This window comes from Schistocerca cancellata, chromosome 8 (assembly GCF_023864275.1).
Source record: "Schistocerca cancellata isolate TAMUIC-IGC-003103 chromosome 8, iqSchCanc2.1, whole genome shotgun sequence".
Lineage (NCBI taxonomy): Eukaryota > Metazoa > Arthropoda > Insecta > Orthoptera > Acrididae > Schistocerca > Schistocerca cancellata.
Window position 1 is genome coordinate 276,981,864 of NC_064633.1, and position 1,153,433 is coordinate 278,135,296.

The window sequence follows — 1,153,433 nt, forward strand, 5'->3', positions numbered from 1 at the left end:
ACCAATCCATCGGTCACCGAATGTGTTGTTGAGAAGCGTACGAACACTTCGACTGAAATGTGCAGGAGCTCCATCGTGCATGAACCACATGTTGTGTCGTACTTGTAAAGGCACATGTTCTAGCAGCACAGGTAGAGTATCCCGTATGAAATCATGATAACATGCTCCACTGAGCGTAGGTGGAAGAACATGGGGCCCAGCCAAGACATCACCAACAATGCCTGCCCAAACGTTCACAGAAAATCTATAACGAGATTGCACAATTGCGTGCGGATTCTCGTCAGCCCACACATGTTGATTGTGAAAATTTACAATTTGATCACGTTGGGATGAAGCCTCATCCGTAAAGAGAACATTTGCACTGATGAGGATTGACACATTGTTGGATGAACCATTCGCAGAAGTGTACCCGTGGGGGCCAATCAGCTGCTGATAGTGCCTGCACATGCTGTACATGGTACGGAAACAACTGGTTCTCCCGTAGCACTCTCCATACAGTGACGTGGTCAACGATACCTTGTACAGCAGCAACTACTGACGATGACATTAGGGTTATCGTCAACAGCACGAAGAATTGCCTAGTCCATTGCAGGTGTCCTCGTCGTTCTAGGTCTTCCCCAGTCGCGAGTCATAGACTGGAATGTTCCGTGCTCCCATATCGCCCATCAATTGCTTCGAACGTCTTTCTGTCGGGACACCTTCGTTCTGGAAATCTGTCTCGATACAAACGTACCGCGCTACGGCTACTGCCCGCGCTAATCCATACATCAAATGGGCATCTGCCAACTCCGCATTTGTAAACATTGCACTGACTGCAAAACCACGTTCGTGATGAACACTAACCTGTTGATGCTACGTACTGATGTGCTTGATGCTAGTACCGTAGAGCAATGAGTCGCATGTCAACACAAGCACTGAAGTCAACATTACCTTCTTTCAATTGGGCCAACTGGCGGTGAAACGAGGAAGTACAGTACATACTGACGAAACTAAAATGAGCTCTAACATAGAAATTAAGCGTTCCCGGACACATGTCCACTTAACATCTTTTCTTAATTTGTGTGTGAGGAATGTTTCCTGAAAGTTTGGCCGTACCTTTTTGTAACGCCCGGTATAAACAAGGCTTTTGAAAAATACTGGTTGGCAAACACATGTGTTTAAATTGGTGTTAACCTAGTTTAGGGGACCACCCACGAACTTGTCTTAATTAGGCTGTTCCAAGTTCATCTTATGGCGCATGGATATAGGGAAGCACGCTCTGTGAGACCTTTTATGCTAATAACCATATCTCTACATTCTCGAGTAGCTATGTGTGTTGCTAGCTTTAAACCAGGCAATGCGACAACTTGATCGTGAAGTGCCAAAGTGTTACTACTATATGTTCAAAGTATTAATGCAAGACGCTGAAGAACAATGTGCTATAATGGCATATAATATACGGTCAGTAGCTTAGTAGAAGCCAACTACTCGATATTCTCAAGAGGAAACCGTACCATTTAATGAAATAAAATGGAAACTCGGGCATCTACGTTGGTAAACAGGTTGTAAACCCCGCTATTCTCTCAGGTATCAGGAATAAACCATACAAATCCTAGGTGTAAGTTATCCGTTGCGGAAAAGAAACACATGTTTGGGTGATAAGGAGAGGCGGCAGTTCACGTATTAAAGAATTTCGCAAAGTACACACAGAAACATCTGAGGTAATGTAAATATGTGGTCAGATATTTTGCCGCAAACAATGGAATGGGTCTGTGGAAGATAGTGCTAACCCTAAAATTAGTAAGGATTAGATAGATGAAGTACACTACTGTGGTTCCTCAGTGCAACAAATGCTGGCAATAAGTTTTTTCACAAGTTCAAAAAAATGGCTCTGAGCACTATGGGACTTAACTTCTGAGTTCATCAGTCCCCTAGAACTTAGAACTACTTAAACCTAACTAACCTAACGACATCACACACAGCCATGCCAGAGGCAGGATTCGAACCTGCGACCGTAGCGGTCGCGCGGTTCCAGACTGTAGTGCCTAGAACCGCTCGGCCACTCCGACCGGCTTTTCACAAGTACTGCTAGAAAGAGCTTGCTGATATATGTTATGTCATATTGTACTCATATTCTTGTCTTTAAATTTAACCAATAATGTAACTCTTCTTATTAAGAAATAAAATTCATAGTGTTGCCTGACTCTCGAACTATAATTTTGTTACGTTCCTTCCTATTGTTCAGCTCAGAGTTTGATAGAGAATATATCACCACATGCAAATAAATAAAAGTGTCAAATTTTATAACTACCTCTAATTTTCTTAGTTTTGTTTTCATTTGAATCGTTGTAATGAATACTCTTTTTTTTGCACTGATCTCTTCAGCAGCATTCGGGAGGACGACGGTTCAATCCCGCGTCCGGCCATCCTGATTTAGGTTTTCCGTGATTTCCCTAAATCACTCCAGGCAAATGCTGGGATGGTTCCTCTGAAAGGGCACGGCCGACTTCCTTCCCCATCCTTCCCTAATCCGATGAGACCGATGACCACGCTGTCTGGTCTCCTCCCCCAAAACAACCAACCAACCATCTTCAGCAGCGATAATTCTTGGGTGCCACTAGAGTTCAGCCCTATGCAAGTGAACACAGATTTTAGAAAAGTAGATATGTCATCGCACGCCTTTCCTGTGGAGAGAAAGCCACAACTGTTCGAGACCAAGTGTTTTGACAGCTATGGAAGGGTGGCGGTCACACTACGATGAGCTGAGAGTCGGCAGCGCAAGTGTCGCAGTTAGATGCCAGCAGCTATCAGTTGCAGTTAGAGAGCCTGTTTACAGAGAGAGTGGCCATAGGTGAAGTTGCCCGTGATCGGTTCATTAGCTTTGGCAGAAAAATGGCACCAAACGTCTCTCGCGCTTCCTATGTTCGCCGTGCTTTTGAGTTGAATTGAAGTTCAGAGGACCTTTGGAAACGATTAAAAGGTATTTGAATTATTGAGAGACTTGTTATGCGTTGTGCATGCTTGTTCGATTTGGTTGTATATCGTTTTTAGTACGTAATTAGCGTTTGCGATCTTAAATACGAGTTGAAATAATGAAGCGTTTTGTTATGAAGTCAGTAGGCCTACATGTTTGAAGTAAACACGTTAGTAATTGTACAGTATTGTTTTTGACATCTGTAATTCGTTTTGCAGACGTTCGTAAACGGAGCCAGGTTGGGCTGCATTTGGTTGTTCCAATAGAGGCGAAGGTGGATTTCCCATGTTAGCATTTCCACACAATGAAGAAAGACGAAAGCAGTGGGCAGTCGCAGTCAACAGGGGTGAGATAAATCAAACAGGAGCCTTGTGGAAACCAACCAAGTACTCTTATCTATGCGAAGTAAGTCGTTTTTGCTTTTTACTACATATAAAACAACTTGCAATATACATAGTTAAATTTGAAAGCAGACCTGTAAATTGGCTGTGTGAAAATTATTATAACACATTATTCTTACAAACAAAGGCATTTAACGAATGATTTCGCCATATTGTCTTGTGCTTTTGATTCCACTACTTGGTTCAAAGGCTCTGAGCGCTATGGGACTTAACATCTGAGGTCATCAGTCCCCTAGAACTTAGAACTACTTAAAGCTAACTAACCTAAGGACATCACACACATCCATGCCCGAAGCAGGATTCGAACCTGCGACCGTAGCGGTCCCGCGGTTCCAGACTGTAGCGCCTAGAACCGCTCGGCCACACCGGCCGGCTACTCAATTACTGGCCATTCAAAAGTCCCGCCCGCAGTTTGGCAGAAAATGGCCACCGTATCGTCCGGTTGGCCAGTCTCTCCCTATACAGGCTCTCTAGTGGCAGTGATTGCCGGACACATATATAATGAAAAACACCATATCTGCAGGAGGCTGTGGGGTAAACTCATGTTCACGTGCGTTATCTGGGAGAACGCAGGGAGCTCAACCGTTGGCGAAAAGCATGGAAAGGCTATCCGTCGTGGCTCAACTGAATGACCAGTATACACTGATAAGCCAAAACATTATGACCACTACGCACCGCGACGCTGGATGCCACCTGATGGCGTTGCTGGTACATGACGCTCTAACAAAAGTATGTAAGCGGAGCAGACGCAGATGGGGGATCACTCTAGCGAAGATACGCGCTGCAGGTGGGGAAATCCCTTGAGATAAGTGACTTTGAGAAGGGCAGATTATTATTAAGCAGAGCCAATGAATGAGTATGTCGAAACCGGCGAAGGTACTCGAACACTTCCTACTGTCACTAGCATCTGCGGAGAGAGGTATTGGGACAGTGGAACTGCCACGAGGCGCTAAATGGTTGGACGTCCACAACTCTTCACAGAACGTGAAGTTAGGAGATATGTCTGCTCTGTAAAGTAGGATAGACGGTGATCTGTGGCATCTCTGCCCAAAGAACACAATTCTGGTGCGCACATATGTGTTTCAGAACTCACCGTTCATCGCACCTTGAACATGGAGCTCCGCAGCAGACCACCCCTACATGTTCACGTATTGACCACAAGACATCGTGAACTACGATCAAAGTGGCCCCGAAACAATCGGGATTTGATCGTCGATCTTTGAAAACGTGTCGTCTCTTTGAGTAAATCAAATTTCTGCAACACTAGGACGATGGTAGCCTCAACAGACGCCGTCATCAGGGTGAACGGTGGCTCGAAACGTGCAGCGCACCACAGACGCAGGGTGGTGGGAGCAGTGTTATGCTATGAGAGGCAATTTTTCGGGGGGGGGGGGAGGGGGGCACGTTCGATTCCCGGCTGGGGCAGGAGATTTTCCCAGATCGGGGACTGGGTGTTGTGTTATCCTCATCGTTATTTCACCCCCATTTCCGACGCGCAAAGCGCCCAATGTGGCGTCGAATGCATAAAGTACTTGCTCTCGGCGGCCGAACTTCCCCGAATGGCGGACTCCCGGCCCACAACGCCGCACGCTCATTTTTTTCATTCCTGCGATTGCATGACACCTTTGGTAGTAATCGAAGACACGCTGGTAGCAGTGAACCACCTACGTCACTTCTTGCTTGATGTCTTCCTCGACGGAGATATTTCAGCAGTATAATTGTCCGTGTCCCGGAGCCAAAGCCGTGCTACAGTGGTAACAGGACCTTTGGAGTGAACTCACGTTGATATGTCGGCGACCAAACGCGCCTGATGTTAGTCCTATGGACCTCACTTGGATCGCTGACAAGCGCCTTCACCGCGTACTCAAATCAGCGGTTCGTTATTTACGCGTATTACATGATCTGTGTTTAGACACCCAATGACACACACCTCCACAAACCCACCAACAAACCGTTGGACCCCTGATATGCAGAATCAATTATGTATTTATTTCCAAACACGGACAAACACGATATTAAGCAATGGGTCATAATGTTTTAGATCATTCAATAAAACTGAGCAAGAATAGTTACAGAAAAGATAGTAACGTCGTTGCAATGAGAAAACACGCCTCAATGAAGTAAGCAGTTGTTTTGTTACTCTATGTGTTGTGAATTGGCAGGAGCCAATTCACGGAGTTTGGAGGAAGCCGAAAGGCACGCGTTTAAGCTCACGCAGGCTGGCGTGAGGTCTGGAAAATGACAAGGAATTATAGTAGCCAAAAATAATACATAGCTTCTGGAATACTTATCTTTAATCCATAATTGGTGTACATAGGTCTGATGGTACAGGCATCACAATATAAATACCAAAGGATAAAAGGCGCCTTGCTAGGTCGTAGCAAATGACTTAGCTGAAGGCTCTGCTAACTATCGTCTCGGCAAATCAGAGCGTATTTGTCAGTGCAGCTTCGCTAGCAAAGTCGGCTGTACAACTGGGCGAGTGCTAGGACGTCTCTCTAGACCTGCCGTGTGGTGGAGCTCGGTCTGCAATCACTGACAGTGGCGACACGCAGGTCCGACGTATACTAATGGACCGCGGCCGATTTAAAGGCTACCACCTAGCAAGTGTGGTGTCTGGCGGTAGCACCACACTATGTCAAACGTTTCACAATTACAATGACTTGAATATTAATATGTCACCAACGCCGTGTGCGGTTTTTGTAAACTAAGTATCCACGGATAGTGTTCATGGAGCTCTATCACAGCATAATAGTAGAATATTTTACAAAAAAGTGCTTATTATAAAATACAGGCCACAATATGCATTCCGTACATAAAAAAGTAAATATCACCAAAATGATAAATAATTCAATGAAAATAGAGGTAGCATAGCAAAGTAGCCGTCAATACGGAAGTAATAAGTTTCATTTATTAACAGCAATACAACTTAAAGTAGCGTTTACGGTAATAAAGTAATACTAATTGGAGAATCTAATGACAGTAGCATAAAGCTAAGGACAGCAGTGGAAAAGTTGTTTAAATTTACGTTCTATCTGACGTATCATGCGTATGTGTAACGTAGAATTAATAGTTTATCAATATGTAATGAAAGACTGAAGACTGTGAACTTAATAACGGACTGTCCTTCTCCGCGTAGTTCATTCGTTTGCCAGAGACAGGGCTGTGAAGAAGTAGTATGAGCCACGAATGAATTGCGTTTCGGTAGTGTACGAAATCTTTGTATGTGCTACCTTGGAGACTGGTATTTTTCGCGTGTGTTGGTTGCGTTCACAAACACTGAGGTGAGGAAAGCCATGGGACGCCTCAAACTGTTGTGTTCGGTCCTTCTTTTGCTAGGCGCAGTGCAACAAATCGACGTGGCATGGACACAGCGAGTCGCTGGAAGTCCCCTGCCTCTATAGCCCACCAAAATTGCGGAAGTGGTGCAAGTGCAGGATTTTGAGCAAGAAGTGACCTGTGGATTATGTCCCATAAAATTTTGACGGGCCGCCAAACCATTCGCGCGGACTGTCCAAAATGTGGTAAATTTGGAAAATTGTGGTAAGGTCTTATGGGACCAAACTGCTCAGGACATGGGTCCCTAGGCTTACAAACTTCTTAATCAAAATTAAATTAATTTACGCTAACGACAACACACACACACACACACAAACACACACACACACACACACACACACACACACACACATATATGTCCGAGGTAGGACTCGAACCTCCTACGGGGCAAGCCGCCCGGACCGTGGCAAGGCGCCCAACACCGCTAGGCTACCCCGCGCAGCGTGTCCGAAATGCTCTTCAAACCAGTTGCAAACAACTGCGAATTGGCGCATCGTGATCCATCAAAATTTCATCGTTGTTTCAGAGCATGCAGTCCATGAATAGCTGAAAATGGTCTCTAAGCAGCCGAATGTAACCATCAATGATCCGTTCCATTGGACAAGAGACCCAGTCGATTCCATGTAAACACTGCTCACTCCATTATGGAGCGACCACCAGCTGGCACAGTGAGTTTGTTGACACCTTGGATCCTTGGTTTCGTGGGACCAGCCCAGGATAGGCCCTGCAGGCAACGTCGTGGTGTTAGTAAAGGCACTCGCGTCGGTCATCTGCTGACACAGCCCATTAATCGCAAATTTCCCAGCACTGACCTGACGGATACATTCGTCGTATATACCACACTGATTTCTTCGGTTGATTCACGCTGTGCCGCATATCTGTTAGCCCTGACAACTCTACGCAAACGACGCTGCTCTCGATCGTTAAGTGAAGGCGTTCGGCCACTGCGTTGTCCGTCGTGAGAAGTAACACTGATTAAACTTTGAACTGTATCAGAGATTTTGCCAGAATTTACACATTTGTTAAAGTCAGATGCAGCTCTAGTCTTATTTTATTTTAAACTACGACGCAGTCATTGCGTTGACTTAGCGCTGAAAAGAGGTTAATGAACTCTGAGTCATTCAAATGAAAACTGATGTGAACAGTAACTATTGGTTTTCACCGCACTATAGTGTCAATATATTTATATTATTGAGCTTCTCTAATTGTCAAGGGTAATTATGGGAAACCCATTTGCTTGGCCCCTACTCAGCCAAATCACAAAAACCAACTATGCATTCTGAAACCCACGAACAGTGTTATGACTATTTCAATTTATTTGGGGGCCAAAGAGCAAACAAAACATTGTTGGCAGCACAGTTACTAGTTTTATACCAGACACAGGGCGAACCTGAAAAACGCACGTACGTGGGAGCTGTCTAGTTTTGTACAGAATCACCGCATAACCCGGCATATTGTTCTAAAGTGCAGTTACCTTGAGTCTTGACAGATGGGTCAGTGCTGATGCCGGTCGATGTCTAACCGGTTAGACAGCGGAATATATTTATTGTACAGATTAAAAACTTAGTTAAAATTCCTTAGGTCAAGGAGGAACAGACTAGGTTAGCAACGGTCCGGTGTGTCGATCGTTTTCTCGACAAGGTGTAGTGCCGATGCAGCAGATCTCAGAACACTGCAGAGAGAAACGCAATCACTCCTCTAGTATTCAACAGGACGCTGTAAGGTAACATTACGTGACCTCGCGCCTGAATACCATGACAATAGACAAAAACGACCGAGTTCAGCGGTCAAGAGCCATTACTGAAATTACCACGGCGCTGATAAAGGAGATAAATGCGCTCGTACAACCAGAACCACTATGTCATAAACGCAGGCTTGACCCGTTAAATGGAGAGACTTTCAGAGCCCAATGACACATTATTTCGTACTACTATTCTGTCCGTGTTGTAGAACCAGAGGAAATGTCAGTCTAATTAGTTTCAGTGCAAGCACGACACACTGATGAATGATGGCAAGTGTGCTTTTGCTTTCTGACTTCACCATCGAGAGACAGCCAGCCGATGCATGTCGCAGCCTTCGTCTGCATCTGCCGATTACTAAGACATCGTGTATGGGAAAATTGGTGAATAGCCAGCTCTCCTTCACTAAGACGTCATCGTAGATGATCTGCAATCTGCCATCTTCGTACCTAATACGCGAGGTAAGACGGTGCATCCCTTGGCCGAGTTGTGGGCATCTGCTTCAGTGTTGGTAGATCCCTGTTGGGTGTTGAGGGCCGCGTCTGCATGACAACTGACATCTTGCACCACAGGGGAAGTCTCTACTTAAGCTCACGATGGACTTTCTTCGAGAGCACTGATATGAGAGGGACACTGGGTTACCGCATAGCGTCAACACCGACTCAAAGGAAGGCCTCGGCGCCTGTTCGTGACGTCACGTCAGCTAGGCACGGCGAACGCCAGGTCTGTTGCAGGCATACTCATAATGGTGGTGTCTCCCTCTGTGACGCAGGAAAATGTGAAACTATTGGCGGTAGTTAACCAACACCCATTGTTCTGAGAGATTTCTGCAACCAATTAATTATGCAATTCATTACACTTCTTAACATCTAGTGTACTCCTGAACTTAAATTTCCACCTGTTTTAAGGATTGACATACAAAAACAACTTCGTGGTCCAGCAGCAACAGAATTCGTGCTTCTTTACCTTATTTGTAAATCTGAGGAAGTTACGTCTGTACTGGGTTGCTTTTACAAGAAACTGTGAACATATTGTGCTCTTCTTTAGGTATCTTAGTTGACTGTGAGGTGAGGAGCACTGAATGTTAATGAAATATCTTGCGATTGTACACGTTGGGGGAGGGGCTGGGGGTTAGAAGAAGGGGCAAAAGAGAGATTCTTGTTTCATCAAATAAATTTTTTTTTATCTTATTAAGTTTCTCCTTTCAGTTGCAAGAGGGGATAATCTATCTTTTCTAATGTGCATGTTTAAAAAAGTTTAAGCTCAGCAGTATTTTCGATGTATGAAGCTATTTTGTTTCCTGTTTAGAATTCCTTTCGTTGAAACGACTGTAATCTAATGACTGGCAACAGTTGGACATTTACACATGTAAATTAGTTCACATTTCCAGTGACGATGTCAATCGAAAATAAAAAAATAAATAAAAGAAACGAGTTAATTGTAAGGGGTTGGGGTAAGTTTCGATAACAAAATGGGTCAAGTAAATATAGGTACTTGAACGTAAAATTTCCGAAGCTTGCAATGGGGCAAAGCATCTTCTCATATTGATCTACGCTTGTTTCGGCAGGATTCAGTAATACAGAACTATGATCTTCATTTGTAGCTTTACGATAGTAAGAAAACCTATGCTGTAAATAAAACTGCAGAATCCAAAACAATACCAAACTTTTGTCCAAAAATAGGAGATTTATAGTGATAAGCACGCCCAGGCGTGGATCATTCACCCTCACTCTTTGCTCGACCTCCTGAGCACAACACGATCCCCGCTGTGGTTCGCTACAAACCAACGATACTAACATGGAGCGATTTACTGATATTGAATAACCAGCCTTGTACACAAGTTAGGCACAAGTAAAGTATGCTAGAATTACGTTAATACATGAAGTATCTTTATCTTAACACCTGCGACGTAGCCTATTGTTGGACACCCCTTTAAGATTCAAATAAATGATCCTTAGTGAAAACTCGGCTGAGTGCTATTGAGTCATACATCTATAGCCATTTGGTGGAAGGTGACGCACACACATCAGAAAATTACAAATAGTGAACAGAACGCCGTATGAACAGCTTTCAAGTGCTTTAGGAATTCGTAATGAACATAATTTTTACCCACTGTTCGTGTCTCTGACAATGCTCAAGAGTGAACAAGCACATTGTTTTCAGTTTCGGATATTTTTCGTCTGCTGGGACCTTTTTTAGAGCTTCCAGGTTTCTTTTTTCATCCTGACTCGTATATTTGTTGTAATGACTGACTGTAAGTGAGTAAGAGTGACAGGACGTACCCTAGCTAACGTCAAGACTAAGACCGAGAGTCATTTACCGAAAACTGATTAGGAAGAACGTAGTTTTGACTATACACTTCTCTTAACCTTATCAAATAATCATTACATAGCAAATCCGTAAGAAATACTTCAAATAAGAATTATCACTTTTGATACTCTGAAAGACCTCATCCTTTTTGACTATGAGCTCAAAAATAAATCTAGGTGTACTTTCTTAAGGAAAATCTACTCACTGACCGCAGACCGAGTGGTTGCTAATAATAAGGCACTGATTGGTCTGTGATTTGCTGGTTCAAAACCTAGGTAATATACAGCACGCAATTTTTAGCGATGGAAGAGCATAACCTTCGTTACTAATTCTTTGTGTCACCTCTTATAGGTTAATGTTATGACCTCACTAAAATACAGTCGTCCGGTGTAAATGTCGGGAAATGCAGGTTCTTTTATTGTTCTGGGAAATGGTGTAGTGGAAGCACAACATACGAAATATTAGTTCACTTTATTACAAGATTGATAAAAAGATGTTCGATGCATTTCCACAGGAATGTGCCGAATATTTTGAAACTCTGTTTGAAACTTTTATATCTCTTCTCTTGAAGTAGAAAGTTAACGAAGTTCAAAACGACAATTCAATCCTAGACATGAGCAACACATGTGTCCTAACTGTCCGGTGTAATGTGTTTGATCGGAGATCACGAACTGGACAGGGATTCCATGCTCAGTTCTAATCGGCCGCCGGCCTCTGTGGCGGAGGGGTTCTAGGCGATTCAGTTCGGAACCGTGTTGCTGCTACGGTCGCAGGTTAGAATCCTGCCTCGGACATGGGTGTGTGTGATGTCCTTAGGTTAGTTAGGTTGAAGTAGTTCTAAGTCTAAGGGAATGATGACCTCAGATGTTAAGTCCCATAGTGCTCAGAGCCATTTTGAGTAACCTGCGGCTCTACCTCCTGTGATCACAGGCGCCTTTCTCGGTCGTGATACACACATAAGCCATCACAGTTAGTAAACACTGAGGAAATAAGAGACATTGCCACAAGTTACTCGTAAGTCATAACATAACAGGTAGATGCACTATTAATCCACATAAATCCACCTGATGATGGAGGTTCACACTGCCAAAGAGCACTGTGGAAGTATATAAACAGTGAATGGTAAAGATGTATTTTATCTGTGTAACATCTAGCAAAATTGAGAAGATTTGAAGCTGAAACGAGAGCTGGTAGGGATGTCGTGTGGGAAGGAGGACGCTTGCCAGTGCTGGGGAGGTGTTATATGGACATTGAAATTTGGTTGTGGAATATTTTGGTTACTAGTTTGATTTTGGACTGTGGATAGTTCAGGAAGTGCTTTTCAAGAGACTCTTTTGTTACTACTTGGCTAAGTGAAGACGACGTGAAGTCTATAGAATAACAATTTTGCATTCCGCATTTTATGAAAATGGAGGTTACTGCTGTTTTAAAAACAAAAATTATTAAAGGACTGCACTCGTGGATTTTAACTGTAAGAAATGTGGAAGTTTAATAACTGAAGATTCATGATAAGGATGGTGGACTGTGTTAGTTAAATGCTGAAGACTGTCGAACTGCTATCTGTTCTTCGGGGATTTATTAAAGAGAGACTAATATTTTAAGCAATCGACTGAAGCTTAGACAGGCAGAAGAAGACCTGTGAAGGACAGACTCACACATTATACGTTTTGTATGTCGAATAAAATAAAAATGCAAGCGCTGAAAATAGAAACTTAGAACGGTTTTGTACTGTTATCTGTATTAATCATGTTTTGGCGTAATTCGATATCAAACTCTTAACATCCGTCTGTGATTGTTGATACTTCCAGCATTTAGTAAACTGTCGAGCTTCCAGCTTAAAACTCCATCACGCTGAATTTTGATCTGGTATTTACGAATATGAAACAGAGGACATACGCCTTTATCAATCATCTCTCTCGTCTTTGACGGATGCAGTGGCGACAAGGAAAGCTATTCATGTATTAATTCATACAGATGCCTAAAACAGAACAGAAAATTTTTAATGTTAATCAAGTTAATTTGAAGTGACAGATAGTAGCATTTTGAATGTTGTAGATAATAACTTTTCGAAGTCGTCTGATTCACAAGTCACCATAAAAGTAAGTGCCGTTATAGTTTCATAATAGCTTACTTCACTAATTTTGTTTATCTATTTATTTCTGTGGATGTGTTATTAATATCTTGTTGTGTAGTACGATTGAGTTAGAGGTCATATGTTTCACGTGCGTGCGAGTTACGTGTTCCTCTGACAGACAGGAATCAGAATCCAGCATTTTGCCATAAAAGTGTTTAGTTGGTGACGATGATGTTTGAAACAGTCGCAAATATATTTTTCTTCACGATACGTTTTATTCAAAAGCAGGCTAATTGGAGCAGTCTTTTCTTCTATTGACATAACTAGATAGTACAACAAGTATATTTGTAGGCAAAATTAAGACATAAACGTTTCATCTGGCGACAGCAGAGTAGCACGCTGAATTGTTATAAAAGTAACAGCAGCTGTGTTAGACTTGACAGCAATCTTATGATTAGAAGTAGAAATCAAACGAAAGTTTATACTTACCTAAACTCAAGCTAAATTCAAAGGAATCAAAATGTCAACAGTGGAAGAAACAGAAGGACGGATAGTCGGCAAGAAACGAGGGCAAGAGGCACATCCGAAACTGAATTTCAACTGTGTGTAGCAAATACATCACTGGTTGCAGTTTCAGCTTGAGAAATTCACATGAGTTTTATGTTTCGTTGCCATTTAAAATGATGGAAGAAATGAAAGCAAATCAGTGTAAGCTGGAAGCTGAAATGAAAGTAGGGATAAAATAGAAACAGATCAGAGCAAGGCAGAACCTCAAACTCGAACAGGTGAAAGCCAACTCTAAACTTAAATAGAAACCTGTCGGAAGAAGTTGGATGGAGCTATGGTAGAAGTTGAAGTTTGGTTGAAAGCCGAATAGAGTAAACTCCTTTAAGAATTTGGAGGAAAGTGAAGGCTGTAAAGAAAAGAAAGAACAGATAATTGAGTGAAAGATTTCAAGAGTCCCAGAGTAAATGGATTCAACAGTGTCCGAGAAATTCGACCTGGTAGAAAGTAGTGTGAAAGAAACAAGCAAAAAACATGAAGACACAAGAGCTGATGCAGAAGCACTGAGAAAATGCATCACAGTTGTAGAACAGGAAATTAATGAGCTGGGACAGTAACTGCAAGAATCTTCAGGGAATATTGTTACATCTGGAAGAACACATGAAATTTGCGAGTAGTATCATGAAAGGACAAAGTACAGTAATGCAAAACTTAAGGAGGAAGTACCAAAGTGTCCTATGGTATTAGTTCCACGTGTGAGGTGGAATACGCAGGCTCATCGGACAGCGGTAATAGGGTGGAGCTGGAGTGCAGTTTGGTGCAGGGAAAAGGCGTCAGTGAGCATATCAAACTAAGACCCAATCCAGGAACTGCGAAAATATTATCAGATATTTACGCTCTAAGGAGATACAGGCCAATGCTGTAAGGCTGTTGATGTGGAGACCATGCTACAGTGGAGGCAGTGAGTCTGTTTACTTTCGAAAGTTGCTAGGCAATCCAAGGTACACAGAAACACAAACCAACTACGTGCTGAGAAACAGTGAGCTGCAATGGAATTTGCCACAAGTTGTCAAACGATTGTTGAAAGGAGCATTTTGGTGTGGTCTGGGCAGTTTTATGAGTAGATGCGAATGAGCTGAAACTACTTCTGTAATCGTTTAGTAACACAACCGCGTATGAATTACATAACGGTTTCACCAAGAATGAGCAGCAACAATGGACGTGGAATAAGTGACATAGGACGACTTTCTTGACAGTACAATAAAAGGAGTAACATAAAGAATGGAGGGAGAAGGAAATAGGACGAGGGACATAAGTTGGAATAATCTGAATCCAGATAAGAATGTCTTAGATTTACTCGTCGATCCGTATTAATAAAAAATTTCTGTTTGATCAGCCGTGTTAAAATTTATTGTATTGAAAGTTTTTCAGTACTAAGACAGTGAGAACTTCACTAAGTATCTGTGAACATGACATAATAGGGTGTGTGTTTCAAAATTAGTATTACAGGATTCTAGGGGCTATTGAGAGGACTTACTACATAAAGTTTCGATGAGGAATCCATATACGAAATGTATCGTTTGAATCTAAAGTAATTTAGAACATTGTTCACTTTTAATCTCCCGCTTTAGGGTACACACTCGGGGGAGAAAATGAGCTCGGATATGTGTACTTTACAGAGGCCCACGGCACTAACAACGTTTTCAGAAGGGTGCTCTTCGTCGGGTTCTTTTCTTTGAGATGAAGGACTTCAAAGTTGCGTCTATGGAGCACTTCAGCCACCGCTTTTATTTACGAGCGTGCCAGTTACTCCCAGCCGTTGTAGCTGCCGGACGAAAATGATACGTCGTATAATTACGACAGGCCTTTTGTAATTTTTGTGTATTCTGCAAATCTGAAAGTGATCTCATCTGAAAAGTTATTTTATATCCGAACGGTGCCTTTTCGAACATATGTTCTATAAGGTCAACTACGTCCCCTCTACAAACCGTAGAAGCTTGTAATAGATCTTTGGAACACGGAGTATATACGCCAAAGCTCTAAACGAGTTTATCTGATTTTTGAATTGAGAATTACCGTCATTTATTAAGTGACTATATTTTTTTAGTTATCGGCTAATAAGACTTCGGCATAAAGGCGTATAAGGCAAAATCGTGCGTCGGCGATTAACAAGCAATAGTTGGAAAACTGATTTGACTAAAATATTTATCAACGCCATTCTCCGTACCAATGTTCTATTTCGAATCTGAACAATTAACTAAGTAAAATCAGAAGTTTAATCTATTAATATGACAGAGCTACTAAAGAACAGTCGATGAACTTTGCATTAATAGAATCAACATTGCTTTGTGGCTTATAAAGAGCCTTCAGACGTGGTAAAGCCACATTATAACTTCTGAGGAGAAGGAACTACTAGTCTAAATACAAACTTAACTACCCGCTTTGACGACACAACGAATTGAACAATAAATTGCTTTTAATGAATCGAGGGAGAATATATTGTTGATCAAGCATCAACGCAGCTCCTTGAGATTATACAATTATATAATCACTGAGATGGATAAAATAAAGTTATGAGACGTTGCTTCCTCTAGAACTGCAAACATAACGAAGCTGAGCCAAGTATCATTGCTGAAATAAATCCATCATATAAGGACAGCATTCCGAAAAAGACGACGTACCACCACATCACGCCCATTCCACACACGTTTCACTTACTCTGACGAGACATCATTCCTGCTGTCTTGATGTCTCTTCTTTGCGGCGGACACTCTTCAACTTTCTACTTCCAACTCTGTTTGTATTGACACATTACTGTTCGATTTTTATGATTCATGACATGTACTTTACCAATGCATAATCTAAGTTGTATAGTTAATATATAGGTTAACTAAACTAAATTTACGCACATATTTAATTATTTGTACACTGTTAGCCTATTTTTCAGCGTGGCTACAGCATGTTTCAAATTTTACGTCATCTCTGAGTATTGCACAGAAGTGAGAATTTTAATTACATTTTGGCTCAAATATCGACGTTTTTCAGTACACTTCTAGCAGGAGAAACTGGAACAAGAAGAAAATAGAAATATTTCTACATGGATAGTTTAGTTATTGAAATGTCCTGCAAGCCAATTTCGAATCCCGAAATAACTAAATGTTTCTTTTCTTGATGTTCCTGCAATAGAAACGGATCATTTCGGCCGATGGACTACACTCTGTGCTATGTGTGTCCCGATATGGACACAATGAGAAATCCCTTTGAGCTTGTGCTCCAGCGTAGAATTATGATTTCACTTCATCACAATGAAGCGATGGATATATTTCATTGATTTTTCAGTTCTTGTATCAAAATAATTTCACAGGTAACGTTGGCGTAATTCTTCATTCGTCTGCTAACAATTTTTTTCCACGCTTTAACGTACCATTTAGTACACAAATCAATATTTTCACTCACAGAACTCTGCTCAAACAAAACCAATATCATGTTCATATAGCGAGAGTTAACCATTGCACGAAGGCAGAGAAATAATATCGCATGAAGGGTCTATAACAGTGCAGTTGCATCTTTCACTGCGTCTCTGCTCGGAGTACTTAATTGCTATGAACGTTCGTTTCATATCAATATGTTAGATAGTGGTGCTTTGTCCCGAAAGGTGGTAACATACAGTACTGATCGGGATAACGGCTGGGCATCTGTCTGCGTTATATTGACAGGTGTGACTTACAAGCGCCGCTAGCAGTTCATCGGAACTATTTTTTCCAGACTTTTCGAATGAAAGAATATTAACCAGATTCGTAGCATTGAAAAGCTAGGATTATTCAACGTCCTTTCTGGGAAAATCGGGTACTTAGAGCTTAGAGAACAGCGAAACTGTTATTTACAGGAACCAAAAATTGTATGGTAATGATGAGCATTGAACTTATATTTTAGTTTTTGTAGATCCCAGTAGAACGAGGAAAGAATCAAAGCAAAGAAGTATTTTTCGCTCTCAGCAATTTTTCCTTTTTTTTATATTTTTATCTCTGTTGCCGTTACAGCAAACTGGTTGGCTGGAGAATCATTGCAACAGTGAAACGAGAGCCCCTCCGCCGTACACGGGCGCTCGCTTCCGGGAAATAATTATCGCGATACTCGAAGACTGAATGGGCGTGCAGCATCACGAAACTAATTACCGCGCGCTGCATCCGCGCCTCGCGGGAGCGTATTCAGACTTGGAATTAAAAAGAAGCGGAACTCCATTCTGAGCGATGTGTCCGCTGGGAAATGTCGAATGGCAAGGCCGGGTGCTTATTCTTCGGGCCTTTCGCCGACGGGCGAATTACCGAAATGTCCGCGGACACTATTACCGACATTCCACTGTCTGTAAAGAAGCGGTGGAAAAATAACATCTCAAATCTTAGAGAGAAATGTTTGTATCTTTTACAATACTTTTTGCTTGGTTAATAAACCAGAAGTCCCGTAAGCACAAAAGAGCCGAAAGCGCCAAAAGTTTCTTGGAAACGAGTATTGTTAAAAATTCAAAACGGCTATCCCGCAGAGATTAGTTCTCTTTCGTCGTTGTAGAAGTATGTGCCAGGCCAGAGCGTCTGAGTAATAACGTACCCGGGGTGACCAGCAACAGTCTGAAAGCCTGAGAAATAACGGTTAAGAAAAACATTGGATACGTTGCGCCGTATCAGAATTAAGTACCACTGAAATTAGCCAATTAGGCCGTTTCTTGCGCAGATGAAAGCCACTTGCCAGATAAAATTAGTGTCAGTTGCTCTCATAGCTTAGATTATGGTGCAAGTGACAGCTCTGCCTTTTTATAGGGTTCGATATTTACTACCTCTCCACATCCATTTTTGTATCGCTTCCTTGTCTAGTTTTAGAAAGCCAAACGAAATCTGGAAATAGCAATGCGCTATTGTTGAATTTATGAAGGGAAAATAAGTGCGGGAACCAAAATTAGAACATCCGGAATTGATTGCTGACCGCGCCGTTTTAAGTGGACTTCACTGCCCGCTGCCCACAGTAAGGCCCTGCAGCGATAGAAACCACTGATTTATGATTTTATGCGGACGCATTTAGAAAGTAGATCACACTGTAGAAGGGGCATTCTGCCACACAATCGAGTTCACTGAGCTCGCTGACGTTAAATAAAGCGTGAGGTCTGAAGAATCCATTGTGGTCCTGAAAGAATTACAAAGGTAGTTTCCTAAGCGTTTTGAGGACACTGGCAATCTTACATCTGTTTTAGAGCTGTTTACGAGACCGTTTGTCGTTGCAGTTGAAATCGCCCCCGGGCTTGTGCAGACGTAACTGATTAATCTACAAGGTAACCCGTTCTAAAGACAAATCCCTTTAACGTTAATACTGTCCAGTATGTCTACATCTACATCTACACAGATACTCCACAATTCACCGTACGGTGCCTGGCGGAGGGTACCCTCTACCACTACCAGTCATTTCCTTGTGGTCCTACATTGTTTTCCTCTGGTAGAGATTCCATGTCTCCACAATGAACTTGCGGAGGTAGTGTTATATATTTCGACCAACATATGTGGATGAAAGACGTATTTCGAATATGAAACTAAATAACTCACGGTAGCGTAGTAATTTGAGTGCCAAAACCTGTGAAATTCACTGCATCTGTGAGCATGCCGACAGTTTGTTCCAGTTAAAAATTATGTCTTCAGTGCACAATATATAATAAAATGTTGCTGAGAAATGCAATGTGTAAAACCAAGTCGTACAAAGTGCTTTGCAATGCCATTTAAATGCGGCTCGTTCGCTGTTCCCACCTCTTCACTCTCAGTCAACTTGGCATGGCGATGTGGGTGGGGTAAACCTTCCTAGCCAGGCTTAGCTCTATGGCAGTCGTGTCACGGTACGGCGCGCGATCTGAATTCTTGGCCACCCCTGATTTAGAAGTAGTCAAGGTGCACTAGGACTCTTGGGTGTTTGTCAAACCAGGAACGTACGCTTTCAGCCCAATGATCAAGGCTGTTGTCATCTTTGACGACGGGAGTGTGCACAACATACTCCCCATGAAGATGTAGACGAAAAGGCAACACTCAACTTAGGGACTGTTGACACAAACATCGTGGTTCTTAGTAACTTAAGGACTACACTCAACATATTGTACGAATAATACCCCCAGTACCACTTCAGGTCAGAACTACATACTCTACACACTATATTTTAAATCCTTCATTGGGCCATTGGGGCTCTCAGAGCCCTCAATCGCTCGAAAAGAAGCGAAACTGTGTCTCGTCGAACAACAACACATGTCTCCACTCAGATAATCTCAAGTTTCTGGGTTCTTTTGACCACTAAAGACGTCAACTACATGCGGCGCAGTGAGCAATAGCCTTTTGCTAGGTAACCGACTCCACATGTGCACATACAGATCTCCTAACGGTGTTCGCTTGGTAACAGGTTGACATGAGCGTGCATTCACTGTCAGCTGCAGTTCCTGTCGCATTGGAAACTCATTGTCAGTGACAAGGCGTAATGTTCGCACCCGTCAATTGCGATTTTCTTACAACCACTGTTCTTTCGTGGTGTTACATGTTTACGAGTTGTACACCCAATGCCCGTTCTAGAACGGTTTGCTGCATTAAAGTATTTTTTTTTTTTTTGGCACCACACCTCTTCGCTCATGCTTCCTCGTACGATTTCACCCGAGTCTGTTCTCTCTACTAATTCTGATATGCACTCTCAAATTGGCGCCCCAAGCGTCGGCTTATGTTGCTTGGGCATTAAACCGCCTTGGGTACACCACTCGTTAAAGACAATCAGTGCTGACGCGCCAAGAAATCGTATAACTTGAATCGTGTTGCAGTCATAATCACGTCCAAACGTGACAGCTCCTTTCTGCGGTTCGAACACGTCTCCAATTCGCACCATCTTACTATGCTTATTCTCTACAACCTACTGGTATGAACTGAGGTGATAATAGTCATGAGATACTTCCCGCTATCTGAATAACCAAATCATGCGCTCGAATTTTCCAGAATGTTCATCGAGCCAGCCGCGAAAAATTGTGACCCGGTGAATTGGCGCATTACCAATCATAAAAACTCCATGCTCGTTTGCTGTAAATGGCCTCAAAGTCGCCGAACGCAGCCGTCTCCACTCAATGATCGGTTCGGTTGGTCCAGAGGACCATTCCATGTAAACGCAGCCCACCATTAAGGAGATACCACCAACTTGTACAGTGAGTTGTTGACAACTTGGGCCCATGGGGTCTTCGTGGGACCTGCGCTACTCTCGAACCCTACCATCAGCTCCTACTAACTGAAATCGGGAGTTTTCTGACTTGGCCACGGTTTTCCAGCCGTATAGGGTCCAAACCATACGGTCACGAGCCCAGGAGGAACGCTGTAGCCGATGTCGCGGTGTTAGCAAAGGCACTCGCGTCGTTCGTCCGCCGCCATAGCCCACTGACGTCAAATTTCGTCCCACTGTTGAAACAGATACGTTCGTCGTACGTCCAATACTGAATTCTGCGGTGTTGCTTGCCTGTTACCTCTGACAACTCTAAGCAAAAATCCGCTGCTCTCGGTTGTTAAGTGAAGGTCTTCGGGCAGTGCGTTGTACGTTGTGAGAGGGAATGCCTGAAATATGATATTCTCGGCACCCTCCTGACACTTTGGATCTGGAATATTGAATTCCCTAACGGTTTCCGAGGTGGAATGTCCCATATGTCTAGCTCCAAGTATCATTTCGCGTTCAAAGTCTGTTAATTCCCGTCGTGCGGCCATGATCACGCCGGAAACGTTTTTCTACGAATCATCTGAGTACAAATGACACCTCCGCCAACGCACCAACTTTTTTTACCTTGTTTGCGTGACCCTAGCGTCATCTTTATATGTGTATACCGCTACTTCTTGACTTTTGTGACCTCAGTTGTAATGTACTGCCATAACTTCCATAATCGGTATTAGCGCTCCCAGAAATACCAGCAGGCTCCAGTTTTACACCAGCTATAGCACACCGAAGCCATCAGCTTGATCTTTTCAGGGAGTGACTAATGATTTGCACGGTGAGCGCATATTCCACATGGCCCCTAGAGGAAAATTAGAGAAATTGGTTCCTCTAGTTAGTTAAAATTTATTTGCATTTGATTTCTATCCCTTGTAACCAGCAATATGTTATACAAGAGTTACGTCTGAGGAAGAAATTCTTGTTTTTTTTTTTTTTTTTTTTTGTTTATAAGGAGCTGGTGGTAGCTCACAACGAATCGTCTAAAACCTCCACTGTGGCTAAGGAATTATTAATAATCAATTGTGACAAATAATTATGATCGTTGCATATTACGAGTAAACCACATTTATTGCAACGACGTGAAAGCCATTACTGTAACACTGGTAGAAAACAGAAAGCCTGCCGCGGTGGTCTCGCGGTTCTAGGCGCTCAGTCCGGAACCGCGCGACTGCTACGGTCGCAGGTTCGAATCCTCCCTCGGGCATGGATGTGTGTGATGTCCTTAGGTTAGTTAGGTTTAAGTAGTTCTACATTCTAGGGGACTGATGACCTAAGATGTTAAGTCCCATAGTGCTCAGAGCCATTTGAACCATTTTTTTGAAAACAGAAAAATATCATTTCAAGTTATCTTACTGCAGAATCAGTGTCCAGGGGCAGTTAAATTTCATTAAAGTTCTCCATACATGAGATTTGGTTATTTTATGAAATGACTGAATCACTAGTTTTGTTCCACTACAACTGACTTATTTCTACGGCTTTCTTCAATCCAAACATAGCATTTCTCTTTCATCATATAGTTTATGTAAGCCAGATTCATGTATTTTTCATTCAGCATTACTTCATAAGGCATAGGTGATAAGTAAACAGGGTAGCTCAGTAGCCATAGCTTTACACAAACTGATTCGCCACGTGGTAACAACTTACAACCAAAGACTACCCTCTATCATAGACGACATTTCTCAAAGACGTTACCGCGATCAATTTTGTCACCTTAATTTTGTACACCAAAAACTAGATTTTCTCTTGTTCTTGTAAAATAAAACTTGTATTGATATTAATAATAATTTTTATTCGGTTTTTATAACTTGAACGTAGTAATATCTGAAAGACTAGTTTTGCCGAATGCACATGTTTTCGTATGAAAAGCATACCCAATAATATCCAATAAGATGAACGAATAGAAATAAGGATTAATTACCATAAAACAGCACTCCAGCAAAATGCCGAGAATTATTGACAAAAAGTATTATCGAGGGATCGTTTAATAGTGAGACCGATATCAAATGGCTCTGAGCACTGTGGGACTTAACTTCTGAGATCATCAGTCCCGTAGAGCTTAGAACTACTTAAACCTAAGGACATCACACCCACCCATGCCCGAGCAGGATTCGAACCTGCGACCGTAGCGGCCGCGCGGTTCCAGACTGTAGTGCCTAGAACCGCTCGGTCACCCAGGCCGGTGCAGAGCGATATCGACAGAGTCAATCTGGAAGAGGGAAAATTATCCTTGGGCTGTTGCAATCAGAAGACATCGCGGTAACAGGTAAAATAATCATCCTCATAATTAAGGAAAACTATATACTAGCTTGTTCTGTACTCATAGTGCGACATTATCTTCTGGTTTTATCACACCGTCCTAGAGTAAGGTCAAGGAATACTACACAGACAAGAGGCGCTTTTTGGATAGTTCATGGTGTGAAACGGAAACTCTCCGTAGGAATGCAAAATGATATGGCTAGGTTACAACCCCTTTTAATTGTTTCTGTAAATTGGTGTATTTGCTAGGCTGCAACCTCTTTGAAATGTTTCTGCAAATTGGTGTATATGCTGACGCGAGAATAATTGAGTTGTTGATAGGAAATTGGTGTTCACTTCAATTATTGTCTTGCACAAATTTATTTGATGAACATAATACCATCCACACGATACATCAATAATAGTTGGTTTTAATCACCAAAATGTTAAATAGTGTAGTGATTCAGGGTACGCTGTTTGATACCCAGTGGTTTTCAAAATCTCCGATCGTCATTTTCGATTATTTTCAACACGAAATAATTCTTTCCGTAAATATTTCAACGATACGAAAAATTGAACGAGTCGACTGATAACAGAGAGAGGAGATTAAAATGTAAGAAATACTTGGTATTTATTATGATTTATCTCTGTATTGATCTACTTGTAATGCAATCCAATGGATGTCATTGTCATGTTCGGGGCACATTCTGCATCACGTACAACTGTGGGTGGTACAGAGAAATTTATGTGTGAGTCGCGGTTCGGAAAGTTGTTTTAAATTGGAATCGCTTAACAGTTTAGAAAATGCTCTGGATCTTTATTTAGAACCGTAGTATTGCCTTTAGAACTTTACTGTCTCTCAAATTTCTTTAGAATTGAGAGTTACGAAGGAAGTAGTTGAGTGAGACTTTGCCTACGCAAGAGGCACGGCACGCTTTCAGCCAATCCCACGAGATTTGTAGCGGTAGGAAGCGTGCATGCTTTTCAAACTTCAGCACCACACCAACAACACTTTCCACTTGCACTATGCTTCTGTCTCAGGTAACCTTCTGGCCTAGGGGATAGTTCGTTGCTACCTGTGATTTTGTTGGTTTTAATTTCTTTTGGTTTTCGAACTTAAAATGTGTTATGTTGATCTGTTATTTGTTGTGTGTTGTTTACACAGAACAATGGTAGTAGAGCATTGTTCAAATGTAATGAGTGGAAATGTTTGAATCTTTTCTCTGGACGAGGGTTCAAAATGGCTCTGAGCACTATGGGACTCAACTGCTGAGGTCATTAGTCCCCTAGAACTTAGAACTAGTTAAACCTAACTAACCTAAGGACATCACAAACATCCATGCCCGAGGCAGGATTCGAACCTGCGACCGTAGCGGTCTTGCGGTTCCAGACTGCAGCGCCTTTAACCGCACGGCCACTTCGGCCGGCTCTGGACGAGGGGTGGAGGGTGCTATACGGGGCACGATACTTGCTTTCTTTGAGGAAAAAAAGATGCAGTTTAACAGTGTTCTGCTTAAGGAAGATGGCCTGCTTTAGGGAGGTAATCAAAAGAAATACCGCAGTTATGAATATAAACAACCGCATTTTATGTAGATTAGGAAATAAACGTTTGTGAATTAACAGGAAGCTGGAACCTGCATGGAAAAGTCATTGTATGGCTATGCGAATTACCAAAATTCACACGAATTCCTCCTCAGCGCCAACTTCTTTATTTCAGCATAGCAGCTGTAAGCAACGTCATCCATATCTTTTCCTACAGTTTTTACTCTCTACAGCTCTCTAGTGCCGTGGCGGTTATTCCCTGGTGTCTTAACACATGTTCTGTCAGTTGTATAGCTCTCCTTTTTTCCAAACCGATAGGCTTAGTTAGGACACGTTTTACCACCACGATTCTTATTCTAATGTTAGAAACAGACACGCACGTCAGAAAACATAGCAATAGGTTAAATTTAAACCCACTACATGTATCGTGTAATGAAACCAAACGGGCAAATAACTCACATTATCTCGAACTGGCGATCCTTGTCAAAGTTACTATTCGAAGCACTTGAAAAAATAGTGTAATGTTGATCATTTGCTTGTATTATGCGTTGAACTAAATTCAATAAGAAAATGTCTCTGACACATGGGAAATTTGGTAACGTCATAAGGAAACGTATTTTCGTAAACTTTTCCGTTTATCTGATTAACAGTTTCTTTCTGTAAATGAAATTCAAGTGAAAGCGTACTACAGCTCTTCCAGCATACTTTTGTGTCGGCTCCATCTTTGTAGTTAGTGAGTTTGAGTGAGTCATGTGAAAGATGACATTACGCATGTTTTCCGTACAAGATGTGGCAATTACGATACAAACCTCCACATATTCTTGCTAAAATGTCAATCCTTACGTAATATTGAACAGAGTTTAGACAAAAAAATCTGTCCTGAATTATCTGTCATAATCATTTTGGTCAATTACTTTCTGTGTTTTGTGCAATATAATGAAATGAGTTGTCCATGGACGTTGAACTGCAATGTATGTTTGGCATGACCTGCGGATCACGAAGGTGTTATTGGAGTGTCGAATATGTGAAAAATTAATAACAGAGGAGTATGATATTTTGTTAATAAGTACATATTTGGCCCTTATATTAGATCAATTGCAGTAAGAATAACGATTCATGTTGTTCTGTTTTTGGTTCAAATAAGCTTTGCTGTAAATGCGCCTCTTTAAAGTAGAAGAAGACGCCGTTAAAATTTTTAGAATGTTATGCTTTCACTATTTTGAAGAAACTAGTATCTTCCGGGATACTGTTCTCCACTACGTAGGGTATCTGACTACCCTTGTCTCCTTCCCTTCGAGTTTTCATTGCCGGAGTTGAGTAAATTGTGCACACCTCGAAATAACATAAAAATCAAACATTGAAGTACACGACCGGAGAAATACGCTCATGACTATTAACTAATTGAAATGACTGTCTTTGTTAACTGATGTCGCGCAGAAGTACATGTAGGTGTCTCGAGACTTGGTGAATGTGGCTCCAGTTACACCGTCACAATCCTAATACCTAGAGAGGAAATCCGACGTCAAATAATGTCTATGTGTAGTACTTTCTTAAAAATGAGAATAAGTTAATTCATTATACGTAGAACGTGTTTCTGAAAATCTGCCGCTCGATCAGAAAATGTTTCGGTCCGTAGTTTTGAGTGGTTGAAGATTCCAAGTAAATGAAATTTTAGTGTCCAAAGACGTTTCTGTTGGATGCTGCGTGCACCAAACATTTTATTGCGACTAAGATGTTACTCTCTCGAGAATTTGGTAATTTATACTCTGTAAATTAAGCGATCAAAAGCAAAACAAAAAAAAAAAAAATATTTTATCGGTAGTTAATGGGTAGTCGCCTGATTTTATTCATCAGTAAATTGACGTTCAGTCAATGTTATCGACTATTGAGGATTAATCCTCGCATTGCAGTGGGGGTAAGGGGTACTTTGTATCCACTTTTGGAATATATTGTAATCACGTCAGCTTCTTTACATTTTAAAATTTTGAAATAGATATTTATTTTTTAATGATACCTTCTGCCCAATTCTACAATTCTTTTTTTAAATTTTGCAGTTAAATTTAACCAATAAATTCAAGTCTCACAACGAGTAGTAGAAGTGACTTTTCACAGTCAATATCGCCTTCAATATTTTCAGGTTCAGGATTCCACTTACGCATAAAACTTTTTGAACATCTCGAACGGACCAGCATGAACGTGCTTTCGTAAGAATAACTACAGGAAATGAGTAGTAGTGCATTAACATATCTAAATGAAAGAAAGAAATATCACATGTTGAGATTACTCTCCGATCTTTTGTTTTGACGTATTTACAATACGAACAAAGTGTCATTTTGCCTCAGTGTAAACAGTTTCTCGTGGTGAGTTTGCAAATTAATATCGTTTAACCACAAGACCATAGAAATCAGGTTTGAAGATTCGCTCAAGACGTCGAGAAAGTCTTATACTTTCGTCCTATACGCCAGGGCTTAACAGCTCTCAGATTTCGAGCAGAACGGTGGTGGCGTGGTGGGGAGTGAGGGAAATGCCCGCGTACTGTTCCGTCGCGACAACACGGAAGAAGAGCCGGCTTTGAAATATGGGAGGGTCACATACGACAGCGGCGTCATCTAATAGCAGCAACGGCGAGGCAGTTGTGTGGAACACCGACAGTGTCTTCCCATCTCGGTCCCCTGTGTGAGGAATATTACCTTTTTACCTATAACGATAAATACACAAAATGGCAGCTAGTAAAAAAAGGAAATTAAGTCATTTTCGGTGCAAGATGCTATTGTTAACAAGTCTTTCAACGTTATTCACATATTTAAGTATCTCATAAGAAAGAATTTGAGCAACTTTTCAGTATCTGTCGGAATTAGAAAGTGATTTTGATCTGATCTCCTCCCCATATGCAGAGAATATTGAAGCGATTCGCCGGCCGCTGTGGCTGAGCGGTTCTGGGCTCTTTAGTGTGGAGTCGAGCTGCTGCTACGGTCGCAGGTTCGAATCCTGCCTCGGGCATGAATGTGTGTGAGGTCCTTAGGTTAGTTAGGTTTAAGTAGTTCTAAGTCTAGGGGACTGATGATCTCTGATGTTAAGTCCCATAGTGCTTAGAGCCATTTGAACCATTTTTTGAAGCGATTCGCTCTGAAATACAACTAGGAATTATTGACCTGTAGTGTGATAGAGAATACAAATACAAGTGTCAGTACAAGAAAAACATATTGGAACTGTGTGGACACGTTCCTCAGGATAGATTTCCTCGTTTCCACAAACCGGCAGCTATAATAATATCAATGTTCGGTTTCACATATTTTTGTGAATAACTGTTCTTTGCAACGAAATGTAATAACGCGCACCCGACAAACTCGCTGTCTGACCGTAATCTGGAATGCACGCTGCCTCTACAACGCACAAGAACAATTACTGTGAACAGAGAACCGATTGTTAAGGTGGAAAAGCGAATGAGAACTGAGAATCCCACCCTTTAATGACTTCGTTTTTGTATAACAGCTCACAAAGGAAATTAAGAAAAAGTAGATGTATACGTTAAAAAAATTATGTGACACGTCAACATTTTTGTTCATCCGTAGGTGTTAGTGGGGGTACGATGTTACCATGCTCCGTGCTCGCGCCCTGCTTCTCGCAGCTTGCACCGCGCGCACGTCCTTTGCGAAGCCCTACATTACATGTACATCTACACAACTATACTCTATAAGCGACCTTACAAAACGAGATGAAGGACCTATGCCTACCACTGTCAATTCATGCCTTTACTGTCTTACCCATGAAAAAATACAGGGTGTAACAAAAGTGTACGGCACAAATGGCCCGGCGCATTCGTCACACGTAAACGAAAAAATTATGTTATGTGAATATGGATCGGAAAACGCTTTGTTTCCATTTTACAACTCATTTTCTCCAGCACATGGCTCACGGGAAACACACAAGAAGAGAACGATAGAATAGTAGGAAACATGCGGTCTTGGTGATGTCTGGTTAAGTTGAGCGCCGCTGGTATTTTGTTCTACATGTCCCTGACGCCATGCGACCAACGTCTTTACAGGTAACATCAACCGTTCCAGCGATCAGTACGACCGTTGCAAGTACACGAGTTCCTATGCAGAGTTAATCACTAACTTTGCTCGTGCAATGGCAGCTTGCACAAATGCAGAGATGCGCGTTTGATGTCTGAGTTATCTGAAGGTAACGGCACTCGAGCTCAAGCTTTGAACCGTTAGAGAGTTCCAGGACAGTGATACCCAATAGAGCAGTTGCCTGGCCTTCACGCTCTCCGGGTCTAAACCCTCTGGACTTCTATTTGGGAGGGAGGGAAGAAGTTTGGAACCCTCTTGTGTATGGAACTCCCGTACAAGATTTTCAGAGTCTCGGTGCCCGTATTATGGAAACTGCAAGGCCATAAGCAGCACTCCGGAGATGCATCAGCGAATCCGAGATTTCGTACGACGGTGGGTTGATGCACGTATCAATGCCCGTGGAAGGCATATTGAACATCTTCTGTGAGAAATAGTTGCATGGGTATGCTGGTGCATACTGTTCGTGTGCATTTCCCATGATTCATGAGTCGGAGAAAATGAGTTGTAACATGGAAACACAGTGTTTCCAGACCAATATTCAGGTAACATAAATTCTTCGCGCACTTGAGAGGAATGTTTCCTGCGATTTGTGCCTTATATGTCTGTTACACCCTGCACACTCATAAATGAACAGGTCCTCCATAGCGGTGCCTACCGTCAATGTGTCTCGAAGTTTCCTTTGGTTGTAAGGCTAATGAGAGAACTAATAAACCCTACCAGATAGTCGATATTGGGACATCCTCCGCCCTTTAACGGATTTGGCTGAAAGGGAATGCTTTCTTAATAGGTCGAAATGAAATCTATCAGCCAGATACCTGTTTATTTTTTATCAATGCGTTTTCCATTATGGTTGAGGAATGATTTCGATGACAATTCTGACTGCATTTAACATATCCCGTGTTATTTTACTAAGAAGACAAAGAAAATTCAGAGAGTAATTGAAAACATTAACTGAATTTATCGCGAAGTTTATCAGTGATGACATTTAGATGTTACTGTAACTTTTATGTGTTTGAAAGTTCGTAATTTTAGTTTCTGAACCATATTTGGATGATTGGAGGGTTGACCGGGGGCGTCAATAATAAATGTGGAGGACAACAATTTTTCATTCTCTTAAAATCTGTTAGTCTTACACTCAGTGTACAGTACTGATGTTGAAGATGACTGTCTAATAGAGACACTAAAAATTCTGCTGTTGACCTCATATCTATTTTAATATGTATAACTCATATAGTGAGCGCTAAAGTTTGTTTGTTTTTTAGAACTATGATGCTCCAATTGGAGCATAGTATTATTATGGGAAGAAGTTACTGAACAGACGTTATGAATTGTTGTACTGCTCAGCATATCTGCTGATGCCAGTGGATATTATTTTATTAAATATAAACAGTGCACTCCTTCCTTATCAACTGCACGTCCTCAGCAACACTAGTCCCCAATTACGATTAAGTACGAAGAACCCCTGCAACTTATGCTTGCTTTAATCATAAATATAAGTCAAAGTGATGCAAAATGTTATTACTATTTTACATTAAGGAAAGTATTATCTTCTCAGTAATCTTCAAATCGTGAGCTTAATTTTGATATATGAATTCGTGAATTTACTCATGGCACTGTTATCGCCCTATGCCTGTGGTCACTTTCAGAACTCAAATTAATTACTTTAATAATATTGAACCTTAAATTGCTGACGTACCCATGCACCAACATAATAATTTTTTAAAAAAAAATGAGTAGTTGATGGAGTATGAATGATAAAAGTGGCGTAATTAACTTTACAAAATAAAGAAAAGTTTTATTAACCCTTTTGTAACTACATCTATCTGATAAATATTACACAAGAATGACAAACACAAGTCAGAACAGGAATGGTGCTTGGTTGGCAAAGCATGCATTTGCGATGCAAGCTATACAAATTCTCCCCCGAATTAATCCATTTTACAATGCTATCTGACTTTGTTCACATGAAACTACTTGAGGTCCAACTCTATTCAAATGGGGTCAACTACGGTCGAGTATGCTACAAACTATGGTTCACCTGAGAACAGAGAACTGTGTATATCATTTATCAACGCTACGTTAGTGCAGCAGTATTTTACCCTTTCACCTTGATTCAGGCGGCAGCAGAAAATGGCGAGCTGTGGGCGCGGAGCGGCGCAACGCGGCAGCTGTAATGTCCTGATGCGTCCAAGAAAATTTGCAAACTACGCGCTCTTGCTTTCTGATTATAAGAACGCGGGAAATTTCCCCATCACAGCCCTCAAATCCAGGCAGATTTCAGTGTGAGGCGCATCTGTTCGCTGGTCTAGGAAAATCAATTTGATTCACAGCCACGATTATGACTGCTGGAATTGCCAAACGTCAGACGGCTGTCTCAGGGCGAATAAGTTCACCCACTTGACACACGACATGTCGGAGGCGATATGCAGTTCCACTGTCGGTACAGTTGGGAACTGCCATTGGCTCATAGTCCACCACAAGCAACAGACCCCAAGTCTCACCCACTACGAAAGGACCTGGAGTTCTCCAAAAGAGGAGGACCAGAAGATGAAGAGACCAAAAAATGCCCCCACTTTCAATGAAGCCTCGGCACAGGAGACAGATTATCAGTAAAGAAACAGTAGAATTATCTTCTATTCATTCAATCTTCCGTCTTGAGTGCTCCGTTAGACATGTAGCCAGTTTGGACATGGCAGCGGGATTCCCACACTGGGGAGCAAATGGTTCAAATGGCTCTGAGCACTATGGAACTTAACTGCTATGGTCATCAGTCCCCTAGAACTTAGAACTACTTAAACCTAACTAACCTAAGAACATAACACACATCCATGCCCGAGGCAGGATTCGAACCTGCGACCGTAGCGGTCGCGCGGTTCCAGACTGTAGCGCCTAGAACCGCTCGGCCACTCTGGCCGGTACTGGGGAGCAAGCGCCTCCAAATCTCTCTTGTCTGAAAAAAGAAGATTGTATGCTAGAGAGGCACCGTTCTTAAGATAATCATGGCCATGTTTGGGCAAAAAACATCTACCTAGACGGGATCACAGTCCATCGTTTACGGAGAGAGCTAATTACTCCTGGCCAAGCATTTCCAGTTTCTGGAAGAAGGCAGTTAAGCTACCCAGACAGTCGTGCCGGTGAAATATATGTTTTTGCCGCTCACTAACAGAGCGTGGCGAATTCCTGGCGTCAGGTGAGTTACAGTGTTTACCTCCACTAACACATGAACAAGCCGTTCTGTTCGTATCGTCTCATCTTCTAAGACGAGAACGCATGGAGTTTTATAACCTCCCCATCGTTCGCACAAAAGATTAGCACTAACTCAAGCGCCTCTTAACAATGTCTACAGAAATCTGTGGCTTATGAGAAAATGTTCGACCATTGTACCACATTCTTTTTAAATCCATAGGTGGCTGGAGTGCTGGTAGCTCTTGGGAACTGGTAAGTGATTCCTTCCGATCATTTCATGTTATTCTCTATGATCATCCTCCGCAATACTTGACGGTCCCTGTCCGTTAGTAGATGAGGTTCGCCTGGTCTTAATTTAGCTATGAATTTTTTCCTTCGTTTTACCAGTTCACAACTGCATCACCAACCATCATCTTGTGTAGCCTTCGAATAGAAATGTCCTTGACGTAATTGTTACTCTGCTGACAGTAAGTATCCCTCGTTTGAAGTCACTGAGCTCTCCTCACAGATCGATCCATCTGTTACTCCTTTTTTGTAGGCGGCTCTGCTTCTCGTGACCTCTAAATGGCAATTCCGCATTATATAGGGGGCGTCCAGGGACTTTTGAACAGGTCGTGTATCTGCAGCTCACAGAATAGTAGAATCTTTGGTCTAAAAATTCTTGTGAATTCATCATTTAGACCTTCATAATATCCCGCGATAGCAATTCATGTCTCACGGCTATGTTCGGTCTCGTTGGTTTCGGCTACCTTTCAGCACCAGAAGTAGATTATAGTCTTTCCACCTGCACTGTGTTATTGTCGGATTAGGTAGTGACATATACAAGAGTATGTAAGTGAATTCTGTGTCGCTGCAGCGGTGTCGTAATACTGAACTATCTAACAATATATGAGAGTTTCTATAAAGGATTCTGACTATAACTTCAGTACATGATTCCCCTGTCTGCAATCGCACGTTACATTTTGCAAACTACTAACAATTGGCTTTTACTGGTGCGACTCACTTATGGGGCTAAAACTTCGATTGAAGGTTAAAAGAATTTATTTTAAGTTTACATTCCCAGCATACGATAAGTGACAGAGCCCACTCGTCGCGAAATGTTTTCTAGCACTAGTGTGTACCTTTCCCTTAAAGCATCCAAGATAACATTTTTGTGCTACTATACAACTGTAAACACTCCCCCCCCCCCCCCCTCCCTCACTCATCCCTCCTGTTGTGTCCAAACGCTGTGCGACTACAGGTTGTAAATAACTCGGCTCAGAATTCTCAGGCAGCAGCAACTGGATCTTCCTTTTGAAGAGGAAATTTACAAGCATCAAGGGATTCATTTGAGTTCTTAGTATCGACGGGGTCACAATCAATTTCTTCCCTACTTACAGGGCGTCGCGATTGATTTGTAGAGTGAGGAAAGTGCACACTGTTAATGATTAAGATGTGTTCCATTAGAAATCAAAGGAACAGAGTCGACAGTTGCCTTCACTGGCTTCCTAACTCAACTTGTATAAAATTGTGACATTGACAGACAAACTACATGACATAACAAAATGACTTGAACGCCATGTGCTCCATTTATGTACCGGAGACTGCTAAATCAATGGCGGTAGCCTAACATGATAGAGAGCTGAACCCACTGATATGTCAAAGCCATGAGTTAATGGTGACTTCGATGTCACTCATGACCTCGTCTCAAGGCGTCGTGGTATTACACGCTGAGAGAAACTAGCGACCCACAACAGTGGGTAGCATTACTGCCTCCTGTTGAAGGTAATGAACGGATAAAATTTAATGTAACTCTTGGCGGTCGGCTCAGTGTCTTCTGGTTGTAAGCGTTGCTGCAAAGAGAAGATGGTAAAAGCGTAGCTCGAGTTGCTATGCTCTGCATTAATAATAATAATAAAAATAATAATTTCTTGTAACTCAATGGCCAGGTCAAAGTCTTTTGATTTGACCAAAACCTATACACGGAACCCACTACTGGGAGGTGCAGAGGCCAATGAGTACCTGCTATGACTTGGAGAACGTTTTCCGTCTACAGCGGTTTCATGTCCTACAGTGGTTCCAACAATCAAAACACAGTTTTCTTTGCTTCGCTGCACTTCGTCGAAGAAAAAAGACGGAGGAGTTTGAATTTTTATCTGAATTTAACGGTTCCCACAATCTCGAGCAAATAAATCCTTTGAAAATGACCGCATGATCAAGGATCTGTTAGAGTGATCTTATACTCTGAATGGTTAATATCGGGTTAATTAGAATTTAGTCTTTAGTTAAGCATTAAATAAAGTAGATAATATGATAATAAGTTTATCAGCGAATTAATAGTAAGAGCAGATCCGGAATAGGCTCTCTCTGGCTCTGAGTACTATGGGACTCAACTTCTGAGATCATTAGTCCCCTAGAACTTAGAACTACTTAAACCTAACTAACCTAAGGACATCACACACATCCATGCCCGAGGCAGGATTCGAACCTGCGACCGTAGCGGCCTCGCGGTTCCAGACTGCAGCGCCTATAACCGCACGGCCACTTCGGCCGGCCCGGAATAGGCACTGATATGTCTAGAGCATTTGTAACTTAACAGTCATTTTTTAGTTAAAGGCCTTCTGCGAACACAGGTGTACACATCCAAACATGTGGAATATCCATACGGTTGTTGTTTTATATGACAGTCATCGGTTAACACAGTGTGAAAATTATATTTTGTTTACGGGTTAGCCTGCTGTAAGAAGACTTCTTATCTTCTGCATGTAACTTCGCTGGAATTCGTTATGATATTATTAAATCTGCAGTTTTAGCTATTGTTGTAAAGCTTTTCCTGTTACGGTGATGTAAACTGGGTGCACACATGACACGAACTAGAATTGTTCATGACGCCTTGCTGCTGCTGCATCGATGCAACAACAAACCAACAAAAACTATCAGTTACAGATGATAAAATAAATATTACCATCACTAACAGATGATGCGGCATTATAAAAGAAAGAAAAAGCACATGGCAATATAGCCAGTAACCAATGTGCATTAGTGTTAACAAAAATCTTATACATAAGAAAGGATTCATATCACTACACGTGAGTTTCCTGTTAAACACTTGGTGCTGTCATGTAACTACACTTTTGAAGCAATTTATTTATGTTTCCAGACTCATATACTTACCATCAAAGTTACTATGTATATTCTAAAACGGTATTTGCTACTACAAGTTAGTTACATACACATCATTGCCTTGAATTATCCGTATTATATTATCTATCCTTCTTTATCCTATGAGACTACTAATTACTTATAGTCTATGCGTACATTCATCAAGAATTTATAATTTACCCCATCACGTAAAATGCCATTCCACCATGATGCATCCGCAAATGACAAAGTTTAATTCACAGGCCTCCAATAAGTAGATAACCTGAAAGCAATGTTGTAAAAAAGTAGTTTTCCTTCATTTGCTCTGATGGACTTCGGACCCCTATGCTACATCAGGGCAACAAAACCTGAACGTAACGAAGCACTGTCTCGACTGGCGACCCCTTCGTCCTTGGAGCCCACTGGAAAACTTCTTAAACACTTGAGTGTTTATTAAGAGAACTCAGTCCCGAGCACTGGCGCCAGCTTCACTTTTCTCCAGCGCCTTATTATTTCCTCTCTTACAAAACTTTTCCTGTTTCGTGAAATTTGCCAATTTCCTTGTTACAAAATTATATGCAGTGAACTCTGGTTAAGCAACAACGTTTCTTTGTCTACATAAAAGTTCGAGGGAACTTGAAGAGGTCTGCAAATCATCGTAAGACTAGAGACATTGTCATTGCAGTTAGTGTCATTTATCCTAGTGGACCTTACAAAAATCTCTGTTCATTCTACAACTGTCGAGAACAACTGATCTGTCAGTTCAGTACAGTGACAGTAGCAATAATTTCTGATAACTGCTCCTTCGGACAATAAAACGTTTACAAGATATTTGTTTTTGAAGCTAGGCAACACTGTGTAATCTACCTATCCCTTTTATAGAATCTAAAATGGATACAGATGAAAGAGAGATTTTAGTACATACAGACGGATTAGTTGTTAGATTTCGCGCACAGTATTCTTATATTTCATTAATTTAGCAAATTAATTTGAAATTAAATGCTTAATAAGCGAAATAAATCGCACAAATCTGACTGTAACTGCGATGGCGAAAATAAATTGCAGCGACAAGTCCCGTCGTGGACACAGTGCCAACAGATGTTACTAGATCGTGGGACGAACGAAAGCCAGAGATTTTGACTGAATCGTGTTTGTGAACTTTTATTTGTCTATTAGTGGCTGTTTTAACCTATGACATGCACATTAGAAAATATTTCATTCTGGTTTTCACAGCAATTTTTGATATTAAAATGCAGAGATACCTCGAGCTGTGACGTAAACTGCTTGAGCAATTCGAGTAATGGTCGAGCGACTGCTGTAGATCTCAAGCTCAACAGTAGTTTAAATATAGTTGTTGACTATATCATGGTTTTCAAGATGCTACTCAGGGGAGGGGGGGGGGGGTGTAAAATGAATGTGCACAACGGAAATACTGAACTCGAAAATGAGGATTGGCCCTGTCTGACTACCTCCAGAAGCAGATCTTACGATCTCTTAATGGTGATTATCTCCTTCTCCTTGCACTTTAACATATAAATTACAACGTAAACATGAATGAATGATTAAAGGAACTATTAACTACCAAATGATAAATACTGTTTCTGCTTATAGATATATTGTAGATCAAAACCCCTTTATATTGAAAATGTTTATAAATCAATGTCCAGTGGACATCAAGGGATAGAAATGAATTTTCTAATTAATACGACTGATCAATTGCCCAAATCTTCCCCTTTCATGGCCAAGCGATCTAATATAAATAACGCGATACGACTGACATCATCTATGTACCAAACACCAGAAGACACTACTATCAAAGATGATCTACAATGGTGTGTAACCTCTGTGGGAATAAAATTTACGTGATCACAGCTGTTTAGCTTTATATGCCTAATAAGGCGAAGCAGTTACCAATATCACTGTATGTACTGCATCCGGTGCGTCGGAGTGATGGTCCTCGTACACGTCTGCGACGACAGAAGAACTCCAGCCACAAAAAAGAATATATAAAGAACTCATTAAAACACAGCACAAGACGGTCCTCTGACAAATATAATCTAATACTGTCTTCTCCTCTCTGTGTTCTACAGACGCGAACTCCCAGCCACAAGGACGGAGCTCAGATAACGTCCAAGCCTGAGTATAAGCAGAAGGATTGCTCTCAGTCACTGAAAGCTGCGTACTCAACGACGACTCCCAGCCCGGAGGTGGAGTGCAGAATCGTTTACGTTTGCAACAGTGTAGTGCCTAACCGTTCTCCCATTTTAAAATCTCCTGAGAGCAAAGACGACAAGTCCTGATGCTGAGCGACTGTCCAACATGGGTGCTCAAAACGGAAGATCTCTTCTCTCCACTGCTGGCTTCCCAGCAAAGCTCGGTTCCCCTCCCTCTTAACTCGGAAGGCGAATCATATTCTCGAAACCACGCAATATTCTCCCTCTCTAAATATTCTTCCGAACGCTGACCAACCATGTTTTAGTCTTTTGTCGTCCAGCGCGAAAAGTTTGCGAGGAAAGACCTATACTCCTACAATGGTACACTTCTCAGAGTAAAAATTCCTCGGAAATAACCTAGCATGCGATTTCCGAGGTAACGCTTCCTCGTTCCTCTCTTCTGCGTCCAAGATTTTCGTAATTTCCGAAGTATTATCCGATTATCCTTCCGGCCCCACTACAACACCGGCCAGCCACTGTTGTATTGTGCTTCCGCGCTCAGGTGCCCATACCGCCCGTCTTGGAACTTCCTGTGTGAAGCAGGATCAACACACCTGTGCGGGCTTTTCCACCCAGGGATTGAGTTATGCCTGCCTTTTCATTTCCACTGGAGTTTCAACCTCTACTAGTATAGGTACTCATTCATTCCGCTGTTTCACACTCCATCAACTTTCATGCAATAAGCGTTAACAACTGTTTACAAGGTAATGCTACTTATAATCTGGCTTGATTGCAAAATATTTATTCATATGACCGGTTTCGGTTTTTCTAGAGCCATCCTCAGATCTGCAAATTTCGCTTAAAGAAGTAACCTGTCCACAATCAGCAACCTTCAGATGCTGTGTCACACGCTGCGTTATATGAATAAATATTTTGCTATCAAGACGGATTATAAGTAACATTGCATAAATAAGTGATTGCGTTATCCCTGCAGCCGTATGTCTGTTTTTGCAAAATATTTACAAGGTGTACCTGACAATTTCAGTCTTCTTTGAATATTCATGTATACCATATACAACCTATCAAATGACACCTAAATCACGGCAAAGTATGTAGATGAGTGCTTGTAAGGTGCGAAATTATAGCCACCATAGACTTTGTTTGATGGTGTTAAAACAGTACAATAAACACTATCAGGTCAGTATGTTTGAAACAGGGTTAAATGTCGAAGTACAATCTTTGGTGTTGAACAGCTTTGGTACAGTAAGGTATGGATAAATAACAGTCACATTACGGGCACTATTGCCGCTCACGTTGTTAGATAAGTGATAATTTAAATGAAGGTTCATTTATGTACTCAGGAAGTAGTTATTATGTTAGAGGTAACACTTTTAGAATTCTCACATTCTACTTGCATCCTGGACACATATTTTTAGCGTAAGAGAATTCTCGCTGTCCGTGAGCTGGTAATGCAGTTGGCTTTGCTGTCCTATCGTTCCTGGAAAGGGAACTGCGGGCTTGGAAAGCATTCATAATTTTTCGACATTGTTACAAAGCGCATTGTGCCATTTGACAGGAAAGCTACGTCCCGCTGCCGGCATCTGTTTCGATGGGACGCGGGAGAAGTCTGCGCGCAAAACCGCTGGAGGACCCATTGAGGCCAACTTCCTGAATGCGATGCGCGAGCCACGGCCGAAATGCAAAGCCCTCCCTCCCTCCACAATGGCTCTGTCTCCCCCGCGCTCATCCTTTCAGTCGCTCAAACAGAGTCCCGCGGCCGGATCTACAGGACTCACAAAAGATTAATTCAATGTTATAATGGCCAACGTGCATTGCTGTTCTCTGTTGCTTTGACTAAGAACTAATATTACGATACAAATATGGCCCATTCCAAAGGTAGCAGTTGCGAAAAGGACCGATGTCCATTCCATTACTAAGATACTACAAGCTGCCTCACTCTCAGCCCTCCTCCCTCCCCCCGCCACAAACTTCCTCACCCTTTGTATACCACTTGGTCTCTCTTCCAGTTTAGTTAGTTCTCTCACGTACACACGCTCACAGACAACCAACAATGATGGGGTCTAGGGGAGCAACGGCGCTCTGTTTCACAAGGCATTCATAATTAAATACGATACAGCTACAGTTCATAGTATTACTATTTTCTACATACAATAATGTTATTTCCTTCCACTTAACAAATATTATCTCGGAAAGAAAATTAATGAATGAACTTAAACAACCATACGAAATGAAGGTTGTTCTCCACCAATTTAAGAAGTGTTCTTCGACAAATTCATTCTAAAAGCGGAAATATACTGAGTCAAACACGAAAGATAATGTACCGACTGGTCGACTTTTGCCGCTGCCTTTGCTAGCTTAAGTAATAACATCGAATCAGCCATTTAAGAGGTCAGTCACTTTGAAGAAATAAGTGATGAAGTATGTCTGTAGGTTTCCCTCGTCAAAACGATATGAATTAACTTACCTTAACTAAAAGATCGGAGTGGTCCGCACAACTTAAATACTTAGATAAAATGGCCTTTGGGAAGTGGACGGAAAAAGAACCAGCCGGTTTTTGACACATTGGCCAGTAACGGGTCCATAATGCAGTTAATACCCGGAACCCGAGAAAATTTGCTTAAATTTACCATTTTTAATAAATTTAGTAATCGACTTACCTCTTTACGCAGTGTATCAGCTTAACCTTCCATCCGTCTTCTTCTAACGTCTTTAATAAAATGAAATAATAAACTTCACCATTACGCTGAATCAATGTAAGAACCGTGGAATGGAAACAGAACTCGAATTGTCGTGTGGCGTTTTAACTGCAAATGGTGTGCTTAATCTGTATTATTCGTAGCAAAACTTCACACTAATCGATTGGGCAATGCAACTGCCAATACCGATAAAGAAATACGGTCACTTCAAAATATATTCATCCCCTTGGGCACAGAATAATCTGGCCCTGTTCAAAACTGGTAACTTTGGTCCCAGTGCACATAGCAAATAAATTAAATTTTCTTACTTCTAAAGCAGCAACGGAGTAACGCGATACATTCTCTTCTCTCATAAAAATATATAAATATGCTAACTATATGCTCAGCAGTGTGCAATACTGGCCATATTACTTGAAATGCTCATGAAATTTATTTGGATGACAAACGAGAACATTAAGAGAATCCTACTTCTTTAAAAAATATGACCTGGACAGAGAGGCGGTACTGATCATGGTGAATTACTAACATTCAGGTTTTTTTACAAAATGATATTGCAAGTTAAGTTTGTAAGTATTATTTAACTTCATTAATCTAACACAAATGAAAATCATCCAATTACACATAGCTCTGTTAACAAATCTTAAATCAGTACAAAAATCAAATATCTCATTAGTTTTTTGATCAAAACTGTTTACATTCATTCTGGGGTTGCTCAACAATTACAAATCATCAGCCAACTTATCTATACTAACGGAAAACGAAATCATAATTATTGAATATCTTTACCTTAGTTTCATGAAGACTTCTGCTTCCATGTACAGCAATACTGACATACCTAAAATAATTTAACTCTAGGTGGCTTCACACAGCACATCACAACATCTGCCTACTCCATCGTCTTTCCCTCACAGACAGCTACCTACAACAGTAAGCCCAGCGCTCTCTTACTCCAACAAATCAGTACAGTATCTTTGGCTCTGTGGTCGCGCACAGTCAGCGATCCACATTATCGAGTCTATCAGAGATATTCATTGTTTATAGTATACTAGTTGAATTTATTAGTATTCTTATCTTATTCTTGTGCCACATACAAGTCTGCCCCACTATACTCCTTTCACAACCCTCCAGTGAGGTTTAACAAATTTGACACATATTTGGAAGTCCCTTGTACAACAAACATATGGTAAATTTATCTAACTCTACATTATTAAACAAGAAAGAACTGATATTGCTCACGTACACTAATATAAATCATTATCTGAGTAAATTGTCTCGTAAGCAAGGCTGCTCACAAATAAATCATGTAAAGCAGAATCAGTATACAATCCTAATCGACAAGATGATGTTATATAATAGTATAGGATTGAGCAAGGGAAAGGAAGTGTCATGGCTGAAGCCTAGGAGAATGTTGAAGTTACTGCGCCATAATGTCCATATCTTTCTTTTTTGTGCAGGTTTCGCAACTAATAGTGACCCATGTGGATTGCATTCAGTGTACCAAGACATCTGAACTCCATACTATTTTCCTCAGTCAGGTACAAACACACCAGAGGTATTCAGCAACAGATTGCCAACAACCGTAGTTGGCGACTGCCGTAATATCAGTAACTTGATGACCTTCATCATCACTTTTTTTCATAGTAGATGTTCTTCTGACATCCAAACAACAAACATTCACTTACATTGAAGTATGAATACCAGTAGTAAAGTGCTCCAATGCCATGAACAGAGGTAGGAGACTGGATAATGGAACGTACAATAAAGTAACAAAGGTACAGTAGTGGATTATGACCATTTCTACCTATGTCAACTTCGAGTAATTTATCTGATCGGAAAAAGTTCAGTATCCTAATAAAATTACAGACTGGATGAAGCAACAATGCTTTGCATCAGAGTTAATAGTCAAAACTGGAGGTGAACGCTGAATAAGATAAAATCAGGCAGCCAATTGTACTTAGAATACATGCAGATCTTAATAACTAATACACTTGAATAGAAAAAGGTCAGTCAGAGGTGCCAAGAGGTCCTTCTACGTACATGAATGCTGATCTTAGTAGCTATAAAATGTTACAGAAATTATATTTGTGGCTCAGAGTGGCCAAGTTTTACAAAGAAGTAATTCGTGACCTTAATAACTAAAAGGTGAGAAAAATTTTCTTTGAATCTCACAGTGGCCTTTCTACTTATATAAATGCTGATCTTAGTAACTAAAAGGTGACAGCAAACATGTTTGTGGCTCAAGGTAGCCTAGTTTTATATAGCATAAACGTCAAGGTTGAGAAAGTATCATAACATCATTTACCTATAACTTTATATGGCACTCACAAGCCTTTGAATAGTTCATCTCTGCTCACATGAACCGCTGGCTGTGAAGACAACATTTTGACACAGATAAGGAGCTGTAGGCCAGTGTAGAGAATGACGGAAAGCACTGGCGGCTGCCTTGTATGAGGAGGGTATAGGAAAGTTGGTACAGCACTACAACAAATAATAAGTAGGAACGTCGACTATATAGAAAAGTATCTGGAAAATGTAGCTAACTCTTGCAAATAAAACGTTTCTGATTTTCACTGTGGCTTCCATTTAGCGGCCAATCGGAACTTACTTTCTGGACAACCCTCGTATTAAATGACCTATATGTCTATCAATGCGTATATTTAAAGGAAAGGATATTAGAATGCCTGATAAAGGCAGTGCACTTTACTGTAAAGAAAATAATTAACAGTCAATCATCATTTGCCTTGAGTTAAGAACTGCTACGGTCAAAGGAAAGAAAATATATTATTATAGTATATGCAAGCATAAAGACAGCAGTACTAAGTGCAGTATAGCTTAGTGAGTAGGTAAATTTAACATATTATAGTAAATCAAGAGATAAATATACAAAGATGAAGGTGAACTGCCGAAACAGTGGAAACTGTAAATGTGATTATAACCTGAAAAAAAGTAGCCATGCATGCTAACATAGAGAGGCAGTATGATAGCAAATCTCATAAGGAATGGTGAAAAGAAATGTTTTTAGGTGTAAAGATTCTGCGACAGTCTCCCTCAAACACCTCCAATTATCTGGCACAAGGCGAGACAGATTTTCCTAAAAAGGACATAACTTACACAAAATACAAATTTAAATCATGGAACACCACTAAGAAAAATCAAAAATATATATAAGCCTCCTACTTAATAGCAGCTCATGGTGTGAACACTCATTAGACATCAGTATTCCATCATTATCCCAAAAAATTGGTGCATCTAAGGGCATGAACACTCATCAAACAATATTCTTATACGTAACGCAAAATGGAAAAAATATACTTAATCCTAAATCTTTATAGGCAATCTGCCTAATTTACCTAGTACACTAAGAGGAAAATGTTTATAAAAGGCCTGCCAGGAAACAGTGTGAGTAGGGTCGATGGTGTTTCGTACTCCATCTAAATTTTTTATGTTGTGCTTTCTATGTACTGCATTTCCTGCACTTTCATGTGCTTCTATTTATGAGCATAATGTCTCGTTTGGATACAATGAGACTTTATTACATTGGTTCCGCAAAATATACAAAATGGATGAGTACATGTTATGGACATGAGTTACAGGTTACATTGTTCTCTTAAAACCACATAGATGAAAGCAAGTAAACAAGTGACATCATCAATTACAAGAGATACAGCAAATTAAAGCACAAGACTGGGCATAAATGATAAATGGGAACATTATAAAGTGCAAAGAGTGGCTAACCTAATAAAAATGTAGTAATGGTTCAACAGACAATAGCATAAACGTCAAAAGTAATACTGTCTTGGGTAGGGTATGCAATACTGGCAAACTGAAGCAGAATGACATCACAAATTGACACATTTCATAGTATCAGTAAAAACAACATAGCATCAGAAATAAATAAATATAAGATTTATAGAGGCAATATAGAAAAGTACACATATACTTATAATGAAAAAAATGTTTTAGTTACAGTTTACAGCGGTCATGGATGAGATCCAGTGGGTCGTTGTTTTCATGTGCACTCATATGGGAAACAGAAAAATGTGCAAGGCCTAAACTAATGATAAGAGAGTTGACCTGCAAGATACTCCCTACCAGGAACTTCGCTACGCAATAAAATGTTGAATAATCAAAGAAACGTGAAAACAAGGTACCAACAGAATTTGTATAAGCATGGGAAATGCGTGAGGTAAAAAGATCTGCCTTGTGTCATATTATGTACACTCATATGTAAATCAGAATAAGGATATATGGAAACTGTCAATATAAATATGTACACTCATATGTAAATCAGAATAAGGATATATGGAAACTGTCAATATAAATACGCACATATGTAAAAGCATTTGACAATTTGCAGAGTTCCTGAAGAATAACAATACAATTTTATACTGTGTTGAAAGGCGTTAACAAAAATATAAATAGCAGTAGTGCAGAATGCAAGACGTTGAACTGAAGAAATAATTTATGTCGTCAAGTTTGATGTATATCTCTAGTGTAAATAACGTAGCTGGTTACAAAGAAATTTAACAGAACAAATTCCATAAAATTTTCTTCTGAAGAAAATTGTTGAAATGGCTCTGAGCTCTATGGAACTTAACTTCTGAGGTCAGCAGTCCCCTAGAACTTAGAACTACTTAAACCTAACTAACCAAAAGACATCACACACATCCATGCTCGTGGCAGGATTCGAACCTGCGACCGTAGCGTTCGCGCCGTTCCTGACTGTAGCGTCTACAACCGCTTGGCCACCTCGGCCGACTTTCTTCTGAAATTCTTGCAGCTGAAATAAGCGTACGTATAACTTCTTGGCGCTAAAACTTACGTTATTGATATTTCAGTAATTAACATTATTGCTATATGATGGAAATTGAAATTCAGAATTTATTCAGTACTTATTCAGGTGTTACATAGCTACAAAAGACATGAAAAATAGACTAATTCAGTGTATCAGTGTCAAAATCATGTGTAACGTCACATTGTGAGAAAGCAAAATCATAGAGAAAATTATTTTTGTGATGGCAGAATCTGCTAGGTTGTATTTACATAGCGCATTATTTGTGAACCAGCTCTGTGTTTGACTTGGCACAAAATTTTTGAGATGAATATAAATTGCTTAGTTTTGTAAGTCGATGTTTTCAAATAAATATGCTCGACAGTTAAGTATTGGTGGTATTCAGCTCTGGTAGTTTTATTGTCTACTGATTTTCTGTTGATGACTAGCGATTAATCTCAAAGGATCCCTGCACTGCTGTTAAATCAGATGTGCATTGTGAGTAAAAAGAAGTAACTTTGACTCAGTGGACTCGATGTATGCGGAGCTGAGTTTTGTTTAGGTCGGCGTAGCGCTACGCCACTTTGAAGTAAGCTGTGGCGTGCCGCTAAGCGGCCCGACAGTATTGTTGAAAGCGCCGCTGCTGGTTTCAAGGAAGGCATGACACTTCCCTATTGAAGATATAACAGTTCCTCTGTCCGTGGCCTCATGGTTCTACTACCGGTTGAACTTGACCTCAAATACACTCCTGGAAATTGAAATAAGAACACCGTGAATTCATTGTCCCAGGAAGGGGAAACTTTATTGACACATTCCTGGGGTCAGATACATCACATGATCACACTGACAGAACCACAGGCACATAGACACAGGCAACACAGCATGCACAATGTCGGCACTAGTACAGTGTATATCCACCTTTCGCAGCAATGCAGGCTGCTATTCTCCCATGGAGACGATCGTAGAGATGCTGGATGTAGTCCTGTGGAACGGCTTGCCATGCCATTTCCACCTGGCGCCTCAGTTGGACCAGCGTTCGAGCTGGACGTGCAGACCGCGTGAGACGACGCTTCATCCAGTCCCAGACATGCTCAATGGGGGACAGATCCGGAGATCTTGCTGGCCAGGGTAGTTGACTTACACCTTCTAGAGCACGTTGGGTGGCACGGGATACATGCGGACGTGCATTGTCCTGTTGGAACAGCAAGTTCCCTTGCCGGTCTAGGAATGGTAGAACGATGGGTTCGATGACGGTTTGGATGTACCGTGCACTATTCAGTGCCCCTCGTCCATCACCAGTGGTGTACGGCCAGTGTAGGAGATCGCTCCCCACACCATGATGCCGGGTGTTGGCCCTGTGTGCCTCGGTCGTATGCAGTCCTGATTGTGGCGCTCACCTGCACGGCGCCAAACACGCATACGACCATCATTGGCACCAAGGCAGAAGCGACTCTCATCGCTAAAGACGACACGTCTCCATTCGTCCCTCCATTCACGCCTGTCGCGACACCACTGGAGGCGGGCTGCACGATGTTGGGGCGTGAGCGGAAGACGGTCTAACGGTGTGCGGGACCGTAGCCCAGCTTCATGGAGACGGTTGCGAATGGTCCTCGCCGATACCCCAGGAGCAACAGTGTCCCTAATTTGCTGGGAAGTGGCGGTGCGGTCCCCTACGGCACTGCGTAGGATCCTACGGTCTTGGCGTGCATCCGTGCGTCGCTGCGGTCCGGTCCCAGGTCGACGGGCACGTGCACCTTCCGCCGACCACTGGCGACAACATCGATGTACTGTGGAGACCTCACGCCCTACGTGTTGAGCAATTCGGCGGTACGTCCACCCGGCCTCCCGCATGCCCACTATACGCCCTCGCTCAAAGTCCGTCAACTACACATACGGTTCACGTCCACGCTGTCGCGGCATGCTACCAGTGTTAAAGACTGCGATGGAGCTCCGTATGCCACGGCAAACTGGCTGACACTGACGGCGGCGGTGCACAAATGCTGCGCAGCTAGCGCCATTCGACGGCAAACACCGCGGTTCCTGGTGTGTCCGCTGTGCCGTGCGTGTGATCATTGCTTGTACAGCCCTCTCGCAGTGTCCGGAGCAAGTATGGTGGGTCTGACACACCGGTGTCAATGTGTTCTTTTTTCCATTTCCAGGAGTGTAATTTGTAAAATTGGAGGAATCTCAGTGTTAGAGCTGCTTTCAGTTTGTGTAGGATAACTGTGCGGGATCGGTATATCGGAGTCCGTAAGATTTTGCCCTGTATTGAATAAACGGCGAACTGAATATAAAATATTCCCCTTGCGTAGTCTGTTGCGAAAATAGTTTGGAACCGTTTTTGGCATTACCAAAAATAGTTCAAATGGCTCTGAGCACTATGGGACTTAACATCTGGGGTCATCAGTCCCCTAGAACTTAGAATTACTTAAACCTAACTAACCTAAGGACATCAGACACATCCATGCCCGAGGCAGGATTCGAACCTGCGACCGTAGCGGTCGCGCGGTTCCAGACTTAAGTGCCTAGAAACGCTCGGTCATTGCGGCCGGCTTTCGCATTATCCTGACGGGCTTCTCGTTAGATAGGATTAATTGGTCGTAGATAATAAAATCCTACTCACATAAAATGACATCTGCATATATACCTGTCTTCTGAATATGCTACCTACGACGTTCCTTTCGTGACTTAGGCTTCTCTGTACAGGTGCTAAAAGTATTACTCTGAGCGGTTTCACAAATTTTATCTGAAATGTGAGAAATATTGCTTGACAGTATAAGGTCAACTGTGCCAGAAGATATTTTTTTGCTATGAGAGCTGCCGTTAATTCTAGTTCTCTTACGTAATCAGAGTGAATATTCTGCTTGTTAGAATTAGATGTGGTCAGTTGAAATTAATTCGAGCTGTTGTGAGTATCATTCTTACAATCTGTGACATCAGATTGGGCTGACTTATTGTCCGTAATAAAACTCTGTTTTCTCAAAATAACATTTCCATCCGTTCTTAAATTCTGAATGTGACTTGCACGAAGTTGTTGCTTTTTATTTTCTTTAGTAATGGACATCATCTTCTTGTAGCTGTTAATTTTGGGTTCTGACTGTAGGTTGTCGTAGCTGCTTTGAAAGAGATCAACGGAATGGCGATATATTGTGTGGTTTCACAGGGATTCGTAACAATAGGTGGTCGAACAGAAGTCTTGCTCGAAAAATTTTACTTTTCAGAATGGGCTTCTGAGTATGTCAGTGGGCTGTAAGGGGTACGCGCAGTTTGCTGTTGAGCAGTATTAATTACACAATTTAAAGATTCAGTTCAAGGGAAATCGTACTGTGTGTTTGACGAAAGTATGTTTTAAAACTCCAGAGCGAGTTGTTACTTGCCACTCTTAAGCATCAGTTTTGAATTCTCATAATCAATCATCATATTATGTGTAACTAGAAAAACCATGCCTATTATTACATCAGTGGTGAGGAGGGGAACAATCCAGACGTTCGAATAGAATGTGATACCTTCAATTGAAATGATAAATGTGTTTGTTTCTTGACATCGACTCCTTTGCCGGAGACAGATCCTCTTACCTTAGTTTTGCTTAGCGGAAATTCTGAGCAAGAATTATCATGGTTACATTTACTAAAGGCTGTTTCATTTATCACCGTTACTAGTGAACCAGTGTCGATCGCTGCAGAAAATAAACACAAACCAATTTTAATTTCAACAACGGGATGAGAAATACTCTGTTGAATTTGGTGTCTCTCTTGTAATAATGTGTCTCTAATGTCACCGAAGGTTATGACGTTTTGCTGAACGATATTAAGAGCAGAAGAATGGCACTGCAAGTTTCTCGATTGAAGAGATTCGGTAGTTTCTAGTCATGCATTACTAGTGGGCTGATTGGTGGCAGAAGACTGCTGTGATGGTTCAGTTATAAGTACTGTACGGTTGTTTTGGTGTGCAGAATGCCGTGTTGGATGGAAACGAACAATAGGTTCATTAAGAATGAACTGAGTCTGCTGGGACTGATTGTGATAAAAGCAGCTGTTGCCAAAATTACGCTTAAATTGTTGATTATTCCCTTCATGCCTGGGGTCCAAATTTCTTTGCTGTTGATCGTTTAGATGTGACTGCGACGATTGGTTTTTGTGGGAGAGGTTATTCCCTTGCTGTTGCGTAAAATTACTGGACTTGGCTGTACTGGCAAAGCTGGGCGATTGCACATTGACCTTCGTTTTTTCTTGTCGCCCGTATTGTTGTTGGATATTCCCGGACTGCTGCGGCTGCGGCAAGAATTGCGGCTGGAAACTGTGATTGTTGTCGTCGAAACTGCGATATAGTTGTAGCTGCTGAATACACTGGCTATCAAAATGTTGTCTCTTGTTAGCATGTCCATGAAAATCGCTATCGGAACCAAATCTTTTATTATTCTTGCTATGGAATGGGCAGGATTGCTCGTTGTAACCGAATGAGTTGTTACCGTGACTGCTGTTATTAAGTTCTTATTGACAAAAGAGTAGTCCGATTGCTGAACTTCTAAACTGTAATCAAGCCCTGAAAGATGAAATGCTTTCCTTTTGCTGTCCGGCGAGAAGGGAAACTCGTAATGGGTGCGGAAGTTTTGAGATGCATAACTGTATGAGTGCAGATTGGCTACTTGTCAAGTACTGGTTATGTTGAACCATATATTAAAAAACCTGGAGGAGTGTTCAAAATTGAGTAAACTAATTAGTTGGTCTTTAATGCCTCACGGAGTCCTTTCCGACCAATACGCAAACAGAAAATCATTTTGAAACTTTTCGACGAGGTGACATTACCTTGCTGTGGGTCTCATACACATCGAAGCTTGTGTATCACTGGCCAGTTTGGTGGCAGCGAAAATGAAATTTTTTTCACCCAATCATGGGGATCTAGATCTGTGCGTCTATTTCTAAATACCTTGAATTTCCTTACAGATATAAAATGTTTATAACTGAATCCTTCGCGTTGTAGATTTTGAGAGGGTTCAGCGGCGTAAAAGAACTGACTGTGAGATGACTAGGTTGTATCAAAGTCACACACTCTTTGTAGTCTGCTCATATTATTGTAAGGCTGGAAAGTAGGTGACTGTTGATGTGGTACGTAAGTTTGAAACTGATTGCGTGGAAAAAGTTTTCTGATGTTGTCTACTTACTGCTGTTAACTGTTAACTTCCCTATGTAGCGAACTGTTATGTGCACCAAGCTGGTTTAATGTGCTTTAATTGTGTCAGGGTCCTGCACCAGCTCTATTTGTTCAAGACGGGAGCTTAACGACGCAATGTTATTCTTACACTCTTTTTCAACTTTTTGGATTCGTGTGTCAACAGTGATTCGGAAATCAGTTGTATCTGTCTGTATTTGTTTCTGTGATTGTTTTACTCCATTAACAACTCTGTAACGGAAGTTACACTAGCGTCAACATGGGTTGTAAGACTAGTGAGCAACAGCTGTTCTACTTCCTGTCTTTGTACTGCTAATGACTGTAACAAACGATAGTTGTTCTCTGTGTGTTTACGGATAAAGTCTTTGTATTGCTTTACTGAAGTCTCAGTGTCAACTTCAAGACAAAAATCTAGTCGAGCGTCTTGTCGATCTATTCTTTCATTAACTGATTGGTTTTCATCTGTAAGCTTGTTATATATTTCTCTATATTGATGCCTTAAAGCATTAATGTCCTCTCTTAAAGGTTTGGTATTCTGTGCGCCATGGCTGCTATGAATCCTATTTTATCGCAAAGATGTTTTTCACTGGCCTTAATATCTGTATCTACCGGTTTGAAACGGTTATCAGCCGTTTCTGTGTACGATTGAAGCTCATCACACATGGTGAAAATTTTTTTATTGAACTGAGAGGTGGTGTCAACTTGCATTTCTCGTCGTAACTGATTCGTGGTGCCAACTTTTATTTCTCGTATTTCTTGTCGCATGATAGAAAAGTGTTCATCATTTTTACAAAATCGTTCATTGAACTGATCAGTTTTGTTACTCTGTTTAACCATCACTTGCATGAGAATTTGAAGCATCGATTCCGTATTCTTTTCAGCTGATGTGTCGGGTGTCACCTGTGTTGTGTTTCCCGGTGCTGAGACATGATCTACAACCATGGACGTCTCGTTTGTTGCATTATCCGCACAACTGCCGTTAATTAAATGTGTCTGATTCTTAAGAACAGATTTAGTGCTTTCCACTGTTGTTTCCTCTGACATACTATTGGCAATATGATTAATTTTGTGCAACGTTGGTAAATCACTGACCTTGTAATGCTGATACACTAATTTGTTCTGAAAGCGCTGCTGATATTCAAGACAATAATAGCGGGTTAAAAGCTGTGAGCTATCTGGGGAGGTTAACCATGCATTACTGAGCAACTGTTTCAATAGGTATCCACTGTAATTTAAATAAAAAGAAATAAGTCAGTTTATATTTGGACATTTGTTTTAACATTGAACATTATTCCGTTAAAATTTCAGCATATTAAACTTGATTCATAAGTAAACTGGTGCCTTATTTAGGATTGTGAAAATGTGAGTTGATAATCTTACGGAACACATCAAATATGGAGCCAAGATTGGGAGACTGCATACAGCACTGCATTCATAAAATAACACACGAAGAACGTTGAAACATATGCAAGAGGAAATTAACCACTACCAACCGATTCAATTTTCACCCAAAGAAGTTACGTTCGTAGCGCAATCTTATCCGTTATGAAATTACCACACACTGGTATACTAAATTCATACTGACTCTCTGTGAAATCTTACCGAAAAGAATAGCTGAGGGCTACTTTGATGATTACACTACATGCTTCACGTGGTCAACTTGGTTTACACAAAAAATGTAACTCCACAATAATTTTGATAATTAAAATAAATTACATCGAAATGCAATTTACAAAAGAAGAACCTTGAACTGGTTACTATTGTCACACTATTAACCTGATGGGTGAAACAAGTGTATAAGCACGTGGTACTGATCTCACAAAGTACACCCCACATGGGTTGAACATAAAGAAAAGTTGCTATATTGAAAAATATTGTCAAGACGAGACGTTATAATCTCACGCACATTCACATTTATGATTGATGATCTTAGTTAGAGTTACGAATCATCAACACATGGCTCCACTTTACTCACTAAGTAGTGACAAAGCAACTTCTGGAAGATATTCTTAAGTTCACACTCGAATTACACTGTGTTGGTTGTGGTCGTGGTGGTTGTTGGGATGTTTAAGGGGGACTAAACAACTAAGGTCATCAGTCCCCCCACTGTGTTGCAATTTAAGATAATATAAGATATTTTAGATCTAAACCTGAAATAAAAGTGATTAAATTTTCAGTTAGGCCGAACTTAAGAAATCCATTGTCCTACGGACTTATCACAGACACGCTTAGCTGGAGATCTTACCACCTCAGATGCTCGCCGTGGACAGACTGGCCTGGGCCCCTACCGAGGGTGCTTAACAGATACAAACGGAAGTGACCAGAGAGGCAGCTTCCTATACCAACATGACAAGGGACGGTCAGAATAGTAACCTCTCTGCTTTTAGAAAGCATAGCTACCTGTTCCAACGTTGGTCCTACTGTTCTCTAGCAGACAGGCTCGTCTGCTACCATCAAGCATGCAACTAGAAATACATATGCTCATTCATCCTTTCACACAGAAGGGAAGGGAGATGACAGTATCATATCATATACAGTATATAAAAGAAAGCGGATGTAGTTTCCGTATGAGACTGTGTGACATGAATTACATATAAACTGTGTTTTAAAGTGTAGTAGTGTGACAGATCGTTGTTGTTTATCTGTAAAAGTAACATGTTCCACTGCTCAGTCTCCTCCCAGATGGAGTGAGAAACACCACAGTAAATTAAGAAGTTGAATGTATGCTGTAAATGACAACAGATTTAAGAAATGAACATGAAAGGAACCCAACAGAGACCTTTCATAACCCCAACGCTCTGGGAAAAGACTTCGCAGGGAATTTTCTGGCCATACTAGGACATTCCCAAGCAGGCTTCTAACACCTAACTTAAACCAAAAATGTAAAGAGATGGCAAAAGGTCACCAGCTATTTGCTAAAACACAATACTTTTAACACATTTTTAGAATCTACCAATTTCAAAGAGAAAAAAAAAATCTGTGACACCTATTTAAAAGGTAGTGTAGACCTAATTTGGTGAGCAAGTAAAAACAATGGTCCCTGTGTCATTAATATGAAAACATTTTCTGTTTGTTACCCTTATAGAGTTCACCAGTATTTACTCATTGCAAGAGCCAACTGATCACAGGAAAATTTATGACTGTTTATTAACAAGTAAAATTTATGAAAATAGCGAAGGTGCTACAGCAATTTTTTTTAAAAAAAGCATGAAAATAATATCACTGTCATGAAGCAGAAAATTACAATGCACAAGCTGCGAAAGCAAAAAAGAACGATAAGAGAAAAAACATGTTTTACAAAGTGGTTATCGCAAAAATATTGTATATCTTATAAAACTAATAATTTGTAGAATTAAAATAACTTTGTGGCACTAATTTAATTACTCTAATATATTTCAGTTAGTTAGCAAACAATGATCACTGTGTCATTATACTGAAACTACAATCAATTATGTGATTGTTACTCTTATGGGGTTTCTCACTATAAATACGGCCCATGCAAAGGCTAATCGATCACAGTCCAATGAGTATGAATAGTTATCAGACAGATAAACGAAGCAATGCCACAGGAATGAATTTACGAAACTAAATATCTTAAATCTAATACATCACACAAAAACAAACATTGAGAAATAAAACAGCTCTGAAAGTACAGTAGTCAACATCTAAAAACAAAAAAACAAAAAAACTCCAATAAATAAAACACCTGCAAAATACAGGAGTCAATGTCTAAAAAAACAATAAATTGAACACCTGCAAAATACACAAGTCAGTCTAATAAAAAAACACCAATAAATCGAACCCCTGCAAAATACATGAGTCAAAGTTTCTCTGAAAGAAACACACGTATATGCGTTGCACTAAGAACTGTAAATCACTGTTCACTGGCACACTCAGTACTTCCACTGTTCCGAGGCACAATATAAAGGAGGGGGGGGGGGTCTCGTCGCCGCAACTGTCAGTAGGGATTTTTGTCCATCTGTTGCGTGCAATCCCGCCGTCTCTGCCCTCTCACGAAGTTTCTCTTAGTGGCCCGTGTCACACACATCTCGATTTGGTTCCTTGTTTATGTTTTCAAATTCGTGCGGTATCCTCGTTTGACTCCCCAGGTTGATATTCCTGGGCAAGGATGACACTTAATGGCTCTTCTTTGTGCCACCCTTAGCGGCCAGAGAACATCGAACTATGATTTACTGTCTCTTGACAGTGCGCATCCGACAGGAAATGTTGATAGGTGTCGTTGAAGTCTGCCAGTTCCTCTGGACAGTATGTGTCAAAAGGCTCCACGCCCCTTGTGTTGTTAAATTCTTGAGTTATCCTCAATTGGCTCGCTGGTTTGATATTCCTGGGCAAGGATGACACTAGTGGCTCTTCTTTGTGCCACCCTTACCAACCAAAGAACACTGAACCATGATTTACAGTCGCTTGGCTATGGGCTTCCGCCAGGAAATGTTGATAGGCATCGTTGACGGTGCCTGTCAAAAGTCTCCACGCCTCTTTATCCCCTGTCGTCTGTGGTTTCACTGCGGCTGTCTCGTCACGGTCGTGTGCGTGTGGTACGTTGCCAGCAGATGGATTTCCGTGCAGTGGACCGCTTGGCCATCTCAGGTCATCGCCTCCAAGGAGGGTCGCACTGGAGTGGCCGCCCATTAGCTCTGGGTGCAAGGGAAAGTGTTTGACCCACACACTTCTTTTGTTGTCGAGCGTGCTCCAGAAGTGGCTGGACTGGCAGTGTGTCCTGCTGGGAAACCCGCCTGTTTACAACTAGTCCTCCTCCTCGCTGCTCCCGCTGTCTCGTAAGAGTTTAGCTGGTTCGTTTTCACGTTCTCAACTGCATTCACAGAAATTGTTCATCATAGTTATGTGATTACAAAATGTCATACATAATACCGCAATTTTTAAGAACAAAAGTGAAACTTAATTTTTTTTAAATAAAAAGTTACATGAATCGACAATATAAAAATAAAAGTGAAATGACTCGACAATATAAAAAAATAAAAGTCAAATGACTTGACAGTATAAAATAAAAATTAAATGAACTGACAATATAATATCTAAATCCACATCACTAATGTGGTTCACTTGCGTTTTAATAAATCAAATGCTACTTATTAATTGACTAAGATGAATAGCATTATGCCTTGTGCAAGTATTGGTCATGACAGCATAGGGTTCACATATTATTTACACACACGCATGCACACCTGTGGTCTATTCTACAAACTAACTACCCATAAACATGAATTACTCAAAATTTTACTTCAGTCCACTACTAGTTAATCCAACAAGCTACTTTAATGCTACTCCAACACAGTGTTTATACCACAACAACATTGTTCTAATTCGTCCTCTTCTTGACGCTCGCAGCATATGTCTTGTCACATGATAAACGTGGAGAAACTTTCCTTAAACATATATAGTAAAAGGAACAATGGTTATTTACACGCAAAATCATTTATACCAGATGACACACCTGATAAGAGACTCGCAATTATACATTTATCATACTCATATGTCTACACATAAAACAGTAAGAAAATTTCATCTAAAATTACGTTATCACAAGAATTAACCACAGATGACTCTGAGAAGTGTAAAAATATTTTCATCATACAGGTTATACTACATTTACAACCCATTTTGCTCCAATTTCGTTCCTTCATTAAGTTACCTTTCGCTTCCAAATCAATTATTTCGCCTGTGGTGGTTATTCTGGATTCAATTCTCATGAATGGCAAAATCGTGGTCTCCTCTATTCTGTTAAACAGTTTTATCTTAACGTCCTATTGAACTTACAACTGACACAAAAGATCCGAATCCTCCTGTAGTTTAAATGACAAATGTGTTGCTTCATCCTTATTACATTAAACCAAGCTTTCCTTCGGTCCCATAATCAAAATTATTGAAACTTCCTCTACCTTCAAGAGGGAAATTTCTTCCGTCCAACTCATATAGGCTGCAGTGCATCCCGCACCTGCGAAAACAGTAAGCTGTAATGCTCACAGCATCAGAAAAACACATAAACGTCGCTTTTATAGGACAAGTATTAACGCAGAATAATTTTTCAGGCTCTGGCTCAACATTAATCAAGACTACAGAAAGGATTCATATTTCTGTTCCATTCTCCATTTGCTGAAAAACTGCTTGTATTTGACTACCACAATAATATTTCAGGGTCACGTAAATTACACAAAATTGAGTCAGGTCGGGATGCACGAGGATGGGTGCCTCTACCAATGCCTTTTTCAATTCATAAAATTCATCCTGTGCCTCTTGATCCCAGACCCTAAAGCGTTCTTCCCTGTTAGTCCACATAGACGGGGTGTATCAAGTACACTAAAATTTATAAATCGCTTATAAATGTTACACGGGCCTAAGAATACTCGCTACTGTTTTTTATTTGTCGGCATTGCACACTCCGCTATCGCCGCAATTTTCTCCGGGTCAGGTTGTATTCCATTTGCTGAGACAATATAGACTAAGAATTTTATGTTCTGTCGTCCGAACTGTGACTTATCTAAGTTGACTGTTACACCTGCATTCTCAAAAACATCCAGTAGTCTGTTCAGAACGTCATTATGATCCTCCCACGACTTTTCCGCAATTAATATGTCGTCCACGTAAATTGTCACTCACTGTTTCAGATCATCAGGCAAAATGCTATTTAATCCACTTATAAAAGGAGCTGATGACACGTTTAGTCCGTACGGGAGACGCCGGAACTGGAAACAATTTCCATAACACAGGAACGCTGTATATAATCTGCAAGATGGGTGTAGCACGATTTGCTAAAAACTCGAACGGAGGTCGACAGATGATAGTACCTTTACCCCGTGGAAACGTTGTAAGAGTTCCTCAAGGCTCTCAGGCCTGTCCGTTTCCGACATAATATTGTGTTTATCTGTCTCGAGTCTAAAACCAAACGAACCGAGTTGTCGCGTTTTGGTACATGCCAGGGTGAGTTGTACGAGCTTACTGCCCACTCAATTATTCCTTGTTCTAACATGTTGTTTATTTCCATCTCCATCTGGGATTTATACACCACGGGAATAGGGTATGGTCTAACAGAAAACTTCCGATGGTCACGTAGTCTGAATTGGTAAGTAAAACCCTTAACCGCCCCCGGAGTGTCACAAAATACCCGTTCGTGATTCCTAAGTAGGCAATACAATTTCTCCTTTTCCCTGTCTGTGGTTCTGACACCCGCGATGCTCTTTCTCAGTGCATCAGCAAAAGCAACATCTTTCCCTTGCTCACCAAACGTAGAGCATGACTCACATACATAGTTCACGAGTAGCTCCAGTCTGGGTTGCCACTCGGTTTGAGCTTCAAATTTTAGGCAACTAATTTCTGACTCGGCACGTAAAATGCATTCATCAAATACTAAATTAATTGGTTGATCCCCAACTTGAACTGTCGTTACTCCTCCACCCATGTCAATTACTGCATGGTGGGCATTATGAAGTCATTTCCTAAAATCATTGCCACATTCAGCATTGGAAGCACAAAGAAGTTGTACTCAAACTCTCTTCCCTGGCAGGTAAAACTAAGGCGAGTCTGCCTTCGGATTTCCATGCTCTTACCGTAGATTGCGCCCTTCACCTTTATTCCTCGCACTTGAAAAACGGGTCAAGTCCCAGTCCCTTCCCATTTTTGAAATGCTGCCTCGCTCACTATTGAGAAAGGGCTTCCACTGTCAATGAAACACTTAAAACATATTTAGTTTACTGCAACTGTCCCGACTGGATTTATTCCCGAAATTTTAGCACTCGTAGTTTCTTGCAACAAATCCTCTCTAATATCTTCCCTCTCTATATACCCTATGTACTCATTTGCCATGTCGCTCATTTGTTCCGATTGGGAGCCTTCTGCGCTGATCGTTTGTTCTTGCCTGTTTTGTTCATTTCCATTTGCTGGATTATGTCTAGGGTTAGCCGGCCGAATTTCATCATGTGGTGCTCCGCCTACAGTCCTATTCCCACCGTATTCACCGCAGTATCGATTCTGGTTGCCGTAACTGTTACGTTCACGATCCTGTCCACGTCCTCGATCATTTCCGTTGTTCCACCTGTGTTCGCGACTGTTACCCCAGTTTCTATACGGCCGGTCCCGATTACTTTTGCATTCGCGTCGCGACGACCCAGTCACGCCGATGATTAGTACTACGGCCACGACTGCGGTCGCACTGCTGTGCCCCGTAATAACTTTATGCCTGATTAGCCGGGTATTCTCCTGTGTTATATTCCAACTCTTGAAGAAGTGTCTTAAACGTTTCCACGCCTTCTTTGCATCGTCCCTCAAGAATGACGTTGCGCAAGTGCATCGGAAATTTGGTGATGCATATCCTAATTAGTTCCGCAGGTCCGTATGGATCGTATAGAAATTGATTCGCCTGCAGCATGTGGTCGAATAGGCGTGCTGGGCTGCCGAAACCAGACTGGTTCAAATTTGGCAGCATAATTATGCCATTCTTGACCCTATATTGTGCCGCTTCCGACCAATAGGCGGACAGAAAGGCTTGTCGAAACTCCCGAGTGGAGTTGCAGTGACGCGCTGCCGACCTCATGCGAATCGCCGGTTCGCCTTCCAAATAGCCACACATATATTCTATCTTACGTGAACTTGCCAAGTCGGGGGGAAGACAGAACTCAAATTGCTCGAGCCATGCTCGTGGATGTATTCCTTTTTGCGAATTTCGAAATATCTCAAACTTTCTCACCGTAATTAAATGTTTGAAATCAAATCCCCGCATTTCCTACCGGCGAGGCCCTTGAATGTTTCTATTTTTCCCATGTCTGCCCCTCAAAATACACTCCTGGAAATTGAAATAAGAACACCGTGAATTCATTGTCCCAGGAAGGGGAAACTTTATTGACACATTCCTGGGGTCAGATACATCACATGATCACACTGACAGAACCACAGGCACATAGACACAGGCAACAGAGCATGCACAATGTCGGCACTAGTACAGTGTATATCCACCTTTCGCAGCAATGCAGGCTGCTATTCTCCCATGGAGACGATCGTAGAGATGCTGGATGTAGTCCTGTGGAACGGCTTGCCATGCCATTTCCACCTGGCGCCTCAGTTGGACCAGCGTTCGAGCTGGACGTGCAGACCGCGTGAGACGACGCTTCATCCAGTCCGAAACATTCTCAATGGGGGACAGATCCGGAGATCTTGCTGGCCAGGGTAGTTGACTTACACCTTCTAGAGCTCATTGGGTGGCACGGGATACATGCGGACGTGCATTGTCCTGTTGGAACAGCAAGTTCCCTTGCCGGTCTAGGAATGGTAGAACGATGGGTTCGATGACGGTTTGGATGTACCGTGCACTATTCAGTGTCCCCTCGACGATCACCAGTGGTGTACGGCCAGTGTAGGAGATCGCTCCCCACACCATGATGCTGGGTGTTGGCCCTGTGTGCCTCGGTCATACGCAGTCCTGATTGTGGCGCTCACCTGCACGGCGCCAAACACGCATACGACCATCATTGGCACCGAGGCAGAAGCGACTCTCATCGCTGAAGACGACACGTCTCCATTCGTCCCTCCATTCACGCCTGTCGCGACACCACTGGAGGTGGGCTGCACGATGTTGGGGCGTGAGCGGAAGACGGCCTAACGGTGTGCGGGACCGTAGCCCAGCTTCATGGAGACGGTTGCGAATGGTCCTCGCCGATACGCCAGGAGCAACAGTGTCCCTAATTTGCTGAGAAGTGGCGGTGCGGTTCCCTACGGCACTGCGTAGGATCCTACGGTCTTGGCGTGCATCCGTGCGTCGCTGCGGTCCGGTCCCAGGTCGACGGGCACGTGCACCTTCCGCCGACCACTGGCGACAACATCGATGTACTGTGGAGACCTCACGCCCCACGTGTTGAGCAATTCGGCGGTACGTCCACCCGGCCTCCCGCATGCCCACTATACGCCCTCGCTCAAAGTCCGTTAACTGCACATACGGTTCACGTCCACGCTGTCGCGGCATGCTACCAGTGTTAAAGACTGCGATGGAGCTCCGTATGCCACGGCAAACTGGCTGACACTGACGGCGGCGGTGCACAAATGCTGCGCAGCTAGCGCCATTCGACGGCCAACACCGCGGTTCCTGGTGTGTCCGCTGTGGCGTGCGTGTGATCATTGCTTATACAGCCCTCTCGCAGTGTCCGGAGCAAGTATGGTGGGTCTGACACACCGGTGTCAATGTGTTCTTTTTTCCATTTCCAGGAGTGTACATTCTTCCCTGTCGTCAAAATCTCCCTCGTGGCCAGAGTCCCTCTCTGCACTGTTCGTATGGCTATTTTTAGTGCCATTGGCGAGTTCGGAATCACACCCCATGCGGCCTTCCAGATGTGCCACACGTTCTTGTAATTCGCCTGTTACAGCTTTGGGCCTCCTGTTCACTTCGAACTGCCCCTTCTGAAATCTAAGAAGCGAAAGCACTTCTTCGGTCTCTGCGACCGCTACCGGTGTAGTATTGTTATCGCTCTCCATCACCTTCATCGTGCCTACGATGTCCGCTAATGCCGCAATCTTATCGTGTATTTGGCTGTTGTCCGCTACTGTGTTGCTAACGGACGCGGGACAATGCGTTTCCGCGTCCTGGACCCTGGAGAGTACCTGCTCGTGTTCCCTTTGCCATTCTTCTCTCAGCGCTTGGAAATTCCTAAGTAGCTGTTCCTCGCTCTCTTTCGATTCCGCATCGCGACTGTGCTTGCCCTGTTATAAGGCTTGCAGACGATCATCGATTTGTTGAAATGTACGGCCTAATTCTTTCATAATATCACTTTTTATTTCACTTGCCAGATTGTTTATTGCTTTATTGCTTATTGCTTTAAACAGATTGTTTATTCTTTGTGAGATATCATCGGACACTCTCTGCATCGACTTGTCGACTTTATTTGCCTGCTGGATTAGTTTTTCGTCTATTTGTTCGCCTAGCTTGCGGATCGATTTTTCAGATTTCTCTGCGTTTTCTTTATTTCCATGCAATAAGGCTTTTACGAGTTTTCCCAAATCAGTTTGATTAGACGGAGATAAATTAATTCCTGGCTCTTCTGTGAGCCCATTCGTCCCGTTTGCAATTTCTCTGAAGTATTCCCCTTTGCATTATTGGAACCATACGACGCGTTAATATTCGAAAACAAGTGATCCCCTTGGTCCATATTGCCTAAGTTGTTGGACCGCCTACTTTTAGCTGGGTTACAAGTCTGCATTAGTTCAATTTATATCCGGTATGCAACACACTAATCACAATTAATGTATCCCCCAAAAACTACGACAGTTACACGAAAGGTACCCATCCTAGTACGCACTTTTTCACATGCAAAACAAATTTATATGTTTGTTCGAAGTCAGTGCAATTTACAAGCGAAAAAAAACACACACATACACATTTAAAACACACAAATATAGAAATGAAAACAACAAGACAAACAACACAACACCACTCAACAGCGCCGTTAATCTTTTGAAAGTCTCGCTGCAGGGGAAAAAATTGAGATTATACAACGCTCTCAATCTAACATTTCAGAGATTCCAGAGTCTAGCGGAATCACAGAACAGGGTAGCCATGTGTAATGTTGGTGCATCAATTTGTTCTGAAAGCAGTGCTGGTATTCAAGACGATAAAAGCGGTTTAAAAGCTGTGAGCAATCTGGGGAAGTTAACCTTGCATTACGGAGCAACTGTTTCACCATGTATCCAGTCTAGCTTACCAAATTCCCAACCAGACTAACATTAATTATAATCTCTTAGTAGTCATCTTATGATAACCGGCTATATATATAAAGAAATAAATCAGTTTATATTTGGACATTTATTTTAACATTGATCATTCTTCCATTAAAATTTCAGCATATTAAACTTGATTCATAACTAAACTGGTGCCTTATTTAGGATTGTGAAAATGTGAGTTTGTAATCTTACGGAACACATCAAATATAGAGCCAAGATTGGGAGACTGCAGACAGCACTGCATTCATAAAATAACACACAAAGAACATTGAAACATATGCAAGAGGAAATTAACCACAACCAACCGATTCAATTTTCCCCCAAAGCAGTTACGTTCGTAGCGCAATCCTATCCATCATGAAATTACCACACACTGATATACTAAATTCATACTAACTCTCTGTGAAATCTTACTGAAAAGAACAGCTGAGGGCTACTTTGATGATTACACTACATCCTTCATGTGGTCAACTTGGTTTAAACAAAAAGTGTAACTTCACAATAATTCTGATAGTCAAAATAAATTACATCGAAAAGCAAATTACAAAAGAAGAACCTCGAACTGGTTACTATTGTCTTACTATTCATCTGATGGATGAAACAAATGTATAAGCACGTGGTACTGATCTCACAAAGTACACCCCACGTGGGTTGAACATAAAGAAAAGTTGCTATATTGAAAAATATTGTCAAGACGAGACGTTATAATCTCACCCACATTCGCATTTAAGATTGATGATCTTAGTTAGAGTTACGAATCATCAACACATGGTTCCACTTTACCCACAAAGTAGTGACAGAGCAACTACGGGAAGATATTGTTAACTTCATACTTGAATTGCACTATGTTCCAATTTAAGATAACATAAGATATTTTAGATCTAAACCTGTAATAAAGGTGATTAAATTTTCAGTTAGGCCGAACTTAAGAAATCCACTGTCCTACGGACTTATCAGAGACGCGCTTAGCTGGAGATCTTACCACCTCAGATGCTCGCCGTGGACAGACTGGCCTGAGCCCATACCGAGGGTGCTTAACAGATACAAACGGAAGTGACCAGAGAGGCAGCTTCCTATACCAACATGACAAGGGACAGACAGGACCATACTAAGAATGGAAACCTCTTTTAGAAAGCGTAGCTACCTGTTCCGATGTTGGTCCTTCTGTTCTCTAGCAGACAGGCTTGTCTGCTACCATCAAGCATGCAACTAGAAGTACATTTGCTCATTCATCCTTTCACACAGAAGGGAAGGGAGATGACAGTATCTTATCATATACATTATATAAAAGAAAGCGGATGTAGGTTCCATATGAGACTGTGTGACATGAATTACATATAAATTGTGTTTTAAAGTGTAGTAGTGTGACAGATTGTTCTTGTTTATGTGTTAAAGTAACACGTTCCACTGCTCAGTCTCCTCCCAGATGGATTCAGAAACACCACAGTAAATTCAGAAGTGGAATGTATGCCGTAAATGACAACAGATTTAAGAAATTAACATGAAAGGAATCACTACCATTCTCTACATTGTTGTCAATAATAGGAAAATCGTCCATTTCGGTTTTTTTAATTTGTGAGATTCCGCGCCAGAAGATTAACAGTTTTGCACGGCATCGTAAATCACATAAGGGTGTAAATTCAAAGACAAAAATTCAATACTCAGAAAAATGAAAAAAAAACAAGATGCAGCATAAGAACGTCGATGAACTGTGGAAAAATTTTGGACAAATTAGTAAACTGCGTTGTGCCAGAAAATCTAACTACTATTATCGCTGCAGAATGGTTGAGAGAACATAATATATATATCTGACTATTTTATAATCAAAGAATTCACAAAACGAAGGACTGGCAGAGCTGTCGCCAAGGGTAAGGTTCTTTTATAAAATGAAATAATAAACTTTACGATTACATTGAACCAATGTGTGAACCATGGATGGATAGAGAACTCGAATTGCCAGGTGGAGTGTTGTAACTGCAAATGGTGTGTTTATTGTGCGTTATTGTTAGCAAACCTTTACTCGAACCGGTTGGGCAATGCTACTCCCAATACCTATAAAGAAATACAGTCACTGAAAAATATATTCAGCCCCTTAGGCACTGAACCATCTGGCCCTGTCCAAAACTGAATGTAGCAAATTAATTAAATTGTCTTCCCTCTAAAGCACCAAGAGTAACGCAATATATTATGGTCTCTCATAAAAAAAAATATAAATATACTACCAACAGGCCCAGCAGTGTGCAAATGCTGGCCATGATACTTGAAATGCACATAAAATTTATTTGGATGATAAACGAGAACTTTAAGAAAATCCAACTTCTTTAAAAAATATGACCTGGACTGGGAGGCGGTACTGATCACGGTGAATCACAAACACTCAGTTTTTTTAGCAAATTTGTATTGCAAGCTAAGTTTGTCTGACAATTGAAGTTACATTTCTCACAATAGATTCATAAACAATGAGATTTAAACAGCGAGTATATATAACTTCATTAATCCAACATAAATACATATAATCAATATACACATAGCTTTGTTAACTAATCCTAAAAGCATGACAAAAATGAAATATCTATCTAGCCTTTTAATCAAAACTATTTACAGACTTTCTGGGGTTACTCAATAATTACAAATTATCAGCCAGTTCATCTATACCAATGCGTTGGCAAAACAGAAATCATAATTATTGAATATCTTTACCTTATTTGCATAAAGACTTCTGCTTTCATTTTCAGCAATATTGACATACCTAAATTAATCTAACTGTTGCTGGCTTCACACAGCACACCACAAAAACTGCCTAGTCCATCGTCTTTACCTCAACTGGACGCCCAGCGCTCTGTCACTTCAACAAAGCTGTACAATATGTTTGGCTCTGTGGTCACGCACAGTCAGCGATCCACATTATGGAGCCTATCACAGACATTCATCGCTTATAGTGTACTAGTTTCATTTTAATTTATTAACATTCCTATCTTATTCTGGTGCCACATACAACTGTGCCCCAGTATACTCCTTTCGCCCTTTATGAATATATATACGTTTACCACAAATAAACTATACAGAGATTTGTAGATATTACTGTAAAGGTGGCTCTGAGGGCAGTCACACTTGCTCATGTTTCTCTGGTGCCTATGGGGACTATCAACAGATGGTGTTTCACTAGGAATGGCCTACACCTACACAGGACTGGGAAGGGAAGATTCGTACAGCTGATTGATGAAAGTATGGGGGGTGGGTCTTGGGCCACACATGGTGAAATACCTGTTGTCATGGGTAGGAAAAGTAAGTCTTTTCAGGATAAATTCAGATAACAGTTTCCCCTGCTGCCTAAAGAGTATCTTCAGCAGTTAAAAAATACTCAAACAATCACTCACAAGACAGTTTTTAACACTCCTAATATCACACATACCAGATGTCACAGAGAAAAACAACCTATTGTAAAGAGTAACATGGGGCGTTTCACAGACTTAACAATCATCCATCAAAACAATAAAAAATAAAATACAACTATTAAAAGTTGAGCTCCAGTCTTTGAACTGCACAGTAATTTATGTTACTGAGTACTGGTGTAGAGACACAAAAATCCAACAAGTAGTATTATCATTGTATGAAAGGGCGAGCCCTTAGTGCAAAACTGCTTCAGGTGGTGGAGGTTCATGCGTATATGTCAGAAAAGGAACACAGTTGAAATCAAGACAAGAGCTCAGTACAGTAAGTGAAGACAAAAACTTTGAAATAACAGCTACTGAATGAACAGAGTTTGATATAGCCATGAAATAAATCATTTTGTGTGTCTACAGGTCTCCCAGTGGTAGTGTGGACACTTTTTTTTCAACAAATTAACAGTCGTTTTAGATATAGTGTCATGTATAAAGGTCAACATAATTGTGTGGAGGGACATTAACATCAACACTAAAATCATAAATGAATCCAGCAGCACCTTCATAAATATCCTTCAATGTTTTGGCATGTCCCTATTGGTCAATAGTGCAACGAGAGCTACTGCAATGACTGCATCAGTAACTGACCACGTGGCCACAATTATGCGATGTAGCTGTAAAAGATCTCGGACTATCTGACCATCACTGTCAAATAACAACAGTGAAATCGGGCCTCGAATCATTCCCTTAACTACAAGCCTACATATGACATCCATCAGAAATTGAAATAAAAGATTTTTCAAGAGACTAGGATAAAAAAACTGGGATGAAGTGTATAAGGAAACCAATGTGAATATGAAATTCTCTAAACTCTCCAAATTATTGAAACTGATCTTTGAAAAGTCATTTCCATAAGTATGCATGTCTGTGTCAACATCTCAGAAGACACATGGAAAACAGCAGGTATTGAGAAGTCCTCTGAAACACTTAAATACCTCAGCTCCATGAAAAAAGAGTTGCAATGATCTAGAATTCTTAAATTTCTATCATAGATACAAAAATATCTATAGGTAGGTGGTGACTGCTACAAAAATGTCATTTAATGACAAAATAATGTAAAATGCAGAGAATAAAAGCAAAGCAGTCTTGGATGTTATAAAAAAGCAAACGGGGAGAGGCAAACAAAAACAGAATGACACATTGCAAAGGGAGGAGGATAAGGTAATAAATGATCCACAACACTTAGCAAACTATGAAAACGAGCATTTTTCAAATATTGCAGAGAAATTACAGCAAAAATTCCCCAAAACAAATATAACACCTGTAAATAATGTTGCACTAAATACAATGATGTCACTTCAAACCACAATGAAGGAAGTCAATAAAACTCTTCAAAAACTGAAAAACAACAAATCGGCAGGCTTAGGAATAAGAGGATTACCTAATGACTGGTTTGGATCATACCTGGCTGATAGGGTACAAAGAGTAGAGATAACTCATAATTCAAATAGAGCTAAACATTTAGTAAAACACTTATCAGAACCATAATGCATTAATATAGAATTTCTGCAATGTAGCGTATTAGGACCAATACCATTCCCAATATACATCGATGACTTTCACAGTAGTGTAACTCATGGTGAAAAATTCTGTTAGCTGATGATAGCAATATTGTAGTCACTGAGGAAACAAGAGAAATCCTTGCAGAGAAAGAAACGAAACTCTCAAGGAAGTTTACGATTGGTAAATAAGCAATAAAGTGACATTGAACATAAAGAAAACTAATGCCATGAATTTCAGTTTGAAGAGGGAAAATGACAATATAAAATTAAATTTAGATGACATCTCTATAGACTGTGTAACAAATGCAGAATTTCTGGAATGAATATTGACTCTCAGTTGAAGTGGTGTGAACATGTAAAGTTACTTTAGTCAAATATTATTCAATTGTGCCCTTAATTCTTGATTACCTTTTTGTGGAAAAAATGCATAAAATATGAACACAATTTCCAAACTTCAGAAAGGAGGAATATGAATAATAACCAAAAATAGTAGTTGAGCTCATTGTAAAGATCTGTTCAAAACACTGGGGATTGCCACTGCTCCATGTGAATACATTTACCAGTTTAGATTAGAGATTACATTAGATTAGTACTTGTTCCATAGATCATGAATACGACACTTTGTAACGATGTGGGACATGTCAGGTTAATAAAAGGTGTCTATACAAGATATTACATTACACTAAATATTACATGACACTTAATATTTTTTGTCAGTTGTACATTAAAAAATAACATTGGTAATTACTCAAAAAAGAGCTCAGTCCATGACCATGGAACAAGAACTAGATTCAACTTACATTTACCAACAAAAAATAAACACAAAACTCAAAACAGCATTTTCTACCAAGTAATAGAACTGTACAATAAATTAGCAAATGAGATTTAAGAAATTGCAAAAATACACTTATTTAAAATGACAGCGAAATAGTACCTGTTATGCAATACATTTTATGCATTGAAGGATTACTTAGACAGAACAGACTAGGGGTTTGGTAAAAAAAATTATACAAATAAATAATAATAGTGATTATAAAATATCCAACATTCCACATAACGCCTTCCCACAATGTTTTTCCCCTTATTGTTTCTTTTTCTAGAAAAACTTACCCCAATCTACGCATAGCACAATCCTAACACTTCTTCCTCTTTCTGAGCTCAACATGTCACTCATTATGGAAGAATTCTGACTCAGTTTTTCAGGGTAGCAAATGGGAAATTGCAGTAAGGAAAATGACCCAGAGATCACCAGTGTGTGTGCCGGCCGCGGTGGCCGAGCGGTTCTAGGCGCTTCAGTGCTAATTCGAGTGCCAGACCGCTCGGTGCTCTTGAGTACCGAAACAATCGGCACAATAGCGGAAAGGTACAGAATAGGCACCCTGCATTCACTTCCCGGCGGCACTCGGTAGAGCCTTCAGTCTCTCTCTAGAGGTCACTCTCCCAAGACGGCATTTTGTCCACCTCTACACATCATTACCACAGCATGGAGGAATCCGATCAGGAGTTAGTACTGCCATTGTAATCAATATCATATCCCTCATTTAGATTTAAAGAGCGACTGTCGAATTTAATTGTTATGAACTTGCTATTTCATCCCGTCACTTCGGAAGTGGAAAAAATGAGGCAAGCCCGAAAGTTTACCCATCTCTCAATTCATCAAATCACAATTTGAAAATTCATTTTTGTAAATGCAAGCACAGTTTCACTACTGAAATTTCAAAATAAAACTATTTCTTGATATAAATAAACCCTTAGCAACTGGGATATCAACACATGAAATGAAAACTCATATCTATAATGAACTGTATTATAGTAACCAGTAATATACGGACTAATGTCATACAAAACCTTTTGCTCGGTTTATTTTGTATTCCACTTACTAAAATAATCATCATTCCGCTTGAAACACCTTCTACTTTGTTTTAAGTTAAGTACCTGTAACAAAAGTATTTATGTCATGGTAAATTCAGATTACGAGAACACTTGTCAGTTTTCATTAAGGTCTCAGCGATTGTCGACTGGGTCGGCTAGGCCGTAACAATGGACGCTGCACTCTGGTAGCAGCATCCCGTACCAAGAGGACGCTGTAGCCATCCATTAGTCTGGCAAACATCTGCAGCGCGCCCATTGTTTTTGCGCAGATGTTCGCTGAGCGTGTTTGCTCGCGAGAAGCCACCCGCCCGCCGTCGGCCGGCTGCGTCGAAAAGCTGTTGGACGTGTTTGACTTTCCGCCGAGTTCTGAATACACAGCTCTTCGCAGACGAGACGAGCCGGAGCGAGTGCCAAGGAGCGCCTCCGGCAAGTTACGCGCCGCAGCCGTCACGTTGGCGAGCCTTCCAGCTCGCAGAGTGCGGTCGGATCCGTCGTCAGTAATTTACTAATACCGTTCCGAGAAAGCCGGGAGCAGCAGCTGCGGCTCCACTATCCTTATATCCACCGCGCCCGCTGCACGTGGAGGAGAGCTGTTTGTGCCGAGTCAGCGCCGAGCTGGAGCTGAGGTGCTGAAAACAGCCTCCGCAAACGCCGTTGTATTTATCGCTACCCTCTGTAACGAGTCGGTGGTTTTTCTCTTGTATACCTTGTAACGGACCTACCATGCCAGTTCAGCTTCTAACTTCCACTTTAAGGTACACTTACGCTCTTTTCTCGAAACGCTGTTCATAAAATTTAGGCAACTGGGATTTAAATATGACTGCAGAACGATTCTACTGACGACAACGTACATTTCACGTAATGACCCCCAAGATAAGAGAAATAAAGGCTCTTACGGAGGCATACTTCCGATTTGTGTAAACTTAAAGTAAAACCTTCAATGATAAATTAATATTTACAAAATACGTGATGATTTCAGTTGTTTATTACAAACATGCTATGAAAGATACACTTTTCACTTGTCTCTGGGCATACGAAGGTGCAAAGACTTATTTTCACACAGACAATCTATAACATACACTCAACTTTAGCATCACGCATTTCTCGTGGAACACTGAAACGGTAGTCCATTCCATTCCACCCAGGAATCAACAGGTCCCGGCTTATTGAATCGACGGATTCAATAATTCGATTTCTGAGATGTTGAATAGTAGCTACTTCAGGTGGGACAAAGACTCTGTATTTTATATACCACTACAAAAAAAGATCGCAAGGTATGAGGTCTGGTGGCGTGGGAAGCCAAAAACAGTGAAGAAGATTTTGTTGTCAACATCTTCCCGTCCAGTGTTCTGAGATGGTGTTCTTAAGATAAGCCGCACCTCAATATGATTGTGAGGCGTGGCGCCGTCATGCATAAAAATGTAATCATTGGAATCTTCGTGAAGTTGAGGAGGCAACCAGTTTTGCAGCATGTCCAGGTACGACATTCTTGTCATAGCTTCCTCCGAAAAAAGAAAGGTCTATAAACTTTGTGAACAGGAAAGGCACAAAACATACTTATTTTCGGTGAGTCTCTTTCATAATCGATGCGACGCCAGGACTTGTGACCACCGAATTCTTACATTATGGTGATTTACTTTACCAGATGGAACGTCTAATCTTCAGAAAAGTTGAGACGTTTCGAAACTGTGTCCTCTGCTGTATCCTAGAGAACTGAAAAGCAAAATTCGGTCATTCCGTTATAGTCTAAAAGACTACACTATAAATCTATAAAAAACTGTATCACAATTAGGCATTTCACAGAACAACAGTTTTTACTGAGGAATTGTAGAAGCTTTGGTGTGTTTACATTGAGTGGCATTTAGGGGTTAGAGTGAGAGGGACGATTAATCATACCACTAGTCTTTTGACTGTCTGATGAGGCCCACCACGAATTCCTCTGCTGTGCCAACCTCTTCATCTCAGAGTATCAGCTGCAAGCTATGCCTTCAATTATTTGCTGGACGTATTCCAGCCTCTGTCTTCCTCTATGCTTTTTACCCTCTCTAACTTCTTCTGTTATCATGGCAGTTATCCTCTAATGTCTTAACAGATTTCCTATTATCCCGTCCCTTCTTCTTGTCAGTGTTTTCCATGTACTCCTTCCCTCACCGATTCTACGCAGAACATCCACTTTTCTTACCTTATCAGTCAACCTAAGTTTCAACAATCATCTGCAGCACAACATCTCAGATGCTTCGATTCTCTTCTGTTCCACCTTCTCCCAGAGTCCATGTTTCACCATGATACAATACTGCGCTCCAAATGTAGATTCTAATAAATTTTTCCTGAATTATGAACTGTATTTGATATTAGTGGACTTCTCTTGTGCAGGAAAGCACTTAGCTTGCCACTGCTAACCCGCTATCTATGTCGTCCCTGCTGCGTCCATCAAGAGTTATTTTGCTGCCTAAGTAGCAGAATTCCCTAATATCGTCTACTTCGTGATCCAGATTCTGATGTTAACTTTTTCGCTGGTCTCATCTCTACTACTCCTTATTACGTTCAATTTCTTCGTTTACTCTCAATCCAAATTCTGTACTCAGTAGACAGTTCTCTCCATTCAACCAATCGCGTAATTCATCTTCACTTTCACTAAGGATAGCAATGGCATCGGCGAATCCTATCATTGATATTCCCTCACCGTGAATTTTAATTGCACTCCTGAAACTTTCTTTTATATCCATCATTCCTTCTTCTATGTATAGATTGAACAGTAGAGGCGAAAGACTACGTCTGTGTCTCGCATCGTTTGTAATTTGCGCACCTAGTTTTTGGGCTTCCAGTCTCATCGTTCCCTCTTAGTTCTTATACATACTGTGTTTATCTATATTTCTCTACAGCTTACCCCTATTTCTCTCAGAATTTTGATTACTTTTCTGAAATTTACATTGACGAAAGCTTTTTCCAGATCAACAATTCCTATAAACGTGTCTTGATTTATCTTCAGTGTTGCTTCCATATCAACCACAACGTCAGAACTGCCTCTCTGGTGCCTTTACCGATCCAAAAGCCAAACTGATCGTCACCTAACAGATCTTCAGTTTTATTTTCCATTCTTATCTGTATTATTCTTGTCAGAAACTTGGATGTATAATCTGTTAAGCTGATTTTGCGGTAATTTCGCATTTGCCGTCTCTTGCTCTCTTCGGAATTGTCGGGATGACCTTTTTCCGAAAGATTCGCAGTATACCACCAGTCTAATAGATTCACAGCAACATTAATAGTCCAATGATTTTATAAATTTTATCCCTTCTGTCTTATTTGATCTTTAGTCGCTCGCTGCTCTCTTAAATTCTGATTGTAATATTGGATCCCCTATCACTTCCCTGTTGACTCATGTTTCTTCTTCATTACGTCATCAAGCGAGTTCTCCAATGATAGTGGCCGTCAGTATACTCTATCCACTTATCTTCTCTCTCTTATGCATTTAACAGAGGACTCCCCGCTGCACTTTCTTTAATTTTACAGCACATCTTTTAATTTCGCAGATTATTGTTTTCACTTTTCTGTATGCTGAGTCTGTCTTTTTCGATTTCTTCACATATTCATGCTGCCTCTTCTCCTTAGCTTCCTTATGCATCCTATTCAATTCGTTCCTAAGTAATTTGTATTTATGTATTCCTGATTAGCCTGAATATCCAGAATGAAATTATCACTTTTCAGCGGAGTGAGCGCTGCCGATTTCGAAACTTCCTGGAAGATTAAAACTGTGTGCTGGACTGAGACTCGAACTCGGGACCTTTGCCTTTCGCGGGCAAGTGCTCTTGCAACTGAACTACCCAAGCACGACTCACGACCTGTCCTCACGATTTTACTTCCACCAGTACCTCGTCTCCTACCTTCCATACTTCACAGAAGTTCTCCAGCGAACCTTGCAGGACTAGCACTGCTGGAAGAAAGGATATTGCGGAGACATGGCTGAGCCACATCCTGGTGGATGTTTCCAGAATGAAATTTTCACTCTGCAGCGGAGTGTGCGCTGATTTTGAAACTTCCTGGCAGATTAAAACTGTGTGCCGGACCAAGACTCGAACTCGGGACCTTTGCTTTTCGCGGGCAAATGCTCTAGCTAGAGCACTTTCCCGCGAAAGGCAACGGTCCCGAGTTCGAATCTCTGTCCGGCACACAGTTTTAATCTGCCAGGAAGTTTCAAATACCCTGAATATTCTTATACATCTTCTTTCGTCGATCAACTGAAGTATTTCTTCTATACCTATGTTTTTCTTTCCAACTTGCCATTTTAGAGGTTTCCATTGCTATTCAACTGAACTTCCTACTGAGGTATTCGTTATGACATTATCTACGGCCACAGTGAACTCCCAGAGTATCTGTTCTTCCCTTATTATACAGGGTGAGTCACCTAACGTTACCGCTGGACATACTGCGTAAACCACATCAAATACTGACGAACCGATTCCACAGACCGAACGTGAGGAGAGGGGCTAGCCTAATTGTTTAATACAAACCATGCAAAAATGCACGGAAGTATGTTTTTAACACAAACTTACGTGTTTTTAAACGGAACCACGTTAGTTTTGTTAGCACATCTGAACATATAAACAAATACGTAATCAGTGCCGTTTGTTGCATTGTAAAATGTTAATTACATCCGGAGATATTGTAACCTAAAGTTGACGCTTGAGTCCCACTCCTCCGCTGCTCGATCGTGTGTATCGGAGAGCACCGAATTACGTAGGGATCCCAAGGGAACGGTGATGGACCTTAGGTACAGAAGTATGTGGTATCAGCATGATGGTGCACCTGCACATTCCGCAATTAACACGAGGCTGACCCTTGACAGGATGTTCGACGGGCGTTTCATAGGACGTTGAGGACGCATAAATTGGCCAGCCCGTTCTCCTGATCTTACACCTGTGGACTTCTTTCTGTGGGATACGTTAAAGGAGAATGTGTACCGTGATGTGCCTACAACCCCAGAGGATATGAAACAACGTATTGTGGCAGCCTGCGGCGACATTACACCAGATGTACTACGGCGTGTACGACATTCATTATGCCAGAGATTGCAATTGTGTGCAGCAAATGGTGGCCACCACATTGAACATCTATTGGCCTGACATGTCGGGACACACTCTATTCCACTCCGTAATAGAAAACGGAAACCACGTGTCTACGTGTACCTCACCCCTCATGGTAATGTACATGTGCGTCAGTGAAAAAGACCGATAAAAAGGCGTTAGCATGTGGACGTAATGTGCTGTTCCAGTCTCTTCTGTACCTAAGGTCCATCACCGTTCCCTTTGGATCCCTACGTAATTCGGTGCTCTCCGATACACACGATCGAACAGCGGAGTAGTGAGACTCAAGCGTCAACTTTAGGTTACAATATCTCCGGATGTACTTAACATTTTACAATGCAACAAACGGCACTGATTACGTATTTGTTTATATGTTCAGATGTGCTAACAAAACTAACGGGGTTCCATTTAAAAAAACGCAGGTTTGTGTTAAAAAACATACTTCCGTGCATTTTTGTATGGTTTGTATTAACCAATTACACTAGCCCCTCTCCTCATGTTCTGTCTGCGGAATCGATTCGTCAGTATTTGAAGTGGTTTACGAAATATATCCAGTGGTAATGTTAGATGACTCACCCTGTATATATATATATATATATATATATATATATATATATATATATATATATATATATATATATATATATATATATATATTAGTAGACCCGCAACCGAGCGCCTCCCCAGGTGGCGGATAGAGGAATGCCTCCTAGATATAGGTGGTACCGAGGAAATGAAATACTCGGGGCGGACCAAAACTACTAGTAGCGTCTGTTCCCACAGTGGGCGGCTACAAAAGGCGTCTGCTCCACATGTCAGTGGCGGCCTCAACCAACCTCCTGATCTGGAAAGTCAGGTTGTAGTCGGCAGCATGCCATACATCCAACTACTAAACATCATGATGGTACAACGAGAAAAATCTCATTACCCCGGGCCTCAGTCAATAGACTGGGATCGTCGTGAGCATCGGATTCCGGGGGCTCACGGACATCATGAGAAGAATCGGAGCTTCTCAAACTCCCTCAAGACAAAACGTAAACACTACATCGGCACACTCTACGTGAACACACTGATGAAAACAGGAAAGATGAAACAACTGACAGACACTCTCGAAAAATTTCAAATAAAAAAATGTGCACTGCAAGAAACACGATTCACAGACGAAGACCATTTCAACACGGAGAATTTCAGAAAATACAAAGGAAAACCATCGAGACAAATGAAAAACCTAAGGCTTTTTGGCACAGGATTTGCAGTACACAGGTCCATCACGGACAGCATAATCGACTTTTCGTCACCAAACGAAAGTATCAGCACCATCACAGTGATATCAGCCAATAAATCCTACACAATAATCAACGCACATGCACCGACTAATGACTACAACAGGAAAAACCCGGACGAAATTGGTGACTTCTGGACGACAATGGAAGAAACTATCAGAAAAATTCCTGCACATAGAGTCAAAATATTACTGGGAGACTTCAACGCTAAACTCAGAAAAGAAAAGATATACAGACATATCACAGGAAAACATATTCCACACAAGGACACCAACAAAAACGGAAAACAACTGATAGACTTTTGCAAAAGCCACGACCTCGCCATTATGTCAACAAAATTCAAGAAACCAACACGGAAACTTACCAAATGGAAATTCCCCAGCGGAAAGCAAGAACTACAAATCGACCACGTAATAGTCCAGAAAGACTCACAAAAAGAAATTTTGAACATAGACACCCGTAAAGGCTTCTTTGACTCAGACCACCACCTACAACAGATCAGGATTCGTCTTTTGCCCAAGAAAAAGCTCCAGAAGAACAAAATTGTTAGAGCAGAATACGTTACTTTAAACCAGACACAAATATTACACAAAATTAAAATGGAGAAAACGACAGACTGGACACAACTTTCACGAAGAATCCGAGAGGCCATGAAACTAGCACAAGCACCACGCACACGGAACCACACATGTGACCAAGCTATTGACCGACGAATCAGTGCATGGAAAAAATTTAGTAGCCATAAATCCCAAGAGAATTGGATGACCTTCTTGAAAATACAGAAGCAATCAAGCAAAATCATTCGCAGTGAAAAACGACAGTATGACAAACGGCGACTGACAGAGATCGAATCGGACTTCATGAAGAACAATACAAGAAACTTCTACAGAACGATCAGAGAAAATATGACTGGATATCAACCACCCAACTTGTGCTTCAGAAGACCGGACGGAACCTTAGAAACCATTACCGAAAACAATTGTGACATTCTGGCAAAGTACTTTGAAAAACTGCTCAACACGGACCCCCCTATGGAAGAAATGACAGAAACGAGCACATACAATCCAGATAGTGAACCTCCAACTCTAGAAGAAATTAAAGAAATAATCAAGTCACTCAAGAATCGTAGAGCACCAGGAGAAGATGGCATCATCGCGGAAATCTGGAAGTTACAAGACCCAGAACTCACCAAAGACATCCACAGGATCTTGGAAGACATCTGGAAGACCATGAAAATTCCTGACGGCTAGAAAACTGCCCCGATACACCCACTACACAAAAAAGGTGACAAGACTGACCCGAACAACTACAGAGGAACATCCCTACTACCGGTCACATACAAGATCCTCTCTAAAGCTTTACTGAACAGACTAGAATGCCAGACCGACCACTTGATTGGGGAATACTAAGCAGGCTTCCGTAAAGGGCGGTCTTGTGCGGAACAAATTTGGAACCTGAAAATGATTTTACAACACAAACAGAACCTGATCATTGCCTTTGTTGACTTCAAAAAGGCGTACGACTCTATCGACCGGAAAACTCTCTTCAAAATTCTAGCAGAATACAAAGTAGACAACAAAACACAGGCTATCATAGAGCAAACTTTAACCAACACGACCTCCAAAGTAAAGTTCTGTGGGGAATTATTAGAGCCCTTTGAAATTCGCACAGGTGTCCGACAAGGCGATGGCCTCTCACCTCTCCTTTTCAATCTGATGTTAGATAAGGTCATAAAAGAATGGGAAACATCACAACAGGGGATAACCTTAGGAAACCTACAGATTAAATGCCTGGCTTTTGCAGACGATTTGGCAATTGTCACGAAAGGTATAAAGGAAACAAAAGAAGCTATTGAAAAACTGCACGAAATCGCTTCCAAAACTGGACTACAGATGTCTTACGAAAAGACACAGTTTATGAGCACAAAGAAACTCATCTCTGAACACAAAGTACGGCACGATTTACAAAACGGCAAACTTCAAATACCTCGGTGAAACACTACAAATGAGTGGACATAACAGAGACTCAAACGAAGAAAGAAAGACTAAACTGGACAAGGCATACAAAGTAGTGTGGAATCATTACAACAGGAAGTCTATCTCACAAAAAGCCAAATTATGCCATTACGACACGGTGGTGCTCCCCGAGGCACTATATGCAGCAAAGACCACACTAATCCTAGGGCATACACGTATCAGACAATTAGAAAAAGTAGAACGGAAAATACTTAGGAAAATATTTGGCGCCACTAACAACAATGGAATATGGATCAAGAAACCTACAGCGGAACTGTACAAACATACGGAGACCACCACAGAAAAGATTAGAAAACGCAGACTACAATTCTATGGACACCTATACGGAATGCCATCACACAGGCTGACCAAACAGATCTTTGACTGGGTAACCACTAGAAACAACAATGGGTGGTAGAGGTAGAAAACGACCTGAACCAACTCAACATAACAGCAGACACAATAAACGACAGAATAAAATTCAGAAACATCATTAAGAAAAGTAAACTACATGGGATACAATGTGACAAACGAACAGGCATAAAATGGACCGAAGAACGCAAGCAAGATAACAGCCAGTAGATGAAAGAAATATGGGCAACCAAAAAGGCAATCAAGATGAAGCCGAAGGCACAAAGCCGACAAGAAGCATGGTCAGAGGACCGGAAACAGAAACACAGCGAGCGAATGAGGGAAGTTTGGGCAGCAAGGAAGGCAGCAAAAGGAACTGGCCATGTAGTTTAGTCCAAATGCGCTCTTTAAGGGCAAAACACCAATAATATATATATATATATATATATATATATATATATATATATATATATATATATATATATATATATATATACTGATCAGCCAAAACATTATGACCAGCGTTTACAGTAACGTTGGATGCCGCCTGCTGTCGTTAAAGACACGTGACGCGGTAAAAAAAGTATGTAAGCGGAGAAGACACGGACGGGAGACCACCTTAGCGAAGATATGGGCTGCAAATGGGAAAATGCACTGATACAGGCGACTGTGACAAAGGGCTGATTATTATTACGCAGAGCCTGTGAACAAGTATCTCGAAAACGGCGAATTCAGTCGAATGTTCACGTGCTACTGTCATGAGCATCTATGGAAAGTGGTTGAAGGATAGTGATACTACCACCAGGTGCTAAATTGTTGGAAGTCCACGCCTCTTCACAGAACGTGGGTTTCGGAGGCTTGCCTGCTCTGTGAAGTAGAATACATGGTTACATCTGGCATCCCTGCCGAAAGAACGTAACGCTGGTGCACACACAGGTCTTTCGGAGCACACTGTCCGCCGGACATTGCTGAACATGGAGCTCTGCAGCAGACCACCCCTACATCTCCACATGTTGACCCAACGACAACCTCAATTACAATTGCAGTGAGCATGAGAAAATCGATATTGGGCTGCCGATCAGTGGAAACTTTTCGGCTCCTTGGGTGAATACATTTTTGCTACACTACGTCGTAGATCGTCTTCACAAACGCCGTCCTCGAGGTGAACGGCGGCATGAAACGTGCAGAGCTCCGCGGACGTAGCCTGGTGGGAGACATTCTCTTACGTTTGCGTGGGACCTGCTGTAGTAACCTAACAGACGCTAACGGCTGCGAACCACCTGCATTCCTTCCTGCTTGATGTCTTCCCCCAAGGCGACGTCATATTTCAGCAGCATAAATGTCCCTGTCTCGGAGCCAGAACCGTGATAAATTTGTTTGAGCAGCATTATAGGGAACTCACGATGATGTCTCGGCGACCAGATTCAACTGACATAAATCCTATTGAACCTATCTGGGATTCTATCTTGCGCCATCACCGCGTACGTAAATCAGCGGCCCGTTATTTACTCGAATTAGAAACCCTGTGCACATATCTAATGCCACATACCTCCACAAACGTACCATAAACTGTTGGATCCCTGACACGCAGAATCAGTGACGTACTTCGTTCCAAAGACGGAGAAGCAAGCCATTAAGCTGTCGTTTTGACCCATCAGTGTGTGTGTGTGTGTGTGTGCTGTGTGCGGTGAAAACGCCCGTCGCTGATAGATCACGTCATGGGGAATAACTTTTTTAGAGACAAAGTTTTGTTGGCACTTCCTGGCGACACCGGGCATAAGAAATGGTTCAAATGGCTCTGAGCACTATAGGACTTAATTTCTGAGGTCATCAGTCCCCTATAACTTAGAACTACTTAAACCTAACTAACCTAAGGACATCACACACATTCATGCCCGAGGCAGGATTCGAACCTACGACTGTAGAGGTCGCACGGTTCCAGACTGTAGCGCCCAGGCATAAGGTGGCTGGTTATGTCCCTGAGACGTGACAAGGTATAGGGAATGAGGCATCCGCGAACTCTGTTTCTTGCGTGTCTTCGAGTCATCTGCTCGGCGTGAAGGGCAGTAGGACCTGCAAATTCGTAGAGGTTGATCCCTTCTAAAATATTTTTCTCCGCTTAGAGACACTCATTCTTATGTTTATCTTGTTGAAAAATCACTCTCTCAATTTACAGGCCTAGGGAGCTTGACGCCCACCTTGTTATTAGATCCTGCTGGATCAGTGAAATCTTGTCGTCTCAGGACCAGCGAATACTAAAAAACACCAGACGTTGCTTGGAATCATCAGCGAACTTATTGTCTCTGATAAAAGCTGCATAAATTTTTCTCAGTTTTGTCACATCAAATTAGGGTAAAATTCCAGGATTTCGATCATATCAACTGCCATCTTCATCAGGGACTGACTGTCATGAGCTGGCAACGTTACCTCTTTTACACCCCGAAAACGGCATCCGATTGGCTGGATTGCGTCATGATGGCGAGTACAGAGGTGATACGCTCTACGTCCTCAGATTTTGCTCGCGCTCTCCAATCTAGCATTGCTTGCAGCGACATCCATCGCATCAGGCGTTGAACTACGGGAGGTATTCCAATGAGTTTCTTCCTTGTCAGGCACCCTCTTCCATGCACTGCTAAGAGCGTAGCCGGTGTCTCTATTGAAGTTGGTTTCATAGAATTTAATTTCAACAGCTTCTATGTACTTTTTAAGAGGCTATGCTCTGACACCACCGACTAATATCAGTAACAATTTCTGTACCTTCCATACCACTGCCGGAGTGCCTTAAGGTTCTGTCCTCTCTCCTCTCCTTTACATACCCACCCCCTCTGGCGCTGCAGTCCGGAACCGCGGGACTGCTACGGTCGCAGGTTCGAATCCTGCCTCGGGCATGGGTGTGTGTGATGTCCTTAGGTTAGTTAGGTTTAAGTAGTTCTAAGTTCTAGGGGACTTATGACCTAAGATGTTGAGTCCCATAGAGCTCAGAGCCATTTGAACCATTTTTTGAAACCCACCCCCACCAGTCCCTCTTCTACCGTATGCTGATAACACCGCTTACCTCGCCCTCTACCCTACACTTCAGAAATCCCAATGATTCCTCCAAATTCACCTCAATCAGTTTCCCTCCTCGTCTAACAAGTGGCTCCTGATGATTAACTCTTCCAAAACCCAGGCAATAAATTTAGGGCGAACCACCTCCACCTTCTGCATCCATGGATTCTACCTTACCATTTACAACCGTCCTATTCAGTTAATTAACACACTAAAATATCTTGCACCAACCCTCGACCGACAATAAACATGGAATCCTCACCTAATAATCATCCAGCAGAAAGCCCGCAATAGTCCAAAACTACTAACAGGTCGAACTTAGAGATAACATCCCTGCACTGTTCTCCACACCAACAAAACCCTGATCAGACCAATCCATTTTCATGCAAATGTTGCATGGATTTCCGCCGCACCATAGCTCTAGAAATCTTTCCAAATTCTCGGATACCATGCACTCGACCTCGCTTCCGCATTCGTTCCCCTTTCCCCTTCTGGATCCTCTACCATCTAATCAAATTCCCATCCCTCCTCACCAGCGTCGAACACCTACGCATCTCTCATACCGTCCGAAAACTAGTTTCCAATAACCTCATTGTCTCTCCTCTAATCACCAACCCTGGTATACTGCCACGCCTTCACCACACATCCCTCCGCCTCTATACCTCTACACACTCCACGTCCTATCCAAACGCAACTTCAGCCGACTCCCTCTACCAGAAAATGAGATACGCCCTGATATTTATTTCTCCTACCTACTGTAAGCCTTACCCTCCTATCCCACTCCACGTCACAGCTACTCTCTCCTTTACCCTCGCACTCACCCTTACCCCTTTCTTCTTGTTCCATTACTCTCCTCTCACTCCATTACTCTTCCGCACCCTCTGTCCTTCCCAATGTCTATATTCCTATTATCTGCTTCGCCTCCTACCTATCATCTTCATAGTTTCTTCGCCTAACATACACCTATCTCCTTATCTACCCCACCTCTGCTCCCCCCCCCCTCCCCGAACATCTATGGAACATATCCTCTGCTCTCAGAACACTTTTCCAGCTGTGCAGGCCCTTCAGATGTTAAATAAAAGTGCACCGCTCCAGCATTTTTTAAAGAAGAATTTCACCTCATCGCAACTGTGGTTTTAAATTGTATATATTCTCTGCTCCTCTAGCTGTCAATCTTAATAACTTACAACGTAAAGATTCCCCGTATTCTTATTTGTTGTCTCTTTAAGGGCGCTCTTGTCTGAAGAGCGGTTATCTTTAACTAGTAGTCACATTTCTTTAATTTTTCTGGGTTGCCAGTAGACAAAGATGATCTCTTGCGTGTTTAGGACCCTACCTTTCCTGCTAATTGTTGCACCGCAGCATGAGCCGCGCTATGTGGACGCCCTCTTAGCTTGTTTTAACGGAGTCTGGTCTTGGTTTTCTCAACAGCATTGATTCCATTCCAAGGACAGAATACCCGTTATTTCTGAACACCGTCTTGAGATTCTTAACCTCGAAACCGTGGTGGTCCGTATCCGAAACAGTTCTGGCTCTGCGTACTAAGGTGTTCGGCATGGCTTTCGTCTGAGCTGGATGGTGGAAGCTAGGTCCTTGGAGATACAGGTCTGTATGCGTTGGTTTTCTATACACAAGATGGCCCTGTCATACATCTGATTTCTGTTCGACCAAGGTATATAGAAAGGTAACTTCCTGTCCTTCTCCACCTCCACTGTAAATCTCATGTTGGGATGTATACAATTCAAATGATCAACGAACTGCTGCAGCACCCCACTGCAATGTGGCCAGATCAAATATGTATCGTTAACAAATCTGAAGAAATATGATCGCTGGAACATTCATTCTTAGCTACAGCTTGTCATAGTTACGAATTCATGGCTGTTCCTCAGTCATTTCATAATAATTTCCACCATAAAGGAAGTATATGGTCGTCAAAGTGTGGCTGAATAGTTCCAAAATTTTGGTGAGAAATTAGTGGCCAAAAGTTTTAATACGTATTCCACTCGTACCTTCGTAAACAGGGAGACCATTTTATTTGTTTTGCTTGCCGGTGGATGTCGGCTGTTAACTGCCTGTCAATTATTTATGTAGTTTCCAAAGCTTAAATCTGGAATATACTGTCAAATAACACATTGTTTATCTTAAGGAACATCTCTGTTTAGGCGTGGATTTGATGTCAAGATTTTAGGGAATTTTTCTTAAGTTTGGTTTCTTAAATTTTTCTTATATGTTGTTTTGGCGGTTTTGTAAATTCTACCTCCAGTTGCCTTGCTTCCTAAAGAAAAAGTCAATAGTAAATTTAATACCGGTGGTGGTGGTTGAGATTTTTTGGATCTCTTTGATGTGTCAGTGAAGTGTTTAATTTTTTATTAAACTTGTTAACAAAATTATGCCGCAGTATCCTACCACTCAACACTAGTTCCCTACCACATACTATTTGGTTGTAAATAAAATTAACACTCAGTTTCTAAACAACGTTATTGTTTTTGCCATTCTCATTATACTAAGAACTGAAGAAGACCGGTTGCAAATATTCACAATATGAATGTTTCGCAGTAACCTGAACTCATCTGAACTGGTTTTTTTACGTACTCTGTTGTCTTAAGTGCAGTAAACAACATATGGACAGCTTGCAGTTACAACCACGGCTCTTGAAAATGACTACCTTCTCCTCACTCCTAATGGCAAAGTGAGGTAAACCGGACATACTTCTGGTGGGCACCAGAGCTGGCCGGCACCATTGGACGCAGCTGAGGAGAGGAATCTTGTGTACGGTGGAGGAGGTGCCTGAAGCTTCTCTACTGCCCCAGCCGCCTGCAGCCGTTAAACTTGCGCCCCAAGTTCGCCGAGCTGCTCCAGTCAGTTTCATTAAGGCGAGCTGTAAGGCCATTTTTCACTGGAGTCCATAAACAGAGGAGTGACCGTCGGTGTGGCTCAACGGAGCCTCCAACCCGGTCAAGGAGAAGGCCTGCTCTGACCCAGGAGGACAGACGGAGTTGTAGCAGCATGCATACTAGCACTAAGATATTTCTATCACGATTCTGCAGCAGGGTGACAATGATCTGAAACTTTCTCAAATCAAAACTTTACCGTTAATGGAATGTTTCGTATAACTGAGATATCCAAGAAATTGATAAAGCTATGAGGGCAATTTTTGATTTCCGTCACAAAATTGAAGCGGCAGTGAAAATCGCTAAAGCTTTCCACAGATGTCTTGTACAGTGTCTCTACTATGTCCGTCTATCGCGTCACGTCACAGTTTTCAGTTACGAGTACACAGTATGCTTATCAAGATGCCTAGTGTCTCCCACCAAGTGTGAAGTCCTGGTGAGGGATGTCACCTGATTTCATACAGTTGATGTAACTCCAAAATCGTGCGTTTCCTTCGTCACTACAATCCTCAGCCACTGTGGCATTGAAGGCGCTCATTCGTCGTTTTCGACGGGAAGTAATTGATCATCCACCATACAGCCCGGACTATACTGCCTCTGGTTTACATCACTTCGTTCATTTGAACTGCTGTCGATAAGAACAGCCTTTTTGTACAGACAATCTGCTGCGCACCAGTGTAGGGAATCGTTGGAAGGCACATGTGGCTACCTTCTATGTCGAGAGTATTAAAAAGCTGGTACCACATTACCACAAGTGTGTAAGTCGGAGCGGTTGCCAGGCAGAGAAGTAGCTGTAAGGTGTAGCTACATGTTGCAACGATAACATTTTGATTTGCACTGTGGCTCCCATTTCGCGGTCGAACGTAGCCAACCATTTGTCTGCCAGTAGTAACGTCATTACCTCATTTTGAGACAACATCGTATTTTACTCGTTAAACTTCGGTTACACGATAAATCAGTCTAATCTGAAAGCTGTAAATTCAACTAAATACCTAGGTATTGTAAAGAACACATAGAAAATTTTGTGGGGAAGGCGTTTTATTGGCAGGACACTTAGAAAATGTAACAGGTCCACTAAGGAGACTGCCTACACTACGCTTGTCCGTCCTCTTTTAGAATAATGCTGCGCGGTGTGGGATCCTTACCAGATAGGACTGACGCAGTACATCGAAAAAGTTCAAAGAAAGGCAGCACGTTTTGTATTATCGCGAAATATGGGAGAGAGTGTCACAGAAATGATGCAGGATTTGGGCTGCAAATCATTAAAAGAAAGGCGTTTTCGTTGCGACTGAATCTTCTCACGAAAGTCCAGTCACCAATTTTCTCCTCCGAATGCGAAACTATTTTGTTGACACCAACCTACATAGGGAGAAACGATCAACACGATAAAATAAGGAAATCAGAGCTGGTACGGAGAGATATAGGTGTTCATTCTTTCCGCGCCCTATACGAGATTGGAATAATAGAGAATTGTGAAGGTGTTTCGATGAACCCTCTGCCAGGCACTTAAATGTGATTTGCAGAGTATCCATGTAGATGTAGATGTAGCTAGCGGTAATACACTGCGTGCTATTAAAACTGCAATATCGGGAAGTATAGAAAAAGACCATGTTTTATTTACAGTATATATTTTGTTGGTGGATAATCTCTTAGCGTTTTCTGTAACTTTAGTCCACACAACAGAGGCACATAACAGAGACTTTAGTCACCAATAATACGAGGCGTATTCGAAAGCAAGGTTCGATTAGGTGCGAAATGGAAACCACTGTGGAAATCCGACGGAACTTGGCACACATGTGTTGGGCAGTGTCCTTATTGTGACTGTAGATCGCTTCACGGCGCTCTTTTCAGTTCAGAGCGCAATGTGATCACGTAGAAATTCCTAAAAAAAAAAAAAAAAAAAAAAAAAAAAAACACTGTCTCCCGCCATGTTGTATGAGGATCTGGTGAGAGATTTGGCCTGAAGCTACGCAACCCACATAACATAAATGTGGTGCGTTTCTTTCTTCAAGACAATTTTCACCCGCATTCTGCAGGGTCAGTGTAAGTCGCTCCTGCAGCTTTTTCGATGGGAAGTGTTTCGTCGTCCATAATACAGCCCTTAATTGGCTACCGCCGTTGTTCATCTCTGCTGACATGAACCGATGGCTACGAAGACAACATTTTGCCACAATTAACGAAAGGCAGACCTGGGTACGGAATTGGCGGAAAACACAGGCGGCTACTTTTTGTGACGAGGGTACAGCAATGTTTGTACAACGCCACGAAAAATGTCTAAGTCGGAGCGGCAACTATTTAGAGAGGTAGCCGGAAGGTATGGCTAACTGTTGGCAATAAAAAATTTTTGGTTTTCACTGTGGTTTTCATTTCGCGATCGATCCGACTTTACTTTCCGAACAGCCCTCGTCTATTCTCCTACACTATTGAAAACAAGCCGCCAACGCTAGAGTAACTTTTCGATTCCGCGACTGCAGAAATCACATGGTTTTGAGGCGAAGGACACGTCCAGCATGTTCGGAACGCATTTTCATCCGGAAAGGAAGTTCCTTGAAGGCTATTCAATAGAGAGCGAAAAAGGTAAAAATCTGAGGGCGCAAGATCAGGTGAATTTGGTGCGGAATGACTTCCAAACCCAAGTCCTACATAATATTATTTGTCTGTCTATCAGAATGCGGCTGATTTTATCCTGGAGTAGCATAACTTCAAGCAGTCTACCTGGTCGCTGCTCTTGGATTGTGTCTGCAAGACGTCTCAGTTTTGATAACAAGTGGTTCAAATGGCTGTGAGCACTATGCGACTTAACTTCTGAGGTCATCAGTCGCCTAGAACTTAGAACTTATTAAACCTAACTAACCTAAGGACATCACACACATCCATGCCCGAGGCAGGATTCGAACCTGGGACCATAGCAGTCGCTCGGCTCCAGACTGTAGCGCCTAGAACCGCACGGCCACTCCGGCTGGCTGATAATAAATGTCAGCAGTGATCGTTATACCTCGTGGCTGCAATTCGGTCTATACCAAACCCCCGCTGTTCCACGAGATAAGTAACGTCATCTTTTGTGTGTGGGTGCATGTGTTTGTAAGAGGAATTGCTCAACCATTCCATTTATTTACCCTATCTTAGAACAAGTATACCACTTGTGGTCATCATTAACGATATAGGATAGGAATGGTAGGTGTATTTCACGAGCCAACTGACAATGAGCAAGCAGAGTTGCACATATGGTTACCTGCAGATTTTTATGATTTTGGTTTAGAACATAGGGTACCCATATGTCCGTTTTTTTAACGTTCCCCATTGCATGCGAATATGCGAATATTGCATGGTAGAGTTCTCGAGTACACTGACGGGAATCATCGTGGATTAATGCGTTTAAACGATCTTCATCTAACCCCGAAGGTCTTCCTGAACGTGGACTGTAACTAATATGAAAACGATCCTCCTTAAAAACAAGAAAACTATTTTCTTTCCGTTCTCTGGCCTGTGGCATTGTTCTCAAACACGGTACAAATGTTTATGGCTGTCTCCGACGCTGTCACTCGTCTACTGAACACAAACAAAGGAATATATCGAAAATGTTCCGACTTCTCCACTTGGCACTCCATTTTCTAACGACCACTACTCCATTCATTATTTCAAAATGACAAAATGTAAATCTCTGATAGCAACAGAGAACTGCAAATGAAAAATCGCAATCGATAAATAAATGCATATCAATCAGAATACCAACATGGAAAACAGAAAAGCTACGAACTTACGCACCTACGTAATATAGACTGGAGCGCCAAAGAAACTGGCGCAGGCATGCGTATTCAAATACAGAGATATGTTAACAGGCAGAATACGGCGCTGCGGTCGGTAACACCTATATAAGAAAACAAGTGTCTGATGCAGACGTTAGATCGGTTACTGCTGCTACAATGGCAGGTTATCAAGTGCGTTATATTAGCCGCACGAGCGATGGAACACAGCATCTCCAAGATAGAGATGAAGTGGGGATTTTCCCGTACGACCATTTCACGAGTATACCATTAATATCAGAAATCCAGTGAAACATCAAATCTCTGACATCGCTGTGATCGGAAAAAGATCCTGTAACAACGGGACCAACGACCACTGAAGAGAATCGCTCAACGTGACAGAAGTGCAACCATTCCGCAAACTGCTGCAGATTTCAATGCTGGGCCAGCGTGCGAACCACTCAACGAAACATTCGAAGCCGAAGGCCTACTCTTGTACCCTTTATAACTACACAACACAAGGCTTTGCCCCTTGGGTGGAGGTTCGAGTACTCCCTCTGGCAGGGGTGTGTGTGTTTATCCTTAGGATAATTTAGGTTAAGTAGTGTGTAAGTTTGAGGACTGATGACCTTAGCAGTTAAGTCCCATAATATTTCACACCCATTTGAACACATTTACCCCCCGCGTGGGCCCGTCAACACCGACATTGGACTGCTGATGACTGGAAACGTGTTGCCTGGTCGGACGAGTCTCGTTTCATATTGTATCGAGCGGATGGACGCGTACAGGTCCAAGGACCCTGCATGTCAGAAGAGAACGGTTCAAGCTGGTGGAGGCTCTATAATGGTGTAGGCGTGGGCAGTTAGAGTGATATGGAACCCGTGATACGTCTAGATTCAACTCTGACAGGTGACACGCACGTAAGTATCCTGTCTGATGATCTGCATCCATTCATGTCCATAGTGCATTCCGACGGACTTGGGAAATTCCAGCAGGACAATGCGACACACCACACGTTCAGAATTGCTACAGGTACAGCCTTCTGAGTTTTAACATTTCCGTTTGTCACCAAACTCTCCAGACATGAACATTATTGAGCATATTTGCGACTCCATGTAACGTGCTGTTGAGAAGAGATCTCCACACCCTTGTACTCTTATAGATTTATGGACAGCGGTGCAGGATTCATCGTGTCAGTTCCCTCCAGCACTACTTCAGAAATTAGTCAAGTCCATGCCATGTCTTGTAGCGGCATTTGCCGTGCTCGTGGGGGGCCCTATACGATATTAGGTACGTCTACCAGTTTCTTTGGCTCTTCAATGTACACTCCTGGAAATGGAAAAAAGAACACATTGACACCGGTGTGTCAGACCCACCATACTTGCTCCGGACACTGCGAGAGGGCTGTACAAGCAATGATCACACGCACGGCACAGCGGACACACCAGGAACCGCGGTGTTGGCCGTCGAATGGCGCTAGCTGTGCAGCATTTGTGCACCGCCGCCGTCAGTGTCAGCCAGTTTGCCGTGGCATACGGAGCTCCATCGCAGTCTTTAACACTGGTAGCATGCCGCGACAGCGTGGACGTGAACCGTATGTGCAGTTGACGGACTTTGAGCGAGGGCGTATAGTGGGCATGCGGGAGGCCGGGTGGACGTACCGCCGAATTGCTCAACACGTGGGGCGTGAGGTCTCCACAGTACATTGATGTTGTCGCCAGTGGTCGGCGGAAGGTGCACGTGCCCGTCGACCTGGGACCGGACCGCAGCGACGCACGGATGCACGCCAAGACCGTAGGATCCTACGCAGTGCCGTAGGGGACCGCACCGCCACTTCCCAGCAAATTAGGGACACTGTTGCTCCTGGGGTATCGGCGAGGACCATTCGCAACCGTCTCCATGAAGCTGGGCTACGGTCCCGCACACCGTTAGGCCGTCTTCCGCTCACGCCCCAACATCGTGCAGCCCGCCTCCAGTGGTGTCGCGACAGGCGTGAATGGAGGGACGAATGGAGACGTGTCGTCTTCAGCGATGAGAGTCGCTTCTGCCTTGGTGCCAATGATGGTCGTATGTGTGTTTGACGCCGAGAAGGTGAGCGCCACAATCAGGACTGCATACGACCGAGGCACACAGGGCCAACACCCGGCATCATGGTGTGGGGAGCGATCTCCTACACTGGCCGTACACCACTGGTGATCGCCGAGGGGACACTGAATAGTGAACGGTATATCCAAACCGTCATCGAACCCATCGTTCTACCATTCCTAGACCGGCAAGGGAACTTCCTGTTCCAACAGGACAATGCACGTCCGCATGTATCCCGTGCCACCCAACGTGCTCTAGAAGGTGTAAGTCAACTACCCTGGCCAGCAAGATCTCCGGATCTGTCCCCCATTGAGCATGTTTGGGACTGGATGAAGCGTCGTCTCACGCGGTCTGCACGTCCAGCACGAACGCTGGTCCAACTGAGGCGCCAGGTGGAAATGGCATGGCAAGCCGTTCCACAGGACTACATTCAGCATCTCTACGATCGTCTCCATGGGAGAATAGCAGCCTGCATTGCTGCGAAAGGTGGATATACACTGTACTAGTGCCGACATTGTGCATGCTCTGTTGCCTGTGTCTATGTGCCTGTGGTTCTGTCAGTGTGATCATGTGATGTATCTGACCCCAGGAATGTGTCAATAAAGTTTCCCCTTCCTGGGACAATGAATTCACGGTGTTCTTATTTCAATTTCCAGGAGTGTATTTTGCCCTCTCTGACATATACGTGACTGCTGGCGCTCATAGTTTAAATGTATTATCATCTAATCTGTATGTATTGTTGTACTTCTCATGAACAGATATAATGTATGAGATTTTTTCTGCTGCAAAGCAATTTCTGTATGTTGTATTTTATATTATTTTATATTATTTTGTATATTTAGCACATGTTGCTGCACTCACGTACACCGTATGGTCCGCAAAGATCTTTTTCTTTTCGTTTAATCAAATTTGTATGATGTTACGCCCATTGCTAATTAGCTAAAAAGAAGAACTGTCGTTTACAAATATACTTTTGCCCAAAAAGCGATTCTGATAGCTAGAATTACGAAAATTGATATTTGGTTTCTCTAACACAAATAACCTTCCCCATGAACCATGGACCTTGCCGTTGGTGTGGAGGCTTGCGTGCCTCAGCGATACAGATGGCCGTACCGTAGGTGCAACCACAACGGAGGGGTATGTGTTAAGAGGCGAGACAAACGTGTGGTTCCTGAAGAGGGGCAGCAGCCTTTTCAGTAGTTGCAGGGGCAACAGTCTGCATGATTGACTGACCTGGCCTTGCAACATTAACCAAAACGGCCTTGCTGTGATGGTACTGCGAACGGCTGAAAGCAAGGGGAAACTACGGCCGTAATTTTTCCCGAGTGCATGCAACTTTGCCGTATGGATAAATGATGATGGCGTCCTCTTGGGTAAAATATTCCGGAGGTAAAATAGTCCCCCATTCGGATCTCCAGGCGGGGACTACTCAGGAGGACGTCGTTATCAGGAAAAAGAAAACTGGCATTCTACGGACTCTTAACCGGGAAGGTTGATTAGAAAATTTAAAAAGGGAAATGGATCGGTTAAAGTTATATATAGTGGGAATTAGTGAAGTTCGGTGGCAGGAGGAACAAGGCCTTTGGTCAGGTGAATACAGGGTTACAAACACACAATCAAAAAGGGTAATGCTGGAGTAGGTTTAATAATGAATGAAAAAAATAGGAGTGCGGGTAAGCTACTACAAACAGCACAGTCAACGCATTATTGTGGCCAAGATAGACACGAAGCCCACGCCTACTACAGTAGTACAAGTTTATATGTCAACTAGCTCTGCAGATGATGAAGATATTGAAAAATGTATGATGAGATAAAAGAAATTATTCAGGTAGTGAAAGGAGACGAAAATTTAATATTCGTGGGTGACTGGAATTCAAGCGTAGGAAAAGGGAGAGAATGAAACATAGTAGGTGGATATGTATTTGGGCTAAGAAATGAAAGAGGAAGCCGCCTGGTAGAGTTTTGCACAGAGCATAACTTAATCATAGCTAACACTTGCTTCAAGAATCATGAAAGAAGGTTGTATTCATGGAACCATCCTGGAGATACTAAAAGGTATCAGATAGATTATATAATGGTAAGGCAGAGATTTAGGAACCAGGTTTTAAATTGTAAGAGATTTCCAGGGGCAGATGTGGACTCTGACCACAATCTATTGGTTATGAACTGTTGATTAAAACTGAAGAAACTGCAAAAAGGTGGGAATTTAAGGAGATGGGACCTGGATAAACTGAAAGAACCAGAGGTTGTACAGAGTTTCAGGGAGAGCATAAGGGAACAATTGACAGGAATGGTGGAAAGAAGTAAAGTAGAAGAAGAATGGGTAGCTCTGAGGGATAAAGTAGTGAAGGCAGCAGAGGATCAAGTAGGTAAAAATACGACGGCTAGTAGAAATCCTTGGGTAACAGAAGAAATATTGAACTTAATTGACGAAAGGAGAAAATTCAAAAATGCAGTAAATGAAGCACGCAAAAAGGAATACAGACGTCTCAAAAATGAGATCGACAGGAAGTGCAAAATGGCTAAGCAGGGATGTCTAGAGGACAGATGTAAGGATGTAGAGGCTTATCTCACTAGGGGTAAGATAGATACTGCCTACAGGAAAATTAAAGAGACCTTTGGAGAAAAGAGAACAACTTATATGAATATCAAGAGCTCAGATGGAAACCCAGTTCTAAGCAAAGAAGTGAAAGCAGAAAGATGGAAGGAGTATGTAGAGGGTCTATACAAGGGCGATGTACTTGAGGAAAATATTATGGAAATGGAAGAGGATGTAGATGAAGATGAAATGGGAGATACGATACTGCGTGAAGAGTTTGACAGAACACTGACAGTCGAAACAAGGCCCCGGGAGTAGAAAACATTCTATTAGAACTACTGATGGCCTTGGGGAGCCAGTCCTGACAAAACTCTACAATCTGGGGAGCAAGATGTATGAGACAGGCGAAATACCCTCAGACTTCAAGAAGAATATAATAATTCCAAACCCAAAGAAAGCAGGTGTTGACAGATGTGAAAAATTACCGAACTATCAGTTTAATAAGTCACAGCTGCAAAATACTAACGCGAATTCTTTACAGACGAATGGAAAAACTGGTAGAAGCCGACCTCGGGGAAGATCAGTTTGGATTCCGTAGAAATATTGGAACACGTGAGGAAATACTGAACTTACGACTTATCTTAGAAGAAAGATTAAGGAAATGCAAACCTACGTATTTAGCATTTGTAGGCTTAGAGAAAGCTTTTGACAATGTTGAATGGAATACTCTCTTTCAAATTCTAAAGGTGGCAGGGGTAAAATACAGGGAGCGAAAGGCTATTTACAATTTGTACAGAGACCAGATGGCAGTTATAAGAGTTGAGGGACATGAAAGGGAAGCAGTGGTCGGGAAGGGAGTGAGACAGGGTTGTAGCCTTTCCCCGATGTTATTCAATCTGTATATTGAGCAAGCAGTGAAGACAACAAAAGAAAAATTCGGAGTAGGTATTAAAATCCATGGAGAAGAAATAAAAACTTTGAGGTTCGCCGGTGACATTGTAATTCTGTCAGAGACAGCAAAAGACTTGGAAGAGCTGTTGAACGGAATGGGCAGTGTCTTGAAAAGAGGATATAAGATGAACATCAACAAAAGCAAAACGAGGATAATGGAATGTAGTCGAAATAAGTCGGGTGATGCTGAGGGAATTAGATTAGAAAATGATATACTTAAATTAGTAAAGGAGTTTTGCTGTTTGGGGAGCTAAATTGCTGATGATGGTCGAAGTAGAGAGGATATAAAATGTAGACTGGCAATGGCAAAGAAAGCGTTTCTGAAGAAGAGAAATTTGTTAACATCGAGTATAGATTTAAGTGTCAGGAAGTCGTTTCTGAAAGTATTTGTATGGAGTGTAGCCATGTATGGAAGTGAAACATGGACAATAAACAGTTTGGACAAGAAGAGAATCGATGCTTTCGAAATGTGGTGCTACAAAAGAATGCAGAAGATTAGATGGGTAGATCACATAACTAATGAGGAGGTGTCTTAAACGAGGCCAACTGTATGACATCAACATCCTCTCAAAATGTCAAGCCTCGTACCCTGTTTCACCACCTTAGGGGTTGAATTTCCAGAAATATAGAAACACAATTTTGTACTTCTAACGGAGATGCCGATTACAAAATCTAGTTTCAAAAATGATTTTATAATAAAAGATTTTCATAAAATTTGTCATTCGCTACTGGGCCCTCGTAATGACTGAATTTCTGAAACCGCTGAAAGCTATATTATTTTAGTTCTGATCGCAAAGCCAAGTAACAATACTCGTAGTTCTAGCTTCAAAGCAGCCTTAACAGGAAAATTTCTGAAAAATACTTGCATTTTCTATTACACCCCTTAGTAGTGTCAGTGTCGTCGTAACTGCCGTCTGCTTCACGTCTGCTGTGCAGCGAGCTACCTTAATTTAAGTATAACTGTATTTTTCTTACTTGTCACTTCTTCTTCCGTGTGTATTTGCTTTTAGGAAGCTTTAATTTTCGAGTGCTCTTAATAGTGTTCCATAGATTTCGTGTTTGTTTTGAATACAGTCAGAGAGAGTCCCTGTAGTCAACCATAGTGCCAGTAGTGCTAGTGTTTGTTTTCAATACAGTCCAGAGACAGGTAGTGCTATTTTCATCGCTTTCTACAAGAAGTGGCTAGCAACCACAGTTTAGTGAATAAGCAGCCGCCTTTAGTGAATTAGCAGTCTAGTTAAAGGTTGATTAACTCTCTTCAGTAAATTGTTTCCTTAGGATGGATAGGATGTGTGACTGCTGTGTACGGACGCAGGAGGAGCTGGCCATTGTTCGCGAACAGCTGAGCGTGTTGATGGCCGCGGTCAGACGTCTTCAGGCTGCTGCCTCGGAGTGTAGCGGCAGTGGGGAGTCTGGTGCGTCGCAAGGTACACCCCAGGTGTTACATGCTTCACCCACTGTCCCTGCTGTCGAGACATCTTCGCGGGTACCGGGCGCGGTTGGGCCACCCTCTCCCCGAGGGGAGTGGCGGGTTCAGCGGCGTTCGCGGCGCACGAGGCGGAAGGTCAATGTGGAGGCTGGCCGTGTGGCATCGCCCGCTCTGCCTGTGAGGGGACATGTGGCTGCTCCTTCAGCAAGGTCCGAGCAGGCACACGGGGGGAGGGGTTTATTAGTTATTGGGAGCTCCAACGTTAGGCGGGTGATGGAGCCCCTTAGGGAAATAGCGAGAAGGTCGGGGAAGAAGGCCAGTGTTCACTCTGTCTGCTTGCCGGGGGGTCTCATCCGAGATGTGGAGGAGGCACTACCGGCGGCGATAGAGAGCACTGGGTGCACCCGACTGCAAATTGTTGCTCATGTCGGCACCAATGACTCCTGCCGTCTGGGTTCAGAGGTCATCCTCAGTTCGTACAGGCGGTTGGCGGAATTGGTGAAGGCGGAAAGCCTCGCTCGCGGGGTGGAATCAGAGCTAACTATTTGTAGCATCGTTCCCAGAACCGATCGCGGTCCTCTGGTTTGGAGCCGAGTGGAAGGCTTAAACCAGAGGCTCAGACGATTCTGCGGAGATCTGGGGTGCAAATTTCTCGACCTCCGCTATCGGGTGGAGAAATGTAGGGTCCCCCTGAATAGGTCAGGCGTGCACTACACGCCGGAAGCGGCTACAAGGGTAGCGGAGTACGTGTGGAGTGCACATGGGGGTTTTTTACGTTAGAGAATCCCCTCCCTAGGCCCGACAAGACGCCTCCTGAGACGCGGCAAGATAGGAGTAGGCAAAATGCAACAGGGAATAATAATATTAATGTGCTAATAGTAAACTGCAGGAGCGTCTATAGAAAGGTCCCAGAACTGCTCTCATTAATAAACGATCACAACGCCCATATAGTACTAGGGACAGAAAGTTGGCTGAAACCAGACGTAAACAGTAACGAAATCCTAAACTCAGATTGGAATGTATACCGCAGAGACAGGCTGAACAGTGAAGGGGGAGGCGTGTTTATAGCGGTAAGAAGTGCAATAGTATCGAAGGAAATTGACGGAGATCCGAAATGTGAAATGATTTGGGTGAAGGTCGCGGTTAAAACAGGCTCAGACATGGTAATTGGATGTCTCTATAGGCCCCCTGGCTCAGCAGCTGAGGATAATTTGGAAAATATTTCGAGTAGATTTCCCCACCATGTTATAGTTCTGGGTGGAGATTTTAATTTGCCGGATATAGACTGGGAGACTCAGACGTTCATAACGGGTGGCAGGGACAAAGAATCCAGTGAAATTTTTTTAAGTGCTTTATCTGAAAACTACCTTGAGCAGTTAAACAGAGAACCGACTCGTGGCGATAACATATTAGACCTTCTGGTGACAAACAGACCCGAACTATTTGAAAAAGTTAACGCAGAACAGGGAATCAGCGATCATAAAGCGGTTACGGCATCGATGATTTCAGCCGTAAATAGGAATATTAAAAAGGGTAGGAAGATTTTTCTGTTTAGAAAAAGTGACAAAAAGCAGATTTCAGAGTACCTGTTGGCTCAACACAAAAGTTTTGTCTCAAGTACTGATAGTGTTGAGGATCAGTGGACAAAGTTCAAAACCATCGTACAATATGCGTTAGATGAGTATGTGCCAAGCAAGATCGTAAGAGATGGGAAAGAGCCACCGTGGTTCAACAACCGAGTTAGAAAACTGCTGCGGAAGCAAAGGGAACTTCACAGCAAACATAAACATAGCCAAAGCCTTGCAGACAAACAAAAATTACGCGAAGCGAAATGTAGTGTGAAGAGAGCTATGCGAGAGGCGTTCAATGAATTCGAAAGTAAAGTTCTATGTACTGACTTGGCAGAAAATCCTAAGAAATTTTGGTCTTATGTCAAAGCGGTAGGTGGATCAAAACAAAATGTCCAGACACTCTGTGACCAAAATCGTACTGAAACAGAGGATGACAGACTAAAGGCCGAAATACTAAATGTCTTTTTCCAAAGTTGTTTCACAGAGGAAGATTGCACCGTAGTTCCTTCTCTAGATTGTCGCACAGATGACAAAATGGTAGATATCGAAATAGACGACAGAGGGATAGAGAAACAATTAAAATCGCTCAAAAGAGGAAAGGCCTCTGGACCTGATGGGATACCAGTTCAATTTTACACAGAGTACGCGAAGGAACTTGCCCCCCTTCTTGCAGCGGTGTACCGTAGGTCTCTAGAAGAGCGTAGCGTTCCAAAGGATTGGAAAAGGGCACAGGTCATCCCCGTTTTCAAGAAGGGACGTCGAACAGATGTGCAGAACTATAGACCTATATCTCTAACGTCGATCAGTTGTAGAATTTTGGAACACGTATTGTGTTCCAGCATAATGACTTTTCTGGAGACTAGAAATCTACTCTGTAGGAATCTTCCGAAGTAAGAGTAATTTCAGGTGTGCCGCAGGGGAGTATCATAGGACCGTTGCTATTCACAATATACATAAATGACCTGGTGGATGACATCGGAAGTTCACTGAGGCTTTTTGCAGATGATGCTGTGGTGTATCGAGAGGTTGTAACAATGGAAAATTGTACTGAAATGCAGGAGGATCTGCAGCGAATTGACGCATGGTGCAGGGAATGGCAACTGAATCTCAATGTAGACAAGTGTAATGTGCTGCGAATACACAGAAAGATAGATCCTTTATCATTTAGCTACAAAATAGCAGGTCAGCAACTGGAAGCAGTTACTACCATAAATTATCTGGGAGTACGCATTAGGAGTGATTTAAAATGGAATGATCATATTATGTTGATTGTCGGTAAAGCAGATGCCAGACTGAGATTCATTGGAAGAATCCTAAGGAAATGCAATCCGAAAACAAAGGAAGTAGGTTACAGTACGCTTGTTCGCCCACTGCTTGAATACTGCTCAGCAGCGTGGGATCCGTACCAGATAGGGTTGACAGAAGAGATAGAGAAGATCCAACGGAGAGCAGCGCGCTTCGTTACAGGATCATTTAGTAATCGCGAAAGCGTTACGGAGATGATAGATAAACTCCAGTGGAAGACTCTGCAGGAGAGACGCTCAGTAGCTCGGTACGGGTTTTTGTCAAAGTTTCGAGAACATACCTTCACCGAAGAGTCAAGCAGTATATTGCTCCCTCCTACGTATATCTCGCGAAGAGACCATGAGGATAAAATCAGAGAGATTAGAGCCCACACAGAGGCATACCGACAATCCTTCTTTCCACGAACAATACGAGACTGGAATAGAAGGGAGAACCGATAGAGGTACTGAAGGTACCCTCCGCCACACACCGTCAGGTGGCTTGCGGAGTATGGATGTAGATGTAGATGTAGATGCTGAATTTTCAAAAACGCCGAAATACGTAGCTTCTTTTAAAATTCTGATCAAGAAACCAAATACCAATTTTCTTAGTTCTAGCGTCCAAATTTCCTTAATAGTGACATTTTTCACAAGGCCTTTGGTCCTCTATCTAGCCCCGTTTTTCACGAAGCCTTTGGTCCTCTATTTCGCCCCGTTACGGGTGGAATATAGGAAAAAAGAGAAGAAAAATACCTTCTTAAACGACGGTTATCGTATAGGATCAACATCCTCAGCAAATTTTAAGTTCCTGTCGTTAGTAGTTTCGGCTCGGTGACGATGAGTCCGAGAGTGAGTCTGTAATTGAGGACATTGCCTTTTATACATGGAGATGTAACATCCTTATCCTAATACAAGTAAGTTAAATTACGTAGAACGCTTAGTAAGATGGAAGCTCAGGTTTGATGGGCCTAATATTGTCAATTTAAATATAAAAATTTTTAAATAAACTTAACGGTTTTAATGGCGAAACGAATAATTACTACGTAACTCTTAAGTCTGTTTTAAATACCATACACATTTGATAATGCGGGGCGTTGGGAAAGCGGGAGCGGGGGTAGGGAGAAAGGGGCAAGGTTGTTCAGAGCTACCCAATGGCGTATTCAGATTCCTTAGAGAATTTGGCATTGTGGCACATTTGTATAATCAGACATATTTAAAATATTATTTAACACTGCTGTTACTTGAGATGGTGGTACAAAATGATCAGAGTTGGCAACTGACGCCTTAAGCCATTGTCTGACACATGACTTGGAATCGTGGCTATATCAATCTATATGCCATTAATGTTGTGTAATTCGTGCAGAATATCGGAATCTTTACGGAGTGGGAAATATTCATAACTTGACATGAAGTTCGTCCTTACAGCCTCTCACGCTCGATGGATGGATTACAGGTCACGTTACTCCCCATGTAGTGCTATGAAATTTCGAGATTCTCTTGCTATACTGTCTACTGTCCCTTGTTCTACAAAAAAAACCTTTTTTTTTATTTCTGATAAAAAATATTGTGATCCTAGTTGTATTTTGAGTGCTGAATTGAAAACTGTTTTTTTTTTTTTTTTTTGTCAGGGATAGTTTATGAGTAATCGCAATTTTATTTCTCTTTTCAGTTTCTGATATAGTGCAGCAAACGTGAGGTGAAATTCGACAAACAAAAGCACATCTTTATGATGTTATAAGTTCATCACATTAATGGAGGGTGGGATCTAACATATAACACAGTAACCTTTGTGTATACACTTTGAAGCATTTATCTGACATGAGAAATTACAGAAAATTGACAAACAATGAGCCACTGCCTTGTAATGCACATCACTTTTTTCTCTTGTATTGTGAATCTTTCTTCTCTCGAATGATATTCCAGCAATAATCTGCTAACATAGAAGGTACCCACTTCCCTTCATAGCGCCTTTCTGTGGTAGAAATGTCTTTATGGAATCTTTTCCCATGTTCATCCGATACGTCACTACAACTCTATGTGGTGTAGTCCAGATGAGAGTCCATCATATGTACTTTCAAAGATATATTGCACCCCATATCCTGATATGATTTGATCACATCCTTCACCATTGCTTTGTAGTTAGTAGCTCTTCTTCTTCCGGGGAAGTTTTCCGACACCATCTTGAAACAGTCCCATGCGGTTTTTTCTCTATCAGTTAAACATGCTTCAAAATTTGCATCTTTCTGCAGCTCCCTGATTTGTGGGCCCACAAATACACCTTCCTTTATTTTTGCAGCTGAAAGACGGGGGAATTTGGTAGCTAGATATGCAAACCCACAGCCTGTTGGATCCATGGCCTTCACGAATTGTTTCTCCAGGCCAAGTTTGATGTGAAGCGATGGAAGTAGTATATATTCAGGAGCTACCAGACTTTCACGTTGTACATTCTTTTCGCCAACTTTCCATCTTCGCCTAGGCCATTTCTTTTTTACGTAGTGAGAATTTCGGTCTCGACTATCCCACTCGCAAAGAAAACAGGCATACTTTGTGCAACCTTGTTGCATTCCCAGTACCATAGCAATTACCTTGAAATCTGCACATATTTTCCATTTGTGTTCATTGTATTTTAATGAATTTAGCATCCTTTGTACGAATTCGTAATTCTCTTTTGTCAAACTAGCGTAAGCTACTGGAACAGAGGGTATTTTATTTCAGTTATGGAGCAAAACACCCTTCAGACTTGTTTTCGATGCATCTATGAAAAGTTTCCACTCCTGTGAAATATAAGTGAAGTTCAACACTTTCATCAGGCCAGCAACGTCATTGCAAAATGTCAGTGCTTCGTCAGTTGAAAAATAAGAAAGAAAGGCATGTTCTCTGTGCCTGAACACACTGATTTTAGTACTGTGGTGCAGTAGATTATACTCTTGTAATCTTGAACCAAGTTGCTGTGCCTTTGTTTACTTAGTCCTAGATCACGTACTAAATCATTTAAATCTGCCTGTGTTAACAAATGTGGCGATGAATCACTTGTGCAGTGATATAAAGAACCATCATCTGTGATCTCTTCAGTACAACTTATTTCACTGTCACTCGGAATTTGACCTAGAGCTCTTGAAGGTACTGGAAGGTTGTCGCAATGCTGCACTGGCATTCTCGCTGAAGGCAGATCTGGGTAAACAATGTGCCTCTTCGACTTTTTGTTTGTAAAACCCTGAATTTTTGTTAGACAGAAATAACAATCAGTAACATGGTCCTTAGGCTCCCTCCACACCATGGGAACAGCAAACAACGCCACATTCTCTTTACTTTTCCACCACTGAATTAGTTTGCAGTAACATCTAGCACAACAGAAATGTGGTGCCCATTCTTTATCTTGGTCTTCTACCTCTACTCCAAAGTAATGTTTGTATGCTTTCTTTACGACTGAAGAAATTTTCTTCCTATTTCTGGCAAAAGTGAACTTCCCACAGATGTAGGAGAAGTTGTCCGTCTTATATCGACATCCACGACGACGTGGCATTTCTGCAAATTTAAAAATACCACTTTGGTAATACACCTGTATCAAATTAATAGTAGGCAACTAGAGGAATGCTGATGTATAAAGACAAGCAGTCGTTTTACCTTCAGCACCAGGCTCAATCAATTTACACACAGGGACTAAAAAATTCAATCGTGATCGGAAATATGACAAACAGTTACTTGTCAGCCAAAACACCCACTCGTTAAGACTGACACAAATTGCGGCTAACACCACTGTTGTAAACTCGATGCACCGGCCCCTAAGAGGCGTGAAGCTTTACTGCCGAGGCAGCGGCCGGCTGTCGCCGTTCGAGTTAATGAGATGTTTCAGGTGGTCTTAATGACATAGGTGTGGCGAGGGACAACCTAATGATGTCTGATTCTTCCCACCTGCTGTTGCACAAGAAATTATCACGTTCTATCACTACATGGTGCGGCAACATACCCGTATTTCTCTATAACGTCTCTGTGTTTGCCATGAATTGTGAGTATACATATATATACATATTACCAGTATGACGAACACAAGTTAAAATCTTAACAGTGATCGGTCATCAGATGGGGTACCTGACAACGATATTTTGTTTACATATTTGAATTTCCCATGGTAAAATGGTCTAGAAGCACATACTTTAATATCAGAAATAGAACCCATGTCGAACAGTGTAATCGATTATGAAATTTTAATTTTTGGGTGTGCTCACAATGTCCCAGAAACCAATTGAAACTGTCTCGAGCATGGTATTCGGACATTTCCCTTGGCTGCAATGCAAACCCTGAAACTTATAATTCCCTCTAACACTTTGCAATCATGAAACCCGATTCCCCTTGAAAAAAAAATGTATTTTGTTCTATATCACATTTAGATTAACAATAAAATTTACAAATGTTTACTCATGTTAAAAATACAATGATATCGTTATAGAATCAACACAGGTACCCCATCTGATGACCGATCACTGTTAAGATTTTAACTTGTGTTCGTCATACTGGTAAGTTTGAACACAAAAGCTTCCACGTATAATATTCTCATGTACCAAAATGGCACCGGTAAGCACTCACTACGGATATATTTGTCTTTGCATGTGTTTGTTCTAAATGTATTTAGAGCACATAAAGAAACGTTGCGTTTAAACATTAATCTAGGTGAAAGTGGAAGTGATATTTGAGGACTGCGCAGTCGAGAGGATAACAACTTGGTGTTTCACTTGTTTGTTATTTTGTTCATGTGACATGGAACTTTATGACTGAGTTTGTTGATAGGACTGTTGTGTTGGAATCCATACTGAATACTGAAGTCTTTCTCCAACTTATCCATTCTTCATGTGAGATTAGGAGATATTGTTGTAAATTAAATGCGTATTATTATCTAGGATTTATATTTTAGAATTTCATTCTTAGTTAACTGAAACTGTGTCTGTGCTATCGACTATTGTTGTGAGTCTGAGTTGCTTCCGTCAGCTACTAGTACTCTGAGTTTTCTCCATGAAATACACTATAAGGCTTCATGTGTCTTTTTGCAATAGATGGTACAGTCACAATGGAACAGTAGACAAACTTCCACACATATGATTAGTAACTGAGAAACATCGTAAGTCTTGGCAGTGCACAGGAAACGAACAAAGCCACCCCTCTTCTCCATATAGGTCATGAGCTAAAATCTTTTACAATAGAGTGTACATTCATTTTCACACTACTTGTAGATGCTAAGTACATTGCAATTATTGGAATTAGCGTTGTAGTGACTTTGCTTAATTTATTTAACCCGGAAAAGCACATGGAAATACGAAAAATTTTTGTTGGCTGGTAAGATATGAAATACTCTTATGTCTTGGCTGTTGAGCTTTTGGGTGTCTTTCTCTGTTAATATTAACTGTTTACTGACTGTCATTTGGAGATTTATTAATCTTATCCTTCGCATAATTGCAGGAAATTTTGATTTGGGAGACTGCTCTGAGTTCATTATTGGTCCTTAAGCATACGTTTAGGACTTTGAAGAACAATATTTAATAGATTTATTTTAATTTCCTACTTCTGCAGTGCTTTACAGAGATTCTGGGGGCACAGGCAAAAACCGTTTCTTGGTTGTCAATTGCTTGACTTATAATTATTACATTTTTATGTCGTACTGTGGCGTATCCTTATAATTATTACATTTTTATGTCGTACTGTGGCGTTTTCTTAAAGAAGAGTGTTTGATACTCAGTTTCTTCAGTCATTTATTACAAAATAGAGAGAATCGGCGCAATCCGAAGAGTAACCGGGTCGAATGCGTTGGGTGGAAGTGCTGACAGAAGTGAAAAACTTAGGCATGTAACACAACCAAGCAAAAGTGATAGCACTGTTTGCTTCTGGAACTCTAGTGAAAGTATTATATTTAGTGATTTATAGCGTGTCTTATAGTCAAGTGTAAAGTGTTGATGTTAGTAGTGCAGATATTGTAATTAACGAAAGTAGTTGCGTTAATGTGAGTGGAGACATAGGTGGCTCTAAAGTGATGACTCCACATGAATCCACTGCTTAGGATCCAGTCAGCGCCACTGTGTGAGTTGTACCTCAATCAGAGTGCTTAGGCACGGTGGCACAGGAGTTGCAGTCTCCACCAGGACTGTAAATAGGTATCTCTAACAAAAAAAAAATATATTAAGTGGCTTTTTCGAGGCAATAAAACTTTCTGACGACTCTCCGTAGTTATATTCGATATAAAAGAGCACCTTATATACTATCAATTAAAGACTGTATTCAAATCTCTTTACCAGTTAATAGCAGCACTAACTCTTATTCAGTTACCATCTCCACAATAAAAACTCCGAACAGGCCTCGGAAGGTCCAACAGTACCGACCGGCCGCCGTGTCATCCTCATCCCACAGGCGTCAATGAATGGGGATATGGAGGGGCATGTGGTCGGCACAACGCTCTCCCTGCCGTATGTCAATTTACGAGATCGGAGCCGCTACTTCTCAATCAAGTAGCTCCTCAGTTTGCCTCACAAGGGCTGAGAGCACGCGCTTGCCAAACAACGCTCTGCAGACCGGATGGTCACCTATCCAAGTGCTAGCACAGCACGACAGCGCTTACGTTCGGTGATCTGACAGGAACCGGTGCTACCACTGCGGCAAGGCCGTTGGCATATCTACCATTATTTGTACCTTTATTTAAAATATGCACAAATTCTGTATGGAACCCAAATACTTCACATAAAAACCGGAAGAGTTGTTTTAAGTATTGCTGAAATGGGAACATTGAAGAAAGTGTAAACCTATTTAATGAAGCAGTGTTTATAATGAATGTAATACTGACGACCTTCCAACATGCTGGAGTAGCTAAGGGTCAGCAAATTCCGTTTATAACAAGAAACCTGCCAAGTGGCAAATTTCAATTTTTATTTACTCAATGACTAGTTTCGTGCGGGGCCACATTTTCAAATCATCGTGACATGCTCAATAACGGTATTTCCGAAAATTCAAAAACTATGTAAAAATAAGGATTAGAACAGTTACAGTATATTTGTATGCGCTGTAAATGTGAAATTTGCAGCTTTGTTTGGTTTTTCTTTGTACTCGTTATCACACTGAGGTGACTAAAGTCATAGGATACCTCTGAATATCGTGTCGGACCTCCTTTTGTCCGGCGTAGTGCGTGGCATGGACTCAACAACTCGTTGCAAGACCTTGCAAAAATTTTGAGCCATGCTGCCTTTATACCTGTTCATAATTGCCAAAGTGTTGGCGGTGCAGGATTTTGTGCACCAACTGACCTCTCGATTATGTCCCAAAAATGTTCGATGGCATTCATGTCAGGGAATCTGGATGTACAAATCATTCGCTCGAATCGTCCAAAATGTTCTCCAAACCAATCGCGAACGATCGTGGTCCACTGACATGGCATATTTTCATTCGTGAAAATTCCATCTTTGACGCAAATGGTCTCCAAGTAACCGAATATAATTATTTCCTGTCAACATTGGGGCATATCGGCCGTGTACAGGAGGTAGAGGAGAGGGGAGAGGACAGAGCCCTGGGGCACACCTGCAGAGGGGTAGAAAGTGTGGGAATTGGCATTATGGATGGTAAGAGGAGGGGCGGTGGGAGAGGAAGGAGGCCATCAGACGGATGTAGTTGACAGGAAGGGCGTAGGTTTGGAGTTTAAACAGGAGACCGGGATGCCAGACACGGGAGGGAGAGGAGATGAGTGAGGCGGAGGAGTTGGTCATCGGCAGAGAATGAAGGTCGAAAGCCACATTGGGTGTCGGGAAGGAGGTGGTTTTGGCGGAGGAGGTGATGGATGCGCCGGGAAAGGATGGATTCCAAGAGCTTGCTGAACAGCGATGTGAGACAGATAGGACGATAGGAGGAGGCATCAGATGGAGGCTTGATGGGTTTGGACATCAGGATACGGGAGGTTTTCCACAGTTCGGGGACATTTCCGCCAATGCACTGCCTCTTTATACCGTGTGTATGAAATACTTCCGTCACCTGCATTTGAGCATATCGCTGTCTCATGACTTTGGTAACTTTAATGTCTGTGTATAAAGGATACTGAAGCTTTTAACACTTAATAATAATGTACGAAGCAGGAAGACGAATTTATTGTGCGCGGTATATGATAACTCACCACCTGTAAACCGAAGTCATTTCACGAAGATCGATCGCCAGATGAGAAGGACGAGCTACCTTTCTGCAGGGAAGGGGTGGGCGCACTCTGACGGCGATCGTTGGTAATATATCCATACGTGCGAATTTAGGCGCCCCTAGCGGCCGGGCCTCATACATTCAAATTATCGCTGACGTAGCGCTCGCCTCGTTATACAGCGCGGGGTTTTATACGACATTAGCACTCCGACCCGCAGGGGGGGGGGGGAGGTGGAGACACGTCACTCTCCCTGCTGCCGGCAGTAGAGTACTACTAGATTTGTTTATTAATCCGACTCCTTTTCTGGTACAGCGGCAGCACAAGTGAACTCACCAGTAAAACCAGTGGACACCTCGTGAAAGGATAACGTATGTGTCTTAGGAACGCTTTAGACCAAGGGTGTCCAATCCGCGGCTCTTGGCCAGCATGCGGCACAAAGCAAAGGCACAAAGACTAAACGTTTATTACACTATAGGTAAAAAAAAAAGTGTAAAATTCGGCATATGTGTGATAAAATGAATATTTACAATTTGAAACTCCCACCACACCTCTGCCATAACTTAGACCGCTTTTCTATCCTCCTTTTCTCAGCGTGTTTGTGCTACGTAGTCTGTATTATCTGCAGCCAGAAAATACTTGTCTTATTCGAATGGGGCTCCAATGAAGTCCAGGCCAACTGAGAGATTTGACACCCCTGCTTTGGGTGGTGTAAAGCTGATATTAGGTGACCGTCCTCCATGAACTTAAGTCAAGGCAGTGAAGTAGTGTTTGTGTGTCAGTCCGGTATATAGATTCACACAATAAAATGAGTCAACGTGAAGAGGTCACAGGATGACAGGAAGGAGCTCTCACGTTTTGACGTACTCGTGGCTGCACCGCGAATGATGATGTGCAATTCATCGGACTGAATGACCAACGCATCGACAACGAACGGAGTATCACCCGCAGCCATGTAATAAGGAGTGACAATAATGGTCGAATAAATGGTAGCCGGCCAGGACTGTTGATGAGTGTCACACCTGTTAAATAACAATCGATTCGAAGTCTCCCAAAAATGGCCGCTGTCAGTCAATGCAGTTCCGCCCCAATCAGTTTCGGAGAGAAAACTGTTTATAGATGCATATGATGTGGGCGTTTGAAGGCGGGTATCCAACTAAAGGCCGTTGTTCAGAGCGACAAATACAGAGAAGCGTTGTCAATGGGCAACAGAGATACTGTACCGTAATCGAGAGACACCGTGTGGTTTTGTTCGACGAGTCGCAATTTTTTTTTTTTCTTTTCAAATGGCGCAAGGTTTGTAGTGGAGACACCAGTGAGGCGTTAATATGCAGTCTGAGGAGAGTGTGTATCAGGTCCGAGATGCTTGCGTGATGAATTTGGGCGAGTTTCTCGTTTCATGATTTACACCCGCTCATTCATTCTACCATGAACATGAACCATGATGGTTCTTGCAGCCTTTCAATAACCAAGAATTTTCGTTTCTTCTACCTATTCCGTGTCCCCTCCCCCTTCCGATATGACAATAGCGGTGCTCAAAGGCCTGCACGAATACGCTTCTGGTTTCACTAACACCCAGGCACAATCATGCAGCAAATAGCACCATGACTGGATTGCTTTATAAATCAATCATATTTAAAACTATGGAACTAAACTTTTGACCAGTTGTATTCGCCAGTGTGAAAGGAGAAAGGGAATACTATGTTGTCGGTAGAGAAGTAGTAACATCATGGTAAGTCTGCCAGGAGGGATGAATGATTTTGAACATGGGCTGGTCGTTGGATGTCATCTGAGTAACAAACCAATCAGGTACACTATGTGATCAAACGTATCCGGACACCCCCAGAAACATACTTTTTCATATCAGGTCTATTGTGCTGCTACCTATTGCCAGGTACTCCATATCAGCGACCTCAGTAGTTATTAGACATCGTGAGAAAGCAGAATGGGGCGCTTCGCGAAACTCACGGACTTCGAAAGTGGTCAAGTTATTGGGTGTCACTTGGGTCATACGTCTCTGTGCGAGATTTCCACACTCCTCAACATCCATAGGTCTACTGTTCCCGATGTGATAGTGAAGTGGAAACGTGAAGGGACACGTACAGTACAAAAGCGTAGCGGCCGACCTCGTCTGTTGACTGACGGAGACCACTGACAGTTGAAGAGGGTCATAATGTCTTCAAATGGTTCATATGGCTCTAAGCACTATGGGACTTAACATCTGAGGTCATCAGTCCCCTAGATTTAGAACTACTTAAACCTAACTTAACCTAAGCACATCACACACATCCATGACCGAGGCAGGATTTGAACCTGTGACCGTAGCAGCAGCGTGGTTCCGGATTGAAGCGACTAGAACCGCTCGACCACAGCGGCCGGCAGGTAATGAGTAATAGGCAGACATCTACCCAGACCATCACACAGGAATTCCAAACTGCATCAATTTGGCGATCCGATGGCATGGTGAGGATATGACGAATGCCCGGTGAACGTCTTTTGTTAGCGTGTGTAGTGCCAACAGTAAAATTCCAAGGCGGTAGTGTTTTAGTGTGGTCGTGTTTTTTTATGGAGAGGGCTTGCATCCCTTGTTGTTTTGTGTGGAACTAGCACAGCACAGGCCTACATTGATGTTTTAAGCACCTTCTTGCTTCCCAGTGTTGAAGAACAATTTGGGGGTGGCGATTGCATCTTTCAACACGATCGAGCACCTGTTCATAATGCACGGCCTGTGGTGGAGTAGTAATGGACTGGCCTGCACAGAGTCCTGACCTGAATCTTATAGAACACCATTGGGATATTTTGGAACGCCGACTTCGTGCCAGGCCTCTCTGACTGACATGGGACCTCAGTACAGCTCGCCGTGAAGAATGGGCTGTCATTCCACAAGAAACCTTCCAGCACCTGATTGAACGCATGCCTGCGAGAGTGGAAGCTGTCATCCAGACTAAGGGTGGGCCAACACAATATTGATTTCCAGCATTACAGATGGAGGGCGCCACGAACTTGAAAGTCCTTCTCAGCCGAATTTTCGGATACTTTCCATCACACAGTGTACGTTTCATCCCGCCTAAAGCTGTCAGGTGGACTGTCGGAGATTGGAATGTGAAATAGAAACATGGAGGGAAAACCACAGCGAAACAGAGATCAGGCAGACATCATTTGCTGACGGACAGGGATCGTCAGGAATGAGGAAAGCAATTGTCGCGTAAAGTCAACAACATGAAGCATTTTTGAGTTACAAAGTGTTACCTGCAGTCCAGCTAACACTATGACAACACGACGATTACTTTTTTTTTTTTAAAGGGTATAATGATCGAGCAGCTCATCATGATCCACATATTTCCGTGTTCAGTGCTAAGCGATGCTTGCGGTGGTACAAAGAGAGACGCTAAAGGATATGAGATGACTGACAACGACTGGATTTGAGTGATGAACAACGGCATTCCCAGTTGAGATCAGATGGAAGAGGTTGTGTGTGTGGCTAATGCCTTGAGAACTCTACCTGCCACCGTGTATAGCGCCAGGAGTGAAGTACGAAGTAGGTGAGGTGCTCTTCGTGTTCATGGTGTGTTTCTTTTCCTGCGCTTAAGGAAACGCTCAATGCTAAATGATTGACCACATTTTACAGCACTGAGTACTGTGTACAGTGGAGGAACAGTCCGGATACGATGACTCTACCAGTATGACAGTGGTATTTTATAGGCTATAAGACGCACTTTTTTTCGTAAAATTGCCTCCATAATTCAGGTGCGTCTTATACTCGAATTTAACGTAAAAATGTCCAGTGTTTGATTTAAAATTCCTGCCAGTCTTAAAAATGGCCATATATTCGATGCCACAGGAAACCTATCTCTATCTGGCGACATTGAATTCATTTAGCAGCAGCAGCGCACCGATGGGCGAACGTGATTAGCGGGGATTCACAAGATTGCTAGCACCGTCTCCCTTCCGCAACGCCATCGCAAACCCAGAACACTGTATAGCCTATGAAGTGTCATCGCTGTCTACGGTGCCAGTGTAATTGAACTGAAAGAGATTTGTGTTATCAGTAACAGTACAATACTGTTGTTCGTAGCTAGTTCCGTAATGGAAAAAAAAATTAATGGTATTTATATGAAGCGGGCTATAAATTGAAAGATAGCATATGTAGAGAACGTGAAAATAGAGCAGCAGAGCGGCATTACGGCCCTCCACCAGCAGAATATAACCATTTGCTATTGGCGGCTAGTAAGGAAGAGTTGAAAAGAATGAGGAAGACTAAATGGTCAAATAGAGGAGTAATTGTAAAATGACCAAAACTATAAGATGACGTACCCAAACGGATTCAAGGACATCGTCAAAATGCCACTGGAATTAATACAAAAATGATTCAAATACACGCTCGTGAGCTAGCGCTACAATCTAACATAACAAACTTTAAAGGTCGAGTTGGTTGGTGCTACAGGTTCGGAAGCGTCATGGACTTAGCAAGCGAGCCAAAACCAAAATACCGTCATGGACTTAGCACACGAACCAAAATCAAAATATCTCAGAAAATGACACAAGATTATGAAGAGGAACAAACGCAAAATTATTTTATTTAAAAAAGCGGATAAAGTGTCAATAGAAGCCTTCCTAAGAGACGATCTCCATTCCTTCCGAACTGACTGTGCAAATGTAGACGAGATGTGGTTCAAATTCAAAGATATAGTAGCAACAGCAATTGAGAGATTCATACCTCATAAATTGGTAAGAGATGGAACTGATCCCCCATGGTACACAAAACAGGTCAGAACGCTGTTGCAGAGGCAACGGAAAAAGCATGCGAAGTTCAAAAGAACGCGAAATCCCGAAGATACCCTAAACTTTACAGACCCGCGAAATTTGGCACGGACTTCAATGCGAGATGCCTTTAATAGGTTCCACAACGAAACATTGTCTCGAAATTAGGTAGAAAATCCGAAGAAATACTGGTCGGCAAGATGTAGTCAATACCATCGCTGCGCAGTGCCGATGGTACTGTTACCGACGACTGTGCCACTAAAGCGGAGTTATTGAACGCAGTTTTCCGAAATTCCTTCACCAGGGAAGACGAATGGAATATTCCAGAATTCGAAACACGAACAGCTGCTAGCATGAGTTTCTTAGAAGTAGATACCTTAGGGGTTGCGAAGCAACTCAAATCGCTTGATACGGGCAAGTTTCCAGGTCCAGATTGTATACCGATTAGGTTCCTTTCAGTTTACGCTGATACAATACCTCCCTACTTAGCAATCATATACAACCGCTCGCTCACCGATAGATCTGTGCCTACATATTGGAAAACTGCGCAGGTCGCACCAGTGTTTGAGAAGGGTAGTAGGAGTAATCCATCGAACTACAGACCTATATCATAGACGTCGGTTTGCAGTAGGGTTTTGGAGCGTATACTGTATTCAAACATTATGAATCACCTCGAAGGGAACGATCTATTGATACGTAATCAGCATGGTTTCAGAAAACGTTCTTGTGCAACGCAGCTAGTCTTTATTCGCACGAAGTAATGGCTTTTATCGACAGGGGATCTCAAGTAGATTCCGTATTTCTAGATTTCCGGAAAGCTTTTGACACCATTCCTCACAAGCGACTTCTAATCAAGGGGGTATCGTCTCAGTTGTGCGACTGGATTGGTGATTTCCTGTCAGGAAGGTCGCAGTTCGTAGTAATAGACGGCAAATCATCGAGTAAAACAGAAGTGATATCAGGTGTTCCCCAGGGAAGCGTCCTGGGACCTCTGCTGTTCCTGATCTATATAAATGACCTGGGTGACAATCTGAGCAGTTCTCTTAGGTTGTTCACAGATCATGCTGTTATTTACCGTCTAGTGAGGTCATCCGAAGACCAGTATCAGTTGAAAAGCGATTTAGAAAAGATTGCTGTATGGTGTGGCAGGTGGCAGTTGACGCTAAATAACGAAAAGTATGTGGTGATCCACGTGAGTTCCAGAAGAGATCCGCTGGAATTCGATTACTCGATAAATAGTACAATTCTCAAGGCTGTCAATTCAACTAAGTACCTGGGTGTTAAAATTACGAACAACTTCAGTTGGAAAGACCACGTAGATAATATTGTGGGGAAGGCGAGCCAAAGATTGCGTTTCATTGGCAGGACACTTAGAAGATGCAACAAGTCCACTAAAGAGACAGCTTACACTACACTCGTTCGTCCTCTGTTAGAATACTGTTGCGCGGTGTGGGATCCTTACCAGGTGGGATTGACTGAGGACACCGAAAGGGTGCAAAAAAGGGCAGCTCGTTTTGTATTATCACGTAATAGAAGAGAGAGTGTGGCAGATATGATACGCGAGTTGGGATGGAAGTCATTAAAGCAAAGACGTTTTTCGTCGCGGCGAGATCTATTTACGAACTTTCAGTCACCAACTTTCTCTTCCGAATGCGAAAATATTTTGTTGAGCCCAACCTACATAGGTAGGAATGATCATCAAAATAAAATAAGAGAAATCTGAACTCGAACAGAAAGGTTTAGGTGTTCGTTTTTCCCGCTCGCAGTTCGGGAGTGGAATGGTAGAGAGATAGTATGATTGTGGTTCGATGAACCCTCTGCCAAGCACTTAAATGTGAATTGCAGAGTAGTCATGTAGATGTAGATGTAGAAGAGAAAACTGATCTCTCCATCGCATTACTATTTAACATTGAAAGAAAATCACTGTCGCACTAAGCTAAAGATCGAATATGGATGAAACTCCTCTGACATTCGATGAGCCGGTAACAGTACTGTAGCCATGAAAGGTTCTGAAACTGTAACTATAAAAACAAGTGGACATGAAAATTCACTGCACAGCTGTTGTTTCGTATGTCACTAAGCTTAATGCAAGGATAATTTTCAAGTGAAAACATCGCGTAACCTTCTGAAATACCGCCGAGTGTTGCTGTTCACGCACATGACAATGGCTGGATTGCCAGGCTGGTATGAAATTATGAATTAACAGAGTGTGGGAGAGAAGGAAAGGTGCTTTACTGAAGATAAGTTCTGTTCTTGTGCTAGATCTAAACTGATCATTTAAAAAAACTTTGTGAAAGAGAAATAGAGACGGGAAAGTGCACAGTTTGCTGTTTCTTTACGGGAGGACTTAACAACTGTGACATCTTGATGTCTCGATGAATAAATCTTTCAAAGTGTATATGAGAGAGGAATGGAACAAATGGATGGTGGATAAAACCCAACATGAACTTACGCCGAAGGGAACTTTAAAACAAGTGTCAATGTATAAAACAGTCGTAGTCTAAAGTGAGAGAAGAAATTATTGTTAAACCTTTCAAGAATTGCGGCATAAGTGACGTTCATGATGGCAGTGAAGACTATCTTGTATATGAAGAGGACAACGATGACGACGAAAAGGAAGAACAAGAGGAAGAAGGAGAAGAAGGAAAAGGTTCAGATGACGATTTGCTGGGATATTAAAGGTCGGTTCGATTTCATAAACTAAAAATTTTTTAGTCGGGCTTTGCAATCTAATAACAAAAAATCGTATAAACGTTGTTTCTTTAGAAATTGATTAAAAATTAAGGTGCGTCTTATAGTCTGTACCAACTTATCGTCCGTAAAATACGGTTCCCTGTCATAAAGTAGCGTCTGTGAGGCAATGGTTTGTGGCCTGTAACATTCGTGAAACGCATTTGCCTCCCAGGAGTCCTAAAGCTAAACCTAATGGGAAACCATAAGGATGAACTAGACGTCGACTTCCCTCCACATTCCGGCGTTGAACATCAATACCTTTTTTGGTTTGGGCTTTTGAGGAAGAATAGGTTGACACTCCTCTACCGACATTCAGACACGTCATTGAAAGTGTCCACAGCAACGTTCAAACCGTCTTGAAGCCCAGTGGTGTCCACCATCACATAAAATTCTCTTAATTTGGTAACACTACGGATTATAGTCATCATCAAGTGGTTTCGGCTAGATACGACACATCTGAAGAAACTTGTGTAGTCTCTAGCTTGCCGAAAAGAGACCACTTTAAATGTTTGAGACGATATTCGTATATTATTGTGATAAACACTTAGGATGACTAATTATCTGAGGAAGGCTAACTCGTCTTAAATACCAATTACCACAAAGCTGCACCTTGTCATTATTATAGTTAAAATTATATATAGATGAAAGGAAGGAGTCCTGAAAAAAATCAGAAGAAGAATAAAGGTGTTTTATCTGGAACTGTAATAAGCAGTTGATGTCGAGAAACTCTTTTAGCAGTGACTGCAACATGTAAAATACTTTACTGAGAATAGTGAGTTTAGAAGATGCGGATAGAGTAATTATAACAGTAAGTAACACAGCAGGTTGGAACACTTTAACCACTCAACGAGAAGGAAATAGACTAACCACTCCGTATAAGGTGTGAAGTGTGTGCGCTGTACGACTAACTTTTTCCGCGATAGCGGTTATCGGCAATTCCTTAGAAATCGATAAGTTAATACGGTTTAAGGTGGTCACATAAAGATATGCTTAATACGATTCTCTTCTGAGTGCTGTTATCATTCACCGCAATCCTCGATCCTGCTTTCAGGCGAACGTGTCTCCTTATCCTCTGCAGCAGCTCTGTCTCTTTGTACTCGTTTCCGCATTTGGAGCAGCAGCCGCCGCCGTCACGCTGGGAGGAACAATGGGTGCCATTTTCTGTTTCGTTTGTTCGGCGCGGGTGGTTAGATCAGCGCCGTCCCGTGGCGATGCCGACTGCACAATAGGCGCCTATTTATTGCGGACTGCGGGGGCGTGTACCTGTTGTGACAATGGCCGCGCCATTAGCGGCGAGCTCCTCACGTCATCTGAATAAGCGTCACACAAAGAGCGCTTAATGAAGATGGGAGCCAAGTGACCCGTACTTTCCTCCCACCCTCCCAGCCTCGCCAGTGCATCCAGCATCCACAGAGACACGGCATGGGCGTCAGCACAGACCACAGTGACGTTACAAGGGGAATACCGAATGTCTGACCCCTCCACCGCAAGGTTACTTCCTCATACGTCTGCTATATAACGTTTTGCTGAACTTCACGTAGACGAGATCCTAATTATGTGGATAGCTCACTCAGATACATTTTAGGGTTCCGTGCGACAATCGGTAAAAATGGAACCATTATAGGATCACTTTCTTGCCCATCCGTCCAACTGTGAAAAACCAGTTTTCTCAGGAGTGGGTGGACGTATCAAGTTGAAATTTATGTCACATGCTATAGTCTACGGAATCTTTGCGGTGTAAAAAATTAAAGCTTCTAAGTATAGTCAAATGATACGGCCCTTGATGTGATATATTTTGATGCTTGCAAAATCACGTATCAAACTATGTATGGTACTTCCCGTAGGCCTAGACTCAAGAAATTTAGCAAGAAGCAAGGTTTCAGAGAAATAGCAAAGGAAACGAACATATACTGTTAATTTCTATTATAGCACTGAAAACGTATTTATTATGTATTCTACAGAATCTTGGAATTCTCAGGGCCGATATTTGGCCTTTGTAGTTATCGATAACAGACAAAAATTGTCAAGATTCTCTATTTCCGCGATAGATGACCTATCCATATGCGTAATTAAGTTTGTATTGAATCTAGTACTACTCACACTTATTCGGATTTTGTTATTCTATCATTTTTAAGCTTCAGAGAATGCAGCACATTGTTAATGTTGTCTTCATCAGTAGTATTAAGGTATAACTGTTTTCATGAAATAAATCTCGGGTGAACAGACTGGTATGAGTGTGCATAGGACACAATATTTCGGCAATCGACCACGTTGCCACCATCAGGTGCGCTGATGTACAGTACATCACATTTAGGTGTAATCAACTTGCAGGGTTGCTTGAGGATTTTCACTTAGAGCCAGTGGATGTGGTTCAGGCATAGTGGAGAAACAGCACATTTTGCTGCTATGATGAGATGACATCTGACGCAGAAATATGGCCAAAGGTGGACGAAGCGAGGAGGATCTGTACCGTGGAGTCCAAGATCACCTGATCTGAACCCGGTGGTCTTCTGTTTTTGCCACGCAGAGTGGGCCCACTGTTTGAGGGGCCATGTCACGGAATGCGCGGCCTCTCCCGCAGGACGTTCAAGTCCTCCCTCGGGCATGGGTGTGTGTGTTGTTCTTAGGATGAGTTAGTTTAAGTAGTGTGTAAGTCTAGGGACCGATGACCTCAGCAATTTAGTCCCTTAGGAATTCACACACATTCGAACATTTTCTTCTGTGTTTGGGGCCACCTTAAAGGTGTAGTGCACGACACTCCGCTTAATGCGGTTGGAGAACTGGAGCAGAGATTTATCTGTGCTTATCAAGGCATTCGAAATGGTCCAGGCTTGTTTGATAGGATTCGAAACTCATTGTGGTGGCGGGTGAAGGCATGCATCCGGGTAAAAGGACGACCCTTTGTTGGCCATTGTAGTGTTGGGCAGCTGGATGTGGACAGCGCATAGCGTTGCGCAGTTGGAGGCGGGCCGCCAGCAGTGGTGGATGTGGGGAAGTGAGATGGCGGATTTTTGAGAATGGATAATCTGGAAGTGTGTCCATCAGAAACAGTACATTTGTACGAATGGATGTCATGAACTGCCATATATATTATGACTATTAGGGTAAATACATTGTTTGTTCTCTATCAAAATCTTTCATTTGCTATGCCTATCAGTAGTTAGTGCCTTCAGTAGTTTGAATCTTTTATTTAGCTTGCAGTAGTGGCGCTCGCTGTATTGCAGTAGTTCGAGTAACGAAGATTTTTGGTAAGGTAAGTGATTTGTGAAAGGTATAGGTTAATGTTAGTCAGGGCCATTATTTTGTTGGGATATTTGAAAGTCAGATTGCGTTGCGCTAAGAATACTGTGTGTCAGTTTAAGCACAGTCATGTATAATTTTTCTAAGGGGACGTTTCAAGGGTACAGTTACGCAACTATTGTCGTGTTCATTCAAAACATCTTCACTTTTACCAAAGTGTCCCTAATAACGCTCCTTAAAGTTGTACAATACTGTTCCTTTCCTAACTTGGTTGACATTTATGCAGACTTATGTCAGAGGTGTAAGGTAACACATTATCCGCAATTACCTCGTAAACGGTTCGTTAGCTGATCTGTGTTTACTGCATCTCTCTTGTTTCAACTGTATGAGTTTACGCCAATAATTGTGATACACCCTGCATTTTCATTTTCATGTCCATGTTTGTAGATCGGGATATCTTTAATGAGATGATTATAAACAATGAAGTTTAATATTATCATTAGAATCGGAGTTAAAACTGCGACAGCCACCATCGTAGCATGTTTTTGTGGCCATGTTATGACCATATTAGGAATTGAAAATGCATGGTAATATGAAAAAGATATAAATCTCACAGATTTAGACTGGCCTTCAATAGCCCTGAGACAGAAAATGCGACAGAATTTCTGAAAGTGCTTGTTACGAGATAAAAGAGAGGAGTTAGTGTGAAAGGCAGTTCAGTGTTGCATAGGTACTTTTCATGAGTTTCCTCTAAATATTATGTAATGAATTATTGTACATGCAACGCTTACAAGATTTGTTTGTACACTTATTCAGAATGTAATTCCCAAATATTTACGGACACGTAATTATGTTTTTACTCAGAAGAACTGAAATGTGGTTCTCACTAAATATCGCTTAATCTTCGTATTTTCAGATGTTACTTATTTCTGATCGAGTCTTGTAATCACTGCGTAACCTCGCTCGATCTCTCAAACGAGGAAGGTGGTGAAGTACTTTGAAAATTATATTACAGAAAGATAGTTTTATTTAGAGTTATAGTAGACCACAGCTTTGATAATGCTATATACAAAATATCCAAATTAAACAGTAAATAAATGAAAAGTGAACCTATATATAAATCTCGCCAGAAATTATCCCCCATTATCACTTTCATAAAACATTAAGACGAAAAATTTAAAAAAGATACAATCGTGTTAATGTTGTAATACGTAGTCAAAAGTACTTTTGACGTTTGCGCAATGATTGGAGTACAGAGTAGAAATAATGTTTGACAATTGTAACGTTATTTGACGTACATATGTTTCATTACATATAAATAAATATCAAAAATTACACTAACTTCAGGGATGATGCATATACGACAAAAAGCAGAATCTATAGCGATTAGGAGTGCATTGAAAATAATTATTAAATAAATAAAAGGTAAATGGGAAGAAATAAATATATAAATAAGAACGCTTAATGTAATTTAGGAGAGTGGAAGGAAGTTCAGATTGATCATTTAATATTAAATGAGGACTGTTGCTATATGTTTGATTTCCAGCGTTTCCAATAAAACCGTTTGTTCACATTGTCTGCAAAGTAGCAGAGATGGAGCTTTAGCTATCTGCTGTTACCTTTCCTCAGTACAGATTAACTACACAATGAAAAATCATAAAAAATGTTTTGAGTATCGTAGGCCCTTTCTTAGAGCACGCATATTTGTCGGTCGGCGTTGTTGTGAAAATATGTCTAGAATGTTAAGCATCTGGATAACATCACACACAGAATACTGCGTATAGCTTGGCATTATGAACTGATTTTAATCACAGTGTCAATAGTGTCGTAAAACTGCTGCAGTAAGAGGAGAGTGCTAAGCGGTACACAGAAGCACGAACCAGCCCCTCAATTCAAGTCATTTTCTGATCGCTTTTCCACGATTCCTGTTTCTGAGAACCTTTGTCAGCCCTCCCCCTCCACCGGCCACCCAGGAATGCCGCATAATTATCCTATACGCGTGGTCGTTGAGCGATATTGCCATTGGACTGATTTCCCCCAGGAGATGTTCTTAGGCAGACTCTCTTCACCACAGCGGCAGCGACGGTGTAGCATTTTGCTCGTGGCACTTGCAGGACTTCTCAGCCAGTGAAAAGCTTCAGTGACCTCTAATGCCAGCCATTGCTTCAGTTTGTTCTGACTTCGATTCATTATAACGTCCTGTCCTACAACTATGGATCTAGGGAGAAAGTTTTGGGTTTAGCTATGTTACCTGTAAGAGGAAGATTTCTAGCGCTATTGTTAATTGGTGCCACTAGGAGGATTGTTGTGTAACGTTCATCCACACCGAACACGAGTGACCTAGCAAATTTCTATGATACTGTTGATAGGTGGTACAGTGGTTGCACACAACGTTTGATCTAATATCTCAAGCAGCTAACTGAGGTAGTCTGCTGCTGAAGACGAAAACTACTCGAGATAAATATTTGTTTGTATTGTGGACACATTATTTCGGCTTAGGATGCACTACAAAGTACTCAGCTGCGTATGGAATGTACAACTGACTGGATACAGCATATACGAAGATCACTCGTGACGGTGAATCTGATGGTGGCAGTTGCCGAAACTAGATACTAAGTATTATTGAAAATTAGGTTCGCGTGTAGTGCCAAAAGCTGCCGTTTATAGATAACCTGTGCCATTCCCAGTTATTCAATCCTGTAATGTGCAAAAATATTTAAAGTAATAATTATTCGAATTGAGTTAGGGAGAGAAACAGTTTTCGTCTGCTGGTCTCATTGCCTATTTTTTTTCTACTTTATTGGGTACGTCGGACGCTCTGTTCATTGGTGGATGTTGATAGTTCGTCACTAGCAATTAAATGACGTTACTGTGAGTTTCGCTGGTGGCTTAACAAGTCCGGATTTTTTATGGTTACACAAATAACACATTCACTTTTGAAACACGCTGTCGGTGCGTGTCAACATGGGCTGGATACACTTCGTGACATTAACAGGGCATTTTGGAGAGTGAATATTTTATTTACGAGTGAAATTCCACAAAATATATTTGATGTTTGTGTGTGCTTTACTGCAACAAGCGACAATGCAAAGGAAAAAGGATGTTTTTGTAAGTCTTCGTTAGAAATTACAGCGACGATGATTTTCTAACAACAAAATAATATTCAGAAAGAAAGTAATTTTTTAACTACACACTCTAACGCACAGTTCAAATTTATTCAAATGGCCCTGAGCACTATGGGACTTAACTTCTGAGGTCATCAGTCCCCTAGAACTTAAAACTACTTAAACCTAACAAATCTAAGGACATCACACACAACCATGCCCGAGGCAGGATTCGAACCTGCGACAGTAGCGGTCGCGCGGTTCCATACTGTAGAGCCTAGAACCGCTCGGCCACTCCGGCCGGCCTAACGCACAGTAACATCTTTTAATTTTTGATGACAGTCAATAACATCCAGCAATGTATAGAGGTTCCTGCATAACCCAATGATATAGAAAAATAATAAGATAGTGATAGCAAAAGACAGAAACTGTTTTAGGGCTAATTTTGTTAAAATCATTATTGGTTAAAACAGGTTTACATTTCACAAAATTTAAGAAAGGATGCGTACTGACGATGACGCAGAACTGTGAAACGTGCTACTGTTTACGTAAAAGTCAGTTGTTTGTATAACGGGCGGACTTGAAATCCAATAATTTTGTGTCCACACGTGACCAGTGCAAGACCTGCGAAACCAAATTATAAATAGTTGGTAAAGAAAGTGAATGTGTAATATTGAAGTAACATTGTATCAATAAAAGAGAGAGAACAGTACGATATGAGAAGGGAGTGCCAGACTTCCTTCATCGTAGTCGTTGGGGAGTGTTGGTGCACGAGTCGCTTGCCAACAGCGAATCACATGTTTTCATTGGGCGAGAGATCAAAAGAACGTGTTGGGCGAGCACACAGTCAATACATTTGTATCATGAAACGTATTCTAAAGCTGCCAATACGGTACCACAACAGCTGTAAAATTTACTGGAAGTATATGAAATTTTGTGCTGGACTGCGACTCGAATTCGGACCGGAGTGGTCGCCTTAACAACTTCGACTATCCGAGCACTCTTGCAGAACCGACCCAGAATTCCGTGTGTCCCAGTGTGTGCTTCCCATAGTTCTTCCACAATTATGTGTTCCCCACACAAAGACCTATTTATTTCTCTCATCAGGTTGTTTTGTCCGTGGCACGAAATACACTAGTGCAGCGTCTAATTACCATTGTCTATATAGTTTGATCCATCCAATGTTTCTTCGGACATGCACTCTTTCGCAAGCGTTCCAAAGGAACACTGCATCGAACTACACATGCGCTGTCAAAAAACAAAAAACAAAACAAAAACCGCTGTAATGTTTTCTTTGTATCGATGTAGATAAGGATAACCCGGGCAACGTGCAGCCTTGAGTTTCCTAGTTGAAAGGTACGGCCAAGACAACACGTCAGAAATGTAAAGGCATCAGTCAAAATTAGTGGCTATGTCAACCAGAGGTGATTGCGTTGTGTAGTGAGTAGCTGCAATGGTACCCACGGTGGCAGTGCGCGTTGCTGCAGAGGTCATGGCAATGTGGGTTATTCTTTCGCTGTGAACAAGCCTTTTTTCTGATTCAACGTACTGCAAGGCCACAGACCCAGAAGCAGTAAAGGGAGCACACGACCGTCTAGGACAGTGCCGAGTTTGCTGGAACACAGATACGATTTGGCGTCAGAGAGTCCCGCTGTCATTCTTTCCGGCTTGTCCGAATTTTGAGCAACGGCCGATAACATCTTCCTAGTAGCCATTCCTCCAGGGAATACATTTTAACGGACGTTCTTATGCGTGGAAAGGTAACCTGGTGGAAAAGTAGAAAGCTCGTAAATAAATAGTGAAGTCATATGCACAGTGAGCAGTCTAACGTCATAATTAACACGAAAAGCAAAATATAGATTAATAAGGGAGGAGATGTACGGATCACGGTACAAAGTTGAAATTAATATTAGTATGGTATACGGAAAACATGTGGAGGGAGATTGGGTGGTCTCCTGATTTCAAATGTAAGAAGGGAGTAAAAAACACCAGCCAACACTAAGATCGAGAGAGATTAGTTCTCTCTTTGAGAGGAGCCTTGAGACTCATGTGACCCAGGAGAGAAGTGTAAGGTTCTGTGAAAGTACATTGACACCTATGGACGAAAAGTTAAGCACAACCTATGCAGACTTGTTGGTACAGACTTACATTATTTACAGGATGGTTTAGCTGCTGCGTCATTTAGTTATTATCACTGAATATGCCGTACTATTGCTTTAATAACGGTAGTTCTTTCATTATTGTGTGCGTGATAGGGATTATTGGAGATCCTGTTCCCAAGTTATGTGTTTTTACTAATCCAACATCGCCTGTAATCTTGTAATAGGGTACAATAAACCCACACACTGGGAGGAACGAACCTATAAGTGCACAGTACTTGCCGTGATTATGAAATGTTTCATGGCCGACTGAATAGTACCTCTGTCATTTCGGTCAGATATTGCATGAGGCTGTTACGATCAGGCATGGCATTGAGAATGGTTCTTTTAAAGCCATCAATTCCATATTCGGATTACAGCGATCTAGACAGAGGCGAACAGCAACTTCAGGGATCGAGGAAACTCCAGTTTCGATGGGCCACGGTCTTGCTGCTGACGAAATCCACCGCACGTGGGCTAACTTTCTGTTTCTACCACAAGGAATGTGCGAGCTTCTCACAAACAATCAACAGTCAAATATGGTATCTGTGTGAGAAAACAAATGCCGATGAACATTCAACCATGAAGTACAAGTTTCGTTCAGTAAGTAAAGCAAAACATTTTTGTTTCCTGAAAGCAGGTTGGTTTTATTCAGCATTCCAATTCACCATGTTATTGCCTATTCTTTTGGATAGAAAACAGTCTTACCCCACATTACTGCGAGGGCCTTAGGCCAGCATGGTACCAGTCTGCTGGCCGACATCGGAGTCAATGTCTTGTTGCATCTATAACCTCGCCATCACCGAGGAACTGCTTCCTGCGGAGTGCATTCCTTTATTGGGACAATCGGGCGAAACAGATGGAACTTGGGAGGCGCGAGATCTGGGCTGTAGGCGGATGAAGAACGACGTCCGAAAAGTTTTGCGAGCTCCTCTCGGGTGAGCAGACCTATCTGAGTCCTTTCATTCTGTCTTACATTTTTGTGGCGACGAACATGAAGTCATTTCTTCAGTGTCATGAAAATAGCACAGTACCCTTGAGAGTTGATCGTTCCACCATAGCGTACGACATCAAACCGCATAACACCTTTAGAGATCCAGAAGGCCGTCGCCATCGTTTTATCGGTTCAGGGTCGGACTTGAACTTTCTATTCGGAGTAGAGGTGGTGTGGCGTCACTCCACGGATTGCCGTTTTGTTTCCGGTTCGAAGTGATGAACCCAGTTTTCAAAGCCTGTGACGATGTTCGACAAAAAATTGTCACGATCAGTGTCGCAAAGCGCAAGCAATGCCGTGCAGATGGTCCTAATTTGTTCTTTACGGTCTTCTGTTAGGCGGTGGGGACCTCTGCTGCAACCATCTTTCAGTGCCCCAACTGGTGAACGAGTGTGTCAGAGATACCAACAGAGACGACCAACTGAGCAGCGAGGTGTTTGTGATCCGTCGATCACCTCGAATGAGAGTGTCCACACGTTCCAACATGGCACGAGTTACACGCGTGTGCGGGCGGCTGGCACGCTGGAGACCGGACAGGTTCGCGGGACCTTGTTGCGATAATGACAGACGCCTCGGCGAACTACCAACAGTGCTTTTTTCACTGCCAGATTTCCGTAGACAATCTGCAAGCGCCTATGAATATCAGTGATGCTCTTGTTTTCCACCAAAAGAAACTCATTGATAGCTCTCGCTCGGAACTCATTTCCGTATCAGATGCCATTTTGAAGGCTAAACTTAGCGCCGCCTGCTATCAGAACTCGATGAAACTATAGGGACTGAAGTGGAAATCTTACACGATGTCCAACAAAAAGTTTTCCTTTAATAAAAATTTTTGGATCAGCGATCGAAAAACTTTAAAAAAAATTTTCTTTTCACAATTCAGTCTTGATCACACCACGTATGCTACAAGAATACCGGTCACCTATGTTCTTGTAGCACACGTGGTGCGATCAAGACTGAATTTTGAAAAGAAAATTTTTTAAAAAGGTTTCTATTTTTTCAATCGGAATTGGTCAAAATGATATTGTCCCATTATTTATTGCTCGTCCCTCGTATATCTTTTGGTATTTAACATTTCTGCATGCCGCCTTCATGGCGTAGTTTTAAAGGGTTTTAGTGTAGAAAACTTCCTGGCGGATTAAAACTGTGTGCCTGACAGAGACTCGCACTCGGGACCTTTGTCTTTCGCGGGCAAGTGCACTACCATCTGAGCTACCCAAGCACGCTTCACGCCCCCTCCTCACAGTTTTACTTCTGCCAGTATCTCGTCTCCTACCTTCCAAAATTTACAGAAGCTCTCCTGCTTTAGTGTAGTTTGTGAAAACATTGACATTCAATCTGCTGACATTTCTACCCACGATGTTCACGGCTTTTGCGTAGATTTGAGGACAGGGATTGGCTATGTTGACGGTGAAAATAATTCTGGTTCTGTAATCAGTAGAAAGAGCGACTCCTCTTCACTGGTCACCCGATGGCAAGATTTCAAGAGCGTCCCGATATCGAGTGGAATCGAGGTCTGGCCTGAGGATATCGATTTTCTGGCCAGTAGACCACTCTGTTAGTAGAAGTGAGGACGGCGGCCGGTGTGTGCCGTGTGCCCGCAGCCCACGGCCAAAACTTGCAGAACAGGCGGAGCGCGCGGCAGGGCGGCAAGTGGCGCCCGGACGCCGCTACACGGGAATGCCATCGGCGCCGGCCGCCGGACGCTCGTCGCCGCGCCGCCCAGTGCAAAGTGGCTGAGTAAAAGCCCAAATATTTGGACGCGGCGCTCGCGAGGCGAGTCAAACACCGGCCGGCCGCGACTTGCCGCTGCCGCTGTAGGCGCCTCATTTGCATGGCCGGCTGATTAATCCGGGAGGCGGCCGGCAGAGGAAACGCGATCCGCCTCCGCAGCGGCACTTCGCTCCAAATTTAGCTCGCATCTGCGGAAGTGGACAGCAGCGCGAGAGGAGGCGAGGTCCCTTTCTGCGACCGTTTCACTCACTTGCGCCCGAGGATTCTGTTGCAGAGGAGCGTCGGACGTTGCAGTGGACACTAGTGTTACAATAATTATCTCCCACTGTTACACTGAACTAGATTCTAGCCCGCGGCTTTGCGCGCGCACACACACACACACACACACACACACACACACACATACACACCGCACAACAGAGTTGAAGGGACTACATCGTATATACACTGCTGGCCATTAAAATTGCTACACCGAGAAGAAATCCAGATGATAAACGGGTATTCATTGGACAAATATATTATACTACAACTGACATGTGATTACATTTTCATGCAGTTTGGTTGCATAGATCCTGAGAAATCAGTACCCAGAACAATCACCTCTGGCCTTAATAACGGCCTTGATACGGCTGAGCATTGAGTCAAACAGAGCTTGGATGGCGTCTACAGGTACAGCTGCCCATGCAGCTTCAACACGATACCGCAATTCATCAAGAGTAGTGACTGGTGTATTGTGAGGAGCCAGTTGCTCGGCCGCCATTGACCAGACGGTTTCAATTGGTAGGAGATCTGAAGAATGTGCTGGCCAGGGCAGCAGTCGAACACTTTCTGTATGCATAAAAGCCCGTACAGGACCTGCAACATGCGGTCGTGGATTATCCTGCTGAAATGTAGGGTTTCTCAGGGATCGAATGAAGAGTAGAACCACAGGTCGTAACACATCTGAAATTGTAACGTCCACTGTTCAAAGTGCGGTCAGTGCGAACAAGAGGTGACCGAGACGTGTAACCAGTGGCTCCCCATACCATCACGCCGGGTGATACGCCGGTATGGCGATAACGAATACACGCTTCCAATGTGCGTTCACCACGATGTCGCCAAACACGGATGCGACCATCATGATGCTCTTAACAGAACCTGGATTCATCTGAAAAAATTACGTTTTGACATTCGTGCACCCAGGTTCGCCGCTGAGTACACCTTCGCAGGCGCTCCTCTCTGTGATGCAGCGTCAGGGATAACCGCACCCATGGTCTCCGAGCTGATAGTCCATGCTGCTGCAAACGTCGTCGAACTCTTCGTGCAGATGGTTGTTGTCTTACAAACGTGCAAATGTGTTGACTCAGGGATCGGGACGTGGCTGCGCGATCCGTTACGGCCATGCAGATAAGATGCCTGTCATCTCGACTGCTAGTGATACGAGGCCGTTGGGATCCAGCACGGCGTTCCGTATTACCCTCCTCAACCCACCGATTCCATATTCTGCTGACAGTCATTGGATCTCGACCAACGCGAGTAGCAATGTTGCGATACGATAAACCGCAACCGCGATAGGCTACAATCCGACCTTTATCAAAGTGATGGTACGCGTTTCTCCTCCTTACACAAGGCATCACAACAACGTTTCACCAGGCAACGCCGGTCAACTGCTGTTTGTGTATAAGTAATCGGTTGGAAACTTTCCTCATGTCAGCACGTTGTAGGTGTCGCCACCGTAGCCAACCTTGTGTGACTGCTCTGAAAAGCTAATCGTTTGCATATCACAGCATCTTCTTCCTGTCGGTTAAATTTTGCGTCTTTAGACCGTCATCTTTGTGATGTAGCAATTTTAATGGCCGGTAGTGTATTTTCTTTTAAAGCGTACAAGTTTTGAAATTGGCTCAGGCGCCTACAACCTTCCTCTATAACAGTGAAGAAGCGTGGCGCCCTGCGACGTTACCGTCTGCCTCGGCGACGTTCCGAACAGCATCGTGGAAAGGCCAGACGTCAGCGGTTTGTGTGAGGTTTATGGTGGATAAATTATGTCACATTGACCTAAAATTTGACCACAATACCGTCCAACGCCACCGCAGCCGTGACACGCTATGCGAAGATCGTCACATACGCTTTTGCTCACATTTCAGTCCTTCTGTCGACGCTTCGGCGGCGTAAGTCAGGACCGTGGTACCCAGCGCAAAAATCGGATGGTTTTCTTGTGGGCGGCCGAGGAAAACATTTCACATACACCTACTGCTCAGAACCGACAAGAGGAAGCCTTCGGCGGTGTCCTGATTCCCAGTCATTTCGTGGTCGAAATGACAGTTTGCGGTGCGATGAGGAATATGACGACTTTTTGAAAAACCCAGGACGATTCACCCATTCTCTAAAGATATAGTGTGCCAACAATGCCTCTGAACCCGATGGCGAACATATTGAGCTGAGTACAACTAGAGTGTTTGGTTGAACGACTATGGACCGCTAAAAACATTCGACGATCCCAAGAAGTGAAGGGTGCTTATGCTTTCTCAGCCCTCCTGTATCGCATCCTCCTATGGCAATATCACATTCATATTCGACATTGACACGCGCTTGAATAAAACGCACAAAGGGTCCCTCAAAGACCACCCAATTCGACAACTAAGTTGGTGTCACCGGCACACGTTTGTTGAGCACTTTAAAAAATGTACAGACACACCTATCACAGATTTCTCGGCGCCTACAGGCAGGCTACACCCTCTAGCCCAAGCTAGCATGTGCAGTCCGAGGGGTGGCACGATGCTGGCTGGCTGGAAGGATCTGTACGGAAAAATAAGGTTCGAGCGGTCACGAAATGAAAACCACAGTGAAACTCAAAAATTTTTTATTCACAAACAGCGAAGACAGTGCGAACACCCGAGAACGTGTAAGATTTGCTATGGGAAGAAGCCTCCGGAGATCAGGAACAGAGTGTTGCACTTGGAATTTCTGACAGGAACGTCCGAAATATTTTGAGGTTCAACTTACATCACCACCCCTACAAAATCCAAGTGGTTGGCGCTTTGAATGACAACGACTTCGCGGCCCGACAGCATTTCTGTGAAAGTCTTTTGCAAACGATTGACGAATACGAGAAGCATGTTCACAACCTCTGGATGAATGACGAGGCACATTTTCACCTCAATGGACAAACAGAGCTTAAGATACTGGAGTGATTAGATCCCTCACCAACTCCATGAAAAACCCCTATACTCAACCAAGGTAACAGTTTGGAGTGAAATCTCCTCATCGGGAATAATTGGCCCTTAGTTTTTTGAGAAGGAAAGAGGGAAATCTGTTACCGTGAATGCCGAGCGCTATTCAACAGTGTTAAGGACATTATTCACACCTCAGCTTCTCCAATATGCAGTGGATGATGAAACATTATTTCTGCAAGATGGAGCAACAAGTCCCACAGCTCGCGTGAACGTTAATATTCTCAATGAAGTTTCTCCTAACAGGGTGATTTCCAAAAATGGAGCGATTTCTTGCCCTCCCCCCCCCCCCCACCTTCCTCATCCCATTCACCTGACCATACAGCTTGTGTTTTTTTGTTATGGGATTACCTTAAGAGCAAAGTGTACGAAGAAAGACTTCATCTCAAAGCAAGAATCCGGCTGGAAATCGGGAGAAACCCTCAGGGTATGCTCCATCATCTTTCTCAAATGCTTTTTAACGCACAATAAGATTGTATGAATAAAATTTTGATATCAGCATCCGTGTTTAATTTGCACTCATTTAAAAAGTGCAGGTTTTACAGGCACACCCTGCTTTATTGTCACTGACATTGATACACCAATCCTAGGATATACTAAAGTAGGGAGTGGATTCATTGTAGAAACTCCTTGGTTGCTGTCGAATACAGATTTCTACTGCGTCTGCACTTTCTTGTCACAGATGAAACTCCGTCCTTTCATTGACTGTTTTAAGGGCACCAAGATATGTGGTCACATGGAGTGATTCGGGGCTGTAAGGAAATTTTCCAGACACCCCCATTGCTACTTTTGAAGCAGCTGCAGGGCCTTCCTAGCCACATACGGTCTAGCATTGTCCCGGAGAAGCATTGTCTCACTTTACCATTTGAGAGCTTGCCTCTGCGTTTGTTCTTAATGGCCTATTTGCAACTTGTTGCAGTATAACTCAGCATTAATTGTTGCACTTGGTGGTATCCAGTCGGTGAGCAGTGCTCACTCTTCCTTGAAAAGAAACTAAGCATTGATTTGCCGGCCATCGGAGTAGAGTGGGCTTTTCTTAGGTTACGGTAACTGGAATGCAACCACTCGATACTCATCCGAGTGGATGCCGGGTTGAAGTGGTGCCACCACGTTTCGTCATTGGCTACAATCTCAGCATTGAAAGCCCCGGTGTATCTCGATACATGGGTCAGACAAACGCCCATATGGACTTTTCATGGTTGTGTGAAAGATGCTTCGGCACCTACAGCGCACAAATTTTCCCATAACAAAGTTTCTTGTGAATTATTTGATGTACAGTTCTTTTGATTCTCGACAGCTGAATAGACATGTAATGTATGGTGATCCGACTATTCGTCCTCCACAGCCGAAATCGTGGCAGTGTTGGTGACAACGTGCGCCTACCCAAAGCCTGGCATGTCTTTGATGTTCACATGTCTCGTTTCATAACTCTGACGCTACCGGAAGATTGTGCACAGTACGAGACATCTCTTTGATCCTGCGATAAATTTGTGGAGCCCGTTACCATTCTGTACGAAGAAATTGGATAACCACTATTCGTCCTCATCGGATGGTATCCGTCACGCAAACAAATGTGGATACAGTTCTCCAGAAATGAGGAACTTGCTGCAAGGTCGTGTATTCCGCTTGTGCAACTGTGGATACCACAACACTACCTTTCAGTGAACACGCTCATCCACTGGGATTACATGCAACGCCGCTGCAACGAAGGGTGTACAGTGTGTACCTCCTAAGAGTCGTCAGGTGAGATGGAATCAGTCCATATAAACACCGTTCATCACTTATTTCATGCAGTGCCCAATATCGGAGAAATAAAAATTATTCTTATAGCGGAATATCACGTTCCTGTTTGATTGAGCAGTCACATATTAGTCTCGTGCGATATTTTTTTTAAATCGATGTCTACGAACGGTGACCGTAAACACGAGGAATAGCCTGTACTCCAGTAGTGACTGAGCAGTGCTGCTGCACGTCGGTAGCAGTCAGCACGAGCCAGCGCGCTGCTCCGTCGCCATTGGGTGTTGGTTATACTTCTTGATTTACTGTAGCTTCTAACACATATCGATAAAACGAATATCGCTCTACCGAATGGGCACGTAAAATTGAGCTACAAGAACAAATATTTTTAAAACAGGAAACCAACCGACGCTTTCTGTTCACACTGGGAATTACGTGGGAGACGTGATAGGCAGCTTTTTTTTTGTGCTGACACCAGCTACATATAGCAAAACGAAATTGAAAATACCTGCCGAAGTACCACGCCTGACAACTCTTAGGAGGCACACCTTGTACATAAATTATATACATGCAACATATTTCACATCTATTCGTAAACATAGTTCGTCAACATCTAAATAGAATGTCACACTGCAGTTTCAACTGAATTCTGGGGTAACTTTTAGTGCTACCAGTAATTGATTATTCTTTCGAGATAAAGGGCTGTAACTGGAGCTGGCCACTTTTAGCTGTTTAACACCATGTGGTATTAGAGAGAAAGTTAAAAAAAATCTATAATATTGTGCCAATCGGCATAATCTTTAGCCCCGAAACATGCTGGCAAAAAATATTGTCTCGTTGCAACGCTCATTCTGATGTATGTGGTGTATTGAACAACGTAAATAAGAGACAGACTGCACTTCATGCTGTTGAAGTAGGCATTCCAAGTAGGCTAGTTACAGGAAGAAGGTACCAACAGGTTTATAGACGATTCTATAAATTACTGCTTTTCATCGTCACACTCACCCCTATCGGCAGTAGAGGGTACTTCCTCCCATATTATCTTTATACATAAAGTAACTCACGTGTAACAAATACTGCTGAAGTTTTTCCAGGCGTTCTCGGTTATGCTTTCACTCCCTTTAACCCCAAAACCTCAGCGACAGAGATGCCAGCGGTGTCTTACTGTCACAGCACAGTTTCCCACATAACAAGAGATATGTGTTGTGCCGACCGCGGTGGCCGTGCGGTTCTAGGCGCTGCAGTCCGGAACCGCGGGACTGCTACAGTCGCAGGTTCGAATCCTGCTTCGGGCATGGATGTTTGTGAAGTCCTTAGGTTAGTTAGGTTTAAGTAGTTCTAAGTTCTAGGGGACTGATGACCTAAGATGTCAAGTCCCATAGTGCTGAGAGCCATTGAGATACATGTTGTAGTTTTGGCAGAAATTCCTTCAGGCGTTAAGGATAAAAGCTGATATGCCAGTGTCATTGCAACCCCCGCTCCCCGTCATGCCTTTTCCAAATTAGTACAGGTAAAATATTCTCTTGACTGTCACCAATAAATCCAGGGATCTGGAAAACTATGGATTTTACTAATATCGGTCGTTAACCCGCCCTCCCCCCTCACTTAGTCCCCGATAGAGGTGTTCGAGGTATATTTCCATCACAATATTTCAATTCGTATCATTACGTAAATAATAAGTTAAGTGAAGAAAAAGTTTGACTGAAATCGCCCAAGGCGTTCCTGAGTTAAGCTTCTATATCATCCCACGTTCCCCGACGGAGGTTCGAGTCCTCCCTTGGGCGTGGGTGTGTGTGTTGTCCGTAGCGTAAGTTAGTTTAAGTTAGATTAAGTAGTGCGTAAGCCTAGGGACCGATGACTTCAATGGTTTGGTCCCATAGGAACTTGCCAAAATTTCCAAATGTTCACCCCAATATCAACCCCACCCTTAATACCGCAGAAACCTTCACGGGATGCGCACAACAACCCATCCAAGTTTCATCGTCATCGCAACAATTGTATACTAACGGTTAGAAGACGAACAAACAACTATCCATTTTTATATACAGGGTGGTCCATTGATCGTGACAGGGCCGAATATCTCACGAAATAAGCGTCAAACGAAAAAACTACAAACAACGGAACTTGTCTAGCTTGAAGGGGGAAACCTGATAGCGCTATGGTTGGCCCGCCAGATGACGCTGCTATAGGTCAAACGGACATAAACTGCATTTCTTTAAATAGGAACCACCATTTCTATTACATATTCGCGTAGTACGTAAAGAAATATGAATGTATTAGTTGGACCACTTTTTTCGCTTTGTGATAGATGGCGCTGTAATAGTCACAAACATATGGCTCACAATTTTAGACGAACAGTTGGTAATGGGTAGGTTTTTTAAATTAAAATGCAGAACTTAGGTTCGTTTGAACATTTTATTTTGGTTGTTCAAAGTGATACATGTACCTATGTGAACTTATCATTTCTGAGAACGCAAGCTGTTACAGCGTGATTACCTGTAAATACCACATTAATTCAATAATTCCTCAAAATAATGTCCATCTACCTCAATGCATTTGGCAGTACTTGTAACGACATTCCTCCCATCAGCGAGTAGTTCGCCTTCCGTAGTGTTCGCACATACATTGACAATGCGCTGACGCATGTTGTCAGGCGTTGTCGGTGGATCACGACGGTAAATATTCTTCAACTTTCCCCACAGAAAGAAATCCGGGGACGTAGATCCAGTGAACGTGCGGGCCACGGTATGGTGCTTCGACGACCAATCCACCAGTCATAAAATATGCTATTCAATACCGCTTCAACCGCACGCGAGCTATGTGGCGGACATCCATCATGTTGGAAGTACATCGCCATCCTGTCATGCAGTGAAACATCTTGTAGTAACATCAGTAGGACATTACGTAGGAAATCAGCATACAATACACCATTTAGATTCCCATCGATAAAATGGGGGCCAGTTATCCTTCCTCCCATAATGCCACACCATACATTAACCGGCCAAGGTCACTGATGTTCCACTTGTCAAAGCCATCGTGGATTTTCCGTTGCCCAATAGTGCATATAATTCCGATTTACTTTACCGCTATTCGTGAATGGCGCTTCGTCGCTAAATAGAACGCGTGCAAAAAATCTGTCATCACCCCGTAATTTCTCTTGTGCCCAGTGGCAGAACTGTGCATGACGTTCAAAGTCGACGCCATGCAATTCCTGGTGCTTAGAAATATTGTACGGGTGCAATCGATGTTGATGTAGCATTCTGAACACCGACGTTTTTGAGATTCCCGATTCTCGCGCCATTTGTCTGCTACTGATGTGCGGATTAGCCGCGATAGCAGCTAAAACGACTACTTGGGCATCATCATTTTTTTCAGGTCGTGGGTGAAGTTTCACAAGTGGCTGATCACTTCCTGTTTCCTTAAATAACGTAACTATCCGGCAAACCGTCTGGGCACTTGAATGATGTCGTCCAGAATACCGAGCAGCATACATAACACACGCCCGTTGGGCATTTTGATCAAAATAGCCATACATCAACACGATATCGAACTTTTCCGCAGCTGGTAAACGGTCCATTTTAACACGGATAATGTTTCACGAAGCAAATACCGTCCGCACTGGCGGAATGTTACGTGATACCACGTAGTTATACGTTTGTGACTATTACAGCGCCATCGGTCACAAAGCGAAAAAAGTGGTCCACCTAAAAAATTCATATTTCTTTACGTACTACACGAACATGTAATAAAAATGGGGATTTCTATTTTAAAAAAACGCAGTTGATATCAATTTGACCTATTGCAGCGCCATGTAGCGGGCCAACCATAGCGCCATCTGGTTTCCCCCTTCAAGCCAGACGAGTTTCGTTCTTTGTAGTTTTTTCTTTTGATGCTTATTTCGTGAGATATATTTGGCCCGGTCACCTTCAGTGGACCACCCTGTATTAGATAGCGATGCAATTCTATAAGAATAACGTCATGAATACAGAGGCAGTGACACTCGCCTTTAGCCTTTCTACGAAAGCTAGTAAGCAATAACCCTAAGAGCAGAAGTTTTTCATTTAATTCGAACCCAAGTTTCGTATTAATTTATTGTATTGCGCTCTCTCTACGTAAAATGTGGCAGTACCTGGCAGATCTGATCCTTATTTCGTGTTGTAAGGACATTACTATTTACTGTGAGTAACGCTTACTTTTGTGCAAAAGCATCGACTTTGGCGGAAAATTCATGATTAACATTGCCATCTTCTAGAAATATGCAGAATATCATGTCTGATATATGATTATATTGTTTGGTCCCCTCGTCTACGCACGTGCAAGATACAAGGTAGAAAACAGACGCACCATAAAAAAGAAACTTTTTTGTTTCGTTGTCTGCTCGACTTTAACTCAGTTTACTTTTTATTTTAAGTAATATGCTTTTCGTCTTTGTGTTGTCCTACACCTTTATCAGTATCGTTAATCTTATCGTCTCTTCGTAACTGCTAAACCCATTATTCCCTATAAATCGTTCTGCATAATCCAGTCTTTCTCTACTTCTACATTTACAGTATAAATCTACTCCTACTTTTACATCTACCTTGCAAACCACTCGGAAAGTGTAATTAATTATCTTTGTGCTACATGTTACGGTTTATTACAGTAGAAGTTGTGAATATAGCTCGTAAAGATTGGCTGTCAAAATGCTCCTGTCCACTTTAATTCATCGGAAATTTGATTCCGCCCCTTTCTAAATCAGTGGGATACAAAACATGCGTAATCCTTCAGTACAAGACCATTTCATGTTATCCCTGTATGGAAGAGCTCAACAAATAAGTAACACTTCCAATACATTACTGTATATGTACGTCGAGAAGCTTTTTCTCACTGCTGCCGCATGTCACAGTCCTGTAAACTTCACATTCCAAGTTTAGAAAGCGACATCTCGGAGTGTCAGTCCACTGAGCCACTTGAGAAGCTCTTGCTGTGTGGAACGGCACGGTTATTTTCCCTGCCTCCAGCTATGGAGCTGAGTTCCTAGCTGGGTACCTATCTACTTGTGAATAGTGGTCTGCCCTGTTTATAGCACTTTGGATGCACTGAGCATCTACATCTAATGGTTAAACGTCCATGTTCGGCCTACCGTCGTCCGTCAGATTTCATGGCACTCTTGACGAACCATTGACTCAAACCTTCCGCTTTCCTGAGGATTCGTGATTTGCGTCTTTTATTCAGAGACAAAGAATATCGGGTCCAGACGATGTGGCAACTTTGTCATGATTCGCCATATCTAACCTGATGATATAGTTTTTAGACTGCTAAACCGTTTGCTAAATAAATTATTGACAATAACAGTCAAGCTATTATTATTCAAGATGTCGTCGTTTTAGTCTCCAATACTGATACTTCATGCCAGATTAAAACTGTGTGCCGGACCGAGACTCGAACTCGGTACCTTTGCCTTTCGCTGGCAAGTGCTCCACCAACTGAGCTACCCAAGCACTGCTCATGACCCGACCTCACAGTTTCAATTCTGTCAGTACCTCGTCTTGGGTAGATCCCAGTTGGTAGTCTCGGTCCGGCACACGGTTTTAATCTGCCAAAAAGTTTACTATCAGCTCACACTCCGCTGCAAAGTGAAACTTTCATTCTAGTCTCCAATACATTTGATCAGCTAATGTGTTTGCTCATGTGACTGGTGAGACATATAGAGAGAGTGTCTGAGTGGCCGGACGCGGTGACTGTTCGGTTCTAGGCGCTTCAGTCCAGAACCGCGCGACTGCTACGGTCGCAGGTTCGAATCCTGCCTTGGACATGGATGTGTTTAATGTCCGTAGGTTAGTTAGGTTTAAGTAGTTCTAAGTTCTAGGGGACTTATGACCTCCGATGTTGAGTCCCATAGTGCTCGGAGCCATTTGAATTTGTCAGAGTGACTGCTCTAGTAATGCTGATGATGATTATGTGTGAACAAATGAGCATACTATATCAGGCAGATACGAAAATGGTAGGATTTAGCCATTACTCCTGGATTTCTTCTGTAGTTTTATTTACAATTCTTTCCGCATTAGTAGTATTCAAAAGACAGCGATCTGTTAACTCTTTCCATAACTTTCAGAGCCAAGGTGTTAGCAAAGTGTCGGGCATAGTCCAGTTATGACTGAGAAGTGTGGCACAAACATTACCCCGAACTACAAGGTAGGTGCATTAATTGTCCACGAGCAGTGCAGTGCTTAAGTGTGCATCGATTGAGAAAGGAAATACAGGTCAAAATGATTTAGTTCTTAAGTCATTTCATACATGAGAAAAGTAAACCTACATTCTGATTTAACGTATTAGAAGTGGTTTCTGAAAGCCGGTGAATGTGAAAACAATAGGTTTGGGACGAAGTCTTTCATGACGGCACTATTGTATAAATTATTCTCGGGCTTCTTGCCCAGTCAGTTCAGATAAAACCTCCAGTATGAGATTTTCACTCTGCAGCGGAGTGTGCGCTGATACTAAACTTCCCGGCAGATTAAAACTGTGTGCCGGACTGAGACTCGCACTCCGGACCTTTGCCTTTCGCGGGCAAGTGCTGAGCTACCCAAGCATGACTCACGCCCCGTCCTCACAGCTTTACTTCAGCCAGTACCTCGTCTCTTACCTTCCAAACTTTACAGAAACTCTCCTGCGAACCTTGCAGAACTAGCACTCCTGAAAGAAACGATAGTGCGGAGACATGGCTTAGCCACATCTGGGGGATGTTTCCGGACTGAGATTCGCACTCTGCAGCGGAGTGTGCGCTGATATGAAACCTCCTGGCAGATTAAAACTGTATGCCGGACCGAGACTTGAACTCGGGACCTTTGCCTTTCGCAGGCAAGCTGTGAGGACGGGGCGTTAGTCGTGCTTGGGCAGCTCAGTTGACAGAACACTTGCCCCCGAAAGGCAAAGGTCCCGAGTTCGAGTCTCGGTTCGGCACACAGTTTTAACCTGCCAGGAAGTTTCATATCAGAGCACACTCCGCTGCAGAGTGAAAATCTCATTCTGGAAACATCCCCCAGGCTGTAGCTAAGCCATGTCTCCGCAATATCCTTTCTTTCAGGAGTGCTAGTTCTTCAAGGTTCGCAGGAGAGCTTCTGTAAAGTTTGGAAGGTAGGAGACGAGGTACTGGCTGAAGTAATGTTGTGAGGACGGGGCGTGAGTCGTGCTTGGGTAGCTCAGTTGGTGGAGCACTTGCCCGCGAAAGGCAAATGTCCCGAGTTCGAGTCTCGGTCCGGCACACAGTTTTAATCTGCCAGGAAGTTTCAAAACCACCAGTTTTCGTTCATTACCTCCACTGACCTCGTGAGGAGCAACTGACCATCTAAACTACTGCTGTGGTGGCCTTATATCCCCATTGACGACTCATTCATTGGTCGGTAGTTACGTAAAACCGTCGCAAATGGTGTCAAAGTCCGCGCTGGTAGTTCCATCGCTCCCCTAGTAGCGTACAACAGTACGACGAATGTCTCTGTCTATTCTTTGAACCGAGAGGTCGCTTTCTTGCATGGCTAAGGTTACATTCGCTGTCACGGTTTAAGTGCTCTTGCACATTCTTATTTATATTGCCTCTTTAATTAAATAATCTTAGTAAGTAGGAGCCTCCGACAAAAGCTTTGTTTCGTGAAAGAATGATTTGTGTTTGTTTGTAGGGATGCGCTCAGCAACTGCAGATTTCTCCAGTTCTCGACTTTTATTTGACCTCGATAGTTTACACAGCGGTGGGAGATGGTACGGATGGACTGACCGATGTAATTACTTCCACGCTCACAAGGGATGTTATAGAACCCATTGATCCCGAAGCCGAGACCGCTCTTAAGAGGGCGTAGCATCTCCTTTACTTTCTTTGGTGGTCGGGTAACAGGTTTTATACTCGTCCTCTTAGGACTTTTCCCACTTTGCTGGAAGTAGCGCCTTATAAAGGAAGATGTACAATCGGTGGCTCACCTCACGAATATTCAAGATTTTCACGTCTTCATTTCTTCTGGAGCACTGGTTTCATATCACAGGAACCGTAGCCGTTCTTTCGGAACAGTTACTTCAAACTTCAGATTCCAAGACTGGACTGAATGATTAAAACTCTGGGCGCTAAGATGTAAATCAGTGTGCGCCGACTTGCGGTACGCTGAATGGCCGAGACGTCTATTCGACTTCCGTTGTACCACAACATCTAAAAATGGTAGTCTTCCTTCCTTCTCTGTATCGACAACGAACTGGATGTTTGGGTGCATGCTATTCACACGTTTAAGTAAGCGTTCAAAAGTTTCTGCGCTGTGTCGCCAGACCATAAACATGTCGTCAACGTGTCGATATCATGAATCGCAAGAAGGGAGCGAGGAGGACATAAAAAGCAAGCTAGCACTGGGAAAAAGGGCATTCCTGGCCGAGAGAAGCACACTAGTGTCAAACATACGTCTTCATTTGAGGAACTGATTTCAGAGAATGTACGTTTGGCGCACAGCCTTGTTTAGTAGTTAAACATAGACTGTGGGAAACCCGGAAAAGGAGAGAATCTAATCGCCTGGTATGTGGTACTAAAGAAGATGTTGTCGTGGTGTAGTGGTTATGATACTGAACTGTTACATGGATGTTCGTGAGTTCAAAACTCACCCGCACTGTACAGTTTTAATTTGTATATTCGGTTCGAGTACATTCTAGAACTATCAAAATAAGGGAAGAATCTGTATTCTGTAGATGTATATATACCGTACATGTTCTGGCCAGAAGCAGTTCTCTCCGGGCTCTTGTATGTGCAAGTGGTGAATAAAACTTCGTAAAGTGAAGTTAGTGTTCTTCTTTCATGTAATTAGACATTCATCTATGTGATATTATTCGGGTAGAGACGCTGGGTATCGGAACTTGCGATAGCTCACATTATAGACGACACAGTGGCTCCCATCAGGCCACGGCAGAGCCGCCGTTTACGTGGCGAGAAACCCGAGTTCGGGCCATGTTCAGCAGATTGCAATCTATCAGAGACAGAAGAAGAAGAAGAGGACGTTACAGTGACAGCAACTCTGGTGACAATGGCCAAGATTCAAACAAGTGGCTGAACGTATATGAGGGTATTGCCAAATTTAACAAATGGGATGACACCGTGTGTTTGGCTAACGTATTTTTCTACTTGGAGGGCACTAACAAGCAATGGTATGAGAAGAACGAGGAGTATTTCACAAGCTGGGAAGTATTCCAGGTGGAAATGTGCAAGTATTTCGGCGACACACAACGACAGAAGTGCAAGGCTGAAGATAAACTAAAGCGCAGGACACAGCGTCCAGGAGAAACTACAGCATCCTACATTCAAGACGTCTTGGAGCTGTGTAAAATAGTGGATCCTAGAATGAAGGAGGAAGATAAGGTTGCACATCTCATGAAGAGTATTGCTGAGGACATTTATCAAGCCCTACTCCTGAAGGAGGTTTCGAGAGCAGACGACTTCATAAAATCGTGTCAGTCTATCGAAACAACGCATCAAAAATAAATTTCCCACAAGAAGTGTGAACGGCTAACAATCGCCGTATCGATGTCTTGATGGAGGGAGAAACTGATTTCACAAGTGTTCTTCGCCAGATAGTGAGAGAGGAAATTCAGATGGCACTTGGATTGCACGGCGAGCAAGAAACCAAGACGCTTCAAGAGGTCATAAGGGGGGAAGTGGAACAGACATTGAACCTAATCTCTCGTCCTTCATATCCCTTTCAAACGGTGAGAAAGTAAAGACCCAGGCGGAGCTACGTTCCAACAATGCCGCATGAGGAACCTGTTTGGGCACCAAGGAAGACTGACATCTGGAGGACTCAAGATAAACAACCAGTATATTTCCACTGCGGACGACCGGGACATGTGGTGCGCTATTGTCGAAAAACGCGGCGGGTCAGAAGACAGCAGTCCGATCTTAGCCGAGGCAAGCTCCGGGACGACGAAGATGAAGAAGAAGATGTGGGTCCAGGACGACGTAGATCACCATCGCCGCAAGCTACCCACTCGAGAGGACGCTCTTCAAGACGCCGTTCAAGGCCTCTATCGCCGTTTAAAAGCTCCAACCGATCACCTAGCCGCCGCAACCTGGAAAACTAAAGGGTGCGACCTTCCTTGGAGGGGAGGCCGCCGAAGAGCAGAATCCTCCGCCGTCGATCACTACAACAATGACAGGAAACTATGTCTATATCCTCATGGATAGCCGACTAGCACAAGGTCTGGGGGACTCTGGAGCATCATATTCAGGTATACATGCCGACGTCGCAAGCTGAAGATGAACAGATAGAGAAAGTATATGAGGATATTGAAAGGGTAATGCAGTATGTAAAGGGGGGCGAAAATCTAATAGTCATGGGCGACTGGAATGCAGCTGTAGGGGAAGAAGTAGAAGAAAAGGTTACAGGAGAATATAGGCTTGGGACAAGGAATGAAAGAGGAGAAAGACAAATTGAGTTTTGTAACAAGTTTCAGCTAGTAATAGCGAATACCCTGTTCAAGAATCACAAGAGGAGTAGGTATACTTGGAAAAGGCCGGGAGATACGGGAAGATTTCAATTAGATTACATCATGGTCAGACAGAGATTCCGAAATCAGATACTGGATTGTAAGGCGTACCCAGGAGCAGATGTAGACTCGTATCACAGTATAGTAGTGACGAAGAGTAGGCTGAAGTTCAAGACATTAGTCAGGAAGAATCAATACGCAAAGAAGTGGGATATGGAAGTACTAAGGAATGACGAGTTACGTTTGAAGTTCTCTAACGCTATAGATACAGCAATAAGGAATAGCGCAGTAGGCAGTACAGTTGAAGAGGAATGGACATCTCTAAAAAGGGCCATCACAGAAGTTGGGAAGGAAAACATAGGTACAAAGAAGGTAGCTGCGAAGAAACCATGGGTAACAGAAGAAATACTTCAGTTGATTGATGAAAGGAGGAAGTACAAACATGTTCCGGGAAAATCAGGAATACAGAAATACAAGTCGCTGAGGAATGAAATAAATAGGAAGTGCAGGGAAGCTAAGACGAAATGGCTGCAGGAAAAATGTGAAGACATCGAAAAAGATATGATTGTCGGAAGGACAGACTCAGCATACAGGAAAGTCAAAACAACCTTTGGTGACATTAAAAGCAACGGTTGTAACATTAAGAGTGCAATGGGAATTCCACTGTTAAATGCAGAGGAGCGAGCAGATAGGTGGAAAGAATACATTGAAAGCCTCTATGAGGGTGAAGATTTGTCTGATGTGATAGAAGAAGAAACAGGAGTCGATTTAGAAGAGATAGGGGATCCAGTATTAGAATCGGAATTATAAGAGCTTCGGAGAACTTATGGACAAATAGGGCAGAAGGGATAGAGAACCTTTCATCAGAATTTCTAAAATCATTTGGGGAAGTGGCAACAAAACGACTATTCACGTTGGTGTGTAGAATATATGAGTCTGGCGATATACCATCTGACTTTCGGAAAAGCATCATCCACACAATTCCGAAGACGGAAAGAGCTGACAAGTGCGAGAATTATCGCACAATCAGCTTAACAGCTCATGCATCGAAGCTGCTTACAAGAATAATATACAGAAGAATGGAAAAGAAAACTGAGAATGCGCTAGGTGACGATCAGTTTGGCTTTAGAAAAAGTAAAGGGACGAGAGAGGCAATCTGACGTTAAGGCTAATAATGGAAGCAAGGCTAAAGAAAAATCAAGACACTTTCATAGGATTTGTCGACCTGGGAAAAGCGTTCGACAATATAAAATGGTGCAAGCTGTTCGAGATTCTGAAGAAAGTAGGGATAAGCTATAGGGAGAGACGGGTCATAAACAATTTATACAACAACCAAGAGGGAATAATAAGAGCGGACGATCAAGAACGAAGTGCTCGAATTAAGAAGGGTGTAAGACAAGGCTGTAGCCTTTCGCCCCTACTCTTCAGTCTGTACATCGAGGAAGCAGTGATGGAAATAAAAGAAAGATTCAGGAGTGGAATTAAAATACAAGGTGAAAGGATATCAATGATACGATTCGCTGATGACATTGCTATCCTGAGTGAAAGTGAAGAAGAATTAAATGATCTGCTGAGCGGAATGAACAGTCTAATGAGTACACAGTATGGTTTGAGAGTAAATCGGAGAAAGACGAAGGTAATGAGAAGTAGTAGGAATGAGAACAGCGAGAAACTTAACATCAGGATTGATGGTCACGAAGTCAATGAAGTTAAGGAATTCTGTTACCTAGGCAGTAAAATAACCAATGACGGACGGAGCAAGGAGGACATCAAAAGCAGACTCGCTATGGCGAAATAGGCATTTCTGGCCAAGAGAAGTCTATTAATATGAAATACCGGCCTTAATTTGTGGAAGAAATTTCTGAGGATGTACGTCTGGAGTACAGCATTGTATGGTAGTGAAACATGGACTGTGGAAAAACCGGAACAGAAGATAATCGAAGCATTTGAGATGTGGTGCTATAGACGAATGTTGAAAATTAGGTGGACTGATAAGGTAAGGAATGAGGAGGTTCTACGCAGAATCGGAGAGGAAAGGAATATGTGGAAAACACTGATAAGGAGAAGGGACAGGATGATAGGACATCTGCTAAGACATGAGGGAATGACTTCCATGGTACTAGAGGGAGCTGTAGAGGGCAAAAACTGTAGAGGAAGGCAGAGATTGGAATGCGTCAAGCAAATAATTGAGGATGTAGGTTGCAAGTGCTACTCTGAGATGAAGAGGTTAGCACAGGAAAGGAATTCGTGGCGGGCCGCATCAAACCAGTCAGTAGACTGACGACACAAAAAAAAAAAAAAAAAAAAAAAAAAATCTGTCATTTGGGAGAAGTACCGTCACCAGTTACAGAAAACCGTATTCGTCGACAGCAAAAGATTTCTGCTGAATTTGGCTAATGGGAAATATGCAAAACCTACAGGAAGTGGTACCATTTGTGTGGGTAAAAGTGGACATACACAGCCCTTAGATTCATCGTCTTAGAAGAGTGTAGTCATGACGTCATTCTTGGGTGGGACTTTTTGAAAGTTTCTCATGCAGTTATAGATTGTGGTCACTCGAAGATTATGCTAGACGAGATGATATACTGTGGTCAGGAAGATGCACATCCCCCCCCCCCCCCCCCCCCGAGTGTGTGGAGACTATGTGTGCTGGATGAAGTGATCATTCCTGCAGTAAGCGCTAGAAAGGTAACTGTCACGTGTCCAGCCGTGCATCAAACCATGGATCTTGTAGCGGAATGTAAGGGAAACATACCACTGAAGAATAACTTGGTCATCCTAGCCTCTGTCGTTTCGTTTAAGAACGGATTCGGTGAATTGTGGATAGTTAACTGTCGCCAAGAGCCGCAGATCTTTCCAAGACGCATGTGCGAAGCAAACGCTGAGTCGTAAACTGAAGGACAGCTGAGCATCATAGAAACCTCCCATGCCGAGTTTATGGGCGAAATCAGCTCTACCACTACGAGACGAGATCTTCTAGCTCGATTATCACCAGATCTCACTAAGGAACAACGGAAGATACTACATGCCATTCTTCAAGAGTTCTCTGAATGCTTCAATCAACAGGTGAAGAGAAAATTAGACAAATCGAAGGTGAAGCACCGGATTAGCAGTGGAGACCTTTAACCAATAAGCCAGAGAGCATACCGTGTGTCAGCAACGGAACGTCGAATAATTCGCGACGAGGTAGAGAAAATGATGAAGAATGACATCATTCAGCCTCCGCAGAGCCCATGGGCGTCACCTGTGGTCCTCGTCAGGAAATAGGATGGCAGTTGGCGTTTTATAAAGGACGCTTACCCTCTTGCACGAATTGACGATACACTACATTTTCTGAGGCGGTCTAAGTTTTTCTGAACCATGGACATGTACTCGGGATACTGGCAAATCGAAGTAGCGAGGCTGATCGTGAGAAAACTGCATTCATCACCCCTGAGGGCCTGTATGAGTTTAAGGTACTACTTTTTGGTTTGTGTAATGCACCAGCAACTTTTGAACGGATGATGTATAATCTTCTAAAGCACCTGAAGTGGACAATGTATCTTTGTTATTTAGGTGACATTATAGTGTTCTCAGAGACACTTGATTAACATATAAAAGGCTGAGGGCCGTTCTTAAGTGTCTCCAACAAGGCAGACTGAAACTGAATCCTAGAAAGTGTTTCTTTGGAGCAAAAGAAATCAAAATACTTGGACACCTTGTGTCAAACGAAGGAGTGCCGCAAGACCCAGAAAAGGTGAGAGCTATAACGGAATTTCCTATTCTTAAAAGTATTAGAGATATGAGAAGATTCCTCGGATCATGTTCTTATTACCCTTGTTTTATCAAAGACTTTTCTATCAAAGCCAGGCCACTCCAAGAGTTGTTAAAAGCTGATGCTAAATTTCATCTGGGGTGGTGTTCAACAAGATTCTTTCGATGTGCTGCGAAAAGCTCTGACGACTGACCATTACTTGGTCTGTATGATGAGAGAGCACCTACAGAAGTACACACAGATGCCATCGGATATGGGATAGGTGCTGTTCTGGTGCAAATTTCGGATGGAAAAGGGAAAGTTATAGCCTATGCTTCTAGGACACTTACAAAAGCTGAATGAAACCACTCAACTACAGAAAGAGAATGGCTGTCTGTGATCTGGGCCATGTGCAAATTTCGATAGTATCTCTGTGGAACGCCATTCACAGTTGTTACAGACCATCAGTCACTTCGTTGGTTGACTGGTCTTAAGGATCCAGCAAGAAGACTCGCCAGGTGGGCATTACGTCTTCAAGTGTATGACATTACCATAGTGTACAAAAGTGGAAGAAAACACCAAGATGCCGACTGTCTCTCAAGAAACCCTGTGGAAGACCATCAATACGTTGATGAAGATAGTGACTGTCTCGCCGCACTCCAGGATCTCTCTACTAAGCAGTATAAGGATGCCAAGATATCTCAAATTATGCTTGCCTTAAATCGGCTAGAGGATGTTAAAGGACAATTTAAGGTACTTAATGGAATACTTTGCAAGAAAAAACTTTGATCTTTTTGGAAAAAATGGCTACCAGTTATTCCTAAATACGTGCGCTTAGATGTTCTACAGAAATTCCAGGACACGCCTGAGGCTCGACATTTATTAAGACATACGATAAAATCTGCAAGAAATTTTTGTAGCCGGGTTTATTTACGAGTGTCCGCCACTATGTTTCACACTGTCAAGAGTGCCAGAGGAGAAAGGTAGTTCCTCAGAAACCACCTGGCGCACTCATACCAATTCCACCGGCCGAAACGCCTGTCCAGCGTGTTGGGATTGACCTCCTCGGACGATTTCCAACGTCTGCTAGTAGCAATAGATGGATTATTGTTTGCAATGATTCTCTGACTCTCTATGCCATTACCAAAGCCGTGAAAACAGCCGAAGCATCCGAGATAGCCAAATTCATCGTGGAATACATCGTATTAAAACACGGTGCCCCGAGGTCGTCAGTTACGGACCGAGTTAAAGTTTTTCAATGAAATCTTGTGACAGAGATACGCCGTCGGTGCAACATTACTCATCACATGATGACTGCCTACCATCCGCAAACTAACGGGCTTACTGAACGCCTTAACAGGACCTTGGCCGGCATGCTATCAATGTTCGTCAGTGTTGAGCAGAGCAACTGGGATGAGGTGTTACCCTTCGTGGCGTTTGCCAAAAGCACCGCAAAACAAGACACCACAGGCTTTTCGCCATTTTTCCTGGTGTATGGGCGTGAGGCGACTACGACGATAGACACTATGTTTCCGTTACATCCAGATGACATGGACGGCGACTGCATCGACCAGGTGTTAACCAGAGCTGAGGAAGCTCGGCAGTTAGCTCGACTTCGCTCGCTGCAGGCTCAATAAAACGATCTCCGAAGGTATGACGCGAACCACCGCCCCATTGTCTACCAGCATGATGACCTCGTCTGGATCTTCACTCTTATTCGGAGGGTTGGTCTCTCTGAGAAACTCCTCAGGTGCTACTTTGGACCTTATAAGGCTGTAAGGCAGTTGTCTGATGTTACTTATAAAGTTGAAGATTTCGACCCCGACACAAGACGACAAAAGATCAGAGATACGGTCCACGTCCTTCGAATGAAGCCCGATTCTGCAAGCCAGGGTAAATTCGAAGCTCCAGCGACAGGCAACAAGCGGAAAGGAGACGAAGAGCGAGGCGGCAGAAGAAGTTCTAAGAAGATCACCGCCGGGGCGAGAATCAGTCATCAGGAGTCGGAGTATGCAGAGCCGATGACTCGTTCCCGAACGAGGACGACGTAACACCGAGACGATGTTCTCTTAAAGGTGGAGCAATGTCTTAGATTTTAGAAGAATGTCGCTGTGGTGTAGAGGTTATGATACTAAACTGATGCTTGGATGGTCGGGTCTTCAAAACTCGCATGAGCTGTCAAATTTTAATTTCTATATTCGGTTCGAGGACATTCTAGAAGTATCCACAAATATCAAAAATCATTGTACTGGAATGTTCTGCAACTGTATATGAACCATATGTGTTCTGGCCGGAAGCAGTTCGCTCTACGCTCTTGTATGTGCAAGTGCTGAATAAACCTTCGTTAAATGAAGTTAGTCATCTAATTACACCTTCCCCTATGTGACAGTATTGAAAATTAGGTGGCTGCTAAGGAATGAGGCAAGGTAAGGCATTGGCAAAAAGAAGAACTAGAGCGATATAATATCTTCTGAGATATCAGGGAATAACATCCGTGTTACTAGAGGAAGCTGTGGAGAGTAAAACTGTAGAGGAACACAGAGACTGGAATATATCCAGCAAGTAATTACGGAAATACGTTGCGTGACATACTCTGAGTGGAAGAGGTTGGCAGGGAAGAGGAATTCGAAGCGGGCTGCACCAAATCAATCAGAAGACTGCAGACTAAAACAAAAAATGCTGAGGGTGACCAAATTTAATGCACACTCCGTGCTGGAGACAACGGAGAAGCAATAGTCATTTCGTTCGGCGTTTCACAAGACTGACCGCCAAAAAGATGTAGCTGGTGGTCATAACTAGAGCTAGGATTTTTGCATATTTGCATGATAGTGCATATAAATGCATATGTAAGGGGTTATTGCATGTACAGGGTGTTACAAAAAGGTACGGCCAAACTTTCAGGAAACATTCCTCACACACATAGAAAGAAAATATGTTATGTGGACATGTATCCGGAAACGCTTACTTTCCATGTTAGAGCTCATTTTATTACTTCTCTTCAAATCACATTAATCATGGAATGGAAACACACAGCAACAGAACGTACCTGCGTGACTTCAAACACGTTGTTACAGGAAATGTTCAAAATGTCCTCCGTTAGCGAGGATACATGCATCCACCTTCCGTCACATGGAATCCCTGATGCGCTGATGCAGCCCTGGAGAATGGCGTATTGTATCACAGCCGTGAACAATACGAGCACGAAGAGTCTCTACATTTGGTACAGGGGTTGCGTAGACAAGAGCTTTCAAATGCCCCCATAAATGAAAGTCAAGAGGGTTGAGGTCAGGAGAGCGTGGAGGCCATGGAATTGGTCCGCCTCTACCAATCCATCGGTCACCGAATCTGTTGTTGAGAAGCGTACGAACACTTCGACTGAAATGTGCAGGAGCTCCATCGTGCATGAACCACATGTTATGTCGTACTTGTAAAGGCACATGTTCTAGCAACACAGGTAGAGTTTCCCGTATGAAATCATGATAAAGTGCTCCATTGAGCGTAGGTGGAAGAATATGGGGCCCAATCAAGACATCACCAATAATGCCTGCCCAAACGTTCACAGAAAATCTGTGTTGATAACGTGATTGCACAATAGCGTGCGGATACTCGTCATCACACACATGATGATTGTGGAAATTTACAATTTGATCACGTTGGAATGAAGCCTCATCCGTAAAGATGACTGAAATAAGGATTGACACATTGTTGGATGAACCATTCGCAGAAGTGTACCTGTGGAGGCCAATCAGCTGCTGATAGTGCCTGCACACGCTGTACATGGTACGGAAACAACTGGTTCTCCCGTAGCACTCTCCATACAGTGACGTGGCCAACGTTACCTTGTACAGCAGCAACTTCTCTGACGCTGACATTACGGTTATCGTCAACTGCACGAAGAATTGCCTCGTCCATTGCAGGTGTCCTCGTCGTTCTAGGTCTTCCCCAGTCGCGAGTCATAGGCTGGAATGTTCCGTGCTCCCTAAGACGCCGATCAATTGCTTCGAACGTCTTCCTGTCGGGACACCTTCGTTCTGGAAATCTGTCTCGATACAAACGTACCGCGCCACGGCTATTGCCCCATGCTAATCAATCCATCAAATGGGCATCTGCCAACTCCGCTTTTGTAAACATTGCACTGACTGCAAAACCACGTTCGTGATGAACACTAACCTGTTGATGCTGCGTAATGATGTGCTTGATGCTAGTACTGTAGAGCAATGAGTCGCATGTCAACACAAACACCGAAGTCAACATTACCTTCCTTCAATTGGGCCAACTGGCGGTGAATCGAGGAAGTACAGTACATACTGACGAAACTAAAATGAGCTCTAACATGGAAATCAAGCGTTTTGCAGACAGATGTGTGTGAGGAATGTTTCCTGAAAGTTTGGCCGTACCTTTTTGTACCACCCTGTATAAATAACTTTTGCATATTTATGCATATATTTTACTTTTGCAGCAAGGATTCTTGAAATACAAGTATTTCACCACATTAGTTTATGAAAAAGAGTAAGACCTGAGCAAATTTCTCTTTTATTGCACTGTTTTTTTAGAATTACTTCTCTGTCATATTTACAAATCCATGAAAGGGCGCCTAAAAGTGGGCGGTTCCTGTACCATAAAAATATGTCTCTCGACAGCTTAACAAAAACTAAATAGTGATCAACAATCATGTGGCAAACCTTTCACGTTATTTAGGCAATCGCGTCATAAAAGACAGTACGGTTTGTATTGTGTAACAAAGGAAGCCGCCGGCGGCAACAATGACATTTCCAAGAATGGAAAATTCCATTGTCAGCCACCTATAAATCAGTAACTAGTGTGCTGTACTTCGTGATTTCTGAAGTGTGTGCAGGAGGAGACCATATTATCACAATGCCGAAGGAGAACAACAGTAAAGCTTATTTACTCCAACAATGGATTGATGGAAATCCTACTCTAACAACAGATGGAGTGTAGTATTGTGCCAAGTGTGTGAGAAGCACATAAGTTCTATTTTTGCTCTCAAAGTTAAAAATCAATGTTATTTTCGAGTTTGTTTTTTACTTAATGAAAATAAACTCGCTTTATTGTTATACCATTGTTATAGGCGCCCTGTAACAAAATTCCAGATTACACAACATTTACAAACAGCTGCTCGTAGAAATGCTGCTAATAAAAATATCTCCAACATCCAGACAACCTTACCACCAGTATTTTATGGAAGCAGAAGTGGAAATAATGGCAATGATAATTTTTCGAAAGATCTCCGCAAAGCTTTAGTTTCAGCTAACACCCATTTCAATAAATTAAATAATGTAGAATTTCAAGGGTTCCTCGAAAAATATACCAAACGAAAAGTTCATGATGAATCAACAATAAGGAAAAACTATCTTGGCAAAGTTATCTCTGAAATTAGTTTGCATGTCAGCTACCCCCATATCCCCCACCCTCCATTTAAGTTTCATTAAAACTTTTCAATTTTTTAAATAATTTTAAACCTATTACACAAAAATAGAAACATAAAATTTAGTATGGCCTGTAGTGTCAACGAGTTTACGGTCAACAAACATGTTTAATATTTTTTGTTTACTTATCCTCCCCCGTCCCATTTTACACTTGTGCCCCCCCCCCCCCCCCCACACACACACACAAACAAAGTGAGACCCATATTACCATGGCTGTTCTTTACAAATTTTCAAGAAAATAATTCTTTTCGGGTAATACAAGAAATCAGAGATGATATTCGGGATTCTAACGTGTGGGTATCTGTAGGTGAAACGACTGACTCAAGTGGGAGATATATTGCCAACGTTGTCGTGTGAAAAATGGCGGAATCTGAACCAGGAACACCTCATCTCATTGTCTTCAGAGTACATGGGGAAAAACAAACCATTCTACTATTGCTAGGGTTGTTCGTGATGCATTATGCGTTTTGTGGCCCGCTAAAGAAAACGAGGAAACACTCCTGGTGATAGTTACAGATGCAGCAGCGTATACGATTAAGGCTGCTAAAGCTTTGCAGGTTTTTTATCCCAAGGTAGTTCACATAACTTGTTTAGCACAAGCTCTTCACCGACTGGATGAAGAAATTTGAACGTATTTTCCAGAGGTAAATGCCTTAATGTCCTCTGTGAAACACGTGTTTGTGAAGGCGCCATCAAGAGTAAAATTATTTACTGGAAGGATTTCAGGTATTCGTTTACCGCCACAGCCGATCATCACGAGGTGGGAAATATGGATAGAAGCAGCTCTGTATTACAGTGAGCATTGAGAAGACGTGAAAAGGGTGCTGGACGTGATGGACATAAACGAAGCAGCAAGTATCCCAGCTGCAATAACTGCTTGCAGTGAGGAGAGTCTCCAGAGTAAATTAGTGTTTATTAGGACCTATTTCAGTAAACTCCCAGCCACAATCACACGTTTGGAAGAAAAAGTAATGCCTCTATTTTCTGCCCTTGAGGTCTACGAAACAGTTGTCGTCGGGGACATACCAGGAGAAATAGGAAAGTGTCTTCACAACAGAATTTAAAAACTGAAGCAACATATCCAGGTTTAATGTTTCTTCGGGATGTGAATAAGGTGTTACAGGAGAATCTGAAAAACAGCTTAATGGTTATGCTGTAAGTGACATAGCCTCTTTTCGATACTGTCCTGTGACTTCGTGTGATGTAGAGAGATCTTTCTCTCCGTATAAAAACATTTTAAGTGACAGAAGGAAATCATATCTCCCAGAAAACTGTGAAAAATTTTTGTTTCTACCAATAAAAGCAACTGATGCTAAAATAAACTAAGAGAAAGAGACAAGCAGAGGTTAATAAATATTACCTTTGTTAATTAATGTTTTAAGAATAATTGTATAATCAGATTAGTTTCGGATGATTAAAAGATGTGAGAAAATTAAAATAATGAACTTTATTTATTATGCATATTTTAAAGTTTTTAGAGCATATTTATCACATTTTAATGCATAGATGCATGCACATATTCATACTTTTCAGTGCATATAAATCCGAGCACTGGTCATAACATGTCGTAACCACTTCATCATGATGAAAAGGCACTGCCTACAGTTACAATGTATCCTCCACAGGAACACATTGTTTAATTTTCTCCATGAACATCTGAGAGATTTTGATGTGAGTTTCACAGCAACCAATTATCGAAACCATTATCCTAGTTACAAATTTTGCTAGCCTGTAGATAGGATAGCCAACAGCACAGACAACTGTTCTCAATCGGTTACCTTGCTTAGACTATAGTTATTTCCTACGCCTGGGATGTCTAAGAGCTTGGGCTCTAAGATTTTTCATTGTATCCTTTGGCAAACCAGAATTCTTCAGGAGTTCAAACGTTTTTCTACTGTGTGACAAAACTGGGTCACGTTTTAGTTACTTGTACGTACTATTCTCCAACAATGACGAAAATTCACTGCGATGTTCGGAAAGAAACATTGTTTTTGCGGACTTCAACTAAAGATATCTTTGTACTTGTTTGTTTGTATATGCTAAGCACATAAAATTGTGTGTGAAGTTTAACTGTGTGAGCTGACACAAATGGACCATAAAAAAACTAAAGTCTTCCAAATTTCGCCAGTAACTATATATATAGATTAATAATCAACACAAAATTGCGTATATTTTACATATTGCAGTATAGTCAATAGCACATAGCAGAACCTCGAACTTCAAAAACATTACGAAAAATCTCAGAGAAAAACGCACTTCAATATGTGATTCGTTTCCCGAAATGCATAATGCAAAATATAAATAAAAGAAAATCGTGACTGGTTACAGAAAAGTCGTTTGAAAACAAACATAACTTCACACTGAATTAGAATAAAACATTTCATTTATGTGAATACTAAAATTCCTACGGTAAGAAATATATGATGCTACAAATTATACGCTGTAAATATGACTTATATGTGATGTTGTTCAAAATATAATTGTTGTGACTCTTAGGTAATACAACTAATACACCTATATTTTGATTTGGTTTCAGATATTGATAGTTCTGCCCATATAGTTTTTAAAAGTGTTCGTATATTACACCATAAATGAATTAATTGCCAAATTAGAGTGATAGTTAATGAAAGACGCACTCAGTACTGGGGGGAAAACAAGACTAAACGCTCCCATTCACGTCGCGTTCTTCGCTTTACGTGCTGCAAGTCACGAGCATGATATAGAGGAGTATCCCATTTGATCCGATCGGGATTATACCAGCTCAGCATAGCAACAGGCCGCGTAACCCGCGGTAATTGATTTACAGCAATCAGATCATTATGGAGCTCATCACGATACGGGTCAAATTCCGTTATAATTCGCACCGACAGTTAACATGAACTCGAAACATAGAGCTAATACACAGGGATGGTGAAGTATCAGTGAAGTGTCCTTATCTGTAATGGACACAGTTACCGTAGCTTCCATAAATTCTCGTTACTCAAAAGCCGAGGAAAGGCTGCTGCGGATGTGTCGCTGGTACTGAACGCATCGGTTCGTACACGTTTCGGGCCGATTCTAGCACCGCAGAGGATATAGTATCCTTTGGGACGACAATCAGTTTTCGCAGCCACACAGAGGTACCGTAACTTCAGATTTCAGACAAATGTAGACACATGACTCCATAGCAGTCCTAAGAGCAAGTGAGATGAAAACTGATTTTGCTTTTCAGAGTTCTAAAAATAAAAAAAAAACTGCTTTCTTTTTCAATACAGTACATTCAGATTACTGAATATTCTCATACTTTTTACAAAACTGTTCCATCTTGCACCTGTCTTATCTGCAATAGCATTTCGAAAACTGGTAAAGAGTGCAGTTCCACTTTCCACTGACAAGTTTGTGTGAAATAGATCGTAATGTAAGTCTCGAAGACGACTTATATCCATAACGTCCGTAAGTAGGCTGTTTAGGTTTTTATGTTGGTAGCACCACGTAGCGCTCTCTATGAAAATCACTGACTGTGATGTGTGCAGTCTGTGGCTGATTTGCGTTGTTGTAATGTTTGCTACTGTAGTGTTAGGCAGTTAGATGTGAACAGCGCGTAGCTTTGAGCAGTTGGAGGTGAGCCGCCAGCAGTGGTGGATGTGAGGAGAGAGATGGCAGAATTATGAGAGCGGACGATCTGGACGTGTGTCCGCCAGAAAAAGGAAATTTGTAAAACTGGATGTCATGAACTGATACATATATTATGACTTTTGAACACTATTAAGGTAAACAATGTATATTGTTTGTTCTCTATCAAAAACTTTCATTTGCTAACTATGCCTATCGGTAGTTAGTGCCTTCAGTAGTTAGAACCCTTTATTTAGCTGGGAGTATTGGCGCTCGCTGTATTGCAGTAGTTCGAGTAACGAAGATTTTGGTGAGATAAGTGATTCATGAAAGGTATAGGTTATTGGTGGTCAGGGCATTCTTTTGTAGGAATTATTGAAAGTCAGATTGCGTTGCGCTAAAAATATTGTGTGTCAGTTTAGTAATGATCAGAATAAGTAAAGAGAAAAATGTCTGGGTGCGTTCACTTTTGCTCAGCTGTGTGATAATCAAATAACGTAAGAGGTTTATCAGCACAGTAATTTATAATTTTCATAATGGGACGTTACACGTCTATGGTAGGATTATGTGCAGAAGATCAAAACTGTGGTAACGCAACGTCTGTCACAACATACTTACTCTGAACCTCAGAATCAGATTGTAGACTACGAGAGGTATGAGGTTAACCGTCTCGGCACATGTGGGATTAAGTGCAGGGGACGATTTTCCAGGTCTCTGTAGTTAAAGGCAGTACAAAACGATTCTGAAATCAGGCTAATGAGGTAGATGTTGAAGTAATAAGAAAATTAGAGTCTGGATTGGTTCTTGATCTGATTTTAATGTCTATTCGCATGTTTACATAAACATACCGAAGCCGAAGAACACAGACGCTGAGTTATCATTTGGGTCCTAAGACACACTCAATGCACATGTAAATCCGCGGACGAGGCTTGTAGCCTGTCTCACGCTATCATTATGACAGGTGTCATGTATAACTTTGGTATGTGAATTTTTGGTATGTGAATCGAATGTAAGCGAGCAGTAATGTGGTAAGCTGTATCGCAGAAGTTATGCTAACATCTTTCAGCTGCACGGGGGCGCAAGGGAGCAGTCGAATTTTAGCTGTGTTTGAGTAAGGCAGACAGTGTGTACCTCTGGTAACGAGTGGAGCCGAAGTACAAGTGTGTTGGAGTTGAGCTGATAATTTTAAGCAGTGTTAGTGAAGAAGCTTTGGTGGTATTATGATTGAAATTAAAATTTATCTTTTGTTTGGTCAACATGACTATGAAACAAACTTGTGAATGAAGAAATCTAATGGAATGTGAAGTAAATACAATAATGATGTTATTCTTTTTTACTATTGCTTCGCCATCGAACGAACTTGTTTATTGTATTGGAAGTTGTCAGATTTGAGAGATTGGAAAGTGTATTGTTTGGATGTTGAGAAGCTGATTAAATTTAAAATCTGCTTTGAGCTATTTTTCTCACTGCACAAAAGAAAACAGACTGTTGTCATGTATGCTCATATTTCATTTTCTTACCAACCTTTCCCTTACAGTTCTTTTTAATGGATGATGCAACCAAGTATGTCCGATTTGCAATTAGCAGAGGACTCATTGCACCCCTCGAGTGTCTCTTTGCAGATACAGTAATTTGCAGCTTTAGCATAGCGCCGCGCAAGATAGAGCAGTACCGCAACGCGTAATCGAGATTTGAGCAGATTAAAGGTAAGGAGAAAATATTTTGTGTCATTTATTCAAGCAGGGCAAACTTACGTCATACCGAGAGAGTTTTTGTGATGAAATTTTGCAAAAACAGCTACTCCAGGTTTCATGTCTGAGTTATTCAGGCAGTTTGTACTGTTCCAAATTCTTGTAGTCAGATTGCTAACTTTACTGTATGAAACATTACGCGTTTCATTATGACAATTATTATTTTTATAGTGCAGCTTGGTCTACACATTATGATAGTACAAGTTTAATCAGTTCGTTCATTACTACGTCTCAGGTTTACAATCGAGAACAGATTACTTCAGTCCATATTTTTATTTATTCAGATTACTTCAAACAAATTTGTTACTTTAATAGATAAATTTGAATTAGATAACTAGAGGGAACAGTCACACTGGCTTAACACTCTTTGAGGAAACGGATACAAGTAGTTGCCGGCTGCTGTGACCGAGTGGTTCTAGGCGCTTCAGTCCGGAACCGCACTCCTGCTACGGTCGCAGGTTCGAATCCTACCTTCTGAATGAATGTGTGTGATGTCCTTAGGTTAGTTAGGTTTAGGTAGTTCTAAGTCTAGGGGACTGATGACCTCAGATGTTAAGTCCCATATTGCTTAGAGCCATCTGAAGACGTGACGTCTAACGATGGTATTTCAGACCGCGGCTCACAAAAAGGAGCGAATTTCTACCTCTCTAACTGAATCCGTAGGTTCAGCTACACGTCATTATGGAGGTGACAAACATATAGGCAAATGTACAATGGGTAACCGCCAATCACTGTCCAGAGATACACTCCTGGAAATTGAAATAAGAACACCGTGAATTCATTGTCCCAGGAAGGGGAAACTTTATTGACACATTCCTGAGGTCCGACACATCACATGATCACACTGACAGAACCACAAGCACATAGACACAGGCAACAGAGCATGCACAATGTCGGCACTAGTACAGTGTATATCCACCTTTCGCAGCAATGCAGGCTGCTATTCTCCCTTGGAGACGATCGTTGAGATGCTGGATGTACTCCTGTGGAACGGCTTGCCATGCCATTTCCACCTGGCGCCTCAGTTGGACCAGCGTTCGTCCTGGACGTGCAGACCGCGTGAGACGACGCTTCATCCAGTCCCAAACATGCTCAATGGGGGACAGTTCCGGAGATCTTGCTGGCCAGGGTAGTTGACTTACACCTTCTAGAGCACGTTGGGTGGCACGGGATACATGCGGACGTGCATTGTCCTGTTGGAACAGCAAGTTCCCTTGCCGGTCTAGGAATGGTAGAACGATGGGTTCGATGACGGTTTGGATGTACCGTGCACTATTCAGTGTCCCCTCGACGATCACCAGTGGTGTACGGCCAGTGTAGGAGATCGCTCCCCACACCATGATGCCGGGTGTTGGCCCTGTGTGCCTTGGTCGTATGCAGTCCTGATTGTGGCGCTCACCTGCACGGCGCCAAACACGCATACGACCATCATTGGCACCAAGGCAGAAGCGACTCTCATCGCTGAAGACGACACGTCTCCATTCGTCCCTCCATTCACGCCTGTCGCGACACCACTGGAGGCGGGCTGCACGATGTTGGGGCGTGAGCGGAAGACGGCCTAACGGTGTGCGGGACCGTAGCCCAGCTTCATGGAGACGGTTGCGAATGGTCCTCGCCGATACCCCAGGAGCAACAGTGTCCCTAATTTGATGGGAAGTGGCGGTGCGGTCCCCTACGGCACTGCGTAGGATCCTACGGTCTTGGCGTGCATCCGTGCGTCGCTGCGATCCGGTCCCAGGTCGACGGGCACGTGCACCTTCCGCCGACCACTGGCGACAACATCGATGTACTGTGGAGACCTCACGCCCCACGTGTTGAGCAATTCGGCGGTACGTCCACCCGGCCTCCCGCATGCCCACTATACGCCCTCGCTCAAGTCCGTCAACTGCACATACGGTTCACGTCCACGCTGTCGCGGCATGCTACCAGTGTTAAAGACTGTGATGGAGCTCCGTATGCCACGGCAAACTGGCTGACACTGACGGCGGCGGTGCACAACTGCTGCGCAGCTAGCGCCATTCGACGGCCAACACCGCGGTTCCTGGTGTGTCCGCTGTGCCGTGCGTGTGATCATTGCTTGTACAGCCCTCTCGCAGTGTGCGGAGCAAGTATGGTGGGTCTGAAACACCGGTGTCAATGTGTTCTTTTTTCTATTTCCAGGAGTGTATATACAGGCTAAGTTTTTGCAAGTTTAAGAGGTGCATGATTAAGGAATTTGTTGCTAGCGCACTCGAGCAGATGTAATTTCGATGGATTGCTCACGCACTGCCTGCGATATGTAAGCTGTCAGAGAATCTCAGACCAAAGAGCAGTGTTGTATGCAGTAGGAACTGTGTAGTAATAGGAGTAAGTTGTTGCTAGCGAGCAGTCGTGTGTATCGAGTTGGCTGGGCCGGTCGTCGAGAGCGATGGCGGACCCTGAGCGTTGTAGTATAAGGAAAAAGCAGCCTCGCCCATATGTAGTATTGTTATGTCAAGTCCCATGTAAATGTTTTAAAAAATCTCTTAGTAATAATCTTTCTCATAAAAAGTAACTTTTGACAATCATTCATTTCAATTTATAGAATTTACTAATTTCCCCAGTCCATGGTCATCCCGATTATAGTAAAGAAAAATTCAGTTGTTCTTTTTATACATGAGAAATCTATCGGCCAGCATTGCACTGGGCTGTGCTAGAAAAATTTTTTATAGGAGCAGATATATACGCGTTATCCGGCGACCTAATTCAGGTAAGATTTTTCAATTTATTCAGAATGAATTTTCAGGGCCATGACGCAGCACTGCTGACGTCCTAAATTTACCAGTTTAAATTCACAGTCAATTATTGTAAGGTTATGAGTGAGCCATAATTTTGAGAGATTACTCACATTGTATTGTTGATAGGTTTCGGAACTTATCTGTTGGAAAGTTACACTTAATGTGAATTATAGAATTATATTTTTTACTGTTGGGAGATTATTAAATAAAGATCTTTGGGAGATTACAAAGTGCTTTTTCGTGCACAAGACTGAGTATACTTGTCACCTACTTCCGGCTGTCGGTTGGTGTTCATCCGAGGCGCTGGTTTCGATGAACGTCAGGGTCGAAATTGCTGCTGGAAGGAACTGCTTCAGTTGACAAATGGTGGCCTCGATAAACTCAGTTTGGGACTGTTTTCTCGCAAATGGTACGTGACTGCGTCGCCTTTCACGTCGAATTTGCAGTCAATAATCCTGTAATCGCCCGTTTCGTAATGCGTATGAGACCATACCTAACTAGCAAAAGGGACTGGCACAGCATGTCTCCATCTAAGTCACCTAGCTTTCCTCTTCATATTCATACCTAGATGTTTTTTATTGTACTGGAGTACCTTCATTATTCGGTCACTACGAAGCGTTTTTTAAATGTATATGGATCAACAAGAGTACTAGTGGAATAAGTTTCTTTATGGGAACTAAAAGATTTAAGTATGGAATCTGTGTACTGGGTTACAATATATGGATTGCACGCACTTGTTCATTACGTACCTTGGGCCTCTACCTGTGCCGTGAAATATCTGACGCAAATATTTTAGATCATGGCATCGCCGAAACAGTCGATTGAAACTACATCTGTACTTTAAAGGTTCACCATGCCTTGTCATTTACCTCGGTGCAGTTCATATGTAGGGTTCGTGCAAGCTGAATTTCGATATGTGGGGTATCGGTTAGTTCGCTTCTAATATTTTAGGTGCGGGTGTTACGCTGGTAGTCGAAGGCAGTTCGGTAAGTAAACAAATCAATGAATTAACGTGTTTGTATTTTTTACTGAAAAAGTCGTAAAGTAAAGAAACTAATTGTTTCTGTGCATCAAATATTTAACAGGAACGTTTCCAGTAATTTTACTGAAGCTGCCAATGTGTTTTGTAGACTTATTTTGAGTTATATCCGTTCAACAGCCTCGGTGTACGCATATTGTGTGAAGCAGCAGTTACGTGTTAGATCTCACGTCTAGAGGACGTTTCGGAAACGAACTTGTACAGAGCAGCTGCACTCTGCAGGTGTTTTATCTTCATCAATTGGAAGGAGTCAATTATTATAAATATATCTGAAGAATGTTTCTTGGTTTCGAAATACCAATGATAGTGGCTTAACATTAAAGCCACCTTCACCAGTACACTGGCCTTTGGGGTAGTCATTTTGAGAATCTGCTGTGCCTTTGACCTGCAAGTGGCACTGATAGATACCATTGCAGCACCGGCTCTACTCAGAATGGAAAACCCAAGTCCAAAATGCTAGCTTCTTTAATGTATCTTGATAGCTGAGCAGGAGGTATGTCTCGTTACAGTTAAAATTAGACAGATAAGTAGCTGCTTTAAGTTATTCTTTTTTAACCGAAGTAAAACAAGTAAGCAAATGATACATAAGATGATAAAGTGTTTAAATCATTCTACACTCAGTCTTTTCATCTCGTAGATGACGCTTTTCAGGTAAAAGTGAGTTTGATGTTCTATAAAATCTAGACAGTGTCCCTAGATATTACTTATGTATCATCTACGGAATAAGAAACATCGGCTTTTCCAGATGTACAACGCACTTCGCACACTATACTCTTTTCAGTGTTTCCTCTTTCGAATGTACAATGGCTGACATCTGTACGTCTGATGATCATGTCACTGACAGGCCCGCCGCACCAGCAGCTAGAAGTAGTAACACATACACAGTTCCACACTTCTACGCTAGCCACTTACGCACGCTAACATAGTGTAAGTGCTGGGACTTAATTGCACCTCCTTGTTTCTGACGCCGTATCTCTCAATGTATACACCTTGTGACAACATTACTTAGAATTCAATTGGGCTTCAGCAAGAATAGAAGTCACAGATGAAAGTGCTTTTCAAGTTTGAGGATCATCCTATGCTGTCTCATCGAAATATAGTATCAGCATTATACTGAGAAAGAGCATTAATGTAAAAACCTGCACTTTATGCAGTATGAGTCTCCAGAACTAAAATTAAAGTACAGTGTTGCCTCACTGCGATAACTGCTTAGTTTCAGTGTTATTTCCTCTACTCATCAATTTATATAGTATCAATAATCTTTACAACAAATAAACACTGAAAATATGTATTTACTTGTACTGAAAAAAATCTGTTACATGCTAACTGACATCCTTTTTATATTACATCCTGTTTATGACGTATGTTCTACAAGTGGTCATACATTTCGTGCTTCGTCAAAAAATTAGAGGTAGTTATCATAGACGGACGACGATCAGAAACAGTGCCGGCCGAAGTGGCCGTGCGGTTAAAGGCGCAGCAGTCTGGAACCGCAAGACCGCTACGGTCGCAGGTTCGAATCCTGCCTCGGGCATGGATGTTTGTGATGTCCTTAGGTTAGTTAGGTCTAACTAGTTCTAAGTTCTAGGGGACTAATGACCTCAGCAATTGAGTCCCATAGTGCTCAGAGCTATTTGATATTTGATCAGTAACAGTTACGGCAGTAAAAAATTATTAGCACTCTTTTATCATACAGTAACGTGGAGACAGCTTACGAGTAAGAAGATATAAATTGTGGGCTATAATAATGAATACTTTAAGGAATGAACAGAAACAGGGAAGATAAGCGCTATAATGCTGGTGCAGCAGAGATGAAGCTGAACTGTTTAGAAAGAGGAAAAAGTGTGAAAGTTAGAATTGAGCGTTAAACAAACGGAAATGACCTACGTGTTAACTTTTGTCTGATTTATTATGATGATGCGAAAGAAAGTGCTTTGGAATTTTCTCAAACAAAACGGAGTTTTCAGTTGGGCCTAGAACGGAGACAAGCGTGTATATCAGAGGCGGGAAACACAAATTTTTAATAATTTGTTTCACCGATAGGGTTACTCAGACAATAGTAATCTTGTCTTGTGATAATGAAATGTAAAGGTCGTATAGAATTGGAAATTAGTGAAGTAGAGAGAGCACACCGTAGCCGTGTTAGTTTTTTCGTCACAACCATCACAACTGGACTCTTCAGAGATTGGCATAAACCGACAGGCGTATGTTGCATACGTAGTGCATGGTTTGATCAAATCGCCAATATTAATCTACTGGATTTCATCGTAATAGTTTACGTTATGTAATGGTAACTGCACAAGTTTCTATTTCATGACCAATAGAAATACGAGTATGTTTCGAAGTCTTAGAATGGAATGGCAAGAAATTGATGAAAATTAATGTTACAGTGTGAAGTTGTCTATAGGATATAAATGAAATTCGTACACAAATTTTAGAGTATTTAAAGGAAGAAACTTTTATATGTGACAAATACGGCACAGGTGCACCGGTTCCCCGCTATGTGTCCGAGTAGCTTTTTACGCTAGAGTATTTAAAAGAAGAAACTTTTATATGTGACAAATACGGCACAGGTGCACCGGTTCCCCGCTATGTGTCCGAGTAGCTTTTTACGCTAGAGTATTTAAAGGAAGAAACTTTTATATGTGACAAATACGGTACAGGTGCATCGGTTCCCCGCTATGTGTTGTCTTGTGACAGCCAGAGCGAGAGCACCAGCAGCAGCGAGTACTGTTTGTATAAAGCGTTTATTTTGCATTTTGTTTACGACCTTCCACTAAGGAAGGGATTCTATTTGTGTTTATCTGCTCTGCATAGTAACTAGCAGTTCTTGATAAAACTTTACGTAGTTTTCGTGTTAGATTTCTTAGTGTTTTCTTGATCGTTTAGAACAGAAACCGTCCTAAAACCGTCTTTGTTTGTTTCGCGGCCGTTAGCCACTAGTCACTTGAATCAGCAGTTGTCTTGTGACAGCCAGAGCGAGAGCACCAGCAGCAGCGAGTACTGTTTGTATAAAGCGTTTTTGTACTTATTTGCTGCGCTTAGCTTTTAAATAGTTTTTCTGGGAAAACCTAGCGTAGTTTTCGCGTCTCGTATTTCAGTGAGTGTTTCTTGATTATCAGAGTAGCTCATCAGAAGATTATCTTGGGAATTTGTCACCGTATAGGGTAGGGTAAACATAGTCATGTGTAGGGACTGTGGTTGTTGTGAGCGGACGCAAGGAGAATTGGCCACTCTTCGGGGGCAGGTGGAGGCTTTGTCTGTTAGGCTCATCGAGCTCGAGGCGCAGGCGTCGGCTCGTAGTGGCGTTGGGGCAACTGTGGTGAGACCTATGCCTACTTCGGTGGCCTTGGAATCACATGGAACCCCTGATGTCGCTGCGTCTTCCGGCAGTGAGCATCTTACCGGTCAGCCATCACTCCAGGGTGAATGGCGGACAGTGGTGGGCTCGCGCGTGCCTGGCCGAAAGGCGAAGGTGGGATCTGGCCGCGTGGCAGCTGCCTTACCCCTTTCCAACAGGTACGGGGTGCTTTCTAGTGGTGATGACATCGTTTCCGAGCCACCACAGAATGCCTCGCCTGTTGGGCCAGTGGCCGATTCTCCGGCAAGGTCCCGACAGTCACAGAGGGCGGGCCTATTAGTTATAGGGAGCTCCAACGTTAGGCGGGTTATGGAGCCCCTCAGGAAAATAGCGGGTAGGTCGGGGAAGAATGCCAGTGTGCACTCGGTGTGCCTGCCGGGGGGTCTCGTCCGTAATGTGGAGGAGGCCCTTCCGGCAGCTATTGAACGCACTGGGTGTGACCGGCTGCAGATAGTAGCACATGTCGGAACGAATGACGCCTGCCGCTTGGGTTCTGAGGCCATCCTTGGTTCCTTCCGGCGGCTGGCTGATTTGGTGAAGACAACCAGCATCGCACGCGGAGTGCAAGCTGAGCTTAATGTCTGCAGCATAGTGCCCAGAGTCGATCGCGGTCCTCTGGTTTGGAGCCGTGTGGAGGGTCTAAACCAGAGGCTCAGACGACTCTGCGACTATAATGGTTGCAAATTCATCGACCTCCGTTATTGGGTGGAGAACTGTAGGGCCCCCCTAGACAGGTCAGGCGTGCACTACACACCGGCAGCAGCTACTAGGGTAGCAGAGTACGTGTGGTGTGCACACGGGGGTTTTTTAGGTTAGAGGGACCCCCCCTTGGGCGAAACGATAAAATACCTGACGGCTTACCAGAGAGGACATTATCATCGTTGATAAAGAACGTCCGTCCTCAGAGACCAAAAACAGGAAAAGTTAACGTAATATTGGTAAACTGCAGGAGTATCCAGGGCAAGGTTCCTGAATTAGTATCTCTTATTGAAGGAAATAGTGCGCATATAATATTAGGAACGGAAAGTTGGTTAAAACCGGAAGTGAACAGTAACGAAATCCTAGACACAGAATGGAATATATACCGCAAGGATAGGATAAACGCCAATGGTGGAGGAGTATTTATAGCAGTAAAGAATTCAATAATATCCAGTGAAGTTATTAGCGAATGCGAATGTGAAATAATCTGGGTTAAGCTAAGTATCAAAGGTGGGTCAGATATGATAGTCGGATGCTTCTATAGACCACCTGCATCAGCAACCGTAGTAGTTGAGCGCCTCAGAGAGAACCTGCAGAACGTCGTGAAGAAGTTTCGTGATCATACTATTGTAATAGGGGGAGACTTCAATCTACCAGGTATAGAATGGGACAGTCACACAATCAGAACTGGAGCCAGGGACAGAGACTCTTGTGACATTATCCTGACTGCCTTGTCCGAGAATTACTTCGAGCAGATAGTTAGAGAACCAACTCGTGAAGCTAACGTTTTAGACCTCATAGCAACAAATAGACCGGAACTTTTCGACTCCGTGAATGTAGAAGAGGGTATCAGTGATCATAAGTCAGTGGTTGCATCAATGACTACAAGTGTAATAAGAAATGCCAAGAAAGGAAGGAAAATATATTTGCTTAACAAGAGTGATAGGGCACAAATCGCAGAATATCTGAGTGACCACCATCAAACGTTCATTTCTGAGGAAGAGGATGTGGAACAAAAATGGAAAAAATTCAGAAACATCGTCCAGTACGCCTTAGATAAGTTCGTACCGACTAAGGTCCAAAGCGAGGGGAAAGATCCACCGTGGTATAACAATCATGTACGAAAGGTACTACGGAAACAAAGAAAGCTTCATCATAGGTTTAAGAGTAGTCGAATCATAGCTGATAAGGAAAAGCTGAACGAAGCGAAAAAGAGCGTAAAGAGAGCAATGAGAGAAGCATTCAACGAATTCGAACATAAAACATTGGCAAACAATCTAAACAAGAACCCTAAAAAGTTTTGGTCATCGAAGAAAGGCAGAAATACTGAATTCAGTGTTCCGAAACTGTTTCACTGCGGAAAATCGTAACACGGTCCCTGACTTCAGCCGTCGCACGGACGCCAAAATGGAAAATATTGAAATAAACGATATCGGAATTGAAAAACAACTGCTATCACTTAGTAGCGGAAAAGCATCCGGACCAGACGAGATACCCTTAAGATTCTACAGTGATTATGCTAAAGAACTTGCCCCCTTTCTATCAGCAATTTATCGTAGATCGCTGGAAGAACGTTAAGTACCTAGCGACTGGAAGAAAGCGCAGGTCGTTCCCATTTTCAAGAAGGGTCATAAATCAGATGCGAATAATTATAGGCCTATTTCGCTTACGTCAAGCTGTTGTAGAATAATGGAACATGTTTTGTGTTCTCGTATTATGACGTTCTTAGATAATACAAATCTCCTTCATCATAACCAACATGGATTCCGCAAACAGAGATCATGTGAAACTCAGCTCGCCCTATTTGCCCAAGAAATTCACAGTGCCGTAGACACTGGCGAGCAGATTGATGCCGTATTCCTGGACTTCAGGAAGGCATTTGATACGGTTCCGCACTTACGTTTAGTGAAAAAAATACGAGCTTACGGAATATCGGACCAGGTTTGTGATTGGATTCAGGATTTCTTAGAAGAAAGAACACAACATGTCATTCTTAACGGTTCAAAATCTGCAGATGTAGAGGTAATTTCGGGAGTACCGCAAGGAAGCGTGATAGGACCTTTATTGTTTACAATATACATAAATGACTTAGTTGACAACATCGGTAGCTCCGTGAGGCTATTTGCAGATGACACGGTTGTCTACAAGAAAGTAGCAACATCAGAAGACTCGTACGTACTCCAGGAAGACCTGCAGAGGATTAATGCATGGTGCGACAGCTGGCAGCTTTCCCTAAACGTAGATAAATGTAGTATAATGCGCATACATAGGGGCAGAAATCCATTCCAGTACGATTATGCCATAGGTGGTAAATCATTGGAAGCGGTAACGACCGTAAAATACTTAGGAGTTACTATCCGGAGCGATCTGAAGTGGAATGATCACATAAAACAAATAGTGGGAAAAGCAGGCGCCAGGTTGAGATTCATAGGAAGAATTCTAAGAAAATGTGACTCATCAACGAAAGAAGTAGCTTACAAAACGCTTGTTCGTCCGATTCTTGAGTATTGCTCATCAGTATGGGACCCTTACCAGGTTGGATTAATAGAAGAGATAGACATGATCCAGCGACAAGCAGCGCGATTCGTCATGGGGACATTTAGTCAGCGCGAGAGCGTTACGGAGATGCTGAACAAGCTCCAGTGGCGGACACTTCAAGAAAGGCGTTACGCAATACGGAGAGGTTTACTATCGAAATTACGAGAGAGCGCATTCCGGGAAGAGATGGGCAACATATTACTACCGCCCACATATATCTCGCGTAATGATCACAACGAAAAGATCCGAGAAATTAGAGCAAATACGGAGACTTACAAGCAGTCGTTCTTCCCACGCACAATTCGTGAATGGAACAGGGAAGGGGGGATCAGATAGTGGTACAATAAGTACCCTCCGCCACACACCGTAAGGTGGCTCGCGGAGTATAGATGTAGATGTAGATGTAGATGTATGTGTCCGAGTAGCTTTTTACGCTATTGATGTTCAGATAAGGTGTTCAAACTGCTGTGTGATGCATGTTTTTTCAGAGATATTGCTGAAAGCGTTGTACCTTTACATAAATGCACAACTGGCATCTGTTTGGTAATGACTATGTAACACGTTTAAAACAACCACGTATGTTACGATACGAATAATAATTGCAGCTTTATCCGAACGGGGAACTCATTGCTCTGGAGTGAGTGTGACATATCCCCCTTCCCCCATAAAAAAACTGATTGTGCTGCAGATCAGATTCCACTGTCAACATGTGGCATGTGAAGCAGTCAAAACAAACGTGAGCTTAGGGAAGTACAGCATCAAACTCTTAAAGGACCCCTATCGAGGAAGTGGTGCACTGTACACCGACAGCGAAAGCAACGCCTCACATCGCAAGCACAGTTTCGCATGTTGAAAATTCTCCTTCAGATTGATACGGTGGCATATGCCTATACAGCACAGTGGTGGAAGAGAAATACGATAAGCCTTTGTTATATCAATATTCTGCAGAAAAATGGATGGTTCCAATAAGCGGTAAATTAATATCATCATGCTTTCACAATTATCTGCACTAAGGCCTTGAATGAAAAACTCCATAAAATGAAAGTGGAAATTGACCGCCAGAAAAAATATCATTTATTGTACTGCATACATTTATTGTACAGGGAATTCCAATTAGTGCCGGGGTGCGCCTTTTTCCGGCTAGCCTGCTCCTTTTGAGACACTCCAATTAAAGTAATGAACACGGACAGCGGCGGACGACCTTTCAGGCAGTGGCAGCGACCGCTTGGCCCCCGCCTGAGTCAGGTCTTCATTATCTGGCGACGCGGCGTCGACGTCGGCACCGTCACTGTTGCGGCGGGTAAATGTCGCGTTGCCGACCGCCGCTCCCTTGACACTTCCCTGTTCTTGTTCCGCACCATTACTTCCAGCACTTGCTCTGTTTCTAGCAAGTTCAGCGTTTGGTATTATAATGGGTAGAATCCAGACTCACACGAAAACCAATTTTAAGTTCAGATGCAGTTGGCATGAACCTCACAAGCTTCTCAGGTAGTCGAAGGGAATTACTTCGAATAATCGATGAACAGATAGAAATACCACCAGTGAAGATCATTCTATGAAGGGAACTGCAATTAATCTGCGCTAAAACTGAGACAAATAAATTGCTTTCTAATGAGATCTCCGGCATACATCAGACGGCAACACTTGGATGTTCGTCCTAATTAATATGTGGCTATGTCCGCCTCAGTAGCTGCCCGGTCAGTGCGGCGAATTGCTAGCCGAATGGACCCGGGTTCGCTTCCCGGCTGGGTAGCAGATTTTTCGCTAGGGCAATGGGTGTCGTGTTGGCCTTGCGTTCGCATCGTCGTAACTGACATCCCACTGTTTGAGAGTGCTGTATTTCACGACCAATAGAAACACGAGTATATTTCGAAGTTTTAGAATAAAATGGTAAGAAACGGAAGGTCTCAACACTTGGAGATAATTAATTTCTGCCCCGCTTAAGTACGTCTCTAAAACTGTACCTTGATTATTCTTGTTTTTCTTTTTTTCATAGGCTTGGGGTACCTTTAAGCAGAATGAGGGACTGTTTAACCTCCTATGACCTAGTTTCTGTCACTACTTTGTGAATTGTGTACAGTGTACAAAAGAAAAAAGAATACAAATTTTAGAGTGTTTAACGGAGAAAGAGAAGAAACACGTCCCGAAAGCAATGCAATGCAAATAAATAAATAAAAAACGTGTTAGGAGACATTAAACTCATCTACATAGCACAGGAAACATTTTACGTATACCTTTCAGACTTCCATTAAATCATGTACAGATATTACGTTCAGCGACCCTGTCTTACACCCTTCCACTTTAATTGTTGCTTTTTGGGTCTGGTACATATTGCGTATTATCCTTCTTTCCCCATAGCTTACTCCTATTTTTCTCAGAGTTTCTAACATCTTGCACCATTTGACGTTGTACAACGCTGTTTCTAGGTCAGAGATCCTACGGCTGTGTCTTGGTTTTTCTTTAGTCTTGCTTCCGTTACTAACCGCAACGTCGGAAGTACCTCGCTGGTCCGTTTACCTTTCCTAAAGCAGAATGGTTGTCATTTAATACAGTCTCCGTATTCTTTTACATTCTTCCGTATATTATTCTTGTCAGCAATCTGGACGCATGAGCTGTTAAGCTAATAGTGTGATAATTCTCGCACTTGTCAGCTCTTGCAATTTTCGGAATTGTATGGATGGTGTTTTTCCAAAAGTCAGTTGACATACCATTTCTCTACACACCATGTTCTAATACAGCGTTATATCTGCTAGCCATGAAATACGTATATGCATTGCTCCCACGTAACTTCATAATCGCGTACAATGTGAGATGAAAATATACCATTACAAATATAACATCGTGATATGTCGTGAATTTCTGTTTTTGTTTTTCAGTGTGAAATATTTTATGCAATTGAACTGACTGTGAGATGAAAATATACCATTACAAATATATTAACATCGTGATATGTGGTGAATTTCTGTTTTTGTTTTTCAATGTGAAATATGTTTTGACATCAAACTGACAATTAAAATATATCCTCAAATACATTTGCTAAAGGTGTCAAAATGAAACAAGCTCTTTATATCTTTTGTTGTAAAACAAATGAAACTGGACTTCAATTACTCTGACCATTCCGTGGCGTCTTTTGTCGTCTGGCAGATGTAAAGTAGTTTTTATGAACCATAACTTAAGATAAAATATAAGATACGATTTTGAAATGCTTGATTGCAGTATCGGACCTGATCATACTCTGAAGAGCCAAAGAAACTGGTACACCTGCACAACAGTTTGTAGGGCCTCCGCGAGCAAGCAGAACTGCCGCAGCATGACGTGTCATGGACTCGAATTATGACTAAACTAGTGCTGGAGGGAACTGACACCATGAGTTCTGCAGGGCTGTCCATAAATCCGTAAGACTACGAGGGGTGGAGATCTCTTCCGAACAGCACGTTGCAAGGCGTCCAAGATATGCTCAATAATGTTCATGTCTAGGGAGTTTGCTGGTAAGTGGAAGTGTTTAAACTCAGAAGAGCGTTCCTCGAGCCACCGTGTAGCAGTTCTGGACGTGCAGGGTATCGCATCGTCCTACTGCGATCGCCAAGTCCGTCGAAATGCATAATGGACATGAATGGATGCAGGTGATCACACAGGATGCATAGATACACGTCACCTGTAAGAGTTGTATCTAGACGTATCAGGGGTCCCATATCACACCAACAACGCACGCCCTGCACCATTATAGAGGCTCCACCAGCTTGAACAGTACCCTGCTGTCAAGTAGCGTCCATGGATTATTGAGGTTGTCTCCATACCTGTACACGTTCATACGCTCGATACAATTTGAAACGAGACTCATCCAACCATGCAGCATGTTTCCAGTCATCAACAGTCCAAAGTCGGTGTTGACGGACCCAGGAGAGGCATAAAGCTTTTTATCATACAGTCATCAAGGGTCCAAGTTTGGGTCTTCGGCTCCGAAAGCGCATATCGGTGATGTTTCGTTGACACTTGCTGATAGCCCAGCTCTGAAATCTGTAGCAATTTATGGAAGGGTTCCCCTTCTGTAACGTTGAACGAGTCCCTTCAGTCGTCGGTGGTCCCTTTTTTCCAGGATCTTTTTCCGGCCGCAGCGATGTTGAAGATTGATGTTCTACCCGCTTCCTGATACTCACTGTAAACTCGTGAAATGGTCATACGGGAAATTTCCGCTTCATCACTACCTCGGAGATGCTGTGTCCCATCGATCGTGCGTCGACTACACTACCACGTTCAAACTCATCTTGATAACCTGCCATCACAGCAGCAGTAACCGATCTTACAACTGCTCCAGACACTTGTCTGATGTAGGCGTTGTCGACCGCAGCGTCCTATTCTGTCTGTTTGCATATCTCCCGTATTTGAATACGCATGCCTACACCAGTTTTTTTGGAGCTTCACCGTATAACATGAGGATAGAGCGACCGAACACAGTATGTGTTCTCTCTTTAACTACTCAATATCGCTCAGCGAAACTACCCTGAAATCGAGTATCCAATCATTTTCCTTAATTCCTTACGCATATTTTTTTTCGTAAGAATCGTGTTAGGTAGATGGGTCAGTTGCCTTCGAGAAATGAAACCGAAAGCCGCTTCAATTGCTTGATGTATCGTGCCTCACCATACTAGTAGCCTGTAACCTTATAATTGAGTCAATACGTAATTTACATCATTTCACGATTATCTGCTATCATTTATCTACATTTTTTGTTCATGTTTGACGTCTTTGAACTTTCGTTTACATCATTTCACGATTATCTGCTATCATTCATCTACAATTTTTGTTCATGTTTTCCACCTTTGAACTTCCCAGTCACTTGTCACGGAACTGAAGTACGAGGTGCATTCAAGTTATAAGGCCTCCGATTTTTTTTCTAATTAACTATTCACCCGAAATCGATGAAACTGGCGTTACTTCTCGCCGTAATTGCCCTGCAGACGTACACATTTTTCACAACGCTGACGCCATGGTTCCATGACAGCGGCGAAGGCTTCTTTAGGAGTCTGTTTTGACCACTGGAAAATCGCTGAGGCAATAGCAGCACGGCTGGTGAATGTGCGGCCACGGAGAGTGTCTTTCATTGTTGGAAAAAGCCAAAAGTCACTAGGAGCCAGGTCAGGTGAGTAGGGAGCATGAGGGACCACTTCAAAGTTGTTATCACGAAGAAACTGTTGCGTAACGTTAGCTCGATGTGCGGCTGCGTTGTCTTGGTGAAACAGCACACGCGCAGCCCTTCCCGGACGTTTTTGTTGCAGTGCAGGAAGGAATTTGTTCTTCAAAACATTTTCGTAGGATGCACCTGTTACCGTAGCGCCCTTTGGAACGCAATTGGTAAGGATTACGCCCTCGGTGTCCCAGAACATGGACACCATCACTTTTTCAGCACTGGCGGTTACCCGAAATATTTTGGTGGCGTTGAATCTGTGTGCTTCCATTGAGCTGACTGGCGCTTTGTTTCTGGATTCAAAAATGGCATCCACGTCTCATCCATTGTCACAACCGACGAAAAGAAAGTCTCATTCATGCTGTCATTGCGCTTTAACATTGCTTGGCAACATGCCACACGGGCAGCCATATGGTCGTCCGTCAGGATTCGTGGCACCCAACTGGATGACACTTTTCGCATTTTCAGGTCGTCATGCAGGGTTGTGTGCACAGAACCCACAGAAATGCCAACTCTTAAGGCGATCTGTTCAACAGTCATTCGGCGATCCCCCAAAACAATTCTCTCCACTTTCTCGATCATGTCGTCAGACCGGCTTGTGCGAGCCCAAGGTTGTTTCGGTTTGTTGTCACACGATGTTCTGCCTTCATTAAACTGTCGCAACCACGAACGCACTTTCGACACATCCATAACTCCATCACCACATGTCTCCTTCAACTGTCGATGAATTTCAATTGGTTTTACACCACGCAAATTCCGAAAACGAATGATTGCACGCAGTTCAAGTAAGGAAAATGTCGCCATTTTAAGTATTTAAAACAGTTCTCATTCTCGCCGCTGGCGGTAAAATTCCATCTGCCGTACGGTGCTGCCATCTCTGGGGCGTATTGAAAATGAACGCAGCCTCATTTTAAAACAATGCGCATGTTTCTATCTCTTTCCAGTCCGGAGAAAAGAAATCGGAGGCCTTGGAACTTGAATGCACCTCGTATAATCGGTATTTTTATTCGCCGTGAAGTACAGGGAAGAATGTTCATAATAGTAATATCTTAGGACTTTCTCTAGTACTAGAAATTCTATGGGGAAACACTTCACTGGGCATCTTTACGTGATCACTGAGTGCTCTAAACAGAAAAGAGCGACGTGGTGCTAACGCAGGCATACTAGAGACGCTGCTCAACGTATTTACGGAAAGATGCATCGAATTTCTAATGTGGTTCCCATTACGTGACCGATCGGATCTTAATAAACGAATCATGCCTTGTATTTTTGACGCGTTGCCAGAAGGAAACAGGCAATTGAAACAAGAATTACTGAGAGAAAAGTCGACGAACGATAGCCCATAGGACGCGCACCACTGCAGTGAACACACTATATTAAGAGTCTGACCGGGATAGGCTTTCAGCAAGCAGGTCACCGTGCCCAAGACAGAGCTTCAGGGTAACAGATTCTGTAGAGGATTATCACGTAATGCCAATACACCCTTCAGGAGGTTTAGACTAAAGAGACAGGCTTTTTGGGCGCAGGAAATTTTAAATATGGCTGACCAAGAAGGAAATGAGACAGGCTATCCTGAACCTCAAGTCTAGGAGTGAATGTCTTTAGTACAAAATGAATTTATTGTACTGTCTTTCAAGGTAACAAGTTCAAAAAATTGGCCAGTTGCAAGAAGGACTCGCGCACTTCGGGTTCCTTACAAACTTAATTATGTATGTAGACAGTTCATCCATTTCAGGAATCGAGAATCCTGAGCATTTTTTCCTGTTACCGAAACCTATAGCAGCGATTTATAGGTCCCTGAGATTCTATACTTTCTAAGAAATACAGAGTGTATCAAAAAGAATCATGCGATTTAAAAAAATTCGTAACTACTAAGTTATTTGAAATATGTACTATTGGACAATGCAAACACTCGAGTTTCAGATGAGTTCCGCTATAGAAACAGTGTACGCCCATTCCAATTCTAGTGAAAAAGGTGTCGAGGCAACAGAAAGGATTTTTAGTTCTACGTTTTGCGCAGTGCGGTTCAGTAATAACTGTTCCGCATGATTTTCGTACTAGGTGTGGTGTAGATTCTCATACAGCACAGAACATTAGACGATGACATGAACAATTCCGAGAAACAGTCTGTTTGTGTAAAGGCAAATCAACGGGCCGTCCCCGAGAGTGTAACACAGGCGTCGAAAGCTTCCACCATAGTTTCACAAGGAGCCCGCAGAAATCCGTTGGGCCGGCCGGTGTGGCCGAGCGGTTCTATGCCATTCAGTCTGGAACCGCGCGATCGCCTCGGGCATTAATGTGTGTGATGTCGTTAAGTTAGTTAGGTTTAAGTAGTTCTAAGTTCTAGGGGACTGATGACCTTAGATGTAAAGCCCCATATTGCTCAGAGCCAGAGCCCAGAATTCCGTTCGCCTTGCAACTGGGCAGCTAAACATGCCGCCGGTGTCTGTCCGGCGTGTGTTGCGTCGACTTTTACACATGAAATAATACAAAATTCAGCTACTGCAAGCTCTTCGTGAAGGGGAAAAACGAAAACGCGTGGCCTCCTGTAATTTCGTTCTTGGAAAGATGGAGGATGACAGCTTTCTTCCACGCTTAGTGTGACGAGGCAGTATTCCGTTGAAACAGAAGGGTGAAACTTCATAATGGGAGAAAATTGGGTACAGAACAAGCACATAAAGTTGTACAAGATGAGAGGGACTCTGCAAAATTTAATGTGTTTCATGCAGTTTGACGGGAAAAGGTGTATGGTCCATTTTTCTTTGCCGAGAACACTGTTACAGGAATCACGTATCTCGATATGTTCGAGGACTCTCTTTTCCCATAGTTGGGGACTCATTCGAAAGACTTCATTTGCAACAGAACGGGGCACCGCCACACGGGAATCTGGAAGTGCGTGAATTCTTAAATCAGAGGGTTACTGAACACTGGATCGGTCGCACTGGACCAAATGATTCTGCTTTACATTACTGGCTAACAAGGTCACTGGTCTTGTGTGTTTGTGCTTATTTCTTGTAAGATTTTATAAAAGAATCTGTTTCAGTGCCTACGTTACCAACAACAATGAATGAACCGAAAAATCGCATAACAGCAGCTGTGGAAGCTGTAACTCAAGACCTGCTTGCTGCAGTGTGGGAAAAAATCGAATACCGCATTGACATACGAGTATGCCGTGCATCTCAAGGGGGAAATTTTGAACACCTATGAAAATGTATGTAACAAGTTCATGACTTTCTCGTTCATGAAAAAATAAAATTCGTTGTATATATGTTTATGAGTTTCAGAAATATAGACGTGCCAAATCGGATAAATCTTTTTGATACATCCTGTACTTTAATTTCAATAAGATAAACGTGACTTGAAGTCATGCAGGTGGTAGCCGACCTTTATAATAATAACAAAATATTCTCGATTCTGGTTGACTGGGTCGCAATGATAAAAGTCAAATGTCAGGAAAGGAATGACTTTATTGCTCATATGGAGCATTTCGGAATTTATCCTTCATCAGATATCCAGGAGCGATTACTGGACTTACATATATGGCGTCCAAGCTGTATGTAAAACAAGCATTCACAGACTACTCAGATCTTTTTAATTGCAAGTTTGACGTCTGATAGCAAATGAAAAAATTAGTATCGCTTCATCTGATTTGACTACAATTTAAAAATTTTCAATTTTTTTTCCTTTACTAATACAGTGAAACCTTGCTTCTTGCCAAATATCGTTGTCTTAGGTCAACGGGGAGTGCCCTAATGTGTTTGGTTAGCGAGTTTATGGATATTAAAGTATGTGACACATTGCCGTATCTTTTGACTGCGTTGACTTAGAAGCTTCATTTTTCGATTCTGCCAAGGGACCATAGGGCTTAGTACGTGACATAAGTTTCAATATAATACTTCTACCTCTTCCTGAGAAAAATGTATTTTAACAGTCGGATGGAGAAAATGGTTGAAATGGCTCTGAGTACTATGAGATTTAACATCTGAGGTCATCAGTCCCCTAGAACTTAGTACCGAGCGAGGTGGCGCAGTGGTTAGCACACTGGACTCGCATTCGGGAGGACGAAGGTTCAATCCCGTCTCCGGCCATCCTGATTTAGGTTCTCCGTGATTTCCCTAAATCGCTTCAGGCAAATGCCGGGATGGTTCCTTTGAAAGGGCGCGGCCGATTTCCTTCCCTTACCCGAGCTTGCGCTCCGTCTCTAATCACCTCGTTGTCGACGGGACGTTAAACACTAGTCTCCTCCCCCCCCCCCCCCCTAGAACTTAAAACTACTTAAACCTAACTAACCTGAGGACATCACACACATCCATGCCCGAGGCAGGATTCGAACTTGCTATTGTAACAACCGCGCGGTTCCTGACTGAAGCGCCTAGAACCGTTCGGCCACCGCGGCCGTTTCGGACGGACAGACAGACAAAGGGACCGTAAAATGATCATTCACAGGTTCCGTTTCTACCGACTGAATTGCGGAACCATAAAAGTAAATGCATCGCGTGAATAAGAAATTCCAGGTTGCGAAAATTCCACATTGCCCTCACGTTTATAATTTCGTTTCGGGAATAGCAGTTTTTCTTTCACATAATTGAGGCAGCAGTGTGGAACGGCACGTAGGCTTCCCGTGGCACACAGATACCGGAGCCGTGAGCAGCATGGGGACCTGCTGGCCTGCATCTACGTCAGCAGGTCACGCAGCTGCGGGTGGCGGCGGCGGCGGCGGCGGCTTCGGCGCGTGGGTGACCTTGCCCGCGGCCGCGTCGCTCGCTGATCTGCGGCCGCCGGCCGCGTGTGGACGTCGCGGCGGACCCGCTGTCCTGGCCTGGCACCGCTTCCGTGCTGCCAGGCCACGCGGTCATCGCGTGCAAACTGCAAGCGCGTGCGCGCGCTGCAAACATAGGTCTGGCCGGAGAAACTCACTACTGAAGCGGAATCGACATTCGCACTTTGGACTCCGTTTACAGCTTGCGATATTGGGTAACGGCGCCGGTCGTTCGTGTGAATCTCAGCCTGTCATTTTCTAGCACCATATCCTGCAAACGATGTAACAATATTCCATAAAAACGGATTTTTTGGGGGGCCTTGAGACGGTACTGTTGGTTATAGAAAGTGAGGTCAAGTTTTCTGCCCAGCCTTTGGGCTAGGGACCATTCGCCTTCTCATGGGAGGGATCGTCTCACTTCAGCTACATTACTGTGATGGGTCCAAGCTTGAATAGAGCACACACGTAATCCAGCGTAGGCAAACTGAGCAAATCGGTTGATTCTTATTGCATTATCGTGCACCTTCATGATCTTATGGAGGCACCATTTAGTTCATGGGTAGTTCCTGAGAAAACCAGAAAAATATCGTTTTTCGGTACCAAAGCCGAGCACCGGATTCCAGGAGGGCTACGCACAGCAAATGGCTGATATTTTTTTTTTTTTTGTATATTTCTAAGATTCATATGTCAAGTACAGTTGAAACTATTCTTGATACAATTGACCATATCCGAGATAAAAAGGTACAAAGTTCACCTACTTGTAGATTCACACCCGAACGACAGGTACTGCGTTTCGCCTGATCTGCATGGGCCGGCGGTGGTGGCCAAGCGGTTCTAGGGGCTTCAGTCAGGAACCGCGTGACTGCTGCGGTCGCAGGTTCGAAACCTGCCTCGGGCATGGATGTGTGTGATGTCGTTAGGTTAGTTAGGTTTAAGTAGTTCTAAGTTCTAGGGGACTGATGACCTCAGATGTTAAGTGCCATAGTGCTCAGAGCCATTTGACCCATTTGATATGCATGCAGCCCACGTAATGTACTGCCTTGCCTCTGTATCTCTTTGCAATACAATCGTTTGATTGTACGAAAGGGGTACTACAAGAGTTCACTAGAAAACACTCTTCTTTAAGGTAATCACTCGATACGCAAATCTACAACACAATACTGTAAACGCTAGGAAATACGTCGTTAGAGATGAGACAGTCCTTAACATTTGTATACTCAATTTTATTACAGTAAGTAACATTTCAAAATAACTATGACACTCATCAGAAATGAGTTAACTATCTCCACCACAAGAGCCAATCCAATGGTCTCTAGAAAAAATTAAGTATCTTTAGAAACAAAAGATTTCAATAGAATGAAAAACCAGTCCACGTTGCAAATATTTTATCTGTATGCACTCTGAATATACATTACAAATTTTGTTGGCATCTTGGGAAATACCACTTTCGTCTTTGTTATGTTGATTTGAAAATGGGTTTCGGCCCGAAACTAGTCATCCAATGAAAAATAAAATATTTGTAACATGGACTGGTTTTTCGTTCTATTGATTAACAGAAGTTGCTGATCCCAGTTACTCCAGCGCGCTGGACATTCATATATAAGAGATTTTGAAACAATATCTGGATTTCTGACGTGCTATGACAATTCAAAGTATTTTTACTGTTTAAAAGCTTTTTCCCTACGACCCGCCAGGTTAGCCGAGGGCGCTAACGCGCTGCTTCCTGGACTCGGGTAGGCACGCTGGCACCGGGATCGAATCCGCCCGGCAGATGTCTTCAGACAGTTTTCCACATCCCACTAGGTGAATACTGGGCTGGTCCCCATGTCTCGCCTCAGTTCCTCGACTCATAAGCATTTGAAAAGGTTCGCACTCTTTCACGGTTTACACTAGGCGCAGACAGCTGGAGTACATTAATTCTGTCCTGGGGGTGTACAGGGTGGTGACAGGAAGGGCATCTGGGAACCTTCTGATAGTAACATTGCCAAATCCATAGTAACAAGGCTGTCACCACGTTGGAGTGAGACAAAGGCACACGAAAATTATGAAAAGGTTTTTTCCCAACTTTGAATCGTCGTTCCTGATATAAGTCTTTTGTCGTAAGATGGATGTTGAAGTAACCAGTTAAAAGCATTGCTGTTAATACCGGCAAGGGCTCCAAGGAAATCTCAAAACTAACAAAATGTCACTAGTAATTTCTCTGCACTCATGGCCTGTCAACTATTTGTGAACGTGTTTGAAATTTAAACGACATGACAAACTTTGTTCCTTTTGGATCTGTATTGAAACCAAATACCAATAGCCATTATTCATTCGGAGAGAGTAAGTACCTTTAACGTTTTGGGTTATGATAGACAACCTATTTTTCGTCTCCAGTGGTCAAGTGATCAAAAAACCCTTCTGTATGATGCCGTTGAAGTTGTGTGTGATATATGAGATAGTTTTGTCTTTATCAATCTGCTGCAAATGTTTTTATTATTTATTTTATTGTTCGAGCAAAGTTGGTTGAGAGTGGTTGACACTTCCTCGATGGTGTGACATTTGCGACTGTCGTTTATGTCCATTGTGTCAGCGGTACAGAGATTATGGTAAGTGCTACCCACTTTCCTGTGTTAGTTGTTTTTTCTCTGGGTCTATTAGTCTTCGAGCAAACACATAACATAATATTCTACCTGACGGTCATACGTGCACCTAGAATGGGCGTACGTCTTTCGGCATAGACTGTCCGTTATGCGTCCATACATCCACTCTTTAATACCTGACCTGTTGCCCAGGTACTAACAAACCTAAATACATACTACTCGTAAATTCTGCAACTCGTGGCCTACAAATGAGGGAAATACTGACCAAATGTTTTTCAGTACACTGTTCTCAGTCGTCGAGAGAAATATTTCCACTTATACCTCTAACAACCTGAATATTGGGATAACTTTGAAGCTACGTTTACTGCTTTTACGACTGAAGACCTCTCCCCATGGAGAATGACACTACGGGCACACTGTTTCGATGATCAGACGATCAGACTTACAGCCTTAAACCCCCCCCCCCTCCTGCCGAGGTTTTCTGTGACTGGTCCAAGTCTGAGGGCTCTCGTCAGCGACCGAGCAGGCCATCGTCTCGGCGTCTGTGGCTCTTCGATTAATGTGGCATGGGTGTAGCTTGGAGAAATCGAAGAACATGCTGTGTTCTCTTGGTTATAAATTCTTCATTCTAATCTCACAATTGGTCTAATATTCTATACGCTTCTAGTCGTTCTACATCTACATACATACTTCGCAATCCCAAACAGAACGACGGAAAAGTGACTGCCTATATGCCTCCGTACGAGCCCTAATCTCTCTTATCTTGTCTTTGTGGTCTTTCCGCGAAATGTAAGTTGGCGGCAGTAAAATTGTACTGCAGTCAGCCTCAAATGCTGGTTCTCTAAATTTCCTCAGTAGCGGTTCACGAAATGAACGCCTCCCTTCCTCTAGAGACTCCCACCCGAGTTCCTGAAGGATTTCCGTAACAGTCGCGTGATGATCAAACCTACCAGTAACAAATCTAGCAGTCCGCCTCTGAATTGCTTCTATGTCCTCCCTCAATCCGACCTGATAGGGATTCCAAACGCTCGAGCAGTACTCAAGAATAGGTCATATTACTGTTTTATAAGCGGTCTCCTTTACAGATGAACCACATCTTCCCAAAATTCTACCAATGAACTGAAGACGACTATCCGCCTTCCCCACAACTGCCATTACATTCTTGTCCCACTTCATATCGCTCTGCAGTGTTACGCCCAAATATTTAATCGACGTGACTGTGTCAAGCGCTACACTACTAATGCAGTATTCAAACATTACGGAATTCCTTTTCCTATTCATGTGCATTAATTTACATTTATCTATGTTTAGAGTTAGCTACCATTCTTTACACCAATCACAAATCCTGTCCAAGTCATCTTGTATCCTCCTACAGTTACTCAACGACGACGCCTTCCTGTACACCACAGCATCATCAGTAAACAGTCGCACATTGCTATCCACCCTATCCAAAAGATCATTTATGTAGATAGAAAACAACAGCGGACCTACCACACTTCCCTGGGGCACTCCAGATGATACCCTCACCTCCGATGAACACTCACCATCGAGTACAACGTCTTTTCAGCAGGCTGCAATGCGAAACTACATCGAACGCCTTTCGGATGTCAAGCCACACAGCATCTGTCTGGGCGCCTATAACTACTGCTTTCAGGACCTCGTTGATGAACAGAGCTCACTAGGTTTCAACAGATCGTTGTTTTCGGTCTCCAAAAGTTTCATAATACGAGAGTATGAAAGATGTTTCAGAATTCTACAACACAGCAACATTAGAGCTGCTGGCCTATAGTTTTGTGCGTCTGTTCGACGATCCTTCTTGCTAACGGGAATGATTTGCACTTATTTCCAATTATAAAGTACTCTTCACTCCTCCAGACACCTAGGGTATACTGCTGCTAGAAAAGGAAAATATATTTCGCATACTCAATGTAGAATCGTACTGGTATCCCGTCAGTCCTACGGCGCTCCCTCTGTAGAGCGGCTATCGTTGTTTTCTACCGCATGGTAACTTAAGGGAAGTAGGACGACTTGGAGCAGGAGAGGCATCACAGGACATTTTAATTTCCAGTGTCTATACTTTTACAAATAAATTCATAAAACTTTATCAGCATCACTAGGAAGGATTCAGGATTCACACTCATTGCAGTGGAATTCGAAAACATCAAAAAAAATTTTTTTTTACTTGTGAAATTTCATTATTTTTTCACTTACTAATGGCTGCATTTGTCGCTATAGGTACACTTTTCTTCATAAGTTAGAGAGATTCTTTGATGAATTTTGCACAGCATACATACCATACTTACAGGTGTATGAAACTCTAGAATTTATTTAATTTTTGAAAAAGCGAATGATCTGTTGTATTTTAAACTTCATGTTTAGAAAAAACACAAATTTTGTAGCTAATTACCTCCATTTTTACCAAAGTTTTTAATAGATTTTGAAAATTCTAGAGTTTCATACACCTTTAATTATGGTTTGTATGCTGTGCAAAATTCATTGAACCATCTCTCTTACTTAAGAAGAAAAGTGTGCCTATACCAACAAATGCTGCCATTAGTAAGTGAAAAAAATTATGAAATTTCATATGTAAAAAAATTGCTTCGTTATGTTTTCGAACATCCACTGCTATGAGTGTGAATTCTGAATCCTTCCTGGTAATGCTGACAAAGTTTTATGAATTTATTTGTAAAAGTATAGACAGTAGAAATTAAAATGTCCTGTGGTGCCTCTCCTGCTCCAAGTCGATGTCTGTCATTTCATCGCTCCTGCTATGGTTTAAAGCCAGTACTAAAGTGCGATATTTCTCTGTGAAACAGTTTTGGATAATTGTGTTTAGTTTTCAGGCATTTTGTCCGACATCCTCCGCTTGAGTGTCATTATGGTTACATAGAGTCTTGGTGTATGGTTTCGATCCTTCGACTGAACATAAGACTAAAATATCTTAGAATGTTCTTGTTGTGTCCTGCCCATTCGTCTAATATAGAGTGCCTAGGAAACCTGCTTTCTCGGATCACTAGAAAACAGTTTAAGCAAATCGTGTTAATGACTTTTTATTGCAGCAAGACAAATGACAATACTTAATTTTAGAAAAATCAGAGGTGTCGGAAGCAATGGGCGACAGACAGATAAGAAGTGTCTTCAGGATAGACAATGCCTAATATAAGTGGGAGACCATGGCTGCGGTTACAATTGACGCTGCATCACAGACAGGAGCGGATGCGATGGTGTACTCAATGACGAACCTGGGTGCACGAATGGAAAAATGTCATATTTGCTCATGAATACAGGTTCTGTTTACAGCATCATGATGGTCGCATGGCGGTGAACGCACATTGGAAGCGTGTATTGGTCATCGCTATACTGGCGTATCACCAGGCGTTGACGGCACTTATAACAGTGGACATTACATTTAAGATGAGTTACGACCCGTGGCTCTATACCCTTCATTCGATCCCTGCGAAACCCTACAATTCAGCAGGATAATGCACGACCGCATGTTGCATGCCTTTCTGGATACAGAAAATGTTCGACTGCTGCCCTGACCAGCACATTCACCATATCTCTCACCAATTGAAAACGTCTGGTCAATGATGGCCGAGCAGCTGGCTCGTCACAATACGTCAGTCACTACTCTTGATGAACTGTGGTATCGTGTTGAAGCTGCATGAGCAGCTGTACCTGTACACGCCATCCAAGCTCCGTTTGAATGGTTCAATTGGCTTTGAGCACTATGGGACTTAACTTCTGAGGTCATCATTCCCCTAAAACTTAGAACTACTTAAACCTAACTAACGTAAGGACATCACACTCATCCATGCCCGAGGCAGGATTCGAACCTGCGACCGTAGCGGTCGCGCGGTTCCAGACAGTAGCGCTTAGGACCACTCGGTCACCTCGGACGGCGCTCTGTTTGACTCAATGGCCAGGCGTATCAAGGCCGTTATTACGGCCAGAGGTGGTTGTTCTGGGTACTGGTTTCTAAGGATCTATGCACCGAAATAGCGTGAAAATGCAATCACCTGTCAGTTCTGCTATAATATATTTGTCCGATATGAAAACAGAGGCGAATGCGACCTGAAGGTTTGGGGAACAAAACCATTGGACTTGCCCATTGACTAGCTTGTATGGGCGCAATAGCTCCACTATCTTACAAGTCTTTAAGTTTAGCAGCGACCTTGTCCCATAATGTAATGGTAACAGTTGTGGCCCAGCAAAATTTCGGCTGAGCAGTGTCTTTCAGAGTAATATGCCTAAGTTCTTTCAGCATGCTAGCTGTACTGTCTTTAGCATTGAATGCAGAACTGACAATACATTGTCCTGAAAGGTAAAGCCAAACAAATCAAAAGAATCAAGGCCAACTACGCTGTCATAGTAGCGTGATTATACACTCCTGGAAATGGAAAAAAGAACACATTGACGCCGGTGTGTCAGACCCACCATACTTGCTCCGGACACTGCGAGAGGGCTGTACAAGCAATGATCATACGCACGGCACAGCGGACACACCAGGAACCGCGGTGTTGGCCGTCGAATGGCGCTAGCTGCGCAGCATTTGTGCACCGCCGCCGTCAGTGTCAGCCAGTTTGCCGTGGCATACGGAGCTCCATCGCAGTCTTTAACACTGGTAGCATGCCGCGACAGCGTGGACGTGAACCGTATGTGCAGTTGACGGACTTTGAGCGAGGGAGTATAGTGGGCATGCAGGAGGCCGGGTGGACGTACCGCCGAATTGCTCAACACGTGGGGCGTGAGGTCTCCACAGTACATCGATGTTGTCGCCAGTGGTCGGCGGAAGGTGCACGTGCCCGTCGACCTGTGACCGGACCGCAGCGACGCACGGATGCACGCCAAGACCGTAGGATCCTACGCAGTGCCGTAGGGGACCGCACCGCCACTTCCCAGCAAATTAGGGACACTGTTGCTCCTGGGGTATCGGCGAGGACCATTCGCAACCGTCTCCATGTAGCTGGGCTACGGTCCCGCACACCGTTAGGCCGTCTTCCGCTCACGCCCCAACATCGTGCAGCCCGCCTCCAGTGGTGTCGCGACAGGCGTGAATGGAGGGACGAATGGAGACGTGTCGTCTTCAGCGATGAGAGTCGCTTCTGCCTTGGTGCCAATGATGGTCGTATGCGTGTTTGGCGCCGTGCAGGTGAGCGCCACAATCAGGACTGAATACGACCGAGGCACACAGGGCCAACACCCGGCATCATGGTGTGGGGAGCGATCTCCTACACTGGCCGTACACCACTGGTGATCGTCGAGGGGACACTGAATAGTGCACGGTACATCCAAACCGTCATCGAACCCATCGTTCTACCATTCCTAGACCGGCAAGGGAACTTGCTGTTCCAACAGGACAATGCACGTCCGCATGTATCCCGTGCCACCCAACGTGCTCTAGAAGGTGTAAGTCAACTACCCTGGCCAGCAAGATCTCCGGATCTGTCCCCCATTGAGCATGTTTGGGACTGGATGAAGCGTCGTCTCACGTGGCCTGCACGTCCAGCACGAACGATGGTCCAACTGAGGCGCCAAGTGGAAATGGCATGGCAAGCCGTTCCACAGGACTACATCCAGCATCTCTACGATCGTCTCCTTGGGAGAATAGCAGCCTGCATTGCTGCGAAAGGTGGATATACACTGTACTAGTGCCGACATTGTGCATGCTCTGTTGCCTGTGTCTATGTGCCTGTGGTTCTGTCAGTGTGATCATGTGATGTATCTGACCCCAGGAATGTGTCAATAAAGTTTCCCCTTCCTGGGACAATGAATTCACGGTGTTCTTATTTCAATTTCCAGGAGTGTAGCTCAGTGAACGTTACAGTTCGTGTACATGAGCGATATATGGCAGGCACAGTATGTTTTCTGAGAACGTGAATGTCTTATCCATTATAAGCCATCAGGTGCGTGGTAGTTTTAGGCAGGCATGGGGAGCCTAGCAGTGTATATGTATCAGTGTTCAGCAATGTAACAAAGGCACCCACGTCCAATTGAAATTTCATACGATTTTCACTAATCTGCAAATGTACAAAAAGCTATTTGGACTGGCATTGCACTGAAGAAACTGTTCGCTTGCTAGTTTTGCTTATGACTGCAGTAGAATTTCAATACACAGCATTTATTACATGAGTCTTGTGACTAGATTTTTGTGCGTGGGCAGAATTCCTATGTGTGATCCATTGTAAACATGCAGCCTATATACGTCCTTTCTTCCCACAAGCGTAACACTGTGCTTTTCTGGAGTGGTAGCATTGGCGTTTGTGCCGTGAATAGCACCCAAGGCATCGCTTAATTCATTTAGCCTGTTTAGACAGCTGCTTATGCGGCGAAGAGAATTATTTATGCAGCGTGGCACATGCAAACTGCGACTGACTAATGGGCCAGTCGCGGGCAAGAGACTCAACCCAACAAATTGCTGGCTGCTCAAATTTATCGACCGACAGCTCACGTGAATCGTACTGATCTAGTATTTGCACTAGATGTTGAAATGATGGATTGGACTGTTTCAAAATCCGTTCTCTAAGTTTGATATCCATTACATTGTTCACAATCGTATCACACAACATTACATCTGAATATAAAGCACCACAACCTCATCCCGGGTTCGATTAACGGCGGGGTCAGGGATTTTCTCTGCCTCGTGATGACTGGGTGTTGTGTGATGTCCTTAGGTTAGTTAGGTTTAAGTAGTTCTAAATTCTAGGGGACTGATGACCATAGATATTAACTCCCATAGTGCTCAGAGCCATTTGAACCATTTTTGAACCACAACCACATTTTAACTTGTACTTCACCAAACACTGCAAATCTTTTACCCGCTCGCGATATCTTTGTTATGACCATTTCTTGCGACTGAAGAACTGATGCCGGCCACGGTGGCCAAGCGGTTCTAGGCGCTTCAGTCCGGAACCGCGCGATCGCTACGGTCGCAGGTTCGAATCCTGCCTCGGGCATGGATGTGTGTGATGTCCTTAGGTTAGTTAGGTTTAAGTAATTCTAAGTTCTAGGGGACTGATGACCTCAGATGTTAAATCCCATAGTGCTCAGAGCCATTTGAACCAGCCAAGAACTGATTCTGTGCTGATACCGCGTTCACTTGTTGGTCGTAATAGTCAGTTAGCGATTCGACAAACTGATCGGAGTGACGCTAGGAAATAACTTCTGAATGAGTCTGAACACTGCACTTCCTACCGTGGACAATAGATAGGGAACTCTCACAGTACCTGGTATGTTATGGGAAATTACGTGGGCTTCAAACTGTTGCAACAACTCGAGCCATTCCTCTTGTTGTTCATGAAACTGTCAAAATGGCGGTATAGCACTTGGATATACTGTAGGTGCCTAATGTACAGCATTCGTTTAATTCGCCTTGAACTGTTGTACCGTATTGAATAGAGATGCAGTCTGTTACATCTGAAACTGAAACATCTGCTATAGCTGCGCTGCATCTATCGCTTGTAGTTGAGGCACCTGTGCAGGGGGTGTTAGGTGGGTTGGGAACACTGGGAGATGGAAATGCGATAAACAGACAAGGCAAGCAATAAAAATAAGTACAAATGCTAAGAAAATTTCCGCAGCGCCGACCTGAAAACATTGATTACCAAAAACACTGTAAAAGACACTTTTAAAGCTAATAAACAACCCTGAAAAGAAAAGACAAGAGAGAAGTAAGGCACCGGCAGAACACAAAAGAAACTCCGTGGCCGTGAGGCGCGGTTTTTTTTTGGGATCGTTTTCGTCAATGCTGTGTTCTGCCCACTCTTATAATATAGGGTGCCTAGGAAACCTACTTTCTCGGATCGCTAGACTGCAATTAAAGCAAATCATATTAATGAATTTTTATTGCAGTAAGGTAAATGACAATACTGAACTTCAGAAAAACAGAGATGTTGCAAGCAATGTGCGACAGACAAATAAGAGGTCTCTTCATTATAGGCAATGCCAAATACAAGTGGACAGTTTCTGTCAGTGCTGTAAAGTTCGTAGAACGGATAGACTTCAACTGGGCCGGGGCCAGGAGGCACGGCGCTCACGTCCTCATTGTGTAGATGATGCAACCGTTTCGTTGTCGTCCTAGAGAGGGATCGGTCAACGCATTATTGGCTGATGTCTCACAGCCCTCTCTGCTCTTACGTTCTTTACCGTCGTGCCGGCGCCAGAACTAATCTGTCAAGTCGTCACATAGAATTTTACTTTCGAATTCTCTGGAGGCTTCACTGAAGACCCCCTTTAGGCTAATTTTAACTTGGTTTAGTTTTTGTTTGTCTTTGAGGCTTTGGACACCTTTAAATTTTCAGAAACTCAGTTTCCTTTCGAGCAGCTTCCTAACGTGGGTATCAAACCACGGTGGATTTGTTCCATCGCTTATAACTTTTTTTGTCACACTCTAGTATAATGCGTTTTGTACATTTGTTAGGGTTAGAGATGAAACTTTCATGCTGACTCCTCAGGTGTTCCTTGTCACTCCGGCTAAGCAGAAAGATCATTGTGCTTCCTTCATATTCTGTATACAGCCCTATAATTATTGCTGCAGGGACCTTATAATCGCTCATTCCTTGTTCCACGCTCAGTCTAAATGACCTGATCTGTCTCTCACATATAGATTTACAAGAGGCGTTCAATAATTATTGCCCCATTTTTTTCTGAAATTTAGTTCGTTTTGTAAGTAGGCCGTTTACGTTTTCTTATTGGAAACGTTACGTACAAGGACTGCAGTGGGTCTGCACCTCTGGTGGCCCACGAATACCATACTCTCTACCAGGACTACAGTGGGTCTGCTCTGTGATGACCTACCTACCAATATTCTTCAAAACTTCGACTGACTCTGCTGTGGGTTTGTTCTGTTGTGGACCAATACCTGTCAGCATGTCAAGAGTCAGCACTGTCGTTACGTTGGAAGGACAACACTAATTCTTCAAGACTCCATGGAAATCCACTACTTCCGTGTGCATTGTCTTTTACTGCTCAGACTTTGAGAAAAGAAACGGCAGTTTCACTGTGATGTATGATCAGGACTGTCTTTATGGACTGTGAGAAAAATTTAGCTTTTGACCAACATTGTATAAATAAGTGTGTGCATTTGATATCTTTGTTATTGTAATTATGAAAAAATTTATCAAATCATTATTGGGCACTGCCCAAAACAATTTGTAAATTTTTTTGTGGGGAGCATGGGGGCTATGTATGTAGGCTGTTTATGTTTTCTTATTGGCAACGTTACGTAGCGCTCTGTATGAAAATAACTGGCTGTGCTGTGTGCAGTCTGTGGCTAGTTTGCATTGTTGTCTCCCATTGTAGTGTTGGGCAGCGGCAGCTGCATGTGAACAGCGCGTAGCGTTGCGCAGTTGGAGGTAAGCCGCCAGCAGTGGTGGATGTGGGGAGAGAGATGGCGGAGTTTTGGTAATTTGTAATACTGGATATTATGAACTACTATATATATTATGACTGTTAAGGTAAATACATTTTTTGTTCTCTATTATCATCTTTCAATTGCTAACTATGCCTATCAGTAGTTAGTGCCTTCTGTAGTTTGAATCTTTTATTTAGCTGGCAATAGTGGCGCTCGCTGTATTGCAGTAGGTCGAGTAATAAAGATTTTTGTGAGGTAAGTGATTTGTGAAAGGTATAGTTTAATGTTTGTCTGGGCCATTCCTTTGTAGGGATTTTTGATGGTCAGATTGCGTTGCGCTAAAAAATATTGTGTTTCAGTTTAAGCACAGTCTTGTATAATTTGTTCTAAGGGGACGTTTCAGTTTTATTGACGATTTCAACACACTATATTACTCCCCACTCTTTTGGCTACAAATCCATCATCTTCCACACAACTCCGTACAAAGTGCCAGGCGTACGTCACCTTATTGGGAACGCCTGTAAGCCTGCATGGTACCACTCTATTTTTCAACGTCGAACCCAACATCTTCCTGCATCAATGACCTCCATATCAACCTTCCGAGTGCATCCTTCACTGGGCCAAACAGAAGGAAAATCCCTCCCTACTGTGGCTAAGAACAGCCGAATAAAGTTTTTGACCACCTCTCGGGTGTGCAGACTTGTATGATGTCTTGCTTAGTCATGGAGAAAGAGGAGTTCGTTTACATTTTCGTGGCGACGAACACACTGAAGTTGTTTCATCAATTTCCTGAGGGTGGCACAGCTGCGTGCGGCAGGCTATCAAGCGACAGATCTGTCCAGTTTGTGCATCCTTGTTGCGATGATGACAGTCGCCTCGCCCAGCGACTAACTGCTTTTGTTCACTGCCATGTTTCCGTGACATTATACAAGCGCCTATGAATTTCTGTGATGCTCTGATTTTGCGGTAAAAAAACTCAATGACAGCTCTCTGTTTGGAACACATTTCCTTTACAGACGCCAGTTCGAAGCCACGTAAAGCGCCGCAACCTGTCAGAACTCTATTAAATAGTAGCGGCTGAAGCGGGAATCTTCCACGTTGTCCCACAACAAATTTCGCATTTTTTTAACCGAAACTGGTCGAGAGAAAAACGTGTCGCATTACTTTTTGAATGCAACACGAATTTTGCCGACAGGAGTAATTGCTCAAGACAATTTTTGTATAAGGCATTTAGATCAATTTTGAGCGATTCCATAGCCCTATACATGCAGTAATCCCTTGAGTCTGCAGTAAGTTGAAATATCTGCCTAATAATATAACGTAACGAAGAAGTTCACAAGAAATATTCTCCAACTTTCCTCCAAAATGTTCCGCCACTATTGTACCTGAAGCAAGGGGTCTATAAAAGCAACTGATAACCAGGTTTGATCCACCTTTAATTCTTACTTCACTCAAATTATTTAGCAGTCTGAATCTTCAATAATATCGGTAGGTATTATGGTGTTATTATTGCTGTAACCATCCCACTACCACCAACGCTCATCCTATCTTTGCTATATATTCTGCACAACACAACTAAAGGTCCACTTTTTCGAAATCTCCGTAAGTGTCTCTTGCTGCGAGGTGTAAGGAGTTCAAATTTGACTCAAAGGTCCCTACAACCTACCTTTACAATGCTGCAAAAGCATGGCGCCCTACTACGTTACTCTCGCACTCGGCGACTGTCAATAAGCAAAGTGTCTAAAAAAGGCTAGAGCTAAGAAATTCATGTGTAGCGTAAGGTGGGTTAATGGCGTCTTGTTGGCTGCAAAATTCACCACAATTCTGCTCACAGCCATCGCGGTCGTATTAAATGACACAAAGGTGTCACACGCCCTCTTATCCATACTCCAAAAAAATGGCTCTGAGCACTATGGGACTCAACTGCTGTGGTCGTAAGTCCCCTAGAACTTAGAACTACTTAAACCTAACTAACCGAAAGACATCACACACATCCATTCCCGAGGCAGGATTCGAACCTGCGACCGTAGCGGTCGAGCGGTTCCAGACTGGAGCGCCCAGAACCGCTCGGCCACTCCGGCCGGCTTATCCATACTCCGTCCTTTCTTTTGACGCCTCTTCGATGGAGGTCAGAACCGCGAAATCCCTGATGTTCATAACAAACAGTCCAAACCCTGTGCTCTTTGGGAGTACTGTAATGGGACAACTAGTTATTCTGTGAAATACCGTTCTGTAGAAATGTCTTACCTTGTTGATAGAATGAAGATTTCGGTGGCCTTACATGAGAGACTGGCAGACGTTTACTCGATTTGAGCGAAACCATTACGCTTCCGTCTAATCGTATGGATAGAGAGCCACTAGGTTTCCCCACGAAGACACAAGTGAAATGATATTCATCCTTACTAAGGTTTTTCACAGTGAGTGGAGACTCCTTCCTTCATCTATCTGATTTCATCATTCTCGGACTAGATTTCGTTTCATTGATCTTCAGCATATTTCTCTTCCATCAAACAAGGCAACAGCTAATACTGCGTGTATTTTATTACCGTTAAGTCTTGCTTCACGATGGGATATTCACGACTACCTCAACACTGATGTCACAAGAGGTTACTGTGGAGAACTGTGATGGGGATTTATGCAGCTATTTGCCATAACTAGAACTTCACAGTTGTGCTGTTGTCAGTTGGTAGTACTGTACCCACTGTATCGTCAGAAGTCCTACCTCACAGTAAGGTGTTCACGCGTACCTCCATACTGTAGCAAGGGGAATTATATCATTTAACAGACATTAATCAACAGCGGTAGCGCCATTAAGAGACGATGTCGGTGCTTGGCACTGACTTTGATGTCACCGCCGGCTGAACGTTCTGTAGAAGTGTTGCAGGAACGTTAAATGGTCAACGACGCTAGATCTGCCGCGGTCAAGCATGGCGTACATGACAAGGGAAAATGACTGGAACGAAGTTTTCGCTGTAGTATTGTATTTCTACGTCGAAAATTAAGAAAATTACTGCGATTAAGAAAAATCGTAGTGAGAATGGTATTCGTGCTGATCTTTTTGGGTCAAATCCACACTCAAATGGTGATCTTTTTTCTCGGTCATTAATTAATTTTTGTGATAATGTTGTTGCAAGGGTTATAACAATTATTGTGATAATAAATCTAATAAAAATTCTTGTAGATAGAATTAGGATTGTTTTTCTTGATTTATATCAAGCTTTTTGATTGGAAGTCAAATGTACTATTTATACTAGAAAAACATTTATCTACCTCATCAGTAAATATTGTATGTTAACCGGGGGCATGGAAACGACGGAGTGGCTCCGTCCCTGCCGCAGCCGCAGTGGTCCACAACCGCACGACGATTACCGCAATCCACTTCACCCTTCCGCCACTCCACACCGAACCACTCTTTCAGGGTTATTGTGCGGTTCGGCCCCCGGTGGACCCCTCCCCCCCCCCCCTCAAGGAACGTCTCACACCAGACGAGTGTAGCCCATATGTTTGCCTGATAGAGTAATGGTGGTGTACTGGTACATGGAGAACTTGTTTGCGCAGCAGTCACCGACATAGTGCAGCTGAGGCGGAATAAGGCAGATGGAAAACCACCTACAAACCATCCAGACTGGCCGGCTCACCGGACCTCGACACAAGTCCGACGGGCGGATTCGTGCCGGGGACCAGGCGCTCCTTCCCAATCCGGAAATCCGTGCGTTAGACCGACGGCTAACCGGGCGGGCTTCACTGTAGTAACTAACGCACCGCTTAGTAACAAATTAGACTTTGTCCGAGTATCTGTACATCATATTACGTATTAAGATGTAATATGACTATTGCGGGAATAAAAAATATGTATGCTCCATTATGAAATTGAACACACTTTAGTATTTCCATGCTTTGTCTTGCATTACAAACAAATAAAATAATTTTTTTTTCGAAGAGAGATATTCGCAGTACTGTTGCACCTAGATAATGAAATTTACTCTCGCACATGAAGTAATTAATGCTAACAATGGGATCCCGACATTAAGAATTTCTAACATATCAATGTATATATTCCGCTGGAAAACTGCTGAGATGCAAAAAGTCCTATACAACATCGACGCATCAAACAGGGATTCCAGCTGAACCACAGGATAGAACAAAGTGACGTATCGCGCATGAACAGGTGGAAAGACCTCTCAATGCTTGATTACATGATTGCCGAACAATCAAAGGAAACAATCATATGCAATATATTTTTTGAGTGAATTTGTTGAGACTTTTATTGTAAAAATCCCAAATAAAGCTAATCGCAGGAAACGTAGATGCCAAACTGAGATTAACTGGAAAAGCACTAAGAAGTGCAATCCATCCAAGGAGGATGTGTCTCACGAATTCTCCGTTTCACCAATATATGGTATTACTTGACAGGTTCATACCTTTCGCAAGTAGATTTGGTAGAGAAAATAGAAAAGAACAATGCAATCCAGTGCGTTTTGTGACGGGTTAGTGTATGAGCTGTGGAAAGATACACCGAGTAGCTCGTTCAACTCCAGTGCTAGAGCTTTACGACGCTGTGTAGCTCAGCGTCAAAATCTGGTGCCCTAGAAGCGTCAAGTAATATACAGCTGTCTCCAACAGATATATCGTAAAAAAGACTAAGCAGGTAAAATTGGAGAAATTTTAACTAAAACGAGGAACATTCCAAAATGAAACCGGAAAGCGATGATAGCTTCATAGAAATGAAGCAGTTACAAAGTATACACGTAGATGTGAAGGTAACACTTCATGATGAGCTCGATTGTCATCATGATTTCCCCCACAATATTTTAATACTTAGGAAAGCGTGTAATTTACTGCAATATTAAAAGTTGGTTGGAGGAAACACTGTGAAAAGTAATAGCTTTATTCCAAATGTTGCTGCGAAATGAACGAGAGTTTACGCAGTGCCCTGCACATGGCCTGCTGCTTTACAAAGGAGTGTGCCGAGAGTGTCATTACCTACCAATTCAATCAATTTGCACTGTTTCGGTTCTATCAATTTATATAGAAACTAAATCTGTTGACGTTCAGATAGTGTGCTTGTGTGGGTGACCTATTAAGTTAAACGTGTGATGAATATTCCATTTGAATGTTTTCAACTGCTTTCATTACTGTTACAGTTTTCATTAGTGTTGTTTGTTTCTATTATTCTATGTGTAATTGTCTTTCGTTGGCCAACCTTCGTGCTACCAATGTCAGGGGAACGAATACGTTGTATCTCGAATACATGACACATAATTATGTCGGCATAAAATAATCTTTAACACAGTCAAGAAGATAAAAAACTGAATAATCCGAGACAAGGAACAAACACTCGAAAAGAATGATTTTCCAGTACTGGGTTTCGAATGGTCAATGTGTATGAGACTTTTGTTTGCGAATTCCATCAATTTTGACGATACCACGCTCTTTAAGGAACCATTCGCACTCGAGCAAAGACAACATTTAATTTAGTTAACTTAGATTACATGTATCGATTTTTTAAGGTTCAAAAAATGGCTTCGAGCACTATGCGACTTAACTTCTGAGGTCATCAGTCGCCTAGAACTCATAACCAATTAAACCTAACTAACCTGAGGACATCACACACATCTATGCCCGAGGCAGGATTCTAACCTGCGACCGGAGCGGTCGCTCGGCTCCAGACGGTAGCGCCTAGAACCGCAAGGCCACTCCGGCTGGCGATTTTTTAAGGCAAGAGAATGCAAAATAAAGGAATAAACACCGCTCTCTTGTCACAGTCAGTAGGCATCAGCACGCTCTTATGTCATTCGTTGTCCTAGAAGGACGTAATATTTTGTGTGGCTCCACAGTTAGCCATATTGATATTTATTGGCAGAAAAGAGGCGCAGAATTAATAAGTCGCTCTCATTTGTGAATTATCTGCAATTATTTACTTAGAATATTACGTAAGTGTCATTTGTATCGTAATGTATAAGTTAAAATGAATATATGTTTTATTTAATCGTATGCTTTTCTCTGTTTTAGTAGTTTTAGTCTCCCTATTGGTCAGATATCAGACTTTGTCTACAAAAAAAATATATAATGAGCCCTGGCTACGTTCGGTATATCTTCGGACGTGCGAAGCTCGATAAATTCACGGCGTAAATTTTAATCTCTCAATTACTTATCCAAACAAACAATAATTATTATTTTACAAGTAGGAAGATAGGAAGCGTTATGTGTACCATATTTCGTTGAAATCGATCGAGCGTTTTAGGAGTGGTGTTTTATCCGCTGCTTTGCTCGCATACGCACATATCACATGTATTTCACACACATTTGACCTTTTTCTCTAGAGAATTTCGCCCTGCAATTTCCTTTTCATACAGCTCAACGTTTAACTGTCATATTTCCTGAACTATGTGTCATATAATGATATAATTTTGCGGTACATAAAGCTATATAGAAGCACACTGACTACGAAATGTTGTAAATGGAATTAATAGCAAAGAAGAGAAATTCAAACCTCATGCACTATGTAGCAGGTTTTCACGCATCTCTATGTTTATGACGTCGTATCTCCTACACTATGAGTCGTACAATGGTATAATTTTGCAGGTACATGCAACGTAATATGCTAACGCTGTCTGCAAAATGGGTCACAAATAGAGTTAGTAATAAATTAGGAATAAATTAAAGTGCCATGCCTGATGCAGCAGTTTTACTACATGAAACCGGCCAGCCGTGGCAGAGCGGTTCTACACGCTTCAGTTCGGATCCTCGCTGCTGCTACGGTTGCAGGTTCGAATCCTGCCTGATGCCGGCCACGGTGGCCAAAAGGTTCTAGGCGCTCAGTCCGGAACCGCGGGACTGCTACGGTCGCAGGTTCGAATCCTGCCTCGGGCATGGATGTGTGAGATGTCCTTATGGTAGTTAGGTTTAAGTAGTTCTAAGTGTAGGGGACTGATGACCTCAGATGTTAAGTCCCATAGCGCTTAGAACCAATTGAACCAGCTGAACTACATGAAAGCGAAATTGTGGTAAATCTTAAACTTTTCTCCTTTCATCATTCTTTTGAGGTTGTCAGCAAGCAAAAGTTTCATTTCTTGACGGTTTAAAACATGTCCTATCACACTATCCTCTCTTCATGTCAACACTTCCCTTATGTTCCTCTTCTCGCTGATCCTGCGGAGAAACCCATTATTTCTTATCTCATCATACCACCTAACTTTCAACATCCTTCACTAGCACCACTTCTGAATCGCTTCGTTAATTTTCTTATTTTCCCACAGTCTTTTATTCATTTCCATACAATGCTGTGCTCCACATACATACTGTCAGAAATTTCCTTCTCAAATTATTTGATCTAGTAGATGTAATTTGGCGAAGAATAACACTCTCGCCTCCTAGTCTACTTCTTATATCCTCCTTTCTTCATCTGTCATGCCCAATTTTGCTTTCAAAGGAGCACTAACCTTCTACTTCATCTACTTGGTGGTCATTACTTATGTTAAGTTTATCGCTGATCCAGTTGAGCTACTCCTCGATTCATTCACCTTTCTTCAGTTTACTCTGTGTCCACACTGGGTGCTAATAAGACGGTTCGTTCCGTTCAGCAGGCCCTACAAACCATCCTAGCCTCCACTAAGGATACCAGTGTCATCAGTAATTATATCATAGTATCCTTTCATCCAAAATTTTTACTCTCATTCTTCAACCTTTCTTTAAATCATTGATTCATACACTCCTGGAAATTGAAATAAGAACACCGTGAATTCATTGTCCCAGGAAGGGGAAACTTTATTGACACATTCCTGGGGTCAGATACATCACATGATCACACTGACAGAACCACAGGCACATAGACACAGGCAACAGAGCATGCACAATGTCGGCACTAGTACAGTGTATATCCACCTTTCGCAGCAATGCAGGCTGCTATTCTCCCATGGAGACGATCGTAGAGATGCTGGATGTAGTCCTGTGGAACGGCTTGCCATGCCATTTCCACCTGGCGCCTCAGTTGGACCAGCGTTCGTGCTGGACGTGCAGACCGCGTGAGACGACGCTTCATCCAGTCCCAAACATGCTCAATGCGGGACAGATCCGGAGATCTTGCTGGCCAGGGTAGTTGACTTACACCTTCTAGAGCACGTTGGGTGGCACGGGATACATGCGGACGTGCATTGTCCTGTTGGAACAGCAAGTTCCCTTGCCGGTCTAGGAATGGTAGAACGATGGGTTCGATGACGGTTTGGATGTACCGTGCACTATTCAGTGTCCCCTCGACGATCACTAGTGGTGTACGGCCAGTGTAGGAGATCGCTCCCCACACCATGATGCCGGGTGTTGGCCCTGTGTGCCTCGGTTGTATGCAGTCCTGATTGTGGCGCTCACCTGCACGGCGCCAAACACGCATACGACCATCATTGGCACCAAGGCAGAAGCGACTCTCATCGCTGAAGACGACACGTCTCCATTCGTCCCTCCATTCACGCCTGTCGCGACACCACTGGAGGCGGGCTGCACGATGTTGGGGCGTGAGCGGAAGACGGCCTAACGGTGTGCGGGACCGTAGCCCAGCTACATGGTGACGGTTGTGAATGGTCCTCGCCGATACCCCAGGAGCAACAGTGTCCCTAATTTGCTGGGAAGTGGCGGTGCGGTCCCCTACGGCACTGCGTAGGATCCTACGGTCTTGGCGTGCATCCGTGCGTCGCTGCGGTCCGGTCCCAGGTCGACGGGCACGTGCACCTTCCGCCGACCACTGGCGACAACATCGATGTACTGTGGAGGCCTCACGCCCCACGTGTTGAGCAATTCGGCGGTACGTCCACCCGGCCTCCCGCATGCCCACTATACGCCCTCGCTCAAAGTCCGTCAACTGCACATACGGTTCACGTCCACGCTGTCGCGGCATGCTACCAGTGTTAAAGACTGCGATGGAGCTCCGTATGCCACGGCCAACTGGCTGACACTGACGGCGGCGGTGCACAAATGCTGCGCAGCTAGCGCCACTCGACGGCCAACACGGCGGTTCCTGGTGAGTCCGCTGTGCCGTGCGTGTGATCATTGCTTGTACAGCCCTCTCGCAGTGTCCGGAGCAAGTATGGTGGGTCTGACACACCGGTGTCAATGTGTTCTTTTTTCCATTTCCAGGAGTGTATATGAGTAGATTTATGACTAAAGGCGAAAGACTTCACCTTGTTCTGTGCCATTTCTAACACATCCAGGTCGTTTTCCGTTTTCCACTCCTATACTTCCCTCTTAGTTCTTACATGTATTCCATATTTTCCGTCATACTCTATAGCTTATATCAATTTCTCCCGAGATTTTCGAATATCTCTAGCTATTTTACAATTTCTTCCACGAAGGATCGTTAATCGAACACAAAATGGATATTCCCCACGTTCTACGGTGGAGCATTCTGTTCCCGCACAACTCTACAGTTGCAAAAAATATTTCGTGCAGAGCTGTACTGGTACATTTAAATAAAATATGCAATTGTCGAATGACATGAAAGGGTAACAGTGGTTGGGAAGTGAGTAAGACAGGGTTGTAGCCTATCCCCGATGTTATTCAATCTGTATATAGAGCAAGCAGTAAAGGAAACAAAAGAAAAATTCGGAGTAGGTATTAAAATCCATGGAGAAGAAATAAAAACTTTGATGTTCGCCGATGACATTGTAATTCTGTCAGAGACAGCAAAGGACTTGGAACAGCAGTTGAATGGAATGGACAGTGTCTTGAAAGGAGGATATAAGATGAACATCAACAAAAGCAAAACGAGGATAATGGAATGTAGTCGAATTAAGTAGGGTGATGCTGAGGGAATTAGATTAGGAAATGAGACACTTAAAGTAGTAAATGAGTTTTGCTATTTGGGGAGCAAAATAACTGATTGTCGAAGTAGAGAGGATATAACAAGTAGACTAGCAATTGCAAGGAAAGCGTTTCTGAAGAAGAGAAATTTGTTAACATCGAGTATAGATTTAAGTGTCAGGAAGTCATTTCTGAAAGTATTTGTATGGAGTGTAGCCATGTATGGAAGTGAAACATGGACGATAAATAGTTTGGACAAGAAGAGAATAGAAGCTTTCGAAATGTGGTGTTATAGAAGAATGCCGAAGATTAGATGGGTAGATCACATAACTAATGAGGAAGTATTGAATAGGATTGGGGAGAAGAGAAGTTTGTGGCACAACTTGACCAGAAGAAGGGATCGATTGGTAGGACATGTTCTGAGGCTTCAAGGGATCACCAATTTAGTATTGGAGGGCAGCGTGGAGGGTAAAAATCGTAGAGGGAGACTAAGAAATGAATACACTAAGCAGATTCAGAAGGATATAGGTTGCAGTAGATACTGGGAGATGCAGCAGCTTGCACAGGATAGAGTAGCATGGAGAGCTGCATCAAACCAATCTCAGGACTGAAGACCACAACAACAACAACAACATGCAATTGTTTAAAGTATTTACTGTGAGATGTACGTAAGTGGTTTAGCAGTCGTTCGGCCATCTGCCGCTAAGGCCGGTCTTCTTAATTCTCTCGCTAGGGTCACGTGGAAAGAACACCGTCTTTCCTTCCAGGATTCCCATTACAGTCCCTGATAATTTTCATTATACTCCTGTGTTGGTCAACATACCAGTGACAATGTAGTAACGACTCTGAATACCTTCGATATCTTTCTTTTGTCCGACTTCGAAAGGATCCCAGAGACTCGAGCAGTATTCAAGAATGGATTACTCAAATGTTCTATCACAGTCAAAGAGTTACACTTTCTAGAAACGTCCCTGTAATCCGAAGTCGAATATTCTTCTTTCCTATAATCAACTGTAGCGTTACGCCTAGATATTTAATAGATGAGACTGTGTCAAGTAGCATACCACAATTACTATATTCGAATATTACAGGTTTTTTTTTCCTTACTAAAAGTTGATCGTGCTTGAGCACCACATATTATTCTGGTGGCACGTTTCTGCACAATGAAGACTTTCTTTCTTAAAGATGAGTTTGCACAGAACATTATTCCATATGATATTAATCAATGATAATGTGCAAAATATGTCAATTGACTGATTTGTCTCTCCCAAAGATTTACAATGATTCATGCGCAAATGTGGTTGAGCTAAGTTGTTTTAGGAGTTCCAAAATGTGTTCATTTTTTCAATTTAAATCCTCATAAATATGGACCCTTAAGAATTTTTAAGTTCCGAATTTATTATTTCTGTACCATATATTACTCCTATCATTGTGTAATACCTCTATATGTGCGGAAATGAATATGTTGGCACTTTTTAAAATCGAGGTTGAGACCATTTGCAGGTAACAACTTGATGATACTTTTAAGAACTTTGTTTACCATTTCTTCTGTTTCTGCATGTATGCTTGGTTTGATTACATTACTAGTGTCATCTGCTAAAAGAACTATTTCTGCTTGTTGTACACTAGACGGAAGATCGTTTACTTACATGAGGATCACTAGTGGAACTAAGATTGAACCTTGGGGAAACCTAAATGTGATTTCCCTCCCAGTCACAATTATGTCTGTGGTGTATACTGTTCGGATTATTAAGTACAACTTTCTGCATTCTTTTGGTTAGGTTACACGTTATCCAATTGCAGGCTACACCGCCAGTCCTATAAAATGTTAATTTATCTATGAGAATACTGTGATTCAAGCAGTCAAATGCCTTAGAGAAGTCGCAGAAAAAATCAACCGGTATTATTTTATTACTTAATGCTTGTAAACTCTGGTGACTGAAAATGTAAGTGTAATTCTCAGCACAGCAAGCCGTTTAATATATTAAATATACTATTGTTGCTAAGGGGAGATACTATTCTAGAATACATCACCTTCTGAAAAATTTTGGAGAACGATGTCAGCAGTGAACCAGGTCGGTAATTAATGACATTCTTAAAGAGGGATTTAACAATGGCATATTTCATTCTTTCAAGAAAATGCCTTACGTTAGTGATGCACTGCATATTTCAGATAAGACTGGTGCTGTTACATGGGGACCAGTTTTTAGTGTTCTATTGGCCATGTCATCAAATCCTAATCTGTATAATTTTCTTAGTTTCAGAAGGAGAAGTTGGTGATACATTCTTATGATTGAATTTTATAGAAGTTACATTTTCAACAAACTCTGTGATTTTGCTCTTGAATTGCTTGTCTGTATACTTATTCCCATATTTAAAACATAATCATTAAATAAATTTGCTACCAGTAGACCATCAATTATAATCCTTCCATTCAGTTCAATAGTGGTGTTGTGTTGTTCGCTGACTGGTTATCCTGTCTCTCGCTTCATTAAATGGTATAATGCCTGTAGTATGGTGTTGGAACTACTGATTTCTGACATTATGTGCATGTGCTTTGATTTTCTGATAACCATTCTTAGTAAGATTGACTATTGTTTTGTAGTGTCCTACTTGTTTTTGCCAAAAGATACATTTCCCTTTTCGTCTCACAAGATACTTTATTCCTTCTTGTGATCCGGGATTTTTTACCGAGCTTTTTAGTATCCTTTCTGATTATCTTATGTTGAACGGTATTTTCAAATAACGATATGAATTCATCACAGTACCGATTAAATTTTATGTTAGCAGTTGGTTCATTATAAATTAAACCCCATGTCATCTTCTGTGAACTGTTCTTAGAAACATTTATCCTGAATTCATTAACTATTCCAACTGATTTCAACTGAGAAGTATGCATACTCTAAGGCGCTATCTTATTATGCTAACTGTGCATTATGATCAGGGAGAGCTCTTGTTACTGGGGAAAGTGTTATTTTCTTACTCTGAGCCTCCTAAAAGAAAATATTATCAATTAGCGTCGTACTGCCTTAATCCACCCATGTTGGCCAGTTAATTACTGACACTATATTGTTGGACCCAGATAAAGTTTACAGATCATATTTCTTATCAAAATCCTTTAGAAGATCTACACTGAAGTCATCACAGACTATCAACTGCAATCTACTGTCTGAGAGATAGCACAGTATGGATTTCAGATTCCTCATAAATAGTATACAATTTCTGAGTGGGGGTCTATACACAGTCAGAATTAAAAACCAACTACTTTTCACCATTAATTCACGAACACACACTTCTATGTGCTGATCAATACATAATCTACCTGTCTCAATGTTTTGAGCATTGCACAGCACAGGTGATAGTGTAACAGAGTGCTCGGCCTTATGTTTCGGTTTGATCCTTATTGTTGTTCAATATCTGTTGACTTGTTCGCTTTTAGGTAACCAAGTGAAGAACATGGTCGACGACACCGTCTTCGCCGGGCCACTTGAATACCCTAACTTCAGTACTAATTAAGACGGAAACGGCGCAAAGTATCGAATTTTTTTCTTAACAATAATCCACCCTGCAATACTCATACAACCTTTGAGACTGTTTCTGACTATCCTGTATATGGGAGTCACGTGAGCTTTTATGTTATAGCTTGAGGCTCCGTACTGGCGAGAGATTTCGTATAAGTACTGGCAAAGTAGGGAGCCAGTGACGGTCTATCGATCCACTGAAGTCCGTTTAGTGCAACTATTTCCTTTCAGATTCTGGTTTAGTTGGCAAATCACAGAAAGTAAAAGTTTCCTCATTGAAACTCCTAGTCTGGCTAGTGCGATACCCCATATACTCGACGATGGCGACTCATGTAGCAGTGAAGACCGTGGCCGAGGTAAAGACCGCGCCGGACTAGCTGACTCAGTCTGGCCTTGACGGACGCCGACGAGGTGCGCTGGTTGCAGGCCCTGCCAGCAGGGGCCGTGCCGTGTGTCTGGTGCATAACTCTGCGCCGCACCCACACACGCCCCCGCCGCGTGCGTGAGTGCGTATGTTTGTGTTAACTAGGGCCGGACGTCTGGCACCGCCGCGCCATGGCCCCCATAACTTAGCCACCGTTATGGGGTGGCGCCGCCTGCAGCAGATGCAACCCGCACAGCAGCCACACACTCGCCCGGGAGTTTGTCTATACATCAACACGTTCATGTTTCTCTGGTGCAGCTTCATATTAAATTCTCAATTTACTATTTATTACAATCATGACATTTATGTGTGTTTTTTCAAAAGTTTAGTTACCCAATATTAAAGTAAGGTGCTATTTTCCCACTTCTGTTGTATTTATTTTATCATTTAGGCCGTTCCAAATGATTTCATGTATAAAAGATGGCATAGTACAGTACGTCGAATGGGAGACGACCTATAAGTAAGTGCTTGGTTTAGGAAGGGTGAAAGACAGGGTTGTAGTCTTTCACCCCTGCCGTTCAGTCTATACAGGGTGGTCCATTGATCGTGACTGGGCCAAATATCTCACGAAATAAGTGTCAAACGAAAAAACTACAATGAACGAAACTTGTCTAGCTTTAAGGGCAAAACCAGATGGTGCTATGGTTGGCCTGCTAGATGCAAACGGATATCAACTGCATTTTTTAATAGGAACCCTCATTTTTTATTACATATTGGGTAGTGCGTAAAGAAATATGAATTTTTTAGTTGGATCACTTTTTTTCGCTTTGTGATAGATGGCGTTGTAATAGTCACAAACATATGGTTCACAATTTTAGACGAACAGTTGGTGACAGGTAGGTTTTTTATATTAAAATACAGAACGTAGGTACGTTTCATCATTTTATTTCGGTTGTTCCAATGTGATACATGTACCTTTGCGAACTTATCACTTCTGAGAAGGCATGCTGTTACAGTCCTATAAAATGTTAATTTATCTATGAGAATACTGTGATTCAAGCAGTCAAATGCCTTTGAGAAGTCGCAGAAAAAATCAACCGGTACTATTTTATTACTTACTGCTGCTGGTTGCAGACTGAATTTCAGCATAGACAATAATGACACACTCTCACAAGGAAATGGTTGGCTTACAGTGGCCATTGTACGTGGTGGTACTGGTGTTCCAAATGTTCCTGGCCTCGAAAGCTTCGTTGACAGAGACATCATTGCCTACCGCACTTACCATATTGTAGAATCAGCTAATAAAGATTTTGGAAAATCCTCATATATGTCTACCTCTTCCTTATCCTTGTACACACGTAGTAAGAGAAAACTGTCTGTAAATGAATCAGTGTTCATTTGGATTAAAGTAAAAGGTGTTTGTGAGTACATTAAATTGGTTGGTGATTGTACAGTGTATTTTTATAAATAAAAGTTATTGAATGAGGTGACACATTGAGCTGTAGCGTAGCCCGGGCGAACGCGTTATGCAGGAAGTTTTTTTTGGCAGGGGGGGTCAGGGGGGGCGCAGCCCCCCCCCCCCACCTGCAGCGCATAGAGTCTTAGCGCGCGCCTGTAGCGGCTGCCTCGCTCAGCGGCTAAGTCCTACTCAAGGCCACACGCCTTACACAGCGAAATGCAGTTAATACACACAGCCATGCTATAACACCCACCCACCTCCCCAGGGGTCGGAACCCCTGCAACTCACAGAATGTTCTTATGAATAAATAGATGTAAAAGATAAGATTTTTAAATGGAAGTACTTATAAAGTTAATCTGCACAGATTATAAAAGATAGGATTTAAATGTACGTAAATAAGTTCTTTAAAAAAATCTAACGAATAGATAAGGATGATTTGCAACTTTAAATTAAAAAATGAAATAAAGACTAAATTTGAAATGATAAAGAATTAAATAAGAGATCATTATATAAGATTGACTTATTGTGAAACTAACAGAGAGAGCATCCCAGAGTGCCCAGAGAGAATCCCAGAGTGCCCCAGAGAGCATCCCAGAGTGCCCCAGAGAGCTAAAACACCAAGAAGAATCGCTTCTCGGCTTTTGGCAAGATCAATGTGTAGTAGTAAGTGTAGCATTTGGCAATACGTGTAACGACACTCCTCTCAACAGCGAGTAGTGCAGTACGTAATGTTCGCACATGCATTTACAGTGTGCTGACGCATCTCCTCAGGCGTTGTCGGTGGATCACGATAGCAATTATCCTTCAACTTGCCCCACAGAAAGAAATACGAGGACGTCAGATCCGGTGAAGGTGCGGGCCATGGTATGGTGCTTCGACGACCAATCCACCTGCCAAGTAATATGCTATTCAGTACCGCTTCAACCGCACGAGAGTTATGTGTCGGACATCCATCATGTTGGAAGTACATCGACATTCTGTCATGCAGTGAAACATCTTGTAGTAACATCAGTAGAACATTACGTAGGAAATCAGCGCACATTGCACCATTTAGATTGCCATCGATAAAATTGGGGCCAATTATCCTTCCTCGCCGGCCGCGGTGGTCTCGTGGTTCTAGGCGCTCAGTCCGGCATCGCGCGACTGCTACGGTCGCAGGTTCGAATCCTGCCTCGGGCATGGTTGTGTGTGATGTCCTTAGGTTAGTTAGGTTTAAGTAGTTCTAAGTTCTAGGGGACTGATGACCACAGATGTTAAGTCCTAAGTCCCATAGTGCTCAGAGCCATTTGAACCATTTTTATCGTTCCTCCCATAATGCCGCACCATACATTAACCCGCCAAAATCGCTGATGTTTGGCTTGTCGCAGCCATCGTGTATTTTCCGTTGGCCAATAGTGCATATTATGCCGGTTTACGTTACCGCTGTTGGTGAATGACGCTTCGTCACTAAATAGAATGCGTGCAAAAATCTCTCATCGTCCCGTAATTTCTTTTGTGCCCTGTGGCAGGACTGTGCACGACGTTGAGAGTCGTTGCCACGCAATTCCTGGTGCATATAAATATGGTACGGGTGCAATCGATGTTGATGTAGCATTCTCAACATCGACGTTTTTGAGATTCCCGATTCTCACGCAATTTGTCTGTTACTGATGTGCGGATTAGCCACGACAGCAGCTAAAACACCTACTTGGGCATCATCATTTGTTGCAGGTCGTGGTTGACGTTTCACGTGTGGTTGAATACTTCCTGTTTCCTTAATTAACGTAACTATCCGGCGAACGGTCCGGACACTTGAATGATGTCGTCCAGGATACCGAGCAGCATACACAGCACACGCCCTTTGGGCATTTTGATCTCAATAGCCATACATCAACACGATTTCGACCTTTTCCGCAATTGGTAAACGGTCCATTTTAACACGGGCAATGTAACACGAAGCAAATACCGTCCGCACGGGCGGAATGTTACGTGATACCACGTACTTATACGTTTGGGCTATTACAGTGCCACCTATCACAAAGCGAAAAATGTGGTGCAACTAAAACATTCATATTTCTTTACGTACTACATGAATATGTAATAAAAATGGGGGTTCCTATTTAAAAAAAACGCAGTTGATGTCCGTATGACCGGTGGCAGCGCCATCTAGCGGGCCAATCATAGCGCCATCTGGTTTCCCCCTTAAAGCTAGACAAGTTTCGTTCTTTGTAGTTTTTTCTTTTGATGCTTATTTCGCGAGATATTTGGCCTAGTCACACTCAATGGACTACCCTGTATATTGAGGAAATGATGGAAATAAAGGAAATGATCAGTAATGGGATCAAAATTCTTAGTGAAAGCGTAGAAAAGATTCACTGATGACAGTTTACATCCTCAAAGAAGATGATGAAGACTTGCAGGACCTGATGAACGGGAAGAACAGTCTAGTAAGCACACACTTTGTATTGAGAATAAACCGGAGAAAGACGAAGTGATGAGGAAGAGCAGAAATGATATCATCAGTACCCGTAACACCAAACGATGGGCCACGAAATAGACGAAACAAAGAAACACTGCTACCTTGTCACCAAAATAACACGTCATGGACGGAAGAAAGCGGTCATAGAGGGCATTTCTGGTCAAAAGACATCAACTGGTATCGAAAATGGTCCATAATATGGAGAAGAAACATCTGAGAACGTAGTTTTGGAGTACTGCGTTGTTAGAATTGTATGGAAATTGATTATGATCTGTGAGGTAATCAGGAAAGAAAAGAAGGAAAATGTTCCCGATGCGGTGCTATAGAAGGAGACTCAAAATCAGTATCACTGATAAGATAAGGAATGAGGAGGTTTTCCGCAGTAACGGCGAGAAGAAAGTCGTCTGCAAAATAAAGTCAAGGAGACTGGATAGGTTGACAAGATATGCTTTAAGAGGTGAAGGAATAAATTCATGGTAGCCATGGGAGCTCTAGGGGGTAAAAAGTTCGAGGCAAGATATATTAGATTATATCAAACAAATAATTAAGTACATTAGACACAAGTGGTGCACTGAACCGAAGAGGTAGGAACAGGAAGGAAGTCCATGGCGAAAGGCACCAAACGAGCCATAAGGCAGTTGGAAAAAAGAAATAGATGTCGAGCTTAAGTGTGGACTCTAATTTAATAATAGGAATCCACCTTCTGATGAATTCGCTCAAAATAGTACTCTCACACAACATTTCTTACCCTGTTATTGAGTGAAAACTTAAAATTTACGTGATATCCTGTAAGAGATTAGGCTTGATACTTAACATATGAAGAGGGTCCACGCAGATGGGCGGAATGCGTTATTTGTTTTTACCTGCATCCGCGGATATTAAACAACTGCCAACCACATTAACCAATCATGTTCATTGTTGCTCTGAGGGTAATCATCGCCTGGAATGAAATTTTGTTTGATAATGTTAGACCCCATAGTTTACATTCCATAGGCTAGGAACAAAGCTGGCTTTCATGATACTTCAATACCATATAGCCTGTCTTAGTATTAATACGTTCTGTAAGTCATCATTGTGGACAATGACATTATATGACTTTCTTAGGACTGTTTCCACAGCATCGATGAGTCAAAGTCTTGTTCCAGTTGTCTCATCTAGCATAAAGTTAATTCTTACTCATATAGTTCGTTTAGTAAATTACATTACCAATCCGTAATGATGAAACGTATTAACGTGCTGTGCTTCTCAGTGTATTAACCATTGCATTGTGTATTTGTAAATATAAGTAAGAGAAATGTTGACAGATTAACTGAATTAATACCGAATATTGGTTAAATCGTACTTGATTCATATCATAAGTGACACGCAAACAGGAGTCGGACAGAAAAGCAAGGATTTCAGGGTGAAGTACCCTATAGCAACTGCCACGTCGCTGTTACACCTTCACGTAATAGAATAAACGATTTCTATTGCTGGAAAAGAAACAGGAATAATTCAGTCGTAAGCCCGCTGCTAGTAGGATGGATACAGGGAGCAAGAGTAAAAACTGCAAAAAACCAGGAAGAAGGGCATAGCATTATGATTCATCCTTGCAGATGACAGTCACTGTCACGATTCTGACCTCAAGGATACTTGACAAATCAAGACCGTTTTGTGGCTCTCCATTCCGAGTGAGCAATAATAGTGAATAAGAAAAGATTATTTGTTATCGATCTCATGTTGAGTAAATATGAGAAAATCGTAATACTGACGATGAACTTCATCATTTAAATATGAAGTAATTATTATTACATACGTGAGCAGATATACTGTGGGGTGTCCGCATTCACGTGGGTCTCCAAACATTGTTTACCTATTGCCGTGGTACTCTTGTATAAAGCTTTTAATATAAGTGAATCTTTCTTAGAGATTACCACTATAATTTGGTGTCACACGAAACTGCACCCTTATTTTACCCTATTGATGTACCTACCCACTAAATTATTACGACTGGACTCACAACCCATTTCACAATTGCGGAACTTGCATACATAATGATCGATGGAGTGCTAAGTATATTTAACGCTTTTACTTTTGGAAACTTATAACATTATATGACGCAGGCCAGAAAACTAAACAAGACGTTTGGAACACAGTAAGTATCATCATAATCCACTAATACACATGATAATGAAGTAATGAACAAAAACGGACTGCACTTCAATGCAATAATCTAAAAGAGGAACTCTAGTTACGCAGTAATCGAAAAGAGGAACTCCAGTGTAAGTGACACATTTCGGAATTGACTTACTGGGAACAAATTAACAAAGCCCCACTTCTATTTGATGGCAAGTAATACTAGTAAAACAGTAAATGTGGTTAACAATACACTTTTTCAACAAAATGAAATAAGAAATCCTAGAATTACAGTGTTTTGGTCATTTAATACTGATTCACCTTCAGCATTACCAGTCTTTTTTTTAAATCTAAAGAATGTAGATACTGGAAACTGCAAGTGGAAATTACGAGGAATTTAATGCTTATTTCAGAGTAAGGAAACCTAAAACTAGCAACTAGTACATGAACTTAAACGGTAGAATCAAAGAACTCCTAAAGAACGCCCTAACACATGCAACAAAAAACAACATTACGAAATTTATCATGCAACAAAATAGGTATAAGCTGAAAAAAATCTAAAATGGAATGGGCGTTAATAAAACGATATTGCATGGAAGTTTAAAGAGGATAATATTAGCACTTAATAACAGCTGTATATCTATTTCAATTGTTAAAAACTAAGTGCTCTGCAGAGTAAGACGTGGGGATATAATCAACAGAAATGACATAAAACGTTTTGCTGAGGAATAATTATTGCAAGAAGAAGACAAGAATGAGGAACAGGTGTTGAGATATCTGTGAATAGATAGCTTTGGAACTGTATCATGCCGCACAGCGCAGCACTTATTTTAACTATCGTTTTCGGTCATCCTCGGCCATCAGTATCGCAGCAGAACAACTTCATATGTCATGCGTACAATAACTGTACTTAGTGCCTCATAATACTTTTTTATGGAGTACACATGCGCTATACACAGAATGTTGTTTAATTAAATTATGAATATACCTACAAAGACTTCTTTAATTTTGCATTTCACATTTTGAATAACTAGTCATACTTGAAATACTCCATTTTGACATAACAAGCAATACCAGAATTAGGTATTTCTATCTTCCAGAGTACATATTAAAGCAACTGGAGCAATAGTATTATCTTTTATCCTACTAATACTAAACAAAGACCTTACCTTAGAGGCTTCTGATGTTCCACGTATTTTTACTGTCGATATAGTCTGACATGTCCTGCACGTGAAACTTTTCTAAATTACGATATTCCATCGCAGGGTACGGAATACATAATAATTAATTTATCGTTTAGTAGTAGTAATCATCTAAGTTAAGTGATTATAACACTATTTATAAGACATTTAAAACACGCAAATGTAAATGCATTCAAATAATAAAAAAATACTACAAATATAGTGTAATTATACAAGCAGGACAATACATAACTGAAAAGAGATAATGAGCATGTAGACAGCTGACGCTGTAATTACGTAAATTGAACAGTAATGCTTGGTGGAGAAAGATTTTGTTTAGTTTATTATGCACAATACCAGAGTAGTCTATGTAACCATAGTTCCCCAAATATCTCTCTCTCTCTCTCTCTCTCTCTCACACACACACACACACACACACACACACGCACATACTCCTACACACATGTGTAACTGTTAAAACTTCAAAATTCGATTACAGTCTTATTATAACGTGGAATTTAATATAGATATAACATCCACTTATAAATTAAACTACGCGAATACAGCCAGTTGTTCTTTTGTTCTTGCACGTATCCAACGTGTTCCTGAAGTTACAACGAAAATAAGAGAATTTTTTGTTTTTAAGAATCAAATAGGTCCAAATATAAAGACCAATAAGATCATGAATGTTTTTAACGCAACTAGGAATTTTTTTCCGAAAGCATTATAACCTGTCAATAATATTACTTCCATTCGAGCACCAAGCCACCAAGCAACCTGTATATTAAAGTGGGTACTATTCGTCTTCTGAACATAATTACAAAATTCTTAAGAGCTCTGCGTTAATTTGAATTCACACTGTGCACTCACATTAATGTGACCACCTGTCAAAAGCCTGAATAACCACCTTTTGCAGCGTGGGCTACTGCGAGTGCGCAGGAAGAGATTTGCTGAGTTTCTGGAAGGTACTAGCAGGGATGTGGAGACAGGCTGGCTCCAGTGCCGTGGCCAGCTGCGACAGGTTTATCAGCTGAGGATCCAAGGCACACAGATTCTCAATTGGGTGTAAATCCGGGGAGTTTGGTGGCCAGGAGAGTACGGTAAATTCATCCTCGTCCTCTTCTAACCACGCACGTACACTACGAGCTGTATGATACGTTGCATTGTCCTGCTGGTAGATGCCATTCTGCCGTGGAAGAACGAACTGCATTTAGGGATTGACATGACACTCGAGGACCGATGTATACTTTCATTAATTCACTGTGCTTTCCTGAATGACGGGATCACCCACGGAATGCCACGAAAATGTTCCGCAGACCTTAACGATTCCACCTCCAGCTTGCACCTTTCAGACGATTGTTTAGAGGTGTTGGCTTTCAGAGGTTTCATGCAGCACACGCCAACGGCCGTCTGTTACATGGAGTATGAAAGGTGATTATCTGAAGCGGCAACCTGTCGCCAGTCAATGGACGTCCGGTTGCGGTACTGGGGTCCAAATTCCAGCCCAGCCCCTTGGTTTATCTGCGCGGTCATTTGCTCAACAGTTTCAAGTGAATTCACCTGTCCACAGCTCGTGGTCGTGCGGTAGCGTTCTCGCTTCCCACGCCCAGGTGTCCGGGTTCGATTCCCGGCGGGGTCAGGGATTTTCTCTGCCTCGTGATGACTGGGTGTTGTGTGCTGTCCTTAGGTTAGTTAGGTTTAAGTAGTTCTAAGTTCTAGGGGACTGATGACCTTAGCTGTTAAGTCCCATAGTGCTCAGAGCCATTTTTTTTAATTCACCTGTACACATCCACCGAGCTGTCGTTCACCCCTATCAGTTGTGACCCATGGTGTATCACAGTTGCCTCGGTGACAGCTTTGGATAGTTCCATTTTGTCAGACACATCACACTTTAAGCACGGTGGCAAGCGAACATTCTATAATCCGTGCCGTGCGTCAGATATACAACTCGGTTCTCGCATTACGACAACTACTGCGTTGTTTTTCGCGTCCCCCCGGCACCCTTTGTATACCCTCCACTGCTGGTGTTGCTACCTGTCGTGTGTGAGTGGTTATTATTCGTGTGTGGCCTGAGCTCCCAGTTGGTGCACATCGACAGCGCAGAAAGATACGTATATAGCTTCTTCTCTGTGTTTACTTCGTAGATTCTTACTTAAATTGCGTGTGAGTTTCGTATAGGAGGTGTAATTTCGAGTTTTAGTTACTGTAATCGTAAATTCAGGCAGATTGTAGCGCTATCGTTAGGCATTTGTACAGGTTAGTCCATGCGTTATCTAGGCACGGACTCATGTTTCAGTAACTGTTGTTCAACATCGATTAGAATGGACAGGGACTGTGATAGCTGTGTTTGGATGAGGGCTGAGTTGACATACCTTCGCTCACAGCTGCAGGCGGCGCTGACTTCGGTCGCGCAGCTTGAGGCTGTTGCCAATGGGCACCACTGTGGGGAGCCGGACTTAGGTATCACGGGGATGTCAACCTCCTCCCATCTGTCCCCAGATCGGTCTGCCGCTGTGGTTGCCCCGGTTGCTGCCTGCAGTGGGGTTGAGCCCTCGCCTGTGGTTGATTGGGAGGTCGTTCCAAGGCGTGGCAGGCAGCAAAAGACGTCCCCGGAGGCTGATCAGAAAGCCTCCCCGCTGCGTCTGACTAACAGGTTTCAGGTACTGTCTCTGGCTGAGCCAGATGCAGCTGCCTTCCCTATTTCAGAGGATGATTCTCAGCCTTCAAAGTCCGGGCAATTGCAGAGGGTGTTCTTATTGGTAGTTGGGAGCTCCAATGTTAGGCGCGTAATGCTGCCCCTTAGGGATATGGCGGCTAAGGAGGGGAAGAAACCCAGTGTGCACTCTGTGTGCATTCCGGGTGGAGTCATTCTTGATGTGGAAAGGGTCCTTCCGGAAGCCATGAAGAGCACAGGGTGCAGCCAGCTTCAGGTGGTGGCACATGTCGGCACTAATGACGTGTGTCCATTTGGATCTGAGGAAATTCTCTCTGGATTCCAGCGGCTATCTGATTAGGTAAAGGCTGCCGGTCTTGCTTACGAGATGAAGGCAGAGCTCACCATCTGCAGCATCGTTGACAGAACCGATTGCAGACCTTTGGTGCAGAGCTGGGGGAGGGTCTGAATCAGAGGCTCAGACGGTTTTGCGACCGTGTTGGCAGCAGATTCCTTGACTTCCGCCATAGGGTGGTGGAGTTTCGGGTTCCGGTGAATAGTTCAGGAGTTCACTACACTCAGCTGGCGGCTGCACGGGTAGCGGAGGCTGTGTGGCGGGGACTGGGTGGTTTTTTAGGTTAGAAGGCCTCGGAAAAGTATGGGATGGGCTGCAATCTCAAAGGGTGCATGGTAAACACAGCACGTGCTTGGATCAAGGAACAGTCGGAATTGTAGTTGTAAATTGTTGTAGTTGTGTTGGGAAAGTCTCTGAGCTTCAAGCGCTAATAGAAAGCACAGTAGCTGAAATCGTTATAGGTACAGGAAGCTGGCTAAAGCCTGAGATAAGTTCTTCAGAAATTTTTATGAAGTCTCAGACGGTGTTCAGGAAAGATAGATTAGGCAGAATTGGTGGTGGAGTGTTTGTGTCTGTCAGTAGTGGTTTATCTTGCAGTAAAGTCGAAGTAGATACTCCGTGCGAATTGGTATGGGTGGAGGTTATACTTAACACCCGAACTAAGTTAATTATTGGCTCCTTCTACCGACCCCCCGACTCCGATGATATAGTTGCTCAACAGTTCAGAGAAAATTTGAGTCTCGTAGCAAATAAATACCCCACTCATACGGTTATAGTTGGTGGGGACTTCAACCTTCCCTGGATATGTTGGCGAAAATACTTGTTCAAAACCGGTGGTAGGCAGAAAACATCTTCCGAGATTGTCCTAAATGCTTTCTCCGAAAATTATTTCCAGCAGTTAGTCCACGAACCCACGCGAATTGTAAATGGTTGCGAAAACGTACTTTACCCCTTAGCCACAAACAATCCAGAGCTAACAGAGAGCATCATGACTGATACAGGGATTAGTGATCACAAGGTCGTTGTAGCTAGGCTCAATACCGTTTCTTCCAAAACCACCAAAAACAAATGCAAAGTAATTTTATTTAAAAAAGCGGATAAAATGTCACTAGAAGCCTTCCTAAGAGACAATCTCCATTCCTCCGAACTGACTATGCAAATGTAGACGAGATGTGGCTCAAATTCAAAGATATAGTAGCAAAAACAATTGAGAGATTCATACCTCATAAATTGGTAAGAGATGGAACCTATCCCCCATGGTACACAAAACAGGTCCGAACGCTGTTGCATAGGCAACGGAAAAAGCATACGAAGTTCAGAAGAACGCGAAATCCCGAAGATTGGCTAAAATTTACAGACGCGCGAAATTTGGCACGGAATTCAACGCGAGATGCCTTTAATAGGTTCCACAACGAAACATTGTCTCGAAATTTGGTGGAAAATCCGAAGAAATTCTGGTGGTATGTAAAGTACACAAGCGGCAAGACGCAGTACCTTCGCTGCGCAGTGCCGATGGTACTGTTACCGACGACTGTGCCGCTAAAGCGGAGTTATTGAACGCAGTTTTCCAAAATTCCTTCACCAGGGAAGAGGAATGGAATATTCCAGAATTTGAAACACGAACAGCTGCTAGCAATAGCTTTTTAGAAGCAGATACGTTAGTGGTTGCGAAGCAACTAGAATCGCTTGATACGGGCAAGTCTTCAGGTCCAGATTGTATACCGATTAGGTTCCTTTCAGATTACGCTGATACAATAGCTCCCTACTTAGCAATCATATACAACCGCTCGCTCACCGATAGATCTGCACCTACAGATTGGAAAATTGCGCAGGTCGCACCAGTGTTTAAGAAGGGTAGTAGGAGTAATCCATCGAACAACAGACCTACATCATTGACGTCGGTTTGCAGTAGGGTTCTAGAGCATATACTGTATTCAAACATTATGAATCACCTCTATGGGAACGATATATTTATACGTAATCAGCATGGTTTCAGAAAACATCGTTCTTGTGCAACTTCGCACGAAGTAATGGCCGCTATCGACAGGGGATCTCAAGTTGATTCCGTATTTCTAGATTTCCGGAAAGCTTTTGACACCGTTCCTCACAAGCGACTTCTAATCAAGCTGTCGGCCTATGGGGTATCGTCTCAGTTGTGCGACTGGATTCGTGATTTCCTGTCAGGAAGGTCGCAGTTCATAGTAATAGATGGCAAATCATCGGGTAAATCTGAAGTGATATTAGGTATTCCCCAGGGAAGCGTCCTGGGACCTCTGCTGTTCCTGATCTATATAAATGACCTGTGTGACAATCTGAGCAGTTCTCTTAGGTTGTTCACAGATCATGCTGTTATTTACCGTCTAGTGAGGTCATCCGAAGACCAGTATCAGTTGAAAAGCGATTTAGAAAAGATTGCTGTATGGTGTGGCAGGTGGCAGTTGACGCTAAATAACGAAAAGTGTGAGGTGATCCACATGAGTTCCAAAAGAAATCCGTTGGAATTCGATTACTCGATAAATAGTACAATTATCCAAAATTACGAACAACTTCAGTTGGAAAGACCACATAGATAATATTGTGGATAAGGCGAGCCAAAGGTTGCGTTTCATTGGCAGGACACTTAGAAGATGCAACAAGTCCACTAAAGAGACAGCTTACACTACACTCGTTCGTCCTCTGTTAGAATATTGCTGCGCGGTGTGGGATCCTTACCAGATGGGATTGACGGACGACATCGAAAGGGTGCAAAAAGGGGCAGCTCGTTTTGTATTATCACCTAATGGGGAGAGAGTGTGGCAGATCAGATACGCGAGTTGGGATGGAAGTTATTACAGCAAAGATCTTTTTCGTCTCGGCGAGATCTATTTACGAAATTTCAGTCACCAACTTTCTCTTCCCAATGCGAAAATATTTTGTTGATCCCAACCTACATAGGTAGGAATGATCATCAAAATAAAATAATTGAAATCAGAGCTCGAACAGAAAGGTTTATGTGTTCGTTTTTCCCGCGCGCTGGTCTGGAGTGGAATGGTAGAGAGATAGTATGATTGTGGTTCGATGAACAACCCTCTGCCAAGCACTAAAATGTGAATTGCAGAGTAATTATGTAGATGTAGACTTCGAACTTTGGTGGTGGTCACGTTAATTTCACTGGACTGTTGTATCATTGTTATCCAGTCAGATTATATTATTTGTACCGTGGAAGCTAATAATTATTAACACAACTGTTCTCGCATTGCTGTAAAGAGGTCAGTTAATTTATCTAACTACTTTTAGTGTGGCCCGTGTAATTCCAGACATTGTTACAGTGAGATACTGAAGCAAATATAACCTAACTGTAAAATTATAAACATCCATCAAAGTATTTCATCAAATTTTATGCTCATCTACTCTGTGAGAGACAGTTCCTCATTGCCAAGTCACTTGACCATTTTCCAAATGGCCTACTGAATGAAAAATATCTCTGAGATAAATCTATACTGAAGATGTCCGCTATCTCAAACAACCACGTGGCTTGGCGTTGGTGGACTGCCTAGCAGGAACATTGACAACTTTTACGGACAGCTTTTTCCCAGAACAAAAACATAGTGTAGTAAGATTGCCTGTGACACTATTATGTAGTTTGAGTAGTGAGATGGATGTATAAAAACAGTATAATAAATTTAAATAATTACTTCGTGAACTGAATTTCAAAATTTAAATAGATAAAACCATAATTGCATAGGCCACACTAGTAATGTAAATTACGCGTTAAGAACAATATTCATTCTTCTTCCCCTGAGGCGTTCTGTTCAACTTGTACAAGTAGTATAGAAACAGCCATCGCCAAACAGTGATGTCATTAAATAATTCGTGCTCACGTACCTGACAAAAGATTAAAAAGTGCAACTTTCATGACAACTAATTTTCTGCTTATTTTCTGCGTGTATGACAAATCGATATTCTCTACTTGCTGAAGCGAGCAACAATAAGTCGTAGATTTACAAGGCAAGGTACCTCTGTTTGACAACTCGTGTGAACATGCTAATATTCGAAATTAAAGTAAATAAATTGCAGAGGTTATATTTGAAGATTGAATACCATCTTTGACTGTACGTTTTCAATGACAGAAACTCGATGATTACATGTAGGTGTAGTTTGAGTTGCTGATGAATTATCTCATTTATGCCTTCAAGATAGAAACACGTCGCCCACGTTTTATTTCTGCTGGGTGTTCGGAAATTACTGATTCCATCAATTACATTTGATATTAATAATGATGAAATCGTGTTGTTAAAGTTTTAGTGAATGACAATTGTTCCACAACATGTCGTTTGGTGTTACTTGAAGTGTAACTATCTAATTATTGTGGAATTTATGCATTAAGTAATTTAATGAAGCGCCTGAAGTGTTTTTAAGGTCGTTAAATGAGCAAATGAATCCCTCTGTATGTTCATAATGTATCGGGGTCTACCTAAAGCGGATCGACCAAACGAGATGGTGCGGCGTTTAAGATAATAAATTTGGATTCACGAAAATCATGATTTAAATCTTTGACGAAGTAGTTCGATTACAGATTTTCATCACTTCCTCAAATTAGAGAAGGCAAATTCCAACAGGTTTCCAAACAATACCAATGGCGGTTTGCTTTCCAATCTTTCTCAAATTACATGCGGATGGCTGTACTGTGATTCAGATCATAAGTGTGCGTGACATCACAATATTGTGAACAGAAGAACAATATACTGGACATCGTTCTGACCAAGCTGTTGCAGGTATGTTAAACACCATTTCAGCTATGGATTCAGATAATGTTTAAAAGTTCACGCTTTAGACAGTATCCGCAATATATCAGCCGAAAATTAAATATACTATTCCATAAGACATATTCACGCATCATGTAACAAACGTCTTCCAAGTAACACAAACATAAAAATTACCATGCATTTTAGTAAGCGAGAACTCAGACGAGCAATGATCGGAGGCCTGTGTCTCTGAAGAGTCCTCCTGTGGCTAACAAGAATTGCGGCGCTCTGCTCAAGTGGCCAGCGGCATTTTCGTATTTATAATGGTAGCCACTTCTGTACTTCCTCAATGGGTTCCAGCGTCTGCTACGTGATGAGCCCAGCCGCTCTTTTCAGATGCCAGTTTTACACAAAAATCAAACTACGCGCACACTAAAAAAATTATTAAATAATTATGTGGTACATTTTCACTTATAATTACCACAACCGGTATGAAAAATCTGAAGAAGTGGTCTCATATTTTTATGACAAACAAGAAAGGCTGTCAGAGACACGTTCCAAATTTGCAGTTTTGATGAGTAAGTAGCTGACCTATCAAATCGCTAGAAAAGCTATGAGTTTTATTGAATTGACACGGAAAGTTCTGTGATCACATAGAAAAACTTAGATGAAGTACTTGGTAAACGCAAGTTACTTTTGTCTTCTAATATAAGCTGTGTACTTACTAAATAAGATATTAAGTTTGTCAGATGCATCCAGCGATCTTCAGTTTTACTTACCTCAATTGCTAATTCGATGGTAAAGCATCTTTCGCAAGGAGACATTTTGCGGAGTCTTATTAGTGTCGACAGTATACAATAAGTGTATCCTTACTCTACGATAAGTTTAATCAGGTTCCATCTTTGACGTACCAGTGGACGGTCATGATTAGTACGGACGTGTTTCAGCAGTCCACTGTAAATTGACGTATGCTGGGAGGGATACGTACGGAAGAATGATTCCTGAAATTCGTGTACTTATTCTGTTTCATGAATAAATTGACCCCGCCTTGAAGTAAAACCCATTTGACTTTCTCCAAGAATGAAATCATCCCTTCCGCTTCTCAAGATATTTTTCCGTGTTAATTCCCCTGAGGCTACACTATTTTTAACTTCCTGTGGACAGGAAGCTTCACGACAATTAGTTCCTTACTAATGTAAGTGAGCTTGTATCTTTTGTACAACCATGGGTCACAGACGATCCTTTTACTGAGAGACTGTAACACAACGTTTGCACAACCGAGTACCAGCGTTAAATTCCGTGATCGCGCTGATTGCTCGTCATCGTGACACAGTACCAATCGTCGGCCATAAGGTCATTCCAGAACTTAATATTCACCAGTTGCATATGCTGATCTTCACTGATAAGCTTCCCAAGGACTAAAAGGCTTGATAATACAACGACGATGGGTCCCGTACTCGACATAATCTCCCAGTGACGAAATTAATTACAACGATCTTTGTGAATTACGTTCCCCGTTCTCGGAGAGACGGTTAAAAACACAGGCGTAGGGAAGCGCCCCAATCCTATTAGGGTATTGCAGCCATTTTTAAGTAATTGAACGGGGAAAGCCTTCTTCGTCGGTCTTTCATCTCATTCCGCACCGCTGCTTGCCAATTTCTTCCTCTGCTCCGGTGGAAGGCGGCCCGGAGAATCCCCGAGTGTGACTTAAATTAATCACTGAGTGCCTGCCAGCCTACCTGCGAAAGAGGCCGGCCTTCTTTCTCCTCCCTGGATTCAGCTCCGTCGCTGCCGCCTTTTCATTGCCGGCGGCAGCCATTGTTTCCCCACTGTGCGCCGGCCGGTGTGTGGTGCTCACTTTTCGTCGGGGCACTCCCTGGAACGTGCCTCCTGCCTGCACCGGCCAGGTGTCGTAAAACATGAAGTATGGAGACTCTCGCTATCCTCACTGTTGGTAGATCTACTAGTATATTCTTCTCGTTATAGAATCTGCCTTACAGTAATGGTGCAGTGGTGTCACATGCTCCCTAAAAAAATTCTTATTTTGCGTTAGTTACTGAGGAATACCTTGAAGCAATGCACGAATGAAATCACGTAAAGGTACAGATTAAGTCACGTACTATTGACTTTATGAAACAATACAATTGGTCTTAAGTGGTATTCCTTTCCATTGTGCCACTAGCGGGTGTGGGTGAAGGGGTGGAGTGTGCTGGTGGTTTCACTGGGCGTAATCCGAGTCAACCTGTCTTAATAAATACACAGTCATATGACTGCTCTTGGTGGAAGCATTCTTACAGTCGTCTATCACAAAACAGTTTATCAGCCGTCTGCATTTTATCACACTTTGCCAACAGGGAGACGAATCTTTCTCCTTGCGAACCACTAAAGACATTTGCAAGTTAGTTCTTCACTTCCTTTAAAACCACTGTTCGACTCACAACTCTAAACACAAACATATATTAATTGCCTTCACCGAGTGAGGTGGCGCATTGGTTCGCAAACTGGACTCGCATTCGGGAGGACGACAGCTAAAAATATGTGTCCGGCCATTCTGATTTACCTTTTCTGTGTTTCCCCTAAATAGCAACAGGCTAATACTAGGATGGTTCCTTTAAAAGATCACGGCCGTGACCTTCTGCTCCGTCTCCAATGACCTCGATCTCGACGGGATATTAAACAATTATTTTGCTTCCTTCTTTACGTAACGTTAGTGCAACTTGTGCACTAAACTTTATTAAAGTTAACTATCGGCAAACGTCCATCAATACCTCTCGCATTTATCCCACAACTTGTTATATAATCAATCAGTGCAGTTAATACTTAAAATAAATCAAGCAGTGGCGATCTTCACAAATTAATTTACGATTAACAATCACAATCCTTTATATTACTTGAATGACACACATCTACCATATGTCAAGAGTAGCAAAATCCAAAATTAATACTATTTTGAACAGGAGACGAACAACGGAGCGTATTGGGATCTAAATAAAACCCTCCTCTTATGCTACACACAGCTACCTTATCACACATAGTTTGACAAAATACGAGCTCATGATAGGAGCAACTCTACACTGGTCCAATACGCGGCACAAACATGACGGAAGAGGCACAACTAAAAAGGACAACACCGTGAAAAAACCGCAATGGCAAATACAACAACATCACTTGTACACCGATAAACAACAATATCTGCCAAACAACGTCGTTCAGCGCTGATGAACAACACATTACGTACCCATCACAGTGCTGTACCACGCCACAGCAATAATGAGCACAACCAACTAAACTGCTTCTACCAGACCATAACACATTGTGAAGCACCTCAGACGGACCGTCAGCTCTGCTTCGGTATAACGAAGCTTAGCATAGCGCAACATAGCATAGCACAGCAAAGAATAGTTGAGAACAACGCTAGCATAACGTAGCGTCCCCCATAGAAGAAAAATAAAGATATTAAAATATTCGTTATCGAAATCTGCTAAAAATCTTCACAAAAATACTGAACATTCAGCAGTCGTTTCCAAGCAGAGATCAAATTCTTAATAATGTTATTTAATCTGGGTTGATCGCGTGCATTGTTCACATGATATGCGATGTCCATTACTCATACGAGTAAAGGAGCAGCGCTTGTGGATTAGAGACCGTTCAGGTACAGGCATTCGCCCGTTTTTGGACAGTAGTTTACATGGTTCCTGACAGTATTTGCAATTTTCACACTGACCGAAATAAATGGCAATTGAATCTTGGGCTTACCTGATCGTTTGTTTAACACATGTCTAACAATGACTTTATGAAAGTCTGTGCATCAGTGTTCAATCGTTTGCAGTATTAGATCAGATTTTTGACAACTTCATTCACCAATATCATTCAAATAGATTGTTAGAAAATAAACAAAAAACATTGTTGTGCAAGACTGCTAGACGGTACACACTATTTAACATAATACGTTATTTACCTTAGTTATACATCTCTGTATATATTTAGCATATTTACACAATGCTGAAAATTGTGTTTCGCCTTAGCTGACTGATGAATGCCTAAGTATGTGCCGAACTTGAAATAATGACCACCACAAAATCTTCCCACGACAATATAGTGCGTTCACCAACCATTACCTAGGGTAATAAACAGAGCACAAACATACTAAAGTGTAGAAAACCCGAAGCATTAGAGCAAATCGTCTATTCTAACTTATAAATACGAGCCCCAGTTGCAAATAAATATTAAAATGTAACTGAAGAACCCAGAATTTTGGCACCTTATGAAATAAATATATTTGAAAAGTAAGTGTGCGCTACACACTATAGGATTAGCTGCACCATGACGCAAATACAAAAACTTAATTAACTTATATCTCTCCATTACTTTGTAATATGTGTAAAGGCTGACCCTAAATGGCCACTTTATCTTGGTGATATTGTTTAAGATCCTAATAGAGGTTTAATCCTGCTTTCCCTGAACCCGAATCAAGTAATTAATAACAGTAAGAAAGTGCAATTTATAGCATTAAATAATATATTTTTTGTATCTCTTTGGCTACTCCTGTGTGTTTAGAATAAGAAACATTGTAGGAGGCGTGACAAAAAAGGCTTACGTGGGTTTATTGCTTTGGTCAACAACAATGTACATCACGCTCACTGATATCATCTGGGGAATCTTTCAAGTAACGGTCACGACACCACTGTTCCAAGAACTTCATATTTAAATCAGCAGTCACTGGTTCTTATTGGTCAACATACATTAGTAACCCTTGTCCTGAATATCATGCGGGCTATTCGGAAAGTAAGGAACTATAGCTCGCGAAATGGAAAAACACAGTGAAAATCAAAACTGTTTTATTTGTAACACTTAGCTACATCTTCCAGCTACTTATCTCCATAGTCACCGACCCGACTTAGACGTTTCTCGTAGCGTTGTACCAATTTTCCAATACCCTCGTTACAGAGGGCAGCTGCCAGTGCCTTCCGCCATTTCTCTACGCTGCCCTACAGCTCGTTGTCCGTGGCAAAATGTTGTCCTCATATCTAGTGGTTAATGAGAGCAGAGATGAAACTCAGAGGGAGACAATTACGGGCTGTGTCATGGGTAATCGAACATTCCAATTGAAAACGATGTACGAGCATCTTCACTGCCCCTGCAGAATGCGGCTTAGAATTTTCTCGAAGAAGAAAACGCACGACAGTTATGTAATGCCGGTTGCATAGCTTCGGGCGAAATTTCTTAACAAGCCCTCGTACTTGGCGGGAGACACTGTTGTTCTAGGTATCTTTATGTGCTCCCTATGTTCTCAGAACTAAAACGAAAGACGTAACGTGATCGATGGGCGTACTAGAGACACTGCCCATCACATCTGTGCAAAACGTCATCGGATTTTCAGTGTAGTTTCCATTAGGCGACTGATCGTTCCCTACTTTGCGAATAACCCATTTATGTTCCTCATATTCTGGCACCAAATCTTTCTCTTCAATTTTTCAAAACCCTTCGCAAAGACACATGACTACGATGGAATAACTGAATGTGACCATTCAATACCGACTCCAGTTACCCACAGGCTGAGCCAATTCTGTAGTGTTTTCTGTACTGTTAGAATAAAATTTGGGAAAAAATGTCTGAATGTCATAAAAAAGTATGAATTGCATTTAAGAATGGTTTGCCTTGGCAAAAGCACGTTATAAGTGCCATGGCACAATGCAGTTATTAATGTAACATACATCACATGAAAGTTAAATTACTGCTTTGAACCTCACTGGATTGTTTATCATGCTATTGCTATCGCATGACTTATCAGACGAATTGTACTTCTTCCTCGTTGGAAAGCACTGTTTGACTGGGAGGATAGTGTATTAAATTCCACTTAAAAATGTAGTGACAAATACCAGTTCGCACTTCAACCAAAGATGTGCCGATTCGTCTTTGTATGTGTGCAATATTTAAATGGCTGACAGCACAACACTGATACGTATTTATAGGACGATAGTAACTGTTCGAAAGAACAGATACCACTAATGACCGTGCAGTTTCTGTAGAATAAATGATAATTAATTGAAACAGTCAACTGCCAACAGGTGTTTTTGATATACATCGATGGGGACAGCTGAAAATGTGTGCTAGGACCGGGACTCGAACCCGGGATATCCTGCTTACTTGGCAAACGCTCTGTCCATCTGAATCTGAGCCACCGAGGACACAGATGAACAGCGCGACTGCAGGGACTTATCCCTTGCACGCTTCCCCTGAGACCCACGTTCCCAACTGTCCACAATCTACATACGTAATGTACCTAATAGATATTTGGTATATCAACAACACCTGTCGGCATCTGACGGTATCAATTAATTATCATTTACTCTAGAGAGGCTGGACAGTTATCAATGGTATCTGTTCCTTCGAGAACAGTTACTATCGTCCAATGTACAGTTAAAGGCTACCCAGCCAATTGACCTTCGTCTGTACCAATGCGCGCAGGTTGCCCGAACTCTTACGGGAATCGTCACCTTAGTGTGCGCGAGTAATGAGTGGATGGGCAAATATCTATTAGGTACATTACATATGTAGACTGTGGACAGTTGGGAATGTTGGTCTCACAGGAAGCGTGCAAGGGATAAGTACCTGCCGTCGCACTATTCATCTGTGTCCTCGGTGGCTCAGATGGATCGCCGGCGTGGTAGCTCAGCGTGCAAAAAAAAAAATAAATAAAAAAATTGTATAGAACGGCGCCCGCCATGTAAGCAGGAGTCCCAGGTTCGAGTCCGGGTCGTAGCACACATTTTCAGGGGTTTCAATTATCTATCATTTATGATACGTATCTGTTTGAAACATAAAGCAAGTGACAACAAATTCATGTGACCAACTAAACAATTCCACAAATGATTTGCAAACACCTGCTAAGTATGAAGTTAACTGTTATTATTCAATAATAATTACGGATTACAAAGAGCAATTACATGTACCTCTATTCGATAGAGAACACAAGAAGAAGTGGAGATCAGAAGAGGAGTACCACGTTCCTTTGCTTTTGTTTTAAAATATCAGTAACATTTAAATATAGTCTTTGGTAGTTTCCGCTGTACACAACCTGTGAACTGACTCCCTCTCCCTCAATAATAATAAACTGATTTCTGAAATTTACAAAACAGGGAAAAAACTAAATTCTCCTTATAAGATATACTTCAGTGGTGATGATTTTCCATTAACCGTTTTATTCAAGTTATATCTAAGTCATAACAGGCCGTTGTCCACTCTAAAATGAAATCGACAGAAGCAATTACTCTACTCAGAGCCCCACCGAGTATCCAAATCGCAAATTGCTTTGAAACAGATTGATTGTCTGTGGTTCCGAATCCTTGGCAATTTCCCATAAAAAAGGAAACCTATTAATAAGCAACCTCAGCTATAGAAAGCCGTTGTTTTCTTGACAGTAACAAGCAGCTGATAAGCAAAATACAAATTTTATTAGTAGTAATGGTATTTACTAGACTTACATTATTTTCTAATTCGAGGATACTTGAACAGACGAGAGTAGATGTAAGCAAATGGTCTTACATTTTTTACGCTATATTCAAAAGTATTTACCGAGAATTATGTAAACATTGTAACTGGCACTACATCAAAGTTCCTTACGTGGTGCACAAAAAGTATCAGAACACTCTGTATATTTGCACCGTGTCCAAAAGCATTTATTCAAATATTATGTAAAGCAGCACTTGCTTGCCTGCAGATTTCGATTTCTGCACCATAGCTGGTGTAAGGCACAATCAGCCTTCAAGTTATTTATTATTCACATCTGACTTTCTTTACGGTGATGGTCAACTAACACAAGGCAGGCGGGCAGACATAGGCAAGTTAGAGTTTTCCTTTTTCTGGCATGTCCTCTTCTGCTGATATCCAGTTGGTATAATACGACGCATATGCCATATTGTAAAACGCACATGGGCAGTACTGAAAAGCTAACTTACAGCTTAAAGTCCACCTCTCAGCGACAGCTGTAAAAGTAAATATGTTATTCTCACGTCAAAAGCTCGTCTCTCGTCACTATTTCATTACCCGTAATTTTATGCATATTTCGATCTGTGAACTTACTATGGAGAAGTACAAGTAAACGTTAAAACAGAATTCTCACTGAATGGGGTTTTCACTCCTATGTTAGTCCATTAGTTTTTGGTGCAACAGCATTAAATACAGACACTATGCACGTGTTCTGGGTGAAAATGTTTAGATTACTTATACTTAACTTTTCGATGTTAGTTAGATATATGAAATCTACTCAGAGGCATTTATGAAGAAAAGAAAAGCTGTAGAAAAACCTCCGAGTCGCAGAGTCTTCATACTTCGAATTATTTCCAGATACTTCGAGGGAACAGCAGACCAGAGAGAGTTATAGTGAATTTTCGGAGTTAACATAGATCTCTCTAGTCGAAGCACAATTTCGTCCACCAGGGACTATCCATCATGCAAGAGAGTGCACATGAGGGCTTTAGGGGCTATGAGGTAGTTTGAGGTAATTTAATGAACACTCGCCAGTCGATACGCAGCGAGGGAAGTCAGACCGCGTTCAGAGTAAAGACATCCCGCCGGTTAAAATTTTGTCAGTAAATTGAAGAAGTATTCTCAACAAATTTCCTGAATTTACCGCCGTCCAGGGAAGTTCTTGCGCTCAAACTGTTCTCGGGACCGAGAGCTGGCTGAAACGAGAAGTGGAAAACTCTGAGGTATGTAGCGAGTCTTGGGACGTATACCGGAAAGACGGATTAGAAACCATAGTGCAGTTGACAAAATATTGTCTTTATTGAGGTCGAAGTTGCGTGTGACAATAAAGTTATATGGTCGCCTATAACTGGTCTAGGTCAAAACAAGTTAATTTGTTGTTGGATGTTTTATTGGCCATCCAATTCTGCTGTGATAGTTCAAGATTTATTCAAAGAAAGTTTGCAGACAGTAGTGCTTAAATACTCAGACCATGCCACACTAGTTGGAGTCGGCCTTAAACTACCAAGTATAGACTGGTATGTCTATGGACTCATAGCAGGGGCCGATACAGACAGTCGTGCGAAGTACTTTCGAAGAGGTTTCCCGAAAACTATCATGAAAAATTAGTTCGGTAACCCACAGGCAATGGAAAAATCATAGACCTTGTACCTACAATTAGGCCGAATCTTATCGACGAAGTCAGTATAGAAGCTGGGATTAGCGATCATGATGTCATTGTACCAACTAGGACTACGAAAGTTAATAAATCATTTTAGTAGGCCAGAAGAGTTTTTCCGGTAGAAATAGAAAATAAGCAGCTGTTAGCATCTCACTTAAAGGGAATTGACATCACTTAGTTCCAGGAAGATGGAAATAGAGGAATTAAGGGAAAAGTTTAAGCTGATTGTAAACAGTGTTCTTGTGAATTATGTGCTTAGTAAGTGGATTACGGACAGAAAAGACCTCCCATTATTTAACAGTTGAGATTCGGAATATGCTGATGAACCAGAGTCTGTTACACTCTAGGTCCAAAAGACAACGCTCAAATGACGACAAATAGTGATTAGCAGAGATTCTTGATTCTGTGAAAGATCTATGAGTGAAGCACACAACTATTACAGTCGTCATACCTTAGCATAAGATCTGGGAGAGAATCTGAGAAAATTCTGGTCCTTCCAAAATCGCTAAACAGGTATAAGTTTTCCATCCAGTCCCTTATTGACCTGTCTGGTTTCATCGTTGAAGATAGCAGAACGATAGCCCAAGTTTTATATTTCACGTTTAAGAAGTTGTTTACGCAGGAGAATAGTACAATCATACCGTTGTTTGATCATCGAACAGACTCCCGTATGGACGGCTTAGTAATAGGCATCCCTGGCGTAGGCAAACAGCTGAAGGAGATAGAAACAAATACGTCATCAGGTCCGGATGGAATCCCATTTTGGTTTTCAAAAGAATACTCTACAGTATTGGCCCCTTACCTAGCTTGCATTTGATTCGAGCCATTAAAATGATTTTGGAAAGCCTGTGCCTGTGAAAACGATAGGTTTGTTTATAAATAAATCTTCCGCTACCATTCACTATTTTGTTTACCTTTCGCACGACGCGTTTCGGGAAATGATTCCCATTTTCAAGTGAGTTTTTTGTGTGTATTATGCCACTTCTATTGCTGTTGTAAATGTGTGAGAGACTGTTTCATTTCGTTGACTTTTACTGCAATATGATAATCGATAAACTACTAACAAATAGCGTGTTTCATGTATATTGCAGTAAAAGTCAACGACATGAAGCAGACTCTCACACATTGACAACTTCAATAGAAATGGCGTAATACACTAAGAAAATGCACTTGTAAATGGGGAATCATTACCCGATACTGGTAGTGCGAAGTGTAAATAAAGAATATCGTGACTGGTAGAGGAAGAAAAAAAATGATTCAAATGCCTCTGAGCTCTATGGGACTTAACATCTGAGGTCATCAGTCCTCTAGAACTTAGAACTACTTAAACGTAACTAACCTAAGGACATCACACATATCCACGCCCGAGGCAGGATTTGAACCTGCGACCGTAGCAGTCGCGCGGGTCAGGACTGAAGCGCCTAGAACCGCTCGGCCACTGTGGCCGGCGGTAGAAGAAGATTTGTTTATAAAAAAATCTACTATAACTTGCATTTATCGCTAATCGCTAGCCTAGTGTAAAGTCCCAAGCGACTGGAAAAAAGCACAAGTGACTCCTGTACATAAGAAGGGCAAAAGAATGGACGGAAAAATTGCAGACCAATATCCCTAACATAGATCTTCTGCAGAACCCTTGATCACATTTTTTGTTCGAATATAATAAATTTTCTTGAGACCGAGAATCTTATATCCACGAATCAGCATGGCCTTAGAAAGCATCGCCAGTGCAAAGCACACATTGCCCTTTCCTGACATGATACACTGCGAAGTGTGGGTGAAGGGCAGCAGGCAGATCCCATACTTACAGATTTCCAGAAAGCGTTTGACACGGTGCCCCATTGCAGACTGTTAAGGAAGGTACGAGCATGTGGAATAGGTTGGCAAATATTTGACTGGCTCCACGTCTTCTTAAGTTATAAAATTCTGTATATTGCCCTCAACGGCGAGCATTCATCAGAGACAAGTGTATCGTCAAGAGTGTCCCAGGGAAGTGTGGAAGAACCGCTGTTATTCTCTGTAAACAAAAATGGTTTGGCTGACTGGGTGGGTAGCAATCTGCGGTTGTTTGCTGATGATGCTGTTGCTTCCTGTAAGGCGTAGAAGTTGAGTGAGTGTAAGAGAATCCAGGACGACCTAGACAATATTTGTAGCTGGTCTGATGAATGCCAGCTAGCTCTATATGTAGAAAAATGTAAGTTAACGCCGGTAAGTACCAAAAACAAACCCATAATCTTCGGATACAGCATTAGTAGTGCCCTGTTTGATACAGTCACGCCGTTTCAATATCTGGGCGTAACATTGCAAAGTGACGTAAAAAGGAAGGACCATTCTAGAACTGTGGTAGGAAAGGGGAATTCTCATAAAGTGTAGTTCACCTGTACAGGAGAGCGCATTTAGAACGCTAGTGCAACCTATTCTTGAGTACTGCTCGAGTGTTTGAGATCCGCAATAGGTCGAATTAAAGGAAGACATCGAAGCAACTCAGAGGCGCGCTGCTAGATTCGTTACTGGTACGTTCGAATAAAAAGCATGTTTACGGACATGCTTCAGGAATTCGTATGCGAATCCCTGCAGGGAAGGCGACATTATTTTCGAGGTACACTATTGAGAAAATTTAAAGAACTGTCATTTGATGCTGACTGCAAAACAATCCTGCTGCTTCCAACATACATGACGCCAAGGGTCCAGAAAGAAAAGATACGAGAAATTAGGGCTGATACGGAGGCATATAGACAGTCGTTTTTCCTTCGCTCTGTTTACGAGTGGAAGTGGAAAAGAAATGACTAGTAATGGTAAGGGGTACCCTCCGCCACACGCCGTATGGTGGATTGTGGAGTATCGATGTAGGTGGCGAAAGCTACTTATTGCTAGAGTATGTCAGTGATCTTAATGAATTTTAACTGTCCACATGATTGGCTGAAAAAATATTTCCCACCAGTCCCATCTTTAATTCCATCAAAGTTCCCACCATCCCCCATGCCGATGACGTCACGAATTCAGGTTATTGACATGATCTTAGGACATTCGTGATGTTATAGCAAAAAAATTAAATCCCGTATCATAGAGCAAGGACCTCTACAGCCGATCTCTGAGTGGAGCAGCCCTCCAGTGCCATACGATAAACTCCTACCAGGAGAGGAGCAAGTAATTTCCCATAATCACTTCATCTGATCCAGGTGCCTTTCCACTGTTGAACAGCTTTACTTGATTTTGTATGTTGCAAACTCTTATCGAAGTGTCTGCTATTTCGACATTCATGAGATGATGGAGAGCAGGAACCGTATTTTGATCTTACTCACTGAAAAAATAGATACTGTTTCCTTCAAAACTTGGATCAACTAGAGATTCGATAGAAAAAAGTGTTGGAAAATAAGGGGCCTTGTTATCTACCGACATCTTTCAAGAAAACCAATACATTACGAATTCGGATGAGTAACAGAGGATTAAAAATAAATATTGCAAACAAAAGATGTCTTGAAAAGTTAAAAACAAGAAACTTCTAAAATTTTGCCACTGTGGCGTAAGGTTTCTGAAGTATTTCATTTGCAACGGGTCGGTGTCGAGATCACTGTTCTTCTGTGCATCTAAAATTTCAGCCTGATTAAAGACACAGGTTTGTCTCTTTATGTATTCAGATAGCCCTCGAAATGAAATGGAAAAGATTTTATGTAATAGGAAATGGGTGACAGAAATTAGTATTTGTAAAATGTTCTTAATTACGATGGAGGAACTGCTATAGCAATGTCTACGCACAATAAATTATTACTAATACATCGTAATTGAATATTAATTGGCGTAAATGAAAATATTTATTTTAAGGAAACAGGAAGTATTAGCAAAGAACTGGAATTTATACATTAGGTTTCGCTGGTAAGGTAAATTTAGTTATGATGCAGTTGTTTTGAAGTGAAACACTAAAAAAAATTCAGTCAGTGACATATTGTAAGAATTACTTCTCGCTGTCATAAATATGACGGTGTGCGTATACATGAACGTCATTTATTTGATATTGACAATTAAATTAAGTTAAATTAAATTAACCCGGTAAATTACGGCAAAGTTCACACGTGGTAACTTTTTTGTCCTTAGAGAGTAAAGGATCCCGGCAAGATTTGAAACAGCACAATCTACCAGTTGAATTAGAGACTGAATAACAAAACGCTGTATATGAGAAAGAATCACCATTTCGCACTGCAGCTACTCTAAGAAGAATGTAATAATATCTGTCAGAAGGGACGCTCGGCGTAACGTAATCTGTGAAGATGCGGTAGGGTAAACGTGTGAGAGCGAGGACTGAAGGAGTACCACGGAGATAGAGGCTGAGGACCGTAAGATGGGGAACGACCACCACGAGCTATGGAAGAACAGATGGGAAGAAGAAGAAAACAGGAGAAAGGGCTACTCGGACTGCAGGTAGAATCTATGGCGAACGAAGGAGAGAACAGCCACACATTCTAAGAAACAAATTGGAGTCAGTTCTTAAGGAGATTAGAAACGCCACACGCACTGTTGAGCTGCTAAGTAATTTCAATTGGGAATCCCTTTGCTCAACTGCTAACTAAGATTCAGCCGAAAAAAGTTTCTGGCCTGTTGTAATGAGTATGGAATAAAAGAAGCAAAAAGTAAAGGAGGCTCTCTCTCTTTCACACACACACACACACACACACACACACACACACACACACACACACACACACACACCATTAAATTTATCTGGAGCAACAACGTTATTCTAGAAATAAATTAATTTATCTCTTAAACACCTAGTTGAAACGAAGGTTTCCAAGAGAGTTCCCTTGGTTGTCAGACAAATGCTAGAAACATACATATTCTCAGAAATATACACAACTTATAAATCTTCAGCCCCACAATGTAAGGTTCAAACTACTGAATGTCATCAGTGAACAGCTCAGACTAAAATGATTCCAGCAGGGAAATATTGACATGCTGAGGTGGACTTACCGCACCGATAACTTACAATATATGTGCGGTAGTAGAAAGCCTTTCTCTGAATAGGGAAAACGAGGCATGATGTAAATGGGACAGTTAAATCTCTCGGTGAAGTAAGATGAGGAGGATACCGTCATTCGACAAGCGACAAATGTCCTGCTGGTAGTTCAGAAGAACGCTAGATAATGATTCGTCTTGTAACTTTCCCGGTTGACGAGAATGCTTGGGGAAGATCTGCTTCGACGGGCTTCGACGTCCACCTCAGATGAAATCTCTCTGAAACCTTAGGTGAACAATCCAGCGAAAAATTCTGGTCAGTTATCAGTATTGTCAGTGTCTCAGTATGTTTTCCTGTGTACACGTACAGACTAGAGCGGATTCTCTCGTTGAGTGCCACCATTAACGGATAACTTCATAGTGTACGAATCTGGTAGTCTGTTTCTGTTTTGGTATGGATCTCACATACAAAATCTTCCATGAACTATATCGGTGTAATCTTTTACGAATGTTTCTTCTCCAGATCAAGATCGGGATCGTTGCTGTTCACTTAGGGTTTCTGTTGTAAGAATTTTTTACATATTGCAGCCCTGTCAGCATGTGATAAATTAATACGTTTCTGGTGTAACTGCTGCGTTCTTGATCTCCTCTGTGAGGCGATTTGGCAGCCGTTTCCTAAGTCCAATAAACTTTGTTTTCTGTGTATCATGTGACCGTCTTTTTTCCTTTAATGTTTTTGTATTTGTTCGTAAAACTTACTTTCAGTCTAAGATGTTTTTTGCGGTTCCTCTAACATTCATGTGCTTATTAGTTAGTCCTTACTTCAGAAGCGTAACTGAAAATGCTCCAAATCAATTTATTGGTTAATTCCTTTCTAGTTTCTACGAGGGCGCCCTAAAAAGTAATGACTTCGAATTTTTAAGTGAAAAATTTTAAATCTTTTTGAATATTTTGCATCTTTAACTTTTTCTGGTGATCTTCACTTATAATGTGATTTCCCTATACAGGAAACCGGCCAATAGCTAGGTGGGGAAACTGCCGCCTTTAAGTATCCCAGCAAATCAGTTTACCTTTTAGGGCTGTCTCTCTTAGATGGTTGCTTTCATTACAGTTTTCTCTTCAGGTTTTGTAGGTTTTCCTTCCCTGTTTTTCATCGAGGTTGTCTCCTCTAGGAGAGTTGGCTTCCCTGCGCCTAGGAGACCCCCGCCTCCCTGCCCCCCAACGTGTAGACTGCTCTTCGTCCGACTCCTGCCCAAGAGACCGTCTCACTTTGGTAGCCCTACCCGCTGTTTATGCTCTCGCCGGCATAGCTCTGGAGGCCGTAGCAGAATGCACAAACTCCTCGCCAACGGCGAGGCGGCAGTTCCTGAGGAGGAACCAGCTCATGTGAGTTAAGACTGAATCTGAATGTAGATCATAAACCATGATAATACATTTTAAACAGATACAGGGCGAACAATGCAATACAGAATAAGTTAGATCTATTTAACTGTTTCTCTGGGACTTTACGCAGAACACTGGGAGGGGAAGTCCACACAGGTACTCTACTGCAGTTCTCTAAGGTTGCGGCTGTACCAGCACTGTTCTAAAGATGCGAAAATTGGACTCGTAAAAAGAGAGATGAAAAGAGAATAGTAGCAAGTGAAATGAATTTCATTATATACGTGGCTGGATATTACTTGGTAGATGAAAAGAGAAATGACACAACGGGGCTGAACTGAATATGCAAAATACAGTTAACACACTAAAGCAATATCAGTTAAGATGGAAAGAACATACAGACCGTTGCCAGATGCTACAATAACTAAAGCCATAATACATTATGAACCAAGAGGGAAAAGATTTTTTGGAAGAATAATGAAGAGAGGACCAGTTTTGAATGAGTCGTAACTGACCATAAGGCCCAATCCTTGATTTAGATGACAATGATCTTTATTCTTGATGTCTAAATACATATTTCTGAACATAGTCGCCTGGCGATGAACACATTTCTCCCAACAAGAGACCAGTTTGTTATCACTGTAGAATGTTTGAATTTGTAGAAGGAGCTACAGTTCCACCTCTACTTGCACTACTTGATCGCTATGAAAGTGAAGTCCTCGAAGGTGTTCTTTTAGATTAATATGGGCCAAGTCCGAACTGTATCGAGGATGATGGATGGCAGTGAACCCAAGGCATCGGAATGGTGCACATGTCGCTGGCCTCGTGTGTGGTCTGACATCGTCATGCTGAAAAAGAGCGTGGTCCATGAGTGGACAAACTCTTTGAATTTGAAACTCGAGTACATCACCTTGTTTCTCACGCACCGACACAGTTGACGTTACACACCGCCGTGCTACATGTTGAGTCGGAGCCCCCTAGGGGCAGAGCGCTGCACATACGTAGACATGAAGAATAACGACGTAGAATGTCAATAACGTTGGTTTTACTTTAGGAGCCTTAGAAGTTTTCACATAAAAAATTGTAGAGCATTACTTTTTGTTACCAGACTGAGAAATACTCCTATCATAGCACAAAAAGGGCAAAAATGCCGAGGGTAGAATTTGGGATGTAAAAGAAGGGAACTAGATTTTCGACTTATCTTTCAGCTTCAAGGACGTTTAGATCAAAACCTATTGACATGGTCCCGCTTCTTTACTTATTCCTATTAGTACCAATGTCAGGTAATACAATGCATCGTGTTAGGAGAAGTAGCGTGATATATGAGGTCATGTCGTATTACATGACACATCAGATCATGTTATCCAACATGGAACATGGACTTGCATCCCCACTCTGGAATACTTTCTATTATAGGTGCACCCCCACTCTTGGATACTTCCTACTGTAGATGGATCTCACTCTGAAGAGGCGTATGCTTTTATGTCTATTTTTTCCTGCACTACTCACACGTGTTGGGTCCAAGAGTTCACTGCGCTGGGGATGAGGGGTTAACCTTTTAAAATAGGGTAAATATGTCAAGACGTTTTGATTTCAATTTCTTTGAAGCTGCCCGCCAAGTCGAAAAACCAGTTCCCTTTATTACATCCGAAACTCTGCACAGGACATATTCACCTTTTTTTTTTTCTACGCTAGGACAATTTTTCATTCTGACTCCCAACTTTTACTCTGCCATAATTTTACAGTAGACCGCAATAGCTTACCAATCCATGCAGATTTTTGTTGATTCAAGAGACGTCTGACATGGTGTAGGTCCTTTTTTATTGTTTTTCGAAACATGCTACTTGTATCGTGGCAACGGGCAGACTTTTCACAAAACAATAGGACGATCTTTAATTACATGTGAAATTTGCCTTCTTACAAAATTTGAACTGGTTCGCACGAATCTGAGATATTGAAGTAACGGGCGTACAAGAAAAGTTCAGAAAAACTTGTTATTTGCACTAAAATCCGAATGAAGCTGCATTTATGAAAGAGCGTTTTGAATTTCATTGGAAGAATATGTTTTTTGTTTATTTGATTCAGTTTGAACCGCTCCTCACATGCAGTTCACGTACGAAAGAATTTTATGTACTATATCTACCTGGACTTTGAACCGTCTCAAATCGACGACCGATAAAGATTATTGGACGAAAAAATTTCGTTGCAAAGTTACCCATCTACCTCCTTTCTTGCAAAGTTTGAACCGATTCGTACAAGTTTAAAGTATAGAAGTGGTGCAACTCAAAAGCGTCCGAGGAATAAGTGCTTTCTGCACATAAAATCTACACGAAGCGAGATTTTCTCAAACCGTTAAAACCACAGTGAACCTTTAGTCCAGCTCCAGTCCGGAGTTATTTAAGGTGACTGTTTTTGCTCGTAATATACGAATGGTGCACATACAAATGGTGCCATTAGGCGAGCAGTTGTTTCAGCCCAATAAAATCTTTCGAAACAGGAATTAATCGCTTAGTACAACGTGCCAGGGTACCAGCTCCGGTTCGTCGTTCGAACCTTGCTTAATGTACTGTAACATAGCTACGCTAAGGAAGATGTTTGAATTTCTATGCAAATGAGCACTTTCCAGGCTAAACTAAAAACTTTTTTCCCCATGTTCCAAACTCAGATAGGAAGTGAGCACCAAGACCCCCTCAAATCGCGATTCAGCGAGCGGCCATTTCTGACAGTGTAGCCATTTAACGTGAAATTAATATCTCTGAAATAGTACTACCGGTCTGTTTGAAGAAAGTCGTTTCACAGCTAGTTGGTCCTCATCAGTCACGTGCTGCAGAGCTGGAGACGTAAAAATGAAGTGCGCCAGCACGTCCCGAAATAATGTAAGAGAATTGAGTCAAAACGCCTCCGTGACATCCGGCAGACGACAATAAAAACGAGACTGCCTGGCGGACTGAAGCCAAGATGGATGACAGAGCGGGGGAGGTGTGGGCCAGTTTTATAACGGCCGTAATGTGAGGGTAATGGAGAGAGCGGACCATCTGGCGGCCAGCCCGGCTACGGCCAGGGGTCATCGCGCCGACTGCGACACGCACCAAGGTGCGAAAGGGGCGGCCCTTCAATCCATCACGCCGGCGGATCCGATCAATCACTGGCGCCCATTCCGCATGCATGCGGGGGCCCGGACGCGCCGGCCAGGGCCGCGCCGTTCCCACTTGCCGGTAATTCATCTGTGCATCAATCTTGCAGATAGCAGCCGCAGCCGGCACCTGACACCGGCCCGTTTTGAGCGCTCTGCATGTACTCCTCAACTTCCGCAATAACGCAGTCGAAAAGTTCTCGCAGTTCCCGACTGGCCGATTTGACTAATAGGTGCGGTGCAGAGTCGACATAAAAAATTAGCTCTCCTATAATGAATCTTCGATATTGCTTAATGTCTTGTACGTTGTAAGTGTGCTCCATCAACGTCAGAAAATTGATAAAGCCTGTCCTGTTTCACATTGTTCCGTATAGCATTGCATGAGGCTCACGCTAAATAAAGTGACCGCTGAACATAAACGCATTCTCGTCCTGAAAGCTGGGCAGGCGACTTAGTTGACCATCGGCTGTCGATCTGTGCTCCACCAGAAGTGTCACTGCCATCTCACTACTATAAACGCCGATAAAAACGTTTCAGTATCAAGGCCGTATTGTCCAGAAGCAATATACACTCCTGGAAATTGAAATAAGAACACCGTGAATTCATTGTCCCAGGAAGGGGAAACTTTATTGACACATTCCTGGGGTCAGATACATCACATGATCACACTGACAGAACCACAGGCACATAGACACAGGCAACAGAGCATGCACAATGTCGGCACTAGTACAGTGTATATCCACCTTTCGCAGCAATGCAGGCTGCTATTCTCCCATGGAGACGATCGTAGAGATGCTGGATGTAGTCCTGTGGAACGGCTTGCCATGCCATTTCCACCTGGCGCCTCAGTTGGACCAGCGTTCGTGCTGGACGTGCAGACCGCGTGAGACGACGCTTCATCCAGTCCCAAACATGCTCAATGGGGGACAGATCCGGAGATCTTGCTGGCCAGGGTAGTTGACTTACACCTTCTAGAGCACGTTGGGTGGCACGGGATACATGCGGACGTGCATTGTCCTGTTGGAACAGCAAGTTCCCTTGCCGGTCTAGGAATGGTAGAACGATGGGTTCGATGACGGTTTGGATGTACCGTGCACTATTCAGTGTCCCCTCGACGATCACCAGTGGTGTACGGCCAGTGTAGGAGATCGCTCCCCACACCATTGAGCCGGGTGTTGGCCCTGTGTGCCTCGGTCGTATGCAGTCCTGATTGTGGCGCTCACCTGCACGGCGCCAAACACGCATACGACCATCATTGGCACCAAGGCAGAAGCGACTCTCATCGCTGAAGACAACACGTCCCTCCATTCACGCCTGTCGCGACACCACTGGAGGCGGGCTGCACGATGTTGGGGCGTGAGCGGAAGACGGCCTAACGGTGTGCGGGACCGTAGCCCAGCTTCATGGAGACGGTTGCGAATGGTCCTCGCCGATACCCCAGGAGCAACAGTGTCCCTAATTTGCTGGGAAGTGGCGGTGCGGTCCCCTACGGCACTGCGTAGGATCCTACGGTCTTGGCGTGCATCCGTGCGTCGCTGCGGTCCGGTCCCAGGTCGACGGGCACGTGCACCTTCCGCCGACCACTGGCGACAACATCGATGTACTGTGGAGACCTCACGCCCCACGTGTTGAGCAATTCGGCGGTACGTCCACCCGGCCTCCCGCATGCCCACTATACGCCCTCGCTCAAAGTCCGTCAACTGCACATACGGTTCACGTCCACGCTGTCGCGGCATGCTACCAGTGTTAAAGACTGCGATGGAGCTCCGTATGCCACGGCAAACTGGCTGACACTGACAGCGGCGGTGCACAAATGCTGCGCAGCTAGCGCCATTCGACGGCCAACACCGCGGTTCCTGGTGTGTCCGCTGTGCCGTGCGTGTGATCATTGCTTGTACAGCCCTCTCGCAGTGTCCGGAGCAAGTATGGTGGGTCTGACACACCGGTGTCAATGTGTTCTTTTTTCCATTTCCGGGAGTGTACGTAATCAGGCAAAATCGCCGTGAGCACTGAGGCCCTAATCCCACCGTCGCACTGGGTTGAAGATAACGATTTGGTAAACCACTGTGTCCTCCTGAATGTAAAAGTCTGTAAATGACTGTTGCAGAACCTCGTCCGACAAAAATCGTCGACCCTTAGAGGCCTTTTCTAACAAATAAAAGGCGTGATAATCGCATTGGGAAGAGATAAGGACTATATGTCGGGTGCACGAGTGTCTCCCATTAGAGTTCGTGTACCTTCTGCTTTACGACATTTGCTGTATGGGACCGTGTGACCCAGCACAGAACTTCGTGCATCATTCCACACTGGTGGTTATCGGCAGAGATGCTACCCCATTCACATTCTTCATTCTCAGATGGATGTCTACCGGTGTTTCTTCTTAGGCAACCAAGAAAGGAATGATACCACACTGCTCCGACGTACGTATTTGGTAATAATATCGCCATAGTTTACAGTTCTGCTTTCATCGCACACATGTTGCTGAGGCGCGAATGCTGTACTAATCCCTTTTTTACAGGTCGGTGCTTTCATACGGGGTGGTCAAAAACAGACGTAAAAGCTTGTAACGGTGTTGCAGTGTAGGTTTGGGTGAGTAATAATTGTTCAGAAAAAAAAACTGGATACGTTGCACTGTTTCCGACTTAATTAGCACTGAAGTTAGCCAATCAGGCCTTTGTGCAGGCATGTTTAAGCGGTTCAACAGGTTCAATTAGTGTAAGTTGTTCTCATAGGGTAGTGACAGAGCATGAGGTAGCTCAGCCTTTGGCTCAGGTTTGATCCGAACTACAGTCCCATGTCCAGTTTTTATAGCTCTCTTGTTCAGTGTTAGGAAGCTAGATGAAAAGCACCTTTAGTGACACCGGATATGGTCGGCCGCTTGAATTTGCGTACACAATGGCCTGATTGGCTAACTTCAACGTTAATTTACTCGGAAACGGTGCAACCCTTCGAACTTCCTTCTTAACAGTTATTTCGCAGCATACCTTACTCTAAAATAAGCTTTACAGTCTGTCTGACCACCGTATACACCACATCTTGTCGCACTAGGTAGCATTTACGCCGCAGCAACGCCCTGAAACTGAAACTTTTTGATCGCCCCTTACACAAATCTCGCCGCTGCAGTCTTTGCGTACTATACGTGCGGGCAAAAATTGTAACCAATTTGGATTGTATGATTATAAGAAATGCTATTAAACTCTTGTCAGAGGAGGTAAGTGGCGAATCCGAACTATCATTAAAAACAGTGCTTCAGAAGCCTGTAGCAGTTGCTAGCTTTGAAGTTGTGTAATAAAAAGAAAGGAAAGAGTGAAACACAGCTACAAGTAGTCAAGGATTTTGCTACTTCAATAAAGACGTAGAGAAAATAGACGAGATTTTTCTTTTTTACAGGTAATTTTGACGATGAGATCCTCAAGACTCCGACACAAAATTTCTGTAAAAGAGTTCGTACCGGGAAGGAGGGGATGTAATTGTAACACCCCACTCCTGACACCAGTTGTAAAAGACTACGTGGTTTGGGGATGGGGAGAGAAACTTCTGACACCATTGTTAATGTATAAAATGGTAGGGAAGGGGGAAGAAAGTTGTTAAATATGCCTCGTGGCGGCAGTGTGCAGGAGGTCGAGCGGTCAGGATTTGATAGTGGGCGTCAAGGGCAGAAGTTAAATGACAGAACAGGAAATTAAGTACACTAAAGAGGGTGTATTTCGATATACGGAGTACAAAAGGCACGCCCGGGGTCGGAAGTTAGCAGGTTTAGGCCAGGCTAGGTGGTCGAACAATTAAATGAAATGGTCAACGGAAGGGGGAACGGTTCGCGTTGACTTACGTTGGTGGCCGGTCGCGAAGGGCAGAGCCAGAGGCTCTGCCTTCCAAGAAGACGTCTGTTCTGCTCGAAGTCTGGATTCCAAGAGGGAGATGCACCTGTGTTCGGCACCTCAGAAGACTCCAGCGTCCACATACGTCATCGGTATCCCGTGCACGCTATTGGCTAAAACCAATGGTGTGAATTCACTAGCAGTTTCAGCAGAGGACTCAGAGCGTCTCCCGTCAGCAGCTTTAGCTGGACAGAACTGTCTCAGTTTTGGAAGGCAAGTGACTTGTGTCACGTGTACATGGCGTGAATTACTCTGGGAGAAAACTTGTAAAGATTCCACTGGGCCTTTGAAATATATTTCTGTAACCAATTCCTTAAAATATTCCATGACTAGCTGCCATCCTATACATTTCCGTGCTACATACATTCTTTACTTTAAACTATCAGTACCATAGTTGGGTACCTTGTCTGCTACGACATATTTTTTACATAGTTCATGTTTTATGAGATTTCTTACTACAAGTGCGTGGTCGAACCTGATATGCGTTGATTTATCCTTTGATTTAGCGACTGTTTCTCTTTAGTTACTGAAACCGATTTCTTTCAACAACTGTATTGGTAGAATTATCGGTCGTACTAACATAACGTGTTAATACGAGCGTCTGCGGACTCGCTAGCTGTAGCTTACAGCAGGGCTGGCCAAGAATTGGGCTTGCGGGCCATGGCCTGGCACGGGTGAAGTGTGCTTCCCCCACTGCAATGGCACTCTCTATAGACAAGAGGAAGGGGAAGCGGGAGAAGGTGCGAACGTGCCGCATCTAAGTGACAATGCAGTCGTACTGCAAACGACTGGGGTTTGTATTTCACATCCCTAACAACACACATCACGAACAAAAACAGTTTCAGTAGTGTTTATTGCTGTCCTGCTGAAAGCTTAATGATGTAATTTTTACTTGGTACAAACTGTCAGCATACAGGCAGATGAAGAAAATTTCACAGACTTCCGTACTCAAGGTGCCACGTCAATGTGATTTATTTAGTTTTATAACCGGAAAAATATCTTTTACACACATATATAGGTTTAAATATCGTAGTACTTTTGCAGTCTCGTTATGGAGACGTGGAATCTATAAATAGGAAAACAATTTAGACTTCCTGAACAGATTTAACGTATAAGAATTTGTCTTTAAAGAGGGAATTACATTAGAGAACTTACACCTATACATTTTTTTGTCTATTTTCAACTGAGATGGCAAATGGTCTCGAATACATCTCGAAAACAGATGTAAGAATAGCAGTGTCCTGAAAATGTTTAGAAAACTATCCATATTATTCGTTGAGGGTCACAATGTTTTCTACAATTCGGGCGTTCTCTTCAGCGCCAGTGAGACTGGGAAACTGGACTGTTTTTCTCAGAATTTGTCGCTACTACATTTCAGTTTTGTTTTTAAATGCCTCGCCATCAAATCATAATTACATGGTTTCTGGCCTTTCGGTGTGCAGTCAAGTCTTAAAATTCGGTCTGCAATCCTTTTCGGGTGTTCTAACTTTCGGTCCTATTCTTCTTTCTCTTTACAGATTCAAAAATAGCGCATTTTAAATTGAAAAATTGTTCCAGGCGTGCCCTTTGACTTACCCAATGAACTTCGGCAGTAGTATGTCGTGTCCACACACTTCGTTCAGTTACAGCGAAAAATATGGCAATTAACAGTGGAATAATGCATGAGACTCCAAAAATTCTGTCGTTCGTACCAAGAGTTTCGTCACGTGCTGTGCGACTGCAAATTTAATACACAGAGCTTCTTGATGTGCACAACAATGAATCCTGTCTGTTGATCTTTGTACTTTTTCTGCTCAATTTAGTTTCAACCAAATCTGTTTACTACTCTCATTTCATAGCAAATTTGCAGCACCCGTCGATCGTGCGATGGCATAACGGATAGTGAGAATTCTCATCCTTCTCTTCCGTTATTCCCACTCAGTTTTAAGGGCTTGTGACGGTAGATCGCTAGAATGCTTTTTTGTGCCGACAGTCCCTGGAGGTACTCATATGTTTACAGGTAATGGTATAGGCTCTCATCCTCCCTTGTTACTTCGAAGATGGAAATATGGCAAGATGGAGTAAACAAACAAATGTAAAGAAATGTCAGTGCCAAAACCTGAAATACAAAGCTCATCATCTATAAGAAGAAAGCATAAAGGACTTACATCAAGACAGATTCACACAGGGATAACAAACGATTGAAACTAAGTCTAAAATGATGCAGCAGTTTCCTTAAACTAATGAACTACAGGAAAACACATTGCAATTATCTCGGTAACGCATGGATTTCTCTTCTCGCTGAAGTTTTTTAAATGATCTGTTGCGCACTGGTTGTCATAGGGTGGAAAGGGATACACGTGTATGAGGACAGTGATAAGGCGCTCTATTACGTTACAGTTTTGCCACTAGGGAATTTAACAGCCTATAAACTAGTGTATTAGGTAACAATATGCTTTCCTGTAATTCAAATGTATGTGTGATCCGATATTGGCCATATCAGTGGATACCCCAAGAAAGTAAGTACAGTGCTCTAAATCCACCTTTGGTTTCAACCACAGTATTGCAATAGACTATTAGTTCAACTAACATCTTTTAGCCAGTTTTTGAGGCAATGGAACTACCGAGAAGAACAGAAGAGGCTTATGCAGAAGGAAGCAGGTTTGTTCCAGTTGCACCTAGATCTTTTATACGCGACCAGATAACTTCACCGTCACACTCATTTTCGACATTAATAGAGACAATATTTTTGTCAACTGCAATGAAAACTGCCCCTTCTATGGCGTCTAATCTGGTTTTTCCGATACAATTTTCATGACTCACTAAGTATCTCCCAGCTTACTTCAGCCATCTCTCGATCCCAAGAATAATATGAGTGCGAGTTCTTTCTTGGAGTGCAGTAAATTGGGAACTTTTTTACGAATAGTTCGACAGTTTACTGGTAAAAGTTTGACACTCGAAGTGTCTCTACTCTGAACAAGATCTAATTTCAATGTTTGTGTATTGACTGGGAAGAGTTAATCAGAGTACGTCTAGCTGCAATTCCCCTTGTGCGCTCCACTAGTACTCTGCTACCTAACTGGCTGTTTCCTTTGTGTAGTGAACTCCTGACCTATCAAAGGTAAATCCTACATTTCTCCACCCCGTAAAACAAGCCCAGAGATTAGCAACCAAGGCCCTCACGGAGCTGCTGCAGCCTTTGCCTGAGACCCTCCACTCAGTTCAACAGAGGACCCTGATCAACTCTAAAACAATGTTACAAATTGTGAGCTCTGCTTGCACCTTAAACGTGAGGCCAGCAGCCTTCAGAGCCTCTGGAAACTGCCTGTATTGACTGAGAATAGCCTCAGAACATATGCCACAGGCCTCGTTGGTGCCAACATGAACCCCAACATGGAGACGGCTGCACCCAGCACGCTCCATAGCTAGAGGCAAATCTTCTTTCACATCTCAGATGAGCCCCCGCTCCTGGCAGACATACCGTGCGCGTTGACTTTCTTCCCAGACCCTTCAAAAGGGGCTCCATAATCCGCCTAACATTGGGGCTCGCTGAAAAATAGCTAACCCCTGACCCCGTGTGACTGCTAGCACAATGCGCTGTGAATATGCGAGGCCTGCAGGCCAGTTTCCAGACTGACCCTCCGCCTTGATTGACGTGAACTTGTTACCATCCATGAATCCCTTACCCTGTGAGGTACCCCTGTTACTTTTGTAATTCGGTAACTTCTGTTTCTTACATAAATACCGATATGCATAGCTCACAACAGAGCAAAACCGTGAGCTGAGTAATCTTCGACTATTGCTGCAATATCTTTGTGTTGTTGCACCGCATCTGCCTGTGAGAACTAGCACAGTTACACGCACTCTACGTTGAGCAGTGTTGAGTATCAGATGTATTTTGAAAAATAGTCAGGAAACTTTCTTTATAAGCGTGACTGGTGGAATTTCAGTACGAATACTTTTGATGCAGTTATGGAGAGATAAGCTAAGGAAAGTAGTTGTGAGTTTTTGTGTAATGCTGACAGTTTGAGATAATCACGTAAGTCTGTAGCATTGTTTTATGTTAACGAGACAGCAGTAACGAAGCTCAGATAGTAGGATTGTCTTATGGATTGCTCCGACAGGAAGATGAGATTCCCTTGCTTAAAGTTATTTCTTAAAGTCATATTATGTAAATACTCTTGTGAACATTGAGCTGATTTTTAAAGCATTACCATTGAATATTGAATATCATTTGAATTTTGTTAGAATTCACTTCTTACCGGTTGGAATTTCCATTCTGTTTATTATGAATGCACACACGTTGCGCTTTGTGGTACAGAATTTTCAGTCGTAGTTTTTAATGTAGTTTTGCTGCTGTACGCTGTGCTCTGCTCTCGAGAAATCTAGAAAAATATTTCTGAAGAACACAAGGTAATTGGAAATACAGTTTAGGGCAGGAATTTTTTTGTACGTCCAGCTGCATATTAACTTTAGAAGTTAGGTTACATCCACGGTAGCCATGCATTTCTATAAAAACGACTTCAGTTTGTAAACAGGGTTGAGAAAATGGCATTATGTCCTTGTATAATCAGTATAGTCAGGGTTTCGCACAGTAAACGAGTTTAAGTTACTGATTAGTTTGTTTGGTTATCATATACACGTCACAAAAGTTTTGCGTCAACCCGGTTCCCAGAACTCCTGAAGGTGGAAGTTGACTATGGATATTGTATCGCAGACACAGTCCACTTGACCGTTCAGATATAACTAAACCCGCCAAAGGATGTAAACAATCATGCATGAGTAGTGCAAATTAGACGGAGGGGGCCCGACAGCCGAGCAGTTACAGTCATTCCTCCAGGAAGGAGAAGGAGGTACATGGCTCGTGTTGTCTGTAGTTCAATAATTCCTAGACGATCAGTACCGCGGTTCGATCGCGGCCGCATTGTTACTTTGTGCCAGGAAGGGCTCTTAACAAGGGAAGTGTCCAGGCGTCTCGGGGTGAAACAAAGCGATGTGGTTCGGACATGGAGGAGATACAAGGAGACAAGAACTGTCGATGACATGCCTCACTCAGGCCGCCCAAAAGCTACTATTGCAGTGAATGACCGCTATCTACGGATTATGGCTCGGAGGAACTCTGACAGCAACGCTGCCTTGTTGAATAATAATTATCTTGCAGCCACAGGACGTCGTGTTACGACTCAAACTGTGCGCAATAGGCTGAATGCTGCCCAACCTCAGTCTCTATGTCCATGGCGAGATCCATCATTGCAACCATGACCATGCAAGGCGGTACAGATTGACCCAACAACATGCCGAATGGACCGCTCAGGATTGGTATCGCGTTCTCATCGTATATACCTTCAACCACACAATCGTCGGAGACGTATTTGGAGGCTACCCGGTCAGGCTGAGCGCCTTAGACACACTGTCCAGAGAGTGCCGTGAGGTGGAGGTTTCCTGCTGTTTAGGGGTGGCATTATGTGGGGCTGACGTACGCCGCTGATGACTTCCTTCAGGATAACGACATCGCTTGACTAGAGTGGCCAGCATGTTCTCCAGACATGAACCCTATCGAACATGCCTGGGATGCTTTGAAAAGGACTATTTATGGGCGATGTGGTCCACCAACCACCCTGAAGGATCCACGCCGAATTGCCGTTGAGGAGTGGGACAATTTGGACCAACAGTTGGCTCTGAGCACTATGCGACTTAACTTCTGAGGTCATTAGTCACCTAGAACTTAGAACTAATTAAACCTAACCGACCTAACGACATCACACACATCCATGCCCGAGGCAGGATTCGAACCTGCGACCGTAGTTCCAGACTACAGCGCTAGAACCGCTTGGCCACACCGGCCGGCTGGACCAACAGTGCCTTGATCAACTTGTGGATAATATGCCACGACGAATACAGGCATGCATCAGTGGAAGAGGACGTGCTACTGGATATTATAAGTACCGGTGTGTACAGCATTCTTGACCACCACATCTGAAGGACTCGCTGTATGGTGGTACAACATGCAATGTGTGGTTTTCATGAGCAATAAAAAGAACCTGAAGATTCACAGCGGAAATGATGTTTATGTTGATATCTATGCCAATTTTTGTACAGGTTCCGGATATCTCGGAACCGAGATGATGGAAAACATTTTTGATGTGTGTAGAATAATTATGAAAAACTCGGTTGTTATGAGGGTGAAATGGAACAAGAATACAAGTCTATAAAAATAAAAATTAGTTTTTATCCTCATCAAATAATACCTTGTTCTTCATTCGAAAACGTTTTTTACGTCCGTATGCTATCCAGCAATAGTTATGAGTCACCATTCCTCCTCGTAATAAATATGCAACTCACATAGTTTCAAAAGTGCTTCCATGCATTACACTGTAAACTCAGCGAAACTCTTCCCGTTGCTCACCGCTGCTATCCACTACTGTCTGTCAAAGATTCTACGACTCCACAGTGCTCCCATCGCAGACAAAGACACTGTTGCCTTACAACTGTTTCTCTGACGACAGTTCTTCAAATATATCACTTTCCTTTGCAAATATTAACATATCCAATAACGTCACGAAAAAATTAGCCATATTACAGTACTTGAAATAATTTTCAAAGAATGCGTTTAGCACAATTTAGGTAGAAGTTTGAAACGTAAATCCGGATTTTATTTTCGCCAACATATAGAGAGTAATTTGAAGTCTCCACCAATTATGGCTGTATGAGTCGTGTAGGTGTTGTAAATTAGTCCGAGTTGGGAAATCGAAAAAGGATCCAATTATTGTTTTATTCCGGTTGCCAAGAACGACCTCTACTCACACTAATTCACAGGAACTATCAACTTCAATTTCGCTACAAGGTAAACTACTACTAACAGCAACAAACGTCACCGTCAAATGTATCCAGCCTGTCCTTTCTGAACACCGTTTGGTTCTTCGCAAAACTTTTGGCACAAGTTACCTTCGTCTTTAGCCAGGTTTCAGGGCCTATAAAGATTTCAGCATCAGTGCTTTCTGTTAGCGATTGGGCTTGTGGTACCTTCTACATTTCTGATGGCATTGTCGTGGGGGCGATCTGTAGTGTTCTGAACACATAATAAACCTTCAGCTTCTAAGATCGCTGAGATCATATCATTATATAGGTGACCGGTTTCGGCAATTATCTATTGCCATCTTCGGATCTGCAAAAGGTGGGACCAAAAATTCTAGGATACAGCAAATTACATAATAGCGCACATAATTATGTCCAAAATTTGCAATACCTGGAATAGAAAAATACCTATGTTTACATCATTACACAATCCACTTTTTCAGAGTATAGTACGTGGTACTATATAATGTACGTCCTTGTTCTGACGGTGAGCTATACTACAAGTCGGCATGTATGTTTTAAAATCACACTACCAATTTCAATTGGGTACCTTCAAACACAGCTACAAGAATGTTCACCTGTTATATCAATGGTTTCTGGATCTATATTCTTCCTGGTTTCGACTTGCTCCCTTTGAGACTGGAGCCATTTTTGTGTTTCCCGAGACCCTCTAACCTGAAAAACGGCGCAGTGTGTGCCACACAGCTCCCGCTAACCGCGTAGCTCATCCTGCGTGTAATAGAGTCCTTATCTATTCAGGGGAACCCGGAGCCCAACCACTACATGGCGCAAGCTGAGGGATCTGCAACCGTGCACAACCGTCTGTGCCTGACTCAGACCTTCCATTCAGCTCTGTACCAGAGATCCACAATCGATCCTGTCGTCTATGCAGCAAATGGTGAGCTGGGCCTTAATCTCCCAAGCATGGCTGGCAGCCTTTACCAGTTCAGACAACCGCTCCAAACCAGAGAGGATATCTTCTAATCCAAAGCGACACGCATCATTGGTACCACCGTGAGCCACGACCTGCAGCTGGCAGAATCATGTGCTCTACGTGGCATCCAGAAATACCCATTCAACATTTAGAATTACTCATACCAGTATGCACTTTTGCTGTCTTCCCTTCCTTGGCAGCCACATCCTTAAGGGGCCCCATAACGCGCCAAACATTGGAACTCCCAACCACCAATAGTCCCACCCTCTGTGACTGCCCGGATCTTGCAGGTTAAGAGGTTTCTTCTGAAACAGGACCAGCAATTGCATTTGGCTATAGGACATTGTCAGCCGCAGACAACAGCTGGAACCTATTTGTTAGACTAACTGGCAAGCCCCAATGCTTGGATCCCGGAGGAGTCTTTCACAGCCTGCCACGCCCTGAGGCTTCAAATGGTTCAAATGGCTCTGAGCTCTATGGGACTTAACATTTGAGTTTATCAGTCCCCTACAACTTAGAAGTAATTAAGCCTAACTAACCTAAGGACACTACACACATCCATGCCCGTGACAAGATTCGAACCTGCAACCGTAGCAGTCGCGCGGTTCCGGACTGAAGCGCCTAGAACCGCTCGGCCACCGCAGCTAGCGCACGCCCTCATCTCATCTCTCCCTTGACCAGAGGTGAGAGGTCAATCTCCATGTAAAGCAGTTACTAGGCTGATCATCGGTGTGGACCGATCGGCGGATTCGTGGGTCATGTTGGACTTCCGTTGAATCCCCATTGGGGTCCACAACAGTTATGCCCATCCACTGCACTCTCAGGCTCTGTACCCGAAGCCAACATACCCTGGAGTGTCACTAACCCAGATCATGTTCGCATACAGCAATTATAAGCTCTATCCATACTACACTACTGGCCATTAAAATTCCTACACCAAGAAGAAATGCAGATGATGAAAGAGTATTTATTGGACAAGTATATTATACTAGAACTGACATGTGATTACATTTTCAGGCAATTTGGGTGCACAGATCCTGAGAAATCAGTACCCAGAAATACCACCTGTGGTCGTAATAACGGCCTTGATACGTCTGGGCATTGAGTCAAACAGAGCTTGGATGGCGTGTACAGGTACAGCTGCCCATGCAGCTTCAACACGATACCACAGATGATCAAGAGTAGTGACTGGCGTATTGTGACGAGCCAGTTGCTCGCCACCATTGACCAGACGTTTTCAATTGGGGAAAGATCTAGCGAATGTGCTGGCCAGGGCAGCAGTCTGGAAAGGCCCGTACAGGATCTGCAACATGCGGTCGTGCATTATCCTGCTAAAATGTAGGGTTTCGCAGGGATCGAATGAGGGGTAGAGCCACGGGTCGTAACACATCTAAAATGTAACGTCCACTGTTCAAAGTGCCGTCAATGTGAACAAGAGGTGACCGAGACGTGTAAACAATGACACCCCATACCATCACGCCAGGTGATACGCCAGTATGGCGATGACGAATACACGCTTCCAATGTGCGCTCACCCCGATGTCGCGAAACACGGATGCGACCATCATGATGCTGTAAACAGAACCTGGATTCATCCGAAAAAATAACGTTTTGCCATTCGTGCAGCAAGGTTCGTCGTTGAGTACACCATCGCAGGCGCTCCCGTCTGTGATGTAGCGTCGAGGGTAACCGTAATCATGGTCTCCAAGCTGATAGTTCATGCTGCTGCAAACGTCGTCGAACTGTTCGTACAGATGGTTGTTCTCTTGCAAACTCCCTCATCTGTTGACTCAGGGATCGAGACGTGGCTGCACGTTCCGTTACAGCGATGCGGATAAGATGCCTGTCATCTCGACTGGTGATACGAGGCCGTTGGGAGCCAGCACGGCGTTCCGTATTACCCTCCTGACTCCACCGATTCCATATTCTGCTAACAGTCATTGGATCTCGACCAACGTGAGCAGCAATGTAGCGATACGATAAACCGCAATCGCGATAGGCTACAATCCGACCTTTATCAAAGGCGGAAATGTGATCGTACGCATTTCTCCTCCTTACACGAGGCATCACAACAACGTTTCACGAGGCAACGCCGGTCAACTGCTGTTTGATGATGATGTTTGGTTTGTGGGGCGCTCAACTGCGTGGTTATCAGCGCCCATACAATTACCCAATCTTTGCTCAGTCCAATTTCGCCATTTTCCTGGATGATGATGAAATGATGAGGACAACACAAACACCCAGTCATCTCGAGGCAGGTGAAAATCCCTGACCCCGCTGGGAATCGAACCCGGGACCCCGTGCTCGGGAAGCGAGAACGCTACCGCGAGACCACGAGCGGTGGACCGTACAACTGCTGTTTGTGTATGAGAAATCAGTTGGAACCTTTCCTCATGTCAGCACGTTGTAGGTGTCGGCACCGGCGCCCACTTTGTGTGAAAGCTCTGAAAAGCTAATCATTTGCACATGACAGCATCTTGTTCCTGTCGGTTAAATTTCACGTCTGTAGCACGTCATTTTCGTGGTGTAGCAATTTTAATGGCCAGTAGTGTAAATACGGTAGAAAACTACGTTACACAGGCAAACAAACGACTGTCAACATGTACTACACAACACTACCGTAGACACTGACGAAATCACAAGACCTGTGTCTAGCAAATTTGATTAACACGCAGAGATCAAATAATAAACTGCCAAAGCACATAGGTGAGACTAAATATTTCGCTCATGCTTAAGAACTTACAAAAGTCACAAATTCAGTAAATTTCCAACACAAATGAAAAGGTAAAACTCTATTAAATATTAAATTAACATGCAGAAATTCAAAAACTAAACTACCAAAGCACACAGATGAAGCTATATAATTCGCTCCTGGTTACAAGCTCGTAAAATGTCACGAAATCTGTTAACTCCCTGCTGTTGCTGTTGCTCGGCCAGCGGTTGGTGCCTGACTTCCGTGTGAATGTCACAGATCTGGACTTTTTTCTCTGTGGTTACGTCAAGACATTGGTGTATGAAACCCTGTAAAAACGGATGAAGACCTGCTTGCTAGCGTCCAAGCTGCCTATCTTCTAGTACAACAGACACCAGGGATTCTTGAGGATGTGTGGCAGGACTTCATGGGCGATCGACATGCATGTGTTGTGGCTGGCGGTCGTCACTTTGAATAGTTACTATAAGCTACGCTACTGTTATGCGGTGCACACTGTGTGTGTATCTAGCACAACAAATACGCATGTATTAGGTTCCCTATCTCAATGCAGTCAGTTCTGGACCCAGTCTCACCTGTTTCAGTTTGATCCAAAAGTTTTGCTACAGCGTATATAAACGACTTCAACGTTTCCTCAGTAACGGAAAGGTACTTAGGTGTATATTCGAATATTGTATTTTTCAGTGAGAACTAGGTATAGGAATCAACATGCTTGGCTGCTGATGAACTAGAGCACGAATCATCTGAAATAGCTGGCAAAAATGTTAAGGACTGCTGGAATAAATGGGAGGAAGTAAGTGTTGGCGGGAAAGCGATACAGGGTGGCGGTGCTGGTAGCTCGGTGTGGCATCCCAGCTGGGGTTCAGCCGCGAGGCCTGGCACGTCCGTGGCGAGCAAACAGAGCGCTGGCCGCGGCTCGCATGTCGATGCGGCACTTGGCACAGTGGACGGATGCGCTGCCGGTGTGTGGTGTGAGCGGGGCGCTGATACGTGGCAGCCCGGGGCTTCGCCCACAGTGGCTGCGCAGTCACGCCGGAGGGCGCAACGTGCTCTCTGAAGAGGCTTGGTCAGCTTGGTACTTTGCTATCACGCGAATAGACTGAAGCCGCGTTATACCAGACGAAACGAAAGGGACCTCAAGTTTCGTAGCTTCCAGAAGATAAATTGTCATCGTTCACTACTATCCGATTGTGTGTGCGAAAATGTGTTTACACTACTGGGAACGGAAGAGAATGTGCTATCCCTTAGCCCATGCATGATAGATGATATTTTTGACGTTAATAATAATGCACTCAAGAATCAACATTAATTATATCCACTGCATAAAACTCTGTTACTTAAAGTTGATTATATTCTATGGCAAGGGCAAAGTTCTGTCAGAGTAAGCAAACAAGTGTAGCAAAGGTAAAATTTAATTGACTCAGTTTGTACGTAAACATGAAACATTTTGAGGTAGCGCACTTAAAACTGAACTGCAGCTGCAGATTCCTCTAGTTCTAGTCCAAAACTTTGAACATAACTTGGTAGTTCGTTTTCCGTCGAATCCTCATTAAATATGAAAAGCGAAGTGGAATAATAAATACCAAAGAACAAAACAATCTGTAAAAGGCTATAATTTATACTCTGATCAGAGTGTTATCTTGATATTTACTTTTCCGCTTCACTTTTCATATGTAATGAGGTGTCAACAAAAAGGTACCATCAACATAAGTTCAAAGGCGACCACAGTATTTGAGTTGTGTTCAGTTTTGCAGTTCAGCAAGTGCTGACTACATTTACGACATTATCTGCAAGCTACCTGACAATAAGCACTTACATTCTGCCTATTAGTAATCCGAGACAATTTCATTAGTGATTGTTTCGCTTTTTAGTTGCTAATGTCTAAGTCTACATCATAATCCGCAAGCAATTTACCTGGCACTTACAATTTTGTCGTTAGCATCCACACCCATTTGCGTTAGTAACTGCTTTGCCTTTTAATAGTTTCTTCGTTGCAGTCTACATCTATAACATAAACGCCACACAATCTAACAGCTAACATTTACACTGTATTCATTAACAGCCATTGGCACGTGCATTAGTGATTATTTCTCAGCCGGCCGGAGTGGCCGAGCGGTTAAAGGCGCTACAGTCTGGAACCGCACGACCGCTACGGTCGCAGGTTCGAATCCTGCCTCGGTCATGGATGTGTGTGATGTCCTTAGGTTAGTTAGGTTTAAGTAATTCTAAGTTCTAGGGGACTTATGACCGCAGCAGTTGAGTCCCATAGTGCTCAGAGCCATTTGATTATTTCGCATTTCAATGGCCACTTTGTACAGGTGCGCCACAAACTGCTGTTCACCTAACGGCAAGCACTTTTCCTCTAGTCATTAGGAACCCAGAATATTTGCCTTAGTGACTGTTTCCATTTTCAATAGCTGCTGTCTACATCTACATAGTACTCTGTAAGCCAGCTAACAGCTAGCACTTACAATTTTGTCATTAGCAACCACATACATTTGCGTTATTAGTTATTTCACGTGTCAATAGCTGTTTTATATGTCTACGTCCTACTCCATAAGCCACCTAACAGCTTGCACTTTCATTTTAGCATTAGCAACCAGAAACAACTGCCTTAATGATTTTTTTTTGCGTTTCAATACCTGCTGTTTACATCTACAACATAATCACCAAACAAGTTAATAGCTAAGACAGTTTGTTCACTAGCAATCAGAGACATTTGTGTTAGTGATTTTTTCACATTACAACAGCTGCTATCTAAATCTACTTTATAATCTATAAGCAACCTAAGGGCTAGCCCTTACACTCTGTTCATTAGCATCCAGAGACATTTGTGTATTGGTTCTTATTTCAATAGCTATCGTCTACATCTACATCATAATCTGCAAACCATCTAGGGACCAGCAGCCACACTCTGGTCATTAAGAACCAGGGACATTTTCGTTAGTGATTGTTTCCCATTTCAACAGCTGCACTTAACGGCTATCACTTTCTCTCTAGTCATTAGCAACCAGAGACTTTAGCGTTAGTGATTGTTTGAAGTTTTAACTGCTCCTGTCTACATCTAGGTCGTAAGCCGTAAACCACCTAACTTCGTGTGGCAAAGGGTACATCTGACGCCGCTAACTCATCTCTGCTTAGCTGTTGCATTCGCGAATAGCGCATGGGATGAATGATAGTCGGTAACCCTCGGGATCAGCTCTAATTTCTAGACTTTTCTCGTTGTGGTCTTTTCACGAGATGTTTTTGAGACGAAGTAGTATATCTTCAGAGTCTTCCCGGAAAGCGCTGTCCCGAAATTTTAATATTAACCCTCTCTGTGATTCACAGCTCTTATGTTGTTGCCAATGGAGTTTGTTGACCATCTGTGTAACGCTCTCATGTCGACTAAACGAACCCATGATGAAACGCGCCGCTCTTCTTGGGATTTCTCTGTCTCTTCTAGCAGCTGTATATCAGATGGTTTTGAGGGCTGCAGTAACATATACGAAGTAATTCTTCAAGAATTCTTTATAAATAAGTATAAGGAAGATCATTTCAATAAAATATCATTAAGGAAATGTGGAATATTTATACGTCCTGTAACTTTGGCCACTTGATAAAACCTGTAACAGAGTTTGTTACAGAGGAGATAGCATGACGCCGGTAAAATATAGACCAATGGAGCTTTCCCATCTCTCAAAACCATACTCAACACAAATTGGTCCAAGGAGTATTGAGCAATACTTTGAATTTTATACATTTTTGTTCTACATTTTCGTCCTCAAAACTTAAAGATTGGTGTTGGTCACTCAGATACTTTAAAAATTTCATCCTGCCACTCCTGCTAAGCTATAGTATTTTCCTCTCCTTCTTTCCATTCTTTATAAAACCTGTAGTCACTGTTGCTATCACAGCCTCACAAACACTTATAATCTTCTCTAAGGTAACTGATTGGGGAAGTTCTGATCTGTTTGTCACTGAAAGGTTTAAGAAGTTGCCTTCACGAAACCTTTCTCCTTCTGCTCGAAGTAATTTTCAGGAAAGGTATTCAGAACAGTCTCACACGAATCCACGTCTCTGGCATCAATTTGGGTCGCATGACTCTCCCGTTCTGTAGCTGGATAATATAAGTCTCCCCCTACTAGAGCAGCATTCTCAGGAACCGTACTCGAGACATTCTGCAAGTTTTCACTGAAGCGCCCTGCCATTAAGGATCATGAAACAGGTGGTCATTGTAAACATCCACTTAACAAGTTAGCCCCACCTCTTGAATTAACTTAACCAAATCATTTTATATTAGGAATCCGGAATAATCTCACTAGACATTACAGACATTCTTTACGGCAATAAGCACGTCACCAGTTTTGGAGTGTAACTTACCCATACGATATACTTTACAGTCAAAACTAGAATTTAACTTCAATTCACTTGCAGTTTCACTCAAATTCTTGCATGTTGAAGATATATGTAAATCCAGCTAGGTTTTCGCGTAATAAAGCATTTGTACTTTAAGACGGAGCTTTGCAGAGGGATGATGGAGGGTGTATGATATAATTCCACTGAATTATCAGATCATTAGGCAGTCTAAAATCGCTTGCCAGCTTCGACCTAATTCTCGACTGTGTCAGTGAGAGCTCCTTTATAACGATGAATCTAAAATTATACATAAAGAAAGTTGAGTCTACTGAAATATAAGAGATACTTTCGGTAGCTACATAGAATTGCTTGAAATTAGCCCTCCCTTTCGATGTCAATATTTATCTTGTGTTTACTTAATTCAATTCGAAGCACACGTCGCCGTTCTGGTATGGATTTTGTTTACCGCGATGGGGATGACGTCATAAGCCACCAGAACAAATAAAGCAGCTTTTGTTCAAGGTGGACAGTTGTGGTAACAACCTTCGCACTCTATGGACAGGTGTAGCAAGCAGACTCTTTGAAAGTTAAAGATCTCCATATTTTCAAGACTGTTCTGTACTGTTTTTGCCTATGTGAATGTGGCATCACTGAAGCAGCGTGAAAGTGCATCTCACATGTTGTATTGATTAGCCATGTAACTAAAATAATTAATGGAGACCTACGGCACTACCCCGAATGATCAGTAATTCGAGGAATGTGTCCACCAGACTTGAAAATCAGGAAAAATAGAGCCTTTTACTGGCTAAAGAAAGGAAATCAAATCGAAGTACGAAGGGTGCCTGGAACTGAAGCCGCTTTGAAAAAGACAATAAAAGATAGCAAATTACAACTGTGGCAAAATGAATGAGACTCTTCAGGCACTGGCAGGAGAATACACGAATTTCTCCCTAACGTCAGAGAAAAATTAAAAATGAGATTTATAAAACCATCGTCTGGAATGATACAGTATCTGACGTCCATGGCCCTTACGACACGTGTCTATATATAATCAAAAGATAGATGAATGATAGCTGCTCCTGCGGCAAGGTGGGCACGCCAGAACGTACATTGTGGGACTGCGCGCTCTATGAGTATGCAACTGCTAATGGATGTCGCATATTAAGAATGTAGGATCCAAAAGCAGTAATAAGGAGCATGTAGACTGGCGCACCTAGGACGACACTGCAGCCATAGTTTCCAGGAATGCCAAGGAAGACTTCACGAGGCATTCAACCATAAGGCGTCATGCTTCCATCAGGGCTAGACAACATAAGCTGCAGATGAAGAGACGATGGTTGGCGACCACCGTGTGAAATACTTTCCCAAGATTCTATATCGCTTTGGTGTTAGTGATCATGGAAGTATGGACTTCTAGAAGTAACGGTCATGGGTGGAATTGCTACAGAGGAAACGCTGCTGACGTTCTGCCCGACGCCAAAAGAATCCAACAGGCAATGGCTGTTGACTGGGGTACCATGAGGGCGGATCCAGTAGCGGAAACAACCACGTACAAATTAAATACATCAAAATAGATGAACAAATTCTATTGTCTGTTGTAGATTAGTAGCTGCGAAAGTGGTTAACTGTTTCAATGTAGTTTTATAGTAGTAGAAGTAGTTGTTTTTTTCTTTTTTAATTTCTCTCATTTAAAAAAGAGAAATAAGTGTCAGAAACAAATAATTAATTCATAAATTATAACTTTCCAAGGAAATGTTATTTGCACAGTCTGTTTTAGCTTTTTAGATAACAGACTGTAAATATGAAGAATAAATCTTCTTCTTCTTCTATTGCTTGTGCCTTTGTTCCGCAGTTTTCTCATGGTCAACATGGTTACGATCGGATTTGGCATGGTTAATTGAAGGGGTGATCAGACGACCTTCCTTTCGCCACCTCGTACCCCTGGGATGGAATCAGTGCATCCCAGCTGTCTGCGTGTGGTGTAGACCATGAAATAGTGCGAACCTGTTTCAAATGTCTGCGAGTCGTGTAACTGAGACGCGACGTGGGGACCGGCCCGGCATTCAAATAGTGACATGTGGAAAACCGCCTAAAATCCACATCCAGGCTGCCTGGCACAAATGCCCTCGTCGTTAGTCCGCCAGGCGGAGTCGATCCGGGGCCGGCGGGCCTAACCGAATCCAGGAAGTAGTGCATCAGCGCTCCCGACTAACCTGGCGGGCTATGAAGAATAAATAAAAAGTCCAAAATAAACAAACATTACACATAGCTATAGTTTGTTATTTATCTTGTAAAAAAATATGAAACTGTAGAAATGCAGTCTTGTAGAACTAATGATCACAAGAGTTGTACACTATCTGATGAAAATTGTACCGACACCTATTAATCGACATTAATATGGGGGTTACCGACCATTCGCCTTCATGACAGCATGAACTCGAAGTCTGTTAATGAGACTTTCAGTCAGGTGTCTGAACGTCTGTGGAGGAATGGCAGTACGTTCTTTCTCAAGAGTCGAAACCAGAGATGACAGTGTGCTGGATGTTGCAGTCTGGAACGAAGTAGACACTCTAAACTCAAAGATGTCCCATTATATTTTTATCGGGGCTCAGGGATGGTCAATGTATTTCAGAAACATGTTGTCATTAACACTCATCGACCCAGAAGTATTCCTCTAGTGTGCGCAGTATACAATTCCGTAAAAAGTGCTTATATCCTTCCACATTTAGCGTTCCCTCTAGAGTAATAAGAGGACCATGCCCTAGCTGCCGAAATGATCCCCATACTGTACTTCAGTGTTGGCTCTGCACACGATTGCAGGTAACGTTCTTCCATCGGGCTGCCACAAGTTGTAACGTGATTCACCACTCTAAATGGCTCTGAGCACTATGGGACTTGACATCTGAGGTCATCAGTCCCTTAAACCTAACTAACCTAAGGACATCACACACATCCATCCCGGCGGCAGGATTCGAACCTGCGACCGTAGCGGTCACGCGGTTCCAGACTGAAGCGCCTAGAACCACTCGGCCACAACGGCCGGCACCACTCCAAATCACGTATCCAGTCGTTTACTGTCCAGAGGCTCCACTCTTTACAACGCCTCAAGCGTCGCTTGGCATTGACTACAAAAGTGTGTTGTATATGAGAAGCTGCTCGGCCATTATACCCGTTTGCTCCGTCTCCCAACTTTATGTAATTTCTTACAATCATCCTCCGCAGCGATGAACGGTCCATATCCTGGTCTTCGTTTTGTTGCGGTAGATCCTTCTCGTTTCCACGTCACAGTCATATCACAAACTGTGCACTTGGGCGGCTTTAGCAGGGTTGACATGTCCCCGATCTAACTGTTACTCATGTCTTGCCCACGATCGTAATTCCATATCTCTCCTGATCGACCCATTCTCCTGTTACTGCCTCTCTTCAGACAACACAAGCCGCCTCCTCTTAAAGTGCAGAGAGCTCCACCCGCGACAAGTGTTCATTTCGGCAGTACATCGGAGCATCAAGATACATCTCATCAGACAATGTATATCCATGGTAGTTGTAGTTGTTAGATTCTGTATTATTAGTGGGTGCCATAAACCTAGGTGGGTGTCAGAGGGCCACTACACTCATGTATTCGAGTAGGCTTCGAAAAACGAGTCACACGGTAATGCGGCGTGCTAAGTAACTTTCATTGAATGCTGCACTATTGTTCAAATTGACACAGAAACGTGACACTATTTTCCAACATGGTTACCAGTTCTCTGTAAAGAACGGTCGGAACATTCTACCGTCCGGCCGCAGTGGCCAAGTGGTTCTAGGCGCTTCATTCCGGAACCACGCGGTGCTACGGTCGCAGGTTCGAATCCTGCCTCAGGCATGGATGTGTGTGATGTCCTTAGGTTAGTTAGGTTTAAGTACTTCTAGGGGACTGATGACCTCAGAAGATAAGTCCCATAGTGCTCAGAGCCATTTCAACCATTTTTGAACATTCTACCGATCACTCCATTCCTTGACAGTATACATCCGCTCTTTGGTCAAAAAAAATGTTCACATATGTGTGAAATCTTATGGAACTTAACTGCTAAGATCATCAGTCCCTAAGCTTACACACTACGTAATCTAAATTATCCTAAGGACAAACATACACACACACACACACACACACACACACACACACACATGCCCGAGGGAGTACTCGAACCTCTGCCGGGACCAGCCGAACAGTCCACGACTGCAGCGCCATAGACCGCTCTTTGGTCATGGAGCGAACAGAGAACCGCTGTCCGAATGTCCTTAACGTTGGAAAATCATGGTGTTCCTTCCCGGTCGCCATCATCCACGTCTTTGCAGCCTTAATTTCACTACGGCTGGACACGAGATCGCACTTTGTCAGTATACCGTCAGAATTTCACAGTGAAGTGAGCAATTTATATCTTTACCCATAAGCCTCGAACAGTTTAGCGAACATGCATTTTTTGATTAGGTTTCCAGTTTCCAAATTGTTCTGTTACTGTTACCTGTACTGCAGTATCTCTGTGTCTGTAGCGAGGCCAGAACACGTAGTCTCATACGACCATGCACAACTCTTCCTGAGGAATGGCGTTGGCATGTGACGATGTGTATAGCTGACTTTCTGAAGTAACGTCGTGGCTTATCCTATTAGTCATCCTAGTTGTCTAGAAGGACTCAGTACGTACATTCAGATGCAGGTGATGGTGTCATCCAGACACTCCGGGATGATGAAGGCATTGAAACAGAGGATGACACGCGTAAAGCTGAAATACTAAACACCTTTTTCCAAAGCTGTTTCACAGAGGAAGATCGCACTGCAGTTCCTTCTCTAAATCCTCGCACAAACGAAAAAATGGCTGACATCGAAATAAGTGTCCAAGGAATAGAAAAGCAACTGGAATCACTCAACAGAGGAAAGTCCACTGGACCTGACGGGATTCCAATTCGATTCTACACAGAGTACGCGAAAGAACTTGCCCCCCTTCTAACAGCCGTGTACCGCAAGTCTCTAGAGGAACAGAAGGTTCCAAATAATTGGAAAAGAGCACAGGTAGTCCCAGTCTTCAAGAAGGGTCGTCGAGCAGACGCGCAAAACTATAGACCTATCTCTCTGACGTCGATCTGTTGTAGAATTTTAGAACATGTTTTTTGCTCGAGTATCATGTCGTTTTTGGAAACCCAGAATCTACTATGTAGGAATCAACATGGATTCCGGAAACAGCGATCGTGTGAGACCCAACTCGCCTTAATTGTTCATGAGACCCAGAAAATATTAGATACAGGCTCCCAGGTAGATGCTATTTCTCTTGACTTCCGGAAGGCATTCGATACAGTTCCGCACTGTCGCCTGATGAACAAAGTAAGAGCCTACGGATTATCAGACCAGCTGTGTGGCTGGATTGAAGAGTTTTTGGCAAACAGAACACAGCATGTTGTTATCAGTGGAGAGACGTCTACAGACGTTAAAGTAACCTCTGGCGTGCCACAAGGGGAGTGTTGTGGGACCATTGCTTTTCACAATATATATAAATGACCTAGTAGATAGTGTCGGAAGTTCCATGCGGCTTTTCGCGGATGATGCAGTAGTATACAGAGAAATTGCAGCATTAGAAAATTGTTGCGAAATGCAGGAAGGTCTGCAGCGGATAGGCACTTGGTGCAGGGAGTGGCAACTGACCCTTAACATAGACAAATGTAATGTACTGCGAATACATAGAAAGAAGGATCCTTTATTGTATGATTATATGATAGCGGAACAAACACGGGTAGCAGTTACTTCTGTAAAATATCTGGGAGTATGCGTGCGGAACGATTCGAAGTGGAATGATCATACAAAATTAATTGTTGGTAAGGCGGGTACCAGGTTGAGATTCATTGGGAGAGTCCTTAGAAAATGTAGTCCATCAACAAAGGAGGTGGCTTACAAAACACTCGTTCGACCTATACTTGAGTATTGCTCATCAGTGTGGGATCCGTACCAGATCGGGTTGACGGAGGAGATAGAGAAGATCAAAAGAAGAGCGGCGCGTTTCGTCACAGGGTTATTTGGTAACCGTGATAGCGTTACGGAGATGTTTAACAAAGTCAAGTGGCAGACTCTGCAAGAGAGGCGCTCTGCATCTCGGTGTAGCTTGCTCGCCAGGTTTCGAAAGGGTGCGTTTCTGGATGAGGTATAGAATATATTGCTTCCCCCTTCTTACACCTCCCGAGGAGATCACGAATGTAAAATTAGAGAGATTAGAGCGCGCACGGAGGCTTTCAGACAGTCGTTCTTCCCTCGAACCATACGCGACTGGAACAGGAAAGGGAGGTAATGACAGTGGCACGTAAAGTGCCCTTCGCCACACACCGTTGGGTGGCTTGCGGAGTATAAATGTAGATGTAGATGTAGATGTAGATGGTTTTTGCGGATATCGCAAGCAGCTTCGGCACGAGACAGCCGGCATTGATTGGTCGCTGTTCGCGAGCGCCAAGTTTGGTGCAGAGGCAGCCGCCGCGCCGGCTGAGTGACGGCGTCGCGCGCGCGGCTCACGGCATGCAAATGAAGCATTCAGGACGCGGCGCCACCGCCGCCGCCGCCGACGTCAGGCGCCGCTATAGATATCACCGCGCGAAACCTGAACCACCTCCAGAAGATGCGCCCGCCCAACTTTCTTAATTACAAACCAGGTTAAAAGGCGCTGGCGGGTTATAATGGGATTAGCGCATAATGAGACGGCGCCGAATAATCGGGTTGTCAGCCGGAAGGCGGAGAGCAGCCTAAGAGGTAGTTGGCCTCCCGCCTCCGAGGGCTCTAGCGGAACGCTGGTCTGCGGAGCGCCTTGTCTGCAGATTCCATCGACTGTGGCTGTAGTTAAATGCATGTCACGAGATTTCTTTTACACTAGTCACAACTGACCCTTACGGATTGCTGCAAGCAGTGGGGACTTGGACTTCTTCACTCGTCGGAGGAGGTGAGAGGGATAAACGCGTTTAGATGTTAGAACCACGTCAGCGCAAGCATTTGTAGGCTGATGAAGTAAAACTTTATAATAATTGCACATCGTCAGATGGAAAGTGGCTTTGCGGCCACGTGACGCGGTAGGGAAACCGAACAGTGGGATCATTCTACCAACGATTTTGACACAGGTCAGACACTTATGGCCCACCACCCGAGAACGAGCATCTATGAAACGGCGAAGGCGACCGGCTCTTGGCATGACAGTGTGGTGAGCATGTACTGAAAGTTACTGAAGGACGGTGAAACGATGACTGTTGAACGTTCACATCTCATCATTGAATGTGGAGATCGAAAGTGTTTTAAATTTGTGGTATTGGCTATGGGACCAAACAGCTGAGGTCATCGGTCCCTAGATCAAAGGTGTGCTCGCTCTTTTAAGGAAGATAGACGTTAATATATGGCTGAAATGACGACTAAGTACAATGCTGGTGCTGCCACGAGTACCATGGATCAATGGAAGTGCGTCGACTGATAGGGTGAATCACGTTCCTTCATACACCAGGTCGATGATCGTATCTGGATACGCCATCATGCGGACAGCTGGACGAGACATGCAGTGCGCTATTGTTTCAGACCAGTGGCGGCTGTAATCCGCTATGTGGGACATTCAGCGGGCCTTCTATGAGACCTGCGGTAGTGATCGAAGGCACCACGACAGCTGAGCATTATCACGGAATATCTGCATTCCTTTATATACTATGTGATAAAAAGTATCCGGACACCAGCCTGAAAATACTTACAAGTTCGTGGCGCCTTCCATCGCTAATGCTGGAACTCAGTATGGTGTAGGCCCACCCCTAGCTTTGATGACAGCTTCCACTCTCGCAGGTATACGTTCAGTCAGGTGCTGGGATGTTTCTTGAGGAGTAGTAGCCAATTCTTGTCGAAGTGCTGCACTCTGGAGAGGTATAGATGTCGGTCGGTGAGGCCTGACACTTAGTCGGCGTCCAAAAGCATCCCAGAGGTGTTCTATAGGATTCAGGTCAGGATTCTGTGCAGGTCAGGTCATTACAGGGGTGTTACTGTCGTGTAACCACTCCGCCACAGACCGTGCATTATGAACAATTGCTCGATCGTGTTGTAAGATGCAATCGCCATCCCCGAATGCTCTTCAACAGTGGGAAGCAAAAAGGTGCTTAAAACATCAATGTAGGCCTGTGCTGTGATAGCGCCACTCGAAACAACAAGGGGGTGCAAGCCCCCTCCATGAAAAGCACGAAGGCACCATAACATCACCGCCTCCGAATTTTACTGTTGGCACTACACTCGCTCTCAGATGACATTCACCGGGCGTTCTCCATACCCACATCCTGCCATCGGATCGCCACATTGTGTACCGTGATTCGTCACTCCACACAACGTTTTCCCACAGTTCAATCATCGTCCAATGTTTATACTCCTTACACCACGCCAGACGTCTTTTGGCATTTCCCTGCGTGTTTTGTGGCTTATGAGCCGCCGCTAGACCATGATATCCAAGTTTCCTCTCCTCCCGCCTAACTGTCGTAGTACATGCAGTGGATTCTGATACAGTTTAGAATTCTTGTGTGATCGTCTGGATAAATATGTGCCTATTACACATTACGGCCATCTTCAACAGTCGGTGGTCTCTGTCAGTCAACAGACGAGACTGTTCGCAGGTTTTGCTCTTCTCTTTAAGAAAGTAGTAACGCCAGATGACAGTAGGGATTTGCGGAATGATCTATAGAGGACTGATGAGTGGTCCACGCTGTGGCAGTTAACCCTAACCGTAAATTAATGTAACCCATGGCGCTTGCGTAGGAAAAGAAATCATTGTACGACTACTCTATTGATAACAAAGTTCTGGACACAGTATCCACCGTAAAATATCTAGGAGTAATCATTCAGTGGAATGACCACGTAATGCAAAAGGTAAGAAAACCGGATTCCAGTCTAAGATTCATAGGAAGAATTTTCAGGAAATGTAACTCATCCACTGAAGAGGTGGCTTATCAGGCGCTTGTTCGAGCGTTTCTTGAGTACTGTTCATCAATCGGAGACCCTTAGGAGGTCCGGCTGATAGAACAGATAAGAAAGATACTACGAACAGAGTCGCATACGTCAAGATGACGTGTAGTCGGCGCGAGAGCATTACAGGGATTGGCAGGAAACTGCAGCTGCAGGCGGGATAAGGGGTGGTGTGTATCGCGGACAGATATTCTACTGAAATTTTGAGAGAACAGTATTCGGGGGCAGTAGAACGACGTGTTACTTCCTCCAACGTGCATCTCGCGAAACGACGACTTCGAGAAAATTCGATAAATTAGAGCCTTTACAGAGGCTTCCCACGCGCCTTCCGCGAGTAGAACAGGGAAAGAGAGACCATTTAGTGGTACCAGAAGTACCCTCCGCCACACACAGTGAGGTGGTTTGCGGAGAATTGATGTAGATGTAGACGAAGATGCAGGATAGCTACCCCATCCACAAGGACTGCATCACGCTACAGTGGTATGAGGAGCATGATGGTAAAACCACGTTCATATCTTGGCCAGCATATTCACCCGATCCGAATTAGGTGTAACACATGTGGAACAGCATCACTCGCCAGCTCTATGCCCTCAGCCACGAGCCTATAATTTACGGGGATTTCGGAACCTGGACATAGACATCCAGTGTCACATACCTGTGAGCTGGCGAGTCAGTGTCACGCCGAATCGCTACGGGATAACACTCCAAAGGTCCGATTCTACACGTCTTGAGGAAGAATAGGTTTAAAGTCTCGTCATTAACGAGATCATCAGAGACGGAGTACAAGTACGGATTTTTTCAAGGATGGGGAACGAGATGGGTCATGACCTTCCAAAGGAACCATCCCGCCATTTTCCTCGAGTGAATTAGGAAAATTACTGACAACGTAACTCAGGATTGTCGGGCGCGGATTTCAAATGTTGTCCACCTGAATACGAGCCCAGTGTGCTAATCACTGCGCCAGCTCACTTGATGATTCCACCCGTCTGCTTCGATGCACTGCGTCCTGTGTGACACCATAAGTTAGCGATGTGAAGGATATAAGCTGTCTCTTCTTGCATATTATCTGTATTTCTATTAGTAACTCATGTTTACTCGATATATGACGTCATGGGTCAAAACAGAGGGTGGAATCCGACTTTCCTCTAATCGCCAAAGATTAACCATTACGCTATTAAGCAGGTGACCATTGTATTCGTCAGTGTATGACATAGTTATCCGCTATTGATGGAATTCAATGGTCAGTTGCTCAAGAAGTTCTCTGTCTCCCGTATGGAGGTATACTGCAATCATTGTAGTGCTGTATGTACAGGGTCTTGCGAATGTAACGCGTAAATAATGTTACTAGCTACGTGCGAACCACGCACCACTCCTTACGGAAAGAGATACTCCCACCTAGCTCACTTAGCGCTATGCTGCGACGTTTCGGTTACATTTGACTCAACATTTAGTAGATGAGCTTTTATATCGGAAATTCTCGAAAATGTTGTTCTTCGGGAAATGACAGAGGAAGTGATGCTTCAAAAAGTGACAGTTTCTATCTCTCTGAGTGTGCTTGTATGTATGTGTGTGTGTGTGTGTGTGTGTGTGTGTGTGTGTGTGTGTGTGTGCGTGTGTGTTAATGTCGTAAGTCTTTAGATGATCGCACAGAGCTTCACACATTTCCACTTACAACTACGTTACCGCAGGTGTTCAGACGCTATATTATTGAAGCTAGGAAAATCCTTTCGCTGAAGTGATAGTCGCATGTAGCGGTAAAACTATAACTGGCTCCACAGTTCAGTCTTTTAATGGGTACTTCATAAACAACGCGTGGGAAAGTAGTTTATGTAGTGATACACTTATGAAGCATACTTTGATAAGCAAATTAAAGTGGTGAATGATTCCTTTCGACGTCCAGCTTGAGAATATCAGTTACGTGAGTTTATTAACTACAAGCAATACATTAACACACACGATTAGCATTCAATAAAAATTTAATAGTGTCGAAACCTGCAGGTACATAACTACAGAACATTTTCATAGTCTTTATTTCCACAAAATTTATAGTTTATATTAAATTGATTGTAGTTACCTTTTGGAAAATTATTGATTTATATGTTTTGAAACAATTAACATTTTTGCAGTCTGGTCCCTTTCATCCCACAACCAACCAACAAACCAATTAACATTTTTATCTGAACCACTAAGATTGTAACGAAACTAATATGCCCATCCATTAATGAAAAACTCATGGGGATTTTTTAGGTGTTCGTTTTCTTTGTTTTGTTTTGAGACAGCATTCACCATTTTGTTCGAGTACATAAGGGCCTTTTCTTCGGTAGCGGCTGTATGTAACGTGTTCTGGTACCAAGGACTCCCGGAGACTGGTGCTTTCCTGTTGCCCGGCAGGCCTAATACAGGCATTGGAACCGATGAGCCACTCTTTACCGACACTCCAGCAGAAGTGATGCGAAAGGAAGTGAAGAACTACTACCGAAGAGTACAGTTGGCATATGGCTAATTCTCTGTTGTTGAAAACTACTCGCAGACAACATATCTTTATTATTTACTGGTTGCCTAACGTTCTTCACCTTACCAAGTAAACTGCTAGTAACTTTGTTGCTCATGCGTAACGTCAACTTTTCCACACTAAAAGCAATGAGACAGAAGGGAGCATGGGGAAAGAAAGTGCAGTGTCCTGATTTTTGACATGGGGATACAACAAAGTTAAAAATTTTTAATAGTAGCACTCAGAATACTATATTTCACTACAAGACCCCGTTTACAAACGCAAGAGAATATGACAGTTTAATGGTCAAATGTACTTAAGCCAATTAGGGTGAAAAGAGAAAAAAATCTTTATAATTAAACAGCACTAAAGACATCTACAAATCAGTAGCAAGTATTTCTAAATTTATTTAAAACCTACCTTTATAAATCACATCTCATTACGAACAAGAATTACAAAACACACATGAATTGCCTTTAGATATGTTCAACCATCTTTTATGAATTCTTGGATCAAACAGCGCATTAAATATTTAAATACCATTAGATGGTGAAAACACCAATAGAAATAATCCCTTAATAAAGCATTAAAACTATTGATATTACTTAAAACACAAACAGTTGCAACACACGTAACTAACACGAAGAACATTAAGTTTAATTTGAAAAAAAAAGTGAGAACGAGGAAACATCTTCACATTGTAGTCTTGCAAGAAAACTTCTCAACTTAGAGTAACAAAATTCACTAAACTCTACAGTTTTGAGAAGACACAATTTTATTGTAGGAGGCAACTGCGTACCAGGCTAACCAGCGACTCAACCATCGCCATAAGCCAGAACTAAAGAGAAATAAACGCTGTGACTAATATTAATGGATTAATGGTCCAGTCATATTAATGTGATCACTCACAGACGACAACAAGCAGCACTAGCAATGGAGGATGATGGGAGGTAAGCTGACTGAGCAGGCTGCTTTAGAGAAATGAAAACGACTGTTCTCTCTAGAACAGACTGCTCAGTCAGCTCACTTCCTGTCACCATCATGGAGTACAAGTTCTAAGCACAATAGATCGAAACCGATCCCCCGCTTAAATAAAATATTTATGCCATGAAGACTGATTCAAGAAAATTTTGTAGTGTTATGAGTAAAGTAGGGTTCGGAAGTTGATGAAAAGTTTTTTTTTTTTTTTTTTTTTTTTTTTTTTTTTTTTTTTTTTACTGAACAACCGAAGACACAAGACGACTCTCAGTGATATATATATTCATTTTGGGTTATTGCGTGCTACAAAATGGTGGATTTTATTTGTAATTGTTTTCTTTTTTGATCGTATTTCGGGCTTATTCATTTACTTGTGACTTTGGAACCGAAAAGCTTGTGCCACACGTTGTCGGTGTTCCTCTTCTAATAGCAGGTTTTTCCTTGTACATCCTGTAGTTTCCTGTGTTGAAGTGGTTTTTGTCTGTGAAATGCGTCTCTTGTATTGCGTGGAAAATTTTTCCAGAGCATCCTTAAGCTGTTTGAGTTTTCCTATCTTTACCAGCGTATTTGTGTTGAGTGTGCCAATGCAATATTCGCGAAGAGGTTTCCAGAAGCTCCGATGCTTCTCATGATGTTCCTAATCCCCCAGAATCCTATGACAAGGAGAGTCCAGTATATATACTGGGGCCTGGGGTAGTGTGTATTTTCCTTGTAATTCCATTGTGATTTTTCCAAGTTGAAGGTGGTTGTGGTGATCACAAATGTTAAAGACTTGATTGTTGAGATCAAGACATATCTGTAGCAGCCGCACCAACATGGTGAAAACACGCTGAAGGCTACCCGCTGGATTCCAGAACCGATAGTAAATGGTTAAGTCCTAAGTTATTAGTTGGTCCACCCCGGAAATTTCAAACACCCAGTACCACACATATCCGGGAGGCTTTCCACTATCCGCCGATGTTTCATGATATACCAAACGGGTGTAGATGCAGAAGTATTCATTTAAGGAAAAACTGTTCTTCACATCAACAAACACCGGCCATCTGTAAAATAACGTCTCCACCACCTTATATTGCATACCTTTCAAAGTACAGCTCTGTTTTGCGGCTCTTCAGTTACTTACCTAACACTATTCATTCCAAGTATTATAATGTTGAGAAGTTTTAAAGCAACTGACATAATCTCCTTGAAGAACAAAACCACAATCACTGTTGTTCTAGCAGATTTTTTTATCCGTCTTGATTCCATTAATTTTAAAATGACCAGTTTCGATTCGACATAAACCATCCTCAGATCTATAGACAACAGTAAAATAACTAATCAGCAAATGCTCTACGAAATACAAATTATTACCATACCATGCCAGCATAAAACACAAAATACAACTTAATTTATCGGTTACGACAGTTTACATGATGCGGCACATAATAAAGCAGTGGTCTGGTAGAATCCGTGTTATTAATATAGCCCATAAGTCTACAGCCGACAGTTGGCGTCTGGTATATTAGTCGCATTCGACTAAAACGAATACAACCCAACTGAATTAAATGGGCCGCCGGCGTCCATATCTAAGGCGTTGTTCTAGGTCTGTCTTTATCTTATCCCACTTCCTGATGTGGTCACTGTTTTGGCTTTGTGCAACGAGTGGATGAGGTGTCTGCTGACCTCTATCGGGGGCGGAGGGCCGCGCAACAGGGCCACACCTTTCACCAATGTCACGTGCTTCGCACACGTTACACCTGTCCCATCGCACGTTTTCTGTCTGTCTTTTTGACATTCATGTGCAACAATCATCACCTTATAAGTCGTCATAAATATTAAAATAGGTATTATGACGATTTCGCTCTGCTCATTTAGGACTATATTTGGATCTTGCTTTTTGCGAGTGAAAATTTCGATTTCCTTCAAGACATTTAGGAATCTTCTCTTTTGAGCCCAGTGTAGGATGTCCAAATTATTTTCAGTGTTCGTGAAAGAGTGTTTTCAAGTTGCCATATGGTCCCCAAACGCTGTTTTCCTATGTATTGTTTACAACATCCATTACATTTGGACCTCTAAACATCTGACTTCTGAAACTTATTCCTACAATTACAGATTTTATGGCGAGGCTTGAATTTTAATATTTGATTAGTGCGAAAACCTATTTCAATATTTGCCTTACGAAAATATACATCAATTTTGTCGAAAGTTTTCTCATTGAAGATTACAAATTAAAGACAAATACCCTTCCTTGATGTAATTCTTAGCTGCGAAGTTCCTTCCACTCACCTATTTTAGTTGCTTTTTCTATATCTTGTTATAAATTTTCATGACGTCGTTGCTCCCGTACTCGTTCGCCACAACCAGCTTCCTTAAAATATTCATTTACTTTCTATATTCTTCACGCTTAGTGGTAGTCTTAATAATCTGTACGCCATTGCTGGAGAGTGATATGAGCACTTATTAACCACAACATCTGTAAATGTAAATTTCGGGAATAAGCTAAGGTAATGCCTCCTGTCATTCTTTATTAGCTTTAAATCTAAGAAGTAGTTTAAGCAGTTAACTCCCTCAAAGACCATCGTTACTTGAATTTTCAGGTTTGCTGAGAATTCATTTTATGGGCTTCGTTTCCGATTTTTGCTGCCACTGTACAATAAAATCGAATTCTCTACATATTTTGTGAAATATACGATTTTCTCTCTCTAATATTAAGATTTTCGTTAACGAATTGATTAAGCAATTTATAAAACATTGGCCGAGGTTCTAGCTAAACTGTTACCCACAGTCAACCCTTCGCTCTGTTGATAAATTTTGTTATTGAATGTGAAATAATTGAACAATGGTACCGGTCGCAAGATTCCTAATAATTCAATAACTTCTCCTATTGCTACTTTTTTATACTTGAGGTGCCAGTTTTTGACGATTTCTATCGTTCTTTACAAAGGAATATTTATATACTGTGATACTCAGTTACGTTAGTGACACACCCTCAGGTATGCTTCCTCCGTAAAGAGAAACATGTCACTCTCTAATTTTTTTCCATATATCTGTTTGAAGTCTCCTGGGTGAATTTTCCTTTACCTCTATTATTCCGTTGTCGATAAAAACTTCTCGCTATTCTTGGTTCAGTACGTATCACGTGTTATGACCACATAGGCGCCCTCATATGCCTCAATTATAATAGCCTTCTGCAATTCTAGTTTCTTATGTAAATACTAAAGTATCTCCATTCCCTTTCTGTTCTCATAAGAAGAGTGCGGTTAGGCTATGGTCAACTTCATTTAACTGCCATATTGGTTTGTTCATATGTATTAATTTTTGCGGTATTTCACTGCAGTTTGTTTTATTGTTTTAGTATCGCATGAGGGGCTTAGGTTATAGTGCAGCCCTTTGTTTAAAACATTCCTTTCATACCCTCTGAATACCATTACAGTTACATTCACAAATATACCACAGAATTTATGTACCTTTTTGAGTGTCGCCTCGTTTCAAACATTCAAATTTGTACCTAAGAATAAATTAAAAAGTTAGTTGTATCTGTTTATAAATACTTCTTGCTTTGTGTTTGTTCCGTCCTCGACTGTGGGGGCGATAAAACGTCGTCTAGCACCACATGAAGATTAAAAGCCTCGCTATTCAACTTATCTTTCGTTTTGTATTATTCTCTAATCTGTGTCTCTACCCAAACTATTTCTCATTTCTATTTTACTGCTTACGCTATGTGTGACATATTCCCGGTTGCTTAGACACAGGGATTGCTCTTAACTAAGCAAAGGTAAAAATTAGCACTTTATCAAGGTTCAAGTAATAAAATGAGAAACAACATATTTATGCCTTAAGTGAAATTCAGAAAATAAAATGCTCACAATACCGTGAAAATAATCATATATTTAAAAATGAATTCATTAGTAACACGAGAATATGAGCAAATCACAAAATCTTCAGTTCAACTGTTAATTATTTCGTCTCAAAACTTAATCATTGATGTAAAACGGAATACAATAATAGTACTTACATGAAACGACAAGCGTACAGATGACCACATAAGAAAGAATTGGGCAATAAAAAGTTCTACACGTAACAAATACGCTCTAAACATATAAATAAACGACAGTTTGATGTATTGAACAAGCTTATTATTCTGATGGATTAAAGAAAACCTGATTCTGCACCATGTGCGTCGAAATCAAACCACTTCGCTGAACAACGGCATTAAGTGTGATCACAAGTGAGACACATCAAAGATCTTTAAAAACCGCAAGCAACAGTAACCCAAGGTGTACGATCCGAGCCGCGGTCTCACCATCTGTTTGTGACTAGTTATCTGAGAAAGACCATCAGAAACTATAGTAGAAACTTTAAGGCAACAGACAAGACTGCTTGCAGCAGACAACCTAACAGAAACGCAGACAGGAAACGAATAAAACGCCGAGACGACGTAGAAGCTATGACTTGCCACTAGGTGCCCTTTCATCTCGCCAAAACATCTTTGTTCAGTAACTAATGCAACACATGTTTTCCTGAAAGCCGATTGGTTTTATTCAGGATTCCCCTTTCTTTTGGCTACAAAACCTTGTTTTTCAACATAATTTCCATTCAATGTGACGGCCTTACGCCACCTTACTAGGATGGCCTCTATGTCCGCATAATTGTCGCCGTCGGAGCCAACGCCTTGGTGCATCAATAACCTACACGAGTCATCATCTATGTCTGCGTCTCGTGGATTGCATCCTTCATTGGGCCAGATGGAAGTCGGAAGATGCAACATGTGGGCTGTACAATTGACGAGGAAGAACGCATTGGACAAGTATGTGCCGAAAAAGTTCGGTACGGACGGAAACGACCCACCGTGGTTTAACAGCGCAATTCGGAGAATGTTCAGGAAGCAAAGGCAGTTGCATTCGCGGTACAAGAAAGATCGGGAGAATGAGGACAGGCAAAAGTTAGTAGAGATTCGTGCTGCTGTAAAAAGAGCGATGCGCGAAACATTCAACCACTACCACCGTCATATCGTAGCGAAAGATCTTGCTGAAAACCCAAGGAAATTCTGGACTTCAGTAAAACCAGTAAGCCGGTCGAAGGGTTCCAACCAGTCACTCACTGATCAGTCTGGCCTGGCATCGGAAGACAGCCAAACGAAAGTTGAAATTTTAAATTTAGCATTTGAGAAATCTTTCACGCAGGAGGATCGTGCAAACATACCGCCGTTTGAGTCTCGTGCAGATTCCCGTATGGAGGACATAGTGATAGACATCCCTGGGGTTGTGAAGCAGCTGAATGGATTGAAAATAAATAAATCGCCACGTCCTGATGGGATTCCAATTCGGTTTTACAGAAAGTACTCTACTGCACTGGCTCCTTACTTAGCTTGCATTTATCGCGAATCTCTTGCCCAACGTAAAGTCCCGAGCGACTGGAAAAAGCGCAGGTGACGCCTGTATATAAGAAGCGTAGAAGGGCGGATACTCAAAATTACAGACCAATCGGTTTGTTGAAGTATTCTCGAACATATTTTTAGTTCGAATATAATGAATTTCCTTGAGACTGTCCATGCATCAGCACGGCTTTAGAAAGCATCGCTCCTGCGAAACGCAACTCGCCCTTTTTCACATGATATCTTGCGAATCATGGATGAAGGGTATCAGACGGATGCCATATTCCTTGACTTCCGGAAAGCGTTTGACTCGGTGCCCCACTGCAGACTCCTAACTAAGGAACGAGCATATGGGATTGGTTCCCAAGTATGTGAGTGGCTCGAAGACTGCTTAAGTAATAGAACCCAGTACGTTGTCCTCGATGCCGAGTGTTCATCGCAGGGGAGGGTATCATCTGGAGTGCCCCAGGGAAGTGTGGTAAGCCCGCTGTTGTTTTCTATCTACATAAATGATCTTTTGGATAGGGTGGATAGCAATGTGCGGCTGTTTGCAGATGATGCTGTGGTGTACGGGAAGGTGTCGTCGTTGAGTGACTGTAGGAGGATACAAGATGACTTGGACAGGATTTGTGATTGGTGTAAAGAATGGCAGAGCAACCTCTAAATATAGTTAATGTAAATTAATGCAGATGAATAGGAAAAAGAATCCTGTAATGGTTGAATAGTCCGTTAGTAGTGTAGCGCTTGACACAGTCGCGTCGATTAAATATTTGGGCGTAACATTGCAGAGCGATATGAAGTGGGACAAGCATGTAATGGCAGTTGTGGGGAAGGCAGATAGTCGTCTTCGGTTCATTGGTAGAACTTTGGGAAGATGTGGTTCATCTGTAAAGGAAACAGCTTATAAAACACTAATACGACCTATTCTTGAGTACTGCTCGAGCGTTTGGGATCCTTGTCTGGTCGGATTGAGGGAGGACATAGAAGCAATTCAGAGGCGGGCTGCTAGATTTGTTACTGGTAGGTTTGATCATCACGCGAGTCTTACGGAAATGCTTCAGCAACTAGGGTGGGAGTCTCTAGGGGAAAGGAGGCGTTCTTTTCGTGAATCGCTACTGAGGAAATTTAGAGAACCAGCAATTGAGCCTGACTGCAGTACAATTTTACTGCCGCCAACTTACATTTCGCGGAAAGACCACAAAGATAACATAAGAGAGATTAGGACTCGTACAGAGGCTTATAGGCAGTCATTTTTCCCTCGTTCTGTTTGGGAGTGGAACAGGGAGAGAAGATGCTAGTTGTGGTACGAGTTACCTTCCGCCACGCACCGTATGGTGGATTGCGAAGTATGTGTGTAGATGTAGATGTAGAAGAACAGTCAAATCAAGTCTTGTGATCTCCTATCAGGTGCGCAGACTTTTGTGAAGCATTGCGTCTTCATGGAGAAGGAGAAGTTCGTTTTCATTTTTGTGGCTGCCAACACGCTGAAGTTATTTCTTCGGTTTTCTGGTGGCAGAACAGTACACTTCAGAGTTGAGCCTTGCACCGTGAGGGAGAACATCAAACAGAGTCCCAAAAGACCGTTGACATGTCTTTATTAGCTGACGGCTTTAAGATTTTTCTTTGGAGGAGAGGTGATTTGGCGCCACTCCATGGATTGCTGTTTTGTTTTCGGTTAGAAGTGATGACTGCATGTTTCATCACCTGTGATAACGTTCGGCAAAAAACTGTCACTGTCAGCCTCATAACACGCAATTAATTCCTTGAGAAGCTCCTTCGTTGTCCCTTATGTTATCCTATTAGGCTGCGAGGAACACAGCGGGCACAGATGTTTCAGTACTGCAGCTGGTGGACGAGTGTCAGCAATACCAGCAGAGACGTCCAGTTGAGCAGTGATGTGTTTGATTGTGATCAGTGGATGCCTCGAACGAGAGTGTCAGCGTGGTCCAACATTATGGTAAAAACAGCTGTGTGCGGCAGGCCAGCTGACGGGAAATCGGAGATGTTTCCGCGACCGTGTTACGATACGACAGACGCCTCAACGAAAGACTCTGTGCTTTAGCTAACTGTCAAGTCTCCGTAGACATTCTCCAAGTGCCTAGGAATATCTGCGACGCTCTGGTTTTCCACCAAAAGAAACTCAAGTGCAGCTCTGTACCTGGAACGCACCTCCACTATAGATGCCATTTTGAAGGCTACGTATAGCACCGCCACCAATCGGAATTTCATGAAACTGTCGGGGCTGAAGTGGGAATATTTAACGACGTCCCAAAACAAATCCCGTATTTTCTCAACCTAAACTGGCAGAGGAAAAAAGTGAAGACACAAACGATTTAGAGACATTGTCTGCAAGTGGACGTTTATTCAAATCAATGAGGGAAGATGAAAATTTGTGCCAGACCGGCAGGAGAACCCGGATCTTCTGCTTATAAGCTAGACACTCTGACTCCTGTTCTTCTTTTTTTTGGTTTTTTGCTGTTTTCCTTCTTTCATTATAAAAAACTTCTATTATGTGAAAAAATAAGATGTTCTCTATAAGATAAAATATTTCTGGAAAACGTGATTAAGTGGCCTTTTTCAACATAAGTTTCATCTACACAAATGGTGTAACAGTAATAAACATAAACAGCTTCTTTCAGATCAAAACAATAACGAACTACATCCCTCCTCTTGGCGCGTTCCTTGCCAGTCGCCGGCCGCGGTGGCCGTGCGGTTCTAGGCGCTCCAGTCCGGAGCCGCGCTGTTTCTACGGTCGCAGGTTCGAATCCAGCCTCGGGCATGGGTGTATGTGATGTCCTTAGGTTAGTTAGGTTTAAGTAGTTCTAAGTTATAGGGGACTGATGACCACAGCAGTTGAGTCCCATAGTGCTCAGAGCCATTTGAACCATTTTTGAACCTTGCCAGTCCCTTTGTACCTCGCGTTGGTGCCACGTACGTCTTCACGTATGATGGAGGATCCTCTCCACTGTCCTGGTCCTTTCTTGTTCTGAATACTTACGTGGAATAATTACATTCCCCTACCCGATACACTGCATTTGGGTGGGGGCTCAAGCGAGACACTCCGTAAAAAAATAGCGTAATATGTTCGGTATCTCGGACTTTGCATTATCGGTGAGTGATGTTCTTGTAGTACGACCCAAAAGTCTAGTATGCCAAAGCTAAAATACAGTCAGACTTCGAATCCAAGTCACTGCATTGGTCTTCGTTCGGGGATAGCTTGTCATATCCATGGTTGTAATGCTTGCGGCACCACCCGAAGGTGGAAGGCGATCATTTTCGGACTAAACAGCACACAGCAGCCGAAGGCAAGCATGTCAGGGGATGTTCCTCTGTGTCTGTACCACTGCACTGAAGACACAGTGGTGTATCCGTCATGTGAATTGGATGGAAGCTATCGTAAGCCATCGGGACACAGTACTTATCGTACTTGCACGTATTGCACCACCACACATAAATAGTGGCAAAAAGAGAGAGAGAGAAAGAGAGACGTATTACTTATTGAGCTCCCCTCTTACTGGCGACACAGAATAAGCGGAGAAAGTATGAGTGTGAAAGCTCTCATTGTGAACAGATTTTTCCAAAGCGAACGAGTAACTGGCATCGGACCCTTATGCCAACTCAGCCTGACGAGAGCAGAATATGAAAGCACAGTTCTTACACTAAAGCGTGCACGCGGTTGAGCAGACACGCACTTGCGGACGAGTTGCCCGTAGGGGTCAAAGCGTGCAGCACGCGCGTTAACGAGCGGCCCGAGGCTGTCTCGGCCGGCAGCGGAAACTACACAGCGGCTGGCGGCTAGAGGCTAGCGCGCGCGGAGAGTTCCTTGGCCGCGCCGCTGTAAGGCTCATTACACGTCTTTGTGGCGGCGGAAAGGGCCCGCCGGGCGGAAGTTATGTATTCAAATGGCGGCGCCGCGGCGCGGTAACAAGGTGACCAATCAGCGCGCATTGTCGCGGGCGCCGGCGCGCCTGATGGGCGTTAATGGGGCTGCCGCCGCCGCATTACCATACGGCCGCTTCCTCCTCAGGCGCGGCGCCGGCCCTCACGGCTCGCACGGCAAGCACCCTCGTGTGCCCGAGTCTTACCTGCGCCCTCCCGCCTGCATGCACGGCCTCGCGTTAGCCAACCACGATCTCTTTGTCTCTCATTTCCTCTTACTGAAACAAAAGCAGCTTACATCTGTGAGAAAATACGCCGTCCAATTAATGTGACTACCGCTTATGTTAGACGACAAAGTACAATAACCACTCACAGATGGCAGGTGGCAGGGTAGGGTGTCTGGGGGACGCGACAAACAAAGCAGTCGCTGTCGTACATCTACATCTACATCTACATTTATACTCCGCAAGCCACCCAACGGTGTGACGTGCCACTGTCATTACCTCCCTTTCCTGTTCGAGTCGCGTATGGTTCGCGGGAAGAACGACTGTCTGAAAGCCTCCGTGCGCGCTCGAATCTCTCTAATTTTACATTCGTGATCTGCTCGGGAGGTATAAGTAGGGGGAAGCAATATATTCGATACCTCATCCAGAAACGCACCCTCTCGAAACCTGGCGAGCAAGCTACACCGCGATGCAGAGCGCCTCTCTTGCAGAGTATGCCACTTGAGTTTGTTAAACATCTCCGTAACGCTATCACGGTTACCAAATAACCCTGTGACGAAACGCGCCGCTCTTCTTTGGATCTTTTCTATCTCCTCCGTCAACCCGATCTGGTACGGATCCCACACTGATGAGCAATACTCAAGTATAGGTCGAACGAGTGTTTTGTAAGCCACCTCCTTTGTTGATGGACTACATTTTCTAAGGACTCTCCCAATGAATCTCAACCTGGTACCCGCCTTACCAACAATTAATTTTATATGATCATTCCACTTCAAATCGTTCCGCACGCATACTCCCAGATATTTTACAGAAGTAACTGCTACCAGTGTTTGTTCCGCTATCATATAATCATAGAATAAAGGATCCTTCTTTCTATGTATTCGCAATACATACAATAGGGAACGGAGCGATTTGCCTTACGTACCAAAGGGCATCACCCTTGCGGCCCAAGAATGGAAGCATTTCCGCAGTGGCTAAGATTATAAACTGTTCTCGTGCCGCTGTGGCAAGTATAATGTACATGGCGAAATGGCGCAATCCAAAACCGCCGTCGAATAAACCGTGGACCATATATTACAGAGACGAACGACAGCTGTAGAGATGGGTACGGACGAATAGACATGAAACTGTTGAGCAACAGAACTGCCAGATGAACCAAGGCCCTAACGACTGTGTGTCCTCAAAGACCGTGCCGGAGAATTCACAGTGCATTGTGCTCTGCAGCAGGTGCGCCGGCCGGGGTTACCGAGCGGTTCTAGGCGATACAGTCTGGAACCGCGCGACCGCTATGGTCGCAGGTTCGAATCCTGCCTCGGGCATGGATGGGTGTGATGTCCTTAGTTAGCTTTAATTAGTTCTAAATTCTGGGGGACTGTGACCTCAGAAGTCCCATGGTGTTCAGAGCCATTTTTTGCAGCAGGTGCTTGATTCATTCTTCTTTGCTGTCTGTTGCTCGTCAGCAAATAATGCTGAGATTTGCAAGTCAATAGCGCGACTGGGATTCCATTGAGTGGCGACAATTTGCCTTTTCACATGAATCACCCTTATGCTCCATCAGCGTTTTTCGTTTGGAAGCAAACACCCTTCAACAATCCCCTGAAGGTTACAGGACTGAGAATCGACATTGTGGTAAGAGTAATGTTATCGCTGAATTCCGTGGAAGGTCTCATCATTCTGGAAGGCACAATGGGCCAAGAAAAGTATGCATCTATGCTTGGGCACCGCGTTCAAACCTGCACGACCTTTGCGTTCCCGTAACACTATGGCATCTACCAGCTAGACAAAGCAACGTACCAAACAAATCCCAGCGTACATGCGTGGTACAGAAAGCACCTGGATGAGTTTACCTTACTCCCCTGGTCAACAAACTGTTCAGTCAGATTTACATGACCACCTGGCAAAATCCAGCATAACCGTCTTTAGATGCGCGGACCGTTGGCAGACCTGCAGGAAGAGACTCAATGAGGTACTTGAACGTACCGACAGAAATGTGGAGCAATGGCAACTCCAACGCCGTAGCCATCTGCACTAGGCTTCACTGCTGAGAAACACGGTGCCAACAACCCAATCGAAGTGGCCCCGTGGTCCCATTAACTCTCAATTGGGTTTGAATCCGAACAGTTAGCTGACCTGGGGAGTACGGTAAATTCTTCCCGGTACTCTTTGACACACGTACGTACATTGCGAGCTGTGTGATATATTGCATTGTCCTACTGGTAGATGACATCCTCGCAAAGAAAACACACTGTAAACAGGAATGGACATGGTCCCCAAGGATACATGCATACTAGTGTGGATCCTTTGTGCCTTCTAGAACGACTAAACTACCCATGAAATGCCACGACATTCCCCAGATTATAATGGTCTCTTCTTTGGCCAGGACTCTTCCGACGTATGTTGCAGGTCCGTACACGCCTAGAGCCGTCTCCCCAGTGGAGCATAAAACGCGACTCATCAGAAAAAGTAAGCTGTCAGCATTCAGTGGAGGTCCAGTTACGGCCTCACGTGCAGATTGCTGCCTCTCTCGCCGATGAACTGCAGTCACCATACGTGCATGAACCACACATAGAAACGTTCACTAAATGATCGTTGAGGTAACACTGCTGGTAGCCCCTTGGTCCATCTGTGTGATCAGCTGCTGAACAGTTGCACGTTGCCAGCTATAGGTGGTGGTGCACCAGAGTAGCCTTGGCTCCGGGTTTGGATAGCGCCATTTTTCCATGCAAGGCATACTTTAACCACCACAGCAAGCAAACAGTTAAAAAAATTAGTAATTTCATAAATGATTCAGCCCTCGGCCCGAGGTTCAATAATCACGCCCTTTAGGACGTCAGATAAATAGCTCCATTTCCGTATTATCACGACGGCTGCCGTCGTACCCGCGACCCACCCGACATCCTTTATACACGGTACACTGCAAGTGATGCTGCTTGCCGTCCGTGAGTGGTTACTGCTCTCTGGCGTCGAACAGAGGTGGAGGTCACATTAAAGCGACAGGACCGCGTAATTAAGCTTTTGCTATTTGGAGGGCACCAATGACTAACGAGTGACAGTAGGACAATAAAACATTCTGGAAACATTTGTAAGGACATGCGGAGGAGAAAGAACGAATAAACCATTGAAAGAAACACATTTTAATCTCCACACGAGAGGGCAAGTTCTGTTAATTGCGTACCAAGTTTCCGTTTCAGGTTACAATCTTTGCTCATTTTGACGACAACAGCGTGGAATAGCATTAGAGATCGCTCTACGGCTGTCCTAAACAACGGTGGACCATGAAATGTTCAGCTGTCGTGACACAGCTAGTGCGCCGTTTCAAGATCGGTCATTGCGTCCATCATTCTCTTCCATTTCAATAGTAACTTCTTTTAGAATTTGTGTCGCAATTGGCCGTTGGCCTCTCCCAGACCCGATTCCCTTATGGCCAGTTTAATCGAATTACCAGGTCATGTTCTTCAACCCCACTGCGAGAAGAGAGTGTCTACCTTTAAAACGTCGATACTCGTGAAGAGCTGCCACACTATTGCTATTGCTTTAATAAAACAGTTTTACGAGTAAATCCCTGCTCACTTTTCCCAGACCCAGGTTGACCTGTCTGTAACTGTAAGGGACAATGACGCCTAAGATTCAACCCTAGGTCGCCGTACCAGTTCCGTCATGTAACGGCAGGTCATGACACTAACACCAGTTAGAACACAAGTCCTGCAGAGCACAGTCTGAACATCCTTCCTATGAAGCTGGGTACCCATATGATAAATAAATTTCCCTCTACACTGGCTCAAGTACAGAAGGTTTAATTAGAGCCAACCTGTACATAACATACAGCCTTCGAAGAGATGACTGAATTATTTAGAGGTGATAATCCAATTGTGGACCAAAATATAATAAAAAATAAGCTTCAAAGTCTTAGATCAAATTCACAGAAAAGAGCTCAGAAACGTGGAGATCCCAGCAGAAAGCGGAATAAGGAAAGAATGAATTGCATAAACCAGAAAAAAGTTTCCAGAATGAATTTTCACTCAACGATGAATGTGAAGAAGTGTCAAGGGACGTCTGTCTCGAACAAATGCAACGAACAAAATGAGGTCAACAAAAAAAATGCTCTAAGACTTTCTCCCCACTATCGTCCAAAATAAATTTTTCTCGACTCGAAATATTGGTCTAAAAATACGAAGATCTACTACATTCAGATAATGCTCATTACGCCACGCTTTACAACATACTGTCGGCAAGGCACAGTCGCAGCTCTCGAAAGATTTGTCGCCTGTGGCCCATACACCGCAGTCCTGGGTCCAAGGATAAATCGTGAAAATCCGCTAATATACCACATACACGAAGGGAATCGGCCTCCGGACTGATCTGAGAACTAGATTCGATGGGAGAGACCAACCCGTTAGTGGGGATCTATAGGCCTGATGTGGTCGGGCCGGATATGTGAAAGAATCGTCGTAATTAGGCCGAGGTTCTGACACGTCACGTACGTTCTCTCGTGTCTCATGTTTGGCCAGCCAGGTGCTTACTCATAGCCTTGTAATTTTACAGCCACCCTTGTATACAATTGTAGTCGTTGTCTACTCGAACGGAAAACAACGTTCAATCTCGGCAACTATGGCAATAGGGTTGCGTGTAATTAATACGATTTTCAGAAGACGTAGCCCGTATGGCCGGTTGTAAGGCAGGGCTGGCGAAAGTATGCACAGTAGAGATCAGAAATAAGCTTCATATACTCGCCTTAAGCTCGCCAGCTGGTCCTGTGACGTCATCTCCGAACTCGCCATCTCCGTCTGCCCGTAGTCTCGACTCGTGACTTCCCGCCGCAACCTTCCCGTGACCTTCGGGATCAAGGGGACTCGATTCTCTCTGAAAGGAGAGCAGAAAGAAACGAGGTCGCAGGTATAACCGCGGACTCGCGGCATTCCCGCTACATTCGCAACCATTATAAAAGAAATGTTCACCATTAAATAGTAAATTATAATCATTAATTTCACAAAATCATAAATGAAGATGTATGACCATTCTCCAGTGCACGTAGAGATATCGCAAAATGTCTGACCTACATAAATAACACAAGCAACATTGGGGATAACAGTTATTATATACCGACATAATGACTAATCGGTTAGCAGTTAATATTGTTCTGTTTATGTGTACGTTTACGTAGATAACACTGCTGTAAATTTATTTTAATATTTAGTTTCTAATCAGAAAATATGTAGGAATTAAACTGACTTATACACATTTTCGGGGCGTTAGCGGGTTTGCAACGACAGTACTAGAAAAGATAACAAATGGATGAAATACAATCACGAAATGGAAATTAATTATTAAAATAAATTAATGATAAGCTACACAACTCACCGTTAGTTCATAAACTCAAGTTGCTACGACCAAATGAAAACAAAAGTAGTGCGGTTTTTTATCACAGGGGAATAACAGTGACATCACTCTGGGCCCAGTCTTCATTTTACGCAGCACGTATTTTTGTCATGTGGGAAGTCTAATAAACAAAAAGACAACCATTTTGTTTGCATTTGACGAAATTCTTGCTTTACTTGTCTGAAGCGTAAACTGTAGAGTGGAACTTATTCCAGTTATCACTCTTCCTCTAATGGAACGTATCTGCTATTGTATAATTTGCACCAACTAATTTTCGTCTTACATGCTCCACAGTCTAACGAGACATAGCTTCGTTATGGGCCATCTGATCTCGACATTCGGTCATTTCGTCTTGTTAGTGCTACTTCACAGCAGTAAGATCTTTAGAAACAATAAGTCAAGACTAACTTTACACTCCTGCAAGTTCCACTAACAGAGAACGAGTCGACGAGCATGACGTGACCTCAGTGCCAAAGTTCTCGGACTCCACATATTCGCGAAACTACAGCGGAAACGGAGGAAGCCCGTTAGAACTGATGTGACAGCGGCATCTTGTCATGTGAAGTATGAAACCCTCAGTATTAGACACGAACTCGCTCCATTTCGGATCTCTGATCGACAATATACTGGGTTCTCCCAAAATGTAATGCATCGCATTTTTTTCTCAGCCGAAAATAATGCTACCAATTTGAAACGTTACGTATATATTAATTGAAGTCTCCTGAGGGAGCGCGCCAAGTTTCCGTCACTTCCGACGTATAGCGTAGCTGCAGGACAGTTTCAAAATGTCGTCTGTAGGTGATGTACGTCACAAGCAACGTGCCGTCATTTAATTTCTCACTGGAGAGAAATAAACTGCGGAGAATGTTCACAAACGCTTATGCAAAGCGTATGGAGCATCTGATGTCGACATAAGTACATTAGCCGCCGGGCATGGGGGGGTGAGGTCATCAGAAGTCTTTTCGGCAGAGCTCCACGATTTGCAGCGGTCGAGGACCATCCACGGCTGTCACACCTGACATGTTGCAGCGAGCTGATGTCATTCGCGAGGACAGGCGCATTACAATTCGGCAGTTGGCGCTGCATCTGTCAGTCAGCAAAGAAAGTTCATACAGTGAAGCACTGGCTCCGGAACCAGGACAAGGATTGGTACCGACAGGGCATACACGCCCTTGTTTCGAAGGACGGCCATAGAACGGGATAGATATACGTGGAAATATAGCGTGTGTAGATAATACACAATTCTTTCTTGTGTATAATTCTCATTATGTTCAATTAAGAAATATCGAAAACAAAAATGCAGTGCATTACTTTCTGGGTAACCTTCTTAGGTAGTAAAGAACATGGCTTCAGAATAAAAAAGGTAAAGGTGAAGGTGATGAAGAATAGTAGAAGGAAAAACTAGACAGTAGTGAAAATACGGAGATTTCTCAAGTGCAGGATTGCCGAAGCAAGGGATGTATGATAAGTATATTGGCATGGGCTCAGAGAGGTTACCCACTAACGGAGATATTTATATGAAAAAAAAGTTTGCTAAAGTGCGTGGTTGGACAACAGAGATATATGGACGTATAATGTGGACTGTACGAAATATGATGAAAAAACAAATATCTGGTTGATTATAAAATATGCTGTCGAAGAACGATAAAAACTAAGTAGAGATACTTAACAATGCCTTGTACTCTTCTCCGCGCGTGCTGTTTAATTTATTCTGGTACCTACAGAGCTTTGAAAAGTCCGGCCTTCATTCTGCCATTCCTTTCAAAAGTTATTATTATTTCTACAGCTATTTCAACAACATTTTTCATGTTGTCTTGCGCTACATCTCTAACAGTTGAGCCTATTTGAAGGACATATTTATTAACATTAGAGGACTGACTTGGGAGACTCATTGTGTCTCAAACATAAAAGCTGCAGCTCTGTTTGGACCGTAACCCACACAGAAATCGACTATTTATAGGATACGTTTCATTTGTATCTGCTAGTTCCTTTTACATGTGACGAATTGAGAAAAGAAAAATCAGCATTATGTTTAAGATATTTATACACCTACTCTAAATCACATGTTCGTCCTAAGTGTTTTACTTTCTTTAATGAAGCACCATGTTTTCCACATTGTTTGCTACATCCATTGTGCTCCAAAATATCTCTTAATAGCTATATAATACCATATACTGCCAGTATTCTGTTTATTTTACTGTTCTTTAATTCCACGAAGCTTTCTCTGCATCTAAAAGTGCTATAAACGTAACTTCCTTTCTCTTCACGTATTTTGTAAGATATGTCATGGGCTAAGAATCGTCTCGCATGTTCCTACATTTCTCCGTAACTAAACTAATCTTCACTGAGGTCGACTTGTAGCAGTACTTCCATCTTTTGTAATGAGTTTGTGCCAGTATTTTGCAAGCACGACTTACGCAACTGACTGTTCAGGAATATTCACTCCTGGATGGACCTGCGCCTTTGGGAATTCTTGATGCTTGAGGTTAGTTCACCGGCATCATATATCTCGCACATCAGATGAAATAATTGTGTCCCGGTTGGCTCTCCCAGGGATTCAGCAGTTCTTAAGAGCATGTAGTTTACTATAGAGGAATAGTTTCGACTTAGATTTTACATTTCTCTGTCAAACGTTCTCTTAATATCATATCTTCCTTCTTATCTTCATCTACTTTCTCTTTTCCATCTTCATACAGTCCTGAATTTTCCTTATATAGTCTTCTGCAACTCCTTCCACTGTTGAGCTTTCACTTCTTTGATTAGTACTGGTTGCCATACGAGCTCTTGATATTCATACAGCTCTTTCTTTTCCTCCAAAAGTCTCATTAATTTTCCTGTGGGCAGCAAATATCTCTTCCACTTGTCGTGCATACTTACGCAGAGTTTCAAGCCTAGTATTTACTCATAGCAGCTAAGCCATTCTGCACTTCCTGTCAATGATATTATCATACACCCCTTGCTTCGGCAATCCTGCACTTGAGAAATCTACGTATTTTGCCTGTCTCATCTGCTGAATTTTTAAAATTTTTGGTTTTCTCAGTTAAATTCAGTATGTCGTGAGTTCATCATCATCATCATCATCATCATCATTTAAGACTGATTATGCCTTTCAGCGTTCAGTCTGGAGCATAGCCCCCCTTATACAGTTCCTTCATGATCCCCTATTCAGTGCTAACATTGGTGCCTCTTCTGATGTTAAACTTATTACTTCAAAATCATTCTTAACCGAATCCAGGTACCTTCTCCTCGGTCTGCCCCGACTCCTCCTACCCTCTACTGCTGAATCCATGAGTCTCTTGGGTAACCTTGCTTCTCCCATGCGTGTAACATGACCCCACCATCTAAGCCTGTTCGCCCTGGCTGCTACATCTATATAGTTCATTCCCAGTTTTTCTTTGATTTCCTCATTGTGGACACCCTCCTGCCATTGTTCCCATCTACTAGTACCTGCAATCATCCTAGCTACTCTTATATCCGTAACCTGAATACACCCAGCTTTCGCTCCCATACAACAAAGTTGGTCGAACGATTGAACGGTGCACAGATAACTTAGTCTCGGTACTGACTTCCTTCTTGCAGAAGAGAGTAGATCGTAGCTGAGCGCTCACTGCATTAGCTTTGCTACACCTCGCTTCCAGTTCTTTCACTATGTTGCCATCCTGTGAGAATATGCATCCTAAGTACTTGAAACCGTCCACCTGTTCTAACTTTGTTCCTCCTGTTTGGCACTCAATCCGTTTATATTTCTTTCCCACTGACATTACTTTCGTTTTGGAGATGCTAATCTTCATACCATAGTCCTTACATTTCTCATCTAGCTCTGAAATATTACTTTGGAAACTTTCAATCGCATCTGCCATCACAACTAAGTCATCCGCATATGCAAGACTGCTTATTTTGTGTTCACATATCTTAATTTCACCCAGCCAGTCTATTATTTTCAACATATGAGCCATAAATAATTTGAACAACAGTGGAGACAGGTTGCAGCCTTGTCTTACCCCTGAAACTACTCTGAAACATGAACTAAGTTTACCGTCAACTCTAACTGCCGCCTGACTATCCATGTAAAGACCTTTAATTGCTTGCAAAAGTTTGCCTCCTATGCCTATGAGTTATCGAAGGATTTTTAGTGCAGCTTGTCTTTCTGCCCATTTGATTCTAAGCTGTTTTAAGTATTTGCTCTCTCATTGTTAGTCACTCGTCTTTTATATTTCTTCCTCCTACTCCCATCAATTGTTGGTTGTTCTCCCTTTGAAACTCTGAACAATTCCTGGTTCTCTCAATTTATCCATGTCCCATCTCCTTCAATCACTATGTTCCAGTAATTTTATTCTCTTTAGTAAGTATATCTTATATTGATGGTTCTGCTGGCGTTGAGATTTCCGCTTTGGTTACCTTGTTCAGGCTCGAGCGTCTTCTGTTTTTGAACCATCCGTATTACATTATTTGTGGGGATATTAAAGGAATTAGATTCCATAGTACGTCAGAAATTGACCGCTCAGGGGACTGTCGGGCACTGACCCCTTAGGGTAGCCGCAGGTGTTGAGAGTAATGGCGGATGCTGCGCACCTGTGCCGCTGTTGCTGCTCGACCGCCGCCGCTACATGAACTGTGGCAGTTAATTGCCGTCGACGGTCGATACCGAAGGGATTGTTCGGCCTTAGTGCATGTCGTGCAGTCGCTCTGTGTGGGTGCATTGGCCTTAACATGGCTGACACTTCAAGTGTTGACCTGTGGTAGTGCGATCAGGGACACGGACAAACAGTATTTTCGCACCCAAACACTTGTGAAAGAGTGCCTCAAGGGTAGTTAAAGATACATCTCTGTCTTTTCGTTTTAAGTTGTTGTGTCCGTGTTCACTTGTAAATAAATTTGTCTTTGTCTAGGTTTTTCTTGAACAATTTCTCTCTCTCTCTCTCTCTCTCTCTCTCTCCCTCTCTCCCTCTCTCTCTCTCTCCCCCCCCCCTCTCTCTCTCACTCACACACACACACACACACACACACACACACACACACACACACACGGAGAGAGAGGGAGAGAGAGATGTACCTCTCAGAGGTTGTACAAATGCTTAAGGCCAATAAGAGTCATAACTTACGCCCAGAACATACTCTTAGCCATTTCTTTTCCCATCACCGTGAGATAGTGCAAGTGTAAAGCGTAGTTTTCGCTGTGCAGACAGTGCGAAAACCTGGAAAAATAAGTGCAAACATGTTGCTTACCCGGTCAAAAACACAAATTATTTCTCATAATGTGAACCACAACCGTTTAACATATTCAGTCGGAGTTTTCGATACATTAAGTTCTCCATGATAGCTTATGACAAACTATAAAAGGATAACATGTATAACTGAAAGTGCAGAAAGCTATAGAAACGCAGATTCCGTTAAAATGTTACAATAAAATAATTTCCTATGGTCAAATTTGTGAATACTTTACTTCCATATTGATTTTATGTATGTACAAGCAGCGAAAAGCAATTTTCCTCTTATATGACACAAAGGAAATAAAAAATCCCATTTATGCCGACATTGTCAGTGTTACAGCAGCGGTTCCTTAAATATACTGTTGCAGTATTCTTTTGGAAAAATTTTATTTGCCAAGTACTACACTCATGCTCATGAATTAAGGCGAAACAACGCTCCGGTGGGCGGTTTGCGGGTTTAAATCACCTCGGAATATGACCATGTGGTGCATTTGACCAGCGGTCGTCGCACGGTGACGCTGGCAGCAGCCCACACTCGCAGAGGTGTGTTGGTGCATGGCAGTGAAGGGAGTAAGTCTGCAGACGTTTTCAGACGTGCTAATGGTGACTGTGTGTTGAAAGCGTCTCAAAGAACACATATTAATGACGTTATGAGGGGTATAATACTAGGACCACTGGAGGCTGGTCAAGCACAGCAGGTCGTAGCATGGGCCCTCCCTATGCCACAAAGTGTGATCTCAAAACTATGGCAACGATTCCAGCAGACAGGAAACGTGTCCAGGCGCTACAGTACGGGACGTCAACAGTGTACAACACCACGAGAAGACCGATATCTCACCATCAGTGCCCGCAGACGGCCTTGGAGTGCAGCAGGTAGCTTTGCTCGGGACCTTACCGCAGCCACTGGAACAGTTGTCTCTAGACACACAGTCTACAGACGACTGAACAGAGATGGTTTATTCATCCGGAGACCTGCAAGGTGCATTCCACTGAGCCCTGGTCACAGGAGAGCCCGTACGACCTGGTGTCAAGAACACAGTACATGGTCATTGGAACAGTGACCCCAGGTTATGTTCACAGACGAGTCCAAGTAGAGTCTGAACAGTGATTATCGCCGGGTTTTCATCTGGCGTGAAGCAGGAACCATATACCATTCCCTTAATGTCCTTGAAATTGACCTATATGGAGGTCGTGGTTTGATGGTGTGGGGTGGGATTATGATTGGTGCACGTACAGCCCTACATGTCCTTGACAGAGGAACTGTAACCGGTCAGTTGTATCGGGACGTCATTTTGCGCCAGTGTGTCCGCCTTTTCAGAGGTGCAGGGGTCCCACCTTCCTCCTGATGGATGATAATGCACGTCCCCACCGAGCTGCCATCGTGAAGGAAACAGAAGATATCAGGCAAATGGAGTGGAGTGCCTGTTCTCCAGACCTAAACCCCATCGAGCTAGTCGGGGATGCTTTCGGTCGACGTATCGCTGCACGTCTTCACACCCCCAGGACACTTCAGGCGCTCAGGGCACTGGTGCAAGAATGGGAGGCTATAACCCAGCAGCTGCTCGACGACCTGATCCAGAGTATGCGAACCGGTTGTGCGGCCTGTGTAGGTGTGCATGGTGATCATATCCCATATTGATGTCAGGGTACATGCACATGCGCAAGGAACAGTGGCGTTTTCTAGCACTTGTGTTTCGGGACGGTTTTCTCAAGTTATCACAAATACCGTGGACTTACAGATCTGTGTCGTGTGTGTTCTCTATGTGACTATGCTATTAGTGCCAGTTTTGTTTAGTGCCACGTTGTGTAGCACTACATTCTGCAATTATCCTTAATTTATGAGCATGAGTGAAGTTTCGATCATTTTAGTGGCCCTCTTCAGGCCAATATTCGCAGGAGAAACGATAGACGAAATTAACGGTTCCATAATAGTTGTACGGGTACAAATCACATAACAGAACGCAACATCGATTTTTAAAGTGAGGCGCTTCGTCGCAGTGATGTCTACAGTTTCAAACTGTAAGAGTAAATCGATTACAATATCCACAAATAGTCCACAGTAAAAAACTAGAATACAGGTACCTCACAAAATATGTTGATGCCATTGAATTGTGCAGTACAACGGATACGTCATAATATTATGAGGCAACTTAAAGAGCCATCTTTTCTGTTGACAATATCGGAAGAAGCTATGCAACTGACCGCAACAGGCAGACTGACCGGTGATTTGTGTACGGACTTTTGTTTCACTGAAGCTACCACCAGATGACATTCAGGTAATTTACAACATTCTTACAGAGTGAAACAGCAAAAATAAATAAAATCCGTAGTAGTTTAAAGATAGATGTGGAACAGATTACAATGTTCTGTACGTAAAAATATCACAGCTACACAGATACACAGATAGTCAGTGACAATGTATGGTGACGCCACTGATTTTGCTGTAACTTCAGCGACGTATATAAGGCTAAACAGAAGAAAAATTTGTATTTGTCCAAATCGTAGCCTGACGAAAAACCAATTTGTTCTGTATCTCTATCTCCTATTTTGTTTACTGGTACAAACAGTGATGATGCACATCATAATGACCACTTGCGCAACAGAACGCTAGTTGACGTTTGGAACGCAATACCGATTATACGCCACATGGGTTCGTTAAGTTTCCGGACGTACCAGAGGTCTACGCTCAGGTCACGCAATTCCACTGTATTTCCGGCCGAAAGATAGTGGTCGTGAAGCTGACACCTGGTATCACTCCTAAGTATTCTATTGGTTCAGATCAGGTAAATTTTGTGGTCAGCACCTTGGCATGAATTGACTATCATGCTCATCAAGCCACTGTCAACAATTCTGGCCTTGCAGCACAGGCTGTTACCTTGAAGCGATGCCTTCACTGTCGGGGAAGACATCTAGCATGAAGGAACGTAGATGGTCAACAATAAAACTCACGTATTTCACAGTCGTCATGGTGCTTACGTCGGTACCACAGGTCCCATAGAAGCCCAGCAAAATACTGCCGCTACCGGCCTATGTCCGTTATGCGGTGTACGTTTAGGACAGACGTTTGCCAGGATGGCAAGTAATTAGACACGGCCATCGACTTGGGGGGAATAAAAAATTAATTCGTCCGACCAAGAAAAACGATCCAGTCTGAATGATCCTGTTCCAACTGAAATGGGGATCGTTTCCTTGTTCAAAAACACATGTGCCGGCACTTTGTCGTCAGATTTGTCAGATGACCGCAAATCCTGCAGCAAAGGTTCCGTGTTCCACGTTTTGTGGTGAAGCCTGATCCTACTAAGAGTTCCACAGCCTTTCAACAACATTCCGCAGGAGCTGACAACAGTAACATGCGAACAGTGTCCCCCTTTCCAAGGTGCTCTTTCTCATGTTATCGGGCATTGAAAAATCCCGTATGTCAGTGAATTTCTCCAATTGTCTCGCACTGTCGCTTGAATTATTCGCCATTCGTCTCTGCTCGGTTCATCTACTTCTGTTACTGCACCACATATCCGCAACGGAACCATGTGCCTTTAACTGTCATGGTAGGATGCTCTGCGTCATAATTGCGGAATTACACGTGGCAATGTCAACGTAGATTACAACATAAAAGATCACTTTCAATCACAGACTCAGAAAGCACTGAGTTACGTACAACTGGCACTTGATATTCACAAGTGCTTACATAAACTTTTCGTCCAGACTTTTCGGGTATTTTTGTTCCAGTTTTAATGTTTGTGAAATGACGAAATGATTAATGGCAACAGGATTAAAGTGAATGTTTTTGCAAATATGAGTCCTCGATATTAACAATGGTGTGCCATTAAAACTGAAATTTCGTTGCAGACTTCTCTTTCTGTCCGTCATGCGTGTAGGCACCACGCACTCACTTCCAGCCAGAGGTGTGTGTAGCAGTGTGAGGGTAGCGGCAGGACCACCTTCAGCTTACTTCAAGCAGACTGAGATAACGGAAGGGGTCTACAGTTGGGATCCCGTGTGGTAACACCGACTTAGTGCAGAGCCTGACACCAATGGGGTCAGCAACGGATAAATTATGGGGTAGGCCAGTGCCTGGCATCCTATTCTCTACGCACTTGTTTGCTTTGCCGTGGTTAGTCCAAGCAGTTGCCAGATCAGTCTGGTGTGCAAGATAGCCAGCGGGAACACATGCAGGTGGTCGCTTCATCCAGTGACAACATAAATGTCTGCTGTGGGCGGCGACATAGAAGCAATGTAAGCAGATCCGGGCCTGGATGGAACATCGGCCTTGCTTTTCTTCATCGTCGGTATGGCTGGTCAAGGTGTAGCCACAGTATGTAGGAGTTCGTCCTTTGACGACGACAGACGATGACAGACTGCAGTGGAGAGCGTTCTGGAACCGAGCTGTGTCCTAAGGCAGCACCCTGCAACAGTCACCGAAGGGCTTAGCCTGGTGTATGTTGTCATCATCGAGCTGGGTCGTAGATGCCGTCTTCTTACCGGTATCTAGGAGACGTTGGCAGCTTCACAGCCAGTGAGGAGAAAGGGTACAGAAATTGCCTACCGCAAGAAAGTGCACAGCATTAAATGGCGTGTGCCCTTAGCAGCCATAGCTGCTAGTGGTTAGCATTGATATATTTGGACGATGCGCCTAGATGGGTGAAGTCGGCTTGTGTCTGTTGTGCTTCTATAGAGGCATGAGAATACTGTTGAGTATGTGATGTACGGAAGTACAGCATTTTCACTGTGAAATTATATACCTGGCAAGACAATGGTTCCTTGATTGAATGACAGTGATTTTATTTTGTATTGTACTGTCTTTCCTTATTGTGCGTCTGGTAGTACCATGTAAGCTGTACAATGTTTTTGGGTTGGTGTGGCAGATAGTGGAAGTTGGTAGTAGTAGAATGTAGATATGAGAATGAGTTGGTTGTTAGTCTTATTTAATCAATGTCTCCGCTTGTAAAGTTAATTATGAACATAAATAAATGGTGACTTTTAGATGAAATCCACCTGTATAGTTACCTGGGAAGAACAAGCTTATTTTGTATAAGTAGGACAAGGAAGTATTATAGAGTAGGTTCTGTTACCTGATACTATTCCGTGTGGGTGAACTATTGTTTCTCATGTACATCTACATCCATACTCCGCAAGCCACCTGACGGTGTGTGGCGATAGAGGTACTCAGTTCTCCCTTCTATTCCAGTCTCGTATTGTTCGTGGAAAGAAAGATTGTCGGTATGCCTCTGTGTGGGCTCTAGTCTCTCTGATTTTATCCTCATGGTCTCTTCACTTAGGAGGGAGCAATATATTGCTTGACTCCTAACTAACCTAAGGACGTCACACACATCCATGTCCGAGGTAGGATTCGAACCTGCGACCGTAGCGGTCGGGCGTATCCAGACTGTAGCGCCTAGAAACGCTCGGCCACTCCGGTCGGCAGCAATAATCAAGCAGTGGGCGAACAGGTGTACTGTAGCCTACTTCCTCGGTTTTCGGATTGAATTTCCTTAGGATTTTTCCAACGAATCTCAGTCTGGCATCCGCTTTACCGACGATCAACTTTATACGATCATTTCATTTTAACTCACTCCTAATGCCTACTTCCAGATAATTTATGGAATTAACTGCTTCCAGTTGCTGACCTGCTATATTGTAGCCAAATGATAAAGGATCTTTCTTTCTATGTATTTGCAGCACATTACACTTGTCTACATTGAGAATCAATTGCCATTCCATGCACCATGAGTCAATTCGTTGCAGATCCTCCTGCATTTCAGTACAATTTTCCGTTGTTACAACCTCTCGATATACTATAGCGTCATCCGCAAAAAGCCTCAGTGAACTTCCGGTGTTATCCACTAAGTCATTTATGTATATTGTGAATAGCAACGGTCCTACGACACTTCCCTGCGGCACACTTGAAATCACTCTTACTTCAGAGGACTTCTCTCCATTGAGAATGACATGCTGCGTTCTGTTATCTAGGAACTCTTCAGTCCAATCACACAATTGGTCTGATAGTCTATATGCTCTCAGTTTGTGCATTAGACGACTGTGGGGAACTGTAACGGACGCCTTGCGGAAGTCTACCTGGGAACCCGTGTCTATGGCCCTCTGAGTCTCGTGGACGAATAGCGCGAGCTGGGTTTCACACGATCGTCTTCTTCGAAACCCATGCCGATTCCTACAGAATTCATTATTTGTATTACTTACCGCCAAAGTTTCAAATTTTGTTCTGTGCCCCCACGTTGTAAACTGTTGTCTGATAAGAAGGTATTTACCATTAGCTCACGCTTGCACAACCCTCAGACTAACTCCACACATAACCTCCGCTCCAATGGTTACACATAAGTCAGAAACAAATAAATCATATCGTTGTAAAACTTGTTTTTTGAAATTACTGTAGTTTGTAGTTCTATATTTCAGTAGACACTCAGTGAACGCACATTGTAAAACACAAACACGCAGAAGCGTTATCGCGAAGTACGATTTTCTAAGGATGGAAGTAGAAAATAACTGCTTGGAAACATTTGCAGGAGAAGTAGAGTATAGCTTTGTGCATATTAACGCCAGAGTCGTAGTCGAATTGGGGGCCTTTTGATAGTAAGAAATACAGTTTTCTGTTAATGATCAATAAAAGTTTCCGTCTTGGAATCCTATTTTCACTTTGAAGATGACATGAAGAGAAGTTCAGAGGTACCAATTCGGAAGGAGCCAGAGTAGTAAAATACAGAGTGAAACCTGACGTGTTAGTCTCAGATATTTCCAGAACCGTTTAAGCTAATGTAATTATTTCCCCACTCATATGAATCCTTATGAATGTTGTCGCTATACAGCACACAGTCTAGTAACATAGTAATGTCTGTTACAACGTTACAAGTGACAACTTCTTTTCAAATGCGACTGCCGTAATTACTTCTGCTAGTAAATTAAATCTGAAAGGAATAAAATGTACGATCGCTCAGCAGACAGTAAAAAAAGGCTAAGAACGTGGAATCTTTAGGGAGAGAGGGGGAGGTGGTGATGGGTGCAAAGAGGATGGAGGAGGAGAGTGGCGGAGGCAGGTCTGAAGAGGAGATCTACAGAGATAGGGAGTCTGAGGAAATGGATCAAGAGAGGAGAGAGGAGGTGGGAGAGTGCTAGAATAAACAAATACGAGGCAAAGCAGGGGACTTCACCTAGAGACATTCGATCTCGTTCTACCAAAGGCCTTGTCAAAGATGGAAGAGGAGAGGATAATATATCCAGTGGAAGGTGGGCAGTAACCAAAAATGTCCCATAGTGATCGGTCACTCTACAGCACAGTGTGTGCTGATCTGAAACTTTCTGGCAGATTAAAGCTTTCTGCCTTACTGGAATTTGAAACAGAAACCTGAGTGTTTCTTGAGAAAGGGATCTCTGACAGCTATCCAAGCACAACTCATGATCCGCCGTCGCAGCTTTACTACTGCTGATAGCTCATCTCCTATCCTGAAAGATTTGATTAACAAAGAAGGAGCGACATTCCAAGGCTCGATAATGGAATGTCAGAGGTCTGAACGTATTAAGGAATCTACAAAACTGGAAAATGGAAATACAAAGGGTCAGTCAAGATATGAAAGGGATGTGAAATGGATATGAAGTGAAATGTAAAGAAGAAAAGGAGGCGAATGGAGGGTAATACCAACAGCAGCTGAAAATGATTTAATGTGAATAGGATTCGTCACGAACAGGAAAATAGGACAAGAGTGAGTTATTTCTGTGTTGGGATTACTCTTATCAGAATCTTCAGCAATGTAACGCCAACAATAAAAGTTGGGATATAGGTCCGACGCTATAAGAAAATAATGAAGAGATAGAGAAAGTTAGTCAAGATAATGAAAGTGCAATATGTAGAGGGATATGAAATGTAATAATTATTTTTTATTAGAATACTGATGTGCGAAGAGGAATATATGACAAATTTATCAGAGAATGTGGTCTTGATAACAGGAATGACTTCCTGTAATAAATTTCAACCATTTGTAACGTATATGCTGTACAGAATCACAAGAAGAGGAGGTATACCTGGGAAAGACCGGGATATAAAGAAAGATTCCAGCTGGAATACATCCTGGTTAGAGACATATACCGAAATCACATATTGGCTCGTTCAGTGTACTCAGGAGTTGATTCAGACTCAGGTCTCAATTTAGTGATGAAGAAGAGTAGACTGAAGTTTGAATCGTTCACATGACTCAATGGGGTGTATCTTGAAACTGAATTTCACGCCACGCTTCTCCTACAGCGGTGGTACCTGTATCGTTCAGAAGACATATGCATAACTCAGGGCTCTTAGCAACCCCACTCAGTTGCTGCTAGGTACGACGCCAGTTGGTGGCAGTCAACGCTATGGAGAGGAATTGAAAATTTCATCCGCAAGTCAGAGGAAGTAGAGCAGAACATGAAGACTGTTATGAAGAGTGCCGAGGAAGCAGGCGGCGTGGTGCGCAAGTCACAAAGGTCAATGAGAGGTATGACAAGCAGTACCCAGATCTTATCTACAGGGGAAAGGGGGAAAAAGAGACGTAGCAATTCGTGACATGAAAACAGAGTGAGATGTAGAAGATGGATACAATCGGCTACGTAGGCTATCCCAGCGCAACCAGTGATAATATTCTTCTGCGGTCTGCAGCCGGATCATGAAGTCACCGTTACACAATATTTCCACGGTCCACCTGGTCACCATCTTCAGGTGACTATACTGTAGCTTCTACTCGCCGAAAGTGAATTCAAACTGCAAGTGGCGGCTCCTTTATATCCTGCAGAACGCCCACAGCGCGTGAGCAAGACATCCGAACTCGATAAATCACCAACAAGACTATTCTGACGGCTGCCTTAAAGACTGTTGTTTTTAATGTCTGACATAACAGTTTTCCAAACCTTACTTAAAGCGTAAACCTCGTCCTTATTAAAAATATTTTTCAGATAGTCGAATTTCAATGGAGTCTTTTAAAACACTCTCCCAAAGCAGCAAGACGCATGTACAACTATTTGTATCTTTTCGTACAGCATTCTAGGTCCCACCGTAGTGCTCTCCCACCGCAGGTTTCCCTGTCTGATACAAACGTGAGTGGCGCTGGTGCTCAGCACATGGATTTTGAATGGTGCCAATTGTCTGACCAATACCACTTCAGGCTGCCTCAATCCCAAGTCATCCTTTACTGAGCAAAGGAGCGCTCTAATATTTGCGGGCGGACGAAACACACGGCTGATGTCATATCTTTTTTAAAATTCTTCCTATTTTCGAGGATACGATCCCAGAAAAAGTTGGGAAAGCAACCGATTTACGTGCACCTTCTAATGGTCCAAATTCGAGTGAATGATCTGGCCACCCAGATTGCGTGACATTGATCCCATCGGACATTTAGGGGACTTAATCGGGAGGTCAGTTCGTCTACAAAATCCTGCACCGGAAATACTTTCACAATTTTGTATGACTGTAGAGGCAGTAAGGCTCAATATTTCTTCAGCGGACTTCCAGTGGTTTGTTAAGTCCATGCCACGTCGACTTGCAGCACTAGACTGGGCAAAATCATATCTGATACGATATTAGGAGGTATCCCACGATTAATGTCACCTCAGTGCGGCAGATCGATCTCACTCCTTCGGAACTATTGCTTCCCGGTCATGTGCTGACATTCCTACAGCAGCAAACTGGTTTATGAGCTACACTTCTGGCCATTAAAATTGCTACAGCAAGAAGAAATGCAGATGATAAACGGGTATTCATTGGACAAATATATCCTACTAGAATTGACATGCGATTATATTTTCAAGCAATTTGGGTGCATAGATCCTGAGAAATCAGTAGCCTGAACAACCACCTCTGGCCGTAATAACGGCCTTGGTACGCCTGGACATTGAGTCAAACAGAGTTTGGATGGCGTGTACAGGTACAGCTGCTAGTGCAGCTTCAACACGGTACCACAGTTCATCAACAGTAGTGACTGGCGTATTGTGACGAGCCAGTTCCTCGGCCACCATTGACCACATGTTTTCAATTGGTGAGGGATCTGGAGAATGTTATGGCCAGGGCAGCAGTCGAACATTTACCGTATCCAGAAAGACCCGTACAGGCCCTGCAACATGCGGTCGTGCATTATCCTGCTAAAATGTAGGGTTTCGCAGGGATCGAATGAAGGGTAGAGCCACGGGTCGTAACATATCTGAAATGTAACGTCCACTGTTCAAAGTGCCGTCTGTGCGAACACGAGGTGACCGAGACGTGTAACCAATGGCACCCCATACCATCACGCCAGGTGATACACCAGTATGGTGATGACGAATACACGCTTCCAATGTGCGTTCACCGCGATGTCGCCTAACACGGATGAGACCATCGTGATGCTGTAAACAGAACCTGGATTCATCCGAAAAAATGACGTTTTGCTATTGGTGCACCCAGGTTCGTCGTTGAGTACACCATCGAGGTCGCTCCTGTCTGTGATGCAGCGTCAAGGGTAACCGCAGCCATGGTCTCCGAGCTGATAGTCCATGCTGTTGCAAACGTCGTCGACCTGTTCGTGCAGATGTTCGTTGTCTTACAAACGTCCCCATCTGTTGACTCAGGGATCAAGACGTGGCTGCACGATCCGTTACAGCCATTCGGATAAGATGCCTGTCATCTCGACTGCTAGTGATACGAAGCCGTTGGGTTCCAGAACGGCTTTCCGTATTACCGTCCTGAACCCATCGATTACATATTCTGCTAACAGTCATTGGATCTCGACCAGCGCGAGCAGCAGTGTCGCGATACGATAAACCGCAATCGCGATCGGCTAGAATCCGTCCTTTATCAAAGTCAGAAACGTGATCGTACGCATTTCTCCTCCTTACGCGAAGCATCACAACAACATTTCACCAGGCAACGCCGGTCAACTGCTGTTTGTGTATGAGAAATCGGTTGGAAACTTTCCTCATGTCAGCACGTTGTAGGTGTCGCCACCGGCACCAACCTTGTGTGAATGCTCTGAAAAGCTAATAAAACCATATCACAGCATCTTCTTCCTGTCGGTTAAATTTCGCGTCACCTTCGGGGTGTAGCAATTTTAATAGCCAGTAGCGTAACTGCTAAAATTTATTTACTATCTTAAATTTATCTCTCTTACCTTTCTGATTTGCAAATATAATATTTTTGCGCGGCACACATTTTTACGAAAATACAATGCCTGGCTTGAACTACTGAGGGCTTAGCTCTGACTGCTGCTCTGCGACAGTCATCAGCGCGATAAGCAGCAGCCGACCGTTCGCGACCCCGCAAACGTATGCAGCCGTGCAGCACGTGTGGCGGGCCATCTCTCCCACAGGGGTGGCGGCTCATTTTCGACGCTTGCCGGCCCCAGTCGCACCAGCAGAGTGGGGACTGCCGGCCGTTGATCACTGACCGTTGCAGCGGGGCGACCCGGCTGCGAGAGAGGCCATTTTAAAATGCGGCAACCCTTCTGCTGCTGTGGCCCGCGCGCGCGAACTACTCTGATCAATTAATGTGATACACGGGTCCCCCTTGTTTTATTAATGAAGCATAAGTAAATTACAATGAAAGTCAATTATAGCTGGCCGGCGCTGTCCAGCGGTTAATGAAAGGGGCGACGCACGTAATCAGCACGTGGCGAGCGCGCCGAGCCATTACCTGCCACAGTAGCGGGGGTTCCCCGCACAAGACGTCGTTTCACTTATTAACAGTGACGCGTAGAAAACTCGATACTGAACAACTCACATCGCAAAGAACTTCGTTACCCAATAGAAACTAGTATATTCCTCATGAAAACGAAAAATTGTGGCCAATACCTACGGGAAAAAAATTGTGTGCAATATCTAAGCTGCCCTTCACATACTTGCAATGATTTTACTCGGTTAAAGACAATGAGAGAGTATATCAGTGAATGTTACAATATCTGTATTTATACAGTGTATGTATCATCACATGCATGAGTCTAAAGGAACAGACACTGTCACTGTTACGGCTGTGGTAAACATTACAAAATAGACCATTCTGTCATCATACAGGTACTGTTTAAACACTAACATTGTTAACATTAATGATGTAGCCATGCCATTAGGTTAAAATGATAATGTGATATATGTCCCATGTGTGCGAATCACACGCTGTGCGAGTACGAGGGTTGTGACTACCTGACATATGAAATCTGGATCGGTCTTGGAGGCGTGCTCGGATAGCTGGAGTTGTTACGGTGACCGCTCATAATAAGTGAGATTTGTAGATACGAATGTTGGTCTGGCACAAATTTTCAGGCCTCAAAAACAGCTTACTTCAACACATAAACGCACAAATGCGAACTGCTTCGTAAAGAGAGAGTAATAGCTGAACCAATACATTCAGTTTCCTACTTAATTTTTTCTAAGGGTGGAAATTGGCTTCGCTCGGTGCCAGTGTGAAACGAACAGGTAGATTAGGTTTCTGGGATACAGAATGGATGAAAAGTTGTCCTTCAAACAGTGTATAAAATCTGGTAATATTGGCGTCTTTTATGATATTTTTACCAAGGTCGAAGATCGTACTACTAAGCAAATATTAATGATACAGGTGAACCTAAACACGATTGTAAAATTTTGAAGGTTGGATGAGGAACAAATGCCGCTCTTGGCAGAGTGCATGCGATTCTTCAGCCCAATTCAAGACTAAAGTGTTTTGTAGCAATTCTAGTCCCGCCAATAGCTTTAATATAACTGCGATTTAAAAATCGAAGCTGTAACTGCATAAAGCTTAGCGAAGAACAGGTAACACGGACTCTACAGTGCGCCAGAGCAGTTCCCTTCCCTTAGTGAGACGAGGCAATGTCCTAGGGGACAGATATGCAGACCCGCCGATGCTCGAGTCATATTCATTCCAAACTTTCTTTTTTCAGTTAAATCATCCAACTGTATTCAGTTTACCCTTTCACAATGAGGTATGTTGTACATTTCTTTCTGTCACTGTTATCTGTATTGAAACATGAAGATATAACATGAACTTCTTACAGACAGAAACAACCACTTTCTTTCGTCCATGACACAAATATAGTTAATATAAAGTAATAGTAAATACAGAAACTACGTCTTGATCTAATGAGGTACAATAAACACGTTGGGAAGGCTACACTATACAGCACATTATTTTATGCACTATGATTTCAATCTGTACATTTGATGTCCAGGCTTATCTTCACAGAGCCGATAGATAGACGTACCAGCAACATTGATTTCAGAGTAGATTTTTACCGTGAGCACCTTTTATTTGCGAACACTTCGCCACTGGCTGACTCATGGTTTGCTAAAACCTACACAACCTTCTTTCTAATAGGATTTTTTTTTAAATTCAGAGTTTTTAATAACAATATATTGCAGTGAGATGATTTTGAATTTTTTATTGCATTATTATTTTAAGGTACACTTTCTCATAATTTCGAGGCAAATTTGGAAAATTGTTTTAATGGTAAAGTAATCTACACTAATAGATGTACAATTAAGTGCAGTAAATTTTTGGTAAATTAATGCTATTACTTTCTGTGATATTTTGGATTCGAACATTTTTTACAAGCAGACTTTTCAATATATAAACAACCACTTAAATATTGCTTCAAAGTAAAAGAATAGGTGTGCCAAATTTCATTGCAATCCTTCCAGTAGTTTCTGATATATGTGTTCCTGAAAGCAGAAAACCTAAAGTTGCAGAAAAATCATTTTAAAGTTTGGATGAAATGTAAAAAGAAAAAAAATCTATCATACCTTAGCTAAAACTGCCCATATTCATATTCCATTTCTTCCTCATCATCCTCTACAGCTCTTTTAGCTTCTGTGCTCCTTTGCCTAGCAATTTTTTGTATATTCTGGAATGAAGTCTCCATCTTCGCGATTCTTTGCTTATCGAAGATCTGCAGTATCTGCTCAGGGAAGACTCCGGGTGTAAAGCCCAACTTACTGAGGATGTGAAATCTTGCCACATTCCCATCATTAAACACTGCTGCAGCTTCCAAAGCAGAAATCTTCACCACCAAATTGGAAAGAAACACAGTCTTTGGGCATTTTTACCAAATAAGAGCACTGAAACTTTCATTTGGGTCCTGTATTTTCCCATGCTGACATTTTTGTAGTAGTTCTGGTGAATCCAGTGCTCTAAAAGTTGGTTTAATGGCCATTGAAACCTCATAAGGAAGGTTATTTTTATGGGTATAAGCTTCCCCACTTTCCTCACTTTTCAAAAATTTGCACCATTCATTAGAACAGAGCCATGTTGAGGTGAAGTATCTGTCGACAAGTAATGAAACCAAATGGCCCATACTGCTTTCCTCATACTGTCCAAGCTTGTGAGGCTACTACTAATTGCAGCACCGTCATAGACTTGTAGGCTGTCAATTCTCTTCTTTGTTAGTCTGTTTTTACAACCCAGTGGCTTCCCATCCTCCAGTAGCTTGCCTTTATTGTCTGCAACAAGTCTTCGTAGTAGTCCACCCATCCTCTTCTGAATATGGCCTAAGCACTCCAGTTTCTCAATAGTTCAATCTTTTCCATAGGGCTGACTTTGAACTACATCCTTGAAAGCACTAGTCTCCATCTCCTAAATACTGTACGTATATTACTCAATATTTTTGAAACGATCTATGGAAAATGGATTTCATAGCTGCAGCTTCCATCCCACCACTGGAGCCTGCATAATTTCTGATACAAACATCTTTTGGGCTACTTGCGATTCTATTTCTTTACCTGCATCAATATATTTCCTGTGCAAGGAACATGCAGAACAATATTTAGGCATCACCTCTAAGTCTAATACTTTCCCAGTGTCGACACTAATGATTGTTGAAACTCCATGCAGTGAAGTATGCCCCCTCTTCATCCAGGAACTGTCACAGGAAACTGCTATATCGTAGCTATTAGTTGCTTCACAATTTTCTTCAATTGCCACCAGGACTGCCATTTTCATGCTCTCTTCCCTTACTTCTGCAACTGAGTTGAGGAGAGCAGTATTCATTACAGAAAATTTCAGTGGAGGACCAGGCATGTTCATAATACCACATAAAAGGTTTCCACCATCTCTTCCAATCCCTATACATCTTAGTCCATAAGCAAATCTCATATTGGCTTCATAGATTCTATTAGTGACCTTTGATGTATTGAGTGGTCTGTCAGCATCACACTTTTGATGCAATATGTGCAATTTGCAAACCAAAATCTTCTCTCTTTCCATCATCAACCAAATCCACATTTCCTCCACAAACAGAGCACTTGCAAGCTTTTCTAAGTGCTTCTGCCACCATTTCCAGGTCCAAAATTCTTAAACCTGTGTTTCTGTCATGTTTTGTTTCTTCTGACATAATCCTTGTCCCAAGTTTCAAGCTAATGTTTGCATCTGCAGGGCTGACCCTAACCTCAATGTCAGTTTTTCGCTTTATATAGAATATATGGGACTTACTATATTTTTTAAATACTTTACCAGGCCTAGGCGTTGTAAAAAGGGATCAACAGATTCAAACTGGCACAAAGAAAGGCACGATAAATCAAGCGTCACTCGAATTCCACTGAACAGCAAAAAACTTGTTTACAGCATTCCACAGCCTTCTATACCACACTGATTGAACGAGAAAATGGCTCCACAGCCTTCTTTACAACACTGCTGTTAAGTATGCAAATAATCACAGCCTTCTAAAGCTATATTTTGTAGGTTCACAGGCCAAATTCTGCCATAAAATTTTTCCTCCATTTGGTACATAGAAAAGTGGGCTTGACGCATTACACTGCCTATGGTTTTAATTTTTTATGCCATTTATAGCTCGAATTTCAAGGAAAAAATTTGGGATAATAATCTCAATTATATTTACTATCAAAAAAGCAAATAATAATAATTTGTAAATTTTTCATTATTTCTGCCACTGTCTCCCTTTAAATCTCCATGACCAATTCATTTCCCTGTAAACAATTCAGTCAGATAGTATTGCACAATCATTCCAAAGTGTGACTGTACGCCATCATGATGAAACCACAGCTGTTGCCGAAGATCGACAGGAAAGTTTTGTAATGCGTCAGACAAAGAAACACACAATACAGGGTCGCATTCACCGTGTCCGACAATGGATATGGGCCGAAAAGCACTTCTCCCACTATTCCAACCTACAGTTAATGCCAAATGGTCCCTGAAAGCCACGTTTACGGATGAGATATAGGTTGTGTTCCTAACAATAATTGCTGTTTCGATATTGAAAATACCTCCACGAGCGAAGCTAGATTCGGTAGGCCATATCATGTCATTCAGAAAATGTTCATTGTCTCCCAGCATCGCGTCCTTCGTCATTGGTGTAGATCTAGTCCATTACTTGTGGACTAAGACTACCAGTTTGCCGAAGGCGTTGCTTCAGGGGAGGAAGAACATACTTAACGGGATGGCGTCTTTGACGGTGCTGTGCAGCACATGCACGAGCAGAAGCAATTGCTGATTATCGAATGTACCCAGCACCAACAGAACATTGACGTATTCTGCGTTGGTGTACTCCGTGGGGAAGCCGGCCTATTTGAACTTGACACGGCCATCTATGGTTTTGCGCTGAGCAGTTAGTAGACACACGTATGTAATTTCAAATGCTGAAATGAGTGTGAATTCCTAATGGACCAAACTACTGAGGTCGTCGGGCTCAAGTCTTACACACGACTTAAACGAACTTAAACTAACTTATCTTATGTTACGAACGACACATACGAGGAGTCGAACCTCCGGCTGGAGGGGCCTCGCAGTTCGTGACGTGACGCCTCAAACCGCGCGGCCACTCCGTGCGGCGTATGTAATTTGATGGATCCCACAGTCATGTGATATGCTGTTGTTATGTGACAAACTGACTTTCTGCTTATAAATGACGGAAATTGGGAACTGAAGATTTGGGCCATAGCTCCATGGTGTACGTGGGGTTCTATGTCTCTGCACTCTATTTATTGAGCTACAACTGTAACAGCGTGCGGGGTGATGCATGTTCCTGTGTGCATTACAACACTGCATGACGTGGCAGCGTCGTTGTCGTACATGTGTTTTCAAATTGCAAACGATCTGATTTTACAGCCAAACTTTTGTCTTAATCTGGGTCACAAACAGCATGTGGCATTTTTTCTGCAATCTGTATAAGGGCCGAGTCGCCTCTGGTGCCTCGTTACAGAATCATTACGTAACCTTAATTTATTTAATAAACGTAAACGTGGTCCTTGCACATTGGTGCACTAAAGTTTAATCTTAAAGTGAGGTGTGTTAAGTTTTATTTGTATATGACAATGTATGCAGACAATGTAGTGCTTTTCCATGTTGGGTTTACAGGTTCTAGACAATGACACGAAGTCGGAATTAGCTAATCGCGCGATTAAAAAAAAAATCACATTACAGCTTACTGCGGACCATGTTTATGTTTGTTAAACAACTACAGGCGCCGGCCGGTGTGGCCGAGCAGTTCTAGGCGCTACAGTCTGGAACCGCGCGAAAGCTACGGTAGCAGGTTCGAATCCTGCCCCGGGCATGGATGTGTGTCGTGTCCTTAGGTTAGGTTAGGTTTAAGTAGTTCTAAGTTCTAGGGGACTGATGACCTCAGGAGTTAAGTCCCATAGTGCTCAGAGCCATTTGAACCTACCAACTACATGCTGTTGATCCCCACAAATACAAAATCTTAATTTATTTCGTTTATTACACAGCTACCTTAGATTCTGTGTAAATACTTCCCAGTAGTTAAAACGCCCGCAATGTGAGATCACCAAAAAGATACAACACAAAGCACAGGCTATTGCCACGATCTTCAGAAACAAACGTATCCAATACGATTGCTGTCTCAGTGGTAACAGCTCTACATTGTGTCTCTGCGTCGCTCTTCCACTGCGTTTAGTGAACTCGTAAAAGAGGTGCTTTTTCTCTGAGTCGTCAGTCTTTTGACTGGTTTTACGCAATCCGCGCCAAACTTCGGACCTCAGAGTGCCATTTGCAGCATGTGTCCTATGGTTATTTGCTAGATGGATTCTAATCCCTGTCTTTCCCTACGGATTTCATGCTCTTCACCTCTCTGTATTATCATGGAACTTGCTACTTGATATCGTAACATATGTCTTGTTATCTTGTCCCTTCTTATAGTCAGCGTTTTCCATGTACATCTCTTGTTATCTTGTCCCTTCTTATAGTCAGCGTTTTCCATGTACATCTTTCCTCGGCGATTCTGCGGAGAACCTCCTCATTCCTCTCCTAATTTTTAACATTTTTCTGTATCATCACATTTCAAATGCTTTGATTTTCTTTTGTTCCGGTTTTCCAGCACATCCCGTTTATTACAATGCTGTGCTCCAAACGTACATTCTCAAAAATTTCTCCTCAAATTAAGATCCAAATTTCGCCAAGAATGCCCCTTTTGCCAGTGCTTCCAATCTTAAATTTCCTCTTGGTTCTTGAACATAGTCTACCCTACATGATTTTTGCTATGGTTTACTTCGATTACTTTCAGAATTTCGAACATCTTGCACCGGTTTACAATGTTGGATGATTCTTCGACGTGAAGAAGCTATCTACATGCTTTGATTTTCCTTCAGTCATGTATTCATGTGGGAAATGCCTCATTCGCGCTTTTACCTTTCCTAAAGCCCTACTAATCGTCGTCTAACAGATCCTGAATTTCCTTTTCCATTCTTCTGTATACTTTTTATGTCAGCAAATTTGATGCATGATCTGCTAAGCACTTGTCGGCACTTGCAATCTTCGGAATTCTGTTGAAGACGTTTATTCGGAAGTCTGATTGCGTATAGCCAGTCTCATACATTCTACACACCAACGCGAATAGTCGTTTTGTTGCCACTTCCCAGAGTGATCTTAACAATTCCAGTGGAATTTTATCCACCCCTTTTACCTTATTTGAAGTCTTCGAAAATTCTTTTATATAATTCTTTTAATACTGGTTCCCCTGTCTCCTTCCCATCAACTCCCGTTTCTTCCTCTGTCCCGTCATCAGACGAGTTCTCCATCTAATAAAGGCCTTCTTTCCTCCTATGCGTGCTTTTCTCAGCGTTTAACAGTGGAATTCCCATTGCACTCTTAATGTTTTGCCTTTAATTTCACAGAGGTTGTTTTGTATTTTCTGTATGATGAGTCAGTCATTTCGATAGTCGTTGCTTTTTCGATTTCTTGACAATTTTCATGCAGACGTTTACCCTCAGCTTCCCTGCACTTCTTGTTTATTTTATTCGTAAGTGACTAATATTTCTATATTACTGAATTTCCATGAACATTATGGTACTTCCTTCCTTCGTCGAACAATTGAAGTATTTCCTCTGTTACCCACAGTTTCTTCCCTTGTACCTCCCTTGGGCTTATGTTTTTATTTCCCACTTCTGTCACCCCTTTTTATGGATGACTGTTCCTCTTCAACCGAACTACCTACCGAACTATTCACTATCGCAGCATCTATAGGGTCAGAGAACTTAAACCATGTCTCTTCATTCATTAATACATTCGTATCCCATTTCTTTGCTGATTGATTCTTTCCAGTTGCTCTCAATAACATCAGCCTAAATGACTGACTCAGCCTAAATGACTGACTCAGCATACAGAAAAGGCAAAACAACCTCTGTGATATTAAAAGCAAAACATAAAGAGTGCATTGGGAATTCCACTGTCAAATGCTGAGGAAAGAGCGGATAAGAGAAAAGAAGGCCTTTATTAGATGGAGAAATTGTGGTCTTAGTCTACATCCGCTCCTGGATACGCCTTACAATCCAGTACCTGATATCGGAATGTCTAACTGACAACGACGCACACCTGAGATCTTCCTCTATCTCCCAGTCTTTTGATGGTATAAGTCCTCCTCTTGTGATTCTTGAACAGATTATTCGGTATTCCTAGCTCGAATTTGTAGTACTCTTTCTCCTCTCTCATTACTACTACCAGGCCCATATTGTCCCTTAGACTTGTCTTCTACTTCTTCCCCATTCCGGTCCCCCATGAATTTACTGAATCAACCTTTCAAGCTCCTCATATAATCTCTTTATCCTGTAATCTTCTGCTTGCGATGTCTGAATGTATACCTGAATTATTTTTATCGCTGCTGGTTTGCTGTCGATTCTGATGGGCAAAACTCTATCACTGAACCGTTCACATTAACTCAATTTGGTATTATCTTCATATTCATAATGAGATCTAATGTTGTTACATCGTTTTCTGCTGCTGTTTGGATTTTGATATACCTGTCTGCCCAGAAATAGTTCTTTTCTTTCCATTTTGCTTCACCGACACAAAAGACTGAGCCTTTTATTTCCCTCTTCAGATATTCTAGCTTCCTCACCACGTTTAAACTTTTGATATTCCGCGCCTGACTCAAAGGACGTTACAATTTCATGAGTTATTCAATCCTTTTCTCGTGCTCACCTCGCCCATGGCACTCAACTCCTAGGGATCCAAATGTAGAGTCTCTTGCCAATGGGCCGCACACTATGACACTTTTCGAATTACAGGCCACATGTCCTGTGGATGCACATTATTTGCTTTAATTCAGTAGTTTCCGTTGCCTTCTGAACCCTCACACCGTTGATCATGGTTGATTCTTTTACCTATTAGGGGCAGTTTCCCAGCTCATCGTCAAGAGAGTGTCCTGAACCTCGGTCCACTCCTCCGCCATCTTTGACAAGGCCGTTGACAGAACGATTGTAACTTCTAAACTCCGGAAGTCTTCGGCTACCGTTCATAACGAAACTCATTCAAAATGCCAGCATTGGCTACATTCTGAACTGTGACCAAGGCCTTTACCCTTACTAGACAAAGACACTGCCCTATACCACGGTGCAAAACGAGGCGTAAATCTTCATCAGTCAGTCTATCCACACTGATGTGTGTCTCTATTAACTTACAATTAACGCTGCCCGAAAATCAAGTGCGAGAAAGAACGCTGCACTAACGCGCGCAAGAATAGAGCAGGACAATGGCACGTACAGTGAACGAGTGGAACAAGTTTATACAGTGATAAACCACACATATTGTTAGGATTCAACAGAGACCAAAGGTATCTTTCATAACATCACTCTTGTAATGTCTTTGAATAAAGCCCGAAATTCTGGCGATGCAGTTCGTGTTCACCATTTATTTAAGTGTACTTTTCACTCTATTTGGAGTATTTTCCTTGTAATAACATCCAGAGAAAGATTACCATAGTGCTACAGGCGACCTAGATAATCTAAGCTATACTGATTCTAAAGATATATAGCACGTGATGTAGCTACTATTGTTGTCAATACGTAGTGTAAAATACATAGAAAGAGTTGCAGCAATTATTTACATATCGAAAACTATTTTGATCGCGGTCACTGTAAGTTTTAACGTAAGAAATTTGCATTAATAGCAAGACAACATTTGTGTGTATATGGAACGTACCACTGATATCAACTTAAAATCTGATTATTTTGATTTATTTGATCTGTTTTTTTTGTTAGATTATGTTATTAATGCATGTGTACATGTATTTTGTATGTAACTTGTCTGTTTAAACCAAAACGAGTTATTTCTTTCAAATACTAACATAAACGAATTTTTTAAAGTGAACATAAAGTATACCTACGACCTCTGTGCTAAATTTGGTAAACCTAAAATATCCCAATTATGCAGCACAATAGTAACCACTGTTTCTTCATGTCTTTCACATTTTAAGCATTCGTTTTGGGATATATACGCAATTACTAATATTTTTCTGTTGTAAGATAACTCGTTATTGCATTTGATGTTAGAAATATTCATGAGTAATTACTGTAAATTGTTTAAGTCTTTTAAATAAGTGTTAAACTGGTTACCAAGACCTACAGTCAGATTCGACCACGAATTCCATGATGCATGTGTACATATTTGGCAGAACTCGTATCTACCTTTGCAAATCTTATTTTTATTAAATTGTTTAAAATTTGAATGTAAGCTCTTCCAGTCCAATTGTTTAAACTGATAGCTGTGAATGTGTATTGTATGTAAATCATCATCAAGTTTTTGTATGTATATAAGACGTATATAAGCATAGGACAGCATAGAAGTATTACGTAAGGAGAATTCTCATGTTGAAACCAAAATAAGGTGACATCCAGGAAATGCATTTATTAGATGGTATGGTAGAACGGGTAGAGGTGTCAATTAGAAATTTAGATTAAATAAGGAAGTCTAGGATTTCTCGGCTGTGTTAATTAATTTAAGCTTCTAAGTCAGTACAGTCAAAAGATATGGCCATATACATCACATATTTCAATGCTCGAAAACCTAATCACCCAAACACTATAGGTGAAGTTTCAATATACATGGTGGTCCTTATGGTCTAGCAATAAAGCACGTGCGTGGAAAACTAGAGTCGCAAGATCGAACATCGGTCAGAATACGGATTTTCATTGATGATACTTCCCCATATACTGCAGCGTCATTAGCAAACAGTTGCTGTTAGCTTGTCACCCTATGAGAGCACAGTTATTTTCGAAATGATGCTCTCTTTAAAGAGATCGAAACTGTCTCATTCAAGAGGCAGATTTTCTGAAATTAGAAAACGATCACTATATATAGATTATTAAAGATATATTTCCATAAATAACAAGCCTATTTAGGACGCGGGATTGTATGTTAATGTGCACCAGACTTACACAAATAATAAATTTCAGTACACTATCCTTTATTTAGAATTCTAAAGAGCACGTAATCCAGTAATGTGTCTATGCAGCTACATTGAGACAGTAAAACAGTTCGTATTCTTTTTATGAGCCGGAAAATGAAGGAACTTAATTTTCATATGTCTGACAGGGACTGCCAGACACTGAAGTACCTTACCGGTTTCGCGTGACCACGTTGATGTACAGATATCACATTGTCAGCTTGTGTTAATTTTGAAAATTTACTTTGTAACATACAGAAGTAAGTGTGACTGTGAACTGAAGTCAGTTTGATCTGTGACTCTGTTTCCTAATATTTTGCTATCATCCTGTTATATATTTCTTACTAGCTAATTATCCAGTGTTGTACGATACGTATCTATTCAACATCTATTAGTCTGCCTTCTCCTTCCCCCTCTCTCTGTCCATCTCCTCATCCCCTCCCTGTCCATCTCTCTAACCTCCTTCTCTCTACCTCCTCCACTTCAACTCTCTGTTCACCTCCTGCTCCCTTTCTCTCAGTCCACTTCCTTCTCACACTTTGTCACGCCGTCATCTCTTCCCTCTCTTTGTCCATCTCTCCTTTTCCCCTCCCTCAGCCCACCTCCTCCCACTCCTCTCTCAGTCCATCTCCTCCTCCCCCATATCTATGTCCACCTCCTCCTTGTCAACTCCCTCTGTCCATTTTCACCTCCCCTCCTTCAATTTCCACATTATAACCCCCAATCCAGAACGACGTTTCTAGTTCTTAACCCCACACATTTCTCTCCAAACGGTAATTAACATGTGTACCAAGTTTGGTTGAAAACGACTGGGGATTTAGGAGTTTCTTTAGCCTTCTGTTTGCCTGCATACGCACATGTTACATATATTTGACATATGGTTAAAATATTTCAAACGTCTTTTCACATATATTTGACTTACAGCTCTAGTGAATTTAGCCCTGCAGTTTGGTTCTCACACAACCCCATGTTTATGAAGTCATATCTTCTCAAATATGTGCTGTACAAGGATATAATTTTATAAGTACAATCAGCGGCATATGTGTGTTCTCTTGAGGGTTTGGTTAGCCAAGAAGAACACAATTTGTATTTTCTTATTACTACGCGCTTTTAGGAAATATTTTACGTATCTTCGTTGGCTTCTACGTAATTATAAGATAATGGAGCCAAGGTATGTTATAAATCTTTAACGTCTTCTGATTACGGCCTGGTCGGCCGCTCAGTATTATGGCTATGTAGCGACCGACTATGGTTGTTTCTGCTGAAGATATTATTAGTGCGGTTTTATCCGTAACAATAACGTCCTTACCGTAGCTGTCTTTTTAGTTTAGTTGCAACTTTTACCTACTTCTAGGACCTACATATTAGCTTGTGGCTGATATACCATCCGTGCACAAAGTTTGTCGTGCGATGCTATTAAATATATCTTAATTGCCGCATCATCGCTTTTATCATTTGCTCAATTTGCTATTTGTGCGACAACGTTATGCAATCAGGTAGGTCCCGATCCATGTTAACCTTGTAATCCAGCTCCCATGCATAAGAGGAACGTTTCCTGGCCGCGCGCATGCGCAGTGATTTTGATAGCCGCGCATGTGAGCAGCCTGCGGTGCCTCAGCTCGGTGGAGAGCCTGTGACCATCGCACGTTGGCTGGGGCGAGGAAGCACACAAAGGGTTGAGATAAGTAATATTATTTACTTGGTTAATACGTACCGTGTATTTATAATAAATTTTTATGGGGTTTTCCGCTGTACGTGTTGATTTTAGCCTTTGACTTTGCCTATTTAGGGAAGCTGTTTTATATTTGTTCTGAAGAAGGCGTGGTTACCCACGCTGAAACCTAGGTAAACACCAGATAGTTTGTGCAATCGAGGCAGACTTTTCATAATTATATATAAAGTATGGATCTTCTGCCAAAGAAACTGATACACCTGGTACCTCTCTGTAGCAATTCAGGACGTGTGGGGAATCGCATTGTCCTCCTGAAATTGACCATGTCCGTCGGAGTGCACAGTGGACATGAATGGAGGCACTTGATCATACAGGAAAGCCTACGTACGGGTCACCTATCAGAATCGTATCTAGCCGTACCAGGGATCCCACATCACTCCAATTTCATATGCCCTATACCATTACTTAGCCTCCACCAGCTTCAACAGTCCCCTGATGACACGCAGGGTCCATGGATTCATGACGTTATCTCCATACCCATACATTTCCATCCGTCCGATACAACTAGAAACGAGGCTCGTCCGACTAGGCAGCTTGTCTCCTGTAATCATGAGTCCCGTATCGATGTTGACGGGCCTAGGCGAGGCATAAAGCTTTGCGTCCTGCAGTCATCAAGAGTACACGAGTGGGTCTTAGGCTCCGAAAGCTCATATCGAATTTGTTTCGTTGAATGGTTCGCACTCTGACACTTCTTGATGGCCCATCTTTGGAATCTGCAGCAGTTTTCGGAAAGGTTGCACTTCTGCCACGTTGAACGGTTCTCTTCAGTCGTCATTGGTCCTGTTCTTGCTGGATCTTTTTCCGGCCACCACGATGTCGGATTCCTAATGTTCACGGATTCCTAATGTTCACGGCACACTCGTGAAATGGTCGTACGGGAAAATCCCCACTTCATCGCTACCTCGGAGATGCTGTGTCCCATCGCTCGCGCGCCAACTAGAACATCACGTTCAAACTCACCTAAATCTTGATAACTTGCCATTGTTGCAGCAGTAACCGATCTAACAACTGCCCCAGACTCTCGTTGTCTTATATAGGCGTTGGCGACCGCATCGCCGAATTCTGCCTGTTTACATATCTCTGTATTTGAATACGCATGGCTATATCAGTTTCTTTGGCGCTTCAGTGTATAATGTGTATAGAATTGACGGATGTATTTAAATAGACGCAACATACTCACACTAGCATTTCATGAAACCAGATAAAAATCGGTCATAAAGAATAAACAGAAAGTTACTATACTTGGAATAGTTTTCAGTATGAAAAGGAATCTAACAGAATCCATAACAAGTTTTGCGTCCCCATCGGAGCGAATGTCACATCTCTCGTTTAGATCAACAAAAAAGAGCTATACCGCCATAAATGCACGTGTACCTACCAACAATTACAACAAAAAATCAAGAAAAGAAGTCGAACAGTTTTGAAAAACACTAGAAAATGAGACATCAAGAAGAACAAAGCATCACATAGAAGTACTCTTGGGAGACTTGCATGTACAGTCGTGCTCAAAAGTATGCAAACGACCTGAATTGCATTTCGCCTGATTCGCATGCAACGCACATAACGCATCTGTCTAGCAGGTCCTCTAATCGCTCCTTGGTACAGTCGTTTGACTGTTGAAAATGGTTCCAACAAGTCACCACTAGAAAAAACTGCTCTGTATCGGAATACCTCAAGAGGTAAAGTAATACTACGATACTAGAAATATCAGGGAACACCTTACCACAGGTAAGATTGTTCTTAAGGCTTGTAAGCTCACATTTATTACAATAAATGACATACCTGAAATGTTACCACTCTCATTGTTACGTCAGATAGGTAATGCACGTAGTAAGTCCTCTTCAAAGTAACATACCGTATACTAAAATGTAGACTTTCATGGCCGGAAATATCATGTCCATTATAACTATCCGGGCTGTTATGCCTTGGTCGGTTGATGAATTCTGTGTCGATTCCCAACGTTTCGTCTCCGACTGTGCGAGAAATCTTCAAGCGGGTCCGTAGCTCGATGGAAGGTCCAACACACCCACTGGCTGCCGCTAAATTCCGTGTCCGTGCGCTCCCACGCCGCGGCGTGACGTCACGTGTTTTGAAAACGTCAGTGCAATTGGCCGCTGTCCGTCGCCGTCGATCGCCTTTGCCATCACCCAGTAGTGGACGGGTGGTACACATCTTCTTTAACACCGGCATCCATATACCGTTTAATTTCACGCCCTCCTCCTTTCGGTCGAAATTATTTGGGTATTTAGCGATTTCGATTGCCTCCCTGTAGAGCCTTTCGTAATATCCGCTTGTGGCCGCTAGTACTTGTGTCTCCTCGAAACGAATATTGTGGTTCCCTGACTGGAAAGCATGCTCCGCAACAGCTGATCGTTCCGTTTCTCCTCTTCTACAATTTCCCTTGTGCTCTTGCAAGGGTGCAGCGGTGACTGGGATAAAATTGATAGACTACTGCGTGATACCTTGGGAAGCGTATGTTAACAACGTCTAGTAGACAGAAGAAGAAGTTTGATAATTTGCTACCTAATCAGACTGTTCGGTATTTAGACGTTTCCCGGACCGTTATCAATTTGTCCAAACGTTCGTTATCTGACGATGAGACATCTGTGCTTGCCAAGGGAGGAAATTTTGCTGTTAGTCTGCGTTTTGTGCCCACGGAAGAAATTATAGCCAGTGTAGAAGCAGGAAATCGCAGTGTGGATTCTGTAACAACTGAAGAAATCCGTATAGAAACAGATAGAATATTAGCCAATGCAAAACCGCCGAAAAGTAATATAACTGTGGGTGAGAGAAGAGCTTTAAAACTCCTGAATGCCGACGATAGTATTTTGGTTCTCCCAGCTGACAAAGGAAGCGCAACGGTGGTTATGGATGTGGCCGACTATCAGAGTAAAATTACTGATCTACTGGATCCGCAAGCATATAGGAAGCTGAATAAGGACCCCACTAACAACGTTCCCAGAACTGTGTCGCGGTTAATAAAAAAGTCCTCCATTGAAGAGAGTGTACAGAAAGGTCTCTGCAATTCGGTTGCGCTACCACGAGGCTTTATGGATTGCCCAAAATTCATAAAGAAAATGTGCCGTTAAGACCGATACTAAGTGCCATTGCTTCGCCCACCTACTCGTTAGCCAAGTTTTTGACTACGCTGTTAAAACCACATGTGGGCCGTTCGGACTCTTATATAAAGAATTCGACACATTTCATCAGCAGATTGAATGGCATAGTGGTCCAGCCGGAGGACATATTGGTCAGCTTCGATGTGGTATCGCTGTTTACCATGGTTCCGCTTAATGATGTATTGGAACAGCTGGATGGAATTTTTCCTGCCGACATTTCAGAACTGTTTAAGTGTTGTTTGACGACAACGTATTTCAAGTGGAATGAACTGTTTTGTGAGCAAACAGATGGCGTGGCTATGGGAAGCCCCCTAAGTCCCATAATTGCAAACTTCTTTATGGAGAAATTCGAAGAACAGGCCTTAGGTACTGCCAGCAAAAAACCAAATGTTTGGTTCCGATACGTGGATGACACATTTGTGCTGTGGAGACATGGTGGGGAGGAACTAAGCCGGTTCCACGAACATCTGAACAGTATAAACACGAGAATTCAGTTTTCATTGGAGGAGGAGGTAGACGGCAAATTACATTTCCTCGATGTGCTTCTTTTTAGAAACGAAAATGGTAGTTTGGGCGACTCAGTATACCGCAAACCCACGCACACGGACAGTTATATGCACCGGGATTCGAACCACCACCCACAACAGAAGCGGGGTGTTATCAAGACGTTGGCGGACAGAGCTAGAAACATTTGTGAACCTGAGTTGCTCGACGCCGAGATGGAACATCTCCATAATGCACCAATGAAGAACGGATATTCGTCCGCCGAAATAAAACGTGCGTTGAGGCAGCCACGCAGAAATCATACTGACGTACAGGCTACTGCAAAATCTAAGGTTTTCCTGCCGTTTGTTAAAAATGTAACGGAAAGAATAGGGATGATCTTGACGAAGCGGAATATTACCGTAATTTACAAACCCACCAGGAAGATACAGGAATACCTTAAGCCTGCCAAGAAAGGTCGCAAACCACTGGGAAAAGCTGGAGTGTATAAGCTCCCACGCAGCTGTGGTGATGTTTTTTGTGGGTACCACTAAAAGAACGGTTTCTAAACGTTTGGAAGAGCACAAGGGAAATTGTAGAAGAGGAGAAACGGAACGATCAGCTGTTGCGGAGCATGCTTTCCAGCCAGGGAACCACAATATTCGTTTCGAGGAGACGCAAGTAATAGCGGCCACAAGAGGATATTCAAATGGTTCAAATGGCTTTGAGCACTATGGGACTTAACATCTGTGGTCATCAGTCCCCTAGAACTTAGAACTACTTAAACCTAACTAACCTAAGGACATCACACCCATGCATGCCCGAGGCAGGATTCGAACCGGCGACCGTAGCAGTAGCGCGGTTCCGGACTGCGCGCCTAGAACCGCAAGCGGATATTACGAAAGGATCTACAGGGAGGCAATCGAAATCGCTAAACACCCAAATAATTTCAACCGAAAGAAGGAGGGCGTGAAATTAAACGGTATTTGGATGCCGGTGTTAAAAGAAGATGTGTACCACCCGTCCACTACTGGGTAATGGCAATTGCGATCGACAGCGACGGACAGCGGCCAATTGCTCTGACGTTTTCAAAACACGTCACGTCACGCCGCGGAGTGGGAGCGCGCGGACACGGAATTTAGCGGCAGTCAGTAGCGAGCCAGTGGGTGTGTTGGACATTCCATCGAGCTACGAACCCCCTTGAAGATGTCTCCCGCAGTCGACGAAACGTTGGGAATCGACACAGAATTGATCTACCGACTACGGTATAACGGCCCAGATAATTATAATGGACATACCGTACTTATTATTTAACACAAAATGACATTAAAAATTTAAGTTATTCACGAGCAGCTAGTTGAGAATACGTATGAATTTCAAATGATACGACGAACCGTCTCGTTCTGCATATGGGTTCAGACCCAGGTCATGCAGACTAAGCAAAGATTTCGTGACTGACGGAAACCAACAATCATTCCTGATTAGGCATACAGAGAGTGGTATACCTCGATTTTAGACAGTATCAATTAGCAAATACCATCTTTAAATTACACAACGCAAACATTTTTAACGGAGCCGAATTCCTACCCAGCACCTATTGTCCCTATTAACGAACTACGAGAGATGTTATATACTGCTTCTTAACAATTAACTTATTTGAAATGCCGTGAGGTAAAGCTTTGTGTTGGACAGGGATTCGAACCCAGAACCTAATCGAATAGTAATCGAGGCATAATCAACTGTGACATATCGCATTTTCTCGGCAGTAGCTAGATGTTTTAACTGAAATGACGAGACGAAACATTAATTTTTTTCTTCCCAGTGCTTCACCTCGTCGCCTATCGCTGTTATATTCTAGAGAAAACAAACGTTAAATATGTGTTTGTTGCACCAGCAGCGACATGTTTGCATGTTTGAAGTAGAAATAATATGACGAAGAGTTCAGTGCTGACTGGGAATAGAGCCCCACACATGTCGTTGTTGACTACACGCAAAGAAACGTCAGCTACCGAATTTTTCTCCACCAGCAGCAGGGAAGAACATCTTGAATTTACAGTGATTTCGCAAATAGATCTGTCCCCCACTGGGACTCAAAAATGTCAAATATCGTTAGTGTTGACAACGAATGAAAATACATTAAAAATCGAAATTATTATCCACCAGCAGATAGGTGTTCTCATGCTAGATCTTGATAATACATAATGAAATCTTTAGTGCCGGGCCAGGTTTCGAACCCATTCACGCGCAATATGTGGAGATGTTGAGCAATCTGCAGTTTTGAACAAACAACAAATTGTAGCCGAGCTGTATTGTCACGAAGGGAACAAATTCCACGTTAAGAGCTGTCTGAGTTGCATTCCCAGTTCAGAACCAGTTTTATCGACATAAAGAAGCTCAGATAAAAGATGGAATATGTGTCCTGTGAGCCTACATATGAGCCTACACAGCATTTGTTTCGTCACTAGAAATAAATAACTAGCATAAGAAAGGTTACTGGTGATAGAGTTTCTACATGTCGCCACTCCAGACTTTATTGTGGCTCAACCTAACGTCTACTTGGTAGAGAAGGAATATCATTTTTAATGTGAATTTCAGACCACAATGCCATTAAATCTTCTTCACTTGGTGTAGCCAGGAGAGAATGGAATCTGTCTCTCCATATCTAAAATCACGGACCGAAGTTGGAATCGAACCCAGACCATGGATACATAAACCTCTCATCAGCCCAACAGACCACCAAACCCTCTTCTCAGTGGCTCATTTTTCTACCATAACGCCGTTGTGCCACACTGGCTGAGAATCCTGACACACAGACTCCCTCTATCAATTTGCAGCATGTTCAGTAAATTCATTTACTTGATTGACCGAATCACCATGAACTAGCTGCTTCGGCTACCCAGTGCATACATTCAACTTGTACATTCAACTTGTAATCACCGAAATAAAATCACGTAACTGCCACCAACACGTAACTGCCAACAGTGTAGGATGCAGACATTTAAATAGGAAGTGCTCCTTTCCACTTGAGCTACTCTATTGCGCTATCTGTTTGTTGAAAACGTCGTGCAGTGCAAAAGAAAGGGTATAACAGTTTGTCTCTCATAAGTATTGACCTGGCCATATGCATTATCCCTCAGTGCTGTGGAATGCAGAAGTTCTGGAAGAATTGTTCTTGACTTCTGGAGCTGTTATAGCTATGTGTCGGCTAGTAGCTTAATGGTAAGTATCGCGCACCGTAGGTAACATGTCGCGAGTTCGAATAAATTCACCGCTATATTTTTTAAAACGCAATTCTGATGTCTGCTAAAGTTATCAATCTAATAGAACTTGTAACATAATTCCCTTCACTTCCTAACCCAAAATAGCCGTATGTGAAAAAAGGGCTAACTTCTGCGACATTTAGTTCATTTCAGGTTTAACAGACAGCCAGACAGTGGATGCATCTCGAAACTTTTGTGTTATGTGTGGGTAGAGCGCATCGTGCCAAAATACGTCGGAAAAGTATTTTCTACATGAGCTGTCGTCTGGTAGTGGCATTTTATTCTTCTTCAAACCTTGCTCGAGAGCTTTAACTCAGAACAAATTATCTACATACATGGAACTAATATACTGCATGTGCATTTTTAGACTGTTATAGACAACATCAAAGAATTTTTATTAATTTCTCTCTCATGTTTACTATTGTTTTAACAACACTAAAGGAAACCTTACGAAAATTGTGAGCTCTATTGGTAAAATACTACTCACTTAGATTTTGATTGGGTCCGTGTTTTATTAGTATGCTGTGTCATACTCAAGATGTATGCAAATGTGGCATTTCATAAATAAAGTTATGTATTCCTAGAAACCCAAAATTTGCTTGTCAGCAGCGGAATGAGGCGTTACCTGTTGTGCAGCATTTTAAGTTTTTCACCATTGCACTATGAGCCGAAAGTATTTTCTTACGATTTCCTTATCGATGTTTAATCTGACTGTCTGTAGCTCTTTCATAGAAGGGATAAAAACTCTACACTCAGTGAGACTGGAACTGCGAACCATAACAGACGCTGTTTCACAGATCAGCACGTTACCAAAGAGCTGGCGAAGAAGTATGCGTCTTAATTTCCTCTTACGAGACGAATAAGGCCTAGAACTCATAAACCGCTATTTAAAGGACGAGATTAGTTGCGATTTCTACGTGCAGCGACTTTCCTGGGCTGAAAACCGAATATTTACAATCTTTTTTTAAACCTCAAGTGATAATAACTCAGATTATTCAATGGAAATGACAGGTAAAATCAAGTAAACTTTGAGGCTTAATTCCGTGCACACCAGGAAGTAACTCGTCAATCACAGAGTTGCCAAACATACATTGCCTTGTTGCCAAATCTCAGTTACAATACCAGCAGGAGGAAGACGAACCGATGTTGACTTACAGCAGGCTTGGGAGGGACCATAGCTGTTGCCTCCAAGTCGCAACTGATTCGCATTTCTGTAACTAGGTTTAGGGACTAGAGCGTATTTACTAATAATACTTAGAACTGACTGCAAACTAAGCATCATAAATCAGTAACTCTCATCGTTGTTTTTATATTTCTTTCGTAAGTGTACTCAAAAATTAAGAAACTCATTCGCAGACGTTTTCGTGCCTCACTGATAGTCGAGCAAACCAAACAAAAAAAAAAAAAAAAAAAAAAAAAATTGTGTATGTGTGTGTGTGTGTGTGTGTGTGTGTGTGTGAGTGTGTGTGTGTGCGTGTGACAGAGAGAGATAGAGAGAGAGAGAGAGAGAGAGAGAGAGAGAGAGAGAGAGAGGGACAGATAAAAATAAAAAAGAATGAGAGAGAGAGTAAAAAAATTGTAAAGAAATTGAATCATGGTAAGTAAAGAAATCATTCATTAAAATGACACGTTCCACATCATTACGAAATGTTGTATTCATGATCTATTAAACAAGAATTAATTTAATGTAATCGAATCTAATTATATCATACTGATGACTAGCCATGAAGAGTGATGAATTTCCGAAATTTTTGCTGATACTAGTAACCAATTCTAAAGTTGAAAATAAAAGACGACAATCTTTGTAATACACCGGGACTTTTATGAAGACCATTTCGTCCCTGTTAAATAACCAGGAAAGATGTCTGATATAACTCTATTCTGAAGTAACAAAGTGTGGTTGCATTTAAAGATGAAGTGCATGATGTGAAGTTGTGCGACAGAGATTCGAACGTATCACGGTTCCTTCCCTGTCTACGGAATCCTTTGGAGGTTAATATCAAACATCTGCAATTACTCGTAGATTACGTTAAAACTAAAGTAGTTGATGAAGACGTTACCTGATAACAAAAACGCGCTGCCTATCTTCATTTACTTGCTCCTAGAAATGGCTATCGAGTACTGCCAAAGCCAAAGGCAAGAGATCTTACTGCCTTCCGATATACGTCGCTGTCAGTTCTTCCATATGATTTGGTCGACATGACCTGTTTCAACTTGTGTATGACAGACAATGTTTTAGAAAATCAATTGTTTTCGTTTGCAATAAAGAGAAAGATTTTCATTCTAAGTATCCAAGTACAAAATTTTCGCAATATTAGTTCAAATTTAATATTCCCTTCTGTAATGTAAGAAAGTATTTCAGAGTTGAAAAACTCGCATTCGACTCATTGACCTTACACTTAGTCGCTGACCATAAATTCTAGCTCAGAGTGACACCAGATTAAGTAACCTAATGTAGCGAAGACTGTTTGCCAGTGCTCTTTCTCACCGGAAAATACTCAATTCTCACATTGGGCTCCGTAATTACACTGTAACAGTAATTCCTATGTGTACGCAATGCAAACGGATTAGAATTTAGTGGTGCTTTCTCTTCCACCTCTATATACAATATGCCTGACCTAAACGGGCCCTTTATCATGACAGGCCCTGGGCAGTGCCACATCATACTGACAACAGTAATGTGCTTATACTGATAACCTGACTGCTCGCTTTACCTGATTTTGTAATCATTTAAATAAAACAACATGACCTTCCAGTGGGAGACATTTCGTCCCCCTTTTCCTCCTGTGAAATTTGTCACTAAGCTTTTTGCATTCCAACCAGCGAAATGCGGCAGAGTACGGCCGGTAAACGATTCACAAACCACGATTTAATGCCGTTAAGACGGTTTATTTAAACATTGTCGTAGCTGAAGGAATTTAATTTCGTCTTAAATCGTCTCAATCAGCAATGTTCACAGACATCTCAAATAGGAAAAAGCTCATTATCCAGGTACGAAGGTTGTAAAACAAACTTCCCGCAGTTTGTGTCAGGTTGATCTTTTCGTCTGATGGCACTGCGTAAGTATTTGGTCTATGAGGTATCACAAGTAGTGTTCCTGTAGCTATGGGAGTCATTGGTTGAAGACGAGTTTAACACCAATGGGTATAGTATTGCTAAATATTCTAAACGATTCTCAACCTAAGTCTGAGTTCATCCGCAAACTGAGGCGAATTTATAATATCGAAGCTAGACTGTGTATCCTTGTCTTTCTTGAGTGGGCGTTGGAAGGCGTTTACACACACGTATACAATACTATGAATACTTCGAACGCTATAGTTAACGTTGCTCTCATAAACTACTTTTGATTTTTAATTCTTCTGGGTCTTCAGTGTGCAATATGTGTTGTAGATACAGTCTTAGAGCACAAAATTGACCGCCGAGCCGTTGACGTAAGAAGGGCAATACAGTCGTGCTCCTCACAGAATCCTATGTCCGGCAATATGCTCGATCTGACAACATTGTAGACTGCGGCACTTCCCAGAGGAAGATTTGACTTCAGTCTTAGTAATTTATTCTTGACTACGACCGTAGTCTCGAGGTAAAACGCGAGACTAGCTAATACGACGTCTGGTAACTAAAAGCACACGTTGACAAAGTTTTAATCGCCCCTTTCCTCTCGGTGCTGAAGCTATGAGTGTAATTCAAGCGAATCTACAATAGATTTCGCTTTCTGTCACACTGGTAATAACAGTTTGGTCCAACAATGTTTTAGCGAAAGATTTCTTTGGCGACCACCTGCTCTGAACACCGCATGCGTCTGAGTTCTCTGGGACCCGTTTGCTGCCTACCGGCGGGGGCTGAGGCACTGCATTGTCTCGCCTTCTGCCGACAACGTCTGCTCCACTCCGCACTATCGACCATATATAAAATGCTTTAATGTTGTTGAGTGGTGACACATAAAATCTGTCTACGATTTGTTCAAATGGCTCTGACCACTATGGGACTTAACATCTGTGGTCATCAGTCCCCTAGAACTTAGAACTACTTAAACCTAACTAACCAAAGGACATTACACACATCCATGCCCAAGGCAGGATTCGAACCTGCGACCGTAGCGGTCACGCAGTTGCAGACTGAAGCGCCTACGATTTGTGTTTCACTCTTGATAGCAAAGGAGGCACAAATCCGTTTTTATTGGATGATTATTTTATTACACTAGAATGCAATACATCCATGTGGCACAGAATTAATTTCGTTGTTTCTGATCCAGTGCACTACAATTAAAGCGTCACATTCTGTTCTTTTTCCTTTCAATGGATGTTCCTCAAATAATTTATTATTGTCTTGGATTCATATGTGTTAGTCAAGGTACAGAGTAAATGCAATGTAATGTGTTTGATCTTTCTTTGATTCTCTATGGTAAATGGATGCAAAAGATTGTGTCAATACCTGTCAGAACCTGCTCTATAGCTACTTAGTCAAATTGCTTGTTTTGAGGTCTATACCTTAATTAATGGAGAAGTGAACGCTGTTCACAAGTGATATTTAAAATATTCAATTGGATTTAAGGTGACAAAATTGCCCATATCTGAAGCTACCCAGAGAAAAAGTAAGTTGCTAGAGGCGCCGTTAGCAAATGTCTGCTGGGAGTTCCCAATTTCTTCTGTGGAAATTTAGCATAGAGGCCCTTTAGTAATCAAGAGGTTCATTTCCTTCATACTTATCACCCTGGCATGTGAGTCTTAAGTGAAGAACAATATTGAAATTCGTATCGCTGATGGTCGATTCGAATTTCGTCAGGGACGCTGTTATTGCGAAGCAGCTTGGGAGTCAGAAAGCCAAGATCTTTGACCACTAACGCAACTTACTGAGTCGAGCTACCAAGAGGATTTGATGTCTAAAGGTTTTCTTCCGATTTCGATACAGAATTTTTTCTGGAAATTCGCAGCTCCATAAAATATATCAGAAAAAGAAAGCCCGCATACGCTGGCCCCTACCACGGTTACAACAGACGACTGATTGAGTCGTTCTGACCCAAGACACGGGCGGTACCACCGGGCTACGGACACACTGCTGTCTGTACGCCACTCTCATCATGGTATTTGTCGCTCAGCCTCATAACGCATCGTGAAAGATAATAAAAGTTGTCATTTATGTGAAGAATAGCATTTCTTTAGGCAAAAAATAGAATTTTCTGTCTTAGCGTCTTAGTTTACATGAGGATTATATAGCACGAGTCATTCAAATGGAAAGGGAATATCAAGTGAATTTAGCGAGTCAATTCAGTACCATACACGGAAGGGATTGCACTGTCACAGTGTTGCCTAATGTTTGTGACGATGTTGCCAGTTCTCAGCTGCGCTAGGAACAGCTCTGTAGCGGTATGCGAGGAGAATACTGTGCTCGTGTCATAGGAGGATATGGAGAGGAGGCGCGGGTTTTGGTTAATGTGCAGCGTTTTCTCCTACCAGTTGTATCAAGCATTCAGGTGTATAATCTTCCATCACGATTACAGTTTCCTATACAATAAACACGGATAAAACACTTACTATGTTACTTTGTGACAAAAGATTATTTCAGAACAATAAAAAGTCTTCGGAAATCACTTATGCCCACCTGTCACAAAAGGAAGATAACAAACACTTTGCTCCTCAAAATCAATTGCACCTATGCGCAGTCTTGTGACATTTAAATAAATCGTTTTACCGGCACTAAATCGTGGTTTATGAATCATTTACCTGCCGAACTCTGCCGCATTTCGCTGGTTGGAATGCAAAAAGCTTAGTGACAAATTTCACAGAAGGAAAAGGGGGACGAAATGTCTCCCACTGGAAGGTCATGTTGTTTTATTTAAATGATTACAAAATCAGGTAAAGCGAGCAGTCAGGTTATCAGTATAAGCACATTACTGTTGTCAGTATGATGTTACATTGCCCAGGGCCTGTCATGATAAAGGGCCCGTTTAGGTCAGTCAAATTGTATACAGAAGTGGTAGAGAGAGCACCACTAAATTCTAAATCGTATGCATTGCATATACGCAGAAATTACTGCTACAGTGTACTTATGGAGCCCAATGAGTGAATTGCGTATTTTCCGGTGAGAAATAGCACTGGCAAAAAGTCTTCACTACATTATGTTACTTAATCTGGTGTCACTCTAAGCTAGAATTTATGGCCAGCGACTAAATGTAAGGTCAATGAGTCGAATGCGAGTTTTTCAACTGTGAAATACTTTCCTACATTATAGAAGCGAATATTAAATTTGCATTAATATTGCAAAAATTTTGTACTTGGGTACTTAGAATGAAAATATTTCTGTTTATTGCAAAGGAAAACAATTGATTTAATTTGAAACAGGTCATGTCGACCAAATCATAAGGAGGAACTGACAGCGACGTATATCGGAAGGCAGCACGATCTCTTGCCTTTTGTTTTGGCAGTACTCCATAGCCATTTATAGGCGCAAGTAAATGAAGAAAGGCGGCGCGTTTTTGTTATCAAGTAACGTCTTCATCAATTACTTTAATTTTAATGTAATCTACGAGTAATTACTGATGTTTGATATTAACATGAAAAGGACTCCGTAGACAGGGAAAGAACTGCTCTAGGGAAACTACTTCTATAGTTACCAAAAGGCATCATATGATCTTCAAGTAGAGTGTTCCAGCAGCGGTATGAAGAAAATGATAGTAATAATGACGGTAATAATCGAATTATCCGGTAACTTCACACTTCCCAGTGGATTTTCTAGAACTAAGAAATTTGCTGAATTTGTGAAAATTTCAAAATGGTTTGACATCGAGCCTATGACGCCTAGAAGAGTCTTTATGCTTAAGAATAGCATGATCTCCGCTTCAGAAGCTTGCTTCTACTTAACCATTTAATAGATTCGCGTTTTTTCCACCGTGACTAATACTGTAAGCTAAGCACTTCATCTGTTACAGCACACTCCTGGGGCTGGGAAATGTTGCCACAATGGTCTGGCGGAACGAACTATCACAGGTGTAATGCGTGGGTTCAGGCATTTACTTTTAAGAGGCACAAACAGATTTACCTTACCTGTGGTAACATCAAGAGAAAGACGTTATAATACAGAATCCGCATGAAACATCAAGTTCCTTCATTACCAAATGGGCAGTGCCGGTTTACGTTGGGAAATGACATAGCGGAAGTTGTGGTAAACAAATGGTTCAAATGGCTCTGAGCACTATGGAACTTCTCAGGTCATCAGTCCCCTAGAACATAGAACTACTTAAACCTAACTAACCTAAGGACACCACACACATCCATGCCCGAGGCAGGATTCGAACGTGCGACCGTAGCGGACTCGCGGTTCCAGACTGTAGCGCCTAGAAACGCTCGTCCACCCAGGCCGGCTCATGGTAAACAGAAATATAGTCGCCAGTAAACTTACTTACATTAGAAATTTTTATTTTATTTGATGAACCGATAGCCATTTAAAGGAACAGGGCTCTTACTTTACTTGTACTTGATTCAACTAGAGACGTTGAAAAATTTTGTGCTGGACTGGGATTCGAATTCGTATCTGCCCTTTCGAGGATCTGAATCTCTCGGAACAGTATAGTTCAATCATTTCGTCCCGTTTCTCAAGACTGAAATCTTCTCTAGGTCTCCTCCAAAGGAAAGTATGTGGGTCCGAATGCTGATCCGGTACAAAAATATTCATAATTTCTTTTCAAGCCCTATCACGTGCACACAGGCCTGTTAGTGAAAATTAACGTGCATTTCAATTTCTGTTCATGTGCTGCCAAAGTTCACAATAGGTGCCGTTATTTCTGGTCAAACACGCACACATCTTACTATTGGTGAGTAAACAACTGATACTTAAGCTATATTCGTGGATGCACGGTAGGTGTGCAGTTCGATTGTCGCTTAGGCACAAAAGTTTGTATCCTTACTTTAGATTAAAACACCTAGCAGCTGGTAAGAAAAAACCGATACGAAACATTTGATTTTACTTAGTTAACAATCCGATTACGTGTTCGGTTCGTATCTCCGTCACAGACCTTCACACCATTCACTTCATCATTAAATACATCCACACTTGGTTACTTAAGAATAGAGATATATCAGACATCTTTCATGATTATTTCACAGGGACGAAAGGGTATTGACAAAACTAACGGTTCATTACAAAAACTGTCGTCTTTAATTTCAAGTTTAGATTTGGTTACTGGTATTAGGAAAAATTTCGGTAGTTCATTACTCTCCATGGCTAGCCATCAATATAATATAATTAGATTAGATTACATTAAATTAATTCTTGTTTCATAGATTTTGAATACAATATTTCGTAATGATGTGGAACGTGTCATTTTAATGGATGATTTCTTTACATAGCATAATTCAATTTCTTTACAATTTTTTAATCACTCTCTCTCTCTCTCTCTCTCATTCTTTTTGATTTTTATCTCTCTCTCTATCTCCCTCTCTCTCTCTCTCTCTCTCTCTCTCTGTCTGTCTCACACACACACACACACACACACACACACATACACATTCTTTTTTTATTTTTATTTGTTTGTTGTGCTCGACTATCAGTGAGGAACGAAAACGTGAATGAGTTTCTTAATTTTTGAGTACACTTACGAAAGAAATACAAAAACAACGATGAGAGTTACTGATTTATGATGCTTAGTTTGCAGTCAGTTCTAAGTATTATTAGTAACTACGCTCTAGTCCCTAAACCTAGTTACAGAAATGCGAATCAGTTGCGACTTGGAGACAACAGCTATGGTCACTCCCCAGCCTGCTGTAAGATCACATCGGTTCGTCGTCCTCCTGCTGGTATTGTAACTGAGATTTGGCAACAAGGCAATGTATGTTTGGCAACTCTGTGATTGACGAGTTACTTCCTGGTGTGCACGGAATTAAGCCTCAAAGTTCACTTGATTTTACCTGTCATTTCCATTGAATAATTAGAGTTACTATCACTTGAGGTGTAAAAAAAGATTGTAAATTGACGGTTTTCAGCCCAGAAAAGTCGTTGCACGTAGAAATCGCAACTAATCTCGTCCTTCAAATAGCGGTTTACGGGTTCTAGGCCTTATTTGTCTCGTAAGAGGAAGTTAAGACACATACTTCTTCGCCAGCTCTTCGGTAACGTGCTGACCTGTGAAACAGCGTCTGTTATGGTTCGCAGTTACAGTCTCACTGAGTGTAGCGTTTTTAACAATTCTATGAAAGAGCTACAGACAGTCAAATCAAACATCGATAAGGAAATCGTAAGAAAATACTTTCGGCTCATAGTGCAATGGTGAAAAACTTACAATGCTGCACAACAGGTAACGCCTCATTCCGCTGCTGACAAGCAAATTTTGGGTTTCTAGGAATACATAACTTTATTTATGAAATGCCACATTTGCATACATCTTGAGTATGACACATCATACCAATTAAACACAGATCCAATCAAAATCTAATTGAGTAGTATTGTACCAATTTGTGTCGATAGAGGCACGCTTATGAACTGATACTCAGTTTTATTAAAACAGACTTTCGCCGTAAGGTTATTGTGGGCAGTATTATTACATTTCTTATAATACAGCTCACAATTTTCGTAAGGTTTTCTTTAGTGTTGTTAGAACAATAGTAAACATGAGAGAGAAATTAATCATCAAGGATATTTGCGAATTCTTTGATGTTATCTATAACAGTCTGAAAATGCGCATGCAGTTTATTGATTACATGCATGTAGAATACTTGTTCTGAGTTAAAGCTCTCAAACAAGGTTTGAAGAAGATAAAATGCCACTACCAGACGACAGCTCATGTAGAAAATACTTTTCCGACGTATTTTGGCACGATGCGCTCGACCCACACAGAACACAAAAGTTTCGAGATTCATCTACTGTCTGGCTGTCTGTTGAACCTGAAATGAACAAAATGTCGCAGAAGTTAGCCCTTTTTTCACATACGACTACTTTGGGTTAAGAAGTGGAGGGAATTATGTTACACGTTCCATTAGATTGATAACTTTAGCAGACAGCAGAATTGCGTTTTAAAAAATATAGCGGTGAATTTATTCGAACTCGCGACATGCTACCTACGGTGCGCGATACTTACCATTAAGCTACTAGCCGACACATAGCTATAACAGCTCCAGAAGTCAATAACAATTCCTCCAGAACTTCTGCATTCCACAGCACTGAGGGATGATACATATGGCCAGGTCAATACTTATGAGAGACAAACAGTTATACCCTTTCTTTTGCGCTGCACGACGTTTTCAACAAACAGATAGCGCAATAGAGTAGCTCAAGTGGAAAGGAACACTTCCTATATAAATGTCTGCATCCTACACTGTTGGCATTTACGTGTTGGTGGCAGTTACGTGATTTTATTTTGGTGATTACAAAATAAAGTTGAATGTATGCACTGGGTAGCCAAGGCAGCTAGTTCATGGTGATTCGGTCAACCAAGTTAATGAATTTACTGAACATGCTGCAAATTGATACAGGGAGCCTGTGTGTGGGAAATCTCAGCCAATGTGGGACAACGGCGTTATGGTAGAAATATGACCCACTCAGAAGAGGGTTTGGTGGTCTGTTGGGCTGATGAGAGGTTCATATATTTATGTTTTGGTTTCGATTCCAACTTCGGTCAGTGATTTTAGATATGGAGAGACAGATTCCATTCTCTCCTGGCTACACCAAGTGAATAAGATTTAATGGCATTGTGGTCTGAAATTCACATTGAAAATGATATTCCTTCTCTACCAAGTAGACGTTAGGTTGAGCCACAATAAAGTCTGGAATGGCGACATGTAGAAACTCTATCACCAGTAACCTTTCTTATACTAGTTATTTATTTCTAGTGACGAAACAAATGCTGTGTAGGCTCATATGTAGGCTCACAGGACACATATTCCATCTTTTATCTGAGCTTCTCTATGTCGATAAAATTGGTTATGAACTGGGAATGCAACTCAGACAGCCCTTAACGCGGAATTTGTTCCCTTCGTGACAATACAGCTCGGCTACAATTTGCTGTTTGTTCAAAACTGCAGATTGCTCAACATCTCCACATATTGCGCGTGAATGGGTTCGAATCCTGGCCCGGCACTAAAGATTTCATTATGTATTATCAAGATCTAGCATGAGAACACCTATCTGCTGGTGGATAATAATTTCGATTTTTAATGTATTTTCATTCGTTGTCAACACTAACGATATTTGACGTTTTTGACTCCCAGTGGGGGACAGAACTATTTGCGAAATCACTGTAAATTCAAGATGTTCTTCCCTGCTGCTGGTGGAGAAAAATTCGGTAGCTGACGTTTCTTTGCGTGTAGTCAACAACGATATGTGTGGGGCTCTATTCCCAGTCAGCACTGAACTCTTCGTCATATTATTTCTACTTCAAACATGCAAACATGTCGCTGCTGGTGCAACAAACACATATTTAACGATCGTTTTCTCTAGAATATAACAGCGATAGGCGCCGAGGTGGAGCCCTGGGAAGAAAAAAATTAATGTTTCGTCTCGTCATTTCAGTTAAAACATGTAGCTGCTGCCGAGAAAATGCGATATGTCACAGTTGATTGTGCTTCGATTATTATTAGATTAGGTTCTGGGTTCGAATCCCTGTCCAACACAAAGCTTTACCTCACGGCATTTCAAATAAGTTACTTGTTAAGAAGCATTATATGACATCTCTCGTAGTTCGTTAATAGGGACAATAGGTGCTGGGTAGGAATTCGGCTCCGTTAAAAATGTTTGCGTTGTGTAATTTAAAATTGGTATTTGCTAATTGATACTGTCTAAAATCGAGGTATATCACTCTCTGTAACCCTAATCAGGAATGACAGTTTCCGTCAGTCACGAAATCTTTGCTTAGTCTGCATGACCTGGGTTTGATCCATATGCAGAACGAGACGGTTGGTCGTGTCATTTGAAGTTCATACATATTCTCAACTAGCTGCTCGTGAATTACTTAAATTTTTAATGTCATTTTGTGTTAAATAATAAGTACGGTATGTTAATTTGAAGAGGACTTAGTACGTGCATTACCTATCTGACGTAATAATGAGAGTGCTAACATTTCAGGTACGTCATTTATTGTAATAAATGTAAGCTTACAAGCCTTAAGGACAGTCTTACCTGTGGTAAGGTGTTCCCTGATATTTGTAGTATCGTATTATTACTTTACCCCTTGAGTTATTCCGACACAGAGCAGTTTTTTCTAGTGGTGACTTGTTGGAACCATTTTCAATAGTCAAAAGACTGTACCAAGGAGCGATTAGAGGACCTGCTAGACAGCTGCGTTATGTGGGTTGCATGCGAATCAAGCGAAATGGAATTCAGGTCTTTCGGATACTTTTGAGCACGACTGTACATATCGGCAGAGAAAAATACAAGGCAGTCGAAGAAAACATTTTTGTAGAAAATTTTCCTGCACACCAACGAACCAATAAGGATGAAGCAAGGCTCATCAACATTGGCAGACAATTAGACTTGAAACTAATGTAAACCTTTCTCAGAAAATTTCCTAGGAAAAAGAAGACCTGGTCTTCTCCTAATTCACGCTTAGTCTGCTTCATGTGGATCGTGTGGCAATAATCAAACAAAGCTTAGAGATATCGTGAATGTACTGGTCAGAAGTGGACCACGCTGAGATTCTGACCATTCTTTACAGAATTCAAAGCCAAATTTCAGCCTAAGAAACCAAACCCGAAAATTAAAAAAATCTAGAGAATATCCAAAAATTCTGTCAGACAACAGGAACGAATTCGTTAAAAAGCTTCAAACAAAACATATGGGAAACTGGGATGAGATCGCAGAAGCAATGATAGAGACGGTGGAAGAACTAGAACAGCCATGAAGAAGAAGGAAACACTGATGGTAGAATAAGACATGTGACGAAGCGACAGGGCGTAGACTAACAGCTTGGAAAAAATGGACGTCCTGCAAAAGGGAAAGGGACTGGAACACATTCACTGAGATTATAAAACGGAAATATGACAAAAAATGACAAGCGGAAATACATATATTACAGACAGAACAACACTAGGAGCTTCTGCACAGTTCACAAATGAAGAAATAACAGTGTACAAGACGATGAGCCCACACATGAAATATTTAACCAGCAAACTGTTTACCGGCAAGAAAGACAGCTGTGAACTACCGACTAACTTTTAGGCACCCTCACCGTCTCTGCGTCAGTCTGAACAATACTCTGGTCAGCTGAAAAACAACAGAGCACCAGGTGCAGGCGGGATGTTAACTGAGATGTGGCAACTGGGAGAGAAGCTACCAGCTGAAACCATTTGTGAAGTCATTAAGTATTACTGGGAGAAAGGAAGAAACCAGAGCATATGGAGCTGCATAGGAAGGGAGGCAGTACTAAGATCAAGAGTTACCAGGACATGTCTCTACTTCAGTTCAGCTACAAAATTATATCTAAAGTTCCACTGAATAAGATAGAAGACCACGCAGGACACACAGATGGCGAGTTCTAAGCGGGGTTCAGAAAGAACGATCATGCGCAGAGCACATTTTTAACTTGAAAAGAATATTCAAGGTCAGAACAATGCAGAAACATACAAAAGTCGTTACATTCATTGATTTTTTTTAAAAAAAATGTGATTTTGTAGACAAACAGTAGTCCCAGTATTGGAAGAAGCAAGTATCGACAAAACCACCAGAAAATAACACACACACACACACACACGCAACTTCAAAAGTTACGGTCCTAGGAGAAATTTCTGAACTCTTTGGAATTAACATGTGTGTTTAACAAGACGATGGGCTTTCACCGATTCTCTATCAGTCTGATGTCGACGAGGCCATGACAGAGTAGGGTAGAGAGCTGCAAGAGAAAAACATCGAAGGGATTAATCTAGGGCAACGAAGAGAAAGATCTGAGATGAAATTGTCGCCATCGCTGACGCTACTGTATTAATCATATGCAAGGATAGTGATAGAAACACTTTACGAAACTGCAGCTAAAATTAGATTAAAAATATCGTATGAAAAAACAGAACACATTGAACATAAGCACAACGCACAAAAATACCTAAAAAACACAACACGGAAACATCAAAAGAGTTGATAAGTCTGGTAGAATCGATGTAATCAAATGAATTAGGTAACAGAACAAATAAGAAATAGAAATAGCATAATAAAATATTAGTATTATTCCAGGCAAAAATTAAACATTGCGCAATAGTAATTAAACCAGGAGGACAGAACGGATTTGAATGCCCATCAATGAATAAAAGAGAACAAAAAGAACTGGACAAGAAAGAAATGAAAATAATCAGAAAAATTTTGTGACCACAAAAGAACAAAGAAAAGTGCTATACAGAAACACAAAAAGAATCACAGACACAATAAGAAAGAGGGGATTAAAGGTCATATTTACAGAATGTATGACAAAAATCGAACGAAAAGAATTTTTAATTTCATTACAAAATTTAAAAAAAATCACCACGGGATGGCTCCCAGAGACAAGAAAGGATTTAAGAAAATTTAACGTCACAGAAGACACCATAGAGGACAGGGAAATGTTCAGGCTACTGATGAATATTGCAACATTTACTGTCGAACAATAAAAGCCGCAACCTCGGAGGCTGATGTCAAAAGAACAGAGGCAATGCGTCAGGCACCAGATGAAAAGAATTCCACCTTAGCCACAGATTGTAAGTGGGCTATAATTGGTAAAATTCCGTAGTAAAAAAACATATCTGTGACACTAACTAAGTGAAATGAGGCTGAAATATGTTTAAAAAAGGTTTAGTACATCCCGAAATTAAAAGAACCTAGGAAACTTACAAAATACAGAAGAATGTACACATCCGAGGTTAGTTGTATTGCTAAGAGAATTATTGTTAAAAGACTTAATACACGTGCAAATATGTGTGGTATTCCTCGTAAGGAAGTGCGGGACTATGACGAAACGAGATACGTTCAGATGCGGTACGTGCCAAAACTACAAAGGCATAATTCCCCTCAGCGGAAAATTGCGGCTAGCAATCAAAAGGCGTAGAAAGAAAGCTATCCGCGGCTCACGGTGAAAGGAAAACGCAACGGCAAAAGGGAAACATGCACAGGGAACAAAAGGCAAGCACGGTTGGCCGCAGAGTGGAAAAGGGTGGAAAAGGACTGGCGGCCGACATATGAGAGCGCGCGAGAGGGTGAAGTCGCGGCTATTAGCATGTTAAAACAATACGTCAGGGCGCAATTACGTGGGGTGCGCGCGCAGCAGGGGCCACACTCTGTCTCTCTCTCACTGGCTTTCCCTCTCCTTCTCTCTGTCCCTCCCTCTCCACCGCTCTCCCACCTACTTGGTCCGCAGGGCATAATTAACAGCCGCGCCATGCCACGCGCGCCGGCCGAGGCCTCGTCGGAGGCGGATATTTATGCGCGCGTGGCTGGCCAGCCCGACAGCGGCAACTGCCCTCGTTTACTTGCTCCCTGCCGCGGCTGCGCCTGCAGCGCCGCTTCCACCGTGGCACGGGCCACATGCTGTTGCGACGCACTTCCGCGTCTGCCTCCGTCTGTATACTGTTTGCCTCACAGTGTCCGCCCCCATCTAACATTTATACACAACCGTTTGTGGAAATTGCAACACCAAGAAGGAAACTCCTGAATTCAATTTGTTTCATACCACAGGTTAGGTATTAGACGAGTATCAAATGACTACTTTTTCAAATCTGTACATGTCCTTTGAGCCCTACTATTCAGTACGTCGTGTGACCACCATGCGCTGCAATTAGAGCTGCTATTGCCGTGGCATAATCAATAAGGTTCTGAATACGTTCCTCAGGGATTTACCTCCTCACCTCTTCACAGTTTGTATCCGAGCCCACAAATGGCGACATGTCTGGCGAACGTGCAGGCCAAGGAAGCAATGGTACCCGTCGCTCTTCGAAGACGGCCTGTATATTCCTCGCAATATGTGGCCGGGCATTGTCCTCTTGAAATGTGGCCTCTGGAGATGTCTGAGGCAGAGGGAGTACCTCAGGCTCCACAACCTTTGAGAGGTAATGGTTACTGTTCAAAATGCCCTCAATTCGTACGAGGCGAGGTCGGCTGTTGTAACCAATGGCGCCCCAAATCATCACACCTGGTATTTCTCCGTTTTGCCGTTACACAATGCATCCCTCCAGGTTGTGCTTACCAAGGTACAGCCGGACACGTATTCCACCACCGTAGGACACGTTGAAGTGGGACTCATCCGAAAGGATTACATGTTCTCATTCAGCACCCCAGTGACAGTGTTCACGTGCCCATTGTAGACGGAGGAGCTTGTGGTTTCTGCAAAATGAAAGCCGACGTAATGGCATGCGTGAAACCAGTCCAACCTGCAGCAGACGACGACGAACCGTCGATGCAGACAAGTTCACAGCTGTTGCATTGCTCCAGGGACGAGCCAACACTGTGGATGACGCTGTACGGTCCGTAATGGTCATGAGGACAATATTACGGTTATCCCGTGCTGTGGCCATGTTCCGTGGTCCAGTTCCCGCTGCGTACAACGTTCCTCTATCCACTGCTTCCACATACGTATCACTGTCGTAGCAGCATGCCCTGCACGAACCGAAATGTCGCGGCATGACAACCCCGTTTCCCGGAGACTGATCATTCTGCCACGTTCGAGCTCGCTCACATACCGATATGGCTCCCTTTGACGTCGGCGAGGCATACTGGCTCTCTATTGTTTCCACCTTGTGTGACAGTTCTGCACCGACTACACTAGGCGCAACACCGACCCTGTCGGACCGACAAAAGAGGGCTCTGATCGGCCTACGCGTACCCCATCTCGCTGCAAAACGTATCACGTATAGCTTGCACACCCGTCGCCACTTATTGTGGCACTATTCGGGTAATTCCTTCTCGGCAGTGTATTTTGTCACTTCCTTGGCCACCCCGCTAGTAGCGTACCTCGTTTCTCGGGTTCTGAGATAGGTTTAATTGGATTATTACCTCAGATGAGGTGGCATACAGGACAGCAATGGTATAAGGTGTTCCGGAAGGAGTATCAAATGTTACAGTGGGTCATAGTTCGTACATTCACCAACACAAAGGTACGCACTTTGCTTTGCTCGAGGAGGAGACTGAGCGGAACTGTAACATATAAAATATAAGTTCACTTTATTACGATGTATAGAGTGATTTTTTTTAACCGTGTACAAATTCTAAGGATTGATCGATGAGAGGATACGGAACAGAAAATGTCTAATGAACTTATGGCCGGAATTGCGTGGTATTCGTGCTGGAGCCCATTTATTCAGTCACACTTTGTTACAGAGACGGCGGTCTAATAAGCGCTGTACCTTCCAGCCACAGTCAAAGTATGCATGGTTTCGTCCTAGAGGGTGGTACTGTACCTCATACGTCATACCCTAGCGACCTCTCCTGCCATATTAATTGGTAATGTTATGTCCGATTCACTTCTCTTGCTGACTCAACTTGCAATGGATGTGATACATCGTTGCACACAATGATTCCGTGTATGAATCGAGAGCTTGCCTACATTGTGTTTAGTTACAGGGGGCGAGCAGCGAGGTTGTATCAGGAGACGTATTCCCTCCGACAACAGGCATAGCATTCAATGTTTTCAACAGTGTTGCACCGTTTTTCTGAGACAGGGTCGTTTCAGGAAGCAGAAAATCATGAAGGACGTACCCGAAATGTTCAGACACCGTACTTGGAGCAAAATGCGATTAACACTGCAGAAGGCGACCGCAGTGTCAGTACCTGGCAGTTGGCACGCCAGTACAGGGTAAGCCAGACGACCGTGTGGAACATTGTTGTTACCCTTATCACTTACAGCGTGTACAAGGCTGACTTTTCACATTGAGAGTAGTTTTGTCACTGGTTTCTTCATCAGGCAATCACGATTGCGGGATTTGTATCATGCATCGTACTCACAGATGAGGCCACGTTTAAGCAGAGTGGTTCAAATGACTGAGCACTAAGGGGTTTAATTTCTGAGGTCATCAGTCCCCTAGAACTTAGAACTACTTAAACGTAACTAACCTAAGGACATCACACACATACATGCCCGAGGCAGGATTCGAACCTGCTGCCGTAGCGGTCGCGCGGTTCCAGACTGTAGCGCCTAGAACCGCTCGGCCACTACGGCAGGCTTAGGCGGAGTGGTATCTTCAACTTTCATGACAGTCATCTGTGGGATAGTATGTGGACAGCGAATCATCAGCATCGGTGTAGCCTGAACGTGTCGATCGGGATAATTGGCGACTGTATTTTGGGACGAGTCTTCTTTTCAAGTCGCCTAACATGCCGGAACTGTGGGCGTTTCTTGTGGGCGACTTTTCCTCACCTGCTGGAAGGATTGCCATTGATAATTCGAAGGGTTACGTGACTGCTATATGATGGTGCTGCAGCCCACTTCGCCATTAACGTCCCTTGTCGATGGACCGTACGAAGGGATACAGTTGCATGGCCTGCTCGTTCACCTTATCTCAACCCTTGCGATTTGTGGTTATGAGGGCATCTCAAAAGTATCGTGTATGCACAGATCATTCCAGATGTGGAGACAACGAAACAGCATATTGCTTTGAGATTGCTCAAGTGCTGCCTCGCCGATGTGAACAACTGAGACAGAACATGCTACGGCATGTACACGCATGCACTGAGGCACACGGAAAACATTTTTAGCATATACTGTAACTGTGGCAGCATTGTACAGAGCTTCTTAGGCTACAGTCTCTGTTACAAAGTATGACTGAAAAAAGGGTCTCTAGCATGGAAACTATGCCTTTCCAGGCAATAGTTCATAAATTCTATTTTGTTCCGTATCCTCTTAACGATCAATCCCTAGAGTTGTACACGGCAGAAAAAAACCACCCTGTAGACAGGAATATTTGCATAAAATCATACAATCTGTTTTCACATGAATTCTCGGAGTATTTACAACTGTCTCTGATCACTAAAGTATCATTTGATACAGTCAAATTCACAAGATTCTTCACCTGAAGAATAACTGGCATGATGTTTGCATAATGTTCTGCCTTGGACGTTTCATACATTGGCGGTATATCTATGACGTTTCTGACGTCTTGATCGTTGAGTGAGAACAGGGCCAAGACGTTGCTGTGGCGCAGCGAACCTCTATGAAGCGTGGCTACGCCGGTGTTTCTTACTCATCATTGTGCCGTGCGGCGATTGCAGCTTTCTGTGGATCTATTGCGAGGTGCCAACCTTGCTTTGGCACACTACTCAACAGAAGACTCCACGTACCATCCAACATAGTGGAAGTTCTGGTACTTACGCTGAAAAACGCTATACTTACAGTCTCCAGTTCCCGAGTTCTAACTTTCCGTGTGATGACAGTTCTCTTAATCTGGAGTGGATGAACTATCCTTGAATATAGTAACGCATACATTACATAGAAACCTACTGGTGCCCTAAACTTGCAACCTCACTGCGTACTGTAACCACTTTCTACTATAGTAAAAGTTTCGCGGTTCTGTTCGTACAATAATGTAAGAGGGTTATTATGAAAGAAAGGAACGATCGGTCGCGAAATGGAAAATACAGTGAAAATATGATGAAGCTTTGCACAGATGCGTTGGGCACTGCGTCTAGTAAACCCGTCGATCGCATCATGTCGCTCTTTTCAGTTCTGAGTTAACAGTGAAAACGTAAAGATGGCTAGAAATAAGCGTCTCCCACCAAGTAAGAGGGCCTGGCGAAAGATTTCGCCTGAAGGTATGCAATCCACATAACGTAACTGCCATGCGGTTCGTTCTACATGAGAATTCTCGGATGTACTCTGCAGGGGCAATGAAGATGCTCCTACAGCGTTTTCGATGGGAAGTAATTGGCTGCCCCTGAGGTTTTTCTCTGCTCAGATGAACAGCTGGCTATGAAGACAATATTTTGACAGAGACAACGAGCTGCAGTCCAGAGAAGAAAATTGTCTAAATGCATGGGGGCTGTCTTGTATAGCGACGGAATTGAAAAGTTGGTACAACGCTACGACAGATGTCTGAGTGGCAACTGTGTGGAGAAGTAGCTGGAAGGTGTAGCTAACCGTTGCAAATAAAACAGTTTTGATTTTCATTGTTCCTTAATTTCCGAATAGCCCTCGTAAAGAATGTTCAGCTGTAATTGGAAGAATAAACTGTTCTTCCTAATTATTGAGATATTCGTTAAACAAACAGAAAACGTGCACTACACCCAAGTGGAAGTTACTGTCGTATCATCACACTATCACTTAGATCCTCTCATCACGTAAAAGGAAACCAGTGAACTGCCGAACAATAAGCATAGTCAAAAATATTCTTCCAAGTATACATTAACACTATTGCGTAATATTTGCCTGTCTTTCATTAAGTGCAAATCATTTAATTTCACTGACTATTGCTTTGGCCTGGCAAATAAAATTTTTACGTCCAATACAATATAGTGGCTGCTGTTTTACAGAGTTTCAACAAATCTTCTTCTGACACGCAAATAGCTTCCACAGACTCTGTCCTGTACGGCTCATTGTTTTGCTACCCCACCAGTCACACATACTGTGGCGAGGTACTGAATCCTATGATAGGTGCAGGTCGGTGGTGCCTTGGAACTCAACGTATAACAGATTTCCAAGGCAACTAATAAAGTAGTAACCCCATACATGAACCCTAATTTCATCATTCAGTGAATTTTTAACAGATGTTCATTGTTGCTCTTTCACAACTAATAGGACTTCAGAGTCGATTAATTTTCCTACTACTCAGCAAACATTCCATCATCTTTCCTCTTACATGTAGATCGTTTGTGTTTTTGTAGGCTGTGTAGACCGAAAGTTGAATTTTCTTCACATGGTAGTTTTATAGAGATTGGCTGTTCTCATATTGTAAGTTAATTGCTTTGCATTTGCTGAATAAACTAACGCATTGTGCTTTGAGTCGCTGGCCACTAGCCTATTTCCTCCCATTCTAATTGACATTACTAACTTCTTGGCAATATCGACGATGCAGTACTGCACACTGTATCCCTATGAACTCCTTACATTTCGACTATTCATTCTGCATGTTAACAAAGACCTTTAGGATAAGTCTGGAGGCAGATAAATAATTGGGATGGTGACGATATCCAATAAAACATTGCTTTGCCTAAGAAAAATTAAAACCGCAGCTGTATCTTGAGAATGTCTTTATTCTATCGCAAGACGACTTTTGGTGGCACAGTAGAGCCATCCACAGGGCCCACCACTACCAAAAGAGTATTTGATTCCCTTGGCGCATTTACCGTGGTATCCTTGTTACTAGCACACGTGGGCTACCTTCCATCAGAACTCTATACTCGACACCGTGTTGTCTCCAAATCTCTTCTAGGCATTACGGTCAGATCACGACAGCAGTGGGGGATCTAACCGACGTCTTAGTGGCGTGTACTAAATATTCGGACGCAGGTGGTCGTATAGAAATAAATTTGTTACGAGGTTCTATCCCCTCCCAAAAAATGTACCTGCTTTATTTCACCAGATCGACAAATACAGGTGTTATTTGTCCGCAAACTACTCAAAAAACGTCAGCGTCCAATTTTGAGCTCGAAGTAGTGAGGATCTTGTCCCCCTAGAGAACCAGATCTGTTTGAAAATGGGACGCGAGTAGTTTTATTTTGCATTAAGAACTTAACTTTGTAAAGACGTCATTAACCAGCTTTCAATTACACTGATGAGCCAAAGAAGCAAGTACACCTCCTAAAGATCATGTAGGCCCCCGCGAGCACGCAGAAGTGCCGCAACACGACGTGGCATGGACTCGACTAATATCCGAAGTTGTACTGGAGGGAAATGACACCATGTAAGAGTACGAGGGGGTGGAGATCTCTTCTTAATAGCTCGTTGCAAGGCATCCCAGATATACTCATTAATGTTCGTGTGTGAGGAGTTTGGTAGCCAGCGGAAGTGTTTAAACTCAGAAGAGTGTTCCTGGAGCCACTCTGTAGCGAATCTGGAGGTGTGGGTGTTGCATTGTCCTACTCGAGTTGCCCATGTCCGTCGGGGTGCACAATGGACATGAATGGATGTAAGGGATTATACAAGAGAGCTTACGGACGTGTCAACTGTCAGAGTCTTATCTAGACGTATCAGCTGTTCCATATCACTCAAACTGCACACGTGCCATCATTAGAGAGCCTCCACCAGCTTCAACAATCTCCTACTAACATGCAGGGTCCATGGATTCATGAGACTGTCTCCATACCCGTAAACGTCCACCCACTCGATGCAATTTGAGTCTCGTCCGATTAGGCAATACATTTCCAGTCATCAACAGTCATCAACAGTCCGATGAGTAACGCTTTCTTTCGTGCAGTCATCAAGTTATACGTGTTGGCCTCCGGCTCCGAAGGACTGTAACGATGATGTTTCGTTGAATGTTCGCTGACACTTGATGGCCCAGCATCTGTAGAAATCTGCGGAAGGGTTTCACTTCTGTCACGTTGAACGGTTCTCTTCAGTTGTCGTTGGACCTGTTCTTGCAGGATCTTTTTCCGGCCGCAGCGATGTCGGATATTTGATCTTTTACCGGATTCCTGATGTTCACGGTACACTCGTGAAATGGTAGTACGGGAAAATCCCCACTTCATCGCTTCCTCGGCGATGCTGTGTCCCATCGCTACTGCGCCGACTATAACACCACGTTCAAACTCTATTAAATCTTGACAATCTGCCATTGCAGCAGTATTAACCGATCTATCTACTGCTCCAGCTACTTGTTGTCTTATGAAGGTGTTGTCTCCGGTTCAGTTGTACACCCATTCCATTCCATTCTGAGTATACTGATATAACTGCTCCATACATAGCAATCATATGCTGTAAAACCTCTCACTAATCAAAAAATACGTTCCAAAACACTAAAAAGTCGTACAAGTCACCAATAGTTACAGTCCACTGAAATACAGATCCATATAACTATAGTCCATTTCCGGAAGGATTTTGAGACATGCACCTCAAAGAAAATGATTTATTGATAAATAGTCAGTGTGCACTCATAAAATGTCGTTCCTGTGACACACAACTAGTTATTTCTTCTTATCGACAAGGGACTCAAATTGCGTGCCTGCGGAGTATCGTCTCAGTTATGCTACTGGATTCGTGATTTTGTGGCTGAAAGGTCACAGTTCGTGGTAACAAACGGGAAGTCATCGACTTAAAACTGAAGTTTTCCCAAGGAAGTACTATAGGTCCTGTCATCATCATCATCTTGGACAGTTTCCAGCCACTGGCTGGGTCTGTCGGGAACACAAGCCTCTCCATCGTGTTCTGTCTTTCCACCATTCCCCCTCTTCCAACTTCGTCCAGTTCTCTCCTCTTCTCGTCACACATTCCTTCACTCCCTTCACCCATCTATCTCTTGGTCTTCCTCTGGGCCTCTTCCCCTCCAGTTGCAGATCAAACATCCTCTTTGGAATTCTTCCCTCATCCATTCTCTTCATGTGTCCATACCACTGCAGTCTTGATTTTTCTATCCTGTCCTGTACTGGTTCCTCCTTTAGTCTTTCCCTCACATACACATTTCGCAATCTGTCTCGTTTTGTTACACCCAACCTGCTCCTCTGGAACTTCATTTCGCTAGCCTGTATTCTACTTTTGTCGCTTTTGTGCATTACCCATGTCTCACTTCCGTATGCCAATATGGGGACAAAGTAGGTTCGGTATATAATTCCCTTGGATTTCTGTGGCACCTCCTTGCTCCAAATAAGCCCCCTAATGCATTTGTAGAACTGCCCTGCTTTTCTGCACCTTTCATTTATTTCCATTGCGTTTCCCCCCTTACTTTCAATCACGCTTCCCAGGTACTTGAAGTTCTCTACCACTTGTAGTTTTTCCCCTCCACAAGTTATATCCACATTTGGCCTATTCGTCTTCCTTGTTGTGACAATTATTTCACTTTTCTTTGCAGAGAAATGCATTCCATATTGTGCTGCCGTTGCCTCCCATGCATCTAACTGCTCTTGCACCTCCTTCTCGCAATTTCCCCATAACATCAGGTCATCGGCAAAAAGCACTGCTTTCATTTTATGATCTCCAATTGCATCTGACACTTGCTGTAGGATTTCATCCATAACAATAATAAACAATAAAGGCGAAAGTGCACTTCCCTGTCGCAGCCCATTTTCCAGCTTGAACCATGCAGTACATTCCCTCCCCACTTTCACACAACTCTCACTTCCCTCATACATTTTTCTGACTTTTCGTGTTATCTCTTCATCTATCCCTTTTGCGTTCAGCACATCCCAGAGCTTGTCCCTACAGATACTGTCATACGCCTTCTCAATATCTAAAAAGGCCATGATTAAGTCTTTCCCGTATTCATAGTGCCTTTCCTGCAGTTGCCTTACCGCAAATATGAGGTCCGTTGTTGATCTTCCCGGTCTGAAACCATACTGCTCCTCTTGCAGTCTACTTTCAATACTGCTTCTTATTCTCTTCTCCAGGATCTTTTCATAAATTTTTCCACAGTGGCATAGCAGGGTGATTCCTCTGTAGTTCTCACATCTCCTTTTATCCCCTTTCTTGAAGATCGGGACTATAATTCCTTTCTTCCAATCCTCAGGAATTCTGTTCTCCTTCCACACCACCCTCAGCACTCTGTATAGCCACTGGGTTCCTACTTCTCCTGCTGCTCGTATCATATCCACTGTTACTTCGTCCCAACCTGGTGCCTTGCCCCCTTTCATCCTCTTTATGGCTTCTTCCACTTCATTCCAAGTTAGATCATCAATTTCCCCACTATTATCATCGTCTGCTGCCTTAGGCTCTCCATCGCTGTTAGTTACCCGCTTGGCGGCATTCAACAGATCTTCAAAGTACTCCTTCCAAATCTTTTTGAGCTCATGCATTTCCTCCACAACTCTTCCATTATTATCCATGATCCTCAGGCACTCGCTTCTGTCCTTCCTCTTATTTCTTACCATGGTGTAAAGTACTTTTTTGTTCCCTTCACTGTCCTCTTCTAACATTCTTGTCCATTTTTCCATCCACTTCTTCTTCTCCGCCCTTACTATGGTCTGTGCCGCTTTCTTGCTTTCCTTATATTTTACCCTAGCTTCCTCTGTTCGGGTCTGGAACCATTCTCTGAAGGCTTTGTTCTTTCGAAGTACTGCCTCTTTACATATGTTGTTCCACCATGGGGTTTCCTTACTTCTCCTCTTTGTGCTAGTTCTTCCGCACACAATCTCAGCTGCCTCAACTAGGGCCCTCTTAAAATCTCCCCATTCTTCTTCCACTGTTCTCTGATCTTCCTTTGGCAGCTTCTTCCTGATCAGTGTCTGGTACTGGGTCCTCCGTTCATCCTCTTTCAGCATCCATGTCTTCAACCTTTTCTCCTGTATATCTGTTGCCCTCCTATCTTTTTTCTCTCTCAGGGTGGCTACCAACAGCCGATGGTCACTGTCTAAGGCCTCAGATGGAACGACCTTAACATCTGTGAGGCTGCTCATCATCTGCCTATCCACTAGTACATAGTCTACTACTGAAGTTTGGGACCAGTCCCCACTGTACCAAGTTATTTTGTGACTACTTCTCTTCTTGTACCAGGAATTTGCGATCGCCAGCCCATTCCTCTTGCAGAATTCCAGCAACAATTTTCCTTCTCTATTTCGGTTCCCCCAGCCCTCTGGTCCCATTATCTCCTCGAATCCTTTCCTGTCTGTGCCAACATGTGCATTGAGGTCCCCTATTATAATCTGATTGCCTCCATTTAGCTGCTTTTGCATGTCATCTTCAAATTCCTCCTTCTCCTTTTTTGTACACCCCACCTGTGGGGCATATGCTTGGATGATTTCAATGCTTTTTCCTTTCACTCGTACTCTGGATTTTATCATTCGATCATTGATACCTTCCACCTCCTCCTGCAGACCCTCTCTGACCACTATTGCCACTCCATTTCTTCCCCTCTCATTCCCTATCCAGTACAGTTTACATCCTTTACTTAGTGGTTTTTCACCAACTCCTCTCCACCTAGTCTCAGCAAGTCCCAAGATGTCCAATTTCCTCCTTTCCATCATTTCTACAATTTCTTCTAACTTCCCAGTTAGAGTCCTTACGTTTAAGGTGCCCAGTCGTAAACCATCTCGTAATCCTTTTACATTGCTTGGTCGGTTTCCTTTAAATCCGTTCCGTGATCCGAGGCATGTTCCCTTTTTAAAAGCAGTTGATTTATCCACTACTGGCTTGCTAGGCCTATTGCAGCTTCACCAGAGCCCCGTTAGCCGTCACGTTTCAGGGTTCCCATAGAGCCTTCTCAGCTACCGTAGCGGTCCTGGGGCACACGAAGTCCCCGCTGTACATCGCCCCTATAGGCAGTCCCCTACTTTGTGCCGTTGCCTATCTCCCACGACTTGGACGAGGGGTTGGACTTATGGGAGACACTATAGGTCCTGTACTTTTCCTAATCTATGAAGGATTTAGGAGGCAATTCCAGCAGCCCTCTTAGAATGTTTGCAAGGTGGAACTGTCATTTACTTTCTCACGAAGCCATGAGATGATCAGAACCTCTTCCAGAATTATTTACATAACATATCTGTATGGTGCAAAAAGTGGCAATTTACTCTAAGTATTGAAAATTGTGATGTCATCCAAATAATTACTAAAGGGAATGCACTATATTTGGTTACACGATAAACCACACAACTCTAAATTAAGGCTGTGAACTCAACTAAAGTACAATTAAGTGTATCTTAAATTGGACAGATCATATAGATAATGTTGTGGGAAAAGCGATCCAAAGACTGCTGTTTACTGGCAGAACACTAAAAGGATGTAACACGTCTACTTGAGAGACTGCTTACACTATGCTTGACCAAGAATTGCTGCCGGTGTGGGATCCTCATCAGATAGGGTTCACGGAGAACATCGAGAAAGTACAAAGTAAAAAGATTAACACGGAAAGAGACGGTTAATTTCAAGCAATTTTTTGTAGTGGCCAGAAATGTCTGTTACCTTACATCAGAATCAACACTCATTACGTAATTTTACGTTGCAGCGAGCAAAGGGCGTTGCTTATGAAGCAAAAGGTTACGAAAAGATAGAGTGGTCGCAGTTGTTTCAACATTTATGAGCATGGCGGAAAGTTTAGTAGGAGTATATCACAATCTAGCAGAACCGAAACACAGTTATGTGCGTTTCACAAGATAACGTTGCACTGCAGTTTAACTTTCCAATACCACTGTCGGTACAACAAAGTACGTCTTCTCCAGTTCTGTGTCCTCTCCAGGAAGAATACGTAGCAGTAGTTTCGCCGAACTCCGTACATGCTAGTCAGGTTGATTCTGCTCTCAATGACACAAGCCGCAGTATAATAGTTAGCCTTCGATGGATTCCACTTCACAAAATCTAACATCAATCAGCAAAGTACTCTCCGGGTCATAGAAGAAGATCAGCAGTAGTATTGAGAGGAAGAACCACGTAAAAGACATCCAACAATTCATTTCAAGAACTGACCCCATAGCGAGGACGAGTTTTCTCAGAAAACCTGAATCTATTGACATAATCTTCTTGTGGTCTCCGTAGGACACACCCAAAACCGAAAGAAGATGCCTGGTGCTGGTTTACAACTGTTTTACCAGACGGAGAAGACTTTGCATGGACCGTGAACTCGAGTGGCATGGTGAACACAGAATCATAAACGGTGGGAATATACTACTGAAGAAGAAACATGTGAATTTGGAGGACATCAAAATGTATAATACCTCCACATCTGCCGGAAACTTCAAGTAAATGTGAACCCGTGGTGACTTAGTTTCATAAAATCTCCGAACATTGAACATTGCAGAATATGGGGCCTCAAAAACCATATGATCTGAACAAATCTGTCAGCATATTCTGTAAAGGCTTTTCAGTCATGTTGTGAATTTATATGTAATTATGCTGTACTGGGGGCAAAAATAATAATATATATTTGATCCTTCATAATCATCAGCCACACATTCGTTACAGGTAAATGAGAAATTAGGGAAACTGTCCCTGAGAGACACATTCAGAGACTCGAGCAGTTCCTTCTCGCCTTCTCATTGGCACTGAGAGCAAGAAGGAGATTCTACGGATGCCATCCAATAAGCAGGTGTGTACGCAGGAAAGAGGCAGAGATTTGCTGGCTCCTCCGTATAATGTTAAATTCTGACGAAAGGCGGAAGAGAGCAGCCACGCACACAAAAGCTCAAACGCCAGCACCAGATTGCCTGCAGGAACAAAGGGGAGCCCCCTCCCCCCACCCCACTCAGACCTACTCCATTTGGTCGCTCTTCACACTCCTCTCTCATTTTGTCCACGTGCTCCGTCGACAAAGTAATAAAAATACCTCTTCACTTATAATTCGCCCTTTATTGCAAATTCTCACGGGATGAAAGACTCCGCCTCATCAATTCTTCTTTTATTCCAAATCCATCAATTCGCAAGAGGGTACGACATTACGAACTTAACACAGAATAAATTTGGAAAGATTGGAAATTTGTTTCCCTTCTGTGCCTTAGACGATACGCTGTCACAATTTGGCAACACTGACGTCAGTGGGCTTGCCATGCCTCCCAAAATGATACTTGTATTAACTCATTGTTCAGATAACGAACTTCGTCCCCCGACCTATTATCCTGAAGCAAAAACTCATACACTTTTGGTTACAGTTAACTTGTTATGTTAATGATAGGAAGCATGCCGGACGGTGTGGCCGAGCGGTTCTAGGCGCTTCAGTCTGGAACCGCGCGACCACTCCGGTCGCAGGTTCGAATCCTGCCTCGGGCATGGATGTGTGTGATGTCCTTAGGTTAGTTAGGTTTAAGTAGTTCTAAGTTCTAGGGGACGGATGACCTCAGAAGTTAAGTCCCATAGTGCTCAGCCATTTGAACCATTTGATAGGAAGCACACAGCAGTAGTGTTCTTTCGGCCGATTCGAAATTACTTCGCTTTCAGCTTAATTTCTACATTTTAAAGTGCAGGCAAAGGTCCACCCCAGGTACTGGAAGCAGCAAAAACAAAACAAGTTCACAATCTGTACTCTGTGAACGGACATTGGAAATGGCATGCGCTGAAGTGCATCCTTACTCAAAGCTAAGAAGTTTGTGAGAAAAGTAATGAGACGGACAACACTGCGAGTGATCTGGCAACGCTGTGTTATTCTACTTGTGTTGAGCGGTCTGTTCATCCCTTCCAGACGCTCAGTTCGAGTTTCAGCTCCGTACAGCCGTCATGTGAATTTTGAGAGTAGCATCAGTGAAGTTGTGTTCCTTTTGTGTGTTACGAAAATGAAACACAAGAATTTAGAGCAACGTCATTTCAGTCACGTGTTGTGTGGAGAACTCGCTAGGGTGACCTTTGAAAAGTTGAAACAAGCCCATGGGGAACATTCTCTTTTGTTGGCGTAAATCATTTTCGGGAGGTCGCTGAAGACGAACTTCGCTCGGGGAGACTTCAAAAACCGATGAACGCGCTCTTGTGATATCAGACGTACGTTTAACGGTAACGGATGATGAATGACCTGTTAAAATTTTCATTATTCTTGAAAATTTAACGTAACATTCTCATACTCAAAAGGTTTACTCCAAAATGGTGCCGAAAAATCTCACAACTGAGCAAAAGACAATCGAGGAAATTTGTGCGCTGATCTTCTTAAGAGGAATGCCAGTAACCACGAATGGTTCAGTCCTGTGATCGCGGAACGAAGCTGAACTGGTAAGTCGGTGAGTAGCTCACCACAGCACTTGTGGTTTTGATACATAGCAGCCAATGTCAGCGATAAACAAAGAAAACGATGAAACTTCCTGGCGCCGGACTGAGACTCGAACTCGGGACCTTTGCCTTTCGCGGGCAAGTGCTCTACCAACTGAGCTACCCAAGCACGACTCACGACCCGTTCTCACAGCTTTACTTCTACCAGTATCTCGTCTCCTACCTTCCAAACTTAACAGAAGCTGCATCGTATCTGCAAAACAAGTTACCGAAGTTGACATTTCGTCAGAACAAAACCCAGGGAATTTCGCACAATGAGAAAAAAATGGCAGATGAAACGTTAGTGGGAAATGCACACGAGGAGTACAATGATGACGGTAAGTGGTTTACAAGAGAAAATTATAGTGAAGAAGGTCTCTATCCATGTAGTTCATCATCCTTGTCGGATGAAGGACCATAAATTCCGCCTCCAGTGAAACGTAATAAAGGACAATTGTACATGGAAGATCATCCGCAGCATGTTAAAAAGTAATTATGAACAGATTTCGAGTATGTCCGCTGCAATATGACCTTTGTTGCATAAGTAGAACTGGTGATACTGAAAGGAGGACAAAGCGCTCTTGTTACCAGTACTGGTGTTTGCACGATTCAGGGAGGCTCCATACAATTTACAGTATGTGCATTACAGTGATTTCAAGGGATGAAGTGGATGGTTGCATAACTTCAGACAGCTCTACTGAACTGGAGGACATAAGATAACGAAAGTGTCAACTTGACAATGAACAGCAAACTAGTGTTTTGGCCCGATTATCTGTAGATCACATAAACAAACCTATCCCATCGTTCAGTAAGTGATTTGTTTTCAACTCCGACCAATTGCGATTTGGAGGGGAGATTCATATGAAAGGAAACCAGAAATTGTGAAGTACCAAGAGAGTTGTATCGAGATCAACTAACAACAATGCCTTAACGCATTCGTATACAATTATACCTAGTGCCAGTCTGGACGGTAAATTGCCTGGAAAGGTATTTGTTTTGCTGCGAGAAGTTAGAGGTGCTCTACCCGTAAGATCCCTCCTCGTGTGTGTGATTCTGTAAGGGCAAAAACGAATATTTACGTCACAGCAAGAAAGAGTGGAAAGACGGGCGTACGAGAACAACAGCTATGGTATGAGCACAGCATTGGCCAACATCTGGTCAAAATAGCTTACTTTTGCTTCATTCCTGATCTGCATATGAAAATTAGAGTCCTAGAAGAGACTGGCCTTCCTGAAAATTGTGTGACATTGTAGAACCACTAGACTAATTCAGCCTCCGAATGTTTGCTTTCCGCGCGCCTGTGAAACATATTAACGCACCATCTCCAGCTACGCATTAAAGGATAGAGTTTCACGATAAGCTCCACGAAAGACTATTTGGCATTCGGTTGCATGCAACCAGATTCTTTCACTTCTAATCACCCGGTTACACCAACATCATTCTATATGCAGGCTTTAATAGTGGATACCGATCTGAACGCCCTGCACGTTTTCCAACTCCCAACGAGTTCGCGCCCTATCTTGCTGGTGCGAACCTTTGTGATCGCTATGGCGCACCATTTTTCATCCGGTGTTCATGGTGCCAGTTAACGATTTGTTTTGAACTTGCCTTGAACGTCGACGATGTCCATTTTCTGGAATGTAATACGTACACAGCATGTAATGCTGATCTCTGCACCTCCCAGACACTCATTTTCTGTCGGTCGCTTTCTTGATGCACATGATGTGTCATGATCAGCTAACATTCTTCCTAACGTAACACAACACTTTCAAATGAGCCTTACAAGGACTAATATTGCGAACTCGCTCTCAAGAGATTCTGTGTTAGCTGCTCAACATTTCCAACCTTTTAATGTTACAAAAATTTGAAATTTACTAATCATAGTTTGAGCAAACGTAATTAAATAAAATAGCTTTCATTAAAAACTTACTAGAAAATCGTTACACCTTTTTTTGTACATAAAAAACCAGCACGACTGTTTCTGTGACTACAGTCTATCTTTGGAAGAAGCGTCAGTAACTTCTGGAATTTAGATGTCGAAAGACTTATACATAGCTAACAAATTTACAGTTACATAGGTAATTTTTTAAATTCTCCTCTTGCATGTCCCACAACTTTATTAGTTTCAGCCCTGGAACAAACAAATAATCACTTAACATTTACCCACGACTATGACACCGGTCGATTTCCACGTTTCTCGTGCCACTTCAGTCTGGCCTTAACTTCAACAAGTTAGATTGAAAAATGTGTAAATGAAGCACTAGTTCCCTGAAACATCATTTTCCGGAAGTCTTTCGGTCAACGCCATTCTAAGCATTCCAGGACGTTTGTAACAGAAACACGTTTGTAACACAGTTCACAGTGTGCTCTTCCACAAGACCAATTCCTCTGGTAGGACCTAAACCTGAAACACTCCTTTAGAAGGGTCACAAGCCTCTAAATTTCCCAAATTCAGTATGCAATATATCTCTCCACCGTAGTAGATAACCATTCCCCCCTTCTACATCTACTGTTGTGGCAATGAATTCATGTACCGTCATTGGCATATCACAGCCCAATTTTGACACCCGCACGTAGTCTAAACACTTCTGCCTCCGCCTGCAGGCCCACTCTGCGTCTCTTCTCCAGTTACGTGCACAGCTATAATCGCGTCGCGGGCGAGAGACCAGTCTCCAGGCAATTTCAACTAGTGTCCCTCTCCGTTAGAGTCTTAACAGAGAGATAATATCCCTCATACGACAACAAATAATTTTGGGAACTGGGAAATCCATGTTTGTGGCGTCGATAGTTACGATGCCACAACTTAAGTCCACACTCTAGTAAGTTGGCACTACGAGAGAAGACTAACTACGTCGACCACAGCGCCCCCCGGCCGACGCTGTGTAGCTCAGAGAGTGCCGTCTTGATTTCACCCCATTTCATCAAGAGCAGACGGCTTGGAAACATCGCTTCGACTACCGATTGGGCTAGCTTGCTATTGAGACTTTGATCCGACATGGACTACGGCTTAACACCTACGAGATTTTTTGACTCTAGTAAAAGTATTAACGTTACAAGCAGTACCGAAGTGCTTCACCTCTCCTGCCCCTACTGGCTTCATTCACTGTCGGCCTATATGACAGAAGCAGTTCACATGGGCAGACCCACGCACCTCCTATCCAGGCGCGATACAAAAATGTTAAAGACAGTGCCGTCTTGTAAATTATTTATTCACAACCGGTTTTAGTCATAAACCCACTTCACAGAGGTGCACATACGAAATAAACAACAAAGAAAGGCATGAACATTGAATCAGGTTACATTTTCCGAAGAATAGCTTAACTGAAAACATCAGGTACTTAACAAATGCATTTTTTTATAGTGGCAATATCACATGACATTCATGCCTGTATATAAGAATAAACAACATTGTCGAGTCATAAACATAAGAAACATTTAGCATAGATATTCGATACTACAGCAATGTCTCATTTAAGAACAAGTAAAATACTGGCATTTCAACGTTGAAGTGAGGTCCAATAAATCATACAGCCGAAGATATTCTAGTACAAAGGAAGCTACAACATAATCGCGTAACGTAAGAAATATTTTTTTTCTTTTTGGCACATGCATAACGACCGATATTAGAGACCCAAATGTAGCCAAATCACATAATAACGTCACATATATGAAAGGTTATTCTGTTACGTATCTGCATTTGGATCTTTAATATCGTTGTGCATGCGCTCAAACACACACACACACACACACACACACACACACACACACACACACACACACACAAAATATTTGTATATAAAATCCAGCTGTTAGTCATAGCGTATTTCTCACCGTTTCACTTTTCTTAAGTTACGATAATATGTTGTAGCTTACTTTGCACTATTATTTGATAATATGAGCTTTGGCTTAGCCTTGCGACCTCTTGAATCTCACTTGTATGCTTAACTGTCAGTATTTCACTCGCTGTTGTCTGATCCATTGCCGTAGCAACCGGCTGTGAATGAATAATTTACAAGACAGCACTGTATTCACCATAACAGTTTTTCACGCAGATCGATGCTGTGACACTTGCCTAAAAAAATATTCGTCCATAAGATCTGACTAAAAATAATCGACCGTGTAATGTGGTTCACCTTCTTAAGGACGGTTGGTAGGTGGGGATTGGGGATTCCAAGTTTGGGTAGTGCACAGTAAGATACGGTATTTGAGTCTGATTCTAAAAAAAAATTAAAAAAAATAAATAAATAAATAAAAATAAAAAGATTGTTATGCAATTTTGTTCAAAGACAGTGTGGACTATCTGCCTTTAAATAAGGACGGTTACTTTTTAAAGTGCGGGGCTTGTTCCAGTCATTGCACCTGTCTTCATGACGGCCATCATTCTCCGACGAGCGCGCTACCCTCCCTCACCTTCCCCCGACCGTCCTTATATACGAGGGCGGTCGTCGTGGGTGACGCGGGCAATGATGGCGTTCCGCGAGAGCGCCAGTTGCGCAAGAGGGTGTCGGACCTGCAAGCCGATATGATAGAAGAAGGGCGTCCGTCGATTTCACGCCGCGGGGCGTCATTCTCTTCTCATAACGGCGTTCAATTTCAAGGACCAATAACGAGCGGTCCAATTTAGAGCTGCATCCCGGGGTCTTCTGCAGTGCGGCAGGGCCTGCAGCTCTGTGCAATCTGGCGTCCGCTGGCTGGTGGCTGGCTCATGTCACGCTCTGGCGGCCATCCGCCGCCGCAGCCGCCACCGCCGCCGCCGCAAACTGGATTTACTCAAACCGCTTCCGGCCGCCGATGCCGGAGCGACGCCGTCGGGGAGCGAAACACGCTTCTGGCGGACTGGACGGAGATTGCTCACACGTGGCCGTTTTCCTGTCCCGTCTCTCCTCTCCTGTGACGACGTCGCTACATTCTTGATTGGAACCATCCCTCCCCAGCTGCTGTCCAGTATTTACAGTACGTTCTGTTTTGACGTTGACGATGTGCGCACATAGAACTCGAGAGAGGTGCGTTCGACCGGGATGTTTAAATATTCAATTAAGAAGGGTATTCCATAACTAATGCATCATATTTTTTTCTGAAAGCAGCTATGTTTCATTCACGACTCCAATACAGCATATTAAAGCGCATTCTTTTGGCTACAAAATCCTATTTTCCAAAACAATCTCCGTTCAATGGGAGAGCCTGTATGCCTGCTTGGGTACAACGTGTACTGCATCAATAAACTCCCCATCATCCTTTTACTGCTTCCCGTGGAGGGCATCCGTCACTGGCTCATCCTTCATTGGCCCAAACAGATGTCGGCCGCTGCGAGCTGGAGGATAAATGTCGAAGAACAGTCCAATGAAGTCCTCTTGGTTGCGTGGGACCTTGCGTTGTCGTGGAAAAGGAAAAGTTCGTTTACATTCTTGTGGCAATGAACACGCTTAAGTTATTTCTTCAGTCTCTTGATGGCAGCACAGCTGTATCCGGCCGACTGCGACGCGAGAGTTCGGAGAGGTTTGCGCGACCTTCTTGCGATGATGACAGACGCCTCGCCTAACGACTCACTGTGCTTTTGTTCACCTTCACGTCTCCGTAGACATTTTGCAAGCGCTTATCAATATCTGCGATCCTCTGGCTTTCCACAATACGGGTCTCAATGACAAGCCTCTGCTTGGAACGAACCTACCTTACAGATGCCGTTTTGAAGGCCACGTATTGTGTCACTGCGTATCGGAACTTCATGTAACTGTAAGGGCTGAAGCGGGAATAGTCCTCGATGTCCCATAGCAAATTCCACATGTTAACAACCGATACTGGCCGAGAAAAAAATGTGTTGTGTATATCATGGTTGCGTACTATTGTTTCACTTCACGCACAGTGAACATCTCCGTAACACCTAAACAGTTGACGACTCTGAAAATCGTATTGTCTCACTTCTAATTTCCAATCCTCCAGCGCTGTCATATTCGACTAACCGTACCCCTACTCACACTTTTCTCCCAAGGGAATTCCAACCGTGTCTGTTTCCCAAACAGTGAAAATTATCGCATTTTTTTTCATCCTGCAAGCACCTCACCACCCTTCAACAGTGTATCACCATATCCACGTCCCGCACCATCTCCTCCTGCACCTTTATTCCTTCCCTCCCCATGTTTCTCTACCACTTCTACATTTGACATTATAACCCGACCCGCATCCCAAACTATTGCTCACTTCTTGTCTTCCCAACATAAATTCCAACTACTTTTCCTTAGATTTAATTTCATCATAATCTATATTTTTTGGGAACCATGCTATTGTGTCAGTCATGATTTAAAAAAATCAAAAACTGCACCAGTTACTTATATTTCTTGCTTAGCACGTTGATTCTCGAGAATTTTTCTTAGTTTCAAGTGCATTTGTGTATATAAATATTTTTTTGTGATGTTAGCACGTGTTATTTTCTGCCTTTCTTGGCCTATGGTTGTCTTTGCGGTTATATTGCAGTCGTAAATTGGGACAAATAAATCTTGAAATGTTTTTATATGTTAGAATGAGTGAGGATATATTTTGCTTTCTGCTTACGAGTACTACACTCCTGGAAATTTAAATAAGAACACCGTGAATTCATTGTCCCAGGAGGGGGAAACTTTATTGACACATTCCTGGGGTCAGATACATCACATGATCACACTGACAGAACCACAGGCACATAGGCACAGGCAACAGACCATGCACAATGTCGGCACTAGTACAGTGTATATCCACCTTTCGCAGCAATGCAGGCTGCTATTCTCCCATGGAGACGATCGTAGAGATGCTGGATGTAGTCCTGTGGAACGGCTTGCCATGCCATTTCCACCTGGCGCCTCAGTTGGACCAGCGTTCGTGCTGGACGTGCAGACCGCGTGAGACGACGCTTCATCCAGTCCCAAACATGCTCAATGGGGGACAGATCCGGAGATCTTGCTGGCCAGGGTAGTTGACTTACACCTTCTAGAGCACGTTGGGTGGCACGGGATACATGCGGACGTGCATTGTCCTGTTGGAACAGCAAGTTCCCTTGCCGGTCTAGGAATGGTAGAACGATGGGTTCGATGACGGTTTGGATGTACCGTGCTCTATTCAGTGTCCCCTCGACGATCACCAATGGTGTACGGCCAGTGTAGGAGATCGCTCCCCACACCATGATGCCGGGTGTTGGCCCTGTGTGCCTCGGTCGTATGTAGTCCTGATTGTGGCGCTCACCTGCACGGCGCCAAACACGCATACGACCATCATCGGCACCAAGGCAGAAGCGACTCTCATCGCTGAAGACGACACGTCTCCATTCGTCCCTCCATTCACGCCTGTCGCGACACCACTGGAGGCGGGCTGCACGATGTTGGGGCGTGAGCGGAAGACGGCCTAACGGTGTGCGGGACCGTAGCCCAGCTTCATGGAGACGGTTGCGAATGATCCTCGCCGATACCCCAGGAGCAACAGTGTCCCTAATTTGCTGGGAAGTGGCGGTGCGGTCCCCTACGGCACTGCGTAGGATCCTACGGTCTTGGCGTGCATCCGTGCGTCGCTGCGGTCCGGTCCCAGGTCGACGGGCACGTGCACATTCCGCCGACCACTGGCGACAACATCGATGAACTGTGGAGACCTCACGCCCCACGTGTTGAGCAATTCGGCGGTACGTCCACCCGGCCTCCCGCATGCCCACTATACGCCCTCGCTCAAAGTCCGTCAACTGCACATACGGTTCACGTCCACGCTGTCGCGGCATGCTACCAGTGTTAAAGACTGCGATGGAGCTCCGTATGCCACGGCAAAATGGCTGACACTGACGGCGGCGGTGCACAAATGCTGCGCAGCTAGCGCCATTCGACGGCCAACACCGCGGTTCCTGGTGTGTCCGCTGTGCCGTGCGTGTGATCATTGCTTGTACAGCCCTCTCGCAGTGTCCGGAGCAAGTATGGTGGGTCTGACACACCGGTGTCAATGTGTTCTTTTTTCCATTTCCAGGAGTGTATGTGTCTTCTGTTTCACAGAATATCGCACACGCAAGTCATCACTTACGGTGTTGGTTTTTGTAATAAAAACATGTAGTGGAGATATTACACTATGATTTCACACAGATTTTGTACAGAGTTAGAGATGTTACATTTTTTGTCGATTAAGTTACATACATAAAATTTTACATCACAAATTTATTTTGCCGTTATTGGCTATTCAATTATTGCTTGAGTAGAATCCAAGGAGTAATCTACACATCATGGAAATTACTACAGCTATCGTATGCAGGAGAAACATTTTAAAAATTAGCTGATTCGTCATCTAGTGTGTCACTCTGAATTTCTTCTCCTTGCTTTCTGTGGTGTACAAAAGCTTTCAACTCGTCCACTAAACCCACTAAGTGCGATTTTTGTGTTGATTTTATACGTTTTTGTATTGGTGTCCAGTGCTTAGCGTATAAAACAACATTTCTAGATTTAGAAGTTTTGGAAACATTACTGGAAATTAGCAGCGATTTGATACGTAATTAAAATATTATTTAGTCTTGATCGCAATGATTTATTAAAAAGTAACGTGTTATTTTTAGTTTTTGATAATTACGGGATTACTATGTCAGATTTTCCGATTGCGGTAGAACTCCAAAAAGTCAGTTAAATAAAGAGTGACAAAACAAACACAAATGCAAGGGCAACAAAAATATTTATGTAAAAAATGCCCTAGAAAATGAGAGTAAATTCTTCAAACGTGTTTTGCTAAGCAGTCATCAGTCCTCTGTAAGGTTTGATGCGTCCAGCGAGGAATTCCTGTCTTGGATCAAACAATTTACTTCACAGTAGCACTTGCATTAAAAACTTTCAAACAGCTTTTGGTCATATCCCACTGTCTGTCTTCCTCTACAATTCTTAGCATCTACCGTCCCTCAGGTACAGTGCAAGCTACCCTTGATATTTTCTCGCATTTGCTGTCATCCCTTCTTCCTGTCAATGTTTTCCGCACAGTCATATCCTCACTCATGCTGTGGAGATCTTCTTCATTTGTTATCAGACCATCTAACTTTCAACGTCCTTTCCACACATCAAATGCTTCGTATCTCTACTTTTCCGGTTTTCCCACATTTCATAGTTTACTTCCGTACAGTGTGTTGTTAGAAACATTCTCAGTGACGCTTTAAGGGGCATTTGTGATTCCACGTTTAATCTGATTTCAATTTTGTCTAACACAAACAGGACGCAGTTAAGTCACACACGTGCACCTCGAACCAGCTGATGCCACTTCCTGCGAGTTGTGGGCGATGCTTTGGCATCAGGATTCCTCCCCAGCACTTCCGTTGTTTCGTAGGCTTGATGCCTTGGTGTGTGCCTGCCGAATTCTATGAGGCACAGTCAAATGAAAACGATTAATAATTAAACTGTTCATTGTTTCACAGGTAATCACCCTAACTGATAATACATTTATACCGCTGTACGATTAGAAAATCAGTGCCTTCGTGGAAAACAGTTGGCCGTGGTCTACAGAATTATTATTGTACCCAGGCGCGCACTTTTTGATCCGAAGTAAATCGATGGTCACGAATGATTTTTTCCACGGCTCCAAAAACCCAGAAACCGCGTGAGGTGAGATCGAGATTGTTTAGAGGATGTGCAGATGCTTTCGGCGAAACTTCTTCAGCATAGTCAGAACAACCTTGGCAACATATGGACTATTTCGCATGAAACCGTAAACAATCACAAACAATTTTCCATGAAAACATTCACCATTTTATCTCACAGCGGGATAAATGTATTAAGAGTCACTGCGATTACTTTTGAAATAAGAAATAGTTTGCACACGTTTTCCATCTGACTTGTTTTCATTTGACTGCAGCTCATAATTCAAACATTCAGAATGCATCACCCTTTACGTCATACATTACACACTAATGAACCGCCTGCTTTGCTGCTTTTGATGACAGTACATGGTTTCGGAAATCCTGGTCTACAGTGACAGCAACAGTGGGCAGAACTAAATTAAATAATCGTGCTGCAGGCTTTTTATTCTTCCTAACACATAGATAGAAACTATAAATCAAAAGTTTCTAGCAGTAGAGCACAATTTTTTTGAAAATGAAACTTGTTCTGCTCATACGGAGAAAAGAAAAAGTAAAAGACAGTTTATATCAGTTCCCCAGGACTGGACAGAGGTATTTGGCAACACCAGGTCTGTTTTTCACGCCACTGAGATGTTGCCAAAACATTTTGTTTCAACAAAATCTAACGATGACATTTTTATAAACAGAAACGCAGACACAGCAAAGGAAAAACAAATTTGCTGAAAGTGAGTTGGATGCAGAATACAAAGGTACAGTGAAATTCCTTCTTTTCGAAAGAGACACTAAAGGAAGCCAATGAAGTTTGAAAAGTAAACCACTGAACGGGCACATAGGACACATCGTCATGGCCCTCAACTTCGTGAAGGTGCAGATTTTCAGTAAAAACAAAGGTAGTTCTATTGTCCCTGGAGTGTGAACTAGAAAATTTACCGTCCAGCTTTTGTAGTCGTCCATATGGCCGTCCACGCGGTCGTGGTTGTAGACTAGCAACTATTTCCTTCAGAATTGTAACCAGCGAGGGCAAAGAGAAAGATTACTGCCATCTAATACACGAACGTCACAAAGTAACCATCTACAGCGACGGATGCGATAGATTTTAGACACTGTCTGATGTTCAGTGTCTTGAGGCAAAACGATGCAACTGAAATATCTGAGACCATAACGGAAGTCTTATGGGTACAAGTGACTCAGTTGTTTTTATTGGGCTTAGTTCAGATCAGGTATGTTTATTTCTGTTCTCTGACCTTTTTCTATTGCATGTGTATAATAAATATAGTATTTGATATCTTATATTAACACACTTATATTAAGACTTGCGTTATTATTCAAATCTTCCAATGCAGCATACCTAAACTGATACTTATACCGATATGGTAATCACCACTTCACTTATAATGTATACGAAATTTTGTGGAATTATTTTTTATGCTCGTTTCGAGGAACTGACACTTCGTATGGTTTATGGTTGGTTGTCACTCACCGCAACATGCTGTTCACTTGTCTAAACCCTTTTACAATTCATTTTGACCTTCCGATGACGTTTTCAGGCGGCATGTGACAGCATGACTAGATGATCTAGTGAAGTACTATTCTGTTCTAAACAATTCTACCGTGTGAGGGAAGCTTTAAATTTCGGATACTGTGACGTGATTCCTTCAACGCCATTCTCTCTCTCTCTCTCTCTCTCTCTCTCTCTCTTTCACACACACACACACACACAAACACACACACACACACACACACACACACACACATATATATATATATATACTCCTGGAAATTGAAATAAGAACACCGTGAATTCATTGCCCCAGGAAGGGGAAACTTTATTGACACATTCCTGGGGTCAGATACATCACATGATCACACTGACAGAACCATAGGCACATAGACACAGGCAACAGAGCATGCACAATGTCGGCACTAGTACAGTGTATATCCACCTTTCGCAGCAATGCAGGCTGCTATTCTCCCATGGAGGCGATCGTAGAGATGCTAGATGTAGTCCTGTGGAACGGCTTCCATGCCATTTCCACCTGGCGCCTCAGTTGGACCAGCGTTCGTGCTGGACGTGCAGACCACGTGAGACGACGCTTCATCCAGTCCCAAACATGCTCAGTGGGGGACAGATCCGGAGATCTTGCTGGCCAGGGTAGTTGACTTACACCTTCTAGAGCACGTCGGGTGGCACGGGATACATGCGGACGTGCATTGTCCTGTTGGAACAGCAAGTTCCCTTGCCGGTCTAGGAATGGTAGAACGATGGGTTCGATGACGGTTTGGATGTACCGTGCACTATTCAGTGTCCCCTCGACGATCACCAGTGGTGTACGGCCAGTGTAGGAGATCGCTCCCCACACCATGATGCCGGGTGTTGGCCCTGTGTGCCTCGGTCGTATGCAGTCCTGATTGTGGCGCTCACCTGCACGGCGTCAAACACGCATACGACCATCATTGGCACCAAGGCAGAAGCGACTCTCATCGCTGAAGACGACACGTCCCCATTCGTCCCTCCATTCACGCCTGTCGCGACACCACTGGAGGCGGGCTGCACGATGTTGGGGCGTGAGCGGAAGACGGCCTAACGGTGTGCGGGACCGTAGCCCAGCTTCATGGAGACGGTTGCGAATGGTCATCGCCGGTACCCCAGGAGCAACAGCGTCCCTAATTTGCTGGGAAGTGGCGGTGCGGTCCCCTACGGCACTGCGTAGGATCCTACGGTCTTGGCGTGCATCCGTGCGTCGCTGCGGTCCGGTCCCAGGTCGACGGGCATGTGCACCTTCGGCCGACCACTGGCGACAACAACGATGTACTGTGGAGACCTCACGCCCCACGTGTTGAGCAATTCGGCGGTACGTCCACCCGGCCTCCCGCATGCCCACTATACGCCCTCGCTCAAAGTCCGTCAACTGCACATACGGTTCACGTCCACGCTGTCGCAGCATGCTACCAGTGTTAAAGACTGCGATGGAGCTCCGTATGCCACGGCAAAATGGCTGACACTGACGGCGGCGGTGCACAAATGCTGCGCAGCTAGCGCCATTCGACGGCCAACACCGCGGTTCCTGGTGTGTCCGCTGTGCCGTGCGTGTGATCATTGCTTGTACAGCCCTCTCGCAGTGTCCGGAGCAAGTATGGTGGGCCTGACACACCGGTGTCAATGTGTTCTTTTTTCCATTTCCAGGAGTGTATATACCACAGAAAATTACAGACATACTGGAAAGCGACGATGGGATAAACCGTGACTGTTGTCGGTTAGTGACGTTCTGCAGAATGGAGGCGGCGCTGTCCTGGCTGTCCTATGGGCGGCGGGAGTGACTGCGAGGCCTACATGGTCTTGACGACAAGATTGAGGCTCAAATGCTTTAAATTCAATGTTCGGCAGTGGTTAGATCTCGAGGGAGCAAGTATACAGGGGAGAGCTGCGTCAAAAGTGCAACGAAGTCCCAATAGGATTATGTCAGTGCAATTAAGATCGTGCATGCCGACGAGTTGTTCACGTCTACTCATAACGATCAAGTAACGTCGATAAATCGCCAGGTCGATATATTGGGACAAATTGGACGATCCTTGGATTTGTAGCTTGGCCTCGTGACTGTTTCAGTAGCAGCTGTTTCATCGATGATTCTTAGTGCCATCGGCAGTTTTGGGTCAGTGCATACATCTCTGATAGTCGTTCTTTCTGTCTGGCCCTTTTACAGCGGGATGCCAGAACACCCTCTCCATCCCACCCCTGTAGCCAGGCATGTCTCACTCAGAGCAGGATACCGAGTGCCAGCTCATTACTTTTGTGGAAAGCGTGAACTAGACCAACAAGAGAGCAAATGGTGGCAGTAATAAAACCGCTAAATGAAAGAAGACTAATTCAACAATTACAGGCACTAAACAGGGTGATTTTTTCCCGCCGTGTAAAAACTCTAGGGCTTGATCGATGAGGAGTACGGAACGAAAAATGTGTAATGAACTTATGGCTGGAAATACATGGTTCCCCTGCTGGAGACCATTTATTCAATCATACTTTCTTACAAAGTCTGCGGCCTAATTCGCGCTGTACCATGCAGCCATAATTACAGTATGTGTTGAAAATAGTTTCGATGTGCCTTAACTTCGATGTGCCTTAACGCATGCGTGTACGCGCGGTGGCATGTTGTGTCTCACACGTTCACATCGACGAAGCTGCATCCTAACAGTGTCAAAGGCAGCTTGAATATTCTGCTCCAGTGTATCCACATCTGAAATAGGTTCTGCCTACATGATACTTTCGAGATGGCCCCATAACTAAAAATGGCAGGGGTTGAAATCCGTTGAACGAGCAGGCTATGCTGCTGCACCCCTCGCCTGATCCATCGACCAGGGAAGATATGATTGAGATGCGTCGTACCGTTAACGGCCAAGTGCGCTGGAGCACTACCATGTAGCAGCCACATAACCCTTCCAATCACCAATGGAACTTATTCCAAGAGGTGAGGGAAAGTCGCAAGACACGTCGATCGTTCCGGCCTGTTAGGCAAGGTGGAATGAAGACTCGTCCCAAAATAGGTCGTCAATTATCCCCGCTCACATATTCCGGCTATACTGATGCTGACGATTCGCTGTCACCATACGAAGGGAATTCTGCATGCTATCCCACAGATGACTGTTACGATAGTTGAAGTTACCACTCTGCCTAAAGGTGGCCTCATCTGTAAATAAGATGGATGAGACAAATCACGGAATCATGGTTCGCCCGGTGAAGACACCAGTGAAAAAACGGCTGCCGATGTGGAAAGTCTGTCGGTAATAAGCCCTGAACACGCTTTTAGTGATAAGGGTAGTAACAATGCTCAACACGTTCTTCTGGCTTATCTCTGTACTAGAAGACCAACTACCTGGTAATGACACGGCGTTCGCCTTCCACAGTGTTAATTACGTTTTCCTCCACGTCTGGTGTCCGAAAATTTCCAGTACGTCCTTGATAATCTCCAGCTTCGTGAAATTATCCTGTCTCAGATAAATGGCGAAACAATGTTGCAAACATTGAATTCTGTGGTTTTTGTCAGCTGGGATAGGTCTCCTGATACAACCTAGCTCCCCGCAGCCCGCTGCCATTTGCCTTTCCGTAAGTAAAACCATGTCGGCTAGCTCGCCGGCCTGGGTGGCCGAGCGGTTCTAGGCGCTACAGTCTAAAACCGCGCGACCGCTACGGTCACAGGTTCGAATCCTGCCTCGGTCATGGATGTGTTTGATGTCCTTAGGTTAGTTGGGTTTAAGTACTTCTAAGTTCTAGGGGACTGATGACCTTAGATGTCCCATAGTGCTCAGACCATGTTTTTTTTTTTTTCGCCGAGCTCACGATTCGAATACAGAACCGTTGCCTACGACGCTGTATCACATCCACTACGAGGTGAGTCAGCAAGAGAAGTGAATCGGACATAACATTACCAATTAATATGGAAGGAAAGAGCGCTAAACATGACGTATGACGGACAGTTCCACCCTCTAGGAGGATACCATGCATACTGTAACCGTCGCTGCATGGTACAGTGCGTATTAGAGCGCAGTCACTTTAACAAATTATGACTGAATAAATGATCACTAGCATGGAAACCACGCATTTCCGGGCGTAAGTTTATTAGAACTTCTTTGTTCCGCATCATGTCTTGGATCAACCCTAGAGATTTTACACGGAAAATATTACCCTGTATACACGTCATTCACTTGACAAGTGTTTATTAAAGTACAGGTGTATTGTGTGTGTGTGTGTGTGTGTGTGTGTGTGTGTGTGTGTGTGTGTGTATTTGTACCAGAGACCTAGAAACGACGGAGAGGCTTCGTCCCGCCGTAGCCCTCGGTGGTTCACAACCCCAGAACACGCCTCAACAGTCCACCCACCTCACCGCCGCCCCACACCGAATCCAGCGTTATTGTGCGGTTGACCCCCCATCCACCCCCCCCACCCCCACCCCCCTCACCAGGAACGACTCATACCAGACGAGTGTAACATTGGTTAGCGTGGTAGAGTAATTAAGGTGTGCGCGTATGTGGAGACAGTATTTGTGCAGCAATCGCCAACATAGTGTAATAAAGGGAACCAGCCCACGTTCGCCGAGACAGACGGAAAATCGCCTGAAAAACCATCCACACCGGACCTCGCCGCTAATCCGCCGGGCGGATTCGCACCGGGGACCGGCACGCCTTGCTGCTAATGAAGCAGCGCTTTAGACCGCGCCATTAGCCGTCGGGCTCTAAGGAATAGGTACTCTCAATTGGATTTGTTTTTCGGGATTTAAGGCGCATAGTTCTTCGCCAAGAGCTGATAATAACTAACCTCTTTCTTCTGTAGGACACTACCTTAAAAATATATGTAGTTTTCGCGCAGACCACGCATACTGTTTACGAGGAACACAGAACCGCCGAGTAACAAAATTTTGTTATCGTACTTCCCAGCCTCAGATCTCGCAGATAGTATCCAGAATGGTTTCGGATTTTCACTATCAGCATCTGATGCTTTGTCTACAATGAACAAAAAAGAGTGGGTGGGGCGGGGGGTTTTGTAAAATAGTAGCAAGATCTGGTACAACTGAAACTAAAATGTTCACACAACATCACTCACGAGAATCTGATAATGCACACGTCAAGAAAAGTTTTGCATCATCCTGGTGCTCAGAACTCCTGAAAGTAAACGTTGACTGTGATAATTGTATCACGGACCCATTCCTTCAGAGATGTCACTAAACCTGGCCAAAGTTGTAAACAACAATGCATGAGCAGCGCCTATTAGACAGAGCAGGTCTGACAGCCGATCAGTTCCAGCCGTTCCACCAGGAAGAAGGTACACGGTTCGTGTTGTCTGTAGTTCAACCGTGCCTAGACGGTCAGTACCACTGTTCGATCGCCTCCGCAATGTTACTTTGTGCCAGGAAGGGCTCTCAACAAGAGAAGTGTCCAGGCGTCTGGAAGTGAACCAAATCGATGCTGTTCGGACATTCTTCCCTCAGGCCGCCCAAGGACTGCTACTGCAGTGGATGACCGCTAACCACGGATTATGTCTTGGAGGAACCCTGACAGCAGTCACCATGTTGAATAATGCTTTTCGTGCCGCCACAGGGCGTCGTGTTACGACTCAAACTGTGTGTAAAAGGCTGCATGATGCGCAACTTCACTCCCGACGTCCATGTCGAAGTCACCACCACGACACCATGCATGGTACAGATGGGCCCAACGACTAGCCGAATGGACCGCTCAGGACTGGCATTACGTTCTCTTCTCCCATGAATGTCGCATATGCCTTCAACCAGAAAATCGTCGGATACGTGTTTGGAGGTAACCCGGTCAGGCTGAATGCCTTAGACACATTGTAAAGCGAGTGCAGAAAGATGTAGGTTCCCTGCTGTTTTGGGGTGCCATTATGTGTGGCCGACGTACGCCGCTGGTTGTCGTGGAAGGCGCCGTAACGGCTGTACGATACGTGAATGCCATCCTCCGACCGACAGTGCAACCATATCAACAGCATATTGGCGAGACATTCGTATTCATGGACGACAATTCGCGCCCCCATCGTGCACATCTTGCGAATGGCTTCCTTCAGGATGACGAAATCGCTTGACTAGAGTGGCCAGCATTTTCTGCAGACATGAACCCTATCGAACATTGAAAAGGGCTGTTCATGGACGACGTGACACACCAACCACTCTGCGGGATATACGCCGAATCTCCGTTGAGGAATGGGACATTCTGGACCAACAGTGACTTGATGAACTTGTGAATAGTATGACACGAGGTATAAGGCATGCATCAGTGCAAGAGTTCGTGCTACTGGGTATCAGAGGTACCGTTGTGTTCAGCAATGTGGACCCACCTCGCTGTGTGGTGGCACAACATACAATGTGAGATTATCATGTGCAATAAAAAGAGCAGAAATGATGTTTATGTTGATCTCTATTCCAATTTTCTGTATAGGTTCCGGAACTCCCGGAAGCTAGGTGATGCAAAACTTTTTTTGGTGTATGGAAATATTTCTTTCCTCTGTGGGGTGGCGTCCTAATAATTGTTACATAGGACAGGCATACAGCCTAAGAGGAACATGGAGTCCGTCGTATTGTGCTTCTGAGCAACGCTTCACGCAAATATTTTCACGAACGGTTTTGACTTCTTAGTAAGTCACCTTCAGATGTTTTGTTTACAGTGAAGGAAAGAGGGCAACAGTGAAATAATAGCAAGACTTTTACGTCTATCAGCAGCATTTACCAGAGTCTATTATGTAGACCACGTCCACTGCACAGGCCAAGAGAGGCGCTCATAGTCTGACCGTATTTGCACCCTGATTGTCGGAACTGATGACTGCTTTTAAAAAGTTAATAGTTTACAGTTGGTAACTCTTAAAACGCCAACAAAGAACTGAAAACATTCACTGCTTAAAAATGATTGTGACAAAAATCATTTACGTAAGATAGACGTACAGCAGAGGGAGGAGTCAAGACATGCTCCGTGAGTAGCAAACTGGTAGCCGGCGGTCGACAGTACGCAACATTCAGAACGAAACGACTGTGAAATCAAGCTTCATAGGTAAGTGTGAGCCACGGGGCTACTTAGTTCAAGAATTGAACGAAGTTTGCAAACTAGCTGTTACAAAATCTAATTTTAATATAAACTAAAAGTGAAGGTAACTGCCGGCCAATAGCAGAAAGATAACGAGAAGCTCGATAAATTTTAAAGTCGCAGAGCATAAATTAATCATTAAACCAAAATAACTCACCCATGAAGAAAGTATGAGGGTACGAGACTGCCTGCACAAGAGAGACGTCATAAGAATAATGGCACTGGGAAAGAATACTTTCCTCCAAGAAAAAGCACCACTACTTTTAAACATTCATAAGTATTTAAAGAACTAGTGTCTGAACTGTGCATTTGAGCATAGTACTATGTTAACAGTTATCTTGTGAATCACGTCGCTAACAGGACAGGAAGTATTCGAAATGTAGTACTACGCAACGGCTTAATAATAAAATTTACAGACACAGTAAGAAACTGTAATGAAACAGGTAATTAAGATTTACGTCTATAGGTAACAGTTAATGGCAGAGCGGACAAAATAACTGAATAATTTCTACTCACATGATTATCAAAAGCCAAACAGAAAACAAATAAAAACTGGTGTAACAGGCTGGAGCACCGAAAGGAGTTTTGAAAAAGACTGATTTTGCCCCCCCTTTCCCTTTAATAATACAGTGTAGCATAAAGTGTGATATTTACTGAAAGTCGAAAACGCTGATTAAGAGTTATTACAAAGTCTATAGCTCATAAAAATATCCTGGGCCAAGATTAATAGGAACGATCTCGATAAATATTTTCGAAAATTTTCGTAGTGGACCATTTACCTCTTTTTCTTACGAACTACTCATCATCGTGAGTATTTAACGGAACCTCGGAAATCCAGTTAAATCCTTGTAGCCTTGCCCCTTTTTAAGTAGTTCTCTCTTAAATTTAGATTGCCACAGACTACTTACGTATCTTAGTGCAATTATTGTTGTGGAAGAAGATTTCAAACGTATTGTAGTCTGTTCTGTACTTTCCACGACGGAATATAGGGCAAAAAGTGTGATACAACGAAGTGGTCCCATTACGGATGGCGTCCTTATTCCATTGCAAAGGGAGACTGGTGGTACATACTTTTATACATGGTTTAACTATCGTAGGTAACATGTGTGAAGATGGACAACTGATCCTCCAAAATCGGGAACCTCTGTTTTAGGACGATGTGTTACAAGTGGTACTTTATTCGCTGTAGCTGATAACTGACCCCGAGGAAACTGAAGGAATGAAGACTGGTGTTTGGGACTAGTTGTGTTGCAATACAGAATCATCACAGGTATTGTTTATTTTGTGCTGAACATTTTCATATGCTGTTTTCGTAAAAGCGAGTGTAATTTACGAAATTACAATACCCACTTGCTGAAAGATATTACCGTAAAATATATTATTCTGCTGCTTAGCTCATTGTTGTAGCGATGTTGAGGAGATTTCTTCGATGTCGGAGGGTTTTGTTCCTTTTAATGCTGAACATTTTCATGCGCTGTTTTCGTAAGTACAGGAGTAGTTTACGATATTACAGCATCCACTTGTAGACTGGTATAGAAGGGAGAACCGATAGAGGTACTGAAGGTACCCTCCGCCACACACCGTCAGGTGGCTTGCGGAGTATGGATGTAGATGTAGATGTAGATGTAGAAAAATGTTATAGTTTAGTTTATTATTGTACTGGTTAGCCCGTTATTGAAGCGTTGTTGAGAAGAGTTCTTCGATGTCAGCAGGTAGAGAACTAAGTTCTGGGGTACTGGACAGCTCTCCGAAAGCAAGCGGCGTCTTCGTCGAGACATTTCAATGACGAGGGCAGCTGCTCTTGACATGTCGAGAGGAAGAGGAGCGCGGGCCTTTGTCGCTGGAGGGGGTGGAGGTGGTTAGAGGGAAGTGGTAGGAAGGGGGGGGAGGGATGCTAATGCCAGCAGTGTGTCCGGCCGCTCCTAATCTAAGTCTTCCATAGCGGCAGCAGCGCGCGCCCAAGTTGCGGGCCCACCGTGATTGGAGCGGGTGGTCAGAAGTTCCGGACAGAAGGGCGGCCGCAGGGGCGGGCCCCGCCGGATGAGACAAAAAAGAAGCGCCCCTCCCCCTACCCCACTTTCTGCTCTCCTCTGCACGGCGGAGGACGCCGTCGTCCCTGCAAAGTTTTCTCGTATCGGCCGGGCTTTGTGATCAGTTCGGAATCCGCCCGTCAGGCTCAGAGGAATCAATGAAGTGGAGCGCGCCGGGCCGTCCCGATATGTCGAATGGTCCGCGCTAGGGCCCGCCAGCCCGCCTGCCGAGCCGATTACAGGGGACCGACGCGAATGTATGACGGCCATCCAGCGGGCTGCGCGCGCGCGCGTGCTGGGCTTTTTCCGGTGGTATCTCTGCTGGGAGAAGCCGTATTCTGAGCAACCGCGCACTAGCGTCTCAGGCTGACAGAGTGGCCTGCGCACTCTACAGACTTTGCTCGAGGAGCAAATTCACAATGTTTACTGTGCAGATATAACAACAGAGAATAGGCTAAATACCTCACGTTCGATCAAAGCATCTTTACAAGATTGTAGTGCCAATGTTATTAAGAAGAACGATGCAACGTTCCTTCAGATTTGAATGCGTGCATGTCCGAAGGAAAATTTCAACTTTCTTCTTAACAATACTGCAATATCGCGTTTATCCACCGATACTTGGCAGACTCTTTCAATTGACATGTCCTCACCTGTAAGGGAGTTACATAATTTGTGTACTAGTACAGGCTGTTTGGCAGGAACGACGATATTTGGAACTTTCAGTCTGAGCTTTGCGAGGTGCCGGGGCTAGCAGTGTTTTTTAACACTCAATTCTTAGAGAAATTACATATGTACATGATGCTCTAAGGCCCCCCCCCCTATTCTAACTCCAACTTTTCCTGTTGCACAAGGATAAAAAAAATACGCGAACTGACTCTAATCAACCCTGCCAGTGGAGTAGAAGAGAGTTTGGCACCTGCAATAATTTAATTTGATAAATAAGTTAATTAAACGAAGGTTTAATTAACATAGTGAGGAATGATGGGGTTGCTCTACCTATTAACAGAATGAAAGTTCTGTCCAAAATAACAATATGATTTATTAAGACTAAACACAAAATAATAAACAACAACACATGAAACATTAACAATACATCAAATTGGCTCTAATTGGATACTTAAACAAACGCTGTGAATGTGAAGTTGTCCCTAAACTAGATTGTGAGGATTATGACGAAGTGGTATGTGCAGCCAATTCCTAGCAACTCAATTCTTAGAGAAAACACATAGCCAACCCAACATTAATTGCTGCTGCCCAAGACAGAACAAAGTTAGAAAAAAGACGAACAGGCGCGCTCTGCTGAGCTCTGATTGTCACCTAGGAAAATCCCTATCTGCCGGTGCTGCGGACATACATTACCAAACCGACTTCTTGACTCCCAGGACACGATCTGCCGTACCGGAGCCGTTGGCTGGTTGCTTCGACGTCCTCGACCGAAAGGCGAGAGCCAACTACTCACAAGAGCACCCGTACCAAAAACCGAACACAGAACATTCCTGCCCCCACGACAGTGGCCGTGGTTAAACGTTCCAATCAGCAACTCGAAAACCGGCGGAAAATTCCACTCCATTGCCGGAACGCTACCATTCCACCAATGGAGATCCTTGGCGCCAATTTCTGCGCCGATCTTGCTACGTCACGGAGCTATGCCCTGAGCAAGCCAATCACAGTTACTATTTTGCAGAAAGTGCGGGAATTTTCCCGCCACAGCTGCCTGGGTACACAAGTCATTCCCACGCCTCGCTGGTAGCCCGCCAGAAAGTGTTTTCGCTAAGTTTCTGCGAAGTAACGGAACCTCTAGCCCAGCCGCTACTTCAAGCTCTGCGGGCGTGCCTCTTGACAATGTCGGTGTCTGCAAAGCATTCACTCGACTTCCTCACACCCGTCGGCTTAAAGCTTTCCAGATCAGCAGAGCCCGCCTGTCACCGGACCACCCGGGTGACGAGAGACGCTGCGTGGGAAGTCCGCGTGTGAAGGAATAGCAACTTTCCACCGCATGCAATTAGAGAGGAGAATCGTAAGATAGAAATATGAGAGGGGGCTCATGCCACCTCTCATAGCCCCTACGCCATTTTAGATTGTAATTGGTGAGCGGTTGGCTCACTTAGGAGCAAGGTAGTGAGTCAATCGCCCAAGAACAATCTCGCAAACTGGCTGCACATGCCGCACTCTATAAAGAAAATAACTGCAACTGAAAAATGCAGCTCTTAGAGGGAGGATTATTTATGATGTAGCCAACTTCACCTTCTTAATATGGAACACTAACACTCACATCACACATCCATACCCAGGGAGCCCCTTCCAAACACCGATTCACACAGACATTCGCTCTCTAAATATGGCCCGGGCATGTGAGCCAAATATGGAGCAATTTATTCTTTACAATCAGAGTTGGAGTGCTCCGCAATTAAATGCCCAAGATGTTACAACAATTTTAATCATTAAACTAACCTGAACTCACTCTCACATGTTACTATTTAAGTTAACAATCTCTTTGTGAGCTTTCAGAATCTAATTACAACCTCCGATTCATTCTGTCTCCCTGCAGCAAGAATAACCTTTACAAAATGTTCCCTGAACTGATGGTCCATTCACAATGACAGTGGTGGTAGCTGCTTCAGTTTATGGGGACTTCAGGCACACTGTTTCCATACACTCAACAATAAATACAAGATAAAAAAAAATCATGGTGTAAAACAATACAGTAATTTGTAATAAGAATTACAGTGTAAAACAAACACATACAAGGTATCACATACATTACAAAAACAACACTAGAGAAAGAAATTAAAAAAAACAAGGTTCATGGGACATTAAGTTGTGCGTGCACATTGCACACTGTTCACGACTGTGCTGAGAATGAGGCACTAAATCACATTGTTAGAAATGTTCGAAGCACTTCACAAATTCATTAGTTTCTCTGAGGGGGTTGGCATGTTGAGTCATATGCATTGATGCACGTGGTTCCATGTCTTGAGCATTGGAGGGGGGCTCTTGGGATGGGGCCACAGTACTGACATCACATAGGGCTAAACGTCGGGTGTTGTTGCTACGTTGTTGCAACAGCAATAGGGAGTGCTGGAGCGTCTGCAGTACGCTGTTGAGATTGTAGTCAGACCCACGCATATGATCACGGCAGTACGGTAGGAAGACACAGTGATAGGCTCTCCTCATGTCGATTAATTGTCTCTGAGGTCTACGTGTTGGGATACATCACTAGTCTAGGTCTCTTCTATCGCTGGACAGTACTTTACGTTTCCCAATATTGCAGTTCGACGAGGGATGATGGCACGTGGAGTGACTCCACAAGTGTTTGAGGTCATCCATACAGGATCGAACTAGGAGCGACGATTGCTAAAACTGCTCTCTAATAGAGAGGAGAAGTTAGAAATGAGACCATACATTTGTTAGTGTGGCACGATACTGCTTTGTGTATGCAGATTGGCCAATGCTAGTGAGTTGTAAAAACCCAAACAGGTGAGTATATAGCGTCCCTTTCTGTCCTGAGGCACATGAGGCGCAGGTTCTGACACGATATGTGATCTTCGTGTACTCACGACAACGTGGCCTGCCGCAGGGAATCCCTCCAAACGGCCGCCGCGTCCGGAGAGCTAGCAGGCTGTCGCGCGTGGGTCGCGTGTCAGTGTCAACGGCCAGCCTCACTTTCGCTTGTGGCCCAGCGAGGATCCCGCCTAATCCCTCAGGTACACGGCCCGGTGACTGTCAGCTTGTAGGACCGGACGCCCTCGCGCCCCTCACGTCAGGTAGCGCGCTGACGCTCTCCTCCTGCAGGTAGCCGATGACCTCCGGCTGGCCTCTGCATTCCCACGATCCCCGTCATCTGCACAATTCTTACAAAAATCCTATGCCTAACTTTTCCCCATGACCTTCTATGTTATAATAAATTTACATAACGATACATTGATGGTCTGTCATTTCAGACACTGTAATTTAATTTTATAGTTATTTATCTGTAGCTATCATAACAAAAAATGGAAACAATTTATCTTGATATTTGTGTAGAGACCGATCTCACTATTGTACATGGTGTGTGACGCTATATAGGATGAAGAACTAAATGTGCAGGCCCGCACTAATATTACTATTAATTATATGGATCGACAGTAGACATGCTCAAGAATTAACTACCATTTGCCAACGATCTACATTCAATGTCTTTTAATTAAATTATGTTGTTACGCAGGTCTAAGTTTTACTGTGCTATAAAGAACATGCCACTATGCTGCTTTCGCTCGCCAGTCTTCCCTCCATCTCGGGTCTGTGGTTTGGTGACCTGAAAAATAGCATCTCAACAGGCGCGCTGTGCTGAACACTAGTGGTAGAAAACCGCCACACTATTAAGGATCTAGTTATTGTTAAATCCTACAGTTTAACTTATCCTAGTATAACGTACTTTCCCTTTTATTTATTTATTTATTTATTTATTTTATTTATTTTTTTTTTTTTTACCTTATACAATACTCTTACATAATTCCTGTTACGTTGAGATGTCTCACTGCTCGTCGCTATTGACGACAGTGATGTGCGCGCCGTACGACATTACCTCCAAGTTTTCATTACACCTCACTGAAACTCCGGAGACTGGGTTAGCCATGGCTATACAAGACAATAAATTTATAGTTGAACTTAATTTTGTATGTGATGCAGTCTTAGCAATGAAAGCGCACCTTTCCTGAGGCAATGTAATTTGACCCAGCCAAGTCTGGTTCCTGTTGAGGATTCAGTCGCCCACCACACGCCAGCTACACAGTATGTCACGAATATCCTAGTATGAGTCACTGGTTATTCATCTGTGACAGTCGCAAGCAGCATGCTAAATCCCCAACCAGCACATTGGCATGGTAGGCTTTATGCCCGCATTTCTACCGTCTAGGGCACCATTGGAGTCAAACGCTCACAGGTTCACCCCGACTTGCAAGACAACGATGCTGGCGCAGCTCTGCAAAAACTATACTGCCAATATTCATCCTCGAAATCACGCAATATACCACAATCTTGCAGTGCACAGACGCGTGCCTGCAAGCATTGGTATGAACGTCTCACGAACTGGCTGTGGCCGCTATGGAGCGTATCACGACTTCTCAGAACGCTTCTAAGAGCACGTTCTTGTATGCGCCCGTTTGTGCGACGTCTCGTCACTCATCTTTATCCCTTAACATGGACACCAGATAGGAAAGGACAAAAACATTGCTCATGGAAAGGTAGTGCCTCTTATCGCAACGACAGAGGAGATCCCGAACATAGACAAAAATTAACAGCAGTACATTCCTATGCGAGAAAACGCAGCGTGTTATTACTTTAATTAACAATCTTAATCTATTAATGCGACGAGTATTGTTCCCCGAAGAAAAGTTCATATCTTTGCCTATTCTACTATGTACACCACTTACACTACTACTATAGCAAGGTTCATGTATTTGCCCATTCTACTATGTACACCACTTACACTACTACTATTCCACGAACTCCTTTATGTGAGAGATGTGGTGGAGTCCTATGGACTTCTTTCCTTTCAGCGTCTCCAATTCATAAGCATTGTGATGAGCTGCTCTCCTTATACGGTACGGGCCGTTGTAAACAGAATAGAATTTTTGGCATTTCATTTTTTGTTTATTCGAAAGTCGGAAAGGCTTAACGAGCACCTTTTGTCCAATTTGGAAGTGTCGTAGACGAGCTCCCCTGTCGGCACGTCTCTTCCTGACCTCTGCTGCAGCCCGTATCCTCTTGAGAGCCAAATCCACTATGGCTTGGTGCTGCGTTCGCGATCTTGGTGGGAAGTTTACGACCTTGGTTATCAAGTCCTTAGGAATCCGGTTTTTCAGTACTGTAATGGGTGCCAATTTTGTTATCCCATGGGGTGCCTCATTGATCACCTCCTGGAAGTCTTTAAGGAAAACGTCCCATGTCGTGTGCTGTTTGTTACAGTACAACCGGCACAAGTTTCCGAGTTCTTTAATAACCCGTTCTGCAGCATTCGAGCTCGGATGGTGCGAAGATATAAAAATGGGATCAATTTTACATCGACGCAACGTCTCCTTCCAAGTTTTTGACTTAAACTGTGGCCCGTTATCAGAAATAATTTTACTCACATGACCAACCTGTTGTAGGAAATCCCGGATTAGGGCTCGTGATACAGTTCGTCCTGTCGCCCTCTTCAGTGGCGTAAAGGTAACGTATTTGGACGTTAGTTCAACAAACACTAATACGTAAGTATATCTTCTTGTTCTTGGCAAAGGTCCCATCAAATCTGTTGCTGCTAATTGTCTTAATTTTGTCGGTACGATTGGGTATAATGGTGCCTGCATGCTCACAGTGGTGTGCTTAGCCTTTTGGCAGTCTTTACACACCGACAGTACCCTCCGTATTCGACGATCCATGTTTCGAAAGTAACACATTGTCCTTAGCTTGAGATTGCACTTGCGTGGTCCGAAGTGTCCATAGCTGAGGTGAGTATGCCATATAACCTTGTTTATTAGGTGTTCAGGGATGCATACCCCCCATTCAGTGTCATTGGCATAATTTCGGTGGAAAATATGCCTTTCCGCAAGAGGTAGAACTGCCTGATGGTGGCGTGTCTCCTGTCTATCCATTTCTGTTTCAATAACACTAGGGCAGGGTCCTTGTCTTGCTCCTTCTTGATGTCCTGCATACTACAGGTAATAAAATTTTCAAAGGCTACTTTCTGCATATAAAAAAGGCAGTAGTGATTTTCCTCCAGATCTTCTTCCATGTTGTGCTCAAATCCGATCGGTGACCGTGACAAGGCGTCTGCAATAATGTTCTGACTGCCGGGAATATATTCTATCGAAAAGTTGTACTGCTGCAGATATGATGCCCACCTAATGAGCCGCCTGTGATTAAGCTTTGCAGTCATCAAGAACTCGAGTGCCTTGTGGTCTGTGTAGACCCTCGTCTTGCGACCAAACAGAAGGTATCTGAATTTTTCAAACGCCCATACAATAGCCAGCGCCTCTAACTCGGTTACTGAGTAATTCCTCTCACTCTTGGCTAGTACTCTGCTACCAAACGCAATTGTCTTCCACACCCTGTTTCCTTCATGTACATAGTCTTGGAACACCATGACACCCAGACCTGAGTATGAACTGTCCGTTACTATGCAAAGCTCTTCTGCTAAGTTAGGGTGTGATAGGATGGGTGCTTGTAATAATGCGAATTTTAATGCTTTCCATTCGGATTCGGCCGCCTCATCCCATTCCCAAGGAATCTTCTTTCCTGTAAGTTGATGCAACCTAGGACTGCTCTGAGTTTTGACATGTATAAAGCGGTTGTAAAAATTTATGATCCCCAAGAACCCCCTTAACTGCTTCTTTGTCGTAGGAATGGGAAACTTTTCAATCGCTTCGATCTTTTCGCGATTTGGCGCAATGCCCTCACCCGTGATGATATGTCCTAGAAATTTGACAGAGGACGTCCCAAAATTCGATTTTTCGATATTGATAGTCACTCCGTATTCCTTGAATGTCGCAAGGAGTTCACCGAGGACCGCATTGTGCTCTCCCCAAGATTTCTCCGCGATCAGCAAATCGTCCACATAGCTGGTGACATGACGTTTCAAATTATCGCTTAGTATGCCGTCCAGTCCTCGAATGAATGCGACAGACGAAATGTTCAAACCAAATGGGAGACGACGAAACCGGTAACATCTTCCAAATGCTAAAAAGGCTGTGTACTGTCTGCAATTTGGATGGAGCTCGATCTGCCAGAAACTCGATTTTAGATCAACTGATGAGAAGATTGATATTCCATGGAAATTTTGTAAGAGTTCCTCCAATCGTTCCGGTCTGTCTGTTTCGGGTTCTATTATGGTATTAATTTGTCGCGAGTCCAAGACTAAACGAATACTACCATCTGCCTTCTCGACTACTCTTAACGGATTATTATAGGCTGAAGCCGTAGGTTCTATTATTCCTTCACTCAGCATTCGCGCAATTTCAGCTGCTACTTTCTGTCGATATGCCAAGGGGATTGGATTGGGTGGCACACGAAACTGGTTGTGCGGACGTACACGAAATTCATATTGGAAGTTCTTTATTGATCCTGTCTTGGGAAGGAAGACCTCCGCATGTTCTACTAGTAATTTATGAAGTTCTTTGCGGTGGTCGCACCTTATATTCTTTATTGCTTCCACTTTTTCTCCTATTTTCTCCTTTATTTCTCCCATTATTCCGACTTCATTCTCATCCGTGTCCTCTCCCCTACCCACAACGTCGACCTGTTTTTCCTTTCTGTCTTTCAGACACGCATAGTTTATCCGTACACAGTTAGACGGTAGTTGAGCTGGGATCAGCTGGTCGTCGAACTTAATGTTCACGGGATTCCCTTTCCTCAAAACCACTTCACCTCGTCCTAGATCAACTATCGCTTCATGTTCATTTAGGAAGTCCGTTCCTATTATCATGGCGATCGCCAGATTTGGCACGATCCAGAAGTTAGACTCTATTTTGTGTCCTTGGCAGGAGAATTCCAGTCTTGTTTGTTGGGTGACCTCCGTACATTTACCCGCTAATGCCCCTTTTATTTTGGTTTTCTTAACCGATAGGACAGGCCAGTCCATCTCCTGAGAGCACCTCTTGTATGCTGCCTCAGATATTGCTGTTATGTAGCTTCCACTATCTATTATCGCATTCATACTCTTTTCAGCTATTGCTACTGTGATAAGAGGCTGCCGATCTTGTCGAGGAGTTGCTTTATGTTCCTCGAGCAGGATTTCTGACAAATCTTCGTAATGTATCATCCGTAGTTGGCCAGGTCCGAGATTACGTGCGAAATTCCGGCGGGATTTCTGACAAATCTTCGTAATGTATCATCCGTAGTTGGCCAGGTCCGAGATTACGTGCGAAATTCCGGCGGCCTATGTTCGCACTAGTCTGGCGTCAATCCCTTGTTAAGCTCCCCCTCCTTTGACGTGCATTAGGATTTGCGGGTCTAGTTTCAATCTCCTGGTTCCACTGTTGTCCTTGGTTTCGCTCTCTCCAATTACGGTCGCTTTGCCGTTCGTTATTCCTCCTATCCCAGATTCCTTGTCTAGATTGACCCCGCTCCCTGACGTTCTGGTTTCCGTGTCTTTGGTTTCCATAACCTTGAATAGCGTAACCTTGACTTCCGTAACCCTGGTTTCCTAACTGACCAGTGCGATTATGCGATCTGTTGTCGTCTTCCCTTCCTGGCCCGTGGTATTTGTTACTTTGCCCCTTCTTCCTGTCCTTTGCGTCTTGTTTATCAAAGACTACTTCGAGTTCGCGCAATAGACTCTTGAATGCTTCTATGTCAGATCCACACTTGCCGACAAGTGTCTGTTGGTACCTAACTGGCAATTTGGAAAAGCAAAATTTAATGATTTCTCCGTTGCTATATGCACTGCAGTTCCTTCTCTAAATCCTCGCACCAACGAAAAAATGGCTGACATTGAAATAAGTGTCCAAGGAATAGAAAAGCAACTGGAATCACTCAACAGAGGAAAGTCCACTGGACCTGACGGGATACCAATTCGATTCTACACAGAGTACGCGAAAGAACTTGCCCCCCTTCTAACAGCCGTGTACCGCAAGTCTCTAGAGGAACGGAAGGTTCCAAATGATTGGAAAAGAGCACAGGTAGTCCCAGTCTTCAAGAAGGGTCGTCGAGCAGATGCGCAAAACTATAGACCTATCTCTCTGACGTTGATCTGTTGTAGAATTTTAGAACATGTCTTTTGCTCGAGTATCATGTCGTTTTTGGAAACTCAGAATCTACTATGTAGGAATCAACATGGATTCCGGAAACAGCGATCGTGTGAAACCCAACTCGCTTTATTTGTTCATGAGACCCAGAAAATATTAGATACAGGCTCCCAGGTAGATGCCATTTTCCTCGACTTCCGGAAGGCGTTCGATACAGTTCCGCACTGTCGCCTGATAAACAAAGTAAGAGCCTACGGAATATCAGACCAGCTGTGTGGCTGGATTGAAGAGTTTTTAGCAAACAGAACACAGCATGTTGTTCTCAATGGAGAGACAGCTACAGACGTTAAAGTAACCTCTGGCGTGCCACAGGGGAGTGTTATGGGACCATTGCTTTTCACAATATATATAAATGACCTAGTAGATAGTGTCGGAATTTCCATGCGGCTTTTCGCGGATGATGCTGTAGTATACAGAGAAGTTGCAGCGTTAGAAAATTGTAGCGAAATGCAGGAAGATCTGCAGCGGATAGGCACTTGGTGCAGGGAGTGGCAACTGACCCTTAACATAGACAAATGTAATGTATTGCGAATACATAGAAAGAAGGATCCTTTATTGTATGATTATATGATAGCGGAACAAACACTGGTAGCAGTTACTTCTGTAAAATATCTGGGAGTATGCGTGCGGAACGATTTGAAGTGGAATGATCATATAAAATTAATTGTTGGTAAGGCGGGTACCAGGTTGAGATTCATTGGGAGAGTCCTTAGAAAATGTAGTCCATCAACAAAGGAGGTGGCTTACAAAACACTCGTTCGACCTATACTTGAGTATTGCTCATCAGTGTGGGATCCGTACCAGATCGGGTTGACGGAGGAGATAGAGAAGATCCAAAGAAGAGCGGCGCGTTTCGTCACAGGGTTATTTGGTAACCGTGATAGCGTTACGGACATGTTTAGCAAACTCAAGTGGCAGACTCTGCAAGAGAGGCGCTCTGCATCGCGGTGTAGCTTGCTCGCCAGGTTTCGAGAGGGTGCGTTTCTGGATGAGGTATCGAATATATTGCTTCCCCCTACTTATACCTCCCGAGGAGATCACGAATGTAAAATTAGAGAGATTAGAGCGTGCACAGAGGCTTTCAGACAGTCGTTCTTCCCGCGAACCATACGCGACTGGAACAGGAAAGGGAGATAATGACAGTGGCACGTAAAGTGCCCTCCGCCACACACCGTTGGGTGGCTTGCGGAGTATAAATGTAGAATGTAGATGTAGATGTAGACTATCTAAAAATTGATTCTTCTTGAGTAACTCATCAAGAAATTTGGTTGCGCTCCTATACCCGGACACTTCCAGTTCAGGACAAAATATGATTTCCTCTTTAATCCTGTCCTGCGTTTCCTTTGACCAGTAGGTCCGCAGGAATGCACCAACAAATTCCTGATAAGTCCGACACGTCACTGCTACACCCCGCATCTTTTCCGCGGCTTGGCCTTCGATGTGTCCACACATGAATTCTAATTTTGCCTGGGTTGGCCATGATGCCGGTAATGAATTTGTAAACTGCATCACCCAGCTTCCATTTTCTTTGAACTTCTGGAATTTAAGTATCGACAGGAAATGATTCTGATCAAAATCCTGTCTGATCCTCGCACTGGTGTTGTCACTCGTTTCCGATACTTGCACGTCTGCTGAGTGTCCTGTTCTATCTTGGTGATAACTGTGATGTGCTACCTCTGTATCACAGTGGAAGTGGCACTCAGAATTCACAAGTGGGCTACAATTATTGGAGCTATTACTCGCTGTTTCTGCGTGTGCATTGTTAGTTCCGCACTCGGTCATTGAGCTAGAGCACGGCGGGCTTTTCCTCGGAGACACAATTCTGTGTACTCCATCATTGGTATCCGAACGCGCAGTGCTCGTGTGCCCGTTTTGCTCTAGTTTTGCTATCCGACTCTCTACTTCTTCCATTCGTTTCGTGTTGTTCGCAACCGCGATATTACCCTGAGTTTTTAAGAACGCTAGGGATTTTGAGTGGGATTGTGTTGTACGTCGCAAGCGCCCTGCGAGTTTAGAAGTTGCTTCCGCGACTTTCATTGCCCCTATTGCTGCCGTTTTGGCCAGGCCTGCTACTTTTTGTGCAGCCATTGACATTTGTTTTACTTCTCCACATTCTTTCTTTATTGTTAGTAATTCCCCACGAATTTCCCCTATATGCGAAATTATTGCCTCAGTGTCCTTCTTACGCTGTTCGTCAGCTTCTTCCTTCTCCTTCTTACGTTGTTTCTCCTCTTCATCCTTCTCCCTCTTACGCTGTTCGTCAGCTTCTTCCTTCTCCCTCTTACGTTGTTTCTCATCTTCTTCCTTCTCCTTCTTACGTTGTTCGTCAGCTTCTTCTTTCATTGATCGTAGGAAGCTCAGTATAGGGTTAATGTCATCATTTTGATCCTCGTCACACATGGGTGATGTAACTCTGGACACCTGGGCGCTAGAGCTCTGACGTGGCCGAGCTGGCCCCTGTCTGCTCTCGTTCGTTTGATTATAAACTTCTGCTACCGTCTCGACCTGTGTGACTGTCTCTGTTTCATCCTCTACCTCACTATCATAATCACGGCCGCAACGCTGCTCTAAGATCGCGTCCAAATAACCTTCCTCATCAATGACCCTGGCGTCCTGTCCTGCTAAAAATGGCCCATCTCATCTCCGAACCTATTCCCGTCGGTAAACTGCCCCTTATCCATTATGCTATCCTCTTTTGTTTTAGCGTCGCTCGATAATAGTCGTGCCTTACTTCTCGTTATCATTCATGAAAAACAAATTTATCTAAAATGCACAATAAAATTAATCTACTCCATATATTTTACACATAGACATAAAGTTTCAACAACGTCGCTCCAACGCTGTAATTATACCCACGATTTGTTGTGGTACAGAAACCGCACACAAACCCAACAAAGTGTGATGTGATACGGACACACCATCAAAGGAACACAAAAACAATGACCAAAAAAAATATATACACTGAAAACAAAAACAGTAATCATTCGCCGCTACTTAAAACTAAACGCGGAACTACCACAAAAAACGTGGGTATCAATCAATAAAAAAAATTAAGCAAAAAAAATTCTGAGTGTCCCTACTACTAATAATACTTGCTTATCAGAAGATTCACAGGGAAGATCCGAGGCTAAGGGTCGCCATTTTATGCGAGGTGCCGGGGCTAGCAGTGTTTTTTAACACTCAATTCTTAGAGAAATTACATATGTACATGATGCTCTAAGGCCCCCCCCCCCTATTCTAACTCCAACTTTTCCTGTTGCACAAGGATAAAAAAAATACGCGAACTGACTCTAATCAACCCTGCCAGTGGAGTAGAAGAGAGTTTGGCACCTGCAATAATTTAATTTGATAAATAAGTTAATTAAACGAAGGTTTCATTAACATAGTGAGGAATGATGGGGTTGCTCTACCTATTAACAGAATGAAAGTTCTGTCCAAAATAACAATATGATTTATTAAGACTAAACACAAAATAATAAACAACAACACATGAAACATTAACAATACATCAAATTGGCTCTAATTGGATACTTAAACAAACGCTGTGAATGTGAAGTTGTCCCTAAACTAGATTGTGAGGATTATGACGAAGTGGTATGTGCAGCCAATTCCTAGCAACTCAATTCTTAGAGAAAACACATAGCCAACCCAACATTAATTGCTGCTACCCAAGACAGAACAAAGTTAGAAAAAAGACGAACAGGCGCGCTCGGCTGAGCTCTGATTGTCACCTAGGAAAATCCCTATCTGCCGGTGCTGCGGACATACATTACCAAACCGACTTCTTGACTCCCAGGACACGATCTGCCGTACTGGAGCCGTTGGCTGGTTGCTTCGACGTCCTCGACCGAAAGGCGAGAGCCAACTACTCACAAGAGCACCCGTACCAAAAACTGAACACAGAACATTCCCGCCCCTACGACAGTGGCCGTGGTTAAACGTTCCAATCAGCAACTCGAAAACCGGCGGAAAATTCCACTCCATTGCCGGAACGCTACCATTCCACCAATGGAGATCCTTGGCGCCAATTTCTGCGCCGATCTTGCTACGTCACGGAGCTATGCCCTGAGCAAGCCAATCACAGTTACTATTTTGCAGAAAGTGCGGGAATTTTCCCGCCACAGCTGCCTGGGTACACAAGTCATTCCCACGCCTCGCTGGTAGCCCGCCAGAAAGTGTTTTCGCTAAGTTTCTGCGAAGTAACGGAACCTCTAGCCCAGCCGCTACTTCAAGCTCTGCGGGCGTGCCTCTTGACAATGTCGGTGTCTGCAAAGCATTCACTCGACTTCCTCACACCCGTCGGCTTAAAGCTTTCCAGATCAGCAGAGCCCGCCTGTCACCGGACCACCCGGGTGACGAGAGACGCTGCGTGGGAAGTCCGCGTGTGAAGGAATAGCAACTTTCCACCGCATGCAATTAGAGAGGAGAATCGTAAGATAGAAATATGAGAGGGGGCTCATGCCACCTCTCAGCTTGAGTCATACACAGTTAGCCAAACTAGTTAAGGTGGCTGCTCGCGTAAAGTAGTACATACGGTTCGATTCCCGGATGCGGCACAAATTTTCATTGTCCTCATTTCCTTATACAACTTATGGTTCGCCGTATTTTCAGCTGCAAATACATTTCATATTAAGCAGCTATGCCTGGGTTTCAGCCGGCCGCGGTGGCGTCGCGGTTCTAGGCACTGCAGTCCGGAACCGCGGGATTGCTACGGTCGCAGTTTCGAATCCTGCCTCGGACATGGATGTGTGTGATGTCCTCAGGTTAGTTAGGTTTAAGTAGTTCTAAGTTCTAGGGGACTGATGACCTAAGATGTTAAGTCCCATAGTGCTCAGAGCCATTAGCCTGGGTTTCAGGAAGGATCGCCTTTTTCATTTGGTACTGAGGTGCAGTTCCAATTGATAAATTTTTCATTATCTCCACAAGCCTCAACTCAATTCCAATCACGGTACAAGACGAGCACGAAGAGTCTTTACATTTGGTACCGGGGTTGCGTAGACAAGAGCTTTCAAATGCCCCCATAAATGAAAGTCAAGGGGGTTGAGGTCAGGAGAGCGTGGAGGCCATGGAATTGGTCCGCCTCTACCAGTCCATCGGTCACCGAATCTGTTGTTGAGAAGCGTACGAACACTGCGACTGAAATGTGCAGGAGCTCCATCGTGCATGAACCACATGTTGTGTCGTAAAGGCACATGTTCTAGCAGCACAGGTAGAGTATCCCGTATGAAATCATGATAACGTGCTCCACTGAGCGTAGGTGGAAGAACATGGGGCCCAGCCAAGACAGTCCGCAGCTCGTGGTCGTGCGGTAGCGTTCTCGCTTCCCACGCCCGGGTGTTCTAGCAGCACAGGTAGAGTATCCCGAATGAAATCATGATAACGTGCTCCACTGAGCGTAGGTGGTAGAACATGGGGCCCAGCCAAGACAGTCCGCAGCTCGTGGTCGTGCAGTAGCGTTCTCGCTTCCCACGCCCGGGTTCCCGGGTTCGATTCCCGGCGGGGTCAGGGATTTTCTCTGCCTCGTGATGACTGGGTGTTGTGTGATGTCCTTAGGTTAGTTAGGTTTAAGTAGTTCTAAGTTCTAGGGGACTGATGACCATAGATGTTAAGTCCCATAGAGCTCAGAGCCATTTGAACCATTTTTGAACCAGCCAAGACATCACCAACAATGCCAGCCCAAACGTTCACAGAAAATCTATGACGTGATTGCACAATTGCGTGCGGATTCTCGTCAGCCCACACATGTTAATTGAGTAAATTTACAATTTGATCACGTTGGAATGAAGCCTCATCCGTAAAGAGAACATTTGCACTGAAATGACGATTGACACATTGTTGGATGAACCATTCGCAGAAGTGTACCCGTGAAGGCCAATCAGCTGCTGAAAGTGCCTGCACACGCTGTACATGGTACGGAAACAACTGGTTCTCCCGTAGCACTCTCCATACAGTGAAGTGGTCAACGTTACCTTGCACAGCAGCAACTTCTCTGACGCTGACATTAGGGTTATCGTCAACTACATGAAGAATTGCCTCGTCCATTTCAGGTGTCCTCATCGTTCTAGGTCTTCCCCAGTAGCGAGTCATAGGCTGGAAAGTTCCGTGCTCCCTAAGACGCCGATCAATTGCTTCGAACGTCTTCCTGTCGGGACACCTTCGTTCTGGAAACCTGTCTCGATACAAACGTACCGCGTCACGGCTATTGCCCCATGCTAATCCATACATCAAATGGGCATCTGCCAACTCCGCATTTGTAAACATTGCACTGGCTGCAAAACCACATTCGTTATGAACACTAACCTGTTGATGCTACGTACCGATGTGCTTGATGCTAGTACTGTAGAGCAATGAGTCGCATCTCAACACAAGCACCGAAGTCAACATTACCTTCCTTGAATTGGGCCAACTGGCGGTGAATCGAGGAAGTACAGTACATACTGACGAAACTAAAATGAGCTCTAACATAGAAATTAAGCGTTTCCGGACACATGTCCACATAACATCTTTTCTTTATTTGTGTGTGAGGAATGTTTCCTGAAAGTTTGGCCGTACCTTTTTGTAACACCCTGTATAATTTTTTGCTGCATGTCTGGCACCACTTTACGCCTAATTTTAATACTGCACTCTAATTGGTTGTGAGGAGCAGGGGGATGTAAATTTACCATTAACACAAGTGGTCTAGTTCTGCTGTCTTGGCTTGTTTGATTGAGTTTTTCAATTTTAATACTATGCTACAACTGGTCAGAGATAGGAGGAGGAAGGAGGTGGAGAAAAAGGAGGCTGGCTGTAGGGGAATACAGGAGGAGAGTGACAGGATTATGTTGTCAGGTCGAGGTCCAGATCAAGGTCAAATAAGACTGACCTCTACCATAAACGTAGGCAGCCTACACGAGCACTTACGCTTTTCGAGGTCAATAAAGATTGAAGTGAGCTGGAGGCCCTCTTGCTATACTAGTTACCTGATAAGGTCCTAGACTATCAAGATTCATTTAAACATATATCGATAGTTTTGATTTGTCTGTATACAACAGCGTCATCTACGAACATCCTCGTGGAGGTTTAGCATTTGCCTGCAAAAGGCAAGGCCCCAAGTATGAGTGTCGGTCAGGCACAGGAGCTTGATCCGTCAGGAGGTTTCAGCGTCAGTTAGATTCTGACGTTATCCACTACGCCTGTTATCTACAATGTGAATGCCAATGATCCTATAACATTGTGTTGCTATCTTCCTGAAGTTTCGTAAGTAAATATCTCTCTTTTAAGAATGACTTGTTGTGTTCTATCGCTAGCAGATCTTTAGTGCAGTCAAAATGCTTATCTGGTACTCTGTACAAACAAAATTTGGATCACTAAGCGAACATTCAGAACCGTATCGAACGCCTCCCTGAGATCTAGGAACACAGGGTCATCCTAGACGCAAATATCTGCTGTCTCTTGTGACTCATAGACGAACTTAGGCGTACTCGGTTTTATGGGATCGATATTTGTGGAATCCGTGTTGATTCATAAAGAGGGGATTTCCAGACCCTAGAAAATTCATAATGTCTGAGCATACATTGAGTGAATCGAACATCATATCAAGTGATGCTCCAGATTACCAATAAGGAACGATTCAGGAGAAGTTGAGGTATTCTCAGGAGTCTGTGGAGGATATGGATGGGAGAGGGATTGAATGGGGTGTGTTTCCATGGGTGAAATCATCAAGCCAAGAACTGACAGCGAAGTAATGCCAAGCCATTTCTAAGCCCAAAGCACACAGTCTTCGATATGTAACGAATACGACAGCACCCTGAGAGTGCTCATGAGACCACATCTTCCTATCTCAACTCTCTTTAACACTTGTGGTGCTCTGAGTCAGCTGAGCACGCTTCGGACTCAGATTCGAGCAAGAGTTGTAGAGTTATGTGGAGCAGTCACGGATAGAATGGCTTCTCAACACTTTCAGAGTTGCGTTGTCGTTGACATGATGGATCATGGAATGAACAAAGTATTACAGTCTGCCGGATAAGCGTCTCTAACTGGATTGTGTACATAAAATAAAATAAAAACACAAATCAGCAACACACAGTAGTGACGAAAAACGAGCTATATTGTAAATCATATATTATGAGGTATTATTATGCAGTTATTCTTCACATAATGAAGTTCTAGTAATAAAGCGTGGTATTAGAGCTCATTCAGTGTCGTGGAGGGCAACAAGGAGAAAGAACCAGTGTATGGTAACTGTCATACTATTCTTGTGTATGACTTCCTTTCAGATCTTGCCTCTGTAATCTAGAATGGTTATTTTCAAGCTATTTGGATAGAACTCATAGCGGCTGGTATTCAAAACGCCAAAAATTTCTAAAGCGCATGTTTGCAATATTAAAACCACTTCATCAAAGAAAGGAAAAACAGTATCTGATGAAACTCCGATATGACACAGAGAAAAAAAAATCTGAAATTCCCCCTCAATTCAAAATAAATTGAAACACACACATTTTGAGCCTTTCTTTGAGATAAATTATTGTCTTGTCTAAATTAAAAAACTGAAAATTCCAGTTAGGTTCGTGATAAGTACACGTCAGACGTCATAAACGGACTCCTGTTCTTACAGCTTACATATAAATGCTGTGTTATGATAAATAACGGTGTGATTAAGTCACAGCTAAACAATGAATAAGAGGCACGTAACATTTGTTTAACACAGCTGAGGAAGTGGCAAATTTTCCCGAAATATCTGAACATACGTCGAGTTAAATTAATGTTTACTTATCGCATAGGTTTATAACTTTTCACGGTAATTAATAAAGAGCCTTTTCCCCTTTCTTTTCTTTATTGCTCTATTCCTATAGAAGCTACGGTTGAGCAGCGCTTCTTAACCGTCACGTGAATATACAGACTAAAAGTAGCGTGCGAGATAGTATTTCTCAACCTCAAACTACTGAAGACTGACAACAATTTATTTTTGCAATGCCGCACAACGGTACAGAACCGTTTTGCTGTTATGATTTTCGGTCTGTAATTGTACATCCCACCTTAGTTAGCACCCTATCATCTGTCTGTGGTTTACTTTGAACCAGAACATAACTAGTGCGGACAATTGGTTGGTATGGGGCAGTTGGAGTCAACTACGAGGTACATACAACACAGTTGTGACACGAGAGACGATATAATATCGCGAATGATTTATACAGAATGTGTATATTGATCGCCGCGCGGGATTAGCCTAGCGGTCTGAGGCGCTGCAGTCATGGACCGTGCGGCTGGTCCCGGCGGAGGTTCGAGTCCTCCCTCGGGCATGGGTGTGTATGTTTTTCCTTAGGATCATTTAGGTTAAGCAGTGTGTAAGCTTAGGGACTGATGACCTTAGCAGTTAAGTGCCATAAGATTTCACACACATTTGAACATTTTTGTATATGATGATCGATACAAACATTGTTGTGCTGTTGTGGACTTCAGTTCGAAGACTGGTTTGATGCCCCTCTCGATTCCACTCTATCCTGTGCTAGCCTCTTCGTCTCTAAATGCTACTGCAACCTGCATCTTCGTCGCCGATGAACAGCACGGGTGCGTGAAACGTGCACCAGTTGCATAGGCAAATACGCAGCACATTCACGGAACTGTTTTGGAGGAAACATTTTGGTGGCCCCTTGAATCGACCAGGGGGTTAGTTGGTCAACAGTTGCACGTCTATTCGCCCGCACAGTCCACCGCAGGCGTCGTTCACTCCTTTCGTGAATGTAATGTGGCGCTCCACAGATACCTCTATGGCGGTTCTGGAGAGACGGATTTTGCCATTCACGGTATGCTTCAACCACGGCTGCAAGCGAACAAAAAAAAAAATGGCTCTGAGAACTATGGGACTTAACTTCTCAGGCCATCAGTCCCCTACAACTTAGAACTACTTAACCCTAACTATCCTAAGGACGTCACACACATCCATGCCCGAGGCAGGATTCGAATCTGCGAGCGTAGCGGTCACACGGTTCCAGACTGTAGCGCCTAGAACCGCTCGGCGCACGCGAACAGTTCAGAAACTTAGCCATTTCGAGTATGCTTCTTCCCTTGGCCCAATGATCATGCCGTTTTGCACGTCAAATAAACTGCACTGTTGCGTATCACGGCAATGACTGCACTGCTTTTGACGTGTCCCCGACGCGTTTTATATAACCTCCACTGCTAGTGCTACCATCTACGGTCTGTGGGTGGTTACTTCACGTTGAGGTCGAACGTAGGCTGTCGTCACAGTAACGCGACTGACCCGTGCAGCTGCTTTCTGAGTGCTTACTGCACCTTGAGGCTGGACTTAGGTGCTGGTCACATTACTGTGACTGAACCATGTAGAAACGTGGAGCTATCATCGTACGGATGTAATAGAAGAAAGTCGAGACGGTCGGCACACGCAGGATGCGGCTTCGCAGCAGCAGCAGCAGCAGTCGAGATGACGCGGCGCGGCCGCCGGCAGGCTAGCAGCAGCAGGGGCGGTGTCCGTGGGAGCGGGCCGGTGGCCAGATGCCTGCGGTTTCGGACACCGGGCCCGCGCCCTCGCCTCGCCGCTAATGGTCGGCCGTGTGCAGGCGAGCGTGAAACAGGCAAAGCCAGGCCGAGCAGGGGCCGAGGTCACTGCCTTTTAGGCGGCGTGGCTGCAGGCCGGCCGGCCGGCCAGCCCACACGCGCCGTCCGTCAAGGGTCTCTGTCTCTGCCCGCCCGGTAATTACTACCGCAGCCCGGAAACAAATCCCCCGGTGGCACCTTATCAGAGAAACCAGTCAGGTCTCGGACCGCGCCTTGCATGCCAAAACCTTACGCCTGCAGTTGCCCTGTACACTACTGACCATTAAATTTCAACCGACAGGAGAAATAGGAAATAATGAAATTTTGTTTAATGCGTGTAAACTTCACACTGTGGAAGAAAGGAGACATGATTAAGTTTGTGGGTGATACGGAAGTAAACAGGCCATCTCTGGCAGCAACAATGCCTCTAACCTGGCAGGGAGTCGTGTCAAACTGGCTGACTGATCCAGGTAGGTCATCATGCTTCGACTGTACGCCAGAGTTCAACAGTGGTAGGTGCCCACGAGTGGCCGGATTTCATTTTTCCGGCGTTCTATGACCAGATGATGTCAGTGGCTGAGAGATCTATAGACATCAGTTGCCAGAGTAAAGTCGACCATACTCGAGGTAGTTCATAACAGCATTGGTAATCTGTGGTCCTCCGGCACTTTGTTGTAAGAAACAACATAGAAACTTTTGGAGACAGGGATCCGCCATCGGCCTTAAAACATCAGAAGTGTTACGGCTGCTGTAAAAATTACTACAGGAACCAAAAGCTATCGTGTTGTTTACTAAATGACGGCATGTACCTCGGCCTACATGACGGTGACGAAAGCAAGGGGAGTCACAACAATGGTCCCCACGTTAACAGTCCGTGATGCTCAAGGCGTCATACTGTTCATGTTGACGCTCTTTTTGTGACAAAGCCAGTTCCTGACTGAAGGTACGTGATTTGTTCGCACGATCCAGTACAGCTGAGGCAAGACATACTGGATGGTTATAATTAAACTTTCCCTGTTTAACACGTTATAACACGGAAACTAAGTGCCGTACCAGGACCAAACCTGATAGCATTAATGTCATGGACAAGGGGAAGAAAAATAATGCACAATTCGTTCAACTGAAACACTTTTAATGTGCTGCTGCGGTACATCAAACCATTACATACCGGTACTATTACTACCACAAAAGGGGCTCAATGTGGCGCCCATCAGTGTCCAGAAGAGTCTGAAAGCACAGGATCGCATTCTGCACAGCACAACGAAGCATGTCCGTAGGTATACTGGCTGCCTCTCTTGACCCTGTGCTTCAGATCAGTACACGTGAGAGACTTCCGTGGTGAACCCTATCCTTCACATATACCCACAACTAGAAATCGCAGGGCGTGAGACCAAGTGATCATGCCGGCCAAGCATTTGGAAACGATCGGCTGATAATTCAATCGTCTCCAGATATGTTTCGGGGAAGCAGGTGAACTTCACAAGCGATGTGTGGTGGGGCCGCATTTTGCATGAAAACTGTTGAGTTGAACGCGTTTCTCCCTGTGTGGTAGGTATGACTTGCTGGTGAAGAATATCGCAGTAATGCTGGCGAGTCACGCTGCACGTATTTGGGTCTTGAGTGCCAGCCTGTTCAAAAAATAATGTGCCAATGATGAACGTAGCCGTGGAGCCACACCACTCGGTGAGACGTTCGCCATACAGAGGAACTTCATGTGCAGCGACTGGAGGTGAGGTTCCCCCAACTAGACAGTTCTGTGTATTCATCTAACCCGTCCAAGACAAATGACGGTCCATAGCCAGCCCTCGTTAACTTCAATCCCTGCGAGAAAAGAAGAGCAAAGTCAACACGTCCTTATGCGTCGTGTGGAGAAAGCCGCTGTACGATATGGATCTTGTACGGATACCATTTGAGAATTATTCAAAACACTTTCCGTTGAGTGGACCACGGGATGTTCAAGTGTCGTGGCACAGCACATGCACTGCTGACGATCGGGAATTGCGAACTGCGCGCAGTGTTGTCTGCCATAACAACAGCGATTTCATGAAGGACCTGTGGTGCAATGGATCATCGGCCTCATCCCGGAGGGAGCCCCAGTTTTTCAGTTCATTAGAACTACTTCATCATGCTCCGCACAGCAGATGGAGAAAGAAGATCCTTCGGTAATCCTTTCATCCGGCAATATTCTCGAGGTGCAGCTGCACAATTACTGTTGTTTTCGTACTAGAGCTTCACCAATAATGCCTTGCTCCTTTTGTCCAAGCTCATGTTGACACGTCAACAAATGCTCTGCCACTAATCAAGTGTATGAGACTATGAATCACGATGACTGATCACGGCACCTAGTGGCCACAGTTGGAACTGAACGGTGGCGGTGTGATGCAAGGACATCATGCACCCCACACTCTGGGCATTAATGGTTCCAAGTTTGGTCTCGTACGGTAATTAGTTTCCGTGTTATAACGGGTTGGATAGGGAAAGTTTCAGTATAACCACCCGGTGTTATGTGTCTTATGAAATGCGTCACTCATAATTTTAATAAGTATGCAATTACTGAAGAATTACTATAAAGATTGAATTGGGGCCCACAAATCGAAATAAAGTTTCTAGAGCACTCCGACAGTGATGTTACTGTCACATAGGACCCCAATGAAAGGGGTAATATTATTTTCTTCCCGTCATTCATAACATTCAGTTGTGTTCTACTTCTTCATAAACAGTTGAATAATAAAAGAGAAGCGACAGATTACTTCACTCAATACTCATCTGTAAGATACCTTTCGGTGACGGAGAAAGAATGTGCTGTTAAATTCGGATACATCGATATACTTTACAAATACGATCGATTTCGGAATAGCTAAACTCCACAATCACGAATCACGCCTCTTCGCAGACGCCACGAAACCACAGACATCAAGGGTACTTTATCAGAAGCACGAGCGTATGTACGCATTACGAAAATGTCATGAACGTCAAGATGCAGAAGAATACAACCACCTGAATAATAAAAAAGCAGTAAAGATTACTTTACTCGGTGATCATCTGTAAGTTACCTTTCGCTAAGAGACAACGAATGTGTTGTTAAATTCGGTTACATCGCTTTACTCTGAATATAGGCACTAGTAGTGGAACAGATGTCCAGCACTGATATAAAGCTATTTCTCACTTTCTCAGCAACCCAGTATTGTAAGTTTTGTCTCCCACATCATTGAGGGAACAAAATTGAATACGGACTGCAGACGCATAGGTGTAATTTATAAACAGGTTGATTTCAGTAAAGAAATATAATGTAAACAATCTCAGTTCAGTAACGAAACAAAATGTACACCACTGCATTTCGTCTAACACATTTTCAGATTTTATTGTCGCATGAAGAAATCAAAGGTTTCGGGTTTTTCGGTGACATCGTTATTCTGTTAGAGATCACAAAGGATACTTCGAATCTACTGAATGGAATAAACCGTTATGAAAAGAGATTACAAGGTGAATATCAACACAAGTAAAGTAAAGGTTATGGAATGCAGAAGAGTTTACTCAAGCGATACTGAGGAGATTAAGAAATTAAACACGTAAATTAGCAGAGGAGTTTTGCTATTTGGGGGAGTACTATTACTGACGACAGTAAAAAGGGAGAGGATATAAAACGGAGACTAGTAAAAGCAAGAAAAGCGTTTCAGAAATGCAATTTTTTATTACACAGAATATAAATCTGTCAGTACGTCTTTTTTGAAGGAATTTTTCTAGTAAGTGAGTCTTCAATGGCGAACAGCTTACAAGAGAGTAAAATGATTTGAAATACAGTGCTACAGAAGAATTCTGAAGATTAGGTGATTAGAATAGATAAATGACGAAGAGATACTAAATAGAATCGGAGAGAAAAGAAATTTGTGTCACAAATAGACTAAAAGAACGTGGAACACGGTTTACTTCCTCTCGGTTATGAATTTAATATGGTTAGCGATTTGAGTTGAACATTCTATGCACAAATCGTCACAGATCATTACCCCACCATTCTACACATAATGCTTTACAACAAGAGGAAGAATCAGCCAAAATACTGCTTCTTAAACGTAATATGGGACAACGTGGAAGTGTGCCGTAATTGCTACACAGATCTACCTACTGAGGCTGCGCACGCAGTCGACTTGTTAACCTACCTGACCTTACTTGAGATGCCGTTGTTCTTATGCTGCGCTCGCATTTGGGAAACCTGATGGAATCTTGCATGAATATTGGAATCTTACATGAATACGACAACAATCATGAAGGAGTTATTACAACATGAAACAAAGAACAAAATGTGGTAAAATCAAATGCAGTATGGACACTCTTTGTCCTCCAGTTAATTTGGTGTACATACGTTACAAAACCTGATAATAGAGCTCATCAGAATTCAAACAGCTTGCAAGACTGAAACTAATTCCAATTGAAAATTCTGCGCTACCGAATTAGCTACGTGGACATACTATTGCAGTCGCTTGGCTGCCTTGCAAGGAGGGACTAAGACAAAAGTCGTGTGGATAGTTTCGGAGCTGCCGGTAATAAGTCAAAGGATTTCTGCAATGCACAAAACACTATAGTGAACAGTTGGGACCAGATAGACTTTGGCGACTATCTACCGCAGCGCTGAGCCAGTACACGGGGAACCTAGATCGTCCAGCATGAGACGGTTTACTTCCTCTCGGTTATGAATTTAATATGGTTAGCGATTTGAGTTGAACATTCTATTCACAAAACGTCACAGATCATTACCCCACCATAAACTTTGATAAATTAATTTTTCTCCATCTAAGACTGCAGATGTTGTCACCATCAAAATTATACATTGAAGCTCCAATGAAAAGCACTGCCTTGGCGACGTCCGGTTGCAGACTTAGTATGAAATCAACAAATACATAAATTATTATGTAATTAAGGTGGACTGCAATGTGTCTTAGGTACTACCTCAACCAAACCACGACGCGTTCTCCTTCACTCAACGGTCTGTCCCAAATACACTGACGGGAAAAATATCGCAACACCAAGAAGGCTTTGTGCGACATAAATGAAAGTTCCCTAATGAGATTTTCACTCTGCAGCGGAGTGTGCGCTGATATGAAACTTCCTGGCAGATTAAAACTGTTTGCCTGACCGAGCCTTGAACTCGAGACCTTTGCCTTTCGCGAGCAAGTGCTCTACCTTCTGAGCTACCTAAACACGACTCAGGCCTTGTCCTCACAGCTTTACTTTCGCCAGTACCTCGTCTCCTTCTATGAATGAAAGTTGACTGGCGTGTTTATAGATCTCTGCTGTCTGTTCAAGTTTCGCGCCGATCGCATAAGAGGGGCACTAGTAGCGCGACTATTAGGATAAAGATCAGATTTGCTTTAAATATATGCTGTAGCGGTCGGGAGCGTTAGTTTGGTTTGAGATTAGTGGTGGTGAGCTGAGGTTAGTCAACAATGATTCAAGGCGAAAAAGACAACATTATCAACCGTCATTGAGTTTTAATGGGGGTGTGTAATAGGGCTACAAGGTCGGGAATATTGCAGGGAATCTTCGAAGGAATGTACCCACTTACATTATTCGTAGCAGCGGTAGTCATGGGTCTGTACAGCCGCTAGAAGACCAGGCTCCTGACGGCTACTGGCACTACTGAGAGGAAACACCATTGTTTTCGGCATATGGCACTACCGCATCGTATTGCATCTGAAACAAAAATTTCAGCGGCATTTGGCAGCACAGTGATACAACGAACTGTTTCAAATCGTTTACTTCAACGACAGCTTCGAGCCAAACACCCTGCAGCGCGTATTCCATTGGCACCAAACTTGATATCAAACCACCGTCACCTGCGACTTCAGTAGTAACAAACGAGAGCTCATAGGTGGGCATGGCGGAGGTCTGTTATGTTTTATGAAGAAATCTGGTTCTGCCTCGGTGCCAGTATGGCCGCGTGTTAGTTAGAAGGAAGCAGTTGTCGTCCTGCAACCATGTCCTCCGTATGCTAGACACACTTGGCCTAAACATGTACTCATGGCCTGGGATGCGATTTCGCATGACAGAAGGAGCATAATCGTGGTTATCCCATGCAGCCTAACTGCAACATTGTAAGTCAGTCTGGTGATTCGACCTGTTGTGCTGCCATTTGTGAACAGGGAGATATTTTCCAACAGGATAACGCTCACCCACATAACGCTGTTGTAACCTAACATGCTCTACAGATTGTCGACATGCTGCCTTGGGCTGTTGGATGACAAGATAAGTCCCCAATCGAGCACAGTTGGAGATCCAACACGTTCCACAATCAGCATTAACTGTTGGTGAATTGACCAACCAAGCACAACAGGCATATACCTCCAGCCCACAAACCGACATCCGGTGCTTGTACAAAACAATACACTCACGTTTGCATGCTTGAATTTAACATTCTGGCGGTAATTAATGTACCAGCATCTCACATATTTAATGACTTTTCTCGGGTTTACTTTAACCTGTAATCTTGCAATGTTAGACGCTTAAATATGTTACGTAGACAAATGTATTCCAGATATTTCATTATTCTACATTAATTTTTTTTTTGTGCTGAGATTTCTTTTCATGAGTGTAGTTATAACATTCTGGACTTCCCTGGTATCAATAAAGCCACTTCATTCATAATTTTACCATCGAAATTTTGGTGTCTTTCATCGGTTCCTTGTGTGGAAAATTTTCCTGAACGCTTTGAGAAAAAGTTCTCCCCATCGGTTCGACTTGAGGTGACCGAAGTTAAGCGCTGTCGGACGTGGTCGGCACTTGGATGGGTGACCATCCACGCCGCCATGCGCTGTTGCCATTTTTCGGGGTGCACTCAGTCTCGTGATTCCAGTTGAGGAGCTACTCAACCGACTAGTAGCGGCTTCGGTCAAGAATACCATTACAACGACCAGGAGAGCTGTGTGCTGACCCCACGCCCCTCCTATCCGCATCCTCCACTGAGGATGACACGGCGGTCGGATGGTCCCGGTAGGCCGCTCCTGGCCTGAAGACGGAGTGAGTGCTTAAAGCCTACATTGATAAAATGTATGTTGCAGGTGAGCTCTTTTTCTTTCTTCGTTTGTCCATCCCTTGAATTCGCCGACCTCCTTGGTGACATGAGATATCTGCCACTGAAAATTGAGTATAATTTTTAGTTTCTATACTTCGTATTCTTACACTGGCTTCCGGAAAACGTTCTGACATCGCGCTCTGAACACTGGTATGATGATTTGGAGTCATTTGCCGCTCGGTATCTTATCATCGCAGCAATAGATGCCTCTGCATGCTGCCACTAATTTTGATTGAAATTGAAATATCTCGTGGTCCATGACTCCTTCCACTATGTGCTTTTCATGAAACCCCCTTCAACTAATGAGCGCCCAAAATCAAGTTGAGTTTCAGTCTCTTCCCCCTATTAACTCATTGTTAAGGTTCCAGAAACAACTTCATCGGGAATGAGTAAGATCGATGAGTTTGCCTTTCACTGCCACGTCTCAAAGGGAACGAATTTTAGCATAAATCCTCAGTCATCAAGGAATAGTCAGTTGTTATTCCAGGCTTGAATAAAGCCAGATCAGTTGGATGTACATTAGAGGTATGAAGATGTAAAAAGGCTTACACAGAACAGATTAGCGCAAAGAGTTATATCAAATCAGTCCTACAACTGAAGACCATAAGAGTAACAACAACAATATTAACAACAATTGTGCCAGCCGCTGTGGCCGAGCGGTTCTAGGCGCTTCAGTTCGGAACCGCGCAACTGCTACGGTCGCAGGTTTGAATCCTGCCTCGGACACGGATGTGTGAGATGTCCTTAGGTTGGTTTGGTTCAAGTAATTCTAGGTCTAGGGGACTGATGACCTCAGATGTTATGTCTCATAGAGCTTAGAGCCATTTGAACCACTGGAAAAACAATTGTTTCACATTTTCACATAGATGTTATTGCTTTACGCAGCCGCAATAGGCCGAATCTTACATTCACTGATGACAATTGCTTCTTTAGAAAATTTCACACTTAGTAAAAGTTAGTTGTACTGTCTTAGGAACAAAAAACGGCCAAAGTGTGTCTTAATGTTATTTACTTTATTACGAGTACATCGTACGAAATATTTTTTGCTTAATGGCCTATTGTTCTCTTCTTTTGATCTACCCACGAGGGACTGGCAGTGTTTACGTTGACAGCTCTGAATTTCAGAAAGGTACGGACATTCCAGGCGGCTAGCGGGGTACCACGTTCGCTACCGATTTTCCGTCAATCGTCGCAAGACCGACAGGTGGCATTTCGTATGAAGTTAGAGGCTGCTGCTGATGGCCACGTTCACAACGGTGCACACAGTAACTTTTCGCACCTCGTTGGAAGTCGTCGCACGTAGATATCCGACAGATGACATGCAGTACACAGGACAAACCTTAGGGGACTGTCTTCAAAACGAGATCTAAAATCATCTCCTATTGAAGCAACTGCTCAGAACCAAGGACAGTATTATGTTCTATGAACCATTGCTGTGGGGTTATTTGTTGTTGCTGTGGTCTTCAGTCGAGAGATTGGTTTGATGCAGCTGTCCATGCTACTCTACCCTGTGCAAGCTCATTTCTGAGTAACTACTGAAACCTACATCCTTCTGAACCAGCTTAGTGTATTAATCTCTTGATCTACCTCTACTATATTTACCTTCCACGATAACCTCCAGTACTAAATTGGTGATCCCTTGATGCCTCAGAACGTACCGTACCAACCGGTACCTTCTTTTAGTCAGGTTGTGTCACAATTTCCTCTTCTATCCAATTGTATTCAGTACTTCCTCATTACTTACCTGATCAACCTATCTAATCTTCAGCATTATTATGTAACTACACATTTCGAAAGTTCTCCTCTTGTCTAAACTATTTTTCGTCCATGATTTACTTCCATAAATGGCTACGCTTCATACAAATACTTTCAGAAAAGACTTCCTGACACTTAAATCTATACTCGATGTTAACAATTTTCTGGTCTTCAGAAACGCTTTCCTTGCCATAGACCGTCCACATTTTATATCCTCTCTACTTCGACCATCATCAGTTATTTTGCTCCGCAAATAGCAGAACTCATCTACTACTTTATGTGTCTCATTTCCTAATCTAATCCAGACATTTGACTACATTCCATTATCCACATTTTGCTTTTGTTGATGTTCATCTTATATACTCCTTTCAGGACACTGTCCATTCCGTTCAACTGTTCTTCCAGGTCCTTTGCTGTCTCCGACAGAATTACAATGTCATCGGCAAACCTCAAAGTTTTTATTTCATCTCGATGGATTTTAATTCCCAATCCAAATTTTTATTTTGTTTCCTCCAATGCTTGCTCAATATACTGATTGAATAACATCGGGGATACACTACAACCCTGTCTCACTCTCTTCTCAACCACTGCTTCCCTTCCTTTCATGCTACTCTAGTCTTATAAATGCCATATGGTTTCTGTATAAATTATAAATAGGTATTTTAACCCTGTCACCTTCAGAGTTTTAAAGAGAGTATTCCAGTCAACATTGTTGAAAGATTTCTCCAAGTCTACAAATGCAAGAAACGTAGGTTTGACTTTCCTTAATCTATCTTCTAAGGTAAGTCATAGGGCCAGTATTGCCTCGCGTGTTCCCACATTTCTACGAAATCCAAACTGATCTTCCCCGAGTTAAGCTTCTACCAGTTTTTCCATTCGTCTGTAAAGAATTCGTGTTAGTATTTTGCAGCCACAACTTATTAAACTGATAGTTCAGTAATTTTCACACCTGTCGACACCTGCTTTCTTTGGAATTGGAATTATTATATTCTTCTTGAGGTCTGAGGGTATTTGGCCAGTGTCATACATCTTGCTCTCCAGATGGTAGAGTTTTGTCATGGCTGGCCCTCCCAAGGCTATCAGGAGCTCTAATCGAATGTAGTCTATATCCGGGGCCTTTTTTTCAACTAGGTCTCTCAGTGCTTTGTCAAATTTTTCACGCAGTATCACATCTCCCATTTCATCTTCATCTACAGCCTCTTCCATTTCCTGCCCTCAAGAACATCACCCTTGTATTGACACACTATATACTCATTCCAACCTTCTGCTTACCGTCTTTGCTTGGGACTGGTTTTCCATCTGAGCTCTTGATATTCATACAGGTGGTTCTCTTTTCCCCAAAGGTCTCTTTTATTTTCCTATAGGCAGTATCTATCTTATCCTTAGTGATTATGCCTCTGCCTTCTTACATTTGTCCTCTAGCAATCCTTGCTTAGCCATTTTGCACTTCCTGTCGATCTCATTTTTGAGACGTTTGTATTCCTTTTTGCTGCTTCATCTACTGCATTTTTATATTTGATCCTTTCATTTATTAAATTCATTATCTGTTCTATTACCCAAGGATTTCTACTAGCCTTCGTCTTTTTTACCTGTTTGATCCTCTGCGGCCTTCACTATTTCATCTATCAAAGCCATCCATTTTTCTTCTACTGTATTTCTTTCCCCTGTTATTGCCAATCGATCACTAATGCTCTCTCTGAAACTCTTTAGAACCTCTGGTTCTTTCAGTTTATCCAGGTCTAATCTCTTTCAATTCCTACCTTTTTGCTGTTTCTTCAGTTTTAATCTACAGTTCATAACCAATAAATTGTGGTTAAGTTCCACATCTGCCCCAGGAAATGTCTTACAATTTAAAACCTGGTTGCTAAACGTCTATCTTACTATTATATAATCTATCTGAAATCTTCCAGCGTCTCCAGGCCTCTTCCATGTACACAGCCTTCTTTGATGATTCTTAAACCAAGTGTTAGCTATGATTAAGTTATGCTCTGTGTAAAATTCTACCAGGGAGCTTCCTCTTTCATTCCTTAATCCCAGTCCATGTTCATCTACTACTTCTCCTCCATTTCCTACAATCTAATTCCAGTCCCCCATGACTATTAAATTTTCATATCCCTTAACTATCTGAATAATTTCTTTAATCGAATCATACATTTCTTCAATCTCTTCAACATCTGCGGAGCTAGTTGGCATATAAATTTGTACTACTGTAGTAGGCGTGGGCTTCACGTCTGTCTTGACTACAATAATGCGTTCACTATGCTGTTCGTATTAGCTTACCAGAACTCCTTTATTTTTACTCATTATTCATCCTAGTCCTGCATTAACCGTATTTGATTTTGTATTTATAACCCTCTATTCACCTGACCAGGAGTCTTGTTCCTCCTTCAACCGAACTTCTCTTATTCCCACTATATCTAGCTTTAACCTATCAATTCCCCTTTTTAAATTTTCTAACCTACGTCCCCGATTAAGGGATCTGACATTCCACGCTCCGATCCGTAGAACGCCAGTTTTCTTTCTCATAACGATGTCCTCCTGAGTAGTCCCCCCACCCGGATATCCGAATGGGGGGCTATTTTACCTCCGGAATATTTTATCCAATAGGACGCATTCATCTTTTAACCATACAGTAATGCTCCATGCCTTTGGGAAAAATGACGGCTGTAGTTTCCCCTTGCCTTCAGCCGTTCGCAGTACCAGCTCAACAAGGCCGTTTTGGTTAGTGTTTCAAGGCCAGATCAGTAAATCATCCAGTCTGTTGCCCCTGCAACTACTGAAAAGACTCTTGCCCACACGTTTGTCTGGCTCTCAAGAATAGCCCTCCGTTGGGATAGCACCTACGGTACGGCTATCTGTACCGCTGGGAAAAGCAAGCCTCCCCACCAACGGCAAGGTCCATGGTTCATGGGGATCGGATTATTTATTGATTTTAATTTTTTATTCGAAGTTCTCTGTTGCTTTTTGACTTTACATATTGTCATTTTGTCATTTGGAAATAGTGAGTGGAGCTGTGGACGCTAGCAAATGGTGCTGCAAGTAAAAGATGGGGACATAACCGACACATTGTTCTGTCTGAGTTCAATAAACGATTGACAGCAGCGGAGGCAGCGAGAAACATTTCCGCCGTGTATGGAGATAATGCCACTGGACAGAGCTGAGCAAAAAATTATTTTCTCGTTTTAAAGAGAACTGTATCGAGATTAGTAATTTTCCACATTGAGGAAGATCTTCAGGATATAATGATCGTTCAAGCCTCATGGTTCTAGAGAACTAACAAGTGTAATGAACTGTAATCATTCCACCATCGTGCGACATTTGCATGCAATGGGGGAGGTTAAAAATCTGTAAGGCAAAATAGCAAAAACTAGCGAGTGGCTACACGTGCTCCTCTACTTGCTCATTATCAATAGTTGAGCCCAGAAAAGCAGATATTCCACGTAAGAAGACTTGCATGGATCCACAAATGATAATATTACGCGTGTGGTGGGACAACGACGGTGTAGTGTACTACGAATTGCTTCCCCATCATTTAAACATCAGTGACATTTATTGTTAGCAACTGAGACGTCTTGCTGACGCAGTCCAAAAACAACGACCAGGAGTTTTGCAACTCCACGATAACGCCCTCCCGCATTCTGCTCGGAGGACAATAAAACAATAGAGGAGAAGGACAGGGAAGTCATTCCACTCCCACCTTATTCATTTGATTTTTCACCCTCAGATATTCAATTTTTCTGCTCTCTGTCAAACGACCTTCAAGTAACTCCTTCGCGGATGAAAATGCGCTCTTAACATTGCACGATGAGTTCTTCGTTTCAGAACCAAGTGATTTCTACAGTCACCGCAGCGTTGGCATATTGTTGTAAGTGAAGAAAGATTTATTATTTATGAATGAAGTCGCTATCACGTGTATCTGTTGTGCTTATTAAACATACAGAAAAACGCTTCAGATTAACACGTCAACAAATTAAGTATTGTGAGACTGGCTGCTTGTAAAAATTTGTAATAAGAATAAAACTATAAAATAGTTGTGTCTGGCTGTTAGTCTGTTTGAACACGCTAATCTCCAAAACTACTAGACTAATTTTAATCTCGTTTTCACAGCTAACATTAGCGTAACATGGGGCAACATGTAACCGGAATTTCATTAAAATCGGAAAAAGAAATAAAAAGACACTGTACTTTAAAGGTATCTAAATTTGTCTGCTCGGCTTAATAGTTCGGTGTTTAATCATCACAGCTTAGCACTTCAAAGAACCAACAGAGGTTGCTGTTAGTTTTGAGGTAAGTCAAAGAACCTAAATATGGCGCTATTAGTTTTCCTTTGAACTCAGAGATAGATGCATTTTCGTAAATCTACGTCAATGACAGAATGAATCAAATGGTTCAAATGGCTCTGAGCACTATGGGACTGAACTTCTGAGGTCTTCAGTCCACTAGAACTTAGAACTACTTAAACCTAACTAACCTAAGGACATCACACACATTCATGGCCGAGACAGGATCGAACCTGCGACCGTAGCGGTCACGCGGTTTCAGACTGTAGCGCCTAGAACCACTCGGCCAACCCGGCCGGCCAGAATGAATCGATTCAATCTTACCTTTACGAATACAGGCTGAAGTTGAATTTATTGGGCGAGGATATACAGCTTTATTGATTTAACGACATTCTTTTGCTTCTTTCGACAGATTTTAGTTTAATTTTTCGCTAGTAAAAGAAAGTTATTATGTCTGCTTTGTGATTTGGGTGCCTTCTCATTCCGTTTTCATTTCAATTTGTTTACGAGTAAAAATACCTAGAAAATGATCTAATTTTTCTGAATACACCAAAATGGCTGAAAGACTGAGGACTGTGCGGTCTCAAGAATCCAATAAAGACTGTGAGGCGAGACAGCCTGCGCCTCGAGAACGTCAGGCTTTAACTCGATCATAGGAAACACCATCCAAAAGCGAGGAGTGACATAACTCGAGGTAATTCTCATCGAGAGCATAACGCTTTATCTCACTTCTAATAACCCTTCACTCACAGAGGACTACAGTTAGTTCTCTCCAACGTAACAACGTGTACATTTCTTGGTGAGATTATGTTATGCCAAAACCATAAACAAAGCACGGAGCAAGACACTGTTTATTATGGCATGCACATTAGTGCCAGTTTCTTTTCCCTCGGCGCGCTCTACGTGGCTCTCTCCTGTGTTAGGGCCGCTAACAAACTCTCCTCTCGTGTCACCAATCATAGTATTTTAAATGTTGTATACAAAGAAACTGCGTAAGTCAAAATAAAATCTCCACGTACGTAGTCTCAGGCACAGCTAGAAATAAATACCTCGATTGATTGGCGACTCCATGTTGTCTTGTGCACTACGACCAGGTAACAGGTATACTTGAAAAAAGAGACAGCATTGGTCGTATATTTTTCTATTGCAAAATCGATTTTCTGTCACTGAGTGACCATCTTCAGTGCTATATTGTATAACAAATTGGGATGCACTGTTGTTACTGAGCTTACGGCAATCATGTGATTGCTGTCTCTTTTTTCAAATAAATACCTCGGTAACTCCGGGCCTCTTAGCTAGTTTTAGTTAAATGTGTCTGAATCTTATCCATGCAATTGTATTTGTGGTATAATTAGCTACCTCGTATCTGCCTCCTACGACTGAAGACTCAACCGACATTCTATGTAATTTTAAAGGGAACATACTCCGAAGCGCCAAAGTAACTACTATGGTAATGACTGTTCAAATACAGAGATATGTAAACAGGCAGAATACGGCGCTGCGGTCGGCAACGCATATATAAGACAACAAGTGTCTGGCGCATTTTTTAGTTCTGTTACTGCTGTTACAAAGGTAGGTTACCAAGATTTAAGTGAGTTTGAATGTGGTGTTATAGTGGGGGCACAAGCGATGGGACACAGCATCTGCGAGGTATCGATGAAGTGGGGATATTCCAGTACGACCATTACACAAGTGTACCGTGAATATCAGGAATCTGGTAAAACATCAGTACTCCGACATCGCTGCGGCTGGAAAAAGATCCTGAAAAAACGGGACCAACGACGACTGAAGAAAATCGTTCAGCGTGACAGAAGTGGAACCCAACCACAAAATGCTGCATCTTTCAATGCTGGGCCATCAGCAAGTGTCAGTGTGACAATCATTAAACGAAACACCATCGATATGGACTATCGGAGCCGAAGACCCAGTCGTGTACCCTTCATGACTGAACGACACACAGCCTTAGGTCTCTTCTGGGCCCGTCAACACCGAATTTGGACTGTTGATGACTGGGAGCGTGTTATGTGATCGGACGAGTCTCTTTTCAAATTGTATCGAGCTGATGGACGTATACGGATGTGAGACAACCTCATGAATCCATGGAGCCTGCACGTCAGCAGGGGACTGTTCAGGCTGGTAGAGGCTCTGTAATGGTGTCGGGCGTGTGCAGTTTGAGTGATATGGGACCCCTGATATGTTAAGATACGACTCTGACATGTGGCAGGTACGTAAGCAACCTGTCTGATCACCTGTTTCCATTCATGTCCATTGTGGATTCTTATGGACATTCCAGCAGACAATGTGACTCCTCACGCGTCATGAATCGCTACAGAGTGGCTCCAGAAACACTTTTCTGAGTTTAAACACTTCCGCTGGCCACCAGACTCCCCAGACATGACCATTATTGAGAATACCTGGGATGCGTTGCAACTAGCTGTTCAGAAAAGATCTACGCCCACTCGTACTCTTTCGGATTTATGGATACGCCTGCAGGATTCATGATGTCATTTCCCTCCAGCATTACTTCAGACATTAGTCGAGCCCATGCCACGTCGTGTTACGGCAGTTCTGCTCGCTCACGGGGGCCCAAAACGATATTAGGCATATATACCAGTTTCTTAAGCTCTTCCCTGTACAATGCGCAAAGGAATTAGTCATTCCCTCCCCCCCCCTCTCCCCCTTCCGCGACAATTGTGACGCAGAATTAGAACACGAAGATTTACACTTACTCAGAAATTAAATCTGGAAATAAATGCGTCGGTCTTTAATTGCATAAACAGGCACACTTAATGTTTGTCGACTACAGCGCCATCCGCCACAAATGGGAAACTTTGGTATGAGTAAACGGTGCGTATTTTATGGTGTAGAAGCCGAATTTACATTATACGTGGGGGGAACCAATCTGAAAATACGAGGCTGACCCCGCCAAGTTAGAAAGGGTAATTCGGAGGTGACCAGTTGTAGCACAAACGCATGTCCACTTTACTAATATTTACTCTCGACCTTGCATTTTTTCCTTATGATGCGCCGTGTTCGAGATATTTATTTGCCACAAAACAAACACCACGACAGACATGAGTAGTGTATCCTTCTAAAACGAACAATGCATTGGCGAATTTCGATGGGAGGTAAAAAGAGCTACAGTTTTTTTGAAAACAATTGTTTTCAATTGTCAATATCAATAAAATTCTCCAACAACCATGTAATTAAGATTTAATTTTATTTTATTTTGAAGACAACCGGTTTCGGCATTCCACTACGTCATCTTCAGCCCCTTATGCATCTCTCAAAATAAACGATAATGCCATACAGTGCCATATATCCCTGGATTTCTTGAATTCATACCGTTTCACAAGTTCTCCATTCGAAGACTTGGTAGCAACCAAGTCTTCGAATGAAGGACTTTTGAAACGGTTAGAATTCACGAAATCCACGGATACAAGACACTGTTTATCATTATCGTTGATTTGCAGAGATGCATATGTGGGATTCATATGGGGACTGGAGAAGACATAGTGAAATGCCGAAACTGGTTGTCGTCAAAATGAAATATCATCTTAGTTACATGGCTGTTGGAGAATTTCACATTGATATTGACAATTACGTAACAAACTGATGCCCTCTGTCCATGATGGACCAATACAGTTTGAATTCTTTTAAATGCTTTGAGAACTGAATAAATGATAGGCGATCAAAACGTTTCCTTTTGAGGGCGTTGATGGAGCGTATACAGCTGACACTATCGATTTTATGCAACCCACAACACTTTCGAAAACCAAGTGTGAGATATTAATATTCAGTCCCTCACTTCGCGCAAACTATTAGTCCCAAAGAAAAAATTAACAGGACCTATTGTAGGAAATAAACTGTAGTTAAATTTTGCATTCGGCAACGTTTTCGCTGGAGACCACGGTTTTCGTGTTATTCAAGAAGAAAGCATTTCAAAGTCACTGTTGTGCGTTTTTCTTGAATAATTTGAAAACTACAGCCTCTGTAGGAAACGTACTAACTGGTTTACATTCCTCACAAAAAAGTCTTGCTCATTTTGTCTGTAGGACTATTAGTTTCAACATAGCGAGCAAGAGAATATGTAAGCCTTGGACATGATATTTGAACCTGTAGCAGGTGGCATAAAACCCAGCGGCAGGGGCAGCTAAATCACCCTGCATACAACCTAGTGCAACATGCAAAGAGGGCACAGAAGTAAAAACACGTAGGTAAGGGATTAATGCGGCATTCGTGTTATGTGACAAATAAAGAAACGTGATCTACGGCGAGGTTATTACCATGTGTGCTATCTTATCATTGTCCAATGGAACGCCAAATTCCTCGCTGGTCAAAATTCGACAAAAGACGCCCGACGTTCTAGGAGATCAGCCTCATCCGTCAGGGGTAAGAAGGAGACACTCCGGCACCCATCTTATGGTCCTGATCCCTACCCATGCGATTGTTATATCTTCGGTATTGAAGGGTCAACGATTCCATTCGGAAGAGGATACCCAGTAACCAGTTATGGACTTCTCCACGCAACTGTGGAGAAGGAGATTAGTACTTCACACGCTGTCGAGAACTAGGCAATTGGAGACGGAGCACAATCTCGGATTACCGAAGGCTGGGGAAGGAAATCCGCCGTGCCCCTTCAAAGGGCCCGTCCTGGCATTTGCCTGAAGGTATTTAGGGAAATCACGGGAAACCTAAATCAGGTTTGCTAGACCAGGGTTTCAAGTGTCGTCTTCCCGAATGCGACTCCATTGTTTACACAGCAGGACACGGTGTTTTAAAAAACATGTATTCTTAATTTTGACTTGAGCATATCTGCTAGAAACTTTGACCCTTGCTTCCTCGCATTGTAACTTCAAGGTTTTTTTAAAATTTCATTCTGATGAAGACATCCTTATAGCTGTCGAAACCAAGGTCAGTGAACCAAACAGATATCTCCAACCCTTTGGCCGTGTGATTCCTAAGCTGAAAGAAGTATCTATCCCGACGGTGAAGCGATTCTGGATTGTAGAGTGTTCTAAGGAAAATTTTTTCATTCGCCTTATATTATTAAAAGTAGGACTCGCTGATAAGCGATTTATGTTGTTACAGCTATAACTTGAAAACGATGATTCAGCCCGAAATTGTTATCGTGGAAAGTGGGGTATGTTGTCATTTCTAAAACGTTGCAGGACTGTGGACACAAGTAAGCAGATAAAGAAAAGAGTACTTTGTGTAGTGCACAAGCGTCCAATTTTGTGTATTTAAATGAATCTTACGTGTGCGTTGTGAATGTAATTGAGACACGGCAGCAAACAATGACAGTGGTAGGGCTATTTTGCCAAACGTAAGGTCGAAAGGTATGACATGTTCACCACGGTATTCAAAACCTAACAAAACGGAAATATGTTGGCACACGTGTCACGAGCTTTCAACTTAATTAACATACTCATTGTCAGTACAAGCGCAAAGGCAGCTCCTTTTGGTCGAAGCAGGTGTGAGAGGGGGTGTGGATAAGGTAATTGCATACCTGGCTAATACTTGCCTGGAGCGTTCTGCATTTATTAATAGCAGCTGCGCCTCTGGTTGCACGCTGTCTCCCGGAGGACAGGTTTGCTATTAAACTGCAGTTCTGGCCATCCAGAACTGAGCGGTATTGGAAGACGTCCCTTCCCCCTTACTACAACCCACCCCATCGCCTCAGTAGCCTACGAGCTCTGTTGGGAGCCGTCAGAGAGACCAGGCGACCCTCCGCAGAAAGTAATGGCTGTTCGGACAGACGGAGGGAGGCTGTATAGGCGACGGCGGCAGCGTTGCCGGCAATTACGTCCAGGGCGCCACGCGCGGCCAGGCATTCGCCAATCAGCGCGCTAGGAACGCCAGGTATGGCGGCGAGGCGCTGATTAAAGGCGAGCCACGGCTGCCGCGGCGTGTCCGGCGCTGCGGGCGCTCCATCCGTGTGTGCGTTTAGTGGCTCACTGTGCCCGCAGGGGAGTGGGCTCGCCTTATCAACAGCGCACGTGCTGCAGCGGACTCGCTCTTTGCTGTATTCAGCCTTGCCATGCAGCTTGGGCAGTCCATTATGCGAGCAATTACAGCGTATCGTAGAATCCGAGACGCAGTCCAACATGGCCACATTAAATCTGCAAAATGTGTCATAGGAACTCAGCTCCACCGTTCTAAGTCGAGGCTTTTGTGGTCTTCAGTCTGAAGAGAGGTTTGATGCAGCTCTCCACGCTACTCTGTCTCTTTGCAAGCCGCATCTCCAAATTACTGCTGCAACCTACATCCTTTTGAATCCGCTTACTGTATTCATCTCTTGGTCTCCCTCTACAGCTTTTACCCGCACCCCCCCCCCTCCCCCAGCCAGCCACGCACACTTCACATCAGTACTAAACTGATGGTTTTATATCAACAGATTCCTTTTTATTAATCAAGTTGTGCCACAAAATTCTTGTCTTCCCAATTTTATACAGTACCTCACCATTATTTACGTGATCTACCCTTCTAATTTTCTGCACTCCACTTTCACTTGCATACTTGGTATCACTCTAGACAAACACCTTCAGAAAAGACATCTTAATACTTAAGTCTATGTTCGACATTAAGAAATTTCTCTGCTTCAGAAACAATTTTCTATCTATTATCTGCCTACATGTTATATCCCCTTTACTTCAGCCATCATCAGTTATATTGCTTCACAATAGCAAAACTCATCTACTAATTTAAGTGTCCCGTTTCGTATTCCCTCAGCATCATATGATTTAATTCGACAACATCCATTATCCTTGTTCTGCTTTTGTTGATGTTCATCTTATATCCTCCTTTTAAGACGCTGTCCATTTTGCCCAACTGCTCTTCCAGTCCCTTATCTGCCCCCGACAGAATTACAAACCAATAGGAAATCTTAGCAGCTTTTATTTTACCTTTAATCGCTACTCCAAATTTTTCTTTGCTTTCCTTTACTGCTTGCTCGATGTACAAAGTGAATAACATCTTCCACAGGCTGCAATCCAGTCTCACTTCTTTCTCTACCACAGCTTTCCTTTAGTGCTCTCGGTTCTTGTAGCTGCCATATGGTTTCTGTTCCAATTGTAAATAGCGTTTCACTCCCTGTGTTTTACCACTGCTACTTTCAGAATTTCAAAGAGGGTATTCCAGTCAACCATGTCAACACTGCAATATATTCACATTTTACACAAAAGGTGCAGTTATCTTTTGTATCTGTACAGCACTGGAAAAAATTATGATATGCCTACACTCACACCAGCTATTTGTCTCGATTCTCCTCAAACCTCGGAAATTATTTGACTAAGTCTTCGAATTAGCGCTTCTGGAAGGTGCTGCATCCAGCCAAGATTCTCTCAAACAAGTGTTATGAACATCAGGCATCCAGCACTATGTGATAATGAATACTGCACCTGCGGACGTAATGCTTGGAAAGACAGCACCGATGGGGGTTCGTGTACTGAAATCAACATCATTATCGATAGAATAACAAGGAAAATGCGAGGGTACGCTTATGGGTGCGCATGAGGGGATGTATTGTTACAGCCTTATTGCCTGTCTTCTTTGTACACTATGGCAGGTCCAGTTGAACACTTGCATTGCTATATTGTGCAGCTGTTTACGAAATGAATCTATCTCCACTTACGTTCAGATATACTCTTCAGTGCGTTGAAAACACAATTCATCATGTCCAATCTATCCTTCCATTATGACTAGACATACATAATTTTTTTTTGTTTTTACATGAAGAATAGTTTGATTACTTCCCACAAACGTATGCCAGAACATAAGCCACAGTGAATTTACGTTCAAGCAGCAGCATAACATTTCTGACCATCAATTATAGGTGTATAGAAAGAAATTACGATACATCCACACTTGTACCAGCTGGGTGTAGTTTTCGCACTGCAAAGAAGCTTCCCGCCATTACATATTTGGCGATGAATAAAGGATGTAATTACAGTTTAAAAAAGTCCTAGAGTCTTTTCGGTCTATCGAATTCACCATTTCCACGAAACCTTTTGGTATTTTCAATACTTGCAAATCCAGCCAACACACAGTGGCGTCTTACATATTAATTATATATTCAGACAGCCAAGTCGGGTCTTGTGTCAGTGCATTCCATGCATAGCTTCCACCTCCCAGATCACACAATTTTTCCCCTGACTAAGAAATCATTGTGAGCCATTGAGTAACTAGAAACCTATCCCGTCTGCGAAGACTTTAACGTGAAACCTCGACAAAAATGGAGGAAACTGATATTTCCACTCGCGAATACCGATGTCGGTGATACAACAGATTCCAAATCACGCTTATAATTTACAAAGTCAGTTAAGGTGCTTCTCATGTCTAGAGAACCAGCAAACGTGTCCTCCACTTGTCTTTCACCTGCTAGAAGCACACCACAATCGATATTCTCTCAATCAAATAAAGCTGGGAAATGTGTAGAAGCAGTCAGTCAGATAGTTTACATGAAAGGGAATAATGGTCCAATGCAAACACACGTCCGCATTGAATCTTCTCATATTTACACGCTATCACGAAAGCTGTCTAACGCATACTAAATATAGTCGGCTATTCGGCCATCTAGAGGACGACGTGGTTAAGTCAACTACATTCCTACATCCGAAAGGTCCTCTCCATTCGGACGGCTCCTGCCATTAGTGGGAAACGTGAATCATAACAGCCACAGACCACCGCCGCCGCGGCACCAAGCACGCATAGACAGAATAGTCCTACGAAATTGGCTACATATATATTTGATCGTTATACTTAACAATTAAATGCTACGATTGTAGTCCTAGTTGAACAACATTCGACAACAGCAAACTATCAGAAATACATCCTGCTGACGCCTGTGGGCCTGGAAACAGAAATACCTGTACCATACTTATGACTTGACATACTCTTCCTGTGGTGTGACCACCAGACACCACACTTGCTAGGTGGTAGCCTTTAAATCGGCAGCGGTCCGCTAGTATACGACGGACCCGCGTGTCGCCACTGTCAGTGATTCCAGACCGAGCTCTGCCACACGGCAGGTCTAGAGAGACTTCCTAGCACTCGCCCCAGTTGTACAGCCGACTTGGCCAGAGATGGTTCACTGACAAATTACGCTCTCATTTGCTGAGACGATAATTAGCATAGCCTTCAGCTACGTCATTTGCTACGACCTAGCAAGGCGCCATTATCATTTGCTATTTATCTTGTGATGCATGTACCATCAGACCGATGTTCACCAATTATGGATTAAAGTTAAGTATTCCAGCAGCTATGTATTATTTTTACTAGACTCAACTCCTTTAACTGTTCCAGACCTCACGCCAGCCTGCGTGAGCTTAAACGCGTGGCTTTCGGCTACCAATCATAGTGGCATGGCTGTCTTGCCAAGTCACAACAAATTGGCGACGAGCATTTTGCGTTCGTATTGATTTACTTGTGTCATGGCTTCGCCACATTCTCCAAATGTACTGTCCGAATTTTATCGCTTGCAGAATCAGCAGACGCAGGCCTTATTGGATGCCCTTGGACAGCTCGTCCAGGGTCAACGTGCACTGCAAAATGATGCGGCAGCCACCGCTTCACCGCTACCGCAGCCACAACACGTTGATGCACCACCTTTTCATCCTTTTGATGCGGCACTGGAAAGCTGGACGGAGTGGTCACGCCAATTTGGATTCCATCTCGCCGCCTACGGAATTCAAGGTAATGAGCGGCAGCCTTTTCTCAATAGGGGTGCAGACATACCGTGTGATAGTGAAATTATTTCCCCGACGCGGCGTAGTAACTCTGTCCTACGAAGAAATTTTGTCTGCATTAGATGCATATTTCAAAGAATGAGTCAATGAAGTTGCAAAAAGGTATACCTTCTTCTGTACAAAACATAGGGCCGGTCAGACTAATAGGGAGTGGGTCGCAACCTTGCAAGGCCTTACTAGGGATTGTGCTTTTGAGTGTGTATGTGGACTCCCTTATTCAGATACTATGGTACATGATGCTATTGCACAGAATGTTTCTGATATTCATATACGGGAACAGATTTTGAAACTAGTCAGTCCCTCCCTTCAACAAGTGATGGACATATTGGATCGGCAGGACACACCTGACTTTGCTCAGGAATCATTTGAAACCAGCCCGCCGGGCGAGCTGCACGGCACAGTAAACAGTCCTCGCGCCCGGCCGCGCCGATGCCGATTGGCTCTCAGCCACGTGTCCCGCGTCGGCAAACAAATGCAGTGAAATCATGCCCGCGGTGTGCTACTAGACATTTGCATGAGAATTGCCCGCCACGCCAGGCTATTTGCTTTTTCTGTAATAAAAAGGGACATGTTCAAAGTGTTTGCCAGAAAAAGCTCCGATCGGACACTCACAACCATTCCAGGCCCTTTGCTTCGCGCCGGAATCGGAATCGTACTAAGGATACTTAGGCTCGTGAACCTTCGCCCATGGAAATTCATGTAGTAAATTCCACTCTGCCTAGTGCTACTCTCTCTAACAGTGACTGTGTTCATCCCACAAATAGTGTGCGTCGACATCGCCGGAAATCCCGTCAAGTCGCAAGTGATTCTGTACCAGTGTCAGTTCACGTTGCACGAGACAGTCACTCTTGTCATCAGCAGGACAATAAACTTTTTGTTGATCTGAACATCAACAGCAACGTGATACCGTTCCAGCTCGATACCGGAGCTGCAGTTTCACTACTCAATCACGACACGTACAAACAGCTGGGCACACCTCCATTGCGTGCCGCAAATGTTAAGCTAACTAGTTATTCCAGATAGGCGATCCCTGTGTTAGGACAGTGCAGCCTTCTTGCAACATACAAGGGACAAACAAAACTTGTGTCATTTTACGTCCTTCGTTCTTCTTCTGCAGTGAACTTGTTTGGTTTAGATTTATTTCAGTTGTTTAACTTGCCTATAGTAAATTAGGTCCTATCAGTGAAACAGACTGTGCCTTCTGACAGTGTTTCTTGTCTATGTGAAAAATTTGCAGACATTTTGCACCGGGCCTTGGTTGCGCTAAGAACTATAAAGCACATTTGGAACTGAAAGTAAACGCGCAACCGAAATTTTTCAGAGCACGCGATGTTTCCCATGCATTGCGTGATGATATCGCAAAAACATTACACGATTTGGAATCACAAGGTGTAATTGAACGTGTGCAGGCTTCTCTCTGGGCATCACCCTTAGTAATTTTGCAAAAGCCTTCCGGAAAATTGAGACTTTGTGTGGACTTCAAGGCAACAGTGAATCCACAACTAGTGACTGCTACATTTCCTTTACCCCGCCCGGAAGATCTTTTTGACAAACTGTGCCCGGGTAAATATTTTTCGAAGTTAGACCTAGCAGATGCGTACTTGCAAATACCGGTGGACGAAGAATCCCAGCGCGTTTTGGTGGTTAACACGCACCTTGGTTTGTACCGATTCAAACGATTGCCATTCGGGTGTGCATCCGCCCCTGCATTGTTTCAGCAATATCAGCAAACTGTTTGTGCGTCGGTCCCTACTGGAGCAAACTACCTGGACGATATTGTGATCTCCGGAAAGACGGAAGAAGAACATTTAGCCAATCTCAGAACATTATTTCAGGTCTTGCGACAAAATGGTCTTCGCTTGCGGAAGGACAAATGTGTGTTTTTTGCTCGTGATTTGCCATATCTGGGACACGTACTCAATGCCCAAGGCATACATCCCAGTCCAGAGCACCTCCATGCCATACAAGACTTGCCTTTGCCGCAGAATTTGAATCCGCTCCAGAGTGTGCTGGGAAAAATAAATTACTACCATAAATATGTGCGCCACGCCCCTTCCATTTCAGCTCCGCTTCATCGCTTACGCCTTATAGGGGCTCCGTTCGTCTGGACGACGGAATGCGAACGCGCCTTTCGCCAGTTGAAATCGGCGTTGCTTTCCAATACTTGCCTTACGCCATTCGATCCCCGGAAGCCCCTTTTGTTGATGGTGGATGCATCGGATTTTGGGATCGGTGCTGTGCTTCCGCACAAAGATGGATCGCACGATCGCCCTATTGCCTTTGCGTCCAAATTGCTCTCGTCTGCGCAACGAAATTATTCACAGATCGAGAAAGAAGCATTGGCTCTCGTCTTTGGTGTTACAAAGTTTCATGATTTCTTGTATGGTCGTCACTTTACCATCATCACAGACCACAAACCTTTGACATCACATTTTCACCCGACCAAGCCTGTACCTCCGCGTACAGCGCAGAAATTCATTCGCTGGTCTATTTTCCTCTCGCAGTACCGCTACGATATCTTGTATCGGTCCACTGCTAAGCACGGAAACGCCGATGCGTTGTCTCGTTTGCCTGTATTGAGGATAGAGCATTCGATTCTTCCGAACTTGCTTGCATGTTCATTGATTCGGAAACCGATGACGTGGTCGAATCGTTTCCGATTGATTTTCGTCGTGTAGCTACAGCCACGGCTGCCGACCCTGTCCTTGCTACCGTTCTGCGTTTTGTTGCTACGCAATGGCCCTTGTCAAAGTCACGGATCGAGGACCCGTTGGTTCGCCGATTTTTTGCTCACAAGGAGAGACTTTTTGTACGACGTGGCGTTTTGCTGTTGCGGTCTGATAATGATCAGTCCAGGGTCGTGGTCCCACGTTCGTTACAGTCCTCTGTCTTACGGCTTCTCCACCAAGGACATTGGGGTATAGTGCGAACGAAACAACTTGCTCGTCAGCACTGTACTTGGTTCGGAATCGATGCTGCGATTACACAGATGTGCTCTTCTTACATGGTGTGTGCCGAACAACAATCCGCACCGCCGCGGAAATTCTTTGCATGGCCAAAAGCCACTTCCCCTTGGCAACGCTTACACATCGATTTTGCTGGTCCCTTCTTGAATTCTCGATGGTTGGTTCTGGTCGATTCATTCAGTAATTTTCCGGATGTCTTCCACGACGTCTTCTGCCACCATCCAAGCGTTGTCCGCTATCTTTTGCATTGAAGGTCTACCACAGACTATTGTTTCCGACAATGGCCCACAATTCATGTCCGCAGAATTTCAGTCATTCTGCAAGGCCAATGGTATTCAACATTTGACGTCCGCGCCGTTTTCGCCACAGTCAAACGGTGCCGCTGAACGTTTGGTCAGGACTTTCAAGTCAGAGATGTTGAAGTTGAAAGAGTCGCATTCTCGGGAGGACGCGTTATTGCTCTTTTTGTCCTCGTATCGCTCTCAGCCCCGGGATGGTCGCTCGCCGGCTGAGCTGCTTCACGGTCGCCTTCATCGAACCTTGATGTCGTCCTGCATCAGGTTCCTGTGCAGCGGCAGCCACCTGCTTTTGCTCCAGGCGACGTTCTCTATTATCGCCACTATCGCGGTTCACGGCGTTGGCTCGCAGGGCGCATTCTTCGCTGCCTCGGCCGCGCTATGTATCTGGATTTGGGGCCCTCTGGTGAGGTGCGTCGGCATCTCAATCAGCTGCGCCTCTGTCGTCGCACGGGATCTGCCGCTCCCCGTCTGCTTTCGCGACGGTGCCGTCCGGTCAGCGCCCTGGGGACCCATCTACTGGCTCGCCTCATCCCCAGGTGTTACCGAAGCTGCCTTCCATTTTGCCCCATGGCGACGCGCCGCCGCCCCCGCCGCCGCCGCCGCCGCCGCCTGTTCTCCCGCCGACGACGCCCGCAGTAGACGCGTCGCTGCAACCGCCGGGCGCCTCCCTGGGTCACGCGCCGCCTATCGCTTCCCGTGACCCGTTATCCTCCGCCATGGACTTCTTGCCCGCTCCGGGCCATAGGACGACTTCGCCCGTCGGGTGCTCCGACCCGATTGAGGTCGACCCTTCGGCCCCTCCTGACTATCTACGGGCGCATACATCGCATGTTGGCGTGCACCCTGGACTAGGTTTTCAGGCGTTTCCTAGCTCCCCTCGGACCAAATGGTTCAAATGGCTCTGAGCACTATGGGACTCAACATCTTAGGTCATAAGTCCCCTAGAACTTAGAACTACTTAAACCTAACTAACCTAAGGACATCACACACTCCCATGCCCGAGGCAGGATTCGAACCTGCGACCGTAGCAGTCCCGCGGTTCCGGACTGCAGCGCCAGAACCGCTAGACCACCGCGGCCGGCCGGACCGAATAGCAGGGCGCGGGTGGCACAGCCTCGCCTGTTGTTAGGCTACCCTCCTCGTCGCATACGTCAACATAGGGTCCTCCCCACGGCGGGAGGAAGCATTATAACACAACCGTTCGCCGATTTGCGGGGGAGGAATGTGGTGTCACCGCCAGACACCACACTTGCTAGGTGGTAGCCTTTAAATCGGCCGCGGTCCGCTAGTATACGACGGACCCGCGTGTCGCCACTGTCAGTGATTCCAGACCGAGCGCAGCCACACGGCAGGTCTAGAGAGCCTTCCTAGCACTCGCCCCAGCTGTACAGCCGACTTGGCTAGAGCTGGTTCACTGACAAATTACGCTCTCATTTGCCGAGACGATAGTTAGCATAGCCTTCAGCTACGTCATTTGCTACGACCTAGCAAGGCGCCATTATCATTTGCTATTTATCTTGTGATGCATGTACCGTCAGACCGATGTTCACCAATTATGGATTAAAGTTAAGTATTCCAGCAGCTATGTATTATTTTTACTAGACTCAACTCCTTTAACTGTTCCAGACCTCACGCCAACCTGCGTGAGCTTAAACGCGTGCCTTTCGGCTACTAATCATAGTAGCTTGGCTGTCTTGCCAAGTCACAACACTTCCCTTTGCTATCACAGTTTTCCACGTCAATTTCTTATCTTCCTTACGACTGGACATAGTCATTTCCTTTGCACGTGTCGGAACGCATACACATACTAGATAGCCGGAATGAGAATTTCACTCTGCAGTGGAGTGTGCGCTGATATGAAACTTCTTGGCAGATTAAAACTGTGTGCGGGGCCGAGACTCGAACTCGGGTCCTTTGCCTTGCCCGCGGAAGGCCCCGAGTTCGAGTCTCGTTCCGGCACACAGTTTTAATCTGCCAGGAAGTTTTATACACTAGATAAGCCTGATGCTCAAGGCGAACCTATAACACATACCCTGCTACTAAGTATTATACTTCGCCAATAACTGATTTCTGGTGATACGAAATAATGCTGACCGAAAATCAGCATGGATGGTCATGTCTTATAAGCTTTCCTTGTGAGTAGTACCACTGTATCTTAGAGAGGGAGGCATAATCGTCCTACAAACCGGCAGATGTTAAAAAACGTGATTCCAACAACTACTTTATGTTACTGTCACAAGCGGCCTTGGTTCTGCAGGTGCGTACAAGTATCCATGTTAAAAGCTATACTGGCCTTATAAATCGTGGTGTTGCATTACCTCCAGATGAAGTAGTTTTTCCAGACAAATACTGCGACACAAAATATAGATGGTGATCACCAGAGTGTATATTACGAGACCAACAGTGCAGTTACACGTCGCCGACGGTGCAACCTCGTAATAAATTTACCGAATTTGCAAAGTGGTTTGGCTAAGGAATGTGCTATGAAACCTATCTTCGCAACCCGCTCACGCTGCCGCCAGATATTTCTCCAGTACTTGTAAGACATTCTGTCTCGATGCCTTGTCAGAGAATCGCTGATATATCGACAGGGGTACCGGCGATGGTTGATTGAGAAGAATCACAAACAGTAGATGGTGTGCTGGTTGAGGTTGTAAGACATGCACTCACCAGCTTTCCATATCTCTAGTACTACGCTTTCTGATAGAAACGACGTCTAAGATTTCGAAGCAAGTCTTTCTATTCAACCCCATACCTGTATTGGATCCTATGGAGAAGTCCTTTAATGAATACGGACACTAGAGAATCATATTTCTGGCACTCTCAAACTTAAACGAGTCACCTTTTTCGAACCTATCAGCCACAGTAAAATTTTAGATAGTCCCTGTGCCTCTTGTAGCTGCCGCCATTTCTGCCGCTTTGCGCATGTGATCGTTACATTTGAAGTAGGAGTTGTATCTACCACCTTCTGCTACCCGTGTAGAAACAGAGTGACCTGAGTTAGTGCACAGGACCGTGTTTTGTCCACTCAGTGGAAATGTACAATGTGTAATGTCAGCACCAAACGAAGCCTACTCCTGCAACACCAGGCAGTATAAAAGACACTACAGGAACTGAGGGGGAGGGGGGGGGGAGGACGGAGAGTTTGCTACTGCGTTGTGGTGCACCCCCAAACTACATATAAGTACCACAGTCAGAAGCAGATCCGCGTCCCGCAGGGCCCATTCACCCCACTATGCTATCTTCGCCATTCTGTACCATCCAACAGAGGAAAATTACGAAATATAAAAGCTCCTCTAACTTCATCCGATAGAGAACTCGATAAGATATTTACCACATCTCTGTCCTCCTATATGTTGTTGTTGTGGTCTTCAGTCCTGAGACTGGTTTGTTGCAGCTCTCCATGCTACTCTACCCTGTGCAAGCTTCTTCATCTTCCTATACTTACTGCAACATACATCCTTCTGAATCTGCTTGGTGTATTCATCTCTTGGTCTGCCATGTGATTTTTGCCGTCCACGCTGAATGCTGAATTCGTGATCCCTTGATGTCTCAGAACATGTCCTACCAACCGGTCCCTTCTTCTTGTCAAGTTGTGACACAAACTCCTCTTCTCCGTAATTCTATTCAATACCTCCTCATTAGTTATGTGATCTACCCATCTAATCTCCAGCATTCTACTGTAGCACCACATTTCGAAAGCTTCTACTCTCTTCTTGTCCAAACTATTTGTCGTCCATGTTTCACTTCCATACATGGCTACACTCCATACAAAGACTTTCAGAAACGACTTCCTGACACTTAAACATATACTAGATGTTAACAAATTTCTCTTCTTCAGAAACGCTTTCCTTGCCATTGCCTGTCTACATTTTATATTCTCTCTACTTCGACCATCATCAGTTATTTTGCTCCCCAACTAGCAAAACTCCTTTACTACTAATCTAATTCCCTCAGCATCACCCGACTTAATTCGACTACATTCCATTATCCTCGTTTTGCTTTTGTCGATGTTCATCTTAAATCCTCCTTTCAAGACACTGTCCATTCCGTTCAACTGCTCTTCCAAGTCCTTTGCTGTCTCTGACAGAATTACAATGTCATCGGCAAAACTCAAAGTTTTTATTTCTTCTTCCTGGGTTTTAGTACCTCCTCCAAATTTATCTTTTGTTTGATTTACTGCTTGCTAAATATACAGATTGAATAACATCGGGGAGAGGCTACAACCCGGTCTCACTCCATTCCCGGCCGCTGCTTACCCTTCATGCCACTCGACTCTTATAACTGCCATCTGGTTTCTGTAAAAATTGTAACTAGCCTTTCGCTCCCTGTATTTTACCCCTGCCTCCGTTAGAATTAGAAAGAGAGTATTTCAGTCAACATTGTCAAAAGCTTTCTCTAAGTCTACAAATGCTAGAAACGTAGGTTTGCCTTTCCTTAATCTTACTTCTAAGATAAGTCGTAAGGTCAGTATTGCCTCACGTGTTCCAACATTTCTATGGAATCCAAACTGCTCTTCCACTATGTTGGCTTCTACCAGTTTTTCCATTCATCTGTAAAGAACTCATGTTAGTATTTTACGGCTATGACTTATTAAACTGATAGTTCTGTAATTTTATCATCTGTCAACACCTGCTTTCTTTGCGATTGGAATTATTATATCCTTCTTGAAGTCTGAGGGTATTTCACCTGTCTCTTACATCTTGTCTACCAGATGGTAGAGGTTTGTCAGGACTGGCTCTCCTAAGGCTGTCAATAGGTCTAACGGAGTGTTGTCTACTCCTGGGGCCTTGGTTAGATTCAACTTGTAACGCCGGAAATGCATATCCTCCTATTTCCATCTATTGTACTATTTTTTTTCCTTGCTTTGTTACCTCAAGATATGACATTTCTGTCTCTTTGTATATTGTAATTGTTTTACTATTTGTATATTTATGCATTTATGTCGATGTATAATTGGTTTGTTTCGTAAATATTATTTGTATTTTTACGCTGGGTCTTGCCTAGGGAAAACTGCTATCGAACGATTACGTCGATAGGTCGTGTGAAGAATCAAAGTGTGTAGGATCTTTGGTAGTGTTAACTCTGCCGCGTGGAGCGCGGGCTGAGGGAAGGAGTCTGGCGGGAGTAGCGAGTGGAGCAGGTGTGTTGTGTGACGCTCCCGCGAGTTGCCGCGCTTTCGGGGTTTGGCAGCATGTAATTGCGCTCGACTTGCGATGATAGTTTCTGACATGGTGTCGCGGACGGGAAACATTAACTAGCGCACATCAAGAGCCCGTTTCGTCTGGTGACCGTGTCGAGAAGAAGGCGCGCCAACATCCAGCTTCTGCAACAGCGACGGCCGACAATGAGTGACTGTCGCCACCTCCTCGATCGACGGCTTCAAACCTTCAATCAACCATCAAGGAAGACTGGAAGCAAGTAAAGTTTTAGAACTGTATGGCAGACCTCAGCTTTTCAAACTGTACCATTTTCGTAACTATAATAACAGCAACTTAGCATGAACCTTTGTTGCTCATTGTCCCAATTGCATTACCAAGCAGGGTCCCTTCCTTTTCCGAAATGAACCCGAGTGTCGTTAAATTTAAACGCCAGCACTAAAGTAATATAGCTAATTCTATTTCACTGCTTTAATTTCAAAGTTCAGTTAGCTGGCTACAATATTCAGATTACACAAGCACAAATTAAGAGTGCGAGTTTTGTTATCGTATTTTAGCTTACCTGTGACTGCAGCTCAGCTTGGTACGTACTAAATTTTACTATTGTTAATTGTTCAGAATCATTTAATTCAAGTTCAAAGTTAAATCTCTTATTTCTAAATTGCGTAGATTCAAGTAGCTTTAGAAATGATTGTTGAGGTAGTCCAAGACTAACCGTATTTTACTTAATTTCGATGTGCTTCAGAAAGAAAGCTCACTATTAACTTCAGTCACTAAATTAACTTTCGCTTTTTCGGTTTTATTAATTCTTTTGCTAAATTAAGTCAGGGTGTAGCGAAATTTATTACTTCTGACAAACTTTCAGTTTTCACACTACACGTGTCAACCTTCAGTTGCCACGCTTCTAGTGCTAATTATATGTGTAATAACCTTTCTTTTTCAGTTACTATAGTAATTGTCCTTAGGACTGGCGACCGTGATTTCCCCCAAATCTCAAATACCTAATTACCGCTAGTTAATTGTTAACGTAATGGCTGCACATTTACTTTCTTTATTAACTTTACCCCTTTTCAAAATTAATTTCCACCAGTTTCATTAGCACATTTCCGTTCATCTAGATGTAACCCTTTCCTCCCTCTTTACCGACAGGTTAACTTCGGTGACGATTGCTTTTCCAAAACTCCCATTAGGTACACGCGGTTTCATTTTTCACTGTCATTAAGGTCGGAAAGTGAGGGGGAGGTTACAAACTATCGTATTAAATATGTAGCTATTGATCCATTGCACATACCAGTGTAAAGTTGCATCACATGTATTGTAGGAAGATGACCGTATCCCACAAACTATACTGTAAGTCGTAGAGACCCTCGTCGTTTGAAACATTGTTTTTTTCTGCTGTAACGCGCTTTGTACACTGTCATTCATTTTGTTTTTCCACCACGACTTCGGGGTCTCTGTTAGGTTCTAAACTGACATTAACATGTTCTGATCCATTGCCTCTCACAGAAAACTAGGTATCACATGGTATAAGTCATGTTGTCATGTTATGTATTTGATGATCTATACACAAATTTTGAGAGGGTGGCTCTGCAGAAAACATTGGTGGATGGTGTTCCCACACTGGCAGCAACAGCAGTTTGACAGGTAAATTGAGTGATAAACGGGCTGTTCCATCTGGATCGTTAGGGATAAAGCAGTTGATGTTATTCTGGAACAGATTTCTCCAGTGCCACTTGTGACGACAATATCCACAGGTGGAGAGGCATCGCACCAGCAACGGTGCCTCGGTGAACATGTATTTCAACAGGAATTTGTCAGGTGTCAAGTATGAAAGGGATACCACTGTTTCATGCTTCCAGGACCTGAATGGACACCTGTGCATGGTTCGGCAGCTGACGATGGAGTCGTCACTTCACACACCCAACTCCTGGGACGTATTCAGAGTTGGCAGAGTTGGCGCCATTGGCGTCAGGTGACAGGTGGTGGGATATGCATTTTATGTGCGATCTTTTGTTTAAACTACATTCCATTAATTTCACAGACCCCGTAGGATGCTGCGAATTAAAGAAACTACCCCATTCATGTGAAGACTATCGATTTGATTAATTTGCATAAATTTTTATATCAATGTGGTGTCATCGGTACAATGGTTGAGGGGGGGGGGGTGCATGAGGTGTAGAACAGCAGGTTAACTATGGAACACTAGGTTAATTTACATAATTTTTATGTAAAATGCATTACAATATTTATGAGGGCGTTTAAAAGCATGTGATAAACCGAAAGTGTACCAGAAAATGGAGGGAGGACATAACTAATTACTTAATCTGGTGTCAAAGGCGGTACAACAGTCTAAGGAAACAGGGGTGACATGGGAAACCACTTAATAGAACAATAGATTAAGTGCCGATAAAGGGCAAAACATTAGGTTAAGACACCCACAGTACAGTCCCGAACATTAGGTTATGCAACATGTTAGCCCCATGGAATTACTTCTTTCAAGATCTACATGTTTTCAAACAGCACTGAATGATGAGCAAGAGAAATCCAACCCCCAAATACTGAAATTTTTATAAATAAACAATATACCCTTTAATTTCTTGTTACGAGATCATTCCTCTCCACCAAGGAGCCAAAAACTTCAATATATTCGATATACAGCCTTGAATCCCCTAAATTGTTTAAATAAACAATATTCCATACACAGCATTCGATATCTGGACAAATTCCTTAACTAAGTAAGTAAACTATATTCGGTACACTGCTATAAATAAGAAAGTATTATCCATACAATGTGTGAAGTGCTTAAACAATATTCCATACACTACAATGGAATTCCCTCCAAATGACCAATCAACTGATTCTTTTTCCCACCCATCCCAGGAGGGAGGGTAGGAGGAGAGGGGATTTACCTGAAGGGGAGAGGTTAATTAATTGCTCGATTTAATTAAGTAGTCAATCAAATTCATAAGTGTGAGACGGGCTATTCCAATAACTCAGACCTGAAAGTGCACTTGTAGTATTGAGGTGGGAGGTTTCCTGAGGGGGGAGGGAGTGTGGGTGGGGGGAACAAAAGGTTAAGGAAGGATCCTTTTAGCAGACCAATAGGTTAAGGACCTGTCAATCAAAGGAGAACATTCGGTTAAGTATCCGTCATTCGAAGGAGGACAATAGGTCAAGTACCTGTCAATCAATGGAGAACAATAGGTTTGCCCCTTAATGGATACATGTCCCTGTTGCAAGCAACCCACATTAACAAAATGCACTGACGCCCTGTTGTTCCACTATTTACAACGTAACTGACTGTAGTTACAGAATATGATGGCCACGCTTACTGTATGAGATACTAGTGACGTTACCAAAATGACTGATACAGAGCCACACCTGATTACTGTTGATAACTACCATCCTTTGATGAAAGGTACAAGAATAGCGGCGCTGAATGTACAGGCAGGTGGCGAGGAAAGTAGAAGAAGCACAGACGTTCAACCTGTTCTTCCTAAACAAGCAACCAGCACAAAAGTAGAAGACGCAATAATTTATCCAAAATGATGCAGAACCGAAACTGTAGCCGATGGCCATGTTATGACCGGTGAACCGTAGAAGAGCAAACAATGGCCACGGGAAAAGGAGAGCAGAAGATGATGGTGGCAATTTTTCACAAACATCCGAGAAAGCAGAAATACAATGAAGTAAAGAATTTCCCCTTAGAAACGGAGGTGGACACATCTGTGGTAGTACCTATGGAAGTGCCTAGTGCACATCTGTCACGTATACTAGACGTAACTAACCACTACGTCATACCACTCAGAAAAGGAAACAGCAGCCGACAGACGGCGGAACACAACAGGCTACATCGCAGAAACAGCTGAATGCGGCCTCAACAGCTGACAAGTAATATAGTAAACAAGGAAGAGGGAACTGCGTCGAAAACAGCTTTCACCATTGATGGCACAGATGGGGACACCGGTAGGGGCTTTGAGAAACTCGCCAGCAGTCAGACGTCGCTCAAACCCCAAAGTACTGAAATCGTCACGGATGAAACCAAAACCGAATTTAAACGTAGCACGTAACAAAATCAGGAGTGGAGGATTGAAAGAACACCGAAAAAAGCAAAGGGAAGGTTGCTGTGATTCAACAAGGGATGGATTAGAGTTAGAAGACGTAGCAAAAGTGCAAGGAAGACGCATAGCCAACGCCGTTTAGAATGAGGTAACCCTTTTAAATCCCTACAATCCCTGACCGTGCGGTTCTGGGCGCTACAGTCTGGAACCGAGCGACCGCTACGGTAGCAGGTTCGAATCCTGCCTCGGGCATGGATGTGTGTGAAGTCCTTAGGTTAGTTAGCTTTAATTAGTTCTAAGTTCTAGGCGACTGATGACCTCAGAAGTTAAGTCGCATAGTGCTCAGAACCATTTTTTGAACCCTACAATCCCTCTGGATCTAATAACAGAGCTGCAAGGGCAAAGCTTTTTTGTCGAAGATGTGTTGTATTATATGATGCAGGCGAAAGGCGAAATCATCACTGTAGGAGATTTCAATTGCATTCTAATGGCGATTAACTCGGAAGACGCTGCACCCTTCTGTGGTCCCCTGTGAAACATGGTCATACTGTAGATCTGAACATCAAAGATCTGCTTCAGCAGCATGACATCACGCGTACTCACTACACGTATGTTTCTGCAGCAGCAGCGTCAAGGCTTTACAGAATCTACGTCACAACGGGGTTAACTATGCAAGGTCACCACGTAATCCTTGTCAGCGTATGTGACCATCACGCTGTAATTGTTAAAGTTACTAAAATATTTGGTAGAGGATAATCGAAATTAAGTTTTAGCCTGCTCCACACACCAAAAGTAAAATCAGAGTTCAGTGCTCGTTACAAATCGAGAATAAACCAGAAACTTTTCTTTCATAACGCGATTGAGTGATGGGAGTACTTTCTGAAACTCGGTATTTGGAAACCATTTCTCAATATCGCCTACAGAGCTAATGAGACCAGGAGAAATAACGTAGAGTACTACTATCTCAACACCCGTTTACTGCAAGCGAAGGTAGACAACGGGAACGATCGAGGAAGTGATTCGACAAAATTTGAAAAGAAAATATTAGATGTACAGGAAAGGGATGGGATTACTGGGGTATATTAGATGATAAGTGGAGTACTTACCACATCACAAGAGAAAGGGAAAGAGAGATTCCTAAGTAATCTACTGTCTACTGATGGTACCGAGTGTATTATTCGTGAAAAAAATAAGCGAACATTTCCAAAGACATTGTAGCACACAAGCATCTAAAAACACCACAGCTGCTACAAATCACAGCTAACAAGCGAAATTATCGCTGTGTTGTCAGGACCAATACCTGAGGAATAAATTGTTCTCAGACTGTTACCAAAACATAGGAACCCAGGAGCAGACGGTGTCTCCTATGGTTTTTATAACCCCTTCCGGTTTACTACTAAAAAGAGTTCATGCAAGTAGCAAGAGAGGAAAAGCTATGTGGACCACTTTAGTCCGAAAAGGAGCCCGGAATTATCGTGCTCGTTCCCAAGAAAGCATTCCTACTAAGAATAATGGTCATGAGGCAGATAACTTTATTATGCGCCGACTCGAATATAATTTCTCGTGTCATAGAGCCAAGATTAAAGCAAGCCGTTTCAGACATCCTTGAACTGGAACAGACGTGTAACAAAACTATTATAGATGAAGTCTGCTCCTAAATGAATCGACCTTCTACTTATGGAATCATCAAGAAGAACCCCAAAGATCTTTGAACATAGATTCAGAGACAACTTTCGCTAACGTCAGCTGCAGTGTCTAAGGAGTGTGTTAGAGAATTTCAGATTTCCGCAGAAAAATTGATTCACTGTTACCGACTCTATACCTACTGGTTTGCAACGTGTAAATCAAAGGATGCTTCACGGAAGCCCTCCATATCTGACGTTCTGTTCCTTATCAGTGTTTCTGTTCTTCATCTCCTTAGTACCCTCATTCTGTACAATCAGCACCTCAATACTAGGATTACATGTTGGCGCACAATGGTTCACGATGAACCCTTACGCTGACGATGTTATCTTTATAATTACAGAACCCGAAGTCATCGCAGCACTATCAGCAAAAATGGATGCTTTTAAACAAGCAGCAGGGGCAGGGATCAAGAATGGAATAACACAGCTCTTGCTGTTAAGTGAAGATGTTCATCCCATGCTATATCAGTTCACCGAATGTGTTGAAACAGAAGTGCTAGGAGTGAAATTAAGGAAAAACATTAAGAAATTAATTGACGTCAATTCCCAACGAAGGCAGGAAAGGTGAGAAATGCCCTTATAGCGCATTGTATAAGACGATTAAACATAATTCAAGGGATTCAGTGTGAACAAACTGGCCCTGTCGAAAATGTGGTATGTAGCACAAATCATACCCACTGACAGGAAATACATGGCCCAAGACAAAAAGCAGAAAGGGTAGCTTATTTTGAAAGGTAATTTGTTTGAGGTCAACCAGGAATCAACTGATGAAATCGCTTAACGAAGGCGGCCTAGGTTTAATGTATGTTGAGGCAAAATGTTCAGACCTTACAGCGAAAAATCTCATAAATGGTCTCAAATTACCAGCTAGTCCGTCGGACTTACTAAAAGCTGCGTAGGATATCGCGATGGGAAGTAGAGATGACCGAGGATACCAGAAAGTGTAAATCGTGCCTTGCAAACTGAAACATCTGTTTTAGAAAAGACTCCCAATGTCAGGTCCTACGACAAAGAAAATATTAGATACAGCTGGGAGCAAAATCCCACGCTCTCCAGCAAACCAGAAACAGCACAGAGACTTAAACTGGAAGACAATCTGATTAAATCCTGCAGTCAAGCCTGCAGACGTTAGCACTCAGCAGCTTACGTGTTTATAAATTATTCAGTCCCAACGGTTGCGCAACGCCATAGAATAAAACTGACTAATCATCTATACTGCTAGTGCTGTGGAATGGTTGACACTGCCGTACACCGATCTGTAGGTTGCTCCAAAATTGCAGGTCTATGAAAATGGATAAAATTTAAATCGACAGCATTGTTATTAGCGGGTGTTAATGAACTAATCACCTAGAACTGATATACATGGATGTTAAAGCTTTTACAGCATCCACGACCAGAACACTCGCATGGTTGATATATTCTTTCATACATAACGTCTGTAAAGAGAGAGAATAGAGTATAAACGACTTTAAACTACACAAAATTTATGGAAAAAACCAGTAATTTCTCAACAATAAAATGACAAGAGAAAAATTTTTACCATTTATACATTTCATGTAGAAACTAGGGAAAGAGGAAAAAATGCCGATTAACAGAGTTATGACGGGAAAGTAACCACCGTCAAGTACAACGCGCACTTACGGCTCATCTCTTATGTGCTACTTCTAAATACACATTTAGTCATGTGAAGAATTACATAAGATCGTACCTAAACTGCCTTGTAATTGTGACTAGAAGAAATAATTTTTTTCATATTATACCTTTGTTCTGGTCCAACCACAAACCATAGCTGTGTTCCAGTGAGATCAACACCCACGAAGAAATAATTGAACTACTTATATGGAGGAAGGAAATAAATTTCATTGCGAAAGAAGAACAGATTTCGTTAAGAAAGACTTCACTTTCAGTTCAACAGATTGCAGACGGAAAAAACATTTTTAAGAAACAAAAGAATTAAAAAAGGAAACAAAAACAGTAAAAATTTCTAGGATGTATCTGTACTTTCGCATTTCAAATGGCAAAGAAAAAGCGGGCGACTAAGGCAACTGTTTTAGTGAGGCGGCGCATCCGGGTTACAGTCCCGGACCGGCACCAATCTTCAGCGCTCACCGTTGCGGTAACGTAATGCCCTGTGCGACTGTGAGTCATTGGTTCCTTCCTATTTGTTCCCCATCCCGTTTGCTTTCTATTACCTTCAGACCAGTTATTCATGGGCAACTGTATTTGCCCTTACCCATGGCCATATGGTGTATGATGTTGCTTGGTTTGTTGATGTTTCGGAGCGGACTGATCAACGTTTCTACAAGCACAACTGCAACACGCTTGGCTACGAAAGACGTCAGGATTGCGGTCGGAAAAATACGCTGTCTGACAGGGACTGGAGGTGCGTTTCAACGGCTTGTGTATCAAAATCGCTTGCAAACCCGACAAGAGGTAACGACAGTCATCCCACGCGTTAGTGACAGAAAACAGCGACGGGAAGAACATTTGGAGTCGGTAACGTCGCGATATCCATTGCTCACGCAGGCATCTAGAGCTGCACGTCTTCAATAGGCTGGCACTCATCAATCGTGGACAGTAGCTGACTGGCAGAACGTGCTGGCTCAAATGGTTCTGAGCACTATGGGACTTAACATCTGTGGTCATCAGTCCCTAGAACTTAGAACTACTTAAACCTAACTAACCTAAGGACATCACACACATCCATGCCCCAGGCAGGATTCGAACCTGCGACCGTAGCGGTCATGCGGATCCAGACTGACGCATCTAGAACCGCACGGTCACACCGGCCGGACCAGAACATGCTCTGACCACTCATGTTCTTTCCTATTTTCAAATGACACATATCGTCGAGTGCCCCCAAAGCCAAATGAAGCATTACATCCTGAACGCGTGCAAGGTTACGTGCAAGCCGGAGGTGGATCTGTGATGTTTCTTTGGTGTTCTTCAAATCATCCATTCGGCCCTCTCACTGAGATTACGACTAACATGAATCGAAAAGTTTACGTTAACATTCTGAGTGATCAGGTGTTGCCTTTCAGTCAACATCTGCATGATGAGTATGGTATTGATACTGCTATTTTTCGAGACGACAACACCAAAGTTCATCGGGCTGGAAGAACATGTGACTGGTTTTCTGAGCACTCCACCAATCTATTACGACAGACCTGCAAAATCACCTGTTTTGAACCACAAAGAAAATTTGTGGGACATATTGGAGCAGCGAGTAAAACACCGACGTCAGTATCCCCGCAATTTGGACGGAATTGCGCGATGGACGCGACATACCTACACAATATTGTGAGCCCATACCCTAGGCGAATCCAGGCAGTTGTTAAGTCCAGAGGCGGAATTACATTGTATTAAACGATACTTCCAATGATTTCCCTAGGGCTGACTAATTTTGGTCCAGAGCGCTTACAGTTTGAGAAAATACAAATACGAGGTTAACTCCAAAAGAAATGCACAATGTATTTTTTTATAATTCCCATTTTTGGTGTTATGGTGTAAGGTGATGCCGCTGTTGAACGCAATACAATTAGTCATTGGACAACCACATTTGTCTGATGAAAGTGGGCACGCTAATACTCGGGGCCTTCCGCTCATCCCCTCTAGACCAGTTCTCCATAACTTGTCTGAAAATTATTACTGAAAGAGCAACTGTACGTTTCCACCCTTCGGCAGCGTGCATGACTTTCATACGTGGAGTACACGCTGTGTGGCACTTGCGGAGTTTCTGGACGTTGTCTCCAGACGACGACAGCAACAGTGCCAGTGGTCACCAGTAGCAACAACATTCAGTAGCTGCCAGAGAACATTTAGTGGAAGCTACGGCATTTCAATAGAAAACCTAAGAAGCGTGTATCAAAAATGTAAAATTTCAAATAGAACAAGTCAGAAACTACAGGAATGGCAAGATATTTTGGCAAACAATAATTGGAACTTAATAGAATATTTAGCAAGAGAAACAATTACAAACAGTAGAAGCATGACGAAATTTTCTACGTTCATGCTAGCTCATTGCATATTAACTAACAACGTGTATAAAAGTAAATTTAAGTAAATTGTTTGGATATTGTAAGAGAGAAATCAGAAACATAAATTTACAGTAATAAAGAAGGAAGATACTACAGATGTAATGTCACATGTCTATAAAATAAGACGTACGTCCAACGCCGCTAAAGTAACGTCACAAATTATTTACAGGGCTTTTGGCAAAGAAGAAAATCCTCAAAATGGTGACGAAAATTTAATCGTTTTCAAAGAAAAGGAGACAGATAAGACTAAGACTAGACTTCTCTGGGCAGTCTATAGAATATTAACAAAAATTACCGTCAGATCATTAGATTTTAATAATGGGAGGAGGGAACATCCTTTTGAAATCAGATATACAACAATTCGTGTGACAAATCATATAAAGGAGAAGCAGTCTGAACTACAATTTCAACCAGGATTCATTGTTTTCGAGAAATATTTAGACTCTTGCGCATCTGATACTGATTGCCCTGATTTCTGTCACATATTCTGGTTACACAGCGTCACAAAAATCCATGTGTCGTAATTTGCCGGATTCGTGGAAATATTTACGTTTTATAGTGCTTGAATATTGCATTTTAGATTAAACCGCGGAATCATGCCGATTACTATTTAAGAGATTTTTCAAGAATTTGTGGCGAGTGTCAACTTTGAAAATCGTAGCAGTCAGTCTGTAATTAGAAAAAATTCCTTCGCTCATTTCCAAGGCACGACCTTGCTCTATTTGCATATGGATATTCATTATTTTCTGTTTTTCATCGCTATGGTTTCAAACGCGAGACACTGCGATTGATATTACCGTTGTAGTTTCTTTTTGCGGCGGAGAAAGTGCGAGTGTAAAGCTTCAACTTTTGTTGGTTACGTTGTATCTCATTACTAATGAATATTCTCATTGTTCCTGAGTTAAGAGTTTGTAATGTTATTAGTAGCTGCAATACATACGAGACTGTAGTGGAGTTAATTTGTCATAGCGACACGCCACCACTGCTGCAAATCTCGATAAGTGCCTATTCATCAGCGAAGAATGGCAACTCCATAGTCGAGTTCCAATACGGTATTATCACGTTGATTTGCTGTTGGGAGTAGAGGGAAATTGCATGCGAAATTGTTAGTGAACGCTCGATATACAAGCAGCTCTCAGTACTCGTAAACGAACAACGAAATGCATTATACTTTTTAACAGTAAATGAAAAATCAATTAGATCGACTAAATTTTGTGGGAAAGAATCTGAATGAAGTAAATGGTACCTTAATCGCTTTCGCTCATGGCTGAGATCTCGCTGCTGCTACTGCAGTCATCAGCTTGTACCAGCAACGGTACTTTTGCTATGTCAAAACAGTGGGCTCTTTGTGGAAAACTGTTTTCTAGTTCGTGTACATGTACAACTGAATTCTTCCACACTTTTCTGGCAACACTTCGCAGAGCCGAGAGACACAGCTGTACAGTATCATTGACACTAAAATTATTGTTCTCATTTTTTCCTTAATCTTGATAAATGTTCACCTAAGTACAATGGGATTGAACTCTCAGTGCGCCAAACGGAACAACATAAGCCTAATTTCCATGTGCACTGAACGCAATACACTTTGCAAATGGTGTTCTTGTGACCAGGAGTTCAGTCGTGTGTGGTCCAGGAGGCCAGCTGTGGTACATTATTCGTAAGATGTGGCACTGGATCGTAGATCTGTGTTACTGCTTTCCATTTACTCAGTCATTGAATCCTTTCTCCATTTTACAAATGGTTTTCGTGATAATTAATTTATCAACATGTGAAATGGAGCTTAGTTGAAAATAATCGTAGATCTGTTTAGTAATTTTTCTAGAACCCTCCAAACCCACTCCTCGTAGTGTGTGGCATTCATCACAGAATTGTTATTTGCACCTCCTTTTTGCCGGATAAGAAAAGGAGCATTTAGTATGACCTCTTCTTTCCTCCCAATTATAATCTTTATAATAGAACAGGACGGTGTTTGAATTCCTAGTTTCCAGCCAGTCAACACTTGCATGCTTCCTTGGTGGTAAATGTTTGTATCTTCTGACGCGTAAGACATTTTTTCCTGCCATTTGAACTTTCCGGAATGATTTACCTCACACCAAGTCTCATCGATGTAATAAATAATCCATACAGCGTTTCGCAAGTGTCTTATTTCCCGCAAGAAGTCTTCTCTTTTTCCTGCTACTAAGCTATTTCTTATCAGCCCAGGTTTTATGTTGAACTTTTTTGTGTTAGAAGCCGAATTTCTGAATGGTACGTCAAAGGGTTGTTTCACACATATCAGGAAGGTCTTCCACAGCAGTCTTCACCTTTTCCAATACGGCTGCTACGGGTGCAAAATCCCTTTTAGGCAGAGAAGTCGTAGATTTTTCCTTCCCACGACTCCGTGTGTAAACTCGTCCAATACAAACTTCTGTCGCTTGTCGGAATCTCTTTTGGTGAAACAGGACATGAAGTTTATCTTTTTTCTCTCAAAATTTACTTCACTGTGATTTCAGTAATAGCGAGAGTTACAGAACTGCTATTTACTCGGTATGATTCGGAACTGCTCATGCTCTATTCCTTTTCCGCCTCAAAGTAAGCACGAACAGTCATGGCCATAGACTTCTTTCAACATCGTATATGATTCATGGTTTCACACAATGACAAGTCAACTAATTATGTCACGAGGACTGTCTCACACGAGAATACGACAACCAATAGGAGCAAGATTATTTCCTATCTGACCAAGATATAAACACTACTGCAATGAGCAATGAAGTGGAAACTCTATTCCAGAGTTTCGGCGTAGTAGCTTACGCGAACGCGGAGCGTATAAAGACGCATTAATAATAAATTAAAAGTGTTGTTGTGTTAGTACTTTATGTAGATATATGTGCATAAAACATAAGATCTAAGGAAAGCTACAACAGAGCTTGCATTTACACTTTTAGTCTTGTTAATATGCATCACCACCAGACGAACTGATGAAATCTACATCAGAGAGGAGAATTTAGTCAGGAGTGCCCGAGGAAAGTGTGGTAGGACCGCTCTGTATACATAAATGTCCATTATACATAAATGTATAATGGACACGGTGAGCAGCACTTTAAGGCTGTTTGCTGAGGTTGCTGTCCTGTATGGGAAAACGTCGTCGTTGAGTGACTGTAGGAGGATACAAGATGACTTAGACAAAATTTCTAGTCGGTATAATGAATGGCTGGTAGCTCAAAATTTAGAAATATGTATACTAATACAAACCAGTAGGAATAAACAATCCCCTAAGGTTCGAATACACTATTGGGAATGTGCTGCTCCTCACAGTCACGCCGCTGAAATAACTAGACGTATCGTTGCAAAGAGATATGAAATTGAAGAAGCGTATATAGACTGCAGTAGGGAATGCGAACAGGCGATTTCGATTTATTGTGAAAGTTTTAGGAAACAGTTAGAAGACCGCGTATAGAACACCAGTGCGTCCCAGTATTGAATACTTCCCGGGTTTTTGGGATCCCCAACAGGTCGGATTGAAGGAAGACATCGAAGCAGTCCACAGGCTGAACGCTAGATTTGTTACCGGTCGATTGGAAGAACATGCAAGTATTACGGTGATGTTTTGGGAACTCAAATGTAAATCCTTGGGCGGAATTCTTTTTCAGGAACACTGATGACCAAATTTAGGGAACCGACATTTGAAGCTGACTGCCGAATGGCTCTAGTGCCGCCAATGTACAGTTCTCGTAAGGACCACAAAGATGAAATAAGAGAAATTAGAGGACGTACGGATGCGTATACATAGTCGTTTTTCCGTCGCTCCGCTTGCCAGTGGAACGGGAAGGGAGATGACTAGTAGTGTACAAGGTACTCCCCGCCACGCACAGTACGATGATACGTGAAGTATATACATAGATGTAAATGTAGATGTATATCCATCATTATTAGTATGAAAAGACTGGTTCAAAGGAAATTTCTCCCCTAATTGCGGTCAGACTTTTATGACTCCTCAAAGTTGACACTCTTGAAAAAATGTTCGGAAAAGTACGATTTCTCTTAAACATTACCATGTATGTCGACGGCTTTTCAACTAAAATGTAGTAATCGTACACCAAATTAAAGTAGACATTTCCACGATTTCGGCTGGGTACAACGTATCGATGTTCGTCATGCAATGTAACCAGAAGATGAAACTCAAGGGTCAATCATTACGAAATGGATAGTAACTTGAAATTTACTGCTGCGCAAAACATAACGAGGAGATACATAAAGTAACATAACAAATTAATTACTCTGTGAAAATGAAAGGAAATGTGAGACTATTTGTCAGCGTTCTTCTAATCGTTTACAGTGGAATGACCACATAAAACAGGTAGTGGGAAAAGCAGATGCCAGCTTCAGATCCATCATAAGAATCTTAAGGAAATATAACTCATCCACGAAAGAAGTGGCTTATAAGGCGCTCGTTCACCCGGTTCTTGAGTACTGTTCATCGATCTGGGATCCCTATCAGGTAGGATTGATAGAGGAGATAGAGAAGAGCCGACGAAGAGTGGCGCGTTTCGTCACGGGGTCGTTTAGCTGGCGAGAGAGCACTACGGAGAAGTTAAAAAAACTCCACTCCCAGACGTTACAAGAGAGGCGTTGTGCAACACGGAGAGATTTACTATTGAAATTTCGGTACATCATTTTTCAGGAGTCGGACAACATATTCCCTCCCCCCACGTACATCTCGCGTATTGATCACTAGGAGAAAATTCGAGAAATTAGAGCCAATACAGAGGCTTTCCGACAATTATTCTTCCCACGCACTATTCGTGAGTGGAACAGGGTTGGAGGGATCAGACAGTGGTACCGTAAGTACCCCCCGCCACAAACCATTAGGTGGCTTGCGGAGTATGACGTAGATGTACAGAAAGTTGGACATCACATGATCTGAGATCAGCCTGACTATAGGGCCGAATTGGGCTGGCATCAAAACACGCAAGAGCTAAAAGAACAGGAAAAGAGAGTGTGTAGCAATCTGTTAGCAGTAGCGGCGCATTGTGGTGGCGTTAGTAATTACAAGCACGGTCCGGAGACCACACTTGGCTGACAGCACACGGGGAATCATAATCGGTAGACTGGTAGAAGGATGGCGTGTGAGATGTGTAGTTTAGAAGTTTGGTACGGCTCACATCACTGCTTTTCGTGCATGGGGAATGTTCCGAACCGTAGGCACCACTGCACGAAGAAAAGGAGGTGGTCGACTACGGACAGCTGCAGCAGCAAGTGCCCACTAGACATTGCAACAGGTAAGAAGGGACCAACAGCAAATACTTTTAACTGCAACTATATTTAACATGACTGCAAGACTAGCAGTCTCACGCTCCACAGCGGAACGCGTGCATGCGTTTGGTTTCTTTACCCAACTACCAGAGCACTGTGTTCCGTTGATACCTGCGCATCAGTGGCACCGTTTGCGATGCTGTAACAGCATAGGGGCTGCTGTACAACAGAGGAGTCAGCTTGCGAACTCTTCTCGAACGAGAGCAGGTTACCCTCGAATGGGGAGAAACGTTGTCGAACATGATAGTATTGAGGGTCCAGGTATTACAATATAGGGAGGCGTAGACTTTCATGGTCGTGCTGATCTCCAAATCTTTGAACAGGGTGCGCTCACTGGTAAACAGTACAGTGAATCTGTAGTCCTTCTCCATGTGCCAGTTTTCAGGGATGCATTCGGTCCTAACTTCATCTTGACGTATGACAACGCACGACCGAATCAAAGAGCACAGGTTGGAACGAGAGGATATTCGGAGATTGGAATGGCCTGCCCGTTCCCCGGACTTAAATATTATTGAGTAAATATGGGATGCGCTGCGGAGAAGTGGTGCAGCATGTACACAGGCACCAACGGCCATCCAGCAGTGTGGAATGGAACTCCCTGCCATAAGAAGTCGTTACCAACCTTGTAGGCAGTATGGGGACTCGTTGCAGAGGATATTTTGCTATTTGTGGTGGTCACACACCCTATTAAGAACGATGTTCTGCCTTCTGTCATGGCTGAGAGCCATAAAAAAATGCAATGATTTCATTGCAATTATTGTCGTTGAATTAAAGTATCTCTTTTAGTGTTTTCAAAATGTGTGTGAAATCTCATGGGACTTAGCTGCTAAGGTCATCAGTCCCTATGCTTACACACTACTTGACCTAAATTATCCTAAGGACAAACACACACACCCATGCCCGAGGAAGAACTCTAAACTCCGCCGGGATTAGCCTTACAGTCCATGACTGCAGCGCCTTAGACCGTCTTTTCGTGTGATTGAGTAGTTCTTTTAATTATCTTCTATTCTATAATCTAACAGTTCCTTATATGTACGGTCTCAGTTTCATCGAGATATGTTAGTTGGCAGTGACACTCCATGCGAAAATTACTTTCGTCCTTAAGTTTTGCACACCAGTGTGTAATTTGTACTCAGAACTCTTGAGAAACTGGTCGTTGTCGCTAGCAGTGTTATTACACTGGATTATATATTCAACAGCTTTAAAGCTCTGATTACACTTCATCGGCGTAGTTAGTGATGCAGGACTGAAAGAGAAGTCAAGCAAGGAGATTCCGTACCATAGAAACTACTCTCAGCATACCTACAGGTAGTTTACATATCCTTCAACTGCGAACTCGAAGAAAGTATAAGTATTCGTTGAACGTACGTGAACTACCTCAGCTTTCTGACGATGCAACATTGTTGAATGATAGTTGTCTCACTTACGAAATGTCAGACTGCTCCCACCAACACGTACTACTTATGTAGAATGTTGTTGGCTTGTAGTACAGTTATTTGCTTCATATCCTAATTTCCTCTCATATTTTATCGAGATGTTACTGATTTTCTGTGTGAATTGGCATGGAATTTTCTGTTTCTGTTATGGAATGCGAGTGTAAACAATTAAACTAATGGCGCACAGAATTGTTACGTAAAATAGATCTGTTTAAAAATGAAAACAAAATACATTGGTTATAATTATTCTTACCTTCAAGATAAGGATAAATGTTTTACAATCAATCTGTGGTATGTATTCATTAGGACGATCGTTTATATTAATGAAGAAATGCAACAAATATTCCGGACGTACTTGTATTATATCACGTTGAGATTTCCAATCGTATAATAAAGTTAGTCTCTAGAGACGCAAGTGACATTACTGTCAGCGTCATAACAGTGAATGAAAGGGTCATAACTGCACATAAATAGATAAAATTTAATCGTGGTATGAATTAAAAAACGCCTTCAGTCACAAATTTTTCCGTGTTTTATTCAGTACACGATGCATTTCGGACCCTGTGGGTCCATCTGCAGGTGTAATTAGTCTTAATACATGCTTTATTTGTTCTCTTGAATGAGATGAAATGCATATTCCTGTCACGAAAAGGTCTGATGATAGGTTATGAATTTCGTAAGTCAGACGTGGAAAATATGTGAGAAACAGTGGAAAAGATGAATAGTGTAAACCTAACAGCAAACCTTTTCGTGACAGGAATATGCATTTCATTTCATTCAAGAGAACAAATAAAGCGCGTATTAAGACGAATTACACCTGAAGATGGACCCAGAGGGTTCGAAATTCGTCGTGTACTGAATAAAAAACGGAAGAAAGTGAGACTGAAGTCTTTTTTTAATTCATACGTTGAGTGTATTGAAGCTGCAAAATATGGATAAAATTAAAAAGATAAAATTTAATTTAATTTCTGATATACAGCAGGTAAATCAGTTCAGAACACGTAAAACACGAAAATAGAATTCTCAAAATAAGCTAATGATATTGAAGTTCTCTTAAACTAACGGATATACAGTGAAGAGACAAAACCAACACGACATGGCATGAACTGAACAAGTCGTCGGTAGTCCTCCGTAGAGTTACTCAGCCTTGCTCCCTCTACAGCCGACAATAATGGAGGAAGTGTTGCCCATGCAGGATTTTCTCCACGAACTGACCTCTCGATTATGACCCATAAAAGTTCGATGGGATTCATGTCGGGTGATTTGCGTGGCCAAATCATTCACTCAAACTGATCATATCAATCGCGAAGAATAGTGGACCAATGACATGGAGCGTTGTTGTCAATTGTCATCCATCCGTAGTTAAGTGAAGGCCGTCGTCTTTACAAATGGCTCTGAGCACTATGGAACTTAACATCGGAGGTCATCAGTCCCCTAAAACTTTGAACTACTTAAACCTAAAAAACCTAAGGTCATCACACACATCCATGCCCGAGGCAGGATTCGAACCTGCGACCGTAGCGATCGCGCGGTTCCAGACTGAAGCGCCTAGAACCGCTCGGCCACAACAGCCGTCTGGGCCGTCGGCCACTGCATTATCTACTGGGAGAGGTAATGCCTGAAATTTGGTGTTCTCGGCACACGTTTGATCTATGGGTCTCGGAATATTGATATCTCATACCCCTATTCCCAGCCACCACACTTTCAAAATCTATTAATTCACATCGTGACGTCATAAGCACGTAGGAAACCTTTTCGCATGAATCACTTGAGGACAAATGACAGTTCCGCCAGCAAACTGTCCTTTTGTGCCTTATGTACGCGATACTACCGTCATTTGTATATGAGCATATCGTTATTCCAAGACGTTGGTTATTTCAATGTGCAACAAGAATCAGGAACTTATGCTACTGGTAGCGTAATAAATAGATTACTCATTAGTTATTTACTCATTATAAGCACTATATTAGTTAAAATTAGAAAATCTCAGTTGTTACATGATGTATTGATTGATAAGTACCAAGAGAGCCCTGACTAGTAATTTGGTACATCGTGAAATAGGCTGATAAAAGTCCATTATCTAGAGATTTTATAATACATCAAATGCATATAAATTGGGATATAACTTACTAGAGTCATCTGTTTCTTATTTAATAAATTCGAAAATATATTTTTTAATTCATTTTTGTTGTGTGTGACTGGCGTATAACTGGATAATATCTGCTTGTAGAACGTATCATTTAACGTTTCCTGCAAAAAGAATACGACAGGCCATATCATATTTAAAACCGAATGGAGTTTAACGCTAAAGTTTACTGCCCAGTCGATATAGATGTGTCAGACTTGTAAGTAACAGTAAAATTGACATTATGCAAAAGTGGACAACTAACTCTACTTACTGTTACAACTGAAAAAGATACTATCAAGCCTAGATGACACCAAAGTTCACCACAATGTTGATGTTCACAAATTTCATCAGAGATATGTGTCATTATTTGTGCATATAAATACCACTGAAACGAATAAAACTGTCTTATTAATTTTTGACTACCATGTTGATTAGGCATGTATATTAACACATTAGAAATTTAGTCAGTTGTGTGAACAAATATCTGCATTTGTCATTGCATGAAACATCCACTTGGAAACTTTCCTCCAATCTGACTGCACCAACACACATAAAAACCACATCGTCGATATCTTTAGTAAGTACAAAGAACAAGCGCTGCGTGATTCTTAGGGAAAATATATAAATGTTTTGAAAAATTTAATAACAGATTCATTATTAAAACAATATTAATTTTTGATGCTTTCGCTCTACAATTTTTCCTTGGTAAAACTACGACATTCATAGTGGTGTTACATTTCGAAAATACTCTGTTCACTTCTCTTTTTATGTCCGCTAATTCAGTTGCTGTAAACTGTCAAACTTACACATTCACATTTCATCTTGAGAACACCTTTGCAATTAATAGTATTTTAAGACTCTAGTATAGCTGTGAAACCTGAAGCCATTTTAGTCAGTGCTCAAACGCTCTGTGGCACATTTCTGGTAACTTACAACACACTGTTGTTTTGAGTTATATCTTTCTTATACATAAAGGTGATCTTAAGAGCCTTGTGTTTACCTTCTTTACACACCAATGCATCTCCAAATACAGTAGTAAATATATTACCTCATCTTTTGGTTCTTGATCTTCTATCAAAAGTTAAGATCTTTTCATTACATGAGATCATCCCAGAAAGGATTTCATTTAAGACTGATAAACAGGAAATGTAATTAGTGCACACATAAACAGTTTGAGTCATTTAGGCGCTTTGCTTCAGATGTTTAAGTAGCCGCTTAAGACATCGTCCCTATTTTTTGACGCAGATAAATTTTAAGAAACTAATCTTTTAATTACATAAGCCCTTGTCATCACTATGTTTAACCAACTTCTCTTTTACAAATGGAGACTTCCGCTGTATCAGAGGGCAAAGAGAAAACTTCATCCTCATTTTACTCTTCGGAAACCGACCACTGTGATAGAAATTGTTACATTATAACTCAGGATATACCTGCTTTTACAATTAAGTCCTTCGGAACAACTTACCAAGACAATTCAATCATTTGTGCGCCATATGTGAGAATTCATAATATGTGTTGTCCCGAACATACCGCACGTAGTTTTCATCGATATGTTAGGAAGATTTACCATGCGCCGATCAGCCTATAACCAAACATACTATTACATAAGAACATTTAAATGGCATGTTTCAATTACTATCATCTAGACGTTAAGGACACAGTACTTATTTACACGTATCATGCGACTGCTCTCTGACAGTAAAAATTGTTATTTTTTATTTGTACGTTCACTTTGTGCCGGAAGTACTGCTTTCAATATTTTACGTTCATTATTTGTATATCAAATGTGTGGCGTTTCAAACCAGTATTGCTTTAGAAGAATTACGCACTAAGTTACGTCGTGGAGTTCTTTCAATAACGAGAGTTATTGGTATTAGAAAATGACTGCCTGAAGATAACGGTCTAATATTCAGTTCCAACTTGCACAATTATACAGTTACAAATGTTCCTAGATTCCTCAAAACAAAAGAATGATGAAATCCATACAGCTGGATAAAATCGAAATTAACTAAAGCTTTGCTAGAAACATACTGACAGCAAACAGGAAGTCATTCATTGCACTTTCTGAGATACCACATCACTACGCTAGAGACGTTTAAGTTGCTTAACGGTGGCAAATGGAACAGAATGCACGACATTTATCCGTGTTAGCAAACAGAAGAATTACTGGGTCTCATTCCTGTTTTCGAAAATTCTTGTTTCGCTGTTCACCTACCGGAGCGGCTGATTTGCTAATCCGTAAGATTTGCAGCAGTCGACTAAGTTGCTATCTTTAGCGCCTGCTATTAGTCCTCCTCCTTCTCCTCCCGTTCCGTCCTATCTCACGAGGAACAAAGCCCCCATAATGTGTTTGTTGCAAGACGGATGGGAAACATAAACGCGACCACAGGTCGTTTACCTGAGTAAACAATGCACGCGAAGGCACTTAGCCGTGCGAGTGTGTGTATGCGTGCGTTGTGGTGGGCTGGGAGGGGGACGAAGGGGTAGAAAGAGGGGTGGAGCGTGAACTGGAAGAGTGGGTGATCCACACGTTCAGTTCACGCTCAGTGACAGTCCTGTTGAATTCAGATACGAACGTTCTTGAGGGTTTCGTCGTTTATTTTAAAATATGTGTTATAACACAAAGGAAGTAAAGACATGGGCTGCGACCAAGCATTGATTGACATCAATGGGGACATTTAAAAATTTGTGCCTGACCGGGATTCGAATCCGTATCTCCTGCTTATTAGGCAGATGTTCTGACCACTGGCCATCTGGACACAGTTAACTTGCAGATGCATGGAGGACATTGCAGATGCACGGACTGCCCTATCGCGCCTCACATCAGACCCAAATTCTCAACTTATCCACAAATTACCGACGTAGTACCCCTTGCCCATCACTGGCGGCATTTCGTCGATTCCCGTTCGTGTTAACAGCTCTAGCCTAGGTCCTACGGACCTAGTGAATTTTTTTTTTTTTTTTAGACTTCAACACCTTGCACATTACAACACCAAATGAAGCATCTCAAGCATGTTCAATGTAACAATGGCCGCCGCCTGCATTGCAACTGTTCATGATATTTTGCTGCACTCTCTGCTGTATCCTGTACTCTGTTAGTCAATGAAGCAGAGAGATGAGGCTCTATCAAACGGTTTCTCTTTAGTTTATACATCACCCTTGTGTCTGCCGGACAGGACTTCTGATTCTGAGCAAACGACAAGGAAATGAGTCACTTGAACTGGGATGTAGCACTATCCTGATGAAACTACATCCGCATGAAGGTAACAAGAGGCACAGCCTGCTCTAATTGCGAATGAGCGATGTGGTCCACTGGTTCACACGCTAAAAAAAAATTAATATTTATCTCTGACAAAGGACACACTTGACCCAGAAATAAATTAGAATAATTCCAGTCCTACACTCTATTGTCCGGAGACTTTCCATGGAAATCAAGCGAACTGGAAATAATCTACCGAAGATTCCCAATTGGGATTCACTCTCCCGCACTAGCAGCCTTTTGGACTGTTGGTCTGCGGTAGCTCGAAGTCCTCCAACAGTCCACACTGCACTCACAAGACGGGAGTAAACAAACGATCCAGACGATCCAAATCGTCTGACCATTCAGATTTAGATTCGCCGTGATTTTTCTGAATACATTAAGAAGGGTGTTGGAACGGTTCTTTTCGAGGTTTACGTCGGACAACCTTTATATCTTTCCTCAGTGCAAGCTTCTTTTGTTCCGGTTCTTATGCCCTCGTCGCCGACGGGACATTATAAACTAATCTTACTTGTTTCCTTTTCAAATAATTGCGACAACACATCACAAACACCCACGAAATGTATTTTGACACACACACACACACACACACACACACACACACACACGCGCGCGCGCGCGCACGCACGCACGCACACACGCACACACACAAGCTCGAACGAGTTCATGTTCCCTGCTTTTTGGGACAATACAGAGTAAAGAAAAAATGTCACACTTGGTGGTCGGCATGCGATTTCTCTTCCAACTTCAAAACAAAAGTTTGTCTAGCAAAACCTTGCCCCGCCAATAGGTTTAATACAAATGCGATTTAAAGTTCGAGTCACTGGCAACATTGTAACCGCGTGCAGCATTGCCAAAGAATAGTTAGAAAGGACTCTACAGTCCGGAGCTGCCCCATTAACTCAGTGAGACGAGTGGGAAGGATATGCAAACTCGTCGATGTTCGAGTCGCGTTCACGGCAAACTTTTATTTCAGTGAAAGCATCAAATTGCATTCAATTTATTCGTTCACATTGCGGTATCCTATTTATTTCTGTTACCGTTATTTAATCATTAAGACATAACATTTCCTTACACACATAAACGAGCACTTTCTTTCGTCCATGCATGAACAAACTCAACTGAAAATAAACATTTGATGCAGTAACATCGTGGTGTATCCAATGAGGTACCAAAAACACAATAGGTAGCCTGCACTGGACTGCATATTACGCTACGTACAATAATTCCATTCTGCATTTCGGTGTCTTGGCTTATCTTTGCAGAGCCGGTACGTACACGTACAAGCAACATTCATTTTAGGCAAGATATTCAAAGCGACCACCTTGCATCTGTAAACACTACGCTATCCACTGGATCACACTTTGCTGGACCCTATGAAACACTCCTGCATCCACAATTGCCGAAGCTGCTTGCACGCGAGCTCTTAGATCGTGTAATACTGTAAACTTGTACCACCAAACAAAAATCTCATCTATTAAAATTGGGGAAACGTACAGGGACCTCCGCAACAACTCCGTAGAGAGACTTCCGCAACCACTTCATATCCCTGGAAACGCTTCCACACTTTTCTGCTGCGAGCGAATGCCAAGTGGAACGTTTTGTAATACGTCAGGCAAAGAATTGCAAGGAAACGTAGGATACAGGGGTGTATTCAACTTTTCCGGCAGTAGGTAAGGACTCCAAAGAACTCCTCTCTCGACGCTACGGTCGCAGGTTCGAATCCTGCCTCGGGCATGGATGCGTGTGATGTCCTTAGGTTAGTTAGGTTTAAGTAGTTCTAAGTTCTAGGGGACTGATGACCTCAAATGTTAGTCCCATAGTGCTCAGAGCCATTTGAACCATTTGAACTCGTCTCTCGATTCCACAGGCTTATGCCAAAGCGACCCTAAAAGCCACGTGCACTGGTGACATGTGGGATGTGTTCCGACCAGAAAATGGCTATTGTGGCGATTGATAATATCTTCACCAATAAGACTAGATTCGTCAGTCACTATTACTCATAAACGTTCGTCGCCGTGCGGGATTAGCCTAGCGGTCTGAGGCGCAGTCATGGACTGTGCGGCTAGTCCCGGCGGATGTCCGAGTCCTCCCTCGGGCATGGGTGTGTGTGTTTGTCCTTAGGATGATTTAGGTTAAGTAGTTCAAAAACTGGTTCAAATGGCTCTGAGCACTATGGGACTTAATTTCTGAAGTCATTGGTCCCCTAGACCTTAGAACTACTTAAACCTAACTAACCTAATGACATCACACACATCCATGCCCGAGGCAGGATTCGAACCTGCGACCATAGCGGTCGCGCGGTTCCACACTGTAGCGCCTATAACCGCTCGGCCACCCCGGCCGGTGGTTAAGTAGTGTGTAATCTTAGGGACTGATGACCTTAGCAGTTACGTCCCATAAGATTTCACACACACACACACACACACACATACACACACACACACACACACACACACACACACACACACAAACGTTCGTCACTTTCCACATGGTGCAAAATCTATTCACAAAACTGTGCTCGTCAGATGCGGTCTTCTGGCTGCTGGTGTTGGGTTAAAGTGTAATGATATGAATGCAGTTCTTCAATGAGCAACGCTTCAACAACTAGTCTTCGAGATATCTGGAAGTGTCTAGCAATATCACGGGTAGTTCACCAAGTTGACTGTTAAACGGTTTAAGTATCGCTTCCTCTGTTTGTGGAGCACATCAACTCCTTGGACAACCGCTGTACATTACTTGTGGGCAAAGATTACCTATTTCCCGAAAGCGTTACTCCAGCCAAAGAAAAATATCCTTATCGTGAATGCGCCTTTGAGTGTATCGTGGCGCATACGAACGAACAGTAGAAGCAACTAGGTTATCTGATGCACACATGGCCAAAAGCATATTGACATATTTATCGTCTGTGTACTCCATCGGGAAGCTGCTCTACATGAACTTGTACGTGCCTGGTTAGGGGAACACATGCTTGAAGTTCAATGGATCCTACTGTCATGTGATAGGCTATTCTAATTTGACAAAATGATTTCCTGTTTATATATGACATGAAACAGGGAACGGGAATCTAAAAACTAGAAATGGAATCTGGCGAGGATTCGAATCGTAGCTCTAGGGTGGATATGGGCTTGGTGTTCCACCAGTCTACTTTTTTTTAATTAAATGGCAAGTGTTGAGCCCTAACCAGTTTTTTTATTGACAAAAAACACATTCTTTTTATATGTTCACATATCATTTCAAGGGAAGAACGTTTCTCAAACGCTTTTACTTGTGACCGACGTTTTAGTCGTTTGCAGGAAATTTCATTATCCTTCTTCAGAAAATTACAACAAAATTTGACTAGGAACAAAAGAAAATAATGAAACTGCCTTCATGTTACGGTTTACAGAATGAGTTAAATTAAGTTTTTGCTTTATATAAGCTGAACGGTATAAAAATACGCCCTACTAAAACTGTAATAAAGTGGTAAACTTTTGAAAGTTAAACACACGTCATAAACTGAAAAATACAATAAAATTATATTGAAAGAAATACTTCTCTAACTTTACTTCAAATTTTAATCAATATCATTCACGTATTATAGCATATCCTTTTACACAAATAACAGTTAAGTAAAGTTGAATTCGAGTAATGAGCACTTCATTTTCATACCAAAAATAGCATTTCTATATTCCTTGAAAGCTATAGAAACTTAAGAACCTTCAACATCGCAGCGCGTCAGCTATCGTTGGTTAATATATTAAAAAACTAGAAACCCGCCTCGATTGCGAAACAAGGACCTAGTGTTAACCTAGGTTTCGGCATAGATAACTACACCTTCTTCAGAACAATAAAACCCACAAGTGCCTAAGAAGACCTTTTAATCATTGGCAAAGGTCTTCTTAGGCACTTGTGGGTTTTATTGTTCTGAAGAAGGTGTAGTTATCTACGCCGAAACCTAGGTTAAAACTAGGTCCTTGTTTCGCAATCGAGGTGGGTTTCTAGTTTTTTAATACTATAGAAACTTAACACTATTCTCACATGACATAATAAAAGAAACAAACAGCATAATGGAGCATTTGATTCCCAATCCACCCACTGCTCTTGTATTCGGGTTTGCCTTCACGTATGCATATGGTATTCCCCAATTCTTATCTTCAGTTTATTCTTTCATCGCATCGATAATCTCTTACTCTGGACGTTGTGGGTATGCTGGGGGTCTCGGAACGTACTCCGTACGAAGTTAGAGAAACGTCAGTATTTCGGATTGCTCACGGTCTTCTGATGTCGTTCATGTAAAAAGATCCAATAGTCCATCACATTCAACGGACCATCTCTGAATAAATAGAGCACTGTCTGGTCTCGAAGCCACGTTACTGCATTCATTTTAGTACGTGGATAGCTCGTACCGTCTGGGAAGATTACAATGCCCGGGCCAATGTTACGGTGGCCCGTTAGAAGGAAGAAAGCCATCATTTGTGTAGCCCAATGTCAAAATCTACCGATGGGCCGCATTTGAGGTGGGTTCCTCGCTTTTTCCTCTTATTAATGAACTGCTCACATGTACCTACACACAATATCTGCCACCTTCTGGTACTGCGGTGATAACTATGGCTTCTCAGAGACAATATCAGACTACGAGGGGCGTTTGAAAAGTCAGTGCAAAAATAAAAACAACTTACGTGTTTGGGGTAACCCATTTTTTTATTTTCGACATAGTCTCCTTTTAGACCTATACACTTCGTCCAACGCTGTTCTAATTTATTGAGCCCTTCCGATTAACAGGAATGGTCCAAGTCTGCAAAATAGCTATTAGTTGCTGCAATCACCTCCTCGTTTGAATAAAATCTTTGCTCCGCCAGCCATTTCTTCAAATGGGGGAACAAATAGTAGTCCGAGGGAGAAAAGTCTGGAGAATAGGGGGCATGTGAAACGATTTGGATTTCCACTAATTTTGCGGCTACAGCTGCTGAAGTGTGGCCTCTACACTGTCGTGATGGAAAAGGACTTTTTTGCGGTCCAATCACCGACGTTTACCTTGCAGCTCGGTTTTCAAACGATCCAATAACGATGAATAATATGCACCTGTAATAATTTTACCCTTTTCCAGATAGTCTATGAGGATTATCTCTTGCGAATCCCAAAAGACAGTCACTATAATCTTTCCGGCCGAAGTACTGGTCTTCGCCTCGCTTGGAAACCCATTGTTTAGATTGTTGTTGGGCCTCAGGACGATAGTGAAGTATCCATGTTTCATCCACAGTTACGAAACGACGCTTAAAGTCCTGCAGATTCTTCAAGAACAGCTGCAAACCCTCCTTGCAACGCTTCACACGATTCCGTTTTTGGTCAAACGTGAGCAATAGCGGAACCCATCTTGCGGATAGCGTTCTCATGTCCAAATGTTTACGCAAAATATTATGTACCCGTTCATTCGAGATGCCCACAGCACTAGCAATCTCACGCACCTTAACTCTTCTGTCATCCATCACCATATAATGGATTTTATCAATGATTTCTGGAGTCGTAACCTCCACAGGGCGTCCAGAACGTTCAGCATCACTTGTGCCCATATGGCCGCTCCTAAAATTTTGAAACCACTCATAAACTGTTCTAATCGACGGTGCAGAATCACTTTAATGTTCATCAAGCTTCGCTTTAGTCTACTGAGGCGTTTTGAGTTTAATAATGACCACACGAAATTCTTCTTCGTCAATGTTTTGACAATCACTCGACTTCCTTGATTCACACGAACGCCAAACACAAATAAATAGGCCAATATGGAAGAAACTCGGTGTGCGTTCTTTCCAAAGATGCTACTAACTAAACATGATCTCGATACGCGCCGGTAGTGCTATCTCTCGGACTTTGCACGGACTTTTCAACCGCCCCTCGTATATTGAGACTGCCTCTACGTTTCATAGGAAGTTCTCAGAAATACAGAATTCCTGTCATGGTGGTGGTAGTCGTTCTAGTAAGTTCATATGGGACAAAACTACTGAGGTCATCGATTTATAGGCTTACACACTACTTAATCTAACTTAAGCTAACTTATGCTGAGGACAACACACACATCTACACCAGAGGGAGGACTTGAACTTCCGACGGGGGGGGGGGGGGGGAGCCGCATGAACCGTGGCATGGGGCCTAAGACCGCGCGGCTACAACGCACAGCATTCCCGTCATGACCGGCATGGGTGAATTCAGGTCACGATGACAACAGAGCTACTTGAACGAGAGGAGATGGCTTTATCATCTTCAGTGTTACACTCTAATTATAAGATATTTAGGTATAAGAAAAATAATACTGGTACAATAAATATTCAAAAAATGAAATTTAAAAAATAAATCTTAAAACTAGAGTCATTTCCAAGGTCTTAAACCTTGACAACGGCAGTGAGTGCGTTATGCTGAGCCGATACTCAACCATGCAGCTACCACAAGAGGACAATTGTCGGAGGATGACATGGCGGCCGGTCGACAAACGCATGGTCTTCCATAGCTGATTGCCGAATTTAGTTTAGCTTGATAACCAGGGTCCTGTTACGTAATTTTCTGCAATTCCTAGTCAAATATTGATAGAAAACGGTTGATCGTCATATGAGCCTAGCTCGGCATAAATATATTCATCGCTCCCGACGTTTTCAGCAGCCGAAAATACCGCAGCGATTGAAAGAGGCTTTTTCAAAAATATCTTTATAATTGAAAGAGGCTTCGTCCCTGAGCAACACAAAGCGCAGGAAGCACAGCGCAGCGAAACTGCGGTTAATAATCTGACAGAGCTGAGCACTGCGTTCAAAGTCTTTTCGTTCCATGTATCGCGCGCGTTGTGTTGGAGTGTAACTGCTGCTCCATCATTACACGCTACGATGCATTATTGTAAGTGTGAGGTTCACGATCACCCGGCTAAGTTGATAGTATGTTTGCCAGGAAACGTCGATGGTGAACAGGAACATCAATCGAAACGAGTATGTACTTTGATTTTCCTAGCGTTTGAAATGGAGTGTTCTTTGCCTTTTTGCTACGAAATTTAGCTGTGGAACAGAGCAGACGCAACCTGTTACAGGGAACTAACCATTTTCAAGCGATTGTGTCCATGAAAATATTTTATAAGGAAACTGATGTTTCAAATTAAAGCAGAATGTGGCCGAAAATGTTACACGAAAGGAAAATCCTGGCGCATTATTACTGGAAATCGCATAAGGCCTTTATTATTGCAGGAAAGAGCAAAGACCTTCTGTAGGTAACAATGCATTACTTAAAAGAATAAAAACTATAAAATAAAGGAATATAATTCACGGAACATTTCACTCACTTCTACTGAAACTATTGCTGATATTCACCAATGAAGGCAAGCATATTCCCACATTGACTTTGGAATACTGAAGCATGACGAGTTCTGAAACATAAATAAGTTCTACAGTCAACAAATATGTGTCAAACATAAACTTGTCTTGCTACCCGAGGAAATTTACAATGAAAGTTCAGATAGCTTTTTCTGGTTGTCAAAGCCGAATGACTTACTGACGGATTATACATGGCATGCGTGTTTTACCAAATACGTGTACAAAATACCACAAATGTGAAACGAATTTTACACAGATACAGAAATAAACGATTAATACACAAAAAACTTAAAGTATCCAATTACATGCACAGAAAAATAGAAGGAAAACGTCACTGCAGAAATTACAAGAATTTGTAACGTATGTAAATGGCAAGTGATTGAAATAAATGGGAAAAAGCAATCGTTTACACGCAGATTTTGCATTGAGGTAACGAAAGTCATGAGATAGCATATGCACAAACACAGATGGCGAAAATATGATGCACACGAGGTATAAAACGACAGTGCATTGATGGAGCTGTCTTTTGCACCCAGATGCTTCATATTGAAAGGTTTACGACGTGATTATGGCCGCACGACGGGAATTAACAGATTTTGAACGTGGGATGGTAGTTGCAGTAAGGCACATGGGACATTTTATTTCGGAAATTGTTAAGGAATTGAGTATTCCGAAAACCAATGTAAAGAGTGTGTCGAGAATAGAAAATCTGAAACATTACCTCTCATCCCGGACAACGCAGTGGCCGGCGCCTTTCACTTAACGACCGTGAGCAGCGGCATTTACGTAGGTTAGTTAGTGCTAAGAGACAAGAAACACCACGTGAAATAACCCGCAGATTTCAATATATCCGTTAGAACAGAGCAGCGCAATTTGGCGTTAATGGGCTGTAGCAGACGATGATTGATGCGAGCGACTTTTCTAACACCACGACATCGCCTGCAGTGCCTCTCCTGGGCTCATGACGTTATCAATTGGCCCTAGACCAAACAAATATCGTAGCCTGGTCAGATGAGTCTCGATTTCAGTTGGTAAGAGCTTGTGGTAGGGTTCGGTTATATGACAGAGTCCATGAAGCCATGGACCCAAGATGTCAAGAAGCCACTGTGCTAATGGTGGTGGCTCCATAAGGGTGTGGGCTTTGTTCACATGGAAAGGACTGGATCCTCTGGTCCAAATGAACCAACCACTGACTTAAAGTGGTTATGTTCGGCTACTTGGAGACCACTTAAAGCCACTCATGCACTTCATGTCAGCCGGTCGGAGTGGCCGTGCGGTTCTAGGCGCTACAGTCAGGAACCGAGCGACGGCTGCGGTCGCAGGTTCGAATCCTGCCTCGGGCATGGATGTGTGTGATGTCCTTAGGTTACTTAGGTTTAATTTGTTCTGATGACCTCAGAAGTTAAGTCGCGTGGTGCTCAGAACCATTTGAACCATTTTTGGCTTCATGTTCCCAAGCAAAAATGAAATTTTTGTGGATGAAACGCATCATGCCACAATTGCTGCTGACATGTTTGAAGAACATTCTGAACAATTCGAGCAAATGATGTGGCCACCCAACGAACATTTATAGGACATAATGAAGAGGTCATTTCGTTCAACACTTTGGCAGCTATGAACGGCTGTAGAGGTAGCATAGCTCAGTATTTCTGCAGGGGGTTCCCACGACTTGTTGAGTACTACCCCCCCCCCCCCCGCCATCCCCCCCCCAAAACAGCCACACCCCACGTCGAATTGCTTCACTTCAGCAGCCAAACAGATGTCGGCCATGGTATTGGGAGATATCCCTTGAACTATGCCACCTCAGTCTACTATTAAAAATATTTAACGGCGAAATTAGCTAGCATATCTGCAAAATTTAATTTTGAAATTATCAAAAATTATTTAAAATATCTCGGAACAAAAGTGAGGCAGATAACAACAATTACTCAGTGAACGAATTTCACACCTATTTTTTTTTTTTTTAATCTGATTTCAGACAAATTTCTGGATGACTGTTTCCCAACAGTCGAGCCGCTCAGAAACATAGTGTCATTATCCCTCACCCTCATCCCCCCCCCCCTCTTTTTCTGAGTCATTAGTGTCAAATTACTCTCCTGTATCAAACTCTTCATCTCGGAGTAGTACTTTAAAACAGTATCCTCATTTTCTAGATATATTCCACTCTCTATCGTCCTCCACAATTTTTACCCTCTGCTGCTTCCTCTAGTACCATGGAAGTTATTCCCTGATGTCCTACCATCCTGTACTTTCTTCTTCTCAGTGTCTTACACATATTCCATTCGTCACCGATTCTTCAGAGAAGCTCCTCATTCCTTACGTTATCAGTCCACCTAATTTTCAACATTCTTTGGAGCACCACATCTCATATGCTTCGAGTTCCTTCTTTTTCCAGTTCTACCATAGTCTGCTTGACTACCTTAGAATACTGTGCTCAAAACGTACGTTCTCAGAAATTTCTGCCTCAAAATAAAGTCTATGTTTGATACTAGTAGAATTCTCTTTCTCTTGGCCAGGAATGCTCTTTTTACCGTGTGCTAGTTTCCTTTTTATATCCTCCTTGTGGCTTCCGTCATGGGTTATTTTGCTGGCTAGGTAACAGAATTCCATAACTTCATCTACTTCGTGATCCAGAATTTTCATTTTAAGTTTCTCGTTGTTCTCATTTCTGCTACTTTTCATTATTATTGTTTTTCTATGATGTGCTCTCAGTCCATCTTTTGTACTCATTAGACGGTCATCCCATCCAGGAGATCCTATAATTCTTCTTCAGCTTCAGTGAGGATACCAGTGTCATCAGCGATTCTTATCACTCACGGTAGTGCTCTATAAACCACATCTCAGCAAAGTGGTACATGTTAGAAACTGTAGCTGAGGCGGCCTCCTTGGAGTAACCACCTGCGTCACGTTGCAGCAGGAATGCGCTATTTATGAGGAGATATGCAGAAACTAAAGAGTTTCCAGTTCCAAGGACAGTGGATACAAACTTGTCTGAAAAAGAACTTCGTTCGAGAGCACGAGTAAACAAGAGCACTTTGACATACAGAACCACTATGAACTATCAGAATGCGAAGAATTTATTGAAGCTAAATTAAGACGTCTTAAAGTGATCCTCTCCTAAGTCTTATACGCAGCATAAAGTCTGAATGTTGTGAGAATAGAATTACGTAAGAAGAACTGGGATCTAGAAGAAAAGGAGGCGACGAACATCGCTGACGAGCGAATCAAGAACTGCATATCCAGATGTAGAGAATTCCAGATACCATCAGGTCTTGGGACACGTCCTTAGGATGGACCTGAGGACTACGACACACCGGATAATTTAGTTTCTTGAGAAAAGATCAGAAAAGTACGTTGATTCATGATGAGATGAGGAGAAATCGGTGATGCATGCAACAGACATTCGTAACAGGAGGAATTTCAAATTATCAGTTAAGGTTGTCATAGGTTTCCAGGACAGAATCAGACCGAGAACCAAAACAGCATGAAGAATGAAGAAAGTTGCAAATTATGAGAATAAATGAATGTTGGAAAAGGATAAAAAGTAGAATAACCCAAGCTGATCACAGTTAACATGAGCCCCACATGGCCAAAATGCAAAGAAGTGGGAATGTTAGCTTCGTAGGACTAGGTGTATGTCAAAACGGCGTCTGCTATGTGAAAGAGCATGCTGAAAAATAATGCTTCCGAATTTTTTTACAGGAAAACTCTTAAACTTTTTAAATAAGACATATATTATTAACATTTATATTTATCCTTTATTTCTTCATATTTATAGCCTTCTGCTGCTAGAGGGCTCCGAATTATAGAGTGTAAGATGACGGTTTGCAAAATAACGATGTCGGTGTGTGAGTAACCACGCACTGCAATCAGGTTTCGCGTTCTACGAGATCGTTCATACATTGAGCTTGCCAATTACAGATCACACATGAGCGCTGCGACATCTGCAATAATCCGACGCCTTGAGTTCACTATTCTCGACTCGTTTTTCAACTGTTTACAAATTTTAAAGAATATCTTTGAAGACTTATCATTGATAGTGATGAAGGAGGTAAGCAGAGGTGAGGTTGTGACTCCGCCAACAGCTTTCAACATCCTACAATGACGGTATCAACAAACTGGTCTCTCGGTTGGAGAAATGTTTTCATCGTCAAACTCGATATGTTGATAAATAAATTCGTTGAATAAAAAAGAAGTAGAACGTTAACAAATTTATTTTAGCCCTAATATAATGAAGAAAGTAATTGTGGAAAGCAGGAGAAGTTAAAGAAGAGCAACCAAAATTTGTGAGAAGGGAATTAAATATGTACTAGAGGAGAACAGACTATCGCTAAGGCAGGAGGTAACTGTTCACTACAAACAGAAAGAGAAGCAGATGCGTTGTATCACCTACACTGGAGAACAAATTACCTAGTTTAATTAGAGTATCAGGTAGTTCTGGAGTAAAATACATTTTATGTATTCAAGATATTACATGCTTTTCTGGAACTACCTTATCATCGTCGACAGTGCACTTATCTAGACTCTGGGACACCCAGCCCAATAGATCTTGGTGGTGGCTTCACTTAACAATGACTAATTACAGCCAACACTGCTCTCCTGTAATGGACTAAGGCCGAAACTATAACAGTAATATAAAGTAAAGTAGTTTGTATAGTCGAATGGCTGAAATATCATTCAAACATGATGTCTAAATATAAGTTTTCAAAATAAAATGTTAACCTATTACTGATTCAACCGTAGGTAACTGAAATCGGAAATACCGTATGCGCAAGTAAAAAAAAAAAAAATAAATAAATAAAAATAAAAATAAAATAAAATAAAATTTAAAAATTCGGAAAATCATATCCCCAGACCAAGAAAACCACAAGACGTGGTGTATTTTGCTAAATGTCATATTTGTTTAAGGTTGGCAGCACAAGAGTCGAAACAACTGTGTCCAGTGCACACGCGTGGCCCTCTAGCACCTCCAAGGGACGGTCCACACGCTGGCCGAAGGGAGCGACCGCGCAAGATTTATTCCGCGTCCATGCCCACCGTAGCCATCTGACGACTCTGTGAATGGGGATGAATGGGCGCACGCTACATCGGTTTCAGAAAGGGGTGGGCGCTACAAATGTCGGAGGGGGCGCAAGTCTGACACTCGTACTTAATTGGTAACAAATGTGCTAATTACAACATCCGGGGTTGTCACGGCTGCAAGGAGGGCCCACGGGGAGCAATTAACAATATTTCATTCGTCGTCTGGCGACACAATGATTTCGACAGGAGGGTCTTAATTAATGGAGCGTTAAACAGTCGATAGAGTGAAGGCAGATTTATTCGACCTTGCAAAATGATGGCTTAGCAGCTTGACGGCATCGACGAGGGTTTCAGTCTTCTGGGGACTGTGGGTGAAAGAGAACCTCTGTTGCAGGAAGGGAGGTATGTAAATGGCCTCTGGCAGCACTGAAATAGGTTGTGTATATTCGCTAGCGATTTTCACGAGAAACATTGAATATTTGAGAAAGCATCATATGGCCAAAAATTAGAAACTTTTCCTAAAGATATGTCAACTTTGGAGCACTTGCAACACTGTCTGAGTATTAAAAACAAATAAACCTCACAAAATTACGATTAACACATACTTAACTTGCTAAGGAAGTTTAGTGAGGTAATTATTTACAACCCATTCTAAAGTATTTTCAAAAACCACATCTCTAACTTAATAACATAATTTACCAATCTTACCTGTGACGAGCTTCTTTTCTGCTTTTATGTACTTTAATTAGTTCTGTGTTTTTCAATCTGTATTAGTATTAATTTAATCATATACTCAGTACTATGAACTTACAAAGGAATTCACAGATTCTTAAAATCCAAGTGATCTCCTTGCTACTGTTGTTTAAATACTTGAGCAGCATGTCACCTATGTTCAGTACATGGTTACTATAAGCTTCATAATTCAGGAAATCGATTTGGTCATTTAATTGTGGTCAGAGAACGACATTCTAAATCTTTCTATCATTAGCTATTAACACAAACAGTATCGGATCCTGCTTAAGATTTAGGTGTACTGTAAACGATGGAAAAATTAGAACCATGTTCTGTAAGACACTAATTCAGTATGTCAGTTTTTAGTGACAGCTCTTTTCGTATCAGCAGTTCCACATTTCCTGACATAGTGTTCACCTCTTATAGCTATTTTTGCTGCAGACTTCTCTTCCGCAATTTTTGGACAATGTGTCGTCGGTTACAGTCTTTGATGAAAACGAATGTGATAATAAAGGAAACACTCTTTCTTCATGTTGACGTAGTGATGATCTGTAATGAAATGGAGATCGTGTGTTCGAGCCAGTCCTCAGCTATAGTGCAGGTTTCAAATGTTCCGGGCTCTGTATGTTATTTACATGAATATTCCTCCATGGAGTTCCTGCAGCCATTGCTACATCGCACGTTTCTTTCGCTAGAGGTTTCCATCTTTCCTTGTTTCCTTACCTTCTATATCATTCGGGAGGACGACGGTTCAATCCCGTGTCCGGCCATCATGATTTAGGTTTTCCGTGATTTCCCTAAATCGCTCCAGGCAAATGCCGGGATGGTTCCTTTCAAAGGGCACGGCCGACTTCCTTCCCCGTCCTTCCCTAATCCGATGAGACCGATGACCACGCTGTCTGGTCTCCTTCCCCAAAACAACCCAACCCCAACCCTTCTATATCTCTTTTTTAGTGGCTTCCTTAACCCATCTAACCAAGAAAACTCCGGACTTCGTCTTCTCTTTCTTCTCTGGGGATAGTACATCAAGGTCTTTTTTGGCCACTGTCATTTGTGATTTGCAAAATGCGTCGATAGCAGGTGAACAGCCTTTCTGAAATTTAACTGTGATGCTCTCGACCTTGTGCGATAGCCCATTTCTACAGCTCTTAGTTTCTTTTCATTTTTTCCAGTAAGTATCCAGGATCTGTTACAGGCCCTACAATGCTGCTATAGAGCATCCACTGTACCTTCCAATTTACCTTAGGAGATCATAAAGAGGATTTAGTTGTTGGACACCTGTTTCCCCAAGCACTAGTCACTGCTGTATTCCCAATTTGCTTGTTCCGTCTTCCGATAGGATGCTACCCAGAATATTAAAATTGTTTACTTGCCTTGGTATGTATGCTTCCTACATTTTCTGCACTGGAAAAGTATTTAGTTTTTTGAAAATTTAGTTTCAGTCGCAACCTACCATGTTCTTCCAATAATTTCTTACCATCGTCCTCTTCACTGGCCGCCATGACCTGATCATCTGAGAAGAACGAGTTGTACATACATTGATCCTTTGTTACCTGAATACCCATTCGCATGCATTTGTTACTCCGCAAGTCTAAGGATTTCAGAATGCGTATTTTAGACAACGTAGGAGACAAACAGCATTTCTGTATCAATCGTTTTCTAAATTTTAATAAATTCCCCACTTCAATTACGTACTTCGCAAACTTGTATAGCTTTCATATGTATTTTCAAGCACACTCCACAACTGTACTTCAAAGAGTTTCTTCACGAAGGTAGGAACGAAGTTTGGGGTTTAACGTCCTGTCGACACTGAGGTTATTAGTGACAGAGTTCCTTCAGCGGCATTATGCCCTACGCCTTCTCGAGGTCTGCACACAATAAACGGGTGCCCGCATTCCTTTAAAGTCTCTTCACTTATAATTGTCTTAATGTAGTAGTGTTACCATTCCCTTCCAGAATTTATTTGGCCCGTCAGCGTCAGCGAGCATCCCCTCTATAATGTCTTTTAGACTCCGAATTATTTATAATCATAACTTAGAAGCAGCCAATAGAGTTTGTAACACTGACTGTGCGATAGTTTCCACATAACTTCTTACTACTTTTCTTATACATCAGACTTAAGTATGTCCAATTCCATTTCCTTGGGTACTTCTTCCGCTTTATGATACATTAAATAATTTACACAAACATTCCAACAACACATTCTAATTTTATTGGTATGAATCCTGGTCCGTTTCTTTCAAAGATTTTCCTACCGCTGCTGGGTCTTCACTACCCACGGATAGTTCGTTCTCGTCTATACACCTGGTTCTCTCTCCCATAAGCAGTGCCTGAAATGATTTTTGCATTCTCTAACTCCAATAACTGTTACATCTGTCTTTTCTTTCACATCTCTTCTTAAATTCTTCGAATTTTTCCAGGCTATTGGTACATTTGTACATCCTCCACCCACCCACCCCCTCCATATATATTATCTGTCTCCTCACCTTCATTTTCTCACATAACCTTTTCCCTATTAATCATTTCCTTGTTTAATCTCCCTGTATTTATACATACTTCTTCCTAGCCTATGGGTCTCTCATCCTCATCCCACTATAATAAGTTTTCTTTTTCAATTTCATATTATCCCCTATGTACTCGATCTACCATTCTTAGTTTTATATTTTCTTCTTTTCTTTGTTAAACCAGCGCCTCGTATGTCGCCTTATGAATGTATCTTTTTTCATCAGTATTTAGACCTTGATCAAAACTTGGTAGCTTGTGAGCTCTCAGTTTACAAAGAAATTTAACACTTTAATCTCTGAGAATACTTATACTATATTTAACAACATCAAGAACTTTTGTAGGATTACTACCCTCCTAACTTACCTCTTTCGCCCACGGCAGGGAAACAGCATTGTCTCCAACCAGGTAGCGGTCGGAGCAATAACTTAGGCCTCCATAAATCTCTACGTCATTCACCCTAAATCTAGAATTATTCTTTTGTGTTATGTAATCTACAGTGAAGAGCCAAAGAACCTGGTACACATGCCAAATATCGTGTAGGGCCACCGCGAGCACGCAGAAGTGCCACAACATGACGTGGCATGGACTCGAGTAATGTCTGAAGTACTGCTGGAAGGAAATGACACCATGAACTCTGCAGGGCTGTCCATAAATACGTAAGAGTGCGAGGGGATCGATATCTCTTCTGAACAGCACATTGCAAGGCATCGCAAATATGCTCAACAATGTTCATGTCTGGGGAGTTTGGTGACCAGTGGAAGTGTTTAAACTCAGAAGAGTATTCCTGGAGGCACTTTGTAGCAATTCTGGACGTGTAGGATGTCACATTGTCCTGCTGGAATTGCCAAAGTCCTTCGGAATGCACAACGTACATGAATGGATGCAGGTAATCAGACAGGATGCTTACGTACGTGTCACATGTCAGAGTCGTATCTAGACGTATCAGGGGTCCAATATCAATCCAGCTGCACGCGCCTCACACCATTACAGGGCCTCCACCATCTTGACAGTCCCCTGCTGGCATCCAGGGTCCATGGATTCATGAGATTGTCCCCATACCCGTACACTTCCATCCGAGCAGGCAACTTATTTCCAGTCATCAACAGCATCGTCGGTGTTGACGGGCCCAGGTGAGGCATAAAGCTTCGTGTCGTGCCGTCAGCAAGGGTAAACGAGTGGGTCTTCGGCTAAGAAAGCTCATCTCGACGATCTTTCGTTGAACTGTTAGTACGCTGACACTTGTTGATGGCCCGCCTTTGATATCTGCAGCAATTTACGGAAGTGTTCCACTTCTGTCACGTTGAACGATTCTCTTCTGTCGTCATTGATCACGTTGTTGCACGATCTTTCTCCGGCCGCAGCGATGTCGGAGATTTGATGTTTTACTGGATTCCTGATGTTCACGGTACACTGGTGAAATTGTCGTACGGGTAAATCCAAACTACATCGCTACCTCGGAGATGCTGTATCCCATAGCTACTGAGCCGACTATAAAACCACGTTGAAACTCACTTAAATCTTGATAATCTGCCATTGGAGCAACAGTAACCGATCTTACAATTGTTCCACCTGCTTGTTGTCTTATATTGGCGATGCCGACCGCAGCGTGTTATTATGCCTGTTTATATAGTTCTGTATTTGAAATGCATACCAGTTTCTTTGCCGTTTTTGTGTATAATTGTTCTCATATCTTTTGACTGACTCTGCCAGGCGTGTCTCTGTATCAGCTTATGTCGGAAGATATCATTTAAACTTTTCAAATCTAATCCTCTGCATATATCTACTATTCTTTCGCCAATTTCATTTACGACTCCGTCTTCATATCTTCCTACTACAACTCTGTACCTGCTTTTTCCTTTTAAAGGTGTATCTTCTTCAGGATACTTGTTATTTCCACATAAAACTTAACTTTGATTTTGCTGTCAGCGTCACTTGTTGGGTCATACATTACCATTAAAGTGCATTCATGTCGATTCTTTAAAAATTCCCCATCACATATCTTTCATTTACTTGTTACGAACGCTTAATGCTCTGTTTATGCTTCCTGTGGATTACTGTTGACTCGTCTTGCCTGTCACTGCTGTAGAAATGAACATAATCTCCGGCATGTCATTTCCCTTCCCCCCCCCCCCCCCCTAGTTTGCTTCATCCAATCCACATCAATGTTCGCAACTCCTAGAAAATGTCTTCCGTTTCCGTATTCAGGCTCTTACGTTCTACAGCAATTTCCATAAATTACTAATGTATTTTAGCTTAATGTACATTGTCTAAAATATATAATATTACTTAAATCCCATAGGAAATAATTGTTGAAGGTTTATTAATTGAAAATTTTTACTTCATTCTACCTGTCAGTAGCACTTTACGGTTTTATTCCGATATAATATTCATTAACTTGACTTGTTCTTGGTATTGCTTGAAGGTATGATAATTGCCATACCGGCATGTGTGTTCATCGGCTGCACGCGTACTTAATACCTTTTTATCTACACTCTTTTAATGTAAAAAATACATTATGAAAGTTCGGTGAACGGTATTATAAAACAGTGGGAAAAAGAATAAACGGTTGCAAGAATGATTTTACACTCTCTGTGCTGGTAATATTCAGAAGTGATGGACGCCAGCGACACGTCGATAAAAACTGCAGTAGCTTCAATTCGAGGTACCTCCAGTTTATCAGTCAGTGTACGGCACAGAATGGGAACAGATCTTTTGCTTAACCAAATGGCGTTCTGGCTTATCTCCTAATCGTTCAACAAAAATCCCAGTCGTCGATGCAGTGGCAGCTTCGTTCACGCTCGCTTGATGTTGACTGCTGCAGGCAACAGATGTGTGGCAGATTAGTTTTCTTTCGGCTCCGATTGTTCGTGAACCAGTCGCAAACATCGCTGTGTACGTGTCCTCTCTTTGTACACTTGTACTGTCATAAAACGTGTCTCCTCCAGCGTTTATCACAATTTCAGACGCTACATGGTGTATACGTGATTTCCCACTGTTCTATGAGATGCATCCTCACTCACAGCAAGTGTCATTGATTGTAATAGTCAAACATATTTCAGTCTAATGTGTTCAGCAGTAGCGACACATCCGGAATCGCTCTCCATATACACTCACCTTGCTCATTTTCTACACATCATTTCTTTGAAATCACTGTTACTGCAACCATTGCATATGTGTGAGGGGTTGAGGATTAGATGTAAGTGACGTTAACAGGAGTGTTGCCCAAGAGGACAGAAAGGATTGAGGCAAATTGTATTTCAGAAAGACGGGTGACGTAATGAAAGGAGTGTGAGAGAGAAGGAGAGGATTAGAGGAGACAGACGGCGGAGAGAGTAATTTTACTGACAGGGGTGTGTGTTTGGTGTGTTTTAAAGAGAGGTTGGTGGATTGCACTTCTCTAGAGAGAGAACCGGAAGAGCGATACCAAGAACGACAGAGGGGAAGAGAGAGAGAGATAGGTAGATAGAAGGCGGAGATTTTGCAGTGGAGTGACGGAGAGGCAAAGACGGAAAGGTATAGAGAGTTAGAAGGGCCGTAAGGCGGTTTTACAGTGAGAAACAAGGGTAGTGAACGGCAAATAGTGAGGATGCCATGAAAACTTTAATGGATTTAGCGTATCGAACTGGAATGAAAATTTAGCTGTCGAATTTGCGCACTGAATTACTCTCCTCATTCTGATTCGTAGAACATGGACTGTACAAGGATTGGCAGGAAAAATTGAAAATATAACTAAGGAAACGAAAGTACTGAATTTTCATCCTAGTTATAACAGAAAATAAAAAGAAAGTATGTTGACAAGGGTGATTAGAGAATACGTTCTGTTTTAGAATGAAGTGGAAAAACTGGAAAAGTAAAATCTTTTGAGAAGAAAATGGAAATAAGGAACAATTAATGGGAAGGAAGTGAGCACGCAATGGAACTGGAATTAAATGAGGATGTATGGCCCTAATAAATACTGTACGTCCTTGAGGGGAAGGAGACTTCTTCGATAACCTAGAAGTGGATGACTAATGTTGAGATGGACGTGAATTGTTAATAAACAGAAAAAGAGTTTAAGTGAAGGTATTGTAGGTTCATAGAGAGAGGCCGTAGAGAATGATGTCGGTAGCAGGTTGATTAATTCTAAGTGTCAGAAGTCCACTGGTATGAATGACCAGTTTCAGCGCAGAGAAATCTGCAAACGCACCTAGGCTACTCCGTCAAGGAACCTGATATCAATCAAAGGCTATGTACTAGTGCGAAGACAGCGGGTGACTAAGGTACAAGAATTCAGAGTAGAAACAGGGATAGAGTGGGGCTCCGATCATTATACAGTTACTTCAAAAATTTTTTCCGGTTAGGGACTAGATAAATCTGGAGGAGGAGGAGGAGGAGGAGGAGGAGGAAGACATTGGAAACAACTACAGAGTATCCAAAATATAGAACACATTTACTACAAGGAGGAAATGTAAAAATGTTGTGGCGTTGCAAGACAGCCACGCCACTCGGAAGTAGCCGAAATGCACGCGTACACACACGCTGGCTGGCGTGAGGTCTGAAACAGGATACTTAATGAATGCTATAAAGAAAAGTACGGAGCTTCTGTTTACTTAACTTTAATTCATCCTTGTGGTACATCGCTCTTGATAATACAAGTGAGACTCTCATATATGGTTAATGGCGCCTTGCTAGGTCGTAGCCATGGACTTAGCTGAAGGCTATTCTAACTGTCTCTCGGCAAATGAGAGAAAGGCTTCGTCAGTGTAGTCGCTAGCAAAGTCGTCTTACAACTGGGGCGAGTGCTAGTACGTCTATCTAGACCTGCCATGTGGTGGCGCTCGGTCTGCAATTACTGACAGTGGCGACACGCGGGTCCGACATGTACTAATGGACCGCGGCCGATTTAAAGCTACCACCTAGCAAGTGTGGTGTCTGGCGGTGACACCACAAAAAAGTTTGTGACAGTAAATATTAGATATAAGGCTGGTTGCAGTGGAAGGGGACTGATGTGTCGGTAACCTATACACTTTCCTGAAACAGTCGATTAATGAAACAGCTGAGCAGGCTTTAGGAAGGCAAAATGAGAGAAGAGTAAGAAATAAAGTCGTGCGAGGTGATTGAGGAAAGAAAGAAATTGTATATGGTTAAGCTCTGGGAGTAAAGAGGTTGTAAGTAGATAGAAGATATAAAAACAGGACTAAGAAATTAACAACAAAGCGTAAGGAAGAGGCTTGGGAATGAATATGTGGGAAAACAGAGCATTCGTTTGATAACAGGAGTTAGTCGGAGGCTTGGGCGAAGGAAGAAAGATGAAAATGGCTAGGAATTCAGAAATCGTAACACATCGTATAGCTATCGGGTAGGGGAAAAAGCAATTTGTAGCAATTCTGGTAGAGAGAAGAAAAGACCAAGCGGTAGAAGTCTACAAAAAAAGCAGTAGATTAGGTAGTACAGAACCAATACTTGAGAAAGAAATAAAAGACGTCATAAAAACGCAAGAAATGGAAAGTGAAGTGAATCAAGAGGAGTTGTGATAGAGTTGAGGAAACATGGACAACATCAAATGGTGAGACCTATACGTAAGCGTTCAGACAGATTGTGGAGTGAGGATATGCCAAGAAAGTGGTGTGTATCAAATGTACGTGCTATCTACAATAAAGGAAGGGAGAAGCACCCAAGCAGTTACAGTAGGATTAATGTTATGGCTTGTGCCAGCAGACTTTTTTGCACTTTACTCAAAAACAGAACAGAAACTGACAGAGAAACATGCGAGACGACCAGGTAGATTTTGCTGTTGGACGATCTTAATGTAACACAAGTGAGTGAGAAGGTGTATTCTAAGTGTCAACAAGTACACGTCATGCTTTCCATTTATAAACGTATGATTCTGTACTCATCAACACAATACGGAAAGTACTTGAATATATAAACACAGAGGTGCAGTAAATATCCCTTATTTGGAGGATATATCAGAAATCGTAAGCGACAGTTAAAGTAAGGGGAAATTTCAGGAGCATTTCAAACATCGAACGCACTTAGACGGGGCTGCAGCACGTCGACAACTCTGTTTATAATATATATGCAATATATACTGGAATGGTGGAATCAATCGTGTGGTGGTATGGGAATTCCCTTCCAGCATGAAACTACCTACTATTTATTATTTGCCGTTAATCGATAACTTATGGAACAAAGCAGCGAGTACGTCAAGTTTACGAGAAGTTAATGGAAACATGTGAGCGAGGTGAGCTTTCAATACATATGAGCCAAACAGAATATCTAATAGTGGGAAGCGATGGAAGAATATGTAGTACTACTGCAAGACAACAGTGCAGCAAAGTAGATTACATACTTAGGATCGATTATCCAGAAGTGTGCATCTGTAAGATGAGGAAGGCCGGATCTAAGAGAAAAAAGGAACAATTACGATGCTAAATGGAATTTGTGGAGCAGAGCAAGATAAAAATAAACAAAGATGAGGATTAAGCAAAAACTAGTTGAAAGTGTGCTAAAATATGATGCAGAACAATGGAACTGCGGAGAATGGCTGAATGGCTGTAGATACGGATCAAATAGGGAGGTTAGGCAGGATATACACAACAGAGAGGAGAAGAAATGAATAAAATAGGATAAAGGATATGGAACAACGAGTCGTGCAAACAATTAAGAAAAAAGAGCTTCAATGGCATGGCCATGACAGGCTAATGGAACAAGGTCGATAGCTGACAGCCACCGTGGAATGATAGCTACTGGGTCGGTCGAGAACGTGTTCGAAAGCGGATTGAGCTGTGGAGAAACAGAAGTCAAAGTGGAAAACTGCAGTGATTGTGGAAGTAGGCTAATGGAAATATAAGGCAACTGCTCAAGGGTGGAGAATCCCCTTAACAGTAAAGGTAAGTAAGATTTATGATATGGATGAAATATTGTATTACCTATGACAGTGGACACACGTTCAATGAAAGATCGTGAGCATACAGCTGCGTAAAACAGTTAATGAGTCTGCCACTGTTTGAGAAGAATGTTTCTCCTACAATTTGGGTAATATGATTAAAGCTATAATTGTCTCTCGATTTCGAATTTCAGTGACGAACATTTTACGCTGCTTTCTTTTGTATGGTAATCTATTCGTGAAGATAAGGAATTAGTAGACAATCCCACCCAGACAATTTGCTATGTGTGTCATTCTGCAGTAAAATTACGAACATAAAAATAAGCGGCAAAACTCTAAGCTGAGTTCGAAATATCTGGAGAACGTTTAATACAATGGAATCTATAGTAACATTTAATCGCTGTAACGTACGGCAGAGAAAAGAGGGAGAGATGCTCATGAGAAGTTTATGTATGGGAGAGGCTGCAGAGAACTAGAATGGTCAGTACTTTCTCAGTTTCGCGTTAAAATAATCTACCGCAGAGTGTCAGGAGCGTATAATTGGACATAAATCGCGCCAGCAGATTCAACTATCGTATCGAGATTGGCCGTAATATCTCGCCTGCGCCTTTAATTGAGTTCCATAGATGGATTGCAATAAGAATCTAGAGCGGATTAAACCTTTGAGCGTAAAGGTAATTGCAGCCATCGTTCAGGGCGCGAATCGTCGACTCCCGAACTGCGGCAGCCAGGCGAGCGCTTCAGATCGCGAGTTCAAATTCGATTAAAACTGAAAACGCGCCGTGGAAGGGAAGTACGTGCAAGAAATCTTAAATAAGAGTCTTAGTTTAACGCTCCCGTGCACTTGAATGGCTCCAATTAATTCTTCGGCCGCCCTTTGTTTTACGATAGGAGCTGCCGTGGCGTATATATAACCTGATCTCAGTGCAACTCTGCGGATATTGGCTGCCGGCACAAGGTGCCCACCAAGTTCTGTCTCGGACGGGAGCTCTATTTCCTGTCTGCAACACAGCCCAGCGATTTGACTGTCCACGAATTGCAGTAAATAATGGAAATCAAAGTTACGATGCATTTACAATTGATAATGAAACAAGTGCCAGACTGGATGCGTACTTAAATGAGAACGTAAATGCGACTATTCGTTTCTATGGCTTTCAACAGCATATATATATATATATATATATATACGGACGAGACGACCTAGTATAAATACTTATAAATCCGGGGAATGTTTACGGCGATATATTTTATATACATCTCATTTTATGACGTTCGTAGATTTCTGAGCCTCCAGTATATTTGTCTTCAATGTTATGTTTTCAATTGTTCTGATGTTAAGCCCCACAGGTTCATATGAAGGAATTTCAGGACTAATTCAGCTGGTACATCTGTTGTAAGTCACATATGTAGATCGAGTACCTAAAAATACTGTACGGAAGATCATAAAATCCAGAGTTCAAGGTATAGTTATTTCACAAAATATACAAGGGGTTCGGCAAGTTCCGTTACAAAGTTGTAGAACTTCTACAGAGAAGTGAGTACATAATATTTTGAGTAGGAACCCATACCAGAAACCTTATCCGACGACACTACAGAGCGTCAAAGTAACAGTGGCCGGCGCCTGTCAATGTAAAGGGGGACAATTATTGAAGCATATGAAATAAAATCCTCATAACTTTTGAAGACTATCCGTTAGGACGTTCAAAATGCGCGGTTGGCAACGAGGTATGATGGGAATTAGTATGAGCATAAATGGTTAACTTTAGCAACGAAGCACACTGTCTTTTGAACGAGTTCGTCAATAAGCAAAATTGGCGCATTTGGATGACTGAGAATCCGCATTTCGCAATCGAGAAGTCTCTGCACTCCCAACGGGTGACCGTGTGGTGTGCAATGTCCAGTCACGGAATAATCGGTGGGGTATTCCTTAATGGTACGATGACTACCGAACGATACGTGAAGGTTTTGGAAGATGATTTCGTCCCCATCGGAGAGTTTTTCATCTCCTGGAGGAGTACTGTGGGGACCGCATTCTACATTTGGGGTACCCAGAGGCGACTGACATGGGCTGCGAATGGCCGCCGTATTCTCCGAACCTGAATACATGTGAGTCCTTTTTCCTGGGGCTATATTTAAAGACAAGATGTACACCAATGATCACAAAACCATTGTTCAGCTGCAAACAGCCGTTCAGGAGTTTATCGACGACATTGATGTACCGACAAAACAGAGATTTATGCTGAATTTCGCTATTCACCTGCACCACATCACAATAGACCGATGACCAAGAAGTGTGGTCCCATCCCCCTCCCTGCTCCCCCCCCCCTCCCTTCAAACCAACCAGCGAACTAACTTCATCGCCAATGACGGAGGCATATCGAACATGTCATAACTTAAAACCGATCATCTGTAGTGACGTTTACTTGTTGAGTGAAGTGTGTGCAAGCCGTAGTTAGTAACTAATTCAAATTTTTTATTGTCAATAATTGTCACCCTGTATGTAGATACAGGGTGATTCCGTGATGATGTTACAAAGTTTCAAGGATGATGGAAAGGGATCAGTGCACCAATCTGAGGTAAGGGTTTCTGGTTTGGAAACGAATGAGTCTAAAGTTATAAACGAAAATCGTTCTGATACCTCTGACAGTGGAATACATGTACCAGTACCCTTGTTACTAAGCTTGTATGGTAGCCATTTTTTACACGTATGGACCAAAACAAGACAAAATGTCTAGTAAACAGGGGCTCTAAAATGCATACCTTAAGACCTATGAGCACTTGTTCAACGGAGGAAACGCGTTTCAGACTAGCGAAGATGAACAAGGGCTCATAGCTGCTCCGGTTGCATTTTAGAGCCCGTTTACCTGACTTTTTTCTCGATTTTGTCCATACTACCACCTCCAAAAATTGTGTACCCTACATTCTTAGCAGTAACTGTATCGCTACATGCAGAAGAGCAATCTTCAAAGAAGTGCAATATTGAGAATTAATGGATGTCGAGAAAAGTGTTTCAAATGATTGTCACTTTCTTGCAAGATATATACCGTACAGATTCAATGCACATATAATATTTGTAGTTTGGAAGATTTGTACAACACACTTTGTATTATCCAATTCCACGATATTGGTGTGTCATATTCCATTTTTATGTCATCGATCGTATTTCGATTTTTCTTTGTGTGACACTATATGAAATAGTCTTCTGGGAGAGCGAAATTTCTTTCGTTTTGGTATTAAAGCATTAACTGTCATGGTTGTTTTTATGTCAGTGTGTTGTGGAGTTTCATTTATTAGATTTTTGTAGAAATGTAATGGTTATATTTATTCTTCTGTGTCCTTGTATGTTCTTTGCTCCTAATTTCTTGCAGTCAATATATTTTTTAAAAAATTGATATACTGTTGATTATAAATGTGCAGCATTTGTAAAAATAATAATAATTTATTAAATCACGATAACTTAAGTATACATAAAAATTCACTTTATCATATGAGATAAAATACACTAAAAATCTTCACACAGATGTGTAACAAAAACAAGCATTTTGTCAACTAAAATATTTAAATGAATGAGCATTGTACTGTACAACCACATTGTGTTTCAATATTTACCAAGTGAGGACTATGATGTCCATTTTTGAAATATTTCATTGGCATTCTTAACATTCAAAGTACCTGACACATATATATATATATATATATATATATATATATATATATATATATATATATATATATATATATATATTGTTTGGTTGTGAAACAAATTATTACACAAACAACACAATGTATTTAAAGTTGCAGCTGTTACACTTTAGTTCACATGTTGGTGGACTATTGTACTACATTTTATGTAAAGATATATATTCCTTCACAAGCTTTCTTTATATTGTAAAATCTTTTTCTGTTTTGTTTGAAGGTATTGCTAGTTTTTGTATCTTAGCTAGTTTTGACTGTTTGTGCTGTGGGGTAAATGTTTTGATATGAGTGTGTTACAATTATCTGTTTCTGTACCTTGATTACTCTAATTTTTTCTGTATTCTGTTTATATCTCATTATATGTATAGGTTTTTAAACTTCTTCAGTGCTATGTTTATGTCCATGTTTATCCCTTATTGATTGTTACTTTGCTTAGAGGAGAGTGCAACATTACTCTGTAGTATCTGCATATCATAAGTGTGATAGCTGATTTTTCTTGAGAATGTGGGTGGTTTGATTTCTTGTGTATTATTACGTCTCTAACTCTTTCTTTCCTGGAGATGTTGAAGCTGCATCTATTGTGGAATTTTGTGATTTTGAGGCTGTATTGTTTTTTTCTATGTCCAGTACGATAATGAACTCAGTGTTGCTGTATATGGCATGAAAACTTTCTGTGTATGGTCCATGATATATTGTAAATAACTACCTCTGTTAAATGCTAAGTTTTACCAGTGGTTACAGTGGCCTGCTCAGGTCTGGTGCAGATGCTCTGTGTTAGATATTTGTTTGAATGAACTGTTTCAACTCATCATTACACAAAAGTTCTTTATAGTGAATATGGTGCTGAATGTATACAATTTTGAAAGTAATCTGTTCAGTTTGTTGCTGATAAATAAATGGAACAGTTAATACAGTTAACCACCGGATGGATTGGAATATGAAGTTTATGAAGCTTTGGTTGCCCATGCAGTTGTCTTTTTTCAAAACTGGTAAGATATTGTTCTAGCTTCTAATTCCCTTTTTTCATCCTGTCTGCATTTTTGTTGGAAAGATCTCAGAGGATATGTCTTATTAGTTGTGAAAAATCTTATAATTTAATTATGTAATCATTTTGATTGATTATGATGATGCTATGTCCCTTGTCCACCTTGATAGCAATTGCTTGGTGAGATGTGAATTTGTTGTTTATGTTGGAGATAATGTCTACAATTGTACATTCTATGTTGTTTGTTTCTTTCCATTTCTATGGTCTCAACTGTTTCTACAGTAAATGTATTCTTTTGTCTCATTAGTATTTTTATAGTGTCAACACATATTTTAGCAATTGATATTAGGTGTCTTGTGTTTATTGCGTTCAGTTTTGGTTAGATATTATGTTTCAGTTCTTTATCTTTTTTGCTAATTTGCAATAAATATAATCTTTGTAAGGTTTTTTGTTCTTGCATGAAATTATATTGGATTCACATGTTATGAGATGTAAAACTAACATTTTTATTTATAGATCTGAGTAAATGACCAGCTATCAGTTGAGTGGATGTACTGCTAAGTTCAGATGAGTTACATATAATTGTTGATTTAATGGAAGTTTCTTGTTCTTTGTGTCAGTTATTTCTTGCTACATTTGTAATTTTTCTCCAAACATCTTGATTGGTGCTGTAAGGTGGGTTGCTGTAATGATTTTGATGTACACATAGTTTGGAACAGTTTTATGCTAGAGACTCACTTTATAGAGTTTTATGTCTTATGCTACCTTTAATAATTAAACTTACAGTTTCATATAACTTCATGTAGTCCCCATAGAATTGTGTGTCAAAATTAATGTCAACGGTTTAAGCTCAATATGCCTGCAGCATTGAACATGTCTCTTACAAACATTGTATAACAAAATTCAAATTGCTGATGTAGTAGTTTAACTATGTATTTATTGTAATGGACCAACTTTGGCTAGATTGCCACTTCAGACCATCTGCAAAAGCTACATGATATTCCTTATTTTATTATAATGTTGGTTAATTGTATTTTCAGATAAACATACTTGGTAATTATGTACATATATCATTAGTGGTCACTGTCACTTTGCATTGTATTTCAAGAAGGTGTAGATTTAGGACTATTATGCAAAAGCTTTTGTGTAGTTTTCTCCTGTTGTCAATAGCAGCTTTTCGCCATTTTTGTAGTTTGATATTTTATTGTCAGATTTAACACATGAACAGCTGTGACTGATGCGCAATTGTGCTATATAGTTACAGTGACTATGGTGTGTTGAAGATATCATTTTGGACTGTATGTATGACCTTTGTGTTCAATGTGTCTGTGGGTGGTTGTTGCTATCTGTTAACAATGATTAAAAATTCAGTGAAATGTTGTATAAAATGTATACAGCTATAAATCCGTTTTTTCGTTTGAAATGTCGTTAGAGCGTTGTATTGTGTACATCTAGATTTCTACCTTTTCAAGTATATTCTTGTCAAACCATTAGGTAATGTGTGTAAAATTTTCATTGATAACTCCATTCACTCTGCATTGTGGTTATTGTTCTTTAAGTGTTTGAAGAATGTAGATGGATTATTTTCACTAATTCCTGTGTGCTCTCAATAAGTTATACTGAAGTTGCAGAATGTCTGTCCTGTGTATGATTTATTGAAACCATGACATTCAATTTTGTATTTGCCTGGGTTTGTGTATGCAGCTAATTTGTTTCCGCTGCATGAACTCTATGTGAGATGATATTGTTGATTCTTTACAAGAAATGAGTACTTGTGTTCTAGATTGGTGCATTTAATTTGTTTGACTGTGCACCTAAATACTTTATAATTATGTGTGTTGCTTTAGTCTTTTTTTGGTGTTTGTCTAGGTTTTTGTGTCTCCTTGTGAATTTTTGATTGCATAGCTGTGGTCTTCCTTTCCCATATCTGCATTAATATATCTAGACTGAGACCTCTTTCTTGTGCTCTATATCATAATGCTCAAGTTCGTTTTTATGGCGATTTTGTTTAGCTGTAGATTTTGTACCATGTTCATCTTTGCTTGGCAGTATACATTCTTATGTGCCGTAAGGTTGGATTAATTAGCATGTGTGATGTTTTAAGGCAATGTGTGCTTGTATATATGTATGCTTGTATATATTAGGAAAATATGTGAATTATATTTATTAGTGATTGTGAGGTCCAGGATATTTATTGATGTGTTCTTTTGTATTTCTGTAGTTTTGTGCATTTTAGGATGCAGTTTATTTAGTGCTTGATGGATGTATTGGATGTTAAATTCATTTCCACCTATAAGGGCAAGCATGTCATCCACATATCTGAATTAAACAAATAATTTTCTTATTTATGGCATTTGTGGGTGCAAAAATTTTTTCTTCTAATGTATGGAAGAAATAGCCACTAAAGTACCATAAATACGGCACCCCTGGTTATTGCATGTAATTGGTAGTAACTGTTGTTATTGTTGTATTAAAAATAATTTTATGTTATAACTAAACTGAATAGGCCTGCTATTTGTTGTATATCTGTAACTGAAATATTGCTATTATGAGAAGTTATTCTGTGTGACTGTAATTATCTCTTTGATGGGTATATTTGTGTACAGAATGGTAATATCAAAGGATTCTTTGTGACACAATCCAGTGATGGAAAAAGAACTATCAGGAAACCCAGAGACCCCAAATAACACTACAAATGAATTTATAAAAATTATAGAAGTAATCGCCAAGCAACACTTAATTTCAAAAATTATGCAGTTATGTAGCAAACACTCTGGAGGGAGGGATAGTCTCACACATAGTAGGAAATACCTAAATGGATCACTAAGTAAATTGAATTATTACATAAATAATAGAAACAAAATTATAATGTCTCATATTGCCATATATATGTAGATGACATCATAAACTTCATAGACAAACCTTAAGAAACAAAAAACAATTAATAATAGATCGCCTTTATGTCGAGTTTTAATGTGCTTTACTTTTTGTGGCGACATAAAAGGCGTTTTTTATAGTGAATTTGGTGTTGAACGGATATAATTTTGTGAGGCTGCCTGTTTAGTTTTTTCTCATAAGCGAAGTTGTACCATTAACGCAATTAGCTACGACACGATCTGGAATGTGAGGTTTATGAAGCTCTGGTTACCCATGAAATCGTTGAGTTCTTGGGTTCTTTGCGATACCTTCTCTTCTTTCTAAATCTGTAATTATGTTGATTGCAATGGTATCTAATGGTTACTACTGCTCGGTAGTTTCACTACGAACAAAATTGTTGGGACTTTGTCAGATATTGGTATAGGCCTGGTTCTCCTTAAAAAGAATAGCTCAGTTTTGTTGCAGAGGCGAGTCGTGCATGTCTGCTACCACGTTCCACAGCTAATTTGCTGCGGGTAATAACCTGTGGCTGTGATCGTGCAGTTAGATTGTCTATGAAACTTTCTGGCAGATTAAAACTGTGTGCCCGACCGAGACTCGAACTCGGGACCTTTGCCTTTCGCGGGCAAGTGCTCTACCGTCTGAGCTACCGAAGCACGACTCACGCCCGGTACTCACAGCTTTACCTCTGCTATCTCGTCTCCTACCTTCCAAACTTTAGAGAAGCTCTCCTGCGAACCTTGCAGAACTAAGTTGTAAAGTTTGGAAGGCAGGAGACGAGATACTGGCAGAAGTAAAGCTGTGAGTACCGGGCGTGAGTCGTGCTTCGGTAGCTCAAATGGTAGAGCACTTGCCCGCAAAAGGCAAAGGTCCAGTGTTCGAGTCTCGTTCGGGCACACAGTTTTAATCTGCCAGGAAGTTTCATATCAGCGCACAATCCGCTGCAGAGTGAAAATCTCATTCTAGATTGTCTATGCATTTGGTAGAATAGCGAGTTAATAAAATGTACAGAAATACAAAATAAAGGTTAAATGAATAATTTAGTAACAAGGGTCCTAATCTAATGCCTAACTGGCCCTACGATAATAAAGTATAATACAGACAGAAATACACTTCTAAAATGCAGGAATGTTACATTGAGAGTGTTACGAGAATGGTAGCAAAATCTCCAAACTAAATAATCATCAAAAACACGCAAAAACTAAGTCCATTTCGTAATCACAATACCTGAAATATTCGTCATCTCAAAGTAGTTCAGAGTTCAACATAATGACTTACAAATTTTCACACATGACACATAGAACAGTAACTCATTCTCTGTCTACCATCAGCTTCATAATACAACCAGCAAAAGCTGAAGTCCTACTCTGGAGCACATTCAGACCTCTCATAACGTAAAGTCCCTTCAGAAGTTTAACTATGGTAGTGATTGTTCACCACCAAGAATCAATCACCTTAATGACAGAATTGTGACGTTACTCTACACAGGTCTGCCTTCCACCAGAAATCAAGTAAAAGTGTCAGGAATCGCTCCTTTGATCTCTTCACTCGAAAAATCCCAGTCTCCACTTGATTCCCATAATATTCTCCTACTGTCTGCTTTTCCATTAGCTGACGGCCATCCCCACCAAAAACATCACTCTTACGAACTACAGACATGATCTTTCCCGCACTAAAACAAAATGTTATAACAATATTTAAATAAAAGAAATGTTGTAAACATTCGGTTATATTCAGTTCATTTACGGTAAATGTAAGTAATTGTTGTTTATAAATAAATAATCCAGTGTTCTGGTACAAGTGCGCTCACGTTAAATGGCTACAGATTATTGCTTAATATTATTTAAATTATCATTTATGGCTTCTTCACAGAAGTTTTTTGGTTCATTTTTCAACTGTCGTGTCCGCAAAAACATACAGTGACAGCTTCTAAATTAGCACAGCTTGTTAAAAGCATTTGCAATCGACATTTCATTTAAGTTACTGGCAAAATGATAAACTGTTCTTTACGCAAAAATACAAACATTGCAAAATATGAGGTACTGATGCTGTGTTCATGTTCTGTGTAAACGTGGAGAATATGTTGTTCTGACAATCATCTGGGTAATAAAACAGATATAAAGGAGATAATAAATCAATAAATAAAACGAATACAGATGAGTGGCTGTCTGGGATGACAGCTATAGTTCAGTGGTATCATCTGAGATACCATATGCTGAATTCGCGTAAGTGGTTAAAAGTTGTTAACTCAGAGGTCCATCATGTAAACGTTTATTCACTGCAAAATATTAACTTCTGAAGTTTTAAAGCTGTTGAAATATTCTTGTGTCACTGGCTGCACACCACTTATCTGAGACTGCTGACGTATTCATATTTACTTTAGTACTCCATATGAACTTTTCTGAGCCATCGCTCTTCTGGCCGGTTTGATGTGGCCTGCCACGAATTCCTCTCCTGTGTCAACCTCTTCATCTCACAGTAGCACTTGCGATCTACATCCTCATTTATTTCCTGGATGTAGTCCACTCTCTATCTTCCTCTACAGTTTTTACCCTCTACAGCTTCCATTACTACCATGCAAGTACTTCCCTGATGTCTTAACTGATATCCTGCCATCCTGTACCTTCTTCCTGTCAGTGTTTTCCATGTATTCCTTTCCTCACCAATTCTACAGTGAACTTCCTCATTCCTCACGTTATCAGTCCACCTAACGTTCTTTTGTAGCACCATATCTCTCACGGATCGAGTCTTCTTTTTCCATAATCCAATAGTCAATTTTTCACTATCAACGATCATTTTCAAAAATTTCTTCTTCAAAATAAGGTTTGTGTTTGATACTAGCAGACTTCTCTAGCCCAGGAATACTCTATTTGCCAGGGCTGTTTTGCTCTGGCTGTTCATTCCATTCTGCAGATCCTGTAATTCTACTTCATTTTCACTGAGAATAGCAATGTCATCGGTGAATTTTATCACTGAAATCTTTCATCTTGAATTTTAATTCCACTGTTGAATCGTACTTTTCTGTCATTGCTTCTTCGAATTATGGATTTACCAGTGGGTGTGAAAGTCTTACACCCCGTTTAATCCAAGCACTTCGTACTTCGTTGATCCTCCACTTTTATAATTCCCTCTTGATTCTTGCAGATATTGTATACTACCCGTCTTTCTCTATAGCTGCCGGCCGTTGTGACCGAGCGGTTCTAGGCGCTTCAGTCTGGAACCACGCGACCGCTACGGTCGCAGGTTCGAATCCTGCCTCGGGAATAGATGTGTGTGATGTCCTTAGGTTAGTTAGGTTTAAGTAGTTCTAAGTTCTAGGGGACTGATACCTCAGCTGATAAGTCCCATAACGCTCAGAGGCATTTCAGCCATCTTCTCTATAGCTTAACCATTCTTCTTAGAATTTTGAACATCTTGCTCCATTTTACACTGTCGAATACTTTTTCCATGTCGACAGATCCTATGAACGTGTCTATTTTTCTTTAGTCTTGCGTTCATTATCCGCTTCATCACAATTGTCTCTCTGGTGATTTAACCTTCCCTAAAGCCAAATTAATCGTCGCCTAACATATCCTGAATTCTCTTTTCCATTCATTTGTGTATTATTCATGTCAGCTGATATCGCAATGATACACACACTAGTCGGTTCTTGCAAGCTTCGGAACTGTGTGGATGATATTTTTCCGAAAGTCAGTGATACATTACCAGACTCATACATTCTACACACCAAAGTGAATAGTCGTTTTACGTTCACTACCCCCAATGATTTTAGAAATTCTGATGGAATGTTATCCATCCTTTCCGCCTTATTTCATTTTGAGTCTGAGTTCTTTTAAATTCTGATCCTAGCACGGGATCTCCAATCTCTTCTTTACCAAGCGAGGTGGCTCAGTGGTTAGCACACTGGACTCGCATTCTGGAGGACGACGGTTCAATTCCGAGTCCAGCCATCCTGATTTAGGTTTTCCACGATTTCCCTAAATCGCTCCAGGCAAATTCCGGGATGGTTCTTTCGAAATGGCAATGCCGACTACCTTCCTCGTTCTTCCCTAATCCGCGAAGACCGATGATCTCGCTGTTACGTCTCTTCCCCTAAACAACCCAATCCCCCAACCTATTCTATCCCGGATCCTCCCTTTTCTTCTATCACGTCATCAGAAAACTCTTTCTCCGCATAGACGCATTCTTTGTACCTGGCTGCACTCTCTTCTGCTTTTAATTGTGGTATTCCCATTGCACTTTTAACTTAACGCTCCTGCTTTTAGTTTCAGAGAACTTTTTTAACTTTCTTATATGTTTAGTCAGTCCTTCTGACAATCATTTAGTTTTCAGTTTCATCATATTTTTATTGCAGCCATTTCACCTTAGCTTTCCTGCACGTCCTATTTATTTCATTCCTAAGTGGCTTGTGTTTACGTAATCTTGTGTTTCGCTGAACATTACTGTACTTATTTCTTTCATCGATCAGCTGAAGTACTTCTTCTGCTACCACTGGTTTCTGCACAGTTACCCTCTTTGTATTTATGCTTTTCTTTCCAGTTTCTGCGATCGTCCTTGTTGGAGGTGTCCATTCCTCTTCAGCTGAACTGCCTACTCAGCTACTCCTTCTCGCAGTATCTATAGCCTCAGAGAACTTCAAACGAACCTCTTCATTACTTTGTATTGCCATATCCTACCTCTTTCGGCATTGGTTCTTCCTGACTAGTCTCTTCAGCCTACTTTTAATCACTACTAAATTTTGATCTGAGTCTATATCTGCTCCTTGGTACGCCTTACAATCGAATATCTGATTTCTAAATCTCTTACTGACCAAGATGTAATCTAACTGAAATCATCCAATACCTCCTGGCGTTTCTCAAGCATATCTCCTCGTCTGATTCTTGAGCAGAGTATTCGCTCTTCCTAGCTGAGATTTATTGCTGACCTTTATTAATCTTTCTCCTCTCTCATTCCTAGTACCAATCCCATATTGTCCCGTAACCCTTTCTCCGACTCCTTCCTCTAAAACTGCATTCGTATCCCCCTTGACTATTAGATTGTCATCTCCCCTTATGTACTGAATTGCCAGTTCAGTATCCTTATATACTTTCTGTATTATTTCATGTTTGGATTGCAATGTCGCAATGTATACCGGAACTATCACCATCGGTGTTGGTTTGCTGTTAATTCTGAATGAGAACTGCCCTATCACTGAACTGTTCACAGTAACTCACTCTCTGCCCTACCATCCCATTCACACGAATGGTTCTCCTGTTATACTATTATCTTCCACTGTTGATATAACATTGTACTCATCTGACCAGAAATCCTTGTCTTCTTTCCATTTCACTTCGCTGATCCCCACTGTATCTAGAATGAGAATAAGCATTTCAGTTTTCAGATCTAATATTCCTACCACTTTCAAACTTCTGATATTCCACGCCATAACTTATAGAACGTTATCCTTTTGTTGGTTATTCAATCATTTCCTCACCGTCACCTCCTCGTGGCATTTCTGGAGATCCGCATTGGAGATCTAATCCTGAAGGACAAGAGAGCGCCCTGAACCTCTTTTCGCTCCTCCTCCCTCTTTGACAGGGCCGTTGGCTGAATGAGTGGTGGTTTCCTACGCCAATCCCTTCGGCTGCCACTGCTAATGATTTTCATTCAAAATTTAAGCAGTGGCGGGGTTCGAGCCCAGAACCGAGAACGTGTCGTTTAGTAATCAGAGGTGCTACCCCTAGAACAAAGGAACAGTGAGTTTTGTTAGTTTATTATAGACTGCCAGAAAGCTGTAAGAAGCTATTATTCACCTTTTCTGACACTTGGCCGTGTCTTGAAGCATTGTCCCCTGTACAAAGGCTATGCAAGCGACAGCTGTCAAAATTCCCTGTGATGGGATTTTTCTTATTTCCCGAGCCGCTGCTAGTTTTTGTACCTGGTCTGGCTCAACAAGTCACCCAGGTGCAAGCCGGAACTACTGCGGTGCGCCCTGAGACCTGGCCCGCTAACATTCAGCTGTAGAACAACGTTATCTTATCTCGTACCAATAATGGGTGGCCGATTAGCTTGCTTAACATGTTGTAGCCCCTTATTACTTTTTCGTCTTGTGTGCTTATTTCTTGATGTGATTTATAGGGATATCAATCAGATCATTAAACTGTTGGTCAATAAAAGTGATTATGTAAGTAGGGCACGTGACTATTTCACAACTAATAACATAATACAAATCCCTAGAGTTTCTACCAAGAAACATGCAGCCAAGACAACATGATAATAAAAGCAGCAATAACATGTATGCAGATTTTGAAAAGGAAAGACCAAGTATTGAAATGAACCCGCGAACAACACGATTATATGGGCAACCAAAGCTACATAAACATCATATACCAGTTTGTTCAGGCTTAATAGTGTTAACTCCACACGTGCCTTATGAACAACAAATTGAACAGGTTACTCAAAATTCCATAGATTCAGTAGAAAAATCACTCTAAAAATTCTCATACATTGGCACAAAAAATAAATGACATCAAAATTCCACCTAATGGCAAGTAGTATCACATGTCTGTACATACGGTTTGTCTATGAACCGTATGGTGTTACCTACATCTATGTGCCCATATAAGACATTGTAATTTAGTGTATTATTGCTGCTATAATTCAGTTTTTTTGGGGTTCATTTAGGTATTTGCTAATATGTATGAGACAGTTGTTTCATTTGGAGACATTTCTATGTAAAAGTAATATTTTTGGTACTGATGAAGTTTTGCTTGGTGATTACTTCCACAGTTTTTATAAGTTCTTTTGTAATATTATTTGGGGATCCTGGATTTTCTGCCAGTTGTTCTTTTTATCATTTTATTGTATCACCAAGTGAGGTTAAAGTGTACATGTCTTGTACTTCAAAGAAAATCAGTTTCGTTGTTGGTAGAATGGCTGTATCTGTTATTTTTTGGACTAATTCTTCTGTATACTCCTCCTTTTTGTGGTTTTCAGAAATTTTGCAATGTGGTACGTAGGAATGTTTTTTTTTTTTTTTTTAAATTGATCACTAGTCTCGTTGGGCTATTGTGAACTTCTATCTTGAACTGGATCATTAATGTTTGTGGAACCGAAATTCTTTGTATTGTATTGAGTTTCTGTGCTTTTTGGAGTAAATTCTTTTTCTTTATAATGTGTTTCTAAGTTTCACATGGAATCTAATATTTGAACCACACTTTTGTTCTTCCTTTTTAAATTATGAGTGGCTTTTTTTAATTAACATATTTCTTTATACCCGTGAACACTACACTGTTACTTTGATCAGTTCCTGTATCCATTGCCAACTTCCCTGTTCCTAATTTTTGTTATTCGTTGTTCCCAAAAACCTCGCACGTATTCACTGTGTTCCTACTTCCTTTCTTCTCTCCGCTTCATTTCTGATTTTTGTGCTTTTTGCGTTTGCTTAAATTTCTGTTTAGTGATGTTTTTCGTATTTCGTCCTATCCCTCGTATGTTGTGTGGCCATGTTTAGTTACTTGATGTATTTCATGGTGTCCTTCACGCAGCTGGTTTCCATTATCAGTGGTATTCGTATGATGGTGACTGCGAGAAACAGGAACTTGGACTAAGTGATTCGTCATATTATCCCAGTCGTCAACTTGCCTACGTCTCCCCTATATTGATAAATTTCTTACGGGAACATCCTACAGAATGTAAATGTAGAATTCGGGAACTGACGATTACGCTTTTGACGACTCAACCTACGTCTCCCCTATATTGATAAATTTCTTACGGGAACATCCTACAGAATGTAAATGTAGAATTCGGGAACTGACGATTACGCTTTTGACGACTCCAAAAATACAGTATGCACCAACAGGCTGTGTTCTCAAAAAAGGTAAGTACCGGCAGAGGTCAAACGTGTCTGTAGAGCAGGTACCTGATGCAGTGAACAACGAAGCCGGTACATAAGCAGAAGCGAGTAGCAATCGCTCTGAAGGCAGCAGTGCCGGAGACGCTGCAACTGCCGGTTCCCAGGGGAGTGAAGGGCTCTGCGGAGGACGCACAAGTCGCAAGGCAGTGGCAGCGGTGGGCACAAGGCGGTCGTTAGCGTAGGACGTGTGCCGCCGCGGTCGCCTCCGCCGCATGGCCTCCGTGGCTCTTGGGGCGTGCCGCCACACTTGGACACGCACCTGCTCCAAGCTGCCAGTGGTGTTTCTACAATAACCTGTTAGACATACTGTAACAAAGACAAGTCTACAGTCAATGGATTCTTAAAACAATCCAAGATCGCAGAGTGCTTTTCTTACTAGTTAATAGTTTCACCTAAAGTTATGAACCATTTTCAGAGCTGTATTACACAGGACACGGCCTATCCCAAAAAATGCTTTGGTACAACTGCCACGGGCTGAGAAAGATTTTGTGAGTGTACGACCATCAACTGATAGGATGCATCTTCATAGATTTTGTGCGAGCTTCATAGCTAAAACTTGTTGTACATCTCAATGAAATATTTATGTTAAATAACCTATTATGTATATAGATATCTACAATACGAACAATTATTATGAAGCAGTGTGTCATCATATCAAAGGAAAAGTTGTCACTACACGTTATTATAAAGGAGAACATCGCAAGCACTGTGTAATAACATTGCATCAGCAAATCTCCACATCTGCAGAATGAGATAAGAATTAACACATTTTATTTTAGAGACATAGCACCGGAAAACAATATACAATTTTCACTTAATAATATGCAGTGTCGTTTCCACACCGCATGTATTATATTACATAGACTCCACATTTGCAGCATGAACATCATGTTTACAGTTAGCCATGACACGTAGCATTGGTGAAAAATGGTTCAAATGGCTCTAAGCACGATGGGACGTAACTTCTAAGGTCATCGGTTCCCTAGACTTAGAACTACGTAAACCTCACTAACCTAAGGACACCACACACATCCATGCCCGAGGCAGGATTCCAAGCTGCGACTGTAGCAGCATCGCGGTTCTAGACTGAAGCGCCATGAACCGCTCGGCCACAGCGGCCGCCTAGCATTGGTGACCAACAATGAAAGTGTCCTTATCGTAGCAGGTAAGACACTACACGATGTTATGCGCCATGTCTTAAAACAAGTCAACGTTCTCCCAGATGGTACTACTGGTAGAAAATTCAGTGAAGCAGAAAAGCTACTGACAATTTACAGTCTCGTTAATGTCTAATTCCATTGGGAGCCGTTTGCACCACGACCGTACTATTTTCAATATACACTGAAGAGACAAAGAAACTGGCGCACCTGATAATATCGTATAGGGCACCCTCGAGCTTGCAGAATCGCCTACTCGACTAATTGTCTGAAATAGTGCTGGAGGGATTTGACACCGTGAATCCTGTAGGGCTGTCAATAAATCCGTAAGAGTACAAGGTGGTGGAGATCTCTTCTGAACAGCACGCTGCAAGGCATCCCAAACTTGCTCAATAATGTTCATATTTCGGGAGTTCGGTGGCCAGTGGAAGTTTTTAAACTCTTAAGATTGTTCCAGGAGCCACACTGTAGCAATTCTGGACGTGTGGGGTATCGCACTGTCCTGCTCGAATTGCCAAAGTCCTTCGGAATACACAATGGAAATGAATGGATGCAAGTGATCATACAGATGCCTATGTACGTGTCATCTGCAGAGTCGTATCTAGACGTATCGGGGTTCCCATACCACTCCACCTGCACATGCTTCACACCATTACAGAGCCTCCATTAGCGTGAAGAGTCCCCTGCTGACATGGAGGATCCATGGATTCATGAAGCTGTCTCCATACCCTTACACGTCCATCGGTTTGATACAATTTGGAGCAAGACTCGTCCGACCATGCAACATGTTTCCAGTCAACAATCGAATGTCGCTGTTGACGAGCTCAGGCGAGACGTAAACCCTTGTGTCGTGCAGCCATCAAGGGTACACAAGTGAAACTTGTCTCCGAAAGGCCATATTCGAACCTTGAAGGCGCATATCATAATAACAAAACATTTAACAATTTCTATAAGACGTAAGTGTACTGTGATAATTACTTCCAACAGATATCTTCACTTTTACTTCATACAGTAGATTTGAAAATTCAGTAGAATCTGTCTTGGATCGGCAATAAAGCTGTGAGGAGGGATCGTGATTCGTGCTTGGGTAGCGCAATTTGAATAACACTTGCATGCAGAAGGGAAAGGTCCCGAGTTCGAGTTTCGGTCCGGCACACAGTTTTAATCTGCCAGGAAGTTTTAACGAAAATCTACTGAATTTTTCCACATACTATGCAACACATTGTGATTAGATCGGCTCTGTATTCCTGAAATGAAACATGAAAACTATAGCGTTTTACCGCGGATGTATAATGTCCGAATTACATGAACAGTAACTGAGATGTAACTATTCAAATGTGCGCTGCATGAGACTCAGAGCTACATCAAGAGCAATTAATATTCCAAACCAAGCAACCTGTTTCCAGTTTTCGGAGGTAAATACGTGATCAAGTGACTAAATGTGGATGAAACAAGTAGCAGATAATAGGCAGCAATAAAATATTTTTGGGTGTTAAATCCTGCCTAGTCGTCAAAGATGGAGTGTCAGGAAAACCTGTTCTCTCCGATCGCTAGACAACAATTCAAGAAAATCGTATTAATGAGTTTTATTACGACAAAGTGAATGACAATACCTAACTTTGTGTTAAACAGTTGTGTCGCAAGCAAAGGGCGACAGAAAATAAGAAATTTCTTCAGTATAACAATTCGAAATTTGAGCTGCATAGAATGTACGAGCAAAGCAATAAGCTTCTACCTTAGTTACTATTCTTGACGCTGTAGAGCTGGCCGCGACCAGTGGGCGCTGCGCTTATGCCCATAGAGGCCACTGCCGTCGCTTTGTCGTCCTGGAGAGGGGTCGGTTAGTGTACAACTTGCTGACGTCTTCTTCACAACCCCCTCTCCGCTCTCCCGTTTCCGACTGACGTGCCGGCGCTAGACTTTACGTCGTAACATTCCTCCCCCCCCCCCCCCCCCCCTTCCTACCAAAGCAACGGACTGTCGTCGTATAGGGAGCTCGAGAACAGCAGAGGAGGCAGGAGCGTGGACTGGAAGCTGTTCCTTCTAGGGACGTCAGACTAGCGATACTACACCGCCATCCAAACGTCGCTCTGGCGGAAACATCCCCCGGAAAACGACCAGAAGGGTACGCGTCCACCTCCTGAGGCCCATAATTAGATGTAGAAGGCGTCGGCTTGCTGCGGCGTTGGCGGGTTCAACTCCATCGGCAGAGCGAGAGGAGGAGGAGGAGGAGGAGGAGGAGGAGGTGGAGGAGGCGAAGGCTCCGTCTCCATGGCGTCGTCCCGCGGTGTCGTGAAGACATCCTCTCGCGGCTGCTGTGGCTGCGCTGTCCCTCGAATCCGTGAATCTGGGGGAAGAGATACAGAAGGATCAGCGTGCATGTAACAGTGGCGAGTTTGACTGTGATGTCGGCCATGCAATCAGTCTGGGCCTGAAATGAGATACGTGCATGCGCCAAGTCAACCAAGGATGTCGCCTCGCACCCACCATCTACTGCCGCTAAAAGCCCTGAAAAACACAATATCATGCCGCGCGAAGCGGTACTCGCGGTCTTCCTTCGGCGCCGTATGCTGAGGAGGGTGGAGCACTTGGAGCACTGTCCGATGGCGGCGGCAGTGAACCAATTCCGCTGGCGATGGTCCATCTCGTGGATGCGAACGATAGGAGGCGAGAAACAGTTGCATTGCTTGATCGCTGGTGTGTGCGGTGCGATGTTTGCCCAATTGCTGCTCGAAGGTTCTGACAAAACTTTCCGCTTCTCCGTTTGACTGTGTACGGAGCAAGGCAGCAGATGTGTGAGTCTCGAATCCAACTTATTAACTGCGAAATGTATATGGTGGTAGGGTGGTCGTGTATCGGTGTCTAGTATACCATCAAGAACGAATCTTTCTCGCCAGAGCATAACATGTAAAACTGTAGATATTATCTAGATGAACTGCTTTATGTTTGAAGTTGTGTAGGCCTTTAATAGAATGCTTTCCTAATCATCCTACTCCGTATTTAATCCTTTTAGACTGCTGTCAATGAAATTTGCAACGCTCCAAACAAACATGTTTGGAAGTTCCAGTTAATGAAATCCTGGTGCAACCGCACGAAGCCGGCTGGTGTAACATCATCTACACTCTCTACACAAAGAAACTTCGTGCAACCCGTCTTTCATTCAGAATATCAGTTGATAGTGAGAAAATCTTGTTAATCCTCGGATGAGCAGGAGGAACATCTACCAACATGTGACGGAATTTGACAACGGCTGGATCTTACACTATCGAGACTGTGGGTTAGTGTTCCACGACACCGTTGCTCAAGTGTGTCAGGATCCCACGTCTGCCATGCAGAGGATATGGAACGACGTTTTCAGATGGGCCATAACACCATGCAAGGTATGAATGGGCTTCATGTCTTTACAACCGAGAGGACAAACAAAGCGGTGCAGGACTATGCTGCCACCTTGTAAGCGGACTGGTAGGTTTTAAATTTGGATTACCCGTGAACGTAATTGCACACATGACCTCGTGTGGGAAAAGTACCCTCTCATATACAAAATTTCGGCTCATGAATCAAATTTAGGAAAGCGACCTGACTTAATGGAATTTATAGAAATTAATCTATCTGGTAGCCACTTCCTACACGAGGGCAAGATGGGGATGTGAGCCCCTCACTGTTGTACAAGAGCATACTGGTAAGTAATGCCTATTAATTTTTGTGTGGAAATTCTTTTTTTCTTTTTGAGTCATCAGTCTTAGGACTGTTTTGATGCGGAACGCTACAACTTTCTCTCCTGTACCAACCTCTTCATCCCAGAGGAGCACTTTCAACCTACGGCCTCAATAATTTGCTGGAGGTATTCCAATCTCTGTCTTCCTTTACAGTTTTTGCCTCCTACTAGTACCATGAAAGCTATTCCCCGATGTCTTAACAAATGTCCTATCATCCTGTCTCTTCTCGTTTCCAGTGTATTCCACATATTCATCTTCGTTCCGATTCTGCTGAGATCCACCTCATTCTTTACCTTATCAGTCCACCTAATTTTCAACGTTTATCTGTAGTACCACTTCTCAAATGCTTCGATTTTCTACTCTTCCGGTTTTCCCACAGTCAATGTTTCACTGCCATACAATGCTGTATTTCAGACATTCATTCTCAGAAATTTCTTCCTCAAATTAAGGCCTATGTTTGATACTAGTAGACTTCTCTTGGCCAGAAATGCCAATTTTGCCATTGTTAGTCTGCTTTTGATGTCGTTGCTCCGACCGTCATTGGTTCTTTCATTGCCTCGGTAGCAGAATTTCTTAACTTCATGTACTTCGTGACCATCAAGCCTGATAAGTTCCTCGGTGTTCTCATTTCTGCTACTTCTCATTGCTTTCGTCTTTCTTAGATTCACTCAGTCCGTATTCTGAAGTCATTAGCTTGTTCATTCGATTCAGCAGATCAAGTAAATCTTCTTCGCTTTCATTCAGGATAGAAATGTCAGTGTATCGGAATATTGATATCCTTTCACTTTGAATATTAATTCCACTCCTGAAACTCTTATTTCCAACATTGTTTCTTCGATGTACACATTGAACAGCAGGGGCGAAGACTTCATCGCTGTCTTACACCCTTTTCAATCCGAGCATTTCGTTCTTAAGCGTCAATTTTTATTATTTCCTCTTCGCTCTTGAACGTATTGTACGTTACCCCATCTCTCCCTGCAGCTTACCTTATTTTTCTTACAATTTCGAACATCTTGGACCATTTTAAATTGCCGAATGCTTTTACCCTGTCGAAAACTCGTATGAAAGTGTCTATTTTTATTTAGTCCTGATTCCATTATCAACCGTGACGTCAGAATTGCCTCTCTGATGCCTTTACCTTTCGTAAAGCCGAACTGATCATCATGCAACACACAGCCGCGCGGGATTAGCAGAGCCGTCACAGGCGCTACAGCCATGGACTATGCGGGTGGTCCTGGCGGAGATTCGAGTCCTCCCTCGGGCATGGGTGTTTTTGTTTGTCCTTAGGATAATTTAGGTTAAGTAGTGTGTAAGCTTAGAGACTGATGACCTTAGCGGTTAAGTCCCATATGATTTCACACACATTTGAACCTCATCCAACACATAGTCAATTTTCTTTCCGATTCTCCTGTATATTATTCTTATCAGCAACTTGGATGCATGTGTTGTCAAGCTGACTGTGCGATAATTCTCGCAATTGTCAGTTCTTGCAGTCTTTGGAATTGTGTGTATGGTATTTTTCCGAAAGTCTGATGCTACTCATATATTCTACACACCAACGTGTTGTTGCCACTTTCCCGAATGAATTTAGAAATTGTGATGGACTATTATCTATCCCTCCTGCCTTATTTAATTTTAAGTCATTCAAAGCTCTTTTGAATTCTGATTGTAATACCGGACCCGCTATCTCTTCAAAATCGACTTCTGTTTCTTCTTCTATTACATCAGACAAATCTTACCCTTCATAGAGGGCATCAGTGTACTCTTTCCACCTATCCGCTCTCTCCTCTGCATTTAATAGTGGCATCCCCCGCCGGAGATTCAAGTACTCCCTCGGGCATGGGTGTGACTGTTGTCCTTAGTGTCAGGTTAGTTTACGTAGTGTGTAAGTCTAGGGATCGATTACCTCAGCAGTTTGGCCCCATGTTGTTGTTGTTTTGGTCTTCAGTCCTGAGACTGGTTTGATGCAGCTCTCCATGCTACTCTATCCTGTGCAAGCTTCTTCATCTCCCAGTACCTACTGCAGCCTACATCCTTCTGAATCTGCTTAGTGTATTCATCTCTTGGTCTCCCCCTACGATTTTTACCCTCCACGCTGCCCTCCAATACTAAACTGGTGATCCCTTGATGCCTCAGAATATGTCCTACCAACCGATCCCTTCTTCTGGTCAAGTTGTGCCACAAACTCCTCTTCTCCACAATCCTATTCAGTACCTCCTCATTAGTTATGTGATCTACCCATCTAATCTTCAGCCTTCTTCTGTAGCACCACATTTCGAAAGCTTCTATTCTCTTCTTGTCCAAACTATTTACCATCCATGTTTCACTTCCATACATAGCTACACTCCATACAAATACTTTCAGAAATGACTTCCTGACACTTAAATCTATATTCGATGTTAACAAAGTTCTCTTCTTCAGAAACGCTTTCCTTGTCATTGCCAGTGTACATTTTATATCCTCTCTACTTCGACCATCATCAGTTATTTTGCTCCCCAAATAGCAAAACTCCTTTACTAATTTAAGTGTCTCATTTCCTAATCTAATTCCCTCAGCATCACCCGATTTAATTCGACTACATTCCATTATCTTCGTTTTGCTTTTGTTGATGTTCATCTTATATCCTCCCTTCAAGACACCATCCATTCCGTTCAACTGCTCTTCCAAGTCCTTTGCTGTCTCCGACAGAATTACAATGTCATCGGCAAACCTTAAAGTTTTTATTTCTTCGCCATGGATTTTAATACCTACTCCGAATTTATCTTTTGTTTCCTTTATTGCTTGCTCAATATACAGATTGAATAACATCGGGGAGAGGCTACAACCCTGTCTCACTCCCTTCCCAACCGCTGCTTCCCTCTCATGCCCCTCGACGCTTATAACAGCCATCTGGTTTCTGTACAAATTGTAAATAGCCTTTCGCTCCCTGTATTTTACCCGTACCACCTTTAGAATTTGAAAGAGAGTATTCCAGTCAACATTGTCAAAAGCTTTCTCTAAGTCTACAAATGCTAGAAACGTAGATTTGCCTTTCCTTAATCTTTCTTCTAAGATAAGTCGTAAGGTCAGTATTGCCTCACGTGTTCCAGTATTTCTACGGAATCCAAACTGATCTTCCCCGAGGTCGGCTTCTACTAATTTTTCCATTCCTCTGTAAACAATTCGTGTTAGTATTTTGCAGCTGTGGCTTATTAAACTGATTGTTCGGTAATTTTCACATCTGTCAACACCTGCTTTCTTTGGGATTGGGGTTATTATATTCTTCTTGAAGTCTGAGGGTATTTCGCCTGTTTCATACATCTTGCTCACCAGATGGTAGAGTTTTGTCTGGACTGGCTCTCCCAAGGCCGTCAGTAGTTCCAATGGAATGTTGTCTACTCCGGGGGCCTTGTTTCGACTCAGGTCTTTCAGTGCTCTGTCAAACTCTTCACGCAGTATCGCATCTCCCATTTCATCTTCCTCTACACCCTCTTCCATTTCCATAATATTGTCCTCAAGTACATCGCCCTTGTATAGACCCTCTATATACTCCTTCCACCTTTCTGCTTTCCCTTCTTTGCTTAGAACTGGGTTTCCATCTGAGCTCTTGATGTTCATGCAAGTGGTTCTCTTATCTCCAAAGGTCTCTTTAATTTTCCTGTAGGCAGTATCTATCTTACCCCTAGTGAGATAAGCCTCTACATCCTTACATTTGTCCTCTAGCCATCCCTGCTTAGCCATTTTGCACTTCCTGTCGATCTCATTTTTGAGACGTTTGTATTCCTTTTTGCCTGCTTCATTTACTGCATTTTTATATTTTCTTCTTTCATCAATTAAATTCAATATTTCTTCTGTTACCCAAGGATTTCTACTAGCCCTCGTCTTTTTACCTATTTGATCCTCTGCTGCCTTCCCTACTTCATCCCTCAAAGCTACCCATTCTTCTTCTACTGTATTTCTTTCCCCCATTCCTGTCAATTGTTCCCTGATGCTCTCTCTGAAACTCTGTACAACCTCTGGTTCTTTCAGTTTATCCAGGTCCCATCTCCTTAAATTCCCACCTTTTTGCAGTTTCTTCAGTTTTAATCTACAGGTCATAACCAATAGATTGTGGTCAGAGTCCACATCTGCCCCTGGAAATGTCTTACAATTTAAAACCTGGTTCCTAAATCTCTGTCTTACTATTATATAATCTATCTGATACCTTTTAGTATCTCCTGGGTTCTTCCATGTATACAACCTTCTATCATGATTCTTAAACCAAGTGTTAGCTATGATTCCATAGGAATTTAAAAAAAGAGAAGCGACTTGTATTTCCGTGTTCCTGAATTTTCCTGAACATTTTTGTACTTCCGTCTTTTATCGATCAACTGAAGTATTTATTCTGTTACCCATGGTTTCTTCGCAGTTACCTTATTTGTACCTATGTTTTTATTTCCAGTTTCTGTGATTGCCTTTTTTAAAGATGTCCATTCCTTTACGACTGTAATAGCTCCTGAGCTATTCCTTATTGCTGTATCTATAGCCTTAGAGAACTTTAAGCGTATCTCGTCATTCCTCGGTACTTCCGTGTCCCATTTCTTTGCGTATTGATTCTTCCTGACTAATCTCTTAAACTTGTGCCTACTCTTGGTCACAACTACATTGTGATTCGGATCTATATCTGGTCCTTGGTACGCCTTGCAATCCAGTATCTGATATCCGATTCTCGGTCTGTCCATGATGTAATGTAACTGAAATTTTTCATAATTACCCGGTCTTTTCCAAGTATACCTCCTCTTTTGATTCTTGAGCAGAGTATTTGCTATTAGTAGCTGAACTTTAATACAGAACTCCATTAGTCCTGCTCCTCTCTCATTCCTCGTCCCAAGCCCAAATTTCCTGTAACCTTCTCTTCTATTTCTTTCGCTACAACAGTATTCCAGTCCTCCACGACTATTAGATTTTCAACTCTCTTTTCGTACAGTATTACCCTTTCAATATCTTCATATACTTTCTCTATCTCTATCTCTTCATCTTCGGCTTGTGACGTCAGCTTGTATACGTGAACTATCTGTCGGTGTTGGTTTGCTGTCGTTTCTGATAAGAACAACCCTATAACTGAATTGTTCACAGTAACACACTCTCTGCCCTACCTTCCTATTCATAACGAATCTTATTCCCGTTTTTCATTTTGTGCTGCTGTCGATAATACCCCATACTCATCTGACCAGAAATTCTTGTGTTCTTTTCATTTCCTTTCACTGACAAGTACTGTATGCAGATTGAGCCTTTGCACTTCGCTTTTCAGATTTACTAGATTCTGTACCACGTTTAAGCTTCTGACATTCCACTCCCCAACTCATAGAACGTTATTCATTCGTTGGTTGTTAAATCTTAGTCTCATGGTCACCTGCCCCTTGGCAGTCCCCTCCCGCAGTTTCGAATTCGGGACTATTCAGGAATCTTTTGCCAATGGAGAGCTCATCATAACACTCTTTCTAGTACAGGCCGCATTTCATGTCCTGTGCATACACGCTATGTGTCTTTAATGCAGTAGTTTCTATTGCCTTCTGCACCCTCTTGCCTTTGAACATTGCTGATTCTTCCGCCTTTAGGGTTAGCTTCCCACCACAAGAACAACAGTGCTCTGAACTTCTGTACGCCTTTGACAATGCCGCTGGCAGGATGAGAGTGATTTTTTATGCCGAAACTCTTCGCCTGCCAATGCTGATTATTAATCAAAATTTATGCAGTGGCGGGTTTCGTACCCAGGACCGTGGAGGTTACGATTACTAATCGAAGACGCTATCTGTAGACTTCCGAAAGCCTGTTAAATAAAACAAATTTTATTAACATTCTGCATGTCTGTTCTTCATGTATACACTCTTATTTTTATCGTAGTAAGACTGGCGACGAGTACATTTCTCTCAACGACGGATTATTTTGTTGACTCCGTCTTTGTAGCATATTTGACTTCGTTGACGCGGCCACAAGCTCACATCTACTTGCACTGCTTCATCACTATCCAATTGAAGTCCACTACGGTGTTCTTTAACTTTTTGGAACAGATGAAAATCGGAGGGGGCCAAGTCAGGACCGTATGGAGGATGATAGATGACTGTCGACCCAAGGCGGCGGAATGTCTTAGATGTCGCAGTGCTCGCGCGTGGTCTGTCATTGCTGTGCTGAAAGAGAATGTGCTCCATGTGCGGACGAAGACATCGAATTCGAAAGTTGAGCCGCGGTGGATTGGCCGAGGGGTCTAGGGCGTTGCAGTCATGGACTGTGCAGCTGGTCCCGGCGGAGGTTCAAAAATGGCTCTGAGCACTATGGGACTTAACTTCTAAGGTCATCAGTCCCCTAGAACTTAGAACTACTTAAACCTAACTAACCTAAGGACATCACACACATCCATGCCCGAGGCAGGATTCGAACCTGCGATCGTAGCGGCCGCGCGGTTCCAGACTGTAGCGCCTTTAACCGCTTGGCCACCACGGCCGGCCCGGCGGAGGTTCGAGTCCTCCCTCGGGTATGGGTGTGTTTGTCCTTAGGATAATGTAGGTTAATTAGTGTTTAAGCTTAGGGACTGATGACCCTAGCAGTTAAGTCCCATACGATTTCACACACATTTGAACATTTTTTCGAAACTTGATTATAGCATGCTCCTCTCACATTCCGGCAACGTTAAATTGCACATCACCTTGTTACACACAACTGTTTCGGAGCCCTCTAGCAATAGGGAGCTGCAAATGTCTCCACATGAAGGATACTGATTCAGAATTCTAATAACGGTTGAAAACTAAGATTTATCCAGTGAAAAATTCAGACGCATTACTTTTCAAGTGCTCGTAAAATGCAAAGAACTTATACACTCTCTGCAGAACAAGGCACTGTCAAACTGTCAGTAGTATCAACGAGAAAACAAAAATTTTTGGGTGAAAAAGTAGCAATGAATGGAATGGATGCCACTCATAGCAACTGCTGTGATGTGACTTGGAGAATCTAACTTCCTAGAGAAATATGAAACGTATGTTTTACATTATTGACCGTACTTTGTTCCGCCTGCACTATTTTACTGCCATGTCACGCCATGCCATCGTCTATATTTCCGTCTTCATAATTCCTCAGGTCACCGATCTGAGTGTCTGACAGTCACGTCGCTGTGACGCCACAGGTTGTGGCGAAGCCGCTCAACCTTGTGATGCCCGCGGCCTCTGCCATCGGTATGTACTCATCCACCTATCTCTTTGACTGCAATAAGAAACTTGTAAAATATTACCAATTGCTGACTGTAAATGGTAAGTTTCACATTGTGCGATCGCATAATGAGTGCAGAGTACAAGTCACCCTATTTCTATTAATAGGAGTGAGGACATTGAAACTCAATTGAGGACACCGTGGATTGAAAACTCAAAACTGATTTCATGAAAGCAACAAAATCGTATTGACTCTTGTACTGCTTGTGCCTGGATATCGCCTTAAAGGCACAAAGAACCGATATCCAATGTGGGATGTAATTTCGGCACACGAAAGTTACAGCAACTTCTCGATACAAGTGAATAAAATAGCTAAGCCATGACCCATACTTTAGAGTGCCTACCGGTGACGGCCGCTCTGACACACTGCAAAGGAGGTCAGTAGCACTCGGTAGGGTGAGTGGTGATGGTGACGAGCTGGTGAGACCCCTGTGACAATGATCGAGATACGTATTTTATTGGCTTCAGGTACACGTCAAGTCGTTAGCTCTATGAGGCAGACACGCCCCCACCCCGGCGACCCCGGCAGGCTGTCTCGCAGGCGAACTCTGTGATTGCTGTGGCTGTAACCTGCAGTGGCGACAGCCTACACCCACATGACTCAGCCACAGCATGCTTTCACCGCAGGCCAAGGGAAGGCTGCCACCCGCAGGAGACGAGCTACTGCCTTCAGGCAGAAGTTTGGCGACGACAGATGCGGACGGCATTTTAGCGGCATCAGATCCGATGTGGACACACTCGAACAACTGGCTGCAGCTGACAGTGCCCTATCATCTCGTCATCTGGCGTCAACCTGCGATCTTGCTAGTGCTGCTGGACTCCAGATGAACGTGCCTCTAAATTCACAGCTATTTATATGATCTGAGGCGCATTTGTCGCATTAAAATCTCGCTCCCTGTCACGTAGCTCACAATAAGGGTTTTGCCCTGGTGTGGTGACATCGTCCTGCCAGCTACGGCTTTTATCACTGGCTGGTGCAGTTTTCCACTTAGTACATCTAGTCCGTCTCACAATACTCTTGTGTACATGTTATTCGGACCTATATGTCGCCACACTTCACATACCGACCAGTGGGCGCTACTGAAATGCTTGGTGACGGTTTCTTCGAAATTACTCCAACTTCTACTACAAATAGGAAGAGACTACATTCTGGATGATTAACAACATCATACAGCAACTGTACATTTCCTTCGTGCAGGCTAGCCACATCTCACCGTCTCATCGTTTCACGTCCAGCTATGGGGCCATTAGACAGGAAAAAGCTCCTATCTCAAGACAACTGAACATATAAATCTATTCAAGACTCAATCTCAGCGGCAGGTAGTGTCGTGATTGGGCCGTTCACCTGGAACTCAATGTTCACTTTCTGTTAACCTCAGAGACAAGCCCATATGTTACCAGTCTGTTCAAGTATAATATCTTGAGCACAAAGTTCCCGCAACTTCCGTGGGAATAACTGAAAAACGGAAGATAACAAATTGTGTTACGAAAGTAGAAGTGTAACTCCCAACTTTCAAAATCATGTATCATCGTTCAAGGAATGGTCACCTTTTTAACAGTCATCCAGCCGGTTACTGTAACGGTGTCTGGAGTGGACTGAACTGTCATCACGATGACAAGGATGTAAGTTCTCTCCATACGGTAACAAAGAAAGTCGCGACGAAACTGACATGCTCAATCACAACAGTGATTGCGGCCGTGGCACCACGCAGCCTTTCGAGGAGAATCCTGGTTCACGATTGTTGTATTTGATACATCTCAGTCATTCGACAGCGAGATGCACGACACCGCCCACGAAAAGTAAAAGGCGCCGTCGAGTCATCACATGGGCCGAGGAAAACAACAGGCTCCCAAGAGGCTGAAAAGCACTTCGAATCGTGCTGCTTCTGAAGTCCTCACTCGGTTACACTTTCGTGACCTGGCTCACCGTCTAACGGATTTCTACTCTAGTAGGTTTCGGCTGCTGTTCTTTCGAGTATTAAAGGATTTGACTCTGGAGTATCTGGTTTATTTGCAAGAAGTAATCTAGAAAGTATGACGGCCATGCACGGACTAATCATGTGATCTATCAAGTGAATACGGTGTATTCATACACACCATATGCTGAAACGCCAAAGAAACTGGTATAATCATGCGTATTAAAATACAGATATATGTAAACAGACACACCTACATAGTACAAAAAGTGTCTGGTGCACTTTTTAGATCCGTTACTGCTGCTCTAATGGCAGGTTATCAAGATTTAAGTGAGTTTGAACCTGGTGTTATAGTCGGAACACGGGTCGTGGGACACAGCATGTCCGAGGTAGCGATGAAGTGGGGATTTTCCCGTACGACCTCTTCACGAATGTACCGTGAATATCAGGAATCCGGTAAAACGCCAAATCTCCGACATCGCTGCGGCCGGAAAAAGATCATGAAAGAACGGGTCCAACGACGACTAAAGAGAATTGTTCAACGTCACAGAAATGCAACACTTCCCCAAATTGCTGCAGCTTCCAATGTTGGACCATCAACAGTCAACGGGCGAACTATTCAACGAAAATCATCGATATGGGCTATCGGATTCGAAGACCAACTCGTGTACCCCTGATGACCGCACGACTCAAAGCTTTACGCCTCGCTTGGGCCCGTCAACACCGACATTGGACAGTTGATGACTGGAAAGATATTGCCTGGTCGGACGAGTCTCGTTTCAAATTGTATCGAACCGATGGACGTGTACGGGTATGGAGACAACCTCAATCCATGGACCCTGCATGTCAGCAGGGAACTGCTCAGGCTGGTGGAGGCTCCGTAATGGTGTGGGGCGTGTGCAGTTTGAGTGATATGGAACCCCTGGTATGTCTAGATACGACTGACAGATGACTCATTTGTAAGCATCCTGTCTAATCACCTGCATCGATTCATGTTCATTGTGCATTCCGACTGACTTCGACAATGCTAGCAGGACAATGCGATACCCCACACATCCAGAATTGCTGTATGGTGGCGCCAAGAACACTATTTTGAATTTAAACACTTCCGCTGGCCACCAAACTCCCCATACATGAACGTTATTGAGCAAATCTGGGATGCCTTGCAACGTGCCGTTCAGACGACATCTCCAGCACCTCGTACTCTTACGGGTTTATTGACAGCCCTGAAGGATTCATGGCGTCAGTTCCCTGTATCACTACTTTAGACATTAGTCTAATCCATGACACGTCGTTTTGAGGCACTTTAGCGTGTTCGCCTGGGCCCTACACGAAATTAGGCAGGTGTACCACTTTGTTTGGCTCTTCAGAGTAAAAACGTATCTCTGTGAGGGTGGATGTTCCATATGTCTTTCCTAAACCACTTACTGATCTCAATCAATTTTTGGCACACATATCTCCTATCAGGCAACAATCGCTGTGAGGGCAACAACCACCTACCTATCACCATTAAGGAGATATGACTTCACAAACAATGAGATGCGCGAATAACTTTCGCATTGTGCTTGATGATTAAATGTATTGCTTCTTTTCTCCTAACCCTATTCCCTAGACATTTTGCAGAGAGTACCCTCACGAGCCGCTGAATGTACTTACAAAATTATGTGATGGTATGACACAGTTTAGGACACATGACTTCATAAACACTGTAGTGCGTGAAAAACTGCCGCATTGTGCATCACGTTTAAATTTCTTAATTCTTTGTTACTAACTCAAGTCGAGACAGTACGTACGATTACATCTCCCCACACTGAAACACTCAGATGCGTGGAAAAATGTCGCATCATGTATCAACTTTTAACGTGTTTATTTTTTACTACAAGAACACTCCGAACACTCCTATAGTCGAACCAACATAAGGAAATCCCTGAGACCCGGCAGCGCGTTTGACAGATTTCAATTGCGAAGCGCAAATGGCTGTCGTCCAAAACAATAGCCAACTATGAGTCTTGAAGAGGCGTTGGCACAGAGACAAAACCGCTTTCTAGACACGCGAACCAGCTGCGTATAGCATACAGAAACTGAGCGGGATACTTGTACGACTGTTCCATAGTTCCAAAGACGTTTTCAAGAACAGACGGAAATGAAATTTTTTCAATGGTACACTACAAAGTTGATCCTGTGTTTTCGTTTCTAAAACTGGCAAAAGGAATACCCGGGAAATGCCGGATTCGTTAGATAGTCCACAATAAATCGTGTGTATTAGTATCCTTGTGTGAAGACCCCAACGAGAACGAACTTTGCCAGATTGCACTTGTCATTGTCATCTGGACCCGTCACTTGGTACGGTATGAGGTGCCACTAGATGTACCGTAACGTCACTTGTGGGTGGCGCATCTGGAATTTAGGACACCAGCTGATGTTTTATGAATGGCAGTTCCTGCCTATGGTGAAGGGCTCTGTGACGTTCTCTTTCGATAAGACAACCGAAGACTGCTTTTTTTACTTGTTGGCCCGATTTACGTCGCTACAGATGGTGTTCGACAGTAGCCCTGGCCGCCACTTTCTACAGATCTCTGACTACTAAAGTCATCTTGTTACGGGTTTTCAAGCGAACGACACTCTGCCACTCGCTAGCCACTGACACTAATGAACTCTGACACAGAGTTGGAGGATCATTGAATGACACACCCTTAACTGTCTTTCAAGTCTCTTGCTCTTCGACTCCCAGCCCTGTTAGAGCCATTACTGCTACCCAAGAAGGCGGAACATAGTACCTAATTTCGCACCCAGTATGCCAAAAAATCACCTACATAGTTCGTCATTAATTGTCACTAGTCTACGCTCAATATCGTAACTTGCTATTCCTCCTTCATTAACAGTTAGAGTGTAATTTTATCGACACCTCATTCCGTCTTGCAATGAAATGCCAGAACCCACAGCATAGGAACTGACCCAGCCGAATGTCACGAGTAGCCCCTGACTCAATGCCTTACCAGTTGCGCCGGAGGAGCAGGTGGACGGCGCAGCCCTCGCCTAGCCTACCCCTGGCCGCACCCTCGCACGGCCTCCTCAGCCGGCCGGCCGTTGCCGATAATTCAGACCTAATTCGGGCCCGCGCGGAACAGTTAGCGTGGCCGTCGGTGGGCGCCGTAACAACCCCTCGCAAATTGGACGGGACTGGGCGGGGCGGTCAGGGGAGTCCCCGCACCTGCAGCGTCATTAGGAGCCGAGTCCCCGCTCCCGCTGGACGCGACTGGACCAACTTCACGGCCCTACCAGGCTCCGCCAGCTACTGAGCCCCTGAAGCGTGGCGCCCCTGCGTGGCGCAAGCCTCGCCTCCTCTACGTTCTGCTGTCTGCCTACACGTCACACAGCAGGGGCCCTGTCGCCTCAGGATAGAGACGAATAATTATGTTCTTCAGTTTTACTCCACGAGCAGTCGTGTTCCATTACTTGTTTGTACACTGCCTGACAGAACAAGTACTAAGTTACAGGCAAACTGCGACGAATACAATGTTCCTGAATAACTTACCAACCTGAACTACTGGGATGGTGCGTAAATTCGTAGCGTTCTTCCGTAAGTTTAATAAACACAACAGACACGAAGAACAGAAATTTTAGTTATTAATAATATACTCTCCTGCACTTTCTGTAACAGTGCCAACTCCGTGGTCACTTCTCGATTCCGCGACATTAGAAAACACCTGGTTTTTAAGGGAATAACTCGAGTTATGTTCGGAGAGCATTTTCGTACAACAAGTAAGTTCCTTGAAGGTTGATGGACAGAGAGTGGAAAATGTGAATATCTGAGGGCCCACGATCAGGTTAATAAAGTGGTGCTGAATGACTTCCGAAACCCGTATAGCCTTTTTTGTCAGTCTAGCAGAATGCAGGCGGACGCTATCACTGACTATCATCACAACACGCCGTGTTCTTCGTTGTTGTTCTAGGACTGCGTCTTGCGACTCAGTTTTTAACAATGAGTGTCAGCAGTTATGGCTACACTTGCGGGAATCAATTCGTAGTAGACCACACCGTCACTGTTCTACAGATGCATAACATCTTTTGTGGATGCGCTCATGTAAGGAGAGTTGGTGCTTTTTTGGGCTCAACTATCTTTCTTTTTCTTGTTGTTTTTGTTGTTGTGGTCTTCAGTCCTGAGACTGGTTTGATGCAGCTCTCCATGCTACTCTATCCTGTGCAAGCTTCTTCATCACCCAGTACCTACTGCAACCTACATCCTTCTGAATCTGCTTAGTGTATTCATCTCTTGGTCTCCCCCTACGATTTTTACCCTCCACGCTGCCCTCCAATACTAAATTGGTGATCCCTTGATGCCTCAGAACATGTCCTACCAACCGATCCCGTCTTCTGGTCAAGTTGTGCCACAAACTTCTCTTCTCCCCAATCCTATTCAATACTTCCTCATTAGTTATGTGATCTACCCATCTAATCTTCAGCATTCTTCTGTAGCACCACATTTCAAAAGCTTCTATTCTCTTCTTGTCCAAACTATTTACCGTCCATGTTTCACTTCCATACATGGCTACACTCCATACAAATACTTTCAGAAATGACTTCCTGACACTTAAATCTCTACTCGATGTTAACAAATTTCTCTTCTTCAGAAACGCTTTTCTTGCCATTGCCAGTGTACATTTTATATCCTCTCTACTTCGACCATCATCAGTTATTTTGCTCCCCAAATAGCAAAACTCCTTTACTACTTTAAGTGTCTCATTCCCTAATCTAATTCCCTCAGCATCACCCGACTTAATTACACTACATTCCATTATCCTCGTTTTGATTTTGTTGATATTCATCTTATATCCTCCCTTCAAGACACCATCCATTCCGTTCAACTGCTCTTCCAAGTCCTTTGCTGTCTCTGACAGAATTACAATGTCATCGGCGAACCTCAAAGTTTTTATTTCTTCTCCATGGATTTTAATACCTTCTCCAAATTTTTCTTTTGTTTCCTTTACTGCTTGCTCAATATACAGATTGAATAACATCGGGGAGAGGCTACAACCCTGTCTCACTTCCCAACCATTGCTTCCCTTTCATGTCCCTCGACTCATAACTGCCATCTGCTTTCTGTACAAATTGTAAATAGCTTTTCGCTCCTTGTATTTTACCCCTGCCACCTTTAGAATATGAAAGAGAGTATTCCAGTCAACATTGTCAAAAGCTTTCTGTAAGTCTACATATGCTAGAAACGTAGGTTTGCCTTTCCTTAATCTTTCTTCTAAGATAAGTCGTAAGGTCAGTATTGCCTCACGTGTTACAGTATTTCTACGGAATCCAAACTGATCTTCCCCGAGGTCGGCTTCTACTAGTTTTTCCATTCGTCTGTAAAGAATTCGTGTTAGTATTTTGCAGCTGTGGCTTATTAAACTGATTGTTCGGTAATTTTCACATCTGTCAACACCTGCTTCCTTTGGGACTGGAATTATTATATTCTTCTTGAAGTCTGAGGGTATTTCGCCTGTTTCATACATCTTCCTCACCAGATGGTAGAGTTTTGTCAGAACTGGCTCTCCCAAGGCCGTCAGTAGTTCCAATGGAATGTTGTCTACTCCGGGGGCTTTGTTTCGACTCAGGTCTTCCAGTGCTCTGTCAAACTCTTCACGCAGTATCGTATCTCCCATTTCATCTTCATCTACATCGTCTTCCATTTCCATAATATTGTCCTCAAGTGCATCGCCCTTGTGTAGACCCGCTATTTACTCCTTCCACCTTTCTGCTATCCCTTCTTTGCTTAGAACTGGGTTTCCATCTGAGCTCTTGATGTTCATACAAGTGGTTCTCTTATCTCCAAAGGTCTCTTTAATTTTCCTGTAGGCAGTATCTATCTTACCCCTAGTGAGATAAGCCTCTAGATCCTTACATTTGTCCTGTAGCCATCCCTGCTTAGCCATTTTGCACTTCCTGTCGATTCGTTTTTGAGACGTTTGTATTCCTTTTTGCCTGCTTCATTTACTGCATTTTTATATTTTCTCCTTTCATCAATTAAATTCAATATTTCTTCTGCTACCCAAGGATTTCTACTAGCCCTCATCTTTTTACATACTTGATCCTCTGCTGCCTTCACTACTTCATCCCTCAAAGCTACCCATTCTTCTTCTACTGTATTTCTTTCCCACATTCTTGTCAATTGTTCCCTTATGCTCTCCCTGAAACTCTCTACAACCTCTGGTTCTTTCAGTTTATCCAGGTCCCATCTCCTTAAATTCCCACCTTTTTGCAGTTTCTTCAGTTTTAATCTACAGGTCATAACCAATAGATTGTGGTCAGAGTCCACATCTGCCCCTGGAAATGTCTTACAATTTAAAACCTGGTTCCTAAATATCTGTCTTACCATTATATAATCTATCTGATACCTTTTAGTATCTCCAGGGTTCTTCCATGTATACAACCTTCTATCAAGATTCTTAAACCAAGTGTTAGCTATGATTAAGTTGTGCTCTGTGTAAAATTCTACCAGGCGGCTTCCTCTTTCATTTCTTAGCCCCAGTCCATATTCACCTACTACGTTTCCTTCTCTCCCTTTTCCTACACTCGAATTCCAGTCACCCATGACTATTAAATTTTCGTCTCCCTTCACTACCTGAATAATTTCTTTTATCTCATCATACATCTCTTCAATTTCTTCGTCATCTGCAGAGCTAGTGGGCATATAAACTTGTACTACTGTAGTAGGTTTGGGGCTTCGTATCTATCTTGGCCACAATAATGCGTTCACTATGCTGTTTGTAGTAGCTTCCCGCATTCCTATTTTCCTATTCATTATTAAACCTACTCCTGCATTACCCCTATTTGACTGTGTTTATAACACTGTAGTCACCTGACCAGAAGTCTTGTTCCTCCTGCCACCGGACTTCACTAATTCCCACTATATCTAAATTTAATCTATCCATTTCCCTTTTTAAATTTTCTAACCTACCTGCCTGATTAAGGGATCTGACATTCCACGCTCCGATCCGTAGAACGCCAGTTTTCTTTCTCCTGATAACGACATCCTCTTGAGCAGTCCCCGCCCGGAGATCCGAATGTGGGACTATTTTACCTCCGGAATATTTTACCCAAGAGGACGCCATCATCATTTAATCATACAGTAAAGCTGCATGCCCTCGGGAAAAATTACGGCCGTAGTTTCCCCTTGCTTTCAGCCGTTCGCAGTACCAGCACTGCAAGGCCGTTTTGGTTATTGTTACAAGGCCAGATCAGTCAATCATCCAGACTGTTGCCCTTGCAACTGCTGAAAAGGCTGCTGCCCCTCTTCAGGAACCACACGTTTGTCTGGCCTCTCAACAGATACCCCTCCGTTGTGGTTGTACCTACGGTACAGCTATCTGTATCGCTGAGGCACGCAAGCCTCCCCACCAACGGCAAGGTCCATGGTTCTTATGCAAGCATGAAGACACCATCTCTCGTGGCAAGTAACGACAGAATAAGAATGGTGGTCGTCGTTCAGGAGCCAATTGATGACGAGGAATCAGAGATTCATATATTCACACTGATTTTTGTGATCTTGGGTTAGAGCATGCGGTACCCAGCACCCGATTTTTGAACTTTCCCCACTGCATGCATGATCTTGGAAAGATCACAGTTCGTCGCATTTCATAGTTGATGATGATGATGTTTGGTTTGTGGGGCGCTCAACTACGTGGTTATCAGCGCCCGTACAATTACCCAATCTTTTGCTCAGTCCAATTTCGCCACTTTCCTGGATGATGATGAAATGATGAGGACAACACAAACACCCAGTCATCTCGAGGCAGGTGAAAAAATCCCCGCATTTCATAGTTCTCGAGTACAATGACCTGTATCATCGTGGATTAATGCGGTTCAGTGATCTTCCTCAGCCGACCTGAGTGGCCGAGCGTTTGTAGGCGCTTCAGTCTGGAACCACGTGAGCAGGTTCGAATCCTGGTTCGGGCATGGACGTGTGTGATGTCCTTGGGTTAGTTAGGTTTAAGTAGTTCTAATTTATAGGAGATTAATGACCTCAGAAGTTAAGTCCCATAGCGCTCAGAACCATTTGAACCATTTTTTTGATCTTCATCAAACACCAACGGTCTTCCTGAACTTGGAGTGTCACTAATGTCAAAACAATCTTTCTGAAAACGAGAAAAACATTTTGTTGCCGTTGTCTATCTAACCACATTATCCCCACACAAGGCGCAAATGTTTCTTGCTGCCTGCACTCCTGTCATCTCTCTACTCAACTCAAATAGAAGACCATGCCGGAAATGTTCCGCTTCTCTCCTTCGCACTCCATTTTCTAGCGTCCACAGCTCCACACATTCTATCAAAATGACCAAAATTACAATTTTTAAATTTAATTTGAACTACAAACAAAGAATGACAATCGATAAATAAACCTATAGCAAACGGAATAGTACTGCCTTACGCAAGGCGAAACATTGACTTTAGTAAACGCTATATTGTTTGAAGTTGTTCACGACGAATTATACCGCATTCTCGGCGTGGCAGCGGTTTCGACGCTGTTTTGCAATCTTGACAAATGCCAACCTTTATTGTACTTTATCAGAATGCAGTGCGCTACCTTTTTTCTGCCGCTTCCTTAAACAGCCACTGATGCACTACGGAAAAGGCAGCTTCAATACCCAGAACAAAAGCAACATTGCTGCAGTATGCAAGCTGAACACGCTTTTCCGGTTTACACCAATCAGCTCCTTCGTTTGCTGACCATCTTAATCTCTTGAGAGGGGTTCATACTTAACACATCAAGCCTACCTTCGACTTCACTCATTTTAAACGGTAGACCAATTCTGGTATTACACCGAACACTAGATGTCTTCACCTATACTCCATCGATGGAGACAAATGCAGAAGAAATACCAATCTCTGTCATGGAAGAGACGAAATGATGGTGAAATATCAAGGCTGAGAACGTATTATGGCATATTTTAACTATGCGGTTGCTGAACTATAAGGGATACAACTCATCGCGACATCCAGCCATTCATTTATGGGTCCTGTAGTCCAGTTACCATGGCTACTCGGTAATGTGCCAAACCAGAGTGATGAGGATCGTTTTAATTCAATCCTACGATTTTAAGAGTTGGTTTCACTAACTATCTGGATGGTTCTTTCTGACTGTTATCAGAGCCATTAGAACCATTTTTGTAATTTTGAGATAATAAAACAGATATAGACAGACGACAATGAGTGCATATTTATCAGTAGTCACACGTCTAAGATAGAAGTTCACAGGATAACGTGAAGAATCTTCGGGATGTAGAGAGAGGATATTTTTGCGCATTTTTCGGAAGTGTAACATAACAGAATATTTCGATGATATATCATATGGCAGTGTAATATTGATGGAATATGTTGCACTCAGAAAGAAGGATACCGGAAAGTTACATGCCGATTGTCTGTTAAAGTAATTGTAGTGCTGAGCTACCTAACACGCACAGGTGTTTTGCATGTGTTGGTGGCCATCTGTACGTAAACAGCTACTTTCACTTTGTTTGCACGGGTAGATAACAACCTGGCGTATTACTGCGAAACGTAAACAATAATTTTGTAGTCTTGTAGTTGCTGGCCATTCTTTTCTATGTTCTTGTTTGGCTTCAATTTATGCTTCCAATCGTTTCCCAAGTCCATCGCAGAGCGAAACATCAGTGTCCGATTCACCATGCCATAGCTAATACATTATTCATGTTTATTTATTTTCACCATATCATCCACAATGCAAAAAATGCTTCCGTGATTACAATGCCAACATTAAAACACAGCTGAGATTCATTGTTGTAATGCGCTACCTTCTGATTCCTGTTCCTTATTATATCTTATAACGTAAGTCATGAATGGACTAAATGAGGTATCATTTTATCATTACAAAATTTCACAATATTTTACTTTTACAGAATTATTAAGGAACTTCATTTTTTTCATACCAGTTGCTTATTATCAGGGCAAAATGATTGATATTTTTACTAATTTATGTAGAAATTCCACTGCTGCTATACTGGATTCCTCAAATTACAAAGCACTCGATCAAAATCATTTTCTTCGCTGGATGTCTCAGACACCCTCAGTGTCTTCCATTTCGTTTCGGATTTCTGCATCACTGTACAGATTATCTATGTATTCTATTAATTGTTCATGTACACCTCAAAAATATTCATTCTATTTCATACGAGTTTTGTACATGATTAAACAGAAGAACTTTGAGTAAAATTTTAACATACGCATCATATGATGTTATATATTGAGGGACTGGAGGGCACTTGATGCAGAGTCATGCTGCTTAATGTTCATACGGAGGGTGATCTTTATTACTCGGTTGCAATACTTGATACGATCTGACGTCCTTCATATGATGAAATGGTTGGCCCTAGTTAACATTCTTCCTACTGTGCTCTAGTGAGGGCATTGCTGTCAGCTTTACCTGCGTTCGAAGGAAGAGGGTGCCAAGTTCATAGACTGTAGTAAAAGCGCACGGCGACTGAGGGGCGGGCGGATCTTCTCTGCGGAACCTGGTGAAAACTTTTTCCAACAGCGAAGACCCTCGGTCCCATTGTGCACACCCATTTGGTGACGCCAGATTTTCGGCGACCGCGTCCAGATAGGCTGACTTGCACGAAGGAGACGCTAAAGCTATGAGCAGAGCATTGTAAGTGAACCATCAATTAGGGCGGTTCACAAGCAACAACTTTAGTACACATGTTATTCCAAAACGAAAAGACTTTCTCAATATTTTTCCAATAGCTCAAAAATTATCTTTATGAAAAGGAGATTGCAAGGTATGACATTAACAATTTCCCAATAATAATATTTTAAACTTATCATATATACACTACTGGCCATTAAAATTGCTACACCAAGAAATGCAGATGATAAACGGGTATTCAATGGACAATTATATTATAATAGAACTGACATGTGATTACATTTTCACGCAATTTAGGTACATAGATCCAGAGAAATCATTACCCAGAAGCACCACCTCTGGCCGTAATAACGGCCTTGATACGCCTGGGCATTAAGTCAAACAGAGTTTGGATGGCGTGTAGAGGTACAGCTGCCCATGCACCTTCAACACGATACCACAGTTCATCAAGAGTAGTGACTGGCGCATTGTGACGAGCCAAATGCTCGGCCACTATTGACCAGAAGTTTTCAATTGGTGAGAGATCTGGAGAATGTGCTGGCCAGGGCAGCAGTCGAACATTTTCTGTATCCAGAAAGGCCCGTACAGGACCTAAACATGCGGTCGTGCATTATCCTGCTGAAATGTAGGGTTTCGCAGGGATCGAATTAAGGCTAGAGCCACGGGTCGTAACACATCTGAAATGTAACTTCCACTGTTCAAAGTGCCGTCAATGCGAACAAGAGGTGACCGAGACGTGTAACCAATGGCACCCCATACCATCACGCCTGGTGATACGTCAGTATGGCGATGACGAATACACGCTTCCAATGTGCGTTCAACGTGATGTCGCCAAACAGGAATGCGACCCTCATGATGCTGTAAACAGAACCTGGATTCATCCGAAAAAATGACGTTTTGCTATTCGTGCACCTAGGTTCGTTGTCGAGTACACCAACGCAGGTGCTCCTGTCTGTGATGCAGCGTCAAGGGTTACCGCAGCCATGGTCTCCGAGCTGATAGTCCCTGCTTCTGCAAACGTCGTCGAACTATTCGTACAGATCGTTATTGTCTTGCAAACGCCCCACCTTTTGACTCACGGATAGAGACGTGGCAGCACGATCCGTTACAGCCATGCGGATAAGATGGCTGCCATCTCGACTGCAAGTGATAGGAGGCCGTTGGGATCCAGCACGGCATTCCGTATTACCCCTCTGAACCCACCGATTACATATTCCGGTAACAATCATTGAATCTCGACCAATGCGAGCAGCAATGTCGCGATGCAATAAACCGCAGTTGCGATAGGCTACAATCTGACCTTTATCAAAGTCGGAAACGTGATGATACTCATTTCTCCTCTTTACACGAGGCATCACAACAACGTTTCACCAGGCAACGCCGGTCAACTGCCGTTTGTGTATGAGAAATCGGTTGGAAACTTTCTTCATGTCAGCACGTTGTAGGTGTCACCACCGCAGCCAACCTTGTGTGACTGCTATGAAAAGCTAATCATTTGTATATCACAGCATCTTCTTCCTGTTGGTTAAAATTCGCGTCTGTAGCACGTCATTTTCGTGGTGTAGCAATTTTAATGGCCAGTAGTGTATATAAGAGAACAATTCCCTAAAAGGAACATTTATGTAGCTAGTTTGTACTATAGTTAAAATAGTTGACTGTTGGCAATTAAATAACATACATTACACCTGTCAGTTGTTACAAAGTAAATGTGAATAAGCCAGCACACAAACCTTCACATTAAAGTCAGTTCCAAAAAAGTGAAGGGAGAGAGATGCCTAAAGGGGCCCAGATCACAATAGTCTGAATAGTTATTGATGGTAACAGGGCCACAACAGATCAGCCCCAAAATTTTCATGGCAAGCCACCATCTCCCCGAGTTACGAAAAACCAGAAGGTTTAGCAAGGGCGGTGCCTGCACAGACTCCGAACCACAGAGAGCCGCGACACCGACCCTAAATCACCGAATCGAGGTGTGAATGAAAACGGCCCCACGAAGAAGTAATTACCACATTCCCGCGGACAGGCGAACTTGAACTGTGTTAGGACGACCCCAACAAAACCACTGGTGAAGAAACTCGTACAATTCACTATAACTCTTCGAAAAGAGCGCCAGGCGGAGTGCTTTCGCTTCGCGTCTAGTGTTTGCGGTGGCACTTTCGGTTTGGCGCGCTGTTTGGATCGCTACCGTCCTCTGGCAGTAGGTGGTGCAAGAGTACGGTCGCGTGACGATCGAGGAGTACGTACTGGGTGGTGACGGAGAGAGGTGGTGGCGCGAGCGGGGCCCTGATGTTGGGGGTCGTCAACTGCTCGCCACGTGTTTTATTCGACCTCTTGGCTGTCAGGGACTAAGTCTGCCTCACCCACATGTACGTGGATTATGAAGCTTAGAAGCCGTGATGCAGGAGATCAGCGCGTGGGACCGTATGTCTTATTATCGGCCACTGATAGCGGTTGGCTCTGACGTGCATTTGGAAGTGCGAAGTGTTCCCGGCGCTGGGGTTGAGTGTGAGAAGTTGAGTACTGTTTTCATGTAACAAAGTTTTATATATAACCTGGGATGACGATCTTGACCCACTTCTTCACACAAAATTCCTTTCCTAATACTATATCCCCGAACTAACTCACTTCACCCGTTGCTTAATGGGTGCTATTTGGGAATCCTGATCCTGATTCTCGGCAAGATCCCCGAACAGCTGGGTACCTCGCCCAAGACCATGGTCTGAACTTCTTGTGAATGATCTTGTCCGTCGCCCGAACCCCCGTGCTGCTGGTCAAACGTTCGACTAAGGGCGGCCGCCACCACATTCTCGGTACCCCTGATATGTTTGTGAACTCAAAAACCGAGATCCTCACTGCCCACCGGGCGAACCGCCCCGTCTTGCGTTGTCTGGCCAGGGCCCAACTTAAAGCCTGATCAGTCTCGAGCTGGAAAGGCTTATGCACCAGATAAAAACGAAATTTCTCCCAAGCATACAGAGCAGCTAACGCCTCGCACTCGTAGATTGAGTACCTCGACTCAGCGTCGTTTATCCTGCGAGACGCATAAGCCAAAGGTTGTCTATGGCCCAAAAGTCGGGAACCCCAAGGACCGGCGGGTTGGCAATACACGTTTTAATCTGTTCAAAGGCAGCCTGCTGAGTGGGACCCCAAACCAAACAAACACCCTTCTTACGGAGTTGATTCAAGGGTGCGGCTAAGGAGGCAAAATCCGGTACGAAACGCCTAAAATACTTCACCATACCAAACAACTTTGCCACGCCCCGCTTATCCTTAGCAGGGGGCAAGGCGCGCAAGGCTTTCGTGCAATCCTGATAGTTCCGGACTGACTGCACGAAACGATACGGCCCAAAAAGGAAATTTTCGGTTTCGCCAGTGTAACCTTAGATGGTTTGACTGTTAGACCGTCCATCTGGAGCCTAGCCAGGACCTGACGCAAATGAAGCAAATGTTGTTCAAATGACCTACTATAAATAACTAGATCGTCTAAATAACTGCAGACGCAACGTAACTTTAAATCACCCAACACAGTATCCAATAAACGGGTGAAAATAGCAGCCCCAGTACAAGACAGAATGGAACGCGATTGAATTCATATTGATCCCAATCGTATAGAAGGCTTACAATTTTCAGTCAAAGGAATCTGATAAAAGGCCGGATTCAAATCAAGTACAGTAAAAGTCACGCCAGCAAACCAAGTAAAGGCGTTGTGGAGGTAGGGAAGGAGTACTCATTCCAAAATCAATTTCTCATTAAGACGCCGGTAGTCAACTACCCCTCTAAAATCCCCCCCCCCCTCCCCTTGATCTTTGGCGACCAGAAATATCAGGGAGGCACACGGCGATGTGGAGGGACGAGTAACCCCCTGTTCTAAAATTTTACGTACCTTCCCTCGTAATATTTTCATTTCTGGAGGAGACAACAGGTACGAGGACCGCCTAACAAGAACGTGATCGGTCAAATGAATGTCATATCCCAGAATGTTAGTAACCCCCAGTTTATACCTCAGTAAATCCGGAAACACCCCTACCTGCTGACCTTGCTGCGGCGAAAGGTGGCTAATATCCACATCAACAGAAGCGACCGGAAAGGCAGGGACCACCGACGACAACGCCTCCCGACATTCACAGAGACAGAACTTCTCCAGAGGAGCAAACTTAAAGAAGAAAAGCCCACCGGAATAATCCAACACCAGCTGAGGTTTTTTTTAGAAATAAAGTCAGGGTCACTGGCAAACGTGTCACAAGAGCGAAGGTGATTGGCCAAGAAATCTTCCCTACCGAAATACTATCCTTAACCTACCCCGCCAGAGGCAACACCTGACCATTAGCGACACGACATCTTACAGGCTTATTACAAATGATTGAAGCTATTTCACAGCTCTACAATAACTTTATTATTTGAGATATTTTCACAATGCTTTGCACACACATACAAAAACTCAAAAAGTTTTTTTAGGCATTCACAAATGTTCGATATGTGCCCCTTTAGTGATTCGGCAGACATCAAGCCGATAATCAAGTTCCTCCCACAGTCGGCGCAGCATGTCCCCATCAATGAGTTCGAAAGCATCGTTGATGCGAGCTCGCAGTTCTGGCACGTTTCTTGGTAGAGGAGGTTTAAGCACTGAATCTTTCACATAACTTCACAAAAAGAAATCGCATGGGGTTAAGTCGGGAGAGCGTGGAGGCCATGACATGAATTGCTGATCATGATCTCCACCACGACCGATCCATCGGTTTTCCAATCGTCTGTTTAAGAAATGCCGAACATCATGATGGAAGTGCGGTGGAGCACCATCCTGTTGAAAGATGAAGTCGGCGCTGTCGGTCTCCAGTTCTGGCATGAGCCAATTTTCCGCGGGCTACGCGTGAAACTTGCCCGCACGCGTTCAATCGTTTCTTCGCTCACTGCAGGCCGACCCGTTGATTTCCCCTTACAGAGGCATCCAGAAGCTTTAAACTGCGCCAAATGGAGTTAGCAGTTGGTGGATCTTTGTTGAACTTCGTCCTGAAATGTCGTTGCACTGTTATGACTGATGTGAGTGCATTTCAAGCACGACATTCGCTTTCTCGGCTCCTGTCGCCATTTTGTCTCACTGCGCTCTCGAGCGCTCTGATGGCAGAAACCTGAAGTGCGGCTTCAGCCGAACAAAACTTTATGAGTTTTTCTACGTATCTGTAGTGTGCCGTGACCATATGTCAATGAATGGAGCTACGGTGAATTTATGAAATCGCTTCAATCATTTGTAATAGCCCTGTAGAAGCGGGATCTTCTCGGGTTTAAATTTAGTAAGTTGGCCAAACTCCAAAATTCAAGCCTCACTAAGTAAGGAGTACCTACTACCACAATCCAACAAGGCGCAAATTGGTTCGTGGTTAAGTTTGAACACAAATATAGGGAAGACGCGATCGGGACTCTGCTACGACGGCACGCCCACAACAAGCCGTAAATTTACTAAACAAGGCGCGCCGCTTTTCCTTGTGTCATTTGTTACTCCTACTACAACGGGGAACAGAGCAATAGCGAACTAAAAGACCACTCTCACCACAACGAAGTCCGCAGCTCGTGGTCTTGCTGTAGCGTTCTCGCTTCCCGCGCACTGGGTAGCGGCTTCGATACCCGGCGGGGTCAGGGATTTTCTCTGCCTCGAGATGGTGTTGTGTCTTTCATCATCGTTTCATCATCATTGACTCGCAAGTCGCCGAAGGCTAAAAAGGACTTGCAATTTCGGCGACCGAACACCCCGCATGCGGTCTCCCGGCCAACAATGCCGTACGATCATTTCATTTCACCACAACGAAAACATCGCCTTATCTCAACCCCGGTTCTTCTACCCCGACCGCGCTCCTCGGCCAACAAAAGTTCTTTTACGGGCCTAGAAACCCTAGCGCCCCTGTTTCCTTTCGCAGCTTTAACGCAGACGCCGTGACTATTGCTCCATGCAAATCCTCTCATGCAACCGGAGGGGATTTGAAGATAAAATGCAATTTTTCTGCAGCAGCCATCCCTTCCAAAATCACAGACCAACTGGTCCTCAGACATATCGACTAAGAGCACTTGTGAGGCAACTTTCACCCTCTTCACATGCTGCTGTAGGCTCTCCCACTCTCCCTGTATCCTCCAGATGTAGTGACACTAAATACTTCCTAAAGCCCGCAGTAGGTCTCTCACTACTAATCTTCTGCCTAAGCTGAAGCAAGCATATCTGTTCAGCGAGAGCTCTGGAGACTAGATCTGAGTCCCCCTTTGGCTAAAGGGTAGAGTAAAGCTGAAAGGTTGGAGTGCGCTTTCCCGAAAGGAGTGGGCGTGCTGTTCTAAGTGAACCAGCAAACAAGGTACCTCCTCGATCTTACTCAAAGAATCAATAGTTAACTCCCCTAAATCATTCAAAAGAATTCCAATTGGGTTAGGTAATTTAGCAAAAGGTTCCGAACTACCTTCCAGCTTCTGGTTTTGAAAACCCGGCAAGGTCCCCGCCTGCGCCCGATCCGGCTCGACCTGCCCACTGAATTCCTCAGAACCAAACTCTAAACAAGGTAAGCTTAGCTGCAACGCAGCCACCTTCTGCTGCAACTCCGAAACGATCTTACGATCAGCGTCACTCGCAACTATTTGCTGTAAGTCAGAAACCCGATTAGAAATATGCATCAGATATGCACGTAATCTAGTAAGTTGTTTCCGGTTAGGCTGATCGACTGAAAACCAATTAAGATTTTTTTCAAACTCACCCACCGCCTCAACGGCTGCGGCTACGCCGGCCGGCAGATTACCAATGACTTCCTTAGTAAAAACAGGCCGCTGCAAGGAATCTCGTAAACATGCGGCCACCTCTGGAACCGTGCCCTCCTTGTCAATCCCACGCGCCGGAGAATCCTAAGCTCGGGCACTCCCTCACCGCACATCACATCCTGAAATATACACTCTCAAATTAAATGTGAACAAACAAACAAAATAATAAAAAATATTAATAACTACTAACTAAACTTCCGCCAGCAACTCAAGGGGACCAGGTAGCGAGCGTACAACCACGCTCTGCTATCTGCAATTAACCGTCAATTAGGGCGGTTCACAAACAACAACTCAAGTACACATGTTATTCCAAAACCGTTATCGTGGAAGTAAGGGGCCAGGAGGTGCTGATGAAATAACACACACTGCTAAGGTTATCTTTTCATTTTAAAAGGCTTTCTCAATAACAAATTTTTAAATCCGGCCTTTAAAATAAAACAATTTTAAAAACAATTTCCAATAGCTGACCAATTTTCTTTATGAAAAGGAGATTGCAAGGTATGACGTTAACAACTTCCCAATAATAAGCTTTTAAACTTGAAATATATATGTTGTTGTTGTTGTGGTCTTCAGTCCTGAGACTGGTTTGATGCAGCTCTGCATGCTACTCTATCCTGTGCAAGCTTCATCTACCAGTACCTACTGCAACCTACATCCTTCTGAATCTGCTTAGCGTATTCATCTCTTGGTCTCCCTCTACAATTTTTACCCTCCACGCTGTCCTCCAACACTAAAATAGTGATCCCTTTATGCCTCAGAAAATATATATATCAACAATTTAAAAATACTCTTTTCAATAGCTGCCACATTTTCTCTATGCAAAGGATATTGCAAAGGATGAAGTTAACAACTTCCCAATAATAAGATTTTAAACTTTATATATATATATATATATGAGAACAATTCTATAAAATCTTTACGTAGCTAGATTGTATTAAAGTTAAAATAGTTGTCTCTTGCCAATTACATAACATACAATACACCTGTTAGTTGTTACAAGGTAAATGTGAATAAGCCTGCACACAAACCTTTACATTAAAAGCTGTTCCCAAAAAAAAAATTCCTTAGCTCGGTGAGGGAGTGATATGTCAAAAGGGGCCCAGATCACAATAGACGGAATTATAGTTATTGGTGGTCTACACGGCCACAGCAGATCAGCCCAAAAAACTTGCATGGCAAGCCACCATCTCCCCGAGTTACGAAAATCCAGAAGGTTTAGCAAGGGCGGTGCCTGCACAGACTCCGAACCACAGAGACCCGCAACACTGACCCTAAATCACCGAATCGTGGTGTGAATGAAAACGGCCCGACCAAGAAGCAATTACCACATTCCCGCGGACAGGGAAACGACAACTGTGGTGGGATGACGCCAAAAAACCACTGGTGAAGAAACTCATACACTTCACTAGAACTTATATATATATATTCAACTGTTACATAAAAACGGTACTCAACTTCTCACACTCCACCCCAGAGCCGGAAACACCTCGCACTTCCAAATGCTCGTCAGAGTCGACCGCTGCCAGTGGTTTCAACGGCCGATAAGGAGGCATATGCTCCCAAGCACTGATCTCCTACACCACGGCTTCTAAGCTTCATAAGCCACGTACATGCGGGTAAGGCAGACTTAGCCCCAGACAGCCAAGAGGTCGGCCAAAACACGTGGTGAGCAGTTGACGACCCGTAACAGCAGGGCCCCGCTCGCACCACCACCTCTCTCGGTCACCACTCAGTACGTACTCCTCGATCGTCACGCAACCGTACATCTGCTCCACCTACCGCCAGAGGTCGGTAGCGGTCCAAACCTTGCGCCAAACACCGCAAACACTAGACGTGAAGCGTTAGCACTCCGCCTGGCGAGCTTTTCGAACATCCGGACTCATCTACAGCTCAGTAAGATCTGATGACCAGCAATAAAACACAGATTGGACCCTTGTTAAGTAGAAAATGGATGAACGGCTGCAAGTTTCTGTGAATTTCCGTGGGACAGGGCAGTGGCACCTAGGTATCAAGACTCTACTAGGAAAAATATTTGTGAACACATGAGGCTTTTAGCGACTTTATGGCCATTTTTTGGAAAGTTTTAAATGGACGCAACAGGGGAGATAACGATCTTCTTATGGAGGGCTGTGGTTCCATCCAATTCAAGCTTTTAGGAAATATTGACGTGAAGCTGAATCTTTTTTCCTTTCCTCTCAATTAACTTTCAAAGTCACTGGTTGATCAAATCTGTGTATGCAGCAGAACAATTGGGGGGGGGGGGGGGGGTGGTCTCCCAGCTTCGAATTCCGAGGTCCAGCTCGTGAGTGGCTTGTGCTAATGTGGGTGTATTCTAAGCATGCAAATGTGCCTGTTACTGAGCTGCTGAAGAAAGCTGTTGAGTAAGAGTAGAGCAATCTTTTACTGGCGATCCGCTAGTAAAGAACGGCAAGTGTTTACCTAAATGGTAAGACTTATGTCCTTTGCTACTGTGCCACTTAGAGCCTGTGCCAGTCACCTTGTGAACTGTCATAGGTACTGCTTCTTGCATCATGCACACAAGTTATGCATGGGTGTACTTATTTGTTTTGAGTTGGCCGTCTAAACATTTGACTTATTCCGTCCTGCATAGTCATGACATGGAGTCAAATTGGTTTGGCAGACCAGCAATCGTATCCATCTGCTCATAGGGAAATATCCGCAATCCGAATCAGTCGAACGGGAGACCACAGACTTGAAAATTGTCGGGCCCGTTCTGTGCCGCCCTCACCTGCAGAAGGGTCAAGTATTCAGTGCTACGGCGTAGGGCTCCACTATATACTTCTCAGCACCCTGTTCCTTATTTTTATTTATGGAATAGTATAGTGTATATACTTGATAGTAGCGTAGTTTTTGGGCCACACCACAGGTTCACATTTATGAAGTCAGATAAAGCGATTAAGGATGAATTTTGTCAGTTATTACCCGTAAAAATTACTGCTTAGTCTGGACTGCCATTCGTGTCCCTAGCCCTCCGTTACATATTTCCACGCCCCAGTTGCCACGGCTTTCGCTCGCAGCTGCGTTTGGCCGGCAGACTGCCGCCCCCTTTGTCTTTGACTTCCCCCGACAGAGGTCGCCTCCAACCAGTGATTCGTTCTCTCCGCCAGCACACCGAGGCCGGGAGTTTAATCGGGAGCCGGCAGAACTGGTGACGTCCACCGAATTGTCCCTGACGTCTCTGCTACGCACGCCCCAGATGGCTTCCGGTACGCTCGCCGCGACCTTCCCGCCGAAGGCAGAAGGGCTTAATTCCGGCTACGGCGAAGCCAGCGAACCCGCTTTGTCACACCGCCTGTAGCTGCTGGGAAACGGGCGGGTATTCGCGATCGAAATTGCAGCGTCCTCGCGGCCGTCTGGTCTGCGTTCATTGTCCGGCAGTCCACTATCAACAAAGGCATCTCCCCTGGCGAACAAGTTCCTGGAATTTTCGGTAATATTCTTTCCAAGAGGCTGTTACATTTAATTGTCCTGTGCGGGCATCATTGTTTCGTTGAAAGCTTTGCCGTTAAGCACCAATCCCTCTCTCCATTTTATCTTCTTCCCTTTAATGCTTTATGAGGATGGAAAGTCGACGAAATTCCCTTCGAAGCTACAGTCTACCGAATGAAGCTATACAACGACTACGGGTTTGTGAAAGAGGGACAGTGTTAACGTTAACACACCCGCACACGTGAAACAACTACATAAATAAATCATTAATGCCACGCAGAATGCGAAGACCAAGGACTGAGCTGGTGCATATCTTGATTGACCCACTTTCTTCATCGCACATTAAAGGCTTTTCAAATACTGTAAAAAAATTTAAATTTTAGAGTCCCCTGTGATTTTTTCCTAGCACGTACTCGGTGACCAAGTCGTAAGCTAACATAGACTGGTTACTCAACACGTCCCATCTACTACACGACTCATTGCGCTACGATCGCATCTAAAAACAGATTACTACTTTCGATTTAAATCAGACTGTAGACAAGATGCGTTTAACCATGCATAAAGAATTTGAAGCATTTGCAGTTTGTAAACGATATTACAGACCACAGCAATGAATAGCTGATACTATATACAGTTAGCCTGGTATTTTGAGGACGTCTGTGACTCAAGATTCCAGGCAGATTTAACCTGTGCGACTGACTGGGACTCGAATCTTGGGTTTCTTCGTTCGCAGGCAAGTGCTCTACCCTACGTTCTATCGAAGCATTACTCACGGCGTGTCCTCACCACTCTTCTTCCGCCTGTACCTTTATCCTACATTTGAAACATCGCATACAGTTTCCTATAAAACGTGCCGGACTAGGTGCGTCGTGACTCGTTTCTGGATAGCTCAGATCCTAGAGCACGTACTGCGAAAGGCCGAGGTCTCAGGTTCGACTTACAGTCTGGCACACAGTTTTAAACTGTCACGAAGTTTCAGATCAGCGCATAGGCCACCACAGAACGAAAATTATTTCTGGAGTTTATGACTCACTTTCCGACGAAATTCTTATAAAAGGAAATCTTGCTTCAACCTCTATTAACGAGTTGAAGAATGTATGCGTCAATACCACCGATCTCATCACACTTCTAAAAAAAATAGGGTTATTTTAGAGTGGGATGATATTTTGATATTAACTAATCAATTACTGAGAGTCTGAGAGTTTTCAAATTCTAAAAATGAAAGGGATGGAGATGGATCGCTTGTAAATGAACCGTACCTTACAAATACTCCACACGGGAATCGAGTTTCTGCATTTTTTTCATTTTTATGGCACTTGATATTCAGAACTTAAATATTAATACAGTTCGATGCAGTTCTCAAGAACTCTCGAAATAATTGACAGGTTTCCCTAGTATCTTTAATTTGATAGGACTATTTAAGATGACCATATGGCTCTGTTGTAGAATGCTCAACTGCGATCTGAGCGGCCTGGGTTTAAACCTTGGCTGGTGTTCTACAGTCATTTCTATGAGGCGTAAAATATATAAAGATAAAAAGATTAGAAACGATTTTTTAATTGAAATAATCATTATTAATACTGTTTTATAAAACTAAGTATATTTCCAGTGATAACTGCATTTTTGTGTGTGATTTGTAATTAGAAATTATAAGATGTATTTCTTCTGAAGAAAGGACAATCAGATTTGTGTTGATTAGCACACATTCAATGAATTTTGTAGCTGAATGATACCGGTATTGGAACGGAATGAAACGAAAGAAAGATGAAAAAACCCACAAACCAGCGATTACCGTCTCCTGTGTTAGCGATTTTTTTTCATCTTTATGTATTCTACGGTCCATAGAAATGTTTTATTTTTTAAATTTACATTGGCTGGGAGTATAATCCGGGGTGTCGACATGGGAGACAAGCATTCTCCCTCAAAGCCACATGACCTATCAAAAAAGTCTTCCTCGATATTTGAAATTAAAGATGCTTGGAAAACTTCGAAATCGACTTACTCGAGAAGTTTATAGAATCACATCGGATTGGCGTGTGATCTCCTTGTTACTACATCTACATCTACATCTACATACATACTCCGCAATCCACCATACGGTGCGTGGTGGAGGGTACTTCGTACCACAACTAGCATCTTCTCTCCCCGTTCCACTCCCAAATAGAACGAGGGAAAAATGACTGTCTATATGCCTCTGTACAAGCCCTAATGTCTCTTATCTTTGTGGTCTTTCCGCGAAATGTAAGTTGGCGGAAGTAAAATTGTACTGCAGTCAGCCTCAAATGCTGGTTCTCTAAATTTCCTAAGTAGCGATTCAAGAAAAGAACGCCTCCTTTCCTCCAGAGACTCCCACCCGAGTTCCTGAAGTATTTCCATAACACTCGCGTGATGATCAAACCTACCAGAAACAAATCTATCAGCCCGCCTCTGAATTGTTTCTATGTCCTCCCTCAATCCGACCCGATAGGGATCCCAAACGCTCGAGCAGTACTCAAGAATGGGCCGTATTAGTGCTTTGTAGCGGTCTCCTTTACAGATGAACCACATCTTTCCAAAATTCTATCAATGAACCGAAGACGACTATCCGCCTTCCCCACAACTGCCATTACATGCTTGTCCCACTTCATATTGCTCTGCAATGTTACGCCCAAATATTTAATCGACGTGACTGTGTCAAGCGCTACACAACTAATGGAGTATTCAAACATTACAGGATTCATTTTCCTATTCATCTGCATTAATTTACATTTATCTATATTTGGAGTTAGTTGCCATTCTTTACACCAATAACATATCCTGTCCAAGTCATCTTGTATCCTCCTACAGTCACTCAACGATGACACCTTCCCGTACACCACAGCATCGTCAGCAAACAGCCGCACATTGCTATCCACCCCATCCAAAAGATCATTTATGTGGATAGAAAACAACAGCGGACCTACCACACTTCCCTGGGGCACTCCAGATGATACTCTCACTTCCATGAACACTCACCATAGAGGACAACGTACTGGGTTCTATTACTTAAGAAGTCTTCGAGCCACTCACATACTTGGGAACGAACCCATATGCTCGTACCTTACGAGTCCGTAGTGGGGCACCGAGTCAAACGCTTTCCGGAAGTCAAAGAATATGGCATCCGTCTGATACCCTTCATCCATGGTTCGCAAGATATCATGTGAAAAAAGGGCGAGTGGCGTTTCGCAGGAGCGATGCTTTCTAAAGCCGTGCTGATGCATGGACAGCAACTTCTCTGTCTCAAGAAAATTCATTATATTCGAACTGAGAATATGTTCGAGAATCCTGCAACAAACCGATGTTAAGGATATAGGTCTGTAATTTTGAGGATCCGTCTTCTATCCTTCGTATATACAGGCGTCACCTGCGCTTTTTTCCAGTCGCCCGGGACTTTACGTTGGGCAAGAGATTCGCGATAAATGCGAGGTAAGTAAGGAGCCAATGCAGTAGAATACTCTCTGTAAAACCGAATTGGAATCCCATCAGGACCTGGCGATTTATTTATTTTCAACCCATTCAGCTGCTTCACAACCCCAGGGATGTCTATCACTATGTCATCCATACGGGAATCTGTACGAGACTCAAAGGGCGGTGTGTTTGTACGCTCCTCCTACGTGAAAGATTTCTCAAATGCTAAATTTAAAATTTCAGCTTTCGTTTTGCTGTCTTCCGTTGCCCGGCCAGACCCGCTTACCGATTTTACGTAAGCCCAGAATTTCCTTGGGTTTTCAGCAAGATCTTTTGCTAATGTATGACGGTGGTAGTGGCTGTATGCTTCGCGCATCGCTCTTTTTACAGCAGCACGAATCTCTACTAACTTCTGCCTGTCCTGATTCTCCCGATCATTATTGTACCGCGAGTGCAACTGTCTTTGCTTCCTGAGCATTCTCCGAATTGCGGTGTTACACCACGGTGGGTCTTTTCCGTCCGTAACCTACTTTTTCGGCACATACTTGTCCAATGCATGATTTACAATGTGTTTAAAATTTGCCCATAATTCTGCCACGTCCATCGTACCGGAAGTAAATGAAGTCGATTCATTTACTAAGTGGGATGCTAACAACTGCTTATCCGCTCTTTCTGGTAAGAATACTCTCCTAGCCTTCTTGACCGACTTTTTAACTTTCGTAACCATAGTCGTAATGACAACATCGTGATCACTAATCCCTGTCTCAACACTGACACCGTCGATGAGGCCTAGTCTGTTCGTGGCTACCAGTTCTAAAATATTTACATTACGCATCGGCTGTCGATTTAGCTGCTCAAGACAGTTTTCGGCAAAAGTAATTCACACGACGGCTTGTCTATACCACCTGTAATGGATCCATAGACATCCCAGTCTATACTAGTTATATTGAGGTCGCCTCCGACCAATATAGCATGATCCTTCGTTTTGATGATGAAACTGTATTGTTTGCCTTTGGCTGACGATGGGTGAAATATTAATTACAACGAGTTTGGTAGCAGTCCTGAATAACATTTATAACAAGACTTCACCAATCCATAACAGAACATAAGTACCTTTCTTGGAAAGAAAATAGTACAAATAGTCATAGAACTAATGAATAAGAATTTGTATTTATAGAATTAAACATACTCACTGGATAGACAAGAAAAGGAATATGTAAAAATTGCAACGCATGTTTTTACTAACCTAAAATAGAGATTGCTATGTAAACCAAACGGAAACTTCTCTATCATTCAGTGTTACAAGCTTAGACGAACCACGGGAGACGTAGATTACTGAAGCTAAAACAATTGACTAATTGAGCATTTCTCAGTGATCAGAGCAGAGATTAACTAAGAGAAACAGGAAGACTAACACATGGATCATACATTACAGAGGAGTGACAGATGTAATTATGACTAGGACTAAAAATTAAAGAAATGTCTGTTGCAAATGAAGTCAGGCAAGAGCATGGGCACTTATTCGCAAGATGCCAGGAGAATACAAATGGTCGTGGATACGACTGCGTGCAGTGTGGGCAGATGACGATGATGAAGGACTATTTAGTTAGTCCTGGTATGTATCACATACATATGAGTTGCACACGCCACGTCATAAAGGATTAAGCGATTAGATGGACGCTGTTGAACTAATTTATATTACATAAAATACAAACAAAATAAGAATTTTGTATACATTCAGGGAATAATGTTGTTTTACAGTTTATAAACATAGATTATAAACGATACAGGGGTCCTCCTCCTCCTGCACGGCTAACATTTCAGCGGTAGCCGAGCTCGCCCGACACTCAAAGAATTATCTCTTATATTACCGAGTTCGCTGCAGCTTTGGTACGGTTTCGCTGGTCATCCAAAACTGTTGCCAGAGGTTCAATGTAGATCACCTCTCTTAAAAAGGCCAACAAGAAAACAAATCACGTGGCGTGTAATTTGGACATCTTGGCGACCAAAACGAAGGGGCAAGGTCTTCTTTTTTCATTCAACCGATCCGTAGTTGTAGAAGGGATGGATTAAAAACTGCTCGTAAATTAAAGTGTTAGTTGGCTGGAGCCCCATCCTGTTGAAAAGTGAAGGCTTGTGAGTAACTAAGTTGGGGAAAAAGTCATGGTTCCCACATGTCCAGGTTCATTATTTCGCCATCAATTGGCACCACAAAAGAGAACGCCACACAAACTCTGTTTGGATACAGAACGAAACTTCGCATTCACCAGACGCCTTAGACAAACTTGTAAAAGACACCACAGGAATTATCGTGTAAAACCATCTCGAATAAAAAGACAGGCTTTATGTCAGCGATGCGCCCAGTATAACGCTCACCGGGCAAAAGTCTGCAGGAACCGATCCACCCGTCCTCACTTCAAGCAACGCCACTTTCACGAATGATGCCCAAGGCTAAAATCCCAAACTAGCTCCAAAAACTGTGACTATTATCACCCTATCTACTCCTACAAGTGAAAACCCATATCTCCTCTCCAAGAACGTGAGCTCAACGCCTCACAAAACCACTCCATAAAAGAAAATTCTCCGTCAGGCACCCACCATCGAAGAAAACGGCCATTTTCAAACCTTAGCCATCCCAAAATGTCCACCCTTCTGAAAAACCTAACATCTTACAGCAAATAATCCTCGACAGGGACATCTTCGTCCATCTCCATACAAACAGCCCCTATACCCCAAATGAAGCCCATTTCATTTTTGAACCCATGGAAAAACTCATTTTAACGTAACTGTCAACCATCGATTGTGTTTGACTGAAAATGACACGGCAGACATATAATATGCTACTAAGATATCCGTTCCCTGTATTCCAACAAAAATTTTTTTTTCTTACCCATGGCCTCCAGTAACACGAACTCAATGCTCTCCTATCCAATGAACTACACTCCTGGAAATGAAAAAAGAACACATTGACACCGGTGTGTCAGACCCACCATACTTGCTCCGGACACTGCGAGAGGGCTGTACAAGCAATGATCACACGCACGGCACAGCGGACACACCAAGAACCGCGGTGTTGGCCGTCGAATGGCGCTAGCTGCCCAGCATTTGTGCACCGCCGCCGTCAGTGTCAGCCAGTTTGCCGTGGCATACGGAGCTCCATCGCAGTCTTTAACACTGGTAGCATGCCGCGACAGCGTAGACGTGAACCGTATGTGCAGTTGACGGACTTTGAGCGAGGGCGTATAGTGGGCATGCGGGAGGCCAGGTGGACGCACCGCCGAATTGCTCAACACGTGGGGCGTGAGGTCTCCACAGTACATCGACATTGTCGCCAGTGGTCGGCGGAAGGTGCACGTGCCCGTCGACCTGGGACCGGACCGCAGCGACGCACGGATGCACGCCAAGACCGTAGGATCCTACGCAGTGCCGTAGGGGACCGCACCGCCACTTCCCAGCAAATTAGGGACACTGTTGCTCCTGGGGTATCGGCGAGGACCATTCGCAACCGTCTCCATGAAGCTGGGCTACAGTCCCGCACACCGTTAGGCCGTCTTCCGCTCACGCCCCAACATCGTGCAGCCCGCCTCCAGTGGTGTCGCGACAGGCGTGAATGGAGGGACGAATGGAGACGTGTCGTCTTCAGCGATGAGAGTCGCTTCTGGCTTGGTGCCAATGATGGTCGTATGCGTGTTTTGCGCCGTGCAGGTGAGCGCCACAATCAGGACTGCATACGACCGAGGCACACAGGGCCAACACCCGGCATCATGGTGTGGGGAGCGATCTCCTGGTGATCGTCGAGGGGACACTGAATAGTGCACGGTACATCCAAACCGTCATCGAACCCATCGTTCTACCATTCCTAGACCGGCAAGGGAACTTGCTGTTCCAACAGGACAATACACGTCCGCATGTATCCCGTGCCACCCAACGTGCTCTAGAAGGTGTAAGTCAACTACCCTGGCCAGCAAGATCTCCGGGTCTGTCCCCCATTGAGCATGTTTGGGACTGGATGAAGCGTCGTCTCACGCGGTCTGCATGTCCAGCACGAACGCTGGTCCAACTGAGGCGCCAGGTGGAAATGGCATGGCAAGCCGTTCCACAGGACTACATCCAGCATCTCTACGATCGTCTCCATGGGAGAATAGCAGCCTGCATTGCTGCGAAAGGTGGATATACACTGTACTAGTGCCGACATTGTGCATGCTCTGTTGCCTGTGTCTATGTGCCTGTGGTTCTGTCAGTGTGATCATGTGATGTATCTGACCCCAGGAATGTGTCAATAAAGTTTCCCCTTCCTGGGACAATGAATTCACGGTGTTCTTATTTCAATTTCCAGGAGTGTATTTTTCCAAGCCCATCATTCCGTAGGAATGCCTGCTTACATCTTACATCACAATCCTTCCGACCGCCAACTATCGCTATTGCTGCTCAGTGATTCAGTTGAGCACTTCATCTTCACCATCAATCACCCAAAAAAGTCATAAACAACTTGCCACTGTCTGCATCCGCTTTAACCCTCCAATTCCTTGCGATTTCCTAGCCCACGTGTATCGAAACTTTATCGCACACATAATCGCTGCTAAACTTCGCTGCATCGTCGGTTGCCACAGCCGCCGCCAACACAGCGAGATATCTCCGACACATACGCTTTCAGAAACAAGGATGTGGCGTCTAGGCTGGCATCTTACGATCCAGCCACCAGCCACGCAGTGCAGTTACAGTGCCGCAGGTTGCCATTCTGTCAACGCTCCCGCAACCCAGCCGCACCTCATCCTGCTTGCAACAGCCGCTGTCGCATACGAGAGAACCACAGCACCACATTTGCCGGAAATAGCGCACTGTCGGGGCTGCGTGATACAAGCACAACTTCCCAGTATTTCTCCACTGGACAGCTTTATAAGACTCTGCCCAGCAGCTTGCCAGTCAGTATGTGAGAGTATAAATTCTAGTTCAAATTCACGAGCTCGACATCGACATTCAAGAAGCTCTAGTCGTCAGATCGCAGCGCATGCCAGTTGGAACCAAGATATAGAAAGTGTACCAGATATGGACTTTGCCATTGGCAGTATTTCCTTACCGTGCCAGACTATGAACTCAGCCTATACCTTCAAGTCCAGTTTCTCAACAGACCAGGGTGATCTTCCAGTGGCAGTAATTCTCAAACGGTTCAGTTATTATTGAGAACCTAAAGTTATTTTGTACTCTGTGTCAGTAATAAAATTCAGTTATTCTTGTTTACCTATAGACATCTCTCTTCATACAGCACCCATCACACACTTAATGGGGCACTAAAGTGTCGTCAAGGCAAAAAAAAATCCTATTGCTCAACTGGCTTTCCCATCATTCCTGTGACCTCTTCATGGTGCTATGGTGCTTTAGTGATTTTTCCCCAGACTGAGGTCTCGACTGGTCGGTTTCATATCTTTACTTTGGGCTTCTTTGGTTACATGTGTCCGTTTCTTTCTCTGCTCCCCCAAGTCTCTCTCTCCTGTTCCACTGTTTCATAGGAACACCGCAGGCCCCATTTGAGCACAATGTGTGTATTCACCTTTCCACTGAGATGGAGAAACATTTCATCCTGTATTAAGTTGTTACGTCACCATAAAATTCAGAACACTTTACTTTATAATTTTCAATAAGAGATTGCATAAATAGTTAGCAGCCGGGCCTGTATGTCAAACAAAATTTCAAAAGTTGCTACATATGTGGCTGAAGTATCCTTAGTGCTTTTCTTTCAGCTCCTCCAGTTGACTTAGTTGGGACAAAACTTCCCTCAATTCGTCTCACATCCTCATCTGACACAGCGGTCTGTACGTACTTTATTCCTCGCCGTAAAATCCAGATTGTTGAGACTGCTTGAACCATCAAGTGATACTTTTCGTAGTTAGTGGTTCAATGAAAAACTGTAGACAAAATACCCATTGTGCTGAAACAGTCGACTGACTCCTACCGAACTCTAGAGCGCAGGAAATATGTGCGGTAGTCAACAAACATCTGAAGCGAACTGGTTGTCGTGAGCACTCTGACCGTCGTTTATGCACGTATTGGCTCTCTAGCGGCGGTAACCGAACCCTTATACCATCTTTCTTTCCAATACCATGAAAATGAAAATGACAATTTCGTCCGGAACTGTTGACTGGGTTATTCTAGGGGTGAATTCATCCGCTTGTCGGCGCACATTGGCCTCTTTCTGTGCCGAGTTTTGTCGTATGAGTATTGGTATAGAGTAGTGCAGTGTACTGGACGCGTATTTAATGTAGTGTTATGTTCGTGTTATATGATGGTGCTGCTGCTACTGCTGCTGCTGCTGCTGCTGCTGATGATGATGATGAGAGAAGGGAGAGAGCGAAACATGAAGCCGGCAAGTTACTCTTTCCGAATAGCACCAAAGCAGCCGCCGAGTTTAGTGTACCCATCCCACGGGTGGATTACCATCAACACTCTGAGATGTCCTCACTTCACGAGATACAGCGGAAAAAGGTTGCACTTTAGTACAGAAATAGGAATAAAGAGTAGTGATCTGGAACTTTACGCCCAGATTTCTCTTCCCTTGTCGGCCAAATATTGACAGTGAAATTTCAGCCACCATCAGTATTCGAACTGGCTTAGCTCGTTGTCGAGAGTTACTGCACAGCGGTACGTTAACGACCTTGGCTGCGCAGGTGGATCCTAATACTGTGTAGATTATTTAAATAAAATTTACATTTTAGGAAATAAAAGTAATTAAATAGGGACCATGTTTTCAGTAACACTGTGTATTGTTGCAAGGATAATTGTAGAGAAAACGTCTATCCAGCGATGAATAGCGTTATTGAAGAAGATGATGATAATATACACTCCTGGAAATTGAAATAAGAACACCGTGAATTCATTGTCCCAGGAAGGGGAAACTTTATTGTCACATTCCTGGGGTCAGATACATCACATGATCACACTGACAGAACCACAGGCACATAGACACAGGCAACAGAGCATGCACAATGTCGGCACTAGTACAGTGTATATCCACCTTTCGCAGCAATGCAGGCTGCTATTCTCCCATGGAGACGATCGTAGAGATGCTGGATGTAGTCCTGTGGAACGGCTTGCCATGCCATTTCCACCTGGCGCCTCAGTTGGACCAGCGTTCGTGCTGGACGTGCAGACCGCGTGAGACGACGCTTCATCCAGTCCCAAACATGCTCAATGGGGGACAGATCCGGAGATCTTGCTGGCCAGGGTAGTTGACTTACACCTTCTAGAGCACGTTGGGTGGCACGGGATACATGCGGACGTGCATTGTCCTGTTGGAACAGCAAGTTCCCTTGCCGGTCTAGGAATGGTAGAACGATGGGTTTGATGACGGTTTGGATGTATCGTGCACTATTCAGTGTCCCCTCGACGATCACCAGTGGTGTACGGCCAGTGTAGGAGATCGCTCCCCACACCATGATGCCGGGTGTTGGCCCTGTGTGCCTCGGTCGTATGCAGTCCTGATTGTGGCGCTCACCTGCACGGCGCCAAACACGCATACGACCATCATTGGCACCAAGGCAGAAGCGACTCTCATCGCTGAAGACGACACGTCTCCATTCGTCCCTCCATTCACGCCTGTCGCGACACCACTGGAGACGGGCTGCACGATGTTGGGGCGTGAGCGGAAGACGACCTAACGGTGTGCGGGACTGCAGCCCAGCTTCATGGAGACGGTTGCGAATGATCCTCGCCGATACCCCAGGAGGAACAGTGTCCCTAATTTGCTGGGAAGTGGCGGTGCGGTCCCCTACGGCACTGCGTAGGATCCTACGGTCTTGGCGTGCATCCGTGCGTCGCTGCGGTCCGGTCCCAGGTCGACGGGCACGTGCACCTTCCGCCGACCACTGGAGACAACATCGATGTACTGTGGAGACCTCACGCCCCACATGTTGAGCAATTCGGCAGTACGTCCACCCGGCCTCCCGCATGCCCACTATACGCCCTCGCTCAAAGTCCGTCAACTGCACATACGGTTCACGTCCACGCTGTCGCGGCATGCTACCAGTGTTAAAGACTGCGATGGAGCTCCGTATGCCACGGCAAACTGGCTGACACTGACGGCGGCGGTGCACAAATGCTGCGCAGCTAGCGCCATTCGACGGCCAACACCGCGGTTCCTGGTGTGTCCGCTGTGCCGTGCGTGTGATCATTGCTTGTACAGCCCTCTCGCAGTGTCCGGAGCAAGTATGGTGGGTCTGACACACCGGTGTCAATGTGTTCTTTTTTCCATTTCCGGGAGTGTATTTACCCATTGTTTTGTATCCTCGTGTTTTACCAAATGACAAGGCTCTAATTGCGATAAGACAATGACGCTGTACCTTTATACTCAATTAGAAAAACAGCCTGTAAGTGAGCGTGTATATAAATTTATTTAATAAATGATTAAATTTCGAACATTTTATTAAAAAATATGAATACTGGAAATCTAATAACGGCACTGTATTCGGAAAATTTCGGATTTCATTATTACCAAAAAACAATTTTAAAATATTGTAATTTAGTGAAAATGTTAGGCGTCTTGTAATCGTATCTTAATTAAATAGCCATTTCTGAATCACACACGCTTAACCCTAACCACACCAACGCATTTTCTTCATTGTACATTAAGAAGAGTGGGGTGTACTTTATGTCCCCCAAAAAGGGTGAAAAATTCCCTAATAGTTATTGACTTATACAACAACCTGAAAAAGACTTTTAGTACACTCTTAATAAATCAATACATCTTTACTATAATGAACTGTCAAGCTGGGAGTACTTCATGAGTACACGAAAAAATTAAAATGCTACTTTCGGTTATTGTTGTCGACATCTACCCGCAAACATACTTTTTGAAGAGGTATTGATGTGAAAGTAAGGCCCTGAACCTGAAATTATTGAATACGACTTTCATTGTAGGAAGTGACGTCTACTATTAGGACAGAAATTTTTGTGTTAGGTTTAAGCGAAAAATTAAAAACATTTATGGAATTCGGTAGATAAATTCATTAAAAACAAGAAATATTTTCCAGTATGTTGAAGTGTAAAGTAACTGACTTGGTTACTGTGAGTTAAGCTAACCAGAAGATATTCTTGTAACCATCAACAACATTGGGCTACAGTGTTAACTAGGTTGTTGCTACGTTTCAATTTTTTCACTAGTATTTTAGTATAGTAACGATATTACGATGTGTTAAAAACCTGTTATCTTCTGAATTATTTAACTTCAAGTCTATACTTACGGTCCAGTCTCTATTCTGTATTTGGAAATGAGGTGTGTCTGACGCATGTTAAGTGGCTAGATTTAAAATTCTTTGTTTCTCACTGATGATGCCTCGCCTAAATAGGCTAAACGTTATGGATTAGGTATAAAGTACACTGATTTACAGAAACGACATTTTTGTTATAATATTTTTAAAGTAAAGTAGCTTTAACAAATAATTTATTAATTGTTTTAAAATTGTGAAACCTTCCCTTCTCCTCTATACCTCTTTTGTTAATGATAACCTTCCCTTTTACAGTAAACTATGAAACCTTTCCTTAGGATTTTTATCTCTTGCTTAATAATAACAAGTGAAATCTTCCCTTTGAAATTTATTCTCTTTCTCTATCATCGCATACAAATTTAATTGCTGCTTATTAAAAGTGATTTTCTGATTATTTTGACGAAACATTGAATGTGTCGTCGTCGTGACCCTCAGTCGTTATCTGCAATAACCCAAAACTGTACCTTACCTTTTTTACTGTTACTGGATCACCATCTGACTGCTACATCGAACTGCGACATGAATATACTTACTCTGTTTTACTATACTCTGTTACCTGCTGGTGGGCTTTCATAGTAAGTGGCTGTATTTATTACCAAAGCTGACGTTATTCTTTAATAAGAAAGCTGACGTTATTCTTTAATTAATTTGACTGAAGTTACGTAATTCATAGTTAAACTTTTTCTTGACAACAATAAAATTTTGCAAAATTTTACGTTGATGGTTTATGGGATGATTTATAATTACAAATGCAATATTGCTGGCAAAAGTTAATTATATTCTGAATGAAATGATTTTACAAACGTTAAGATGGGACTTATTTTTTTTACAATAATCTTACAACAAGCAATGCGGAAACATACCTTCAGTAGTCTTGAGTTTCTCAAAAAATTTATTCAATAATATTAGTTCCTCTTATTACAATAGTTAGCTGATGTCTCTGTACATCCGTTTATCATCTCTTGTAAATCATAGCTGGTGGCTGGCAGGCACACCTCTCCTCTCAACCTCTCGCTTCACACCTGCTACCAACTCGCTTCACATCTCGCTTACTACTGACTTCCTACGAACGCTTAAGTGCGGTCTCTCCTGCCAACATTGCTTTCTGATGCAGACGTTCCCTGCTACCACAATTATTTCCAACATGACAAATATTAATTATTCCTACTTAATCATATTAATAAAATATAAACATCTTTCATAAATTGTGATTTGACAATAAACAATAGAAATATACACGTCTTACAATTGTTTGGTGTTTATATTTCTACCATTACTGACAGCAATATCTCTACCTGCAAATCCTTATAATGAGCTACTAACTGTATCTAGATAACGAAATTAAGAATTTGTTAAGCGGATGGTGAATACCTGTGTTTTTTTTCCATGAGTACTTTTGCTCACGATCTTAGAAATGTCTGCATTATCATGTGACTATCGTCAGTGTTAAAAAGTACTCATTGCCGAAATCACCCTCGCTGCAACCACCATGCTGCTGTTCCAATGTTGCTTCCGCACCCAGAGCCCTGTTCGCTTAACCAACAGCACATTGTTGTGTTGCTAAGAATCGCGTGGCGCTCCCCATAGAGGCGGGGCGCCATTATTACAGCAGTGCGGCGGAAGCGGCCCTGCCGGCCGACGGTGGGCAAACAAAACAGGAGAGCGCCAAGCAGAGCAGACCAGAAGGGTTCGCCGAAACCGCGGCGCATCCGGCCTGGCTTTGGGCGCGCCGCAGCCGCCGGTGTAATTAAATACCTCTGCGGCCGTACAGACGCCGAAATGAGGTTTTTATTTTGAAGCCACGGCGGGCGACGCTTCCCCCACTGAGGCACTGTTCCATTGCACCTCACTGTTTGCTCGTTCAGAGCACCCACTGTACAAAGAACGCCTTGTCCGAAAGAACGCCCCATTTGTTACAGAAACAAAACAGATTTAATAAGCCTCACAGGCTCTTTATGTCTGTATATTCACATAAAAAATAAAAGTCCTACAGAGTCCACAGTATACCTTGAACATTTTCGTTTCGATGAAATATCCCATTAGATCCCATATTATTTTACACATTAATTTTGACCCACAAATTAGTCAGTCATGTGTTCTGAACCATTTTCACGAGATTCCGTAAGTTCTATTTGATTCCCCCTCTTACATTAAAAAAAATGGGCCGTACACTCAGGGACTATTCGTTCAGAGTACCTACTGCACAAGGAACGGCTCGCCGGAGAGGACACCCCATTTGGTACAAGAGCAAAACAAATTTCGTAAGCCTCACCGGCTCTTTCTTGTTAGTATTTGTAAATAAAAAATCAGTGTAAAATATACCCTAGGCTAAACAGTAAAGCTTGAACATTTTATTTTGGGTACAGTTTTTTCATGAAGTGTCCCATTACGTCCCACATTATTTTACACATTAATTTTGTCCTACAGATTAGTTAAGCATATGTTCTGAACAATTTCAGGGAGATATTGTCAAATTTATTTAATTTTCCCTCGTACATTGAATGATCGAGGACAAGTTTTCTGTTCCCCAGCCGACTGCCATAGTCGCCTTACCGGCACAAGTTTTGCTCACAGGCTTTTGCCTTCCAGTAGGTAAGCACGAGACGTAACAGTTTCTTTCCTCGATTTCTAGGAAATACTCGTTTTCTGACCCCGCATAAAATGACTGAAAATGTTCAGTTTTCAGTTATCTGGGGTGCCGGGGGCTTGTTTGAGCCAAAATATTTTAGAGTTTTTCAGTTTATGTTGTGCACAAGCTTCCTGACAAACACGAACCGAATCGATGGGCCGCATCTGAGACCACCCACTTGTTAGTGATGGGGTAGAAAATGTTAAACAGTGACGAATCAATATCCAAAATACGTGTTTGGGATATGATACGGGTTTATGTGATAACAAAACCTGAATACAATAATTAATACAATAATACAATAAGTTAAGCATTAAAAACTAAATGCGGATAAATTATAGTTTTCTAGAAAGCTTTTCACTCTAAAGGCAGAGGAAATAGACACCTAAAAATTTGACATTCAAAGATATTAGCTTAAATAATTTTTGATATGCTGACAAACGAGATATATGAAAAAATAGCTCATCTCGTTCTCCTAAAAGGTAATGTGCGTATTACAGGAAAAAGTATAAAGTATCTGGAATTGAAGCTTTAAAAATGTGAACGTTACCCGTAGTTCTATAAAGGATATCATGTTCATGGAAGGTAAATTTTCTGTCTGTTCCAGACACTATTTTATCACAAAATCTAGCATAAGTAATTTCTGAAATAAACCTACCCCTATTAGAAGAGGAGCATGTTACATACAAACACAAGTAGCTATATCGGAAACAGGTTGACGAAAGTAAATAACATAACAGGTTATGAAGGTTTTTGGTTGATACAAGGGTAGATGAAATAAGAAGCGCACCCAGCTTTGATATGCGATCACAGACTGTGTACTCGTACTGAATCTGATTCACGAGAGTCAAGTGAGGTTCCTTTATGAAATCTTGGTTGTTGTCGTTATCAACTCAGTATTTTACCATATATAAATAAAAATGAAACTGTTCAGTTAATCTTTGCTATTAACAAAAACTAAATTTCGTGCTTATGTGAATTATCTCTTCAGATATTAGCTGGTTAATAGCAATGTTAAGAATATTTAAGAATTATCGTCTTTCCACTCGAGTGGATGGTGCAAAATGGTTCATATGGCTCTAAGCACAATGGGACTCAACATCTGAGGTCATCAGTCCCATAGACTTACAACTACTTAAACTTAACTGACCTAAGGACATCACACACATCCATTCCCGAGGCAGGATTCGAAGCTGCGACCGTAGCAGTAGCGCGGTTCCGGACTGAAGCGCCTAGAACCACTCGGCCACAACGGCCGGCCTGGATAGTGCATTTCGACACTATACTGAATGGACGCAGCATAATATCAGCACTGAGGCTCTCTCCGCACTATAGTTTGTATATCGCCGCTTATTGGCTCCAACATCATTCAGGGTCGAACCTTAGCGCCATCTAACTGCAACTCTGATCGTATAATCGCAAGGTAAAATGCTATCGATCAGTTGGGTAATACTTGCTAGTTTCAAGTCTTTTAAGGTCAGTACACATTTTATTGTGGTTAGTAAACACGAAAACTGTGGTGCGGTCCTGAATGTGCTGAGAAGACTCCATCAGTGGGTGGCATAATAACTTAATTAGACTAAAAATTTTCCTTGATATACATTTTTCTTAAATTACAATCTTGTTAATTGACAAAGGACATGATTTCAGGTGAATAAATTCTACATATAGCAAATATATAATCAGACTCTCTCGTTCTTCCAAAAGACAAGTCCCTTGGTGTCTTTTGTCAAATTCCGCCGTCCAATACGTCCGGATGACATCTGTTACACTCATCGATAACTATGTTCCGCTGTCGAAAATAATGAGTTGATGGAATCCCTTTTGTCTCCCTGCTATTAAGACTGATGAAACAGAACTGGTGGAGATGGCAACCTACCTTTATTCATTACTGTGTTTACTTTTTGGTTACTGACGTAGAATGGTGTCACCAAGTATCTACCTCTGTAATTTGTCTTCATATTAAGTCACTTTGATTCAATGTAAAACTTTCCAAACACTACTGCTAATTTGTCCGCCGCTCGTTGTCTCGCGGTAGCGTTCTCGCTTCCCGAGCACGGGGTCCCGGGTTCGATTCCCGGCGGGGTCAGGGATTTTCACCTGCCTCGAGATGACTGGGTGTTTGTGTTGTCCTCCTCATTTCATCATCATCCAGGAAAGTGGCGAAATTGGACTGAGCAAAGATTGAGTAATTGTACGGGCGCTGATAACCACGCAGTTGAGCGCCCCACAAACCAAACATCATCATCATCACTACTGCTAATTTTTTTCGTTATTTGAATTTTGTGAGTAGTCAGTCAATGCTCTAAACATATTGCAAAATAAATTACTCATAGTTAATTCCTCGGATCATATATGCCGTGTTTTTTGTTTACCTAAGCCTGTTGCATCAGCTGTTTCATATGAGAGAGGACAACTTACTCTCTCACCTATTTTTCGTGTACGGAAAGTTATTAAAGATTTTGTTACATCCTTACGCACCTTTAGCTAGACTAGAAAGTTAACAGCCTGAGCAGACGTTGAAGAAGCCTAGTAGGGCGCTAAAAGCATGCAATATTTTTTATGTTTCTTAGAAACAGTATGCTGCAAGCTAAAAGCGACTGGCGGCGGGTCCGTCCCTCAATAAATCTTGCCAGACAAGCCCACAGCCATACAGGGCATACTCATTTGCCAAGGGCACACTTATTCGTTTTTGGTTTACCAGTCTCGACGTTTGGTATCCTTGTGCGGTCCGTCGTACAGGTGAGCCAAATTGGTCCTTGGCACAACCAGCGAACGGGTGGGTCACACACTGATATCTACCGTGATTTGAGAGCTCTGCTGGCGAGTGAGTAGCGATCCGTCTGCCTGATCGCTAGACCGTGAGATTTTGGCATTTTTTTCATGGCCGCGGTCGATTCACAGGTTCGAACTATTCGTGCGTCATATTTCTCGTGTTTCCTCAGCCTATAGGATGGCATCTTCTTATATATGTGCTGTTACTACTTTAGTCTTTTGTTTAACGTTCAGAATTTACACATTACGCCTCTGAATCTTATCATGAAAACGACAGAGTGCGGAGATAACGTCTCCAGCAGAACACCTGAAATTGTTAGTGTTTCAGAAGAATTTCTTGTAACAGGGTAGAAGGCAGCTTTTTCGAATGAACTGTTACTTGTCCTGACCAATCTCGCTGTTACTTTGCGCCGCAGGGGACTGATCTGGGTGTTTAGTTCTTCACGCCATTTTGGTATTTCACATTTAATTCTTCTTTCACTTGTTTTAATTCACTGTTTACAAGATCGTTTGATGTGCCGCTCTTGTGCATCCTTTCTTGGCTTACAGCCTATACATCCATGCGTAATTCATTACCAAGTTATTCATTAATGAGCGCTTCCTGTGTTCGCAGCCGAGACAATAAGTCAGTTTCGAGTTCTTGTCGTTGTTCACCACACCTTTGTTCGATTTTTCCTTCCTGTTCCATGATTAAATTTTGCAACTGGCTAGTAAGCTGTTGTATAGAGATTCAGACTGCTGACTGCGGTGTCCTTAATGTGCCTGCTTCTTCAGAAAGTCGTTCAATTTTTTTAGGTATACCTTTCTATGCTATGCCTCTCTCAACCCTGCTATTTCTTAACGTGTTGCAGTAAAATTTTTAAGTAATCTGATCTGACTGTTCTTTTGCTAGATGGTTAAGCATTAACTTGATCTGATCTGATTGTTCTTTCGATGCTTGATCAAGTTTAAATTTAATTTGATTAAATTTTCTTTTGTCACATTCATTTAGTTTGGTATCGATGTCTGTCAGATATAATCAAAAGTAATCGTCCATCATTGCTTCTGATTTCTGGCATAGCATTACAAAAGGATCTGCTATTGCAGTTGGTTGTTAAACTGTTTCGGCTGGCAGTGTGTATATTTGTACCGCATTGCTAATGACGGCCGCGTTTGTAATTTCGACGCCAGACTCCGCCATGTTACCACTTCCGCCTACCTCTTGGCGTGATTTACCTCTAGGTGTTCGATGTTATTTATTTCGCCCATTTTTAGAAATTAAAAAAAAACTATGTTATGAACTTTACTGTTAAGAGCATACGTTTGAGCACTGTATTATCAATAACGGGATTGTGGCAAAATTTTAGCTATGCGCTATGCGTAATCGGGCGTTTTAAAGCCACGAGCTTTTTGAGCACAGAACAATTAACTCATTACACATTCATCAAACTGCATGTCGATAATTTTTATCGCATGTAATCCGACTACAGTAAATCTCAAGATTCGCGACAATCATAAAGAAGCAATGGATCAAGGATGCACGCTCGTACTTGGTCTTTATGTTGGTTGTTGCGATGGCTGGAATTTGATTTTCTAATGCTTGATAATAATTCGGATATGTGATACATATAAATTACTACTCTTTTTGATTTTCTGTTTCTCCTCGGATTCATCTTTCGACTTTTCTCTTGTCAACGGTCGCGTTCCGCGTGTTCCATGTAACAAAGAAAGTATTTGTAGTACATGTAGCGTACACAGAATTCGCCCCAGGTTTTCGCCGCCATTTGTAACGCAGCTTTCCTTACTGGCAGAATGAGATTTAAAACAAACTATTCAGATGTTTGAAATAGGGACGCAATGAATTTAGGAATGACTTGCCTCGGGAAAGACTTCAATGGCATCATGCGGTTATCAGTCTCAGAAATGTCAAGTAAGCTTCTTTTTAACACATAAATGCCATTGCACTTTCCATCTACTTTTCACGTAATATATACTGATGGCTATTGTGTATCTCTATTGTTTGAAAGCAGTTCTTTGACCAGGAAAATGCCGTATTGACTTCCACGTAAAAAAAGGTGGCAACAAGCATTAGATCGGACTTCAAGAAGAAGGGAATGCAGGTTGTACTTTGTATGAAAGTAATAATTAATCGGAACGAGGTGGTACAGCATTCCGACGATTTGTTCTCAAACAATGAGTTCACAGTCCTGACACATGTATATGAAACACAGAAAAATTCACACAATAAATCAATGTGATCAGCTATGGGATTCTACAAATTACTTGCTGACACCATTTGAATGATATAAACTTAATCAGTAAAGAGTACAATAGACAGAGAGGCCTGGAAAAATGCCTGCTATTATGTCGTCTGTAACAGCACAAGAGCCATACCAGAAGAGGAAGCACTCTTTACGCAGTATTTTGTTTCATGAAAAATTAACATCACGGAGAATGTCTTTTGACATCTCTCTTGAAATATCTATGCTTTATATTTAATATAAACTCCTCGGATTTTAATGTATTACATCGTCTTTGGAATATTTTCTTTATGTACTAATTGGTTCATCTTAAGAGTTTACCGAGAAGAGTGAAAAATTAACACACTCATTACAAGATAAGCTTCAAGTTTTGACATAAAGGTTCGGAGGCATCAAAGTCCAACAAGCTCTCGTAGTGTCAACCAGCTATGAAGCTCAGCCCATGATCATCGCTATTAGTTTTTCCTCTTCTGTTTTGTTGACGTGAGTATATTGCTCCAAATATGTGATGGAGGACTCCCGAAAATAATATCATCTCACCTCGGTCAATGATATTCTACAGCATGTTTCACGCGTGACTTACCTAAACAATGGTAAATCAAGTGCTAAGGAACTGAACTTTCCGGGAGTCCGACTTCCACATGCATGTCAATCGTCTGACACATTTTCTTACTCTGTACCTAGTAGCCACTTTGTTGGCTGGATGTGACAAGTTGAAACTTTATCCTGGAGAGCTACTTGCACCTACATCCCTCTATCCACAGTTAGCTTCCCGCCTTCTTTTTTCCGTCTCCCCCCTATCCCTTTCCAACTCTGCATGGACACCAACGGACATGTAACACCAGCTTCTCCAAAAGAATGCTAGACCCTGTAGCATGGCGTTAGACTTATCTACAAAATTGCCGTTGTCGTTGGAAACATTTTTTAAATCTTGAGAGAACACTGTATTGGTGATGCCTAACTTTACAAGTCTCTGATAAAGTAACGTAAAGTGCCACGTTCTATCCTTAGACGGGCCAATCGATAATAAACGATCTTCGAACCATCCTCCACCAATGGCGGTTTCGAATGCTGTACGTGAGGGTATGTGTTCATCACACCGCTCACGTCTCCCTAATGCTCTATTTATTAATGGCAACACGCCTTTCGTTACGTCGATAGAGAACTCTTTTCAGATACGCTCCCCTACATTAGCCACTCAGGTGACCTCGCAAATTATGAATAACAATTCATCTCTGTGTTGGTTGTAATGATGCTTCCAGAAAGAGAGACGGTGTAACTCCAAACTTCTACCCATAACGAATTTTAGTGTGAGGCGCGGCTACAGCTATCTTCATTCAAGATTATAAATGTGTCAGCAGAAACCCTTTCTTTCAGTCATCATAATTGTAAATCAGTATTATGAACCCTCTTTATACATTATCCATCTTTTCCATAGCGTCCAATTTCGAGAGGAGCAGCCCTGCTATATGTTCTACCTGAACAGAAATACTGCCGTCCTTTTTCGAGACGAGCAGCTGTTATACAGGGTGTCCTAGCTATCTTGTCCACCCAAAATATCTCTGGAACAATAACAGCTATTGGAAAACGACTTCCACCGGTATCAATGTAGGGCTAGGAACCATGAATGTACATATTTGGAAACATTCTAAAACGAAAGCATATGTGTTTTTTAACACAAACTTATGTTTTTTAAATGGACATCCTATAGTTTTTCTTCAGCAATCCATAGCATGACAAAGCACATACACAATGGCCTTGATTGCATCGCAATATTTCCATTACATCCCAAGATATTAAGACGCGAAGCTGACGCTTGAAACACCCGACATTCGCTGCTAGCGCACGTCCTGAGGCTCAGGCGTGAACCCCATGCTGCCCGTAATCGCGATGTGATTGACATGCGTAATCACACTTCCATACTTACCAAGAGGTCCGAAACGAATAATACAGTCTGCTGCCATCCTGCATTGAGGATTCACAGCTATGGTAGCGAGCACAGCAACTTCAGCACGTTCATCTGTGCGTGTTCTAGGACGATGTCGAGGTCTTGGATTTAAGCTTCCCGTTTCACTTAGACGAGATATGAGACGACCAAACATCCGGCGCGAAGGCGATGGCTTGTCAGGGAATCGTCTTCTGTACAGTCGTTCTGCCTGAACAGCATTTCGTCCACTTACAACAGGGTACAGTACAGGTATGTAGAGTAGGGTAGAAAACAGACATATTAACTTAATAATCATAATGTTCGCTAACAATACTATCAACAAACAAGCAATCTCATAACGTATTTCCCGTCAACGTACATTCTCCATAGATCAGCAGCATTTCTACCATATCTTCATATGTGTACATTATACTTTACAGTATAAGTTCCACAACACAACGTTTATTCATAATGTGTACTACCTCCGTGCCGTCACTAGATTACTCTGATGCACGACTACACTGGCAAGCGGTGTACTGCACGCCAAAGCAACAACAAATGGGATGCTCAGAGGGTGATGGAGTACAGGAGTTTGCATGGGTCGCAAATCATAAATGAGACGAAGTGGTAACTGTGGCAGTAATGGGAACTACGTTGGACACTTGACTAGGTAGAGCCAGGCCCTGCTCGACAGGCACAATGGGTCATATAACGCATTAGATAAAACTTAGTTTGGGTGTGCAGGATAAATAAGACAACCTGACGGGTGTACACCGATCGGTTCTGGTTCATATTGTGTACGTAGATACGTAAAACGTGCAAGAGGGAAGCCAATATGTGCTTATGAGAGTTGATGGCAGCAGACCGTATTATTCGTTTCGGACCTCTTGATAAGTATGGAAGTGTGATTACGCATGTCAATCACATCGCGATTACGGGCAGCATCGGGTTCACGCCTGAGCCTCAGGACATACGCTAGCAGCGCATGTCGGGTGTTTCAAGCGTCAACTTCGCGTCTCAATATCTCGGGATGTAATGGGAATATTGCGATGCAATCAACGCCATTGTGTATGTGCTTTGTCATGCTATGGATTGCTGAAGAAAAAATATAGGAGGTCCATTAAAAAAAACATAAGTTTGTGTTAAAAACACATATGCTTTCGTTTTAGAATGTTTGCAAATGTACATTCATGGGCCCCAGCCCTACATTGATACAGATGAAAGTCGTTTTCCAATAGCTGTTATTGTTCCAGAGATATTTTGGGTGGACAAGATAGTTGGGACACCCTGTATACCTAGTGCAATGTGTAACTGACGATATCGCCAGAGGTCAGTATAAATGGAGGGGGGACTGTTGGGTTGTCAGCAGAGAAGCAGCAACAGCATAACAGGAAGATCAGGAGAGCTGAATTTCGCCGAACGTGGAGAAGTCATTGGATGTCACCTGAGTAACAGGCCCATAAGGTACATTTCAACAGTTCTGGAACTGCACACGTCAACTTTTCTTGAAGTGATTGTGCGGTACGAACGAACAACCACAGCTAAAGACTAGGCAGCTTTCATTTACTGCTAGGGATGGTCGAGCAGCTGATTGCAAAAAATCGATTGTAATTAGCGGCTGGAATCTCTCGTGACGTCAAAAGTGCTACCAGCAGTAACTCTACCGCTATTCACGTGCGTAGGAATTTTGAAAAGAACGGGGTACAGTGGTAGAGCACCTCCTCATAAGACATACCTTTCTGTAATCAGCGCTAACCGACGCTTGAGGTAGCGTAAACAGCGACGCCGCTGGAATGTGGATGGATGGAAGCGAGTGATTTGGTGTGATGGCTCACGCTATTCCGTGGGTGTAGCGCCTAGAACCGCTCGGCCACTCCGGCCGGCTACGGTATTGGGGTATGTTTTGTGACTAAGACGTGGTCCACCTCATGCGCTTAAGAAAACGCTAAAACCGAAAGTGTATGAATACCTTTTACAGTATCGTAAACTGCGCCATCAGGCCCTTTCTAACGCCTAACCATGCAAATCAAATGGCTCTGAGCACTATGGGACTTAACATCTATGGTCATCTGTCATCTAGAACTTAGAACTACTGAAACCTAACTAACCTAAAGACAGCACACAATACCCAGTCATCACGAGACAGAGAAAATTTCTGACCCCGCCGGGAATCGAACCCGGGAACACAGTCGTGGGAAGCGAGAAACCTACCGCACGACCACGAGCTGCGGACCCGAACCATTGAGTCTACTACATATTTTTCGTAACCTACATTTCAGTAAGCATGTTATACAACTTTTATAAATTAAATATTTCATCAATACTGCAAACAGCAAAGGCATACAGTTTATAGTCGTATGCGATGCGTACTGTAATAATTGAAAAGTATGGTAAGGTCTGATCTCTATTGGGTGTGCTAGCTTCAGTGGACAGGAGAGAAAGGCGGGCAGGAGGGAGGCAAAGACAAACGTGATACTGACAACACAATAACACACATTTAAAGAATTTAGGGGTAAAGAAGACGTCGTGACTGATGCAGGCAGGAAAAGAGACAGTAGCGTAACCAGATGGCAGGAAGATTTACTTTGCTGTTTCACAGAGAGGAAATTGTTCCTGTACGTTAAGTTTTTGGTAAATTGCTATGAGAGTGGCATAAGGAAGTGCTTCAATTTTTAATAGCAGAAATGCCTTTACTCGTGAGCCGAGTGCAGGACAACTTCTTCCAGAGGCTGACAGCAGTGACAGCGAACGAGTTTGCGAACATTTTTGGTTTGTGAATCGGCCTAGGGTATGAATAATGATAGCATGATATGTGTTTAGTGTCTGATGCGAGGTAGTGAGATGCATGCGCATCGAGGAATCAGTGAAGTATATATAGTGTGCAGTAGTCACGTAATTTATCTGTCTGCAACCACCCCAACTGGGTCAAAAAACACTGACAGGGTCATGTCGATGGATTTTGCTCATGAAACATACACAAATGTTCATGGTCAGCTCAAATCGTCTTGTGTTTTCACTTTCATGCCATGTTGAATAACATCACAGTAATGGATGTTAGGTGAAACGAGTGTGTCCACGAGTTTACTTTTGACATTCTGGGTAAATATTTTCCTAAAATGTTTGAGGGTGTTAAGGCAAGCGGAAGGCTTCTGGCACGTTGAGAGAATGTTCTCCGCGAAACTGAGGTGCTCATACAAAGTCACACCGTAATGTTCACTGTTTTCTAAAACGGTACTGAAATACCGTTACCTTAACAGGAGGTGATGATTCGTGAAATTCTGAACTTACTAATTTCATATGGTATACAAAGTGTAATTGTGCCTTTTCTTCGTGTAGCTTAAGCCCCAAAATTCTCAACCGTTACCACTGAAGAAAAAAACCGTGGACCAAAGACTGACCCCTGTGGCACTGAAGGAACTTGTTTTCCAGGACGATTTTTCATTCTCACAGACAACAGATATCTGCCTGTTTTTCGAGTAACTTTGAAAGCACTTCAGCTCACTATCCGTGAATTTTTGTGTTTTCATTTCTCTGTGCAGCATGTCTAAGTTGACAGTATCACAAGCCTTTCTAAACTCTGTTAGTGTGAGTATTGTTACCTCACGCTTGTCAATGGCATACTTCAGGTCATCAGTGACCTTGATTAGTATAGTTTTTGTGCTGTAGTGTTTACAAAATCTGGATTGTACTTGTTATGTAAGTACGCACTTGTTCATTGATTATAAACGTGAACAATGTGAAACTACTGGTAAAATGCTAACAGCACGATAATAACTAGGCGATTGTCGGTTCTCGATCCCAGGGATAGATAGGACTATGTTTCTTTATGATGTAATGGGATGTATTCCATTAACGAGAGAAAAGTTAAGTATATTGTATGTTGTTTGTTAACCGGGGACCTAGAAACGACAGACAGACTCCGTCCCCGCCGCAGCCGCAGTGGTCCACAACCCTACGATGACTACCGTAGTCCACTTCACCCCTCCGTCGCCCCACACCGAACCCAGGGTTATTGTGCTGTTCAGACCCCGGTGGAACCCCTCCCCCCCCAACCCCCTCCCCAAAGGGAACGTGTCACACCAGACGAGAGTAACCCCCATGTTTACGTGGTAGAGTAATCGTGGTGTACGCGTACGTGGAGAACTTGTTTGCGCAGCAATCACCGACATAGTGTAGGTGAGGCAGAGTAAGGGGAAACAGCCCGCATTCGCCGAGGCAGTTGGAAAACCACCTAGAAACCATCCACATACTGGCCGGCTCACCGGACCTCGACACAAGTCCGCCGGGTGGATTCGTGCCGGGGACCAGGCGCTCATTACCGCTCCGGAAACCGTGCGTTAGACCGCTCGGCTGAACGGGTGGACTTAAATATGTCAATTAAGACACCAACCTACCGTAAAGCAGCATATATGGCGCAACGCTTTGTGAATTGTAACAGTTCTGAAATGGACCTGCCTGTCCAGAGTCATGACCTGAACCCTATGGAACACCTTTGGGATCAGCCAGGCCGTCGATTTCACTCGAGGCACCAGCATACATCGCCACTACCTCGTCTTTTTACGGCTCTTGCGGAAGAACGGGCTGCCATTACTCCACATACATAAGAACTCACTGAAAGCGTTTGCAGCAGAATTCAAGCAATCATAAAGGCGAAGGGTTGATGCAACGCATATCCACTAACAAGTATCCGAAAAATTTTATTGATATAGTGTACATTATAAAGTACTTGTCTTAAGTCTCTTCATAACTTCAGTTCGCTGCTTTAATTTACATTGAAATAATTATCAATACACTTTTTCCTTGGCGTAAGGAGAATCTACAGAATCTACTTCAAAATAATCATTGAACAGTTTAAATGTGTAACAGTAAGTACTTAATTTTACATTAAAGTTTGTCTTTCTCATACACTCCTGGAAATGGAAAAAAGAACACATTGACACCGGTGTGTCAGACCCACCATACTTGCTCCGGACACTGCGAGAGGGCTGTACAAGCAATGATCACACGCACGGCACACCAGACACACCAGGAACCGCGGTGTTGGCCGTCGAATGGCGCTAGCTGCGCAGCATTTGTGCACCGCCGCCGTCAGTGTCAGCCAGTTTGCCGTGGCATACGGAGCTCCATCGCAGTCTTCAACGCTGGTAGCATGCCGCGACAGCGTGGACGTGAACCGTATGTGCAGTTGACGGACTTTGAGCGAGGGCGTATAGTGGGCATGCGGGAGGCCGGGTGGACGTACCGCCGAATTGCTCAACACGTGGGGCGTGAAGTCTCCACAGTACATCGATGTTGTCGCCAGTGGTCGGCGGAAGGTGCACGTGCCCGTCGACCTGGGACCGGACCGCAGCGACGCACGGATGCACGCCAAGACCGTAGGATCCTACGCAGTGCCGTAGGGGACCGCACCGCCACTTCCCAGCAAATTAGGGACACTGTTGCTCCTGGGGTATCGGCGAGGACCATTCGCAACCGTCTCCATGAAGCTGGGCTACGGTCCCGCACACCGTTAGGCCGTCTTCCGCTCACGCCCCAACATCGTGCAGCCCGCCTCCAGTGGTGCCGCGACAGGCGTGAATGGAGGGACGAATGGAGACGTGTCGTCTTCAGCGATGAGAGTCGCTTCTGCCTTGGTGCCAATGATAGTCGTATGCGTGTTTGGCGCCGTGCAGGTGAGCGCCACAATCAGGACTGCATACGACCGAAGCACACAGGGCCAACACCCGGCATCATGGTGTGGGGAGCGATCTCCTACACTGGCCGTACACCACTGGTGATCGTCGAGGGGACACTGAATAGTGCACGGTACATCCAAACCGTCATCTAACCCATCGTTCTACCATTCCTAGACCGGCAAGGGAACTTGCTGTTCCAACAGGACAATGCACGTCCGCATGTATCCCGTGCCACCCAACGTGCTCTAGAAGGTGTAAGTCAACTACCCTGGCCAGCAAGATCTCCGGATCTGTCCCCCATTGAGCATGTTTGGGACTGGATGAAGCGTCGTCTCACGCGGTCTGTACGTCCAGCACGAACGCTGGTCCAACTGAGGTGCCAGGTGGAAATGGCATGGCAAGCCGTTCCACAGGACTACATCCAGCATCTCTACGATCGTCTCCATGGGAGAATAGCAGCCTGCATTGCTGCGAAAGGTGGATATACACTGTACTAGTGCCGACATTGTGCATGCTCTGTTGCCTGTGTCTATGTGCCTGTGGTTCTGTCAGTGTGATCATGTGATGTATCTGACCCCAGGAATGTGTCAATAAAGTTTCCCCTTCCTGGGACAATGAATTCACGGTGTTCTTATTTCAATTTCCAGGAGTGTATTTAAAAATTCTGAGTTTTGGGTCAGATATATCTTGCGTCACTATCCTGTTAATTGAGAAAAGTGATTACGCTAGTTTCCATTACGTCTCTACTTACGGTATTATGTTGCCTGCGAAAAGTCATCTTTCTGTTGGCTAAATATTAATTTGTGAGAGTATACTGCATTACAAAATGATGTTTCTTCTATGCCCCTGAACACCCTGGGCAGTATCATTTCAATGTTCGACGTAGATACCGAGAGTACAGAATAGAAAGGTCTCAGGGTTCAACATTTCAGCAGCATCTCGGAAGATGTAACAGCTACACAAATGTCTCTCTACTGTAAGCTGTATTTCCTAACAGATCAAAAAATTTAAGAATACCTTCCTCTAATGGAGTTAATAGAGTAAAGTTAACACAATTTCAGTGCTACATACTCAGTTTAATTAGAAATTTAGTGCATTACTCTCGGCTATATGGGTTACGTTACCTGGCATCGATGCACCGTACAACAACTTGCATTATTTTGAATCACATATCTAGTGGTTCCTACGGCATAATTAGTGTCATTAAACTATAGCGATGTGTTACACGTTATTGACTGTGTAGCCATTAATACGAATGCCATGCCTTGAATATATTTCTGATTTCAGTTCTGTCAGTGAGAGAAAATTCGTCAGTGTTGTACAGCCGGCATAGGACAGAGGTGCTGTTTTAAAGACTGTTATCAAACAAATTCGTACCGATTTACTAATGCTAACTTCTCTGTCATATCTATTAAACAGAGAGAGGAGGTGACTATGTTCATCTCTGCATTGGGTGTAACTTAATGAGAGTTGTTTCCGAATGCCGGATCCGCAGTTCAGATTTAGGCTACACATAATCAACCTAAATAATGTAACACAGGTGGTTCCTTGTGAATGGAAAGGGCAATTCCTCAGCTAGAAAACATACTTGTTCCATATTTGTGGTCTTTATCTATACACGATGGTTCAGCTCTCCCTACCGATGTCGGTATGCAACATGCCTGCAAAACCACTTCCGAGATTTTTATATTCTCTCGCTCGCTACTCGCAAACTATTAGTCCTACTGCAAAAACTGTCAAGACACTATTGTAGGACATTTAATGTAGTTAATTTTTATACTGTGCTATGTTTTCGTTGGAGGCCACATTTTTCGAGTTATTCAAGAGATGCCTACAAATGATCTTCAATGGCACATCCACCCCCACACTCATCCCTCACCAGTCAGGATTCCAAGTATGTTGTCATGGCACTCCCTCCTACCACTGTACAAAAATTTTCTACTATACGAAGCACTCCAGATAATCGACTTTTTTGGTCTCCTTGATTGGGCTATTACGCCACCAACACAGTCGGAAATTTCGATGACTGTAACTTTAAACGTGCTCATGATGGTAAAGAAAGGGAAACCACTTTTGTAAACGTTACGCTAAGCGAAATTACGTTGACAATTCGATCCAAATTTAAGTGTTATGGCACAGTAATCTCGTAGTCAGACTTCCTGACGAATACAACGATGTGATTGTTGGTTTTATGCAGTTAAAATTCACAAAATAGTTGGCAAAAACTTATACATACGTAAATTTTACTGTTTGTAAGTGCTCCACTAAGCATCTGATGCATAAGGTTAGTCGACAAAGGCAAAACACGGTCGAAAGTGCGAAACAGTTCTTGTAGTCGCATATTTTTGTATAGTGGTATAGTGTAGGCGGGAGTGCCATGAATAATATACTAGAAATTATGACCGGAGCGGGCTGAATATGAGAGCAGGAGTGCGTTTGAAGGTATGTTCTTCTTCAATAAGCCCTAACCGGCTTCTAGCGAGAAGATATCCTAATACAAGATTCGATTACATTAAATTTCCTACGTAAACGTTCTGTTCATTTTTTCTATAGGACTAACAGTTTGCTCGTAGCGAGCGAGAGACTATGAAAATCTCGCGCGTAGCTTTTGAAGATTTGACGTAACAGTACGAGTTGCATAAAACGAGATCGGTAGCGGCAGCTGAATCATCATCTATGACTACATCTTCAACGGGTCGAGAAACGATAATAGTCTTGATATCCCAGATACCTAAAGCCAGCAACTCTACGGTACTACTGAAAAGAATTCCGGCAAGAAGTACCACTGTAATCGATATCTCTCGCTATCATCGAATACAATGGAGGCAACTGCTATCAAGACTTCTAATGAAGCATTAGTGAAACTGTTGAATTCTCGACATTCAGGGATTTGTGGCACTATATGACAGTTTCGTTTATTTGGAGAGATGCATACGGGACTTGAAGATGTCATAGTGAATTGGTGAAACTTGTAGCCTTCAAAATAAAATTAAATATCTTAAGTTACACCGCTGATGGAGAATTTCATTGACACTGACAGTAGCTTGCAGCGGATTTTTGGTCACATTTCTTTGCAATAACTAATTAATAAGTTAAAGTAAAAAATTTCCTATTATTCCTTGCGGAAAGCCGGCCGTTGTGGCCGAGCGGTTCTAGGGGCTTCAGAACGGAACCACGCTGCTGCCACGGTCGCAGGTTCGATTCCTGCCTCGGGCGCGGATGTCTGTGATGCTCTCAGGTTAGTTAGGTTTAAGTAATTCTAAGTCTAGAGGACTGATTACCTCAGATGTTAAGTCCCATAGTACTTAGAGCCATTTTAGAACCTTTTGGAAAAATATGCTAATTCTTTAATTTTTAATTTGTATGTTAAGCTGACAGAATGGATTGTGTGCACACTAATGAAGATAACTTTCTGAAATTTGGTTGAATTACTTCCTGTGCATATCCTTAATAAGTAACAGGCTAACTCTTTCATTTTAACTTCTGTTGTACAGGAATCAGTAAACAATGTGCAAAAAGAGTTACACTGAGGTGACAAAAGTCATGGGATACCTCCGAAAATCATGTCGGACCCCTTTTTGCCCTGCGTAGCGCTGCAACAGCAACTCGACGTGGCATAGACTCAACAGTCGTTGGACGTTCGCAGCAGAAATATTATCTATGCTGCCTCTGTAGCCGTCCATGATTGCGAAACTGTTGCCGGTGTTGCGTTTTGTGGATGAATTAATCTCTGGATTATGTGCCATAAATTTTCAATGGGCTTCATGTCGAGCGATCTAGGTGGCCAAATCTTTCACTCGAATTGTCTAGAACGTTCTTCAAACCAATAGCGGACAGTTCTGGTCCGGTGACATCTTTCATTGCCACACACAGAACTTCCGTCGTCGTATTGAAACATGAATCTCCAAGTAGCCTAATATAACCATTCAGTCAACGACCGGTTCAGTCTGACCAGAGGACCCAGTCCTTTCCATGTTGACACAGCCCAAACCAGTACGGAGCCACCACTAGCTTACACAGTGCCTTGTTGACAACTTGGCTTTTACAGCCGAAATCGGGACTCATCCGACCAGGGAAAGGTTTCCCAGTCGTCTATGGTCTGGTTGATATGCTCAAGACCAAAAGAGCATCGGTGCAGGCGGTGCTGTAGTGTTAGCAAAGGCACTCGACTCGGTCACCTACAGCCATAGCCCATTAACGCCAAATTTCGCTGCTCAGTTGTAATGGATATGTTCGTCGTACATTCGACGTACATTTCCGTGGTTACTTCACGCAGTGTTGCTTGTCTCTGAAGACTGACAACTCTAAGCAAAGCCGCAGTGAAGGCCGTCGACCACTGCGTTGTCCATGGTGAGAGGCAATGCCTAAAAAATTTGGATTTCTCGACGCGCTCTTGACATTGTAGATATCGGAATACGGAACTCCCTAACGACTTCCGAAAAGGGATGTCCTATGCGTCTAGCTCCAACTGCCCCTCCGTGCTGAAAGTCTGTTAATTCCCGTCTTTCCTTCGGCCACAATCACGTCAAAAACTTTTTCATATGAATCAATTGAGTACAAATGACAGTTCCGAAAGTGCACTGCCCATTTAAGCCTTGTGTACGCGATACTAGGGGCACGTGTGTATGTGAATATTGCTATCCCATGGCTTTTGTCACCTCAGAATAAAATCGTGAAAATCGATAATTTTGTAGGCTGACGTAGGAGAATGGACCCTTGACTGTTAATGTATTGTATTCTCCGAGGCAGAATTTGGGGACCGGCCAAGGATTTGACTGAAAAAACGTGGGAAACCCACTAAACACCACACTCAGTTTGGTCGGTATACCAGCCGACGGTCGTTAATCAACCGCGTGGGTTATATCGTGGTCTTGGTACCTCCCTGCAAAGGAAACTCGTATGCTGCGCGTTAGACGATACGAGAAATTTTTTTCTTTATTGTTATTTTAATACCTTTACAATAACGGTAGGCCAGCAGGGGCCTATCTACGCCGCTCTTCGGCCACAGTGAACTCATACTGGAAACAGAAAGACAGAAAAACAAACAAACATGGTGGTAAAAAACGGGAGACAGACATAGTAAAAATAAATGAAGCCGTTCACGTGCGTGCTGATTGGATAAAAACGTTCATCACTGTACACAACGAGGAAGAACGAGTTTACACACGTGAACGGAGGAGCACAAATGGAGAGACAGTGAACCACAGAGGCGAAGACACACATAAGCACTGGAGCACGAAGATGCACTGTTCATGCACAAAGCCGGAGACCTGACAAAGGGAAGAGGTGTGGGTAGGAGGTAGAGGAGGAGGGGTTTGATGCCGGTGGGATTAGAGAAGGGAGGGGGAGGGGAGAGGGTACGGGGGTTGTGAAAGCCCGGAGGAGGGGTGGGAGGGAGAAAGAGACGAGGGAGAGAAGGAAAAGAGGGTGCACTGGAGGAGAAACGCAGGGGGAGGAAGGGGAGGATCAAAGTTGTAGGAGGGGTAGATGGAGGGGATGGCATCATCAGGGAGGTTGAGTTGGCGAAGCCACCTTGGGCAAGGGTATGGAGTGTGGAGAGGGGTGAGGGGGACCAAGTTATCAGGAGGTGTAAAGGATCTGTATCCGTTCGAGAAAAGGGAGGAGGCGTGGGAACAGAATTAAGTCGTAGAGGATCCGCGTGGGGGAGGGGAGGCAGATGTGATAGGCGAGGCGGAGCTCTTGGCGTTCCAGGATTTGAAGGGATCTGTAGCAGGTAGGAAGGGTGGCGACCCAGACGGGATGGGTATAGCAGAGGATAGGGCGGATGAGAGATTTATACGTGTGGAGGACGGTGGAGGAGGCGGAGTCGAGAGTGTGCCTTGGCTTCGATCATCTGCAGTTGGGGGGGTGGGGGCGTCCAGGACAGGCGACGCTCCAGGATGACGCCACGGTACTAGAGGGTGCGGTTGAGGCCGATAGAACGGCCGTAGATAGTGAGATTAAAATCTAGGAGACGGAAGGAATGGGTGGTTTTGCCTGCAATGGTCGCCTGGGTCTTGGAAGGATTGACCTTGAGTAGCCAATCGTTACAGCAAGTGTTGACCAGTCATGATGGGATTGGAGAAGATGCTGGTAGCGTTGCAGGGTGGGGGCGAGGGCAAGGAAGTCTGTGTGATCGGCGTACTGGAGAAGGTGTAAGGGAGGTGAAGTCGGCGGCATGTCCGCCATGTAGAGAAGGTAGAGAAGGGGGGAGAGAACGGAACCTTGGGGCACACCGGCGGAGGGATAGAAGGTCGAGGAATCCGTGTTGTGTATGGTCACATAGGAAGGACGGTGGGAAATAAAGGGGGCGATCAGACGGACGCAGTTAATAGGAAGGGCGAAGGTTTGGAGCTTGGATACGAGCAAGGCCCTCATACCACTTGTAGGGAAAGTGACGAGGTGTGCGAAGTAGGTGAACCTTTGCGGTTACGTTCCTCTCGAGATTTCCCAGCCAGTAACACTATTACTTTTCCTCAGTCGACGTGGTAAATGATACTGGTTACTGATTCGGACAATTAACGCAGTGGAGCCGCAGAAGATTTTCCAACTGTGGTGCGATCGACGGTGCGCTAGGAATCTGAGTACGCCTTGCCGCTGCTTCCTCTATGACAAGGAAATACCGCCATCCGGCGTCGGTGTCCGGAGTCAAACAGGAGGAGCCGAGGCAGCCGTACAGTAATCTGGTTAGAGCGACCGCCGTCCGGAGGCGCCGGCGCCGCTGCCGCTGCCGCCCGCTATGATAACTCGAGCAAATGTTTGCTGTTAATCAGCGCCGAGTCAGCCAGTCAGGCTGCAGCCATACAGCCGGTAGCCGAGCGCGCCAGGGCGGAGCAGGGCCGCCTCCGCAAACATCTTCCTTCACGAGTGACAGCGCAGCGCAGCGCCGCGGCCGCCTTCGGGAGGTGGCTTGCTCCGCGGATTAAAAACTTGCCGCCACTTTGTTTCACTTTAGGCCCTTCCCAACCGAGCCTACGAAACGTGTCTTAATAAAGCAAAGTGTGAAGCTGCGCTAGCTCTCACTCTGCTCTTCCTCTGCCATCAGTGTTAATTAGGTTTCGTGGCTGTTGGAAGTGACACCAGGATGAAACACCTGTGAAGGAAGCCTTATATAGACGTGCATACACTGTCTGTACGAAAGTATCTACAAACATCTTAGTCGTCATTAATATGGGGTGTGTCCACTCTTCGCCCTTATTATAGCTTGACAATTTCAGTGAAATCACTGAATGTCTATGGGGGGAATAACAATCCACTCCTCCTCAAGAGCTGAAAACAGAGAAGTTACTGATGTTGGATGCCGGGGTCTGGAGCGAAGTCGACATTGTAATTCATCCCAAAGCTTTTCCATGGGGATCAGATCGGGGCTCTGGAAAGGCAAATCCATATCAGGAATGTGAGAGTCCACTAGCCGTTGCCTAACTGATGCTGTTTCATGGTAAGGTACATTGTCTTGCTGATACAGTCATCGTCTGAATCGTGCGGAATTCGATTCGTGTTGCATTTACCGTTAACTTAAGCACCACAACGGAATCACACCACAGCCACAAAAAATTCCTCCATAGCGTAACACCTCCTCAACAGTACTTCAGTATCGGCGCTATATGGAACGACAGGGACGGTTCTCCTAGTACTTGCCAAACTCAAAACCTTCCATCCGACTGTCACAGGATACAGCGTGATTTACCGTCCCAAATCACTCGTTTCCACTCATTCACTGTCTAGTAGAGACGCTCTGTATGCCACCTCAAGCATTACTCAGGATTGTCTACAGAAATGTGTGCCTTATAAGGATCTGCTCGACTACATCCCGCACCATTCCTTTTAAAAAATGGTTCAAATGGCTCTGACCACTATGGGACTAAACATCGGAGGTCATCAGTCCACTAGATCTCGGAACTGCTTAACCCTAACTAACCTAAGGACATCACACACATCCATACCCGAGGCAGGAGCCGAACCTGCGACTGTAGCAGTCGCGCGGTTCCGGACTGAAGCGCCTAGACCATTCCTTTTAACTGTCCAATCACTGTTACTGTACTAGTTGGACTGCTGCTGGCACTATGGAACTTACGAGTGACTTTTTTCGATGTTTCCATGCGATTTTTTACAGTGATCCTCCGAGATGCTCGACGGTCCCTGTCCATCAGTACCTATCGTCTGTCTGATCTTCATTAGCCTATGGCTGTTCCTTGACGTTTCTGCTCCACAGCCACATAATCGAATTGGGCAGCTTGAGAAGGACTGAAATGTCCTGATAGATACGTCACTCAAGTGACATCCAGTGACGAACCACTTTAGAAGTCACTAAGACCACCTGAAGGAGCCAATCTGCTGTTACATCGTCTAAACTGACAACGCAATTCTCCCTCCCCCCCCCCCCCGCTCCCCCGTGGTAGTGGGTTCGCCTCTCGTGACATCTAGTGGTGATTTCATATTCAGGGGCCTAATTAAAAGATCGCTGGAAAAATTTTGTTTGCAGCAATAAAGTTAAAAAAGGCGTACTAGATTAGCATCTGACTGCAAAAACGCATTTCGACGCTCCGGCGCGGCGATTTTTTTTTAAAAAAAGAAAAAAAGTTCTTGGTAGCACCGGGAATCGAATCCATATTCTCTGTGTAGCAGCCACTACACCGAAACCTAGCTAAAAACTGAACAAAAATTGCGAATCCAAGAAGTACAACGATGCCAGGCAATGAGAACCTCGTAGCTCCACTCTGTTAAATTCTGCAGGTGAAAATGAGAAGGATCTTTACTAATTTCGCTCTCCTCCCACAACTCATCCACCGTTTCTTAAAACATAACACACCGAGAAATTTGCTACATGTGTTAGAAGCCTAGTTATTCACAGATTAGAGAACTCCGTGCACTTTCAAATCTCTCTTTTTGCTAGTTGCTCGAATTATGAGTTTTCACACACAGGTTGCTTTACGAGGTTTTCATTGTCTGTCATCGAATTTTATAATGTACGTTGCTTCATGCATCTTTTTGAAAACTAACAATACGCACATTGATTGAAAATGAAATGAGCTCACTTTCAAGTCAATTCATTTTGTAAAGGAAGGACTGACTAAGAATACTGAAAACGAAAAAATAGATATATCTCGATAACGTTATAGCCACTGCACCTCTTAGGGCCTATCCCTAATTTCTCTGTTTTATAATCAGCAATAACTGTCATAGCCCTGGTCACGCAGGCTACCTACATATCAGCCTAAGATGAATACAAAACAGGGAACGACGATTTTACAGCCAAACAGTGCCTGTTTCGCCTTATAACAACATGCTCTGGTGGTTATGTAATGCCTCTTGTTTAATAGTGACTGTACCGTACATTCACCGCATCCACATTACTTCCCCTTGTGTTCCATTCGCCGGACCGTGCAACGTTGCGGCACATATATTCTGTGTAGCGGGCGTGGAACAGATTTTCAGAAAACCACTAACAGAACGATCTTTCCCATTTTCCCTCTTCTCCCACAGCTCAGCAAAATTTGCCAGAAACCATTATTTAATTAGATCCCTACAATATGCAACAAATTTTACTCTATAGATTGGAATTAGTTTTAAAATGTAAGAGTACGCTGACTTCACATCGGTCATTTCTATTTCATATTCAGATTTAAAGGTTTTGAGTGATGCAACGATAATGTTGATCACGTAGTCGAATTACCTGTTCTAGGTATGGAATTGTTCGACATGCATCATGCTGCCTTTCATCTTTTTAAAATAATGTGGTACCTTTTAATTTTACGTATCTTTTCCGCCCAATGACTTCAAACAACTGTTTCAGACACCTGTATTTGTCTGCCCCTGTACATTTCCATAATTACCATAGCAGCTCTCCAACTAAATTTTTACATTATTCTCGTAGGTGTTTTGTACGGAGGAATTCTGGTAAAATGCAGTTCATCCATCAAAGAGACTACGGACATAAAACTTGTGAGACCCGCCCTTCAGTACTGTTCGAGTGTTATGGATCCCCACCACGTCGTATTAAAGGTCGACATAGAAGCTGTTCAGAGGATCGTTGAAGGGTGTGTTGCTTCTAGGTTTTATCAATAAGCGAGTGTTATGAAAATGTTTCGTGATCTCAAACGGGGATTCCTCCAGGGAAGACGATAATTTACTGGCGAAACATCGCTGAGAAAGTTTAGAGAACCAGTATTAACGAGTGTCTGTCGAATGACTGTTATGCTACCAACGTGCACCTTGTATACGGACCGCAAGAACGAGATGTGAGAAGTTAGGGATCTTGCTGAAATTGAATAGTAAAGGTCTCTGGAACGATGTAGTTTCATTTCATTGAGGAAAGTAAATGACTAGCAATGGTACAATGTACCTTCCTACTTTCGCCTTGTGGCGCTTTGAGGTACGTGCATATAGATATAGATGAAGACTGCATTTTGTCTTCCCATTAAATTCACAAATATTTAGTTTTCATTTCTCTCTGTTTTTTTGGTCTAGATAACCATTTTTTAGAAACTGAACATGTTTGAAAACAGCAAAAACCTGTGGTATCTAGTACATTTCTCTTCGCATACCTAAATCTTAACTTTGCCACGATACCATTCGTGATTCAGGGACTCAATGTGTCTATGGGTCTATGGGAACGTGCTGCCAAACAAAGTCTAAACTCTACGAAGATCGTTGTTTAAGGTTTCCATTCAGGTCCAGAGATTTCCTGTTCACAAGCCTTACCCGCACAGAACATGGAGATTAAAATCAGTAATCTAGATCTATAAGTGCTGTGGATGTAGTCGGTGTATATGCTGATGACATATCGGTTGTAGTTTTATATGGATAGTGGACAAAACTAGAGATAATAGCATTTTGTACTCTATCTCTGGTGCAGGAATGGTACACTATCAACAAATTCACACTAGCTGTCCAAAAGACTACTTTCTTGTCGCTGAAATATTGAGTTCACCTTCCTGGAAATACTAAGTCCATTTAATCAATTTCCAACAACAGGAATACGACGTATAGATATTCATATTAAAATAATTCTATTCGTCTTCATCAACTTACCTTTTGTGTTTTGCCTGTTACGTTACTCATCGCTTCTTAGGTCGTCTATGACTTCTTTTTCCCAATAGGTTAAATCTTCTCCTCTCATTCCTCTGAGATGTTCCTTCACGTTTTCAGTCTTTTCTCGTATTTTACTAAAAATATAAAAATATTAAATACGAAATTTAAAATTTCTGGCAAATTAAAACTGTCTGCCGGACCGAGACTCGAGCTCGGGAACTTTGCATTCGCGGGCAAGTGTTCTACCGACCGAGCTACCCAAGCACGACTCACGACGCTTCCTCACAGCTTCAATTCTGCAAGTATTCCGTCTCCTACCTTCCTAACTTTACGGAAGCTCTTCTGCGAACCTGCAGAACTAGCATTCCTGGAAGAAAGGACAATGCGCAGTTATGGTTTAGCCACAGTCTGGAGGACGTGTCCAGAATGAGATTTTCACTCTGCAGCAAAGAGCACTTGGTTGCGAATGACAAAGGTCCCGAGTTCGAGTCTCTGTCCGGCACACAGGTGTAATCTGCCAGGAAGTTTCATATCAGCGCACACTCCGCTGCAGAGTGAAAATGTCATTCTGGAATATTAAATACATTCAGTGCATAGCTATCATCTGAATTTCTAAATGTGTCACCTCATGTGCATCTTTATACTGCCCTTAGAAATCTCATCTCTTTTCCTATGTCCTACGTTCTTGTTGTTTACTTGTAACCATTGATTAACTTTTGTAAACAATGACTATGAGTGTCTTTCTCTTAAGAACTTCAGTCTTGTTTCCTTCATCGTTTTATTTTAAACAGTTGTTGATTGTTCCACATATATTCCCAAAAGTTATTAATTTCTTCCACATGTCTTCTCCGTCATTCTCATTCTGCATAAATAACGTCGCAATAGCCTAAATATTTGATCCTTTAAATTTCTCTATATTGAATCACAGTTTTTGTCCGTATGGGGTGTTTTCCTTTAAAGCCCGTTGATTTCTTATTCTTCTCTGATGGTAGCCTTAATTAATCTTACCTAATAAATGTTATTGCCCTTGTGTCCTCCTCTTTATTGGCCAGTAGTGTGGCGTCGTCTGCATAAAAAAGGCAATGAAAGTAAAAATTTCTGTTAATCTTAACTCCCCAGACAAAATTCTTCTTCCATTTCCGATTCCATCACCTAAATAAATGTTGTAAGTGCTGGCGAAATGTTGCACCCTTGTTTAACTCATTTACATGGTCATGTTCTGGGATGTGTTAGAGGATCAATTGTATTTAAGATTATAGTCGTCTGTCTGTACAGTCTACTTACAAATGTTTATTATGTGTCGAGAATATCAATTTTTCGTCATTTTTCTCCATAATTTTTCTCTATCAATATTATGCCTTAATAAAATCAATAAGAGCTAAATGTATTTCACTCTTATACTCTTGTTGTTTTTAGATTATTTGTTTATGTATAAATTCGGTGTCTTAATCAGCCTGCCCCTCCGAAATTGAATTTGTTCTTCCCCTATTAAACTCTAAGCTATGTTCTTTAACCTCTTGTTCACTAATCTTACTTGAACACTGTTTTCCAAGCTGATTCCTCTATAATTCTGGTAGTTACAGCGGTATCCATTTCGAAACAGGGATATTAATTTGCTTGTGAACATTTTGGGAATGCCTTTATTTCTCTAGCACATATTAAGTAAAAAATTTGTGTCTTACGTCTTAGAGTGACTTCATATTTTAGCAGTTGAGCGTTTATGCCATTCCTACTAGTAATGCTGTTCTTTGTATAGATGAGAGTATCTCTCAGTTCATACTTACATAAATCATGTACATACTGTTTTTTTAAATTTCATCCTCTTTATTCACTGGGGCCCACGACCTTACCGCAGTGGTAAAACCGGTTCCCGTCACATCACCGAAGTTAAGCACTGTCGGGCTGGCTAGCACTTGGATGGGTGACCACCCGGCCTGCCGAGCCCTATTGGCAAGCGGGGTGCACTCAGTCCTTGTGAGGCAAACTGAGGAGCTACTTGATTAAAAAATAGTGGCTCCAGTCTCGTTAACTGACGTGCGGCAGGGAGAGTGGTGTGCTGACCACATGCCCCTTCCATATCCGCATCCAGTGACGCTTGTGGGCTGAGGATGACACGGCGGTCGGGAGGGTACCGTTGGGCTTTAATGGCCTGTTCGTACGGGTGTTAGTTTTAGTGTTAGTTTATTCTCTGGGAGGTATATTTCTCCATAACACAAGTTCTAGTAATGGCCTATCCATTTCGTTTGTTGGATTTTGTTTATATGTTTTATTTTGATTGTTTTATAAATTATCATTTGCATCTGTGAGTGTCGTCTTCTATTACGCTAATAAACCTATCCGACGTTTCTTGAAGAGCTCGTTTTATTGCTGTATTTGATGCATTTCCTTCTTGCTCGTAAATTCGATAATTCCCCGCTGTTGATTCAGTGAGATAAGATGGACATCTTGTTTTATATCTACAATTTAATCTAATTCTATAATAAAGAGTTTTACATCTCAGTTTCATCTTATATTTTTTTCTTCTTTTCCCCAAGGTTACTTCAGCTACCTTATTAAGTGTAGTTTCTATTAATTCACACTCATTTGCTATTTCTTCTGATTGTTTTTTCTGCTCTACTTCTTGATTAAGTCTAATGTGGTATACAGATCTCTTACAGTACGTTCAATTAGAAGATATACTTTGCGAATCACTTCCTTCAACTTTTCTCCTGTCACCCTGTTACTCGTTCTCCATTTGGTGTACGTATCTGTTTGAGATGTCCTCAAGAACGTACATCATTGTTCGTGAATGATAATTTAGTCATTAAGAGACTTATATGCTTGAGTTACCATGTGCTTTGATAAATGCCTTTTTGTGGAAGAAAGTATCAGTTACTTACGGTTTGTTAAAACAACAAAACTCTAAGCTAGGTTCCATTCTTATTTATGATGCTATCTCCCATCGTTCCTAAAACCCTTGAGGTGATTTTATTCCTTACATTTGTGTTTAAACCACCAGTCGACGTTATTTCATGTTTTCTGTTACACTTGTCTATAGCTTATTGCAGTTTGTCATAGAATTCTAGAGATTCCACTTTTCACCCCTCCTCATATTCGTAACTACAGTGAGAGTCAGGTTCCGTCTCTTCTCTTTGACGATTAAAACAACAATTACGTCATTTGTTGTAAGTACGCCATATAAAAATCTCTTTCCCCATAACTCATGTATGTAAATGGCAACTCATTTGCTTTCTCTCCCCTGTTTTCCTGTTCCTCTATAGAACATAAAATAATCACCAACATAGACCATGTGATCAAAAGTATCCGGACACCTCCAAAAACATACGTTTTTCATCTTAGGTGTATTGCGCTACCTACTGCCAGGTACTCCATATCAGCGACCTCAGTAGTCATTTTACATCGTGAAAGAGCAGAGTGGGGCGCTATGCAGAACTCATGGACTTCGAAAGAGGTCAGGTGGTTGGGTGTCACTTGCGTTATACATCTGCACGCCAGATTTCCACGCTCCTAAACATCCCTAGGTCCACTGTTTACGATGTGATAGTAAATTGGAAACGTAAAGCGACATTTACAGCACAAATGCGTACAGGCCGACATCGTCTGTTAACTGACAGAGACCGCCGACAGTTGAAGAGAGTCGAAATGTGTAATAGGCAAACATCTATCCAGAATATCAAACAGGAATTCCGAACTGCAACAGGATTCACTGCAAGTACTATGACAGTTATGCGGGAGGTGAAAAAACTTGTATTTCGCGGTCGAGGGGCTGCTCATAAGCCACACATCACGCCGGTAAATGCGAAACGACGCCTCAGTTGGTGTAAGGAGCGTAAACTGCGACGACGACGCTCTGAGTGTAGGATGCATACTCAAACAGGATTAATGGCACGTTTCTGGCAGCTGCGTCAGCAAAAACCTGCGTCGTGCCAGCGTGAGAGGTCAGACACCAGCCTACTATCAGGGAGAGGCACGTTAGGATTCGTTATTATCTCACGTGGGCAGCCCTTTATAATCGACGACTGAATTTATGTCAAAGAAAGTCATGCGTATAAACAATACTGCAATACTATCCGCTTCCGAATGTCTCCTGCTCTAGGTGCACTATACAAAGCAAACTGATCAAGATACGAAAAATAATTAGCGCAATGACTTCTAGAATTTTATTAATTTATGATTATTTTAATTTCTTAGTATCAGTTAAGGGTGCGAAAGAATGCGCAGAACGTTGAGTGCCTGTAAACAATGGCTCAGTGTCACGTGCATCTCTTCCCTCAAAGAAAATTAATATCAGTGTTTAAAAAAAATCAGAAATTGCCTGAAAAGTTGCGCATGATCTAAAATAAATTTTAAAAACTGAAAACCGATTTGGGATAGTTAAATCAGCGTGAAGACCACATATCGGAAGACATAACCAAAGAAAACAGATCTCCAGGCAAAAAATCAGATTGCTGATAAAACAAAAGTGACAATCAGTCACCAAATCGACGAAAAATTCGAGTATCAACCCCATCAAAGATTTTTTTGAAACCAAAATACTTCACAAGTCCACTCAACAACGTGGAAGCAAGCACACAAAGGCATATCGGGAATCTAGAGAAAAATTAATTTGGAATCACTAAGAATTAATATCGAAGCACTAACACCAAAGAGAACACTGGAACCACCCCCGGTGCCTCACTGGACGAACATCCTGCTAAACATAAGCTAGTATCCGAAGCGAAGAGAACTTACCAATCTTGGTCTGTACCCTACTAAAGCCAAAATGACGACCGATGATCAGAGAAGAGATCGCCTGTTAATCCTCTTCACAGAGGAAGTTTCACTGACTAAATCCAAGGTGAACTCGCGTTCCTCCACTAGCTAACTAGTGAGATTTCGAAATTGCATATACATCGCCACAGATAAAAGTGAATCAGATTTCAAAGGACTACGATAAGTGTGTTAACTATTTGCCATCACAATTATTTCTGTTATTTATGATATTCTTTTGTTCCCAGATCGAATCAACTGGGGGAATAAGTTTTAAAATGTTGCAGAATTAGTCTTAAAGGAAATGAGTCAACAGAAAATTGGTGGACGCACTTCACAGCAGTCGGGATCCATTGAGACATTAGAACACACCAAAGAGAGGTATGGAATGAATCCCATGTGGCGTGCTGTCAGCTGAGTTTTATCAATACCGGCAAATAGCTGGTTTACAGAACAGTTGAAGTAGAGCGTCAATTTTACAACCGACATAGGTTTGCAGATCGTTATACGAAGGCCTAATTTCAGTAATTAAAGTTAACAAGGCAAATAAACTGATAATGAAACAACTACAAACAAATACTACCCCCCAAAGCACTGAGCTTAAAGATTTGAAAAATACCAACAGCAAACTACCTGAAAGTAAAGCACTCATAGTAAAGACCGACAAAGGAAATTCTTTAATCCTAATTCATGAAAGAGAATGCATAGAGAAAACCTTACAATTTTTCCGCAGCAACAATATTACTGAAATAAAGTCGAGCTTACAGTAAAATTCCAAATTAAACTCCGTAAACTACTACAACACTGTAACTTCTCACTGAACAAATATGAAGCACGTAACTGTATAACAATGAATCCCTCAGCAACAAAACTGCATGCACAGCCAAAGGTTCATAAAGAAAATCCTCCCATTCGTCCGATTGTTAACTCAAGAAACATACCTGCATACCAAATACTATACATTTGAAAATAACTACACCATACATAACACACATGAACTCACAAGCTTAATTAAAGACATCAGCATACCACCAACAGCTAAATTAGTATCACTAGACATAGTCAACCTGTACACAAACATCCCTGTCAAAGAGACTTAATATCATAAGAAAGAATCAGCTTAAGTATAAGAAAATTAGTATTGCTATGTACTCATAGAAATACTTACACTTATTCTAGAGCGTAGTTACTTTAGCTTCAACAACAGGCTGTTCCAACAACATGAAGGTTTGGCAATGGGAAGTAGCTTAGATGGGGTATTGGCTGATATTTACGTCAACCATACAGAACAAAAATTCTTTTCAACCAACCAGCACATCTCAAACCAAATAATCTACTACATAAGATATGTTGATGATACAATCTTGCTTTTTGATGGTACAACCAATGAATTTGATACATTAGCAGCAGATCTGAGCAAAACGCACAAAAGATTTGTAATAGTAACCATAAACATCAATTTAGTATTAACAGAAAAATTACCACTGCAGATGTTAGTATTGACAACTCATCTTGCCACACCCACCAACAAAAAATGACATATTTCAGAGCCCTGATACATCGAATTTCAAAAGTACCAATGAGTGAGACAGACCAAAAAAATGAAATCAATATAATTAAAACAGTTGCTCATAATAATGGATGTAAACCCATAATAATAGAAAAACTCCATAACAAAATGCAAACAAAAACCACATATGCAATTAACAGCAATCCACACAGCATACACTCCAAGCCAAATCAGTGTGCCACAGAAGCCAAACTTAAATATGATACTCTCCAATGCATAGGCCCACTATCAGATCAAATAGCAAATCTATTTAAAAAGAAAAATATCACAATCAACTTTTCCACAAATGAAAAATAATTAAATGATAGTATGGCATTGTTGGCCAGAAGGCCCCATTCGTCGGAGTTCGGCCGCCGCACTGCAAGTCCTTTTTTAGTTGACGCCACTTCGACAACTTGCGAGTCAATGATAATGAAAATGGTGATGAAGGACACACTACACCCAGTCCCCTGCCGGGAATCGAACCCGGGCCCCAACTACAACAAAAAGTAATCTATGATGTAAACATCTCCAAGAGCACCTACAGTAACTCAGGAATATACAAGCTCAAATGTGATGCAAGCCCAAAATTCTACATTGGACAAATAGGCAGAAGTTTTGAAATTAGATACAAAGAACACATTGATGCTTTAAGGCTTTCCAACTTGAACAAATCTGCTTTTGCAGCCCATATTGCTGAAGTAAACCATTCAGTGAGAAACACTGAGAAAAACTTAAAAATTTTACACCCAGCAGAAAAGGGAATCACTATGAATATATTGGAAGAAATAGAAATAAACACCAACAAAAGCAGCTCCCCAGACTGTATCCTTAATGAAAAAACCAAGCTGGCTAACACCTCTTTCCTCAGAAATTTTCCAAAACTATTTTCCACCCTCCAAAGCAAATAGTGTTCCTACACGTATCTGCAGATCAAGTAGCAATTTTATATGTTACTACAATTCTCATGATGCTAAATGTAAATAAATAATGTACTGTCTTACCTACGTATATAATTTAAAAACTTTCACCTGGAACATTTTTGTAATTAGTGTAGCAGTATTCACTCTAATATTGAAAAAATTAATGTCTCTCCGTACTGTTGTAAAAGGCATTTAAGTTACATGAGTAAATATATTACCTTTTTCCTAACATATAGCATCTTTATAATGTTACGTATATCGTAGCATCTTTGACACTCATATGATTGTAAACACTTGGTATTTATCATTACATGCGGTGCATGTTAAAAGACTGTTCTATGATTAATATGAAGAGTTCAGTGATACAAATTGACGTGTGCAACGGTAAGAATATGGTGGAAATGTATGCAGTGACAAATCTGAAGCGCTCAGTTATACAAGTTTATGTGTGCAATGATGGGAATGTGGCGAAAACTACGAACGTCGTCTGGTGGATGAAAACTATGAAAATAAGTACTCCAAACCGGCATTTCACGTCAGTCACATCCCAACGCCAATTAGTAACCCAATCATCTGTGTGATGTGCTTATAACTATGTATTATTTATATTTTAGGACAACTAATCAGTAAAAAAGGCACCACATGTTCTAATGAAAGCATGAAATCCGTCTGAGAGGAAGAATTGTAATGATTAGAAACCGGTAATGTCACATTTTGAATAAAGGAACTTAAAACAAATTTGTGTCAGGTTGCCGTTTCAACACCATCAACATTTGTCTTAAAATAACAGCCACGGTCTCAAACCATGTCATCACATGACAAAAATTGCACTTATTTTATTTTTTGAGTGTGCCTTATTTTAGTACTATTCTGTTGCGTTAAACAGATAAATATCTAAAAATTTGTCAATGACCTGGAGTTATCATGCTGGGCAAAAAGAAATTACACTGATCAGCCAGAACATTATGACCACCGATCCACTATCGAGATAACCCCGTCCAGGCGATAGCAGCTACACCTGGCGGGGAGTGGCTGCTAGTCAGACACACAAGTTACGCATATACGTAGTATCAGTGAGTGTTCTGTGTAGAATAGGGAAGGCACGCAAGCTATCTGGTGTTGGCTGAAGGCAGATTGCCTGGAGGTTCGACACGAGCATTCCGGAAACTGCACGAATTATCTGGTGTTCGAGGAGTCCTGTGGGGAGTTTCTTCAACATGTGGCGAAACCAACGTGAAACCACGTCCAGACGTCGCGCCGTTCGGTGGCCACAGATATCGAACTTCGTAGGATGGGCAGACTGGTAAAGGAGAACATGGGGCGAAATGTGGAGGAACTAACATTATACTTTAATTCTGTGCAGAGTGCAAGTATGTCTGAACACACTGTGCATCGAACAATCCTAACGGTGGGCCTCCGCAACCGACAACCTATGCATATGCGAATCTTAACACCACGACATCGGCAACTGCGACTGAAATGAACACATGACCATCGACACTGGACCTGGCACAGTGGCAGAGCGCTGATTGGTGACGAATTTCAATTTCTTCTTCAACATACCGACGGAGGGATGTGAATCCGTCCAGGGGAACACCTCCAAAACACCTGTACTTCAGGATGGAGACAAGCTGGCAGCACCTCCATTACAGCCTGGGAAACATTCACGTGGGTACCCACAGGTCCAGGGAAGCTCGTGGAAGGCTCCATGCAGCCAAAATAGTATCATACACTAGTTGCGGACCACATACACCTATTCATGACCATCATGTTTCCGGACGGCAGTGGCCTTTTTCAAGAAGATAATGCGCCATGTTGCAAGGCCAGGAGTGTGATGGACTGATTCGAGGTACACAGTGCCGAGTTTTAATTGATGTGAGGGGGAGGTAGCACCCTCCTCCTCCCCTCCCCCCCTCCACCACCACTTGCTAGATCTGAATCCCATCGAACACATCTGGGATGTGATTGGGCGAGTCATCAGAGCCAATCGCCCCTGTCCGCTGCTCGTGGTCGTGCGGTAGAGTTCTCGCTTCCCGCACCCGGGTTCCTGGATTCGATTCCCGGCGGGGTCAGGATTTTCTCTGCCTCGTGATGACTGGGTATTGTGTGCTGTCCTTAGGTTAGTTAGGTTTAAGTAGTTCTAAGTTCTAGGGGACTGATGACCACAGATGTTAAGTCCCATAGTGCTCAGAGCCACTTTGAACCAATCGCCCCCTCCCCGAAATTTAAGAGAATTGGGTGAGTTGAGTGTGCAGATGTGGTGCCAGCTCCTTCCAGTGACCTACCACGGCCTCATTGCTTCCATGCCAAGTCGCATCGCAGCTGTTGTCTGTGCCAAAGGTGGACATAGCGGCTAGTAGGCAGGTGGTCATAATGTTCTGGCTTATCAGTGTATGCGAGCTTTGTTTGCATGGTACAGGCCATGAAATGTGGTAAGTCATTCACTCCAACCCGCAGGAGCGAGCATTGTGGCCAGATGTGCGGATTAAACATCGGCATAGTGAGCACGGACCTAGTGGAGCTTGTTTGCCGTCGTCTTCCTCCGACATGTTTCAAGTCTCAAGAGTGTATTTGTGACATATGGATGACTAGTAAGTGTTGGTACAGTGTTGAGCACTTGTATTTACGTTGTATGATGATGAGAGAGACAGGAGGGTGAAATCTGGTGCCTCCACATGGTCCACTCGTCTCGAACGTCTCCATTTGGTGGATAGTACAACATCGACTGCGCCATTCCCTGTCTCCTTGAGACACTGCAGTGGTCATTGGATTTCTACATCTACATCTACATCTACATCTATAATCCGCAATTCTCCTGACGGTGTGTGGCGCAGGATATCTTGAGTACCTCTATCGGTTCTCCCTTCTATTCAGTCTCGTATTGTTCGTGGAAAGAAAGATTGTCGGTATGCCTCTGTGTGGGCTCTAATCACTCTCATTTTATTCTCATGGTCTCTTCGCGAGATATACCTAGGAGGGAGCAATTAACTTCTTGACTCATCGGTGAAGGCATGTTCTCGAAATCGTACCGAGCTGCTGAGCGTCTCTCCTGAAGAGTTTTCCACTGGGATTTATCTATCATCTCCGTAACGCTTTCGCGATTACTAAATGATCCTGTAACGAAGCGCGCTGCTCTCCGTTGGATCTGCTCTATCTCTTCTAACTACCTTATCTGGTACTGGTGAGCAGTACTCAAGCAGTGGGCGAACAAGTGTAATGTAACCTACTTCCCTTATTTTCGGATTGCATTTCATTAGGATTCTTCCAATGAATCTCAGTCTGGCATCTGCTTTGCCGACGATCAACTTTATATGATCATTCCATTTTAAATCACTCCTAATGCCTACTCCCAGAAAATTTATGGAATTAACCGCTTCCAGTTGGTCAGCTGCTATATTGTTGCTAAATGATAAGGGATCTTTCTTTCTATGTATTCGCAGCGCATTACACTTGTCTACATTGAGAGTCAATTGCCATTCCCTGCATCATGCGTCAATTCACTGCAGATCCTCCTGCATTTCAGTACAATTTTCCATTGTTACAACCTCTCGATATACCACAGCATCATCCGCAAAAAGCCTTAGTGAACTTCCGATGTTATCCACAATGTCATTTATGTATATTGTCAACAGCAACGGTCCTACGACACTCCCCTGCGGCACACCTCAAATCAATATTACTTCAGAAGACTTCTCTCCATTGAGAATGACATGCTGCGTTCTGTTATCTAGGAACTCTTCAATCCAATCACACAGTTGGTCTGATAGTCCATATGGTCTTACTTTGTTCATTAAACGACTGTGGGTAACTGTATTGAACGCCTTGCGGAAGTCAAGAAACACGGCATCTACCTGGGATCCCGTAACACAGGACGTTGGGACATGAAACTCCACTACCTCTCCTCCCCTTGTTGGCCAAATAATAGCAATGAAAATTTCTTACATCATCATGTTTCGAACCAGGTACCTCGGAGTCGAATGCCCCTGCGTAGTTGTTCTTTGGGGAACCCGCCTACAGAAGCGTGTGGCACCTAATTCCAGCAAATGTTAGAAGATGCCCAGTCATTAGATATCTGCAATACTCAAAACTTCGTGCTACTCTCATTACACAACGTAACTATTGTCTATACCATACAAATATCATGAACTTCTACATTTATTGCATCTCAGTGAAGGTAATCACGTCTCAAAAAGGCTTTTCTTTGACAATTTACCTTGATATCCTTCTCGGTTATATCACTTTTAGTAATTTTGTTTCCAAGATAGTAGAAATCTTTCTATTCAGCTGTATGTTATTATTACTTTAACATTTTTACTTTAAACCCTCAAAACGCACTATAGATCACTCACGTACTTAATTTTTATTACTTTGTTAATTTTACTGCTCTGTTATTTGGCAGCAGTAGAATGTCTTTGTAACATACATAACGTCAATGTTTATGGAGATGAAGGTCCAAGATGTACTTCCGAAATCAAAATGCGTTACACCCCATTTTTAATAATACTGTAATAATAATTTAAGTATGCCAGTAGAAGCTTGTACAAATGAAGAAAATTCGAAAGGACAAATTCAGAAATATTTTCTGTCGTTTTACATATATAGAACAGAAAATGTAGATTTTCGAACAGTAATTTCATTGTAAGCCACAATGCGTTATCCAACCTATTCACTATTTTAGCAGTACAAATACTGTGTCGATGAACTTAACAAGATTACGCAAAAAACTTGCTATGGATGCTTTGGGGAAGATATGCGTACAAAATATGCCTCCTGGAAACACATTCTCAGATTCAGAGTCAATTGTTAGTGAATACCCATTCTCTAAAGGGGTTGTAAATTATGGAATTTCCATCTTCGTCGACATAGCTTCAACACAAGGGTTGCTAATGAACATTGTGGAGCTAAAGCTACATCCCATTTATAACTTCATATTTTATATTCATATTAACTAACATCTATATTTTAAAAAATGTTATCACGGACGTTTACTTTGGGCACACGGACATAGCGATGAATCATAATCAAACAACAGCATTCAACAATATTGTGCAAACAATCACTTTGTTACGATAATAACTAGCCCTACATGCCAAATATGAGTTCAAAATGTTTAGGCACAAACAGTTGAAATTTGTTGGGAAGCTAATTTTCAAAATCTGAATACTATTCATTGTTATGACTGTTTTGATACCTGAGCCACATAGCTTTAAAGTATTTGCAACGTTAAATCGATTTAAAACAAAATATGATAAGCAAGTAAGTCCAAAATATACATAATTATGAGTTTTCGCTTTTCCGTGGTGTAAGTGACTTGACTGTGACAGTTTCTTCGTCTCAGAGTAGAACCTGCACCTCAGGTTGGTTGTCATTATAGCTCCCATTACGGAGGTGCGAACTGGGGACTTATCCAGAATCTTTAGTCAATGGAGAAATCATAATGACACTTTTTCCAGTTATAGCCCACATGTACTACGGTTCTCGTTGCCTTCTGCAACCTGATGCTGTTGATCACAGCTGATTCTTCCGGCACTTACAGGCAGTTGCCCGGCCACCGTCACCCAAGGGCAAAGAGGGATGCACGATCCGCCATCTGTTCCTATTATCTCTCTGAGAAGGCAGTTTGCAGAGGGAGGGTGACTCCTCATGCCAGAAGTCTTCAATCGCTGTTGTTGATGATTTGTATTTGGTATTTAAACTATAGCAGGGATCTAATATGGGACACAGATACATTTGATTACTGGTCAAAGACGCTGCCAATAGATCACGTACTATTTTCTGTTAAGCAAGGATTAAACAAGTTAATCGTACTCCCATACTGAGGCAGCCGTTAAGGAAGAAGAATATTTTGTGACTTTTGCAATATACTCGACGACTCAAAATTGACGATAACCTCTCGAACGATTACAGCATCTCTCAAAGACCAAATTTCTACCATTATGTCTGTTTAAAATTTTTTGCTTGCAATATCCTCCCCTCGAAACATACACGCTATCGTAGTAGAACCGAGTAACATTGCCAATTCTGCTTTATGCATAGGGACTGCGATTCGATCGAGTATGCCGAACTAGTGTCGTGAGCTCACCGGCTAAGACAATGTGTACCGAGCGCCAACTGTTGCGATCTCCTCCCGCCTGCACCTTTAATGGGGGGCAACAGCTATAATTAATAGAGGAAAGGACGGCAGTACAAGATGCAGGTTCTTCTAAGAGCGATTTAGTCTAATTAATGGTGTTCCGGCAGAGAATACTCTAATTAGAACCGCAGATTTATGCTCAGTTGAATTTCGGTGAGATAATAGCGATCAAATTTATGCGAGCCTTACTGCAGCCCATTGTATTTGTCCCAACTCGAACCGTGTAGCCGAGTCAGTAAATTAAAACTGTCCCAGAACTGGGGGGATTATCTCGTCTCTTAATGGGGCCAAGTCTGCGCAGCGGTGCAGACCTCGCCGCCTCGCCCTCACGCAATCTGCGCATGCGCACCCGGCCGGTCCTCGCCATCAGCCTTGTTCAGTCCTTAATTGCGCTGCACGGCATGTTGCGTCCCTTCCTGACGCCTTATCCTTGCTTCAGAAAAACACTTGCTGGCATTTCATAAAGAGGCAAATAATACTTCCCATGTACCACGCCGTGATCTAAATCTGGTCGTTAATTTTAACTGCATCTGTTATAGATGGTTGTTAAATCGTAACCAACACTCCAGAAGCTTCTTGTAATGTGGGTCTTCTGCAATAGAAATTCTTTAAATGACGACTATATATCCGTTTGGCTATGACTGTTTTTATGTTACGGCTCATGTTTCATTATCAGTTATTCACCACTATGTAGTATATCCAACCAAGAAAAACTAACAGGGGAACAACAGTATCTACGAGCATAACAAATTTGCTTCTTTAAACATTAATGTACTTACGAAACATGATATGGCAAAGAAAAAGGTTACAAATACTAGCGTTGTTACACGTTTGAGTGCCCTTCAGAGTCGTAGGTTCAGTGGGTTTCAGCAATGACACGAGTAATGCGATATGTAGATTTTTGCTGTTAACATGCAGGTTGATCTCGATCAATAGGCGGAAGAAATAACACTGTAGATCGTATTTCAATCAAAGGGTAAATTGTTGAGCGCCACATTGTCAATCACGATTCTTCATTTTATCTGGTGCCATCTGTATTGGATCATGTACATCCCAAACAGGATTTACGTAAATAACTTTGTGTAGTTACATCACAGAGTAAATCCTAAGTCTCAAAAATCTCTTATTTCACAGGTTCGTTTTTCACTGAGTATATTTTTGATTGTCTTTTGATGATTCAATAAATCCCAATTTCCTCTGAACGTCTATTAATCTATATTTCTCCACACCAAGAACGACCTTCAAATATTCACAAATGCTGCTGGTGTTATGACTAACTACACGGTCTGGAAATATCTTATACATGGTGTTGTGTCTACTAATACGTTTTTTTGGTATGTTGCATAATATACTTAGGGATGCTTGACAATGGCAAATAAACCAACATTAGAACTGGACGGTAAAAACAGTAACAACCAAAAGGCGAATGACGTCATTTGAACGAAATAGAAGCGTTGGTCTACTTACAAAAGAGTATTCGATATTCTAAAGTAGAACAATATGTTTGAAATGCTCAGGAAGTGTATGTACGTCCTGCACAATGACGGGTAATACACCTTATGTAAAAGAATTAGGAGGAATCAATAAGAATTGAACTCAACAGGTAGATAAAAAACTACAGGGCAAGAGTGGAGGCATTCTTATGTACTTTTCGACATGTATTTCTACCATGCATTGTACGAAGTAAAAGAAAGTTTCTCAGGGGGTATTAAAATTGAAGGTGAATGGAAATCAGTCATAAGATTCACTGATGAATAATGTTGAATAATGTCATTGCAGTTCTTAGTGAATATGAGGAATAATTGTAAAATGCGTGTTTCACCATCTTCATCTTGCCCACCAGTATAACACCTCAGAGCGGTTTCTTGTGAAATTATATGTATTCCTCTTCATTACTTATTTCATGTCGTTATGTATGTGGGCATCTAAAGAAAATGTTTAACTTCTCAAGATCGTGGTTAATAGTCATGTAAAAATTTTTAAAGGACATTATACTCGCCGTTGACTGTAGAAATTCTTTGTTTCACAACTGTAATTTCTTCAAGTTGTACTACAACAGATTCTGATTCAGCTCACATCAGACATCGAAATGTATACATGCTACACGATTTTAAAATCTGACATGTGCTGAACCAAAATGCTATGGTTAAAATGCTTAGCTTGTAGTTAAGCCTGCGTATTACTAAACCTATTTAACTATTAGATAAATAGTGTACAGCTGTTAAGCAAAAACTTTGTTCAGTTGTTCCTGTAGTGTATTTCAGAGATGTAGTAACTTGCAGATTCACCAGAGATGCTGGCCAGTATAGCTGATGCCAAAATATTAAAACATAAACCCGGTTGGTTATTATGGTGTGTAGTATATGCTTATAAGAGTTATGACATTTGTGTGGACTGTGCCACTCCACACAAGGAAATGAACTTGGAGTTCATTTTGTGTTTAGTGTAACTAGTTAAAATGATACACATACTAGAAAACGTTTAATAGAAAACTGAAATTTCTTTGCCACACATATACAGGGTGAGTCACCTAACGTTACCGCTGGATATATTTCGTAAACCACATCAAATACTGACGAACCGATTCCACAGACCGAACGTGAGGAGAGGGGCTAGTGTAATTGTCTAATACAAACCATACAAAAATGCACGGAAGTATATTTTTTCACACAAACCTACGTTTTTTTTAAATGGAACCACCTTAGTTTTGTTAGCACATCTGAACATATAAACAAATACGTAATGAGTCCCGTTTGTTGCATTGTAAAATGTTAATTACATCCCGAGATATTGAACCTAAAGTTGACGCTTGAAACCTCCGACGTTCAGTTGCGTGTTGTAACAAACACGGGCCACGGTCGGCGAGCAGCATCTGCAGGGACATGTTGACGATGACGACCGTGTTTACGAGTGTGGATGTAGTGCACTGTTGTGGTTTGGTCTAGCTGTCGCAGTGTCCGCATATAGCGCTTGCTGCTATTGTTATTCTGCATTCGTCTCCGCACGCAGACCAACTGTAGTATACCGTGTTACCAGACGTCTGTGATAGTGTAGTGTTGTAGGAACTGTGACCATGGTGTATTCGAACTCTGAAAAGGCGGAGATGATACTCATCTATGGCGAGTGTCGACGAAATGCAGCTGAAGCCTGCAGGGTGTATGCAGAACGGTACCCGGACAGAGAGCATCCAACGTGCCGCACATTGCAAAACATCTAGCGCCAACTGTATGCAACAGGTACGGTCGTAGCACGCAAACGGGTCTGTAACAGGCCCGTCACAGGAGAAGCGGGTGCAGTTGGCTGCTGTTGCCATGAACCCACACATGAGTACACGGGGCATTGCGAGAGCCGGTGGGCTGAGTCAAAGTAGTGTCATATGCATACTGCATCGTCACCGCTTTCACCCGTCTCATGTGTCGCTACATCAGCAATTACATGGTGATGACTTTAATCATTGAGTGCAATCCTGTCAATAAGCATTAACAGAGAAGGCGTTGCAGTTCTACCTGTTTACCGATGAAGCGGGTTTCACAAACCACGAGGCAGTGAATCTACGGAACATGCATTACTGGTTAGAGGGACAGCGACCGTGGACTGTAAATATTTGGTGCGGAATCATTGGCGACCACCTCATTGGTCCTCACTTCATTGCAGGGGCCCAAACAGCTGCAACATACATCGCGTTTCTACAGAATGATCTGCCAACGTTGCTCGAAAATGTCCCACTGTAAACGCGTCGACGTATGTGGTATCAGCATGATGGTGCACCTGCACATTCCGCAATTAACACTAGGCTGACCCTTGACAGTATGTTCGACTGGCGTTTCATAGGACGTGGAGGACGCATAAATTGGCCAGCCCGTTCTCCTGATCTTACACCTCTGGACTTCTTTGTGTGGCGTACGTTAAAGGAGAATGTGTACCGTGATGTGCCTACAGCCCCTGAGGATATGAAACAACGTATTGTGGCAGCCTGCGGCGACATTACACCAGATGTACTGCGGCGTGTACGACATTCATTACGCCAGAGATTCCAATTGTGTGCACCAAATGATGGCCACCAAATTGAACATATATTGGCCTGACATTTCGAGACACACTCTGTTCCACTCCGTAATTGAAAACGGAAACCACGTGTGTACGTGTACCTCACTCCTCATGGTAATGTACATGTGCGTCAGTGAAAAAGACCAACAAAAAGGTGTTAGCATGTGGACGTAACGTGCTGTTCCAGTCTCTTCTGTACCTAAGATCCATCACCGTTCCCTTTGGATCCCTACGTAATTCGGTGCTCTCCGATACATACGATCGAACAGCGGAGGAGTGGTACTCAAGCTTCAACTTTAGGTTACAATACCTCCGGATGTAATTAACATTTTACAATGCAACAAACAGCACTGATTACGTATTTGTTTATTTGTCCAGATGTGCTAACAAAACTAACGGGGTTCCATTTAAAAAAACGTAGGTTTGTGTTAAAAAACATACTTCCATGCATTTTTTATGGTTTGTACTAACCAATTACACTAGCCCCTCTCCTCACGTTCGGTCTGTGGAATCGATTCGTCAGCATTTGAAGTCGTTTACGAAATATATCCAGCGGTAATGTTAGGTGACTCACCCCGTATACGCTAAATATAGTATTGGGGAAGAGGGTGTAAGAGGTCCATGACTAAGGAATTTATTGCTAGCGCACTCAAGCAGATGTAATTTCAATGGACTGCTCACGCGCTGCCTGCGATGTGCAAGTTATAAGAGAATCTCAGACCAGAGAGCAGTGTTGGCTGCAATAAGAGCCGTGTCAGTAGGAATTAAGTAGTAGCTAGCAGTCGGGTATATGGAGTTGGCGGGGCCGGTCGTGTGAAGTTAGCACCCCTTTTTTCGAGAAATGTATATTTTTTCATAGTTCTTGTTAGATGTGCCATATTTCTAGAGTTCTTTGTACAACATTTCAATAGTTCTGCAGAATTTAGCGAAGAAAACAACAATACTCGAAAAAACTTTCGCATCGAAAACATTCTTCATCAATTTCCGCAAAACGTAAATAAGTACAAGAGTTCTGAGCACAGTTCTGAACAGAGCTCCAAGAGTTCTATCGAAAACCCAAGTAACATTTTTTTTTTTGTGCAGCTAACCGTTTACGAGATAATTGCTTTTAATGAGAAAACATTTTCACTTAACTGTGAAGTTGGCACCCTTTTTTTCAGAAATATAAATTTTTTTCAGAGATATTGACAGATGTGGCATAGTTCTAGAGTTCTTTGTACAAAATTTGAATAGTTCTGCAAAATTTAACGAAGAAAACAACAATACTCGGAAAAAATTTCGTATAGCAAATATTCTTTATTAATTTTCGCAAAAAGTGAATTCGTACAACAGTTCTGAGGACAGTTCTGAACAGAACCCCAATAGTTATATCGAATATCCTAATAACAGTTTTTTGTGCAGCTAATAGGTTACGAGATAATTGCAATTTAAGGAGGAAACCTCTTCAATTACTTGGAAGTTGGCGCCCTTTTTTTTCAGAAATATATATATTTTCAGAGATCTTGATAGAAATGCGATAGTTCTAGAGTTATTTGTACAAAATTTGAATAGTACTGCAGAATTTAGCGAAGAAAACAACAATACTCGAAAAAATTTTCGTATCGAAAACATTCTTTGTCAATTATCGCAAAAAGTAAATTCGCACAACAGTTCTGACCAGAACACCAAGAGCTCTATCGAAAATCCTAATAACATCTTTTAGTGGCGATGATAGTTTTTACGGTAACTGCTTTGACGTTAGACCCACTGTCTCCACATAAAAAAATAAATTCGTTCAACAGTTTTGATGAATAGTTCTGGATAACACCCCAAGACTTCTATCGATAAACATAATAACATTTTTTGTGGTTATAATAGTTTGTAAGATATTTGATTAATTGTGTGGCTCACTTACTCTACAAAAAATTATGTCTATTTGTACGTTCCGATGACAGCTCTGGATAGCATTGTAAGAGTTCTATCGAAAATACTTGTAACATATTCTGTGCAGGTAATTGTTTACGTAGTAACTGCATTTAATAAGGAATGCTTATGAGCATATCCCGTGAAGATTGCACTCCTTGCAAGCTTCCAATGACTGGTATTTAGATCGTAAATGTCGTTAATTCTCCCTGTCTGTGGCAGGCTGAGAAGGGAGTTTGCTTAATTTTATCAGCAGGGATTACTTTTATTCATTTTTATATCAGCCTGCTGTGGGAAAGGGCCTTATGCACACTTTTTCTCTATCGGAAGGGTAACCTTCCCTGACCATTCTTCCCGCTTTAGAATTGATGTTTAGGCCCATCGAAGTGCAGAATACAATCTTATCGACTGAACTTGAAGTCGCAACGGATAACGCAAGTGTAATTTTGGGGATGGTCAGAGAATACTAAATCCTGCACGAAACTAGTTTTGTGGCAATAATTTTAGTAAAGGGGCAGCGTGATTGATATGATTCTCTTTTCCTACGTATGGTTTAAGAGAGCAAGCCGAGAACGGAAATTACTTCGAAAAATAAAGTTAACTTTATTTTAACCAACATTAGACAAATTTACGAAGTTACTTCTTAATAATCTTTAGAATACACATTTCAGTAAATATGCTTTGAATTTTCATTTAACTATCGACAAAGATTATTTAACTATGCACATAGATTATGTGATGTCACATCCAGACACCACACTTGCTAGGTGGTAGCCTTTAAATTGGCCGCGGTCCGCTAGTATACGTCGGATCCGCGTGTCGCCACTGTCAGTGATTGCAGACCGAGCGCCACCACACGGAAGGTCTAGAGAGACGTCCTAGCACTCGCCCCAGTTGTACAGCCGACGTTGCGAGCGATGGTTCACTGACAAATTACGCTCTCATTTGCCGAGACGATAGTTAGCGTAGCCTTCAGCTACGTCATTTGCTACGACCTAGCAAGGCGCCATTTATCCTTTGCGATGTATCTTGTGATGCATGTACCATCAGACCGATGTACACCAATTATGGATTAAAGTTAAGTATTCCAGCAGCAACGTACCTTATTGGCTATATTAATTACATTGTCCTGTTCCAGACCTCACGCCAGCCTGCGTGAGCTTAAACGCGTGCCTTTCGGCATCCTCGCATAGTGACTTGGCTGTCTTGCCAAGTCACAACAGATTATTTCTCCTTTGAATTACAAGCCGTGTTGCCTTTGATTTGCATCGTCCTGTGGGGGGAAGGAAAATCTTGGAGAGCACGTGGTCACTACTACTATGCTGATACATGCACATGCACTAAGTTATCACTGAAATATAAATATCGTAACTATTTCTGTATGCAGATTTTCTATGCACAGTGGGTGGCATCGAGCAGGACTCGTGGCTGGTATCTCCAGCGCGAAGTGCTTGAATACGAAACGATTCATCTTAGAAAAGCTACACTTGTCACTAAATTTTCAATAAGTTGTTAAACATCGACACACGCGAGCTTAAATGTTCAGCTATCACAAAAACTGGCTAGAACTCCCTCTGTTAGCTTTCTCGGCGGTTGCAGTTTGAAACTATGCATCACGTGGCGGGTCGTAACGTAAATCTCGAACGGAAAATATTATTCTTATATCATATAAATTGAACAAGAATAGTTAAAAGGTTCTTAATTAATCAATCGCGAAAAAGCCTCTGATAAATAAATTGTTAACATTTAACATATTTAAACATACAAATACCTTTGTCCTGATTTCGACGCAGCGTTCTGAAGGAACGTCTGGTCGCTTACCTGTCTTCCAAAATACTCCCCGTAACCGTTGCGCGGCTGTTTCTCCCGAGCAGGGCGAGGTGGTGGGGGAGGCCCATGACCAACCTCTGGTAGGAAAACGTTTTTTTTTTAGACTTTCGCACCTCTGGTTGAACCATTCAGTTCCTTCTCTTTGCCTTCCACTGACTGTGTTAAAGCTGATAGAAGATTCTGAGACCCACTACATCTCTGGTTTGTCTGCTACCACACTAAAAGCATCCACGCCTGACCACGTACTCTAAGGAGAGGTGGGGAAACGTAAATAGCGGCACAGGACGTGAATATTGTAATGAGAATTAAACACTTTGATCCATATTTGTTTCTACATGCATGTAATTTGTGGCGGAGATTATTTCACTGTTCATTAATTATGTAAAGTAATTGAATTTACGCTGGTTATGTCTATCAGCTGATAGGTACGTAACACTGATTTTAAATATGTAACGAAACCTATTGTGACGTTACACCCTTTTACGAGAAATATATATTTTTTTCATAGTTCTTCATATGTATGCAGTAGTTCTAGATTTCCCCGCTCAAAACACGAATAGTTCTGCAGAATTTCGGGAAGAAAACAATAACTCGGCAAAATTTTGGTATGGGAAAAAATTATTTGTCAGTTTGGAAAAAAATAAATTTCTATAAGAATTCTGTTGGCAATTCTGGATAGCACCCGAAGAGTTGTATTGAAAATGATAAGAGCATTTTTGTGGCGATAATAGTTTATACGATAATTGTTTTAATCTGATACTAACTTTCTCTACGAAAGTAAAATTCGTAGAATAATTCTGATGACAGTTCTGAATAGCACCCACAGAGTTCTACCAAAAACTATAATAACATTTTTTGTGACGATGACATTATATGAGATAATTAATGGGGACTCACTTTTGTCATGTAAAAGTAATAAATTCGTACAAAAGGTCTGATGGCATTTATTAATAGGACCCTAAGAGTTCTATCAAAAACTGTAATAACATTTTTTGTGGGGATACCAGTTAACGAGATAATATCATTTACGAGAGACCCACTTGGTCTACATTATAATAAATTGGCACAACCCTTTTGCTGACAGTTCTGGATAGCACCGCAAGAGTTCTTTTAAAAACCCTCATAACATTTTTATGGTGTCAATAGATTATGAAATAGCTTGTGTGTTTACTCTGCAGTGGGTGGGCGCCAATGTGAAACTTACTGGCAGATAAAAACTGTGTGCCGGACCAGGTCTCTAGCCCCAGGCTGTGACGAAGGAGCATCGTCACAATACCCTTTCTGTCAGGAGTGCTACTTCAGCAATTTTTGTAGGACAACTTCTGCGAAATTGGGAACGCAGGACATGAGGTACTGCTGGAAGTACAGCTATGAGGACGGATCGTAAATTCTCACTTTTATTTTGGAAAACTGAAAACAGAAAATCCGGAGATATTTTCTACTAAATACAAAAAGAGTAAATGTTCGGCATTGCACAAATGCCAGTACACCTTCTTAAGACTGACTGTAGTAACTGTAGGTGGAAGCGTGGGATGTGTACGCTTAGATGATTCAAAGAGAGAAGGCTCGTCAGTGCAAAACAAAGAAATGGCTGAGAGAGCAGATACATTCACACGCGCCACTAACCAGATGGTGTCACACCTGACGAGCAACGCACCAGAGGTAGAATGAGCTGTGGTGGAGTGCTGTTGGCGTGCTTACTATGCAACTTACTTAATGGGCACCAATACACCGTTATATTAATGTAGAATACTTGAGAAACTATGTCATTCACACACTTTGAGTTCCTTAATGACTCAGTACTAGACTAAATTACCGACCTAGTGATAAGCAGCCTATGTACCTCACCGACTGCATATTTTCGTGTTAGAAGAAAAAAAAGAGAAAAATGCCAAGGAACACAAAATTTGAATACGGATAAACCGGGAATCCGGATTAGTGAGGACCATATAAACGAGGTTCTTGTTTACAGATTTCGAACTCCTTATTAACGTTAATACTATATCCCCTCAACATAATAATACCTCTATCAGTCATGTACTGAATTAGGATTTAAACATACTACTTAGTTCGTTTGTACAATATATTCATTTAAATATACTTACATTTCTATACATTGTAAAGTCTTTTGACTCTCGCTGTAGTGTAACTAATCAAACTTCCACACTTCCTTTCTAACTAGAACAAATCTTTGCAACAATATTAACGAAAACAATGTCAAATTTATTCGGTAGACACAACACATGTTTTTATGTATCCTGGAGTCTGGTGATGTTGCTACCTAACTTACATCCATGAGGATCCTGGGCATATTTTTACCTGTTAGTGGGTCCTGGATTCATGAGAGCTCAAAACAATTACTGTTTTACGTAATAAAATTCATCTGGTTCTTCCTGATTCTGAAAATAAAAAACGTCTTCCTATGGTTTTAATGGTAGTTAAGCTTTCTCTGAAATCACGTAACTATAATCCAAGAATTACAAAAATTCTAAGAAAAGAATGAAAAGCCTAAAAGACCCTCTCCGCAATGGATTAGCTGAGCGGTCTAGGGCCCTGCAGTCATGGACTGTGCGGCTGGTCCCAGCGGAGGTTCGAGTCCTCCCTCGGGCATGGGTATGTGTGTTTGTCCCTAGGATAATTTAGGTTAAGTAGTGTGTACGCTTAGGAACTGATGACTTTAGCAGATAAGTCCCATAAGATTTCACACACATTTGAACATTTAATTTCGGCGCTGCAGTTTCCGTAGAACCTCGTTAACGTAATCTCTTCGAAGAACCTGTCGACTGTCGTATGTGCAGGAAAAATGATTACATGGCATAAAACCAAATCAGAATGCGTTTCAACAGTTGCAATATGTTTTAATGGTGGAGTAAAAATGGTTCAAATGGCTCTGAGCACTATGGGACTTAACTTCTGAGGTCATCAGTCCCCTAGAGCTACTTAAACCTAACTAACATAAGGACATCACACTCATCCATGCCCGAGGCAGGATTCGAACCTGCGACCGGAGCGATCGCACGGCTCCAGACTGTAGCGCCTGGAACCGGTCGGCCACACCTGCCGGCCTGATGGAGTAAAGATTAAAAACAATGAGCAGAACAGGCATCAAATCTTGGAACAACATGAAAATTGTGCTGGTATAGGCGGACAGGCAACATGTCTCATAAACTGAAAAAGTTGCTGAAAGCATGAAAAAGGAGGCCAGAATAACAAAGAAAATAAGCAAAACTAAATAAAATGAAAAGGACATGAAAGGTATCAACAAGAATATAGAGCAGGAATGGTTAGCAATCTCGTCTTTGAGAAGAAAATGACATACAAATCTTTAGTTTCATTTTTCTGTAATCAACGTGATTGTATAAAGAGATACTATTACCGGTATCTCATTCACTATTAAAGCTATATCAACAAACTATGGATGAATTATAATATAGTGCTTGCCTACACACTGAACCACATTATTCAACAATGGATTAAATATTTTAAGCTGCAGTATGTCATATTACGTTCTTAAATTATTAGGAGAAAAAAGTGTATAAGTAGGCTGTTTAGGTTTTCTTATTGGTAACACCACGTAGCGCTCTGTATGAAAATTCACTGGCTGTGCTGTGTGCAGTCTGTGGCTAGTTTGCATTGTTGTCTGCCATTGTAGTGCTGGGCAGCTGGATGTTAACAGTGCATAGCGTTGCGCAGTTGGAGGTGAGCCGCCAGCAGTGGTGGATGTGGGGAGAGAGATGGCGGAGTTTTGAAATTTGTAAGGCTGGATCTCATGAACTGCTATATACATTATGACATTTGAACACTATTGAGGTAAATACATTGTTTGCTCTCTATCAAAATCTTTCACTTGCTAACTATGCCTATTAGTAGTTAGTGCCTTTAATAGTTTGAATCTTTTATTTAGCTGGCAGTAGTGGCGTTCGCTGTATTGCAGTAGTTCGAGTAACGAAGATTTTTGGTGAGGTAAGTGATTTGTGAAAGGTATAGGTTAATGTTAGTCAGGGCCATTTTTTTGTAGGGATTTTTAAAAGTCAGATTACGTTGCGCTAAAAATATTGTGTGTCAGTTTAAACACAGTCATGTATAATTGTTCTAAGGGGACGTTTCACATGTCGACCCTTAGCTGAGGATACCTCGCTGGAATCTTCTGATTTTTTCTTGTAGTTTGTGTAATTATTCTAGATTTTGTTTATTGCTAGCGCGTAGTTGTAGAGAGAATCTCCTTTGTAGTTGCATTCTTTCATTGTTGTACAGTGAAACAGGTGTGGCACACATGTAAATTTGCACCAAGTATTTCGCAGCTACGCTTGCAATTAACTAGATATTATTTTCAGTGCTATGTTAATGTGTTCTCTTATTTTTGCTCTTCAAATTGTATTTCTCTGTGTTGTCGTGTGAAATATTGTGACAATAATGGCGTGTGAAAAACGTAATACGAGGCTCTCAGAAATGACAGTGAAGACGGAAGCAGTGTGTTAGCGCCACCATTTAATGAACTAACTAATGTTCAAAGTAGTAATTTGGTAATTGTGCATAGGGACATGGAGCGGGCTGCAAATAATGGTGTAGGCAGTGAAACAATTAGTGAACAGGGAAGCGTTATCGATCGATCGGTCGGCAACAGCTTGCCTCAGGAATCCGAAATGACAGAACACAATCTTGCAAATACTGTAGATTCAGTTTTTGCGTCCTCACCGTTTTCTCAAATAAATCAAGACACATTTTCTGCTTTCCAAATGCGAATATTGCCGGTTCAAATGCACTGCCGAATAGCACTGAGGAACATGTTTCAGACACCAGTGTACTGATATTACAGTAATGCAACAAATGGGACCAAGGCTACAAAAGCTAGACACAATGCTTGAACAAAATCAGAAACAAATGGGACAAAATCTTCAAAAGTTAGACACAATGGAACAAAATATTCAGAAGTTAGACACAATGGAACAACACCAGAGACTAACACAGCAACAGTTAGACACAATGGAACTAAATCTTCGGAAGTTAGACACCACACTTGAACAAACACGTGAAGATTTAACTACTGAGTTACATAACATTGAATCGAAACGTCTAAAAGTCTGTAATGACGTAAAAACTAAAATTTGTGAGCATTTCCAACCTATTTTTTCGCGTCATGAAAATGCATTACAGAATCTCGAAGCAGCCATAAAAGAACTGCAAACTATTGTTCATGAAAATCACGACACCTTGCAAGCTAAAATTGACTCAGTTGCATCTACCGATTCGGTTACGCAACTCGCAAAAACTCAGGAAAACTTAAAAAGCACAGTAGATACGATTTCAACACAAATGGACACTCTGAAACTTGGTTCAGAAAAACACACAGAGGAAATAATTTCACTATCGGATAAAGTAGCAGAACTTTCAGAAAGTTCAGTAACTTATCTACAAAGGTAGATGATGATCTGAATGACACAAGACCTGTAGCCTTCACGGACACTGAAGAGTATGAACAAATTGGAAAATTCAAACAAAATCAAAATCAAATCAATACACAGTTCAAAAGACAAATACGGGAAGTACAAGATCGGTTGGCACAAGTAATACAAGAATTACGTATTTCAGAGGACACTCACGCTCCAGTACGGGAAGAGGGACATAGAAATACGGAACAACCACAAAATAATAACACAGGACACTTCGGAAATTATGAAAGAAATAGGCAAGGCGCATTGGATTTTGAGATGGAACCGCCGAAACGAAGTAACAATGAGCGATGTGCGATTCGCCGACACGATGATTTTGACTATAAGCTGTTCATTACTAGACGTAAATTCAAAACATTTAAGAATTCTGACAACGACATTCATCCACAAGCATGGATTCATCAATTCTCTCATTGTTTTCCTCCCAACTGGTCATTGGAACACAGGTTAGAATTTATGTGTGGCTACTTGGAGAATGAACCAGCTGTAAGAATGCTATCAGTCATTCACGATTGTCACAGTGAAGGAGAATTTTATCATGCCTTCCTCTCAGCGTATTGGTCTCAAGCTACACAAGACCGAGTAAAACATAGCATCATAATGATGAAACGTTTCGAACAATCTGAATTTTCCAGTCTTATGAAATATTTTGAAGACATGTTGCATAAGAATCAGTATCTTTCAAACCCTTACAGCCCCACAGAACTCCTCCGCATTTGCTTAATCAAACTGCCTGAACATTTGCGACATACTATTTTAGCAGGACGTTGCAAAGACGACATTGAAGCTTTTCAGGGACTGTTACAAGAACTGGAAATTGACACTGACAATCGCAGAACGCGAAAACAGGAGCACAAAAATTACATGTCACATCTGTCACAATTCCGTGATGACAGAAATAATACACGACAAGGCTATTCTTACAACGTAAATCGTGACCAAAACAGACACCAACCATATGACAACCGTTGACAGAGTAGTAATAATTACAGGGAAAGATCACCTCTCCGCGGTAGTGACCATCACAGAGACAATCAGAGAAACAGACAATATGGGTACCAAAATAATTATTTTCACTGGAGACAGAATAACTTCAGACGCAACGGACCACCGTGCAGTGATAATTCAGGGAGAAATTCTCCACCACTTAACCGACAAGAAAGAAACTACAGGAACTACCGACATGACGACAGACGATCTAATCATAACGACAGACCTGAATTTTATCTGAACTGGCAAGATTCTAACAGAGCAGGGTACTCTCGACAAGGTGAATTTGTAGAAGTTAGGTCTCCTATTCCCAATAACGACGCGCTCCAACAAAGAGACAAACAATGACTTGCACCGCAGGCAGCCACGTGCGCCCGCTGGCTCCAAGAAAAGTAAAATAAGACGCTAGCCATGAGAAAAATTTTAGCATTCCTTACCAACGTATACAACATGATAACTGCTTTGAAGTTGATACTCTGCGCACTGGAGAGTAAAGGTTTACACCACATTTCTCATGTAAAACCGTTTATTGAAAGATAATCTGTTTTTTAACTTAGTCTTTGCCATAAAACTTTTCACTTCACGCTACTAGTACAATTTGTCACACTGAGAAACTGTTAACGTGCAACAATGTTTTGAAGTTAACTATCCAGCCTAGAACCTAGGGAACATTTTTAAACAGTGATTACGAATGCATTGTTATAGTGAACAGACGACACAGTGTTGTTATTTGTACATTCTTGCTTGTTAGTTGCACGATTACATAATGACTGTCAGGCTTACATACTTAGAACATATACTGGCACTGCTAATAAGATTTTAATGCAACGTTTTGGTTTACTTGAAAATACATTCTGGATTTAAAGTACTTTCTGTGAGATGCCAGATGACACAGTGGTTAGTTTATGTGACAGCTACACGATTTTATTACGACACTACTAATGAGTGACAATTTACAATGTTGCTTTTGCGGTGTTTCTGTTTTATATCTGCACAGTTTTTCTGAATTATTCTGGAAAGTGAAACATGTTTTAGTAGTAACTTTTGTGGTATAGCTACAATGAGACAGCCTTTTCCGTAGCACAACAATACGTTACAGCACAGTACTTTCTTCAACATGGCAATAAGCGTAATAACTAAGATATCTATACGCAAAGCATTTCACTTTTGTTTATCATGAGGCAAGTACATTGACTTCTGCAGAACTTAGCTTTCGGAGGACGATAACTACGACACTTCCACAGAGATTATCTTACAACAAGACGCACAGTTTAGCGCTACAGTACATGTATTTGAGTGATTAATTTTGTACTTAAAACATTTATTTTTAAAGATATTTGAAGTATAATGATACAAAGGTTTTCCGTGATACATTTCATTCCATTGCTGTAATCTGTAACACCTGAGGCTATAATTACATTAATCCTCAGGGGGGGTACACGCTTACTTTGTGTACCATGTGGTATTTGCTTATACAACTTTACACATTGGTACCATATTTCTCTAACACAGAATTATACAGCTATGTGATTATTTTACAGAGAAACAACATTTTTTCTACTATATCAGTGACACATGTTTACACAATTACACAGTTGAATAACTTTACACTTATGAGCCTGTATTTTGTCTGTACTTTGTGAATGTTCATATTTTTTCGAAACCATTGTGATACTATGAGAGCTTTGAATGATGTATTTGGTAGGGGATCATGATTTTTAAAGTATGTTTGAGGTAGATAGCACTATTGAAATGAGCAGAGAATTTTTTTAGGTTTTGAAATTATTGGAGGAAGCTACGATGATTTTGAGCATTGACTGAGATGTTGTGGCATTATTACGACGACAATATGTATTATGCTGTTGCGGTATGTTTATGATCAATAAGATGATGCTACGGTGTATGAGGAATTTGATTATGCTACGTATTTATTATGACGAAATATTGAAGAAGTGTCTACGAATATGTATATGTATAATAAAGCAAGGAATAATGAGTAGTGGTTAGGAACTCTGATTTTTGGAGAAGGATGTTGGAAACTAAGAATCGTACTTTAGAATTATGAAATGTGTGTACATGTGTGAATGTATTACAATGCCACTGAAAATTTTTTGGACACTGTTATATTTGCAGGATTTGAAACGCAAATTCTCGACCTGTGAAATTTTTTATATGAGACTGTCACTGTAATGCAAACTGGTGTCATAAATATTTCAGTAAGAAAGTTGAGTGACCACCTCCATGTAATGAATCGCGGGCACCCAGCTGCGCTACATTCTCCTGGAAAACAGCCATTAGTATGTGCCTTTCAGAGGCACTGGTGGAGAAAAAAAAGGGGCTATTATTCTCGCAATTGACATTCCTTTGTAGAAAGAATCGCAAATACGACACGCTCAAACTTGAAAACATATGATTACACTGTGGAGTTCTTAATTTATGATATTTACTAAAATGCCTAATGAAATGATGAGAAACATTTTACATCTATTTTCTTTCTAGTTGAGAAAATTTTTTTGCCTTTGGAGACGCCATTTGCCTAGTGAATGACGTTTCATATGTTGCTTTATATATATATATATATTTGCTCATTTTGTTTAATATCAAATTTCTAGCTGCACTGCAGCATTGGTTAAAATAAAATTTAATAGATGTCCTGTTATAGTTATTTTATGCCTACAGATCCAGTCAATAATAAATTTATGATCTACTTCCAAGAAAACGAGGGCACATAAGTAGTCATTTCCCTTCACAGGAATTGCATAAATAATTTTTTCACGATTTGGTAGCTTATCTGCTAGCGTCAGTTCTCGTGATGCATCACCCTAGTGTTAAGATGTGACATAGGTATTAAACATGGCCATTTTTACTGTAATATTTTTTCTGCTTGAGCTTTGTCATGTTTAGATATAAGTTATTGCATTTGCTGCTGCTTGCTTTGCCAATTTCCATTTTTTTGTCATTGCTGTTTGTGTTAATTGTTTTGTGCTGCTGCATTGCCTCGTCCTTTAGTTTAGCATTTGAGCTCAGTAGATTTAAGTTAGCTTAAGAGGAGGTTGACTATATAAGAGAATGAGTTGCTATGAATTGGAAGAAATGTATTGAGAAGTTATACGAAATATGTACAGAAAGCAGGTATAGGTAGGATTTTATTGGAAATAAATGATGTGGTAAGATAACGGAAAATAAATAATGAGGTAAGAAATATGTGAACATATAAATACAGAAAGCATGCTTGGATAGGATTTTTTTATGGAAACAAATGTTGAAATAAGACGAAAAATCGATGGAATGAAGTTTTGGGTTGGACTGCAGTACCAAATGTTACACTGAAAACAAACCCTGTCCTGTATTTTGTGTTATTACAGTATGTGAATTTGTGTTTTCCTGTCGGTATGTGTTTAGCTAATAAGATTTATGTTGTAGAATTTTTCTGATAATATGTTATTTACCTTGTAAAGATGCTTAGACATTGTTTATTCTGTTTTGTTTTCATGATCATGTGTGAAATTAATGTTTCAAGAACTATTCTCATTATTTTATTTATTTACTTATGCCATAATTCCTGTAACACTGATGAATATGTCTATTTGTATTCTTTTGGAAAGCCTGTATTACTACAAATGTTATCTGTACTATTATGTTCTTTAATGATGTTTTTTGTACCTTTGTAATTGTATTCTTATGTTGTAAATTTATAATAATATAGACACCAGTTCTTCAAATTAAGTTACATTTCACTGCGCATGTTTCTGTTGGTCATAGTAATGCACAATATGTGAGTAGTTGGGACTGTTAGTGTTTGCACACTGCAAAGGGACTGGATAACAGCATTGCTGGTTCTATGGACAATTCAAAAAATTTGTGAGTGCACAAGTGGTGGTTTATGGACTTGCTATATTCTCCGCAAGACTCTTTGATGGTGATTGTGCACCTGCATAGTCGCAACAGATGGCTGCTAGCCATCTATACAAGGACTACAGTGGGTCTGCACCTTTGATGGCCCACCAATACCATTATGTCTACAAGGAGTACAATGGATCTGCACACTTGATGTCCCACCAATACCATTATCTCTACAAGGACTGCAGTGGGTCTGCACCTCTGATGGCCCACCAATACCATACTCTCTACCAGGACTACAGTGGGTCTGCTCTGTGATGACCTACCTACAAATATTTTTCAAAACTTCGACTGACTCAGCTGTGGGTAAGCTCTGTTGTGGCCCATTACCTGTCTGCATGTCAAGAGTCAGCGCTGTCTTTCTGTTGGAAGGACAACACTACTTCTACAAGACGGCATGGAAATCCACTACTTCCGTGTGCATTTTCTTTTACTGCTCAGACTTTGAGAAAAACACTGCAATTTTACTGTGATGAACGATCAGGACTGTCTTTATGGACTGTGAGAAAATTTTAGCTTTTGACCAACATTGCATTAATAAGAGTGTGCATTTGATATCTTTCTAACTATAATTATAAAAAATTTAGTCAACTCAGTATTGGCCAGTGCCCAAAACAATTTGTAAAATTTTTGTGGGGAGCATGGGGGCTATGTAAGTAAGCTGTTTAGGTTTTCTTATTGGTAACGCCATGTAGCGCTCTGTATGAAAAATCACTGGCTGTGCTGTGTGCAGTCTGTGGCTAGTTTGCATTGTTGTCTGCCATTGTAGTGTTGGGCAGCTGGATGTTAACAGCACGTAGCGTTGCGCAGTTGGAGGTGAGCCACCAGCAGTGGTGGATGTGGGGAGAGAGATGGCGGAGTTTTGAAATTTGTAAGACTGGATGTCATGAACTGCTATATACATTACGACTTTTGAACACTATTGAGGTAAATACATTGTTTGTTCTCTACCAAAATCTTTCATTTGCTAACTATGCCTATTAGTAGTCAGTGCCTTCAGTAGTTTGAATCTATTATTTAGCTGGCAGTAGTGGTGCTCGCTGTATTGCAGTAGTTCGAGTAACGAAGATTTTTGGTGAGGTACATGATTTGTGAAAGGTATAGGTTAATGTTAGTCAGGGTCATTCTTTTGTAGGGATATTTGAAAGTTAGATTGTGTTGCGCTAAAAATATTGTGTGTCAGTTTAAACACAGTCATGTATAATTATTCTAAGGGGACGTTTCAAGTGACTCTTAAAACACTTTTTTTTTAAATAATCAAAACATGAAACTGGTAAATATTACTGGTTTGCTATTTCAACAAGGTAATAATTCAAAGAATAAAATTTGTTTCTTATCTTTTATTTGGAATAGCGGGTAAGTACATTGAACCTAAAATAACAATTACGTGTAATTCAGTATGTAAGAAAAACATCAATATTCACAGCACAATGTATTCAACAGATTTACTATGTATTTCACCTAGAGCTCACAATATACCTATTCTTTGATAATAGTTTCACTCCTGAATCTGTTGACAGTCTTGTATTATTAAATTTCAAAGTACCAGTAAAAACTACAGGCCATGATGTACAGGTTCCCTTAACAACTCTTCTTCATGATACAGTGAAACCCAGAAGGAAATACATATGTAGGAAATTTAGTAATAAATAAGCATAGAATTTATGAGGTGTGAAACAACTAAGAAAAATAAGTAAATTTAGTGCATAAAATGCTCTTATTCTAGTAACTAAAACAGGTGGGCTGTGGTTCCAGAAACAAAGATACTAAGAATTAACATAAGAGCTGTATTTGTAATATTTAGATATCAACTTTTAGCAATTGCTTACCTTATAAAGCAAAGTTTCTATGTATGCACTTCTTGTTTCGTCTCGTCGGTATTGTAGCTGCCATTTGAATATCTTCTTGTCTTGACATACATGAACATGTGTGGAGAAATTATCGTTTCTTTTGAACCTCTCTGCACATCTTTATACAGGTCATCGTACTGCTGCCAGTAGGTTCCTTCGAAGACATATGCTATGTAGTGTTTGATGGAGCTATTATAATGAATGGCACCAACGAGAGTGTACTCTTGATTGTTGACTACGATTTCTTTCGTGATCGTTTGCAACACACATTTCTTCCTTTGATTCGGAGGAAACTGATCTTCAGTTAGTGGACAAGTTGTTGTACTAGTATCCATCATCAAGTAGCATCCGAATTTCTTTCCTTCGACTGCTTCTCATTTACATTTCCTGCATTTTATGATTGTCTTTAGACCTCCATTTGTTGGATCTACAGCATCTTGCATGAAATTATAACCAAGTCTGAAAAGAACATACGTATCAACGGAAATATAATGTATTTTCACATAGCGTGAATTTAGGCACGTCAGACACGATATCTTTTTGCTGCAAATCGGGATATCTTTTAATATTGTCTCGTATAATTCCCCAACATTCGACTCAGCATACAGAGACAATATTTTTCGAGAGATTACTCCCTTTCTTAGGAACGGTGTCACATATAAAATATCAAATCTCTGCTTAAAATGCTGGGAGTTTATAATTTTTTTGTCCAAAATAGCCAAAGCCAGATCCAAAAATGGATGGCTCACCATTTGAATGGTACTTTTGAAACCATCACTGAGTGATATTGCTTGCATGAATAAGGTCATCAAAGAATCAAAAGCGCACGTTCCCTTCAAGTTTAGGTAGCAGATTTGAATTTGCTTGAGGACCCATTTGGGAAAAGTGGCAAATTAATGACTATGAATTTCTTAGCCGACTTCCAGTTTGGACAATCATCTAAGTAGGTTTTCTTGCTTTTAGTTTGCATGCTCGATGTGACAATGATTTCATTTTGAAGATTTTTCAGCATTGCACTCTCCTCCTTTTCATTGTTACAGGTCTCTCGGTTTTCTTCTGTTTTCGAACCACAGGAGATATTTCAGTGACATCCCTGGTGAGGTATGATTCTCGATAGTCTTTTGTGGAATGAAATATCTCTTTAGAGTCCAAATTTGGCAGTAAATTATTGTCTGAAGAGCGCTGAAAACACACACTATCACTCTTCACTGAGAGACTATTGTTCTCCGCATTCATAAGAAGTGAGCTCGAAGTAGAAGATAATCTGTATTCAAAACTATTAAAAATTTTGTTTAAATCTGCCTCATTGCCATCATCGTGTTGGGTCTCACTTCGTAAGGTATTGTTCAGTGCGCTCTCAGAATTAGCAAGGATATGATTGCTTTTGGGGTTTATTATCTTCAGCTTCTTATTTTTTCCTCTCCAGCTTTCTTTATCATGGTAAGGCAATGATGCTTCACTTGGTTTGTGCTTCACAGCTTGCTTTGAATCTTAAGTGGCGCTAACAGTTTTATTTCCTCACGCAGCCACTTCAAATGTTGAAAAATGAATTTGTCTACTAGTAAAGGCAGCTTGTCAAAGCCCACTGTCTTTAATTTTGAAAATTGTCCTTCAGTCGCTGCTGACGAACGAATAGGTAAAGGAATATAGAAAGAAGGATATGTCACAGCTGTCCACAGTGGTATATAGTACACCAACTCTTTCAGCATCTCTGCAGCATTAGGAATGTTGTACGCATTAACATGAAAGAGATTGTCATCCTTAGTATGATTCGCGATGGCTTCAGCATCATTGTATATCAATCCACACGTTTGCAGTAGATTCCTTAGAGTTCAAAACTGATTCCAAAAGACAGTCATAATTGTTTTCAATATCATCAGTTTTCTTGTCATCATCTTTCTCTTCGTCAATATATAAATGACGTAGACCAACTCTGATAATGTTATCAAGGTGGCGCTGATGTTCATTGATGAATATTCTTGAGCGCACTCATCAATACCAAGATTTCCACTCAACGCACCAACCAAAAGTGAGCGTAAAGCACTTTCAATATCACGAAAATCTGTCATTATGTAAATATGGGCCAAAACTCGAAGATAAAGTTGTTTGACTTGTGATTTACCTCTTGAGAAGCATTTCCACCTCGAAATCATGACCATAAAATGGTATAAATCTATTCTCAAACAACACGAGGGTAGAATTACTCTTTCATGCCAAACATTATGACAATAACACCTATTCAAATAATCTGTTAAGTCCGAGAAATTGCCTATTGCTCTAAAAACGGCAACCAACAAAGCCTTACCAAAATCATTTACCATTATTTTTGGTCTGTGAGCTCCAGATCTGACGATTTCCATAAGGAAAAATGACAAGAATGATGCGTCATGCCTAGTGGACATCATCTGATAAGTTGGGCAACTGATTGATGATCGATTGACGATATTTGGATCTTCACTAGAGACGTTTACTTCGCGGATGCACGTGTACTGATACAGGTATATGTACTTTGACTTAATTTCCACACAGTCAGCCCTGTTTGACAGATCCCCAAATCGTGAAATAACTCGAAATGCAACGCCACCTGTAGCATCTACTGAATCGTATACACTGCTATTGATTTGATGACAACATATGTGCAACTGACTTTGATCTTTCAGCCAATATATACAGAAGAATGGGTCCAATCTGATTGCGTGAATTACGTCCCGATGGGTTGTATGTTTTGCGATTTGCAGGTTTTCAACAGGCTTACTAGTTGTTGCACCAAATCGTTTGTCCCTTTCCTCTTCTTTAGCCTTTCTCAAGACATCAGCGTTTGGTAAATTAGGAGGAATAATGTCTCCAAAAGACATATGTTTCGCTTCATAATTTTGTAAAAGAGCTGCAGGCATTCTGTTATCAACCAGTTGAGCAGCTACCTGTTGTCTTCTCGTGCCACGAAGTTGTCTTCTTTTCAGATGATTTCTATCGTCTGAAAAGTTTGAAAGTCTGCAGTTCAGAATAATATTAGTGGCATTTTTTGACTTCTTCAGGGCAATCCCTTCACAAGTGGCTTCCTTTGATCTTCAAGAAGTACTTTGAACTTGAGAACTTTCACACACTTTCGCGTATTTGAAAGAAAAGGCACATGGAATTTTGTGATGTTCATAAATTTTATCAGCCATGAAATCGGTCCATTTCCCTATTTCAAGTCATGAAGGCTTTCCAAGTTTCCTCTTTGTTGGTTTTATGGTAGAACATTTTTATGCTGACAGTAGTAAGTCAAATTGCTTTGTCATTTCCTTGTTGCATGAAGAACCAAAAACATTCCACGACTCATCTTTGCTGTAGTCGTCTTTTGCTTCAACGAAACATTCCAGCCTGAAAGTGTTTGTAACAAAAGTAAGCAGATCATGACGATCTTCTTTAATTGTTGTGTAAATATGTTTTGAAGACATTTTCGAGCCGATGTCGGCCATGGCATTGGAGAGTTTTTGGAAGGCCGGATGAAACGGAGTGAATTGAATGCCTCTATCATCGATTACTTTAAATTCCTCCATGCTGAGAAGACGTTTCAATTTTGGTAGATTGTACATTTTGATGGGTATTATATCACTTACACAAGAGCACCGACTGCACAACAGGCACCGACTGCACAAGAGCCATGACTGAATGAGCATAATGATTATTCGCATGAGAGTGAGTAGTATTGTTACGTTTAGCCATTAGGGGCAGATCAAGGAGTGAAATGCAGCGCTGGCGGGCGCCTTCACCACCCAAAAAGTGCAGCTGTTATTGTCATTACCTTTGATGCTACCTCTATTGTAACTGCTACGCTGACGTCATTGGCCGATTGTTTCCAGATGCAGTGCCACGACTTTTGCATTGTTGCTGTGCTTTGTTTATTATTTTTTGGTCTTGAGATGTCTCAGGGACGTATCATAGTTGTCATTATCCTTCCATCAGGTGCAGTTGTTTAGATTGATACATGTTGTATTTTCTGTAAATTACTTTTCAACAATTTGCAGTATTGGCGCCTTATCGTTAATAGCTTCCCTTCTCCGTATACTTTTCATAGTTGTATGATTCTGTAAATCACTTGTCAACAATTGGCAGCACTGGCGCCTTCTCGTTATAGCTTCCTTTCTGTGTGTGCCTTTCATTGTTGTATGATTCAGTATCGACGCTAATGCTCTCTTTATGAGATATGAGCCGATTGCTCGTTTTATCCACTGTGCCCTTTCGTATTTCATTTCAGCAAATAATTTATTTGTTTATCAACGTAGTAAGTAGTACAAAGCTATTCCAGAATGTAAAATGCACTTAAATTCTGTTTGAACTGTTTAATCATCAGTGTCCGCTGTCTGAACGTCAAATATCAAATTAATACACTGCGCCTAGTTGCGTTATTTTATAGGAATTTTATTATTTGAAGTGGGATGTACTAGATCATGTTGAAGAAATACAAAGCATATAGTTCGAAGAGGATAATATTATTCGAAATTTACCTGGACCAATAGGTGCAGCCAAAGCAGCCTTTGTGATGCTGTAATTGCCTCATAGATGACGATATTTGTCTATTGTAGTTTTGTATTCCACTCAGCATTTCGAGAACATCAAAGCTTCATTTCAGCGTGAGAGAGGGGTAAAATGAATATATGTTATTGAATTGAAAGCCTTCATCAGTCTCTTGTTTTTAATTGTTGTTAACAAAAATAACAGATACAGCCTGGAATATCTGTTTGGAACTGATGGGAATGGCATTGACAAATTTCACCTCGCAAATGAACGTAAAACGTTTCAAATTTATTGTGGAGTACCTTAGATTTTACAGTCGCGCTATTCGTGATGGAAGGAGACAGTTAGACAAGCTAACAGCATTTCGGGAAATATTTACTGTGTTTGTACACAACTACCAGAAATCTTATACCCTTGGAGAAAATGTTACTGTAGACAAGAAGCTGGAATGATTCTGTGGAAAACAGTTTTCGCCAATATGTACCTATCAAACCAAAGAAGTAGGGATTTAAAATCTATGCTTTTGTGGATTATTAAGTATTTTACTTGTACAATTGGGAAATATACTCTGTGTTGCAACCAGAAGGATTTACCAACTGAGCAATAAACATTTTGATGTTGTTCTGTGACTGTGTAAACCTATATATCAGTCAGGTCGAAATGTGAAAGCGGACAACCGGTTTACTAGTATTGGAATGATAATAGAGCTATGAAGGGAGAATTTTTCTTTTGTTGGCTCGATGAAGAAAAACAAGCGTGAGATTTCTCTAGAGTTTGCTATCAGTAAAAGAAGGGCTGCTGACAGGTCCTTTTTTGGTTTCCACAAGACTGAACTCTAGTTTCAACCGTACCTAAAAATGGGAAGTGTGTGATCCTGGCATAACGTTTGCATGAAGATAATTCGATAGATGTTGACATTGTAGATAAACGGAAGCCATCCATGGTAAATTTTACAGTAGCGGTAAGTGTGGTATTTTCACAGTGGATAAGCTGAATGCTTTGAACAACTCTGCAAGAAATGTGCGCCACTGGTCAATGGTTATATTTTTGTAATGATCAGTACGGTTGGAATCTATGCACAAGTGATATATTGTGGCAACAGTAAAAACTGTATCAGAACGAAAGGGTTCTTGAATCAGCTATGTTATACATTGTTGTTTTCTTCGCTATATTCTGCAGAACTATTCGAATTTTGTACAAAGAACTCTAGAACTATGCCATATCTATCAAGAACTCTGAAAAAATATACATTTCTGAAGAAAAGGGTGCCAACTTCACAGTAAGTGAAAAGATTTTCTCCTTAAATAGCAATTATCTCGCAAACTATTAGCTGCACAAAAAAATGTTATTTGGATTTTCGATAGTACTCTTGGTGTTCTGTACTGTCCTCAGAACTGTTATACGAATTTACTTTTTGCGAAAATTGACAAAGAAGGTTTCGATACGAAAATTGTTTCGATTATTGTTGTTTTCTTTGCTAAATTCTGCAGAACTATTGAAATCCTGTACAAAGAACTCTAGAACTATGGCATATCTATCAAGAACTCTGAAAAAAGATACATTTCTGAAAAAAGGGTACCAACTTTCCAGTAAGTGAAAAGATTTTCTCCTTAAACTGCAATTATTTCGTAAACTATTAGCTGCACAAAAAAATGTTACGTGGATTTACAATAGAACTCTTGGAGTTCTGTTCATAACTGTGCTCAGAACTCTTGTACTTATTTACATTATGCGGAAATTTACAAAGAATGTTTTCGATACGAAAATTTTTTCGAGTATTGTTGTATTCTTCGTTACATTCTGCAGAACTATTGAAATGTTGTGCAAAGAACTCTAGAACTATGTTACATCTAACAAAAACTGTAAAAAAATGTATATTTCTCGAAAAGGGGGTGCTAACATCACACGACTGGCTGGTCGTGGGGAGCGATGGTGGTGTCTGAGCGATGTAATATAAAGTAAAAGCAGCCACGAGCATTTGTAGTTTGTTACAACTAAATTTGTACTATTGTTATCTCAAGTCCCAAGTAAATGTTTTAAAAAATCTTTTATTAACATCTTTCTCAGAAAATTAACTTTTGACAATCATTGATCTGATTTTAAAGATTTTTCTGATTTCTCCAATCCATGGTCATCCCGATTATCGTAAAGAAAAATCAGTTGTTTCTTTTTATACAAGACAAATCTAGCGGCCAGCATTGCACTGGGCTGTGCCAGAAAAATTTCTTATAGGAACAGATATATAAGCGTCATCCAGCGACTTCATTGAGGTAAGAATTTTCAATTTATTCAGTATGATCTTTCAGAGCCATGATGCAGCACTGCTGCCGTCGAAATTTACCAGTTTAGATTCACAGTCAGTTATTGAAAGGTTATATAAGAGTCACATTTTATATTGGGAGGTTAGGTATTTTTTATTCCGAGGTTATGGAAAGAATTTATTCTGTTGGGAGGTTACACTGAATGTGAATGCTATACATAATTAGTTTATCTGTTGGGAGGTTACACTTGTCGACAACCGGGCAGGATCGTATTTTCTTTTTGTGAATTTCTGAGAAGTAGTCAGTTATATAACTATTCTTATTTACCTAATATTAAATGTAGTTTGTATCTGCCACAAAGCATTTACTAATTTGTCACTCCTTCTTTTACAGATCATTGGCAAATTATTGCTCATTTTTGTTATTATATTTGTTCCATTTTTGCTTTGTCTTTGTTTGATGTGTGCCTACTTCTGACTTGTGAAAATGCCGCAAAAAAACTGCTGACAGTACATTGCGATGCAAAATGAGTGAAAAAGCCAACTTGAATAATTAGAGTGATAACACTAGCGACACTCAGTGTCATAATGATAATCCTCCAATTACAGATAATCAGTACATGCTGACCACCAGTAATGTTATTAATCTAAATGATGAAAAAACAAATTCAGTAGTGTGCACTGTAAATTTAACCGCAACTGATGACGTGGCACGTTCCATTACAATGAACGCTGCCCAGATCGACAAACCTGATTTGCAAAATTTACACAGTGAACACATAAATGTTTCTATCGAAGGTGAACAATGTACTCAAAATATGTCATATTTATTTGATTCCGATGTAGTGACCAACAGTGCACATCCGATTGACAAACCTTTTCGTAAATCAGAAAATGACCAAGTGGTTACACAAAACGTGACACATGCAGAAACACCAACACACAGCACAGAAAATAGAGTCGCCACTTTTGGCATGGATCAAGTTGTGGCGTTGTTGCTACAACTTAATGAATCGAACAAATAATGAAAAACTCAAACAGTCGAATGAAAAACAAGACAACAATTATAGACAACTTAATGAATCGAACAAACAACTTAACGAAACTGTCAAACAGTTGAATGTACAGGTTACAGCCATTGACGTACAATGTAATGAAACTAAAGAACAATTACGTGAGGAAATTAAGGCTTGTAACAGGAATAGTAGGGAAGAGATACGCAATGCACATGCAGCCACAACAAAATTACTTAGAGATGAAATTAGTGCAGTTGCTAAACAATGTTCACAAAACGCAACACAGTTACGTGACGAGTTCAAATTAATGTCAGCAGAATTTTCACACACACTGGATGCGAAAGTAGACAAGAAATTTGAACAACAGAACAGCCAAATTAACGAATGTTTTAATCACCACTTACAAAACAATGAAACGCGTTACCGTAAATTCATACAGGAACAGAACAAAGTAAAGCAACAAGTCATGGAAACAATACCGCACAGAGACAGTACGACAAGCGTAAGTTGTTTATGAAAGCAAAAACATACGTAGACACCAACATTGCGACAGTATCAGACGAAATTAGTACTAACAAACTGTTGAAAACTGAATTGCATGGTGAAATATGCGATCTAAAAACAAAAACAGACACTGATATTCAGACATTGGAAAATAAATACACAGTAGACTTTCAAACAGTGACCAACAGACTTGAACAATTAGAATTAATATAGGATCCTGATACCATTAAAGCACACGTTAAGAAATTAAACAAAACCACACGCAAAATGCAAAAACAAATTAGTGCTTGTGATACTAAAAATGACGATCAGGCGAAAGCACTGACTGAAAAATATGATGAATTGGCCAGTCGTATTGACGTAATCGAAAATAACAATGACACCAAGTCAAACGATACGTCACCAATTTCTTTCAATCAAACACCCGAATTCCTAAATTTACAGCGGACAATCACTGAGATAGGTTCGTCCAACAATACATTGCGCAGAAACTGTCATCTTTACAGCAAGAAGTGACACAAATGAAAAATTTTTCAGCCTCTAACACGTCACAGCGTACGCAACATTCTGAACGTTTGTCACACTCACACAGCCAATATAATTTAGGTAATTTACAGAGAGTATTTGACTTAGATTCCGAACAGACACAGACAAATAGATTCTCATGCAATGATGAATCTGCTCAGACATTCAGACACGATAATTTTTATTACAAGCACTTTGTATCACATAGAAAATTTTAGGTATTTAAGAATGACAGGACACAGATTCACCCTTTGGATTGGATACAACAATTTAGCTTTGCTTTTCCTCCAACGTGGCCCGTAACACACAAACTTGAATTTATTTGCAGTTTTTTGGAAGGCGAACCGGCAACTCGTATGAGACCGATCGCGAGGCAATGTTATTCGGTAGAAGAATTTCAGAATGCTTTTCTGTCAGCGTATTGGTCGAAGACAACACAGCGCGGAATCAGGGCTCAGTTAATTAGCTTACCGAATTATGAGAACTCGAATTTTCTCATTGTCACACAATTTTTTGAACACATGGTACAACAAAACCAATATTTATGTGAGCCATACAGTGAACCAGCAGTTATTCAATTACGTGTTTCAAAATTACCACGATCGTTGAAGAGTATCACTATTAACAGTGACAGCAGAAAGAAAATATTTCGGCATTTAGAGATCTGTTACAGCTTTTGGAAGTTCAGCAATCAGACTATTCCTTCATAAACAAAAATTTTTTACATCATAACCAAGGCCAACAAGCATACAGTAAATACGACCAGCCACGCTATTTCAATAGTAAAGGTGATAGACGCTCCAGGAGTGACAACCACCAGAACTTTAATAAGGGACAAAAATTTAATATCAGTATCATCAAAATTATCAGCAACAGCAAACACGTTTTGGTAACAATAGAGACTTTTCCCCACAGCAACAACAAAACCAGCCAGTTGGCATACCTAACCATCAATATAATGTGGAAGGTCAACCAAGCTTTAATGTTTCGCCGCCTACACGTATAGCGTCGGTTCCACCAAATAGTAACGCACAGCAACAAGAAAATCACTACGTATAGAAGACACATCATTTCAACTCCTATCGCAACGCGCCGAATAGTAATGATTATCATGACAGACGTAGAAGTAATGAGTACAGTTTTCAGCGTACATTTAATAACAGTAGGTCTTATCAGCAGCAGAATCATCCCCAACAACAGATTATCATGAATGAACCAGATAGTCGGTATCATCTCGAACCTAATACGTCAGGACGAAATAACAGGACAGTACAAATAGTCGAAATGCCACAGCAACCTCCTGCAAATAACAGGACGTCAGAAGGAATTTGACTAGATACAGTACAGGTTGCATCTTCCAATCTTCCAGCAACGTAAGCAATACTTTTGATACACAGAATCTTGTTCACGAAAATTTTATTACTTTTGACGACATCCGAGACACGCTTTTACACGAAAAACCAGTTATTCAAAAAACCATTTCCCACCCTGTTACTGAAGTAAATACTGGATCATACACATCTTCAGCAGCAATTGATTCTGGATTACCTGTGTTAATTATAAATGAAGAAACTTGCAACAAATGTAACAAAGAGAATACTACGATAGCATTAGGCAAAACTAAAGTAGAAGGAGCAGTATGTGTTAAGGAGTAGATGTGAAATTACAGACACACTTATCACTTTGTATTTGCAGGTCATACGTTCCACTCAAATTTTTGGCTTGTTTCCTTATTGACAACAGACGTTATTTTAGGTACAAATTTTTTGGTACAGCACGACGCATTTATTGACTTTCAAAACTCCTATTATAGTTAAAGGATGAAAAAGTACAACTGGCATTGGAATTTCAGCACGCTTTATCTGTAGAAGAACAAGCAATTAATTGGACAGAGGTCATTTCTACATCACATAACATGGACTGTCCTTCCACATTGTTCACAGATACGTATGTACTCAACTACAATACACCAGACGAAGTTGACTATGACGTAATGCAAATGATTTCAGAGAAAGTAAAACAGAGCAGTTCAAATACTGACCACGAACGTCTAGAGCTATGCAAAATTCTTTTACAGCAAGCTCCAGTTTTAGACAACATGCCTGGTACTATGTCCGGTTTTACGTATGAATTTCAAGTTAAACTGCATGGCACATTTAAAGTCAAACATTATCCTACTGTTGATATCCACAGAGAACAAGCAAAGAAAGAATTGTAAGCTATGCTTTACCGAGGGATTATTCAACCGGCAGTTTGCCCATACGCAAACCCGCTCCATATTGTTAAGAAAAAGGATGGCTCACTTCGCCTCGTACTTGATTCGCGTCATGCAGACGGCATTATTATTAATGAAACAGATCGCCCACAGACGCTAGAGGAACTTCTACAGAAATTTCATGGTACTGCTATTTATTCCACATTAGATTTAATATCACGATTTTGGGCAAATTCAGCTTCATCCCAACTGCAGAAAGTACACAGCATTTCACTGTTTTGGTGATTGTTATCAATTTTGCAAATTACCGTTCGGTTTAACAATTTCTTCAGCAGCATTTATTCGCGGTTCGAATACTAAACGTCCGACAAAACTTAAACACAGGATCACAACGTATGTAGACGACATTCTTATCGCAGAAGCTAACTGGTATGAATACAATTTCAGTCTTGAACAGCCGTTGTAAACTTTTCGTGCACAAGGACTCACAGTTAATCTCAGCAAATCGCACATTGGCAAAACTCCAACAAAACTTTTTGGACATGTAATTTTAGGGGAAGGTATTGCTACTGACCCGGAGAAACTTTACGTGACATTACTGTTCCAGCGACGAAGAAGCAACTACGCAGCTTTCTGGGATTAATTAACTTTTTCCGTAAATTTATTCATTACTCTGCTTTAGACACCCCCAGATTATGCCAATTGACGGGTAAAAACGCTATTTGGTCCTGGGATAACCAAGCACAGTCTGAATTTGTTAATCTGAAACATGCCTTGTTGAACGCACCCCTTTTATCACACCCAGATCCTACCAGAAATTTTTCCATTGCCACCGACAGTTCTAACACCGCTTTAGGCGTACACATTTTTCAGGAAATTGAAGAAGACGATGCTACAGTAATTAAAAACATCGCCTTGCAAGTCGCATTCTGTCACCTGCTGAACGAAATTATTCTGTTACAGAACTTGAAACATTATGTGTTGTATGGGCATTTACCAGATTTAGGCATTTTCTTTATGGAAGGCATACGACCGTTTACTCAGATCATAGAGCTATACAGTTTTTACTTTCCGCTACATTTATACATGACAGGTTAAGCAGATGGAAACTTTATTTACAGGAACTTAATTTTACAATAGTTCACATTCCCGGTACACAAAATATTGAAGCAGACGCACTATCCCGTTCTCTCAGCAACAATCAGCAAAACATCGCAACCGACTTCTGCCAACCAAAGTTTAGCCTCATGTATATTCAACAAGTGGCATTTGAAAATTTCATTTCGTCGTCATTACGAGACACAGCACAAGAGCAGAGCAAAGGCAACGTATGGAAAGAAATTAAACACCTTTGGCAAGGTAGGAATAACGTTACTATGAGAAACCATTTTACTGTACGCAAGAACGCTCTGTTTCGCCGCTCTCACCCTGACAGAAACAATTGTATATTACGTATTCCTGACGATCTTGTTAAGAAGTTAATTTGGTATACTCATTTAAGTTACGCACATTATGGAACCAGAAAATGTTTTCATACACTGAAACAGAACTCTTGGTTCGGCAACATGGAGAAACGTATTCGATGAGTTTTGGCGCCATGTAAAATCTGCCAGAAAGCTAAATCACACACGACTTCACATATTCCTCCGTTACGTCCCATTCTAGCGATTAAATTGAAACATATGGCCGCTGTAGACATTTTTGGTCCGATTCCCAGATCTAATAGAGGTTTTTGCTACATCTTTGTCTCTGTTGGACTCACTTCGAAATTTGTTATCATCAATCCGTTACGCAAAGCTACTGCTAAATCTATTTCCAATGCATTTGTAAAACATTTTTTATTACATGTAGGGCAAGTGTTGTAAGTAATTTCCGATAATGGACCACAATTTCGATCTGCTGTATGGACATGTATGTTACGAGCTAGAAACATTTCTCCGATCTATATATCAGATATCACGCTTCTTCGAACCCTTCTGTACGACTGATGAAAGAAGTTGGTAAACTATGTAGAGTATACTGCCACAAAAGACATATTGATTGGGATACACACATACTCTCATTCCAGGATGTAATTAACTTCATACCAAATGAATCTACAATGCTATCTCCGATTCTTATATTGAAAAATGTTGAATCACAAAACAAAATTAAAGAATTAGTATATTTTCCTACATCTCGTCGACTATGCCACCGTGAAATAATTGACACTGCGCTCAACAACATCAAACGTGCCGCAGAGAGCCGGAGAAGACAGCAAAAACAGGTTTGCACACGCCATGACTTCCACATAGGACAGAAGATATTAGTAAGCACACACTATTTATCCAACAGACGAAAGAGTAGATGCAATAAATTTCAGCTTCTATACGCAGGTCCATATAGAATTCGTAGCATTCCTCACCCTAATCTAGTACATGTCGAAACTTTGAGAACCAGAAAAACCAAGGGCAATCACCATATTTCAAATATTAAACCCTTTATTGAATAAACATACTTTATGATTTATCACACTGTAATACTATTTGCAGATATTTATTGAACACTTACTGATGATGATTATTCTCGGCAAGTACCTGGCAAGGTAACGTAAGGGTAGCAGGTCGCTTTTTTGTCGTTATACATCAGATCGCGCATATTTTTCCAGATAAACTTACATATTATGTTACCACTATTGCTATTATATCCCTATGACTACATACTGATGATGATCATATTTTTTTCTTGGCAAGTGCCCGGCCAGGTAAGGTTAGCAGGTCGCTTTCTTGTCGTTATATATCACATTGTGCACATTTTCCATTGTTTTGTGGATGTATGATTGTTTTCCTATCGAAAGTACAATTTTTGTCTGTATACGCTATGAAATCTTTAAGGTATAACAAACACCATTTGACTTCGACATTATGCCTTATGATATCTCAATATCTTTACTATTCTATATTTTTTTGCTACTAGACTATGATATTGTGTGTACATTTTTGCACTTGAATATTGTCAACGGTTTTGACCTAATATGTTTCTGTTGTGCTATGCCGTATGATTAGTTATATTTCTAGAAACAAGTTTTCATTAAATGTGTATATGAATTATATACAAGATATTAATCGATATTCATCATTTTCAGAAGTAATAACGTGTAAAACAAATAAATTAAACAAACCACAGTGGTTTACTATGAAATGGAAATTTAACCATCGGAATGAACGAAAGAAAATGCAATACCTTTTCACGAAGAGTAAATGGATCAGAATTAACAAGCATTAAAAAGAATATACCATACACACTGTATGATAGCAGTCTTGACAAATTATTTTTCTTTCAGAATACGAGGCGATTATTGCAGGCTGTCATACAGAACTACATATGTTAATTTTAGTGATGAAATATGCTAGAATTAAGAAACTCTATAATATGTGAAATAATGTATTAATAATGAATAGTTGTATGAGGAAAATGGTAACATGAGTATGAATAATGAATAATTAAGTGTCTATTTTTTGCAGATGATAATAAATAATGATGAATAGTTGTATGAAGGATATGGTAATATGACTAATGAAGTTTTACTTTGCAGATGATGATAATTATGAAGTTTATATATTTTCTATTGGTTAAGAAATGCTATGTAGTTATTTAAGTATTTGTTGCAGTTCTTTCGACAGTATGTCATATGTCGCATTGTATAATGACTGAATGTTTTGAGAAAGACAGTTAGAGTACATACATATTAAGTACACATTTCGTTACCTGTTAATTCGAAGTTTCCTACTTTTCAACATTATATGAATACATTTCTTCTTTCAGCTAAATAATCCACTTTGTATTTTTTCCAGGAGAAGCTTCTCATGATATTAATATGTTACAAGCACTTAGTTATTAAACCTGTTCTAGTACTTGCATTTTTTTACCCAGTTGTGTGTATCATTCATGAATGTGATGACATATACTCTACTTGTTTCATAGCCTTGCTACATCTGACTCATGATGAATGACGTTATTGTTGTGGGTTGGCGGGAGAGCCAACCAGGTATACTAGAGGAAGCCGAAAGGCACGCGTTTTAGCTCACGCAGGCTGGCGTGAGGTCTGGAACTGGACAAAGATATTAGACTTTAGCAAAAAACGTACGTTGCTGCTGGAATACTTAACTTTAATCCATTAATGGTGAACATCGCTCTTGATGGTACATTATTCATGATCTCAATAGTAACTGACAATGGCGCCTTGTTAGGTCGTAGCAAATGACGTAGCTGAAGGCTATGCTAACTATCGTCTCGGCAAATGAGAGCGTATTTTGTCAGTGAACCATCGCTAGCAAAGTCGGTTGTACCACTGGGGCGAGTGCTAGGAAGTCTCTCTAGACCTGCCGTGTGGCGGCGGTCGGTCTGCAATCACTGATAGTGGCGACACGCGGGTCCGACGTGTACTAACGGACCGCGGCCGATTTAAAGGCTACCACCTAGAAGTGTGGTGTCTGGCGGTGACACCACACTTCTCCCCAGCAACCTCATGTTGACGTATGCGACGAGGTGGGGAGCCCAACAACAGGCGAGGCTGTGCCACCCGCACCATGCCATTCGGACCGAGGTGAGCTAGGAAACGCCTGAAAACCTGCTCCAGGGTGCACGCCAACATGCGGTGTATGCGCCCGTAGAGAGACAGGAGGGGCCGAAGGATCGACCTCCATCAGGCCGGGGCACCCGACGGGCGAAGACGACATATGGTCCGGAGCGGGCAAGAGTTCCATGGCGGAGGACAACTGGTCACGGGAAGCGATCGGCCGCGCGTGACCCAGGGAGGCGCCCGGTGGTTGCAACGTCGCGTCCACTGTGGACATCGCCGGCGGGAGAACAGGCGGCGGCGGTGGTGGCGGCGCTGGCGGCGGCGACGGCGGCGCGTCGCCATGGGGCAAAATGGAAGGCAGCGTCGGTAACACCTAGGGCTGAGGCGAGCCAGTAGATGGGTCCCCTGGGCGCTGACCGAACGGTACCGTCGCTGAAAGCAGACAGGGAGCGGCAGATCCCGTGAGACGACACAGGCGTAGCTGATTGAGATGCCGACGCACCTCACCAGAGGCCCCCAAAACCAGATACATAGGGCGGCCGAGTGAGCGAAGAATGCGCCCTGCGAGCCAATGCCGTGAACCTCGATAGGTGCGATAATAGACAACGTCGCCTGGAGCAAAGGCAGGTGTCTGCCGCTGCACAGGAACCTGATGCGGCGGATGTAGCAAAGACATCAAGGTGCGATGAGGGCAACCGTGAAGCAACTCAGCCGGCGAGCGACCATCTCGAGGCTGAGAGTGATACGAGGACAAAAAGAGCAATAACGCGTCCTCCCGAGAATGCGACTCTTTCAACTTCAACATCTGTGACTTGAAAGTCCTGGCCAAACGTGCAGTGGCACCGTTTGACTGTGGCGAAAACGGCGCGGACGTCAGATGTTGAATACAATTGGCCCTGCGGAATGACTGAAATTCTGCGGACATGAATTGTGGGCCATTGTCGCAAAAAATAGTCTGTGGAAGACCTTCGATGCAAAAGATAGCAGATAACGCTTGGATGGTGGCAGATGACGTCGTGGAAGACATCCGGACAACAAAAGGAAAATTACTGAATGAATCTACCACAACCAACCATCGAGCATTCCAGAATGGACCAGCAAAATCGATGTGTAAGCGTTGCCAAGGGGAAGTGGCTTTTGCCCATGCAAAAAATTTCCACAGTGGTGCTGATTGTTATTCCGCACACACCATGCAAGAAGAGCACATATTCGTAATCGTGGCATCGATTCCGAACCAAGTACAGTGCTGACGAGCAAGTTTTTTCGTTCTCACTATACCCCAATGTCCTTGGTGGAGAAGCTGTAAGACAGAGGACTGTAACGAACATGGGACCACGACCCTGGACTGATTATTATCAGAACGCAACAGCAAAACACCACGTCGTACAAAGAGTCTCTCCTTGGGAGCAAAAAATCGGGGAACCAACGGATCCCCAATCCGCGACCTTGACAAGGCCCATTGCGTAGCAAGAAAACGCAGAACGGGAGCAAGGACAGGGTCGGCAGCTGTGGCTGTAGCTACACGACGAAAATCAATTGCAAACGATTCGACCACGTCATCGGTTTCCGAATCAATGAACATGCAAGCAAGTTCGGAGGAATCGAATGCTCTATCCTCAGCAACAGGCAAACGGGACAGCGCATCGGCGTTTCCATGCTTAGCAGTGGACCGATACAAGTTATCGTAGCGGTACTGTGAGAGGAAAATAGACCAGCGAATGAATTTCTGCGCTGTACGTGGAGGTACAGGCTAGGTCGGATGAAAAAGCGATGTCAAAGGTTTGTGGTCTGTGATGATGGTAAAGTGAGGACCATACAAGAAATCATGAAACTTTGTAACACCAAATACGAGAGCCAATGCTTCTGTCTCGATCTGTCAATATTTTCTTTGCGCAGACGAGAGCAATTTGGGCGCAAAGGCAATAGGGCGATCGTGCGAACCATCTTTGTGCGCAAGCACAGCACCGATCGCGAAATCCGATGCATCCACCATCAACAAAAGGGGCTTCTGGGGATCGAATGGCGTAAGGCAAGTATTGGAAAGCAACGCCGATTTCAACTGGCGAAAGGCGCGTTCACATTCCGTCGTCCTGACGAACGGAACACCTTTACGGCGTAAGCGATGAAGCGGAGATGAAATGGAAGAGGCGTGTGGGATATATCTATTATAGTAATGTATTTTTCCCAGCACACTCTGTAGCTGCTTCAAATTCTGCGGCGAAGGCAAGTCTTGTATGGCACGGAGGTGCTCTGGACTGAGATGTATGCCTTGGGCATTGAGTACATGTCCCAGATAGGGTAAGTCACGAGCAAAAAACGCACATTTGTTCTTCCGCAAGCGAAGACCATTTTGTCGCAAGACCTGAAATAATGTTCTGAGATTGGCTAAATGTTCTCCTTCCGTATTTCCGGAGATCACAATATCGTCCAGATAAATTGTTGCAGTAGGGACCGACGCACAAACAGTTTGTAGATATTGCTGAAACAATGCAGGGGCGGATGCACACCAAAATGGCAGTTGTTTGAATCGATACAAACCATGATGCGTGTTAACCACCAAAACGCGCTGGGATTCTTCGTCCACCGGTATTTGCAAGTACGCATCTGCTAGGTCCAATTTCGAAACATATTTACCCGGGCACAGTTTGTCAAAAAGATCATCTGGGTGGGGTAAAGGAAAAGTTGCAGTCACTAGTTGTGGATTCACCATTCCCTTGAAGTCCACACAAAGTCTCAATTTTCCCGAAGGTTTTGGCAAAATTACTAAGGGTGATGCCCAGACAGAAGCCTGCACACTTTCAATTACACCTTGTGATTCCAAATCGTGTAATGTTTTTGCGACCTCATCACGCAAAGCGTGGGGAACATTGCGCCGTCTGAAAAATTTCGGTTGCGCGTTTACTTTCAGTTCCAAATGTGCTTTATAGTTCTTAGCGCAACCAAGGCCCGGTGCAAAAATGTCTGCAAATTCGTCACGTAGACGAGAAACACTGTCTGAAGGCACAGTCTGGTTCATTGATAGGACCTGATTTACTATAGACAAGTTAAACAACTGAAATAAATCGAAACCAAACAAGTTCACTGCAGAAGAAGAACGAAGGACGTAAAATGACACAAGTTTTGTTTGTCCCTTGTATGTTGCAAGAAGACTGCACTGTCCTAACACAGGGGTATGCTGACCAGAATAACTGGTTAACTTAACATTTGCGGCACGCAACGGAGGTGTGCCCAGCTGTTTGTACGTGTCTTGATTGATCAGTGAAACTGCAGCCCTAGTATCGAGCTGGAACGGTATCACTTTGCCGTTAATGTCCAAGTCCACTAAAAGTTTATTGTCCTGCTGACATCAAGAGCGACTGTCTCTTGCAACGTCAACTGACACTGCTACAAAATCACTTGCGACGTGATGGGAGTTCCTGGGATGTCGACGCACACTATTTGTGGGACTAACACAGTCACTGTTAGAGAAAGTGGCACTGGGCGGAGTGGCAAGAACTATGTGAATTTCCATGGGCGAAGTGTCGCGAGCCTGAGTATCCTTGGTTTGACTCCGATTCCGGCGCAAAGCAAAGGGTCTGGAATGGTTTTGAGCTTCCGATTTGAGCTTTTTCTGGCAAACACTTTGAACATGTCCTTTTTTATTACAGTGAAAGCAAATGGCTTGGCGTGAGGGAAAATTCTCACGAGAATGTCTAGTAGGTGATTTTAGCACTGCATTTGCTTCCCGGCGCGGTACACGTGGCTGAGAGCCAGGCGGCAGCGGCGCGGTCAGGCGCGAGGACTGTTTACTGTTCCGTGCAGCTCGCCCGACGAGCCGGTTACCTGACACATGGGTGGCGAAGGTTCAAATGATTCCTGAGCAAAGTCAAGTGTGTCCTGCCGATCCAATATGTCCATCACTTGTTGAAGGTAGGGATTGACGAGTTTCAAAATCTGTTCCCAGATACGAACATCAAAAATGATCTGTGCAATTGCATCACGTACCATAGTATCTGAATAAGGGAGTCCACATTGACACTCAAAAGCACAATCCCTAGTAAGGCCTTGCAAGGTTGCAACCCACTCTCGATTAGTCTGACCGGCCATACATTTTGTACGAAAGAAGGTATACCTTTTCGCTACTACATTGACTGATTCTTTGAAATATGCATCTAATGCAGACAAAATTTCGTCGTAGGACAGAGTTGCTACGTCGCATCGGGGAAATAATTTGACTATCACACGGTACATGGTCACCCCGACGGAAGATAATAAAAAAGGCTGCCGCTCGTTACCTTGAATTCTGTAGGCAGCGAGATGGAATCCAAATTGGCGTGACCACTCCGTCCAGCTTTCCAGTGTAGCATCAAAAGGACGAAAAGTTGGTGCAACTGCGTGTGGTGGCTGCGTTAGCGGTGGAGCGACGGCTGCCGCATCGTTTTGCATTGCATGTTGACTCTGGACGAGCTGTCCAATGACATCCAGTAAGGCCTGTGTCTGCTGAATCTGTAAGCGATAAGATTCGGACAGTACATCTGGAGATGGTGGCGAAGCCATTACACAAGTAAATCAGGGCAGTATAGTTACGAACGCGGTGTGGCCTCGTCGCCAAATGTTGTGGATTGGCAGGAGAGCCAACCATATACTAGAGGAAGCCGAAAGGCATGCGTTTTAGCTCACGCAGGCTGGCGTGAGGTCCGGAACAGGACAAGGAAATTAGACTTTAGCAAAAAACGTACATTGCTGCTGGAATACTTAACTTTAATCAATTAATGGTGAACATCGCTCTTGATGGTACATTATTCATAATCTCAATAGTAACTGGCAATGGCGCCTTGCTAGGTCGTAGCAAATGACGTAGCTGAAGGCTATGCTAACTATCGTCTCAGCAAATGAGAGTGTATTTTGTCATCGCTAGCAAAGTTGGTTGTACCACTGGGGCGAGTGCTAGGAAGTCTCTCTAGACCTGCCGTGTGGCAGCGCTCGGTCTACAATCACTGATAAGTGGCTACATGCGGGTCCGACATATACTAACGGACCGCGGCCGATTTAAAGGCTACCACCTAGCAAGTGTGGTGTCTGGCGGTGACACCACAGTTATTAATCCTTATTTCCAGCAATAAGTCAAAAGCAAATATTTTCCTGCCCCAGCAGTAGACTATCAGTCCCAATGCAATGAATTGCTAGCACTAAAAAGAAAATTATTATTACCAGTCCCAACTATTACCAGTATACAACTAAATAATTCTACCAGTTTAAGATTTATTTCTAGTCCTAAATATAATGCTAATATTTCTGATTTATTGATTCCATTATGTCTATGTATTATTGGACTAAACACCTTGAACACTGGTTCAATTGTCTGACATTTTAAATATGTCTTACGTCACTTGCATGATATCATATATAATATCTAGCTGCTTGATACTAAATGCAATAACTCCTGGTTTGAAAATGACTTCTGAATAATACATAATAAATGCTTTTTAACTGGCCAACTAGTGGCAATTATTACTGTAATAAGATGACTTATGATGCCAATAATTACTGTAAAGAGATGACTTATGAATGATATTTTGTAATGCTCCATAAATGGTATGCCAATGATTACTGTAATGAGATGACTTCTGAATAATATTCTATCATACAACATACATGCTTTGTAACTGGCCAATGAATGCCAATAATTATTCTAATTGGATGATACAGTTGTGTAGTTCTAAACAATGACTAGCATAAGACTTAATGTATCCATCACTTTCTGACTTCATTACCACCAATTACTGCGATATACGTATGTATATCTGTATGTCCTGTCCATCCTCATGATCATGGAGCACTGTATTTGGTTTTTGCACTAATTCTACGTTGATGTAAGAGTATGGATTCTACCAGAATGTGGTGGTGAATCAAGCTGTCCACCACTCTGATCGAAGGAGAAGTCATATTGGTTCAACTTCTTGGTGTACCTAATGTACTACCAAAATGATAACAAAAAATATTAATATAGCATTTCAGTGTCTTGTGTACACTGATAAATACTTCAGGGAAGAGAAATTCTGATAGTCTCATTTGGTGTTATGCTTCTGTAGAAAGATATGGACTTTTAGTGCAGATAAGTGCAATCCACTGTGCTACAACCATGATGCTATCCTTCCAATTCCTTTCCTAGTTCTTATAAAATGCTAAAGTCTTATACAGTGCATGTGCACTTTATTGCATTTCTACATATCTTTAAATTCTTGTAAAATGGTAAAGACTTATACAGTGCTTATGCACTTTATTTCATTTCGCAATGTGTACACTTCTTGTAAATTCGTGAAGACTTACACAGTGTATGTGCACTCTATTTCATTTCTTAAGACGTTCTGTACTTTATTATTTAGCAATAACAATATATATGACTTTAGACTTAGTAAACTAACTAGATTGGAGATAAACTTGTTGCTCATGGCAAGTCCAACTGAATCACCATTGCTGCAAAATTTTTACCCTACCCCCCTCCACTCCCCTCCCTCCCCGCCCAAATGGAGGGTTATGTAAGAGGTCCATAACTAAGGAATTTATTACTAGCGCATAATAGCAGATGTAATTTGGATTGATTACTCACGCGCTGCCTGCGATATGTAAGTTATGAGAGAATCTCAGACCAGAGAGCAGTGTTGGCTGCAGTAAGAGCCGTGTCAGTAGGAGTAAGTAGTAGCTAGCAGTCGAGTATATGGAATTGGCGGTGCCGGTCGTGTGGAGCGATGGCGGTGCCTGAGCGATGTATTGTAAGGTAAAAGCAACCGCGCGAATATGTAGTTTGTTACAAATAAATGTGTACTATTGTTATATCAAGTCCCAAGCAAATGTTTTTAAAAATCTTTTAATAATAATCTTTCTTATAAATTAACTTTTAACAGTCACTCATCTGAATTTAAAAACTTTACTAATTTCTCCAATCCACGGTCATCCCGATCATCGTAAAGGAAAATCAGTTGTTTCTTTCTATACATGACAAATCTAGCGGCCAGCATTGCACTGGGCTGTGCCTGAAAAATTTCTTATAGGAGCAGATATAGACGCGTTATCTGGCGCCTTCATTGAGGTATTAATTTTCAATTTATTCAGTATGATCTTTCATGGACATGATGCAGCACTGCTGACGTAAAAATTAAAAGTTTAGATTCACAATCAATTATTGAAAGGTTATATATGAGTCAGATTTTTTATTGGGAGGTTAGTTATTTCTTATTCCGAGGCTACGGTAAGAATTTATTCTGTTAGGAGGTTACACTGATTGTGACTGCTATACATAATTAATTGGTCTGTTGGGAGTTTACAAGGGGAATAGTTTTAGATGGAAACATGGCATACTATCTGTCGCTACAGCACATTCCTAACACTTACAACTAAAGACATGCGCGCAAAAACGGGCTAACCCTCAAATGGAAAAGCTTGGAGATAAATGTTGCCATCTGTTGTTGAGTATGGAAACTATCAAAACTGTCATTAGTCTCACCCCTAAATATCACATTAGGATATTTCCCGCACTCAGCAACAGATGGCAACACTTATCTCAAAGCTTTTAGATTTGAGGGTTAGCCAATTTTCCCGCGCATTCCTTTCACTGCCTGCCCTATAGTTCCTAGTGATTGCAGTAGTGACATTTTAACGTTATACGCGCTGAAATAATTTTTTGAAGTGAGTGCATCCAAAAGGCATTAGAAACGACAAATCTGGCTATGTTACTTTATACGCACATCAAAAAAAGTTTTGCAGCACCCCGGCTCTGAGAACTCGTCAAGATAGACGTTCACTGTGGATATTGTATCACAGACACAGTCCCTTTGACTGTTCAGAGATGTCACTAAACCCGCCCAAAGATGTAAACAAGCATGCATGAGCAGCTCCTATTAGACGGAGGAGGTCCGACAGTCGATCAGTTCCAGTCATTCCACCAGCAAGAAGGTAAATGACTCGAGTTTTCTGTAGTTTAACCATGCCTAGACGGTCAATACTGCGGTTCGATCACGTCCGCATTGTTCCTTTGGCCAGGAAGGGCTCTGAACAAAGGAAGTGTCCAGGCGTTTCGGAGTGAACGAAAGCGGTTGTTCGGACATGGTGGAGATACAGAGAGAGACAGGAAATGTAGATACATGCCTTCCTCACGCCGCCCAAGGGCTACTAATGCAGTGGATGACTGCTACCTAAGGATTATGGCTCGGAGAAACCCTGACAGCAACGCCACCATGTTGAATAATGCTTTTCGTGCAGATCGGGACGTCGTGCTACGACTCAAACTGTGCGCAAAAGGCTGCATGATAGCAACTTCACTCCCAACGTCCACGGCGAGGTCAATCTTTGCAATCACGACACCATGCAGCGGGATACACATGGGCCCAACAACATGCCGAATGGACTGCTCAGGATTGCCATCACGTTCTCTTCACCATTGAGTGTCCCCTATGCCTTTGGCGGCAACCCGGTGAGGCTGAGCATCTTAGACACACTGTCTAGCGAGTGCAGTAAGGTGGAGGTTCTCTGCGGTTTTGGTGTGGTATGAACCAATGGTCAGCGATGTCCTAATATGGTTCAAATTTCACTAAGCACTGTAGGACTTGACATCTGAGGTCATCAGTCCCCTAGACTTAGAACTATTTAAACCTAACTAACCGAAGGACATCATACACATCTCTGTCCCAGGCAGGATTCGAACCTAACCTGCGACCGTAGCAGCAGTGCGGTTCCGAATTGCAGCGCCTAGAACCGCTTGGCCATAGCGGCTGACTGTCCTAATATTTTATAGATCAAATGCTGGAATCGTTCCTTCAACGATACTACAGTGAAATAACTTCCATCCCTCTCCCCACTGCCCCGTTACTCCTTCACCTTCCTCGGCTGTAACAGAGCTCTACACAGAAGGCATTCATGTCAAGAGAAGCAGACAGAGTTGTTCAAGGCCTGACGTCAATGAAATATGAGAAACTTCAGATACTGTGCAATTACACTCCGTTTATCAATTTTTACCTGATACCAAGTCGTGATTTTATCAAGGCTAGAAAACAACATGAGTAATTATCGAAACTGTTCAATGGGCTATTCAAATTAAAACATGATAAATATATGTCGGGAATGGAGGCGTACTGGCGCTGACAGCGGACAGCTACTGCATAATTAGACTAATACAGTTGATAATTTCCAGACTAAGTTTTCCAGCATTGACTCATTTTTTATTATCTGGAATACGATTTACTTGAGGACCATGGCCATATATCCGGAAACAACCTGAAGTTAATTATATGCGAAAGAAAATATACATAAGTTGGACAAAAATACGGAAAAGGCGTGAGGAATGCATGCTTGAACATGTCAGTAGACAGTAGCCAAGCCTGGTAGTAGTACTTTTCTGACTGACCACAAGTGAAACGAACACGATGTCCCTAATACGTTGCAAGTGACAGTTGTAGCAAGAACAGTGTCCTGTGTAGTTTCGCGAACATTATGACGGCGCTACACTATGTGATCAAAAGTATCCGGACACCTGGCAGAAAATGACTTACAAGTTCGTGACACCCTCCATCGGTATTGCTGGAATTCAGTATGGTGTTGGCCCACCCTTAGCCTAGATGACAACTTCCTCTCTCGCAGGTATACGTTCAACCAGGTGCTTGAAGCTTTATTGGAGAATGACAGTCCATTCTTCATGGAGTGCTGCACCGAGGAGAGGTATCGATGTCGATCGGTGAGGCCTGCTACGAAGTCGGCGTTTCAAAATATCCCAAAGGTCCTCTGTAGGATTCAGGTCAGGACTCTGTGCAGGCCGGTCCATTACAGGGACGTTATTGCCGTGTAACCACTCCACCACAGGCCGTGCATTATGAATAGGTGATCGATTGTGTTGGAAGATGCAATCGCCATCTCCGTGTTGCCCTTTAACTCTGGGATGCCAGAAGGTGCTTAAAACATCAATGTAGGCCTGTTTTGTAATAGCGCAAGCTAAACAACAAGGGGTCCAAGGTCCTCCATGAAAAACACAATCACACCATAACACCATCGCTTTCTAATTTTACTGTTGGCTCTACACACGCTGGCAGATGATATTCACCGGGCATTCGCCACATCCAAATCCTTCCACCGGATCGCCACAATGTGTACCGTGATTCGTCACTCCACACAACATTTTTCCACTGTCCAATCATCCAATGTTTACGCTCCTTATACCAAGCTAGGCATCATTTGACATTTACCGGCATGATGTCTGGCTTATGAGCAGCTGCTCGACCATGAAATCCAAGTTTTCTCACCTCACGCCTCACTGTCATAGTGGTTGCAGTGGACCCTGATGCAGTTTGGAATTCCTGTGTGATGGTGTGGATATATTTCTGCCTATTACAAAATACTCTCCAACTGTCGACGGTCTCTGTCAGTCAACAGACAAGGTCGGCCCGGACGCTTTTGTGCTGTACGTGTCCGTTCACGTTTCCACTTCACTAACAGTGGACTTCAGGATTTGTAGGAGTGTGGAAATCTCACGTACATACGTATGACACAAGTGACATCCAATCACCCAGACGTATGACACAAGTGACACCCAATCACCTGACCATGTTCGAAGTCCTTGAGTTTCCCGGAGCACCCTGTTCTGCTCTCTCACAATGTCTAATGACTACTGAGGTCGCTGATATGGAGTACCTGGCAGTAGGTGACAGCACATGCACCTAATATGAAAAACGTATGTTTTTGGGGGTGTCCGGATACTTTTGATCACATACCGTAAGTGTATTTGAACGCGGGCAAAATGCTGGTTCTCGTACGATGGGTGTTCTGGTAACCAGTAGCTGAAGTGTTTGGTATTTCACGAGGCACCGATAGAAGATTTATACCACATACACTGAAATGGGAAAAACATCATACGTTGTCACAACGCGGACGAAGTGTATGTTGATTGATCGTGGTGCTTCAAGAGGCACCGTTACAAGATTTATATCGCATACACCGAAAGCGGAAAAACATCGTCCGCAGTCACATCGCGGACGAATATGTGTGTGATTGATCGTGATGCACGGGTATTGGAGAGGATTTTGAGGAAATATAACAGGACGACAGCTGCAGAAAGTCATTACATAATTGAATGTAACACTAGCGAACTCTTTCAGTATCAAAACAATACGAATGGTGCCAGAAGCATGGGAAAGTGGCACGAACTGGAGTTGCAAACCACTAATCAGTGAGGCAAAAGCCAGTAAAACGAAAACGTGGTACCGACGGCGTAAATCCTGGATTACGCAGCGATAGAAAATGTCATCAAGTCGAATGCGTCTTGTTTCATACTCTTTTCAATTTCCGATCAAATTTAAGTCATAATAATGGAACATGGCGGGGGCCAGTGCTGCTCTGGGAAGCCGTATGGTGGTATTGCATGGGTTCCATGGGTACTTTGCAAGGCTCCTTTACTGTCAAGGATTACGTGGGCGCTATGGCTCATCGAAGTTATCGCACCGTGCAATGTTTGTTCCGCAATGGTGATGCTGTGTTCCAAGACGACAGGGCTGTTGTCACAGAGCTACCGTCGTCCAGGAATGGTTTTATTAGCTTGAAGATGACCTGTCGTAGCTCCGTCCACAAAGTCACCAGATTTCTATACTAATGAGCTTTTACGACCTGCTGTGGAGAGAAGATAGAATAATAGCTATCCACCATCAACAACATTACCTGAAGTTGTCATTAATTCTCAGGAAGAATGATATAAGATTCCCTCAGAATCCTACAGGACCATTCCAACACTGGAAGCTGCTTTGAATGGCATGGTTTTCTGACAGAGTGCTAAGCATGATGCGTGTTTTTGGTGTTTCCGTATTTTGTCCGCTCCAAATTCCGAATCCCGTACTAGGCGCCTCAAGAGGGGCATTGTGTATCACACGTAGGGTTCCTGTTGAAATTCCGAATTTCCAGTTCAGAAAAGTGTGAGACAACGTATTACCTCCACCAAAATAAATTTCACGAAATACTCACCATTGAGAAAATAAGAAAATATTGAGTTCATATAGAAGGTTAACACCCATTCTTTCCATGGACCTGTCAGTAGACACCTTGCTCGCAAAACAGTCGTTCGATATGAGTATTGTTTATGAGTCAGAGACCTATGCGAGATCCGTTTAATACCGACGTGACTCTTACATAGACGCTCACCAATCTCTATGAGTCGCATAGTGGTCATCACAAGAGTGCCATTGTGTGCCATACATAGGATTACTGTTGAAATTCCAAGAGCATACGTTCGGAGAAGTGTGAGGCAACGTATTACTTCCATCAACGTAAATCTCACGAAATACCCACCAGGGGGAAAATCGGAAAAATATAGTTCATATAAAGGGTTGACCACACCCGCTCTTTCCGTGAACCTGTCGCAAATGGGAGAGGAAATGGAGGATATGATAAGAGTGCTTGATGCATACCCCATAATATTTGGTCGCTAGTGTAGAATGAATGCAGATGTATATGAATGATATCATTCATTTTGAAAGGTGTGGGTGTAAATTTTGATAGGAATTTTACTTATTTTGGATGTCTGGAATCACGCTCGTAATCTTTAAATTGCTTGGACTTGTCCGCACAGTCTCGGCAGAGAAGCTGCGCTGCACCGACGTAAGTTAATCTTTGCTCTGAGAAGATGTGCACCAGATTTATTGATCTAGAGGAGAGAAGAAGAGACAGACAGTTGAGCCATCTTGTTAGGTGTGAATAGTTGAGCTTTGTTTTATTGACAGTAAGCAGGAAACAATCGAGATTTTTGGGAAATATGTAATGGATAAACGGAAGATTTATTGTGGAGGGAAAACATTGATTTTTACGTTGGTATGATTACACTCTTTGTGAACAATGCATTAGAGGTAATGATTATGTATGTTTACACGCGGCAGCGTTTTATGATGGAGCGTTCTTGGTTTATCAGACATCCTCACCAAGAATCTTTTTGCTTTTCACTTTTTTCTTAGAATTTATCGACCAATGTGAGATAAATGAATCCAAGATTAGATTTTGGAATTTGTTTTAGGAAAGATTAGACACCTGAAGTTATATTTGTGCAATTTTTGGATTTAGTAATGTGATTTCAGATAAAGCTTAACTATTATTAAAGTGTAGTTAAATGTTATGAAGTAAATTAAATAAGATTTCTACTGAATTCACTTAACACAGAGGCATTGTCCACGTCCCTATAATTAATTAATTTTTAAATTATTTAAAACCACTACCAAAAGTTATGAATCAAGAAGGGCAGCAGTGCTCTTAGAGAACGTATTGCAACTTTGACTAGCTCATTGTCAGTAGTTAGATTTTGCAGCTCTGTTATCGAGACGCGCTGCAGCTACGAGAGCAGTTAGCACGGTGTTATGCAGTTCAAATAGTGTAGAAAACAGATTATTTCTTCAATTTAATTTCAAGACGACTAACTTTAGTTTCAAAGTAATCAATTTTTCGCTGGAGGTCATAGTCAGATTTTGTAATAACAATAAATTTCCGACAGGACATGATTTTCGTAGGATTCTCGCAGCTAGATTTCTCTATGCAGTCTCGTAGTCGAATTTTGTCACTAACAGTTAGTGTTACGTAAGTTACAGATTTTAAGGCCTGGTATGCCCACTTTTCTAAACAGGAAGCTCAATGTTTAGCATCTAACAGACCATTTAAAAACACAACCAACATTACAGATCCACTTCCACTAAAATAAATTTAAACACACAGCTTTCAACTTCATAACGATAACTTTCACTTGGTGACATTCCTTTTAGGTGCGAGCGCCCAGGAATCTTCTGAGGATTTCTTTTTTTCTTTTTCAAGTAGGCAGATGCACTGCACTGCTCTCGTTCGCTATTTCCTTGTACTTTTCAATTGCTACTCCGTTTTTTACTAATCATTTGTGCTTTCTTGACGCTGTTGGGAATACTTTCTGAAAATTTCTTTACCAATTTTTAATTATTTTCTTTGCTATTATAATCGCCATACCGCGCAACACAGCAAATAGTAGTTCGCGTAGCAGTCATTCTCAAACAGCCAATATGCAAAATTCAGCTGACAAAACATCTTAATTTCTGACGACTCACTTATTAATGCTACAGAGACTGATTCGGACACAACAACGCAAGAGGTAAATGTTTCACTCCCAGACAGTCAAGTTATGATGAATAGGGGCAATACACAGGATTCAGATGGCAAACGTTTTGCCAACTTACATAATTCTTTTGATGAGAAGAAGAGAGAATCGAGATTAAAATTTTAGTTTCCGCGCTGTCTGTCGGTATCACCACACAGACGTCACAATTTGTTTCGTAAAACGCAGCAGTGAATCAAAACTCAGACGAATAATTAGTTCATCACACAGCATTTACCACGAGTTCTTCGCAGAAATAACGAACTTGCACTTATGCTTCAGGTTTTATTACTATAAAATGACAAAACACTAGGAAATCAATTGTGACGTCATCTTGAAACAAAATCACAAGAAAACAAAATATATGTGAAATAAAACCAAAGAAAGCAAAGATTCAATCGCAAAGAATGTAACGACAGGCATGAAAACTGAATCAAGCAAAATCTCTGCAAGAACAGAAGATATTGTAGGAACACACTAAGTTAACAAAGTCAGTTTTGAAACTTCGTGGCAGATTAAAAGTGTGTACCGGCCCGAGACTCAAACTCGGGACCGTTGCCTTTCGCGGTGGTCTACCAATTTTTTTTTTAACTTCATTTGATTCGTTAAAGTTCATTGCATTTGCTCGCGGCGGACATCATATGGCATCCTCTCAAATTCAACGTTGATCCGTTAACTTAAATTTTTATTGCAGACGGCAGCTAACCCTCTTACCGAACATGCTGAGCTACCGTCCTGTCAGCATCTGAGGTACCCAATAACGACTCACGCCCCGTCCTCACAGCTTCAGATCCGGTGCAGGGAATTAATGGGTTACGCACACATATAGCTCACATTAAAAAGTATTTGATACAAAAGCAAGATACACGTGATTGTAATGAGAGCTATTACTGACGAGAAAAAGATTTCATACTAGAACAACATTTTGGCCAACTTAGATGTCAAAGACACTTTGATCATGAATGCGACCATTTACACACGTATTTCAACCGACAGAACTTTCATGACTTAACAACACCCAGCGGTTTGACTACAAACATTTTGATCGGTTTGAAAGTTCGACGTTTATGCGTGACATCAGTGATTTACATCCCTTAAATTGGATCCAACAGTTTAGGTTTTCATTATGACCAGTTTGGCCACTGACACACTAGTTAAAATTTATTTGTAGTTTTTTGGAAGATTAACCAGCTACGAGCGTGCGACCCCCAACAAGTGACTGCTTTTCTTAAGAGGAATTTCAAAGTGTATTGCTCGCACCATACTGGTAGAGAGACTGCAGAGGGTTGAGTGACGGGCACTCTCACCAGTTTCCCAAATAAATGAAAATTCGAAATTTATAATCTCAAACGCAATTCTTCCAGTACATGGTACAACAGAGCCAACATTTAATAGGACCGTACAGTCAATCTGCTTTAATCCAGCTTTGTGTTTCTAAACTTTGAAGGTCTTTGCGGGTTTCTTTGACGACAGGTTATTAGAAAGAAAACATTAATGCGTTCGCTGACTTTTTACAATTGATTGAGATTCAAGAATCCGACAGCAAGTATAAAAACAGAAACTTTATTATGAGAACAACTGCAGTTACTGTGATTGTCGGAACAGGGGACAATTCAGATCATTGAATGACCACAGAGGCAGAAGATACGGGAAAAAACAACAGTAACAAAAACCAAGGACATAACGTTTCTACCATAAAATAATCGGAATTTTTATCGTGACAACCAGCGTTTTCATAATTCAAGGGGCAGCGTTAACAATTCTCCACAGTATCACCATAATGCTGGAAAATACAAAGGAATAACAATTTGCACATGCTTAGGCAACAAAAGCGCGATATCCGAGAAAATTATTGACATTGAAATAGGAGAAATGAAATTTACGAACAGCAAAATTTGGTTTTTTAATGAATCGGATAGTCGTTCTCACCCACGACAATTTAATTCTAATAATTCAGAACCAAGATCTGTACAAATAGTAGAATTTTGACATTCTATTTCGTAGCATCACGATAGTGGCGGACAGCAATTACTGGAGGATCAGGCTACAGGAAATTCATACACAGGGAGAACACGGTAACTACCAATCCTACCGACATACCGTAAATATCAATGGTTTGGAAGATGTAAGGGACATTTTGTTACAAGAAAAAGGGGAACACAAAAATTAATTTATCATCCTCTCATCATCATACAAAACAGACTTTAAATGAAGGTTTAGAGTGCATCATTCATCGAAGGCAATGCAAATGAAACTTGTCCTACTTAACCTCTGCATGGAACAAAAGTTAGAGAAGCTGTTTGAGGGAAAGGCGTTGAAGTAAAATCGCAAACAGATTCACTATTTACTTTACACATTTTGAGAAGAGTTCTTCAGTGGAGGAACAGGAGATCAACAATCTACATTTTTTCACGTAAACCAAAAATATTAATTGGTAAACGTCACTTTACATTGACGTAGAATTTACTAATATTAATAGAAATGAAGAATCCAGTTTGACATTTCTCAAACGATATAAGAAAAAAAACAGACAGGTGTGAAGCTGCCACAGACAGGGATAGGAAACAGTTACATGTAGTTGTACAGACTCATTCTCATGTTTCTGACAACTTTCTCACAACAATGCACGGATTTGTTTACGAATTTCGAGTGAAACCGAATACTGCTCTTGTTTCTAGAGATTACAACATTTCATTCGCTTACAGAGACAAAGCAAACAGGAAATTGAATCTATGCTCCAACAAGCCACAACTGACACAGCAGTTAGTCCTTATAACAGTCCATTACACATTGTCCCAAAAGAGGATGGTTCTCTGAGACTTGCTTTAGTTTCGAGACTAATGTAACAGAAACAGACAGGCCGCAACCATTAGTTGAGTTGCTTCAAAAATTTCATCCAATCACCATATTTTCCACAATCAATTTAAAATCAGGATTCTAGCATATCGAATTATACACCAATTTTCATAAATATACAGCCTTTTTATGCTTCTCAATTTGTTATCAATTTTGCAAATAACATTTAGGTCTCAATATTTCATCTGCAGCTTTCTTAGAGGTTTGAACTCCATTCTAAAAACACATCTAAAGGACATAATCACTACTTGTGTAAAAGACTTATTTGTTGCCAAGGAAACCTAGTACCAACATAATAGTGCCATTTATTTGCCGTTTCTTTCATTACAATGTTCTGGTCACTTCAGAGTATGTCTGTTAAGTGGTAAAAATTCAAACTGGTTTGAGGACGAACAAGCAAAAGGAATATGATAAACTGAAACAAACTTTACGAAATGCCCCTCTACTTTCTCTCCTGGATATTTTGGACATTTCAGGTGATTTTCTGCACAGCGACTGACAGCTCCAAGACAAACCATGGCTTTCATGTGTTTCATGAAGTAGAGAAAACTGCATTTGTCAGCCGTGTTCTTTATAATTCTGAATGAAGTTATCTTATCACAGAACGCGAGTCATTAACTTTCGTTTGGGCTTCTACAAAATTTCGACGCTTTATTTGGCAAACACAAGAACATACACAGACCGACTTGGGTTACAATATCTTATGACCACCAAATTTTCTCATGATCGCCTGAGGACATGGGCATTACATATACAAAAATTTCATTTCACTGTTATAAACATTCCTGCAAAAGACGCCTTTTCACAATCTCGGTGGCTCACAAATTGGTTCGTCCAAAGACTTTTCTGAGTCGAATTTTGTCTTCTATACATACAACAGGTTGCTTTAGAAAATTACGTTTCATCTGCTTTAAAGGACATTGCGAAAGAACAAGACAAGGATCCTATCAAGAAGAATATCAAACAGCTGTGGCCACAGCTCGACAGTTGGACGTAAGAATTTAGTTAGGAACAATACTCTCTTCAAACATTTGAAACCTGACAGCGGTATGTGGCTTGATTGCATTCCACATTATTTAATCAATAAGCTAGTTTGGTAATTTCTCTTAGTTATGCAACCCATGACGCAAGATAATGTTTATACATACTTCGTCAGACCTCTTATTTTCTCAACATTGAAAAACGCATCCAACCTGTACTGCCTAACTGTTAACTCTGTCAAAAAACTAAAACATTCACCACTTAACATTTAGCTCAGCTCTTTCCCACCAGTAAAATTACGTCATTTTAAAAGCCGTGAACCTGTATGGACCTATTACAGTGAGCAGAAAAAATTTTCGTATATTTTGTGGCAATAGAACTCTCATAGAAATTTGTCGTTTTTACATCACACCAGAAAGCAACTGCGAGAACTGTTTCTGCAGCATATACCAAGCATTTTTAAAGAGAAGTTGAAGATGTCGACAAAGTTATCTCTGATACTGGATCTAAATTTCGTTCAGCTCTTTGGATACGTACGTTGAAAAATTAAAAAAAATTAAACCAATTTTCATTCCCCGGTACCATGCTGAAAGATCCATGAAAGAAATAGCAAAATTATGCAGACAGTAGTGTCACAAACAGCACACTGAATGAGATAGGTGTATAAAGTTATTTCGAGACACGATAAATTCCTTATCTAAGATTCCACTTTACGTTCTCCACATCTGCTACAGAAAAATAAACAACTACGTCACAAAATCAGAGAAATTATACCATTGTAAACTCACAGTGCTTAAGGCACCATGCAGTCACTGAACTATCTCTTAAAGCATGAAACATACGACAGAGAAGAGAAAACGACTACAGGAAAGGAGATACAACAATAAAGAATGCAAAGTAGGTCAAAAGATTTTAGGTTGATTGCTCTCACCAATTATCACGCAAATCAAAGAACGAGTTTTAAAAATTCTATTTAATCTACAGTGGGCCGTTCCATATTACCTGAACAGCTCATTGAATGCAACTGAGTTCGAAACACTGAGAAAAAAAAAGATCTCTTAGTCTACACCACATTTCCGATATAAAATACTTCATAGAGTAAATGTGTAGTAATTAAGTCACGAGCCATTTCATCCTAAGTCTCAGAGATCGTAATTTTTCCCCTTATATAGAGTAGAGGATGTTGACACTTTTTTATATTTATTTCAGTTTATGTATCTCTATTAATACAATGTACTTTACTGTTAGATATATAAATTACAATGTCACTAATAACAAAACTTCCTACGAATACGTGTCACACAAAGATTCCGGAAAAACTGCATTGAAAAAGAAGTAGTAGCAAATTTTGGTCGAGTAGAAATACGGAAGGACACAAAACCATCAGTGTTGGATGATAACATTGGGCACTTCGTAAAATAATGCAATTTTTCATACAGGTTGACACAGTGAATTACGCAAGAATTGTGGAACAGGAAGAGAATTATTGATCTAAGGCCTTTCTTTACTACTCGGAAGAGGTTTTTATTTTCAGCATAGATCACTGAACGTAATAATACAGTGTAAGAACTGTGAGTACAGCGTCATATGGGTTTTTTAGTAATATATATATATATATATATATATATATATATATATATATATATATGTGTGTGTGTGTGTGTGTGTGTGTGATGGAAGTAATTATGAATGTATGACGATTAGTGGAGACATGATGAAATTGATCATTTTGTTGATTTACGAATTTTGTATCTGAGGAGATATGCTTTAAGATTTCCGGGGATACGCAATGAGATTAGGGACTATTAGGGATTACGTGATGATTCTCTTGTAGGGAACACGGAGTTGTTGAAGTTGAGCGTTTTTTGTCTGGAGTAAGGGATCGCTTGTGATTGGAGAAGTGTTGGTAAATTTGCTACTTCATTTGATAGACTGCGATGAGAACTTTTTAGCCTCTATGCATTTTTCTGTGTGGGTAGTGATATTTATAGGAAATGACGCTTCATGTGCATCACTTGACAACTGTTTGGTTTTGCTTGTCCTAACAACTTTTCATTCTCGCTTAATGTTTGATGATAATTTTTACTTTTTCATCTCAGCTTAATTGATTTCAATATGTTCACTAACCATATGGTACAATTATTCTTTACCTTATATATGTATAGCTAGTCGAATTAAGTCGGGTGATGCTGCGGGAATTAGATTAGGAAATGAGACACTTAAAGTAGTAAAGGAGTTTTGCTATTTGGGGAGCAAAATAACTGATGATGGTCGAAGTAGAGAAGATATGAAATGTAGACTGGCAAGGAAAACGTTCCTGAAGAAGAGAAATTTGTTAACATCCAGTATAGATTTAAGTGTCAGGAAGTCGTTTCTGAAAGTATTTGTATGGAGTGTAGCCATGTATGGAAGTGAAACATGGACGATAAATAGTTTGGACAAGAAGAGAATAGAAGCTTTCGAAATGTGGTGCTACAGAAGAATGCTGAAGATTAGATGGGTAGATCACATAAATAATGATGAAGTATTGAATATAATTGGGGAGAAGAGGAGTATGTGGCACAATTTGACAAAAAGAAGGGACTGGTTAGTAGAACATAAGTACTGGGAGATGAAGAAGCTTGCACAGGACTGAAGACCACAACAACAACAATTATTGGTTAGCACGTGCATGAAATAAGTATCTGTAGCCACATTTTCAATTTAATTATGGTTTGTGACGGACTGACGACTGACATTTACTGTAATTAATTTCAGTTAATAGGTACAACGATAATTTTGTGCACAAACCTTTATTTCCTTCCTTCACCGACTTTCCTTCTGAGCAGTTGCTCGACCTAGGAATTTTTGTAGGAAATAGTATTATTTTTTTATATTATTACTGCGCACAGTAAATAAGACAACTTAAAGAACCTTTTACTTTAGTAGCTTTAAAGCGATAGATATTTGTAGGATAATCCTATGATTTTTGTTCTCAGTTCAGGTATTGCATGCATACAATATTTATTTATGTTTACTTATGCAGAATACTGTGTGATGGTAATATGAAGAATTTTATTTACATGTTACTATGCGATCTTTATATTGATTTGCCTCTAGCTCATGTGTCTATTCATTTGTAACAATTTTTGTTTATTATGTTTATGCTGAGTCACTGAAATTTAAGCATACTCTTCTACACTGTAAGAGACAACGAATGGACGTTTTTCTACAACAACGATATGTTATATCACTTCGATTGATTTATACAGTTATTCCACTCACATCTGGTGAACTAAAGCTGTTTCCGCCTTACTATGGAACTGTACATTACTGTTCTGATGGACATTGGCTTTGAGTTCTCAATGAAATATTTATGGAACATCACTGCATCCTCCGAATGTCAGCTTAGCCTTCTTACAAATAAACATATACGATGATGCAAATCATACAATATTTAAGTACTGAGCATTCGTCCAAACATATTGACTTGATGACACACTTCGAGGAGTTTACTTCAGTCGTGTACTGCGTATATCCTACTGGGTATATCTAAGTTAACGCTGATTTTCACTGAATAGACAGGGTGTCCCATTTATCTTGACCACCCTAAATAATTGTTTGTTCAGATGCAAATTACAAAATCCTTCAAGCAAATGTTCCTTAGCCGTCAGGGGGACATCAATCAGCATGAGTACCTTCGTTCTAGCTTTGTTTTTTACAAAGATATGAACAGCGGTATGACTTTTTTTACAGCACCCTGTATTTTTTATCTGGTAATTAATTTCCTCTTCTAAATATCTATTCAAAAATGTATCACAATGCACCATTCACTGAAACACAACGTTATTAATTGCATAACACAACACTGAAATTGATGCTCCCAGCGCTTAGTGCAGGTACTAGGGGTAATGGAACATATCCACGTGCTGACGTTGACAGGGGAAAAATGTAAACATAAGTAGAATGCGCACCCATCATTCCGTCAACCATCGTCAGTTGAAGAGTTGTGTGATTAGAATGTATAACAACGAATGGAAGGTAGAAATGCTACTCATCCATGCGGAATGTAAGATAGCAGAGCAGTAATTGCAATACAGTTCTCTTATGTACGAGGACATTTAGTACAGTAGTTTAGTCCGTTTAAATACTGTTGTATAGAGCAGGCATAAAGAAAAGGCTATCCTTCCTACAAACTGCATCGACAAAACGTTTCTTTTATTGTTGTTGTTTTTGAAGGTAAGCGAAATGCTACGCAGTCAGCATAACTGTACAAAGAGCGATATCCTGAGAAGAACCCACCTTCCCGACGGATGTTTTATCGTCTTGTCGCGACGCTTTAGGAAACGGGAAGTTTCAACCCACGACAACGTAATCGTCGTAGCACTCGGACAGACGAAGCTGCCGAAGTTATTGTTCTCGCTTCCGTTGCTATGAATCCGCATGTAAGCACTCGACAGCTTGAACACGAGATTGGCATTCCTAAAACCAGTGTACTTCGTATTATTACATGACACCGATTCCATTCTTACCACGTATACCTACATCAAGAATTGCATTGGAATGATTTCCAGAATCGCGTACAATTCAGTCAGTCGGCACAGCAGCAAATCCTCGCCAACTCGAACGTTTTCCCCAATGTTCTATTTACCGATGAATGTTCCTTCTCAACCAAAGGACTGGTAAATACAAGGAAAATGCATTATTGGTCGAGTGGCAACCCGCGATGGCTTAGACAGGTGGAACATCAGTGTCAATGGAGAGTTAACATGGGGTGTGGGATACTTGATACTACAATTATTGGCCCTTATTTCATCAATGGTAGGCTAAACGGCACACCGTATGCCAACTTCCACAGACGAATTCTTCCTCCTCTTCTGGATGAAGTGCCGCTAAGAACCAGAATGCTTATGTGGCATCAACACGGTGAATGTCCAGCACATAATGCCTTGCGTGCACGTAGTGTTCTGAACCGAAGTATCCTGTCAGATGGATTGGTAGATCTCCTGATGTAAATCCTCTGGACTTTTTTCTTTGGGGATGCATTAAAGACATTGTCTATCACAATATTCCAACAACCCCAGAGGACATTCAGGAACGCATCGTACTTACTTGTTATTCTCTTCAGTTGGCAACGATGGACGCAGTAAATAACTCTTTCATTCAAAGAGTGCACCAATGTATCGGTGTCCAGGGTCACCACCTTGAGCACCTTTGAATGTTCTACTCCTGGGCAATGGTACAGGAGAGTGAAAGTCAATTTTGTGTTATGTTTTTACTTGGTTTTCATTTGTATTCTGACAACTCCAGGCGGCCGGAGTGGCCGAGCGGTTCTAGGCGCTACAGTCTGGAACCGCGAGACCGCTGAGGTCGCAGGTTTGAATCCTGCCTCGGGCATGGATGTTTGTGATGTCCCTAGGTTAGTTAGGTTTAAGTAGTTCTAAGTTCTAGGGACTTATGACCTCAGACGTTGAGTCCCATAGTGCTCAGAGCCATTTGCACCATTTTTTTTGACAACTCCAGCAAATGAACGAGTTTGTAATCCCGGGCTCAAAGTCAGTTTTTTGTTATGTAATTAATAACGTTGTGTTTCAGTGAATGGTGCACTGGGGTACATTTTTGAATAAGTATTTAGGAGAGAAAATGAATTACCTGATAAAAAATATAGAGTGCCGGTTAAGAAAGTCATACCGCTGTTCATATCTTTGTAAAATACAAAGCTACGACGAAAGCAATCATACTGATAGATGTCCCCCTGATGGATAAAGAACGTTTGTTTGAAACATTTTGTAATTTGGATCTGGACAAACATTTATTTAGAGTGGTCAAGACAAATGGGACACCAGGTATATAATTCAACTGTGGCATCATAGTTTTTAAATGGTGTAAAAACTTTTCAGTGAAGTCCTGTCTTTATCGGAAAATTTCTTAAGAGTTGACTCACATACAACGTGCAGAGTAAAAGAATCAACCAATTACAATGAATGATAATGCCACATTTGTTTTCTTAGTACTGCTTTGAGCACACTGATGTTTATGGGATCGTTGGTGGACCTGTGTACAATAATTTTAACAAATTTGTCATAGACTGTTTGTGCGCCTGAGCACAACGATTTAAAACATAACGTCGATGACTATTAATGTCCTTGAACGTGACGATTCTATACAATTTGTAAATATTGTGACTCATGTTATCTTTTCATGCTATTACGATTATCATTTCTTTATTCGTTCTTATCTACACTCCTGGAAATGGAAAAAAGAACACATTGACACCGGTGTGTCAGACCCACCATACTTGCTCCGGACACTGCGAGAGGGCTGTACAAGCAATGAATACACGCACGGCACAGCGGACACACCAGGAACCGCGGTGTTGGCTGTCGAATGGCGCTAGCTGCGCAGCATTTGTGCACCGCCGCCGTCAGTGTCAGGCAGTTTGCCGTGGCATACGGAGCTCCATCGCAGTCTTTAACACTGGTAGCATGCCGCGACAGCGTGGACGTGAACCGTATGTGCAGTTGACGGACTTTGAGCGAGGGCGTATAGTGGGCATGCGGGAGGCCGGGTGGACGTACCGCCGAATTGCTCAACACGTGGGGCGTGAGGTCTCCACAGTACATCGATGTTGTCGCCAGTGGTCGGCGGAAGGTGCACGTGCCCGTCGACCTGGGACCGGACCGCAGCGACGCACGGATGCACGCCAAGACCGTAGGATCCTACGCAGTGCCGTAGGGGACCGCACCGCCACTTCCCAGCAAATTAGGGACACTGTTGCTCCTGGGGTATCGGCGAGGACCATTCGCAACCGTCTCCATGAAGCTGGGCTACGGTCCCGCACACCGTTAGGCCGTCTTCCGCTCACGCCCCAACATCGTGCAGCCCGCCTCCAGTGGTGTCGCGACAGGCGTGAATGGAGGGACGAATGGAGACGTGTCGTCTTCAGCGATGAGAGTCGCTTCTGCCTTGGTGCCAATGATGGTCGTATGCGTGTTTGGCGCCGTGCAGGTGAGCGCCACAATCAGGACTGCATACGACCGAGGCACACAGGGCCAACACCCGGCATCATGGTGTGGGGAGCGATCTCCTACACTGGCCGTACACCACTGGTGATCGTCGAGGGGACACTGAATAGTGCACGGTACATCCAAACCGTCATCGAACCCATCGTTCTGCCATTCCTAGACCGGCAAGGGAACTTGCTGTTCCAACAGGACAATGCACGTCCGCATGTATCCCGTGCCACTCAACGTGCTCTAGAAGGTGTAAGTCAACTACCCTGGCCAGCAAGATCTCCGGATCTGTCCCCCATTGAGCATGTTTGGAACTGGATGAAGCGTCGTCTCACGCGGTCTGCACGTCCAGCACGAACGCTGGTCCAACTGAGGCGCCAGGTGGAAATGGCATGGCAAGCCGTTCCACAGGACTACATCCATCATCTCTACGATCGTCTCCATGGGAGAATAGCAGCCTGCATTGCTGCGAAAGGTGGATATACACTGTACTAGTGCCGACATTGTGCATGCTCTGTTGCCTGTGTCTATGTGCCTGTGGTTCTGTCAGTGTGATCATGTGATGTATCTGACCCCAGGAATGTGTCAATAAAGTTTCCCCTTCCTGGGACAATGAATTCACGGTGTTCTTATTTCAATTTCCAGGAGTGTATTATACGTTTTAACCGAAGAGGCTGAGAAACCGTGAAAGGCGTATGTGTAAATCTTCGTAGGGATTTTTCTTGTTTTGTGCATCTGGAATCGAGCTCGTACGGTTTCAATTGCTTAGACATCCGCCAGAAGCCTCTTCGCTGCACGGATGTGAGTTATAAGTGGCCTCTGATCAACGGAGATTTATCAGTTGATCGATAAAAGAGACTAGGAGAAGAGACAGGCAGTTGAGCTTTGGTGTTAGATGTGAATTGTCGAGCCTTTTTTTAGTAGCAATAAGCAGTAAACAATCGATACTTTTTAGAATTACGAATGGTTCAAATGGCTCTAAGCACAATTGGACTTAACTTCGGAGGTTATCAGTCCCCTAGACTTAGAACTACTTAAACCTAACTAACCTAAGGACATCAGACATATCCATGGCAGAGACAGGATTCGAACCTGCGACCCTAGCAGCAGCGCGGTTCCGGGCTGAAGCGCGTACAGCGGCTCGGGCACAGCGGCCGGTGTTTAGAATTCCATTACTGGGCAATTGAAAATTTATTGTGCAGAGAGAAAGAATTAACTTTTGCATTGGTATCATTATATTCGTTGTGAAGAATGTGTTACAGGTAGTGATTAAGTTTTTTTCTATTTGGCGCAGCGTTTTAATATTGCCACATTCATGGTTCATAAGATATCCAGATCAGGAACGATTCTGTTTTTCATATTTTTGTTGGGATTTATGAATCATTGCGGGAGAAATGGATTTAAGAATTATATTTTGGAATTTTATTTAAGGAAAGATTATATATGTGAAGTTTAATTGTGGAATTTTTGGATTATAGTTACGTGATTTCAGACAAATCTTAACTATTATCAAAACTTCATTAAACATTATAAAGTCAAATGATATAATTTTCTCGTTGATTTCAGTTAACCCAAAGTCGTTGTCCACTTCCCAAGTCTCAATTATTTTTCTATTTATTTGTAACCATTATAATAAATAATGAACCAAGAATGATAAAAATGTTTTTAGAGAGCTTATTACAGCTTTGTGTATCTCAGATTTTGCAGCTCCTATTTCGTAATGATAACACCATTAACGGCCTCTATGTATTAGGCTGGCAGGAATAGCATGCTCACAAAATATTTTGTGCAAGTACTATTCATGCTATGTATATCATATACATTCTATGAAGACTACTATCTACTTCTATTTTTTCGGACCCTCAAGTTTCTATAATAGTCAACCCAGTCTATTTTAAGCGTCTTGAAAGTTCACAGACCTGATCCTTTTCCTAACACGCCATGAAACCACTCTGTCTTGATACATGAGAGCAGAATACCAGCAACAGTGTGCCCCCGTTTACAGCTGTTGTGACTACGTTAGTTTAAATATAGTGTGTAGTATATTATAATAGTCTGACCAAGTGCTGCTGTCCAGTGAATCGTTGGCGTATACTGCACCTACTTATGATTTCTGTAGACCTGTAAAGACAGAATTCGTGTAGTAAGATCGCGAATATATAAGCTCTTCCCTTTCTAAATGGCACTGTATGATAAAAGTCACTCTGGAACGAATACTTTACAGTGATAGATGTAGATGTAGATTTTGGGGCAGTTAATTTTTATTGCTTATGTGTTATACAACAGATAGTAAAGGCGTAGTGAAACTTAGTTTTTAACCTTTTTATCGAGCCTAACACATTCTCCTCGTTAACTTGTATTCCATCGTCCAAACGCCCACAATAGGACTTGAGGTATTTTATTTCCATGGCGACAGTGTTAATAATAGTGTGGGACCAGGCGCGAAAAACTGCGCTGATTTTCTCCCTTGCTAAATTATTCCAAGAATAATGTAATAAAAATTAACATTCGTAGGTTAATAGCAAGAAACTCTCCAACGAAAGATGTCTCTTCTTCCTGTAGGCTCCCCCATGCACTGAAACTCTGATCACAGATGATGACCAGAGTAGTGTTCAGATTATTGAGGTACAAGGACAACACTGCCTAACATTGAGAGTTTTACCCGATTTTTTATGATGGTTTAGAAGAGCAGAGCACCACAACTACTAAACGGTGGCACGAAGCGGCGAGACTACATCGTCTGCTTGGTGACCCCAGAATGCACATACAAAATGAGTCTACACCGTGTGATACTGAGGTAACAGCTATCTTGAGTGCACCTGAACAGATATATTCAAACTGTGAAATGCCAGAGAGGCAAAGGACAAAGAGAGAAAGATCATAAACCACTACGTTTACTGTTGCGAATCTCAATCACCTTATTAAAATATTACTGCTCTAGCGTACTTAAGGAGCATTGCTTCTCTCATTCTGTTAAAGTTTTCCGTTTCTACTTTTTAAATTACGGGCATAGAAAAGAATACAGGTGCTAATGAACATATTTCGAACGAGTCCAAAGACATAACAAAAACAAACCATTATCATTTGATGGAAGCTTCAAAACGAAATTCATCTCCCTCCTACTCACCGCTTTAGGTCCGCGTAAACATTCTCCCCCTTGTCGTTCAAAAATCGAATGACATGTTAGACGCAGTTATCCTCTCCGAAAAGAGAGCAATTTGCTAGCTTTATTGCATTCTTCGCGGAAAGAAACTCTGGAAGTACCTCTAGCCGTAATGGCGAATTGCCTGCGAAAGTTCGTTAACTTCAAAGACAGCGTTCTGCGCCCCTTGCACCGAAAGCAGAGCCAATAATCTCCTCGACAGACGATCAAGTCCATGGAGTACATATTGGAGACGTACAGAATTTCGTAGTTTAATACTGTTGTTCTATGTGGAAATTGAGTTGCCTACATATTATACCTTTTCTGTTATTCGTCGGTAGAGGACTGACGCAGACGTGATTAACGGTTCACCAAGCAAAAGATGATGTATACATCGACATGATGTACTCCGTTGTGCATTATTATTACTGATACGCGTAATGGCAAGCGGACAGATTTAGTGAGATTTAGTTCCTGTCGTCTGTCTCTCTGAAAAAATGTCATCCGATTGTTACTATCTCCTAGTTTATAACTATTCTTAAAATGGAACAGCACTGCAATGCATTAAGGCTCAAGCCAGAATATAGATGCTACATTGTGGGTTATGTTACTGTTAAACATTCAGAAGAAGTTTTGTACACCAAGTGTTTGTCTTTATATATCACTCATTTTGTAATTGGATATACGGGTGATTGGAAACTACTTCTTGCTCTCTCAGAAAGCTTAAAATTCTTGCTCTTTGTCGGATGAACCACTGGAGTAAGATGCGGGAGGTTGTGGAACAGGTAATTCTTCAGCCGCAGGGCGAATAGCTGTAAGGATATTCGGATAAATGATAGTCCAATTGAGGAATCATGCAAAAACAGCAATTTACGTCAAACAGCATGTTGGTATTTTGCCATGCAGCCACTTCTGTAAGTTTGTAGAACATGTATTACACCAATATTGTGGTGCCCACCTCTTTTCCACTTTACAACCAAAATACAAATCGTAGGCTTTTTTTAAGATTGGCCTGAAGTTCCGCGTTTCATTGGAAAGTAATAGCTCACCACAAACAACAGTACTGTCAGCATTGTTCACACGTTTAAGCGACATGTTTCTAGTCAGTATAGATAAACACTGACTCGCCAAACATGCCAACGCGATCACATTTTCAAGTGCTAATTCTCACTACGACGATACAAACATACAAGCTCTGATAGGCCTTGTTTTTCTGATGTCCAAGAAATTCTAGAAATTACTTCTTTGATGGTCAAGGGTCACATCGTTGCAAACATTAATTTTCTGTGCACAGTAAACACTTTTGGCTAGCACCACGAACATCTCTGGAAATGCTAATTGTATCTGCACAAGAACATTACAAAACATATTTTTCCTGCCGAAGTTCTTAATACAAACTAAAGTATGTACTCAGTGTTGTTAATTAATTTCAAGCAAAACCACCAAATGCTGATAAAAGGATCTTCAAACTATTATATTTTTAGTATAAAAATATATTGACACCCATAACAGATGTTTATAAACCCCTAAACTACAATATAATAAATGTAAATTTAGGAAGATTTTACCCGCTGAAGAAACCACTATATTTAGTGGCAAACCTGCTAAACTGACTACACTGTTAACCTTGCTGATTTTCTTTGGCAATATTGTAGTGCTGCCGCAATGAGTGGTGATATAGCTGACCGCCAAACAATGGATGTTTATTAAATAAACAGACAACTTCTGTTGTCGTGAACTCTTATTTTGCACACTTGGGCAAATCCGGCGATACTGTATTTCTTTGAAACTTGAACCAATCATCAGAAACTAATGTCATGTTCTTATCAGCTCCTTGAAATTAGTAACAATCGGCTACTTCATCTCCGAAGCATTTTCACAGTTGACCAGTGTAACTAATCAGTTCAAACACACGTAACTAATCAGTTCAAACACACCTCCACACGCTCAGTGGTCTACTGCGCACATGAGGGAAGCAAGGGTATCTCTTTCACATCATTTCCACACTGACTCGAACAATTACAAATTCTTGCGGGATGTGAGAATTTTCTTAAATACACACTGATCTGGGCCTCATTAACTACAAACTCTAAAAACACAGGACTTAGTTGTCAATAATAGGCAAAAGATTCGTCAAATCAGCCTGCTACCATGTGACATCATAAATTCTTCGCCTGTGCCAACTTCTACGTCTCGGAGTAACATTTGCAACTACAACCTCAATTATATGCTGGAAATATTCCAGTCTCTTCCCTCCCCCTACTATTTTTACCTCCTCAGCTCCCTCTGATACCATGGAATTTATTCACAGATGTTCTAACGGATTTTCTACATTCTTATACCTTCTTCCTGTCGAAGTTTTCCATACATTTCTTTCCTCGCCGATTCTGCAAACAAGTTTCTCATTCCTTACCTTACCCACCCATCTAATTTCCAACATTATTCTGCAACATCACATCTCAAATGCTTCGATTCTCTTCTTTTCCGGTTTCCCATTGTACAAGTATCTGTAAAACGCACTAATGTGCCCCAAACATACGATCCCAGAAATATCTTCCTCATATTAAGATCTATGTTTGCTACTAGTAGATTTCTATCGGCCAGGAATGCTCTTTTTGCCAGCGCTAGTTTACTTTTTATGTCCTCCTTGCTCCGTCGGTCTTGGGTTACTTTGCTAAGTAGGTAGAAGAAATTCTCAATTTCGTTTAGTTTGTGATCATCAATCTTAATTACTTAGTCTTTATTCTTCTTTCTGCCACTTTATTATCTTTTTTTTTTTACTTTTGGCTTACTTCGATTTACACTCATTTCATATTCTTTGCTGATTAGGCTGCTCATTCCATTCAGAAGGTCCTGTAACTCTTCTTTATTTTCACTGACCAATGACATCAGAAAATCTTCTAGTTGACTTTAAATTTTAATTTCACTCTTCAGTCTTTCTTTTATTTCCGTAATTGCTTCTTTGATCTATAGACCGAACGGGAGGGGCCATTTTCATCCGAGCACGTCATTCTTTGTCTTCCGTTCATAGTGTTCCCTCTTAGTTTATTTTACAATGTAGAACGCTTTTTCCAGGTCGACAGACCCTACGAACATGGCTTAATTTTTCTTCAGTCTTGCTTCAGTTACCAACCGCAACGTCAGAAATGCCTCTCTCGTGTCTTTATACTTCCTAAATCATAACATATCGTTATTTAACTGATTCTCAGTTTTATTTTCTATTTTTATGCCTATTATTCTTGTTAGCAACACGGACGCACGAGCTGTTAAGCTGACTGTGCGATGAATCTTGCACTTGTTTTCTCTTGCAGTTGTGGGACCTGATTGGAAGACGTTTTTTCCGTACGTTTGATCGTATATTGTGAGTTGCCTATACGCAATACACCAGCGTGAAGAGCCGTTTTGTTGCCACTTGCCCCATGCTCTTAGAAATTCCAGTGTAATGTTATATACCCCTTCTGCCTTATTTGATCTTAAGTCTTCGAAAGCTCTTTTAAACCGTGATTCTAACACTGGATCCCCTATCTCTTTCTTATCGACGTCTTCTTTTTTTCTTCTTCTTCTTCTGTCACGTCATCTGACAAATTGCAACCCAGCAGAGGCCTTCAATGAACTCTTTTTAGCTACCCGCTTTCTCCTCAGCGTTTAACAGTAGAGTTCCAATTGCACTCTTAATGTTACCGTCCTTGCTCTTAACCTCATGAAAGGTTGTTTTGACTTTTCTGTACGATGTGTGTCCTGTCGATAATCATTTTTTTCTGTTAATTCACATTTTTCTTGCAGCCCCTTCTCCTTAGCCTCCGTGCGCTTCCTTGATTTCATTTCTAAATGACTTGCACTTCTGTACGCCTGATTTTCCCTGAACATTTTGTACTTCCTTCTTTCGTCGATAAACCGAAGTATTTTTTCTGTTACTTCTAACATTCTGCGTGGTGTCTGTTTGTTCTATATCGTGTCTCCCTACCACTTTCGCGCAACGACGCTCTGAGCGTGTTTTTTAGGGAATAGACTAGTTTCAACCTGGGGCCTGTTGCTGGTAAGGAGACGCCAGACCACACATGACATGTAGAGTTCAGAAGAGTCCAGTGAGACTAGCGATGATATAACCAAATACTTAATGATATCAGCGTCAGCTCCACTGCACTCCCTGTAAAAGAATCTTAATACTAACTACATTTAGTGGAAGGGGTTCAAGGTTTTCCTATTTTTAGTTACCTAGTAAAATAACGTCGAAAAAGTAGTTAAGTTTACCATTGGAAATTTTATTCTACTGACAAAACATTGTTTATAAATTGCACTATTGCTAAAAGGGCCCGCATCTCGTGGTCGTGCGGTAGCGTTCTCGCTTCCCACGCCCGGGTTCCCGGGTTCGATTCCCGGCGGGGTCAGGGATTTTCTCTGCCTCGTGATGGCTGGGTGTTGTGTGCTGTCCTTAGGTTAGTTAGGTTTAAGTAGTTCTAAGTTCTAGGGGACTTATGACCACAGCAGTTGAGTCCCATAGTGCTCAGAGCCATTTGAACCATTTGCTAAAAGGAAATGTTTTAATACAGGATGATAAAAACCAACTGCGTTCAACAAAAATGTGAACGAATATTCCCTCACTGGGTTTCCAAGTTCTACAATGGATCGAAGGATGACCTGTGCCATATCACATCTATAATCTAGGTTTAAAATATGTTTCACAAGAAAGAAAACTATCAAAATGGTCTACAGTGACCCTCAATTATCATTCATTAATTATCTAACTTGTCGTAAATTACAGTGGCTGATGTGGCTTCTCAATAACTATATAACAGAAAAATCATCGCGTTTCAGATTTTTACTTCAAGTGGCAAATGTGAACACCATGAGCTTTAATTGACGATCGACACTAGTATTACGCAAAAATAGGGTGTAACAGATGAGACTTCTGCAGTTCTGAGTGAAGCTTTATGCGCTGTTATGCGGAATAGCGTGCGTTCATTACCTTGTCGGTGTTCGTCAGGGGGCGGCAGACAGCACAGCTCCGCTCACCTCGCCGTCTCGGAAGCAACTCTCTCCTAACTTCTCCTTACTACAATTTACCGAAGTTGGTTTAAAAAAACTATCTGGCTGTGTTTTCATCTGACCAATCAGGGTCTCAATGTTAACCTTATGCTCTGCCTACAAAAATTCTGTCTATCCAATGAGAAACGTTATACTTTTCGTGGTGGGGCAATGTTTTTAAAGTTTGCAACGTAACAGAGACGCGAAAAAGTCTCACGCTAAAACTTGCAGCTGGTGTGGTCCTCTTAGTGTTATCGTAAGATCTATACTGTTCTTCTGGAGGGCTCTATCTTTTAACGTGGGCTGGGGGTTGGTCCTGACATAACAGAGACTCGAAAAAGCCTCACGCTAAAACTTGCGGCTGGGGTGGTCCTAGCAGTTTGCTGGCAACGTGGGTGTCCGTCCCTTATCGAAGGGCCTTCCAGCTTAACACGGTTCTGCTCTCGGTTTCGGTTCTCGTTTCTCCCCTCGGAACTGCGTCTGTCTCACGGTGGGAAGGTATGACATGCATTTAGGCATTCTTGTGTTAGTGTGTGGTATTCCATTTGCTCACTCGTTACTCTTATTACTTTGGTTAATTTAATGTCACGGTTTATTCGGAGCTATGTGACATACTACTGGATTTGCTTATCATGTCAGGGTTTTCATGGAAGGTGTTGGATTTGCCTGACACATACTTATGGTTTCTCTCAGTTACCATCACTTACCTTTTCCTCTTCTACTTCAGTGATTGCCTCTTTAAAGACGTGTTTTCACCTTCTGGGCTTTTCATTGTCGCAATATTTATAGTTCTCAGAGAATTTCAACCGTATCTCTCCATTCCTTAGAACTTCTGTGTCCTACATTTATGTGAAGTCAATCTTCCTGACTAATCTCTAAAACTCCAACCTGCTCTTCATCATTAGCGAATTGTGATCGTAATCTATATCTGCCCCTGGATACGCCTTACAATCTAATATCTGATTTCAGAATTTCTGCCTGACATAGATGAATCTAACGGAAAACATCCTGTATCTTCCGGCCGTTGCCAAGTATATCTCCTCTCTCTTTCTTGAACAGAGTGTTCCCTGCTACTAGTTGGGATTTATTGCGGAACTAAAATAGTCTTTCTCCTCTCTCATCGCTAAAACCGAGCCCATATTCTCCTGTAACCCTTTCTCCTACTCCTTCCCCTACAACATCATTCAAATCCAAAATATCAATTAGATTTTTGTCTCCTTTTACGAACAGAATTATTCGTTCAATATCCTCATAAACTGCGCCTATCTCTTCGACTTCTGCTTTCGACATCGGTATATATACTTGAAATATTATTGTCCTTGTTGGTTTGCAGTCGGTTCTGATGAGGACAACCCTGTCAATGAACTGTTCACAGAAACTCACTCTTTGTCTTACCTTCCTATTAATAACGAATCCTACATCCATTTACCATTTTCTGCTGCTGTTGATATATAAACTGTTGGTCAAAGAAACTGGTATAGGCACGCGTATACAAATACTGAGATACGTAAAGAGGCAGAATTCGGCACTGCGGCCGACAATGCCTATATAAGACAACAAGTGTCTGGCGCAGTTGTTAGATCGGTTTCTGCTGCCACAATGGCAGTTTATCAAGATCTAAGTAAGTTTGAACGTGGTGTTAAAGTCGGCGCACGAGCGATGGGTCACAGAATCTCCAAGGCAGCGATGGAGTGAGGATTTTCCCGTACGACCACTTAACGAATGTAATTTGAATACCAGGAATCCTGTAAAACATCAAATCTCCGACATCACTGCGGCAAGAAAAAGATCCTGCAAGAACGGGATCAACTGTTAAACCTGACAGAAGTGCAACCCTCCCACAAACTGCTACAGATTTCAATGCTGGGCCATCAACAAGTGTCTGCGTACGAACCATCCAACGAAACATCATCGATATGGGCTTTGGGAGCCGAAGTCCTACTCGTGTACTCTTGATGACTGCACGACACAAAGCTTTATGCCTCGCCTGGGCCCGTCATCATCGACATTGGACTTTTGAGGACTGGAAACATGTTGCCTGATTGGACGAAACTCGTTTCAGATTGTATCGAGCGGATGGACGTGTACGATATGGAGACAACCTCAAGAACCCATGGATCATGTATGTCAGCAGGGTAATTTTCAAGCCGGTAGAGGCTCTGTAATGGTGTGGGGCGTGTGCAGGTGGAGTGAGATGGTACTCCTGATAGTCTAGAAACGAATCTGAGAGGTGACACGTACTGTCTGAACACGTGTGTCCATTCATGTCCATTGTGCATTCCGACGGACTTGGGGAATTCCTGTAGGACAATGCGACACCCCACACGTCCAGAATTACTACAGAGTCACTCCAGGGGCACTATTCTGAACTTGAACACCTCCGCTGGCCACCAAACTACCAAGACATGCACATTATTGATCATATCTGGGATTCCTCGCAGGTGGTAGTCAGAAGAGATCTTCACCCTTCGCACTCTTAGCGATTTTAGGACAGCCCTGCAGCTATGATGGTGTCGATTACCTCCAGCACTACTTCAGACATTTTTCGAGTCCATGCCACGTCGTGTTGCGGCACATCTGCGTGCTCGCGGGGGCCCTACACGGTATTAGGTAGGTGTACCAGTTTCTTTGGCTCTTCAATCTACTATCCTCATATCATCAGAAATATTTGAGTTCTTCTCATTTCACTTTACCGACCCTACTACAGATTGAGCCTTAGCATTTCACTTTACAGATTTTCCAGCTTTCCTGCCACGTTCAAACGCCTGAATTCCACGCACCGACTCGCAGAACGCCCGAAATAGAAAGCTCTGAAATATTTACCATTGATGAAACACATATTGGAAAGACCAATTAGGCACCATAGGAGGGGAGTTTGCATTGCAACTGACGTAAATATTGTCTCTATTGAACTCGAATTCGAACTAACAGTAAAGTTATTGGGTCTTTTATAACAGGTGCAGATGAAATCAAGTTATTTGTTATGTGTTTGAATCAGTCACCCGATTCCGCTGCAACAGCTTTAGTCGTTCAAAGAAATTCTACGTTGGCACCGTGAGAATATTCAGATCATGCAAAATTAGTTGGAGGTGATTTTAACCAACCGAGTAGAGACAATGAAGTCTATCGATTCATTGCTGGTGGTACAGGCAAACAGCTTTTAAAGTTAGTTTGATCAAATTGGTTTTTCGGAAACTGTCTTCAGCAGCTAGTTCCTCAGCGGACACGCCATGAAAATACTTTATACATTGTAGCTACGCACCGGCCTGACCTTACCGACGATATCAGTATAGAAACACGGGTTAGTGAACTTATTGTCGTCAATGTGACATTGGTTTCTAAAGTTAATACGCCAGTCAAGAAGGTTTGGAGAGTATACTAGCTAGATAAGCAGTCGCTAGCAACCCCCTTAGAGAATGAAGTGAATAATTTAGTTCCCGTATGATGGACATAAAGGAATTATTATGGGCGTAGAGGAATTATGGGCAAAGTTTAAACGGACTGTAAACAGTGCTATGAAGAACAATGTGCCGAGTAAGTGGATTAAGGATGGAAAAGACACACGTCGTTTAACAAGGAAATCTGTAAAATGTTGAGAAAGCAAAGGCTGTTGCACTCTTGGTTCAAAAGAGAACGCGCAAATGACAACAGGCAAAAGATAATAGGAATTCATGAATTTCTAAAAAAATCGGTGCGTGACGATTGCAATAACCACCATCATCGCTTAGCCAAAGAGCTTGCCGAGAACCCGACAAAATTCTGGTGTTATGAAAAGTCGCTCAGTAGGTCTGAAGCTTCCATCCAGTCAATCCTTGACATATCTGGTGTGACAGTAGAAGAAAGCAAAAGTAAAGTAGTAAGCATACCTGGCGTAGAGAAACAACTGGAAGAGTTGAAAACAAAAGTTGCCTTTCCCAAGCGACTGGAAAATAGTGCACGTGACTCCCGAATACAAGATGGATAAAAGAACGGACCTGCGAAATTATAGAACAATGTCTTTAACACTTGTTTGCCGCAGAATTCTAAAAGACATTCTCAATGTAAATAAAACAAATTTTCTTGAGAGGGGAAAATCTTCTGTCCACCAATCAACTTGGTTTCTGAAGGCATCGCTCCTGTGAAACTCAGCTTGCCCTTTTCTCACACAATTTCCTGCGAATTATGGATGAAGGTCAACAGACAGATTCCGTATCACTAGATTTCCGAAAAGCGCTTGGCACTGTTCCCCACTGCACACTGTTAACGAAGGTATGAATACGAAATACTGCCAGATATGTGAGTGGCTCGATGATTAAATAAGAGAATCCAATACATTGTCCTCCACGGCGAGTTCTCATCAGAGACAGGGGTGTCCAAGGAAGTGTGATTGAACATCTGTTACCTTTTATATACGTAAATGATCTGACGGACCGAGTGAGCTACCATCTGCGGCACTTGGCTGACGATGATGTGGTGTACGGGAGGATGTCGTCGTTGGGTGACTGTAGAATGATACAAGATGACTTGGACATAATTACTAGTTGGTGTAATGAATGGCAGCTACCTCTAAATGTAGAAAAATGTAAGTTAATGCAAATGTGTACGAAAAACAAATCCATAACGTTCGAATACAGCATTAGTTGTGTGCTCCTAGAAGCAGTCACGTCGCATAAATATCTAGGCGTAACCTTGCAAAGGGGATGGCCCGTTGTCTAAGGTTTCGTAAGCCCTCCGCTGGCTGGGGAATGCCGGGCTCAGTGTGGCGCTCCACGCAGCATCACATCGAAGACGGAATGACCTGAACTGCATGCCTTGCATACCGAAGAGAAGGAAAGAGATTGGCTAATTTATGGAACGCTGCATTCACTGAAACATTAGTGATGCAGCATGAGCCTGTTGTAAAAATTTTTGGCAATGTTGTAGAAGATAGAGAACGCCAGTGGCAGTGGTCAATAAAACTCCAGGTGTACCGTTACTTGAAGAAAGTATCTTTTAGCTGAAATAAAGCAAGACATAGTACAAAGTTATTTTAATTTACGCTTTGAACGAATTATGTATTATATGGGGTGTTCAAAAAGTCTCACCGCAGTGCCGTAAGATTGTTAGCCGTGCGTGCCGTATGAATTGTTCGTCTGCCTGGCTTACTTCCCTTCAAGTGGACTCTCCTAACATTCCACTGTCTCATTTATCTGAGCCAGCGTCATTGGTATCGTTGGTGTGTGTCGTTACGTGTTGACGTGAACCTTTAGTTCTTTTGTTCGTTTGTTTTGGTTTTGTCAGTGTTAAAATGCGAACCATTGAAGAACGTGTGTTTTTAGTCGAACAAGTACACATTTCAGTTCGTCAAATATTTAATTTCCCGGAGGCAACACTATCATATCACGATACTGTGCGAGATTTGATTAACAAATTTCGAAGTACGGTTTCAGTGACAGATGCCCTGAGAAGTGGTCCTCCTACCGTTTTGCCTGAGGATAAACTGCTCGATATTTCCGATAAAATGTCCATGAGTTCCAACGAGTCAGTAAGAAAACTCACCCAGGAAATCGATGTTAGGATCGGAACGGCCCACACAGCTGTAAGGAAAAAATTAGAACTTTTCCCATACGAAGTGACAGTCGTGCATGAACTGAAAAATACTGATCATGGCAAGAAACTGCATTATTGTCAACGGTTCAAAGCTTTCGTTTAACAGAATGGAAGGGATGATCTTAATGAAATTTTTTCACTGATAAGGCGTGGTTTTATTTATACGGGTCCATGAACTCGCAAAATTCTCGTATGTGGAGTACTGTAAATCCATTGTGTATTCATGAGGAACCACTTCATTCTGTAGAAATAGGAGTTTGGGTTGCAAGTTCTAGACGTCGGATTGTGGGTCCTATGTTTTTCAACGAAACAATAAACGCATAACGATACTGCATTGACTTTCATTTCGGTATATTCACCGCGGCATACGGCACGCGCGGCTAAAAATCATACGACACTGCGGGGAGACTTTTTGAACACCACGTGGAATTATCATTTCTACACGTCTGTTAACTATAATCATGTACTAAAAATAAATATACAAATAAATAAAATTACCGTCTAGGGCCTATCGCCTTGGGAGTAGTTTGGGAACAGTTAGGGGCAACATCCGAAGAGGGTTAGCTCTTTTTTTTATGGTAGGGCCAAAGTGGCGGTGCCAAGTAGAGGTACATTTTATTTTCGTTTCTTCTTTTCTTCTTTTGGAGATTACATTTAGATAAGGAGATACACCCACCAAAAAAGAAAGGAAGGTAATATCTTTCCCTGGAAACGAAAATATTTTGGGTACCATATTAGAAAAAAGTGGTAGCGTCTTTGATTAGTAATCACAATGCCCCCGGTACTCGGTTAGAACCACCGCCACTTCCTAAATTTTGAAAAAAAGTCTTCAGCAATAGCGGCTGACGACTTTAGGCATAATAAGTCAGGTTAGTTCTGCCAACGACCATGTAAACAGAGTGGAGGAGCGGACAGAATTTCATGGAACTCTGTTGCCTCTGAGATGGGAAACTCCCCATAAAATGTGGAAGAATCATAAATGATCAACAACATGAGGATACAGAAGGTAACGGGAAACGCTGAGTTAAAGACATATAATGTGTATCCATGGGACATGTGGCCTCTAATGGAAAAAGGGTCAAGATTATCTCTCCATTGGCAAAAGATTCCGGTCTAGTCCCCTTTGAGACCTCTGGGAGGGATCTCCCAAGGGGAAGGGAACTATGATAAAAAGACTGAATAAACAACGATAGAATAACGTTCTACCAGCCGAGGCGTAGAGTGTCAGAAGTTTGAACGTGGTAGGTAACTTAGAAAATCTGAAAAGGGAAATGCCGAGGATCAATCCGGATATAGTGGAGACAAGTGACATGTAATGGAAATAAAACAAAGATGGGCACAGGATAGAATCAACAGCACCAAGAAGTGGTATAACGGGAATAGGATTCGTTATGAGTAGGAAGTTAGGGCAGAGAGTGAGCCACTGCCAACAGTTCTGTGATAGTATTGTTTTCATCACAATCGACAGCAGATCGACACCGATAAAAATAGTTCAGGTATACATGCTGACGTCGCAAACATTAGTTGAAGAGAGAGACGAAGTACATGCGGATACTGAACGGGTAATTCAGTGCGTAAAGGGAGATGAAAATCTGCGAGTCATGGAGATTGTGAAGTGGTTGTAGGAGAAGGAATAAAAGGAAGGGCTACGAGAGAATTTTTACTTGGTAGTAGGAATGAGAAAGGAGAAAAATTGATTTTCTGCAATAAATTTCAGCTAGTAACAGCGAATATCCTATTCAAGAATCACAAGAGGAGGAGGAAAAGACAGGGAGTTAAGGAAAGGTTTCAGACTCCATCACGGTTAGACAGAGATTTAGAAATCGAATGCTGGATTGTAAAGTGTACCCATAATAAGATATACACTCTGCTCACAATTTAATAATAACGAAGACTAGCCTGAAGTTGAAGGAACTAGTCACAAAGAATCATTGAGGAAGAAAGAGTGATACAGAAGCACGAAGGAATGACTTAAGTTCTCTGAGACTATAGCTGAGACAATAATGAATAGATTAGCAGGCATTTCAGTTTAGAAGGGTCGACATTTATAAAAAGGGCAGTCACAGATGTTGGAGAGAAAAACGTAGGTACTGGGAAGCCAACTGCAAAGAAACCATGGATAACAGAAGAAATACTCCAGTTGATCGAAGAAAAATGAAAGCACGAAACTATTCAGGGGAATTCAGAAATACAGAGATGCAAGTGACGTAGGAATGAAATAAATAGGAAGTGCAGGGAAGTTGAGGTGAAATTGTTACATGAAAAATGGGAAGAAATCGAAAATGTAAAGATGGTCGGAAGCAATACAGAAAAGTAAAAGCAAGGGCGATAACTTCAAGTGTAACTGGAAATTCCTCTTTTAAAGGCAGAGGAGAGAGGGAATAGGTGGAATGCGTACACTGACGGCGTTTCTGAGCGGGAGGACATGTCTGATGACGTCATAGAAGACGAAACAGGGCAAAGATAGGGGATCAAATATGAGGATCAGAATTTACAAGATCTTTGAAAGATTTAAAATCAAATACGGAAAAATGAACAGATAACATTCTATCGGAATTTCTAAAATCATTCTCGAAGTGGCAGCAAAAAGACTATTCACGTTGATGTGTAGACTATATGGCCTTGTCGACATACCATTAGGCTTTTGAGAAAACATCATTCACACCTTTCCGAAAATTGCAGGAGCCGACAATTGCGAGAATTATTGCACAATCACTTTAGCATCTCACGCGTCCATGTTGCTGACAAGAATGGTTTTTAGGCGGTTTTCCATCTGTATCGGCGAATGCGGCCTGGTTCCTCTTATTCCGCCTCAGATACACGTATACCACCATTACTCACCACAGAATAAGGGGAACCAGCCCGCATTCGCCGATACAGATGGAAAACCGCCTAAAAACCATTTTACACTGTAGAGGGCGGTTGTTCCTAACGTGTTATTGAGATAAGAGTGTTAAGGTTGGGAAGAAGTCTGAGAGCCTGTTTTCGTTGATAAGTCAGTATAGAATACACAGGATATGGAAATCTTTGCACTTGTCAGCATAGCTGTGTATATGATGATAAAACACGATCAGACTCTTCGATGAAGAGGTTGGCACAGAGAAATTTGTGGTCGGCCGCATCAAACCAACCTGAAGCTTGATAAGCCTACAAAAAGGACAAAGAAAACTTTTTTCCCAATGTACTCGCAACCGCAAGACACAAGAGACGAGCTTCCACAGTGTGTACTTGACTGTGACGATTGTGGAACAAGTGACGTTTCGGCTGGCAGTCACATCGTCAGGATTACGTTACTATTTTAATTGCGAGTGCGGATAGCAGACAAAGTGGCTGCAGACCAGATGGGGGGCTGGACTGCTAGGCGATCGATGTGACCAGATTAATTGTCCGCGCAAAATTAAAGCTGTATCCGCGCGATCCAGTGTGCCGGCAGTGGCGAGCGGTGATGCGCAGGCGACACACAGGAGAAGGAAAATGAACGCCGGAATGCTAATCCAATTCTGCGAAAGCAATTGCGAGCCCGTCCGCTGCCGGTCAGCCGGAATCAGCAATTTTGAAACAATAGCGCCCGGCTCAATCGAATAATGGAGCCTGTGAATCACGCCCGTTCAAAGTAACGCCGACTGATGTTTATTGGAACCGGACAGGAAACTAACACACGCGACGGCCAAAAGACACGCCCTTCCAGGTGTATGTGTGTAACAAAACGCGGACCGGGGACAGAAAGAGGAACTGGGACCGCACGGATGGGGAAAGCCAGTAACTGTGTCAATCGAGTCCCCTGTATGTGAGCGTGTGTGTTTGTGTTTATGTGCGCGTGGCGAGGAAGCGGGAGCGGGAGGGATTGTTTTTTTTGAGTGAAATTTCGCTGCAGCTGATTCTCGGTCGTGATCACGTTACTCTTTGTGTCCAGTTTCCCTCTTACTTTCGATACGTCAAAAAGCCTTCATTTTAACTTCTATACATAAAACATTATTATCTCACCCATACAGAACTCCAGAAATCGCCTCACGTATTTTTATTCCTAGTACTAGAGAGTGTTCAGATTTCAACCCAAGTTTTGTTTGATTCTCTTGTGAAATATTAAAACCTTAAATTTTATCACGCGTACTTTTTAGGGTTCTCTATCTCAATCGGTAAAAACGGCGCAGAGCGGGACGGCGAAAGTGAAGTAGCTGGAAGTGATATGGCCGAGGCGTTTGAGCGGAATGACAGAAAATATCTTAATTCTTCCAGAAGTATCTTCCCGACAGCTTAAGAGAAAGCGGAATGACGATGCCGAAAGGGTATCCCCCTACTAGTCTGCTTTGCGATAGGTTGAGATATATAACAAAGCCATAAAATAGTCCTAGGGTTAATTATGACTACGATTAATTTTAATTGTAATCTAAAGAAGCTAACAGACGAAAATACCTATCTCGTCAGATTTTTCTGACTCTAGTCATATACTTTCCTTCATTATTCTCTGGTGCTCAGGGCCACGGAAGGCTATGTTCCGGCGGGGAGGAGGGGGGGGGGGGGGGGAAAGACTCCAAGCACGGAGAAAAGTCTCTACAGGTGCTGTCTGAGAGGTAGGTCGCGTAGATGAACGCTAGACAAAAATGTTCATTTTGTGATGTAATATAGTACTTTAGGAGTAATTTAACTTTTAGGAGAGTGTTTCGAATGCCCGAAACAGCATATGAGTAGTAACAGGTTATTCCGCAAATATTACACACAGTAATGTGCACGAGTAGGAAGTGACATTGATTGTGTGCAGACGTATCATATCCAAATGTTAGGCCCGCGTTCTCAAGTCATTATGTTGTCTCAGCATGGTGAGAAAGTGATTTCCACGCATGGCTTGGCATTTCTAATGCTCGTGTCCTCTAAGTTTATCGAAACAGGTGGCCGACTGGTCGAATTATGAAAGTACTGAGTCCTGAACCTTTGTTCTGTTCATTATGAGCAGTCGTATGGCAATGGAAAATTGATTAATGCAAGTGACAGTTTCTTTACATATTGCTTGTCCTTTTTTTACCTGTACAAAACGACCAAATTTGTGAGTACGTGATATGTGAGAAAAATTATATTTGTTGTTCTTGTGGTCTTCAGTGGTCAGACTGGTTTAATGCAGCTCTGCATGCTACTCTATCCTGTACAAGCCTCTTAATCTCCCAGAACCCACCGCAACCTACATCCTTCTGAATCTGATTAGTGTATTCATCTCTTGGTCTCCCTGTACGATCTTTACCCTCCACGCTGCCCTCCAATACTAAACTGGTTATCCCTTGATGCCTCAGAACATGTCTTAAGAAACCGATCCCTTCTTCTAGTCAAGTTGTGCCACAAACGTCTCTTCTCCCCAATCCTATTCAATACGAGGTGCATTCAAGTTCTAAGGCCTCCGATTTTTTTTCTAATTAACTACTCACCCGAAATCGATGAAACTGGCGTTACTTCTCGACGTAATCGCCCTGCAGGCGTACACATTTTTCACAACGCTGACGCCATGATTCCATGGCAGCGGCGAAGGCTTCTTTAGGAGTCTGTTTTGACCACTGGAAAATCGCTGAGGCAATAGCAGCACGGCTGGTGAATGTGCGGCCACGGAGAGTGTGTTTCATTGTTGGAAAAAGGCAAAAGTCACTAGGAGCCAGGTCAGGTGAGTAGGGAGCATGAGGAATCACTTCAAAGTTGTTATCACGAAGAAACTGTTGCGTAACGTTAGCTCGATGTGCGGGTGCGTTGTCTTGGTGAAACAGCACACGCGCAGCCCTTGCCGGACGTTTTTGTTGCAGTGCAGGAAGGAATTTGTTCTTCAAAACATTTTCGTAGGATGCACCTGTTACCGTAGTGCCCTTTGGAACGCAATGGGTAAGGATTACGCCCTCGCTGTCCCAGAACATGGACACCATCATTTTTTCAGCACTGGCGATTACCCGAAATTTTTTTGGTGGCGGTGAATCTGTGTGCTTCCATTGAACTGACTGGCGCTTTGTTTCTGGATTGAAAAATGTCATCCACATCTCATCCATTGACACAACCGACGAAAAGAAAGTCCCATTCATGCTGTCGTTGCGCGTCAACATTGCTTGGCAACATGCCACGTGGGCAGCCATGTGGTCGTCCGTCAGCATTCGTGGCACCCACCTGGATGACACTTTTCGCATTTTCAGGTTGTCATGCAGGATTGTGTGCACAGAACCCACAGAAATGCCAACTCTGGAGGCGATCTGTTCAACAGTCATTCGGCGATCCCCCAAAACCATTCTCTCCACTTTCTCGATCATGTCATCAGACCAGCTTGTGCGAGCTCGAGGTTGTTTCGGTTTGTTGTCACACGATGTTCTGCCTTCATTAAACTGTTGCACCCACAAATGCACATTCGACACATCCATAACTCCATCACCACATGTCTCCTTCAACTAACGATGCATTTCAGTTGGTTTCACACCACGCAAATTCAGAAAACGAATGATTGCACGCTGTTCAAGTAAGGAAAACGTCGCCATTTTAAGTATTTAAAACAGTTCTCATTCTCGCCGCTGGCGGTAAAATTCCATCTGCCGTACGGTGCTGCCATCTCTGGGACGTGTTGACAATGAACGCGGCCTCATTTTAAAACAATGCGCATGTTTCTATCTCTTTCCAGTCCGGAGAAAAAAAATCAGAGGCCTTAGAACTTGAATGCACCTCGTACTTCCTCATTAGATATGTGATCTACCCATCTAATCTTCAGCATTCTTCTGTAGCACCACATTTCAAAAGCTTCTATTCTCTTCTTGTCCAAACTATTTATCATCCACGTTTCACTTCCATACATGGCTACACTCAATACAAATACTTTCAGAAATGACTTCCTGACACTTAAATCTATTCGCGATGTTAACAAATTGCTCTTCTTCAGAAACGCTTTCCTTGCCATTGCCAGTCCACGTTTTATATCCTCACTACTTCGACCATCATTAGTTATCTTGCTCCCCAAATAGCAAAACTTCTTTACTACTTCGTCTCATTTCCTAATCTAATTCCCTCAGCATCACCCAACTTAATTCGACTACATTCCATTATCCTTGTTTTGCTTTTGTTGATGCTCAGCCTATATCCCCCCTTCAAGACACTATCCATTCCGTTCAACTGCTCTTCCAAGTCCTTTGCTGTCTCTGACAGAATTACAATGTCATCGGCAAACCTCAAAGTTTTTATTTCTTCTCCATGGATTTTAATACCTACTCCGAATTTTTCTTTTGTTTCCTTCACTGCTTGCTCAATATACAGATTGAATAACATCGGGGATAGGCTACAGCCCTGTCTCACTCACTTCCCAAACACTGCTTCCCTTTCATGCCCCTCGATTCTTATAACTGACATCTAGTTTCTATACAAATTTTAAATAGACTTTCGCTCCCTGTATTTTACCCCTGCCACCTTCAGAATTGAAAATGCTAGAAACGTAGGTTTGCCCTTCCTTAATCTAGGTTCTAAGATGAGTCGTAGGGTCAGTATTGCCTCACGTGTTCCAACATTTCTACGGAATCCAAACTGATCTTCCCCGAGGTCGGCTTCTACTAGTTTTTCCATTCTTCTGTAAAGAATTCGCGTTAGTATTTTGCATCCGCGACTTATTAAACTGATAGTTTGGTAATTTTCACATCTGTCAACACCTGCTTTCTTTGGGATTGGAATTATTATATTCTTCTGGAAGTCTGAGGGTATTTCGCCTGTTTCATACATCTTGCTCACCAGATGGTAGAGTTTTGTCATGACTGGCTCTCCCAAGGCCGTCAGTAGTTCCAATGGAATGTTGTCTACTCTGGGGGCTTTGTTTCGACTCAGGTCTTTCAGTGCTCTGTCAAACTCTTCACGCAGTATCGTATCTCCCATTTCATCTTCATCTACATCCTCTTCCATTTCCATAATATTGTCCTCAAGTACATCGTCCTTGTTTAGACCTTCTATATACTCCTTCCACCTTTCTGCTTTCCCTTCTTTGCTTAGAACTGGGTTTCCATCTGAGCTCTTGATGTTCATGCAAGTGGTTCTCTTATCTCCAAAGGTCTCTTTAATTTTCCTGTAGGCAGTATCTATCTTACCCCTAGTGAGATAGTCCTCTATATCCTTACATTTGTCCTCTATATCCTTACATTTGTCCCTGCTTAGCCATTTTGCACTTCCTGTCGATCTCATTTTTGAGACGTTTGTATTCTTTTTTGCCTGCTTCATTTACTGCATTTTTATATTTTCTCCTTTCATCAATTAAATTCAATATATCTTCTGTTACCCAAGGATTTCGACTAGCCCTCGTCTTTTTACCTACTTGATCCTCTGCTGCCTTCACTACTTCATTCCTCAAAGCTACCCATTCTTCTTCTACTGTATTCCTTTCCCCCATTCCTGTCAATTGTTCCCTTATGCTCTCCCTGAAACTCTGTACAACCTCTGGTTCTCTCAGTTTATCCAGCTCCCATCTCCTTAAATTCCCACCTTTTTGCAGTTTCTTCAGTTTTAATCTACAGGTCATAACCAATAGATTGTGGTCAGAGTCCACATCTGCCCTTGGAAATGTCTTACAATTTAAAACCTGGTTCCTAAATCTCTGTCTTACCATTAGATAATCTATCTGAACCCTTCTAGTATCTCCAGGCTTCTTCCATGTATACAGCCTTCTTGAACCAAGTGTTAGCTATGATTAAGTTGTGTTCTGTGCAAAACTCTACCAGGCGACTTCCTCTTTCATTTCTTAGCCCCAATCCATATTCATCTACTACGTTTCCTTCTCTGCTTTTTCTTACTACCGAATTCCAGTCACCCATGACTATTAAATTTTCGTCACCCTTCACAATCTGAGTAATTTCTTTTATGTCATCATACATTTCTTCAATTTCTTCGTCATCTGCAGAGCTAAGTGACATATAAACTTGTACTACTGTAGTAGGCGTGGGCTTTGTATCCATCTTGGCCACAATAATGCGTTCACTATGCTGTTTGTAGTAGCTTACCCGCATTCCTATTTTCCTATTCATTATTAAACCTACTCCTGCATTACCCCTATTTGATTTTGTGTTTATAACCCTGTAGTCACCCGACCAGAAGTCTTGTTCCTCCTGCCACCGAACTTCACTAATTCCCACTGTATCTGACTTTAACCTATCCATTTCCCTTTTTAAATTTTGTAACCTACCTGCCCGATTAAGGGATCTGACATTCCACGCTCCGATCCGAAGAACGCCGGTTTTCTTTCTCCTGATAACGACATCCTCTTGAGTAGTCCCCGCCGTCGTTTGGCTGATACTGCTATTTTCGTGTGCTCTCATATTAAACAGTAGGTGCCAAATACAACAGTAATAATAAATCCCCAGCCATTGTAACTGCCGTTTATTAGAGGACATAGCGTCTCTCAGTTGCATTTGAAGGTTGCTAGAGTTCTGTTATTTTTATTCGTGGCTAACCAACCCTTATTCCCACGACACCTGAATATTAATTTGATTTGGATAATAACAGTATGTACCAACGACATCGGATTAGCAAGTATGTCCTTGAGTGACTTTTCAAGATTGTGAATTATCGGGGTTTTTGGCACTGGCAGCATTTCACAAACACGAGATGGCCGTTGGCACGCTTCCCACCCTGGTAAATGAAGAAAGCGGCACCCTTCAACTGAAGTAGGTGCTGAAATTAAATTCAGAATTCTGCCACTTACTAAAACAATCAGGTGGGTTTGATTAGTACATTTTATTACCCTCCACCAAGCCCGTTAAGTTCTACATTGGTGGAGTATTCCTAACACTGACGTGAGCTCGACAGCGGGAAGGAGTGAGTATAAATGACGACTCGCAGTGAAACACAAATCAGTCATCAGGACCGCATGAAGAAGATAGCAAGTCAGTATGCCGAAATACCTCATCATTTGGAAGACGCCAACCTGCTGAGTAACCGAGGACTTTTAGAAACAGTCATAGTAGGGAAAGCCAGTTCATTGCATATTACAGTGTGCACTGAAACCGTAAACTGTTCCTTTCACTCATACTAAAAATTTCAGAAACAGTACCTCGTCAACTAACATTCGAGAATGTTGCTACGTATGGACTTCCACAATGGATGCCTGATTTCAGCACCCATGCTAACCGCTGTTCATTTGCAAAAAAGGCTGGAGTTTGTGTGCCAATATCGCAACTGGACGTCCACTGAGTGGCGATAGGTGGCCTTTCCAGAAGAATCACCTTTTATGCTCCATCAGACAGATGGCCATTGGCATGTATGGCCCTGCACCAATCCTTGGAAGGGTCTAGGAATGAGGGGGTAGCATTAAGGTTTGGGAATGTTTTCGCGGTATTCCCTCGGTCTTCCATTCTGTAAGGCATAATGTATCGAGACAAGTATCTATCCATCCTTGGGGACGATGTCCACTCCTACATGCAGTTGGTTTCTCACTCAGCACGATGGTATCTACCAGCAGGAGAAAGCAATATGCCACGCAGGTCACTGCATACGTGCGTGGTATGAAGGGCACTGGAATTAGTTTACCGTCCCTCTGTGACCAGCAGACAACCCGGATTTAAGCCCAATCGAGTATCTGCGAGATCATCTCGATCGGTCTCTTCGTGCCTTAGAGCCTCAACCGTGATACCTTGCGCAACTGTGCACGGCATTCGAGTCGGCATGGCTGCACATCCCTGTCGGTGCATTACAGAACCTCTTTGACTCTATTCTTGCACGTTTACACAGCTGAAGGCGGTTATTCAGGCATTTAACAGTAGGTCATATTAAGGAGACTGGACTGTGTTTGATGCTGTACATAATGCGTTAATAAATGCTACAGCTGACATTTTAGTTGAAGAAGAGTAGACATCTCTAAAAAGAACTATCAGAAAGATTGAATGGACCAATGTAAGCCAAAGAAGATACCTATGAGGAAATGTTGGGTAACGTAAGAAATATTTCTCTTGATCAATGAACGAAGGAAGATCAAAAATCTTTATGTAAAGATGGCAATACAGCAGTATAAACCACTTAGGAATGTAATATTGAGTGAAATATCTGCGGAATAAAATGTGTGGAAACAGAAAAGAAGTAGTCATTGTAAGGACTCATTCATCATATAGAAATGTCAAAACAATCTTCAGTGAAATTAAATGGAAAGGCCTGAACGCTAAGAATGCAAGAGGAATTCCACAGTTAACCCACGGAAGAGATCAGTGGAAATGGCACAATAAAGACATCTACAGAGTGGAGGAACTATCAAATTACGTCATAGAAGAAGAAATGGGAATCAGTGCGGAAGACATACGGGATCCAGTATAGCCAAAGTTTATCAGAGCTTTGGAAGACCGGAATTGTCAAAATACTTGGGTGATAAGACAACCAAATAACTATCAGATTCGTGTTTACAATATGCGAAGAAGAAGACGTATCTCCAGATTTTCCACACAGTCCCGAAGATTGAAAGAGTAGAGAAGCGGAAGGATTATAAGGCAGTCTGTTTAACAACTAAACATCAGTTGTTAAGAAGAATCATTTACAAACGAATAGAAAAGAAAACTGATGGGCTCTTAGATGACAGTCAGTTTGACTTTCGGCAAGGCAGAGGCACTAGTAACGTAGTATCATGTCTCTAAAATCGTATCGTTAGTGAGAAAATGTTTCAGTTATTACTGATTATTACTTTTGCTTATTATTTCCGTTTTTAGGCTAGCCGTAGTTAAAATTCATTAACCGTTTCGTACGAATGGGCGGGAGGTTTCAGTAACTGATCCAAACGCAGTTTTTGGGCTACAGCTCCCGTTGTGTGCAGTATTTTATTTAATACATACATGACATTTATCTTAATGATTCTTGCTACAATTGACAACAAGAAGAGCTTTTGGTTTATATTCATTGTCGAGTTATAAAGACTGTTGTAACTGAAGGTGTAGCAGCTCAACATTCAACACTCGCAATCAACCGGCGAACAGTGTGGTGAGGGGAAGATAATATCTCTGTGGCATTATGACAGAATATACAGAAAGATGAAACTGACAGATGAAAAAACAAGAAAGTTGCTTGAGAATGCAGACAATGAATTTATTGGGGGACTATCTGAATGTTGAAGCAGTGATACTGAAGATGTGGTCGTGGAAGTTCCAGATCAAGTACCTTCTGACAGCAGCGAATTGGATAAAAATGAACAGGGTAAGTACTGATTTTTATTTCTTTTCACAGAAATGTTGGAGTATATAAAGATGTCTGTCTCGGTAGCTGAGTATTTTGTATGCTAGTGTTCGGTTCTGCTTTCACATTTTTGTAGATATGCAAGCAACAAGAAGGCGACCAAGGCCGAGTGCACAAACTGATCACCCTGAAAAAGACATTGTAGATCCATGAAGTATGATGCGGAAGAAAGATCCTGCAGTTATTCAAAGGAGGAGCTTTGCTGCTGACGTAATGAGGACCCCAAAAGGAACTAAGCCAGGGATAAACCCTGATACACCTGGTAGAGCTATTCTCATGTACTCTGATGATAACATCTTGGATAACATTTTGATGTATACCAACAAAAGTTAGGCAATCTTAGGGAATCATCTGAAGATACTTTCGTGAAAAAATTGAAAGCATTTGAAAGAGAATAAATTGTGTCAGCAGTTGGAATTATTTGGAATTGTGGAGTTCATGGGCAGAACCAATGACACTGAAATTGATATATTTAGTAAAGAAAACATTCCGATGTACCGATCTTAATTTTCAAAGCATAGACTGAGGCTCTTACTACAAAACCTGCGCTTTGAAGATGCTCTAACTCGAACAAACCGACAATTTACTCCTATCAGGGAATATGGAACATGAGAGTTAATAAATTTGTTGAGTTTTGTAATCCTAGTGAGTCAGATATGGTAGATGAAGAAATTGTGACTGACCAGGGACGATATCCATTCAAGCTATAATAGAATTCTAACAAAACCAGGAAAATATGAAATACAAGTTAACATATTATGTGTTTCAAATACGAAATACTGCTTCGCTGCGGATCCCTATGCTGGATCATAACAATGGCTCTGAAATAGAAGGTTGATTGAAATGTCTGACTTGAATCAATCAGAAGGAAATGTTACCTTTCCACTAGCATCCGATCTTTTTAAAGAAAAACTAACTACAGGTAGCACTGTTCGAAGTGACAAACGCTGTGTTCGTTACAGAAATGTGTCTTGTTTCTCTAAAAAGAAGTTATACCGGGAACAGTGCGGTTTGCGCTTAATGAGGATGCCACTTTAGTCAGTTATGTGCCTAAGAAAGGAGAGGTTGTTACAGTATTGTCAACTATACATCACGACATGAATGTGACGGAAGAAAAGTCAGACATCACCCTATTCTACAACTGCACGAAGTGTGGTGTGGTTACAATCGACAAGTGTGTAAGAAAGTACAGCTGCCGTCGAGCAACGCGTCAGTGGCCAATGGCGGTGTTTTTCACCTTAATTGGTATTGTAGCATATAATTCGTATGTTATGTCCAAGATACACGCAAGGAAAGGGCAAAGAATCACCCGACAAAGAGTTATGGAGGAAAGCAGTACCTGGAAGGTCTTGCTCGTGAACTTTGTGACCTCAACATGAAAAGACGCGTTAAAAATGCTGTAGGCTTACACTCAAAATACACTACAACGTTATCAACTTTTGGGTATTAGTGTAATCAGCAGCAAGGTGCTGTAAGCAGAGGAAACATCTTTACAGAGCCGCGACGGGAAGTAACGCGTGCAGCTGAGTATAATCTGGCAAGGAAAGGACTGTGTTACTTATGCGCCAGAAGCAAATACCGTAAGTACATGAAGGCTTGCACTTCGTGCAAGAAGTTTATCTGCCCAGCACACACCAAGAAAGAAGTAGTAGTTCGTTTCATGAAGTATTCTGACTGTGAATCTGAGTAGCCATTACAATTGTGAAATTAACATAAATAAATATAAAATCATTTTTTATACTTTATTTAAATAATTTTATAATGAATTCTTTTATAAAAATAAGTACCAGAAACCCTTTTCCAGCAATAATAATCAATATTTTTAAATTCAAGTCCACTAAAAATATTTGATATTTAAGTCATACGGTTTATCCTAGAGAGAGAAAGTTAAATGGTAGTGTGGTTAGTTGCTGACCCCTCCCACTGACATTGGTAAGTGCAACATAGAGCGTTGGTATGCAACTGTAATAGAAATTGCGGCTGATGTATTTTCGTTGAGTTTTGTCTGCATACGTAACGTGCCGTTGACTAACTAGCGACTGGACTATTTCCCTGAATCTTGTAATTAATTTTTGTAGTTAACAGTATTTTCTGTCTTAGCTAGCATAACAGCACGATTTTAAAATCAGGCGATAACACACATCTGTGGCTAGTCCTAACATACTACGTCGTAGACAGACAGTATAACACAAAGTTCTGTGTGAAATATCTCAAATGAAAGAGCAAACAGTTTGGGTGAACTTCAGTTCTCATTTAGTTGCTCTTATACTATTTAACTGAGAAAATAGTTGTAATTGCTCTTCGTTACACGTGACCAGGGCAATAACACAAAATCTTATTTAAAGTCCACCTGCTTGGAAAAAAACAGAAAATATTGGCAGCGCCAGGTCCGCCTTGTCCTGTGAGAAAAAGTTTTACTATTTGTTGCGCTGATATGAGTGTTGCTGGAAAGAAAAAGGTTTGAATTGAACATTGCCGCTTAATACCTACTATCTCGTCGATCAGGCGCTGCTTGATTGTTTTTCTGTCAGCCTGCTATGAATGCTGAAATAATGCAGATATTTGACACAGGGCACACAAAACTACGGAATAAAGGCATGAAATAAGCATTTTCAAACAGTTATTTTAACAGTTAATTCATTACATATATCGTTGCGGACGTGATATGGCTACGTAAGCTGTTGTCACATCTACGAGAACCGGCGAACAAAAGAGACGACGAAAAAGAGAAACAGAGAGTATATTGTCACCTCTATAAGTAAAATATTCATAGATAATGATTTTTATTAATACAGTTACCATAAAATGTCTACAGACGTGTAACGTCAGTAATTCAGTATTTTAATAAGTTTCACAAAATAAATTTTTTTAATAATAAGTTGGTCCATACGTTCACATGATGTGTTCTGCTAATTTTAGTCTCATGTATATTTCGTCGAAGTGCATTTTATGACAATATATGGGGACGTTTTAGTAGTTCTGACACTGCGCTTGAACGTGGAGGCAAAACGCAACCAAAACCTAAACACGATCATAGGATTTGCCGTAGTATAAGAAAATGTCCCATAATGTAAAATGGTGCTCCATGGTCGAAATTATCACGAAAATTCTTCTGTCACATGGGAAGACGGGTAATATACAACATCCAAAAAAATCAAAAGGGAAAAATAGGAATGGAAGACCAAGAAAGAAGGACGGAAGGAAGGAAGAAGAAGGACGGAAATGAAATAAATATTCAGGAAGAAGATTAAAATTTAGGAACATATCAATGATCTAATTTGCTATTCAAATTGTTATCCTCAGTGAACGCCAAAGAGAATTACAGGACACGTTCAATGGAACAGTCTGAGTACAGAAAATGGCCTGAGGATGGATCGAAGATAGGCAATAATTAGTAGCATAATTAGTGATAAACTTAACATCAAAATTATGGACAACGTAGAAGGTGGAGTTAATGAAATCTACTGCCATGAAAGCAACATAACAATGATGTATCAAACTAGGAGGATTTAGAAATAGGGTTAGGCCATGCGAAGACAGCACTCCTGACCAAAAGAAGTCTATTAGTACAAAAAATCGGCGTTAAGTCGAAGAAGAAATTTCTGAGAAGGTCCTCAAGGAGTACAGCATTGTTTAGAAATGAAATAGGGACTGTGAGAATCGGAAAAGAAGACAATAAAAGCTTTTGAGACGTTGTGCTGTTCATGGATGTTCAAAATTATGTGGAATGTTAAAAGAAGAAATGTGGTTCTTCGTAGGATCGGTAAGAAAAGAAACATATGGAGAGCACTAACAAGAAACACGGGCTGATCTGATGTGATGTGTTAAGAACTTCCACTGTGTCAGAGAGACCTGTAGGGCGACAGTTGTAGGGGAATACAGAAATCGGAATATCTCTAATAAATAATTTAGTAGTTTGAATACGAATGCTACTCTGAGCTGAAGAAGTCTACGCGGAAGAAGGATTCGTTTCGGGCAACATAAAACCTCTCGTAAGACTGACGTGTAAAAAGAAAGAGAAATGTTTCATTCAATATGAATATTTAGCGTTACTCTTTTCATCTATTAAAATATTCTAGGCCTTGGACGTACTAGTTCTTACAACAGTGCAAAAGGAAAAGTGGCTACGTGAAACTGATGTCATAATATATCATAGGTTGACAGAGCCAGATTTTATAAAATCTGTGTACTATTAAACTGATTCAGCATTGTTGTGTATGGTTTCCTAGTCCAGGGATAGCGTTTTCCTTGGTCCTGCTAATGTTATTTTGGATGCTTTTATGCTGTGTGGGAGGAGCTTTCGTTGTGTCCAATCTCACAGGTTTGAGCGTAAAAGTTCTACGAATATCGTTTGTTTAATATAAAGCAACCACTGCATAATCCGCTCTCATCATCACTTGACGACATGCAAACGCTTTCTGTAACACTAAACTTGAATGCCTTGTTAGCAGTCGATGATATTTCGCGGGATCCATCCCACTATTCACCTAAAATGATTTGTGGAAACCACGTATGGATGAAGATAATGAAGGTGCGATGGTGTTCGGAAATTCGCGTTACAAACTTCTATGACTTATAGAGCGGAGTGAGTGAACAATACTTTGAATAGGAATCTACATTCGGAAACGTACCGTTATGCTTGAGGAATTGAATTTGGACAGATGGAGTACAATGATAAGGTAACAGTTTGAAAGAAAACGTAACGAAACATCCATTTATCACTTAAAGACGTTCTTTTGTATTAACACTTAGACATTACTTGTCTACATTATTCTAAAACAAAAAAGAATGCAGATTGCTGTAGGTACAGATTAGTATTGCTGCATTACAAAGGCGGCTCGTTGTGGCGACCACCAACTTTGTTACAAACATTGTACCTACGAAGCACACACACTCCATCCCATCTGATGTCTCTTCAGTTTCTAGTGCGGCGGCCAGAACTCGTGGCAGCAGATCTTCCTTTGTCTCTAGAGGAGTCTTGTAGCAAGACAGACGTTAGGTGACATCAATCGACCGTGTGACGTAGCACACGTCATCCTGTCCATCCTATTGCAGAACAGGATAAACAACTCTGAGACTTTTCTCTTTCCCGCAGTAGACGTGGACGCGTTACATATTTGAACTGAATCCGTCGTACAATGGAAACGCAAGCTTCCTGTTCAAAATTTTATGTACTTACAAGACCAAGAAGTTTGTTAAGGGAGTATCCGAACGTTGTATGAGAGTCCAATGTTGATGTGACTACCCTGTATTTTAAATGAAGAAATCGATTTGTACTATCTCATTTCCTAATGAAATCCTACGCTCAAGGTATCTGAAATTGCTGCCTACTGCTTGTTTCTGTTTTGGCAAAGTGTAGGTTTTACTCAGAGTAAGGTTTCAGCGTCATATGAAGTTTTTGAAATGAATAGCTACAAAAGTATGGTGAAGGTAAGGTAGGTTGATCGAATAACTAATAAGGAGGCCTGAATGGAATTACTGAGGAAAGACATTTATGACACAATGTGGCTATAGGACAGACTGATAGGACACATCCTGAGGCGTCAAGGAAAGTTCTATTTGGTGATGGAGAGAAATGATGGGGGGGGGGGGGGAAATAATGTAGGGGGAGACCAATCCTCGACTACACTAAGCAGTTTCAGATGTATATAGAATGCAGTAGTTATTCGGATGTGAAGAGATTGCACAGAACAGACTAGCGTGGAGAACTACATCGTTCTTCGGAGTGAAGAAAGCAGTACACAACAATGCGCCTTTCATAATTTCAGAAGACCAATTTTCCCAAGCTGTGACATTGACGTGAATAAAACATTGACCCGTATAAGAATAAATTGCCTTTCATTTGCATCTATGGTCACAAACATTTTGTTCACAGATTGCCAGTTTCGGTCTATAATGACTTTCTTCAAATCTGCAGCAAAAAATATGGGAAAAACATAAATGCACTCACAGATTGGCTACAGCTTAAAAACAATAAATATACCATAATCAAAAGTACTAGTGACATATATATGCAATTTTGGGCTTTCAGTATGAAGAGACATACCTGTGTATTATAAAAACAATGTTCTAATGTACTGCAGCCATAGTGGCTTGTTGCTGCTGATTTTGCATTTAACATTAGACGATGCCACTATGGCTGCAGTAATTAGGCCATTGTTTTTATAAAACACAGGTATGCCTCTTCATACTTAAAGCGCACAAAGGACTTAATGTCCACTGTCGCTACATCCTTTGATGTTGCATTTCCGAAAGGTGCCACCGTATGAGAAAAGTTGCATCAATTTTAGCTTTGTAGTCTTTCCACAAAATATACCTACGAGAATCGAACGAATTGACGCCCAATAAACTTCAACACGACACTATACAGTGGAGCACCACGCCCCTACTTGTGTTCGTTGAGCACCTCCCAGATGCTTCCTGGCTTACGAAACTAACCCGTAACGAAACGCGCAGATCTTCTGTCAGTGTTCCCTGTTTTCCCTGTCAATCTTACCTTGTAAGCGTCTTAATCTCAGTAATACTGGAGTCTAACTGGTTTATAATAGTCGGAAACCTGTTCTACTTACTGCTTAAGACTACCCCCCAATCTGCCGGCTACGCACTCTGTGTACTGATTTTTTATCATTTTGAGGCTTGTCTAAGGTGGACGTTAGGCAGCGACCTTGACAGCTTGGTATCAAAATTAAAATCAAAATATACTGCGAAATACGTGTTTGGTTTGGAAGTATGTAGAGCAGGGACGCACAGTCTGAGCAAACGTATGCAGACACTTGTTAATGGACTTTTATATTGGTGTGTTGACCCCTCGCCTCTATGACGCCTTGAACTTTGGTGCGGGGACATTCAACGAGCTGTCTGAATGTCCGTAGAAGAATAGCAGCACATTATTCGTCAAAAACCGAAAACGGGGAAAGCTGGACTGTGGGGCATGGAGCGAACTGGGAGTTCTAATTCATTCTAAAGGTGTTCCATTATGTTCAGTTTCGGGACTATATGCAGGGCAGTCCATTTTCGGAATGTTACTGCCCGCAAATTGTTGAGTCGTATTCAATGCTGTATGACAGAATGCATTGTCATGCTGTTACCAACAGTTATCGGCACCGAAATTTTCCTTTACCGTACGCGGTACACAACTCTGTAAAATGTATCATAACCTTCCGCATGACGCGTTACCTTAACGTGAAATAAGGGGAACACTCCCCAAACATGAAAACACCTTACACCGTTACACCACTTCCTCAATACTACAGATGACGGCAGATAACTTCGTCCAAATAGAAAGCCTTCCACTGGACTGCCACAGGATATAGCGTGTTTCATCAGTCTGCACTGGCATCATTCTTTACATCTCCACGAGCATGGCTTAACATTCACTACGAAAATGTTAGCTTAAGAGGAGCTACTTGGGCATTGCACCACAATATTTCTGACTCCCTTCATGCAGCCATTGTACTAGTTGGATGACTAGTACCACTTTGAAACTCACGAAAGATTCATTCAGCTGACATATTTTTTTTGAAACTGCAATGTTCCTTAATCTAACAAATAATAAATTCAGCCAATCTAACTCAACCCCGAGCTAGTTAAGAGAGTATAAGTGTGATTAGAGCTAATGTCAGTAATTGCCATAAAAAGCACTCCGTCGTCAGGCCACGAGTGGCCTACCGGGACCATCCGACCGCCGTGTCATCCTCAGTGGAGGATGCGGATACGAGGGGCATTGGGTTAGCACACCACTCTCCCGGTATTTATGATGGTATTATTGACTGAAGCCGCTACTATTCGATCGAATAGCTCCTCAATTGACATCACGAGGCTGAGTGCACCCCGAAAAACGGCAACAGCGCATGGCGGCCTGGATGGTCACCCATCTAATTGCCGACCATGCCCGGTGATCTCACGGGAACCGGTGTATTCACTGCGGCAAGGCCATTACCCAGTAATTGCCGTACCTAATTACTATTTTATCATATTAAATTTTTCTTCTGGAAGTCTACTTAAATGTAGTGCGAGCTGAGCAGAGACCAGTTAAGCAGGGCAGAGAGAGTCAGGATCTGACCATTAAGAGGGGCCGCAGGCCTTTTCAGAGGACACACACCAGGGAAAGTAGGAAAATAGGTAGGAACTTGGGACCAGTATTATGGCGTGAGGGCCAAGCTTTGCTGGAGAGGCATCCTCTGTCTTGGATCCTAAACTGCGGAAAGTTGTACAGTATTTTTAGCATAGGCAGTCCACTGGTGCTAAAGAGACGTGCCACGAGAACTCAGTGATTTTTTTTGGGGGGGGGGGGATGCGTCAGTGTAAGGTAAGGTCTCGTTTGTGTTTAAGAACGCGACACTTGCAGCCTTTTGACTGGCACCAAGTTAATTGCCTCGTTGTTGATACTGGTAAAAAACAATAACAGCATCTGACGTTGAATAATATAAATAATTTCTGGAATAGGAGAACTGAAATCGCTGTGTCTGCATGGGGAAGCCTGGTTGGCTAAAACGCGAAACAGAAGAGATGATGCGAGTCAGAAGGTGCTTAGTTCTGAACTTCAGCTCTAAAAGCCCAGACGACTGGTTAATAATCTTAAATGTAAATACGGAAGCGACATTGTTGCACTATTAGAACAGACCTGACTGGTCACAACTCGGAAGAATCACACAGAACTGGTACCAAAAGTCATGCATGAGGCTCACAATCAGAAAACAGTAAAAATTCAGCTCCTTGGTGGGAGCGTTGTATGAAAATTACTTCCATCCGAGACTAGACAGAGGATTTTCCAGCAGAGGAAAGGATTTCGATTCCAGAATCTGAGGGAGAACAGCCTTTTGTGCAGGCCATATGCCTTAGATTTTTCAGCGACCACAGCCGCCACCCGCAGGCACCGGTAATGCACTCGCAAATCAAATGATAGGATGTATGCGGAATTTGCAGGTAGACGTTAGGAGTTTTACAATTCGAATTCAAGTACATTTATTAGCAATCTCAAACTCAACATGAGTTTAGTCAAGATAGTACTTGCATGTATGATTCTTCCCGTAGTTCTTCCTACACTTATCAACATCAGCAATCAATTTGTCCGCCCCCGGTAGCTTAGTGGTCAGCGCGACAGAATGTCAATTATAAGGGCCTGGGTTGGATTCCCGGCTGGGCCGGAGATTTTCTCCGCTCAGGGACTGGGTGTTGTGTTGTCCTAAGCATCATCATTTCATCCACCTCGACGCGCAAGTAGTCGATGTGGCGTCAAATCGAAAGACTTGCACCAAGCGAACGGTCTACCCGACGAGAGGCCCTAGTCACACGACATTTATTTAGCAATCAGTGTGCAACTTCTGGGAATTTAATCATTTAATGTATTCGCCTCAGCCTCACTATCTGGCTTTTCAAGACCTGATATTTTAATTTCATTGTAAATGGTCCTAATATTTAATGAACCTAACGATGTTATCACCTTGAGCCCATGTGGTTAACTTAAAGTCTACAGCTAATGGCATTAAATAGGGCTTTATAGTGACAATTTTTCATTCATCAGTTTGATGAAACTATTTTATCACCTTGTGAATTAAAGTACCCGTTTTTAAGTGTGCTGGAGTCATTATTGTTTACTAAATTAAATTCGTTGAATTATCTGCTGCCTAGCGCCTGTAACTAAGTTCACTTGATACTAAGAAAAGTGGTCTGATCTTAAGTAAGGTTACCCGGTACATATCTCTCTAACATCCACAGGGGTAAGTCGCTGACACTGCTGTAACTTCAAAATTTCGTGTAATTTTTAACAATTACAATGCTTGATGGTCCGTATCTGGCAGCACGTGAGATGTGCCATAATTTAGTTAGGCTGTCGTTATTCCTATACCACCAACAGCTAATTTGGTCTGCTTAGAAGGACTGAACTGTCCCTGATGGATTTGTTACACTGGTATCGTCAAATTACTGGTCTGCCATCGAAGTCATTGAGTTCTCATGACCGACGCATTATCGTGTTACTGCTTCTCTACTGACAACACATTACTGAATAAAACCTTCTCGGTTTTCAGGCCTCGTCGATTTCAATAAAATTCTCAACCTTTCGATGGCTAGTTCCGCCCTCGTTGTCAGGATGAACTAGCCATCGAAAGCTCGAGAATTTTATTGAAATTGACAAGGCCTGAAAACCGAGAAGATTTTATTCAGTCATGCCGCCGCGGAAGACTCCGAGACCACATTACTGCCGACCTCCTTTTATAAGGACAATTCCTCTCTCGAGACTTGTAGTGGTCAGTTCCGCTTTACTTATCACTTTCTGGATACTTTGGTTTAAACAGTGTGTACTTAAGAGTCGTCTAGGATTTTACGCGTACCAGTGGAAAAATGCTCCTCTCGTAGCACAAAGAAAATACTAACTGCCTCATTTTACCTTCCACAGCACCATTAAAACTTTTCCCAAAAATTTTGGCATGCGAACATACTCGCGGGTCCCCCCCCCCCCCTTATTGTAATTTATTCACACCGACTAGTCCATTTCTGTAAGTCGTTCATACCCATCCACTCCCAATTGCTCTTTCTCACCCACTCATTCAGCCCAACTCATTGTCATTATCTCTTTGTGTCTCTGTCATTGTTCCCTGCGTGACAGTTACAGTCATCTTCGTTCTGTCCTACTACTACAGTCTCCTCTAACTGTGACCTTCACTTTCTCTTTATTCCTCCGCTGCCCCCCCCCCCGCCCCCCCCCCCCCCTCCCCCGGCACTGTCACCATCAGTCTTTTCCTAGCACTGTTCTGACACTGTCAACGATGCTGCAGTACCACCGTGGCCCTCTTTATGTCTCACATTGCCATTGTCTCCTTAGCCCTTGCTGTAACAAAACCACTGTTTAATTTCTTACAGTATTTGTTACTTTTCCCTCTCTTTGCCTCTGCCACTGCATCCTTCCCTCTCAGCAGAAAAAAGCGCAAATACGATCGCATGCCAAATTTTGTAAAATTTTTTAAAGGTGCTGAGGAAGGTGGATGAGACTGCTGGTGCCCCACGTTTCTGTCAGAGTCTTTTAAAATAAAGAGGAATTTACGCGCATTTTGTGTACTACAACGGTAGCGGTTTCCCCTTAATTCCCTTCTTTCCCCTGCTGCAGGAGGGCATGTAATTCATTTGAGAAGAAATGTATTGGCCAGTAAAATTTGTATATTTTACTGATGTGAAATGAAAATAACGCACAATTAACTTTACACGTCAGAGCGGATTTTACGTTCAAAAATATTTAGCACATGCTTCAGAACTGCAACATGGGATTCGTAGATAATAACGGAGACACTTTATAGGATATTTCTCCGTGGTACTCGCTTTGTAAACGGCATTTTCGTCTCAGACGGATTTTACAAGTATAAGTAAGGTAAATTTGAATCTCTGTATCTTGGAAACGGAGAAAGACAAGGAAATTTTAAAGGCTGAAAGGGATCTTAGGAATATGTCGTAAAAATTACACTCACATGTTGTGGATAGCGTCTTGGAATAATCGGCTTTATTTTGGTCTGCTGTTGACGGTGCAAGTGTAGTAAAAACCTTTTTTTGTGTTTTTCTGAGTAACTGCCATGAGCTAATGGTGCCTCCATAAGTCGCATCAAGCAGGTCGAGGGCTATCCAAAACACTTGACCCTACCTTTTTATCAGCAATAGAACGTAGGTTATGAGCACCTAAAAATCCCTCTTTTAATGCTTGGCGTTTTGGAACGAAGATTATAATGTTTTAGATATTTCTTTCGTTCCAGTTGATCCATAGTGAGGATATCTCTGGGATATGGAACACGTCAGGAAACCAGAACAGACGATAAATATTTCCTAAATAAGAGCAGATATGGTAATGTATCTTCCACAATCCCAAATAAAACTGACATTGTGGGTGTGGAATCTGTATTTAAAAAAAAAATAAGCTTCAACCTATTTACATTTAAAGGGATGTAAAAACTGTCATCAGGTATGAAACGTTCAATACACTCAGGTGTATACGATATTTCTTAGACTATTGTATCCACACATCGTGAAAGAAGAAAAAATGAAATGAAGAAAAGTTGATAGCACTTATTTTAAATGACCTCATCATTGCACAGTATTTGTACACAAGTCAGACTATACGCTATATTCACTTTGTGTGATATTATTAACAACATAGTCCGTTCTGCTAAGAAATCCAGTGATGCAGTAAGCGGATGTGTTGACCAATGCTACGGTCGCAGGTTCGAATCCTGCCTCGGGCATGGATGTGTGTGATGTACTTAGGTTAGTTAGGTTTAAGTAGTTCTAAGTTCTAGGGGACTGATGACCATAGATGTTAAGTCCCATAGTGCTCAGAGCCATTTTGTTCACCAAAAAATACTTTACTCTTCTTCAATTGAACTTTATAATTAGTTAAACTTTCTGTGGGTGATGTCACATTACTAAAAAAACGTTAACTGTGTGTGAAATCTTATGGGACTTAACTGCTAAGGTCATCAGACACTAAGCTGACACACTACTTAACCTAAATTATCCTAATGACAAACAGACACACCCATGCTCGAGGGAGGACTCGAACCTCCGCCGGGACCAGCCGTACAGTCCATGACTGCAGCGCTTTAGACTGCTCGGCTGTCACATTATTGAAAAAGTGTATTGTTAAATAGTGGAGACCTTTCTGACCCATAGTAAGTGTCTTTAAATATTCATTAAAGTTATTCTTGTTTCTATTATTCGTTGCATGAACTAGGCTGTTGGTTTTAAGAAGAAAAAAGAGATCTACTTCCAGTGACAAATTTCATTAAGGACTAAATATATTGCGAAGCAGTAGGTAGTGTCGCCAGTTCCTCAAACAGCCCTCTTCAAGACAATCTTGAGTTCACACCACAAATAATGCAAGCTGCACGTTTTAGGATTCGGAAAACTGTAGCTTACTTCGAAATATGTCCCATATAATAACCCTCCATGACATTATAAAATGAAAATGAGCATAGTACGCGAGGATTTTTATTTTTATATATGAAGGAAGTATCTGTTCCTTCGGAAACTGATGACCATACAGCTTCTCTAGAATGAAATGATAATTAAATCGTAATTAAATCGTAGCTGTAAACAGGCGTTGATATAGATAATTGAGGACATGTTGAAAATGGGTGCATAGTCCGAGACTCGAACTCGTGATCTCCTGCTTACATGGCAGACGCTCTATCCATCTCCCCCCCACTTTTTTTTTTTTTTAATATATCGTCGTGTTTGGTCGTTGCGGACGTCACATGATATCCGTTCAAGTTCGTCGCTTATCCTTTCACTCACTTTTTTTTTATAACAGAGGCCAACCAGCTCTCTGACCGAACACGCTGAAATACCGTGCCGGCATCCATCTGCGCCACCGAGGGTACAGAGGATAGTGCGCCTGCAGGGATTTATCCCTTTCACGCTCCCCGTGCGGCCCACATTCCCAGCATGTGCACGCTACAACATTCATAGTGCGCCTAATAGATGTTTGCCCATCACACTCATTACTCGTGGCAGATGTAAGCAGGAGATGCCATTTTGTTAAAATGTGGCTACCGTGCCATTGACCTTCTTGTGCGAACGCATACGCTATGCCCCAGCTCGTACGGGACTTGGTAGATTAATCTGCCACGAGTAATGAGTATTAGGCGCACTACCAGTGTAGTGGTGTGGACATATTGGGAATGTGGGTCTCACGGGGAGCGTGTAGGTCCCTACAGGTCCTCTGTGCCCTCGGTGGCTCAGTAGCCAACGCGATAGCTCAGCGTGTTTGGTCACAGGGCTATGTGCTCTGTGTAACAAAAAAAAAAAATGAGACAAATAATCAACGATCAACTTGAACGGATGTCTTGTGACGTCTGCCTAGACCAAACGCAACGAACTAAATCGAAAAAAAAGCGGGATAGAGCCTCTGTCATGTAAGCAGGAGACCCCAGGTTCGAGTCCCGGTCGGGGCACACATTTTCAAGATGTCCCCAATAATTTATCTCAACACCTGTTTGCAGTTAGGTTGTCGATTTAATTATCATTTTTTGTTTTTATATCAGTTGGGTCTGATGTCGCATGCGTACCGATAACGTTTATATTAATTTGCGTCTCACAATGAAGTCGAACAGGTCAAATTTCCGAAGAGACGTTACTGTCGCTTCTCTAAGCCCGCCTGGGATACACAGGCGTTGGGAACGGGGGACGCCATCGTGCGGGGGATACACAGCCGACTCGTCCAGCTGGAGATTAGGCGCTGGTGCGGCGTCTTGTCAGCTTCATCAGGGCAGCAGCAGCAGCAGCAGCCTGTAGACGCCTCCCTGCGCCGCCAATAACCGGGCGCTGAGTGGGGCCGGGTCGGCGGCGCGGCCCGCCCTCTGCATTGCAAAGTACTCTGCCGTTCGGCCGGCCGGCCCGGCTCTGCCCGCGTGGCTCCGGCGCGCTATCTACCCGCTGTCTGGCTGTCTCTTTCCGCCCGTGGCTGCCTATACACCCGCCTGCCGGCGGCTCAGGGGTAAAAGCGCAAATATTTGACTTGGCGGAATGGCGAACTGTTAGCACCGCATTTGCATGGCAGTTTGATTAATCCTGCTACGCGCGAGGAGAGTCGCCTCGCAGGCTGCCGGAAGTGGGGGCGGGGTAGGGGGCCAGGTTATGGAAGGGGGTGAGAGGGTGAGAGGGTTCCGGGGTGCGTAAGGGGTGCAACTTTTCCAACTCCAAAGATACTTACCTCAACACTGGCAATACTAATCGCCGTCACTAGCGCTCACAGTTCACGCTAAATCGCCAGAGTAAGGAAAGTGTGGTTTAAGGAATCTATTCTCATGAATACCGTTCCCCGATCGGAATTAGCACATTAGCCCTCGACTGGCGTACTTTTTGGGGCTTTCAAAGTACGGTGCCTAGGAATGACGGCATTAGACTCCATTACAGATGCTGTAGCTGTCGACAGCAGGTAGGCTACACAAAATTTTGATATTTTATTAGTGGTTTAAGGTAAAATCCATTTCAACAGATAAAATTACGCCAGATAACGATGCAAACTGTTGTATCACTTACCTATACAACTCCACTGGCGTCAAAGATGGCGATGGAATTGCAAGTTTGCGTCAGACGCCAATAGCGGTCGTGTGTGATACGGCGGACCCAATGGAGTACGCTTACTGAGCCACACCTTCAGTGGCCCTGGACTACCATGTAAGATCCCCGCGGCAGCATTTCAGATCATTGACATTTCGAGCCTCTTTGCAACGTGTCGCGATGCATGTGCTGCACAGTCGCGGCTCTCACACTACTGAATGGTTCAAGTGGCTCTGAGAACTAAGCGACTTAATTTCTGAGGTCATCAGTCCCCTAGAACTTAGAACTACTTAAACCTACCAAACCTAAGGACATCACACACATCCATGCCCAAGGCAAGATTCGAACCTGCGATCGTAGCGGTCGCGCGGTTCCAGATTGAAGCGCCTAGAACCACTCGCCCACTCCGGCCGGTCGTCACACTATACTCTGTGCTTAGTTCAAAGAGTCTGTTCCATGCTGACACTGAGATCCGAACTCTATTCCTTGCTGCATTATCTGCATTGTTTGTAATGAGTCTTCGTACGCTTGGAGAAACCCATCTTACTTAAGTCTTCTGTTCTCTGTGTTAACTTTTCGCTGATTATTTCTGCTGCTGTCCAGCTACCCTACGACGACAGTCTTCACACCAATCTGTAGCCCGCCTCTCCTTACCATCGCATACGAACTCGTACACAACATTAGCAGAACATTTGTCTGACGTCCTAAACAAACTACACTCATGCTCATTAAATAAGGATAATGCTGATACATGGTGAAACAACGCTCTGATGGCTGGTTTTCGGGTTTAAATCACCTCAGAGTATGATCATGCGGTGCATTTGGCCTGCGGTCGTCGCACGGTGGCGCTGGCAGCAGTCCACATACGCAGAGGTGGGTTGGGGTATGTCAGAGGACGATGCAGCGAGTAAGTGTGCAGACCTTTAGACGTGCTAAAGGTGACTGTGTGTTGGAAACGGCTCAAGGAACACATATTGATGACGTTATGAGGGGTACAATACTAGGGCGACTGGAGGCTGGTCAAACACAGCAGGTCTTAGGACGGACCCTCCGTGTGCCACAAAGTGTGATCTCAAGATTATGGCAACGATTCCAGCAGACAGGAAACGTGTCCAGGCGCGACAGTATGGGACGTCCACAGTGTACAACACCACAAGAAGACCGTTATCTCTCCATCAGTGTCTGCAGACGGCCACATAGTACTGCAGGTAGCCTTTCTCGGGACCTCACCGCAGCCACTGGAACAGTTGTCTCCAGACACACAGTCTACAGACGACTGAACAGACATGGTTCTTTCACTCGGAGACCTGCAAGGTGCATTCCACTGACCCCTGGTCACAGGAGAGCCCGTAAAGCCTGGCATCAAGAACACAATACATGGTCATTGGAACAATGGTCCCAGGTTATGTTCACAGACGAGTCCAGATATAGTCTGAACAGTGATTCTTGCCAGGATTTCATCTGGCGTGAACCACGAACCTGATACCAACCCTTTAACGTCCTTGAATGGGACCTCTCTGGAGGTCGAGGGTAGATGGTGTGGGGCGGGATTATGATTGGTGCACGTACACCCCTGCATGTCCTTGACAGAGAAACTGTAACAGGTCAGGTGTATCGGGACGTCATTTTGCACCAGTATGTCCGCCTTTTCAGGGTGCAGTGGGTCCCACCTTCCTCCTGAAGGATGATAACACACGGCCCCACCGAGCTGCCGTCGTGGAGGAGTACCTTGGAACAGAAGATATCAGGCGAATGGAGTGGCCTGCCTGTTCTCCAGACCTAAATCCCATCGAGCACGTCTGGGATGCTCTCGGTCGACGTCTTCAGACCCGTAGGACACTTTAGGAGCTCCGACAGGTACTGTTGCAAGAATGGGAGGCTATACCCCAGCAGCTGCTCGACCATCTGATCCAAAGTAATCCAACCCGTTGTGTGGCCTGTGTCCGTGTGCGTGGTGATCATATCCCATATTGATGTCGGGGTACAGGAAACAGTGGCATTTTTTAGCACAAGTGTTTTGGGACATATTTTCTCAATCTATCATCAATACTGTAGACTTACAGATCTGTGTCGTGTGTGTACCCTGTGTGCCTATGTTATTAGCGCCAATTTTGTGTAGTGCCATGTTGCGTGGCACCACATTCTGCAATTATTCTTAATTTATGAGCATGAGTGTATATAACGCAGTTATGAGGGATACTTGACCGACAAAGTACTTTATTCTCTATTGGGCCGTTACAATACAACTGAAAAATGTTTATTACAACATCGAATTACATGTACAGGATGTCGCAGGAGGAATGGTTAATAATCAGGTATATGACTGGAACGCTCATTCGAAGCCTAAAACATCTAGTAAACATGGGATCTAAAAACCATACCTTGACAGCTGTGAACAATTCTGCATGTGCGGTACTGTCAAGCAAATCTTTTACACTGATAGCTCTTTTCCACCCATGTTTTGAGATGTGCAATTACACACCAAACAAGAAAATAATGTGCAGTAAATAAGTGCTCTACAGTACTCAACCTAAATGCTAAGAGCACTTACTCGCCTTTGCTGCTGTGAAACGGAACTATTCTACTAAACAAGTTCTCGTATATCTTAAGGTATGTACTTTTGAGTCCATTTTTACTAGAAAATTTTTTCTTTATTTGGTCCGTACTATCACCTCTCAAAATACGGAAAGCAAAGAGCTTTCAGTAGACAAGATTTGTTTCATATAATCGAAGACGAAGAACTTCTCATAGCTCTTAAGGTATGCGTTTAGTAGCCCATGTTTACTAGACAGTTTTACCTTCGAATGACCATTCCCGTCATACCCCTTATTTGGCTGAAGTTGCGTCATAGAGCTCTTTTCTTCTCCAATCTGTTCAGTGTCCCCTCATTAGTAATCGGACATGCCATTCCAATCTTTAGCAGGCATCTGTTACACTGCTTTTTAAAAGCTCCTATTCTGTAATAGTTCGTAATGCCCACCAACTACGTTCCTTTTCTATACAATATCACACTATAGATGAAACTATTTCCAAAATGAATACCTATCACAGAAATATATATTCTATATTAACGTTTGTCGCTTTTACGAATAGTGGTTCTAAAAATGGTTCAAATGGCTCTAAGCACTATGGGACTCAACTTCTGAGGTCATTAGGCCCCTAGAACTTAGAACTACCTAAACCTAACTAACCTAAGGACATCACACACATCCATGCCCGAGGCAGGATTCGAACCTGCGACCGTAGCGGTCTCGCGGTTCCCGACTGCAACGCCTAGAACCGTACTGCCACTTCGGCCGGCAGTAGTGGGTTCTAGCACAGCTTACATTATTTATACTGCTTTCGTCGTCTTTTGTTTTGCTGCCCGAATAGCATATGTCGTCTGTACATTCAGCTTACCTAAAAAATACTCAAATTTTTAAATTTAATTCCTACAGTACCACCTTTCTTAATTCAAGTAACTCCATTATTTTCGTTTGACTTTGATTAAGGATACTTTTATAGCATCTTTTCAAGAAGCTTTCTGTTCGGTTCAATTGATTTCACGGCGGTGCTATCAACGACACAATTGTAACACAATCAGGAAAGCGTGAAGTTAGAAAAATTAATCTCTATTTCGGGAAGTTGAAGTTCAAGTTTAAGAGTAACCAGGATGGTCGTTTTGTAACAGGTCGCTACAAACATTATTTTTTACTTATATAATAAGACAATATCTTCAGTGAAAATCGGCATATGTACAGTTTACTACAAATCTGCCACAGTGGCATTCCGTTCGAAACCAATCGCCACAATTCATGAATTGAAAATGTTGCTGGTCACACGTCAACAAAATGTTAAAATTGCAAAATGATATTGTTACTCTGAGTTGCTGAACTGTAATAGAGCGGAACAACACTTCCTATGGAACTAAAATTCACGTCTGGGACACTGAACTTCATGAGAACCTCCTTTCGGCGGCTAACCACGTATCAGTGGACGCTCGAAAACCCCTAAGCTCGAATGGTATTTTAATAGCCTTCAAGAGTTCTTGGCACTCATGTAATATCGAGTTTCCTCATGTGTGATAAGACGATTGTGTGTAACGTAGCTATGTCGGTGACTGAGAAACAATATGCTGTAATCGAATTTCTAACTGCAAACAACTTCCCTCCATTTAAATGCATAGAAGAATTAAAGTTGAGAACGATGATGATTGTATCAACACCAGTAATGCGCGACAGTGGGTTGTTCGTGTTCGTAAAGCCTAGTTTACACGACGACACTAGGTTGCAGGCAACGGCACTACCGGCCACTGCGCATGCGCGCCGCTCGTTTGCGCAACTAGTTGGTGAAACTAAGCACTTTCGGCGTGTTCCAACTTTGGCGACACTACTTGCGTGAGTTTTTATGTTATGTGTGTTCGTAGAGGGTAGACAAACATAAATATGTAGTGGAGAACGCAGAAAAATGTTCGCTTTTTGGATATCTATTGTGACGCTAATTACAAAAATAAGCAACATATTGCTGCCGCTGAGACCATCATGTACGATAATAATATATATAGTTTGACAATATCTGAGCTGCAGGGCTAAATTTATTGAGTTAGGAGCACATATACACCTGAATTAAGGGAAATACAACCACGTGCAATTCTAGCTGTGGCAATGCTCTCGTCTACAAGACTAAAATCCCATCGTTCGAGCTGGGCAACTCTTTGTTAAGGAATATTGTTGACAGGAGAGAAGACTATACAAATTCTAGAAGCTGCATTCTTTACTCGATATTCATCTAATTAAAACGTCGCTGCAGTGCTTCCCTTTCACATAGGTTAGATTGGCTGATTCAAATGGCTCTGAGCACTATCGGACTTAACATCTATGGTCATCATTCACTTAGAACTTAGAACTACTTAAACCTAACTAACCTAAGGACAGCACACAACACCCAGCACATAGGTTAGAATTTTGAAATATTGCCACTCTACAGATCTATCTTCAAGACAGTAGTTTGCAAACCATTCTCTTCATAATATGGCCTGCTTCGAATAATTATTGTTGCTAATGTTAATAATTATTACTGTTAATGTTAATAATTATTGGTGTTAATGAGAACGCGCCATCACCAAATAAAACCGTATCTTATAGCGCGCCGAATGTTCACGATTGTAATGCACTCAATATGAAACATAATTTCAGTTCTGGCGATAGTACTTCATCCATTACACTACCTTTATTCCTTATCGCATAATCAACTCTATTTAGAAGAAACGTGAACAATTCTGGATCTTCCATTATAAATTATTTCAGCAAGGGTGCTGAGCAAACGAGCTTCTTTCCTTCATCCAGTCACGAATCGAAACACGTTTGTTATTTTATCTCATGCAGCGATTTCACTCGTGCGATGTGCAGCTGCCAAAACTTTCATTTCAGACATGACTCAGGGACCCACAAAATGACGAAACTGAAGTGTATAGTGGTGTCGCCGTGTCTGCAATCATGTATGAAACCACTTGCGTGTAACTCATTCCACGCAACGAGTGGCGCAACCCAATGTCGTCGTGTAGACTATGCTTAATGGAGGAAACAGTGGTACAAACGTTACCATATGTGACACAGCTTGCAGTGAACGACCGAAACGTCAGGAACACTGCCGAGAACTGCGCTGTTATAGTGACGACGTTGTACAAACAAATGTCAGACTGTGGCTCCGGGAACAAAGTAACACATTCTACAGTGACGACATCAGCAAACGTCTTTCGTTGGGAGAAATCTGTTCTCTCCAGGATGAATGTGTTGAGAAATAAAAATATAGACGTGAAAAATGGAGGGGTACAATGTTAATATATTTTGTTTTATTTAAAAATTTTAAGAGATTTCACATAAGAAAGTTCAGAGGCACTACATTTCACCGAGCCCCATTTTTACTGTGGAGTATTGTAAGAACGCCGTATGTTCATCGAATTTACGTACATTCTGATAGAGGGTTGAGGTACACACTGAACCTCAGTTCCCACTGAAATAAATGATAATGTCCTTCGTCAGTAAAGTAGTTCGAACGTGTCACCTGAATGCGTGCGAGTAAAAACAACTATAGACCTAACAAGAAATATTTCTACATGTATCCGTTTCGTCATTCTCAAAACGCGAGATGCAGCGCAGCCTCTTAGCTGCAATTACAACACACGCACAGCGCCGCTGCTCACGCTATGCCTCTATTGGTTTAGGTAGATAAGAGCAGGATCCAGCGTATTATTTAGACATTACCCTTGTAACGACACAGTTGAGTGAAGACAGTAACAAATTTCTGAAGACATTGACTTTGAAAACATAAAGGACAACATAATTTTCATTCGTATATTTGTCAATCTAAACTGGTGATCGAGAATGAGGTGTTTTGCAGCATGCGCCAACGTCCTTAGACGCAACAAGTAAGGCCATCTGTTGGTAGCACAAAAAACTATTTGCATAGACGTAATCATTATTCTGTTGGAGCAATATAGTATTCGCTAATATTATTATTTTTTGATCACTTCTTCCAAAAGGTAAAAAACACACAAAAATAGAATGTTTAATAAAAACAAAAAAGTATATAAACATTCTATAATGCCGTTAAAGGAACTGCACTACTTATGCAGAAACTTTATGTTATTTCTACAACATCGAGAATAGTAATAGTCTGTGGCAATATGTTCGTTGTTTTGCCATGTGAGGTGAGTGCGTTCGTGATGATCGAGGAAAAGCGCGTGGAAAGATACCCATACGTGACTAGACAGGGGAATAGCTGAAGATTCGGTTGGCCACTATTGAACATAGCATTCCAGGGGAAGGAATGACGGATATATGAGAATTGTCTGCGTATCACTGAACCACGACAGCTAGAGCAACAATTCAGCTAAGTTTTGTTTTGGATTATTATTATTTTTTATTCTTGGATCAATCACTTTTTTGTGATACCAACATTACAGGTTTCCTCCTACAAAGGCTATCTGCAGATGGTGTGGGAAGAGTTTAATGAGCAAGCGTTCGTGCGATGTCCTAATTTTTGTTTGTTTGTAAAATTCAGTTTCTTGATAAACATTTTCATCCACGTTCTGCGGTTTAAGAGTTATATACGATGCAGATAACTCGCGTCCTTTATTGACTGTTCTTACAACCAGTCTGCATGAAGTATTACGACTACTTATAGCAGTATGGCACTATAGCATAAACTTTCCTCACGAAAACAGTGTTCCACTATTGCAGTAGATTAAAATACTTGTGAGCTGCACTGTATGATGTGTACAAATACTTATGTTGGTTAATTCGTGATTAGTAGTTTATGATTGTATGAGTACTTACCATATTTACTGCGTCTGTAGCTTATTGTTTGAATCATTGCTAATATATATTACATTATCAGCAATAACTACGTGGAACTTACAGCTAGCGTAACGGTTTTCTTTGTGTCTAATTTCAAGTTATCAGTCTGTAAACTTAGAAGTGAAATATTATTACTACGTGTACCTGAAATTTTGTTATAACACGGCGTTGTCAGTACAAAGCTCTAGAAGCCTGTCAAATATTTTTCATTTTCGTGTGATAGAGGTCCTACCCTCCTGCCAGCATTTCCCGAATTCTTTTCATTAACATCCATTAAAAGCAAAATCTACCGCTACCGTTTCCCACACCATGAAATAATCCTTGAGGTGGACTCATGCCAACTTGAATGCAAAACTGTAATCCACTCTCTTTCTGTAACTCTGTAACCTTTATCTTCTCTTTTCGACATAGCAGCTATCAATCTATTCCTGCATGTACATGCACTATATTTTTTCACGTACCATTTTTGCCAAAGTTCCTACACAGAATTCTCTCTTATACTTACCAGGAGCCGCTTTTATCACTATGTCCACAGAGATCGAGAGGTGGGACCCAAATGCTTCAATGTATGGCAGTTTTCTCAATAAGGAGACATTCGAAAAATCTTAACCTTCAGCAGACTCCTTCATCAATAGTATGCGACGTACTACTGTACAGAATATTGTTGACTGACAAGAATCAAATAAGTCTATCTAGAGTGGAATAACGTGAAAGAGATCGGTACGTACGACTTCTTCATCCCTTTGCATTGAAATTCGTCTCATCTTAGTACTGGGGAGCATTTTAACTCCACTGTATAGCCGCTGGGACTGCAAAATCAGTTCTGTGTGACGAAAGTTCCAAAAAAACTATGGTTCATTTGTATGTATATTTCCTGTGACTATCTGTCTGAATTTGCACGTGCTGCAAGTGGCTGTGATGCCAGTCATTGTACCGTCGCAATTGCAATACTCTGTGAGTATCTCTCCATGTAATGCTTCTGTGTTGCTGAGGCTATGCAACTAAGTTCCCCTAAGATTTGTGTCAATTAACAGCTACAACTGTACACTTGTAGTCAGTAAAACGGTAAACTTGTGTTACCTTGTAAATAAATGCTGAACGTAAAATCGTGTTTCAGCGGTAATACATACCGACCCGAAATGGAAAGTTTGTTGTTGTTTTAAAATAACAACAAAAATGGAAACGAGAGAATCGTCTTTTGCATGTTGTGGTTCTTTTAAGTTCCGCGCTTAGAATGAAAAATTGCGTTCCAAGTTTCACTAGATGCAAGACAGTGCTAATACAATTTTCTGTCATCTATACATGTTTCAGCTCGTTATATGTTACGGTCAGTGGGTTGCTTCTTTTCTTCTTTTACATTCAAACGTGCTTGGGTAGACAGGAAATAAGTAACTGTAGAAAAAACATTATATTCGCCTGTATAAGCAGCTGACTGAAGTAAAAAACAAAAATTAGAGATTAACAGAGTGACGTGGAGAGGAGATGGGCTAGGAGAGGGGGAAGGAGGAGATGAATGGAAAGAGTGGATACGAGGTGATGGACTTAGAAGGGGGAGGGGAAAGGAGCAGATGGGGAGAGGGCGGGAAGATGGACACAGAGAAGGGGGATGAAGTGATGGATATAAAGGGGTGGAGGACACAGAGAAGTGTAAGGCGGAAATAGACTAACAGAGGATGGGAATAAGTATATAACCAGGAACCACCGGGTACTCAGCTAGTATAATGAATATAAAAGTGATTGGCTTCACGAGTATCCTCTATATACAAACATCACATTAGGATATTTAGGGGTGAGACCACTGTCAGTTTTGATAGTTCCCGCAATCGCAAACAGAGGGCAACACTTATCTCTAAGTTTTTAGATTTGAAGGTTAACCCGTTTTTCCGCGCATGCCTTCAGTTGAGCCTGCCCTATAGTATCCTAGTAATTGCAGTAATGAAGTATTAACGTTATACGCGCTGAAATAATGTATTGACGTGTGTGCATCCAAAAGGCATTAGAAACGATAAATCTGGCTATGTTACTCTGTACACACATCAAAAAATGTTTTGCAGCACCCCATCTCTCAGAACTCCTCAGGACAGACGTTGACGGTGGATACTGTATCACAGACACAGTCCCTTTGACTGTTCAGAGATGTCACTAAACCCGCCTGAAGATGTAAGCAAGCATGCATGAGCAGCGCTTATTAAGCGGAGGTCCAACAGCCGATCAGTTCCAGTAATACCACCAGGAAGAAGGTAAATGGCTTGTGTTGTCTGTAGTTCAACCATGCCTAAACGACCAATAACGCAGTTCGATCGCTCCACATTGTTTCTTTGTGCCAGGAAGGACTGTCAACAAGGGAAGTGTCCAGGCATCTTGGAGTGAACCAAAACAATGATTTTCGGACATGGAGAAGATACAGAGAGACAGGACCGGTTCCCACGGTTTATGGAATGGAGGAAACCTAACAGCAACGCTATAATGTTGAATAATGCTTTTCGTGCAGCCACAGTACTGTACGTGATAGCCTGCATGATGCACAACTTTACTCCCGACGTCCACCGCGAGGTCCACCTCGGCAACGACGACACCATGGACTGCGGTACAGATGGGCCCAACAACATGCCGAATGGACCGCTCAGAATTGGCATCACCTACTCTTCACCGATGAGTGTCGCATACACTTTCATCCAGACAATCATCGGAGACCTGTTTGGAAGCAACCCGCTCAGGCTAAACGCCTTAGACACATTACACTCTTCAGCGAATGCAGTAAGGTGGAGGTTCCTGCTGTTTTTGGGTGGCATTACGTGAGGCCGATGTACGCCGCTGGTGGTAATGGAAGGCGCCGCAACGGCTGTACGATACGTGAACGCCATCCACCGACCAATAGTGCAACCATATCGGCAGCATACTGGCGAGGCATTCGTCTTCATGGACGACAATTAGGGCCCCTATCGTGCACATCTGCGAATGACTTTCTTCAGGTTAAGACATGGTCAACTAGAGTGGCCAGCATGTTCTCCAGAACATGCCTGGGATAGATTGAAAGGTGCTGTTTATGGACAACATGGCCCAGCAACCACTCTGAGGGATCTACGCTGAATCGCCGTTGAGGAGTGGGAGAATTTGGACCAACATTGCCATGATGAAGTTGTGGATAGTATGCCACGACGAATAAAGGCATGCATCAATGCAAGATCGTGCTACTGGGTATTAGAGGTACCGGTGTATACTGCAATCATGAGGAATAAAAATGTTTATCTCTATTCCAATTTTGTATACAGTTTTCGGAACTCTCGGGATCGAGATGATGCAATCCTTTTTTTGATGTGTGTAATTTATTCTCTCAAATGGAGAAATGAACGAGTGTGTGAACCTAAATTTTAATTTTTATGGTACTTGTAGAACATGTGACCGATGTCGAGAAGATGTAAGTGTTTATAGAACATGTGACCGATGACGCGAAGGTACAATAACTGAGTCAATATTAACGAGCTAGAACTGAAATGTTAAAAATATGTGGTAGTCTCTGGAACGGGAGAGAGAGTGGCGATGGGATCGCAGCGTCCACCGGAAGAAATGGGCGCGCGGTCTCCGGGAGCGTAATTGACTACATCCGCGGAATCTCTTTTATACTGTAGCCGGCGAGCAGGCAATCACGAACGAGTTCCAATATCCGCGTGTTATAGAAAATCCCTATCAGAGCCGTCGATTTCCGTTGCCGCCGCGCCTGCCCTCCTCTGGGGCTCCCTTTCTTGGTTCCCGCAGTTCCTACGGCGCATCCCGCACGTTCGAGGAATATGGTAGGGCGGCCAGGCGCCATTACAAGCGAATACTGTACGCGCCATTTAACGCGTAGACGGCGCGGCGCGGCGCGGCGCGGCGCAGGGCGGCGCGGAACTGGGAAAAGAATCACGTACGGTACGGCACGGCGGCTGTGGCCGCAGCCGCAGCGCCCGAGGGCGGACCCGAATTTCAAAGACCCTGGCCTCCTGCCCCCCCCCCCCCCCCCCTCACCACTGCCCCAGGGAACATCTTCCAGGCGTCGGGTCCGCCGGCGCGCCGACACTCCTCTGGGAATTAGTTGCGGCCAAGCATTTTTTCTTTCGTGGCTTCTTACGGATGCCAGAGTGTCAGATTATCTGACAGCTCAAATGCGACCAATTTGGACTCATACAAATTTTCGTCTACAAAAATCATTCAAAATACACTCACAGAAAAAAAAAAAATTCCTACCACATTGAAGGAGAGTGCGACGCAAACGAAAGTTATTTGTCGTGTAACTACAACTGAAAGATGATATCTATTCAAATTTCCCGTCAGTCGCTTAAGAGTGGCCCTTGTAGCCCTGCTATGACGATACAAATCAGGTTTGTTTTAAATACACACTGTAACGGTCGTGAGCGTTAGTCAAATGTTCAAATGTGTGTGAAATCTTATGGGACTTAACTGCTAAGGTCATCAGTCCCTAAGCTTACACACTCCTTAACCTAAATTATCCTAAGGACAAACACACACACCCGTGCCCGAGGGAGGACTCAAACCTCCGCCGGTATCTGCCGCACAGTCCGTGACTGCAGCGCCCATAGACCGCTGGGCTAATCCCGCGCGGCGAACGTTAGTTAGTGTTGAGTTAGGACGTGGTAAGTTGTCCGTCAAGAATGCCTGTGAGGCAACAAGGACGCCAATGTCAACATCTCACTGAGTTTGAACGACGTCGTGTATAGGGCTATGAGAAGCTGGACATTCCTCCTATCATATAGCAGAAAGATTTGGCACGATTGTAACCACTGTATGGGATTTCTGGCAGCAGTCGTCATGAGAACGTACGAGAACAAGAAAACTTGGGTCCGGCAGGCCATGTGGCACTACGGATAGGAAAGATACTAGATATAGAACAGCTTCTCCTTGTAGACCACAAAATAGTATCACATAAAGTAGTCATTACCTCTAATGTAGATCACACACAACCGTTCCACAGTAAAGAAGTAATTTACAGAAAAGATGTTAGAATATTACCTTTCTTTACAGAAACACACGTACATACAAACGCGCACGCACGCGCACGCACCCACCCTCCCACCCACCCACACACACACACACACACACACACACACACACACACACAAACACACACACACATTCACACACATGAAATAAATAAATAAATAAGATAAAAATCGATAAATAAATAAAAATGTACACGAACACATAAACACACACACACACAGCAGTAACAGACGATCTTGCTGCTACCAAAACTAAACAAAATATGAACGCATTCCGCACATCAAAACGAAGATCACTAAATGGAAAGATGACAGAGGTTCTTCACAAGACAAGTGCACTGAAAGAGCTCTGTGGTAAAATCTGTCACATACTTGTAGAAATAGGTGAAAAGTGGCCTCAGAAACAGACAAAAAACCTTGGGCAACGGAGTATTAAATTCCGTTTATAGTAGTAAGTAAAAGCATGAGAACTGCTCTGGATCCCAGAAAAAATTTATGAGAAAAACTATGTCCTTACAGTGACTACTGATAATGCTTTAAAATAAAGTGAAACGCATTTAGTCTCAATTAGTCTTTAATACAGTCGCAAAAGACCGTATTTAACCGCTATAACTTGTGTTATTAGTTCTCAGTCAGTATTATTCAATCAAATTTCCTCTAAATATTATCAGATCCGTTTCAATTAAATTAATATTATCTTCTTACTATGTGCCATATAAATTATTGTTGTTTCTTAGGTAACTATGATCTAAAAACGTATTGTGTGTGAACCTCTGCCCCGATGCACGAGAGGGCCTGAAGGCCCTAATCTGGCCAGGTTACATAAATAAATAAAAATAAGTATTGACCAATTCCAGATACTTAATCAGGTATCAAGTAAGTATCCTTATCCAAACACGACGTACGTAGGGAGTAAAAGGACTACGTGTACAAATTTATAAGGTGCTGAGAGGAGATTAAAGACCATCTTCAGTATATCAGAAAAATGTCGCAGGTCCACCGTTTTCCCGCTTGGGGTTCACGAAGATTTTTATTCTAGTGATGTTCAGAGATGGTGCTGAAACTGGCGTTTGATGAATATTATTTCAGAGACATTTCTGACCTCCTGTAGGCTTCATTCATCGGGGAAATGAGATGACCAAAGTTCCAGGTATTGTTCCTGGAACGCACGGTAGTTTTTAGCGTGTTAGGCACTTATTATAACGCAGATGCCTATTGTGAACTGCGGTAAATGTACATTTACAGTAACATCTCCAAAGCAATTTACATCACACAGCAGTCTGATCACAGTCTCCGAACGTCACAAGCTCCAAACTTTCACGGTCCCCTATTGGGGACATAGAACACCTCTGTTATATAAAAAAAGCGTTTCTTATTGCGTTTAAACACTACGATACTCTGTATATCTACACTTTTCTCTCTGCATATTGGATGAATCAGCTCAGAAGTGTTCTTTTATTTGGTAAGCCTTTCAAGATATACAGAAACCAAGTTTTCGGCATACTGCAATACGCAGAGACAGACGTAATTTTATTGCTTGTATAATCTTCATCACTCCTGTGTGAACCGTGACCTTAATTATGTTTTTAAATGAAATGATGTACATTATTTTAAATGGTTTTCAAAGACTATTGAAGAGGCGAGTACACCTACAGTGATTACAGTAAACGTATTTCCTCTTGGCTCTGTACACCAATGATAAGAGGGAAGCTATGTTTTTTGTTAACTGGGACGCGTGCAGGATGTAGGATCGACAGTTTCTAACTCTATTCTTGCCTACTTCATGGACACATGTTTACATGTCAGCCAACCCTTCCTAGATTTAACTGTACTAGAGCAGGGTCGTTTGTTAAGGACTGGAACCAAACTAACGGTGCACTAAAGTGAACTGGAGGATCGAGGAAAAGCTTCTAAGGAACGGTCGTACAGTCTTTACTGCTGTCGTGGCTGTTTTGTTATCAGAATGGTCCAGACCAGTCTAGTTCAAGAAATGATCGAAACCATCGCTGTCGGTCTCATTCCCAGAACTGTTGGAATGGTCGGGGTCACTCTCTCTTCGAACAGTCACAGCTGGTCTCTTTCCCAGATCGATCAGTCATGGCCAGTCTCTATGCTGGAATGATTGAGACTGTTGCGGCCTATCACATCCCTGGACTGTTGGGGGCCAGTCTCGTTCCTGGAATCATCGGAAGGGTCGTGAGCAGTTTCGTTCCCAGAATGATTGGAATGGTCACAGTTGGTCCTTTTCCTGGAATGGGCAGGACTGTTCTCATTCCTGGAATGATCAGTGCGTTTGTGGCCAGATAACTCCTGGAATGGTCGTAATCACTGCGGCTAGTTCCGTTTCTGGAACACTTGGAACTGGTCTTGACCCTGCAGTGATCGCAACGTGGGTCATTTCTAGATCGAGCAGAAAAGTTTCGCTGGTCTCGTTCCCAAACTGATCAGGGACAGTCTCGCTTTCCGAATGGCTGGGGCCGATCTCACTCCTGGAGCAATCGGAACTGTCACGACCAATCTTGTTCCTGGGACGCTCGTGCTCTGTCTCGTTCCTGGAACGCTCAGCACGTCAGACCCAGACTCGTTCTTGGAATGATCGTTACTTCCTGATAAGTCTCGTTCCCAGAATGGCTGGAAAGTTCATGGCCAATCTTTTTCTTAGAACAGTATTGTCCAGTCTGCTCCTCGCCTCCGTCTTGTTCTAATTTGGGTAGTCACCCATTTCATGTTTCATTTCTACTCTTTGTAACGATATAATTTGCACAAAAATTATCTGATACTTATTGTTTCCAGACAGCAAACGAAGAAATTTACTTATCGCTTTATTGTACTGATCAGCTGTAGAACACATACTTGCAGCACATGAAGCTTTTTCTCCATATCTGTTTTGCAGGTTTCACCTGCTGATTTAACGTGGGTTTTTTAAGATAATTTTTAATTATTTTTTATTGTAGTCTAAGAATTTTTACATAAATCTTCATCGTATTTCTTCCAAAAATAAAACATGACATTTACGAAGGCTCTTAACTTTCCAGTTTGGTTCTTTCCTTGTCCTATCCTCTACTTTGGTTTCTTTACACAAACAAATTAGTTGTTCGCGATTAGACTGATTAGGAAAAATGGAAGAGGTGCTTCTCCATTTAGAAATATCGTAGAATTGCTTAAAATCGTGTTTAGTTTTTATCTCAAAAAAATATTGTAGAGAGGTATCTTTTTATCGAAAAATTTTATTACTTTCAACTTAATTAGTAATAGTGTATAATACAACATATCAACTTACTACTTTCTATGCGTGTGAGGTAAATTGACAAGGAAAATCACATTTTCTTTTAAACATAGTTATTTTTCGATAAAGTGTCTTTTTTTTTACCCTTGCACCTTTGGGGATACTCACGCACAACTTAAAGCATATGTAGCTGTAGTTCCTCTTCTTTGTAAACTGTTTGTAACGGTGTTACATACACTTAATAACTGTCTCAGTCGGATAATTAACTACGTTTTGTTTAGTAACTATAGTGTAGAGCTTTGAAATCTTCATTTACATCCACTGTGAAGAATCTGTCTTGAGGATCTTAGCATTCAAGTCAGTTTGTTTAAATATACTTTTACTTTATTATGAACGGGCAGCTGAGTAACATTAGTCATATCTTTTCGGATCTCATCGATTAGCATTCGAGTCACTATGTATCTTCATTTGTTGCTTCTGAAACACGATGCAGTTTTGTGACGGTTTTAATTTGATGATTCGAAAGATTAAGGCAAGAGAACAATTTTCAGGGACCATAAACAATATTTAATTACTTGTAAAGCCACACGCAGGAAATCAAAATCGACATCCTGTATTCTGAAGTCCAAATACGTAGCTTCTGTCTCTGAAGAGACACGGGAACATGCTCTGACGTACATCTCAGTTAGGAAAATTGAAATAGAAGAAACAGCACTCTGTTTTTGTGCTCGCAGTTCAGCTGCATCAAGGAACGTAAACCTTTACAACACGCAAATGGTTTTTGTCGTCCACCTTTCATGGTGGAACCCTCTGGCGCACTGAAAGATGCTGCACAACATGGTTCTTTGAGGAGTTAATTCGCAGTTTATTACAAAACAGTTCACATTGTAATCTCATATATCTTACGCCTACACGGTAAATACAAGAGATATTTTTCCAAAATATGTTCAGTCAAAACATGCACTATGTAAACAATAGTATTTTATGTGGTTGTGAGAGAAACTAATTGTTTAAAATGTAAGTAGGCTGTTTAGGTTTTGTTATTAGTAACGCCACCTAGCGCTCCGTATGAAAATCACTGGCTGTGCTGTGTGCAGTCTGTGGCTAGTTTGCATTGTTGTCTGCCATTGTAGTGTTGGGCAGCTGGACGTGAACAGCGCGTAGCGTTGCGCAGTTGGAGGTGAGCCGCCAGCAGTGGTGGATGTGGGGAGAGAGATGGCGAAGTTTTGAAATTTGTAATACTGGATATCATGAACTGCTATATACATTATGACTTTTGGACACTATTGAGGTAAATACATTGTTTGTTCTCTATCAAAATCTTTCATTTGCTAACAATGCCTATTGGTAGTTAGTGCCTTCAGTAGTTTGAATCTTTTATTTAGCTGGCAGTAGTGGCGCTCGCTGTATTGCTGTAGTTCGAGTAACGAAGATTTTTGTGAGGTAAGTGATTTGTGAAAGGTATAGGTTAATGTTAGTCAGGGCCATTCTTTTGTAGGGATTTCTGAAAGTCAGATTGCGTTGCGCTAAAAAATATTGTGTGTCAGTTTAAGCACAGTCTTGTACAATATTTCTAAGGGGTCGTTTCATATGTCGACCCTTAGCCGAGGATACCTCACTGGAATCTTCTGTTTTTTTCTTGTAGTTTGTGTAATTAGTGAAGATTTTGTTTATTGCTAGCATGTAATTGTAGAGAGAATCTCCTTTATAGTTGCAGCCTTTTATTGTTGTACAGTAAAACAGTAGTGGCATGCATGTAGATTTGCACCAAGTATTTCGCAGCTGCGCTTGCAATTAACGAGATATTATTTTCAGTGCTATGTTAATGTGTTCTCTTATTGTTGCTCTTCAAATTGTGTTTTTCTGTGTTATCGTGTGAAATATTGTGACAATAATGGCGTGTGAAAAGCGTAACACTAGGCTCCAAAGTAAACTGAGAAATAATAGTGACGAAGAGCGTAGCTTATCGGCACCATTGTGTAATGAATTAACAGACAATTAATGACAACAGATGAATTAACAAAGTAGTAATTTGGTAATTGTACGTAGGGGAATGGAGCGGGCTGCAAACAGTGTGTAGACAGTGAAACAATTAGTGAACAGGGAAGCATTATCGATCGATCGCTCGGCAACAGCTCGCCTCAGGAATCCGAAATGACACGATAAATTTTGCAAATACTGTAGATTCAGGTTTTGCGTCCTCAGCGTTTTCTCAAACAAGTCAAGACACATTTTCTGCTTGTCAAAATGTGAAGGTTGCCGGTGCAAATGCACTGCCGAAAAGCGTAGAGGAACAGATTTCAGACACCAGTGCATTGTTATTACAGTTAATGCAACAAATGGAACAAAAGCTTCAAAAGTTAGACACAATGGAACAAAATCTTCAAAAGTTAGACCCAATGGAACTAAATCTTCAAAAATTAGACACAATGGAACAAAAATCTTCAAAAGTTAGACACAATGGAACAAAATCAGAGACAAACACAGCAACAGTTAGACACAATGGAACAAAATCGGAGACAAACACAGCAAAAGCTTCAAAAGTTAGACACCACACTTGAAAAAACACGTGAAGATTTAACTACTGAGTTACATAACATTGAATCGAAATGTCAAAAAGTCTGTAATGACGTAAAAACACAAATTTGTGAGCATTTTCAACCTATTTTTTCGCGGCATGAAAATGCATTACAGAATCACGAAGCAGCCATAAAAGAACTGCAAATTGCTGTTCATCAACATCATGAGACCCTGCAAGCTAACATAGACTCAGTTGCATCTACCGATTCGGTTACGCAACTTGCAAAAACTCAAGGAAACTTAAAGGACACAGTAGATACTCTGAAAATTGGTTCAGAAAGACACATGGAGGAAATTAGTTCATTATCAGAGAAAGTAGTTGAACTTCCGGATCAGCTAAACAATTTATCTACGAAGGTAGATGATAATTGGAATGACACAAAACCGGTAGTCTTTAATGACACAGAAGAGTGCGAACAAATTAGGAGACTGAAACAAAATCTGAATCAAATTAATACGCAACACCAAAGAGAAATCCGGGAAGTACAAGATCAGCTGACACAGGTAATACAAGAATTACGTATTTCAGAGGACACTCGCGCTCCAATACGGGAATAGGGACATAGAAATACGGAACAGCCACAAAATAATAACTCAGGGCACTTCGGAAATTATGAAAGAATTTGGCAAGGTACACCGAATTTTGAGATGGAACCGCCGACACGACGAACCAATGACCGATATGCGACTTGCCGACACAATGATTTTGACTATAAGCTGTTCATTACTACACGTAAATTCAAAACGTTTAAGATTTCTGCCAACGACGTTCATCCACAAGCGTGGCTCCATCAATTCTCTCATTGTTTTCCTCCCAACTGGTCATTGGAGCACAGGTCAGAATTTATGTGTGGCTACTTGGAGAATGAACCAGCTGTAAGAATGTGATCGGTCATTCACGATTGCCACAGTGAGGGAGAATTTTACCATGCCTTCCTCTCAGCATATTGATCTCAAGCTACACAAGACCGCGTAAAACATAGCATCATGATGATGAAACACTTTGAACAATCTGAATTTTCCAGTCTTGTCAAATATTTTGAAGACATGTTGCATGAGAATCAATATCTTTCAAACCTATACAGCCCTTCAGAACTCATCCGCATTTGCTTAATGAAATTGCCTGAACATTTAAGAAATATTATTTTGGCAGGACGTTTCAAAGACGACATTGAAGCATTTCAGGGGCTCTTACAAGAACTGGAAATTGACACTGACAATCGCGGAACGCGAAAACAGGAGCACAACAATTACAGGTCACATCCGTCGCAATTCCGCAATGAAAGAAATAATAACTGGACGCAACAAGGCTATTCTCACAACACAAATCGTGACCAAAACAGAGACCACCCATATGACAACCACTGGCAGAGTAATAGTTACAGAGAATGATCGCACTATCGTAAATATGAATATGACAGAGATAACCATTGAGACAGACAATATGGAAACCAAAACAGTTATTATGAAGGGAGACAGAATAACTTCAGACGCAACAGTTCAGCGCACAGTTACGATTCCGGGAGAAATTCTCCACCACATGACCGACAAGAAAGAAACTATGGAATCCACCGACATGACGACAGACGATATGATCGTAACGACAGACCTGGATTCCATCAGAACTGGCGAGCTTCAAACAGGGCAGGGCCCTCTCGGCAAGGCGAATTTGTAGAAGTTAGGTCTCCTAATCCCAGTAACGACGCGCGCCAACAAAGGAACAGACAATGACTCGTACCGCAGGCAGCCGTGTGCGCCAGCTGGCTACGAGAAAAATAACATAAGACGCTAGCGTTGAGAAAACTTTTAGCATTCCTTACCGACGTATACAACAGGATAATTGCGTTGAAGTTGAAACTCTGCGTACTAGGAAGAGTAAAGGTTTACACCACATTTCACATGTAAAACCGTTTATTGAAAAATAATCTGCTTTTTAACTTTGTCTTTGCCATAAAACGTTTCGCTTCACATTTCTAGTATGCATTGTCACACTTAGAAACTGTTATCATGCAAATATGTTTTGAAGTTAACTATCCAGTCTAGAACCTAGGGTACATATTTAGACAGTAATACCACTGCACTGTGATAGTGAACAGAGGACACAGTGTTACTGTGTGTGTACATTCTTGCTTGTTAGTTCCACGATTACGTAACGACTATCAGGCTTACATACTTAGGACATATACTGGTACTGCTAATGAGATTTTAATGTAACATTTTGGTTTACTTGAAGAAACATTCTGGATTTAAAGTACTTTCTGTGAGATACCAGATGACACAGTGGTTAGTTTATGTGACAGCTACACGATTATATCATGACGCTACTAATATGTGACACAATTTACATTGTTGCTTTTGCAAAGTATCTGTTTATATCTACACAGTTTTTCTGTATTATTCTGGAAAGTAAAACATGTTTTAGTAGTAACTTTTGTGGTATAGCTACAATGATACAACCTTTTCCCTAGCACAACAATACGTTACATTATAGTACTTTCTTGATCATGGTAAGGTACATAATAAATTCGATATCTATACGCAAAGCATTTCACTTTTGTTTATGATGAGGTGAGTACATTGACTTCAGTAGAACTTTGCTTACAGAGGATGATAACTACGACACTTCCACAGAATTATCTTACAGCAAGAGGCAGCGTTGCACAGTTGGAGGTGAGCCGCCAGCAGTGGTGGATGTGGGGAGAGAGATGGCGGAGTTTTGAAATTTGTAATACTGGATATCATGAACTGCTATATACATTATGACTTTTGGACACTATTGAGGTAAATACATTGTTTGTTCTCTATCAAAATCTTTCATTTGCTAACTATGCCTATTAGTAGTTAGTGCCTTCAGTAGTTTGAATCTTTTATTTAGCTGGCAGTAGTGGCGCTCGCTGTATTGCTGTAGTTCGAGTAACGAAGATTTTTGTGAGGTAAGTGATTTGTGAAAGGTATAGGTTAATGTTAGTCAGGGCCATTCTTTTGTAGGGATTTTTGAAAGTCAGATTGCGTTGCGCTAAAAAATATTGTGTGTCAGTTTAAGCACAGTCTTGTACAATTTTTCTAAGAGGTCGTTTCAAAAAGAAAAGCCATTCAGTTCGATCTTCATGAACAACTTTTTCCTGTCCTTTTCCGTAGTAAGTTGAACGACCGGAATGTCGCCATTGAACAAGTAGTGGATTTTTCTTTTCTTTTACTTCAAATAAATTTGTTGGTTGCATTTCTCTTGTAAGTTCATTCATGCGTAGTTTACTGATTTGCTGATTTTCTTATTCGTTTCACTCTAGCCTGCCTGCGCTGGCACAGTTCTCTATCTCAAATAACTTATGCTTCATTCCACACACGTACCGCGACGCGGTTTTCAAATGCTGACTGATCAAAAACCGGTTATCTTTTCTGGTTGTTAATATCTTCAAAGCAATAACGTTTGCTGTGTCGTCATTTGTTAAATTTCCGCAATATCCAGCACATTTACGTAGTTGCCGCCGTTGCTAATACAAAGATTCTCAGTTTCGTATGCAGTTTCTCAGCTATTGTGTCGAAAGCCGTTAATTTTCGAAGTAAATGTTCACATTATAATCGCTCTTTCCGATTAGTAAGTTGTTAATATTTGTTGTGGTGAATATAGAAGTAGTAGGGAGAATGATGAGGTGAATGACGAAAATTGGTGAAGCCTGTTTTTTAGGCGTATCTTCAACACTTTGATGCGTGACCAAGTGAAGATGAATAGTTTTGTGTGCCAGAATTAAATCTGCCGTATAATGACGCTTCTAAATCGGCATCGGATTTAGTTACCAAGCAATCGAATGAAAAGACGTTCGTATTATGTAACTGGCAGTGAGCACTTAAGGCTGCAACGATGGCGGCCGGTTCATGTCATAATCATAATAAGACGACTAACAACGTATATTTGCTGAAAAATATTAAAATTTACGAGATGGTAAGGAGTAAATAAAATAATGTAAATGAATAATGTAAATCTTCACAATAATGTCATTCAAGTTATTTAAACACTCAGAAGATGACACGACCTTTTATTGCATCCCCTCACTAAGTAAAGAATCGCACTAGCTTTTGTCATAAAAACAAATTTAGATCAAAGATCGAAAATAACTCATTGAACATATCCCTGAGATCGAGAAGGTGTGATAATAAAGATTAATTGGGTGATTACAGTTGCCGACACCCTGTGACATTTTGATCGGTAGTTAATTCACACAGCTGCAAACTCTCAAAGAAAACTGTTAATGTTGGTATGGTGGATGACAATGTGCTTCTGGTTATTACATGCTAGTAATGGCCATACGAAAATATATATTATCGGTAAACCAATTGAAAACCAAGACATTGTACCTGTTGGGACTAAGAGCTTGTCTCGAAAATTGATGACGGCTGGTGTTGACTGTAATTCATACTTCCATTCAGCTTGTCCTGGCTCTCTCTGTCTGTGTTGAGGTCACTGGGTTGTCACATCAACCAGCTAATCAGAAACATTCTGAGAACACTGTTTCCTAAGGAAATAGAAGTAAACACCTTGTCTACATTAGCTAATTATGAATTTATGGTGCAGAAGTTTTATTTGTACGTATTTGATATTTTTTATGGAAATTTATCGAAAATCCATATAGCCTCCAATTAGATAAAATTAAAAGCAACGGACAACGCGTGGGAGAGCGGCACTGTGCCGCTTGGATCGGGTAAGAACAGGTATCCTTCGGATGCTCCGTAGATAGTTCGAGAAATGCAATAGCTACAAGAGTGGGATGAAGTTTTATACTTTCATGAGGCTTCAAAGGTTGAAAGTAGGTGGCTTTATTCAGCTGCCATGTCACTTGGAGGATGGTAGGATGTGAGTTTATTTCTTATTTACCTTTAAGTAAATGATCGTACCATCAGTGCTCAGGCAACTCATCTCGTCCACAACAAAAAACAGCTTAAATTTCGGAACCTCCACAGCTTTTCGTGGAAGAGATGAATTTTCTCTTTTTAGACCACAGAGTGTTCGACCACGTGTCACTCGAAGTCCACCAAAACTGAATTCCCTGTCAATCCTTACATAGATCTAAATCTGCTGAGTAGAATGAATATCTTCCTGGGGATACTATTATTATTATTATTATTATTATTATTATTACACATATTATTTGATTTGGAGCCATGTAAAATGTGGATTACATATTCAGATTACATGCATAGCTTTACTACTTTTTCTGTTACTTTCCCGCACCGTAAGTGCCCAAGTAATGTATGTGCAAACTTCCAGTTTTAAGCTGAATTTACTTGTGGATGAAACAGGTTTTCTTTGTATGCTTAGCAGTGTTATCAGCAAAGTGTTAAACCTTAGAATATATCTAAATTAAAATTTTTGCTAAGGTTGGATAGATCTAAATTCACGGTATACAAGTTTAATGTGTTTCGTGCTCTGGGACTAGCTCAGGGCTGAGCTATGTTTCCTCTGTTGATTATACCGTAGGTCTCATAGTGGTTAACTTGAGTGGTAAATTAAATTAATTTCTATTTCTTGATGCATGAACGAATGTATGCTTACAACTTCCATATTAACTCGTATATCGTTTCCTGAACATTTTACGACTGTCCCCTATCACTACTTCGACCGGTATGCTGTAAACTTTAATTTAACGTTTTTGTGGAGTAGGGAACTTGCCAAGCTAGTTTGTTGATGAAAGCGCTTTCATTGAATACATTTGGTTCTTATTTTGCTTTGTCAACCAAGATAACAATTCCGATCAATAGTTTAAAAGAGAACCATGGCTTATATATTATGTCTCTAATCTATACTTAATTTGATCGTGAAATAATAATATAAAATTTCTTATGAGTAAAATTAAGAGTGGAATTCTGATTCCTGAGTTGGATGATTCTGACGAAGTAAAGTTATACGTTGTAGTTTATAGAAGTAATTATCTGATTTATATCGTACGTGGTCCAGTGATTCGATTAACAGAATAAAGAAAATAAAAAAATAAAGGAACAGTTGGTATCATAATGGAAAACGCAAAGTTGATGCGTTTCGTATAGCGTTGTTTGCCAAAGTTATCAGAGAACAGTAACTTATTACATGTTAAATGATAGTGGAATGATTTATCTTTCATTCGAATCATCCCAAACTAGTAATAAACAACGTCTTCGGCCCTTCCAGCGAACAGTATGTTGTTGAGAAAAGCGTCATTTCGCGATTTATTGTTTACTCTAAGAGGACATGCAATATGGGAAACTAAAAATATCTACATTATCAATAAAGGGAAGTACTTTTGTACATTAATATAATCAAAGATTCCTTGGAAACCATTCTAACGTAATATATTCCGATCATTTACCAACTATTCACAAATCAAATATCAGTCTGAAGTAGGAGTCGAAAATCAGCTGAATCTATAAAACGAAAGCAGCTAGATTCGAGCAAATATTACGACGAAGACTATGGCGGAGCATCCCACACGAGTTGTGAATGATGTGGAGAAAAGAATCAGGTCATACAACTTGAAGATGATGTCGAGGCTAAGTAGTTAATTAAGGAACAGCCCTGTATTTCGAAACAGTGGAGAACAACCGCAGTTTTCCTGACCATAGCGTGATACGGCGGCAGGAGTTAAAAACTTGTTCTTTGAGTACTTCCAAGATAACACAAAAGCCACTAAAATCAACGCGTTGGGTTAGCACGTACGACACCATCTGTTCACTTAAAGAGGCACTAATTGATCTCAGCTTTGACAAACGTAACTCGTACTAGGAAGAAATGTACCGACCGAATTGTAGCAATAAGTCTTAAAAACGTAATTAAAACGTACAGATTATAGATGAAGATAAGTTATGCGCAACTTGAAGAAGCACCTTGTATTGATTTTTTCAAAATAATGGACCATTTTGCATTAACAAGAAAGAGGAAAACGCAGTTAATCAATGTAGTGATTTAGGACACACACAGTTCATTAGCAGGTTTACATTGGTATTGAAGCGTATGTTCTTCCTATACACTATTTATTCGTCCCTATTTCGTCTTGCAATACTACTTCTCTCTTGTGAGATAATTTTAGTGTTGAGATTAGTTAATTATTTATACATTTGTTTGAGAGATATTGGGAAATGTCCAGGTTTTGTATTGTACAATGATGTAGAAACTGATGGATGTTCCATGTGTTGAAGGATCGGGTAAAAGAAGTTAAGAGATATCGCTTTACCAAAGCATTAAAATATACAGCTTTTTCATTTTCTTAGGTATTTCACTTTCTCAGTCAAATGGGTGGAAAGTGCCTGGGGCAATTGTATAATAGAAAGATAGAGAGCTAAGTATTGGTAATCAAAACTGACAGTAAATACCTATTTACCTGAAAAAAACAAGTTATTTTATTTCACTCGAACTCGGTGCTGCACTTTAAAAACAACAATAAAATCTACGCAAGTTTATGAACGTCATGCTTAACACAGATACATGTGAATTACCATCCCATGCTGAACAGGCACTAAAGGAATTTATAAAACGTGCATTAATGCAAACAGGTGGCTTTTATAAGAGGTATTAGAGATAAAGTTAGTGAACTGCTAATAGATGTTGACTCTGAAGTTATTGGTATGTCGGAGCACAACTTAAATAATTTTACAATTTAGAGGATTTTTTTTACCAGGATACCAGGATACGGATTAGCTGACTGCTTTTCAAGGAGTTCCTTGGGAGGTGGGGGAGTGGCTATGTACATAAAAAAAACCAGTGTTCCCGTTTGAGTCCCTAGACGTATCACAGCGCTGCACTGAACAGATATTTGAATGTTGGCAGGGGAATCTGACAGGGTTCTTGGTGCCATTTATAGGAAGTACTAAATTAGTTGTATTTGGGGACTTAATTTAGCATGTGGCTGTACGGGAAATTGAAAAAAAAAATGATGTCATGCAGACCGTGGTTTCTCCACAGCACAGCCACAGTCAATGTTTTTATTCATTCTTCATTACTAGATGGGCACTCTGCTCTTTGAGAGTTGCTTTCTATTATAACGTTCTAAACGGGGTACAAGCAATAATAGGCAGCCTGGGTAGTTGACTAGTGGGATAAGAATATCATGTAGAACAAAGTTGGAATTATATCAAATGTAAGAAGTAGTCACAATCAAGCTATAGTAGCCCATTACAAACAGTATTGTAAGGTGCTAAAGAAATATATTAGGAAGGCAAAGAGTATGTGGTATGGAAATAGAATAGCTAAGTCACAGGATAAAATTAAGTCAGATATATGTACAGTATTTAAGAATCATTTTCTGAGCATTGCTGGTGAATAAATAAAAATTCAGTTTCTACAGGAAATCATATAACTTTCTTGGCAAATGCCTTTCCGAGATTGATGTCTGAAATACTCCTCTGTGATAAAGGCAAGAGGGAGATTGAGTCAATAATTAAATCACTGAAGACAAAGGATTCTGGATGATGGAGTGCCTATCAGAATATTAAAGTACTGTGCTGCACACGTTAGTCCTGTATTTAGCCATATTTTTAATTTTTCCTTTAGGAATTGTCAGTTTCCTGAACGATTAAAGTATTCAGTAGTAAAGCCGATTAATAAAATGGGAGAAAGGGATCATGTAGACAATTTTATACCTATTTCTGTGCCAGCAGTGTTTGCTAAAGTTACTGAAAAGGCTGTGAGTGTAATGATAATTGATCATTTTATATCACACGATTTGTTATCAAGTGCACAGTTGGGCTCTAGATGTCGTTTAACAACTGGAAATGCTATGTTTTCTTTTCTCTCTGTTGTAGTGGTTACATTAAACAAAACGTTTCGAACGATGGGCATATTTCTTGATTTAACTACTGCATTTGATTGTGTTGATCACAAAATACGGCTCCAGAAGTTGTACCATTATGGAATACGGGAGTATCTAACAAATGGTTCACCTCTTACGTTAGCAACAGACAGTAAAAGGTCCTTATTCATAATGTTGAGAATGGCTGTGATGTGGGGTGTCAGTGGGGTACAGTCAAGTGGGAGGTGCCCCAAGGGTCAGTGTTGGGGCCACTCCTGTTCCTTATTTATATAAATGCTATGCTCTCTAGTATTATGAGTAACTCTAAAATATTTCTGTTTGATGTTGACACTAGCTTGTTAGTACAGAATGTTGTGTGCAACATTGGTCCGGTTTCAAATAGTGCAGTTCATGACCTAAGTTCATGGCTTGTAGACAATAAACTAACACTACATCACAGTAAGAGTTTTTACAGCTTATAATACACAACTCAGCAAAACCTGACGCTTTAATTTTACAGAATGGGCATATGATTACTGAAACTGAACAGTTCAAAATTCTAGGTGTTCATATAGATAATAAACTGTCGTGGAAAGCCCACGTTCAGGTTCTTGTTCAAATACTTAATGCTGCCATATTTACTATCTGAAGTGAGTGATCGTTCGACACGAAAATTAGTCTACTTTGCTTATTTTATTTCGCTTCTGACATATGGTATTATATTTCGGGGCAGCTCTTCACATTCTAAAAGATTATTTTTGGCTCAGAAACGGGAGGTTCGCGCAATAAGTGGTGTAAGTTCACGAAACTCTTTTCAACCCCTGTTTACGAGTCTGGGTATTTTGACATTGGCCTCTCACTATACAAATTCTTTACTGTTATTTCGTGTTAACAGTATTAGCTTATTCCCAAGAATAAGCAGCCTTCACTCAGTTAATATTCGGTACAAATCAAACCTGCATTCGGATCGGACTTTCTTAACTCTTGTGCAGAAAGGTGTGCAGTCTACTGCTGCATCCATTTTCAATAAACTACCAGACGAATTAAAAAATCTTTGCAGTAATCCACGCGCTTTCAAGTGAAAAGTTTCCTCGTGGGTCACTCCTTCTATTCTGTCGAGGTGTTCCTTGAAAAATTAAGCTGATTCTTTTTGTATAATTCATTTCGTTTACTTAAACTTAAGGATTGGCTTTTTTCTCGTTCATAAACATTTTATTTTTATCTGTTATTACTTTTAAATTGTAATTTCGTGTACTGACTCGTTCCATAACCTTTCAATTTGGTCCTACGGAACTTGGCATGTAAATAAAATAGAAGTAAATAACTAAATGAACAGTGTTGACATGCACACTGCCTGCTACATGACGCAGATTCAACATTGTTCCAGAGCACTGAACTGGTTACAAATACATTTTAAATTCTTTCAAAAAACTTGGAAACATTTAAAGGTATGTAACCAGAGGAAGAATTCTCCTGTCGAAGCGAGTAAGTTCCTCTAACAGGAAAGTTGGGAACCATTTTCCTCAGTGCTCACTCCGTCTTCCTCACCAAAAAATTTGGCGTGCGGACATGTGCGCACTCTCTTAACGCAGAAAATTCTATATCCTTCTACCCAGACTTCCTTTGTAGTAGCATTCACACTCAGTATCTCTCTCTCTGCCATTGTCTCTAATGTCTCATTTCCAGTGGTTTTTTTTTGTCCCATTTATTTACAGTATATTCTACTACCACTGTCACCTCTCTCATTTACACAATCTCCTTTCATCTTTGTTTCCTACCGCTTTTTCTTCGTCTGTAGCTCGGCAGCCCAAAATTCTGGGGGTTGGACTTGATTTTTCCCTGTACCCACGTGCTTAATTTTTCGGCCCAAAATGCATCCTGCCCTATACCTACGCCTCAGGGTTCACCGGTCTGGAAGAGTTCAGATGTCTATGTATGGTCTCTATTCGTCTGTTTTTTTTTTCATTTCCGTGGTCTTCTCTATCTTTAGCGTCCACTTCTGCCCCTACTCACTGCTTTGTCACTTTTTCTGCCACTTCCTGTTACTGACCGTCAAGATCGACTCTCTCTATTATTACCATTCTGGCAGGGAAGCTATCACCATTACAGTGGTGAACACAGCCAGAGGCAGACATCACTGCAACGGCAAATAAATTTGGAAAAGTTAAACAAAAATTGTTAGTTAAAATCAATTTTCATAGACCATCCAAGAAACACACATATCTCACTTCGCTTTTGTGGTGGTCGAATTCGATTTGTCTCAAAAATGTTTTACACCGGAGTAAAATTTCTTTAGCACCCCACTCACTGTGCAGTGAACGAAGTAGACAGCTACTAGCCTCTTACGATCAGCTGCTATCGCTTGGCCGGCCGAAGTGGCCGCGCGGTTCTGGCGCTGCAGACTGGAACCGCGAGACCGCTACGGACGCATGTTCGAATCCTGCCTCGGGCATGGATGTGTGTGATGTCCTTAGGTTAGTTAGATTTAACTAGTTCTAAGTTCTAGGGGACTAATCACCTCAGCAGTTGAGTCCCATAGTGCTCAGAGCCATTTGAACCAATTTTTTTTTTTTTTTTTTTTTTTGCTTGGACTCTAGACCAACCATTGAGACTATGACGTGTTTAGGTCACGGTCTCGTCAGAGATGTAAGTATACCGAGTGCGTCTCCTCCAGCACGCTGTGTGGTGGAAGCATCAAGTATATGTGCCTCAATTTGACAGAAGGGAGACAACGGTATCAGCCTTCGAATATAGTAGAAGGAAAATGTTTGATATGTGTCCGTTGAAGCACTTCAGCCATGTTTAGTAACAGTTTCGCGAGTAGTTAGACTTAAAACCACTATGCGAGGAAAAAACACTCATCTCGAGACTTTAAAGAAGCACTCTTTAAATCGTCCAGGCGTGGCACGGCACGCCTTGCATACTAGTGCGAGGCTATAGCACTCGTTTCTAGGTCACAACGTGTAAAGATATAATTGAGGGTATAGAGAAAAAATTGTTGCAAATGTAATAAAACGGCATAAAGTTTAAGCTGTATATCGTAAAATAGCGATATTCTAATGATGGGAGATATTTCTGTCTTTGAAACTACATAAATGAATGTTCAGTAAGCGTTTTTAATAGAAATTCGAATGTCAACACATGACGATGATAAAAATGTAAATGACTGTTACACTACCAAGAAATTATGTTTTGTTAGTCATTTTTGAAACATTCATTCAATGTATAACCACATTGGGTTTTTTGGAGCACCTTCATCGCATGATCTTCACGACCAAATGGTGTACACAGTAACGAAAAGTAGACAGAAGGAAGGGAGACAAGGCAGAGTGAAGAAGTGTTGTTGATGTTCGGAGACTTGATTTTAAAATTGTGCCTAAATGTGCGTCGAATCATTTGTATAGTGGTGTGGCTGTTGCTTACACATTTATAATTCGTCTCTAAAATTTATTGTTGACAGATGCGAGAATTTCTGGCTTTTGAAAAAAAAATGTTTCAAATGGCTCTAAGCACTATGGGACTTAACATCTGAGGTCATCAGTCCCCTAGACTTAGAACTACTTAAACCTAACTTACCTAAGGACATCACACACATCCATGCCCGAGGCAGGATTCGAACCTGCGACCGTAACAGCCCCGCGGTTCCGGACTGAAGCGCGTAGAACCGCTCGCCCACTACGGCAGGCAGGCTTTTGAAGTATCGAATTTTCGAGGCTCTGCTGCAATTGGAACAATGGTTCAGGAAGTCGTCCTGGTGAACCACACTAATTTACACTGTCAGAGAAGCAACTAATTAGGACAGTATATCAGCAACAAGACATGAAGTTTATTATACATTTAATTAGACATATTCAGGGGTAACTCAGCGAGGTGTGTGCAAGTGGGAACCACTGCTTTCTTGGAACAAGATAAATTTTATATCCACGGCAGTAGCTCTAAATTTAATTTTACCTATTTCCTATCTCAATTATTAATGATTTGTAACAATATTATTTCATAAATCGCAAATTTGATACGATTAGGCCTGTGAACTGTATAGTAACAAAATGATTACAGACTATTTCAGCCAAAACAGTGTGTCAGTGTGTTGCATTGGTAGCCTTTCTTCTTGCTGACACTAATTTTGTTTGAAATAATTTTCAGGTTCAGATAAAATATTTAAAATATTTTCAGTAGTTACATTATCTCAAAATCAAACTTAATTCTATAGTGCTACTTACGAAACAATAATTCTTGCATCCACCTTTATTTTCGAGTAACTGTATTGCTAAAAGAAATTGTGCTCCAGAGTAGTTCAGTAAATTTCACGTCAGAACACAATATTAGATCGTTCAGAGCTTGGCGATCGTTTTATCGTACTTTAGTATTTAAGAGCATTGTCGTAAGTTGAATTAAAAACAGCTTTCTTTCTGTTCCGGAAAACAGCTGTTGGATGGTGGATACAAACCAAGTTATCAAAATGATAACGCAGTAGGAAATGCTAAAATACAGTGTAGAGTATTTACGTGTGAGTGTTAGATATAGATTAAATGCCATATCTACCTTACGCTCTGGGATTTAATACTACATAGACTTCAAATAATAGTTTCAGTTACATTACACACGGTTACAATTAATCAAAATCGGTATTAGTGCCGGCCGTAGAGGCCGAGCGGTTCTAGGCGCATCAGTCTGGAAGCACGCGACCGCTACGGTCGCAGGTTCGAATCCTGCCTCGGGCATGGGTGTGTGTGATGTCTTTAGGTTAGTTAGGTTTAAGTAGTTCTAAGTTCTTGGAGACTGATGACCTCAGATGTTAAGCCCCATAGTGCTCAGAGCCATATGAACCATTCTTTTCGGTATTAGTAGCGTGCTTGCACTTCCTAATATCAATAATTATACGCAAATGAGTGGTATAATAATTTTCTTTCCGCTAACGGCACAATACATTTTGCAGGCAAGGTCACACATCCATGTCACATGTTGTGTCGCTTAAGTGACCTTTTACGGGAGAAATAGTTTTTTGATACGACACTATGTCTCACTTAAAAAGTTTTGTATGCACGTGACATTTACGTAGGGTATTAATAGATTATGAAAGATTAGACAAAATTACACATTTTGTATGCACGTGGCATTTACGTTGGGTATTAAAAGTCTATGCTGTTTTCCGGCCCTCTGTTGGAAAGGGCATTTTTCTTTCACGAAAATTGGCCCCTTTCCTTGTGCGTATCAGAGAGGTGTGACGTGTGTTTATTTTTAGTGTGTATGTGAGTGCAATGGACGATTTCATGGAGTAGTGTTACGTTTGTGTTGTATGATGGTGACAGAATGGTGACGGCGAGCCTGATGCCGGCACGTAGCATGGATAGCATGGACATCCGTCTCGAGCGCCATTGCACACCCGTGCTTAAGCAGCCTCGGCTATGGGTGATAGTTACTATAATGAGTGATGGTCTGATGCCGCGTTATCCAATGAATACCCAAAATTAAAGATGTCTTTACAAAGTTCATTACTGACATACGCTGTTTCAGTTCTAATCATTTTATTTTAGAACCAATATTTCGTGTTATAATTTTCCGGGGGCCCCCTTGGCTCCAAATATTATCAGTTATGACTTAAGTTACTGGTAAAAGTTTTATATATCACCTATATCATTGTTAGATCATGGTGTTATTGTTGTTGTTGTTGTTGTTGTTGTGGTCTTCAGTCCTGAGACTGGTTTGATGCAGCTCTCAATGCTACTCTATCCTATGCAAGCTTCTTCATCTCCCAGTACTTCCTGCAGCCTACATCCTTCTGAATCTGCTTAGTGTATTCATCTCTTGGTCTCCTTCTACGATTTCTACCCTCCACGCTGCCCTCCAATACTAAATTGGTGATCCCTTGATGCCTCAGAACATTTCCTACCAACAGAGCCCTTCTTCTAATCAAGTTGTGCCACAAGCTCCTCTTCTCCGCAATTCTATTCAGTACCTCCTCATTACTTATGTGATCTACCCATCTAATCTTCAGCGTTCTTCTGTAGCAACACATTTCGGAAGCTTCTATTGTCACTTCCATACATGGCTACACCCCATACAAATACTTTCAGAAACGACTTCCTGACATTTAAATCTATACTCAATGTTAACAAATTTTTCTTCTTCAGAAACGCTTTCCTTGCCATTGTCATTCTATATTTTATATCCTCTCTACTTCGATCATCATCAGTTATTTTGCTCCCCAAATAGCAAAACTCCTTTACTACTTTAAGTGTCTCATTTCTTAATCTAATTCCCTCGGCATCACCCAGCTTAGTTCGACTACATTCCATTATCCTCGTTTTGCTTTTGTTGATGTTCATCTTATACCTTTCCATTCCGTTCAGCTGCTCTTCCAAGTCCTTTGCTGTCTCTGACAGAATTACATTGTCATCGGCGAACCTCAAAGTTTTTATTTCTTCTCCATGGACTTTAATACCTACTCAGAACTTTTCTTTTGTTTCCTTTATTGCTTCCTCAATATACAGATTGAATAACATCGGGGATAGGCTACAACCCTGTCTCACTGCCTTCCCAACCACTGCTTCCTTTTCACACCCCTCGACTCCTATAACTGCCATCTGATTTCTGTACAAATTGTAAATAGCCTTTCTCTCCCTGTATTTTACTCCTGCCACCTTCAGAATTTCAAAGAGAGTATTCCAATCAACATTGTCAAAATCTTTCTCTAAGTCTACAAATGCTAGTAACGTAGGTTTGTCTTTCCTTAATCTTTCTTCTAAGATAAGTCGTAGGGTCAGTATTGCCTCACGTGTTCCAACATTTTTACGGAATTCGAACTGATCTTCCCCCAGGTCGGCTCCTATCAGTTTTTCCATTTGCCTGTAAAGAATTCGCGTTAGTATTTTGCAGCTGTGATCATGTAAAATATTAATATATTTTTGCCCCATCTGACCAGTAACGTTTGTTTTATTCGATTGGATATTTCCCTCTTGCCCCACCCTCATTGGTTTCTCTAACAACCGATCAGAGAATTTTGTCCATTTTGAAACATAATTAAGCGCACCTCTTGTGCTGTGCTGTGTTTAGTTTGATAGTTCCTATTTTATGTTGTCGTATAATTATTCCTATCGCGATGCTTACGTCAATCATGTGAATTTTTAGTCTACTGGAATTCTTGTACTACCACAAATGGTACGCGCCCGAATGTCCTTTATCTCTAGCGGGGCTTTCCTTTCTCTCGACAACTCTGCAATATGTGGAGTTCTGCTTCTTGCTTTCTTCCTATCACAACCTGTGACAGATAGTAATTGTTTATTATTTGAAATCTACACGTTTACAAGTATGTGCAGCCGGCCAGTGTGGCCGAGCGGTTGTAGGCGCTTCAGTCCGGAACCACGCGACCGCTACGGTCGCAGGTTCGAATCCTGCCTCGGGCATGGATGCGTGTAGTGTCCTTAGGTTAGTTATGTTTAAGATGTTCTAAGTTCTAGGGGACTTATGACCTTAGATGTTAAGCCCCCTGGTGCCGAGAGCCATTTGAACCATTTGAACAGGTATTTGCAATCGTTCTTAATTATCTAATAATAATCTGACTAGTTCCTGATTTTCCTAACTGTTACACGAAAAGGTAAACCACCTCCACTAACAATCTTCCTATATCGGTTACCCAAATATTCTGATTTGTAGAAATTCTACTATAGCAATTGACTAAAACTTTACCCTATGAGGGCAAGGTCTAGGCAGCGATTCCAAACTGTGTTCGGCGGAACACTGAACTTCCGCAGAAAGTGAAATAAATGGAAATAATTATATGGCGTTTTTTATTGGACAGTTTCATGAAATAACTATTTCTCCAAATTTTATCATGATATCTGTGCCAGCAGTAATTATTTAAAATTGAAGTAATTACTGAACAAAACTAGTTTTTTCCATTTTATCAAAATGTTATTAATCTTCAAAATAAACAATGTGGTCTATCAAAGTTATAGTATATTTAAAGTCTTTCGTAGGAGGAAAAGTTTGGCAACTACTGCTGTAAAGGTAAGCAGCCCTAATCTTATTTCACGCAGACCTGCAACTGACCAACACTTATATTTGTATATCAATTAAAATTTAGTGAAATTTCAGTTTTCGTATACGAAATTGCCCTGAAGGCTCAAAAGCTTTAGTGCGGTACTGATAGAGACATCATTTTACGCGGTTCATTTTCCTCTCCCCATTGGCATTCTGCCACATACTGACGCTATGGGCATAATTTTTCATCACAGATAATGACAGGGTAATTTATCAGCTACACATTATGTGTCGTTCCGGAATAGGTTATCCAGCTGGGCAGCGATTCGTAAGTCATTAATCTGACTAACATAATTCCACGTTGGCGTCGGGTAAAATTTATGGCCCTGTACATCGATCGTGAAAGACTCATTGCCAATCTTCACTAGAATTGGCACAGCGATCTAGAACCGATGACACGTTATAGGAACGAAATTAACACAGATGGTTGCAGGGAACAATATTGTGCTGAAATTACGCACTGAATACTGATGCGTAGAGAACGATGTACAGACGAACCAATTCTATTGAACATTTGGCTGTACTCATTATCTGTGAGACGATTGCTTTAGTGCAACAACATTTGTTATATTGATCAATAAAAGCAACCTTTTATGTAAAGAAAAGCACTTTAGTAGGAAATAAATACTAACTAATGTATTATGAGACGTATTCGCTAAATGCGAGTACGATATTGAATCTGCGTTGTTTGTTATAGGTACATAAAGTTCTGTACCGGACAGGGGCTCTAACGGAGATATCCCACTTGTCGCTAGAGGTCGCCTTAACCTCTTCCGCTATTCGTATAAACCTCCCGTATTGACTCGAACATCCATATGTCATAGCATCTACAGCCCATAATGCTCGCACACCATTAATGCCTTTACCGAATACAGAAACACACTGTTTTTCTCATTAGTTTGTCTTGCTTTGCCATGAATTCCAGTTAGAGCACTGTCTGTATTTGACAGTGTCTGTATAGCTCGATGCATATCTTAAGGACATTTACACTGAACTATGCAGACACTGTGAAACACAAATACTTCATTAACGGTAACTAATCTCTAATAAAGGTAGTCTCCGCAAACGAACGTAAGCTGCCTTGGCTGCAAATGAGAGTGCTCATTTCTAACGTTACGACTGTAGTCCTTACAATTTCGGCTGCCGGTGTCACATACATATATTATGTATTTTACTTTTACAAACACTTGACAAAATGTGGCAACGGTTGGAATCTGAAATATGTCATTCTACGCAGGACCCAATCACATCACATAGTACACAGTACTAATCATTAAATAAATTGAAGAAATTGCACCATACAGCACAAAGAACGAACACTATAAAATCGTGTAAATATCTCTTCTGTGTCATTCCTAAGATTTCAGACCCGGGGAAGGCACTTGCAGTCGTGATCCGATTTCAAAGGGGGGAATAACAGTAAGCAATAACTTCACAGTTCGGTGTCGTAGTCTACAGACAACAAGGCAGCTTACAACAGCAGAATTTTCGACCGACCCTAGTTTACGCAACATGTACAAAGCTTACCGAAAGCTTTCCAGTTCAATGACCATCGGCATTTTGCAACGAGGGCATTTTATGATGTGAGTAATGAATCTCTCTCTTGCTGCTACTGCCTCTCAAATAGCTAGGTAGAGTTCCGAAGTTCACTGCGTGGTAAAATGGAAATGGTCAGTGGCCGGGAGTTCCCAGTCGGAGAGTTCAGCCGCCAAGTGCAAGTCTTATTGAGTGCGACGCCACACTGGGAGACTTGCGCGTCGGCAATGGGGATGAAATGATGATGAGGACAGCACAACACCCAGCCCCTGATGGGAGAAAATCTCCCTCCCCAGCCAGTATTCGAACCCGGGCCCACGTGTGTGGCATTCCAACGCGCTGGCCCTTCAGCTATTGGGGCGGACTCTGTGTGGTTAGTAAAGTCTTTCACTTGGTTTATTTCTTCTCTGCACGTACGTTTTCAGTGCAGCTGCATCAGGCGCAGAACAAAGCCAGTCGCGAACAGAAACCTTATTCCATAACCATTAATAACTAAACCAACAGTCGTAATTTCGTCTCTGATTCATTTGAGAGACAGCCGATTTCGGCATTCTATTACGTCATCGTCAGCCCCTCTATGGTAACATAGTGACTGAGTTTGTATTGTCAAACAGTGACCACATTTTTATGAGCGTATAGCTGTGTTACATACGCTGGTGTGGATACTGGTTCGCTTTTGCAAGATATATTGTCTGGAAATATACGTTTAGCAACTATTTTATTACAGAGGACCTGATGATGGCATAATGGAATGCCCAAGTGGTTGCCTCTGGAATAAAAAGGGATGAAAATATAGCTGTTGGTTTACTTATTTCTGGTTACGCTTGCTGTCAGTGGCTCAGAAAGGAGTTCAGTATGTAACAACAAATATTTTTGAACATTTGCCCAACAACACAGTATGTCTGACAGGTAGTGAAGGAAGTATTAAATCCAATCTAAAAATCGTTTCTCCTGGAGAACTCCTTCTATTTTACTAACGAATTTCTACTTAAGAACCAGTAGCCAGTAAAAAAAAGAAGTGGTGTAGTTGCATGAGTAGGAGTAAAAATAAAAATTTGTTCATTAATGTTGAAACTAATCATATATACACATGCTGTAAACTGTCGTTCCACATTATTTCGATAAAGGAATCGCTAAAATTATCTATAGAACATGTAACTAACTAACTAACTAACTAACTAACTATCGGCTGTCGTCCTACTGCCCCTCCTAGCAAGGATAAATGAGGTGAAACCTCGTTCTGTTCTGCTAACCACTCCTCCACCATAGCCATATTAGAGACGGCTCCTGGTGGCAAAAGGTTAAATCCTCAGTACATTGTTGTCGCAATGGTGGAATCACAGCGTTACCCATGATATTAGTATATTGTGAAGCATTAGGTCGACCTACTATTTCGAAAAGCGTCCAGAGTCCACAGGAACAAACACAGCTCCACTGTGTCACATACACACGACTATAGCTAGAAGCACTGGATACACACTGCCAGAAAAAGTTAGTACACCTAGAGAAACGACTTCGACTTTGATCAGATGACGGTATATACTGATAATGCTTTCAACGTTGTCCACCAACAGATAGCTTAGCAGCGTAGCTACCAGATTTCCATGTGTATCTACCCTTCAATAGGGAGTGCTCACAGCCAGAAGGCTCAGTGTGGTGCAAACGTGTGAAGCAAGCGGCCAACCATGCCACGAAAACACCTTCATGCTTCCTAGGGCCAACTGAGCTGGTGTGAAAGGAGTGAAACTGTGGCCTCCCGGGTGGCGGGATAGTCCCTTCGGAACAGAACCTCACGAGTTAGATGTGCTGCGTTAGTAGTGCAACGATGCTGTTATCAGTGGTCACGTTAACAATCTCACACACGTGGACGAGGCTCTGGTCGTCCACGCAGCACAGACTCCCACGAGGATCCTCGTGCTGTAAGGATAACAGTGCTACTGTGGGCACTCACACCTCTAGCCAGTATTCCACTGCTGTTGCAGCATCGACGTGCACGGCTCGACTGGTTCCGTAAGAAGATGACTTGGAATGTCAAGCCGTGGTCTTTGACTAAGAAAGCGGACTTCGTAAGCACTCAAATGATGGTCGTTTGCGCATTTGCGTGTAGACCTTGTGAGTGCGGCGTCATAGAGCGCATTTGCCTATGACACACTGGCCCCACCCCAGGGCCTTACTGTGTAAGCTAAAACTCTCGTTCATCGTTGGTGTTCCTTGACGGGACGCTAACCAGCGCTCGGAATGTTCAGAAAGGTGTTAGATCCGTTCGCTTACCGTTCTTTCCACAGGAAGGCCTTGTGTTGTTCCAACAGAATAATGCTCTCCCACATGCTGCCCGTGTAGTCAACTTGCTCTGCAAGAAGTACAGCAACTTCCGTGACGAGCACGACTTCAGGACTTCTCACACCCGAGCACCCTTGGGATATGATGGAGCGGGATGTGACTCGTGTAACTCTTCAACCAACGACTCTGCCAAAACTATCTGAATAGGTCGAGCAGGAGTGGAATAACGTATCCAAGGATAGTATTCGCCATCTATACTATCGACTGGATGCCAGAGTAGGTCGCTACATGGCCGCCCATGGAAGCCACACCACGTACTAATAGAGGCCATTAAAATTGCTACACCACGAAGATGACGTGCTACAGACGCGAAATTTAACCGACAGATAGGACATCCTGTGATATGCAAATGATTAGCTTTACAGAGGATTCACACAAGTATGGCGCCGGTGGCGACACCTACAACGTGCTGACATGAGGAAAGTTTCCAACCGATCTCTCATACACAAACAGCAGTTGACGGCGTTGCCTGGTAAAACGTTGTTGTGATGCCTCGTGTGATGCCTCCTTAGGAGAAATGCGTACCATCATGTTTCCGACTTTGATCAAGGTCGGATTGAAGCCTATCGCGATTGCGGTTTATCGTATCGTGACACTGCTGCTCGCGCTGGTCGACATCCAATGACTGTTAGCTGAATATGCAATCGGTGGGTTCAGAAGGGTAATACGGAACGCCGTGCGGGATCCCAACGGCCTCATATCACCAGCAGTCGAGATGACAGGGATATTATCCGCAAGGCTTTAACGGATCGTGCAGCTACGTCTCGCTCCCTGAGTCAACAGATGGGGACGTTTGCAAGTCAACAAACATCTGCACGAACAGTTCGACGACGTTTGCAGCAGTATGGATTATCGGCTCGGAGACCATGGCTGCGGTTACCCTTGACGCTGCATCACAGTCAGGAGCGCCTGCGATGGTGTACTCAAAGACGAACCAGGGTGCACGAATGGCAAAACGTCGTTTTTTCGGATGAATCCAGGTTCTGTTACAGCATCATGATGGTCGCATCCGTGTTTGGCGACATTGCGGTGAACGCACATTGGAAACGTGATGGTATGGGGTGCCATTGGTTACATGTCTCGGTCACCTCTTGTTCGCATTGACGGCAATTTGAACAGTGGACGTTACATTTCAGATATGTTACGACCCGTGGTTCTACCCTTCGTTCGATCCCTGCGAAACCCTACATTTCAGAAGGATAATGCACGATCACATGTTGCAGGTCCTGTACGGGCCTTTCTGGATACAGAAAATGTTGGACTGCGGTCCTGGCCAGCACATTCTCCAGATCTCTCACCAATTGAAAACGTGTTGTCAATGGTGGCCGAGCAATTGGCTCGGACAATACGCCATTCACCACTCTTGATGAACTGTGGTATCGTGTTGAAGCTGCATGTGTGTACCTGTACACGCCATCTAAGCTCTGTTTGACTCAATGCCCGGGGGTATCAAGGCCGTTATTACGGCAGGACGTGGTTGATGTGGGTACTGATTTCTCAGGATCTGTGCACACAAATTGCGTAAAAATGTAATCACATGTCAGTTCTAGTACAATAGATTTGTCCAATGAATGCCCGTTTAGCATCTGCATTTCTTCTTGGTGTAGCAATTTTAATGGGCAATAGTGTAGTTCCTCAGATGCACTTGTGCTGTTGATCGGGGAAATGCAATCATTTTACATACTCCATATGCGCAGTAGCAACAATAAATTGGAAACCTTTAAAAGATTCGACAAACATTTTTTCCGGCGATGTATTAGGCGTCGAAACGGACACCTTGCGTATTGTACATCTATAAATATGCCCTGCAATCCATCTCATGGTGTATCTTTGAGTAATACCGTTACTTCCCAAGACAGATGAAATCTCTCAAATTTACTTTGATGGCCTTCTAACGATATACACGTAAAAGGATGCAATAAAATGGTTGAACTTTGCAGGGTAGTACAATCTCGGAATTGCAGTACGAAATCACGCCGTGATGCACATAGCCTCTCTTGCAGTGTCTGCGTCTGTAGTTGACTTTATTTAATAAGCCTACGACTAAAAGCGCTCATATACTCTGGATCTTTCTTATTTCACTTATCAACAGTATCCCCACGATCCAGGGTTAGTATCGAACAACTAATTAACTATGGCCCCACAGGAAACCGCATACACACTCCTTAAATGTCAACTTTCAATACATAGAATTCCTACAGCCAAATCAGAAAGCTGTTTCACCAGAGAAAAAGTCATGCGATAGCTTTGAGTCAACTAGACGAAATGCGTAACGTCACACAACACATCCACACAGTCATAAACAAATCAAGCAACATAAGTGCAAAATTGCCCATGCCTCAAGAGCGAAGTATAAGTTATCGCTGCATGCGATGCATACTGATGCCTTTTTTACGTCCACAACAGGCTTTACAGCAAATAATGGTGGGTGGAACTGGCATGTCTTGCAATGCGCATAGAGGAGTGCGGTTCACAGATTCACAGGGGCCAGGCCAAGTGATGCCTTACTGACGATCTTCGGAATCGACCCAGCCACCTGCCGGTTATGTAAACGGGATTTGACGAAAGTCAAATCTTAAACAAAGAATAACCACCAACTCCCAACTGCTGGGTTTCAAAATGGATTCATGGAAGAATGACTGGGAAAACAAACGTGTCTATGTGTCTGCCTTTCCATTCAAGAATGAATAGCGCTTGGCCATGTAAATCCCAGTCAGAGCATGATGGTTCAAATGGCTCTGAGCACTATGGGACTGTCCGCCCCAGTAGCTGAGTGGTCAGCGTGACGGATTGCCGTCCTCTGGGCCCGGGTTCGATTCCCGGCTGGGTCGGAGATTTTCTCCGCTCAGGGACTGGGTGTTGTGTTGTGTTCATCATCATTTCATCCCCATCCGGCGTGCAGGTCGCCCAATGTGGCGCCGAATGTAATAAGACCTGCGCCAAGGCGGCCGGACCTGCCCCGCGAGGGGCCTCCCGGCCAATGACGCCAAACGCTCATCATCATCACTATGGGACTTAACTTCTGAGGTCATCCGTCCCCTAGAACTTATAACTACTTAAACCTAACTGACCTAAGGACGTCACACACATCCATGCCCGAGGCAGGATTCGAACCAGCGACCGTAGCGGTCGCGCGGTTCCAGACTGAAGCGCCTAGAAACGCTTGGCCACAGCGGTCGGCCAGAGCATGAAACATTACCTAATGGGACACAACCCGTATCCATTTCAGCCATACAGGTTTAACAGGAAAGGCAATGATCTCTGTCAGGATGATCATATGACCAACACCTGACTTTAACTGTGGAGTCTATAAAGGAATAAGGACGCCAATTCAAACTAAGGAAACGTCTTTGCTGGCACCTCGCTAATCGCCAGCGAGGTCCAGCATTGATGAAGCAAGTCTACTGAACCTTACCGGTCCATTTAGCGTCCACCCATTGTTGCTCGCCCCGGTGCTCATGTAAGTAGGCTGTTTATGTTTTCTTATTGGCAACGTTACGTAGCACTCTGTATGAAAATCACTGGCTGTGCTGTGTGCAGCCTGTGGCTAGTTTGCATTGTTGTCTGCCATTGTAGTGTTAGGCAGCGGCAGCTGGATGTAAACAGCGCGTAGCGTTGCGCAGTTGGAGGTGAGCCGCCAGCAGTGGTGGATGTGAGGAGAGAGATGGCGGAGTTTTGTAATTTGCCATGAACTGCTATATATATTATGACTATTAAGGAAAATACATTGTTTGTTCTCTATTAATATCTTTCATTTGCTAACTATCCCTATCAGTAGTTAGTGCCTTCTGTAGTTTGAATCTTTTATTTAGCTGGCAGTAGTGGCGCTCGCTGTATTGCAGTAGTTCGAGTAATGAAGATTTTTGTGAGGTAAGTTATTTGTGAAAGGTATAGTTTAATGTTACTCAGGGCCATTCGTTTGCAGGGATCTTTGATAGTCAGATTGCGTTGCGCTAAAAATATTGTGTGTCAGGTTAAGCACAGTCTTGAATAATTTTTCTAAGGGGACGTTTCATATGTCGACCCTTAGCCTAGGATACCTCACTGGAATCTTCTGATTTTTCTTGTAGTTTGTGTAATTAGTGTAGATTTTGTTTATTGCTAGTGCGTAATTGTAGAGAGAATCTCCTTTGTAGTTGCAGCCTTTCATTGTTGTACAGTAAAACAGTTGTGGCATGCATGTAGATTTGCACCAAGTATTTCGCAGCTACGCTTGCAATTAACTAGATATTATTTTCAGTGCTATGTTAATGTGTTCTCCTATTTTTGCTCTTCAAATTGTGTTTTTCTGTGTTATCGTGTGAAATATTGTCACAATAATGGCGTGTGAAAAACGTAACACTAGGCTCCAAAGTAAACTGAGAAATAATAGTGACGACGAGCGTAGCTTATCAGCACCACTGTGTAGTGAATTAACAGACATTACAAGTAGTAATTTGGTAATTGTGCATAGGGAAATGGAGCGGGCGGCAAATAATGGTGTAGACGGTGAAACAATTAGTGAACAGGGAAGCATTATCGATCGATCGGTCGGCAACAGCTCGCCTCAGGAATCCGAAATGACAGATGTAAGTAGGCTGTTTATGTTTTCTTATTGGCAACGTTACGTAGCGCTCTGTATGAAAATCACTGGCTGTGCTGTGTGCAGCCTGTGGCTAGTTTGCATTGTTGTCTGCCATTGTAGTGTTAGGCAGCGGCAGCTGGATGTGAACAGCGCGTAGCGTTGCGCAGTTGGAGGTGAGCCGCCAGCAGTGGTGGATGTGAGGAGAGAGATGGCGGAGTTTTGTAATTTGCCATGAACTGCTATATATATATTATGCCTATTAAGGTAAATACATTGTTTGTTCTCTATTAATATCTTTCATTTGCTAACTATCCCTATCAGTAGTTAGTGCCTTCTGTAGTTTGAATCTTTTATTTAGCTGGCAGTAGTGGCGCTCGCTGTATTGCAGTAGTTCGAGTAATGAAGATTTTTGTGAGGTAAGTTATTTGTGAAAGGTTTAGTTTAATGTTACTCAGGGCCATTCTTTTGCAGGGATCTTTGATAGTCAGATTGCGTTGCGCTAAAAATATTGTGTGTCAGGTTAAGCACAGTCTTGAATAATTTTTCTAAGGGGACGTTTCACTCACTACGATCCTAACAATTTGATGGAAACGGAAATTTGTGGTAAGTTCCTATGGCACCAAACTGCGGAGGTCATCGGTCCCTAGGCTTACACACTACTTAACGTATCTTAAACTAACGTATGCTAAGGACAATACGTACGCCCATGTTCGCGGTATGACTCGAACCTCCGACGGGAGCAGTCACGTGAACCGTGGCAAGGCCCCTAAGACCACGCAGTTAACTTGCGTGGCCCAGGTTAGCGTATCAAGCTTGTTTGTGTTTCGTGCAGGGACCATCGCCGCTTAATCTGAAATTTGCTTCATGGTCACTCTTGCAATGGCGTGTTAGTTCTTCCAAGTGCGGTATTCGCACAGTGTACATCTCCTTCTACATCTACATCTTCATCCATGCTCTACACACTAATGTAAACTACGTGGCACAAGCTACTTCCCATAGTGCCATCTATGAAAGGCATGAAGCGCGACAAAGAATGGTCTCTTAAATACCATTGTGTAAGATGTACTTAGATTAATCTCTTCCTCGCAATCACAGCAAGATAGATAGGCGAGGAGATGGAATGTAATCCGACATTCACTTAATACTGGTGCTTACAACGTTGTAAATACTCTAGGGAGCGGATAGTTTCTGTCCAACTTCATCCTCCAGCTCAGGTTTTTCTGCATTTCCATGATACGCTCTCATGATCAAACGGAGATGTAATCATCGATTCTGTTGGTCTTTGTGTACTTCCAGTGTCACCTGATGTTCTTAATTGGTATTTCTCCAATACTATTCGACAAGATACTAGGAAGGGCCAGGTGACTTTTGTAAGCAATCACTTCTGTAGACCGACTGAATTTTCCCAGTACCCTATCAATGGGAGGACGGTACTCAAGACAGTTTTGTTGTAAGAACTGTAAGTGATGATTTTAAGTAGGCACTTATACCAGCAGTTTTTTCGCATAAAGCTGTCTGAGACCAAGTGCATAAACCTTATCATAACTGCCTGCTGATGTGCACCACTATGTGTGACAATTTTTAGATATTAGTTCCCCTGTTTCACCTAATTTTCGATAGATTATCAGCACAGTTTTTTCACACAAAGCTGTCTGAGACCAAGTGCATAAAGAGTATCATAACTGCTTGATGATGGGAAACATTAGGTGTGACACTTTTTAGAAATTAGTTCCTCTGTTTCACCTAATTTTCGATCCATTATCAGCACAAAAACCTACAAGTGACAGATGTAGTACATGACGTAAATGTGACAAAAACTGATAAGATCTTAAACCAGGTTGAGTAGGCCTACAAACAGGAATTACGTTTATAATTTCGAGTCCAGTCATCGTATATTACACTTTTCTAGTTCATTAATATTTCAAATAAATATTCTTACGACAGTCGTAACTTGCTGAAATAGTGGACTGAATAATTTTTGAGCTGTTGTTACAACTGATGATAGTACCTGGATTGTCTACATTTGAAGGGTGCATTCACACCTCTTCTTTTCTCTCGTTGTCTATCACCACAGTTTAGCTATCAACGAAGCACAATTATTATCGTCAGACGATGCATAAGATATAAATTTGGTTCGCACACTGGAATTATTCCGCTCAGCTAGAGTTCCGAACACCCGCAGTGTGAATGCTCCCAGCACAACTGGCGATCACCGATGTGCCAGCAACACGGCTGCAGAGTAGACGTACTCTATCCAGCTACATTACGACCTACAAAGAAACAACGAATGAAGAACAATAATACACAATGCTGCTAATACCAGTTCCTGGCATAAAAACAAAAAAAAAAAAAAAACTTGCCAGGGTACGCAAATACAAAATCACACTCATCAGCACAGCAACACCGTAGGAGCGTCAACCTGAATAACTGAGTGCTGGCGAGTGTATACAGTGTTGTGAAGTACATGTATTCTAATGGTGCATTACAGAATATGCATGTCCAACCAAGACCACAGAATCACATGAGGCAGAATCCACAGTACCACATCAACCCTTTTTCGTAACAACATCCACCTCCACCTCGGCGATGGAGATGAGGAGTTGGGCGTCAGAGATAGATTCTTAACACATAAAGTGCAACACATTGCCGCAAACAGTGCGGATGTTCTTCCGAGACTGTTTTCAAACATATAAAAAGACACAGTAATACCGTGCTGTGGTGCCATTCCGGAGCATTTTCACATTTGTATGTAAATGTACCAATACTTTTTTAAGACGATAATGATCATCCGAACTGTTCCTCTCTACTATAGCCCTCTTTCTTAGATCCTAGTTTTAAAGGGCTCTTATTGGTAAACAGCGTCTGTCTAGCATTCATTCTCATTATTAAACTTTCATCTCACTACCTGTAGCAAATATAGTCTCTCAACTAATACTGGTATTCATACATAATACTTTCATGACTTATTATTATTATCATTATCAAATTTCTTCTATTCCACCGTTGTGGCTAGTAAAGCAAGCTGCGTGAAATGTGAGATAACAATACAGACTCGGTTGCGGAGGTTTTAATTTTCAAATTTCAATGGCGTATTTCGCCTGTAGTAGACATCTTCAGATGATCTACAATGCAAGCAGTCGAAAATTCGTAATACTTGTAAAGTTGTTTCCGCAAAAAATCTGAACAATGAAAGATTGCAGTGAAAAAATTTTAAGATTTCATAAATTTGATTTGATAAGGCAGCTAAGCAGACCGTGAAAATAAATACCGAAATATCCTTTAATTACCTTACTCGTTACTATGCGTAAAGGGCGGCGCACAAATTATAAACAGATGCACAGATGAGCTTCATGGAGCAGAAGCATACCACATATGAGCAGCACCGCTGACAAACAAGGAATGCGGAAAAGCATGGTAATCTGGCCACGAATGCAAGTAGTGCAGCAGAATCAGACAGGCAGCCTTGGATAATCTATACGTTATCCATTGCGCAGGACCGAGTTCATACACAGAATATGAGACAGCCTTATGAAACTAAATATACATAATTTCTAAAATTACAGCCCTAAAAATAAGAGTAAAGTCATCAGGCATCTATCCAATGAGATAGTTCTACAGTGTGAAAAGGTCGTCATTAATATAGAACAACAAGAGTGAAATTATGTCTCAAAGATAAGGGAGTCAAACCAATAACAAAATAGATACGAACATCCTACATAGCAACGTGGATGAACTTCTTTGGAAAGGGAGATCATTATATCAAAAAATTACTGATTTTTGCTGTTCAGCTGATCATTGAGGGGTCCATCAACACCAAAAAACGTGCGTTTAGCGATCTCAAATTCCTCAGCTGAAATGATTTTCCGTCCGTTGTAGTTAAATGCAAAAATTTCCGTGTTATTGATAGTACATAGGCAATGGTCAAATGTCCTTAGATGTTCTGCAAATGGCGACTGTTGTTTTATTGGCCCTCTTTTTGTGAGCCGGTGTTCCTGTTCGTCCAACATACGCAGCGCTGCATTGGCTACATTGTAATGTGTAAATCCCTGACTGTTCATAAATATTTTTCTATGCTCGCACATTATGGAGAAGTTGATGTCGTATGCTGATAGCACCAGTGAAACCTATATATGAGTTTGTACGCGGAAAACCTTTGGCTAGGTCATAACACATGTTGCCTAGGAATGGGACGGGGGTCTACTTTACTTCTGTTTTAGGGTGTTTAATTTTATACGAAGCATTCAATTTCTATTTCTTTTCTTTATGTAACTTCTGGACTAAAGAAATAGTGTTCCTGTTTCTGTTTACTATAAATTTTAAGATATTCAGTTCTTTACTGTTGGTATCTTCACCGAGAGGGAGACCAAGAATGTGATCAATCAGAAAGTTGAAAAATCTCAATTTATAACGCCGTGGACGTCAAGATGGAGCGAGCATGATTGAATCGCTTGTGGTTGGGTTTCTGTAGACATAAAAGAACTATATTATTTACCAATTGTAATTGGATATCTAAGTAATTTAGTGTACCCATGCCGTCCATGACTTTCTATGTAAATGACAGTTTCGGGTGCAGTTACTTGGCAAGTTGTGTTTCTGAAGATTGACCACTGGAAAGAATGCATACGTCGTCAACGTAACGATTGTAAGCCAAAATTTTCTTGCTCTGTGATAAACTATTCCTGAAATAATGTTGTTGGATGTAACTGACGAAAATATCGGCTAAAAAACCTGCGAGGCAACTGCTCATTGCTAATCTGTCACCTTCTATATAGAGAAATTATAATGAGAAGTAAGAACTCTAAGTAACGAAATAATTTCTGCCTACATCTACGTCTACATGGATACTCTGAAAATCACATTTAAGTGCCTGGTAGAGGGTTCATCGAACCACAGTCACAATTGTCTACTATTCCAATCTCGTATGGAGCGAGAAAAGAATGAACACCTGTATCTTTCCGTACGAGCTCTGATTTCCCTTATTTTATCTTTATCCCTGTGTATGTCGGTGTCAACAAAATATTTTCGCATTCGGAGGAGGAAGTTGGTGATTGGAATTTCATGAGAAGATTCCGTCGCAACGTAAAACGCCTTTCTTTTAACGATTTCCAGTCCAAATCCTTTATCATTTCTGTGACACTCTCCCCCATATTTCGCGATGATACAAAAGTGCTGCCTTTCTTTGTACTTTTGGGACGTACTCCGTCAGTTCTATCTGGTAAGGATCTCACACCGCGCAGCAGTATTCTAAAAGAGGACGGACAAGCGTAGTCTAGGCAGTCTCCTTAGTAGGTCTGTTACATTTTCTAAGTGTCCTGCCAATAAAACGCAGTCTTTGGTTAGCGTTCCCCACAACATCTTCTGTGTGTTCCATCCAACTTAAGTTGATCATAATTGTAATAACTAGGTATATGGTTGAATTTACGGCTTTTAGATTAGACTGATTTATCGTGTAACCGAAGTTTAACGAATTCCTTTTAGCAAACATGTGGATGACCTCACATTTTTCGTTATTTAGGGTCAACTGCCAATTCTTGCAAAATACAGATATATTTTATAAATAGTTTTGAAATTTGTTTTGATCTTCTGATGAATTTATTAGTCGATAAAAGACAGCGTCATCTGCAAACAACCGAAGGCGGCAGCTCAGACTGTCTCCGAAATCGCTTATATAGATAAGGAACAGCAAAGGGCCTATAACACTACCTTGGGGAACGCCAGAAATCACTTCTGTTTTACTCGATGACTTTCCGCCAATTACTACGAACTGTGACGTCTCTGACAGGAAATCACAAATCCAGTCACATAATTGAGACGATAGTCTATAAGCACTGAATTTCACTACGAGCCGCTTATGTGGTACAGTGTCAAAAGCCTTCCGCAAATACAGAAATACGGAATCGATCTGAAGTGAATTCTACTGTATGGAAGCGACAATGCTTGAAACAACTATGTTGCGTAATTAAAATAGTTTAGTCAAAGACACATTTGCATGGAGATTTCTTATGTCCAGATACAGGGCGACAATTATTGAACTACAATCCTGGAAATGGAAAAAAGAACACATTGACACCGGTGTGTCAGACCCACCATACTTGCTCCGGACACTGCGAGAGGGCTGTACAAGCAATGATCACACGCACGGCACAGCGGACACACCAGGAAACGCGGTTTTGGCCGTCGAATGGCGCTAGCTGCGCAGCATTGGTGCACCGCCGCCGTCAGTGTCAGCCAGTTTGCCGTGGCATACGGAGCTCCATCGCAGTCTTTAACACTGGTAGCATGCCGCGACAGCGTGGACGTGAACCGTATGTGCAGTTGACGGACTTTGAACGAGGGCGTATAGAGGGCATGCGGGAGGCCGGGTGGACGTACCGCCGAATAGCTCAACACGTGGGGCGTGAGGTCTCCACAGTACATCGATGTTGTCGCCAGTGGTCGGCGGAAGGTGCACGTGCCCGTCGACCTGGGACCGGACCGCAGCGACGCACGGATGCACGCCAAGACCGTAGGATCCTACGCAGTGCCGTAGGGGACCGCACCGCCACTTCCCAGCAAATTAGGGACACTGTTGCTCCTGGGGTATCGGCGAGGACCATTCGCAACCGTCTCCATGAAGCTGGGCTACGGTCCCGCACACCGTTAGGCCGTCTTCCGCTCACGCCCCAACATCGTGCAGCCCGCCTCCAGTGGTGTCGCGACAGGCGTGAATGGAGGGCTGAATGGAGACGTGTCGTCTTCAGCGATGAGAGTCGCTTCTGCCTTGGTGCCAATGATGGTCGTATGCGTGTTTGGCGCCGTGCAGGTGAGCGCCACAATCAGGACTGCATACGACCGAGGCACACAGGGCCAACACCCGGCATCATGGTCTGGGGAGCGATCTCCTACACTGGCCGTACACCACTGGTGATCGTCGAGGGGACACTGAATAGTGCACGGTACATCCAAACCGTCATCGAACCCATCGTTCTACCATTCCTAGACCGGCAAGGGAACTTGCTGTTCCAACAGGACAATGCACGTCCGCATGTATCCCGTGCCACCCAACGTGCTCTAGAAGGTGTAAGTCAACTACCCTGGCAGCAAGATCTCCGGATCTGTCCCCCATTGAGCATGTTTGGGACTGCATGAAGCGTCGTCTCACGCGGTCTGCACGTCCAGCACGAACGCTGGTCCAACTGAGGCGCCAGGTGGAAATGGCATGGCAAGCCGTTCCACAGGACTACATCCAGCATCTCTACGATCGTCTCCATGGGAGAATAGCAGCCTGCATTGCTGCGAAAGGTGGATATACACTGTGCCGACATTGTGCATGCTCTGTTGCCTGTGTCTATGTGCCTGTGGTTCTGTCAGTGTGATCATGTGATGTATCTGACCCCAGGAATGTGTCAATAAAGTTTCCCCTTCCTGGGACAATGAATTCACGGTGTTCTTATTTCAATTTCCAGGAGTGTATATGAAATGAAACCGTCATAACTCTTGAACGGTTAGCGTTAGTTCATTCAAACTGTACGGTTGGTTACGGGTCATGAAGGGTACTAGTATGCGCTGTACGGTTTGATTTAGCGACGAACCCAACTTTCAGTTGGAGGGGTTCCTCAATAAGAAAAACTGGCGCATTTGGGGGACTGAGAATCCACATTTCGCGACCGAGAAATCTCTTCACCCTCGATGTGGTGACTGTGAGGTATGCGGTGTTCAGTCACGGAATAATCCGTACGATAGTCCTTGATGGCACAGTGACTACCGAACGGTACGTGAAGGTTATGGAAGATGGGTTCATCCCCGTTATCCCAAGTGACTCTGATTTCGACAAGAGCCGGCCGCGGTGGTCGTGCGGTTCTAGGCGCTTCAGTCCGGAACCGTGCTACGGTCGCAGGTTCGAATCCTGCCTCGGGCATGGATGTGTGTGATGACCTTAGGTTAGTTAGGTTTGAGTAGTTCTAATTTCTAGGGGACTGATGACCTAAGATGTTAAGTCCCATAGTGCTCAGAGCCATTTCGACAAGATGTGATTCATGCAAGACGGAGCTCGATCCCATCGAAGCAGTATAGTGTTTGATTTCCTGGGGGAGCACTTTGGGAACAGTATTTCTGCCTCTGGAGTACCCAGAGGCCACTGGTATGTGCCTCGATTGGCCAGCATATTCTCCGGACCTCCGGACATGCGACTCCTTTTTGTGGTGATATATTTAAAGAAAAGGCGTGTAGCAATAACCCCAAAACTATTGCTGTGGTGAAAACAGCAGAGTCGGCGACAGCATCAGTGTACCGCCACTTCAGCAGGTCATGCAGAATTTCGCTATTCGTCTATGCCACATTATCGCCATTGATGGCAGACATATCGAACATGTCATAACCTAAATCCGAGTATCTTTAGTGACGTTTACATGTTGAATAAAGTTAGTGCACGCCGTAGTTTGCAACTAATTTACGTTTTTATCATATAGTTCAATAATCGTCACCTCATATAATAGAGAGGAACCCGCCATAAGATAATGTCAGTGTAATACGAGTAGGTCCACAAGCTGCTTCCAATTACGAATAGAGTAACATTTCCGAAATAAAATTGTTTTTCCAAAATACGCAAAAGAAATTTTGATGCAGATTCCCATTGAGCTATTAATGTCATTGATTGCTGAACAAATAGGACAATTGTGCTCTTAGATATGGGGTCCTATGATTCATTACTTTCAATCTAGGCAACTCTTCAGGAATTAAAACCCAATTTACGTGAGGAATTTGAGATCGCGAATCGAACTTTTTTGGTGTTGACGGCGGCCTCTGGATAAGCAGCAACATTCAGTGAGTTTTTGATGTAATTGTTACAGTTTTAAAGAAATTTAGCCTCATTATCGTGAAGAAAGGTAATACCTCTTTTGTTATTTGTTTCATTTCCTTATCTTTAAGGTATAATTTAATTATTGCTGTTTTACATTTATGACCAACTTTTCATTAGGTGTAATTGTTTTGTCAGATAGAGGCCAGTTACTTTAATCATATTTTTGGGCTGTTATTTTAGACATTATGCACATTTAGATTTACATGGCTATTTCATGTTCAGTGGATAAATACGGTGCTGCATAATGGATAACGTCCATGTTACTCAACGTCAGCTGTCTGATTCTGCTACACTACTTGCACTCGAGGCCCCATTACCACGCTTTTCCGCATTCTATGTTTGTCAGGAGGGCTGCTCGTTCATGTTGTGCTACCACTCCACGAAGCTCTATCGCGCGTCTGTTCGTAACCCGTACGGTGTCCTTTACGCGTGGCAACGAGTGAGGTAATTAAAGGATATTTCGGATTTATTTTCACGGTCTACTTAGCCGCCACTTCCAATTTAATTAATTTCAGTTGATCAAACATTAAAATTTTTTCGTAGCAATCTTTCACCATTCCAGTTCTTTTCAGGAATCGACGTGACAGGCATTTGGATTTTTTACTTTTTGATAAACTATTCATTTTCAGTCGATGTGTTCGCATCGTTTAATGATTTTTGTGACTTGTGTGTACCGTGACCAATTCCTGTCAGTTTCCATAAAAACATTTCCCCACGGATCGCGATCTTCTACAAAATGGGATCAGGACGTTGCCCTACACTTATTTTTGTAACTTTTTGCGTTGTACATAATTTGAAGATGCTTAGTTCAGGAGAAAAGCGTCATTGAAATTTGAAAATAAAGACCTCCTCAACAAGGGCTATATTTTTATCTATTATCATTATTATTATTTCTATTATTACACTAAGGCATAACTGTGTAATCAATCAAAATATGTAATATCTTTAAAATGTTAAAAACATGACCGTTTATATAAATAAATGAAGTGTGTCTACAGAAACCATTAAACAAATGAAATGAATAAATATTAGCAGCATCTGGTAAGGATCCCAGACTTAATTCACTTTTCGATTCTATCAAGAGTTTCGTAAGCTGCCATCTTCGCGGGTGAACTACACTTCCTGAGGATTCTTCTCATGAATAACAGTTTGGAAGTCAAATTAGTTACTTATATGTGGCCACTCCATACTCATATTCCTAGATACTTAATAGTTGGGACTATATCTAGTGATTGTTCTGCAATCGCGTGATCGCACCATAATGAGTCAGTCTACCAGTATTTCTTGTATTTTGTTATAATATTTGAGCGTTGCATATGCCTGAATACATCAGCATTATCTTGTAACATCTTGATGCTACTTTCAACGTTATCGACAAAATCAACTACAATGGAAATGCCGTGTGGCTAGGACGTCCGGTTGCGTAGACCGTTCGCCTGGTACAAGTCTTTCGAGTTGACGCCACGTCGGCGACTTGCGTGTCGATGTGGATGAAATGATGATGATAAGGACCACACAACACAATGTCCCTGAGCGGAGAAAAACTCCGACCCAGCTGGGAATCGAACCCGGGCCGTTAGGTACGACATTCCATCGCGCTGACCACTCAGCTACCAGGAGTGGACAACTGCAATGATGGGCCAGAACATTATGACTACCTGCTTATAAGCTTGTTTGTTCGTCTTTTTAACGAAATATATCACTCGTTCAACGTACTAGGGTTCTGACAGCTTGTTGGTAGATTTATGGAGGTATGAGACATTGGATGTCTACCGCACATATCTTGGAATTCGCGTAAATAACGGGTCGCTGATTTGCGTACTCGCTGATGAAGCCAGAGAGCGACCCAGATGGGTTCTACGGGTGCGACAGGCTGTACATGAGACTAATTTGGTCGCCGAGACATCAGCATGAGCTCACTATACACTCCTCAACTGTAGCACGATTCTGACTCTGAGACACGGACTGTAATACTGCCGAAAGACGACATCGCCATCGGAGAAGATACTGGGCATGAAGGGATGCAGGTGGTTCGAAGTTGTCAGCGTGTTTTCGATTAGTACCACAGATACCATTCAAACGCAGTAGAATGTCTCCCATAGTGTAATACTGCTTCCAACAGCCTGTGTCCGTGACGCGCTGCACGTTTCCAGCCGCCGTTCTCCTCGATGACGGAGTTTGTGGAGACGACCAGCGACCTAGTGAAGGAGACACGTGATTCACCCGAAGGGCTGACATGTTTCCACTCATCGACGGTCGAATGCCAACCATCCCGTGCCCACAGCTATAGTGATTGACGACGTCGTTGGGCCAACACTTCAACGCGTAGAGCTGGTCTATTGCGGAGCTACATGTTCAACAATTTACAATAAACGGTGTGCTCCAAAACACTTGTGCGTGCCCCAGAATGGTGCTCTTTCGGCAGAGATGCCAGACATCACCATTTACAGAGCAGACTGGTCTGTTGACCCCACGATCTGTGAAGAGTAGTAGACGTCCAATCATTTAGCGGGTCATGGTAGTTTCACTGTTCTACTACCTCTTTCCGTAGATGCACACGACAGTAACACTTGAACATTCGACCATCTTCGCCGTTTCCAGGGTACTCCTTCAAAGGCTGTGCGTAATCATAATCTGCTCTTTGTCAGAGTCGCTTATCTCAGTGGATTTTCCCGTTTGCAGCCCATATCTTCGCTAGGACAACAAGGTACCACATGGACTATTGTTTAATTAACTCGCCCAGCATCTAGTCTCTAACTGGCAGTCTGCTGGTCATTGACACAAAAGGTCTGTCTTCCGGGACTACCAAGGCAGAACTTGGATATATAGATATACATAACGTGATGAAAAGTATCCGGACACCACAAAGAACATACGTTTTTCATATTAGGTGCATTGTGCTGCCACCTACTGCCAGGAGTTATTGATCGCAGTTTTCCGAAATTCCTTCACCAGGGAAGACGAACGGAATATTCCAGAATTTGAAACACGAACAGCTGCTAACATGAGTTTCTTAGAAGTAGATACCTTAGGGGTTGCGAAGCAACTCAAATCGCTTGATACGGGCAAGTCTTCAGGTCCAGATTGTATACCGATTAGTTTCCTATCAGATTTCGCTGATACAATAGCTCCCTACTTAGCAATCATATACAACCGCTCGCTCACCGATAGATCTGTACCTGCAGATTGGAAAATTGCGCAGGTCGCACCAGTGTTTAAGAAGGGTAGTAGGAGTAATCCATCGAACTACTGACCTATATCATTGACGTCGGTTTGCAGTAGGGTTTTGGAGCATATACTGTATTCAAACATTATGAATCACCTCGAAGGGAACGATCTATTAATACGTAATCAGCATGGTTTCAGAAAACATCGTTCTTTTGCAACGCAGCTAGCTATTTAATCGCACGAAGTAATGGCCGCTATCGACAGGGGATCTCAGGTTGATTCCGTGTTTCTAGATTTCCGGAAAGCTTTTGACACCGTTCCTCACAAGCGACGTCTAATCAAGCTGCGGGCCTATGGGGTATCGTCTCAGTTGTGCGACTGGATTCGTGATTTCCTGTCAGGAAGATCGCAGTTCGTAGTAATAGACGGCAATTCATCGAGTAAAGCTGAAGTGATATCAGGTGTTCCCCAGGGAAGCGTCCTGGGACCTCTGCTGTTCCTGATCTATATAAATGAACTGGGAAACAATCTGAGCAGTTCTCTTAGGTTGTTCGCTGATGATGCTGTGATTTACCATCTAATAAGGTCATCCGAAGACCAGTATCAGTTGCAAAGCGATTTAGAAAAGATTGCTGTATGGTGTGGCAGGTGGCAGTTGACGCTAAATAACGAAAAGTGTGAGGTGATCTACATGAGTTACAAAAGAAATCCGTTGGAATTCGATTACTCGATAAATAGTACAATTCTCAAGGCTGTCAATTCAACTAAGTACCTGGGTGTAAAAATTACGAACAACTTCAGTTGGAAAGACCACGTAGATAATATTGTGGGGAAGGCGAGCCAAAGGTTGCGTTTCATTGGCAGGACACTTAGAAGATGCAACAAGTCCACTAAAGAGACAGCTTACACTACACTCGTTCGTCCTCTGTTAGAGTATTGCTGCGCGGTGTGGGATCCATACCAGGTGGGATTGATGGAGGACATCGAAAGGGTGCAAAAAAGGGCAGCTCGTTTTGTATTATCACGTAATAGGGGTGAGAGTGTGGCAGATATGATACGCGAGTTGGGATGGAAGTCATTAAAGCAAAGACATTTTTCGTCGCGGCGAGATCTATTTACGAAATTTCAGTCACCAAATTTCTCTTCCGAATGCGAATATATTTTGTTGGGCCCAAACTATATAGGTAGGAATGATCATCAAAATAAAATAAGAGAAATCAGAGCTCGAACAGAAAGGTTTAGGTGTTCGTTTTTCCCGCGCGCATTTCGGGAGTGGAATGGTGGAGAGATAGTATGATTGTGGTTCGATGAACCCTGTACCAAGCACTTAAATGTGAACTGAAGAGTAGTCATGTAGATGTAGATGTAGATGTAGATGTAGATGTACTCCATATCAGCGGCCTCAGTAGTCATTCGACATCGTAAGAGAGCAGAATGGGTCGTTCCACGGAACTCAAGGACTTTGAACATGGTCGGGTGATTGGGTGTCACTTGTGTCATACGTATGTACGCGAGATTTCCACACTTCTAATTATCCCTAGGTCCTCTGTTTTCGATGTAATAGTGAAGTACAAAAGCGTACAGGCCGACCTCGTCTGTTGACTGACAGAGACCGACGACAGTTGAAGAGGGTCGTTAAGTGTAATTGCCACACACCTATCTAGACCACCACACAGGAATTCCAAACTGAATCAGGATCCACTGCAAATACTATTACAGTTAGGCGGGAGGTGAGAAAACTTGGATTTCATGGTAGAACGGCTACTCATAAACCACACATCAAGCTGGTAAACGCCTAATGACGCCTCCCTTAGTGTAAGGAGCGTAGATTTTGGACGATTGAAGAGTGGAGAAACGTTGTGTGGAGTGACAAATCACGGAATACAATGCGATCCAATGACGGTAGGGTGTGGGTATGGCGAATGCCTGATGATAGTCATCTGCGAGAATGTGTAGAGCTAACAGTAAAATTCGGAGGTGGTGGTGTTATGGTGTGGTTGTATTTTGCACCCCTTGTTGTTCTGTGTGACACTATCACAGCAAAGTCCTACATTGATGTTTTAAGCACCTTCTTCCTTCCCTCTGTTGAAGGGCAATCGGGGATGGTTATTGCATCTTTCCTGTTCATAACGCGCGGCTCGTGGCGGAGTGGTTACACCACAATAACATCCCTGTAATGGACTGGCCTGCACAGAGTCCTGACCTGAATCCTACAGAACACCTTTGGGGTGTTTTGGAAGGCTGACTTGGTGATAGGCCTCACCAACCGACGTCGATACCTCTCCTCAATGCAGCACTCCGTGAAGAATGGGCTGCCATTCCCCAAGAAATCTTCCAGCAGGCACCTGGTTGAACGTATGCATGAGAGAGTAGAAGCTGTCATCAAGGCTAAGGGTGGCCAACGCCCTACCGAATTCCAGCATTACTGATTGGGGGCTCCACGCACTTGTAAGTTATTTTCAGACAGTTGTCCGGATACTTTTGATCACATAGTGTATATAGTATAAGGAAAGTCCTGATCCTATCTTGCACAAGATCGTGCTCTATGGGGGTAAGTTTTCATGCTGAAACGTTTAAGTGGATCATTATGAATATATAAGTGGTCCAGTTAATCGTTTCAGCGTGAATATCTCCGGAACAGCTGTAGATCTTGAAAACCGACTTTCACGGGTATGGAAAACAAGTAGGTCATGGAAGTAAATACTATGAGACATTCTAAAACGTAAGCAAATATTATTTTCAACAAAAACTTAGGTTTTTTTAATGAAGACCCCATGTTGTTTCTTGTGCAATCAGTAACATGAAAAATCATAAAAAGAATGGCGTTGGTTGCGTAGAGATAGGTAAATTGCATCCTGAGAAACCTTTTAAACTTTGGAAATAAATAAAACACGCCGCTATTGTACATCTTAAGATTGAAGTGTGAACCACTGGTTGCTCCTATTCACAGTGTGATTGACGTACTACGATGCAACAAACGCTTTACTTACTGATATTTACAGCGTTATTAAGTAGATTAAAACAATACAGATGTCCAGACACACAATGAAATGTAAGGGAATGGTTTACTCGTTCATGCTTTATTGATCTTTACTACCGTGCTAGAATGGAGATAATGGCAACCCAAAACCAAGTATCAGCGGCCAGGTTAAATGTAATTAATGACCTTTCAAGGATCTAATAGAGGTATAGATTGTGGTTGTACGTAGATGTGTGATTGGATATCTGTACTGTTTCCAGTTCACTTAATAACAGAGTAATTACCAGTAAGTACAGCGTTTGTTGTATCGTACTACGTTAATCACATCGCGCTTATGAGCAGCATGCGGTTTACTCTTGCATCTCGGGATGTGCAACAGCAACGCGTTCACTTTCTTTGAAACGTTAAACTTCACTTCACAATTTTGTGGATGTAATTGATGTATTGCGATTCAACCAACGCCATTAGTTTTGTGATTTTCCATGTTATGTCGCATTAGAAATAATAAGAGGTGTCCATTTAAAAAATCTTAACTTTGATTTGAAAATAACATTTGCTTATGTTTTAGAATGGTATACCAGGTATGTCATACCTGTGAAAGTTGTTTTTCAGTATCTGTTGCACCAGAGATATACACATTTAGTAGAGTAATGAGTAAAAATTTTAAGTAAACAAGTCAAGAAGTTTGCGATATTTTTCGTAACAACGTTAAACAATGACCAATTTTTATACAGTAGTATAGATATATAACTTTATTAATTTGCTGCACACATTCTGGAATGATTTTTATCATGAGAAACTCAGTACTGCGTACGCATGATCTGAATATGACAGATTATTCTTACATATGGACCAATGGTTTTTGAAATAAGCATTCATTGTTTTATACTGCAACGATATTACCATAATCACACACTTATACTTAACTCCACGCTATGGAGAATAAACTGACCATTCCACCAACGCGGTCTAACAAAAGCCTGCTGCCTGCCATACAGATAATGTGCGTGGCGTGTACTTCTACGTCTGATGGGCACAATGACTCTGAAGTAACACACATAAGACTGATACGTTATAGTGCTACTGCATGTACATGAAGCTGATTTTTAAATTTACACACTTATGTAATGTTGTGTGAAAATGACAATAGCCAAAACTATCTTTAATAGAATTAAAATTGCGATGTTGACAGATCAATATTATAAAACCTGTGTAAAAGAGAAGATTGCGTCCTCTTATACACATTTCATGTTTTCAGGGGTAAAAATCGACATTTATGGCAATGAAAGAGGTTCCATTGCTGTAGAATGACACTGAAAATCATGAAATATATTAAGATTACTGAGTTTAATAAGTGTTGCTTAAGGAAGAGATTGCATCTAAATATACTGCCTCAAAAATTACGAATAATTCTAAAGCTGTGTTATTTATTTAGCATACAAGTTTTGGTAGACCGCTAAACGACTTATTTGCATTTGTATCTGTATCTCTGCATTCGTTACTAAGGGCGTTAAGTGACATTAGTGATCTGAAAGTTTTGTGAAAATGGAATCGTAATATTTACTGGTGTTAAAAGAGTGTCTATCTGCATCCACAGAGAAATGAATTTGGGGATGTTAGGAGCTTAGGAAGCTTATAAACACAAAATTCAAGGGTAACTAACAAGAATTTATATAGCAATTTCATTTAGATACTGCACTCTCATCAGTACCATTTTCATGTTTTCTGGAGGATTGTGGAATTGATAGACAATGAACAACAAATGATTACGAAATGGTACCGAATTAAGATTTACAGCTTATGAAAAGGGGAAAAAATCAGCAAATTACAGTGAAATAACATTGACCAAAGAAAAGTCTTCACTGTGGTATTAATACAGAACTGAACACTGACATGATTGAACTATTGAGGTAAAATTTGATTCTGATATACCTAAACTTAACAAACATGAAAACATGAACACTGCAGTAAAAGTAAATGAAATTCCGTTCACAGAAGGAAACAGATGAAGTCTGCGAATCCGAAAGATATATGGCCTATTAAATTTAAATAAGAAGTTTGAACGTCAGAAGACTATAACTACCAAAGATGATAAAGAAAATGTAACAGTAATTATTCATGACGAGAACATACAGAAAAATCAGTCTGTCTTTCAGATGATAGGATCACTTAAAAGAAAAAAAATCCTGTGACCATATACAAGTCAGTGGCATGTAAAAAATTATGGTAATATCTTCATTTCAAATACGAAAAAGAGAAACAAAGATTGAAAATGGTGAATCCCTCCACCTATCAGCGTCGTCTGCAAATTTAGCTACAAGGAAGTAACAAGTCCATAAGACCTGCAGTTAATAACAAGTCCTGGCCAAATAACTAAATCAGTAGCTTACGTAAAAACCATCTGAGAGGTGCACACACATATAAACCAACATACTATATTAAAATATTTACCAGTTTTCTAAGGATGTGAGGGACATAGAGTTTTCGACTGGAGTAACCATTGCACCTCTTGATAAGACTGGTTAATACCCAAAATCCCAAAATTTGAAACGTTATCAGTTATAAAGGAAAACTTGATAACAGAAAAGATCAGTCAAGGACAAGCAGTTGAGGCAACTGTTATGTTAGAGCTTGTACTGTGGTTCGATTATGTTCAGTATTTGAAGAAATATTTCAGAGCCAAGCTCTGCCTGCTGATCAGAATGTCTGTAAATTATTTTCAGTTTAATGGCAAGTATTTTCTTAGGAGGATTTAGTAACCATGGAAGAAATGTTGATGGGGACCCTGGCTGACATTTTTGTTAATGATCTAGAGAGTAGGCCCTTCCCACAAAATCCTGACATGTTAAATAAAAGAGCGAATTACAGGTGAATGTCGATGACATTTATATAATTGTGTGAAGGTAATGAGAAAGAAGCACAGGACACGGAAGAAAAATGTTAGAGGAGCCTGGAAGTATAAGCTTTCTTTATATCTTGTAAATAAAAAAAGAAGGAAAATGTCTGTTCCAGCTTTTTAGGAAGTCAGAAAGCACTGATACAATCATCAGTGAAATGAAATGGTTCAGCGTACTTCACGAAGGTTCCATGTTATGAGTGATGTTCTGGAGGACCAAGTGGACACAGGGTTGACAGTAAAGTGTGACCTCATTTAACTCGAGTCATCGCTCAACAAGGCAAACACGACTACCTGGATAGCACCGACATACGGGTGGCGGCTTTCACCCTGGATGCTGAGCTGACCCCATGCAGTGCTAACTGCAGGCCCGTGGTAGGCCAGCAGCCTTCAGAGACCATGTCCGTTGAGGATATGGCGCCCTTCTACTCTCGGCGGCTTGAAGGCATGCTGGTCCCTCTCTGACGGTGTCACCACAGCGACACGTAGAGATGCTTCTGGCAGGAGACGGATGGCAGCTGGCGCTGCGGCTCCAAGTCCTCCAAGGAATTCAGTATCAGTGGCTGCAGGCGTCGATGGCAAGTTGGAAGAGTTGTGGCAGCAAGCCCTGTGAAGGATTTAATACTAGCGACAGGTACAGCCTGGTGTTGAACCCGTGGCTGCTGCTGGCTTGGTGATGGTGCTCCTTGTCTCCAGCGACCATAAGCAATTACTGCCTCAAAATTCGGAGTTATTTATATGCCTCTGGCGTGCATTTGTTTCAGTAAAACCCGGCACCTATTGTTATCATTTATAACAAGAACTTGCTCTACTACGGTGACGTCAGTCTGTTCGCATTGCGGTTACCACTATGAGGTGCGCTTTATTGCTCCTCTCTGCTATCCTGGCCTTGCAATCTATTTGTGTCTCTGTTATTGTGTCCCACATCTCGCCACTTGCCTACTGGGCCGGCCGGTGTGGCCGAGTGGTTCTAGGGGCATCAATCTGGAACCGCGCGACCGCTACGGTCCCAGGTTCGAATCCTGCCTCGGGCATGGATGTGTGATGTCCTTAGGTTAGTTAGGTTTAAGAATTTCTAAGTCCTAGGGGACTGACGGCCTCAGATGTTAAGTCCCATATTGCTCAGAGCCATTTGAATCATTTGAACTTGCCTACTGGCCCGTGGCTGCTAATGTACACTCTGTGTCGGCTTTCTCAATAATTCTTATTGTTTTTCTTAAAGACTTATAACTTTTGCTAAGAGACTGGATAGCGGCACTACATTCAGATCAATGACTACCTGAATCCTGAAAGTAATGTAAAATGGGAACAGGTATGATAGAGAGCAAGCAACTCCTATAAAAGTAGGAACAGCAAATGGTTACAAAGAAAATGATATTAAATTGTAAAAAAATTTAGCTCAACAAGAAAACAAAGGAAAAGTTTTAGAGTAAGCGGTAAGAATTACTGAACTTTCGCATGAAAGGCGTATTTCCCGAGCTCAAGTCTCGGTCAGGCACACAATCTTATTCAGCCATGAAGTTTCAGTAAGAATTACGTATTTATGTTACTAGTTAACTTCATGTTCCACGGATAATTTGAATGATCAACTGTAATGATGTAAAATGAGTAACTTTATATTCACATTATAAGTAATTTTTTAAATATGCCTACATGTGGATACGCAATTTTTTTTAATTTTCGTTAACAAAAGGCATAGAGATGTGAGTTAGTAATTACTATCCATCACATTTTACAAATTACAATAATATATATTCTTGTACAGTGTAGGAAGAGCTGTCAAGATGGTTTGGCAAGAACAAATTTGTATAGTTTATTTTCAAGTTTTACTTTGCTGTTTGGCTGATCCTTTATATCATTGGCGATGTGATGCAATTCTTACATCTACTGTTGATTTTCAACTACAATGGATTATTTAGAACACACTTCAGGAGGGAATAAATACAGTGTGAAGAAGTAGTCAAAATCCCTAACAAGGTCTTTGTGGGTGAGCACTACATATTCTTACATCACGTTTTTGAGCAATGGAGACATTATTCCGTATGGCAGTAGTGAAAAAAAATAAAAATATCTGTAAACTTACTGAATGGTGTTAAATTCAAATGCGGCGTAGTAACTTCTTTTTGGAGTTGCAGGGTGTGGACACAAAAAATTTTGAGGTTTTCTCCCTAGTTTTTACTTTTTCACCTTGTGTTACACTTATCACTGGTGTAGTATCTCAAGATGAGCACAACTGAATACGTTGCTCCCAATCAAGATTGATGGCGAGACTGTTTGCAGAAAACCAGTCAATGATTATTTTAAGAACGTTTTTTGACACTTCTTCTGCTGTTACATAAATGATCAAATTACTAAAATACCAGTCCTTCACAAAAACAACAAATTCTGATTGTCATATATTAGATGGTAGATCAATTACATACATGCGGAATAGTAGCGGACAAAAGACTGGGCCACTGGGGATATCGTATGAGATATATACTAAGTCAAAATAATGTAAATGGACAGTGGGGAATTAGTTGCTCTACTGAAGATCTGAAGGAAAACATATTTTCACTGAACTGTAAATGCCGGCCGGTGTGGCCGAGCGGTTCTAGGCGCTTCATATGACGATGCTGTGTTCCACGACCACACGGCCTGGGTGTTCCAGGACTGGTTTTGTGAGCAGAAGGATGAATTGCCGCATCTTCCCTGGCAACCACAGTCTTTGCGGGGTGCGTTGGAGAGAGGAGTGCGTGATCGCTATCCACGTCCAGCATCGATACAAATGGCCAATATTTTGCAGGAGTAATGAATGGTATGAGATTCTCTTCAAAACCATACAGACCTATATGTATCAATTCCAGACGACTGGAAGTTGTCTTGAATGCAACGCGTTTGGCGTGGTTCAAATGGCTCTGAGCACTATGGGACTTAACATGCGAGGTAATCATTTCCCTAGAACTTAGAACTACTTAAACCTAACTAACCTAAGGATATCACGCACATCCATGCCCGAGGCAGGATTCGAAACTGCGACCGTAGCGGTCGCGCGGTTCCAGACTGAAGTGCCTAGAACCACTCGGCCACACCGGCTGGCGCAACTGGTTTCCTACGTCCTATTAGGTATGGTAAAATGTAGTTTTTTGAATGTTTCCATACTTTGTCCACGCCTGCAATTCATATTGTCGCAGGCAGCTTACATATATTATCTCTGTAGTGCTATAATCACAAAACTACTTTCAAAATCGTCCAAATAAAGAAAATGCCACTACGTACTATGTCTTTAAAAGCAATGGAAAGACGTTGTCCATATTTCCGTTGCACCGAACGATAAACATTTCTGCTTCTGTTAGTTTCGTACACGTGCAGGTACGGCGCTGCTTGCTCCATCACCGAAGGCAGCCCCGCTGCTGCGACGCGCAGTGGCCGGTCGGTAACAAGTGAAGTCGGTCGAACAGGCAGCACTCACAATGTTGGCCGTGTTTGAGCGGCGCGGAAGTGCGTTATTTGCCGTAGCCGCCGTGATTGCGCACTAGTTGTGGCGCCGTTGTTTGCGCAAACAACACTCACGCACACGTACACGTACGAGCCTGCGTTCACACATTCTCCGTCCCACTCACACACCAGTTTAGCCGGTGAGCTTTCACCAAAGTGGGGCGCCAGCTAGTACTGCAGTTCGTGTACTTTTCTCATCTCATTATAATACTGCAATTACCTTCCGGTTGAAACATCACCCTCTTTTTTTCCTAGTGAAATATTTAGTAACATATGCACCACGCGTATCCTCCCCTATAAACACACGTATAGTTATGTTACTTTTAGATTGGCTAGCTGCGTCTGTTCGCGTGACTTCACCACGCGAACTCGACTGCTGAGTGTATCGAAATTCTTACACTCGAAACAAACCGTGAATTTAGATTTTAACCGATTGTAATGACCCATTTAGACTGACAACATGTTAATATAACGGGGATCTGTCACCGATGGGAATGTTGACCACTTAACGTTATATTTCATTCAGAAACTTTATGTAGATGTCAGGTTCAGCTTTCTTTTCCAACGAAACACACACAAGCTATACACTTCATAGCCTACCTATGTTACCGCCTTTATAACTTCGTTAGATCCACCAAAGAAGCAGTGACTATTCAGCGTCAGGCTGAGAGCAACAGCTAGCTTAACGTTAGTATCTTCCTCCGGAAAAAATACTAAATCTAAAATATGACAGCTGCCTGTTCTAAGGCGACAGATTCTTTCTGCTTCTTTTGTAATGAACAGAAATACCTTAATACAAGCTTTCCTTTTGTTATTGTGATGTTACTTGAAAAACTAGATGGATACAAGCATAAGTCATTAGTAAGTAGCTTTGTAGCGATCATGTTTAACAAACTTAGTCTGACGTAATTATTGAAACTTATGGACGTTGAGATAGAACTCACTACAAGCGAATTTAGTTATGGAAAGTTAAAAGGCAGTCAGTTCCACTTAAATACATTCATCAGTGGTAGTTATTAACCTATGCAGTTTGCTGAAAAAAAAAAACAAAAACAGAAACGACATATTGACATCGTCGTTGCAGATGACTAAATTTTTTGAAACGGCAGCTCAATAACAAATCAACATCTTTTCTAAAATGATGCAGGGAATTGGATCAGGAGATTGTGTAAGTATTGTTGAAACATATAATAACTGCAAACACGTAGTTACATTGTATCCAGGCATAATCAGAGCATGTGCTCTCAGATGACTGTTAGTCTCCGTACGCCTTTTATTGCGAGGGTACATGGAAGTTCTTGCATTGTAGTTGATGAGGAGTCGTAGTTTGTGGTGGCGAACATGTCACACTATTTATTCTCCCCGGTGTTAATATGGGTAGTTATGGATCACTATGCTTCTGACCGGAGCAATGGTTTTCGAAGTGCGGGTGGCGCAGTTACATCGTCCCAACGTACGTGTGGGAATTCTTGCATCCACGAAAAATCCAATTTGGAGACGAGTTATAACTGTGCCAACTCTCTCACGTTAATCTCACATCTCTCTGTGTAAGTTAATGATAGATTTGCTGGAGCGTGGGGCTCTACAATATGGCGACCAGAATAGTTTAATGATAACTGATATAAATGAAATCCTTCAACAAAAATCCTACTATCGCCAGAGAGAGCAATACATTATCTATGTGGTTGGAAGATGGCCTTAATGACGCACTGCTATTGTGCTCTCTACGGCAAACCGAGAAAGAAGATGTATGAAAAATATACAGAGCTATTCTCTTATCAAAGGACATGCGATAAATAAATTCATTCAAGGGTTTTGTTTCAGCCATGGGCTGATTTTACGTCGCTAATATCCTTTTGCGGTTACTATTTTACTGAAGTCCTAGACCTCAGATATCTAAGCAAAACTTGATTTTACAAAGAATATTAGAAGAAAAATAAGGCGTTTTAAAAAAGCAAAACAATAAACTCTTGCCACATTCTTCCTAGACAAACTAATAAAAGCGTCGTCGCTCTTTACAAAATACTTCAAATGTACGCATGAGAGAGCCACTTTTTTTAAAGTATATATGGATTTTGGCAGAGCCCATTCAGCCATCTCAACGGTAATCTCAGTCATGACGATACGATTTTACGGACAACGCCCAGTCTCCGATCGAAGAAAATCTCCCACCCGGCTAGGAATCGAACCGGAGCCCTTCGCTTAGTAATCCGCAGTGCTGATCGGGCAGCTACCGAGGCAGACGAGAACATGAGTTGCGCGACTTCACTACCTACAGACCAGTCTCACTCTGCTTCCACTCCTGTTGTGCCCTAGGTACTAAGTGCTCATAGGTCATCCAGGCACCAAAGGAAAAAGACAGTGTAGTTGGATGGTTACTAATAGTACAAGAATGATTTGACACAATAAAGTTCCCTTGGGAGTCAAACAGACGTTTATAATTAACAATTTAATTTAAATTGTATTATTATTATTAAACTATACGCATAAATGAAACATTCAGATATTTAAGTTTAAAGACAGTAACATATTTTTACAAGCTTCTTTCACAAGCCAGCATCGCTTAAAATTACTTCGACAGTTAACAAGGTGCGCTGTTACAAAAAGAAATTTCAGAAATGATAATACTGATATATTATGCTCTCGTTAGGTTTCATGGTGTGCACATTTTATTGCAGTTTTTTTCTGCGTGTGCGACACACCTTTTATTGCTGTTTTCCTACGTGTAAGATCGTACTCAGAATACTATTCAAGCGACTCTACAAAATGTTTTTATGTCTATCTGGAACCCTAACTCATTGGACGGAGACTCTGTTGAAACAGGCCTCGGAAGGCCCAACAGTACCGACCGATCACCGTGTCATCCCCAACCGGTAGAGGTCACAGGATGGGGATATAGAGTGGCATATGGTCACCACAACGCTCTCCAGGTCACTGTCAGCTCTCGTGACCGGAGTCGCTACTTCTCAATCAATCAGCTCTTCAATTGGGTTCACTATGGCTGAGTGCACCCGCTTGCTAGCAGCACTCGGCGTATCTCGAGAGTCAACCATCCAAGTGATATCCAAACCCGATAGCGCTTATCTTTGGTGATGTGACGGAAAATGGTGATACCACTGCGGCAAGGCGGTTGGCTTCAGTGGGTGGAACACCAATCAAAATTATCGTAACCATCTGTAAAACCGAGTGTCCGATTCGTAAGTGAAAGTTGTTCTCGATGCACTACGCCTGTAGAATAATGGATCGAGACACTCTCCCAAGTACTCGGCCGAGCACCTTTAGAGGGGAGATTCGTGATTACGTTCAAAAGGATATTTACATGAGCCCGTTCTTTTCCCTTTATTGAGATGAATGAGGATTCGGAAAATATTTTCCTATCGAGGCAAAATAAATTTTGACGTCATTGCGGAACCACAGCGATAATACTTGATATTTTTATGAAAAACTGTCCCAATAGCGCAGATTATTTAATTTTGTTTCTGGCAACCGGTTTCGGTGTACAAGACAATCTACAGACCAGAAGCTACAACGAAAACAAATAAGTCAAAACTGACGCAATGAGTTAACAGTTTGTCACTAGAACAAGAACAGAAAATAAACAAACCCTGTCTGTTAAAGACGAAAAGGTTAACAAAGCATTCAGTGAATGTATTACAATAATAGGCGACATTTTTGAAAAGGCCGAAAGGAAATTCGTGTAGCGGTGCAGTCGTTAACGTGGAAGTTTTATGTGAACCAGTGACCTAAGGCGAGATAATATTAAATGAGCTCCGTCAGTTGAGACAGATATTGACCCGTGACTTACGTGACTGGTGTGCGGTCGTAAATACGCAGGTCACTGACCTGAAACAGCAAGTCGCAGTCATAAGAAATTCACCTCGTGAGACAGTGCCTACATCGACACATGCGAATGAGATGTATGGTAATACTAGTCATTATAATCACCCTATTAAGCGTCATCCAAGGCCTATTAGCAATTCGAACTGTCGTTTTAGATAGTACAATGTGTGAGAACCAACGTCCCGAGTAAAAGGTTGGTTTATTGACGCCCTTGATGCACCCTTTGAGGACTTCCCGTATCAATTCTAAGCGGCGATGTGTCTGAAATGTTTTCTTCGGACACCCATAAGAAAAACACGTGATTTCAACTCTGTGAGTCGCTGTTCTGACCTCCACCGCAAAGGCGTTAAAAGAAGGGGTGAAATGTGGGTAAGAGGGTTGTGACGACCAAATGGCCCCCCTCCCCCCCCCCCCCGCCCCCCGGGGGATAGATCTACGATAACGCTGAGCAGAATCGTGAGGAAATTTGGTGCTAAAGTGACATCATTAAACCGCCTTACACGTCACATGAACTTCTGAGCTATGGCCTTCTGTTCACGAGTGTCGACACGATCGCTGTTTTAAGCGTCGTGGAGTCCGAGGGTAACGTCGCAGGAGGCCACGGTTTTGCACCGTTACAGATTAAATCCGTAGGCAACTTTGAGGGAAATTCAGACTAATGCGTTACATTCGGAGACCGTTACTCGTTTTTTCTGAAAACTGATACTGTAACTGTGTCGCGCAGTATAGGTGCATATAAGCACGGATACCTTGCACTCCCTTCTGACTGTTAATCTGTATCCACTAGAATGGATCGTGCATGCTCCTGCAGGTCGAGCAGCCAGAGAAAGACGTTTATTTCTCTTAAGTTCTTCTTTAGTGGACCTGATAACAGTACGCATTTAAGTTCGACCTAACATCGTGTTTGTAATATGGTTTGTTCTTTTTAAAAAAAAAAACGGTTACTGATCTTACAAAGGTGAAGGAGTAGTAGGATGTTGTCGATTACGCGATAAGTTATACAAATCTGAAGACTGTAAATTCAACTAAATACTTAGGGATTACAATTACAAATAACCTAAACTGAAGCGATGACATAGATAATGTTGTGGGTAGAGTAAACCAAAGACTGCGATTCATTGGCAGAACACTTACAAGGTGCAACAGATCTACTAAAGTGACTGCTTTCACCATGCTTGTCCGCCCTGTTCTGGTGTATTGCTGGTCGGGTTTGGGATCCACATCAGGTGGGACTGACGGATGACATCGAAAAAGTACAAAGAAGGGCAGCTCGTTTTGTATTATCGCGGAATAGGGAAGACAGTGTCACAGACATGATACGTGAGTCGGATTGGCAATCATTGAAACAAAGGCGTTTTTCGTTGCGACGGGATCTTCTCATGAAATTTCAATCACCAGTTTTCTCCTCTGATTGCGAAACCATTCACGATAAAATAAGAGAAGTCAGGGCACGCTCAGAAAAATTTAAGTGCTCCTTTTTTCCGCGTGCTTTTGGAGAGTGGAACAGTAGAGAGACTGCTTGAAGGTGGTTCATTGAACCCTTTGCCAGGCACTTTATTGTGAGTAGCAGAGTAATCATGTAGATGTATAAATTATATTTACATCTATTGAGCAACGAAGGATCATTTAAGACTTTTGCAACAAGCAGCCATTCATAATTTCGGCAATTACTCATACATAATTCTGTTCAGTTGACCAGTTTAAAATCCGTAAATCCTTTTGCATTAGATACAGTAAATCTCATAGGCTATGCACAAAGGTGTATTCCTTACAAACACAAATTATGAAGGCGATTTGTAGTTTGTTGTTACCTGCCATTACCCAAGGTACTGTTGAATGGCTTAAAATGTATACAGTTAATCAAGTATGAATCCAACTTTCTTTGAAATGTAAATAAAGCAGATCTGTTATTATGATGTTCAGAATGTAACATTTTTGTAATTGGATTTATTTCTAGAGTTTATTTGATTGTTTGTTTTTTGGGTTTTTCCTTTTCCTTCGGTAATATATTAATGAACGAAATATTTTACTGTTGATGCCTCATTCCACTAAGATCTTACGCTTGTTTCTAATATCACCCTAAACAACATGCGAGCTGATGTAAACGAAGAACTGCCTCACTCAGCAGACAAAAGAAAGGAATTAAACGATGAAGCTTTTCAGTATATATCTCGTATATAAAACACTATGCCTAAGGCACTAATTTCATATTTTAAAGAAATATTACACAGAGAGAGATACATAATTTATTGATGCGGCAGTAGAGAATTTGACATAAACATTTTTAATGAAGTATTAAACATGGAGCTGACATTCATTAAAGATGTAGAATACTAGGGCCTTAGGGAATTTTGACATGGAATTCTTATAAGTTACACCCATTATGTAATTATGTTTTGTGCCTGCGCACATTGGGGATGAAATTCAGGGATGAGACAGTACAGTATACAATATAAGTGTTTATTTAATGAAAGATAAAGCTGAGATAGAGATGGAGTACAGAGGTGAAATATCACCTGACGTGTGTGTGTGTGTGTGTGTGTGTGTGTGTGTGTGTGTGTGTGTGTGTGTGTGTGTGTGCGCGCGCGAGCGCACCTTATGTTTTCAGACTATGCAGATACTTTTGTTGTGCTTGACAATTTAGACAATTCAGGTCATCTGGATACATGTGAACACTATACTGATGAACAATATAGATATGGAAATACTGTAAGCTGCAAACAATAATATTTTAATAAATAATGCCAATCATTTTGATACTGTTCAACAAGGAGAAAATTCAGATCGTTCGGATACTTTTGAACATAGCGCCATAATGGTCACTACCTCAAGTGAGCTAGTCAGGCCAACTGGGATATTTTTTTAATATCTCCCTAACCCAACGGGACCAGTTGCATTATATTGTGTTGTTTATTTTCCCTCCAGCTGCATCTTACATTTTTTAATTTCCCGCCACCGGCATCTCGGAATTTTCGGCGACTGTAGTGTCGACTAGCGGCGGTTGCTTGAACTGTCGCCGAAGGACCCGATAGCCATTCAGCTAATTAGAACTTTCAAGGAATATTTTGCGAATGTGCTATTCGAGAGTGTAACAGAAGTGTATTTACTACGTAAGTACTAATTGCAGTCAGTTAGACACAAATGAATGGCTGAATTAGTTCCAAGAAGATGCGAAGATCGAAATCCTATTTATGTCGATAAACCGCTTCTGTCATCATCACTGGGCCATTTTGTCCCTTACTGGTGGTTGTTTGAAAATATAAAATGCTCCACCTTTCTTATAAGTATAAAACTCTTACCATAACACTAAGTGAATTGTCACTTTGGTTGTAAAGATTCAATTCCAAATCGTTCAAAGAGAATGAACAGCTTCACTGGAATGCATGAGCGAAGATCTAACTCACTTTCTAGGAATCTCTATTACAATGCATTGGAGCAATGTATTTTCAAATGTTGTTGACATGTTTAGAATCCTTCCCAATCAAAAATTATGGAAAAAAATGTGCTGTTGCACAGTGTGACCATTTCGTTTTACGTCTGCTGAAATACTAAATAACCGCTGTGAAAAGCGTCGCAAGAAATACGCCGCTCTTCACCAAAAGCTCAGGTCAACAACATTTCTAAATGCAGCGTCACTCGGGGAACAAAATGCTTCTAGTTGACTCTAGTGCCGAGCGAAGATCGCTATTACGAAGACTCAGAAATCTGAACACATGGAAATATTCGAAGCCTTTCATTACGTGCCTCATTCGCGATTGAAAATTGCAGTAGATATGCTGATCACAGCTCTAGAACACCAGAAAGCATCCACGACGTGTTATTCTACTGGTCGAGAATAAAACTTCCAAACACACACACACGCACCCCTTCTCCCCCATACCACCCCCCCTCCACACACACATACTCACACACACATATATCCTGTTATCCCCCCTCCCTCATCCCCACCCCATAAATTTCGAAACAAAATCTTCCAGTTGTATCACTTTGACGGTTTTTTGCTCCTCGTTTGTGGTTTCAGACAGATTACTTGTAGAAGATAAACATCAGCGGTTTGACAGCTGTGACTACGAAACTTTGCTTCAAATTGCTGTGGTACTGTCCTGGAAAGTCAAAGTGGAAATGTGGACACGTTATGCGTTCGTTTCCGCCGCTCATTCGATGTCCGACCTCAGTGAGGTGACTCCGTTGCTGAACTTGGCGTGTCCCGTTGTCACACGGGCCTAGCGACCGGTGCACCGCCCTGCCTCCACAATTACGGCCGGCCCTGAGTGCTGGCGAACGGCCGTGCCCCTGCATGGCAGGCAGCCCGCAACGCGGCAGTATTCCGGCCGGCGCTCGTCCCGTGATTGCGACATTGTTTCGCTACTCTTATTTTGACTTACCTCTTTTTTTCGGTATTTTCGCGTGCGCCGTGCCCTCTCAGCAGTCTTTCCGCATGGCGCGGCAGCCGGACCGGCAGTAGTAATAGTGGCGTCGCACCGCCCCACTCCACCCGGCCGCCTCTCCCTCCGTTCACCCTCGACCAACTCCCACCCCCCGTGGTGCGTCCGCTGAACTGCTGATGTTAACTTTCCACCCCTGGCCGCGCGACGGCGGCGGCGGCGGCGGCGTCGTGCTGTGTGCTGCGCTGCGCTGCGCGAACAATTGGAGCGTTGCAACGGTCCACAAGCGGCTCGTTAGAGCCGGACCCTCTGTCCAGTCACAATTACCTGCTTGTCAATGTTTCAGCCCCTTCCCACCAACCCAGCTGGCCGGCGGCCACGCATCGCCCGCGCGCGCGTGTACGTTTTGTAGATGTGCCGTAGGACGGCGATCGGTGGGGTGAAGGGGGTACTGGTGGCGGGGGACGTGTAGGGAGCGAAGGCAGGGCCACACGGGAGGAACGTGAGCAAGAGGCATTGGCACCAGGCCCAGACCTCACTTTTCTCTTTCGGAGGTGCTCAGCCCTACAGCCACCTGAGCCTACAAGCTTCGAAAGTCTAGCCGTTCCATTCAATGAGACAAAGGAGGAACAAAAACGAGAGGCAGAAGTATAGGATCTACATTTTGCTGCCGGAAATAATAGCTCATAATAGAGATGAAAAGTACGCTGAAGTACTAGCTGTGTTCACAAAGTAATGCAGATAATAGACGGAAAAAATCACAACATCAAACAATAATTAATGTAGAGTAATGAAATTTTGGGATTGCTTGTCTATAGTTAACATACCGGGTGATCAAAAAGTCAGTATAAATCTAAAAACTTAATAAACCACGGAATAATGTAGATAGAGACGTAAAAATTGGCACACATGCTTGGAATGACATGGGGTTTTATTAGAACAAAAAAAAACAAAGTTCACAAAATGTCCGACAGATGGCGCTGGACAGCAAAACGTCAGTGACTGCGCATGAGAATCGTGTATAAATGGAGCTGTAATGATAGAGAGAATCCCTGCAAGTACTGGTCCGCCTTCCATCGCCTTACTAGTTCCCTTTCCGCTCCCCACTACCCCCTTCTCCATAACGATCGCCCCCTTCCTGAAAACCTCAGTAAGGCCAACCACTTCGCTTCCCACCTTTCTGAGGTCTTCTCCATCCCCGATGATCCCCACTTTGATTATTCTCTTTTCCCCACCGTCATGAACGTGCCGATACCTCGGTCGCTCCACTTGCTCCTAGTCTCCAGTACTTGGGGCAGTTGCCCCCCTCCGACATAAGCACTCCTATCACAGCAGAAGACATTAAACTTATCCTCCGGACCAAACGCAACACGGCCCCTGGTCACGACTGTGTCACCTACCGTCACCTTCGAGAAAGCCCCTATTCCTTCCTGACTGTCCTCGCCCATCTGTATAATGTCATCCTTACTGTCTTCTACCCTGACCTCTGAAACACCTCCTGCGTCCTCTTATTCCTCAAACCCAACAAACCCCCTTCTGCCGCCTCTTCCTATCGTCCCATCTGCCTCTCCCATCGTATCCATCAGCACCGTGCCCATCCTCTCCCACCTCCTCCCCCTTACCCAGTGTGGCTTCCGACCCTCCTTCGCTGCTGAAGACCAACTCCTCAACCTCGTTCACCTTCTGTCCCTCCACCTCAACTCCCGTCGCTCCGCCATTTTTGTTTCTCTTGACCTCCAAAATGCCTATGACTGTGTATGGCATCCCGGTCTCCTCTTTAAACTCCAAACCTAAGCCCTGCCTATCAATTTTGTCCATCTGGTCGCTTCCTTCCTCTCGCACCGTCCTTCCTATGTCACCTTCCACAACACCAACTCCCGTATCTTTTATCCCATGGCTGGCGTCCCCCAGGATTCTGTCCTCTCCCCTCTCCTTTATCTCTTGTATACGACTGATATGCCCAAGCCACCCCCACCCCCAATGACACCGCCTTCCTGGCTCTCTATCCTACCCTTCAACGGTCCCAACGTACCCTCCAAACCCACCTTAACCAGTTCACCACTTGGTGTAACCAGTGGTTCCTCTGTCTCAACCCCTCCAAAACACAGGCAATCATCACAGGCCGCACCACTTGCTCCTTTCGCCTCCATGATTTCTACCTCACCCTTTATGGTCGTCCCATCCAGCTCACCCCCACCCTGAAATACCTTGGCCTCACCCTCCACCGACACCTCACCTGAACCCTCATCTCCAGACTGTCAAGCAGAAAGCCCATTCCCACCTCCGCCTCCTGAAACTCCTGTCTGGCCGGACATGCGGATTGCATCCTTCTACCATCCTCCACACCTACAGATCCCTCATCTATCCTATGCTCTGTTATGCCAGCGTTGCCTGGATCTCCGCCCCCACCCGCTTTTACAAGGCCCTCCAAATCCTTGAACACCATGAGCTCCGCCTTGCCTTCCATATCCGCCTTCCTTCCCCCACACGGCTCTTGTATGAACTGCTCCCCTTCCCCAAACTCCTCCTGTTCCTCCAATATCTCCGCATCCTTTACATTGTCCGCAGGCTTGATCCTCCCCACCCTCTGGTTTCCTCCTTCCTCTTTACCCCCCGCCCGTTGCCGCGCCGCTATTGCTGTATCCCTCCCTCTCTCCACCTCCACACCCTTCATCACCTTCATCAGGGGAATTTCCAGCGCCTCCCCCTCCCGGATGACGAACTACGCCGTGACATCTACCCTTCCTTCCAACTATAACCTGGCCTAGTCCCCCCCCCCCTCACCAGGGCCCCCTTTTCCTCTCCCCTCCATCTCCATGAGCGGATTTTCCTCCTTCCCCCCCCCCCACCCCGAGACCCAGCACACCATATTTTCCTCTTTCCTTCCCACATTCCTCCCTACCTGGCCCTCTCCAGCGCTCTCCCCGCCCATCTCCCCCCTCTCTTACCCTCCCTCCCTCCCTTCTTCCGGTCTCCTTCATCTCCTTGCGCCTGGCAGATACTCCGTTATGATCATCGTCAGTGTGCCACGTCAGTGTGCCACGTCAGTGTTGTGTTTAGTGCTGTTTCTCCTGTGCATCAAGAGGTGTGATTTTAATTGTGTACTGCCTTGAGGTTCGCCGTCAGTGTTTGTTATGTGCTACGCCATCCGTTGATACCTTTTAAGCTCCAGTCATACCGTGCCTTATGTTCTTTTAACTGTCGCAGTGTGTGGTTTTTTGTGCGTGCTGCTTTTAAACAGTTTTTTATCTCCATTTTACAGTCACCCCGTTTTTTGTCTATTGCCTTCCATGATGTTCCCCCTTTTCTATATCATGTTCACCATATTCTCTTTCTCTCCTTTGTTATTTTTAAATGTCTTCTATTGTTTGTTCTATGTCTTTCGGCTGAAGAGCAGCGCATATACTGCTGCCAGCCCACCCCGATGGGGAACTGAAATACAATAAAGAATAAAAAATAAAAAGAAGAAGAAGAAGAGAGAGAATCAAATGCACCAGCAGTCGCAGCATGTTGACGTTACCTGAAAAGACGTTTTTAGTAAAGCTGTAGTATCAGAATGGGGAATGTGCTAGTTCAGCGTTACGATGCTAACGCCATAGGAAGCGGATTCGAACGGGTAAAGGTCCGTTGACAAATGCAGCAGTGGCGAGAATGATTTCGAAGTTCGAAGCCACGGGTTCTTTAGACGATAGACCGAGCACACGGCGTAATGCTGCTGAGACAGTTGAGGAAGAAATGGAGGCTGTAGCGGGTTCGTGTATGCACGGGGAGTCAGCGCTCGTGCAGTCGCACGTCGCACCGGCATTCCATTCACTACTGTTTTGTTGGCACTTAGGCGTACCCTCCGATGCTATCCGTACAAAATCCATCGGCATCATGGCCTGTTACCTGGCGATTTAGTGAAGCGGAGGGCATTTGCTGTGTGGGCGTTTCAAAAAATGGCGGAAGATGATGATTGGTTGACAAACGTGTTGTGGACCGATGAAGCTAATTTCACGCTCCGAGGGTCTGTCAACGCACACAACTGCAGAATTTGGGCTACCGAAAATCCTATAAATGTCGTGGAAACTCCATTGCACTACGAGAAAGTCACGGTATGGGTTGGATTTATCACATCTACCGTTAGCGGGCCTTTTTTCTTCGAGGAAATGCGTGATTCTGGTTTTGTGCCTGGTACCGTGACGGGTAAGAAAGAGGTACGGCGATATGTTACAGGATCGCATCATCCCTAGCCTGGCTGACAAACACCTGCTGGAACGTACAATGTTTATGCTGGATGGCGCTCCACCCCATATTGGTAGACGCGTGAAAGATCTCTTGCGCGCGTCATTTGGTGGTGATCGTGTGCTCAGCCGCCATTTTCGTCATACTTGGCCTGCCAGGTCCCCAGACCTCAGTCTGCGCGATTATTGGCTTTGGGATTACCAGAAGTCGCAATTATATCGTGATCGACCGACATCTCTAGGGATGCTGAAGGACAACATCCGACGCCAATGCATCACCATAACTCCAGACATGTTTTACAATGTTGTTCACAACATTATTCCTCGACTACAGCTATTGTTGACGAATGATGGTGGACATATTGAGCATTTCCTGTAAAGAACATTATCTTTGTCTCACTTTGTTATGCTAATTATTGCTATTCTGATCAGATGAAGCACCATCTGTCGGACATTTTGTGAACTTTCGTATTTTTTAGGTTCTAATAAAACCCCATGTCATTCCAAGCATGTGCGTCAATTTGTACCTCTCTATCTACATTATTCCGTGATTTATTCAGTTTTCAAATTGATACTGACTTTTTGATCACCCGGTATTTATGTGAATAACACTGCAAGATCACAGGTCAACGTAAGCACTGAAAATGTGAAATACTAGTACATTAATAAGCGGTATAACGACCAGACTCTTGAATGCAAGGATGCAAACGTGCACGTGCATTTTGTTGCATAGGTGCCGGATGTCAATTTGAGGGATGGAGTTCCATGCCTACTGCACTAGGTCAGTCAACACGTGCACGGTTAATAATGGCTGTGGGTGTCGGAGGAGTTGACGTCCAATTGTGTCCCATATATGCAAGTTTGAAGACAGATCTAGTGATCGAGCAGGCCAAGACAACATGTCGACACTGTGTGGAGCATGTTGCCTTACAACAGCAGTCCATGGGGGAGCGTTATCCTGTTGGAAGACGCCCGCTGTAATGCTGTTCTCGAATGTCAGCACAACAGGTCGAACCACCGGACTGATGTACAAACCTGCAGTCAGGGTGTGTGGCATAACCATGAGAGTTCTTCTGCTGTCATACGAAATCGAACCCCAAACCATATATCCAGGTGTAGGTCCAATATGTCTAGCATGCTGACAGGTTCGTTGCTGGCCCTCGACTGGCCTCCTTCTAACCAACACAAGGCCATAACAGGCACCGCGGCAGAAATAGCTTTCGTCAGAAAACACAATAGACCTCGCATTCTGCCCTTCAATGAGCTCTCACTTGACACCTCTAAAGTCGGAAATGGCGGCGGTTTAGGATGAATGGAATACACGCTACAGGGCGTCTGGCTCGGAGCTGTTATTGAAGTAACAGATTTGTAACCGTTCGTTGTGTCACTGTTGTGACAATTGCTGCTCAAATAGCTGCCGCAGATGCAGTGCGATGCTCCAGAACCGTACTCCGAACACGATGGTCTTCCCTCCCGGTAGTGCCACTTGGCCGTAAGGAGCCCGAACCTCTTGCGACCTTACATACCTGTGACTATTTCTGCCAGCAGTCATTTACGGTGGTGGCTACATTCCCAAGTCTTTCTGCAGAATCGCTGAAGGAACATCCAGCTTCTCATAGCCCTAATACACGACCTCGTTCAAACTGAGTGAGGTGTTGATAATGGCGTCTTTGTTGCTTAAAGTAAGTTTTGACTAACATCTACTCACTACACCAAGACTCAAAGGTAACTAACGCTCCGACCCTTAACCGTGTATTTAAAGCAGCCTTGATCTGCATCGGCATAATGACGCTACTAGCGCCACTCTTAAGCTACTGGCGCTAGATGTGAACTGACATCATCTTTTAGATTTAGAATCACAGTTACCACATTTACTTTATGTCTCCCAACTTCTTTGTGTTGCGATTTTTTTTTAATCAGTGTATGCACTGACGAGCCAAAACATTATAACCATCTGCTTAATAACTTGTTGGTCCATCTCAGAAATGCAATACGTCACCGATTCTGCGTATCATGGATTCCTCGTTTGTTGTTAAGATTCGTCGTTTGTTGTTATGTTTGTGGACGTATGACGAGCGAGATATCCACGCAGAATTCACGCAGCTTCCTTAAACAACGGGACACTGATTTGTGTCCACGGAAATAGCGACCGATATGGGTTCCACTGGATTCACATCAAGCGAATCTCGTGGCCAAGACTTTAATAATGTGACTACCCCATAATGCCCCTCAAACGACTGTAGCACGGTTCTGGCTTCGAGACATGGACAGTTATCTTGCTGAGAGATAACATCGCCAGCGGGGAAGCAAGGGGGTAGGGGGGGTAAAGATAGCCCGCAGCTGTCAGCGTGTCTTCGAGTATTACCAAAGGTCCCACGCGAGCGCAGCAGAATGTCGTCCTTACCATAACAGTACTCCCATCACCCTATGTTCTTGGCCCGGTGCACATTTCGAACAGTCATTCACATGGAGTCATTTATGGAGACGACCATCAAACTGGTGTAGGGAAAATGTGAGTCATCCGATTAGGCGACACGTTTCCATTGTTCCATGGCACAATATTGACGATCCCGTGGCCAGTGCAACCATAATTGACGATGTCGTTGGCCCAACATGTGTTGTCGGCTGCAGAGCACCATGTTGAACACTCTACGATGAACGGTGTGCTCCGAAACACTTATGTGTGCGTCATCATAGTGCTGTTCGGCAGAGATGTCACAGATCGCCATCTATCTTGCTTTACAGAGAAGGCAAGCCTGCAAATCACACGCGCTGTGAAGAGTTGTGGATGTCCACTCACTTATCGCTCAGCGGTTGGTATCACTGTCGTTGTATCAAATGTGTGTGGAATCTTATGGGACTAAACTGCTAAGGTCATCAGTCCCTAAGCTTACAAACTACTTAACCTTAATTATCCTAAGGACAAACACACACACCCATGACCGAGGGAGGACTCGAACCTCCGCCGGGATCAGCCGCACAGTCCATGACTGCAGCGCCTGAGACCGCTCGGCTAATCCCACGCGGCCGTTGTATCACGTTCCGTTGGTGCTCACTACAGTATCACGCGTACATTCCAACAACTATGCCGTTTTCGAGATACTTGTTCACAGGTTGTGGCTAATAATAAGATCACATTCGTCGAAGTCGCATATTTCAGTAGAACTTCCCATTTGCCTGCCGTGTTGTCGCTATAATGATTCACTTACATACATTTATTACCGTGTCATTTTCCCGCAATGCCACCAAGTGACAATCAACCTTGTGGCGGACTGTGGTCATGTTTTCGCTTATCAGTGTATGAACAACTGCCTACCTATCTTGGAACTGGTCTCTTCGTGCTTCTACAGATATTTCCCAGCGATAATGAAAGAACTGCAGGCGCCATTGAAGGTCTCGATGAGAACCTCGTTCAGAGCAGTAGTTCAAATGGTTCAAATGGCTCTGAGCACTATGGGACTTAACATCTGAGGTCATCAGTCCCCTAGACCTTAGGACTACTTAAACTTAACTAACCTAAGGACATCATACACATCCATGCCCTAGGCAGGATTCGAACCTGTGACCGTACCGGTCGCGCGGTTCCAGACTGAAGCGCCTAGAGCCGCTCGGCCACACAGGCTGGCAGAGCAGTAGTCACAGGGAATTCGATTGCATGATTGCAATCAAAACAACGTCTTTGGGCACCGTCTGCATCCTCATAAGAATGGACTGTAAGGGGCAAGAGCAGCGTTGCGCAGTTTTGCTACACTAGGAACTCGCGAGAGCGCAGAATGTGGAGCCTGGGGGTGTTGTCATGTTGGAGAATTCAACTAGCGGTTATCTCCTTTTGTACGAGAAATCGATGCAGCGAATACACTCAAATAGAAAGAAGCGTTGGTGATATGTCTTGTACGTACAAACTCCTTGTGGAATACACCTTTATCATCGAAAAGAACAACTTGCAAATTCCTCATTTTTGCCTTCGTTTGTTAGGTGGACACGTGTGTGCCACTCTGGTCGTACTGAGATAATCATGTTTAGTCCCCAGTAAACACACTGCCCCAAAATCAAGCTAAGTTTGAACACGTTCCGAATGTTCATTCTCAATCGCCCCTCGAGGGGCCACGTTCGTCCATCACCAGTTTGGATACCACCTTGGTGCACTCCTTTCGTATATTGACGTAATTCGCCATGACGGTGCGCACAGTGGCTATTGGACGAGCAGTATACGTGCAATCCTCCTGTCATTCATTCGACAGTCAGAGTTCAACAAATCATTCACACAATTCATGAATTCCCCCGAGTGGCTGGTAGACGGCCATTGGAATGGGCATTGAGCACACTTGTTCTTGGTACTACACTACTGTCCATTAAAATTATACACCACGAAGATGACGTGCTACAGACGCGAAATTTAACCGACAGGATGAAGATGCTGTGATATGCAAATGATTAGCTTTTCAGAGCATTCACACAAGGTTGGCGGCGGTGGCGACACCTACAAAGCGCTGACATGAAAGTTTCCAACCGATTTCTCATACACAAACAGCAGTTGACCGGCTTTGCCTGGTGCAACGTTGTTGGGATACCTCGTGTAAGAAATGCGTGCCATCACCCTTCCGAGGTCGGACTGTAGCCTATCGCGATTGCAGTTTATCGTATCGCGAAATTGCTGCTCGCGTTGGTCGAGATACAATGACTGTTAGCAGAATATGGAATCGGTGGGTTCAGGAGGGTAATACGGAACGCCGTACTGGATCCCAACGGCCTCGTATCACTAGCAGTCGAGATGACAGGCATCTTATCCACATGGCTGTAACGGATCGTGCAGCCACGTCTCGATCCCTGAGTCAACAGATTGGGACGTTTGCAAGACAACAACTATCTGCACGAACAGTTCGACTACGTTTGCATCAGCATGGAGTATCAGCTCGGAGACCATGGCTGCGGTTAACCCTGACGCTGCATCACAGACAGGAGCGCCTGCGATGGTGTACTCAACGACGAACCTGGGTGCACGAATGGTAAAATGTCATTTTTCCGGATGAATCGAGGTTCTGTTTACAGCATCATAATGATCGCGTCCGTGTTTGGCGACATTACGGTGAATGCACATTGGAAGCGTGTATTTGTCATCGCCATACTGGCGTATCACACAGCGTGATGGTATGGGGTGCCATCGGATACACGTCTGGTCACCTATAGTTCGCATTAACGGCACTTTCAACAGTGGCCATTACATTTCAGATGTGTTGCGACCCGTGGCTCTACCCTTCATTCGATCCCTGCGAACCCCAAGTTTTGCAATCATTGCTTGGCGCTGGGTGACAGCGGGTCTTTTGTGAAACCGAACGTCCCCCCTCGGAACCATTTAACCCAAGTGGCCAGAACGTGTTACAACGCACAGTCACCTCATAGTAAAATCAACTGCATTGCTTTACGGAACTTATCCCGCTAATGTTAGCGAAGTTACCAATTTCCCACGCGTGAATTCGAGGCGATACTCTACAAGTGTCATTTGTTACTTCGGAAAAAGGAATCTGAGGCCATGAAAGTTTGCGATAGCATTGTTCACTCTCTCCATATTCATCCTTCACTGAGGTCCAGTTTTTCCAATAATGGTTGGCTTACTGGAGATCTTGGCTGCTCACCAGAAGTTCTACCTTGAAAACCACATTGTTGCCATTATGGATGTTGCTGTCAAGTAATGATTTCTTTATCCAAGGTTAAAGATACAAATCACTGTGTGCCATGTTAAGAGAATTCGTAGAGTGAGCAAAATATGGAAGCCCACGAAACAGAAAGTGTGTCCTGTGCACAATGAGCATGGGCATCGACGTGTAGCAAAATCAGCACCTCATATTCTCGTCTAGGGATTTGGGTAGTATGTTCCTTGGACAACTGGCCTTTTAAGAGCATGTGTGTCAGCGCCACACAATTACAGTCCCAAAAGACACAGCATCGGCTCTTCCTCAACGATGGTTTGTCTTCGCTTTTGTCAGTGCAGGTGAGCGAAATTACACCTCATTAGCCCTCCTTATTTTTATCCTATTCGGCTATTTTATTTTTCTGGAGCCCGTAGGTAACACAGAGAGCTAAATTCGTGGAGGTCAAACAGGTTATTGGAAGCTTACAGCTGACGGTTCCACTACCGAATTTACCTAATTTTTAAACATATTTAGGTTCACCTAACACTCAATCAGAACTATACAAATTTTCCATCGAAAACTTATGAAAGTAACTTACTGCAGTATCTCCAGCTATAAACCTCCGACTGCCACGATGTTCCAGAACAGAACAGAGAAGACGATGACGTATAGCTGCCTGGTGGGACAACGGTGAATTTCTGCTTTAGGGACCTGTCTGCTCTTGCCACCCCGTGATTTTACGCTAGCTACTCTAGACATTCCACAATATTTTATATACAAGCTGTAAAAGTAACAGTTTTTTCCAAAAGTTTCTTATTAAGTCTCATTTGTGGTTGAAAGAGAGGATATTCTGCTTCTGAAAATCGTCTTTCAGAAGCTGACTATGTGACTAACGATCTCCGGCACTACAGTGCAAGTTTTTTCAAGTTCGGATAGATAATATAAAAAAAAGAGTTCAAATGGCTCTGAGCACTATGGGACTCAACTTCTGAGGTCATCAGTCCCCTAGAACTTAGAACTAGTTAAACCTAACTAACCTAAGAACATCACAAACATCCATGCCCGAGGCAGGATTCGAACCTGCGACCGTAGCGGTCTTGCGGTTCCAGACTGCAGCGCCTTTAACCGCACGGCCACTTCGGCCGGCGATAGATAATATCGACGATGTCACTGCGTATTCGTAAGGGAGCTTGTTTAAGATCTGAAAATAAATCATTCACATAATATCTGAATGGTGATGGTAGCTCCACTTCAAGTTTGGAAATTATTGTTTTCTTGTGACATTTTATAGGTCCCCACCATAATTATTCTTCTTTCCTATAATGTGTCAGCGTGTTGCCCATCCTCAGTAAAAATCGTTTCGATTCGACAGCTGCGAATACGTTATTAATGGTTTTGATTGCCTGAAATAATGCTGAACATCGTGGAGGTGTACACTGATCACCTAGAACATAATGACCATCTACCTAACAGCCGGTATATCCAACTTTGGCATTGGTAACTGTGTCGACGCATCTTGGCATTGAAGCAATGAGGGCTTGGTAGGTCGCTGGAGATTGTTGGCACCACATCGGCAAAGACAGGTCACCTAAATCTCGTAAATTCTGGGGGAGGGGGAAATGAACTCCATCGCCACGTTCTATCACTTCCTAGGTGTCTTCGATGGGGTTCAGATCTTACGAGAAGGGGTGCAAGCACATCAATTGGAACTCACCACTGTGTGCCTCGAAGCACTGTACCACACTCTTGATCTTGTTATGTGGCGCGTTATCTTGTTGAAAAATGCCACGGCCGTCGATAAACATGATCATCACGAAAGGATGTAGGTGGTTTGCAACCATTGTACGATAGTCCTTCGCCATCGTGGTGCCTTGCTCGAACTCCAGTGGCCCGATAGATTCCCACGTAAATGTTCCCCAAACCACAATGGCACCGCCACAAGTTTTCCGTCCCACAGTACAGGTCTCAAGGAGCTGTTCGCCTGGAAGACAATGAATTCGCGCCCTCCCATCGGCACGATCAAGAAAGTATGGTGATTCACCAGACGACGCAGTGCTCTTCCACTGCGCCACCGTCTAGTGCCTTTGGTTACATACCCATTTTGATAGTACTTACCGATACTGGCACATGCGTGGGTCATCGGCCGCGGAGGCCTATTGTTAGCAGTGTTCAGTAAATTGTGTGTTCAGACACAATTGCTCTCTGTCCAGAATTAAATTCTGTTGCTAATTCCGCCATAGTTTACCACCTGTCCTGTTTTATCTGTCTGCCCAGCCTACAAAGACCGACATGAGGGGTGGCCGCCCAACCAGACGATGTCTGGACGTGTTTTCACCTTGGACTCACCTCGTGTTGAGGACACTCACAACAGCATTCCTCCCTCAAGGGTGCTCGCCGCCCTTTGGCGAGTTCGTGTTTGGCTAAAACGGGGCCTCAGCCATTACAACTCCTATTCCATTCCGTGCTGCATGTCTACCCTCTTGCTGTTCTTTTTCCCTTTCTTAGGGGAACAGGTATGGGACGTTTTTGGGAATGCGTTCTGCATTTTCAGTAGCCTGACACCAGAACAGTCTCCCCACGGTTTTTTGTTCCTTTTCCTTTCTTCTTTGCCCTTCTGCTATTCTTCCTCCGCTTTGGCGTCTGAGGTTTCTCTTTCTCTTCTTCCGCCCTGTGCGCTCCTGGAGGCCAACGCACCGTATGATGCGTAACAGGGGACTGAATAACGCATAAATCCCAGCCTCAGGTCGACAGGTGGAGTTAACATGTACCCCGTGGTACAGGCCAGGCCCAGGGACGGGTGACTGCCTCAGCTGTTTCCTTCCCAAATTGCCATTTGGTCCATCTGTCAGGTGTTCAGGAGGTGTGACCTGAGATGTGAACAATCACCTAAGGCAGATGCGCCACGCTCTGAGGGATGTCTCCAGTTGGAAGAAGCAGGCAACTGGAGATGCTAGCAGTCATGGGGGATTTTCTTGCAATGCGCCAATCATCTTCTCCACAATCACCGTCGACTAGAGGAGACTAAAGATACAAAGACCCTTTTAGCGGCCGGCCAGGGTGGCCGAGCGGTTCTAGGCGCTACAGTCTGGAGCCGTGCGACCGCTATGGTCGCAGGTTCGAATCCTGCCTCGGGCATGGATATGTGTGATTTCCTTAGGTTAGTTAGGTTTAAGTAGTTCTAAGTCCTAGGGGACTGATGACCTCAGAAGTTAAGTCCCATAGTGCTCAGAGCCATTTGGAACCTTTCAGCTGCCCAAAATTCCTCGTGGTTTCGCGTATTGAAAACGGTCAGTCTTTTCCTATGGTAAATCCGTTTATTATTCAGAAAGTTGTTGATGCTGTTGGCAGCTCTGAGACATCCTGCTCTCGTTTATGCAATGGCACTTAGCTTTCAGAGTGTACTGATTCTCAAGCACAACAATTGCTTGCCACTTTGATGCTCACACAGCTATTCTGTTTGTGTCGAGGTCCATCAAACGCTGAATTCTTCACTTGCAGTAGCAAGGCAACTCGGTGGTCTGAGGCAGAAATCCAAACATACCTCTCTGATCAGGGCGTCATTGCAGCCCATTGGGTGATGAAAAAGGTAGATGCGTCTTTAGTGCCCTGATGTACTCATTTTCTCAAGTTTGATGGAGCAGTGCTTCCATCAAAGATCAAAGCAGGCTGTGAAGTTATCACAGTCCGGACACGCCAGTGTCATCATTACGACCACACTCGAATGTCCTGTCAACATCCAGCCAAATATTTGACCTGTGGTACGAATGATCACGTGGGTGACTGCCTGCCTCCTTTTCCCTGCTGTACCAATAGCAACAGCGACCATGCAGCTTCTTACCGAGACTGCCTCGTGTATCTTGATGAGTGGGCCTCCAGAAAATCCTGGGTGAAGGAAAAGGTGCCTTACTCTGTCGCTCGCAAGTTGTTGGCCAGTCGGAAACTCTGCATTTTATTATCTGCTGTGTACAGTACTGTTCTTGCTATATCTCGCTCCATGAAGGAATTGTCCATGCAGACATACGACCCCAAATTCAGCACCATTCTTGTAAAATCATCCAGTGTCGTCGTAGCATCCCTGTCTCCTCCTCTTCCTGCTGTGCATCGAGCCATCACACTTTTGCCTCACGAGGTGAACTCACCTGCTACACAACTGACAGGCTGGTAAGGACAAAAGGAATATGCCCGTGAAGACTTTTTGTGCTCCTCAGCCCACAGACATCTGAATCGTTATCTTTCGCCCGCAAAGCGTCCACGAAATCAAACAAAAGCAAATGGTCTTCCCCTTTGCCGTTTCAGAGATCCTCTTCAACGGTGTCGCCACGGGATACCCTCACCCGGCAGACCTCCGTGTCGCCAATGAGCACTACCAACCGTTTTTCTGCCATTGTCTCTGCAGACTGACAGATGGAGAATGCCGAAACCTCTGTCGATCTTATAGAGCAGGCCCTCCAGCCTCAGCACCCTGTAGCAGTGAATCATCGAAGGCTGGAACACGACAGCTGCTGAGGAGACGCCCCTCATCTTTTTCCCTCCTCCCCTTTCCTCGTCATGACTCTCCTCCAATGGAACGTTTGTGGCCTTAAATTCAACAAAGAGGAATTATTGCTGCTATTGTTTACTCCCTCCGGGAAACAAAATTTCTTCCTCACAGCTGCTTTGACCTCTCACATTTCTTTCCAGTCCGCTTTGACATTCCCTTCGAGGACGGCATTCCATCCCATGGGACAGTCATACTGCTCATCTGGGATTACGTTCACAGTCAAACCATCTCCCTGACTACCCAGTTTTAAGCTACCGCAATTAGCATCTTCTTTCCTCACTTCAACTTTTCACCTTTTCCCTTGGTACCATTTACATCCCTCCGTTATTCGGTGTCACCAGGCAGCCTTCCTCCAGCTCACTGGACAATTCCATGACCCCTTTCTGTTGCTCAGTGAATTTAATGTGCACCATACCCTTTGAGGTGCTCCCAGTACCAATCCAAGAGGCGTCCTCTTGAGTGACCTCACTCAACCTTGATTGTCTTAACATAGGAGCACCCACTCCTTTCAGACTTCTCCCATGCTTACTGCCATTTGGACTTTTCCTTCTGGACTGCCCAGCTTGCCAATTGGCTCGAGTGGTCCGTTCTCTCTGACAAGTACTCGAACGACTATTTCCCATGTACTATCCGTTTCCTCCTACCTCACCAAAGTGCATAACCTAATGGCAACTTTTAAGGCCTACTGGAGGCTTCTCACCGCCCTGGTGAACATCGATGAACAGCATTTTCCCAGTTGTGATGACCTTCTAGAATACATTACGAACGTTATCCTTACTGCCAAGAACGTTCCATTCCTCGCACTTTATCTTATTGCAACTTTTCCCGGTCCTTTGGTAGACTGAAGCGTGCTGCGACGCAATTCGCGCGCGGAGGCGTACTCTCCGCCATTTTAACCCTCATCCTACGATGGCAAACTGCATTGGTTATAAGCAGTTGCATGCTCAGTGTCGTCGTGTTCTTCGGGACAGCAAAACAGCTACCCTAATTTCATTTACTAGCTCCATTTAGAGCTCCTCAGATCTCTGGGACCAAGTTTCATTCCCAATTTATGGCCTGACCGTAGCTGTTGATGTCATAGTGAATCCTATTGCTATCTCCAACACATTGGGCTTCTATTTTGTGGAGATTTCGAGCTCCACCCACTATTACCCTGCTTTCTTCCATCAGAAATCAGAAAATAGGGGAAGAGGCTCGGGTGATAGCCTTATCTTCTCAGAATCGAGAGTGCTACTATATCGCATTTGCTATAATGGTGTTAGATCATGCCCTCACTTCATCCCCATCCTCCGCCCCGGGGTCTCGCCGATGTTCACATTCAGATGTTGTAGAACCTTTTTCTTGTGGGCAAGCACTTTCTGCCTTATACGTACAATGGCATCTTGGCAGACGGCACGTTTCCCAGACGCTGGCGTGAAGCTGCTGTCTTACCCATACCCATGTCCAGTAAGGACAAACACCTTCCTTCTACCTACCATCCATTTCTCTCACCAACTGTGTTTTCAAGGTGATGGAACTTATGTTTCATGCCCAGCTTGTATGGTGGCTGGAGTCTCGCAATTTACTACCCATTGCACAATGTAGATTTTTATCTTCCACCCTCTCTACACTTAGGGCTTCCAAGGCCGCATGCACCGTTTCCCGTTTCCTTCAGCAATTTTTAAAAGACGCAGTTTTCAAGATAGGTGTAGATTCTGACTTATTGGACACTTCATCGATTATCGCCATTAACCCTATTACGGGCTGTCTCCCATTGCGCACCCTCAGCTCCATTTTCGTTGACGGTTTTTTGCTATCTGTTGTTGTTCTTCATGGACATGTCTCCTTGAGCGACACCTTCAGCGTTGTCTCGACTGTCTTTACTCGCGGAGAATCGACAATGGCTTTCGCTTTCCCACTGACGAAATCTTTTGCATGAGTTTCTGGCAGCGCAGTTGGCTTCTTCCACCATCCTTACATCTTCGGCCTGTTGCTCTTCCGTTCGTTGAGACTACGAAATTCCTGGGGCTCATGCTGGATAAGAAACTTTCTTGGTCCTCTCACGTGTGTTAGCTGACCACCCACTACAGGGTGGTCCATTATCGCGACCGGGCCAAATATCTCACGAAATAAGCGTCAAACGAAAAAACTACAAAGAACGAAACTTGTCTATCTTGAAGGTGGAAACAAGTTGGGGCTATGGTTGGACCGCTAGATGACGCTGCCATAGGTCAAACTGATATCAACTGCGTTTTTTAAATATGAACCCCCATTTCTATTACATATTCTTGTAGTACGTAAAGAAATATGAATGTTTTAGTTGGACCACTTTTTTCGCTTCGTGATGGATGGTAATAGTCTAAAACATATGCCTCACAATTTTAGGCGGACAGTTGGTAACAGGTAGGTTTTTTAAATTAAAATACAGAACGTAGGTACATTTGAATATTTTATTTCGGTTGTTCCAATGTGATACATGTACCTTTGTGAACTTATCATTTCTGAGAACACATGCTGTTACAGCATGATTTCCTGTAAATACCACATTAATGCAATAACTGCTCAAAATTATGTCCGTCAAACTCAATGCATTTGGCAATACGTGTAACGACATTCTTTCAACAGCGAGTAGTTCGCCTTCCGTAATGTTCGCACATGCATTGACAGTGCGCTGACGCATGTTGTCAGGCGTTGTCGGTGGATCACGATAGCAAATATCCTTCAACTTTCCCCACAGAAAGAAATACGTTGACGTCAGATCCGGTGAACGTGCGGGCCATAGTATGGTGCTTCGACGACCAATCCACCTGTCATGAAATATGCTATTGAATACCGCTTCAACCGCACGCGAGCTATGTGCCGGACATCTATCATATTCGAAGTACATCGCCATTCTGTCATGCAGTGAAACATCTTGTAGTAACATCGGTAGAACATTACGTAGGATATCAGCATACATTGCACCACTTGGACTGCCATCGATAAAATGGTGGCCAGTTATCCTTCCTCCCATAATGCCGTGCCATACATTAAACCGCCAAGTTTGCTGATGTTCTACTTGTCGCAGCCATCGTGGACTTTCCGTTGCGCAATAGTGCATATTATGCCGGTTTACGTTACCGCTGTTGGTGAATGACGCCTCGTCTTTAAACAGAATGCGTGCAAAAAATCTGTCATCGCCCCGTAATTTCTCTTGTGCCCAGTGGCAGAACTGTACACGACGTTCAACGTCGTCGCCATGCAATTCCTGGTGCATAGAAATACGGTACGGGTGCAGTCGATGTTGATGTAGCATTGTCAACACCAGCGTTTTTGAGATTTCCGAAACTCGCGCAATTTGTCTGCTACTGACGTGCAGATTAGCCTCGACAGCAGCTAAAACACCTACTTGGGCATCATCATTTGTTGCAGTTCGTGGTTGATGTTTCACATGTGGCTGAACACTTCCTGTTTCCTTAAATAACGTAACTATCTGACGAACGGTCTGGGGTCCGGTCACTTGGATGATGTAGTCCAGGATACCGAGCAGCATACTTAGCATACCCCCGTTGGACATTTTGTCCACAATAGCCATACATCAACACGGTATCGACCTTTTTCACAATTGGTAAACGGCCCATTTTAACATGGGTAATGCATCACGAGGCAAATGCCGTCTGCACTGGTGGAATGTTACGAGATACCACTTGCATATACGTCGGTAACTGTTACAGCGCCATCTATCACAAAGCAAAAAAAGTGGTCCAACTAAAACATTCATATTTCCTTACGTACTACACGAAATGTAGTAAACAATGGGGGTTCCTATTTTTAAAAAAACGCAGTTGATATCCGTTAGACCTATGGCAGGACATCTAGCGGGCCAACCATAGCGCCATCTGGTTTCCCCCTTCAAGCTAGAGGAGTTGTGTTCTTTGCAGTTTTTTCGTTTGATGCTAATTTCGTGAGGTATTTGGCCCAGTCACTATCAATGGACCACCCTGTATATGTGATCCCTCGATGTTCTACGTGTCCTCTGATATACTTCTCGGGGAACGGGTCGAACCAAACTTCTCTATTTGTGCTGGTCCCTTGTTATTTCAAACTAGTTTACGGGTGTTTCTTTTAAGCATCTGCACGCCCGTCCATCTTATGCCATCTTAATACCATCCATCATCGTACCGTCTGTTTGGTCACTGGTGCCTTTTACTCTAGGCCAGTTGAGAGTCTACATGCAGAAACTGTAGGAGTATCGTTCTTATACATCCGTTTGTCTACCATGCCTGCCCACCCATCTATGCCTCCTTCATCAGTGACTCCTTTGATCGATACTTTGGGGTGGGTCCCTCTTCTCTGTTACGTGTCAGTATTCGTTTTCGGCTATTTTTCCGGCAGCAGCTTAACTTCATGCTATATTCCACTTTCCCAACCTTGGCTTCGTGCGGTGGTCCGTTTTCACCCAGGACACTACTCCACATTCGCTTTATCGCCGTGAGTGCCTCGACCTGCGCACGGAACTTTGCGATGGTACCTTTGTGTGCACTGATGGCTCTCGGACTGCCCGTGGTGTCGGGTGTGCTTTCCTCATTGTTATCTATGATTTTCGGTATCAGCTTCCGTAACAATGTTCACTATTTACAGCAGAGCTCTTTGCTCTGTATCAGGCCACGCAGTACAAGCGTCATCGATTCTCTCAGTGCTCTTCAGAGCCTCTGGGTGCTGTATACCGTCCATCCCTTAGTCAAAGGGTCCAGGAAAGCTTTCACTTGCTCACTCTTGATGGAGCCGCTGTGATGTTTATGTGGCTCCCTGGTCACGTCGGTCCGACGAGAAGGGAGGCCGCTGACGCTGCTGCCAAGGCTGCGGTCCTCGTGCCTCTGCCCGCTCGTTCTTCCATTCCCTCTGTCTAGATCTCTACGTTGCCACCTGTTAGCAGGCGGTGTAACTGTGGCGTCACCACTGGTATTCCCTTCATGGGAACAAGCTCCGAGGAATTGAACCTCTCCCAGCGGCTTGGCCGACTTCCTCTCGGCACTCTCACCGCGAGAAGAGGTTACGTATTGGGTAGTGTCCTTTTTAGCCATCGCCATTTGTCAAGTGCTGATCACCACCATTATGTTCCTATTGTTATCAGCATTTGATGGTTCTCCATTTCCTCATGAAATGCCCTTCTTTATCACTTGTGTTCTAATTTATGCCTGTCGTCTGAGTTATCGGCCGTTTAAGCGAAAGATGCGCGGGCTGTTGACCGCGTTTTGCTCTTTATCGGTCGTAGAAGTATGGCGAAAGGCATAATCTTTAGTTCAGGAGCTCCATTTGTCTCTAGAGCTTATTTTATGGACCTGTTTTTAGCTGTCTTTCCTTCCGTCGATTGGGCTTAAAGTGTAGTTGTTTCTAACTCCTCTTTCGTTTTTATGTTCTACAGTTCACAACACTCTTCGAAGAGCCGACACGTCAGACAGTTTCATAAATGCTTGTGCCGAGTCTCTGGACCCCGACAATTTGTCCTCGGTCTAACACGGACTGCGCTCCTTTGGCATTCTACACACTAAACGCCCCGTGCATGTATCTGACCAACAGTCATTTCTCGCCAGGTATCGCTGTCGTCTGGACGGTTTTATTTCAGTAGTAGGTCAGTGGTCATAGTGTTCTGGCTGATCAGTGTACGTACTTCTATCTAGGATCGAGCTTCATTTGTATGGGTAACATACAGCACGCGGTAAAAACGAACACCTCTATCTTTCCGTGCGAGCCCTGATTTCCCTTATTTTGTTATGATGTGGATCGGCGTCAAAAAAATATTTTCGCATTTGGAGGAGAAAATTGGTGACTGAACTTTCGTGACAAGATTCTGCCGCAACGGTAAAAGCCTATGTTTTAATGATGTCCACCACAAATCCTGTATCATTTTAGTGACATGCTCTCATCTATTTCGCGATAAGACAAAACGCGCTGCTCTTCGTTGAACTTTCTCGATATACTACGTCAATCCTATCTGGTAAGGATCCTAAACCGCGCAGCAGTATTCTAAAAGAAGACAGACAAGCTTTGTGTAGGCAGTTACTCTAGTAGATCTGTTACATTTTACAAGTGTCCTGCCAATAAAGCACAGTCTTTGGTTAGCCTTCCCCACAACATTTTATATGTGTTCCTTCTAATTTAAGTTGTTCGTAATTGTAATTTCTAGGTATTCTGATGGTGACAGGGGTAAAATACAGGGAGCGAAAGGCTATTTACAATTTGTACAGAAACCAGATGGCAGTTATAAGAGCCGAGGAGCAGGAAACAGAAGCAGTGGTTGCGAAGGGAGTGAGACAGGTTTGTAGCCTCTCCCCGATGTTATTCAATCTGTATATTGGGCAAGCGGTAAAGAAAACAAAAGAAAAATTCAGAGTAGGTATTAAAATCCATGGAGAAGAAATAAAAACTTTGAGGTTCGCCGATGACATTGTAATTCTGTCAGAGACAGCAAAGGACTTGGAAGAGCAGTTGAACGGAATGGACAGTGTCTTGAAAGGAGGATATAAGATGAACATCAACAAAAGCAAAAAAAGGGTAATGGAATGTAGTCGAATTAAGTCGGGTGATGCTGATGGAATTCGATTAGGGAATGAGACACTTAAGGTAGTTAACGAGTTTTGCTATTTGGGGAGCAAAATAACTGATGATGGTCGAAGTAGAGAGGATATAAAATGTAGAATGGCAATGGCAACGAAAGCATTTCTTAAGAAGAGAAATTTGTTAACATCGAGTATAGATTTAAGTGTCAGGAAGTCGTTTCTGAAAGTATTTGTATTGAGTGTAGCCATATATGGAAGTGAAACATGGACGATAAATAGTTTGGACAGGACGAGAATAGAAGCTTTCGAAATGTTATGCCACAGAAGAATGCTGAAGATTAGATGGTTCGATTACGTAATTAATGAGCATGTACTGAAGAGAATTAGGGAGAAGAGGAATTTGTGGCACAACTTGGTAGAAAAAGGGATCAGTTGGTAGGACATGTTCTGAGTCATCAAGGGATCACCAATTTAGTATTGCAGGACAGCGTGGAGGGTAAAAATCGTAGAGGGAGACCAAGAGATGAATACACCAAGCAGATTCAGAAGGATGTAGGTTGCAGTAGGTACTGGGAGATGAAGAAGCTTGCACAAGATAGAATAGCATGGAGAGCTGCATCAAACCAGTCTCAGGACTGAAAACCACAACAACAACAACAGGCATTTAGTTGAATTGACGGCCTTTAGAAGTGATGTATCGTGTAATCGAAGTACAACGGATTTCTTTTAGCGCTCATGGCCAGCGAGGTGGCGCAGTGGACTCGTATTCGGGAGGACGACGGTTCAATCCCGCGTCCGACCATCCTGATTTAGGTTTTCCGTCATTTCCCTAAATCGCTTCAGGCAAATGACGGGATGGTTCCTTTGACAGGGCACGGCTAACTTCCTTCCCATCCTTCCGTAATCCGATAAGCACGATGACCTTGGTGTTTGGACTCTTCTCCCAAATGAACACAAACTTTTAGCTCTTGTGTGGATTTCCTCACACTTTTATTTATATAGGGTCAATTGCCAGTTTTTGCACCATACGGGTATCTTTTCTAAATGGTTTCGCAATTTGTTTTGTTCTTCTGATGATTTTACTAGTCGATAAACGACAGCATCATCTGCAAACAACCTAAGACGGCTGTTCGGATTGTTTATATAGATAAGGAATAGCAAAGGACCTTTACCACTACTATGAGGAATATGAATATTTTATTTCACATAATTTGCTGTCAAATGTACAGTTCGGTTTCAGAAGTGGTTTAACAACTAAAAATACTATGTTCTCTTTCCACTGTAATTTAATTGATGGATTAAACAACAGGTTTCGAAAGCTAGGTATCTTTTTTGATTTAACTAAGGCGTTTGATTGTGTTGATCGCATAATATTGCTCCAGAAGTTGGACCATTGTGGAATACGGGGAGTAGCGCAACTGGTTAGCCTCTTACTTTAATAACAGATAGCAAAAGTCAATCACCACAGTGGTGAGAATGGTTATGATGTGAGGTCTGACTGGGGCACAGTTAAATTGGAGGTTCCCCAGGGATCAGTGCTAGGGCCACTCCTGTTTCTTATTTACATAAACGATATGCCCCCTAGTACTACAGGTGATTCTACAATATATCTGTTTGCTGGTGACACTTATTTGATAGTAGAGGATGATTTAGCAACGTTGGTACTGTTTCAAATAGTGCTGTACAAGACATAATTTAGTGGCATGTAGAAAATAACCTAGAATTAAATCATAGTAAGAATAAGTTTTTAAAGTTCCTAAGAAACAATTCGACAAAACCTGACGTTTTAATTTCAGAGTGTGGTAAGTGAAACTGAACAGTTCAAATTTCTAGATGTTCAGATATATAGTGATCTGTCGTGGAAAATCCACCTTCTGGATCTTATTCAGAGAGGTAATGCTGCCATTTTCACTATTCAAACGGTGTCTATAGTAAATGTTAGTTCGAAACGAAAAGTAGTCTACTTTGCTTGTTTTCATTCGCTTATGACGTATAGTATTATATTTTGGGGTAACTCTTCTAATTCTCAGAGGTTATTTTTGAATCAGCAACTAATGGTTCGGGCAATAAGCGGTGCAAGTTGGCCAACCTCTTGTCGACCCTCGTTCATTAATCTGGATATTTTGACATTGGCCTCTCAATATACATCTATGCTTTACTGTCATTTCTTGTTAACAATATCAGCTATTTAGGAAGAATTAGCATCTTTTAGTCAGTTAGTACTAGGCACATATGCACTCTATATTTAGATCGCAGCTCCTTGACTCTTGTGCTGAAAGGTGTGCAGTATACTGCTGCATCCATTTTCAATAAGCTACCACAAGAATTCAAATATTTTAGCAGTAATCCAAGCGCTTTCAAATAGAAACTGAAGAGTTTCCTCATGAGTCGATCCTATTTTGTCGTGGAGTTACTTGAAAAATTAAGCTGATTCCTATGTTACTTTGTTGATTTAGCTTACTTAAACTTATGGCTTACCTTTTTTTGTGTTCATAAATATTTTATCTGTTATTAATTTTATGTTGTAAGTTCATGTACTGATTCGTTCAATGATCTTGGAGATTTGCTCCTCAATCTGGTCTTACGAAACTAGACGTGTGAAATACAAATAAAAAATAAACGTCCCATATGTTGCTTTTAGCCCTACGTTGCTGTGTATGAAATTTTGATGAGATAAAATTGAGTGCAGAAAGATGTCTCACTTTGCTCTCGAGTTACTTGTTTTTGTATCCAGCAGATGGTTGTGCACACTGCAATCATTTCTGTCTGTTCCCGTAATGAATCATGTGGTCACAACAAACGTCGATTTTCATTTAATAACTGGTTCAAGACATGTAACTGATGTTTTTTGTAACAGACAGCGGGCAAAGAGGCACGTATGTTACAGGATAAGTTCTCAAATTTTTGTCATTCAGCTAGATAGGAAGAAACTCGTCAGCATCAGCGAGAAGGTCAGTGGGAAATGATGCATAAACAAGGCAACAGCGCTTAGTTTCTCTTTTTATTCCTCGCAATGTTAAATGATTAACTATAAAATTTGAATATATGTAAACAGTTCACTTTATATATATATATATATATATATATATATATATATATATATATATATATATATATATAAGACTAGTATACTCATTTTATTTATGATTACTACCCTGGTAAGTCAACGGCTGTAGGCCACCAGTCCATAGCACATTGGTAAAATTCTGCTCGGCACCTCTGTTCTTACAACGTATTTATTAGTCGACTTACTAACCGAAACTCGTCGTCAGTGATGCATAATTCACTAAACGAGATTATGGTGGCGACACGAATATCCTCCATTAGCTGTGGGTAAGCCATTATTCAGCAACATTCTTTCTTCGAAGCATTCTAATCCAGCTAGACAGTTTCTGCGAACATTGGAACGTAGGAGAGAGTTACTGACGGCATTGGAGCTGCGAGACCGGGTCGTTAGTCATGCCTAGACAGTTCAGTCGGTAAGAGCATTTCAGGCTTCCCGTGTTCGACTCCCGGTCAGACACGCAGTTTTAATCTGCCAGGAAGTTTCAAAACAGCGTCACTACACTGCACAGTGATATGTTGATTCTGGAAATAAGGCACTGTTTCGCCCTCTGCGCTTTTGTTACGCATTTGGCAACATATCAGTGAGGCGCCAGAGCCGATTCATCCACGAGGTGTACAACGTCGAGTTGCGAATGCCGTAGCAGGGGCGGGCAGAGCAGAGGGAGCGAATCGCTGAATCGGCACTCCAAACCGTGCACTCCATCAGTGGCGTCCCTGCATACAGCGGGCGCTCGCTGCGCCGGCAGCGGCGTAGGCACGGACAGTCCGTTGGGAGGCGTCATTAGCGCGGCAGACGGGCAGCGACAGTGTTTTGTCCGGCTGCGCGCGGCGCGGCGGTCGCTTTCAGACGCGCCGATGAGCCGTCGGTGTTTGATTGGCGCAGCGGTGGCCGCGCGAGTGCGCATGCGCGCCGAGCCGCTTGCAGGAAATTATCCAATTTCCTGCCTGCATTCTGCCCCCCTCCCGACTGCTCTAATGAACATTCGGCCGGCGGCTGTTTCGGCCGTTCGAACAATTGCCTGCGAATTTGAACTGTTTAACTTGGCGGGCGTTCCTCTCACCCCACCGCCTCCGGCCGCACTCGTTTTTAATCAGTTATTGCGCTGCTATAAAAAGTAACAAGCTCTATGATCTGGTCATTGCAGTGTGGCACATCAGTTTCCATTGTGTGACACACAGTAAACTTTTTTTCGGTTCGTGAGCGGAAAGGAGGTAAACTTCGCTGAAACAGCCTGTTAATACCAGACTGTCCCTAAGCATCGTACTAGCGGCAATGTAGCATCGACTGAGCAGTTGTTCAATATAACGTGTATAAATTGCATTAAACGCACTTGACCAGAGACGGGAGCTTCTGTCAATATTCCGTACGTAAAAAGCTTTTCCATGCGAGTTGTATATTAATGTTTTCTATTTTTTCAACAATACTAGACTGTATGCTCCTGTGTGTATCTTAATGTTTCTCTGGACGAAAATGCCACGTTTACACCAAAATATTACTGAAAGGATGGCGAGATCGACCACCGCCAACGACGAAAGCCCAGAAGGCGTTCAAAATCTGTTCGGAAAAAAGGTTGCAATAAAGGAATGAGGTTTAGGGATTAATAGGGAGATATACTTTAGTTCTCCTATTTCTTCTGCTCCTGCTTGCTGCCTAGGAGAAGAGGCCTCTACGTTTAAATTATCTGTCATTTAATTCAAATCAAGAATATATATTGTAATTACTATTCTTATTAATATTAGAGCAGGCGTTGCCAATGCTTCGAAGATGGCAAAGTATCATGTTCAGTGCAACGCGTGTACCTCTCACTCGGGTGGTGATTAGTGTCAGTCTCTGAATGTGACATAAAATCGGTACGCGTACATGATGATTTTCACTAGGCAGTGTAACTGTCGAATTTGATCGCTGTTATATCTTAGTTTTTTAAAATAATGCTGTTTAACATGTTTCGCCACAGTCGCCATGTGACTTTGACTAATAGAAGAAATGAAAAGTAATACTTGTACAATAATTACAATAATACCTTGTACATAAAAAAACAACTGAAGACATACCACATTTAAAAAACCCTATACAATGTAACTCTTCAGCTCACACAACACACAACTGCACCACGACTAGTACTGTTCACAGAGGCACCTTGCCTTACACAGCATTTTGTTGTTATTAGGTGGCCTAAAAGCAGTAGGAGTTTTCAGTGTTAAATTCCTTTTAACATCTACAAATCAAGCATACACTCATTTCACAAAAGTAAAAAAAAAATAGCTAATAGAAACTGTGACGCTAAAATTCAATTTAACGTCTATAAGTTCAGCTTGGGGTAGGGCTCAATAAAGAGGAGAGTATAAATTTTCTGTGCCTGACAGCTACAAAAAAAGAAGGCAAACATTAATTTGGAGATACACAAAACCTACGAACAGAAATACGATTATAAGTGTCAGATGTAGCCATACGAACAGATACAAATGACCTTACTTTAGAACAGTAATCCTTACGCTCCTTAAGCTACCATCTGAAAAAGATGAAATCGAGAAAGAGGATAGCACACTCACGCAAATGGCAAATGCTAACGGATATAAAAAAGTGACTCTTAAATACGAAAAAATATGCAAAATATGGAAAAAAATTCAGTAGAAATGAGATTAGGGGATGTCTGCATTTAGCAAAAGAGAGTGGTGGAGTTGACATACTTGCAGATAAATGATGCTTTTGAAGGTGTTTACTACAAGCAATTTGTTTCAGATATACAAGGTAAATATGTGTTTTGGATGTTCTACATAGTTTACGCTGTATTAGACATCCTTTGGTGGAATTATGATAAATGCTATATAGTTATATATACGTCCAAAGGATGTAGTGGTCTTTTGTTGAAGTGAGGCACTGTACATCGACATTCTACATATAGAGAGATAATATGTAGACAGGATCATTCTTAACACGATTAGATCACGAGCTTAACGCCTTCTTCGAGACTTACCTGATTCGTTCTGACTACTAGGATCGTATTAGGTCCGTATATTCCAGTCTATGTCTTCATATAGTATAAGTCTACGGGAGTGGTGGTGATAAGCATTTTTCATTAAGCTACGATTTCTAAATACTGTATTTGATACCACATGAAAAAAGTGCCAGATACAAATTCAAAGAAGAGCAGCATGCACATTGTCCTATAATCGTATGCTGAACATACTTCTGTGTCAACTGCTACTAGATACACACACACAGTCTTACTTTTGCGGGTAGCATTTTACTTCCTCCAGCCCTGAGGCTTTTTTTCATATTTTTTTTTCTTTTACACTCAATCATTCTTCCCATCTGAATGGAGTATGGACGTAGGTTGAATGTTGCATGTTCTCTCCACCACACGACAAAAGGTGTGATGTTGGTACTTCACATCTAGATTCCTGTTTTTGACTTTAGCAATGTCCGGGAAAGAGCTGTGGAGGATGTTTGAAGAACAGCCAGGTCGACCTAAGGGTAGCGTGTGAACGACCAAAAATCCCAAGTAATTTCTCTCTCGAATAGCACTTGATAACAATGAACAATGTACCACATAATTACATAGCTTGTTGTTCTATGTGTTACATTTTTAAGCCATGCATACCTCAGAGGATTAAAGCCACTTTTCGGTTTTCGTAAATACTATAGCTCACTGTAGATGGCGAAGGTTTCTGCCATAGGTTTTGATGGTTGTCTGCCATACACGAATACTGAGCATAGGAACAGCAACTGTTTGCATGTGCTCTGGTCTCTTACGTTATTCCTAAGACCTCTATGTGAAAATAGTTAAGGTTGACGTGGCCACTTGTAGACAAATTCACTTTTGGCTTCCATCTCGGGTTCCTTGGTCTATATTTGTTTCATGGTTTTTCTTACACTTCGTCACCAAGAGTGGCATTGTCGAAACTTCACCCACTATTGCTGGTGTTGGATTAGAGCTGAGTTGACTGCCGCTGATTATATTTACCTGCTGCATCAACGTCAATGGGCTTACTGTTGTGGTTCTCCCTTTGCTACCTGCAACAGTCGTTCGCTGAGGCTTTCTTTTTTTTTTGTTGAAGCAACATGCAGTTTGTCATCTCTATGTGACATTTACAATTGCGGTAATAGAAGAATTAGCACATTCTGTGCTACTGATTCAGTTTTTTCTCTATGTTTTTAATGTCCCTGTTGGTACACGCAAAATGCTATGCCATCATTCCCAATCAGACCTCTTTAGAACAGACTAATTACACAGTTCAATACATTTAAATATCCACAAAACTTAGTACCTGTTCCTACCTTTGCTATCTAGCCTCACAACAGTACAATACCCCTGTGCAATTCCAATAGTAAAGAACAACTGACCAGAACTCTGGCAAACTTTGCATGAGTTCCATGTCACCCTTTTCAGATGGAACCTGTCGAAACTGTACTGCATCAACCATACCGCCAGCAGTGAGCAACCATCATCTGCAAAAGAAACTGACTTAGTGGTCCTCTTTATATGCAGAAGCCTCTTTCTCCATCTCCAATCGGATCACTGTCTGTCCGACCAGGAATAGACACCAACCGCTCCACAAAACTGTTTCCACACCACAGCCGTGCTCCATGTGGACCTTAGTTACATCAGGCTGACGATACTGCAGCTTACCAGTTTCTCAATACCCTACCCCTCCGCTCTGCCCAGAACTTGCTCGTTCGTCTCTTTGCAGCGACAGACCGCTTCAGCATCTTCAAGCCTAGTCCGCTATTACAGACACCTCAGCTGCTTTGACGATCAGGTCCCTGGAAAACGCCGTAGGCTTGTCCACCTCCCCTACTGCCACAACGGCAGTAGCCCCTGGAAGCTGAAACTGGTCCCACTTTCTGCAACCGACTGACCACACTGCCTGCTGTGCTTGCTACTAGATCGGCCAAGGTGGAGCTCACAACAGAAACCTGTCCGTCCCATTCGCCCTCTCGTGGCTCCAGTGCGACACTCCACACACTGACTCTCTGGAACAGGGGTATGACTCACCGCTTGTGTCATCTTGTGGTCAATTCAGCCTTACATAAGGGTTTCCGGATACTTTTCATGAGGTACTGTATGTAATAGTATAATTTCGGCCAAGTATCGCCATAAAGCAGCACATGGGTATCGGTAACATGGTCTTTGTGGCAATGGTTCGCTCGGTTCCTAGCGTTGCCATGTATAGATCTCAATAATTGTCAACAATGGAGCTACTGCTGCAACTTTGCTACGATATTTTGGGATCTCAAAGGTTGGAGAGCGGATGCTGAAACAAATAGCTGATATGACGGAAGGTTTCCTTGCTGCCGATTTCGTCGATTGAGGAGTGGAGTGAGAAGCAACGTCGGAGGAATGCAGCAAAAATGTTAGAGGAGTTATGTAGATGACTCCGTTCTCTAGCCAGTATTTTTGCTGCTACCAAATTTAGAATGGTACCATCTGTCGTGTAGCTAACAATAAATTAAAGATTAAACCTTCCGTAGATAGTTATACTACTGCAGGAGACATTGGTCCTTATCCCTTTAGACTACTGTACTCTTTTCATCTAAGTAGGACTTTCCTGTAAATAAATATGGTCCGCCATTGTTAATCAGATGCATTGCTCAAGCATATGCTCTCGAAGACGACTAATGTACTGGATATTCTGTTGTCATTCTACAGCAAATGCGACTAATGTATTGGATATTCTGTTGTCATTCTACAGCAAATGTAAATGGGGCTCATGCTGAAGCATCGGGAGTCTTTGGTTTCTTTTTTCTAACCAACATGCCGAACATTTAGCCCCTGCAGTGCTTGTATGAAATCTCACTGTAAAATTCATTTCGCTGTGCTTCATTTTATTAATTATACTAACAAAATTATAAGATGTAATAAATATACGTTGCAAACGTTGGATAATGCTACTAGGAAGGGTCTGATAAGGGGAACGGGAAGGGTGGGGCAGGGCGGAAGAAGGGCCAAGTATACATTTCTGGCAGGGTTGCGGAATCCCTCGATTCGGCCCTGTTTATTACGGGAGAGGTGACAAAAAGTCTATGAGTGGTGGTCTTAAACTTTCAGTTATCACCTCGAAAAATTACTTAGTAATTTAATTTTTGGCTGCTTGCAGGTTCCAGGACAAAAGTCATGTTCCTGCAAAGAATCAAAAATTATTTATTTAACATTATTTTTTCGATTTGGTAATCAAAACTGTAGTGCTGTCCCTCATAAATAGGTCAGTTATCGCAGTTCACGTTATTTCTCAGCAGTTGTTACTCTTTGCGTCTGTTAACACTTGGCGGTGAACTTTTTCCTGTGTTTGGCTGATAGATTTGCGTAATAACCACAGGGCAAATACTCTGCTCTTTGCGTGCTATCATATGCCACAATCTCATTTCGATATCTCACACCGTTTACGAAATATTCTCATATTTCCTAATCAGTCTACCTTTATGGGTGGCGCAGGCACAATCGCAAATGAGTGTGCTACATCACATCAGTTTTCTTGAGATTGATGACAGAGACTTCCACCCAAGTCTAAAAAAAATTCAGTATATTATCTACATTTCATATGTAGCAACATATTATGTAATATGAACCAAACGCAAAATCATAGAGTCCCCATTTTTCCAATGCAAACTTTCTCGAATTCCACACAGTGTTTTACTGCTATGTAAATACCAAAATAACTACGACCGTTAACGAAATGATTGGCACATCATAACGAACCTGACATAGACTAGTACAAGTAAAGCAAAAGCGAAATCTTTTATCGAATAGTTTCTGTAAAATCGTTTAAGAAAGATGGCAGGGCGTGCGCCTCGATTCTGTTAACGCTGACCGGCCGAAAGGTAGCAGACATTGTAGGGCGCCATCACACGTAGCACGATCTCTGAGGTAAGTGGTGTCAGGGGGACACCTTTCTCAGTTTAGACGGATGACGACTAAGATCGAAGTCTTCGGATTAAAAAGGGTGTAAGACAGGGATGTAGTCCTTCACCCCTACTGTTCTATCTCTACATCGAAGAAGCAATGATGGAAATAAAAGAAAGGTTCAGGACTGGAATTCAAATTCAACGTGAGAGGATATCAATGATACGATTGCAGATGACATTGCTATCCTGAGTGAAGGTGGAGAAGAATTACATGACATGCTGAACGGAATGAACAGCCTAATGAGTACAGAATATGGACTGAGAGTAAATCGGAGAAAGACAAAAGTAATGACAAGTAGCAGAAATCAGAACAGCGAGAAACTTAACCTCTGAATTGATGGTCACGAAGCAGAAAAAGTTAAGGACTTCAGCTACCTAGGCAGTAAAATAACCAATGACAGACGGAGCGAGGTGGACATCAAAAACAGACTAACAATGGCAGAAAGGGCAATCTACGCCACGAGAAGTCTACTAGTATCAAACATAGGCCTTAATTTGAGGAAGAAATTTCTGAGAAGGTACGTCTGGAGTGTAGCATTGTGTGGTAGTGAAAAATGGACTGTGGGAAAAACGGAACAGGAGAGAATCGAAACATTTGAGATGTGGTGCCAAAGACGATGGTTGAAAATTAGGTGGACTGATAAGGTAAGGAATGAGGAGGTTGTGCGCAGAATCGAAGTGGAAAGTAATATGTAGAAAACACTGATAAGGGGAAAGGGACAGGATGACAGGACAGCTGTAAAGACATGAGGGAATTGCTTCCATGGTATAATAGGGAGCTATAGAGGGAAAAAACTTTAGAGGAAGACATAGATTGGAATACATCCAGCAAATAATTGAGGACGCAGGTTGAAGTGCTACTCGGAGATGAAGAGGTTGGCACAGGGAGAAATTCGTGGTGAGCCGCATCAAACCAGTCAGAAGAACGATGACCCAAAACAAGGTAACACATGGTGAGGAAATAATACATTCAGTGAAATCTTCAAAATTCTTAGGGGTCCTTATTGGTGAGAATTTAAGTTGGAGAAAACATATTTTGGAGCTCATAAAACAATTTAATTCAGCCACATTTGCGCTTAGAAACACTCAAATTTTGGGGAGAGACAGATCAGATGGCTGACATAGTTTGCATATTTTTATTCAGTAATGTCATATGGAATAATCTTCTGGTGTGACTCATCTGTATGAAGAAAGTCTTCACTGCGCAAAAGCGTGCTGTGAGAATAATATGTGGTGCTCACCCACGATCATCTTGTACACGTGTGTTTAAAGCGTTGGGCATTCTGACTCCTGCATCACAGTATATTTATTCCATCATGACGTATGTTGTAATTAATCCACTACAGTTCAAGAGGAACGACGAGGTACCTACTTATAATGCAAGAAGGAAAATTTACATTCGTTACTCCACATTAAGGTTGTCTTCAGCACAAAAAGGGCTGCAGAACTGCAACCCAAAATTTTTGATCATTTACCCAGTGGTATAAAATATCTGACAGACAGCAAAGTAAAATTTTATAAACTGAGAAAGTTTCTACTTGACAACTCCTCCTGTTCCGTAGAGGAATTTCTATTATTGTAAAGTGTAAAAGATGATATATACATCTTTTTCTTTCTTTTTTAAAAAAATGTAAATGGTCAGAATGTAACCGTATCTGCCAATTAATTTGCGATTTGAATGTATAATGACTCATTCCATATCATTACGAAGTATTGTGCGAAATGAACCATGGAGCATGTTACTAACTAACTAACTAACCACCTTCTTCCGCTTAGGTTCTGCTTTGTCAACTGTTTCCACACCACATCAAGCCATCTTGCAACACAAGGCTGCGATGGTTGTGTTCTACTTTGTAACGCAGAACGCCCACACTTGCCTACGCTGGCGCTGCTGCTGTTTAATTCCTTGTCTGCACGTTTCTGACAAGGTGTGGTCACCGAACTGCACCAATGATGTCAGAGTCATCGTCATTACGTACAACAGTTTCAGTAGCCATGTAAGATGCTCTGAGTTCTCCACCATCCCACCGCCGCAGATAATAAATATCATATCAAAAGCTGAAGCTACTGCTATGACTGTTCATAACTTCAGATCTGTCTTTTAGTGACCAGATAAATTTCTCTGAAACAAGGTAAAAATTCATATTTTCTGACCTGCTAATGTAAAAAAGCACTTTTTGGAACTGCAGCCTAGATTTCAAAACTTACTGCATAAAACCCAATCCGAGAATAAAAGTTCTGTGTATCTTTTAAGACGAATGTTTTAATGATTGACTTAATGAAAGAAACTGTGCAAGTTATAGAAGGAACTCTGCACTTTTCGTTATGCAACAGACATCTCCAAATGATTTGGGAATCGGGACACACGTCCACTTGCAGTACAGCCACAATGTTGCATCTTTGTGAAGGTTGTCTAATACGGAAAGCTGAATAGTCGGGAGCCACATTTTCGAAACTATACCATATTCGTCATTTCTTAAAGATGATGTTATTTTTAATTTTTTTATTGCAAACTTGTCTGATTATTGCAGTTATAAACAATTTTATTATCAAAATTAAGTTTTTGTATAAAAATTCCTATTTATTTTTAGAAATAAGCTTTCAAGTTTAGTAAAATGTAAATAAAATGTTAGTGTAACGGAAGTGGTTTAACAGTTAAAGAGACAATTGTACCTACTGGGAGGTCGTCATCGCGGCTTACAATATTCCTATTTGGAAATTAAAATCTAGACTTTAAAATCTAGACTTTATTCTGCTTGAAGAATGCAAGTTAAAAAGAATTTCATGGCCTTAGCATGTTTTTCATTGTTTTTCTGTCTGTGTTTTAGTTTATAGTAAGTTACTTTTGTAGATTTATTTTCGTCAGGCGGTCCGTCCTTATGAAGATAGTAGAAATACAAAATAACTTTACAAAAGTTGTGGACAAGCAATCACAGCACAGTTTATTAGAATGGAAGTCTTGGAGATCAGCTGAATACTGTGGTCTGGAGGCAAGTGCTGCAGCCATGTTGATTGAATGTCATTTTCGACTATGCAACGGGGAAGGAGATGAGCAAGCTGCCATAGTGGGCGAGGGCACGTGAAACTCTTCCCATAAAAACTACATTCCTCCTCAGTGAGCGATCACGAGGCGCTTCGCACTTTAGTGTGAAAAGCAGTTGTAATTTATTAATCACATGGCTTTGATATTAATGATATAAAATCAGAAACAGTTTACTCATGTCTTAAGTATAATAACCCCCAGGTGGTCAGCCGAGGTTATTTCGAATATGCTGCAGAATTTTCGCTGGCTCTTCCATATTCTTCATACAGTCCCGATCACTTCCCATGCGATTCCTACGTTTTGGTGCCCTGAGGAAATAGATTCGTTAGTGTTGATCTACTTCGGACGAAGAAATGCACCGCAAACATTTTTCCACGAAGGCAGTAGCAGTTTTGTCTCACAGCGGGAAAATGTATTAACAGTTATGGCGTTTTCTTCTGAAGTAATAAGCAATTTACTTACTTTATTTCGCATTTATCGTTTTCTTTTTACTGACCCTTATATCCCTGACAAAAAGTAGGAGAACTGCCCCATTTGTTTACACGTCTTATTTCTTAAACAGTTGTCCCGCGTTTGATTTATAGGAGCCACTAGTGATGCTGCAGCAGGAGGCGTAGCTGAGCTTTCCCGGATAAGGATGTGCTTTGCTTGTGTAGGCAAGTGGCCTACTTGTGGTTGGAGAGGAATACTAGGAACAGTTTGTGAGGAAACAGAGGAAAGATGGTTATATGGTTATAAGTGTTTTGAATGTCACTGTAAAGTGGAGGGGCGTATTCTACGTACAATGCTCCATTTCTAGCATTTTTACTTTTACTGATCAATTTGTAATCTTTGAGAATAATTTGAAGGTCTTTATTGGAGACAATGAAACATTTTGTCTTCGTCCTTTTGGGCTTGTCCCTTGCTTAATTCCCTCTTCTTTGTATTTCCATTAAGCAGCCTAATTAATAGCCCATTTTCATTTCCCTTTTGCCTTTCTATTATTTTTCATAATGCAGCCACTAGAGATACGACTACTTTGGTCTTCGTGTGCATCGTCGATTTCTTCTTCTTCTCTTATGCTGGCAAAGGTCTGGAGAAACGACACCAGATGCAGTGCTTAATTTGAGGTGCAGGAATACGCCTCTTCATTCATACAACAATAAGTACGTTCCTGTTTAGTATATGAGTAGTCTTTTAAATCTCTGCTGCCGACTTGTTATAGTCAGTTAAAAAGTTGCTTGGGAGGTGATAGAACGCCGTTCTGGCGTTTACTGGCTGAAATTAGGCCCTGCCTGAGTCTATCATAATGCCTGTATTCACTCTTCCTTACGTATGCCCCTGTTCCTGACTTTACAGATTTGCTGCGGTACAGTTCACGACGAAAAGAACCCCTGAAATTCTTCCTCCTCTTCTCTAAATATTAATGAATGCGTTAGGTAATTAGGCTGCGGAGGACGATATGTGCTTGCATATGCGGAGTGTTTTATCAAACAAGATCCTTTAACTCTGTTGAAAAAAAAAAACCAACACCAAGAAATCATTAACGTAGAGTAATGAAATTTCACTAGCACTTTTATTCAGGTAACACATTTAAGTGATTAACGTTACAAGGTCACAGCATAGTGCAAGTGCGAGAAAAACCACTACAAATGTGGAATACTTGTAGATTATTAATGAGAGTAACATCCAGAATGTTGAGTACAAGCACTGAAACGTGCATGCATCACTTCGCACAGGTCACTCAGTGCGATGTAAGTCCATGCCTGGTCGTCAATACAGGGACTGTTAATGCTGGTTGTGGATTGCGCTGAAGTTATCATACGATAATGTCCCATATGTGTTCGCCTGGAGACCGGTTAGGTGATCGAACAGATCGAGGGAACGTGTCACACTGTGTAGAGCTTACTGGGTTACAGCAGCGGTATGTGGGCAAACATTCTCCAGTTGGAAAGCATCCTCTGGAATGGCAGCACAACTGGTCAAATCACGTACAGAATTGTAGTCAGGATGCGTGGGAGAACCACGAATGTGATCTTCCTGTCATACGGAATCGCACCCTTGACCATGACTTCAGATGTGGGTCCAATGTGCCTAAGCTGCAGACAGGTATGCCGCAGGCGCTCAGCTGGGCTCCTTCTGACAAACACACGGCCATAATTGGGACCTAGGCAGAACTGGCTTTTCTTCAGAAAAAACAACAGACCTTCACTCTGCTCTCCAATAAGCTCCCGATGGGCACCACTGCTCACAAACGGCTGTAGTTTGGGGTCAATGGAATTGACGCTATATGGCGTCTGGTTCGGAGCTGTCGTGGAACCAACAGATCCACAATACTTCGTGGTGCCAACTGCATCCCGAATTCCTGCTACGGATGCAGTACGATGCGCCACAGCCAAACGCCGAACACGACGGTGATGCCGAGTGGCGGTCCAGAGCCCGGTCTTTTTGCGACAATAGCTTCTAGTGATTACCGCTGACAGCACTTATGTACAACGGCTACATTCCTGCCAAGTTTTTCTGCAACAGTGCGCAAGGAACATTCAGTTTCTCGTAGCCCTATTACACGACCTCGTTCAGTCTCAGTGACGTGTTGATAAGTACGTCTTCGTAGTCTTAAAGGCAGTGTTGACTAACATCATGTCACTACGTCCAACCTCAAAGGTAACTATCGCTCACGACCACAACAGCGCGTAATTATAGTAAGCCTGATTTGCATCGTCTTAGAGGTCCTGCTAATTCCACTCTTATACGACTGGAGCGAAATTTAAATAGACGTCATCTTTCATATGTAGAAACACACCTACCGACTTTCGTTTATCTGCCACAAGTCATTCGCAGTGCTGGAATTTTTTCCCATGCGTGTACTTATGTTCACAAAATTTAAGCGAAATATAATACAATGTTTTTGAAACACCTAGCTCTTTTTTGTTTCGCAAAATAGATTGTTTCCGCCCGAAAGATTTTACAGGGTGTTTCAAAAATGACCGGTATATTTGAAACGGCAATAAAAACTAAACGAGTAGCGATAGAAATACACCATTTGTTGCAATATGCTTGGGACAACAGTACATTTTCAGGCGGACAAACTTTCGAAATTACAGTAGTTACAATTTTCAACAACAGATGACGCTGCAAGTGATGTGAAAGATATAGAAGACAACGCAGTCTGTGGGTGCGCCATTCTGTACGTCGTCTTTCTGCTGTAAGCGTGTGCTGTTCACAACGTGCAAGTGTGCTGTAGACAACATGGTTTATTCCTTAGAACAGAGGAATTCCACCGCCTAGAACACAGTGTTGTTGCAACAAGACGAAGTTTTCAACGGAGGTTTAATGTAACCAAAGGACCGAAAAGCGATACAATAAAGGATCTGTTGGAAAAATTTCAACGGACTGGGAACGTGACGGATGAACGTGCTGGAAAGGTAGGGCGACCGCGTACGGCAACCACAGAGGGCAACGCGCAGCTAGTGCAGCAGGTGATCCAACAGCGGCCTCGGGTTTCCGTTCGCCGTGTTGCAGCTGCGGTCCAAATGACGCCAACGTCCACGTATCGTCTCATGCGCCAGAGTTTACACCTCTATCCATACAAAATTCAAACGCGGCAACCCCTCAGCGCCACTACCATTGCTGCACGAGAGACATTCGCTAACGATATAGTGCACAGGATTGATGACGGCGATATGCATGTGGGCAGCATTTGGTTTACTGACGAAGCTTATTTTTACCTGGACGGCTTCGTCAAAAAAACAGAACTGGCGCATATGGGGAACCGAAAAGCCCCATGTTGCAGTCCCAACGTCCCTGCATCCTCAAAAAGTACTGGTCTGGGCCGCCATTTCTTCCAAAGGAATCATTGGCCCATTTTTCAGATCCGAAACGATTACAGCATCACGCTATCTGGACATTCTTCGTGAATTTGTGGCGGAACAAACTGCCTTAGACGACACTGCGAACACCTCGTGGTTTATGCAAGATTCTGCCCGGCCACATCGCACGGCCGACGTCTTTAATTTCCTGAATGAATATTTCGATGATCGTGTGATTTCTTTGGGCTATCCGAAACATACAGGAGGCGGCGTGGATTGGCCTCCCTATTCGCCAGACATGAACCCCTGTGACTTCTTTCTGTGGGGACACTTGAAAGACCAGGTGTACCGCCAAAATCCAGAAACAATTGAACAGCTGAAGCAGTACATCTCATCTGCATGTGAAGCCATTCCGCCAGACACGTTGTCAAAGGTTTCGGGTAATTTCATTCAGAGACTACGCCATATTATTGCTACGCATGGTGGATATGTGGAAAATATCGTACTATAGAGTTTCCCAGACCGCAGCGCCATCTGTTGTTGAAAATTGTAACTACTGTAATTTCGAAAGTTTGTCTGCCTGAAAATGTACTGTTGTCCCAAGCATATTGCAACAAACGGTGTATTTCTATAGCTGCTCGTTTAGTTTTTATTGCCGTTTCAAATATACCGGTCATTTTTGAAACACCCTGTAGAAGTCGTGTACAACACGTTTTTCTTCAGGTAGCAGCTTGTATAGTATTGACGGAAACTGTCTCAAATTGCTGGTCTCATTTGAATCTCGCAGATAAATGATTCGAGGTCAATACTATCCATAGCGCACACGTGGAGTTCGAAGAACACTAGACATAGGTGAGTGGCAGGTTGCGGATGGTGGCTCTGCGGGCGTCTCAGTGAGGCACCAGCCATAAGCCCCCGTGTGTTCGACTGGCAGCGCTGCCAGGATGGTGGACATGCTGGCAGAAATTTGCGGCAGCAACTCAGCTGGCCGAGGCGCTACAACCAGGCGTATGCCAGGTGTCGGAGGCTAAACTGAGACCCGTTCTTTGTGTACCATGTCTCCGCCAGCCGATCTACAGTGGTATCTCAGAGCGGCAGTGCACTTAAACTGGCCCTGTGTAACTGACACCAAGCTAAATCAGTTCTGAACTCGAAACGAACTCTCCGAGTGGAAATAACTTGGCTTCACCCGTGAGGGTATACACGTACTTCACGAGTGGTCCCCTTAACCATTGGGATGTCCGTGCACGCCTCGTGGACCGACCGAAACTTTCTTAAAGTCACATTGTCTACATACCTGTACCATCGTCTTCTATATTCATCAGTAAATACTTGTAGTTTTACTGTACACCCCCTCACCAATAAGAATGAGACTAAGAGGAATCGAGTCCTACGATTTTATCTCTTTCGTCAACCTTGGTGTTGTGGATTGGCAGGAGAGCCAACACCGTGTTACTAGAGGAAGCCGAAAGGAACGCGTTTTAGCTCACGCAGGCTGGCGTGAGGTATGGAAGAGGACAAGGAAATTAGAATTTAGAAAAACGGACGTAGCTGGTGGAATACTTTAATCCATTAATGATGAGCGTCGCTCTTGACTGTACATGATTCAGTATCAATAGTATCTGGTAATGGCGCCTTGCTAGGTTGTAGCAAATGACGTAGCTGAAGGCTATGCTAACTATCGTCTCGGCAAATGAGAGCGTATTTTGTCAGTGAACCATCGCTAGCAAAGTCGGTTGTACAACTGGGGCGAGTGCTAGGAAGTCTCTCTAGGCCTGCCGTGTGGCGGCGCTCGGTCTGCAATCACTGATAGTGGCGACACGCGGGTCCGACGTATACTAACGGACCGCGGACGATTTAAAGGCTACCACCTAGCAAGTGTGGTGTCTGGCGGTGACACCACACTTGGCACATATTATTTACTTGCATGTTTGAATGAACAAACACAGACGTTGAAATACAGCCGTCCGAATTGAATTCTCAATAAAGTCGCTGGGTGCGAATAACTTGGCCCCAGCTGTGCTAGGTATAGACGTATGTTGGTGACATGAAAATTTGTGCACTGATAGCCTAATGGTTAAGATGACTGCTCGCGATAAATGGGAAATGCGGGATCGAACCACGGTCTGGCACAAACTTTCTCATGTCGCCAATACAGTCATTCCTAACACAGTTGAGGCCGAGTTATTCGCATACAGCGAATTCCTTTCGGATGGCTGTATATCGCCTTCAATGTCTGTTCATCCAAAAGTATAATTAAAGGAACCAACCATCATCTTAGGAAGTTGTTTCAGTTATTATAATATATTGTAGGACCGATTTACAAAAAGTTCCTTTTTCACTTGCCCTGTTTTGTGCTGTACCGAACATCACATATGCAGCGTAATGTAATGCCAAATGTGGCAGCAGTCTAAACGTTATCCTGTCGGTCTGGCGCTATTTATTTCCAGTAAACAGCTTTTTTAACAGTGGCCATTTGCTGATTTATTGTAAGAGGTAACCTGTATTTTCGGGCAACCATGTTCTCACAATATCAATTTTTGGCAAAATAGCAAATCCAGAAAATAGCTAATCAACAAATCTAAGCAACAAATGTTCCAATGTCTATTCTTTTCAGCAGAATATCAAAGTATCACATAATATGAATTCGACGAGGACGAAAACAACACGTTGTTTGCGGGACAACGTTCTGCCACAGCGTGATAACCGTGACCTATATTAAAGCTTCATATATTTATAATGAAGAATATCCACTGGTTTGTATGTTTGTAATATATATCTACAGTTTTACTCCGGTCTTGATAAAACTTTGTACTCTTTGCCTTCAAGATAAGAGGAAGACCACTCTCTGCATAAGTTTTCGTAATCTGATTTAAAAAAAAATTATGTGTGTAACATAGAAAGGGGAAAGGTTATTGCAAAAAATCTCTGAAAGTTCTTTGTCGGTTTAGTTCAAATTTTTAAACGATCCCCTAATGAACATTTGGATGGACATAGCCTATATATTTTCTAATGTATACAATAAGTACATATTTGAACATAAAATAAAGAAGAAACTTCGTTACCGAACATCTCGGAAAGTACTTGAACGATTAACTTCAAAGTTCTTGGACGATTCACTTCAAATTTCTACATTCAGATGAAAATTAATGAAAAATTAAATGACTGAGAAAAGAAATTCATAGTGGTAAACAGACTAATTCCTATCGCGGCAATATTAGTCTTAGATATGGTGCCACCAAATGTCATTAGATCGTGGGAGGAGCGAACTATGTGTTCAAATTGTACAAAACACGCAGATTAAAAATAGTTTTGGATCACCCCGGTTCCCAAAACTCCTGAAAATAGACGTCGACAGTGGATATTGTATCACAGACACAGTCCCTTTGACAGTTCAGAGATGCTGCTAAACCTGCTCAGACATGTAAACAGCTATGCATGAGCAACGCCTATGAGACGGAGGGGGTCCGACAGCCGATCAGTTCCAGTCATTCTACGGAAGGAGGTACACGCCTCGTGTTGTCTGTAGTTCAACCATGCCTAGACGGTCAATACCGCGGTTCGATTGTGACAGCATTGTTACTTTGTGCCAGGAAGGGTTCTCAATAAAGGAAGTGTCCAGGCGTTTCAGAGTGAACCAAAGCGATATTGTTCGGGATTGGAGCAGATACAAGAGACAGGAACTGTCGATGACATACCTCGCTCAGACCACTCAAGGGCTACTACTGCAGTAGATGACCGCTACCTACGGATTATGGCTCGGATAAACCCTCACAGCAACGCCACCATGTTGAATAATGCTTTTCGTGCAGCCATAGGGCGTCGTGTTACTACTCAAACTGTGTGCAATAGCCTGCGTGATGCGCAATTTCACTCCCGACGTCCATAGCGAAGTCAATTTTTGCAACCACGACACCATGCAAATGGGCCCAACAGCATGCCGAATGGACTGCTCAGGAGTGGCATCACGTTCCCTTCACCGACGAGTGTCACATATGCCTTCAACCAGACAATCGTCGGAGACGTGTTTGGAGGCAACCCGGTCAGGCTGAACGCCTTAGACACACTGTTCAGCAAGTGCAGCAAGGTGGAGGTTTCCTGCTGTTTTGTGGTTGACTATATGCGACCGACGTATGCCGCTGGTGGTCATGGAAGACGCCATAACGGCTGTAAAATATGTGAATGCCATCCTGCGACCGATAGTGCAATCATATCGGCAGCTTATTGGCGAGGCATTCGTCTTCTTGGACGACAGTTCGCGCCCCCATCGCACGCATCTTGTGAATGACTTCCTTCATGATAGCGACATCCCCCGACTAGAGTGGTCAGCATGTTCTCCAGACATGAACCATATCGAGCATGCTTGGGATAGATTGAAAAGGGCTGTTTATGGACGACGTGACTCACCAACCACTCTGAGAGATCTACGACGAAAAGCCGTTGAGGAGTGGGACAATCTGGACCAACAGTGCTTTGATGGACTTCTGGATAGTATGTCACGACGAATACAGGCATTCGTCAATGCAAGAGTTACCGGTGATTGCAGCAATCTGGACTGCTACCTGATGATCCCACTCTATGGTGGTACAACACGCAATGTGTATTTTTGATCAGCTATAAAAAGGGCAGGAACCTTGTTTATGTTGATCTCTATTCCAAGTTTCTGTACAGGTTACGGAACTCGGGGAACCGAGGTGATGCAAAACCTTTTGTGATGTGTGTATTAATAAATAATTGAAATATATATTCATAAGCATCTACGCATATTTTAGAGTCGAATAATTCTTGCAGAGAATCAAATGTACTGAATTGATAAAAGCATTTGTTTTACAGTTACATTTTAGGTACAATATGCATTATAGGTATATTACTTTAATTTTAATTTAAAAATGAACCAAAAAATAATATATTATGTAATGTTATTACTAAGCTTTGAGTTTTAAATTGGTGTATATTTGCTCAAGTCAGGGCCGGAAATCTAGAATCTGATTTCTGTGAATGCCGCAGGTGAAGACGCAATCATTCGTCACTATCCGTTGACACTCAGTGATTCAAATATGCCCTTCGATTTAAAGAAAACTGCCGTTTCCCCTCCGACTTGCATTCGCTATGGGTATCAACAGCAATCACTTTGTGTGACAGATATGACCCCATGCACGCTAGGCAGTGGAGGTAGTAATATTTAAGGGAGTGCATTGTACAACTTCTAAAATCCATGCGTTGTTTTCGTTTAGGTCAAACATTTCGAATAGATTACGCTGTTTGCAATCATAAAGACGCCCTTCTTATAATTTGGAAAACATTTCTGAAATTACGTTTAAACCAATGGGAGCCAGTAGTAATCACCTGTCACAGATCGTTGTAGATGACGTGATATATTATTCAGAATTCTGAGTGTTTGTTTCATGAAACAGCGACCATTCGCGTTCATCATATCGTAAAAGAAATCCAAGATCGGTATTTTTGTATTCTTTTGAATTGCTATCTCTAATACGATGAATAACAAGCTCGGCCGGTGTGCGATAAAGGGAGTATTAATTGCAGCTTATCGTATTGGACACAGATACTCGCCTGTGTAAAACAACAAATTTGGGACCTGCGGTAAAACAACAGGCGCGAGATAATGGAGATAAGCTGCCTGCCATTGAAAGCGCATTACATTCTCAAAAAGGCTTATCAATGTGCTTGAAGGGAACTGCCAGGATTTCAGTATCACTACTTACAAAGCGTCACTTTTAAACACTTCTTCACTCTGTAAATACTTCATAAATAAAGAATATATGGTGTGGCATAAACGAAACTTCTGTCCTTACAGTTTCGAAATATTAGCAGCATTCAAGCTCTTGAGGAGTCACTATTATATGGTCGAACTCATACAACTTGATTTCATATATCTCGGGTGAATCGTACCCAGTTGCGAAAAATTTAAAATTATAGGATGTCAGTGTATTGAGTGAATTTCTATGTCAGCGAGATAACACAATCCTTGTAATACGAAGGGGACGAGAAAAGTTTTACAATGCACAGTACTATACAGTAGTATTTTTTATATGCCTATGATTACTAATCAATGGCCACAGCAAATTCCGACAATATTCCATTTGTCAACAACGGGACACTTGTGTGTACAATAAGGCAAGTATAAAAAAGTACTAAAGTAATCGTTGTTTTGAACAAAGGAATGTCTATTTCTCTGGTGAGAAGTGAAGGGTAAGCTCTAGTCATTGTTTCTTTGCTGTAACCGTGACTGGTTATTAACTGATTCACCTCTACTAAGGTCTCTTGTATTCGGCCTTTAGAATTCATATATCTTCTGAGCGTTTTTTCCCAACATATTGGCCTTTATGAAAGATGGTGAAACAGCGGGCACACTGCTGACCATAACTGATACTGATGAAGATATTTTGGGAAGATGAAAATCATGTTTTGAGATGCACCTCTTTATCTTTGTTGAAAGACGTAGATAACACACATTAACAGCAAATGGTTAGCAGGGCAATTCTAATTTCAAAGTATAAAGCAACAGAATGGAAGACAGAAACTCTACTTCGACGGGGACGGCATACAACATGTAATATAGTTCACCTGACCCCAGAAGCAATAATGCATAACACTTCTTGCATTGCAAATGAGTACTCTGCTTTCAAATGGTTCCTTCCTCCATATACTGAAAACAGTATATTCACCCTACTAGTTCGTTGTAGTTCGAAAAGGTATCATCGGTAATTTTATAGTTGAAAAAGGTATCACAGGTAATGTTACCCTTCCAAACTGCAAGACATGTCAGCTACAGCGCTTAGGCCTTGTTTCCTTTCAGGGGTCTTACCTGGGGTCAAATATTCCATACACAACTTGATTCAGTCTCACAAAGTACGTGAAACGTGATACCATACTTGCTGGCTGATTACCCATATACCTGCGAAAAGAGCAATTTCCCCTGAATCCAAAGAGTTGTTCAGCCACTGTAACAAACTTATTGGGAACTGTGTAACTTACTAAATATCCCTACTCATTTCACCAGGGAATCCTTAAGAGGCGCGGAATTACTTTGTCACATCTTTTTGAAATTTTCTAGTCGCATTGCAGCTCTGAGAATTGGGCGATCCTTGTATTCATCTTTCAGTAGAATCATTATGTGATTTACACACCACTAATAACAACATAATTATGGAACCATCTTTGCCACGAACTTCTAATCTTTTACTCTTATCTCTATACAAACGCGTTCCTTCAGCATTAGAATGCGTGAATATCAAAATGATTGGAACTTTGCGATAAATAAGCCTTCCATTGGAGAATAACTATTGGAGGCTAGCAGGATTCCTGATTACACATCAACATTTGCTTTCACGAAGGACACAACGCTTGTATCATACACCCCAAAGAAATAGATTCGTGTAGTTCTGCAGAGGGCGCTGCACAGTGATGCAAAAGTTGGTGACGGCACACGACTTTAGACTATACCTTTACAAAAGAGGCCATGGACACACTAGACGAGAGGGTGGTGAATTATACAGGAAAGAAGAATCAGATGGCCTTTTGTAATCGCAGATGTCTTCGACGTACCTACATATAATTCTTAGGTGCTATTCATGGCAACTTACCCAATGGAAAATAAAGACCCAAGAGAGAACAAGATTGTTCCTAGAAGTTCTTTGCGCTAATTAGGGAGGAAATAGAGAGACGAGGACATGTTCGTAGAGGAAATACTGCAAGATAATCGCTAGAGAGAGGAACATCATTTGAATGCACCGTGAACTTAAGAAGAAAATGATCATATTAGTGCGAAGAGAGGCAGATGCCATCTACGTGGAAAAACTGATAATAAAAGTTCATTGAAATGTGGGAATCTAAAAAAATTTTTTCAAAAAATATCTTACATATATAAATATAAAATTTTAGGAAAAGCTAGGTATAGTGTAGTACGATCAACGCACACTTCGTTTTAATATTCGTCTATGGTATTGTGGCACTATTCTCTTATGAAGTATGAATGATTAATTCATTAAACTATCCAATATATGACATCATTAGTGAGTTCGGTACACAAATGAGAAAAAGTATACATACCAAAACGGAAAAAAATTGGCTCTAATTTGACCCAAATTTGTTGAGATCATATGCAAAATAAACGTTGTATAACAGAGTCGCACGGAGTAATCATTGTGAAAGGAATAGGAATACTGCAGTAATTAGGAATGGCGAGACGCGTTTGAAGTTCGCTATGCATATGGGTACTGCGATAATGAGTAGCAGGGTAGCCAGTTCAGTTGAAGAGGAGTGTACATCCCTAAAAAGAGCAACCAGAGTTCTTAGAAAGACAAAAATAGATATTAGGAAGGAAACTTCAAAGAAGTGTTGAACAACAGAAGAAAAACTTCAACGGCTTGTCCAAAGAAGGAAGCACAGAAGTGTTGAGTGAAAGACAGAAGTCCAGCAATATAAAGTCCTTAGGAATGAAATGAATTGTAAGCGCCGGGGAGCCTAGAAGAGATGGCTGCAGGAAAGAGGTCAAGGAATCGAAAAACAAATCATCGTTGGGGGGACTTACTCAGCCTACAGAATATCAAAACAACTTCATATGAAATTAAAAGCAAGAATGGTAACGTTAAGAGTGAAGTGGGAATTACATTCTTAAATGCAGAGAAGAGAACCTATAGCCATGTATAAAGCAGAAGACTTGTCTCATATAATAGAAGTAGAAACTGGAGTCCATATGGAAGAGAAAGGAGATCTACTATTAGTGTCAGAATTTAAATGCGATGTGAAAGGCTCGAGTTCGAATAAGGCAGAAGAGGTAGGATAACATGCCATCGGAATTTCTAAAGGCATTGAAAGTTACAACCAAACGACTGCTCAAGCACGTATGTAGAATGTATGGGTCAGACTTTCGGAAAAAATCGTCCCGACAATTCCGAAGATAGCAAGGGCAGGTAGGTGCGAGAATTATCGCACAATCTGCTTAAGAGCTCATTCATCTAAGCTGCTATCGAGAATAATATACAGAAGAATGGGAAGGAAACTGAGGATCTGTTTGATGACAATCAGTTTGGCTTTAGGAAAGGTAAAAACACCAGAGAGATGGTTCTGATGTTGCGGTTGATGATGAAAGCAAGACTGAAGAAAAATCAAGACGAATTCATAGGATCTGTGGACCTGGAAGAAGCGTTCGACCGAGTCAGATGGAGCAAGATGTTCGAAATTTTGAGAATAATAGGGGTAAGCCGTACAGAAAGGTGGATTGTATAAAATGCATACAAGAATCAGGAGGGAAAAATAAAGCTGGAATACCAAGAGTGAAGTGACCAGACAAAAAAGGTATAACACAGAGATACAGTGATTCTCCCCTACTGTTCAGTCTATACACGGAACAAGCAATGACGGAAATAAAAGAAAGGCTCTGGGATGGGATCAAAAGTCATGGTGAAAAAATGAGAACGGTAAAATTCGTTGACGGCTTTGCTGTCCTTAATGAAAATGAAGGAGATTAACACGATCTGTTGAGTAGAATAGACGGTCTAATGAGTACAGAATATGAACTGAGAGTAAAGCGGAAAAAAACAAAGGTAATGAAATGTGGCAGAAATGAGAATAGCAACAAAATTGCCATCCAAATTTGTGACCACGAAGTATACGAAGTTTAAGAGGTTCCGCTACCTTGGAAGCAAAGTAAGCCATGTCGGACGGAGCAAAAGGAATATACAAGCTAACAGAGGGAAAGAGGGCATTCTGGGACAAGGAAAGTCTACTGGTATCAAACGTGGGCTTTAATTTGGGGAAGAAACTGAGAACGTACGTTTGGAGCAGAGCATTTCTTGGTGTTGAGTCATAAGTCTTGGGAGAAGCAAAAGAGTAGAGAATCGGAGCATTTGAAATGTGGTGCTACAGAACAATGTTGCAAATTAGGTGGACTAATAAGAAAAGGAATGGACAAATTCTCCGCAGAAACGGCGAAGAAACGAACATCCAGAAAACATTAACAAGAAGAAGAGAAAGCATGATATGATATCAGGGAATAGTCTCCAAGGCACCAAAGGTAGCAGTAGGGGGTAAAAATTATAGGAGCAGGCAGAGACTGGTATATTGTTGTTGTTGTGGTCTTCAGTCCAGAGACAGGTTTGATGCAGCTCTCCATGCAACTCTGTGATGTGCAAGCTTCTTCATCTCCAAGTACCAACTGCAACCTACATCCTTCTGAATCTGCTTAGTGTATTCATCTCTTCGTCTCCCTCAACGAATTTTACCCTCCACGCTGGCCACCAATACTAGATTGGTGATCCCTTGATGCCTCAGAATGTATCCTACCAACCGATCCCTTCTTCTAGTCAAGTTGTGCCACAAATTCCTCTGCTCTTCAGTTCTATTTAGTACCTCCTCATTAGTTACGTTTCATCCTCATTAACTCGGCAGTCGTCGTAGTGGCGTTAAAGAACTTCTGGAGCGTCGGCCGAACCGCCCCGCGAGGGGTCTCCCGGCCACCCATGCCATACGCTCATTATTATTAGTTACGTGATCTACCCATCTAATCTTCAGCATCATTCCGTGACACGACATTTTGAAAGCTTCTAATCTCGTCTTGTCTAAACTATATTCGCTTCTATACATGGCTACTCTCCACACAAATACTTTCAGAAAAGACTTCCTGACAAATCTAACCGGGGTCGGTGTCCGAGCGGTTCTAGGCGCATCAGTCTGGAACCGCGCGATCGCTACAGTTGCAGGTTCGAATCCTGCCTCGGTCGTGGATGTGTGTGATGTCTTTAGGTTAGTTAGGTTTAAATAGTTCTAAGTTGTAGGGGACTGATGACCTCGGATGTTAAGTCCCATAGATTTCAGAGCCATTTTTGAACTTAAATCTATACTTGATGTTAACGAATTTCTCTTCTTCAGAAACACTTTCCTTGCTATTGCCAGTCTACATTTTATATCCACTCGACTTCGACCATAATCAGTTATTTTGCTCCCTACTTTAAGTGTATCCTTTCCTAATCTAATTCCCTCAGCATCACCTGATTTAATTCGACTACATTCCATTATCCTCGTTTTGCCTTTGTTGATGTTCATCTTAAATCCTCCTTGCAAGACACTGTCCATTCCGTTCAACTCCTCTTCCAGGTCCTGTGCTGTCTCTGACAGAATGAAAATATCATCGGCAAACCTCAAACATTTTATTTCTTCTCCATGGAATTAAATTCCTATGACAAATTTTTCTTTTATTTCCTTTACTGATTGCTCAATATACAGATTGAATAACATCGGGGATAGGCTACAGCTCTGTCTCACTCCCTTCCCAACCACTGCTTCCCTTTCATGCCCCTCGACTCTTATAACTGCAATATGGTTTCTGTACAAATTGTAAATAGCTTTTTGCTCCCTGTATTTGACCTCTGCCACCTTCAGAATTTGAAAGAGATTATTCCAGTCAACTATGGTAAATGCTTTCTCTAAGTCTACAAATGCTAGAAACGTAGGTTTGCTTTTCGTTAATCTATCTTCTAAGATAAGTCGTAGGGTCATTATTGCCTCACGAGTTCGAACATTTCTACGGAATCCAAACTGATGTTCCCCGAAAACGGTTTTTACCAGTTTTTCCATTCGTCTGTATAGAACTGGAGTTAGTGTTTTAAGCTGTGACCTATTAAACTGATAGTTCGGCAATTTTCACACCTGTCAACACCTGCTTTCTTTGGAATTGGAACTATTATATTATGCTTCAAGTCTTGCTCATCAGATGGTAGAGTTTTGTCAGGGCTGGCTCTCCAAACGCTATCAGTAGTTCTAATGCAATGTTGTCTACTCCTGGGCCTTGCTTCGAATAAGGTCTTTCAGTGCTCTGTCAAATTCTTCACGCAGTATCATCTCTCCCATTTCATCTCCATCTACGTCCTCTTTCAGTTCCATAATATTGCCCTCAAGTATATCGCCCTTGTGTAAACCCTCTATACATATACTCCTTCCACATTTCTGCTTTCCCATCTTTGCTTACAGCTGAGCTCTTGGTATTCATACAAGTGATTCTCGCGTAGGCAGTATCTATCTTGCCTCTAATGAAATATGCCTCTTCATCTTTACATTTGTCCTTTAGCCATTCCTGTTTAGCCATTATGTACTTCCTGTCAATCTCATTTTGAGACGTTTGTATTCCTTTTCGTCTGATTCTTTTACTGCATTTCTATATTTCATCCTTTCATCAATTAAACTCAATATCTTTTCTGTTACCTAATTATTTCCACTAGTCCTCGTCATTTTACCTACCTGATCCTCTGCTGCCTTCACTATTTCATCTCTCAGAGCTACCCATTCTTCTTCTTCTGTCTTTCTTTCCCCCAGTCGTGTCAATCGTTCCTAAAGTTCTCTCTGAAACTCACTGCAACCTCTGTTTCTTTAAGTCTATCCAGGTCCCATCTCCCTAGATTCCCACCTTCTCGCAGTTCTTTCAGTTTTAATCTACAGTTCATAACCTATATATTGTGGTCAGAGTCCACATCTGGCCCTGGAAATGTCTTACAATCTAAAACCTGGTTACTAAATCCCTGTCGTACCATTATATAATACATCTGAAAGCTTCCAGTGTCTCCCGGAATCTTCCAAGTATACAACATTCTTTCATGGTTTTTTAAAAACAAGTTTTAGCTATGATTAAGTTATGCTCTGTGCAAAATTCTACCAGGCGGGCTCCTCTCTCGTTCCTTATCCCCATTCAATATTCACCTTCTACTATTCCTTCTCTTCCTGTTCCTACTATCGAATTCCAGTCCCCCATGACTATTAAATTTCCGTCTCCCTTCACCATCTCAATAATTTCTTTTATCTCGTCATACATTTCTTCATTTTCTTCGTCATATGTAGAGCTACTTGGCGAATAAACTTGTACTCCTGTGGTAGGCGTGGTCTTCGTGTCTATCTTAGCTACAATATTGCGTTCACTATGCTTTTCATAGTAGCTTATCCACGCTTCTATCTTATTATTTATAATTAATCCTACTTCTGCATTACCCCTACATGATTTTGTATTTTTGTATTTATAATCCTGCATTCACCTTGCCAGAAGCCTTCCTACCACCGAACTTCACTAATTCCCACCATATCTAATTTTGTCCTACCCATTTCCCTTTTTAAATTTTCTAACCTACCTGCCCAATTAAGGGATCAGACATTCCACGCTCCGATCTGTAGAACGCCAGTCTTGTTTCTCCTGATAACGACGCCCTCCTGAATGGTCCCCGCCCGGAGATCCGAATGGGGGACTATTTTACCTCCGGAATATTTTACCCAAGAGGAAGCCATCATCATTTAACCATGCAGTAAAGCTGCATGATATCGGGAATAATTATGACTGTAGTTTCCCCTTGCTTTCAGCCGTTAGCAGTACCAGCCAGAAAGGCCGTTTTGGGTAATGTTACAAGGCCAGATCAGTCAATCATCCAGACTGTTGCCCCTGCAACTACTGAAAAGGTTGCTGCCCCTCTTCAGGGTCAACACGTTTGTCTGGCCTCTCAACAGATACCCTCCCGTTGTATTCACACCTACGTACTGTACCTGCATCCCCACCAACGACAAGGTCGATGGTTTAAGGCGTCGGGTGAGGGGGAGAGGGACTGGAATACATAAAGAATTATTAACTGAAGACTTAGCGTGCAAGTGGTACCCTGAGAAGAAGACGTTAATCCATAAGAGAAAATCGTGGCGGGCTATGTCAAATGACTTAAAAGAGCGTAGACTTAATTTAGGAAATACAATATTGGGAAAAATACATGTCGAAGTTCGTTATTGATTTAGATGTGCGAAACTTAGTACACAGACATGCTATCTCTGACAGTGCCGACTGCTCTAACCGGCTGGTCTTGAGCGGACGTTTGGTGATGTATACTACTACGTGACTCTACAGTGATTTAGATCTGTGTTTGAATTTATTAATCATAATGGATGGCGACTGATAGCCTAAGAGTCTATCAGCTATACAGATCAACATGTTTTCAATGGGTGAGTGTTCATGAGAACGTGCAGGTGAAGGCAGTCTGTAGAACACACAGTTTATCGAGGTAGGTCAGGTCAGGACAAGCTTTCTTGCTTTACAGTCCAGGCAACAATAGAAAATTAGAGGTAAAATCCACGTAGCGGCAAAATTATGAACGGTAATGCGATGGCAATCAAGTGTTAGTGTCAGAATCTAAAAGCGATATGGAAGGGGTTGGGCTTAGCGGTTGGCGGTCGTTTGAAGATAACTTTTCCTTGAATATCTTGAAAACTGCTGTTTCTAAAAAAGAAATTCCCAGTACATACAGGCAGAATCTACGTAAATCTCTACGCACTGCTTTACACTGTTAGAGGCGAAATTTCCTATACGGCACTTGTAGCATTCTTCCTAAAATTGCAACTTCCCCTAGCATAAGTGCTGCTCGCCTTTCCGCCTTCAGAGGGCCTATATACCTCCCCGGAATTTCCTGTCTATTTCTATCGTGGGAATATACGAAAGATCTTCACTGAGTTGTTGTTTATATAGGTCAGTTGTGTAAGTAGGCTGTTTAGGTTTTCTTATTGGTAACGCCACGTAGCGCTCTGTATGAAAATCACTGGCTGTGCTGTGTGCAGTCTGTGTCCGGTTTGCATTGTTGTCAGCCATTGTAGTGTTGGGCAGCTGGATGTTAACAGCGCGTAGCGTTGCGCAGTTGGAGGTGAGCCGCCAGCAGTGGTGGATGTGGGGAGAGAGATGGCGGAGTTTTGAAATTTGTTATACTGGATATTATGAACTGCTATATATATTATGACTATTAAGGTAAATACATTGTTTGTTCTCTATTAAAATCTTTCATTTGCTAACTATCCCTATCAGTAGTTAGTGACTTCCGTAGTTTGTATCTTTTATTTAGCTGGCAGTAGTGGTGCTCGCTGTATTGCAGTAGATCGAGTAACGAAGATTTTTGGTGAGGTAAGTGATTTGTGAAAGGTACAGGTTAATGTTAGTTAGGGCCATTCCTTTGTAGGGATTTCTGAACGTCAGATTGCGTTGCGTTAAAAAATATTGTGTGTCAGTTTAAGCTCAGTCCTGTATAATTTTTCTAAGGGGACCTTCCATATGTCGACCCTTAGCCGAGGATACCTTACTGGAATCTTCTGATTTTTTCTTGTAGTTTGTGTAATTAGTGTAGATTTTGTTTATTGCTATTGCGTAATTGTAGAGAGAATCTCCTTTTTAGTTGCAGTCTTTCATTGTTGTAGAGTAAAACAGTTGTGGCGTGCATGTAGATTTGCACCAAGTATTTCGCAGCTGCAATTAACTAGATATTATTTTCAGTACTATGTTAATGTCTTCTCTTACTTTTGCTCTTCAAATTGTGCTTTTCTGTGTTGTCGTGTGAAATATTGTGACAATAATGGCGTGTGAAAAACGTAATACTAGGCTCCAAAGTAAACTGAGAAATGACAGTGAAGACGAAAGCAGTGTGTTAGCGCCACCATGTAATGAAGTAACTAATGTTCAAAGTAGTAATTTGGTAATTGTGCATAGGGAAATGGAGCGGGCGGCAAATAATGGCGTAGACAGTGAAACAATTAGTGAACAGGGAAGCGTTATCGATCGATCGGTCGGCAACAGCTCGCCTCAGGATTCCGAAATGACAGAACACAATCTTGCTAATACTGTAGATTCAGGTTTTGCGTCCTCACCGTTAAATCAAGACACATTTTCTGCTTTTCAAAATGTGAATATTGACAGTTCAAATGCACCTCCGAATAGCACTGAGGAACATGTTTCAGATACCAGTGCACTGTTATTACAGTTAATGCAACAAATGGGACAAAGGCTACAAAAGTTAGACACAACGCTTGAACAAAATCAGAAACAAATGGGACAAAATCTTCAAAAGTTAGACACAATGGAACAAAATCAGAGACAAACACAGCAAAAGTTAGACACAATGGAATTAAATTTTCTAAAGTTAGACACAATGTAACAAAATCTTCAAAAGTTAGACACAATGGAACAAAATCTTCAAAAGTTAGACACCACACTTGAACAAACACGTGAAGATTTAACCACTGAGTTACATAACATTGAATCGAAATGTCAAATAGTCTGTAATGACGTAAAAACACAAAATTGTGAGCATTTTCAACCTATTTTTTCGCGGCATGAAAATGCATTACAGAATCACGAAGCAGCCATAAAAGAACTGCAAACTATTGTTCATGAAAATCATGAGACCTTGCAAGCTAACATAGACTCAGTTGCATCTACCGATTCGGTTGCGCAACTTGCAAAAACTCAGGAAAATTTAAAGGACACAGTAGATACCCTGAAAATTGGTTCAGAAAGACACATGGAGGAAATTAGTTCATTATCAGAGAAAGCAGTTGAACTTTCGGATCAGCTAAATAATTTATCTACGAAGGTAGATGATAATCTGAATGACACAAAATCGATAGTCTTTAATGACACAGAAGAGTGCGAACAAATTAGGAAATTCAAACAAAATCAGAATCAAATAAATACGCAACACCAAAGAGAAATCCGGGAAGTAAAAGATCAGCTGACAGGTAATACAAGAATTACGTATTTCAGAGGCCACTCGCGCTCCAATACGGGAAGAGGGACATAGAAATACGGAACAGCCACAAAATAATAACTCAGGGCACTTCGGAAATTATGAAAGAAATTGGCAAGGTACACCGAATTTTGAGATGGAACCGCCGACACGACGAACCAATGACCGATATGCGACTTGCCGACACGATGATTTTGACTATAATCTGTTCATTACTACACGTAAATTCAAAACGTTTAAGATTTCTGCCAACGACATTCATCCACAAGCGTGGCTCCATCAATTCTCTCATTGTTTTCCTCCCAACTGGTCATTGGAGCACAGGTCAGAATTTATGTGTGGCTACTTGGAGAATGAACCAGCTGTAAGAATGCGATCGGTCATTCACGATTGTCCCAGTGAAGGAGATTTTTATCATGCCTTCCTCTCAGCATATTGGTCTCAAGCTACACAAGACCGACTAAAACATAGCATCATAATGATGAAACATTTCGAACAATCTGAATTTTCGTCTTGTGAAATATTTTGAAGACTTGTTGCAAAAGAATCAGTACCTGTCAAACCCATACAGTCCCTCAGAACTCATCCGCATTTGCTTAATCAAACTGCCTGAACATTTACGACATATTATTTTAGCAGGACGTTGCAAAGACGACATTGAAGCTTTTCAGGGGCTGTTACAAGAACTAGAATTGACACTGACAATCGAGTAACGCGAAAACAGGAACACAACAACTACAGGTCACATCCGTCGCAATTCTGCAATGAAAGAAATAATAACTGGACATGACAAGACTATTGTCACAACACAAATTGTGACCAAAAGAGACACCACCCGTATGACAACCGTTGCACAGCAGTAATAATTACAGGGAAAGATCACCTCTCCGCAGTAGTGACTATCTCAGAGAGAATCAGAGAAACAGACAATATGGGAACCAAAATAATTATTATCAAGGGAGACAGAATAACTTTAGACGCAATGGTCCAGCACGCAGTTACGATTCAGGGAGAAATTCTCCACCACGTGACCGACAAGAAAGAAACTATGCAACCTACCGACATGACGACAGACGATATGATCGTAACGACAGACGTGAATTGCATCAGAACTGGCGGGATTCAAACAGAGTAGAGCCCTCTTGTCACGGTGAATTTGTAGAAGTTAGGTCTCCAAATCCCAATAACGACGCGCGCCAACAAAGAGACAATAGGCAATGACTCACACCGCTGGCAGCCACAAAACTTACTTATGAAACTGACGACGCAGCTGCCGTAGCTAGCAATTACGTAAAAATGGAAGACATTAGGGACATCTTACTCCAGGAACACGAAGAAAAACTTAACAATATTGCATATCCTGTGATTCACATTACTGTAAATGACGTAAAATTTACGGCAGTACTTGACTCTGGCAGTCCCATTTCAGTAATTAGTAAAACAGCTTTTAGCAAATGCAACAAATCGAACGATTGCCCCACACTTCCGTTACGTAAGATTAAATTACAAGGTGCAATCTTTGGGAAAAGTGTAGATGTACGCCAACAAACCAATTTAGAATTCTTTTGCCAAAGCCACAGCTTCTCTATGAACTTTCTTATTGTTCCATTATTGTCGACGGAAATTATACTGGGAGTAGACTTTTTGAATGAATACAAAGCAATCTTAAGCTTTCATGAGGCTGAAATAAGTTTAGAGAAAGAAGGTAAGTTAATAGCTTTGAAATTTGAAGACTGGCTCTCAAACCATGATGAAGAAATTAATCAGCTTTACATTCTGTTAGACAACAGTTCGGAATTTTCTACAGAACTAGACACTAACAATCACTCTGCAAGTACTGACAGGGATGATATCGACAGCATATTTGAAATTAATGAGTTAATTCAGAATAAAATTCAAACAATTGAGAATTGTAATGACACTGATAGGCAGGACCTTTTTGAGATTTTACAAGCACATTCCACAGTTTTTACTCACAAAACAGGAACAATCAAGGGATTTCAATACCAATTTCTTGTTCGTGAGCATACTAAATTTTGTGTTAGACCATACGTAATTCCAGCACATTATAGGGACCGTGTTAGAACAGAAATACAATCTATGCTTGATGAGGGCATTATTGAGCCTGCAGTAAGCTCATACAACAATCCATTACATGTTGTTGAGAAGAAAAATGGATCGATCAGGCTTGTCTTAGATTCGAGACAAATCAATACTATTATTATTCCTGAAACAGACACGCCGCAAACGTTGGAAGAACTTCTTCAAAATTTTAATGGTGTAAAAGTGTTGTCTTCCATTGATCTTAGATCCAGCTTTTATCAGATCGAACTTCATCCAGAATGTAGAAAATAGACAGCTTTCCTTTGCTTCGGCGTTTGTTATCAGTTTCGGAAACTTCCTTTTGGTTTGAACATTTCTTCAGTAGCATTCATTCGTGGGCTAAATTCCATATTACCTGAGTTCTTAAAAAGTCACATCACCTTATATGTGGACAATATTCTAATAGCAGAAGCTTCATGGGAACAGCATAATCGTATCCTCAATAGTTTGTTACGTATTTTTGCAGAATCTGGAATTACAGTTAACTTGGAAAAGTCTGAATTCGGTAGGTCAAAGGTGAGGTTTTTGGGACATATTATTTCTTCTGAAGGCATTCAGCCGGATCCTGAAAAGTTAGAAGCAATCAGAGCCATTCCAGTTCCATCCACAAAAAAACAAGTCCGCAGTTTTCTAGGTCTCGTAAATTTTTACCGTCGTTTTCTGAATATGCAAATTCTAGTTACACCTAAACTTTGTTCTCTCACTGGAAAAACTACTATTTGGAACTGGGACGAACAAGCACAGTTCGAATTCAATTCTTTGAAAGAAGCGTTACTTCACGCGCCAATACTAGCTCATCCAGATCTGTCACAAGATTTCTGCCCTAGCACGGATTCCTCTAAAGTCGGTCTTGGTGCCCACTTATTTCAAGAAGCCACAGAAAATGACACTACTGTTCAGAAAACCATTGCTTTTGCTAGCCGAGTGCTAACAAAATCTGAAAAAAATTATTCCGTTACTGAATTAGAAGCTTTAGCTATCATTTGGGCATTTAACAAATTCCGTTTCTTTCTTTATGGTAAGCACGTAAAAGTATACAATGATCATCGTGCATTACAATTTCTTATGTCTTCCAAATTAAATCATGACAGGTTAAAACGTTGGGCATTGTTTCTGCAAGAATTCCGCTTCACAATAGTCTACATTCCCGGCAAGGAGAACATTGTTGCGGACGCGCTGTCATGCGCACCGGCTGGGCTTGAGAAAAATATCATAGACGCTAACCTTGAGAAAAATTCGATTATCCTTTACCGACGTATACCACATGATAATCGCATTTAACTTGAAACTCTGCGTACTGAGAAAAGCAAAGGGTTACACCACATCTCACATGTAAAACCATTTATTGAAAGATAGTCTGCTTTTTAACTTTGTCTTTGCCATATAACTTTTCACTTTACATTACTAGTATGCTTTGTCAGACTTAGTATCTGTTAACATGCAACAGTGTTTGAAGTTAAATATCCAGTCAAGAACCAAGAGAACTTATTTAAACAGAAATTACGAATGCATTGTTATAGTGAACAGATGACACAATGTTGTTATTTATACATTCTTCCTTGTTAGTCGCACGATTACGTAACGACTATAAGTCTCACATCCTTAGAACATTTACCAGTACTGCTAATGAGATTTTAATGCAACATTTTGGTTTACTTGAAAATACATTCTGAATTAAAGTACTTTCTGAGAGATACCAGATAACGCAGTGGTTAGTTTATGTGACAGCTACACGATAATATCACGATGTTACTAATGAGTGACAATTTACAATGTTGCTTTTGCGGTGTATCTGTTTTATATTTGCACAGTTTTTTCTGAATTATTCTGGAAAGTAAAACATGTTTTAGTAGTAACTTTTGTGGTATAGCTACAATGAGACAGCCTCTTTTGTAGCACAACAATACGTTACATTATAGTACTTTCTTGATCACGGTAAGGTAGGTAATAACTACGATATCTATACGCAAAGCATTTCACTTTCGTTTATGATGAGGTAAGTACATTGACTTCAGCAGAACTTTGCTTACAGAGGCCGATAACTTCGACACTTCCACAGAGATTATATTACAGCAAGACGCACATTTAGCGCTACAGGACACGCATTTCAGTGATTAATTTAGTACTTACACCATTTATTTTTAAAGATTTTTGAATTACAAAGAAAGTTTTCTGTGATACATTTCATTCCATTGCTGTAATCTGTAACACCTGAGGGTATAATTACATTAATCCTCAGGGGGGTACACGCTTACTTTGTGTACCATGTGTTTGGCAAGCACAAGAAGTCCTAGCTAATATGGTATTTGCTTATACAACTTTACACATCGGTACCATATTTCTCTAACACATAAATTACACAGCTATCTGATCATTTAACTGAGAGATAAACATTTTTTTACTACGTCAGTGACACATGTTTATGCAATTACACAGTTGGGCAACACTTATGAAATTGTATTTTGTCTGTACTTTGTGAACTGTTTTTTCGGAACCATTCTGATACTATGAGAGCTTTGAATGATATATTTGGTATGGGATCATGATTTTTAAAATACGTTTGAGGCAGATGACACTTTTGACATGAGCAGAGAATTTTTTTCAATTATTGGAGGAAGCTACGACGATTGTGAGAGTTGACTGACGTGTTATGATGTTATTATTACGATGACTATGTGTATTATGCTGTTGCGGTATGTTTATGATCAATAAGCTGATGCTATATGAGTTAATTGATTAAGCTACCTATCTGTTATGATGAAATATTGAAGAAGTCTCGACGAATAAGGTAAGGAATAATGAGTAGTGTTTAGGGACACTGGTTTGTGAAAAAGGTTGTTGGAAACCAAGACTCGTACTTTAAGAGTTATGAAATGTGTGTAAATGCGTGAATGTATCACAATGCCGGCGAAAATTTCTTGGACACTGTTATATTCATAAGATTTTGTTTCTACACATTTGCAACGCAAATTCTTGACCCGTGAAATTTTGTATATGAGACTGTCACTGTAGCGGAAACTGCTGTCGTAAATATTTCCGTAAGAAAGTTAAGTGACCACCTGCACGTAATGCGTCATGGGCACCCAGCTGCGTCAGAAGCCTGGAGAAAAAGCAATTAGAGTGTGCGTTTCCAGAGGCACAGGTAGAAAAAAAAAAGGGAGGCCGTTATCCTCGCTATTGACATTCCTTTGTAGAAAGCATCGTAAATACGACACCCTCAAACTTGAAAACATGATAACACTGTGGAGCTCTTAATTTATGATATTTACTGCAATGCCTAATGAAATGACGAGAAATATTTTTATGACTATACACCTGATTATGACTACTGTCTTTCTAGTTGAGAGAAATGCCATATGGCTAATGAATGATGTTTCATGCCGTCCTTTGTACATATTTGCTCATTTTCTTTAATATCTAGTTTCTAGCTGCACTGCAGCATTGGTTAAAATAAAATTTTATAGATGTACTAATATAAATATTTTATGCCTACAGATCCAGTAAATAATTTTATGATCTATTCAAAAAAAAATGAAGGAGCGTAAAAAGACGTTTCCCTTCACAGGAATTGCATACGGAATTTTCTTTTCCACTACTTGGTAATTTTTTTGGTAGAGTAAGTATTTGTGATGCATCACTCTAGTGTTAAGATGTGATATAGGTATTAAACATGACCATTTTTACTGTAATATTTTTTTTGCTTGAGCTATGTCATGTTTAGATATAAGTTGCTGCTGCTGTGTGCCAGGCATAGTGCTACTAAATTTCACTTTGTATTACTCTGTTAAGCTTGTTTTACTACTGATTTATTTTTCTTGGTGCTGCACATTGGCTCATATTAGTTGTAATGTTGCATTATCTCTGTTAATTTAGATTTACTGCTGCTGCCAATTTGCATTTTTTTGTCATTGCTGTTTGTGTTAGTTGTTTTTTGCTGCTGCATTGCCTCGTCCCTTAGTTTAATATCTGAGCTCAGTAGATTTAAGTTAGCTTAAGAAGGGGTAGAGTATATAAGAGAATGAGTTGCGATGAATTTGAAGAAATGCACTGAGAGGTTATACGAGAAAAATACAGAAAGCATGCTTGGATAGGATTTTTTTGGTGGAAGCAAAGGTTGAAATAAGACGAACGATCTATGGAATGAAGTTTTGGGTTGGACTGCAGTACCAAATGTTACACTGAAAACGAATCCTGTCCTTTCCTTTTGTGTTATCCCACTATGTTTTTGTGTACCCTTCTGTATTTGTTTTCTTCCTGTCTCTGTGTAGTTTCATAGAAGTTTTTCTTCTTCTAATACTAAGCTACATTCACTATGATGAGGAATACTGTTATCCTCAAATATAACTGGCATTAATAATATGTTATTTACCTTGTAAATATGCTTAGACATTATTTATTCTGTTTTGTTTTAATGCTAATGTGTGAAGTTGATGTTTCGAAAGTTATTCTGATCTTTTATGTATGTACTCATGTCATAATTCCTGTAACACTGATGTATATGTTATTTCTACATTTCTGTATTACTACAAATGTTATCTGTATTGTTATGTTTTTAATGATGTATTTTATACCTTTGTAATTGTATTCTCATGTTATAATATTGTAATTGACACCAGTTAATCAAATTAAGTAACTTGCAAGCATTCATTTCACTGCACACATTTCTGTTGGTCACAGTAATGCAGAAAATGTGAGAAGTTGTGACAGTTAGTGTTTGCACGTGTGTTACTAATTCAGCAAGGGACTGGATGACAGCATTGCTGGTTCTAAGGACAATTCCAAAAACTTCGTGAGTGTACAAGTGGTGGTTTATTGACTTGGTATATTTTCTGCAAGACTTCTAAGGACAATTCCAAAAACTTTGTGCGTGCACAAGTGGTGGTTTATGGACTTGCTATCTTCTCTGCAATACTCTTTGATGGTGATTGTGCATCTGCACAGTCCCAACAGATGGCTGCTGGCCATCTCTACAAGGACTACAGTGGGTCTACACCTTTGATGATCCACCAATACCATTATTTCTACAAGGACTACAGTTGGTCTGCACCTCTGGTGGCCCACCAATACCGTAATCTCTACTGGGACTACAGTGTGTCTGCTCTGTGATGACCTACCTACCAATCTTCTTCAAAACGTCGAATGACTCTGCTGTGGGTTTGCTCTGTTGTGGTCCATTACCTGTCTGCATGTCAAGAGTCAGCACTGTCTTTCAGTTGGAAGGACAACACTACTTTTTCAAGACTGCATGGAAATCCACTACTTCAGTGTGCATTTTCTTTTACTGCTCAGACTTTGAAAAAAAAAAAACACTGAAATTTTACTGTGATGAACAATTTGGACTGTCTTTATGGACTGTGAGAAAATTTTAGCTTTTGACCAACATTGTATCAATTAGTGTGTGCATTTGATTTCTTTGTTATTGTACTTACGATTAGGAAAAATTTTAACAAATATGTATTGCCCAGTGCCCAAAACAATTTGTAAAATTTTTTGTGGGGAGCATTGGGGCTATGTAAGTAGGCTGTTTAGGTTTTCTTATTGGTAACGCCACGTAGCGCTCTGTATGAAAATCACTGGCTGTGCTGTGTGCAGTCTGTGTCCGGTTTGCATTGTTGTCAGCCATTGTAGTGTTGGGCAGCTGGATGTTAACAGCGCGTAGCGTTGCGCAGTTGGAGGTGAGCCGCCAGCAGTGGTGGATGTGGGGAGAGAGATGGCGGAGTTTTGAAATTTGTTATACTGGATATTATGAACTGCTATGTATATTATGACTATTAAGGTAAATACATTGTTTGTTCTCTATTAAAATCTTTCATTTGCTAACTATCCCTATCAGTAGTTAGTGACTTCCGTAGTTTGAATCTTTTATTTAGCTGGCAGTAGTGGCGCTCGCTGTATTGCAGTAGTTCGAGTAACGAAGATTTTTGGTGAGGTAAGTGATTTGTGAAAGGTACAGGTTAATGTTAGTTAGGGCAATTCCTTTGTAGGGATTTCTGAAAGTCAGATTGCGTTGCGCTAAAAAATATTGTGTGTCAGTTTAAGCTCAGTCCTGTGCAATTGTTCTAAGGGGACGTTTCAGTTGTTTTCAGTTTAATGAATACTTCTTTGCGGTTTTTAAGTGAGCGATTGCTTAAAAAAAAAAAAGAAAATCTCCGCAGATGGAAGTGTCAACTGTCTACCATGTATGTAAAATGCTGGCAATATATATTTCATGATATTCTACATAAATGGCTGGAATAGTTTCCGCAGTAAATGCATCACCCCAGTCTCAGCTCCTATCACTAAAATCTTCACAGTTATCTTTTCCTCTCCTCTACTTTTTCATCCATAACAAATTCCACAGCTGCTGTATCAATTTCTGCCTCTGTTGACTTTATGCTGTTTTCATCTGACCAGAAATCTTTATTTTCCTTCCATTTCACTCCAGTGATCGCAATTACATCTATACTGAGCTTGGTATTTTCCTTCTCAAATTTTGTAGCTTCCCTACCACATTTAGATCTATAATATTCAAGATGCGAATCGAAGACCGTTATACTTTGGTTGGTTATTTATTCATTTTGTCGTTATTACTTCCTCTTGGCAGTTCCCTACAGGAGTGAGGATGGGGAGCTAATTCGGAATCTTTTGCTGGCGGAGAGACCATTGTGTCACTTTCTCAATACAGGTCACATGTACTGGAGGTAAGCGCTATGGGTTTTAGATGCAGTGGTTTATTTTACATTCAGCATCCTCATGCCATTCAACATTTCTGATTCAGTGTCCGTTTGGGTGAAGATTCCCACTTAAGGGCTAGAGGGTGTTGTAATCTCTTTGTGATTCTCCTCTGTCTTCGATAAGACCGTTTGTAGAACGAGGATGACTCTTTATACCGAAAATCTCCGGCTGCCATTGGAATGATTTTTGTTCAGGGTTTAAACAGTGAATGAGCTCGAATCCAGAATCCATGGCACTTTGGTTACAGCTCAAAGACGCTAGGCCTACGATTTACCACTGTCCTTTAGTGTCTCCAAAGTCTAAAGTGAACCCTCTTATGGCCCCACCCTCGCTATCTCTACGGCCCTTTGTCATTTCAGCTTTGCGACTCTCTAAGAGACACTGGTCTTCAGTTAACATTAGTCCTGATCTCGCCCACGCCTCTCTGTGCGTACTATAGATTTACGAGCCATCGGCTTTCTCATGTCCGCAGTTTTGCATCGATGAGTTACTATAAGTGAGGAAAAAGGTTTTGAATAGTATGGGTATGCAGTAGCTGGCACACTTGTCCACTGCTCCTCTTCCCCCGACCTTGAGAAGTGAAATCATCAGTGATGTCATCATCCTTATGGGTGATGTCATGCACGAAATTGTGGATGATCTTGAGCTCGTGACGTCATCATCCTTATTGGAAACTTCATCATCCTTATCAGTGGTAAGCCACGCCCACTGTATATCCAGCCAACCATAGTGAAACATTAAAAAATTCAAGATGGCTGGTAAAACCAAATTGTGTAATTGAAACATTAAAAACCATCTCTCCCTCCATTTCTCCTCATCACCAGGCAAATATAGCGCAGTTGTAAACATCCCAAGACGATATAAACAGACCAATTGCCCTTTGTAGCTGCTTCTCTTTACAACCAATCAGAAAATAATAATAAAAAATAGCCTCTCCGCATCATATCTCCAGCCAGTCATACCGCAGTGTTTAAAATCCAAATTAAAATGGTGTAAAATTACATTACTTGCGATGTTCACATCGAGTAACACCCTTTCCCCTCACCAATCCTTATTTGCAGCTAATCGTAGCGCAGTATTAAAAATGAAAGATATTGGAAACAGATCAGTTATGTACGTTTTATCCTCTCCCTCCCCTCCTTCCAAGAAATCAGAGCATAGCATTAGGAAAAACAATTACGTAACGACAGCTTGAAAGTTATAAACAGTCATTATTTTCTAGAAGTCATAGATACTCATACCTCTGCTATGAGTTTACAAATATTAATATCGCTAACCTTATCATGCAGCAAAATTGTGGCAGAAACTTGAGAGAAAGTGCCATTAAACGAGCGACTAAGGGAAGGACAAACCAGTAATTTATTCTCAGTATAAAAATAAATGTGTAGCAACTTCACTTATATGCTGATATATGGGCATCAATTCTCGTTTCAACATCTACCGATAATTGTTAAAAATTACATCTTTTCACTTAAGAACCTGTAGTTGTTTGACTTCGCATTACATATTAAAGTTTCGCATATCAGTCATATGGCTGAATACACTACTCTTGCCTGCTGTCATTTGCAAATGTCTTCTTTCCATATCTCAGACCGCTTATGAGGTATGTGGGATGTACGAATAACTCATTATTTCATTCTGGCGTTCCGGACAGAGTGCTTTACATACACTCTTTTTTTCGGTATTGAAGCCAGACAGCGATATCCCTCCAAGTTAAAAAAATTATTTAATATATTATCTACATCTCATATGCACCAACCTCTGACGTAAAGTGCACCCGTCTCAAATTCTTAGCTACCCTTGTTTTAGAAACAGACTTTCGAATTTCTTGCAGCAGTTTACATACTCTCAAAATATCACGATAACTATGACCATTAACGAAATGATTGACAGTTCATTATGAAGGCGATGAATGAATCTGGGACTGGTAGAATCAATTTTTCTCATTCTACTAACTGTTTGAGAAAGATGCAGATAGGATGGCTTGCGTGCCTTGCTGTTCACGCAATCAAGCGAGCTTTCTAGCTTCCACGCTCAATCTTGCACCATGTGAGAGATTCAGCATGCAAGGCAGCCATCACGCTTCTCTACTAGCCACCAGTCAAATGCACCATCTAGCAAACTTTAGGGCAAACTTTATTCTGTGTGAAATGGGCTTAGAACTCATCGCAAATTTTCCGAGTACTGCCCAGTTCAACCATGTTTTTCAGAGAATAACTGCTTTTTGTCACGTGATTTTACTGGTCACAGTAGACGTATTTGGAGGCGATGTCATCAGTTACATAGCCAGTTTTAACTGGTTAGGTGGCGGGAATCAGACCACAAGGTGTCCCAAATATCACAAACTGGAATACTTTTTCTGATCAGTCTCAGGGTTTATCAGTAGTAATAAATTTTCCATGGAAGCATATATCTTGCAGCAACACTGAAGATATGTTACTGCTATGCGAGACAGCATGAATGATTTACAGGTACTCTCCTAGTCCATTATAATGCCTGTGCTATAACCATTGATGTTACCAGTCTATCACTGTGAACTAGACAACCGCGTTCATAAAACATTCATAGATGACTGATTGTTGTTGTAGCCGCAGATATGGAAGATTATGAGCACCCTTGTTTATAGTAATTAAAGAACCTTTAACACATTTTCCAGAATGTAGTTCTTCGAATTCTTACCGAACAGTTGGGATTCCCTAAATGTTTACAGACCAAGCACACAGCTCAATCTTATAATGGAGCTGACTTTTAATTTTGGCTATTTTCACTCAGATCCGCCGTGCTCTACGCTCTATACACGGGCAGTTGCGCAGCTGGTGACAGTGGAGGATGGGAGCATTGCCCAGAGCTCAAGTTCCTGCTGCTAATTATTAGGCTACCTGTCAGTTTTACGGCTTCGCGGTTTGCACAAAATTTCGGTAGCTATACAATGAATTGTTCTGCACTGACGTCCAATATAGCGACATTAGCGGAGCGGAAAATAAAAAAAAAGAAAATAAAAAAATTCCACATGGCGAGAGAATAATTCGAAAGCTACCGCGCTTTTGGGGGGCGGAGCGATCTAAATAATGCTGATTGTGTCGGTCGGCGGCAGGGGAGGCGGAAAGGGGCGTTATCGCGCCGACCTGCGGGCACGATTATTGGCGCACGGCGGTGGTTTTTGGTTCGCGTCCTGGCGCTCCCCGCCACTATCTCTGGTAATCTGCTATCGCACGGTGCGCCCCGTTGCTATTCAATAGGCATACGTTTAATGCAATATGCTAACGGCTGTAATTGGCGCGACGGATGACCGCGGCCTAGCCTCACTGGGGACTGGGAATTAATGTAATTAGGTTAGCCGGGAGCAAGCGCGCGTGCATGCTGCGGTCGTGTTGAGGGCTGCGGCGGTCGTGCGCGTTCTGAAGCTCCTGGAGGCTGCTTTCATCTGACAACGTCGTATGTTTCCTCTCCACCCTACGACAGAAAGTTTTCTGACGTTGTGTCGTCAACAATGACTTGCCAGCGTTAGTTTTCTGATATATGCTGAGGTGACAGAAGTCATAAGATAGCTATATGCACATAGAGATAGCGCTAGTATTGCGTATACAAGGTATGGAATGGCAGTTTATTGGTGGAGCTGGCATTTGTACTCGGGTGCTTCGTATGAAAATGTTTCCGTCGTTATTACGGCCGCACGACGGCAATTAACAAACTTTGAACGCGGAATGGTAGTTGTAGCTAGACGCGTGGGACATCCCATTTCTGAAATCGTTTTGAAATTCAGTATTAAGAGATCCACATTGTCAAGAGTAAGCCGAGATTACCAAATATCTGGCTTCAACTGTCAACACCGACAACGCAGTGGCCGACGGCCTTCGGTCAACGACTGAGAGCGGAGGCGTTTGCGTAGGGTTGACGGTGCTAAAAACGCAAGCAACTCTACATGGAATAACTTCAGAATTCAATGTGGGCTGTGCGACGAACATATTGGTTGGGACATTGGGGCGCAATTTCGTGTTAATGGGCTATGGCAGCAGAAGACCGACGCGAGTGCGTTTGGTAACGACAAAGCCTGCAGCGCCTTTCCTGGGCTCGTGACCATATCGGTTGGACTCTAGACCAGTGTTTTCAATGTTTTTGAATACGCGACCCCTTTCCAAGTAAAACATTCTGACGACCGTCACAACCATAATGAAAATATACCAGTGAATTCAAAGGCAACGTATTTTAGTTTTCTTTCTGTTGATACTAAACTGATGAGAATTGAAGTTCAAGTCAAAACCGGTCGCAGTGACACATTCTGAGAAGGGGTCAGCGAGGGCGTCACGCGTTTTTGGAGCCCACTATAGGTTGTCCGAGTACGACAGCAAATACAGACGAGATTATTGTGATTCGTTCTGAGCAAGCATAAAATGGACAAATTTCTTTAAAGATCTGTACAGCCCTGCAAGTCTGGTACAAATGGCAGCGGCGGAAGTGAATCAAAATCGAAAAAATAGGCTTTATGAAGACAGTTGGCTTAGGTATGGTTTAACTGTCACGAACAATAAACGTCGGTGTCTAATTTACGGCGAAGTATAGTGACGTGAGAGTATGAAACCACCAAAGCTTCTGCGTCACCTTTCAACTAAACATTCCAAAGAAACTGAAAACACTTAACCAGCAGCAAACTACAATGATTCAGGTAATAAAATAGTAATCTTATTTGTTGATTTAAAATTTGTTTCGTATAGTTGAAAGAAATGAGAAATTAACCAGGTGACCAGCAACGACGTTTTAGTGGGAATCCCGATGCAGACACAGAACTAGGAAGATAGACACAGCGTCAACATGCAGTGTGTGAATTAAAGTCTGAGTAGAGCTCAGGCGTCCTAGATCCGCTCCATAGAATTTGCTGTACTTTGTGCCTTATCTCACTTCTGTCCATTCCAGCGATCTATTGTTTGGTTCGAAACTAGCTAGTTCAAATGTCTCTGAGCACTATGGGACTTAACTACTGAGGTCATCAGTCACCTAGAACTTAGAACTACTTAAACCTAACTAACCTAAGGACATCACACACATTCATGCCCGAGGCAGAATTGGAACCTGCGACCGTAGCGGTCGCGCGGTTCCAGACTGTAGCGCCTAGAACCGCTTGGCCACTCTGGCCGGCAACTTGCTAGTGAAATGCATTCTGGTAACTGTGGTGCCAAATCTTGCACGTTAGCTGTGTGCGTGTTGTTGCTGCCATTTTGTATCACATTTGAAGGTGAGCATCTTTAAAATGCGATTTCATTAATTCTTCTCGTCGCGTGAGATATTTTCATCACAGCAGGTAATTGGCACGTAAACTAAGTTGTCAGTAATACACAAGACACTGCCACTGCACCGACGTTCCATCCCGGAAGTTGATCTAATCCCCTCCCCCTGCAAACCTCTCAGACGTAAATACTATCTGTACAAGACTTAGTGAGTCTCGCCGTCATAGTTCCACTCGGAAGAAGTGGGAAGAGATCGATAGACATCGTGTTGCTTCTCACTGCTGCAAGTGTTTGCGTAGTTGAACTCTTCAACAGGTTTAAATTAAATTCGTATTCATTATTATAAACAAGTACCAGATCTGAAACTGGGTGAATTTGCAAGGTGCTTTTACAAAACCTTTTTACCTCCGTGTGACATTTATACCATAGCAGATGATCGTCATGAAACATGCGTTACCAGCCTTGTAACTGCTGTCTCCTGCGACCGCGACCCCTTGAACATGACTTTGCGATCCCCCAGGGGGTGGCGACCCACAGGTTGAAAAACACTGCTCGATACCGTTGTTGGTGAATATTAAAAAAAAAAATAATTTCAAACAAGTGTTAGCACCTAATTATAAGTGAAAAAGTTTTACCTGGGGAAAGGTAAAGGCCAGCAGAAGGGCTGCGGAGTGGAAAGGGAAGCCAAAGGTAACAACAGCAACACCATTCACAATAAAAAAAAATGTCAACAGAAAATTTATTTAACAATTGGCAGTATTAATGTGATATAGCATGTGTTTATGATAAGGAAGTCGTAAGGAATTTTTTTTCAGATCTCGACAGTTTGAGCAATCTCGAATATATTTAAAATAATGATATCTGAAAAAGATCCATGATTATAAATAAATGAGCAAATGCGAGAAAGGAGTCACACCAACTAAGCACGACTGGAAGCTGGTTAACAAACAACAGCCACCCAAAATACATTAATGCTAACAATTCACGCCACTGATTGTGGCTCTTGGGAAGTCCTTAAGAATTTATAATCTTAATAAAATCCCTTAAGCAAAAAACACCATCCCTCAAAATACAAGAAAAGACGGAAGGCACACGTTTTAAATGTGAAACCCAGCTGGTACAGAATAGCAGAAACGTTGACTATGACCCTTAAATGAATATACAACTCCCCAAAATACAAGATAAGCGGGGAAGACGTGCAATTTAAATGTGACTCCCAACTGATACACGACAGCAGAAATATTAACAATGACCCTTAAACAAATATGCAGTCCCCAAAAATACAAAAAGTAGTGGCAAATAACAGCAGACGGCTTTCATAGCCAACAGGGAACAAGCAAGGAAGTTTCACAATAAATGGAGTTAGACTGTGGACGAAAAAGAGGAAAAACTCAACATTTCATACTCATCAATAAAGGGCTTTAAAACCTATCGCTGGCCGGGGTGGCTGAACGGTTGTAGGTGATGCAGCCTGGAACCGCGTGACCGCTACGGTCGCAGGTTCGAATCCTGCGTCGGGAAGGGATGTGTGTGATGTCCTTAAGTTAGTTACGTTTAAGTAGTTCTAAGTACTAGGGGAGGACCTCAGAAGTTATGTCCCATAGTGCTCAGAGCCCTTTGAACCATTAAAACTTAACAAGCTCCAGAACTAGCCATAAGGGCGCAGGGCCTAAACAAGTAGTTAAAGATCAAATTTGGTGACAAGGAATTTCATACATGAACACGCTTTAAAGCTTATGTGCTTGCTGGGTTCACAGTATGGAATAGATCAGCAGCGGCAATCCGCCTTCAGGCCACAGGGACCATCCGACCGCCATATCATCCTGAGATGAGGATGCGGATAGGAGGGGCGTGGTTCAAACGGCTCTGAGCACTATGGGACTTAACATCTATGGTCATCAGTCCCCTAGAACTTAGAACTACTTAAACCTAATTAACCTAAGGACATCACACAACAGCCAGCCATCACGAGGCAGAGAAAATCCATGACCCCGCCGGGAATCGAACCCGGGAACCCGGGCGTGGGAAGCGAGAACGCTACCGCACGACCACGAGATGCGGGCATAGGAGGGGCGTGTGGTCAGCACACCGCTCTCCCGGTCGTTATGATGGTTTTCTTTGAGCCGCTACTATTCGGTAGAGTAGCTCCTCAATTGGCATTAGGAGGCTAAGTGGATTCCAAAAAAAATAGCAACCGCGGAGGAGACCCGGATGGTCACCCATCCAAGTGCCGGCCACGCCCGACAGCACTTTACTTCGGTGATCTGACGCGAACCGGTGTAGTTACTGCGGCAAGGCCGTTGCCTTGAATAGATGAAGAGTTCCGGAATTAATTGGTAACTCTCCGCCGTGGCACGTGTCAAACGATCAAATTCACTTAGTTTGAGCCAACACGAGGCGGCTAGTAGAGGCACCTGATTGCGGGCCAATCTGGGCGTCATGCGACGACGGAAGTGTCGCCACAGCAGAGAGAAAACACGTCTCTCGTCAGGGCCCAGGAAGCAGGAACGCGTCGTCCGCTGCCAGAACTACCCTGCCAACACACATCAGAAGGGAACATTAATCTGCCCAAACAAGGCTACAAACGAGATTGTCTAGGATGTAGACTATTCCGGAAGTGACTACTTCAAATGGTTCAAATGGCTCTGAGCACTATGCGACTTAACTTCTGAGGTCATCAGTCGCCTAGAACTTAGAACTAATTAAACCTAACTAACCTAAGGTTATCATACACGTCCATACCCGAGGCAGGATTCGAACCTGCGACCGTATCGGTCGCTCGTCTCCAGACTGTAGCGCCTAGAACCGCACGGCCACTCCGGCCGTCGGAAGTGACTACTCACATACGCTACAAGCTTAACACTCCTTAATATTACTTGAAAATTAACAAGGTGAACATCAGTGCCTGTAAATCTAATTACTAGGGCATACTCATCTGTAAAAAGTGCCTTGCCTTCGACACAGACTATGTTGCAATTTTGATTTCATCAATTCAATTCACAACATAGAATGCTCGTACGCTTGCCTGCAATACGGCCTGGGAAAAGGAATTATTATCAGTTTTATTGGCCGATGACCATCCACACAATCCCTTGGAGGAACGTTAATATCATAGGTCTAATTCCACGTTAACACAGACGTGGCCTTGCGGTAACAATTAGCAATAAATACAACGCTTTATTCCATTCAGGTATGATGTAGCCGTGACTTCCAGGATTCCAAGCAGGGGTGTTATTGCTTGCATTCCATACAGGTGACCTTCCACGTGCCGTAAAATTTGAGCTTGCAGAGTTAGTACGGAACCTGCTGATCATGTTGCACACGGCGTCCGCTGCTCTTTCCGTTACTCGCCGCTATCAATATTTAATCCAGCCAGCAAAGCTTGCCTCCGCGCGATTTAACCACTCGCGGCTTCTCGAGGCCCGTACGAGACAACAGGAGTCCTACAAAACAAAAAACTTGCCAGCCACGTGCCGTCCAGCTAACTGCAGTACCAGGGCCCGACAAAAAGCAACAGCACACCTCTCGACCGAAGACCCTACTCCCCGACATATGATCAGGGTCAATATCGGCAGCCCAAGTAGTTAGTGGAGCCAGCGGAGTGCCATTCCCGCCAAAATTAATGCCGCCACGGCTTATCCAAGAAAAAGGAATTTTAAGTAAGATGTTTGCTTCACATTTTTAGCAACACTTAAGGCAATTAACATCCTGAAGCCGACCGCGGTGGCCAAGCGGTTCTAGGCGCTTCAGTCCGGAACCGCGCTACCGCTACGGTCGCGGGTTCGAATCCTGTCTCGGGCATGGATGTGTGTGATGTCCTTAGGTTAGTTAGGTTTATGTAGTTCTAAGTTCTAGAGGACTGATGACCTCAGATGTTAAGTCCCTTAGTGCTCAGAGCCATTTGAACCATTTAGTAAATGACTGATTAAATTTATAACACCAAAAATACCAACACAAATAAAGCCATTAGTCAGTTCCTTTCAGAAACAATCATGTCTCAAGACACAGAATTGGTTAAAATCGTAAGATCCGCATTCATGAACTGGTTAGTATTAACTTACAGACAATAAAACGTGATTAAACGGATTTCGTGCACTCGCACAGAATATAGGAAAATACTGCTAGGCACGCACTTAACACATCGCCAAGTGGGAAGCAGGTTAAGTGAGGCACTTTAACAAGTCTTTAGACACGACAACTTCAACACAGCTCTTATGTAGATATCTTAATCCATAATAATCCAAGGTCAAGGAGCCGACCCGTTCTTCATTGTCACACCAATACGGTTACAACATTGTTTCCTTCCCCCAACAACTGATCGGCCCAGACCATTTGGACCGCCATAAACAACTTGAATTGCTTGCCCAACAACATGGACGGAAAGGCGACCAATTACAGGACCCGAGGAGTGGTGCACTACAGAAGACTATGTCATAAGATTACTAAGGATCAATAGCTGGCCACACTGAAAGCTTATATTGATTAAAGGGCGCATGGCCCATGAGCATTGACACAAGGCTCTACTCCGTTATCTGACAAGAATGAAAGCTATGTACCAAGTCACTGCCAGTCAACACTAATGAGATTCATTGTATGTAATTACAGCAAGAACGACACGGCAAGGGAATGTTTACAGTTGTGAATGCAAACAGCTTAGATCATGTAACTCAGCTGACCAAGCTGATACCTTTAACCAGAGTACATAATTCCAAGCCCAATAAGGTCGATTCATGAGAAACAGTCATAACCACGATGTGATCCATATCGCCACTTTATAAACATTCGTTACACTCAGGTTTGTTCGATACGCAGCCAGGCTCACCAATTCCAATCGCAAGAATTGACCTTATCGAGTAGCGTACACACTGGTATCGATAGAAATGAGGCCACTGCCTCATAGCTCCAAGGACCACTTCAGCGAAAGGCAATCGCTGCCAACCAAGGCAGCACCAGCTCAGTGACCCTGCCAAGGTCTCCACACCCCGTGCGGGCCCGCAGCACTCCTGTCCACTCCCTGTCGCGATCGCCGTCCGCATCTGTCTCATCGTTCTTGCCCCAACCCCGACCTCTGACGGCTAATTTATCTGCTCGACCACTCGAAATTCTCGCAGAGTTCTTCTTGTCGAAGAGCGTCATGGCTCAATCCGGAAACAACAACAAAGACAAGTACTGATCACTGAAGTTAAGGAGCCATTCGTTCAGAAAAGTTTATGCAAGACAACTAATTATGAAGGAAAATCTCACTGAATTTAAGGAGCCATTCGTTCAGAAAAGTTTATGCAAGACAACTAATTATGAAGGAAAATCGTCACACAAACATAGCCTTGCTCTGATGTCAATCCCAGTAAGGTCAAATTAAGAATGGAGAAGCAATCATTTTACAACCAGGCACAAAACAACTACTAAAAACCTTTCAGGTTACCACACATTAACAAATTGGCATAAAAGAAATTACAGATGAACAGCCAATCTTGTCTACACGCACTCTCAGGTATACACATGTGAAATCTGTTTTAAGGTATCTTTATTTTTGTAGGTGCTATGATCTTTTAAAAGCCGGCCGGTGTGGCCGAGTGGTTCTAGGCGCTTCAGTCTGGTCGCTACGGTCACAGGTTCGTATCCTGCCTCGGGCATGGATGAGTGTGCTGTCCTTAGGTCAGTTGTAGTTGTAAGTTCTAGGGGACTGATGACCTCAATTGTTAAGTCCATTAGTGCTCAGAGCCATTGTTTGATCTGTTAAAGTATGAAATTGTAAGGGGGTGATCAATTCTGTTTATTGTTGCAGGTAATCTACAGTGGCACTTAGACTGCAGGAACGCATTGCAATTGTGTTTATGAGTAGTGGACAGGGTACAGGCCTGACTGCTGCTGACTTCCATTCCCGGCATCCTGAGAGAAATGAATTTCACATATCTCTGTTTACAAATTTTCGTCTTGCGGATAAACTAGAATTACTAATACTACTAGCAAGAGCTAAAAACTTTCCTTTAAAAACATTAAGAAATCACTGGCTCGTTGTATGTGGCCATTTACGACAGCACAAGCAACTTAATCAACCAGGTCACCCAACTGGACATTGCGACCTAGGCATGACGCTTAGGCTACGAACAGTTAAATCTAAAACATAAGAAACCACTATTAACACACACAAGTTGTTTCAGCAAGCAACCTTGCTACATCAGCCAGTAGGTGATTTACAAGCTTGGTCACTGCCGTCAACAAGGGCACTAGAGATCAAATTATCTACACAATTATAGCCAGCGCTCGTATTCCATATTATTTTTCAAAAGAAACAGAGAAGAACGAACGTTAAAAGTGCCACTGAATACAAATTCTGGTCCTATAATTTTCATGTATGATATTTTCATACCAGCGCTCTTTATAAATGGCTTAAACAACCTCTAGAAATATTAAACAGCCAAAAAGTTTTGAACTTTGATTCAATATCATTTGTTTATCATGTTAACTGGGACAGTCCCACAGCAACAACTATCAAAAAGAATCTTACAAGTCCCAGGAGAGATCGCACAAAAAGAATCCGTGCCCTTAGCACAACGAGAAAGCACAGACAAGTTCGTTCCTATATTCTTAACGCCTACGTTCAGAACAACCAGGGCACAATCAGAGGTAAACAACGAGCTCGGACGAGGCAACACATCGAAACAACTATTAATGCTCGACACTACGGCGTTAATGCCGTAACAGCGAAGAGCACGAGCCCTCTAGACAGTCATATGTTGACCAGTGAATGTGGGTCACCGTTAACTACCTATTCGAGCAGCGGAGGAAGGCAGCAACTCCTCCTCTTTCCCGGACCGGCTATGGTGGGATCAGAGATACACCGACAACCAACGGCAGCAACTACGTCTACTTCACGCCACCAGAAAGACACCAGTTCCGCTATCAGAAAGACGCCACGCCACGTTATCCCAGAGCCGTGCTGCCAAATTCACAACCGTAGCACTCACTGGCCAATGATGGGTACCGTCTGCCCCCTTCGCGAGCCACCGGGCCCTCTCTTTAAGCCGCCGCCAACCAACCGCAGCGATTGTCAGCAGATAAACAAGCGAGAACCAAGGACAACGCTGCAAGTTGCGGCTCAGAAGCCATGGATCCTGCTTCTCAACGACGCACTATACAAGGTGGTGGCGGCTCCATAAGGGTGTAGCCTGCGTTTACTTGGAACTGATTGGGTAACATGGTCCAACTGAACCAATCATTGACTTGAAATGGTTACGCATGGGTACATGGAGGCCATTTTAAACCATTCAGGGACTTCATGTTCCCAAACAACGATGGAATTTTCATGGATGACATGCTCGATCCCATCAGGCGTCAATGGTTCACGACTAGTTTCAACAACATTCTGGACAATTCACGCGAATAATTTGGCCACCCAGATAGCCTATCACGAATGCCATCAAATGTTTATGGCACGTAATCGAGAGGTCAATTAGTGCCCTAAATACTGCACTGGCAACACTTTCGCAAATATGGACGGCTATAGAGGCAGCATGGCTCAGTGTTTCTGCAGAAGATTTCCCACGACTTGTTGAATCCATGCCATTCCGAGTTGTTGCCCTACGCCGGGCAAAGAAGGTCCGACACTACTTTGGGAGGTACTGCATGACTCTTGTCGCCTCAATCTATATGCAGTGTATTCCCTATGGCGTTCCTTTTCTCCTGACTAGAATATTTCCGGGACTGTTCTAACTCGCCATCACGTTAGTGATCGTTGAGGAGTTGCACCAAGCAGAGGTAAAAATGCTGGTCCTGATGACCAAAGTTGGCAGCCTACTGTGGTTGTCTACAGCTATCGTTATTCATGTCATAGTAGCATGCAGAGCTCGGGAGAAACTGCGCCTCCTAAACGCACTAGTTGTTGAAAAACTATTAGAATCAGAAGGAAAGAAGGGAGATCTACATCTACATTAATACTAAGCAGGCCGCCGTATGGTGCATGACAGAGGATACCTTACACGAGTATTAGTCATTCATTTTCTGTTCCACTCGCAAACGGAGCAAGTGGAAAACGACTACCTATACGCCTCCGTACGAGCCGAAACTTCCTCGTGGTCTGTACGCGAAATGAACGTTTGTAGCAGTAGAGACGATCTGCAGTCAACTTCAAATGCCGGCTCTCTGAATTGTCTCAATAGTTGTTTCAAGGAAAGAACGTCTTCTTCTCCCGAGGTATCCACATTTGAGTTCCCGAACCACCTCTGGAATACTCACGTGGTGATCGAACCTAGCAGCCCGCCTCTGAATTACTTCGACGTCATACTTGGTGGTGATTTCAAACACTCAAAGAGTGTTTCGCAGAGTGAGAAAGAAGTAGCAGATGCAATACTAGCGTATCTGCAAGATAAGTCAGAGGAACGTTTGGTACCGTATACGCTCTACTGTGCAGACGAAATAGACAATGTAAATGGGGAGTTCAATGATGACGATGCGTGAAATTTAGAACTACTACTTTCCTATTGCTCTCTTTTATTCCACACCAGACAGGTCAACGAGTGACTGGACAGAAACCTTCGACGCCATTTAGCAATTTTACGTGGGGCTAGAATTTTCTCGGGTTCTTGGAGAAATATTTTGCTGTGTTGGTGATAATTGTTGTACGCTTTGTGTATCCATCTTTTTTAGGACACTCGAATATTTACTGACTTTTGCTGTCGTTACTTGTGATGTCTTTTTAGAACTGAGAGTGCAACCGTCTCTGCTTCCTCAGAATTTTCCAAATTTTGTTGTTAGATCACAGTGGGAATTTTCCGCACATAATCCGCTTACTCGACACATATTTCTCCAGCTTGCGACTTACTATCCGTTTAAACTTTGCTCATAATACCTCATCGTCCATCATAATGGAATAAAATTCCATTCAAAGGCTAAGTGGAATGCTAAAACATATTATCTGCTCTTTCTAGCAATAATAAATGTTCTTTTAGCCTTCTAAAGCATTTAACTTTAACAACATCGAGATGATATCACGGTCACTAATCATTTTCTCTATGCTTACAGCGTCGAGCGAATGAGGCCTGTTTATAGCTACATGTTCTAAAATCTTTCCATTGAGAGTGGGCTGTCGAACTAGCTGCTAGAGACAATTTTCGGAGTACATATTCAAAAGAATTTTATAAGACAGCCAATCCGTACCATCTGCAATGAATCAACAAACGTCCCAATCTACAGTTGGTCGCCTGCAAAATTTGTGTTATGGATATTTGCGCGCTACTGAGCTTAAATGGTTATAAAACTGCCACGGTGGAATCTGTTCCCCAGTAAACCTATTAGACTCGTCGACATAATTTCACCTGGTGCCCGGGAATACTTGTTATGCGCGTCCAGTTAATTTCTCAATCAGACTCAAATTCGATCACGATAGACCTAATAGTTTTGACAGCTGTAATCAACACTCCCACTCCTATGGTGTCTAACCTTTTCTTTTATACATACGGGCTGTCCATAATTAGAGCTACAGTGCCAAAATGGTGTTAAAAGGGGACCACTGCTCAGAATGACTTCAAATTTGTGCAGCGTATTATTGACACAGGAGGCGGGGGGGAGGGGGAGATGGGGCGGGGGGGGGGGGGAACTAGATGAAAAAAGAAGAACAACGATTTGACCAATAGGTGGAGCTGTATACTTCATATTTTGCCCACCAAAAGGCGTGCGGCACACGGCTGTTCCTCAATTTGTATCCGAGACGCGGAACGTGACTGCCTGTATGGAGGATCGCGCGCTGCTTGTAAAGCTCTTTTACAGGAAAGTTGACTGTGCGCCAGTAGCCCTACAGAAGCTCCGGACACTCAAGGATATGAAATAGGGCACTGGTCCGATGCCCGCTAGGGGTGTGGAGAAAATGATTACAAAATTCAAATAGATATTTCTACGTCAGTGGCTGTGTCCGCGTTTATACGGTCAGTTTCTTTACATTACAATGTTCCGCCGACATGCATTGTGGCGCCTCTTTTAGAATCATTAAAATATTTCAAGGAAGATTCTCATTTGTCAAATCATTTTACGTATACATGAAGAAAGTATGTGCAGCTAACAGTGTTAGTAAGTCATGTAAGGTGTCACGATTGTCTAAGAATAAGACTACAGAGGATAGGCAAAATAGTGTGAACACCTGTCCTTATTTGGACTCTATTAATAAGGGGCTGGGCTCCCGTTTTCCCGTAATACAGCTGCCATTCTTCTAGGAATACTGTCACATAATGATTGTATCGTCTTCAGTGGAATATTATGCCACTCTTCGATCAGAGTGACGAGGGAGGCGGAAACATGCTCCAAAATCTGCGCTCCAATACCGCCCATAAGGGTTCGATAATGTTCAAGTCCAGGGACTATGATGGCCAGGGAATACGCTGCAGTTAAGCTGCATGCTCCTCATATAACGATTGCACCGTCCTGGCTGTGTGAATGGGTGCACTATCGTCCTGAAATGTGGCATCATTGTTGGGGAACAACATTTGTATCGTCGGAGGCATCTTATCATCTAAAATCTTCACATAATCGTTGGCTGTAATACGGCCTTTGAGAGTAATGATGGGACCACCAGAATACTATGATATGGCTGCCCACACCATCACACTTCCACCACCATGCTTAACCGTTGGAGTCAAGCAATTAGGATTGTAGGCTTCTTTTAACGTTCTCTGGACGTAAACACGTCCCGATGTTGGAAATAACGAAAAAGTTGATCAGCCGTCCAGAATTAATGCTCCTGACACCATGTTTTACGCTTCTTTGCGTTGGTTGTCGTCACTAATGGTTTCGGTACAGCAGCTCGTCCATGAATATTCGTTTTGTGGAGTTCTCAGAGCACCGTGTCCATAGGTACGGGGTCTCGAAGAGCTCTGTAGTCAGTTTAACCGTCGTAGTTTTGTGTTGCTTTTACACAATTAGCGTAGGACGATCTCTGTCATTTAGTTTTGATTTGCGTCCACTATTACGTATACACGATGATGTCTTTTCATGTTTTGTGAATCTCATGTCTGTTGAAACAATTGCTCTTGAAACATTCATCAAGTTAGCTCTCTTGATTACTGATTACCCCTGGGAGAATGATCCTGATCGCCGAGTACAGTTTGCAGAACGTGCTCTAGAATAAGAAACTAAACTTCATACGGCAGGTTTTGTTCAGTGACGAAGCTAATATTTATGTTGCAAAAAGAAGTTAACAAACAGAATCACCATTACTGATCAGATGCAGACCCCTGATGGTTGGTTCCCTGTAAAGGTACTGGTGGTCAGAACGCGATGGTATGGTGTCGGATTTAGAAAACAAGAATCGTGGGTCCAGTGTTTATTGATGGAACTTAGAATGAGGAAAAGTATCTTCACATGGTCTGTGATTATGTGCTTCCAACGCTGTTGAACCTGTAGGGTGATTTCCCGATCTTCTTCCAACACTACGGTGCACCTCCCCACTATACTACTGTAGTCAGGCAGTTTCTGGATGAACAATTTGTAGATCTCTGCATAGACAGGTGGGGTCCTATCGAATGGCCATCACCATCTCCTAGCTTACACTTCTTGACTGCTACCTGCGCTGACAAATGAAATCAATTGTGTATGAGTTAAAACACAACAGTGTAGCCCATTTTTCCCGCGTATAGAAGAGGCGTGTGCTTATGCTGACACACAGGTGCTGCGATGTGTTCAGCAGGGGTGGCAAATAGACTCGGATTGAGCATCCAGTGCAATGGAGGTCATATTGAGAATATGCTGGTTACAGCCTACTCTGACAAGTGTCCCAACAGTTCATAACTCCAACACAAGTAAAGATATATTTAAACAGATTTCACATATGCTTGCATGAGAAAGGAGAAGTTCAAAATGGAATTAGAAATACGTAGTCGAAATCCAAGATGGCGTATTTCAAGGTAGTCGCAAGTGTCACCATAGCTCCTATAAATTGATAAATTGCTCTCCTACCTACAGAAGCCCCATGCCAGACACCATTATCATTCATCTCAACTTCTGACGTTTATAGGTGTGTACGCAGACTTTGGCATCACCTTACACTTTTAAATGCAACCACAGAGTCCGAAGCTACTCAGTAGCTTTGACTTGAGGAGATATTAGTCTATATTTCCAGACAGAAAATAAATTAATTCTAATATGAGTGAAAAGCAAATTGTTACGTACAGTCTTTGCCCATAATTCAAGGAAGCGGAGACTTATTGTTTGAGGCTCGCTCCTATTTCTCTCTGTTCTGACGAATTTAGAGCTGACGCTCATAAAATTGGAAAGGCCTAGAAAAGAAAAGTTGCATAATCTCATTGTTTTCAGATAAATTAAAATAATATTAGAGGTCAGTTATATCATACATGTTTCAAGGAACAGACACTGTTATGGCAGAAACAGGTGTGATAAATAACATGGAATTGGTTTGCATTTTGCGAATGCGGTTTGTTGTCAAGCTGTCTGCGAGGAATGAAAATTTGTGCCAGGCCGGAATTCGAACCAGGATTTCTTGCTTATCGGAAAAGGTAACCTTAGAAACTTCTGCTATCCGAGCACACCTCCACGACAGACCCAAGTTCCAAATTTCCCGGAGTCGACAACCCTTATGCCTGCACATTTCGTGATTCCCGCAAAAAGAGAGACAAATATTTACTATGTTAACGCTTGAATACAGCAATGATGGTTATTGTTCTGTATTTACACAGTGTCTGTATCTTCATATTACAATGTCGTAAATTCCAATTCGTTTGGTAACATTTACACATTCGCTATTCGTTTGTCTTATACGCATTTATATGCGTCAGTTATTATGGTCCGTAAAGTGGTTAACGTGAAATGTGCTTTTGGGACCGAAGGAGACAGGGAGGAATGATATAGTGTCCCGTCATGGTCAGTAATTTTTAAGCAAGTGTATATATATATATATATATATATATATATATATATATATATATATATATATATATATATATTTTCAGGTGGTGTGAACTTAGGTTAGACAGGCTGATAGACAGCAATGGGATATGAAACCAATGGAAGTGGCACTGTCAGCCATTTTATCTTCTGAGATGGTAGCTTAAAAAGCATCGAAGGAGTTTAACATTCTCAAATCCACATTGCAAAGAGACGTTCGTAAAGTTAACTATAATAGCAACTACAATACTGGCAAATTAGATAAAAAATTTAAAAATGAGTTCACTACAGAACAAGAATATGGGCTGGCAGGATACTGGGAATCATGAGCCCAACGTTGGAATACCTAAATGTCAGATCATTACCTACCGAACAGCAAAACCAACTGGCCTGCCATACAGATTGGATATAAAGATTTCCTATCTGTGAGGAACCCTGTTATAGGATTTATTAGTATGTATCCCATTTTATGTATTGGTATCCTAAAAAATGTTCGAGCAATGGGAATCAATAAAGTAACTTTAACAGTTACTAGGTGTGAAGCATTCAAAATAACTGTACATATTTTAAAATGACATTGCAATATTTTTTTTATTTTAATGGATATTTAATGTATCAGTATTCCTTACGCTACACTGTTCATTAAACAACTTTACGTCATAGTTATAAGATTATAATCCTAATGAACTCAACATTTATGCTATAATTTCACAACAATATTGCATTCTTCCATTCTGCCCCTGGGTGGGACAGAATGGGAAATATGTAAGCAATTCTTTGAAAGAAAGAAAAAATAGATAACAGAGTTTTATATGAGTTTCAAGTAAGGTACACTAGGTTAAACTACACGGTGACTTTTTGTACCATTAAGAAGTATTGTCTCGTCTCCTTTTCCGCTACAATTTCGCGTGTAAAAACGGTCCAGCCACATTAATGTGGCCACCACCTCGGTTTGACGTCAAGGTGAAAAAACAACTCATAGTCTGCGGATGGGAGGTATATAGAGTGTTTCTGGGGACGCTGATATCAGTGCACTCGTTGTCGTACCACGGAACCGGAGCGATTTATCGAATGTCCAAAAGAGCATGATAATCGTCTTTCGGACTAAAAGTGTAAGCATTTTCGGTACGAGTAAGATTGTAAACTGTTTGCGTGATGTCGTGGTTGAAGTATATCGTCAATGGAAAAATAGTGCTATCGAAAACCAGGGCACAGGGAACTGTTGCACACCACAGACCATAGATGACAGGGGAGAACGACGGCTGTGAACGACGGCTGCAGAGATGTTCAAGGACGAAAGGGTGTGCAACCGTCGAGCAACCGACCGCCCAGATGAACCAAGGGGCTACCAACAGCCAACAGTGTCCCCTCAAAGACCGTTCAGCGAATGTTGCTCCGTATGGACTTCCGCAGCAGGTGCCCGTTCATGCAGCCGTACTGACGGCTGTACATCGGTGACAAGGGCTGGAATATGTACACCGATACCGCACTGAGTGGTGACAGGTGGCCTTTTCAGATGAATCATGTTTCATGCTCTGTGGGACAAATGGCCTTTGGTGCCTACGGACCAGAAAACAATCATCCAAAGGCCCCAGGCAGCAGGAGGGAGCGTTATGGTCTGGGAAATTTTTTGTGGCATCCCTGGGCACTAAGGATCAACACAAGTATGCACCTATCATTGGAAACCATGTCCACCTCTCCGTACAGTTTGTCTCCCTCGGCACGATGGCATCTAGCATTAGGACAATGCCACGTGGCACACAGATAGCAGTGTACGTGCGTGGTTTGAAGAACATCAGGATGATTTTACCGTAGTAGCCTGGCCATCAAACTACGCGGATTCGAACGACATAGAGAATCTGTGGGACCACCCGATTGGGATGTTTGCGTCATTGATACTCGACCGAGAAACCTAGCACAGCTGGCCAAAGCATTGGAGTCTGCCTGGCTCCACATCGCTGTTGGTAACTTCCACAGCCTCACCTGCTCTTTTCCTGTGCGTCTCGGAGCGGTCGGCGCTGCAAAAGAAGGTTATTCAGTCTTGTGACCAGACAGTGCTCACTCGCTCCCAAGTGAGCGCTGGTAATTTCTTCTTGCTTTAAGATCTTTTCATGCAACTCTGTCGATTTCTGCACCAAAATGTCTTAGAAATTCCCCAACATTTCCTTTTCGGAATGTAATTACCCTGCTTCCGCTGAATCTTGCCCAGCATCTGCCTTTCTGGAGGTAATTTACCTGCTTCCGGTGAATCAGCTCACTAAGAGCATGCGCCCTAAACTCTACGTTTCCAGGTAAGTGGTCCAGGTTGGATGAAGGTACTTGAGCACTAAGTGAATTCCAATTTGCTCTCATGTGCCGGTGCAGAAATTTAACAATAAACAACAGAGCACTCTAATGATCAGCTCTCTTACGTGTCATTAGCCACGGGACGCTTTGTGCGTGACCAGCCGGCGGTAGGTGGCACAGTGATCGGGTCGATAGCGATGTCCGTGACGTGTGGCAACCCCTGTTTGAGGGAGGGGGAGGAGGGCAATGGGGAGGGGGTTCAGTTAGGTATGACGTCCGGCTGCCAGTGCGCCAGGCGGACAGCGACTACCAATTAGCAGGCCCAAATCAGGCACATCACAGCGGAGCGACGCGCGGCTGACCTGGTCCCACAGAGCAAACGCGGCCTCCACTCAAATAGTGGACCATCTGCTGGCCACCCATTGTGAGGCGTCGGCCTGCACATCGATCGCCGCAGTTTATTTACCATAGCAACAGCAAACTGTGAGCTCTAGACATGGTGACAGAGAATGCCCCCGGCTGCGTTTTAGAGTGGCGTTCACCAGGAATGTAGATGACGGCTGTGCATGAAAGAAAGGGAATGAAAATTAAGCATCTGCTACCGTGCCTCCAATTTTACTATTTCGAAAAAATGTGTTTATGTAAATATGTTTCCGAATAGAGAGACCTCACATATATCTTCTTTGTTTTTGTTTGCACCATTTTGTCATAACTTGACAACAAATAGAAGGAAACGTTAAACTGTCCATAAATTTAATTTGAACTAGTTCAAAATGCCCATTTACTTTCTCTTTCTTGTTCATTATTACTTGTTCCCGTTTTCGGCACAGCATTTTCTGTTGGATGACATTCTTGCACGTAAAATCGGTTCCAGAGTTTTGTGTGTATCTATGCACATCAGTAATTTCACAGGCTTTTGTTTCAACCTTCCACATTTTATTAGCAATTTTCTGTACTATTCATATCCAGATAACATGAGGTCCAAAATAGCCACATGACACCAACTTGCCCTACGTAATTCTACGATTCCTGCCAACACGTTTTCCCAAAGACGTTACATTCCAAAGCTACTCCAGTAGTAGCCAGGTCAACATTCCAACAAAAAGGATTCTCACTTACAACACGTTTTCAAGAATCAATACTTCTACTATTACTACTACTGCTACTACTGGTAACAGCGACAGCACCAGCAACAGTAATAATAGCAACAGTAATAATAGCAACGATAATTTCAAATTAAAATTTGAACAGCTAGAAATAATTGTTTGTAAAAAGATGTGGTATTCAGGTTAATTCTGAATTAATATCGTTTGATTATAAACACTCTTTGTACATCTACTTAATATCGACATCTGTGAACTTTATGTAAAGCTCATGTAATTTATAAATGATTTGTAAAATTAATAGTACGTCAAGTTTGATAGGGGCATGTTGTATACTGATCTAGTGCATCGTGTTCTTCAGTAGAGAAAGCATAGCATAGACTACTTTCATTACTGCCTTTTTATATCGACTTCATTACAAACTAGCTGAAAGTGAAAATTAAATCCTATAAACCAACAGACCCAGTATGAACAAAATTTTATGCACACTGGTCACCATACTACTCATCATCTTAAAAGAGCTCTTTGGTAGCTTTAGAGCGCTGTAGGATAGGGGAGATAGTGTAACGATGATACCGGCTGTCATATAACGCGCCAGCTGTCCTGGCAGTGAAACTGTGTATACCAGACTATGTGTACCAGTAAACTTTCGATTCTTTAAAAAACCGAATTCGTTCATTTTGAAACGTCTGATTGCTTTATAAATCAATTAACTTGCTTAATATTTGACGTTACGTATGTATGCGAGAAAAAATTCAGAAAAGGTCTGAAATTACGTCTAAACATTGTTCGAGATCCCTAGGTGCTTTCACGATGACACAATAGTTGAATATTGTCTAGATAATTTCCACTCCGTATTAATTTTTCTCAAAGCTCTGTAGTTATGATGACATATCTCCTGAATTATGCGTCGTACAACGATTTAATTTTGCAAATACACTCCTGGAACTTGAAATAAGAACACCGTGAATTCATTGTCCCAGGAAGGGGAAACTTTATTGACACATTCTTGGGGTCAGATACATCACATGATCACACTGACAGAACCACAGGCACATAGACACAGGCAACAGAGCATGCACAATGTCGGCACTAGTACAGTGTATATCCACCTTTCGCAGCAATGCAGGCTGCTATTCTCCCATGGAGACGATCGTAGAGATGCTGGATGTAGTCCTGTGGAACGGCTTGCCATGCCATTTCCACCTGGCGCCTCAGTTGGACCAGCGTTCGTGCTGGACGTGCAGACCACGTGAGACAACGCTTCATCCAGTCCCAAACATGCTCAATGGGGGACAGATCCGGAGATCTTGCTGGCCAGGGTAGTTGACTTACACATTCTAGAGCACGTTGGGTGGCACGGGATGCATGCGGACGTGCATTGTCCTGTTGGAACAGCAAGTTCCCTTGCCGGTCTAGGAATGGTAGAACGATGGGTTTGATGACGGTTTGGAAGTACCGTGCACTATTCAGTGTCCCCTCGACGATCACCAGTGGTGTACGGCCAGTGTAGCAGATCGCTCCCCACACCATGATGCCGGGTGTTGGCCCTGTGTGCCTCGGTCGTATGCAGTCCTGATTGTGGCGCTCACCTGCACGGCGCCAAACACGCATACGACCATCATTGGCACCAAGGCAGAAGCGACTCTCATCGCTGAAGACGACACGTCTCCATTCGTCCCTCCATTCACGCCTGTCGCTACACCACTGGAGGCGGGCTGCACGATGTTGGGGCGTGAGCAGAAGACGGCCTAATGGTGTGCGGGACCGTAGCCCAGCTTCATGGAGACGGTTGCGAATGGTCCTCGCCGATACCCCAGGAGCAACAGTGTCCCTAATTTGCTGGGAAGTGGCGGTGCGGTCCCCTACGGCACTGCGTAGGATCCTACGGTCTTGGCGTGCATCCGTGCGTCGCTGCTGTCCGGTCCCAGGTCGACGGGCACGTGCACCTTCCGCCGACCACTGGCGACAACATCGATGTACTGTGGAGACCTCACGCCCCACGTGTTGAGCAATTCGGCGGTACATCCACCCGGCCTCCCGCATGCCCACTATACGCCCTCGCTCAAAGTCCGTCAACTGCACATACGGTTCACGTCCACGCTGTCGCGGCATGCTACCAGTGTTAAAGACTGCGATGGAGCTCCGTATGCCACGGCAAACTGGCTGACACTGACGGCGGCGGTGCACAAATGCTGCGCAGCTAGCGCCATTCGACGGCCAACACCGCGGTTCCTGGTGTGTCCGCTGTGCCGTGCGTGTGATCATTGCTTGTACAGTCCTCTCGCAGTGTCCGGAGCAAGTATGGTGGGTCTGACACACCGGTGTCAATGTGTTCTTTTTTCCATTTCCAGGAGTGTATGTTCAGTGATATATGTGGAGACTGCGTACAAAATGTGTGGAGAATAGAGTAGTAATATAGAAGTAATAAATGAAAACTTTGTGGCTGATGCTGAAGTTTGCTGCATGAATAGCGGAAAAGTAGCGATCGTTACACGATTTTTCTTTCATTACTTTATAGAATATGTTAACAAGGAAAATTTGAGCGTCAAATTCGTTGGAATTAGCTAAGTGTTATCATTCTCAGGTAACTGAGGAATGCACTCTAAGTCATTTGAGCGCCCTATGTTAGGCAGCCCCATTTTATATTCTTGCTGTAATACTTGTCTTTACGTGTTAAGTCATTTATCACAAGATTGTACATGCGAATGAGTAGATTATGAGATAATTAGAAAGTTTTAAATTCGGCCAGTGATTATACAGAAAATTGAAAATCAATTTTTTTTTCTTGGAGGCCGTTAGAGAGACAACCTGTAACTGGAATCGTAGTCATGATACTTGAACCGGTTTAGCCGTCTGTTGAGAAAAATGTGCTAATCGGTTATATGGAAGCAGCACAATGAAATGAGTCGGCGTTGAGACAGAATGTCAGAAAGCAGCCGTTTTTTTCCGGTGTCCCCACACCTGAACTGTGAATGACGGTTACTGACTCGTTGGTGTGTCAACGAAGACGGTCAAACTTGTCTACGAGTAATGGTGTACAGCTCGCATCCACATAATTAGGTTTAAGAACAGTAGTCGAAAGGACAAGTCAACAACCAGAAATTGAAGTCGTAGGAAAAGCAGTTATCAACCCGAAGATTTTTTTGAACACCCCATTGTTTTATAAGACATGGTCCTGTTGGAGTTGATATGCCGTTGCTTTCCTCCGACCTCTTTACTGACTGAATCAGACAGTTACAGGTGACGAACATTTTAACGCGTATTGTGAACCACTTAGCAACTCGGCGTTTTTCATATCAACATACATTTCCAGAGGAGAAAGAAGTGGTAAGTGTCAAAAATGTCCACAAAACGGATTTGAAACCAGAGTGAAGCAACTGCTGTAAATTAATGCAGGTTCCTTTGATGCAGTTTCCGAACGAAGATTGTGAATTAAATTAAAAGCCGATGGTATCAGCTTCACTTACAGCTACACCTTTGCTATGAGCAGAGCAATATAAAAATGGGAAAGTAACCGACTGCAAGCGAGAAGTATCGTCCGACGACTGCTAACCTCGCCTCTTCCAAGGTGACAACATTCGTGTTCACTGGACCGCACGTAAATGTATTTGGTTTCCTGGTTTGACGAACACTCAGGCTCCATATCACATCTCGACTTTTTTTGTGAAGGGTCTTCAGTCTGATCTGGTGCACCAATCTCTTCATCTCAGGGTAGCACTTTGATTCTCCGTCCGCAATTTTTTGTTGTATGAATTCCAATCTCTTTCTTTTTGTACAGTTTTTACCCTATAAAGCTCCCTCTAACACCATGGAGGATATTCAGTGATGCCTTGGCACATGTGCTATCATCGTGTCTCGTTTTCTTGTCAGTGTTTTCCGTACTTTCCTTCCATCGCCGATTCTATGGAGAAACTCCTGATTCAACATCTTATTCGTTCACTTGCTTTTCAACAGTCTCCATATCACAGATGTAGTACTACATAATTTATGTAGTACTACATCTCAAAAGCTTCGATTATCTCCTGCTCCGCGTTTCCCACTATTTATTGTTCGCTACCGTACAGTGCTGTGCTAGAACATACATTTTTAGAAATCTGTTGCCCAAGTTAAGTCCTATGTTTCATACCAGTAGACACCTCTTGCACAGGAATGCCCTTTTCGCCTGTACTAGTGTGGTTCTTAAGTCTTCCTTTCCTCCTTTCTTTTTCCATCATGTTTTGTTTCCTTCTTCTTCTTCTTCTTCTTTTTTTTTGTTTCCCAGGGGTAACAGAATCCCTTAATTTTGTATACTTCGTGATCATCAAATTTGATGCTAACTTTGTTGCTATTCTCGTTTCTGCTACTTTTCGTAACTCTTACGTTTTCCCGGTTTATACTCAGTCAATATTCTGTACTAATTAGCTGATCCTGCAATTCTCCATCACTTTCGATGAGTATAGAAGTAGCATCACCTTCAATTGTAATTCTGCTCTTGAACTTATCTTTTATTCTGTCATCGCTTCTTAAAGTCATAGGATGAACTGCAGGGGCAAAAGGCTACAGACTTCGTAATCTGAGCATTTCGTGCTTGTTTTCCAGTTCCACTATTCCCTTTTGATTCTCCTACATTTATATATCAGCCGTCATCTCCTGTAGCTTACACCCATTTTTCTCAAAGTTGCGAGCATCTTGCGCTGTTTCACATTGCCGGACACTTTCTCTAGAATGAAACACTTTATGTCGTTTCTGGATTTTTCTTCAGTACTGCGTCTATTATCAAGAGCAAAGTCACAACTGTCTCTGTAGTGAGTTTACCTTTCCGAAACAACAACTGACAGTCACGTAACAGACCCTCAGTTTTCCTTTCCATCCCTCTGTATATCATTCCCTTCATTAGCTTCGAATCATGAGTTGTTAAGCTGTCGATACGCGAGTTCTCGCGTCTATCAGCCCTTGCTAATTTCGGAATTGTCCGAATAATGTTTTTCCGAAAGTCTAATGGTACAGTAAAAAGCTCGTAGATAGTACACACTAACTTTTATAGCCATTTGGTTGCCATTTCCATCAGTGAGATTAGAAATGGATTATTTTATGTCCTTCTCCTTTATTTTTCCTCAAGTTTTTCAGAGTTTTTTTTTTAATTCTTGATCCACTATGTCTTCCTTATCGACTGTAGTTTCTTATTCAATCAAGTCATCTGATAAATCCTCCTCCTCACAGAGGCCATCAATGTACTATTTTCACCTTTCCGCACTTTTCTCTGCATTTAGTAGTGCTATTACCATTTCACTCTTAATGTTACTATATTTGCCTTTAATTTCACTGACGGCTGTTTTGATTTTTCTATATCCGGAGTCAGTTCTCCTGACGATAATTTCTTAACATTTTTCTTGATACCATTTCGCCTTAGCTTCCCTGCACTTCCTGTCTATTTTATTCCCAAGTGCAATGTATTTCTGTATTCGTGAATTCCGCTGAACATTTTTGCTTTCTTTCGTCGAGCAGCTGAAGTACTTCTTCCGTCACCCAAGGACTGTCCAACTTCTGTGAATGCCATTTTTTGAAGATGCCCACTCCTCTTCAGCTGAAATACCTACTATGACATTCCTTATCGCAGTACCCACCACAGACTTTTCTCATCAGTCCTCAGTGCTTCAGTATTAGACTTCCTTCCGCACTGATTCTTCCGTACGATTCTCTTTAACTTCAGTCTACTATTCAACATAACTTCCTTATGAACTGACTCTGTCTCTGCTGCTGGGTACGCCTTACAAAACGAAACATGATTTTGGAATCTCCTTCTCACAATCATGTAACCCAGTTGGAATCTTTTCGTGTCTCCGCGTCTTTTCCAAGTATACCTCTTACTCTCTTAATTCTTGAAGGAAATATTCACTATTACTAGCTGAAATTTACTGCAGAACTCATGTATCTTCTTGGGAATCCTCTCGTTTTCCATTCTCTTCATGTGCCCACGCGTTCTTAACCTTGATGTTTCTATACAGCTCTGCTACGGTTCCTCCTCCACGATTTCCCTCACCCTTTCATTCTTCATTCTCTCTCTCCTTGTTGCTCCTAACATAATTCTGAGGAATTTCATATCTCATGCCTTAATGTCCTTTCTTCATTACCCATATTTCATATGTATAGGTCAGATTTTGGATGTATTAGTTTCTATACATTACTTCTCTTCTTTTTTGTGGGACGTCTTAGTTTCAATCTAGGCTCCTAACACTCCACAGGAGTGTTTCTACCTATCTCCTAGGGTTGCTGATCTCTTTCTCATTTCTTCGATTTTCCTCTGTCACACTTCCCACGTACTTGACTCTTTCCTCCATATCAAGTCGTTATTACGCCAGATGGCCTGGAAACCAGTATATTAACATTAAATTTCACTCCATATTGCCTCACGGCCTTTTACCAAGGACCCATTTGTTCCCAAATCTCCTCCTCCCTGTTTCCCCCGATCTTCAAGTCATCTGCAAACACTATTGCTTTCATTTTGCCTACTCTATTTGTTTCTGCCGCCTTAGTCATCATATGATCCGAAACCACAATGAAGAGGAGAGATGACAATGCACTGCTCTGTTTACCACCACTTGTTTGCTGTAGCCAATCCGTCCTTCCATTCCTCACTTTCACACAACTCAGACTTCCACAGTACATCCCGTCCACCCTGCTTGTTATATCTTTCTTCATTTCCTTCTTATCTAGTGGTTCCCAGACCTTTCTTCAACAGACACTATCAAAGCCTTTTTTGTCCGTGAAAGGCCATAACAAAGACTTCCCAAATTCATGGTGGTGCTCCTGGAACAGCCTGACGGAAAATATGAGGTCAACAGTTGACCAAAGTCTGAAGCCATGCTGTTCCTCTCTCAATTTGTTCTCCACCCTAGTGCGGTTTCTGCTCTCCAGGATCTTTTCGTATATACCTTGACACAGTGTGGTACAACTGTGACTCTCCTGTAGCTTCTACAATCCTTCCTACTCCCTTTCTTAAATATAAGTGAAAACGATTTTACTCGTAGCCCAGGTTTTTTGTTGGCTTTTTGTTGGCCGTGGGTGAAAATTTCTTTCCTGATTCCATAGAGCGGAGATTGATCTGAATGCTGGTTGCTTCGTAAGCAAGGTGACGCTGTTACGACATTGTTACAATGACTGGCACCAGTATAAAAAATGATTCAAATGGCTCTGAGCACTGTGGGACTTAACATCTGAGGTCATCAGTCCCATAGAACTTAGAACTACTTAAACCTAACTAATCTACGGACATCACACACATCAATGCCCGAGGCAGGATTCGAACCTGCGACCGTAGCAGTCGCGCGGTTCCGGACTGAGGCGCCTAGAACTGCTCGGTCACCGCGGACGGCGCACAAGTATCTCCAGGCAGCTATTGACGCACATGTAGTCTGGTATGAGGACCATCCAAACCCTCGCAAGGTCATATTGCGACAGCTCAAACAGAGTGAACTCCGTGACTTACGCCAGTCAACAGTGTAAAGATATATCTAAAGTGATTACTATACCAACGTCTCGAAACCATATACCACCGTCTGAGCAAATCGAACCAGATGTTATTTGCCAGGCGTTTCCTACTCGTGTCTTGTTCCCCAGTGCAACCACATTCCAGCAAGTGGGATTGTGGCATCATGCATTTAGAGTATTGACTTTCCAACCGATATTTCTAAAGTAACGTCGATACTTCTTGCCGTATCGATGCGATATTCGTCGATCGCACGCGGCACGTCGCGCGCTGCTCACAGCTAGACGAAAGACGTCACTCTTAACCTGCCGTCTACGCCCTGTCCGGTTGATCGTTCCTCCATCGCTCGTGGTCTCCCATGTGGAGGGGGAGGGGGCGCCAAACATACACGCCACTAGAGGACGCTAATTTGACATGATGACCTTACTCCATTCAACTTTGATAGGCCGGCGCGTGTCTTTAAGCAGCTACGATTAGAGCTTTGCCCCTGATGCAGTGCCTGTATAGACTTCTCAGAATTAGAACAGAAGACTGCAACGAGTGGAATACAAGGACTTTGTTTGTCGCCAAAAAAACATTTCTAATATTCAGGTATGTCTAAGTTTATCAGCCTTCAAGACTACTTGTTTTTACGGAGAGCATTACTAGTACTTGTACATAACTCAGCACCTCAGAACAACCAACAGTTCCACGAAGCTATGCGTATCTCAGTTATTAACCCTTGTGTTCACACTCAAAAACATATAATTTGTCCTATAACCAGGTTACCGAGGTAGACCAATGAATTTATTGTCATTCTGTCACGGTTGGCAACACTCATCTCTTGGTATACACTAAATAATTTCAACAAGTCATTCTAGTAGTTGCTGGCTATTGTTGCGCAACATTATGAATTGTTCATTATGCTGTAAGCTTTGCTACTCTGAACCTCAACTGTGGATTCCCATGGATGGCAAACTGGAACTCTCTGAGTCTGAATACAGCAGATTAAGCTATGGAGCGGAAGAAGAGTACAGTAGAAAGCTGTTGTCTAGTGTTGATACAGAAGAGGATGACGCTACAGATTTCAGTGACGAGGATTCTACAGACGAATGGATTCCGTGAAAGGAAGATGCTGCAGTTAGAGATAGTGAAGATACTGTTGGTGCTTCTAGTGATGTTGAAGTTGAAACAGAGACAAGTGATAATATAGTTATGGAAATGAATCTTTGGCAATCATTCTACGTGGTAATGATGGAACTAAATGAAACAAGGAACATTTTGGGTTAAGACTGTTGCTGGAGCATAATATTTTGCCGGAAACGGTTGGTCCAACATGTACAACAAAACTTCTCACTATAATAGGCATCTTCAAAAGTATAGTAACAGAAGAAATGTATGATATAATATTACGTGAAACCAACAGGAAGGCAAATCAGGTATTTATAAACTATAACATCAGTTCAGAAGGAGCAGCAAAATTGTGGAAGCCACTGACAGCTGAAGAATGTGGTGTATATTTTCGTATACTGATTACAGCTGGAGTAATATTCTGTAAGAACAGGCAGAGAAAATGCATTCGCATTATGTCGTCCAAGCTTATACCTCAACACCTCTTGACAGATAATCTGATTTACAAGCTTTGACAATGTGGACACTAGGGCTGAACATTTGAAAATTGATGAAGCTGCTCCAATGTCTGACATATTTGTAATGCTAAATTCCAATCTTCGTTAAAACTATGTTCGCTCTGATTGCCTCATTGCTGATGAGCAGCGTTTTTATTACAAAGGAAGGACAAAATTTATTCAATACATGTCCTCAAAGTCAGCCAAATACGACTTAAAGGTTTGGTGGATTTGTGCTTCGTGAAATTCTTATCCAATAACTGGCCAAATTTATACATGTGAATCTGCTTCTGGAAGAGAAGCTAATCAAGGGGAGACGGTAGTAAAAGACTTATGTTACCATTTCAAAGTGACTGGCAGAAATATACACTCCTGGAAATGGAAAAAAGAACACATTGACACCGGTGTGTCAGACCCACCATACTTGCTCCGGACACTGTTAGAGGGCTGTACAAGCGATGATCATACGCACGGCACAGCGGACACACCAGGAACCGCGGTGTTGGCCGTCGAATGGCGCTAGCTGCGCAGCATTTGTGCACCGCCGCCGTCAGTGTCAGCCAGTTTGCCGTGGCATACGGAGCTCCATCGCAATCTTTAACACTGGTAGCATGCCGCGACAGCGCGGACGTGAACCGTATGTGCAGTTGACGGACTTTGAGCGAGGGCGTATAGTGGGCATGCGGGAGGCCGGGTGGACGTACCGCCGAATTGCTCAACACGTGGGGCGTGAGGTGTCCACAGTACATCGATGTTGTTGCCAGTGGTTGGCGGAAGGTGCACGTGCCCGTCGACCTGGGACCGGACCGCAGCGACGCACGGATGCACGCCAAGACCGTAGGATCCTACGCAGTGCCGTAGGGGACCGCACCGCCACTTCCCAGCAAATTAGGGACACTGTTGCTCCTGGGGTATCGGCGAGGACCATTCGCAACCGTCTCCATGAAGCTGGGCTACGGTCCCGCACACCGTTAGGCCGTCTTCCGCTCACGCCCCAACATCGTGCAGCCCACCTCCAGTGGTGTCGCGACAGGCGTGAATGGAGGGACGAATGGAGACGTGTCGTCTTCAGCGATGAGAGTCGCTTCTGCCTTGGTGCCAATGATGGTCGTATGCGAGTCTGGCGCCGTGCAGGTGAGCGCCACAATCAGGACTGCATACGACCGAGGCACACAGGGCCAACACCCGGCATCATGGTGTGGGGAGCGATCTCCTACACTGGCCGTACACCACTGGTGATCGTCGAGGGGACACTGAATAGTGCACGGTACATCCAAACCGTCATCGAACCCATCGTTCTACCATTCCTAGACCGGCAAGGGAACTTGCTGTTCCAACAGGACAATGCACGTCCACATGTATCCCGTGCCACTCAACGTGCTCTAGAATGTGTAAGTCAACTACCCTGGCCAGCAAGATCTCCGGATCTGTCCCCCATTGAGCATGTTTGGGACTGGATGAAGCGTCGTCTCACGCAGTCTGCACGTCCAGCACGAACGCTGGTCCAACTGAGGCGCCAGGTGGAAATGGCATGGCAAGCCGTTCCACAGGACTACATCCAGCATCTCTACGATCGTCTCCATGGGAGAATAGCAGCCTGCATTGCTGCGAAAGGTGGATATACACTGTATTAGTGCCAACATTGTGCATGCTCTGTTGCCTGTGTCTATGTGCCTGTGGTTCTGTCAGTGTGATCATGTGATGTATCTGACCCCAGGAATGTGTCAATAAAGTTTCCCCTTCCTGGGACAATGAATTCACGGTGGTCTTATTTCAATTTCCAGGAGTGTAGTAACTGACAATCCTTTCACAACCTTACCATTAGTGAGGCTGTTGATAACTTGGGATTTGTCCACAGCTGGTTATACGTTATTATAACAGCACGAAAGGAGTCGTTGATATTATGGACAGGTTGTGTTCTCATTACAGTGCAAGAAGGACGACACAGAGGTGGCCACAAGCAGTTTTTAACAATATTCTGGATATTGATGGCTTAGCGGCATTCATTATTTATACAGAAAACAATCGTCAAGTAAATGATGTCACTCATAGACGCAGATTGTTTCTAATGGATCTAGAAAAACATTTGGCAATGCTTTCCATTATCTCTAGATCATGGAACACTAATTGCCTGAGAAAATTTTCCTTGGAATCGCGTATTTAGTGCATGATAGGAGGACCTGTAATTCTTGTTCCTGAACAAGAGGAGGCTCAGCCAAAACGAGATTCTTCTGGTCGGACGAAAATCGTTTTAGCTGTTCTGTATGCAAACCTCAGTAAAACAAAAGGAAGGCGAAACGAAGAAATGTTTTAAGAAATGTAAAATATCTGTATGTGATGAGCACTGCATTACAACAACAGTTTGTGGACTTTGTGAGTAAATAATAATTCCAAGTTTATGTTTTCATAGTTACGAGCAAAAATATATGGTAGCTATATAATATTGTTAATTTACCCTGTCACATATATTTATGAATTGACATATTTTCCACATATTTATGACTATATCTGTTATATTATTACTCGGTTGTCTAATAGACAATGAAGCTGGCTCAAATGGTTCAAATGGCTCTGAGCACTATGGGACTTGACATCTGTGGTCATCAGTCCCCTAGAACTTAGAACTACTTAAACGTAACTAACCTAAGGACATCACACACATCCATGCCCGAGGCAGGATTCGAACCTGCGACCGTAGCAGTCGCGCGGTTCCGGACTGAGCGCCTAGAACCGCTAGACCACCGCGGCCGGCGATAATGAAGCTATCAATATGTTATACAAAAAGTATTTCTTTTGTGAACTTCACATCTATTCTAATGGTAATATGTGGTTATCTGCGTAATCCGAATATAAGTTAGAAATAGCATTATGTTCATCCTCATTTAAATGCTCTTCCTTAAAAGTGTTTAAATTTTGCTTTTACTATGACATTTGTAAAGATGCAAATGAGACATAACTTGCAGGTTGAGTATACTACAAAATTTCAATACACCTAAAAATTGATTGTTCTAAATGTTACACAAGTAACACCATGTGAACATAAGGGTTTTTCATACACACTGTAGAGAAACTTGTCTCTTTGTTATCTTTTTGTAGCTGTCTGTGTTTATTGACCATCTTCATAATTGACACATAGCTTCACCTGTTGATCATTGCCCTTCCAGGAAATGTTGATACCCTGCATGAAGATGTTATCCAACATCTGGTAGCGTCCCACGTCAGCATCAATGTATGTTATCTTACAGCTGGTCATCGCACCAGCGAACCTTAGATAAACAGTAGTTACGTGTCACATTTGTGTAACTTTAATGCAACAACCATACTTACGATTTTCTACTATCTTTAGTCTCAGCTTTAATGTTATTCTCAAAAGCTTTCTTAATAAACGTAAATAAAATACGAGCACATGCTCTTGGAGGGGGGAGGAGGACTCGCATAATGGTAAATAACGGGACACAAATTAAATTTAAGAATGTTTTTCACATTATTGATACATGCTGTGTTTTAGTATAAAGAACATTTGGTCTGATGTGGTTGGTTCCAGAGGAGACCCTTCAGTACATTACCCCAATTAAGTCGGTATTTTTTTTTATTATGCTAAGTGTACCTGAACATTAGTGTTAATATATGTAGTATGCAATGTGTATCATGATTGTAGCTGAAATGTTTTCATTCATAGTTATGGTCGCTGTTGATGATATGAGTATGCCTCAGTGCTCCCTGACCTTTGAGTTCAGAGATCTAATGTGCTCGTATGAGCTCTGTTGCGCTAGCCGTGGAACAATATACCTGGTTTGACGTGTGCTGATTATAGTGATATACACCTCGTGCGTGTGACCGAGGAATAAAACGGATAAAACGGAACTGCAGCACTACAGCAATATGAAGAGCAGTCCCTGTGGTGATGCCAATTTCACTACAGTAAATTGGTCTATTTTTTAATGTTGTGTGTGGTGACGTGGTTGTAGTACTAAGCTATGTCCAGGAAGTTTTCCTTATCCGTTGCCACACAAGATAATGTTATATTGTCGTTGGACAACAAGCAAGCATTAATTGCATTTTAAAGAAAACATGCTGCTTAAAAACACTGTATGAATTTTTTCTGTGTGCATTAGCACTAGTATGTTGGTATCACATTTCATTAGAGCCACAAAATTAAACCAATAAAATCTGTAAAAACTCACAAGGGGGCAGATTGGCGCTCCCTGCGTCGGAACATTAGCTAGCAAGCCTCATACACGTAGGAAGGTTTGTAATTAGAGTTTATAGTCTATTTATATACTATAGCTCTGTGGCATAATGTAATATGTAGTTCTGGACTCGAAAATACGAGTATTCTAAAATGAATAAAATACAGAAAACAAAATATAATCTACAACTAGATCAGAAACGCGAATTTAGGTATAAAACTCGAAGGAGATGAAGGTCAAGTGGCAGTTGAGATGGGAGTGAGACTGGGTGTAGCCTATTCGGGATGTTATTCAATAAATTGAGCAAGCAGTAAAGAAAACGAAGGAGTCAAATAGGAAAGGAATTTAACCTCAGTGAGAAGGATAAAAATTTGAAGTTTGCCTGCGATATTCTATTTCCGTCAGAGACGAAAACTACCTGTAAGACCATTTCAGTGGAATGGATGGAGATCTCGAAAAGAGGATATAAAATAAATACCGATACAACGTACAGGGCGACAATTATTCAGCTACATGAAAGAAAAACGTGAATTAGTTACAAACTACGGCGCGGACACACTTTATTCAAGATGTAAACGTCACCACAGATATTCGGATTTAGATTATTACTTGTTCGATATGCCTGCAATCGTTGTCGATTAGGTGGCGCAGACTAATAGCGAAATTCTGCGTGACCCGTCGTAGTGTCGGAACATCGACGCTGTCAATGACCTCCTGAATGGCTGTTTTCAGCTCAGAAGCGGTTTTTGGGTTATTGCTGTACACCTTGTCTTTAATATAACAAGTTGCATGTGTTCAGATCCGGAGAATATGGAGGTAATCGAGGCCCATGCCAGTGGCCTCTGGGAACCCCTAAAAGTGCTCTTCCAAGACATCAAACACTCTCATGCTTCGATGTGGTCGGGCTCCGTATTGCATAAACCACATCTTGTCGAAATCAGTGCCACTTTGGATAACTGCGATGAAATCATCTTCAAAGACATTCATCTACCGTTCGGTAGTCACCGTGCCATCAAGGAATATCGCACCTATTATTCCGTAAATGGACATTGCACACCACACAGTCATCCATTGAGGGTGAATAGACTTCTCGCTCACGAAATGCAGATATTTCAGTCCCCCAAATGCTCCAATTTTACTTGCTGACGAAACAATCCAAATCAAAGTGGGCTTCGTTGATAAATCAAACCATCTTTACATCAAAATTCCCGTCTTACCTCGCAGCCAACCGCGCAGTTTGAACGGCCTAACGCTATCCGTTCAGAATTTTATTTCATATGGTTCAATAATTGAAAGCCTGTACACTGAAAATTATCAGAATATCCTTTTATAAAGGCAGTGATAATGATGAGGGCTAACTGACTGGATCAAAGTCTACAGTACTTACTGGTTAGCTATATCCCGTTGTTCATGATTTCTTGCCATTCTACTTATTTTAGTCCTTGGATGGTAGCACATGTTTCGCACACCATGCATTTACCTCTACTTAGCTTAATATTTCCAAACATTTTATTTTTGACTCTGTGTTCTTTTGTTATCTGTGCATGTAACTCCCTCGGTTAACTGAACTATAAGTACCTACCGATGTATTTCTAGTAAAATTCTGAAACGTTCTTTCCGCTTGAAGCATTTTTCTTTACGGCATTTGTGCTACATGTGCTACATAATGGTGTTTGACAGAAACCAGTCGCACATTAAGGAATTGGTTAAATACTTACTGAGAATTATTTCTGGATGCGCAATAATACTCGTATTGAGCGTGTAGGGGTGAGATTGAGAGGCTGCGCAATCATATTGAACACACCAAAAATGTGTGAAATACGAGGCGTTTTCAGAAAGTAAGTGTACTAGGTATTTATATTATTTTTGTAATACTTTACTGGCGACCATTTATTCCATAAAATCGCCATCCCGTTCAGTGCTTCTGGCGAAGCGTGGCACAGGCTTATTTATGCCCTTCTTGAAGAACTCTCTCACCAGTTCCTTCCCCCACTTCAGAATCCATTTCTGCATCTGCTTGTACGGTGAAAATTTAGTTCCTCTAACAAGTGTCTTAGGGGATTTGAAAAGGCACCAAGTCAGGGGAATAAGGGGCGGGGTATGATACATAACGTGCCAACCAAATGAGTACTGGAGCGCCTTGGTGGTTAAGGCTGTGTGAGGATGGACAACGTCGCGCAACAAGCACACTCCTCTTCTCAGCATTCCCCTCCTGTTGTTCTGAATGCTCCGTTTGATTTATTTTAGGATTTCACAATGTCTTTGTGCGTTGATGGTCTCCCCATGAGGCAGAAATTTGACAAAAATGCTGCCATTTCAGTACCAAAACACTGAGGCCATGATTTTTTTCCCGAGATTGAGGTTTCGAATTTTCTAGCAGATGGGGAACTGGTGTAACGCCACTGAGTTGTGCACGGCTCGCGTTTATCTCATTTATTGTTTGTCATCTTCTATTAAGGTACCGCCGCCTCGTTTTCTTGTTTCATTTACTGGCGTCACTAACTACCTGCCTTACTTGCCCCCGAGCGGCAGCAGCAGCGCATATCGATAAGTGCACTGTCGTGCCATCTCTGGTGCGACCGATAGTCTTTCCGGGTCGTCGTGTGTCTGGCAGTCGGTTGGAGACCGACCAGCAGTGCAGTCGGGACGCAGTAGCAGTGAAGTCGGGACGGAGAGCCGGTGAGGCATCGACAGCCAGTGCTCGCCTTCCACTGGCGACACACATGAACTGTCCGACAGAGTGAGATTGGAGCGGGATGACAGGTGGTCGGTCGTTCCGTTGGTCGTCTCATCGGCCGACGTATACTTGTTCCTTTCACCATTTCCGGGCCTGGAGTTGGTCGGCTGGCGTGGAGCAGCGAGGAAATCTCCGCGGCGCGTAATTTGGCCAGGCTCTATGCGGTGTCGGAGTATGTGGTGCTGTTCCCATTGCTACGAGGTTCGTGGCTCGCCGATCCTGTACATGAAAGTAGAGTTTTGACTTAATTTACCAGCAAGTCACGACTGTTCACATTGTGTCGTTTGGAGTTCGTTGTCGGCTGTTGGGTTCAAAATTGTTCAAATGGCTCTGAGCACTAAGGGACTTAACTTCTGTGGTCATCAGTCCCCTAGAACTTAGAACTACTTAAACCTAACTAACCTAAGGACATCACACACATCCATGCACGAGGCAGGATTCAAACCTGCGACCGTAGCGGTCACGCGGTTCCAGACTGAAGCGCCTAGAACTGCAAGGCCACACCGGCCGGCCGGCTGTTGGGATATTCCCGCGAGCCACCACGTGTGTTTTCAAGATGGCAAATTTTAGCCACCCTCCGGTAGAATTTGAGTGTACTTGGTTATTTGACTTGAAGTGCACCAGCGGAATCTTCTGCCTTGTGGCCGTTAACGTTCCGGTCACCTGCCCTGGCCGTTGACGTTAAGTTCAAGCAGTGTCGATGTCCAGCACGGTGTGTAGTTCGACAGCTCAATGTATAATTGGTTGTGGGCGCCAATACCTTCTACGTTATTCCGTTGAACTTCCTGTTGTGTGCTGGTCGGATGAAGCCTATGTTATCTTATCGGTCCGTTGGCTGTTTGTCGTTTGGGTTGTCGCCGGATCGACAACGGTTTGGCCGACTGCCTGTCTCACATAAGCGAGCGTTAGTGTTTGAATTCCAGGCCGACCCTCGGAACTTCTGAGCGCCCTTGGGTGTACTGCCTTTTCCTGTTTGTTCTTGTTGTTTGTACCTTTATGGCTTCTAGACGATTCTTAGATTAAGGTTGTTTTGCCCTTAAGGCGTCAGATGGTTTGCGCCTTCAGCCTAATTTAGGAACTGTTTTACGGAAAGCCTTTGGGATTTCTTTTTTAAATTAATGTTATTGAACCTTTAGTGTTGGGCCTTCAGCCGATTTTGAATTTCAGTTGTTTGCTCTTAAAGTGTCAGATTCTTTGGGCCTTCAGCCTAATAAAGGAACTGTTTTAAGATAAGGTTTTGCCTTTTAAATTTCTGGTTTTGGTTGAGCTTTAAGTTATTGGCTTCCAGCCGTTTTTAAATTAATGTGGTCTTGCCCTAGAGACATGAGATTGTACGGCGCATTCAGCCGCTAATTAACTTCCAAAACTAAAGCTGTGTTTTTTTAAAAAATAAATTCTTGTGCCTTGTAATGTTTGATCAAATAAAAGGTTGTATGTTCGAGTGTAACTGACAGCCGCTTATTTTGGCTCCTTTCCACAACTTAAACCACATGTCCTGTCCTGAGGGTTTGGCAGGGCGTCTCAGCCACTGTGATGACTGTCTTTTTGTCTCAGGCGTGCAATGAGCCACCCACATTTAATCTACCGTCACAATAGAGCTGAGAAAATCCTTACCTTCCAATTCAAGAAAATCGCGAGCACTACTGACCAGATTATTCCTGTTCTGCTCGGTCAGCTATTTTAGGATCCATCTTGCGCACGGTTTCCAGTAACTAAGTTTTTCTACGAGTGTCTCGTAAGAGAGTTCTGGAAAGTCGTGGAAACATGCCAGAAAATTCATCCATTGTCAGTTGGCGGTCTTCAGGAAAAGTTTCCTCGATTTTTTGTACCAACTCATCAGTCCAAATGGAAGGTCTTCCACTTCTCTGTTCGTCATGAACAGTTGTTCAAGTTACCTTATTCTTCCCACACCACTTAAACACACTCGCTCTATTCATAATACCTTCGTCATTAATCGCTAGCCGCGCGGGATTAGCCGAGCGGTCTCAGGCGCTGCAGTCACGGACTGTGTGGCTGGTCCCGGCGGAGGTTCGAGACCTCGCTCGGGCATGGGTGTGTGTGTTTGTCCTTAGGATAATTTAGGTTAAGTAGTGTGTAAGCTTAGGGAGTGATGACCTTAGCAGTTAAGTGCCATAAGATTTCACACACATTTGAACATTTGAACATTAATCGCTATGATTCGCGAAAAAAATTATGTTGGTGTTATTCCTTCCGCGACTAGGAAGCGGATCACAGCACGTGTCTCGCACTTGGTGAAAGTTATTACCGACGTGCTTCCCGCAACTGGACACTACTACGTGAGTTTACAAACTGCCGTGTTCCTGCAATAGTAAGTATCTTCTTTCTGAAGATGCATTTTATATAGCAATATCTGGAAATACAGGGTGTAGCAAAAGGAATCATCGATTGGGCACGTCTATATTCCTGAAACTAATAAACATTGAAACGTCCCCTTAGAACAATTTATACACGACTGTGCTTAAACTGACACACAATATTTTTAGCGCAACGCAATCTGACTTTCAAAAATCCCTACAAAAGAATGGCCCTGACTAACATTAACCTATACCTTTCACAAATCACTTACCTCACTAAAAATCTCCGTTACTCGAACTACTGCAATGCAGCGAGCGCCACTACTGCCAGCTAAATAAAAGATTCAAACTACGGAAGGCACTAACTACTGATAGGCATAGTTAGCAAATGAAAGATTTTAATAGAGAACAAACAATGTATTTATTTTAATAGTCATAATTTATATAGTAGTTCATAATATCCAGTATTACAAATTATCAAAACTCCGCCATTTCTCTCCCCACATCACCCACTGCTGGCGGCTCACCTCCAACTGCGCAACGCTACGCGCTGTTCACATCCAGCTGCCGCTGCCCAACACTACAATGGCAGACAACAATGCAAACTAGCCACAGACTGCACACAGCACAGCCAGTGATTTTCATACAGAGCGCTATGTAACGTTGCCAATAAGAAAACATAAAGAGCCTACTTACATAGCCCCCATGCTCCCCACAAAAAAAATTTACAAATTGTTTTGGGCACTGGCCAATACAGATTTGAAAAAAATTTTCATAATTACAGTAATTACAATAACAAAGAAATCATATGCACACACTTATTGATACAATGTTGGTCAAAAGCTAAAATTTTCTCACAGTCCATAAAGCTAGTCCTGATCATTCATCATAATAGGAATTACAGTTTTTTTTCACAAAGTCTCATTAGTAAAAGAAATTGCACACAGAAGTAGTGGATTTCCATGCAGTCTTGAAGAAGTAGTGTTGTCCTTCCAATGGAAAGACAGTGCTGACTCTTGACATGCAGACAGGTAATGGGTCACAACAGAGCAAACCCACAGCAGAGTCATTCGAAGTTGAAGAATATTGGTAGGTAGGTCATCACAGAGCAGACCCACTGTAGTCCTTGTAGAGATTGTGGTATTGGTGGGCCACCAGAGGTGCAGACCCACTGCAATCCTTGTAGAAATAATGGTACTGGTGAGTCAGCAAAGGTGTAGACCCACTGTAGTCCTTGTAGAAATAATGGTATTGGTGAGTCAGCAAAGGTGTAGACCCACTGTAATCCTTGTAGAGATGGCCAGCAGTCATCTGTGGTGACTGTGCAGGTGCACAATCACCATCGAAGAGTCTTGTAGAGAAGATAGCAAGTCCATAAACCACCACTTGTACACTCACGAAGTTTTTGGAATTGTCCTTAGAACCAGCAATGCTGTTATCCAGTCCCTTGCTGAATTATTAACACACGTGCAAACACTAACAGTCCCAACTTCTCACATATTGTCCATATACTATGACCAACAGAAAGTTCTGCAGTGAAATGTAACTAACAAGTTAATAATATGATGAACTGGTATCAATTACAATTTTATAACATAAGAATACAATTACAAAGGTACAAAATACATCATTAAAACATTATAATACAGATAACATTTGTAGAAATACAGGTTTTACAAAACAATAGAAATAAACATATACATTAGTGTTACAGGAATTATGACATAAGTAAATACATAAAAGATCAGAATAGCTTTGGAAACAACAACTTCACACATGAGCATTAAAACAAAACAGAATAAATAATGTCTAAACATCTTTACTAGGTAAATAACATATTATTAATGCAAAGTATATTTGAGGATAACAGTATTCCTCATAATAGTGAATGTAGCTCCGTATTAGAAGAAGAAAAAATTCTATGAAACTACACAGAGACAGGAAGAAAACAAATACACAAGGGTACACAAACACATAGTGGGATAACACAAAAGGAAAGGACAGGGTTCGTTTTCAGTGTAACATTTGGTACTGCAGTCCAACCCAAAACTTCATTCCATAGATCGTTCCTCTTATTTCGACATTTGCTCCAGCCAAAAAATTCTATCCAAGCATGCTTTCTGTATTCTGTTCACACATTTCTTACCTCATTATTTATTTACCATTATCTTACTTCAACATTTATTTCCAAGAAAATCCTACCTAAACCTGTTGTCCCTAAACCCTACTTTTTTTTTGTTCATATCCTCTTTCAAAATTCTATTTTTGGCCATACCGTTTTCTTATAGCTTCTCAATGCATTTCTTCCAATTCATCATAGTTAGTTTCTTCTATAGTCTACCCCCTCTTAAGCTAACTTAAATCTACTGAGCTCAGATATATATACCAAGGGACGAGGCAATGCAGCAGCATAAAACAATTAATACAAACGGCAATGACAAAAAATTCAAATTGGCAAAGCAAGCAGCAATATTACAACTAATATAAGGCAATGAGCAGCACACAAGAAAAATAAATTAGTAGGAAAAAAGGCTTAGCAGAGTAACACAAAGTCAAATTCAGTAACACTATGCCTGGTAAACAGCAGCAGCAAACATGACAAATCTCAAGCAGAAAAAAATATTACAGTAAAGACAACAATGCAGACAAGGGAAATGTATATTCACATCTTATTGTCTATGTAATTAATGTGGTGCACCACAACTTATTCTACAAAATAAATTACCAAATACTTGAAAAGAAAATTATGTATGCAATTCCTGTGAAGGGCAATGTCTTTTTATGCTCCTTCATTTGTTTGAAAAAAATTATTATTTACTCGATCTGTAGACAGAAAATATTTATATTAGTACATCTATAAAATTTTACTTTAACCAATGCTGCAGTGCAGCTAGAAACTAGATATTAAACAAAATGTGTAAATAAGTACATAAAGCAAGCCATATGGCATTTTTCTCAACTAGCAAGACAATAGCCGTGAAATGTTTCTCATCGTTTCATTAGGCATTTTAGTAAATATCATAAATTACGAGCTCCACAGTATGCTTTCAACAAGTAAGTGTCAATAGCGAGGACAATGGCCTCCCCTTTCTCTTTTTCTACCTGTGCCTCTGACGAGGCACTCACTAATGACTTGTTCTCCCGGCGTCTGACACAGCTGGGTGCCCACGACGCATTACGTGCAGGTGGTCACTTAACTTTCTTACGGAAATATTTACGACAGCAGTTTCCGCTACAGTGACAGTCTCATATAAAAATATTTCACAGGTCAAGAATTTGCGTTATAAATGTGTAGAAGCAAAATCCTATAAATATAACAGTGTCCAAAAAATTTTCGTCGGCAGTGTGATACATTCACGCATTTACATACATTTCAAAACTCTTAAAGTACGATTCTTGGTTTCCAACAACCTTTTTCACAAACCAGAGCCCCTAACTACTACTCATTATTCCTTACCTCATTACACATATACATATTCATATTCATCAACACGTCTTCAATATTTCATCATAATAACTATGTAGCATAATCAAATTCCTCATATAACATCGGCTTATTGATTATAAACATACCTCAACAGCATAATACACATCGTCGTCGTAAAAATAACATCATAACACCTCAGTCAAATCTCAAAAACGTCGTAGCTTTCTGCAATAATTTCAAAACTTAAAGAAAATTCTCTGCTCATTTCAGTAGTGTCATCTACCTCAAACGTACTTTCAAAATCATGATCTCATACCAAATACATCATTCAAAGCTCTCATAGTATCACAATGGTTCCGAAAAAATATGAACAGTTCACAAAGTACAGACAAAATACAAGCTCTCATAGTATCACAATGGTTCCGAAAAAATATGAACAGTTCACAAAGTACAGACAAAATACAATTTCGTAAGTGTGAAGTTATTATTATGTAAACATGTGTCACTGACGTAATAAAAAAGTTTGTCTCTCTCAGTTAAATGATTAGATAGCTGTGTAATTTATGTGTTAGAGAAATATGGTACCGATGTGTAAAGTTGTATAAGCAAATACCATATTAGCTAGGGCTCCTTGTGCTTGCCAAACACATGGTACACAAAGTGGGCATGTACCCCCCTTAGGACTAATGTAATTATACCCTCAGGTGTTACAGATTACAGAAATGGAATGAAATGTATTACGGAAAACCTTTGTATCATTGTACTTCAAATATCTTTAAAAATAAATGATTTAAGTACAAAATTAATCACTCAAATACGTGTCCTGTAGCGTTAAATGTGCGTCTTGCTGTAAGATAAACTCTGTGGAAGTGTCGTAGTTATTGTCCTCCGAAAGCTAAGTTCTGCAGAAGTCAATGTACTTACCTCATGATAAACAAAAGTGAAATGCTTTGCGTATAGTTATGTTAGTTATTACGCTTATTGTTGTGATGAAGAATTTACTGTGCTGTAACGTATTGTTGTGCTACGGAAAAGGCTGTCTCCTTGTAGCTATACCACAAAAGTTACTACTAAAACATGTTTTACTTTCCAGAATAATACAGAAAAACTGTGCAAATATAAAACAGAAACACCGCAAAAGCAACATTGTAAATTGTCACTCATTAGTAGCGTCGTGATAAAATCGTGTAACTGTCACATAAACTAACCACTGTACAACAATGAAAGACTGCAACTACACAGGAGATTCTCTCTACAATTACGCAATAGCAATAAAGGAAATCTACACTAATTACACAAACTACAAGAAAAAATCAGAAGATTCCAGTGAGGTATCCTCGGCTAAGATTCGACATATGAAACATCCCCTTAGAACAATTTATACACGACTGTGCTTAAACTGACACACAATATTTTAAGCGCAACGCAATCTGACTTTCAAAAATCTCTACAAAAGAATGGCCCTGACTAACATTAACCTATACCTTTCACAAATCACTTACCTCACCAAAAATCTCCGTTACTCGAACTACTGCAATACGGCGAGCGCCACTACTGCCAGCTAAATAAAAGATTCAAACTACTGAAGGCACTAACTACTGATAGGGATAGTTAGCAAATGAAAGATTTTAATAGAGAACAAACAATGTATTTACTTTAATAGTCATAATATATATATCAGTTCATGACAAATTACAAAACTCCGCCATCTCTCTCCCCACATCCACCACTGCTTGCGGCTCACCTCCAACTGCGCAACGCTACGCGCTGTTCACATCCAGCTGCCGCTGTCCAACACTACAATGGCAGACAACAATGCAAACTAGCCACAGACTGCACACAGCACAGCCAGTGATTTTCATACAGAGCGCTATGTAACGTTGCCAATAAGAAAACATAAACAGCCTACTTACAACATGTACAATGAATTTTACTTTTTGGTGAACGGGAAACTCAAAAAAATTTTTGTCATACCTTTTCATAGGTGTTCAATACGCTCCCTTGAGATGCACGGCATATGACAGTGCGGTATTCATATTGTCCCCACACTGCAGCGAGCATGTCTTAAGTTACAGCTTCCACAGCTGCTCTTATGCGATGTCTCAGTTCATTAATTATTGTTGGTAACGGAAGCACATAATTAGTCTTTTATAAACCCCTACAAGAAATAGTAACATACAGTCAGGCCCGGTGACCTTGGAAGCGAGTAATGTAAGGCTGAATCATTTGGTGCAGTGCGATCGATCCATCGTTCAGTAATTATTTGATTTAAAAATTCCCACACTTCCCAGATACCAGTAATGCGGTGCTCCATCCAGTAGACAAATAAAGTCGTTTGAATCAGTCTCCAGCTGTGGGAGAAGAAAGTTCTCCAGCATATCAAGATATATATTTCCTGTAACAGTGTTTTTGGCTAAGAAAAATGGACCATGCACCTTTTCCCGTGTAACTGCACAGAACTCATTACACTTTGGAGAGTTCCCCTCATGTTGTACAACTTTATGTGGTTGATTCGTACGCCATATTCTCGCATTTTGACGGTTCGCCTTTCCATTTAAATGGAATGTTGCCTCCTCACTAAACACTAAGCATGGAAGAAAACTGCCATCCTCCATCTTGCCAAGAACGAACCTACAGACCTCACACGTGGTTGTCTGTCACCTTCACGAAGAGCTTACAGGACCTAAATTTTGTATGGTTTCATGTGTAAACGTCGACGCAACACATGCCAGATGGACATCGGGGGCACGTTGAGATGTCAAACTGCACGGCGAACGGCTTTCTGCGGACTCCTTGTGAAACTATGGCGGATGCGTACGACGTCTGTGTCAGACACTCGGGGACGGCCCTGCGATTTGCCTTTACACAAACAAGCTCTTTCTCGGAATTGTTCATGCCATCGTCTAATGCTCTGTTCTGTAGGAGGATCCACACCATACCTAGTACGAGAGTAACGCTAAAAAAAGAAGACATCCATTTTTGCTCGATTACTCTCATGGTGAAAAGTCACTGGAAGAAATAACGAATGTTAAATACCTGTGATTAACCATTGTTACTGATTTAACGTGGAATTACCTCATAAAAATGGAGTAAAAACTTGTGCCAGGTTGAGGTTCACTGGAAGCATCTTAACAAAATCTGATCCATCTACGAAAGGAGTGGCGTACAAAGCATTTGTTCGGCCGAATCTTGAATATTGTTCGTCAGTGTTACCTATTGGCATTAACAAAAGTAATTGAGGAGATCATTTAGTAAGCGCGATATTGTTACGCAGATGCTCAACAAACTCCACTGGGAGACGCTACAAGAGAGGCATTGTGTATTACGGTCAGGGTAACTGTTGCAATTCTGATATCATCTCCGAAGTAGAGTTGTGCAACATAGTAATTCTTTCCACATGTTTCACGAAATGAAAACGACCAGAAAATCAAAGAAGTTAGAGATCTTACAGAAACTTTTCGACAGTTTTCTTCTCACGCACCATTCGCGAATGGGTCAGAGGAGTAGAGTTTATCGTTGATGTTAATTTCTCCTTGTTAGAAGTGGTTTCCTTGGAATAGCTACCATGTATTTTATAGTTTCGACTATTGACAGATATTTTGCTGCTCAGGCTGCCGAAACTTATCAACTGCTTTCGGTATCATTTACTCATTTAATTCCTTGATAAAACTTGTAAATGTGCTGGGCTGCAGAAAGGCGATTCACGCGGGTGTCGGTTGTACACTGACGGAAAAAGCTGCAGCAAGAAGAAGTCATTGTGCGACATAAACGAAAGTTCCTAGCCGTTTTTCCACATCTGAAAGATGATTTCTATTCAAATTTCGCACCAGCCGGGTTAGAGTGGTGCTAGTACTGCCATTATGAGGATGCAAATTAGGTTTGCTTTAAATATACGTTGTAACGCTATTTAGCGTTAATTACCTTTGAGATTACACTTGGTGAGTTGATGTTAGTCAAGAACGCCTTTAAGACGACAAAGCCGCCATTATGAGTACGTCACTGAGCTTAAATGAGATCGGGTAATAGGGCTACGAGAATCTGAATGATCCTTCTGCTAAACTGCACAAAGGATTGACAGAAATGTAGCCACTGTACATGACTGGTGGCAGCGTGATCACGAGAACGTTCGGTCGCAGCAAGACCGGGCTCCGGAAGGTCACTACAGAGAGGGAAGACAATTGTCTTCGGCGTACGGGTGTGGCGCATAGTAGTATATCTGCAGCAGCAATATGATGAGCAGCGATTAGCACCACAGTGACGTAACGAATTGCTACATATCGCTTACTTCAAGGACAGCTCGGACGTCCTTTAGCGTTGATTCCACCGATCCCAAACCACCGCAATTTGGGACTTCAGGAGTGGCACCCGAGAGCTCATTGGTGAGCAGGGTGGAGGTCTGATGTGTTTGAACGATGAAAGCTGGTTCGGTCATGGTGGGAGTGATTATCTTCTGTTAATTAGAAGGAAGCCAGTTCAGGGCCTGGAATCAACATGTCTGTGGACTGGACACACTGAACCTACACCAGGAATTGTGGTCTGGTGTGCTATCTCGTACGACAGCGCGAACAGTATCGTGGCTATCCAAAGCTCCCTGACTGCAAATTTGTTCGTCAGTCTGGTGACTCCACCTATTGTGATGCCATTAATGAACGGCATCCGAGTGAGTGTTTTCCAGCACTATTACGTACAGAGTGTAGAGTTGTTACCTTGGCCGGCTCAGTCAGTAGTACTATCTCCAATCGAGCACATATGAGGCATCATCGGAGGAAAACTTCAGCATCTTCTACAAACAGCATTAACCGTCGGTCTGTTGACCATCTAAGTGAAACAGGTGTGAAACGCCGTTCCACAAACTGACATCCGGCGTCTGTAGAACACAATGCGTGCACGTTTCCATGCTCTCATTCAACATTCTGGCGGTTACACCGTCTGTTACTGTATCAGCATTTTACATTTGCAATGGCAAATCTCCTGCTTACATTAACCTGCCTTGCAATGTTACTGACTTACATATGCTACCCAGACAAAAGCAATCCCGAAATTTCATTACTCTTCTTTCTTTTTTGTTGCGAATTTTTTTCCCGTCAGTATAGGTGTGAAGTGCTTTGCACTAGATAAGCTAACATAGAAATCTGCCAGGAAGTTTCACACTAGCACTACCTCCGCAGCAGAGTGAAAATTTCATTCTAGAAACTTGGCTAAGCCACTTCTCCACAATATCCTTTCTTTCACCCACGCTAGTCTTCAAGTTCCGCAGGAGAGCTTCTGTGAATCATATTTTCACTCTGCAGCGGAGTGTGCGCTGATATGAAACTTCCTGGCAGATTAAAACAGTTTTAATCTGCCAGGAAGTTTCATATCAGCCCACACTCCGCTGCAGAGTGAAAATCTCATTCTGGAAACATCCCCCAGGCTGTGGCTGAGCCATTCCTCCGCAGTATCCTTTCTTTCAGGAGTGCTGGTTCTGCAAGGTTCGCAGGAGAGCTTCTGTAAAGTTTGGAAGGTAGGAGACGAGATACTGGCAGAAGTAAAGCTGTGAGGACCGGGCGTGAGTCGTGCTTCGGTAGCTCAGATGATAGAGCACTTGCCCGCGAAAGGCAAAGGTCCCGAGTTCGAGTCTCGGTCGGGCACGCAGTTCTAATCTGCCAGGAAGTTTCAGCTCCCGTGAAGTTTGGGAGGTAGGACGTGAGATATTGGCGTAAGTGAAGCTGTGAGGACGGATAATGAGTCGTTCTCGGGTAGCTCAGTAGGTAGAGCACTTGGTCGCGAAAGGCAAGGGTCCTGAGTTTGAGTCTCTGTCTGGCACTCAGTTTTCATCTGCCACGAACTTCCATATCAGCGCACATATCGTTGCGGTATGAAAATTTCATTCTGAGCTACAGCAGTCTTCACACTGAAGACCGAAACAACAACGAGAACGTACCCAACATGGCACCTCTGTAGATGGACTGCTCCAAAGAGCACCCCTTCTGAGCCACCTGCGACGAGCACCTGACGCGTCAGTATATCGTGGCGTCATGGCGCTGACCCGCCACGACGCACCGCGTCCGGCGCTGTAGCGCCTGCTGTTGGTAATTAGCTGCCCTAAATCAAACGCAGACCGCCTTCCTCCACCCCCCCCCCCGTCCCCCTCCACCCCTCACACCACTGGTGAGCCGCCGCGGCTGAACACACCTTGGCGGCTAAACTGCAACATGCAACGCGCCCTTAAATCAAACCTCGGATGGGAAGTCAATTCATCGGGTCTGTCGCCCTCGGAGCCTGATGTATGAGATTCAATTAAAGGCGCTGCCGCAGCCGAATAACTCACCGGGGCTATAACCGTAACAAACAGCTCGCGGCCCCGGCGCGCATTCCGAGGTCTATCTACTCCTCCATAAGTTAAACGAATGCCACTGCGGCACTTCCAAAGCCAGGGGCTCGTGCGCCCCGACTATTACACGAGAACTCCATATGCAACTCAGGGCGTTATCGGCAGTACACATTCCGTAATACTGTCTTGATCCAGAACTCGATTACATCACACGGTGCGACTGTCCCTAGGCGGGTTCACGAATGCAGATATCTGCAGTAATAATTACGTCGCAGATAAAAACCCGCACCAATATAGACATTCACGGAAATATCTGCAGATACTATTAGTATTACGATTTTCACCTATATGCGTTACTCGTGATCCATAATAACAATCGTAGCAACGTTAAACACTGAAGCGCCAAAGAAACTGGTATAGGCATGCTTATTCAAATACAGAAATACGTAAACAGGCTGAATACGAGGCTGCGACTGGCAAAGCCTATGTAAGACAATAAGTGTCTGCCCCAGTTGTTAGATCGGTGACTGCTGCTACAGTGGCAGGTTATAAAGATTCAAGTGAGTTTAAACGTGGTGTTATAGTCAACGCGCGACTGATGGGTCACAGCATCTCCGAGGCTGCGAAGCAATTGTAACCAATGTACTCGGCATTCTTTCAGATAATCGTAAACCAAAACCCAGCGCACATTTAATGTTTTATCGTACCAGTGGGAAGGTGAAAGGAACGTACCCACACCAGGACTTAAAGCATTACGATCCCAGAGACTGAACAAGTCAAAAACAGAATTTTTAATTTTCAGAGGTAGTGATAAGTTTTCTTTAGTCACAATTTTTTCCTGTATGCATTCAATTTTTCTTAACCACCAAATGCAAAACGTACAGTATTGAGCTATAACATTGCATAATTTATTATTATTATTATCATTATTATTGTTATGTATAATTTTTATGTATTTTTAAGTAAAACTTGCTGAGCAACAACATGTATTTCATTGTATATACGCGTATAATTATCTTTTCTTTTTAGTTTAAGGGTAGTAGCTTCAGAATATTCTCACGGAAGGCTCGTACAGCAGTACACAGATACATAACTAATACACATCACCAGATATCTGCATACATCAGCTTTAGTGAGTATGTAAGTTTACTATTAACATAAGTAGAATCCATGGAGGATGATTTTTTTCATAACTTGGGCTATACATTGCCTTACTCAAAGTTCTTTAGGATTGGAAAAATTCACCCCCAAAGCCACAGTCAGTAGATGTAGATACGAGCATTTACAAATGAAGGTACAGTCCAGAGAAAGAAAGTATCTGCTGTAAAGAAATGCATTATAAATTATCTGAAATACATGAATTATAGGAAATGCTTCTATATAAAATAAATAAGGGACTATCTTTAATCTGGAAACATTCAGACTCAATGTTTTATCATCAATCAATATTTTGCTGGAACGTATGTGTGTACAATAACGTTCAGAGACACATTAACATATGTGTGAACCTTATTCAGAGAGCTTAGAAAACTTTAGGATGTATTCTTTAATTTTATATAAAGTATAATACCATATAATGTAATGTGAACCGTCCTCAGCGCTCAATAAGTATCAAGCTATGTGATCACGTCTGTTTGCCCAAACTACAATGCTTTCTGACGCTGTAGACCATCACACTTTTACGAGTGGTGTGTGTTGGAACACTGAAAGATCAGGAACAAAGACTGATAACACAGATTCGCCATGTGAGAACGGAACGTGGATAAAAAACTAATCCATTTCTTAGAGGCAGAAGTTACAAAAGTTTCCAATTTCTAGCACCCTATTACGATTGTTCCATGCCCCATCTTCAAGCTATGCGCACATCAATCTGTTTCATCCTGAGGGGAAGGTGACTCCAAAAAGCCAAACCCATTCCTATACCTCCCAACCTGATACAGATTCTCGCTGTCAACTTTAAATCACTTTCACAGAAGGTTTTCGTCCATCGAGCGAAGACTACATGTTGTAATAGTTTATTAACATGTTTGCAGAATAATATAATGTACTTCAACAATTTACAACTGTGTTGAAGAATATCAAAACTGTTGTAAATTTTCGTTCACGAAAGCAGACTAATGAATTTGAATGATATCAAAACATCAGTAATCATCTTGTGAATACTGCAGTTCTTCTTATGTCTATGCTTCCTAAGAAAATTGAACAGTAATTAATGCCAAGAACCAAATCATACCACCAAGTCACAGCAACATGTAATGCCGACGAAAAGAAAACAAACATACTGAAGATAGCGTAAAAATTACCAAAACATGTCTGGATGAAAATAGAACTACAAAGGTGTCTTACATAACACGGAATTCCACTCCAACAGTCTGTAATTATGTTAAGTTTATGAAAAGTCAATAACACATGCTAAAAACATATTGACAAATATTGCATCTCTGATTGCTAAAAGCCTCGATGCGGTTTCCCTGTTCATCTGTGCTCGAATGAAGAGGCAAGTAATAATCCAGTGTAGTTTTTTTCGGATTTGAGAACTGCAGTGGAACATAGTAGTTGCACACCAACAACATTTAACGATTGATCCCCCACCCCTGGAACCATGGACCTTGCCGTTGGTGGGGAGGCTTGCGAGCCTCAGCTCTACAGATAGCCATGCCGTAGGTGTAACCACAACGGAGTGCTATCTGTTGAGAGGCCAGACAGACTTGTGGTACCTGGAAAGGGACAACGAACTTTTCAGTAGTTGTTGGGGCAACAGTCTGGATGATTGACTGGACTGGCCTTGTAACACTAACCAAACCGGCCTTGCTGTGCTGGTACTGCGAACGGCTGAAAACAAGGGGAAACTACAGCCGTAATTTTTACCGAGGGCATGCAGCTTTACTGTATTGTTAAATGATGATGGCGTCGTCTTGGGTAAAATATTCCGGAGGTAAAATAGTCCCCCATTCGGATCGCCGGACGGGGAGTACTCTGGAGGACGTTGTTAACAAGAGAAAGAAAACTGGGGTTCTACGGACCGGAGCGTTGGATGTCAGATCCCTGAATCTGGCAGGTAGGTTAGAAAATTTAAAAAGGGGAATGGATAGGTTAAATTTAGATATAGTGAGAATTAGTGAAGTTCGGTGGCAAGAGGAACAAGACTTTTGGTCAGGTGAATACAAGGTTATAAATACAAAATCAAATAGGGGTAATGCAGGAGTAGGTTTAACAATGAATAGGAAAATAGGAATGCAGGTAAGCTACTACAAACAGCATAGTTAACACATTATTGTCGCCAAGATAGATACGAAGCCCACGCCTACCACAGTATTACAAGTTTATATGCCAACTAGCTCCGCAGATGATGAAGAGATTGATGAAATGCATGATGCGATAAAAGAAATTATTAAGATAGAGAAAGCTTAATAGTCATGGTTGACTGGAACTCGATAGTAGGAAAAGGAAGAGAAGGAAACGTAGTAGGTGAATATGGAATGGGAGTAAGGAATGAAAGATGAAGCCTCCTGGTAGAATTTTTCACAGAGCATAACATATTCATCGCTAAAACTTGGTTCAAGAATCATGAAAGAAGGCTGTATACATAGAAGAAGCCTGGAGATACTAGAAGGTTTCAGATAGATTATATAATGGTAAGACACAGATTCAGACAACAGGATTTAAATTGTAAGACATTTCCAGTGGCAGATGTGGACTCTGAACACAATCTATTGGTTATGAACTGTAGATCAAAACTGAAGAAATTGCAAAAAGGTGGGAATTTGAGGAGATGGGACCTGGATAAACTGAAACAACCAGAAGTTGTAGAGAGTTTAAGGGAGAGCATCATGGAACGATTGACAAGAATGGGGGAAAGAAATACAGAAGAAGAATAGGTAGCTTTGAGAGATGAAATAGTGAAAGCAGCAGAGGATCACGTAGGCAAAAAAACGAGGGCTAATAGAAATCCTTCGGTAACAGAAGAGATATTGAATTTAATTGATGAAAGGAGAAAATACACTCCTGGAAATGGAAAAAAGAACACATTGACACCGGTGTGTCAGACCCATCATACTTGCTCCGGACACTGCGAGAGGGCTGTACAAGCAATGATCACACGCACGGCACAGCGGACACACCAGAAACCGCGGTGTTGGCCGTCGAATGGCGCTAGCTGCGCAGCATTTGTGCACCGCCGCCGTCAGTGTCAGCCAGTTTGCCGTGGCATACGGAGCTCCATCGCAGTCTTTAACACTGGTAGCATGCCGCGACAGCGTGGACGTGAACCGTATGTGCAGTTGACGGACTTTGAGCGAGGGCGTATAGTGGGCATGCGGGAGGCCGGGTGGACGTACCGCCGAATTGCTCAACACGTGGGGCGTGAGGTCTCCACAGTACATCGATGTTGTCGCCAGTGGTCGGCGGAAGGTGCACGTGCCCGTCGACCTGGGACCGGACCGCAGCGACGCACGGATGCACGCCAAGACCGTAGGATCCTACGCAGTGCCGTAGGGGACCGCACCGCCACTTCCCAGCAAATTAGGGACACTGTTGCTCCTGGGGTATCGGCGAGGACCATTCGCAACCGTCTCCATGAAGCTGGGCTACGGTCCCGCACACCGTTAGGCCGTCTTCCGCTCACGCCCCAACATCGTGCAGCCCGCCTCCAGTGGTGTCGCGACAGGCGTGAATGGAGGGACGAATGGAGACGTGTCGTCTTCAGCGATGAGAGTCGCTTCTGCCTTGGTGCCAATGATGGTCGTATGCGTGTTTGGCGCCGTGCAGGTGAGCGCCACAATCAGGACTGCATACGACCGAGGCACACAGGGCCAACACCCGGCATCATGGTGTGGGGAGTGATCTCCTACACTGGCCGTACACCACTGGTGATCGTCGAGGGGACGCTGAATAGTGCACGGTACATCCAAACCGTCATCGAACTCATCGTTCTACCATTCCTAGACCGGCAAGGGGACTTGCTGTTCCAACAGGACAATGCACGTCCGCATGTATCCCGTGCCACCCAACGTGCTCTAGAAGGTGTAAGTCAACTACCCTGGCCAGCAAGATCTCCGGATCTGTCCCCCATTGAGCATGTTTGGGACTGGATGAAGCGTCGTCTCACGCGGTCTGCACGTCCAGCACGAACGCTGGTCCAACTGAGGCGCCAGGTGGAAATGGCATGGGAAGCCATTCCACAGGACTACATCCAGCATCTCTACGATCATCTGCATGGGAGAATAGCAGCCTGCATTGCTGCGAAAGGTGGATATACACTGTACTAGTGCCGACATTGTGCATGCTCTGTTGCCTGTGTCTATGTGCCTGTGGTTCTGCCAGTGTGATCATGTGATGTATCTGACCCCAGGAATGTGTCAATAAAGTTTCCCCTTCCTGGGACAATGAATTCACGGTGTTCTTATTTCAATTTCCAGGAGTGTATATAAATGCAGTAAACGAAGCAGGCAAAAAGGAATACATACGTCTCAAAAATGAGATCGGCAAAAAGTGCAAAATGGCTAAGCAGGTATGGCTAGACGACAAATGTAAGGATGTAGAGGCGCATATCACTAGGGGAGGATGGATACTGCCTACAGGAAAATTAAAGAGACCTTTGGAGAAAAGAGAACAACTAGCATGAATACCAAGAGCTCAGATGGAAACCCAGTTCTAAGCAAAGAAGGGAAAGCAGAAATGAGGAAGGAGTGCATGGAGGGCGATGTTCTCGAGGACAGTATTATAGAAATGGAAGAAAATGTAAATGAAGATGATATGGGAGCTATGATACTGCGTGAAGAGTTTGACATAGCACTGAAAGACCTGAGTCGGAACAAGGCCCCGGGAGTAGACATTATTTCATTAGAACTACTGACAGCCTTGGGAGAGCTAGGCCTAAAAAAACTCTACCACCTAATGAGCAAGATGTTTGAGACAGCGAAATATCCTCAGACTTCAAGAAGAATATAATAATTCCAATCCCAAAGACAGCAGGTGTAGACAGATGTGAAAAATAACGAACTATCAGTTTAATAAGCCATGGCTGTAAAATACTAACGCGAATTCTTTCGAGACGAACGGAAAAACCGGAAGAAGCCAACCTCGGGGGAGATCAGTTTGGATTCCGTAAAATATTGGAACACGTGAGGCAATACTGACCCTACGACTTATCTTAGAAAATAGATTAAGGCAAACCTACGTTTCTAGCATTTGTAGACTAGGAGAAAATTTTTACAATGTTGACTGGAATACTCTCTTTCAAATTATGAAGGTGGCAGCAGTAAAATACACAGGGAGCGAAAGGCTATTTACAATTTGTACAGAAACCAGATGGCAGTTATAAAAGTCGAGGGGCATGAAAGGGAAGCTGTGATTGGGAAGGGAGTGGGACAGGGTTGCAGTCTCTCCCCGATGTTATTCAATCAGTATATTGAGCAAGCAGTAAAGGAAACAAAAGAAAAATTCGGAGTAGGAATTAAAATCCATGGAAAAGAAACAAAATCTTTGAGGTTCGCCGATGACATTGTAATTCTGTCAGAGACAGCAAAGGACTTGGAAGAGCAGCTGAACGGAATGGACAGTGTCTTGAAACGAGAATATATGATGAACATCAACAAATGCAAAACGATGATAATGGAATGTAACCGAATTAAATCGGGTGATGCTGCGGGAATTAGATTAGTAAATGAGACCCTTAAAGTAGTAAAAGAGTTTTGCTATTTGGGGAGCAAAATAACTGATGATGGTCGAAGTAGAGAGGATATAAAATGTAGACTGGCAATAGCAAGGAAAGCGATTCTGAAGACGAGATATTTGTTAACATTGAGTATAGATTTAAGTGTCAGGAATTCGTTTCTGAAAGTATTTGTATGGAGTGTAGCCATGTATGGAAGTGAAACTTTTACGATAAGTAGTTTAGACAAGAAGAGAACAGAAGCTTTCGAAATGTGGTGCTACAGAAGAATGCAGAAGATTAGATGGGTAGATCACATAACTAATGAGGAGGTACTGAATAGAGTTGGGGAGAAGAAAATTTGTGGCACAACTTCACTAGAAGAAGGGATCGCTTGGTAGGGCATATTCTGAGGCATCAAGGGATCACGAATTTTGTACTGGAGGGCAGTGTGGAGGGCAAAAATTGTAGAGGGACATCAAGAGATGAATACACTAAACAGATTCAGAATGGTGTAGGTTGCAGTGGGTACTGGGAGATGAAGAACCTTGCACAGGATAGAGTAGCATGGGGCGCTGCATCTAACCAGTCTCTGGACTGAACAGCACAACAACAACAATGATTAATGTGATATGCATGGTTACTGATTAGTAGTTCTTCTGATAAATAATCAAATAAATTAAAAAAAGTGAAAACAGACTTCATGATATTTTCTAATGAAGGTAGTGAAAAACAAACAATATTATTTCCCGATATCATACTGAGAAATGAGTGGAAGACTGTGAATGCAGAGCTTCAGCATAAATTTTTGTCTTCATTCTGCTGTACTCGGTGGGGAGGCCCAAGTAATATATCATTTTTGTACCATGTGTTTGTGTGTAAAAGCTGTGTAGCGAGAGTGGGAAGCAAAGACATTACTTAGTGACTGCGCTCACAGTAGCGGACAATGGTTAAATATTATATCTGATCAGTCATTATCTCTGTACACAGTAATTATGACTGAGGTTATGAGGTCTTTTTCTATTCTGGGCTTAGTGATTACAAAAAGGAAAAGGCTAGGAGGACTATTAATTAAATGGAGTATAATTGTATTAGTACGAAAGTATTATTCTCATCAAAGTAAAAGAAACGGGGTTTCGCCGAAGATTAATTACTAGATGAGACTCAGCTGAAAATCACTATTCCTAATCATTATTAATATCTATGAGAAAGTTTCAGCTTTTACGGGGTAAGGTCGGCGCGACAGTGAGGAGGATTCTACGAACCTGCAACCAACGAGATGAGGTTAACATCAGTCAACAAGTGAAAATGATACTAATATTAATCACAATAATCCTTTCCAGATCACCCTAAACCAGGAAATACAGGACACGACGAAAATAGTCTGTGTGTGATCAGAATATTACATTTCATTTCACATACACACATACAGCTAACAATATACAGTACGACACACCACAAAACAGTTTACATTTCATTTGAAGAGGCATGGACATATCTAAAAAGGGCCTTCCCAGAAGTTGGAGGGAAACGTAGGCACAAGAAAGGTAACTATGAAGACACCATGGGCAACAGGAAATGTTTCAGCTGTTCGACGAAAGAAGGAAGTTCAAAAATGTTCAGGGAACACAAATTACTTAGGAATGAAAGAAAATCCACTTAGGGACGAAATAAATAGGTAGTACAGGGAGGCTAAGGCTAAATGGATACCTGAAAAATGTGAAAATAGAAACGATTGTCGAAAGGACTGACTCAGATTATAGAGAAGTCGATGCAACGTTCGGTGAAATTAAAAGGAAGGGCGGTAGGTAAGGTTGCAATGGGATATCCACTGTTAAAAGTAGACGAGAGAGCAGATAGGTGGAAAGAGTAGACTGAGGGCATCTCTGAGGGGGAGGACTTATTTGATGACGTGATAGAAGAAGAGACAAGAGTCGATGTAGAAGAGACAAGAGATCCAATATGAAAACCAGAATTTAAAAGAGCTTTCAAATACTTAAAATCAAATATGGCAGAAGGAAAAGACAACATTCCATCAGAATTTCTAAGATCGAGGGGATTATTCATCTAGGTGTATAGAATGGGTGAAACTGGAGATACATAATTAGACTTCCGGATAAACATCATCTACACAGTTCCCAAGATTACGTCAAGCACGAGAATTATAGCACAATCAACTTAGAAGCCCAACTATCCAGGTTGCTGACAAGAGTAATACACATAAGAGTGGAAAATAAAATTGAGCATATGTTGGATGATTCTTAGTATGGCTTCAGGGAAACTAAAGGCTCCGGAGACGCAATTCTTACGTTACGGTTGGTAATGGAAGCAAGACAAGAAAAATGAAGACACATTCATAGGATTTGTTAATTTGGAAAAAGCTTTCGTCAATGTAGAATGGTGAAGATGTTCGAAAACCTGCGAAAAATAGGGGTTAGCTGTAGGAAAAGACGGGTGATGCACAATATGTACAAGAACTAGGGGGTAAAATAAGAGTGGAAGGCCAAGAACAAAGTACACGATTGAAAAGCGTTAAGACAGGGATGTAGTCTTTCGCTCCTATGTTCAGTCTATACGTCGAGCAAGCAGCGATGCAAATACAATAAAGATTCAAGAGTGGGATTAAAATTCAAAGTGAAAGGACATCAATGTTTAGATTCGCTGATGAGATTACTATCCTCAGTGAAAGGGAAGAATAATTTCAGTATCTGTTGAATAAAACGAACAGTCTAATTAGTACAAAATATTGATTGGGAGTAAATCGAAGAGATACGAAAGTAATGAGAAGTAACACAAATGAGAACAGCGAGAAACTTAGTATCATAATTAGTGATGACGATGTAGATTAAGTTAAGGAATTCTGCTACTAGGCAGCAAAATAACCCATGATGGGTAGAGCAAGGAGACCATTGTCTAACACTCGCATATATGGTACTGCTGGCTAAGGAATGTTTACTAGCCTCAAACATAGGTCTTAATTTGAAGAAGAAATTTCTGAGAATTTATTTTTGAAGTACAGATTTGTATGGCTGTGAGACACTGGCTGTGGCAAAAGAGAAACAGTAGAGAATGGAAACATCTGAGATGTGATGCTACAGAAGAATGTTGAAAACTAGGTGGACTGATAAAGTAAGGAATGATTGGGTTGTACACAAAATTGGCGATGAAAGGACCATGTGGACAACACCGAGAAGAAGAAGGGATAGGATGATAAGATGTCTGTTAAAACATCAGGAAATATCTTCCATGGTACTAGAGGAGGCTGTAGAGGGGAAAAACTGTAGAGGAAGAGAGAGATAGAGATATGTATCTCAAATAACTGAGGATGTAGGCTGCAAGTGCTACTCTGAGAGAGGACAATTTACTCTCTCATAAATTTTTCGTATACAGAAAATTATTAAAAATTTCTTTACAATCTGACACAACTTGAGTGAGACTCTAGAAAGTTAATGGCCTGAGCAGACGTTGATGGAGCCTCATAGGGCGCTAAAAGCATGAATCATTTTTATGGTTCTTAGGTCATCAGACTGGCATGTTTGGAGATGAAAGCAATTGGCAGTGAGCCATCCCTCAGTAGATCTTGCTGGGCAGATCCACAGCTGTACAGGGCAGACAGAGCAGCCCCTTGTCGAGACAGGTCTCCAGCAGAACAATGCCACAATACCTGCATTGGCGCCAGCAGAAGAGTGGGCTGGGGGCGACAGACTGAAGGCATGTGTCTACATAGTGGGGTTGTAAACTGGGCATTGTGTGCAGAGCAACGCATAATAAAAATTCACAAGTTTTTGTGTTCAACAATGTTGGAAAAAGGCCTGTGACCCACATCCATTGACCACCTCGGTTGTATAAGAAACTCTGGCGTCTGAGAAGCGTTTAGAGACACAATCATTATTACAGTTCCTAGCTAAGACTAACAAGCTCGATGGCACAGGCGATTTAGATAAAGATCTTTAAAATTGTATCTGTTCACTTGTTGCCCTGGGAAGCGATGCGACTTCAGAGGAAAACGTCTTCCCCCTCCACAAAAACTTAAAAAAGACAGTAATTGGTAGTTTACTTTTTTTCCAGAGACGCAGGTTCCGTAACTCTTGTCCTAGTTCGACATGAGTTCGTGCTGTCGTGTGGGAGGGGAGATTTAGCGCCTCTAGAGTCCCATGATTAGCTCAAGATGGCGTGAAGGTGGTGTCGCTCGTGCACTTTGTGGGAAAATTGATGTTTTCCTTTTATCAAGCGGTGTGAAGCTCTTGGATGCTGAACTTTGGTCCAGTAGACGACTTCTGGTCAAAGCTCTGGCATGTGTGGTTGGTGCTTGGGACCTGTCCTCAGACTGACTTCATTTGCAAATAGACTGGAGAGCCTGGGGTGAAGTTCTTAGTGCACCGACAGTCTGACTTCAAACATCTTGGACTACTCGTTTGCCGAGGGTACACTTTTTCGTTTTTTGTTTACCGGACTTGACGTTTGGTATGCACTCTGTGGTATAAGTGAGCCAAATTGGTCCTTGGTTTGACCAGCAAATGTGTGTGTCACACATTCTCAATCATTTTATATAGCAGCCCCCATGGGGTTAACTTTCAACTGTGATATGAAAGAGTTGGCACAGAACAGTAATTCGTGGCGGGAAGCATCAAACCTGACAGAAGACAGATGACTCAAAAATAAATAAGTAAAAAAAAATAATAAAATAAAAAAATACACTTCTTCCCACAGTGAAGTGCAGTCTGATTTATTACTCCACCGTTTACACACGAACGGAATCGAAAGAGTCTTAAATGGCTCTCTACCACATCATGAGCTTACTTCATTGGCGTATCTACAAGAGCAGCAGGATGTGCGAGTGTGACCCAGTACGATAGTGAGGGCTAATCGGCGGTATCAATAAGCATTGGAAGGATCCTCCACAGTCTAAGTGCTTCTGTCACTAATAGTGGAGACGACAGGTGTGTTTAAGTCCGGTGCCTGCAGGCTAGCTTCGCTGATGTTGTTATAGTGAGAGGTAGCATGAGCCCCCTCTCATATTTCTATCTTATGATTTTCCTCTCTAATTGCATGCAGTGAAACGTCGCTATTCCTTCCCACACGGACTTCCCACGCAGCGTCTCTCGTCACCCGGGTGGTCCGGTGACAGGCGGGCTCTGCTGATCTGGAAAACTTAAGCCGACGGGTGTGAGGAAGTCGAGTGAATGCTTTGCAAACGCCGACATTGTCAAAAGACACGCCCGGAGGGGTCTGAAGTAGCGGCTGGGCTAGAGGTTCCGTTACTTCGCAGAAACTTAGCGAAAACACTTTCTGGTGGGCTACCAGCGAGGCGTGGGAATGACTTGTGTACCCAGGCAGTTGCGGCGGGAAAATTCCCGCGCTTTCTGCAAAATAGTAACTGTGATTGGCTTGCTCAGGGCATAGCTCCGTGACGTAGCAAAATCAGCGCAGAAATTGGCGCCAAGAATCTCCATTGGTGGAATGGTAGTGGTCCGGCAATAGAGTGGAATTTTCCGCCGGTTTTCGAGTTGCTGATTGGAACGTTTAACCACGGCCACTGTCGTGGGGGCGGGAATGTTGTGTGTTCAGCCTGTACGGGTGCTCTAGGTAGTCAGCTCTCGCCTTTCGGTCAAGGACGTCGAAGCAACAAGCCATCGCCTCCGGTACGCCAGATCGTGTTCTGGCAGTTAAGAAGACAGTTTGGTAATGTATGTCCGCAGCACCGGCAGATAGGGATTTTCCTAGGTGATAATCAGAGCTCAGCAGAGGGCGCCTGTTCGTCTTTTTCTAACTTTGTTCTGTCTTGAGTAGCAGTTATTAATGCTGGGTTAGCTGTGTGTCTCTCTTAAGATTTGAGTGGCAAGGAATTGGCTCCACATACCACTTCATCTTAAACCTCACAATCTAGTTTAGGGACAACTTCACCTTCATAGCGTTTTTTTTTTTTTGAGTATCCAATTTGGGCCAATTTGATGTATTGTAAATGTTTCATGTGTTTTTGTTTATTATTTTGTGTTTAGTCTTAATAAATCATATTGTTATTTTGGACAGAACTTTCATTCTGTTAATCGGTAGAGCAACCCTATCATTCCTCACTATGTTAATGAAACCTTCGTTTATTTAACTTATTTATCAAATTAAATTATTGCAGGTGCCAAACTCTCTTCTACTCCACTGGCAGGGTTGATTAGAGTCAGTTCGCGTATATTTTTTAATCCTTGTGCAACTGCAAAAGTCGGAGTTAGAATGGGGGGGCTTAGAGCATCATTTACATATGTAGATTCTAGAAGAATTTAGTGTTAAATACACTACTAGCCTCGGCACCTCGCATAAAATGGCGACCCGTAGCTTCGGATCTTTCCTGTGAATCACTGATTAACAAACAGTATTCTTAGTAGGAACATTCAAATTTTTTTTCTCTACTATTTTTATGATTAGTACCCAAGTTCTTTTTCTTGTAGTTCCGCGATTAGTTTTTATTAGCGGCGCATGATTACAGTTTTTGTTTTCAGTGTATATATTTTTTGTGTGTTCATTGTTTTTTTTTTGTGTTTCTTTGATGTGGTGTCCGTACCTCATCACACTTTGTCGGGTTTGTGTGCAGTTTCTGTACCACAACAAATCGTGCTTGTAGTTACAGCGTTGGAACGGCGTTGTTAAAATTTTATGTCTATGTGGAAAAATATTGGGAGTAGATGATTTTTATTGTGAATTTTAGATAAATTTGTTTTTTTCATGAATGATCACGAGAAGTCAGGCACGACTATTTTCGAGCGAAACTAAAACAAAAGAGGATAGCATAATGGATAAGAGGCAGGTTACTGACGAGGATAGGTTCGGAGATGAGATGGGCACATTTTTAGCAGCACAGGACGACAGGGTCATTGATGAGGAAGGTGATTTGGACGCGATCTTAGAGCAACGTCGCGACCGTGATTATGATAGTGAATTGGAGGATGGAACAGAGACAGGCACACAGGTCGAGACGGTAGCAGAAGTTTATAGTCAAACGAACGAGTGCAGACAGAGGCCAGCTCGGTCACGTCAGAGCTCTAGCGCCAAGGTGTCCAGAGTTACATCGCCCATGTTTGAAGAGGACCAAAAAGATAACGTCAACCCAATACTGAGCTTCCTACGATCAATGAAAGAAGAAGCTGATGAACAACGTAATAAAGAGAAGGAAGATGGTTCAAATGGCTCGGAGCACTATGGGAATTAACATCTATGGTCATCAGTCCTCTAGAACTTAGAACTACTTAAACCTAACTAACCTAAGGACAGCACACAACACCCAGCCATCACGAGGTAGAGAAAATCCCTGACCCCGCCGGGAATCGAACCCGGGAACCCGGGCGTGGGAAGCGAGAACGCTACCGCACGACCACGAGATGCGGGCAGAGAAGGAAGAAGCTGACGAACAGCGTAAGAAGGACACAGAGGCAATAATTTCGCATATAGGGGAAATTCGTGGGGAATTATTAACAATAAAGAAAGAATGTGGAGAAGCAAAACAAATGTCAATGGTAGCACAAAAAGTAGCAGGCCTAGCCAAAACTGCAGCAACAGGGGCAATGAAAATCGCAAGAGTAACTTCTCAACTCGCAGGCCGCTTGCGACGTGCGACACAAGTCCACTCCAAATCCCTAACGGCCTTAAAGACTCAAGGTAATATTGCGGTTACGAACATCACGAAACGAATGAAAGAAGTAGAGAGTCGGATAGCAAAACTAGAGCGAAACGGGCACACGAGCACTGCGCGTTCGGATACCAATGATGGAGTACACAGGATTGTGTCTCCGAGGAAAAGCCCGCCGTGCTCTAGCCCAGTGACAGCGTGCGGAACGAACAACGCACACGCAGAAACAGCGAGTAATAGCTCCAATAATTGCAGCCCACTTAGAAGAGTGAATGCTGAATGCCACTTCCACTGTGATACAGACGTAGCACATCACAGTTATCAGCATGATAGATCAGGACACTCAGCAGACGTGCAAGTATCGGAAACGAGTGACAACACCAGTGCGAGGATCGGACAGTATTTTGATCACAATCACTTCCTGTCGATACTAAAATTCCAGAAGTTCAAAGAAAATGGAGGGTCGATGCATCCGAAGAGCTGGGTGATGCAGTTCACAAATTCATTACCGGCATCATGGCCAACCCAGGCAAAATTAGAATTCATATGTGGACACATCGAAGGCCAAGCCGCGGAAAAGATGCGGGGTGTGGCAGTGACGTGTTGGACTTATCAGGAATTTGTTGGTGCATTCCTGCGGACCTACTGGTCAAAGGAAACGCAAGACAGGATTAAAGAGGAAATAATATTTTGTCCTGAACTGGAAGTGTCCGGGCATAGGAGCGCAACCAAATTTCTTGATGAGTTACTGAAGAAGAATCAATTTTTAGATAGTCCATATAGCAACGGAGAAATCATTAAATTTTGCTTTTCCAAATTGCCAGTTAGGTACCAACAGACATTTGTCGGCAAGTGTGGATCTGACTTAGAAGCATTCAAGAGTCTATTGCGCGAACTCGAAGTAGTCTTTGATAAACTAGACGCAAAGGACAGGAAGAAGGGGCAAAGTAATAAATACCACGGGCCAGGAAGGGAAGACGACAACAGATCGCATAATCGCACTGGTCAGTTAGGAAACCAGGGTTACGGAAGTCAAGGTTACGCTATTCAAGGTTATGGAAACGAAAGACACGGAAACCAGAACGTCAGGGAGCAGGGTCAATCTAGACAAGGAATCTGGGATAGGAGGAATAACGAACGGCAAAGCGACCGTAATTGGAGAGAGCGAAACCAAGGACAACAGTGGAACCAGGAGATTGAAACTAGACCCGCAAATCCTAATGCACGTCAGAGGAGGGGGAGCTTATCAAGGGATTGACGCCAGACTAGAGCGAACACAGGCCGCCGGAATTTCGCACGTAATCTCGGACCTGGCCAACTACGGATGATACATTACGAAGATTTATCAGAAATCCTGCTCGAGGAACATAAAGCAACTCCTCGACAAGATCGGCAGCCTCTTATCACAGTAGCAATAGCTGAAAAGAGTATGAATGCGATAATAGATAGTGGAAGCTACATAACAGCAATATCTGAGGCAGCATACAAGAGGTGCTCTCAGGAGATGGACTGGCCTGTTCTATCGGTTAAGAAAACCAAAATAAAAGGGGCATTAGCGGGTAAATGTACGGAGGTCACCCAACAAACAAGACTGGAATTCTCCTGCCAAGGACACAAAATAGAGTCTAACTTCTGGATCGTGCCAAATCTGGCGATCGACATGATAATAGGAACGGACTTCCTAAATGAACATGAAGCGATAGTTGATCTACGACGAGGTGAAGTGGTTTTGAGGAAAGGTAATCCCGTCCACATTAAGTTCGACGACCAGCTGATCCCAGCTCAACTACCGTCTAACTGTGTACGGATAAACTATGCGTGTCTGAAAGACAGAAAGGAAGAACAGGTCGACGTTACGGGTAGGGGAGAGGACACGGATGAGAATGAAGTCGGAATAATGGGAGAAATAAAGGAGAAAATAGGAGAAAAAGTGGAAGCAATAAAGAATATAAGGTGCGACCACCGCAAAGAACTTCATAAATTACTAGTAGAACATACGGAGGTCTTCCTTCCCAAGACAGGATCAATAAAGAACTTCCAATATGAATTTCGTGTACGTCCGCACAACCAGTTTCGTGTGCCACCCTATCCAATCCCCTTGGCATATCGACAGAAAGTAGCAGCTGAAATTACGCGAATGCTGAGTGAAGGAATAATAGAACCTACGGCTTCAGCCTATAATAACCCATTAAGAGTAGTCGAGAAGGCAGATAGTAGTATTCGTTTAGTCTTGGACTCGCGACAAATTAATACCATAATAGAACCCGAAACAGACAGACCGGAACGATTAGAGGAACTCTTACAAAACTTCCATGGAATATCAATCTTCTCATCAGTTGATCTAAAATCGAGTTTCTGGCAGATCGAGCTCCATCCAAATTGCAGACAGTAAACAGCCTTTTTAGCATTTGGAAGATGTTACCGGTTTCGTCGTCTCCCATTTGGTTTGAACATTTCGTCTGCCGCATTCATTCGGGGGCTGGACGGCATACTAAGCGATAATTTGAAACGTCATGTCACCAGCTATGTGGACGATTTGCTGATCGCGGAGAAATCTTGGGGAGAGCACAATGCGGTCCTCGGTGAACTCCTTGCGACATTCAAGGAATACGGAGTGACTATCAATATCGAAAAATCGAATTTTGGGACGTCCTCTGTCAAATTTCTAGGACATGTCATCACGGGTGAGGGCATTGCGCCAAATCCCGAAAAGATCGAAGCGATTGAAAATTTTCCCATTCCTACGACAAAGAAGCAGTTAAGGGGGTTCTTGGGGATCATAAATTTTTACAACCGCTTTATACATGTCAAAACTCAGAGCAGTCCTCGGTTGCATCAACTTACAGGAAAGAAGATTCCTTGGGATGAGGCGGCCGAATCCGAATGGAAAGCATTAAAATTCGCATTATTACAAGCACCCATCCTATCACACCCTAATTTAGCAGAAGAGCTTTGCATAGTAACGGACAGTTCATACTCAGGTCTGGGTGTCATGGTGTTCCAAGACTATGTACATGAAGGAAACAGGGTGTGGAAGACAATTGCGTTTGGTAGCAGAGTACTAGCCAAGAGTGAGAGGAATTACTCAGTAACCGAGTTAGAGGCGCTGGCTATTGTATGGGCGTTTGAAAAATTCAGATACCTTCTGTTTGGTCGCAAGACGAGGGTCTACACAGACCACAAGGCACTCGAGTGCTTGATGACTGCAAAGCTTAATCACAGGTGGCTCATTAGGTGGGCATCATATCTGCAGCAGTACAACTTTTCGATAGAATATATCCCCGGCAGTCAGAACATTATTGCAGACGCCTTATCACGGTCACCGATCGGATTTGAGCACAACATGGAAGAAGATCTGGAGGAAAATCACTACTGCCTTTTCTATATGCAGAAAGTAGCCTTTGAAAATTTTATTACCTGTAGTATGCAGGACATCAAGAAGGAGCAAGACAAGGACCCTGCCCTAGTGTTATTGAAACAGAAATGGATAGACAGAAGACACGCCACCATCAGGCAGTTCTACTTCTTGCGGAAAGGCATAATTTTCCACCGAAATTATGCCAATGACACTGAATGGGGGGTATGCATCCCTGAACACCTAATAAACAAGGATATATGGCATACTCACTTCAGCTATGGACACTTCGGACCACGCAAGTGCAATCTCAAGCCAAGGACCATGTGTTACTTTCGAAACATGGAGCGTCGAATATGGAGGGTACTGTCGGTGTGTAAAGACTGCCAAAAGGCTAAGCACACCACTGTGAGCATGCAGGCACCATTATACCCAATCGTACCGACCAAATTGAGACAATTAGCAGCAACAGATTTGATGGGACCTTTGCCAAGAACAAGAAGAGGATATACTTACGTATTAGTGTTTGTTGAACTAACGTCCAAATACGTTACCTTTACGCCACTGAAGAGGGCGACAGGACGAACTGTATCACGAGCCCTAATCCGTGATTTCCTACCACAGGTTGGTCATGTGAGTAAAATTATTTCTGATAACGGGCCACAGTTTAAGTCAAAAACATGGAAGGAGACGTTGCGTGGATGTAAAATTGATCCCATTTTTATATCTTCACACCATCCGAGCTCGAATGCTGCAGAACGCGTTATTAAGGAACTGGGAAACTTGTGCCGGTTGTACTGTAACAAACAGCACACGACATGGGACGTTTTCCTTAAAGACTTCCAGGAGGTGATCAGTGCGGCACCCCATGGGATAACAAAATTGGCACCCATTACAGTACTGAAAAACCGGATTCCTAAGGACTTGATAACCGAGTTCGTAAACTTCCCACCAAGAGCGCGAACGCAGCACCAAGCCATAGTGGATTTGGCTCTCAAGAGGATACGGGCTGCAGCAGAGGTCAGGAAGAGACGTTTCGACAGGGGAGCTCGTCTACGACACTTCCAAATTGGACAAAAGGTGCTCGTGAAGTCTTTCCGACTTTCGAACAAACAAAAAATGAAATGCCAAAAATTCTATTCCGTTTACAACGGCCCATACCGTATAAGGAGACAAGCTCACCACAATGCTTATGAATTGGAGACGCTGAAAGGAAAGAAGTCCATAGAACTCCACCACATCTCTCACATAAAGGAGTTCATGGAATAGTAGTAGTGTAAGTGGTGTACATAGTAGAATGGGCAAATACATGAACCTTGCTATATTAGTAGTGTAAGTGGTGTACATAGTAGAATAGGCAAATATATGAACCTTTCTTCGGGGAACGATAGTCGTTGCATTAATAGATTAAGATTGCTAAAGTATTAACACGCTGCGTTGTCTCGCATAAGAATTTACTGCTGCTATCCCTTTTTTTTTTTTCTGTTCGCGACTTCCAATGTCGGTGGAGTAGGAGACACTATCTTTCCATGATGCAATGTTTTAGTCCTTTCCTGTCTGGTGTCCATGTTGAGGGATAATGATGAGTGTGGAGATGTCGCACAAACCGGCGCATACAAGAACGTGCTCTTAGAAGCGTTCTGAGAAGTCGTGATACGCTCCATAGCGGCCACAACCAGTTCGTGAGACGTTCATACCAATGCTTGCAGGCACGCGTCAGTGCACTGCAAGATTGTGGTATATTGCGTGATTTAAAGGATGAACATGTGAAGTATAGTTTTTACAGTGATGCGCCAGCATCGTTGTCTTGCAAGTCGGGGTGAACCTGTGAGCGTTTGACTCCAATGGTGCCCTAGGGCCTAGACGGTAGAAATGCGGGCATAACGCCTACCATGCCAATGTGCTGGTTGGGGATTTAGCGTGCTGCTTGTGACTGTCACAGATGAATAACCAAGGAATTATACTTGGAAATTCGTGACATACTGTGTAGCTGATGTGTGGTGGGCGACGGAATCCTCAACAGGAACCAGTCCTGGCTTGGTCATATTACACTGCGTCTGGAAAGGTGTGCTTTGATCGCGAAAACCGCATCACATAGAGAAGGAAGTTGCAACTATAAATTTATTGTCATGTATAGCCATGGCTAACCCAGTCTCTGGAGTTTCAGTGAGGCGTAATAAAAACTCGGAGGTCATGTCGTACGGCGCGCACATCACTGTCGGCAATAGCGGCGAGCAGCGAGACATCTCAACGTAACAGGAATTATGTAAGAGTATTGTATAAGGTACACAAACAAAAAAAAAAGGTATGGTATACTAGGATAAGTTAAACTGTAGGATTTAACAATAACTAGATTAATATTGTTGGGGTTTTCAACCAAAAACCAAAAGTGTTTGGCGCACGCCTGTTGGGATGTTATTTTTCAGGTCATCAAATCACAGACCCAAGATGGAGGGACGACCGGCGAGCGAACATAGAATAGTTGCTTGTTCTTTATAAGCTCAGTAAAACTTCGACCTGCATAATAACATAATTTATTCAGAAGACATAGAATGTAGATCGTTGGCAAATGGTAGTTAATTCTTGAGCATGTCCACTGTCGATCTATATAATTAATAGTAATATTAGTGCGTGCCCACACATTTAGCTGTTCATCCAGTGTAGCGTCACACACCATGTACAGTAGTGAGACCGGTCTCTATTTTGTTATAATGATAGCCATAGATTAATAACTATAAAAGTAAAATAAGAGTGTCTGAAGTGACAGACCATCAATGTGTCATTATGTAAATTTATTATAACATAGAAGGTCATGGGAAAAAGTTAGGCATAAGATTTTTGTCAGAACTGTGCAGATGACGGGTATTGTGGCAATGCAGAGGCCAGCCAGCGCAAGAACAAGAGGTCTTCGCCTACCTGTAAGAAGGCGAGCGTCCGGTCCTGCAAGCTGACAGTCACCGGGCCGTATACCTGAGGGATTAGGCGGGATCCTCGCCGGGCCACAAGCGAAAGTGAGGCTGGCCGTTGACACTGACACGTGACCCACATGCGACAGCCTGCTAGCTCTCCGGACACGGCAGCCGTTTGGAGGGATTCCCTGCGGCAGACCACGTTGTCGTGAGTACACGAAGAAGATCACATATCGTGTCAGAACCTGCGCCTCATGTGCCTCAGGACAGAAAGGGACGCTATATACTCACCTGTTTGGGTTTTTACAACTCACCAGCATTGGCCGATCTGCATACACAAAGCAGTATCGTGCCACACTAACAAATGTATGGTCTCATTTCTAACTTCTCCTCTCTATTAGAGAGCAGTTTTAGCAATCGTCGCTCCTAGTTCGATCCTGTATGGATGACCTCACACACTTGTGTAGTCACTCCACGTGCCATCATCCCTCATCAAACTGCAATATTGGGAAACGTAAAGTACTGTCCAGCGACCTAGACTAATGATGTATCCCAACAAGTAGACCTCAGAGACAATTAATCGACGTGAGGAGAGCCTATCACTGTGTCTTCCTACCGTACTGCCGTGATCATATGCGTAGGTCTTGGTGCAATCTCAACAGAGTACTTCAGATGCTCCAGCACACCCTATTGCCGTTGCAACAACGTAGCAACAACACCCGACGTTTAGCCCTATGTGATGTCAGTACTGTGGAATTTGTGGAGTGCTTCGAATATTTCTAACAATGTGATTTAGTGCCTCATTCTCAGCACAGTCGTGAACTTTGTGCAATGTGCACGCACAACTTGATGCCCCATGAACCTTGTTTTCTTTTCTTAAATTTCTTTCTCTAGTGTAGTTTTTGTAATGTATGTTATACCTTGTATGTGTTTGTGTTTTACACTGTAATTCTTATTACAAATTACTGTATTGTTCTCCACACCATGTTTTTTTTGTATTTTGTATTTATTGTTGTGTGTATGCAAACAGTGTGCCTGAAGTCCCCTTAAACCGAAGCAGATACCACCACTGTCATTGTGAATGGACCATCAGTTCAGGGAACATTTTGTAAAGGTTATTCTTGCTGCAGGGAGACAGATTGAATCAGAGGTTGTAATTAGATTCTGAAAGCTCACAAAGAGGTTGTTAACTTAAATAGTATCATGTGTGAGTGAGTTCAGGTTAGTTTAATGATTAAAATTGTTGTAACATCTTGGGCATTTAATTGTGGAGCACTCCAACTCTGATTGTAAAGAATAAATTGCTCCATATTTGGCTCACATGCCTGGGCCATATTTAGAGAGTGAATGTCTGTGTGAATCGGTGTTTGGAAGGGGCTCCCTGGGTATGGATGTGTGACGTGAGTGTTAGTGTTCCATATTAAGAAGGTGAAGTTGGCTACATCATAAATAATCCTCCCTCTATGAGCTGCATTTTTCAGTTGCAGTGATTTTCTTTATAGAGTGCGGCATGTGCAGCCAGTTTGCGAGATTGTTCTTGGGCGATTGACTCACTACCATGCTCCTAAGTGAGCCAACCACTCACCAATTACAATCTAAAATGGCGTAAGGCTATGAGAGGTGGCATGAGCCCCCTCTCATATTTCTATCTTACGATTTTCCTCTCTAATTGCATGCAGTGAAAAGGCACTATTCCTTCACACACGGACTTCCCACGCAGTGTCTCACGTCACCCGGGTGGTCCAGTGACAGGCGGGCTCTGCTGATCTGGAAAGCGTTAAGCTGACGGGTGTGAGGAAGTCGAGTGAATGCTTTGCAGACGCCGACATTGTCAAAAGACACGCCCGGAGGGGTCTGAAGTAGCGGCTGGGCTAGAGGTTCTGTTACTTCGCAGAAACTTAGCGAAAACACTTTCTGGCGGGCTACCAGCGAGGCGTGGGAATGACTTGTGTACCCAGGCAGTTGTGGCGGGAAAATTCCCGCGCTTTCTGCAAAATAGTAACTGTGATTGGCTTGCTCTGGGCATAGCTCCGTGACGTAGCAAAATCAGCGCAGAAATTGGCGCCAAGAATCTCCATTGGTGGAATGGTAGTGGTCCGGCAATAGAGTGGAATTTTCCGCCGGTTTTCGAGTTGCTGATTGGAACGTTTAACCACGGCCACTGTCGTGGGGGCGGGAATGTTGTGTGTTCGGCCTGTACGGGTGCTCTAGGTAGTCAGCTCTCGCCTTTCGGTCGAGGACGTCGAAGCAACCAGCCATCGCCTCTGGTACGCCAGATCGTGTTCTGGCAGTTAAGAAGACAGTTTGGTAATGTATGTCCGCAGCACCGGCAGATAGGGATTTTCCTAGGTGATAATCAGAGCTCAGCAGAGGGCGCCTGTTCGTCTTTTTCTAACTTTGTTCTGTCTTGAGTAGCAGTTATTAATGCTGGGTTAGCTGTGTGTCTCTCTTAAGATTTGAGTGGCAAGGAATTGGCTCCACATACCACTTCGTCTTAAACCTCACAATCTAGTTTAGGGACAACTTCACCCTCATAGCGTTTTTTTTGAGTATCCAATTTGGGCCAATTTGATGTATTGTAAATGTTTCATGTGTTTTTGTTTATTATTTTGTGTTTAGTCTTAATAAATCATATTGTTATTTTGGACAGAACTTTCATTCTGTTAATCGGTAGAGCAACCCTATCATTCCTCACTATGTTAATGAAACCTTCGTTTATTTAACTTATTTATCAAATTAAATTATTGCAGGTGCCAAACTCTCTTCTACTCCACTAGCAGGGTTGATTAGAGTCAGTTCGCGTATATTTTTTAATCCTTGTGCAACAGCAAAAGTCGGAGTTAGAATAGGGGGGCTTAGAGCATCATTTACATATGTAGATTCTAGAAGAATTTAGTGTTAAATACACTGCTAGCCCCGGCACCTCGCAATAGAAGCTTACCAGAATTAGTGCTGTGTTTATCAATGTGTTTCTGGGAGTTCTGATGACCTTTTGTTTACATTTCATGCAAGATATTTCGACGAGCTCTTGTGAGTTTTTCTGTTATTGATATTCGCTTTTTGGACTCCAACCAGACTGTCAAGAAGACGGTTGGACCTGTCGACGAAATATTGTGCACGAAAAGGAGACACCTATTCAGCACGATACCCTTTAGATCACTACTGATCAATTCCGCCTTGAGTAACTGAGAGATCACGTGGTGGTGTGTTTACTTCTATCGCGTCGGTTGCTGGTGATGTACCTTTTTTCTGTGGCAAGCTTGTATCCTTGTCCAGGATACAGCAATGGTTTGTTGAAACATCATCAGCTTCTTGGGTCAACTTTTTTGTCCGCATCAACCACCTGTTGTGAGGTTACGTGAACGCTATTTTATGAAGTTCAGTTTTCAATACACTCTTATCTTTTACATAGGAAACCTCTTCTCGTTTTCACTTCAGTCACACTGCCGATGTTTGTTCCTCTATGCTTGAGTCAGACGTATCACTATATGATCTATCTCGGAGACTCGAAAAGATCCAGGCAGACTATAAGCAAATTTTGGAAATTGTCATCAGAAACGCTGTCATGCGTGATTTTATGTGTAAGCAGTTTGTAAGTGGACTCAGCTGTCGTTTCTTCGTGTACTTACATTACAGCGGTAAATGAAAGTGAGCATATGGTTAACTGCAGAACAACTTTGTAATGGATATCATTGTTGCCTTTGACTGTTGAGAGTACTTTAGTTATAAAAGTAACACATAAAAATTTAAAAAGTAAATAAAATAATATTAAAGCGGAAATGACGTTCCTTAAAAATCGTTATGTGATTGCTATCGCCGCCCGAAAAAGATAATGAAGACGGTAATTTTTGGGACATCTAACGTATGAAGTAAAAATATAAGGGAATGTAATACCTAAAAGTATATTAACGTATAACAACAAATGAAATGGCTGGAATAGCGACAACGTAATTTTGTGTAATTTTATATTTTTGCAGTTGAGTGACTAACGTTCCACAGCGGGTGAGAATTACACATCGTATAAAAAAAGAGAGAAAAATGACATGCAAAAAATAAAAGTAATGCCCTCCCGGAAAACTCCGTTGATAAAAAGGGCGAGCAAAGGGATACTGATAATATAAACCTGTGTATTATATTAGCTGAGTAACCCGCATCTAGTTACTCCAGTCTTCTATTATTCCATACCCTCCTTCCACTTCTCTCTTTCCCTATGCTCCTGCCCCTCTCTCTGCCCACATCTTCTTCCCACTCTCTCTTTGCACGCCCTCCCTCTGTCAATCTCACCCCGCGTCTCTTCCTGTCTTCCTGCTCCCCCCACCATGTCCATCTGCTACTCCCCTCTCAGTCCATCTGTTCTTGTCCCCTCTGTACGTATCCACCTTCATCTTCCTCTCTTTGTTAATCTCCTCCTCTTCCCTATCTGTGCCCATCTCCTCCTTCCCCCACTCTGTCTGTTCGTTTTATCCTCCGCGCTTTCCTCTTACGTTATCACCCCCACGCCAATACGAGGTTACTGATTCTTACCCCGTCAGTATTCCTTTCCAGACGATAAGTAATACTGCAACGTCCCTTTAGAAAAATTTATGAATGACTGTGCTGATAAACCTCTTACATTATTTGCTTTTCAAACAGCTGAGCAAAACTCAACGTACTGACATTACTCTCTTTACTTATTCTGATCAACACTAAACTCACACACAATATTTTTAGCGGAACGCAATCTGACTTTCAAAAATCGCTACAAAAGAATGGCCCTGACTAACAATAACCTCTACCTTTCATGAATCACTTACCTCGCAAAAATCTTCGTTACTCAAACTACTGCACTACAGCGAGCGTCAATACTGCCAGCTAAATAAAAGATTTTAACTACTGAAGTCACTAACTACTGATAGGCATAGTTAGCAAATGAAAGATTTTGATAAAGAACAAACAATGTATTTACCTTAACAGCGTTCAAAAGTCATTATATATGAGAGACAGTAAATTATATATATATATATATATATATATATATATATATATATATATATATATATATATATATATATATCCAGTCTTACAAATTTACTGTCTCTGATGGACACACGTCCAGATCATCCGCTCACAAAACTCCACCATCTCTCTCCCCACATCCACCACTGCTGGCGGCTCACCTCCAACTGCGCAACGCAACGCAACGCTACGCGCTGTCCACATCCAGCTGCCCAACACTACAATAGCAAACAACAATGCAAACCAGCCGCAGACTGCACACAGCACAGCCAGTGATTTTCATACAGAGCACTACGTGGCGTTACCAATATAAAAACCTAAACAGCCTACTTACAATTCGTGTACCAAGTTTCACTGAAATCGACCGACGGATTCAGAAGAAAATTTTTAGCCACAGATGCCCTCACTTACGCTCCTGTCACACATAGTGAATACATTTCACTCATATTTCTACATATATTTCACCTGTGTCTCTAGTGAATTTGGACGTACAATTTCGGTTTCAAACAGCTCAATTTTTGTAACTTCATATCTCCCGAAGTGTGTGTCATACAATAGTATAATTTAGCTGGTACATCCAGTGACATATTTGGATGAACAGTGTTAGTAATACAGTAAATAAATTAAAACGTCATACACGGTGTGGCAGTTTTTCAACAACCTCCGTGCTTGTGACTTCATTTCTCTTGAACTACGTATCATAGAACATAGGTTTTAGTAGTTATATTCAGACGTCTATGTGAATACTGTCTGCAAAACGTGTTGCGAATATAATTATTAGTAAAGAAGAAATAAATCAGAAGGTCATGCCTGATGCGAGAGTTTTCCAGCATGAAAAGCGAAAATCTTTCTCCTTTCTTTATTTTGCCGGGGCAAAGAAGGGAGGGGGGGTGTTGTTAGCGAGGAAAAATCTCGTAAAAGTTAGAAATTGTGTGTAAAGTTTGCTGCAAGCCACCAGGTGCTCCAATTCTCAATTCTCAAATACTGATGAATTTGGTCTGGCTTTTTGCGTGTCCAGAGCTACGATACTTTTCACCCCTGTAACAGGGAAGTGGTTCTTGCCCCTACAGTAAGCGATAAGTGTACCAAGTTTGTTGAAATGATGTTGGTAGATTAGGAGGAGAAACGGAACATACAAACGCACGCAGATCCCCCTTTATAATACGTATGGGTTTTCACCTGGAAACAGTGAACGCACAATAGCATGTGTAATTTACACTATCAGCGAAAAGTACCAGTAACTGATATATACGCAGGTAGTCAGAGTGGAGCTAACAGGCGAGAAAAAACTTTGATTTAAAGCAAATACAGCAGTTTTTTTTAAAGTGAATTGTTTTAGAATAGGTACTGAGATAGTGAAGTATAGGAGACAGAGAGAAAAATTTTGAGCAGGTATCAAGAAATTATTTCATTACAACTAGCATCAAGGTTTTACCGAAAGGGCGTTTCATTCACGTTTCCGCTCTGTACTACCAAAAAAATGAACGCCAATGGCAGCGCTGTCTCCCGTGTACTCCAGGAGGTCGTACAGCGAGGTACGGCTAGGTGCCTCTTGGTGAAGATCCCTGGAACTACGGGACTGAGCTGAGAGCCACTAACCGGATCAGGCTGCCGGGTTCCTCATTAAACTTGCAGCCACGGCTTCATAACTCGCTGCGCCACCGCGGGCACCTGTCGTCGTTGCTGCTGCACTGACAATTAATTCCCGCGTTTTACACGGCACTCAAGACGTCGCAATTCCGCCGTATAGCGCCATTATCAGCCGAGAGAACTGCGCACTAATGATTCAGCGTCGACGTCGCCTCTCGACATTGCCGTTTCCGTCTCATCCTCTTCACCCACACTCTCAGTTCACTCCACACACCCGAGCACGTGCACACACACACGCACACATGAACACACACAAGCTTCGTTAGTTTCCATATTCCTACTCACTTACATGAGGCATTGTTTGTTGATGTTGCTAACATCTACAGTATATCCTAGTTCCATTAGGACTGTGGCTATGAAAACTAAAAGCAATGGAACAAATTTTAAAAAAATAAGGCAGTATACACTCGGGCGCCCAAATGTTCGATGGTCGGCCTGTAATTCAAAGCCGGCGCTACAGTCTGGAACCGCGCGACCGCTACAGTCGCAGGTTCGAATCCTGCCTCGGGCATGGATGTGTGTGATGGCCTTAGGTTAGATAGGTTTAAGTAGTTCTACGATCTAGGGGACTGATGACCTCAGAAGTTAAGTCCCATAGTGCTCAGAGCCATTTTATTTTGTAATTCAAGCACTAACGCTCACTTAAGTGAGACAGGCAGTCGTTCCAAAGATTCACGATCCGACAAGAACCCAACCGACCGACCGTTAGCGGACCCACCGTCAAGATAACTTATAACACAGGAGGGGTTAAATCGATAAGCTGTATCTCACGTACAGGCAAAGCAGCAACTCAGTGATTCAAGTAATGGAAACTAACATAGCGATGGGGCACTGCGGCCAAAACAGGATATTAAATAACAGATGGCACGAACACGAGCCACGCAAGTCTCAATACTGAAGTCTGGAAGGTAATAGTGACCTCATGTTGATATCATGGTTACCGGATTCGCCTGATCTAAACCCGATGAAACACATGTGCGACTCTCCACAGCGACATCTCCGCACCCACAAAACATCGGCTCGTAATTCGCAGAATACCGTAACATGCAGAACACATTTTGGGCCTCGTACTTCCAGTTTTATTATCTTGCAAAGATGGACGAGCACGCTATAAAGTAGGTGCTCATAACGCTCGGACTCACAGGTTTTATTTGATCACTGGCTTCAGACCATTGTTACATTGGATTAAACATGCGGAAAATTTTCCTCTACGACTTTGTTGGGCACTGTTACACCGGAGCAGACAGACCTTATTGAACGCAGTAAACACACAATTCTGAAGTAACTGAGAATTCTCTTTACACTGTTTACTAACGAATGTACATGAACATAAAAGAACAGATGGTGAGAAACAGAATCCAAACAGCAGCCCAAGAAAGTCCGTAGGAAGAGAGATGCGTCGGCAAATATCGAAGCTCTAGGCTAGGTCATAGCGATAGGAATATCTGTGTTATGTTGGGTTAGCGACGTAGGCGGCTGGAACGGTTACGTCGGTGGCGAGAGGCATGGCACCGAACACAGCGCCCCACTCGTGTCGTTAAAAGGAACACACAGTGTGAGTCTGCTGAGGGGACCATGTATGCTTCTGCGACATCATTATCACTGGATCTGTGGGATACAGATTTTAACATGTCATTTTTGATATCAAAAGAGTCATTTCGAACCAGTTTATTGTTCTAGACATTTTTATGAAAACCCACTAGGTGCTGCCAATTTATTATTATTATTATTATTATTATTGTTATTACTATTGTGTTGGCAGAAGAGCCAACACCGTGTAGCTAGAGGAGGCCGAAATGCACGCGCTTAGCTCACGCAGGCTGGCGTGAGGTCTGTGACATTACAATGTAATTAATATAGCAAATAAAGTACGTAGTTGATGTAATACTTAACTTTATTCCATAAATGCTGAACATCGGTCTGCGGTACAGGCTTTATAAGATAACCAGCAAAAGATAAATGACGCCTTGCTAGGTCGTAGCAATTGACGTAGCTGAGGGCTATGCTAACTATAGTCTCGGCAAATGAGAGCGTAGTTGCCAGTGTAGCATCGCTAGCAAAGTCGTCTGTACAACTGGGGCGAGTGCTAGGACGTCTCTCTAGACCTGCCATGTGGCGGTGCTCGGTCTGCAATCACTGACAGTGGCGACAAGCGGGTCCGACGTATACTAGCGGACCGCGGCCGATTTAAAGGCTACCACCTGGCAAGTGTGGTGTCTGGCGGTGACACCACAATTACTATCATTAATTCTCCTTTAAGGAGAGTAGCTAAACCACCATCAATTTTCATAGCATTTTATTACGTCTTTTTCTTTTGTCTTCCCATAATCCTCTCATATATTCAATGTGTACCTCCTTCCTCTCGCCTGTCCTCTTCTTTCCTACTCTCTTCTCTTTGAACGTTTACTGAAATTTGTTTTCCGATTTTTTTTCTCTGAATTTTTTCCTGGCTGTCATGTACTCTGTGGAGATGTTCAATTTCTTAACGTCCTCCATGGTTTCATATTTCAATCGATTTTCACTATATTAGTGATCATTGTGATAAAAATCTTGTTGGTCACTCTGTTTTGTCAGTTCATCCTATGTATGTGTCCCAGCGACTTCGCTCTTCTTTTCCTGGTTTTGTTTGTAGTCGTTTCTGTCTGTTCGTACAGCTCTTTTGTCGGTCTCTTCATACAGATCCTCTCTTTCTGAATCGCCGCGTAGACCTAACTCAGTATTTTCACGTCTTTTTTTTCGATCTCCTTGATTTTCGTTCTTCTCTTGATTACTGTTGTTTCTTACGCATGCGTGGCCTCTGGTGAGGCTACTGACTATAGTGTCTTCATTTGGCATTGATGGAAATACTACTTTTGTTGTAATTATTCCATATAAGGCTGTATGCCTTTGTAGTTTTATGTTCCTTTATTCATTCTATGTCGATTTTTCAGTCCTATTCGTATTTATCGGAACTAACTTCTTGATTCTTTCACTGGACACTTACACAGATTGTCTCTGAATAAACTGTAAACATGTAGCAGGTAACACTGTAGTGGCTCCTTTTAAAAATATATCCCACTGCCTTACTAACTGTTTAACTACAGTGATGCGTATGGAATTTTCCTGGCGTGAGACGTTACTACGTCGGACATGCTGCCAACGCGAGTTTTTCCTCAGGAATCACTGTGTGTGGAGTACTACCGCGAACAGCTGGCAAAGAGAAGGTACAGCACACCAAGGAGGAGATGGCTACCTAGTGCCTTGTAAAGTTATCTCGATATCCCTACTGGTCTTCTTCTCTGCCGGTTGAGAGTCGTAACATGCATACAGTCCTCTCTGAATGATAGACTGTCAAGTCGGTAAGTCGCAGTACTACTTCACTAAAAGTCTCGCAATAAAAGGGTGTCACTTACCGCTAAACAAATTGAATTGAAGCTCATGGGATACAATCTTCACTAATCGAACACCACTGCAAGCACACAAACATCTCCATACGATTTTGATGATCACCCGAGATCGCTCGCAAGCGAGATCCCACATAACCGTTTTAAAGGTATGACAATGCTTTCAGTTAAGTTTAAGAACGTAAAATATCGGCTTACAATAAGTACACGCTTTTGGCCTGAATGCTAGTCGGAGATGGTCAGTGAACGGCCTGAAATTTCATTATAAACTGCACATCTGTGTACTGCTTCAAATTTATCTGTATTTGTTCTTCAAAGTTTGCAGCATATTACCTAAGAAGCAAACGTAGGCCATACAATACACATCTTCGTGGATAATGATAAATACACACGCTATATTAATTATTTATTCCTGATACTTAACAAAGAATTTATTCCGTAATAAAAATGGAATTGCTACAAAAACGCTAATACCACTCATACTTTTTACGACGAGTAAATTACAATAAAATCATTAATCAGTTACCGAACTACTATTACTTTCGTTAGTTCTACAGAATCTGTTCTGTTTCTGTTCATCTTTTGTGGTGAATTTAAATGTAGGTGATTGTCACATTTACGGAATTCGCCCTCATGTAACCTCGATCAGCAGCCATTGTCCGCTCGTTCCTTGCGAGTAGGGCAGCACGTTAGCAGCGTTTCCACTATAGCGTGCTGTTTCACTATCCAGGGAGCTGGACTTAGAATACACAATTTCGTGATCGTTAGCACCAACGTACGTTCTTGAGAGACCGTTTCAGTCAGTGGTCACCGATATGTAGATTATACTCTCTAGTAAGGATAGTAGCACGATGATGTGTGACTGACTGCCTCATGAAGTTTTTCTTTGGCCTTCCTGGATACTGTAGTTGCAGTTACGTCCAAGATGTGCCAGATTGACTTGCACCTCAGTGCTGCTTTGCAATCCAACATCCTAACTGCCGAATAACCATTACCCATTGTGTCCTGTAGAGAGCGAATTGTCTCACAGTGTGTGTCTTCGCATGCCCACATTGCCATAGGCGCAACTACCATTCATACATCTTTCGATTTTGTATAGATACGTAACGTACGGACACTGACCGGTGAGATGATGCTTCAGTCAGTCCACTCGACGTTCCTCCTGATGTTACAGAGATATTCGCATGTGTTCCTGTCTATGCCTGGGATGGCCCACATATTTTGCTATGATGTGCGATCTTACGGAATCAAGTTCAAGAATTCATTAGAAACAATTTGAGAATTTTGAAATGTAATGTAACTGACGACATTATAATATTTTGAAAAGATGGGCACAAAGAACCACCCTTCTCCCCACCGCCACCCCCACACCACCACCACTCCAGGCGCACCCTGTGGTATTGCGAGTGCTAACAAACAAAATAATGCGTTTGTCAAACACGCCTCACAATGTGAATCATGACATTCTCAAGCTAGACACAGCTGCTATTCGCATTTCTGTTCTCACGCTCCGTGGCAACCTATCGTTTTATGACATGGAGATTGCTACTCATCCTAACTGCCTGCTGGCGTATAGCAGCATAAGCCTTTCTACACTGTATGATGAAATCTACTACAATGTTAGTCAACGTGGGGCGTAAATGCCACATATACCCCAAGGAAAAATGTTTTCTTAACATTTTCTGTTTCTACATAAAAATTAGAAAATTTAATAAATGGAAAATTTAAAAAAATAAAGAAGCGTTCAAATCTCCTGGGAACTTATTCACACTGTTGCGATTTAGGCCCCCTAATAAATACTTTTGTATCATCGATCTTTTCAGAATTTCAAATCTGTTTCCATTCCTAAGGTGTTCGTCACTACTTCCAGAAAGCATTTAAATTTACTTAGCACAATATACAAAATTTATTCTCTGGCTCTGATACTTCAATTTTCAATTGTAATAATTTAATATGCTATTACCATTTCACGACAATGTATTTGATTAACCACATTTATGATGCAGCCACATTACTGATTGATGTGCTCATGTTTCTTGATGCAACTGCGGAATCAGCTTTCGATCCACAGGCTGACCACGGCATTCAAATTTTGGTGTAATTCCTTTGTCATCATCCTCCAATCACCGTACCACATTTAACATATATTAAACTTGACACACGTAAGATAATATAATGGCATAATCTTCCTGAATACGAAACGTCATGTGCATTAATATAAAAAAAAACCACCAAACTCATTGATATATAATCCAGACGGTGTCTAGCAACTCATTCAATAAATTGGCATCAGACTGTTCGTTGGTAACAAAGCATACGCTTACATCACTCCGACGCATATCATTCTCACTAGCAAGTGCATCACTCATGTTTGGCTGTCGCGAATGTGATCTTGATCACCGCAGTTGTCGTATGTCGATGACCCAATCAGTACACAGAACTGCTCTGCAGTCCAGCGTCTGCTGACTTAACTCCTCTCCCTTTAGCTACACATAGCAGATCATAATGTTCGCGGCCAACACCACACCGGATATTAAACAAAACGTTAATATGACTTCACAATAAACATTAAATTAATTTTTCACTGTTTAGAATTTACCTGATCTTATTATTTACGGCTTGTCACGCTACTATTACTTGATCAGAAGCCGTTGTCTGAAAACGTTATTGTCCTGTACCTCTAACTGTAAGCATAATCTTTCCAAACAACACGATTTTCAGAAAGTGTTTCTTATGCTTTCAGAATTTTAACAGTGCTTCATTTTCATCGTACCCTTTTATCTGACCTATTTGTTAATTAATTACGTCATTAACAGTTTTCTTACACTTTATTCTATGAATCTTAAAGTCACTATTCTACTTTATCACCATAAAAACTGTATTTCTTCCACAAAAGTCGGCTTGCTTCCGTACTCCTCGCTGTATTCCGTGTTTTTTTTCCCAATATTCTATTAACACTTCCCTCTGTACAACAATTAACCTATTTTTCCATTACTTAATCATTAGCATTACTCTGTTTCCCTTATTGAAAACATATTTCTCCATACTTTTCACCTCTGTTTCTCCTTAATTCATTTCTACTTACATATTTCACATGACATCGAAGTCTGGTATCAGTTAACAATACTGCACGTCACGCTTTATATTTTTATTGTCGTATACCTATACATTATTTGTATCACAAGTAGCCTATCCTAACATTTCGGATTCACTATTTCGTTCATCATTTTCAGTACTTAAGCTCCTGTCAATTAAGACATAATTCATATCTGACAATTCAGTACTAATTTTTTCATACGAATCTTCAGAAGATTTGTTCAGTTGTTCAAGTTTCTCAATGGATCGCCAGTCTTATTTGATAAATCATCTATAAGTTGTTTACCCATTTGTTTAACCCCCTTACTCAGTCCTATTTCTTTTGGCTATAATATACTTAATAATATATTATATTCAGTCTGCATGAGGGCTACAATTATTTCTGTTGATTACTACTCTACTTCCACTGTATTACGTAAGCTATTAATTACTTTCACTTTCCCTATCGTGTCAACTGTGTCATAGTCTTCCAGTCCCTGATATTCACCCAGTAACATCAAAAACTTTACCACATTTATTATTAACTGACAATATTAGCAATATTATCCACACAGACGCGTTTCCCTGAATGGGCGTATCATCACCTATATTCTTACTCACATGACTCATCTTGCTTTAGTTACCCTATAGCAATAGTTTATACTGTGCTCATTATTAACATCTATTCCGCAAGTGACAATCTCAGCACATTTACTTGCATTAACTGAACTCATTTAGCATGATTGTCAGTAGCAATTATTTACAAAACATAAAATTTTTGATGCTTAAAACTTGCAGTACTGAACCACCTTGAACAATCTTGTAAATACAACTTAAGCTAATCACATTGACATCAGGTGCTGCCACCACGTTGTCACGAAGCTGAAGCTGCACGCGACGAGCTTCTAAAGTGGCCGGACCCCTACCGCCCGCTGGTAGTCGGCCGCTGTCACGTATCACTCTCGAAATCACGTAGTGTCCGAGTAAACGGTTGACGCCCACCCGGCTTAGCCGCGCGGTCTAACGAGCTGCTTCCTAGCGGGAAGTCTTGGCGGTCCGAGGCACGAATCCGCCCGGCGAATTAATGTGGAGGTCCGATGTGCCCACCAGGCTGTGGACGGTTTGTAACGGGGGTTTGCATCTGCCTCGGCGAATGCGGGCTCGTTCCCCTTATTCCGCCTCAGTTACACTATGTGGGCGATTCCTACGCAAACACTGTCTCCACGTACGCGTACACAATAACTTCTCTACCACGCAAACATTTGGGGCTACACACGTCTGGTATGAAATGTTTCTAGGGTCGGGAATCCACTGGAGGCCGAACCGCACAATAACCCTGGTTTCGGTGTGGGGTGGGGGCAGGGTGGGGGACTGCTGTAACCGGTTGTGGGGTTGTGAACCACTGAGGGCTACAGCAGGACAAAGCCTCTCCGTCCTTTCCAGGTCCCCAGTTTAACACACAATACACAAAAACTGTTGACACTCAGCGCAGTGGCTGACGGTAGCGACCGTAACTGGGAAATGTCTTTATGGACAATCCCATCACCCAATGGACCAAGTGCCCATTTACTTTGCTCCTTTAGTACGCCACCTGCGAAGATCCGTCTACGTGACCAAGGTGATAAAGTGCGCAACCCGTCAAGAGCCGTTCATGCGACCAATCACCGTCCGCCGAGAGCCTTTAAGTAACACCAGGCTGACACAGTGCTGCCAATTTGTTTGTTGGCGAAATCACCCTCAGTCGCTCGTAAGTCTATATGATACGTTTTAATGTGTGACAATGTTAACTGTAGACAGTGAACATTAGTAGAGGACATTGAATGTGGACTGCCGAATTCACGCATGCCGTCCGATGATCACATGGATTCACTCGTACAGTTAGTACTCCATTATCACATTAATAGTGTTGTATTAAATATCCACTCAATGTACGTTTCACCCCGGTGTTCTACAACAACAGTCAACATTCAATGTCCTCTACTAATGTTCACTGTCTACAGTTAACATTGTCACACATTAAAACGTATCATATAGACTTGCGTACGCGAGACTTAAAGGTTGTAATTGGGTTATCAGACGCTATTATGGGGCCAGTTAACTCGGTAAGTGATTAAATGTTATTGACAACGGTTGATTTCTGGATGTGGCTGGTGAATGAAGGCATTTTGCTGAGTGTAATACCGCTTGCTGGGAAGAGAGTGAGTATTTATTTATTTTATTTATTTATGAACATTACAGGTGAATCACCACCTTGGTAACTATTGTGGGTCATCTGATACTACAAACAAGAGAGTTTTGAGAATTTTAGTACTTTTATTGTTTTTTATGTAATTAAATTGTTAATTAAAAACAAAAGATACATAAGAAACAAATGGGGAAAAACAAATCTTAGTACATTCTTTACAAGAAAATAATACACCAAAGGAAAACTTTGGATAACAAAAGAGGTCCCTAGGTATCTCAAGTAGGAGGGCTTCGGTAAACACTTCGAGCCTGTCTCACCTGAATTGACATATTCTATCCTACTATAGCTATTGCTTCTGGTATGAATGTTGTCGTATTAACACTAAGTGATTTGTATATACGTTGTGACGGTACTATTTGTTAATAAAAATGCTTCCTCCACGTAACCGCGCCGTAAGCGTTAGAGGAGCCTCGAGAGGTGACCTTGAGCCTCGTCTCCCAGAAGGGCGCTTCTTACCTGTGTTGTGAGCTTGTGTTTGTGGAAAATGTAAATGGTTCTGAGCACTATGGGACCTAACATCTGAGGTCATCAGTCCCCTAGAACTTAGAACTACTTAAACCTAACTAACCTAAGGACATCACACACATTCATGCCCGAGGCAGGATTCGAACCTGCGACCGTAGCAGCAAGGCGGTTCCTGACTGAAGCGCATAGAACCGCTCGACCACCGCGACCGGCTGCTTGTGTTTGCGTTATTATAACTGTATATGTTCGTTTATGCACAATTTTATGAAGTTCACATGTTTTACAGTTTGCATGTTATACATATCACAAATTACACATTTACATGTTTGAAAATAATGATGGAAAGAACTAAATAATTACTTGTTTTACTTGTACAACGTGGAAAAATTCGTTGTTTTATTTCTTTTACTAACTTATCTCTAAATCACATGTTTGTGTACTACTGCTGTCGTGTGATCTGATACTATGCCGTGTTCATGTCATCATCTGTGCCTACACGTTCATCCGTTTCCATGTCAATGTTTGAATCTCTTTTGTCCCATGCATCATGTTGTGGTGTAGCGTATGTTCCGTGTCGAGGTCTTCCATATGCTCGTTGCTGCTTATTAGCCTTGGGTAGCGCACTAGATATTCACCAGTAATGCGGATAATCATTCTCCAGTTATCTAGGTCTCTTAAAGCTTGCCTAATGTCTTCGATTCCTGACGCAGGTCTTACATGTGTAAGCGTGGTACATTTTAGTGTTATGTGGCGGTGGATCAATGTTGCCCACATCCACACATATCACTTTGGCTAAGACCAAAGGGGCGCAGGTGTGTAGGGTAAGGGCCACGGCCCGCCAGTAAGTGTACTACACCACGACTTGGGTCAACGTGTCTAAGCCTCAATCGTTCCCGGATGTTCGGAAAGAAGGAGAAAACATGACGGTCCTTGTCAGATGTGTCCCACTGTTCTTGCCATGTCTCAAACTTGCAAAGATTTAACTGGCGATTTTCTGTACTATTCTTTGGTATTTCATGTACCTTATCCATTCATCCTCTTTTAAGCCAGCATGCTGCTGCTCTGTGCCTAATGGTTATCTTAATAGGGTATGTTGCAAGTACAATGCATAGAGCTTCCACGGACGTGGTGCCAAATTCCTCTAACATTATGAGCAACACACCTCTTTGTCCACTCCTCACGAATAGTTTCTTCGGTCGTGAGTGACAGTTGATGTACCCAGGCTCTTGCTGCCGAACAGGTTATGGATTCAAAGAGGGCTGTATGATGCATTCGCAGCGTCTGCAATGGTAAATGCCGTGTGGCTAGGGCCTCCCGTCAGGTAGACCATTCACCTGGTGCAAGTGTTTCGAGTTGACGCCACTTCGGCGACTTGCGCGTTGATGGGGATGAAATGATGATGGTAAGGACAACACAACACCCAGTCCCTGAGCGGAGAAAATCTCCGACCCGGCCGGGAGTCGAACCTGGGCCGCTAGTTATGACATGCCGTCTCGCTGACCACTCAGCTACCAGGGGCGGACTCTGCGATGGTAATCTGTAGTGAGCTGAGATTAGAGTAGCAATTTTGTGGCATTAGTCTTGTCTCTTTCTCAGTTGTAAATCTCATGTCCTCGTTGAATGTCATTCGTTCGTAGAGGTGTATTCTTAGGTATCTTGTTATTTTCCTCTTTATGCTAATGTTAATCAGTCTTTCCTCAGTTCTGATAACTCAGTGGACCAGGAGAGTTTCTGTTTCAGTGCACTGTGGGTCTTTGAGATAGGTAATTGTTGTGTTTTTTGAAGCAGGTCCATCAGGATGTGAGCTTTAGAGTCTATGCTACGATTGACTGCATTGAGGGAAAATTCTACAATCAAGTCCCTTAATTTTTGCCAGTCAGCCTTGTTTAGAGGAAGTCGTTGTTTTCGTTGATGTGACGTTTGTGTGTTCGTGTTTGTGTATGTGTCTGTGTGGATGACTATGGCGTAGTGTTCACTGTGTGTGGCATTTTTTAGTTGTTTGTTGCCGTATATTATGAACTTCACGTTTGCTAGTGAGAAGTCAATATTGCTGGATCCTCCTGCGTTGTTGCAGTATGTAGGTGTTCGTCCTGCTTTGTTTAGAACAAAGAGGCTGCATTCATTTCTTTTGTCAACTACGATTTGTCCTCTGTTGTCTGCGTGCTATAGAGTCCACCGTGCATTGATGTCACTAAGTATAAGTAATCTTTCGTCCCTAGAAATTTGTGTTACTTCTCTTTCTTGGTCAGCAAAAAGCTCTATGTCGTATGAATATTGTGCATACATGGATGTGATAATCCACAATTCTCGTCCATGCGTAACTTCAGCTGCAGCTACACTTTCAGAACAAAGTTGTGTTATTACTGTGACTGTGTAATTTATATTCGCTACTATATTTTTTGTCCCGGTAATTATTACGAGATGTTTTGGAAAGCCTGGAAGTCTCCCGCCACGCATATAGGCTCGTAGAGACAGATTATATCTGCCTGTACTCCCTTCAGATGTCTACCTAGTTCCATTCCAAGCAAAGTGCCCCTATTGCAGTTTAGTATTAAATTTAGTATTATGAGTAGTATTATATCTTCACAGCCGTGGGGGGTTTCTAGTAAGGACACAGCACTTAGGTGTTGTCTCTCTAGGGTCATTTTAGGGTCATAATAAACGCAGACGCCTATGCTCCCTGACGAAGTCCTTATAAACTTTGTCTATGTTTAAACCTTCACTTCTTCGTGCAATGCTTGTCCTAAGAGTCTGGAGAGCTCATAATGGTCGGTTGTCAGGCCCTATGTGTCAAATCTATCGGTCCGCTCTGTTGTAGGAAAACATATATTTCCCCTTCAAGGTGACTGTGGCCTATTGCCAGACGCAGAGCAGTCTGGAAAATTTCTTGTTTTCGAACCTACTTATGCGTAAATTACTCTCAAGGTTATCATAATCAGTTACGTTATTGTAGTGTTGTTTGGGATATCTGTGTGATCCCTGTGAAGCATCATGACATTTGTCTTCCTCTATTGTTTGTGTACACTTGCAACTGTGTGTGGATGAAGCAGTTTTAACTGTATTATTAGGTAAATTATTTTTATTTAGCATTGGACTTTCACAACCTCTGTTTTTGGTATACTGTTTGCCTATCTCGAGGATATTAGATGAGAGTTTTTTCTGTGGCTGTTTATCTGTTGTCTGTGATGTGTGTGCTGCTACCATATGTAAAACGTATGGGCTTTATGCAGGGCCTGCGTTTGCTGTAGTCATATTCTTAATGTAATTCTGATGATGTCTTTTGACTTAGTGATCTGTTAACAGGTGTTGTATCCTTTTGTTTTTCTTGTACTGGTGTGTCAATACGTCTATCTATTCGGTATTTTTCGGCGTTGTAAGATGAGTATGTGTTGGTATGACTGAGGTGTCTTCGGGCATCCGTGTGTGTTTGTTTCCTGATTGTTTGTTACATTCCCCGCTACAGTGATAGAAACGCCCTCTTCCGATTCTTCCACTCGTAGCAGAAGTCCGGTCTGAAAGATTCCCCAATAGAGCATTAAATGTTTTATCTGCGTGCCTACGTGGTAGTCAATGGCTCTCTGCACACACATGTCGTCTACATAATCAGTGATGCTAAAATGTCTTTGCTGTATTATGTCACACGTTTGCAGCAATGTAAGATTGCTCGTTCCTAGATCTGTTAATTATACTACACCCACATGTCACGTCAAACGACTGCACGCCTCCAATCCCTCGTTTTAGTTGATGAAGGCTTATGTTTGCGCTTTCGTATATTGTTTCTTTGCATATCTGCACCTGTATTGAAGGATCGCTTTAGTGTACGACCGTTGTAGATGTACTCCCTGTTAGTGAGCGTTGTTGGCAATGTTGTATTCATTGTGCTCTGTTGGCCTCATGTACAATTGCCTCTAAATTGGGCAGTCAAGTCCCCCTGCCTTATCACATGTCCTCTTTCTCTGTTTGCATAGTATACATCCAGTTGTGGCTTCCTCTCGGCATTGTGACTTCTTGTGCCCTTGCTTCGCACCTTTTCCACATATTAATTCTTTATGATAACGTTTTGGTGGGTGGCCTAGGCTCCAGCAATTGAAGCATTTCTGAGCAGCCACAGAATCGTTGATGTATAATGACTCGAAGTGAATATAAACTCTTTCCCTTTGCAGCAGCAGAAAATGAAACCTCGGAGTGACTTCAAGAATCTTATTCACTGTTGGTTTACCTTTTGGGCCTGTTTGAATTTTATTTTGACTTTTCGTAGAAATGTTCATTAGAGATGTGTTCTCTTAGATTGCTCTCATAGAGTTTCTCTAGGAGGTCCTGATCAGTTGAAGAACTTGCGACGTGATACACTCACTGCAAGGAGTGGTCGAAATTTCCGCGGCTCTTCACATCTAATGTCTTTTAGGTGGGCTATATTTTCTATGATTCTCCTTTTATCTGCTTGTGTTTCGTTTCTAAGAAAACATTGTTTGCTGTGGAACTGACCACTTTTTTTTTTTTTTACTTTGTCTTCTCTGGGATTAATTGTTTTTGTGATTGTTTCATGTATGGTCTTGGCGTCTTGATTGTTTCCCAATTTGAAGAAGAGAAGACTCGACTGTTTTGATTTGGCTTGCTGTATGGATTTTTCTGCTTTGTTTCTCGGTTTTGAAGCTGGCCCTATGGCCACAACTGTCGCAAAGGACATTGGAGTTGACTTACTTTCTGTTATTTATCTTTGATTTTCTGATATGAGATCGTTTATTGCTGATTCCAGACGGTGAATTGGTTCGAGGCCATCTGGTGCATTGGCGTTAGCTAATTCCATACGTAAACACTTATAACCTTTACTTAACTCCTCATTTGCCCTTGTAATTTTGCTTGAGTAGTGACGATACAAAATCAAATTGGGGTAATGCAGGAGTAGGTTTAATAAAGAATAGGAAAAAAGGAGTGCGTGTTAGCTACTACAAACAGCATAGTGAACGCACTATTGTGGTCAAGATAGACACGAAACCCATGCCTACTACAATTTTATATACCAACTACAAATTTATATACCAACTAGCTCTGCTGATGATGAAAAAATGATGAAATGTATTATGAGATAAAATAAATTATTCGGGTAGTGAAGGGAGACGAAAATTTAATTCTCATGGGTGACTGGAATTAAACAGTAGGAAAAGGAAGAGAAGGAAACGTAGTAGGAGAATATGGATTAGGGCTAAGAAATGAAAGAGGAAGCCTCCTGGTAGAATTTTGCACAAGCATTACTTAATAATAGCTAGCACTTGCTTCAAGAATCATGAAAGAAGGTTGTATACATGGAAGAACCCTGGAGATACCAGAAAGTTTCAGATCGATTATATAATGGTAACACAGAGATTTAGGAACCAGGTTTTAAACTATAAGACATTTCCAGGGGCAGATGTGGACTCTGACCACAATCTATTGGTTTTGAACTGTAGATTAAAACTGAAGAAATTGCAAAAAGGTGGGAATTTAAGGAGATGGGACCTGGGTAAACTGAAAGAACGAGAGGTTGTACAGAGTTTCAGGGAGAGCATAAGGGAATAATTGACAGGAATGGGGGAAAGAAATACAGTAGAAGAAGGATGGATAGCTCTGACGGATGAAATATTGAGGCAGCAGAGGATAAAGTAGGTAAAAAGACGAGGGCTAGTAGAAATCCATGGATAATAGAAGAGATATTGAATTTAATTTATGAAAGTAGAAAATATATAAATGCAGTAAATGAAGCAGGCAAAAAGTAATACTAACGTCTCAAAAATGAGATCGATAGCAAGTGCAAAATGGCTAAGCAGGGATGGCTAGAGAACAATTGCAAGGATGTAGAGGCTTATCTCACGAGGGGTTAGATAGATACTACCTAGAGGAAAATTAAAGAGACCTTTGGAGAAAGAGAACCACTTGCATGAATATCAAGAGCTCGGATGGAAACCCAGTTCTAAGCAAAGAAGAGAAAGCAGAAAGGTGGAAGGAGTATATAGAGGGTCTATACAGGGGCGATGCTCTTGAGGACAATATTATGAAAATGGAAGGGGATGTAGACGAAGATGAAATGGGAGATATGATACTGCGTGAAGAGTTTGAGAGAGCACTGAAAGACCTAAGTCGAAACAAGGCCCCGGAAGTAGACAACATTCCATTAGAACTACTGACAGCCTTGGGAGAGCCAGTCCTGACAAAACTCTACCATCTGGTGAACAAGATGTATGAGACTGCCGAAATTCCCTCAGACTTCAAGAAGAATATAATAATTCCAATCCCAAAGAAAGCTGGGGTTGACAGATGTGAAAATTACCTAACTATCAGTTTAATAAATCGCAGCTGCAAAATACTAACGCGAATTCTTTTCAGACGAATGGAAAAATTGGTAGAAGCCGACCTCGGGGAAGATCTGTTTCGATTCCGCAGAAATGTTGGAACACGTGAGGCAATACTGACCACACGACGTGTCTTAGAAGGAAGATGAAGGAAAGGCCAACCTACGTTTCCAGCATTTGTAGACTTAGAGAAAGCTTTTGACAATGTTGATTGGAATACTCTCCTCCAAATTCTGAAGGTGGCGGGGGTAAAATACAGGGAGAGAAAGGCTATTTACAATTTGTACATAAACGAGATGGCAGTTATACGAGCCGAGGGACATGGGAGGGATGCAATGGTTAGGAAGGTAGTGATACAGGGTTGTAGCCTCTCCCCGATGCTATTCAGTCTATATATTGTGGAAGCAGTAAAGGAAACAAAAGAAAAGTTCGGAGTAGGCATTAAAATCCATGGAGAAGAAATAAAAACTTTGAGGTTCACCGATGACTAGAAATTCTGTCGGAGATAGCAAAGGACTTGCAAGAGCACTTGAACGGAATGGACAGTGTCTTGAAAGGAGGGTATAAGATGAACATCAAGAAAAGCAAAACGAGGATAATGGAATGTAGTCGAATTAAGTCGGATTATGCTGAGGGAACTGGATTAGGAAATGAGACACTTAAAATAGTAAATGAGTTTTGCTATTTGGGGAGCAAAATAACTGATGATGGTCGAAGTAGAGAGCGTATAAAATGTAGACTGGCAATGGAAAGGAAAGCGTTTCTGAAGAAGAGAAATTTGTTAACATCGAGTATAGATTTAAGTGTCAGGAAGTCATTTCTGAAAGTATTTGTATGGAGTGTAGCCATGTTTGGAGGTGAAACATAGACGATAAATAGTTTAGACAAGAAGAGAATAGAAGCTTTCGAAAAGTGGTGCTACAGAAGAATGCCGCAGATTAGATGGGTAGATCACAAAACTAATGAGGAGGTATTGAACAGAATTTGGGAGAAGAGGAGTTGGTGGCACAACTTGACTAGAAGAAGGGATCGGTCGGTAGGACATGTTCTGAGGCATCAAGAGATCACCAATTTAGTCCTGGAGGGCAGCGTGGAGGGTTAAAACCGTAGAGGGAGAAAAACGGTTCAAATGGCTCTGAGCACTATGGGACTTGGCTGCTAAGGTCATCAGTCCCCTAGAACTTAGAACTACTTAAAACTAACTAACCTAAGGACATCACAACCATCCATGTCCGAGGCAGGATTCGAACCTGCGACCGTAGCGGTCGCGTGGTTCCAGACTGTAGCGCCAAACTCGCTCGGCCACCCCGGCCGGCCGTAGAGGGAGATCAAGAGATGAATACACTAAGCTGATTCTGAAGGATGTAGGTTGCATTAGGTACTGAGAGATGAAGAAGCTTGCTCAGAACAGAGTAGCATGGAGAGCTTCATCAAACAAGTCTGAGGACTGAAGACCACAACAACAACAACAATGACGAGTGCCAAAATTTCGCTTTTCACTTTTACTGGTACTGCTGTTAAGGCTATTTTATGCCTCAGTTGTGCTGTAGCTCCGTAAGAATATAATCGACTACGGCGATCTTTTCCGCATTCGACGCATCTGAAGGTGTTATCGACGATGACATTTCAGCAGAGATACTTCGTTTTATAGCACCTGTTTATCTGTCTCTCGGTGTGCCAGTGATTCTGTTTCCCCACTGAAGTGACCGTGTTCACTATTTTTTGGTTATCCTCTGTCCCTACAAGGACTAGCGGCGCCTGTGGCCATCAGAGGACAAGTAGGTTTCTCCAGTATTCACGCTGTAACGAGGATGTGGAGTCAGCGCAATCAGAGGGGCACAAAACGCGCTTCCCAAATTCTTCACAATGTGGGGTGATGTGAGCACAAATCACCTCAATTTGTCCAAAATATAGTCAGTTTCTAATCTATTTGTCGGTAGCGTAGAAACAGAGAACACAGTGCACAGAAAAGTCACACTAGAGGTGAAGGCGTTCCGCGGCCGTGTTGTTACTTTGCTTTTTGCTATTCACATATCTCGGTGCTGACTCGTGTGCAGTCGCCGACGTCACATGCGGCCTCAGACGCTGAAGCCGATGCCCCCGATAGCCGGTGGGGTTTCAGCTGCCCCTGTTGCTGATTTAAGCCGTGCCGATGGTTCATAAACCGACGCGGCGCGCCACGACCCGGGCGACGGAGGCAAAATCACGAAGAGTATTTACACCTATTTTGTGATTATAGTATCAAACCACGGACTATACTCATTCACAGCGGCATCAGTGGCACTACATGCACTCGCCAACCGAGCGCGATAGTTAATGGATTCCGTTTTCCGTAAGATAAGACTGGACTGGACATTCACGCACTACCGACACGGCGGCCATTTTGGAAAGCCGTGTATACGTTGCCTCACGAGGAACAGAAAATCATTTACAGCCCCTAGTGGAGGCAGCGGCACTCTTGCAGCCAGGTAGTGTAAGGCCGTCTGCCGCACATTCTAGTAGCAACAAGGGGCTCGTTTGACGGAAGGGTGGGGAGCAGGCGTTGCGTCTGCCACAGAATAAGTCTGAATTAGCATGGCGCCTTCCGGTGGCCAGTACAGTGGGAAGCTATTCTACTATAGTATGTGTATTTCTTCAAATTGTCCCTGGGATACCGCCAGAGCGTCGACAGCAAAATTTTATTGTCTGAACACAGAGTGAACATTCCTGAAGTGAAACATCGACGCTACATCCCTTCACCTCATCTGGGCGTTAATCACGAGAAAAAACTCTGTGTAACAGAGAAGTGAATGGTTGTTAGAGGGGCATGGGAAGCTTTATGGCGTCTGCCGTGGGAATGGTTGGCTACAAGAATTTTTAGGACAGCGTCGGCACTCGCCAGCGTACCTCTGACAGAACACAGAGGGGACGGCCTGCGATTGGGTACACGGAGTGCCATATTGGAAGCAATGCTTCTAAATTGTATGGAGGTGGATTATCGGATGCTAAAAAGTATTCCGTTGGCGCACAGATGCGGAACAATGGGATTGGTGTTCCAACATATTTCTCTCAGTGCTCCACGTGGAGAAATGCCGAAATTTTACTGAGCGAACACAGAGTAAGGTTACTTCGACTTTTTTTTTTCAAATAAAATTCCGCAGTGGATGTATGAATGTTGCTATTCACATACCTCGGTGCTGAATTTTCTTTGAAAAAAATGTCGAAGTTTGTCTGTGGTTGCCCACCCTACAAAATAAGATCTTAAGGAAACTTCGCCTGTGGGCAGTATGCAATAAAGACACTACGACCGTGGCAGCCAGAGACCGAGGACTTCGCCCGTGGGTCTCGTAGAAAAAGGAGACAATGGTCAGTAGAGCCGTTGAGTAAAGACGCCAGATACGGGCACCTACTTGGGTAGGCTCCGGAACAGCCATCTGTCCGTTCGAAATTTCTTATGTGACAACGCACTGCGCGTTGTATCAGCTACCTTGGAGCTTGTTTTACGTACAGGTGAGATCCTCGCAGCTTAGTCTGAGCAGTCTCACAAAGGGGTTGGCTGATGCGTAAAGTTGAGCCGTTTGAGCAGTTTCACATAGGGATTTGCTGATGCGCAAAGTAGAGCCGTTTTTAACAGCGAGAAGCGTTGCACCAGCAAGTTTATGGGGTCACCAACCAGTGAGGTTTAATCATTTTCACTTCTGTGTTAACGTGTTAGATTATGAAACTTCCTGTCAGATTAAAACTGTGTGCCGGACCGAGACTCGAACTTTCTTTCAGGAGTGCTAGTTCTGCAAGGTTCGCAGGAGAGCTTCTGTTAAGTTTGGAAGGTAGGAGACGAGGTACTGGCAGAAGTAAAGCTGTTAGGACGGGGCGTGCTTCGTGCTTGGGTAGCTCAGTTGGTAGAGCACTTGGCCGCGAAAGGCAAAGGTCCGGAGTTCGAGTCTCCGTCCGGCACACAGTTTTAATCTGCCAGGAAGTTTCATATCAGTGCACATTCCGCTGCAGAGTGAAAATCTCATTCTGGTGTTAGATTATGCTATCCGTTCATCTCATCCAGGGGGGATTCGCGGAAATCCTTCTCCACTTTGCCAACGCTAGTTAGTTTTACTCAGTGTATGGTGGTTAAGTTTATCAGGCAATGTACATATCACTATCGAAACTTGTCTTTGATTGGAAATAAAAATTTTCGTGATTCTTAATACGCTCTGTTATTCAAATAGACAGTATCCTGATAACATTGTTTTTGAGATTTTGTCTTACTGCGTGAAATCATTCGATTAGTTTCATAATTAGAGAGAGATATGTGAAGTACTCCAATCAGTGAGCCTGGCAATATAAAAATTTGCATTTAATTTGGTCGCGCACAGGTTATAGTTCGTTGTTTGTAGTGTGTAATTTATAGTACGGGGTGATCAAAAAGACAGTATTAATTTGAAACCACGGAATAATGTAAACAGAGACGTAAAAATTGACACACATGCTTGTAATGACATTGGGTTTTATTAGAACCAACCCATATTGCTAGACGTGTGTAAGATCTCTTGCGCGCTTCGTTTGGTGATGATCGTGTGCTCAGCCGCCACTTTCGTCATGCTTGGCCTCCCAGGTCCCCATACCTCAGTCCGTGCGATTATTGGCTTTGGGGTTACCTGAAGTCGCAAGTGTATCGTGATCGACCGACATCTCTAGGGATGCTGAAAGACAACATCCGACGTCAATGCCTCACCATAACTCCGGACATGCTTTACCGTGCTGTTCACAACATTATTCCTCGACTACAGCTATTGTTGAAGAATGATGGTGGACATATTGAGCATTTCCTGTAAAGAACGTCATCTTTGCTTTGTCTTACTTTGTTATGCTAATTATTGCTATTCCGATCAGATGAAGCGCTATCTGTCGGACATTTTTTGAACTTTTTTATTTATTTGGTTCTAATAAAACCCCATGTCATTCCAAGCATGTGTGTCAATTTGTACCTCTCTATCTACATTATTCCGTGATTTATTCAGTTTTCAAATTTATACTGACATTTTGATCACCCGGTGGATACGCCCCATGCCTCATATTAAACACTTTCCGCCCCCGGTAGCTGAGTTGTCAGTACGATAGAATGTCCATCCTAAGGGCCTTGTTCGATTCCCGGCTGGATCGGAGATTTTATCCGCTCAGAGACTGGGTGTTGTGTTTTCCTAATCACCATCATTTCATCCCCATCAAACCGCAAGTAGCCGAAGTGGCGTCAACTCTAAAGACTAGCACCCGGCGAATGGTCTACTCGACGTGAGGCCGTGGTCGCACGACATTTACATTTCAAGCACTGCACTTCCCAACGTCAAATACGAAGATATTCATTGTTACCGTTCACAGCAATGTAACTCTAATAACACTTGAAAACCAAAAGTTTCTCCTAACATTTAACGTTCAACGTAATGAATTTTGCCATATGTATTATTAAATATTCAAAACTGTCCCTAACATGGCAACTATTTATTTTTTACTTATAAAATTCAGTGTAGATTATTCTGTGTAGATTATTGAGATGATTATCCCCGAAAACTGCGCATATGTGCAAACTAATGAAAATATTTCCCTGTATCTAGGATACCCTGACAGCATAAAGGAGTTGGACAGCTACATATTTGATTTTCTAGCCTTACCTAAGGCTAGTGTAGACCACTGCCAGCAGTTGTAAGTGCGTCTTGGAATACGCAACGTGTTTCAAAATTAGTGGATTAATGAGTATGTCAAGGTTGATAATATTATGCCTTGATGTTCCTGACGTACTGACATCAGAGGAAAGAAATCATGCAAATTTAGGCGAAGAATAGCACAAACAGTTTTCTTCAGTATGTCATTGCGCTGGTTTCCATACACAGCATTTGAAATACATTTAAAAGCAAATCATAGTGAGAGTCTGTCATAAGCCTTTTCTTTTAGACCGCATACAATATCTCAGAAACGACCTCCAATCGAAGATTATCTCATTCGATTGCGTTATGAGCACGTTTTTCTGACGGGAATATTTAAATTATTCTATAAACACGCAATTTCAGCGTTAGTAATGTTTCACGACTACTGCGGCTGATATACTCTCCAACATTTCGTTTCCCGTAATATGTTTTAACTAAAAATAATTAAACAGTCTGGTTATGTAAATCAACCGTTACAAATCATTATTTGTTTGTGATAACGGATATTCAGCAACAAATCAAATTTTATTAACCCTATTAGATGATGTCATGCAACTGCTGTTGGCTAAAAACAATTGCATATTTATAGGAAGTAGGGTTATGTCCACAGCGTTTTGATTGCTGCAGCTGTTCCTTATTCTGAATCTCTGAATACCAGCTGTTTGTTACTATATTCTGTGCGTATCAAGTACTTAATTACACAGGAGAATATACGAGAGTAGCGCAACATTTGCAACAAAGGCCACATTCACGTCTAAAACAAGGTCTGATTCCACTTTTCATTTTGTTCTCATTTGTCTGTGTAACCTATGCTAGCGACGTGGTCCACATCTCATAAGTTACCGTGTCCTGTAAATTTCATGTCTCACTACCCTACCACCCAGTAGTGACTAGTTTAGTACACGTTGTAGCATGATAGTACATTTTCAGGTTCTCTGCAAAGGCATTCTGAGAAAATCAGAACTCCGTATTTCACTCAACTTGTAGCATCTCAGTCTCATACAAAATATTTCCGCCAGTTTACCGTTGTTGTGTTCCAAGACTATTGGTCATAATAATTTGTCTTCCACAGTACTGGAAAAACCTGCACTTCAAATTTCTTATAGTGAACACAGGTTTCTTCAGTTACTTAAGGTATCCTTATACGGAACATTTTGTCTGTTACTGATATATAAAACTGTATTATTTTTATTTTAGCTGCAGTATGTGCCTCAGTGTTGACCTTCTTTGTACCAGTTCTGCGCTCACCACCCTTTCGATTAAACTTAACATACCGGGGATTCAGCTGCCCCTATCGATGCCATTTTATGGAACACCACTGACACAGCGATGTTATTGGACACTCTAGTGATGTGAAGCACATTGTCAAAATGTCGCAGTGTCAATGGTAAAGTATGTGAAGATGTCTTAGACATATTGAACAAATTTTGTTTGCAAAACTACTTTAATTCGTAGTAACATTGTGAGTCGTACATTAAACTTTTCCTTCGGCTATATATTGGAAAATTGTTACTTACACGCTTCTCATTTTAATATCTCTTGTTCAGTTCGTTATTTCTGATGCTGAAACACCCTGAGGAAGGTAACATTTCAGAACCACTTACGAAAGATGAAATACTGTAAACGAAATAAACTTACAGTTGTTTCCAGTGATGAAACGCACAATGTAAGCCAACGCTTCTAAACCATTTACGAAAGATTAAATACTGCTGAACAAACTTAAAGAGACATCCAAAATCTGTATAACTATGCCGCTAATTAAACAAAGATAAACTGGATACACTTGTGTAATTACGACAGAAATAAGGAATATTTTGATCCAAAAATACCGCTTAACTCGTAGCTAAACATTACTTATATTTTTTACGGTATGATTCCGTTTGCTAACAGTAGCCCAAAGCTCCGAGAGGAAATTATGTCCACTACGCGGCTGTCACCAGTCTGGATACCGTTCCTGATACAGACGAAGCGCGGATTGCATAAAATGATATCAGCATGGGCATCTGACTCTCTCTGTATGTTTTAAGATTACCCTACTCCAAAAGACATAGTTACAAGGAGTATCTGAGGAAGATGGTGTTTGCTGTTCAGTATATCCACTTACCTAACAAAATGGTTCAAATGGCTGTGAGCACTATGGGACTTAACATCTGAGGTCATCAGTCCCCTATAACTTAGAACTACTTAAAACTAACTAACCTAAGGATATCACACACATCTATGCCAAAGGCAGGATTCGAAGCTGCGGACTGAAGCCCTAGAAACGCTCGGCCACTCCGGCCTGCTAACTTACCTAACATCTATCACATCAGTAATTAATGTTAGGTAGGTTAATACACTAAACAGCAAACACCATTTTCATTTATAGTGCCAATTAAAAAACTTAGTACATAACTTACTTGGACGGTTTAACGCCTGAGTGAACAAACTACAAAATTCACGATTTGAGATAATTGAGTTTTAAGCTACTGACACTACTGTAAATCAGATTATTTACTATGGGATTCAAATTGTAGTAAATTACATTCGTTAAATATATTTCTCAATATGTATTGCTTTTTCAAACATGAAGCACAAATAATTAATTACAAATATTTTCGTTATTGTAGTTCATAAACAGAATTTCGCACAAACTTTTAAAGTTATTTGTTTCCTTACAGAACTGTCTTAATACTAGCCTTTTACAAGTTTAAATAATCACAAGAAATTCAAAATATGTTGATATTTAAACGTTTGAAACCAATAGTAATTTATTTACATGCATTGCGTATTATTTTGAAGTATTCCTTAAACATGGTCTAACACTTCGTTCACATAGTCATCTTCACTAGAGTCTCTTGCTTCTTGGCTGCTGCTTGGTAAACTGTTATAAAATTGATGGTATATTGGAGGAATTAGACATAGATTTAAGGTCTTTTAGCTTTTGGAGCAATAAATGGTTTTCTTGCAGGGTATTTCAATTTTCGAAATATGTTATGAAGGTCAGTTACTCGGCCTCTAATCCTTTTTGTAAAGCTGACCTGGTGAAACTCCATTTCCTCATTGTGAGTATATTTGAATTCTATAACATTTGGATTTTCTTTACAGAAACGAATACATCTCATATTCACCCATGACACAGGGTGACCAACCTTTTCTCATATGGTTCATGCCGATGTCACGTTTTCTGAAGAATAAAAGTCTTTTGTTTACATCTCTATTACTTCAAAACCTTCCTTTTTAATTCCGCAAGTTTTTGTTGTATTTTGAAGTTCAGTAGGCTGTTAAATATGTTGATGCTTCCTGACTTTGTTAAAAAAATGGCTCTGAGCACTATGGGATTTAACTTCTGAGGTCGTCAGTCCCCTAGAACTTAGAACTACTTAAACCTAACTGACCTAAGGACATCACACATATCCATGCCCGAGGCAAGATTCGAACCTGCGAACGTAGCGGTCTCGCGGTTCCAGACTGTAGCGCCTAGAACCACTCGGCCACTCCGGCCGGCCTTTGTTCTCAACACGGCCAAAGTCAGTATCGTTGGGCAAATAACTATGTCCTGGAATTTTTAATTTTTGAACGATGTCCTTGATACGGTTGTTAGGATCTCCTATGAAATGCGTCAATAGGCTTACTAGTTTTATAGTTCTATTTGACCACCACATGAGTCAGACCACAGTGTAAGCTTTTCCTTCACATGATGCTCATTTAAATACTTCAGAATGCAGGAACCTATTTCATCGGGTCCTCGTCCTGCTATACCTTCATGGCAGATATTCATTCTACCTTTGGATGTTTCCAACTCATGTATGCCGAGGTTGAAACAAGGTAACTGTCGTTTATAGTATACAATAGATCTGGCGTGTTTGGTAGAGATAAAGTCTTCTGGAGGTTTAAAGAAAGCACATTACATTCTCCATTCTTTTCCCTTTCTATTTCTCTTTTCGTGATTTTTTGTGCAATATCAACCTGCCGCTTTCTCTGTTTGCACATCCTGAAGGGCTTTTAAGATTTCAGGAGTTTTTTCTTCTATCGTAAGAGAACTTGATTTTATTTCAAACATAGCACACTTCTTGAAAATATCTTTTTGAGGAAGCTTGAATCTCAAGTTGAATTCTGTTCTAAAAAGTTTTCCATAAAAAGCTTGAGACACAATTTCAGTTTCTAAATTGTTTTCTTGCATCTTCAGTTTGTAGAGGCTGTACATGATGCTTAAATTTAAAGTCTGTGACAAATATTGTTTATTTGGACTCTCTTTCCTGCCGTAGTGACTTTTATATTGAGGAAATGAATTTATTTGGTTCTTGACAAGTTGGATCTTTTCCTCTGGGAATTTGTTAGGTGGTTCATGTCTACCCCTTTTATCCTCTACATCACCTGATTTAAATTTCTTGAAGTTATCAACACTAAAGCCCGGTCCACATGCAACGATCTGTCTGCGCAGACATCGGCGTAGATGTCTGTACATGCAAAAGATCGCTGCAAATGTGGTGTGTTCACACGACACAAACCCCAATCTACTACTCGCCCGCCATCTGTCGGTGTAGAGAGGAAATATCAGTGACAAGCGACTAAGCTCCCCGTAAACGTCAAAAATTTAATTCAGTTATTTTGAAATATAGAAAAGTAGGAAGTTCTGTTATGGTCTGTGTTCGCAACTTGTGTTGCAAGAAACATTCAAACCAACCGCAGGAAACAGAGAAAGCCGTCAAAATGGTGTAGACAGTGGCTGCTAAAGCGAAAGCAGTTTTCTCACGTAAATTTACTGCGAGATTTGCAGGGCGAAGCTTAAGAAAGCCAAGCAGATCAAAATACCATAAAGTTAGCTGGTATACTTGGTCTACTCCTACACCAGATCTTCTAGATTTATGAACTTTGGATAACTCTTTTCAGTAAACAGTTCGCAACGATTTTTTTATTTTTTTTATTACTGTTTCTCTGTTTGCCGAGGGGTCAACTGGCCACAATTTTCCAATTAGAGCATTGTATGGTGCTGCCTTTTTGTCTCGGTCACTATATTCTTTACTTTTAATCTTCCACAAACATGGGTGGTTTCTATATATTTCAATTAATTCACTAACAAACTCTCGAGAACACTGACGAGTATCAGCCATTTTAATGCCCTGTGCGCACAAATACGAACACTAGACTGAGCAAACAGCTGTTTCGCGCCAGATTTGCGGCCATCTCCTGTCCACACGCTCCAACTTGTCTGCGCAGATGTGGTTTGAACCTACAGATTTGAGAGGTTTCGCTCAAACCTCTAACTCCAACTTCCAGGTTTGCACACACCTCAGGTTGGTGCAAATCTTCTGTCCACACGCAACGATCTGTCTGCGCGGATGTGATGTGCGCAGACATTTGCGCAGACAGATCGTTGCGTGTGGACGGGCCTTAACCCTTCTGTCCGTCACTGGCATTGATTTCACAGATACTCCAAGTGTTGTACTTTGTGTTTTGAAAGATCCCTCTTTGTAATACAGATCGAAAAATCGTCTTCGATTGTCCACATAAACTTTTTCAAAACATTTATTTTTGCTACTGCAAGAGTATTCTTTAAAAAATTTTCCAGTTACATATCTTCCTGTGGTTGAAACATACGATTTCCCACTGATTTTTCGTATTTTTCTTTCATAGTTCAGTTTCGAAGGGTTACCTTTCTTCCTAAATTTTACTTTTCTGGATTTACTTACATCTCCTGAAACAAAAAAAAAATCGGAAATTAAACTAATTTTTGTAAATGTTATTCCAGCACTCATATTTCGTAACAAATCATTGATGAGAAAAGCTCATGTCACTTATATAAGCGAGTTAACAATGCGCAGCTGTGTGTTATTAGTTAAAACTTAATGTTTGATTCACTCTATCCCAGAAGATAATTAATAAGATTTCTCATATGCCAGACTGAGCCGGCTGCTGTGGCCGAGCGGTTCTAGGCGCTTCAGTCCGGAGTCCGGAACTGCGCTGCTGCTACGATCGTAGGTTCGAATCCTGCCTCGGGCATGGACGTGTGTGATATGCTTAGGTTGGTTAGGTTTAAGTAGTTCTAAGTCTAGGGGACTGATGACCTCAGATGTTAAGTCCCATAGTGCTTAGATTCATTTGAACCCTTTTGAGCCAGACTGAACCAACTCCATTAGTGTGTCTGTCTAAATACGCTAGGTTTCACTGGACATCACGTAATACGCTCTATTGAGCATAGTTCATAGATTAGTACTTAGTTGTATGCTTAAGACATAGATGGCAGCATCTCAACGCTTCACGTAATTGGTTCATTCTGCCATATGACAATATGTGAAAATTACGAGTATAGGTTAGAATCTATATTTCATTATTTAGTAACAAAATTTCAAGAAATTCTATAATTTACGTACCATCACTACTTGAAAGATCTGATAGGGCAAATAGTCATCACTTGAACCACTTCCTACATTCAAATCACTGGTATTGAGCACATCTGACACAAACTCAACATGCTGGGCCGCCATTTGACAACTGACTTAGTTCACTTTGCTGAGTGAAGTGTCTGTCAATCGTTCAGGCACAAGGAGTGCCAACATAGTATATTGTGGGGTGCAATGCCTGGAACATTACGTCACTCTGGCATGTGAAAGATGGAGTATCGATTATATCAAATACGTTAAAAACAGTATTTCGCCAAATTTGTAGTTTGTTCACTCTGGCGTAAGGCTGTCCAATTGTAATTAGGTTTTATTCGCTTGTGTAGCATTGTTATTAGGGGAATCAGATGAAAACAAAGCGTGTCGGAGAAAGGAAAGGAACTGTTCATTGTTTCAAAAAAAGTCGCCGTAACTCTTAATAGATTTATCCAATAGTGAGACAAGACGACCAATGCACATGTTCTAAAATGTTTTTCTGTTATCTACGTAATCACAATTTTACCCAGCCGTGTACCTCTTCATCTGAGTCGACGTACACGAGTGTGTTTCCTCACGGCACAAAAATATGGAAATTGCTTGGGGAGAGATGGCACTGTGTGGAGCTTCCCAGCGCAATTTCTGTCTCTTTTTTATTTGACTATCCTTTATACTCATTATTTCCTTTAGTGTAGCAGTAGCTATTTCTTTCCAAACTACAACGGGCGATCAATTAGACTCCGTTTCATTTTCAGAGAAACCTAATTAGTATGTTCTGAAAGAATGACTAGCCTTTGAACCACGTCGGCCCGCGTGTTCAAAGTCAACACTGATATCGCTGCGCAACAGCACCTAACGGTAAAATGTGCCTGCGAGTGTCGCTGTCGCTGTAAGCCGAAAGCAGTGGATCGGTGTGACTTGAGCAAATGCGCAGGATGCCTCGCAGAGGTATGCGCGAACCGTACTGTCCAATCAGTGATTTTGGAAGCCGGCGCATTATTGGCACGAGAGAATGTGATGCATCCGTCCGGGAAGTTGCTGCTCGTGTACGACGAAGAGTTTCAGCAATGCAACGGGTGTGTGCGGAATGGTTTCTCGGAAGGCTATAGAACACGACAAGATGGGCCACGTCGCACCACCCACGCTACCCCTACAAAGACATCGACACATCATCCTAATTGCACTGCAGGAAACATCTGCGTCCTCCTCGGCTCTGGCGCAGAAGTGCAACGGTGTAACACATCGTAAACTATCGATGTTTATTACTGCATGGGTTTCATGCGCGTTGTCCATTTCTCCGCCTAACTTTGACGAATGTGCAGAAGCATGCTAGAAGGCAATGGTGTGTGGAACGAAGTCGGTAGGAACAGGAATGACATCAGATAGTGTTTTCGGGCGAATCCAGATTCTGGTTTTTAAAAATTATGGCCGCAGTTTGCTTCGCCGCAGACAGGGGAAGCGGGATCACAGTGACTGCATTCGCACAATATACGAGGGCCGTTCAGAAAGTAACCTCCGGTTGATTTAAAAAAATACACCAAGTTAAATAAAAATATTTTAATATATACATCTTACAACTACATCTTTGCACTATTTTTCTACATAGTCTCCATAGCGATTGAGGCACTTATCGTATCTCTTCACAAGCTTTGAAATTCCTTCTGCATAAAAATCACCCGCTTGTGCCTGGAGCCAGCCTGTGACCGCATCTTTGAGCTCTTCGTCGTCATCAAACCGCTGTGACCCGAGCCATTTATTTAAATGCATAAAGAGGTGATAATCACTTGGCGCCAGGTCTGGGCTGTAAGGTGGATGGTTGATAACGTCCCACTTGAAGGACTCAAGAAGGGCCGTTGTTCTGCGAGCAGAGTGAGGACGGGCGTTATCGTGCAAAAAAACGATACCGGAAGTCAGCATACCACGGCGTTTGTTCTGTATAGCCCGTCGCAACTTTTTTATTGTTTCACAGTACACGTCTCGATTAATGGTCGTACCACGTTCCATGAATTCAACCAACAACACCCCTTTGGCATCCCAAAACACCGTTGCCATCAATTTTCTGGCAGAAAAATCTTGCGAGGCTTTTCTTGGTTTGGTAGGCGAATTTGAATGTGCCCACATCTTTGATTGTTCTTTTGTCTCAGGGTTCAAGTACTTAATCCAGGTTTCGTCACCGGTCACGATTCTGTTTAACAATGGTTCTCCTTCGTCCTCATAACGTGACAGAAAGTCTAATGCAGAGGCCATTCTTTGAGTTTTGTGGTGGTCGGTAAGAATTTTGGGCACCCATCGTGCACAGAACTTATGGTAACCCAATCTTGCTGTCACTATCTCGTACAAGAGAGTCTTAGAAATCTGTGGAAAATCAGTAGACAACTCCGACATTGAGAAACGTCGATTTTCACGAACTTTTGCATCAACTGTCTGAACGAGTTCGTCAGTCACCAATGATGGTCTACCACTCCTCTCTTCATCATGAACGTTTTCTCGTCCACTTTTAAATAAACGTACCCATTCACGGACAACTCCTTCACTCATAACTCTTGGTCCGTACACGGCACAAAGCTCACGATGAATAGCTGCTGCAGAATATCCTTTGGCTGTAAAAAACCTTATGACAGCACGCACTTCACATTTGGCGGGGTTTTCTATTGCAGCACACATTTCAAACTGCCACAAAAACTAAACTAGCACAGGTACGACGTTCACTCGACCACGGCTTGATGCCGACTGACCTGTTGAGTGCGTGAATGCACAGATGGCGTCGCTACTCCCCCCACAACCCGCACTGTGACCGATCGGAGGTTACTTTCTGAACCGCCCTCGTATACAGCGCCAACTCAAGGCAGTATGGTGCGAGGTGCTGTTGGGTGCAATCACAAATCACATTTGGTGTGTCCAGGGCACTGTGACCAGTATGGCCTATGTGAATGACATATTGCGACCCGTAGCCATATCCTTTCCGCACATCATCACAGACGCCATTTTTCAGCAAGACAATGCACGACCACATGTTGCTGCACAAACACGTGCCTTCTTGGTGTCACAGGATGTCAGCCTTTTACACCGGCCCGCCAGAGCACCAGGCTTGTCGCCAGTCGAAAATATGTGGAATATGGTGAAAAGAAGCGTGTAGCGCTGTGACCCAATGCCAACCACCACAGATTAACTTACGGAGCCAGTTTACTGCAGCATGGACAGAAACAGTCAGAAAGCCTGTGGGGGTGTTGCAAGACAGGTTGTGCTCAGCAATAATTGTTACGAAAAACTCTGATATGTTGCATCGTTTCCTAGTTAACTAGCAATGAAGTCAGTCAATCAAGCCATTGCGTGCGCAAATTCATGCTGCCTGCTAGATACATTTAGTGTTAGTTCTTCTAATAGCTTAGAAATAAAGTGCGAGACTAGTCAGCCTTTGGATCGTGTTTAATACTTGCTGCTATCCCATATTCCAGTTTTGCACAGCTTTCTTGTTCCGTTTTAGGAAAACAAAGAACAGACTTCTTCACCTAGGAGAACACGGCCCTTTATCAAATTTGTATCTTCAGCCTAGCGCATCATTGGGTTGACTGCCTCAATGATCACGGCGGTTTTGCCTACTTGGCATACAGAATCGGGACTGTACGGCCATCGAACGGAATCTTTTTGATCTCTCGTTGCATATTTTGCTTTGGACTATAAAAGCACACTATTTAATGTGCAATTTTTTTTTTTTTTTTTTTTTTTTTTGATCATCAGTCTTCTGACTACTAGTTCGATGTGGCCGACCTCTTCATCTCAGACTAACACTTGCAACGTACGTCGTCACTTACTTTCTGGGTGTATTCCAATCGCTGTCTTCGTCTATAGCTTTTGACGTCATCATCGCCCTCTAGTACCATGGAATTTATTCCCTGATGTCTTAGCATATGTCCTATCATCCTGTCCCTTCTCCTTGTCAGTGTTTTCCACGAATTCCTTTCCTCACCAATTCTGCGCAGAACCTCCACATTCCTTACCTTATCAGTCCACCTAATTTTCAACTTTCTCCTGTAACATCAAATCTCAAATGCTTCGATTCTCTTCTGTTCTATGTTACCATAGTTCATGTTTCACTTCCGTACAATGTTGTGTTCCAGACGTACACTCTAAGAAATTTTTCATCAAATTAAGGCCTATGTATGATACTAGTAGACTTCGCTTCGCCAGAAATGCCCTTTTTGCTAGGGGCTCGTGTGCTTTTGATGTCCTCCTTGCTCCGTCCGTCATTGGTTATTTTGCTGCCCAGGTAGCAGAATTCCCTAACTTCATCTACTTCGTGACCATCGATCCTGGAGCTAAATTTCTTGCGGTTCTCATTTCTGCTACGTCTCATAACTTTCGTGTTTCCTCGATTTTCTCTCAATCAGTATTCTGTACTCATTAGATTGTTAATTCCATTCAGCATATCATTTAGTTCGTCTTCACTTTCATTAATGAGGCAATATCATCAGCGAATCGTATCATTGATATCTTTTCACCTTGAATTTTTCCTCTCCTCCTGAAGCTTTTCTTTATTTCCATCATTGCTTCTCGGCGTAAAGATTGAATAGTAGGGGCGAAAGACCATATCCCAGTCTTACACCCTTTTTAATCCGAGCACTTCGTTCTTGGTAGTCCAGTCTTATTATTCCTTCTCGGCTATTTACATATTGTATTTTACTCGTCTCTCCCTATAGCTTACCCCTATTTCTCTCAGAATTACGAACATCTTGCGTCAGAATTGCCTCCCTGGTGCCTTTACCTTTTCTAGTGCCCAACTGATCGTTATGTAGCACATCCACAAGTTTCTTTTCCATTTTTCTGTATACTATTGCCGTCAGCAACTTGGATGCATGAGCTGTGAAGCTGATTGTGTGATAATTCTCGCACTTTTCAACTCTTGCAGTCTTCAGAACTGTGTGGGTGATATTTTTCCGAAAGTGAGATGGCATGTCCTCATATTCATGCAATTTACTCACATCTGCGTGAAATATTAATTGCCTTCTTTTGAAATGTCAATTACATTTGTATTAGATTTCTTTGCTTTAGCACATACATATGGAGATTTATATTGAATGTCGCGGAATCTTGGCACCTTAAATATTTTGTATCCGTGAACAGCTGGACGGTTTTCTAGCAACTGTGAACATGGACTATTTACAAACAATAGTGTTAAAGTTCTTTGAAAGACGTTATTAATGATTTCCTTTGTATCGGTCTCTGTCTGACATGATTAATTAGAAGACCAGCGATGTCTCCGAAAGGTATTGACTTTACTTGATGTCTACTAACGGAACTAGGTACACATATGTGGGCTAGCAGTGGACTAAGAATCACCATTACTAGTGATTTCTTCCAAGTCACTGAAATTGTCTCCCATTTTTGTGTGATTTAATGTGTACAGTGGGTTGCCCTTATCTGATATGTCTTCAGCTATACAAAACTTGAGGTGCTATAGCAAGTAATTGAGATATACGCAGTGGTATAGAGGAATCAAGGAGTAGTACTAATTCATGATATATTGCTGCCTAAGAATTTTCGAGACTGATGATCTGATGATAAAGGTCACAGTGCCGAATCCCAGTCATACCAACAATATTTCTTTATGACATGGAAACTGATCAGGAATGACACATAGTTCCCACATAGGAATGCTACGGTAGGCCGTAGAGGAGTGCAATTGAAAGACTTGCACCAAGCCATTAAGCAAATCCGAATTTTTAATACTGTTTAAGGATTGCAATATTTGATTATTTATTGACTGAGAGCTCATATAGAATATACAGGGTGGCGCACGAAATGTGTTACCATTTTGTTTTTGAATATAAACTTTATTGTCAATACACTCTGAAAGGAACATATAATACAATGAAGAGCCGTCCATGGAGATTTGTTGTAACTCAGCACAGGCTCAATATGTCCACCATTTCGTTTCCTAACTTCCTTCAAACGAACACTGAAGTTAGTGATTACCCTACGGCACATGTCTTCCGTAATTTCACTGCTAGCTTGAAGAATAAGTCTTCTGAGCTCCATTAAATCACGTGGACGTTTCGGGAAAATTTTTACCTTTAGGTGCCTCCAAAGAAAAAAGTTACATGGATTCAGGTCTGGACTATTGGGGGTCCAATTTAGTCCGTCATTGAAGCGGCCTGGAAACCTGAGTGAAAGTCGAAATGCTCGTGTAAAAACTCCAACACAGTGTTTGCAGTATGTGGCCTTGCTCCATCTTGCATGAACCACTGCGTGTTGAAGGGCAAGGCAGTAGCAAGAAGCTGTGGAATAAAGCTATTGCGAAGCATGCTCAAATAACGCTCGCTGTTCACAGTTTCTTCATAGAAGAAGGGTCCAATAAGTCTATGAGTGGAAATTGCTGCCCACGCTGTAATCCTCGGAGCATAATGTTGTCGTTCATGAAGCACTTGTGGGCTTTCAGTGGCCCAAAAGCGTACATTTTGTTTGTTAACCACACACTCTAAATGAAAATGCGCCTCGTCTGAAAACCAAACGTTGTTGAGAGTTTCTTCCCTATCTTCCGCCCACTGAGCAAACAGTAGTCTCTACAGCTTGTGTTCTTCAGTGAAGTTCTGTGCACAGGTCATCTTGTATGGGTACATATGGAGGTCACTTTTAAGAATGCGTTGAACGGAGCGTCTGGACATTCCCAGTTGCACTGCTGCCTTTCTACACGATTTCCGCCAGCCGTGGTGGCCAAGCGGTTCTAGGCGCTTCAGTCCGGAACCGCGCGACTGCTACGGTCGCAGGTTCGAATCCTGCCTCGCGTATGCATGTGTGTGATGTCCTTAGTTAGGTTTAAGTAGTTCAAGTTCTCGGGGACTGACGACCTCAGATGTTAAGTCCCATAGAGCTCAGAGCCATTTGAACCATTTTTGAACACGATTTCCCGGGACTTCTCTGTACAGAAATTCGTGGCTTAGGCCGAGGTCGCTTCGCTTCCAATACTGTTCCTTCCTGTACAGATTTATCGTACAACCTGTGGATGGTCTTCTTGCAAGGGACCCATCGTATGTTAAACTGTTGTCGAAAACGCCTCTCCATCACAACAAGGCTTTTCGTTTCATGGAAAAGTAACACAATTTCCGATCGTTGCTGCGTCGTCAGTCTTCCATTGTCAGCCATTGTTGCTTACTAGTCTCCTAGCGGCAATATCGTGAAATACACGCTATTTCGTAACTCATTTGTTTTTCCAAGCTCTGCTGGTACCGTTGTAGAGATCCCAGCGGGATATCTAATGTGCGTCGTAAATTGCGAAAGAAACAATTGATAATACGTTTCGTGTGTCACCCTGTACATCTTAAGAAAAAAACTAGATTTTGCGCAGTCACGAATTAGGTAAGTTTATACGTATTTGTTCCGTTACAAGACGATATGAACTTTAATATGTTTTTCTAGCTACAGTGATCTTACAGGATTTCCTGTGTAGAGAATATGAACTTGCGTCAGTCGAGGAGTTTATCAAGTATTGGCCAACGCTCAAAGCGTTAATTAGCTTCCCGGCGACTGAGCAGCATTTGCACGACATCACTGCCGCGCGGCGCTAAGTTGTCCCCCACCCTCTCCGACCACCCCCAGCCCCTCAGCCTCAGCGAACGCTTCGGCTCCTCTGCAAGTATCTGCTGAGAACCTCCGCGCTCCTTTTGCGCCAAATTCCAGATGCTCGGCATTCCTGGCAAGCACATCGAGGGCCCGAGATATATTCGCTTCGACTTGGGGGGGGGGGGGGGGGGGGGGAGCTCTTTCTCGTGCCCCGCCCTTTGCCATATTCTCGAATATAAGTTTCGGCGCTGTTCGAACGCAGATAAGATGCTCCCCGGAGAATAGGTTGTTAAGAAACAAAAGGCCGCGCAAGTTTAACTGCGCCAGGAGGAGCTCCGCGGAGAGATTGCTGCGTGGCAGATGATCCCGCGGCGGGAGCCCAACTTCAGCGGCGCCGAACCGAGCGGTCGGGAGCGCTGCGGCAGCGCCAATGGCCGAGGAGAGAAAGAAGAAAAGAAAAGCACAGCGGAGGGAAGAGAGCGCGCGAAAGAAGTTTGTTGCGGCGGCGTCCCGGTCCAGCGTCCGCAGCGCCAGGCGCCTCTCCCCCCTCCTCCCCCCCCCCCCCCCACCAGAGACCGTCTCCTTTACCCTCCCCGCCCTCTCTTCCCCTGCCCTAATGATACTCAACAAGTTACGCGCACACTTGGCGAGAACCTCCCCTTCCCCCCCTCCCCACCCCCTTTATACGAACCGTGTTTTCCATTTCGCCCGCAACATAATTTAGGGAGTGTGCTAATAAAAGGCACTCCCCTCGTGTCCATTCATGTTCTATCTCCACCGGCTCGCGGAGAAATTTGCTTGCATTCGTGCTCCGGCACGGGGATAGAAGACGGTGGTAGGACTGGGGGAAGAGAAAAAATCTGTTACTCAAATGAAGTTCTGCTACCAAATCAAATGTAATGTGGCATTATTAACTAAATTACGTTTTGAATGGCGTTTCCTGTAGCAGCATTTTTGAAGTTCTGGTGACCAGTCCTCTAGTTGTCACTGCACAAAGTACGCTGAAAGCTAATTATTCTGCTGCATTTGCGACTGGAAGCAGGGAAAAGCATTAAGCGATATTCCTCCTCCAGTTCTTTAGCTTTTCGTAACACTATCCGATGGTCCCTACAAAATTTATATGCTCGATATGTCCCCATAGTTACATTTTTTTAAGAGTATGAGTTATCTGTAAGTGGCAATAGAGAAGTTTCCATTTAAGGGCTTTGCTACAGATTATATGCAACGTAGCGCGACTCAGATGCGGGAATTTAAGCACCGACATGTAGGCAAGGGACTAGTATGCAGAGAAGGATTTAAGTCTGAGTTCGTGTCTTTCAGAACGTTGTTACCAAATGCATCCCAACAGGAGCAAAGTGATGTTATTCTTTTGTTTTCTGTTGGAGAACAAACACTGATAAACATCCACTGAAGACTGAAGAGTGTGTATGGAAAAGCATCTTTGTCCGGAACTATCATCGTTGAATGGTGCTGGTCGCAATCTGACACAAGACGCCGGTCGATCTTGCAGGTCAGCCTCGTCCGTGTGAGACACACCAGAGCACCCGTCCTGATGTCCACATCGCTCCCCATGCCATTATCACACCTTCAGTTCCTTAAGAAAAGGGCTCCAAAGGTCGACGATTTCCGTCAGACGACTGTGTGTAGCAGGAAGTTGCGGACTTCTTCGCACAGTGGGACATGGTGTTTTACCAAACGGGGGTCATCAACATGGTGCATAGAAGGGAAGATTGCCTTAGGGCTCACGAGGATTATGCCTGACGGACGTACCGATTCAGGACTGTACGTCCTTCGAACAGAAACAGTTCGATAGCCTCTTGTGAATATACCCAAGGGCCCTTCTCCACAGATTCTCAATTACGTTCGCTGCGACTGATCGCTATATTTTCGATCGGGCTATAACTTTTTTTTTGTTTTTTTTTTGTAGGTGGGCCTCACAGGCTCAATAAATTTGCAAAACGACATTTTTCCACCATGTGATGTTTAAAATACTTTTTCATTATGCTACATTCAGTGTACTTGTTGATCTGCATCTTCTAACTCTCTTTATTGTGTGTTGTAATGGGTTTTAGGTGCACTTGAGAATGGGCAGCGCCAAAACCAGACAGTCCAGATTGAGTACACTGACAGAAAAAAAGCAACGTCGCTGTAATGATTAATGATTGATGTAAATAATGTGAATGTTACTTACCTTTAAGGTTGGACTTGATGAGTTGATGTTAGTTGAGAACGCCTTTAAGGCGACAGACATGCCGCTATCAACACCTCACAGAGTTCTGGAATAGGGCTACGAGAAGCTCGATGTTCCTTCTCTGATACTGCAGAATCACTTGAAAGCCTTGAAAGGAGTGTAGCCACTATACATGATTGCTGGCAGCGGTCAAGAATGTACGGTCACTAGATGACCGGACTCCGGACGGCCTCGTAGCATTGTTGTTGTTTTTGTTGTGGTCTTCAGTCCAGAGACTGGTTTGATGCAGCTCTCCATGCTACTCTATCCTGTGCAAGCTTCTTCATCTCCCAGTACCTATGCTATCTACATCCTTCTGAGTCTGCTTAGTGTATTCATCTCTTGTTCTCCCTCTACGATTTTTACCCTCCACGCTGCCCTACAATACTAAATTGGTGATCCCTTGATGCCTCAGAACATGTCCTACCAACCGATCCCTTTTTCTAATCAAGTTGTACCACAAACTCCTCTTCTCCCCAGTCCTGTTCAATACCTCCTCATTAGTTATATGATCTACCCATCTAATCTTCAGCATTCTTCTGTAGCACCACATTTCAAAAGCTTCTATTCTCTTCTTGTCCAGACTATTTTTGACAAACTAGTTTTGGACATGACGTCCGTTATCAAATCATCACCTTCATCGTATGTACTGACACGTTATACAACCAGTATATTTGCAAACAGCCACAACCCTTAATGTAAAAAGAATGTACATTATATTATTAGTGCTTCCCGCCCAACGTTTGATGCTCTCTCATTGCAACTTCGACAGGATTTTGCAAATAATATTGTAGTGTTAATAAACGTTAGCTGGTGATCCATTTTTCCTGCATCATGTTGGATGTTCATAAACTTGTTTTTGTTATGGATAACAAATTAATGTTACTGTTATTATTCCAACTATTCGAGTTTCGTCATTCGTGGTCCGTATGCTGTAGTGAGAAGACCATTGGCCACAGAGTTATCCTACCTGTAAAAATTACCGTTATGTGCGAGGTGAGATACTATATTACCATAAATTATTAACGTCACAGCATATTCTTTAAATGGTAGCAAATGTTATTGTAAGATACTTTGACAGTGTAAATTAGAGATGTGATGGCATATTCCGCAAAACGGCGGTAAGTATTTACCCGAGCTATTTTGATAGTATAACAATGGCGTGTGACTAGGGCCTCCCGTGGGGTAGACTGCCCGCCTGGTGCAAGTCTTTCGACCTGACGCCACTTCGGCGACTTGCGCGTCGATGGGGATGAAATGATGATGAATAGGACAACACAACAACCAGTCCCCGAGCGGAGAAAATCTCCGACCCAGCCGGGAATCGAACCCGGGCCCTTAGGACTAACAGTCTGTCGCGCTGACCACGCAGCTACCGGGGGCGGACACTTTGATAGCGTAAAGTAATGATGTCATGGCATATCCTCCAAAATAACGATAAATATTATCATATAGCAGTTTGAAGTTACAGTATGTGTGTTAATTAATGATGTCATAGCAACTTCCGCAAAAATGTTAGTCCTCTAGGCTAATTATGTGTTTGTGTCAGGGTGCTAGCCCGCCTAAGAAGGCTAACCCATAGTACCATAATAAATTCATCGTCCGTAGTTTTCTATAGTTGTTACCTTACAGAAGTGGGTATAATCTTAGGCACTCCTGGCACTTTTTTATAACTCGAGGATGTGTGAATGCCTAACATCCACTTATAAGTTCTGTAAGCAAGAGGAAGACTAGCAGGTGAGGTGGTAATGTTATTGTTAACAGCAGTAAGACCGTTACATCGCCATGGCTAAAGATCAAGGTATTACCATACTAGAGGCTATTATTTCTAACAGTGGAATATATTGTATGTTTGACCCTGTGGCGGCCTGTTTAAATGTGTTAAATGCTAGTGATGTGGAGGTGTTACATTAAAGCAGGAGAAATATTTTCCTTGAGTGAATCAATAGGATTGTGCACCACATTACCACCAAATACAGGGACGTAGTTAAATTACACAATGGACATGTGTGACAACCTAACATTGAACCACGACATTTTGTGCAGCGATATTGTAATGTTACTGTACGTAACTATAAGACTGATAAACGTGAATGAGCTCTGACTGTAGAGAGGTTTACAAACTGCTTTAAACTACATGTATTTAAAAAGTCTGGATACTCTAGAAAAAATACAAGATATCCACAGCTAGGGAAGCAATCGTAAACTGAAGTTTCCTCACGAAGTAGGTGTTTTTTGTGTAGAATAATATTGTGGCAGAATGAGGTAGTTTTCATTTGCAGGGGGATGTGTGGGGTAAAGAGAACAGGGTGGGAAAAGATCACAATCCATCCCATTTATGACCATTTTAACCCTCGTGCAGATGTGCCATTTTCCACAACACAAACAGGCGTGCAGCACATTTTGCACACATGCAAGGATTAGCAGTCTTTGTGTTACCAAGGCAAACATACATGAACAGAATTACAGATCACTTTTAGTTTAATTACAAAACGATAAAATAAAGTAACATCATATGAACTAAATCACTGTTTAATTAAACAACAGTAAAATAAACCTTTCACTGTATCACTCTGGTGCTACACACAAGTATAAGTATTACCTCATAGTAATGACTTAACTCGAAGCATTAAACAATGCAGTTGCATAACATCCCTGCCAAACACTTATCTCGTAGATAAATGCCTCACTAGGGGATTGTGTGGCCAGCTCTGAATCTAGGTATTTTAATGCACTGATCGCAAATTTTTTCTCACCTAGCTTGCTGTTTATTTTATGTTACTGCTGTTCTCTTGAACGTATAAAACGCAACTCATTGCTGTATTAGCTGAGGTAATAATCAAGGAATAGGTAAGGGCTTGCAGTTGTAAAAAAGCAATGGATTGGTACAAAACAAAGTTATTTGTAAGTGGGGCACTTTATACACAGACATGCCCGCTCAATTACACGCAGTCATAAAACGAAAAATAACATAGGATATCCTCACTGAGCCATATGCACACAATTTTCAGAACCCACTCACCTCAGATCAGCGACAAAACACTTATCCAGCCAGGAATGTGACGTTTTAATAACACAGAAATGCAATTGTAAATTGATTGGGAAGCAACAGATAGCTTCAATAGGAAAAAGTGGGTGACAAGTGTGGGTAAAAAAGAGCATCAGTCATTGTACCACAATTCATGCATACTACGTCTAAAATAGAACACCATGCACCTGACTGTATATAAGCATTTGCTCTGACAGCTATCATTGTGTTGATGATGACTTATCTGGGAGAAGTGTCAGAATTTAAAAGCAGTAAAACCGTACAGTCATGCCTCCCTACAGTTGAACCCATTTCGTCTGTGTCAGATATATTAAGAGTGCCTTGTAACACTTCAGTGTAACACTTACATTGGACCGGCCGCGGTGGCCGAGCGGTTCTAGGCGCTTCAGTCCGAAACCGCGCGACTGCTAAGGTCGCAGGTACGAATCCTATCTCGGGCATGGATGTGTGTGATGTCGTTAGGTTAGTTAGGTTTAAGTAGTTGTACGTTATAGGGAACTCATGACCTCAGATGTTAAGTCCCAAAGTGCTCAGAGTCATTTGATTTGAACTTACATTGGTATCCGTATTATCGATTACCGCAGTTGATGTGTTAGTCTTATAGAAGTAAGGAATCACAAATAGTATTCTTGGATACGTGCCCGCATCAAATACAATTGTTCCGTAAGTCATCTTGTTGAAGCAAAATTGTGTTACAGCGCCACATATTATAGTGACCCCACATGAGGTAATTTTTGACATTAGCGGTTGGCTTACAATATTTTGTTCTTTTTTTTGCTTTGGTTGTTCTATAAATTTGTCTGGATGGAATATAGCCTTCGCTTGGAGATGACATCTCACATATAAAAGGAAACCAACAGTTAGAGGTTAGCAAGTACATTACCCCTAACTTCCTTCGCTAAGTTGATGATTGGTGGTATAGAGAGGCAGTGTGTGTACAGAACAGATGTGGTTGTCATAATATGTCGAGTCACTTTATTACCCGTGTTAGGTTAGAGGGATATGCTTTGTCATTTGTTACCATCTTTCTTCTTAAAGAAATGGAGTCTATACCTCTTTTGTAAGCAGAGGAATGTCTGGTGTCTTACTATTACCCTATAAAAAATAAAAAGGGAGAGTGGTGTGTTCAGTTTGGGATCCCACTTCGGACTGAGCCCCGATAACCAACAAAGAGGCAAGAGTATCGTCAGGAGTGCCCCAGGGAAGCGTGATAGGACCGCGGTTGTCCATATACACAAATGATTTGGCGGACAGAGTAGGCAGAAATCTGCGGTTGTTCGCTGATGATACCGTGGTGTACGATAAAGTGTCGAAGTTGACCGACTGCAGGAAGATACAAGACAGTAAATCGAAGAAAGACGAAAGTATTGAGAAGCAGCAGAAACGACAAAAGCGAGAGACTTAAAATCAGAACTGGGGATCACGAATTACACAAAGTTAGGGAATTTTGCTACCTAGGCAGCAAAATAACCTGTGATGAACATAAAAAGCAGACTAGCACTAGCAAAGAGAGCATTATTAGTATCAAACATGGGCCTTAATTTGAGCAAAGAATTTCTGACAATGTACGTTTGGGTTTTTTGTTGTTGTTTTCATGGGTTCCTATGGCACCAAACTACTGAAGTCATCGGTCCCTAGGCTTACACACTACGTAATCTAACTTAAACTAACTTACGCTAAGGACAGCACACACACCCATGCCCGAGGTAGGACTCGAACCTCCGACGGGGGGAGCAGCGCGAACCGTGGCAAGGCGCCTCAGACCAAAAGGCTATCACGCGCGGCTGTATGTTTGGAGCACAGCATAGTGTGGTAGTGAATCATGGACAGTGGAGAAACTGGGACAGAAGGGACTCGTGGCATTTGGGATATGGTGCTACAGAAAGCAAAGGAATATATGGAGGAGACTGACAAGAAGAGGGGACAGGAAGATAGGGCCTTACTTAAGACAACAGGGAAGAGAGGTCGCAACTGATACTCTGGGATGAAAATTTGGGCAGCACAGGAGAGGGACCAGTCAGAATTCTGATGACTCAGAAAAAAAGTGTGCTTTGCGCACGATCGACCATTTCCACATTCTGTTTGCGGTCAACAGTAAGTTGGTCAGCATGTTCTTCTGCGCAGAGATATTGAAAGAGTTTTATTTTGTTTTATGACACACAATTTTTTAAGTTATTTTTAACGGGAATAACTGCATCTTATTTGAACTTGACTTTGAAAACCAGTGTCGTTCTAGCTGTGGCATAATTTTAAAATTTTCGTTTGGTCCTGTTATTCGGTTCGACATAACGAGAATTAGAACAATCGAAGGTTCTTTTAGGACATTCACAATAATGAGGGAGTTACAGAATTCGGGGTATTATTAATGGAAAATCGAGAAATAACTGTTAATTTTACTGAGAACCTAATATGTAATACATAATCGCAGGCCATCTGAAAGATAGAAAATCACGAAAATAACCTGGATAAAATTATGACAGGCATCAGTTGTCTGTACAGGAGAGCTATTACATACAAAAACAAAACCAAGAAACAAGGAACTACTATTAAACAACCAAGTGGATCTTAGAAAATACTTACTGTTTACACTCACTGATTACATAGTAGACAAACATCCCAAGAAGTGATGACAAATCGCGCCCTTCTTCTGAGTAAAATACAGAACCACTGACTTAGTCACTCGAACACACACACACACACACAGACACACCCACACCCACACCCACACACACCCACCCACACACACACACACACACACACACACACACACACACACACACACACTTAACAAACATACATTTTTCATCTTTTTGTGCTTTGGTCCACCTCTGTGCAGGCTCAAATTGCTGATTAAAGAATTTGCCATGGTTTTGTTTGTACGGTAGCTGGACAACCTTTCTGATGCCACCACATTACCTCCAGAACGGAAAGAAAATCATGAAAATACCTATAATAAGTTAAGACAGGCATTAGCTGTCTGTACAAGAAAGCTATCACATAGAAAAACGAAACCAAAACCTGTGTACCCCAACTGTCTATGTGTAGTGTGATTCACGTGAAAGTGTGCGAAAATTTTTCTAAATGTTAGAAAATGGTGTAACTGTGGGGAATTTGGGTACCTGTCGGGCATGCATCTTGTCCAAATGGAAAAGCGACTAAGAAACTACACTAAGGCTAGCCGGCAAGACGATCCTCGTCGTTTTTCAGCCGTGCAGATCGGATCCGTTCTGGTACGGCGCACCTCCGCTACGCGGAAGCGGTGCCGTATCATTCACACCTGTCCTGGAGGGTGCTCAACATACATACATAGACAGAAAAAAAGCAAAAACAAAAAAAAATCTGGTGTGATGACCTCAGTTACAATAGTATATGACACGCTAGACACTGATACATGCTGTTAAATGAAAATTACATTAGTATAAGATTAATGGGGATTTTCACCCGGTTTTCAAATAATAAGACATAAGTTTCAGCGTAGCGACATTTTCATTTTACTAGAAAATATTTCCGTAAAGTGTTTCAAATGTGTCAGTATGTGAAAATGAGAAGTTACGTGACATACTCCTTTAAGATTCCCTGTTAAAAAGAGGGATCGCGTTTGTCTACGTAAATAAAATAAAAATTAGAGTGGAGCATGCTAAGACGTATTTTCTTTTTCGAAACTACGGCACTTGCTGCTACATTATGTAATGTTGACATTGCTTTTATTTGAAAACCATGGATTTCCGTATACGATCAATCCGTGAACCGCAAACTCAGAAAAACTACACAATGAAGCTTTCAGAGCCTTACATGTCGTTCAGGAAAATTGGTTCACTTTCAGTTTAGGGATATGAAATAGCGTCGCTACACACTTTTTTTTTACTTTCTGACAGCTATCTAACGCGTTTCGGAGCTACAGATCCATTTTGAAGGACTGTGTGGATATAACTTCAGCTTTTCACCTCAGACAGAACGATGCAGTTGTTAGATATAACGAGAGAAGCTGTAACCCAGGCTGAATTAAAGACATACAGTAAAGATATGACAGAAATAAAATCTAGTAACTTGTTACCGGCGTTTGGGAAGCTGACTTTCGTCTTCTACGTTGGTGAAAAACTTCCATATTTGCACTTACATTTTGAGACTATTTAACGTGTTTGTTGCAGTAATACATGACTCAAACGGTGCACATTAGCCTGTACCACAGTGATGTGGTAGAGTGTTAGGTTTATTGTTATTTCCATTTACATAATTCAGGAAATAAAATATTAAGAAGTAATGCAAAAGAGTGACAGTTAACAATTGTATCAAAGAAAACAGTGTTCAATTTATTGCCCGTGCTGTTAACTAAGAGAGGGAGAGAGACAGACAGACAGACAGACAGACACACAGAGAGAGAGGGAGGGGGGGGGGAGAGACTCTCGGGTAGGTGGAATGAGATGAGGATAACAGGGTGCATTTATTTTTGAGTCAGGGGTAAGAAATAGTGTTTATTGCTTCTTGTAACATTTCTATTGAGATACACTCATTACTGAACACAGAAAGTAATCTGGTGTATTCCCTATCTGCCTGTTCGTTCAGCACGTCAATGGGTTGGAAAAAATGTTGTATGTGTACTTAAAGTGGCTCTAGTATAGTGAGTTTTGTGCCGTAAGATTGCCTATGACAGATTATTAGTTCTATGTTGATATCTAGAATGCTGCGCTCGCTTTCATAAAGGTGAGTTTCTACTGCAGATTTATGATGTAAATATAACTGAAGAGCCAACATTTATTCATTATGTCACATGGGAAATGATCTGCCTGTACTAACTACTGCGCCACTGCTGTTTGACATATATACTAATGACCAACGTATCGGATAAAAGATCAAGTCTTTTATTTACGCATATGATAGGGAAATCTCTTACCAAGAGACCTCACAACGCTCACAGACTACTACAGATGTAATTATCTAAAACTAAAAACCCAGTAAAACGCAAGTGTGCCTTTTTTCATAACCACAGGGAGGCAGAAAAGGAGCTTAAGGTCATTTGCAGTGGTACTCGCTTGAACAGTTGTCCCATCCACCCTCTCTTGGCAACAATCTCGACAGAACATTAATATACAGTATAAGAAACTTACCGAAAAAATAAATGTTGAGATACAAACACGTAATCCCATACTGAAAAAACTGGCAACTGCGAAGTAGGGCCCCAGTGTAGACGTACTCCATTCCACAGCACTCCCAGCCTACTTTCCTGTTGCTGAATACGGATGCACAGTTCAGAAAGACGTCGTCACAGTAGAAACAGACGCAGTCGCAAACGCTGTTGGAAGATATCTAGCTGCCTGAGACGTGCTTGAGTAAACCATTTTTATAATTATTATTGGCTATTGCTCCACCAGATATCAGAAGATCATTCTTAAGCTTGAAAGAAACCAACAGACAGATGAATGGCTAGCCTCACAAACTACACTATCATCAACCCATGCCCAAAAGACAAATCCAGACCAAGTTTCATATATTCAGTGCAGCCAACTGAAACCTCTATAAAATCATTGTGATAAGAAGAATATCCAGAAACCCTCAACACATGGTAAGCTCTACCCCCGGGCTCCCACTTACACAGGCTACACTGGAAAACGTGCTCCGAATTCGTGCGGGGACAGGCCGCTCAAACCGACTTATGAAAAGGTGGGACTACATAGACTCTGGCAAGTGTTAGCGCGGTGAAACATACACAATGCAAACCCTCTAAAATCCCCGTTAGTTGATGCACTCAGAGAGCGTACACAAGTGAACCTCCGGGAATTATAACGCAGCTTGCACTGAAATCTGGATGACCGAAATTTGATATAACTTGTGAATATGTGTTTCTGTACTTGATTAGTATGATTTACACAAAAATCACTATTCGGCATTTTAAATTATGTAATTGGTTTTTCATAGTTGCTACACACTCATTTTTTCCACTGTGTACAAACTCCACGTGCTGATCGATGAGAGGTATAATGAAATTGTTTCCGGAAGTGTATGGTTTCCGTGCTAGAGACCACTTCTTCAGTCATACTTTGTTACAAAGACTGCGGTCTAACACTCGATGTATCAAGTGGCCAAATTTACAATATACTTGCTTTCCTGCTGGAGGGTGGTACTGCTCCTCATGCCCTAGTGCCCTCTCCTGCCATAGTAATTGGTAATGTCATGTCCGATTCACTTCTCTTGGTTACTCACCTTGTAGCGGATGTGATACAGCGCTCTAAACAATGGCTCCGTATTACAATTGAGGGCTTACCGACATGGTGTTTACTTACGGAAATTCAAATGGCAACAGGCGGCGGGCACAAATGTTCTATCTGTAGACCCATCACCGCCAACAACAACCACAGCATTCAACGGCATTGAGGGTCTGCGATAGTGTTTCGTCGCTTGTCTAGGACAGGATCGTTTCAGGAAGCAGAAGGACGGAACCGACATGTTCGGAAATGAGAGTTGGAGAAAATGTGCCGGCCGGTGTGGCCGAGCGGTTCTAAGCGCTTCAGTCTGGAGCCGCGCGACCGCTACGGTCGCAGGTCAAATCCTGCCTCGGGCATGGATGTGTGTAACGTCCTTAGGTTAGTTAGTTTTAAGTAGTTATAAGTTCTAGGGGACTGATAACCTCAGATGTTAAGTCCCATAGTGCTCAGAGCCATTTGAACCATTTGTGAGGAAAATGTCATTAACACGTGGAAGACGACAGCCGTCTCAGCACCAGGCCTTTGGGCTGCCAGTACAGGGTAAGCCAGACGACCACATGGAACATTGTACATAGCAAGTGTTCCTACCGTATCACTTACAGCGTGTGCTGGGCTCACTAGCTACAGACTTCCCACATCAGGAGCAGTTATGTCACTGGTTTCTTCACCGGGCAATCACGATTCCAGAATTTGTGTCATCCATCCTTGTCGCAGATTAGCCCAACTTTACGTGGAGTGGTATCTCCACCATTAATAATAGACATTTGTGGGATGGATCAGACGAAAGGGTCCAGTTGCATGGCCTGCTTGTTCACCGTATCTCAACCCGTGCGATTTCTGGTTATGGGGTCATCTCAAAAGTATCGTGCATGTAGAGCCCATTCCAGACGTGGAGACAATGGAGCAGCGTATTGATGCTGCTTTTAACGCTGTTCGGATGCAACCTGGCTGATGTAAACGTGTGAGACAGAATATGTTACGCCAAGTACACGCATGCGTTGAGCCACACATTAACCATTTCCAACACCTACTGTAACTGTGGCTGTGTGGTACAACTCGCATGAGTCCCTGTAACAATGTTGTTGTTGTTGTTGTTGTTGTTGTTGTGGTATTCAGTCATGAGACTGGTTTGATGCAGCTCTCTATGCCACTCTATCCTGTGCAAGCTGCTTCATCTCCCAGTGCGTACTGCAGCCTACATCCTTCTGAATCTGCTTAGTGTATTCATCTCTTGGTCCCCCTCTACGATTTTTACCCTCCACGCTGCCCTCCAGCACTAAATTGTTGATCCCTTGATGCCTCAGAACGTGTCCTACCAACCGATCCCTTCTTCTAGTCCAGTTGTGCCACAAACTCCTCTTCTCCCCAATTCTGTTCAATTCCTTCTCATTAGTTATGTGATCTACCCATCTAATCTTCAGCATACTTCTGTAGCATAACATTTCGAAAGCTACTATTCTCTTCTTGTCCAAATTATTTATCGTCCAGTTTCACTTCCATACATGGCTACACTCCATACAAATACTTTCAGAAACGACTTCCTGACACTTAAATCTATATTCGATGTTGAAGTTCTCTTCCTCAGAAACGCTTTCCTTGCCATTGCCAGTCTACATTTTATATCCTATCTACTTCAAGCATCACCAGTTATTTTGCTCCCCAATTGGCAAAACTCATTTACTACTTTAAGTGTCTCATTTCTTAATCTAATTCCCTCAGCATCACCCGAGTTAACTCGACTACATTCCATTATCCTCGTTTTGCTTTTGTTGATGTTCATTTTAATTCCTCCTTTCAAGACACTGTCCATTCCGTTCAACTGCTCTTTCAAGTCCTTTGCTGTCTCTGAAAGAATTACAATGTCCTCGGCATGTATGAATAAATGGTCTCTAGCAAGGAAAACATGCGTTTTCTGACATAAGTTCATTAGACATTTTTTGTTCCGTATTCTCTCATCGATCAAGTCTGTCCACGGCGGAAAAAATCACCCCGTATAATTTGCGATGTAGTTCGTAGACGAATCAGGAAAAAACCTACATAAAAACTGGGGCGGCCTAGGCATGTGACCTGGGTTCACTCTTCCTCTAATCTAGCACAGAAGCTATTGATGCTGTATACAGAGCAGCACGAGAGAAATCAATTCTCTGAAGTGCCAGTCTTTATGCGTCTGAATCAATCTGTCGGTTACGGCTTTCCATACACCGGAGAAAAGGGGAATTGGGCGAACGCAGGCGAGATAACGACGGAGGCGACGGCAGCCATGCGGCACGTCGGGCGGCGGCGGCTGCAGGTGCCAACGGCGGGCGGCTGCGGAATGTGGACGCGAAAGGAAACCCGCCGCCCGCCCGACATCCGGTTATTGGTTTCGTTAGCGCCCGCGCCCTCGCACCTCGCCTCACCTCGCTGCCCGAGTGCGCCTCCTCCAGCGCCGCGGTTCCTTTCGCAGCCGGCGCGAGCCTCATTACGTAGCGACGGGGGCTCCCCCGGTTCTGCCGGAGCGCGCTGCGCGCTTCAAGTGCGGGCAACTGTTTCTTCACCGGCGGCGCAACGAGTGTCAGGGGCGCCGTGCCCGAGAGGCGCCGCCGGAGCGCCAACCACGCTGCGATGAAACAGCCTGGCGACCAGAACCGCGTCATGAGGATGCGGGTCTGATGCCTCACTGCGCCCAGTACTATTCTCGCGATGGATTTCAGTAGGTGTCTGACGATTTTGGTTTATTTGAGACGAAGATTCTGAAATTTCATTAGAAATTGCCTACAGGACAAAAACACTTCACCTGCTCCATCAAAAACCCTCAATCCCCCCCGCCCACAACGTTCTCTCTGTCCCCACTCCCAAATAAAATCACTGTTTTGCTATGAAGCCGTGATTATAGTACACTACTGACCATTAAAATTGCTACACCAAGAAGAAATGCAGATGATAAACGGGTATTCATTGGAAAAAATGTATTATACTAGAACTGACATGTGATTACATTTTCACGCAATTTGGGTGCATAGATCTTGAGAAATCAGTACCTAGAACAACCACCTCTGGCCGTAATAACGGCTTTGATACGCCTGGGCATTGAGTCAAACAGAGTTTGGATGGCGTGTACAGGTACAGCTCCCATGTAGCTTCATCACAATACCACAGTTCATCAAGAGTAGTGACGAGCCAGTTGCTCGGCCACCATTGACCACACGTTTTCAATTGGTGAGAGATCTGGAGAATGTGCTGGCTAGGGCAGCAGTCGAACATTTTCTGCATCCAGAAAGGCCCGTACATGACCTTTAACTTGCGGTCGTGCATTATCCTGCTGAAATGTAGGGTTTCGCAGAGATCGAATGAAGGGTAGAGCCACGGGTCGTAACACATCTGAAATGTTACGTCCACTGTTCAAAGTGCCGCCAATGCGAACAAGAGGTGACCGAGGTGTGTAGCCAATGGCATCATCACGCCGGGTGAAACGCCAGTATGGCGATGACGAATACTCGCTTCCAATGTGCGTTCACCGCGATGTCGCCAAACACGGGTGCTACCATCATGATGCTGTATACAGAACCTGAATTCATCCGAAAAAATGACGTTTTTCCATTCGTGCACCCAGGTTCGTCGTTGACTACACCATCGCAGGCGCTCCTGTCTGTGCTGCAGCGTCAAGGGTAACCGCAGCCACCGTCTCCGAGCTGATAGTCCATGCAGCTGCAAACGTCGTAAAACTGTTAGTTCAGATAGTTGTTGTCTTGCAAACGTTCACATCTGTTGAATCGGGGATCGAGACGTGGCTGCACGATCCGTTACAGCCTGTCATCTCGACTGCTAGTGATACGAGGCCGTTGGGATCCAGCACGGCGTTCCGTATTACCCTCCTGAACCCACCGATTCCTTATTCTGCTAACAGTCATCGGATCTCTACCAACGCGAGCAGCAATGTCACGATGCGATAAACCGCAATCACGATAGGCTACAATCCGACCTTTATCGAAGTCGGAAACGTGATGGTACGCATTTGTCCTCCTGACACGAGGCATCACAAGAACGTTTCACCAGGCAACGCAGGTCAACTGCTGGGTTGGAAACTTTCCTCATGTTAGCACGTTGTAGGTGTCACCACCTGCGCTAACTTTGTGTGAATGCTCTGAAAAGCTAATCATTAGCATATCACAGCATCTTCTTCCTGCCGGTTAAATTTCGCGTCTGTAGCACGTCATCTTCATAGTGTACCAATTTTAATGGCCATTATTGTATTTTCTTTCCTTTGGTTTTGCTGCAATTACTTCTTCGTTTTCAGCTATACACTGGCGGGAAAAATTGCATAAGCAAGATGGCATTAACGAAAGTTCGTAGGCGTGTTTCTACATCTAAGAGATGATGTCTGTTCAGATTTCGCCCCAGCAGCATGAGGATACCAATCAGGTTTGCTTTATACCCGGTGTAGCGATGGTGAGCGTTAATTATCTTTGACACAGGACATGGTGAGTTGATATTTAAAGACGCCTGCCTTTAAGGCGACAAAGATGCCTTCGTCAATACCCCACTGAGTTTGAACGAGGGCGGGTAAAAGAGTGGCCACGGTACATGACTGCTGGCAGCGGTCGTCACCAGGAAGTACAGGCGACAGTTAACAGGGCCCCGGACGGCCACGTGGCACTACCAAAACGGAAGACCATCATATTCGGAGTGAGGCTCTGGCACATCATATTGCATCTGCAGCAGCAGTCTGAGCAAAAGGTGGCACCACATCGAGTCAACGAACTGTTGCATATCGGTTACTTCAAGGACAGCTCCGAGCCAGACAATCTGCAGTAGGGTGCATTCCACTGACCACAAACCGACGCCATGTGCGACTTCAGTGGTCTCAAGCGAGGGCTCAGTGGAGCGTAGGGTGGAGGTCTGTTGTGGTTTTTAATGTAATCTGGTTCTGCCTCGGAGTCAGTGATGGCAGTGTATTGGTTGGAAGAGGTCAGCTAAGGGCCTGCAGCCAACCAGTCTACCTGCTAGAAGCACTACACCTATATTTGGAGTTATGGTCTGGGGTTCGACTCATATAACAGTAGGAGCACTCTCGTTGTTATCCCACGTAACATGACCTCGAATATGTACATCAGTCTGGTGATTCGACCAGTGGACTTGTCATTCATGAAAAACATGCAAGAGGATGCTTTCCAACAGGACAACGCTAGCCCAGTTATTGCTGTTGTAACCCAACTTGCTGTACTGAGTGCCGTCATGTTGCCTTGTACAGCTTGATCATCAAATCTGCACATATGGGGCATCATCGGACGACAACTCCAACGTCGTCCCCAGACAGCATTAACCGTCCCTGCATTGACTGACCAAGTGCAACAGGCATGGAACCACTTACCAAAAACTGACATCCAGCATTTGTACGACGCAGTGCTTGCACGGTTTCATGCTTGCGTGCGACATTCTGGCGATTACACCAGCTATTAATATATCAGCATTTAACATTTGCAATGGAATATCTCGCGCGCCGGCCGCGACGGTCTAGCGGTTCTAGGCGCTCAGTCCGGAACCGCGCGACTGCTACGGTCGCAGGTTCGAATCCAGCCTCAGGCATGGATGTATGTGATGTCCTTAGGTTAGTTAGGTTTAACTAGTTCTAAGTTCTAGGGGACTAATGACCTCAGAAGTTGAGTCTCATAGTGCTCAGAGCCATTTGAACCATTTTTTGAATATCTCGCGCTTTCAATAACCTGTGGTCTTGTTAAGTTAATCACTGAAATATGATGCCTAAACAAATGTATTCCTGAAATTTCATTACACTACATTAATTAATTTTAGGTGATGCGATTTTTTTCCATAAGTATATTTGCGGTGGTATATCACATTGATTTCAGCCGAAGAGGACGTCATAGATGCTTCGAAATGAAGTAACAAACAAATGCTCAACAATAAACTCAGGTCTACCTGTTACGTGAAACGCTTTTTTTTTTATACGTCCCATCCATGTTTCAGCACAACTGTGTGATCATCAGTGGGGTTTCTTTACTCAGACCTTAATTTTGCTTCAGGTTTGACTCCATGAGAATAATTGTGCCTAATGACCGTGACGCAGTCCAGGACAGAATGAGGATCAGCGACGACAGTACTGTCAATTGTATTTAATAGCAGGTGTAGATTTCAGCTAATAGCGCAGCTATCATAGGTAATCACGGAAACTCTGCACAATTCTAACCGCACGTATTACAATACAAATTTGGCATACACAAGCATCAGTTAAACTCAGTCTGCTGTTTACAGATCAATATAGCGAATCTCTGTTTACGCCATGCTGAATGGCCAGTGGCCTCTATTTCCATTATCCATATACAGAAATGGGGTTAAGGTAAAATTTATACATCGGAATAAAATTAATGCAAATAATGATTTACTCGAATAATATCAATTAATTTTAACGTCAGTTTATCTGAATTCATTTTTTTGTATGTATGAAATTTATCTTATCCGACTTTTTTATATATGGGTAAAGGAAATAGAGGACTTTGGCCATCCAGAATAAGATAAACCGAGATTAACGGTACGGATATCTAAACAGTAAAGTCAGTTAGACAGATATTGTACATGACGAAGTTAATTGTAATATGTGTCGTTATAATTATGCTGGGTCTACATTACTACCTATGACATTATATAACTATGTAATAGATATTGTGTATAACTGTGACGTTGTTCTAGGTCAGTGTGCTGTTTCGGTGTCTGACTACAGCATTTCTTTCGCATTTGTAGCACTGAGGACAGCTGCGCTAGTAGGTAAATGTACATTTACAGTAAAATATAGGTGATATTACAGCCGATGTAATTCTTTCTGTCCTTAATTTTACATATACAGTTATGGAGGGCAGTTTGTACGTTATCATGTACTGGCAGCTTGTCACGTTTTGCTTTGCCACATACTTGTTCTACTGAGTTCCCAAGAGTTACTGAGAACCAGACAAATATTATAAATATTTTTTTTTCCAGAATTTGTTTTGTGAGAAACACTTTTCGCTTTTCCAAAACGCACCGTAAAAGTTTCTACTCGTATTATGTGCCCACTCAGTTGACATAGAAATTTCTGTGTCTTATGAAAAAAACAATGTTTTGAATAACACGTGGACCCTTTACACAATCAGTGTAACTGCAAATACGGTAATTGCAAGAGCAGCAAATTCAAATTACAAGTATTTAACAATTGACGACTCCTACTTCCACTACATTGGAAGCAACAAAGTGATAGCTTACCCATCCATCTACTCGTCGTTGTCCCTATCGGCTTCATCGAGCTCCTTTTCCTCCACTTCCTCCTCCGCCTCCTCCTCTTCGTCCTCCTCCTCCTCATCGACGACGTCTTGCACCCCGCCTTCTCCTCCTCCTCTGTCTCCTCTTTCTTTCCAGAAATTAGGAAATTCTGAGTCCTTCGAGACGAAGTACTTCCTGTTAGTTACGTAGGATGGGGAGGTAAAAGAAGGAATTACAAAACTGTTCAGGAAAACAAAATAATGGCTCTGAGCACTATGGGACTAAACATCTGAGGTCATCAGTCCCTAGAACTTAGAACTACTTAAACCTAACTAACCTAAGGACATCACACACATCCATGCCCGAGGAAGGATTCGAACCTGTGACCGTAGCGGTCGCGTGGTTCCAGACTGTAGCGCCTAGAACCGCTCGGCCACTCCGGCCGGCTCAGGAAAACAGAGGAAAGAAGTTATATAATCACTTAGGATAACTGTTCAAATTTTCAAATGTGTGTGAAATCTTATGGGACTTAACTGCTAAGGTCATCAGTCCCTAAGCTTACATAATACTTAACCGAAATTATCCTAAGGACAAATACACCCATGCCCAAGGGAGGACTCGAACCTCCACCGGGACCTTACGATAACTCTCTCGGGAAAGAAATAAACTGTAAGTACAGGTAAGCTAAGGCAGAATGAATGCAGTAAAAATGCTAAGATATCGGAAAAGGGAAATTAAAAGTATGTGAGTCAATTTTAAGAGTGTGTTGTAATTTCACTGTTAACCTTAGAGGAGAAAGTGGATAGGTGGAAACAGTACAGTGAGAGCCTATACGAGACTATCTGATCAGGTAATAGAATAAGAAGTAGAAGACGATATGGAATATACAGATGATACACTTTTAGAGTAAAATTTTAATAGAGCTTTAGAAAACATGCGAGCGAGTAAGCCGGAAAGCACAAACCACATTCTCGGAAATTTCAAACTATTTGGGGGAAGTAACAACCAAACGACTATTGGTCTGCAGTACCTTTGGGTCCGGTGATAGACCATAAGTCTTTCAGAAAAAATACCATCGATACAGTCCCGAAGAAAACAAGAGCAGATATGACCGACAATTATCGTACAGTCTGGTTAACATCTGTTGTTATATTACAGTGTACTGATAATTTTCCCTTTTGGGCCGTCTGATTGCAACTGAATGAAGAACAATTTTCATGTCATACGCGTTTTGCCTTTATTCTGTGGAAAGCATCTTCAGTGGCCTGCCCGCATCTCGTGGTCATGCGGTAGCGTTCTCGCTTCCCACGCCCGGGTTCCCGGGTTCGATTCCCGGCGGGGTCAGGGATTTTCTCTGCCTCGTGATGGCTGGGTGTTGTGTGCTGTCCTTAGGTTAGTTAGGTTTAAGTAGTTCTAAGTTCTAGGGGACTTATGACCACAGCAGTTGAGTCCCATAGTGCTCAGAGCCATTTCAGTGGCCTGGAATATGTATATATTTTTATTATTTAGTTTACATTTTGGGCAATGTACCTATAGTTTATAAACAGTTCGGGTGGTTGGTTTTTCCTATTGTGTAGTAATATTTAGTACTGTACTTACAGGTTGCGTGGACATTTTCTACATATTACGCTTCTGTTCATTTTTCGTGCCGTTCCTCATCTTACAAATGCCACTTGCGGTTACTTTTCCCACATTTCACAGCACTGGGAACTCAGCACTTGTTTTGATGTACTATTTTGGTTTGGTTACCGACTGTCGGATGTTATTGCCAAGGATCGAATGTTATTGCCAACTTTCGAGTGTACCTTTTGAAGTGAGTGTTATCTGTTTGTGTATGCATGTGTGTGTGAGTGTGTGTGTGTTCGTGTGTGTATGTGTGTGTGTTTTGGCGTGATATAACTTTTTTATGGGTTTCTGTGTGTGTGTGTGTGTGAGTGTGTGTGTGTGTGTGTGTGTGTCCTGAAGGCGACGGGGGGCGAGATATATATATTTTTTCTGCGTGTGTGAGTGGGATGATTTTTATTTTATCATTTGTTTTATTAAGTGTAGAAGGGATCCTATACTGATGTGTGTTTGTTCATTTATCACGTGTTTGTTTTCAGCGATGGCTTTCGGAATGTGGAAGTTTTCTTGCATTTGTAGCCTATAAGATGTTTGTCATGGTTGCTTATTCTCATTATTTTAATTTCTTGTTCCATTTTTGTAGGATGGTGGTTATGGTGTTTGAAATGTCCTGCAAATGTGGAATGATTTGTTTCGTACTTCCAACTCCTGATATGTTCTTTGTACCGGGTTTTAAAATTCCTGCATGTCATGCCTATGTATGCTGCATCACAACTTTGACATTCAAGATTATATACACTCCTGGAAATGGAAAAAAGAACACATTGACACCGGTGTGTCAGACTCACCATACTTGCTCCGGACACTGCGAGAGGGCTGTACAAGCAATGATCACACGCACGGCACAGCGGACACACCAGGAACCGCGGTGTTGGCGTCGAATGGCGCTAGCTGCGCAGCATTTGTGCACCGCCGCCGTCAGTGTCAGCCAGTTTGCCGTGGCATACGGAGCTCCATCGCAGTCTTTAACACTGGTAGCATGCCGCGACAGCGTGGACGTGAACCGTATGTGCAGTTGACGGACTTTGAGCGAGGGCGTATAGTGGGCATGCGGGAGGCCGGGTGGACGTACCGCCGAATTGCTCAACACGTGGGGCGTGAGGTCTCCACAGTACATCGATGTTGTCGCCAGTGGTCGGCGGAAGGTGCACGTGCCCGTCGACCTGGGACCGGACCGCAGCGACGCACGGATGCACGTCAAGACCGTAGGATCCTACGCAGTGCCGTAGGGGACCGCACCGCCACTTCCCAGCAAATTAGGGACACTGTTGCTCCTGGGGTATCGGCGAGGACCATTCGCAACCGTCTCCATGAAGCTGGGCTACGGTCCCGCACACCGTTACGCCGTCTTCCGCTCACGCCCCAACATCGTGCAGCCCGCCTCCAGTGGTGTCGCGACAGGCGTGAATGGAGGGACGAATGGAGACGTGTCGTCTTCAGCGATGAGAGTCGATTCTGCCTTGGTGCCAATGATGGTCGTATGCGTGTTTGGCGCCGTGCAGGTGAGCGCCACAATCAGGACTGCATACGACCGAGGCGCACAGGGCCAACACCCGGCATCATGGTGTGGGGAGCGATCTCCTACACTGGCCGTACACCACTGGTGATCGTCGAGGGGACACTGAATAGTGCACGGTACATCCAAACCGTCATCGAACCCATCGTTCTACCATTCCTAGACCGGCAAGGGAACTTGCTGTTCCAACAGGACAATGCACGTCCGCATGTATCCCGTGCCACCCAACGTGCTCTAGAAGGTGTAAGTCAACTACCCTGGCCAGCAAGATCTCCGGATCTGTCCCCCATTGAGCATGTTTGGGACTGGATGAAGCGTCGTCTCACGCGGTCTGCACGTCCAGCACGAACGCTGGTCCAACTGAGGCGCCAGGTGGAAATGGCATGGCAAGCCGTTCCACAGGACTACATCCAGCATCTCTACGATCGTCTCCATGGGAGAATAGCTGCCTGCATTGCTGCGAAAGGTGGATATACACTGTACTAGTGCCGACATTGTGCATGCTCTGTTGCCTGTGTCTATGTGCCTGTGGTTCTGTCAGTGTGATCATGTGATGTATCTGACCCCAGGAATGTGTCAATAAAGTTTCCCCTTCCTGGGACAATGAATTCACGGTGTTCTTATTTCAATTTTCAGGAGTGTATTCCTGCTTGCTGGAATTTATCCCTCTTGGTAGCTGGTAGGCTTAGGTGTGATTAGAGGGTTTGCCCAGTCTTATATGCTATTTGGAAGCCCTGTCTTTTTAGAATATTTGCAATTCTGCGTGTTAATTTATGTGTGAAAGTATAGCGTACCATCTGGTTCTTTTCTGTGTGGTGTTGTCATTGTGTGTGTTTGTAAGTTTGCCGCTTGTGAGTTCTCTTGAATTCTGGATGGGTTGTGTTTGTTTTGTATGAATGTTTTCATTTTGTGATTGACCCTTTGTACTACATGTGTGTCACTCCCATCATTCCTAGCTATTTGTATGATTGTACTCATTTCTTTTTCATAGTTTCTCTTGTTGAGTGTGTTTCTGTTTATTCTATGTAACATAAGTAGCAAATAAGAATGGTATTCCCGGTATTCTGAAGCACGGGAAAGAAAATTGAGTATGTGTTGGACGGCTATCAGTTTGGAAATTTCGATAGATGACCACAGAAACAGCTCAGACGTTGGGCTTGATAATGGGAGTAGCACTGAAGAAAAATCAAGACAAGTCCATAGAATCTGTCGACCTAGAAGAAGAGTACGACAAAGTAAAATGGTGAAAAATGTACGAAATTCTCAAGAGAAAAAGAAGTGTAGCTGTACAAAACGAAGGAGAATGCACAATATGAATGGGGTTAGAAAGAATTTAAGACACCGATGCAGTCTTTTGTCCCTATTGTTCAATCTATATTTCAAATGAGCAATAACGGATATAGAACAAATGCTGAAGAGTGGGTTAAAATCCGGGGTGAAAAGATATCAATTCGGTGATGACATTGCTGTGTTTGGTGTAGGTAAGGAAAAGTTGTATGTCCTGTTGAATGGAACGAACGTTGTAATGAACACACACTATTGACTGAGAATAAACCAAAGACTAACGAAAGTAATGAGGCAGCAGAAATGAAATTAGCGATAAGCTTAACATTAAAACAGGGGACCACGAAGGAGACAATGTGAAGGATTTCTGCTATATTCGAAACAAAATAACACCTAATGGACGAGGCAAGGACGTAAAGGGCGTTCTTTGGCTGAAAAAGCCTACTAGTGTTAAACATAGACCTTATTTTAAGGAAGAAACATCAAAGAATCTGCGTTTGGAGCACAGCATTGTACTCGTATAGTACTGAAACGCTGACTGTGGGAAAACTGGAACAGAAGAAAATCGAAGTTTTTTGAATGTGGTGCTGCAGAAGAATGTTAGGTGTACCGTACTGCATAGATAAGGAATGAAGAGGTTCTCAGCAGAATAGATTAAGAAAGAAACGTAAAAAACCATTGCCCAGAAGGAGAGACAGAATGGTAGTACATCTGCATCTCCGTCTAAATCTGTACTCTGTGAGCCACTTTAAAGTGCGTGACAGGGGCACGTCCCACTGTGCCGGCTATTAGAGCCTCTTTTGTTCCATTCCCATAAAGGGAGCAGGGAAAATGATTGTTTAAATGCCTTTGTGGGCACTGTAATTGCTGTAATCTTATCCTCATGATCCCTATCGCAGACATACGTAGAGGGCTGTAGTATACTCTTAGAGTCATCATTTAAAGCCGGTTCATAAAACATCGTTAGCTGACTTTCTCAGGATAGTTTCTGTCTATCATCAAGATTCTATCTCCTGAGTTCTTCCAGCACCTCAGTGACATTCTCCCGCCGATCAAACAAACCTGTGACCATTCGTGCTGCCCTTTTTATATACGTTCAATGTCCCCTGCCAGTCCTGTGTGGTGCGGGTCCCACACAATCGAGCAATATTCTTGGATGGGTCGCACGATTAGTTTATAAGCAATCTGTTTTGTGGGCTTGTTGCCCTTTCCCAGGATTTTGCCAATAAACCGAAGTCTACCACCGACTTTACCAACGACTGAACCTGTGCGATCAATCCATTTCACATCCTTACACAATGTTACAGCCAGGTTTTTGTCCGTCGCCGGTAGCTGAGTGGTGCGAGCACGGGAGCTCAGCGTATTCGGGCAGAGGGTTAGCTGCCCTCTGCAATTAAAATAAAAAAAAACCTAAGTCAACGGCACCGAAAAAATGCAACGAACAATATCGAAAGAAAAAGGGGTCAGCGCGACAGAATGTCAATCCTAAGGCCCCAGGTTCGATTCCCGGCTGGGTCGGAGATTTTCTCCTCTCAGGTTCTGAGTGTTGTATTGTCCTAATCATCATCATTTCATCACCATCGACATGCAAGTCGCCGAAGAGGCGTCAGATCGAAAGACTTGAACCCGGCGAACGGTCTACCCAACGGAAGGCCCTAGTCACCCACATCCAGGTATTTGTATGAGTTTATAGATTCCAACTGTGACTCACTAATATTATGTTCTTAGGATTCTACGTTTGTTAATCATTTGTGAACTGTACATTTTTATATAATTGTTTTTTATACATTTAAAGGAAGCGGCTAGCGATTGCACCACTTTCAAATCTTACCAAGGTCTGACTGAATGTTTGTACAGCTTCGTTCATACTGTATTTCGTTGTACATACTGCATCATCTGCGAAAAGTTTGAGGTTAGTATTAAAAATGTCAGCAAGATCTTTAATAAACAAGATGAACAGGAAGGAACGCAACACGCTTCTTTGGGGTACATCAGAAGTTACTTCTACACCAGTCGATGACTCTCCATCCAAGATAACTTGCAGCTTCCTCCCTACCAAGAAATTTTGGCAAAGAAGAGGAATTCGTGGTGGGTCGCATCAAACCACTCATAAGATGGTCGATCCAAAACCAAAAGTAAAAAGATACAGGATATGAAGAAAAGTTATGAGTGGGTTAAGGATTTCTTGGTAGCCAGAAATCAGTATATTATTTCAGACAGAGAGTCATCGACAGAAGTGGAGGCACTTCTGCCGTTTAACAGGAACGTTTGGTATGACACTTGTTTTTCAAGTTGCATATTAAAAAAAGGCAAACAATGTCAACAGCAGCCAGAGGTTTCTGCAGACGATGCAGTTATCTATAATAAAGTACTGCCTCTAAAAACCTAGGGAAGTATTCAGTCTGATCTTTACAATATTTTAAAGTAACTTTCTTTAAATAAGCAACTTTTATGATTAAGCTGAATGAATGTCTGATCTGTGGAATGGATACTAAACTCGAATTATCGTGTAGCGTGTTGTAAATGCCAGTGGTGTGCTTATTCTGTGTTATTGTTATCAAAAACTTTATACGAACTGTCTTTGCAGTGCAAATCCGAACACCAATAAAGAAATACAGTCACTGCAAAATACATTCAGCCCCTTAGGCACTGAATCCTCTTGCCCTATTCAAAAGTGATAACTTTGGTCCCTGCTCACATAACAAATAAACTGAACTGTCTTACCTCTAAAGCAGCAACGGAGTAACGCGACATGTTCTGGACTCTCCCAAAAATTATAAATATGCTAGCTACGGGCTCAGCAGTGTGCAATGCTGGCCGTAATACTATGGACTGTACATTTAATTCTTTTGCTTGATAAATGAAATCATTTAACAAAATCGAACTTCTCTGAGAAATACATGGCCTGTACAGGGAGGCGGTATTCATTACGGTGAATTATTAACACTGAGTTTTATTAACAAAATTATATTGCAATTTAAGTTTGTCTTTCAAAAACTTCTGACAATCGAATTTACATTACTCACAATTGATTCACAAACAATGTGATTTAAACAGCATGTAGTGTCTAACCTCACTAATCAAACATAAATGCAAATCATCAAATTACACATAGCTCTGTTAACAAATCTTAGAAACATTAAAAAGGTGAAATATCTAACTAGCCTTTTTATCAATCACTTTACGTACGTTCTGGAGTTACTCAACAATTACAAATTATGAGTCAACTCATCTATACTAACGCCCTGACAAAACAAAAATCATAATTACTTAACATCTTTATCTTGATTTCATGAAGACTTCTGCTTCCATGTTCAACAACAGTGACATATCTAAATTAATCTAACACTTCGTGGCCTCACGCGGCACATCACAAAAACTGCCTACTCCATCGTCCTTCGCTCACCGACAGCTACCTACAACTGTGCGCCAACTGTGGTCTATAATCTCAGACCATAAGCAGTACCTTTGGCTCTGCGGTCGTGCAGAGTCAGCGATCTGCATTATAAAGCCTATCAGAGATATACATCGTTTATAATATTCGGGTGCCACATACAAATGTGCCCCATAGATTCCTTTCAATGCAGATGTTGGTAACTTGCTTTAAATGTTCAGAAATGTAATAGTCTGCGTTTCACAAAGTGATAGAGCAGAATTATATATGGCTACAATATCCATGATTCACGACTGACATCAGTAAACTCATGCGATTTCTTTACAATTAGTAATAACACGAAGTACAGTAATCATATAGTTTCAGTCAATAGTTAGGCAGGTGGCAGGTGTCTGTTAGTTAGCAGAATATTGGTAAAATGCATTTTACAAATCGAACGGCTCAGGAGTCACTTTTGTGTCCCATCTTTGAGTACCGCTGAAGTATCTGGAACCCTTAACAGTTACGAATAGCAGGTATACAAAGACGGGTGGAACGAATGATAACTGGTTTGTTTGATTCACGTATCTTTATTGAGGTCCCAGGGCGCAAAAGAGCCGTTTGTAGGGAAATCGCTCAGTCATCCATGACGTTATCTGACTCGTAGGATCCAAATTACATTGGTGGGTTGGTAAAACTATAATAAGTTATGACAGTCAACATAAACACTAATTAAAAGGCAAGAAACGTACGTGTGGAAAATGGCTCTGAGCACTATGGGACTCAACATCTTAGGTCATAAGTCCCCTAGAACTTAGAACTACTTAAACCTAACTAACCTAAGGACATCACACACACCCATGCCCCAGGCAGGATTCGAACCTGCGACCGTAGCAGTCCCGCGGTTCCAGACTGCAGCGCCTGAACCGCTAGACCACCGCGGCCGGCTACGTGTGGAACGGTAAAATAAATAATTATGACCGTCATTTTTTGAAAGACCATTCGGCAAGTGTCTGTAACACAGTCGGTGACGACGTTCGTGATTTAAATCTCTTCTGACATTTTGCTACGGCGAATAGAATGTAGAACGCGTTCTACAGCCGGTGCTGTATCCGCTTTGGCCGCGGGCGGCGCAGATTACAGTGCAGCGCAGTGGATTAAAGAAAGTGGCGCTGGGTTACAAAGTACTGCGTAAGCACTGGTTCGCAATACTGAGAGCATAGTGGTTCTTCGTCGTTTCTTAACACATGATAGTGGCTGAAAAGACCACACACTATACGTAGTCTAGATAAAATTATCTCCTTGTGATGGGTTGGACGAGTGGAAGTCTCCCAAGTAGCTGAGAAGGGTTATATCTCCCTGAGTTTTTCCCAATGAGAGGCATCCAAGAGGATGCTCCTACGTATAGCAACGCTCGGACCGTCCGAGGGGACAAAATCGCTAAAGTGACTTTGTAATAGACGTGCAGCAGTCACGGTAGCGCCAACCAAATCATTCGCCCACACGCCGATATGTTCAGGAGTCAGAGAGCGAGAGAAGCCGGTCCTGGATCCGTTGTACTAAAGGATGGCAAGGGTTCGTCGCAAGGGGCTCTGGCGACCACAGAGGAGTTTAGAGTTGAAGAGAACCCGCGCTGGCTATCTGCCCTTAGCACTTTTATGGCAAGTTCAATGTAATGCTCGTAAATCGTATCATATCCACAGATGAAAATATTTTCATATATAATATTTAAGCGAAAATGGTCGCCACCTGCTTTGCAATGGAACACTGCCACAGTGAGAGTAACAAATTAGGAACACACGGTCTAGAGTGAAATCTAGTCATTTACTCGAAGATCTCGATACATATCCTGTTAAAATGACAAAGAAGAACTTTCCAACGGAATGAACATAAAGTCTCGTAATATTGACTGATAAACAGCTCCAACACAACAAGTACAAGTTGCCTAAAATACTAAACAAAAAGCTCCCTAGAAGCTGAGTTTAATCCTCAATATCCCGCTAACATTCTGGGGAGGTACCTTATCTACGTGGAAAACTCCTTGGGAAACACTACAAGCAAACTGCAAATTCAAGGCAAACAAGTCCAAGACCAAACACACGATAGAATCAATTAGGCAACACAAGTCGCATAGCAAATACGGTATATTGGAGCTGCTCAGATAAGAGTAGCACTGATGCGGAATGTGACACTCAAATTTAGGTAAACGCACTCTCCAATCAGCGTCTCGTTCTACGGGAGGACCGCCAGATCTTCAAATTGTCCCTCTCTAAATTACAGTTCACACGTTTTGAAAAACTCTACGTGGGATAGATGACACCCAGCCTTTGCCGTAGTTACGAGAGAGAGTTCCGCTTAATTTACACGAATATAGGGGAACTCAGTAGGTATTATCCATTCTTGGATTACAGAAAACGTTTTAACATTGGAATCGGCTGCTAGCCACGTTGCATTCATTCGTCGAGCCGTGCGCGTCCGATCATGATGTGGGAAGGACTCATCTCAGCGGATAACAAGATTGGAGGGAAAGGGTGAGTGCTTTTTCACAATGTCCGGAAGCGGTGCCGTGGCATCCCGTTCTTAGATCTATGTACAGGGAATTTAATTCTTCTTGTACACTTATACTGTAAGTAATTTCAATGGCTTAGTTGCAACCACCTTTAAAGGAGGAATACCGCATTCGCTGCCAAAGTGTGAAGTGGTGCCTTACCGCGACCTTTCTCTAGACCCTTCTGATTCACTATCCCATTTCTTAAGAAGATAATTTCAAGTCTACTTTCCGAGTTAACACGTCTTGCACAGGCCTCAAAAAAGCCAACAAATGAGCAATAAAAGAAAAGAAAAAGAAAAGTCAAATATCGTCGCTTAGTGATAAGTGTACTGACACGTCACAGGGCGCACAACGGAGTTAGAAATTCCTTGTAATCGGATATATAATGGCAAGGAGTCCGGCGGTAGAAATCGAGCACTGGTCTGAAAGGCGAAATCTAAAAGCCTCTTCGTCGTAGACAAAGGAGCATCCTGTACCACGGTAATCATTTGAACCATCGGCGTTAACGAATAAGCTCTCTATAAACTGTGTACAAAATTCAAGAAACGTAGAAAAAGGAGTGATTTTGCTTGGAAACGAAGTAACTAACGGTAGAGCGAGGCGGAAAGGCTGAAAACTCTGAGATTTCTGAAGATATATGGAAATTAGCTACAAAAGCCTACTTACAAAATTTCAAGGGCCGGTATGAAGTGAAGAGTTTAGAGAAATCTTCAGCCCCCTAGGTATCGCTCCATTTGGGACTTTGAAGACGAAGTTATACTAATAACAGAACACACCGAGGCTTTTAAGCAGTCACTTTTCCCTCTTTCCACACGCCACTAGAACTGAAAGAAACTCTAACATGTGGTATCGCGCTAAGTACCCTCAGCCAAGCAGTTCATAGGTCACTGGTTTGCAGAGTATGTACGTACGAGGACGTACTGAAAAGTAAAGCTTCCGAATTTTTAGTGTCAACACTCTTAAAGCTTCATAACTGAAAAGAATGTTATTATCATTCTACATTTTTATATATGATGTATATACAAAGTATTTGCGGCCCTCTGTCACTAAAAGGCCACAATTTGCAGCGTGTGACATGATAGAGCGGTTTTGTTTAATTTTGTTTCCATTTATGATATATTTTGTTTTTTAAAAAATTTTCAGGCAAATTATTTATTTTAATATAATACATCTGTCTAAATATATAATTACAAGTTTTAACGAATAATGTAGAGGCTTAAACTAACGGATTATTCTGAAATAAAAAATTATAGCTACTTAAGTTTTTAGAGTGAAAGAAATTATTATCTAATAAGATTCTGGGTAAAATGCTGCCTCGTGAGAAACAGCGTACTCTAATCGACTTTCAAAAGCGAAGAAGTCGTCAACGCATGGTGCACACTCTCCTTCAGCGTGATAATGCCGGACCACACATGAGTGATGGGAGCTTTACGACATTCGGTTGCCTTGGGTCCACTGTCATCGATCAACCTCCATACAATCCCGCTTTGGCCCTATTATCGAGATCGATAGAAAATCAAAAACTGGCCATTCTTCATACAGATACAAGGGGTTTCCAAACACATATTTTCCTACAAATCGTGACAAGAAACCCTTAAGGCTCAGTGTCTCAATCTGTAAAAATGGAACCTTTAGAGGATCGCTTTGCTGTTCGTCTGTCTATTTGTCCAGCTGTCCAGAACCCGTTTTCACAGGAACGAGTAGACGTATCAAGTTCAAGTTTATGTCATATCGAGGTGTACCGTCCCTTAGTGGAATAAAAAGTTTAAGCTTATAAGTAAATTCAGTCAAAGCATATGGCCATTAGCGTCACGTATTTTTATGTTCGAAAACTCACACATCAAAACCAACAGAGAACTTCTCTTCGACCTTTATCGTGAAATTTCACAAGAAGCAAGGTGTCGCAGTACAAGTAAAGAGAAAAAATTTGAAATAGTTAATTTGTAATTATGTCACACGAAAAAAACATTTCTGTTGTCATTTGCTACCTACTTCGAAGTTGAAATAAATTTTTTTAAAGGATGTCATAGTCGTCGATGACTGTAGGAATTATTTATTTTACGACTGCAGCTTCGGCCTTTGGGTCATTTTCAAGTGGTACTGCAAAAGATGTTGCTTAAACACTTGTCAGACTATAAAAACCTCTGACATGTATACGTATCATCGTCAAAAATACTCCTTTTTCACTGTACAAGTAAGGTAACATCAGATGAGTATGAACTCTGTGCGTCGCAATATAATATCATTTATTGCAGGATTCCAGTGCGACTCATTTACGTGATATCTTATTGTGTAAAATTTCTTCGCCGTCGCTTGTTTGTGCAATTCAGGCTACATGGTTGCTAGATAAGATAATGTTATGTTTGCTTACAATGTGCTTGTGTGTTCCTTGTGTGCCCTGCGACTTGCTAGTCAGTGACAGTCCAAGCGGTAGGTCCTAAGTGGACGATAGGATTTAAAAATGCAGAAAAAGCCCACATGCACATCGTATATGGAAAGTGGAGGAAGAATAAAGTTCCTTTTTGTACGGTGTATGCGGCAAGATATCCCAATAGAAGTAAATCGATTCGGCAAATATCTATCAGCCTCCGCAACCAGTTACGTGGAAGGGGAAGAGTACGACTTAGACAACGTAACAGAATGGAACAATCGACGGCAGAAGAGAGGTAAATTAATGTTCTTGCTGCTAATGCAGCTGATCCGCACGTTAGGTCCTGCGAAGTCCTTTGGGGAAGAGGAACGATTCTCCACCGAAATACGTTCTTATATGGATATGGTGTATGTTCTTTCCGTCATGTCCGAAAGAACAGAGGCCATATCCATATAAGTATATAGTTCTGGAAATACCGGTCATGACCTTCTTCTATGCGGATGCACACATATTACCCGAACTCTTACAGGACTTGATGAGAATGACTTCCAAGGCTAATGAGTGTGTTGACAAGGGACACTACGAATGTTGTGTATGGACATATAAGGTGAGAATGTGGGTCTCGCGGGAGGCGTGCGCGAGATACTCCCTGCAAGCGCAGTATGCTCTGTGCCCTCGGTGGCTCAGATGGATATAGCGTCTGCCTTGTAAACAGGAGATCCTGGGTTCGAGTCCCGGTCGCCGCAGACATTTTCACCTGTCTCCGTTGATATATATCAACGCCTTTCAGCAGCTGAAGATATTAATATATAATTCTGAATTCGAAATACGTTCTATCCCTGTCACATCTCTCTTCAGCAAGAGCTGCAGGGAAACTACTACGAAAATCGTGTTAAGACAAAAAGAAATTACAGGCATTGTCCGCGAACGGGCATGGACTGAAATCAATGGGGAAAGTTCAAAATTTGTGGCGTATCAGGATTGGAACCCGGGTCTTCTGCGTACTAGGCAGATACTCTGACTTTTAAGCCACCGGACACAGTGCTCATTGCAACTGCACGGACAACCCCAGAATGCCTCCCATCGGACTCAAATAATCAGCTTATCCACACAGCACTAATGTAATGTCCCTTGCGTAACAACATCATTTGTCGCGGCATTTCTTCAACTTCCGGAAGAGTTAGAGCTTGGTGTGCACGCACTCCGCTGCTCGACTCGCTGCGGCTCACATCGCTACCGTCGCTCGCACACGCCAACGCCACTAGCCCAACGCCCTGGCTGGACGGAAAGGGAAGCAGTTTGCAGCCGCACTGGAAATCCTCATCCATGCGATGGGGAACAACAGCGGCCGCCAACGGCAGCCAAATCGCATGCGCACTCAGCGGAAGAGCAAGATTCAGCAGTACTACAAGTGCCAGCAGCTGGGCCATACTGCGCGTGATTGCAAGAACGCCATCGCGTGCTTGAAGTGCGCGGCGGCTCACGACACCCGCAGTTGCACGAAGCCTCGTGGGATAGCCAGCAGCTGCGCGAACTGCGGCGGGCCACACGCCGCCAACTCGCCAAGCTGCAGCTACCTCAGGGAGTCACGTCGTCAGCCCGCCGTGCCACGCGCTGCGGCGGTGTCAAGCGCCACGACGGCAGCCCTGCCCCCCCGCTCCGGCGAGGGGTGCGAGCCGCACCGTCACGAAGCAGAAGCCGCCACTGACGACGCCATGGCCGGCCTCCGAGCCGCCTTTACAGCAGAACGGGCCGCGCTCAAAGAAGAAGTTGTCGCAGTTCATCGTCAGCTCCAGCAGCTGCGCGAGGAGCTGCGGGTTCTGAACAAGAAGATGGTTCCCGCCTCGTCGCCCGCCACCCCTGCGGTGCGCCCGATGGGGGTGGACGCCGTCACGCAGGCGGACCTACCGTCGCAGAAGGACGTGGCCACTCAAACGGACGTCGCCCCGGAACCTGTAGCAATACAGGAGACCGGGGAGACGCCCATGGACGTGGCACCGTCCTCCCCTTCCCCAACTCCAGGCGGGAAGGCAACACAGAAGGGGAAGCAAGAAGAGGATGGCAATCTTAGCACTGACATCATACCCTTCCCGGACAGCAAGAACATGCCAAACGTGCTGAAGAAGGTTGCCACCGTGGTACGGGATGGGCGCTTCAACGCCCAAAAGAACCCGTAACTCTTCGCCTAGGCGGAAGGGGTACGGAAGCCGTCGCTCCCGCACAGGCCGTTTGAGATACGTGGCGGGCATCGGGCGATTCTGCTCGAGTCCGTCACAAAGAAAGATCTCAACACCATCCACGCGAACCCGGTCTTCACGCAGCGCGTCTGGAAATACATCCTAGACGACGCAGTCGTGCGGCTGAGGAACGAATTCGCGACGGCACGAGGAAGCTGTCTGCAGACCTGCAGACAGCGCTGCAGAACGTCTCTCGCGAGACAAAGAAGACCTAAAACATTGACGTCCACTAGTATGCCTGCATGCTAGCAGCCAGGACAGGATAGACACCGGACAACGAGAGGACACACCACACAGTGAGGCCACATCACCATCGCATCACCAGGAACAGGAGGAACGATTGTAATAAGTCTAAACTCCTACAGCTCGGGCCGAGCCCAAGTCCCGTTTGTAAAGCGTCAGCGTCAGCGTCAGAGCTTGGTGTGCATCTACCCTGAAGAGATCATTGGCTGTCTCGCCCTATATGTGTATATATTGAGTGACATTTCCATCGTGTACAAACTCTAGGGATTGATCAATGAGAGGATACGGAACAAAAAATGTGTAATGAACTTACGACCGGAAGTGCATGTTTCCATCCTAGAGACCATTTATTGAACCATACATTGTTACAGAGTCTGCGGTCTAATACAGGCTATACAATGTAGCTACAGTTGCAGTATGTGTTGAAAATGGTTCCCATGAGCCTCAACGTACACCTGTACGCGCCGATCTATGTTCTCTCTTGCACGTTCACATCGCCGAGGCAGCATCCGAACAGTGTCGAAAGCAGCATGAATATGCTGCTCCAGTGTATTCACATTTGCATTGGGCTCTGCATACACGATGCTTTTGACATGACCCCGTAACCAAAAATAGCACGGTTAAGATCCGTTGAACGAGCACGCCATGCAACTGGACCCCCTCGTCCGATCCATCCACCAGAGAAGACACGACTGAGATGCGTCCGGACCTTAACCGCGAAGTGGGCTTGAGCACCATCATGTAGCCACATAACCCTTGGAATCATCAATGGCACTTCTTCCCGCTAGGAACGCCGAAAGTTCCGGCCTGTTAGGCGACGTGGAAGGAAGACTGGTTCAACAATACAGTCACCAATAATCCAGGCCCACTCATTCCGGCTGCGCCGATGCCGAAGAATCACTGTTACCGTAGCATGTAGGTCCTGCATACCATCCCATCCCACAAATGACTGCTATGAAAGTTGAAGATACCATTGCGCGTGGAGGTGGCCTCATCTATGACTGAGACAGATGACACAAATCCAAGAATCGCGGTTGCCTGGTGAGGAAACCAGTGACAAACTGCTCCCGATGTGGAAAGTCTGTTGCTAGTAAGCTCTGCAAACACTTTGAGTGATAACGGTAGTGACAATAGTGATGGAGAATGTTTCACACGGTCGTCTGGCCTACCCTGTATTGCCGGGACAAATGCCTGGTACTGACACGGCGGTCAACGACCCTGTCTCAGACAAACGCAGAGACACTGTTGCAGACATTGCTGCAGTCGTTGTCGGCGAGGATAGGTCTCCTGATACAACCTTGCTGCCCGCCGCCTCTTGCCATTTGCCTTTCCGTAAGTAAACATAATGTCGGCAAGCTCTCGATTCGAATGAGGAACAATTCTGTACAACGCCGTATCACATCCACCACAAGGTGAATCAGCAAGAGAAATGAATCGGAGGTAACATTACAATAACAATAGTAGGAGAGGTCGCTAGGACATGACGTAAGAAAAACAATACTACCCTCTAGGAGGAAACCATGCAAACTATGACTTCATGGTACGGCACGTATTAGACCGCAGTCTATGTAACAAAGTATGATTGAATGAATGGTCCCTAGCATGGAAACCTTGCATTTCCCGACATAAGTTCATTAGATTTTTTTGTTCCGTATAGTATCATTGATCAGTCCCTAGAGTTCGTACATATATATCTGGTCAGGAAACCAGTAACCAACTGCTCCCGATGAGGAGAGTGAAGTCCGTCGCTAGCGAGCCCTGCGAACACTATGAATGATAACGGTAGTAACAATTGTGATAGATAATCTTCCACACGGTCGTCAGGCTTACCCTGTATTATATATATATATATATATATATATATATATATATATATACACTCCTGGAAATGGAAAAAAGAACACATTGACACCGGTGTGTCAGACCCACCATACTTGCTCCGGACACTGCGAGAGGGCTGTACAAGCAATGCTCACACGCACGGCACAGCGGACACACCAGGAACCGCGGTGTTGGCCGTCGAATGGCGCTAGCTGCGCAGCATTTGTGCACCGCCGCCGTCAGTGTCAGCCAGTTTGCCGTGGCATACGGAGCTCCATCGCAGTCTTTAACACTGGTAGCATGCCGCGACAGCGTGGACGTGAACCGTATGTGCAGTTGACGGACTTTGAGCGAGGGCGTATAGTGGGCATGCGGGAGGCCGGGTGGACGTACCGCCGAATTGCTCAACACGTGGGGCGTGAGGTCTCCACAGTACATCAATGTTGTCGCCAGTGGTCGGCGGAAGGTGCACGTGCCCGTCGACCTGGGACCGGACCGCAGCGACGCACGGATGCACGCCAAGACCGTAGGATCCTACGCAGTGCCGTAGGGGACCGCACCGCCACTTCCCAGCAAATTAGGGACACTGTTGCTCCTGGGGTATCGGCGAGGACCATTCGCAACCGTCTCCATGAAGCTGGGCTACGGTCCCGTACACCGTTAGGCCGTCTTCCGCTCACGCCCCAACATCGTGCAGCCCGCCTCCAGTGGTGTCGCGACAGGCGTGAATGGAGGGACGAATGGAGACGTGTCGTCTTCAGCGATGAGAGTCGCTTCTGCCTTGGTGCCATGATGGTCGTATGCGTGTTTGGCGCCGTGCAGGTGAGCGCCACAATCAGGACTGCATACGACCGAGGCACACAGGGCCAACACCCGGCATCATGGTGTGGGGTGCGATCTCCTACACTGGCCGTACACCACTGGTGATCGTCGAGGGGACACTGAATAGTGCACGGTACATCCAAACCGTCATCGAACCCATTTTTCTACCATTCCTAGACCGGCAAGGGAACTTGCTGTTCCAACAGGACAATGCAAGTCCGCATGTATCCCGTGCCACCCAACGTGCTCTAGAAGGTGTAAGTCAACTACCCTGGCCAGCAAGATCTCCGGATCTGTCCCCCATTGAGCATGTTTGGGACTGGATGAAGCGTCGTCTCACGCGGTCTGCACGTCCAGCACGAACGCTGGTCCAACTGAGGCGCCAGGTGGAAATGGCATGGCAAGCCGTTCCACAGGACTACATCCAGCATCTCTACGATCGTCTCCATGGGAGAATAACAGCCTGCATTGCTGCGAAAGGTGGATATACACTGTACTAGTGCCGACATTGTGCATGCTCTGTTGCCTGTGTCTATGTGCCTGTGGTTCTGTCAGTGTGATCATGTGATGTATCTGACCCCAGGAAGGTGTCAATAAAGTTTCCCCTTCCTGGGACAATGAATTCACGGTGTTCTTATTTCAATTTCCAGGAGTGTATATATATATAATTCCTTTGTGCCTTGATTCATAACGGCTGCTGGATATATATAATCGTGTTATCTTCTGTATATGGGCATTAAACAAAATACTCCAGATGTATCATATGTTTTACTTAGTGATGAAACCACATTTACCCATCAAGGCTACGTAACCCGCCAAAACTTGCACTTTTGGTCATTTGAAAACCGCAGTTGGATTCGTCAGATGGAACGTCTGCGTCCGTGGAGCTTAAACGTGTAGTGTGAGATAGTGATTCATCAGCTCATTGGCCTGTGTTTCATAATCTTAACACTCAATGCTCACAGGTATAGCAGCCTCCTAACAGACCATCTTCCACAAAATCTAGAAGACGATCCTATGCGGGCTAGGAGGAATCTGTAGTACCAACACTATGGCTCTCTAGTAGTGCTGGAAATAACTGCAGCATATTTTCACAAATCGTTTCCAAAGCGTTGTATTGGACGCATGGACCTGCACCTTGGACGGCCCGTTCCCCGGATTTGAAGCCTGTAGGCTTTTTTCTGTGAGTAAATCTGAAAGATAGTGTCTAAAAGGACACCCGATGATAAATAACGACATATTACTGCAGGCTCCTCGGACATTTGCGCTGAAATGCAAGTATGTGCGTAGCAGTTGTTCCGTACCAGACAGGATGGCTGTATTTCCGCTGCTGGTGGTCAATTTGAGCACTACCTGTGATGGTGAGTTGTCCTGTTAGTAGTCAGAATTCATATAACTAGTATTTGCACTTGTGTTGTGTTCGATTTGGGAACTATTCAAAATACGATATCTCGTAAACGACTTGCGCAAAAATCGTGCAACAAACTCCACTTACATTCTAATTTATCTACTTGTAGGTTGTTAATGTCAATACACACCGATCCGTTGAAAAAAGTGTATGTTTGCGCAAAAAACACACTTTCTAGGTTCACTACTGGCCATTAAAATTGCTTCACCAAGAAGAAATGCAGATGAAAAACGGGTACTCATTGGACAAATATATTATACTAGAACTGACATGTGATTACATTTTCACACAATTTGGGTGCATAGATCCTGAGAAATCAGTACCCACAATAACCACCTCTGGCCGCAATAACGGCCTTGATACGCCTGGGCCTTGAGTCAAACAGAGCTTGGATGGCGTATACAGGTACAGCTGCCCGTGCAGCTTCAACACGATACCACATTTCATTAAGAGTAGTGACTGGCGTATTGTGACGAGCCTGGTGCTCGGCCACCATTAACCAGACGTTTTCAATTGGTGAGAAATCTGGAGAATCTACTGGCCAGGCAGCAGTCGAACCCTTTTTGTGTCCAGAAAAGCCCGTACAGGACCTGCAGCTTGCTATCTTGCATTATCCTGCTAAAACATAGGGTTTCTCAGGGATCGAATGAAGGGTAGAGCCACGAGTCGTAACACATCTGAAACGTAACGTCCACTGTTCAAAGTGTCGCCAATGCGAACAAGAGGTGACCGAGACGTGTAACCAATGGCACCCCATACCATCACGCCGGGTGATACGCCAGTATGGCGATGACGAATACTCGTTTCCAATGGGCGTTCACCGCGATGTCGCCAAACAGGAATGCGACCATCATGATGCTGTAAACAGAACCTGCATTCATCCGAAAAAAATGACGTTTTGCCATTCGTGCACCCAGGTTCGTCGTTGAGTACACCATCGCAGGCGCTCCTGTCTGTGATGCAGCGTCAAGGGTAACCGCAGTGATGGTCTCCGAGCTGATAGTCCATGCTGCTGCAAACGTCGTCGAACTGTTCATGCAGATGGTTGTTGTCTTGCAAACGTCCCCATCTGATGACTCGGGGATCGAGACGTGGCTGCACGATCCGTTACAGCCATGCGTATAAGATGACTCTCATCTCGACTGCTAGTGATACGAGGCCGTTGGGATCCAGCACGGCGTTCCGTATTACTCTCCTGAACCCACCGATTCCATATTCTGTTAACAGTCATTGGATCTCTACCAAAGCGAGCAGCAATGTCGCGATACGATAAACCGCACTCGCGGTAGGCTACATCCGACCTTTATCAATGTCGAAAACGTGATGGTACGCATTTCTCCTCCTTATACGAGGCATCACAAGAATGTTTCACCAGGCAACGCCGGTCAACTGCTGTTTGTGTATGAGAAATCGGTTGGTAACTTTCATCATGTCGGCACGTTGGAAGTGTCGCCACCGGCGCCATCCTTGTGTGAACGCTCTGAAATGCTATTCATTTGCATATCACAGTATCTCCATTCTGTCGGTTAAATTTCACGTCTGTAGCACGTCATCTTCGTGGTGTAGCAATTTTAATGGCGAGTAGTGTACTATTACACTCTGTTTGTTGACTAAAAATATGTGCCTCTGAGTACCAATGAATTCTATGAAAACCACACATCTGTAGCACCTTGCACTTCCACAAGATTTGCGGCTCAACTTTTACGTAATTCACTACCTATATGCATTTCTCAACACAATCACCCTGGCGACGAACTCATTTGTCCAAAAAACAGCCCATTTTGTTGGCACAGTCACTGAGAATGTTTGACGTAATTGACGGACCACAACCTCACTTGTACCGCTTCATTAGTATGAAAGTGAAGTACTCGAGGTTCTGAAAACAGGTCAGGGTGTTGAGGGGTGACACTGAACCAAAATATCTTACAGTTTACATTTAAGGTTGTACACAAGAGACCTGCCGAATATGAGCAGAAATGGTTGGCGTGTCTGAGGCTTATCCCCTTGTCAGTGCGACCGCTGGTGGCGGCAGCGCACAAAGTGTCGGCACCAGAGAGGAATGGCGAACATGCACGCACGAGCGACCCCGAGCCGACGTGTCGCGATCCGTGAAACGCAACGCCAGTCCATCTGTCCCCGCAGGACCCACGAGCGCCGGGCCGCCGCGCTCTGTCACCGATAAATATGCTAACTGCGCCTATCGCTCGTTGCACGCGCCATTAATTAGTCCGTCCGCGACACTGAGCGCTGCCGACTGAGGAAGAATGAAGCACGGGCGCGCCGCGTAATTAGCATCGTGGTGAAGCCGCCGATTACTCGCGCTCCACCCACCACGGTCCGCGGAATTCCCCCTCTATCCACATTCCCATCTCCCCCTCTCAGGCTTCCAATTCCACTCTGTGAACTCCAGCCAGTCTTCTGTCCCTAGAATACTGCAATTTGCTGCATAAACGATGTAAACAGTCTCTGACGACAACTCTTCTGATCTTGTTTCAGCGTGTTGGCTTCGTAATGTAACCTACAACTTGTAACGCTATCGACGAGAGTTACTTGGATACTATCGCAATTAATCGCTGTTTAACGGAATTTTCCCCGCACAAGGAATGCCATGTCCAACACTGTTACAGCAGAGAAGGGAGCGAATGTTCGAAATAGCGCCTGCCACAATGTGTACTCGGGGACGCACAATGATTTACAGATGAAAGTCCAGTGCGTCCGCCTCCCACTTCTCGTAACTGAACTGTAGTCAGTTTGCCTACCTCGCATCTCGTAGACGTTGCCCCAATTTTTCTCCGTCGGTCACGAGATCTAACGCTTCTCCCATAAACAGTGCGTAATAGTGAGACAAGTGGATAGGCTTAATTGCCAAGCGTAATATGTAGATTAAAACTGAAGAAACTGCAAAAAGGTGGGAATTTAAGGACATGGGACCTGGATAAACTGAAAGAACGAGAGGTTGTACAGAGTTTCAGGGAAAGCATAAGGGAACAATTGACAGGAATGGGGGAAGGAAATACAGTAGAAGAAGAATGGGTAGCTTCGAGGGATGAAATAGTAAAGGCAGCAGAGGATCAAATAGGTAAAAAGACGAGGGCTAGTTGAAATACTTGGAAAACAGAAGACATACTGAATTTAATTGATGATAGGAGAAAATATAAAAATGCAGTAAGTGAAGCAGGCAAAAAGGAATACAAACGTCTCAAAAATGAGATCGACAGGAAGTGCAAAATGGTTAAGTAGAGATGGCTAGAGGACAAATGTAAGGATGTAGAGGCTTATCTCACGAGGGGTAAGATAGATACTGCCTACAGGAAAATTAAAGTGACCTTTGGAGAAAAGAGAACCACTTGCATGAATATGAAGACCTAAGATGAAAACCCAATTCTAAACAAAGAAGAGAAAGCAGAAAAGTGGAATGAGTATATAGAGGGTCTGTAAAGGGGCGATGCTCTTGAGGACAATATTATGGAAATGGAAGAGGATGTAGATGAAGATGAAATGGGAGATATGATACTGCGTGTGGTATACACCACTTCTAGCAAACACCGAACAACGCGCTCCAGTACGCGGCCGCCAAATACATCGCAGGCCGCACTTCTCTGGGCGGCCGGCTGCTTCCGTCGCTGGCCGTCTTCACACGCACGCTCCCTTTCGTGGCCGAGAAACACATCGTTGGCCGCACTTCTCCGGGCGGCTCGCGGCTACCATCGCTGGCCGCCTTCGCGCGCGCGCGTTGTCAGCACACAGCAATTGGCTACGCCAGGAAACATTGCGATTGGTTTTCCCTGGAAAACAGCGACCCCAGCCAACGGCTCCATTAACTAGCAAGCCGGCCGGCGCCTCAAACGACAGTTCTCCTCGGGAAGTGCAGTACGCCGTGTTCCAGCTGCTTGTGAATGACTCGCCGCACCACTCGAGGTTACCTGGCTGCTCGGCGGAAAATCTTGCGACTTCACTTGGAGAGACTGAACTTCACTGGACTTGGGAATAGTTACGGGACGTGCACCTCACCATGCACATTCGGACATTGGTATAACCAAACTTTAATTCTGCGTTACTTCTAAGTGTGAGCCTGGGTAGACGTTTGGCTAACATAATTGTTAAAAAGTGATTTGTGATTTAATAAACCAGACTGAATAGGTTATTGTGTTATTCCTGGTTATAACACTGCGTGAAGAGTTTGACAGAGCACTGAAAGACCTAAGTCGAAACAAGGCCCCGGGAGTAGACAACCTTCCATTATAACTACTGACAGCCTTGGGAGAGCCAATCCTGACAAAACTCTACAATCTCGTGAGGAAGATGTATGAGACAGGCGAAATTCCCTAAGACTTCAAGAAGAATATAATGATTTCAATCCCAAGGAGAGCAGGTGTTGACAGACGTGAAAATTACTGAACTACCAGTTTAATAAGTCACAGCTGCAAAATACTAACGCGAATTCTTTACAGACGAATGGAAAAACTGGTAGAAGCCGATCTCGGGAAAGATCAGTCTGGATTCCGTAGAAATGTTGGAACACTTGAGGCAATACTGACCCTACGACTTATCTTAGAAGAAATATCAAAGAAAGGCAAACCTACGTTTCTAGCATTTGTAGACTTACAGAAAGCTTTTGACAATGGTGACTGGAATACTCTCTTTCAAATTCAGAAGGTGGGTGGGGTAAAATACAGGGAACGAAAGGCTATTTACAATTTTCACAGAAACCAGATGGCAGTTGTAAGAGTCGAGGGACTTGAAAGGGAAGCAGTGGTTGGAAAGGGGGTGAGACAGGGCTGTAGCCTCTCCCCGATGTTATTCAATCTGTATATTGAGCAAGCAATAAAGGAAACAAGAGAAAACTGCGGAGTATGTATTAAAATCCATGGAGAAGAAATAAAAACTTTGAGGTTCACCGATGATAATGTAATTCAGTCACAGACAGCAAAGGACTTGGAAGAGCAGTTGAATGGAATGAACAGTGTCTTGAAAGGAGGCTATAAGATGAACATCAACAAAAGGAAAACGAGGATAATGGAATGTAGTCGAATTATGTCGTGTGATGCTGAGAGAATTAGATTAGGAAATGAGACACTTAAAGTAGTAAATGAGTTTTGCCAATTGGGGAGCAAAATAACTGGTGATGCTCGAAGTAGAGAGGATATAAAATGTAGACTGGCAATGGCAAGGAAAGCGTTTCTGAAGAAGAGAACTTTAACATCGAATATAGATTTAAGTGTCAGGAAGTCGTTTCTGAAAGTATTTGTATGGAGTGTAGCCATGTATGGAAGTGAAACATAGACAATAAATAGTTAGGACAAGAAGAGAATAGAAGCTTTCGAAACGTGGTGCCATAGAAGAATGCTGAAGATTAGATGGGTAGATCTCATAACTAATGAGGAGGTATTGAATAGAATTGTGGAGAAGAGGGGTTTGTGGCACAACTTGACTAGAAAAAGGGGTCGGTTGGTAGACCAAGATATGAATACACTAAGCAGATTCAGAAGGATGTAGGCTGCAGTACGTACTGGGAGATGAAGCAGCTTGCACAGGATAGAGTAGCATGGAGAGCTGCATCAAACCAGTCTCAGGACTGAAGACTACAACAACTACAACAAGGAATTCCAAGTGCAACACTGTCACAGCAGAGAGGGGAGCGAATGTTCGAAATATCGTCTGCCACAATTTGTACACAGGGACGCACAATGATGTTACCTGCGATTTACAGATGAAAGTCCCGCGGATCTGTCACCCACTTCTCGTAACTTAAATGGCTCTGAGCACTATGGGACTCAACTGCTGTGGTCATAAGTCCCCTAGAACTTAGAACTACTTAAACCTAATTAACCTAAGGACATCACACACATCCATGCCCGAGGAAGGATTCGAACCTGCGATCGTAGCAGTCGTGCGGTTCCAGACTGTAGCGCCTTTAACCGCTAGGCCACTCCGGCCGGCTCTCGTAACTTAACGGTAGTCAGCTTGCCTACCTCGCATCTCACAGACGTTGCCCCAATTCTTCAGCGTCGGTCGCGAGATCTAACGCTTGTCCCATAAACAGTGCGTTATAGTGAGACAAGTGGGTAGGCTTAAATGCTAAGCATAATATGAATCGTGAAACGTTAGGATGCCAAGTCACTTTGTTTTAGTTTTATAGTCGCAATATTAGTAAAACGATTTCTAGAGCTGCTCTGTCATTAATATTCATGACAAGAATCCCGGTCATTAATCATGATTTCCCGAGCACCGCAAGTGTCAGCAGCGTTCGGCCTTCCTGATAAAGTTTTCCCGTAATTTCCCTAAACGCTTGAGGCAAATGCCAGGACAGTTTCCTTGTAAGGGCATGGCCGATTTTCTTCTCCATCTATCCCTAATCCGAGCTTGTGCTCCGTCTCTATTGACATTACTGTGGCCTTCTCCTCCTCCGCAAAAGTCACAAAAATGCTTCACATGATGTTATATTCAACATGACATCGCACAAATATACACTCCTGGAAATGGAAAAAAGAACACATTGACACCGGTGTGTCAGACCCACCATACTTGCTCCGGACACTGCGAGAGGGCTGTACAAGCAATGATCACACGCACGGCACAGCGGACACACCAGGAACCGCGGTGTTGGCCGTCGAATGGCGCTAGCTGCGCAGCATTTGTGCACCGCCGCCGTCAGTGTCAGCCAGTTTGCCGTGGCATACGGAGCTCCATCGCAGTCTTTAACACTGGTAGCATGCCGCGACAGCGTGGACGTGAACCGTATGTGCCGTTGACGGACTTTGAGCGAGGGCGTATAGTGGGCATGCGGGAGGCCGGGTGGACGTACCGCCGAATTGCTCAACACGTGGGGCGTGAGGTCTCCACAGTACATCGATGTTGTCGCCAGTGGTCGGCGGAAGGTGCGAGTGCCCGTCGACCTGGGACCGGACCGCAGCGACGCACGGATGCACGCCAAGACCGTAGGATCCTACGCAGTGCCGTAGGGGACCGCACCGCCACTTCCCAGCAAATTAGGGACACTGTTGCTCCTGGGGTATCGGCGAGGACCATTCGCAACCGTCTCCATGAAGCTGGGCTACGGTCCCGCACACCGTTAGGCCGTCTTCCGCTCACGCCTCAACATCGTGCAGCCCGCCTCCAGTGGTGTCGCGACAGGCGTGAATGGAGGGACGAATGGAGACGTGTCGTCTTCAGCGATGAGAGTCGCTTCTGCCTTGGTGCCAATGATGGTCGTATGCGTGTTTGGCGCCGTGCAGGTGAGCGCCACAATCAGGACTGCATACGACCGAGGCACACAGGGCCAACACCCGGCATCATGGTGTGGGGAGCGATCTCCTACACTGGCCGTACACCACTGGTGATCGTCGAGGGGACACTGAATAGTGCACGGTACATCCAAACCGTCTTCGAACTCATCGTTCTACAATTCCTAGACCGGCAAGGGAACTTGCTGTTCCAACAGCACAATGCACGTCCGCATGTATCCCGTGCCACCCAACGTGCTCTAGACTACCCTGGCCAGCAAGATCTCCGGATCTGTCCCCCATTGAGCATGTTTGGGACTGGATGAAGCGTCGTCTCACGCGGTCTGCACGTCCAGCACGAACGCTGGTCCAACTGAGGCGCCAGGTGGAAATGGCATGGCAAGCCGTTCCGCAGGACTACATCCAGCATCTCTACGATCGTCTCCATGGGAGAATAGCAGCCAGCATTGCTGCGAAAGGTGGATATACACTGTACTAGTGCTGACATTGTGCATGCTCTGTTGCCTGTGTCTATATGCCTGTGGTTCTGTCAATGTGATCATGTGATGTGTCTGACCCCAGGAATGTGTCAATAAAGTTTCCCCTTCCCGGGACAATGAATTCACGGTGTTCTTGTTTCAATTTCCAGGAGTGTATTTTCCGAGGGTAAAATGGTTCAAATGAGCACTATGGGACTTAACCTATGAGGTCGTGAGTCCCCTAGAACTTAGAACTACTTAAACCTAACTAACCTAAGGAGATCACACACATCCATGCCCGAGGCAGGATTCGAACCTGCGACCGTAGCGGTCGCGCGGTTCCAGACTGAAGCGCCTACAACCGCTCGGCCATCCCGGCCCGCCTTTCCGAGGCAACTTCAACAATTAACTCCGTACATAGGTTTGCACGGTTAGTGTCATACAATAATTTTGGGTACTGGGCCGCGTCATTGTAACTACTCGAACAGCTGGCGTTTCGACCAATTTTCAGCTGTCTTCTTCAGGACAGTATTAGTTGCCGTAGCAGTTACAATGACAGGGCGCAAAACTCCAAATTATTTTATCAAAAGTTAATCCCATCATTACGCGCAGCTGCACTCCACGCACTAGTCCGGGTGTTGCCACTTCGGAAACCGATCGTAGACTGCCTTGGATTGACACATTACAGCACAAGTACCTCACGCGACGCAGTTTTTCAGCAATCTGAGGTTGAAAATAGCGCTACAGTTGTAAAGTTCTTTAATTATCACACGACCCGTTTCGGGCTCTTCAGGTGTCGTAACTTGGTGCTGACTCCCGAGCACCGGTGTGGACGTGCACAAGGCGGTGTGTGCAACCTACGTCTTTACATTGAATCAGATTTTATACACGGATTCGTGTAATACCTCCTCGGAAACTGACTGCAGACTAGTAGTGGGCTATCTTCGCAATTTGGCACCTGCCTTCTCAGAGCGCACTTGTGATTCGTCCATCCTTCCCATCAATAAGCATTTACAGTAACTTAAATTTCTAATTAGAATTTTTTGATGGACTGACTCATATTGAAATTATTATCAGCAAGTTCTCAGTGCAAGTGACATCATCAGTAAAATTGGAGTTGTATATTAATATTTAAACAGAAAATACAAATAATAAAACATTCGCTTCTTGGCGATCACTGATCCAGTGCTACAAGTTTCTCACTCGCTCGGCCGTTCTCAAGCTATCTGACCAGCTGGCGAGGCTGCCTTGTAAACCTACAAGCCTGCTAACCTTCCTATACTGTCCATTAAAAGATACCAATAAAAATGTAATAAATGTGGGCAGGGATGCATAAAGACCACTGAGTGTTTACTTTCACACCTGTGGTTTTCGCAGGTGGTTTGCACGTGTCATTTGTTTGGTCCTCGGCAGTTAGCAAGAAACATCTTCAACTTTTCACCAACTACTGTGCTTATGATGATGAGTAACAAAATACGTTAAGCAGCAAATATTTTATTCCGAAATTTGTAAGGGGCAGTCTTTGACCAGTATGCTGCTTCAGCAATTACACTTAGATACACTCCTGAAAATGGAAAAAAGATCACATTGTCACCGGTGTGTCAGACCCACCATACTTTCTCCGGACACTGCGAGAGGGCTGTACAAGCAATGATCACACGCACGGCACAGCGGACACACCAGGAACCGCGGTGTTGGCCGTCGAATGGCGCTAGCTGCGCAGCATTTGTGCACCGCCGCCGTCAGTGTCAGCCAGTTTGCCGTGGCATACGGAGCTCCATCGCAGTCTTTAACACTGGTAGAATGCCGCGACAGCGTGGACGTGAACCGTATGTGTAGTTGACGGACTTTGAGCGAGGGCGTATAGTGGGCATGCGGGAGGCCGGGTGGACGTACCGCCGAATTGCTCAACACGTGGGGCGTGAGGTCTCCACAGTACATCGATGTTGTCGCCAGTGGTCGGCGGAAGGTGCACGTGCCCGTCGACCTGGGACCGGACCGCAGCGACGCACGGATGCACGCCAAGACCGTAGGATCCTACGCAGTGCCGTAGGGGACCGCACCGCCACTTCCCAGCAAATTAGGAACACTGTTGCTCCTGGGGTATCGGCGAGGACCATTCGCAACCGTCTCCATGAAGCTGGGCTACGGTCCCGCACACCGTTAGGCCGTCTTCCGCTCACGCCCCAACATCGTGCAGCCCGCCTCCAGTGGTGTCGCGACAGGCGTGAATGGAGGGACGAATGGAGACGTGTCGTCTTCAGCGATGAGAGTCGTTTCTGCCTTGGTGCCAATGATGGTCGTATGCGTGTTTGGCGCCGTGCAGGTGAGCGCCACAATCAGGACTGCATACGACCGAGGCACACAGGGCCAACACTCGGCATCATGGTGTGGGGAGCGATCTCCTACACTGGCCGTACACCACTGGTGATCGTCGAGGGGACACTGAATAGTGCACGGTACATCCAAACCGTCATCGAACCCATCGTTCTACCATTCCTAGACCGGCAAGGGAACTTGCTGTTCCAACAGGACAATGCACGTCCGCATGTATCCCGTGCCACCCAACGTGCTCTAGAAGGTGTAAGTCAACTACCCTGGCCAGCAAGATCTCCGGATCTGTCCCCCATTGAGCATGTTTGGGACTGGATGAAGCGTCGTCTCACGCGGTCTGCACGTCCAGCACGAACGCTGGTCCAACTGAGGCGCCAGGTGGAAATGGCATGGCAAGCCGTTCCACAGGACTACATCCAGCATCTCTACGGTCGTCTCCATGGGAGAATAGCAGCCTGCATTGCTGCGAAAGGTGGATATACACTGTACTAGTGCCGACATTGTGCATGCTCTGTTGCCTGTGTCTATGTGCCTGTGGTTCTGTCAGTGTGATCATGTGATGTATCTGACCCCAGGAATGTGTCAATAAAGTTTCCCCTTCATGGGACAATGAATTCACGGTGTTCTTATATCAATTTCCAGGAGTGTATAATAAGTTTTCGTCGAGTGTATAACCATCTCAGAATATAAAATAAAATAACCACTGATGACTCGGCTACTAATGCGCCATTATGTTGTTTAATTGTATTACGTGCTGCCCATAAACTCTCTTTAATAATTAAAACATTTTTTGCATAGGCAAATTACGAGACGGAAACACGAAGTTTATGTGAAAAAGAGACATGTATACTTATCGTTATGTCCCAATTGAAACCATTATTGGCGAATGGTAGTTAAAGATGGTACTCGTTTACTTGCTACGTCCCCTGCAGCAGACTTCGTCGGCGGCTCCAATGCTCGTACTGAACAATCTGTGTAAGCAACAGTTAGTAATAAAATCAACATTATAACTTTCTCAGTTGTATGAATTTTTGTGCAGACGTCTCATCCCTAGTCCAACACGTACGGAAACATTTCCGAATGCCTTTGTTCCATTCACAGCGCCAGATTTTCACCTCATGACCAAAATTGGAAATGATTTATTTCTTATTCATATCAGTTATGCATCAATGCATTAGAATACATACAAGTTTCGCTGCTCTATGATAATTACAGCCCACACTGTACCTTTGTGAGTAGGTGCACTTTAATCATAACAACCCGGTGGTAAGGAGATACTTCAACTTACCTGCTATAGACTGACAGACTCAAGTGGATATTAGGTAATATGTCGGGACTAGGACTGGGTAAGCAGAACTCACACCCAGGCAGACAAGGAACAAGAAAACATATTTATAAACGGCATAACATATCACAGTGCTACATGTGTTGCGAATAATTGAGTCATCAGGAAAAGTCACAACAACTCTTTTAGGCACGGTAAACTGTGTATTGTCTATTTGTAGATAATCTGAGAAAAGTTATTCTTAGCTGTCTGCAAATAAACAAGTTCACCGAATGTCACATGGTCAAAAAATGAATTTCCGGAAGAGGACCACTTTTTTTGGACGGCTATCCTATAACACTAACACGATAGCAAGCTGGTGAAAAACCGAAGTCCTGGAGCCAGAATCGTATCGTTGTTTTGTGGTGGACTGCTAGCAGCCCGAGGTCGGCTCAGTAAGGCGGCAGTCTGCAGGTTGATGTTATTGGCTTCAACTGCCAGGCACTGCTCATGTGGAGTCTTAAATACAGTGCCGGCGGGAGAATGTATAGCAATCAATTTGTGAACATGTGACAGGGCAGCAGCAAATAGATCTGGCTGACTGCGCCTCCTAGGAGCGATATGGTGCCCAGTTGTCAGTGAGGTGAAAGCCTCTAGTCGCACCAGTGGAATCCACAGTTGCCCCCGGCAACACACTCTTGTCGGCCAGAACTATTATTATTTTTATATATGTAGTGTCTCTCCTATGACATGTCCGAGAGTACAGACAATACACATATAAATATATGCTTGTTGTTGGGAAATGATTATACCTTCAGTGCGGATGCTCTCTTCGTTCGACCTCTAGCAGGAATCAGATTACGCTTAGAGCCGTGAGGATGTGTAGTGGTGTGTGACATACGGGGAATCTGAGTTTGACGGGAAGCGTGTTCAGACTGCCGAAGTGGTTAAGCCGACTGCTCGTTTTAAGCTGGATTTCCCGGTTTGAGTCATGGTCCAGCACTAATTTTCACGTATCACCATTGGATCTATTTCAGTGCCTGATTGTAACTGATGTTGCAATTTCTCTTTCCTCACGTATTACTATTTTCAATATAGTCTACAAGCACTTGGTTCAGCTCGGTGCTATGTGATCCGACACAGCATCTCTTCCCCTCCCGGAAGATAGGTGGTTGATCACCACCATGTCATGGACGCTAGACTAGATGTCGTCATCACCCATAGGAAACAAACAGACGTGCCTTCACCGTCGACGTCCATAGGAATGAGGGCATCAGCGACAGACGATGTTCGCCTGAGGAAGCTGGTGTCATCTTGGCCAAAGGGTGTCTGTTCTGGGGGCGCTTGCTGTGGCAACTGGAGGAGATCGCACAAAGATCCCAGTTGCAGAGGGCTGGAACAGAGATAGTAGAGAAGTCACCGGTCAAGGCATCTGGACCCCCGCAAGAGTGTAGCTCATTTAGATGTTTACGGGAGTGCGTCAGGTCCAACAGCTGTACCTCGAACACAACTCTGTCGAGGAGGTAGGGACGGGCGCTGGAACCCATCGGTGCCTACTACGGGACAACGTCAGGGATGAGGTAAGTTCTCTGACTAAGAGGTTCTGGGCTAAAGATTTCGCAGTCAACAATTAGTAGCACACTGGTCGGTCATGCAACGTGCACCAACTGTCTAGATCAGTTATCGTGTCCCGGGGGACATAACTGGCCCCGATTCTCAGCGAGATAGATATTAATAGACTGCCGGGTTCTCAGAATAATGAAACATTGGGGAGGCAGACGGGGGGGGGGGGGGACCAATTTGCAGGAAGCCACAGATTTATATGGGCACTGGGAAAAGGTAGTAGGAATTGCAACATTACTTGATAAAAGATGTAAAAACTACAACTACTGAATTGTATCACGAAATCAAAACACAACAAGGAAGTGATTATTCGAAGGCAGACTCCACTGACATGAATACAACCACAAAACGACACAGAGAGTGAGTAATGAACTACATTTACACACACACTACTCCAGGCGCATCGGAGAGGTGTAGTGTCCCTTTTGCAATATTCACCATTATCGAGGTGAAACATAAATAAAAATGACTGCATGTGTCTCAAAATGATTTACAAACATTGATTTATCTGCGAAAGGTAATAACACTAACTGAAAAAATATAGAATATAGATCGATAAATGCAGAAAAGACATTATTTTTATTGTATCTCTGTAAGAGTATAAAATACAATGCAATGTTCATTCTTCTGTCTAGTCTGTTTTGTTCTGTTCTTTCTGGTGTTAGCTGGAATAAGGTACGCAAGCTATTGCGCTGCGCTAGCATTTGTTTCTGTCGTAACGTAATTGCAAATATTTAATGGTGTAAACTGTGTCCTAATAAGAATATATTAGTATAAAGTGATCTCCGTGTGTTATTTCAGGAACCTACGCCACATTTATCTTATGATAATAGTATTTAATGAAAATTATTTAGCATGTTTTCAGCTGCTGCGGAGCGAGTAACAGTGATCTCTGACTGTTAACAATTAGCCGCCATTACGCGGTACATTTAAAAATATGTTTTCACAGCACAATGTCTGATAGCCGGAGCGGAAGAAATTATGTAAAATTATTCAGTGAGATTAATTGAAGTAATCCAGTGAAATAATTTTATTAAAACTTGTCTATTTTCTGTGATAGTGAATTGGAGCTGAGTAATACTACGCTATTGCATTTACAGTAATTTGTAGGGACACTGGCGCTCGATAAAACCAGATATAATAGGTAATTGGCAACCTACGAAATTCATTATTTTGCTTATTATATCTCTTTTGTATTTTTTTGAAAGCTAAAAGTAAAAAGTAACTCCACTAAAAATCAGTAACAGATCACAATAAACCAAAGAACAAACAAATTTACTAGGAGAGAGTTTCCTCTAAATAAATAGTTACATTATTTTTTAAGAGATATAATAAATGGCGCCCAACGTGGGGCTTAGAGTTTTTGAATGTCACTCGTTCGTATCAAAGTTGTATGTGAGACACTAATTGGAAACTAATAAAGAAAATTCAAACTTAATTCTGAGTTCGGAGTCTAATTTTACAGTGAAAAGGATTGAATTCCCACTGAAAGATACTCAAGTCGCGTTATTAATAGAGAGCTACATTGCTGAAAAGTAGTTACTGGCAAATCCCGCTAACCAAGAAATCTAGAAAATTCACCGCCTTCTTTTTCAATGGAAGGAGTTGTCAATTCAAAGTGTTACCTTTTGGACTCAACGTAAGCGCAGGCGTATTCATTACGGCATTGGACCAAGCGATAGGCGCAGACTTGCTAGAAAGAGTTACTCTTTACGTGGATGACCTTCTAGTGGCTACAAGCACATGGGAAGAACATATAGAAATCCTGGAAAGAATGTTAAATAAGCTCGCAGAAGCAGGAATAGCAGCAAATCTTGAAAAATCAAAATTTGGGAGGGATCAGCTTAAATTCCTTGGACACACCATATCACCTTCCGGAATAATGCCTGATACCAAGAAGATACAAGCGATCAAAGAATTCCCACAGCCCACAAACAAAAAACAGTTAAAATCATTTATCAGTCTAGTCTCCTTTTTCCGACGTTTTGTGCCGAATCAGCTGCTCAACAATGAAGCCTTGCTCTCCTTATTGCGAAAAAATGTCACATGGAACTGGTCCGCTGAGTGTCAGCAAGCTTATGAAGAGATCAAAGGAGCCTTAATGAATGCAGAAATGCTCTACCATCCGGATATGACCCGGGATTTTTGTATAGCCACCGACTCTTCATCTTATGGTTTAGGAGCATGTCTGTTTCAAGTAGATGAAACCAATGGGAACGGGGAAATAAGAGTTATAGCTTTTGCCAGCCGAGTGCTTACTCAATGTGAAAGAGCATATTCGGTGACCGAAATGGAAGCACTCATTGTTGTATGGGCTCTGCAAAAATTTCATTATTATGTTTATGGCAAGTCAATTAAATTGTTCTGTGATCACCAAGCCTTAAGCTTCGTATTAACCTGCAAACTATTACATGCCAGACTAGCCCGTTGGTCATTAGCACTGCAGGAATACAATTTAAAAATTATGTGCATAAAAGGGCAAGATAATGTCATTGCGGACGCTTTATCACGTCTACCAGTAGGCATGTCACAGCTAGATGAAATGATCGACCGAGCGTCAGAATATAGAGTTTTATTAATGACGTCGCAACCATACCGTCGTGAATATTTTCACCTGTGCAAGAATGTAGGACAGCTGCAAGACGAAGATCATACCTGGACGAAAGTGAAACGATCACTAATATTAGAGCACGCTAACAGCGAAAATTCGCGGTACAAAGTGGAGAACAACATATTGTACCACAGAAATGACACTGCCTCAGAAAACTGGTGCTTGCGTATCCCGTACAAATACATACAAAATTTTATCTGGTACACGCATTACGCATGGGGACATGTAGGAATACAGAAGTGTGTAGCAATAATACAAAGATATTGTTACATCCCGAATTGTAAACGTGTGGTCGAAAAGATATTACGAACGTGTGACGTTTGTCAGAAAGCTAAAGCCAACTATAGAAGCAACAAAACAGAACTGCATCCAATTATTCCGATACAGCCACTTCAAATTGTGTCAATGGACATCGCAGGACCATTACCTACTGCTTTCGGTGGAATGAAATACATAAGCATCTAGCCACAATATTTGAGATTAAATGAGAGCTCCACTTTAGAGCCTGTTTTTGACAGTTGCAAACCTTTTATAGGATACGCGATTACGCTAACAGCTTATGGAGCAAGCACATGCGCAGCGGTCTTAATACCCATATACTCTATGACAAATTTATTAATGCTCAAACATAAAAGTATTGCAAGTCTGGCCAGAATCCGTTGCATGTATGATGTAACACTTAATTGTATGCAAAGACAGAATAAAAGTGCTTTTGATCTGTGAAATTTCATTGTAACATATTGTCTAAACGAACAGACATCTGTGTCACTATGTGATATAAAAAAACCAGTAATCATGTAATACAGTTGTATCGAAGTCATGCTGTAAGCAATACTAACAGGAACTATAATAGTGTGTTGGCATTCGCGGAGGAAGTGTGAACTTTGAGAACTGTATTAGTGATCAACGTGGACAGTGAACACTTATGTGCTGCACAACTGAAAAAACGCGAAGTACAAACATTAACAACACATATCTGTGTGCAATGACCGAAAACACAAAACTGTGATCAGTGTGTGTTCGAAACTGTACAGACAACATTTTTAGTTTGGACGCTACCTCCTGTGCGCCAACAATTAATATAACGCCACGGACCACGTAGTAGGACGTTACTGCAACGGCAACTACGGTGGAACGCCGTCAAACAAAAATTGTGAAACATAAACATTCCATACGAAGTGATGACAACAGGGATGTGCAGTGCTTACTTCAGCATCATATCTCCTGCATCATTCAGCACCAGTACGTGCAAACGAATACGAACATACCAAGTAACTGAGCCTGTGCCTCGATGATGCAATAATGCTGTCTAATCAATTCTTACTCACAGCCATAACATCTTACAATATCCGTTCTGTAACATATGTGCATTTGTTTCATGATATGCACGATTCAGCATCCTCTCCCGTGCTGAAAACTGTAACGAGTGGTACACAACAATGCAGACGCACCACGCAGACAAAATAACGTCGATCCGTACTCCACATCCTGACCGCCGGCTACGGACAAGAAAGAAGACAACAGTTTCCAGCCGACGCTCTATGGCAACGGGCACGAGGCATCTTGGTAGCGACATACAGCGTCATCCACACCACACGACGAGATATGCGCCGACAAAAATAAAAAAAGAATTCAAAATATTACCAACACAATATAAAAAATTTGACGAACACTTTCATATAAAAACTATAGGTTCGTTTCTTTTTCAGAAAATTTTATATTTGATGTAAATACTTGTAATACCAAAACATGTAGAACCAACTTATGTAAGTAACACAAAGGGTTAAGTCTATCAGCTCTGCCGAGAGTTTTCTGGGGTTTCCCTGCGGCCCTCGTCCAAATGGAAAAGCTTGTTATATTACAACTGTCCCCAGCCTTGTTATGTAAAAAGGCTCAAAATGAATGTGTACCCATGACCTAATACACGGTAAAGTGCACTGAAAGTGACTAACGAACGAAAGAAAAGTGACACTCGTGGTCTACAAGAACCAAACATTAAGTAGTGTGTTCCTTGTAGCCCAGGGGGCCGTGTAGTTTCCCTTTTGCCATATTCACCATTATCGAGGTGAAACATAAATAAAAATGACTCTATGTGACTCAAAATGAATTACAAACATTGAATTATCTGCGAAAGGTAATAACACTAACTGTAAAAATATACAATATAGATCGATAAATGCAGAAAAGACATTATTTTTATTGTATGAGATTATAATGTGATTATCATCTCCGTAAGAGTATAAAACACAATGCAATATTCATTCTTCTGTCTAGTCTGTTTTGTTCTGTTCGTTCTGGTGTTAGCTGGAATAAGGTACGCAAGCTATTGCGCTGCGCTAGCATTTGCTTCTGCCGTAACGTAATTGCAAATATTTAATGGTGTAAACTGTGTCCCAGTAAGAATATATTAGTATAAAGTGATCTCCGTGTGTTATTTCAAGAATCTACGCCACATTTATCTAATGAAAAGAAAATTTAATGAAAATTATGTAGCATGTTTCCAGATGCTGCGGAGCGAGTAACAGTGATCTCTGACTGTTAACAATTAGCCGCCATTACGCGGTACATTTAAAAATATTTTTTCACAGCACAATGTCTGATAGCCGGAGCGGAAGAAATAATGTAAAAATATTCAGTGAGATTAACTGAAGTATTCCAGTGAAATAATTTTATTAAAACTTGTCTATTTTATGTGATAGTGAACTGGAGCTGAGTAATACTACGCTATTGCATTTACAGTAATTTGTAGGGAGCCTGGCGCTCGATAAAACCAGATATAATAGGTAATTGGCAACCTACGAAATTCATTATTTTGCTTATTATATCTCTTTTGTGTTTTTGTGAAAGTAAAAACTAACTCCACTAAAATCAGTAAGAGGTCACGATAAATCAAAGGACAAACAAATTTACTAGGAGAGTGTTTCCTCTAAATAAATAGTTACATTATTTGTTTAAGAGATATAATAGAGGGAATGCTGAACCATGAGAACCTAGCAAAGGCCACAACCGGAGGGGGGAGTAGACTTCAATGAACCTTACCATACGGCTGACTTTACTGCTTTGCCGTTGTATCGCTAACTGATAGCGATCGCCAAACGACCGAATCCGAGTGTCGTTACTAAATTCTGTCCAAAGAGATGAACAATTAGACTTAACTGACGTGGTTGCTGGCGGCACGGCAACTGCTGGGCCTTCCAAGAGGATCTTACAGAAAAATATGTTGTGTCGACCGTCAGAGTTTCTGTTAGTAGGCCAGCGTATCGCACTAGTAACGTACAAATTCAAAGAACAGGATCTATACAGATTAACTGGGAGGGCTGACGAGAGGCCACTACCTTTTTTGCCCCAGTGATTCTCTGCCCTGATGCCATTACAACTATCAGATTTCTGGCCTTTCCTTCATCCCGGTGCGCCCCATTACTAAGACGACAAGTCATTCAAAATTGAATCTTTTCAACAGTGGGCGTCATTTAGAACCAATTATTACATCTGAATTTACTTTAATTAATGGTTGAATTTTTAAGTACACTACTGGCCATTAAAATTGCTACACCAAGAAGAAATGCAGATGATAAACGGGTATTCATTGGACTAATATATTACACTAGAATTACATTTTCACGCAATTTGGGTGCGTAGACCCTGAGAAATCAGTATCCAGAGCAACCACCTCTGGTCGTAATAACGGCCTTGATACTCAGGTGCATTGAGTTAAACAGAGCTTGATGGGGTGAACAGGTACAGCTGCCCATGACGCTTCAACACGATACCACAGTTCATCAATAGTAGTGACTCGTGTATTGTGACGAGCCAGTTGCTCGGCCACCATTGACCAGATGGTTTCAGTTCGTGAGAGATCTTGAGAATGTGCTGGCCAGGGCAGCAGTCGAAAATTTTCTGTATTCAGAAAGGCCCTTACAGGACCTGCAACATGTGGTCGTGCATTATCCTGCTGAAATGAAGGGTAGAGCCACGGCTGGTAACAAATCTGAAATGTAACGTCCACTGTTCAAAGTGCTGTCAATGCGAACAAGAGGTGAACGAGACGTGTAGCTAATGTCACCCCATACCATCACGCCGGGTGAAACGCCAGTATGGCGACGACGAATACACGCTTCTACTGTGTGTTCTCCGCGATGTCGCCAAACACGGATGCGACCATCATGATGCTGTAAACAGAACCTGCATTCATCCGAAAAAATGACGTTTTGACATTCGAGCACCCATGTTCGTCGTTGCGTACACCATCGCAGGAGTTCCTGTCTGTGATGCAGCTTCAAGGGCAACCGTAGCCATGGTCTCCGAACTGATAGTCCATGCTGCTGCAAACGTCGTCGAACTGTTCGTGCAGATAGTTGTTGTCTTGCAAACGTTCCCATCTGTTGACTCATGGATCGAGACGTGGCTGCACGATCCGTTACAGCCATGCGGATAAGATGCCTGTCATCTCGACTGTTAGTGATACGAGGCCGTTGGGATCCAGTACGGCGTTCCGTATTACTCTCCTGAACCCAGCGATTCCATATTCTGCTAACAGTCATTGGATCTCGTCCAACGTGAGCAGCTGGGTCGTGATACGATAAACCGCAATCGCGATAGGTCACAATCCGACCTTTATCAAAGTTGGAAACGTGATGGTAGGCATTTCTCCTCCTTAGACGAGGCATGAAAACAACGTTTCGCCAGGCAACGCCGTTCAACTGCTGTGTGTGTATGAGAAATCGGTTATAAACTTTATTCACGTCAGCATGTTGTTGGTGTCGCTACCGGCGCCAACCTTGTGTGAATGCTCTGGAAAGCTAATCATTAGCATATCGCAGCATCTCCTTCCTCTCGGTTAAATTTCACGTCTGTAACACGTCATCTTCGTGGTGTAGCAATTTTATTGGGCAGTAGTGTATATTAAAATGAAATTTATGTTCGTTTCGGTATATGGGGTTCTTGGGACAGTTCGTAACGTGAAGTGTCACAAGATTCTAGACTCGCCACATCCTGTGGAGTTGAATGATATGAGACCAGGAACTCTGTAAGCGCATCATCAATACTGTGGTCATGTTTCAATTTCATCAGTTAGGTCATTACATCTATGAAGGGTCTTCCCGCACAGGGATTCTAGATGAAACGGGGTTACGTCAACCAGCTGGATAACATTGTCTACACAAGAGTGGCGGAATTCGGCGTATGTTAAGTTGAGAACCATTCTCAAACTCAATAGTTTCATGTATGTCTTCAGTAGCGAAAATTCGAGACAACGCTTGGATAGTCTTGGCTGTCATTACTAAATGCATTTGCGAACCAAAGGAAATTTGTTGCTGGTGTTCATTAGTATGAGCGAAGATGAACCCAGAAATGGACTGACAAAGTCAAGATGAAGTCTGGACCCGCTGTAATCACAGCAAGCCAAGGGAAATACTTGCACAATGGGGTTCTTGATTGCGCTTGAATACCAGTTAAGCTGCCAAGCGTGCGTTCATCTTAATCGCTGCATTTAAAAAAACTAAAAGAAAAAAAATGCTGGCTTCAGTCCATTTGCGGTTACTGTACACATATAGCTTTGATAGAGACAGTTTCACAAAACGCATTACAAAACTTTTTGGATTTTATCCCATGTCTTACCGTTTTTACTGTGGAGGGGGATCGTCCCAATTAAGGTTGATAACACTTGGTTCAAGAATCATAAAAGAGGGTTGTATACCTGGAAGAATCCTGGAGATACTAAAAGGTATCAGATAGATTATATAATGGTAAGACAGAGATTTAGGAACCAGGTTTTAAATTGTAAGACATTTCCAGGGGCAGATGTGGACTCTGACCACAATCTATTGGTTATGACCTGTAGATTAAAGTTGAAGAAACGGCAAAAAGGTGGGAATTTAAGGAGATGAGACCTGGATAAACTGAAAGAACCAGAGGTTGTAGAGAGTTTCAGGGAGAGCATAAAGGAACAATTGACAGGAATGGGGGAAAGGAATACAGTAGAAGAAGAATGGGTAGCTTTGAGGGATGAAGTAGTGAAGGCAGCAGAGGATCAAGTAGGTAAAAAGACGAGGGCTAGTAGAAATCCTTGGGTAACAGAAGAAATATTGAATTTAATTGATGAAAGGAGAAAATATAAAAATGCAGTAAATTAAGCAGGCAAAAAGGAATACAAACGTCTCAAAAATGAGATTGACAGGAAGTGCAGAATGGCTAAGCAGGGATGGCTAGAGGACAAATGTAAGGATGTAGAGGCTTATCTCACTAGGGGTAAGATAGATACTGCCTACAGGAAAATTAAAGAGACCTTTGGAGATAAGAGAACCACTTGTATGAACATCAAGATCTCAGATGGAAACCCAGTTCTAAGCACAGAAGGGAAAGCAGAAAGGTGGAAGCAGTATATAGAGGGTCTATACAAGGGCGATGTACTTGAGGACAATATTATGGAAGTGGAAGAGGACGTAGATGAAGATGAAATGGGAGATACGATACTGCGTGAAGATTTTGACAGAGCACTGAAAGACCTGAGTCGAAACAAGGCCCCCGGAGTAGACAACATTCCAGTAGAACTACTGACGGCCTTGGGAGAGCCAGTCCTGACAAAACTCTACCATCTGGTGAGCAAGATGTATGAAACAGGCGAAATTCCCTCAGACTTCAAGAAGAATATAATCATTCCAATCCCAAAGAAAGCAGGTGTTGACAGATGCGAAAATTACCGAACAAGCAGTTTAATAAGCCACAGCTGCAAGATACTAACACGAATTCTTTACAGACGAATGGAAAAACTAGTAGAAGCCGACCTCGGGGAAGATCAGTTTGGATTCCGTAGAAATACTGGAACACGTGAGGCAATACTGACCTTACGACTTATCTTAGAAGAAAGATTAAGGAAAGGCAAACCTACGTTTCTAGCATTTGTAGACTTAGAGAAAGCTTTTGACAATGTTGACTGGAATACTCTCTTTCAAATTCTAAAGGTGGCAGGGGTAAAATACAGGGAGCGAAAGGCTGTTTACAATTTGTACAGAAACCAGATGGCAGTTATAAGAGTCGAGGGGCATGAGAGGGAAGCAGCGGTTGGGAAGGGAGTGAGACAGGGTTGCAACCTCTCCCCAATGTTATTCAATCTGTATATTGAGCAAGCAGTAAAGGAAACAAAAGAAAAATTAGGAGTAGGTATTAAAATCCATGGAGAAGAAATAAAAACTTTGAGGCTCGCCGATGACATTGTAATTCTGTCAGAGACAGCAAAGGACTTGGAAGAGCAGTTGAACGGAATGGATGGTGTCTTGAAGGGAGGATATAAGATGAACATCAACAAAAGCAAAACGAGGATAATGGAATGTATAATAGTCGGGTGATGCTGAGGGTATTAGATTAGGAAATGAGACACTTGAATTAGTAAAGGAGTTTTGCTATTTGGGGAGCAAAATCACTGATGATGGTCGAAGTAGATAGGACATAAAATGTAGACTGGCAATGGCAAGGAAAGCGTTTCTGAAGAAGAGAAATTTGTTAACATCGAGTATAGATTTAAGTGTCAGGAAGTCATTTCTGAAAGTATTTGTATGGAGTGTAGCCATGTATGGAAGTGAAACATGGACGGTAAATAGTTTGGACAAGAAGAGAATAAAAACCTTTTGAAATGTGGTGCTACAGAAGAATGCTGAAGATTAGATGGGTAGATCACATAACTAATGAGGAAGTATTGAATAGGATTGGGGAGAAGAGAAGTTTATGGCACAACTTGACCAGAAAAAGGGATCGGTTGATAGGAAATGTTCTGAGGCATCAAGGGATCACCAATTTAATATTGGAGGGCAGCGTGGAGGGTAAAAATCGTAGGGGGAGACCAAGAGATGAATACACTAAGCAGATTCAGAAGGGTGTAGGTTGCAGTAGGTACTGGGAGATGAAGAAGCTTGCACAGGATAGAGTAGCATGGAGAGCTGCATCAAACCAGTCTCAGGACTGAAGACAACAACAACAACAATTCGTAGCAATGATGAAAGTAAGCCAGATGTTACTGGAAATTTTTATTTATGAGAAAGTTAATGATGTACATAGAATGGACTCGTGTGCTAACAGTTTTACGATTGTCATCGCAGCGATTGGAAATCGCCCAACAACAGCGTCCGTGTAGCGTCTGTGTAGAGATATACTTCAAAAGTACATCTGTGTTTGTATGGTGCATCACTGAATGATATTGAATATCACATGTTTATCCAGATAAAAACGAAGCCCAACCATGGGGTCACCTCGCCGCTTTAGTAGGGTCAACATGACCAGTGGCAGTTTGTCATAGGAGAACTAACCTTTGGAAGTACAAAGAATTGGGCACACACACAACCGTGAAATATTTTTACAGCAAAGGTAATGGTTAAAGCCTGTTTCACGATTTAGTTATAACTGTGTTTAGTTAGCGTCACGGTTTTTCATTCAAAAGCAGTCGAACATGCAACGTCATCCGCCTTATGGGAGAGCACTGCTCTGAGGCCATAGTCCGATGCATCTTCGGTCACAATGATTAGTTTGGTAGGGTGATATATCGTTAAGGAGCGCCCACTTCAACTCTTGTAATGCTTTGCTGCTTCTGGGAGACTAGGCTAGTTTGATGTTTTGCGCAGCAGATGGTCGAAGGAATCAGCGATCGTAATGGTGTGAGGAATGAACTTTCGGTAGTACCTCAGCTGTCAGAAACTGACTTCAGCTGTTTGGGGTCCTGTAGTGCTGCCAAGTTTTGGATGACTTCGACAAGATTTGGAGTAGGGCAGATGGTATAACCACTGGAAATATTCTACTTGTGCCTCAAGTATTCTACTTGAGGGGCAAGAAAGGTAAACTTCACCCTGTTGCATTTCAAGATGGCTGTTTCTAAAGCATGGAAGAGGTGTTTCCAGGTTTACAACGCGCTCCTGGGCGTTCCAGTCCATTTTGAGAATGCTGGTCTGGTAATTAGCCATACCATGGCCTCCCTGGGTTGGCTGCTCCAAGTACAGCTGAAAAATGTGCAGCACAACGGCTAAGAAGAAAGACTGTCAGTTGCATTGGAACAGGCCGAAGTGGCGCATCCATCTGGATGCGCTGTTATCCTCATCCAACGTTAACTCAAGACAGGCGTTCCGGAGCTCGGTCCTTGCGAATAAAGTGCCCCCAGCAAGTTCTTTCGTCATGTCCTCCAAGTTTGGAACGGGACCAGTGAACACGACTGATTGTGCATTTACTGCTGATTTGAAATCTCCACAAATCCTCAAAGATCCATCATGTTTTTCTGTTAAAATAATAGGCATTGTAGTGGACTGACCTGACAGCCAATCCACTTGGACGGGTAGCCGAAAGGTACGCGTTTAAGCTCACGCAGACTGGCGTGAGGTCTGGAACAGGTTAAGGAGTTGAGTCTAATAAATAAAGTACGGAGTTGATGTAATACTTAACTTTAATCCATAATTTTAGAACATCGCTCTTGTTGATACATTATATAATCTCAATATAAACAGGTCATGGCGCCTTGCTAGGTCGTAGCAAATGACGTAGCTGAAGGCTATGCTAACTATCGTCTCGGCAAATGAGAGCGTATTTGTCAGTGTAGCTTCGCTAGCAAAGCCGTCTGTACAACTGGGGCGAGTGCTAGGACGTCTCTCTAGACCTGCCGTGTGGTGCCACTCGGTCTACAATCACTGACAGTGGCGACAAGCGGGTCCTACGTATACTAGCGGACCGCGGCCGATTTAAAGGCTACCACCTAGCAAGTGTGGTGTCTGGCGGTGACACCACGGGCATGATCCATGGACTGCTTGAGAACGGTGTCAGAATCTCTTCATTTTGAAATAGTTGGATTTCCATGAGTCGTTTGTCCCACATGATGAGAGAAATATTGCTTGCTTCAGAAAACTTGTGCGCTGCAGAAGGCTTCATAATGATGTGACCCTCATAGTTAGTGACACATTTTCTAGGAAAGAAGCGCATTTCCCGAAAGTTCCTAGACTTGGATATTCGTCTCAAAAGTCTGTATCCGACGAGTCCATTTAAGTATTTCCAATTCAAAATACTTGTAACTCCATGTGTGCTGATGACCAATATGCGACTCGACAAGGAGAACTTGCGATATTTAACCGTGGAGCTAAATTGTCCCATCACCTCAGTGTTGTCGTTACTATATATTTTAATTGTTTCAATTGTTTTGCAAGAGACTGAAACGATGGTGAGCTAAGTGGTCTGTAAGCTGTGAAATTAACAGTCATGCTGGAGGAGCCAATGTCAGTTTGGAATGTGACAGGTACATAGTTAAGTAATACTTCTAATGTTAATAAGCTATCGAAAATCGGTAACACTGCTTGCACATGAAGGACATCCGGTCCTGCCGGGACTTCATCGGCTTGTGAATTGGAGTCTAAGTTCCAAACTGGTTACGAGCTATATTCATCTTGAGTGCGAGTGGATACACTTCAGCTCTGTGTCCTCATTTACCACAGAATTTACAACTAGCTCAATGAAGATAGCATTGTTACCTTTTGTGAGTGCTAAGGCAGTTGCTACTTGATTACAGATTCTTAGTACGAAGACCCTCCGGAACGTTTTATTTTTTATTTTTTTATGTAGCCTTATCTGGATGAGTTGCGAAACTTATTCGGCGGAGCTGGGTCTGGCTTTAAAATGTGGACGGGCAGAGCATACCTAGAGATGGTCGCTGAGGATCGTACTGTTGGTCCGAACGCCCCACTATGTTGAAAATGGAGGGTCGTTAAGTTTCACAAGATCATTTCTGCGTCTTTCGCCGGAGTTGGCGTAAGATGGTTTATATTTGGAATTATTTCACGGAAAACGAGTCTTGTGAAAGTTTCGGGTACGGCACGGTTCGTTCCCGATGATACTATTCCGTTTATAACAGCTAAGGAATTTGTGCTGCCAGAGGCCCACATGGATCTGAGAATCGAAATATTCCATCAATTCAGTCTCAAGATGGACATGGGACAAGTCATACTCTTCTGCCTCCGGATTGAACTTTTGAAAGAGAAGATAGGCGTCGACACTTTTATAAGCTGAGAAGAATGCATGTTGCTGGATATCATCTGCAATGTGGATGATATGCTTTCCCAAACAGGCTATACACTTGGCCGACGATTCCGTCATCTTATCAAATGCCGGAAACAGTGATGACAACACTCTGAAACCTTTCACTATGGAGTCGATTCGGGGTAAATGATTGGAAAACTCTGATAACGTGGAGATGGTGGCTATTTTCTTTCAACATGTTCCAGCACCTGTTGCATGTTTTGCTAGAGTGAGATCAGCTGTGTTGACGGTAGACATACTGAAACGAGAGTCGTACGTTAGTACACCAACTTCATAGATGGGTAACTTTTAACCATCATGTACCTGGAGAGCAGTACAAAAGATCAGTTCTAAGTTCCGCAAATTCTTGTCGCCATTGTCTGGAGTGCACGGACTGGGGCTCAGTAAGCAAGAACACACTTCCAGATTCACACGTAACTAGAAAACGTTGGTTGTAAACAACAATAACACTCAACAATGCTCTATGAGTTACAAATAAATCATGTATCAGGAAAGTCACAACAACTCTTGTTGGCACAGATAAGTGTTTAATGTCTGCTTGTAAGTAGTCAGTGAAAAGTTTATATTAACTGTTAGTAACTTAATCCGTAGCTAAACTAGTTCAATAAATGCCACAATGGCAAAAATCAATGTCCCGAAAAGGACAACTGTTTTTAGGTGGTTGTCCAATAGCACTAAGACGACAACAAGCCTGTGATATATCAGAGACCTGCCACCATAGCTCTGTGAACCCAAACACGCAGCATTACCTCACGGTTGATAGTTGGCAGCTTAAGATCGACTGAATTAGGCGTTGGTCTCCAGGTTAGTGCGTTGGTTTCGACTGATGGTCACTGGCTGTACGGTATCTTAAATAAAGTGCCAGCAGAAAAACGTGTTGTGGTATATAGTGCACAAACAAATAGATTCCCAGTGGCTACACCTCCTGGGGCCGATGTGGCTGTCACTTGTCAAAGAAGCGAGCACTTCTGATCGCGGCTGCAGTGTCTAGAGTTCCCGTGTCAACGTGCCGTCGTTGCTGTTTTCGCCCAAAACTGTTATTATGCTTTTCTCTGCTGTGGCCCTGCAAGCTGGTGTTTGACTACCCGTGGTACTGTCTCGTCATGCTGATGAGCTATATGGTGCGACCTAACAGTAGGGACAGCTAATCGATAGCAATTGTTCTAATCGCTTTATCCAAAAATTTATTTTAACAGTTAATCAGGAAAAGAACTCGTGTGCGTAGAATCTTAGATCTGTTAGTTTTAAACAGGTCTGAACATTTCGAGTCAGTTATCATAATGTAGGGAATAAGTCGTCATGAAGACTCTATAGCAAGACTGGAAACGGATGAAAATAGGAATGTAAAGAAACAGAGGAAAATGTGAGTATTTCTACTTAATGAGTGCAACGACATGTAGAGTTCAAATTACCTGACTCAGAATAGTGTAACGTTTTTGTATGATACTAGAAATTAGTACAGTAAAACGTGGTATCAGGAACGTGCGTAATTCAGTAATCTGTCCAAACCATACAAGTATTTCAGTCCCGACGCATTCAATTTATTTTTAAATGTTAATTTTTTTACACAAAGCTGAAAGTGCCTAACGCGGAAACGGAACGCAAATTTGAAGACTTAATTAGTAATTCATTGTATAATGCAGGAAAGGTCTGATTCAGTATTAGTGTATCATGGTATGTATTGGTTATTTCCGACTAGGGATGCAAACGATACATCGATGTTCCGAAAACATCAAGGTATCGTCCATAAATATCGAGGTTAACACCGATGATTTGAATTGCAATACAACGCCGATCCTTCGATGAAAAAATTCCTAAAATGTCGGCATCGTTGAACAATTGAACATGCAGTCTGTTCGTGGATGCTCAGCCTTCGACGCGCCGAGTTTCGTAATGTGTGCAGTGCTACATTTATTGCTATCCTCGTGATTTTTGTAGTTTTGAACTAGTAGATAAGTAAAAAGGAAGTATACGAGATTATCAGTTAATTCAAATGGCCTCCACTGAATTATGCACTGCAATGACAGGGTATAATGCAAGTGGTTCTCATTGTCCCAGTGTCCATTGTACAAGGTACCGAGTCGAGAAACTATATAAACCAGATTTGGCGATAAGCAGGAGGCAACTAGTGATAATTTTGAAACATACCTAAATAATGGCGAAAACTATTGCATTACCTACGATATTTGGTCAGAAACAATGCAAAATGAATCATTGGCGGGCATTACTATTCACTTTGTAGACAAGAGTCAGCTCCTCAGACAAATGTTACGTGATCTGAGCTGGCAGGACACAACAAATCATAGTTCATGACTGAACAGCTGACAGAAATTTTCTCCGGGCGGAGTACTTCAACTGGAAAAGCATTAATCACAGACAATGGCAGCAGTGTTATGTAGGTCAGATGGGACGCGTTTGGAAATATTACCCCTTGTTTTGCACGTAAGTAAATTCACTGATGATGCAAAACATTACATTGAATTGGTAAGTAATTGTATTGTCAAAAGTATTAAAGATAGTGTTAATGCAAATGACTTAAGGAAAAGACAAGAAGCTACTGGACTGTAAGAGGGCCAAATTAAAAAAATATGAAACTTGACGTCCACACCCGATGTAATTCGTGTTTGTATACGTCAGAACTATTCCTGGAGTTAGCGTCCGTTGTGAGAGCATTTTTTTAACTGAATCAGACGCTCCTCCAATGCTTTCTAGCAGCGAGTTAGACTGTGTTCATGAAATGGTGGGATTCCTATGCCTATTTCAAAAATTAACAAAAGAAATTTCAGGGGGCAATGTGATCCTGTTAGTTGCGTTCGGCACGCAGCCGAAAATATGAAACCTACAAATGATAGCCGGCCACGGTGGTCTAGCGGTTCAGGCGCTCAGTCCGGAACCGCGCGACTGCTACGGTCGCAGGTTCGAATCCTGCCTCGGGCATGGATGTGTGTGATGTCCTTAGGTTAGTTAGGTTTAAGTAGTTCTAAGTTCTAGGGGACTGATGACCACAGAAGTTAAGTCCCATAGTGCTCAGAGCCATTTGAACCATTTTTTGAAACCTACAAATGAAATTTAAAAACCAACAGTTCCAATAATTCTTCATCCAAGATACAACTTCATGCACTTCAAAGATGCCGTAGCTGGATCAGTGGTAATTACTTGCTTAAGTAAATACGTACGGGAATTCAACGTATCTAAAAAGACGTGCGACACATCTAACAAGTTCGATAAAGAAGTTTGAGTCTAGCTGGTTAAAATGGCTCTGAGGACTATGGGACTTAACATCTGAGGTCATCAGTCCCCTAGAACTTAGAACTACTTAAACCTAACTAACCTAAGGGCATCACACACATCCATGCCCGAGGCAGGATTCGAACCTGCCACCGTTGTGGTCGTGCGGTTCGAGACTGAAGCGCCTAGAACCGCTCAGCCACACCGGCCTGCGCTGGAGTCTGACCACTTGCAATTGACACACAAAGACATGACAGGTAAGTGACCAGTAGCTGCTGGGAACATTAGTGAAAATGAGGTTCATATGTACCTGTCGTCTCCCGTTGAACGAGAGTAATTTGAAATTTGAGGGGACATGAAGTCACTTTTGCCAATACTTGCAACAATCGTGAGGGTTTATCTCCCCGTTGTCGCCACATCTGTGCCAAGCAAGCGCTTGTTCTCGAGGGCCGTGACGACCGTAACCCAGGAAAATGCAGGGGACTACATAATCTAAGCTTCTTTTCCTAAATCCTGTATTAAATATCTTAAATACAAAGAAATAAAAGTGACAAAAGTTAATTTTCTTTACAAGATATATTTTATTTAGTTTTACAGTCTGACGTAAACGAATACAGTTAACCATATCATCGGTCAGTATCACTACGCCTAATGTAATTTAATATTAGGAAAGGTAGATATATGTAGGTGGGTTTGTGAAAAAATTGTTCCTTTATGTTTTAAATATATCTGGTCACAGAACATACGATCTTTTATAGTACTACTTACAAAAAAAATATTTCGGCATGCGTTTTCTAGTATTTATACAATAAATATATAGAAACATCTTAAAACCATAGATGCATCGTTTTAAGAGCGATGTTCCTTTAACATCTTTGTTTTTCCGCTTGGATATCGATGTCTGTAAGAGCGATGTTGCAAACCTATTCATGTCTCTATAAGAGTGATAATTCTAACACAGACTGTGTTAAACGCCACTAAGAGGCGCTAAAACAAGGAAGAAGATTCAGTGCAGGTGGACATCAAACCGTGCCGCTCTGTGCAATAACGAACAAGCTTCACGCACTGACGTTCCATCAGAGGAAATGATTTTATTGGGACCACTCTGTTTATTGGCGTTTCTCGTTTTCCATTATTACCGACCGCGCGGTGCACACTGGAACATTGTAGAGCATTTACGTAACCTCCGCTGCCATCTGTGCAGTGAAAGAGGTGGGTATTGTTCCGTTAAACAGTGGTTTTACCCGAAAAGGTCAAGCTTCCCTAAGAAATACCCTACCTGAATTATCTTCTGCTAGTTTCAATTGACTAGCACCACTTTTAAGTGGTAACATGATGTCGAACAAAACGAATGTGTCGCTAACACTTAACGAAAAGAGTAAGGTAATCGAGGCGAGTGAGAAAGGGAAAAATTCTGTACGCGAAATAATGTTGCTTTCCAAATGCTGTAAAACACAAATTTACAAAAGTCTAGAAACAAGGTTGAGATACGAGATGAATGGATGAAAGGAAACAGTCAAATGAAGAGAAAGGTGATGAAGACAGGAAATGAAGAACTTAACGAGATAGTGTGGAATAGGAATGGTTCGTGTGCGCAAGGGCAAAAAACGAACCTTTGCCCGGACCAATTTTGCAAAGTGAGGATCTTACAAACGTTAAAGGTCTTGGAAATTGGGAATTTAAGGCTCCCATAGGATGGCTGGACAGTTTGAAAGCTAGACACAACATCATGTGGAATGAAATAAGTGGGGAACCTAAGGATGTGCAGTAAAGCGTAGCAGCAAAATGGAAGACAATACTGTGCAATTTAATTCCAAATTATGACTTTTTCATTGCCTAAGGAACGGTAGTGTTTTATCTCGCAGATCTTCAAAATCTCTACAATTAAAGGTGTAAAGTGTACCGGTGGAAAAATGTCCAAGGAAAGACTCACTTTACTATTATGTCCAGACATGTCAAGTGAAATGTTGAAGCCAGTGGAGATTGGACGGCGGGAAAAATCGCGTTGTTTCAAAAACATACACATCAGTAGGCATCCAGTCACATGCGAAGCAATAAGAGGGCGTGAAATAAATAGGAAAAGCTCTGAAGCACCATACACTACGCCTTTGGCAGCTACGTAGAAGGAAAGTTGTGATGAGGAAACCCCGCCATTGTTTCGATAGCCTTTTAGAAATCCGATCCGAAAGCAAAATGAGGTCCACCGTAGAGTTAAACTTAGCGGAAGCCTTACAGACGAACAAAACCTTATGGAAGAGAACATTAAAGTAAGGAGAGCCGAAAGTGACACTTTCATTGAATAAAATTGTATCCACCAGTCTGACAGAAATTCCTAGGAAATTATGATATTACATCAGTAAATGGATCAAAACCATCTATATGGACAATTTTTGACCATTATAGCATCGACACGGATAATGACAGATAGAAGATAGAAATACTACGTTCATTCTTTCAAAATTGTTTCGCCGAGGATAATATTACTGAACTCCTCCTATAAATCGTCGTGTGAACGATATCGAAATAAGCATACGGAAATAGAATATCGTTCAACAGCAGTAAGGTGACTGGACTTGATGGAATAACTATGCAATTCTAAACCGTGTGTGCCAAAAAACTTGCTTCTCTTCCAATACCAGTGTGTTGTAATTAGGTACTATAGATCACTGGACGATAGAAGCATTCCTACAGATTATGAATAAGCATAGGTCATTCCCGATCTCAAGGAAAGCCATCTAAAAGACGCACACAACTATATGTCTACATCCCTACCCTATAACTGTTGTAGCAGCTTTCAAATGATAGCAGTATTGTAAGGGCTGAATCTATGTTACTCAACATTCGTTTATTCTGACTTAAATGTTTAATAAATGTAGAGGTACTACTCTCCGCGTAACATGTTCCTTAAAATTGTCACTACATCTACATCTACATCCATACTCCGTAAGCCACCTGACAGTGTGTGGCGGAGGGTACCTTGAGTACCTCTATCGGTTCTCCCTTCTATTCCAGTCTCGCATTGTTCGTGGAAAGAAGGATTGTCGGTATGCCTCTGTGTGGACTCTAATCTATCTGATTTTATCCTCATGGTCTCTTCGCGAGGGAGCAATGTACTGCTTGACTCCTCGGTGAAAGTATGTTCTCGAAACATCAACAAAGGCCCGTACTGAGCTACTGAGCGTCTCTCCTGCAGAGTCTTCCCTTGGAGTTTATCTATCATCTCCGTAACGCTTCCGCGATTACTAAATGATCCTGTAACGAAGCGCGCTGCTCTCCGTTGGATCTTCTCTACGGCTTCTATCAACCCTATCTGGTACGGATCCCACACTGCTGAGCGGTATTCAAGCAATGGGCAAACAAGCGTACTGTAACCTACTTCCTTTGTTTTCGGATTGCATTTCCTTAGGATTTTTCCAATGATTCTCAGTCTGGCATCTGCTTTACCGACGATCAACTTTATATGATCATTCAATTTTCAATCACTCCCAATGCCTACTTCCAGATAATTTATGGAAGTAACTGCTTCCAGTTGCTGACCTGCTATATTGTAGCTAAATGATAAGGGATCTTTCTCTCTATGTATTCGCAGCACATTACACTTATCTACATTGAGATTCAATTGCCATTCCGTGCACCAAGCGTCAATTCGCTGCAGATCCTCCTGCATTTCAGTACAATTTTACATTTTAGAACCTCTGGATATACCACAGCATCATCCGAAAAAAGACTCAGTGAACTTCCGATGTCATCCAAAAGGTCATTTATGTATATTGTGAATAGCAACGGTCTTACGACACTCCCCTGCGGCACACCTGAAATCACTCTTACTTCGTAAGACTTCTCTCCATTGAGAATGACATGCTGCGTTCTGTTATCTAGGAACACTTCAATCCAATCACACAATTGGTCTGATAGTCCATATGCTCTTACTTTGTTCATTAAATGACTGTGGGGAACTGTATCGAACGCCTTGGGGAAGTCAAGAAACACGGCATGTACCTGGGAACCCGTGTCTATGGCCCTCTGAATCTCGTGGATGAATAGCGCGATCTGGGTTTCACACGATCGTTTTTTTCGTAACCCATGGTGATTCCTACAGAGTAGATTTCTAGTCTCCAAAAAAGTCATTATACTCGAACATAATACGTATTCCAAAATTCTACAAGTGATAGACGTTAGAGATATAGGTCTATAGTTCTGCACATCTGTTCGACGTCCCTTCTTGAAAACTGGGATGACCTGTGTCATTCTCCAATCCTTTGGAACGCTACGCTCTTCTAGAGACCTACAGTACACCGCTGGAAGAAGCGGGGCAAGTTCCTTCGCGTACTCTGTGTAAAATCGAACTGGTGTCCCATCAGATCCAGCGGCCTTTCCTCTTTTGGGCGATTTTAATTGTTTCTCTATCCCTCTGTCGTCTGTTTCGATATCTACGATTTTGTCATCTGTGCGACAATCTAGAGAAGGAACTACAGTGCAGTCTTCCTCTGTGAAACAGCTTTGGAAAAAGACATTTAGTATTTCGGCCTTTAGTCTGTCATCCTCTGTTTCAGTACCATTTTGGTCACAGAGTGTCTGGACATTTTGTTTTGAACCACCTACCGCTTTGACATAAGACTAAAATTTCTTAGGATTTTCTGCCAAGTCAGTACATAGAACTTTACTTTCGAATTCATTGAACGCCTCTCGCATAGCCCTCCTCACACTACATTTCGCTTCGCGTAATTTTTGTTTGTCTGCAAGGCTTTGGCTATGTTTATGTTTGCTGTGAACTTCCCTTTGCTTCCGCAGTAGTTTTCTAACTGGGTTGTTGTACCACGGTGGCCCTTTTCCATCTCTTACGATCTTGCTTGGCACATACTCATCTGACAAATATTGTACGATGCTTCTGAACTTTGTCCACTGATCCTCAACACTATCTGTACTTGAGACAAAACTTTTGTGCTGAGCCATCAGGTACTCTGAAATCTGCTTTTTGTCACTTTTGCTAAACAGAAATATCTTCCTACCTTTTTTAATATTTCTATTTACGGCTGAAATCACCGATGCAGTAACCGCTTTATGATCACTGATTCCCTGTTCTGCGTTAACTGTTTCAAATAGTTCGGGTCTGTTTGTCACCAGACGGTCTAATATGTTATCGCCACGAGTCCGTTCTCTGTTTCACTGCTCAAGGTAGTTTTCAGATAAAGCACTTAAAAAATTTCACTGGATTCTTTGTCCCTGCCACCCGTTATGAACGTTTGAGTCTTCCAGTCTATATCCGGCAAATTAAAATCTCCACCCAGAACTATAACATGGTGGGGAAATCTACTCGAAATATTTTCCAAATTATCCTTTAGGTGCTCAGCCACAACAGCTGCTGAGCCAATGGGCCTACAGAGGTATCCAGTTACCATGTCTGAGCCTGCTTTAACCGTGACCTTCACCCAAGTTATTTCACATTTCAGATCTCCGTCAATTTCCTTCGATACTATTGCACTTCTTATCGCTATAAACACGCCTATCCCTTCACTGTCCCGTCTGTCTCTGCGGTATACATTCCAATCTGAGTTTAGAACTTCATTACTGTTTACATCTGGTTTCAGCCACCTTTCTGTCCCTAGTACTTTGTTGGCATTGTGACCGTTTATTAATGAGAGCAGTTCTGGGACCTTTCTATAGACGCTCCTGCAGTTTAATATTATCAGATTATAATTGTTATTCCCATTTTGCCCACTCCTACCTTGCCGCGTCTCTGGGGGCGTCGTGTCGGGCCTAGGGAGGGAATTCTCTAACCTAAAAACCCACATGTGCACTCCATACGTACTCCGCTACCCTTGTAGCCGCTTCGTGCGTGTAGTGCACTCCTCAGGGGGACCCTACATTTCTCCACCAGATAGCGGAGGTCGAGAAATTTGCACCCCATATCTCCGCAGAATCGTCTGAGCCTTTGGTTCAAGCCTTCCACTCGGCTCCAAACCAGAGTTAGCTCAGATTCCACCCCGCGAGCGAGGCTTTCCGCCTTCACCAACTCCGCCAACCGCCTGTATGAACTGAGGATGACCTCTGAACCCAGACGGCAGGAGTCATTGGTGTCGACATGAGCAACAATTTGCAAACGGTTGCACCCAGTGCTCTCTATCGCCGCCGGCAGGACCTCCTCCACATCTCGGATGAGACCCCCCGGCAAGTAGTCAAACACTGGCCTTCTTCCCCGACCTTCCTGCTATTTCCCTAAGGGGCTCCATCACCCGCCTAACGTTGGAGCTCCCAATCACTAATAAACCCCTCCCCCCCCCTGCACCTGCTCGGACTTTGCTGAAGGAGCGGCCACATGTCCACTCACAGGCAGAGCGGGCGATGCCACATGGCCAGCCTCCACACTGACCCTCCGCCTCGTGCGCCGCGAACGCCGCTGAACCCGCCACTCCCCTTGGGGAGAGGGTGGCCCAACCGCGCCCGGTACCAGCGAAGATGTCTCGACAGCAGGGACAGTGGGTGAAGCATGTAACACCTGGGGTGTACCATGCGACGCACCAGACTCCCCACTGCCGCTACACTCCGAGGCAGCAGCCTGAAGACGGCTGACCATGGCCATCAACACGTTCAGCTGTTCGCGAACAGTGGCCAGCTCCTCCTGCGTCCGTACACAGCAGTCACACATCCTATCCATCCTAAGAAATCAATTTACTGTAGAGAGTTAATCAACTTTTAACTAGACTGCTAATTCACTGGCTGATAGTTGAGTAAACTGTGGTTACTAGACACTTCTTGTACAATACAATGAAAATAGCACTACCTGTCTCTGGACTGTATTCAAAACAAACACGAAATCTATGGAACATTATTACTAGCACTCGACAATGAAAGCTTCCTAAAAGCAAAAACACACGGAAGAAGAAGTGACAAGTAAGAAAAATACAGTTAATACTTAACGTAGCTCGCTGCACAGCAGACGTGACGCAGACGGCAGTTACGACGACACTGACACTACTGGCACTATGGCTGACTAAAAGGACTCTCTCTGACTGCATTCAAAACAAACACGAAATCTATGGAACACTATTACTAGCACTCGACTAAATGCACACACTCAGTTTGACCAATGTAACTACCGTGCATGTGCTTCAATCTATTCTCTATACTGCCGATGTCTTAAACTGGTTAGTTCTGACGTTGCTGTGTGTGATTTTCTTACATAATGTATGATCTGTGTGAAAAATGACCCCTACGAATACCCTGCGATTCTATCCGACACTGCACCTGTAAAGTCTGGTAATTTAGCAAATCAAGTCTCTTTGCATTTAGCCTTTTCTCTTCCTATCGTAGTTGATCAGACACAGCACTGGTAGAACAAACCACGTTGCAAGATCAAGGGTACACTGAATAGAATGTGGCACATGCACAAAATGTTGTATCTGACAATAATGCTACTACCTAGAAGCAATGATCAATACGGAAATCCTTTCGAATTTGACTGTAAACTGTGAATGATAAAATAACTTTTATCTACTGTGGAAGGCTACAGTTAATTTCTGTCAACTATCTGAAGTGGGTATTTTTAAAATTGATGTCCTTACTGACTGGACACAATACGTTTCGTCTTGTATCACGTTCATGAATACTAAAGTTTTTATATGTATCTCATAAACTGTTTCTAAAATATTTATATATACGGCATAACTAAATTCTCTTTATAGACTAAGAGAACAGTTTCCTTACAGCAAATGAAAAAATAATGTCTGGTAAACATGGACTTCAGAATGAGAGAACTTGTTCAGTAGAAGACGTCTGTTTAACGGTATCAAGAAGAGCAAGGTTCATAGCTCTTAAGTTACGGATTTTAGAGGCCTTGTTCACTGGATTTTTTTTTCTTGTGTCGATCCATACTACCTTCTCTCGAAATTTGGATAATAAGGGACCTGCAGGAGAAGAGATGTGCGGAATTCTTGAAAAGGTCTGTAAAATAATTATATGGTTGTATGGAAGAGAAACGATAATAAAGGGGACGTCCGAGAAGGGTAAACTTTCTAAGTATTTGAATGGTGTTCTTATCAGAGCAGACTGATAGTTAAATACATAAATAAAGGACGAAATTAGGAGATTCTGGACGGAACATTCGATGAAAATTATGAGAAATTTTAACGAGTATGAGAAGCAACAACACAGGACAAAGTTTGTTGGGGTATACAATGACTAACATATGGAAATCATCTTTCATTTGAGTTGTAGTTTGGTAAAGATGAAGAGGCGGAATGGACAGACGTCAGCGGAAAATTCTATGGCCTCAAATTATGTTTTAAAAAGGGTGTTAGTAACTAATAAACAATAAAAACTAATATAATAATTAAGAAGAAACTATGTAAGAGAATGTTACCTCCAATCTTATCTCAAAGTCCGAAGAATGATATGACGCTGTTTACCAAGCCCGTGCAAGACTCTTCATCCGAATATTCTTCCACATCGCATATTCGTTTCATATGGCTCGCTGTAGTCAAGGGTTTGCTGATTGTCTACCTAGGTCCTCAATTATTTGCTGGATGTATTCCAATCTCAGTCCTTCTCTACAGCTCCCTCTTGTACCACGGAAGTCATATGCTCTTTTTCTTGCTGTTTCTGTGAAGAATCACGTTATTTCTTACATTGTAAGTGTACCTAATTTTCAACATTCTTCTGCAGCACTACATCTCAGGTGTTTCAATTCTCTTCTGTTCCGTCTTTCCCGTATTCCATGTTTCACTACCATACAATGCTGTGATCCAAACGTACATTTCCAGAAATTTCTTCGTCATATTAAGTCCACATTTGATAATAGTAGATATCTTTTGGCCAGGAACGTCCTTTCTCAAAGAGCTAGTCTGTATTTGATGTCCTCCTTGCTCCGTCCGTCACTGGTGTGCTAGTGAGCTCCGGAATAACGCCCTTATGTCCTCCGAGAGGTTAGCCGGGCCGTTTGCTAAATTGCCTAATCCCCTGGTCCGTCTGTTTCGTGACGTCACAGAATTAGCTGTAGACCGACTTGGGCAAATTGAAATGGTGTTATGGATGTTGGTTCGCTTTGAGCGTCAGGTGATTTTGTATCTACTGAATGCTCTGACTAGAGGCGAATCGATGACTCTGGTATCCAGGGCTATGGCAGAAGGATTTTTATTGCAGCAGTTGAGGGAGGTTGTGATCAGCGAAAGATTGACTACAGGAGCTCGTAAACAGCTCGAGTGTCGCTATATTTGGCAGATGCAGCAAGATAGGGATGCATTGCATCAATACGTGGAAAGAATGAAGACGGCTTGTTTGGCCTTGTTAGCCGACTTGCCAGAACGGGTGTTAGTTTCAGTTGTTCTGAGGGGAATGCGAGTGGCGGATAAGTCACATTTTGCTTTTCGTGGTCGTCCCTCCTCTTGGGAAGAACTTCATGCCGCCATTGTAGCGATATCCGCATTGCTGCTCTCGGACAATAGGCACCTTGAAGTTAAAGTTTAGCCCGCGGGTGTCAGAGTGGAACTCCGGGTTACCAACATCGGCTGAGTCTGCTAAAGGAGGATCACGGCGGTGTTTCAGGTGCGGTCGAACAGACATTTAGTTCGTACTTGCGTTCAGTCGTGGACACTCAGAGTCAATAAATGCCACCCGGCTGGGCAGTGACCCCGGGGTGGAGCCTTTAAGCCCTGCTGTGCCCGTGACACTGCTCCGTCTTCACCCCCCCCCCCCCCCCACTGCCTTATATTTGTTCTCGAGTAGGTAGCGAACCTATTTGTTCCCTTTCGGATTGTGATAGCTCCTTTTCATTGTTGAGTTCTGAATGGTTTCATGAGTTTGGTCATCGTGCGTGACTTAGGCCGGTCCCTTTTTCGGTGCAGAGATGTCGGGTTGCCAACAGGCAGGTGTTGCCTCTGCATGGTTGGGTCCGAGGGATTATCTAGGTTGAGGATTTCTCGTGGCCCTTGTCTTTGGCCTTGGTTAAGGAGCTGCTGGTCGATTTGATATTGGGATGTGATTTTATTGGTAAAACTGGTCTTATCTTGGATTATTCGGGGTACACCTTTTTCTTTAAGTTCGCTTCTGGTCATAAATTTGGGTTCTGTGAGTGTACTAAATGTAAGGTGCATCGAGATGCAGGAATGCTGGCTGTTGATGCTAAGGTTAGTGTGTTTGATCTCACCCATCTTTCTGCCCAGCAGGCCTCTGAACTAGGGAGTTTGTTGGAGAGGTTCCTAGAGCTTCTATGTGTTAGACTGGGGGTTACTAATGTTCTTGACTATCATATTCGTCTGACTATATTCCCGTCAGGCAGTCCCCATATCGACTCTCACCGCCTAAAATGAAAATATGGAGGAGGAAGATTTCCAAAATGCTTGAGCAGGGAGTTATTAGGCCCTCTACATCCGCTTAGGCCTCCCCTATATTCCTGGTCCATAAGGATCAGGGGCGGGACTTTCGGCCTGTTGTTGACTACCGTTTTCTAAATAAGAAAGTTGTCCTCAAATTGGTTCCTTTACCTGATCTTCGTAACTCTGCTACTTGGTTTGCCGGGGCTAATTGGTTTACTGTGCTCGATCTGAATCAAGCTTATTATCAGATTCCCTTAGACGAAGAATGTAAACATGTTACAACATTTTGTACTGATTGGAATATGTTTGAATTTAATAGGGTCGCCTTTGGTTTGGCTACGGGTGCAGCCGTCCTTACTCATTTACTGGATAATATTCTTGGAGACTTCGTCTGTGTTTACAATTACCTGGTTGATTTGGTAATTTATAGTCGTTCGTTTCAAGAACATTTGGAACATATCCAGCAAGTTTTTGCTAGGTTGCAGGGGGTCGGTTTGACTGTTAAACCTAGGAAGTTGACATTAGCCAGGCAGCAGATACCCTTCATAGGTCACCTAGTATCAGGCGAGAGTATTCGCATCGATCAGGTGCGGACTAAGGCCTTGAGAACACTTCCGCGGCCCACTGATAAGCGAGGGATTGCCACGTTCGTAGGGATGGCGAATTATTTTAGATGTTTTGTCCCTAATTTTGCTAAGTTGGCGGCACATTTAAATGAGCAGCACCGAAAAGGAGTGCGTTTTGAGTGGGAACCTGCTCTAGAGGCCGCGTTTGAGCACATTAATGCGGCCGTAGCCAGTTCTCCGGTTGTCAGAGTGCCGGATTTTAATAAGAAATTTATCGTCCAAACCGACGCATCTAATGCGGCAATTTCGGCAGTCCTCCTCCAGGAGTTCGAGGGTCAAAGGCAGCCATCAGCATACGCGTCCAGCCGGTTAATCAGCGCCGAGATTAATTATTCTGTTTACGAATGTAATGCATTAGCCGTCTTGTTCACGCTGGATAAGTACCGGTTTCATCTCGAACATAGATTATTTCAGCTAGAAACTGACTATCAAGCCTTAAGTTGGGTGCTAGCCAGGCAGCATAAGACTGGCGCTCTTGCTCGGCGTTTCAGTTCGAGGCTAAGCACACTAGAGTCAATGAGAATGTGCTCGCGGACGTTCTCAACCGTATGTTTACTGAACAACTATCTAGTGAGGGCGACCAAGAAGCTTCGGAAGGCACTCTTAGTGGTGTCTTGTTAGGCAGTATTCCTCAATTGTTTAGTGACATTGCAGACCATCAGGACCAGAACCCCACTTTGAGACGCGGTAAGAAACAGCTTTCGGCGGGGGAGCGTTTGGATGAATACATTATCAGGAAAGGCATTTTGTGTCAATGTGTGGGACATACCAAGGAGATTAAGATATGTCTACCAGGCATCCTAGTACGCCCCGTTGTCCATGATTTTCACAACACGTTGATTGGCGGGCATTTAGAAACCTATAAGACCTTCCAGAAAATTAAGGAACATCTGACTTTAGCGTCTATTGACCGAGACGTAAGAGAAATAGTTTCTCGGTGCCAGTTGTGTCGTGTGACCAAACCGAATAACGCTCTTCAACAGGGGTCCTTAGTTCTGTGCGTGAACTTGCCCCATCGACAAACTCTATATCGATTATATGTTGCCATTACCTCGCACCAAAAGAGGCCATCGATCTGTATTATCTATTACTGACGCGTTTTCGTGTTTTACCTGGCTTCCACCGAGTCCTAATGTGACTGCTGCCACCACCATTGCGCATTTAACTAACACATATAATGTGCTTGGACCTCCTAAGCAAATCGTTATGATAATGCGCCGGCCTTTCTTTCGGCTCTCTTCAAGGCATTTTGTTTTCAAAGCGGTGTTAAGGATATAACTACCAATCCATATTATTCACGGGGGTCCTATGCTGAAAGGGTCAATCGTAACCTTAAATCCGGACTGACTGTCTTTCATCAGAAGTCTCAAAGTAAGTGGGATTCTAGTCTGCCTTGGCTTAGCTTTGCCTTCAATACCACGAGCCATGAGGCTTTGTAGGCTACTCTGGTTTCCTTGGTGTTTGCTTATCCAGTTAATTCCCCAATTTCGACGTATGGGGGATTCAAGATATAATCCCTGCGGAGATAACCCCTCAGGTCATCAAAGAAAACTGGAATCGTGCGAGGCGCAATATTCTCATGGCCCACAACAGATAAACGGGTCGTTATAACCATAATTGGGGAGTCTTTATGGGTAAGCCGCGAGATCAGGTGCATGTCCGTAATTTTCCCGGGGGGAGGTGCATGTTGGCAACCTTAGTAAGATTACTCCCCGTTTTCTGGGTCTGTGTACGATTATGCGGATTCTAGCAGCGAACTAGAGCTAGATGGAGCTGTAGATTGTAAAATCTTTAGGGGAGAACAAAGGTTGAAATACATCTAGCAAATAATTGATGAGGACCTAGATTGCAAGTGCTACTTTCAGACGAAGAGAGTGGCACACGAGAATTCGTGGCGGGTTGCATCAAACTAATCAGCAGACTGATGAATAAAAAAAAGGTCTCGTTTCTCCACGTAAACGTAGATCTGAAATTTTAATCTCAGTACTAACCATAGCAAATTCTGCATTCTACGAGAGGGTGCTGAAATTAATGCCCTCGAATTGTTTATTCTACTCTCAGTATCCATCGAAATAATAAATTTCATGTATATTACTCGCTCCCACTTTGAAGACGCAAGTGGCAACCGTGCGCAGATAGGGGTTCCCCGAATTGTAGCGCGTACAACATTGTATAATGTAACTATGTCGGAATGCCAGACCACACACGAGCTCTGTGACATCTGCAACAATCCGACGGGTTGGTTTCACTGCCATCGATCGTTCACCATACTGTTCGGTCATTGTGCCATCTGATTTTCATCTGTTTTCAAAACTTAAAGACCATCTTTGAGAACTTCACATCAACAGTTATGAAGTGGTACAAGCAGAGGTAATGTTGTGGCTCCATCAACATAGTAAAACATTCTACAGAGACGGTATTAGCAAACTGATCTCTCGTTGGGTGAAACGCATTCGTCGCCAGGATAACTATGTTGAAAAATAAATATGTATACATGAAGAATAAAGGTTTACAATGTTAATAACATTTATTTAAAAAGCTTTCAGAGTTTTCACACCAAAAATTCTGAGGCATTACTTTTCACCATGCTCTCGTAGCCACGAATATTATTGAATCACTTTTTTGATTTCTGTTTAATTGTTCGCCCTTTTGAGGCAAGTTTTGACACAGCGCATTTAAAAATTATTTTTCTGATAACGGCGGCAATTTATTATTTCCTTAAGACAGCATACTGTGATTTCCGTTTGCATCACATAAAGTACACTAAGACGTGAAATGCTATGCATTACAACGTCTGGACCGTAAATTCATCAAAGAGCAATTGTGACTATCAAAATTATTTGAAATTATGCTCAGTGCAACTGAAATGTATCTTTCAAAACAATAATGGAATTCTCATTGTCAGTGACCACATTTTTCCTACTAATTACTCTATGCAAAAATTGTATCTCTCTAGTTCTTTGTTTTGCAGTCCCACCCGTCAGTGTTCTAATTTGAAGCACATCCTAAAAAAATATGTACAGGTTCCGTATAGTAAGGGAACTCATTGCTATGCAAAATGAAGGAACTAAAAATTAGGAACTCACTTCAAATTTTGTGGTAACGGTGGAAAATAAACAGAAATTATTTCCCTTTCTCCTTTGTCAAAAATAAGCGAAAAAACGACATCAATAAAGCACGTTACGTACATTCTGTGTTGCCCGCGAAGGCTTCGTTCCTTCGATGTTTCGTTTTCCACTGTTGACGTTAACGACATAGAAGTTGTGGCATTGTAGCTCCCCGGTGTGCGTGTGTTTCTGCAAATGAGCATCTCTATAATGCGATGTCAAAAACAGTTGTTAATTGGATGTTTCACTAATTATACAGCACCTGATCGGTATACAGGGTACAACTTGGTATGAAAGTGAGAGACAGAGGAAAATCTTTCTCATGTCTCATTCCTTGACCTCTTCTATTCTTTATTATTGTAGGTCTATGGCAAAGTATCTTCCGAATTAAATGTTCAATTAGTCTAATTCTATAATTAATTTTAAAACTCGCCACTCTAATTTTCGATGTCCACATATTAACATTATGATCTGTAAATCAATAATCGAAACACCTGTGTTTTTCTTATTTAATATAATCAGCTTTCCCCCAAAAGTAAAAGTTTTTGAGTGACGTCACAATGATGAGAGTGATGCAGCGAGTCAGGCTTCATCGTCATAACAAGGGTAAAAAAGAGCTGATTTTTAACATGCTCAGAAACCATCGCTTCACTGGTAGAGAGCGGATCAAGACACAGTTCAACAGAAAGAGAATAGTATTCAGTACTGCATAATAGGTACTGCATGCCACTGATTCTTTTATTAATATAGCGCAGACAGATAACAGACAAAATAAAACCCTTACACGAATTTGTCCGCAGCTCGTGGTCGTGCGGTAGCGTTCTCGCTTCCCACGCCCGGGGTCCCGGGTTCGATTCCCGGCGGGGTCAGGGATTTTCTCTGCCTCGTGACGACTGGGTGTTGTGTGATGTCCTTAGGTTAGTTAGGTTTAAGTAGTTCTAAGTTCTAGGGGACTGATGACCATAGATGTTAAGTCCCATAGCGCTCAGAGAGCCTTACACGAATGACAATTAAATTGCTTTAAACGGTGAAAAACACAATTTTATATTTGAGGCTTAATATACAGACATAGTGCAACTAATTTGCAGTATATTATTGAAAATATCCGGTACCTATCAGTCGCCAACTTGCCCCAGTGGAAACACCAGTTCCCATCGGATCATCTAAGTTAAGCACTGTCGGGCTTGGTTAGAACTTGGATGGGTCTGCTAAGTGCTTTTGGCAAGCGGAGTGCAAGCAGCCCTTGTGGGGCCAATTGAGAGGCTGGTTGATTAACAAGTAGCGGCACGGTCACGAAAACTGCCGGGAGAGCGGTACGCTGACCACTTGTCCCTCCATATCCGCAACTAGTGACACCTAAGGGCTGAGGATGACAAGACGACCGGTCGCTATAGTTGGAGCTTCAAGGCCTGTCCGAACTGTGTTTGTTCGTTTGTATACCTATTGGTGAACTTCAACAAAAGGCGCGTCCACGCTTCACGTTTATAACGACCTGAATTCTGTTTGGGACTGTTACAGCGAGGTATCTGAATATTCGTGGAGGGAAGATAGCCGATACTTCCTAAGCAGTCGAAAGGAGAGAAAGTATTGGTTTTGGACTGTGTGGTCTGGAGCGAAACAGCCGTTGAACCGATCCCAAAGGTGATCGGTACAGGTCGGGAATCTGGGCAGACCAGTACATTTCAGGATTGTTATTATCGACTGTCCACTGCGTCACAGATTCTGCTTTGTGACAGGGTGAATTGTCATACTGATACAAACAATAATCGTCTCCGAGCTGTTCCTCTATGTAAGCAGCACACAAGGCTCTACAACATGTTCATATCCTTCCGCATTTAGAGCTTGCCTTAGCGCAATAAGGAGTTCATACCCCAACGACGAAAAACGCTTTCATACAGTAACACCACCTTCTCTGTTGGCAGTGGACAGGAAGACAGGTAACATTCTCCAGGTAGTCCTGAAACTTTAACACTTTCAACGGATTGTCACAGGGTAAAGAGTGATTCATCACTTCAAATCACTCATCTGCGGTAATCCATTGTCTAGTGGTGTTTCTCTTTACACCACATCAATCGGCTCTTACCACTGACTGTATTATTCTGTAGGTTACGAGGAGCTGCTCAACCGTAGTGCCTCACTGTTTTCAGCCCCTACGCACAGTCATTATGCTAGGTGGACTGCTGGTAGTTCTTTGGATCTCAGGATTCCGCCGATTTGATGCTATTGTTTACACTCTCCGCAATGCTCAACATTCCGTGTCGTCAGCACACGAGGTCTCGCTGGTCTTGGTGTAACTGTGGTCTCTTCTTCGCGTTTTGGCTTCGCAATCACATGAGCAACTGACTACTTGCGAACCTTACAAAACTGATGATATGTCCATCATTGAGTTTTTAACCGTGTGTAGATTTGTTAAGCAACCGTAGGCTGATGTAGACTATCATAGGTAAAGGTAGACTACGGTAATTCTCCTAGCAGCCTTGGTCACTTAAGGCTGTACCTGCGTTACCTGTATATTAGGTAACGGTTCGCGCGGCTCGCCCCGTCGGAGAGTCGAGTCCTTCCTCGGGCATGGATATGAGTGTTGTCCTCAGCGTAAGTCAGTATAAGTTACATTACTGACCTTACGACTTATCTTAGAAGAAAGATTAAGGAAAGGAAAACCTACGTTTCTAGCAATTGTAGACTTGGAGAAAGCTTTTGACAATGTTGACTGGAATACTCACTTTCAAATTCTAAAGGTTACAGGGGTAAAATACAGGGAGCGATAGGGCTATTTACAATTTGTACACAAACCAGATGGCAGTTATAAGAGTCGAGGGGCATGAGAGGGAAGCAGCGGTTGGGAAGGGAGTGAGACAGGGTTGCAACCTCTCCCCAATGTTATTCAATCTGTATATTGAGCAAGCAGTAAAGGAAACAAAAGAAAAATTAGGAGTAGGTATTAAAATCCATGGAGAAGAAATAAAAACTTTGAGGTTCGCCGATGACATTGTAACTCTGTCAGAGACAGCAAAGGACTTGGAAGAGCAGTTGAACGGAATGGATGGTGTCTTGAAAGAAGGATATAAGATGAACATCAACAAAAGCAAAACGAGGATAATGGAATGTAGTCGAATTAAGTCGGGTGATGCTGAGGGAATTAGATTAGGAAATGAGACACTTAAAGTAGTAAAGGAGTTTTGCTATTTGGGGAGCAAAATAACTGATGATGGTCGAAGTAGAGATGATATAAAATGTAGACTGGCAATGGCAAGGAAAGCGTTTCTGAAGAAGAGAAATTTGTTAACATTGAGTATAGATTTAAGTGTCAGGAAGTCATTTATGAAAGTATTTGTATGGAGTGTAGCCATGTATGGAAGTGAAACATGGACGATAAATAGTTTGGACAAGAAGAGAATAGAAGCTTTCGAAATGTGGTGCTACAGAAGAATGCTGAAGATTAGATGGGTAGATCACATAACTAATGAGGAAATATTGAATAGGATTGGGGAGAAGAGACGTTTGTGGCACAACTTGACCAGAAGAAGGGATCGGTTGGTAGGACATGTTCTGAGGCATCAAGGGATCACCAATTTAGTATTGGAGGGCAGCGTGGAGGGTAAAAATCGTAGGGGGAGACCAAGAGATGAATACACTAAGTAGATTCTGAAGGATGTAGGTTGCAGTAGGTACTGGGAGATGAAGAGGCTTGCACAGGATAGAGTAGCTTGGAGAGCTGCATCAAACCAGTCTCAGGACTGAAGACCACAACAACAACAACACGTAGTGTGTAAGCCTAGGAAGGAACCGATGACCTCAGCAGTTTGGTACCGTATTGCGGCGGGGCGGATTACTTAGTGTGGCGGTCTTGTTCGTTCTCTGTCTCTCGTCGTACGGTGCACTACCGAAGTCCTACCTACCTCATTACGGCGTCCGCTCACCGTCCCTTTACTCTGCAGGCATAGACACTTAAGAGACGACGAGAAAGCAGCGTTGAAGAAAGACGTCGCCTTTTATCTGTCCTGCAAAGCTCGCGTAAACTCTCGTAGCAGTTCCTGTATTGTGATTAGCATCATTTCAGGTGGTAATATGGTGCGTTTCGACTCAAATAAGTGTCCCAATATTTTCAGACTAGCAATGTTTATTGCTGAATAACACAAATTTACGCGCTACCAAGTCCTCATTTGTTGAAAAGCTATTCTTTCACTCTTACTTCTCAGTCAAACCACAATCTTCACACACAAAGCAGCCAGAATTTTCAGGTCCGACTCGATTGACTACGCGATCTCACAGTCACTGATCCGCAGTTCTGAGTTTTACGTTCAGTCTTTTTTCAGTGGTCTTTATAACGAAAGATGCTCGCCGAATATTCTATAATTAATACAGAATACGCTTCGCGGAATTTTCACACAGTCAGAAAGTTCACACGCGTCTAACTTTCCAACAAAACAATTCTAAGACATCCAAACTTTACCAAACTGTCCGTAAATGCAACTGCTAATACGGCCACACAATCTGGACGCGAGAAGCCAATTATTTCTTCATTTTACACATAATAAAGACGGAAGCGTTCAACATGACCTGCACGTCCGATAACTGACTGGCGACTCCTCTTCAGTCTGCTTCTCTCCCAGTATAACTACCCAGCAGTGCGCTGGTACTGCGTAACTGTGATTGGTTGATTTGTTTGACTGGCCAGTCAGAATCATTGTTCGAGATTATTCTCGCGCCAGAACGTTCCTGTGAAAATCACTATTCACAGATGCATTTACGTGATTCCAACATGCAAATACTAATATAATGTTTAACAAAATCAAACGAAAGGAAAACTAAACTTGAAATAAATTTAGAAACTTGTTGCTCTGCAAACGGCTATCCTGGCTGCCTCCTTACAAAGACAAGAAGACTTAGACATACGTCAACAGCAAAGTGGGTACAAACATTTTTCCAACGCTATGATTACGTAATGTATTACATAAAATTAATATTTAAATTTAACATATGTCCCATATACATACTCTCACTCACTCTCATTTACCCTCAAATCTATATTAGACACAAATAATAATTTTGCCTGATTTTTATATTACGAAAACGAAAAATAATTGTTTTAACATGAAAATCTCAAGTAACTAATTCTGCACGCTGAGAGTTCTGTTTATGTTTTCAAATTATACCAAAAGGTAATCTATTATAGTTCCTAACCGAATGTGATTCGCTAAGAGTCGGTTTTTTACTTTTTAAGTAATTATTTCTATCTCCGAAACTATGATAGTTACATGTGAAGATAATAACTATTCTCGAAAGAACAGAATACTGTTGATGACCATGCAGCTTTTCCCTGGAATAAATGATGACTAACTGAAAACCCTCAGCTGCTGATAGGTGTTGTTGATATACCTCGATGTGGACGGTTGAAAATGTGTGCCCCGACCAGGACTCGAACCCGGGATCTCCTGATTACATGGAAGACGCTCTACCCATCTTTTTTTTGTTTTTTACTTGAACGCTAACCATTTTTACCATTTTTTAATTTTATTTTTTAAATCTATTTCTTAATTGTTCTATCAACCTTTTTTTGGTGCCTAAAACCAGCGCCTTTTTTTCCCCAATGTCAGGCTTACCACCTTTGATGACATACATTTTGTTGTACTACCGCATAAATAGTGTCTACAATGTCCATATGTTGACAAATAGTGGCTAATTAGAAAATTAATTAATTAAGGAAATGAATAAAGCTGAAAATGCCCAAATGAAAGATATGAAGACATTGCGGATAGTACAAATACAAAAGAAACATGCTCTTGTAGCAATGAAATGAAATTCCTGTCGGGGGCGACACCTGCTCACCACCCGACGTTCGATAGAGCAAGAGAGCCATCTATCGACTCGTTCTCCAGATGTTGATGTAAGACTGGGTCGTCTTCTCGAAATTAACTAAGGGTCCGTAAGTGTGATCGATGTATACAGGGTTCCAAAGCCATTGCATACAAATATATCGAAAGGGGGCAACCTTGACGAACTGACCTTAAAATAACAATGTAGTCAGTGCCCCGCCCATTCACCGAGACCTTTGATCGCACGCCGTGTAATCACCGCATGTAAAAAGGTATGATCCACTCTGTCGAACGCATGATCGAAGTCAATAGCGACGATTGCCCCACGCACTCGGCATGCCGCTGCTAATGCGATGATATCTCGGTAGTCACCGAGCGCCGTATGTACGTTACTCTTACCGCCGAGGCAAGTTTGATCTATGAGGAGTCTATCAGAAATTGAAGACCGCAGGCGAGCCCCAAGGATGCGCACGAAAATCTTATAGTCACAGTTCAAGAGAGTGAGTGGTCTATAATCTCCTTTCCTTCTGCCACCGCGTGGTTTGGGTATTGGGATGATGATACCCTCCGTGAATTCGGCAGGTATCTCAGTGTGCGGTAACAGGAGTTCGTTGTACATCTGAATCCAGGTCCGTCCCATGAGGTACGCAAATGCGCGGTAAAATTCAATTGGGAAGCCGTCCTGCCCTGGGGACTTGTTCAGAGCCCCTCTGGAAACTGCATCTGTCAGCTCGTCCTCTGTTATCGCTGTGATGAAAGTCTCTGCATCCAGTGGTGGTCCTCTATCTGGCATTTCCGAGATGACAGCATGTAGTGTCTCGTGGTTCACTTGTACGGGTCCATATAACTGGCGGAAATAGTCAGTAAACACATGCGCAATATCACGCTGGTTCACAACTTGCTGGCCAGTTTCAGAGATTAGTTCCCTGATCAATGTCCTGCGTCGTCGATGGCGTTCACGTACTACGTGGTGCATGGCGGGGGTTTCGGCAGCATCTGTGTCCGCCAATCTCGCCCGGACCAACCATCTGAGCCACCGAGGACACATATGAATAGCGCGACTGCAGGGACTTATCCCTTGCACGCTTCCCGTGAGACACACTTTCCCAACTGACCACAATGCTACATATGTAATGTATCATATAGACTTTTGCCCATCCACTCATTACTCGCGCACGCTTTGGCGATTCCCTTAAGAGTTTGGGCAACCTGCGCGCATTCGCACAGAAGAAGGTCAATGGCTGGGTAGCCTTTAACTATATATGTGAAGACAATAACTGTTCTCGAAAGAACAGAATACTGTTGATGACCGTGCAGCTTTTCCCTGGAATAAATGATGAGTAACTGAAAACCCTCAGCTGCCAACAGGTGTTGTTGATATACCTCGATGTGGACAGTTGAAAATGTGTGCCCTAACCGGGACTCGAATCCGGGATCTCTACATCTACATCTACATTTATACTCCGCAAGCCACCCAACGGTGTGTGGCGGAGGGCACTTTACGTGCCACTGTCATTATCTCCCTTTCCTGTTCCAGTCGCGTATGGTTCGCGGGAAGAACGACTGTCTGAAAGCCTCTGTGCGCGCTCTAATCTCTCTAATTTTACATTCGTGATCTCCTCGGGAGGTATAAGTAGGGGGAAGCAATATATTCGATACCTCATCCAGAAACGCACCCTCTCGAAACCTGGCGAGCAAGCTACACCGCGATGCAGAGTGCCTCTCTTGCAGAGTCTGCCACTTGAGTTTGTTAAACATCTCCGTAACGCTATCACAGTTACCAAATAACCCTGTGACGAAACGCGCCGCTCTTCTTTGGATCTTCTCTATCTCCTCCGTCAACCCGATCTGGTACGGATCCCACACTGATGAGCAATACTCAAGTATAGGTCGAACGAGTGTTTTGTAAGCCACCTCCTTTGTTGATGGACTACATTTTCTAAGGACTCTCCCAATGAATCTCAACCTGGTACCCGCCTTACCAACAATTAATTTTATATGATCATTCCACTTCAAATCTCCTGCTTACATCTCCTTAATAACGAAAGGTAGTTTACTGATTTTGAAAATGATTGAATAATATTTAATATCGTTTATTTAGGTTCAAAGGTGGTATGAATATTCAGTCGATCGAAGTGACACAGGAGCCGATCTCATGCTGCAGTAGGAGCAGGTGCACATGACTCATTAGCTAATACATTAGTTTGCAGCTTCCTAAGCTCCAGTACAGAGGGCCATATAGCAACGAATGTTATCGCGCATTAACTCGCGACGTTACAATAGGAAATTACCACAAATTTCCAAAGTGTACATTATGTGTTTTGCACACCTATCAGGCGTTCTCATACCGATCGCTTTGTTCACGCATCACTGTCTTACTAGATTCCCTTGGATACCGGAAGTGGTAAACCGTTGGGGAACTGGCGATATATAAAGGGCCAGGTAACCTACTGAGCATTTTGTTCTGCATCGTTATCCTCCTGCTGTTACTTACAAATAAACAGTATAAAAAATATTGGAATTGTCAATGTTTGTATCTCAGTTAGTGCTAGGAAATACAGTTTCCTCAAGGAAAAAAGTCAAATATTTCTTCAATACTTCGTCTTAGATAAAACATGTTTTACTTACTCGTGAATAACTTCCACAAATATCAATAATAACAGGAAATTATTGCCTTTGATCATGATGAAGAAAATTCTATTGAGAACAAAACATTAACAATAATATTATAGTTTTTGATGTTTGTTCATGTAAGCCTTACTTACATCAAAAGTGATTCCTTTGGTTACATAAAAACACCGAAGTTTCATGATCAGCTAATCTTATAAAACGACTTAACATTCTGTAACGCAACACAATGCAGAATGGACACTGACTAATCCGAGGTTCTAATTATGTGTGCAAAACAAACAAGCGGCTCCCAGTTTGTCTCGTACACATTCGTTTCCCTACCAGTGCTACAATACTACCATACGGTAACCTAGTTCTGGTAGAGCGCAGCTCTTTTCAAGTGTCGTCTAAATTACTAGTCTATTATAGAAGTCAGTAAGATCTCTTAGCTGGCCCAAACTACTCTCAATGATTCTCCTTGGACATCTGGCAATGCAATACTTTCCATTCCCTTTCATACTGCCAGGACCACTTCTCGAGTCATCAAGTTATCAGTTCCACATTACTTAGGGTGCTAGGATACTTTTGATCCTATAGCTTATATATCTTTCTCCATGGTAGAATAAAATAAAAAAATTCGTTTCATTACTTCTTCATACGACAGTGGAAACAGTGGCAATATAGCATATCCGCAGCTGGTCCGAATGTATCACTACAAGCAGCCCTGCGGCAGTGGAGTAGCACGAAGTGGTGTGCTGTGCTCCGCTCCCCACGTAGGCCAACACAAGCCGCGACGCCCACCCCGTACGTCACACTCGGCAACTCCCGCTGGCGAGACGTGGCCGGCGGACGCGCCGTCGAGGAATGCAATTAGGGCCGCCACGCTGTTTCAAGTGCTCTGCAAATGAGCACGCCGCGCTGGTAAGGAGTAATGGAATGATTAAACCGCCTCGCCTCGCGTAGCCCGGCTGGCCTCCGCCTCCGCCGCCGCCACCACCACCCCCGCCGCCCCCAGATCGCGCGTGGGTCGCCCGGGGCGCCGGCTCCGCCGCTGGCGCCAGCGAGCAAGCAAGACGCCTCGCGAACCCTCCTCGCCAGCTTAGGTTTACTCGGTCCGCCCCGCTGCACCTTGTAATGGCGTTTCACTGTTGCTGGCACGCCAGAGCAGCTCCACAGATCGCAGATACGGCTCCTTATTTCGAGCAGCCAGTACAGCGCTGATCGTGCTTCCAGTAAAAGCACAGCCAACACTTGGACAGCTACCACATTAGGTTTCACATTAAGTCGTCAGTAAATACCTTTCCATAAAATGTGGGAACCTTCCAAGTCAGCTGCTAATACTTTTAGTATGTTTCGTACAATAGGCCTATTGAGGCGGTATTGCCATTGTCAAGTACTCCAGCGAATACTGCAGTTTGTAAATTTCATTTACGATTACGATATTCGTACGGGAAGTCAATTTTACATGTGTACCTACGTATAGACATATTGCATTACTGATGAATCATTTTGTCAATTGTCGCTGTTCTAATTATAATAAAATAAAGTCAGGTAGTGATTCGACAGCTAGTTAACAGTTCTCAATGATGCTGTATGTTTACAAAGTGGTTACAGTTTGGTCAGCGGTACTGTTTGAATTACGGATAATTTTGCTGTTTGTGTAATCTTTGGTCGTTTATTTTTTTATCCGCCGACATGTTCCAGAATGCCAATAAAATTTTCCAGGTGGTATTTGTTCTTGAAGCCGATCTGTTCATTTAATATGTCATACGGATAATTTTTCATACCAGTTGACGCTAATCTAGCCATACACAAAATTACATTTGACAATTGTAACAGATTTTACATTGTACAAACGGGACGAAATCTTAACACCAGATTTAGAGAAAATGCTAGATACAGTGACAGCAACCAATCGGAATTCTTCATGCATTGAAAAAAAAAAAAAATAAAAGAACCAAACCAGAACCCAAACGTCAACAAAATCGAAATTGTACATCAAATCTCACACGTAATACTAGAAAGACTGCATGACAAATTAAGCTAACAGATCGACCTCAAAAATAAATATTACCTAGAAAATTGTAATGACGTTCTGGGATTAAAAAAATACACAACCAGAGACTGCGTAAGCAAATAATTTATCTGTAACACAAGGAATATCGTTGACTAAGATATAACCCCTTTTTAAACACGCAACGTTGTTGAAAACTGTCAACTAGCTGTCAGATTACTACCTGACTTCATTTTACCATCATACAAACATCGACAATTGGCAAAATTATAGTCAGTGATGCAGTACGTAAGTCTCACACAGCTAGTCGTATGTATACGTGTACAATTAACTCCTCATAATATTTCAAGCGTTTGTTTTATGTGAGCAAGCTGGGAAATTGATGACACCTTGTGATGTCACTTTACTTAACAAAGTACTGGTTCAGAAAACTACCTTGAGCAGTTAAACAGACAACCGACTCGTGGCGATAACATACTACACCTTCTGGTGACAAACCGACCCGAACTGTTTGAAACAGTTAGCGCAGAACTGGGAATCAGCGATCATAAAGCGATTACTGCATCGATGATTTCAGCAGTAAATAGAAATGTTAAAAAAGGTAGGAAGATTTTTACGTTTAGCAAAAGTGACAAAAAGCAGATTTCAGAGTACTTGACGGTTCAACACAAAATTTTTGTCTCAAGTACACATAGCGTTGAGTATCGGTGGAGAAAGTTCAAAACCATCGTACAATACGCATTAAATGAGTATGTGCAAACCAAGATCGTAAGAGACGGAAAAGAGCCACCGTGGTGCAACAACCCAGTTAGAAAACTGCTGCGGAAGCAAAGGGAACTTCATAGCAAACATAAACATAGGCAAAGCCTTGCAGACAAACAAAAATTACGCGAAGCGAAATGTAGTGTGAGGAGGGCTATGCGAGAGGCGTTCAATGAATTCGAAAGTAAAGTTCTATGTACTGACTTGGCAGAAAATCATAAGAAATTTTGGTCTTATGTCAAAGCGGTAGGTGGATCAAACAAAATCTCCAGGCACTCTGTGACCAAAATGCAACTGAAACAGAGGATGACAGACTAAAGGCCGAAATACAAGTGGCTCTGAGCACTATGGGACTAACCTAAAGACATCACACTACACCCAGTCATCACGAGGCAGAGAGAATCCCTGACCCCGCCGGGAATCGAACCCGGGAACCCGGCCGCGGAAAGCGAGAACGCTACCGCACGACCACGAGCTGCGGACGCCGAAATACTACAAGTCTTTTTCCAAAGCAGTTTCACAGAGGAAGACTGCATTGTAGTTCCCTCTCTTGATTGTCGCACAGATGACAAAATGGTAGATATCGAAATAGACGACAGAGGGATAGAGAAACAATTAAAATCGCTCAAAACAGGAAAGGCCGCTGGACCTGATGGGATACCAGTTAGATTTTACACAGAGTACGCGAACGAACTTGCCCCCCTTCCTGCAGCGGTGTACCGTAGGTCTCTAGAACAGCGTAGCCTTCCAAAGGATTGGAAAAGGGCACAGGTCACCACGGTTTCAAGTAGGGACGTCGAACAGATGTGCAGAAACTTGAAACGACCCCTTAGAAAAGTTGTACATGACTATGCTTAAACTAACACACAACATTTTTTAGCGCAACGCAATCTGGCTTTCAAACATCCCTAGAAAGGAATGGTCCTGACTGACATTAACCTATACGTTTCAAAAATCACTTACCTCATAAAAATCTTGGTTACTCGAACTACTGCAATACAGCGAGCGCCACTACTGCCAGCTAAATAAAAGATTCAAACTACGGAAGACACAACCTACTGATAGGCATAGTTAGCAAATGGAAAAATTTTAATAGAGAACAAACAATGTACTTACCTTAATAGTCATCAAAAGTCATAATATACACTCCTGGAAATTGAAATAAGAACACCGTGAATTCATTGTCCCAGGAAGGGGAAACTTTACTGACATATTCCTGGGGTCAGATACATCACATGATCACACTGACAGAACCACAGGCACATAGACACAGGCAACAGAGCATGCACAATGTCGGCACTAGTACAGTGTATATCCACCTTTCGCAGCAATGCAGGCTGCTATTCTCCCATGGAGACGATCGTAGAGATGCTGGATGTAGTCCTGTGGAACGGCTTCCCATGCCATTTCCACCTGGCGCCTCAGTTGGACCAGCGTTCGTGCTGAGACGACGCTTCATCCAGTCCCAAACATGCTCAATGGGGGACAGATCCGGAGATCTTGCTGGCCAGGGTAGTTGACTTACACCTTCTAGAGCACGTTGGGTGGCACGGGATACATGCGGACGTGCATTGTCCTGTTGGAACAGCAAGTTCCCTTGCCGGTCTAGGAATGGTAGGACGATGGGTTCGATGACGGTTTGGATGTACCGTGCACTATTCAGTGTCCCCTCGACGATCACCAGTGGTGTACGGCCAGTGTAGGAGATCGCTCCCCACACCATGATGCCGGGTGTTGGCCCTGTGTGCCTCGGTCGTATGCAGTCCTGATTGTGGCGCTCACCTGCACGGCGCCAAACACGCATACGACCATCATTGGCACCAAGGCAGAAGCGACTCTCATCGCTGAAGACGACACGTCTCCATTCGTCCCTCCATTCACGCCTGTCGCGACACCACTGGAGGCGGGCTGCACGATGTTGGGGCGTGAGCGGAAGACGGCCTAACGGTGTGCGGGACCATAGCCCAGCTTCATGGAGACGGTTGCGAATGGTCCTCGCCGATACCCCAGGAGCCACAGTGTCCCTAATTTGCTGGGAAGTGGCGGTGCGGTCCCCTACGGCACTGCGTAGGATCCTACGGTCTTGACGTGCATCCGTGCGTCGCTGCGGTCCGGTCCCAGGTCGACGGACACGTGCACCTTCCGCCGACCACTGGCGACAACATCGATGTACTGTGGAGACCTCACGCCCCACGTGTTGAGCAATTCGGCGGTACGTCCACCCGGCCTCCCGCATGCCCACTATACGCCCTCGCTCAAAGTCCGTCAACTGCACATACGGTTCACGTCCACGCTGTCGCGGCATGCTACCAGTGTTAAAGACTGCGATGGAGCTCCGTATGCCACGGCAAACTGGCTGACACTGACGGCGGCGGTGCACAAATGCTGCGCAGCTAGCGCCATTCGACGGCCAACACCGCGGTTCCTGGTGTGTCCGCTGTGCCGTGCGTGTGATCATTGCTTGTACAGCCCTCTCGCAGTGTCCGGAGCAAGTATGGTGGGTCTGACACACCGGTGTCAATGTGTTCTTTTTTCCATTTCCAGGAGTGTATATAGCAGTTCATGACATCCAGTCTTACAAATTTCAAAACTCCGCCATTTCTCTCCCCACATCCACCACTGCTGGTGGCTCACCTCCAACTGCGCAACGCTACGCGCTGTTCACATCCAGCTGCCCAACACTACAATGGCAGACAACAATGCAAACTAGCCACAGACTGCACACAGCACTGTCAGTGATTTTCATACAGAGCGCTACGTAACGTTGCCAATAAGGAAACACAAACAGCATACTAACAACCTGTATCTCTAACGTCGATCAGTTGTAGAATTTTAGAACACGTATTATGTTCGAGTATAATGACTTACTGGAGACTAGAAATCTACTCTGTAGGAATTAGGATGGGTTTCGAAAAAGACGATCGTGAGAAACCCAGCTCGCGCTATTCTTCCACGAGACTCAGAGGGCCATAGACATGGGTTCCCAAGTAGATGCCGTGTTTCTTGACTTCCGCGAGGCGTTCTATACAGTTCCCCACAGTCCTTTAATGATCATAGTAAGAGCATATGGACAATCAGACCAATTGTGTGATTGGATTGAAGAGTTCCTAGACAACAGAACGCAGCATGTCATCCTCAATGGAGAGAAGTCTTACGAAGTAAGAGTGATTTCAGGTGTGCCGCAGGGGAGTGTCATAGGACCGTTGTTATTCACAATATACATAAATGACCTTGTGGATAACATTGGAAGTTCACTGAGGCTTTTTGCGGATGATGCTGTAGTATATCGAGAGGTTTTAACAATGGAAAATTGTGCTGAATTGCAGGAGGATTGGCAGCAAATTGACGCATGGTGCAGGGAATGGCAATTGAATATCAATGTCGACAAGTGTAATGTGCTGCGAATACATAGAAACAGAGATCCCTTATCATTTAGCTGGAATATAGCAGTTCAGCAACTGGAAGCAGTTAATTCCATAAATTGTCTGGGAGTAGGCATTGGGAGTGATTTAAAATTGAATGATCATATAAATTTGATAGTCGGTAAAGCAGATGCCAGACTGAGATTCATTGGAAGAATCCTAAGGAAATGCAATCCGAAAACAAAGAAAGTAGGTTACAGTACACTTGTTCGCCAACTGCTTGAATATTGCTCACCAGTGTGGGATTCATACCAGATAGGTTTGACAGAAGAGATAGAGAAGATTCAACGGAGAGCAGTGCGCTTCGTTAGAGGATCATTTAGTAATCGCGAAAGCGTTACGGAGATGATAGATAAACTCCAGTGGAAGACTCTACAGGAGAGACGCTCAGTAGCTCGGTACGGCCTTTTGTTGAAGTTTTGAGAACATACCTTTACCGAGGAGTCAAGCAGTATATAGTTCCCTCCTACGTACATCTTGCGAAGAGACCATGAGGATAAAATCAGAGATATTAGAGCCCACATAGAGCCATACCGACAGTCTTTCCTTCCACGAACAATACGAGACTGGAATAGAAGGGCGAACCGATAGAGGTATTCAAAGTACCCTCCGCCCACACTTTCAGGTGTCTTGTGCAGTATGGATGTAGATATAGATGAAGATTTGTAAAAGCTGTAACATGTATGGTTCTTGCAGCTACCGTAAGTTTATTAGTAAAGCGTCCTTCGTACTTCAGATGGTCTGAATGGAATATGCAACGAAGGAAAGAAAGACATGTCGTTTTGCCCATGGCACCATAGTTTGGTAGTGGGCTTTATCTGGCAAATGTGGCCCCGAAGGAACGATCCTACGCTCTAATTGCTATGCTGCTGCATGCATGCACAAATTTTTAACTTCATTATTTATTAATTGTTAAACAATGCGTCCAATCGTCTAGCATCAACTTAGGCAGTAGAAAGTATTAAAAATTAATATTGGAGGGCCTAAGTTGTCCCCTCTTTCATACATTGAAGAGCCAAAGAAACTGGTACACCTGCCTAATATCGTGCAGGGCCCACGAGCAACCAGAAGTGTCGCAACACAGTGTGGCCTGAATTTCACTAATGTCTTAAGTAGTGCTGGAAGAAAATGACACCATCAATCCTGCAGGGCTGTCCATAAATTCTTAAGAGCACGAACTGTTCTGAACAGCACGTTGCAAGGCATTCCAGATATGCTGAGTAATGTTCATGTCTGGGGAGTGTCGTGGCCAGTGGATGTGTTTAAACTCAGAACAATATTCCTGGAGCCACCCCGGAGCAGTTCTGGATGTGTGGGGTGTCGCATTGTCCTGCTGGAATTTCCCAAGTCCGTCAGAACGCACAATGGACATGAATGGACGCATGTGATCAGGCAGGATACTTACGTACATGTCACCTGTCATAGTATCTAGACGCATCAGGGGTCCCATATCACTCCAGCTGCACATGCCCCATGCCATTACAGAGCCTCCACAAGCTTGAGTAGACCTCTGCTGACATGCAGGGTCCATGGACTCATGAAGTGGTCTCCATACCCGTACACGTCCGTCTGCTCAATACAGTTTGAAAGGAGACTCATCCGACCAGGCAACATGTTTCCATTCGTCAACAGTCCAATGTCGATGCTGATGGGCTCAAGAGAGGCATTAAGCTTTGTGTCGGACAGCCATCAAGTGTACACGAGTGGGCCTTCAGCTCCGAAAGCCCATATCAATAATGTTTCGTTGAATGTTTCGCATATGACACTTGTTGATGGCCCAGCACTGAAATCTGCAATAATGTGCTGAAGAGTTGAATTTCTGTCACGATGAACGATTCTCTTCAGTCGCTTTTGGTCCCGTTCTTGTAGGATCTTCTCCCGGCCGATGTGATGTCGAGGTTTTGATGTTTTACTGGATTCCTGACGTTCACAGTGCCATCATGAAATGGGTATACGGGAGAAACCCCACTCCATAGCTACGTCGGAGATGCTGTGTCCCATCGCTCAAGTCCAGACTATACCACCACTTTCAAACTCACATAAATCTTCATAAGCTGCCATTGTAGCAACAGCAACTGATCTTATGTAGCCGGCCGCGGTGGCCGTGCGGTTCTGGCGCTGCAGTCCGGAGGCGCGGGACTGCTACGGTAGCAGGTTCGAATCCTGCCTCGGGCATGGGTGTGTGTGATGTCCTTAGGTTAGTTAGGTTTAAGTCGTTCTAGGTTCTAGGGGACTTATGACCTAAGATGTTGAGTCCCATAGTGCTCAGAGCCATTTGAACCATTTTTTTGATCTTATATAGGCGTTGCCTATCACAGTGCCGTGTTCTGCATGTTTACATATCTCTTATCGTCAGATGCGGCTGCGGGTCCCCAGGCATGCTGCCGCGTGCTTGGCTGTTCTGTTTCTGGCGCTGGCCCCCCCTCTCCAAAATTTCAACCGTTGAACAGAATGGATATTCTTTGACCAAGTGAAGCGGATGTTCCCTCTTCTGTCTTCTGATTTCAGGAAGCCACTTCTCCTTCTAAGAGATGCAGTCTGGTGATTGATCATTATGCGTCATCAAGTTTGTCACTCTCTGTTGTAACGTGGCAAAATAAATGGTCGGATTCGCACCATACATAACACTTTTACATTTCGCAATGAAAAGTCTAAGTAGGCTGTTTAGGTTTTTATGTTGGTAACGCCACTTAGCGCTCTGTCTGAAAATCACTGACTGTGCTGTGTGCAGTCTGTGGCTGTTTTGCATTGTCGAAATATTTGCTATTGTAGTGTTAGGGAGTTGGATGTGAACAGCGCGTAGCATTGCGCAGTTGGAGGTGAGCCGCCAGCAGTGGTGGATGTGGGGAGGGAGATGGCGGAGTTTTGAGAGCGGACGATTTGGACGTGAGTCCATCAGAAAGAGTAAATTTTTAATACTATATATCATATATATATATATATATATATATATATATATATATATATATATATATATATATATGATGACTTTTGAACATTATTAAGGTAAAATCATTGTCTGTTCTCTATCAAAATCTTTCATTTGCTAACAATGCCTATCAGTAGTCAGTAGTTAGTGCCTTCAGTAGTTAGAATCTTTTATTCAGATGGCAGTATTGGCGCACGCTGTATTGCAGTAGTTCGAGTAACAAAGATTTTTGTGAGGTATTTGATTCATGAATAGTATAGGTTATTGTTAGTCAGGGCCATTCTTTTGTAGGGATTGTTGAAAGTCAGATTACGTTGCGCTAAAAATATTGTGTGTCAGTTTAGTGTTGATCAGAATAAGTAAAGAGAGAAATGTCTGAGTACGTTCAGTTTTACTCAGCTGTCTTTGTATCAAATAACGTAGAAGTTTACTAGCACTGTCATTGATAATTTTTCTAAGGAACGTCACAACCGTTACAGAGATGCGCAACTAACTCCAATGGGAGAAGTTACAAGGCAGGCTTTGTGCATCCCACAGAGTTTTACCACTGATATTTCCAGGGAATACTACCGGAAAGATATATTAATTCCTTCGACATATGTCTCACAAAATGACCACAAAGAGAAAATTCTAGAAATTAGAGCAAATACAGAGACTTACCGACATTCTACCCACATGTCACTCTCAAATGGAACAAGGAAGGGGGGATCAGTTAGTGATACCAGAAGCAGCCTCTGCCACACGTCATCTCGTGGTTTGCAAAATACTGATGTATTGAAGTTGGCGACTTTTTGAAGTGAAAATTTTGGATGAAAAATAAAATATTTTGGCAGCACATTTTATGTTAGTCCATAGAGAATTAAGTCCTTTACAGAAAGCGTAAGTAGGCTAGTTAGGTTTTTATGTTGGTAATGCCACGTAGTGCTCTGTATGAAAATCTCTGATTGCGCTGTGTGCGGTCTGTGGTTGGTTGGACTCATTGTTGAATATTCGCTTGTGTAGTGTTGGACTGTTGGATGTGAATAGTGCGTAGAGTTGGGCTGTTGGAGGTGAGCCGCCAGAAGTGACTGATGTGGGGAGAGACATGCCAGAGTTCTGAGAGGTTGCTATGAGCGGACGATCTGGACTTGTGTCCGTCAGAAGAAGGAAATTTGTTTAATTGGATGTGACAAAATTAAAATGACTTTTGAACGCTATTAAGGTAAATACATTGGTTCTTCTCTATCAAAATCTTTCATTTGCTAACTATGTCTATCAGTAGTTAGTGCCTTCAGTAGTTAGAAGCGCTTAAATATTGTGTTAGTTCAGTGATGATAAGAATAAGAGTAAACTATCTGCTCAGCTGTATGAAAATCAAATAACGTAAGAGTTTTTCCAGCACTGTCATTCTTTACATTCAAAGGAGAACTTTCAAAATGTGTATTAAATTTTAATATACTGATATACTTTCTGGTTTTTCACGTCACTGAAATTGAGTGGCAAGTCGACGAAGAACAGCACTATCGGCAAGTTCTGCTTTTTGCGTTTAATCGAGGTGGCAAAGGTAAAGAAGCTTCTCGAGAGATTTGTGAAGCGATACCTCTTAGGACGGTTGAAAATTTGTTTACGCGATTCACATATGGCATTTCCGATCTTAAAGACATGCATCACACTGGACGCCCCATTCATTTCAATGAGGATCGACTGAATCTTGTTATTCACTAAGATGCACACCGGACGACATGAATACTGGCAAATATAATGGAATACTCCCACTGTACGAAGTTGTATAAAGAATCGCTCAGTCCCGACATACGGCTGACACCGCAAGCTAAACAAGAGCTCTAGTCACGCAAATGGATGTTGCGCATGCCAAGAGACTGGGAAGGGGTGATCCACCACGAGCTGCTTGATCGAAACCGAACAGTGAATGCAGAAATTCCCGCTCTATGAATGCAATGACTCAACAACGCTAGGCAGCAAAACCGGTCTGATCGCCGGTATGGAGTTCTTCTGCAATGTTACAACGCCCTCGCATCACCAAGGAAGCCGTGCAAATGCTTGGCTGGGAGCTGCTGCCACACCCTCCGCATTATCCCGACTTCGCACCTTCGGAATCCCTTATCTTCCGATCCCTCTCAAAGGCAGAGCGTGGCGATTCATTCAGTAATCATGTGAAAGTGAAGGCATAGCTCTATAACGTCTCCGAGTGGAAACCATCTGATGTTTTCTTCGTCTAGGCATCGAACAGCTTGTTGAATTTGGGTAGAAGTTGTAAGGAGTAATGGAGTAAAAATTAGTGATTGATTTTTGTTTGTTTGTCGTTTATTTTTTTGAAAAGCTAAGCTCATAAAAAAATTGAAACAAAGTCAGAAGCGTGTAGGTCAACCCCGTAGATGCAGACGTACTGCGAAGGAGCTCGCCACCGGTAAACTGCTCCGTCTGGGAGAAAAGCGTCGCTGCACACACAGTCGAAATAGGAGCGGCCACGAATTAGAAGCCTTTCCTCGTCGTCGAACGCAAAGCCGGCGGCAACAACGAAAGGGCGCCAAGTGAGCGGGCTCGGGCGGCAAAGTACTTGAGTCCCAGGGGCGGAGCGGAAGGCCTCGCCGAGGAGGCGATTGGGAGCTGGCTGCAGCCTCATCCGGCGCGGATCCCTCGCGCCGCCGCATTAGCGGGGATCCTGTTTCAATTTGCCAGATCACAGAGCGCGCAGCCCGTGCCGACGCCGGCGCACCGGTGTTTTGTTCTTCTTAACGTCGCACCGGTCCAACTTGGCCCCGGCGCCGCCTAGCTGTGCTAAGACCAGGTAAGGCTCCGGCCACTCCCTTGCAGTAAACCCCCGAGTTCCGCACCGCGAAACACCAAATGGGAAGCAGCAGAGCAAACCGTGCCTTAGTTCGACCCGTCCTATCTTTGGTACAGGGTAGACTTCTACAGTCGCAATTTTACGGCTGGGGAAGTGTGATTAAGTACCCACTCTACGTCCTGTGTGACTCACTGCTCGGAGAAAGACGTCCTTCTGGTCTCCATTTCAACTCTGTGCCTAGCTCACGTGTTAGATATGGTACTAACGAGGGAAGCCCTCAGATACGATCAACCGATTTCTCCCAAATCGCTTGCATATAACCTAAAATGAAAGATATAATATACTCTTTGTGAGACATCCACAATTGTTTCTAAATTTGTCAGTATCAGTATATCCACTCCAGTTGTAAAGACAAACACTTTCTTTGTATAAAATCTTACACACGACCCGGAATTCAGGATGTAAATCCGATCCTCAGCTGCTACAAAATAAAAGAGAAATTAGGGGGATTCTAAATAGGATTAATAAACATGAATAAAACCCATGAAAATGTGAATATCCGGTTATACCTTGATTCCGTACGAGACAGTCATACGAACCATGTAAAAAATGAGCAAATTTATCAACTAGCATGCGAAATCCCATGCGGATGAGGCATGAAACGTTCTCTGATTCAGTGAGTACCACACCGCGTAAACGAGGCGTAACCCGGAGAAACATGAATTGAACAACAAATAAGCACACATAACCAGACTAATGTAAGCTATGAACCAACTGCGAAAGACTAGACATGTGGCACGGGCTTAAGAGATTAAAATGAAGGAATGTAAGCCATAGAAAGTCAATTTGTGGTCCTGAAAAACAGATTACCGTATAAGTGCCCATCCGGCCGCATACCGTGGAATCCCAAAAAAGCCGGTGAACAGACTGCCGTGCGAACCGCACAGACGTCTAGTCGTTCGCAGCTGGTTCCTATATTACACCTCGGGTTAGGAGTGTGCGCTCATTTGTTTTTACATTCATGTTTTTTTTCGGTTAGACTCCGTTCACCCGGTGTGTTACTGGTTCAGTGAGAGATCCTTTTCATGCCTTACCCTCGCATGCTACTTCATCAGTTTGCTGTTTTTTTTTTTTTTTTTTTTGTTACATGATTGCTACGACTTTCCCGTACGCAATGAAGCTGTAACCCGTTGTTCACATTTTCATGGGCCCTTTCAATTTTAATTGATTTTATTGAAGATTCTCTCATAGTTTAACTTGTTTAGCTCCTGGAGATAGGACGTACATCCTGAAAGGAGGGTCGTGTGTACACTTCTGTCCAAACAAAGAATAAAATGCAGCTGTAGTGGATTTATGCATTACGCAAAATGAAAGACTCCGAGACACTGTTGCCTAACCTCAATTACCACCGTTTTTGAGGAAACCAACCCTACAATTCATGACGCGCAGTTGACTCACAATTGACGGGCTCGATAGGTAATTTGAAACTGAGCATTTATCATCAACGTATATGGAGTCCGCGAACGCAAATTTTTCGTAGAAACCTAGTAAAGAAATTAATTCGTCTGGCACCTTTGTACCCATAAGAAACGAGAGGGTCGCTGGTGTAGCGACCAAGACATCTGATTGGCATGCGATGTACCTGTGTTGGATTATCAGTTGCATTTTTGTTTTATTTGTATTTTTGGTAAGAATAGGAGGGTTTATTAGTTAAGTAAATCAATAAAGTATAACAAAAAAGGGCAAATACGTTACTCAAACAACTTGGATTTTGTAAGAAATTAAAATTTGAAGCCATATTGCATGGCCGGCAGCTGTGGCCGAGCGGTTCTATTCGCTTCAGTCCTGAATGGCGCGAGCGCTATGGTCGCAGGTTCGAATCCTACCTTGGGCATGGATGTGTGTGATGTCCTTAGGTTAGTTAAGTTTAAGTAGTTCTAACATCTAGCGGACTGATGACTCAGATGTTAAGTCCCATAGTGCTCAGAGCCATTTGAACCATTTGAACCACACTGCATGAACAAAATTTCGAGTTAGATTGCTGCGAAGACGAGCGCCCGAAGCACGTTATCGGATATGGGAGAAAAACTAACCCCTCTCGCAGATGATATTGTGGATAAAATGACCTATTCATCTTCGCAACTGTGAAACAAATCTCCTCTACAGAACAAGAGTTCATAGCTCTTGAGGTACGGACTTTGAACCCACGCTTTATGGACCTTTTTTTCTCATACTATCTCTTTCTGTAGCAAGGAGCTTACAATAGAACAGACCTGCATCGTACCATCGAAGATGAAGAAGTGCTTAAGGTATGCGTTTTTGACCCTATGTTTGCAGAGACTTTTGGTTCTACACTGCCCAGTGACGTTACAGTGACCATCTATCGAAAGCCTGACTAACCACAGTTTGCTGCACGCACTGCTGCAAGACGTGCAGGAAGAAAGTTAATGACGTTCAGGAAAGTGCCGACAAGGGTATGGAGCCATGCTAACTCTGGCAGAGTGGCCAGCTGCGACAGGATTCTCGGTTGAGGATCCATGGCGCTAACAGCTCGAACGAGGTTGTCCCACAGTTTGTCGACACCGTTTAAATGCGTGGTGTCTGTTGGCCAGGGTGAGGGGGGGTTGGGGGGGGGGGGGTACGGTAAACTCATACTGATGCTCTTCGAATCGCGCACGTACTTGCGATCTGTGTGACACGCTGCATTGTACTGCTGGGAGATGCCATCGTGCCGAGAAAAGCAGACTGCATATACGTGTGGACATGGGTCCCAAAGCTAGATGCATACTTGTCTTGATTCACTGTGCCTTCCAGAATGACGATGTCACCCAGGTAATGGCGCGGAGACATTCCCTAGACCGTAACGCTTCATCCTCTGGCCTCTGAACTTACGGCTGTCGTTACGGACTGTTTGCTTTCAGTTCGATGGAGCATGAAACGTGTTCATTTGGAAAGGCTACCTGTCGCCACTCGGTGGACATCCACCTGCGATATTGACGTGCGAATTTCAGCCTTCATCGCTATTGGTCAGCAGTCAGCATGGGTGCGTGGACAAGGCGGCTGTTGTGGAGGCTCACACTCTACTACTTCTGCTGAATGGTCGTTGAGCAGACTCTCTTGTTCCTGTGGGCGGTCAATTGCACGTCCATTCGTTCGTACACATCTCCGCAGCTGTTGTTCACCGCTGTAATCTAAGGTCCATGATACACCACAGTTGCAACGGCGTTGGTTTTGGATAGCGCCATTTTACCGTGCACGGTATACGCCAACGACGGCGGCTCGTGAACTGTTTTCAAAAAACTGTTTCTGAAAAACTTCCAATCTTGGCCCGAAAACCAAAGATTTTGCCACTTTTTGACGTCAGATAAATCGCCCCGTTTCCGCGTTACAGCTACTCCACTGTTTTCCTCCGTCCCCCGATCTACATCTACATTTACATGGATACTATGCAAATCACATTTAAGTGCCTGGCAGAGGGTTCATCGAACGACGTTAACAATTCTCTATTATTCCAGTCCCGCATAGCTCGCGCAAAGAGCGAACACTTATATCTTTCTGTACGAGCTCTCATTTCCCTTATTTTATCCTTGTGATCGTTTCTCCCTATGCAGGTGGTGTCAAAAAAATATTTACGCATTCGGAGGATAATGTTGGTGATTGGAATTTCGTGAGAATATTCCGTCGCAACGAAAACCGTCTTTCTTTTAATGATGTCCATCCCAAATCTTGTATCATTTCTGTGACACTCTTTCTCATATTTCACGATAATACAAAACGTACTGCCCTTCTTTGAACTTTTTCGATGTACTCCGTCAGTCCTATCTGGTAAGGATCCCACACCGCGCAGCAGTATTCTAAAAGAGGACGGAGAAGCGTTGTGAAGGCAGTGTCCTTAGTAGATGTGTTACACATTTTCTAAGGGTTCTGCCAATAATACGAAGTCTTTGGTTAGCCTTCCCCACAACATTTTCTATGTGTTCCTTCCAGTTTAAGTTGTTCGTAATGCTAATACCTACGTACTTAGTTGAATTTACGGCTTTTAGATTTGACTGATTTATCGCGTAACCTAAGTTTAACGGATTCCATTTAGCACTCATGTGGATGACCTCACACGTTTCGTTATTTAGGTTGAACTACCAATTTTCGCACCATTCACATATCTTTTCTAAATCGTTTTGCAATTTGTTTTGATCTTCTGATGACTTTATTCGTCGATAAATGACAGCGTCATCTGCAAACAACTTAAGACGGCTGCTCAGATTGTCTCCCAAATCGTTTATATAGATAAGGAACAACAAAGGGCCTATAACACTACCTTGGGGAAAGCCAGAAATCACTTCCGTTTTACTCGATGACTTTCCGTCAGTTACTACGAACTGTGACCTCTCTGACAGGAAATCACAAATCCAGTCACATAACTGAGACGATATTCCATAAGCACGCAATTTCACTGGAAGCCGGTTGTGTGATACAGTGTCAAAAGACTTCCGGAAATCCAGAAATACGGAATCGATCTGAAATCCCTTGTCAATAACACTCAACACTTCATGTGAATAAAGAGCTAGTTGTGTTTCACACGAATGATGTTTTCTAAACCCATGTTGACCGTGTGTCAATAAACAGTTTTCTTCGAGGTAATTAATAATGTTTGAACACAATATATGATCCAAAATCCTGCTGCATATAGACGTTAATGGTATGGGCCTGTAATTTAGTGGGTTACTCCTACTACCTTTCTTGAATATTGGCGTGGTCTGTGCAACTTTCCAGCCTTTGGGTACGGATCTTTAGTCGAACAAACGGTTGTAAATGACTGTTATGTATGGAGCTAATGCATCAGCATACTCCGAAAGGAACCTAATTGGTATACAGTCTGGGCCTGAAGACTTGCTTTTATTAAGTGATTTAAGTTACTTCACTACTCCGAGGATATTTACTTCTACGTTACTCATGTTGGCAGCTGTTCTCGATACGCTATATATACTCTCCACTGCTAGTGCTGCCACTTACCGTCTGTGATTGATTATTGCACGTTGATATCGAACATAGGTTGTGGTCACTTAATGTGACTGGACCGTGTACTAACGTGTACTTTCAAATGCATGCGTTTACGCCGTTGATTATGGTACACAGCCTTTATAAACCTGAGGGCCGTTTGTAATGGGTACATGATTTACTATTTGACCAAAAAGGGGAGGGGGCGAAGGGAGGATGATTCGAGACTGTTGGGTTTGAATAAAGGCGTGTGCAGCACCTGCGAGGCTTGTACAACATACGAAACACTTCGTTGTTGGTCTCACAGGAGGTTGACAGACAGCACTATTATTCTTCCATGTTCTGCGGCTTTGAGGCAATGCCTTGCGTGATTTATTTTTTTCCGTACTGGCTGCCCACTGTCCTCAATCTTTCACGTAGAGCGTAGGAGCCATCATAACATTTTAATGTTTGCATTCCCGGCAGCTATACCTGGTGGTAATTATCTCGCAGTAGCGGTGTTAGCACAATGTAAGTAAGCGTAGGTGGGTACTTAAAGACCCAAGTATTGGATCACAAGGGTTTTTCTATTCAACAAGTAGCGAAAATGAATATATTACAAAATGACGATACCCAATGGAATTAATCAAGAGATCTGCCTCAGAGTTTGAAAACTGAGCCTCCAGACGGAAAATTCATTGTCTCTTCTCATTCCTCTGCCTTTTCTCGGTCTCAGCAGTGTCTCTTCTCCACCTGACATCTCTACGTCATCATGATTTCTTCACTTTCTCCCTCTGCCCGCTCGATTAACATTGATTAATCGTCTCCTTCGCTCTGTCCTCCAAGGCACAGAATTTTCCACTGTATCAGCTTTGTCACTGATTGGCATAACTTTACATCACACCGAATGACCGACTGGCACAGCAAACCCATGTCTTACACTCTACGTGCGGAATGAAAAGTTCTAATTTTGTTGTTGCTGATGTGTAACCTAGGAACATCTGTCTCATTTCAGATGTTCCGTGTTGTGCTATTTTCGATTATTGCTTGGGTTTGTCTGCATTCCGGAACGATCAAGAAGGCATTCTGCCTAAACAAGCATGCTTGCTTGTTACAGGAAAGCCCGTGCTTTGTTCAGCTATCTGTAGGTGTTTGTGATTAGGCGTAATCCAAAAAAAAATGGCTCTGAGCACTATGGAACTTAACATCTGTGGTCATCAGTCCCCTAGAACTTAGAACTACTTAAACCTAACTAACCTAAGGACATCACACACATCCATGCCCGAGGCAGGATTCGAACCTGCGACCGTAGCAGTCGCGCGGTTCCGGACTGAGCTCCTAGAACCGCTAGACCACCGCGGCCGACAGGCGTCATCCATTTTGCTTTCTGTCAGCCTTTATATGAGGTCTTTCGGAGGATAGGATGGGATGGGTAACAACATAGCATAATAACAATAATGCATCATGTTTCTTCACGGTGGGTTAGATTCCCACAACACCAATAAACGCAAGGAAATGATTGGTTCTCCAAATCCGACAGCTCACCTGCTATCAGCACACCTTGTATGTATTACATATCCTTAGAAGCTTTCTTTTCGTCACTTCATGTTACTGTGTCAGCTGTGTGAGCCACTCACAGGTTTTATATCGTTCTTAAAATGTGCATGCTACCCTTAACTTTTAACCCGCAAATTAATTTTGACATTCCAAAATTTACTTTCCAGGCACTATTTTATGAAATAAAACAAAAATACTTCTGCATCGACCACATGGATCTCATGGGACAACCCCTAACACTGTAGCATTAAGCTGATTACATCGTGATGAATGGTTGTCCGTCACCATCCATACTTACGTCATCCAACTGTGTACATAAAGTAATAGTACATGAAGACATGGGCAGTTCATATTAAAATTAAGCATAAGAAACCAAAAATGACATACAGCAACTAATAATGCATTAGGTGCGCTGCGTTTTAATTACGCACAACGGGAAGTCTTACGCCATGTTATGTGAATGGCCCCTTTCAGCCTCTCTTTGCGTGGTGCATCGGCGCGTGGAAATCGTGAAGCCACAAGTGAGCCCCAGAGATAAACCTATCTCTGCTATCACGTGAAATCCAGACCACGCCCACTTTCCACGGTGTTTAGGCCGTTTTTCGACATCCAACTCGTCATTCAACAAGGCTCTGCCAACCAGGAGCACCTCCGAAGTAGTCCAACGTACCATTGGACTAAACATCAGGGATGGAAGTGTTCCATGAACCACGGCCATACAACCCGGAAGAATTCTCGTCATAAGAGAGTTCCTGGAGTCTCTCTGTAGCAATTCTGGACGTGTGGGGCGTCGCATTGCCCCGCTGGAATTGCCCAAATCCGTCAGAATGCACATTACGCAATGAGTGGATGCAGGTGATCGGATAGGATGCTTACGTACGTCAGAGACGTATCTAGACTTACAGTATCAGAGGTCGCTTATCACTCCAGCTTGAACAGTCGCCTGCCGACATGTAGGGTCCATGGATTCATGAGGTTGTCTCCATACTCGTACACGTCCGTCCGCAAGGTACAATTTGAAAAGAGACTCGTCCAACCAGGCAACAGTCCAATGACAGTGTTGACGGGCCCAGACGAGGAGTAAAGCTTTGTGTCGTGCAGTTACCGTTGGTATCGTTCCTGAAGGATCTTTTACCGCCCGCAGCGATATCGGAGATTTGATGTTTCACCGTATTCCAGGTATTCATGGTACACTGGTGAAATGGTGGTACGGGAAAATCCCCATTTCATAGCTATCTCGGAGATGCTGTGCCCCATCGCTCGTGCGCCGATTATAACACCACGTTGAAACTCACTTAAATCTTGATAACCTGCCATTGTAGACGCAGTAGCTAATCTAGCAACTGCGCCGGACACTAATTGTCTTATGTAGGCTTTTCCGATCGCTGCGCCGTATTCTTCCTGTTTACATATCTCCGTATTTGAATACGCATGCCTATACTTTGGCGTTTCAGTGTAAGTTAGAGGCCTTCTGGAACCATATTGGAATTTTCTTAAAGAGACTGAATACGTGCAGGTTTAAATCTTTGAGGCTGTTTATGCTCAGCCAAGCTCCGTATCCAATTTTTTTTTAATTGTATCATCTTCCTACCGTGTCTTTGTTTAAGATTTTATGGTGTTTTAGCTTTGATTCAGAAAAAGAATTAGGGTTTTGGTCTGTTTTAGAGATTTGACTGTAACTGCTCTTCTGTGGGTTCTGTTGACTGATCTACATAGCGACTGTCCCTGACGGGTTGTGACTGTCGCCGATGGCGCATATCTAAAGATTCTTGTCCAAATTTTGATTTTGTATTTCTTGGAAAAGTTTTGGATTCATGATTTAAATAGTTTCATTATAAGTGATGTGTAAACTAATCTCTAAAACAACTGTTAACTGAAGTTTGTCATTTAACTGTGAATGGTATTTGAAACATTATTTTCATCTCCTTGTTGCGGCCTAGCCCTCCCACCCAACAGCTAATTATGCTGCCTTTAAAACCGCAAACCATATCCCAGCAAACTAACCGAGTGACCGACGAGTGTTACATAACTATGCTCCCCATTCTTCGTACAGGTTTAAAATTGGTGATCCGCGGTTGCTGACGTGTAACCTGAGAACTTGTGTCTCACTCTCAGGTTCTCCATGTTGTCGTTTTCCCGGTATTGGCTGTAATCTGCCCAGTGAGTTGTTTCAAGTGCTTGTCGGTATTCCTGAGCTGTCAGTGAAGCAGCTATCAAACTTCAAATTCACTTGTTTGTAATGGGAAACCCTGTACTTTGTTCAAGTTTCTCTAGATGCTTGTGACTTGGCTTTATCCCTCTTGCCGTCCATCAGACCCTTCTAAAGTGAGGCAGACACTTCAGTTAAACTGTCCCTGTCGGGCGTTTGGGAAATTCTCAATGCTGCTTGCAGCTTAAACGTACCTCTCATCTCGCAGCGCCCAGCAGTGAAGCATTACAACTTACATCAAATTCCACTGCTGGTATCGTAGTTCTAAGAGAAGGAAATTCAACGACATTCCACCCATAATTACGAGTAGCCATTTTCAAAGTAATTATAATACCCAAGGTTGATATTTATATGTTTTAAACATGAAACCGTCTGTTATCTTACGCGGAATCTACAGATTTTGTATCCGATAGGGGAAAATGTTATGTTGAATAAGTAGGAAACAAAGTGTTGAACCACACTAGAATTTTAAAAGGACCTTGTAGGAAATCTAGCTTTCATTTTGTGTGTGAGGTTCATGCGTCTCGAGTTCAAAATCATAAACTCTTGTCGTAGCCCTGTAACACTGCGACCGGAATATGTAGGATCTACTTCTGATATTCAACTTCACATGATTTTCCGTCAAACACGTATTTGTCTCTTATTGAACACAATTTAAGTAGTTACCAGAGGTACTATGCGTAAATTTAGTTTAATCGAGAACATCAACGACTTGCATATTAAAATTATCGGATATGAAGCAGAAACAGCTCCATTTCTTATGATGAAATAAAAGTTGCTAACAAAAAATAGAGTAAATCAACCAGCGGAGTTTACTTTTACGGAATATATTTATGTAGTTAATCGTAGGACAAGTAATCCAAGTCGATATCGGTTTTGGTCAGTCACAGCAGATGTTCAGTACCAGATTCATAAACAAATTTAGGGAGGTAAAAATCGAACATTCAACGCTTACTTGATTGGTGTGGGCAACATGGAACCATAAGAACTACTTGATTAGCGCTTTGTACAGTGAAGAATAAGAGAGTTTAACAGTGAACGGCAAAAACGCGTTTATCGATTGAGACTATCAACACAGACTGTAATTACAACACAGATCGTGGTGGATCTGCCGGTTGCTTCCAAAGTGAAAAAATGATAAAAGGCGAAAACACAACTATATTGGATAAAGACGTCGGTGATGCTGAAGACGAATATGGCAAAAGTCACATTGACGTTTATAATTTTTAGGTAATAAGTTGCTACCGTATCGCTTTAATGGTTACGCATTCTATTAATACCATAACTGTACTTTGAACAGAACCCAAATGGTTGTTCGAATCACTACTTCCAGCTCATATCACGACAGAATGTCAATGGAAATGGCTTGATAATTTCTACAAAACGAGTTTTTCAGCGCTATGTACAGAGGAAAAACAGAGATTAGAACGGAACAGCGTTAAGAAAAACGTCTACGAACTTAAAACTTTTCACTGACCAGGGTATCTGAAGGTATGGATCTCTGTAGGTTCTAAAAATACCTGATTTTCTTGAAGGCAATTAAAAACAGTTTGTTAATCTTCCAATTTGTACGATTCTTACTTTCCACTGCTTGCACTCTTTCAAACTGTTACACATACATACAGAGTTAATAGATTACAGGTTAATTTTGTCATTAAAAAGATTGTTACAGTAAACGACATTTCATAAACTAATCGCCATCTTTTGATCTTCATGCTGATGGCGTAACAACTTCAATTCCTCTTCTTTTCTTGTTGTTATTTTCCGTTTCTCACATGTTCCACATCCTGGAGGACCTCCTCACTACGGATCAATTGGAATGAAAGTAAATCTAATCTAATCTAATCTCCAGTATTCCTTCATGTTCACCCCTATTTGTCTTCTCCTTTCTTCTGTCTATGTTGTACCAGATTTTTGCTTATTCTGCCCTGACAGACTTCTGACTTTAGTATTTTATTCTTAAAAATGTTTTTGTATTTTATTTCCGATTCTTTGATGTTGTTTATCTGTGTAGTTCTTTCCCTATTTCTGTATTCATTGCTATCGTCGATTTCTTCTTCCGGGAATACAGGAATATTAGTTTCATTAGCCTGTTCCCATTCATTCGTTAGAGGTTATAAAAAAAGTTAATCTTTCTTAACCCTTACATATGTATGTCCTCTGTATTTTGGTAGAGCTCCAAATAATTTTTCATTTTCCATCCATCTTTAGTTTGCGTTGCTCCCATTATTTTTCTAATAATCCATCTTTCAAGAAGCTCTGTCCCGTCGAGTTTATAGTTCACCATTAGGCATTCACATCCATATAAACATTCCCGTCATACCACTGTGGTATAGCGTTTCAGTTTTATTTGTTTAGATATGCATTTTTTGTTGTAAATCTTCTTTGTCAAACCATATACTCTCTCCATTATGCTAACTCCTACATTTACTGCCAATTTTTGCTGTTGTGTAGTTTCTCCAAGATATTTAAATCTACTTACTCTCTCTATTTTACGTACTTTGTTTCTATACCTTTTCGCGCATTTTTCGTAATTGTCATGACTTTTGATTTTTCATCTGAATTTCTGAGTCGAGTTCTATTTGCTGTTTCTTCCTGAAGATTTGTCTGAATAACTGTGTCTGTAAGACTTTCTGAAAGTATTGCAAAATAGTCTCTAAAATCCTGTTAGGTTACCTTAATTCCATTTGTTTTCTTTCCTAGAATTACTCATTCAATTTTGTAATTTTTAGCTCCAGATTCCAGATAACTGCAACATTTTTTAAAGCACAGTTAAACACTATCGGTGATAAACCATCCCAGTGTCTAACACCAGTTTTTAATTCAAATGGTTGAGAGGCTTCTCCCATAAATTTAACTTTATATATCGTATTTGTTAATATTCCACGTTTTGTGTACGCTAATTTTGCTTTAACACCAAATTTTCTAATGATTTTATATATCGTTTCTGTGTCTGCCGAATCAAATACTTTCTTGATTTCAATGAACGATGCTCTTAGAGGTTCGCTGGCGAATGTGATTTTAACTTCGAAATTTGTGCAGGATCTTTCCTCCCGAAAACCACGCTGCTATTCTCTCAATCGTTTGTCTAAATGTTCGTCAACTCTATTTAGGAGAACCTGTGATAATATTTTTTATGCCTCTGGCAGAAGTCACGCTCCTTTGAACTGGTGATATTATATTTCTATCCATATTTATGAGGCAGGTGAAGTAATGTTATTTTGTACTCATCTGGAATCTTTTGAGTTTCCCAATTTTTTTTCAGAAAGCAGTTAAAATCATTTATAGTCTTAGAATCTGACAATTTCCATAATTCTGTTACAATGGAGTCTTCACCTCTTGTTTTGTTGTTTTTGAGCGATTTGATGGATTCTTGAATATCTTGCTGTCTTGGTGGGAAATCTTGCCCAAGATTTTGTGGTATTGCTGGAAATTCCAATTTAACTTTTCGTACTGGACAGCTGAAAAACCTGTCAAAAAATTTTGCTAGTACTTCAAAATTGTCTTTGTCATTTATCCTATTTTTCCCTTTTCATCTTGAAACAAATACTTGGTTCTTGATACCCTTAGTACATGTTTAAAAGTTTGACGTGAATTTCTAGTGTCATTTTTGGTAAAATTTTCTTCTACTTACATAAGCTGAGATATTTCAAAGATTGTTTTTATTTTCTAGCTTATTTTGGTTATTTCTTTACTTTGTTGTCTGAATTCTTTTAAGTGTCTTCCATTTCTGAAAATCTCCATTGTTTCCATTTTTGAGCTCTTTCTTTTAGTGCTTCTTCACGCTCTTCGTTCCACCATGTGTTCTTTTTATTCTTTGCCAGGCCTAATGTTTTCCCTCCTGCTGTAGTAATTCGTCCCTGGAGCTCATGCCAGTTACCTTCTTTTGGTTTTTAGTTTCTTCTGTAAATTATTCTATATGTTCTGTTGTAGTATTAGCTGTAGTGAAGTTGTATCTGATTACTTTCTTGGTTGTAGTTTTAGTTTTAGATGGAAGAAATTGTATTTTTATCTTAGAGATATAACGATCTAAATCAAATTCGCCTTTATAATAACTGTAATTTTCATTGGTATTAAGGGGAATTTGCTGTTGACACCCCCAAAAGTTTTTCGGATCCTGAATTCACCATCGTTTTATAAATATTAGTCTGGAGCACTTTATTTGAAATACAGGCGATATCGTAATTGTTTTAAGTTAAAAAATTTTATTTAAACGTATTTAATAAATGTCAGTGGGACACTGCGCGAATATTTACTTCTAAATTTATATTTATTAACAAAGCCAGTTCTTCTAGTTGTATCAGATGAGCTTAAAATACAATTATCTAAAGTGATTTGTTTTCCTACGCTCAAGCTGTTATGTATTAGTAGATTAAATGAGCAGTTTTGTTTACAGAATGCAGAGTTGTGAAGCTTTAGGAGTACTTCTAATCACACCCTAATAGGAGAGGCGTCATAGATTCTAGCGAAAACAGGCTAATGTCTTTACAAAGCTGTAGCTTTCCAGATAAAAAGACTAAACGCATTCATGTATTTAACTTCAGATGTACTTTAAAGACTATACCAATGATGACAAGGTACAGAAATATAGGCGTTACATGACATTAAAAATCCTACTTCACAAGAAATTTTCTATTGGCGGAAATCAAGTGACTGTCATACATTCAGCAATATTATCTTCATTGGAATAAGTTTTAAAATGTGGACTTGTGCATTATTTCCGCAGCAGCTCTGTTAAGTTACATTTGGCAGTGAATGTGCGACTTAACAGTAAATTACAGCGTTTGTCAGCTGGCTGCAAAATTTAGATTTCATTTCAATACCTACAGGAGCGTCGTAGTTTTATCAACGCATTGACATATCGAAGACCCTCTGTCGGTAGAATGTTCAAAACTGCGATGAAAGTATGTACTGAAAAGAACATCTAGAACGAAAACTGGTTTTTGTAGAGTACCGCCGCTCTGTATTAGAATGCACATCTTTTTCGCGAAAACGTCGCCTGTTTCAGGTCCTGCTACATTTGCATGTGCTGAAATTGTACTTTCGGAGAAACACACGTGCTTTTCGGGTCCAGGGAGCAAGTACAGGATGGAGGACGCACCTCCGTACCTTAATTCAAGAAACGTCGGCGGACTCTCTTGCGAAATCCACCCTAACTGAATTTGTCACAACTTTCCCGCCACTTTTTGCTGCTCGAATTTATCCAGAGACGACCTTCTAATTTGTTACTTAAATATTAAACCTTCGTATTAAAATAATTAAAGTGAGACTTTAACTTTAAAATGAGTTAAATTGTTAGGGTTAACGTCGTGCTGCGGAATCTTTTTATCTTCAGGTTGCTAGCTTCTGCTGAGGATGAAATATTCAAGACGCAACCAACTTGCGCCGTCTGTGTACAGAGTTAATAATGCACGGCGGAGCGGCTGTGTGCAGCAACGAGCGCCGCGGTTTATGTCGGTCTATTAGCCTTGACGAAAGACTGAAAATACGTTCTCAATACAATGGATACGCCTCCTGAGAATGTCGCAAAAGCACGATAGAGAAAAGAACGTAACAAGCGTAAGGTGTTAGGTTTAACGGACTAATATTCTGTTATTAATTGCAGTTCGATACACACAGACATGCACGAGTGTTCTATGGAGTGTTGAAGACTTTTTCTGCAACGGTCCTTATTTATTCAAGGAAAGCAAATTGAGAAAACATGTCATGTGATTCACTGTCTGTGATTACTGCCGATTTCGAGATGCCGAACTCTGCTCCAGTGTTTACGTAAAAATGTGTCATCAGCGATATTTCATGTCGTTCAAAGTGATGAGGGATATGAGCAACAAAATACACTACTGGCCATTAAAATTGCTACACCAAGAAGAAATACAGACGATAAACGGGCGTTCATTGGACAAACATGTTATACTAGAATAGACATGTGATTACATTTTCAGGCAATTTGGGTGCATAGATCCTGAGAAATCAGTACCCAGAATAACCTCCTCTGGCCGTAATAACGGCCTTGATACGCCTGGGCATTGAGTCAAACAGAGCTTATATGGTGTGTACAGGTACAGCTGCCCATGCAGCTTCAACACGATACCACATTTCATCACGAGTAGTGACTGGCGTATTGTGACGAGCCAGTTGTTCGGCCACCATTGAGAAGACGTTTTCAATTGGTGAGAGGACTGGAGAATGTGCTGGCCAGGGCCGAAGTCGAACATTTTCTGTATCATAAAGGCCCTTACAGGACCTGCAACATGCGGTCGTGCATTATCCAGCTGAAATGTAGCGTTTCGCAGGGATCGAATGAAGGGTAGAGCCACGGGTGGTAACACATCTGAAATGTAACGTCCACAGTTCAAAGTGCCGTCAATGCGAACAAGAGGTGATCGAGACGTGTGTAACCAATGGCACCCCATATCATCACGCAGCGTGATACGCCAGTATGGCGATGACGAATACACGCTTGCAATGTGCATTAACCGCGATGTCGCCAAACACGGATGCGACCATCATGATGCTGTAAACTGAACCTGGATTCATCGGAGAAAATGACGTTTTGCCATTCGTGCACCCAGGTTCGTCGTTGAGTACACTATCGCAGGCGCTCCTGTCTGTGCTGCAGTGTCAAGGGTAACCGCAGCCATGATCTCCGAGCTGATGGTCCATGCTGCTGCAAACGTCGTCGAACTGTTCATGCAAATGGTTTTTGTCTTGCAAATGTCCCCATCTGTTCGCTCAGGGATCGAGACGTGGCTGCATGATCCGTTACAGCCATGCGGAAAAGATGCCTGTCATCTCGACTGCTAGTGATACAAGAGGCCGTTGGGATCCAGCACGGCGTTCCGTATTACCCTCCTGAACTCACCGAGTCCTTATTCTGCTAACAGTCATTGGGTCTCGACCAACGCGAGCAGCAATGTCGCGATACGAAAAACTGCAATCGCGATAGGCTAAATCCCACCTTTATTAAAGTCGGAAATGTGATGGTACGCATTTCTTCTCCTTACACGAGGCATCACAACAACGTTTCACCAGGCAACGCCGGTCAACTGCTATTTGTGTATGAGAAATCGGTTGGAAATTTTCCTCATGTCAGCACGTTGTAGGTGTCGCCACCAGCGCCAACCTTGTGCGAATGTTCTGAGAAACTAATCATTTCCATATCACAGTATGTTCTTCGTGCCGGTTAAATTTCGCGTCTGTAGCACGTCATCTTCGTGGTGTAGCAATTTTAATGGCCAGTAGTGTAAGTTTCGGGAAACTCTCTTTACTGGCAGACTAACTGCCCATCTGTTATTGATAAGCTCGCCAAAACCCTGAATGTGTCCTATTTCACACGAATACTGAACGATTTCTAATCTGGGTTACCAGTACCTCACAGCCAAACAAAAGCTTAAAGCTGCTGTTAGCGAGAAGTTTCGTTGAGATGGTAGCCGTCTTTGATCGCATACAAAACGTCATTTTCGTGATTTTTTTCCTAATTAAATAGAAAGTCATACTGAATCTGCCGATATACTTTTATTTCTTTCACTTTTGTCTTTAAGAAATCCTTTTTGTTTCCACATCTGACGCTCCCTGTACCAGCTGCACCAGGTGGTAGGACCCAAAGCCGGAACATTGGTCATCGGCGAGAATTCCAGAAGTTCTCCTACTCGACCTATAACGAAATAATTTTGTTTAAGTAATTTTCAACACAATTCCCGTCGGCATAAGTAAGATAATTAAACAATATTAAGGTCTTACAAAGTGGCGAAGAGTTGAAACAAATGTAATTTTCTTCGCCCAGAAGGAATGGAGACAAAAGGTGTGCACTGAAAACATACTTTTGAAGGTATAGCGATACGGCAACGTCCGCTGATACAGAATTCAATTAGAACCCTGACATCGAACTCCGATTAAAATCTATGTGCCATTCTCACGGCATATTCCCACCTAATTTGAAAAATACAATTTCGCCGAAAACGCGTTTTAAATATTTGGTTACAACCATAAAGCAGTCCCTCCAGATCCAAAAGAATGTCCTCCTCCATCTTCTTTGTAACCGTGCTGGTCTTGGGGGCCTCTTTGACAAATTCTGTCGTCCGCTGCTCTCCCCGCTTGATGTGTTTTTCGTCTGTATTTGTACGGAAGTTGCAACAGGCTAGTCCGATCTCAAGTTCCAGCACATTTAGGATACTCATAATGCCAATTAGACTGTCGTTGAAGTTACATGCTGCCACGCTGGCCACGATGTCCACTATTTTGTTCTCGCTGTGAGTGGTTTTCGGAGACACTTTTTCACAAATCGCTCCGTAGCTCGATAACAGATTTTCTGACAAAACTGAGATGAACACTACAATAAAGTATACATGCCAGAGAGCATTTTAAGCAAAAAAAGGTTTAACAGTTTTTTTTTAATTTCTCGGAAGGAATACCCCTCTTCCAGGCACTTAATTATGATGCAGTGAGCACACAGTGTCTTGTGGGGCGATCACTCTGTTGTATAAATAATTCAAATGCTATTTAAGCGGTCTTGGCTTTTGAATTATTTCCTCTTAATTATGAATTGCAGAGTAATCATACACTCGTAGATGTAAATGTAGATGTCACATCGGTTCCGCGTCACGTCCTGGAAATTCTTTCGCGGTTGAATTTATGTGATATTTCCTGTATTGTAATGACTGATGATAAAACACTGAGTCCTAGCCGACATGATTACTAGACCAAACTCACATGCGTTATAATGCAAGGCACGGTAATACAAATTTCAGGAAGAATGTGTTCCCATAAAACTTTCGTCTAATTTTGGGGGCTTGGGTAATCGCAAGTTGCGCTGGTGCAGGGAGATTGTGTCAGTTCGATAATGAGGGAAGCCGGGAAGGGGAGAGGTCGGCAACATAAGTGCGTCGCGTTATTGCGAGGTGGAGGGCGTCTCAGCCGGCGGAATAGTCCCGAGGGCGGCCGGGGGCAGCGCTGCTAGCCGCCCCCTCCGACTGCACATCGTGTTATTGTGTGGACTGTAAACTTTTGCGACGCACGCCGAGTGCCGAGGCAATTAATTAGGTCTGTGGAGGGGAGGCTTCTGTTCCTGACGAGAACCAAGAAACCCGGAAGAGGAGCGAAGGCCTCCTCCAACAGGAGGGGAGAAAAGTCAGGGGTGTTGCACAACGTGCGAAGAGATGAGTCTGCAGTAGCAGCTGTGAAAGCAGCGTCTTCAGTCGTTCGCACGAGTACAATCTAGATTAAGGTGGCTGTATTAATTGTTTCGAATAGATGCTTGATAGAAAGAATCGGAAAGCAGTTTCTTATCCCATAAAATTCATCCTTTCAATAAAGATTAAGGTGCGACTCTTCCTATAGTTTACCAATAGATACCTCTATTAAATGGTTCTGAAGCAGTTGTGACAAAGATAGTAGCTTCGCTGGCTTTCAGAATTCCACATTGTGTCATTTCAAATCTTTTTGACACTACCATATTTCTGTTCAAAATAAGAAATTAATGTTTTATAGCTGGTAATACTAAACTCGTGGTTATTGAGCTAGTGCGTGTAGTGGCTCTGTTTGTATGTCTGTGAAGGAAACTATCCAGATCGGCGTCGATTGCTCCCACAACATATGTAATTTCGTACACGTAGACAAGTTAATCTCCTGGTGAGAAGCAGCTGCCGACTCCGACGTTTTCCTTGTGAAATTCTTAAAATACAAGGGAAAGAAAACTTCTATAGGATCTTCTCGAATTGGAACATTACCATCCGCATTTCGTGATTCGATGAATGTCTGCTAGTGAAATCGCCGGCCGGAATGGCCGTGCGGTTCTAGGCGCTACAGTCTGGAGTCGAGCGACCGCTACGGTCGCAGGTTCGAATCCTACCTCGAGCATGGATGTGTGTGATGTCCTTAGGTTAGTTATGTTTAATTAGTTCTAAGTTCTAGGCGACTGATGACCTCATAAGTTAAGTCGCATAGTGCCCAGAGCCATTGGAACCATTTTTTGCTAGTGACATCAGTTGTTTTTAGCAGTGAAAACTTTCTGTATTCTTTTCACCGTGTTGTTGGAGCAGGTTCTATAGCCAAATGTTCGAAATCCTATTCAAGTTTGTAGTACATAATAGTTCATCACAGAATACTTTGATCAAAATTAAATACGCGCAGTTACCTTTGAAATGCAACAGACTGTATTAGGAACTTTACTGAACTCCACATTAATGTTACATATCGCATGTGAATCTCAAACAACACGAATTATCCAATATGGCGGCTAAAGTGACTGTTTCACTTCACACACTTCCTACACGTCCTCTATTTATCCTGTCACGTAACGAAGTCCAGTCACATTCCGATTTTCTTACTTTACTTCGCTGGCCATGGAGCAAAGCGGAGTCAAGGAATAAACATTTCGCTCACGCAGGCGAAACGTGGTCCCTCGAGATATATGTTCACTTTAAAGGAATATCTAATGAAAGGTTGTTAAACCGATCAATGGCTACCGTCAGCTAGTATGGGCCTAGGGAAACTACATTAACCGATCGATGGCTACCATCAGCTAGTACGGGCCAAGGGATACTACGTTACACAAGATATGTTCGCCATGTGACATCACCGGCAGGGCAATTGGGGATAATGTGTCGAAACCACGCGCTCTGTACTTGCATGTGCCACACCACTTAGAATATGACCCCTCCTATATTATATGAAATGTCCTGTCGAATTTCACGCCAATGCAACGCAATCTGATGGGCAGAACAATGTCTCTCCCTCTGTAGGAATGATACGATCTGTAAGCGAGCGCCATGGGACGGAGACGGTACGTAATATGGAAGTTTGTGTCTTTTACTGAAGGTGTGTTCACCTGTCGCATGATACGTGATCCGGGCTCGAATAACGGTCCGCTACTAATTTTTGAATGTTACTAGTAAATCATATAGCCGTTTACAATCGTATTCGCCATTTGCGGATACAATTCATATATTACATAAAATTTGCCAAACATTTCATATATTACATGAAAGTGGGTCTCGTATATTCAGAGTTACTCTACGAATGTGAACACCTCCTGGATTTACCAAGATTTGCTGGCAGCCTCTCAGAGAGATGGTAATAATCGGTACAAACAAGGGAACATCTTGGAATGAGACTAGCTATGTCTACAGGATTCTGATGTCGGAAGACAGAGCATACAGAAAGCTGGTGTTGGAGGACACACCGGTAACTCCCAGAATCAAAGGGAAGAGGTACTGCGATCACGTAAGAATTTCTCAAAAGTTGCAGCTTTTGAGGTCATCCTGGGTTTAGGATTTTACATCATATTCCAGCACCCACTCAGCAATTTCTCAAATCCACAATTTCCGTGGTCATACTTATCCTTTTGCAGTCACTTTCTGCAGAGCTGCAAGCTCACTGCATCATCTAATTAGTTTCTTTTAATTTACGTACGGTAGCCACAAGATGTTTGTGTTGTAAGTTCACCAGATGTCGCTAATGCCGGCATACACTAGGTTTCAATAATTAATTGAACAGCGTAAAATAAAGGGGGATACAATAGTTGAAGTCTGTAATGAGCTTATAACGTACAAAGGCATCGCTTTTTGTTTCTATAATGCCTTTTAATATGTTATAAGTTAATTTCAGACATCAACTATTGTATCCCCCTTTATTTTACGCTGTTCAATTAATTATTGAAAACTAGTGTATGCCGACATTAGCGACATTTCGTGAACTTACAACACAAACATCTTGTGGCTGCTGTACTGCAGCTTGTTTTGAACAGTAGTGCTACTGACAACATGACTCGTGCATATGACGTTATTTATAAATATATATTTGACGATCCTGGTGCTGATTTCACACTTAATATTTGACGATGCCACTATGGCGGCAATACATTAGGACTTTGTTTTTATAAAACAGGTATGCCTCTTCATACTTAAAGCTCACAAATGCATATATTTGTCAGCAGTACTTTTCATTACGGTCTGTTTATTGTTTTTAAGCTGTAGACAATCTGCGAGTGTATTTATGTTTTCTTCTCATTTTTTGCTGCAGATATGATGATGGTCATTATAGACCGAAACCGGTAATCTTTTAATAAAATGTTTGTGGCCATAGACGTAAATTAAAGGAAACTTATTGTATATACGGGTCACTGTTTTATTCGCGACAGTGCCGCAGCTTGTGTTTCATCTAATGTCTGACGGGATTTCAACTCGTTGAGTAACAGACAAAACCTTTATGTTATATTTGATTATTATTATGCAGCTGTTACATCGCAGTTTGTGCCCAAACTGTTATGCAACCTATCTTATAATGTTATATGCACATCCAAGTAATTAGTATTGTCGATTCTTAAACGCTGCATGAAAACTGTAGATGATATCCACTACTGCCAATGATTGCACTGCTAATTATTCCTTCTTCTGCTTTCCTTTTCTTATGGTGCTTTCTTGGCAGCATTCATTGTCTGCCTCGTGACAAGTGAAGTAGCTTAGAAGGACTGAACCATCATAAACTTGTTCGACGCTGAAAGTCGCCCCAAATCAAGTGTAGAACACGAAAGTCACAGCGTCCCATGTCCACAAGGCGGTTATGTAGGACGGTAGCCTGCATTCCATAAAAACTGTTTTATGTGAGACGCTAGAAATAAGTCGTTTGGTGAGATATGATCTGGATGATAGGTAATAAACTCAGAACTTCAGTTCATGGGTCTGGCCGTTGGTCATGGCTGTGCAGTGCAGGAATATTGGTTTCAATCTAAGAGCCTGTCATTTGTAATTATTTGGCTAGAACGCGTGTTTTCACATGCATATCAACATGCAAGGATTTCTATTGGTTGGAGTGGGAAATCTGTAATGTAGTAGGAGAGATCCCTTCCTTTCTTCGTGCACTACACCATTACTGGTTAACTGTGAAAAAAACAGTAAGGATTGGAGTTTGTTAAACATGTTTATAAAATTAGTATTGGTCAGAACTTGTCTGCTGCAGTTGGCTGGCAAGATCCCTATACTGGCGCTACCAGCTAAGATACTGGGAGTAATGTCAGAAAACGCTTGCGGTACAGAGATTGAACCGAACACACATGCTGCAGGAATACTGAGGGTTACACTTGCCTTAGGTGGGCCATCGAGAACGCACTTCAGGCAGCCACAAAGAGGTATGTCTTTCACTTAGAACAGGGTACTAAGGTCGAGCAGCAATCGCTAGACTCAGAATTTCCAGCAACAATCACATAATTTAAGAATTTAAACCATGAGCTGTCGATGCACTCATCAATGAGTGAGGAGAGAGGGGGGGGGGTTAACTGTGCAGTTTAACATTTGCCATCAACTAGTTGCACTCGTTATGCACTTCGGCTAATCTAATGGTGATTATTCGTGCTTTTATGAGGTTTTTCTTCAAATCACTAACCATGTTCACAACCATGGGCCATATCCGCGACAAAGTATCATACCACCCGTGTCAGTCAACATGTGACAAAGGAAAAGTTCACAGTACAATCTTTTATCAGTTTATTAAACGTTTATTGGCTAAATCCAGTGGGTAAATCATTTCGTTTGATGTCGTTTGGCAATAAACTGCATTATTGTAGTAACTTCTAGTTTCTTTTTGTAGTTAGATGTGTTCCTTCATTTATCTAGCTGTCTGAAATCCATTACCAGTAAGTTCATGTTTGGTTGGGCTTCCCGTAGTAAATCTCATTCAGTAAGACGTTATCCGTTGTGTTACAATATTTCTCTTAAATATGCATGATCTTACGGGAAACTTACCTCCCACATATTTCACCAGGGATTGGAATTGTAGCATCTTAGGGGTATGCTAAATTGCTCAATTGGCATTTCACAGATCACAAAAAAAGAAAGTAAAGTACATATTGCTCCACATCAACACGAGAGTCGTCAATGTTTCGACAATACTATTACCCAAAATCTAGCACTCACATTTTCATCTAAAACTATCAGACAAGGCCAGGAACAGGTAGCTCCCGTCACTCCGCTAGCAACTGCCGAAACTCATTGAAATAGTGCCAACTAATAGCTTAGGCATCTTCATAACCACAAAGTGTCTTTTGAATCAAATTAGCTTTGTACTGCTTCAGTTGACACTAGTATCTGTGGGCATGTACCTTAGATTGACAAAAATGGCGAAAAATTAAAAATAATTATGTCAGAAGGTGATCCAGACCACTCCTCTATCCTTGTCATTTCTAATCAACATGGAGTTCTTCTGATCGGCGTATACGTCCTATTTGAAAAGCTCAAGTCTGCCGAAAAAGTGAAGTCAGTCGACATATTTAAAGGGTAAATTTGGAATAAGATGGGAGACGAATAGCACCGTAAATCTGGAATGAATTGAATAGCAGCGTATCGTCTTTCATCTAGGGCTCTTTTAGATTTGTACAGATATATTGCTCAGCAGTGTGATAGACAACTAACAGAACTACTGGTCTACATCATAGGCATTAAGCCATGTCCTTGTGCGTTAGCCAGCAAGAGGCTATAAAGAAGTCTTTATGGTCTCACCAATTTTGTAAAATGCTTGTATAGGCTGCCAGAATGTTTGTACATTCATGTCTGAGCTGCAGTGCAAATAACGGGTGATAAATTCAGCTTGGTATAATTACTTGAAGAAACAGAGGAATCAACCCCTCTCAAAAATTGTCTAATCTACTTTTCCCCAGCCATTATTGTCATTCACATTTTAGGATAAGTAAAGGTCAACCAAAATTTTTATTGGTTAGCATTTCCGTGCAATGAAATGGAAAAAAAGAAAAAAGGAGAACATCCTTTCCAGTTCCATATCTTAACCCCCTCAGATTAAATTCTTATTATGGTTTGAACAGAGGGGAAAAAGGTAGCTTAGACAGTGTTCACATAGACATGTAGGTAGCAAGAGTTGCATAACGACTTTCCAGTACATGGTAAACATAAAAAATGGGTACGACTTTACGTTCTACTAAATGTAGCCGCCGCGAGCTTGTCTCCCTCCCGCACTACATGAGTCAATGAACTGTTCCCTTGTAAGACAACGGATTCGTGGCGTCCCATCGGCATGATGACGAAGGTATCGAGATTCATTACATCATCCAACGCTCTGCCAACTGCGCCAACGTCCAGTACCTATGGTCCCGTGCCCGTTTCAGTCGTAGTTGTAGATTTCGTAGTGTTAACATTGGCACATGCATGGATCGTCGGCTGCGTAGGCCCCTCGTTAGGAGTGTTTGGTGCACTGTGTGTTCAGATACACTTGTACTCTGACCAGCATTAATGTCGGACGTTAGTTCTGTCACAGTTAGTCACATGTCCTTTTTTACCAGACTGCCCAGCCTACGACGTCCGCCACCTGTAACGAGGGGTGGTAGCCCGACCATATGAAGTCTGTAAGTGGTTTCACCTTTGGTTTCGCCACGTGTTGAAGGCACTCACCACAGCACTCCTCAAAGACCCGAAAAGTCGTGCAGTTTGCGAAATACTCGTGGCGAGCCTCTGGGTGTCACAATCTGTCCTCGTTCAAATTGAGTTAGACCTAGCGCCTCCCCCTCTCTACACACGGGCAGCATTCTCATTGATGCTACACGCACCGTGCGTATGCCTGACTAGCAGTAATTCCTGGCCAGGTGACGCCGCTATTGCCAGGACGGGTTTATGCCGATAGCATGTCATAACGATCTGGTTGGTTAGTGTAGTTGACATTATACTGCGTCAGTCAGGCATGGTGTGCCATACCAAACACTTTCTCAAAATTACACCTAGAAACAGTTAGTATGTCTGAGGAGATAATAGCTCCCCCCAATGTTATCCGTGTCAAAAATATTCGCACGAATTTCAGGAAGCGCTGCTCTATCGAAAAAGAACTGTCTCAGGTAACAGGCAGCACCTGCAACAATAACCTATCGCAAAGAAGAGCGGAAATATGTGAAAAGTTATTTTCATGCTAACTCATATCGTGAAGGACTCTTTTAAGAGTTACTTCTCGTATGTCATATAAAACATAAACCAATCTCCCAACAAAGGTTTCCCTTACGCGAACATCGTCGAATACCACAGAATCTGTATGTCACGGGCCATTGTTACCATTGAACTAAGTATGCGCACAATCTAAAAAATAATTTCTGTAGTTAATTAAAAAGAGACTTTTGTATATGCCTGAAATTAAGTTTTCTTCTTTAGTATGTGTGTTGAAGGAGACTCTTCGTGACAGGAGAATGTAAAAGTTTTGTACTTCATAAAAACGCGTTGACAGCATTCCACAACGATCATATTACCTGACAGTGCTAGATATCGGCCGTAAAGACATTATCTCGTACACGAAATTCTCTTACCGACAGATTCTCTTACCGACTCTAATACCGAACGGACTTCAGCTAATTCAGGAGCTAGACAAAGTATTTGCAAAAGTAATTATTCCCTGCAACGCACGACAAGAAACCTCTTTTATATTCACCACTGCTTTAAGTGTCTATCCGGACAGAAGTACTTCGCATTTTATCTTAACAGGATAGGTTTGGTAATTCCTCAGAAACTTTTTATTAAACTTTTGATTAAATCTGGAATGGTGTGTTCTTAATTTGGTTTTGAATTAATAAAGAAATTCTTTCTGGATTTATTTACCCAGTTAAAACTCTTTTAAGCATTTACACGGAGTATTCCGATTGCTAACTGACGCTGGTATTTCAGATACACTGTTCCATAAATACACTGATCTAGAATACTGCCGATGTAACATCTGGAGATGTTCTGTACAATTCAGTGTAGTGTCTGAATAACAGCAGACACAGATCTCATAGATAATTCATAGCTGAAATCACAGAATTCTTCATTCCTTGCCTGTACAACACTGAATCACGTTATGTGTATAGTAAAACCAGTAGTATTATAAAATAATGGTAGCTCACTCTGTCCTACTGTCATGTGTACTGAAAGATCCATCGCTATACGTTTTCTCTCAAGGAAGCAGATTTCATTGTATCATTATATCAGACATTTCCTGGTTTCGTGCAAACTGCAGAACTGCTGTTCGACGACATTTTGTTGATAAAACGTAAATAGTGAGAATTGGTGGTGCATCAATAATTCTGGGTCCAAATTTGTGTTTCTTGGCACTCAAAAAAAATGGTTCAAATGGCTCTGAGCACTATGGGACTTAACTTCTGAGGTCATCAGTCCCCTAGAACTTAGAACTACTTAAACCTAACTAATCTAAGGACATCACACACATCCATGCCCGAGGCAGGATTCGAACCTGCGACCGTTGAGGTCGCGTGGTTTCAGACTGTAGCGCCTAGAACCGCTCGGCCACTTCGGCCAGCCCGTGTCGCTCAAAACCACCACGTGTGAGTGAGATATGTTGGTTGTATTACAGTATGATCTCCTATCACCCAAAGATAAAGTCAGTAACGCTGTGACGGATGTAATTTTTTTGCATATCTTTGTTTAACATACTTTCTACATTTGTATGTTTTCTTTTGTTTTCTCATGTTATTGTATGGTGTGCTTTCTATATTGATATAGAGTAATATTGACTACAAACTGTATTGCTTTTATTGTGTTACTTTATGTTATAAATTTATATAATGCTTGATGCAAAACTTTACTCTGTAAATTAATGCGACAGTCCAGTTTTGCATATTAATAATGTCTACCACATTTTTATTAAAGGGGAAACATTTGTTTGTTCAAAACAAAAGACCGTAAGTTGTGGTGCTAGAGGGGGTATGCGAATGTGAGCGGAGAGCATTAATTTCGGAAAACAGATTCAGTAAAAACTTGGAATTGAGACTTTATTCGAACTGTGAATTATGTTTAGACATGGAAGAGAAGAGGTTGGTAGTGTTCTGTTGAAGTGAGTTAACGTGGAGACTCTGGAAACATAATTTAGTGTGCCGCATTGTGATGCAAATGACGGTCTGTTTCGTCATTAAAAGAGGCAAGCTTTAGAAATTTACAATCTGGGTCGCAGAATGTGTGGGGCAAGAGATCTCATCGTAAGTTATGTTCTTCGCGACTGTGATATGTGAGAGCTGAAGTTCAGTGTCTTAATTATTATGTACACGTTTGCGAGTTTTATGTCTTACTGGTAGAACTGCAATAAACTTACAGGCTCCGCATTAAGAAACTGGAAGTGGACGTGTACATTGTGCTCAGGAATACCGAATACACTTGATTTTCAAACCTAAAAATCCTAGTCTGACATTTGCTATGGCTAAGAAACCTTAAATATGTTCGGGAGGGAATCGGAATGAGCTTCACAACATTAATTTACAATTAACAAACTTTTTACAAGTAGTGAAATGTATTATAGCAATGTCGGTTGAGGTTGATTACAATCTTCTATGGTCCTACCAAAGGCTTATATATTATGTAACATCTTCGAAAAGACGCCCAGCACAGGTGCAGCATGAAAGTATGTATTTGCAATTTCCTCACTTCTCTTAGCGAGAGATGTGAGCAAAAGCACAACACTGAAAGCCTGCCACTACTCTTTTATTTCGATGTGTGAGATCAAAAGACAACAACCCCATTTTTTATGTCTTGAAATGTTACCTTTTTTTTATAAAATCCGACCCACATGTTAACTAACCAAATCCGAATGACATTATCTTAAGTTTTGTACAACTTTCTCAAAACGCCATAAAATAATTAAATGTGGTTTAACAGAACTGAAACTATTATCGTTACTATACAGAGTGTCCTACATTTTTAAAAATATATTTCGAGGTGTTGTAGAGTGTGTCATTAGGAACAAATTCAGGATAGGCATTCGTGTCTGGCAATGTAATCCAACGATGCTACAGAGTGTCAAACTTACAAGAATCGATGCCTTTTACTAGACCAGCCCTTCGGCAGCGAACGTGACTTTATACACTGACAGACTGTAAGCTAAACATCTCACAATATTGTTTGTTACTCAGTTATCGCGACTGATTACCACGATCGCCAGAGGAGAAGATTGCGCTACTTGTTGTGTAGTAAGGCCTTATGTGAATGCGATGCTCTGTTGCCTTGATGGATGACTGTTTCGGCTACAGGTTTCCAACTGTAGTTTATTTCTCTCCTGGAGTCGTCTGAAATCAGAAAATATAACTGCAGATGAAAATATGTGTCCACAACCGTCATACACCAATGCAACAGAGAATTGTATTCATAGGAGACAAGGTCTGTCTACCCAGTAGCAAGCTTCATCTTCTCCAGTGGCGATCACTGAGTGATATACAACACTGCGAGACGTTCCGCCTACGGCCCATCACTGTACAAGGTCACTTTTGCTGCAGGAAGGGTAGCCTACCGGCAGGCGCCAGCGCCTGTAACTTCTACTGTTCTGTAGGGTCGTTGCATGAGGTTTCGGATTCAAACTTCTATCCTCGATTTGTTCCTCAAGACACTCTCCAAAGCCTCTCAAAGTCTGTCACAGCATTTCTGGGACACCCTGGGACACACACACACACAATGACGAAACAGAACGTCATTTGCATCACAATGCGGCACACTACTAACTACGCACTTAAAGGCACTGCATCTTATAGACACAATTTCTGCAATGAAAATAATTCTGCTCATTATGCCTGAGAGACCTAAAATTTGAAAAACGCTGAGCTAGTGTGGAAGCAGAAATGATCATGATGTCTCCATCAGGCTTGCGCCTTGAAAAGCAATAGCTTCATGAATTTTCTCATATAGCTGAGAGCTTTATGTGAAAAGCAATAGCTTCATGAACTTTCCCATATATCTGAATGCTTTATGAAGTAAAACTGCAGTCTCTCTTTGAGGCAATCTATTTCTTCAAGGATTTAAAATGAATTTAGTGTATTTCGAGTCCGTGGTTCATGGCGAACTCTGTAAGAGGCGATCAAAAAGTTTCCGTCTGAAGGCCGGACAGTCCAGACTCGGTGTGCCACTCAGGCAAAATCACCGTGAGCATCGCGGTAGCCATCCCATCGACACATCAGGCTGAACATATCTGTTTGGTATAACACTGTGTCCTGTTGCATTAAGAAGTCCGTAACTGAATGCTGCACAACCTCGATCGAAAGGAATCGTCGACACTTCACTGCCTTTTTTAAGGAACTGAAGGTGTGATAATCATGTGTGGAGAGATTAGGCCCATAGGGAGAGTCCCCGAGTGCCTCCTGCTTGACTTGTCTTAACTGGCCAGCGTCACGTCTCGAATCGGGATCAGAACGCTACTTGGCGCGTTATTCTACAACGGAGGTTTCTGACAGACATGTTGCCCTATATGCACCGTTTATTTTCCGATCGACGTCCACCGTTGTCTGTCCTTCGGCAGCCAAAAAAATAAAAACAGCACGCTGGTACCGTTTGGCCTTTTTTTGTAACAAGAGACAGAATGAGGAATCAAAAACATTTTAGCAGTCTAATTTCCAACCAGTTTCTGTCATGTATCACGCCATCTTCAGGCCTGTGACCGACGTGTAGGAAGATTCTCTACCTCTGGTCCAGTCAAAATAGAGTCCAGCATTGAACGACTGGTATTCGCAGATTTTTGACACATCAATCTCTTCTAACACACTTGCCGACACTGTTCTGAACAGCCGAGGTCCCGCAACCATCTGTATAAATATGGGCATACAGAGACATTTTGTATTAACGTCGTTATGGTTCAAGTTTCTACAAGTACCACATGCACGTCGAAAAGACATGTAGACCCGTTGTCTACATGTCATTCCTTATGTACCCGCTTAGGAGTTGCGCTACTTGCATATATGTTGCAGCAACACCCTCAAATGAACTTTTTGATAGTCCCTTATCATAAGCTCGTAAATGTTAAAAAAGCTCGAACGTGATATAAAGTCCAGCACATGTGTGCCAGGTTACACAAGTAGTATAAAAATACAATTCAGCAGGAAAAATGCCTTTGCATTTTCACTGGAGAGAATAAACAAAACAAACTCAGCATATTAATGCAAGAAACAATATCAGATGATCGATGAGATAAGCAACTAGAAACCTCCGATTACTGACTGAAAATTAGATATTGTTCCCACGTCTTCTATATCAGATGATCGATGAGATAAGCAACTAGAAACGTCCGATTACTGACTGAAAATTAGATATTGTTCCCACGTCTTCTAAAGAATTTGCAAGGTGGAAACATAGACTTTACATTTCCCTAATCAAACACGACTACTAAGTATATTGCGGTAAGAAATCATATGCTCCATAATCTAGAAAACCACGTAACGTACAATCACGTAAAGGGTCACCAAGTATCCAACAACTATCTCACCTTAATTCAGAACAAAACTGTTTGAAAATGCCCAATTCACTGCGCAAGACAAAGCTACTCTACAACGGTTCACAATCGGCACTTTGCCATCACGGCAGCAAGCGGGGAGAAGAGTGTGTCTTTGTCTGTATAATATAATTAAAAATATAATAAATAATGAGAATAAGGGTGTGTGGCTCTTTAGATGTATGGAATCAATGAGATTAATTTTTTGGAACTCTATAATATAATTAAAAAATATAATAAATAATGAGAATAAGGGTGTGTGGCTCTTCAGATGTATGGGATCAATGAGATTAATTTTTTGGCACTCGGACAAGCACAGTAAGCTGGGATATGCCTGCAAACGAATTCTTATTAGTTCATATAGGTTCTGTATGCACAGTACCCTTTTTACCTCTGTATATTTTTGCTTACCACTTAATAATGCTATGTCCGATCGCCGTATCCACGTGCAAAATCTTGCCCGTGTCAATGTTGCGTTAATCGGATCTTCGTGAATTCTCCGAAGTACACAGGTGGGCTTTAGTTCTTCTTATTACAGTACTACTTGGAATAGTAACTCATACAAACTTTCTGTTAGTAAAATAATATTATATACTTCTCTTCGATGCACATAGAAAATACAGATTTCTCACTTATTCACATAACCCGAAATGGCTACCTCCGATTACGTCTACCTTCGTTCACTAGCAGAGAGCAGGTCCTTCCTCCTACTGAGGGACAGGAAAAACATCTTATGTTTTTTAACATTTGAAAACCAAAAATACATGACGGTAGGCACAGGCTCTACGCTGGGCTACCGCTTCGCATTTCTGTTTGCCTTGAAAAAAAACGAAACATAAAAGTAAGAAATGAAAAAGGTTCATCATATCTGCCATCGAGTGAGGTGGCGCATTGGTCAGATCATTGCCCTTTCATTCGGCAGGGTGACGGTTCAAATCCCCGTCTGGGTATCCTGATTTAGGTTTCCCTTGATTTCTCTCAATTTCTCCGGGGAAGAGCCGGGATGGCTTTTTTGAAAAGCCACGGAACATTTCCTTCACCACCTTTGAAATAGTACCTGTTTGTACTGACTCCCTAATGATGACGATGTCGACGGCTGGTTAAACCTCATTCTTCCATCCTTCTTTGTCTGCCAGCCTCAGGGTCTCGTTAACCTTCGCTCTTGCCTGAGTTCGTCAAGGTTCACACTGTTGACTAAGACATAACTTACTGCTTGCACGCAGAGATAACGCTAACCCAGTAGACAGGTGGTTCACTACAGATCTTTGAGGCGGAGAAGTGCCAGCCGTCGCGCGCATGAATTCGAGGCATGGAACGTGTCTAACAGCGGATGCCTTTCAACATCTTAGAAACTATTGAGTTTTATAAAGTTTACCAGAGTTAAAACTGTAACAGATAGTGAATGCGTCTTGATCCAACGGTCAACGAAATATCCCTTATACAGATTAAAGACTGTAGCCTTTTGTGTAGTGGAGGAACATTTCAGAGATAAACACATGAAATTAGTTTCACTTCTCTCATTTATTTCATGCAACAGCAATATGTACATTCCTTTATAGTTTCAACAGATGTTGAGATTTTAGAATAAAACATTAACTGATATCTTTCAGTATATAATTGTCATCGGACACAATGTAGTCAAAAAGACTGAAATAATTGGAGTTTCGTAAGGCAATAATATTATTTGAAAGCTAATTACTAGTTCACTTACACGAAAAACTAACGAAAATCAACTTGCACCTGTAGTGGATAATTCACCTGCCTAATCTGCTAGTGTTTAATATGTTTTCTTGTTGTGGTAAATTACTTTAGTATTTTCATTATTTTTAATTTTCTTGTCTTATGGATTAGGCGAAATCGTGAATGAGTAGCGTGTGCGCACCAATAAAACTTTCGGTGACAATATCTATCCAAATTAATAAGAAAAAGAAAAGCTGAGGGTTCTGTTTGATTCAGGTCGTTGCACTGCAGTGTCAAATCAGATTATAAGTGTTTAGTGCTCGAACACATTCATATATTCACGTCAGTTATGGTGCATTTGCTGAAACTGTTGAAAGAAACTCATCGCTGTAGGTACTTAAACTGTGAGCGAGGAGATCATAGAGATAAGCGTGCCATGCTTTCATAATTGCATTTTATTAGAAACTAAACATTTCGAACCATCCCAAGAGTACATTATATTCTTTTTTAATCCATTAAATTGAACAATTTAAGGAAACGTGCTTTACAGTCTAATATTAATATATTGAATGAAATGAAATCTGTTAAAGTCTGTAATACACGAAAGTACATTTCCAGATAACCAGTATATCTTCGAAGTTGCAACACTTCTGAAACATATAGAGAGTAACACGGTAGCCGCTGCAATAAAACAAAGTCAATGTAGAACCCAGTTCCCCAGAGGAGTGATGCTGCACGGACGAATGATTGAGTGCCATTCTCCTTGCTGGTTTTTCTCAGTATTGCGACAGATTGCAAGGCAAACTTCAAATGATTAAGGTGTGAAATCACCCTGACGATTCCATGCAGCGAACTGTTTTCTGTGGAAGTTAATCATTCGTGACACTAGGCCATTACTGTCAATTATTGTAGCGGAAAATTCTCTCTGCTGTGTTGAATGTGTATATGAAACAGTGAAAAATTATTTTGCTTTCTTTGTTTCACTGTATTTCGTGGTTTGATATTTAGTGCCACTAACGTAATTTGATACGTTGTGTATTTCGAAGGTATGTGTATCGATTTCATTTGTACAATCTAATAGCGAAATATGAAAAGTCATATGCAAACGAAATTTAGCTGCAGTAATAATAATGTCAGTAAAACAAGCAAGAGAGCAACAAACTAGCAGAGCGTTTAGCTCACTCGTTGTTCACGTTACCATTAATTATCGGTGCGGTGAGGCTGAGTCTGTAGAAATAAAAAAGTCTGCAGGCATGTGGCGTATGTGTATCGAGTTTTTCCAACATTTCAAGACAAACAATGCAATGTCTCAGGAGAAGCGTTAACGTCTTTTTGTCTATGTCGGTTTAATGGCTAGTGGTTCAAATGGCTCTGAGCACTATGGGATTTAACAGCTATGGGCATCAGTCCCCTAGAACTTAGAACTACTTAAACCTAACTAACCTAAGGACAACACACAACACACAGTCATCACGAGGCAGAGAAAATCCCTGACACCGCCGGGAATCGAACCCGGGACCCCGTGCTCGGGAAGCGAGAACGCTACCGCGAGACCACGAGCTGCGGACTATGTCGGTTTAATACTCCAGCTTCTGAGTATTGCGATATTTTACCTAGTGTGAATTATTCTAACGTTATTTACCTCTGCAGGTCTATTTGGAATAGGTACTTTCGTGGTACGAAGAATGAAACACAATTACAACTTCTTTCCCTTGCAAGCTCAGTATTAGGAAGGCGGTGTTTACCTACCACGCTCGTTGCTGTGTCCGTTTGTGTGCGAGGGGAATGAATAACTTCCGCAGTCTGCATCGCATAAAAGGCTGAAGAGAATGTGAACTAATGATAGTAGCAGTTTCCGCCTAGAATGGCATCAAGACCAAGTGTGTTCTATTAACGAAAAATACGAGGAATAAGCTCACTGTGTGGGGTGCGAGCTCTGAGGTTCAGCATACCCCTAGATTCAGTAATCCGATCTCTGATGACCTCTGATGATCGTGGTCTATAGAGACGTGTTACTGAATGATAATTAACAGGGGAGACTCAATCAAGCATAACAGTATGGGTACCACATCACCGCATAGACATATTAACGAAACAAAACGTCATCTTATCTATAAAAGAAACAAGTGGTCACTATTACAGTCAAAGAAAAGCTCATTAGTTACCCGCTGAGATAAAAATCTGAACAGTTAACACTTGGACAAGGGGTTGTAAACTTAGCTCTAACTTTAGAATAGGTGGGTGAGCACAATAAACGCGAAGTTATGTTAATAATATACTAATACGACCAGTGACTGTAAGAACGGTAAGTAAATTACAGGAAGAACTTGGAAAAATAGTTTTGAACATCCTTCTATACGACGCAAGGCTCGGCCTTATTTTTCGTCCAGCATCAGGTCTTTACTCCATAATCTTCTAGCAGCCTCTGTTATAACATTACCATAGCCTGGCAGCAAGTATTCTCTTTCTGGACACTCCGAAACTTTACTGCCTCTGCCAGAGCAGGAGACACGCCCGCCAATCATGGCAGACATTATGAGTTCCATTCAGTAAAACTCAAGTGAAAATGTTAAACAATCTCCTGCTCTTGCAGATTTATGCCACAGCCGTGGGTGGGGAGGCAGGCAGAAGATATCATCCACTCCTCTACACAATTTAGAAAGAGACGCTTGGGTCATAGGCTAACGCGAGAAAGTGAGTGCTCTATGTAGAATACCGGTATGAACCACCCTTAACGCTGAATTCTGAAATTTAAACTGAACGTTAATTTGTAGTGTCACTTCTAAGGTAATGAGGATTCACACGCTACCTCGGGAGAGGGATATCTGGCTAGGTACTTTAAATTCCAAAACGGCTTATTTGAACAATACTGGGTTATTTTCTGCGAGACAGCTATCCAGTCCACCACCTGGAGTGTGGGGTTGGGGGAACAGAACGCTGTGTCGGCTACGGACCCAGTCGCGGACTCGGGCCATTAGTTTAATAGCCAACGCCTTTTAACACTCTCATCGTTTGCTAGCCAGCTTGTAGGCTCTTCATCTAGTCGCTTCATCGTACAATGAGGGCTATTCGAAAAGTAAGATCCGATAGGCCACGAAATGAAAACTACAGTGAAAACCCGATGAACCTTTGCACATATGTGTTGGGTACTGACTCTAGTACGTCTGTTAATCTCGTCACGACCCTTTTTTTCAGTTCTTAGCACACAAAGAGCACCTAAAGAGGACTAGAACAGTAGTGTCTCGTGCTAAGTATGGATTCCCGCTGCGAGGTTTCGACTATTTTCATGCAACCCTACATAATGTAACTGACATGGATTTTCTTCTTCATGATAATTATCGGCTGCACACTGAGGCGGTAATGAAGGCGTCCCTGCAACGTTTTCGATGGGATGTGTTTGATCACCCACCAGCCCGGTTTTGGCTCCCTCTGATGTTCATCTTTGCTCACATAAACAGCTGGCAATGAAGACAATATTTTGGCACAGACAACGAACTGCAGACCAGCACAGAGAAGGGAGAGGCGGAGATTAGTGTCTAACGTCCCGTCGTCGACAACGAGGTCATTAAAGACAGAAGAACCAGTATAGACAACTGGCGACTATGTACGGAACCAGCTGGAAGATGTAGCAAACTGTTGGAAATAAAACGTTTTTGATTTTCACGGTGGTTTCGATTTCGTGACCGATCAGACCTTTTTTTCCAAACAGTCCTCGTAGAAAGAGAAGTGGAAAAAAGACAAAAGTGGGACACCCACTGGCGGTATTGAATGTAGCTTGCTATTATTATGCAGTATCAGAGCTCGATTCCCTCATCAACGGAATGAACGTAAAACATAATGAAATGTGTTGCGCGACAATTTCAGAGAGAGCTGGCCGACTAAAAACTGGACAAAAGATTAGGAACCCTGCAGGAGGTGGCTGGATCCCAAACAGCTATCAAATAGTAGGGGATTTCGATTGCTACGTTTAACCCATTCTTCCAAATAAACCCAAACATTTTGTATGGACTTAGAATCAGGTGATTTAATGGTACTGTCTATATGGCAGAAGACACTTGAACTATCGTGTAAACGAAAAGTGTATGCGTGCAGCCCTATAAACATGGCTGTTATCATCTTGGAATATAGGTTTGGGCACAACGTACTAGTCATGAAGGTGAAGAAGAAAGGGGAAATCTTGGTTGCCGGGAACACAGCAATAAGCGTCCTGGTTCATGGTCAGTGTGACACAAATGAGTGGTGTCAAGTCATCATACGGAAAACATCCAAAAACATGTGAGGACTACGTTCACGCAGCTCCACAGAGTACGGCTTAACTGCCTCATTGGGCTTTCTGCGCACTTTGCGTCCACCATTTGGGAAAAGGAAAAACAACTGATAGAACCATACCATATGCTCCCAGCCAGTCGAGTTTCTGCGTTGTTTAGCTCTCTGAAGACGTGCAGCTTTATGCGTCACTGTCAGAAATGGAATTTCGCGAAGTATTCGACTCCAAACGTCCACTGCATATCATTCCCTCCGCGTTTGAGACACACCTGCGTTCGTGACACCATCAATTCTTGCTGCAGTTGAAGACGACTGTCATTAACTCTGTGTGACATATTTGTCTCCAGTCCCTGCCTCTTACTATCTTTCTAAGGTAATTGTTCTTACGCCGTGTTACACTGCTGCGAGTGGTACACACGTTAGACAGCCCACGTTGATACAAAAAAAAGTTTGGGCACCTCCGTTCACAGTGTATTAAAGGGCATGTCCAACTCAATCATCTCCTTTCGGGCATTCCGCCACGTTTCCACATTGATCCATTTTAAGGCGCAGATTCCATACGCATGACTTTCACGTACCACCACATCACCGCGATGACTGGGGAGTCGCATAACAGGCCCGGTAACACTTCTACACCGCCTACAGCGCTCCAGATCGACCAGTGGGATACTTTAAGGGGTGTTGCTATATACAGATCTACATGATTATTACACAATTCACGATTAAAATGCCTGCAGAGGGTTCATCGAACATCCTTCATGCCGTTACTCTACCCTCCCACTTCCGAAGAGAGAGCCGTGCGAGCTCTGGTTTAGATTATTTTACTACGATGATCTATCTCCCTATGTACGATGACGACAGTAAAATATTTCCACATTCAGAGGAGAAATTTTGTGATTGAAATTTCGTAAAAATATCTCTTTGCTACAACAAACGCACGTACCACATCTCTGGGACTATCTTCCCTATTTCGTGATACTACAAAACGACTTTCCCTTCTTTGATCTTTTCCGATGTCCTCCGTCAGTTCTATCTGATGTAGATCTCATGCCGCGCAGCGGAACTTCATAAGTAGATAGAGAGGCGTACTGTAGGCAATAAATATCTGCCTTTGTTTCGCTTTCCCGACAACAGCATCTATGTGGTCGTCTCAGTTCAAGTTCATCGAAATTGTAATCGAAAAGTACCTAATTCAATTCACACGCGTTCGATTTGTATGACTGATAGTGTAACCGGAATTTAGCTGATTCATTTTAAAGCTTACATGGATGACTTAACACTGTTCGTTATTTAGATTCAAAAAATGATCAAATGCGTGTGAATTCCTAAGGGACCAAATTGCTGAGGTCATCGGTCCCTAGACTTACACACTACTTAAACTAACTTATGCTAAGGACAACACATACACACCCATGGCCGAGGGAGGACTCGAACCTCCAGCGAGAGCAGCCGCGCGATTCGTGACATGGCGCCTCTAACCACGCGGCCACATTGCACGGCTATTTAGTCGCAGAGTCAATTTCCTCTTTCCGCTCCATACAGATATCTTCTCTGAATCATTTTGCCATTAGATTTGATCATCTGATGAGTGTGTAGGACGGTAAAAGACAGTATCTGCAAACAAGGTGAGAGGACTGCTCAGATTGTCCCCTGCATGTTTATGTAGATCAGAAACAGCAGGGAGACTGCAACAAGGAATGCCAAGATATTATTTCTGTTTTACTCGATGGCTTTCCGTCAGTTGCTACGAACTGTGACCTATTTCAGAGGAAATTACGACTCCAGTCGCAGAACTGAGGCAATACCCCATAGGCAACCAATTTGATTAGAAGTCGCTTGCGAGGGACTCTGTCAAAAGGAATAATCCTATCCTTTACGCTATATCAACACTATTCTGTGAATTTTAACTTAGAAGAAAATCGCGAAGCTGTTTTGACATAGTGCTTACGCCGTACATAATAATTACCACCCTTGTAATGAAGAGGAGTAATTGTTTTATTACGTGGAGCAGTGTTGCGTAATACGTTAGAGATGCTCGCCATATTGCGTGACACAAATGCATTCAATAGAGTACGACAAGATTATCTATGGACGTTAGAGCACTCATGTAATACACTTACTCATAGAGACGGATTAGATAATGCGAAGCGAGAAGAAATACTGTGTATTTTAAAATGCATACTCGTATACAGCAATCTATCTTAAAATAAAATTATTCCAAGAAAATTCACCCTCAGATTTAATTCAGGTTTACTAATCCGCCGTTAGCTATTCAAACTGAGGAGACAGTGATAAAAACTATCATGAAGAGGTTCTGCCAGTGCCAGAAACATTATAAATGATCGATAAAACCGACATATTTAAATATCATGGTAGATAATTCTGCACACTGCATATCAACATTTAGTTAAAATTATAGAATTTGGTACAAATTATCTACCTGTATCCTAATGAATATTTAATATGCGTTTCGCAGTGTCACTCTGAAATTGACGAGTGAGGTGGGTCAGTGGTCATGCCACTTATTCAGCAGGTCAGCGATTCGATCCAAATTTAGGTGTTCCGTGATTTCCAGAGCTGGTTTTAGGCTACTGCCGACTTGGTAGCTTTGAAACGACACGACATATCTTTTCCGTGTATTTTCATTTCGAGTTCGTAGTACGTCTCCAACGACAGGCTCTCATTGTCGATGGGACTTTAGACGTAAATCTTCAGGTTTAGCATTGTCGCAAGAAGTCGTTGAGATAAACGTGGCTATTTTCTTGGTATATGTCTCAGTGTTTCTGATAAAAGGCGAAATTCTGTTTAATAAACGCTTGACCAGTTTCATATAACTGTCTAGCCTGAACTTGCATCGGTGGATATGCATGATGTTTCTGACACTAGGGTGTTTCATTGTAGGAAAAGCGCACGGGACATATTGTTACGGGCGATCAACTACAAATAAAACGTAATAGCCTTTGTTTTTCTTGGGATTACTAGCTTAACTGACATGGAACTTTGATCGATACTCTGGCCGCAGTGACTAGAAAATGACTTACGTCCGAACACCCAGAGCTCTCCGAGGTAGTTGCCAAATATAACCAGTCAAACTTTTTGTTTCGTTCCAATGCATTTTCGTACTTGAAAATCGCATTTCCAGGGTGCCATTCTACAATGAAATCGTTTTCTGTGTTGGATTTTCCCAACCAAAAAGATTTGCGTGGTTTTGTTTTCTAAATCTGGTTACGTCTTAATTCATATTTGAGACGATTTCGAGCGTTTACAGAGAACATGTTTTGCCAATAGAAATGGCACGTAGTAAGATTTGCCGTGTCAACTCATGAACGTCGTACAGGTTGTTGTTCAAGTACCTCGGATATCTAATTCTTTCCACACCGTTCACACATATACTCTCACATGAGAAATGTGTACAATAACATGGACTCATGGCAAGAAACCAGCATCACTAACTCAGTGAATAGTAGACATAAAAAAGATTCGAACTTATACATGAATGTATGGTTTCTGTTCTTTCAGACGTGTCTTTCAGACGTGTCCGAAAGAATAGACGCAGCACGTTCGTATATGATTGATACGCCTAGCTGGGCAATGGATCCACCTTCTTTAGTGCCGATGTACAAATACATCTGGCCTCCTGTGGGAATCTCAGAAGAGTGAATATGGAGTCATTGGACAGAGAGTGCGGATAGGTAGCGCCCGGTGGGAAAGTGAATCGGCTGTGAGGCGTGCGGAGATGATCTGCGCTGTTGTGATAACGCTGTGTCCCGGATGGCGCAGCGGTAAACCCACCTGTCTAGTAAGCAGGAGATTCCAGTTCCGAATCCCGGTTCGGACCACATTTTCGCCCGTCGCCGCTGATCCAGCGCAATGTCGCGCTGCAGCTGACAGCAGTGATCCCATTCAATTTACAGATTCGAATTTATATGGTCGAGAGGAGTGAGTTTGATGCAATAATCGGGAGACGTTTTTGTTTCCGTACGAGGGGGCACCGGGAGTTGTGCCGACAGATATGTTGTCTCTTTCAAGTGACGGGCAAACAAATGTGGTGAGGGTAATGAGGTTCTGATACGTCTAATTTGTTTCCTACAATTTTAGAGGATGTTAACAAAGTGACTTGATCATCCATGTCTTTTTGTAAGTGGTCAGCCAGCCAAATTTCCTTGTGACGTTATTTCAGCTTCTCTGTCGTTTTACTTATGTTTTAATTCCAGGTATATCACCTTTCACCTACTGCCCGTTGTCTTAAGACGTGTGAGATAGAATCGACACGATTGAGACGTGAGTGAGTGGGTGTGTGTTATTTTGTAGGATTGCTCCTCACTATGTCATAACATTCTTAGCATTTTATCCACATTCGGTTGTTTTAACATGTGTAAGGTGCTGATAACATCGCCACTGAGAGCCCATAAGCTCCTAAAACACACACACACACACACACACACACACACACACACACACACACACACACACACACGCAGACAGAGAAAGAGAGAGAGAGAGAGAGAGAGAGAGAGAGAGAGAAAGAGAGAAAGAGAGGAGTGAGGTTGAAATCCCTGTCTAGTCACACAAAATGAAATTTTCCTCCCTATAATAACTACACTTTCTCTGAAACACCTATTTTTTTGCGTGAAGAATGTCAAAAGAAAAATTCCGACAACCAAAGATACTGTTGAAATTGCTTTTGCTTAAGCATCTCCTGTATATTTGGTATCAAACTAGTTAAGACACATACAGGGTCACTACCCACTTTCAGGCGGCTGCGGTGTTTTCTTTTCATTATGGCTAGTGTGGAAAATCCGGTCTCACATATGCATGTAGATGAGGAGTTTTATGGCTCTTCATACAGCAAGAAAGAAAAACAAAAAGAAGAAAAAAAACCGGAGATATTTTCAGTGTTTTAACTAGCTGTTCTTTCAGATTCAGAGAGATTTCTTCGATGCTACAAGTCTCACTATTGTTTGAAAGAGGTATCGTGTTAATTTTTTGCTATCTTCTCCTAAAACAGTTTTGATTGTTTAAATAATGGGTTTTATTATAACCTCATTAAATGTATGAGGTTGCCTGTTTTGTATTTCATGAAATATAGGTATAATGAAACGATATATAACGTAACACTACTAGGAACTTATGCTCTTGGAATTTTAACCGAAAACCACACTTTGATCGACCACGCTACACTTCTAGTGCCTGGTATTGCAGCTGGATTAGCATCTCAATGACAAAATAACCGTTAATAAATGAACCAGTACTATTATCTCTGTTAATCCTATGTGATACGATCTCAATCTGGCGAGGAATATTCACGTACTCGTCGAAAGAGTTTTTTATAAGCTATCTCCTGAGGATTCTTTCAACGAACCGCAGTGCAGCATCTGCATTCTACATCTACATGACTACTGTGCAGACCACAATTAACTCGCTTAGGTGCGATTAGTTTTATGTGGTCTTTCTGTTTTAAACTGCTCCTTGTGCATTCTGCCCGAATGTTCTGCAATCTTGCAATCATACAGTAAGGCGTCTTCCTGCCAAATATGTGAAATTGTACCTTTGTTTGCGATGAGGGTCAACTCTCACTTATGAGACGGTATTGCACTTTATTAATGCACTGCCTCTAACAGTTTTCGTCCCTGCTTAGACGTGCTAGGTAACTGAATCAGGACTGCTGAGATATACTTGTGAGCGAACAATGGATTAATAACGTAACTTTATTTCTCAGAGCTGGTAATTAAAATAATATGATTACCCTCATAGAATTCTACAGACTGTCGAGGCTATTCTGTTTGCGCTATATGTATTCTGTACCATCAGCTAGTACCAGTTAAAACCTTCGTTTGGTACAGTATGTATCGTTTTCCCAGTCATTTAGAACGAACGCAGAACATTAGTCCCACGCTTGTGTCTCAGTCACTTATCTCAGGAACTACTGTAGGGATTTTGATAAGGTTTTCGCTATCAGACAGGCTATTTCACGAGGAAGAATAGTGTATCTACTTTATTACCACTGCACCGGCCGCAGACACTTAGTGCTGCTCACTCAAAGTCAAGGCCTGTCGCTAGTTGCATGTACAGTACATATTAATTCTCCTAACGGAATTGTGCTTGTTGCAAGGGAAGGGGAAATGAGTTTAGGTTTGCTAAATGTAGAAAGATTTCATCGAGCTTCTAAATCTCCACGCATCGCATGAGCTACATTGGGAGAATACTCGCTCCGCCCGACGCAATTCATCAACGTCACAGCCACGTGTCAGGAACGCATTACTATGCTGATTAGGCTGTAGCAGCTTTGTGATTGACTGTTACGGATTGGATAACTTCTGCTATTAAACTAGGTACGTGTTTGCAAAGAATTTGATGCATTCGAAATTTCCCCCTTTTTTAATATATGAATGTTCCGTATGCTGACGAACAAAAATTGCATTAATTTAACACCAATTTAATTCAAAAGTTGTAGTCAGGCCATACCGACCATTACACAAGTTTTCCCGGAAGATCGAGATAATTTTCGTCGCTTGTGTTGAAACATTTCAGACTAACGTAAATTCACAATGGCAAAACGTCCAACAGTACAGTGCAATCGTTGATTTGCGTCCATCTCCGTAGTTGAACTGTAAGGGCGCCTGACTGCAACGCGGGGTACCCGGGTTCAAGTCCCGGAACTGCCAGAGATTTTTTCTTGCTGAGAAGACTGGAACTGGGTCCACTCAGTTTCGTGATACCAGTTGAGGACCACCTTCAGTGAGAAGTAGCGGCCCCATGGTCTGGACATCTGACAACGGACGGGTGACCGGTGTGTTGTCCTCAAGTCCCTCCATACCGCATCCGTATGAAGCCACATAGCAGGAGACGACACGACGACCGTTCGGCCTCTCAAGGTTATCTTGAATTACGTTTTGTCTAAATAAACATCAGTAGATACAGGTGTAAGAGCCACTGCGCAGACACTCTATACCGAAGAGAAATTTTAGAGTTAGGCATATCTTATGAGAAGAAATAAAATATAAATCTGATGTTCCCCTTACAAATGCATGTAATCCTGCTCTGTCTCTTGTCCAAAAAATAGAGGGGCAGAGTTTATACTACCTCGCCAATTGGTTATCAATTTCACTGTCGATAGATACTTCAGTTGGTCATCTTTGTTTTGTGATGTCTCTTGTGTTTACAGTGTGTGTGTTATCTTTGTGGAGTTTCTCTGAAAACCGAGATTTTAAATTTCCTTGCACAGAGATTACTTGCTGCAGTTTTGGAGGGGCGTGCTCCTGTCGAAATAGCGGCTTTTGATAACAACGCCACCCGGCTGCATTACCGTAAGTTATTTGAACGTTGTATACGTCGAGAGAAACTTATGTCCCAAATCATATATTGCCTTATTCAGTAACAGGTTGCGTTAAATCCGTTTTTCCATTACAAAAGAAAGCAAGCACCAGCATACGACAACAAGATTTTGACCATGCAGGTGATGAAAACACGTCCCGTAGCTGTAATCACATAATGGTGTATAAGTTATAACAAAATGTTACCGACCTACGTCGAGGAATTGTCTTGAGGAACAAAGTCAGGCTAGAAAATCGATTACAGGAACATTATCGAAGACCCAACCATCTATTAAAGATAAAATACGTCTGAGTTATAGGAGATCGGAACACAAACTTGATCATGTTGAGCAGCGCAGCTGACGATATTAATGATTCCGAAAAACCGCCACATCAGTATTACTACACGTTTATTGTGGTATGACCGGTTTTGTTCGTTGAGCATATTATGGCAGCCAGTGTTAGTCTTGTCCGTTGAAGTGCAACGGCTGGCCGTTTTGCCTGGTCAAGCAGACAGGAAATAATTCTGATCATGTTGACCACCACAGCTGACAGTGTTAATGACCAATAACAACCGTATCACCTGCATCATTGCACATTTTAGAACCTTTAGGTGTTCAACGGACGAAACTGTTTGTAACACAATAAATGTGCAATAACACGGGTGAGGTAATTTGTTAATAATCATTAACATCGTCAGATGTGGTGCTCAACGTGTTCAAAATTAGTTCGTGTCTACTTTAACAGGTAAAACGAGCAGCCCCTGCAGTTCAGCGGACAAGGTTAAAGCTGGCAACCTCAAAGTGTTCAACGAACAAAATCAGCCGTAAAACAGAAAATGTGTAATAATACAGCTGAACTGCATTTTATTGATTGATCATTATAGGAGACAATATGATCCAGTATACCCCCCCCCCCCCAATGCTCCTCATCCGCTCCCCCGCGTTGCCAGAGAACGTGAGTTTATAAGCTGACGAATCGAGAGCGTAACTTACCTCATAAGGCGTGATAGCATTCAGCACGAAAGATGGCTATCAACGAAACAACGCCTGTCAAAACAGCACTGAGCCTCTGAAGCCATATTTGCCGCTGAAGCTGTGGCCTAGATGCTGGCCTTAGCTTTTATAGCTTCGGCAGTCGGTAGGATTGTTGGATGGTGTTTCTTGATATGGATTCTGAGCTGTTCTTCCAACTATGTAATACACTGTGTCTTCCCTTTCTGACATTAAACTGCAGCTATTCTAACTCTATCAGATAATTTAAGTACTAAATGTAAAACTAGCCAGTGAAGCCACTTGGAATATAGGTAATAATAAATACACAATGACGATTCCAAACGTTATGAGAACTCCCCGCAGCCTAATTGGATTCCGACTGATGGCAGTTCTTGCACCATGTGCGGCAAGGGAAGTATGTAAGCGTAACGAAATGGGAACCATTCTATGAACTATACAGGCTAACAATGGGATAATCCGTTCTTGTAAAACAACTATTAGATAACAATGGGTAGGAGGGCCTTGCCACATTTCAGAACTTGGAGGTCGGAGGTTTGCCCGTTCTGCGATCTGTGGCAATTCTGACGACAGAGTACATGGCTGGTGTAGGAGAACGTCGTTCAGTGCACACTGTTGTAGATGATGGTCTGCAGCAGACGACCCCCTAGTGTTCCCACGTTGACTTAAGGACATTGTCACATACGATGCATTGATGCACGATTATCGAGAGAAGATCGTGGATCAATGGAAACGAGTCGCCTGGTCGATTTTGTTTCGCCAGGTCGATGACCTTGTCCATATACATCTACGTCTACATTACTGTCCACACGTCTCTAACGGTGTGTGGCGAAGAGTACTTTTGGTACCACTGAAAGATTCCCCTCCCCTTCCCTGTTCCATTCGCGAATAGCGCGTGGAAAGAATGATTACCTGCGCTTTGTCGGCAGTCATCTGTGTTAGCTCCAATGTCTCGAATTTTCTTGTCGTGTACAATTCACGAGATGTACGTGGGAGGAAGTAATATTGGAGGAAGCAATGTGTTGTGCGACTCTTCCCGGAAAGTACTCTCTCAAAATTTCAGTACTAAATTCCTCCGTGACACACAACGCCTCTCTTGAAGCGTCTGCCAGTGGAATTTGTTGAGCATATTTGCAACGCTGTCGCTACGAATAAACAATCCTGTGACGAACGCGCGACACTCCGTCGCATCATCTCTATCCCTTCTATCAGTTGGACCAGTTAAGGATCTCAGAATAATGAACAGTACTCAAGAATATGTAGAACATTCGGCTTTGTAGCCACTTCCTTTCGTGGATGAGTTACTTTTCCTTAAGTGACTTTCTATAAATGTCAGTTTGGGATCTTCTTATCGTGCTATTTATTTTATGTGGTCATTCAACTTAAGGTCGCTCCGGATGGATACTCCTAGATATTTTACAGTAGATACTGTTTCCAGCAATTTTTCATCAATAATATAATCTTATTACAGTACATTTCTTTTCCGATGTATGAGCAAAAAGTTACATCGATTTACACTCAGAGTCACCTCTGCCAGAGCCTACTTCATTCACCAATCCTCTGCAGGTCATTTTGCAAATCACCACTCTATTCTGGCGTTGCTACATTCTTTCAGACAACCTCATAATCAGCGTACAGCAGACGCTTCCTACAAGATCATTTATATACGTTTTAAACAGGAACGGTACTATCACACTTACTTGGAGTATTCCTGCAATTACATCGATAGATTCTGTGCCATTAAGGGTGACGTGCTAAGTTCTATCTATAAGGAACAAATCTGTGTTATGTAAAAGCCAAAAGCGTTCCTGAAGTGAAGGAACGCGGCATCAACCTAAGCGCCGTTTTCTACAACGCTAAGAATATCATGGAGGAACAGTGCGATCAGAGTTCCACAAGCTCTTGTTTGTGGAATCCGTGTTGATTTTTATAGAAAAGATTTTCGTTCTTCAAAAACGTCATAAATCTTGAGCTTTACATGTTCTATAATTTTACATCATACTGACGTGAACATTGTAGGCCTACAATTATATGCACCTCTCGTTCGAACTTCTTGAAAACGGGAATTACCTGCGCTTTTTCCGGTGGCTAGGTATCCTTCGTTGCACCAGCGAACTACGACAAACTGCTGCAAGAAGGGAATCAGAATCTTTCGCACAATCATTGTAGAATCCTATGAGTACCCAATGTCGTGTTGATACCATAACTAAGCTATTGTAACTGATTTTCTATTCCCCGATAGACTACCTAATTTTTATAATTTCGACGTTCGTACTTTTGAGAAGGGGGATCGTGTTACGATCTTCCGCGTTGATACAATTTCGGAATACCGAATTCAGCATTGCGGCCTTCTCTCAGTTATCATCAGTTTCGGTGCCAGTATGGTCACATACACCGTCGTCCAGGCGAACGGCTGCTCTAAACATGCTCCGCGGCATGGATGCAGGCCAGCGGAGGCAGTGTTATGCTGCTGGACACTATCGTCTGAGTTCCAGTGGAATCTGCAGCAGTATTCAAGGAACCATGCTAGCTGTTGACTATATGAACTTTATCACGCACCTCTGTATCGCTTCGTGCTTCTTGTCTCCCTCGATGAGTGTTATTTTTCAGTAGATCAATTGCCGGAATCACAAAGCCAGAATCGGTCTACAATTTATTTATTTATTGATTTATTTAACCTGGCAAGATTAGGGCCATCGTGCGATCTCTTGCAGCTAACCAGGCACTCTACTTATTTTACTTTAATACACTCCTGGAAATTGAAATAAGAACACCGTGAATTCATTGTCCCAGGAAGGGGAAACTTTATTGACACATTCCTGGGGTAGGATACATCACATGATCACACTGACAGAACCACAGGCACATAGACACAGGCAACAGAGCATGCACAATGTCGGCACTAGTACAGTGTATATCCACCTTTCGCAGCAATGCAGGCTGCTATTCTCCCATGGAGACGATCGTAGAGATGCTGGATGTAGTCCTGTGGAACGGCTTGCCATGCCATTTCCACCTGGCGCCTCAGTTGGACCAGCGTTCGTGCTGGACGTGCAGACCGCGTGAGACGACGCTTCATCCAGTCCCAAACATGCTCAATGGGGGACAGATCCGGAGATCTTGCTGGCCAGGGTAGTTGACTTACACCTTCTAGAGCACGTTGGGTGGCACGGGATACATGCGGACGTGCATTGTCCTGTTGGAACAGCAAGTTCCCTTGCCGGTCTAGGAATGGTAGAACGATGGGTTCGATGACGGTTTGGATGTACCGTGCACTATTCAGTGTCCCCTCGACGATCACCAGTGGTGTACGGCCAGTGTAGGAGATCGCTCCCCACACCATGATGCCGGGTGTTGGCCCTGTGTGCCTCGGTCGTATGCAGTCCTGATTGTGGCGCTCACCTGCGCGGCGCCAAACACGCATACGACCATCATTGGCACCAAGGCAGAAGCGACTCTCATCGCTGAAGACGACACGTCTCCATTCGTCCCTCCATTCACGCCTGTCGCGACACCACTGGAGGCGGGCTGCACGATGTTGGGGCGTGAGCGGAAGACGGCCTAACGGTGTGCGGGACCGTAGCCCAGCTTCATGGAGACGGTTGCGAATGGTCCTCGCCGATACCCCAGGAGCAACAGTGTCCCTAATTTGCTGGGAAGTGGCGGTGCGGTCCCCTACGGCACTGCGTAGGATCCTACGGTCTTGGCGTGCATCCGTGCGTCGCTGCGGTCCGGTCCCAGGTCGACGGGCACGTGCACCTTCCGCCGACCACTGGCGACAACATCGATGTACTGTGGGGACCTCACGCCCCACGTGTTGAGCAATTCGGCGGTACGTCCACCCGGCCTCCCGCATGCCCACTATACGCCCTCGCTCAAAGTCCGTCAACTGCACATACGGTTCACGTCCACGCTGTCGCGGCATGCTACCAGTGTTAAAGACTGCGATGGAGCTCCGTATGCCACGGCAAACTGGCTGACACTGACGGCGGCGGTGCACAAATGCTGCGCAGCTAGCGCCATTCGACGGCCAACACCGCGGTTCCTGGTGTGTCCGCTATGCCGTGCGTGTGATCATTGCTTGTACAGCCCTCTCGCAGTGTCCGGAGCAAGTATGGTGGGTCTGACACACCGGTGTCAATGTGTTCTTTTTTCCATTTCCATGAGTGTATATTGTCGATTATTGCAGACCACACCTAAATTCAGGCACCGATTTACGGAATTGAGGGTGGACTAGTAGGAGGTTCACGTTCTGCTGCATCCATTTTTTTTTGCACCTTCGCTTTTTCTGAAAGGATGTGGGACTTTATCATGAAATTAACAGAAATAAATTCTGTAATATCTGATGTTATTAAAATATAAGTATGATCTCTGTCGGGAGTGAGTTTATTCTATTTGGTGAGGTTTCATAAGCAGACATCCTTTCTGGCTGGACGTGCATCTTTCGTTTTGGTCTTATTACATTTTCATGGATACTTAGATTTTTATTTATATATACGACAGACATAATACTACGACTAGCATGGACAAGAGAGGAAATGAGGGTTTTAATGGAGGTAACTGAGGATTTTTTTCCACGTCCATTTTCGTGAACAAATTTCGTGGTTTGCGAGCAAAAAAAGCCAACAACTGCCCCTGGGGTGTGCTGAGAGTGCAAAATCAAGTTAACCTGCTCAGTACGGGGGCAGTCTTGCAAGACGTTGGACGTCCCGTCTGTGCACATATGGACGTTAGCTGCCTTGACCTGTGTGAAGACGGCTTTATCATTATTTCACTACCGTTTTATGGTTCAAAATGGTTCAAATGGCTCTGAGCACCATGGGACTTAACATCTGAGGTCATGAGTCCCCTAGAACTTAGAACTACTTAAACCTAACTAACCTAAGGGCTTCACACACATCCTGCGACCTTAGCAGTCAAGCGGCTCCAGACTGAAGCGCCCAGAACCGCTCGGCCACCGCGGCCGACACCGTTTTACCAAATAGCATTACTCGTAATTTAGAATGATGAGTTATAACCCGTTTCCATCAGCATATAAGGTGAAATATGCAAGATAGCGATTTCCAAAATAGGTACTGTGGTGTCACCGCCAGACACCACACTTGCTAGGTGGTAGCTTTAAATCGGCCGCGGTCCATTAGTACATGTCGGACCCGCGTGTCGCCACTGTCAGTAATTGCAGACCGAGCGCCACCACACGGCAGGTCTAGAGAGACGTACTAGCACTCGCCCCCAGTTGTACGACGACTTTGCTAGCGACTACACTGACGAAGCCTTTCTCTCAATTGCCGAGAGATTGTTAGAATAGCCTTCAGCTAAGTCCATGGCTACGACCTAGCAAGGCGCCATTAACCATTTCTAGAGAGAGTCTCGCTTGTATCTTCAAGAATGCTGTATACAAATGATGGATTAAAGTTAAGTATTACAGCAGCTACGTATTTTTCTTTATAGCATTCATTACGTATCCTGTTTCAGACCTCACGCCAGCCGGCGTGTGTAACGCGTGCATTTCGGCTACTTCCGAGTGGCGTGGCTGTCTTGTTTCGCCACAACAGGTACATGTTAGGAACAGCCGCACCGGTTTACCCCCAGACTCATCTCTTACCACGGCACTTGAAATTTTTGTTTATGCACCTGTTTCTGTTTCCGAATCTTAAAGGTTACCATGTACATTCGTGCCCCGCGTATTAGCCTGCGCTGTACTTGCCAGAGGCAAACAGGTCGTAAGGCGCGGTTGGCCCCGCAGTGCTCCCTCGAACCGCTGACGAAGCGCTAGCTGCGGCCGCAGGCGATAAATCGGCGGCCGGCATCGGCCATCGGTCTCGCCAAACGACCGGCTGTCCCTCAGCCGCCGCCACGGCAGACGGAGGGCGCTGCGAGCTGGAGCTGGAGCTGGAGCTGGCGCTGGAGCGCTCTGCGGTCCAATCGGCCGCCGGTCGAACGTCGAGTGTGAAGCGTACCGAGCGTCTGACGTTATCGCTTGGAAAAAGTACGTTGGGGGGGGGGGGGGGGGGCTCTTTTCGAGCGTTCACGGCAATATCTGGTATGCCATATGAAGGGCTTATTTTAATAGTGGTACAAGTCCATTACCTCCACTTTTCTGCCTATATTGCTTCTGACATTAATGATCCAAACAAACAGAAAGAAAGTTTCGTCTGTAGTAAGAAGCCATTTGCTTGAATATTTCTGGTATCTCAACTTCAGATTTTTCAGGTTTCATTTAACTTTAGGACTCTGTATCTCAAAATGAACAAAAATGAACTTGTACCACTATTGGAATAATCCCTTCACATATTCTAAACGCATGTTCGAACGTAGACCAAAGAGATGAAAGAACGCCACCCATGTCAGAAGACGCCGTCTCTCTTCACCACACATTCGCGAGACGGCATTATGAATTTAATTTGAAACCCATATGTGTATATGCTGTTTCGAAGCACCAGAAAATTTCAAATCTCTCTGAAACCTGTCTTTAATTGTAAGAATAATAATCGATGTTATGTAAATATAGGTGCGCTATATCTGAATAGTGAGTTTGTTCCATTGGCCTGATGCACAGGACAGCTTGCACAACTTTTGCAGTAATACATTCTGCATTTTCTTGTTTCAGGTTTTTAATCAGCTACTGAATAGAAATACTGATGAAGTAAGAATGACACTGGGAGTTTATTAAAAAGTGAGAATGATGAAATACTTTTTTATCTTTGAGTCGCACTGTTTGTAATGGAACTTTTATAATCCGACGTCGTTGTTGACCAGACATGGAATTTTCCTTTGTGTCTTATATCATGTTCACGAATATTAAAATTTTTATTTATGTGTACTACAGATGGAACAATGTGACTAGCAAATGCATAAGGGAGGAAATGGCAGTGTTAATAGAGCTAAAGCACGAGTTTTACGCCCGTGCATGTCGTAAACAAAGTGATTCGCGCACCAGTTACAGCCCACAGTTGCCGCTAGAGCGAGTTGCGACCGCGTGTTTCACGTTGAGCCACACGCACCTTATGCAGAAGTCGCACTGTATCTCAGCGTTCAGCAGCACGTAGAACTCGGCAACCTCGACGTTGACGTTCGAAAGCACGGCCCGTGTCTGTCTCGTTGCGCCACTGCGAGAAAACAGACTTTTCTTTTGAATGTCGATTATGTTTACACTGCCTAACAAAAAAAGTGAAGCAACCAGGAAACATGGCGGGGTGTCAACGTAGTTTCCTACACGTACATACTGTTAGCGGATATACTCATGCTGGTACGTTCCTATCGGACCAGACTGCTGAGGTCATCGGTCTCTAGATACACACATGATCATAGCTGTATTTCTCTGAGAAAGTTGCAGGGGATGCACAAAAATATGAAAACAAAACCGCAACACCTCACCATGCCCAGTGTGGCGTAGAGAAACCGTTGGCATTCACAATAGCTTAGATCCTGTGTGGTGTTCAAGGAAATTTTGTACCATCCTTCCCGCAAAAGTGTGCCCAGTTCAAGTAACAATCATGGAGATGGAAAGCGATGACGCAACCTATAACTTACACAAAGCCTCAAAAATATCGAGATCTCGTGAGTGTTGTGGCCTGGGCAGATGCGACAATTCATCCTCTTGGCTACAAAACCAGTCCTGGTCGATGCGAGTTGTGTGGACAGGGACCGTGTCGCCTTGGAACGCAGCGTTACCACTGGGGAACAAACATCATACCGCTGGAAGGACCTTATCAGCCAAAATAATCACATAATCATTGGCAGTATTGGGGCCTTGCACAGCGTCCATGAGGCTCATAAATTACCACAATATGACTGCCTAAAAAATCATCACCTAACCCCCGTCGTGTTTCACTCTTGGGACGTAAACTCGACCATAAGTTGGGCACAATGCGAACCAACTTCGATTAAATGACATTATTCCATCGTTCCATAGTGCTGGTTTTATGGATTCTGCACCACGTTTTCCTGTTACGGATATTTGCGTCACTGACGAGTGGTTTCGAGATTTGAGCTCGCCCTGCAATTCCCTACTCATGGAGCTCCTTTCGTGTTGTTTTGTTGCTGAAAGGTTCCACGAGTACGCCATTAAGTTCTTCAGTGACGCCTGCAGCTTTCATCAAACTATTTTTCGTCACACTCTTCTTCAACATCCGTCTGTCACGATCACTCAACAGGCCTTTCTTTCGTGACTTAGCATATGATGTTTTTCCACTTTCACAACAAACACGTCGGCTGCCTAAGTTACGGAAGCACTCACCATAGAGCACCAACAACTTGCCTATGTAAAAAATCACTTAGCTCCACATAACCTATTCACAACCATAGAGAATTCGGTTCTCGCCACAGCTGACATTTGTAACATATTGAAGACAGGTACTGTTCGTGCCTAATAGAACAGCGCAACCTGCTGCCTTGGCTGGAATCCACACTTATCTTCAAGCTTGCCTTTCTCGCAGAGTTTCTATATTCTTGGCCAACGCCTATATAGCGACCACCAGATTCCATTAGCGTTTAGTGTTGTTATCAGGCTTGGTAGCGTTTAGAAAGGGTGTGAACTGCGTCAGATGTTCAGTAATCACCAAGAAAGACACGAAGATGCGCCGTAATCGTATGAGACAGCGTTGTTAGCATCCGGCAGACTTTGAACGGTGCCTCATTGGGTGTCTCCGTTTGGCCGGCTGGCCAAAGTTGTGCAACACGTGAAATTGTGATACATTTGGCTGTGACAGTGGTCCGATGAAGGACGACATGGAATCCTGAGTGCAGGCTTACAAGTCGTTAAGATTCCGATCGAGCTCATCACGCCACCAGATAAGCGGATCACTACTTAATGCACCGACCACATTCTAACCCCTTTACATCTTCACCTGCCATCAGAGAACAAGTAATGAACTCCCTGCAAGGTTCATTGTGATCCCACACCACTGGATGGATGCGAGCAGTTGGACTAGGGATTACCGTCCCATGCGTAGTCTGCCGTTAAAATCTCAAACCAAACGACAGCATTTTGATTGGTGAAGTGACCAGAAAGTATGTACTGATGACGAATGGCGCTGATATGTGTTTAACGACGAAGCGGAGCTCTGAATGTCTCAGAATGAATGTCATCTGAGGCATGGCGTCGAGCTGGGGAGAGATCCCATTCCTACAATGCTCTGAAGAGGAACAGCGCTTTTACATCTGGCGCCATGGTGTGGGCATTCGTCGGTTATGGCTTCAGTAATAGTAATAACTAAGATAACGATGAAGGCTAATCGATACGTCACGGTGTTTTTGCGTCTTCATGTGACACCTCTATTGCAATCGTATGGTGCCGCTATTTTTCAACTGTACAATGTCCGTCCACACATTACATCTCTTTTTACGAATTATTGTGAGCATTATATTAAGGTACTCTCACGAACAGCAAGATCCCCAGATCGGTTCCGACAGAATAAAGATGGGGCCAGTTCGGATATCAACTCTGTCCCAATATCAGTATACAAAGTGTCAATGAGCAGTTACAACAATTATAGGTCAGACAATTTCAGGAGAGGATACAACGACTTCATTACACCCTTCAAAATCCAATCAGCTCATGCATCCAAACCAGAGAGGACGCATTGTCATTTCGTTAAGTGAGCTGGTACTGCGAATTGCTATCTAAGTTTAACTCCATGCTGTAATTCCTGAAGTAGCATCTCATACCCTATTTCACATCGTTCACTCCTCACCTAATGGGTGCTTCACTTTTTTGTCAGGGAGTTTGTAAGGATGACATAATCCTGAAAATAAAATTGCGGGTGAGTGCGAGAAGGAAACAGTCGTCGGAACGACTGCTTCAGTTTACAGAATTGTTAAGATAAAATGTCAATTAAATGAAAAACATAGGTCTGAAAAAGAAGGAACATTTCTTTGAGAAGTTGTTTACCGAATTTTCTTCCTAGGTGAGAAGAGTGGAACTTTAGTTCCACTGATCTTGCAGAGGTGACTTACCCAAGAGCCAATGATAAATGTATCGACAGAAATTAGTTATTTTCTACAAAAGTTGGTTTATAATAATGTAGATTAATATTAGGTGTAATTATTGCAATTTCTATTCGTTCTGTTCAAACTGTTACCAGCTGTGATTTCAATCTTCAATATTTATTCTTTTAATTTAAAATATTACTAGTTGTGAGTGTTCTAGAGTCAAGACTGTTCGTTGATTTACTATTGTTTACTTAAAATTGTAATACTGTTATCCCATTACTTCGTAATATAATTAATATACAATATAACTAATAATATAATTATAATATTCAGTACCTAGGCTGTCTGAATGATCACCTCATGCCAATGGAAAGGCGAAACTAATAAACGGTAGCAACACTGAGAGCAGCGATAAAGTTAACATAAAATTTAATGATCATGAAGTAGATGAAGAGAGTGTATTACGATATCTAGGGAGCAAAATAATACACATTGCATTAAAATGCACACTACCAAAGGCAAACTTGGCCTAACAGTATTAAACAGGGCCTTAATTTGAAGCAATACTTTCTGAAAATGTATAGTGGAAGCACAGCATTTTACGGAGGTAAATTATGGACTGTGAGAAACGTGGCGTTCACAAGGTGATCTTGTAGAGGGATTTTTCTTCGTTGCTTAAATGGTTCAAATGGCTCTGAGCACTATGGGACTTAACATCTGAGGTCATGAGTCCCCTAGACTTAGAACTACTTAAACCTGAGAACATCACACACATCCCTGCCCGAGGCAGGATTCGAACTTGCGACCGCAGCAGTCGCGCGGTTCCGGACTGAAGCACCTAGAACCGCTTGGCTACAGCGGCCGGTTCGTTGCTTAGGATCACCGCGTAAAATGAGAGTAAACATACTGTCATACATGAATTTTCCAGGCGAAACAGTAGCAGAATTAGCAACGCGTAACTGAAGTAGATAGTTGCAACAACAAAAATGAGGAATACCCAATTAAGGGTTTAGAACAGGAGATGTGCCTCTTGTTATAACGTTTGTTAGTCCTGTAGCGGAGAAGGAGACAATCGGACACAACAGCGTTCAAAAGGCATCAGACTGTACTTGATCAGAATTGAAGTAGTGCGTTTTGATCAGCACTCGGGCGGTCTGAGGGCAGCATAATACTGTCTGGCTCTACAGCCTGGCCAAATGGTTGCTTACGTATGTTTACACTGTTCACAATTCTAAAAAAGTACAATTTTCGTTAGATTAATGTGAACAGAGAACTTCTTGAGTGAGTGAAAATGATGATGAGCCGACGGTGTAGATTTGCACTAAAAATTGCCTGTAATGTTCGATTTGGTACTGTTGCAGGTTAATGCGATTGTCAGTGTTAATGAGAATGCCGCGCACCATAAATAGGGAATGTGTACTGAGATCTTGGCTTGGAGCCTCGAAAGTATTCTATGTGTTTTATATGAAGGAACGTTGTGGAAAAAATGGAAACGAGATAGCCTAGAAAAACAAGAAAAAAAACTCAAAACTTGAGAACAGATGAATTACAATTTAGCTGAGATTCTACAAGAAATGTATAGGGATGTAAGTGGAGGTGTAAGAGAGAGAGTTTTTTTGGCATAGGTGTAACGAAGTTCTAGAATTTGGTGTTCAGTGGTGAATAGGTGTTGTTTCGATCTTGTTTGCAGGAAGTACAGAATGTCTGCAAATGTCTAACGTTCGTGATAAGAGTTAGAATTTAATTATCAGTTAGAGGGCGTATGTTAACTACAAGCAGATGTGGCTCGTTCGGCGTAGTGTTTGGCAAACAAATATTTGTAGAGAGTGTTGAAGATTTTGAGCAAGACGGAATCCAGCCGATATATGCGTAGAAGTGAATGAATCGCACCTGTAGCCTGTAGGTGTGAAGCGGGGATCAGATATCACACTCCGCAAATCAACATATTGCTCGTGTCAGAAAGCACCATGTACCATGCTTGTCAATTATTAGTCTATTCCACTAGCAAATGGAGTGAAGGAAAAACGATTGTCTTTACGAGGTCTTTACCAGGCCCAATGTCTGTTATATTTTCATAAAGATCTTTACGTGATATGTACATTGGTGTCAGTAGAATGGTTCTGCAGTAGTCGCAAACATCGGTTCTCTAAACTTTCTTAACAACTTTTCGCCAAAACAACGTTGTGTGCCCTCCAGAGCTTCCCGTTTGAGTTCACAGAGCATTCCAATCTCGCGTGATGATCGAACCTACCGGTAACAAAACTGCCAGGACGCCTCTGTATTACTTTTATGTAACCCATTAACCTATCTTAATGAAGATCCCAAACATTCCAGCTGAAGAATGACTCGCACAATTTTTGTATAGGTGGTCGCTTTTGTATATGAACTATACATTCCTACAACTCTCACAATAAACAAAGTCGATCTCTCATCTCCTCTACAACTGACCTTACGTCACCGGCTTTCCAACGTTATGCGTAAATATGCACTCGACGTAACTGCGTCAAACAGTATTCGAGTCACAGGACTGTATTTCCTACTAATCTGCATTAACTAACATTTTTATTTATTTAGAATAAGCTATCATTCATCAGAGCAACAGATATTCACAGTCATTCTGTATCATGTTACAGTCCCTCAACAACGGTACTTTCCCGTCCACTATCGTAGATGCTGCTCACCCTGTCCGGGAGATCATTTGTGTGTACAGACAACAAGAGCGGTCCCTGGGCCACTACTGGTGATACCCTTATCTCTGACAATTACTTGCTGTCCAGGAGAAAATGAAAGGTTGTAAGTAGGCTGTTTAGGTTTTTATGTTGGTAACCTCACGTAGCGCTCTGTACGAAAATCACTGGCTGTGCTGTGCGCAGTCTGTGGTTGGTTGGCATTGTTGGAATATTCGCTATTGTAGGGTTGGGCAGTTGGATGTGAACAGCGCGTAGCGTTGCACAGTTGGAGGTGAGCCGCCAGCAGTGGTGGATACTCCTGGAAATGGAAAAAAGAACACATTGACACCGGTGTGTCAGACCCACCATACTTGCTCCGGACACTGCGAGAGGGCTGTACAAGCAATGATCACACGCACGGCACAGCGGATACACCAGGAACCGCGGTGTTGGCCGTCGAATGGCGCTAGCTGCGCAGCATTTGTGCACCGCCGCCGTCAGTGTCAGCCAGTTTGCCGTGGCATACGGAGCTCCATCGCAGTCTTTAACACTGGTAGCATGCCGCGACAGCGTGGACGTGAACCGTATGTGCAGTTGACGGACTTTGAGCGAGGGCGTATAGTGGGCATGCGGGAGGCCGGGTGGACGTACCGCCGAATTGCTCAACACGTGGGGCGTGAGGTCCCCACAGTACATCGATGTTGTCGCCAGTGGTCGGCGGAAGGTGCACGTGCCCGTCGACCTGGGACCGGACCGCAGCGACGCACGGATGCACGCCAAGACCGTAGGATCCTACGCAGTGCCGTAGGGGACCGCACCGCCACTTCCCAGCAAATTAGGGACACTGTTGCTCCTGGGGTATCGGCGAGGACCATTCGCAACCGTCTCCATGAAGCTGGGCTACGGTCCCGCACACCGTTAGGCCGTCTTCCGCTCACGCCCCAACATCGTGCAGCCCGCCTCCAGTGGTGTCGCGACAGGCGTGAATGGAAGGACGAATGGAGACGTGTCGTCTTCAGCGATGAGAGTCGCTTCTGCCTTGGTGCCAATGATGGTCGTATGCGTGTTTGGCGCCGTGCAGGTGAGCGCCACAATCAGGACTGCATACGACGGAGGCACACAGGGCCAACACCCGGCATCATGGTGTGGGGAGCGATCTCCTACACTGGCCGTACACCACTGGTGATCGTCGAGGGGACACTGAATAGTGCACGGTACATCCAAACCGTCATCGAACCCATCGTTCTACCATTCCTAGACCGGCAAGGGAACTTGCTGTTCCAACAGGACAATGCACGTCCGCATGTATCCCGTGCCACCCAACGTGCTCTAGAAGGTGTAAGTCAACTACCCTGGCCAGCAAGATCGGATCTGTCCCCCATTGAGCATGTTTGGGACTGGTTGAAACGTCGTCTCACGCGGTCTGCACGTCCAGCACGAACGCTGGTCCAACTGAGGCGCCAGGTGGAAATGGCATGGCAAGCCGTTCCGCAGCACTACATCCATCATCTCTACGATCGTCTCCATGGGAGAATAGCAGCCTGCATTGCTGCGATAGGTGGATATACACTGTACTAGTGCCGACATTGTGCATGCTCTGTTGCCTGTGTCTATGTGCCTGTGGTTCTGTCAGTATGATCATGTGATGTATCTGACCCCAGGAATGTGTCAATAAAGTTTCCCTTTCCTGGGACAATGAATTCACGGTGTTCTTATTTCAATTTCCAGGAGTATATATATATATATATATATATATATATATATATATATATATATATATATGATGGCTTTTGAATATTATTAAGGTAAATACATTGTTTTTTCTCTATCAAAATCTTTCATTTGCTAACTATGCCTATCAGTAGTTAGTGTCTTCAGTAGTTAGAATCTTTTATTTACCTGGCAGTATTGGCGCTCGCTGTATTTCGGTAATTTGAGTAACGAAGATTTTTTTCAGGTAAGCGATTCATGAAAGGTATAGGTTATTGTTAGTCAGGGCCATTCTTTTGTAGGGATTATTGAAAGTAAGATTGCGTTGCGCTAAAACATTGTGTGTCAGTTTAGTGTGAATCTGAATAAGTAAAGAGAGAAATGTCTGAGTTCGTTCAGTTCTGCTCAGCTGTTTGAAAATCAAATAACGTAAGAGGTCTATCAGCACAGTAAGTCATTAATTTTTTAAGGGGAGGTTTCAAGTTCTATTAAGTAAAAAGTCTTCAAGTCATCCACGTATCTGACAACTTATTCCGTGTGCTTGAGCTTTCGATAACACTCTACAACTGAACAGAATGTTAACGGCTTAGTTTTATTACCGATAGACACAATTACTCTTGTGGCAACTCCACCATTGAAGGACATTTGCAGATGCAAGTATTCGTGACAGCTTCAACTGATAGAGTCTGTGTTGAGGAGTCCTTTCTTGGCCTGATTTTTTTGTCCACAGAAGTAAATGACGTAACAAGCTCGGTGGTCTCCACGCAGTACGTATCTTCTTAGTTTCTAAACAGGGAATCTTCCTTGGGACTTTCATTTCTTTATTTTCTCCTCGGAACAACTCGGCAGTCCCAGCTCGTAACTACTGTGTTGCCTTCTATTGGACAAAGAAGGGAGGGGCGGTATAAGTCCTCCTACCTTTCTCTGCAGCTATGTCACATTGATCACAAGTCATCTGTGTATTGCATGTTGTGATGGCGTGATACGGCCACTAACACATGAAACTGTGCATTATGTTGGGGACAAATGGTCTTTCTTTCATGCTCGTGAATCCAGCTGTGATATACGCTGCAGCAACAGACACTTGGTGGATAGAATAAATGCAACTGTTATTTTTAATTCAGCATTCTCTCACTTTCTCGTTGTTGCAAGACGATTGTAATCCTCCAACTCATGGCACCCCATGTGTGGCAAAGCTGAGTAGGATGGTCGGCAGGGCAGTCTGATGTGAGTATCTGAACGAAAAGGTTACCTGGCAGAATAGAAACTGAGTGCTCAGACGGGTAGTGGCTTATAGCTCCTAGTGCAAATGGAATATGTGGGAATAACAGTGGCATAGTCGTGTTGAGATTGACACGACAGCTGTAGCGCACCATTTGTTTTCTTCTGTCCTGAAAATCGGCATACCACACTGTAACGTGGATGTGCAAAACCCAGCTATTCAACGAAAACCTTTACCGATTTATTGCAGAGTAGTCGAGTTACCAGGAGAGAATACGCTATAATTGGATTCACTGAACTCAACCACACTATATACCCTCTTCACAGCTCTCACTCGCTGGTGGGTGCTCATAACCGTGCAGTTGAGCACCCCACAAACCAAACATCTTCATCATTTGCAGAAGGCCCCAAGGTTCCTTTCCTGATACTTAATATTTGCTTGCGCAAGTGACCTACAACGGAGTTCACCGTAGGCTTAACTCCATATCATTGCAGTCACTTTGAACACTCCTAGATATGTATGGGGGTCTATTTATGAAGGAACTTTTGTTCACTGTCTCATGTTTGAGGTAAATTATCCGTTAGTAAGTAGTTGCATACTGATGTTTTCTGTGCAAAACTTCCATACGATTTTGGATCAGAGACATGGGTGGGAAGTGTTGATATACCATTTATAAAAAATTATTTTAAGCAAGAATTTAATTTCTGGTAATTAGCTGTATGATACATGTGGTTGTCTTGGGGATTTGAAAGTTCGTGATACTGCTCACGTTAGTCATTTTATGAAGTGTCACTTTAAGCAGTACACTAGGACGACTATGTCAGTTTACCTCCATGTTGATAGTGTATTATTAAAATAGTATGTGTCTTAAATATGCAGGTACAAATAACTTAACTGTCCCATATCTGAGATCATGGGACTGTAATCCTATATTTTGTAATCCTATATTTTGGAAAAGTTATACTGTGACCTTCTTTTAAGATGAGCAGAATGTTCATTGCATACAATGTTTCAAGGGATGATCAGTGTTTACCATATGTAACAGGTACCTGTAAGCTGTGGTACAACGTCCATTTTCAAGGAGTGAAGGCTGCTGCTTGTTTTACTAAACATTGATATACCAAATTCAAAGCCTGACTAAGCAGCTTACAATAAATACAGTGAGTAAACGCCTTCACTCCTTTGAAATGAAAGTTGCTTCACAGTTAGGGGTAGGAATTATGTATGGCCCTTGAGTCTACCTGTTTCAGTACATTACAGAATAGAAAATCTAGTTATCTGGACAGTCGGTCACAATAGAATTCGAGCAGGATATAATATTACAGTCCCATTCCCTGTGATGCCCTCTACAATTAGAAAATTAAATTCATTACATTCACATGTTTAAGACACACAATATTATAATAACATGCTCCCAGCTGTGATGTAAACCTGCAACAGCATTTCCATTGAAGAAGCTTAATATAACATTTCATAAAATAAGTAACATATACAGCATCGTATTATCTTTCAAGAGAGGCACTTATAACATACAGTTAATTACTAATAACAAAATTCTTGCTTAAAATATAGGTATGTAGGCCTAAGAGATATATTAATACCTTCCCTCGTCTCTGTGGTAAAAAGTATTATTTAAGATTCACACATAAAGCACCAGGGTTAGCTCTTACACAGTATAAAGCCCCTTATTTAAGGATTCATCTGAGTTACGACATACCCCTATGCAGTTTAGAGAGATTTGCATCAGTTAAGCTTGCTGACAGTCAGATCCATCCCCATAGGTTCATATGCACTTAATAAAAGGTGCTGTTCAGCTGATAACTACTACGACTGGGGTGGTCTTAGCAAACATGAGATACAGGTGTTGCATCGCACAAAACATAATTAATAAGGAGATCGTCTAACTATGCAATGAAACAGTGGTTCACATTATTCCCAGTTTATTAAAATGAGCCTTGCTAACACATATCAATAACCAATTGTTACACGATATTTTCAATCCTAGAAAATTCAGAGAATAATAAAATCAGTAATTATTGAGATAGGACAGCACTAAACTAATGGTTGAGCGTCCTAAGAAACGCTGGATACTTTGGATGAATCAGCTAAACCTGTAATCTGTGAATGACTTATGGATTGATAAATCTATATTGGATACAGTGTGACTGCATGAATTGCCAGAAGAACAGACAACTATAAATGCAAACAACGTTACGGACTGGATCAGTGATGAGCCTTAAGTTACTCAGGAAAAGCATGAGAATTCCGAAAAGTTCATGATACTAACAATATGCTGACAAAACTCACAGTAATTCTCATAGACTGTTCACCTAACCTTCCGTATCTCCCCAAACCCCATACTCACTTCTGTGCAGAGCAGTAAGCGCTATGATCTGCTGCAGACTACGTATCTCATCTGTCCAGATGAAATATATAATGTGCCAAGCGTGTCGATGAAGTCTCTAGACAATTGTTCCCTCGATGGTCCGCAGATGTAGTTAATAGGCAAAGTGTTCTCCACTGAGATAGAGCTCTTTCTCCTCTCCTCAGGTGTATGCATTACGCATGCACCAATGGAAAAGGCTGTGCAAAATGCTGACGAATGCTATTTTTGCTAACAAGAATCTACCTTCTCTCCTACTAAAAGTCTTAAAACAACAACCAATCATTTCATCCATTATGAGCTACTCTTCCACTTCTCATCTGAGTTTGCTACTTTAGACACTTTATCTCCTACTCTGCATTTTTTGGAAACTGACCTCCTGGCTTCTTCATCATGCTATTTTTATAAGATCAACCGATGAGAAGCCCTCTTACAACTGTGTAGACAAGAGATTGCTTACCCCACTTAAAATGACATCACAAAGTCGGTTTATCGCTTTATAGAGAGCAATGAACTGCTGTTCATAATGCAGCTCTGCCACTTGTGATGTATAAATTTTCGGTGCCTACAGTGTCACGTCTTTCAGTGTCACACAAAATTTTATTTTTAAAGGGGATCGCTTAAGACTATTTCCATGGGTTCGCCCCTCAAATTCCTCCCTCATATCACAAAATTGTCGTCTGATGTAGTACAAACTGAAAAAATAAATTCCTTTTAAAGCACAGTTTCGCATATAATTTATATTCAAAACCTTACACCTGCGTCACAGAACAAATTCTACATCGAGAATACTTTACGCAAGTTTAAGGGAAGAAATGCTTCCGATAATTATTACAGTATTTAAAGATCATCAAAACGTGAACAGGCTGAAATGAACAATCAGTACATGAGACTATGTTAATCAATTCAACAGTAAAAAGCTAAGGAGCATATTATTAGCAAAATGAGAAATATGCAAATGTGAAATGCCATAATGAGCACTTCTCAATTGGAAGTAAATCAAAACAATCAGAATGGCTGAAAGAGAGCACAGTAACATGAGCCATAAACGAATAAGTTCTAAGCAAACTAAGAAAATAAGAGAATAGGCAAAGATGAGATGCTAACAAAATGAGAGGTGGCCGAACTCCGTCTGCACTTATATACGGTTGCGCTCGTGGCGGCATCTCGCGGCCCGTACGCAACACGCGCGCCTGCTATCGCAATGCACTCCTAGCGCTCGCGGCGGCGTCTAGCGGCCCAAATGCAAGTTGTGCGATTGCTGTCGCAGGTCGACCCGTAATCACACTTTTGACAGAATGTGGAGATCCTTATCTGTTACTGAATACTCCTTCCACAGCAATCTCTGAAGGCGACCCATTGACACAAAAGATAATACCTTTGATATGTATTTTGGCCGGATGGCACTGATTGTGAAAGTTAATATCCAGCAAAAGCACAGGTGCTCACCAAACTACTCTGCATGACCTCTGTGAATGTAGACTTGGGCTCTCCATTACGCGAACAGCCACAGGAATGCGATTGCTAGGAGCCTGCACTAAACAGTAACTGGGGCATCGTCCGGTTCCCGTCCTCAGCGCTTATTTCGCCCTGTGCCCTTGCTCTCTCTGAAATGCAAGCTGAAACTCCCAGTTGGGTCACCCAGAACACAAAACCACTGGCCGGGATGTCTGTGCCCAGTCGGTTCATCACATACCAAGAGAATCTATAGAGAATATTACACGCAAAACAGACACCAGGAGAAAGAAGGAATTAATGTGGTATCATACACTGTAATCCTGGTTGTCACTGATGTTGCTAATTACAAATATTAACTATTTTATTAAATGACAGAAACAAAATTCAGAGAAAAATTCTGTCAAATCGATAGTGGATGACACATGAAGTATGCCAAACTGCCAAAGGACTGATGTGAATCATCACTCTTATCTTCACAGAAAATCTCTGCAGATGGAGTTGCACTTAGACTCGTCATATCGTAATTAATGAAAAAGAATTACTATTGGTATCTTCTATTCTAGTTGGATATAGCTATGTGGCACGAGTGGAAAATCGTTCTTTACCAAGGCGACATTTTTATGCTTATAACCACAACACTTATTAATACCTAAAGCAATCACATCCATTAATTTCATGTTCTGCCGCGGGACCATCGAAAGCTTTGTTTTAGGATACACAATACAACATGGGAACACCAGTTTATATATTTCATTCACTCTGTTTATGGTATCTTACAGTGATTATCCTGTAAAACAAATTCCACTGCCATATTTAGATTTTCTTACAAATTTGTTTTCTTGCTGACTCACTCATTCCCACACTGAATCTAATGATGACTTACTTGACTATTCACATTCACTCTTACTAAACCTGCTATTAATAATTCACATCCGCTCGTTACTTGAACAATTTACAATCTTCATCAACATTTAGGTGCATTCTTACTTTATATGACGGTACAAATAATACAGAAAACTATTCAAAAACACAAGTATTAATTTCAAAAAATGTAAGAATTAGCACCATAAACATTCATTGCAACAATCAGACAACATTATTTGAGCCTCATTTTCCCCATAAACGTATATGGCAAGTATGAAAAAACAGAGCATCAAGTCCTGCTAGACACTTTGTAGAATTTCATTAGTAATAGGTACTCATAAATGTGAAGTAAATTAAGTAGATTACAAGACTTCTTCCATACGACCAAGGTAGTTAACTGCGTGTTTTACATGCACAAAAATAATGATATTACACATACAGTTATTAAATCAAAAAAGGTGAACAGTGACAAGGAACCTAAGACATCCTAAAGTTAGAATGAATGAATTCTATCCTCTCCAGTGTTAGAGCAAACATTTTGTAAACGGAACGAAGTTACAAAATTTTACAACCATTCCCTGAATTACACAAGATGAAAAACAATGATTCTAAATTCAGACTATGAATGTTAATGGTAACATTGTACCACCAGACCACTAGTTTTACCCTTCACTTCAATTTAGAAAATAAATAGTCTATATATACAAGTGTCAATGATAGTTAACATGAATTAAAAGTCAGTTACTGAATAAAAATTCTACACCACAAACTGGAAACGACGTACTTGAGGTTTTAGGTTCGCCACATGAACTTGCTCCATCGCATTTCCCTTTGTTTAAGTGCAACACAGTTAAGGTTCACTGAAGATGGGGTGAATTTCACCTGCAGTATTTCATGGACGAACGCGGCTCAAAATGACCTTGAAAAGGCTCAGTCCAGTTCAAAGGTTTTCAGGAATAGTGTCACCTGAGTCTACCACATTGATGCTGTGGTCTTCACTCTGAAGACTGGTGAGTCCACCATCTAGTCATTAAATACCGTTCCTTCATTCTAAAGACAGCCACAACACCAGATAAATGTAAACATATTCAAGCCAGTAACTACATGTCCACAATTTCCACTTGTTTCCAGCAACGATCATCACTCTCCCATCTAACAAATGTGCAAACTTGGTGACAGTACTTCAAGGGTTATGAACCACTCAAGCAGGACAAGCAGTCCATGGGATATGCTGTGTTTGTCCAAGTGTACAGAAGAAAGATACATTCAATTTATGTATCTCATGGACACCAAAAATATTAAAACTTCTCATGCAGAGACCATGTAGACATCGTAGTATCAACAGCAAGGTTCGTCTGAGCATGTTTGGCACATGTTAGTTGTTTATACCTTAGTAGGTAGGTCCGCAGCTCGTGGTCGTGCAGTAGCTTTCTCGCTTCCCGCGCCCGGGTTCCCGGGTTCGATTCCCGGCGGGGTCAGGGATTTTCTCTGCCTCGTGATGACTGGGTGTTGTGTGATGTCCTTAGGTTAGTTCGGTATAAGTAGTTCTAAGTTCTAGGGGACTGATGACCATAGATGTTAAGTCCCATAGTGCTCAGACCCATTTGAACCACTTTTAGTAGGTAGGTGAATAGGCAGCTTGTCACAGCCAGCAGGCAGCTAGCGCCAGCGCCTTCCGTCAGCACTCATCCCTGTTGGCTACATGTAGTCAGCTGGCATTAGCTTAGGTAACGCCGAATCCATTGTGGAAAGCAAGTACGGGTGCATGCCCCTTGAGGGAAATGCTAGCACCTGCGATGTGGTGTGGTTCAGTTTGGTGGAGCACAGGGGTGTTGTTGATACCCCACAGTGCATGGAAAGTGAAGGTTTCTCTTCTGCCATTAGTTGCAGGTGTAGGGGTTCTTACAGCTGGCCCTCAGCAGTAGTATGCCCTAATGAGAGCTTTTACTCATGTCTCGCCGCCATGTCTTGTCTCATACTACCTCAAACACTGTGACATCGGTGGTGTAATCTACTATCTCTACTTATCCAATTACTTTTATACCAATCACAACATATGAACTTTCCATACATAATTTCCTTACATGGTTCATAACAACCACACCTCAGACACAAAAGCGTTACTAAATAGTATTTCACAGTGTATTGTTGCTTTACCATTATTTTGTTAATAATAATTCACTGTGCACTAGTTATTTGTCTATTCATTACAACAATAGATAATATTGTCTATTAATAGAGAACTCTGATAGTGGCAAGTTAAGTAAGCACACATAATTACTTAACAGGTAGTATTTTTACTGTGTATAGTCATTGGAAAGTCTAGGAAGATAAATGTTGCAACTTCTACAGTTAGTCATTCCTAACTCGCTATTAATTGCAACGTGCACTACGTTAACTAGCCTGACACGTCGACAGAAACAGATACAGACATCTTACTAGCTGCCACCTTACCGAGAATCCCTTGTCTCTGTTGACCATTACACCAATAAATAGTGTGCAATGGTGAGATAATGTGTATCCCAGAAATTTTTTCTAAAATCTGTATCACCTTTGTGTATTCCACTTATATGTGATACAGTCTAGTACTATGGTCGTAGCTTCAAAAGCTCATTTTCTTACTTAATATACATATGACTTGACTTGATCTGATGTTTTTCTCAGTTGCTACAGCACACTCGTCTCACAGCAACATACCAGAGAAATAAACAATTATTACAGTCGTCAACACTTAATGACAAATTCTCTTCCAAATTATTTCATATATTATCTTATTCCTCGAACGTTTTATCATTACCATATAAGAATCTTCGGTTAAACTGATTACGTAATGCTTATGTATGGGATTTTACCTTTGTTAGTCGGCATAATTTTCCAGTTCTCATACGTTTTAGTTATGGTCCTCCCTTGTAACGTTAAAATATCTGCGTTTTCAATGTTACTCGCTCTTCTTTTACTGGTGAATAGGATTCTTTCTGGCTCCAGCTGTCAAAGACTGTGGTCATGTGTAGGTGAGCTGCATTTGAGCACGCGTGCATGCGTGCACGCGCGCGCGTATTTGTGTGTGTGTGTATGTGTCTGTGTGGGTGCGTGTATGTTGTTTGTTTTTGACAAAGGCCTTGTTGGCTGAAAGCTAACTTTTCGACAGTCTTTCTGTTGTGCCTTTCTGCAAATCAGCATCTCCGCTTTATGGTTAGTAGCAACTATGCTTTTCATTAAATTAATACATTCCATCCTGGATTTTCCATTACTGGATTCCTCCATCACATAGGTACTCAACTCGTGCACAATATGATCAGACACATATTAAAATAACACATAATTTCACAACTGTTACTGTTGACTGCGTAACTCAAATTTTGAATTAGTATAATAAAATAAATCCGCTACGCTACAGGCTCAGTACATTGTGTAACTGGTTCAATTGATCCTTTCCTATCATTAGTTAATTCATGTGGTCCGAAATCGCTACGAATAATCTTCGCCTGTTATCTAAAGAACAACCGTATAGCGTGCACACAACATCATCACTCCGTGTTTTCTCAACCAGTGGCTGCTGTAACTCTTCTCTTTCAGCTGACAACTGCACAGCATCCGGAAATTAACCTGGGTTTGACTGAAATCTGCCCACACAGAAATTATCATCAATGTAAACTCACAACTTCTTTTAAGATGACGACAGCAATTCACATATCTTACAGAGATCTACTTAAATATTATTACAGCCAGTGAAACGGGTGGCTGTGTCTCTGTACTTCAGTACAACTCCTTCTATTAGAACCTTTTGATGTTCCTGATATGATATTCGTTTTTCTACTTGTAACTTCGACTTCCTGTACTTTGAAAACATTATAATGTGTCACTTTTCTCACCAGGAACGCACCACAATATATGTATGACAATTTACTGTAAAGATACTGTGAGTTTGTTTCTGCCTCCTATCACGAAACGAATACTGAAACAGCAAAAGAATACACCTTGTAATTGTACCACATTGGTGTTGGGAGCAGCGCTATTTGAGATGAGGACCACGGAATTTATGAAAATGTAAATTACAAGTCAAAAGCTGATACCCTTTCTGTGCTGTGTGATTAGTAAAAGCCGGTCTCTGTGGCCGAGTGGTTCTAGGCACTTCAGTCCGGAACCGCGCTGCTGTTACGGTCACAGATTCGAATCCTGCCTCGAGCATGGATGTGTGTGAGTTCCTTAGATTAGTTAGGATTAAGTAGTTCTAAGTTCTAGGGGACTGATGACCTCAGATGTTAAGTCCCATAGTGATTAGAACCTTTTGATTAGTAAAATCCCTCAGCCTCCTTCTTCGAATGACTGCAGGTTTAGGTTGTAAGGCAAGAGAAAATAACTGAAAATTAGTAACAAAGCCACGTCAAGGCGGAACGGTGGCACATCCAAGTGTTGCTTCTCTTCCACAAAAAAGCTGAAAATCTAGCTAGCAGCACAGCTGCACAATGATTATTAGCATAAATACATGGAATGGTACTGTAATAAAGTGTTCAAGCACGTTCTGACTAAAAGTTAGCTCAATGTTTTAGAAATTACTGAGAGCTACAGATAACGACGGTTAAATGAGAAGATCCGAATGGTAAAAGACAAAAGCGAACAGCCAGGCGTCTCCTAGCTGCCCTGGAACAAAATGTAGAAGGCACCTCCCTCCTTTATTTGTACAGATGGTATAAATCTTGGGATATGGACTCTACGGTCCTTAATCGATATATTAATTATATGTAAATACAGTCACGGTTCTAAAATATCCTTAATGGATAAGCAAAATCTATTAATTATATGTTCCTTTTTCATGAGTATACACAAAACTTAACACACAAAATAGTAATCTATAGTAAAGAGGTCTTACACTGACCCTTTATTGAGCATGAAACAGTTTGTTACTTCATTTTGAGTTTCATTCGACTCACAGAAGCGACAGATTTCCTACACAGTCAGAAAAGAAAAATTAATGTATACATTTTCATATGTTCGACAAGAACAGTCCCGTAAGTGAATGAGTCGTAAGTTCTCAAGTTCTTTGTGCGGGCTTGTATAAGGGTATACATTAGTATGGCACGTGAGCAACATTATTGTTCTGAGAGTGAGACTAGAGTTCAGACAAGTTTTAGTTTGTGATTGTGACGCAGTGCACGTCATCAGTCCAGAGCAGTGGCGTTAGACGCAGGTTCCATGACGACACCTGGGCGGCGACGGGGAAGCTCACATTATCTCACTTAGTATGCTACGTAGTCTAAGTACACAGCTCTGTATTATTTCTTCTCACATCAATATCTGCTCACATACGTGCAGCACTGTCGAAGCACCGGCATTCATGAAACATTTGTATCATGCCACCAGTTTTTTGAAAAAGATGCACTACTGAGGTGCATACAAAGTATACATATGCGCATTTTAACTTTGTATGCACCGTAGTAGTGCATCTTTTTCAAGAAACTAATGGCATGATACAAATGTTTCATGAATCCCGGTCCTTCGACACTGCTGCACGTATGTGATATATATATCACAGATGAAGTTAGTATTTATTTCGTAACGATAGATAATAACATGATGAATTTAGAATGTTCACACTATATACAATAGAAATCACTCATTTCCGTTTGATTTTAGATAATTGGAGAGACATGGCCATTGTCTAGTGTATCAGGACAGTTTGAGCTGAAAGTTAGTGGTTTTCTTTATCGTGGTAATACGCTGTTTATCTACGAAAGCCTAAAGTTGATACCTTTACACGAATATTGTAATGTCCTTGTTTTGATTACTTATACGCATTTTAGTGTGTACATTTGAATATTCAATAATGTGCTTCGCACAATAGTCAGGTGGCGATCACATTTTACTGTAGGTGCGCCTGCGGCTTTGTTCAGACATGATAGTTGGATGCAGCACACAGTGTTTATGTTATGTGAATTTATCTCAGCGAAGATTGCTGTCGGGCAAACTTTTAAGCTCCTGTCCCGTGGCATCCACTCCTTCGGTAGCACACGCTCTTGGAGGAAGCAGTTCCAGTTTCCACACGAGGTAACTGTACATACACTCCTGGAAATGGAAAAAAGAACACATTGACACCGGTGTGTCAGACCCTCCATACTTGCTCCGGACACTGCGAGAGGTCTGTACAAGCAATGATCACACGCACGGCACAGCGGACACACCAGGAACCGCGGTGTTGGCCGTCGAATGGCGCTAGCTGCGCAGCATTTGTGCACCGCCGCCGTCAGTGTCAGCCAGTTTGCCGTGGCATACGGAGCTCCATCGCAGTCTTTAACACTGGTAGCATGCCGCGACAGCGTGGACGTGAACCGTATGTGCAGTTGACGGACTTTGAGCGAGGGCGTATAGTGGGCATGCGGGAGGCCGGGTGGACGTACCGCCGAATTGCTCAACACGTGGGGCGTGAGGTCTCCGCAGTACATCGATGTTGTCGCCAGTGGTCGGCGGAAGGTGCACGTGCCCGTCGACCTGGGACCGGACCGCAGCGACGCACGGATGCACGCCAAGACCGTAGGATCCTACGCAGTGCCGTAGGGGACCACACCGCCACTTCCCAGCAAATTAGGGACACTGTTGCTCCTGGGGTATCGGCGAGGACCATTCGCAACCGTCTCCATGAAGCTGGGCTACGGTCCCGCACACCGTTAGGCCGTCTTCCGCTCACGCCCCAACATCGTGCAGCCCGCCTCCAGTGGTGTCGCGACAGGCGTGAATGGAGGGACGAATGGAGACGTGTCGTCTTCAGCGATGAGAGTCGCTTCTGCCTTGGTGCCAATGATGGTCGTATGCGTGTTTGGCGCCGTGCAGGTGAGCGCCACAATCAGGACTGCATACGACCGAGGCACACAGGGCCAACACCCGGCATCATGGTGTGGGGAGCGATCTCCTACACTGGCCGTACACCACTGGTGATCGTCGAGGGGACACTGAATAGTGCACGATACATCCAAACCGTCATCGAACCCATCGTTCTACCATTCCTAGACTGGCAAGGGAACTTGCTGTTCCAACAGAACAATGCACGTCTGCATGTATCCCGTGCCACCCAACGTGCTCTAGAAGGTGTAAGTCAACTACCCTGGCCAGCAAGATCTCCGGATCTGTCCCCCATTGAGCATGTTTGGGACTGGATGAAGCGTCGTCTCACGCGGTCTGCACGTCCAGCACGAACGCTGGTCCAACTGAGGCGCCAGGTGGAAATGGCATGACAAGCCGTTCCACAGGACTACATCCAGCATCTCTACGATCGTCTCCATGGGAGAATAGCAGCCTGCATTGCTGCGAAAGGTGGATATACACTGTACTAGTGCCGACATTGTGCATGCTCTGTTGCCTGTGTCTATGTGCCTGTGGTTCTGTCAGTGTGATCATGTGATGTATCTGACCCCAGGAATGTGTCAATAAAGTTTCCCCTTCCTGGGACAATGAATTCACGGTGTTCTTATTTCAATTTCCAGGAGTGTATTTGTATCCATTAGAGTGTCCTCAGGCTCTTTTAGCACCGCGCCAGGGGTTAGGATTACATACTATGCATTCTTTATCCCAGCATATTACTGGTAATAATTTAATCACTGTATTAGAAGCTATAGGTACATTTGTACAATGTTTCGTATTTACTATGGGCGTTGGTATTTACCGATTTTCTGTCCAGGTCATCTTATCTACAAGTTTTTTTTGTTAACCGATCACAACCTTACAAATTCTACTTAGCTTATTATCAACCTTTAAATTATGCTTTAGAATCTGGGCGTAGCATTCATACATTAAGAAGTTAATGTTGCATTTACTTATAGACAAGTCACAGAAACGTCACTACAACAGATCAGTACCTAAAGTACTGTAGTAGTGTGTGCTATTAGAAACGATTCAAATACAAAACAAAGAGATGTCCATTTAAAAGGACCTTACAAGTTTCGCATCAGAAGTACACTACCATTCATACTGCTGGAAATAATTTACGTGAATTTACTACTGATATCTACCTTGTAAACAGGCTAGTGGTTACATATTTGCGTGTGACTGTGTTGTATTCAGATGGTACATAGCACACAGAGCAGCGTATCTGTATAAACGTTTCCATTTATTGATAGGGCATCATTCTCTGCCAATTTACTATTCACTCAGTTTCATAAAATGTATGACCACCTTTCACTTACTTCACAAAATAAATATCTTAGTATTAAAATGTGTTAAGCATCTGGGATGCACCTCTGCACTCAGAAAAACTGACCTTATAACTATCCAGGGGAAATACTTAGCACCATAATAAACAAAGAAAACCCATAAATAAAAGTGAATCAGTGCTATGCAAAACTTCCTCATATTAACAAATTTGCCGGCCGCGGTGGCCGAGTGGTTCTAAGCACTTGAGTTCGGAACCGCGCGACTGCTACGGTCGCAGGTTCGAATCCTGCCTCGGGCATGGATGTATGTGATGTCTTTAGGTTTAAGTAGTTCTAAGTCTAGGGGACTGATGACCTCAGATTTTAAGTCCCATAGTGCTCAGAACCATTAACACATTTCTGTGTATGAAAATGGATAAATACAATTTCAGCTAGTGTAGATCCTGTATCACTGATACATACGTGTGTTGCAAACAGAACGCTAATTCCAAAACGAAGTCGGGATACGTGATGTTTCATGTGTTTTAGTTCATTCGGTGATAAGTACGACGAATATCCTCGTAGCTGGTACCTTTCATAATGTTCATTTATGGGTTTTGTGAACGTTGAAACTTCTTCAGATCTTTATGAGGATAGAAACCTTGAACCTGATTGGTACTACCTAGGTGCGGAGTGCTTGTGATGATTTAAGGCCCATCACAAAGTAACACCCAATTACTGTTTTTTCGTATTAGCCGCGTAGATTTATGGTGAGTCCTGGGTGAAATTTGATTTCCTAGTTCATAATTTTGCGTGTTTTGAGATTCATGTCATACTGCAATTTTATAAGATGCGCTTGATGAGTGATTTTACGATATTTCATTGTAGGATTCTACTTGTATTGCAAATTTCTGATGAGGTTCTACCCATTCGTTGCTTTCTTTGACATCAAGTCCTTAGGAGTGTATTGTGTGTCATCAAGATGCTCCACCCAGTAAGTGTGTTGGTTGTATGTACATATGTGAGTGAAACTGTTTAATTCGTGAAACGCACGTTCACAGCGATATGGTTGCGAGTTAAAGCGTGATATCAAAATTATTGGTGTATCATTTTCTTGAAAAACTCTGTCCATTTGTAGCCAGTGAAGTAATGTGCGTTGTCCATTAGCCGTGTACTGCGTTTTCCTATTGCGGGAATGTAATAATTTTAAGTTTTTTTGCCAGTTACTGTTGTCATAGCGGACTTAGCAGAATGTAGCCTTACAACCCTGGGGAAAATGTCAAATAATGCAATAACATATCTGATATCGCCACGGGCAGTTGGGTACGGACCGGTGACATCAACAGCTGCGATTTCAAGTGGTTTGTGAGGGAAAATAGGGTTTAATTCAATATGACTAGTATTGATGAAGGATTTTGCTTTGTGACATATGACACAACTGCTTGGTAATTGACATACTTTTGGTCGCTTGTTGGGAAAATAGCAAAATAGGTTGAGCTTTTTTATAGACTCTGTAGTTACATAATGGCCGCAGCCATGAGCTAATGTATAGTTCAGATGGTACCCATATGCACCAGTAGTTGATGTTGCGACGCCTTCTGTAGTATAATACGTTATCGCGTCGGGTGTAATATTGTTCCATACTGTTTGCATTATCCTGTTTCAGTCGTGTTCTCGCTTTGTGCCAAGGCTGATGTCCTACTTTTAGTTCTCTCATGTTTATCATTATAGTATTTCTGGTAGAGCTTCTTTATCACGAGTAAAATGCGAAAGTCTTTTACTTGCTCCAGTGTTTCTGTATGTTCTGGCAACTCTTCGGAAATCTACACAATGCGTCAACTACAAAAATTGTTTTTCTGCTATGGGAATTATTTCAAATGTATATTCCTATAAGAACAATGTTCATCGCACCAGGCGGCAGTGTAGTAATCTGCACGATAGCAAAAAAACCCAAAGTTTGGTGACCTGTATATACTGTTATGCTTCTGTCATAAAGATGGTAATTGAACATTTTCAATTCCCATATGACTGCTAATGTTTCTAATTCTGTCACTGAATAAAAATGTTCGCATTCAGTGAGTGTTCTACTTGCGAAGCTAATCATATTTACTTCATATATACCTCATTTTTGATCAATTTGAAACAGACACAAGCATAAACTTGTGTATGAGGTGCCTGTAGCAACATAAAAACCTTTGCTCACATCAATATGACATAAGATACCTGAATTCCCTGAAAGCCTTAATATAATTTGTGCAGTCCTGTGTCCAAAGCCATAAAGCGTTCTTCTTAAGTAAACCTTGTAATTCTGTGCAATTTTGTAATTAGCATGGAACGAAACGCCAAAAGAAAGAGCAGAGACCGAAAAATACTCTCAACTGTTGAACAGCTGCCGGTGCTTGGATGTGAGGGACTCTTGATTATTTTACCAGGATACGATAGTATTCCTTGCGGGGATATTATATGGCCTAAACTTAGATTTTTGTGAATTTGCAATTACTTCGGTTTCTAAAAACTTATCTAGTGTTCTTTCTAAAATGTGTAGATATTCTTCCCAAGTATTCGTTGCTATTAGAATATCGTCAACGTAAAGTGTGGCATTCTGTAGCAATTTGGATATAATACTACGTGCGAAGCAGTGGTGAACACTCTAGAACTGACCTTAAGTCCGAAAGATAGCACGCAAAACTGCTACTCCTACCACCAGAAATAAAGACTTATTATGTTCCAGATTCTAGCGTTAGTCTTATCTATTAGTTTCAACTTTTTAAATCAATACTTGTAAGGTACGTTACATCATGAATGCTTTGAAATTGCTCATCGAGGTTTTTTTGTGCGTACAGGTATAATTATATTATTTACGGCTCATGGTTCAGTAATGATCCACTCTAGCATTTGCTTGATCTCATCTCTCACTGCGGCTCGCTACGACCAGGGAATCATATACGTGTTGTGGCAATATACATCGTGAGGTCTTAATAACACTTAATTTTCATGTCTGTACCTGTAAATAACGCAGTAATATATCATACAGCTTACATTTTCGCTCCTTTGTAGTTGATGTAGGTCCAATCACTTTATTGCCAAAGAGTTTGTTTAAGTACGAGTAGTTTCTAAACCTGTACTGCACAACGTCCATATGAAACCTGCAACATTCTCACATTGTTCACATCCTATACCTGCAGCTGTGACACCAACAAAATTTGTGAAGATGACCTTTCACATACAGCAAGTTGAAGTTTGCTGCTCTCGACTCGTTATAATTATCACACATCATTTCAATGGCCATTGAGCTAGATGTATGTGTTAATTTTACTGTCATTAGAATTTCTAATGCTTTGTGGACACTGTAGACCTTTGTGTGCCAACTATCAAGAAATACCGAAGGTTTGTGAAGAACCACATGTTTTCCACGAGCTCTAATTCATTTAAAGAGTAATTTCTTTCTGTCTTCGTGAAGACATGATCCCCAAATGCAGTTAGTTGCCCGACCATTTCTCCATCACATTCAACTTCTTTAAACAGATCTACATCGAAACCAGTCTATCTCACATCAATTGACATGTACAATTTCTTGGTGAAATTGTGGTGAAACCATAATGTAGCACACAGAAATCTGCTTGAGATCTTACTCCTGTTTGCCCCATGTCCGCACTACAGTCTTCTAAGTTAACAGCAATAAACTCGATGTGACGACAGTCTTTTTTCTAAGTCTTTCATACAAATTTACGAGTCCTAGAAACGCACCAAATTGCAACTTCGTTCACGGCATAGAGAAACATCCGTTTGCATCAACTTTTCTAGGATTTAGTCAGATGCCATCAGAAGATTTAATTTGCCCCAAGATACCTACCTCATTGTCATGAAACTCTGACTTCGTTAGGATGGCCATAACGCCATGCTACTGAAAGACATTAAGCAACAAATATGAAGATACATTATTTTCCTCACAGGTATCTTCCGCAACAAGCACGTTATCAACGCACAGCGTCACTCTGTTCCTATGGGCTCCCAAGGCCACAGAGCCCACCCAACCTCCTACTGAAGCACGTGACCCAAACAGCAAGTGCCAACACCCTCCCTAGCATAAAAATGGTGTACATTGTCGAAATGCAGGACATAGCTCCAGTAGCCAAAAACTGACATGGAAGGCCACAGACATGAGGACCTGTCGTCCATGGAATCATTTTGGGAGTTCTCCTAACGTCTCATTTCTCTCAGTTTTTAGTAGTACGATGGTTCTAATTTGGCAGGAATCAACTACAGTTCTATTAGTCCTCTCTTTTTTGTAATGGGCGGCAGTGGGTTGTTGTAAGAACTATCTGTCTCCCCATTTACTCCTTCACTCAACATCACATTTATCAAGTTATGGACTTTCTCCTTGTAAAAGACTGTAGTCGACTGTAGTCGAAAGAAAAATATTTTTTCCATAATTTCGAAATGGTACATGAAAATTCGCTCCACTTATCGTGCATCTGAAACTTGTCATGCATGAGTCTTCAACATGTTTCTTAATCATTCCATTGCATCAACTTACTCAGTACGCAAAAATGTCATGTCAGTATCGATATCAATGTGAGAGCACCATTGACACTCACGCCAGCGAGTCTCAGGTCAACGAAATACCGTCCATTATCATTGCTTACATAGTCATCAGAACTCAATCGCTTCCACCTCTTTGCAACCTTTAACAACACAAATATTTTGACTAAATACAGCATCATTTCGAATTTACTCAGAAAGTGAAGATTTAAAATTTCTTAAAGTGTGAGACCTTCAATAATTAGAGTTTGGCACAAACATGTGCGATTGGCATTCGAAATCAGCTGTAACTTTTTCTTTCACCCCAGCTTTTTTTATTCTCCAGCATCATTCACTCTTATTTCATACATTTTGAATACTGGCCGTTGTGTATCCTTGTTGCATACCTCATATCCATATGTGTCAAGCACCAAAAATAAACTATGGCAACTTACCATACATATTTACATTAATTACAGGATGACATGTAACCTCTCTCACAGCTCATGTAAATCGATGTTTAGCATTCCAGGCAATCTTCGTACACTCACCAGGTCTCCCGCCTGTTGCCAGTATGAGTAAGTAATTTGTTCACTGTTTCGCTCGTTATACTGGCGATTAGTGTTATGTATCTACTAGTTCCGATTGCTCTCGAAAACAGCTTCGTTTCTTCTTTCATTTTACTGCTGATCTTCCAGTTTGTCATGGAGTGACTAATCACGTATTCATCTATTCGATCTGCAGCTCTTGTCTTTCTTTCCGTGCTTGCAGTAAAATTCTTGGATGTAAGTCATCCTTCCTTTTATGCAAAACCGCTGTTTCTTTGTTCTTGCCGAAATCTGTTTCGGCACCTCTGTACCATCCTCATTATGTTTCGTTTATTGAAAACTGTAAATAGTTAACACGTTGTAGCTTGTAACTGATCTACAAAGTGAGATCTGAAGAAATTTTTTCTTCGTTTTTCTTCTTACCTTGATTTTACGTTATATAGTTTTGCAGAGTCATCCGTATGGTGCCCTGTACTGATAGCTTGTCATCTGCAGACCAAACGACGTAAATGTGAATTTCATCAGCAAGCTAACGCAGCCATTGTTTTTTTAATTTTTTTATGTATGATTTTGCCCTGGGGAAATGTTTTGCGTGTATATTTGTTCTTACTCACATTTTGTTGTGATTGGGCCTCCTTCTTTGCGTTCTGAGGGCACTTAGCACACGTATTAACGCACTATGTGTAATTTCGTTCTTATAAACGCCATTTACTTCGTAAAGCGCGGTGAGAACTGTGTTGTTGTGCTTCCTAATCCCGTCATTTGTTCCTAACTGATGAACCACACACACACAAACAGAACAGCTACACAATGAATAAACGACTTACAATATTACTATTATCACAGTTTTGTAAAAAAACCTAATACTGATTATATGTTATCAGTAGTTTTTTCTCTATTACACCATTAATGCGTGACACTATGCGTTGGAAGTTCCAGGTTGCTCACGAAGTACACCCACTACATACATACATTCTGCTTTGTACATTGATGTCAGTAAATGTGAGACATTTTCATAACATATACTAAATACTTCATGAAAATGTCTTCTCCAAGTTGTAGACAGTTCCTGCAATAGGCCAGAAAATGCTTACTTACTCAATTCGAAACAGGTAAAGTGACTAATTGACAGACTGACACAGCAGTAACTCCATAACGGCTATTATTATTATTATTATTATTGTTATTACGGTGGTCAGAGAGAAAGCATTTACAGCCTGAAGCCTTCTAGTTTCTGACAATTCAAAAGTAATGAATACAGAAATTAAATGATTTACACGCACGCGCGCGCACACACACACACACACACACACACACATACATACACACAAGAGTATGCACACTGTCTCTCTGTCACACACACACACACATACGCACACACACACATACACACATTCATCCACACACATACAAAACACATGGTATGGAAAAGAAATGCAACAGTCAAGATTTATAGCGAGAAAAGGAGATTTTTACTGTGATAGCTATGAAAATAAAAACAAATAAATGAGCGGATATGCATAATGATTTATGATGACCACTAACTGAGAACAAATGATATAAAATGTAGTTAGACGTAACCAGTATTAACTGGGTCATTGCACTTTAGTTCATCACTTCATAAGCCCCCCCTCAAAAACTGTATATCAGTCACCAGTCATTATCTTAAAAGCAAGAACGTTCAACGAAAATTCTACTACATTCTAAAATTATTGATGGTTGGGTGGCAGAGGGGGGGAGGGAGGATTGGGGTTTGCAAACTAATGTCTGATTGCACTCACGGATAATGGTCTGTGGAAGATTCGGAACCACAGCTGTAAATAAGGTACAGCACAGAAATCAGTGAAATTAATGCCAAAAGAAAAAAAAATTGCAAATGTAGAACATTTTGTTACGAAAAAGTATTTAATAAAGGTGGTTTATTCTTACATTACTGGAAGTACGATGTAAAGTATGCTGAAACTATGATTTAAATTACCTACGATGTATAACAACAAAAAGGAATTGTAGATTTAACTGTGGCAAAATCTCAAATTTTTGTTACAATAGTTCTCTTGGAACAAATTTAGGAGAGAAGAGCTCCCTAAGAGTCATAACATCCGATGAAGAAATACTTAGCCTTGGGAAATGACGTGTCGTCATACCACGCACTTGAGCCAGAAACAATATTATTGGACTCATTATTAAGAACTGCAGCTGTAGCTCTCCTCTTGAATGTGTTCTGGATGTAATAAATCAGAGGGAAGGTAGAGTGGGTCATAAAAAGCAACTTTCAAATAACAGCCCTTGTCCGCTTACCTTAGCGTTCGGTGCTATGCGTCATTTAAACAGCATCACGCTCCAGCCGTCTCCCGAGTCCGTATGGTAGCAGGTCTCCAGGAAAACTTTTTAAATCTACTAGGGCTATTTGCAAAGTAAGTTACGACTGGTAACGAAATGAAAACGACTGTGAAAAATCAAGTCGGTTTTATTCGCAACAGTCAACTACACCTTGCAGCTACTTCTCTACACAGTCGCCGCTCCGACTTAGAAATTTGTCGTAGCGTTGTGCCAACTTCCCAATACTCTCGTCATAGAGGGCAGCCGCCTGTGCCTTCCTCCAATACTCTACGCTGGTCTACGTCTCGCCGACTGTGCCAAAATGTTGTCTTTAAAACCAGCGGTTCATGTGAGAAGAGATGATACTCAGGGACTGCCAGTTACGGGCTCTATTCTGGGTGATAAAACACTGCTCGTCGAAAACGCTGCAGGAGCATCGTCATTGCCCCTACAGAATGCGACCGATAATAGTCGTGAAGAAGAAACGGGGTGACAGTTAGGTTATGTGGGTTGTATGACATCAGGCAAAGCCTCACTCAGACCCATATATTAGGCGGGAGACGCTATTTCCTAGACGATTTTATACGCTCTCTGTGCACTCGGAACTGAAAAGAGGGACATGACACGATCGATGGGCACACTAGGAACACTACCCACTACATTTGTGTATAGCGTCATCGGATTTTCAGAATGGTTTCCGTTTCGCGACCAATAAGGACTTACTTTCCGAATAGCCATTGTATTTGTGACTTAAAGGCAAAGATAGGTGGGCCATACGTTTCATGATCTTTATTGCAAACAGTTACAAAAATTGCTCGAAATTGCGTCCTCCTGTTTGAATGCCACGCCCCGCAACGACGCGAGAGTGATTGTTGCACCCTTTCAAAAACCCTTGGCAAAGAGGGGAATGTTTCATAGGCTGCCACAATACGCGCTGTTGGTTCTTTCTCTGTCTCAATAAGTAAATCCTAAACAACAAATTTCAGTTGTCCCCAGACGAAACAATCAGGGGCCATCAAGTCGGGGTAACGTGCGGGCCATACCACGGGCCTCAGTACCAAAGGTGTCATCCAAATGATTTCGCACCACATGAGTGAAGTGCGCAGCTGTACCATCATGTTGGTCCCACATGTGCAGTCACACGTTAGGCGGGATATGTTCCAATAACACTGGCAATGTTTCCTTTAAGAAGATAAGGTACACGTTCGCGTTCAGTCATTGGGGTAGCAGTTATGAACAAATCAGATTGTTGCCTACCAAATCAGCCCAAACGTTGCTAGCGAAGTTTTCTTGGTCACCACGAACAAAGGTGGCGTGTTGATTTTCCTGTGTCCACATGCTGTTGAACACCCCTTTCCTTTTGAGGGATGCCTCACTCAGAAAAAGTACGAAGTTCAGTAATTCAGGCTGAATGACAGATTTTTGCAAAATCCCGACAGAATAAAACTGTGCGCCTGCCCAACATTCTAAATCAGGACCTTTGCCATTTGTGGACAAGTGCTGTACTAGGAAGGTAGCAGATGTATTGGCGGGAGTGCAGTTGTGATGAGGAATCCTAAGATGTGCTTGGGTAACTTAGTCGGTAGAGCAATTGCCTGCGGAAAGCAAAAGTCCCGAGTTCAAGTCTCGGTCCAGCACACAGTTTTAATCTTCCAACAATAAAACTGCTTCCATACATGCTACGAAAATAGCTGCAAACAGCGTCGAATACGTCGAAGTGAGACGAGTTTACAAAAATTACTTCCATCTGCATAAAATTATTATTAACAAAGTTACTAACATTTATAGTAAACACTGTTATAAATTAACAACGGATGATTCAGACACACAATGTATGCATGTGACACACAGATAGATTTTAATGACAGCTGAGGAATATCCTTATGTCTTTTATATTTAAATAAATACACATGTAATTATAATTCATTTATTGAATAAACTGAATAAGGCCGCCAAAAGAAACGGGTCTTTAGATGTACACAAACGATTATCACCAGTATGAGACGGATGTACCATGGTCCTGTCATTCATAAGTTTATTTAGTGAGATTTTAGTAACCTAATATACGTAAGACTGTCATTCGCCTAACGTAGGACTGCAGGTGTTGAATTGACTAGGGTTTCTGCGTTTTCCTTTCTGGTGTATTACTTGAATGAAGCCATTTTGCTTTGTTTAAAATTGACTAATGTGATATGCTAATTAGTCAAGGATAAGGGGAGCGTTTTACATTGCAACATTTTTTAGAGTTCACCTCCATCCAGCGTTGTAATACTTTGTAGAAGTTCAATATACTTTCTCACTCTACTTTTGAGAAATCACTTTTTATTTGCTCTAGTCTCTTTCTGAAATTACAAAAATAGCTCCGTAAAATTATGATTCTTCCAAATGTGAAAACATGCTCCATAGTAAATTATTGTACGTACATCGACTTAAGAACAATTAAAATACTGTTGGACTTTTAAAGTGTTGAAATCGAGAAAATCTTTTCAGTACTATATATAGCCGTCAGTCTGTACACTATTATTCTTCTGCACACTAATAATCATTAAGTGATATCAAATTAAGCAGACTTATTGTCAAAAACCAGTTACAAGTTAAATATACTTTGAAATTGAAGCTATTGGAAACTAAAACAAATTTCTACTTCGAAGACAGCTAACATTTTTAACACGTTTACGAAACTACGTTAATTTGCAAATATCACACGTCCCATTGTAAACGACCTTCTTCGTTTCAAGATGTTAGATGGTGCACGACTGACGAATTATGCTTTAATCATTCTCATAATATATAATTAATTTTGAAAATACTGGAATTTTACTTGCCATAATATTCTGTAAGCGAGGAATTAACAATTTGTTCCCAATACTTTCAGTATATTAACAGCACTTAAATATGTTGAACACAAAATATTTACAAATGCTAATCAAAATACAACCTCATGTCCAAAAAACCAAAAGTTGTAGAAAATGGCGGAACATTTTTATGGCGATCTTTAGTGAGAATTCATGTGATTATAAAATCAGTCACTATAGTGAGGTACCAACAAAAAAAAATCATGTGTTCCTGAGTGCACTATCCTCCAAGTACAACAGTTTCCCCCATGTATTGTATATATTTAAAATGAGGAAATATTGTAAAATGTCTAATCTCACCAGTGACGATCAGGTAGTAAGGTGTTGTACTGAGTAATGCAGTGGGTCACGTGACAAAAGTATTTAAATAAGCAGGCGAAGCATACACGTTTCAGTTCTTCTTTGTCTCGTGGTCGGTGAGGTTGGTTTTGGTACTATATAGTGCGATCAGAGAGCCACTTTGGTCTAAGTGTTATTCGCACTTAGAAATATCTCGACACGCACCAGTTTCGGACTTCGTATCACGGGGCTTTCAACGCCAGAGCACATAAATTCATGGGCGGGACGACACCAAAGGCATACAACGGTGTGATGACTGGTAGTGCCGCCGAATTTTAATTTTAAAGCTCTTATAACTGTTTGAATAATCAAACATTATTAGCGTTCTACATCTTTATTCCTCATGACTACATATTTGCAGCCATTCCCCGCTAGAGAGCTCTGGATTATCGCGTGTAACTTGGCGGTGTCTAATGTAAATATGTTGTTGCGTGAGAAAGAGCGTCCTGTAATCGAGTTCCGAATTCGAACAGTTCGTAGATACAGGAGCACCTTCTCCTTCAGCATAACTATGCCAGAAAGCGCCTTAGTACTGCGTCATCTGTAACAATCCCTTGGCTCTTTCCGATTTTCGTCTGTACCTAAAATTTAAGGAGCACCTTCGAGGATTTGACTTGAATAGTGATGAAACGGTGGAAGCAGAAGTGAGGCTTTGGGTCCGTCGAAAAAGCCAAACATTCTACAGTGACTGTATCAAACAACAGGTCCCTTGTTGGGAGAAATGTTTTCGTCGACTATGTTCCGAAATAAATATGTAGCCATCAAAAATAAATATGTATAATGTTAATAAAGTTTGTTTTATTTAAAAATCTTTAAGAGTTTTCACATAAAAATTCGGAGGTCAGAACGACCTCGTATTTCAGCTGCGGTGACTTTTTTTCTGTACCAAGACTTCTATGCAGCGGTTGAACTTTGATATATTGTTGCAGTTTAGCGGTTTGATGTACGGCTCCCTGGCTTCAGTTCACATTCGGCACTGCCAATTAAGGCTCTGCTTGCATTGCAAAATTAATCATTTTGGTTTGTTGTATCTATACTGTGTTCATTAAAACCTATGCGGGGCACCAGTCTAATATATTCGTGTGTGATTGGAATAAATGAATAATTACTTGTAGCCCACATTATGATGCTTCTGTGAGGGCTTAAACCAACAATGCTTGACAGAACCCCTGTTGATCACATGAGCCATATTCAAATCTAAGGTCGTGTACCCGCCTTCCGGTGATTAGGTAGCAACGAATTGAGGAGAACTGGCGTTTCATTTCTCATTATTGTTAGTGATCCCCACTGGAGTGGCACAATGAACTATGTAAAGGGCTGTATTATGCTCATTAACTAACGCATGTTATAGAGTGAACAAAATGTTATTGTTCCGTCAATAGCATGTTAGGAAGATCTGGGCAAAAATATAAACCATCTCTTGCAGAAAGGAATATAGAAAAACATTTCTTTCGTTGCTTGGATTTTTCTGCTGACATTGCCGTCGATGCCCGCAACGAAGCAAAGCCACATTTCTTATCTGAACGACTTCCCGCAATCGTAAATCCACAGGGGTTTCCTTTGCAGAACAGAGTAAGACACCCAAAAAGACAAATTACTGTGTTAAAGGAACCTATTGGCCTCACTGCAAAGAGACTTGGTCACTGCAGTAACTTGGCTCTTCGACAAAGAAATCAGAATACCATAAGGTTTTGCAATGGCATGCTCGTATATCTGCACCGTAAAGTCTCTCGAAGATAGCTACTATTCGACAGGAAGGAAATACGTTGCTGAAACTGCAGTTCTATGGCATGGCTTTAAATCACGTAGTATCTACTAGGAATTCTACACATACGTTACCCGCACTTAGGGCAAATCGTGTTGCGAAGTAATAATGAATGCGTTATTGTCAACAGTAGTTAACCAGACAAACCGTACGTCAGGAACATGTATTAAATCTGTACTAAAGAGACGTGATATTCTCGACGGTGTTATTAGAGACACAGAGGTTAGTGCCTGTGACGCTGTTACAGCGATTGTATTTGTTAAGCTGTTTGTTCCATACACTAAAACTGTCTAAACCCATGAGGATGTGGAACAAGTCGGGGGAACTGCAAGTAGTTTGTAAATGTATACGAAAGAAAAGATATTTCAACCGTCCTTCTATACACGCTAAATGAGTTGGGCCCCAGGGAAGGGAGAAAAAATGTACAATTTTTTTTTCATTTCCGCATTACTTACAAAGCTTCCCACAAACATTTGAATGCATGCTTGCTAAAGACCAAAAGGTTATTCGTAGGTTACTGAAACCAATCAGCGACAAACCCAAAACAGATCTTTTAATTACTATCTTATTTAAACAAATTAATGGCAAAACGTCAGTGAACCACGTAATCTGCTGCTACAGATTTTCGCGGGACTGTGGGAGTAAGTGAGCGAATTCCATGCGAAGTCTGGGAACCACTGTGGAACGCGAGAACAGAGAGTTGGGGAACAGGTGAACGTCGAAGTATTATCTATCACAAAATCGTACTCTATGTAGTGTAATTCATTAGATGGTTTCACTTCGGCCAGATGTTAACAACAGGATCTACATCGCTTGGTGCCTTAGGTGTTACTATAAAGGACTGAAAGGTAAAATTTAGTTTTGGATCCGTAATTAATGAAGTACCGCTTACTAACAATCATTTACTGTAACTAAGGATGTGACCCTGTTTCATAAGTGAATAATCTGAGTAATCCACCGGAGTAAGCAGAATCTGATGTGTCTAATTGCTGTCGACAGATATATGTAGGTTGTAGTGCGGCACTCTAGAGAGAGGCGCAACTGCGTGCTTAACTAATGTACGTAAATACTTGGCTTGGACCCAATGAACAATCCCACTTTTTCCAAGATTGAAAAAACACATGGACACAAAACTATCTTGAGCCAGTGTACAAATACTGTAGCCGGAGGATCTTGAAGACTACTAGCAGCGGATGTAGACATCACGGCCAGCTATTACATTAGCAGTTAGTAGGTATACAGTGCTGTTATGACATACTAACCGGAGACGTGAGCTATGACTGCCACTGTGCCAACTGAATTGAGTGATAAGCGATGTGACACTACAAAAAGTAACAACAACACAGCTCGACACAGAGCCGCGCTATGCCGACTTGTTGGGACGTCATCTTCTTACATATGACGACATTCGAGTGTTTTACGGAGAAGTATGGACGTCAGCACACAGGTCTTGCGGTCCTTATCAACTGTCCAGGCGTTAGAGCCGGTATTTCTCATTCAGTTAGTTCTTCAGATGACATCATGAAGCTGAGTGCGCCCCGTTCCAGATACTCCGACAAGGAAAAGTCTTCCGCAGTACCGGGAACAACAAATCGAACTAGAGAGATGGACACTGGAGAGAAGCTACAGTTCCTTGTAGACACAAGGAAATATAACCGGTAATGAGTACAATCAGGAAGAAACGCATTTCATTTTCCGGACATCTAATCAGAACACCAGAGAACAGAATCATCAGGAGAATATTACAAAAATTGTGCAATAATAAAATAATAAGTGCAACATTAAGTGGCTTACAGAAATCAAGGAAGATATGGATGAGCTACAGATGACATTGGAAGACCTATGAAACAAAACTGATTAAATCAGGAAACTCACAGACAAACAAACCATACTGCAAACTAGAATCAACAAACATACGATAGGAAGGGTGATTTCCGATGAAGAAAGAAGGATGAGGTCCGAGAGAATGAAGAAGTACTGGGCCGACTGGAAACCGAAAAATTCTTCGTATGAAGTTGGCTAGAGTGTTCCAATGAAGGTGATAAAATGTAGATAATAATAAAAACATATTATAATTTTATTGACTGTCACAATCGCCACGGAAGCTTACGTTTATATAATAAAATTACTTTGGGTAATAATATAGAAGGAGGAATGTAAGATACGTCACATGCAGAATAAACCTACTTCTAAATATGCCTTTCCTATACTACAACTTCCCAAAGTACTGAAGCAGTAAGGTCCTTAAAACACAAGTTCAGAGCAAAAACGTTTGTTATCAAGATTTCTCCGATAAACGACGGGTCGAAACGATTTATACTGTAATTTCAATACAGAACGCGATTCTAATATAAGTTGCATACTACCAGTGTAAACGCATAGAAAACTACTGCTAAAAATAAGCAGGAAACCTTGTTTTAAGTACTGACTACCAAAAAAGTAATAAAATCACTGATATTTTGCTTTAATAATGTCCGTCATGAACGAGATGGGTTGGACTATGCACTTTACAGCGGAAACAAAAAGGGGAACAAAGATAAATCTCGTAGCACCAGGATAAGAAAATAACATGTCAGTGCAATGAATATAGAAACACAGGCCCGAGGAATCATTATTAAACAGCATGAAAAATTCTAGTGTATACATCAAGGACTTTTACGATAACTAGAAATATGGGACAATGACACAGAAACAGCATTATTGTGTTCCTTTTTTGGGTATTACAGGAATGCAAGCAATAGTAAACAATGGCAAGTCTTATTACCCGCAATGATACTCACTAAAACATACAAAAATATCAATAGACCCATGACTGAACATTGTCGAACATTCCGTAAGTACTGTCTACATCTTTGAGGGTCCTAATTTTATAAGTTACTTAAATTAATAATAGTTTCCTGCATGATTTGTCGCATGAAGTGTAAACCAGTCATGTGATGAAACACGAAAGAGATTTAACAGTAACTGCCCCAGAACAGGTCCGCTTCCGTAGAACAGTGGCAACCATGTACGGCTGGTAGACACAGGACCCGGATTCTGTTCCGGTACTGCTAGGAATTTTCCTTTGGAGGAAGGACTGGAACAGTGTGTACAAGCTTCATGATGACAGCTGAGAAGTTACTAAAATGAGAAGTAGCACCTCCAAGCCTTACCTGGTGCTTGCCAAAATTAATGTTTTTTCAACAACTGTAATACACAGTGTAAGTCTTTACAGAATTTCTTAAGTGAAAAAGTGTTAGCTGAATGAACAGTGTGTTCTCAGAGGATTGAAAGTTTGCTTCCTTTGTTCAGTTGTGAGTCATTGGATTCTTATGTTTTGTTGCATAACAACCTAAGTGAAAGACAAGTTTCATTTACTGAATGAGAAAAGATAATAAAAATTGAAATTGAACTTTAAGCTGCATTCTGCATATTATGCGTGGCTAATGTGAAATGACTACGTTCTGTGCCTAGATTTCTACTAAAAAGAAATTATCAAAATATATGGTTTTGTATAAAAGACCTCTTCCTTGTAAAGAAACAGGACTCCCGATTTTAGTCACATGTGGAAGGAATGCTCAAAGATTCGTGTCAATTAAAATTACCCATTATATTTCTAGGCCAATACAGGGCTATTACAAATGATTGAAGCGATTTCATAAATTCACTGTAGCTCCATTCATTGACATATGGTCACAACACACTACAGATATGTAGAAAAACTCATAAAGTTTTGTTCGGCTGAAGCCGCACTTCAGGTTTCAGCCGTAAGAGCGCTCGAGAGCGCAGTGAGACAGAATGGCGACAGGAGAAGAGAAGGCGTATGTCTGCTTGAAATGCACTCACATCAGTCAGTCATAACAGTGCAACGACACTTCAGGACGAAGTTCAACAAAGATCCACCAACTGCTAACTCCATTCGGCGACGGTATGCGCAGTTTAAAGCTTCTGGATGCCTCTGTAAGGGGAAATCAATGGGTCGGCCTGCAGTGAGCGAAGAAACGGTTGAACGCGTGCGGGCAAGTTTCACGCGTAGCCCGCGGAAAATTGGCTCATGCCAGAGCTGGAGACCGACAGCGCCGTCTTCATCTTTCAACAGGATGGTGCTCCACCGCACTTCCATCATGATGTTCGGCATTTCTTAAACAGGAGATTGGAAAACTGATGGATCGGTCGTGGTGGAGATCATGATCAGCAATTCATGTCATGGCCTCCACACTCTCCCGACTTAACCCCATGCGATTTCTTTCTGTGGGGTTATGTGAAATATTCAGTGTTTAAACCTCCTCCACCAAGAAACGTGCCAGAACTGCGAGCTCGCATCAACGATGCTTTCGAACTCATTGATGGGGACATGCTGCGCCGTGTGTGGGAGGAACTTGATTATCGGCTTGATGTCTGCCGAATCACTAAAGGGGCACATATCGAACATTTGTGAACGCCTAAAAAACCTTTTTGAGTTTTTGTATGTGTGTGCAAAGCATTGTGAAAATATCTCAAATAATAAAATTATTGTAGAGCTGTGAAATCGCTTCAATCATTTGTAATAATCCTGTATTTTGTAGTTTCATAAACTTATTACATTTGTTAGACAATGTATTTTAACGAAAACATCTTATCTCGAAACCAAAGCGTAATATGTGCCTAAGTTTACAGTTAAAAGCAACTGAATAAATATATCTGTATAAAAGAAGCAAATGATAGAAAATGGAATTGCATTATATCTAATGTAAGGCTGCAAGATTCTACCAGTTCAGTGATTGCAATAAATATTCTTCCTTTGAGCTTCCTTATTAGCATGGTTTTTGTAAAAATCAGCTGATTTCCCTGCTTTCCAGTAGTCAGGAAATGCGACCACATTTCTATAACTTCAGTTTTGCATAATAGATATTGAAATTGTATATTTTTGTATTTTTTTATCTTATTATATAATGCAGTTAATATGTCTAGATCAAATGTGAAATGAAATAACCAGATCACTATTACTTTTCATGTTGAATACTGTACCATGCATTTGCCATAAAAATATGTTAATAAATATCCTTTAGTTAACGAAACTATTGGTATTATTTATTTATAAAAAAACATTCCTCCAAAAGAGATGTGCAGAGGACGTCACAAACTGCTTCAGGAGATGTAGTAGACAAAGTTCTCTGCTGTTTTACAGTTTTAAAGGTGAGGGACGAGCTGATGTAAGAGCATGAGACAAGTGATGGTAAAATGTGGTGTAAATGTATATCAGAAGATTTGATTTATTTGAAGTAAAAAGGATGAACTCGTTTTCAACAATAGGTAGAACCAAACATTTCCATTGCTGACTCTCGAATTGTTCAAAACAATGTCCCAAATAACATCTCATACCATTACTTCTTGTCCAAGGTTATTTAATCAATCGCTAATTCTGGTAAATACTTTCAGGTATAAGCTACAAAATTTATGTCTCCGTTAGCAGTTACCTAGGTCATGCATGACAGACATTCACATTCCAACTCTCCGAGACAGTGGTGTACTCTGTTGAACACACTTCAGATCATTAATCTGCCATTTGCTTTACCCATTTCCACACTGTAAATTAATCTGTTGAAAGGTGGCAGCGTGAATGAATGTCAGTTTCGCACCTTACATGAGATTTTATACGTCATAACAAGTAGATGGAGTTGGCATACTTCGGCGATAATGAGTTGATTTGCCTATCAAAATGTACAGTGTGTGATGCTAAGGGATGGCACTCGATTCGATGGTATTAACACACTGAACCCAAATACTGCATGTCTATGAGCTAAAGGTGAAAAAGCTGCTAGAAGAAACGTTGCGCCGCCATGGCCCACATACAACGGAAGGCTTCTAAAAGGGGCTGGTGACCTGCAACGAGAGAGACAACGAACGCACTGGGCGATACAGCGAGGGGAGCAGGTAGCGGCCCAGCGCTGCTTGCAATGGAGAAATTCTTTAGAAAACTGCATTGTGGAATTTCCAGATGGATACAAACAGACCAGCGAAGCAGGTGATTACGTGAAAGGCCCATGGTACGCCCTTGATGTAGGCATGTAACTTTTAGGCGTCAGGAGCGGACACAAAATGTCTGATTCGCTGTAAACTAGGAAGGGATAAAAGGGGAGATATTTCGAGGCAGTTTAAAGGTAGGCCCTCTGCGATTGGCAGGGGTAGTTACCAAAAGATGAAAGGAACGCTCTCATTGGTCTGAAAAAGTCGTGACGTCAAGCACAAAAGGACACAAGTGAGGGACAGTTTGCTATGAAAGACACAATACCGAAAACTTCGGGGACTCTCCTCTGAACCAGCGTCAAGTGTAGAACAGGGCGCATTACGCACTGTAATATGCCAAAAGAGGAATTTTTCTGCGAACACTACTGAAATTCAGCTAGAAATTAGTTGAAGAGTCGTTCAGCTGCAATAGTGGAGAAACGAAACAGCCACGTAGTTAATTGTTCTTGCGAGAACTGAGAGGGCGTTGAAGCACACACGTTGCTCCATCTGTGTACGTGTATACCGCCATATTTTCCAGACTAGGGATGAATGCATGTTTTCTCGCCTAACGAGAAACACTGCACACTTTCAGCCGATAAAATCAGTAAAGGTATTAATTAGATTTTTATAGGATTTTCAGAGGGCGAGAGCAGCCATGCAGCTGACAGCACGTCGCAACTAAAGGTAAATGCCACTGGCAGAGGCGTAAGATTGTTTGATCACCAGCTTGCATCCACTGTGTACTGGAACAACTATGAGTAATCTTTAGCTCATCTTGTCACGAAAACTAACCATCCTCCGTAGACTTGATTGTCATGCTAAGTATTGCCGAACATAGAACCGGAATCGGATGATTTGTCTTAACATTGGGCAACTTCATTGTGTAGAAGTAAGAAAAATCTTGTAGAGAACCTTCTATTTAAATATGATATTGTCGTGTTCAGTGTTACTTCTGCTAAACAGGACGTAATGGGTTATCTTCACAACTGTCCTGATATTGTCATGTCACTATGTAAACCCATGTGGTTCTGTAACAACCAAATAGGAATAAAACGAATTTAGTATAGGTAAACACCGTTGTGCTCTGGCATAGAATAAGGCTGCACTCCTAACCCCAAATAGTTATTTTAGTGACGCTAACGCACTCACAGGGTGTTTTTGCTGATGTCTGACAAACGTGAAAAGGAGTGGAGTGTCGGACTGTTTCTGCACTTTGTGGAGTCTGTGTAGTAACCATAGAGGATAAAAACTGTATCTTCTACTTGAATGAAGTTCCTTTTTTCTTCCGAATTTCGAGTGACAGTTGGGTAAGCAGTTAGATTTGTGAGGCACAACTCAAATTCAAGAGCCTCTTCTGCGTCACAAAACAGGCAGGCAACGGCCGTTGGAGCGAAGTGGTAACCCCACACCCCTACGTACTGAATGCATTGACGAGAGGAAAAACTACAAGTAGTTCCAACCCTTGCATATTTTGATCGCTTTTTATTAAAATACCAATGCCGATTTTGAAATTTTTCCACGAAATTATCATAAATAACTATGTAGTGTTTTATCTATGTGAACACTACCCTGCACAAAGCCGTAAATTTTTATTCTCTAGAGGGCCTCAATCCCATTTTGTGAGCGTATATGGTGAAGCTGATGAAGTTTGCTTCAGACAGAAGGTCAATACTCTGTAAAAATGATGTATATGGGACGGATGTTTATGGTTTAGAAGAAGAACTTGTTAACTTTTGATTGATTTCTAGTTGCTAAATGATCAGCTGAAAGATTTTCATTTTATGGATGATGTACACTGTTTTTCTTTATTCTTCTAATGAGGCGTCGCTGTAAACGATTGACATGATGGTTTCCTCGCCAAACCACCGAGATATTCAGGCACAACTGGTTTGCTTTCAAGATAGCTGTGGACTTTTTAATGGTATTCGTTAGCGATTCACAGATGATTATAGGGACAGTAGCAGTATCCAGTACTTGGAGCAAATTGTTGGGAAGAAGTAATCGATGTTGTACCAAACGCTCTTTGACAGTCTGTCAGGAACAAACCTTCATCACGCAGTCTTACGGTTACTGCATCACAAGGTGTCAGTAGTGTGTGCGATTACTCCCCTTTGGAAATGATCTGATGTTAACTAATGTACCTTTTCGATAAGTGTTCCCTCGACTGATAAAGTTGTGCAAGAGACTACTTTTCTCAGCTGACAGTGGAAAAGTTTTGCGTCCAAAAAATGGCTTAGGCTCTTTAAAACAAATTACCTCTCTGAAACTTCCCGGGAGATTAAAACTGTGTGCCGGACCGAGACTCGAACTCGGGACCTTTGCCTTTCGCTACGCTCGCAGGTTCGAATCCTGCCTCGGGCATGGATGTGTGTGATGTCCTTAGGTTAGTTAGGTTTAAGTATTTTTAAGTTCTAGGGGACTGATGACCACAGATGTTAAGTCCCATAGTGCTCAAAGCAATTGAACCAGCCATTTGCCTTTCGCGGGCAATTGCTCTACCATCTGAGCTACCCAAGCACAACTCACAGCCCGTCCTCACAGCTTTACTTCTGCAAGTATCTCGTCACCTACCTTCCAAACTACACAGAAGCTCTTCTGCGATCCTTGCAGAACTAGCACCCCTGAAAGAAAGGATTCTGTTGCGGAGACATGGCTTCTGTGAAGTTTGAATGGTAGGAGACGAGATACTGGCACAAGTAAAGTTGTGAGGACAGGCCGTGAGTCGTGCTTGGGAAGCTGAGATGGTAGAGCCCTTGCCCGCGAAAGGCAAAGGTCCCGAGTTCGTGTCTCGGTCCGGCACGCAGTTTTATTCTGCCAGGAAATTTCATATCAGCGCACACTTCGCTGCAGAGTGAATATCTCATTCTGAAATTACCTGTCTATATTCCTAAGTTGGGACAGGCATTTATTTTACGTAACTGAAGTTCCTCTACATTGGGAACTATCTCACGGAATATCTTGCTAATTTTTCTAATAGGATGAAGCCTGTAGCACACCCACAGACTTTGTCCCATATGTTTCAAATTTCTCAGCTTCTTTTGCGAATTGTTTCCCTGAAAATTTTGACGTTGTTTCTGTTACTAGACCCCTCTTTGTAAATTCTATGAGGCACGTATATAAAAACGCACTGTTTGGTTATAATGAAGTGGAGTGTTTAGTTATATTGAAAGGTTAAAAGCTTGCAACTTTTGACACTGCATAGACGTATATTGGTCGTACCAGTACAGTGGCTTTGTAAAAATATCGATGTATGGAACGAAGAGATGTGGATACAGAACGAAGATACAGATTACGTCCATTATAGTGTAGAGAAGCGCCCTCAGCACAGTTCTTCCACTACTACACTGTTAAGTACCTGATTGGATAATAGGTACCTTTCGGGGTCAGTTAGGCATTCTCCCCGATGAAGCATTACACAGAGTGTTGAATAGCCATTAAATATTTTGATTGGGGCTAGCATTTTCCGAAACAATAAAAACAGTTCCAGTAGGGCTGGGTCTGGAAACGTATGCTTTCTTAGAGGAGAGCACTTGTTCAAAGGGGAGGCTGGAACATCTCTCAATCGGGACATTGGCACACCCGTTGAATTGTCGCTTCTTCAACAGGGTTAACAGTGTGTTTCAACGTCTTTGTCACAATAATCTATACACACATTAGTCTCGGTTATGTTGGTCGAATTGTGTTACACTGCCGGCCGGAGTGGACATGCGGTTCTAGGCGCTACAGTCTGGAGCCGAGCGACCGCTACGCTCGCAGGTTCGAATCCTGCCTCGGGCATGGATGTGTGTGATGTCCTTAGGTTAGTTAGGTTTAATTAGTTCTAAGTTCTAGGCGACTGATGACCTTAGAAGTTAAGTCGCATAGTGCTCAGAGCCATTTTAACCATTTTGTGTTACACTGCTGCTTCAGTTGTAATACTGTGCAACAAATCTCTGCAACTCTGAGTGTATATCTAGGTGTTTTACCTATTTTCCCAAACCACTTGACGTTTCTGTTCTCTTCTGTTTTGCCTTTTGCATTTACGAATCAGTCAGTATATTTTATTTTCTGTTTTGCATTACTTACTAGCAATGGAAGTCTAGTAACCATAAGAGATGTATTGGATATGATTGTCTGCTGTGATTTATCTAATCGAAGTAGTCTTCGAACCCATGACCTAGACACGCAAAAGTATCCATGTTTCCGAGTACCACCTGATAACCTTCTCGTCAAAGTTTTCCAGCGTTTAGGAACGGAAAATATCTAGCACCCAGAAATGTAAACAGCGGAAGGCGTCACTCAGTTCGCACGTCGGAGATAAACCAGCGTGTGCCACATTTAGTGGACGAAGCTCCAGGAACCAAAGTTTGACAATTACCAACAACATAAGGCATGAATCATCCTCGTATTTGAGCGATTCTTGAATGAAATTCCTTATTTCAAATCATTTGTGTCCAGGGTCTAGTTATAGTTTTATGATGGCTCTCGTGTAGTGTGGTGCAAATGCACTGTTCTCATGCCAGACTGTTTGCTGACTAGCCCGTGTTCACAAGAGATTATTTTGTGAATTTTTATAATAAAAATGCAATTTGTAGGTTGATGGCAGTCATTCTACAATGCAGAAAGAATGCATCAGCTCCGTTTCGTAATCAACGTATTGTTAGGTGCTCTTGGTTACAGATTAGTAGGATCATATACGGGTAGGCTTCCTCAAAAGTTGAATGGGGTTTATTATCAGGACTTCCTCATTGATATATTACCTTGTTGGACGATGTGCCAATCAGCAAAGACTACAGATGTGATTCGTGTACGATGACGCATCAATACGATTTCATCTATGCTCGTGATTTTAGGGCGCTGACTTTTCATTGTCACTGAATTGTTCGGAGAGGCCCCATACTCGCATCTTGACCTTCTCGTTCGCGAGACCTCAATATCTTGGTGATGGGACTCTTGGAAGAATTGGTCTTTGAAACTTGAGTAAACGATGTACGTGCACTACAGTTCAGTAAATGCAAACAAGTGAGACAACACCAAGGTAAATTTCAAGGAGTTCCTGATTTCTAAATATCTAATTCGAAGAGGGATGCATCGCCATGGATGGCAGATACGTTAAGGGGGGTAGGACGTCAAACGGGACGACTTGGAGCAGGAGAGACACCACAGGACATTTTAATTTCCACTGTCTATACTTTTAAAAATAAATTCATAAAACTTTGTCAGCATGATCAGAAAAAATTCAGGATTTACACTTATTGTGGAGGAGGTACAAAAATATAAGAAAATAATTAATTTCTTTTACATTTGTATTTCACCTTTTTTTCACCTATCATTGGCTGCATTTGTTGCTATAGGTACCCTTTTCTTCATAAGTAGGGGAGATACTTCGATGAATTTTGCACAGCATACAAACCATACTTACAGGTGTATGAAACTCGAGAATTTTCCAAATATATTAAAAACTGTGGTAAAAATTGACATAATTAACTATCAAACTTGAGTTTTGTTCTAAACATGAAGTTTAAAATATAACAGCACATTCATTTTTTCATAAATTAATTAATTTCTAGAGCTTCATACACCTGTGAGTATGGTTTGTATGGTGTGCAAAATTCATCGAACAATCTCTCTTACTTATGAAGAAACGTGTACCTATAGCAACAAACGCAGCCAATAGAAGTGAAAAAATGATGAACTTTCACATGCAAAAAACATTATTTTGTTATGTTTTTGAACTTCCACTGCTATGATTGTGAATCCTGAATCCTTCCTTGTCATGCTGACAAAGTTTTATGAATTTATTCGTAGAAGTATAGACAGTGGAAATTAAAATGTCCTGTGGTGGCTCTGCTGCTCCAAGACGGCCCGTGGACATAATATTGAGCCCCTCCAAGGATCGTGAGCTGAGACATAAAGTTCGAGTTTCTAAACCGATGCTTATTGGACATATTAGTACTGCAGTAATACAGGTTTATTACAAATGATTGAAGCGATTTCACAGCTCTACAATAACTTTATTATTTGAGATATTTTCACAATGCTTTGCACACGCATACAAAAACTCAAAAAGTTTTTTTAGGCATTCACAAATGTTCGATATGTGCCCCTTTAGTGATTCGGCAGACATCAAGCCGATAATCAAGTTCCTCCCACACACGGCGCAGCATGTCCCCATCAATGAGTTCGAAAGCATCGTTGATGCGAGCTCGCAGTTCTGGCACGTTTCTTGGAAGGAGGAGGTTTAAACACTGAATCTTTCACATAACCCCACAGAAAGAAATCGCATGGGATTAAGCCGGGAGAGCGTGGAGGCCATGACATGAATTGCTGATCATGATCTCCACCACGACCGATCCATCGGTTTTCCAATCTCCTGTTTAAGAAATGCCGAACATGATGATGGAAGTGCGGTGGAGCACCATCCAGTTGAAAGATGAAGACGGCGCTGTCGGTCTCCAGTTCTGGCATGAGCCAATTTTCCGCGGGCTACGCGTGAAACTTGCCCGCACGCGTTCAACCGTTTCTTCGCTCACTGCAGGCCGACCCGTTGATTTCCCCTTACAGAGGCATCCAGGAGCTTTAAACTGGGCATACCATCGCCGAATGGAGTTAGCAGTTGGTGGATCTTTGTTGAACTTCGTCCTGAAGTGTCGTTGCACTGTTATGACTGACTGATGTGAGTGCATTTCAAGCACGACATACGCTTTTTCGGCTCCTGTCGTCATTTCGTCTCACTGCGCTCTCGAGCGCTCTGGCGGCAGAAATCTGAAGTGCGGCTTCAGTCGAACAAAACTTTATGAGTTTTTCTATGTATCTGTAGTGTGTCGTGACCATATGTCAATGAATGGAGCTACAGTGAATTTATGAAATCGCTTCAATCATTTGTAATAGCCCTGTATGTGTATTTCGACTGGTTACGAAATATCCGGACTTGTGCCAATGAGGTAATACGAATATTGGAACTTAAGTAGTGGCAACTATTTAAGTTCCAATAAAAAATAGATACGTGTTTCAAAGTTTTACTGACCTTCAAAGTAGTCACTAGCATTGTGTAGTTGTGTTGACAGTTCGAGTGGCGCTGTCTATGGCCCGGCGAGTTTGTAGCACTTCTGAAGCGAATGCCGAGAAGTGTTTCCTTCAGTTTAGAAATCCAGGTGGACTTACGAGGTCTTAAGTCAGGGGAGTGCAGTAGGGAGTATAGCACTTAGCAGCCCCGTCAGTCAAACAAATCAGTAACAGCTTGCATAGTACGTGCTTGAACATTGTCCTGCAAAATGATGCTCAGGTCCTGCATAATGTGTCATCACTTTTTTCTTTATGCTGCTCATTTTTGGAACACAACCTACGACCAGCTACTGTGGAGATTTTGAAATTATTTTCACTAACAGACAGACTAGTTTTCAAGGAAGGTTTATGTATCTAGTTTATTACCGTTAAATGATGATGAGTGTGTATGGAGTGAAATCTCATGGCGTTGATGGGAGCTACGAGCTAGCTAGCCAGAGAGGATGCAGTTTCTCATGAGAAACGGTATAAAGTATTATCGTTAAGTGATGATGAGTGTGTGGTATCGATTCCAGTGGCACTGATGGGAGCTACATGATAGACAGCCAAGGAAGATGCAGTATCACATGGGAAAGATTGTAAAGTGACAACCGTTGCAAATTGAAAGAGCAAGAAAGATTGACCAGAATCTATATGTATTGTACATTACAATCAAGCGCCACTCTTTCTTGCCAATGCGTGAAGGCTAATCTTAGGAAATATAGTTAGGGATTGTTTACGGTTGCCAAGAACAAGTAGACAGATTAGGGAAGATAGTTGTTTGGCATCACTACGTATACAGGGAGTTACAAAAGGGTACGGCCAAACTTTCAGGAAACATTCCTCACACACAAAAAAAGAGAATATGTTATGTGGAAGTGTCCGGAAACGCTTACTTTCCATGTTAGAGCTCATTTAATTACTTCTCTTCAAATCACATTAATCATGGAATGGAAACACACAGCAACAGAACTACCAGCGTGACTTCAAACACTATGTTACAGGAAATGTTCAAAATGTCCTCCATTAGCAAGGATGCATGCATCCATCCTCCGTCGCATGGAATCCCTGATGCGCTGATGCAGCCCTGGAGAATGGCGCATTGTATCACAGCCGTCCACAATACGAGCACGAAGAGTCTCTACATTTGGTACCGGGGTTGCGTAGACAAGAGCTTTCAAATGCCCCCATAAATGAAAGTCAAGAAGGTTGAGGTCACGAAAGCGCGGAGGCTATGGAATTGGTCCGCCTCTAACAATCCATCGGTCACCGAATCTCTTGTTGAGAAGTGTTCGAACACTTCGACTGAAATGTGCAGGAGCTCCATCGTGCATGAACCACTTGTTGTGTCGTACTTGTAAAAGCACATGTTCTAGCAGCACAGGTAGAGTATCCCGTATGAAATCATGATAACGTGCTCCATTGAGCGTAGGTGGAAGAACAGGTAGCCCAATCAAGACATCACCAACAATGCCTGCCCAAACGTTCACAGAAAATCTGTGTTGATGACGTGATTGACAATTGCGTGCAGATTCTCGTTAGCCCACACATGTTGATTGTGAAAATTTACAATTTGATAACGTTGGAATGAAGACACATCCATAAAGAGAACATTTGCACTGAAATAAGGATTGACACATTGTTGGATGAACCATTCGCATAAGTGTACCCGCGGAGGCCAATCAGCTGCTGATAGTGCCTGCACACGCTGTACATGGTACGGAAACAACTGGTTCTCCCGTAGCACTCTCCATATAGTGACGTGGTCAACGTTACCTTGTACAGCAGCAACTTCTCTGACGCTGACATTAGGGTTATCGTCAACTGCACGAAGAATTGCCTCGTCCATTGCAGGTGTCCTCGTCGTTCTAGCTCTTCCCCAGTCGCGAGTCATAGGCTGGAATGTTCCGTGCTCCCTAAGACGCCGATCAATTGCTTCGAACGTCTTCCTGTCGGGACACCTTCGTTCTGGAAATCTGTCTCGATACAAACGTACGGCACCACGGCTATTGCCCCGTGCTAATCCATACATCAAAAGGGGCATATGCCAACTCCGCATTTGTAAACATTGCACTGACTGCAAAACCACGTTCGTGATGAACACTAACCTGTTGATGGTACGTACTGATGTGCTTGATGCTAGTACTGTAGAGCAATGAGTCGCATGTCAACACCATCACTGAAGTCAACATTACCTTCCTTCAATTGGGCCAACTGGCGGTGAATCGAGGGAGTACAGTACATACTGACGAAACTAAAATGAGCTCTGACATGGAAATTAAGCGTTTCCGGACACATGTCCACTAACATCTTTTCTTTCTTTGTGTGTGAGGAATGTTTCCTGAAAGTTTGGCCGTACCTTTTTGTAACACACTGTATAGACAAGTCGTCCAACCGCAGATACTTAGTGCTATCCTTGGGAAGCAGGGATGGGTTGCTAGTCACTCATATAACAACTGTTCTCACTTGTGGTGAGACGGGCGACATCGCTGTATGGCCGTAGCAGCCGTATCAACGAGGGACGCAGCTCGTGGCTGTATGTCCAGTGGCGTGTCGCGTCCGGGGGAGGGAGGCGGGACGCCGCACCGGGGCAGGAGTATAATCCCAAGTGGAGAGCCGCGGCGTCCTTTTGTGGGCGCCGCCGGCGAGATATTGCCCGCTCGGGCCGGCGGGATTATCTGCCGAGGATGGCGGCGGACAGCCGGAACGTCAGTCCGCGGAGACGGCCGTCCCGCTAAGTCGGTTGTTATTGCTGCGCCGTAATTCGGCACGGCGGCGCCCCTTCTTTTCAGGCCGCCCGACTCGGAGGAATGCTCCAGATTACGTGACAAAAGCGAGCCACAGAGCGTGAAAAGTTTAGCGAACGTCCGAGGGGAATTTTGGGAAACATAGTGAACTTAAGGGTGACCGTAAGAGAGCGTTCCGTAAATTGTTTGAGCACTTTCTACTTTCATAAAAAGCCACTTTCGACGCATGGGCGTGTTCGTATAATTTGCACGGAAAACTTCAAGAAAATATACATGTGTTACACAAAACCTCGTAGGTGTTCCGGTGCACCGCACCTGATTAAATGAGTGTGATCGTAGTTCAACAATGGTTCAAATGTCTCTGAGCACTATGGGACTTAACATCTGTGGTCATCAGTCCCCTAGAACTTAGAACTACTTAAACCTAACTAACCTAAGGACATCACACACATCCATGCCTGAGGCAGGATTCGAACCTGCGACCGTAGAGGTCGCGCGGTTCCAGACTGTCGTCGCTGTGAGAAAATCTTCGAAAAGACCCTTGAAGGCACGCGTGGGACATGTCGATACAACACGAGCAGCTGTCTGTGATGCAGTTTGTCTCCTTGAAAGTAGACATCTAGGGCTCTGGGTGCCAGCCTATAGGACAGCAATGAATTTCACAGTAGGTCAAAACGAAATTGAGTTCTGAATTTCCTGTTACATCTTGTTTCTCGTCCTTTCACTTTGCTCCTTTTTTACCCTTTCACCATCTTATTCATAGCGTAGCTACCCTTGTCTCGAAGTCACTAATCCCTTTATCCGTTACGTCATTCCCTACTTCTTCAGGAAAATTTGTTTCTAAGAGGTCACGTATGTTTTCGCAACCGTTTACACTTCGAATGGGTGGCTGCACTCTTAAAAATAATTATCGGAGGAAGCATTTAGTACGATTTCGAAAGATGTTTTTTGCCTCTTATCAACTTTAGAAATGTATTTTCGCCACGATATCGAGGGTACATTGAAGAAACCACCAAATACAATTACTGTATTACTTTAGATATAAGACTGAAGTTTTCTTCGAACCTTTTCAAAGAGTGTATCATCATATTTGAGGGAAGAAGAAGGGGGGGGGGGAGGAAGCGGGAACAATTAATTTCCACACTAATGCACAGGAACTACCTCCTTGAATTTCACCACAATACTGCAGCCATGGCGACGTGTTTTGGTAGGAGACCACGAGGATGGTGTAGCAGCCACTGTCGTTACATGCTTAGCGCCATCCTAGGGTCACGTGCAGGATACCAGTAGGGGATTTTACTTTATTATATCAGCTTTAAACGGTAACTTCATTTTTCCATTAGGGCCAAGCCACTGCCAGCAGTGTTAGCTGCCTGTAAATGCTTTCGTCCCACGGTCTGGTAACAGGAAGTCAGCACCAAGGAAGGGCACCTTGATCACGTGCCTCCCTCAAGTGCTTACGAGGTAACGCCGCCCCAAGCGTCGCTTAGCAGGCCACGCTCTGGAAAGTTCCATTGCCGCCCCCACGGGTTTCTCGGTCCCGACCAATCAGGGCGGAGGAAGCCGCATGGTGTGTGGAATATACCCGGCCGCCCGTCGCCGGGCCCGCTCCCTTGCCTTCTCGCTCTCTTGGAAGCGCGCTCTGTAGCAGTGAACATCTCCCTCTTCTCCCCGTGCAGTTTCGCTGGGGGCTTAGTTTTGGCAGCCGGCATGCCGCTCGGACTAGCCCGATTGGCAGACGCCAGCTTTCGTTAGCTTCACAAACTATGTATTGCAAAACTCTAGGCTCTGGCTTACCCTCGCCTCCCTAGGCCTGGCTATGTGACCCATTTTTAACATGCTTTCGCCAATAAATGGCCTTTATCTAAATATTGTCCTACTTATTCCATAACGCCGACCGCCCTCCCATACGCCCATCGTGCACATTAGCTTGTACATGCACAATGCCAGCCACTCAGTCCAGGAAATCTGGTCATACTAATTAATGAGCGAGAGCAGCACAGCACAAGTAAGTCGAGGTTATCGAAGATACATTAACAAAGGAAGTACCTAAAATAAGACAGTACTGTCATGAGGGGGACTTCGGAGGGAACCTAAAAAGCTGAATCTACTTTCTTTCATACGAGTAATATGCTAGCCAACCGAGAACCGGACAAATTTTTCAACAGTAACCGGCTTGCCTATAACAAAGATCTCACGGTACCTTAGAGGTATGCTTGACAGAATGGTGTCATTTTGGAAGATCTAACAACAACTACAGCTATATTGTGGTCAAGAAACAATATTCTGCAAAAAGTATGTGGTAATACTGGTGTTCAGCAGCTTTGGACTTAACAACCATCCGCTCTCGTCCGTGTCTCCTCAGCGGCAGAGTATTGCAACCCTCTTTGGATAAAAGCAGCCACACCAATCTGGTAGATAGGCAACTAAGTGAAATAATGCCAACTGTTACTGGTACAGCACAGTGCAATCCAGTGGTCTGTCTCCCCTGAGCCTCATTCTACCACCTAACACGAGAAGAAAGAACGATATTCTGAAGAAGTACAATAAATTCACAAACAACCAGAAGCGGTCAATTCACGAAGACATAAGTGCGGACCAAATCAACGTCACTCAGAGCAGCTAGCAACCAGGAGTATCATAACTTTAGTCTGCATGAAATCTGGAGGCAGTAGTGTTACAATAATACTCCACCACAGTTCTGGAGCTTTTTCCATGCCACGCACGTAATTGTAGAATAGTCATGTAGATATAGGTGAACAACAAAAAAGTTAATCTTTCCCAGAGGACATGGATTGCACTTAACAGGATCCAGACCAATCATGGATATGCGGTCACCTACTATACAGATCGAGAAAGCCTCCCATTACAGATGCTCCTGGGGCTTTCCATGACACACTGTGAGACCCGTCGTGTAAGATTACCCTAAAAATGTGTTCCGTGGAAACCGCTCGAACTTATTGGACACTACAGCAGATGTAATAAGTTACATAAATAATGTCAGTAAATACGTCAATTATGTAGATATTGTATTATACGAGAGTAATCCCAAAAGTAAGATCTCCTATTTTCTTTATAGGTATATAGACCTGTTTATTTCTACAATGGTTTACATCAGTTACAGCTTGAACATTTAGCTATTTTTCGACATAATCACCATTTCTGTCGATGCATTTTTGTACACACTGTGGCAGTTTCTGTATGCCCATGTCATACCAACTCACCGCCATGCTGTTCCGAAAGTTATGAACCTCTTCTTTCCCCTCGTCGTTGGAGCTGAATCGCTTTCCGGCCAAATTTTTTTTAACCTACGTAACAGGTGATAGTCACTGGACGCCAAATCAGGACTATAGGGTGGGTGGATGGGTGATTATGTGCCATTGAAACAGTTGCAGGAGAGCAACGGTTTGCCGAGCGATGTGTGGGGGAACGTTATCATGTAGAATGTGCACGCCCTTGCTCAACATTCCTCTTCTCTGAATTGCCCGTTTGAGATTTTTCAGGGTCTCACAGTACCTGTCAGCGTTAATTGTGGTCCCAGCTATTCAGCTCCGACTACGAGGTGAAAGAAGAGGTTCATAACTTTCTGAACAACATGGCGGCGAACTGGTATGACGTGGGCATACGAAAACTGCAACAGCGTCTACAAAAATACATCGACAGAAATGGTGATTACATCGAAAATAGCTAAATTTTCAAGCTGTAAACTGATGTAAACCATTGTAGAAATAAACGGGTCTATGTACTTATAAAAAAGTAGGAAACCTTACTTTTGGTATTACCCACGTATTACATTAATAATCACAAGAATATAAATTGTTTCTAACAGCAACACCGCGAACTGTATTCAGACCTTTATGAAAACCGTTAGGCTCTTTGTAAAAAATTCAACAGAATTCACCTCTGGTTTTAGCCACCTTTCAGTATTTATAACGATTCCAGCTTCGGTGTACTCTATTAGTGCGTGCAGCTCTGGTTCTTTCCCAACACAGCTACGACAGTTTACATACATAATACCGTTTGCTCCTAGGTCTACCATCGTCTGGTGTTTGTCCTGAAACCATATGCATATGTAGTCTGACGATTTAGCGAGAAGCCATAATTTAGTAGGAAATCCCCCGATGAGGTCTTTTCATCAAGGACTTGACTTTTTCTAACTGTACGTAATTTTCAAACTAGAGAGGGACAGAACCCTTGTCCAAATTCAAAGAAAACAGTCATCTTCTCGTAGACATTCTTTCTAAGTCTCTTACTCAGTAATCGATTCCTGTATGAACATCTCTGTGACTGATATCAGTTCCTGGAATTATTCTCATCAGTTTTCGATGTTGAGTTTTGTCGAAAGCTTTCTCATACTCAGTGATGCAAGTGAAGATGGTGTAGTTCCGGTAATTCAGTGACGCAAGACGCAAGTGAAGATGGCATAGTTCTGGTAATAACTTCTCTTGTTCAAGAATGTTTTTAAAGCCTGTTGTTCAAGAGTGTTTTTAAAGCCAAACTCAGTCATGTGGTTGTTCCTGACACAGTTATTTTCGCCTATGAGTGATAACACTGTTTGCGCTTCAGGTTCCATATTATAGCAAACAATTTGTTTCAAGCAATCACCATTACTGAACTTGTTATTTCAATATTAGAGATAAAGATTAAGTCTCAGAAAATCAATTTGGTCTTTGTAGCTCCGTCATCTCTAAAATCACCCACGATCCATTTTGGTTGAAAGATTTGTCCAGTTCTCGTTTGACTAGGATATTACTCATATGAAAGCAAGTGGATTCAGATTTTTAGGTTTCCTCTGAAGTCCCCTTCACGACAGTACTGTCCTATTTTATGTACTTCTTTTGTTAATGTATCTTCGGTAACCTCGACTTGCTTGTGCTGTGCTGCTGTCGCCCATTAGTTAGTATGACCAAATTTCCTGGACTGAGTGGCTGGCATTCTGCACGTACAAGCTAAATAGCAGTTGAAACTTCCTGGCAGATTAAAACTGTGTGCCGGACCGAGACTCGAACTCGGGACCTTTGCCTTTCGCGGGCAAGTGCTCTACCGACTGAGCTACCCAAGCAGGACTCACGCCCCGTCCTCACAGCTTCACTTCTGCCAGTACCTCGTCTCCTACGTTCCAAACTCGGTCCGGCACACAGTTTTAATCTGCCAGGAAGTTTCATATCAGCGCACAATCCGCTGCAGAGTGAAAATCTCATTCTGGAAACATCCCTCAGCCTGTGGCTAAGCCATGTCTCCGCATATTCTTTCTTTCAGGAGTGCTAGTTCTGAAAGGTTCGCAGGAGAGCTTCTGTAAAGTTTGGAACGTAGGAGACGAGGTACTGTCAGAAGTGAAGCTGTGAGGACGGGCCGTGAGTCGTGCTTGGGTGGCTCAGTCGGTAGAGCACTTGCCCGCGAAAGGCAAAGGTCCCGAGTTCGAGTCTCGGTCCGGCACACCGTTTTAATCTACCAGGAAGTTTCATATCAGCGCACACCCCGCTGCAGAGTGAAAATCTCATTATGTAAATAGCAGTTGCTCGTTTCTGCTTCGCGTCTTCAGTTGTAACATGAAAGTATCCTGCACGTGACCCTAGGATGGCGCTAAGCAAGTAACGACAGTGGCTGCTAGACAATCCTCGTGATCTCCTAGCAAAACACGTCACTATGGCTCCTATCTTGTAGTGAAATTGAAATAAAAGTCGTGGATTACGTTCACAAAATTACTGTGTTTGTCCAAAATAGTCTTCCCCTGAATTTCACCCGATGCGCTTCGATTCCATTAGCTTCGAAGGTCAATGTGCCACGCATACACTTACGAGAGGTAGCCAAAAAGTTAATTATCGTCTCGGAAAAAATCGAGCTGCATTCATGAACCTTGGTGAGCGTGTTAGAACTTCTCGTTTTATTCAACCTTAAACGTATCACTTTTGTTTTTCAGCGATGGCTTGCCGAAGACCTAACTGTAGAACTCTACATTTTGCCTGTTCAGCACTTCGTGTATCATCTCGCCCTCACTCGGTAAAGGATTACTTCTGCATCCGAGGTGACAGGGAGGAGAAAAAAGACTCTGGGTGTGTTAAGATAACGCTGCAAATCCTGGGAATTGTCTTTTATTTGTATTTTAAGAGGGTACACAAAACCACAAGACTAAAAAAGGAACGTTATAATAAGCAGCAATCAAAAAAGATCTTACATTAATGCACGCACGTTATTTTGTTTACTTCGACCTTGAACAGCTCAACGGCGTGCCATGCTGGAAGAATACAGGATGGGGTAGGGGGGAGCGTGATAAAAAAAATTATACAGCCAAAATTAGCAACTTATGTTGGAGCGACCTGTGCCGGAACAGATTTTGGTAATACGCTACTGCTTTTAGAGTCAGCCAATCTGAGTGGTGAACGCTAAAAATGTCATACGCTGTTATACTGTCATGCAGTGCACTATTTAAATTGCCATATATAGTTCAAGATTCAGTTTAAAAGTATGAAAAAAATACCAACTACTCATAAAAATATGTAGTTCATGATGGAATACCTAGATTTTAATATTTCTTCAATTTAAAGTGTTTATAAGCGGCGAAATAAAAATTGTTTTAAAAATAATACAAATTTTATTTTTTTCTATTCATTGAACACTGTACTTGATTTAAAGGAAGCTCACTAATGTCCATAAAACATATACCAGTTTCGGAGTAAAATGACATAACAAAAATGAAATTTTAATTTTATTTACAGACGAAATAATGATAACAATTATATATTACAGTCTGCCCGATGTATGCAGTGTAACACCTAATACTTGTGTTTTTGAACAGAATAGATTTTGCCAAACCATGGAATTGCCTTCGATGGTTTTGTGCTCCAGTATGAAAACAATGTAAACTTTTTGTTGATTCCTACATTCAGAACCCTCTTACCTCAGCTATTGCTACGTTCTACAATTTTTTGTATTGGCTGGACAAAGCTGCAGCATGTTTGGATATAAATTGCTTACATGCATCACAGCTGATGGAGGCTACGTTGAGTAAGCTCAATGTATAGCTATTTGTTCCAAGTATGCTCACAAAAAAATCCATTCTCCTCCTACAAAAGAACAAAAAAATTAGAGACGACTGTGCAAAACTTTTTGATCGTCCTTTGTACATACCGTCAACTTCTCTACATAGCCATGGATAATACACAGGGTGTCCCAGTACGTTAGCTTCTCTGTGTAGCCACGTATAATGCACAATGTGTCCTAGTTCGTTAGGACTGCTTGTGCCAAATTTCTAACTGCAATACACCTCGTGACGCGCTGCTGGGTTACGATCCCTGAAGTATAAAAAAATAGCTGTGTAGGAATTCAAGGCTCTAGCATTGCTGCAGTAGGCGTGCTCGCCTCGAATGTAACAGAATGTGTCTCGTAATTATCGTAAAATGGCACTGGTGTAGTCAGGCAACATTAAGCTTTTTGAGTCCTCTAGCGCTTGTGCAAGAGAATTCGTCGAACTCGACCCGAATGCCGAGAGACAGATTCGTGATTTTACGTTCTTTAGAAAACCCCAGCTCAAAAAACTAAGACTGTGCACGAGTTTTGGGACAGCAAATTGATTACACCCCTGAATCAATAATCGTATTCGTCGTATTTGGCCCCAGTGGGGTACTGATTGTTCCGCCAATAGAAGATGGCAATGAAAGGACGCCGTTATGACGCAATTGAGGACACCCGAGAAAACAGTAGTGCAGTAGTAAACGCAGTTCAAAAAAGGACTGTAGTAATTGTTTCAGAACACTATTTAAACGAATTCAGTTTTTTTTATTCAGGGAGACTATTTTGAACAAACACAGTAATTTTGTGAACATAATCCACGACTTTAATTGTTCATAGCCACAGGCATAACGGAACTGGGACGCACTGTGTGGTTTGTGATTGCAGCTGAAAGTTTGATTTTAAGAAACTTCATGATTTCGTGACCGAAGAGCATGCTCTGCTAACGTTGATTTTTCTGTTTCCCACTACATCTGACTCGTCAGTCGGAAAGATTCAGCGTCTCCAGGAGCCCACCCAAAGATGTCCAGCACAGTTCTGGATAAAATTTTAAGGACCGAAAGGTTTCTTGTACCATGACCATACGACCCGGAAGACTCATCAGAAACTCGGCATGGATTGTCGCATCGTTGTTCTGCTTCAAACCCATAAACATTATTGCCGCTTCAATCTCCATTTTATCAAAGCGCTGTGCCTTTTTTCCGGCTCGTCTAGCAGTTTTCTACGTTGCTGTGACGTGGATTTTCATAGTGTGCCAGTACCTACCCATGTACCTGCAGAAAATATTAATTAAGTAATTTTACTTTCTAGAGGTGATGATTAATACTTTGTGGCTACCACCGTAATATCGGGCTCGATGTTAAAGATAGTTCGGACTGAAAGCATATTTCTTTATTTCTGTCTCTCTCTCTCTCTATTTGGATGTGTGTGTGTGTAAGAGAGAGAGAGAGAGAGAGAGAGAGAGAGAAGAACGATCATTCTGATCAACATGCCCAGAACCAGGTGAAATTATAATCTGCGACACTTAGTTGGCTTTACCTCCATCTCGAAAATCGTTTTGAGAATCACGGACCGTTCGCATTTACATACTGCTGGTGAGAACGCAGGTTTCCCGCTGGATTCGCACGCGGTTCTGCCCCGCCAGTGACGACCTGGCGCCACCGCCGGCTCGGAGCGACCGTCCTTCGGAGCTCGTTTGTTATCGGACTGGGGGATTTGGCCCCTGTTGCGCATTATACACAGCTCGCCATCCTCCTCCACCAGTGCGCCTCTGCTGTGAAACTTCCATTATCCGCAGCAGCCAGAAAATCTCATTACAGACGCTTCACCGTACCACTGTCCATTAGCAGCACCAGTTTGATCCGCGCTGTAAGTCATGCCATAATGAATTGGACTGCCACTACCCCTTCCCGCTCTCCTACACACCAACCCCTCCCTTAGGCCCATTCCCCTCCGGAAAGCGATGGCGGGACGTGCGGGAGAGATGTTTTCAATTAGGATTATACGCCGGCGGACCGCCTATCAATTGCACAACACATACTGGGATACCGCTGACAACTGCGCGGATTAACGGACAGACTATACAAATTGACGGCGAATAGCATCGCCGATATGGCCGGTGAACATCTGGGTCGGGACATCCGATTATTTATTATTCCGTGTAATTGTGTCTGTCTTTGTATCGGCGAAATTGTTCGCGTCATTGTTCGTCGACTTGGCCGGTCGCTCGGTGCTACACGTCGGCACATACCAACAAGGCACAACTTCCACAATCAGCGCTTTGAGCTAGCTAACACCAGAACGATGGCAAGGGCATAATGTCTACGCGATACGGAAGAACGCTGGATCAAACAGACGGGCGATACTTCTGGTTCAACTGCGACACAGCACTCTGACTAAATAACCTGCTAACTGTGACACAACTCTCAGCGATTTTAGCACATCGTGCATGAATTTGGCTTCTCTTACATTTCTGTGTCAGCACAACACATTCTCAACGTTACATCACAATTCTCCCATTTCTCAAAACAGCGAATGGCCGTGACATAACTCTCCACTGACACAAGTTAGTACACAATGTTAAGGTTTTGTTAAGGTTTCTTTGTTTTATTTTCTTCAGATGGAGCGTCTAGAATTCACTTGTCGTCGAAATAATGAGTAAGAAGACCACACGGTTCATTAGAAACGATTGAATTCTTTTTATCTATGTGTCAAGAGTTGAGTTATGCTATCTACATCTACATCTACATGGTTACTCTGCAATTCCCACTTAAGTGTCTGGCAGAGGGTTTATCGAACCATTTTCTTGCTTCTCCTCTACCATTCCACTCTCGAATGGCGGGTCGGAGAAAGGTACACCTAAATATTTCCGTTCTAGCTCCGATTTCTCTTATTTGATGATCAGTTCTCCCTACGTAGCTGTGTGTCAACAAAATATTTACGCATTCGGAAGAGAAAGTTGGTGATTGAAATTTCGTAAATAGATCTCGACGCAAAGAAAACCGCCTTTGTTTCAGTGACTGCCACCCCAACTCGCCTATCATATCAGTGACACTCTCACCCCTATTGCGCGATAACACGAAACGAGCTGCCCTCCTCTGCATTTGGCCGCGCAGGATTAGCCGAGCGTTTTAAGGCGCTGCAGTCATGGACTGTGCGGCTAGTCCCGGCGGAGGTTCGAGTCCTCCCTCGGGCATGGGTGTGTTTGTTTGTCCTTAGGGTAATTTAGGTTAAGTAGTGTGTAAGCTTAGGGACTGATGACCTTAGCAGTTAAGTCCCATAAGATTTCACACACATCCTTTGCACTTTTTCCATGTCCTCCATCAATCTTACCTGGTAAGGATCCCATACCGCACAGCAATATTACAGCAGAGGACGGACAAGAGTAATGTAGGCTGTCTCTTTAGTGGGTTTGTCTCATCTTCTAAGTGTTCTGCCAACAAAGCGCAGTCTTTGTTTCTCTGTCCCCGCAATATTATCTATGTGGTCTTTCCAATTTAAGTTCCTCGTAATTGTAATTCCTAGGTATTTAGTCGAATTGACAGCCCTTAGATTTGTGCAATTTGTCGTATATCCAAAATTTATCGGATTTCATTTAGTACCCATGTGGATGACCTCGCACATTTCTTTATTTAGTGCCAATTGTCGCTTTTCGCCTCATACAGAAATTCTCTGTAGATCATTTTGTAATTGTAATTGATTGTCTGATGATTTTACTAGACGGTAAATTACAGCGTCATCTGCAAACAACCTAAAGGGGCTGCTCTGATTATCACCTAGATCATTTATATAAACCAGGAATAGCAGAGGGCCTATGACACTAACTTGCGGAACGCCAGATATCACTTGTGTTCTACTCGATGATTTACCGCCTATCACTACGGTCTGTGACCTCTCTGAGAGGAAATCACGAATCCAGTCACACAACTGAGACGATACTCCATATTCACGCAATTTGATTAATAGTCGCTTGTGAGGAACGGTATCAAAAGCCTTATGGAAATCTAGGAATATGGAATCGAACTGAGATCCCTTGTCAACAACACTTATTACCTCATGGGAATAAAGAGCTAGCTGTGTTGCACAAGAACGATATTTTCTGAATCCGTGTTGGTTATGAATCAGTAAGTCATTTTCTTCTAGGTGATTCATAATGTTCGAGTACAGTATATGTTCCAAAATCCTACTGCAAATTGAGGTCAGTGAAATGGATCTGTAATTCAATGAGTTACTTCTACTTCCTTTCTTGAATATTGATGTGACCTGTGCTACTTTCCAGTCTCTAGGAACACACCTTTCGTCAAGTGAGCGGTTGTGTATGATTGCTAAGAAAGGCGCTAATGTGTCTGCATACTCTGAGAGGAACCTGATTGGTATACCATCTGGACCGGAAGACTTACCTTTCTTAAGTGATTTGAGTTGTTTCGCAACACCTACATATCTACTTTTATGTACTCATGCTAGCAGCTGTTCTGGTTTCGAATTCTAGAACATTTACTTCGTTTTCTTTCGTGAAGGAATTACGGAAAACTGTATTTAGTAACTCCGTTTTAGTGGAACCATCATCGGTAACATTTTCATCGCTATCGCGCAGTGACGCTCTGTTAATAATGAAACAACGCAGTAATCATCAAACGAAGTGAAATAAGCTAAGACAATGTATCAGTCATAGTTAATGATAAGGAAACTTGCTCTATAAAGAATAATCATCTCCAAATGTGTTTCTTCTTAAAATCAATGGTCCATTTGTTGTTTTCATTCCATTTTCATGATGTGCTTTACGGTTCCATTTTAATTTGCCCACACCGTACACTCAGACGATATCAAAACTGTTAATAGCTTGGCGTGAATATATGCTTGTCTGGTCCTTACTGTAATAAATTTATTCTTCCTTAGACTGAGAATGTTCTCCGGAGTATTGCATCTTAACTTTTTAACCAAAAACAAAATGCAACAGAATTATTTTTTACTGTTTCCATATGCGATATCTAAAATTAAAAGAAAATAAAACTTAACCACTCGATATCTGAAAACCAACGCATGTTTCTAACAAGACGCGTCGGAGAGGCTAGACGTAGGCTATTTTACGAGTATTTTCTCTTTATGAATCTTATGTTTTAACTTCACTTGTCACTTCTGTACCTACTGGTCTCTTTTCTGGCTTGTCGTTAAGGAAGCAACATGTAAGTGTCGCGTACTTCCTGCTTACAGAACAGTGTATTAACGTTAATTATTTAAATGTGTTTAATTTCATAGTAGCAGATAAAATACCTAATCTTAATAACATCTTTGGATTACATCTGTTATTTATAATTTTCAGAAGCTGTCTCCAGGAGATTGTAGCCGGATTGTTCAGTGACAAAACAACTGGATCTTCATTGCGATTTTTCGTTAATCATTCTCTTAACAGAGAAAGAACCCATCTTCGTCTATACCAAAGTCCAATTCATTAATTTCTACAGTTTTTCATTGTAAGAATTTTATTAAACTTTCACGACCGAGGGTCACTGAGCAATGACGATAGACAACCAAAACATATTGGCCTGAGATATTATCATTTTCTTCACTAAATGTTTTCTTACAAAAGTTGTTCATGCAGTTTCTAAGGATAAGAGATAATCCAATCGTTGTAATTTGCCCTCTTCACGCAACAAATTAAGTACGTCAAATTTTAATCATTCGCTTTTCTCGGTCTCGCTTAACTGAAGGTTTTTCCCTTTGAAGAATTTTCTCTATCGAGAGGCTGCATTTCAATATCAGAAAAACATATATCAAAATTAATCATTCCCCCGTCAGAAGACAAGGGCACGCCTTCCAGGCACTGGAAGGCTGAACTCGTAGTATGCCACATACAATACCCTCAGTGTAGACGTCCATGCATGAAACATACGCGGTACATTCGCTTTCCGCAGCCGAAACAATTTGTCAACGGTGAACGTTACATTCCCACACAGCTTTCTCTGAAATATGAACTATTTCAGATCGTCGATACAGTCTTGACTCCTTGGGACTGGGTCAACAAACCATCAGAAAACAACCTCTTAATGATTAGCTGGAACGAAGGTAAAATTTTGAGCAAAGTTTTCGCGTCTAACTTAAAGTGTCATTCTTTCAATCACGTTTAAACAACAAATACATATTATTATGATCGGTTAATCTTGTATTCCAGTCGTCCTTAGAAACATCTGGTAACGTCTGACTAGCTAGTTTGTGACCTTCCACAACTATCGCCGTAACACACGTCTCAAGAAGCTGAAACTAACTGACAGTGATCGGAATTTGATCTACACTACATTAAAATTGCTACACGAAGAAGAAATGCGGATGATAAACGGGTATTCATTGGATAAATATATTACACTAGAACTGACATATGATTACATTTTCACGCAATTTGGGTTAATAGATCCTGAGAAATCAGTACCCAGAACAAACACCTCTGGCCGTAATAACGGCCTTGATACGCCTCGGCATTGAGTCAGACAGAGCTTGGATGGCGTGTACAGGTACAGCTGCCCATGCAGCTTCAACACGATACCACAGTTCATCAACAGTAGTGACTGGCGTATTGTGACGAGCCAGTTGTTCGCCCATCATTGACCAGACGTTTTAATTGGAGAGAGATCTGGAGAATGTGCTGGCCAGGGCAGCAGTCGAACATTTTCTGTATCCAGAAAGGCCCGTACAGGACATGCTACATGCAGTCGTGCATTATCCTGCTGAATTGTTGGGTTTCGCAGGGATCGAATGAAGGGTAGAGCCACGGGTCGTAACACATCTGAAATGTAACGTCCACTGTTCAAAGTGCCGTCAGTGCCAACAAGAGGTGACCGAGACGTGTAACCAATGGCAGCCCTTACCATCACGCCGGGTGATACGCCAGTATGGCGATGACGAATACACTCTTCCAATGTGCGTTTATCGCGATGTCGCCAGACACGGGAGCGACCATCATGATGTAAACAGAACCGGGTTCATCCGAAAAAATGACGTTTTGCCATTCGTGCACCCAGGTTCGTCATTGAGTACACCATCGCAGGCGCTCCTGTCTGTGATGCAGCGTCAAGGGTAACCGCAGCCATGGTCTCCGAGCTGATAGTCCATGCTGCTGCAAACGTCATCGAACTGTTCGTTCAGATGGTTGTTGTGTTGCAAACATCCCCATCTGTTGACTTAGGGATCAAGACATGGTTGCACGATCCGTTACAGCCATGCGGATAAGATGCCTGTCATCTCGACTGCTAGTGATACGAGGCCGTTGGGATCCAGCACGGCGTTCCGTATTACTCTCCTGAACCCACCGATTCCACATTCTCCTAACAGTCATTGGATCGCCACCAACGCGAGCAGCAATGTCGCGATACGATAAACCGCAATCGCGATAGGCTACAATCCGACCTTTATGAAAGTCGGAAACGTGATGGTATACGCATTTCTCCTCCTTACACGACGCATCACAACAACGTTTTACCCAGCAACGCCGGTCAACTGCTGTTTGTGTATGAGAAATCGGAAACTTTCCTCATGTCAGCACGTTGTAGGTGTCGCCACCGGCGCCAACCTAATGTGAATGCTCTGGAAAGCTAATCATCTACATATCTGTGGTGTGCGTACTGTAAGACTTTCGATACACACACCATGTCAAAGTTAGCGTAAGGAGGGCTATGCGTTAAGCGTTCAGTGAATTCGAAAGTAAAATTCTATGTACCGACTTGACAGAAAATCCTAGGAAGTTCTGGTCTTACGTTAAATCAGTAAGTGGCTCGAAACATCATGTTCAGACACTCCGGGATGATGATGGCACTGAAACAGAGGATGACAAGCGTAAAGCTGAAATACTAAACACCTTTTTCCAAAGCTGTTTCACAGAGGAAGACAGCACTGCAGTTCCTTCTCTAAATCCTCGCACCAACGAAAAAATGGCTGACATTGAAATAAGCGTCCAAGGAATAGAAAAGCAACTGGAATCACTCAACAGAGGAAAGTCCACTGGACCTGACGGGATACCAATTCGATTCTACACAGAGTACGCGAAAGACCTTGCCCCCCTTCTAACAGCCGTGTACCGCAAGTCTCTAGAGGAACAGAAGGTTCCAAATGATTGGAAAAGAGCACAGGTAGTCCCAGTCTTCAAGAAGGGTCGTCGAGCAGATGCGCAAAACTATAGACCTATCTCTCTGACGTCGATCTGTTGTAGAATTTTAGAACATGTCTTTTGCTCGAGTATCATGTCGTTTTTGGAAACTCAGAATTTACTATGTAGGAATCAACATGGATTCCGGAAACAGCGATCGTGTGAAACCCAACTCGCTTTATTTGTTCATGAGACCCAGAAAATATTAGATACAGGCTCCCAGGTAGATGCTATTTTTCTTGACTTCCGGAAGGCGTTCGATACAGTTCCGCACTGTCGCCTGATAAACAAAGTAAGAGCCTACGGAATATCAGACCAGCTGTGTGGCTGGATTGAAGAGTTTTTAGCAAACAGAACACAGCATGTTGTTATCAACGGAGAGACGTCTACAGACATTAAAGTAACCTCTGGCGTGCCACAGGGGAGTGTTATGGGACCACTGCTTTTCACAATATATATAAATGACCTAGTAGATAGTGTCGGAAGTTCCATGCGGCTTTTCGCGGATGATGCTGTAGTATACAGAGAAGTTGCAGCATTAGAAAATTGTAGCGAAATGCAGGAAGATCTGCAGCGGATAGGCACTTGGTGCAGGGAGTGGCAACTGACCCTTAATATAGACAAATGTAATGTATTGCGAATACATAGAAAGAAGGATCCTTTATTGTATGATTATATGATAGCGGAACAAACACTGGTAGCAGTTACTTCTGTAAAATATCGAGGAGTATGCGTGCGGAACGATTTGAAGTGGAATGATCATATAAAATTAATTGTTGGTAAGGCGGGTACCAGGTTGAGATTCATTGGGAGAGTCCTTAGAAAATGTAGTCCATCAACAAAGCAGGTGGCTTACAAAACACTCGTTCGACCTATACTTGAGTATTGCTCATCAGTGTGGGATCCGTACCAGATTGGGTTGACGGAGGAGATAGAGAAGATCCGAAGAAGAGCGGCGCGTTTCGTCACAGGGTTATTTGGTAACCGTGATAGCGTTACGGAGATGTTTAACAAACTCAAGTGGCAGACTCTGCAAGAGAGGCGCTCTGCATCGCGGTGTAGCTTGCTCGCCAGGTTTCGAGAGGATGCGTTTCTGGATGAGGTATCGAATATATTGCTTCCCCCTACTTATACCTCCCGAGGAGATCACGAATGTAAAATTAGAGAGATTAGAGCGCGCACAGAGGCTTTCAGACAGTCGTTCTTCCCGCGAACCATACGCGACTGGAACAGGAAAGGGAGATAATGACAGTGGCACGTAAAGTGCCCTCCGCCACACACCGTTGGGTGGCTTGCGGAGTATAAATGTAGATGTAGATGTAGACCATCAGATTATTTGACTTGTCGCTCTAACAAAGTAGGCGAGTGTCAGCAATATGTTTATCGTGGTCTTATCGTGTCGTGTTTATCTTCTGCCGTTAGGTCAGACGATAGAAATGCCACTTGCACGCTTAGAGTAGCAGATTGACGGTGACCAACTTTAAAATGAACTTGATTAATTTTCACATACATTTATTAAAATAATAAAAAGCATAGATAGTACGTAACTTGATTCTGGATGCTGTTTACAATTGACAATGTGAAGTTCCTTTGGTCTTGGCACGTTAATCTTATTCTCACATATCTCTGATACTTGAAAAAGTGTCTATACATTTCTCTTCATGGCTATGTACAGGAAAATGGTAATCTTATTAGGTGCAGAGTGAAACTTGGTACAGACTAATGCAGACTTGTACAGACAAGTGCAGACTGATGAAGACTGACTAATCGGTGGTCTGTACACTCGTTATAATAGCTCGCGCGTTCAGGTATCACTGCGCGAGTGTGATCCGCGAGGAGAAAAGGTTCTACGTTAGCAGCAGTCTCATTGGCTGTGTTACATATTAATACGCGGATCGGCGGAAGCAGAATTTGGTCCGTCTCTAAGACAGCGCCATCTCGTAGTTTGGAGACTGACGAGCGCTGCGCCTGCGCTGTTGTGCTTAGCGGTGCGCGCTCTAGTGGGAAAGTTATGTACGCGCTGACTACGCGGAACTATGTACACAACAATATCACAGCATCTTCTTCCTGTCGGTTAAATTTCGCGTCTGTAGCACATCATCTTCGTGGTGTAGCAATTTTAATGGCCAGTAGTGTATGTGCAACAAGCGATTTGGACCGAAGGGTGCCTTGTTAAGTTCTAGGCGACTGATGACCGCAGCTTTTCAGTCCCATAGTGCTCAGAGCCATTTGAACCATTATTATTTTTTTTTTTTGTGCCTTGTTACTCGACAACAACTCCTCAGATTTTCTTCAGCGAAATATTTCTTAGCGTAAGTTTGTGTTTTGGTGTTACACAAAGACACAGATATCAACGGAAACTATGGCGTCTACCATTAGGGAAACTTAGATGGGTGCTCATAAAGTAATTTGCTAGCAATACTGCTAATAATCGGTAAATTATATTCGAGATCATGGTACAAAGCGTAAAATGGTGGAAGTAATTGAACAAGAAGCGCCACATGCTTTCTGAGTAACAGACGAAGACAGCGATGTTATATAGCGCAGTCTCTATAGATGTTTTCCTACGAATGTGTTGATCTTTTGTTGCTGGGCAACAACTGCATAGGCAGCAGGCGATAGCACTGCGTCCCCTTGCTTCGTTGTAGGTATGTTGCTTAGCAACGAGCTGTGTTCTGCCGTCGCTCTATGAATAGCCTGTTTATGGACAACAACTTTCAGTCTTTCTTCAGCGATATATTTCTTAGTGAATGTTGAAGTCATGGTATTAAACAATACATGCATCCGTGGGAGCCTGTGTGGAGTCTACCATCAGAGCTTGTAACTCAATGGGCAGAGGTGAGTCACTGCTTCTCTCATTGCTTAGAACATGAAATGAACAAACTATGGAGGTGGCAGGGGTAAAATACAGGGAACGAAAGGCTATTTACAATTTGTACAGAAACCAGGTGGCAGTTATAAGAGTCGAGGGGCATGAAAGGGAAGCAGTGGTTGGGAAGGGAGTAAGACAGGGTTGTAGCCTCTCCCCGGTGTTATTCAATCTGTATATTGAGCAAGCAGTAAAGGAACCAAAAGAAAAATTCGGAGTAGGTATTAAAATCCATGGAGAAGAAATAAAAACTTTGAGGTTCGCCGATGACATTGTAATTCTGTCAAAGACAGCAAAGGACTTGGAAGAGCAGTTGAACGGAATGGATGGTGTCTTGAAGGGAGGATATAAGATGAACATCAACAAAAGCAAAACGAGGATAATGGAATGTAGTCGAATTAAGTCGGATGATGTTGAGGGTATTAGATTAGGAAATGAGACACTTCAAGTAGTAAAGGAGTTTTGCTATTTGGGGAGCAAAATAACTGATGATGGTCGAAGTAGAGAAGATATAAAATGTAGACTGGCAATGGCAAGGAAAGCGTTTCTGAAGAAGAGAAATTTGTTAACATCGAGTATAGATTTAAGTGTCAGGAAGTCATTTCTGAAAGTATTTGTATGGAGTGTAGCTATGTATGGAAGTGAAACATGGAAGGTAAATAGTTTGGACAAGAAGAGAATAGAAGCTTTCGAAATGTGGTGCTACAGAAGAATGCTGAAGATTAGATGGGTAGATCACATAACTAATGAGGAAGTGATGAATAGGATTGGGGAGAAGAGAAGTTTGTGGCACAACTTGACCAGAAAAAAGGATCGGTTGGTAGGACATGTTCTGAGGCATCAAGGGATCACTAATTTAGTATTGGAGGGCAGCGTGGAGGGTAAAAACCGTAGGGGGAGACCAAGAGATGAATACACTAAGCAGATTCAGAAGGATGTAGGTTGCAGTAGGTACTGGGAGATGAAGAAGCTTGCAGTGGATAGAGTAGCATGGAGAGCTGCATCAAACCAGTCTCAGGACTGAAGACCACAACAACAACAACAATGGAGGTGCTGTCCAATGAGGCAGCAGATTCATATTTAAATGAGTCCAAATAATTTAACATCTTAAAATTCTTCCTAGTGGAGGTAGATTCTAAATTATAGTATGAACCTAGACGTAAATATACTATGCCTTTTATTTCTTGTATCCTTTCCTCGATTCAAAGAGTAATGTTTGCTACTGTATCAATCTGACATGAAAGCATTTCACTTACAAAAGTCGACATGTCGACAGCATTAATAGTTGATGAAGAGCTTACGATATTTCAGTTGATTGGTGTTACTTTAAAGAGTTTTCCGTTCACACTGTTATTCCTCTTTATTACAGATGGTGATATACTGAAAAGTCACATGTGTTGAAAATGCTTTAAGATAGTTTAGTACTGCATGGAGCCCATTGCAGTCAGGGGCGGGCCGTTTACAAGGCCTCAAGCCTTCGTTGCAAACGATGTAAAAATATACACCCTGCCCAAGCAAATAATGCGTCACAGGTCTGCCCTAAAAAGAACTCGTCAGCGCGCTCGGAAAATATTATTTGCTGATTTAACTCACGGTGTTTCCCAGTCTAGATGGCAAGGTCAGTTTCTTTCAAGTATGTTTGGAGGTGGAAAGTCTTCTTATGTCTGTGAAACTTGGGCTAAGTAGCTTGGATCACTCTACACGCGCTCTGCTTCTCGGAAAGCGAATCCACGAGCTCGACGCTATTTATTTAAGAACCGCCTAACCAACGAATATTGCTAACGCTGATGACTGCGGCCCGTGAAAGCAGTCTTCACAATGTGAAAATGTAAGCCAACTGTCACCAAATCTATATTGATAGTGACGCCGCTGAAACACTGTACGCTTAATCATATACTGTGACAACACGAGCTACAGTGGCAAAGTTCGGAAAGATTTTCTGAAATATTTTGTCAGTGTTTTGATATAAGCGAATGTGGTTTAGAGTGACTCGTTAGACATAAGTAATGTAACACATGTAGTAAGCACACTTGACGTCAAAAACTGATGAGGTGTCAGAAAGATAACATCTTACTATCAAATGTAGTTACTGTTATGAGTTGCCTTTCTTGGGAGCAGCTGTTAAACAGGCTCATTACAGGGCCAAATAATGTTACAAACTGCTACACCAAATGTTGGAAACACAGATTAGCAACATTTTTTAATAATTAATCAGTAGAATGTTTACATTCTTTAACTACACCGAGCGACGTGGCACAGTGGTTAGCATTCTGGGCTCGCATTCGGGTGGACGACGGTTGTAATCCGTGTCCGGCAATCCTGACTAAAGTCTTCCGTGATTTCCCTAAGTCGCTTCAGGAAAATGCCGGGTTTGGTCCTTTGAAAGGGCTCGGCCGAAATCCTTCCCTCATCCGAAGTGTCCCCTCCCCAAAATCAACCGACCAACCAACCAACCACCCTATACTGCAGTATGAAAATGGAGCGTGGAAACTCACTTGCACTACTCTGAGTTTAACTCTAGTCTGGTCCTGAATCCGATGAACGATAACCAAGATCACTTTAGAATACCAGTACTGGCACTTCCTGGAGGTGTATTGAGGTACTGTTGACACTGTATGAGTGGAATTGTGTGTCCGTCTATGTCTGCGTTTGTCCGCGTGTATCTACGTTTGGCCAGTTGGTGTCCATTTTGGAACTACGCTGCTCCGCAAAGCTTAAGGACGAGCTATACAGGGTGCGTCAAAAAATGTATACACAGTTTGAAGCGTCATAGAAAATTTATTTCCCGTTCTACAATGTTAAATTTCTGGAAATGGAAAGCTTAAATTCCAATTGGAAAAATAAATGTACTTTGCAAATGTGATTAACGTTCAAACTGGTCGCCTTCAACAGCAATACATTTCTGAGGACGAGTCACCACTGATTCCGTACATCGTACCAAAGTGTCGAATGAGATTTCTGCGCACACCGCCTGAATGTGATTCCAAAGTGTGTCCAGGTTACGTGGTTTACGTTTGTACACCTCATCTTTTACTGTGCCCCATAAGAAGAAATCCGGCGGCGTGAGGTCTGGACAGGGTACAGGAAACTCTATTGGTCCCCTGCGTCCTATCCACTGGCCTGGCACATTGTGATCCAGGTATGCTCGTACTTCCCTGTGATAGTGCGGCGGAGTGCCATCTTGTTGGAAATAAAACTCATCATTACCGTATAATGCACGAATGGCTGGGAATATGGAGTCAGCAAGCGTTGTTAGGCACGTTTCTCCAGTAACAATACCTTCAAAGCGGAAAGGCCCAATGAGTCCCCTTGCAGACAAACCACACATTTATACCAGGCAAATTCACAGCCTTTTCAATTGTAATGTGAGGATTATCTTCAGCCCAGTACACACAATTGTGCCTATTGACAATTCCATTGAGTTTGAATTGGGCTTCATCCGACCAAATTTTGCTACCCATAAATCCCAATTCACGTCTCACCATCTCCTGAATCCATTCACAAAATTCTAACCTTCGATCTGGATCGTCGTCACTTAGCTGTTGCACCAGCCTTGAAATGTACACACGAAACTTGCCTTTCTTCAGAATGCGTAGCACACTACTAGCACTTACATTACTCTCACGTGCCGCTTGCCTTAAAGATTTTTGATTCGAACGCTGAAACAGTTCCAAGACTGCAGTTGTGGAATCATCACTTGTAGCTGTACGAGGTCGCCCTGATCGACCTTTATGCACATCACACACTGTTCCATGAATTTCGAATTTGTCTCGTAGACGTGTACTTGTTAACCTTGAAGGTGGTTCTGTACCATACTCACTCCTCCACTGCCTTAGAACCGCTGCTACATTCTGAAACTTCCAGTACCACATAATTATCTGATTCCGCGCTTCAAAGCTCAAACGCACGTCCGCCATGTTGCAGTTACTTCCTTGCCACTGCTGCTACTTGTTGAAGAAACATAACATTACTTTCACAAAGATATTTAACCTTGTGGAACGGGAAATTGTCTATGACAGGTCAAAGTGTGTATACATTTTTTGACGCACCCTGTATAAAGTAACGTGACTATTAACTACTCGGAGGAAATGAATGAAAGTGCAAGAGCTTATTTCGAGAGGTCTGCCAGTCGTGCAGAGAAAGTAGGACCTCTCTTGGTGTAAAGTCATTGTCACTATAGCGTAAATTCGAGAGGTTCCCGCAACAAAAGGCAGGAGAAGCAATAGGAAGAGAAAGTCGCTATGTCATTCAGGGAGCTGTAACGGTGCAGTGCGGTAGCATTCTTCATTAGATCGTTGCTGGAGACAACATCTGGATAACGTCATATAGGGAAGAACTATAGGAAAACTGGGAAGTGTGACAAGAGTGCGACAGGAGCCTGGTATTGCACACAGCCCAGTTCCTCATGCATGGGGAGCGTTGCGAGCCACATGCACCGGCTCCCGAAGGAGAGGAGGTAGTTGACCATGGTCAACTTCAGCAACACAAGACCGCTACATTGTGCAACATGCAACTAAACACTCACGTTAAAAAGTGGACACAATTGCTACCAAATCTAACAGGACAGCAAGGCACGCCGTGACAAGCTCCGTACTGCCACGGACACTTCAAGGGGGTGGTCTCTTTGCCCGACGACCAGTACGTTGCGTGCTGTTGACACCCGGACGTCGAAGACACAGCTTTAAATAGTGCCAAGAGCATAGGGACAGATCCTACGAAGCAACAAAGTATGGGGTTTGCTTCCTCTTCTCGGGTGAGAGCACATACAGTCCGAGTGGTGATTATACATGTACCTTCGCACTGCGGGAGGTAGGGGCACATATGCACCCAGAAGCATTGTCGCACATGATATCTTTGGTGATCCAGGTGTTACAGTGTTGGTAGTCAAAACTTTCCATGGGCGTAGTCACCTCCAAATCCTTAACCACGGTACTCTCACCAGTCAGTGTCATCCTGATACTGGACTCTCCCCCCCCCCCCCCCCCCCCCCGTGCGTATCTCCGGGGTGCATTCTGGTGTGCCTTCAGTTCTACAGATGGCAGTGCGCGACAGCATCGAGCAGCACAGGTCGAGATGCTTTTGGAAAGAGATGATATTCGGCGAATGGACTTCCATGCCCATTCCTCTGTCTTAAATTCGAGCAGGTGTGGGATGCGTTGGGGTGATGATAGGTGCACGTCCACATGCACCAATGTGCATCCAGCAGTTGTCAACTACACTGGTCGCCCTACATCAAGAACTCCTTACCAACCTTACGGCCAGCATGTGAGCACATTACAGCAGCCTGTATTGTCATCTGGGTGACCATGCATCCTATTAATAACAATGTCCCTCCTTTTGAATTGTCTACAACATCATCATGAATCCCGGTGACTTCACTGTAATTATTGACTTTGAATAAAAGTATCGTTTCTGTTCGTCTGATTGCGTATTTCTGTCACTTACCTTCTCAGCTATATTGTAGAAATTCCTTCTATGAACTCTCCAAGTTTCACAAAGCTATGTTACTACGCAGTGACATCACACGAACGTTACTTTCGACCGTAACAATTTGCAAACCATTGTACTTGTGTGACGTAGGAAGACAACTCGGCGTATTTGTAGTTATGGCTGTGTTCCATATCATGTGGCGGACTAGCTGTAATTTTGATTAAGTTGATCTGTTATCCCAGTTGAGATTGTCCACATTAAAATACCTTCACAGTTGCCAAAATTCCGATAATAAGTAATCACCGATACTTAATACAAGAAATACGGACTGAGAACAGCCAGAAAGAGGAAATCCAAGACATAGCAGAGCAGACCTGAATAAAGAAGTTGAAGCGTAGTAACAAAGACAATACAAGTCTCAACTCCAAGTACCATGAGTGCAATGAAGATATTTGATTCTAAACAAGACAAACAATCCTTGCTTTCAACATTTGCATTGTTGTTTGGATATTTTCAGTGGGACACAGTCACAAAGAAAAATTGTGCCAAGAAATCAACCGAAACGTAATTACTGTATAACGAGAAAGCTAAGACTACGGGTCCCTTGGAAACAACATACCCTTCATCAACCTCGAAACTTTCCTTCTGAAATTCGACCAGTGCCTGCGAGTTCTCGCAGTTTACTCTCAGATAATAATGAAGTTAGAAGTTAACCTGCAATGGCACCCCACAATAAAAGTTAACCCGTTGTGCTGACAATATAAAATGATTGAGAATGTAGTAAAATTTACTAACAACATTTATTTTTAAGGGAAAAACAGACATAATTTATAGATATTGATTGAATACTATAAACAACTAACAATTGGATTAAGATAACAATGGATAAGGATCCTGGGTGGCAGAAGTGAGTCAAGTATTCTGGCCCTAAGAATGTGGATAACGCAGTCTGAACTGATCTGACGCTGAGAAGACTTTTATTGATCATTTACAGAATTTTCTCAATATAGGTGCAGCTGAGAGCAAGTGGCGATTGAGATCTGTACGTCCTGACAAGGCCGGAGCAGCAGTACGTTACGCTGTTTGTGTCATGCGGCGATGTACACTCCTGGAAATTGAAATAAGAACACCGTGAATTCATTGTCCCAGGAAGGGGAAACTTTATTGACACATTCCTGGGGTCAGATACATCACATGATCACACTGACAGAACCACAGGCACATAGACACAGGCAACAGAGCATGCACAATGTCGGAACTAGTACAGTGTATATCCACCTTTCGCGGCAATGCAGGCTGCTATTCTCCCATGGAGACGATCGTAGAGATGCTGGATGTAGTCCTGTGGAACGGCTTGCCATGCCATTTCCACCTGGCGCCTCAGTTGGACCAGCGTTCGTGCTGGACGTGCAGACCGCGTGAGACGACGCTTCATCCAGTCCCAAACATGCTCAATGGGGGACAGATCCGGAGATCTTGCTGGCCAGGGTAGTTGACTTACACCTTCTAGAGCACGTTGGGTGGCACGGGATACATGCGGACGTGCATTGTCCTGTTGGAACAGCAAGTTCCCTGCCGGTCTAGGAATGGTAGAACGATGGGTTCGATGACGGTTTGGATGTACCGTGCACTATTCAGTGTCCCCTCGACGATCACCAGTGGTGTACGGCCAGTGTAGGAGATCGCTCCCCACACCATGAAGCCGGGTGTTGGCCCTGTGTGCCTCCGTCGTGTGCAGTCCTGATTGTGGCGCTCACCTGCACGGCACCAAACACGCATACGACCATCATTGGCACCAAGGCAGAAGCGACTCTCATCGCTGAAGACGACACGTCTCCATTCGCCCCTCCATTCACGCCTGTCGCGACACCACTGGAGGCGGGCTGCACGATGTTGGGGCGTGAGCGGAAGACGGCCTAACGGTGTGCGGGACCGTAGCCCAGCTTCATGGAGACGGTTGCGAATGGTCCTCGCCGATACCCCAGGAGCAACAGTGTCCCTAATTTGCTGGGAAGTGGCGGTGCGGTCCCCTACGGCACTGCGTAGGATCCTACGGTCTTGGCGTGCATCCGTGCGTCGCTGCGGTCCGGTCCCAGGTCGACGGGCACGTGCACCTTCCGCCGACCACTGGCGACAACATCGATGTACTGTGGAGACCTCACGCCCCACGTGCTGAGCAATTCGTCGGTACGTCCACCCGGCCTCCCGCATGCCTACTATACGCCCTCGCTCAAAGTCCGTCAGCTGCACATACGGTTCACGTCCACGCTGTCGCGGCATGCTACCAGTGTTAAAGACTGCGATGGAGCTCCGTATGCCACGGCAAACTGGCTGACACTGACGGCGGCGGTGCACAAATGCTGCGCAGCTAGCGCCATTCGACGGCCAACACCGCGGTTCCTGGTGTGTCCGCTGTACCGTGCGTGTGATCATTGCTTGTACAGCCCTCTCGCAGTGTCCGGAGCAAGTATGGTAGGTCTGACACACCGGTGTCAATGTGTTCTTTTTTCCATTTCCAGGAGTGTATATTGCAGCAGGCGGGACTTGCGTGGCAGTGGGGAGACATGGAGGCGGCACTTGTGAATCGACCAGTGCACAAAAGAAATGCAAAAATCTCACGGTCTAGCGATGAGGCAGACGGATCGCAATTCACTCTCTACCAGAGCCCTCAAATCAAGGTCGATTTCAGTATGTGACACACCAGTTCGCTAGTCGTACCAAGGACCAATTTGGCTCCCTTATACGACACAGTGCACAAGGATACCAAACGTCGAGACTGGTAAACCAAAAACGAATAAGTGTACCCTCGGCAAACGAGTAGTCTGAGACGTTTGAAGTCACTCTGTCGATACAGTAAGAACTTCACCACAACTCTTCAGTCTAACTACTTGCAAGTAAGGTCAGTCTCAGGACAGGTCACAAGCACCAACCACACATGCCAGAGTTTCGATCAGAAAATGCTTCCAGACTGAAGTTACAGAACCCGAGTGCCTCATACCTCTCCACATAAAAATTCAGTCTGGAACCGCGTGACCGCTACGGTCGCAGGTTCGAATCCTGCCTCGGGCAAGGATGTGTCTGATGTCCTTAGAGTAGTTAGGTTTAAGTAGTTATAAGTTCTAGGGGACTGATGACCTCAGATGTTAAGTCCCATGGAGCTCAGAGCCATTTGAACCAAGCCATAAAAAAGTTCCGTTTACCCGCAAAGTGCATGAACGACACTGCCTTCACTCCATCTTAAGCCAATCACAGGGCATTAGAGGCGTCAAATCTCCCCTCCTACACGACAGCACAAACTCATGTCGACTTAAGAAACCTGCGTCTCTGAAAAACAAAAAAAATGGCCCATTACTGCCTTTTTTAAGTTTTCACGGAGGGGGAAGATTGTTTTCTCCGAAGTTGTGTTGCTTGCCAATTGCTTTCAACTTCCAACATGCCGTTTCTGCGAGCTAAGAAGCATAAAAGTACCTCATGCTTTTAGTACCCTACCAGGCTCCGTCAACGTCTGCTTAGGCTTTTCACTTTCTAGAGTCTCGCTCAAGGTGCATAAAGTTGTAACAAAATCTTTAATAATTTTCCGTACACGAAAAATAGGTGAGAGATTAACTTGTCTTCTCTCAAAGTTTCCTTTGCGTCTAATCATCTCAAAGAGGATTACTTGGGCCTAATGACGATACTGAGTATATGTACTACTACTAGTCGATCTACAGTGCCATGTATTGAATCGAACGTACACTACGGGATCGAAAGTATCCTGACCCTTGGTTGAAAATAACTCAGAAGTTCGTGGCACTCTCCATCGGTAACGTTGGAATTCAGTATGATGTTGGCCCACTCTTAGCCTTGATGACAGCTTCCACTCTCGCAAGCATACTTTCAAGCAGGTGCTGGAAGGATTTTTGGGGAGTGGCTGATCATTCTTTACGGAGTACTGTGCTGAGAAGAGTTATCGATGTTGGTCGGTGAGGCCTGGCACGAAGTGGGCGTTCCAAAACATCGCAAAGGTGTTCTATAGGTTTCAGGTGAGGACTCTGCGCAGGCATGTCTATTACAGGGATATTATTGTCATGTAACCACTCCACCACAGGCCGTGCACTATGAAGAGGTGTTCAATCATGCTGAAAGATGCAGTCGCCATCCTCGAATTGCTCTTCAACAGTGGGATGCAAGAAGATTTATAACATCAATGTAGGCCTGTGCTGTGATAGTACCACGCAAACCAACAAGAGGTGCAAGCCCTCTCCATGACAATCACGACCACACCATAACACAACCACCTCTGAATTTTACTGTTGGCACTACACACACTGGCAGACGACGTTCACCGGGCATTCGCCATACCCACGCCCTGCCATCCGATCGCCACATTGTGTACCATGATTAGTCATTCCACACAACATTTTTCCACTGTTCAATCGTCCAATGTTTATGCTCCTTACACCAAGTGAGGCACCATTTGGCATTTACTGGCATGATGTGTGGTTTATGAGCACGGCTCGACCATGAAATCCAAGTTTTTTCACCTCCTGCCTAACTGTCATAGAGCTTGAAGTGGGTCCTGATGCAGTATGAAACTCCTGTGTGATGGTCTGGATAGACGTGTGCCTATAGCAAATTACGACCTCCTTCAACTGTCAGCGGTCTCTGTCAGTCAACAGACGAGGTCGGCCTGTACGCTTTTGTGCTGCACGTGTCCCTCCAAGTTTCTACTTTACTATCACATCGAAAACAGTGGACCTAGGGATGTGTAGGGGTGTGGAAACCTCGCGTACAGACGTATGACACAAGAGATCGCCAATCACCTGACCACGTTTGAAGTCCACAAGTTCTGCAGAGCACCCCATTCTGCTCTCACGATATCTATCGACGACTGAAGTCGCTGATATGGACCATCTGGCTGTAGGTGGCAACACAATGCATCTAATACGAGAACCGTATATTTTTGGGGGTGTCCTGATACTTTTGATCATATAATGTATATTACGGTGTATTGATAATTTTCACTTTTTGGGTCGTATGACTACAATTGAATGAAACACAGTTTTCATGCCATATGCGTTTCGCCTTTATTCTCGGCCAGGCATCATTAGTGGCAGGTCACGTGGACGAATTTCTACATAATATGTTTCTGTTCCATTTTTGGTTCCGTTCCTCTTCTTATAATTGTCACTTGTTTTTTTTTCCCCTTATTTCACAGCGCTAGGAACTGAACATTCGTTTTGATGCAGTGTTTAGGTTGAAACTAATATAGAACACTGTATCAAAACTAAACACTGCATCAAAACGAGCGTTCAGTTCCTAGTGCTGTGAAATTTGGAAGAAACCTCCAGCCTGCCACTGAAGATGTTTTGCAGAGAATAAAGGCAAAACGCGTATGGCACGAAAACTGTGTTCGTTCATTTGTAGTTAGAAGGTCCGAAAAAGAAAATATTTTCAATATTCCGTAATATTACACTCAACTGAGGAAGACGGGACTACAAAAGTAGAACATATAATCCTTTCGTTAATGTAACTTTCTCCAGAACTGACTGTAGTTGGGTGAAATTATTTCATTAAGTTCTATATATATAGATAACTGCGTCCTAAGTAGTTAACATGAGAGGTTGTGCTGAAATCCAACGCTTCGAATTCTTTATGGTGCAGATTTTCATGCTTTTCAAAATAAAACGAAATTTATCGAAATTCTACATCTTTATTCTTGATGTCTACATATTTATTTCTCAACACAGTCGACGAACACATTTCTCCCAGCGAAAGACCACTTTGTTGATATCGTCACTGTAGAACGTTTGACGTTGATGACGAAGCCACAATCTCACTTCTGCTTGCACCGCTTTATCATTATTAAAGAGAAGTCCTCTAAGCTGTTCTGTATGTTTTGGAAGCAGATGAAAAACAGATGGGTCCAAATCGGAACTTTATGGAGGATAACCGACGACAGTGAAGCCAAGGCGTTAGAATTTTGCAGATGTCGCAACGCTCGTGTGTGGTCTGGCATTGTCATAGCGAAAGAGAGGATGCTCCATGTGCGGACGAACACTTCGAATTGGTGCTTTCAGTTTTCTGTGGGTGTCGCAGTATGTTGCAGAATTTATGATGGTGCCTTTAGGCAGTAGTTCCAAATGTATCACACCTTGAACATCCCAGAACGCTTTGGGAATTACTTTGCCCGCTTATGGCATGGCCTTTACCTTTTTTGATGTCGGTTATCCTTTGTAGCAGAGCTTCATAGTGCTTTCTTGCTTTCAAGGTCAAAATCGTGATCTCAGCTCTCTTTAACTGTCATAATGTGGCATCACCGTTCACAGCCCTCACTCTTCTAAGAATTTCAATTGGAGACATATTTTCTGCTGTTAAAACACGATTAAAGCATTGTGTTAACCACGCAACAACTGAGTTACGTTACACATCGTCATGTTACGTGCTGCAGTTCGCAGCCCTCTAGTTGCAGTGGATTTCAGCTTGATTTCATTGGTGTGAAGGTGAACTACTGGCTATTATTGATAGTATTGTAACGGTCACTGGCAGGGGAAACAAAATGTGGAACAAAATTTATATGTAACTGTCGTGAAGACCAATGTTAGCAGCATATGTATGACTGGTAGGAGGGAGTATTGTACCTAGAGAGAGACCGCAATAAGCAATTTCCGCCATTTCTTACATTTTCTGTTGTTGTTACTATGATTTTATGTCCTGTGCATCATTTGCAAATATTTTTCGTTGTACACGTTCATGTGGTATATAATATATTTTAGCTATTTGGAATATATTGTTAATTGTCAGGTACAGAATTTTATGGCGAATAAAATGCTGTATATTTCAGAACTATTTATATAGCACTACAACATTTAAGCCATACCGTCATTTAAAAAGGGAAGAAGAAAATATATTAAACTCGTGTTGCAGGTCTGTCTAGAAAAGGAAGGGGGGACCTTTACCAGGTTACTAAATTCATCTCTATTGCTTCACAGAAGTGAACCGGTCATAGTTATACGTGTTCAATCACATAAACCACCATTTCTCTAAGCAGTAATATACAGAAAATAATTTAAGTAAGTGGGTACTCATAAACAGTGGTACGTTCAACCCTCTATAGATTGACTCTTTTTTAGAAAATGAACCCTCAATGTAAAAATATAGGAATCTGATATGATACACAAAATGCTTTGTAGTAGATTGAACACAGAAATTCTCATTTACACGGAACCTAGTTTCAAACCTGATGTAAATAGCTGTTATCAGTAAAAGCAAGTCCATTGAAATGTTACTTTTTTCGAATAATTAATAGAATATTAAGGCTAAAATACATTAAGAAATTATTTCTTCTGTGTAAATAAATCTGTAAAGTAAGGAAAAAAAAAGTCACGATTTAATGTAAGGAATGTATTTTTTATTGCTGTTCTGCTAACGAATGTTCCATGGAATTCTTTATCTATCGAAACTGTAAAGAAAGTTGACGGCAGTCGTAACAATTTGTTTCCGGATTATATAAAAGCAGGAGCTGTGAGCTCTCTCTTTATCTCGCTTGTTTTCGGTTCGGTGGCTGTTACGCAAATGTAAGTGTCGCTCTGTAACGTTTGGCAAATAATTACGCTAACTTAATTTCAAAAGCTGTGTTTTAATTAAGACTCTACTTTCCTTTTTCATTAATTCCACATATAAATTATTAAGCTACATTTTAAAAATTTTCCAGGCTGCAGCAAAGGAGAGTTGCAGACGAATTCTTTGGTGGCCACAGCCGAACGCTACTAGTGTTCAAACGGCTATTACTTTATCAAACTTTTATTTCAGCTTCCTGGAAATATCTTTTACCGGTCATTTCTCTCAGTATCCGGGCAATGTAATTACGCAAACTGTGTGATTTTCAGATCGGCCACTGGCCTCTAAACAATGCCGCCGGTCAACGGTCTCGTCGGTCTGATGGAAATCTGATGCTGGTTGGCGGAATATATAATATCATCATCAACAAGTAAAAATTTCCTACGCACCATTATATCATTTTAGAAGCTTGCCGCCAGTAAAATCAATAAATTTAATACTACATTCTTTTTTAAATACAAGTAATATTTAACCATCTCAGTAAGTTTTCGAGCATTGTAAATAGAACTGCAAGCATTAGACGGTCGGAGTCTGGTGCCTCCACTGCATGTTTTCACTGTGCTAAGTAAGGCAGAACCTGTACAGTAGCCATCTGGAAGTGAGCAGAGTGATGCAATTATCCATGATTTTGCCCCTTTTCATATGATTCAAGGCATCAGTTTCAGTAAGGGCCCCTTGAGGCGATGTGGGTTGTAGTGTTGGATGGAGATGATTAATTGACATCTATGAGTGTTTTTTGTAATATGACTTGGTCTTACTCATTCAGTTAACGTTGAACACGAACCAGGCTCCTTATTTTACGTTTTTGGCATTGCTACAGCATGTACGCAATCCGGCGCTACTCCGATGCCGATACATAAGCACCGACATCTGAGTAAGTAGCTAGTGTTGTCTTCGAACGGATACTTTTTGACTGGTTATTTTAGAGTGAGAGGCGCCCATTGAGTTGGAGCCGATGAGATGCTTCTCAACAGCGTGCTGAGAAGTATCACATCAGGGATAAGTCGCATCCACTCTGATGTAAAGAAAATTGCACGTAAATATACATCGAACTCTGTGACTTTGTATAGGCAACAGTCCATGTCGAGAACAGATCAAATCTCGGAGATGACCGCTGCTTCGACTCATTTCTGAATACTGCACTATAGCATCTATGATAATGTAATATTTCAAAACGCATATATTAAAAATGTATCCAAGAGTGAAGACCCCCTACAAATTTAAACAATTCCATGTCTCATCAATAAAAAATTTACCAGTCGAATCCAAACCTTAATTTTGTTGGCATTAGTTCCACATTAAGTACCACTATGTCGTGCCTCTTGTGGATGCCATATCGTCTTTTAGATACTCTTATGTACGTCAGTTCAGTGGTAACGTGAGGCTCCTTTTCTAATGCCCGCATCCCTCCCACAGCCGAGAAACTTTCAGTTACACAAAACATGAGGAGCATTCGATGGACAGCAAGTGGCAGCTCCTCAGTCTCACACCACAGACTGGGTAGGGGCTGATCCAGCAACACGTAAATGCATGTTTTACGCGAGACACTTTCTGATCAAAATCGACTGCTCGAAGTGCGTCAGCCTTTCGTGCCTGCGTGTAAACCGTCAACCAACCACGTCGCTAGTATGTCTATGACGTCAGTGATCTAGAGATTGTGCCGAGAGTGGAGTTCTAAAATTCCGAATATGCTGCACACTCCACAAGAGCAGAGACAATGGACTGTGGTGGCGTCTGCTAACATCTGAAGTTATAACCTATTATGGTCGAGCTCACTCCCATTACAGGTGCTCTTGTGTCTTCTGAATCATTATTCTGTTGTTTGTCTTGTTTCCGTGCAATTGAAAAGTCGCACAAGGTCCTGGTGTTTTTTTTCCTACCAGTGTTCTAATCTACAGGAGAGACGAAATATCTGAGAGCAAATAGTATTTACGTTTTACAGAGAAATAACCCTACACTACACATAAATGAGAAGAGACGAAATATCTGAGAGCAAATAGTATTTACGTTTTACAGAGAAATAACCCTACACTACACATAAATGAGAATGTAAATAGATAAACGTATTAATGAAAATTACTTGAACAGTGACAAAGTAAAAACTATTAGACGAGAAAAATATTTTCGTTGTTGTTTGGCAGTAATCAAGAAAATAAGATACAGAGGATAAAGATAAAACGCGCTACTCGCTGCACTCTACATGTATTTCGCAAATTCGTGGTAAGTTCCTATGGGACCAAACTGCTGAGGTCATCGGTCCCTAGGGTACACGCTACTTACTGTAACTTAAACTAACTTACGCTAAGGACAACACACACTCACACCCATGCCCGAGGGAGGACTCGAACCACCGTCGGGGGCACCCGCACGAACTGTGGCAAAGCCATCCCAGATCGCGCGGCTACGCCGTGTGGCTACTCTACTTGGTGTCTGATGTGTTCGCATGTATATATTTTCTCGAGAAAACACATGTGTATCTCTGAAATGTTTGGACGACAATTCCTATTCCTTCAATCATCAGGAATGTGTACAATTTATCACAGGACATTTGACTACAACTTCCACTACGTGTTCTCATCCTTCATTAATAAACTCTAATATCATTGCTTGTTGCTACACATTGTTACTATATTTGGATTTTTCCTTTAAGAAGATGGCCCCTCACCCTCACTCTCACCATCCATAAGCCAGACTGCACGGCAGACAGCCCTCACAGTACTGTAAGCTTTGGTGCTGACGTGTAAACGAAAATGACCACTGAAAACGGACGAAACTGAATATGGGAATAAAACGCCAGTTTCGCTGCAGTAGACGCACTTTTCTCCGGTAGTCAATTGAGACAAGAAAGTCGATTGCGTAGAAGGGGTGGAAGTGAAGGTGAAACGGTGCTCGCAGAAATATATCGAAGCAGCAGTGGGCATGTGGCAATGACAAGTTGGTTCGTAGAATCCGAACCTAATAAGTGCTGACCGTGCAGACACGAGGTGCTCGCCGTTTGCCACGTCGCAGCAGTCGTGTACAGCTAACTGCATGACAAAAGTCATGACGAAGAGCGGAAAGCAACTGCATCCGCCATACGTATAAGAAAGCAATCATCCCCCTGTTCAAATTGACGAAATTTGTTGCTGTAACAGTTTAAAGTACGTTAACAGAAATTGTGACATCTGACAAAATATCGAGCATTTGAAAATGTTAAAATCGCTTTAAAAATGGTGCTACAGAAGTTCCAGATCGGTGGGAACTAATATCGGTAATAGATAAAGTGTAGATGGAAAAACATTCGAGGTAAGCAAAAGAAAATTGCTAAGTGGCATATCGCAATGATGATTATTTTTCCAGGGCTCATTAAGCCTAGGCTGACTGTTAGAACTCCTGAATACAACTGAGAGATTGCGCTGCCTTAAATTATCCTTACTCTTCCCAACGGTACTCTTATCTTCGTCTGTTACGCATATGATACGATATAACTAAACCTACCGCTGTCTCCAGTTCGAGCATACTACAGAAAATTTTTAGGTTTGATCTTGATCTGTTACGATGTAAAAATTCGCTGACGTGAAAGATACAGGAGGCCAAATTCAGTGATTCGAATTTCTCGAAACACTGAATAAACTATCTTAAAAGAACTCACGAAACTACAGTATTAACATTGCCTCTGGTGTTAAATACTTAATAGGACTCACGAATAGATACTACAAGGAGCAACATTCTACCTCTCCTTTAGAAACGAAACATGCAGGTGGAGGAGTATTGAGCATTCACACGATCTGTTTTATAACATACGCTCTTAAATGTTGGCCTACCGTTGGGAAGACGTTTGAGAACCATTTTTCAGGACCATAATACTCTATGGAAATGGAATGTAACTGAATGTATGGTTGTCAGTGTGAGATTAATACGATGAAATTTAATCCTTGTAATGTACGTTTAAAATATGAAGAAATACAAAGAACTAAATGAAGATGTGTCGAACTGCGTAGCAGTTCGAAATGAGAAGTTACGTATCAGCCAGTACGTTGTGAATTAGTTCAATTCTGAACTATGAATCTTGTACAGGTACACAGCTACTGGGAAGTTATAGTAGATCAGGAAACTGAAAAATGATTTTTGTGTATGGTGGTTAAAGCAAGACTGCTAAGATCAATACAAAGCACCGAATGAAAACTGTCTACAGAAAAATAGAAGTATTTTGAAAATCTGACCACTAAATTGAAAAGTTAGTCATTTCCTACAAATAGGCAGTCCTCAACGCTTAATATTTAGAGTAGTCTTAATACCTTCATTTTACAGGATCATATTTGTTGAAATAAAGACACTCCACAGTTAACAATGAGAATGAACAATGGAACCTCAGTTTCGCTTTGCGCTGTTGTAACGGAGAGTATTCTATCCAGGGCAACTTTTGAGACTTTCTCTTATAGCCAGCGATGTAACACAACTTTAATATAATTTCTTATTAAATTTTGAATTCATATCGTTCACTTGTGTCACAGCCTACTCCTGAAATTATAAAAATTACGCCGGAGACGTAAGGCTTTTCGAAGTGTGAAAAGCTCTTGCAAGGCACAATGTGCTCATTCACTTAGAAACAAATATTCTACTCAGATTTAAAAATTTCCGATCGAGAACATATTCTCAGTTCTGTATTAATAATGTACGTATTATATTATTTATGTGCTACAAACAGATAACCAGTAACTGAAGTGAAATTAAGAAGTATTATCAAAACCAATTACCCGTTAAAAACATTTTGAAACAGAAGCTATGGGGAATTAATATAAATGTTCCTTTTTCAAGGAGGGAAAAACTGTCAAGACATTAAAGAAACATTGTCCATATTTGTTCCGCGATAAAAGACCTTCCGTTTCACCGAACAAGATGGTGAACGACCGACGAAGTTTCGCTTAACGGTCCACACGTAGGGAACTAGTTTTAAAAATATACTTAATTTTACCTACCACAAAACACACCGAGGTACTGAAAACGTTTCACAAAATACATCCTCATGTCTCAAAAAAACTGAAAGAGTAGAAAATACTGAAACTGGAGTTGGCGGTTTTTTTTTTCGCATTCACGTTTCCTCCTAAACAGAATTTCTATCTCAGAAGACACCGATTACCGAGGAGATAATACTGTGCAGAAATGAGGAATATAACGCTTTTTTCTGCTATTCTGCCATTCGAAGGTAATACATTTTGTCAGAAGTACTGTCCAGTCACACAGTCTTTTCAGGGTGGAAGACTGGCCACTAGCCACCCACTGAAGTAGAAAGACGAACCATCCCAACGATAGCATCTGCAGCAAAAGGGACAGTAAAGAATATGTAGTACTTTTGCTGAGAAATTTCCAGCCACAAAATACACATAATGTTAGAATTTAGATCCAAGTGTAATGATATTGGTTCTCCATCTGTGGCTTTTGTATTTTGATTAGAATTTGTTTCTGATCTTTAGCACAGTAAGATTTGCGTAAGCACTGACCTCTAGGTTTTTGATGCATTCGACGGTTTAAAGCCTAATATTTGGTGTATGTGGGCACTGAATTACTTAAATGACAAGCTTTTGTTTGTTTACTTCTCGCTTCATAACGTATGAGACTATAAAACTGACAAAGTGCAGTATTTCAATATGAGCGACATCATTGTTGCTGACATAAAATCTGTGTCACACGCACACATTGATGTGTAAATGCATGATCCGTGTAACTTACATCGTGTTATAGACTGTACTCAATATATGTCTAATTTCGTTTCAGGTCTCATCTTTTATCTAATAGCCCGTGGCGTCGTTGTTCGAGGATTAGGCAAGCTCTACATCATAACGACATAATGTCGTGACTTAATCGATATTTTGCTATCATACTTTATGCAAAACGACAAATTACTTTATAGTTTAGTGAATAGTAATATAAAAGGGAGTTATGGAGCTTGAGGTTATCCCGGCGAACAAAATATGTCGACAACTCAAGGGAACACAGCCAGGCGATTCCCGGCGGGGTCAGGGATTTTCACCTGCCTCGAGATGACTGGGTGTTTGTGTTGTCCTCATCATTTCATCATCATCCAGGAAAGTGGCGAAATTGGACTGAGCAAAGATTGGGTAATTGTACGGGCGCTGATAACCACGCAGTTGAGCGCCCCACAAACCAAACATCATCATCACAGCCAGGCGACATGTTCGACTACATCTGACATTTCTGCACGTCACTTTCACGGCACAAGTGCAACGAGAGATCACTGAGCAACGAAAATTATAAACTCGCTATGCGGGGCGTATGCAGAAAGACAAAACGCGCATGCGCGAGCGCGCGCGCACACACACACACACACACACACACACACACACACACCATAAACAATAGTGCCACCACACGACCGAAGGTGACCAACATCAGGCGTTACAGATAATGAACACAAATTTGCCAATCGCGTTAACTCTGTCTCTTTGTTATTTTGCAGGGAGAGAGCAACATTCAAAGCAGAACTCAGACAGAAACATTCATCATTAATAACAAGGTCACTTGCTAATTCACTTTCCACTTTTTCCTTACTAACATAACCCTACGCTTGGAAGTGTGTGCCAAAATCTTCCACGGATGATAAGAGAGTTTCGGGCACTCACTTCCAGCTATTGGGATAGTGTTATTGAAGAAAGTCTAGATTAAACTCGCAAATGACCTTATGAAAAAAATGATGGTTTTTCCATAAAATATGCTGGAAGGCTCGAAGATCTAGGTTTCGCAGACGACTTTTGCTTAATGGCACAACGATATCGATACAGTGAAGAGAA